Below are 857,550 nucleotides of genomic sequence, written 5' to 3' on the forward strand. Positions count from 1 at the left end.
CTCTCACATTTAGTGTGATCCTCTCTTATAACACGTATAATATTCTGCCTCAAATGAGAGAAGTTCTGATGCACATCTTTGTACCTCATCTCTCTTTACCTTCCCAATGAGGCACAGTAACAGCAAACACATATAGGGCTTACTTATTTGGTGTCTGGGAATAGTCTAAACAGTGTACATGTATTCAGTAGCTGAATCCTTATAATAACTCCATAAGGTATATGCCATGGCACAGAGAGGGCAGGAAATTTGCCTGGGGTCACAAAACCCACATGTAGCAGTGGCAGGGTTAAACAATCCAGCACTAGTGCTTGGCCAGGAACCAACAAACCAGGCTGCCTACACATAGCAGGATCTCAGGAAGTGTTTTCTGAGTCAAAGAATGAATGAATACACAACAAATTGAATTCAAGGCAACAAATTCAGTGTGAAATTAACCAAGCCAGTCATAGTTTGGGGCTTATTTGACATCCAGTTGCCTCAAATTCATGGCATTATAAAGAATGTTTTTGTATTCATCAGTCACTTTTTTCGTTCATCCAACAAATATTCTCTACAAACTATGTGCCAGGCCCAGGGCTAAAGCACATGAGTTTTTGCTCTCGACAGCCCACAACCACCCATGAGAAGAGCTTGCAGGTGCCCACCATTTGCACTGGGGGAAGGTATTGTATAGAAATGTGCTATCAGGACTTTATACATGGCTTTCTTTCTGCAGTGAACCATGACTGAAGCAGCGGTTCAATCCAGGGTGATTCTCCCCTCCCCAGTTGACACTTTTGGTGTCATAACTAGGGGTGGGGTGATACTGCATTAGGTGGGTAGAGTCTAGGGATGTTGCCAAGCATCCCGCGGTACCCAGGACAGACCCCATGACAAAGAGTTACACTGCCCCAAATGTCATTAGTGCCAAGGTTGAGAAACCCTGTACCAAAAATGTAAAGAAAACACCCTGTGCCAAAAATCAAAGATGCATCTAGTATATAAATAAATCCTGGAAACCTAATACACAGTACAGTGATTACAGACAACAAAATTGCATTATAAACATTAAACTTGTTAAGATATTAGACCTTAATTGTTCCCAACACTAGAAGAAATGAGAATTATATGACATGATAGGGGTGTTAGGTGATGTTACAACTGCAATATAAATGCATCAAAACAGTATGTTGTACACTTTGAAGTTACACAGTGTTGTGTCTCAAATATAACTCAATTTTTTAAAATCAAAGTTAAACAAAAAAGCTCACATTTAGGGGGTGCCTCTCGGACCCCTCAGGGAAAAGACCTATGTAATGTTGAGAAAAATAAAAACTACAGCACTGATAAGGAAATAAGCAAAGCATACACAGCAAAATAAAATCAAGTTCAAAATAAGCCTTGAATCGGTAGTATTGGCAAATTAATCTAATCACCGGGAATTTGGCCAATGCCGTCTGCAGTGCCTGTGTGCTGGCAAGAGGAAGATTCAGTTTCCAGCCTACCCCAGAGATACCCTTAGGTATCTCTAACATCTGTTAGTCAGGAGCATCCATTATTTTAGAAGTTGAATATGGACCCAGAGCCCAACCCTGCAGACTAGCAGACCAGTCCAGAGAGGGGAGAGATGGCAACCCTTTCCTGGCTACACAGGGCCCTCAGCACGGGATGCTCTTGGGATTTGAAGGAGCTCAAGGAGGGGTCCTTACCCCCCAAAATACTCCTACCCAACCCTCAGGGAGAGGAAGCACTCACTCTGAAACAGGACAAAAGGGAGTAACAAACAGGGATTAGCACCAGCCTGCCTGGGTTCAAACCCCAGCCCTACCCTTTTTTAGTGGTGGGATCTTAGATCAATTATTTCACCCCTCAGTACTTCAGTACTGTAATCTGTAAAATGGGGGGTGATGACCCACCATATTAGGTTCTTGGGAAAATGAAGTAAATCAATAAAGGTAAAGCACTTAGAATAATCCCTTGCTCACAAGAAGTGCTATATAAACCTTGGTTGTTGTTCTTAGAATGTGAGCCCCTTCAAGGAAGAGGCCACAGCTCATTTTTATGGCTTTTCCTGGGCTTAGCCTAGTGCCTGAGTGACTCCCAGAATATGTCTCGGTGACTTAACTCCCAAGCAATTTTGCCTTGGTTTGATGTCAATATTTTATTCAAGGAGCTCTCTCATCAATGTTGATATAAGTTTGGGTTTTTCCCAAGTCACTAGATTATCTGAGAACATTTTTTGAGTTTATTTAGAGTTAGAACCAAGGGGAAATCTCACAGAAACTTAGACATAGTACCTTAAATGCTTTTTTAAAGTGTTTCATTCAGTCTAGAGAAAAGGAACTGACAAGGGTCCACCTTGGGTGGGAGTGTGGGAGTGGGCAGTGGGAAGAGGAAAACACATATCAAAATAATTTCTCATTTCCATGGAGATTTATTTTTTGTTGCATTTGCTAATTTTTATTTCTACTTGTTTATTGAGTAAAGTTCCCTAATCTAAGTGTACAGGGTGATGAGTGGTGCATACGCATAGATGCTTACAACCATAAGATCACTATCTGGAATAAACACTCCAGCACCCCAGAGAGTCCCCTGCCCCTTCCCAAACCACAGTCCCCTTAAAGGTAACTGCTTTCCAACTTCTATCACTATCAATTAACTTTGCGAATTTTTGAACTTCATAAAGATATTTTTCTATTTTTTGTGTATGGAGTGAACTACAAGTCAAAGTTTTATATATATATATATATAATTGCATCATTACAATTTATTGAAAAGACTGTCATTTCCCCACTGGTTGCTGAGGTACCTTTGCTAAAAATCAGTTGACCTTCTACATGACAGTCTGTTTCTGGACTCTCTATTCTGTTCCTTTGGTATATTTGATTATCCTCTGTCAATACCTTACTGAATTCATTACAATAGTTTTATAGTTTCATAAGTTTTAAAATTTGGTACTGCACAAGTCCTCCAATTCTGTTCTTCAAACTGCCTTGGGATTCTAAGTCGTTTGCATTTCCATATAAATTTTAGCTTCAACTTGTACATTTCTACCAAAACCAAAACAAAAAAACCTCTGTTGGGATTTTGATTAGGATTGCATTGAATCTATATATCAGTTGGAGAGAAATGGTCTAATAACCATATTTAACCTTTGATGTATGAGCATGGTATATATATATATATATATATACATATATATATTTTTTTTTTTTCTGTTTAGGATTTTTTCTCTATGTTTATGAGCTATGTTGGCCTATAGTTTTCTTTTATCTCCTTTGTCAGCTTGTGGTCTCATTGTTACACTATCTTCATAAAGTAAGTTGGGAAGTGTTCCCTCTTCCTATGTTTTCTAAGATTACAGTTAAGATTGGTATTATTTCTTCCTAAAATATATTTAAGAATTCATCAGCAAAGCTGTTATGACTTGGAGTTTGTCAGAATACTTTAAATTACAGATTCAACTACTTTGATATACATAGGATTATTTAGACTGGCTATTTCTAATTGGGCAGTTTTGGTAAATAATGTTTTCTTTCTTTTTCTTTCTCTTTCCTCCTCCTCCTCCTCCCCCACCCTCACCCTACTCCCCTTTCCCCTCTTCCTTTGTAATTGGTTTAAACTTGCTTTTTATTCCAGCATATGGTCTATTTTGGTGACTGTTCCACCATGGACATTTAAAAAGAATATGTTTCCTACAGTTTCAGAATACTGACTTTTTGTCTTCTTATTTTATCAGGTACTGAGAGAGGTATTTTAAAATCTACATCTATAATTGTGGATTTGTATAGTTCTTTTATTTTGTTTTATATATTTTAAGTATATATTATTAGATACATACATTCCGGTTGAATTGGCCCTTGTATCATTATGAAATCCTCTTCTTTATATCTCTAGTAATATGCCTTGACTTAAAGTGTACTTTCTCTGATAGGCATAGCCATACTAGCTTTCTCCTCATCAGTGTCAGCATAGTATATCTTTACCATCCTTTTCCTTTCACCCTGTGTCTTTATATTTAATGTGTAAATTACAAACAGGAAATATTTGGGATAATTTTTAAAATCTAGTCTGGCAATCTTGTTCTCTCGATCATAGTATTTAGTCCACTAATGTTTAATGTAATTACTAACATATTTGAGTATAAGTCTACTATATTGCTTTTTGTTTCAGTTAATCACCATTTATTTTGTTGTTGTTCCTTTGTTCCTGCTTTCTAAACTCCTGTTTAATTAATCGAGTATTTTTCAGTATTCCATTTTATCTCTTCTGTTAGCTTTTAGTTAAGAAGGATTTTGTATTAAAGATTATAACATGCATCTCATTCTTGACTAAGTACAATCTACTTTAAATTAATATTTTCACCACTTCATGAATAATGCAAAACAGTTTAATCTCATTTACCTTCCTCCTGCTTTTGTGCTATTGTTTTCTAATATTTTATTTTTACAAATGTTATAAGCCCTCCATAAGACATTACTATTGTTTTTGTTTTAAGTGACTTCTACTTACATAATTTTTGTTGAAAGATTAGCTTTTGTCTTCATGTTGTTCTTTGACGATCTACTCTGTAGCACATATGGTTCTTACACATCTATATTTTCCATCTCCCTCCATCACATAAGTTTCTTGATGGCAGGGACCACATGTGACTTGTTTATTCCCAGCATCTAGAATTGCATGTAGAACCTCTATATTCAATGCATAACTTTTGAGGAAATTTATAAGTGAATGAATGAATTGTATATCATGAGCATAATGCCATATCTAACACAAAGTAGCTGCTTAACAGAGTGAATGAGTGACCTTGTTCCTTGACAAGACCCCTCCTCTTATTTCTAAGTTCGCAATGCCATTCAGACTGCTGCACAGACCTCTAGCTTAAATTAAGTTTCACCACTGCATAAACATTATCTTAACCATGTTAGTGGTTCTGATAAACTCTATTTGCATATTATATATCCAGGTAAAAGCATCTAAACACAAGACATTAGTAGAGGTAAGATTCTTTTTTGGTTATTTATTATATTAAAGATGAACCAAGCCAAAACATGTTCCTTTGGAATTAGCTTTCAGATAAATTGACTTCCTAATGTAATTTCCAAAGAATGGAGATTTATTAGACAGATATTAAAAGATATGGTCCTCCTTCTCAGGAATCATCAGCCTTAACAACCAATAAAGCCTAACCTAAAGACAGGTGAAATCTCTTCTTCTTAAAGCAAAGGAAGATTCTTTGCTTTAAAACAAATTGGTCTTGCAGTTTACTTCAGCTACTTTCTGCAGACAAGCACATTCAGTCTTCTTGACTGTTAACAAATTGTACAAATTGTACCAAATCAACATAAGTTTCACCTAAGTGATTACTTAATGACTTCTAGATATCCTCTCTATCACTTTACAACAGAGAAGGCAAGCTTTGGAGCTCAAATGCTTATCCAACCTCAGGTTCTTTAATGTAAAGATAAAACAGATAGGTTGTGTGTTAATCAGACAGAACTATCACTGTGCCATATCCAATAGAGACTGGAGAAAAGAGTGGGAAAATGGAAAGACTAAATTAAAAAATTAATCTCTGAGTCAACCTTGTGATCTTTGGATAATCCACATCCATGAATTTCTCTAAGAGCTTAGACCTGGCTGTCTTTGTATTTTAAAACATCTAGGACCAAACTTTCCTAAAATAAAGAATAGCAGTGGATACATTATTAATCTGTTTATTTAACAAATATTTGTTGTGTATTTATTATGTGCTTAGGTAGTAAATAATATAGTCAAAATCATAATGGTCAAGTAGCTCGCATTCAGACTCAGAGCCAGGAGAGAGTGAAAGTGCCATGGTCAGGAAAGGGCAGGATGCAAAGCTGTCAAGACTGGGATGCACAGGAGTTGACCAGGTGACAGGTGGCAGAGACAGTGTGTGGAGATGCAGAAGGCAAGGTGGAGATGAGGAAATTGGGAGCATTCATAATGAGGCAAGTGATTTTCTAGGTACCACGAACATGGAGATGTCAGAAGTTTCTGACTGCGAACACATTCCCCAGGGTAATGGATGCCATGTGAGGCAGAAAAGCACCCATAAAGAGAACTATTCTTGCAAAACTTTCAGAGAATTCCCACAGAGCTGTTAGGGACAATTATTTCTCATAAGTACCTATTAACATGATAATAGCTGTAACTATTTGTTGCGTGCTTGCTCTGGATGGAGCATTGCACTAAGGGCTGTGGAGGATGCCTCACCTCATCCTCTGCTAACATAATGGTGTGGGCATTTGTTAATGTAGAACATATATATCCACGGAGACTTGGAGAGGATAATTTGCTCAACTTCACAGAACTAATAAATTGTGGAGCCATGGCATTAGCCTGGGTCTGCTAGATGGCAGAAGTATTGTGTTTGGTAGAGGTCAGAATATGTGATTGAATAACTGGAATTATTCAATGAGTATTTATCCAGTACCCACCATGGCCAGGTACTACACTAAAATTATAAAACAAGGGGGCTTTAAATGCTTCTGGTCCAATCATCACATTTTAGGTTTGCAAAAACTGAGGCTCACAAAATTTGAGGGACTTTATAATAAAGTGTCATTCTATCTTTGTCAGTTATATAGGGGAGACAAAGCTAAGAAAACAGAAGAAATTGTAAGTCTATGGATTTTTATTTTAAAATGTTTAAGTGGTGACATCACCAAGATGGCAAAGTAGTAAACCTCAGCCTCCAGTGCCCCCACAAAGATCAACAGTGAGACAGCTATCCACAAGCAAAAGCAGCTCCAGGAGAGCTAAGGGTCCACTTAAGAAACCTCAGAAACACAGAGGAACAAAACACCTGAAAATAACCACACATAATTAGAAGGAAGAGTGAGGAAGAACAGCATCATTTTGCCTGCATCACCCTGCCCCCCAGGCCAGCACTGCTCAGCGCCCAGAGGGAACTCCCCAGCTGCAAAGCGTTCCCCTTGTGGGGACAGTGCGGGCAGGGACATCGAGTAACTTCTCCAGCCTTTCAAGGAACTGACTTGGGTTTCACCCCACCCTGAGACAAGCAAAGCTGAGATAGAAACAATAGGAATGAGGGAGAGAGCAGGGCTACCGTTATCAGCCACACAGTAGGAGCAACTGTCGTCCCCAGTGACCTACTTTGCAGAGGAGCCCAGCAGCTTTCACCACTGAAGAAAGCAATGGTCAGCACAGTTGCTTCAGCGCCACCCTGCAGATTTCAATGGGTTTTCACCCCCCAAGTACCTGCCTTAGCAGACACCAGCCAAGGAATTGCTCCCCACTCCCTCCACGGCTCCTACCCCCACCAGAGCCCAGGATCCCCACCAGCAGCCAGCATGCCCAGGCCTCTGCAGCTTTAGGAGTGCAAAATGCAAGCTTAGAGACCCTGTGACTGACTCTACCACCATGCGTGAGCTTGAAGCTAGCCTCTCTAGCTGTGCACCCCTGGCCTGACTCCTGACACCAGACTCCACTGCTGTATCCATACCCAAGGGGAGATCCTGCAGTCACAGGAGTGCATGCTGACAGCCACCACCTCTGCAGCTTCCAGGGCACCCAAATCCGATTCAGAAAGGAAGAAGTAAAATTGTCTCTGCTGATTACATGATCTTATGTATACAAAATCCTAACAACTCCACCAAAAAAACTGTTAAAACCAGTAAACAAATTGAGTAAAGTTTCAGGGTATAAAATCAACATATGAAAATCAGTTGCATTTTTATACACTAACACTGAAGTTTCTGAAAAAGAAAGAAAACAATTCCATTTACAATAGCACCCAAAACAATAAAATACTTAGGAATAAGTTTAACCAAAGAACTAAGCTATGAGACATTGGTGAAAGAAATTGAAGAAGACACAAATAAGTAGAAAAATATCCCATGTTCATGAACTGGAAGAATTAATATTGTTAAATTGTCCATACTATTAAAAGCAGTCTACAAATTCAGTGCAATCCCTATCAAAATTCCAGTGGTAGTTTTCACATAAATAGAAAAAATAAATCTAAAATTCATATAGAACTACAAAAGAATCTGAAAGCCAAAGCAATCCTGAGAAAGAAGAAAGCTGAGACATCACACTTGCTAATTTCAAACTATACTACAAAGCTATAGTAATAAACACAGTATGGCGCTGGCATAAAAACAGACACATAGACCAATAGAACAGAATAGAGAGCCTAGAAATAAACCCTGGCACACACAGTTCCCTTGCATATACACAACTAATAATTGACAAGGGAGCTAAGAATATACAATGGGGGAAAGAGCAGTCTCTTCAATAGATGGTGCTTGAAAAACTGGATATTCCCGTGCAAAAAAGTGAAATTGGACCTCTTTCTTACACCACTCACGAAAAGTATCTCAAAATGTTTTAAGGACTTAAACATAAGACCTCAAACTATAAAACTCCAAGAAAAAAATGGGAAAAAAATCTCCTTGACATTTATCTTGGCAATAATATTTTAGATATGACACCAAAAGTACAAGCAACAAAAGCAAAAATTATCAAGTGAGACTACATCAACCTAGAAAAGTTCCATATAGCAAAAGGAAAAATAAAATGAAAAGGCAACCTACAGAATGAGAGAAAATATTTGTAAATCATGTATCTGGTAAGGGGTTAATATCCAAAATATATAATAAACTCAAACTCAAGAGAGAAAAAATCAGACAATCCAATTAAAAAATGGGCAGAGGGGCTTCCCTGGTGGCGCAGTGGTTGAGAATCTGCCCGTTAATGCAGGGGGCACAGGTTCGAGCCCTGGTCTGGGAAGATCCCACATGCCGCGGAGCAACTAGGCCCGTGAGCCACAACTACTGAGCCTGCGCGTCTGGAGCCTGTGCTCCGCAACAAGAGAGGCCATGATAGTGAGAGGCCCGCGCACCGCGATGAAGAGTGGCCCCCACTTGCCACAACTAGAGAAAGCCCTCGCACAGAAATGAAGACCCAACACAGCCAAAAGTAAATAAATTAATTAATTTAAAAAAAATGGGCAGAGGACTTGAGTAGACATATTTCCAAAGAAGGCGTACAAATGGCCAACAGACACATGAAAAGGTGCTGAATATAATGAATCATCAGGGAAATGCAGAGCAAAACCACAATGAGATATCACCTCACACCTGCTAGAATGGCTACTGTCAAAAAGAGAAGAGATAACAAATGCTGGTGAAGATGTGAAGAAAAGGGAACCCTTGTGTACAATTTGTGGAAATGTAAATTGGTGCAACCACCATGAAAATCAGTATGACAGTTCCTCAAAAATTGAAAATAGAACTGCCATATGATCCAGCAATCCTACTTCTAGGTATAAATTGAAAGGAAGTGAAATCTCTATCTTGAAGAGATATCTGCACTCCCACGTTCATTGCAGTATTATTTACAATAGTCAAGATATGAAAACAATACAAGTGTCTGTCAAAGGATGAATGGTGGGTAAAGAAGATGTGCAGCCATGAGAAAGAAGGCATTTCTTCCATTTGTGACAATATATATGGACATAGAGGGTATTATGCTAAATGAAGTAAGTAAGACAGAAAGACAAATACTGTATGATCTCTTATATGTGAAATCTAAAATCATTGAACTCATAGAAACAGAGAACAGAATGGTGGTTTCCAGGGGCTGAGAGATTAGGGAAATGTAGAGATGTTGGTCAAAAAGTATAAACTTTTACCTTTTGTTATAAAATGAATAAGTTCCAGAGACCTAAGGGTAAAGCATGGTCACTAGATTGGGTACTTGAAAGTTGCTATGATATTAAAAAAGCTTTAATATTATCACCATAGTAACAACGACAAAATGGTAAATATGTGAGGTGATGGATGTGTTAACCAAACTTATTGTGGAAAACATTTTGCAGTATATATGTGTATCAAATCATCACATTGTACAACTTGAACTTACACAATTTTGTATTCAGTGAATAAGTTCTAGGGATCTAATGTACAACATGGTGATTATAGTTAACAATACTGTATTATATAGTTGAAAGTTGCTAAGAGAGCAGATCTTAAAGGTTCTCACCACAGGAAAAAAAAAGGTGATTATGTGAGGTGATAGAGGTGTTAACTAACACTACTGTGGTCATCATTTCATAATGTATAAGTGTATCAAATCAACATGTTATACACCTAGTGTTATATGTCAATTATATCTGAGTAAAGCTTGAAAAAAGTACTTAAAAGATCAGACATGTAAACATTCCTTCCAAGTTACTACTATTCTGTTCAGTTAGTCACTTAGAATGAATATGAATTAAAGGAAAGTTTGAATCGAAAGAAGTGAAGTAGCATTAACTTTTTCTCCCCAAAAAATGCTTTCAGGGTTTAGTTTGTGGTTTATATGCCTTGTTGTATTTGCATTTGCACAGTACACTATTGAGTACCATTCCTGGAATTATCTTTCAATGTGGAATTATCCTTCTCATAGTCTGTTTGGAGACTGATCTAATGAAATATGGCACCTGAAAAAAGCAGCACCTCCCCAACAAAGGGCACATGACTTTTAACTGGAGTCAGGAAGACGTGAAGCCTCCCCAAAACTTGGAATTTGCTGTTACAATGGCATCACGTAAGACGCATTCACTGAATTAACATCTGGGTATGGTTATCAGTTTGTTTTCATTTGGAATATTCATTTTTAAGGTTTGGCCCATGCTTCCCATTTATTTTTCAGAAGGTATATAAGATTCCAAATACTTGAAGCAACCCATGGTAGCTGCCAACATGGCTCAGTTCTTGGAAAGGACTTACAACAGAAACCTCTATGAGCTTAGTCACACCCGAATAATTTGGGCAAATTGCAGTTGGGAGGGAGATGGGGTTGATGCTAATTACTTAGCAAGGACTGGTAAGTCCTTTATATAAACCACAAAGGTAAACTTTAATCCAGTTCCAGGAATCCTCGTAGATTTTTATGTAGTGTGCGCTAACAAGCCATGATTTATGTGAGGTCTGTGGCCATGATGATTCTTGTCTTTGGCCAGTAAGAAAGCAATGTTCATGAAAATGAACAGCCATTCTCAAAGTTGCATTCCACAGAAAGTTGGTAGGCAATTAATATGGGAAAAAGTAACTTTTAAAAAGGGTCTTGCAGGCAAAGAGGTTTGGCAAATGCCAGGTGAAATCGAAGGTGAGTTTTTCTACTGGTGATATTTTAGAATGTTCAGTGGTCTATTGTGTATTGTTCCTCTCCAAACTTATTTGAAGATCACCTTTTTTTTTTTTCTTTTGCAGAGTATCTCACCTTCATCTTTTCCTTGCTGTGTGTTCTCATGTTTTCAGTCCAGTCATTAAACACTCAGACATTCATATTTCTCATTTTCATGATGGAGTAACACTTTATATCTTGGGGTTAATATGAAGGTAAAGTAAAAGTTTATATACATACATAATTGCCTTATAAATGATCAAGTATAATACAAATGGCTGTGTTGTTACGCATGGACATAACTCTGGTGGTAAAGATTAATATACACCTCTTCACAACTTTTGTTCTATTTAGACCTGTCTACAGCCCTTCACAGCTTCAAAGCATGAAAAGGTCGTCTTTCTTGAGCAACGTCACTTCTGATCACGCTACTCAGAGCTCTGTTTCTTACAATTCTATCCACAGCTTTATCACTGAATTTGTCCTTCCCGATGCTAATAGGTAAATGTACACAGCATTTTCCAAAATGTGAACTGTGGGGGAAACACAGGATTAAACAATGTTCAACAGTTGTGAAATATTTCATTTCAGCAGAATGTCTCAGAGACTTATTTATGCATAACATTGTGAGTCTCCAAGAGGGAACTCTAACTTGTAGTGTATTTTCCAAATTTATTTTACAATGGAATGCCTCTTTTCTTGGAGTATCTGTGGGTCCCAGTGGTCTGAAGGACACACGTTTGGAAATGCTACTGAATAGGCTTGGTGGAAGTGAAATGGCTTCACTGCTACAGAAAAAGCATTTCAGGGACTGTATCCCCAATAATCTCACATTTTCCTTTGATATTGATCTGGAGTTTAAGTACGATATGACATGTAAACCTGAATATGAAATTATGGGAGCTAAATGTGCCTGCTGTACCCAGGTAATTACATTATCATCAAAACATTTTGACAATGTCACAGCTAAACAACTCCATAGATGGCAAAATCTGAATAACCTAAATTTCCCAGGGTACAAAATACCTGACTATATTGAGTTTTCTGGTTAATTCAGGTTAACTTATTGTACAAATATTTATAATATGCATAAAATCTATAAGTATACATTTTAGGTTCTGTCAATTCAATAAATAAATATAGTTGAGCATGTTTTGTTGATTTGAGTTCTTTATTTATGTAGGATATTTACTTTATTCAGTGATAATTATAGAGTCCTGCAAAAGTTAGGGGTTCTGGGGGTTTAGTTTGACTCTTTCCTGATCCATGACCTATCCTAGAAGGTATTTAAAAAAATCAACAAAAGCCTGTTTTCTGGACATTTGTGTTGCATCTCAGCATTTTAGGCATGCCAATGATTATCTGAATATCTATATCCTATTGTTAATGATCTTGCAGCATTGATAGTCTTTGGATAGAGGAATTCTCTGAACCACACAGACCTCATCCTCTGACATGCCACCCCAAGCCCCGGGCACATATGATTGGACCAGGGTAGACTGCTCACACGAGCTTAGCCAATCAGATTTCTTTTCATCAGAATGTGGAAATGGAAACCAAAACTTTGAGTCAGTTGGACAATGATGAGCAGCTGCACTTAAAAGTAATATTTCTTTTGGGCCAAGGGATGCCAAAGTCAGAAGCCAATGAGAGTAAATGATTCATCTATTAGGACACAGATTCAATCATTGTAATAAGGACAAAAATAAAATGGCTTAAACAAGATAGGAGACCTTGATTTTTCTCTCCAGGTAACAGAAATTTTCTCTCTCAAGTAACAGTCTGAACAGAAATAGTCCAGACTTGATATAACAACTCCTCATTGCTGGGCACCCAGGCTCCTTTGACCTTGTAACCTATCATCCTTAGATATGCACCACTACCATATCCTTGTTCCAGACAGGAGGATGTAGGAAGGAGCATGCCTCTTTCTATAATCACAAACTTGCATACGATGCTTCCACACCAAACGAGAACCTGGCTCTGTGGCCACACCTGGCTGCAACAGAGTCCGTAAAATACCATCTTGCTGGGAGAACATGTGTTGTTAAAAGCAAAAAGGAAAAATGGATATTGCAGAACAACTACTGATCTCTATCTCAGGCTGGGAGGAAGCTGAGAAAGGAGGTGCTCAGAGAGAATCAGCAGCCAGGAATCCGCATGCAGCAAGAAGCAGAAATGACACACACAGAGACTGATGGAATCAGAGAGCCATGGAGTGGGTGTCTGTGACTTCCCAGTTCCTGGACACCTGTCTGTCCTTCCTGTGATAGAAACTAGATTCTGTGAAGTTCTTCTGTAGCCCTTTCAACAAGCCCCTTTTTTTCTACAGCTAGATTGAGTCAGTTTATGTTTCTTGCAAATGTAATAATGCAGATAATATTTATTGCATTTACTGAGCACTCGTGATGTGCCAGGCATTGTGCCAGTGGCTTTATATGAACTCTCTCATTGGAACCTCATAGCAACTCTATGAGGTAACTTCTGTTTCTCAATATTTGCTCCTGAGGAAAAGGAGGCTTGGGAAGTTCTCACAGACAGCAGGTGGCAGAGCATAACTTGAACTTAAACCCTAAAGCCTTGTTCCACGGTGATGCTCTTCATCACCACAAAGCCAGGCATGGGCATGTGCACCTACAGCAGGATGAGGTCAGTGTGGGGCTGGGCACTGGTCTGAGTCACTAAAATGGGACAGGTTCTGAAGTACCATGCCCAGCAATGTGACCCGGGAAGGAGCTCAGCTGGAGGCAGGAACTCAATGTGTGGGGCACAGAGGTAAGCGGTTGGGTAGGTCTAACCCAAGTTGTTGATTGTCCATCAGTTGCAGTGATGGTGGATTCCAGAGTAGGCTGGAAGGCTGGCAGGTGGACAGCAATGAATGACAGGGTTCCTGGAAACTGATGAAGTCAGAGCACAGAGAAGCACTGTTATAGACTATATTGTGTCCTCCCCAAATTCACATGTTGAAACCCTAATCCCATTGTGATGGTATTAGGAGGTGGAGCCTTTTGGAGGTAATTAGGTCATGACAGTTGAGCCCGCATAACGGGATTAGTGCCCTTAGAAGAAGAGACATGAGATGGCTTGCTTCTCTGCCCTCCTCCAAGTAAGGATACAAGGAGAAGAAAATCATCTACAGACCAGGAGGTGAGCCCTCACCAAGAACTAAACCTACTGGCACCTTGATCTTGGACCTCCCAGCCTTCAGAATTGTGAGACATAAGGGTCTGTTGTTTAAGCCTCCCAGTCTGTGGTAGTTTGTTATAGCAGCCTGAGCTGACAAGGGCCTCAAAGAAATGGCAGAGACTAGACACCCCTTTACTCCTTCCAGGGAAATAGAGTTTAAAGGCTCCAGTTAGCAGGTTAATTGCATCTTGACTAATTACAGTTTTTGGCTGAACCACGTTAACCTCTGACTTCTGGGAGAGCTCTGGCCTAATGGCTTGTTACCTAGAGGCATGTCTATCATGACACCTTCTGTCCTTATATGGCCCAAACAGCATGAACCGGGGCTGCTGTTGGGACTTAAAGCAAAGACAACTTCCACAAATCAACACCTATAAGTGCGGAGGGGAAGACATTGGCGAAAAGGCCTTCTTCCTACTCTTATCAGTAAGCAGTCCAAACACCCTAATTAATATTAAGAAAAAAATGTTGAATGCTCTGAATCACAGATTCTAGAGGTGGTACACCTGAAACCAATCACGGGAATGGACATAAGAACAGAATTCTGAAGTCTCCAAAGAGGGAAATTGACTTAGTTTCAAAGTGTTCAGATTGCCAGTCTTCCTCTGTGTGGTCAGGCCACTCAAGATGGCTGTTCTCTTGCTCTCTGTACACCCCCTGCTCAGCCAGTCCCTGCTTCACTCACATGACTATCCAATCCTCTTAATTATAGGGCTCAATTAGTAACTACCTATATGCTTGCCCCCTGCGGCAGCCACTGGTTTCTGTGGTAACTGATGAGCCCATCTGACGTCAATTCCCCCAGTACGTGGAAGCCTCCTCCTCCCCCAAGTAGCGAAGATGGCTGCCATGCCCTGCCCACCAGCTGCCGTGCTCGATGGAGTGTCGCTCCAGGACCTTGCTTCAGACAGGTAAGACACTTCCATGTACTAACAAGTGATGTCCCTGACGCTGTCTCCTATCTCTTTCTTTGGTCTTGAGGCTGGGCAACCACAAGGTTTGCAGGCCTGCAGTGTGCAGCCCAACATTCTCCCAATTTTTTTCTGCTAGCCTCAAAGTTTCTTGCCTTTCCAGCTGCATATGTGTCTTTAATGTAGCAGCTGCCAGCTGGATATATTTAGAAATAGGTGACTTTTATTAGAATTTTAGAATCATAGAGATCACGCTCCAGAGGTTTTCCAACAAACCTTGAACTTAATATTTGCCAGTGTGTATTCCTGCCTGTAAAAATAGTTCAAGGTCAGGTAGGAAAGATATTTTCCTCTACTCCCGTTCCTGACAGGCTAGAGAGATATGAAAGATCAAAAGAGGCACACTCCTTTTACAGCTGGAATTAAGAAAGGGACTTGTAAGTAAATCATAGAAGAAAACTGGGATGCAGAAGATAATTAGCAGAGGACCAGACCTCTGAGAGCCACCTGTGGTAACCCTCAGAGATCCCACACTAGGATACTATTGACAGACGGGAGATTAAGAAGATGTATTAATACCATTCATTAATAAGATTAATGAATTGTTCCAAAAATTTAGGTGAGTAGTTCTCAGCCCAGCTCCCCCCCACCATTAGAATCCCAATGCCCAGGCTACAAATGTAAAAGGCTACAAATGTAAAATGTAGCCCAGGCTACAACTGAGTAAAAGCCTCTGGGTGTGGAACCCAGGTGTCAGTCTTTAAAAATCTCTCCAGTTGATTCCAAAGTGCAGCCAAAATTGAGAACAGCTGATGTAGGCAGGTTGGAGAAAGAAAGATTGAAAAGAACAGGACATGTTATTTAAAGCATAATTAGGTGAGTTTCAGAGTGCAAGAGTGGGTGGAAGTATTGATCATCTAAAAGGGAACCTACCCAGGTTCAGGTGAAACCAGGTGGACCCCTGGGAAGAGCAGGTAACAAAATACCCAGCCCTGAGGAGAAGAAAGTTCTCAGTGCTCAGGGGCGTTTAAATAATGGAGGTTTTCAGCAGACTGCAAATTTATTAACTTCATCTCTCCCTCACTATTGTGCCATGTAATGCAGAAACTGGAGGAGGGTCTCACACATACTATGAAGAGTTAAAGTAATGAGGACACCATGACTCAGCAGTGTGCTTTTTTAAGCTTAAGTATAGTTGATTTACAATGCTGTTTCTGATGAACAAAAAACTGATTTAGTTATATATAAATATATATATTCTTTATTTTACTTCCTTTTCCATTGGAGTTTATTACAGAATATTGAATGTAGTTCCCTGTGCTATACAGTAGGAACTTGTAGTCTATATATTTTATATATAGTAGTTTGTATCTGCTAATTCTAAACTCCTAGTTTGTCCCTCCCCCATTTTCCCTTTGATAACCATAAGTTTTGTTTTATATGTCCATCAATCTGTTTCTGTTTGGTAAAAAATTTCATTTGTATCATATTTTAGATTCCACATATAAGTGATATCATGTGGTGTTTGTCTTTCTGTTTCTAACATACTTAGTATGACAATCTCTAGGTCCATTCATGTTGCTGCAAATGGCATTATTTCATTCTTTTTTATGGCTGAGTAGTATTCTGTTGTATATGTGTACCACCTCTTCTTTATCCATTCATCTGTCAGTGGACATTTAGGTTTCCATGTCTTGGCTATTGTGAATAGTGCTGCCATGAACATAGGGACACATATATTTTTTGAATTAGTTTTTTCCAGATATATGCCCCGGAGTGGGATTGCTGGATCATATGGTAATTCTACTTTTGGTTTTCTGAGGAACCTTCATACTGTTCTCCAAGTGGCTGCACCAACAGTGTAGGAGGGTCCCCTTTTCACCACACTCTCTCCAGCATTTGTTATTTGTAGACTTTTTAATGATGGTCATTCAGACTGGTGTGAGGTGGTACCTCATTGCAGTTTTGATTTGCATTGCAGTTTTGATTTGCATTTCTCTAATAATTAGTGATGTTGAGCATCTTTTCATGTGCTTATTGGCCATCTATATGTCTTCTTTGGAGAAATACCTATTTACGTCTCCTGCCCATTTTCTGATTGGGTTGTTTGGTTTTTTTGTTGTAGAGTTGTATAAGCTGTTTATATATTTTGGAAGTCAAGCCCTTGGCAGTCACATTGTTTGGAAATATTTTCTCCCGGGGCATAGATTGTCTTTTCATTTTGTTTATGGTTATCTTTGCTGTACAAAACCTTATAAGTTTGATTAGATCCCACATGTTTGTTTTTGCTTTTATTTCTATTGCTTGGGAGACTGACCTAAGAAAACATTGCTATGAATTCTGTCAGAGAATGTTTTGCCTATGTTCTCTTCTAGGAGTTATATGGTGTCATGTCTTATATTTAAGTCTTTAAGCCATTTTGAGTTTTTGTGTATGGTGTGAAGGAGAATTGTAACTTCCTTTAGTTACATGTACCTCTCTGAGTTTCCCCACACCAGTTGCTGAAGAGAATGTCTTTTCTCCATTGATACTCTTGCCTCCTTTGTCAAATATTAATTGATCATAGGTGTGTGGGTTTATTTATGGGCTCTCTCTTCTGTTCCATTGATCCACATGTCTGTTTTTGTGCCAATACCATGCTGTTTTGATTACTGTATCTTTGTGGTATTATCTGAAGTCTTGAAGGCTTATGCCTCCAGCTTTGTTCATTTTCCTCAGGATTGCCTTGGCAATTCTGGGTCTTTTGTGGTTCCATATCAATTTTAGGATTATTTGTTCTAGTTCTGTGAAAAATGTCATGGGTAATTTGATAGGGATTGCATTAAATCTGTAGACTGCTTTGGGAAGTATGGCCATTTAAAAAAATATTATAGATAATTCTTCCAATCCTAGAGCATGGATATCTTTACATTTCTTTAAATTATCTTTAATTTCCTTTATCAATGTTTTTATAGTTCTCAGCATATAAGTCTTTCACCTCCTTGGTCAGTTTTCTTCCTAAATATTTTATTTTTATTTGATGCAATTTTAAAAGGGGTTGTTTTTTTTTACTTTCCCTGTCTGATATTTCATTGTTAGTGTAAATAAATGTGACAGATTTCTGTATGTTAATCCTGTATCCTGCTACATCGCTAAATTCGTTTGTCAGTTCTAGTAGTTTTTGTGTGAAGTCTTTGGGGTTTTCTCTATACAGCATCACACCATCTGCATATAATGACAGTTTTACCACTTCTCTTCCAATTTGGGTACGTTTTATTTCTTTTCCATGTTGGATGCTGTGTCGAGGACTTTGAATACTATATTGAATAGAAGTGGTGAGAGTGGGCATACTTGTCTTGTTCCAGATTTTAGCAGGAAGGATTTCAGCTTTTCACTGCTGAATATTATGTTGGCTGTAGGTTTGTCATAAAGAGCTTTGATTATGTTCAAATATGTTCCCTCTATATTCACTTCATAAGAGTTTTTCTCATGAATGGATGTTGAATGTTATCACTTGCTTTTTCTGTCTCTATTGAAATGATCATGTGGTTTTTGTCTCTTCTTTGGTTGAGGTGGTATATCTTATTGACTTTGTGTATGTTGAACCAGCTTTGGGACCCTGGGAGGAATCCAACTTGATCATGATGTATAATCCTTTTTATGTATTGTGGGATTTGGGATTCGGTTTGGTTATATTTTGAAGGTTGTTAAAATTTATTTTCTTGATGTATTGATTTCAATGTTGTGTTCATTTCTGCTGTACAGCAAAGTGATAGTTATGCATATATATACATTCTTATTCGTATTCTTTTCCATTTTAGTTTATCACAGAATAGTGTATATAATTCCCTGTGCTATACAGTAGGACCTTGTTGTTTATCCATTCTATATATAATAGTATGTATCTACTAATCCCAAACTCCCAGCCCATCACTCCCTCACCCCTCCTCAACCTTAACATCCACAAGTCTGTCCAATATGTCTCTGAGTCTGTTTCTGTTTCATAGATAAGTTCATTCGTGTCATATTTTAGATTCCACCTATAAGTGATATCATGTGGTGTTTGTCTTTCCCTTTCTGATTTACTTCACTTAGTATGAAAATCTCTAGGCAAATCCACGTTGCTGCAAATGACATTTTTCCATTCCTTTTTATGGCTAAGTAGTATTCCATTGTATATGTGTACCACCTCTTCTTTATCCATTCATCTGTCGATGGACATTTAGGTTGTTTCCATGTCCTGGCTATTGTGAATAGTGCTGCTGTGACCATAGGGGTGCATGTATCTTTTTAAATTAGTTTTGCCCAGATATATGCCCAGGAGTGGGATTGCCAGATCATATGGCAACTGTATTTTTAGTTCGTTGAGGTAACTCCATACTGTTTTCCATAGTGACTGCATCAATTTACATTTTCACCAACAGTGTAAGAGGGTTCCCTTTTTCTGACACCCTCTCCAACATTTGTTATTTGTAACAATTTAAATGATGGCCATTCTGAGTGGCATGAGATGGCACCTCATTGTAGTTTTGATTTGCGTTTCTCTAATAATTAGCGATGTTGAGCATCTTTTCATGTGTTTCTTGGCCATCTGTATGTCTTTTTTGGAGAAATGTCTAGTTCTCCTGCCCATTTTTGATTGGGTTTTTGTTTTTTTGAAATTGAGCCATTTGTATATTTTGGAGATTAATCCCTTGTCCATTGCATCATCTGCAAATATTTTCTCCCATTCTGTAGGTTGTCTTCTTGTTTTGTTTATGGTTTTCTTTCCTTTGTTTATGGTTTAAGTTTAATTAGGTCCCATTTGTTTATTTTTGTTTTTATTTCCGTTACTCTAGGAGACAGATCTGAAAAGATATTGCTGCAATTTAAGTCAAAGTGTGTCCTGCCTATGTTTTCCTCTAAGAGTTTTATAGAACCCAGTTTTACATTTAGGTCTCTAGTCCATTTTGAGTTTGTTTTTGTGTATGGTGTTAGAGAATGTGCCAATTTCATTCTTTTACATGAAGCTGTCCAGTTTTCCCAGGACCACTTGTTGAAGAGACTGTCTTTTCTCCATTGTATATTCTTGCCTCCTTTGTCAGAGATTAGGTCATCATAGGTGTGTGGGTTTATCTCTGGACTTTCTATTCGGTTCCATTGATCTACATTTCTGTTTTTGTGCCAGTACCATACTGTTTTGATTACTGTACCCTTATATTACAGTCTGAAGTTAAGGAGCATAATTCCTCCCACTCTGCTTTTCTTTCTCAAGATTGCTTTGGGGCCTCCCTGGTGGCGCAGTGGTTGGGAGTCCGCCTGCCGATGCAGGGGACACGGGTTCGTGCCCCGATCCCGGAGGATCCCACATGCCGCGGAGCGGCTGGGCCCGCGAGCCATGGCCGCGGGGCCTGTGTGTCCGGAGCCTGTGCTCCGCAACGGGAGAGGCCACAGCAGTGAGAGGCCCGCGTACAGCAAAAAAAAAAAAAAAAAAAGATTGCTTTGGCTATTTGGGGTCTTTTGTGGTTCCATACACATTTCAAATTGTTTTGTTCTAGTTCTGTGAAAAATGCCATTGGTAATTTGATAGGAATTGCATTGAATCTGTAGACTGTCTTGGGTCATATAGTCATTTTGAAAATATTGATTCTTCCAATCCAAGAACATGGTATATCTTTCCATCAGTTTGTGTCATGTTTGATTTCTTTCATCAGTGTCTTATAGTTTTCAGCGTTTGAGTTTTGCTTCCTTAGGTAGGTTTATTCCTAGGTATTTTATTCTTTTTTATGCAATGGTAAATGGGATTGTTTCCTTAATTTCTCTTTCTGCTCTTTTGTTGCTACTGTACAGAAACACAACAGCTTTCTGTGTATTAATTTTGTACCCTGCAAATTTACTGAATTCATTGATGAGCTCTAGTAGTTCTCTGGTAGCATCTTTAGGATTTTCCATGTATGGTATCATGTCATCTGCAAACAGTGACAGTTTTACTTCTTCTTTTCCAGTTTGGATTCCTTTTATTTCTTTTTCTTCTCTGATTGCTGTGGCTAGGACTTCCAAAACTATGTTGAATAAAAGTGGCATGTGTGGACATCCTTATCTTGTTCCTTATCTTAGGGAAAATGCCTTCAGCTTTTCACTGTTGAGTATGGTGTAAGCTGTGTGTTTGTCATATATGGCCTTTATTATGTTGAGGTAGGTTCCCTCTATGCTCACTTCCTGGATAGTTTGGGGGTTTGTTTTGTTTTGAGGTACACGGGCCTCTCACTGTTGTGGCCTCTCCCATTGCAGAGCACAGGCTCCGGATGCGCAGGCTCAACGGCCATGGCTCACGGGCCCAGCCGCTCCGTGGCATGTGGGATCTTCCCGGACCGGGGCACGAACCCATGTCCCCTGCATCAGCAGGTGGACTCACAACAACTGCGCCACCAGGGAAGCCACCTGGATAGTTTTTATCATAAATTTATGTTGAATTTTAGCAAAAGATTTTTCTGCATCTATTGATGATCATATGGTTTTCATTCTTCAATTTGTTAATATGGTGTAGCATACTGATTGAGTTGTGAATACTGGAAAAACCTTGCATCCCTGGGATAAATCCCACTTGATCATTGTGTATGGTCCTTTTAATGTATTGTTGGATTTGGTTTGTTAGTATTTTATTGAGGATTTTTGTGTCTATATTCATCAGTGATATTGGCGTATAATTTTCTTTTGTGTATGTGTGTGTGGTATCTTTGTTTGGTTTTGTTATCAGGGCGATGGTGGCCTCATAGAATAAGTTTGGAAGTGTTCCTTGTTCTGCAATTTTTTGGAATATTTTCAGAAAGATATGTGTTTGATAAATGTTTGATAGGATTTGCCTGTGAAGCCATCTGGTCCTAGACTTTTGTTTGTTTGGGATTTTTAAATCACAGATGCATTTTTAGTACTTGTTATTGTTCTGTTCATATTTTCTATTTCTTCCTGGTTCAGTCTTGGGAGATTGTACCTTTCTAAAAATTTGTTCATTTCTTCTAGGTTGTCCATTTTATTGGCATATAATGGCTTGTAGTAGTGTCTTATTGTCCTTTGTATTTCTCTCATGTCAGTTATAACTTCTTTCTCATTTCTAACTTATCAATTTGGGGCCTCTCCCTTTTTTTTCTTGATGAGTGTGACTAAAGTTTTATCAGTTTTGTTTATCTTCTCAAAGAATCAGCTTTTAGTTTTATTGATCTTTGCTATTGTTTTCTTAGTGTCTATTTCATTTATTTCTCCTCTGATCTTTATGATTTCTTTCCTTCTACTAACTTTATGATTTGTTTGTTTGTCTTTCTCTAGTTGCTTTAAGTGAAAGATTGGGTTATTTGAGATTTTTCTTGTTTCCTGAGGTAAGCTTATATAACAATAAACCTCCTTCTTAGAACTGCTTTTGCTGTGTCCCATAGGTTCTGGGATGTTTTATTTTGTTTTGGTTTGTTTTTTGGCATTGCAGACACATTTTATTTTATTTTTTATTGAAGTATAGTTGATTTATAATGTTATGTTCATTTCTGCTGTACAGCAGAGTGATTCAGTTTTACAAATATATACACACACATTCTTTTCTATATTCCATTTGGGTTTATCAAAGATATTGAATATAGTTCCCTGTGTTATACAGTAGAACTTTGTTTATCTATTATATATATAACAGTTTGCATCTACAAACCCCAAATTCCCAGTCCATCCCACCCCCACCCCATCTCTCCCTTGACAACCACAAGTCTGTTCACTGTGAGTCTGTTTCTGTTTTATAGATAAGTTCAATTGTGTCATATTTTAGATTCCACATATAGGTGATATCATATGGTATTTGTCTTTCTCTTTTTGACTTACTTAGTATGATAATCACTAGTTGCATCCATGTTGCTGCAAATGACATTATTTCATTCTCTTTTATGGCTGAGTAGTATTCCATTGTATATATGTACCACCTATTCTTTATCCATTTATCTGTCAATGTACATTTATGTTGTTTCCATGTCTTGGCTGTTGGGAACAGTGTTGCCATAAACATAGGGGTGCATGTATCTTTTTGAATTATAGTTGTGTCTGGACATACGCACAGGAGTAGGATTGCTGGATCATATGGCAACTCTATTTTTAGTTTGTTGAGGAACCTCCATACTTTTTTCCGTAGTGGCTGCACCAACTTACATTCCCACCAACAGTGAAGGAGGGTTCTCTTTTCTCCACACCCTCTCCAGCTTTTGTTATTTGTAATAATTTAAATGATGGCCATTCTGAGTGGTGTGAGGTGGCACCTCATTGTAGTTTTTATTTGCATTTCTCTAATAATTAGTGATGTTGAGCATCTTTTCATGTGCCTATTGTCCATCTGTATATCTTCATTGGAGAAATGTCTATTTAGGTCTTATGTATTTTTCGATTGGGTTGCTTTCTTTTTTGTTGTTGAGTTGTATGAGCTGTTTGTATATTTTGGAAATTAAGCCCTTGTCAGTCACGTCATTTGCAAATATTTCCTCCAAGTCTGTCAGTTGTCTTTTTGTTTTGTTTATGGTTTCCTTTGCTGTACAACAGCTTGCAAGTTTGACTGGTCCCACTTATTTATTTTTGCTTTTACTTCTATTGCCTTGGGAGACTGACCTAAGAAAATATTGCTACGTGTTCTGTTGGAGAATGTTTTGCCTATGTTCTCTTCTAGAAGTTGTTCTCTATGTCTTTTATGGTTTCATATTTTGGGTTTATTTTTATATATGGTGTGAAGGAGTGTTATAACTTCCTTGATTTACATGCAGCTGTCTGGGTGGGGTTTCCACACACCACTTGCTGAGGACACTGTCTTTTCTCTGTTAATATTCTTGCCTGCTTTGTTTCTTTGCCTGCTTTGCTTTTCCCTTGTTACTTTTAATATTTTCTCTTTTATCTTTAATTTTTGTCAATTTGATTACTCTGTATCTTGGCATGTTCTTCCTTGGGTTTATCCTGTATGGGACTCTTCAGTGGGCCCTGGACTTGGATGACTGTTTCCTTTCTCATGATAGGGAAGTTTTCAGCTCTTATTCCTTCCAATATTTTCTCAGGCTGTTTGTCTCTTTCTGGGACCCCTATAATGTGAATGTTGGTGTAGTTGATGTTTTCCCAGAGATCCCTTAAACTGTCTTCATTTCTTTTCTTTCTTTTTTCTTTATTCTGTTCCACAGCAGTGATTTCCACCACTCTGTCTTTCAGCTCACTTATCCGTTCTTTTTCCTCACTTATTCTGCTATTGATTCCTTCTAGTGTATTTTTCATTTCAGTTATTGAATTCTTCAACTCTGTTTCGTTGTTCTTTATATTTTCTAGCTCTTTGTTAAAACTTTTTGTAACTTCTCACTCCACGCATCCATTCTTTTCCTGAGTTCTTGGATCATCTTTACGATCATTATTCTGGAATCTTTCTAGGGTAGAGTACCAATCTCCCCTTCACTTAGTTGTTCTTTTGGGGTTATATCTTGTTCCTTCATCTGGAACATATTCTTCTGCTGTCTCATTTTGTCTAAATGTCTATTTGTATGTTTAAGTATGTGAAAAGTTAGTAGTGTTTCTTGGCCTTGGAGAAGTGGCCCTCTCTATGGGATGTTCTATGTGTCCCAGGAGTGCACTCCTCTCTCCTCACCCAAGGGCCAGGGACCAGCTGGTCCCAGGGTAGTTTCTGACCTGTGTTTGTGGACTCAGTTCTGCAGGCTGCTGGACTGTAGTTTTCTTGCTTCTGGTATCTGACCCCTAGTGGGTGAGGCTGGTCTAGAGGCTTGTGCAGGCTTCCTGGTGGGAGGAGCTGGTGTCTGCCCACTGGTGGGTGGAGCTGGGTCTTGTCCCTCTGGTGGGCAGGGCCATGTCAAGGCCTCTGGTTAGAAGCAGCTGTGGGCTCAAAAAGTGTTTAGGCAGTCTTTCTGCTGATGGGTGGGTCTGTGCTCTCACCCTGTTGGTTGTTTGGCCTGAGGGATCCCAGCACTGGAACCTACAGGCTGTTGGGTGAGGCCAGGTCTTGATGCCAAAATGTTGGTCTCCAGGATAGCTCATGCCAATGAATACTCCCCAATACCTCTACCACCAGTGTTCTTGCCCCCACAGTGAGCCACAGCCACCCTCTGCCTCCCTAGGAGGTCCTCCAAGACCAGCAGGTAGGTCTGGCCCAGGGTCCTATGAAGTCACTGCTTTTTCCCTAGGTCCTATTGTGCATGAGACTTTGTGTGTGTCCTCCAAGAGTGGAGTCTCTCTTTCCCTCAGTCCTGTGGAGTTCCTTCAGTCAAGCCCCACTGGCCTTCAAAGCTGAATGCTCTGGGGGCTCCTCCTCCCAATGCCAGACCCCCAGGCTGGGGAGCATGATGTGGGCTCAGAACTCTCACTCCTGTGGGAGAACTTCTGTGATATAATTATTCTCCAGTTTGTGGGTCACGCCCCTGGGTGATATGGGATTTGATTATATTGTGAGTGTGTCCCTCCTACCATCTCATTGTGGTTTCTTCTTTATGTCTTTGGATGTAGAATATCTTTTTTGGTAAGTTCCAGTCTTTTTTATTGATGGTTGTTCCACAGTTAATTGTGATTTTGGTGTGTTTGTGAGAGGAGGTGAGCTCGAGTTCCTACTCCACCATCTTTGGCTAAACTCCTAAAAGTATATATATTTTAAATTCTCTCTTGTACTGTCAGATTTTTCAGTTTTCAGGGAACATTAACAGTCTTATTTTAAGGGAAAGCAGGTTTCTACCAGTTAAAATAATGAAAACATTTCATAAAATTGGGTATTTTTCTTGTATATTGGTTCCCTGAACACATTGTGACTGTGGCCCCAAATTTCTGGAGGCATTGTCATTTTCCTCATCATTGTAACCTAAAAATACATCTACAGCAACATCACTATCAGCAAGCATAGGCAAACTGGATCTTCATGCCTTGGGCAGCCTGCACTCTGTCCCAGCACCCAGACCAATTGTTTTTACAGTCTTAACAACAGTCTCCAGTAAACAGATCAGCCTGTGTGGGAGAACCAAATTTGAAAAGAGCTTCAGTTGAACTTTTCATTGTTTGTCAATTATCAGCGTGGAGTGACTTCAGGATTTCATGTGACAGATCATTAATACTATAATACTGTAAGGCATCCATTAATGGATGTAAGGCATCCATTAATGGATATAAGGCATCCATTAAGCAAAAATCCTTCTAAAGTGTTTTCTTCAGAAACATTAAGAAATGTTTCCAAAGCAATGGATTCGTCAACCTCAAAATAGGGCCAACTTTTAACTTATCTTATTATGTGATTTGGAGAGTCTGCCAGAATTTATTTATTCTAATCTCCTTCTCTAGAAAGAATTCTTCTTTTGCCATATTCTTTTGGGAACAAAACAGAAAAATCTATTGGAGACGCTGCCTCTTGGTTGTGAAAACTCCAGAGTTCCTGGTAGGAACACAATCGTCCATGTAGATGTGTTCCCAAGGATTTCCACCACCAACACAGTTCAAGAAATATTAATAAGGAGAAAAATGTCATTCTCTTTTGCACTCTCCACTGTCCTCTGGACCTACTAGGGGCTGGAGAGCAGTGAGTTAATCCTGCCAAAGGAACAAGAAACAAAGAAAATGGAAAGATCATAAAAAGCCACTGTTCCCTCAGTGTTATGAACTGTAGAGTCATTTGGTCCCTCCCCCCAACACCTAGCCCAGCTCTGAACTCAAAGGTGACACCCATGAAGATGAAATCTGGACCCTACTCTCCATACAATCCCAACTGTACTCTCTGACTCTTGGAATCTTGACACCACATCTCCATGTAATCAGTAGTGTTTTTAATCACAGCACCTGGAAATACAACCATTTCCAAATAGGTAGCTAGATATAGCAAATAAGAATACAGGATTAAATTTGAATATCAGATAAACAGTGAATGATGTTTAGTATAAGAATGTCTAATGCAATGTTTGGGACTTATTTATACTAAAATTTTTTCATCATTATTCAAATTTAGCTGGTGTCCTGTATTTTATCTGGCAATTCTTCTCCCAAAGCAGCCACCTTTGGACAACTGAAATGGATAGAAAGTTGTTTCTCATGATGAAATAAAGATCTGTCTTCTATGCACTGGTGGTTCTTCAGAATGTTATTCAGCCCAGTGAAAAGGGCCACAATTCCACAATTCTGAATAATAACAGAAATCTAGAGAAGACTGTTTTCACAAGGGTAAAATACTAAGTTTGCTCTTACCCCTTTCTTAGGGGATGGGGAGGAATGTCAGAGAAATGGTTAGAGGATGTTTACCAGCTGATTACTCTACATATATTCTGTCTCTAGTCTTCATGAAGTCAGGTTCCTAAGTCTGTCATCTTAAAAGTATAAAGAGTATTCCTGTAATATTCAGAGGTTTTAATAGTTATTTCTCAACTACAGTAACTGTAACCTTGAGAGTATGTTTGTTTGTTATAAGAATAAAAGTTAGTTGTCAGAAAATGATTTTTTATTACACTTAAAAGTTTAAGAGAATTTTGTCATCAAACTTGTGATAAGTAACTTGTTAACTGTGATTTCACTAACGTTTTGTAATTAAAGTAAGCAGTATACAAGCTGTGTAGTTTTCTTGCAAAAATAGGTTTCTTTGAAATAATTAACTTGCACGTATTTCTGTTAAAACACACATAAAATCTCATTCTTTCATATTATGATGTCCGTTTCTGATATGGTTGGGAACTGCATCCTGGCCCCTCACCTGCAGAGCATCAGGGTGCCCACATCTTATAATGAGGTACCGCAGTGGAGCAAGACTTCCTCCAACTCCTCTCTGCTGGGCACTGCATTTCTATTAATGTAGCTCAAGGTCATTTACACATCATCAACTGACTGCCACTGAGCTGTCAACTCAAATTTATCCATTGCATAAATAAGAGGGAAAAACTCTCTTATATCCTACATTTGGTTTTCTCATTCTCATTTATAAAACTTATTAAATTTTCACTTCTACGTGTAGGTCATCAATCTTGCGTGTCCAGATTGCTTTTGCACTCCTCTAATGCTTCATCTCCTTCTATTTGTTTTTTAAATTCTCCATGGTATAGAAACCCAAGAATGACTAAGGACTTTTAGGTTTAAAAAACTAAAAGAGATCCCGCTATGTAGATTTATATTGGAGTGTGTGTGTGTGGGGGGTTCTTATCAGCAATTGTTTGGTCACCATCACTTAGGTCAGTTACCAGACAACGTGGGTGACCAGGTGATTAATCACTCTAGTGCCTCTACCTCACAGGGAGGCATGACCAGAAGGTAAATGACAAATATCAATGGTCTTTGCATATTCTGAGTTCCGTACAAAAAATAGATAAGATTTATTTTGCATTTTCAAATATGTGTTCTAGAATGTGTACTAGAATCAGGTGATTGATTGTTCTTCCCTAGTATTTTCCCACAAACCTGTTGGTAGGTGCACATGATATCATGTTGTAGTTCTCACATTTATAGCCATATACCCAGGTTGAAAGCAGCTATCTGGCAGTGGGCAAGAAAAAGATGCTTTACTCCAGAAGCCATCCTCAATCTTAAGACACGCAAGCACCACATTTCAAAGAGATAGGAGGGAACTCTAAACCAAGATCACTGATTCTTGGCACAGAAGATGGACTCCTCCACCCACTTAGAACCATAATTCAGCCTAATCCTAAACAGTGTTTACATATTATCCTCTAAAACCAAGGATTTTCCTGCAAAGCTGAGCATAGACCAGTTCTGCAGTTTGACTTGACTTCACAGTGTTAAAGACCCACATTTCTTGTTGCTTCCCAGTTGGCATCTTAAATCCTTCTGCCTTTGTCTTTCTGATCTCTCGCCATATGTCACTCTCAGGGAAGGAATGTTTGCATAAACTGGGTGAATTATATTTTTTAAAATATGTGTTTTGTTTCACTTTTTTTGTTGGTGGTGATGGGAGAAGCAGGATGGGGGAGAATATATGTTCAGGTTTTTTAAGTTGCTAAAGCACTCAAATTAGGAACAAATAAGACAAGAAACTGATGAATAAGATGTGGGCCAGGACACAAAAAATAAGTCTGAAAAATAATAGCTCACACAACATAGTACTTGCCATGGAAAGACCACATAGACTTTGGTTCAGCCAGAACTGGGCTGGTAAACATGGATTCCTCTACTTATTAGCTAGTGACCTTGCTGGTTATTCCTAACCAGCAGTTTGGGATAACTCCTTCCTGAAAGCGTTGGATGAAAATTGAGAAAACATAGTTTTTGGCACAGAGAATCCTGCAAGAATGTCCGGTTCCTGCCAGCCTTTCAGGACGGTCAACAGTGTGTTGGGGGATGGGAGGAGTCAACCTCTCCAAAATGGCGCCAGCATCTTTTGGCTTTTCTCTAGAAGTAATGAAAACTCGAGAAACCACTCTGGCTTCTGAAAGCCAATGTATGTATATGGTATGAAAAGTGCTATCTCAGTTGTTTATGGACTGTTTAACAGTAATTCATAGGCAAGCTGGCTCATGGCTGCTGCAAAAATCTCCAACTAACATTGCTTCACTATATATAAAATTTCTTGGATGAACTTTGGTTCGAAGTACACAAAACACTGCCTGTTCACAAGGTGTTTTCTAGGAAACCCTATGAAGCAGTTCCTCTGAATATGAATGTGATCTCACCGGCACAAATCAAATGTCAAACCACACACGGACATGATACAAGGGGGGAGGGCCTAGAGGCACGTTTTATCTGCTGCCAAACTTTTTTCCCCTGCTTCACAAGAGTATGGGCCTTTAAAATGTGTGTGCTGCATATGTGGAATCCCTTGGAAGAAAATGTGAGTGAGATTAACCCCCACCAGTTAGTTAATTCCTGGGAGTTCCTAGGTCAGCAGAGGCACACTTATGTGCCAATGACCACAAGCACATGTACCCCAGCCATGAGAATTGGGTGTTCCCAGTGGAGAGAGTCGAATGTGTCCATGTAACAGCAACTTGGAGGGTCCAGCATTACAAGGGGAGGGGAGTCAGAGAAGAAGAATGAGGCAAGGCAACATTTAACCAAGATGGGCTGAGGTGGTTCTTGTTACTTCCCCCATCCACCCTCTCACCGTATTTGGAGAATGCTGTTCATTAACAGCCCTGTGCCTCTCTGTTGTCCTTTTAGGGAGTCACTGATGCCCTTTTGTACTCTAACCTGTTTTGGATGTTTGTGTAGCTCATTTCCCAGTATTATTATGAGTAACTCTTTAGTAGAGTTTTGAAGAAACATTCCTCTTCCAATCTAGATTGTGTTGAACAAGTTATTGACTTTTGATGTGTCATACTTTTTTTTCCATGGGGAAGCCATAATTTTTATTTTTAAAATTTTTACTGGAGTATAGTTGGTTTATAATGTTGTGTTAGTTTCAGGTGTACAGCAAAGTGAATCAATTATACATGTACAAATATCCATTGTTTTTTAGATTCTTTTCCCATATAGGTCATTACAGAGTACTGAGTTGAGTTCACTGTGCTATACAGTAGGTCCATGTTGGTTATCTATTTTATATATAGTGGTGTATATATGTCAACACCAATCTCCCAATTTGTCCCTCCCCCCTTCCTCGTTGGTAACTGTAAGTTTGTTTTCTACATCTGTGACTCTACTTCTGCTTTGTAGATAAGTTCATTTGTACATTTTTTTTAGATTCCACATATAAATGATATCATATGCTACTTGTCTTTCTGTGTTTAACTTATTTCACTCAGTATGACAATCTCTAGGTCCATCCATGTTGCTGCAAATGGCATTATTTCATTCATTTTTTATGGCTGAGTAATATTCCATTGTATATATATATATATATATATATATATATATATATATATACAACCTCTTCTTTATCCATTCCTCTGTTGATGGACATTTAGGTTACATCCATGTCCTGGCTATTGTGAATAGTGCTGCACTGAACATTGTGGTGCATGTATCTTTTTTGAATCATGGTTTTCTCCAGGCATATGCCTAGGAATGGGATTTCTGGATCATATGGTAGCTCTATTTTTAGTTTTTTAAGGACCCTCCATACTGTTCTCCATAGTGGCTGTACCAATTTACATTTCCACCAACAGTGTAGGAAGGTTCCCTTTTCTCCACACCCTCTCCAACATTTATTGTTTATAGATTTTTTTGTTGATGGCCATTCTGACCGGTGTGAGGTGATACCTCATTGTAGTTTTTATTTGCATTTCTATAATAGTGATGTTGAACATCTTTTCACATACTTTTTTCCCATCTGTATGTCTTCTTTGGAGAAATGTCTATTTAGATCTTCTGCCCATTTTATGTCTGGGTTTTTGTTTGTTTGTTTTTTGGGGGGGAGTAGTGAGCTATTTGTATATTTTGAAGATTAATCCCTTGTCAGTTGCTTTGTTTGCAAATATTTTCTCCCATCCGGAGGCTTGTCTTTTTGTTTTGCTTATGGTTTCCTTCACTGTGCAAAAGATTTTAAGTTTAATTAGTTCCCATTTGTTTATTTTTGTTTTTATTTTCATTACTCTAGGAGGTGGATCAAAAATGATCTTGCTGAAATTTATGTCAGAGAGTGTTCTGCCTATGTTTTCCTCTAAGAGTTTAAAAGTATCCAGCCTTACGTTTAGGTTTTTAATCCATTTTGAGTTTATTTTTGTGTATGGTGTTAGGGGGTGTTCTAATTTCATTCTTTTACATGTAGCTGTCCAGTTTTCCCAGCACCAGTTTTTGAAGAGACTGTCTTTTCGCCATCATTCTTGCCTCCTTTGTCAGAGATTAGGTCATCATATGTGTGTGGGTTTATCTCTGGACTTTCTATCCTGTTCCATTGATCTACATTTCTGTTTTTGTGCAAGTACCATACTGTTTTGATTATTGTAACTTTGTAGTGTAGTCTGAAGTCCGGGAGCCTGATCCCTCCAGCTCTGTTTTTCTTTCTCAAGAATGTTTTGGCTATTCAGGGTTTTTTGTGTTTCCATACAAATTGTAAAGTTTTTTGTTCTAATTGTGTGAAAAATGTCATTGGTATTTTGATAGGGATTGCATTAAATCTGTAGATTGCTTTGTGTAGTACAGTCATTTTCACATTATTGATTCTTTCAATCCAAGAACATGGTATATCTCTCTATCTGTTTGTGTCATCTTTGATTTCTTTTAACAGTATCTTATAGTTTTCAGAGTACAGGTCTTCTGACTCCTTAGGTAGGTTTATTCCTGGGTATTTTATTCTTTTTTTTTTTTTTTTTTTTTTTTTTGCGGTACGTGGGCCTCTCACTGTTGTGGCCTCTCCCGTTGCGGAGCACAGGCTCCAGATGCACAGGCTCAGGGGCCATGGCTCACGGGCCCAGCCGCTCCGCGGCATGTGGGATCTTCCCAGACCGGGGCATGAACCCGTGTCCCCTGCATAGGCAGGCGGACTCTCAACCACTGTGCCACCAGGGAAGTGCTATTTTATTCTTTTTTTTACGATGGTAAATGGGATGGTTTCCTTAATTTCTCTTTCTTATGTTTCATTGTTAGTGTATAGGAATGCAAGAGATTTATGTGTATTAATTTTGTATCCTGCAACTTTACCAAACTCTCTCTCTGGAGAGTTTTTTTTTTTTTTTTTTTTAATCATAAATGGATGGTGAATTTTGTCAGAAGATTTTTCTGGATCTATTGAGATGATCATATGGTTTTTATTCTTCAGTTTGTTAATGTGGTGTATCATATTGATTGATTTCCATATATTGAAGAATCCCTCCATCCATGGGAAAAATCCCACTTGATCATGGCATATGATACTTTTAATGTGTTGTTGGATTCGGTTTGCTAGTATTTTGTTGAAGTCTTTTGTGTCTATGTTCATCAGTGATATTGGCCTGTAATTTTCTTTTTCTCATTATATCTTTGTCTGGTTTTGGTATCAGAGTGATTGTGGCCTCATAGAATGAACTTGGGAATGTTCCTTTCTCTGCAATGTTTTGGAAGAGTTTCAGAAGGATAGGTGTTAACTCTTCTCTAAACGTGTGATGGAACTCAGCTGTGAAGCCATCTGGTCCTGGACTTTAGTCTGTTGGGAGTTTTTAAATCACAGTTTCAATTTTAGTAGTTGTGATTGGTCTGTTCATATTTTCTATTTCTTCCTGGTTCAGGCCCCTGCCCTTGAATGTAGGCTGGACCTTGTGATTTGCTCCTGACTAAGAGAATATGGCTAAAGTGATAGGACATAATTTCTAAGCTTAGGTTGTGGAAGACTGTGACTTTGGACTCTATTGCCTCCTTGGTTTGCCCATTTTGATGATGCAAGCTGCCATGCTGGAGGGGCCCATATGGCAAGGAAATGAGGGTGGCCTCCAGCCAACAGCTAGCAAGGAACTGAGGCCCTTAGTCCAACAACCCACGAGGAATGGAATCTTGACAACCAACCAACCAAGGAGTGAACTGGAAAATAAATCCTGCCTCAAATGAACTGAGACACCGATGACTGTGGTCCAGCTGGAACTTTGACTGCAGCCTTGTAAGAGACCTTGAAGCAGAGGACCCAGGCGAGTTTGCCTGAATTCTTGTTCACACAAACTGCGAAATAAGTTGTTTGAAATCACTGAGTTCTCAGGCAACTGTTGTCCAGCAATAAAAAGCAATACAAGTATCACCCTATTTCCAGTTTTAAAGACTGAAATAACTGGATAAATTACAATGCCTTTGGCCTTTTTAATTTTAAATATGTAATTGGAGATACCAAAATGGAAATACAGTATGACATCAGAAATTCAAAATAATGATCACCCCTCAAATTTATCAGTGATTTATTCCAAGTAGTGGGATGATAGGTGATTTTATTTACTCTTTGTACTTTTATGTATTTACTACACTTTCTGTAACTAACAAGTGTAAAATTATAATCAGAAGTTGATAATAAAATGTATCATTGAATGTATAAAATATCCTACTCCCCAAATGCCATCAATATAAATCAAAGGAATGTCCTAAATAAAAGTTCTTCACTGAATTAACTACATTTCAAAAATGGTTTGACAAAAACCAAATTATTCTGACACTGATACTTAAAAGATACATTTTCAGAGGTGTGTGAGATTAAGAGTAAGCAAAAGAATACACACAAAATAATATACACTAAAGAAAGTACTAACGGGACTTCCCTGGTGGCACAGTGGATAAGAATCCACCTGCCAGTGCAGGGGAGACAAGCTTGAGCCCTGGTCCGGGAAGATCCCACATGCCACGGAGCAAGTAAGCCCATGCGCCACAACTACTGAGCCTGTGCTCTAGAGACTGTGAGCCACAACTACTGAGTCCATGAGCCACAACTACTGAAGCCTGTGTGCCTAGAGCCAGTGCTCCACAACAAGAGAAGACACCAAAAGGAAGAGTAGCCCCCACTCACGGCAACTAGAGAAAGCTCACGTGCAGCAATGAAGACCCAGTGTATCCAAAAATAAATAAAATTAAATCTTTTTTTAAAAAAAAAAGAACTAACATGATTTGAAATATATTTGAGTGATAGAATCAAGGTAAATGCCTTGGACCACCTTATAAAGTCCTGTAGTCAAACTAACCAAAAATGAAGCAGGAAAAATGCACATCCTTCCTTTTATACTTTTATTAAAACTTTTTTAGTTAGGTCACATTATATATGCCTCCACATCTAAAATAAATTTTTGAAAACACTACACCATGACATAGTCAGTGAAGAGTTCCAACATTTATCCTCATATATTACCAGTGAACTTAAGCAAAAAGTAGAATATTCAAAAGTTTCATTTGTATTAAGTCATTCAGGATACCTATATGACGCAAGAGGAGTCAGGACTCTTTGATAGCTAACTGATGAAGCCACTTCACAGGGGAACTCATGACACATCTTTTGATGGTCAGAGAGAAAATAGTGTTAAATATTAGCTGCCTCGAAGCAGACCGTCTTACTCAGTGAACCAATTTTAAAAGGTCACTACGTTTTTGGAGGAGATAATTTGATGAGACATGAAACAATGGAATATTAATCTAGTTATGGAACCCAAAACATTTCCAACACTCCAGAGAAAAGTCTAAACCTATCTCAGGGTGAAGCTTGCAGCTCTGGAAAATGCAGATGTGGTGTGGTTCCCAAGAGTTCATGACCATGCCTTCCTTATGAAGTCACCATCTTAGGAGCTCAGAGGCCCTGGTGTAATGGTGAGGTGTAGTGGGATGATTACTGGTCTCGGCAGGAAAATATTTATCTACTGGATCATTTGTAGATGTGTGAGCCTGGAGAAATAACAGCCTCTCTAGCTTTGTTTAAATTATCCGTAAAATTCAAATAGTACTTACCTACTATTTCAGAGACTGGTTGGGAACCTCATATAAGATATATTCAGGGCTTCCCTGGTGGTGCAGTGGTTGAGAGTCCGCCTGCCGATGTAGGGGACATGGGTTCGTGCCCCGGTCCGGGAAGATCCCACATGCCGCGGAGAGGCTGGTCCCGTGAGCCATGGCCGCTGAGCCTGCGTGTCCGGAGCCTGTGCTCCGCAACGGGAGGGACAGCAACAGTGAGAGGCCCGAGTACCACAAAAAAAAAAAAAAAAGATATATATTCATATGAAGACCTTTATAAACCAAAACTGACTTTAAAAAATCAATCTGGGCGTAATCAATTACCTAAAAAAGCAAAAGGTTACCCAGGAGAAAGAATTCTAAATTAATCCATGATCAGATATGGCTTTGTAAAGTTTATGCTTCATATCTCAAGACATTGCTTCAAACCGATTCTGTTCCCCCAAATTCACTGGTCAGTTCTCAAGCAGGTATTTTGTGACTCAGTTGGTGACCAGATCCCTTGTCCACTGACTGGTTGCTTTTGAAACAAACTTTTCTACAATAGGAATTAAAAACATAACCATGTATATTTCTCTACCTACTTAATCCTTCTTTCAGAAATGTAGTTTTTATGGTAATCCATTTTTAAGTCATGCCCACAGCCAGATCTAATAGGCATATATCAATGAACCATTTTCCTGAGATTTCTGTCTTCTTGAAAAGTCAAGCACACACTTCAGCCTCATTGGAGCTTTGAAGCACAACCAACCAATCCCAGCTGAAATGCAGGCCCTTCCACACTCCCCCACCCTATGAGGTGACTATTATTGCTTTCTTCATGGAGATTCAACTACAAGCACAATAAAAATCAACAGACTTGGAACAGCTGAGACTAATTTTTAATGAAATGCTGAGGCCACCAAAATTCACATTCTTGCAGCCCTTAGAGAGTGTCCCAAAATATGTCCCTCTTGGTCATACATCTTTTCCTGTGCTCTCAGCCCTAATGCTCTAGCCTTCCACCAACCTGATCCAAACTCCTATCCACAGTATCCCAAACCCTTTTCTCTGGGTACCCTAAAACTTGATTCCATCCTCCCCGCTCTGCTTCTTCCCACTGCTTCAATCCCTTGCTCTTCCCGTTGAACCTGACTGAAAAAACTCCAGCTCCTAACTCCTTTTTTTTTTTTTTTTTTTAAGGAAGTCTTATCAATTTCCTCAAAAAAAATTTGCTGGAGTTTGACTTGAGATTATATTAGTTTGCAGATTAATTGGAGGATAATTGACATCTTAACAACATTAACTCTTCTGATCCATAAATATAGCATCTCTCCACTTTTTGTTTTACATTTTTCTCAATGTTTTGTAGTTTGTGTACAATTTTTGTACGTTTTGTCAAATGTATCCCTAAGTACTTTGGATTTTTGCTATTATAATTTGTATTGTTTTTCAGCTTCCAACAGCTACTATTAGTATGTAGAAATACAACTAATTTTTCTATATTTACTTTATATACAGGGACCTTGCTACAGTCACCTGTAGCTTTTTTGTAAATTCCATAGGATATTCTATGTGGACAAACTTGTCACCTGAGAATTAAAATAATTTCATTCCTCTTTGTCAATCTATACATCTTTTATTCTTTTACTACCCTTTTGTACTGGACTTAGCTTCCAGTAAGATGTTGAATGGGAGTGGTGAGAGAGAACATCTTTGCCTCATTTATGACCTTAGAGGGAAAGCAATCAATCTTTCACCATTAAGTATAATGTTAGCTGTTCTTTATCAGGTTGAGAAAGTTCTTTTCCACTCCTGGTTTGCTGAAACGTTTGTTCTCATGAGTGATTTTTGAAGATTGTCAAATGGTTTTTCTGCACCTGTTGAGTTTATCATACAATTTTTCTTGTTTTTTAGTTGGTTAATATAGTGAAAAAAAGTGCTTAGTTTTCTAATGTTAGTCCAACTTTACTTTCCTGGGATAAACTCTATTTGGTCATTGTATTAGTCTTCTAGGACTGGCATAACAGAATAGCACAGACTGGATGGTTTAAAGAGCAGAAATTTATTTCCTCACATTTTTGAGGCTATAGTCCAAGATCAAGATGCTAGTAGTGTTGGTTTCTGGTGAGACCTCTCTTCCTGGCTTGCAGATGGTCCTTCTTGCTGAATCTTCACACGGTCTCTCCTCTGTGCATGTGCAGAGAGAGAGAAAGAGAGAGATCTTTCTTGTCTCTAGGGCCCCATCTTTATGATATCATTTAACCTTAGTTATCTCTTTAAAGTCCTTATCTCCAACTACAGTTACATTGGGGGTTAGGGCTTCAACCTATGAATTTGGGGGGGACACAATTCAGTCCATAACCGTCATGATGTATTTTTCTTATCATATACTGCTGTATTTAATTTGCTAATTTTTAAAGGATTGTTGTGTCTACATTCATAAGCAATACTGAAAGTTTTCTTTTCTTATAATGCCTTTGACTTTGGTATCAAGGTGACGCCTCATAGAATGAATCGTGAAGTGTTTCTTCCTTTTCTATTTTCTAGAGGGAGTTTTGTAAATTTTTTTTTTTCCTTTAAATGCTAGAATTCACCAAAGAATACAACTGGTACTAGAGTTTTCTTTTGGGTAAAGTTTTTTTTTAATTGAAGTATAATTGATTTTCAATATCATGTTTCACGTGTACAGTACAGGGATTCAGTTTTATATCAATCTATACCTATATCTATATATACTTTTTAAGATTCTTCTTGCTCATAGGTTATTACAAAATATTGAGCATAGTTCTCTGTGCTATACAGTAGGTCCTAGTTGGTTATCTATTTTATATATAGTCGTGTGTATATGTTAATCCCAACCTCCTACTTTATTCCTCCCCTCCCTCTTCCCCTTTGGTAAGCAAAATTTTGTTTTCTATTCTGTGAGTCTCTTTCTCTTTTGGAAATAAGTTCATTTTTTTTTTCAGATTCCACATATAAGGGATATCATATGAGATTTGTCTTACTCTGTATGGCTTATTTCACTTAGTGTGATAATCTCTAGGTTCAGCCATGTTTCTACAAATGGCATTATTTCATTATTTTTTATGGCTGAGTAGTATTCCACTGTATATACGTACCACATCTTCCTTATCCATTCATCTGTCGATGGACACTTAGATTGCTTCCATGTCTTGGCTATTGTAAATAGTGCTGCGATGAAAAATTGGGTGCATGTATCCTTTCAAATTATGGTTTTCTCTGGAGACATGTCCTGGAGTGGGATTGCAGGATCATATGGTAGCTCTATATTTAGTTTTTAAAGGATACTCTATACTGTTATCTGTAGTAGCTCTACCAATTTACATTCCTACTAGCAGTATAGGAGGGTTCCTTTTTCTCCACACCCTCTCCAGCATTTATTATTTGTGGCCATTTTGATGATGGGCATTCTGACTGGTGTGAGGTGATATCTCATTGTAGTTTTGATTTGCATTTCTATAATAATTAGTGATGTTGAGCATTTTCTCATGTGCCTGTTGGCCATCTGTGTGTCTTCTTTGGAGAAATGTCTATATAGACATTCTGCCCATTGTTTTATTGGGGTTTTTTTTTGTTTTGTATTTTGATATTGAGCTATATGAGCTGTTTAGGTATTTTGGAAATTAATCCCTTGTTGGTTGCATCATTTATAAATATTTTCTCCCATTCCATAGGTTTTCTTTTCTTTTTATGGTTTGCTTTGCTGTGCAAATATTTTAAGTTTAATTAGGTCTCATTTGTTTATCTTTGTTTTTGTTTCCATTACTCTGGGGGATGGATCCAAAAAGACATTGCTGCGATTTGTGTCAAAGAGTGTTTGCCGGGTTTCCCTTGTGGCACAGTTGTTAAGAATCTGCCTGCCAATGCAGGGGACATGGGTTCGAGCCCTGGTCTGGGAAGAACCCACATGCTGCAGAGCAACTAATCCTGTGCACTACAACTACTGAGCCTGCGTGCTGCAACTACTGAAGCCCGTGTGCCTAGAACCCATGCTCTGCAAAGAGAGGCCACCACAATGAGAAGCCCACACACCACAACGAAGAGTAGCCCCCGCTCACCACAACTAGAGAAAGCCCTGCACAGCAACGAAGACCCAATGCAGCCAAAAATAAATAAATTAATTAATTAATAAATTTATTTATTAAAAAAAAAAGAAGGTGGAAGAGAACTCCCCACCTTCCTTATTAGAAAGAAAAAAAAAGTGTTTGCCTATGTTTTCCTCTAGGAGTTTTATAGTATCAGGTTTACATTTAAATCTCTACTCCAATTTGAGTTTACTTTTCTGTATTATGTTAGAGAATATTCTAATTTCATTCTTTTACATGTAGCTGTCCAGTTTTCCCAGCACACACTTTTTGAAGAGACTGTCTTTGCTCCATTGTATACTATTTCCTCCTTTGTTGTAGATTAATTGACTATAGGTATGTTGGTTCATTTCTGGGCTTTCTATCCTCTTCCATTAATCTATATTTCTGTTTTTGTGCCAGTACTATACTGTTTTGATTAGTGTAGCTTTGCAGTATAGTCTGAAGTCAGGGAGCCTGATTCCTCTAGCCCTGTTTTTCTTTCTCAAGATTGCTTTGGCTATATGAGGTCTTTGGGGTTTCCATATAAATCTAAAACTTTTTATTCTAGTTCTGTGAAAAATGCCATTGGTAATTTAATAGAGATGGATTGAATCTATAGATTGCCTTGTATAGTATAGTCATTTTGACAATATTGATTCTTCCAATCCAAGAACACAGTATATCTTTCCATCTGTTTGTATCACATTTGATTTCTTTCATCAGCATTTTATTGTGTGAGGAGTACAGACTTTTTGCCTCCTTAGGTAGGTACAGATTTTTTTTGCCTCCTAGGCATTTTATTCTTTTTGATGAAATGGTAAATGAGATTGTTTCCTTAATTTCTCTTTCTGATCTTTTGTTTTTATTGTATAGAATTACAAGAGATTTGTGTATTAATTTTGTATCCTGAAACTTTACCAAATTCATTAATGAGTTCTGGTAGCTTTCTGGTAGTGTCTTTAGGATTTTCTGTAAATAGTATCATGTCATCTGCAGACAGTGACAGTTTTACTTCTTCTTTTCCAATTTGGGTTCCTTTTATTTCTTCTTCTTCTCTGATTGCTGCGGCTAGGACTTCCAAAACTATGTTGAATAAAAGTGGTGTGAGTGGACAGTCTTGTCCTGTTCCTGATCTTAAAGGAAATGCTTTCACCTTTTCACCATTGAGTATAATGTGAACTGTGGGTTTGTAGTATATGGCCTTTATAATGTCAAGTATGTTCTCTCTATGCCCACTTTCTGGAGAGTTTTTATCATAAATATATGTCAAATTTTATCAAAAGCTTTTTCTGCATCTATTGAGATGATCATATGGTTTGTATCTTCAATTTGTTATTGTGGTGTAGCACATTGATTGATGTATGGATATTGAAAAATCTTTGCATCACTGGGATAAATCCCACTTGATCATGGTGTATGATCCTTTTAATGTATTGTTGGGTTTGGATTGCCAGTATTTTATTGAGGATTTTTGCGTCTAGGTTCATCAGTGTTATTGGCCTGTAATTTTCTTTTTTTGTGGTATCTTTGTCTGGTTTTGGTATCAGGGTAATGGTGGCCTTTTAGAAAGATTATGGAAGTGTTCCTTCTGTAATTTTTTGGAATAGTTTCAGAAGGATAAGTGTTAACTCTTTTCTAAATGTTTGATAGAATATATAGGGTCTTGTTTTTGTATCCATTTAGCCAGTCTTTCGTTTGCAGCATTTAATCCATTTACATTTAAGGTAATTATTGATACGTATGTTCTTATTGCCATATTAATTGTTTTGGATTTGTTTTTTAGGTCTTTTTTCTTCCTGTTCACTTTTGTTCTCTTGTGATTTGATGACTATCATTAGTGTTATGTTTGGATTCCTTTTTCTTTTTTGTGTGTATATCTGTTATAGAGTTTTGGTTTGCAGTTACCATGAGGTTTTGGTATAGCAATCTATATGTATATGACTGTTTTAATTTATTCATCTATTTTTTTAAAAATTTATTTATTTTAGTTATTTATTTTTGGCTGCGTTGGGTCTTCGTTGCTGCGCATGGGCTTTCTCTAGTTGTGGCGAGCGGGGGCTACTCTTCATTGTGGTGAGCGGGCTTCTCATTGCTGTGTCTTCTCGTTGCACAGCACGGGCTCTAGGCATGTGGGCTTCAGTAGTTGTGGTGCATGTGCTCAGTAGTTGTAGCTCATGGGCTCTAGAGCGCAGGCTCAGTAGTTGTGGTGCATGGGTTTAGTTGCTCCGCAGCATGTGGGATCTTCCCAGACCAGGGCTTGAACCCGGGTCCCCTGAATTGGCAGGCAGATTCTTAACCACTGCACCACCAGGGAAGCCCCCTAACTTGCTCATCTCTTAATTTCAAATGCATTTCAAATATCCTGCATTTGTACTCTCAAAATTACTGGTTTTGATATATTTGTGTGTGGATGATTTCCCACCTTTACTGTATGTTTGCCTTTACCAGTGAGCTTTCCCATTTTGTAATTTCCTTGTTTCTAGTTGTGGTCTTTTCTTTTCTGCCTGGAGAAGTTCCTTTAGCATTTCTTGTAAAGCTGGTTTGGTGGTGCTGAATTCTTTCAGTTCTTGTCTGTCTGTAAACCTCTTGATTTCAGTTCTTAACTTTCAATTAACCTTCTGCCCCCTCTGTTCCTACACCCAGCTGCACTCTGTAGGTCAGGGTAACTACAGACCCCTGGTCTCAGCTATTTCAAACCTTTTCGGCTCAACTCAAACACCATAACCTATGACCTTTTCCTTAACTCCAGGCAGGACACCCTGGCTTCTAATCTGCTGAAATAAGTCAGTGCAGTTAGGTAATGTAACTCCCTTAACTTCTTTTTCCATCTTTTTTTCCCTTCCAGTTTTATTGTGATATAACTGATGTACAGAACTGTGTAAGTTTAAAGGGTTATCTCTTTTCCCACCTTAACCACCCTTTCTTTTGGTCCTTCATTATCGAAAGGCCTGTCCCTCCCCATGGGACCAATTCCTCCAGCCTGACATCTGGAGAAGACATTGAAAGTGAGGCGATAAACAGGCATCCTGTAGTAGCACAAGTGAGAGGTAACAAGGGCCAGAGCTAAATTCAAATTTTCAGAGAACACCTAAGCAGGGAGATAATCACATATAACTGCTGGCACAGGTGTGTGTGTTCTCACAAAACTGGGAGCAGAGGAGAAAGAAAGAGTGTAGAACAGTGATCTCTAAGTTCGGATGTGGCACGAAAACAAGATGTCTGTTTATATTTACATTTCACCTAAGAGGAGGGGGAGGAAATCAACCTCCATGGACATACTACAGACCAACAGTAACATGTGCCCTATGGTGGCACCCACAGCATCCTCTGTGTCTGTGTCCCCAGGTGACGGGAGGACACAGTGGTTCTCGCAGCATGTGTGGTAGACTGCACTTTATCTGTGTCAAGCTGGGTGAATGAACAGATTTTATCATCTCTTTTTAACGAAACAATCTTTACAAAATGTGGCTTAAACGGATCCCTGCAAATAAACTATGGATTTAAGACATTTACAATGCAAGAAACAAAGAAGAAAAAAGCAGAGAAGACACTCCTAGAACAAGCCTCCCCCAGCCACATCATGAGTTAAACCAGGGAGGGTCTCATCAGATTTGACAAGATTTAGACCAAAAACTTGTCAAGACTATTTGAAATAAGTATATATTCCTACACCAATGTTGTTAAGTGTAAATCTGACACTAAGATTATATTGAACCTTAAGAAATTAGCTAATGATAATATATGCAAAAAAATATCTGATAAACACATTGGAAGAGTTTGCTCAGAAAATTCTTATTGCTGGAAATACGCTGTCAAAGAAGTAGGGAACCCACTGGCAGAGAAGATAGAGTCTATAAGGCTGTGGCAACTGAAATTCCTGGTCTTTGCCCTGGGGCAAAAGTCACTCTTTTAGGGTGAGGAACTTTTAAAAGAATATTTTATCTGAGGATAACTTTTGAAAACTTTTCATCTCTTTTTATTCTCATCTCCTATGCAGGCTTTAATTTCAAGTAATGGGGTACAATAAAAGTGTGGGTAAATGAATATGAAATTCCTTTGAACACATTTTGCTTTGCATGTTTTTTTTAACATCTTTATTGGAGTATAATTGCTTTACAATGGTGTGTTAGTTTCTGCTGTATAACAAAGTGAATCAGATATATATATATATATATATATATATATATATATATATATATATATATATATATATATATATATATATATATATATATATACCCGTATCTCCTCCCTCTTGCATCTCCCTCCCACCCTCCCTATCCCACCTCTCTAGGTGGACACAAAGCACGGAGCTGATCTCCCTGTGCTGTGTGGCTGCTTCCCACTAGCTATCTATTTTACATTTGGTAGTGTGTATATGTCCATGCCACTCTCTCACTTCATCCCAGCTTACCCTTCCCCCCCCGTGTCCTCAAGTCCGTTCTCTACGTCAGCATCTTTAATCCTGTCCTGCCCCTAGGTTCTTCAGAACCTTTTTTTTTTTTTTAGATTCCATATATATGTGTTAGCACACAGTATTTGTTTTTCTCTTTCTGACTTACTTCACTCTATCCTGTTCCTTTGATCTATATTTATGTTTTTGTGCCAGTACCGTACTGTCTTGATTACTGTAGCTTTGTAGTATAGTCTGAAGTCAGGGTGCCTTGCATGTGTTCTTAATTTAGCACATAGGAAGCAGAAGCCAGAAAGACTCCGTATGTTTGCTGTCGTTTATCCTAACTAGATATTCGACATCTCCATTTCACCAAAATTATATGAAGTCAACCAAAGTTGTACAGTTGGGCAGGGTAGGTCAGATATTTCACAAAGTCATACAACTCATCTATGACTCTATTCACATCCAAGTAGATTTTGGTGACCATCAAGTTAACCCCTAACAAGACTCAAGGAAACCTAGTTACTAAAGTACTAAGAGACAAGTGTCCTTGCCTTCTTCATGGGCCCCCAGAGGTATGTTCCTGGCCAGGTGGCCACCTCATGAGACACATACAATAGCTTGGGCACTTGCAAATGTACAGTTGGCGCAATCAGATCACTTGTTTGACAAAAAAGCACAAGCATTTCAAACCACGTTGTCCAAAAAGTTGTAAATGACTGTACCTCATCCCGATTTCCCTTGTTGCAAATACGTGAAGCAAGCTTAAAAAATGATCAAAAAGGAAACAAGATCCTTTCTCTGCCTCTCTTCCTTTTCATTGTTTTACAGGTCAAACCCCAGCAGCCAACAGGGCACTTCCAAGGCCCTCCACCCTTATTTGCCATAAAAGGAGCCAGATCTGAGATTTGTCCAGGCCCATCCCCTTCTGCACTCCATTTTTTCATGAGAATTAGTAGTTTTTATTTTTAAGACACAAAAAATCGACTCCATGATTCAGCTGCCTTAACGCTTAAGAACCATTCAATTAATTAAACAAGGAGGCCTTTAGACCCAAGTGGCTCTAGTGCCTCAGCGGCCTAGGAAAACAAAAACCCAAATCTAGTTCTGTAAATGCCTTGAGGTTACGAAATCAAAGCCTAAGGGCAGCCAATCACAAACAGTCAACTGGGCTCTAAGTGACAGCCATTCAATGATTTCCTGGCTCTGCCTCTGCTTTTTCTCCTGTTGGTGGACTCCTAACCACTTCTGGTTTGGCGCTGCCTGATTGGTACTGGCGTTTGCTCAAGTAAACTCTTAAAATTCTTTAGTAAAAATTTTAATTTAAGAATAGTTGATTTACAATGTTGTGTTAATTTCTGCTATACAGCAAAGTGATTCCGTTATATATATATATTCTTTTTCATATTCTTTTCCATTATGGTTTATCCCAGGATATTAAATATAGTTCTGTGCTGTACAGAACCTTGTTTATCCACCATATATATAATAGTTTGCATCAGTTAACCCCACCCTCCCCTCCCACTTGGCAACCACAGGGTCTGTTCTCTATGTCTGTGTCTGTTTCTGTTTCGTAGATGTCCTAAAAATTCTTAATATGCCTCAGTTTATCTTCTAACAGAACCAATCTTTAAGATTTTTAGCTTTGCGATTCATTCCAATGTCATTTTTTTAAAATAAAAAGTAGGAAAGAAAACAAAAAAAGAGAAAGAAAGACAAAAAGAAAAGAGAAGGAACGTGTGCAGCGAAGAGGAGGGAAACTTACAGGAGGACCTCAGAAGTCAGCCTGAGGCTCTGGGAAACAAACATTCAAGAGGAAACAAATATCAGGCATCAAAGTGTGAAAAGCTCCCCAGGAGGGCAATTGCTGGTAGCTGGGAACAGTTCCTTAGGACTCTGGAAGTATCTTTCACCACTTCCTACTACAAAAACCAAATTCCCTAGCTCTTTATCAGGGGCAGCATTCAAATGAGCCCAGATAAAATTATTCCCTTAAATTTGTCTTTGAAGTGGAAATATGATCCTATGCAAAGCACTAAAGAAGTAACAGCAATTTCAACTGCCTTCTCAGACCAGGTGTTTACAATCAAATGCATGAATTACGGCAAGTGGTCCCGTAGGTTAGAATCACCCTTCCCATCAAGGGCATGCACTTGAGACCCATGCTTTGAGAAAGGAGTCACTTAGAAGTGGCACCTAATTTCTGTCTCCGGAAACTCCAGGCCCTTCAATTCAACGCTGGCCTCCATGAAAATGACCATGCGGGGAAAACACGCGACTATCTTAACTAACTCCTGAATCCAAATGCCACCAATGACGTGTGCTGAAATGAATTTACAAAGTCACGGGGCAAATTGTGACCAGTCATACCCAAAGGAACCATCTGCCATCCTTCTAATTATATTTGATGCCATTTTTATATTTAAGAAAATTTTATCATTTGCTTTTTAAATGTACACAGGAGGGAATGTAACTACATTACCCTGTCATACATCCCCTGGTTTCAGTTCATGTTTTTTAGTGATTTATTTATTAGCTTTTGCCCCTTGAATATAAGAGCGCCTCAGGGTCACCAACAGAGTCTGGCACATGGTTGGTACATATTAAAAATATTTATAGAATGGTTAATGTTATTTTATCATTTCTTATGTATTACATCCCTGTGTTTTTTGTCCCCCAAACTTAGCCTGTCACACTGTTAGTAAAGAGAGATCATCCATATAAGCTTTATTTAGAACAGAAAAAGTTCACTTTAAATAATCAGGTATGCCATATGTTCAAGTGAATATGTTTTATTAAATGCATACTAATATCTTCCTATAGTATGTGAGTATACATAATAAATTAAAAGGTATATATTTATTAAATATAGATATAATACCAGAACATGATTACTTCAGATGAGAAAATCAAAATAAACCCATTTTTAAGTCTCGTTTGGTCACTCCAAATGGATATTTGCTCATAAAAAAATACACTGACTTTTTTCCCTGGGGAAAAAAATTAATTCCGTAGCAATGTAGTTAAGGGACATGTTTTATTTCATAGCTTTTCTGCAAGCAAACTTGCTTTGATACAAAATGAGTTCAATGGTACAGGTGCTACTGTCCACTCAAGCAAAAGAAAACCTCACATTTACATGAATGCACTTTATGATGATATTCTTACAGGATAAGAGGGCTCACGTCCAGGATGCCTCTGGCCTCAGGTGAAGCCATGGCACAGAAATGCGCAAGAGTCTGGGAATCTCAGAGCATGGGCAGGTGCAGAAAGGAACTTTCTGTGAGTTCTCCGTCAGGTACAAGGTTAAGAACTGCGGCGGGTGTGTTTGTCTTTTTGCCCCCGCTCTTGCAGTTTACACTTAGATCGTCTCGGAATAGATGGCTGTGGGTGTCTTTTGGCTTTTCAGAGTTTCCAGAGAAGCAAGAAGGTGTCCTGAGGTATCCTTCATGTTAGCTCCCAGTGGAGGGCTGGCTGTCGGGAAGTTGTGGACTTACCTGCAGGTATAGTGGTCTCAGGTGTGCTCCACACGTTCAGTGCAGAAACGTTAGTGCCTATCAAACTCTCTCCCCCCTCGCGGAGGATGTGACTAAAACCCCAGACTATCTGACCCAAATTATACAGATAAAAGAAAAAGACAAATACACAAATAAGGCCATCTGCAGAACTTTAAACTCACCTCTTGTATTATTTCACAATAGTCTCTACATCATATGTTACATCTTTCAGACTTAAATAGTAAAGGCTTTAGGAAGGACAGTGGTAGAACCAACTGCACTATCTCTTGGAGGACTTGTCCAATTTGCTGGCAGGTGATTTCCTCTGGGGTGTGGGGATTTTGGAAGGCTTGGCTGCGGACGGCCGAGAATCTGCTCGGGGCGTAGGCCTGTGTGTCTGGGGGACAGTCTCCACGTCGGAGCACACGGACTGGATTTCCGAGATGTCAAAGTCTGATGCATCGCTGCCTCGGCGGCTGCTGGCCCGGCTACCAGCTTTGCTGCCAGCTCGGCTTCCTGGTCGGCTGTGGGTCTTCTTGGGATCTGAGGAGAGAGGGCAGAGAGGGGTCACCCTTCCTACTGCATCCAGCTGCCACCGATTCTTGAAACTCAGTGCCACGTTTAATCTCAGCCAGTTTGCCCACCCAGTGGGCGCTCAAGAAATACACGTTGATTTCATGGCCTTGCTCCCACACTAAGTAGACAAAATATACAAAAAGCTCAATTTACAAACAAAAAGAAGGTTGGGGGCTACCCCACTTAAAATGGAATTCCATTTACTACACACAGACATAAGGAATAGATATATCACTTGAGATTGTGTTTTCCAAAGTTTGGCGGGTGTAACCCAGGGACGTGTGCAGTACAAACGCACACAGCACAAGCTTTGTGTGTTTTGCCTAGGATAAGTAATTCGAAGCACAAAGGAATTGAAGACAAAAGACTTGAAAGTTTAAAGAAGCTTCAGGCTTGCTGTGCTTAGGATCCCCGGGGTCAGGGCCAGTGCATCTGGGTTTTTCCAACCACCCCAAACAGAACCCAGTGCAATTTCCAAGCAGCAGAGGAGGCCAGACTTTCGGTCGGAAGGGGTAGATCCTGCCACGGTTTTTCTTCGATTCCACAGTCACTGTCTCATCTTTCTCTGGTACTTTGCAAAAGGGATGTTTGAGTTCCTTATGCCCATGGCTCACTGATCCCCTACCTTTGATGGACGACTGGGACCACTTGTCATTTTAGAAGAATACAGCAGCATTGATTTGTCTTCCCCGATTAGGAAGAAATGGGATTTTCATATCAGATCACACTGCAAAGCCATGAGAGAAGAAACGCAGCAGACTCACCAGCAAACTGTGTCCGCACTCGGGAAGCTGCGGTTGTGATCAAGCCACTGTCCTCCCCGGAGTGGAAGCCTTTCCCTGATAAATATCCCGGAAGTCGAAGCTTGCTTCCTTGTATCGGCGTTCCCTGTGTCGAATCAGGGAAAAGACATTTCAGATATTGCTCCTGTCCCGTGATTCTCCACTGACACCACTTCACAGACTGGTGGGAACTCTCCACTAGACACTCAGGAGGTGAGGAGGCATGGGGTTCTCACTTGCTTTTCTCCACTAATTTCTTATTCTCTCCCTAAATTCAGAGGGACCCCTCTAAAGGAAATGAATTCATGTTGGAGAGAAAACACAAAAGTGGAGATTCCCCGAGGAAACAAAGACAAACTCTGAGTACGTTAGTATCTTTCAGATTGTCAGTGAATTATCACAGAGTTGAGAGAGTACAGCCAAAAAGATGATGGTGGCTGCATGGTCCCAAGAGAAGACTGGCCTCTAAAAAATCGTGCTTGGACTCTCTGCTGCCTGCAAGGTTTTTAGGGAACTAGACAGAAATAAACAAACAGAAATCGAACAGGAAGAAAATAAGGAATGCCTAGACAGCCACCATTTAAACAAACATAACTGCCAACAAGAAAAAACAGCGACATTCTATAACTTGGTAAGATGTCACTTCCTCTCTTGGCTCCTTCACTGTCTACAGTCCTTACGAGATACCTAGGCAATGTTTGGTGATGATTCTCTTAAAATTCTTACAGGAGTTTGCAGAGAATGTCTAAAGTAATCAAAACTATGACATTTTATTCTAAATCTGAAATCATTCACTTTTTCTGGATCACCACAACATTTTGGAAATTCTCCCAAAGTTAAGAAAAACCAAAAACCAAAAACAAATCTGGGAAGTATAAAGACATCATATTCCTCAATGAACTCACAGTCAGGGAGCTGTTTGGAGGAACAGATCTAAACAATTACATATGCTTTTTGAAAAATTAATTTTCCTTTATTAAATAGTTTTAAATGATTAATAATAAAGCATATGTAAGACCTTTGGATCTATCAGGGTTGCAATTTATTAATATTAATGATATTCATAATTCATTTACATATGTATTCTCTACATACATTTAAGTATAGAATTTATATAGAATTCGTATACATATAATACTTGGGACTTCCCTGGTGGTCCAGTGGTTAAGAGTCTGCACTCCCATGGTAGGGGGCAGGGGTTTGATCCCTGGTGGGGGAACTAAGATCCTGCATGCTACTCAGCACGGCCAAAAAAAAAAAGATGCTTAAGCATTGAAAATACTCTCACAAGTCTAACCACAATTAATCCTCACACTTACCTACTCACTTTTTCACAATTGTGGAAGAGGAGGACCTGAAGAGGGCAGTAGTTTGCCCGAACCCTGACAGCTCTGCCCCAGTTAAATTCCTAACTCAGAATCTCAACAACCCAGGAGAGAGTGAGGACTCACAGGTGATGAAATATATCACTCAAGATGACAGTTCATTACCATGAAGGACCAAGAGCATTCTTTTCAGACGCCTTGATCTTCTGATTTTATAGTCACAAACCTACCCCATGCTGTTAAAGACCCTTCCATAGAAGGATACTGTTGCTTTGCCTCATGAGGCTATTTGAAATGAAACCTAGCTTTGTATTAGCCAAAATAATAAGACTTAAATTTGGGGGGGTTTCCACTTTTCAAAAATTTGAACTAACAGAGTAGCACAGCTCTAAATATTTAAAGCAAACATGTCACTTTAGGTTCCTTCAGCTGCTCTCAGTTTTGGCTACAACAGATCCATCAGAAGCGACAGACGCCTCAGACATAACATAGGATACTAACATCACGCACTTGAGGGAAAGGGGAGAAATGAGGGGCTGGGGGATGAGGAAGAGTTGAGGAATGGGCTTCTGCCCCAACTCTATACCACCATCCGCAATCTCCATTTCCATCATTTCAATCTGAGTCAGGAGGGCAATGACATTTTCTCTGCCTACCTCTCATTATGAGTGTGAGGGTTACATAACAGATAAGAGTTTTGAAAAGCACAATAGGCTTTTGAGAGGTACTAAATTAGTTTTATCCAGGAGTCCTTGCCTTTAATATGAAATACCTCCTTGGTTTCAGTAACAGTTCTTTAGGGATTTTTCTCCCTTCCTTATTGTGATTCTAATCAAATATGTGATTTATTTGGTGCCTACGTTTATCATTTTACAGAGAACTTTCTTTAAAAGACGTATGGTTGACTTCCAATTGAATATAAATGATCTGATATATAAGTTAATCTCGGCAAATTTTATATCACCTAAATATCTTAGCCCCATATAGCATGTCATTTAAAAAAGTGAGAGGGTCCTGAAAAAAATCATTAAGTCTAATAAAGATACATACCTTTTGAGAATGACAATAACTTTTTGCCTATCCAAGCCCCCAGCCCCTTGCACTGATAACTAAAAGGCTTGGGTCTCATCTACCCAGTGTTCTTGGGCAGAAATAAACATACCAGACAGGCAGAAGGACCTTGCCCAGAGAGAACACTCAGTCCACATTCTTTTAATTTAAGTGATTCTCTTGCAAATGATACTGCCTCTCACTCTCACCTAAAAAGGGTTACAGCATTTCTTGCCCAAATTATGTCTAGAAGCAAAAGCATAGCATCAGCTTGAAAAGAAACCTGACTTAGGTCTGGGTATAATCTCCTGTTATGTCACTCTCCCAGGGGAGAAAAGCAAAATTAAGTATGAGAAAGAGAACAAAAAAACAAAAAAGGCTGAGAGCATGCAGAAGTAACTAGATTAGGTTGACACCCTTCGAGGAGCTATAAACTGTCTTTTGTGTTCACCCCTTACTCTCACGTTCCTAGGGTTGAGACTTATTATATAGAAGTCTGTAAAAAGACGACGTATTATCAAAAGTACATTTAGGGTGAGGTGAAGCAGTGTTAGTAGGTGATCGTTTCAGTTAAAGGCGGCTGTTAGGCTGGAATCTGGGGCCTTACGATACCTCTGGAGATGACATGGGGAAGTCTGAGCACTCAGCTGGTTTACAAGGAGTTGACACCTTGCTGTTTGTCAACCAGGGTTTACCATAATTGCGTGTTAAAGGATGGAGAATCTGTATGGAACAATGGCAAATCAAACGTAAAGGACGGCAGGTAAAAAAACAAAGCCACGGAAAGAGATTCACAGCCATTCATTTCACAGTAAGAATGATCATCATTAAAAACAAACAGAAAAGGTCTGATGGCAAATCATACACACCAAAAACATGAAGGAAGCTTTAAAAAGAAAAACCAATCTGAAAGGTAACCAAAGCCCCTAAATAGATTGTCTCTATATGGGCCACAGGGCAAAAGCGCGCGCACACACACACACACACACACACACATTTTAAATTCTTCATCTTCCATATTGTGAGAAGGGACACATTTGGAAAAAGCTGGTCCTACAAATTCTAGGGACCCCCCCCCAAACATTCAAAAGCATACTCTAGACAGTGAGCGCAGAGGAAGAGGAAACGAGTCCTACCTTGGGTGTGCTGGTGGCAGGGACCTGTGGGGAGGCCGCCTGGCCAGCCTGGCTGGACACGGATGTGGACCGGTTGGGCGAGGCTCCCCGGGATGAGGGCCTCGATCTCCGGCCCCGGGGCCGGAAAGCAGCCATTCCCTGACTGGCTCCATCCGCCAAGATGAACTTCTCCCTTAGCTCCATGTTTGTCCTTCCTTTAGCTGGATGACGGAACACACAAGGCACACAAACGAAAGGAAGGGAAAAAAAAAGAGGGGCTCAGTCGAGTGCGGGGGGAGGGAAAAACTGCCACCTGGCGCCACAGACCACGTGGAGGTTTGCAAGAACACCTTTTTGCCATGCCAACTCCAACTCAGCCTCACAAAAAGTCAAATGCATTCCTTTACAATGCATTCCTTTCGGATACAGGCCAGTTGGGGAAAGAAAAAAATAAAAGTGTGTTTATTCTAACACTAGACACCAGCCAAGAGTAACCACTATTAAAGAGAGAGTCAGCATGAAAATGACAAGCTCATGCTCAAATATTGTTAATCCACCCACTACTGTTGCCTGCAGGGTTTCACTATGCCATCCCCACCCTGAGGGGGACAAGCCAGGGAGGAGGGGACTGTGTCTTTTGCATGTACTACTGAGGTCGGGAAATTGCCAGTCTTTCACCATTGGGATTAATTGGACAATTACACAGAATGAGAGATGGGCTGTTAATCATGATGACGACACAGAAACTTTCAGGTTTTGCGCTTTCAATGAGGCAGCTGGTATTTTTATTTTATGCCTTAAAAACTTGGTTTTACAGCATGCAAAATAACAAACAGCAGACCCCAGGATCCGTGAGGTCATCCGTGATGCAACACTCACACCAACACACGTGCACTCGGAGAAGGCGCTGCCAGAACCCCGTGTGCAGGGTGTTAGCCTGTGTTTGATCACTTACACAACCCCTACATTTGCAACACCCGAAGCGTGTTGAAAGTCCAGAATTTCAATTTGGAAGCACCAGCTCAGCTGGATGTGAGTTAAGCCATACGCGATGGATGAAGCGTGTTATTTTAAAACAAAACGATTAAAGCAAGAATGTCCAAGTAGGAAAGAGGAGAGGTCAGAGGGGAGAGGCAAAGAGAGGGGTCGCCAACCTATAGTAGGCTGAGTAGTAGTAATTGAAGAGTTTGATTCCGAACGTAACATTTTACTCCCATGATGATGAACTAGAAGAAATGACACAGGATACCAATCACATTCAAGAAAACTGTTAGCAGGAGAAGAAACAAAGTACAGTAGTTGATTATGCAAGGATTGCTCAGATCGGGCCTTTAGCGCACAATTTAGGAGAAAAGTGGCACTGGGAAGGCAAACACTCAAAGGTCTGACTCAGGATGAAAAATATATTTGGAAGACTTTGCCCCAGCTGAGCTAACTTTCCTAGGCTACCCCACAGAACACTCTGCGTTCTCAATTTTTGTTTCGTAAATGGAGCTGCATTACCTTCAGCTGCATTATTTCCAAAATATAGAAGGAAGGCCTGCTGACTGGCTGCTGGGAACGCACTCCCAGATACCTGAGAGCTATGGTATATTATGTGTGCATATTGTTGAGGCTCTAATCCGTAACTTCAAAATTCAGAGTCAAATTAGTGGTTCATTATTTTAAAAAAATTTTCAATACTGCTTTCCTCGCCTCCCCCTAATTTCACAAAAACTTCCGCTTTTAAACTTTTACTGTACGGTATCTTCAATCTTCGTCGCTCAATTTTCTTTCCCCTTAGTTTGCTACTTAACGACAGAGGAAATCCCTCCCCTGGTTGGTAGAATTGCTCATTTTGAAACTTGCAGATGGGAACGCCTCATAAAGGCAAATCTATTCTAGTGTTTCCTGCCTCCCAGTCTCCTAGTTATCCAGGAGACGTAAAAAAAAAAATGATGAGAGGAACACGGTTTACACGATTGCCACAAGTTCTTTGGGAACTTCAGGCTGACAGACCAATGTGAAACATTCCTTATTGTAATAAATGACCAAAATTAGCCCCACTGTGTTTTTGATGCTGGAAAATAATACAAGATCGATATACTTTCGTGGTGTTATTATCTTGACATAAGTATCTCCTTACCCCTGCAAGGATCATTTTTCACTAAGAACTCATCCAGGGCCATCCATCCACCTCCAACACGAACCATCACAGTACTTCGCAGGATTCGGACAAGCCGGAGTTGCTGGGAGTCTCCAAACTGGGAAGAGGAAGAAAGAAGACCCTCTAATTGTCAAGAGGAAATCTCAAAGGATGAGGTGCGATCTGCGTAAGCAACCAACTCTAACTTCTTGTTTAGTTCGCAGCGATTAGTAAAATCTCAGAGAAAGGGGTTTATCATGATCTGCGTTAGACGGCTGCATGCTGATTTAGCCCAAAGGAAATAGTGTGGAAAAAGATCACAAAGGTTATCACATGTAATATTGAAGCTTTCTTCTAAAAATGATTTTTCTCTCTTATGACGGAAACAACATTAGTAAGGCAGTAATGGAAAATGTTTCTAGAGATTAAACACAGCCATGAAAATAAGCACTGGCCCACTCGCTCAGGGCTTCCAGGAGGTAAGATGATTCTAAAGAAAATTTAATAAACTCTGATTATTCTTCATGAAAACTTCCTCTTACACCTGAAACTGTTTTCCACTGAAATCCGTGGGAGAAATCTTTATAAATTCACTCTGTTTTCTCTAAACAGTCCTGACCTGAGAGATAAAGTAGTAAATGATCATGACTAATAAAAATTTCAGTTAAATAAAACTTCTGCATCACTAATGATCTGGTAGGCTAATTTGTTAAAGGCTGGACTCATGTGCCATTTTTAGATTACTGTAATATTACAACAGTCACTGACACATTAGGAATGATACAGCTTTCAAATCTAAAAGGCTTTTCTTTAAAGCTCTATATATGAAAACTGCTGACACTGAGAAGCACTTGTCTTTTTCTTGCCCTTTCAGTGGATCTCCAATCATATACACTACAGATTCTGCAGATCTTGAATAAACGTCTAGACTACAGGTAGTTTCAGATCATAAGGTTTATTTATTATGAAAGCCCATGAGAAATGATTTTATACTTTTAAATCATTTCTAATAAGCTCGTGTCCAACTTATAAAAACCACCAGACTGAATTTCATGGTTGCCAACCTGGTGGATACTATGGCAAAATGAGCAGTCAAGTAGACATAAGTAGCTTCTTTTTAAGGCAGGTAACATACAATTGTGACTACTTTTCTGGACTCATGATGGATGAACAGAAAACGTGAAGTAGAAACAATTTGCTGTTTTTCATAAATTTTAACACTGAGTTTCAGGAAGAGAACACTAGGCCAAAGCCAACCATTCCAGACCCTGAAACTCAGAAAGGACCTGGAAAGCATGTAAAATGCACCAGTGGGACTCAGGCGTTTACATCAAACCTTTTCACATCACTTTTTCTAAAATGGTTTTAAAGCCTTGAGACTTCAACTTTCCTGTAGTTGAACCTGCTCTAGAAATGTAAATTAAAGTTTAAAAATCAAAATGCATATTTATTTTGTTAGAAAAAATTTGGTGCTGCTAATAAGCAAAGGGAAAGGAGGGGATTTAAAGAAAATTACCCTTAAGGAACCAGATAATTAGACAATACGCTTTTGTTCCAAGACTATGTTCAAAACAAGTTTTAAGGATATAAATATTTATTTATATCATCATATAAAGAATATAAACATATTTTATAGAGATATTTCAATTATTTCCATTATAATAAACACGAATGATTTAAAATTTTATTTTGAGAAGGCATTCTCTGACAACTACCATTGTCTTTAGAATTTCCGTAATTTTCTCAACAGCTAAACTGCGAGACCAAAAAAAAAAAAAAAAAAAGAGAGACTCTAATGTTGTTCTTTGTGCTGTGAATTAAACCTTTTGAAATATCTCATCCTTTCCATAAACAAAAGATGCTATCCCAATTACTAACTCAGAAAATAACAAGAACGGAGAAGTAACTTTTTATGGAAACTAATGGAAGTTTTCAAAACATCTATTCAAAATAACTGAAAATTTTTATTTGAAAAAATTATTTGCTTGCAATAAATGGGGAGAATAGGTAATTTGAAACTTAAGATGTAATATGGCTTAGAAACTGAGGGGCAGAATACCAGCTAATAGGATATGGTCAGGTACTATAAATAGCATGGTTCTTTCCAAAAGCACACAGTAAAAAACTCTCCTTGTTTAAATCAAAATCTGATTTCTCTTGTCTTCAGTTCTAAAATTCTGATCATGATGCAGTGCCCTGGACAATTTATCTTGACTTAAATGTGAGGTCAAAATGGCATGAAGTATGACTAAGATTTCGTGTAAGTTATAAGAGAAACATTTCCTCAAAAGGAATGACATCATTTAAAACCTCCAGAGTTAAAGTTTCTACTCAGGATGCTAAGCCCTAAATCAATGAATTAGGGCACAGGGACAACAGCTGCTTTGGAGAGATCACATCACCGTGGCTGAGTGCCATGGTGACCTCTCCCCTGCACTGTTTTCCCAGGTCACTGGCTGGATGCTGGCCCTTCGCTAGCTACCTTATACCAGAGCATACAGCTTCAATGGCCAAACACCAACGAGGCCACACAGAGATGTGTGGACAATCAACTTTGTGTTGCAATGAATACTTGTATATGATAGATGATAGTATTACTAAAGACAGGAACTGAAAATTGCATTTGTAACACTGTACCCAGCCCAGCTACAGTTGATTATCTGGTTTGCTTAAAGGTAATCTCCTCATTTGAGACACAAGGCAAAAAGGAGTCCTGGATCAAGGACACTTATAGCGTATACAGAAACACCACGCCAACCAACAATGTAGTAGCTAGGGGGACAGCATGGGAAAGATTGGCCAGGGCAAGCTTTAATGACTATGAATTAAAGTTAAAAAAAATTATTGGGAACTTGAGAATACATTCCACTGGTTTATACCTGATTTCCCAGGAAGAACTGATAAAAAATGAAAAATGGAAGAAAGACATAATTAGTTCAACAGGAAACTTTCTATATGACTAGAACACACACACACACACACACACACACACACACACACACATGCGCTCACACTTCGGGTTTCTGGATATAGTATCTAGTTTAGAGATGTGCAGGTACCCATTTTTCTCAGCTTCAAACCAAATAATCAGAAATTTTTCTTTGCAAATGTTTGTGAAAGTCTTTGGGTTTCAAATTTAAGTTAAAAATTCAAATATGTAGATGAATATTTTTCAATGTGGAAATATAAAGGCAAAATGAATAATGTTTCATTTATAAGTAATATACTGTAGGAGGGAAACTCTGCACATTTCCTATCTAGCTACTACAAATAAGAGATGTTCCAAAAAAAGAGAAAAAAGATAGAGAAAGAGTGACAAAGTCATAAGGGTCTTCAAGTAATTGTTTTAAAGAAGGTGAACTGAGTTACTGAGATTTAAATTTTTTTAAATTTCTGCATCAGTGGAAAACACTACCTCTTTTTCACATTTACAAAAATGAGTAAACATTTTAACTTCATTTCCTGGCTTGGAAAAGCTTTGTTACTGAAAATATGACAACTTACCTCTAATCACAATAAAATATAAAGTAATTCAAAGCAACCTAAATACATGAGATGTATTTTTCTGTGAATATTTTTCTCCTTGAATGGATGTATCATACTTGTCAGAGATATGTCCTAATATACAAAATGCAAGCTATCTTTATATGATTAAAAATGACGAAAGTTGGAATTTCATATACCATTATATTTGATAGAAGGTAAAAATAATAAATAACTGGCATTCCTGGGAAACAATGCAGACCAAGTTTTTAATTTTTATCCTTTGAAAGAACGACACAGCTATTCTGAAAACTTACCCTGTATTTGTTATCTCCAATCTGTTCAACTTGGAATCGTTTCGCACATTTGCACTTAGCTACCTGCCTTGTCACCTGCCAGAAGCAATGATGAAACAGTTACTTTCACATGAATATTACATCATGGCATCCTTAAAACCTGTATGCAACAACTAAACATGGAAGTAAAACAACTGCATGAATTGTACACGGTATCTGGGCAGAACACACGGTGCTTGTTCTACCCGGTGGAAAGGTAACGAGTACCTCATCTTCAATTTTGTCAGCATCAGTGATAGGTTTGTATGCGTCTTTATTTGGGTGAAGGGCAGCTACAAATTCATAGTAGTCGATGTATCCATCGCCGTCTCTGTCAAAGATGTCTGCAACCGCACTCATCTCCAGACGACTGGTCGGGAACTCTAAGATTTTCAAAACAATGGTAAGTAGTGCTATTGAGGAATAATTGACAGATAAAACTGTAAGATATTTAAAGTGTAATCGTAATAATTTGATACATGTATACACTGTGGAGGGATTCCCCCCATCTAGTTAATTAACACATCCATCACCTCACATATTTATCTTTTACTCTTCGGGGTTTTTTTGGGTGAGAGTTAGTTTTACTCCCTCAGCTAATTCCAATTATACAATATGGTGTTATCAACCACAGTCACCATGTTGTACATTAGATACTCAGACCTTATTCATTTTATTGCTGAAAATCTGTACCCTTGTACCAGCCTCTCCCTATTTCCTCCACTTCCCAGCCCCTGGCAATTATTTTTCTCCTATCTCTGTGAGTTTCACTTTGGGTTTAGATTCCACATATGAGTGATAATTAAGATATTCTCAGTATAAGTCATACTCTGGTCGCAATGAAAGTTGGTAAGAGCTGCTATTTACAATAACATTTTACAAAAAGATTTACGCCTTAAAGAAAAAGTAAGTAGCATTAACTTGTTAATTCTGCTGTAAGACATTCTCGATCGCACATTTTAATTGTAGTGTGGCCAGTTAAATGATTAGGATGATCAAGTATATTACAATCCTTAAAAAAAACAAAAACAAAAATCTGATTTACATCACACAAGCACAACCACTACATATGTGGCCTAAATTTACCTTTAACTACTATTAGGATGAATCTTATGAAATGGCTGTTTTTCTAGGCTAAAAACTGTTTAATATTAGCAAATTTCATATGGTTCAAGTACCACTTTACTTAAGGAATAATTTACATGAAATTTACTTTAAGAGTGCTTCTAGTAACATCTGCCAGAGAAATCACATACATGTGATCAAAATAATCTATCAAACAAGAAGGGGGCACATACCTTAAGAATTTTTATAGCCTTCTAATTTCCTACTAATGACAATATTAGATCAGAATGTGAACTAAAATGAAAAAGGGAGAGACTGACTTGCATTTATTGATTTCCCATTTTATGCCAGGCAACACAATCTAAGAATTAAGTATTATTAACCTGATTACACTAAATAGGGACACAGCTCCAGTGGAGAAAAGGGGTTTATCTGTGGTGACACAATTAGTAAGTGTGCCTGACTTCAAAGCCATAAATTTTAACTAAGGACAGTTTTTTTTGTGTTTTTGTTTTTGAGGGCAATGACTTCACAGCCAAGTTTAAAGGTGATGCTTTATTAGTAACACAGGTTTACTGGCTCCACAATTTTAAACTGCGCTTATTTTCTTTAAAAATTACATGTTATGGCCACCTCTCTTGGGACTTACTTGAGGAAAGAATCCCGTCAATAAATTCTTGTCGGGTTATTTTCCCATCCTGATCTTTATCGATCCTCCTGAAGAAGTCCATCACTCGAGATTTCTTGTGATTCATCCATCGCATGTACTTTTTGCGCCAGACATCGAAATCAAAGTTGGCAAATTCCCTTAGCTGAAGAGGGTAAAAGGCATTTTGCCTGAGTTACTGCTGTGCTCAAATTATATCTTACACAATATGAATAACGTTATTTCGAATGATCCTCTAGATAACCAAAATTATATAATATGAATAATGTTTTAAATGATCCACTAGATAGCCAAAATTATCTCTTATACAATATGAATGACGTTTTTAATGATCCTCTAGATAACCAAAATTACCTTATACAATATGAATAATGTTATTTATAACGATCCTCTAGATAATAAAAACTATTATCTTATACAATATGAAAAACGTTTTTAATGATCTTTTAGATAACACACAGATCATTCCCTCCAGGAAAGGTATCATCTTGCAAAGGGGACTTGAACATTTTTTCTCTAAAGTTTATTCTGTTACTGTCACTGTTTTTTCTTTACAAATAGAGGAAACAGAACTCCTCAAAAAGTCACACTGAAAATTTCTGATAATGCCGAACTCACAAAGGTGGTGTGGCCCAAGGTGACAGGAGCTCTGTGCCCCAGGGAGCAGGCCCAGCTGAACAAGACCGATTTTACCTACCTTACCCCTCACGTCTCTGCCACCAGCAGCTCCTAACTCCTCACCTTCTAAAAATTTACCAATTCTAGAATCTGACACCCTACACCTCAGATCACAGAGTATATATGATTAAATGATCTGCATTATAAATGATTATAGTTGCCAGATGATGCTGTCAGCAAACATACATCAAGCCAGATCTTTTCCGAAGGAGTCAGCTCCTGATTATGTTACAACATACCTGTTTTTGACTTTGATTCCCTAAATCCAAGGCCCATATATCAGGGTTTCCCCCCCACCATAAAAACATTCATACCTGTGGCTTTAATTTTAGAAGTAAAATAAGCACTCAGACATCAAGAGTTTTCTTATCTATTATCAGAAACGTTGAAAAAAATCTAGATCTTGGCAATGCGTTCCGGTGAATGAGGGCAGATGACAATATGGTACCCACTGTATGAGTTTTCTCACCTCCTCCAGTCTGTCCAGGGCATCATTAAGCTTCCTCCTTCTTTCCAAGGCGAGCAGCCAGACTTGCTGCCACTTGCTCACCAGTAAGTTGACCCTGGGATTCTTGGTTTCGATTTGTGTCTGTGATCCAGAGGGATAGAAGCTTGATGCTGGGAAGCGTTTTCCTGTTCAAACATAACTTGAGTTAGGATGGCAAAGTCTCTGGGGTTTTGAAATACGTTAAGGCTTGACCTTTACTGTTCCTTGTTCAGACTAAATCAACTTCATTACTAGCTATGACGTGTAGAAACACCCCAATTTAGATGATGCACGATACCAGGATCAAATGTGTTTTACTTAACAAGGGTCGTTCAGAGACAGCAGAGAAATATTCTTGACAAGAGCCCTGAAATACTGGAAAGTTCTCTCAATACACTGATGCTTCAAACATTTTCCAGTCTAAAATCCGTGCCACTTCAATGACAAAAAAGCATCCTGCGATCCTCCTCTTTGCTACTGCCAGGGCACTGCAGTGTATGTGAATCAGTTTGGGCAAACCCAGCTGAGAGGAGGGCAGGAGGCACTGGGCGGCTCGCCAGCGTCGGACCAAGATACCCAACAAATTCCCAATCAAGTACGGAAGTGTGTGATTATGGTCCTAGCCTTCTTCCAGGTTCATTTTCCACTGAGATTGTGTTTCCTGTGCATCATCTCATATCCTAATTTACTGCCTTCCTGAAGTTTCCTCCCTCTATTATTCACAAGTTTCTATAACTTCACAGAGCAATTATCTCACTGCAGTTTCCTCATCTAACTAAATCGTTCAATGTGACCTAGAAAAATAAATCACTGGCCTAAGCTTTTATAGGAAGTTAGCATCCAAGCTGAGATTTGCCCAGAATTCCTAACTCCCATGGAGCTACATAAAAATATCAATAGCTAATATTTATTGAGCATTTAACAGTATTCCAGGAAGTATGCTAAGCACTTCATACATGAGCTCATTAAGTCTTCACCATAGTCTAATGAGGTTATAATTCTCCCCTTCCACAGATGAGGAAATTGAGGCTCAGAGGGGGTTTAAGTAACATGTCCAAGGTTGCGTTTCCCAGATGCTGAGGGGTAGGAACAGCCAGGCAGTCTGTGTCCAGAGTCCCTAACAACCTTGTTACCCTGGCTCCTTGTGCAAGACACGACTATGACAGATCCAAAACCACTTTTCTTTAGTAAGGCACATTCAGAAATATATAAACTGCCTGGTATAAATTGTGCTGCTTCTAAATCTTATCTGAGCTAGCTATTATTGTATTTAATGTCACTTCGCTGGGTCAAGACAGCCTGAGAAGTCAGTAAATAGAGCCTCAAGTCAAATGAACCTGAGGAAAATCTATCAGATTGCTGGTCACTAGTGAACAGTTAGGTCATGAACTTTATCCAGGTCATGGTCATTCCTGTTCCATTCCACTTTAAGGTTATTTATATAACAGAAGCAGAATGAGTCAATTCAAAGGGGGTGATGACTTCTGTTCTTGTTGAAAGTTATTCCTGATTTCTTCTGGCTAATCTGAAAGATACACTTCGAGCAAATAAAGTTACATATAGAGACCTGGATTTATCCTTTCCTTTATTTTTAAATAAGTTGCTATAATACTTAGTCCACATATTCTTTCAAGAAAACCTTTTATGGGACTTCCCTGGTGGCACAGTGGTTAAGAATCCGCCTGCCAATGCAGGGGACACGGGTTCGAGCCCTGGTCCAGGAAGATCCCACATGCCGTGGAACAACTAAGCCCATGCACCACAACTACTAAGCCCGGGTGCCACAACTACTGAAGCCCGCACACCTAGAGCCCGTGCTCCACAACAAGAGAGGCCACCGCAATGAGAAGCCCACACACCACAACGAAGAGTAGCCCCCGCTCACCACAACTAGAGAAAGCCCGCACGCAGCAACAAAGACCCAACACAGCCAAAGATAAATAAATTAAAAAAAAAAAAAAGAAAGAAAGAAAACCTTTTATGATTGAGAGCTCGTGTAGAATCACCTATGGCTCCAAAATATCAAACCATAACTCAAAATAAAAGGAAACTAACTTCCTTGCTTAACCATCCTCATGTTAAAGAAATTAGCCACTGCTTACTTCCTGCTCGCCCCTTATCCAAGACCGGAATGTGGGAATGTAAGGAGGGGTCCGCCACTCTCCTCTTGTAGGTCTTGGTGACTTTGTCCACGTCAGGTTGTTTTCTGGTCATTTCCTCCATGAAGGTCTGAAAGAAAGAAATGATGTCAACTAGACACAAGTATATCAGAGAAAACCATCTATAGAAATGAACTAAAAACAAAAAGATAAAAGGACCATACTATGATTTCTGAAAAAAGAATAAAACATGTTTTATCTAGGGTAAAAAAATCTAACCATCATAATACAGCATTTACAGACTACAAAATGTTAATAGGTGATAAGTAACTACAGTGTTACAAAAGCAATTTGTTTTATTTGAAGACCACAGTGGGAGCAGCTGTATGAGGAACACAACCTGTCTGTGCACCAGCCAGGACCAAGCTTCCAAGCTCTCCCTGAAGAATCTTAAAGTGAGCATTTGTCTACAAAGGAATGAGTTAGCTGAGGTGTCTCTAGGGCTTTCCTGTGACACATCTCACCTACATATCTGAAATACTTAAGATGGCTTTGATATACAGTGACATAAAGCATCCACATAAATGTGGATACATTTAAAATATCCCTATCAATAAATCTGCTCTACCAAGGAGGGTCAAAGTCATTCAGGTTCAAGTTTACATTTAAAAGGTTTGACTATGTTGCCATTTATCTCATCTCCTTGGACTTATTATCATGGTTGACCAGGTGTCCCTGTATCTGGAATCTGTGGCAAAGGCAGAGACTGGTGAAAAGTGATGGGAAAAGGAGAAGGCAGAAAAAAGTGAGAAGTGAAGAAACACATTTCTGGAATGTCTGTCACACTGGAGAACACTGATCACTTTAATACCTCGGATGACAGAGACACTTCAGGGCCATCAAAGGCATCGATATCTTATACTTCTATTAAAATACGATAGCAATAGTGGGAAGCAGCCGCACAGCACAGGGACGGCGGGGAGCCCATGTGAGATGCGAGCACAGCTCCATGGATGGGGCCGAAAAGGAGGAGCATGGGAAGGTCACACAGGGCAGGAGACACCAGCAAAACGAAGTGGCTCTCCAGAGAGAAGCTCCAGGGCAGCAGTGGCGGCAGAAACCCGGCGGAGGAGTTGAGGAGTGTGTCTGAGGAAGTGCAGGTAAGGAGCACAGAGCAGTCTTCCGAGCAGTACAGTGTGAAGCAAAGACAGTGTCTGAGAAGGCAGGTTAGGATGACATCTATTTACCTGGTGTTCTGCAATGAGGGCTTTCACCTCTTCAATCTCCTGCGGGATGACCTCTTTATCCCTGTCGCTCAGTGTGGTTTCAGCCCACTGCAACCAGGTCAGCAGGGCTTCCAGCAACTCCTGCTTGGCGATGAGTCCTGCCAGGGCACTGGCTAGTCTCTGCTGGTGCTGCTTCGCCCAGGCCAGTACCTGATGGAGAAAACAACTGCTCTGAATTTCTTCCATCTCAGTGAATAATGTAACTGATGTAACGTACACCACATTTAAATGTAAATTAGGATCATCCCAGGCTAGACCCATAACTCTCTGGTCTTTCTAGATCCCATCAGTGGTATCAAGACCCAGCTTGTGGAGGACCCAGAAGCCCTTTGTGATGGTTGTCACCCTCAGAAGTAGATGTACGTCAATCACCCAGGCTTCCCTTCGCCTGCTAATTTAAGTTCAAATATGCATTCCCTGAAGAATCACATATGCTCATTCCGTGTAGCACAGAGTGGAAATAAAAATAGCTAAGATCTTAAATACAGAATGAGTTCACTTGTGTGTGCAATTCATTCCACAAGCATAGGCGGCTCTGAAAAACCTATTCAACACACGTAATCTGGAAGTGGACAGAAAGTCCTACAGTGAACCAAATAGTTTCAGGGACATAGCTGCAGAATGCTTGTAACTTTTTAAAGAAAAGTGGGTGGCAGAGACAGGTAACACACAGAAGAATGGTCTTGTGAAGAACATAAGCCCTTAGGTTCCCACAGCCATAAATGCGTCATTAATTGCCTGAGTTTCCACGCCCCCTCCCCTGACTCTCAAAGCTCCAGCTGCTCTAAAGATGGACTGAGATGCACGAACCTCCTCGAATCTGGCCCGGATGATGGTTATCCAGTGCTTGATGGTGGTGATGGAGTCTGGGTGGCAGATGGCCAGGATGGTGTCTCCCATGCTGGTGGCTTTGTTGAGGGCAGCGCGCTTTTCTTCCAGTCTCTTCATGAATTCCTACAGCATAAACAAAGACGCACGGGCTGAAACTAAAAGGCCAGCAACGTCCACTGGACTGTCAGAGCTAAACTAATAAGCAAGAACTTACATCGGTTTATTCACAGCTGGAAATCATCCACCGAGTGAGGAATTAAGGGAGGAGAAGGGACAGTAATCGGATAAAGTACCTTCTCACACTATCTCAAGATCCAAGTACGGGATACTATCTCATGCTTTACAAAATACATTAAACAAAAAAGACACTCTCCTAAATTTGAATATATTATAATTAGATTCATAGAGGCAAGAATTGGGACAGATACTAAGCCAGCGATAGAAACAATATGGATTGCAAAAAAAAAAAAAATGTTCTAGCAAATAAGACGAGAAGGTTAGTATTTAAAGTAGCATTAACCATATCAGGAATGATAGGAATGTGTATCCAAAAAGTGCCAAGGAAGACAGCAGACTGGCAGGGAACTAGAAAGGCCTGGGTGGTGGGAGAGAAGGTCCAGTGTCCAGTGGGGAAGGAGTCGGGTGAGTCTGGAGCAAGTGGGCCTGACAGCGGCCAGCCTCTGGAGAAAATGTCCCTTAAAGGGCAGTAAAAAGAGCCACTCTCAGCCCTGGAAGGATGAATACACCTCAACAGGCTTTGGAAGGCTGTCAAATCAACCTTTTTATAAATGTCTCACATACTTTACTTTCTACCATCAGAATTGTACCCATAGATTCATGGATCACAGAACTCTGAAAGCGGGGCTAAAAAAATGAGGACTTTTGCCCCCCAAAATGTGAGGCATTTGGGCACATGCTTGTGGGGCACATGCTTCCCAAACCCTGCACTGACTTTCAAACATCCACTGACCCCTCCAATCTACCTGGACCCCACACTAAGAGGGATTCCTTCCACACCTGACAAGGGTGCCATGGGATGGATGGCACTTGTGTTACCCACGCCGTATAACCAGGGGGTCAGAAAGTATAGGTGTTCACATCTAGTGACCTTTTGTTTCTAAACCTCTGAAGCAGCTGTCATACGCCTCCTACCCTGGCATTTTGCTCTAATAAAATCTTTCGTTTATATGCACAGCTACTAGATTGTTAAGGTCCACAAGATCAAAAAAGACTGTGTCTTGGGCTTCCCTGGTGGTGCAGTGGTTGAGAGTCCGCCTGCCAATGCAGGGCACACGGGTTCGTGCCCCGGTCTGGGAAGATCCCACATGCCGCGGAGCGGCTGGGCCTGTGAGCCATGGCCTGTGAGCCTGCGTGTCCGGAGCCTGTCCTCCGCAATGGGAGAGGCCACAACAGTGAGAGGCCCGCGTACCGCAAAAAAAAAAAAAAAAAAAAAAATTTTGTACCTTTGTGAGTGAATAAATGCTTTTTTTTTTTTTTTTTTTTTTTTTTTTTTTTTTTTTTTTTGCGGTATGTGGGCCTCTCACTGTTGTGGCCTCTCCCGTTGCGGAGCACAGGCTCCGGACGCACAGGCCCAGCGGCCATGGCTCACGGGCCCAGCCGCTCCGCGGCATATGGGATCCTCCCAGACCGGGGCACGAACCCGTATCCCCTGCATCGGCAGGCGGACTCTCAACCACTGCGCCACCAGGGAGGCCCTGAATAAATGCTTTTTAACCTTTATTTCCACATTTTTACTGTTAGGGAGTCCAGGTTCAATTACTCTGCTAACATGATCTACTTTTTATTTTTATTTATGTATTAATTTAATTTTTATTTCATATTGGAGTATAGTTGATTTACAATGTTGTGTTAGTTTCAGGTGTACAGCAAAGTGACTCAGTTATACATATACATATATCCATTCTTTTTCACATTAGGTTCTTTTCCCATATAGGTTATTACAGAACACTGAGTAGAGCAGAGTTCCCTGTGCTATACACTACAGTAGGTCCTTGTTGGTTACCTGTATTATATATAGTACTGTGTATATGTTACTCCCAAACTCCTAACTCACCCCTCTCCCCACCTTTCCCCCTTGGTAACCATAAGCAAATGAAGTTATTTACAAAACAGAAACAGACTCACAGACTTTGATGACCTACTTTTTAAATTCATGACCTACTTAAAAAATATTTTAATTTTCCCCAAAACAGACCCCTTTTAAGTGAAAGGAAACAAACTTTACTAGGAAGAGAAAACCAGAAGGTTAAGAATGGCTGTGCTTTTCCAGAGGAGCGCTGATCCAATCATGTACTTTTAATCACTCCCACACTGGGCGCCCAGCTCCCACGGGAAACACTGTGGACTGGGTACCAACTCCCAACAGCACCCCGGGCTCTTCCAGGCCAGTCTGAGTGTTGCCTCAGTGGTTTGTGCTCACATGGGAAAATTAGCCAATTTTAGAAGCTGGATTATACTGAGAGGGCTCTAGTCTAAGACATTAAATATTCTGTTTTTCTTCTATTGGTGAGAATGTGTGAAGGGAAGCAAAAGAAATGAAGCAGAACGAACAGTATCACTGCAAAATATTATTACAGAGAAGCACTTTATAAAATTGCATGCAATTGGGGCTTCCCTGGTGGCGCAGTGGTTGAGAGTCCGCCTGCCGATGCAGGGGACATGGGTTCGTGCCCCGGTCCGGGAAGATACCACATGCCACGGAGTGGCTGGGCCCGTGAGCCATGGCCGTTAAGCCTGCGCGTCCAGAGCCTGTGCTCCGCAGCGGGAGAGGCCACAGCAGTGAGGGGCCCGCGAACGGCAAAAAAAAAAAATTGCATGAAATTGTATGCTAATTTAAAATGTTTAAAGATAATCTGTTCTTGAAACCACTACCCCTTCTGGGATGCCTGCCTCCTGATGTTTCTGGGGGTTTCCTGGCCCTGCTGTGAGGGTGGTGATACCACAGGTAGCCTCGGTTCTGTAGGGCACATATGCACCCTGGGCTTCAGGGGACACTCTTGACACCCAAACCCTAGTATGTCAGTGGAACCCAAAGCAGCTGATGGTCAGCCTATGGTAACATAAACTAGATTTTCAAAAATTTTAACTGAATCAAAAATGTACAGTAAATGTGATGTAATTTTCCTGTTCTTACAGGCCAGCTTCAACTTGAAAAAGTGTATACACCATTTCCTTCCTCCAGATAATGTTATACAAGCCTGCATCCCTTTTATTAACAACAAGGCAATATTTCATTGCTATAGAGTAAGCAGCCAATCATTGAGAGAGCATCATAATTAACATAAGAAGTCACCACAGATGATGTCATCCATGCTACACTGGAATTATGTATTTCCAACTTGACCTTGAAACACCAGGTTATTCAGTGGTACTAAAAAGATCCTTTACCATTTATAGGAAATTTTGATATCAATACTAAATACACTGAAGTCAACAGGCACATGAAAAGATGCTCAACATCACTAATTATGAGAGAAATGCAAATCAAAACTACGAGATACCACCTCACACCGGTTAGAGTGGCCATCATTAAAAAGTCTACAAATGCTGGAGAGGGTGTAGAGAAAAGGGAACCCTCCTACACTGTTGGTGGGAATGTAAGTTGGTGCAGCCACTATGGAGAATAGTGTGGAGGTTCCTCAGAAAACTAAAAATAGAGCTACCACATGATCCAGCAATCCCACTCCTGGGCATGTATCCAGACAAAACTATAATTCAAAAAGATACATGCACCCCTATGTTCATAGCAGGACTGTTCACAATAGCCAAGACATGGAAACAACCTAAGTGTCCATTGACAGATGAATGGATAAAGAAGAGGTGGTACCTTTATACAATGGAATATTACTCAGCCATAAAAAGTATGAAATAATGCCACGTGCAGCAACACGATACAACTAGAGATTATCACACTAAGTGAAATAAGTCATAAAGAGAAAGACAAATACCACATGATATCACTTATATCATGTGATATAAGTGATCTACAAAACAGAAACAGACTCATGGACATAGAGAACAGACTTGTGGTTGCCAAGAGGGAGTGCATTGGGTGAAGGATGGAGTGGGAGGCTGGGGTTAGCAGATGTAAGCTTTTATATATAGAATGGATAAGCAACAAGGTCCTACTGTAATGCACAGAGAACTATATTCAATATCCTATGATAAACCATAATATAAAAGAATATTTAAAAAAAGAATGTTTATATGTGTACAACTGAATCACTTTGCTGTGCAGCAGAAATTAACACAACAATGTAAATCAACTATACTTAAAAAAAAAAAGAATAGAAAAAAACCCTCAAGATACGTAATTTTCAGAACACTACACCCCAGGCGGAAAAAATACTACACTGAATATTAGCATTGCTAACTCCTGACTTTTAGAGTCAAAGGTTAAAAAAATTATCTGTTAAGAACTCTCTGGACCACTCTCTTAAGGGTTTTGCTAGTCCTATGCATCGTCACAGGAAAAATTTTGACCTGAAAATTCAACGGCCAGATTTTTACTTGGTTAATTATTTAATAGTATATCTACTTACATAATCCATTTTTTATTTACAATTTATAAATGGGTTACTTCTTAAAAGAATTTAAAGCAGCTCTTGATTAAAAACAGAATTGGCAGAAGTTTAAAAATAAAATTTGAAGACCAGTTATTAAACTACTTGCTTGTCTTGCTTACAAAGGTAAAAATCATTAATTGACAATTCTAATGGCTATAATTTTATAAATGTCATACTGCTCAGTAAGGAAGTTTCATCTTTGAAATGCACATCTAAGTCCAACAAAATTGACCAGTTTTGCTCAGGAGCCAAAGAGCTCCCTAGATAAATGTGCCTCCTGGAGATAGGAAAACAGAGTGACTAGTTTTATTTTATTTTATTTTTTTAATTGAAGTATATTATAGTTTTGTCTGGATATATGCTCAGGAGTGGGACTGCTTGGATCATATGGCAGCTCTATTTTTAGTTTTCTGAGGAACCTCCATGCTGTTCTCCACAGTGGCTGCACCAACTTACATTCCCACCAACAGTTTAGGAGGGTTCCTTCAGAGTGACTAGTTTTAAAATAACCACCTTCTATAAAGAAGACATTAAAAAAAAAAGCCACACATACATGTGCACAGTTGCACGAGGACACACCTATGTAAGGAAGGAGGATACAGATAAATTCTCAAACATACCAGATCTTTCACTACTTCTCAGGAAGGAAGATATTCATGCAGTTGGTATTTGCAATCATGAGTCCATTTTCTCTACTTTGTTTGGCTTTCTCACTTATTTTTACTGAGCGTTTATGTAACTCACTTTATGCTGATCAATGAGAGTCCGAAGGGCATCCTCATCGTCTGGGAGAACGCCATGGAAACGAAGGGTCTGCTCCGCTTCCGCCAGCCACTCCAGGAGGGCATGGACCACTGAGTGAAACTCCTCTGCCTAACAGTTCACATGCGCCCCAAAAAAGATTCCCAAACATGCTTGTTAGTGGAGTCGAGTCTTCCTCTCAATGGAAAAAAAAAGTCTTAAATTTAAACTGATTCATTATATCCATTATTCCCGTTAAAAAGATAAAGATACATGGTGCTGCATTTTACAAATGTAAGAAAACATCTAATCCGTCAAAAAGGCCTATATGAAGAATAATTCACCATTTTAACAATCTGATGTGAGATGAATGGCGGCCCATTATACATTCTAGCTGAAAAAAAGACTTTTTATGGGAAGATTAGAAAGCCTCCCTCTGTTGAGTCATTTAAATTCTTTGGGGAGGCGTTGGGTGGGGAGCGGACCCAGGCAATGATGCTCTAAGAACTTCCTCCCCATGACTATCCTGGCCGAGACACAGGAGCCCTGTGGTCCTTCAGGACAGCAGTTCCTGTTAGGGGTGCAGGACCTTTGTCAGCACACCCAGCAGCTGTAACCCCAGGGCTTTACCTGGCGCAGAGCTGCTTCTAGGCGGGTCTGTTTGGATACGGAGAGTGCACACACCGTCTCCCAGCGTGTGCTCAGCTCCTGCATCTGGACCCTGACCCAGGAGGAGTCATCCTGGCTGCCCTCTATGAGCTCCCGGGCCGAGCGCTTCAGGGCCTGCACGCTGCTGGTCCTCTTCCCCAGCTCCTTCTGGAAGACCTAAGACCAAATTTAAAAAAATTAATTTTAAATTACAAAGCCCAAACAGTAAGACATACTATATGAAATATGTATGTGCACATAACATCATGTATGGCTCTCCAAGACCTAAAGTTTAATGACCCACGTTTTCCGCAGAATCTGCAGAAAATAAGACAAGACACACCGCTCCTGTGAGGGCACCATCAGGTCTAGGCTTGTATCAATTTGCTCCTCAATCTTGTAATGTTTTCCTGAGTGAATGTTGTTTTTTAAATGACATGTTGGATTTAAATAATGGTGGTCGCCCTTCTTTATTTCAATCCCATGCAAAAATGCATCAACTTCTTTTCTGTGAGGGTGTCCCAATCCCTCCGGAATCATTACTGTGTGCGCCCAGTGTGTGCTGGCCACCACACTGCTCTCCATCAGCAAACACACCTAAGAGACTGACCGGTAACTAAGCAGCCCTTGGAGACAAGAGCAGGGCTGGCACATCCTGTTTCTTTTCCTCTAACAATCCTTTGTTGTAGCTTTCACAGCATCCTGGGCACTAACCCATAACGTCAAATTTTAGAGGCTTGACTCCTTAATCTGTCACCTTGGAGGAAAAGCTTTTTATTTTTCTCTCCCGCCCAATTTTGATGAACTCTGATGTGCCAAGGGTTAAAGTGGCTTCTTTTGGTCCCGGACTAAATCCATTTCTGACCCAAGAGTCTGTCTGCAACCAGATCTTTCAAATAACCAACTTCATATATAAACTAAAATCAGCTTATTTTTCTTAGAAATCACCACAAATGAATATTACCAAGCACATTTTATCCTTTTGACTCTATCCATGAGTTTCTATTCTGATATTCGGATCATTCATAAAAGTGAGACTGTCGAAAATAATCCAGAAACAGTGTGATGAGTTCTTTGCTGATTTCACTCTGATAGTGTTAAATGAGGTGTGCCCGCAGAGAGATAAACACACACACACACACACACACGAACAAACACACAGATACAAGGTATAGCGTCTAACTCTCCCTTTTGTGACAGGACTAGTCCCACGGTTCCGAGTAGGCTTTCCAATGTACTTTGTATACTTAAACTTCTTATTGGGGCTTCCAATTGTATTACTAATGCAGAATGATTAATTCATTCTTGTTGACCTTTAGTATATAAAAAACTAGCCAAGTGCCTAGGGGGGTAAATATTTAGACAGTGAGCTTCTAAAAATGGCATTTATGTACAAAGTAACATTACATTATTCATCAGTCATTGAAGGAGTGCCAGGGGATGGAAAAGTTTGTATTAATCATGCACAAAACATTTGTTTCCGTATAGGCAAAGCAACATAATTTAAAGTTTTTAAAATGTTTGTAGGCCAGATCAATGTTCTTCACCTATTCTCTTATTTTCTGTTAATGTTCAAACATAACAAACTCTCTTCTATGGGTATAATGAGATAATGGAATGAGAAAAGGGGAAATAAATATGCAAAAGGACCAATTATTTTAAAAAGAACAGGTAAGATCAAAATAGCATAACCAGGGAGGTATAAAGAGAACATTTAAAGATGAAATAAGTTTTCTGAACTGAAAAATTATAGAGAGGAATATGACATGAATTCAAGTGTAGTGCTGTAAGAAAATTGTATATATAAAGCCAACCATCCTACATTAGTACTGGGCCTCATGCTGTTTTCAAGGTTTTTTAAGTTGTAACAGTATTTGATCATAATTTAGGACCTTACACTCAGTGTATCTCTGGGACGTCTCAAATACCACCTTTGATTTGTACAACAGATTGACATACATATCAGGAGACGGCAAGGAAACCAATTTTCTTGAAGTAATAACCGAACCCCTAATGGCATACGCTGTTGCCTCTTAAACTGCTACAGGTCAAGGGGCAAGGTTAAAACCGTTTTTGAAAAAAAGAGAAGCAGCTGATCATGACCCCCACAGATCATGTCACACATCCAGCACTTCAGCAATGACCTAGTTCCAGGGCACTGAACGAACGATTTTAAATTATATCACATAATTACTTAAATGAATAACAAAAGATACTAAAACATTCTTGAAACACGTTTTAAAGTGCCAGACAATGAAATCACTTTTCAAGTTCTAGCAAGGTTTCAGATAGGGAAATTTAAAACCAAAGTATTTCACTGATACTGAAGTAATTTTCCTGCATCACTTTTAAAGTTGGCTTTCTTGTTCTCCTCAAATGTCACATATTTCAGTATTAAGGACTATTATGTAGTATGATAGATACTCTGTAGATTTTTATAAAGTTAAATTAAGTGGTTACAGTTCCCTCTACATTCAGAATAATCAAGCCAGATAAAATAAAATGTCCCAGATAACAATACCTTGTGATTATCGATCAGATTCATCACTAGATCGATGTCTCCGTGGACAGGCTGGTCCTCAGCCAGCTGGGGCTCAACCCTGTACAGCCAGTCAATGAGGGCCTGCAGGGCGTCTGTGAATTGCCCAGAAAATAAGAGGGCTTCCTCCAATTTGTTTTGTCTAGGGGAAAAAATGGAAAAAATCAATCTGAGCAACAAAAAAGCTGCCCTCTATATCCAAACATCTAAAAAACATCCACGAAGGCTAGCAGACCTCAAGAGGAAAAGCAGTATACTGGGACTCACTGCTGTTTCTCTGCTTTCCTTAGAAAATAACAAACTTCTCTCCAATTTTCCTTTCATTGCTTAAATCCATGGCACCTGTTCCAGGAAAATTCCCTCATCATCACCTCACGGGCCCTTTAGTTTCTTCACAAAAATATGCCTTTTCAATTAAATTGTGTTTTAAAGTATCATGCAGTAAGTTTGACCTTTGGGGTGTACAGTTCTATGGATTTTAAAACTTGTATATGTTCATGTAACATCACCACAGTCAAGACCCAGAACAGTCTATCAACCCCAGATCTCCCTCAGGCTGGCTTTTCCTGGTCACAGTCTGCCTCCACGGCAGACACCTGCCACTCATGGATCTGCTCATCACTGTGACTTTCTGTCTTTTCAAGAATGTCATATAAACTGTCATGAAGTCATTTATAGGACACTGTAAAAAGTATGTAACCTTCTGAGAGAAGATTTTACTGATTCTGAAAAACTAACACTAGGGCTTCCCTGGTGGTGCAGTGGTTGAGAGTCCGCTTGCCGATGCAGGGGACGCGGGTTCGTGCCCCGGTCCAGGAAGATCCCACATGCCGTGGAGTGGCTAGGCCCGTGAGCCATGGCCGCTGAGCCTGCGCGTCTGGAGCCTGTGCTCCGCAATGGGAGAGGCCACAACAGTGAGAGGCCCGTGTACCACAAAAAAACAAAAAAACACAAAAAAACAAAAAAAACAACTAACACTAAAAAACTTATTATGAAGTTCCCTAGAATGGAATATGATATTCTATTCAATCTGGATACTGACAAAAGTAATAAGACTAAGGATCGATGAAAATTTTGGAAACATGTATAAGATATGTGAACTCTTCAAATACCATTTTAACTTTCTTAGCTACTTTAAAATTTTTTTAACTTTTTGGGTCTTCATGGTTGAAGTGTAATGAGGAGGAAGGAGACTGGGAAGGGGTGGGTGGGGTCAGGCTGGTAGGACCCTGCTCGCCACAGTGACGGGGCCTGTATCCTAATCCACACCCAGGAGTTAGTCCCTAAAGGGTATGAAGAGGGGTTGGGGGGTGACAAGATCCCACTTATACTTTAAGAAGACAGGCCTGCTGGTGATGTGGAAACGGGACTGAGGAGGACCATGGCAGACCTGGGGACCAGTCCAAAGGCAGGTGCTGTAGTTGCATGCGAGATGCGGGAGGCTTGGAGAAGGATGTCATTTTTGAATGAACCGAGCACTTAAACGTAAATAATACTGAACAGCAAAGCCTCTCGGGGGAGGCACTGTGTGCGCGGGGCGTCAAGGATGAGCAGACATTCTCCAGGCAAAGGAGGTGTGTATTCAAGGTGCCAAACCCTGCCTGCAGAGTGCCAGGACCATGACAGCCGCCAGGGGTCCAGCAAGGTGAGTGAGCGGGTGTCAGGCGCATCTCACCTCTCCACCGACTTCCCACAGATCGTGTCCCACTTGTCTCTGAGCTCACTCAGCATGTCGTCCAGCTTCAGGTTGTCGTCAGCCAGGGAGGTCTTCTCCTTCAGAGAACGCCCAGTCCTGTTGGTGGTGTCGTAGACAGAATGCTTGGCTCCAAGGGATTTTTGAAACTCCTGTATATCCAACAAGAGAGCAGCATGTATTTCTACTTGGGACTGATACACAAATAGGTAAGAGACAGTGAAAGAGGCATCCCTCTTAAATAAATGGAGACATTAGCCATCATCAAGTCACATGGTGTAGTGTGTGCTCAACAGGGAACACACCAGGGTAGAGAAGAACTTTTAAACTTTCAAATGGAAGGATTAACTTCTTGCAGAAGCCAAGCACCGACTATTATCAAGCATCTATTATTATTAAGAGCACCTACTAGTATCAAAAAAAACAATTTCAAAGCAAAACAAATCCTGAATCTCTTGTAGACATAAACTACAAACAGTATAAATAGTTATGGTAAAGTGGAATTGCTAATAAACTACTGAGAGACCCACGAGTCCGGAGAGGAAAATGTAGCTCATACTCTATGAGTAAGTATGGGTCCAGTCTGGACACAGAATGACCCAGTAATGTGTAAATTTACTACAGCTGTTTTTTATTGTCAAAAAGATTTTCTGTCACACATTTTGGATTCTCACTGTAATGTTACATGTATTTTATCTGTGAGCCAGGATAAGGGGAAAAGAACCATAGCTCTGGTTCTGTGTTTGGACCCACTCATTCTAGGCATACCTGGGGAGTCCACGTCCCTCCTCCTCACATCCACAATGCCCTACCCAAGTCTGCAAAGGTCTATAGATGACTTTCCACTGCCAAACAGCTAAACGGCTAATATGACACCTGTATTTTTCAGCTTTTACAGTGTTAGTGAACCCTTCATGTTTGTGTGTGTATATATGCATGTGGGGGAGGGATGAATTCGAATCTTTCTATATAACTCAGTTATAAGCTTTCATAGAGCAGGGGTATTATCTCTGTAGGACCCTTATTATCATCTTGCATTTTGTGGGTATTTGTAAATATTTAATAGAAAGAGTAAGACAACTGCTATTGAATACATAATCTCGGTGATGAGAAGAAAAAAGGTCAACTTCATGGGCAGTTTAAAAGCTCATAAAATATCAAGGAAACACAAACATGGAGATTCTCAATCCTGGTAGCACATTAGAATCACCCCAGGCAGTAAAATGCTATGCAAATGTAATCTCCCAAAATAACCTCGAGGTTACAATTACCTAATAAATTGTATTGCCTTAAAAATGTTACACACTTGAAGTGTTTCACTAATACCACACAATATATATCTTTTATAATAGGAGGCAACTACATCTGGGAATTTTTTGGCAATAAATCCCATCACAATATGTCACTATTTCTGTAGTCTGTCTTCTGTAATTATTATTTTTTTCATGTTTTTCGAAACAGAACGCTAGCTTTAGAATCAGGGTATTGACATAGATTTTCTTATAAAAAACAAATGTTACAGCTGAATACAGGATAGAGTCAAACTTTTTAAAGACAAAAAGTATCCAAACGATGAACAGAAAAGACTTCTTAAGATAGGCTTAACGTACCCTGTTATCTCAGAGAAATGGTGACTGGTGACAGGTCTCACTAGGAAAAAGAAGTCTAATAGGGTTCTTCACACATTCTTATTCCCAGGATTCTCTACTTTAAATATGCAGTATGCTTTCATCAGACTACGTAACACAACGTCTATGCTCAAGTTCAAATAAGGCATTCTATTTTGAGAAGGAGGGGAGGGGAAAGGGTGCTGATCACAGTCTCTGGGCTGCCAGTGCTAGATGCGGCAGCTCCCAGGCAGAGGGGCCATCAGGACAAGCCACTCGTAAGCCCTCATCCAGCCAAAGAAAGGACCTCAGCATGTTCCCCCATCATCCTAGGATCCTGACCCCTGCAGCTGGTCAGGCCCACTGACGGAAGCAACCAGCCTGGATGAACATGAGGGCTAGAATTTTCTGATGATGATAAAACTTATATAATTCAATCTTTTCCAGCATTTTAAAAGCTATCATGTTTCAAGCAGTGATTTATATGTAGATGCCTAAGATTGTAAAATGGTTTGCAGGGATGGTCTCCTTTTACCCACATCCTCACCCTGAGGGCCGATGATCACTTTACAAACAGAATAACAGAAAGACCCAAATTCAAGAGAGTTGGGGAGGATGGGGGGAGGGATGTTCTTTGAATGGCATGTGGTAGGAATATAAAAGGCAAAAAATATAAAACACAGTGTTTCCATATCTTCTTGTCTACACAAGGAAGCCAGTGACTAAGAGTCTTTGAGGGGAGGGGTGGAATTTCACGCACATACACAGTAATACCAATTTAGGAAGTGGCAACCAATTTTCCCCACTGCACTGTATGTACGAATATATATGGCAAAATCTACGTTCCTTTTAGTACATAATTATGTTCTGCATGGCATTTGGTCTATGAAAGAAATTACAAGACGAGGCAGTTGTGATAAACCGAAGTGCCAATGTTCAGCCTCTAGAAATCCTTTATGTGTTTTAGACTGTGGAAGACATCCAGTTTTAATTCAGTGTGTTTTCTTTTAACAATTAACCCTGGAATCATAATGGAATGATCACTTGACCAATGTAAAGGGCAATTGGTTTTACATTTAATATAGGTCCACGTTGGACAGCCTTTTTCTCCGGTGATGAATAAATACACAATCAGGTAGGAATTTAAAAGTGACCCTGAGATATACAACGACACAATGTGCTTTTCTTAACTGCAGACCCACCTTATGCTGTGCCAGTTGTGCTTTGATTTTGTCTGGGTCGTTGGCAATTTCCAGTTCAGAATCCAAAGACTTCTCTGACTCTTCCAGCCACTCCATAAGCTTACTCCAAGCTTCATGGAACTGTAAAAGAAATTCACATTTTTGTCCAGAAAGTTTTCAGACATACTCACTAGATTTGAAATCTAGTACATTTCTAAACAGAAATTGATATTAATGGAAATGTTAACAATTATACATTCAAAATTCTCCCTGAAGAAGAAAAAGAAAGAATATTTTCATCAGCAGGTTACAAAATGTCTGTTGACGCTCAACTTTTGTGGTCATGCCCCGTGGTCACTTTGTTATAACTCATTCAAACATGTCAGCTTTAACAAAAATAGAAGTGAGCCTAGAAGCAGTTAGGGAGCATCAGGCAGAACGTCCCACCCTTTCTTTTGTTTAATAAATAATGTAAGCGTAAACTGGCATGCTTTATATTATCCCATAGGTCTCTTACATTGCTTTTCATTTTTTTTCATTTGGCTTTCTGTCTGCTGTTCTGATTGGAATCTAAAATACAGCACAAATGAACTTATCTACAAAACAGAAACAGACTCACAGACATAGAGAACAGACTTGTGGTTGCCAAGGGGGAGGGACCGTGGGGGAGGGATGGAGTGGGAGTTTGGGATTAACAGATGCGAACTGGTATATATAGGATGGATAAACAACAAGGTCCTACCGTATATCACAGGGACCTATATTCAATATCCTGTGATAAACCGTAATGGAAAAAAACATGAAAAAGAATAGATAGATGTATAACTGAATCACTTTGCTGTACAGCAGAAATTAAACACAACATTATAAATCAACTATATGTCAATAAAATTAAAAAAATAATAATGTAAGCTTCCACTGTTGTCTCTTGACAGATCTGAATTTACTTCTAAGGTGGTGTTTAATTCTTATGCTAAGAAAGAGGTACAAAAAGGGAGAAGGGAAAGGATAAAGTTTGTAAATTCATTTTAACAAAAAGAGGGCATTACGTTCCTATTTAATGCAAAGATAGTTCAACATCTTTCTTGCTGCTATAGAAATCCTCACATCAATGCCTGAGCCTCACATACTGGTTTTATACTTAAGAGCACCCACAGTACTTGAGTTCTAACAAAATAGAATTCTCTTGCGCGTCTACAACCTTGAACTATTCTGGTGCTATATATACTTGATTTCAGCTGTGGTCTCTTTTCTGCTTATCATAAAGAAATAGTAGGTACTATTTTTGGATACCAAACTGGGAAATTAGTTATAAATTATTTCTTCCAAGGAACTAAAGGGAACAGATACATGACAAAAACCTAAGTAATCAAAATAAAATCTGTTTTATATCAAAGAACATTAATAGTGAAATAACGGAAAGACATTTGATACTAAACACAGTGAGAGCACAGAATCACAAAGCTGCAAAGGTCCACTGGAGACTGTCTTGTTAGAGACCTGCTTTCCCCACACGGCCGTCCCTCCCACAAATCTAATCAACTTAGACATGAAAACAGGGAGGCCAGAATAGGCACATAAATTGCCCAAGTCAGAGAACTACAGCCAAGATCTGAGCCAAAACCTGAGGTATTAGAACAAATAAATAAATAAACAGCTAGTGATGCCAGCTTGTCTTTTTTTTTGGCATGCAGGATCTTAGTTCCCCGACCAGGGATCGAACCTGTGCCCCCTGCAGTGGAAGCATGGAATTCTGACCCCTGGACCACCAGGGAAGTCCCTGTCAGCTTGTCTTTCTACAGACAGTACAGCCTATAACAACTGGATGATAAGTACAATGGTACAAACGCACAGGTTCTGAGGCTGGTCCTGCTCTCAAAACTATTTAGAAGCCGTACAAATAGAAGAAATGCCATCCTTTTGCACCGAGAACAGTGGAGAATCCTTATCAATTCAACAGACTGAGAAAATAAAATTGACTCGATAGAGAAAGGAGGAAGAAGGTGGCCGACTGGCTACTGGCACCCATGAGACTTGAGTAAATCAGATGTTCATAACTCAAAATGCCTCCACTATAGACTACAGGGCTGCACACACGGCGAGAAAAACGTCAGGCTTGGCATGAGGACTGTCTTAAAAAAACATCCAAGACCGATTCTGTTCTAGAGACTCATTTATTACATGGGACATACCATACCTCCCCCTCAAAAAGAGACACGTGGCCTGTAATCCAATCACAGCGCAATGTGTCATTTCGCCAGCCTTTAAATATTTTATGCTGGACAGCTTTAAATCCTGAAACACTGGACTCCCAGGTCATCCTCTGCATCGCCCAGCCGAGCCTAGCTCCCTAAATGACCGCGCCCAACACCAATGCCGGACAAATGCAATGGAATGGGGCAGAAAGAGTCATTATAAAATTCACCCTCAATATTACTACACAAAGTTTCTAGTAAAAATCAAAGATATATGCCAAGCAAGGTGGGTGCATCTTCCTCTTCCCTGGAGCACAGAAATGCATAACTGTACTTCTCTGTGTTTAGTCTAGAACAGAATATGAATAACAGATGAAGGAAGGAAGGAAGGAAAGTTCCATGTGAGATTCTCTAGATTTAAAAAAGCAGCCCCCCAAGATTCAAACAGTTAATTTAAAGGTGGGATGAAGCTGTATCCAAATATTAGAAAAGAAAGGAAGCCCTGCCAACAAGTGTACGGATTTGGAGAGGTGAAGAGAAACAACCAGCTCAGACCCAGAGTATGCCTTCAGAAAGATGTCTGGGGCTACACGTGAGAAAGTCTGGTTTTGGAACTAAACACAAGTAGCAATATAATAAAGCAGAATGCCTCACTCTAAGTATGAGAGTGGAGGTTGAAAGGACAAAGAAAACCAACCAACCCAACAACAAAACTGTGGAGCCCTTTTTTGTGCCCCAATGATAACCGTCCATCTGTGATATCAAGATATGATCAGTCTTTCCAAGGCTGGTCCCCAGGGCCTGAAGTTGCTGCCAGGTCAGAAAGTGATGTCATCATCCAAACTGAGGCCATGGCCTTTTTAGGAAATAAACACCTTGGCTTCATGCCATGATTGTTACACAAAGCACAGCCTGCCATAAAAGCACTTTAATAACATAACGTGTATTTAATAACATAACATAGACCTGATTCATTGCCAAGTTCAGAGGATCTTTATAAAGGTTTACCTGCTTGGCCCTCTTCCTTGCATCGTCCAAAGATCTTCCTCTTTCTACTAAGCGCTGGACCACTTTCTCCCAGCGGCTCTGTACACTGATAAGCAGATTCTTAATGAGAACGACATCTTGTTTCTGACTGAAATACTTCAGGTGGGTTCCAGTTTTGTCCAGCTCTATGATCTGCTCCCGGTGAGAATTTACTTCATTGGCAAAGACCTTTCCCAAAAAAAAGGAAGGTGGGTACAATCAGAAACAAAGGAAAAACGCATCTATCTTGAAAATACTTCCGGGCTCATAAGCTGGTTTCAAAGGACAAAAGAAAGTGTTCAAACTACCAAATTTATGCTTTTGCCATTAAAACAGCCTGATGTCTAAAAAGGTCTGAGAAGGGAATGCTGTCCATCCGGGATGCAGCTTACCTTGTGTTCATCAATTTGAAACAAGATGGTGTCCAAGATAAGGCTTGGCCGGGAAGCCACGTTTAGGGTCTGCTCCGCCTGGGTGAGCCAGTTGATGAAGTCCTGGAGGGAACTGTGGAATTCCATTGCCAAGGTGAGGGCCTCTTCCAGTTTAACCTGCAAAGACAGATTATTTAGTATTTCATGATATTCAAGGTTTCCCACCTCTCCCCTCCCCGCCCCAACAAGTTTAACCACTCTCTGGCAGATTTCCTTCCCATCCATACTTTATTTATGCATAGTCTATATCCCCCAAACAGTTTTTGAATACTGGCTAACCAAGCCCCTTCAAGTTTAGTAAGAAGCATCTCACTGCAGCTAAAACCATTTTAATATACACTAAAACTGTGGTTTGGGGACAATTAATCACAGAATTACTAAACAGAATCTAGAAAAAGAAAATTTGACATGCATACAATTCATTTTGGAGGTCAAAATACTATGGAATATATATACATTATGCTCTGTCAGCAAGGGCCTATAATCTAGTATTCCTAGCCTATCATTTTTATAGCATTAAATAGCAAGATTTTTAATTCCCCCTCATGGATTTTTGTTATGTAAGTGCTTATTATATGTACAATCATCTCACTTTCTTGGTCTCCCTCCCTCCCCACCCCCGCCTTACATACAGCCTGCCTTTTGCTTAATAAATGTGATTAGAATTACTTAACCACCCAGAATTCCAGTGGTTCACAGATTTAAACTATACCTAGTTAACACTTGATCTATGATATACCTTTATCTATGTCTGAATAGATTCCTTCAACTGTGTTCTCCTGCATTAAAACAGAATACTGTTTTCAGCTGAGCCCATGAAATGTCCAAACATATACAAAGAAAACTTAAACATGAATCATTAGATGTTCCACTGACAATTCTACTCGGAGATAAGGTAAGACCCATGAAATGAAACAATGAAAACATTCACTCTATGATATTCATCAAGGCACATACCTTCCTTTCATTGAGCTTGGTTTCCACCGATTCCCATTTTTCTTTCAAGTTATTTATGTCTTGGTCAATATTTGTCTCTGCAGATTTGGGGCATCTTGCAAGCATCTGCTGGCCTTTCTGCATCAGACTCTTATATGTTTCTTCTTTAACATCAAAGGCAGCACAGATTTCCTAAATGGAGATATTCCCCACCCCCGACGTTATATCATTTTTAAGAGAACAAAATCTCAGAACTCTTTTTCCATGTCATCAATCCCAAGCCCCTTATTATATACTCAACTCCGTCCAGCACACAGAATAACCCTGACACATTCAAACTTTCCACTATACTGAAAGAACACCTAAACCTATAGCCACACTCTGCCTACCAAGAAATCTTAGAAATGGTGCTATTGTTATCAATCCACCCCACAAGTGAAGCAGTAACGTTAAATGTTATCAAGAAAGGTTTCAATGTACAGTAACCAATCAGCTCTGTGAACTTGGGCGAGCAACGTAACTTCCCTGAGCCTCGATTTCCTTCTCTGTAAAATGGGTTCTCTAAGTCTCTCCTCGGAACACAAAACAACGACTGTAATATTGTTTTTTTGGTACAATTTAATTCTATGCTCAGAAGACACACAGTGGATAGAAGGTCAAGACCCAGTACAGTAAGACATTTAAGTTGATGACACAGACTTTGGAATCACAGTAGCCAAACTTGTGGTCCTACGAATATTCTTCTCAGTTATAACATTTCTAAAGCTTTCCACTAGAATGCAGTGTGTATCTTCTATAGAGAATATAAAAATACTGCTTAAACAAATTTAGAATTTAAGATAAATGAAACACCAGTTACACTCACGTCAAAAGTAAGACCAGTTCTATTCCATTGATTCAATTACAATGTGAGTCAAATCATAGCTCCCACTGAAAAATTACATACTATCTAACATTTCCAACTTTTTAATTTTTAAAATTGAGATACAATCCATAAAAATCAGCATTTTAAAGTCTAAAATTCAGTGTTTTTAGTATATTCATAAGGCTGTGCAACCATCACTACTAATTCTAGAACATTTTTATTGTCTCAAAACTTTGTAATTTCTTAAACCTTAAAAAAATCCCTCTCTCAACATATTTACAATATCACCCACTGAAAGCTTTTAATCAAAGCAAAGCTTCTAAATACAGCTAAATCTCAGGAAACAGTAATACTCCAAGTTTTCTTGTTTCCTTCATGTCTAAAAGAACCAAATCAAAAGAACATGACTAAAACACTATTACAAGTATCAGTAACTCTTTAGAATTTCTTAAATCATGGAATTCTATAATCTGGCAAATGATATCAGCAAACATCCTACCCAAACCAAATATGCTGATAAGTAATATTTTTCTAAAATAAAATATTCTAAAGATAAGCTCTTTGCTTTCCAACTTTTTACTTATATTCTTCTAAATTACCATTTAAAAATATTTGTTTATTAGAGAACCATCTCATGCATGTTTGTTCAAGAATTCATTAAACTTATACTTAATGGACTGTAATAGCTATGCAAGTACTTCTAGGAAAGTAAGGAGGTATCTGGAAGACAGCCAAATTTTATGGAAAAGACAAGTGCTCCCAAGTTATTTAGTCAATTATTTTTTCAGTGAACAAATGGGTCCCTTGTGGCACCAAGAAAACAACATATTAACAACAAGAAAACCACATACACAATGATTTTCTAAAAGAAGGAATAGAGATTCTAGAAAATTCTCTACAGGATTAATAGGATTCATTTTAACTGCTTATGGCAATTGTGAAATGAATAAGATGTTACTTCTGTTGTATTTCTTCACTCCACCTACAAGATGGTCACTTCCTCTCCAAATCATCAAATTCAAAATTATTCCCAACAAGTGCAGTTTTATTAGTAAGATCTTACAACAACACTAGGCATGACTAAAGAGTACAGACTTTCACGTACAGTGGCCCATTTCTTTTGCCAAATCCCTAAGTACTTCTACTTTTATTTCCTAAGAAGCATTCAACATTTGAAAAAGACTGTTTTCTCTTAGAACTTTTAGAGCTAAATTATGATGGGACATGAATAGGAAATGTCAATAGGTCAAATGTAGTCTAAATTTAATTTCTCAGCCCATACTCCTAGGAAAGAAAGCCAGAGTCTCAAGTTTCATTATTTTTCCTCCTTATCTTTAAGAGTTGACAGCCTACAGACTCTGGGCGGGAACAGCCCGCAGGCATGATGTGATGCTCCAGGTCAGACAATTAAACAGAAGCCTCCTCTTGTCCAAACCTGGTGGGTGTGAGGTTGAAGATACGGCCCCAACACCATTAAAAGGAGCAAATATGTAACTTCGTTTTCACAGAACAAGAACATATTCTCCAGCCTTCCATGAAACTGGGTGGGAATCTCATGCTCACAGCAGTAACTGTTAAGTCTCTTCTGATTCCTTTAGGGATTTTTCTTTCCACTCAAGGAGCCACAGTTTATAATTTACCCAATGTTATATTACTATCCATACAAGTTTATCATTTTATGGGGGAAGGTTTGCTTCTAAAAAATGCCTAGACCGCTAAAACCTCTTTTCATACACTGACACACTAAACTTTAAAATAAAGAATAGGTTCTGACTTCAAAAATTTAATCAACAGCGTTTCTAGCACTTACACACAGAGATTTCCGCTGCAAAACTGGATATCCTTTAAACCTTCTCCCACAGTTTATTTATCACCAGGGCCTACACAAAATAGTCAGTTTCTTAATCTGAGGCTAGAGCTGTAGGAAATAATATAATTACCATGTGGGCATTAAGCTGTTCCCTGGCTGTTTCCGGTAAACCTCCCAGAGGCTTGGATGCTAACAGATGGCGCTCCGTGTCGGTCAGCCACTGTTGCAAATCCTCGATTTCGCCGTGGAACCCTTTAGCCTGGAGTGAGAGAGAGGTTCAAGTTTGGGCCCCAGATATGGTCACTTTGAAGCCAAAAATGAAGCTTAAACAACCCCAGCCTGCTAAGCCTCTCCATGCATTCTGAACAAGGGCAGGGGCCTCTGGACCACTTGCTTTTCTTCAGCAGGAGAACCAGCAATAAAACTACCATGCTAAGAACTGGAGAGCTGTGTTCTTCTCAGCTCTGTCCTTTATCCCACTTTTTTTTTACTCTTCTCCTTGAAGTATAAAAACTAATAAACAGGGGTGTGAAAACCAATAAAAGAATGCCATGCCATCTTGGTGTTGAAGGCACCAGAAAGTTTCAGGATTTATTCTCTCATTCACCTGGCGTAAGGCACCATCCAGCTGCTGCTTCCTTTGTTCTGTTTTTTCCAAAACATTTTGCCAGCGTTGATTCAAAACCTCTAGTTTGTTCTGAAGGTTGCTCGCTTCTTCTCCGGCACTTGATTTGATCAGATCATTTCCTGCTTTATTCACGGCTTCCACGGTGGACTGATGGGCTAATACATCATTTTGGAGCACCTGAAAATATTCAGATTAACACTTAATATGTTCGCTAGCTTGTAACATGCTAGCATTGCTTCTAATGAAATTCTTTTATTTCCTGGTTATGAAACGTTCTGAAGCTACAACATATATGTAGAGTTTTAATACTAATGAACTTTTTAAAATGGTGAACTTCCTTTCCCTTAACTTTGCAGCTTTATTGGCTATCTCTTCAATCTAACAACATCCCCTGAAATGATTATGTTGAGAACCTTGCTAGTTCTTCCCACTAGAAGAGTTTTGCAATTGATGACATTAAGTATATAGAGATTATAGTTAAAAGGCTCTAAAAATATTCATTTGATTCAAGCTCACTTTAATTGAACTTAATTTCCATGTCTTGAATAAACAGTTTCGAAGATATATATTGCTATATATTCAAACATAAAATTAATACATTGCCATGTTTTACAATTAGCACAATTAAAAAGGAAACATAAGAGGTTATGACAAGCAACAATATGCCAATAAAATGGACAACCTGGAAGAAATGGACAAATTCTTAGAAATGCACAACTTTCTGAGACTGAATCAGGAAGAAATAGAAAATATGAACAGACCAATCACAAACACTGAAATTGAAACTGTGAGTAAAAATCTTCCAACAAACAAAAGCCCAGGACCAGATGGCTTCACAGGCGAATTCTATCAAACATTTAGAGAAGAGCTAACACCTATCCTTCTCAAACTCTTCCAAAATATAGCAGAGGGAGGAACACTCCCAAACTCATTCTACAAGGCCACCATCACCCTGATACCAAAACCAGACAAAGATGTCACAAAGAAAGAAAACTACAGGCCAATACCACTGATGAACATAGATGCAAAAATCCTCAACAAAACACTAGCAAACAGAATCCAACAGCACATTAAAAGGATCATATAACATGATCAAGCGGGGTTTTTTCCAGGAATGCAAGGATTCTTCAATATACGCAAATCAATCAACGTGATACACCATATTAACAAATTGAAGGAGAAAAACCATATGATCATCTCAATAGATGCAGAGAAAGCTTTCAACAAAATTCAACACACATTTATGATAAAAACCCTTCAGAACATACAGTAAGTTCCCTTTAGGCATTCAGGGAACTTACCTCAATATAATAAAGGCCATATGTGACAAACCCACAGCCAACATCATCCTCAATGGTGAAAAACCTGAAACCATTTCCACTAAGATCAGGAACAAGACAAGGTTGCCCACTCTCACCACTATTACTCAACATAGTTTTGGAAGTTTTAGCCACAGCAACCAGAGAAAAAAAGAAATAAAAGGAATCCAGATAGGAAAAGAAGAGGTAAGGCTGTCACTGTTTGCAGATGACATGATACTATACATAAAGAATGCTAAAGATGCTACCAGAAAATTACTAGAGCTAATCAATGAATTTGGTAAAGTAGCAGGATACAAAATGAATGCACAGAAATCTCTTGCATTCCTGTACACTAATGATGAAAAATCTGAAAGTGAAATCAAAGAAACACTCCCATTTACCATTGCAACAAAAAGAATAAAATATCTAGGAATAAACCTACCTAAGGAGCCAAAAGACCTATATGCAGAAAATTATAAGACACTGATGAAAGAAATTAAAGATGATACAAATAGATGGAGAGATATACCATGTTCTTGGATTGGAAGAATCAACATTGTGAAAATGACTATACTACCCAAAGCAATCTACAGATTCAATGCAATCCCTGTCAAACTACCACTGGCATTTCTCACAGAACTAGAACAAAAAATTTCAAAATTTGTTTGGAAACACAGAAGTCCCCGAATAGCCAAAGCAATCTTGAGAACGAAAAACGGAGCTGGAGGAATCAGGCTGCTTGACTTCAGACTATATTACAAAGCTACAGTAATCAAGGCAGTATGGTACTGGCACAAAAACAGAAATATAGATCAATGGAACAGGACAGAAAGCCCAGAAATAAACCCCCGCACATATGGTCACCTTACCTTTGATAAAGGAGGCAAGAATATACAGTGGAGAAAAGATAGCCTCCCCAATAAATGGTGCTGGGAAACCTGGACAGCTACATGTAAAAGAATGAAAGTAGAACACTCCCTAACACCATACACAAAAATAAACTCAAAATGGATTAAAGACCTAAATGTAAGGCCAGACACTATCAAACTCTTAGAGGAAAACACAGGCAGAACACTCTATGACATAAATCACAGCAAGATCCTTTTCGACCCACCTCCTAGAGAAATGGAAATTGATAACAAAAATAAACAAATGGGATCTAATGAAAGTTAAAAGCTTTTGCACAGCAAAGGAAACCATAAACAAGACGAAAAGACAACCCTCACAATGGGAGAAAATATTTGCAAATGAAGCAACTGACAAAGGATTAATCTCCAAAATATACAAGCAGCTCATGCAGCTCTATAACAAAAAAACAAACAAGCCAATCCAAAAATGGGCAGAAGACCTAAATAGACATTTCTCCAAAGAACATATACAGACTGCCAACAAACACATGAAAGAATGCTCAACATCATTAATCACGAGAGAAACACAAATCAAAACTACAATGAGATACGATCTCACACCGTTCAGAATGGCCATCATCAAAAAATCTACAAACAATTAATGCTGGAGACGGTGTGGAGAAAAGGGAACACTCTTGCACTGCTGGTGGGAATGTAAATTGGTACAGCCACTATGGAGAACAGTATGGAGGTTCCTTAAAAAACTACAAATAGAACTACCATATGACCCAGCAATCCCACTACTGGGCATATACCCTGAAAAAACCATAATTCAAAAAGAGTCATGTACCACAATGCTCACTGCAGCTCTATTTACAATAGCCAGACATGGAAGCAACCTAAGTGTCCATCGACAGATGAATGGATAAAGAAGATGTGGCACATATATACAATGGAATATTACTCAGTCATAAAAAGAAACGAAATTGAGTTATTTGTCGTGAGGTGGATGGACCTAGAGTCTGTCATACAGAGTAAGTCAGAAAGAGAAAAACAAACACCGTATGCTAACACATATACATGGAATCTAGGAAAAAAAAAGTGGTCATGAAGAACCTAGGGGCAAGATGGCAATAATGGTGCAGACCTACTAGAGAATGGACTTGAGGATATGGGGAGGGGGAAGGGTAAGCTGGGACAAAGTGAGAGAGTGGCATGGACATATATACACTACCAAACGTAAAACAGATAGCTAGGCGGAAGCAGCTGCATAGCACAGGGAGATCGGCTCCGTGCTTTGTGACCACCTAGAAGGGTGGGATAGGGAGGGTGGCAGGGAGGGAGACGCAAGAGGGAAGAGATATGGGGATATATGTATATGTATAACTGATCCACTTTGTTATAAAGCAGAAACTAACACACCATTGTAAAGCAATTATACTCCAATAAAGATGTAAAAAAAAAAAAAGGAAACAAATGATCACAGAATACCCTTTTATCATCTCTGGTTTTAAGGGTGCTAGAATTAACTGCTCAGGGGATAGGAACGAACCCCAGGAGGCCCTAACATTAAAGGGAAAGACATTTCACCATTTACTGGGGAATACGTGAGTCCAGCATTCCACAATTTAGCTGTTCTCTTACTAGAAAATACAATATGAAATGCCTATGACAGATCCCAGTAAATAATGCCTTCTTATTCTATTATCTGGTGGGAATATAAGAATAGATTAATAACATTTAAATGCACTAACATGGGGCAAGAGTGGTAAGTGCAAAGAACAACTGCAGGCTAAAAAAAACAATTTCTTATACTGAAAAGAATTACCTCAAAGAACAAATACAGCTTAGTAACAGTTTCCTTTCAAGAAGACTGCTATGCTTTTGGAAACCAGAAGAAACCTTCCTCTACTGTTGGTAAAAGTCTGTGATAACCCTTCCCCCTACACTCAGACTCGGGTTGGCAACAGGAGAGAAGAGGAGTGTCATCTGTCATCCTGGGAGGGACAACCCACATCTGGGAAACCCAGACCAGAAGGATTTCAGCCAAGGGCACGAACCGTCCATGATCACTGTTCCTCTGACTCCATCCACTTGTGTTCTGGGGCATCTGGTGAGGGAGGTTTTTCAAAAGCTATGAAATCAACTGAGTAAGGAGTGATCTTTATAAGAAGCAGGTACTTGGATATGTTAACGTAGGCATCACTTTCAAAAGTAAGAGTTAAATATTTTCACAGTCAAAACATAAAAGATAATTCTATAAAATTCGTTCTTATAAATGGTCGGAGCCCTGCTACATAAGCCACGGCCTAGGAGCCAGAGAAGAAGGCGGGACAGGGATGGGAATCTCCCCTCCCTTCCTCCAGCAACTGTGCTGGCAATTCTGAGTCCTTGAACCTTGAGCTTCAGAAATGGAAGCAGAGTGGGGAGTGAAGGATTGGGAGTTTGGGGCCAGCAGATGCCAACTAGTATATATGGAGGGTGGGTAAACAACAAGGTCCTATTGTATACCACAGGGAACTATATTCAATATCCTGTGATAAAATATAATGGAAAAGAATATATATGTATAACTGAATCACTTTGCTGTACAGCGGAAATTAACACAACATTGTAAATCAACTATACTTCAATAAATTTTTTTAAAAAAGAAAGAAATGGAAGGAGGAAAGATCCCTGACTAAAGGAAACTAAAGGTCCCTAACTCATCTCCGCCAAAATAACTGGACCAGGGTGCCGCATGTTCCCACCTCTACCATCTTCTACAAAGTTCCTGTCACTGATGTATGTGACTTTTAGGACAATGCTTGAGTTTATGAAAATGTAAATGCTATAAACTCACCCTATGAGAATAAACATTTTGGTTACATGCAGAGTCAGTCTGACTGGTCATTATTGCTCTTAGCAAAGGTATAATATAGATATTATATGAGGACAAATATTAATGATGCAAAATAAGTCCTAATTGCTCAATCAGATATGGCTGGGCAATGATTAGAAATACAGACAGAAAGAGGTAAAAAAGGAAGAAAAATTTTAATTAGGGAACAGTTACTGTGGGGAAACACATGAAGGAAGAAGAACTAAAGCAAGAATAATCAAAAATATCATGATCTTAAAGTGCTATAAACCTCTTATTTTAAAATGCTGTTAATATGTAAAATAATCAAATGCTCCTATATGATAATCAAGGAAAACTTATTTAAGATTAGGATTAAGGACCTAACTTTTTTTTTTTTTGCAGTACGCGGGCCTCTCACTGCTGTGGCCTCTCCCGTTGCGGAGCACAGGCTCCGGACGCGCAGGCTCAGCAGCCATGGCTCACGGGCCCAGCCGCTCCGCGGCATGTGGGATCTTCCCGGACCGGGGCACGAACCCGTGTCCCCTGCATCGGCAGGCGGACTCTCAACCACTGCGCCACCAGGGAAGCCCAGGACCTAACTTTAAGTAAGGTAAAACTATAATGTGAATGTTAAAAGTACTATGAAAGCCTGCTGAATGTCAGGATAAACTCTACTGGGCATAAATTCTATTCATTAAGCCTCATTGACTTAAGATGGGGAATTTTCTGTTAATAATCATCAACCACGTGCCACAAAGATGACAACAATATGAAACTATTTTGCATATATCTCAAGATAAAAATTTTCCACTTATAAGCTTTCAATCAAGTACATGACATGTAAAAACTCTTCTAAACATAATAAATAGTTTTAAAAACTACCTTGGAAAGAAAAGGACTAAGACACAAAAAGCCAGTGAAAAGTAAGAGAAAGAAACAGAAGGACAAACCCCAACATGATGAGAGATGTACAGACAGACAGAAGTATATGACAAGCCAAAAAGCAGCAAGGGAGAGACGCATGGAGGGAAGGGTGACCACAGGAAACACACACAGAAGCTGCAGGACAACTGTGACTTGTCAGGCTGCCCCCAACAGCTTTTAAAACTATGTTACCTTCATCCAAGCACAGGTATAATCAGAAATTTAAACCTCCAGTGTTGGTCATGCAGTCCTCCTAAAATTTAGCCAGAAATTCCCCATTCTTGCTATTTTTGACAATAACTGCCTTGACCGATGAGAAAAACATTTTGATTATCACCTTTTAAGAAGTGCATTTTAAGTAGTTCAACCTTATGTTGCCAATGTCAAATAGGAACGTGGGCTAAAACCATAAATGCCTAAAAAAGCAGCAGACCAGAAACATCTGGTGACACTAGAAATGCAGAGAGAAGAAGGAGAGGCTGCCGTAACAGCTACGTACATGATGCTTGGCGAGTTCAATTTCAATGGCCTTGGGGTCTCCTCCAACAGGCTTCTGTTCGCTGAGCAAGCCCTCGGTGTGCGTGAGCCACGCCAGCAACTCGTCCAGCGCGTGCTGGAACTGCCCCAGTGCTAACAGAGCGCCCTCCAGCTTGTGCTGCAGACAGAGAGGAGAGGAAGACAATTGATCCACGAGTCTGACAGGACGGATGACCCATATTTATAAAACAAGAGTGAACTGTTCAATTGCTTCATGCTGCATAAGTCTTTAAGCAAATCCAGTGAAGCCCAATCATCATATCCTCACATATTTTAAGTTTGAAATTTTGTGGTTAAAAAAACAGCATGTGAGAAGCAGGAAAAGTTCCAAGGAAATAAGAGAATTTAGGGGCTCCTGAAGTTTATGTCCAGGATCCTAATTTTACTTTTTAACAGTTATTTTACATTATTATATGAGCCTGAAATTGGTATTTACCTGTCTGTTGATGATCCTCTCATCCAGACTGTCCCATATCAATTTCAGCTCCATCAGTGGGTCCTGAACAGTGTGTTTATCACTTTCTTCTGTTACTTTCTTTAGCAGGAGCTCTGCCTGATGGTTCAGTCTCTCCATTTCTATCTGTTGTTGATACGCCTCTGACTTAAATTGCTATTTTTTTAAAAAAGGAGGCATACAAGGAAAATTTGTTATACATCAGTAACTTTATTTTTTTGGAATTTTTGAATTTTATTTTATTTATATTTTTAAACAGCAGGTTCTCTTCAGTAACTTTAAACAAACCACAATTCTACAGGTTAGGTGTTTGTTCTAATTCACACTTTTTATTGGGGTGGGGTGAAGAGGAATTAACACAGAGTTTACTGATGAAAAAACTGTAGATAAAAAATGATTAAAAGAAATCTTTTCTCACACCTGAAACTAGCACAACATTGTAAATCAACTATACTCCAGTATAAAATAAAAATTAAATTAAGAAAAAGAAATATTTTCTCTTCATTCAACGTTTTCTGATGGAACAATTTTTTATTTATAATTTTGCTATTTCACTTCTGTTCTCTATAATAAAGAACTAACAAATTTCAAGGATGAACTTCTTCCAGTGTCTAATTATACATATTCAATAAATGAGCTCTGAAATTATAGGAAAGAAGAAAACAAAATATATATTGACATATATGAAACCCAGAAAAAAAAATCTCTAAGAAACTCACATTAATATTTCCTGCTCAAAACACACACACACATCTTGAAGTCACTGAATACTCTGTGTTTTCTGTAGCTATGCTGTGTTTATTTATTTATTTATATTATTTTTCTTTGTGGCCATGCTATGCGGCTTGCGGGATCTTAGTTCCCTGACCAGGGATCAAACCCGGGCCCCGGCAGTGAAAGTGCTGAGTCCTAACCAATGGACCACCAGGGAGTTCCCTGCTATGCTGTGCTTATTAGTATTTATTTACCCTTTGCACTGACTCAGAATAACATTACTCTCACTTGGTGCTTAATGACATGTAGCTAATAATCCTGGCTTTGCCAACCAATACAGGTTAACCAGTGGTTACATGTAATAGGAAACTGTATTTTCATAAAGTATTGATTTTAATCTCTAATAGTAAATAATTAAATAATAAACAATTAATGGCTAAGCAGTCTCAATTTTTTTCAAGCAAATTAAAATAATAATTAAAAATAATAACAAAAGCATAGTGAACACTTGCTATAGTCAAGTTGTTCTCAATAAACTTATAAAGAAAATCATTTTATCCCCAATTAAGCTAAGGACACAGAAGTGAGAGCAGTTAGATAACTTTTCTGAGGCCATCTGGCTAGTAAGTGGATGAAGGGAGATGCAACTTCAGACACCTGATTTCAGGGCAAACACCTCATCCAGCGTGCTGTATGAAAACTGCTGAGCTATATGTAAAACCCAAAATAAACCCTCCTCCACACCTGTAATTGTACATAAAGGATATCATGTGTTTACTACATGAGCCGACAGAGTAAAAAAAAAAAAAAACACAATCTAATGATGGTAACAGTAAAATTCTCAAGAAGAAACAATTTTTTTCTAAATGAAATATTCTATATCACACTTAGAGATAAAAATGCTACTCTTTTAAAGCCAGATAATAATTTTACGTAAAAATCTAGTAGAGTTCATTGAAAGGGCTGGGATGTCTCTGTAGATAGAGACTTTAAAATTAGGGAGGAAATAGCTGCTCCCACTTTGATAAATGAGCATCAGCACAGAGGAATTCAGAGGAAACAGTTCAGCCATTTTCACAGCTGGAGATCAAGAACCACAAAGGAAAAAAAATTACAGAGGAAAGCAGATGGGAAACAACAAGCATTTACAAAACAAACATTTTGGGAAACACTATGATCCCATCCAATCCCATCCACCCACAGGATCCTTCTTTAGCCTGTTGGACTAATTGGATTACTCTGAACACAACGAAGAAAACAGAAATGTTGCTGTATATGTATCAGTGACAATAACACACTACAGAATAATAAAGTTCTAAAAATCCTTACAGTATAGTATACATATGAAATATGTCAAACACACACACACACACACACACACACACACACACACGCCCTCAGACCTCATCCTACACCCAGTATGAGGATATATAAAAGGCTATAAATCAAATCTTAGGAGTGCTTGACTCTTGGTACATAACATTTTGTTTTGCTAATTTGCATTTTCTGATTTTTCTATAATGAACAGGAATTGATTTAGTAAGAAAAACTACTAGTATTTTGTATCCTTTATTTAACGAGCACTTATACATAACCTATTATGTGCGGGCACTATATTAAACCAGTTCCATAATCAAAATGTAACACTTCAATTATATAAAATAAATTTGCATAAAGCATCCCATGAATCAAGAACTTAAAAATGCAACGTTTGATGAATTTCTCAGCCCCTACCCATACCTTCAGCTCCTCAATCTGCTGCTTGACAGTTTCAAGATCTGTTCCAATTGGAGACAATGAAGCCAATTTGCCACCTGCAATATCTACCCAGTCGAATATTGCCTGAAAAACACGTTAGGTCATGTTATTATAACAGTATATTTGAAATTACTTCAAGTGCGATAGCAAAGTATAATCATAAATCTATAAAGATATTAAGCAATGAGCCTGTTTTAAAAATAAGGTAAAAGTGGCAATATACTGGAACAGTTATCCCAAATATGAAATAGATGAAACCTCCAATTTTGCATCCAAATTTGCAGAAGAAATTCTATCTTGAATAGAATCTTAGAATATTGAGAACTTTCAAGAAAAGTCTATTTGAAAAAAAAAGTTTTATAAATTCACCACACAAAATAAAATTCTCTGTACTCTGTCTGCCTAAAAGGCAGATTGTATAAATATATTGAAAGAAAAAGATTCAAACCCATCTGTTCATTCAAATAATCAAGAAGTTTACTGTTTGGAATGTGAAACAATTTGTCTCAAGTAAACTCTTCTGTATTACTGAGATTAGCATTAAAATCCTGCACGTATAATGATTAAGACCATTATTCTGAACTGCAACAAAACTTCAAAATCTCCTATCTTCTTGTTCGTTTTAGGCAACACAAACAATCTAAAAAGGCTCCACTCACATTTTTTTTTTTCAGGTTCTGAATAAACAAAATTATTCTGCCATTTAATGAAGTTGCCAGGCCATACAGTACTGAGAAAAAAACCTTGGGAAATATCTGGTAGTTTAAACTGATCATGATAAACCCCAAGAACTTAAGTAGCAACTTGGGAAATAAAATGCATTTCACTTTACAATCAAACCTTGAAACCTCTGGAGTGTCTGCAGCTTTGGACACTTACCTACAGCTCTTTTAATCCATCACTGCCTTTCATCCCCACACAGGTGATGCTACTGACCTAGGACCAGCAGGACCTGTGATGGGCCTTGTTTTTCTAGCAACGGTGATGAGCCAAGCCTTCGTGTCCAGCTGTGACCCTGACCTCCTGGGGCTAACGGCTGCAGTGGTGGCAGAGCCATCTCCAGCCCCGGGAGAGGATACAACCTCTGTGACCCACCAAACGAACGTGAAAATCACCATCTGGCCTCACAGATGGACGTAGAGCCTGACTGGTTACTGGCCACTGCTATCAAACCAATAAATTATCACTCTGGTTAAATACAAAGGAGGGGGGGTTTATAATAAGGTGTCACGTGTAGTGAATTTTTTATATATTTGCAAAGTTCAAAACACTTCTCTGCTGGCATAAAGCTGGGCTTGTGATATTTATTTTTATAAATATAGAAATGAAGTGGCCTAATAAAAGGGAAAAGATGTTCTCATCTGAGCTTTAAAAATAATATTCTCTTGGTGTTATGGAAATACTTCGAGAGGCCTTTTCCATATGGTTGGATGAAGGATTCAACTGCTGCCAGTCTGTTAGGAAATGGAATAAAGTTAAGGAAGGTAGGGAGAGAAATATCCCTGAGTTGGCCTCAACTGACAGGAGAATTTTTAATATTAAAAAAATAAACTTAAAAACTAGTTAATGAACTGAATGAGAACCCTTGAGGGATGTGAAAAACAACCATTAAAAGGAATTATATACATGGGAAAGAAGAAAACACTTTTTGCATGACAGATTATGACCTAATAAAATAGAAATCTATTTTAGTTTTACCGGGAACACTGGCTTCAAGTCAAATTTCTTTACATCTGACTTGTGCTACGCTTGGTGATATTTTTAGATAGTGTCTACCCCTTTCATCTTATTCCACTCAACTCTAGAGCAGAACTCAGACTCAGCTCCATTTCACTGTCTGGTGTTGAGCCATTTATGAAAAATACTGTGACTTTCACTTTAAAAAGTTAAAATATTTCTTTTCAAAGTAAATTTCACTGAATGTGTGTATAAGAATGTGATTAGGGGTGTATATGAATCTGTACATATCTCCAGTGTCAGAAATCTCTTCAAAAAGGCAAAGCATGAATTGAAGCAGGTGAGTTAACTGCATCACACTTGCAGCTCCGGGGACATACTGATGCATGAATTTGTAAGCATCACTTATCACCTGATCCCTCCCTCCAGGAGACCCTGCAAGCCTTACCTGCAGTCCATCCTGGTACTGAACAGCAGCCTGCATTGCCTCCTCAAGTCTGTCCACCCGGTCTTTCCAAGCTTTATTTAGAGAATCCCAGGCTGAATTTAACTACAATGTAAATATTAGAACTCTTTCAGTATCATATGCTAAGTTTCCGACTACTTCTATCAAATATGCTTTAGTTAGCAAAATCCTTTAAAAAACCATTCTGATAAGAGTAGAAAATATGCAGGTTGTACCTCGTCTATACTCTTCTTAACAATGGGCTTGTCGGGTTCCCCGCAAGCGGCAATGAGTTCAGAACCCAGGTTAATAACCATATCCAGCTCTTCCTGCAACCCGTCTATCTCCTCCCTTATGGCCTAGAATAAGAAACGACAGTCTTACTTTTAAGCCAAGCCACAATGAAACTAAAAAGATGCACACAGACATTGATGGTAGTTATTTCTAGGAGGCAGGATTGTAATCAATTTTTATTTTCTTCGTTCTGTTTTCTAAGTTTTGGCACTAAATTTTTTCAACAAGGGAACACAAGAGCCATTTTAAAGAAAAAACAGTGTCCTTTGAGGAACAAATGTCAAATGCTTATTATAAAGACAGTATTTAGGAAATAATTCCATGTAACATATACCAGAATAAATCTTTCAAAAAAAAAATCAACAATACTGAAAAGCATGGAAAGCCATTTTGTTTTTGTTTTTTAAACCAACTAGTTTGGCAATACACATTTAAAATAGACATAAGTATCATAAGAGTTCAGAGACTTCACACAAATTAATGTAATTTGCTTAGTAGATTTAGGATAATCTAACTCTAGATTTTCATTTTAACCCCAGGACATGTAAAGTACCAAACAAACAAACAAAAACTATGACAGAAATGCAGTATTCTACCTTGCTTTCATTTTCTTGGTTAAATACACTTATTCATTCAAGATGCATTTATTGACCAAGGATGAACGTGCCCCAAACCAGGCATCGGAGATACAGAGAAAATTAGATATGACTATTCCACTCAAGGGGCTCTGAGTCCACTGGGAAAGACACAGGTACAGTCAACGATAAGTCATGCTCTGCGGTAAGTCCTTTGCGTGATGAGAATGTTATACGGATGGACTAACTCAGCTGAGTATACAAGAGGGTGGAGGCTGGCAATCCAACTGAACCTTGAAGCTTGAGTGGGATCTGCCAAGGAGAGTGGCAGGAAAGATATTCTAGGCTAAGGAAATAAAATGTGCAAAGGTTCAGATGCTAGAAAGAGCATGGCAGCTTCAGAGAAAGCCGTAAGAGAAGGAGCTTGGTAAAGGAGCAGTCGAAAAAAATGGCTTTGGAAACACAGGCCTGGGCTAGGCTGGGATGGAAAAGGCTGATACCATGTTCCAGGTAGTTTGGACTTTAGGCAGCAGGCAGTGGATGCCTTGAGGGCTTTTAACCAGCAGGACAGCAAGAGGAGATCTAGAGGGACAACGGGCAACAAGGTTAGAGGCTGGCAGGAAGAGAGACTCCACAGGCAGGGGTACCGCTCAGATTACTTTCTTAGACAAGAAAGAGAGATGACGAGGCCCCGAAGTAAGGCAGAAACAATGGGGATGGAGAGAAACTTTCTAAATAAACATTCTCCATGGGAAACCTGCGGGTGGACTCTGTCCCCTACTACATCTCTGTGCATTCCACTTTCAGAACCAAATATAAATTTTAATAGCGTAATTCCAAATATTTATACCAAAGGAATCCAACATTCATGCTACCACAACTTACTTTTTAAACTTTTGTTTGTTTGTTTTTTTGTTTTTGCGGTATGCGGGCCTCTCACTGTTGTGGCCTCTCCTGTTGCGGAGCACAGGCTCCGGACGCACAGGCTCAACGGCCATGGCTCACGGGCCCAGCCGCTCCGTGGCATGTGGGATCTTCCCGGACCGGGGCACGAACCCACGTCCCCTGCATCAGCAGGTGGACTCAACCACTGCGCCACCAGGGAAGCCCTATTTTTTAAACTTTAAATGAGATTCTCTGCTTACCTCTGCTGCTTCTTGCTGTTGTTTTACTACCGAGGGATCGATCCCAGGATCCTCCAAACCCCGGATGAAGTCCTGAGTATCTTTAGTGGTGACCACCAGTGACATGTGATCACACCAGAACTTCTCTGCTAATTCCATCACATCCAGTAGCTTGGCTTCCCTTTCTTCCACCAGTGTGTGTATGTTCTCCCAAATGAAAACCATTTGGTCTAGCTTATCCTGAACAGCTACAGAGCAGAACAATATCAAAAAGACACACCTTTTAAGCAATAAAGCACAACGTTCTCATTCACCCAGGAACAATCATTCAATTTTCCAAGGATCTAAACCTGGACCAAATTTGGGTTGAGCCCAGTCTACTGGGTATCACTGGGCCCAACGGCCTTTCCAGGCAAATACAGGACCTGAGGGTGTCCTGCCCTCCGGAACCAAGGTTTCCTGACAAAAGACAACGCTCAGAGGCATGTGAACTCAGGGGAGACCTGAGTTCACCAAGGCTGGCCTTAGTATATTCTTTACGCTCTCCAAATCAAGAATAGAGATGTCTGCTTAGTCTCAGGAACACAACAAAGTAGGATACATATTTTGGGCTTACTTCTAGTGTCCTCTTACCGTGAATTTCCACTGACCTCTGCACAGGCCCTTCCTTTTGACCCCAGCTCAGACATTTAAGGTGCTTGGCTAGGGTCCTGGTTGCCATTTCTGTGGCTATGGGACAGTGTACCCATGACATAAAGTAGTGTAGTCAGAGGAACAAATACCCCTAGGTTTGGTCTTATTACCATTATGCTTAACCAACTGATTTAAAGGGCCCGGAGAACATATGGCTTTTGTATCATGGCACATGTTGTAGTTACTCAACTGATTTCACAAACACAGGAAGACATTAACAAGGGACTGGTGTGCATAGCCCTTCCACCCCAAACATGTCACATCTGCAATACCTTTTCTAAAATCTGGTGTCTTGATATGCAACTGGACTGTCAAGGAACATTCACAATTGTTTTGAGTAAAGTTCAGTGGTTCCCTTATCCTGAAAGGATTACCTTTGGCAGATATGTCTTTGTCAGTGCCCTGGGACCGAGCAATCATCTCCTCTCCCCTCTGTCTGAGAGTCTCGTACAGAGGCTGCAGCTTCTCCATGTCCACCGCCACGTTCTTATTCTCATTGACCTGCTCCTTGATCTTCTCCACCTCTGCTGAGATGGAAGGCGGCTGCCGCAGACGCTCCACCACGCGCTCCAGGCTCTCCAGGATCTGGTCGATCTTGTCGTGGAACTGGGAGTGAAAGAGAAGGGCCATTTATGGGGGAAAAGACCTGTGACGCCAAGGGTGGGATTTAAAATGATAACACACCTATCTAATGTCACAGTCAAGAATGAAACCTTGGCCTTTCTGTTAACACATCCATCCAAAGAGTTATATCCAGCTGGTGTGTGAAGACACTCCTAAAATCACAACTCATATGCACCTCTCTGTGTCACACTGCTTATGGGGATGGGACTGCTTCTTGCAAATAACTGAGTAAATTCATTAAGAAACTGTATATGTTAATATATAATTGGACCACTTGACAGCAGCATTTTACTAGTGCTTCATCTTACCATAATTCAAATTAACTTTGAAAATTAGGTTCAATAATCTGGGTGTTTGTCTATCAACACTGATAGTTTTATTCACTTTTACTGATTATTTTGGCATCCTCAAAAAGTTGTATTATTAAATGTAAAATTCATGGGCAGTTTTGATGAGATGAAAGGGATTTCTTAAGTTATGAGTTTCCTGAACTAAAAAGTGTTAAAAAATTTAAAAAAAAAAACAGACACCTTCCTGATGTTGTCATGGAAGTTTATATTTAATTCCTGGCCAAACACATAGTCAGATCCATGAAAGAATTTTATATTTCCACTTGCAAAGTCACCACAGACAATGAAGCAAAGTTACGAACACTTGTTCATTTACAGATTCTACACTATCCTCAACGTTAAAGGAATCATCGGTCAGGATTACAGAAAATGGACCGCTCTCAGGCCAGTGTATCTAACGATAAAAACCAAAACGGAAAATCTGTAGGTAACTGCAAATCAACTTCTTGAAAAAGGTATTTTCAAAACGAAAAAAAAAAAAATCGATTTCCAACTGCAAATTTTTTCCTTCTTATTCAGCCTAGCATTCATAGTCTTTCTTCTTATTGCTGTCTTGGGAATGTTTCATTAATGATGAGAGTAACACTTTCTTTCATCTCTTCCGATGGCAAACACTACATTCTACTCTGCATGCACACTTATTTAGGTATCTGGACAACGATGACAGCTGTATGCTTCTTAAATCATTGAAAATTATGTTTTATTTATATATAAGCAGGCAGAGAAATGTAAGGATGGGACACTGGCAAATATCACCTCAGAGACCAAAACGTCAATACTCAGAGTTAATGCAGTGAAACAATTTTAGCTGGAATTGAATCAGCAGATCCGGGAAATGTCCTTCCACACTCTGCTGTCGGGGAGACCGTCGCACTGCTGGTGCAAAGCATTACCTGAGCAGACTGAGAAATGGCTTCATCCAGCGCCACAGCCCGCTTTTTGACATCTTCTTTAATTTGACTGTAGAGAGTGTCAGCAGCCACGTACTTCTCTTGGATAGAAGAGCCTTCCCTCGGGCTCAATTCCAGTAACTGCGGCCCAGTTTTGTTCATCTTATCTATATGCGGCTTGTGTTCGGCTATCAACTCTCGCAGTTGCTATAACAAAGCAAACAGCGTCTCAGTTTCTCAGAGGCACACCTCCACAGTACAGCTGTCAACATCCGCAGCGCATCCAGCTGGCAAGAAACTCCACACAAACACCCTCCCACCACAAGGCACTGAATGTACAACCCTCTGCCAGGAAGAGATCCCCTGACACAAAGATTAAACAACAGTCTGGTCATGTCAAAGTCCTTTTCAGGGCACATGCAAAAATGCTGGATGAGTGAAATAATGAATCCCAGTTTCATTATGCCTTTCCTACCAAGAGCAGTACAGTCTGACAAGAGTATTAGCCAAGGGTCATATTACATGAAAGGATTATGAACTCACTACATCCCAACCTACAGAGACCGAGCCATAACTCTCTGTATTCCTTTCTGCATACTCATGATACATACAAAAATTATTCAAAAGGAAGGAAGGGAGAGGGAGGGAGAGGAAGAAAGGAAGAGGAAAAAAGCACAGTAGAAGGTAGACACAATGCTGAGAGAGAACAATGACAGATAAAGCTAAGTTAGGGGATTTAAGCCCCCAAGGGGTTGTCATTACATTATATGTAAACCAATGTAAAAAATGTCCATATATATTAGATTATATATCTGTGAGTCTGTTCTATGTACATATATGATATGTATGATATATAAACATAAACAAATCTATCTGTATTTATTTTTAAATGTTAATGGCTGCAAGGATAGTCAATCCATCAAATACACAGCTGTATACTGAGCATTATCTATAAAGTGTATTTAAGGAAAAATATGTGACCTATGAATATTCTGCATAATACAGTGTCATCTAATCAAGAGATACAATGATACTGATGCTAATGAGGGGGTGTGGAATCCAGGTGGAGCCCCATTCCTTCTAGGGAAATGGATCAATCTGGAATCTCTACACTCCACGGAATCCAGGGTCTCCCGTGACTGCCTGAAGGTCTCTCTGAGGCAGACCTCCGTGCGGCACTAAGGTGCCCTCTACTGTACTCCATTATTCACGAGGTTCCCTAATCAGCAGTTTCTCGTCCTCACCAGAAGATGTGTCTCCAAACTGTTTGCTATCCAGCCCCTAAGAAAAGCCTCTCTGAGAGAAATTCTATTCAGGAAAGACGGTCTAGAGGAAAGCGATCTTTCCATCATTCATCAAGGAGAATCACCAGGACGGCCACATACCTGGATTTTTATTAAAAGTGCCACTAAAATCAGTCATATAAATTATTTTCAAAGTGGTTGAGAAAACTGGTTCATTACATCATGAACAATCCCCAATGTACTATCTCTAGTTTTGAAGTTTTTCTGAAGACGGTCTCAAAACTCTTTTGGAAAAGAGGTAAATAAACACAAATTCAACTTGTAAAAAAAAAAAAAAAAGGAGGAATGTCTACTGAATCTAACATGCTCTTCACAGCCCCTGGGTGGTCCAGGCTGTGAGTTCCTACTTGTGTTTTACATTGTTTGGTATCTTCATGCTGTTTTACAGAATGGAGGTGGTGACAGTAAGACCAGCCGCCATGCAATCTCATGGAGAAGAAACGTGTCACACGAGCTCTGGCTTCAATATTCTCGAAGGCATGTTTGAAAAACAAGCTCACACTTTGATTACCAAGAGACTCTCAGTAAAGTGAGGAATCTCTGCTGAGAGTTCTTGAGTGGCCTGGAGTCAGTAGATCTCACCTGTGTAGCATCACCATGAGACACCTGGGAGGTAGCCAGATGAGCCTTCTTAAGACCATTCCATGACAGACAAGAAAACAGCCACGGGATACCTACTTGGGGATGTGTGCACATGGAGAAAGGGCCCAGCAGGAGATGTCTTTTGCCTCATAGGTAACAAAATGATTCTTGGCAGCTATCCTAAGAGTCCACTTATACTGGAGATACTTAATGTGAACTTAAAAGAGATCTACCATTTATTTATAACATGGCTCTCGGGGCCATTTTTCATTCCTGCCTAGAATGAACTAGAAGATGTTCCCAAGAACAGTGAAGAGGATGCTGTAAAGTTGCAGAAGAAATGCTGCAAATATCCTGAACAATTTAGCTTGAACAACTTGAAGACTTGGCTACGAAGTTTTGAAGCTCCCTTTCTAAATAAAAATCATACATTTGTTTTGAGAACTGAAAGATGATGCCAAACAAGAAAATTAACTCAATTTTGAAATTTTCCATTCAATAATGATCCTTTTCGTCCTATTTGATGTTATGCTAGAAAACAGCTATTCAGATCCCACTTCAGAGTAGAAGAAATCCATGAAACATTTTATACTAAAAATCATTCAGTGGGTAGGCATCAGGATTTCTCCCAAAAATAACCTTTCTACTAAAATTAAATTTAATTTTACTTAGTTTATAAGTCTTTCTCCCACTGAATTATTTACATAGAACACCATAAAATTTCCATTTTGCATTAAAGTGTTCTCTAAAGCTCTTCTAAACAAATACTTAGAGATATTCTTCAATGTCAATACACTAAAAAAGTAAACAAATACGATTAATAAGTATGTTACATACTTCAAACAATGATGTAATATATCCTGAGTTAAACTTTACACATGCACACACACAATGATTAGTCACAATGATCTGTACATCCATCTTGTACAGATCTGGGAGAGCAACTAGGTTCACAAGATCATAAATAACAAGAATTCCAGACTTTCTTCTGACAGTCTTGAATCCTTTCACTCAAACCCTTGCAAAATTTTAAGCTACGTTAACATTTCGGAGACTACTGAAATGAGGGCCTCATAATGCCATTTTATGTGTTTAAAACATGACATATTTGTAGATGGAAATATACTCTCTCGTTTACTCATGTAAACTTATAGAAGCAGAGAACTTCAAAAGATTTCCATGTACAAAAGGGAAAGAAAAAAAGAAGTGGGGGGACAATTTGTCTTTAAACTTCAGCATTTTTTCCTTTTCACAGAATTCGATTTCACAACAATGCTATTTTGACGTATTTGTTATAGCGTACATTTTCTCCAAGCTTAATGTCCTTGTCTGCTTGATGTTGCTTCCATGTATTGCTACCTTTTGCTTACATTCTGGATGGCTCTAACCACTATATATTAGTCAAATTAGTGTACACTGAAAGCAATTCAACATGATCAGTTGAAAGTACTTTGAAAGCTTATTTCTCTAACATTTTAAAACAAGGATTTTGTTTCTGTACTCAGTTTACACTGCATACTACTGGGTAAAAGCTGTGACATCATGATGACATACACAGTGTGCCTGCCCACATGAGTCGTCCCACTGCAAAACTGGACAACAGGGCAGCAACTCGGAGGTAAGCAAACTGTGCAGACCAGAACACTAAAACTTCCTCATCACAGAAGGTGTCTGCATTAGAAACACCCTAAAAATCATGATTCCCTTTCCATGGGGTCTCCAGCACTCTCTCTGGCACCAAGCTTACACGATGTTCTTCCTGCTGTTGCCTCAGGGTTTCGTACTCCAGCGCAGGGGCAGGAAGCTGAGTGATGATCCTCTGTACGTCTGTCAGCCACGGCCAAAGTTCTTCGTATGTTTCCCAGAACTGGTTAACCAGGGACTGTGCCCGTTCTAACTGCAGATACCTCTCTGAGTTTATCTGGCAGATGGCATCATAGTTCTTCAATACCTTGTCCAGTTTTTTCTAGAAAATCAGATGACAAAATGTGTTTAACCGGGCAGGCAGGCCAAGGAACACACACATATATACTCCAGAATGCTTGTCCAGCACAATATACCTGGTGCAGAGTAAGCACTCAACAATGCATGGTAAATGAATAACTCAACAGAGGCTAGTTAGATTTTAATTGCTTCTTTGTATAAAAGTTCATTTTAAATTAAAGAAAGGCCCTCCCATGTTGTTGCATAAGGAAGTCCCTCCTTTTCAAGGCTGAATAATATTCCATTGTATGCTAATGGCGTGTTCTTACTACAATAAAAAAATTTCATATACACATGTAGAAAATAGCAAAAATGTCTTGAAAGTACAACTGGAGATCAGGCTGATAAAGGATGATATATTCCTGCAGTGGACTTCTATGCAGTTGTCAAAAATCAGGGGATTGGATGACATGGAGAACTTCTCAAAAAAAAAAAAAATTAGGTGACAAACCCACAAAATAAATAAATAAATAAAAAGCCTCAAGTTTTTATGACTAAGACACTGAGCTTCAAACATAAAAAGCAAAATTCTCCAGCCATTCTTCTAGGTCTTCTAGGTGAGAGAAAGGTCTGGCATGAGCCTGGCAACACTGACATTACTTTCTGTTAAAACATAAGGAGTCTCTTTCACAAGTGAAATTCTAAGAGGAGCTGCCGGTCAGCAAAGTTAATTAAATAGATGAGAAGCAAAATAGAACATTATGCTCTCCACTGATTTTACGGGGTGGTCACAGAGATCTCGATTATGGTACAAATTCACTTCATAAGCCAAAAGCAAAAGACAAAGCACAACAGCAATCCAATGAACCACAGAATAACATAAAAATTCTCTCATGATCATCTGTATTTTTCACACCAGGATCTTCACAAAAATAACAAAGGAAAGATTAAATTATAAACAAGTGAAGTGCCACTGTAGAGTATTTAAATAAAAGATTAAGTATTAATATACAGTGCACATTCTATTATTTGCCTATGGTATACCTTAGAAACAATGCACCCACCGTCTTTTAAATGTGATCTTACGCATATACATTTGTATATATTATTTTTGCCATGGGATATTTTCCTACCAGAAGCATTAATATGTATTAATTTCTTTAGGCTTCTCAGATGTCTGAATATGAATTGAACTAAACATTTTTATTTATGGCTGGTTTTCCATCAATCTAAAGGATCGTTAAAACTACATAAACTGAATACTTCCTTAACGATTCCGCTCCTTTTTTTCCTATACAGATTACTGTAACTTTATACAGAATGAATTTCAGTTAGAGAGAACCACATATTTTGAGTTTCGTTTCAGCTCCAGCGGCCCCAATGTTCCTGAAGCCTATAAACAACAGCTGACATACAGAATAACAATTTATACTGATAATAACAGTGATAATACAGAGAACATTAATTGGATGCTTAATGTATCCCAGTTACCCAAGGACTCAAACCTTAACAGCTTTTCTGTCTATTAAAAAAGATTATCCCCAGGGTGATTCCCTTAAGGAGTATTCCTTTCACTCTTATTCTATAAGCTTGAAAAATGCCTTATTTGAAACTAATGATTTAGCTGTTTAAACAGCAGCTGTGGATAAAGGAAAAGCGCTTTTCTCAGAGTGAAAGCCCCACACATGCTGTCTGCTCACAAGTCTCACATCAGTCACGTGGACAAGATCATACCTTCATCGGCTGCTTTTCCTCTTCACTGCACGTGCTCATGATTTTATGTCCAGATTTAACAAGCTCATCAATAATATCCTTGTGTCGCAAAATCTCCATGGTGAATGTCTGTATTTACCAAAACAAAGATTTTTTTTTTAAAGAGTGTATGACTAAAACAAAAACAATTAGGCAAAGCAGTTAAAATGACCAAGTTACATTCAATCATGCAAGTGCATTTCCTTGGAGCAAACTGACAAACCATGTAGATGCAACTGGAAATGTGTGTCTTCACCTTTTGAACCTGCAGCTGAGCGGAGGTCTGGTCTTGCTCAAGCCTGATGTCACCCAGAGATGTCAATTTTTTGTCTGTTTCACTAATCCAGGCTAACTCTGCATCAGCCGCTTGGTCAAACTAAACAAAAGATAAATAATCAGGTCAGCAAGTTCCTGTAACTGGTGCCAGAGAAATACCTATCTACGTTTCTTTCAAATACCCTTATCACACAAATGGAAAATGTGAGCTGGTCTCTTCATGGCAACCTGAAATAATCCATGATAGTGACTGATGTTATAAAGAAAGGAGAACTTTCCACAGAGAAAGTAAACACAACCTCTTAAAACGTGCTGGATCCATAACACGACATTAATGATGTGAGGACAGCTAACACTGCTGCCTTCTCTCTGGTGGTGGTAAGGATTTTCTCTTTAGCAATACTATACAAATTGTGCAGCACAGGGAACTCTACTTAATGCACTGTGGTGTCCTAAATGGGAGGGAAATCCAAAAGGGAGGGGATATATGTATATGTATGGCTGATTCATTTTGCTGTGCAGTAGAAGCTAACGTAGCATCATAAAGCAACTATACTCCAATAAAAATTAATTAACACAAAAAAAATCACAGTGTGCTCATGATCCTGTACTGCAATAACTGAAGAAAATGAGGAACTCTGCATCTTTCTGACATGGAAAGAGATCTGGAAAAAAAATACTATACAAATTGAAAAGCTATAAAAGTCAGTAGCTGGACACCATCTTTAAATCACTTCATCCTTCACTTTATCACGTTAATATGATAGGCAGGTAGCATGCTGTTATCAAAGTACAAGATCCCTAACAAAAAGAATGACATATTCCCATTTATTTACTCTGTGTGTATATGGGAAATACCTTTCTATGTATGCAGAGTATACCCCCAAATGTCTCATGTATCATTCTTTTACATCTCATTTGATAACAGCAGAAAACATTTTCAAGAGCATTCTTAAATATTTCAAGGGATTTTCTTTTCTTGAGCATAACAATAATTCATGGTAGAAATTTGTGAAGTATGGAAAAATATACAGAAGAAAATTAAAAGCTGGAGTTAATACCGTTGGTATTCTAGTGAATTTTCTTCCAGAAGTTGAGACTTAGAAAGCTCTGGGATAATACTGTATAAACAGTTTCATATCCTGCTTTTTCATTTATCATGAACATTTACCATGTCATATAAATGTGACTTTTTAAATACCATCATTGTATTCTAGCATACCTGGATATTTTCACTTAGGTTCTCTGCATTTTTTCACTATTATATAAACAAGCCTGTAACGAATATCCTTGTATATAAATCTCTGTTGGCATCTCTAATTAGCTCCTTAGGGTAGATTCCTAGAAGTTGACTTCTAAGTCAAAGAGCATGAACATTTTCAGTACCTTGCATCAGATAAACCCCATGCCTTCCAGTTACCAGAAATGAGTACAGAGGGCAAGTGACACCACAGCACCAACCTTAAATGGTAACTAACAAAGCCTCAGTGGGAAAAGTGCAGGGGGATGGACGCTGCGATTTTCAAGTCCAGTACTGGCCGAACCTCTAATGTTTCAAGAGCACCTGGAAATCCAGATTGGGGTCAGGGGATAACTAAGGGAGGGGAGACAAGGGTGGAGGTAAGGAACTAAACTGGAAAACAGTTCATACTTTTAAGACACTAGGCAACACTCCGCAGACTCACAGGAGGATGGGGTAGACCTACTTTTACCCTATCTCACAAGTACATCTCAGAGCCCTGGGCATTATACACAACGCATACAAGGAACCTCTGGGAGGAGAGAGAAGAAAGCAGAGCTGCTATGAGTCTTGGACCCGAGGAGAAGCACGGGGGTGAGTTCCCTGGGTTTTCTTTGGCTTCCCATATCCTGGACTGGATGCTGGAGAAACTGCCACCCAGGAGCACCCAGAGGTGCAGAAAAAGCCCCAGGAAAACCTGTCTCCAGTCAAAGGAGCAGGAAAGGGGCAGCCTTGCAAGACAGAAAACGTATAGACAGTAACCATTCTACTCCAACCAAACACCACAGAAAAAAGCCTTGGTCTCCCCACACTGCTGCCAAGCAAGGCTGAATGGGGAGCCCAGATTTCCACCCGCCTGAGCCTGGGCCCGACACCCCTGCCAGGGTGATGTCAGCGAAGTCGGGAGCTGGAAATTTCACTCCCACAGGCGAACACAGACCCCTGCTCCCGGGTCAGTGGAGACCACATGGGGAGCCTGGACCTCCCCCTCTCCTCAGGGTGGCATCAGGGAAAGCTTGTGGACAGTCAGGATTTTCACCATGGTGTCAGGGAGCTGGAACTCCCACTCCCACCCAGCAGTGAGCGGCGCCCGCCCCACCGCCCTTAGGTGTCCCACGAGGCTGCCTGGGGGACCTGGGATCTCCCTCCACCTGGCAGCATCCCTCCTGCCTCTGCCAGAGCGGTGTCAGGAAAGCCGGCTAAAACAGAAGGCTTAATGAAGACCCAAGACACACAACACCGAGGACCCAGAAGAACTCAAACCGAATTAACGAGGATTATCAGCAGAGGCTAATACCTAGAAGATGATGTGAGAATTATCTGGCAGATTTCAAAGCAACCATGATAAAAATGTTCCATGAGCAATTTCGAACGCAGTGGAAATGAGGGAAAAAGTAGAAGGCCTCGGCAACAAAATAGCAAGTCTCAGCAAAGACACAGAATGTATGGAGAAAAACCAAATGGAAATTTTTAGAACTTAAAAATGTAATGGGCTTCCCTGGTGGCGCAGTGGTTGAGAGGCCGCCTGCCGATGCAGGGGACACGGGTTCGTGCCCCGGTCCAGGAGGATCCCACATGCCGCGGAGCGGCTGGGCCCGTGAGCCATGGCCGCTGAGCCTGCGCGTCTGCAGCCTGTGCTCCGCAATGGGAGAGGCCACAGCAGTGAGAGGCCCGCGTACCGCAAAAAAAAAAAAAAAAAAAGTAATAACTGAAATAAAAGCTCAGTTGATGAGACCAAGGAAGAGGACAGAGGAAAGAATGAGTGAAGCAGAAAACAGAATCACAGAAATCACCCAGACTGAATAACAGAAAATAGACTGAAAAAAATGAACAGAGCCCAGGGCCTGAGGAACTATAATAAAAGAAAATTGAAGTCACTGAGTCCCAGAAGGAGAGGAGAAGTTGGCTATGGCTGGAAAGTACTCAAACATTCTTGAAATAATAAAGTTAGAGAAATGGAGACCAGATTTGTGGCCAGGAGTTGAGGAAGAGGCAGAGGTGGGAGGGGACGGGTGTGGCTATAACAGGGCAGCATGAGGGGTCCCTGTGACGGAAACGTTCCCCGTCTTGACGGCAGCCGTGTCAATTCCCTGCTCATGACGTTGTACCATAATTTTGCGAGATGCTACCACTGGGGAAACTGGGTGAATGGTACAACGGGACCTCTATATTCTGTTTTACAGCTGCATGTGAATCTACAGTTATCTTAAAACAAGTTAATTGAAAAAAAATAACTCTGCGTGGGTAACCTCTCATCTGTAAGTCCTGTCTGCATTTTCTCTTTTAGATCTATGCTACCAAGTTGCCCTGGATGTACTGATTCATATTCCCACGAGCAGAGTTTGGCTATCCCCTCATCAAAATGGGGGACATAATTTATTCTTTAATAATCTTTGTCAAGCTTCTCAGTGAACTTTTCTTAATTATAAGGGCATAACCTGCCAGTGCAGCCTGGCACAAAAGACAGCACTGATTAAGTCATTGTGATGGTTCCAATCTCACAGGTAAAAAATTACCAATTATATAAGTGAAAACTTCTTAATATTACTGAATTATTATTTGTTTACATTTTTTTCTACCTATCATGAACCCACTTGCTTTCACCTTTACTAAGTAATGAATGAGTAAATGAATACTAAAGCTATTTGCAGGTCAAGTTCTCTTAGTCAACAAGTTTAGATAGAAAAAAATTTAGATAATCATCTAAATATGGGCCAAAGCAGAAGTATAACAGGGGTTAAAATAATACTTTTACATTTACCTTTAAAAACCAATGGCATAAAGATATGAAAAGGAAGATATGGTGTAACAGACCTTTACTTAATCTCTAGAAGTGCTACCGAACAAAATCTGAATATAAACCAACATCTAACCAAAAATCATGTAAAGTCAGGCTGCTCTGAGACTCCTCTGGTGTCGGGGTAGCCGTCACACTGTCGTGTGTGAGGACTGGACACATATCCCATGGGTCCTCCTCCAAGTGTCACACATCTGAGAGGATCGCTGACAGGCAAAGTTGCTCCAGACAGAAATGCAGAGCTTTAGTCGTCAGAGTGGGCGAGCTCCCCGATAAGGGCAGTACCTCTAAAATGACTCCGCACGTTTATATATTCAAGCAGAAGTCTTTCTCTTTCCTCTGTTTCCCATAACGGCATGCACTGTTTTCTGAAGCCGCCTCGTGATTTGCACGTAGCGGTGTTAATAAATATTCTGCCCACTAATTCATTACTTTTGCTGCTACGGGGACAAGTCAGAACAATGTGGACTCCAGAAGGAATCCTGATAAGCCATTTGAAAAATTCTATCTTCATCTGGTTCAATAATTGTTACATGACTTAGTTTCAAATGGAACTACTCATTAGCAATTGCTGATCAATGTGAAAACGAAAAAAAATTTCATCAACTAATTCAGCAGCTTCAGATGTGGAAAAAGAAATCGTCACAACAAACAAGTGGAAGAGACTGATCATTCGCTTTCAAGCCGCACATGGTGGAACTCCAGGGTAAAGCTCTACTATGTGATGCACTCAGCACAAAACTGAGAAAAAATAGTCCAGCCCTTTCTACCAGAGTGCAAATGCTGCAAGATATTAAGAATAAAATTTAACAGGAATTTTTTTTCTTCTACTGGTCCCTGAAAAAAATAAAGTGATGTCCCCACCCCTCTTGTTTGTGTTCAGGCTATTTTTAGGATTTATATGACAGTCCTCATAAAGAAAGGCAGATTGCTGGTGTTAATATTAGTTTAATAATAAGTCTCCCTTTCTGGAAGAAAAAAAACAAAAAGCATCCAATGAAAACCAGTATGATGACACCATCCAAGTTGCCAAAAGAGAAAGCTGAAACTCAAACACTGTTTCTTGAACCAAGGCAAATATTTGCTCTGCTAAAAGAAAACAAGACTTCAAGCAGAAATTTCCCTCTGTCCTTTGAAAGGTTTTTTTATTACATTAGAAAATATTTAATGTCCAACAATGAAAGGAGTAGTCCCAGGGTCTACATGAAGCAATTTACAGTCAAGCAAGGCATTTTTATTTACGTCTGTGACTCTTTCAAACAACTACTTAATATGAGTATTTCTAACAGACCATGAAATGGCTTATTTCACATGTGAGTAACGTGGACAGCAAGCTCCCTATACCAAATTTTAATAAATTTGCTTACTACTCATACAAGTAGCAAAAAAATGACTTCAAATGAATTGTAGAGAGTGTTAGCATCCTTAACTGCATTCTGGGAAATATTCTAATACGCATCATCCCTGGAGTCCAACTATCAACCCCAGTTACTGTAATTCCCAGTATAGTTGAACTAGTATTTCAGAAACTTCCTACAAGTTGGTGAAAAACATTTTAATTGGCTAATCTCTAAATATTCCTGAAAAACACACTGTAAAACAGTAACTGCCAACATTCTACTGAACACACTGTTCTAAGTGCTTGAACATGCAAGAATATACAGTTGCTGTCAGGATAAAAGGACATAATGTGGGTATTACCACTAATCCCATTTACAGCCGAGGAAGCCAAGGCAGAGAGAGGTTAACTGACTCACCAGAGGTTACCCAGCTTGTAAATGTCGGGTCTGAGATTCAAACCATGGTGGTCTGACCCCAGAGCCTACACTTGCGGTTGCCCTGTTACATCCCTCGTGCTTGTACACAATTTGGGCTCAGTCACTCAAAATATTCATGGGATTTCACCAATATCGGCTCAAATACCACAACAGTCAATAAGTGGTGGGTTTTCACTTACTAGTTAAATGTTTCTCCCATGTCTGACAAACTGCTTTTGTAATTATCTAGAAAGTTTCTCTTGCGTGGAAGCAGAGGTTTAAGAAAGACAGAGTGATAAGCAAACTTTAACCTCCAGGACATCCTCTTACTCCCTTCCCCTGGCGAGGGTCTTAGCGCTTGCTTTCTTTTGATTAGCATTTCCTTCCATTTTTCTTCACATTATTCATAACCCAGCCCATATTTTCCCACCGTAAACAAATCTCACTTCCGTGGGGGAGGTTTCCTTCTAGTTCTTTAAAAGAAATTAATAGGTGTTATTTTTCTCCCAAGCTGATCCCTAATGACCCAATGAACTGTTTATTTTAATTGCACCCGTGTGCCTTTATATTGGAGGGTTATGAAGGCCCAATAAAATAAGCCAGGCAATTAGAACTGTCAGAGAGTGCCTGGGATGCCCAGACCCAGTGAAATACACACTTTAGCACCTTCTGATAATTGCACATTTATAAGAGGCAAAGCACAACAAAATGCTCTGGGGTTTAAACAATCACAGTGATCTGAATTCAGGCTGTAAGTCTGTATGTCTTTCAAGCAAAAGCTCCTTTCCCCATTTCCACATGGGTCATTTGGTTCAGTGTGCAATTAGAGAAAGAAAGCAGCAAAGCTAAGTTACTTTGTGTAGGTTTAACATGCAAAAATACCCACAGTTTCTAACTCAGATAATGGCAGGCATTGTGAGAAGGAGGCAGCTGTTTTGCTTTTTTCTAAAGCTCACAATCACTGTTTACTAAGCTGCCTTATTCCACTCAGATTTTTCTTAAAACTTATGAACGGGCCCAATTAAAAAAAAAAATCCTCTTCAGAATATTGATGCCGGCAAATCTGCAGAGTCAGACTCAGGAGCTTATTAACTGGTCACAATGAATGTACACCGTCCTCAGGCATCTGCCAATAACTGAGGCTGTTCCATTATTTCCAAAATAATAATAAACATCACTCTACTTTACATAAGGCTCTTGGCCCTATGATCTCAAAATTCAATGACACATCTTTTCAAAACTGCTATGTGATACAGAATTAACATGAAAAATCTAACCACGTCACATCAGAAGTTTTTTGAAAACTAAACGTATACCGGACGGATACGAAGCCCATGCTAACGAGAAGGTATCTGGACACCCCCTTCCCTCCTCTCTTCAGACCTCAGCCCTTTTCCACATTTGCCTGACATCTGCCATGTCAATCAGCACCCTCTGTGATGGTGGCCTGACTGTTCACTATGTCCCTACACGGCTGCTGAATTCCAAAATGCAGGTTATACCCGTAAAAAGGAAGCAGGCCTGTACATAAACAATCTTAATGTCAAAAGATGGAAACATCTTAAGAGAAAGCTGCTTGGAAAACCGGACATTCAGTTATTTTCAATCTAGTCGAATTTAGTCCAGTTATTCGGGGAGGAAGCATCAAATCTATAAGTTTAAAAACTACCAAGTCATTTGCAAGGCCCATATCCTCACTCCATCACTCGTGGTTGGGTATGTCGGGGGAGGGATCTGGAAGGAGTAGCTCTTAATAAAACAAGATGTATGTGCCTAAGGTATGCAGAAAAAGATGGACTGCTATCAGATCATGTCCACGGTTCAGGTGGAGAAGAAACAGAATGGTAGATGATTTGTTTATACAACGTAAAACAAATCACACAAAATATGCGGTTCATATCCAAGTCTAAAGATTTTTTTTTTTGTACCATTCCTTTTGTATTTCATGGACACATTATCACTGGATAAAGAGAAAACAAGTATTTTAGTATCAAACTGTACTCTGGTCCTAATTCCAAACATCTATAAGTGGGCAAGGTTATAAAACAATTTTCAGTGATATATTAGGTCCTTTCTAAACTTGTTAATTATGAGTTTAGAAACTATTCTTTTGAGTGCAAAACTAAATCTCTGCCAAACCAGAAAGACAGGTACCAGTGTGTTCTTAAATTTGCCGAGAGAGACACAGAGGGAGAGAGAGATTTCCTGATCCTTTCAGTTTACTTGCCCAAGTCTCACAGGCCTTATGGTTGGAAATATCCTCATACTTCTATTTTGCTGCAATATTGGCGCCTTCCTTCGGATTACTGAAGGAGGTTAGAAAAAAATGGATCACCTCCTGCCTTAGGATTTTTCCTCTCTACCTGATTTATAAAGAGGCCCTTTAGGGAGGTAGAATGAGATCTGGATTAAGCCCTGGTTACAACTCCACCACACACTAGCTGTGGGACCCCAGGCAGGTCACCTGCCCACACACTGCATATGCTCCTCCCAGCTCTAAACGGTACCTCTCAGCCTTACTGGAAAGGTATTCTCTTCTTTCCTTTTTTTTTAAATTGGCTTAAGTGAATTTTATTGGTTTCCTTTATTACTGGAGGTATTCCATTAGGCAGACTTGCAGGCATTTCAAAGGAATGCACATACTAGTACAGAATAAATACATATAAACAACCAGAAGATATTAATATATCAATAGCACTATTATTAGTTATGACCTACCGGTAGTGAGATACTTTTACTAAACAATCTCCCCCTCTCTCACAAGGAAGCCTTGAAGGATAGAGACCACAGTGTTTGCACGTTCTTGCTTCTACGAGTTTTTCTGTATTCTTTCACAAAGTCTTGAAACTTTCAGTAAGGAATGGTTTTATCCAGAAAAAAAGCCCCAATAATTGTTATTTTCCTACAGGGTATATGTTTTAGATTCGAGAAAACACAGACCAACCTGTGGAAAACATTTGCAAAACTCTGAATAGAACTGGGCTACAGTTAATGACCTTGGCACCTGGCAGAGCTTACAAACCGGTAGGCGCTCAGCCTGTCACCTGCCCTTGAAAGCAGCTCCTTTGCCCCTTTCCTGTTTGCCCATTTCTGTTCCCCTCTAACCTTAGAAGAGAGCCTAATTATAGGAATGAGATCACTAAGCAATTGAAACTAACTCCTGACTTATGTTCTCCTGAATGTGCACCATGCCTTGTCTAACCTGTGGATTCTTTTCCTAGATTTCAAGAAGTAAGAATGAAGAATTAAGCAGTTAAAAATGACTAGCTCTCTACCTCCAACAGCGCCCTTAGCAATCCTGCAGGAGATCATGGGGGCAAGATAACATGTGAAGAGAGAGTCAGCCAGCCTGCACCCAATGGACAAGGATGCAGAACCCAACCTCCTGCCTCGATGATTCACTGAGATTCTTTTCCCTTTAAAAACTGTCATGGCTGAGGAGAATCTTCAGAATTGGTCTCTGGACACAAGTCCACCTTCTCCCCAGACTGCTGGCTTTTCTGATTAAAGCACTTTCCTTTCTACTGACACTTGCCTCTCGAGTTATTGGCTTATGAGCAGCAAGCAGCCAAACCTCGGTTTGGTTACACCCTTATTACTGTCTTCCTTCCCTGAACTAGCCAACCACACTCAGCTTCTCAAGAAAATTCTACTCCCAAGAGGACAGAATATTTGTCGTGCTATTTAGAGAAGTCTTCAGTGCCAACTATGAAAGGTCGAAAGAAATTTTGGTGAAAAACAATCCAACTCTTTTCAAATAGTTGAATAAACTTCACAAATAAACACGCTTATTATCCTATGATAATAAGGCATACAAATTCCTCCAAACTTTGAAAACAGAGCCATGCAAATGCATTCCTCAGGCATGAAGGCCTCCCTCACAAAAATGTCTGAGGCAGGCCTTTTGCTATCGTTGTATTCCATCGGCTTTTGTGATTCCAGAGCACGGCACTGAAATGAGAAGTGAGGCGCCATGTTTTAGAATTAGATAAATTACACTTTTACAGCAACCTTAGAGAATGAATTTTGGATGCTCCACACGAGCTGCTTGATTTGTGTTTCTTGCTTTTGGCTGGGATGTGCAAAGGCTGAGTCATCCACCTTCCCAAGCCCTGTTCCACAGTACACAGCAAAACCCTACTAACTCTGTCAGAGCAAGTCTGCAACAAGAGGCTGATGACTTAATATAAATCTTCAGAGATTTCCATAAAAGTTAATCAAAACATGTATTACAAGCTTCTAGATCCAGGACCCCTCCACCCCCTTTTTGCCCATAGTCTTCTGAGAGAGCTGTGGCTAAGGGGTGGGGTCTATAAAACTCTCTGGAACCAGAAACCGTACGAGTTGCAGACAGGTCAGCAACGATCATTTTTTTCCCCTTTCAGTCATCTTCAGAAAAAAACTACATCACCAACACAACTGTTTCCTTTTTAGAAAGAATTCAGCCTTTCTTTGCCATGTACATCAAGGAACAGTTAATAGTGACTTACACGATAACTCAAAATATTTACTCACACACAGATTAGATGCAGCCAGGGCATAAAATTAACATGAGCAGCATGCACACATGTACACAAAAGGCATTTTGTCTGGACAGCAGGAGAACGGCGCTAGTCCTGCCAGTGGCTGACTTGCTGAGGCTGGGAGACCAGCAGGTAGATGGCTGCCAACAATGTAGAGATGAGCCTTGCCCAGCACTCAGATGTCCAAATACCCCAGCTAAATGCTTTTCAAACCCCTTCCGCTGTGGAAGCATAACCAATGAATGGAAACACCACCCACCATCATCTCTGATCAGGTGGAGGCCCTGGGAGCAAGTGGAGGAAACAAACTGCCCAGACACCCAAGTGTTCGCCTACCTGCTGGGACCTCAGGATGGCCGCGTCAATCTCCTCCACCTTCTGTGTGATGGTGTCGCTCACCAAGCGGTAGCGTTCGTTGTCCTTGGCCACCATTTTTTCCAGCCCTTCCCTCGCCCTCCAGGGCACCAGCTCCAGCAGAGCAGAGCTCACTTCATTAAGGGAGTCCAGCAGGGCTTTGCTGCTCTTAGCTTCCTTCTTTAGCTCCTGAAAACAGAAGGAAGAAAACACAAACCTGTGGGAAACGCCAAGTCTGAACGGGCTTCTCCTCTAACTGTCCTTGGGGCTAAAGCCCTTCACAGGCCAATGTGATGCACGGATCACCTTAATGCCGGTTACCCTAGTTCTATACCCCTTGGTTACTTAAAGCTATTTTTCAGAAAGGAAAGTGTTCCCTGAGACGTTCCAAAGAACACTTCCTTTGTCAACATGGCAAGACTTTAGCTTTGAAATGTAATATAAACGTTTAAAAATTGGGAACCCGAACCTGGCAAGTTAACCCAGCAAGTTAATCCAGCTTGCTGGTAACCTCAGAGTAATCAAGTACCAGAAAACTAAAGAGGAAAGTCCAAACCAGAATCAAGGACCCTCAAAACGAGGACACACTGGCTTTAAATCATCCCAGTTGAATCATTATAGGCTCAGCGGACCTGACCTCCCAGACTGCCTTCACCCATGTGTGATCGTACTTCAGGGATGATAAAAACTGAGGCGGACAACTCTAAGAAGGATGATCACCATGAGAGAATACCACTCGTGCAATATAATTAGAAAAGCCACCTCATGCTTGGCATCTATCTTATAAAGGTATCACTATTCTAACCAAATTATGTGTATCTCTGAAAACAGTGATCATTTTCCTTTTTTTTTCTTCTGTTTTTATCATTCTGTTTCTATAAGATTCGAGAAACAAATGACAATATGCTGTTTTCATGTCTGGGCTCCTAAAAGTTTAAAGAGCTGACTGCTGCCAATTTTTGTTGGGTCCACGCCCACCAAGGCATCCTTAAGTATATTAGTAATGACACGTGATAAATATCACTTCGCCCCTGTGTGAATAAGGCTCCCTGAGAGATAACAAGGGGATCCAAAGAGTGTATAAATCGGAGCGTACTTTTTGCCTTGCGTGTGCTTGGCTGGAGGCTTCTCCCTTCAGAACCTGCGTTTCGTATGAACGCAACTCGACCTCCACCTTGTCCAGCCAGGTGCACAGCCCCTCGTGCGTGGAGTGCAGTCGTCTTGCGAGCTGCAGTGCCTGATCCAGGGTCTTGGCGACGTCTGTGCTCAGTTTAGTGATGTCTTGGTACCTCGCTTTAATGGCTTCCAATTTATCTTGAATTATTAAAACTTCATCACCTAGAATTTCAAAGGCATGTCATATCTCATGAAAGGGGAAGACGAGTTCTTCAGCTAAAGAAGTTCTGACCCAAGAAAAGCCCTTTCCTAGGTTTGAATTTTTCTGAGGATATCTGGCGAATGTAAACAGCTCTGAAAATACAAATATAAAAACTGTAAAGGGCTATGTGGAAAGCACCACCTTTGCAACTATTTGTATGGTCTTTCCATTTTCAAGCACTGGGGTTAAAAACTGCCTAGGTTTGCATACTGAGTTTGTGGCTCACTATCTTGCACAAGATACTTCACCTCTCTCTGTGCCCCTGGTTACTTATCATTACGAATAGAACCTACTTCATAAAGTTGTGATAAAAATTCAATGAGTTTACATTTGCAAAATGTTTAGAACAGTGCCTGCCACATATATACATTTATATATGTATAATCTATGCGTGTGTGTGTGTGTGTGTGTGTGTGTGTGTGTGTTAAAAATAATAAACTTGGGGCTTCCCTGGTGGTGCAGTGGTTGAGAGTCTGCCTGCCGATGCAGGGGACACGGGTTCGTGCCCCGGTCTGGGAAGATCCCACATGCCGCGGAGAGGCTAGGCCTATGAGCCATGGCTGCTGAGCCTGCGTGTCTGGAGCCTGTGCTCCGCAACAGGAGAGACCACAACAGTGAGAGGCCCGCGTACCGCAAAAAAAAAATAAAAAAAAAATAAAAATAAACTCACCTGTACTATTCCAATAGATCCTCACCTGCCTCTATTTAATTTTCAGACACACAGAGAAATTGTGTCCTGGGCTTCAGAGTCCAAGTGCAAGGCTCTCGATACTATATCAAATTCTTCCCATTCATAATGAATGGTACCTGTCCCCCCCCACACACATGTGCTGAATTGGATATAAATACAATGAAACATCCCTACAGCCAAAGGAATTACTAAAACAAGGTAATATCTGTTTTCTTGGTGAGTTCAAGCACAGAGAAATGAAGCCTGGGCATAGTCACACTATGTGTCACTGAATGCCATCTATCTTAAAAATTTTTAAAGCTGTCTACAACCTATGTGCTCATCTAGAACAACTGCCTTCCACAAGTGGAAAACTAATGTCACTCTGCCATGGGATTCTCTGACCAATGCTTGGTGTTATGAGTAATACACAAAACTTCCATTAAAAACTCAGTGAGATCATGAGAAAAACAATGAAATCATAGTCTAAACCTCCCTCGGTCGGCCTTCAAAGCATTCTCCAGGATGAAATCTTGGAGTGGCCCCAAAATTCGAGTGTGCTTTGTGTTTTTCCCCCATCTCTAAAATATTTTGAAACCAACACAAAATGCTCACGTCATGAGGAGTTGATTTGAAAGGTATCTCACCTGTTGTTCGTTTAAGTAGTTCTAAACCATTTAGTAAGGCCTGATCTACATCCTGTTTTCTGAGTAGGATGTCCTCTTGCAGAACCTAAAACACAGGTATCATTTTTATGCGGGGGAAAGAAAAATTTAAATAAGCATTGGCATTATCAGTTAAACTTTTTTGAGGAAAGACCTTGCAAATATTCCTCACTGTTCTCATGTTTACCCATCTTTTTTCCACCACTGTGCCCATGTCTCAGTTCATCTATCATAATTCACTCCCCTCTTCAGAAAATGGGTGATGTGGAGACACTGGAGTACTGGTTAATTATGGGCCTTTGTGTACAAAGATGAAATAACAAAATGAAAAGTCAACAATCCAGCTATTGGATAAATTAAATCTCTTCTTACATGTGACTTCATTAAAAGTAACTGAATACAACACTACTTACTCTATATAAAATAGATAAACAACAAGGACCTACAGTACAGCACTGGGAACTCTGCTCAGTACTTCGTAATAACCTATATGGGAAAAGAATCTGAAAAAGTGTATATATATATACACACACATATATACATATACATATATATATGTGTGTGTGTGTGTGTGTGTATATATATATATATATATATATATATATATATATATATATATATATATATATATATATATATATATATATATACATACACTGAATCCCTATGCTGTACACCTGAAACTAACACAACATTGTAAATCAACTATACTTCAATTCAAAAAAGTCACTGTATACATAGGCAATGTCTTATTTGAGTACAGCAACTCACCTAAATCACAGTGAACATAAAATAATACAGAAATAAGGAAGACTGAGAAAATGAGGACAACTGAAATGAGAAAATAAAGTAAAATAAATCAAAATACCCGCAGCTCAGCCTGCTGTGTCCACAGCCCCTCAGGGCTGGAATCCTGGACAGAGAGCCTCCTCAGCTTGTCATGCACTTCACTCAGCCAGTTCATCAGCTCCACTTCATCTTCCCCAAAAATCTTAGCATTACACAGAGCCTGCTGGAGAAGCTCAGACCTGCCGTGGCTTTTCTCTTGAATCTCAATGTACCACACTTGAGAGGAGTCTAATTTACTCTGCACCATGTCTTTATCCTCCCTGGAGCTCAAAACCTTTAACGACTGGCCAATGCTAACCGCCCGGTGTAAATGTTTATTATGATGGTTGATGTCATCTTCTAAGGCCTAAATAAAGTTTAAAAAAGGAAACAAAAAGAATGGACAAATAAAAATGACAACATAAATTGAACAAAAAGATGACACATGAAATGGGTCTAAGGTTGCACGGATGCATCACACAACAGTACAAAACTCAAATGCATGTCATAAAACCAACAAAGGGCACAGAAAACTGGATCTCACTAACGTGTGATGGGAACCTTACTTTGTGCTGGGCAATCTGTTCCTCCAGCTTGGACGCTTGGGTTCCAATGGGTTCGCTATTCGCCAGCCTCTTTTCTGTGGTTGTCAGCCACTCGTTCAGTGGTTCTAAGGTTTCGTGAAACTGCTGTGCTACCACTGAGATACCTTCCAACTGACGATTCCTGAAAACGTGCCAAGAGGAAGGTCATTCAGGGATGAGAAACGTGGGAAACTGTCAACAGAAATCTTCACTCGTGCTCCCGTGTTCCACTCCAAACAGTTTTTGTAGAAAACATCTAACATTAAAATTAGAATCTCTCGCACGGAGAGGACACTTTAAAATATTTCTCCTATTCTCCATGCTTCCACTGCCGGGGGCTGGGGTTCGATCCCTGGTCGGGGAGCTAAGATCCCACAAGCCATGTGACATGGCCAAAAAAAAAAAAAAAAAAAAAAGGATGATCTATGAAAAACTTTAAAAATAGTTCTCCTATTAAATAAAAGTAAAGCTGAACAACACATCAACCTCAAGTGCCTGAATCTTGTGAAAGTCTTAAGTAACCTGGTTGTAATACTTACAATAATAATAGGTATAATCATAGTAATGTTATAATAACAATAGTAGCCATAATAATGATAGTAATAGGTAATACTTACTGAACATATATTCTGTGCTTTATGTAATAGTTAACCTCAATCGGAGCATCAGTTACTGAGATTGCTTTAATCAAATGGTCAAAATTAGATTTAAATTTTGAAGAATAACTATAGCATCCCCTGTGCTGGAATTACTAGTGAGTCCTCCTTTAAAAAGTACACTGTCAGGTATATTTCCCCAAGGCCAAAGTTAATATTTTATGGACTAAAATATCATGAAAGAGGAGAAATATTCCTCAGACTTTAACTTGTAACAGAGTTTGAACACTTTTAGAAAACCCATTGTTTCCTCCCTTAAAAAGGTACCACGTAAGTTAAAACCTACTTGCACCGTCCTCGGTTTTTATCTACGGCAAGTGATTGTGCTGGTCTGTATACAGAGGACTTGATTCTGTATCCAATCCTGTGAATTATTTTTGCTGGGACCAAGAGCTGCTGTCTTAACCTGTTATCATGTTTAATTCGTAGAGAATTACATGATTTGAGAAATGAGCTTTCTATGGGGACAAAGGGAATTATGGACAACTGGCACATGCTACCGAACATAATTTCTATACCTTCATATCACAAATTACATATGCATATATTTTTAAAACCTTCAGTTGAAATACATTTGATCTTTTTAAAAAAATGAATAAAATTACTACATTATTTTTGACTTCTGGATTATCACTATTTATGACTCTTTTTAAAAATTCTAATATCCAATCACCTAGAATCACTGGAAAGAACTATTTTGCAACTAGGTTTAATTGACTATGATTTAAATTGTAAGGGAATCTATTAGTCTGTGTGTGAATCATAGCATCACCACCATCCCTCCACTTAATACCGCTGTGAAGAAGGTTTAGGGAAAAAAAAGGACAGTCATGGGAGTAAAGCAGAGATCTCGACTTTCATTTATTAAAAAAAAAGTATTGAGAGTCTCTCCCATGGCAGTAATTCTGGGGCATTACACAGAAGGAATAATCTACTGACACACATTAAAAAATAACATGAAACTTCCAGCCTCCTTCAGAGCCCCTTATTCAATGGTCCTAGAAGGATAACTCCTTCTGCTCCGTAATTCAAGATTGGACAAACCATTCTCTGCACCATCTTAGTTCCAAAGAAGGTAGGAATGTATGGAGATGCTCATTCTCTTCAGTGGATCATCTATTTCCAACCCAGCCAGTGTACACTTCAATGTTGCTACAACATGACATCAGTCAATGTGGTGCCAGTGAAGAGAATGAAGAAAGGACTATATTCAATATCTTATGATAAACCATAATGGAAAAGAATATTTTAAAAAAGAATGTATACGTATGTATAACTGAGTCACTCTGCTGTACAGGAGAAATTCATACAACATTGTAAATCAACTACACTTCAATTAAAAAAATTAAAAAGAAAAAAACCCGAAGTGTAATGAAGCCCGGTGGAGCCACGCTCCAGCTTCCGGTCCTGGTAGACGTCACAGCACCCTTCATCTGCCTCACTTCCCAGATAACTCCCACTCCTCCTTTAAAACAGAGCTTAGCTGTCACTTTCCTGCCCCAGGCCAGGTTCCTCCTGTTCTCTGCTTCCACAGCACCCTGTGCCCAGGTTTCACTTTGAACCATCACATTTGTCATTAGTCTTCAATGGCTACGAAACCCTGCTAGGCTGTCCCTTGTCTGAGGGCAGGGATGATCTGACCAGCGCACCCCTGAGGAAGGCCCAGCTCTGCCTGATGCACGGTAGGCAGGCGATAACTACATTATAAACGAATGAACGAATGACCCCCAAAGGAAATACTCTTCTTAAGAGTTGGGATAGATTTGGAGACTACAGGACATCCCCATAAGGGAATAAGGACAGAGGTGCCATAGTCCTTGCCCTCCATGTTCACATACATGATAAACACAGGAAAATAACAATTTGAAGAAAAGCATTACCAAAATACAAGAAATCAGTATGAACGCCACTGGTGCTCTTTCCAAAGACTGGAAGCATTTACCTTGTTTCAGCCTTATTAAGCAAGGCCGCCCATCTGCTATCCAAGAGACTCAGTTGTTTCAAAATCTTCACTTTATCTGCAGGTTCTGCTGTGGCGGCAATTTTTTCTCCTTCCCGTTTGATCACCTCCACAGTAGATTTGCGGTCATCTAACAATCTCTGAAGAAGCTTAAGACAAAATAGTAAATTTTTAAAAAAATAAATAAAAAGAAAGGAAACAAAGCGATAATTTTATCAACATATGGAAAACATACACAAAGTACTTTTGATATGTAACAAAAATAACTTTGGGGCTTCCCTGGTGGCGCAGTGGTTGAGAGTCTGCCTGCCGATGCAGGGGACGTGGGTTCGCGCCCCGGTCTGGGGGGACCCCGCATGCCGCGGAGCGGCTGGGCCCGTGGGCCATGGCCGCTGAGCCTGCGTGTCTGGAGCCTGTGCTCCGCAATGGGAGAGGCCACAACAGTGAGAGGCCTGCGTACACTTTGTGTGGATTCACATACAAAAGGACCTGAGAAGTAGGATTTAAAAAAAAAAAAACTCATTTTGTTTAACGATTCATTACTATTGTGTCAAACATTGTGGTGGCGGCTTTTCACACTAAATAAAACGAATATTGATAAGGCCACTGCACCATTCGTTATTAACTTGTTAATATAAAGTAATGGAGTAGAATGTGCCGCTTAGGATAACTCCTCTGCACTGATAGCGCAAAATCCCAAATATTATAATGAAGCGGGAACGTCCTAAACAATCAACAGTGATCTGTCCCACTGAGATAGAAAAGGTCATTATACATCACTGCTGTTTTCAAAACCTCTTCCCATGTTAAACAATCCACCGCAGAAGGGAAGTTGAAAGTCAGACCAAGTTCACAAGCTAGTGAGGCTACAGCTAGAGGCTCTTGGTTGCTTTTAGGGGGGTAAGATAGCTCCTAAAATTCTTTACGAGGATGAAAACTAAAAAGAGCCTTTAAATATCATTTCCACAATGAACCGAGGGGGAAACATGTCAGAAATCCCCAAAGCTGGCTAAAGAAGACTAATATTTCAGGATTGAGCCGTGGAAAAAAATTCAATTTAATGCTTCATTTTGAGAAGCCTGGAAGGGAGTGTTTGACATAGGTAGCCAGAAATCAGGATTCCGTTCCTCCAATGAATCAAAACAAGTATTTCAGGAATAAGTGCAATCCCCCGGCCCTGTGTGAAGAGCAGTGAGGAAGGCACAGGTGTACAGAATGCTGAGTACCGCACTGCTTCCTTAACCTGACCCTGACTGATGCCTAAGGACCAAAGGCACAGACAGTCACCCAGAAGTAACAAGCTGGAAGGGTATTTTCTCACTGTCACTTTGGGATCAAGGCCACCACAGCAGGAAGGGAGAGGAACAGGGCCAAAGAGAAGGGGAAGAGATGCCCTCTCTTGACACAGGTCAGAGTCATCATAAAATCAAAGTACAACAGGTGGTTTAGGCAGTAAAGAGAACAATTAAGTGGATTACTTTTGGTAAACTTTAACTAACAGCTTCTAGCAATTAAGAAAGCAAAATCAATAGACAGGTTTTGTTGGCTAAGCATAGTTCATTAACTCTGGGCAAATAATAAATGTTTAAATTAAATCGTGGGGCTTCCCTGGTGGCGCAGTGGTTGAGAGTCCGCCTGCCGATGCAGGGGACACGGGTTCGTGCCCCGGTCCGGGAAGATCCCACATGCCACGGAGCGGCTGGGCCCGTGAGCCATGGCCGCTGAGCCTGCGCGTCTGCAGCCTGTGCTCCGCAACGGGGAGAGGCCACAACAGTGAGAGGCCCGCGTACCACAAAAAAAAAAAATAATAATAAGATAAATTAAATCGTGAATGGTAGCAATTATTATATTTAACACCAGATTATATATATTTACTACATTATATAAATTATACATATATATTATTTTATTACATATTATTATATATTACCATATTTTTTCAAAAATCAAACAAATGGTGGGGCCTCCCTGGTGGCGCAGTGGTTAAGAGTCCGCCTGCCGATGCAGGGGATACGGGTTCGTGCCCCGGTCTGGGAGGATCCCATATGCCGCGGAGCGGCTGGGCCCGTGAGCCATGGCCGCTGGGCCTGCGCATCCGGAGCCTGTGCTCCGCAACGGGAGAGGCCACAACAGTGAGAGGCCCGCATACCGCAAAAAAAAGAAAAAAAAAAAAAATCAAACAAATGCAATGTGTTTCCTGTTATATTTCTTTAATCCATACCTATAAATCTATTTCTAATAAGTTAATTTCCCAAGATACTAAAGTCTTCGAAGAATTTTTAGAGAGAGTAGTACTGGATGTCAAAACCCAATTAAGCCTCTTAATCCAGTCTCTTCTTTCTAAAGGTCCCGTCTTTTTAAAGAGAAGCCTTATCAGTGTGCTGTGTGCCAGGTGCCACCCCCCCATGTGTCATTTCAAGTCATGGCTGACAAATCAATATTGGACAAGTCACTAAATGCTTCCTAATGACCACAAAAATTGTACATGTGGCCCCAAGTAGTCACCATCCCTCTAAGAAGTGTCTTTCCAACTGGGTCCTGTATTTGCAGAATCAAAAGACACAGCAGCATGGTTCTCAGCGTATGTGAATCAACTCTCTGCCATGTCAGTACAGGCTGAACCATAACAAACTGCCCATACGGACTCGATAAAATAGGCAATTGCATGTGCATCAACCTAATACACAGGAGAACGATATTTCTGTTCTAAGTCACCTTTTCGGTAAGTGATGTCTTCGAACTCAACTACACTATTTTTTAAAATTGTACACACACACACCCCCACTCAGCACTTCCTGTCCCCCACCCTTGCGCTCTGTCTCTTGCTAATAACTCCTCTCCCATCCCAGTGTTATTTATCGATGGCTAATGTAACACCATTTACGTGTTTACTTTGTTTATTGTCTCTCTCTCCCCATTCCTCCCTTCCCACTAAACCTTAAACTCAATGAGGAACCTCTATGGTTTGTATTCAATGATATATCTCCAGCACTTGGAACCATGGCTGACCTGTGGCAGATGGTCCACAAATATTTGTTGAATGACTAACAAAACAATGTCTACAACATTGATTACCAGTTAACGAGGATATCCTATTAACACAAAGAGAGTCACAAGGTGAACTTTTACTCTCATTGTTAAGATTTAACATGAAACAGTACGGAAGCTCCGCTAACTTACCTTCTGCTCTTGTATCTGGGCCTTCACCACCTTGAACTCAGCCGATGGGGGCTTCTGATTGGCCACAAGCTCCTCGGTGTCCACCATCCAGCTGAGTAGGGACTCCAGGGCATCCTGGAACCTCCCGCAGTGCAGCAGGGCCTCCTGCAGCTGGGCTGCTCGCTGGGCCACCTGCACAGCACCAGGGATCCCCAGTTATCTACTGCGTTCATGAGAAATGAAATTTGCCCACCAGCCAACACTTTCCACGCTCATCTTCCCATTTGGTCACAAATTTTCTTTTCCTTCTCACTTAAAATTCATCCAAAGCATTGCTAGTGGGCAGGATACAGATGGAAAGGAGACAAACTCAAACTTAGCAAGTAAGCCAAGGAGATAAGGTTGCCATCTCAACCAGTCAGTGCAAAAGGGGAAGCTTTGAGATTCTGGAAGTATCCAATACATTTATGATTAGCAATGAATGGTTCAAATATTTTAAGGTTACTGAAAGAAACAGTGCCTTATTCATTTTTATCATTATCCCTGGTATTCATTCTTTATTTCCTACTGTTGAATATTTTTTTAAAGACTAAGATTTAAACAACAATATTATTATGGAGAGAATCAGAATTACATTCTGCTAGGCAAAATAACTATGAAGTATCCAATTAAATTCTGCTAGATCCAAGCTCTATAGAGTCCTTTCTTGACAAGCCAGGGCCTTTGTCGCCCAGTAAATGGAGTCTCTGTGTTCTGCACAGAGATATCCTATTGCCCCCTCAAAGGTCTTTTCTTTTTGGGCTGAAAAAGTAGTTGGCAAGATACTTTAAGCTCCATGGAAAGTATTCACACCTGACACTGCATCCCAGTTGTATTTGAGGAGTGCTGCGGTACGAATCAAACTCTAAAGAAGGATAAATGTCATTCTGAGATCCAGCCACTGCTTAAGATTTCAATGCAAGGAAAACTCCAAGAACAATCCCCCACCACTACCACCACTAGATGAGCACTGCCATCCCGAAATCCTTTTCTGATCATTTCTGTCACATAAAGAGCTGCCACTGTGAGTCAGCATCACCTTCTTAAGATATCAGAGCATTATTTTCCAGTGTTTTCCATCATGGGCATTTAGAAAAAGGCGGGATCTACACCTTATCAGTAAAATGGTATTTGGACTTAATGATCTATAGCGAGGTGCAAACCCTTAGTCCAGGGCAAATAGACACAGAGCTGTACTGTGTGACCTATGACAGTGTGGAGTGAGTTGCTGACATCTGAAAATTAGGTTTCACATAAAAAGTGAGAGTTCCAAGTTCTTTGCAAAATAAGTAAACGATATGGCAACAGGGAGCCCAGGTCCCTATGGGACACTGATTATGGAGCCAAGTAGCCCCTGTGCCCTTGGAGGTGCGTGTGCTCCCACCAGCCCAGGGCCAGGATCCTGGCCGCCTGCCGTCACAGCTGTGTGGCCGGGTCCCTATCCGCATGGGGGTGGTGGGTGGGGGAGGTCCTTCCTGCATCTGTGCTGCCCAGCAAGCCCTGGGGGCATCTAGGGTGGGCTATCAGTTCATGGGGATGGCAAGGAACGGGCAGGTTTAGGGAAGCTTGGCTACTAGAAATACAACTGGTGGTCACAGCAAATGCTGGAGAAGAACAATCCACAGAAATGACAACGAAGGGGGTGGCAACGTCACCTTCTTGTTGAGGGTCTTCCATCGCGCACTGGCATTGTCCAGGTCCCGCTCCAAGGCCTGGGTGCTGGTGCCCTTAGCAGCACTCTGAATGAGGCCTTGGCCCAGCCAGTTCACCTCCTGCTGTTTAACCTGCAAGGGTTCAATCTCTTCTTTTTGGAACACCTGCATTGGAAAGAATAATTATATGAATTATAGTACCTAACAGCCACCAAATATAAACATCTGTCCAATCATCAGGTATAGATTATTAGAAATAAAGATCATTTTTGTTGCCTAGTCATGTGTTACAGCTGCTTTACGAATAATAATGAGAAAGTAAACTAAATATAAATTCACAATATTATCAAAACCATTCAGGTCAGAAAGAGAACGATAAATACCATATGATATCACTTACATGTGGAATCCAAAATATGACACAAATGAACTTATCTATGAAGCAGAAACAGACTCACAGACATAGAGAACAGCTTTGCGGGACTTCCCTGGTGGCGCAGTGGTTAAGAATCCACCTGCCAAATGCAGGGGACACAGGTTTGATCCCTGGTCCGGGAAGATCCCACATGCTGTGGAGCAACTAAGCCCGTGCACCACAACTACTGAGCCTGCGCTCTAGAGCCCACAAGCCACAACTACTGAAGCCCATGCGCCTAGAGCTCATGCTCCGCAACAAGAGAAGCCACTGCAATGAGAAGCTCACGCACCACAACAAAGAGTAGCTCCCCCTTGCTGCAACTAGAGAAAGCCCGCACGCAGCAACGAAGACCCAATGCAACCCAAAATTAATCAATTAATTAATTAATTAATTAATTTTAAAAAGAGAGAACAGACTTGTGGTTGCCAAGGTGGGGGGAGGGATACACTGGGAGTTTAGAGTTAGTAGATGCAAACTATTACGTATAGGATGGATAAACAACGAGTTCCCTTACTGTAGAGCACAGGGAACTATGTTCAATATCCTGTGATAAACCATAATAGAAAAGAATAGAAAAAAGAATGTATGTATATGTATAACTGAGTCACTTTGCTGTACAGGAGAAATTAACACAACATTGTAAGTCAACTATACTTCAATTTAAAAAAAAAAGAAGGTATAGAAAATGCTAAGGAGCAAAATGGTAACAAGGCCCAAGATGAGCCTTCCTGGCAAGAATCCTTATAGGCCCTTCCAAGGATGCCTGCTGATAACTGGCAAATGACATTTGAGACTCAAATTGGAAATGGGGGTCACTGACAAGAAGATGACGTGAGCCAGAGGGGCAAATACAGGGAAAGAAACAGAAAAAAGAGGTAGATGGGCACTGCAATAGTGTGGATCCCTACACGTCTAGCCCCTCAACATCTGTCAAGATGCCGACGGGCTTGCAGGATGCACGGAGGCCTCACCCCATGGATCTGATCACACAGGGCCGGCACAGCAACCCTGGTCACCCTTGGATCACTGCCTGCACTGTCGGCAGTTTTCCAGCACTCTCCCTGCCGACTCTCCATCCCACCCAACTTAAAGGCCCCGCTGCCTGTAACTGGCAAAAGATCTAATTAATGTATTAGGGTAAAATGCAAGTTCCACGAAAGCACAAATTTCTCTTTTCCTTATAGTCGTTCTACACCCTGGACTTACCACAGTACCTAGCTTGTAATATGGACCTGTTAATGATTTGCCAAATGAATATCAGTATAGAAAATTTTATTTATACCTTGGGGTATATGATGATAACCCCTCAACAGATAATACTGGGGGGGTACATCAACTCTTTCACAGATAATACAAATGTTTTTAATATAGGGCTTGAAGGATGCTAGGAGGGCAAATAAGTTAATTTAACTAAGGAAGGAAAGCTTCAGCTAGAGATTAAGGTAAGACAAGGTTTGGGGCACTGAGTCATTATACTACAGGCCACTATATAAGTATATCAACAGTCCAAGTGAATGAACAGTTAAACAGAATATATGAAAACAATAAAAACAAATATCAAAATAGGACTTAAGAAAAAATTACAGGCACAGTATGGAAAATAATTTTGAAAGATGTAGAGGCTGCCAGACACAAACTCCGCTGACTCTGAAGCAAGCCCGGCACACAGGATACTTCTGTGTTATAGTGTGAATGAGTAAATTAAAGAACAGCAAACAAATAAATGATCATCTCTTCTAAAAGTCCCCTCTTAGCAAAAAGCCCAAACTTCTTCCACAGAAAATCCAGACAGTTTCCACGCTGGCTAATTGTTTCTATATAACAATACTCAGTATAAAAAGTCAACTACACATAAACAAAGAATTATAAGAATTCCCCAAATCATTGGGAAAAAATTACCATATGTCTTTCATGATTTTTAAAAAAGGCATTAATTTACCTAATAAGTCAATAGAAACTTACAGGAAGGTAGTGAACACAGAATTTGGTGCTATGATCCTACTTCCTTTCTATACCACTTTCCAAGTTACTATTTCTAGGAACTAATAGCTGTAGATATGTTTTATTACTTACCAAGAAGAAGAGGGCGGAGGGAAACTGCTACATTTTAAATTCCAGGAACTTGTCTGGTATATAAGGATGCAGGGAAAAGTTTTATTCTCCCTCACAGCTAATTTTCAGTGCAAAACAAAACAAAACAAAAACCTAATAAAAACGTTCCAGTAAATTGCCTTAACCCCTGGACTTGGTTTTAAAGAAATGAATTTCAGGGTTGCCTATCAGCGTAGTTCTGGGTGAGTCTGTGGTAATTTTCTCAAGTGCTAACAAAAATACACTAAGGGTTTAAAAAAAAGATAACTACTAAAGAATCTATATACTCCTAACAGTTTAATTACTTTCTACAAATAAACTGCAAAATACAGTAAAAAAAAAAAAAAAAAAAGGTACTCTGCTAAGCTTTCAAACTAGCATGCCATTTAATGCAACCTCAGGGAAAGGGCATCCCTGATTAGAGCAATTATTTCATAGACTGATAGTGTCCAAATTCCTTATCTCTCAGTAACAAAATACCTAGGAAGAGAGACCCTCCCCCCAATTGAACCCATGAGTACACAAACACAACAGAAGCTTAAAATAAAATAAAATTACCTCTGAGGCAAAGTTTACCAGAAGAGCTTAGGAAAAGGACCAAAATAGCTGAACTTCAATCTAAGTGGGAAGAAAAAAATTACAGGCTTGACAACCAACCTCTCCCTATTACAAGGCAGTATGCTTTACTTGCTTACCTCACTCACCACTTACCAAAAGTGAGGGGCTATACAAGTGAGGGGCAAAATACAGCACAATTACCTCTCTCCCCCATGCAGAGCTACTGAGAGAACATTTTCAGAACGTGTAAAAAGTCCTCAATTTGAGGAGAGCACTTCTCAGACCATAACAATACTGTGTTGGTACCTTCCTAAGCCCGTTCGAGCTTAATAAATCCAATACAACTGCCCTTAAATGGCAGGGTCTTAAACCACAATTTGTGGAAAAGCCTAAGCCTAACATAAATTCACAGTGGAGGCATTCAAATGGAAGGGAACAGCCACCGTCTCTACAACCAGGAGCAGGACTCCAAACAGCTGGGGATAATCAGGCTCCTCAAAAATGGTCCCTAGTTAATTTGTTGTTATGATCATATCAATATCTGCCATCTGGTAGGGTACTAGTCAACCCCCACCAAAGACAAGACCGGATTGACCATGATTGGAAACACCAGTGGCCACTTGACAACACTACCACAGACCTTGGGCATCACAGAGTTTCCCATCTCCAGTTAATTACCTGAACTGAGTGAAAGCCATTACAGACAGGGTCCAAGGTTCCTGCCCGGGCCCTTGTTTTGTGGACAGCGGCTTTCTTTCTTACTGCTCTGAACTTTGGGGAGCATTGCATAGGGATCGCCTCCATCTCCTGGGAAGAAAGGGGAGCCTCCATGTCCTCTTGAGATGCTACGTTGGATTCTTCCAAATTGTATTGTGTCAATAATATCAGGTTTTCTACTAAACTTGCGCTACCCCCATCTACATCATTTCCCCCCAGATCTGTGTGAGGGAGAGCCAAATCCTCAGGAGAACCTCCCATATATTCCCAACTTCGTGCTGTGCTTTGTAATTCTCCTGGTCCATATGTTTTTCCTTCTTCTCCGGGGTTAGAAATACACTTGTTTTCTCCCTCTCTTGGCAAAATGAATGGGTCAGCCTTAAGAGTGCTCTCTTTGACATCATTCTGCAGGCAGCAATTTTCACCACGGATTTCCTTTTGACCGTTGACACGTTTTGTTTCCTCTGGTGGAGAAACATCATGTAAAATCGTTTTGAAGTTGTCATCAAGGTGGGCGCTTCTGCATGAAAGCAAGGGGATTTTCTGTTCGCTGATGGAATTAACAGAAAAAAAGGGTCTATATTGCTCTGCTATGTGAATATCTTCAGCAGAAGACAAGCTTCTAATTCGGGTTGGGTCTCCAGGTAAAATGCCCTGTTTTTCTTCCCTCTCGGCTGGAGGACTGCATAACCCAGAGTCATCCTCCTCCGACGTGGGAGAATGACTACCCCCTCTGCACTTGCCAGCCTTGGTAACAGCATCTGACAGATCAGGAGGTTCAACAAAAGAGCTTTCACTTTTGTTTGCATAATCCATAAAATTGGCTGGGACGAACATTCGCCATGACCGTCTATGCTCTTTCTTTTCTGCGTGAGATTTGGCTTTGGGTAATCCTGTGCTTCTGATGATATCGCTATTTAGTTTGAGGGCATCGAAGATCATCTTTTCATCGAGTTTGTGAGTTTCACGGCCTCTCAGCTCAAATGCACTGGAAGAAGCAAGGGCACCATTGGAGCATAAAGAACTGACATCCAGTGTTCTGTGACTGTAGGGTAAAGTCCGATCTGTGAAATGCCTAGAAGACAGGCTCCCCTTGGAACCAGAGTCAATCTGCTCATTCAGCCTAACCGTGTCATAGATGGAGCGCTGCGGGACGTAACAGTCCTCGATGTTGAGATCCTCCTCTTCCTCACCCTTCCCTACACAGGGGGGATTCTGACGTAAACAGTCCGGTCTGCTCAGCGGCTTGCCCATTTTGGAGACAGTTAAAACAAATATTGCAGCTCCTGACACAGGAAGTGGGAAATAAGGCAACACATCTTTCAGCAAAGCACACTTCTGAACAGGACTATAAAGTGTCTCCAGCCCAAGGACGCACCTCACATAACACACGTCATAGATGAGGTGTTTAAGGCCAGCAGCAGGGCACCGGTCTACTTTGCAACCCTCCCTTTACCTGGTGGTTTGAGAATGATTCTCAAAAATAAAGTGCATCAAGAGCAGAGAATAGAAGTCTCCTTCCTCCTCCTACCCAGAAAGGCCCCCAGAGTTCCCTTTCACAAACTCCAAAACACAGAAAAAAGAAAACAAATAATACACTTAACAGTGGCTCAAACACTTAGAACATTCCATTGTCGGTCCATTTCCCTTTTTATTCTAATTTTGCATCTGAGATTTCCAGGTTAAAATTTCCAAAGGAGCCAGCATCTTAACCGGCTGAATGCTAATTTCAGCAGTGCTCTGGTTAACTGTAATCCACTTAAAGACGGCTGCAAAACTCCATCCCTTTTATAAATAAACCAAGGTTCAGAAACTTAAAAGACAAACTCAGGGACCATGGACTGTTCCAATGAAGGCACAGAACAAGTCTTCAGAGAAAAATAAGTTAGGTCTAATGCGGTAAGAAAGTTCAAATTTTCTTTTACTCTTTTTGGGAGTAGCTATAAATAATCTTGATTCGAAAGGCAAGTCTTTCTACCCATATTAAGCTTCTTCGAGACTATTCAGAATTATCCAAAGAGGAAAAAATAGGCTTTTGGGCGGCCAGGCCAGTACAATCCAGCGACCGTTTAAAGTAAACAGAAAGCACGGTGTACTATAAACTCCCCTTTAAAAAAAAAAAAAAAAAAAAGCCACTTTCAAAGACTCTTATCTGATCCTCCTTAAGACGACGGATCCACCTGAGGCAACTGCAGCAGAGAAGAGCTCCGGGCTTCCTCTAAGGCTCGGGCAGCTGGGACCCCGCCGGCCTTGAAAGACGCAGCTGGAGGCGGCGGGCGGGCGTCCCGAGCCCGGGCGTTGCCGGGGGCGCATCTGCCGCGCGCCCCTCGCCGCCGCGGGGCCCGGGCTCCCACTCCGCCGCTACGCGCTCCCGAGACCGGACTCCGTGGGCATATCCCCCGGACTCCGGCCCCGTCCGGCCGGGAGCCCTCGAGCCTTTGAGGGGGAGGTGCCCAGAGGCGGGCGGCTGCGAGGCAACCGCCTGGTGGTGACATCAGCGCGAACCAGACCCGGTCCTGGAGGCGCGGGGAGGGCGGCGCGGGTTCGCGTATCTGGTAACTGGGGACGTGGGGGAGGGGCGAGCAGAGGCGGAACAGACACCAGGAGCCCCGCCGGGACTGCACCCCTGGGAATAGGAAACAGGGATAAGGGCTAACAGGTCCCCATCCTTCAGCTGAAACCATACTCCCGTGCGCTGCAGCTGCGGACTCTTAGACGTTTAGTGTCTGCGAATGCAGAGCGCGCATCACTTTCAAGTCGACTCTTGTGTCATTCTTTTTAAAACCCAAGTTCAAGTAGAACTGTTCTCCAGAGTCAATTATTCCTAAGGGCCCAGAGCCCTGGGCACCGCGGACATGAATATTAGTCATTACTAATAACCATGCATTCCTCTTGAATTTGACGCAAGGGTCGGGCAAAGATGAAGGGCAGTTAAATGACTCTGGATATTTCATTAACAAAATCACATCCACTTTTTTTAATCTACTGAATAAACACTCTTTAAAAATACTGTTTGAAAATTAACTCAGCAAGCCAAATCTTAGCCTTTGGAGGGGGGGGGAAATTTCATAGATTCATTTAAATAAAGTAAAATCTATCAATTCCTTATCTTATGAAATAAGCAACCATGCCAGAGTAGCAGATAGAGGGCAGATTTTCTTTCCTCAATCTCACAAAATAATCATTTGAACATAAGTAAAACTGTGCTGGCCCCAAGTGAAGACAGTTCTATTAAAAACAACCCTAGGGCCTCCCTGGTGGCGCAGTGGTTAAGAGTCCGCCTGCCGATGCAGGGGATACGGGTTCGTGCCCCGGTCTGGGAGGATCCCATATGCCGCGGAGCGGCTGGGCCCGTGAGCCATGGCCGCTGGGCCTGCGCATCCGGAGCCTGTGCTCCGCAACGGGAGAGGCCACAACAGTGAGAGGCCCGCATACCGCAAAAAGAAAAAAGAAAAAAAAAAAAAAAAAACAACCCTATACTTTCTCTGATAATTTTACAGAAAAGATGTGGGATGGACCTTTTGCACCTTTCATGAGAAAATGTTCCAAAATGATTTTTATAAACCTAAGAACTGAATCTTAAAAAAAAAAAAAAAAAATCTATCCATAACCGGAACTCTACAGGTTACGCACCCATTCAACAATTATTAGATACAACTCAGTATATGGCCATCATGAAGTTGGAAAAAATATCTATAGCCAACTATAAGGGAATATATACATAATAAACAACCCATCAACATGATAATATCAAAGACCACTCTTCAGAGTCAAGAAGTGAAATACTGCAACAAGCACTTGATCCTGTCTAAGCACACGGGCTGTTTTGACATGTGGATCATAAGACAAAGAAAAACGTGCCCACAGTTACCACGTTTGAACAGTGGGTCGTGCACTAGGCTGGAATCAGCAGAAACTAAGGGTTTGACGGTCAGTTGCCACTACCTTCCCATATAAGCTATTTATTCGTAGCTACATGAATAATGTTTCCACAGAATGTGGACTTTCTCTAAACAGAGATCCTCCCAGAACTCTTCATAAGAAAAAATGGCCCTAATTCTGCCCAACTTAGGCTCTAACTCTGGATCATCAGCACAATTCTATTCTAGTCTTCTAACCTTCTGTAAAGCTAAGAACAGCAACCTCACATTTCAGGTGGATAGTACACTTTTAAAGCTACATAGACAATTCATTCATAAACTCAACCATTCATTAAACAGTGCCCACTATTGCCAAACAGCACGGAGAGCCCTGGCAAAGCGCTGGTGCCCAGAGATGCAGCACCCCCGCCCCTTCATGGCTTACAGTAAAGTGGAGAATATGGATGAGAAAGTGAGCAGAGTACAGCTGGGAAGCAGGAAGTGCTATGGGAAAATGTCCTCTAGTTGATTATGTTTAAGGATGTGCCATTTATTTAATAATTGAATTCCTATTTTATTAAGCTGATTTCAACTAACTCTACAAAGGACGATCCTAATAGATTCTGATTCAAATTGAAATTTGTACTCTTAATATTACATTGGTATTGATGACAACAACTTGCATATTTATCTTTGTGACTTGGAATCAGATTCCAAAGATCTATCTGGATAACATAAAAAAACTCACGTTTAGAGCAGAACCGGACTGGCTGACCTTTTCTTCCTAAATTTGGTTTATGCAGCTACTTTCAATGCTATGGTCTCTAAAGTTAGTAAAATCGAGATGTACTGAACTGTGTTAAATACTAATCATGATACCTAGGTCTCTCACATTTTCGTAAGAGAGAAACACACAATGAATAAAATGAGCAAGGTTTTTCTGAAAAGTAGTCAACAGTATTATTTCATACATACAGAAATCACAATGTTAAACTGGTCTCAAAACATAACTTTACACAGCCTACTAGATGTGATTCAGTTAAAAAATCTTCTAAAGGCAGATGATATTAGAAAAGTACACAAATACTAATTGAATTATAAGCAAAATAGTATAATTTTCTCATTCTATATTTCTAAAATTAAATTAAATCTTTTAAAAAGAAAAGTTCCTGAAAAATCTTACCACAAAGTACAATGATCCACATCATAGAAAAGATAAAAGACTAATTTTACCAACTGAAACATGGAGTTTTTAGAGCTGAAAGGCTAGAGATATTAGGAAATTCAAGTGCAGTAAGTGGACAATGTTTGTGAGTAAATGCACTATTATCCATAAAAACTGACCAAAGTATCTTCCTGGCCCAGTTGCTCCTGAAATATGGATTAGAAGCCAAACAAGAGATGTGTTTTTTTGCTGTGAGTACAAAACTAGGCCTTAGAAACAACAATTTCTATTATTCTTTCTAAAATAGATATGCCATTAGCTCAGGAAAATGGAAAGCAACCTGTGTTCTTAGTTTTCAAACTGATAAACAACTTCACACAAATGGGTCAAGGGTTTTCAAGGATAGTCATCAGATGAACATGCAGTAGCTATTTATTTCAGTGGAAAATAATTTATCTTTGAAGGAAAATAGGATATTCAGACCCCATGACAAAAGCAAACAAATTCAGAAACACTTAATAGGGTGACTGATCTTGATGGGAATTTATCTTGGATGTTAAGTAGGATCTGTAATATGCACTCCTCTTCTTCCTGGAAGTTACCACCACAGCATTTACCTACCCAAAGCTATTATTTAATGAATGATTACAGACCTAGAGAAACATTTAAAAAACATTAACCCATCAAATTTTCTTATCAAGAAACCAACGCATCATTTCGCAACAACAAAGCAAATTCCTCCCTCTCTGCTCCCATTTCTCTCTCTCACACACACACACACACACCTTTAAGCAACTTTCCATGAGAGTAAAATAAATTATGTAGATCTCCTTTTATCTAAGGAAGGCTCATGATAATGACAGGAGATGCTACAGCCTGGCGCTTCGTGTGTGCCGGTGTGTGCCGGTGGCTGTGTCTGGGCTGGGGGTGGCGGGGAGAACCACTTTAAAATGAAGATACAAATTTATCCGGTTAACAACAAAACCACCAAAAAATCTCCTGGTATAAAATCTCTGGCTGGAACTGCATTCAGAACAACCTACATGAACTCCTTGATCTTTTTTTTTTTTTTTTTTTTTTTTTTTTTAACTGGAGTATAGTTGAGTTACAATGTTGTATTAGTTTTAGGTGCACAGCAAAGAAGTGATTCAGTTATATACATGTAACTGAATATATATAGTATATATATACCATTTATGACAAGATATTGAATATAGTTCCCTGTGCTATAGTAAGTCCTGTTTTTCATTTTATATAGTATAGTAGTACGTATCTGCTAATCCCAAACTCCTAATTTATCCCTCCCTCCCTCCTTTCTTCCCCTTTGGTAACCAACCATAAGTTGGTTATCTATGTCAAAATCCTGGATCTTAAATGAAGCCATAGGAGTTAAGAGGCCACAGGACACCAAGAGCATGGCGTTAGTTAGAAGCAAACATGGAAAGAGCCCTCGTGCCATGTTCCCCACCAGGACAGCCTTTCGGAGCAGGAAGGAGGCCCCACCGGCTCTGCTGGTGTGTGTGGTGGGACCACGGAGTCTTACGAACCTTGCCATCACATCAACGCCATCATAGTGGCCTCATGCAGCCTCTGCTTTGGTGGGCCTTCTCTGTTGCCCAGCATAGGTGATATTTTTTCTTCCTAACATCTTAAAGCCACTCTGATATAGCTGACTGAAAGCCCATGCATCAAAGTACAGTTTCTATAGTGAAAACATTGTCACCTTTAAAAATACCACAGGAAGGTGTTACGAAACCTCCCTGATAACACAGGTTCATTAACAAAAATCCAGTCAAGTAAGAATATTTCCCCAAGAGAAACCTCTTCTGCGACAGCTTTACTGAATTTGCTCCTGTTTTTGACAAAAACAGAGAACAATTCGTCATTGACCTCTGTGTAACAATACGGGCCACTGAGAAATCATTGTTAAAGCATTCTTTGGACAGTTTAATTTTATCTCTAAAAATATGGTGACATTACAGTGGTTGTTGTAGGATCATTTAATAAGTATCTTAAGAGGATACTTGGAAACTGATTTTTTTCAGCCATACCACTTACAATTAGGACGCAAACCTCCCGGCTTCCCCAGCTTCACGGCGCCTGGCATTCTAGTTCACCCAACATGCACAGGAGGATGCCTGGGTTCCACACTGCCTTCCCCTGGACCAGAGAACATTTATCACAGCACAATTACATGTGTTCCGGTCTCTGTCTCTGGTTTCAACTCGGCTTAAAAATTCCCTGCTTTAAGAAATCTTTGGTTCAGAAAGACTTGTACCAGGGATGTGTTCATTTGTGGGAACATACCGAATAACAACTGGAGCAGCAACAGAGTGGCCAGAAAAGCCAGTAAGCAGGTTGGGGGGAAGACTTTTTACCACGGCCTAGATGGAGCTGGGGAGGGTCATATATTTAGCTGGGATGTGACTGTATATGTTCGCTAAAACATCAAGTTTCTGTGCTCTTCACTGAGATGAAATCAATTCAGTGTGGGGATAATTGGCTGTTGATGACATCATAGGAAGGGTGGCACGTATTCCTTGTATAGAGTTGGTATGTCTTTGAAAAATAAAATAGAAATGTGGAAACGTTAATATTACCTGATAATGTAGTTTAGATTTGAAGATAATCTTGAGCAGGAATCTTTAACAGGAGGTAGGGATGGGGGGACTTTTTCCTTTCTGCCTAGGAGTTTATGACAGGTGTACACAGAATTTAATGCAATAATACAGAAGTATAAGTAGAAAAATGGTACTCTGGGTTATCAACAGTAATAGAAAATACCTCAGTCTTTAGACATTTTAATCCAATGACTAATATTTAGAAGTAGGAAAACAATCCAAATTGTTTAAAAACCTAGCTAAAGTAACATAAAGGGTAGTACCAATCTCTTTTCAGAAACTTGGAATAGCTTTCACTGACAGTGAATTAGGACTTTTGGTTCAGAATAGCATTTGTTTTCAATCATTATGTTTGGGTTGGTATTAAACATAAATTAATTTTATCCTGTCAAGGACATTAACTGCTGTTTCCTAGGTTAAGTTTAAGGGAAAAAAAAAAAAAAGAATGGAACCCAAGAGGTCTGTCTTACCTAGTTTAAATAATCCATTATGCTTCCAGTGAATATAACGTACCCCTACTGAGTAACTGGGTAACAGTTATGAAGCTCCAGAAAGACTCTGAAGGCAGCTTATTCTATAGTATGAAAAACTGTTATAAGATTTTACCCATGACATTAGGTTAAACAAAAGCTACCAGGTAGAGTCATGTCAAACTGCATTATATTTCGAAGTCTGTAATGAAAATAGACCCAGTACTTCTCTGTTTCATTTTTAGAAACTATAAAATAGCAAAATACTAGTTTTTTACTCAATACAAATTATTCCACTTAAAGCAATTTTTAAAATCTTCCTAAAATATTATGTTAAAACTAATGTCCATGGGCTTCCCTGGTGGCACAGTGGTTGAGAGTCCACCTGCCAATGCAGGGGACATGGGTTCGTGCCCCGGTCCGGGAAGATACCACATGCCGCGAAGCGGCTGGGCCCGTGAGCCATGGCCGCTGAGCCTGCGCCTCCGGAGCCTGTGCTCCACAACAGGAGAGGCCACAACAGTGAGAGGCCCGTGTACCGCAAAAAAAAAAACCAAAGAAACAAAAAACTAATGTCCAACCAAAGCTTAATCTCCAACGAAAACTAAGTGAAGATCTGAATTGAGATAATTTACAACTTCGATCAAGAAAGACATAATCACTAAGACAAGGAAATGTTTGGTGCTGGTGGTAACTGTCATTATCCTCATCACAACATCTAGAGATCCATTTCTAAGACAACACACACACACATTCACCTCCTGTTATCATAGTGGCTGGCTTTACAGAACACGTTCCTTAAGTGAGTGTTCCTGGTGTTCTGGGTTAAAACAAACAATGGCTGATTGATAGATGAATGGACAAAAAAGATTTGGTACATATATACAAAGGAATATTACTCAGCCATAAAAGAGAAGGAAATAATGCCATTTGCAGCAACATGGATGGACCTAGAGATTGTCATATTGAGTGAAGTCAGAGAAAGACAAATATCATATGATATTGCAGAATCTAAAAAAGAAATACAAATGAACTTATTTACAAAACAGAAAGAGACTCACAGACATAGAAAACAAATTTATGGTTACCAAAGGGGAAAGGTTGGGGGGGGGGATAAATTAGGAACTTGGGATTAACACATACACACTAATATACATAAAGTAGATAAACAAAAAGGACCTCTGTATAGCACAGGGAACTATACTCAGTATTATGTAATAACCTATAAGGGAAAAGAATCTGAGAGAGAATATATATACACACACACACACACACATACATATATATATAAAACTGAATCACTGTACTGTACACCTGAAACAAACACAATATTGTAAATCAACTATACTTCAATTTTAAAAAATCAGAAAAACAAACAAACCAACAACAATGGCTGGTTACTCAGGCCACCCGAATCAGTCTACAGCAAAGATGATTGGAAAATTTCCCAGAGAAGTGTAAGATGTACAATGTGATGAATAAAGTTGACCAAAACACTGCATTATATCCACCAAAACATCCAGGCTCTGACACTTACTACCCGTGTGACCTTGGGAAAGTCACTTCCCCTCCCTGGGTCTCTGCTTCCTTACAATAAGATGGGGATAATGATAGTACCCAGTTCTCAGGACTGTCAAAAGGATTAAAGACAGTCTAGAGTCATGCTTGACACACAGTAAGCCCATAATAAATGTTAACTGCTGTAACTGTTAGTTGTTAGAACATACACTCGCAAACACACACACACACAGAAAACAGAATCAGCGATTGTGTAAGCATCTTTATTTACCATAATATTCTTATTGTTTTTTACCTATGGCACTGGCATATACCAAATGCAGATGACTGTCTGCTTGGAAACTTTCATTTCAGTCACTGGGTCTCATGACACTGAAGGTATGTCATGATATTCTTTATTACTGAATTTCATTAAAATCAGTCAACTCCTTCCAAAGTAATGAGAAAACACATAGACACAGCACGCCAAGTGGCTTATTTTAGAAGACATGACCACTTTGTTTTTCTTCACGGTCAAATAAAGCAATCTGTGTAACCATGAAAGGTAACGATGCTTATTTAGTGCTTTTCAGTTTGCAAAATAATTTCAAAGCAACGTGTGAGCGAGCCCCTCCTATCCCTTGCTTCTGCTTCCTTTCCAAAGACTTCTCCACAGCAGAGCCATGTTTTTCACTGTCCTCATGCCTGGGGACCCAAAGAGGGGGCGTGGACAAAGCAGCAGCACCGATATTATTACTTTTGCTCATTTTCCTATAAGTAGTTGAAGCAGTGAAGAGAGGTGAAGGCCTGCTCTCTTTTTCTAAACAAAGTCACAGAAAACCCAGAGAAATGATAACGTTTCACAAAAGCATGCTCAACTTTCATCAGTACAAAGACCACCTGATCACTGTCATGGAAGTGTTCAAGCTTTGTCAGGTTCCACAGAAAATTCCAGAGACTCACTCCTAAGCACCCCCCCTACACCGTCTTCCAAGCAGCAACTGCCACAGAACTTTGTTTTTCTAACAGACAGTTCTCTTATATGAAATCTTTATTTTGCATACCACAGTGTGAAAGTGTGACAGAGTAATGAAGTTAAATGAACAGTGAGGCCGCTTCCTTCACCTTCCAGAATCAAGACCCAAATACAGAACCGCAGGTTCTTAAGCCCTGAAGAAACTGGGCTTCAAAGGCACTCTAGAAACAGCAAACAACCATAAATAGTAACAAAGAAGAAAAAGAAGTTACTTTTCAAAATTCAGTCACCTAAAAATAACACCACAAAAGAGAAACAAAGGAAAGACTTTGTCAAGTACAACAGCACAGAATTCAGGAGGTCTATTTGATTTATATTCATTTCTCCTGGGAAATGATTTGTTGTTTTGCAAATTCTGTTTCTACTTGATCCTATTTGATGCTTCACGGGCTGGTGGTGGGACTCAGCATCACACCAGCCTTTACTGGAAAGTAAAACGTACCTCATGAATAGAACAGGATCCCCTGCAACCCCACAGGTTCCTGTCGGCCCTGTGCAGCAAAGGCTGGACAGCTAGGACCCTCCCTGTGCAGGTGACCCTCTCTCTGTCCCCAATGAGATGCGCGTTCTGCACCTGCTACCCTAAGCGGGTCCACATCGCTGACCCTAGACCTGGCCCACCCTCTCCTCCGACTCCATCATCGGGCATCACTGGGTGCTGCCGGGCGGTACACATTTCTCAGCCCCAAGGCGCTCAGAGTCCCATCAGAAATAACTTACTCCCAATCGTCTGGGGCCAGGATTACAACAGGGAACTCTACCCTGCCTTTTAAAATAGGAACTTGGGGAAGAAATTCAATTAAGAAAGGAGGAGAAGACTATAAAAAGGGAAAGAGCAGGAAAAGACTATAATTCACCATGAAAGAAAATGCTGGGACACAAACATGAAGAGAACACACTTTTGATGTGATGGATGGGCCTCCGTGGTCGAGTTTAAAACACGGACGTGGTCACTCCAGAGGGCAGCTGTGAGTGACATCAGAAACAGATACCAGCTTTCCAAGCACCCTTTGACTTCCTAATTCATCACAGGCCTTATCCCATGAGGGTCCAAAGCCCCAGGAAGCTTGGACTCACCCCACGTACCTGGATATCCCCTCCGCCCACGGATGCTCATTTAAGCTCCAACACTGCATGACGATCCCACTTGAAGATGCTACAAAATAGGCCATCTCCTTCTATACCGATCAGTAATATCTTTGAATAACCAAAACGCAGAGTACAAAGGAAGCACTCCCTACCTTGAACACATCAAGCTGTTGGTTAATCATCTCTGTTTCCATGCCAACAGGGCCTTGAGACTCCTCGTGCTCTTCAGCCTTCTGGAGTAGAGTAGAAAATTCCTTGAGTTTGCTGTAGAATTCTTCGAGGCGCGTGATGGTCCCTTCCACCTGCTCTTCTCTGGCTTGTGCACGGTCCCGAAGCTTGTTGCACTGTTTGCTTAAAGCCTCCAGGTCCCGTTTGATGCCAACCAGGTCAGGAGAGGCCTCCTCCGTGGCCAGCATCATCTTGCAGGTCTTATTGGCATTGGTGTTGCTTGCGATGAGCGCTTCCAGTTTCTCCAAGAAGGCTTTAATAGCCTCCCTTTGCTTCTGCAGCGTTTCCACATCTCTCCCCACTGGGGCCATGCTGTCCAACTCATCATCAAACTCCGCAAACTGAGAAAACATCTCTCGGATGGTGTTCTGGAAATGGCCGATGCCCTGAAGCTTGGTTTCCAAGAAGGAGCACTTTTCATCCACCTGCTGGCTGAGGGCGCTGTGCTCCTGGGCTAAGGCTTCTGCTTGGAGGAGAACCTCGGAGGTGCCCTTGGAGTCGGAGGCCCCCGCCACAAGGTCCCGGGCGAGGCCCTGGGCCAGATCGACCTGAGGCTTCAAGGTCTGAAGGGCTTTCTGCTGAGTCTGCAACACAGTCAGGGACTTACTGCTGTGAGCCTGGGGCCCCAGAGAGTCGTGCATATCTAGCTGTTCCTTTGCACACTGAAGCTGCCTCTGAGCTTCTTTGGAAACTTCTTGAAATTCTTTAAACTTCTGGGCCATGTTCTCCAGAGAGAATTTCTTCCTGTGCACTTGCTCGGTGGCCATGTCCAGCTTCTGGAGCAGGGATTCCTTCTCCTCTGCCACCACTTCTTTGTCCACTTCACAGACACGGAGCAGGCTGCTGGCTGCACTGTTTAGCTGTTCCACCATCCCGAAGTGCTGGTCCCTCTCCTTCTGCAGAGACTTTAACTGGGCAAGAGATTTCTCTGTCTCAGCAGGATCCAAGCTACACTTTATTTCCTTGAGGCTGTTTTGACACCTGTCTATCCATGGCTGGAGCATCTCCACATGTTCTTTATACTTGAGAGCTTTTTCCAGTGAATCTTTCACCCTGTCCTCTCTTTCTTTCACCTGCTTCTGAAATCCATCCCAGTTGGTTTTAATCGTGTTCAGTTGTAACTGTAACGCTACCTTCTCAGACCCTTGTGTTTTTAGTAACAGGTTTTCACCTTCCGCCATGGTTTTCTCATAAATGTGAGACTGGGCGGTCAAAGTTTTCCTGAAGTCTTTCTGATCTTTCATTAATGACTCCAAGACCTCGACTTTGGCTGATATCGGGGGAGACTTGTTCTGTTCTTCCTTCTTGGTATCCAGCCAAGCCTGGAAATCTCTAGACATTTGCTGAAATTGATGAGAGCTGGCACAGGCTGACTGAAGATGCTGGACATGGTTCTCTAAAAAATAAAACCACAGACATGTTTATTTTACATCAAAATGTTGAATAAATCTGCAAAAAGCCAAGAGAAAAACCACCAAATAAATACATAGAATAATCTAAACGCAAGGGCTACTAGCACTGACTATGAGAACGACAAAAGCGCTTACGTTATGGACAGGCGGTGGGGGAAGGGCAAGAGGTGAGGACTGCGGCAAGAAAAGAGACAATGGAGGCTGGATACTAGAGCCACCTCCATCCCAGGGCGGGGAAGTGACAACCGTTCCAAGCTCTAGGTGATGCTCATAAATAACCAATCTCTTATTAAATGTGACTCTTCCACGTGTGTGATTTTTTTTCCTTTGGCCCTGCGGCATGCAGGGTCTCAGTTCCCCGACTAGGGACTGAACCCGTGCCCCCTGCAGTGGAAGCGTGGAATCTTAACCACTGGACCGCCGGGGAACTCTCCACCTGTGTAATTTTTACCCATCACGGAGGCAATGTAAGGCAGCCCATGGGGACGACATGGGTCTGGATCCCAACTCAGCTTCTCAAGAGCTGGAGGGCCTAGGGTGAACGGTTAAACCTCTGGGCCTCATTGCCCCAAGTGTGAGCTGGCGACACTGATAGAAGCTGTCGTGGCAATGAGGTGACAGTGCGTGCAAGGAAAGCTCTGAGCTGCATGCCTGGCACAGAAAAGGGCTCCTAACAGTAGTCACCCTCACTGTAACCATCACAGCTAATGTCTGCTATCCATATCACGTCAAAATCAGGGAGTGAGTCTGAAACGGTTGCCATGATCATTAAACAAATCCAATCAATTACTAAAAAACATAAGCTGAGTGCCTAGGGTTACTTGGCAAATGACAAACACAGCAACCAACGGGCTCCCCTCTGGCCGGCCCTTCTCGGGCCCAGAAACTGCTGCTGCTGCTGCTGCCTTGGACCATCCCGGGCTCGGCGGCCACACAGTGATGGCCACAGCAGGCAAGAGAGGAAACCGTGCGTAATGCTTCTCTCTCACACGTTTCTCTGGAAAAGCTTCCATGATGGAACCAGACGAACTAGCTGTTATCAAGAAGATGATGTCAAGTCTTTTTTAATAACTGTACTCGTCTCCTTTTCTGGTGAAACAAGACTGTCGCATAGCATAAACACTGACACCTTTAAAAACCAATTTGGTTTTTTTTACTGTTTCTTTAAATTGAAGTATAGTTGATTTACAATGTTGTGTTATTTTCTACTGTACAGGAAAGTGATTCAGTTATACATATATACACATTCTTTTTCATATTCTTTTCCATTTTGGTTTATCACAGGAGACTGAATAGAGTTCCCTGTGCTAGGCGGTAGGTCCCTGTTGGTTATCCATTCTATATAATATCCTACGATAAACCATAATGGAAAAGAATATTAAAAAATAATGTATATGTATGTATAACTGAGTCACTTTGCTGTACAGAAGAAATTAACACAAGATTGTAAATCAACTCTACTTCAATAAAAAAAATTTGTTTTAATAGTTTGCAGCTGCTAATCCCAAACTGCCCCCTCCATCTCTCTTCTACCTCACCCGCCCCTTGGCAACCACAAGTCTGTTCTCTATGTCTGAAAGTCTGTAAAAACCAATCTGGAGTACCTGAAGTTTCCGTGGGCCTATGCGAAGTGGACTTTGCCGGCACGGGGTCCCCCTGTCATCTGTGCAGAACCCCCCGCCCCTGCAACACTGTGTGTGCATGTGAACCCAAATCTACCCTCCTTGCATGCACCTCTCACTGCGGGCAGGTTCACTTTAGGGGGCTGGTTTCCCCAACGGCTTGGAAATAGGGAGTTCACTGATCCCTATGTCCAGGAAATACATGCATTCAAAGAAGACACACAAACCTGCTTTTAGTTCAAGGTCCTTAAACGATTTTAAGATGCCTTCCAGTTGTCGACTAAGTTCAGCTTTCAAGTACTCTTCTTTAACCAGGGCTGCCAGATCCTCTCCCAGAGCCTGGGCCACTTTGATCTGCTTCGTTTCCTGCTCTATTTCCTGCTTCATTTTCTGGGCTGTTTCCAGCTGCTCGTTCATCGCATCAGGGTGTGTGCTCCCGGCCACACTGCTGCTGAGTTTATTATCCAAGTCGGCCAGCTTATCGGAAAGGCTTCTCAGCAGGCTTTGATACTGGGTGCTTTTAACAATGGCCTGGTCGATCCGGTCACATCTGTCCCTCAATTGTCCCGTGAGGCTGTCCCATTTTTGGGTTACAGCTGCCAGTTGTTCCTTCACAATCCCATGGAAGGATGGGTGCTCCCCAGGTCTGTGCAGTATGCCCTGACCAGCCACTGTTAGCTGTTCATACTGAGGTTTCCGGGTATCAAATTCTTGCAGGAGAATCTAAGGTAAAGAGGTGACAAGGGCGAATAAACACACAAATGACTGGAGAATTAATTACAGAAAACATACCTTTACGTTTCTAAACAGATAGAAATGGTAGTTAATTATCTAGTTTTTATTTTATTTTTGTTACTGCTTTCCTAGCTTTTATTTCAAAGGCAGTGCAATTATCATAAACTAATCCAAAGAGCAATGGTGCTTCAGAGATTAACATTTTGTCTAAAATAATATCCCCCAAGGGAGACAAAAGAGAATAAATATTTTTGCTAGTGTGGGGAAAAGGAACAAAAATTTATGTACAAATTTTCGCACACAAAGAGAAATACTGCTTTTAGACAAGTTTACATCGCACTAACACCAATTTGATTTTTTCCTATTTGCATTTTTCTTTTTACAGGATTTTTTAAATGCTCTATAGCATTTTACACCAAAGGAAATACACAGTGATAACAGTGTTAGGATATACGAACTCATGGTGTATTGATTTACAAAGGTTCTTTTTAAACATAAGATCGACGTTTACAGTCTTTTTTTGTAAAGATTTAGCCAATAAATCATGTCGCTCCGAGCGTGCGGGCTCACACTGGCTTTCATTATAAAACGAATGATCCCCAAATGTCCTTCTTTTAGTAGAATATTTTATCTATCTCTGGGAGACTATGGATAATTATTTCTCCTCAAATGTTTCTTTATATCTTTTGTTTCCATCTATTCAGATGAAGAACATACATGCCTAGGACAGCATGTGACTCAACTACCCAGATTGTTGTGTATTTTCAGAGTACAGATCAGCTTCCATGCCCCAAAACCACCACCTGCACAGAAAGCTCACCGAGACCACAGCGGAGCACCTGCGATTACGTCTGACTTACAATTTACGTATGTTTCTCCCCCTGTGGATTTATCTGCTCATAATTAGATGAGTCTAACTAACCCTGCGGGTTTCAAGGTTCCTCCTCTTCTTCCCTTCTTCTTTCTCTTCTTACTTTGTCTCCCCCACTCAGGGATGTTTTGCATGAGCTTTATAAGTTTCATTATCTAGTACCATAATCAAAATGAATAAAACCTCAAAGGAGTCATTTCTAAACAATATACTAGCTTCTCATAAAAATGTTATTACTTATGCAATCATATTAATACTTCAAAGAAAGTCCTCTTTAACAGGGTCCCTACAAACCACAATATGACTGAAACGATCAAGGGACCTGACCATACTCGTGGGCTCGGTGGACCCCTCAGGGATGCTCCAGAGCTTTGCTTCTCTGGGGGTTTCCTGCCAGCCTCATGACAGTACCTTGTGGGCATCTGACACATTACAAATACCCTCCGAGACAGGCAGAGCACATACCATCCAAGGTAATGTATTTCTAATGAAAACATCTGTCTTGTTAAGTCAGGTAGGACTCACCTGCACCTGCTGCCTTTGTGTGTTCAGCATATTTGGGTCAATCGACAAGGGCCCAAGGACACTGACCATCAGTTCTTTTTCCACAAGCCACTGTTTTAACTGAGCCTCCACGGTCTGGAATTGGGTTAGATTATTTGAGGATTCTTCCAGTTTTTGTCGTCTATCAACTGTTAACTGATTGAGTTCTTGCCACTTAGAATCTAGAAGAAAAAAAGATAAAGGATGAAACAGATGTTTGTTTTTTGTACATTTAATACAACTGTATCTATGAAGACTGTAGGACAGGACTCTCCTTACATAGTCAATTAAAGACTAACCTGTGTGTTAATTGCATTTAACGATACAGATTTTATGGTCCCAATGGTTTGTGTCAACTGAAGTGTAAGAAAAATAGATTTGAATCTGATTTTGGAAGATGCTGTAGATTATGGAATATTCCTGAGAACGCTCATTCCTTCTAGAAGTCCTACAGAGTCTGTTTATTCAACTAGAACTGACCCACTAGAACAATGAACATGTATCCTTTTTTTTTTTTTTTTTCTTTTTTTTTTGCTGTACGCAGGCCTCTCACTGTTGTAGCCTCTCCCATTGCAGAGCACAGGCTCTGGATGCGCAGGCTCAGTGGCCATGGCTCACGGGCCCAGCCGCGCCGCAGCATGTGGGACCTTCCCGGTCTGGGACATGAACCCGTGTCCCCTGCATTGGCAGGCGGACTCTCAACCACTGTGCCACCAGGGAAGCCCCTGTATCCTTTTCTTTAATAGCAAACCTTCAACGACCAGATGGAGGTAAGTGACTCCCAAATGTGTGTATCTACACCCAACTATGCTCTTCTACGCAAATCACACATCAGCAGCCAGCTGCTCAGAAGTTACAATAGGAAATCTCACCAACCCTTTAAAATTCAATGTTGGAGGAAAAAACTCACGATATTCCTATCAAAATGGGTAGGTTTTTCCGACTTTTAGACTTCTTTTGCAGGTTATTCTCATGCACATCACGAAATGCCATAATTCAGGATGTTCTTTCATGACTCTCCTATATCCTCAATCACAAACCCTTAAACCCAGTCCTTCCGTTCCCAACACCCAACTCCATGTTGGTTCTCATCGTGTTTTGCCAAGACCAGTATTTCTCAAGCTGGAGCTGCATCAGAGACCCCTAGAGGGTCTGGTCACACAGGTGCTGGGCCCACCCCCGGAGGCACTGATCAGCAGGTCTGAAGTGAGGTCTGAATGTGCATTTCTAACACGTCCCCAGGGGATGCTCCACTCTTGCTGCCAGGAGCACCCTTTCCAGAACTGCACACCTTGACCAAGAGCCTTCTAACCAGCTTACCTGCGATTCATGATCTTCAGCTGCAATGAATTTGGTTCTAAAATAATTTCCCTTAAACATCACTGAATATGTCACTTCTGGGCTCAAACCCCTCAATAATTTACTCGTCACCAACTAGATGGCAAAATCTGATGACCTCTGCTTGACCTCCAGGGTCTCCCACAAAAGGGCTCTCATGTGCTCATCCAAGAAGGTCTGTCCTCCGAGAGGAAGCCCTCATCTGCCCACTGATCACACGTCCTCATCGCAACAGGCTGGGCGCACAGGGGCCCCACAGCTCACATGCTCCATCCCTCCCCCTCCGTCCCTGCCCCATCCCACTTGCACGATCCCACTGGGTCTCACCCTCCGCTAGGATGCCCTGCCTGCTCCCCCAGCCCTGAGGACGGCATGCTCCTTGAAGCCCAGAATTTCAGACCATCCCTCAACACATGAGTCACTCAACACTGATGGTGTGAAGAGCTGATCTGACAGATTTTTTTCACCTAGTGTAATGCACTGAAGGGCTGCTTCTCTTAGAGCCCAGCCCCTGAAACGTTTACCTAAACAACGTCACACTATACGGCGTGTTCTAGTCAATCACAATCTGATAATGAAATAATGCAACTCAAACCATAAATGGAGAAGGAGAAATATCAAAACCTTATCAGGAAGCTTTTCTGAAATATGCATTCCTTGCTCCCTCCGCTATTCTAAGATGCCTTGCAAATATTCCTTCGGGTAATTCTGATATTCTAGGTGAGAGCCACTGAATTAGGGCCCAATTAATTATAATGCAACAGGAGTCTCTATTGTTGGATTAAATACACCTTTCAACATTAAGATCTCTTAGGATGACTCTTTTTCTTTTACTGGAGTATAGTTGATTTACAATGTTGTGTCAGTTTCAGGTGCACAGCAAAGTGAAGCAGTTATAGGTATAAGGATGACTCTTATTAAACTAAAACGTACTTAGAAACTTCTAAATTTATCACAGCGTATCTGACTCTAGAGGAAGGACAAGATTTAGCTAAATATAATGGAACAATTCAAAGTAAAATGATTCTTGTGATAGTCATAGTAAACACACTTACTATGTGCCAGATACTGTTTGTCTGAGCTGCACACACATTAACTCACTGAATTCTCCAAATACTATGAAGTAGGGAAAATGAGTATCACTGTCTTACACTCACTCCCATATCATTACAATAAGGAAAAGGGGTGATAAGATAACAGAGCTTGTGAAGGAAATTCTGCATCTCCGAGGAACAGTTTATATAGGGACAGGATGGAGATGGGAGAAGGACTCTGGGTACAGAGCAAAACCCCAGACTCCTGTGGGGAGCAGTCTTCTCAGGCTGGTTGGGAAAGGGTCCAGCAGCATGAAACAGGGGCTGGTGGGGTGCCATCAGGAACTCCATGGTGGAGAAAGGCACCCACCTTTTCCAGACAAACAAACAAAAAGGACTCTCCACACTAAAATATAACAAAGCATAAAAAATTAGAAGCACCCAAAACCTAGTAAAAAAATAAACCATAATGAAAACATGTGATTCAATACACAGCATTCTATTAACTGGTATCTACCTTCTTCATAAACACAAATTTCGTTACTGTGTTTGGTGAGAAAAACACAAGATATGCCAAGGCCTAGCACCATGTAATATGAAATAACATTTTAGAATATGCAAAGATCGATTCTGAAACAGGAAAGCAAATCCCAAAGTCAGTGAGATTGTTGGATAGATGTTTTCTGATAGAGATTATCATTTTTAAAAAATGACTGTGCTTCTGTTCACGGCCTCTGGTGTAAGTGGTAACATACCTATTTCCGTCAACATCTGCTTCCACTTGGGGGCCTCCGGAGTGTCTGGGTTCTCCTCCAGCAGCTCCGTCAGCTTGTCTTTCAACTCCTGCACTTTGTTTACATTTTGCTTCAGTTCTGCCTCAAATGACTAACAAGGAAATAAAAAAAGTAACTTCTTTAAAGTATGTCAACATCAAAAGACAAAAACACAATTTCAATAGAGCACTTTTTTCTCCAACATGACCAAAAGAGGGGAAAAAATCCACTGTTAAAGGCTGAAGTGAGTGAGGACTGGATTCAGCAGTTAATTATATTTTCTTTTCCTCTTCATAACTATTCTTTGACTAGGTGATAACAGAATCCCAAGGAGGAATGCTAGAGCTACAGAGATAATGACCCTCATCCCATCACCTAGAAAGAATTTCAAGGTATTCTCAAATCCCTTTGGAAAAAAAGGAAAATGACATCAGTAAGATTGTAATTAATCAGAAAATCAGTCTTGATAAAGGCTGCAAGATTTGAGACTACTAGCAAATAAGCACTTTTCTGGACAACACGTTACAGAGTTCAAAGATAAGTTAGTCATCTGGAGACATTTTTGCCAGCATTGCCAGAGTGCAAAACCGTTTTCCCAACCCTGACAGTTGTAGAAAGAAATACTGTGTATTAAACAAAGGGAAAGCAGGAGCTCCCCTATTTTATACTGGACAGAACAGATTCCTAATACACTTAGCCCTTAAATACATCTTTTCCAGTAAGTACTGGTTAAAATCCAAGACTTAAACTAATTTGAAGGCGGCAAAGTTGCTTGCACCCAACAGCTCACTCATCTTTATAACATCTGAGTGTAAAAATAAGTGACTATTAGCATCAGTCTCTACAGAAAGTCATGTTCAACAAAGCTGGCAACTATGTGTTGAAGGTTATAGAGCCAGAAACCAGAATGGGGCTCCTGACCCCCAGGGCTCAGTTCTGAGCACTAATCTGTTTTCTCACATCTTCGGTAAATGGACCCACATAAGATACCTTGTTCTGTTCAACTTGACTCTTCACAGCCTCAGTGTCTGTAGGTGTAGGTGCCTGATGCCATTTCGTGGCAGTTTTGTTCATCGTCTGTAACCACTGCATCATGGCACTTGATTCTTCCTGAGCCTTTTGCAATCTGGAGAGTTTGGTACTCAGTTCGGCTATTTTGTCTTTAAGTAAGAGGCCAAGATCTTCATAGCCATGGCTTATGTCAGTCATATCCTTTTTAATGGACATTAATCCTAAACGTAAGAAGAAAAATTATATTGACACATTTTCAGAGTGTTTAGAGCTCTAGAAATAAAAATTTGTTTCATGTGCTATTTCCTTCTATTTTGTCAATATTAAGTCTACTATGATAAAGTCATAGAGTTTTTAGAACTAAAATGTTACATCATCTTACAATGCTACTTAATGACAAATACTTTAGGTATACTGCATAATACAAGTGAAATGAGATAGATATTTTAAATGGAATAAAAAACCCAAATCATGAAATGATGCTTATTAATTCCTCAGGCATCAAATTTAAAAAAAATAGCTCAAATAATGTTATCCCAAGTGAGAAAATATCTCAAATTAACCCGAAAGAAGGAAACATAAACCAAATGCCAAGCTGAATTACTGGATTTCATTAAGTTCAGATGAACAAAATTGCATGGAATGTTATATAAACATGTTATTTATGGAGAACATGACTATACTCATACCATTTTAATTCAAGTTTGAAATTTCGATATAACTACTTTTCATCCCTAAAAAGATTTTCTCTCTCTCTCAAAAGAAACACCATACCAAGTAATTTAATCAATAAGCACTTAAAGTTACCATTTACCTTTATTTGCCAAAATATCCTGAGTATCTATGGCTGTTCCTTCACCATTTAATATTACTCCACCTGCAAAAATATTAAAACTGAAGTCATCATAGATTTCTATTGTATTTTATATATATTAATAGTAGGTGGCATTAAAGCAAACGCCATAAACAGTTATTCTTTTAAAATGTTATTACTATTTGAAAATGTAAAATACTGATTCAATTTCAAAATCAAATGAAGGTCTGAAAGATCAAGCTATATCCTCTCTTTTGCATAAAATTTATTCTTAAAGTCATAACATGATCAACTTAAACAGTAGAGTTTCAGTAACTTTAGATTATATACATTAATCATTAACTGTTAATTTATATGAAAATTTGGGGATAAGGTTGTTTTAAAGCTGAAGTTATTTTAGTGATACAGTCCCTGAAGCACAGAAGCTGGTCACTACGTGTGTTGCTTGAAGCATAAATGCCTGACGGACAAAAGAATGTCTGTCTCAAGTTAAGAAACTGAAAATTGTCTGCTGTAGTTACAGTGTTTTCATGGGTTTAATGGAGGTGGAATAAGGTAAAAAGACATGAAAGAAAAGTTAAAAGTAAAAGAAACCATTACTGTATCAACATAGAGGAAGAAGGTACAGTGGCTGGGGCACCTGGGCCCTGGCATATGTCTCACCTGAACTTAAACCCCAGCCCCACTAATGACTCCCTGTGAGGCTGCACAGGTGAATCCATCTGTGCAGCCTCTGCTGGGGAGAATAACACGTATCTCGCAAGACCACTGTGGGCATTAAAGACAGTTACCCTACTGCCTAGCAAATAGGAACTACTTGGTGAGCCGTAGTAATTATTTCTCTTTAATTCCATAAACACCTAGCACAGGTTCCTTTTTCATAACCAGAATATTAAAAAATCAATTAGACCTTCTCATGTTAGTATGCCTTGGCTCTCTATCCAAAACACAAAAATATTTCCCCAAACTAACCACATGAGAACAAGCCTAAACAAAAACATTTAAATATCTGAACCTTAATCTAAGTTTTGTCCCTTTAAAAAAAAAAAATCACACACACCGTGGCATTTCAGATGGAAGTGAAAATACCCTTTAGATACTTGAGATTAATTCCTACCATGCTTGGGAGTTGTCAAGAGTAGGAAAAAAATACTTTTTACTCATTACTAATATAGAATGGGCATGAAGAACTAATGTAAAACACCACAGAATTCCCTTCCTTTAAAAAAAAACAAAAAACCTTGACATTTCAGGAAATCTGATTAGGAGAGAAAGAAGAGATCATCACACACGTATACTATGAGGATTGCCTGAAATGGGATTAATAGAGCAGAATAAATGGTAGGTGGAGACGGGCCCAGCTCAACATCAGCCTCACAATGGGAACAGCTGGGGGCTGAGCAGGGCAGATAAACCACAGAGGATCGTCAGAAACCCTCAGAATAAAGATATGAGATCTGCCTTTGGTCTACTCTTGGATTATTTGAAACCTGATAGTGACAACAATATAAATATGTTTTAAACTTAAAACTCTATCCACAACTTAATTTTAGAACCATTATTTATACATGACTCTCCCCTTCTGCTGAGAAGCCTAGGAAGATTGTGATTCAGACATGCTGGCTAACACAGTATAGAACTGTTTTCTTTGGGAATAGTGTATGGAATAAAGCAGATGGGAAGAAATTAAGAGGGGCTCACTCAACAGAAAAGAACCTGTTTCCTTTCCTTATTTCCTTCTTTCCCAGGAGACCAGATTCATTTCTTTATCAAAGATTTCAAATAGAATTTCTACATCCCCATCAATTAGGTAAAAACAAACAAACTGGAATCTGATCTTTCCCCTTCCCCAATATAATGATCCTTATTCTTACAGATGAATTTGGTTACATTTTAAATTGTAGTATTTAATAAGATGAAACCTAAGAGATCTGAAATTTGACCAGAACAGACACTTTTCCGTGGCAGCGTTTAGGTTGTTTAGAGATGCCATCTTTCTTGTCACTTTCCCTTCGTGTTTGAGGCTATTTTATGCATTAATTTTTTTTTTTTTTTTTTTTTTTTTTGCGGTACGCGGGCCTCTCACTGTCGTGGCTTCTCCCGTTGCGGAGCACAGGCTCCAGACGCGCAGGCTCAGCGGCCACGGCTCACGGGCCCAGCCGCTCCGCGGCATGTGGGATCTTCCCGGACCGGGGCACGAACCCGTGTCCCCTGCATCGGCAGGCGGACTCTCAACCACTGCACCACCAGGGAAGCCCTATGCATTAATTTTTAAAAATAACATACACAAAGAAAATCAACATGGGTGGACCCAGTTCTTATGGGTTTTACCACAAATGTAAAATAAATAAAGCACTTACCTGACTTAGCTGCTGCTATGGCCTTTGCAGGGGCCATCACAGCACTTATTAGGTTACATAGTGAGATACCACTGTTGTTGACTTTCTGAATCTCTGGTGTCTTTAAGCTCCACTTCTCTTGTAATTTCTGGAGATATAAAAACACATTATTTTTCAGTCTTTGTAATCTTTTCCAAGTTACATATTATAATTCAATGTCTTAAATATATCTTAAAACAGTGATGATTGTGGGTTCTGACTTATGGGATGGAAGAAAAGGACAGCATCTCTATTTGTTCCAATGGCCCAGGTGACTGTTAATACTGTTAATAGTGAGGAGTGGGGTGGGGTCCATCCTGAATTCTGCTCCCAGCCACAGTGGAAGCCAGGCTAGTCCCAGCTGCCACGGGTTCCAAAGTAACTGTCAACGGTAAGTCTGCAAAACTGTACTAGGTAACAGCCAAGTTACAAAAAAAAAAAAAAAAGAAAAAGGAGTAGAAACAATTTTAAAAAATGGAAATTCAGAATTCCATTTAATAGTGAATTTTAATCATCAAAACTTCAATGAATTTTAAAGGACACACAACTCCACAAATTTAGAGTGGAAAACTTGCCATAACTGGTCATACATTTTATGACTGAGTCAGATGACAAGACTGACACACTAGAGATTCAAATAACTTCCGTCTTCAAATACTGGTTAGAGTGATATATCCCAACTAGAGCAAAAGGCTGAGTTGAAGAGAAGGATGTTTTACTAACATTAGGAAAAAATGGTATAAAAAATAAACGAAGTAGAGATGTGGTGGGGAAAGAAACTTGGACCAGTCAGAAACTCACAAATACGTCTCTTTAAAAAAGCAAATTAACTGAAAGTCTGTGTCCTTCTTCAAAAGGATCAGTTAAACCCGTCATGATTTCCAAATATCACCAAAATACACTGTACATACATGAGGCTCTAACTTATGCTATTAGATAAAAGGAAACCTCTCATTCCTAACACAGGCAAATGAGAAATTCTTATCAGACATGGACAATGATTCACCTTAGTTTCTTCCAAAGATTTCCCCAAATCCTCTGCACCAAAAGAAGGCTGCACAACGGGAACTCTTTCTGTGGTTTCTTTTATCCATGACTTTAATGATTTAACCAGAACTTGAAAGGCATCCATCTGTTCTTGACAAGAAGATACAGCTTCTTTTCTAGATCACAAACATCATTGACAAATTTAAGCCACAAAGGGAGATACTCCAAAGGACTAATTACTAAAGAGTAAATTACTATTCCCATTTCAAGCTTAGCATTAAGAAAACATCTTCCCCCAGGCACACTTCAATCCTCAGATACAGGAGGAAAGGTTTCATAGGTGGCAAGTGAAATCAGCTAAATTACTCCTTGTCTATTTCCTCAGTGAAGTCTGTGGATCACGACAGGAACAGTTAAGATATTTGTAACCCATGAGTAACGGCTCTCTATAATGCTACGTACACTCTAAAGCCATATAAACAGCTTTAACATGATTTCCGCTTTATATGGTGCTAAATGCCAGCAGGCTGAGAACCAGAGGGGAAACACAAGTCACTAACATGAGGGAAACACAGCGCCACCTAGTGTCACTACAGTCACTTTAGTGGATGGGTAAACTGGGTCTTTACAGAGAGAGAGGACAGGTTTGAGTTTCCAAAAACGAGGTGAGACCTAGTGATGCAGAACTTAATGTGCACCTCCCCCATGGATACTCAGAAAGCTCCACAGTGAACTATACGGATCTCTCTGTACAGTCTCTGTACACTACACAGAGGGAGGGCACACGACTGGCACAGGTACAGCTATGAGGGCAGTTAGATTTGGTAACTGGATACCATGTAGACGGCATGTGCACGTGTGCAGGTGTGTGGATTATTAGCAGAGAGTACATGGCTGGTAAACTAATCACCGATGACCACATGGTTTTATAATTGGACCCATCTGACAGAAGAAACAACCTAGAGTTTACCCAAGGAAACCAAGAATATTTCTTCTGCACCATGTGAATTAAATAGGATGGAAATGATAGTTCTGTGAGTAGTCCAGACAGCACTCAAAAGTTTTAGGTAGACAATTCCAAAGAAATGACGAAGAATAGCTGAAAGAGAAATGACTACTTTCTATCTTTTGGGTGGCTTCTGTATGAACTTTGGCAAAACCAGATGTATATTCTCAACTAGCACGAGATCAGAAATATAAAACTCAATCACAAGGCTCACACCCCTGTACATTTTTTTACCTTAATTTAGGTTCATTCTCTTGTTTCTTACCTTGTTTGTTCGTGAAATCATGTCTGATCTACAACTCTTCAAAAAGGAAACTATTTTACAAAAAAAAAAAAAAGCCATACAGAACTATCCAGAACTAGGCTGGAATGATGCATCATTTCTGAATTGAGCCCAGAAAGCAATGAACCATGGGCCATCTTTTATTTCTGCCTTTGCAAATAAAAATGTAATAGCCAAAGGCTTCAGACTACAGTGAGTTTAAACTACTTTCAGTAAAACACTACCACCACCATTTTCCTCACACAGTGCTTTCTATAAATAAATACTTTCATGTAAGAAGTAGTGAATTTCCTCCTAAATACTTTAACAAAAACTATACTTAGTTTTAACAGCAAAAAAATTATCAATATTAAAGTACTTATAAAGTAGCCCTAAGCTTATTCTCAAGTTTCCAAAAACTATTCCAGGTAGCTACATAACTAAATAAAAATCATGCATTCCAATTAGTATCAAGTAGAATAAAATCCAATTTTTTAAGTGGTGCTTACTTTTCTTTGACAGTATCCTCCATTTCCTTGAATTTCTTTGACAAATTATTTGTTTTTTCAAAAACCAGAGCTTTATCCCCTGGCAAGCCATAGCTGGAGATCTCCTTCAACAGATTATGCAAAACTTCGAGATCTTTCCTGCGTTCTAGCAGTTCAGAAGTTGATTCCTACAAAGCATTTAGATATTTCATAATATAAGATGTTGCTACGAACATAAAGAACAGACTGGTGGTTGCCAAGGGGGAGGGGCTTGGGGGAGGGATACAGTGGGAGGTTGGGGTTAGCAGGTGTAAGCTTTTTATATATGGAATGGATACAGAACAAGGTCCTACTGTAGCACAGAGAAATATATTCAATAGCCTATGAAAAACCATAATGGAAAAGAATATTTAAAAAAGAATGTATATATATATATATATATATATATGTGTGTGTGTGTGTGTGTGTGTGTGTGTGTAACTGAGTCACTTTGCTGGACAGCAGTAATTAACACAACATTGTAAATCAACTATACTTCAATAAAAAAATTAAAAAATATATAAGGTGTTGCTAGATCTTCAAAGGGCATCCCATCAAGATGTAGGTAGGTATGGGACCAGAATGGCTCCACTCAGAATTTCACAGAATGATCCTGCCTATGGTCTAAGCATAAACAAACATGCAGGCAGGCTGTTTCAAAGAGAACAGTTTTTAATTTAAATATGCACTCTTTACATTCTGCCTCTGTGGGCTCTGGAATAAGATATGTATATCACCTATGATATACAGAAAATGAGAGATGGTGTTCACTTCTGATTAATGACCAAAGGCTTCAAGGAGAAGATGAGCTTTGAAGTTTTTAAAGGAGGAAAGCATAGATCTAACCAATCCATCAGCAATGAAAATGATGCTTGTTAGTCATAACCCTGCCAATAAATGTATGTGCTTGTCTTTGCTGTTGAATATTTGATCAGCCTTGTGAATTCCATGGGAAACATACCTGCATAAACTGAGACAACTCAGTAACATCCTTCTCAGGCACGTCTGCCTCAGTAAGAGCCTGGGTTTTGGTTTCTAAGAATGTCTGGAGCTTTTCTGAGAGGTTCTCAAACAGCTCCACTTTGGTTTTGAGTTCCTCCATTTGGGCAAGTTTTTCTTTGTGTTTGCGACTTGCTTCTGAAAAGCGAAGGGCTAAGTCCTTCATCCTGGCCTGCAGCGAGGATGCGGTGGACGGGTCCGTGGTCTCTGTGAACCTCTTCACTTTCTCATTCATGGCATTTATGCTGCTCTGCCGCCCCGTGATGTCCTGGTCCAACAACTGAAATGAACCAAATACCGCGCACGTAACACAATGATATTTACAAATAACGTCAGACTTATAAAAATTACTATTCAGAACAACAGACGTTTGAGCCACCTGTGACTAAGGAAGCTAATGGGAGTGACAGACAAGCTGATTGGTCCCTAGAGGAATCCCATCCCCAGTACCCGCAAGGAGACTGGAGAACAGCTGGCTGGCTGCCCTGGCGAGGCAGGAGACAGCCGCCACTCAGCAACCCCGGGATCTCCTGCAGCCCAGGGATTATCCACGGTCCTGATTTTTCAAAGGCTAGACAACAACAAGACTGATCTGATTAACCTCCTGGGCAGCTGGCTAAAGCCGTGAGGAACAAACAGGACCCGGTGTGCAGGGATGCCCTGTACCATGAGTGATGTTCATGAAAAGTACACAGAGGGAAGTCCCTCTGTGCTCCTTCACAGAAAATCGCTTCACACACTTCTCTTTATGCAAGCGCTACTTTCCACGTTGTTATATTCAGGAGACATCTCTTCATGCCTTAAATTTCTCTTAAATCTACCCATCCTTGGAGCTTACTATATTTTTTTCAATATATTACAATTTTTTAATTGAGATATAATTGACATTTGTATAACTATCTGTTATAATAATGTTATAACAGTAAATTAGTTTCAGGTGTACAACATAATGATTCGATAATTGTAAATATTGCCAAATGTCACCACAATAAGTCTAGGTAATGTCCATCACCACACACAGTTACAATTTTTTTTCTTGTGATGAAAACTTTTAAGTTCTACTCTCTTAGTAACTTTCATACAATTATTTTTAATTTATCCAATATCCAGTGTTGTTTTAGCAAGAGAACCCAATAGTATATACAGTTCAAGTTCCTGGGAAGAATAAGTCTGTGTTTTTTCTTAAAGAGAATTATAAGGTTCTGGTCCCTGCCATCTAGAATGATCTTTATAACCCACGATTCATATGCTGAGGAAGATACACAGATAAAAGAGCAAATAATGTTACACTAACAAGAACATTCAAGTTCTTCATATATAGGTTTATGTCTGCACATGGAAAAACCCAGGATATATGAATTTTAGGGATGAAAATGTGTAGTGAAAATCAGTGAAAGGCTTTGATATGGGCAGAGCATGAAAACATCCACACTTTTTGAATAACCTGAGATGCTGGGTTTATTTTCATCTAAAAGTGGTTTGTTGGAAGTCACTTACGATGTTTTTACTGATGACATCCTGCAGAGCGGCGGAGTTCAAGGGCACGGGGCGCTGCTCTTCCAGCGAGCGCTCCACACCCGCCATCCAGTCCAGCATCTCATCCAGGCCGTCCTGCACACTCAGAGAGCGGGTCAGGGTTATCTGCAGCTTCTCGTTTCGTTCACTGACAGACTTGGACAGGTCATCATATCTCCCGACGATGTCACCTAGTCCAAAAGGATCGGGAAATTTTAACCACTAAATTCTCTTTGCGCTGTTCCTTTGCAAAACACACTAAGGAGAGCCACAAAAATTTCTATACTAGAATTGGAAGAGGAAAAAAGGTTGAAATGATAAATTCATAATGCATCATCAGAGCACCACCAAAACCTGAAAAAAAGAAAGAAAAGATCCTAGTGGAAAATAAAAAGCTAAAAATTTTTAAATAGTATATATGTGTAAATATAATTGTGTGTGTGTGTGTGTGTGTGTGTGTGTGTGTGTGTATATATATATATATATATATATTCTTCATTTGAAAAAAAGATTTTTGGATGCATAAACATTTGAATTGTCCAGAGAAATGAAAGTGATCCAAACAGCCAATCTTTGGAATAAATATTGGTTTTCAACCTGACTTTTCAAATTAGCCACACTTGATAACTACATGGAAAAAAAAAAAAGGTGACAGTCTTACAGAGCTAATCTCAAGAAACAATATACTCTTATAAAGATTTATTAAGAATTAACCTTTACGCATAAAAATTATTTCAATCTTTCTTGCTCACGCATGCTCTCTCTCTCATGTACACACACACACAGATTTAAGTTTTTCTCATCCTTCACATCCTAAACAAAGTACTCAAACGCACAGAAGTTAGCAGATGCAAATGTACTGAGAAAACAGACAACACACAATGAAAATTCACATAAAATACAGAAGGTTGAGATGATGCTTCCAAGATAACACAGATAGAATGTATTTGATAAGTTTAATAGCAGGCAAAGGGAAAAATAAACAATGTTAGCAGGCTGACCTGTCTCAGATAAGATTTACTTTCAATTCTAAAGACTTAAGATGCTTTAAAAAAAAAACCTTTCTGGCTATTTTTCATTCATATATAAAGCTCTATATTTTAACAACCTACATTCTATGCTGCAAGACCAATGAGAAGTTCAAAGAACAGTAGTTTTTAATGTATTCACCTCTCCCTCCCCCGACTCCACCTCTCTGGAAAACAATGTTTTTAATCATCAATTTATCACTTACTGTCCAAGAATCTGAAAAGAATTTTAATTATTTCTGATACACTGTAAAATGTTTCAATGGAAGAAAATATTGACATCTCTATAAAAATGAAACCTCTTACATGCTTATGTTTGGCTTATGGTACATAATCCATATAAACAAACAATATTTCTTTTTGCTTGTTCTAATATTATCTCATGAGAAAACAGTTTGACAAATTTTCACTGAACTGAGAGGTTAAGCTTGGATGACTGAAAGAGACAATCATGCTCCTTTCACAAAAACACAATGAAGCCCCTGAGAAGGGTAACAGGGAGGGGACAGAGTTTAATATGCACCAAGATGCTGAGGGCAGACAAGCAGCGGGTTCAAGTGCAGCCCTGATTTGAAAGTCACAGAGCAGATCATCTGAACTGCAGGCTGTGAATGGCAGGTGAGCTGTTTCTCAAATGGACGGCTCTGTGCTTCAACAGGGCACCATCGTATCTGTTTAGCTATGGTAAGTGATTTCCCAAGCAAAGTCAGCTATTTTAATAAAGTTAACACACACAACATTGTAAATCAACTATACTTCAATAAAAAATTTTTTTAATTAACACATTGTATTAGTTTATTTTTGGACTCCTTAGTAATAAAATATTGTCACTGAAGTACATTCTTGATTTTAGTAATTAAAAAGTACTTTAGAAAAAGGTACAAACAAAATTTACTTTAAGAATGTTACTTTTTAAATGGTTGGTTTTCTTAGAAGTCAAATAGATCTTAGAGAAACTCCTCTATATCTTAAATATACTTTCACATATTCCTAAAAAACTATGTCAGAGAGAAGCTTTAGTCTTAAAATAATGTAACATGGATTTTAAACAAATGAAAGTGAAATTGTGTACAGTTAACAATGGGAAGGTGTCAAAATGCCTCTTCAAATACCAGAACTACATATAATATCATCTTTTCTCCCCCAAGCCCCTGTCCCAAGAGCAGTGGTTGCCAAAGTGGGAGGTGAAGACAGTGTTCTGGGACACAGGATCATTCGCAGTTTTATCTTCTACTTTAACATTTTATATTTTGGGGTCTTATAATGTACATAATATGCTAAGATAGCAATAGGTTTATGTAATTAATAAATACATGTGCACCTCTGAGCATCTATATACACATGCTGAAAATTACGTGACAAGGTGCATGATCAAAAGATTCTGAATGTCTCTAGAGAACAGACTGGAGGTTGCCAAGGAGGAGAGGGCTGGAGGAGGGATGCAGTGGGAGGTTGGGGTTAGCAGATGTAAACTCTTATATATAGAATGGATAAACAACAAGGTCCTACTGTATAGCACAAGGAGCTATATTCAATAACCTGTGATAAACCATAATGGAAAAGAATATTAAAAAAAGAATGTATATATATGTACAACTGAATCACTTTGCTGTACAGCAGTAATTAACACAACACTGTATATCAACTATACTTCAATTTAAAAATATTGATAGGGACTTCTCTGGTGGCTCAGGGGTTAAGAATCCGCCTGCCAATGCAAGGGACATGGGTTCGAGCCCTGGTCCGGGAAGATCCCACATGCTGCAGAGCAGCTAAGCCCACGCGCCACAACTACTGAGCCTGTGCTCTAGAGCCCGCAAGACACAACTACTGAAGCCCGTGTGCCACAACTTCTGAAGCTCATGTGCCTAGAGCCAGTACTCCGCAACAAGAGAAGCCACCGCAATGAGAAGTCCGTGCACCGCAACGAAGAGTAGCCCCAGCTCGCCACAACTAGAGAAAGCCCGTAAGCAGCAACAAAGACAAAACGCAGCCAAAGATAAATAAAAATAAAATAAATAAATTTATTTTAAAAATATTGATAAAAAATTGCACTATATCAGTGTTTAAATCCATGATGAAATATTGTAACAGAAAATGTATAATTTTTTTTTTTTTTTACATTTTCTTGAAACAGTGCAGGACTTTATGTCATATTACTGATATTTCGCCTCGAGGGTTTTTGCCTCTTTGAATACAAAATCCCGTTGGGCAAAGTAAGATGAAATATTTTTCCTCTAGGTTAGAAGAAGCACATCATACACTGCTGGAAACAAATCATCTGAAAATAATTTTAAAAAAAAAGATTCTGAATGTCTGTAAGAAAGAAAAAGGTTTGACTTCTACAGAGTGGTTTTAGAAGAGCAAAGCTTCATCCTTCTCTTTACCTACAATTTCAACTCAGGTTTTAATGCCAGCTCTCTTGAGGTGAAAGGTATGTTAATCATTTGCTATGTTAAAGTTTTTATTTCACACTGAGAATTATTTAATAACCTGAAACCACACATTAAATATAGGAAAAGTAGCAAAGTCAAAACAAAAAGTATAATAAGACAATAAACAATGTTAGTTGATAATCCACTGTGCGTTTAAACTAAATACTGTGAGTCGATACAAAGGTAATACACAACAGCTCTTTCCTCAAGAAAGGCACCACCTAACATGAGAGGCCACAAAAGCATCGCTGTAACTGGACAGGGTTTCTAGGATCACGGAAGAACCCTGTGAGGCCATTCAAAGACCCCACGAAAAGGAGAAGCAGGAACATCTCAACCTCTTAACCCCTTGCTCCTGCTTTTGACAAGAACATCCCTCCAAGAGTCTGTTGAGTCTGTTCTGGCCTTAGGTTGAGAGTCTAGCTCGGCCAAATCCCATCAACCAACAGAATCTTGTTAGGTTCTACTTTCTGTGACTGTTGCATACATAAAGAGTTTTTTGTAAATCAACTATACTCTAATATAAAATAAAAATTAAAAAAACCCTAAATGTAAGGCTGGGTATTATAAAACACTTAGAAGAAAACATAGTCTTCTGAATGTCTGCAAGAATGAACGATTTATGTCTTTGACATAAATCGCAGCAATATCTTTTTGGATCCATCTCCTAGAGTAATAAAAATAAAAACAAAAATAAATAAATGGGACCTAATTAAACTTAAAAGGTTTTGCACAGCAAAGGAAACCATAAACAAAATGAAAAGACAACCCACAGAATGGGAGAAAATATTTGCAAATGAAGCAACCAACAAGGGATTAACCTCCAAAATATACAAACAGCACATGCAGCTCAGTATCAAAAAAACAAACAACCCAATCAAATATTGGACAGAAGATCTAAACAGACATTTCTCCAAAGAAGACATTAACCAAAAGCACATGAAAAGATGTTCAACATCACTAATTGTTAGAGAAATGGACATCAAAACTACAATGAAGTATTCACCACACACCAGTCAGAATGGCCATCATCAAAAAGTCCACAAACAATAAAAGCTGGAGAGGGTGTGAAGAACAGGGAACCCTTCTACACTGTTGGGGAATGTAAATTGGTACAACCACTATGGAAAACAGTATGGAGGTTCCTCAAAAAACTAAGAATAGAACTATCATATGATCCAGCAATCCCACCCCTGGGCATATATCCAGAGAAAACCATAATTCGAAAAGATACATGCAGCACTGTTTACAATAGCCAAGACATGGAAGCAACCTAAATGTCCATGAATGGATAAAGAAGATATGGTACATATATACAATGCAATCATACTCAGCCATAAAAAAGAATGAACTAATGCCATTTGCAGCAACATGGATGGACCTAGAAGTTATCATACTGAGTTTAGTAAGTCAGGCAGAGAAAGACAAATATCATGTGATATCACTTATATGTAGAATCTAAAAGAAAAATGATACAAATGAACTTATTTACAAAATAGAAACAGACTCACAGACTTCGAAAACAAACTTATGGTTACCAAAGGAGAAACGTAGCAGGGAGGGATAAGTTAGGAGTTTGGGATTAACAAATACACACTACTATATATAAAATAGATAAAATCAACAAGGACCTGCTGTACAGCACAGGGAACTCTATTCAATATTCTGTAATAATCTATATAGGAAAAGAATCTGAAAAAGAATGGATATATGTATATGTGTAACTGTATCACTTTGCTGTACACGTGAAACTAAACACAACCCTGTAAATCAGCTATACTCTAATATTAAATTTAAATTTTTTAAAAAGTTTTTGCTATATTTTCTAAATAAAAAATTAAAATTTAGGTATGCAAACCACACAGCCCAGTCCCCACTCCCAAGATCCTAATACACCTGCCAAGGAGGGCGTGCCTCTGCCCTGACCGAGAAGGGCCATTTCACAGTGAAAGGACAGAGTGACGCAGAATATGCCAGCGAGCGACGTCTCCGTGTCTACTATGAGACTTGCATTTAGAACGGACATGTAAGACCAGACGCGAGGAAATGCACACTCACCCAGTGTTTTCTGGATGTCGTTCTTGGCGGGAAGTAAAGATCCCCTGGTGTCTAACAACACTTCAGCTGTTTTTTTCAGTTTCTCTACAGCCACCTGCTGACTTGATATCTGTCCCTGTAGAGCCTGGAGGATTGAACGCCTCAATTATATTCAGTAGGACTAAATAACAGATTTCCAGTACGAAAAAAAAGATTCACAGTAAGATAAATTGGACAGAGCAGACGTGTCATCAGTAGAAGCTTACTCCAGAATTCTTAGAATAAGGCCAGTTATAAAGTGACATTAGCAAAACCATCAGCCAGTCGGGAACATTCAAGTTCAGTCCTGGAATAAACCCTCAGCATATGCTCATGATAACCGGCCTGATTCCTGATCCTGAAACCCTCCACCCTCAGCCTGAGTTCCCCTCAATCCCACTCCCAGACTCTACACAATACCCCCACACCACCAGAAAACAAAGACAAGTAAAAAACACACAAGCAGCAGAACCCCTTTGAGACCATTTCTGACTCCAGGGAAGGAGATAATTAAGGACTTGCACATCCTGACCCAATGCTGAGTCATATTTATTTCCATTAATGCAACAAAAGTTACTTAACATCTAACAAATTACAAAAAAGCTTGCTACGTTTTGTGAAAATACAAAAATCAAACAGACACAAAACTTACCCATGGGGATCTTTCTAGTCTAATGCAGGAAGTGGTAAGTGCCAAAGATGAATAAGAAAAAGGTTGAGGGGGGAGGACCTGGGAAGGGAGGAGGGGCCTCCTCCATGGGGTGGCCCTGGGGCAGGTCATGGGGAAGGTGTGGACTTGGGCGTCCTCCTGGGGCTGCATCATCACCCAGGTGGTACCTGAGCCTCTTCTTTCCTTCCCACCTGCAAACCAACCACAAGCCCTGACAATTTCACCTGCTTAATATTTTTTTCAAATCTGGCTCTGGTTCTGTATTTCTGAATCACTACAGGTCAATCTCTCACTTAACTGGAAAAAGCATCCTAACTGTGCCCCTGCCTCCAGTCTCTCCCCTGATACAGCCCCTGATATGTTTTATGGAAGATACATACCTGACTACACCACTCCCCTCTTAAAATCTTTCATAGCTTCCTCTTGCTTCAGAATAAAGGGGATACTGGAGCCTGCCATCAATTGTCCAAGGGAATCTATTCCTTAATTCTATCTTCAATCTCATCTTTCTCCCCATCCTGTTCCAGAAGCATCCCACGACACAGCTATCCCTCAGCGATTTGCTCTTGCTGGACCCAAGGCCCTAGCATCTCTACACACAGACCTTGGGAGGCGACCCTGAGCTTGGCTCTTACCTGTAACATTCAGCTAGGAGGCCTTCCCTGTCTCTCCTCACCCCGAGTTGGAGCACTGCTCCCAGAAGCTCCCACACATGCCCTGTGAATAACACTGCACTGATTTGTCTCTTCTATCAAACTGGAACCTCCCTGAGAACTAGAAATTGATAGTATTCAGCTTTCTATTATCACTGCCTAGCCCAGTGCTGGGCACATGGCATTAACGAAAGTTTCTGGAATCAACAACTGAATGAATAAGTAAATAAATGAAGATATCAAGTGTAAGGTTTTAAAAGGTCCCCCTCCATTTCAGCCTTCAACAACAAAAAGCAGCAAATGTCTAAAGCCAATGGCAAAATGTTCCTCAATTAATTCTCATATCCAAGAAACTGTGATAATATACAGGCAGCTGTGCATATGTCCAAAGGCCCAACAATCTATGACCAGCATGGGATCTGTGATCTGAATACCAGATCCTACAATTGTTCTAAGAGGCCAAAGAATCTGCATCAGAGTGATCAGTTTGGGAAATTCTCCCACAAGTTTAGTTTCAGTTAAGTGTAAGAAATTCCTCAAAATAGGAACTTTACCTATAACGGACTGAAGTTTAAGCCACACGTACAGCTTATTTGCATCACACAGTTATATAGGAAATGAAATAAATTTAAAAGCACCTCCCAAAATTATTTTTTAGAATGTGGGTTCCCCAAGGACAGACATAGGTTTTTTGAAGACACAAACCCTAACAGTGGGCCTAGAACATAAATGTCTCTGAATGAATAAATTTATGTAAAAGTGATCATGGTTTTATAAAACATCCAGTACCAAAGATGGCCCTACCTACCATCCTAAAATTTAGAAATGGATTACAAGAAAAGCACCTCTTCTCTTCAAAACATCCCATGCCTTTTCTCTTCATAATCATGTTCAAGAGAGTCAGTAGTTTTTAGCTCCTAACGTTATCAGGTTTTAATTTAGCTATGGTAGTGGTTTATAACACTACTTTGGGACAAAACTGCAGATTAAAGTATTCAAATGGGTGCCATATATTGTTTTTAATGGATTTCAATGAAATCAAAACATGAAAGAAGCATCTGTGACAGGGAACACTGCAAGATGATGACCTTGCTCTCCAGCCTGGACCAGAAAAGGGTGAAGTTTACAAAGCCGTGGGCACTCGTCCAGCTCATAAAAGTTTCCCGACATTCATCACCCTCCCAGAGATCAGAGCAAGCCTGGAAGGCTGATGTTGTCAATGTTACCTGGCCCCATGCCTGGCTCCAAACCCAGGCCTCTAGAAGGGTCCCAGGATCCTGCCTTTCTGTGCTTCGTATGAAGCTAAAATCTCGTTTCGTCCACTGATTATGAAGAGCATCATTCTAGCCCAGGGGTATCAGACTGCTGACAACACAGCCAACAGCCACTTTAAAAATAATGCTAGTAGGGCCTCCCTGGTGGCGCAAGTGGTTGAGAGTCCGCCTGCCGATGCAGGGGATACGGGTTCGTGCCCCGGTCTGGGAGGATCCCATGTGCCGCGGAGCGGCTGGGCCCGTGAGCCATGGCCGCTGAGCCTGCGCGTCCGGAGCCTGCGCGTCCGGAGCCTGTGCTCCGCGGCGGGGGAGGCCACGGCAGTGAGAGGCCCACATACCGCAAAAAAAAAAAAAATAATAATAATGCTAGTAGCAATGTGTTATTGGCCAAAAATGTTTCAAATGTACCCACTGGGTGCCCCAAATTACATTTATCATACAACAGAATATAAGTAGAAGTTAGTATTGTAAATGTAGAAAAGCCTGATTGTTTGGTAGTAGTCCTATGTGTTTGTATTACTGTTAAAAGAAAAATGATTGTAAGATGTTGGTAATAAAATGAAAGATATGGAGACTCCTTAATCCTCATAAAAATGTATCCTCTCTACCTGCTGAGATCATCTTTGAGGAAAACACATCCATATGCCAGGAACAACTTTAATCACGCATTTAATTCTAAAATTATGCTGTGGCTTAACTGGAATGAATTCGCCTTTGAGACGTTGCACTCTTTTGCTATTACTTTGGCTGCCTGAGGACTAGAGGAGTCTTTTTCCTCAGCACATACCAAGGTAGTATTCCAGTTCTACAATTAATCCATGTTTCCATTTCATTAAAAAGCCATAGCATTCATTTCATTTTTTTGTTTGTTTGTTTTGCTTTAGTTACATTAAAACTACTTTTACACAGGATGTAAATCAGTTTGCTAATACAGACCTAACTTAAAATGTGTTATGTCTATTTCACAGTTTCTGATGCTAAAAATACCTAACTTCCTAATTAAATGTAATACAAGCAATCTTAATAATTATGCTGCTCCTGGCATTTCCTATTAAAATAATGGCCTTTATGTCACACCATCTCCTCTGCCAACATATACTGCCCTTGGACCCGTCGTCCCATGGGGACCGAAAGCTTTATTAAGACAGATCTGTTCTTGGGCTTGTCGGAAAGAGAGAGAAAAAAACAAACCAAAAAAAAAAAAAAAAAAAAAAAAGCCTCAAGACTGAAAATGCACCCCTGAAGTGGGGAAGCTGCATCAACTCAGGGCTGACCTGGCCCAGGACATGGCCCTGGTGCCTGTGTAGCGCTGGGTAAACTCCAGCCCAGGAAAACACAGAGCTCTCCATCTTTTCAGCCCCAGCCCCTGCTCCCTCCTCTCACCCCACGCTTCCTCCCCCTTCTCTCTGCTTGGCCTTAACCTGCCACAGTTCACCCCAGGGTAAGGCAGCTTTCTTCCAGCCAGAAGACACTGGTCTCAGGCAATACCTAACATTAAGCTAAGTCAGTAGGGTATCTGTTTCCCTTGTTAACGCACAATAATGATTTCTGACTCTGTAACTAACAGATGCAACCAAATTCTGAAAGGCAGTAGTTTCCCTGGCATTACCGTGTTTGCTTTCTATCTAAGCAGAAATGAGCTATTGCTACCCACCTGCTAAAAGGAAGCACAGAAAAGATTTAAGACATGAAACTTTCAAACTCAAAATTATTGGTCATATGGAAGAAGAATAAAATTTTTCAGAACTTCTCTCCCCTCACATGAGGATTTTAAAATATGCTTGGAATGTAAGAAATGGCTAGACTCTCTCTGCCACTGTGGGTGGGGCTGAGACATTTACACAATTCCCCCCTCAAGTCTGAATGTTCAAAAGGGCAGGCGGCCTCTCTGAGAAGTGGGCAAGGTGATAACTGAAGTGTGTACTTCTGAGAATTGGGGATAACCCAACAGAAACCCACACGGAGTGTGACAGTGACACCCCCTCCATCCCCCGGTCCATTCATGAACAAATGTTCATCAAGGACCTACGAGGGCCCAGGGATACAGCAGTGAACAAAACAGACCAAGCATCTGCCCTGTGGAGCTTGGTGGTAATGCAGGAGAAGACAATGAACAAGGATGGGAGGGGAGTCTGGGGGAGAATGGGTACATGTATATGTATATGTATGGCTGAGTTGCTTTGTTGTGCACCTGAAACTATCACAACGTTGTTAATCGGCTACACTCCAATATAAAATAAGAAGTTTAAAAAAAAAAAAAAGTGTAAAGGTCACAAGTGGCCCAGGCAGGACTGGTCTTTGCCTGGGGATGAGGAGGTGGGGAATACGAACCATGACAGCAATGTCAGACCAGCTTAACCACAGTAGAAGAAAGAGAAACGAACAGACGTCAAGTTGTAACTCCCCCCAGAGGGAGACACACACCTTCCCATCCCTTCCTCCTCTGACCTTGGGGGAATGATCACTAAAGTGGGGGAGAGTGGAGGGCATTCCATGGGACTACCTTGGGGCTGGATCTCTCTTTTTCCTCTTTTTTTTACCTTCATTTCTTCTAGTTGCCTCTGCAGATTTTTAGGGTCCACGGCAACGGGTTCAGATAAGTGTCTGCTCGCTGTGGCCTCGCAAGCCTGGAGCCCAGAGAGAAGCCCACACGAAGCATCTTCATAGTGTTGGTATTTATCCACCAGATCTTTGAGGTTATTCCCAAGGACATTGCACTGAAAATCGAAAGAGAGAAGGGTGGGGATTAAAATCCACTACTTTTATATATAATCTTCAGGACCTATGGGTGAAAAACCAGATTTCAACCAAAGTGAGCAAAAACTGTAGGGTGAAGATTTTCTCCTTTATAAGAAGACGCTTCCTCTAACAAGTCAAAGACTAACCAATTCAAAAACATCTGCACGAGGGCTGGATCTTAATCCAGAATGAAGGGTTTAGGTGTCAATCATCAGAGGGGGCTCGTCTCCATGGAGTTTACACACCACGTGTACAGTATGCATCAGATGGAAAGGTTTTCAAGGTGATTCATAAATCACTTCTATATGCTGCACAAGACTGATTAACACAAGGAGGGCAAATAATCTAGACCAGAAGGAAGCCAAGGCCAACAGCCAACGATGCTTTTCAAGACATTTGTGCAGCCTGGTCAGCTTATATTCTAAACAGGGACATGTTTTCTCAGTTTTGCTTTTTTTAAAACAAAATTCTCTTATTGGTCCATGAGAATAATAAAATTGAAACAGTCTGTTAGCCATTAAGTATTAAAATAATACACAGACCAAATATATGTGTAAAACGAATTCCTCGTGAAGGGAGTTATCTGAGAGGAAGCTTCAGTTCTCAAGCTTCAGAGGCTGCAAACAGCAAACCACTGTTTAGAGTCAAAATATACCCGCCACCTGCTGGGCAAAAGAGGTATTACAGAGTTTTACAGCTAGGGCTGCCTGGAAATCACCCCAAATGAACTTAATAAATAACTTTACGTTCCTAATCTTTAAACATATTTTTCAGAAGTAAAGCAGATGAATAAGACTGAGGGAAGTAGGATGAAAATGCTTTATTTTCCCTGCTTCAGTTTTCAGATTTCTTGCTTCTAATTCCAAAACTAAAGAGGACAGAACGAAAACTACACGCACAGACTCCTCAAGCCTTAAAATGAAACTACCTTACTGCACAGAAAAGGAAACTATAAATAAAATGAAAAGACAACCTACGGAATTTGCAAACGATGCAACCGGCAAGGGCTTAATTTCCAAAATATACAAACAGCTCATACAACTCAACAACAAAAAAACAAACAACCCAATCAAAAAATGGGAAGGAGAACGATAGACATTTCTCCAAAGACACACAGATGGCCAAGAGGCACAGGAAAAGATGCTCAACATCGCTATTTATCAGAGAAATGCAAATCAAAGCTACAATGAGGTATCACCTCACACTGGTCAGAATGGCCATCATCAAAAAGTCTACAAACAATAAATGCTGGAGAGGGTGTGGAGAAAAGGGAACCCTCCTGCACTGTTGGTGGGAATGTAAACTGATACAGCCACTATGGAGAACAGTATGGAGGGTCCTTAAAAAACTAAAAATAGAGCTACCATATGATCCTGCAACCCCACTCCTGGTCATATACCCAGACAAAACTATAATTCAAAAAGATGTGCACCCCTGTGTTCATAGCAGAACTATTTACAATAGCCAGGACTTGGAAGCAACCTAAATGTCCACCGACAGATGAATGGATAAAGAAGACGTGGTACATATATACAATGGAATATTGCTTAGGCATAATAATGAACAAAGTAATATCATTTGCAGCAACACGGATGGACCTAGAGATGATCACAGTAAGTAAAGTAAGTCAGAAAGAGAAAGACAAATACCATATGATATCACTTATATGTGGAATCTAAAATATGACACAAATGAAGTTATCTAGGAAATAGAAACAGACTCACAGATATAGAGAACAGACCTGTGGTTGCCAAGGTGGAGTGGGGTGGGGAGAGAAGGATTCAGAGTCTGGGATGAGCAGATGCAAACTATTATATAAGGATGGATAAACAACAAGGTCCTACTTTATAGCACAGGGAACTATAGTCAATATCCTGAGATAAACCATAATGAAAAGAATATGAAAAGGAATATATATATATATATATATATGTATAAATGAAACACTTTGCTGTATAGCAGAAATTAACACAACATTGTAAATCGACTGTACTTCAATTTTAAAAAAATGAAATTACCTTCGTGTAGAGGGACCTGAAGCGGTCAGTGGCGTGGTCCAGCCTGCCCTGGACTTCCCTGTGGGTGGCAGAGGTGTCCAGGTGGCCCCGCTCCGCCCGGTCGCCTCCCTCTCTCCTGCTGCAAGACTTGGCTGCTTCCAACACTCTGTTTCCAGAGATCGTGATGTACCTCAAGTCTCCTTTGTGCGAAATGACATCTTCCGAGAAGCTCTTCTGCCTCTTCAGTTTGGCCGTCAGACCACCGAGGTCGTCGGCACCTGCTTCCAGGTTCTCCAGCTCTTGTTCTGACTGCTGCAGCCACTGCTCAAACTCGCCGTAGTCGGCGTCGAACTTCTCCAGCTCCTCCTGCAGGGAGTGGGTCAGCCGCATCCTCTTCTCTGACTCGGCCAGCGCGCTTTCGTAACGCGCCTTCAGCTCCTTGACGTTCCTCTGCAGCTTCTCCTTTTCTTCCGGGCAGAGGTGGTGGCCCTGCTTCTCCAGCAAGGCCTGGGCCGCCTGGGTGGCCACAAGGACAGCTTGGTGCTGGGCCGCGAGCTCCGCGTGCCGGGCCTGCAGGAGAGCAGATCAGGCATCACGTGGATGCAGGACCCACAGACCCAGGACCCACAGGCCTGCTTCCCATCAACCTGTCTAGGGTGCCCACTGTTTCCCTCTTAATGGTGAACTTCCTAAAAGCAAAAGCTGCTTTGTGAGCAGCTAATTTTAAAATCTAATTTTAAAATTTCCAATCTTCTCTGGAAAGTACTGTCTTTGAGAAGTTTGGAAAAAATGGAACAAATTTCTGTTCCAGCCTTAAAACAAGCATCTACAATGTGCTCTCATTTTACTCATCCCTTCCTTACGAGCCCCTGAAGGGACTGTCAATGTCTTTACCTAATTATTGATCAAGGAAGTACATTTCTTATGAAATGATCCTGAAAAGATATTTAATAGGAAAAAAAGAATCTATAATTTGAAACCTATAAAAACACTATGATAACCAGTAAGGAAGAACAACATACATTCGGAGAAGCCCAAAGGAAGTTAGAGGAACACGTATAGTAAAGGAGCATCTTGGAGCTACTCAGCTGACTGGGTCTCAGTTTCCTGCATGTGGAAAAGGGGACAATAACCCTACACATCACAGGTTTGCTGAAAGGAGCACAGGAAACCGCACACAGAGAACGCTGCCTGTTGAGCCCGGCACATGTCAGGGATCAAAGTCCACCCTGGAGGCAAGAGCAGAGCGTCTGGCAGGTCACAGGTGTGGGGCAGAAAGGTCACAGGTGTGCACAGCTACCTGCCCTCAGCCCTCAGCCGTGTGGGCCTCAGCGGCTAGAGTCCCTTCCTCTCCAGCCATAACCAGCTTCTTCCATCCACCCCAATATGCCATTAAAATGTGGTAAACAGCATAACGGAAAAGAATATAGAAAAGAATGCATACATATGTATAACTGAATCACTTTGCTGTACAGCAGAAACTAATACAACATTATAAATCAACTCTACTTCAATTAAAAAAAAAAAAGCATAGTAATCCTTTTGGGCCATCTTCCACATTTCTTGTAATGGCTTACGTGGAGCCATACAGCCTGATCCCATCACCTCCGAGCTCCCTCTCCGACCTGGCCCTTCCCCATCCCCACACCACACACTCGGCCTCCCACCTCTACCCCACCCCAACCCGTGGGCACGTCTGGACCTCTTTCTCCAGCTGTTCTCTTGTCCGGTTCCGGCTCTCTCCTCAGACACCTGCCTGCAACCCCTACCTCCTCTGAGTCTTTGCAGGAATCTCATCCCCTCGTGTGGACCTACTCTGACGAGCCTATTAACCCTGAAAGGTGGTCCCACCCCATCCGCCCACCCGTACCGAACTTGGCAAAAAGTTACCACCTTCCAGCATCCCACAGAATTTGGATGTTCACTGCCTGCCCTATCATCGTCACCCCCCCAGCAGGCAAGCACCAAGACAGGGAATTTATTTTGCTCACTAACTAGAAGAGAGCACTCAGGGGCTGAGAAAATCTCACTCTATGCCATCAAGTGAAAAGGGCCAAGAAGCACCGCTGTGGGACAGCTGTTCCCGTGAAGTCTGATCCCAGCTGCCAGCCGAGAACAGACTCATCAATCCTTGTCCCCTCGTCTGTGACAATACCTGACACACAGTGGGCACAGGACAAATACTTTTGTCTAAATAACTTTTCTCCTGCAGGCTTTTCTCTCTCTTCGGTATTTGAATTATATTCATACACCATCTCCATCTGGTAGGTCAGACAGATGTATATAAGACCTATAAAGTCACCTGACCCATCCCTTCCTTTTACAGATGAGGGGAGACAGGCTGCAGGAGGAGAAGCACTGGGCCCAGGACACGTAGCACAGAGAGTTAGTATGAGAGCCCTCGTGTCTCCCGAGCCTCTGGACCATCTCTCCACTTTGCCAGGAGAGCAGGAATTTGTGAAGCACTTTCAGATTCTCCTACTCTTAGCAGTGAAAAGTTCAGAAGGCAAACTTCATGCTGTGGCTAAAAACAAGTGTTTCCGGTAAGGCACCTGTATGTCTGGGTCCACCCTGGTATTTTTCACTCCTTTGGTCAAGTTCCTAACCTTTCCTAACTCCTTTGTACCTGACTCACAGGTTCCTTTAGGAATTCATTAGATTTTTCATTTTAAGACACAATTACAGTCAGGTTCTGGAATAGCCCCTTGAAATTGTGATGTAATGAATATCCCAGCTCTTCTGGTTTCCTTTCTACTTCCTGTACTAGAAGAGCTTCACAGAAAGCATTCTATTCCCAAGACACCAAAGACAAAGACTCGGAGGCAAACAGCAGAACTGCAAATGTTCCCGAGGCCCAGGCATCTGCCCATCAAAAGCCACACACTGAAATAAAATGATCAACTATGTGACTCTTTAAAAATGGCTTTCAAATGTTCCCTTGGCTCCTGTAGCAGCATTAATGTTAGCCCTAGATTTTTCACGCAGTGAATTTTCACTCCTCTTCTCAGCCACAGCCTTCACCAAAAAGATGACCTGAAGTCTGGAGAGAACTTGAGTAAACTCAGGAGGGCACAGCAAGCCCGGGCTGGAATTTAGCAGAGGGACTGAGCTCACAGCCTAGTTTAAAATCCCAACTCCATCCCTTACTAAAAGTGTAACCTCAGGCAAGACACCTCATTCTGTAAGTTACAGTTTCCCCATCTGTAAAATGAGAATAAGAATAACATTAATAATAATAATTTCATCACCATAATAATGATATTCTCATTTGACAGAGTGGTGGGGAGAACTAAATGAACAGAGTAATGAATCACGATGGGAAGAGCTTGGAAGAGTGCCTGGCCCACTGTCACTGCTCTACGAACATTAGCTATTATTGTTATTTCTATTAATTCCTTACAACTCTGCTTCATGGAGAAGAACACCACATCCAGTGATGTATTTCCCACTGTTTTTCACTTGCTTAGAATTCTCACCATAACTTACATGGACATACTGATGACCCTAAAACAAAGACTTTACTCTCAAGGGTCCCTGAGGTTTGAAAAGATAACTCGCGTGCTAAGTGCTTCCTGTCTTTACAGACCTGAAAATAGACTTTAACAAGATCATCTGTTGAAAACCACTCACCTTCATCTTCTGGTACTGCTGGTTCAGGTTCTCCTTGGTGGTCCCTACGTGCCCGTCAACCTCCACATCCAACAGGTTACCATTCACTTCATCCTCTTCTCCCACCACCGACTTGCCACCACCCTCTTGAAAATGAGTCCCGTTCTGTTCAATGACCTGTTTCTGTTCCATCCCTGCCCTTCCTGAGTCTCTGTCAACATTTGCCAACCAGTCCAAAAGGTTTTCGATTTTGGTTTTGCTCTCTTCCAGCTGCTTTACAGCTGCAACCTAGGCAGGAAAGGTCACAATAGATAACCTTGAACGTGGGCCGAGGCAAGACTTTCCAAAAGCAAATACTTAAATCGTTGAAAATCAGAGTAGGGAAATTAAACCAGACCCACAATGAAAACTGAACACACTGAAATTAAGCCTTACAGCGACAGGCAGTTACCCTGAAGTTTCCACTGTTCTTAAAAACACATTCCAAAGTTTTAACTGTAATTAATGGACCTCACACATTTCACAAGTAGAAAGCCTGACAATCCCACTTAAATTGTTTTTAAAAGTTTAACAAAGCCTACAAACTACTATGTATAAAATAAATAAGCTACTAAGATATATTGTACAACCCAGGGAAGATAGCCAATATTTTATAATAACTCGAAGTGGAGTATAACCTTTAAAAATTATGAATCACTATGTTGTGTACCTAACACATATAATATTGCATATCAACTATACCTCAATAAAAAAATTTTTTTTAAAGTTCAACAAAGCCAATTCTTCAAACTTTGTAGTATTTGGTCAATTGCATACATGAAAACCCAGAATTCTAGTCTCTGGTGCTAATCATCACTTATGACCACCTGATACCACATAATAAATCAAGGTGCTGTTACACTCATCATTTTCAACAGAGCCGTAAGAACAGGGTACCACATATTTGAGTAAGGACCTTTTCCGTTTCTTCCTTGATTGCTGTCGTCACAACTTTATCCAGGTCTTTTTTCGACTGTTCTGCCTTTAAATTAAGCTGTTCACACTTTATCTTAGCTTCATTAAGTTTCTGTTCAATCAGAGCCTTATCTTCTCGTGACAGTTTTTCACCACTCTCTTTTAAGAACTTCTCTGTGTTTTTCACTATTTCTGCCAATGCCTGTGCACTTCCTTGCATATCTTTCTGTAATTCCTTATAACACAAAAGAAAAATAAAATCTTAGTAAATTACTACCTATTTAATTCTTCCACAATTGTAATTCTAAAACAGGGTGGGGGGGGGTGCAGAGAAGAATCTAGCACATACAGGTTGAAAAAGCATATTCAATACTGTTAATTTGAGTTGGTTTATTTAAATCACAATATTTAATATAATTTGAAACCTCAAAGAACATTAAAGAAAGGTATGAGATTTGCATGTTTAACAAATGGATGTGGTTTGTAAAACACTGAAAATTAAGTATTTACAAATGTAATCTATACAGATTTGCACATAACAGATTTTTTTACATTATGTGAGTACATTTATAAAAGCTTTTAAATACATGGTAATATTATCTGTTCTGTTTTTAAACATTTAATTTTAACATATATGTACTGCTCAGGATAAAAACAAACAGTTCTCAAAGTTATGAGCTAAATTATTCCTAATGTAATTTCTATATTAAGATGATGACTTCTTCTAAATACCAGAGCTCTATAAAATAAAATGTTTGCTTCTTTGCCCTAGCTGCTAGGAAGCTCAGAGTAAGATCTCTCCTCAACAGTTACAGCTTTCCTTCTTCTGGAGTTCTCTAAGTAATTTTTCCTCCTTTACACTTTCATTCTCTATAGAGTACTATGTTTAACTCTTCATATTATTTTTCTCCATAGTTTTATTTTAAGCCTCCCCAAATTTTTCCAGGAAATATTTGAATTGAAAGAGATACTGTCCAGTTTTCCCAGTACCACTTAGTGAAGAGACTGTCTTTTCCCCATTGCATATTTTTGCCTCCTGTGTTGTAGATTAAGTGACCATAGCTGTGTGAGTTTATCTCTGGGCTATTTATCCTGTTCCATTGATCTCTGTGTCTGTTTTTGTGCCAGTATCATACTGTTTTATTACTATAGCATTGTAGGATAGTTTGAAATCCAGGAGTATGATAACTCTAGCTTTGTTCTTTCTCAAAGTTGCTCTGGCTATTTGGGGTCTTTTGTGGTTCCATATAAATTTTAGGATTATTTGTTCCAGTTCTGTGGAACATGTCATGGGTATTTTGATAGGGATCACAATGAATCTGTAGATTTCTTTGAGTGGTATGGACATTTTAACAATATTACTTCTGCTAATCCATGAATGCTATGTATAGAATACAAAAAACACAAGGATATATTGTACAGCACAGAGAATGCAGCCAATATGTTAGAATAATTTTAAATGGTGTATCATCTATTGTGTTGGCCAAAAAGTTCGTTCTGGTTTTTCCGTAAGATGTTACAGGAAAACCCGAAGGAACTTTTTGGCCAACCCAATATTAAATGTTGAATCACTGTGCTGTACATCTGAAACTAATATAATATTGTAAATCAACTATACTTTAAAATAAATAAATATTTTTTAAAAAAGAAAGAAACACTCTTTACTGAGCCACTACTATATGACATTAACTGTGCTGGTCACTTCACATAAAATATTTATTTAAGTCTGACAATAACGTGGCAGTGGAAGTTTGAGCAAAGGCAGTGAGGCCCAGAGAGATTAAGTTACAAAGCTGACAATGTGTAGAGTCTGGGATTGGAACCTGGGTGATCTCGTTACAATGAGAATGTTCTTTCTCCTGACACCAAAATAAAACTTTCTTTGGGGCCTCCCTGGTGGCGCAGTGGTTGGGAGTCCGCCTGCTGATGCGGGGGATACGGGTTCGTGCCCCGGTCTGGGAGGATCCCATATGCCGCAGAGCGGCTGGGCCCGTGAGCCATGGCCGCTGGGCCTGCGCGTCCGGAGCCTGTGCTCCGCAACGGGAGAGGCCACAACAGTGAGAGGCCCGCATACCGCAAAAAGAAAAAAAAAAAAAAAAAAAACTTTCTTTATCTGTCATTATTGTTTGTTCCTTCAGTGAAAAAAAAACAAATTCCAGAGAACAGTGAAAGGAATAGGATGGGGCTAAGAAAGAAAAAGAACCCAAAGTCGTGGCTATGTCTCCTGATTTGCAAGTGAGTTGGGCTTCAACAGATCCAGATTCTAACTCATCACACAAGGTATTTCCACTATCAAATCTCCTTTATATCACCTCCACTCGATGTCTCACCAAAAAAAAAGCCAGGAAAATTACCTGGCTTGTTGGAGCTGGACGTATGACTCTTTGTATAAAGTTTCAAGCTCTGGTCTGGGGGCGCCTTGGGTGCACCTTTGCCTCCAAAAAGCTGAAATGATGACTACTTTCCAATAACCTGAACTGCTTTCCAAATACTAGTAATCAGTCTTAACATCAACTCAACCCACTAATGCAAAGCTAGATTCTACCTCCTGCTTGGACTGGTACTTCTTTAACTCAGCCGTGCCGTCTCCAATCATGAAGGCTTCCTGGTGACCAATGAGGCGGTTTTCGGTTTGGGTGAGGAGGTCACAGATGCCCTGGAGTTTCTCTCTGTACTCCTGCTGACGCTCCTCCACCATCTGAAGGGAGCAAAAGCAAAGCCTCGTGAATGCGGTCACCAACTCACTACTGTCATAGCTCTTTACAAGAACACATTTTGCAAGTTTCCTCTACATAAGCTCTCCTAAGTATGCTGTAAACATGATAGCAGTGGGGTACACACTGAGCAAGGGACACAGAAAGTGAGAGCATGTCTCATGTACAAGGAAGGAGATCCCGTTTGGATGACACAGCTCAACAGAACACTGGCCACGCATATGTGTAAGAGATGGAGCTTCTGACCGACAGGAAGAAACAGCCCACTTTCTGAAGCTCTTGAAACCTGCGACACACACAATTAATTCTGCAAAAGGATATCAAAACAGAAGTTAGGCGTGATTTGTCTGTTAAAATATTCGATACGTGTAAACAGGTTACCATGCTGGAGACCATGCTTGTGCTTCCAGAAGTGATCAAAGGAGCCTTGCACGCAGTATCTCTCCTTAATCACTGTGGCTAATTCCATCCCCACCTCTGCTCATTATTGCTATTGGATGGACCACCTCGATATAATTCGTTAAATCACCCTAAGAGATTAATTCAGCCATTACTTGCATCTTTTGTTTTCCTTTTATATACATACTAGTTATTCATTCTATAGCCATATAGCCATAGATCATGTTGACACATGCCAGGCAAGGTCCTGAGGGTTTTAAATTCTTTCTTTCATCAGTGCCCACAATACTACCAGGCAAGCACTGCTACGATTTCCAATTTCCCAACGAGAAAACTGGTTCAGTGACTTGCCCTGGGTCCCACAGCAAGTGAGTGGTATAAATGGGATGTAAACTCAGGCAGCCTGGCTCCAGAGCCTGGCCCTACCCTGCCATGCCCGCCCACCTCCCAAAGGGAAAAGACACCCTTAACCTTCTCTATCCACATGTTCATCAATTTATCCCTGGAAATTTCTCAATGCATCCACATTTCCTCCTCCTAGAAAAAAAATCAAAACTCTCCTCTAAAAACAGTAGTTTGAGGGAGGTCATGAAAGTTAAAAGCAACTAATTATAGCCTTCTTATGGCACACAGTACTTTTACATATTGTAGGATCGCTATATTATACCCTGTTCACTCATTGCCAGTCCAGAAAATCTCTCCTGTCTTCTCTTATCCACAACCCCTGGGGTTTACATTACAGGTTTCACACTGAAGACCTAAATACCAAGAATCCCCACTCCGCAAAGAGAGGCGGACCTTCTGACGATCGAGATCTTGTTCTAGCTGTAACTGAGCCTCTAAATGTTCCACCTGGGTAGTTACTGATTCCTGCACGTCAAGGAAACCCTTCTGAGTTGTATTTAAGAGCCTCAGCAGTTGTCTGCTTTGGGCGGGAGACAGATCTTGTGCGTGTTCAGAGATGAAGAACTGCACGTCAAAGGCAGTGGTCTCCAGCTGCGTTTTGGTGTGTCCGAGGTCTTTTAACACATTCTGTGAACAAAGTAGTATGAGTTACCAACAGTGAGTTAAGCCACAATAGAACGTTTCTATTAACAATAACATTTATTACAAAATATGCTTCTTCTATCAGGGATTCAAGCTTTTATTGACATTTTTTCACAATTCACTGAGTCAAGTCATTCATTCGTCCTGAATGGTAGTGATGAAATTATTTCAATACTATGGTCATTAATACATTAAAAAATAATCCCTCTCAGAATATATTAACCTTGTCTGGCAGAGTTGCTTGACATGTAACTCCGCCAAAAGGTAAAGATCTAACTTGTGTACGTTTAGCACATTGAAGGGAAACATCATTAAAAAACTGAATGGATAAAGAAGATGTGGCACGTATATACAATGGAATATTACTCAGCCACAAAAAGAAACGAAGTTGAGTTATTTCTAATGAGGTGGATGGACCTAGAGTCTGTCATACAGAGTGAAGTAAGTCAGAAAGAGAAAAACAAATACCATATGCTAACACATATATATGGAATCTAAAAAAAAAAATGGTTCTGAAGAACCTAGGGGCAGGACAGGAATAAAGACGCAGACGTAGAGAATGAACTTGAGGACACAGGGAGGGGGAAGGGTAAGCTGGGACGAAGTGAGAGAGTGGCATGGACATATATACACTACCAAACGTAAAATAGGTAGCTAGTGAGAAGCAGCCACATAGCACAGGGAGATCAGCTCAGTGCTTTGTGACCACCTAGAGGGGTGGGATAGGGAGGATGGGAGGGAGACGCAAGAGGGAGGAGATATGGGGAGGTATGTATATGTATAGCTGATTCACTCTGTTATACAGCAGAAACTAACACACCATGGTAAAGCAATTATACTCCAATAAAGATGTTCAAAAAATATATTCCTTGCTAATATTTATAATATCCATGTAATTGTGGCAGCACATACACGAGACCGTAGGAATTTAAAACATAAATCCAATAGGCCAGAGTTTCAGTTTTCTGACTTGCAGGCCAGGAGTGTCACTGCACGCCATTCATGAGGGATGCTGTTCACAGTAAGAATTGGGGGGAAAAGGCATGACAAAAATGATTAATACCATGAAGCAGCTACAGGGCTGAGTTAAATGATTATGTCTCTATGTGACTGATACATACATAAGTACATAAATACCAACCTCAACATGCAGCGGTAGTAAGAGTTTTATAAAGGCTGCAGGGACCTCATCAGAATGACATCTGTAAGGTTGTGATTATTTTATAGCTGAGTCAGCTGTGAACAAACACCTCTTAGAGAAAAAGGAAATAATCCTTTATAGCTTCAGCAGAGTCACATTTTTTCTAAACCTTTGTTACATTAAATCCACAGGTTTTCTGATGTACTTGGTCGTACTGACTTTGATACTTGCCTTGAGAAACTCCAAGCTTTGCTTTACGTGTCCAGTATCTTGAACCATCACGACCTCCACATCCTTCACAGATGTGCTCGTCTCTGATATCCAACGTGAGAACAACTGAAGTTTGTGCAGAAATGCTTCATGGGAAACTGCTAGTTTAGACTAGAAAACAAAATTGCGTGTTCATTTCTGTCTGTCCCCAAATTTCAAATTCCTACAGATAATGATCCTGTGTTAAGAGCTTAACAGTTTATCATCTTATGACTAAATTTTCAAACCCTCAATTTTCTCCCAAACACTAGTTCTGACTCAGTGTGAGACAGTCTGGTACCTACCATCTTGGAGTCGATAGCCAGCGTGATGTGGTTCATTCTTTCCGAAGACAAGGCACGGAGGGAAGAGAAGGCCATCTGCAGACTCTGGAGGCTTACACTCAGGTCCTCGAGATGTCCCCTGGGGAAGTCACCTGGCAGAGACTTTAAAAACTCCTCTGCCAGCATCATGTCTTTTCTTAAAATCACACCAATTGGAGCCAATCCCAATTCAAATGTCTGCAAAAAATACACATCCCAGATATATCTAGTGAGAAACACAAACATAACTAATACTCAAAATATAAAAATGCTCTTTTTAATTTTCCAAATTAATATCAGCTGACTACCCTCCATAGCCGGCAGCAGACAATTCTTACCTCTAGCTGTTTAAGTTGGTTCTTCAAAGCTTCTAGATTGTTATCCAGAGAATCCTGGTTACCTAAGGGAGGCCTCATATCTTGAAGCAACGCCAAATACTCGCACATCTTTGATCTGTGCTGTAAACACTGCTGTAGCTCATTGGAAAACTAAACACAAATGTGGACATGTCAATTCAATAGGCTTTATGCAGATTTTTCAAGCAAATAAAATGTATGGGATTATTCCCAAATGCAGTGAAGTCCACTTACTTGTTCCATCAAGCCGTCTCCAGAAGCCATGTCTTTTGACCCTGAAATACATTCCAAACAGTTTGGGGATTCAGTGCATAGCTCCTCCAGCCTCCCGCCTCTTGGCAATGCTGCTGCACAGACAGGAGAGTTTTCTGGTCCATTTTCTTTCATATTTTGTAAATTAAGGGAATGGGGGTTTTCTCTCTTGCTGTTAAGATAATCAAGAATGTGTGGCTTTTCATCCATCATCTCAGAAGCTGTAGATGAGTTTTGATTCAATTCTCCACCCTGTCCTCCTTTCTCTGAATATCCATCAGCAAGCAGCTTGCAGAAAACATTTTCAAGTTGCAGAGGAAGAACTTCAGATGTCCTACCTCTTTTCTCTAGATCACACTCCATCTGAGTTAATTCTTTCATCAATTCAAATGCTCCTGTAATTTTCTGGCTATACTGATTTTGCTTAGGTATATCGAGAAGCAGCTCAGACTTGAGGTTTGCAGTACAGAGCGGATCCTCTCTGCCCTCTGCTTTTAGTTCTGGTGAGTTATGCATGGGGGAAATGCCATAGTCACTGGTTTTAGAGTCGCCAGATGCACCAAATGCTTCACTTACCAATGATGATGAGCTGACTCTTTTAATTAAGTTTTGAATTGAAATGTTACTATCTGCACAGGCTGAAGGTTCTCCAAGCTCTTGAGGATTCATATGACCTTCTTTCAATCTACCTTTTAAGATGTCCTTGACATCCTCAATCAAGACCTGAGATAACTCAGGAATCTGAACCTCGTTTTCCTGGATTCCTGGAGATGAGGCTGGTTCTTTTCGTGCCTGTTGCTCAATTACTCCTTTCTCACTGTTAATTTCTAAGGATGAGCAGTCAGTGTTTAAAGTGTTACTGGCGTTATTTCTTATTCCATCTGCACAGAGTTCTGACTGCACAAAATCCGTATGTTTCCCAAGGCCTTCTGCATCTCTAAGAGGGAAGATTGAAGGTGTGCTTTCATCTCTTTCTGGTGTGAACTCAGGAATTTCTGATCCTCCTTCTGAGACACTTTCTTTAGTAGGAAGATCCTTCTGTTGGACCATCTCCTTTGGAGGTAAGTCTTCTTGGGCAAGAGCTGCCTTCTCTTTTGCATTAACGCCTAATTGCACGTGCTCATTCCTGGGAGGGGAAGCTACTAGAATACAGCTTGGGGTATCTTCATTTGGTTTCAGTATGTCTTTTGCTTTCAGATTTTTAGCACAATGTTTTAAATAAGTAAACAGATCAAACTCTTTTTCAGGTCCATCGGTGAATGAATCTTTCTCAATCCTTGTATTCCTTTCAGACAAGGTCATGTCTGAAGTCATGTCATCAGTGATCACTTGGGAAACTGAGGAATCGAATATTTCTTCATGATTCTCAAATTGAACGGGACTTTTGCTAACTACTGTTGGCAGATTCTTTGGTTCATCTTTAAGAGCTACTGTTGCTTTTTTAAGGCTTCCTTCCTGATTATGTTCTTCACTGTGTGTGATGTGTGGGAATGGAAACGGACTATTAACTAAATCAAGACTCTCCCTTGTACTTTTACTGGGCAAAAGTCTGAGACCTTCATTATCTTCTACAGGACCTTCTATAAGCACTTCTCCTTTACCTGCACACATCTTATGAACCAGTGTTTCATCGTCTATTAGTATATTGTTTTTGTCAGCTCTCACTTTAATTAGATCTTTTCCATTGCCTTGAGGATCTTTGTCAGTTACAGAGACTCTGGATGACAAATGGCTTTCCTCCGCAGGTTTTACCATGAAACTGGGCTCAGAACAAATATCTTTATCAGAAGATGAGTCACCCTGAAGCGTCACAGTCTCATAATATGGATTTCCACCTTTCACAGAGCCCATAGATTCTGGCCCTTGAATCACCTTAACCCCTGTGTTCTTTAGATCACCCGCTAGTTCAGAAGTTGAACCAACACTAGTATTATGTAAAACACCAACAGGGCTTAAAGCGTTTTCCGATTCAGTGTCTTTCATGACAGACAGCAATTTACCCTTAAGGACCACCTCATGATTGAACAGATCTTTGTTTTTTCGAACAACCTCAGTTGCATACTCTGGAACGTTACTTCTTTCAGGAACCAAGCTACTTTTACTACTTGACTCTGGCTGCAAAGCATTAACACTTTGCTGTTTTTCCAAAGAATTTTGATCTGGGAGAATCGTTTTATTGCTACTTGGACTTGCACGGCTGTTTCCCGGTTTGGGTGCAGTGGTGACACACACGGGGACATCCACATCCTCAGCCTCATCCTGGCACATGGGCTTTCCAGCCTCACCTCCTGCTCCTTCTTCTTGGGCATCACCACCATCATCGTCATCATCGTCGTCCTGATCATTACTGTCACACTCAGAGTCCCCGTAACTTTCTTCATTTTGCACAGAATCTAAACGATCAGGATCAGATTTAAATTCTTGTCCAGCTACGTACTCTTCTCTCCCTCTCCAACAGCCAGCATCCTCAGAATTTAATGGAGTCCTGAAGCTCTCTTTTCTTCCTACAATTTCATGGTCAGTCAATGAGTCAGACTTGTCACCTTCAAGGTCATCTGCGCTGTCTCTTTCTGATACGATTTCCATCAACCATCCATTCACCTCATAGGAGGCAAGTGAATTTAAATGGATTCTTTCACCAGAATCGAATTCTGCTTTCTCAGCAACTATGAGAAAATCTTGCAGAGACTGTGCTTCTCCCCTCACACCTAAGCTATCAACCAGTCCCCCTTGGGTCCCCAAAGAATGTTCATCCTCTTTAGAAACATCATAAAAAGCCTCTCCAGGAGGAGCGGCCCAGTCATCTTCCTCTGGCAGTGTGTCATGGTCCTCGGGCTGCAGACAATCATGGTCATCACCTTCCAGAGGCAGGGAATCATGGGCATCATCTTCAAACAAGGGCGTGTCATAAAAGTCAGCATCGCTGTCTGTATCTGTTTCTGTGTCGCTCTGCTGATCACCCAGCAGTGATGTTTCATAGTCCCCAGCACTGGCGCTGACAGTTTCTTCAAATGATGGGGTATGAATGTGAGCCATGTTGATGTGATGACTACCACCCCTCAGGGGTGGGGCACAGTAGGACCCTTCCACCGTGGACTCACTTTGCTCGTCTTCGGGTTCCTGATGAGAAGCAGCAAGCATTTTTCCATCATTCTGATCTTGTACCTGAGGATTACTATAACCAACACTGAAAGATTTGTGTACAGTGTGTTCTCCCTGTAAACTGATGTTGATAGCTGCCATTCCCAGAAACTGGTCTTGAAATTTTTCTCTTATTCTTTGACCCAATAACACGGTTTGGTCATTGAATGGCAACATAGAGGCTTCACATTTATTTCCATTGTTCTCTGCGGTGTGTGCATCATGAAAACTTCCCTGACCGGTCCTCAGTTTATCATGACTTAACAAGGCACTCAGCCTGGGGGAATAGTCCAAGAGAGTTGAACCCCTGCTAATATTATCTTCATTCACCGTTTCATTCAAATCACAGATTCTACTAGCTTTTGATTTTACTATAGGACTTCTCAAATCACTTGCAAAGTTTTGAAGGTTTTTAGAATGACTACATTCATCTGCATGGTCCTTTGTTTCTATTTGGCTTTGATTTTCACCATTTTCAAGTTTGTCTTCAGAGTCTTGTCTGAGCAGGCTAACTTCAGCAAATCCAGGCTCTGTTAAATGTGATATCAAACTATGAACACACAGGCTGGATGAAGCCTTAACTTTATAATCAGTTGCTAGCATATCTGCTACGTTTTCTGACTGGCAAAATTCACTCCTGGTAACATTAGTTCCCAGTTCCTGAAACTCTTCATCTATGGCATTTTCAGAGGTTCCTTTACGTTTAAGTTCTCTGCAATGACATCTATCAAAACTACCTAGTGTAGCTGTACTTTCACTCGTTTCTTTACTTGCAGCATTATTCAGAAATACACCAGGGAGTCTTATGACATCAAGACATTCTTTTACAGGCGTGTTCTCATCAATTTCTGCACCACAGCCTTCCAGGAGCATCCCGACAGCGTCATTCAAGTCTCCATCGTACAGCAAAAGCCTCTGCCCTGTGTTTGCATCCATATAGCTATTTATCATCAAATAAGACAGGAATAATCTTTTAGTCTGTTCTGAGCTCTGAGTCACCACTGGCTCTTCTCCATCAAAAACATCTTCTTCTTGCCTGTAATCATGGACCATGGATGGTTGGAATTTACAAAAAGAGAGCCATCTTCTGGAATTTTCACAAGCTTCAAAATCTCCCAAATCTGGCATTTTATCGGGCAGCGTTATACTTTTTAAAATCGATGCTGTGTGATTATCTATGATTCCGAGTTGCGCGGCAACGTCCAAACCAATGACTTGAGATGTTTCTGGAATGTAAAGAGCAGCGATCTTCTGCCTGCCGTTCAGGATCTTAGACGCCAATTCATTGGTAATCAACTCCTGCTGCAGGGAAGAAGATGTAGGGAATATCTCCCCAGAGTGAGGCCAGATGAGGCCCACGTAGCCTCGCTGAGCCTCGAGCACCAGAAGGGCACTGCTGGATGTTATCAGATCACACTGGACTGCCTCATCGACAGTTAAACGCTTGGCGGGATTGCATTGGATGATTCCACCTGTTTCCACCTGGTAGGTGAAGATACTGTTGGCAGTGTCTCTGTCCATCACCCCCTCTGCCACGGCTTCTTCTACAGTCAGTCTCTGACCAGACTTGGAATGGATCAGACCTCCTGAAAGCAGCTGCGCACCCAGTAACCTGAACATGGTCTCACGGTCTATGAGGCCTTCGTGAGCTGCCCTTAAAATGCTTAAGTTTCTCCCACATTTTAACATTATCCTGCCTCCTTCTTGTGGCCTCACAGGCAGAAGCCGCACCCCTGTGTTTTCCTGTAAAATACTTCTTTGCATGATATCTATTAAAGACACCTTCTCAGAGGTGGAAGGGTCGATAAGATCTTTACACAGATTCTGCCGTTCCAGGATTTTAGAAAATAAGGCAGAGGAAACCAGGTGCTGCTGGAAAGCCTTCTGCAGCGTCAGCTGTTCTCCTGTGGCCGGAATAACGAGAGAGCCCGTGGAAAGCAGGATCTCAAGGACTCTGATGGCCATGGGTTCTGAGATCACACCTTCAGCCAGAGCATCCAGCACTGGAACCGTGGTGGACGACACAGCAGAAATAATCTCCTTCGTTTCACTGAGCTCTTGGAGTTGGCTAAGAACTTGCTCATCAATAAGGCCATGATTTTGGGCATCTTTGAGGTCAAAGCATGTTTTTAATTCTGGTGAAACAAGCCCAGAAATCATGAGCTGGGTCTCAAGCAATCGGATGCCCGTGTCATAATCAATGAGGCCTCTTAACACGGCCTGAAAGACAGAAAGGACTTCTCCCGTGCCCTGATCAATGGTGCCTGCGATGACTTTATCCAGCTGAAAGGAAAGCATGATGTCTCAGTCAGTGACACGAGGGTGGGCAGGGCGTCATGAAACTTACTTTGCATTTTCTTATAAAAAAGACACTTCGACATAAAAATCCTCTACTTACCGAGACGCGGCAAGGCTGTGAGTGTTAAGCAGCTCAAATGCACAAGTGATCTATGTCAGTGATCTATTCGAGAGCACAGGATGTGATAAAGCTTTGAAAACGACATGCATCTGTGAACTGAAAACTTCATATCGTGTACATTAAGAAGGTTAGTGAGGACACAGGAAATGATGAGGGTGAGGAAACAGGACACACACCTAGAAGGCAAACCATGCTCTCTGCAATCGGGTGAGATTAGTCTCCTGACACAAGAGAGAGTTTCAAACCCCATGCTATTGATGTTTACAGCATACAGACTTCTTCACAGATAGCCAAAACCCATGAGCCAGAAAAATTGTTACATACCCTCAAAATACAACAAATAGTATGTAAAGTACTCCAGGGAGTGAGGGAATTGAGTATAAAGGTAACTTTTTGAATACTGGATTTTGTGTTGAATATGTGTTGTCAAGTTTTAAAAGTTTAAGGATAGGCCAAATTTTAAGCTATTTCTGTTATATTTTAAGAAGATGCTAGAGCATCCTCGCTAAAACATATGGCCCAGTATTTCTCAAATAAATCTCATGGATATCTCTGAAAATCAGACAAATCCCCTAATACTCCAATGTCACCTTTAGAGGTGACTCACAGACTATTTTATACCATCATATTTATATAGTAAAATATCTATCATATCTATATAACATATATCTGTATAACAGTAGAGGAATGGCTTTGACAGAGAAGAGTTAGAAAAATGAATGATTCTTTCCTTTTACCATGCAAGGCAGAGATTAAGATGTCACAGAAATTGATGACAGCAAGTGTAAGACTGCATTTAATGAACAACACTGAAATCTCCTAATACTTAAATAAACCCCACCCATGTTTCTTCCACGTACACAACTCAAGGTCATTTCTTTGTCATTGACATATATTTCTACAATCATGCAGTTAAACTAAGAGTCTTAAAACAGCCTCATGTTCTAAATAAATAACATTACCTTCTCCTCTACCTTTATATCTCCTAAGGTTTCTGATTGTTGTAGTTGTTTCAGAGATTCACTAAAGAATAAATTATAACTTTCTTGGAGAGTTTTCACTTGTTTTTCCAATTCATTTCTTTCTTCGTCTGTCATTCTAAAATAACCAGAAAGTACGAAAAGACGAATATAAGTCTTCAAGTGATAAAGATGACACACTAGCCTCGATGATTTTGTAAAGAATACTTTCCTAAACTAGCATAGGGTCATAAAATATAATATAATCTCATACACAGATTACTCAGGTCTTAGAATGGTTGTATATGAAAATTAAGGATGGCCCTTATGACCCTAAAAACATCCAGGAATCCTTCTCTTGCCTGGAAAAGGACTAAAGGAAAAGAGTGTAAACTAATATATCAGCACCTCTCTAGCATACACAAATTTCTAAAATAACAACTGCCGTTATCTGACAGAGGGAAAGATCCCACTGTTAGTTCCAACACGGAAAAGGGACAAGTAAGGTACCATGACTCAAGGAGAAACTTGTTCAAGCAGAAGGATGAATAAAGAGGAAATTTATAAGGAAATTAACCCAATTTCCTTATAAATTTAACCTAAGGTATAATATAAAATAATTCTAGAGTAATTCTATAGATGACAGACAAAAAATACTTAAGAAACGCGTAGATTCCTTCCCTGCCTGAGGCATTAGCTGAAATATATGAAGTGCCTTGTTGCAAAAAGTAGGACCAAACCACTAGAAATTAAGTTGCCACAATTCCCAGCTAAGAAAATGAAGAACGTATTTACACACATTTTCCAGAAGGTAGGTCTTGGAGAGTAAGTACTACTCAGAATCAAGACTTGGCTTGGCATCTTTACAACTCACTAGCTACAGATCCTAAACTCTCTGAGCCTGTTTTCTCATCAGCAATATATGGGGATAATAAGTACATTTCAGGGTTTTGGTAAAGACCAAGAGTGACAAAAAGCGACAATTAAATAGCCAAGTTTATAGTCTTAGGTTATTATATTACTAAGTAAATTTGTGATTGAGTCCCATTTTTAAACTCTACATTGAAATTTACCATCCTCTACTTTGCTAAGAGTTTTGAAGACCACCCCCCTACTTCAAATAAAAGACCTAATGAAAACCAACATACTTGTCTCCGTGTTTAGCCAGAAAGAGCTGCATAGTTTGCAGTGCTTCAGATAATTGTTCCTTCTTGACTGATATTTCCTCACTGGAAATCTGCGAGGTAAAGAAAACACACTCAAGCTCTTCCTTCACAAAGACGAGACAACAGTCATTTAAAAAAACTCCAAGTTTCCATCAAGACCCACACGATGGGAATATTTTCAGGTGATCTGAGTCAATAACCCATCAGTTATTACTGGTTCGCAGGCCTGGATAAGAAGACTGCTTTATTGAGAATGCACGATGAAGGAAAGTCACTCCCTCTAACCCTAAGGCCATCATTTCCACGAGGAAATAATAATACCGCATGATATGGTTCTTGCATTTGTTCCGGCCCAACCACGAATAGAGAATGCCTTAATGATACCCCAGGTGGCCAGACGTTCAGCACTGGAAGAACATCGCCATCCTCAAAAAGATACATGGGGGGGCCTCCCTGGTGGCGCAAGTGGTTGAGAGTCCGCCTGCCGATGCAGGGGATACGGGTTCGTGCCCCGGTCTGGGAGGATCCCATATGCCGCGGAGCGGCTGGGCCCGTGAGCCATGGCCGCTGAGCCTGCGCGTCCGGAGCCTGTGCTCCGCAATGGGGGAGGCCACAACAGTGAGAGGCCCGCATACCACAAAAAAACAAAAAAAAAAACAACAACAACAACAAAAAAAAAGATACATGGGGCTTCCCTGGTGGCAGAGTGGTTGAGAGTCTGCCTGCCGATGCAGGGGACGTGGGTTCGTGCCCCGATCCGGGAAGATCCCACATGCCGCGGAGTGGCTGGGCCCATGAGCCATGGCCGCTGAGCCTGCACGTCCGGAGCCTGTGCTCCACAACAGTAGAGGCCACAACAGTGGGAGGCCCATGTACCGCAAAAAAAAAAAAAAAAAAAAAAAAAAAAGATACATGAACATGGAACAAAAACCTTCCCTTCCTTCCCCCAGGCTCCTGGATACAATGCTCCTTTGGAAAAAAATTCCTCTCTAGAAGTATTCCTCTCTAGGTCTGCAGGTCAAGATTAAATAATTTCTATTACTAGGACTTCACTTGCAAAAGTCGCCTGTGACAGACAGAGAAATAAAATTGACCTGTTTACTTTCTCCTAATTCCTCTCTGTATCATTTCTGAAGACATAATATCAGAAAGCAAATGCCATTCTTTTAAGTGAGCAAAATGAAATGATGGGACAATGAAAAGGTGTATTTTCCCCAGACATATTCTACTGAGAGTCAACCTAAAGTCTATTTTTCATGGCTATAGGTAATCATGAGGCCATACTGATTTTTTGAAAGACACATTTATTACTGAAATCAAATTACCTTAAATTTCCTTCAACAGAGAGACCATCGAGTGTTATTCAAGATTTATAACTGGGGCCATGATCTGCATTGCAAAGGTATCTGTCTACTTTTATGTCTGCTAGGTCTAAAACTAAAACTGGTCGGTAAAATTTTGGAGAATTTAAAACTACAGAATGAGGAAATACCAAGCGTTTATAAACCACGTTCCTGAAAAGAAACTTGTTCTCTCAAGAAATCCTTGCTAAGTTTGTGTCCCTATTTTAGCTCTTTTCCTATTTCACAGGGGGAAAATGAAGATGTTTTAAACTAAATATTCACATAAAATTGCTTTGAAGGTTTTGCGTTTACAGCACTAAATGTAATTTTCCTTTCCAACTTATTTCCCCCACACTCTACAAAATGTAGTTTGCTAGACTATGAGCTAAGCTGGCTTTATTTCAACTGAATGAGAATTCAAGTAAATACTCAGGTCTATAAACGTCTCCCGGGGGAACCTCAAATAAGGTTCATCTGCCTCATACCATAGACAAAATGAGACAAGATGTTGAAGCTTTCTGCTATTGGATTATGTCAAAAATGTCTGTTTCAAGTGATGACAAGTGTGTACTGATGCAGAGCTGGAAGGGAAAGCTAATGATAGCCTCTGTAGTTTCCACAGGTCAGGCGGGAGCAGCAGGGCAGTGCAGGAAACATAATCGAGAAAAATACTGCTTACTTAGTGGAAATTTTTTTTTTTTTTTTTTTTTTTGCGGTATGCGGGCCTCTCACTGTTGTGGCCTCCCCCGTTGCGGAGCACAGGCTCCGGACGCGCAGGCTCCGGACGCGCAGGCTCAGCGGCCATGGCTCACGGGCCCAGCCGCTCCGCGGCATATGGGATCCTCCCAGACCGGGGCACGAACCCGTATCCCCTGCATCGGCAGGCGGACTCTCAACCACTTGCGCCACCAGGGAGGCCCTGGAAATTTATTTTTTAAAATATAGCAGCAATTCCAGCATTATCAGTAGCAGCAGCAAAACTGCTTAACTCAGTGCCCTAAGAGCTTCAGGTGGGACAGCCCAAAGGACACCTCAGAGCAGTAACATCTCACGAAATGCAGCCACTCAACTTATGTCAAGTAGTGGGGTTCAGAACACAGCCTACAGAACTAAAGACTTCATTTAGGGAAGGGAAAGAATCTAGAATTTCCAGTGGACGACGGGAGAACACTTCTTTCGGAAATAGAAAAGACCCAGAAAAGCACAACTAAATGAGATCCTCAAATGTTAACATCTTGGTCTGCAGTTTGTTGCTCTTGAAACTTTTTGTTTCTATTCTAAGAACGAGCTTGCAACTCTTCATGACACAGAGTGCGTGAATGTACTCAGGGCACAAAACAGAGCGACTCTGCTCCCCTGCAACGCTCATCAAAACGATCAGGAAGCAGATCTCACTGTGAGGAAAAGCAGTCCCACATACTGGTTGACTGACAGTGAGACTAATATTGATGAAGTCCAGGTTTTGGAAGCAGAGACAGCTTCTTCTGTCACATACTGTGATTCCTTGGGCAAGTTACTTAACGTCTCTGATCCTCATTATAACTGCATATAGAAATGGGGGAAACTAAAGAATTAAAGGGTCTTTTTTAGGTGGACTGTATCAACTCAGTAAATTATCCCCACTATAATTATTGACATTATTATTAAACCAGGACCTCGGTGAGTACCTTTTGCTTAAAGAAGGAAGACTTTTCAGCCTTCTCTCCGTCTTTCAATGTCTTGCTGATATTTGACACCCATTTTTGTAATTCTTTGGCTTTTTCAACATGCTCTTTCTTTTCTTCTTCCAGTGACTTCTGACAGGTGTGAGTGGTTAAAAAAAAAAAAAAAGATATATTCCAGTAAATTACCGAGCCATTAAAGTGATCTCTCCACAGAAAACAAGGATTTAAAAATATTTTTTCATCACACACAGGTTACCGAGATATTTTATTCATTTTTTACCATATTCAACACGTCACGTAGCAGATGTACTTCCAAAATGTTTATGGTAGCAAAGCAAGCTGTGAGAAATAGTCTTGAATGATCAGCCTAAGCTCCCAGCTAGTCTATTAATATGACACATTTAAAAACTCAACTTTATTCATGAAGCACTAGAAGAAATCTGAATTGCTGCCTTTGCATTAGCATTACAATCATAATTGTAGTGACAGAAAAGTATCAGACAATGGAAAGCTGAAAGCATAAAGTCTACACAAAACAAAAAATACATAGAACAAAGAAAAACCTTCCCTCTCCTCCAACACATAACCCATTCATAATGCTGCTTTTAATTACAAAGTCATAACTAGAAATGGGAGATGGTGGTAAAATATAATATGTAAAGAAGATTACAACATACGGAAACACTAAAAATGTTCATTTTTCAAGGCAATCTGAAACACTACAGCCTCACGGATGTGAGAACAAGTTTACATTTTCCTCTGTGATTCCACGGTTCTTTTTTAAGTGCTCTTTCAGTGAGTGTAATGAATCATTTAACAAATGGGAACCCTGACACCAGGCTGGATCCAGGCAGTGATGCAGAGTTCTGAAGAAAGGATGCTGTAAACTCGCTGGAAATCCTCAAGCTTATCCCATATTCCAGGTAAAATACTTTTATTTTAGTTTGGGTAGGAGTCAAAAAACGAATCTCAAAGCTAAATGGAACCATTATAGACAGCAGTAAATCTTTTTTTATTTTCCATTTTAAAAGTATTCTCTCTCGGGCAGAATGGAGTCTAAAATCCAAGCCTCCTGACGTTTAGTCTAAAGGAGTGATGCAAATTCTTCCCGATCAGGAGACAGCAAACTTTATTCTGGAAAGGACCAGAGAGCAAATATTTTAGGCTTTGTGAGCCATATGGTTACTGTTAGAACTACTCATCTCTGTCCTTGTACCCAAAAATAGCCAAAGACAATATGTACACAACAATGTGTCTGCATTCCAATAAAACTTTACCTAAAAAAATTTAAAAATTTTAAAAATTAAAAGTATTCTCTCTTCTGAGCAGTCAGGTGTTTCCAGCCCTCAAGAAATTAACAGTGCTTCAGGCATGTCACACAATTACTAGGCCGTGGATCTCATACCATCAAGCCGTGGACAAAGCAGACGAACTAGACAGCATCACCCCTGACTCTGGTTCTATAAACAGATCCTATTGTGAAGAATAGTAGAGGCTGGAAATCCCTGTCATCAAGGGCTCAGATGCTTCTAGGAGCTTAAGTCCTGTGTGGAAATCAAAATCAGCTTTTTCTAAGGCTTCTTTATATGTCAACTTTCTTTTCGTTTGAGGACAGAGGATGTTTCTGACATAGGACTTTTGATCTTTGAGCTTTGTAGCAATGAAGACATCTATAATCCCTACTTGGAGGGCTTCTTCAATCGACAAGCGGGACTGGGCCTGGGGCTCAATCAGCCCCCCTGTCAAGTACTGAAATTCCAGACAGCGGATTCCCATGTCCTTACTTATGATATTTGCACTCACAGCTTCCACCACTGACATCACTTTGTTACTGATAGGGTGACTGATCCCCGTGACGACTAACTCACACTGCCGCAGCTGCTGCGCAAACCCCTCGTCCACCAGGCCTCTGTGCAAGGCCTCGGCCACCCGGTACCTCTTGCCGGTCAGAGGGTCAATGATGCCCCCGGTACTGACTTGGGCTTCAAGGCATCGGAGGGCAGTGATCCGATCAACCAGATTCCGACGTGTGGCCTTCAGCACAGAGATCCTCTCCCCACTGAAAGTCAGCCAGTACCCCGCCACTGGACTGTGCAAGTCCTTCTTGGGGACTAACCTGCTCAGCAAGGAATCAGCGAGTTCTGTGAGTGTGAGGAAGCCTTCCTGATACTTTTTGATGGAGGCTTTGTCAATGGTTCCCTGCTCTATGGCCTCACTGATACTGAACTGTAATCCTGTCTTAGTATCGGTCAGCATATGACAGGGATGCCCATAGGACTCAAAAAACGTGGCTTCCTTCCACTGATACTGCTGCCCCGATAGCTCAAGGTAGGTACTTTTCTCAATCAGGTTTCTCTGGAAAGCCTCGTAGGCAGTCAGTTCTGCTCCTGTCTTAGTACTGACGACAGCAATCCTGTGAGTTTTCGCTACATTGAGATTGGAAATGTTCCTCTCCCCAAATGGTAACAGAAAGCACTGCCCGTCGACGTCAAAGACACACATGCGCAGTAATTCTGAGTAATACAGCGTTCGCTTGTTATTGGGATTGGGAAAGGCTCTGGTGTTGCTGGATGGCTCATGTAGAAACTGCAGGATGGCATTGTTTAGCAGCCCCTGCTGCAGGGCAACTTCTGGAGGAACCCGAATGCCCCTCACGGGGTCGATGACACCCCCACTGGCAATCTGCACCTCCAACATATGTTTGCCCCTTTGCCTGTCAAGCATTCTATTTTCCATGGCTTGAAACACTGACAGTGTCTTAGAAGAACATGGATACCCCAGGGCCGCCTTCTCTGCCTCAAGGAGCCTGATTTTGTATTCGGGGTCAACCGCACCTTTAAGGACTGCATCCTCAACAGAATAGGTCTGCCCTGAAAGGGGGTCAATTATGAAACCCGTGGCCGCCTGAGCTTCTAAAAATGCTAAAGCCATCATCTTATCGATGATGATTTTCTTGGCAGCTGAGGAAAATGAAATCTTTTCTGTTGTGGATTCTAGGTAAAGCCCTGCGATGGAGGTGGCTTTCGTCAAAAACTTGCTCAGAGTTTTCTGGACTTCTTCAACGGTCTTAAGGCCAAGTCGCAGCTGCTCAACTGTTTTCATGTCCAGAAGCTTAACTTCGACCAACTGCCTGGCCGTCACAGTGTGCCGGAGCCCTTGGAATTGAAAATCATCATCCCTGACCGAGCATGCATGATCACCACCAAAGTTCTGAAAGGTCTCTGGTTCTGAGCCCTTCTTAAGAAAATCTCTTTTGAGTCCACCCAGTGCCCTGCACCCTTCAAGCAGCCATTCATCAGCACTGGGGACTGGGCTCTTTTCTTGCTTTAATGCCGTGACTTCTGTGTGCATAGCATACTGCTTGTTCTTAGCTATCTGTAACGGGAATTTATAAGACGTTAAAAGTCATCTAAAGAACATTGTCATGTTACCCACTCTTAATCCAAATATAATTCCTAGAATAACAAAGATGAGATAAGAGAAAAACACTTTCAAGCCCAAGAGGGTTCAGGAACAAGAAATATTATTTTGACAGTCTGAAGTTTAAACTTTAGATGACAATTAAGGTATTAAAATGCTATGTCTAAAAAAGACAGGAGATAAAATCTGTCCACAAAACGTGTTAGAAATTAAAGTTAACTGCTTGGTCTTTCTAGTTTTTTTTTTAGGGTCAAATTTTTCGGAATAGAATCCCACAGATATGACAGGATAGCCATGACCTCTGTGTTTTTCATCTCAAACATTTAAAAATTGAAGACTGTAGTTTGTAGTAATGATTCAAGTAAATCACTAGAAAATCATAGCATGATTTTCTATCGGACTGCAAAGAGCCACTCACATTCAACACGGTTAAAAAATGTAGCCTAGCAGAGAAAGGAAATAAGAGCGGAAACTTGACAGAGGGTAGCTGACAAGGTTCCAGAATCCAGGGTATACCTCTAAGGGCGCCAGAAGCGTCACCAGGTCTATTTCACACTTGTCATCTTGACACCTGACAGCGGGTCTGGAATTGTACAGACCTTGATTTCTTAGCTTCTCGATTTCTGACGGTCTTGCAACAGGGTTCATCTCATCAAAAGTTATCTGTAACTCAGTGCTTGTTTGAGAAAAGTATTCAGAGTAACACTGCTGACTTTTCTCTTTCTCAACCGGAGCCCCTGACGGCCCACCCTGGCCCTCCTTCTGCATCTGTTCAGCACCCCGATGTTGCCATCTTTCCTCCGAAGGCTGTGGTTCCTGAGTCCACCTCTGTAGAGGGGACCTGGCCGTGGGGGGAGAGGAGGAGAAGTCCCCTGGGCGCTGATACTCCTTCACTGCCATCTCAAGATGTGGCTTGAAGGCTGGGTTCTTTTTCTGGATTTCACACTGGAGCACCACTAACTGATGCTCCTGTTCTTTTATCTGCTGATCCATCTTCTGCTTCAGGTTTTCCACCTCCCGTTTCTGGGCGACCAGCTCATCTGTGAGCTTCCAACATTTCTGGTAGTGATGTGCCTCCCCATCCTGCCCTCGGTGCATCTGCTCATGATATTGCTGGAGCTGCCTCTCAAGTTCTCGGATATTTGTTTCACAGAGCCTCGCGTTCTCTTGCGCCCTGAAGTTTTCCCGCTGGAGAGACGCAAAGTCGAGCTGGATGCCCGAAATATCATGTTCTGTGATAACTTTGGAGTCCATCAATTTTTCCATCTTTTTCCGAAACTCCTCTGCAGAACGTTTGAATTTCTCAGATTCCTCCTGAAACAGAACCATCTTCCTGTGGGTCACCTGCTCCTCTAGGATCTTTAAGTGCAGTTCGTCTTGCACCTTTTTCAATCTGTCATTCAGGTCCTGCACCTGTGCCCACTGCATCTGCACTGTCTGCTCCCCAAGGCGTTTCTCCTCTTTGGATGCACTTAGCTCAGCACTCAGACTCTGCACCTCCTTCTCCGTGTTCTGGATGATGAGGTCCTGCTGGTCGCACTTCTGCTTAAATTCACTTACTAAATGTTGACTTTGGGCCAGGTCTTCTTCCAGGCATTTGATCCTCCTCTGGAAATCCTGTTCCGTTTTCGTCTGTTTGTGCAAGTGTTTGTTTGTGGCACAAAGCTGGTCTTTAAAACCATCCGCCTGGATTTTCAGTGCTTCACATCTTTGCTGGATGGCTTGTTTCTCTAAGACCACATTTGCAGATTCTGCCTGAATTCTCTCCATCATTAACTTGGTTTCGTTATTCTGCCCGGTGAGCTCATCCACTTTGTGCTTTAGTGTGTCTGCACAGTCATTACTTCTCTCCAATTCCTCTTTAAGCTTTTGGATTTTCTCGTTATTCTCCTTTTCGGCTTGAATATTTTGAAGCAACTGTGCGTGGCTTTTCTCAAATTGTTCTTTCAGGTGATCTGACTTTCTCTGGCAGGATCGTGCTCTTTCGCCAGAGAAGTCCTTGTCATCCTGCAAAGAAGTAACTTGTGAATTTAAATGCTGGATGCTCCTCTTGGTGACGGCCTGTGTCCTGGTGATCCTGTCCACCTCCCTCTGCAGCTTCCCTTTCTCCTGATGCAGAGATTCCAGTTCTAGCTCATAGTTGTGCTTTATCCTCTTAAGGTCACTGGCCTCCTGCCTGACCTCTTCTGCCTTCCCTGTGGTCTGGCTCAGCTGCCTGCCCAGCTCCCGGAGCTGCTGAGAGAACCCCTCCTCCGCCTCGTCCTTCCTTTGCAACTCCAGCTTGAGGCATCTCAATGCATTGCTGGTTTCACCCAGTTTTTCTTTGAGCAAGTGAGCCTTCTCCTCCGATGAAGTTTTCTTGAGCTGCAGGGCACTGAGTTCAGACTTCAGCTCCCTCATGTCCTTCTCTGCCTTTCTATTGGCCACTGTCAGCTCACCCACCTGCTGCTTCAGTTCCTCAGCCTGGGTGCTCGTACAAGCTGGCAGTGTGTTTTCTTTGTACGAACACTGCATCTCGGTTAGTTTTCTTCTGGCTTCCGATTCAATTTTCTGCTTTTCCTTCAGCTGTTTCTCCACCACCTGTTTCTGGAACATGAGGTCTTTCTCCATCTGCTCGACCAGCTTCAGGAGCTCCTCTTCGTGGTCCTTCTTTCTCCTTAGTTCCTCCATCAGCTTATCTTTCTGCTGCTCCACCTCGTGGAGGCTGGAGTCTTTCCTCTTCAGATGGTTCTCCAGGGCCCTCCTGGTGGTGGTGTGCTCCTCCAGCTGTTTCCGGAAGCCACGCAGGTTCCTCTCCAAGGCCTCCCTCTGGGCCTCGGCCTCGGCCGTGAGCCTCCGCACGTGCTCCAGCTCGCGCTGCGCCGCCTCCTTCTCCCCCTCGACGGCCTCCAGCTCCCGGCGGTACCTCTGGGCCTCGCCCTCTGCCCGCATCTTCTGCAGGCTGATGTCCGCTGCATCCCTCTGCTGCTTCCTCAGCTCATTCTCCGCTGCCTCCCTGACCTTTGGAAGCTCCTCCTCAACCCGGGACTTCTGCTTCTCAAGCTCAGCCAGCATCCTCTCCAGCTCTGTTATCTTCCCCGTGAGTTTGCGATTCTCCAGCATCGTCGCCTCCTGCCGCTGGAGCAGATCTGAATACACCCCGTGCTCAGAAGCCTCCTGACACCTTTTCATCTATGAGAGACGTTCAGAAGGGTCAAACCTGTTCAACTCCAATCTGTCTTCAAGAATCTGAAGCCATGCTCGTGAAAGGACTTACACAGACCAGTGAAACCAAAGGCAGAACAAACCCCACCACCAACACCACCACCATCTGCAGAGAAGAAGCTTCAGAAAGTCAGTAGTCGCAGAAGACGAAAAACCCTGCATGTCAGGTTTTTCTAAATCAAGGCATCTTTTCTTTTCTTTCTTTTTTTTTTTTTTTCTTTTTGGGTCTCTTAGGAATAATTCTGCTTTTAAAATTAGCTAGCTCAGAATTTTACATCAAGAAGGAACCTTAGGGGCTTCCCTGGTGGCACAGTGGTTGGGAGTCCGCCTGCCAATGTAGGGGGCACGGGTTCGTGTCCCGGTCCCGGTCCGGGAAGATCCCACGTGCCGTGGAGCAGCTAGGCCCGTGAGCCATGGCCGACATGCCGTGGAGCGGCTAGGCCCGTGAGCCATGGCCGACATGCCATGGAGCAGCTAGGCCCGTGAGCCATGGCCGCTGAGCCTGTGTGTCCGGAGCCTGTGCTCCGCAACGGGAGAGGCCACAACAGTGAGAGGCCCGCGTACCGCAAAAAAAAAAAAAAAGAAGGAACCTTACAGTATGACCCTCACCCCAGATGAGGACACTGAGGTCTAGGAAGGTTAAATAATTTTGAAAACTCACACAACAGGCAAGTGACAAAGTAGGAACCAAAATTCTCACAACAGTCCTCTTTCTGCTTTCACACACAACTCAGTCCTATGGGCTAAGAAGAAACATACAATGTGTAGGAATTGAATGACATTAGAGAATTTAGTTTTCATTTTCTAGCCCAATGGAAATTTGAAATGATATTTACATTCTCCTGTCTTACAGTGAAAGAAGCAAGATACAGAACTTTGGAACAGAGAGCCAATTGAGGAAATAATACTTAACATAAGGAAGGAGGAAAACTATATACAAACCTGTAATTTCTACAATCAAATGCCTCACTAATTTATATTTGCCCTACTACGATACTTACAAAAGTCAGAATTGCTAATGCAAAGGCACCTATAGGCCCTGGTGGCTTTAGAAAAGATGTGCTTCATATACTCAATGATTTTGTTGTTGTCCTTAATGACATGGCTCATATGAATCCACCTTGACAAGAACCTTCAGTTACTCCATAAACATAAAGATATTTGTTAAATATAAATGCTTGTAAAAGTGTACTTAGGGATTCAGATCCAATTAGGAAAATGTCTTTACTCTACTGACTACAGAATCAATCTCAGCTGGGAGAAATACACGACTACAGAACATGATCAGGGCTAGTTTATAATCACAATTTAATTTCTCTTTATTAATACCATAAGGTTTTTAGTGTCATATCATCAGCTCAAAATCATCATAGTTAGAAATAATTTAGACAAAAGGAGGGAAATTATTCTAAATAGCAGATTTTATTTTCATTGAAAAGCCCTGGTGCATCTCAAGAATTTAGTTTGTATTATAGACCATGCATCTTATTTTTCTTCCTCTCATTTCTTCATCCCCAATAATTTTGATGAGAATTTTAGATGTTTCCTTTGCTAACCTAAATATGATTTTTAATAAGAATTCATATGAAAACAAATCTCATCACAGTCTGCAATATTTAGTGTTCTATTTTCTTTATTTTCTTATCAGGGTCAACTCTCAGTGATACTGAAGCATTTTATCTGCTTACACATTAGGTGTTCAACATGTTTTCAGCAGACGATTTCTAAAAGGGTCTTTCTCAATTCCTCATCAAACTCTGTTTAAAACTTAGCTGTTGCTCAGAAGTTTTAAGTCCCTCCCTTTTTTTCTTGGTCATGCTCTAAGGTTTAAAAAAATGAAAATTCTCTCAGAAAAAAATGTTTGTTGTCAAAATCTCAGTGTTTTGGAGTCATTTTAGTGACTGATAATAATCTCATGTTGCCTGGATAACTCTGAATTTTTTTAGCAAATATTAGAAAAATTACTAGAAACAATTTAGTCCTATTGCTGATTTGCTTTCTTGTATATCTCAAACTTATTCAAATAAAAATAACTTCAAGCTTTATCTAAATGTTCCCCAAGGAGACATGCTGTTCTTTAACTTCAGCAATTAACATCTAATATATTTTGCGATCAACAAAGACTAGAGAAATATCTTTATCCATCTATCTATTACAGACACTCTACTAATATTTCTGTAACTAATTTGGTATTATCTTTGAAATTAACTTGAATCCCTCTTTGATTTCATGTTTATCATGGAAAATTCTGCTCTCTGACCAAGATCTCTCATGTGAGTCTTTATAGACCCAGTTTCAGAAACACTACTCTTTGGAATCTGAAAACTGAGCTATGTATCTTTTATAAGATATTCCATTATTAATATCCGTAAGTGGTGAATTTTTAACAAGGAATTTTAAAATCTATTTTAAATTATAATAATCTTTGCATGGTCTTCCATAAGCTACATTGTTTTGACTTTAAATTCAACATAATCTTTTATATTTCAAAGGATGACAAGCATAATTTTGGATATATTTCAGGCTTTTTGAAATATCTTTTGGTTCTATCAACTTCTACTATTCTACTTCATCAGATACATTGAGCAAATTGGCTCATATATGTGCAGACATACATTGTAAGAAAGGGAAGGGCTTAAATTATTTATATTACATTTAACTACAAAATACACAATTTAAAAGATCTGTATACCATTTAAAATGGAATCATATCTCTTAAAAATTAAGAATTAATTCTCTTAAGAATTAAGATGAGAAGTGTATGCCAGTTATTTGAATGTGAAAATATTCTGGTTCTCCTTTCTAAACCCAAAGGAAGTTAGTTATAAAGAGTTGCAAGTAGCCATGTTAGTGATTTAGTTGCCGAAAACTATTAACTCTGAACAGACAAAAGTAGTTTACCAAAGCAGTCATAATTTTAGAAACTAAGAAAGCAACATCTATTAGACATTTACTACCATTTTGGTTCTCTCATTACATGAATGGAGTTACACTAAGTACAGTCACCTACAGAATTTCAACAACGGTCTAATTTAAATGGCTAATGCCCCACAATTTACTTACTACAGCATTTGGTTTACTATTTTTATCTGTTCTGAGGTTAGGAACAGAAAGCATATCAAGATAATAGAGCAGAGCATACTTTCAAAATTAGATACAATAGCCTTTTATGAAAATATATCCATAAGTAACTCCTTATTCCTTCTGTTTCTGAATATATTTTAAATGCATAATCAAAGGCACTGAAGTTCTCCAAATTAGAATGGTACTTCGTCTTTTTAACATACACCATATCTTTTTGGCAAAGCTAAAAACAAAAACAAAATAAAATCCCCCACAATTCTTAAAAAGTACTACCATTTTGTATAAACACCTGCTACTCCTAACTTAATGGCTTTCATGTTTTAAATCCTTGAAGATATAAATTAATTTAAAGTGCATAAAACAAATGTGTTTATGTAATATTTCTGCAGATATCATAACAGTAGTAACTATACTTCAAAGAACAATACTTCTCAACTGTGAGAAAACTGAAAAACATTCTGCCGAATTGCCAACATTCCATAATTTAAATAGAACCACTTAATGACATTAACGCTCTCATACTAGAGCCCTAGAGTAAAAATAAAAAAAATTTTTTCCAAAAAGCTTGTTCCTTTTTTTTTGTAATGTTTTTCAGTTCGAGAGAATCTTAATAACAAACCAAAAAATCCTATGCCTCTACTGTTTTTCACTGTAATTTTATAATTAATCACTTATACATCAGCTCTCAACCACGTGAGTTTATCATGAAACCGTCTTGTGGCTCCTTTTCAGTAACCTGCCCATGGTTAATGGTTACCTCCTCCTCCTCCAGACGCTTCAATGAGTCCCCAGCAAATTTAATATATTGTGTCATGAGGGTTACCAGAGCCGTATACCGGGTCCTCAGGTCCATGAACTGCAAGTAAGGAAAAATAAAAATAAAAACAGAACCTCCAGTTGCCCTAAAACACTGAGCAATAATTAAAATATTAACTAGTCTATGGAACAGGGAAGTTCACGACTCCCCAGCAGTGATAACCAAGTAGGAACGAGATTACTGCTGTGCAAACCACAGTGATGACAATCCTCCTCTAAATTTAATCATGATACACATTTATTATTCTCTGCAATTCATTCATCTTGAATGAAGATTTTCAAAGGTTTTTTAAAACCCTTAATAAGATGCATTGTTATAGGTAGAGAGCATCTGTTTGGGATGATGGAATGTTCTGGAAATGGACTGTATTCAAGGTTGTACAACATTACGAATGTACTGAATGCCACTGAATTGTATGCTTAAAAATGGCTAAAATGGTGAATTTTCTATTATGGACATTTTACCACAATACAAACGTATAAATGTAAAATTGCTAAAGTGTTGCTTCTCTCTTTTACACCCTCCCCATCTCTGGACGGGTATCACCTCTTGAATGACGAGGTCTGCCGAGCTCTGCATTCTCCGGCGTTTCACTGGAGACTTTTGCTGTGAATCCACCATAGCCCGGTAGGTCATCGTTTGTAATTCGTAGTCCTGTATAAAGGAAATGGTAAGATTAATTAAAGCAAAGCACTAACCCTTCATTCTAGAGTGATTTGATGCAGAGAAAGGGCATCTACTTTCACTGAATAAGTCAAGAAAATATTGCAAAACTACATTTTCAAGAATCAATCCAATCCTGACATGTTTCCAAGGTGGTAATAAAAATCAGAAACGTTTAGGGTGGCCAGGAAAGTTTCTAAGTCTCTTTAGGAGTTCATGGAGACATATAGGGACAGTGTGCCAGTTATTTTCAGCCTCCCTCTCCTTTAGTTAGGAAATGGGACTGCAGATCTGGATGGGTGAAGCTGAGGTGTGGTGGGTGACTTAGAGCACAAGGTAGACGTTCTTCCATGGAATATTCCAGCAATACTTCCATGGAGTACTCCAGCAATACTTGCATGGAACACTCCAGCAAGGAGGGGAGAGGGAAAGCAAAGTGGTAAGAGGTGGATTACAGAGCTACATTTTATTCTGGTGCACATGGGGGTGTGGCCAGGCTGTGCACGTGTGTGACACAGAGAGAGAATGAAAGAACCAGGGGTCATCACGTGACTCACACTTTCATAAAGAATTAACAGATAAGTGACAAAGAGTGAAGATTCTCTGTTTCACTTTTTAACACAGATTGAATGACCTGCAAAGGCTTTAAAAGTGAACCGTAGAAGCACCTCCCTGAGTATCTGAACATGAAATCTGATGCAAGGAACTGGTCTTCTCACCTTCACCGCAGTGGAGTACTGTTCTGCGTATTTCTGACACTCATCCATTTTGCTCTGTTTCATTTCTATTTCAGACACCAGCATCTATAAGCACACACAGGTTAGGAGAAAAAGGACAAGGAACCCTATGCTATCCAACAACTTGAGATCTCAGGCACTAAGAAATATCTACATCACTTAAGACTGCAGCTCTCTACCCCACTGCACTTTTATTTTTAATTGTAGCCTTTATTTATTGATTTATTGATTTATTTGGCTGCACCACATGGCTTGTGGGATCTTAGTTTCCCAACCAGGGATTGAACCTGTGCCCTCAGCAGTGAAAGCACCAAGTCCTAACCACTGGATTGCCAGGGAATTCCCTCTACCCCACTGCACTTAATGTCATCTGCCTCATGGGTAAAGTCCAAGCTTTCAAGATTAAGCCACTATGTGACATCCCCTCATGAGGCTTCCAAAGCAGAAATTACTAAACTCCATGGGAATTATCCACAAGTAGACTTGAAACCCTTAGCCCCCACCTAATCCTGATCTAAAGAGAGCTAGAAATTACTGGCCTCTCAAGATGGAACAAAAATCTCAAAGCATTTAACTCTTGGTCACATGTGGCTGTTTAATTTTCTATGACTCACCATTTTTTTTTTAAATTTAGGATCCCATGAAACTATTGCAGCCAGCAAAGTACCAAAGAGATTTCCATACCTATGATTAAATGATCATTAGAAACTTGAACTGTCCCAACATGAAACTTTCTTAAATCAAAATAAGGGATGGATGTAGGTTTGAGTGCAAATTTTTAACATTTGTGATTTATTCCCTGCCTTCCTTGAAATAGCTGCTGACTTATCGTACTAACAAGAGAAAGGAAGGTCAAGGTCTGAGTGACCAGATGCAGACAGAACCCTAGCACAAGGAACTGTGTTTACACACCTTCTGTTGATTCAATTGTGTGGCTAGGGTTTTACTGTTTTCAGGCTGGTTTTCCTGAATCTTTCTCTGAGTAGTTTCAACTTGCTGGATCCAGTCATCTAAAGGGTGATAGGTATCTCTGTAGTACTTCAGCGACTTCCCAATGCCTTCCAAGTCCCGTAACCTAAGACGTTAACAAAGGAATAGTCACGGTTTCCAAGAGTAACCCATAGGAAGGTGGAAGGTGTAGAAAAAAAGGGAGGGACAAAATATTACTGTCCTAAGATGCACTAAGCACAACGACAGGGGTGTGTCAAGAATTCAAGGCCACAGCATCCCAGGCCCATCTCCAAGGGCACCTACACTGCCTTGGGTTGAATACAAATTCTTTTTCTCCAGGACTTGCGCAATTTATCGGTACTGATTATTCTAGGGACAAGCCCGAGAGACTAAAGCTAAAAAGCAGGAAAACTGGAAAGTTAACCATAATAATTATCAATCAGCAAGTCTTGAAGACCCAAAGTTTGCGGCAATGGCAGTTCACTTCTGAAAAAATGACATGGTAGCAATGAATGGTTCAACGTGGACTCAGAGGGTACTTTCTAGGAGCTGTGATTAAACACCCCAGTTTCTATGATTTTAAAACCACTACATTAAACCTACAGATCATATATTTTAGAGATTAGATACTAAATATTTAAACATAATTTATTTCTCACAAATGGCACTATATAATAAATGCATTTTAGTTGAATTAATAAAAACATAAAAAATGAATGAGAAGGAACACTATTCCATTTCTTTTAAGATGAGCCCCCAAAACCATCCCATTTCTTTTCACTTTTTTATTTCAATCGGTGGGCAAATGATTTTGACTTTCTTGTATCTTTGATTAAAATGAGCATTAGGACATTTCAGTTTCTTTACGCTTCCTGTCTAGTATAGATGCTACATCCGGCCCTAGGAAATGCATGACCCACCCTCCTCTTACTAACTCATGGTTATTTTGATATTATCAGTGGTAATAATTAGAGAACTACGTTGTTTTTTCCTTCAGAAAAGGCAAGTAGATTAACTATATAAATGCCAGAGTACATCAACAGTTGTAATAACACAGAATGGAAAAATAACTTACTTGGAAGTTAAATATCTTACTAAAGGCCACCTTTTAAAAAAGAAATGTAATTGGACAGAGCTCTTGCAATTAACACAATTAACTACATATGGAAATTAACTCTATGGAATGAATTACATATGGAAGTAAAAAGCCTAATACATTTAGACTTTACCCAGAATACAGAGATTAAATCTGAGCTAAAACTGAATGAAAATGGTACTAACCTGTTGTCAATCTGAGCATGAACATTCTGCCACCTCTCAACCAACTGATCTGCTTTTTCTTTGTGCCAGTCAAAGTCAAGGTCACGCTCTTTGTAGGTTTTAAACATCTCATCACTGATGGTCTTTGCTCTCTGTAGCTCATCCTCCAGTGCATGGAAGACCTCTCTCTTTTCATCCACTTCAGATCTCCATTGCTAAAATACATCAATTTATAAAGTTACAAAAACGTATCAACCGCTCATTGTGTAAACATATTATTCACCTAATTTTAATATTCATTTACAAATGACTGCTATAAAATCAGAAAATGGAAAGAATATCTTTCATATACAAAATATTACATTAGCTTGAACCTTATAAAATTGCCAATATTTGACTGTACTTTGACCTAAAAAAACCAACAGTTTTATAGAGTTCAGTCTAACAAAATTTGCATATCAGTAAAATAAAATATATTTCATAAGCAAGTCTGCTACCTCGTTAAGTCTTTTTCATTGTTTGTTTTTAAAATATCTACTGATCTCATTGTTTAAAAATGAACACATGCATTAAAAAATCACTGAGAAAACTTTTCACAATTGTTTTACAATATCTTTACTCAGGGCTTTATAAATGGAAGAAGAGAAACAGACGAGTATAACTATCAGCCTTTTTCCTTCTTAGATTAACTACTCTACTCACCTCTTTGATTTCTTAAAATAACTGCCTCTTTCCACAAGAGAATCTATTACCAAAAATTTACTTTTTAGCTTCAACTCCTCTTGCTGCCAATATGAACGGACTATAAAAACCTACCGTCAAAAAGATCCAAACTTCAAATGAAAAGAACTCACCTCAAACTAAAAATGAATGAACACACTTATTTACAGTAAGCCATGGTACTACAGAGATAGGACATGGAATGGACAGAAATGTATTCAAGTTCAGATATTTAATGCTTGAGGTCTGAAGACCTGGGCCAAGTGCTAGAGAAATACTTTAAAAGGATAATCTTAAAAAATAGCCAGCAGTGAAACGCATACCTTTAAAGTACTCATTAGATTCTCAATGTTATTCTTGTCAGCTGTAACTGCTTCCTCTTCACACAGTTTAGTTTCATAGAATTTTACAAGGGCTTCTGCAGCATGAGTGTTTTTTAACACCAAGTTGACAACTTTCAACCTGAAAAAGAGAATTAAACAACACCCCCTTTTGGTAAGCATTTATTTTCCCGCAATACAGTCCCAAAGCACCATGAGGGTGCATGATGCAGCATGTTCTTCATCCCGAGACACTGACACTTTTATTACAAGATTAATATCCCACTAAGTAAGTCAGACAGAGAAAGACAAATGCCATAGGATATCACCTATATGTGGCATCTAAAGCATGACTCAAATGAACTTACCTATGCAACAGAACCAGACTCACAAACACAGAGATCAGACTTGTGGTTGCCAAGGGGGAGGGGGTTAGGGGAGGGATGGAGTGGGAGTTTGGGGTTAGCAGATGCAAACTGTTATATAGTGAATGGATAAAGAACAAGGTCCAATGCAGAGCACAGGGAACTACATTCAATATCCTGGGATAAACCACAATGGAAAAGAATATGAAAAAGAATGTATATACGTGTATAACTGAATCACTTTGCTGTAGCAGTGACTCGGCAGTAAATAACACAACACTGTACATCAACTATACTTCAATAAAATTTTTAAAAAAGGATTAACATCCCACTAACTGTCTTCTAACAGAACCCATGCCCTGCCCCCACAGTGGTCTTCAGCAGGAGATTCCAACAGCAGAGGGGCTTCTTTCAAACCTAATTTAGACCAAGCCTGGTAGGAAAGTCCTATAGGCTACAAAAGCTGAGCTACCAAAACTATAGGCAACATGTGGGAAGATCATTAATGCTCTAGTCTCTGAAGCTCACATTCCCTTTCAGCATGAAGATGCATCATAAGTCCACAGAAATATTTAATATATTTGTTATTAAGAAAAAAATTTTGTATTCTTAAAAATGAACATTTTTGGCTAAACAGCCTATATATATAAGTGGCACTTTTATGAAGCCAGTTTAGATGATTTCTATTAAGGCATACTTCTCTATGTAGGTGGAGGACATGGAATAGACGTGGTTCATGCTCTGGACGACCACGCTGAGCTCAGATCGCAAGGTGGGAGCCGTGGAAGAGGCGGCTGCTTGACTGAAAAAGTCGTCGCATTTACTCGTGATTGTGGCCAAATCGCCTTTAAGTCGCTCCAGCTCTTTCTTTAGTTTCTACACAACAGAGAACAAACATAAGGATTAGGCTATCACTCCAGATGGTGTCTCTTTCTTCAAACACTTTAAAAATACACATTTCCCATTATGACCCTTGACTTAAACATGTACGTATTCTTTTTTCTTAATTGAAGTGTAGTTGATTTACAATGTTGTGTTAATTTCTGCTGTACAGCCAAGTGATTCAGTTAAACACATACATACATTTTGTTCATATTCTTTTCCATCATGGTTTATCACAGGATATTGAAAATAGTTCCCTGTGCTATACAGTAGGACCTTGTTGTTTGTCCATTCTATATATAACAGTTTGCATCTGCTAATCCCAAACTCCCAGTACTTCCCTCCCCCACCCCCCTTCCCTTTGGCAACCACAAGTCTGACCTCTATGTCTGTGAGTCTGGTTCTGTTTTGTAGATACGTTCATTTGTGTCATATTTTAGATTCCACATATAAGTGATAACATACGGTATTTGTCTTTTTCTGATTTACTTCACTTAGTATGATCATCTCTAGTTGCAAAACATTTACATACTCTTTACTTTTTCTTTATCAAAGAAATGAAGCCAAAGCAGTCAAGTTTCATAATCAATCATTCCCTCACTGTCCATCTCCTCGGGCCCAAACATCTAATTCAGTGCTTGTGCATAGAGCAGGTGAGAAACTGTGAGAAGCCCTCGCAGCCTCCACATAAATGGGTGAGAAAGTACATGTTCCTGTGTTTACCCAAGTGAGAGACAGAACTGAATTACAGAATCCTAGTCTGCCATCAGCGTTAAGTCCGTAGGCAGACCTCACCAAGTGACCCCTGGCAAAGGGAGCATGTGAGAGGTCGCAGAGTCGACAGTAAAGGTCATTAAGACAGTAATCTGTGCTAATCTTGTCCCCACGCGCTTCTCAGCCTCACCTCCTGCTCTGAGATTCTGAACACACTTTCGTGAAGGTCATCTCTCTCCAGGGGAGTGCGGATCTGTCTGATGAGACGGTCTTCACAGCTCTCAAGCCGAAGCCTGAGGTTTCGGACTTCAGAGATGTAGAGATTATAAGCTGATTCCTCTTGCTCCTCTGTGAAAATAAATGTAATGTTTAGAAAATACCTCATTTTCTATCTTTTGGATGTTCTCGTCCATGATTTAACATGGCAGTTTTACTACTACTAAAACACAGGTAGTCAAACTGATGTTACCAGTTATCACCACAAATCCACCCAAGGATATAAACCTTGAAATCATGGACATTACAATTTACGAAGATTTAATAAAATTTCCCCAATGCCACTTAAAGTACCAATATCTGATTTATGATATTTCCTTTTTCTAAGGAAAGTAATATATTGCTTTGTTTTGTGTTCACAAAAATGTGAATTATGTTAGTAGCAGATTAGTAATAAAAACTAAATTAAAATCCTTTAAAATGAAAGGTAAAGATTATGTTAATGTTTAAAAAATTTTTAAATAGAGTATCACTACTAAGTATTTTTGGTCTCTAAGTTATATCAAGTGTTTGGAATAAAATTTATATTTAACAAAAGTTAACAAGATAAAATCTTTTCCTTCAACCCCTGTATAAAATTCAGGTTTGGTTATAGGAAATCTCTGCCCTTTGCTCTCAGTTTTGCTGTGAATCTAAAACTGCTCTAAGAAAAAGTCTTTAAAAAAATCCAAGTTTGGTATACGGAAAAATAATTGAAACTTTTCTGAAACTAAAAGATCATCATTCTGAACATTACACTGCAAAATAGTGAAAATGTTTAAAAGTAGATACACTAAGAATTCATTGTCATATGACTTGGTTGACATCTTTTTATTAATTCATCATTTGGAAATAACTGAATCCCTTCTTGAATCTTCCTACCTCAAACATGCATTTAATGTTCCAATAATTGTTTCTACCTATTACAGGTGGAGTGACAAAATATACCTAAGATTGAGATTCCCATTGATAGCAGAAAATAGCCTGGACTAAAAACCCATGGGGAAAAAAAGGCAAGGATTCCCATGCTTTACCTCTTTCTGCCGATTTAAGAAGTTCTTGATAATACTGCTTACACACATTAACCTCCTTTTCCAGTTGTGTTATATCTGAACCTGAAAATATCTGGGATTCCTGGCTATCTTCGAGAAAATCTTCAAAACGAGACTGTAGATTACTCAGAACTTGCTGATGTTCACCAGGTAACATTGTCTTTATCTAAAGAAGACCAGTGATCCATTATAGAACTAAGAGTAAAATTTCCAAAGGACAGATCTCAAGTGGGTCTCATGGGACATGAGTTTATGTTAATAGTCATAAATAGAAAACCACTGGAAATTAATTTTTTCTTCATTTACAATCTTAGGTTTTAAAAGATGAGAAAAAACAAGACTATAAAATTTAATAAATGAAATCAAACTACACCCATGTCTATATGCCCAAACACTAGACCGTGTCTCCCAATGAAAATGTAAGCCCTGAATGAAGTTTGGGATTTCCAGATCCCCCAGTCCTTAGAAAATGCCTCGTATACAGCAGGCATAGGACAGATATTCACTGAATGAATGACTATTATCATGGATCTGCTCAACTCCATCTTACCCCAGAGAAAATACAAAACCCACCCCTCGTGACAAGGGGCCCCAAATCTTTGGACAGATTAGGTGGATGTGTAGATTTATACTCACTGAAGCCACATTGCTAGCTCGAATTCTGTCGATTTCATTGATGAGATAGTGCCAGGAGACCACACTCTTCATGTTTATGTGAGACTCATGCCAAAGGGTCAGGACGTTCTGATACTGCTGCTCGATTCTGAAATATATAAAAGAAAAGTCAGATTCAGCCTTTCCACTCCCTCTGAACACATGCTACAATTTTTCTTTGTGTTTGTGACATATACTAGGTTTCCTAGTTCTAGGTCCTCCTGATCCTATGAGCCTTGTCAAAGCACTGACTGATTGTTTCTTTAACCTTCAGAGAATTCCACAGCCAGGCCTACATCTGGAGCTAGTGCGCACAAACCTGTTTGCAAAGTCGACTGCCTCTTTATTTGGAGGAGGGACACTGAAGCACACAGACGGGACCATGGCTTCGTTCCCAGTGGGGCTGATGACCTTCCACTTAGCACGATGAGAGTTGTTCGCCAAAACACATTCATCATCTTTGAAAATGGTTATCTGGTTTTAAAAGAAGAACAGAATAACAAGATGAGGTCACTGTGGTACTCATCTTTTTCCACATCCAACCTGGGGATGTTTTTTGTATTTCTGAGGTGGAAAACTTTACCACTAATGAGCAATATGACCTCATTTTTAAAATATATGAATAATGCCAGAACCTGGTCTGTTTCTAGGAGTTAAAGTACCTCAATTTGTCTGTAGTCACAGATGGCTTTGATCGGAATAGAAGTTTTGAGTGGACAGTCAGGATTTCTTGGCTTCAGCTGAATGATTGTTTTTGCTCTCCCCATCAGGCTTGCGACTGTGCTTTTATACTGCAAAAGCTCTTCTTTCTCTTCCTAGGGAATACATCAGATGGATTTTTAAAGTAAAAAACGTGTGCACTCTCTTCTTTTAGGGCTTTGCCTAAACGAACTTGACCAGAAGAATCTTCCCTGACCACCAGGTCTAAGCTTTCAATCCCTCCCACCCCCGCTGACACCTCTCTTCCCTTGTTTTGATTGGTTGTTTCTTTCCTCCTTCGCATTTACCACTATCTAACATACTACGTATATTTTACTAATTTATCATGTTTATTGAGCCCCATCCCCAGCATATAAGCAGGATTCTTGTCTGTTTTCTTCACTGTTCTATCCCCAGCACCTAAAATAGTGTCTGGGATACCGAAATGCTAACAAGTATTTATGGAATGAATGACTAAACACAGACATACACAACACAGTGAAAGCATTTTAAAATATTGAGGCAATCACATGAAAAACACTTTTGTTGTATTTGTTACCAAAAAACACTAAAACTGAATGTTTAAATGCTTGATTGAGGCAGAAATATCAAGAGTACCAATGAAACATGAAGTTCTGCACATAGAAAATATAATAAAACACTAATCTAGTCCTCACTATACATCACTGATGAAACTTGCAGGTTTTCCTGTTCATACCATTGATTCCTGAACGAGGTCCTCCAGCTTGTGAATGCTGCTGGACCTGTCACAGCTGTACTTCCGCTGAATGGCGTCTTTCAGATTCCTCAAGTAATCCGTGGCTTCTTTGGCATCATTGAAAAACTAAGGAAAGATGAAAACTGGCAGTTAAAGTGTATGCAATGTCAGCAAAGCCCAGAGTTGTCACATTCGAGTACCAGAGCCCTGTGTGGACACCTCCTACATGGGAACAGAATAAGATCACAAGACAACTTAGCCAAAATCATTCCTTTCATCGAACACCAATTCTTGAACTTGGATGATGATGAATGAATTCTAACTGTCCATCCAAAGTTTATGTCTATAGAGATCAGACTGGTGGCTGCCAAGGGGGAGGGAAGGTGGGGGAGGGATGGATGGATTGCAAGTTTAGGATTAGAAGATGCAAACCGGTATATGTAGGATGGATAAACAACAAGGTCCTACTGTATAGCACAGGAAACTATATCCAATATCCTGTGATAAACCAAAATGGAAAAGAACATGAAAACTAATATATACATATATATATAACAAAGTTTCTCTCTATACTGTGGTTTTGGCTCGAAATTATTTTGACTGAACTTCTATTTCACTTTAGGGTCCAAACAGCTGTTAATCGGGAGTGAAATTCCAAGAATATTTTAAAACTTCTGAAGAACAGAAAGGAAGCTCTCTGTAATGAAACAGTTCCTTAATAAGAGAAGCATGGACAAAATTAAGATTTTCTGACATTTTAAGCGGTTTTTAAAGTATTTCTTCCTTACTAGAATGCTTCCATTTACCCTGAAGAACATATATCCCTATACCCTACAAAGAAAACATTTTGGTTTCTTTCCCCTGAACACTACATACATGCATCTTAACAGTACATCATGGAAATGTTTTCTGTAACTCAGCCAAAATTTCAATACCATCGATTGACATGGTGATTCTGCCTCCATACCTCGAAATAAGCACCGTTCTCCTTTATGTGCTTCTCTACGCACTGGCAGAGCTGCAGGATCCAGCTCCACTGCGTCTGCATCGCCGCTCGGTAGGCCTGACAGGTAAAACATAGCCACTGTTGTCGTCTGGACAGTAAGACACACGACTGACTTCGCAAGCATAAAAGACTCTAGTGTCTATATAGATGATGAGAATTCTTTAACAGAGTAAGACTTGAAGAATCGGGGTAGTCAAATGTCCCTCTAAACTACGAGTTCCCAGTTGTACAAAGCCAGCCCTAAAAGTTTAAATATAAATTTTTCAATCAGTCCAGTCACTTTCTTTCAAATTTTTAGCTTCTTGACATTTTTTTTCTTAAAATATATGGAAAAAGCTAGCTCTGGATGTTTTTCCATGAAAACCTCTTTAATATTAGAAATGGATGCAAGCTATCTCAGCTTTTTAGAAAACCAACCCTCCTCCTGCCAACACTCGCCTATATGGCATCTTCAGATATGTCTCCTTCATGACATTTTCCTTCATCTTTCTTTTTTCTGAATTTTTCTATTACTGGATCATAAAATAACCCTCCTGACAGAAAAATACATGGTCTGTAGTTTTCTCTGTCTTTGCTTCCAAACTAGTCTGGAAGCTCTTGGCAGGGGTGGGGGTTATTTATTTGTTTTGTTTGTTTGTTTGTTTTGGTTTTTTGGGTTTTTTTTTTTTTTTTTTTTTGCAGTACGCAGGCCTCTCACTGTTGTGGCCTCTCCCGTTGCGGAGCACAGGCTCCAGACGCGCAGGCTCAGCGGCCATGGCTCACGGGCCCAGCCGCTCCGCGGCATGTGGGATCTTCCCGGACCAGGGCACGAACCCGTGTCCTCTGCATCGGCAGGCGGACTCTCAACCACTGCACCACCAGGGAAGCCCTATTTGTTTCTTTTTACCGGGACTGTTTGGGGAGGGTGGAAAAGGGCATAAGCAATCCATTATTAGTGTAATTCTGGAATTACATTCAAGATAATACTAGGGGGACTTCCCTGGTGGCACAGTGGTTAAGAATCTGCCTGCCAATGCAGGGGACACGGGTTCGAGCCCTGGTCGGGGAAGATCCCACATGCCGCGGAGCAACTAAGCCTGTGCACCACAACTACGGAGCCTGTGCTCTAGAGCCCACGTGCCACAACTACTGAAGCCCGCGTGCCTGGAGCCCGTGCTCGGCAACAAGAGAAGCCACCGCAATGAGAAGCCCGCACACTGCAACGAAGAGTAGCCCCCACTCACTGCAACTAGAGAAAGCCGATGTGCGGCAACGAAGACCCAACACGGCCAAAAATTTAAAAAAAAAAGAAAAGATAACACTAGGAATTTTTTTTTTTTTTTTTTTTTTTGCTGTACGTGGGCCTCTCACTGCTGTGGCCTCTCCCGTTGCGGAGCACAGGCTCCGGACACACAGGCTCCGCGGCATGTGGGATCTTCCAGGATCGGGGCACGAACCCGTGTCCCCTGCATCGGCAGGCGGACTCTCAACCACTGCGCCACCAGGGAAGTCCCCATAGGAATTTTTATTTCATACGTTTTTACTTGAATTTTTATTTACCACTTGGTGTCTCTTTCCTGAGAGCAAAAATATTGTAGAAAAGACACCTACTTACTAGAAAACATGAAAGAAACACCCTTTCATATTTAAGGTTCAGTTCACTGGCTTCCAGAAGAGGGCGCCCTTGATGCTCTAATGACTGTCTTATGTAAGCCTGTCCTTCCTCCTGGAAAAAACACTCCTGCTGAGCTCTGTCCAGGCAGCTTTCTGGGTGGAATGCACAAGGCAGCACTGGAAATCTGGCAACACATCCGAATCACATTACCTGCTCCCTCCAATTAAGCTACTTGAGTAAACTGGCTATAAAAGACACATCGTGCATGGTCAGATTATTAGTTTCTTTTTCACATAAAATATAAAAGAGTTAATAATTAACTATTATCCATTGCCCACAAGACATTGGATGGGCCCATGGAATCATAAGGACGACTACGGCTTAATTCTATTGTTCCAGACTTTCAGTTAATCAGACTAACAGCTCTACCTGAAAGTAATCAGGTTCACATCCACATTTTCCATTCCCATCAAAATTCTCAACCTACAATTATATTTCCTAACAGCTTTCATCTCTCTACTCCAAAGAATATCTATCCCACTTTTAGTTGATCATCATAGAAAAGTATATCCTGACCCTTCATGATTCTAATTTCCTTTCTCTAGTGCCACCCTACCTTCTGTGTCTTTAACATTCCTATGCAGCATTTCCTGGGGATGAAAACCACGTTTTTATATGAAAGAAGGTCACCTATAATATTCCCAAGACCACCAAGTGAGGCCTAGAATTTTATTTTCTTAATTTTTGTGTCACGAAGACTTATTTCAGGGAACAAAGACTCTCAGATTCCTTTCTTCAACTGCGTGTGTCCCATTGTAAGCATAGCTTCATTCTTCTTCCTCCGGAAATACACCACATCTGTCCACGTTACATGCTTCTCGCCCTCTTACATCACCCCCTGCACATTCAGACAGTCACTAACTCTAACCAGTAGATATCAGGCCCCAAAAGTAAACACACCCCACCCCACCGCCACCCCACGGGCAGCCTGATAAACCCTAGATCAACCCTCCCCTTCTGGGTCTGAAATGTGTGTTATACCCTGAGGACACACCTCACAAAACCAGATCATGAATACAATTAGTAAATTAAACAATAATAACTAGTACTTCTTGAGAACATATTGTGTACCAAGAACTGAACTAAATAGTAAGAGTACATTCTTCTCCTTCTCACACAACTCTATGGGTTAGAAACCATTTCCCCCATTTTAGGTAAGTGAATGGGACTGAGCAAGGTTACGTCCCTGGGGCAGTGTCATATGGTTAGGAAGAAATATCAACCTCAAAGCCTGTCAAGTCAAGGTCCTTCACAGTTACTGTACTACATCTCTTTGGCCATAGAGGTTGACAAAGTACCTTTATTGGAAGTGATGAGTGGGTGACACACTTCAGAACTGAAGGCAAATCAGTATGATCTGTCAGAAACATTCTTTTTGTTTCAGGTTATAATAGAAGTTTGATAGTTTGCATTTTTCAATTTATCAACAATAGAAGAATCTGAAGGGTAATAATCAAATGTCTGTATTCCACTGTGACTATTACACTTTCTGACTTACCTCAATGGTTAATCGGGCTGGGTGATTTTCCAGAAGCAGCTGCTCTGCTATCTCCTGAACTGATTTAATATTTTCTTCCTTTTGATCAAGTTCTCTCATTAATTCCTAATTTAAAGAAACAAGCAAGAAATATGTTAGAAAATGATAAAACCTGAAATGCATTTTTAACATCCAGTTACAGAAGTCATACTCACAGCATGGTAATCTTTTTTCCGGGCTACGTTGGTATTTCTTTCACTCCAGTCATAAGCAACTTCCTCCTCTTCTTTTTCATTCAACCAAATAAGCTCAGTAGTTGCACGAGTTACAAAATTGTGGAGTGTATCAAGGTGCCGTTCCTGATTCCTGGATGTGTTCTTTACAAGGAGAATCATTTTAAGAATCGTGTCTTTGCCACACAGAGGTAAGCGGAACAGAAAGTTAAAAAAAACTTACCAAGAGTTTTGCATACTGATTTTCTAATCGGTGCAACTTTTCTGCATAAGTTAGTTTAAGAGGTGCTGTCATCTGGATCTATAACATGGAATAAAAAGACAGCAAGGTTAGGAATCTTAAGGAATTCTGACTCACAAGCAATGTATCGTTACCCTGTTACAACAGGGTCTTTATAGAAAGAGCAAAACAAGAAGCTGGGATGAAATACATACAGATTTCAAATTCACATACCTCACTGATCTTAGCTTCTTTGAGGCTAGATTCAAATTCTTCAATAGCTTGGTGAACATTTTTATGATTTTCTAAATGGCTTTCAACACTTGGCAAATCTGATCCCCATTCAGTGCGGTCCAGCTGCACCTTTAAATAGAAAGATATAAGGTTTGAAAAAGAAACTGGTAGCAATAAAGCCTGAAATTCAGGTAAAGTAAATACTTTTACCTGCATCTCATCAACCCAATTCAAAAGATCCTGGACAAATTTCATGTTGATTTCCTCTTCTGTTAAATTCTGATCCAGTAAAGACGACTTGAGAAGGGGCTTTCGGATCTGCATCAGCTTCAGAGTTTGCAGGGAATTTGTCTCCACTCCTGAGCTGAAATTTGGAACTAATCCTGATGGGAAGCCAGGTGTATATGCAGGAGTGACAGATGGGGTCAGGCGGGAAGTCAGCCCTGATGACAGACCTGAGGTCACGCTGGACGGGGTCAGGGAAGGCGTTAGACCCTGGGTCAGCCCTGAGTTCAGACTGGCGTTTAAGGTCTGTGCAAACCCTGAGTTTAAACTCTGAGTGATTCCTGATATCATGAGCTTCGTCTGCTCCGCTGTCAGCACACGGCCTTTGCTGTACACTGAGGAACATTCATTCCTTAAGGCCAGGATGTCATCGCGCAGTTTTGCAACCCTGAAAAGAAAATCAAAAGGGACAAGCTATAATATAAGAGGCATTCTTCTCAAAGAGTGAACTCTAATGTAAACTAGGGACTTTAATTAACAATCGTGTATCAATATTGGCTCATCAGCTGTAACAAATGCATCACACTAGTGCAAGACGTTACTAACAGGAGAAAGGGCTTTGAGGGGGGATATGGGAACTCTGGACTTTCCACTCAATTTTTCTATAAACCTAAACTTCCCAAATAAATAAAGTCTATTTTAAAATGTCATTGTAATCATATTGATGAAAGTTTGCATCACAATTTTTTTCACTGAATGTTGTACTATAAGTACTCTGCATATTATCACGATTTTTATAACTATAATTTATAACGAACACAATTACTACACTATAATATGATCATTCTCCTACTGTTTGACATGTCAGATTCCAAATTTTTGTTACTATAAAATATTTCTGACATGAACAAAGGCTTTTTCTCCTATATTTATTTAGATATTTTCTATATTTAGAATTACTATAGATTCCTAAAAGTGGACTTACTGGGTCAAAGCATCATTTATAATTTTTGCTTTATATATCTCATATATTTAGATATTTACATATATAATATATATAGTATTCAACCTGAAAGGTTCCATTCCTACTCCCAAACCTACTTCTCAGAGATACAGATGTTTATGCACATATATTCCTTCCAATACTTTATTAGAAACATCTTCATGATAAGATAAACAGAATACTGACATGCTGACTTAAAAGGTAATTTTCTCATACTGTCCCTTTTTCAAATATCACACATGAATATTTCAACTGTATGTTAGTTACTACAGCATTAAATATTATATGTATCATAAAATTTTTTTCTATTACTTATCTTTGCAGAACAAAACCTACTAAACATACCCAAATATGACAGAATTAACGTGACACATGTTTTCAACAAAAAAGAGCTGAAGAAATAGTTCATAAAATTGTCACACTCTACATTCTTAATGCAGGTGCCATGAAACAGTCACCCAGAAGGACAGGGCTGACTAACAAGCACTCTTACCTCTGTACCAACTGGTCTGCCTGGTAGTATTTTCCATCAATAAGAATCTGTACATCAATTACATGCTGGCGTAAAAGGTTCTCACATTCAAGGACATAACCGGCAATTTCTGCTTCATTCTGAAACTGCACCCCGGATTCTAATCTTTTAGAATCCTGTATTTTTAAAAGAACTCAATATTAATTCTACATTAATTAATTAATTAAACAAGTTTCAAGACTAGCCTCAAATATAAAACTCGAAGTATTAGAACAGAAGCTATTTGGATTTTCTCTGATTTCCCTTTTGCTTCAAAAACATGTTTTTCCTCAAGAAAGCAAAGTAATCATAATCTTTAACAAACTTTGTTTCAGTAGACCAATCTATCCAATGTTATGCAAAGTTTTAGTTCATCCGAACACACTGACCCATCTACTGCAATCCCAACTGCTCCGAAAATGAACTTACAGACTGGAGAGCATTTCGGGCAAGCATCAGTTTGTCTTCACAAATGACACTGCCCCTCTGAACTCGGCTGGCAATCTGCTGCAACATGTCCAACCTAGAAGAAGGAACGCAATAAAATAAAGCCTCTCCCTCTAAAGTCGTAGAGTTGGCCATCCCTGAAAAATGCAGCCCACCAAAAGAAAAAACACAATCCCACATCAATGACTCCATACCTGTGTCCATCAAAGGATTCATTGCCAAAGCTAATGCAGGAATTGATCAGCGTTGGACCACAATGAACTGAGAGGAAATTTTCATTTGAATCAAGACTGGTTCGTGTGCTAGTCGTGTTACTAAACACAGAATCACTGCTACGGTAACTGTAACTATGGCTGTGCATTCTTATCCTTGCAATGATGTTCCTTCCTCACCATTAAAAGTAGACTCAAAAGTAGAAGGTCTACAAAAAGTGTTACTTCTAATGGTGAAGAGTGGCAGCTGAATGGTACAGCTTTTAATGGCTCCTTAAATATGCCCCAACGTGCATATTCAACACACAGCAAATAATACACTGATAGCTATTCAGAAGAATCTCACCTAGAGCCATGGGTTTACTAGCTGAGGTCTGCCTTTTGTAGCCTGCACTAAAGCCCTACAAGTATGGACAAGGCAGGCTGACTGGGGCGTCACTGGAGAAGACTTGCCAAATATTTTCACCAAGAGTCATCCATTTGCAACTGCCTCAAAAACAACTTTGATGCCTCCCAGGAGCCCAGGTACAATTAGAAAAGGTTATTCCGGCAAATCATCAGCTAAAAGAACACAAATAGTCAATCAGACCCTGATCACAGCTTTTTAGAAAAGGCCAGGTCTGTACTGAACAACACTGGGTTAAAAACTGATACTTACAGGCACCTATAAACAAATGAGTTTGAGGAGAAGCAAAGTACTTTTCCTTTTTAACCACCATGGTGTTTGTTGATTAGGTTAAATTAACTGGAAAATTGTCCGTTTACCTTTCTTTATAGGATTCGCTCCCAGGAATGTTAGGTCTAATCGTACTAAAGTTACTTTACATTTTTAAAAGCCAAAGTGTTAAGAAGAATATCAGTGCAATGCTTGCAAATTTAATTTGTCTGTGCTTATTTTTCCTTTCTATAGGTTATTACCTGGCCTAAGATCATTGGCTCTTTCGCATCTGTCTTTTACACACTCCCATGCTGCACAGCTATTATTTTGCAATACAGAGTTAATGCCAAAAAAAAAAACTTGTTGCATCAAGAAAAATGAAGGCATTGAATCAGCCAAGCTCCTAAGTATTTTCCTATCCCTAACACTGCAAGACCAAACTGTTGCTTCTCCACCTAGAGGTAGATACTGTTCTTTTCAGAAGGCAAGAAAAGGAAATTTGAGAGTGCCATGTCAGATATAGTCAGGAAAAAGAAAAGCACAAATAGTAATAGCAGCCAGCACCTAACATTTCTGAAGCAATTGTTACATGCCAGGAAATTAACTCATCATTTTACAGACATACTCAGAACCACCGAATGCTGTAGGTACTATTACATCCTGTTTACAAACGAAGAAACTGAAGCTTAGAGAGGTTACTGAATCTAAGATTACATGGCTTGTACACTGAGCTAATAATTCATCCAGGATTGACTGGCTCCTAGACCTCGAACTCTTAACCATAGCATTCTTTCATTAACATATATTAAAATCCAGCTGCTATTCTGTCGACTAAAATCTACTGTGTACTCTTTTCTGTGGCATCCTTTTCCACTCTTTCCGATGAGAAGCTGAGCATCCCATCTGAACCACCCAGAATTATCTCCTCCATAAAAGGTCCATCCTGCGTATTTCGAGCTTATTCTGGTTCTAATGACCTAGTTATGTAGACAGAACATGCTGCTTTAACAACAGTGTCATCAGTGATTTAATAAAGGCCTGACAAGTTAGAATTGCCCCTGTATCTTCAACACATTAGCTCATATTTCTTCCATGTGGAAGTTACGAGGGGGCGCAGAGAGCATCAGGATACTGATAGCAGGTGGGGTGGTAAGTGTCGGCGACACAAGGAACTACAAAAACAGGAATTTGTCTCCACGTTACTAGAGCTCACACTGTAGAATGGGCAGCCCTTAACCAATCACAGACACATATACAAAATTACAACGGAGATGAGGGCTATGAAGGAGGAATCCATATAGACAGGAGCGTTATCACCAAGACGTCTGAACCAACCTGGGAGACTGTGGAAAGTTTCTGGAGGAAATTACATTGAAGCCGAGATCTGAGAAAGATGAGGAGTAAAGAGGGGATGAAACAGACTTCCCAGCCAAAGGATCAGACAGTGCAGAGATCTCATACATGGGGGAGGCTGGGACCTTGGCAAGTCAGAGCTCCTGAGAGGCAGACGGCGTGACCACACTGCAGAAGCGAGGTGGCGTGGGGCCAGTCGGGTCTGAGGGCGATGCCTGGTCTGGCCACCAGTCAGGCTGTAAGGCCAGCCCCGTGGACTCAGGCCACACAAGCCACACACACCACAAGTCAGGCTGGGATGTAAAGACTACCCCAGAGACCCATCCATCCAACAAATGTGTCCTGAAGACCAAGGAGGACCTTCCCCGGCAGCTGGGTGTAGCGGGAGAGAAAGGATGAAGGTCAGTGATGTTTTCAGGGCAAAAAAGCAGAGAGGGAACTTGAGTCAGCATTTACTGAGTGTTCTCTAGAAGCAGCCTCACTGCCCTTCAAATAGAGGGTTCACTGCCCCGTAAAAAGAGGGCCGTAGCCAAAAATACAAGAAACAAGATAAGTTCATGGTTAGTCTATGTTATGTATGGATGACCTTCTGGATCCAGGCCTTGGCGACTTTAAAGTCAGTTGGAGAAATTCTCGCGGGTCATCCTGACTGGCTTTAAAACCGTAACCATCGTATGAGATGAGATTTTACACACCAACCTAGGCCCTCTTCAAACACTACTTCACTGATCCCTCCTCAAACCTCTTGGAAGAGTTTCTAGACAAGAAAATGGAGAATCAGAAAGGCTAAGTGACTTATTCAAGGTCACACAGCCAAGTGAATGAAAAAGGTAAATGTTGGTCTCCAAAGCTTAAGTTCTTTCCACGACACACGCTGACCCCTCCCACTGGACACCCAGGGCAGAGGACATCCCCACTCACCTTTCCACTTCGGGACGAAGAGCCTTCTCCCTCTCAAGCATGGCAATGATGAGCTTTCCCCACTCCTTTTCTATGTCATTGGGATGATAACCTTGAAGGAGTTTGATGCGTCCAAATTCTATCCAAATCTAGAGAAAACAACAACAAAAAAGTTAATGTGAAGCAAAGACGTAAAAAATTATGTTTCTTACATCAAGGTAGATTATTAAAGATAATACTGGATACCTTACGATACCACTTATATGTGGAATCTAAAATATGACACAAATGAACTTTACGGAATAGAAACAGACTCACAGACATAGAGAATAGACGTGTGGTTGCCAAGGGGGAAGAGGGGTGAGGGAGGGATGGATTGGGAGTTTGGGGTTAGCAGACACAAACTATTATATATAGGATGGATAGACAACAAGGTCCTACTGTATAGCACAGGGAGCTATATTCATTATGCTATGATAAACCATAATGGAAAAGAATATGAAAAAGAATATACACATATGTATAACTGAATCACTTTGCTGTACAACAGAAATTAACACAACACTGTAAATCAAGTATACTTCAATAAAATTCTTTGAAAATATTACATTTGACAGTACAAAGGAAATTTCTGCTTACCTCTAATAATTTATACAGGCGTTTAATTTTTGATTTTTCTGTCTCCTTTGGTGGAATTTCTGTTTCTTTAAACTGTAAATACTGAGTATAAAGTGCCTACAAAGAAAGGGAAAATAAATGAAGGGCCAAACTTCAAAGACCTGTTTTCATTATCACATAATGCCACCACTTCAAATGCTATTTACTCTGTCTAGTGCCCTCGGTGGCATTCCTAAACAGACACTCAAGGACGCTGCTGATGCCCAGCCAGTCGGTGACCAGGCTGTATGGGATCTGAGGAGGGTGTAATCATGGCTATGAGCCCTGATGCAACATAGGCTACCCAGCCCTCTGGAGAGTGAAAACCACAGCAGTATCTACTATGGCTCCGCTGACAATCTCTCATTATCCAAACAAGAAGATACAAACTTTAAAAGATCCACTTCCGGGCTTCCCTGGTGGCGCAGTGGTTGGGAGTCCGCCTGCCGATGCAGGGGACACGGGTTCGTGCCCCGATCCCGGAAGATCCCACATGCCGCGGAGCGGCTGGGCCCGCGAGCCATGGCCGCGGAGCCTGTGTGTCCGGAGCCTGTGCTCCGCAACGGGAGAGGCCACAGCAGTGAGAGGCCCGCGTACAGCAAAAAAAAAAAAAAAGATCCACTTCCAAAATGCTGTACTTTAGCTTTTAGTTTTTGGAAAAATCATCTGATGCAATTCCCATAAAAAGGGGTGGGGAGCATTCTCCTCTATTTCATGGTCTATCCTTGAAAACAGAATTCTCATCAGATAGATGGGACTAAAATTTCATTTCAATGTCCCATTGACCAAATTAAGCAGAACTTATAAGTAAACGAAGACAGATGCTATTGGTCGCTGCTATTATTATAAAAGTTTGGACCATATAATTAAATCACTATCTAATTTATAGATATTAACTTGGGAATCTCTTAAATATGTTTATTATATTTATTAACAAGGACCTTATAAAAATTATGTTGATAAAGCATCTCCACATTTAATAAGTGTATGCTAATTATTTCATCCTAATTCGTGCTGCTTTAAAACAAGTCCCTGCAAACATTCAGGCAGACACATTTCTTTGAAGGATTCCATTTCATGTTTTGCTGGCTAATAAAATTATTTGGTATTTCCCCACAATATACTTTTTTCCTGTATCACGTCCTATCCCAGGCACCAGTCAGTAATCTGTGTAGTCGCTCGAACTTCTTTAATAATTTAAGAATCTGTATTAATCAGAAGCCAGCAAGAATTTACTCAAATGTCTGGACAAAAGGAATCCATCTGGAAATAAATGGAACTCGAAATCTGAAAATTGGTTTAAACTCAAAATGCACCATTTCAGGATGTCCATAGGTGAATAAGCACGGAATGCCCTCATGGACTACCCACTGTTCACAGCAGACATGCTGGTAGAAGGGGGAGGAAAGCTTTCCTGCCAGGAGAGGTTCCAGCCACAGAGGCAGACATCACACAAACAGCTTCAGAGAGAACTTAAACAGCATCACATCGACACACACCAAGGAACTTTGTGCCAAGGACAAGTCCCCCATGGCAACGTGAATAAAAGCTATTCCACAGATGTTCCATATAGACGCATGGACACAATTACTAACTTTAACAGGGCCCACCCCGGGTTAGGACCGTTTTTTGCAATGCTAGTCTCATCCAGAAAGCAAAGTCTGCAATTCAAGGAATTAGACTTTGTTGTTCATACTCGCATTACCCAGTTCTTGAAATAAAGTACACTACTTTGCTATGACAAATCCCAATGTACAAAATGAGACAACTTATTTTCAATACGTTTCTATATCTGTACTATCTTTTAATATTTCTATAATGTCTCTGCTCAAAGAGATGGACCCAGGTTCTTAGGTAGTAGTAAATGTTCTACTAAACCAGGAACTCATTTACTCTGGGAGTCAGGTATGTATTTTTGAATTCGTGGTGAAAGACGGTATGTACCTCTTGCCGTACCACATGAGCCTCTGAGGCCGTTTTTTAACAGGATGTGACCACAGGCACAGGCCCTGCCACGGTCACATTGCACAAGCTCCCGCCCGCCTCGTGCCCCAGCCATCTGCTGGCTCCAGGCATCTCCCAGGCACCAAAAAGAATCTGGCAACGTCACTTCCAGAAACCTTCCCAAATTAAACCTTAAAACTCTCAACAATTCAAACCAAAGGGACTATACATTTCTTTAAGATGTTGTCACTATTATCTTTTAATTATTAACGTTCACTTCCATTTTCTCTGTACAATAGGAGACGAATAAATAAATAATTTGCCTGATGATTAGTACCTTGCCAAGGGCAATTTTTCTTCAATTTCTGAAATGATAGAACCATTTCAGCATTATTTAAAAGTTTAATAATAAACTCAATCCTACTTAACTTCTATAGGGACACAGACCTTGAGTTCTACGGGATTATTAGGAAATGTTCTCTCGGACATAGTGGTCACATGGTGTCTGATCCACTGGACGAGGTAGTTGACCATATTCTGGTATTCAATCCATTTGACTTCAACATCCTACAACGAGAAGATGGCAGAGAAGGTCTATATCTGCAGATTGTAACATTCACGTCTAACACAATCTGGCCAGAGGTCATTCTGTGGATTTGCGGGGCTTTAAGCCTGATGGAGAGGACCAGCTCAATGTTTTCTTCCTTTCCACCCAGTCCTAATCCTTTCTACTTAAACAGCCTTCAAAACACACTATCAACATCTGACCACTAAGACTAGCCTAAGGAGTGCCAGCTCTATCCAGGGATCCAGGCTGCTTGAAGCACTGTGTTACAAAGGCTTCAGAGGCTGCATTGAAATGTAGCAGAAAAAAAAGAACACTGTGATCAATCTGAGGTGTTTTCCAGGCACTCAAGAAAGGCACTCAAAAGGTTTAGCCTGCATAAGCCAGGTCAGTTGCCCTCTCTGCCAACCTTTCTAAGTCCACCTTATATCTGAAACTCAAAGAGCTACGCGATACATAGGACACCAGACAGGAGTGAAAACTAGAGGAAATGTACATGTGGGATGATTCAAGTACTGTTAGGCAAACATTTTTTAAAATGAAGGAGACTGGAAAATTGTAAACTGCTATATTCAATTAAGTATTTGATGACTGCTTATGATGTTCAAAGCATTGTGCTAAGCACTGTAATAAAAATATAATACTTCAAGACATGACCTCTTTTATCAAAGAGTTTCTGTCTAGATGAGGAGGCAAGAGAGAGTCATAATATAAACAGTTACGCAAAACGAAAAGCAGCATTTAAGAAGTGCCGAAATAACAGAAACGGGTAGTACATGTGAGGCGCTAAGGTAAGAATTAGGTGAGCATAAATGTGCCTCAAAATGATCACTGAAGGTTTCCTAGGAGAGGGAATCCCTGAACAGTTGTACAATGACCAGTAATTATTGGTGGCTGGCAGAAGGAGCAGAGAAAAGATGGGGGAGGGGAGTCAAGGGAGTCAGGACTCTGAAACAGAAATGCCCCGGTCACCACAAACAGTTCATGTGGGGAATGATGTGGGTAAGCAGAACTGATAAAAGGCAGAATTGTGGACGTCAGAACATCTAGACTGGGTTGAACCTTACAAGCCACATGGAGCCACGGAAGTTTTTCTAGCTAATGTGGCAACAATGGGCAGAGTTCATGGGAAGAGAAAAACAATGGAGAAAGTAAAGCCAAAAGAAAGCTCTCATCCTTATTCTAGTGAAGGGATAAGAGTGAGGAACTGGGTACAGGCAGTGAGAAGACCAAGCAAGGAACAGCCACAATAACATTTTGGAGCAACACTCAACCCTGAGTCACTGGCAGACACTGAAGCAGAGGAGGAGCATGGGACCAAGTCACTTGGGCACCAGCCTTTGTGAGAAAGAACATGAGGAGAGAATGGAAACAAGCCTCAAGCAATAGCACACAGAGGCGAAATAAGAGACCTGAAAGGGGAGCTCCCAAACCTTCAAAGTGAGACAGAATAAAGGAGAAATCTGCAGGAGTGGAGAAGTCAGGGTGAGGGGGGTCCCCCCAAATGCACGTCATGTACAGGGTGCCCTGTCCTCCAGAAACGCACAGCACTTGTCAGCAGGACCCGCACAAAACGCACCGCTGAAATGAACTGCACAGACTTTGGGAAGCAGTGGACTAAATAAAGAGCCCAAAGCTGCTTGTCAGAGACCGTGCCCTGCTACGAAGAAGCTCTGTTAATTTGGCAAAATCAAATCGCCCTCCTCCGGGCCTCACCTTTAAATGAGAAGCCAAGGCAGAGCTACCTTATATCCTGGGATCACATAAGTTAAAAAACTTGAAAGTGATTTCAAAAGTGAGATATTCTCTGCATACCTTCTCTGCAGAGAAGGATACCAAATAGGGCAGCTGTAAAACAGCAGTAAGTTTAAAAAGAAAATCTCTAAATTAAGTGACCTATTAACTCAAATCCTTTAAAAAATATTTGATAATTAAAAACTGTAAACTCATACAACTTGACAGCAAAAAAAATAATCCAATCAAAAAGAGGGCAGAAGACGTAAATAGACATTTCTCCACAGAAGAAATACAAATGGCCAACAGGCACATGAAAATATGCTCAACCGCGCTAATTATTACAGAAATGCAAATCAAACCTACAACGAGTTACCACTTCACACTGGTCAGAATGGCCACCATTAGAAAGTCTACAAATAACAAATGCTGGAGAGGGTATGGAGAAAAGGGAACCCTCCTACACTGTTGGTGGGAATGTAAATTGTTGCAGCCACTATGGAGAACAGTACGGGGGTTCCTCAGAAAACTAAAACTATAATTACCATAAGATCCAGCAATCGAGCCTCATCTACCAGAGGGCAGACAGCAGAAGCAAGAAGAACTACAATCCTGCTGCCAGTGGAACGAAAACCGCATTCACAGAAAGACAGACAAAATGAAAAGGCAGAGGACTATGTACCAGATGAAGGAACAAGATAGAACCCCAGAAAAACAACTAAATGAAGTGGAGATAGGCAACCTTCCAGAAGAAGAATTCAGAATGATAGTGAAGATGATCCAGGACCTCGGAAAAAGAATGGAGGCATAGATCGAGAAGACACAAGAAATGTTTAACAAAGACCTAGAAGAATTAAAGAACAAACACCTAGAAGAATTAAAAAACAAACAAATAGAGATGAACAATACAATAACTGAAATGAAAAATACACTAGAAGGAAGCAATAGCAAATAACTGAGGCAGAAGAACGGATAAGTGACCCGGAAGACAGAATGGTGGAATTCACTGCCATGGAACAGAATAAAGAAAAGAGAATGAAAAGAAATGAAGACAACCTAAGGGACCTCTGGGACAGCATGAAACGCACCAACATTAGCATTATAGGGGTGCCAGAAGGAGAAGAGAGAGAGAGAAAGGACCAGAAAAAATATCTGAAGAGATTATAGCTGAAAACGTCCCTAACATGGGAAACAAAATGGCCATCCAAGTCCAGGAAGCGCAGAGAGTCCCAGGCAGGTTAAACCCAAGAAGAAACATGCCAAGATATGCAGTAATCAAACTGACAAAAATTAAAGACAAAGAAAGATTACTAAAAGCAACAAGGGGAAAATGACAACATACAAGGGAACTCCCATAAGGTTACAGCTGATTTCTCAGCAGAAACTCTACAAGCCAGAAGGGAGTGGCACGATATATGTAAAGTGATGAAAGGGAAGAACCTACAACCAAGATTACTCTACCCAGAAAGGATCTCATTCAGATTTGATGGAGAAATCAAAAGCTTTACAGACAAGCAAAAGTTAAGAGAATTCAGCACCACCAAACCAGGTCTACAACAAATGCAAAAGGAACTTCTCTAAGTGGGAAACACAAGAGAAGAAAAGGACCTACAAAAACAAACCCAAAACAATTAAGAAAATGGTAATAGGAACATAGATATCGATAATTACCTTAACTGTAAATGGATAAAATGCTTCAACCAAAAGACACAGGCTCGCTCAATGGATACCAAAACAAGACCCAAATATACGCTGTCTACAAGAGACCCACTTCAGACCTAGGGACACATACAGACTGAAAGTGAGGGGATGGAAAAAGATATTCCATGCAAATGGAAATCAAAAGACAGCTGGAGTAGTAATACTCATATCAGATAAAATAAACTTTAAAATAAAGAATGTTAAAAGAGATAAGGAAGAACACTATGTAATGATTAAGGGATCAATCCAAGAAGAAAATATAACAATTATAAATATATAAGCACCCCCAATATAGGAGCATCTCAATACATAAGGCAAATGCTAACAGCTATAAAAGGGGAAATCAACAGTAACACAATAGTGGGGGACTTTAACACATCACTTACACCAATGGACAGATCATCCAGACAGAAAATTAATAAGGAAACACAAGCTTTAAATGACACAATACACCAGACAGATTTAATTGATATTTATAAGACATTCCATCCAAAAACAGCAGATTACACCTTCTTCTCAAGTGCACACGGAACACTCTCCAAGACAGATCACATCTTGGGTCACAAATCAAGCCGTGGTAAATTTAAGAAAATTGAAATCATATCAAGCATCTTTTCCAACCACAACGCTATGAGATTAGAAATAAATTACAGGGAAAATAACATAAAAAACACAAACACATGGAGGCTAAACAATATGTTACTAAATAACCAAGAGATCACTGAAGAAATCAAAGAGGAAATCAAAAAATACCTAGAGACAAATGACAACGAAAACATGACAATCCAAAACCTATAGGGTGCAGCAAAAGCAGTTCTAAGAGGGAAGTTTATAGCAATACAATCCTACCTCAAGAAACAAGAAAAATCTCAAATAAACAATCTAACCTTACACCTAAAGGAACTAGAGAAAGAAGAACAAACAAAAGCTAAAGTTAGTAGAAGGAAAGAAATCATAAAGATCAGAGCAGAAATAAATGAAATAGAACAACAACAAAAAAAACAACAGCAAAGATCAATAAAATGAAAAGCTGGTTCTCTGAGAAGATAAAACTGATAAACCTTTAGCCAGACTCAAGACGGAGAGGACCCAAATCAATAAAATTAGAAATGAAAAAGGAGAACTTACAACTGACACCGCAGAATTACAAAGCATCATAAGAGACTACTACAAGCAACTCTGTGCCAATAAAATGGACAACCTGGAAGAAATGGACAAATTCTTAGAAAGGTATAACTTTCCAAGACTGAACCAAGAAGAAACAGAAAATATTAATAGACCAATTACAAGTAATGAAATTGAAGCTGTGATTAAAAATCTTCCAACAAACAAAAAGTCCAGGACCAGATGGCTTCACAGGTGAATTCTATCAAACATTTAGAGAAGAGGTAACACCCATCCTTCTCAAACTCTTCCAAAAAATTGCAGAGGAGGGAACACTGCCAAACTCATTCTATGAGGCCACTGTCCCCCTGACCTCAAAAGCAGACAAAGATACTACAACAAAAGAAAATTACAGACCAATATCACTGATGAATATAGATGCAAAAATCCTCAACAAAATACTAGCCAACAGATTCCAACAACACATTAAAAACATAATACACCATGATCAAGTGGGATTTATCCCGGGGATGCAAGGGTTCTTCAATATATGCAAATCAATCAATGTGATACACCATAGAAACAAATCGAAGAATAAAAACCGTATGATCATCTCAGTAGATGCAGACAAAGCTTTTGACAAAATTCAACACCTATTTATGATAAAAACTCTCCAGAAAGTGGGCACAGAGGGAATCTACCTCAACATAATAAAGGCCATATATGACAAACCTGCAGCAAACATCATTCTCAATGGTGAAAAATTGAAAGCATTTCCTCTAAGAACAGGAAACAAGACAAGGATGTCCACTCTCATCACTATTATTCAACATAGTTTTGGAAGTTCTAGCCACACAATCAGAGAAGAAAAATAAAAGGAATCCAAATTGGAAAAAAAAGAAGTAAAACTGTCACTCTTTGCAGATGACATGACACTATACATAGATAAACCTAAAGATGCCACCAGCTAATCAATGCATTTGGTGAAGTGGCAGGATACAAAATTAATGCACAGAAATCTCTTGCATTCCTACACACTAACAACGAAAGATCAGAAAGAGAAATTAAGGAAACAATCCCATTCACCACTGAAACAAAAAGAATAAAATACCTAGGAATAAACCTACCTAAGGAGGTAAAAGACCTGTACTCAGAAAACTATAAGACACTGATGAAAGAAATCAAAGATGACACAAATAGTTGGAGAGATATACCATGTTCTTGGATTGGAAGAATCAATAGTGTGAAAATGACCATACTACCCAAAGCAATCTACAGATCCAGTGCAATCCCTATCAAATTACCAATAGCATTTTTTACAGAACTAGAACAAAAAAATCTTAAAATTTGTATGGAGACACAAAAGACACTGAATAGCCAACGCAATCTTGAGGGAAAAAAACGGAGCTGGAGGAATCATACTCCCTGACTTCAGACTATACTACAAAGCTACAGTAATCAAGACAATATGGTATTGGCTCAAAAACAGAAATATAGATCAATGGAACAGGATAGAAAACCCAGAGATAAACCCACACATCTATGGTCACCTAATCTATGACAAAGGAGGCAAGGATATACAATGGAGAAAAGGCAGTCTCTTTAATAAGTGGTGCTGGGGAAACTGGACAGCTATATGTAAAAGACTGAAATTAGAACACTCCCTAATACCATACACAAAAGTAAACTTAAAGTGGATTAAAGACCTAGGTGTAAAACCAGACACTATAAAACTCTCAGAGGAAAACATAGGAAGAATGCTCTTTGACATAAATCACAGCAAGATCTTTTTTGACCCATTTCCTAGAGTAATGGAAATGAAAACAAACAAACAAAGAAACAAACAAATGGGACCTAATGAAACTTAAAAGCTTTTGCACAGCAAAGGAAACTATAAAAAAAAAAAAAAAAAAACCAAAAAAAAGAGGAATCCCATGCCTGGGCGTATATCCAGACAAAACTCTAATTCAAAAAGATACATGCACCCCAATGTTCACAGAAGCACTATTTACAATAGCCAAGACATGGAAACAACTTAAATGTCCATTGGCAGATGGATAAAGATGTGACACATATACATACAATGGAATATTACTCAGCTGTAAGAAAGAATGAAATAATGCCATTTGCAGCAATATGGATGGACCTAGAGATTTTCATACTAAGTGAAGTAAGTCAGAAAGAGAAAGACAAATACCATATGATATCACTTATATGTGCTATCTAAAATGACACAAATGAACTTATCTATGAAACAGAAACAGAATCACAGACACAGACAGCAGACTTGTGGTTGCCAAGGGAGAGGGGGTTAGAGAAGGCGTGGAGTGGGAGGTTGAAGTTAGCAGAACTATATTCAATATCCTATGATAAACCATAATGGGAAATAACATTAAACAATGTGTGTGTGTGTGTGTGTGTGTATAACTGAATCACTTTGTTGTACAGCAGAAATTAACACAACATTGTAAATCGACTATATTTCAATTTTAAAAAGTCATATTAAAAAAACTGTAAAAAGCACTATCAGAGAATTCAGTCAATTCTGAGTCAGCAGCTTCAGAATGGAAAAATCAATACTCACGTTTGCACCAATGCCTTCACCACCTTCAGGGACTTTGGGAAATGCGTCATAGAGAGATGATACATAAGTTATTACTGATTTTTCATCAGGTGAGGAGACATCAACATCTAAAAGCAGCAACATGAATTATTTCAAAATGCTGATCAATTACTTTGGATCAGACTTTCCAGCCCGTGGACATCTGGTCAAAATAATCACTCACCTTCAGGATCCAGAAGTCTTATAACACCGATTTTTTCTGCTACATAGAAAGCGTGCTCTAAATTTGCAAGGTTGCTTTGAACAGCAACAGTATTCATGTCTATCAGGTCCGGCCTAGGAAAAAATGCACCATATTAATGGTGTTTTTCACTTGCCAATTCAACATGAAATTTACATGTATACCTATTGACATAACAACTCCTGCAAATATTATTATGAAGCCTGTGTTGAAATACAGAGTTTTTCATCCAGTCTTTAACACTGCCCATGTGAACTAAAAATGCCCCCTGTCATATCAGTAAACAAAGGATGTTGCAGCCTTGAAGCCATCACATTACAGCCACCCCGTTGAGACCTAAAGGAACTCAGGAAGGAAACAGGATGCCCGCCATCAAACCATTAGACACTGCAGTCACCCCTGATGATGCACCCTGCGAAGACTCAGAATGAGAAAAGCAGGATACTGGCCCCAGACAGCTGAGGTGCATATCAAAGGAATGATTTCAGTAAGCCCAGACTCTTGCATCTTTCCATAGAAAAGCGCTAAATTCCTTAACTTGAGATGTCTGCTTCTCTTTAATTAACAGTAATCATTTGATGTTCCAACTCCCTGGTCTTTGTTGCTCCCCACTTGCTGGCTCCCCACTTGCCTCTTCAGAGCAGTCCCTCAGAGCTATCTGAGATGCTGTGTCCTGGGATTAAGTCCTCAGTTTTGTCCACCGAATAAAACATAACTCTCAACTTTTAGGTTGTACATTTTTCAGTCAACACTCGCTTCTCTCAGAAACTTTTGTGTGCCAAAAGCAAATGTAGGAAAATATAACAATTTTAATGTACAAACTTTCAGCAAAGTCTACAAATTCCTCAAGATCAGCATATATTGAGTTGGCCAAAAAGTTCCTTCACATTTTAAGTAAAAATAAAAGACACATTTTTCATTTTCAACAAGAACTTTATTGAATAACGTATTCACTGTTTTGTTCCACTACCTTCTGCCATTTTTCAGGCAACTTCATAATTCCATCTGCCCAAAACTTTTTATCTTTTTGAGCAAAGAACTGTTCCAGGTGCCTTTTACAGTCTTCCAGGGAAATGACATTTTTTCCATTAAGAGAATTTTGTAAAGACTGAAATAAATGGAAATCCAAAGATGCAATATCTGGTGAATATGGTGGATGAATCAGAACTTCCCAGCCAAGCTGTAACAGTTTTTGCCAGGTCATCAAAGAAACATGTGGTCTTGCGTTACCCTAATGGAAGATTATGCATTTTCTGTTGACTAATTCTGGACACTTTTTGTCGAGTGCTGCTTTCAGTTGGTCTAATTGGGATCAGCACTTGTTGGAATTAATCGTTTGGTTTGTCTGGAAGGAGCTCATAATAAAGGACTCCCTTCCAATCCCACCATATACACAACATCACCTTCTTTGCATGAAGACCAGCCTTTGGTGGGGTTGGTGGTGGTTCATTTCTCTTCCGTTCCATATCATTGTACAGTATCTGCCTTTCATCACCCATCACAATTTGTTTTAAAAATGGAACATTTTCATTTTGCTTAAGTACAGAATTGCACGCGGAAACACAGTCAAGAAAGTTTTTTTCACTTCACTTATGTGGAACCCAAACATCAAAGCTATTAACATAACCAAGCTGGTGCAAATAATTTTCAATGCTTGATTTGGGTATTTTGAGTATGGCAGCTATCTCCCGCGTGGTATAAGGTTGATTGTTCTCAATTAATGTCTCGATTTGATCACTATCAACTTCAACTGGTCTACCCAACCATGGAGCATTGTCCAGTGAGAAATCTCCAGCACGAAACTTCACAAACCACTTTTGACACATTCAATCAGTCACAGCACCTTCTCCATACACTACGCAAATCTCTTTTTGCGTTTCAGTTGCGTTTTTACCTTTCTTGAAATAATAAAGCATAATATGCCAAAAATGTTGCTTTTCTTCTTCCATCTTCAATATTAAAATGGCTACACAAAAATTCACCAATTTTGACAAGTTTCTTTGTTTTTAATGCACGCTGCTATGATAGCTGTCACAATACAAGCTAACAAAATTGTTTCGAATGAAGTTAAAGACAACTAAGCACTACTAGCAGCATCTTAATGGAAAAAAACAACAAACCTTTTGGCCTACTCAATATATGAATATGTGTCGCATTCAATCTATTTAAACCCCACTACCTCAAAAGCATCCATCTAATCCAACTAGCAACTTCTCAGGGTTTCTCCCCAAACACAAAGAGCTTATGCCCAGTGCACTGTCATTCTCAGGGCACCCCCCACGCAGGATGCCCTTTCCTGTCACTGACAAATTCCTCAATTCTTCTCATCGGGAGCAGAGATCAAGCCCTATCTCCTCTGTGGTGCCTTCACTCATCTTTCCAGCCCTCATTTTTTTCCCCTCTGTTCCCTGAACTCTTTATAGTCTTGGGCCTGTGCCAGTTAATTTGGCACCTGGAATAATCACATACTTCTTTGCCCTCTAAATTCACTGTTCAATGTGCAGGCACATCTTGTTTCTCCCGACTGGTCAACTCTATGACTGTAAGAACCATGTGGTTTTAATGAACCTTTGTATTTTATCCTTCTGCTGAGATAAAGAGTGGCATATACATTGTAGACACTCAATAAATATCTACCAATAAATTGGTAAGTAGGTTGGTTAGTAAATTGAATCATAAATCATATTTTAGTCTTTCGACTAAAATAAGCATTAGCTTATATCTTCACAAGCACACATTACACACATACACACCCCAGATTTCACCTCTAATTTGTGAGACTTCCATGATGCTCTAAACCACAGGGATAACTGAGGCTGGCTCTATCTACATATAAGACAAGAAAAGACTTCCTGAATACTCCTTGAATACAAAGTGACAAAACACAGTAGCTGGAAACTTAACTCAAGGCCAGAAGCCAGTCAAGAAACTTTCCTCTCAAAACCAAAGCATTAAAAGAATGCAGAAACAAATGTGAAAACAGTAAAGTCTTCAAAAAGAGTGGCACCCACCTTTAAAATCTCTAAGAACCTGTTTCTCAACATCTAAGGAAAGGCTCTCTTTCCAACCTCCAAGGGCAATCTGCTTTTCTCAAAATAACCCTTTGAGGGTCTGCAGAAAGAGTGGGAGGGCTCAGAGGTAGCATGGGAGGATGAAATACAATTATTCTGAACACTATGAGAAGACTGTTTACATGAGGAAAATATATCATTTATCTTAGGGAGGGAAACAGCAATCTGTACTCTTATTTTTATCTGATGAGAAAGCAGACCTCCAAAGAAATCTAGTCACAGTTTTATAGCCCTTTGAAGTGTTCATAACCCTGATTTTTTTTTTTTTTTTTTTTTTTTGCGGCATTGGGTCTTCATTGCTGCACGTGGGCTTTCTCTAGTTGCGGCGAGCGGGGGCTACTCTTCATTGTGGTGCGTGGGCTGCTCACTGCAGTGGTTTCTCTTGTTGTGGAGCATGGGCTCTAGGCACACGGGCTTCAGTAGTTGTGGCACATGGGCTCAGTAGTTGCGGCTCGCGGGCTCTGCAGCACAGGCTCAGTAATTGTGGTGCATGGGCTTAGTTGCTCCGCAGCATGTGGGATCTTTCAGAACTAGGGATTGAACCTGTGTCCCCTGCATTGGCAGGCAGATTCTTAACCACTGCACCACCAGGGAAGTCGAGAAGTGTTCGTAACCTTGAAATGTAACTACCTACCTACCTATTTCCCAGGAATTATTTGGAAATTCTTTAATTCTTTTCACATTGCCACCCATATGATCACTGAAAAGGGAACCCACATTGATTATACAAACTATGAATCTACTGACAACAACAGAGGTAAATGACATACCTAAAAATAACATTTTTTATTCACACAGAACTATTTTGAAGAATCTTCCAACTTCAAGATTACTAAACAAGTGTGGATGATAGTCTAGACAAAAACAAACCTCTGAAGTTCAAAAAATTGTTTTGCATCCACAAAGTTCTGACATTTTAAAGAAATAAAAAACCAACGTTTCTGAGTTTGCCAAATCTCCGGACAAGAAAGGGCACGTTACCATGCAAAGCCTGCCATTAGCAAAGAAAGTAAACACTGAGTAATCCCCGAGAATGAATAAAGTCATTGAAGAATTTAGTTCTCCACTGAGAGAACAAAACATAAAACCTCCTTCAGAATGACATAGTTGTTTCAGCACAAAAGCAGCTGTGTAATGCATCAATCTGGGGTAAGTCATCTCTTTTTTCATGATATTTAACCCTTTAATGGCACAAAAGCTGCAATGGTTTTCCTCCACTGAAAGACTGCAGTAGACAAGCCTTAATGAAGGAAAATGTTTTTTTAAAACTACTGTGAAAAAGTAGCAGCCTCCAACTTGTCATAATTCTACCCTCCCCTGGTGTCCCTTTTCAGTCTCCCATCCTGCTTTTCCTCTGCTTGTCTGGAGCTTCTAGAAGTCACATGTGCTGTGACCTACCTTTCTTTCTCCTTCATCGCCTCACTGGGATCATATAACCCTTGAAAACTTCAACTATTTTCCACCTACAGAAGATTTTTATTTTCATTCTAAAGGTTCCATTTTACTGTAACATCTCCCTTTCGGGGCACTTTTACAGGAAATTTTATTCCCATCTGAGGTTTGACTAAGCAAAGGCTGTGAGCAATGAAGTTCCTGTATTAGTTTAGATAGTTGAGTGTTAACTAGTGTAATTTCCCTGTTCACTGAAGACCACTGAAAATTGTATAATGTAATCCTCTGCCACTAAAATAATATATACTAGTCCTTTTATGGAATAAAAGCCATTGTGACTCTTACTTGTATTATTATTCTATGATACTGTAATCTTTTCTAAATGACTCGATCATCATGGATAGCAGTTTTTAAAACATATTTATATCCCACCTTTTTCCCATTAAATGAGTAAAAACAGATTACAAATTAATAAAAACAAGAGATGGTCACATACATTTTAAATTAGAAATATAAAACCAAGATAAGGCCATAAGATGAAGCTGAAAGAAAGGCCAAAAATTGCAAGCCACTTCTATGCATGCTTAGTGTCTTTGATTTATTCCCAAAAATACAGGACAAAAAGGTATCAAACGAAACAGTAACGGTCATAATGCAAAATAATTTTGGATAAAAGTAATGCTTATCTTGCATACAACACCCATATTAAAAGTGCATTCTCCCTGGACAAAATACATATATATATACACCCACAAGCATATACACATATATATGTATGGTATTTATGTATATAGAGGCATTTGGAGAGAGATATATGTTTGTGTGTGTGTGTGTGTATATAAAATATAAAGATATCATCCCCACATTGATAGCCAAACTAGTGGAACATTAAAATTCTATAAGAGATTTTTTGGTATAGACACCCCAAACAGTCTTCAAACACTTTAACATATTAGCTCACATAAGAATTAGATATGATTCTGAGAGAAAATGTGACTTAGTGTCACAAATGGCTGAAGATTAGGCTTCCATATTTTATCATGTTAAACACCAATTAGCCCAACTACAAGGAGCATGAAGCAAAGTCAAAATACCTGGAAAGAAAGTCCTTAGAAATTGCCATCGGAACATACCAGAGAGGGCACTGATAAAAGTTAGCTAAGAAAAGAATACAGTAGTGCAGACACAAGATTACCAAATCCTGAACCAAAAATGTGACAACTACTGAAAGGACATATATAAGAAATATCAATAGTCAAAGTCCAAATCAGGATTTGTTTCCAAAGTATGGAAAAAAATGATTTAAATTCATAGAGTTTGTTTCAACCTAAATATCCATTGACAGATGAATGCATGAAGAAGATGTGATACACACACACACACACACACACACACACACACACAATGGAATATTACTCAGCCATAAAAAAGAATGAAATAATGTCATTTGCAGCAACATGGATGCAACTAGAGATTATCACGCTAAGAGAAGTCAGAAATAGAAAGACAAATACCATATGATATCACTTACATGTGGAATCTAAAATAGGACACAAATGTACCTATCTACAAAACAGAAACAGACTCATAGACATAGAGAACAGACTGGTGGTTGCCAAGGGGGTGGGGGGTGGGAGAGTGTAGGAGTGGGAGTTTGCCATTAGCAGATGAAATAGAGCAGAAATCAACACAACACTGTAATCAACTACACTTCACTTAAAAAAAAGGAAAAAGAAAAGATACATGCACCCCTATGTTCATAGCAGCACTATTTACAGTAGCCAAGATATGTAAACAACCTAAATGTCCATGACAGATGAACGGATAAAGATGTGGTACATACAAAAAGAAATTTCATAGAGTTTGTTGGTTGTACTGTCTCTCAGTTGGCACTCGGCAGTCATTTATGGAGTGAGTATAGACTTAAGTCTTGGCTACCCAGGATCTGAACCCTCAACCTATGTTTGAGAAATTTCCCTTTTACAAACATGAGGGAGAGAAGCAGAGTCTATCAATACAAAACAAAAACATCAGGTTTTTCTTGTCTCTCCTTTGCTCAGGAAATGTCCACTGCACACTTCACCCCAACGAGATGACATGACCTGGTCAACTCAAATTCTCCTGCAAGACTTGGTTCCAGCACTGTCTCCTCCAGCAAATGCTCTTCTCTGTTCCCAGTGTTCTGTGCTACCTTTATTTCTGTAGTTACCACAGTTTGTTACAACTATGCATTTGTCCATCTCTCACAGTGGACTGCGGGCTTCCTGAAGGCAGAACCCATGTTTTATCCACATCTCTATCCTCAATATCCAGCCTAATGCCCAGCACATGAACACTTGAGGAATGAATGGATAATAAAGGAACAGATGAGCTTTGTGGACTGAAAAGTACCACTAATTCCAATTTCTGGAGATAGTCTCCATTTTAGGTTTGATCCTTTTCTTTTCACTAATTTCTACAGACAAAGCCACCATCTAAGGCTTCCAATCAGGATTTGAAATCCTCATCAAAATCCATAGGGAACAGGATCCGATGTCACAGCTCCTCCATCACCCAAACAAATACACATGGTTTTGAGGTTTCCCAAGGGCTTTTCTCTACTGAAAACAATCTGGAAAATAGGCGTGGGGTGAAAACAACATGCAAGGGATCAATTATAACATTTTCAGAAGCACTAATTACTTCTCCTGGGTTCTGAATCCTCCCTTCTCGTGTTCTCATGTGCATTCAGCTTCAGCTTTTGGCCATGTTCCCAGCTGGGATGCCTTATAAAATAATAACAGTCACAAAACAACAATAGGGATTCATATGTATTGATATCTACTATGTGGCAGGCAGTGCACTACAGGCTTTAAAGGCACTGTTTCACTTTATCTTCTTGACAACCCTGAGCAGCAGGGTGTGTTATTGTCCTGAATTTACAGACGGAAAAACTGAAGCTTAAGGACGTTACATAACTGGGACAAGGGCAGAATCTGACAAGTAGCAGTCAGTATTTGAACCCAGGTCTGTCTCCATGCAAAGCCCAAGCCAAAATGCTGCACTCTGCTGGCATTATACACTGAGAACTCATCAAACAGTCGTGTCCAATATGAAGCTGAAAACTCAGGATAAAGAAAATACAGATGAATTCATGCTTCTGCTGCTGGGGAAAACGATACTGATGGTAACCTCCAGAAAGAAACACCACAAAGTGTATGTGCGCACACTGGCATACTCAGAAAAATAAACTGTAAGAATTAAGATGTAGTTCCAGCTTGTTAACAAAACAGTATTCATCGAATATACGAACGCTTCCCTTACTTGGAATGGTTTGATCCAGACTGTGCAAGGCCTGGTCATCTCTATTTTAACAAGGTTCGCCCCTTCCCCCAGGTGAATCTTATCAGGGAAGTTGGGAACTAAACCATCTTAGAATTCCCCTTGTCTCTAATCTTTCCTTTCAAAATTATTAACATTTTGTACTGGAAAAAAAATCCTCAATAATATCAGATATAACAAGACAAACAGGACAATCACAAACACGCCTTATACCCTCAACCAGGAGACAGCAAACCTTTTCATTCTTTTCCAGTGTTGATTTTTACTGTTTAAATCTAGAGGCAAAGAACACACTTAGGCCTGGAGTGGCGGACGGGGGTGTTTCATGCTGGTCTAACTCTGGAAGACACTATAAAATGATGACGTCGGGAAAAGATACCATTTGGTAACAGATTTTTTAATTTTTAATTTTTATTTTTTTATTGAAGTATAGTTGATTTACAATGTTGTGTTAATTTCCGCTGTGCAGCAGTGACTCAGTGATACATATATATTCTTTTATATATATATATTTCCATTTCCATTACAGAATATAATAGGATATTGAATACAGTTCCCTGTGCTATACAGTAGGACCTTTTTGTTTATCCATCCTATATATAAAAGCTTACATCTGCTAACCCCAACCTCTCACCCCATCCCTCCCCCAACCCCCTTCGCCTTGGCAACCACCAGTCTGTTCTCTATGTCCATGATTCAAAACAGATTGTTTTAAAAATAAAATCAAAACCACTGAAATAAACCTTGTGGTTTGAGACATCTGATCATCTGACAGGACACTGAGCAATAATTTTCTTTCTTAGCTGGAAAAAAAATAGAAAGTAGAATGGTGGTTGCCAGGGTCTAGGGGGAGGGGGAGGGGGAGTTACTATGTAATGAGCACAGAGTTTCAGTTTTGCAAGATGAAAACAGTTCTGGAGATGGATGGTGGTGATGGTTGTACAATATTGTGAACGTATTTAATACCAGTGAACTGTATACTTAAAAATAGTTAAGATGGCCAAGTTTACGTTACGTACCATGGTCCCTCAGTATCCATGGTGGATCAGTTCCAGGACCCACAAGGACACCCAAGTCCATGGATGCTCAACTCCTTTACAAGCCACCTCGCATAGGCAGTTCTGCATAAGTGGATACAACCAGCCCCAGATCGTGTAGTATTTTTGATCCCTGGTTGGTTGAATCTGCAGATCCCATTACCTACGGATACTGAGGGCTGACTGTATATTTTACCACAGTTTTTTAAAGTTTCCAAAAATTATTAAAGACAGGGCCTCCCTGGTGGCGCAGTGGTTGAGAGTCCGCCTGCCGATGCAGGGGATGCGGGTTCGTGCCCCGGTCTGGGAGGATCCCATATGCCGCGGAGCGGCTGGGCCCGTGAGCCATGGCCGCTGGGCCTGCGCGTCCGGAGCCTGTGCTCCGCAACGGGAGAGGCCACAGCAGTGAGAGGCCCGCATACCGCAAAAAAGGAAAAAAAAAAAAAAAAAAATTATTAAAGACAGATTTTTACATATTTGAGGGAAAAAGGCTATACTGAGGTGGAAAAAGGCTATACTGAGGTGGAAAAAGTCAAAGGGCTGTGATTCAGGTGTCCTGTGATTTAGTCCTAACTTGCTTTGACTTTGAACACACATCCAGACACCTGTGTCACACTTCCCGTCTACAAAAAATGTGTACAGGGTGGAGGGAGGGCGTTGGGGGCTGCTGCACCATATGGTTTGAAAAACCCCACTGATTTGCCCAAAGTCTCAAGAGAAGATCCATATGAAAGTACTTGGGGAACTAAGTACACAGAGCAATGTATAGAAGTTATTAAGAAGTTATCTATGGGCATACAAACAAGGTAACACAATGTAATCAGAGAAGCAGAATGTGGCACTTTGGTATGCTAATTATAAATAATCCTTCCCAGGCGACAAACTAGGAGTTCATCCACTCACTCAATATTTAATAAGCATCTACTATGTGCCTGGCAGTAAGGCATTAAGAATACAGGACTCCAGGGCTTCCCTGGTGGCGCAGTGGTTGAGGGTCTGCCTGCTGATGCAGGGTACGCGGGTTCGTGCCCCAGTCCAGGAAGATCCCACATGTTGCAGAGCAGCTGGGCCCGTGAGCCATGGCCGCTGAGCCTGTGCGTCGGGAGCCTGTGCTCCGCAACGGGAGAGGCCACAACAGTGAGAGGCCCGCATACCACAAAAAAATATATAAGAATACAGGACTCTGATTTCATTTCTCTAATAATTAGCAATTTTGAACATGTCTTCATGTGCCTACTGGCCATCTGTGTGTCTTCTTTGGAGAAATATCTAATTAGGTCTTCTGCACATTTTTCGACGCAAACTAGTATATACAGGATGGATAAACAAGGTCCCATTGTATAGCACAGGGAACTATATTCAATATCCTGTGATAAACCAAAATAGAAAAGAATATATATAATGTATAACTGAATCACTTTGCTGTACAGCAGAAGTTAACAAAACATTATAAATCAACCATACTTCAACAAAATTTAAAAAAAATTTTAAAGAATATTGGACTCTGTGTATGGAGAGCTCAGAGCTCTGAAGGGAGCTGGGGGGAAACCAGGAGAAAACCTGGTGGAAGAGTGCCAGGCAGGAGGCAAAAGCACACACGTGCACTGTGTTAGAGGGAGCGTGCGTACAAGGGGACCAGTGCTCTGGCAACAAGCCAGCAAGCAGCAGGGGGACACAGGGAGAGACGAGGCTGGATGAATAGCAGGACCCAAGATGATGCAGAATCTCATGAACTTCTTAAGGGATTTTGAACATTTTCCCAAGAACTACGGAAAACTATTAAAATGCATTAAGGAGGATTAAGAGATTAAGCTTTCAGCTCTGAGGTCAGACAGAGAAGAAATGTAAAAGGGTGAAAGTACTCCCAGAGAATCCAGGGAGAGGTCAGGGTGACTTGCAAAGGAACGTGGCAGCAGTGGGGAGAAGTGGACAGGCTGGGAGACAGAAGGTCAAATGCATAGAGCCAGGGGTGTAGGTACGGACGAGAGTCAACACAGAGAGAAGAGAAAGGCAGACAGGCAACCTTGAAGAACTCCCGTGTCCACCAGCCTGTGAGACAGTCTGAGTGTGGAAAGGGCACTGAGCAGGAAGGGTCCAGGAAACGGAGGAAAACCAGGGCAGGGTGGGGCCAGAAGAGAAAAAGAGCATTTCGTGAAGAAAAGATACCTGCAGTCAGTAGGGTCAAATGCTGACAAATAAGATGAGGCCTGGAAAATGTGTACTGGATACCCACATTTATCCTGAAATCACTCATGACCCTAGAAGAAGTGGTTTTGGTGGATTTGGGGGCCAGAAGCCAGATTCAAGTGGGTTGAAGAATAAGTATGGGGTGAAGAAATGAAAACAGAAGGTGCGGACAATTCTTTTTGAGAAGTCTTCCCTTTAAGGAAAGAAATGGTCTATGGCAGTAGATGGAAAAAAGCATGGGGTTGAGAGAGGGTTTTTTTTTATTGTTTTATTAATGAAGAGGCTTCAGTGGGCTTAAAATCCAGTGAGAAAGATCTGTTGAGAGAGAAAAGTTTACTAGAAGGAGAAAGAAGGTTTCTGAGGCAACAGTTGGGATGGGGTCCAGAGCAGGGGAGGAGAGGACAGCCCTGGAAAGGTGGAGGGAGGACGCCCATCAAACCGGGGAAAAGATGGCGAGATGGATGTAGAGGAAGGTAGGCTTGTATCTTTGGGAGCCAAAATAAAGACTTTCTACCTTCTGGCCTCAAAATCTTCTGAAAGCAGGAGTGAGGAAGGACAGAGGGTGTGAGGGAGAGAAGGGGTGAGTTAACATGTATAGAAGAGACGGCTGGGCAGAACCATGAGGCTGGGAATCCACCCTGAAGTTGCACTTTCTCCACTGTGCTTCATTTGCTGGGTACAGGCACAGAACAAGCAGAGAGCTGGGCTCAGACAGGTCAGGCTTTGCTGGGAAACTGGTGTGTACTCAGCAGCATGGAAGGAACTGAAAGGGATGCAGGGAGGGAGGAAAGGAGGGAAGGAAGGAAGGAAGGAGGGAAGGAAGGAGGGAAGGAAGGGGGAGGGAGGGAGGGAGGGAAGGGGGAGGAAGGGAGGGAGGGAAGGGGGAGGAAGGGAGGGAGGGAAGGGGGAGGAAGGGAGGGAGGGAAGGAAGGAAGGAAGGAAGGAGGGAAGGAAGGAGGGAAGAAAGGAGGGAGGGAAGGGGGAGGGAGGGAGGGAGGGAGGGAGGAAGGAAGGAAGGAAGGGAAGGGGGAGGGAGGGAGGGAAGGAGGGAAGGAAGGAGGGAGGGAAGGGGGAGGGAGGGAGGGAAGGAAGGAAGGAGGGAAGGGGGAGGGAGGGAGGGAAGGAGGGAAGGAAGGAGGGAGGGAAGGGGGAGGGAGGGAGGGAGGGAGGGAGGAAGGAAGGAAGGAAGGGAAGGGGGAGGGAGGGAGGGAAGGAGGGAAGGAAGGAGGGAGGGAAGGGGGAGGGAGGGAGGGAAGGAAGGAAGGAGGGAAGGAAGGAAGGGGGAGGGGGGAAGGGGGAGGGAGGGAAGGAAGGAAGGAAAGAAGGAGGGAGAGAAGGGGAGGGAGGGAGGGAAGGAAGGAAGGAAGGAAGGGGGAGGGAGGGAAGGAGGGAGAAACTCACTCCATTCACCTCGACATCAGTCTTAGCCCAACCTCTGTGCTCAGCACACAGCACACCAACTCACACACAGATGTACGAAGCCACCCGTGTCACTTCCAGCCGTTCTCAGATACATCACACAACACAAACATGCATTAACGATGCCTCACTTAGTCTATGGTGGCAGGACAGTCACCATGACAAATTCCTGAAGATGACTGTTTGGACTAAATCGTGTTCAGGCTTAGCATATTCTTACTGTTCTTATCGGTGGGAAAAAGCATCTCACCTCGGCCCCTTCCCCGCAAGAGGGAAAAAAAAAAAGACCTGTAATATGGTCCTTCCCTTCCCCCAGCAAATAACTACAAATGTGCAGGAGACCCACCCACAGTTGTGTAACTGGGTGTAGACAGTCCTTTATGCTCATATTTGGGTACATATTGTTGAAGAAACAAAGCCAAGAGCTCCAAGGTAGCAACAAGCTATAAAAGTAACTCTCCCTTTTCTCAAAAGGAGATGTATGAATTTACTTCCAATATTCTTCTTTTTTTTTCCTACAAAGTGACTCTCTCCTACCAACAAGGCAGAAAGCAAAGAATGAGAAACACTATAAAGAACAGAAACATGTATATGTGTAACTGAATCACTTTGCTGTACACCTGAAACTAACACAACACTGTTAATCAACTATGCTCCAGTCCAGTATAAAAAAGAAATTTTTAAAAAAAGAAAAGAAACACTATAATTCACAGCAAGCTTTGTTAGGACCTCAAGATTAGAATCTAACGCGAGACATTAGAAGATACCTAATGAATTATAACTCTCACTTCTTCACAAAGAACAATTAACCCCATAACAGCCTCACAGACTTTACTAAACACAGAGAACAGTATTGGTTTTGACAGAGTAACTCCTTCAGTTCCTATGTTTAAGTGACCTTAAATTGTAGAGAAAGAGTAAACTGTAAGTAAGTCTAGGGGCTAGATACCACCCTCCCCCACAAAAAAAAGGGGTGTGTGTGTGGGATGAATCAACTTATTTACTCTGGGAGAAAATATTAAACTACTTCTTTCAGAGAATAACATGAGAATATGAATCTATCAATGAGCCAAAATAAACAAGGTGCTGCAACAAAACAGAGGGACCTATCAGAGAACAAGAGATGGAGAGCACACAGCCACTGGTCCTGCACTGCAGGAGAAATCTCAGGGTAGGAGGTCAGAGAATGCTGAGGGGAAGCTGATGAAGGAAGAATGCATCAGGTTCGCAGTAAGGGGAGTCTTTAATCAAAGCCCATCTTCTCCTGAGCCTCCTAGCCACAGCCCTGTTATTTAGTGGGTCAGCAGCAGCCTGGAGGGAGGGAAGGAAACTGACATTTATTACATGCTTCCTAAATCTGGCATGACAGGCACATTCTCATCTGTTATCTCAAGACACCAGCCTCCCTCCCCGCTAGTATTCTAAATACACAGAAAAAATACACAGAAGATACTAAAAACAGTCAACGGATATGAACACTAACTCACACGCCTCTCGTGGATACAGATGCATTACCAGCCATGCACCTGAGCTCCCTACGGATTTTAAAATGTGATAATGTTTACAAGTCACCCACATATGCCCTCACAGTTCAAGTGTTTTAAGTTTATTTGGTAAGGTAAATAATCAATTTGATTTTGCCTCACAAACTGAAATGTTTGTGACTTTTTTTTTTTTTTTTTTTTTTTTTTGCAGTACGCAGGCCTCTCACTGTTGTGGCCTCTCCCATTGTGGAGCACAGGCTCCGGACCCGCAGGCTCAGTGGCCATGGCTCACGGGCCCAGCCCCTCCGCAGCATGTGGGATCCTCCCGGATCGGGGCACGAACCCGTGTCCCCGGCATCGGCAGGCGGCCTCCCGACCACCGCGCCACCAGAGAAGCCCTGTGACTTTTTTAAAAATGAACAACCATCAAGGCTCTGTCTGTGTCTAGCTCAGGGCCATACAAACCTTACCTGTGTACACACACACACACACACACACACCCTCGTACCTCTGGGTTCTGCAGCCTGAGGGCAGACCAGGTTCTGAGAGAGAAAAAATTCCTAGTCAACACTAATCCAACTTCCTATGGGAACATTTCAAACCCTAAAGGGCCTCCTCCCAGTATTAAACCAGTCCAATCCAGTATAGCTTGTAAGGTGTGACTGAATCCAGGTATGAGGCTGAATCACAGCCTCCAGGTTCTATTAAAGAAGATGACTGTGACAATGGCCTCACAGCCTAACCTTCCCAATTATAGCGTCTTTAAAGATTTAATAGAATGCTATTAGGATGGTCCCATTAAATTCTAATTCCAAATGAAGACAATGAACAAAATCACTGCTACCCAACTGCACACTCAGAAAAGTGAAAAATTCCTGGCTGCCTAATTAGAAAATATTTATATGGCATGCTTCTAAAACACGTGTTCCAAAAACGTTGTCTTACTTGGGTAATAGATTTAAAACAGGCTTGTGAAAAGGATGCCAGGGGCTTGAAAAGGAGAGTTAAATAAATGAATGTGATAATTTAAGAACAAGAAGGGGACAAGCAGAAACTAGTGAGCTGAAATAATTTCTCTACAAAACACCCCCAGCATTTCAGTCCTGACATACTTATTAGTAACTTGACATGTGGCCACCTGAGGCTCGCCTGGCCCCGCTGCACAGTCTGTGCTCTTTGTTCTGGCCCGTGGGTGCCCATTCTTGTCTCTGCCTGTCGGACAGAAATGTTTTCACGCTGAGTGATGCTGGGCGCTGCTGACTTGGAACTTGGCTTCCATCAGTGCTCCAGGGTAGGGACTGATAAAGTCAGACAAGTTGGGGGCTGAGTTCATGCTGGAAATCAGAGCTTTATTTCTCAGAAAGGAAAAAGCCCATTTTCCTGTGTGTACAAGCATACTTGAGAGCACAGAAGTCTCAGGTGAACCCTCTACTGTTATCACCTGCCTCTAAAAAACGTGTGCTACTGTCAGGAATTTCACTCCTCTGTGTGTGTCTTAACTCCTGGTGACTTACCCATCGACTGGCGTCTAGAGGATACTCCTAGAATCCCCTGGCTATTGGTTCTCAGTTAATTCTACTTCATCCTCTCTCGCTTTTAAGCTCCTTACTCATCAAATGCTCTTGTGACATCCTTGTCATCTAAGTCCATCAAATCCAAGTCTGCTTTGTTATTCTTTCAAATGAAAAGTAAGGTATGGGGCAACAGTGAGGCTTATTTACCTAAGATGTCTCACCAGTTGTGGTTTTTGGTGAAAAGGTTTTAATACGCTTTAAAGAAAATTTAAACTGTATAAACAAAACAAGCAGAAACTAGTATAGATATGTGGTATTTTTATTATTTGAACCCTTTGCATGGAAAACTGAATATAACAAATGAACGTGCCTAGAAGAAATTAGGAACAGAATTTCCTAAGACAGAAGCAATATAAAAACAATGTATTTATCAGTGGCCTATTTAAATAGAACCCACAGAACCATGCCTTGTAATCTCTTCTACTAAATCATATTACTTTATCATCCTTACTATTGAAACCGAGCAGGACCCTGTGGGTGGGGCTCCTGAGCATGGAAGCTTTTCTGTCCCATGTCTCTTGTCTGTAGGGAACAGACTCCAGCCTCCATGATCTTCCCTGAGTCCCAAAGGGCAGATTCGAACAGCTGCCAATCAGGGAAGGGAGGGGGATGCAGAGACAAGAGAGGACCAGCCCTGGGGCAGGGTCCTGGTTGCGCCTCAAGGGATACACATATCAATATCTTTGAGCTCTTTACAGAACTAAAACCCCCAATAAATGGAAGATGTCAGCATTCTTCGACTCTGAGGCCAGATTAAAGGAACCAGAGAAGCTCATCAAGATTAGGAGATCACCTGAGCCCAGATTAAAGGAGTGCAGGCCCTGCACACACCCTAATCTTATCAGCAACCCCACCCTTGTACCACTGCTATAAAACTCACCAAATCCTCCTGGGATGGGACATGCAGTTTTGAGGGGCACACGCCCGCTCTGGCGCCCTCTACCTGGCAGAGCAATAAAGCTATCCTTTCCTACCCTACCCAAAACCCTGCCTCTGAGATTCAGTTTGGCACTGGTGCACAGAGGCTGAGTTTTCAGCATCACTATCCATCGCACAATCCAGGCTATCCACCCTCTGTAGGATAACATGACACGCTAAAACTACAGAATAGTCCATTTGTGATTTTCCTCTTACTGGTACTAAGTATTTTAATGTTCTCTTATTATCTACAACTTTCCTCACTACATTACAGTTGTTGGTGATGCTATTTTCAGAGATGGCTGATTCTAAGTTAAACAGTTAATGCTGTCCTCATTTATTTCTTACAAGGAACCAAGATCTTAGCTGGCAGTTATGTATGATACTACTCATTTGGTCATCTTGTAAGCAGATAGGGTAGGGGGTCCCCGGAGAAAGAGAACCAGGCACGGCTTTCCTGATATAAGAGGAGCCATTTTTGGTCTAAGCCATCTTGTGATCTAAGCCTGGCCACAGTGCTTGCCCTTGAACAGATCTCAGTAATTAATGATCTTAATGGAACAAAAGAAAGCAGAAACATTGCCTGTTATCAGGCAAGAGAAGTAACAATAGCAAAGATAATATATCAGTTGTAAAGATTCCCAGTTCTGTTTCAATGAACCTGAAATGCTCAACCACCAGATAAACTAGAACCTCAGAGATGATGATGGTGACCTTTTCTGACCCTTGTGACTTCAATCAACTAAAGCTTGGGCTCTGTCCACCACCCAAGCCCCTTCATGAATATGCATGTACTGTTAGCTTAAAACTTCCCCAATTTTGCTGTTTGTGGAGACACTACTTCTGGAAAGATCTTCAGTGTTCTCCTTACTTGCTGCAAGTAAAATAAATCCTTCCCGATCTTTGGTTTGGTTGTGTCTTTTGGCTGGATGCCCAACAAAAGGCAAACCCAGTTTTCAGGTAACAATTTCTTAAATCCATCAAGAATTTTCACATGTCTCTGCTGAATATCATTAGTCTTCAAGGATGCACTACCACAGCTTCTCTGGCCAAAAGTTCCATTTCTTGATATGTAGTCTGCCTACAGGAAATTACCTAAGTATTTACACAGAAGTATACGAGGACTTGAGAATCCAGAGCAATCACCTCCATTATTTAAAAGTGTATGTGATATGGAGCATATGAGTTACCCTTTGAGCCTCAGTTTAATAATTTAACAATTTGATAACAAATTGATAACAATGGAAATAGTGCCATCTATCAGGACTGTGATAATTTTTTTTTTTTTTTTTTTTAGTACCCGGGCCTCTCACTGCTGTGGCCTCTCCCGTTGCGGAGCACAGGCTCCGGATGTGCAGGCTCAGCAGCCATGGCTCACGGGCCCAGCTGCTCCGCAGCATGTGGGATCTTCCCGGACTGGACTGTGATAATTTTAAAAGCTACCATATATTAAAAAGAGGCAGGACAGGAATTAATACCTGGTCAACATCCTGCATCTATTTCCTGGGTACCTGCTATGTGACAGTTACTTTCTTTTCACCTCCATGGAACATTCTTAGTGTGTAACATCTATAAATCAGTCTTATGAAAATTTCTCTTCATTTTTAAGTCATATAATAGTTCTTTAGAAAAACAGAATTTTAGAAAATTAAGTTTCTATGCAACTTTTAGAATAAAAGTTAGTAAATTGTTAGTAAAGTGCTGTTTCCTGGGGTTAACAAACACGCTCTCCACTTTCAAAAGTCATAATCTATGGGGGGGGACACTAATAGAAATATGCTAGACAATCCAAATTAATGTGCTTGATTCACAACTGTTGACAGTACTCATATCAATACAGAATCTGAAGGATGCTATTACCTTCCCATTTCAGATCTTAATTCTAAATCTTAGAAGATACTAAGTGCAGTGGGCCCTCTGTATCTACGGTTTCCGCATCCTCAAATTCAACTAACCACGGATCAAAAAGATTTGAAAAAAATCTCCAGAAAGTTCCAAAAAGCAAAACTTGAATTTGCCGTGTGCTGGCAACTATGTACACAGCATTTCCATTGTATTAGGTATTAGAAGTAACCTAGAGATGATTTAAAGTATATGGAGGATGTATGAGGTTATATGCAAACACTACACCATGCTACGTAGGGGACTTGAGCATCCACAGATTTTGTTATCTGCGGGGGTCCTAAAGCCAATCCCCCCGGCAGATACCAGGGGACAACTGTACACAAAAAACTTACTAAATCAGTTATTACAAATAATACTGGTTTATTCTTAAATGATAAACACTGTTTTCCTTCTCATCTCTAGAGAAATCTCTCGCATTCTATCTACTGCAGGTGACCTTGTCACATCAGGGAACCATAACCCTCTTTCCATCCACTGCCCCAGTCACGAGGTTGTTTCCTGTGAAGCCCTCCTTCCCTCTTAAGGGCCTTCTCAACAAAGTATCCTGTATGGTTAGACTTGGCATCTGAGTAGAAACCAAACCCATGTGCCACCTCAGATGATTTTTATTACGGAAGTCAAGTAAAATTCATATAAATAATAAAATTTCTTATCTGAAAAAATCCAAAAAGCCCAATGAAGTTGGTATGTTTCCAGAGTGAATCCAAATAAATACATTACAAAATTTAAGAGAATAATTATTACGTAAAGACAACTGTTAAGTAAAACACTACTCTCTAAATGTGATTAGTACTGCCCAATAGCCAAAAATCCGCTAACAGTGATTTCATAATTGTTCATAACTTTGTCTCCTTTGTTTCTAGAGTAAATCAAGGCTCTCAACAAAGAAAACCATGTGGAGCTCAATGCCACCTACTTAATTCTTACACATACTAGGAAAAAAAAGTACTCATTTGTTTTTTAAGTAAAAAGAAAGGCCCAAGGACTTACAAAAAATACAGTTCTACAGATGAAAGATTTCTTCTAGTAAAAGAAACCACAGTAATTCTAGGCATAGGGTAACTTAACAAAACTTCAGCAACAAAGAAATCTTCGAAGTATTTAAACCTGATATTCAGTATTTTTACCATGAACTCCAACAAGGGAAAACAAAGCACACTAGGAAATCCAAGTTCAAAGTTAAAGCTAACATACTACTATATACAAAATAGACAGCACACAGAACTCTACACAATACTTCATAATAACCTATAAGGGAAAAGAATCTGAAAAAGAAGAGATACATATGCAGCTGAATCACTTTTCTGTACACCTAAAACTAACACAACATTGTTAATCAACTATACTTCCATTAAAAAAAAAAGTTAAAGCTAAGCAATGTTCTAAAATGATCACTCTGTCAAAATAAAAGTTCAAAACAAATCACTTTCACAAGATCCAAATCTTCTCCTAAAACAACGTGAGCTCTGTAACATTAAACAGGAAATTTTAGGATCTTTGACACAGCAGTGACTTATTTAAGTATAAAAACGCACAGCAGGTATATACCAATTGGTACTCATAATCCTTCCTAAGTATTGAAGAGACAGTGCCTGGAGACCAGTTGTTTTTAAAAGTCAATTATTTTAGAAGAATACCTGGCTTCTAAATGTTTTGCTTCTAAGCTAAAAAACTTCAGAGAGCAGAGCACACCCTCAAAATGCATCGTGACACATATCCTTTGGTGTAACAATCCAAATACTGTCATTCAAAGGCTAAGAAGACCTTTCCATCCCAGGTACAGAACAGGTGACTTCCGACGGCCTGTGTTCTAAGTCACATGGGACACAGTGTGATCATCACACTGTCTGTGACCATGAAACCCTCTTGGCACTGTGTCCCTCAAGGAGAGCTGGCACTTTACTCTGGGCAAGCACAGGATTTTCTTTTTAACTCAGCAATCTACACCTACCTCTACTGAAATGTTGTCCTGTAAAGGAAGCAGACTATGACAGCATTTAAAGGGGACTCGGGTGTGGACCCATGGGAGACTCAGTACAGTTCTGTAGATGTCAAAGTCTCCAAAATAAAAAAGAGAGGGGAGAAAGGGGAGAGAAAGGAAAGGAAGAAAGAGAAAGGGAGAGATGGGGTTCCAGGCAAACAGACTGGGTGAGAACCTAGCTCTGCAACCTGGTGGCAGTGTGACCCTGGCTAACCTGAAGTTGTCCATCTATAAAAGTGGGTGACAGCAGCTCCTGCTTTATGGGACTCTGGGAGATGAGTGAGATAACATAAGGAAAGCATTTAACAGAACGTCTCACATGCAGAAAGTTATCAAAATATGAACTATTCTGCCTAATATTTTTATTGCAATCAAATAAGTTTGTCAGTTTAGTGAGCTACGCTATTTAGGAAGATATTCAGTTCTTCAACGACATGATATAATCCTTGCAAAACTAAGAAAAATAACGGAGATCAATACATCATTTTCAGTAAAGAATTTCCAGGGATTTCATTCCTTATAAGGCAATAGGAGTCTGGACTCAACAGGCAAGTACCTGGGTTTGAATATCAAGCCCGACACTCATGGTTTTGTGACCTGAAGCAAGTGTTTACTCTGGTCTCAGTTTCTGTCTGTTAACTCAGGGAGGACAAGATTCCCTTAGGGATGCTGTGTGGCCTGAGTGAATGAACATATGTAAACTGCTTAGGACAGCACCTGGCACTTAGTAGGTGCTATGTCAGTGCTAAATCAGATCTTGGGGTTCACAATTCTCACCGGGAAACTGTTTACCACCCCGAAGTTGGCCACCGTTAAACCCAGCTACTCACTAGAGTAACTAGATGAGGAGGCTATGACGTGGAAACTTGTGAGGCTTAGTCTGAACCTTGACCTCACTAATCATCAGCTCTCTGCATACACAATCTTGGTCCTCCACCTACAGATTCTACGCATCAGTGCTTACTCTCCACTAAGTCACTGACAAAATCCAAAGACACACCATAGCTCTGCTTATCTGAGTGACGATCTCTGGGTAGTGGAACTGTGATTTTTTTTTCACTTGTCTGTATTTCTAATGTTCTGCCATACACATTCAGTGCTTGTCTAATAATAAAAGGTTATTTTAAAATTTGGAAATGAAAGAAACACTTCTCAGATTTGTCAAAGGGGGAAAAAACCCAACCAATTCCATACCTGTATTTATGAATGATGGCATTAAATAGTTTTCCGTCTCTCCAGCAGGTGGTGAAATTTTCACACCGAATCCCCGCGTAACCCTCTGTGGCCTGCTGTGTCCACAGTAACAATCTCTCTTTTGCAGACATGTCTTCTGACTCACCAGTAACATGGATATCAGATATCTAAATGGAACAGAAAACATTAAACCATTAGGAAGGAAGGAAACTAACACAGATTAAGAACCTACTATGTGCCAAGCACTTTACAAGTGCTGGTTCACTTAATCCTCCTAACTCTCACTTGTAAGAGGAGTATATTTTTCCCATTTTACATATAGGGAAACTGAGTTTCAAAGAGGTTAACAGATGGAAAAGTCGGATTTAACCCAAGCATCTCATTTTTTTTCATTCCAAAATGTCCCAGTGTTGAAAATTCTCCATTCCACTTTACTAATTAGATCTGTTCAAACAACTTAAGCACATGTTTTTCCAAGTTCAAATGGATCAAAGCAGAACCTAAAAATTAAACTACGTTACTACCTGCAGAGAAAAACTTGATCCAACAGGTATTCTGTGTAAAGAACAGAAAAGGAAAACAGCACCCTCTCCAATTAACCACATTACATAACAATTTGGCTTGAGGTCTCTCTAATTTTCTCATGCATCCTCATTCAGCTTACTCAATGGGAAACTTTTATCAAATAATTTTCCCTATACTTTGTTTTCATTCATTTTTTAAAGTCTCTTCCACTAAACAATAATAAAACAGGCCCCCAGTTCACACGATTTACGTCTGCAAGTCGCCCTTTGATAAGGGTCCTACTTAACCTGCTGATAATGACATTGAGGCACCAAGTGACTTCGGCAGGGGTCACACAGTGATTTCCAAACTGGGAGTAACACCAGCAAACTGTTCCCTCAGCCAGTGCAGGAGCAAAGCCAGGGGATCAAGAGGACAGGCGGCCAGCCAGGGTCAGATGGGAAGCAAAACGGAGCGGGGGCAAGTCATCCTGCACCAGAAAGAAAATCCCTGAAGTCATGACACTGGCCCCAGTCCTGGCTGCTAGTCCCATAGCTTTGAACACGTCATTTCACATCCATGAGTCAACAGCCTCATCTATGAGGAAGAAGGAGGCAGAAGCAGATAATGTTCAAGACTCTTTTCAGTCTAAACTCTGAGAGGCTAAGACACTGTAAAAACAACACAGGTCCAAACAGGCAGTCAGGCAACTGAAAGTAGAAAACCCAGACCAAAGATAGCCCTTAGTCTAGAAAGATGAATGGATAAAGAAGATGTGGCACGCGCGCGCGCGCGCACACACACACACACACACACACACACACACACACAGTGGAATATTAGCCGTTAAAAAAGGAATGAAATAATGCCATTTGCAGCAATATGGATGGACCTAGAGATTATCATACTAAGCGAATTAAGTCAGACAGAGAAAGACAAGTACCATATGATATCACTTATATGTGGAGTCTAAAATATGGCACAAATGAAGTTATCTACGAAACAGAAACAGACTCAAAGACACAGAGGACAGACTTGTGGTTACCAAGGGGAGGGGGGGGTGGGGGAGGGATGGACTGGGAGTTTGGAATTAGCAGATGCAAACTATTATACATAGAATGGAAAAACAACAAGGTCCTACTGTATAGCACAGGGAACTATATTCAATATCCTGTGATAAACCATAATAAAAATATGAAAAAGAATATATATGTATAATAACTGAGTCACTTTGCTCTACAGCAGAAGTTAACATGACATTGTCAATCAACTATACTTCAATAACATTTAAAAAAATAAAATAAAACAAAGAAAGCCTTTTACACTGGGCAATGCTAGGTGCAAACAGAAAGCCCTTTATTCCTACCACTGCCCCAGGAGCCAGAGGACTAGAGGCCAACCCAGGGACCTGGGGCAGGAACACGTGGCAGTTAAGCCCACCCTAGGCCTACCAGCTCTGCCAGCACCCCGTGGAAGGGATGTAGGCCCACACGCCTCTCTCCATCCGGTACTGGGTGAGGTAGCCGTGCCAGGGAGCTCACACCCAGACACAGCCGGAGCAAGGCTCCCTACACAGGGCCAGTATTTGAAAGTGCAGGAGTATCTCAATTTAGTCATCTTTCCTAGGAATCTGTGCTCATCTCCACAGCACAGGAAAGAACTGTGTGCGTGAACATGTTATATAGGATATATGGGAAGGATTTCTTTTTGTTTGTTTGTTTTTGTTTTCATTTTATTGAAGTATAGTTGATTTACAAGGCTGTGTTAGTTTCAGGTGTACAGCAAAGTGGTTCAGTTACATATTTATATATTCTTTTCCAGATTCTTTTCCCTTACAGATTATTATAAGATAGTGAGTACAGTTCCCTGTGCTATAAGGTAGGTCCTTGTTGGTTATCTCTTTTATATATAGTAGTGTATATCTACTAATCCCAAATTCCTAATTTACCCTTCCCCCCGCCTCTCCTCTTTGGTAATCTTTTTTTTAAAACATGGGGAAAAAAAGAGCAGAAACATCGCCCAACTTCCAACTGACATTCTGCCCTAAAATCATGCTGGGGAGCCTTTCCAGCACATCCCAGGAGTTCAAATCCCATCTCTACCACCTATATGTTCAAGTTACTTATCTGCTTTAAGATCGTTCTCTCACTTGTAAAACAAGGATGATAACAGACATTACACTGTGTTGTGCAAATTCAACAACATGGACACAGAGTAATGCCTGGCACACAGTAAGTACACTTTCAATTTGTTGGCTATTTTATTGCTGTGGTTATTCTCTTTTTTTTTGACAAAGGGAGAAGCAAATACTTGGCTTTATTATTCTCCCAATTCTCTTAGTAAAAGGAGTAAAAGATAAAAGTTTTCAAATTTGTTGCCTCAAACCAATTGAAATCTCTGAAAACAAGGTTCAGAGAAACGAATCTAGGAAACTGTAAATGAAAAGTTGAACCTCTACGTAAAATTTCACAAGAGCCTTTACAGATTGTAAAATCAGCTGCTTTTGGACTTGTGGTTGAGAAGGGGGAGGTGGGTGGGGGAAGGATGGACTGGGAGTTTGGGATTAGCAGATGCAAATTAGAATATATATGATGGATATAAGCAACAAGGTCCTACTGTATAATAAATAGCACAGGGAACTATATCTAATATCCTATGATAAACCATAATGGAAAAGAATATATATAAAAATGTATATATGTATAACTGAGTCACTTTGCTGTACAGCAGAAATGAACACAACATTGTTAATCAACTATACTTCAATAAAATTAAAAAAAAAAAAAAAATATATATATATATATATATAAAATCAGCTGCTTCTGGGAACCCTAAGAATGCAGGAGCTACGTGGGTGGTATTTATAGCTATATGAAGAAAGGGGCGATAGCTGGGCAGAGGCGGGGACTGGTTTCTGCCGGGTCAAGAACGTTCCATGCCAGTCCAGTCACAAAGGTAACTGCCTGTTACCAAGGGCTGCCAAAACGTTTCAACCACAGGGTAAGTTTAATAGTTGCAGCGCTGCCCAGCACACCCAGGGAAAGATATTAAGGAAGAAGAGTTTAGAGGTCTGAATATGGCTAAACATCAACCAGGAGAAAATAATATATTTTATTAAATAAGTTCCCGAAAGTTCCCAAATCATATTTCAGCACGTTATTCTCACACACACCGTATCAGACCATTACACATGCATACACTGACTCAGAAGCTATAGTTTTAAAGGGTATTTTCAAATATATTATGCACCAAACTTTAACATATCGAAGACCACTATTACGTTAAGTCTTTCAGCTTCTCCTGGGATTTCCAATTAACTGAGTAGTAACCCCATAGGGAAATCAAGGCATTTTTAGATATACTGTTACCACTAGCCACTACCTATCTGAGTTTATCAAACTTTTCATGATACAGTGTAAACAAAATTAAAATGCAAAATAAACCAAACACTAAACGTTGTTAAGTCTGCAGTTGCCACTCATGACTCCTAATGTAAAATCTGTGCATTCGGCAAAACAGCCTGACTCTTCCATCAAGGGCAGGCCAGGTGGGATTCCAGGAAGTAGCCAAGGCTCCTGCCTTCGAATCCTGGAGGCACACAGAGAGCAGAGATGGTTTCAATTCCTGCTGCCTGCATTCAAATCCCAACTGCAACCACTAAGAGGATTAAGACCCAGAGCTACTCAACATGGATGGACCTACAGACTATCATACTAAGTGAAGTAAGTCAGACAGGGAAAGACAAATATATGATATAGCTTATATATGGAATCTAAAAAAAAATGATACAAAGGAACTTATTTACAAAACAGAAAGAGACTCGCAGGCATAGAAAACAAACATGGTTACCAAAGGGGAAAGGGGGGGAGGGATAAATTAGGAGTTTGGGAGTAACAGATACACACGACTATATATAAAAGAGATAAACAACAAGGACCTACTGTACTGCACAGGGAACTCTATTCAATATCTTGTAATAACCTGTAATGGAAAAGAATCTAAAAATATATATATAAATATATGTATACTTGAATCACTTTGCTGTACACCTACAACCAACACCACATGGTAAATTAGCTATCCTTCAATTAAAACAAAGAAAAGATTCTCCTCATTTTTAAAACGTAAATGATGCCATAATAACATCTTCCTCCTGGAGCAGTTCTAAAGTTTAGACAAGATAATCTGCATTATCTCAGCACAGGGCCTGGCAGATAGAAAACTCTACAAATGTCAGCTTCTCCCACCACAACTTCATGAGCAGTGCTTGCTGCTTCAAGCCTCTCACCAGCGATCTGTCAGCTCACATCTAACACAAACAAGAAACTTTAGACCCAAGTTCCTTTCGAAACTGGAAGCCCTCATGCCACTCATCCGGGTCACTGTTGCTGCCCCCCAAGCGCAAGTTCTTCCTCCCACTGAGCCTCTCCGGCCACGTTTCATCTCTGCTTCATCTCCCAGACCCAGACTGCCTCCACTCCCAACTTTCCAGAAGTATCTATTCCACGGCGAACCAAGTCCGCCTCAGCGTCATTACCCTGCCCCGCTTTTTACTGAAACCCAGGCCCGCCCACTGCGCTGTGTTAACTCAAGTCCTGGACACCACCGGGCCCACGGGCAGGGCATGTGTTTCTAATGCTCCCAGTGAAAACCGGTAGTTTTCAAACCATTATCCACGGGCACAAAGACCTTGCCTTCACACAGCAGGTCACTCTTGTGCCACCATCTTCTTCCTGTCCTCAAGATGACCCACACTCCCCAGCGGTCTGACACCGGGCTGGCTGTCCCCGTCTGCATCCAGGGACCCATCCTCACAAGGCTTTGTCTTCCCTCCATGTCAGCCGGTCACACACACCTGTGGCCACAGTCTGGATCTTGTCACATTGAACCCGACCTAGTCCACTTCAGGTCTGTACCTTCTGATAGCAATGTCCATTCTTCCAGTACTTTCATTCCTTAACTCCAGCTGGACCAACCACCAGGCTCAGCAACATCTCACATTCCTCCACTGGCCTGATTCTGCCCCGTCTCTGAGCCCTCGGCTCTCTTTACCTCCTTCTCCATTCGGTTTGCACCACATGATCCATCACTTCAAGCACCATCCTCAACTCCCTCACCCCGTCCTCACCTTGCAACCACCAGCCAACCCTCAACCCTGATCCAGGCAGCGGTATGTCTTCTCCACCCCTGCCCTGAGTATACACCTGAACTAGAGGAAACCATACCACCACGTGGACCACTGCCTCCACGGATCCCAGCTCTGATCTCAGAAGGGGGCTCCAGGAAACTTGCCTTTTCTTCTCAGTGTCCTAAACAGCCGGGTTTTCTATCCCTCACAGCATCTCTGCCAACTCTTCACGAAATGCCTGAAGCTCGTACCCCACCCACCCTTCTTTCCACACCTGGCATCACTTTTTCATCTTCTTTACAGAGAAAACAGTGACACACATAAGAGCCCCCTCACTGTCTCACCCTGTCACCCTTGACCTTTGCTTCCTCCTGACCTGCTTCCCTCCTGTGAATCCTCCACCTCCTGGTGGGGGGAGGAGGGGCGGTGTCTCACTATCAGTGACCCTCCCCTCACCTGGGTCTCTTGCTCTGAGTATATAAGATGCCCAAGGCTCTTCCATCCTAAAATAAATAAAAACAAATAACCCTCATAAACCCAGTTTCCTCTGTACTTAGCACCAACTCTCTTCTCAGTAAACCAACTGGAAAAAAAACCATTCTGTGTTTTATAATCTTTTTTATCTTTACTCCTCAACCCGTCCAGACTTGGCTTCCACCCCAAACACTCCACGAAAAGTAAGGAGAGGTGACCAGATAAAAAGGGAGGGGGTTCTTGCTCATGATTCTGTTTTCTCAGGAAAGAAGGAAATTAGACGGTTGGTGGAACGTCACAGAGGAAGTGGTGGGCACAGGAGGGGATCAGGCACTGAGAGACGGCACAGGGTCACCGGTCTCTCCTCCAGTTCCCCATCCTGACCTTGCCAAGGCAGCAGTTCTGCCAAAACTGCTCATCTGCGAATTGCCCACGAACCCAGGGAGACCTTAGTACCTGATTCCAGGGGTGCATGAGCTGCCCCAAGACTGTCTTCAAGGGAGAAGAAGGTCTTATAGCCCCATTTCTTCCGTTTCCCCATGGCCAACGATGAGCTGAAGCAACTATTATCTTTACTCAGGACCATCGCCTCTAGTCTCCAGTGTCAATACCAACAATACCGAGCTCAGGAGAGCTTCCCCTTCCTCTGGAACTAAGCCTTGGTGTCAGGACTAGTAACAGCCTCCTAACCAGCTGCACTGGACCACGTCTGCCCTGCTCTCACTCCGCAGACACATTAATCCAGGTCAGTCTCGGCTGGTCTGCCCAGACCCAAGCCATTCTCCTTCTATTCCACGATCAAACCATACGAACATCAGACCATGTGGACTACACACTCCCTCTCTCCTCAGGTCCTCTGTTCAGGCTACTTCTCCCCTTGGAACATCCTACCCATACCCTGCCCAACGTGGTCAGACTAGGTGCTCACTTACCATCTGCTGAGTAAGGGGCGGGAGACAGAGAGGGAAGGGGGAGGAAAGGAGGGGAGGGGGGAGGGAAGGGAGAGGGAGGGAGGGAGGGAGGGAAGGAGGGAAAGGAGGAAAGAGGGAAGGAGGGAGGAAAGGGGGAGGAAAGGAGGGGAGGGGGAGGGAAGGGGGAGGAAGGAAGAGAGGGAGGGAGGGAAGGAGGGAAAGGAGGAAAGAGGGAAGGAGGGAGGAAAGGGGGAGGAAAGGAGGGGAGGGGGAGGGAAGGGGGAGGAAGGAAGAGAGGGAGGGAGGGAAGGAGGGAGGAGGGAGGGAGGGAGGAGGGAGGAGGGTGGGGGGGAGGCGGGGAGGAAAGATCAGAAAAACGTGTCACGTTTTCATTTGGTATGAATGGGTTTTAGCCTCTCATGTAAACCTTGTCATCTTACAAAGTAAATGGCTGCCAATTAAGCTCACTTTGCAATAATCACCAAACACCCTGACCACGGCCCAGGAGTGCCCGGGAGGTGAGCCCAGCCCCAGGAGATTACTCTCCAGAGCCCTGCCCACCAATCCCCATTTCTCTGGGTGTGTCCGCCTCTGTGTCTCCAGCAGCCCATCATCCCCTTTCGCGTCCTCCTGGCCTCACGTGTCCCCATGTCTGTGTCTCGTGGCCCCACGTCCCTGGGTGTCTCTGTGGCCTGGGTGGGTCTTTCTGAGGTGGCCGCCCCACGCTCCCCCTCCTGCTGCCCCAGTCCTGCCCCCAGTGTTATTTATGCTCCCCCAGCCTGTGACAGCCACCGCCACGCCCCTCACAGTGTCCCAAGGGAGGAGGGGCATCCCTGCCAGGAGCCCTCTGCCCATCTCCCTCCCTGCCTCGCAAGCGCCCACCCACCACCCTCACGTGGCTCACATTCAACTGCCAGAAGTTTTGCTGCCAATAAAACGTCTGAGGATCGCAAAAAAAAAAAAAAAAGGGAGAGCCCCACATTACCTAAGTGTCATCGAAATCATTTCTGTAAAACAATTTCATAAACTTGACCCAGGACATAGCCTTGAAATGCTTTTTCAATGAAAGAAAACAAGCCAACACCCCCCATCTGAGAGTTCACTCTGATTTCACTCCCAGCTGACAGCGGACTGGCCCCGCTATCTGCTGCGGGAATCGCCACAGCCTCCGGGTTCTGGTCAGCTGAGGCTGCAAGCCTGGAAGTCCTCTGAGTAAAGTCAATGCCACTAGACGACTGCGCGACAGCCACACCTGATTTTTATGGATGTTTTCATGGTTCTGGCATGCAGGGAGGGGAGGGCACACCAACAGCCAACTTCCAAAGCTGACTCACATACTCCCTAGGAGACTATTCACATTTTTATTGTATTTTATTCTATACAAGGCAAATATGCAACTTAAAAAAAATTTTAAATAACTATAATTTATTGAAAAGGTTAAAAAGTTTAATCAAATTTACTATTTAAATAATCGACATGTGACACCAGAAAGGCAATGTGTCTGAGGTTAAGAGAACTGAGAAATTTAACTTAGGGAGGCTATAAAAATAGTAAAGGATTAAGGAATCCGGGGAACTCAAACTGGAAGGTCACAAAGCCCTCTGGCAACTCCCTGGTTTCACTGGTGAACAAGCTGAGGCCAAAGGAGGTGAGGGGACTGGCCCAGGGTCTCAGCACTCGAGCAGGCAGGGGCCGAGGGGATGGACCTATGTCTCCTAAATTCCAACTCAGAATTTGCAAGAGGAGAGTGAAATCTCTCCTTCATATTTAGAAAAGAAATCTACCCGTACAACTGAGACTGATCTTTCCTCAGGAGGCCCAGTGGGTGCTCACTCTTCAAGGCTGGGGAGATGTCTGCACCCAGGTTGGGTTAGGGTTAGGGGTATCCCCTAGCTCCCCTCAACCCTAAGGTCAAGACCCTTCCCCTGGAGCTTGCCAGAGTCTACACGGGCAAAGCAGCGGCTACAGAGAACACTTCTCATTTTCAGAGGAGGACCCACCCCTGGATCTCTCACAGGAACCAAGAGTCAGGGTTCACAGAGGTCCCCTCACTAGACTAGACACATGCCCTTGACTGCCAGGCTCGCCACAGAGCAGCAGAGCTGCCCCTAGATTCACATCCTTCCTCTTCTTCCAGAGCTGCTGCCATAGGCCCTCTGGATGCATCTGGACTGAGCTGCAAATAAACATATTAGTTTTACGACTCGGTCCCCCCCCAGGGGTTATTTCTGTTCCAAGAGGTTGACAGAATTTTAAGCTAATGGTGGAATTAGGGAACGCACTGTCTGACACGTTACAGGTATTCACTAAACATCTGCTGAAGAAACGGTCAAAAGAAGAATGGACCTGGGGGGTGAGGGGCAGCTCTGCTGGTGCAGAAGGATACCTTATGTCCAAGGAAAGAAAGAAGTGCTCTTCACAACAGATGGTCGCAACATGTGTCCTCTTTTCAACTGGAGCAGAAGACAGTGGTGAGATGGAAGTTATAAAGCGCCTACAACCTCCTAAGTCTTTCTCCCACATACTACTTCATTGATCCTCAGAACAAGAAACCACCCTAGTTCACAGACATGGGAAGTATGACCTGCATTAAATGTAAGTCTTCTGGTTTCTCCAAAGAAGACATACAGATGACCAATAGGCACATGAAAAGATGCTCAACATCGCTAATTATTAGAGAAATGCAAATCAAAACTACAATGAGGCACCACACACCGGTCAGAATGACCATCATTAAAAAGTCTACAGGGACTTCCCTGGTGTCACAGTGGTTAAGAATCTGCCTGCCAATGCAGGGGACACGGGTTCAAGCCCTGGTCTGGGAAGATCCACAAGTTGCAGAGCAACTTAGCCCATGCGCCACAACTATTGAGCCTGTGCTCTAGAGCCCATGAGCCACAACTACTGAAGCCCGTGAGCCTAGAGCCACAAGAGAAGCCACCGCAATGAGAAGCCCACGCGCCGCAACTAGAGAAAGTCCATGCAGAGCAACAAAGACCCAACGCAGCCAAAAATAAATAAATAAAGTCTACAAATAACAAATGCTGGAGAGGGTGTGGAGAAATGGGAACACTTCTACACTGTTGGTGGGAATGTAAGTTGTTGCAGCCACTGTGGAAAAGAGTATGGAGGTTCCTCAGAAAACTAAAATAGAATTACCATATGATCCAGCAATCCCACTCCTGGGCATATATCCAGACAAAATTATAATTCAAAAAGATATATGCACCTCTATGTTCACAGCAGCACTGTTCACAGTAGCCAAGACATGGGAACAACCTAAATGTCCATCAACAAATGAATGAATAAAGAAGATGTGATACATATGTACAATGGAATACTACTCAGCCATGAAAAAGAACAAAATAATGCCATTTGTGGCAACATGGATGCAACTAGAGATTATCATACTAAGAGAAGTAAGTTAGAAAGAGAAAGACAAATAACATATGATATCACTTATATGTGGAATCTGAAATAGGACACAAATGAACCTATCTACAAAACAGAAACAGACTCACCGACATGGAGAACAGACTGGTGGTTGCCAAGGGGGAGGGGGTTGGGGGGAAGGATGAAGTGGGAGGTTGGGATTAGCAGATGTAAGCTTTTATGTATAGAATGCATAAACAACAAGGTCCTACTGTGTAGCACAGAGAACTGTATTCAATATCCTGTGATAAACCGTAATGGAAAAGAATATAAAAAAGAATGTATGTATAACTGAATCACTTTGCTGTACAGTAGAAATTAACACAACATTGTAAATCAACTATATTTCAATTAAAAAAATGAAACTGAAGAGCTCCTAAGTCCCCTTTCCTCTGCTACAGCCAAATCTATAGCGACACCCTACAGCATTTCAGGAAGAGTTTTATCTATCAATGAACCAGCTCATTTTACAGAAGGAAAAACTGATTTAAGGGATACACAGTGGATATGGGAATGGTAGCTGTCAAATGTTCTCCCTGCAGAACCCAAATCCCTACTGGCTAGACACGAGTATCATCCAGGGAATTTCAATTCCTTCATATATTTTTGTTAAAATAAACGACAGTTTATACTCTAATTGAGAGAGTTCAGGTATTAACAGGGATGAAAGCAGCAGGTTGGAAAAGGTGATCTCAAGGTGCTTCCACCTCTTTTAACATAATTATTTCAAGAGTGAAAGTTTATCATTGGGAGCAAGGTTGTCGCAGAGCTGTGGAGGGTGGTGACCTGTGTTCCATCCCCGACCCCACCGCTTACTGGGCCTTGGTTTCCTCTCATCAAGATGCCGACACGCACACATGGTTCAGAATGGTGCCTGCCCCACATAAGTGGAAGTGACTGCACCAGACTGAGGATTATCCCCTACATTTTTTTGCCCACATTGCTTGACACTGTATTCAGGCAAAAGCAAATTCCACATTGAATGTGTCAAAACACTCAAATATTTCCAAGCCAAGATGTTTGCTTCCAAAGATAATCTCTTCAACGATGTTTCAACTATTTTGGCAGAAACCAATGTAATCAACACATTTTTAGTGTCTGCTTCCAAGTTTCAAAAATGTGTGAAAAGGCTCCACAAAATATTCTTAACTGTAAAGACAGCACACACATTTTGAAAATGCTATCTGGTTAAAAAACTGCCTTCCTGAAAGGAAGAGTTAAATTGAGGATAAAAGTAAAAAGTTGATAAAGTTCAAGTGCTAATGCTTTACGTTGATGGCTACCTTTAGCAAATGCTCATTTATTTCTTATTCAAATTATGGGGGAAAACTAACACAGATATGACTATTTTTCTTGTACAGTAAAGGATTTTAAACTTGGCATGTCCTTCAATTAACTGAAAAGATAGAGGCATTCCATTGCTGATAGAGATCCAATTCTGTGCAACGATTTTAAAACTGAACTTTCACAAACTGGGTCATGAAATCCAAATGAAGACTAGAAATTTAAAAATCTATAAACTCATTTTCACTAAAAAAGATGAAATGGTTCAGAAAGAAATGTTAATTAGTCAACTATAAACCAAATGACCTTTGCTTTCAAGATCTATAGAGCAAAGGTACCGTGGAAAAGTGGAAATATTTAGATTTTACCCCTAGTCCTTGAATTCTAAGCAGGTTTCTATAGCCTAAGATTCATAGAAGACTCGGTTAAAGAAAAAAATATTGAATAAATATTATATTTCAGTGAGATTGAATATTAATGTATTATTATAACATTTTGAGATAGTTCTCAATTATTTTGTTTTTATAATTTAGAAAGTCAATGAATGAAAATATCTAACCCATCATTACTCAGATGCTGATAATGTAATTTGTACACTATCCACACCCCTCGCCACCCTTCCCTCCTTGGCTTCTCTCCTGTACTTCACTGCCCTGTTTACTGCAATTCACCAAAGGATGAAAAGGAACATGAAAAGAGTTCAGTGTTCAGTAGTTAACACAGCTATATGACAGAGTGGGATGTTAAAATGACAACAGTCCCCCTTATCCAGTTTTGCTTTCCGTGGTTTTAATAACCAAAGTCAAACACAGTCCAAAAATATTCAATGGAAAATTCCCAGAATAAACAATTCTTTTTTTTTTTTTTTTTTTTTTTTGCGGTATGCGGGCCTCTCACTGTTGTGGCCTCTCCCGTTGCGGAGCACAGTCTCCGGACGCGCAGGCTCAGCAGCCATGGCTCACGGGCCCAGCCGCTCCGCGGCATGTGGGATCTTCCCAGACCAGGGCACGAACCTGCGTCCCCTGCATCGGCAGGCAGACTCTCAACCACTACGCCACCAAGGAAGCCCCCCAGAATAAACAATTCTTAAGTTTTAAATGGCACGACATTCGGAGGAGCAGGATGAGATCTTGCACCATCCCGGTCTGCCCCACCCCCAACAGGAATCATCTCACTAGTCACTTCGTATATGTCTTGGTTATCAGACTGACTGTTGCGGTGTCCCACTGCTTGTGTTCAAGGAACCCTTATTTTATTTAATAACTTAATAACAAAGTGCAAAAGCAGTGATGCTGGCAACTTGGATAGTCTCCTAATGTACCTAATGTATAAACTTTATCATAGGTATGTAAGTACAGGAAAAAGCACAGTATATACACAGAGAGTTCAGTACTATCCAGTTTCAGGCCTCCACTGGGAGCCTTGGAATGTATGCCCTGCGGGTAAAGGGGGAACAACTATATTAAGCATCCTCATCCCCAAAGCCTTTCAGGTGACTAAGTTTATAGCCACTGTCCCCATCATTTATAATGAACAAACAATGGGATATAAGTGCCTAGTGTTGGTTCAGTATATAACAGGTGCCTAAGAAATGTTTGGTAGAGGAATCAAAGAAGAGACGGATGGAAGAAGGGGTGAAAACACTCAACTAAAAGGTATGCAATGAAATGCATGGATTTGTAGGAATTTAAAAGTGAAAGAGCTGTATGTGGGGAAAGGTAGGGAAATGACGTCAGTTCAAAGTTCAGCTTGGAGATAATTCTGGGTGAGATCCAAGCCCTTCCACGTCCTGGCTGAGTGACTTGAGCAAGTCACTATGTCTCCTGAGGCTCCATGTCCTCCTCTGTAAATGCAGCAAACAACAGAACCATTTCATGATGGTTAAACAGCACAGTGGGGGGTGTCTGGCATGCAGCAGGACTCCACAAATACCATGCCTAATAACAGTCGTGTCGTCATCCAGTCCCACATCCTACTTTTCTGGAAAATGAAGCCGAGGCCCGGAGAAATGAAGAAGGCGTCCAAGGCACACAGCTCTCTGGCAGCAAAGCTTGGCGAGAACTCACACCTCCTGCCTCCAGGCCCGTGATCCACACTGCTTGTCAGAAAACCCACGATGAGGAGAAAACGAAGGGTGAAGCTGGTTCTCAGAATTTAGCATATTTTCAAGAAACATGTGAGAGGGCGCCTGAAACATATGCAGTGTTCTCACGTTCCGTCATAAGATATTCTGATTCAGTTAAATCTTCATCTGGAAGATGAAGGGTAAAGCTTCATCTGGAGATGATTCAAGCACCACAGGGACCCTGGGGTCCACTTGAGAACATGAAGAGTAACGAGCGCCTAGCCACAGTCTTGACCATCAGAATCACTGGCCCACGGTGATCCATTATATTAGAATCACTAGAGTTGACATCCAGGCACCTATATTTTTCTTTTAATATTTATTTTATTTATTTATTTTCTTTATCTTTTTTTTTGTTTTTTTATTTTTTGGCTGCATCAGGTCTTAGTTGCAGCATGCAGGATCTTTCGTTGCAGTGCACAGGCTTCTCTCTAGTTGTGACATGCAGGTTTTCTCTCCAGTTGTGGTGCACGGGCTTCTCTCTAGTTGTGGTGCACAGGCTTCTCTCTAGTTGTGGCATGCGAGTTTTCTCTCTCTAGTTGTGGTGCGTGGGCTCCAGAGCAAGTGGGCTCTCTAGTTTGCTGCAGGTGAGCTCTCTAGTTGAGGCGCGCAAGCTCAGTAGTTGTGGCACACGAGCTTAGTTGCCACCAAGCATGTGGGTTCTTAGCTCCCCGACCAGGATTGAACCCTCGTTCCCTGCACTGGAAGGTCGATTCTTTACCACTGGTAAGTCCCCAGGCACCTATATTTTTAAAAGCTCCTTAGGTGACACTTACATGTGGTCTGCTAGAGAACCAATGACCTATAAATAGAGAAAACAACAATCTTGGCTGAGAGCAACATCACAAGACTGGGAAGAGGTGGGATTTGTGAAACTCAAGAAAGAAGAATGCTTTGTGGGCACAGCTCGAGGGGAAAGGCAGGACTCCCCGTCACAAGTCCGGGGAGCATGTGAGTCAGAAAAAGAAGGGACCCTGCACAAGGTGCAGACCCTGAGCTCATCACTCCCTGTCCCCAAACGTGCTCTGCCTCTGCCACCTCTGTTGGTAACACTCATCCTCCCCAGATGAACATCAGCTCTTCTAAACATCAACCCCTGCTCCAAGTTCACAGCATCTCCTTCAGAACTCTGACAGCTCATCAAAGTAGGATGCTGTGCCATCATTTAAACTCAGCTACTCCCATCTGCTGTGTTCCCTTAAGGACCTTATTTAACCTGAGTTTCCATTTCTTCCTTCCAAAGAGGAACTGTCTATTTCACCTATTTAATACAGTTGTTAAGAATGATCAAAAGACACAATGTGTCTGAAAGTGTTTTTCCACTTCCAAAGCAATATGCAAATCTAAGATACTTCCTTTGTTTACTTACACCTCTTTACCCTAGTGAAGTTATCACAGGTTATGAGATTTACATTCAGTAGATGCCCAAGAAGGGGCGGCTGAGTCTGCTCCACAGAACCCCAGGGCCTGGAGGGCCATCCAAGGTTGGCTTACGATGGCAAGGATTAAAGAGGAGGCAGGCTGGTCACCTAGACTAAGAATGACAAATATCACAGGACCTGGGAAGTTCAAGTCAGAGGCTTAAACTAAGTCTAAGCTTAAGATAAGTTCAAAGAATTGTGCATTATTCTACTTTGGAGATTAACCCAAAAGTCACTGAGCCCAACCCTGCACACAAATGAATGAGCAAAAATGGCTCAAATAGAGAAGATATGGAAAAGATTTTGAAGGGACAATGTCTTGCAAAGGAATGCTGGCTAACAGGCCATTTCTGGGATGGAATACTAGTGAAGGGGCTGACAGCTCTCATTTGCATCCAATCCTGCGATGAAAAATGGAGAATCCAATGCAAGATAAAGAGGGCCGTGCACAGTTCTAACCAAAGATAATTAGGCAGAGTCCACCTCCAAAGTACCGGGAAGAATGCATTTACGAGGAACAGCCGAGCTGTTGGTCTGACTCTGCCACCAAAGAGTCTTTATCTGGACCACGGGGAAGTTAAGATGTCAAACTCCTCAGATAAAATAAAGACTATCCCTCATCAAAAAGTCTACAAACAATAAATGCTGGAGGAGGTGTGGAGAAAAGGGAACCCTCCTACACTGTTGGTGGGAATGTAAGTTGGTGCAGCCACTATGGAGAACAGAAATGGAGGTTCCTCAAAAAACTAAGAACAGAGCTACCATATGACCCAGCATTCCCACTCCTGGGCATATATCCGGAGAAAACCGTAATTCAAAAAGATACATGCAACCCAATGTTCATAGCAGCACTATTTACAATAGCCAAGATATGGAAACAACCTAAATGTCCATCAACAGAGGAATGGATAAAGAAGATGTAGTACATATATACAATGGAATATTACTCAGCCATTAAAAGGAATGAAATAATGCCATGTGCAGCAACATGGATGGACCTAGAGATTATCATACTAACTGAAGTAAGTCAGAGAGAGAAAGACAAATATATGATACCACTTACATGTGGAATCTAAAAAAAAGATACAAATGAACTTATTTACAAAACAGAAACAGACTCACAAACTTAGAAAACAAATTTATGGTTACCAAAGGGGAAAGTGGGGGGAATGGATAAATTAGGAGTTGGGGATTAACATATACACACTACTATATATAAAATAGATAATCGACAAGGACCTACGGTATAGCACAGGGAACTCTACTCAATATTCTATAATAAACTTAAATAGGAAAAGAATCTGAAAAACAATGGATATATATAAATATATAACTGAATCACTTTGCTGTACACCTGAAACTAATACAACATTGTAAATCAACCATACTCCAATATAAAATAAAAAAATTTTTAAAAGTGAAAAAAAAAAGGATTATCTCATTCAGCATTTCCCTAGAAGATATGAGGCTTTAAGTACCTCCATATCACAATTATTTAACAAATCTGACTGACAGGTTTATGACTTATTTTCACATGTATTTTCCATTGACGTTTCAAAAATCATTAGCTACACAAAGTAGAAAGAAGGGGTAAAATCCTTGGCATGAATATAATACAAGTGGGAAAAAAGGCTTAGGCACCACTAGGAAACAGATTTTATGAGTTTCCACTAATGAAAACATGTGAGGCTTACTTGAAGCCAAATTATGCAAAAAAACAGATGGAAAACATATGTGAGCAAAGCAAGTGGTTACATTCATAAACACACAGCAGCCAAGCGGCTTTCTTTTTCACTGACCTTCATGCCAGACCTACGCAGACAAGGCCTAGACCGGATGCTTTCTTTTTAAATGTAACCACTGTAAAATGTAAATAGAATGCACGACATAACATTGGCAAGGCGTGTTCGTGGATACAAACAGGGGAGCCAGCTTCAGGAGGACCAGCGGCCAAGGCCAATGATGATTGCACACCCAGACCCTACTAAAACCTCATCTGACCACTGGGCCAAGGATCTCTGCCCAGCAATACAACGACCTTGCAATGAATGTTTCATGTTCCATATACCACTTAACATCCAGATTTTTTCCTAAAAGGCAAAGTTAGGAACAGCTTAAATGAAAAAGCCATCAGCTGCCAAGTGGTACCATGTACAGGACGTTGCTTGGGTGATGCACTTCTCAGGCAAGTAAATCAATATTCACTTACATTTTAAAGACAAGTAAAAACCCCAGAGAAGCAACTTGTCTAAAGCTAAATATCCATGTTAGGAATAAAGATCACAACTTCCTGGCAGCCTGAGTCATATTCAGATTCCTATGACCCGCTGCCCAAGTGACTTCTGATTTTAGACTTGGCCGGGGAGTAACTCAAGTAACAGACAGAATAGATTTGGGCAGTTTCATCTGTGCCTGTCACCCCCAAAGCACACACACACACACACACACACACACACACACACACACGCATACACAGATACACACACGGAACTGAAAGCAATTATGTCAGTGTCCCTGTGTATGGAAACGGACAGAGAACTAGAATTGGGGTTTTGGATCAAACCTACAGATCAGCAGGTCAGGACTGACTGATCATTGTAGCATATCCTCCCTATATCTGTCTTGTCATAACTGCTTTTTGATTTAACTTTTGTTTCCAAAGGCTATTCCATCGGAAAAGTCAAGACACATGAACTACAGAAATTCAAAAGACGTGCATTATCTTAGAGCAGTGGTTCACTAAGTCTTCCAACAGTAACAAAAATGTATAGGGTTTGGAATAAAGGTGGGATTAAAGAATGTACCACCAAAAATAAAATCATAGTAACAAAACCTAAGGCTACAAATGAAATGCACCAAGAGCTCTACAGCTTTCACATAAATGAATACGAAAAGAATGTTTACAAAGGACAAATTACAGAACCTCAGCCAGGTGTGAGCACCTGGAGTCCTTATTTACACGTTCAACTCGGGCTCTGTGTTGCACTTACCTCCTTTCCACTTGTGTCCTTGGAAGGAAAGGACACGTTATCACAGAGGGAAGGACATCTCTTTTTCTCAAACTGGAAATGACATGTTGCATGAGGGTAGGATCTCTCCATGTTTTGCTTTTCTTGAACACCGCAGTCATTTTTTGATGGGTCTTCAGAAAACCCACTTTTTTCAAGCACTCTCTCTGTACCATAGTGAATGGAATTTAAGCTGGCTGCCTTTCGGAAAGAAAAACTATCAGTTCTTCTCTGGAATGTTATTTCTCTTGGGTTGACATCATCGAAATGGTCCTTCCTCTTTGCACAGTAGGGAGTGCTGTCTTTTTCTGAAATCCTTTCCTCTAGTTCATTAACTTTGACTTCTGTTTCCTGGTGTTGAGGAGGAGAAGGGCTCCCAGGGTGACACCGACCGCTCACCGTCTCATGCTGGACACCCGCTTCCCGAGTGAGGCTGGGGCTGGCACATCCCTCCTGCACCAGCCCCTTGGACCAGGGGGCTGCCTGCTCCCTGGAGAGCAGGATGCTGCTCCTCTTCCCTTCATTTTCATGGTTTGGCTCTCCTGACTCTGTGTCACCTACAGTTTTCTTGGTCGGTTCTCTTCTAAAGTACTTTCTTCTTCCAGCAGAATATTTTTCAAGGCTCAGAGGAGTTTTGGCAGGATCTAAATATTGTTCTTCTTTCTCCGCTCGGACACATCCACAGACATTCCCCATGTGATTTGCAGGAAATCACAGTTGCTCAGTGTCACTCATTTCAAAAGCCAGGGCTTACTCAGATCTCCATGCAGTCTAATTCTTCAGACTTCATGACCATCCTTTTCAGCATGAGGCCATTTTGCTTATGAGAAAGGCACCCGCAAGAAATGCCGTGGCATCCTGCCCAGCCGGTCCCTGGGTCTCATTAGACACCCCGTGGCTTACTTCTGGCCACCAATCCTCTTAGACAAACATCACTGCTCACTGTCAAATGACACGCTGATGAGCTTTCAAGGCAAACCCTTAACTTTATTGCACGAAAAATTCTGACCCTTGCTTTACTTTCAGTTTTCTGAAATGCAGTTACACTACCAAAGTTTGAATTAACCTTTGGAACCACTGGTGATTCAGCAAACATGAGCACAAACAGAAAGCAAATCCCAGTCAAACTTAGTTTCAAAGTGCCTTTCAAATTTAGTTTCAGAGATTCTCCACCATACAATTTTTTTTTCTTAAGAAACACAAACTAATGTTGGCACTTGCCCCCCAAAAAAGGGCTCAAAAACCTCTATAAACTGTACTGACCCTTATTCAAAAACAGCAGCCATAAAAAAAGAACAGGATGATTCAATAGCTGAAGGAGAGATAATACATGCTAAATGCCTAAAACACTCTATTCAAATTATTTCTTTTTTTTTTTTTTTTTTTTTTTTTGCTGACAAAGCAAGAGACTTTATTGAGAAGGGGCATCTGGGTGGAGAGCAGGAGGGTTAGGGAACCCGGGAGGACTGCTCTGCCATGTGGCTCACAGTCTCAGGTTTTACAGTGATGGGATTAGTTTCTGGTTGTCTCTGGCCAATCATTCTGACTCAGGGTTCTTCCTGGCGCATCACTCAGCCAAGATGGATTCCAGTGAGAAGGATTCTGGGAGGACATATGGACTGGCATCTCCTGTCTCCATTTGGCATTTCCTGAATTCTTCCGGTTGGTGGTGGCTTGTTAGTTCCATGTTCCTTATCAGGACCTCCTGTTGTTAAGATAACTCATGCAAGTAGTTACTATCTGGCCTGGCCAGGGTGCAGTTTCAGTCAGTGGTTCCCCTAACAGTATCATAAAGCCTCAAAACATGGAGTCTATCCAGCTGCTTTGGTTTGTTTACTCATGTGAGCAGGCACTGGACTTCATAATGTAGATAGTCATGGTCCCTGGCATTCCTGGAGCTTATGTTCCTGTGACATCCCACAGTCGACTTTGTCCTCATAGGCGACTCCTCCCTCAGCTCCTGGCTTTTAGTGAGTTGACGTCCACCATCCCTTCAGGCCTTGCATATGGGGTTCCTTTTAGGAGGACTCAGTTCTAGCTCAGTTCTGCAGGGGCCACGACTGACTTGAAAAACAAGCACCTCTGGCCGCCCGTGGTAGATGAGTGCCTCATTCCTACTGCAGACTTCGTGTTTCTTTTTACACGAGCAGCTCCAGCCGGACTTTGACTTTTAGAAGTTGTTTACATATGAGACATACACAGTTGTTGTGGCCACCCAATTTCAAAGGACACATGTCAAGTTCTCCAAGAGGTTCTTTTTTTTTTTTTTTTTTAAGAAATTTTTATGGCAGCCATCGCAAGAAGTCTCCGTGCTCTTCACCGGCTGCTTGAGTCCCACAGCTCGGATGCCAGGTGCCAGAGCGCTGCAAAGCGCCGCACAGGCAGGCTTCTTTGCCTTCAAACATCCCTGCAGGAATGCAGGGCAAAAGACGCGACCGCAGGGCAACTGCACCGGCTGCTCAGACCCCTCTAACCACACGAGCCACGCGAAGCGGCCCAGGAGGCCCTCCACGACACAGGAGGCCCGGCGGCGGCATCACCATCTTGCTGACTCAGAGCCGCAGCCTATTCAAATTATTTCTAAAATCAATCTCTTCGAATAGTTTGTCATATTTTTCATATGACAAATTTCCAACCATTTCTCTTTTTATGATCATTAGGATTTTCATATGAGGAAATTGATAAATTTTATGATTTAAAGCATGGAACTCTTAGCCAAAAGAAACATCTGTGTGTACTTATACATGAATTAAGGCAGTTGAATTTTACTTGTAACTTTTATAATTGTACCCTAGTTAAATATTACACAGTTTTACCAGGGCCATGGTGTATACATAATAAATCAGTATGGAACCCGATGACCTAAAGTGTGCATATTTCTAACACTGAGTCATCAATATGGTAAAAAGGAAATTAGTATCACATGACTAGTCTTATGCATAAGCTGACTAGAGTCCACGAGCCACAACTACTGAAGCCCGCATGCCTAGAGCCTGTGTTCTGCAACAAGAGAAGTCACTGCAATGAGAAGCCTGCACACCACAATGAAGAGTAGCCCCCGTGCACCACAACTAGAGAAAGCCTGCGTGCAACAATGAAGACCCAATGCAGCCAAAAATAAATAAATAAAATAAATAAATTTATTTTAAAAAAAGGAAAGAAAATTGATAATTGCCTTTCTCTAGGTTGTCGTTAGACTGATCAAAGATGGAACTCATGTTTCTAAATAAAATTATTCAATTAAATAGTCAAGTTAGCAATGTGGCTGATATTTGTCAATAACAGACTTGCATGGTGAGGTTTTCCTTAATCATTTCAAGGGGAAATTAATCTCCAACAGAAAAAAAACCTGAATATCCTAGAAGACAAGCTGGTAAAAATAAAGCTTCAGGTTTGTTGGTTTGTTTCTTTTTAATTTGATTTTCAATGTCTTCATTGGCAATGGAACATTATTCAAGAGAATTTCAAAGTATAATGGCTGGTATTTGCACTAACACGATGATAGAGGCGAAACCAGTGATTTGCAATTGCTTCCAGCCTTGCCAAACAGAGCAAATGCCCATTTTCAGGCCACTGCACACTGCTCCCTCCCCCAGAAATGGCCCCACTTCAGTCTCTGCCTGGTAACTGGCATTCATCTTGCAAAGCCTATCAGTGATAATTTCCTTTATTCTCTAAAACCTTCTTAATCCTACCACAACACACCCTCCTCTACATCCCTATTCTTATTTGTATTGTGATAGACTCATCACCCCAGAATATAGTCAGTTTTACAAGCAGTCTCCCAATAGAACAATATACTTCATCATCTGTATGAGATAGGTTTTGCTGCAGTGTTACAGTGCTTGCACCTGGACACATCTCTCCGCCAGCAACAAAATACAAAGAAACTATATGCGACTAAAAATAACTGCGTGCATTTGCAGTTGGGGCAAATTCTGGACAAAAGATACAAAGAGCCAAAAAAACCCAACTGCCACTTTTGAAGAGCCCAGAGCAAAAAGCAGGGTACGGCATGTGCCCCTGAGCTCAACATCACCTAAGCCACCACTCTGGCCCAACTCCTGGACACACCCCTCCCTACCCTCACCCTGTATAAGGAACAAGCTTGTCCCCGGCCTCAGGCAACAAGAACAAGCCAGGGAACCTGTTGTTTGTTCTCACTCCCTCTGCTGCAGCAGGGGCCCCAATAAAGCCTTGCCTGAATTTCTTGTTTGGTCTCTAGTCAATTTCTATTGATTAAGGAGGCCAAGAACCCTGGTTAGTAACAATTAGTATCTCTGGATCTAGCGTATGGTAAATAATACAGGATTACTGTATTGATAATGCTTACCTTCTGTAACATATTCAATTTGCAATGCTCAAATATTTTTAAATCAATAAATAAGGCTCTGTCTTGGCATAACCAGTAAAATCGTTCTAATCTTAAATTATCATAGGACTAAGAAAAGTATTTCTTTAAATGAAAAGGAACATTTTAATTGTACCAAAAAATTTATATGTTTCATTTTAAATAAATCTTGGTTTAACTTTTAAATACTGGTGATAATTTAACAGTCATAATATCTTGTAACTCAGGTCCTAAAATACACTGGATTTCATAATATATGCCACAGGATCATATTAAGAAGCAAAACTCTTGGGAGTTTGGGATTAGCAGATGCAAACTATTATATAGAGGATGAATAAACAACAAGGTCTTACTGTATAGCACAGGGAACTATATTCAATATCCTGGGATAAACCACAATGGAAAAGAATATGAAATAGAACGTATACATGTGTATAACTAACTCACTCTGCTGTATAGCAGAAATTAACCCAACACTGTAAATCAACTATACTTCAATAAAATAGATGTTAAAGAAAAGAAACAAAACTTCTTTGGTCCTTCTATGGCTAGTCCTCTTCTGTCCTCCAAAGACACCTGAACCCCAAAGAGCTTTCTTAATATGTAATTCTTTTTTTTTTTTTTTTTTTTTTTTGCGGTATGCGGGCCTCTCACTGTTGTGGCCTCCCCCGTTGCGGAGCACAGGCTCCGGACGCGCAGGCTCAGGACGCGCAGGCTCAGCGGCCATGGCTCACGGGCCCAGCCGCTCCGCAGCATATGGGATCCTCCCAGACCGGGGCACGAACCCGTATCCCCTGCATCGGCAGGCGGACTCTCAACCACTTGCGCCACCAGGGAGGCCCGTAATTCTTTTCTGAATGATCTTTTGCTTTACAATTCTTTCAATTTAGGGTCTAACCATACTGCCTTTAATTTCCTACCATCTACTCACATTTTGGTCTGTTACTTTCTGGTTTCTGCTCCCAGGAACTTGGGAGGACCTTCTCCAAGGTCCCCAATGTCTTTTTCCTAGACAAAACTACTAACCCGTACTCAATCTTAACTTTTTCAGGCTCTCCGGTGGCATTTCACAGTGCTCACCGTTCCTTTCTACTTGCAATTATCTTCCCTTGGTTTCATCAATACTACATTTTCTTTGCTCTATCTATTGGGAGAATGTTGGTAAAACTGACTATCATCTAGGGCTGTGATGAATCTATCTCAATATAAATAAAAAGAGGGATGTAGAGGAGTGTTGTAGGATCAGGAAGGTGTTAGAGAAAAAGGGAGATGCTCACTGATATTAGAGATAGGCTTTGCCAGATGGATGCCAGCTGCCAGCCAGAGGTCTCCAACTGTTCCTTTTCTGTTTCCCCAGATGGAACGTCTTCCTCCTGCACCCCTAATCATGGGCCTTCCCCAAATTTCTGTCCTTTGCCCTCTGCTCTTCTCCACATGTGCTCTTCCCTTGGATCCTCTGAAGATCCCTTCTCTCTGACAGACTCAAGGACCACTTGTGCTCTGGAAACTCCCAGGTTTATCACCTGTACCTCTGACTCCCCAGTTCTGCTCTGCTCACACATTCCCAGCTGCTCAGCAGACAGAAGCCCAGGGTATCCCACCAGAACGTCAAACCCACGCAGAAGGTCATTACCTTTCACTTTACCCTCACCTCCATTACTGGTTCTTATCTCCCAGGCTTAACCTTTCAGAGCCATCTTTAATCCCCCTCCTGCATCCTCCACGCCCTGTCACCAAGTCCCTTCCTTTCTTTCTTCAAAACACCACCCCCTGGATTCAACTTTTCTTCCCCATCTGAGTCCTGCCCGGCCTCTATCACTCCACTTGGAGGGCGCCACCTCAGCCTCTCAGCTTATACCCCTGACTATGGCCTGTGATCATTTCTGTTTGCTTTTTTACTGGAGCCCACAGAATGGTTAGGTGACTTGTTCGATGCCTTCATGGCCACAGATAAAAGAGCCAATGATGACACTCAGCTCTCCCTCTCTCCAGAGCCTGGGTGTGCCCCAAAGGGGTTCCCACTCTGACCTTCAAAATCCAGACTCAGCCCGTATCACCAGCTGTCAGTAATGATGGGATTGGTTTGCAGGCCTCTAACCTCCCTATATGGGGCTCTTGCATTTTCAACCCTATAAGTTCTGGATCCCTGAGAAAGCTGCTGAGAAACACCATGTGAAATCTGCTTTTTTTGGCCAGTTCTAGCTAGACTTCACCTGTGCTGGTAACAAGGTCTGGGGTCTGCTCCATGACCAAATCCCTGCCTTGGGTAAGTACTCAGCACCCCAGGTCCCCTAAGGATGGGGCCCTCTAGTAATGAGGGTCCTGCTTCCACTTCCTGATACTGGATCTCCCAGCCATCAATAGCCCAGCTGAGTGGACATTCACCTGTATTAGCTGCCCTGTCGTCTGGCAGGCTGACACCTGGCTACCTGGTCTCCTGGGACCTGGGTCTCCTCCTCCGAATTCCTACCGCTGCAACTCTGTTGCCTGTCCAGGTCCTGGAACCTACAAGACTCTACTTCCTATACCTGTCCATCCCTGCCAGATTTATCCTGTTCCCAAATGAGCCCTGACTACATTATTTTCCACCATTCTCCTACAAACCCTGTATCCCAGTCAAATTTTTTAAAGATTAGAAATAAGTCTTCTTCCTCCCAAAATTTGGTCCAAAACCCCAGCTCCTTTCTGAAGTCGGCAAGTTCTCTCTTCCTGCTGCAAGGTCCACCACACAGCTGTCAATCAAGACCCGCTGTGTGCCCACTACAGACCAGGCTCTGCGCGCTGCACACACAATGCTGCGTGATCACACAAGGGATTGACAAACCCAAAGCCAGTTCCAAAACTAGGACTCACCTTAAATCAAATGAAGAAGATTTTTTTTAAATGCATCATTTTATAAAAACCAAAGATCAAGATCAGCCTTTAACTGGCACTGGTAATTAGATAATAATTCATAGTTAATACATTTGCCTTTACTCTCCTTAAACCTCGTTTGAGAAAGTGCAGCTCTACAGGAAACATGGATGGTTCTGGTTCAAGAGATGTCTTTATGAGAACGATACTGCCACCTAGTGTCTATAAAACTAGGAGAAAACAGCTGGCATAGTTGAGAAACTGTAGTATCAATGAAACCCATTCTAAACAAGGATTGAATCATAAAACTTTTATGTATCTAAATCAGGTAATGCTGGCCAATAAACAAAGAAATGTGGCTACATTCAAAAAAAAGGGAATCTCTGTCTTCGAACACGGAGATTACAAGTATTTTAAGCTTTCAACAACACGAAATGGGGTGCCAAGTTCATTAGCAGCATGTTACTGAGAGGAACAATACAAATACATTGTTTAAGAAACAAAGCCTAAACATCATATGATATCACTTATATGTGGAATCTAAAAAAAAAAATGATACAAATGAACTTATTTAAAAACAGCATCAGACTCACAGACTTAGAAAACAAACTTAAGGTTGCCAAAGGGGAAGGTGGGGGGAGGGATACATTAGGAGGTTGGGATTAACATATTCACACTACTATATATAAAACAGATAAACAACAAGGACCTACTGTACAGCACAGGGAACTCTACTCAAAATTCTGTAATAATCTATATGAGAAAAGAATCTGAAAAAGAATGGATATATGTATATGTATAACTGAATCACTTTGCTGTACACCCGAACCAAACATAACATTGTAAAGCAACCATACTCCAATATAAAATTTAAAATTAAATTTTAAAAGAAAGAAAGAAAGCCTGAAATTTATCTTCCTCCTTTGGATGTGAATGTGTAATTCACCCTTCATATGAACCACCTGAAAACTAGCAATGAGGCTAAAAGAAATGACAGTTAAGAAAATCAGGCTTACCTGAAAGTGCAAAATTATTGTCCATATTAATCCCAAAGTCAATTTGGGATTTCCATCTGTTATGTCATCATTTCTAATGTTCACTAATTTCACCTGTTTTGTATGTGAAGAAGAGATAAAACAAAATATTTTTCAAACCAGCACGAGTTATTTTTACCTACATAAAAGTGATTCGAAATTACAGATACAAAAAAAAGCCTGAATAAGTTAAATAACAGTAATCCTTAAATTACTGTTTTACTCCCATCCCCACTCGTTTTAGATTGCAAATTATAGAGGAACTACAAAGGAAAAAAATCAATATTATTTTGGTTTTGTCTTCTACAGCAAGTATTAAAAGTACACTTGTCAAAACAAAAACACAATTCAAGCGCGAAGTCCTAAATACTTAAGATTTTTAAATTAGAAATAATTCTGCCTTTTGAAAATAAGCGTTATTTTACAATTAACTAGGAAACTATTCTGAACCATCAAATAATTTTAACAACTTTCTTACACTTCGGTCATAAAGAGTGTTTAAAAAAAAAAAACTAGCATTATTGTTCTATTTGTCTACCATAGATTGCTACCAAGATAAGTAACTATATAACTCACTGGACATTTGGAAGACTGTTCAAAACTTTAAAAATAATACAATAATCAGACTTAAAGCTTATCAACTGTCCAATTATGCATTCAGGTAAATAAATGTAAGGATGATATTTAACATTTACTTCCTGGTAAAAGAATTAAATATCTATCATGAATTCAAGACAATGATACCTAACATTTTACTTCCTGGACAAATCACTGTCGAAAATATTTCGACAAGGAGACATAATTAACCATTAATCCTTCTGTAAACTTCCACTAGAATTAAGAAGAGTAAGGCAAATACCAATATCATTTAAAATATAAGCACTGAGTATTTGCTAGAATTTAGTAACTAAAGGCACTTTGATGCTCATAACAAACTAAATGAAGGTCTAATAAACAGACAGTGTTTCCTGCTCCTCGCCTCCTCTCTTCTCTTCTTCCCACTCCATTAAAAAGCGAAATTGTTGCCACCTCTGATTTCTCACTGTTTTCAGTAACTTTCAGTTATCCTGAGTTTCTCTGACTCCTCCTTTTTCTACTAATTGAAAAGACCGATTATTTGCCTTATATCTCTATAATACACAATGCTACCAAATCAAGATCACACCCAATACGTTGTTCATTCTTCTCCACCATTTCTTCTGAAACCTCAAGCCAGTCGGGGATTGTTGTCAGAACTGTTTTATTTTTAACTACTTCTAGATTATCCAGTTGTATCTACTTATAAAAAAAATAAACTATTGCTTCCTCACTACTATGTATTAAAAATACATATGCAAAGTTTTTTTAAAGTATTATGTAAACTATCTTTTATAAAAATAAGGTAATTTTAATAAAAAATGAAGTATTGTCTCCCCACTACTAAGAACTGTTCATAGACATTCTTAACATTCTGTTGCTACTAAAATGTCATTAAATTCCTAAGCAAAAGCATTCCAGTTCCAACAGAAGGAAAACTCAGTAGCTCCTATTCAGATGGAAATGTAGCCACTTACACCTACTATTAACCTCCTTTTCTTTGGAACAAATGTTTAAAAACATTTTAAAACATCTGTCTCATGAAAGCACAAGTTTAATGATTATAATTCAGAGTCAACTTTAACCTTTTCATTCCCTGACATGGTCCTATGCATATTTATTCAGTCACGTATGTTTATATGATTACAGTCTTTGAAAAACATCATACCTGGCGTCTTTTCAAATAGTCAAGTGCAATTTGTACATTCTGTAGTCTGTGAAAACGCATCCGACCTTTCTCTCTGGGCTAAGAACGGAAAAATGCAGGGTATAAAAAACACTGTATTTTCTGATATCACTGATCATGCTAAATACACGTATGCTGAATATACTATATAAATATACTGTATGCTCATCTTAATATGTCAAAACAGTATTTACTGCTTGGGTAGATCCATTAAATTTTTTAATGATATTTTTAATTTTTTGCATTATCTGAGATTGAATTTAAACTTGGGATTTTTCTGAGTATTTTTTATTTTAAACAGATCCTTTATTCCAAATATTTAAACAAAAGAAAAAGAGAAAATACCACGGAACATATACACTTTTCATATTCACTATCTTATAATTCTAGCCTACAGTTATTTAGCTACAGATGCACAGAAAGAATTAAATACCATTCCCCATTTTGCCTTCTTAATAAACTTTAAATCAAGAAGGTTTTTATAATTATATATGTATGGCATGTTAATGAAAATGAGGTAAAGTAGCACCAGTTGGTATAAAAATCACCAAGAAGGAGAAAGACAGTGGAGGTTTACTTAGCCATGATAGAGGAAGAGAGAAAAGCAATTAAGGCCATGTAATATATTTCCTCTTTATTTTATATTCGTTTTGCACAAATCGGTTGGACTCGATAATAGTTTTACACTGCTTGGGGATGGACGTGATGATTTGCTGTCTCAGCAAAACTGACAAACCGTTAACTCTTTTCCTTGATGCCATTTCCCTTAAGAAATGTCACAAGTTAGCAGAAGGAAAACATAAGGAAACAGACCTGAGAAAATGTTCAACAAAAATACAAAGAATGGAGCTGAAATTTACCACATAAAATCTTCCAAAGGGAAAACAAGAAAAAAGAAAACTGACAGCTGAGCTGCTCAAACATGAATAGGTTCCTGAAGCCAAAGGCAGCAGAATTAAAACAGACAGCAGAGCACAGAATGGGAAAATAAGTTCCATATAACACGAGAAATGATGGTGATGAATTCCCCACTGGATCCACAAAAGCACAAATTCCAATAAAATCAGGGGGCTCTAGGGACGTGATGACAAAAGAAGCACATCTGTCTTGCAAAGGTAGGCTGAGTTAGTTGAGTGTCACCGGGATTAAACAGCTCTGTGAGCTCTGTCAGGATTCTAGCATTTTAAATATTCCCCCCCTAAATAAAACGAGACATATAAGGTAGGTAAAGAAGGTCCCTCAAATACCTACTGCCAGTAGGAATGATTTAAAGCATAATCTTAAGCATTAAATAAATGTCCGTAAGTTTCTTCAAATAAAACAAAAGACAGTTATGTTGGAAATATTAATTTCAGAAGTGGAACAGATTTGTATTAAAATTAGTGGGCTGGTTGTAAGATTTCCATACTTATACAAAAGGTATATAAATTTCTTTAGCTCAAATGCCATCCTGTAATTTAAGCACATATGTTCAAATACCATGCAGTGCACAGAAATAAATTTAAAGAGAAAATATGTCCTTTGTCCAAGTTGCTGGTACACACACATCCATCTCCCTGTGGGTTTTGGTCCTTTCTATAGTTTTCTAAAAAGGAGCCCAAACCCGTGGGTTACTCTATCGTGTTAGCGCTCACCGCATGTAAAGCTAGGTTAGTGGAGTTACGGGGGCCGACACCTACCCCCTTATCCTCATCCTCCACATCCTCATGCTGTTCATATTCGCATGCTTCTGTGGCACTCACCAATCGTAAGGTCTTCAAAATATCTCGTTCCCTTGGCTAATGAATATAACAGACAGAAGATAGGACAGCAAAGACACAAGACAGACCAGAAATGAAAAGAAGAGCATGAACAGAACTTAATGAAGGAGACCAGGTAACCAAGAAGGGGGAGAAATGTTCACAAAAAAGAAGATGACACCTGTGGAGGGGGTTAGACCATCTGTCACAAAGTGATGCTTATTTCCTTGCTATTTGTGAGTCTTTTAACAGGGGGTTATACTATGCATCCAACTTCTGATAAGGAAAAAAAAAAACAAAAAAAACCCCAAAGGTAAAAAAGAACAGAAGTAGTATTTTAATGATAGAATTGATTATATAAGCAAGGTCATCAAAGTACTTCCATCTCCCAAATGCACATCAGTTAAAGTGTGAAAATGCTTCATAATCTAACCAGAACTCTTTTTCCAGGCAGAATTCACAGCAGCTCAAAAGACGAATGCTGCAAAACTCTGGACAGTCTGTGCTGAAAACATATTAGTCATATGCAAAAAGGATTACATGTTCTTCAAAATAAATTACGAAATTTAAAACTTACCAAGGTGTCTCCTGAAAGAACCTCTAAAAGAGAGATCAAATTGTGTCCGTCCCTCAAGTCTTCATAGAGGTCATTCACGTGTTTTCGAACCTACACAGAAAAAAGCAAGTTAAAATTTTCGGTCCTAGAACCCAGATCACCCTTAAGACTCAAACAAGAAAGGGGACAAGGAGAAAACATTCCTTCATGTACACGTGTTCACTCATGTAGTGTTTTTAAAAATATTAGTATTCTCTCACTACTTAAAAAATAAAATTTAAAAACTAAAAAAATAAATTTCAGATTAATAATTCATACAAGTAAAACTGTTAAATTTTTAACACAACAGAATATATAAAAATCTGGACAACTACACAGAGTTACAATTTCTAAAATACAGGCAATGCCCTGACCTGAATCATGATTCCTGATACAGCAACCAAAGCCACCTCAGCAAGAGGGGTGAGTTTTTATCCCCCCGTTGGTCTTCCTAATCTCTGGGCCACAAAATCCAGGATGCCAGAGGCACACACTCCACACTTTAAAAATCCACTGATGTAGGCTGGGGAAAAGGTACATGAGACTCTGTATACTACTTCTGAAAATTCCTGTGAGTCTATGATAATTTCAAAATAAAAGGTTTTTAAAAATTCATATATGTGAGGTCATAAGACCTCTGTCCAAAATTCTTCTGCACAGCGTAAATCTTCCTGTGGTGGAGAGTTTTCTTTCTTTCTTTCTTTCTATCTTTCTTTTTTTTTTTTTTTTTGATACCTTCTTTTTTAATATTTTACTTTACACTGAAGTAATTTGATTTACAATGTTGGGTTAGTTTCAGGTGTACAGCAAAGTGATTTAGTTATACATATACCTATTCTTTTTCAGCTTCTTTTCCCATATAGGTTATTACAGAGTATTGAGCAGAGTTCCCTGTACTATGCAGTAGGTCCTTGTTGATTATCTATTTTATATATAGTAGTGTATATATGTTAATCCCAACCTCCTAATTTATCCTTCCCATTGGAGGGTTTTCATAACCACATTTACACTAGCTGCAAGTTAACAGGCCTCGTTTAAGTTTCTGATTTTAGAGCTCAAACCACTGAAGATTTCCTCCAAACTCTGCTAGTTGGCCACACAGGGACACTTCCTGTGAATTAATGCTTGGCCCACTGTAAGGCGTCTGCCAGACAGACAAGGACAGAGCAGGCTGTGAGAATGGCTGTCCCACAGTGGGCTGGTTCATCTCCACGTTCTCACTTTTGGGTGATTCTGGGCTGCGTTACTTTGCACTGCTCTCAGGAAAGGAGTCAAGGAAGTGGTCCAGAAAGAGGCAAAGACCAGCATTCCCCTTGCATCACTTGGGCACAGCCCTACATTCTCCCTGTCTGTGTGGTACACTCTGGAGGTTTATACACATGAGTCAAACTCCTTTGCGCTTGCAAAATGTCAGGTGAATATACAGCAGAAAGTAATACAGAGATCCAAAGTATAGTCAAAACTCTCTGACTACAGAGCAACCAGCAAGAAAGGACCTAATGGAAACTAGAAGCAAGCCTTTGATGGGTAAGTCTTCTGGGTCTAAAAAAGAAACTAAATTTTATTATCTTAACTGACTATCTACATGTTTTGCAGTATGTTTTATCGTCAGAAAATATTTTTGATTAGTGAAGAAAAAACTTCCCTTAAGAGTTTCGTATCAAATTTACCACCTCCTATAACAGTATTTTGGGACTTTCTGCCTAAGTCACAGAACCTTTTAATATTCCATTAATTTAATATTCAATTATCCATCTATGCATCATTATTACAAAAAATATAGGCATTAAACTCGGGCCCAACAGCTCTAAGTAATTGCTAATTCCAATAGTACCTATAAAGTGGCAAGGAAAACTGAAACAGTCAAATTACTTTTAACCAAGTGTCCCCATTTTCACAAGCTGACATTTTTATTTTGATTTCCTAATTCCCAAGGAATATCAGCTGACTCTTTGGTGTCACAAGATACAACAGTAATAGAAAGCTCAAAAATACTTCACTTTTATAAAAAAAACAGCATATCATAACACATTTCAGGCAATCCTTATTTAGAAAATTTATACATATCCAAATAAGTTACAAAGAGATGATTCCTTCCGTTAAATATTGGGTTGGCCCAAAAGTCTGTTCGGGTTCCTCCATAAGATGCTACGGAAAAAACTTTTTGGCCAACTCAGTATTTACCTTCCATTCAATAAATACCATTAAATGACAATCCCCTGAAGTACAATTACATTTCAGAGATGAACCAATTTCCAAGGATCTTTTCAGGAACAAATCTATGACATACATGACACACATGCGTGCAGAAAAGCAACTTTATGAAATGAGTACTAATACTTAATTTTCTTTCTTTTTTTTTTTTTTGCGGTATGCGGGCCTCTCACTGTTGTGGCCTCTCCCATTGCGAAGCACAGGCTCTGGACACACAGGCTCAGCGGTCATGGCTCACGGGCCAAGCCGCTCCGCGGCATGTGGGATCATCCCGGACCGGGGCACGCACCCATGTACCCTGCATCGGCAAGCAGGCTCTCAACCACTGCACCACCAGGGAAGCCCTAATACTTAATTTCCTACTCACATACTAGAGCACTGTAAGAATTCACTTGGTCTCATTCCAAGCCATGAGCTTGAATTTATAAGCCTAAGGGCCTACTTGAAAACAAGACAGAGGGTGTCCATGGATGGATGAATGAATAAAGAAGATGTATATACACAGTGGAATATTACTCAGCCAGTAAAATGAAATCTTGCCATTTGCAACAACATGGACCTTGAGGGAATTAGACTAGGTGAAATAAGTCAGACAGAGAAGAACAAATACCATATGATTTCACTTATAAGTGGAATCTAAAAAAACAACAAATGAGCAAACTAAACAAAACAAAAATCATAGATACAGAGAACAGAATGGTGGTTGCCAGAGGGGAAGGGGTATGGGGAGTGGGTGAAACAGGCAAAGGGGATCAAAACATACCAACTTCCAGTTATAAAATAAGTAAGTCATGGGGATGTAACGTACAGCATGGTGTCTACAGTCAATAATATTGTAGCACATACTTGAAAGCTGCCAAGAGAATAAATCCTGAAAGGTAACTTTGTCTGGTGATGGATGGTAACTATAGATTTTTGTGGTGATCATATTGCAATGTATACAAATATCAAATCATGATGACGTACACCTGAACCCAATACAATGTTATCTGCCAATTATACCTCAATTAAAAAAACAAGGCAGAGGAGCTAAGCTTGTGAATTTCATGCACATCACTGCATTTAAATCTATGTACTCCTCTATGTATCTCCAGTGTAACCAGAAAGCAGACTAACTCTAAGAGCCTGAGCAGGGACATGAGAGATCACATATACATAAACAATATTATGCAGCTCCTGACCCTTGGCCAGCTGCTGAATCCCTCAAAATAGACAACTCCATAGTGTACCGCTGACATCTTCAGAAGGTACAGTAGGACACAAGAGCACGGTCAGGATGGGGTCCCGCAGGGCAGTAACCAACACACAGAGCTGAGTACACCATGCGCTCTGGACCCCTTTACCCACCGAGGCCTGCCTGAGTCACACTTCAATCCACATGCACTTCCTCTGTCTTTCTCACTTCAGGACAGTTAAAGATGGTGTGTAATTAATAGCCAAGACATGGAAACAACCTAAACGTCCATCGACAAACGAACGGATAAACAAGATGTGGTACATATATACAATAGAATATTACTCAGCCATAAAAAAAGAACAAAATAATGCCATTTGCAGCAACATGGATGCAACTAGAGATTGTCATACTGAGTGAAGTAAGTCAGAAAGACAACAACAAACACCATATGCTATCACATATATGTGGAATCTAAAAGAGGACACAAATGAACCTATCTAATGAAACAGAAACAGAATCACAGACATAGAGAACAGACTTGTGGTTGCCTATCTATGAAACAGAAACATAATCACGGACATAGAGAACAGACTAGTGGTTGCCTATCTATGAAACAGAAACAGAATCACGGACATAGAGAACAGACTAGTGGTTGCCAAGAAGGAGAGGGTTGGTGGGGGGATGGACTGGGAGTTTGGGATTAGCAGATATAAGCTTTTATATATAGAATGGATAAAGAAGAAGGTCCTACAGTATAGCACAGAGAACTATATTCAATATCCTATGATAAATCATAATGGAAAAGAATATAAAAAAAGAATTATTTATATGTAAAACCAAATCACTTTGATACACAACAGTAATTAACACATTATAATCAACTATACTTCAATAAAAGAAAAAAAAAAGATGGGTATGATTCTGAACACATATTTCACAGGAAAGCAATTTCACAACTTGCCAGATTGAACAAAACCATCTACATCAGGGAAACTTTCCACAGCAAGGTGTCCTTTTCCACCATCATATTTATGCAACAACAAAGAAAAATCAAATTAGGCAGGTTTAGAGAAGCAGATTATGCCAAGTAAAACCACATTAGGAAAAGAGAAAACATGTTATAAAGGGGGAAAAAATTAGGATTTTAGTCATGTTTCTGCCATAGGTCTCATGAACTAGTACCAACTTCCCAAACTCTCTGAGCCTCAATTTTCTCACCTGCAAAATGAAAGTTTGAAAACAGAAGGCCTCAAGTTCAAACCAGAGAACAAAAATTCTGTGATCTGAAAATAAAATTGTCATTGTTTTAAAAAAATCAATGTGTCAACTTAAAAGAGAAAATATGTAAAACGGAAAGCTGCTCTTAAGCCTTCTGGCTTAATTTCTTAAGAATTTTAGAAAAAAATACATAAATAGAATAATTTAGCTTCTATAATGCTTGAAAACATCCTGAGTCATTGGTTATCATGGAATATTGCTTGTTTTTCCTGTCTCAGAGGATCATTCTGAGGGTCCAGAGAAATACTGTATATGAAAAACACTACATAAATGTAAGATACCATTATTCTCATCTTTATCACTCTGTATAAAACAAATGCCACCAGTATTAACAAAAATAAACAAAAATATATAAACAATGAGTTATTACTAGGCACCCGACCCTGTTTAAGTGCTTTATAAGTCATGGCTCATTTTCTTCACCACAAAAGAATAGGGTAAAAGAGAATGTTAATTAAAAATTAAATATCAACATTATGGAAAAAAATTAAAAAATTAACATTATGGGGAAGGAGTGGTAATGGATGAACTGCATGGTAATAACTGGGGTCCTAGAGAAATATCTGATCATGTGATCAACTGGGGGTGAAAAAAGGAAGGGATTAAATAGTTAAGCTGACACAGAAAAGCCTTTTATTTTGTCCAAAGTCTGAGTCATAGACTTTTGGCCTGGTAACTTTCCTTCACAGATGACTGCAAACTGCCAACAGTCTCAACCTTCCGCTTTCACTTTTTAATAAAACATTCTTTCTTCCCATTTTGGGTATTCTCTCCCTGTGGGACAAAAAACTGTCTGAATAAACAGTGCTCGAGGAAGTGATGAGCAACGTGAAAGCACTTTGAGACACTCTGTGGTTAAATTATATAACTTGAATTACGTAACAGGGATGAAGCATCCTTTTCTATATTTCATACAATACTCCCAGAATTTTGCAGTGCTTTTTAAAACATGTGTACAGCATTGCACCTACAGTTCACCCCTAGAGGGCGCTCATCTTCTGCTTAAGAAGAGTTTCCTAAGGAAGGGAAATAAAAGTAGGAGGTTAGGCTGAGATTCCAAACAAGGTCCTGATGATGACATACTAAACATTTCCGTTTTATTTTTGATAGAGAACAGAGTAGATCATGCCAGGTCTGTATCATCTAAATGGCTTAACTGTTCAAAATACCACTCAAAATTTTTATTTTTTTAACTTGTAATTGTTTGATTTTACGTGGGCTAAATCAAATTCAACTTTGAAGATCAGATCATCATATAGCTGCTTATGTAATGTTCAAGGATACCTTTTTCAAAAGTCTGACTCTGCAGTGGTTGATGTCAATCTAGACAAATTCCACAAAAATTTTACTTCCCATACCTAAACTTACTGCCACAGTGGAGCTGCAGTTCAGTTCAAGTCACCAAATATTTAGTAAGCATCCATCATATGCCAGGGTATCAACTGACTTCTAAGGGTGCAAAGTTGAATAAGAGCATGCCACCTCTTGAGGCCCACAGGCTAGGATGACAGAAATTTACAGAGGGGTCTGGAGTCTGAGAAGTCCCCCCACAAAGATGGGAGTGTTCCAGGTGGAAGAAAGAACCAGAACAAAGAGCCAGCTGAGGGTGCGTGCAGCTGTAGGGTGAGTTTCAGGGAAGGAAAGCGCTCATGAACCAAGGAAACGAGGTAGGGGATGAGGGTGGAAGGGGGCCGGGGTGTGGAGGGGGCTTGACCTGCCACTTGAACAAGGACAGACCTTCCCTGAGCAAAGCAAAGACAGCCACTGAAGGCTTCCACGCAGAATGAGGACACAGTATCTGACCGATATAAACCTTCTAACTATCTTGAGCAAACCTGAAGCACAGATAAAGCCGCCAAAGGTCCAATCTGTAGACAGGATGGAGGAAAGGTACCTTGGGGGGGGAGGGGGGGAGCAAACAGAGGCCACTTGGTAAAATGCACGCCTCCCAACCCAGCAGCAAGGAGCAAAATGCCAGAAAGGACTGCCAGGCTTCTCTTAAAGCAGTCCTACATCTGAAGGACACAGTATTCTGGAAAACAACCCCTATCTTTAGAAAGCCACATAAATAATAAAAGAAGCCTCGTCCCAAGTGAGAGCGCCTCACTGCCTTAGGTGGAGAGAAAGGGGACAGTCAGCTTCGGGGAAAACTATAAGTGAAAACGTTTTTCGATGTAATTTTTTGACTTCAAACAAACACACTCAGGAAAAATAAGCAACCACGTTCTCCTGGGAGAGCTCCTTTTACAAGTCCTACTCTATGAATATGTTACCATATAAATTATTGATAAGTAAATTGATGCTTTAAAAATACACAGAAATGCTTCAAAACAATGTATTCGCTTAGGTGCCTTATCTGAACAGTTATTACAAACTTATTTCAGTACTATTTCTTTAAGAATGGTGAAAAAATAAAACCACAGCTCAGACTCTTCCTAAATTACCATAAATTCTAAATTGGTGCAGCTAAATATAAAAGGGAAATATCCTTATCTGATGTAATAAAAAGGTGATCATGCTTTTTCCTAGGCAGTATATTAGGTCAGCATTAAGGCCATACATAATTTATCTCCTTCACTGTTTTTTAACCATAAAATAAAGATATTCGTCATACATCATAGGGTATTAATGAATAAAATAATGAAGAGTTTTAAACAAATCAGTGTTGGCCCTAAGTAGTACAAATAATCTGTCTACTCCATATTGGACCTGATTAGTTCTCGGACAAAGAAGATTTCTCTTTTAAGCTTTCAGGTTGACGATCTACAATCAATTAAAAAACAAGCAAAAAACAACAAGGTCTTCTCTAGTCTTTCACTACAAGGTAGAGCTATAGGTTGTTAAATAAAATAAGAGCATCTTTCTTACTGATAAACACTTTATGATTTGGGGGCATTTTAGTCATGGTTTCACTCAGGTACTTCTTATACTCTCTTCTGTACAGTTTCACCATTGTCGTAGGAACCTTTACAAAAGGCGATTCCGATTTTTAGAAATTTTAAAGCAAGAAGCTCTTTTCTGTAACAATTTGTTTGGGGTTTGGTGGCTGGTTCTGGTTTGGTTTGGTCTGATTTGGGTCTACCTTTCCTTCCAGGTCTTCCCTTTAGTCCACAGGAAAACAGACAAAAATCTATTTTTGCATGAGTCTCCCCATTGTCCTGTGGATCTTTTATTGCCTGCAGACCTGTATAGGCCTTGGTGCTGAACACTTATAAATAATGTAATTGAAAGGGAAAAATAAACTTAGAAATCAATTACTCTGCATATTAATTATTTTGTATCTGCCCACTGTTTTTGAAGTTAATTTTCATTAAAGATGTGGTCTAGGGACCTCCCTCCTGGCGCCGTAGTTAAGAATCCACCTGCCACTGCAGGGGACACGGGTTTGAGCCCTGGTCTGGGAAGATCCCACATGCTGCAGAGCAACTAAGCCCATGCGCCACAACTACTGAACCTGTGCTCTAGAGCCCACGAGCCACACCTACTGAAGCCAGTGTGCCTAGAGCTCGTGCTCTGCAACAAGAGAAGCCACCACAATGAGAAGCCTGCGCACCGCAACGAGAATAGCCCCCACTCGCCGCAACTAGAGAAAGCCCATGAGCACCAACAAAGACCCAACACAGCCAAAAATAAATAAATAAATTTATTTTTTAAAAAGATGTGGTCTAAACAACCTCTATACTACAATGTCAAACAAAGGAGCACGGGTTCACAAAGACATCAGCGTCATCCACTCCTTGTAGGCTTTAAAAGGTAGGAGGGGGCTTTTTCAGATGAGACTAAAGGATGTTTCTGCCCAAGACTGTCCTGAGGGTCAAATACTGCGATGCTCTGGCTGGAGGATGTGGGCCTCTCCTTTTAAAAGTTTATAAAATATCTTCCTAGCTTACTACTTACATAAACCTTTCTTTAAACTATTTATCACTTCAAGAAATCACAGCAAGTCCTAATCTATCAGAACAGTTTTCAATGATAACATAAGGAAAAGGAAAGGTACCAATCACTGGCATTTTTATACTCACCTCTTTCCCATTCACCTTCTCATAATTTGGGCAAAAGGAAGAAAAAGCTGGGAAAATGGGAATCAGAATCACTTACTTCTAATTAATAGTTAATAAGCTAGTCAATGAAACTAAATTTTGAAATAAATGTAAATGTGTGACTACAGTGATGTAACAAGACAAATGATGACAACTCTGCAGTGATGCACTACATGAGCTCATATGTGCCAAGTCCTAAAAACAGAACTGGATGTAAAATGAGCCTGTTTGACACAGGTAACCCATAGCTACAGTATCAAAGTCCTGCTCCATTATCACCAACATTTTAAACAGATTCCACTGTATTGTCAAATTCTAGCCTTTACTGGAAAAGTTTTGAAACAGAATTGTGCATATTTTTCAAGAAAAATCATGTAAAATTATTTTCTTAAACTTTCATTTAAGTTACAGACATGACCAAAATTTACAACTAGTTCAAACAATGTGTATATCCTCAATAAGCCCCCACTTAATGACTCCAACATCGTAAGTTAGGTTCAGATTAATTATTAGAAACTGGAGATGCATTCAGGTAAATATATCCAGTTCCCAGATGAAAATAAAGACAGCTCCTGGAATAGAGAAACATACCAGTCATTGCCCCTTAATGCCAAGTCACTTTAGCAGACTGATTTTCTTCTTAACACCTGTCTATTATCCATTTCAAAGAAGCCTCGACCATGGTTGGCTATAAGATGGAATAACTTTGGGGGTTGGAGGAGGGGGCGGGAGGCACCGCAGGGCACCCAGGAATCCAGAGTAAGAGCTTTGAACACTGAGGAGGCAGGAGGACCCTCGGCAGCTGCTGAGTGGGGAGAGAAGAGTCCAGGAGAGGCACAGAGGGGAGTGACAAAAACTCTCCTTACCGAACACTTTTGAGCTGAATCATCTCCTTGGGGCTTGTTTCAAAAGCCCTACAGGCTGTCAATGCCAGACCTGTTCCACAGTAATTCAACAATGAAGTAGACACTTGCCCCAAATAGGAACTGTCCTCTTTCCTTTTGGCACCCTGTAAAATACCTTTTACAGGAACCCTCCTATACTGTTGTTGGGAATGTAAGTTGGTAACAGCCACTATGGAGGTTCCTTAAAAAACTAAAAATAGAGCTACCATATGATCCTGCAATCCCACTCCTGGGCATGTATCCAGAGAAAACCATCATTCAAAAAGATACATGCACCCTAATGTTCACTGAAGCACTATTCACAATAGCCAAGACATGGAAGCAACCTAAATGTCCATCGACAGATGAATAGATAAAGAAGATATGGGGTGTGTGTGTGTTTTGTGTTTTGTGTGTGTGTGTGTGTGTGTGTGTATATAAAAGGATGGAATAATGCCACCTGCAGAAACCTAGAGATTATCATACTAAGTAAGCCAGACAGAGGAGGACAAATACCATACAATATTGCTTAAATATGGAATCTAAAAAAATGATACAAAAGAACTTATTTACAAAACAGAAAGAGACTCACAGACATAGAAAACAAACTTACGGTTACCAAAGGGGAAAAGGGCGTGAGGGAGGGATAAATTAGGAGGTTAGGATTAACATGTACACACTACTATACATAAAATAGATAGCCAACAAGGTCCTACTGTATAGCACAGGGAACTTTACTCAATATTTTGTAATAACCTATAAGGGAAAAGAATCTGAAAAGGAATATACATATCTACATATATATATAGATATATATAAACTGAATCACTGTGCTGTATACCTGAAACTAACATGATATTGTAAACAACTATACTTCAATTAAAAAAATTTTTAATGAATAAAATACCTTTTACAACATAGCTGTTTATAGCAAAAAGCAGCACAATCACAGGGCACACAGAAAAGCCAAGAACCAACTGAGCCCTCAAGGACTAACTTCATCTCCTTCACGGAGGATGACAGCCACTTGTGTGCCACTTGCTGGAATGGTTATCACATGAGTCAGGCTGCAGGCTGGGGAGGAAGCAGGACCCTCGTGGAGGGAGCGGGGCAGGTACTGTGGGTAAGGTGCCAGGGCGGGGGAGCCGGTGAGTAGGGCTGCCTTCTGGTCACACCAACACGGGCACTTCCCGCGTCGCTTTCAGAACACTAGGCGAGAGACTTCCAAAGGGGTTGCTTCACGGCTTTTGAAGTCTCAAGGAATGGAAAATCTCAGGGGTCTCTCAGCAGCACATTTTATAGTTCTGAGGCCTTAACAATACGATGATGCTCTCTGATACTTCACATGCAACTAACTCACCCTTCTTTAAACATAAGCCCATGTCCTCAAGTCCTTACAAGTAAACAACTGAGAACAACTGGTTGCATCCTCCTCACTAAACCTTTGAAATAACCCGGGATTATGACCAAGACAACTGCAATGGGGAGATGAACACGGAAACTATTTTTAAAGACACCCCCAGACGATGCAATTCCTCTGCTTCTGCTCTCATCCATGCTAATGCCTAAAACCTCTTGCCTGTTAAAATGTTTCCTTAAATCCAGATGAAACTCCAAGGTCCCCAGTACCATGATTTATATTTTCCAAACTAAAACCACTGCTAAACATATCCAGGAAACAGATATGTTTGGAGGGAATCATAAATACTGGATTATTCCATTAATTACTTAATGAAAACTTTTTTGACAAATGTTATATATACTGTTGTTGAAACAAATCTCTGCCACAGAATTATATCTTCTGTGGGAAGATTCAAACTTGCAAAGATGCCATCAATTTCTTCAAAGTGATCACCTCCCAGGGATGGAGTGGGAGGCTGGGGTTAGCAGATGTAAGCTTTTATATATAGAATGGATAAGCAACAAGGTCCTATGTATAGCACAGGGAACTATATTCAATGTCCTATGATAAACCATAATGGAAAAGAATATTAAAAAAAGAAGGTAGAGATATGTAAAACTGAATCACTTTGCTGTACAGCAGAAATTAACACAACACTGTAAATCAACTATACTTCAATTTTTAAAAAGTGATCATCTCCTAAACGACATTACAATTTTGCCAAATTTCCAGATGCCAACCTGCTCGACAGAGACTCATGGACCACAAATGCTCAACAGCTACTCCGCACAGGTGTTCACGACCAGAATCAGAGGCGATGCCCATGTATATATCACATACTAAAGCCTAAAATCTAAGTTGGACACTATTTCCCCTCCAGCCCCTGTTCTGAGCATCCTCTCTTTTAAACAGACACATTTCACCAAGAGAAGGCTGGAGCCAGGTACCACCTAGCAAATCAGGGGTCACATTTCCAAAGGTGAACCCAGGACACAGCTGTGGCTACACTGCAGGACATGTAGGTCCCAATGCCTTAACGGGACAGCTGCACGTCCAGTCCCAAAAGCTAAGAGAATTTGAAAGGAATGTTGGCTGAATAGTTGAGGTCATATTCTCAAAGCCCCCACTGTCGGTTGTATTTCTCTGCTTGCTTCATGGTTATTCCTTCTACCCAAAATGCTGTTCTGTCCCATTCCTCCTCCGGCTATTGAATCTTACTTTTCCTTCAAGGTCAAGCTCTAATGTTGCCCAAACCATGCAGGCTTCCCTCTTCTGCCCTCCCACATTTCTTGGTTTATACCAAGACACCGATCATCATTTTCCTTAAAGAATAGTTTTACGTATATGATATACACAAGCATAAGCCCCTTAAAAGGACACAGCTATGTCTTAGGGCCTCACTATAAATGCCTCATGCTTTGCACATTACCTTTCACACAGTAGACTGTCAAAGAAGTTTTGTTCAATAAATAAAAGATTAGTCATCTGTACTTTGCCTGTGACCTTAGCCTTGCCCTCGGCTGTGGGCCCCTGAGTGCCTGCCCAGTGATGGGGAAAAAAGAGAAACTCAGGAAATAAAATTATGAACTCCACCACCTACTTCCCAGCAGGGGATTTGTCTTTGCCTGCAAGGCCCACCACGGCATCTGTGAGAGTTAGTACCTATCACAAAGGTGGAGCTAAATAAATGCTGCTGAAGGACGAACACGCAGAGGGAGACCGCCATTCCTGAACACCAAGTCTTCTAAGTGTTCCCCCTGACCCATCTAAATTGGTCTGATAAATGACCAATGACAGAATGGTGTTCATACAAATCAAATTTCAAGACTTAGTAAAGAATCTTTTAAAAAATGTTTTTGGTAAAAATATATACATCAGTGGAACCCAATCCAGAAATAGACTCACACATTTATGGACAACTGGTTTTTGATGAAAGAACAAAGGCAATTCAGTGTTGAATCTTTTCAACAACTGGCGCTGGGAAACTAATATCTATGTGCAAAAGGATTCATTTGGACCTTTTCCTCAAAGTGGATCAGAGACCTAAATATAAGAGCTAAAACTATACAACTGTTAGATGAAAACATACAAGTAAATCTTTGCGACATTGGCTTAGGCAAAGATCTCTTACAAATGACACCAAAAGCATAAGTGGTAAAAGAAAACTCAGTAATAAGAGGGCATATAACCCAACTAAAAAATAGGCAAAGATCTGAATAGATACTTCACCAAAGATATAAAAATGGCCAATAAGCTCATGAAAAGAGGCTCAATGTCATTACTTGTTAGAGAAACACGATAGCTAAAATCAAAAAGACAGACAAGAACAAGTATTAGCAAGGATTTAGAGAAACCAGAACCCTCACACATTGCTAGTGAAAATACAAAATGGTGCAACCACTTTGGAAAATAGATTGGCAGTTTTTTAAACTGTTAAGTAGATTTACCAAATGACCCAGCAATTCCACTCCTAGATGAATATCCAAGATAAATGAAAACATGTGTTCATACAAAGACTTGTATGTTTATGTTTATAGCAGCATTGTTCATAATAGCCAAAAAGTGGAAACAACCCAAATGTCAATCTACTGTTAAACAGAAAAACAAAACGTGATATATGCATAGAATGGAATACTGCTTGACAATAAAAAAGAATGAATACCTGCTACCACATGGACAAACATCAAAAAACAACAACAGCAAAACAACAACAAAAACCCAATGCTAAGTGGGAGAAGCCAGAGCCAAAAAAACACATATCATAATGATTCTATTTATGTGAAATATCCCGAAAAGGCAAATCTCTTGAGATATCAGTGGTTTCCTAGGGCTGAGGGGAGTGGGAAGAACAAAGCAAATGAGCACAATGTTTCTTTTCGGGGCAATGGAAGTGCTTTAAAATTAGACTGGTGGTGATGTCACAACTCTATAATTTACTAAAAATCATTCAATTTTATATACACTTTTAAAAAGTGATTTTTATGGTATGTAAAATATATCTCCTAAAAGCTGGTCTTAGAAATATTTAACTCACACTCCCTTTGAGTTATTGAGTGGCAGAAATGGTTGCACATGGGACATGTCTACACTCATCACAATTCAACAGGAATTAATAACAGTGCCCAGAATATAGGACAGGATGTCAGACTGTTCTAACCTGGAAGTAAACACAACAGAAATACATTTAAAAGCATGTATACTTTGTATTTATTGAAAAAAGTTCCAAAAATAATCAATTAATATTTAATTAAATAAAAGGACTAATCATAATACTAATAAAGCTGGAAAAGCTGGCAATGCCAACCACTACCAAACCTTTCACCTAAACCAAAAAGGAGAATCTATCTTAGAAGAGCAAAGAGTAAATGGGATAGTCAAATTTAAAGGGCTACCCAGTGATCTACTTGGGAAACGTCTAAATTTGAGGGACAAGGGACACATTTTCTCGGCTTTCCATCAGCTTACTTACTAAACTCTTATTTGAAGTGGGTGTATCTTTCATGACTACATCTTGACTCAAAGAGGATTATCACAGAAAGAAAATTTTGCCTAAGAAATAAAGCAATGTACTGAGCTGGCCTTTTCAAATACCATTTTGTTAAGTAAATTAAAGAGGGAAGCACATTCAGCAAAGGAGCTGTAAAAAAATTAATAAACAAAAACCTCAACTAAATAGAGTCAGGAGACCAGCAGGGGGAGCTCTCAAGCCCTGTGATGACAGCAGAGCCCAACAGGAAGAAGGCTTATCTTCCTTGCTGGCGAAGGCTCAGCCAATGAAAAGCCATGGACTCTGTTAATTACAGCCCTCCCACCTTCCTTTCCACTCTATAAAAGCAGCTCCCTCCCTTGCCATGTGGAGACTTGAACGTGGCTCCTCAAGGCTGCAGGCCCTGAACTGCAATTGTCTGCAGATCTTGAATAAACCATCTCTGCTGGAGAAGTATCTGGCAGTCTAATTTGTTTCAGGTCAATGCAGCTATGGTATAAAACTACATTCACAGAACCATAGCTGGCCTTACATGTAGGGAAAGAAAGCCATCTTCACAAATGGATTTGGAGGAAAGTGAATACACACAAAACCTTACCCTAAATATATACAAAACCTCACCCGGAGATAGAGCTCCACAAATATTTTCTGTGATGAGCCAGACGTTAAATATTTTTGGCTTTAAGGGTCACGTGGTACAATAATACATAAACGAATGGCTCTGGCTGGGTTCAGTATAATTATTTATGGACAATGAATTCTGAATTTCATATAATTTTCATGTGTCCCCAAATAATATTCCTCTTTTGATTTGTTTTCAATTCTTTAAAAATGTAAAAAAAATTCTTAGCTCATGGGCTGTTCCAAAGGACAGGTTGTGGCCTGGTTTGGCCCTCAGGCCATGTTTGCAGACCTCTCCCACCAGAACTACCACCAAGATATTTGAAACACAAATACCCTTAGGCATAGCAAAACATAAGTCATTATCAGGCCATTCCTGCAAAGGAGATGAATTATTCAATTGCCTTCCCTTCCCATAGCAAATTCAGAGTGGAAAAGACTAAGATTTACAAAATAACATTATCTTGCTCTTTTCTGAAAATAAAATCAATACTTGTTCTTTGTAGAAAAACTGGAAAATGGTTAAGACTAAAGGAGTTATCCTACACAAAGGAGAAAAAATCTGTAAAGGTAAGTAAACAGGTAAACAGGTCAACACATACTAAGGTAGGGAGGTGGAAGGTCACAGATAATGTAAAAGGAGTTGACCCACAGAGTAGATAACTTTGGCCCATGCTCTTATTGTACAGCTGTGATTACTGGGTAGACTTTCCTTCAACTCATTCTCTGCCTTCAACTCAAGAGTCTTAACAATTTCAAAAGTAAAAACTCAAACAGAACATGCTAGAAAAAGAAAAGTATGACATAAAAATCCTATCATATAAAAATGAAATAAAGGAGATGGAAGTATCGACTGACAGAAAAGTTTTAAGAAAGGGACAAAATAATTTCTTCACATATTTAAGAGCTGACCTACGTGTTTTATACCATTCTGAGGGGTTGTCTCAAGATAAGAGGGTGAGAGTTATAATAGACAAATTCTGGGCAATGAAAGACATAGCTCAGCTACAACTCAAGTAGACCAAAAGTGTAAGTTATCTATAAATTAGAAAACCAATGACCCATAAGAAAGGCTGTGAGAAAACATTCCTTCAATGACAACCAAATTAACTAGATCCTGTCCAAATCTGGGATTCGAATTAACACAAAATTAATTAAACTTGCTTAAAAGCAGTCATTTCCAAAACTCTCCTGCAGGATTTCTCAAAGGGATGTTAATAGATATTCTTTGATAAAAAGAATCCATGACCAAGCGAATTTGTGAAACACTGGATTTAACAGTGTTCTTTACCACAGAAGTTCAGTCTTTAATATGCTAATATGTACCATAAATCTCTTCAATCTGGGAAGGCTGCTTTCCAAACTCTCTTGGCAAAGGAAACCTTTTTATCCCCACAAGGCATCTCACAACACTGGTGTCCCTGGGAAGCTGATTTGAAAAATGCTGCTCTTTGCAAAAAAAAAAAAAAAAAATGTTTTTATTTGATCTTGTCAACTCTGGAAAATTAATTTTTAAATCCAGCAAGAAAAGTCTTAATCAGAAATTAATTTACAAGACAAAAGTTTGGAATTTAACAACCAAGAAGAAACATTAAAACTGCTCTATTATAAACTCACAGGTGTAGAGAACAAACTAGTGGTTACCAGTGGGGAGAGGGAAGGGGAGAAGGCAAGATAGGGGTAGGGGATTAAGAGGTACAAACTATTATGTAGAAAATAAATAAGCTACAAGGATATACTGTACAACACAGGGAACACAGCCAATATTTTATGATAACTATAAATGGAGTATAAACTTTAAAAATAGTGAATCACTATTTTGTACATCTGTAACTTACATAACATCATACATCAACTATACCTTGACTTTTAAAAACTGTTCTGTTATATACAATGCTCAGTAACATCAACGTGTCTGCAAATACGGCTTCTTAAGTTTTTTGGGTTTTTTTTTTTGCGGTACGCGGGCCTCTCACTGTTGTGGCCTCTCCCGTTGCGGAGCACAGGCTCTGGACGTACAGGCTCAGCGGCCATGGCTCACAGGCCCAGCTGCTCCGCGGCATGTGGGATCTTCCCAAACCGGGGCATGTGCCCTGCATCAGCAGGCGGATTCTCAACCACTGTGCCACCAGGGAAGCCCCGGCTTCTTAAGTTTTTTAAGCTTATGTATAATAAGAGTTAGATGTTTAAAACATTTGGGAACAATAACATATTGTGAGATTAATAAAAGGATAACCCTGAAACTCATTAACTTGGACAAAAGATCTATAGGAAACATTTCTACTTTTAGAAACTGTCAGGGCACCTATATTATATCTTTTTGGTATAACTGTACTTAAATCTAAGAAATGGAATTTTTACACTATTCTTTAAGAATTTATTAAGTAGTACTGTTTTTTGGAGATTTTAAAGCACTGCTCTGTGGGTTATTTTATCTAGGCTAAACTCAACCAGGGATGTGATAGCGCACAAATAATCCAGTGGGCTGCCAGCACTCACAGCATCTCACCTCCACTGCCATACCCACAGGAAGGAAAAAGGTGTTAGCACGGGCCTCGGCCAGACCATGAAAAACACACTCCCTTATTTAGAGTTCATCGTCTAACTGGCAGCCAGCACCGTAATAGAAAAGAAACACTGCCCTTGTACATACTGGCCATCTTCTCTTGCCAATATATAGTCAATAATATGACTCAAACCCATAAAAACGCAAACATAAGGACCACCACTGCCACTGTTATGGAAGAGAGGAGTACAAACCTGAAGCTCTTTGATGATCTTAAACGTCCCTAAAGAGGGCACTATTCTCTGTTTTACAGATGAGGAAACAGAAACTTAGAAAGGTTCAAAGTTAATTTTATACACACACACACACACACACACACACACACATACATACACACACACACACACGTATAACCGAATCGCTGTGCTGTATACCTGAAACTTACACAATATTGTAAATCAACTGTATTTCAATTTAATTTTTTTTTTTTTTTTTTTTTTTTTTTTGCGGTACACGGGCTTCTCACTGCTGTGGCCTCTCCCGTTGCGCGGCACAGGCTCCAGACGAGCAGGCCCAGCGGCCATGGCTCACGGGCCCAGCCGCTCCGCGGCATGTGGGATCTTCCTGGACCGGGACACAAACCCTGGTCCTCTGCATTGGCAGGCAGATTCCCAACCACTGAGCCACCAGGGAAGCCCTCAATTTAAATTTTTTAAATAAAAATAAAAAGAGGGAGAGGCTTTTATAAATCAAAAAAAAAAAAAAAAGGTTCAAGGTCACACATCTCTAGCATGTGAGCCCAAGCAGCTCAGTCCAGGGCCCGTGCTTTCAACCACCACACTGCACCACCTCCTCTGGGCTCCACAGCACAGTGAGGGAAGATGCTGCAACAAGTAGGACTAGCTTAGAAAAACTACCCACCAGGACAGACTCCAGGCATGACTAGCTTATTTCTATGCTGCCTTCCTACCCGCCCTGCCCCCAGGCGTTTTTTTTTTCCTCCAGCTTCTCTGAGATTCCACCATAGACATATTTATGGACTGCAGTGAATCTGGTGCCCATCAGTCTTTTCCATCAGGGCTTCCCCCAGACCCTCACAGAGACCAGCTACCCTGGGAGTTCAGGATGGAATGTGAAGAGTCAGGAGGACACACTCATGCGCTGGGCCCCTGGGGAAACAGCGGGGGAAGTCTAAGAAATGAACAGAGAAACGGAGCAATGTTCGAAACCTACACCTCTGTGGGAGTGGGGGGGGCACTCTAGTGTGTTATGGCTCCTTGATCTCAGAACTTAATGAAGCTCTTAACATCCGTAAACCAGGACAAGCACTAGATTGCATCAAGGGCAGCCCGGTACCGTAGTTCAACCACATGGGGAAATGTAGTTCTCTAAAAATGACTGACATATGTGAAGGACTGTGTAAACGCGTAGTATCAAAAAACGATCTGATCACGAATGCCACGGTGTCCCTAAACTTTATTTGAAAACTAGTAGTGGGGCTTCCCTGGTGGCGCTAGTGGTTGAGAGTCCGCCTGCCAATGCAGGGGACATGGGTTCGTGCCCCGGTCCGGGAAGATCCCACATGCCATGGAGCGGCTGGGCCCGTGAGCCATGGCCGCTGGGCCTGTGCGTCCAGAGCCTGTGCTCTGCAGCGGGAGAGGCCACAACAGTGAGAGGCCCGCATACCGCAAAAAAACCCCAAAAAACTAGCTGTATATTTCCGTGAGAGTTTTTTTTAAATCACAAACAAGAGTACTTGAACAATTTTGATAAGAAATTCTTTAAGCAGGTAAGAAAGCCAGAAAATAATATATTTAAAAGTTCCTGGGCTTCCCTGGTGGCGCAGTGGTTGAGAGTCCGCCTGCTAATGCAGGAGACACGGGTTCGTGCCCTGGTCCGGGAGGATCCCACATGCCGCGGAGCGGCTGGGCCCATGAGCCATGGCCACTGAGCCTGTGCGTCCGGAGCCTGTGCTCTGCTACGGGAGAGGTCACAACAGTGAAAGGCCTGCATACCGAAAAAAAAAAAAAAAACACAACAAAAGTTCCTAATAAAAGACATATGGGGGGAATTCCCTGGTGGTCCAGTGGTTAAGACTCTGCGCTTCCACTGCAGGGGACATGGAACTATCCATGGTCAGGGAACTAAGATCCCGCATGCCGTACAGCAAAGTCAAAAAATGTTTTTTAATTTAAAAAAAATTTTTTTAAAGACCTATGGGTTGCCAATAAATATCATTTCCCATACCCCTATAATGGACATGCAATTTAAAGGTTGGCATACTCCTGGATCAATTTTGTTTTCATTCCAATGGAATTGGAAAATTTTGGCAATGAATGAGTAAAATGCATTGTGAGGAAGTAATTAAAATAAAAATATATTCTTGTCCATATTATGTTGGTAGATGTTCTTACATTTATTTCAGTTATTGATTCTGTCACAAATGCATCTGAATACCATGTGTAAATATTAAGCAACAGCACTTTAGTAATACTCTGTATTTCCTGTATACCATATCATACACATCTTGTTGGAAAATCCTAAAAACAGGTAGATCTTTTGCTACTTTCATTTGTGAAACATATCCCTCTTTTAATTGAAAATAAAATAGGTAAAAAAAAAGTTGTTAAAAGTGGACATCTCACTGTTTGCAGATGACATGATACTATACATAGAGAATCCTAAGATGCTACGAGAAAACTACTAGAGCTAATCAATGAATTTGGTAAAGTAGCATGATACAAAATTAATACACAGGAATCTCTGGCATTCCTATACACTAATGATGAAAAATCTGAAAGTGAAATCAAGAAAACTTTCCCATTTAACACTGTAACAAAAAGAATATCTATCTAGGAATAATATATTCCTAGATATCTAGGAATATCTAGGATAAACCTAGATATATCTAGGAATAAACCTACCTAAGGAGACAAAAGACCTGTATGCAGAAAATTAGAAGACACTGATGAAAGAAATTAAAGATGATACAAATAGATGGAGAGATATACCATGTTCTTGGATTGGAAGAATCAACATTGTGAAAATGACTCTACTACCCAAAGCAATCTACAGATTCAATGCAATACCTATCAAACTACCACTGGCATTTTTCACAGAACTAGAACAAAAAATTTCACAATTTGTATGGAAACACAAAAACCCCGAATAGCTGATGCAGTCTTGGCAAAGAAAAACGGAGCTGGAGGAATCAGGCTCCCTGACTTCAGACTATACTACAGAGCTACAGTAATCAAGACAGTATGGTACTGGCACAAAAACAGAAAGATAGATCAATGGAACAGGATAGAAAGCCCAGAGATAAACCCACACACATATGGTCACCTTATCTTTGATAAAGGAGGCAGGAATGTACAATGGAGAAAGGACAGTCTCTTCAATAAGTGGTGCTGGGAAAACTGGACAGGGACATGTAAAAGTATGAGATTAGATCACTCCCTAACACCATACACAAAAATAAGCTCAAAATGGATTAAAGACCTAAATGTAAGGCCAGAAACTATCAAACTCTTAGAGGAAAACATAGGTAGAACACTCTATGACATAAATCACAGCAAGATCCTTTTTGACCCACCTCCTAGAGAAATGGAAATAAGAACAAAAATAAACAAATGGGACCTAGTGAAACTTAAAAGCTTTTGCACAGCAAAGGAAACCATAAACAAGACCAAGAGACAACCCTCAGAATGGGAGAAAATATTGGCAAATGAAGCAACTGACAAGGGATTAATCTCCAAAATTTATAAGCAGCTCATGCAGCTCAATAACAAAAAACCAAACAACCCAATCCAAAAATGGGCAGAAGACCTAAATAGGCATTTCTCCAAAGAAGATATACAGACTACCAACAAACACATGAAAGAATGCTCAACTTCATTAATCATTAGAGAAATGCAAATCAAAACTACAATGAGGTATCATCTCACTCTGGTCAGAATGGCCATCATCAAAAAATCTAGAAACAATAAATGCTGGCGAGGGTGTGGAGAAAAGGGAACCCTCTTGCACTGTTAGTGGGAATGTGAACTGGTACAGCCACTATGGAGAACAGTATAGAGGTTCCTTAAAAAACTACAAACAGAACTACCATAGGACCCAGCAATCCCACTACTGGGCATATACCCTGAGAAAACCATAATTCAAAAAGAGTCATGTACCAAAATGTTCATTGCAGCTCTATTTACAATAGTCAGGACATGGAAGCAACCTAAGTGTCCACTGACAAATGAATGGATAAAGAAGATGTGGCTCATATATACAATGGAATATTACTCAGCCATAGAAAGAAACGAAATTGAGATATTTGTAATGAGGTGGATAGACCTAGAGTCTGTCATAGAGAGTGAAGCAAGTCAGAAAGAGAAAGACAAATACCGTATGCTAACACATATATATGGAATTTAAGGAAAAAAAATGTCATGAAGAACCTAGGGATAAAACAGGAATAAAGACAGACCTACTAGAGAATGGACTTGAGGATATGGGGAGGGGGAGGGGTAAGCTATGACAAAGCGAGAGAGAGGCACGGACATATATACACCACCAAACGTAAAGTAGATAGCTAGTGGGAAGCAGCCGCATAGCACAGGGAGATCAGATCGGTGCTTTGTGACCGTCTGGAGGGGTAGGATGGGGGGGTGGGAGGGAGGGAGACGCAAGAGGGAAGGGATATGGGAACAGATGTATATGTATAGCTGATTCACTTTGTTATAAAGCAGAAACTAACACACCACTGTGAAGCAATTATACGCCAATAAAGTTGTAAAAAAAAAAAGTGGACATCTTATGCAAACTATTATATACAGGATGGGTAAACAACTAGGTCCTACTGTACAGCACAGGGAACCAAAAACAATCTCCTCGGATAAACCATAATGGAAAAGAATATGAAAAAGAATATATATATGTATAACTGAATCACTTTGCTGTACAGCAGAAACACAACACTGTAAGTCAACTATATTTCAATAAAATTTTAAAAAATTAAAAATTAAAAAATTAAAATTAAAAAGTGAACGTCTTACATGAATACATCATAAGTGAAAGATTAAACATTAACAGACTAATGTAATATAAATTGAACCAATGATATGAAAACTCCTTAGAACATGTCATTTGAGGGGAACTATTCAAGTGAAGTGACAAGAGCACCTGAAGACTCAGGGAAATCATCAATAAGAGAGATATTTGTTCATATATTTCTACTTTCAAGATTATAAAGTAACTGAGTTGACCTGTCAGGTAAATGTAAATAACTAATTTACAACTAAGGACACAGAGCCTTAAAAATGTCATATTACTTGAACAAATTTGCACATCTTTAAACTTAGCTTTGTTAGATTCCACAGCTGTTACCAGCTTTATACCCTTCATGATCACTTAGGGTAGTGTAGCTTTAATACACATGTGAATCCCTAACAGATAAAAGAAGAGTTAAAAACCTGCACTGAATTGAGCCTATAATCACACGTCAATCATCTCAATTAAACAAAACTCTCAAATAAGTATTAGGCATGTAAAGTACAACATGATTAACGTAATTAACAGTGCTGTATGTTATATATGAAAATTGTTAAGAGTGAATCCTAAGACTTTTCATCCTAAGAAAAAAATTTTTTCTTTTTCTTTTATTTTATATCTGTATGAGACAATGGATGTTCACTAAACTTATTGTGATCATTATTTCATGATGTATGCAAGTCAAATCATTATGCTGCACCCCTAAAACTTATACAGGGCTGTACGTCAATTGTATCTCAATAAAACTGGAAGAAGGGAAAAAAAGAAATTCTTTAAGCCGACATCAGTGTCAGAATATGTTAGCACTGTGAATCCACAGCCCAGACCATCGGCATTTAGTTTAGCACTTTTTTTTTTTTAAGGGCTTCAAATGCTTGGCATTCATTCATTCATTCATTTATTTATGGGTGTGTTCGGTCTTCATTTCTGTGCGAGGGTTTTCTCTAGTTGTGGCAAGCGGGGGCCACTCTTCATCACCGTGCGCGGGCCTCTCTCTGTCGCGTTGCGGAACACAGGCTCCAGATGCGCAGGCTCAGTAGTTGTGGCTCACAGGCCTAGTTGCTCCGCGGCATGTGGGATCTTCCCAGACCAGGGCTCGAACCCGTGTCCCCAGCATTAGCAGGCAGATTCTCAACCACTGCACCACCAGGGAAGCCCTAGTTTAGCACTTTTAGACGTACACAATAGTCTTCCCAGCTTCAACGGCTTTCCTCTGAAGCCATCCCTCTCTCCCTTTTTCACACACAGACAACTCTTCTATATCACTTTAAGATCAAATGACTGTATTATATAGGCAACTGTTTCCAACCTCCTAGGCCAGACCAATGTGACCCACTGCGGCCCCTGACACCCTGACCACATTCTGTGTCAAGTTCTCCCCCACCCACCCTGCAGAGCACAGCCCCTCTGTGCTCCCTCATCACTGGTTTCTGCCTCCTACTTCTCTTCCTTATCAGCCCCTTTTAAACCAGTTTCTGAATCTTCCCTCAGGTTTGCAGCACAGCAAACACTGACCAGGGCCTGGAAACAAGGCTTTCTGTTAGATTCTATGGGAAGGAGCATCTTAGATAACCTTCAAAGAAACCTAACCACACCTGCATGACAGGGCTCAGGATACACTACCCCAAACAGGGCACCTGGACAGACTGAATGTTTTCTTTAAGCTGAAGAAGCTGGGAAACAGCAGGTGCTGGCAGGGCTCTGTCATTCCCCCCACCCCCCTCTCCTCTGAGCAGGTCATGAGACCCTCATGTGAGAGGTGCCCTCCCTGTACCTGGAGGAAAGGAGCATCCTTATCTCTGCAGTGACAGAAATCTGAACAGACAGGCCTTCCTAAGCTTCCCCAGTTTATTACTCTCAGCTCACACCCTTCTGTCCTGTCACGTTTTCCCAGGACCCTCTACTCTGCATCAAATCTAGTGTTAAAAACACTCAGGTTTAATGGTTTCTTCGGGTCTTCATTTCCTCATGAAGGTTCCTGGATCACATTAAACTCTTATGAAATACATCTGTATGCTTTTCTCTTATTAATCTGTCTTTTGTTCTACAGCCCAACCAAGAACATAGAAGCATAGAAGGAAAAGATTTCTTCTTCCTCCCCTACCTGCAATAAGGCTACAGAGAATCTAGTATTATCACTTATTTTTTTTTTTTTTTTTTTTTTTTGCGGTACGAGGGCCTCTCACTGTTGTGGCCTCTCCCGTTGCGGAGCACAGGCTCCGGATGCACAGGCTCAGCGGCCATGGCTCACAGGCCCAGTCGCTCCACGGCATGTGGGATCCTCCCGGACCGGGGAACGAACCTGTGTCCCCTGCATCGGCAGGCGGACTCTCAACCACTGCGCCACCAGGGAAGCCCGAGAATCTAGTATTATCAGTATATTATTAGAGAATTCCCAAGTGAGGAAAATCTAGCTCTAGCCAATATCTGCTAAATTCTGAACTGAGGAAAATAACGGTGGGTAAGTATGGCAAAGCTAATTTATTTATTTACTTATTTATTTATATGCCTTTAATTTATTTTTATATTATATTTTTATTATGTGTATTCTTATTTATTTATATGTATTTAATTTATTTTTATTATATTTTTATTATATGTATTTATTTATTTATATGTATTTAACCTTAGATAAATACATTAATTTCGTCTATTAATATGAGTAAACTTCCTACTACCAACACGAATGGAGAAACTGAATTGTGCCATGGAAAGAACACACAGAGGCCTCAAAAGGATGATCAAAACGTGGTCCTGGGTTTCCCTGGTGGCGCAGTGGTTAAGAGTCTGCCTGCCGATGCAGGGGACACGGGTTCGTGCCCCGGTCCGGGAGGATCCCACATGGCGCAGAGCAGCTGGGCCCGTGAGCCATGGCCGCTGAGCCTGTGTGTCCGGAGCCTGTGCTCCGCAACAGGAGAGGCCACAACAGTGAGAGGCCCGCGTACCGCAAAAAAAAAAAAAAAAAAACGTGGTCCTGACGATACTCCTGTTTGACTTGGGGCCTCAGTTTCTGTCCCTATAGTGCAATAGGTATCTTCAGCTTTAAAAGAAGGAAGTCATCACAGATTTATTTTTCTTCCTGACTAACTTTTATCTCACTCCCAACAAAGCAATCTTTTTACTTTCCCATCACAGTAATCATAGTTCTGTATTATAAACTAGGGAGGGAAAGTTTCACCTGGTTTCAGATTCACTCATGAAGCAAAAAATTCCTCAGGGATCTAAGGGAAACAGTATATCAGGCACTGTGCTGGGGCTGAGAGGCCCTGTTTAGTGAGACAAACACAGGGCAGTCCTCATGTGGCTTCGAGTCCAGTATAAACAACAAGCCAAGTCTTCTGCTTAAATCCACCCACTACAGAACGCGTGCGCTGAGGTGAAGCCCTATATAACATGACTTAGGAGATGTCAGCACTGCTGATCAAAGTGTAATTTTTTCTTTGAAAAATGCCTTAGTCAGTGCCCTTCTCTGATTAAACTGTCACCTTCAGGAATGCTGCTTGGCTTTTTCATATACTTTTATCTATATCTCTAAATTCTTGCAAAGTGTATTGATTAGAGAAGAATGCAAATAAAAATTTATGGCTGAAGCATCATGGCAAAGACTTGAAGTAATGCTGGGAGAGATGAGAACTGAGGAAAGCAGAAATGTACCTCAGCATAGTGCTTTACCCCTACTTCTGTGTCTTCATTTCTTTTTTTTTTTTTTTGCGGTACAGGGGCCTCTCACTGTTGTGGCCTCTCCCGCTGTGGAGCACAGGCTCCGGACGCACAGGCTCAGCAGCCATGGCTCACGGGCCCAGCCGCTCCGCGGCATGTGGGATTTTCCCGGACCAGGGCACAAACCCGCATCCCCTGCATCAGCAGGTGGACTCTCAACCCCTGCGCCATCAGGGAAGCCCTGTGTCTTCATTTCTTGATCATTCTTTAGCCCTGTGACCCTACTGAGGCAAAATGGGGCAGGATGACAGAGTTTTTCTGTGGCCCCAGAAGGACCAAGGACTGACCCTCAGCTCCGCCACATTCCAGCCCCTTCACGCTGGGCAGGTAACGGTGCTCCCTGAGCTTCCCAAATGTCACTGGTTAACCAAGGATTCAACCAGACAACCCACGTTATGCATCCCATCCAGGATGTGCACAGCCTAAACATTTTAAATGGCAGTGTTGGGAGCACAAGTAATAATAATAACAATAAGGAAATCAAGAAGAAGAAAAATCGTAACTGACCACAAGATGGAACTAAAGTTATCTGATGAAATTAGTCAAATTTTGGTGTTCTTAATTTGAAAAGGTAATTCACTACTATATCAAAAAACACTAAAATCACTTGTAACTACTTAAATGACTCTCCCTGGGAAAAAAAGGTTTGTCTTCTTGTCATAAAATAAATTTAAGTTCAAAATATATTTTACTATTAACTCATCCTCCATTCTCTATAAATAAACCCCTGCTCTGTAGTCTTCAAAAATGCTCATGTCATAAAAGTCTGTAAAAGGACTGTGAAACTGGTCCCAGTTAAAGCAGAATAAAGAGACATGACAACTAAATACAACGCTGACCATGACCTGGACGCTGCCCTGGGGAAATGGTGTAAAGGACCAACCACAAAACTGGGGCATAGAAAACAGACTGTAAAGCAGCGTAGCTTTATGAAGTGGGTAAATGTGTGGTTATGAAAAAACATCCCTACTCTTGGGAAATGCTGAAGTATTGAGGGGGAAAGGGCCATGGGGTATAGAACTTACCCCCACATGGTTCAGATAAAAAAGCACACACACACACACACACACACACATGCACGCACACCGTGTCGGGGTCATGATACAGAAAACAGGATAAATGTCAACAAGAGTCAATCTGGGTAAAGAGCATACCAGGGCAGGGTTCCTTGTACTATTTTTACTTTGGCAACTTGTTAAAGCATAAAATTATTTCCAACAATTTAAAAATATAAAAATAGGGCTTCCCTGGTGGTGCAGTGGTTGAGAGTCCGCCTGACCATGCAGGGGACATGGGTTCGTGCCCCGGTCCGGGAAGATCCCACATGCCGTGGAGCGGCTGGGCCAGTGAGCCACGGCCGCTGGGCCTGCACGTCCGGAGCCTGTGCTCCGCAACGGGAGAGGCCACAACAGTGAGAGGCACGCATACCGCAAAAAAAAAAAAAACAAAAAAACAAAAACATATATATATATATATATATATATATATATATATATATATATATATATATAAATCTCTGGTCTATCTCTGTTAATTAGTACTTCACACATCTTGTCCTCTAAACCAGGGGTCCCCAACGGGTACCGGTCCGCAGCCTGTTAGGAGCCAGGCCACAAAGCAGGAGGTGAGAGGCGGGCGAGGGAGCGAAGCTCCATCTGCTGCTCCCCATCGCTCCCCATCACTCACATTACCGCCTGAACCATCCCCCCATCCCCCCGACCATGTAAAACTTGTCTTCCGCGAAACCAGTCCTTGGTGCCAAAAAGGTGGGGGACCACTGCTCTAAACAAATGATATGATTATATCATCTTGGTCTTGGAAAGCATCTTTGACACCACCTAGTCCACCCTCCAACCAATGCATGAACCATTTCTGTTCCATCTCTGATAGACTCTAACTACGTCTCCACAGGATTTTGGTGGAAATTTCATAACGGCTGGGGAGTGCCTGTCCCATGAAGCCATGGTTGACTTCACACCAGGCAGTTCTAATAGTTCATATGTAATAGGATGATCGTGGCCCCAAAGATATCAGGTCCTAATCCCTGGAAACTGAATGTGGTCTTATTTGGAAAAGAGTCTTTGCAGATGTGTTAAGGATTTTGTAAGGGGAAGATTATCCTGGATTATCCCAGTGAGCCCAAAATCCAATCCCAAGCGTCCTTTTAAAAGAGAGGCACTGGAGGGTTTCCTTGGTGGTGCAGTGGTTAAGAATTTGCCTGCCAATGCAGGGAACACGGGTTCGAGCCCTGGTCCGGGAAGATGCCACATGCCGCAGAGCAACTAAGCCCATGTGCCACAACTACTGAGCCTGAGCTCTAGAGCCCGCATGCCACAACTACTGAGCCCACACGTCTAGAGCCCGTGCTCCGCAACAAGAGAAGCCACGACAATGAGAAGCCCGTGCACCGCAACGAAGAGTAGCCCCCGCTCACCACAACTAGAGAAAGCCCGTGCAGTGACAAAGACCCAATGCAGCCAAAAATAAGATAAAATAAAATAAAATAAATAAATAAATAAAAAATTTAAGATAAAAATAAAAAAGAGAGAGGTACTGGGAACCTGACACACATAGACCAGGAGGAGGCACTGTGACCGCGGAGGCAGACTAGAATGGTGTGGCCACAAGTCAGGGAATGCTGGAGTCACCAGACCCTGAAAGAAACAAGGATGGAATTATCCTCGAGAGCTTCTGGGGGAAGCATGGCTTTGCTAACACCTTGATTTCAGCCCAGAAAAACGGATTTCAGATTTCTACCCTCCAGAACTGTGAGAGCATAGGTTTCATTGCTCTAAGTCACCGAGTGTGTGTAATTTGTTACAGCAGCCATCAGAAACTAATAATATATCCTTAGATCAAAAAGCACTTATCTGGGGCCTCCCTGGTGGCACAGTGGTTGAGAGTCCGCCTGCCGATGCAGGGGATACGGGTTCGTGCCCCGGTCTGGGAGGATCCCATATGCCGTGGAGCGGCTGGGCCCGTGAGCCATGGCCGCTGAGCCTGCGCGTCCGGAGCCTGTGCTCCGCAACGGGAGAGGCCACAACAGTGAGAGGCCCGCATACCGCAAAAAAAAAAAAAAAAAAAAAAAAAAAAAAAGCACTTAACTGAATGCCTATTACTGGGCACTGCGGATGTCTAGAGAGAGGTTTTATACTGAATTTAATACTTCAAACTTTTACACTTCAAACTTGAAAGTATTCATCAATCTTTGGATCAAATAAACCCCAAACTGCACTCTTTCTTATATGACTACCCTGTCAATATCTGAAAACACATTTCTCTGTAAGCCTCTCTTCTCAAAGCCACCTTCCCCACTTGTCTCTGTCATCCCTCATCCGAGAGATGGTTTCCAGACGCTCACCATCATGGTTGCCTCCTGTGGTCACTTTCTTTTTGACTGTCCCTTAAAACGCACTGTCATGACCTGAACAAAACACCCTGGATGTGGGCTGACCAGAGAATATTCAGCTCTGCTAAGACAGCCTGAGACCGCATGCAGGTGCATCACTGTTGTCAATCTGCAGTCAGCAGGACCCCCCAGCTCTGATTGCATGAATCGCTGCCCCACCAGGCCTTCTGTGTCCTACAGGAAAATATTTCAATCTTTAAGCAGAACTTTACATTTTCCACCGTTAAGTTCTGTCTTTTTGATGAGACTAGAGGTCCAGTTTTCTTGATCTATTTATTACACTAAGTATCCCTCCAACCTATAATCTGATCAGCAGGCATTCTCCGACTCCATCTGAGTACCTGCTACAAAACAAAGGAAAGAACTAAGACAGAGGCCCCTGTAGTCCCCTTCCTGTAGGTTCCCTCATTCAGCAAACACAGTCAGTCCCTCCATAGAATTGACAATATAGTTACTTCTAGCTCCTTAATGCCTATGTGTGAAATTCACAGTTCTGCCTAAAATGCCAGTTACATTACGTTGCTTTTGTCCTCAAAAACTTCCAATGACATCCTTGGCTAACCCATCACATCTGCTTCTTACCTGGCTTCACCATTTCTTTTTAAAAAAAAATTTTTTTACTGAAATATAGTCGACTGACAATGTTGTGTTAGTTTCAGGTGTGGCTTCACCATTTCTATCCAACCTGGTCTCCTTCCAGCAAACCCTAGTGGTCCAGTACATCAGGCGCACAGCACACAGCCCCAGCCCATCCCCTCCTCTGCACCCAGCTTAAGCCAACATCCCTACCCTGTCACAGTCCCTGACTACTCAGGGCCGCCCAAGTCTCCTGGCTCTGATCTCATAAAACCCTTACCGTCTCCTACTCATTCTGGCACTTCATCCTATGCTGCCTGGCATAACTGGTAATGGTTTTACACAAATGTATTTAATGTCTCCAACAAAACAGGAAGCTGCATGAAAACAGTACTTTCTAAACTGTATTTCAGATACAGCCCTGCTTATACCAAAGTTCAACACAGCCCTGCTGAAAGTGAACTGAGTGTTATTCTGGACCTTTTTTTATTGATGAGGAATTTTATCACAAAGAAACTGTTATTCTTTATGATGAGAAGATATTCAGAGTTTCTCAGTCCCAAGCTACTAGTCACCTACGTACTAGCAGGTGACTTCACACTCCTCTATGTTATCTCTTACAATCTTGAAGTTGTCAAGATTACCAAGTCAACTATTTTTTCACATTTACAAAAACCTGATTTGCTTCTATATTCTACACTTCGAGCCTTTAACCAGACATTTCCTCCGAAAGCTTTCAACCCTTCCTCTACTATGTACACTATCTCTTACACCACAACAGAAATAATTTAAATGTCACGTCATAAGCTCAGCTTCCCCCTTTAGCTTTGATCACTAAATTCATCCTTAAAAATTTAGTGCAGTAGAGAGAGAACAAGATCCAGAGACAGCCAGACTGGGGTGTCATCCTCCCTTCCTCCTCAGACAGGTGTACTCTCCCTTAGCCTTGTTTTCCATACACATCCTGAGAATTATTACCTATATTACCTGGGGAAATTATGGAACCTCTCTGGGCATCAGTTTTATCATCTGTAACGTGGGGATTAAGAACAGTCAGGATACAGATGAATTGATAAAGAAGATGTGGTACATATATACAAGGGAATACTACTCAGCTATAAAAAATAATGAAATAATGCCATTTGCAGCTACATGGATGGACCTAGAGATGATCATACTAAGTGACGTAAATCAAAGACAAATATCATATGATATCACTTTAAGTGGAATCTAAAATATGACACAAATAAATTTATTTATGAAACAGATTCACGGTTGCCAAGAGGAGTGGGAGGTTGGGGTTATCAGATGCAAACTATTATATACAGGATGGATAAACAACAAGGTCCTACTGTATAACACAGGGAACTATATTCAATATCCTGTGATAAACCTTAATGGAAAAGAATATGAAAAGAATGTATGGTTGTGTGTGTGTGTGTGTGTGTGTGTGTGTGTATATATATATATATATATATATATATACACACATAAAAAACTGAATCACTTTGCTGTACAGCAAAAATTAACATAACATTATAAATCAACTATACTTCAATTAAATAAATTAAAAAAAAATAGGTCCTGTCCATAAGAACTGTTGTGAGAAATACATTAAGATGTGAAAGTGACAGCCTGGCATGTGGTTTGCTCTCAAATAATATTAGCAGCTATTAGTAGTAGTGGTAATAGTATTAATATTATAAATATCAATAAATTAATTATTATTAATTTATTATTAATAATTAATAAACATAGCATACAGTAGAGGTGCAATAGCTACTACTATTTTTTAAACATTATCAGAATATTTGTTGGTTATATCAAATGCAACTGATGGTTCATTACAATATTTATCATTTTATCTATGACAGGTGCTCTCATAGTGTTGCCCCAGCTAAGCAGCATCAGCTTTTTGTTAGAAACCCAACTTCCTGGAACTTATTAGAATGGGAAATTTTCAGGTCCCACCCCAGATCCAGTGAATATGAAGCCTTGGGCTGGGGCCCAACCATCTATTTTAACAAGCCCTCCAAGTGGCTCTGATGCAGCTAAAGTTTAAGAATCACGTGTTTAAGTCTAAGGTCTTGAAAAAATTCCTTATTTGCCAATTTTAAGAACCACAACCTGCATTATACTTTCAGAAAAGGTATTTCTCATTAGCCCTTTAAAAGTCAATGCTTCAAAAATTTTCCTCTCTCATCTGTGCCCACAGATGGTAAAATTACTCAAGAAGTATGCAATGGTCGAGAACACAGAGCAAATAGAGATTTCTTCCTATTCCCTAAAAGTTATCACTGTGTTCTCAGCTTGGGGATTTACATTTCCTCCCAGCCACCAAATCACAAAACAAAGAATAGTGTGATTGATTCAGCAGGGCCATGAAGTCATTGCCTTTACAATGTGTGCAAAGGAGGTCTATGCTGTAAGTAAATCAAGCTTTCCAAAGACAAGGTGGAACAGAGATAAAAGTGTAATCATCAGTTAGGTATCTCCCAGGTGGTAACCAAGCAGGTTACTAAGAGGGTGTGGTTCAATATGGAATCCAGGGCCTCTTCCTCTCCAAATGCATTTATGTATCAATAAAGTAAAACTCAGACCAAACATCCAATTATACAATGTTAATTAATACATTTACAGTACAGCTAACCAGTGCTGAAGAATATATTTCCACCATGAACAGTTATTTAGATGGATCCAACACAAGTAAAGCACATTATATGAATTCTCCAGACTGCAATCTTGCAAAAATTTTTCATCCCTTAAATTATTCCTCTTCAATGCTGCCTCTCATTCACAGCTCAAGTTCTAATTCTGGGCCCAGGCAAACAGTGAGTTAAAAAGGAATCTTCTGATCTTTAAAGTGCTTCAGAAAAGAAAGGCCTTCCTTTCTTCTTGTTTCCTCAGAGCAAGGCAAAAGCTACATCACTGGTACTTAGATCTGGGTGTCATCTGTTATATATACTCATCAATTTCTAGACAGCAAGACAGAACTGCATGTGATCAGGAATAACAAAAATTAAATAGTGACCTAAGACCCTCTAGTTTATAAAGTGCCATGGGTATAATGGGCATAAATAAATACTGTAAATAATAGAAGGCCAACAATTTTATATTTTAGAACAACTCTCTGGGTAAAATTTAGCTAACTGAAGTCACAGGTATTTTCAATAACAACCAGCTCATGTTTTAGTACTATAATTTAAATTATGCAAAAGAATAATACATAATTGTTTCTGACAACCATAGTTTACCTAGAGATCATAACTTGCAAGGTAAACAATCCAATATATTTAGCATGGGAAGAATCTTGTAGAGGCAGCAGATGTGAATGTGTTAACTGGGCTTCATCCTTAAATATATTTTGCAGAATGATGAATCAAAAGGAAAACATTCTTGCCAGAACAATCAGTTTAAATAAGGACAGGCTTAGTCATAAACTGAAATACCAGAGCACTAAAATTTAGATACATCTGGAAAAAAGCCAAAGACGTCTGCTCACCAACAAACACGAGTTTTAATTAAGCAAACCGTTTAAACAAATGTAATTTTAGCTCTGATAAATATAAGTCTATATTAATTTTTTTCTGGAGAAAAAGCTATATTAAAAAATCCTAACCAAGTATTTTAAGGAAACAGTGTTTACACATATGGATATAATAGTAACTTAAGCAATCATCTAAAAGCTCCACGATGTTTACTTTTCTCAGTCACATAAACTTTTAAAAATTGACCTTGCTAGAAGCATCCCCTGGGCACTTGGTACACGCTAGTTTACTGCTGCATAAATCCTAACTTCCTAAATCACCGGGATTAACTAGCAATTATCTGAAAGTATAAGGAGGAGAAAAGTAAACAGTCTAACAGCCAAGGGGAACCCGCTGGCATCTGCAAAACGTCCCAGTGCACGAAGGAGCCCAAGGCTGACCTGGGCCCCCAGCCAAGTCCTGCTCTCGCTATGTGGCTTCTGATGCAGCTAGACCAGGAGGGGCTGTGGCGGGTGCCCCTCCTCTTTTTTTTTTTTTTTTAAAGAAAATGTTGGGGGTAGGAGTTTATTTATTTATTTATTTATTTTTGCTGTGTTGGGTCTTTGTTTCTGTGCGAGGGCTTTCTCTAGTTGTGGCAAGCAGGGGCCACTCTTCATTGCAGTGCACGGGCCTCTATCGCGGCCTCTCTTGTTGCAGAGCACAGGCTCCAGACACGCAGGCTCAGTAGTTGCGGCTCATGGGCCTAGTTGCTCCACGGCATGTGGGATCCTCCCAGACCAGGGCTCGAACCTGTGTCCCCCGCATTAGCAGGCAGACTCTCAACCACTGCGCCACCAGGGAAGCCCCGGGTGCCCCTTCTCTTAAATCAGGGAAGCAAACTGGACAATTCGAAAGCTATCCTCCAAGCGCGAATCCAAGTGAAGGTACAACCGAGGACCAGGAGTGTGCTGAGTCTTCACAGACACCCTTTCTGCGAGGGGAGTGTGTGGGAGAAGAGGAAAACAGGCCTTTGGGCCCCCAAGATCAACCCAAAGACCACAAGGGAGGGGTGTGTAGAGAGGGTGAGGCTCAAGTGACCCAGCAGGACTCCAAGGCAAGACGGCCAATCTATCTCCCCCATAGATTCTGACCCCCAAACCCTAGCTTTTTCGAAAACAGATGTACTAAGAGGGGAAGTACTTGAGGTAAAGAAGAGATTTGGATAAGGCAGGTAGCAGGGCACGAGAGGCACCCCACCCCTGCTTTACTATTTGGTTTGCAGCCATCCATACCAGCCCCACTCTTCCACCAGCTCTCACTGACCGAGTGCTGACAATCTGCCAAACACCATACTTTATGCTTAGATGGACGATCTCATCAAATCCTCACACTAATCCACTATTTACAGATGAGGGCAAAGAAGGTTACAGTCACACCAATGATAAAGTGTAGAGCTGTCTACCTTCCATCTTTGCCTTACATGCCACAGACTGACAACCTTGTAGGACAGCCTTCTTTTGAAGACAAAATATACTATTTATCAAATGAAAAGGAAAATCCAGTGAAGAAGGTCTGTTCTGGAACTAAGCTCTCAATTACCTCACTGCCCAAAGGAGCAGAACTACTAACAACAGATCTCCTTGGAGCCACAACTTGGGTAAAATAATTACATAATATGAAACCACAATAAACACATAAAATAATCACTCAGAAAGGGCAAAATTTTTAAGAATTATTTCAAAAGATGGGGAGCACACTCGGGCCTGCGTCAGCAGCCCAGGCAGCTAATAAGCCCAGGGCAGAGTCTCCGGAACTTGGTCCCAGCATACAACTCCCGGGCTATGGGGGGCAGCCCAGGGCACAAGGTAGGTAGGCATCCTTCCCCTCTTTTCCCCCTTTAACCTCCTCCACCCCTTCTTCTCTCTTTTCTCTTCTAACCCCTTTTCTCCCTCCCTTCCCCATTGTTTAAGGGGAAGGTCTACAGTTAAAATGACAAAACAGAGTGAGTACACACATAAACTTACTCAAACATTATCTAAACGATTTTATTCCCATTTTTTTTCTCTCTTTTCCCATCAATTATTCCTTCAATTTGCTGACTCGTTCCTCATGGTCACCCTTTCCCTTAACATTTATATAACATAATCTAATTTTATGAAAAACTCTTCAAATAACATACTTTCATTCGTTGCAAGGGAATAAGGTAAGGCAAGAAAGGTAAGAGATCTGCTTCTCTCCTGTCCTTGTTTCTCCCTGAATACGCTCAATATTTCAAGGGAAGAATATAAGATCAACACAGAGAAATATTTCTTTCTAATATAGAGATTTTTAATCTAAAATCCATTTACTTACTCTGTATTTCCTACTAATTGGGTTACAACCAAATGGCCCCCAACGGCAACAGTATCCAACATTCCTCTTATCATCACGTGGGTGAAACATGGAAAAGATGACATGAAATCTGGCCTTTCTCTGGTCAACTCACAACACAAACCTGAAGAGCCTGGTGCCCCAAAACGTTTAGCGATATCTGATGATTTTTCTTCACTTGAGGGTAATGCTCTAGCTTCCAGACATAAAAGAATAAGTGTTAAAAAAAAAAAAAACCCTATGTTCTCACATATGTGAGTTTTGGGTCAGAAATTTCAGTGCACAATTTTTCAATAAGAGTGAATTTTAAATTCTGCCCTACTTCAAGAAACAAATAAGCTAATTTGATGATAACCCTAATTAGTTAGACTGGCATCTATCTAATGGCTGTTGTGCATAAAATACTTATTTTCCTAATTCTTACTGGGTTGCAGCAGAAGTAAGCCTAAAATCTTCTAGATGTGTCATTGTATCAAAAAAAGAGGTCACATGCTCCAAGTAAATCAGGATTTGAACCCTTGCTGTCTGACTGTGCCGGCTTCGTGGGCCTAACCACTAAATTAAACCACCTTGGAGGACTGTTGGAGGATTAAGTGATTTAAAACTTGCCATGGGCGTTACACATGGTGAGAACATTCCTGCCAGGCCCCATGATGCGCCCTAGGAGTGGATAATGCAGACTTGTCCTCAAAAAGCTCAACTAGTGTTTTGAATTTTGAGCAAAGGCAGCTTCCTTACACGCATTCATCCAATTTACAAGCTGCTCGTAAGGTGAGTGGCCCAGCCCAACACTCCCAGTACCCAGTAGGTCCCCAAGGAACATCCGTCTTGTGCCAGTGCTGCGTTCCCACAGGAGTCATCCTCATGGGTTCCTACCCTCCACTGCCAACACTGTGACTTACACTCCCGAAGACACGAGGAAGCCCTCTGTGTCCCCGACGAGCCACCCCCAGATGGCCACAGCCACAAAGACTGCCAGGCCAGGAGCCACCAAAGGGACATCTCTTCATCCAAAACCTCGCTCCCCCTGGACTCAGCTCAGAGATGGGGAAGTCCTGTCAGAGCCTTCAGCTCCAAAATTCCACAGTGCAACCCTCACATCAGCCCACCTCTGCCCTAGCCTGTAGCAGAGTTCTGCTTACACGGTGTGCGTGGGACACAAAAGATGACACAAAAGACTGGGGGAGGGCAGGTAAACTGCTGGTGTGATACCTTCCTCAGAATTCACAAGACACTGCCTCACGAGAGCATCATAAAGCAGAGGGTCTCCACCTTTTATCTCCAGCCAACACATCAGAGGATTAGTAACAGAAATCCCAGTAGTAACAGAAATCCTTACAGAAGTGAGTCTCAGTTGCAGGGTGAATGACATGGCCCCCCAGAAGGACGTAACAGATTTGGGAAAAGGATTCTGTCCATGGGTGATGAGAGAGAGGGGACTAAAACTTCTCTCAGGTAATCTGATATGCTCCCTGAAATAAGAATCGCTTTTAGAGAAGGTTATTAAATGCTATTATAGTACTGGCACCATCCCCCTAGGGTACATGATGGTTTGAATAAGATCTGTAGGATAGCTTAGGAATATAACCACATTAACATAATGTTTCTATGCGAGAAGACTCTTTGCAAGTCCCAAACAACAGATTTAAAATATTACCTTCTCTCCGACTTCAGGACTGTCCATAAAAGGGGAAGAAAGTGACTTAGAGTTAACTGTGAAATCCCATGGGCTCTTTAGCTGAGATTTATGGAGTTATTGGGTCCCACCGATCCAATAATTCTACTGGAATTGGGACCCAATAACTCCATGAAATTGTATGCAAATGTTGTGCACATGTGTATTTTTTGGAAGAGCTTACATCAGATTCTCAAAGTGACCCATGGCACACAAATAAATATTAATTTAAGAACCACAACTATTAACTGCTTCACAGAGAAACATACACATAAGCACCAATCTCTGGGTCATACTAAATACAAGAGATAAACTGATTTGTCTAGACTTCTGTCTGTAATCCGTCCTTTTTATCTTTTTCTTAAAGATTTTTTTTTATGTGGACCATTTTTAAAGTCTTTTATTGAATTTGTTACAATACTGCTTCTGTTTAATGTTTTGGTTTTTTGGCCGCAAGGCATGTGGGATCTTAGCTCCCTGACCAGGAATCGAACCCGCCGCCCCCTGCAATGGAAGGCGAAGTCTTAACCACTGGACCACCAGGGTAGTCCCTTTTTTTTTTTTTTTTTTTAAATAAACCATCCTTAGTCCCACATAACTCTCTGCCATCTGCATAAATCTAATGCCAGAACTTGCTTGGAATCTTGAGAGGAAAAAACATTACTGAGAATTGCAGTTTTTTGCTGCCCTAACATGTAAATATTTACATATTTCTTAACCTGCTGAGATTTTTTAGAGTCCAATAATAAGAGGTTTTACTCATGTCACAGAAGACACTGCAGTCACTGGGCACTCATCTACCACCCCCATCATGGCCCACAGGCCATATACCAAATAATAAGAGATGCCTGAAATGCATGTGAAATGCTCTAGAACTGAAACTTCCCACTTGATACTGAAAAGCTGTGCTTCACAGCCATACAACCAAGTACTGCACAATAAATTAAAACCTGCAAAACAATTCCAAGATGCAAAAGAAATATACACTGACCTTCATGAGATGCTGATTTATCCATTTTGTGAATGTCTTCTTCTGAACTTTGTCCCGTTCATCTGGAAGGGGGAAAAAAGATATAAAAGAAGGTTGGTAAAATCTATGAATAGGAGACTTTCATTATCACTATGCAAATAAAGAAGAGTAAGGTGTTCAAAAAGTACTGTTTGGTGCACTTGAATTTTCTTGGTAAGTTTTGGCACCTTGGGACTACCTGTGAGAAAGACTGGCCTCTTCCCAGTGTGGTGTTTGCCAGCACTGCCCTCCACACGCTCTGCTGCATCATCCCCTCCGCCGCCACCACCAGGAAGTCCTCTCACCTCCACCGCCACCACCAGCCTCCACTGAGCCCCTGCATGAACTTCCCAAGGCACCTGACCACAGATTACATCCCAGCTGGTCTTCACGGCCACAAGAGGGAAGGGAGGCAGTGTCACTCCCATCTCATGCAAGAGGAGACCAGGAGGTCGAGAGGTCAAAGGACTTGTCGACAATTATTCTGAAAAAGGCTTAAAGCTGTGATAAAAGGCAGGACTGAATTCAGGTCCTCTGGCTGGAAGTGGACACTGGTTTAATCACGAACCATGCTGCTCTTCTCCTAGATTCCCTGTGTTGAACGATCTGGTAACAACAAAACGCCCCACTAGATCCTTGCCATAGAGAGTGATACTGCCCTGGTTACTAGACACGGTGCAGAGAAGGGTGAGGGGAGGTCTTATGATGCAGGTGGAAGAGCACTGGAACGTTCCGGTTCATCAAGTTATTATTTCAAAGACAATCCTAATCTCCAACATCTAGAGAGGATGCTGGAAGCCACACTCCCTCCCCGTCCTGCTCCCAGGCAGCAAACCCCACTCTCCTGAGTCCTCTTCCCTCCTCTCTACATCTGGGGCCGGCTCTTCTTTCTCCCCGTGGTCCTCTTTCTTTTCCCACCCCTGATCCACATCTCCATCCTTCCCCTAGGGGCAAACAGGCCTCGCTCTCTTCATCTCTTTCTCTGCTCATTCTTCATCCCTGAGCCCCATAAACTACTTTAAATGGAACGAAAGTTTCTTTGAAAATGCTATGATCCAGCAATCCCACTCCTGGACATGTGTCTGAAGAAAAGCATAATTCGAAAAGACACATGCACCCCAATGTTCACTGCAGCACTATTTACAATAGCCAAGACATGGAAACAACCTAAATGTCCACCAACAGAAGAATGCATAAAGAAAACATGGTACATATATATACAATGCAGTACTACTTGGCCATAAAAAAGAATGAAATGATGCCATTTGCAGCAACATGGATGGACCTAGAGATCATGATACTAAGTGAAGTAAGTCATACAGAGAAAGACAAATATCATATGATATCACTCTTATGTGGAATTCAATTTTTTTAATATACAAATGAATTTATTTACAAAACAGAAACAGACTCACAGATCTTGAAAACAAACTTATGGTTACCAAAGGGGAAACATGGGTGGGGGGGTGATAAATCAGGAGCTTGGGATTAACACACACACACTACCATATATGACAGATAACCAGCAAGGACCTACTGTATAGCAAAGGGAACTCTACTCAATATTCTGTAATAACCTATGTGGGAAAAGAATCTGAGAAAAAATGAATATATGTATATGTATAACTGAATCACTTTGCTGTATACCTGAAACTAACACAATATTGTAAATCAACTATACTCCAATAAAATTTTTAAAAAAGAAGAAGAAAAGAAAATGCTTGTCCTATTCATGAAAAGTATTTACGTGCTTTACACTAATTTAAACATAAATTAAAATACTTAAATATGTCAACTGGGAAAAATATCTGTAAAATGGGACACAGATTACTAATACTAATACAAAATAAAAATAAAAAAGAATAAGATGAGCATCAGTGTATAACTGGGCAAAAGCAGACAATGAAAATGATTAAAAATTTATGAAATGAAATTAATTTTAAAAATGAAAAAAAGTAAATGCCCACAGGTACTCAACCTCACTAACAAATAATAATATAGAATAAAAATAAGCTTTTTCACCTATCAAGTTGTCAAGATTTTATGAAAAGAAATTCATGTTGACGAGGGCACGGGGAACAGATACATTTATATATATCTGTGGATATGCATATGCATATATATATATATATATATATATATATATATATATATATATATATATATATATATATGTGGCTAGTGGAAATGTAATTTGTTTTAAATCTCCTAGACCTGCACTGTCAATACTGCAGCCCATAGTCACAGATGTGGCTATTTAACTTCAAACCAAAATTAATCAAAATAAAATAAAATTAACAATTCAGTTCCTTGGTAACACCAGTCACAATTCAAGTGTGCACTAACTAACGCTGGACAGGGTACGGATACAGAACATTCCCACTGTCACAAAAATTTCTACTGGACAGTGCTGCTCTACGACAATTTGCCAATAAATATCAAAAGCCTTAAAAATATATTTAATTATATTTTATACCCTTTATAATAATAAAGGGTATTATTATATTTAATACCCTTTCCCAGTAAGTCCACTTCTAAAATTTATCTTAAAACTATCATCATGGTTGTGCACAAAATGTATCTATGAGAATATAAATCAGTGTTATTATTTCCAAATAAAAGTTTATGAAAAAACATAAATGTTCAATGATTTTAAAAAATGGATAAATTTTAATAAAGCAATCCAAAGGTTTCTTCAGATTCGATTCTTTGCAAAGCTACCCAGTGATGGCATATTATTTAGAGCTCTCCTACCCTTTAATGCTGACATGAAAGGGCAGGGGAGGGACCCTGTAATTTCCCTTGTATTTCACAAGCATTTCTTCTCCAGAGTATCCCCTTGAAACCCTTCCCACTTCCGATCACCATCAGGGAGAATCCAAAAGGCACCTAAATAGGGCCTTGCATTTTGTACCGCCAATAACACATTCCTTTTCAGTGCCCAAACCTCTAGTTTCATTCTTGACTTCACTTTGGGTATTAAAATTGGAAAAGCTGACCAAGAAGACAGAAGTTTGCTAAATCTGAATATAAATGCTCAGAATTTATGCTGAAATTATTAAACTTGCCTGATCCCCAACATAAAATCCCCAGGCACTTTGCATATAACTACTCCGCCAAGAACAATTTTATCAATAATTGTTAACCAACATTATCATCCACAAAATATTTATGAATTCCCCTGTTGGCCCCTCTGGGGCATGATCTCGATCTCAGTCATCTCTGTCTACCCACAGTAGATGCCATGATGCTTCTATGCACTCAACAAACAAATGCCCATGATGTGAATTAATTATGCTTCCCAAAGGATAATCCTACTCAGGATAACAAGGTATAATTCCTTATATACTTAGACACGGTGGTATATATTACTGGATCTCTTAAAGTAATAATGATGTCGTAAATGTCTTTCAGCCTTGCTATTCCTAAAGAGGTCAGAATGAACCTAAATAATTAGTACGTAAGGCAAGAACAAAGAAGAAGCAATCTGCTAGTCCCAGCTTCCCTCACTCACTCATCCCAGCATCCATCAGATCCTTGGATGAGCCCAGTGCTGTGCAGTGCTGGGCCCCCCAGACTGGACAGATAGAGCACTGGCCCTTGTTCTCTGGAGCTGTCACCTAGAGAGGGCACCTGACAGGAAGGTAGTGTGACAAGCACGCCAGCTGAGCAAAGGATGTGGCACTCACCAGGCAAGCAGTACAAAGGAGAGAAAGGCCACCCCTGTCCAGGGCAGGCAAGTGGGGCTGGAAGGAGGGCAAGGAGATTAATTAGCAAGACAGAAGCCAGCCCTGGTGCAGACTTCTCCATCAAAAAGAAACCCTCCACACCCTCTCCAGCATTTATTGTTTCTAGATTTCTTGATGATGGCCGTTCTGACTGGTGTGAGATGATACCTCACTGTAGTTTTGATTTGCATTTCCCTAATAATTAGGGAATTTAAACTGGTGCAGCCACTATGGAGAACAGTATGGAGGTTCCTTAAAAAACTAAAAATAGAGCTACCATATGATCCAGCAATCCCACTCCCGGACATATATCCAGAGAATATCATAATTGAAAAAGATACATGCACCCCTATGTTCATAGCACCACTGTTTACAGTAGCCAACATGGAAGCAACCTAAATGTCTATTGACAGATGAATGGATAAAGAAGATGTGATACACATATACAATGAATATTACTCAGCCATAAAAAAGAATGAAATAATGCCATCTGCAGCCACATGGATGGACCTAGAGATTATCATATTAAGTACAGTAAGTCAGACAGAGGACAAATATATATATTTTATATATATATGTAAGCTATATATATATATATATATATATATATATATATATATATATATATATATATATAGCTTATATGTGGAACCTAAAAAAAATGATACAAATGAACTTATTTACGTAACAGACATAAACTCACACACATAGAAAACAAACTTATGGTTACCAAAGGGGAAAGGTTGGGGGGTCGAGATAAACTAGGAATTTGGGAGTAACATATACACACTACTATATATAAAATAGATAAAGAACAAGGACCTACCGTATCCCTACTCAATATTCTGTAATAACCTATGTGGGAAAGGATCTGAAAAAGAATAGATATAATACTGGATTGGCCAAAAAGTTCGTTCAGGTTTTCCGTAGGATGTTATGGAAAAACCCGAACAAACTTTTGGCCAACCCAATACATTTACAATGTTGTGTTAGTTTAAGGTGTACAGCACAGTGATTCAGTTTCTTTCAGGTATGCAGCACAGTGATTCAGCTTTACGTATAAAAAACTGTGTTGTGATTACGCAACACTGTAAATCAACTATAATTTGATAAAAATAAATTAATTTAAAAAAAGAAACCCTGATCTCATAATTTCAGGTTGAAAGAGGCTTAGTTAGAACTCAAGTGTCGTGATTCCCCCCAGAAGTGTTTCCACTACCCCAAGATCCTGCCACCTTTCCTTTCAAAAGGAAGTACTGAGCACACCCCAATCACAGACAGTGGTGGGGAGCCAGGCCCTCCTGACGGCTGTGAACTTTGGACAAGCGAGTGCAAACAAGGGAACCTGCTCAACAAAGTCTAGGGCTCCTATCACATTTCGGCAGTGCTTTTCTAACCTCCAGCAAAGAAAACAGAGTGAGGGGAAAAAAAAAGAGTACTTCCTAGGCAATATCCACATTAATACCATCCAATTAATAACCTAGGACCCTAATGTTAAATCGTCAAGTAAAAAACAAAATGTACTATTAAAAATCCTTGTTCAAGAATAGACAGCTTCCATATCAAGTTAGTTACGAAATATGAGATGAAAAGCATTCCTGTAATATCTACCAAAATTTCATTAATTTATTGAATCATCGCATAATAATATGAACTCTAACAAATTTACTCTGTCCCATTAAATTTAACATATGATGTGTATTATATTAAACTCCTCTTGGTACATAATGGTTAATAAAATATATTTATTTTTAAAAAAGAATGTATATATATGTATAACTGAATCACTCTGCTGTACAGCAGAAATTAACACATTGTAAATCAACTATACTTCAATTAAAAAATAAATTTACAAAAATAAAATATATCTCTTTGGGTTGTGAAAAGCCATATACATTGATATGTTAATTGCATAATTTATGATGGAAAAATTAGAAGAATCTAATTATCTAATATTTGAGGATTATTAAATTCTGATTTGTCCTTTTAATATATATATATATATATATATATATATATATATTTACTTATTTCTAAATTAATAAAAACCGGTCCTATATTTTAAGGAACATGAAGAATGGAACACACGTTCTTAAAAAATAATCTTTTAATGGTTAATTTTTTAGCCACGTGGTAGATCAAGAAAGCTGATTCAATCAAAGGATCAAATAATGAGAAATTCACTTAAATTATACAACCATAAAACAGCTTTTTTGATCACTGAGGTTTTGTTGTGGTTGTTGCTAGCAGCTTTTCAAAAGCCCTGCTGAAAATATAAGGTGGGAGCTAAACATCTAGCAGGTTAATACTGAGGTAACACCTCGGGATTATGATCCACAGCTAAAGTACTGGCTAAGGTCCAAAGACTAAAGTGAACTAAATAACACATGATTCACAGATTCTGATACTGTTTTCTAACAGTAACAACCTAATCTTTTCTTTTAAACTTCAATAAACCTAGATGATTCCCCTTCAAGTACACCAAGGGAGGTTCTTTAACATGTGAAGTTTCCCACAATGCTACAAGAATGAGTAAAGAGTTAATGTGGACATTAGGGGCTCAACTTTCTTCAGGAAAGCAACTTACAATCCGGGAATACTTTAAGCCTGAGGAGACTGTGATTTACGGCTTTCCATACACATTATTTCAAAAGGGAGTATTCCTGATGACACCATCTAATTTTCCAAGTCTCAATGGTTCTTTATTTCACTTCAGTGAGGGTTGTCTAACACTGAGATTTATATTTAGGGCAACGCTGCTAAGACAACAAAAAGGAAAAATCACTCCTGAGTTTTTAACTGATCCTACTGGTTTTACAGACTATCCATCTATTTTTCTGAATGAAGTTTTATAACATCCCTCTATTGGAAAATTATTTCATTTAGAGAGTACGTTTTAAATGAAAATATACATATATGATCAACTCGTAAAGTACAACATGGTTGAACATTCTATAAGGACACAGAATGCAAACAATAACAGAATTTGAAAAAAACAAAAAAGTACAAAAAGAGCACCAATTATTACAACTTACACTGTCTGGTCTTCAGTAAAATCCAATCAAAGCTAAATCCACTTCATATCACACACAAAATAACTATTAAGATTATTTCAACCCATATCCTATGCCCAACAACAGGGGGAAGTTCTGTCCAGGGAGCCTCAGGAGTTGTCACGGGAGCCTGTCCAGATTTCCAGAAGGTGCCCCACAGTCTGCTACAGCCCCGCTGTGCGAACCCACTCAGGTCCTGCAACTTCCCTCTCCAATCCTGCAGCACGAAAGTGAGATAACGGGTAGGCTACTGACCCATGCAGCACATCAGCCCCACCAGCCTCGCGTTCCAGGCGCCATCATCTTTCAGGACCTGCCCCATCCTTGCGCGGGAAATCGGTCCAGCAACTCCCTAAACTTTCCATACCAAAGCTCATGTGTCAGAGTCCTGGTAAGTTTCTGGGTAGAAAGGAAAACACTGACTAGACACTCCCACTCACAAGCTGACAACTAGTCCACTCCCCCTTTTAAACAAACATGAGCAAAGCCAGCCTCCGCCACTATTTTGCAGGGGACGCAGACAACACTTACTAAAAAGAAACTAAATCATCTCTTTCTCCTTTGACGCTTAAAGCTGTTCAGATGAAGTCCCTTAAAAAGAGAGTTTTGATTGCCTAACTTTTTTGCAACGAGGCAAACCAATCGGATGTTGGATTTCACCGCTGCACCAGCTCATCACATTCCCTCCTCTAACACCCCAGGCAGGATCCCCCTGGGATAAAAAAAAACAAAACAACAACCAGCTCAACTAGTTTCACTCATCCCTGATATGTGTGCTATGAAGGTGGTTTAGGAAGCCCAACTTTATAGGCTAGACACACCTCCTTCAGGGGAAACACCACTATCAGGTATTTCTTTCTGCACCTTCACACATTTCCACGTGAATCTCACAGCGATTCTTTGAGCTGGATGGTACATCTTCATTTTAAAGATGTAACAAACAAGGTTTGGGGAGATTAAGAACCTAGCCTGAGATTTCACAGCCTAAATAGGATCTGAAATCTGATTCTAAAACCCACTTCTCTTCTATGTCATCAAATAACAGAACTTTTCTATGTCATCAAATAACAGAGCCCCCAATTTAATAATGCAGGAAAAACAAGGAGTCTCCAGCTTATAAGGACTTCACTTTCGAGGATGAAGAAAAATGTCAGGAAAAGAATCCTTGCTCTAAAGAAGCACCAGACCAAGTGTCCCCAGCACGACTCTGTTTGCCTGAGACTTTAGACAAACAGACCTGCCCGAACAGAAACTGTACAAACAGTAACTCCACAAACAACAAACAGGAAATGATCACTACTTATTTTTGGCAACAGGGAATCAGCCAATTTGATCATGCCGAGGGAAGAGACAATGCCATGTTAACAGTGGCTTGAATGTGCTTTGAAACATTCAAGTATGATTTCTAACTCTACTCTAAATAGACTGTAAATGACAATTATATCAACTTCTGCAAAAGTTTAAAGTATCCTTCACTTTCTCTCCCTTTCCAATTGTCTGTTTCAGAGCCTTGACCTCCACTATCGAAAAGCCTAAGCCTACCTATCTCCCTGAAAGAGAGTAATAATAATAGCAAACACTCACGGAGCGCTTGCTATGTGCCAGGTACTGTTTTCACCTACACGCATGTAACACAGATGGCATGGCATCCTCACACAACCATAATAGGATCATATGCCACTCACAGAAGGACCCGAGGCACTTGAAGCTTAAACATTTGCCTGGCGTCTTCCCTGGTGGCGCAGTGGTTGAGAGTCCGCCTGCCGATGCAGGGGACACGGGTTTGTGCCCCGATCCAGGAGGATCCCGCATGCCGTGGAGCGGCTGGGCCCGTGAGCCATGGCCGCTGAGCCTGCGCATCCGGAGCCTGTGCTCCGCAACGGGAGAGGCCACAACAGTGAGAGGCCCGCGTACCGCAAAAAAAAAAAAAAAAAAAAAAAAAAAATTTGCCTGAGATCACAGAGCTACTAAGTGCAGGGGGTTGTGGGGAGAAAACGCAGTTTGCAAAAGCATGTTCAATATTATAATTTCATACTGGGAAAACAAAATACTAACTTTTAAAAAATTAGTTAACAAAAAGGAAAACCTGAGGCTTGGCCAAATCTTCAGTAGTGGGGATACACAGAAGATGTAATTCACACTCTGCACATCAGTGATTGTAGCGAGTGGAGGAAGGGTACTCAGGATGGTTTCCAAGGAGGTCAGAATTTCGGATAAGGACGAGACTTCCGCATTTATTAATAAAGGTCAGGTGTGAATTTTAGAAGACGACTGGGAAACACTTGGCAAAAGGCTCTATCTAAAAAAAGAAAGAGAGAGAAAAAGAAGAAAGGAAGGAAGGAACAGAAGGATGGAAGGGGAAAGGAGGGAGGGAAAAGCAAAGATGAAGTGGTGGAGTTTTGTGGGAAAAAAGATGGGAGGAAAAGGAAAAAGGGGATCTAGGCAATTTCCCCGCTATTGCTGGGAAATAGCTCTGTAATACAATACAGTGAAAACAACAGGGGAAAAGCTGTAAGATTTCTTTCATTACAGAAGAAGGAAAACTGGCTGGAAGAAATAGTTGGGATCAGTGAGAAGACTAGCTCCTGAAAACTGAAAGACAATGTCCAGCTGTGACCAGGGAGCTGGGTGAGAGGGGGTCAGACCTGCTGCCATCATCACTCCTCAGGCCCCCTGTGAGCCTCACCCCTCATCACCTGGGGACCCTTGGCCTCATCCCAGTAACAACAGCCCTGCCCACTTGACAGGACCTTCACCCACAGTGGTCTTGGCCAACATCACTGGGACAGGAGGTTGGAGGTGCAATGGATAAGAGATGGAGTCCTTGCTCCTGTTTTGGTTGAAAACTCTTCCCAAATATTCCCACAGAAGCATCATGTTCCCATGAGCACAGAGGTACAGTTGATGTCCATTTCCAATTCACCCATTGGTCTGTGTGCCCTGCTTCTGAGGGACCACGGACGTAGAGGAAGAAACTGAACATCTCTGAGGCATAGCCAGGCCCACCCCTACCCCATTTTGTTAAAAGCAAGATTCTTTTCAGGACAATTCCACCAAAATTATGCCATTGATCTATCCATCATTTTATAAAAGGTTGCAAAACATCATGAATGAAAGTATACCAATGTTATTTCCCAGTCATTCTTTAGCTTAGTCACGACTCCAAAGTCCCATATATCAATACTTCAAGCCTATAGCTGCTCTCCCAATAAGAAGTCCTGTTGCAGATCTGCTGTCTTTACTTCTGGCCACAGCAGACCTCAGGCTTTTGCATGATGCAAAGACACACTTTAACACTTTGATGGAGAGAGGTTCTCTTCTCTCATTCTCAAGGTTCAATTCTTCTTAGCTTAAACAGAATTCTTTCTCTTCTACAAGAAATGACAGCATCAAAAACTCTAGGGCTGGCCTTCCCTGGTGGCGCAGTGGTTGAGAGTCCGCCTGCCGATGCAGGGGACACGGGTTTGTGCCCCAGTCCGGGAAGATCCCACATGCCGTGGAGCGGCTGGGCCTGTGAGCCATGGCTGCTGAGCCTGCGCGTCCGGAGCCTGTGCTCCGCAACAGGAGAGGCCACAACAATGAGAGGCCCACGTACCACAAAAAAAAAAAAAAAAAAAAAAAAAAACTCCAGGGCTGTCCTTTTCTCATTACTGGTTTTATCAACTTAAATTCCCAATGCTGATGATTTTCTTAGCATTTGTTTTTTATAACTATTATTTGTTAAGATCTGAATCTAAATGAAATTGACATTATTTTCTATCATCATCCCTCCTTGATCAGAGCATGATCAACCTACTGCTTCTGTGCTAGATCTAAGCATGGTTAAAAACTACATTTAAAAAGGAGTTATTTGCATATCTAAATGATAATCTTCATAGAAAAGCTCTTTACATTTTCAGAAATCCTTAAACCTTCTGCCAAGGAAATGAAGGCAGCTTAAAAAGGAGATGGAACTGACAATACGTCTCAGACACACAGTACAATAAAATCTTCAGATTTATGCTCCCTGGCAGTACATGAGGAAATTATACAATATTAGAAATGAGAATAAGAAAAAAATTAAAATAAAAAATTTTTAATTCTAAATAAACCATTTAAAAGAAAGTATAGAAAATTATGTTTTATAAATAGTTGGGTAAGAAGAGTGTTTCAAAACAAGTTACAAAACCCAAAAGAAACTAGACATATAATGGCTGACAAATTTGACAAAGCAGATGCTATAAATGAAGTTTAAAAAAAACATGACCAACAAAGAAAATATATGCTACATATATAATACACACCAAGAATATCCAAAATAGATGAATAAGTCCTATTAATATTCAGCAAGAAAAAAAGGCAGCCCCTCCCCAACTACACAATTCAAAGGAATGAAAAAGATTCAGGGAAAGGCTCCCCCAGCCTTCCAATCAGGAAATGCATGTGAAGCAAATGATTTCGTACTGGCAAAAATTTTATAAGAATGACAGTAACTAATGCAGAGACAGGCAGCCCCATGTGTACAATGGCAAAAAAAAAAAATTGAGGGCAATTTGTCAGGATCCACTACAAATTAAAATGCATACAACTTTCTGTATGAGCAATTCTACCTGTAGTAAAACTAAAGAAATACTTGCATATATATGAGCAGCATACAAGAATGTTTACTGTAGCAAAATATATGAAGCCACTTAAATGTCAGTCAATAGGAAGCTAGATGAATGAATTATATATACTTCACCCACCTTCTAGAATATTAATAAGGGAAAACTTGTACGTAGTGACATAAAAAGATTCCAAGATACACAGTTAAGTGGAAAAAATGCAAAATAATAAATACACATAAAAGAGGCACATCAAATTGAGAAAGCCATTTCATCGTAAGAGTGGAAGCTAAAAGAGGAGGGGGTTGGTGTCAAAAATTTCACATTTCATTCTGCATATTTCTAGACGGACTGTTTCAATCTTTTACAAGGAAGATGTATCTGTGTATTACTATTAACAATAATTGTGAGGAAAAAAGTGTTTCAAGTTATTTTATTCATTTAGGTATTCAATACTCCGGTAGACTCTACAGAAGATACAGGGAAAAGACAGACAGCTGGAGCACCCCCAACTCAGATCCAAAGATAGAGAGAAGCACGTCAGCTGTGGGTAGGCTTGTTCTTAGGCTGCTGGGGGCAGAAGGGAGAAGAGGAGGGAGGGGACGGAGAAGGGGGGTGGAGAAGTGGGGAGGAAGAAGAGAGGGGAGGGACAGGGAGAGGGGGAGGGGCAGGGAGGGGAGGAGGAGGGAAAAGGGGAGGAGTCAGGGCCCAGGAGAAGAATAGGAGGGGCAGCTGGTGACACCTCTTCAGAGGATGGCTGCCCAGGCTGGGATACTAAAGGATGAGTCTTTAGAGAGTCTCTGAAAGAAGAATCAGTAACTGAGAAAATACTCAGAAATTACCCTGCTTGGAGGGCATCCTCGGTCGAAGTTTAACTGCCATGCAGCAAAATGCAGTCTGGTTTTGTCCTGGTTGTCAGGAATCCAGAAATAGCACAGGGGTGGAATGTGATAAGTAAGCTAAGGCATAGATGATGGAGAACAATAGACCCCATAAATCCTTGCCACAAACACCCTTTTGTGTATCTGCTGCCCCGTCCCCATCAATGATCAGATCACATGCTCCGCTGTCAGGACAGTGGCTGCGGACCAACAGGATCAGATTAACAGGATCGGATCAACAGTACCAGGTGCTAATGGGTTCTGCTCTGAAGAAGAATTTACTGGTATCTGTTCTCATGATTGGCCAAGAAGTGAACATAAAACTCCTAGTATCTGCTTTTTATCTTTCTCCCACCTGAGAATGAAGAACCTTCCAGTTACAGCTACACTGTTGGAAGGTAAGTGCTGTCTTCGAGCTGACTGCTGCTGTTCTGGACAGGACTGGGCAGGACAGAAAGTCTCTGCAGTTCTCTGTCTGTGTTACACTAGCTTCCCAAGTCCATGAAAATATAGGGTGACTCACACGCACAACACTTTCCCTCCTGTAACAGTCCGGCCAGACCCAGAGTGAGTCAGCAGCGGGGATAAGAAGGTGGAGATCACCAAAGACAAGACCCTGAAGCACTGGGGAAACCTTCAACCTAGGCTTGTTTCACACTGAGACTGCCTCCTGCCCAAGGTTTTTTTTTTTTTTTTTTCTTTCCATACTGATTTTTTATTTATTTGTTCATCTAAATGGAAAGAAAAGTCAGGGTTTTAAGGTCTGTAGAAATGGACAAACTTTTCCAGGCCTCTGAAGCACTTGAAGATACAATTAAAAAGAAAAGCTTCCTTATTCTCTTGTCTGCATAGTTATGGCAGTAACTCAACTTAAAACAGAGCAGGGCTGCTGGTTAAAACAGAATTAATGTTAGTCCAATTAAGCCCTCACTTTTTTTTGGCTGTTTTTTTTTTTTTTTAACATCTTTACCGGAGTATAATCGCTTTACAATGGTGTGTTAATTTCTGCTGTATAACAAAGTGAATCAGCTACATGTATACATATATCCCCATATCCCCTACCTCTTGTGCCTCCCTCCCTCGCTTTATTTAAATGTAGTTTATAGCTCGTGGGGACATGTGCCTTAGTTACAGGATCACCAAGCATGCCCTGGTAGGCTTTAGGAGCCACACACCAGGTGACCTAACCCATCCCAGAAAGGCTCTGCCACCACCCCATCACCACCACCGCACCCCTCCCAGGAGCACTGATGAGCAAAAGGGAGAGGCAGGCAGCTGACTAAATGTCTGGGGTGCCAGGAGAGTTCTCCCTCAGCCTTACTTCCTCTTGTGCAGAGAAGACCTTCAAACCTGAGTTAGCCAGGGCTGCATTCTCCTAACCTAGAGCTCAGCTAGAACATCACAGATGACACAGATGATGGACATAAAATAGCTCTGACTGAAGTCAGAGGAGCAAAGAGCTTCTCGCCAAGTTAGTAACCACTAGAATATCACCTTGGGTTGATCATGTCCATGCCTCTGCTTTCTGCAGAAATCTTGCTTTGTCCACAGGTTTTTTTTCCTTGAAAACCAAAGGCAAATTTTGAAGAAGTGGATCCTCAGAGATCCTTCCAAGCATTTTTAAATGCTCTATGTACCTTTAGTATCTACTATTAGAATAGTGGTCCCAAACTTTCCTCTTCCTTGACCCCTCCACCCATCTTTAATGAGAAAGCAACGTGTCTATCCTAGTCCCTAAAAAGAAGAAGAAAATATAAGAAGCTGGTCAGTGCACACTTCTATTAATGATACATTATACAACGAAAGTCAGGGCTCCAAGGGAAAAGAGGAGAAACTGAATGATCACGTGCCAATGGCGATGGATGCTCACGAGGAAGTTTTGCTAATAGCTGATTCTGTGTGGGAAAACGGGCACCCTGAGGTGGTGCTGATGAGGGACCCCACTGGTATGATCTTTGGGAATTTGGCAACAGTGATAAAGGAGCCTTTAGAATGTTCATAATATTCTTGCATTCTGACATAGATGGAAAATGACTGATATTTATACAACACTTCCTGTGCCAGGCCCTGCCCCAATCATTTGATATCTTCACCGTAGAGGTCTATTATTAATCCTCCACCTTCACAGTGGAGGAAACTAAGGCACGGGACATTATTTGGTCAAGGTCAAAAAGGAATACGGTAAGGCAAGAAAGGTAAGGGACCTGCTTCTCTCCTGTCCCTGTTTCTCCCTGAATATGTTAAATATTTCAAGTGAGAATATAAGCAAATCAATAGAGAAGAAATATTTCTTTCTAACAGATAGGATTTTTCATCTAAAATTTATATACTTATATTTCCTACTAATTGGATTAGTAGAGAATCTGGGATCAAGCCCCACAATCCATACTCTTAATCCCCAATGACACCCTGCTTCTAGAATACAGTCTATAGAAAATCCAAAATTTAGACTATGTTTTACATAAGGAAATATTCATCTCAACACTAAATATACCTGAAACTAACACAAAATTGTAAATCAACTACACTTCAATAAAAAATAAATTAAAAAAAGAATACATTCTTTCTTCTATGCCATGCTCCCTTGTTTATTATGTGTGGCTCTACAAATTTCTGGCCATATAATTTTTAGATAATTACAAATTCTTTGCCTCATTTGTAAATTGAGGGTAACAATAAAAAGCTGCTAATGACCAAAAAAACCACTAAGTATAATTCTTGCTTGATAAATACTCAAAATGTATAAAGGTATTAATTATTACCTATTAACAGAAAAACATGAAATAATCTCAACATCCAAGGACAGAAAAGTGAGCAACTCAGTTACGGCACGGCCACAAAATGATTGTGCTTTCATTAAATAAACAATGCACTGTTGCCGGGACATGGAATATACCGATTACAACATCACTATTTTCTTTCCATTTTTCTTCAAGGAATATACATTATTTTTTACAACTGGAAGGAAGAGTTGTGTAGTAGGCATTTTTTTTTTTTTTTTTTTTTTTTTTTTTGCTGTACGCGGGCCTCTCACTGCTGTGGCCTCTCCCGTTGCGGAGCACAGGCTCCGGACACGCAGGCTCAGCGGCCATGGCTCACGGGCCCAGCCGCTCCGCGGCATGTGGGATCTTCCGGGATCGGGGCACGAACCCGTGTCCCCTGCATCGGCAGGCGGACTCTCAACCACTGCGCCACCAGGGAAGCCCTGTAGTAGGCATTCTTGTGAGAGTTTTGCTTTGAGAACCCCTCAATTTGCACAATACTTTTAAAAAATATCTTAGACCTTCCCTTCCTGGCTCCTCCTGGTGTCACCTTAAACACGTGTGGCTGACACTGAAACGCCAGACTCAGGCAGACATTTAAAATGCTGGGGAATTTTTCCATTTAAAGTTACTGGGTTCCCCCAGAAAGCAGAGCACCACCACGTGGCTCATTAGCCAGAAACCAACTGAGCATTCAGTACCTCTGCCTGGCTGCTGAAATGAAATTTGTAAACTCAAATTTATTTCAATAATGAAGTTCTTTCAAGGCCCCTAAGGCCAGAGGTGTGACTCAGCGATCTGCTCCAGCCCAAACTTATTCCTTAAAAAAATGGAGAGATGGCTAGAGAAATGATGTTAGTTTAAACTTCAGGCATCACCTGACATTTAGAGACTAAAACACTCAAAGCAAACCACTAAAAATATACAAACTCAGTCTCCACTTTTTTGTATGTAAATCTCTGTAACTACTTAAATTCATAATGGCTTGAACTACATCTCCCATGAAGCTTAGATTTCCAGGCACTTAAAGATCATATTAAACCTCTTCCTGGGGCCCCCACTATTTCCAAACCTACTCTTTTTTTTAACAAGCCAGGCTTCTTCAGAAGGTAGCGTTCCATGCATTCAACAAGCATCTCTTGAGAACCCAGAGTAGAAGAACAAAATTTGCCAACCCAATGTGTCTCTTTGGCCTGTGGATTCTTTCCAGCTGAAAACAATCAAGGCCCAAACAAGACTCAGGAAGAAACTCTGACCCTCCCCATAACTGTCTGAAGAATTCAGATAGACGGACTGTTCCCAGAACAGAGGAATCTCCAGAGTTATCTGCAAAGAATATGGGTTACGTGTGGTCAGGAGAACAGGGCCTACAGGTCAGAGTCCACTCTGTGTCCTATTGCCTCTGCCTGGCCCAGCAAACATTTATCAAACCTTTGCCTTTCCATCTTCATGGGAATTGCCTTCCTCCCCTTTGAAGTCCCAAACCACTACCCCCAACATCCTCTTCTGTCTTTAGCTGAAGATGGTATTTAAGGGGAGGACTTCAGCCACACAGGCAAGTTTTCTCTTGGGTCTCTCCCATGTACACGTTATTAAAATTTTGTTTGATTTTCTCCTGTTAATCTGTTTCCTATCAACTTAATTCTTAGACCAGCCAGAACCTAGAAGAGCAGAGGAATTTCTTCTTCCCCAATACCACGAAGTGTCAGGCAAGTGCTAGGCACGGGTGCTACAAAATGGGAAGAGTCCCACACCTACCAGGGTCCAGCGGGAAAGAGACCCGGAACCAAGAATTCGCAAAACTGCCTGACAAGTGCTATGACAGAATTATGTAAAAGGACCTTAGCCTGATTTCATTTCATTTCTTAAATCGAGGTTTAACTAACAAAATAAAACAGGTAAATACTAAGTGTTCAGTTCAGAGAGTTTTGACAGTTGTTTGCATCCTATGCCTGGCACCCAAAACAAGACAGAAAACATTTCCACCCCCTTGTGCCCCTTTGCGGTCTATCCCCACACCCCTCCCATAGGCAACATGATTTTTATCACCGTAGTTTCTCGTGTTCTAAAATTTCACATAAATAGAACCTATTTGATTCTAGCTTTTTTTTTTTTTTTTTTTTTTTTTTTGGCAGTACGCGGGCCTCTCACTGTTGTGGCCTCTGCCGTTGCGGAGCATAGGCTCCGGACGCGCAGGCTCAGCGGCCATGGCTCACAGGCCCAGCCGCTCCGCAGCATGTGCGATCTTCCCAGACCGGGGCACGAACCCGTGTCCCCTGTGTCGGCAGGCGGACTCTCAACCACTGCGCCACCAGGGAAGCCCTGATTCTAGCTTTTTAAGATTCATCCGTGTTGCTGCGTGTATCCATGATTTGTTCCTTGTGATGGCTGACAGGCATTTCACCATATGGACCTGCCAGTTTGGTTATTCACTCACCTGCTGATGGAGGCTGGGCACTTTCCAACAGTATCATAGCAACTTGTGCTACTACAGTTAAGGTTGAGTTTCTTCTGTTTTGGTTCATCTCTTTGATTTATATTTGTATGTGTTTTTAATGTAGGGGGCAAGGAGGCAGAGAGTGTTACGGTTGGAACCAATAGAGTTCGCACAGAAGATAGATCGGGGAGAAGGCAAAATCCTGAGAAAATTAAAGGTGTGATGTTAGGCATGGATGAAGTACAGGATGTGTGTAAAAGAGTCCTGGATGACTGGGCAGGACAGAGGCCTATAAAGACACGCCAAGCTAAGGAGCTGGGACTCTATGAGGAAGGCATCAGGAACAGTGAACAGAACCTCAATTTTCCTTACAACCTCGGAGAGGTGGTTTCAAAGCACACCTATTTTGAAGGCAGAAAGACCTAGCCTCAAATCCCTCTCTTGCTACTAACTCTGTGGGCTGAGGCAAGTTAATAAAACTCCCTAAGGTTTATTTTCTTCATCTGTAAAATGGAGAAAATGCCACCCATTTCAAAGACCTGTAAAGAGGCTAAAAAGAAACCATGAAAGCCACACAGCTAAGAGAACACTTAGCATAAAATGGGAGCCCCTCCTAGTGCTGTGGGATGGATTTAAATGCACTCACCTCAAACAGGCCTGGAATCTAACCAACAGCACCATCAGAAGCACCCTGGAGAGCCTCTGCTAATCTCACACCACTTCAGAAACTGCAGATTTACCTCTAGTAACCAATTTTTGAAGCTATTTTTGAATTAAGTTAACCAATTTTCTCTGGAGAAGATTTTTAGGGAGATACAAAAAGAGTGAGCGCAAGCGAACAGAATGAAGTTTGGAGTAGCAATAGGACATGAATCAGGGCTACATATTCAACTCGACCCTGATCACAGGTTACTATTGCCATGAAAAACAAGTCTGATTATCCAGAAACAGTGCAACAGCAAAGCCACTTAAATGCCCACAGCTCCAAAATGCATCAAAGAACACAGTAATGCTTCTTAAAACAGAACTTTTTGTTTAAATGAACCATTTCAGAAATCCACTTCTACTGAAAATGAAATTTTCAATTACAAAAGAAATAAAACTTTCTGTATCTTTTAGCAATAGGAATGAAAAATAAATGAAAGTATTAAATCGTGATACATGCCCTCTAAGTGAAAATACTATAACTTTTATAAAGTGAAACTTTTTCAAAGAAATTAACTCAACAGAAGAAATATAAAGCTTATTTATAGATGCTGACCTTTTAAAAAGTATAAACAAAATACCCTGACGTTCATAATAAAGGCAGATTTTTGTCTGACTTCATAAAATTTTTTTTCTTTCTTCTTACTGATAGTTTTTTTTCCTGAGGTATAGTTGATGTACAGTATTAAACAAGTTACAGGGGTACAAAATAGTGATTCACAATTTTTAAAGGTTATACTCCAGTTATAGTTATTGTAAAACATTGGCAATACTCCCTGTGCTGTACAATATATCCTTGTAGCTTATTTATTTAATACATAGTTGTTTGTACCTCTTCATCCCCTACACCTCTCTGGCCCCTCCCCCCTTCCCTCTTCCACCACTAGTTCGTTCTCTATATCCATACAATTTTCAAATTCTATTTCTGCAGATGGGGTCTGTAGGACTCATTCTTTCTGGAGTCTGTGCTCTTTGCTGAGAGATCTAGACTTACTTTACTTTAGCACATCATCCACCACAGGGCCTGAAGAGTAATGTGCTCAACTGACTCTGAACATAGGCCATCTCCTCTATCCTCCCCTGAGCCTCATGAATATTTATTAGCTAAATATATGTGAAATCAGAGATGGCTTAATTACAGTAACTGAAGATACAGTCCTTGAGAAGATCCAAGAGCTATGTAAACATGGCCACCAAAATCAAAACGTCACATATTTTAGATCTGGAGTCACACAAACCAACTGTCAAAAAATACCTCGGAGGCATAAATATTTTAGTGTGATAAAAGAAATGACTTCGGAGTCCTAAGATAAATTTCTTAAACCTAAAAATACTTCTCAGTCAAAACTGCATATGGAAAAAGTATTTAAATTGAGACGTATGTTCTTTATTTTATAAGTCCTTAGTAACTTCAGCTAGTTACAACTTATTCAGAGATTGGGTACTTTTCAGAATCCAAAAGGTATCAGATAGAAAATAGGATTATAAAGTAAATATGATCAGATTGTCCTTTCTAGTTCACTAATTTCTGGTAATACCAACCAATGCCTATTTTTTTTCAGCTGCAAAGTGTGCCCCAGAACTACAGAAAATACCCCAAAAAGCATGAAATATATAAAAAGTGGAAAGGACTTAAGGAACTTATGACATAGGAATATTGTGGCGTATGACATAAGTATGTAAAATATAGCTCTTGCCAGCAAGGCATTTCATATCTACAGAGGAAATAAACAAAAAACAAGATACTTGACACAGAATGAGAAGCCTACTGACCACAAGTAGGAAGGGGAACCAGGGCGGGGTGGTCAGCATCATCCTGAGCACTTGTGAAGACTCGTGGTCACGGGAGCAGCGACCCTCTGGGTAGAAGGACCACCAGCAGAAGTCGCCCTGGGACAAGCAGACATGAGCTGGGAATGAGCATGAGTGAGGTCACACTGCATCCCACACTTCCTGGCAAAAAAATGAGGCCCTAATAGATGAGAGCGATTTATCCAACTCCACCCACCTGGCCACCGGGCCTTGAACCCCGTTTCTGGATCACCAAACCCCATATTCTTGCTAAAACTACCAGCAAAGAGACTGACTTAGAGGATGCCAAGTTTAAGAAGACTGAAATTTTAATGAATGCTGGAGAGGGTGTGGAGAAAAGGGAACCCTCCTACATTGTTAGTGGGAATGTAAACTGGTGCAGCCACTATGCAGAACAGTATGGAGGTTCCTTAAAAAACTAAAGATAGAGCTACCATATGATCCAGCAATCCCACTCCTGGGCATGTACCAGAAAAAACTATAATTCAACCCCTATGTAGCAGCACTATTTACAATAGCCAAGACATGGAAGCAACCTACATGTCCACCTACAGATGAATGGATAAAGAAGGTGTGTGCAAAGTAAGTCAGAAAGAGAAAGACAAATACCATATGATATCACTTATATGTGGAATCTAAAATAAGACAAATAGACATATCTATAAAACAGAAACAGACTCACAGACATAAAGAACAGACTTATGTTTGCCAAGGGGGAGGGTAGGTGGGAGAGGGAAAGATTGGGAGCTTGATTTGGACATTTTTTTTGGGGGGGGGCATGCCATTTGGCTTGCAGGATCTCAGTTCCCTGACCAGAGACTGAACTCGGGGCCACGGCAGTGAAAGCGCCAAGTCCTAACCACTGGACCACCAGGGAAATCGGGAGCATGATATTAACAGATGCAAACTATTATGTATAGAGTGGATAAACAACAAGGTCCTACTGTATAGCACAGGGAACTATATTCAATATCCTGTGATAAAGCATAATGGAAAGAATGTGAAAAAGAATATATGTATGTATAACTGAACCACTTTGCTATACTGCAGAAATTAACACATTGTAAATCAACTATACTGCAATAAATTTTTTTTAAAAGACCAGGGAAATTTCCACACACCTTAAAATCAAGTGTCATAACATATTTTGAAAAATATTCATATGTTCTCCTTTGCCTCTAGACATAAAGTGTTCATCACCCTAAAAAAAAAGAAATTATAGAAATGCTACCAAAAGATGGATAATCACTTCCAATTTACAAACTGGGATTATTCAGCAAAACTACATAACTCTGCTAGCCATGCTATTATCTAGAGAATTTTACAAATTGCTTTATTCCTTTCCCCTCCTTGCCTCTGTTGCATCAGGAGTTCATAGAAGTCTCCTCCAGGGTAGAAAAGATACCCTTCCAGTCTGACAGCAAAGCCACAGGGCCAGCTAAAAGGAGCACGGTGTGGGCTATGAAATGGACAGATTGTGGGAGACAGGCGAGGAAGTCAGGGGCCGGACCAACTTCCCCTGTCCAGGCCGCGGGAGGAGGGGGTGAGGAGTCATTGGAGGCAGAAGGCAGCTCCTGGCCTTCCTCCCTATTTGGGACCCTTGGTTCTACTTGGTGAAGACTGAACACAGCAGGACCTGTGAGCCCGGCTGGGGCGCTGGCCAAAGGTCACCTGGCAGGGAGAAGGGGCTCTGTCACTGGGCTACAGAGCAGTTCACGTGGGCTGAGAACACGGGAGCATCCCAGCCAGACCTCCCAGGGGTTGCAGCCCCCAAAGGATCCCAGGTGAAGTCAAGTAAATGAAGGATGTGGCCTGAGCACAAGAATGGGCCCCAAGTTCACGGTTACTGACTTGGAATCAGTGGCCAACAGAGCACCAGGCATCAGGAAGGGAAGAGGCATCACTGGGAGGGAGAGGCACTAAAAGGGCAGGATAAAGACTCTGGTGGTGCAGGCACACTGCTTCCCCAGGAAGGCGAGGTTGCAGAAGCCACCGCCCGCCCCACAGGTGCCCAGAAGAAAAGGAGGGGGGTGCTACCCGCCAGACCAAGCATTCCTAACCAGGAGACACAGGACCAGAGAAGCTGTTCACGTAAGCACACCAAACTAAGCTTAAAAACAGGTTCAACTTTGCACATTTTCTATACTAGTCAGGGGGTGAGACTCACTGAGACAACCAGAGCAGCTAGAAAATAAAAGAAAATATTTTCAGGTTTTTTCATACTCTTTTCCATTATGATTTATCACAGGATATTGAATATACTTCCATGTGCTATACAGTAGGACCTGGTTGTTTATCTATGCTAAATGTAACAGTTTGCATCTGCTAACCCCAAACTCCGAATCCATCCCTCCCCCACCCGCCTCACCCTTGGCAGCCACAACTCTGTTCTCTATGTCTGTGATTCTGTTTCTGTTTCATAGATAACTTCATTTGTGTCATATTTTAGATTCCACATGTTACTGATATCATATGGTATTTGTCTTTCTCTTTCTGACTTAATTCACTCAGTTTGATCATCTCTAGGTCCATCCATGTTGCTGCAAATGGCATTATTTTATTTTTTTATGGCTGAGTAATACTCCATTGTGTATATATGTATGTATGTATGTGTATATATATATATATATATATATATATATATATATACCACACCTTCTTTATCTATTCATCTGTAGATGGACATTTAGGTGGTTTCCATGTCTTGGCTATCGTGAATAGTGCCGCTATGAATATAGGGGCGCATGGATCTTTTTGAACTAAGAGTTTTGTCTGGATATATGCCCAGGAGTGGACTGCTGGATCATATCGTAATTCTATTTTTAGTTTTCTGAGGAACCTCTATACTGTTTTCCATAGTGACTGCACTAACTTACATTCCCACCAACAGTGTAGGAGGGTTCCCTTTTGAAAGAAAATATTATCTTTTCATTTCCAAGTTTAATTGTGAATCAAATCTTTCCACCCTGCTACACATGCAACAAAGTTGCTTTTTACAGAGAACAACAAAGAGTCATGGTATTTTCTCAGGAGAGGTCTTAAGACAAAAGTTCTGTAGCCACTGTATGTGGTCCAGGGAAGAATCAGTGTCTCACAGCTAGTTCAGTCTTGAGCCAGAAATGGCTAAAATAGTCATTCAGACTATTTCGATTCTAAGACAAAGGGGAAAAATCTTTCCAGGGAGCAAAAAAAAAAAGAGTCCACTTTTAGAAAAGCAGCACCTCAAACAAAGCAACTTTGGACCACTGAAAGACAGTGACAGACAGCCCTATTATGTACATACTAGAAACGGGATTGTTCTTTTTCAGGAAAGGCTTTGAGGGTCGAAGCTAAAACAGTGACAGTCTGTACACGGCCGTGTGTAGTCGGCCAGTAAACATCAGATGTCCCTACAAACCCAAGTGTTTAAAAGGATGGGGGAGGAACAGCTGAGAGCCTCATGTGAACACAAACACAGATCAACAAAATCTTACTCTGCATTTTCTAACCATCTTCTGTCCATGTTGCAGCGTATCACATGGATGATAGTTCTTCCCAAATTGACAGAGTGTAGCAGAGCCTGATTCCTTAGTAACAGAAACTCTGATTTTGATGGGTCGCACTGTTGCCTGAAATAGCAACCACGCTTTCCAGCCTTCCTTCGGCGGGCATGGCCAAATGATGAAGTTCTGGTCAACGGAATGAAAGCAGTAGTGTCATACGGCGACTTCTAGGAATTTTCTTTGAAAGATACCTGGTTCCCCTCTATCCCTTCTTCCCTCTTTCTTCCTTTCTACTGGCTGGGAAGCTGACCTGATGGATGAAGTTCCAGCAGCCATCCTGGACCACAAGGCAGCTCCCTAAGGCTCCTGCAGGAGCAAGGTTCAAGGAGCCTGGGTTATTGATGGTGGTGGTATTTCCAGTATTTGTGCTGAGCCAGCCCTGGATTCTACATTAAAGAGAAGTAAACTTCATTCCTGTTAAGCCGCTGTTATTTTGTCTTCATTTGTAAAATACCATCATTATTAGCTGATTCTAGTCCTAACCAAAATACAGTTTTCCAGCAAATCTGCTACTGAGAGCTCTTTGAAATGGAAAATCTCCTAGGAAAGAAACAGACACCATTTACAAAGTACAAAGTAAAGAATTTAGTACATAAGTGAAGTAAGTCAGGAAGAGAAAGACAAACATCATATGATATCACTTATAGGTGGAATCTAAAATACGACACAAATGAACTTATTTACGAAAGAGAAACAGACACACAGACATAGAGAACAGACTTGTGGTTGCCGGGGGAAGGGGAGGGGTGGATGGATTCGGAGTGTGGGGTTAGCAGATGCAAACTATCATAATATATAGAATGGATAAACAATAAGGTCCTACTGTATAGCAGTATGGTTTATCCTATGATAAACCATAATGGAAAAAATACTTTTTAAAATGTATATATATGTATAACTGAATCACTTTGCTGTATAGCAGAAATTAATACAACATTGTAAATCAACTAATACTTCGGTTTTTAAAAGAAGAATTTAGTATAATCAAGCCAACACAACTCTACATGTACCCTTCTCTCTCAAGGAAAGAAAGAGCTCCCCTAATTTTTAGCTAGGTACATGATTACCAAGAACAAGTACACCCCTCCCAGGCTTTCCTGAGTTAGATGTGGCCGTGCTGTGGCTAAGTTCTGGCCCACGAGATGTGAGCAGAAGTTATTATGCTACTTCTGGGGCATGTCCTTCAGGAGAAAGGCAGTGCCTTTTCTGTACATCCTTGGTCCAGATGACTGGGAAGCAGCTGTGGTGGCCAAACATTTCAGAACCATGCAAGGGTAACAACCTAGGAAGGCAAAGCAAGGTGACACAAGACACCTGGGTCCCTGTCCCAGTCACTGGTGCTGGTAACAAACTACTCCAACACTGAACTCTGTAGAACAACCATTTTATTATGCTCACAGACTCTGTGGGCCAGAAATTCAAACCAGGCACAAGGGGGACGTCTTGTCTCTGCTCTGGGATGTCCGGACCTCAGCTGGTCAAACTCAACAGCTAGAATGGCTTGACGGCTAGAGGCTGGGATCACGCGGAAGCATCTTTACTCATATGTCTAGTGGTTGATGCTCACTATTAGCTGGGACCTCAGTTGGGGAGCAGCCAGGCAGACCACTGACAGGTGGCCTCAGCATGTGGCCTGACAGAACGGTGGCCTCAGGGTTCCAGGGAACAAGGAAGAAGCGGCATCACCTTTCCTACTTAACTTCACAAGTCATGTAGCATCACTGACCCCACTGTCTACTGGTTACAAGTGAGCAGGTGACCCACAGATTGAAGGGGAGGAGATGAGAACCAACCCTTCAATGGGAAAAGCAGCGAAGAAACTGCACAGGTGTTTTAAAACCACCACAGTCCGTGACCCTGAGTAGCACACCAGGCTGGACACCCACCTAAGTGCAAACAAAAGTGATCATTTTTAAGCCACTGTTATTGTGGGTCTCTGAGGCAAAATTTTGGGAAATATTAACGTACCCCAATATTTAAAAATAAATCATCAAACACAAGTAACAACAATGTCTATCTCAAGAAACTAATGTTGTAACTACTAGAATCACTTTGTAGCTATAATGTATATTATGTTATCAGTGGTTGGCACATTTTCTTCATCCAAAAAATGTTCATGAACACCAGAAACCCCCAATACAGTACAATTCTTCTGTCACTTGCATGCTGCCAATTCTCCTTCCTGGTTTGGGGCACTGAGGGGTTTCTGAGCCCAGACAATAAGGATGCTGACGTAGCCGAGAAACTGCAGCCTGAAAACAAAGAGTTCCAGATGCGAATGTGCTAAATGGCTCTGAAGCCCCTCAAAGACCCCACCCCAAGCCAAGGAAATCACCCACTCCCCTGCCTCTCTTGTCAGCTTCGTAAAACTAAGCCAAGCAAATCCTTACAAATCTAATAGCTTCACAGAATCACATCACATTCTAATCACTTAGTATACACGGGATATGTCATTATTCTTTTTTTTAAATAAATTTATTTATTTTATTTATTTATTTTTGGCTGCACTGGGCCTTCATTGCTGCTCACGGGCTTTCTCTAGTTGCGGCGAGCGGGGGCTACTCTTCCTTGTGGTGTGCGGGCTTCTCATTGCAGTGGCTTCTCTTGTTGCAGAGCACGGGCTCTAGGCGCGCGGGCTTCAGTAGTTGTGGCTCGTGGGCTCAGTAGTTGCGGCTCGCAGGCTCCAGAGCGCGGGCTCAGCAGCTGTGGCACACGGGCCCAGCTGCTCCGAAGCATGTGGGATCTTCCTGGACCAGGGCTCGAACCCACATCCCCTGCATTGGCAGGCTCTCAATCACTGCGCCACCAGGGAAGCCCCATTATTCTTTTTTAAAAAATCAACAAATAATAGGATTTCTACCTCCCCAAACCCATACAAAGCAAAGCGTGTAAAAGGAACATTGGTTCCTTTATGTCCCCACAAAACAAAAAAGAAACCAACCTCTGAGAGCATACTAGCTTCACAGAAAATTGTGAAAGTCTGATCATCTCAAAATATATTCAAAACCACATACAACTCTGAAATATGTCCCTAGAGGAGAATACTTTAATATCAAAATCTATGAATGTAGAATTCAGAAAAATAAGGGCTTCAGAAACAGGTCGAGTTAAAATCAAGTTCCACAACTTCCCAGCTGTGCAACCTGAGGGAAGTGACTCAACCAACCCTCCCTGAGTCCTGGTTCACCCACATCTATAAGATGGAACCAACCACCAGAGATGCCAGGACTAAATACCATGCCTGGCACAGTGTACGTTAGACTAGTGGTCCCCAACCTTTCTGGCACCAGGGACCAGTTTCATGGAATACAATTTTTCCACGGACAGGGGATGGTGTGAGGGGGGGAATGGTTCAGGAGGTAAAGCGGGCGATGGCAAGCTGCAGGTGAAGCTTTGCTCGCTTGCCCACCACTCACCTCCTGCTGTGCGGCCCAGGGTCTGGGGACCCCTGCATTAGACCCTCTTCAATTCATGGACCTCTGACTCACTAAATGACCGGGCACACCCCCCAACCTCTCCACGGTTTCCTTCCCAGATCACAGAAAGCCCACCTCACTTCCAAAAGGTTGTATCCAACTCTGCTGGCGTTTTAACTAACGGAGAAGAGGCAATATTTACTTAAACAGAAAAGCATAGATGCTCTTTGACAGCAGGGCGCTAGAATTAGACCATCTCGTGAGCTGCTGCTGGATGGCACACACTATATTTTTCTCAAGAAAAAGCCAACATGCATCCTCTCCACTGCCTTTATCTGCCCATCACAGAGCGGCCAGCAGAACGCTGTGTCATCCACAGACTGACATGGTCCTCGAAGGGTCCACGTGGTGATTTCTGCTGGAACAGACCAGTAACAGCACAGTGGTCAAGTAGGGCCAGCACTGCTTTTCCATGAGGCTTTGGAGTTCATCTTTCTCCCAGGTGTCCACCTGTATTTAGCAATTGAACTTAAGAGTTGTGTTTGTGGAGGGGAGGGATAAATCGGGAGTTTGGGATTAACATATACACACTACTATATATAAAACAAACAACAGGGACCTACTGTATAGCACAGGGAACTCTGCTCAAAGTTCTGTAATAACCTAAAATGGAAAAGAATTTGAAAAAGAACAGATATACGTATATGTATAACTGAATCACTTTGCTGTACACCTGAAACTAACACAATATTGTAAATCAACTATAGCTCAATATAAAGTAAAAAATTTGTAAATAAAAAATAAAACAAAAATAAATTTTTTAAAGAGTTGTGTTTGTGGTTTGTAGAACATAATTTAAAGGAGGTTTATTACCTAGTTTAAAGGAGACCTCACCTGCAAGATGACTATGCATTTAGCTGCCCAGGAAAGATCTTTTTTAAAGAACTCTACAGAAGAATTTGAACGAAAATACTGAGAAAAGTACGATGAGCTGCCATGTATGGATGCACAGATCTCCATCACCAGCTCCAACCATTATCAATGCACAGACCACCCTGATCCATCAATATCCCACCCAGTCCCTCCCACCAAAAACCGTCTGAGTAGATCTCAGACAGCATGCTATTTCATCAGGAATAGTTCAGCATTTATCTCTAGCAGTAAACACTTCATTAATACCATGAAACAAAGTGTCCAAACTTCCCCATGCATCTGTAAGTTTCTTTCCCGTTTCTTCCTTTGACTCAGGGTGTTGGTGAGTCCATACACTGCAGCTGCCAGATACATGTCCTCAGTCTCTTCCAATCTATGGGGTCCCCTCCTCTCTCTCCACCTTTATCTCATTGCAGTTGAGATAAAGATAACTTATCTGTTGAAGTAACGGGAGCATTTGTCCCATGGTTTCCCAAATTTGACTTCTGGTGACTGCATCCCCATGGTGTCATTTAGAATATTCCTAATGTTTCCTGTAAATTAGAAGTTGGATGGAGACCACTGGTGAGACTCAAGCACATAAAACCTGGTTATCTCTTTTTTGTAAGTTAGCAGTCGAGACAGCATTAGATGTTGTACTCATTCTTCACTTGAAAGCTAAATTATCTCTATAAAGATATCTTACTTTCATTAAATTTTTTGCCCTGAGGTATAGGTACAGTTCATACAAGTAAATGCTTGATTCTTTCCCTTTATTTCAAGTTTTCAGAATAATAAGTTGGTTCCGTAGACTCTTCTAGGACTAGGTAACTGACAGACAAATAGGAGGAGGAAATAAGGGGGAGAGCTTTATATTCCCAAAGTTCTAGGTTTTGATAAGCCATGTTTTGAGTTAGAGAAAACACAAGAAAAGTGTAACAGGGAAGAAAATGCTCCATTCCGACCACAGTAAGTTAAACGGGTGGGTACACTGGTCTAAATTTCTCTTACATTTTAGCTTTTTGGTTCTGGTACATATTCTTTGGTTTATAGTTAGTAACTCTTTCTGGTAAACCAGATGCTAATTGCTAAGGGAAAATTTGACGAAACTAGAAAGAAGCTAAAAGATTTTTCACCTTTTAGAAAATAATGTGTTGGCTTTTCCTTCCTCCTTTAAGTGGTAAGTTAAAAAAAAATACTCTGCAGGGGCTTCCCTGGTGGCGCAGTGGTTGAGAATCTGCCTGCCAATGCAGTGGACACGGGTTCAAGCCCTGGTCTGGGAAGATCCCACATGCCGTGGAGCAACTGGGCCCGTGAGCCACAACTCCTGAGCCTGCGCGTCTGGAGCCTGTGCTCCGCAACAAGAGAGGCCGCGACAGTGAGAGGCCCTCGCTCCACGATGAAGAGTGGCCCCCACTCGCCTCAGCTAGAGAAAGACCTCACACAGAAACGAAGACCCAACACAGCCAAAAATAAATTAATTAATTAATTTTAAAAAAATACTCTGCAAAAAGAGTATGATCTTGTTTCTCAAAAGAAACTCACTGTGTGTGTGTGCGTGTAAAATAAAAAAGTGTGAATTCATGGTTTCATACATTTTATGAGAAACTAAGGGGAGAATGTAAATAAAACATTTATAGTAGTTATCACAGGAAAAGCAGGATGGGGAGAGAGGGAAACAACTCTGCTTGTTGCGACAAATTTGTGTTGCTTTCCAAACTGAAAGCTGATGACTGAGAGCAACGATTTGCAACCTACGCCATTTGCAGAGTCCAGGAATGATGGCAGATTCCTTTACTTCCAGATGCTGAGAGGCCACCTCTGCCATGATAAGCCAGCACTGAAGAGACAAAGGAGAATTTCCAGGGCCTCTGTGGGCACTGCTGACGTGCTGATGGCTGAAAAATGACAAAAGTCTACGAAACCACTTCCTAAGCCAGCGCAGGGCAGGACAGGATAAGGGATAAGCTAACACCTTTTATTCTGCACAGCAGGAGACCCTCAAAGGAATAACTAACCCTCCTTTTAGGAAGACAACAGGCCCTATAGGTCAAAAAGGTAGGCACCACAGCTTTGCAATGTTTCCATTTGCTTTCTTAAATGGTATTACAATGACTTACATTACAAAATTGTTTGGTATTTAAATAAGGGTTTTTTAAAAAACTTTATTAAGCAGTAAAGCAATTTATGGCTGTGTATCCAAATTGCTCGACCAGAAAGCTACCACCTCTGGCTTTGGGTCACTGAAGGAGTCAGAGAGGAGGAAAAGACAAGGAGGAAGCCAGAAGCTGTGCTGACAGACAGGTCACGCTGGCCCCTGCCACCCTGGGGGCTCCGAGTCCAGATGAAGGTGGGAAATCATTAAAGACCACGGACTCAAGATACTTCTCTCAGCTGTGATAGAATGAATTCAAAAGGAACCTGACTCTAACAGAAAAAAATCAAAGGAATATTCATTCAGAACCTTTAAATGAAAATGTAAACATATCCTACAGAAACAGAATTCAGATATACATTAACCCAAAATCTACCTACCAGGTAAATAAACACCAATATAGCACAAACTATAACTAACTTTTTAAGGAAAAAAGAATCAAAGAATCGTAATGATTCCAACACAACTGATAAAATCAAAGGATGGTTCTCCTACACAGAGCGAGCGTCATTCAGATGTCATCTGTCAATCACGCCCTTCCGGCATCCCTGGTGTTCCCATCATAGCAATAGTCTTTCACTGAAGGATCAACTCTCCCAGGGTGCAGGGTTTCTCTTGGGGGTGATAAAAATATTCTAAATTTGATTATAGTGATGGTTGCACAATTCTGTGAATATTCTAAAAATCATTGAATTGTACACTTCAAACGGGTGAATTGTATAGTATGCGAATTGTATCTCAGTAAATCTACTACCAAATTAAAGAAGTAGGGGGTAGTTAGTTCTCTATACACATGCTCCTTACAGAAACAAAGATGTAGACTAATTCATGCTTAAAATGAGATTCTGACTATAGAAAGATGACACTTCTAAACAAGAGTACAGAAAAAGGACTTAACTGATGAGTTTAGTACATAGAGAAAAGCCAGTTCTGTCTTAATTTCTTATATAGGAAAAGTGACAGACTCTCATTCCCTAAATTCAAGTAAAACCCATCATAATACATGAAGATGTGCAATCACTGTATATTACAAATCTACTTACAGATACTACGTTTGCAATTTTTTTAACTTTCAATTCTGAAATAATTTCAGACTTACAAGAAAGTCACAAAAGTCATACAAAAAATTCCCACATACCGCTTCATCTGCATGTCCCAAATGTTAAGATCTTTCTCCATCATAATATTAGCTAACCGCTAAAATGACATAAAATGCCTAAAATGATGTAACAGAAGAAGCAAAAAATTATTAATAAATCCCAATCCATAAATCCCAAGCTTTTCTTGGAAACGGGGAGATCAGAAGTCGACGTGGCGTTTAATGACAGTATACTCTTTTAATGGCTTCTCTCTGGCTAGTTACTAAATGGGAATTCCAGCTGTACCCGTAGATCGAATGTAGCTGTCAGATACTGCTCACAAGATGCCATGGAAGTACGCACTGTGGTCTAGGGAATTCAATCTCACTGCTGTCCTACAGGCAAGAGCCGGGGGCAAATATAATACTTGCTTATAGTCAAAATCACCCTGGTACCAAATGCCTTTAACCATGCAATATACAAGTGTATCAAATCAGCACACAGTACACCTTCAATCCACACAATGGTATATGTCAATTATATCTCAATAAAGCTGGGAAAGTCATTTGTGCAACTTCTTAAAAATACAGATGCCTAAGCTTCACCTTCAAAGATTCATACAGGCCTGGGCTAGGGTCCTGGTATCTTCACGGCAGGTTAAAACCTGTGAAAAAACAAGCTTGAACTCTCACCAATGGCACTTAAATTCCTTCTGACAACTCAGAAAAGGATTAATCAGGCTTTCACTCACTGACACTTCAAATCAAGGAATAAGATCTTATATCACAATCACTTTTTACCAAATAACTGTATACAGAAACTTGACTTATGAACTGAATACAACTTTTGCTTTCAGTACTCACTGATGACTACTTAAGGCACGTTACAGCCGAGCATCTGAAACCCCAAAAGCAATTTCTATTCATTACCCAGTCTTCTGTCTACTCGGGGCACAGATGTCAACCCTAGGCAATGGTGTGGAAATTTTAAAACAGACTTACAAAACTTGAAAGTCAGAAGTGGCTTTAGAAGCCACCTTGTATGTGGTCTGCTTACCTCCTCCGCCTCCAGCAAAGACACAGCTCCTCAAGGCTCTAGACCCCAAGCTGCCATCTGCAAACCTTAAACACGGTTACCTCTGCTCACAGCTCGTACTGCATCCCTTAATACTATCTGTGCGTGGCTGCCTCTCTTCAGCATACCTCTTCGAATACAGGAATCCTGCCTTACCTCCTTTGTACTCCCTTCTTTCAGCGTCATTCACTCAATAAATGTTTGCTGAACAAGACACAGTAAAAACAAAACGAAAGTGATTTTTTCTTGATTATTGTACTCACTCAACAAGCACTTACTTTAACACCTACTATGTCCCATTACATGGGTAAAAGAAATTGATGAGAAAAAAATACCTTTACAGAAAGTAGTTCCTCCTTGTTTATCCTTAGGAATTTGGCATCTGTGGCCATGTGTTCTAATTTTCTCCTTACATATTCTAGGCATATTCACGTAAGCATTAATTCAGGCCTCATCTCTCTGATCATTTGCCTAATTATGTCAAAGTGCCTCCTCTCTCTGCCTGGATCAAGTCAACATGTCCTAGATTTTCTCTAAGATTAATTTAATTGATAGAAAAAGAGAAAGAGGGAAGGCTAAAGGATTCACCTTGTAAACTACCATTTACTTCAAGAAACAAGGAACTCTAGTGTTATAACACCTACATTGTTTACCATTCAAGAATGTACTTACAGTAAGTACACAATTACCTAAGATTTGGAATATTTTTGTTATTATTAGGATATTCCCTTCTACCCGCCTGTTCCTTAAAGGCAAAGCCTTTCCCAGCATGCGCGCACGCGCGCGCGCACACACACACACACACACACTCTCTCTCTCTCTCTCTCTCTCTCTCTCTCTCTCTCAGTCCCAGATGCCCTGTGAAGAGACACAGGGACACAGTCCTGGTCTAACCACTCCTACCTGGACAGGAGCATCTCTGAAAGTCAAGGCCCAATTGTCCCGCGCCCCCCAGTGGCTATAGTGAAAAATGCAAGTGACCAACAAGCAAAGCAACAAGCAGATCTTCCAGGACGTTTCTTTTTTTTTGGTCAAACCACTTCAACAGCAAATAACGTTTGCTCTTCTGCTGGGCCACCTCCTTTGGTCACTACCACTCTTCTCCAACTTCGCTGCCATCACATTCTTGGCCTCCCTCGCTCCCTCAGCACCAGTGGCCTGGGATCCCCAACTGCAGGCTCGGGTCTCTGCAAACAAGCCCAGTCACCTCACAGCTCACAACACAATTTGAGAGCAAGGATCTTGTTTCATTCGTCATTATATTCCCAGCAAGCACACTGCCCAGCAGAGAGAAGATATTCAAATATTTAGTTAAAAAAAAAAAGGGAAGAAAATTAGGACAGGAAGGAGGAAGGAAGGAAGAATGTCAGGAAAGAGGCAAGCAAGGGAAGAAGCAAATACACAAAATTCAGACTCAGCAAGTCTGTGTGTGATCGCCGCCCACTGGCTAACTGGATGGGCAGTTTCAGCTTAGTCACTGGGCCCGGGGTTCACCATCTGTAGATTGACTGGGCTGTGGTCCACGATCTCAGAGACCCCCTGATCTGTACATTCCAGTATCTTACTGTCTTACAAAAATGCTCATCATGCTTGTGAAGGTCAGGGAGGAAACACCCATTTTCAGTGAGATTTTCCAAAGCCAAGCCTCTACCACCTTTGCCACTTCACATCTCCGCAGATGCCATTTCCGCCTTAATTTTGTTTTTCAAGAATAGTTTTTGTTTCACAACAGTTATGAACACCGAAATGCCAACACTTAGTACTTGCAAGTGTTATCTTCAAATTATCATCCTAGAACTATGGTAAGAAGTCACTGCAAATTTGTATGGAAACACAAAAGAACCTGAAGAGCCAAAGCAATCTTGAGAAAGAAAAACAGAGCTGGAGGAATCAGGCTCCCTGACTTCAGACTATACTACAAAGCTACAGTAATCAAGACAGTATGGTACTGTCACAAAAACAGAAATATAGATCAATGGAACAGGACAGAAAGCCCAGAGATAAACCCACACACATATGATCACCTTATCTTTGATAAAGGAGGCAAGAATATACAGTGGAGAAAAGACAGCCTCTTCAATAAGTGGTGCTGGGAAAACTGGACAGCTACATGTAAAAGAATGAAATTAGAACCCTTCCTCACACCATACACAAAAATAAACTCAAAATGGATTAAAGACCTAAATGTAAGGCCAGACACTTTAAAACTCTTAGAGGAAAACATAGGCAGAACACTCCATGACATAAATCACAGTAAGATCCTTTTTGACCCACCTCCTAGAGTAATGGAAATAAAAACAAAAATAAACAAATGGGACCTAATGAAACTTAAAAGCTTTTGCACAGCAAGGGAAACCATAAACAAGACGAAAAGACAACCCTCAGAATGGCAGAAAATATTTGCAAACGAAGCATCTGACAAAGGATTAATCTCCAAAATATACAGGCAGCTCATGCAGCTCAATATCAAAAAACAAACAACCCAATCCAAAAATGGGCAGAATGGGCCTCCCTGGTGGCGCAGTGGTTGGGAGTCCGCCTGCCGATGCAGGGGATGCGGGTTCGTGCCCCGGTCTGGGAGGATCCCATATGCCGCGGAGCGGCTGGGCCCGTGAGCCATGGCCGCTGGGCCTGCGCATCCGGAGCCTGTGCTCCGCAACGGGAGAGGCCACAACAGTGAGAGGCCCGCATACCGCAAAAAGACAAAAAAAAAAAAAAAAAAAAAAAAAAAAAAATGGGCAGAAGACCTAAATAGACATTTCTCCAAAGAAGATTTACAGATTGCCAACAAACACATGAAAGGATGCTCAACATCACTAATCATCAGAGAAATGCAAATCAAATCTACAGTGAGGTATCACCTCACACCAGTCAGAATGGCCATCATCAAAAAATCTACAAACAATAAATGCTGAAGAGGGTGTGGAGAAAAGGGAACCCTCTTGCACTGCTGGTGGGAATGTAAATTGATACAGCCGCTATGGAGAACAGTACAGAGGTTCCTTAAAAAACTAAAAATAGAACTACCATACGACCCATCAATCCCAATACTGGGCATATACCCTGAGAAAACCATAATTCAAAAGGACACATGTACCCCAATGTTCACTGCAGCACTATTTACAATAGCCAGAACATGGAAGCAACCTAAATGTTCATCTACAGATGAATGTATAAAGATGTGGCACATACATAAAATGGAATATTACTCAGCCATAAAAAGGAATGAAATTGGGTCATTTATAGAGATGTGGATGGACTTAGAATCTGTCATAGAGAGTGAAGTAAGCCAGAAGGAGAAAAACAAATATTGTGTATTAACGCATAAATGTGGAATGTAGAAAAATGGTACAGATGAACCTATTTGTAGGGCAGGAATAGAAACGCAGACGTAGAGAATGGACATGTGGACACAGCGGAGGAAGGGGAGTGTGGGACAAACTGGGAGATTAGGTTTGACATAAATACACTACCATGTGTAAAATAGATAGCTAGTTGGAACCTGCTATATAGCACAGGGAGCTTAGCTCAGTGCTCTGTGATGACCTAGATGGGTGGGATTGGGGGGGAGGTCCAAGAGGTAGGGCATATAGGTATACATATAGCTGATTCACTTCATTGTACAGTAGAAACTAACACAACATTGTAAAGCAATTTTACTCCAATAAAAAAAAAGATTGGTTGAGAGTGTAGAGGTTGAAGGAGAGGAAGGGGCAAGCTGGAATTTCAAATAAAATCATCAGAAAGATCATTATTGGGAAGGCTGCATATGAATAAGACTTGAAAGAGATGAAGGACTTAGCCATGCAGACATCTGGGGAAAGACATCCAAGGCGGAGGCAACAGCCCTGCTAAAGCCCTAAGACAAGGTGCGCCTGGTGTGTTCAAGGAAGCCACAGTGTCCAGAAGGAAGAGATGAGGTTGGAGAGGGAACAGGAGAGCTGGGAACTGGAGGACCAGCAAGTCATTTCAAGGACCTTCAATTTGACCCTCACTGAAATGGGAAACTACTGGAGGGATTTCTGGCAGAATAACAGATCGGACTTAAGTTTTAAAAAGATCACTATAGCTGCTCTATTGGAAAAAAGATTCTCAACAAATAATGTTTACCAAGTGCTTATTCTTGAGGTAAAAAAAAACTATCCCAACCCAGAACAGCCAACACAGTACTGAAGAAGAACAGTCAGAGGAGTGACACTCCCCGACTTCAAGACTTACTGTAAAGCTACAGTCATCAAGACGGTGTGGTGTCGGCGAGAGAGCAAACAGGTCAATGGAACAGAACAGGGAGCCCAGAAATAGAACAACACAAATATAGTCAACCGATCTTTGATAAAGAAGCAAAGGCAATTCAACTGAGAAAGGAGAATCTTTTCAACAAATGGTGCTGGAAGAACTAGACATTCACATGCAAAGGAAGTGAATCTAGGCTCAGACCTTCCACAAAAATTAACTCGAAATGGATCACAGACCTAATGTAAAACTGTAAAACTTTTAGATGATAACACAGAAGAAAATCTAGGTGACCTTGGATTGGGTGATGGCTTTATAAATATAATATCACAATCCATGAGAAAGAAAAGCCATAAGTTGGACTTCATTAAAATTTAAAACTTCTGCTCAGCAGAAGTTAAGAGAACAAAAAAGACAAGCCACATACTGAGAGAAAATATTTTGCAAAATACATATCTAAAAAAGGCCTATTAGGGGCTTCCCTGGTGGCGCAGTGGTTGAGAGTCCGCCTGCTGATGCAGGGGACACGGGTTCGTGCCCCGGTCCGGGAAGATCCCACATGCCGCGAAGCGGCTGGGCCCGTGAGCCATGGCCGCTGAGCCTGCGGGTCCGGACCCTGTGCTCCGCAACGGGAGAGGCCACAACAGTGAGAGGCCCGTGTACCGCAAAAAAAAAATAAAAAAAAATAAAATAATAAAAATGGCCTATTATACAAAACAAAGAACTCTTAAAACTCAACAAGAAGGGCTTTCCTGGTGGCGCAGTGGTTGGGAGTCCGCCTGCCGATGCAGGGGACGTGGGTTCGTGCCCCGGTCCGGGAAGATCCCGCATGTCGCGGAGCGGCTGGGTCCGTGAGCCACGGCCGTAGTGCCTGCGCGTCCGGAGCCTGTGCTCCGCAACGGGAGAGGCCACAACAGTGAGAGGCCCACATACCGCAAAAAAAAAAAAAAAAAAAAAAAAACTCAACAAGAAAACAAACAACCTAACTGAAAAGCAGCAAAAGATCTGAACAGACACCTCACCAAAGGAGATTCACAAATGGTAAATAAGCACTGAAAACGTGCTCCACATCATATGTCATCAGGGAACTGCAAATTAAAACAACAATGAAATATCACTACACACCTACTAGACCGGCCAAAATCTTAAAACACTAGACAACACCAAATGCTGACAAGAATGTGGAGCATCAGAAACTCTCATTCATTGTTGATAGAAATGCAAATAGTACAGCCACTTTGGAAGACAGGTCAGCAATTTCTTCCCAAGCTAAACATAGTCTTACCATACAAACCATTTATCATGCTCATAGGTATTTACTCAAATGAACTGAAAACTCATGCCCACACACAGTGTGCACATGAATGTTTACTGCAGCTTTATTCATAATTGACAAAAACTAAAAGCAACCAAGATGTCCTTCAATAGGTGAATGAACAAACATCCATTTAATGGAATATTATTCTGCAGTAAGAAAAAAATGAGTGAACAGGGTATAAATTTATTCTTTTTCATTTTAAATGCTATAAAAGAAAAAAATGAGCTATCAAGCCACAAGAAGATACAGAGTAACATTAATAGTAAATTGCTAAGTGAATGAAGACAAAAGGCTACACGATTCCAACTACAGAACATTCTGGAAAAGGCAAACCTATAAAGACAAAAAAGATCAGTGAGGGCAGAGAGGAAGAGAGGGATAAACAGGTGGAGGACAGAGGATTTTTAGGGCAGTGAAATGCATCTCTATGATACTGTAATGGTAGGTGTAAGACATTACGCATCTCTATTCACAGAGCTTTACAACACCCTAATGTAAACTGTGGATTTTGGTTAATAATAATATATCCCTATTGGTTCATCAATTATAATCAATGTACCACAACTAACACAAAATGTTAACAACAAGGAAAACTGTGGGGGTGGATGGGGTACAGGGGAACTCTCTATACCTTATGCTCAGCTCTTCTGTAAACTTAAAACTGCTGTAAAAGTCTATCAATTTAAAAAATTATTCCTGCCCTCAAAATGCTTATTCTCATATTACTTTATTATCCATATCCTGCCCAGTTCCAAAATGGAGCTCAGATAACACACACAGAAGAAGGATACTAAAAGTAAAAATAAAATATGGTGGTGCGGTGTTAAGGGTCCGCCTGCCAATACAGGAGACATGGGTTCGAGCCCTGGTCCAGGAGGATCCCACATGCTGCGAAGCAACCAAGTCCGTGCGCCACAACTACTGAGCCTGCGTTCTAGGGCCCACGAGCCACAGCTACTGAAGCCCATGCTCCACAAAAAGAGAGGCCACCTCAATGAGAAGCCTGAGCACCACAAGGAAGAGTAGCCCCTGCTCGCCGCAACTAAAGAAAGCCTGCACGCAGCAACAAAGACCCAATGCAGCCAAAAATAAATAAATAAATTTATATTAAAAAAAACTATTAAAAAAATCAAAAACCACGAGTAAGGAAAGCGATACAATTATTCCAAAAATTCAAGCTAAGTGTTACTTTCAATATTCCTTCACTGACTTCCCTCCATCAAACTTCATCACATTCTCTCATTGCTGCACGAATCTGCCCTTCACAGCACCTACTCCAGTGATAATTTTACAGGTATGTGATGATTTCATCAGTGTCTGCCCCATACTAGACTCCTTAAGAGCAGAGAAAGGAGTTTAGTGACACCATAGTAACCAAGAAGCCAAAAATGTGGTAAACAAACTGAAGTACAGGAAAGTTAAATAAATAACAAAAAGTCCCAGCTTACAAATGGCACAGCCAGGATTTCCACACCTGGACTGTTAAGACTCCAGGGCCTCCTGGTCCTGGTGTTGCACCATAAAGTATGATATAATTTTTGTACTATATTTTACCTTCCAGCTCTCAGAGGTAGTGACACAATAAACACAACTACTATATATAAAATAGATAACCAACAAGGACCTACCGTATAGCACAGGGAACTCAACATTCTGTAATAACCTATCTGGGAAAAAAATCTGAAAAAGAATGGATATATGTATTGATATATGTGTAACTGAACCACTGTGCTGCACACCTGAAACTAACAACATTGTATCAACTACACTCCAATAAAATTTAGAAAATAAAATAAACATAACTTAGTGGTTAAGCTGGAAACCAGCCTAATTTAATCAAAAAAGATCATAATTGCCCCTAACTTTAAGGCCTGTTAATAAATTAAAACCCAGAGTGTGAGATGCCCTATTTTATTCCCTACATCTTCCCAGAGCCGGGTCCACTACTGATAGGACATAACTCTGCCATGCTTTATTTACTCAGTCCTGCAAGGTAATAAGGGTTTGAAAAGATGAACTAAAACATTCCCCAGACTAGTTTTGGCTGCACCCTTAAAATGGGACTCTGGGTAAAACCTTGCTGCCTTTAAACATGGAAACAAAGAAATAACCAGCCAGGAAACTAAATTACTGAGGAGTAAGGTAGGAGCTGGAGAAAGGAGAGCTCTATTTATAAAAGTATCTCTTCTGGACAATAGACACACAACCTTAGAGCTACCACATCCCAGAATAACTTATCTTTTAAAATGATCCTGACCATACAATTACCAGGAGACATCTTAACAGCATTCCTGTTAGATAATAAAGTCTCTTTAAAAGGGAAGAGAATGATAAACATTACCTAAGAAAACTGGGTATTACTTTAGAAGCTCAGAAATTCTCTTCCACGGGGCCCCCAATTTAGACTAACACTAATCCTCACACTGGTTATGTGACTAAAATTGTCTGCAAAGAGCAGTTGTTCAACTGACATTCTGGCCGTGTCTGTAATGTAATAGTTAAAGAATGTGGTGTCATTTAAGGAGACACTAGAATTTCCTGAACTGAATGTAGAGTATTAAAACGTTTATAAAACATTACATTGTAAAAATTATTATTTCTAACCATTCTAAATATATAAGTACTCATCAAAGAAGTGCAAAACCCCTGGGTCAAAATATTCAAGTCGTGTTTTGGTTTTGAGTATTTATGGGCAAAATGCCGAGACTCCATTTTCCGATCCGAAAATTAGAAATATCTGTGCACAAACTACACATACATAACAGCAAAATTAATCACACCTAGGGGACAAAACTGCATTAAACACCGAGAGTCAGTAGTAGTTTGGGGATCGTAGGTTCCTTCAAGAATCTGAAGGAACCTGTGGGCTTTCTTCCAAATGCACATAGTACATGGTGAACGAACACAAAATTTTACCTACAAGTTTAGGGAAGGCATGACTTTTTAACGTCAGCTTAAAAACTTTAAACCTGGAGAAAAACCCCACTGCAATAATTACATCAGAGTCACTAGGCTAGTGCTCCGGACTGTAAGATCATGGGACAGTGATTTACACGTAAAGTGCTAGTATTCCAGTGAGAAAATAAAGGAACAGCAGCATGACTAATAAAATGCACTCTGAAAGAGAAATCACAACGGAAGCAGGGAAAAGTTACACCTTATCCTGTGGGGTCGGGCTATTTTAAACATCAGTATTAGGCAAGGCAAAGAATGCTGACCCATCCAAATCTCAAATTTTAAAGTAGGTATAATTTTAGACGTTTAACCAACTTCTGCTCTATAAGCACTTTATCATTTGGTAAAACCAAATGTCAAATGTATACATTAAGAGACACAAGGTAAATTTTCAATATAACATCTGTATTCTTTCACTGCAGGGAAAATAAGATTTCCAAAAGATGTAAGTTATTTATTAGCTGAATCATGAGAAGTTTCTTAAAGTGGTGTTTTTATGTGATAATGCTCCCTGTACTGGAGGGTATGAGGCTGTAGCCAAATCACATTCTCCTGCAAGTCAAGGGTCTGCTGTCTGTTACTAGATTTGCAGTCACGTGACTCTGATCAACTCATTATCTCGCAGCCTCTCAATTCTAAAAAACTATAAAAATAAGGGAATGAACAACATGATCTTTAAAACTCCTAATTATTTGTATTTTAGATTTATGAGTATATCAAAAGTAAACAATGAGAGTCGGGGTCAGTTAGCAGAACAGAACAATTAGAATCACAAATAATTTTATTCCAGGGTGACTAAAGTGGCATCACATACAGAGGACAGAGCCCTCAGAAGGCAGCAGCCAAGGGTATGTGGTCTGTCAGAGTCACTGTGGTGGCAGTGCCCCCCAATAATCCCCCCAGGGTCACTCTGGTACTCCCCACCTTCTGCAGTTCACACTGCCTGTAGTCTACTCCCATGTGTGACTACCGGCACATGGCAGAAATGACACATCACTTCAAGGTTAGGTTACAAACGACAGAGCCATCCTCCCGGGGGCCCACTCTCTCCCCCTCCTCTTGGGTCTCTGGCTCCCCGGAAAGCCCGCTGCCCTGCTGTGAGCACACGTGGCTTCCGGGAACAGCAAGCGGAGACCGAGGCCTGGACAAGCACATGGGGGCCTGGAGGTGGATTCCCTGGGGCTCCCGCTGAGCTGGAGACCCGGGGCCACAGACTCCCAGCTGAGTTGCCCACAGATGCCTGGTGAGATGATAAATATTGATTGTGTAAAGCTTCTAGGTTGTTGAGTAATCTGTTATACAGAACATTGCAGCAATGTGGATGGATCTAGAAATTATCATACTAAGTGAAGTCAGACAGAGAAAGACAAATATCATATGATATTGCTTATCTGTGGAATCTAAAAAAATGATACAAATGAACTTATTTACAAAAGAGAAACAGACTCAGGGACATAGAAAACAAACTTACGGTTACCACAGGGGAAGGTGGTGGGGAGGAATAAATTAGGAGTTTGGGATTAACATATACACAATACTATATATAAAATAGATAAACAACAAGGTCCTACAGTGTAGCACAGGGAACTACATTCAATATCTTGTAATAACCTATAACAGAAAAGGATATGAAAAAGAATGTATATATATGTATAACTGAATCACTTTGCTGTACACTGAAGCTAACACAACACTGTAAATTAACTATACCTCAATAAAAAAAATTTCTTATACAGAACAGAAAACATACAGTTATCTTTGCATTCTTTTCTCAGCCTCCTGGCCCTTATAAGTAATGGGTCACCAGTTAACTTTGTTTTCACCATGTGTCCTATATAACCATACATACATACACTTTTTTCACTTCCTCTCCCACCACCCAGACCTTGGTCCCTTGTATCTCACCATTACAAATACCACAAAAGCCTACACCCTACACACAAAAGGTTGCCGTCTACATACCTCTGAACCAAGGACCCCACGTTCAAACACACACAGGAGACACGCAGGCAGTGTCGATGACCTACCTAGGTGATGTGGGCTAAGTTCAAGGTAACAGGGATGTGGGGAGCCAGGGTGACGGTCAGGATGTTTGACCTTCTTAAGGGGCATCTTCTGCTCAGCTTCTGCCAATTGTCTCCTTGGAGGATGTGGGCCCAGTGTTACCAGATGGCTTGTTTTTTCAAGAGGAGCCTAGACTCTGAATTTTTTTTTAGATTTCCCAATTTTTAAATATTGGTTTAAATTTTTACAACAGTATACGGGATAAAACATACATACCGTCTGGATTCAGCCTGTGAGCTACCAATTTCCAACCTCTACTCTAGAAGAATCTTTCTAGAATTTCTCTCTGATCCATATTCCCCTGCTCAAAATCTTCAACGGTTACCCAAGAGCTACTTAACTGAGACCAAGCCACTCCACCCGGCTTTGACACACCTCGTCCCCATGACCCCAACTTACCCTTCCAGCCTTCCAGCCCCCTTTGGAATGTTCTATTACAGCAGACAGGCCTGTCGAACTCCCTCTGGAACAGCCTTGTGTTTCCCACTCATGCCGTTCCTGACTATTGCCCCATCCACATCCCATCCATGTTTAAAACCAACCAGATTATCATACTAAGTGAAGTAAGTCAGACAGAGAAAGACAAATATCATATGATACCACTCATATGTGGAATCTAATTTTTAAAAATGATACAAATGAACTTATTTACAAAACAGAAACAGACTCACAGACATAGAAAGCAAACCTATGGTTACCAAAGGGGAAACATGGGGGGGAGGGATAAATCAGGAGCTTAGAATGAACATGCACACACTACAACATATATATAAGATAGATAACCAACAAGGACCTACTGTATAGCACAGGGAACTCTACTCAATATTCTCTGATAACCTCTAAGAGAAAAGAACCTTAAAAAAATGAATATATGTATATGTGTAACTGAATCACTTTGCTGTACACCTGAAACTAACACAACATTTGGAGATTGGGATTGACATATACACACTACTATATATAAAATAGATAACTAATAAGAATCTACTGTACAGCACAGGGAACTCTACTCAATACTCTGTAATGACCTATATGGGAACAGAATCTAAAAAACAGTGGATATATGTATATATATAACTGATTCACTTTGCTGCACAATAGAAACTAACACAACACTGTAAATCAACTATACTCCAATAGAAATTAATTATTTAAAAACTTTAAAAAAAGAAACAAGGGGCCTCCCTGGTGGCGCAGTGGTTGAGAGTCCGCCTGCCGATGCAGGGGATACGGGTTCGTGCCCCGATCTGGGAGGATCCCGTGTGCCGCGGAGCGGCTGGGCCTGTGAGCCGTGGCCTCTGGGCCTGCGCATCCGGAGCCTGTGCTCCGCAACGGGAGAGGCCACAGCAGTGAGAGGCCCGCATACCGCAAAAAGAAAAAAAAAAAAAAAGAAACAAGTGAAATAATTTAATATATCTAAATATTATCATATTAAAATCATTAATAAGGAAAAAAATAAAACCAAACCAAATGTCACTTCCTCTGGCAAAGTCTTCCAACTCCCAGCCACCTCCTCAAGTCCTGCAGCAGAGAACTGTGAGGACATTCATGTAATCATTAACCCCGGATCAGGTCAGTGACTCTTACTACCATCTTGAACTTTCATTTGAACCTGGTATATTCACTCAGCTTTTCAAACTTGCATATTGTTCAGGAACGATTCTGTAATACTGTATATTTGATTCTCTGAATTCAGTTCATTCACAATCCATAACACCCAGAAGTGCTCACTTACTATACTCTGTGCTAGAGATTATACAAAGGTGAGACACAATCCCTGCCCTCAAGGAGCTCACAGATTCTTGGGAAAGCCAGATGCAAACAGTGTGATCAGTGCTGAGGGTAACAGGTGAAGCAACAACGGAGCTCTTTCAAGAAGGAGAGAAAGAAGAGGTTACAGCTGAAACAAAACTACAATGAGGTACCACCTCACACCAGCCAGAATGGCCATCATTAAAAACTCTACAAATAACAAATGCTGGTGAGGGTGTGGAGAAAAAGGAACCCTCCTACACTGTTGGTGGGACTGTAAGTTGGTGCAGCCACTATGGAGAACAGTATGGAGTTTCCTTAAAAAACTAAAAATAGAGCTACCATATGATCCAGCAATCCCACTCCTGGGGATGTATCCAGACAAAGCTAAATCAAAAAGATACATGTACCCTTATGTTCATAGCAGCATTATTTACAATAGCCAATACATGGAAACAACCTAAATGTCCATCGACAAAGGAATGGATAAAGAAGATGTATATATACAATGGAATATTACTGAGCCGTAAAAAAGAATGAAATAGTGCAATCTGCAGCAACATGAATGCAACTAGAGATTATCACACTAAGTGAAGTCAGTCGGAAACAGAAAGACAAATACCATATGATATCACTTATATGTGGAATCTAAAATACGACACACAAGATGGCGGAAGAGTAAGACGCGGAGATCACCTTCCTCCCCACAGATACACCAGAAATACAGCTACACGTGGAACAACTCCTACAGAACACCTACTGAACGCAGGCAGAAGACCCCAGACCTCCCAAAAGGCAAGAAACTCCCCACATACCTGGGTAGGGCAAAGCGGAGAGATTCCCGCACAGAGGAGCGGTGCCGAGCAGCACTCACCAGCCCGAGAGGCTGGTCTGCTCCCCCGCCGGGGCGGGCGGCGCTGGAGCTGAGGCTCGGGCTTCGGTCAGAGCGCAGGGAGAGGACTGGGGCTGGCGGCGAGAACTCAGCCTGAAGGGGGCTAATGTGCCACAGCTAGCCGGGAGGGAGTCCGGGAAAACTCTGGAGCTGCCGAAGAGGCAGGAGACTTTTTCTTCCCTCTTGGTTTCCTGGTGCGCGAGGAGAGGGGATTAAGAGCGCCGGGTAAAGGAGCTCCAGAGACGGGCGCGAGTCGCGGCTGAAAGCGCGGAGCCCAGGGACGGGCGTGGGACGCTGGGGCTGCTGCTGCCGCCGCCAAGAAGCCTGTGTGCGAGCGCAGGTCACTGTCCACACCGCCCTTCCGGGAGCCTGTGCAGCCTGCCACTGCCGGGGTCCCAGGATCCAGGGGCGGCTTCCCTGGGAGAACGCACGGCGCGCCTCGGGCTGGTGCAACGTCACGCCGACCTCTGCCGCTGCAGGCGCGCCCCGCACTCCGTGCCCCTCCCTCCCGCCCGGCCTGAGTGAGCCAGAGTCCCCGAAGAGGCTGCTCCTTTAACCCTGTCCTGTCTGAGCAAAGAACAGACGCCCTCCGGCGACCTACACGCAGAGGCGGGGCCAAATCCAAAGCTGAGACCCAGGAGCTGTGAGAACAAAGAAGAGAAAGGGAAACCTCTCCCAGCAGCCTCAGAAGCAGCGGATTAAAGCTCCACAATCAACTTCATGTACCCTGCATCTGTGGAATACATGAATAGACAACAAACCATCCCAAATTGAGGAGCCAGGAGTCAGTGCTGTGCCTCTGAGGTGGGAGAGCCAACTTCAGGACACTGGTCCACAAGAGACCTCCCAGCTCCACATAATATCAAACGGCGAAAATCTTCCAGAGATCTCCATCTCAACACCAGCACCCAGCTTCACTCAACGACCAGCAAGCTACAGTGCTGGACACCCTATGCCAAACAACTAGCAAGACAGGAACACAACGCCACCCATTAGCAGAGAGGCTGCCTCAAATCATAAAAAGTCCGCAAACACCCCAAAACACACCACCAGACGTGGACCTGCCCACCAGAAAGACAAGATCCAGCCTCATCCACCAGAACACAGGCACTAGTCCCCTCCACCAAGAAGCCTACACAACCCACTAAACCAACCTTAGCCACTGGGGACAGACACCAAAAACAACGGGAACTACGAACCTGCAGCCTGCAAAAAGGAGACCCCAAACACAGTAACATAAGCAAAATGAGAAGACAGAAAAACACACAGCAGGAGAAGGAGCAAGATAAAAACCCACCAGACCTAACAAATGAAGAGGTAATAGGCAGTCTATCTGAAAAAGAATTCAGAATAATGATGGTAAAGATGATCCAAAATCTTGGAAATAGAATAGACAAAATGCAAGAAACAGTTAACAAGGACCTAGAAGAACTAAAGACGAATCAAGCATCGATTAAAAACACAATAAATGAAATAAAAAATACTCTAGATGGGATCAATAGCAGAATAACTGAGGCAGAAGAACGGATAAGTGAGGTGGAAGATAAAATAGTGGAAATAACTGCTGCACAGCAAAATAAAGAAAAAAGAATGAAAAGAACAGAGGACAGTCTCAGAGACCTCTGGGACAACATTAAACGCACCAACATTCGAATTATAGGGGTTCCAGAAGAAGAAGAGAAAAAGAAAGGGACTGAGAAAATATTTGAAGAGATTATAGTTGAAAACTTCCCTAATATGGGAAAGGAAATAGTTAATCAAGTCCAGGAGGCACAGAGAGTCCCATACAGAATAAATCCAAGGAGAAATACACCAAGACACATATTAATCAAACTGTCAAAAATTAAACACAAAGAAATCATATTAAAAGCAGCAAGGCAAAAACAACAAATAACACACAAGGGAATCCCCATCAGGATAACAGCTGATCTCTCAGCAGAAACTCTACAAGCCAGAAGGGAGTGGCAGGACATAATTAAAGTGATGAAGGAGAAAAGCCTGCAACCAAGATTACTCTACCCAGCAAGGATCTCATTCAGATTTGATGGAGAAATTAAAACCTTTACAGACAAGCAAAAGCTGAGAGAGTTCAGCACCACCAAACCAGCTTTACAACAAATGCTAAAGGAACTTCTCTAGGCAAGAAACACAACAGAAGGAAAAGACCTACAATAACGAACCCAAAACAATTAAGAAAATGGGAATAGGAACATACATATCAATAATTACCTTAAATGTAAATGGACTAAATGCTCCCACCAAAAGACACAGACTGGCTGAATGGATACAAAAACAAGACCCATATATATGCTGTCTACAAGAGACCCACTTCAGACCTAGAGACACATACAGACTGAAAGTAAGGGGATGGAAAAAGATATTCCATGCAAATGGAAACCAAAAGAAAGCTGGAGTAGCAATTCTCATATCAGACAAAATAGACTTTAAAATAAAGACTACTAGAAGAGACAAAGAAGGACACTACATAATGATCAAGGGATCAATCCAAGAAGAAGATATAACAATTGTAAATATTTATGCACCAAACATAGGAGCACCTCAATACATAAGGGAAATATTAACAGCCATAAAAGGAGAAATCGACAGTAACACAATCATAGTAGGGGACTTTAACACCCCACTTTCACCAATGGACAGGTCATCCAAAATGAAAATAAATAAGGAAACACAAGCCTTAAATGATACATTAAACAAGATGGACTTAATTGATATTTATAGGACATTCCATCCAAAAACAACAGAATACACATTTTTCTCAAGTGCTCATGGAACATTCTCCAGGATAGATCATATCTTGGGTCACAAATCAAGCCTTGGTAAATTTAAGAAAATTGAAATTGTATCAAGTATCTTTTCCGATCACAATGCTATGAGACTAGATATCAATTACAGGAAAAGAGCTGTAAAACATACAAACACATGGAGGCTAAACAATACACTACTTAATAACGAAGTGATCACTGAAGAAATCAAAGAGGAAATTAAAAAATACCTAGAAACAAATGACAATGGAGACACGAGGACCCAAAACCTATGGAATGCAGCAAAAGCAGTTCTAAGAGGGAAGTTTATGGCAATACAATCCCACCTTAAGAAACAGGAAATATCTCGAATAAACAACCTAACCTTGCACCTAAAGCAATTAGAGAAAGAAGAACAAAAACATCCCAAAGTTAGCAGAAGGAAAGAAATCATAAAAATCAGATCAGAAATAAATGAAAAAGAAATGAAGGAAACGATAGCAAAGATCAATAAAACTAAAAGTTGGTTCTTTGAGAAGATAAACAAAATTGATAAACCATTAGCCAGACTCATCAAGAAAAAAAGGGAGAAGACTCAAATCAATAGAATTAGAAATGAAAAAGGAGAAGTAACAACTGACACTGCAGAAATACAAAAGATCATGAGAGATTACTATAAGCAACTCTATGCCAATAAAATGGACAACCTGGAAGAAATGGACAAATTCTTAGAAATGCACAACCTGCCAAGACTGAATCAGGAAGAAATAGAAAATATGAACAGACCAATCACAAGCACTGAAATTGAAACTGTGATAAAAAATCTTCCAACAAACAAAAGCCCAGGACCAGATGGCTTCACAGGCGAATTCTATCAAGCATTTAGAGAAGAGCTAACACCTATCCTTCTCAAACTCTTCCAAACTATAGCAGAGGGAGGAACACTCCCAAACTCATTCTACGAGGCCACCATCACCTTGATACCAAAACCAGACAAGGATGTCACAAAGAAAGAAAACTACAGGCCAATATCACTGATGAACATAGATGCAAAAATCCTCAACAAAATACTAGCAAACAGAATCCAACAGCACATTAAAAGGATCATACACCATGATCAAGTGGGGTTTATTCCAGGAATGCAAGGATTCTTCAATATACGCAAATCAATCAATGTGATACACCATATTAACAAACTGAAGGAGAAAAACCATATGATCATCTCAATAGATGCAGAGAAAGCTTTTGACAAAATTCAACACCCATTTATGATAAAAACCCTGCAGAAAGTAGGCATAGAGGGAACTTTCCTCAACATAATAAAGGCCATATATGACAAACCCACAGCCAGCATCGTCCTCAATGGTGAAAAACTGAAACCATTTCCACTAAGATCAGGAACAAGACAAGGTTGCCCACTCTCACCACTCTTATTCAACATAGTTTTGGAAGTTTTAGCCACAGCAATCAGAGAAGAAAAGGAAATAAAAGGAATCCAAATGGGAAAAGAAGAAGTAAAGCTGTCACTGTTTGCAGATGACATGATACTATACATAGAGAATCCTAAAGATGCTACCAGAAAACTACTAGAGCTAATCAATGAATTTGGTAAAGTTGCAGGATACAAAATTAATGCACAGAAATCTCTGGCATTCCTATATACTAATGATGAAAAATCTGAAAGTGAAATCAAGGAAACACTCCCATTTACCATTGCAACAAAAAGAATAAGATATCTAGGAATAAACCTACCTAAGGAGACAAAAGACCTGTATGCAGAAAATTATAAGACACTGATGAAAGAAATTAAAGATGATACAAATAGATGGAGAGATGTACCATGTTCTTGGATTGGAAGAATCAACATTGTGAAAATGACTCTACTACCCAAAGCAATCTACAGATTCAATGCAATACCTATCAAACTACCAATGGCATTTTTCACAGAACTAGAACAAAAAATTTCACAATTTGTATGGAAACACAAAAGACCCCGAATAGCCAAAGCAATCTTGAGAACGAAAAACGGAGCTGGAGGAATCAGGCTCCCTGACTTCAGACTATACTACAAAGCTACAGTAATCAAGACAGTATGGTACTGGCACAAAAACAGAAATATAGATCAATGGAACAGGATAGAAAGCCCAGAGATAAACCTACAGACATATGGTCACCTTATCTTTGATAAAGGAGGCAGGAATGTACAGTGGAGAAAGGACAGTCTCTTCAATAAGTGGTGCTGGGAAAACTGGACAGGGACATGTAAAAGTATGAGATTAGATCACTCCCTAACACCATACACAAAAATTAGCTCAAAATGGATTAAAGACCTAAATGTAAGGCCAGACACTTTCAAACTCCTAGAGGAAAACATAGGCAGAACACTCTATGACATAAATCACAGCAAGATCCTTTTTGACCCACCTCCTAGAGAAATGGAAATAAAGACAAAAATAAACACATGGGACCTAATGAAACTTCAAAGCTTTTGCACAGCAAAGGAAACCATAAACAAGACCAAAAGACAACCCTCAGAATGGGAGAAAATATTTGCAAATGAAGCAACTGACAAAGGATTAATCTCCAAAATTTATAAGCAGCTCATGCAGCTCAATAGCAAAAAAACAAACAACCCAATCCAAAAATGGGCAGAAGACCTAAATAGACATTTCTCCACAGAAGATATACAGACAGCCAACAAACACATGAAAGGATGCTCAACATCTTTACTCATTAGAGAAATGCAAATCAAAACTACAATGAGATATCATCTCACACCAGTCAGAATGGCCATCATCAAAAAATCTAGAAACAATAAATGCTGGAGAGGGTGTGGAAAAAAGGGAACACTCTTGCACTGCTGGTGGGAATGTGAATTGGTACAGCCACTATGGAGAACGGTATGGAGGTTCCTTAAAAAACTACAAATAGAACTACCATAGGACCCAGCAATCCCACTACTGGGCATATACCCTGAGAAAACCATAATTCAAAAAGAGACATGTACCAAAATGTTCATAGCAGCCCTATTTACAATAGCCCGGAGATGGAAACAACCTAAGTGTCCATCATCGGATGAATGGATAAAGAAGATGTGGCACATATATACAATGGAATATTACTCAGCCATAAAAAGAAATGAAATTGAGCTATTTGTAATGAGGTGGATGGACCTAGAGTCTGTCATACAGAGTGAAGTAAGTCAGAAAGAGAAAGACAAATACTGTATGCTGACACATATATATGGAATTTAAGAAAAAATGTCATCAAGAACATAGGGGTAAGACAGGAATAAAGACACAGACCTACTAGAGCATGGACTTGAGGATATGGGGAGGGGGAAGGGTAAGCTGTGACAAAGTGAAAGAGCGGCATGGACATATATACACTACCAAACGTAAGGTAGATAGCTAGTGGGAAGGCGTAGCACAGGGAGATCAGCTCGGTTCTTTGTGACCGCCTGGAGGGGTGGGATAGGGAGGGTGGGAGGGAGACGCAAAAGGGGGGGGATATGGGAACATATGTATATGTATAACTGATTAAATTTGTAAAATAAATAAATAAATAAATAAATAAATAAATAAATAAAATAAATAAATAAAATAAATAAAAAATAAAATAAAATAAAATACGACACAAATGAACCTATCTAAAAAACAGAAACACGGACATGGAGAACAGACTGGTGGTTGCTGGGGGGGTGGGGGTTGGACTGGGAGTTTTAGGATTAGCAGATGCAAGCTATTTTACATTGGATGGATAAAAACAACAAGGTCCTACTGCATAGCACAGGGAACTACATTTAATATCTGGTGATAAACCATAATGGAAAAGAATATAAAAAGAATGTATATATATGTATAACTGAATCACTTTGCTGTACAGCAAAAGTAACATAGCATTGTAAATCAACTATAGTTCAATAAAAAAAAAAAAAAAAGGTTACAGCTGAGCGACGCTGGGACTAGTCAAAGGTTCACCGCAATAAAGAAGCCTCCCCCAACCCTGCTCAGCAAGGAGGGAGCCTCTGGTTACAGCCTCAGGCACAGCCAGCATCCCACAGCTCACATAATTTGAAGCTTAACCTTAAATGTCTCCTTCTTACCTCTAAACGAAACTATAACCACCATAATTATGCATATAACGGGTGCCAGTAACTATTTCACCTATTTTTTAAAAATATTTATTTATTTATTTGGCTGCACCAGGTCCTAGTTGCAGCATGTGAACTCTTAGTTGCAGCATGCAGATCTAGTTCCCTGACCAGGGATCGAACCTGGACCCCCTGCATTGGGAGCTCGGAGTCTTAGCCACTGGACCACCAGGGAAGTCCCACCAGTAACTATGTCAGCTAATAACGGAAAACCAGTCTAACGTTTTATAAGATATGATTCCAAAATACTAGCAGTACTCTTAAAATCAGATGACAAAACATTTCAAAGGCCCAGTGCTGAGATATTGGTTTCTCAAACCGTCTCTGAAAAAAGGAACCAAGGCTCCTGGGAGAAATGGTTGATTCCAAGGCTGGGACAGGGAAGATACAAAAAGAGCCTAGAACATTTGGTCATGTCAGAAAAGAAAAGTAGTACTCAAAAAACAAAGCATAGGGGACATGTCAAAGACACAAAGAAACCACCCTGAAGGAGCTCCTAGGTGATTAATTTTTTTTATTTTCTGAGTGAAAAAGAGGACTCTGAACTTAAGCTTTATACTAAATCTTTATACTAAACACTAACCTGTTATTCATTTTTATTTTAAAAATCTTTTAAAAACTTTTCTTGCTCACTAAACCCCCTTTATCACATCCAGAGATTTTATCCTGAATAGTATTACAAAAACAAATTGTCTCTCCAAAGATCCCAGTCAAATCAAGACCTAGAGGAAAGTAAGTTTCAAGGATACAGACACCATGACCATTCATTTGAAATGTTACTAATAATTATGGTAGTGGAACATCTGGGCAAATACTAACAGGCACTCACAGGGACCTTTACGTCTACAGATTAATTCACTAGAAATTAAGAACGAATCTTGCTCATCTTCCTGCAGAGAGGAACATGCACCTTCACAGCTGATGGTTCTTTCCTTGGCAATGGCTCCTAATACTTTACTTGAATGAAGCGTGGTTTCTCTACACAAATCATAAATGGCATGGAATTCAACTCAGAAATGCAAGGCCTAAGGAAAGCAAGGATCTATGTCTTCAGGAGAGCCAGCAAATAGAAGAAACACTGTTTCCTGTCCAAACTCTAAACCAATTCAGAAATGAAATAAACCTGATGAGCACTAAGAGAAATAACATAGCTAGATGGATAAGAGGAGAGAAATGAGAAGGCAAACGGGAGACCGAAGTGTCACGTTTACTCCCCATAAAACCTAAACTGGAGAACACTGCTTACTGCAGACAAGGAGGTGGTTTCCAAACACCGAACCCCACTCCCAGGTTGAACAGACAGGTGCCCTGGGGGTGGGACCGCGTGTCCCTGTAGCACTGGTAGCAGGGAGGACAGAGGGGAAAGTGAGGGGAGGGGCACATGCCTGCCTTTTCATCCCAAACTCACCAGACAGGCTGGGCTACCTCTACTCCCCTGAAACGGACAGGGAGGGCTACATGACGGCATCGCCACCATGTGAAGCACACATCTTGAATGGGGAAGAAGCATCTCCCCCACCAGGGAACAGGGAAACAATCACCATTTATTTTGCTGCATCGTGTTAGGTATTACAAAGAATATTTTAAAATGCAAACAAGGACCCACTGTATAACACAGGGAAATCTACTCAATATTCTGTAATCTCCTAAGTGGGAAAAGAATTTGAAAAAGAATAGATATATGTACATGTATAAGTGAATCACTCTGCTATACACCTGAAACTAACACAGCACTGTAAATCAACTATACTTCAATACAAAATAAAAATTTTTAAATAAAAAATAAAAATGCAAACGAAAGTCTAACAATTTAAATATCCATATTCCTTGTGCCTCTTTCACGACGGCCAATTTCTTCCATGGATGTAAAATCACAGAGACTGAGTCAGTCTAAGAAGTCCTTGGATTCCAAGGAATTGGGAGTCTTTATCTCTGCCTCCTCTAAGCAATGATGGCATTAGAATTAGAATTAGAACAAATCAGAACAAAAAGAAAACCAAATTGTCCAGGGTCTCATTGTACAGAACTGAGGCAGGAATATAACAAAAGGATTACAGACCTGGAGGCCCACTGACGGAGTCTTTCTTATTTGTTATTTTGCTCTTAGCCCGGTTTCCTTATACTTGAAGGACACCCAGCAGCTATGAGCCTCTTCATCTACACCTACATGTTCATTCTGTGCCATTATCCTTCAGTCTCTAGGGAATCATCTGCTCATCCTCACCACTCACCTCAGTGCCTGTCACACATGAGTTAAAAGTAAGTGCCTCTGGGTCTTAAATCTTGTAAAAAGAAAAGAAAGCAACAAGAGCTGCTTCCAGGATGTGATCCCATCCCCCCCCCCCAAGATGTGGCTTGTGATAAGATACAATCCTTACAACTTTCAGGTTCACCCATTTCTTAGGGATCCCTCGCATCTGATAAACATGTGTTTGTTCTACTAGCAGGTAACAACCCTAAATTCTTCAGCATTTAACCCTAATCTTTGTCTGACCACGTTCCAGTGTTGGAGTTCCCGATCAGTCCAAAGACAAGAGCCAAAGACCTACTTGCTGACTTCTGTGTTTATCACCAAGCCTTGAAGATCTGGATTATTCCTTCCCTTGATATCATGCTCCTAGCATCCCAGTCCTAGTACATTTTTAACCCGAGATGTACCTAACAATAGCAAACTGTCCTACTGTCCTAAGCACGGAAACCAAAGGTCCATCAGTGATGGGGCAGAACATCCCCCATCGCCTGAATGTGAGCCACGTGCTGCCTTCTTAAAATTCCCACACTAGCTGGATCAGAAAGCAAGGGCTGAGAAAATGGGTTCAGGAGGACTTGGTGGCCATCAGAATATTCACGAGAAAACAGCCTAAGTTCTCAACTCCAAGGTCAGACAGAATCCTGATTTTTAGGAATCTTCTGCCCTTTTTTTGATCTTAGTCTACTGCAATAGGACATCAGCTCCCTGGAGAAGCAAAATCTAAATTGATCGCTAGGCACAGCGCAATTTCCCTGAAACCATGATGTGTTGCATAGTAAAAAAAAAAAAAAATCCACTAATTGGTAAGTTCTTATTTACTGAAACATTAAAAGTTTTAAATTGTAAAGTACCATAAAGTTTTAAATTGTAAAGTACCATCACAGATTCTGAACTAAGATAATAACAATAGCATTTATGGCATGATTGAGTTACCAGGCACTCTTCCAAGAAATCTACATGCAGTAACTTACATCCACTTCACAATAACTCTATGAAATGCATACAATGACTCCTCCCATTTTGTAAGTGAGGCATGAGGATGTTCAAACTCTCAGAGCACAAGATGGCACAATGGACCCGGCAACTGGGCTTGTACAGTGAACTGCCTAAGATAAATGCACCTCAGATGAATAATACTTTATTCACAAAAGTTAAATTTCAGATGAGTAAACTGATTCTCAGAGAGATACAGTAATTTAACCAAGGTCACTTAAATCAGGACTTGACTTGGAAGGTCAGTCTTCTCTAAAACAAACTAGACTAAATGCTTTGCATTCATAGACACTGCACAAAATGATACAAAATAGCCTAGGTATTTTATGGGCTTAAGTATTTCATTATTTAAGACAGGCTGCAATTCTCACCAGAGTTAGCATGGAAAAATATAAAACACTGTAACATACACCACAAAAGATAAAATTAGACTTCCATCTCTTCAGAATGAAACTCAAAGTTTACAGAGAAGCACACTAATTAATCATGGGTATTTCTTGATCATCTTATTTGTAGATTATTAATGACCAAATAAATGCCAGACATTGTTTTAAAAAAAAGAAAGAAAAAGAAGCATGTCTATGAAGAGATTCTAACATGGAATTGTTTAATAACTTTCTCTGTACAAGTGAATAATGTTAACTTGATAAATGAATATTAGGAAAGGCAACTCTCATGAAATATACACTCTCTTAAAAATCAGACCTGAACAACACTTAATTTAATTATATAGTCATAAAGAAAGATGTTATTAAGTTCTTCCTCCTCAAATATTTTGAGTAGCAAAAGCTTATGAAATACTGAATTGTATAAAATACACTATTGGTGTCCAGCTTTTGAAAAAAGGGCTAGAATAATCTGCATAATCAAGAGAATCCCTCTGTTACAGTGGCTACAGCACAGTATGTAGAGTTAAGAATCTTGAGTTCTGTCATTTATACATGAAACCTACATTTTTTTCAAGTATTAACAGAATCAAGATATTCTTCAATGTCAAGATATATCTCTACAGCCATCTATTCCAATGAAATGATGGATACACCATAATCTAACCAATTCTCCAATGAGCAATTAGAATTGCTTCCAACTTTTCATTATTATTATAAATAGTGCTGTAACCAATACCCTTATTAAACCTTTATGCATACCGACTTCTCCCTTATAATAAATTCTTAAAAGTAAAATTTCAGTCAACATGAATATGTACATTAACCTGTGGAAAGATTGTATCATTTTTAGTCTGTGTACCTTTTAGCCCTTTATCTTCTAGAAATACCGTTCAAAATATCACAATATGAAATACATACGTCTATACTAGTTTTTAAATATTTGTGTATTATAACCATACATATATAGATACATGTTAGTCCATATTTACATATACACATATCTCTATTATATATAAATACAAACAGTATCTTTAAACCCCTGTGCTTTTTTATTTTATTAAAAAATGTATAACGTAAAATTTACCATCTTAACCATTTTTAAGGGTATGGTTCATGTGTTAAATATATTCACATTGCTGTGCAGCCAACCTCCAGAACTTTTCACCTCATAAAACTTAAACTCTATCCTCATTAAACAACTCCTTCATTTCTGCCCCCACTCTATCCACCATCCCGGGTAATTCTGTTTCTGTGAATTTGACTACTCCAGGTACCACATATCAGTGGACTCACACAGTACTTGTCTTCGGGGTCTGGCATATTTCACCCAGCACAACGCCCTCAAGGTCCATCCATGTTGTCGCACGTGTCAGAATTCCCTTCCTTCTTAAGGATGAATAATATCGCATTGCCTGTATAGACCATATTCTGTTTATTCAGCTGTCGATGCACACTTGGGTTGCTTCCACCTCTTGGCTATTGTGAATGGTGCTGCCATATAAAATATTGTGCTTATTTACAAATATTCATCAACACAGTGAAACTCTATGGGAGAAGTCCTTGGCAAAAAGAACACCAATTACCCCATGAAGGACAGAGGATAATTCCACTTGACATGGTCTACCACTTCCACTTACTGGCTAGACCAGAATGTGCCACTGGTGAGCGCACTGAACACATTTTAGAAACAAATCACACACTAGGCAAGAAAAACTAACAAACATTATCTCCCTGGGTGGGGGGAGGGGAGGATGAGACTGTCTACCCCTCCCACCTCTCAGCTCCTGGAGCTCCCATGCTGAGCATGGAGTCACTCAAGAGTCAATGGTGGGAATGGGAACTCACCTCACCTGCCCTGACAAGGTGTCAGGCTCCAGCCTCTACCATGCAGCCCAGCAAGTCCACTTCCAACCATGGCTGCCCCCAACCTCTCTCACTGCTGCTCCTTGGGTGTCCAGATCACACCTCTTAGAGACGGTCCTTCTGCTACCCTTCCTGGCCATGTTTTTACTTGCTTTCACTGGGGATCCATTATTTCTCCAGAGCTGGGATTTCTGACTTATAAGAAAGTAAGGTTAAAAAAATTTTTTTGGTCTAATCCTCTATGATTTCTCACTTACAGTTACTACCTACTATGGTAGATAGTAGGTGTTAGGATGCCCATTTTACAAAAGGGAAAACTGAGGCTCAGACTGCATTAGTCAACTACCCAATGTCACAAAGTGCGAATAAGCCAAGCCAAATTTGGAACTTAAGTCTGTTAACTTGAAAGCTTATGTTCACTATTTTATGCTACATTTCACATAATTTCTTGTTAATTCTCAGTCACTAACACCTATAATAGATTTTTAAAAAATTATTCTTCTTAGAACATCAAGTTCACACACTTTGGGCACTTACTTTCTCTTCTGATTCAGAAATCGAGGGAGAAAACACACCCTTTTCCTCCTTCGGGGATGCCTCTAAGACGCCATCAGTAGCTAACTATATCTGCCCTGTGTATTGACTTTCATTTGTTCAGAAAGAGACTACAGTTTGCTAGTTGGCAAGCTGGAAACTAAACACGTTTTACTACCTTATTTTCTAAATTACTCATGAGCTTAAAATACACCATTAACCATACTTCTGGGGGAAGGAATATACAGCCATTCTAAGAAAAATAAAAGCCAGTTTGTGCCAGTTCACAAAACCTGTAAGTGTCCAGTGATTACACTGCCCGAACAGGAGAAAGCAGCCAGATGCTTTCAACAAAAGAAATCCCACCGCCCTGCCCTTGGCCAACAATACCAAAGGTACCATCCAACAGATGCTACTGATGAGTGGGTAAATAATCAACCTGATAAATTCCTCCTCACTTGGGAAGGCTGAAGGTGGGAGAAGAGAAGCAGAGGTGTCTAGAACGAAAAAGAAATACCAACCAAGGCCAAGAGAGCAGGTGGACAGAAGCAGCTGATGCCAAAAGCTGCCTTAGATCCGGGCCACCACGTATCCCTACACTAAATCCTTTATCCTTTCATCCTTTTCCAGTAGGTAGCCTGGGCGAGTCTCTGTACCTTGAAACCAAATAAGACTGTTAAGGATAAGATGTAGAAACAGAGGCACTATTCTGTGAGAGAGCAATTAGGTAAATATACAAATGCTGTTAGGAACCAAAGAAGAACCCCATGATACCAGATTCAAATAGTGACCATCATTAATAAACTTATGATTTGAAAACAGATATCTATTTCCTAGCTATTTTCCATTGAAAGGAGCTAGAAGCAGTGGTAACCAGGTAACAATAAACGCATCTAGCACCCAGATCTCAACTTCTAAAAACAAATCGCCACTGAAATAAACCAGGACTCCTTAGAGAGATAACTGATTACAGGTCTGGGACATGTAAAGCACAAGGTGAGCTGTAAACATCTTGTGCCAGAAAGCAAAGGGATGCTTCAAGGTTAATAAGAATGTGGTAAAAAGACACAGAAGCCGGCTGCAAGGGGCTCCCACTAGCCAAACCCGGGACAATTTAAGCATCAAAAAGAATAGCAATGGTAATGGATTCTAACACAGTGAGTAAAAAAATGAATCCGTGAGTCAACAGTGATGTTTAAAAAAGAAAAGAGGGGGTGGGGAGAAGAAAACTCTTCTTTACAGAAGAGTACCAGCTAATCAATGAGAAAGAAATGTTCATCATTTTTATAATAATTGAATCAAGCAAGAATCATAAGAAAAATACAGATGTGGAACATTCTTTTAGACAACTGGTGAGGAGGGGGTCTTTTCTAGAATAAAATGAGACTAAAGATATATACCAACTAAGTGCAATATGTAATCCTTGTCTGGATCTTGGGGTCCTGGGGGCCAGGGGAGGGTGGAGAGCTAAAGGTTGGGAAAAATGGGGGAAGAATGTGTGTTATATGTTAGATACTATTACAGACATTTTCTTAGGGATGAAGATGGTATGCTGATTATGTAAGAGAAAGTCCATATTCTGAGGACACACATAATTATTTAGGGACAAGGTGGCATGATGTGTAAACAATGTTTAATGGTTCAATAAAAATTAAAAATATAGAGACAGAGCACAAAGTCACCAAAATGTTAATAATCAGTGACCCTAAGTGAAGGGTATACACAGAGTTCATTTAACTCTTCTTTCAACTTTCCTACAGATTTTAAGTTTTGCCAAATAAAATAGAGGGAAAACAAACTACCCACAGAGAATTCTAACAACCAAAAGAGGTTCTGAGATAGGCAAGAACACCGAAGAGGAGAAAAATATTTACCAAAAAAAGGAAGTTTCTGGTTAGTATAAACATTAAACATTAAAAATCTGGCTTTTTCTTAGTTCAGCAAATACAGCTTAACTTCACACTGGTTTTCTCAATTTAAAAGAATATGCAGGGCCTCCCTGGTGGCGCAGTGGTTGAGAGTCCGCCTGCCGATGCAGGGGATACGGGTTCGTGCCCCGGTCTGGGAGGATCCCACATGCCGCGGAGCGGCTGGGCCCGTGAGCCATGGCCTCTGGGCCTGCGCATCCGGAGCCTGTGCTCCGCAACGGGAGAGGCCACAACAGTGAGAGGCCCACATACCGCAAAAAGAAAAAAAAAAAAAAAAAAAAAAAAGAATATGCAGTGAAGAATGTACACATTGTCCCTGATATGTAAGTAATGACAAAAACTTACACCCAAAACATATTCTTATTAAAAGTTCCTTGAGATGCTGTTATCAATTCCCTAAAGGAAGAAAAAGGTCTTAAAATGAAACATTACATTACACAGTTTCTATTTTAAATTGTACAATAAAAGAATCGATATGAGTTGTGAGACATCTGGGTGAGGTAGACCTGATATTGTGAAAAAAAATGTTTAAAATGCCACAGTCAACAAGTAATTTAAGGAGAAAATGTAAGCCCTTTTTTTTGGAAACCGACACAGCATTTTTAGGGTTTCTAAACTAAACATTTTATTTTAATACCGGCTGTCAACCTGCACTGCAGCACAAGAGTTTAAATAACTTTTCCAAATTTAACTCTTCTGTCCAACGAACGGCAGCTAGATCCACCACGAAAGAACACCAGACATAAGCTCCTGCCAGGTCTCTGCAGACACTTATACAGCAAGTAACCTGACAGGAGGTCAGAGCTGATGTGCAAAGTCGAATCATTACGACAATCTGAAGCCTTTTACCATCTCTTTATCTTTCGCTTGTCACAATCACATTATTCAGTTCTGATTAAATAGGGCAGGTTGAACTCCCAGCTCTCCTCTCCTCTCCTGAAAGCACTACCATTGACAGTAAGGGGATTGACTTTTATGATATCCCCCTACGAACAAGGAGAAAGGAAAAAGAATTGTTAAGAACAAGACTTGGGAACTATATTCAATATCCTGTGACAAACCATAATGGAAAAGAATATGAAAAAGAATATATGTATGTATAACTGAGTAACTTTGTTGTACAGAAGGAACTAACAGAACACTGTAAATCAACTATACTTCAATAAAATTCAAAAAAAAAAAAAAAAAAGAACAAGATTTGGGAGCCAGAAGGCAAAAGAACTGGTGATGTCCGACCCAACAGACAAAGAGCTGAATCCTCAGCCAACAGCAGAAGCAGCCCGGTTCATAAACCCTGCTGGGTCCCCACCAGAAATTAATGGACCAGGTAGCTCTGGAAGGAAGAGGGGCGGGCCTTGAAACAGAAGGGACAGCCTCAGAAGCAGATACCCCTCCCTCCATGATGGCCCAACTGACAAAAAGGCTGTAGGCTCATCCCCTGGAGAGAGGGTTAGAGAGACAGGGTCTCATCTGCACGAGGGACACAGATGACAAAGGAGGTCACACAAAACCTGGACATCCTCTTGGATCTAAAGATGATCATACTAAGTGAAGTAAGTCAGAGAAAGACAAATATCCTACGATATCACTTATATGTAGCATCTAAAAAAATGATCAATGAACTTATTTACAAAACAGAAACAGACTCACAGACTTAAAAAACAAACTTATGGTTATGAAAGGGGAAAGGCTGGAGGGGAGAGATAGATTAGGAGGTTGCGATTAACGTATATACACTACTATATATAAACAGGTCGTCAACAAGGACCTACTATATAGCACAGGGAACTCTACTCAATACTCTGTAACAACCTAAATGGGAAAAGAGTCTGAAAAAGAATAGACCTATGTATATGTATAAATGAATCACTTTGTTGTGCACTTGAAACTAACACAACACTGTAAATCAACCATACTCCAATATAAAATAAAAATTAAAAAAAAAAAACTGGACATCCTCCCACCACCTTCCACCCACTGGGCTCCCTCAGCTGGAGCTGAAAACCGTATTCTCTGAAGAATCTGAGCAGCCTAAGAGAAAAGACCCTAAGACACTGATAGCAGGGACTCCCCCACCCCCACCCTGATGCAGTGGCCCAGCCAGATCACCCCAGAGGAAAGGCTAAAATTGACAGAGACAGAGCTTCACGATCACCTTTTAAACATGAGCAAGCAGGCAGCCAAGGAAGAGCACTGAGGAAAGCCTCTAACAGGAAAGGAGGGCACTGAAACAAATGATGGATGTTTAAAAATGGACTTAGAGGAAAAAGAGCCAGGAAGGGAAGTGAAAACTTAACAGAAAGTTATTAACATCTTTGGAAAGGAGGGAAGGCACTGCATCCATAAAATAAGAATAGGAGGCCATCTATGCCAACAGGCACATGAAAAGATACTCAACATGGCTAATCCTCAGGGAAATGCCAATCAAACCACAATGAGGTATCACCACACCTGTCAGAATGGCTGTTATCAAAAAGACAAAAGACAAGTGTTGGTGTAGATGTGGAGAAAGGGGAACCCTTGTGCACAGTTGGTGGGAATACACATTGGTGCAGCCACTATGGAAAAGAGTATGTAGGTTCCTCAAAAAAATAAAATGTAACCCAGCAATCCCACTTCTGGGTATATATCTGAAGAAAATGAAATCACTATTTTGAAGAGCTATCTGCACCCCCATGTTTGTTGCAGCATTATTCACAGCAGCCAAGATATGGAAACAACCTAAGTGTCCACGAATAAATAAAGAAAATGTGATGTATACAATGAAATATTATTCAGCCCTAAAAAGAAGGGAGTCCTACCATATACCACAACATGGATGAACCTTGAAGGCACTATGCTAAGTAAAATAAGTCAGACAGAGAAAAAATATTACATGATCTTACTTACATGTGGAATCTAAAAAAAAACAAACTCACAGAAACAGAGAGTAGACTGATGGTTGCCAGGGAAATGGAGAGGTATTGGTCAAAAGGTACAAACTTTCAGTTATAAGATGACTAAGTTCTGGGGATCTAATGTACAGCATAGTGGCTATAGTTAATATACTGCATAATATACCTGAAAGGTGGTAAGAGAGTAAATATTATTTTTAAATTTACTTTATCGAAGTACACTTGATTTACACTGTTGTGTTAATCTCTGCTGTACAGCAAAGTGGTTCAGTCATACATATATATATACATTCTTTTCCGCATTCTTTTCCATTACGGTTTATCATAAGATATTGAACATAGTCCCCTGTGCTATACAGTAGGATTTGTTGTTTATCCATTCTATATATAAGAGTTTGCATCTACTAACCCCAAACTCCCAATCCATCCCTCCGGCTAGGACAGTAAATCTTAAGTGTTGTCACCACACACAAAAAAAGGTACCTATGTAAGGTGACAGATGTGTTAACTAATCTCATTGTGATAATCTTTTCACAATATATACATGTATCAAATCATCACCTTGTACACCTTAAACTGACACAATGGTATATATCAATTACCACACATCTCAATAAATACGTGGGTGGGTGGGTAAGAATAGGAGTCCATAAAAATAGAATATTCAGAGCATGAAAAGTAAACTCTTGGAAAATAAAAATATAATAAAGAAGAAAAACTCAATGTAAGGGTTGTAAGATCAAACTGAGGAAATCATTTAAAAACAAAAACAAAAAGGAAAAAGTTAAAGAAAACAGAAGATAGAAGCAGAGGAATAGAACAGGACAACTTGAAGGAAGAAAAGCAAAACCTTCCCAAATTTAAAGGACATAAATTTCCAGATTAATGGGACAACCAAGCACCTAGCACGATGGATGAAGAGACCCCCATCACGGTGTACTGTGAAAAGTCAGTGTATTCAAGACAAAGACCTTGAAACAGAGGTTCTCAACCCTGGCTACATATCAGAACTACCAGGGAACCTTCCAGAAATACTTATGTTTGGGCTCCACTCCAGACCAATTATTTCAAAATCTCTCATACTAGGATTTGGTCAAAGTTTGCAGACAATTTTACGAGGAGCCAGGGTTGAGAATCACTGTCCTAAAATTGCCCAGAAAAAAAAAAAAAAGAGAGAGAGACAAGGAGGAGGAAAGATTTTGAGATTTCTTAACAGCAATAGTAAGAGCCCAAAGACAACAGATCAGACTTTCAAAATTGTGAAGGAAAACTTATTTTCAACCTGGAGATTAACAATTAAGTGTAACACACAATAAAAGTTTCCAGACCCCTGAGGTCTCACAAAATGTATCCTCCCTGCCGCTTTCCTCAGGGTGCTTCTTGAGAAGGGAGTCCACCAAAGCCTGGCTGCAAAGCAAGAAAGAGGAAAGCATGGGACCCTGCAAACAGGGATCCAATCAGGGAACAGACTAACGGTCCCTGAATGATGGCTGAGCACCCCAGGATACAGGGCAACTGATCCAGAACAGAGAACAGTATCCAAACAGATAAAATTATGTATCTGAATGTACTGAGAGAAAATTCTAACTGGGAGACAACACGTGTGATAAGCACATAGAAAACTAAGCAAAAAACAAGACAATTATTAACTCCAAGCAACACAAAAAGTTGTCCACGGAAGGGAAAGTCATCAAAATTATTCCGTGCCTCAGCTGTGAACAGCATTTACTACAGCACAACACTGTGAACACGGAATACACTGATCTGGACAAATGAATGACGTGATCACACCAGAACAGAGGATGGGGTGGGATGCATCTGATGGTCAGGGGTGGGGAGGGGAACAGACACTCACCTTGCACAGAAAGAGCCCAACAGACAAAACATGAAACAGAAATTCAAGAAGTCCATCCACAAACATGTTATGTAATGACATGATTTAAATACTAAAAATGACTGGGGTGGTGGGGTGAGCGGTTAAAGAAGGGACTGATTTCTATAATAAGCAGTGTAGACTTTTAAACTATAAACATGAACAATTTTGATAAAAATTAAAACTAAATTACAGACATAGAAAGGAGGGCCTCTGGAGTGTGGAAATCCAGAGTTTGGAGCCATGTGGCTGACAGGGTCTTGGTGCCACAGCCGGGTGTCAGGCCTGAGCCTCTTAGGTGGAAGAGCCAAGTTCAGGACATTGGTCCACCAGAGATCTCCCAGCCCCACATAATATCAAACAGCAAAAGCTCTCCTAGAGACCTCCATCTCAATGCTAAGACCCAGCTCCACTCAATGACCAGCAAACTCCAGTGATAGACACCCCATGCCAGACAACTAGCAAGACAGGAACACAACCCCACCCATTAGCACAGAGACTGCCTAAAAATCTTAATAAGGTCACAGACACTCCAAAAACACACCACCGGACTTGGTCCTGCCCAGCAGAAAGACAAGATCCAGCCTCATCCACCAGAACACAGGCACCAGTCCCCTCCACCAGGAAGCCTACACAACCCACTAAACCAACCTTACCCACTAGGGGCCGACATCAACAACGGGAACTACAAACCTGCAGCCTGCGAAAAGAAGACCCCAAACGCAGTAAGTTAAGCAAAATGAGAAGACAGAGAAATACACAGCAGATGAAGGAGCAAAATAAAAACCCACCAGACACAACAAATCAAGAGGAAATAGGCAGTCTACATGAAAAAGAATTCAGTGATGATAGTAAAGATGATCCAAAATCTTGGAAACAGAATGGAGAAAATACAAGAAATGTTTAACAAGGACCTAGAAGAACTAAAGATCAAACAAACATTGATGAACAACACAATAAATGAAATAAAAAATTCTCTAGAAGGAATCAATAGCAGAATAACTGAGGCAGAAGAACGGATAAGTGACCTGAAAGATAAAATAGTGGAAATAGCTACCACAGAGCAAAATAAAGAAAAAATAATGAAAAGAATTGAGGACAGTCTCAGAGACCTCTGGGACAACACTAAAGCTACCAACATTCGAATTATAGGGGTCCCAGAAGAAGAAGAGAAAAAGAAATGGACTGAGAAAATATTTGAAGAGATTATAGTTGAAAACTTCCCTAATATGGGAAAGGAAATAGTCAATTAAGTCCAGGAAGTGCACAGAGTCACATACAGGATAAATCCAAGGAGAAACATGCCAAGACACATACAAATCAAACTATCAAAAATTAAATACAAAGAAAAAATATTAAAGGCAGCAAGGGAAAAGCAACAAATAACATACAAGGGAATCCCCATACGGTTAACAGCTGATCTTTCAGCAGAAACTCTGCAAGCCAGAAGGGTGTGGCAGGACATTTTGAAGTGATGAAAGGGAAAAACCTACAACCAAGATTACTCTACCCAGCAACGATCTCATTCAGATTCGATGGAGAAATTAAAACCTTAACAGACAAGCAAAAGCTAAGATAATACAGCACCACCAAAACAGCTTTACAACAAATGCTAAAGGAACTTCTCTAGGCAGGAAACACAAGAGAAGGAAAAGACCTACAGTAACAAACCCAAAACAATTAAGAAAAAGGTAACAGGAACATACCTATCGATAATTACCTTAAATGTAAATGGATTACATGCTCCAACCAAAAGGCAAAGACTGGCTGAATGGATACAAAAACAAGACCCATATATATGCTGTCTACAAGAGACCCACTTCAGACCTAGATAAGCATACAGACTGTAAGTGATGGGATGGAAAAACATATTCCATAGAAATGAAAATCAAAAGAAAGCTGCAGTAGCAATTCTCATATCAGACAAAATACAGTTTAAAATAAAGAATGTTACAAGAGACAAAGAAGGACACTACATAATGATCAAGGGATCAATCCAAGAGGAAGATATAACAATTCTAAATATTTATGCACCCAGCATAGGACCACCTCAAGACATAAGGCAAATGCTAACAGCCATAAAAGGGGAAATCAACAGTAACACAATCAGAGTAGGGCACTTTAACACCCCACTTTAACAAATGGACAGATCATCCAAAATGAAAATAAATAAGGAAACACAAGCTTTAAATGATACATTAAACAAGATGAACTTAATTGATATTTATAGGACATTCCAACCAAAAACAACAGAATACACTTTCTTCTCAAGTGCTCATGGAACATTCTCCAGGATAGATCATATCCTGGGTCACAACTCAAGCCTTGGTAAATTTAAGAAAATTGAAATCATACTAAGTATCTTTTCTGACCACAATGCTATGAGACTAGATACCAATTACAGGGAAAAAATCTGTAAAAAATACAAACACATGGAGGCTAAACAATACACTCCTAAATAACCAAGAGATCACTGAAGAAATCAAAGAGGAAATCAAAAAATACCTAGAAACAAATGACAATGAAAACACGATGATCTAAAACCTATGGGATGCAGCAAAAGCATTTCTAAGAGGGAAGTTTATAGCAATAAAATCCTACCTCAAGAAACAAGAAACATCTCAAATAAACAACCTAACCTTACACCTAAAGCAATTAGAGAAAGAAGTATAAAAAAAACCAAAAGTTAGCAGAAGGAAAGAAATCATAAAGATCAGATAAATGAAAAAGAAATTAAGGAAATGATAGCAAAGATCAATAAAACTAAAAGCTGGTCCTTTGAGAAGATAAACAAAATTGATAAACCATTAGCCAGGCTCATCAAGAAAAAAAGGGAGAAGACTCAAATCAATAGTATTAGAAATGAAAAAGGAGAAGTAACAACTGACACTGCAGAAATACGAAAGATCATGAGAGATTACTACAAGCAACTATATATCAATAAAACGGACAACCTGGAAGAAATGGACAAATTCTTAGAAAAGCACAACCTTCCGACACTGAACCAGGAAGAAGTAGAAAATATAAACAGACCAATCACAAGCACTGAAATTGAAACTGTGATTAAAAATCTTCCAACAAACCAAAGCCCAGGACCAGATGGCTTCACAGGCGAATTCTATCAAACATTTAGAGAAGACCTAACACCTACCCTTCTCAAGCTCTTCCAAAATATAGCAGAGGGAGGAACACTCCCCAACTCATTCTATGAGGCCACCATCACCCTGATACCAAAACCAGACAAAGATGTCACAAAGAAAGAAAACTACAGGACAATATTACTGATGAACATAGATGCAAAAATACTCAATAAAATAATAGCAAACAGAATCCAACAACACATTAAAAGGATCATACACGATGATCAAGTGGGGTTTATCACAGAAATGCAAGGATTCTTCAATAAACACAAATCAATCAATGTGATAAACCATGGTGACAAACTGAAGGAGAAGAACCATATGATCATCTCAACAGATGCAGAAAAAGCTTTCGACAAAATTCAACACCCATTTATGATAAAAACTCTCCAGAAAGTGGGCACAGAGGGAACCTACCTCAACATAATAAAGGCCATATATGAAAAAACCACAGCCAACATCGTTCTAATGGTGAAAAACTGAAACCATTTCCACTAAGATCAGGAACAAGACAACGTTGCCCACTATCACCACTATTATTCAACAAAGTTGTGGAAGTTTTAGCCACAGCAATCAGAGAAGAAAAATAAATAAAAGGAATCCAAATTGGAAAAGAAGAAGTAAAGCTGTCACTGTTTGAAGATGACATGACACTATACATAGGGAATCCTAAAGATGCTACCAGAAAACTACTAGAGCTAATCAATGAATTTGGTAGAGTAGCAGGATAGAAAATTAATGCACAGAAAACTCTTGCATTCCTATACACTAATGATGAAAAATCTGAAAGAGAAATTAAGGAAACACTCCCATTTACCATTGCAACAAAAAGAAAAAAATAACTAGGAATAAACCTGCCTAAGGAGACAAAAGACCTGTATGCAGAAAACTATAAGACACTGATGAAAGAAATAAAAGATGATACAAACAGATGGAGAGATATACCATGTTCTTGGACTGGAAGAAGCAACATTGTGAAAATGACTATACTACCCTTAGCAATCTACAGATTCAATGCAATCCCTATCAAACTACCAATGGCATTTTTCACAGAACTAGAATAAAAAATTTCACAATTTGTATGGAAACACAAAAACCCTGAATAGCTGAAGCCATCCTGGTAAAGAAAAATGGACCTGGAGGAATCATGCTCCCTGACTTCAGACTATACTACAAAGCTACAGTAATCAAGACACTATGGCACTGGCACAAAAACAGAAATATAGATCAATGGAACAGGATAGAAAGCCCAGAGATAAACCCATGCACATATGGTCACCTTATGTTTGATAAAGGAGGCAAGAATATACAATGGAGAAAAGGCAGCCTCTTCAATAAGTGGTGCTGGGAAAACTGGACAGCTACATGTAAAAGAATGAAAGTAGAACACTCCCTAACACCATACACAAAAATAAACTCAAAATGGATTAAAGACCTAAATGTAAGGCCAGACACTATCAAACTCTACAGAGGAAAACAAAGGCAGAACACTCTATGACATACATCACAGCAAGATCCTTTTTGACCCACCTCCTAGAGAAATGGAAATAAAAACAAAAATAAACAAATGGGACCTAATGAAACTTAGAAGCTTTTGCACAGCAAAGGAAACCATAAACAAGATGAAAAGACAACCCTCAGAATGGCAGAAAATATTTGCAAATGAAGTAACTGACAAAGGATTAATCTCCAAAATTTATAAGCAGCTCATGCAGCTCAATATCAAAAAAACAAACAACCCAATCCAAAAATGGGCAGAAGACCTAAATAGACATTTCTCCAAAGAAGATTTACATATTGCCAACAAACACATGAAAGGATGCTCAACACCACTAATCATTAGGGAAATGCAAATCAAAACTACAATGAGATATTACCTCACACCAGTCAGAATGGCCATCATCAAGAAATCTACAAACAATAAATGCTGGAGAGGGTGTGGAGAAAACGGAACACTCTTTCACTGTTGGTGGGAATGAAAATTGACACAGCCACTATGGAGAACAGTATGGAGGTTCCTTAAAAAACTAAAAATAGAACTACCATACGACCCAGCAATCCCACTACTGGGCATATACACTGAGAAAACCATAATTCAAAGAGTCATGTTCCACAGTGTTCACTGCAGCTCTCTTTACAATAGCCAGAACATGGAAGCAACGTAAGTGTCCACTGACAGATGAATGGATAAAGAATATGTGGCACATATATACAATGGAATATTACTCAGCTATAAAAAGAAACGAAACTGAGTTACTTGTAGTGATGTGGATGGACCCAGAGACTGTGATACAGAATGAAGTAAGTCAGAAAGAGAAAAACAAATACCGTATGCTAGCACATACATACGGAATCTAAAATAAAAAAGGTGTTCTGATGAACCTAGGGGCAGGCCAGGAATAAAGACGCAGATATACAGAATGGACTTGAGGACACAGGGAGGCGGAAGGGTAAGCTTGGATGAAGTAAGAGAGTGGCATGGACATATACTACCAAACGTAAAATAGATAGCTAGTGGGAAGTAGCCACATAGCACAGGGAGATCAGCTCAGTGCTTTGCAACCACCTAGAGGGGTGGGATAGGGAGCGTGGGAGGGAGACGCAAGAGGGAAGAGATATGGGGATATGGGGATATGTATAGCTGATTCACTTTGTTATACAGCAGAAACTAATACACCATTGTAAAGCAATTATACTCCAATAAAGATGTTAAAAAAATAAAATTTAAATTTAAAAAAACCCTAAATTACAAAAAAGCATTCTATAAGCAGGGTAATTCTTCACCTATCATAACAGGAATTAACAGAAAATGTCTACAGTTAGTATAGTTGTTTAAAATAGCGTCAAAAACATCCTATTTAGAGACCTGGAAGGAACCACCAGAAAAACCAAGACATGATTCCAAATGGCTTTTAGGGAATGAAAAAGGGAAGAAATGGAGCTGAAACTATTCATTTTCATTATAAATGCTCTGTACTGTTGGATTTTGTAATGATGGACACATAGTATAAAGAAAGTATATTAAAAATATTCAAAAAGAAGGCATGTTTTGGTAACTTACTTTATTTACTTACATTAAGTTTAGAGTTACCTCTGTTGACACAATTCTAGCTCATTTTCCTAACTGATATGTAGCACTCACTGCCCAATTACACGGCCCTCTATTTATTCATTATAATGTTGACAGGCACTCAGGTTATTTCCAAAGTTTCCCTATTAAAAGCAACAGTACAATAAAAATGTGTTGTATCTACTTGCACACATGTGATATTTTCATGTTCAGCTGCCTTCACACTTTTTGCCTCGTGTTTCCCCACCCCTAGTTTTTTAACTCCTTATACATTTTTTAAAAAACGAAACTCCAGACTTTATTTGGATTTCAGTACTTTTCCCATTAATGTCCTCTTTTTGTTCCAGGATCCCATCCAGAGTACAATGCTGCATTTAACAATGCATTTACACACCTTCCCAGTCTCAAAGGCTGTTTTTTGCTTACACTCAGGAGAAAGTTGTTTAAGCAATGCCAACTGTTAAACCAAAACAACTCATTTTAACCTCTCTGAGTCCTTTGCTGTAAAATGAGCAAATACCATTGAGAATATCTAATAAGATAATGATATGAAGAGCCCTATAAACTGTTTTCCCTACCCGAAGTATGTATTTGTTTAATATATATTATTCACAAGCTAGACAAGGATCAGAAATATCTTCTTTTGGGACTTCCCTGGTGGCGCAGTGTTAAGAATCCACTTGCCAATGCAGGGCACACAGGTTCGAGCCCTGCTCTGGGAAGATCCCACATGCCACGGAGCACCTGAGCCCATGCACCACAACTACTGAGACTGCGTGCCACAACTACTGAAGCCCGCGCGCCTAGAGCCTGTGCTCTGCAATGAGAAGCCACCACAGTGAGAAGCCCGAGCACCGCAATGAAGAGTAGCCCCTGCTCACTGCAACTAGAGAAAGCCCGCACACAGCAACAAAGACCCAAAGTAGCCCAAAATAAATAAATATATATATAAAAAAAGAAATATCTTATAAAATGTCCAGAAAAGAATTAAAACCCTCCTTTTTCCCTAGATCATGCAACTTCATCTTTATAATAACATGGAGAATTCAAAGACTCTTGACATGTTCATAAAGGACTTGTATATAATGAAATTTTTGAGAAACTCTAGGGAAAAAAGTTATAATTAGCCTGGAGAAATAACAATGTAAAACTTACCAAATGTTCTAATCTTGCTAATACATGTCACATAATAAATCTTAAGGGAGAAACTAAAGCTGATCTCTAATTTCTTAATATCCACTCCCATTTCTACTTCTTGATTATTTGTTTTTTCATCAATCTACTTATCTTTTATATTTAAGGAATAGTCAGAAAATGGGTTTGAAAACTGAGCATTATAAGTAGAATGAATTATGACATGAATTAAATGACAATGAGAACATATTTAAATTTTAGAATTCTATAAATAATTAGAATTACATTTTCTGATTCCATGGACAATGAGAAAAATTTTTCTTAACTTTATGGGTTCAATTACACTTATCTTAAAACTCTTGGGAAAAAGATTTAATTCAATCTTTAATTTTTATTTTTTTACATTTTACTGAAGTATAAGTTGATTTGCAGTGTTGTGTTAATTAAATCAGTCTTTCAAATTTGGTAACAAGAATTAACTTCTTAGCAAAGGTCACTTTAACAAAGTGTTAACATGTAAAATTTTAATAAATATTTTTGTTTGGGCTTTAATACCACTAGTTTTTTGACAAACTCAGTATATCCTAGTAACATTTAACCACTGAAAATCGTACCAAATATTGATTCTTTACTACTAGCTAGACTCTAAGGACCTCAAGACAAAGACACCTTTTAGGATAAATATGAGCTCATGGGAACATACTAATTTATCTCAAAGAGCACATGGCCCTACGTTTAGCAGCAAGACCTTTCCCTTGCTCTACACACATAACACCCATTGATATCCATGGGCAAGGGCAGGCAAGGGGCACCATGCAGCCTCTTGTAAAGGGAAAAATTTATGTCTCCTTTTCAATGGTGTTTGCCACCTGGCTTCCAGCCAATCCAATATAAACATCACCATTCATGAAGTGCTGGAAAATTCCCTGTCTTCTGTGAATTCCAGACTTTTGAAAAGGTCAAAATTCTATTTGAAAAGAAGCAAATCATTATTTTTTTTTTTTTTTTTTTTGCGGTATGCGGGCCTCTCACTGTTGTGGCCTCTCGCGTTGCGGAGCACAGGCTCCGGATGCGCAGGCCCAGCGGCCATGGCTCACGGGCCCAGCCGCTCCGCGGCATATGGGATCCTCCCAGACCGGGGCACGAACCCGTATCCCCTGCATCGGCAGGCGGACTCTCAACCACTGTGCCACCAGGGAGGCCCAGAAGCAAATCATTATATTTAAGAAGGCCCAGAACATAGAAATATCACACAGTATAAGTGCAATACTGACAAATGATCCAAAATACTCTACTGTAGCAGACGTGATAATCTATGCAATAATAGTGGCCATTTTGGGGTGTTTGCTATGTATTATATCATCCCATTTCCTTCTCACAAAAATCCTGTAAGTGGTTATGAACCATATTTTGCAGGTGAGGAAGGTAAATTTAGAGAGGTAAACTGGCAGAGCTAAGATTATAAAACTCTGGTACTCTTCTAATACTACGGCCTATCTACCATTAACTCTAGAACATGGGTAATGACATTAACTGTTTGAAACTAGCCTAATCCTTTGGAAATACTTTTTTAAATGTATGCTACAATTTTAGTTGATACCTTCCTTTATTTTCCAGGGGAACTGTTTTTTACTTTCCCCTCCTTAGTCTCTATAATAGTGACACTATTGCTTAAATACATCTTCAGTCTCTTAAGTGTTCAGGAGACTGAAAAATATAATAGGAAAGAATTTATAGGATCAAATAATCTGAGTACAAGCATCTTCTATTTGTTCAAGAGACTGCAAAATATAATAGGGAAGAATTTGTAGGATCGTCTTAAATTAAATACTCTGAGTATAAGATCTTCTATGGAAGTTCACCCATGCTATTTTCTTTTGATAAAATTCTCCAACATCTACCAAACATTTCCCTGACTGCCAGAGACAGGACCCCTTTCAATAAGAAAGCTAGGAGGAAATGTTGTTCCATCCCCTGATATGAATCTTACAAGCAGGCCAAATTGGCCAGCAAGTTGACACCCATCCTAACAGAGCAAGAGATCAAACACTGACTAATAGTGTGGAGACCCAGACCTTTAGAGTATTCCAAGATGTCACCCTCCTCTGTTAAAGATTTAGGACAATTCCCCAGGATGCAATACACAGGGATTTGTGTGGTTCATGGGGAGTCTGGCAGCACAGGTACAATTTCTTTGTAACCCACTTTCCTAAAGTGGGAATCAAGGCGCTGGAAAGGGAGACAGTTTTCCCATCACATAAACGCAAAGAACAGAGGTCAAAGGCCAAGACCCCATCTCACTGACTCTCCGAAAACGTGAACAAAGTCAGTCTTCCAAATTATTACAATTTAGTCATTTTCTTTACTGCATGAATTTCAACGTATCATTTAAACTACAGGTTTCATTCGTGAAACCAGCTATCAAGATACAGGCTACGCTCACGTATATACACTGAAAACTTAAGTAGCAAAACAGGCCAGGGGCTCTAACTACAACTAGCTTTGACCTTAAGGATTGAACAGATGGTAATCAGACAGATCATCTGTAATCCGGCAATCTGCAGGATTTAGACAATTTCTGATCTTGAACAAGTTATGGCAATGACTTTGAAATCCAGTTCTGAGAAAAGGTGTCATTAAAGAAGATATTTAAAATGTAAAAAGGAAAAAAAAATTAACATAGTTTTAAGGTAGTTACGACCCTAGTTACACAGAGACCAATGTTTTGGAACTACTGAAGTTTCACTGATATACTAGTTTAAAGAGAAGGAAGAAACATGAAATATTATACTGCTTATTCTAAAAACTTCTCCATTTCCTTTTTTTTTTTTTTTTTTTTTTTTTTTTTTTTGCGGTACGCGGGCCTCTCACTGTTGTGGCCTCTCCCATTGCGGAGCACATGCTCTGGTCGCTCAGGCTCAGCAGCCATGGCTCACGGTCCCAGCCGCTTCGCAGCATGTGGGATCTTCCCGGACCGGGGCACGAACCTGTGTCCCCTGCATCGGCAGGCGGATTCTCAACCACTGCGCCACCAGGGAAGCCCTCTCCATTTCCTTTTAAATAAATATATCTCAGTCTCTTTCGACAATTAAAGTTTGCAAAGGTAAGACATAGATTTACCTGAAATTCTATTGCCATAGTTCATTTCTCCAGGACCATATCACAAAAGAGGCAGGACCCTAATGACCACATGGAAGTAGGTCCATTACATACATGCTCACTGGGGAGATGGACGTACCTGTATTAAACCAAACTCTGATCCTCCACAGATCTTCTTAGAGCAAGTTTTTTAATCTGGTGATAATAATAATCAGTAATGCCTTACAAGTAAGAACACTTTTGCCCCATGACCCATTCATAAAAGTAGAATCAGAAAATTTTGCTACCATATTTCTGCATGTGAAAATTGAATTTTGGTTTCTACCTTAATGCTCTATATTCCCCTTTTTACTTTTTCTTTATGGAATATTTTTCCCAGCAGTATTTCACGTTGTTCACTTTCTTTCAAGCACCATGGTCCTGAATGAAACTTTTGTCATCATGTCTGGGTGGTTGTAAGACTAAGTAAGCCATATCTATCATTTCAAGCTGAAATTGCTTACCTGATTTTGAATTCACTGTGCAAAAACATAGAAATATCGACCCCTTTCAATTCTGAATTACTTTTCATCTGATTTCCTTCTGGAGTACAAAATGTGGAGGGTTTTGATTAATAAAGATCATTTCCATATTTTTTCATTTTATATTTTAATTTTAAATCTTTAAATAAATGTATATATACGTACTCATAAGTGAGCACTTATTCATTAGAATCACTCAGATTATTTTTGAAGTCTTTAAAACAAGTTCCAAACAATTGAGAGAGCTCTTAAGCTAACTTGATGCACGATTCATAAATCATGTGTATCATGCAGTTTCTAAGGAAACTGAATCATATGGGACAGGGGAAACAAACGACGAGCCAAGAGTTGTGATTTCCTTTGTGGCTCTGAGCAAATCAAATACTTTCCTCGTGACTCGGTGAGTTTATGTAGAAACAAGGTGAAACACAGGATCTTTGGAAAATCAGGTTCAATATTTGAATGTTAAATTTCCATGTTATTTTAAAAAATAAAACTGAACTTGACATGACCTAGTATTTGAAAAATAATAGCACCATGGAGACAAAAGACTATCTCTGAGCTACTACAGGAGCTCAGAAGTAAAAACAAGGACATTCACATTTTTTTTTTTTTTTTTTTTTTTCTTTTTGCGGTATGTGGGCCTCTCACTGTTGTGGCCTCTCCCGTTGCGGAGCACAGGCTCCGGATGCGCAGGCCCAGAGGCCATGGCTCACGGGCCCAGCCGCTCCGCGGCATGTGGGATCCTCCCAGACCGGGGCACGAACCCGTATCCCCTGCATCGGCAGGCGGACTCTCAACCACTGCGCCACCAGGGAGGCCCGACATTCACATTTTAAATGGAAAAAACTCTCAGCATTTCCTATGTAAGCAAAATGGTTAAACAATGAAACAACTAGTTAAACCATCAATTTGGCTAAACGATTTATACTGAACAAAGCAAATATAGGATGTCCCTCTTCAAAGAACTGGAATAAAATAGGCTGCCAACATTTACTGAGAACTGCCGCGGTCCAGCGCTGTTCTGAGAGTTTCACTCAAGGTAATCCTCAAAATAGACTGGTACCAGTTCCCATTTATCCCCATTTAGAAATAAGGAAGCAAGCACAGATGAGATACATGCTTCGCCCAGAATTACATGGTTAGGGAGCGGCATATTTTGTTCTAGAATCAATACTGAAAAGTCAGACAGAGAAAGACAAGTATATGATATCACTTATATGTGGAATCAGAAAATACGATACAAATGAACTTATTTACAAAACGGAAACAGACTCAGAGACATAGAGAACAGACTTATGGTTACCAAGGGAAGGGGGGGAGGGACAAATTAGGAGGTTGGGATTAACATATACACACAACTCTATATAAAATAGATAAAGAACAAGGACCTACTGTATGGCACAGGAAACTATATTCAGTATCTTATAATAACCTATAATGAACAAGAATCTGAAAAGGAATATACACACACACATATATACATATGTGTGTGTATAATTGAATCATTTGCTGTAGGCCTAAAACTAACCCAACATTGTAAATCAACTATAGTTCAATTAAATAAATAAATAAATAAAATCAATACTGAATAAACATAATAATATCTGACAATTCAGAAAAGAGTAGAATATCTAGTGCTGAATGTAGAACACTCTTCCTGAGTATGTACACACAGGCAGACATGACCCTTGCCCTGGGATCATCCTTGGGAGGGACAGTGCCACCAGCAAACCACCCAGGGATGGGATAAGAGGGCAGGGTCTAACTCCCAAACAGCAGGCTTCCTGGATCAGGACAACTGGAAGGAACATGAAAACTACAAGCTGACTGAGACAACATCAAATTATTTTCTACGGCAGCATTCACATCTTTAAAACATTTTAGAAGAAAAATACATAAAAATCTCATCCTGCTTTTCCCCACTTTCCCATAAATGAGGCAAAATTTACAAATACATATCCTGCATAAACGTTTAAAATATGCTATCCTAATCAACGTAAATTATTACACAATCTACAAAGCATTCAAATGGAGACTCAGATGATGGGGAGTGAGGCAGCCCCCAGACTCCACAGGCGAAACTCATCCAACAAACGCATGATAGGAGGGTTCATCGCACACTGGGGACAGAAGAACACTTAGGACAAAATCTTCCAAGCAAAAGCAGAGACCAAGACTGGAAAATCGGGAAAAGACTGGACTGAATGCGAAGGAAAGCTGAAGTCTAATCAATGGTATGAACACAGTACAAAGAAAGAGACGCCACAGGACCCACTGGAGAAGGTCAGAAAGCCCACAGAGAGCCCAAAGAGCAGGCAGGTGCAGTGGTCACCAGCCATGCAACCAGGAAGGGGGCCTGAGCAGCTGCCCCAAACCGACTGGGGGCTGAGCAAGAACAGCCTGGGCATTAAGGACGACAGGGACAGCGATGGTGACAACTAACTTTTACTGTGCACTGGACTCTGCCCTTCACGTACATTACTTCATCTAACCCTTCCACGAAACCACGAGGCACTATCCCTATTTTACAGATGAGGACACCAAGCGTCACAGGAGCTCAGTTACTTGCCCAAGGTCATCACATGTTCACTGCAGAGCCATGATCTGAACACTTCACAGTCTATGCTCTGCTACCCATTAAAATATTATACCTGTAAAGATTGCTGAGAGAAATTAAAGGAGATCTAAATAAATACTGTGTTCATGGATCAGGAGGCTCACACTGGTAACATTCAATTTTCCCCAAGTGACCTAGAGACTCAATACAATCACAATCAAAATCACAGCAAACTTCTTTATGGAAATGAACAAGCTGATCAAAAAATGTATATGGAAATAGAAAGGAATAGAAAAGCCAAAACAATTTTGTAAAAGAACAAAATCGCACAACTTGTGCTACCTAATTTCAACACTTAAACCTAGAATCATCAAAATGGTGTGGGGGTGGCATAAAATTAGGCACACGGATCACTGGAAAAGAACAGACCGGGGCTTCCCTGGTGGCACAGTGGTTGAGAGTCTGCCTGCCGATGCAGGGGACACGGGTTCGTGTCCCGGTCCAGGAAGATCCCACATGCCATGGAGCAGCTGGGCCCATGAGCCATGGCCGCTGAGCCTGCACGTCCGGAGCCTGTGCTCCGCAGCAGGAGAGGCCACAACGGTGAGAGGCCCGCGTACCGCAAAAAAAAAAAAAAGAACAGGCCAGAAAGACCCAACCATCCGTGGTCAATACATCCTCAACAAAGGTGCCAAGGTCACCCAGTTGGGTAAAGATAGTCGTTTCAACAAATGGTGCTGGAACAACTAGCCTTATGTACCCAGCACCATATACAAAAATTAATTCAAAATGAAAAGAATGTGTATATATGTATAACTGAATCACTTTGCTGTACAGCAGAAATTAACACAAGATTGTAAATCAACTATACTTCAATAAAATAAATTTTTTAAAAATTAATTCAAAATGGACCATAGTTCTAAATTGAAGAGACAAAATTATAAAACTTTTAGAAGGGCCTCCCTGGTGGCGCAGTGGTTGAGAGTCCGCCTGCCGATGCAGGGGATACGGGTTCGTGCCCCGGTCTGGGAGGATCCCATATGCCGCGGAGCGGCTGGGCCCGTGAGCCATGGCCTCTGGGCCTGCGCATCCGGAGCCTGTGCTCCGCAACGGGAGAGGCCACAACAGTGAGAGGCCCGCATACCGCAAAAAGAAAAAAAAAAAAAAACTTTTAGAAGAAAACATGGGTGACAATCTTTATGATCTTGGGTTAGGCAAAGACTTCTTAAATATGACATCAAAAGATGAACCACAAAAGAAAACACTGATTAACTGGACGTCATCAAATAAAAAATTTTGCTCTTCAAAATGATCTATGTAATTCCCACTTCCATGTACAGCACGGCTCTCCTATAGCTTTTCTGATGGGGAGAATCCAGCACGGAAGTCCAATCCACCTGACAGCTGGATTATTTTCACTGTATATTAATAAACTGACATTCTGGTTTACACATCAGTGTCCTGAAAGTTCATTCACCCAGAAAAAGTCATTCTCCCTGGGCGGGGAGCATTAATAAGACTCAGTTTCTACTCCCACAAAACTAAACCTAGACCCTGGGCTATGATGCCTTCATCCAAGTAACAGCCCAATGATTCCTAGGCCACCCACCCAAACCTAGTAAAGTCTCTCTCCCTCTATCTATTTTTTAAGTATAAGAAACAGTACTTTTGAAAATCTGTGCTTTGTTTAAGAAATCAACTGAACTTTCCCACACTGATTTTTTTTTTTTTTTCAAAAATACAAAAGTTTGCTTAGGTCTGTTGCAAGAATTAACACTTGCTACTAAATGCTCCAGCAAGTCTGGGAACAAAAAGGACAAAGAGAAATGAATGGTTTGAGATGAAAACAAAGAAAACCATAATCACGAATTAACAAAATCCAAGACAGTGGAGGAAAAAACCCTTAAAATACGCTTTCCATAATTATAAAGAAATAAAGGATAATATTTTGTGATAATTTCCTAAATTAAATAATGAAATTATATGCAATTCAGTCTAACCAACATTTTTTAATAAAGAAAACTACAGATGTGGCTACTTAGCCTGAAATATCATTCTATTTACTAACTGCTATTCAAATTATATATTAAAATGATTTCCCATAACCAGTAAGAAACAGTCTACTTTAGTCAGCTTTAACTAAGAGATTAAAAACAATGAACCACTGATATTTTTATAATTAGCAGATGAAGTACAATCTAATAATAGACACTGGACAACATTTTCTACCACCTGCTAGTAGTCTGTGGTTCTTAGTCAGTGATGAAGATCTCAATAATTTCTGAATAATGGTTGGTGGGCAAATGTGTTACATGAGGCCCAACACAGCGGCAGGTGCCGGACTGTGTGATGTGGGTCCCTTGGTGCTGCATGGTCCTCCCCATCACCCACCGCCCTACAAGGCCATCTGGGGGCCAAAGCAACAGCTGGGACGCAGAATGGTGTGATGACCACCTCTATCCACTGTTGGTCACTCCTCCCAAATCCCTCTCTTGGGAAACACTAATCCCTCTTTTGCCCCCATGACTTGCTGTTTTCTGCCCTCCCTCCAGGCTCCTGGACACCACCCCACCCCAAATTCCTTCCATCTCTCCCCTTCAAGGCAGTCTCCCCAGTCACAAGCATGCAAGGAATGGGGCGGCCCCAGGGCACAGCCCTGCACTGACTCTCCCTGAGCAAAGCTAACTTCTAGAGGGTTCTAGCATCTTCTCCAGAGTCAGGGTGCTGTCTGAAAAGGGGTATACAAACCTTTCAGGACTACATTAAACAACCCTGTTTCCAAGCCTAGCCATCTGGGTGGTAGCATAAATTAAATTTTTAAATATTGCCACCTTATAATTAATGTATTATGCAGTAAAACATTAGAAACCCAACAAACTACAGCCTCCAGTATACCATCCCTCACAGCTCCACTTGAAAGGAAAAAATGCAAATGATTTAAATACAAATTGATGGTTGGTGGATGTCAGCAAACATTTAGTTTAACCTCCCACCTTCCACATGGACAGCTGGTAAAATCACAGTGAATGTTCCACGGATAACTCATCCTCTGCCAACATAAAGCGTCAGTGATGTTTACCACCTTGAATTAAGGAACACCAGGAGAGAGATCATATTTTAAATAGTTTTTCAATCACAAGAGTCTAACTTTTAAAAATCTTTTCTCTGCTTCACTTTCACATAAGAAATTCCATGAACCACTTAAACTTTGCAAACTTTTAGGAATTTTAAACATGTTTATAGATAAATATTACTTCACTTTCTTACATGTTTGCCTCCCAGGAGCACTTAATATGTTAGGTTACAGAAAATAAAAGAATGACAACCTGTACTTTCAGTAAACAGCTAAAAGAGCATATTTTAGATATTATTGATATATTAATATTTCTGTACAATATGAGATCAGCCCCACCAGACATCGTGGCATTTCATTAGTAATACACGGAGATTATAATGTCAGTTATTCATTATATACTCCATTCTAAACATCCTAATTCTAAGGAGTTTCTTGTTCAATGATGGGTAAAAGTTTGTGTATTCTATGTTAAAAAAATCCTGTTCTCCTAACTTTTAAGAACTGAATCAGTTGTAAACCCCCTTCTGAACTATGTGATCATTGCAATGTTAAAGCAGGAAGGAACATTAGAGGTAACCTAATACAATCTACTCACCAGACACACTAACTACAATCACCAAAAAAAAAAGTTAAATGATGTGTCCAAGGTCTCACAGCAGGGAAACAACAGCAACTGGATAAATTCCAGGTATCCTGACTCCAAGTGGGTTTTTGGTTGTTTTTTTTTTTTTAACTGAAGTATAGTTGATTTACAATGTTGTGTTAATTTCTGCTGTACAGCAAAGTGATTCAGTTATACATATATATACATTCTTTTTTTTATATTCTTTACCATTATGGTTTATCATAGGATACTGAATATAGTTCCCTGTGCTATATGTTAGGACCTTGTTGTTTACCCATTCTCTATATAATAGTTTGCATCTACTAATCCCAAACTCCACTCTATCTCTCCCCCAGCCACCCCCCTTGGCAACCACAAGTCTGTTCTCCATGTCCCTGTTTCTGTTTCATAGATAAGTTCATTTTTGCCCTATTTTAGATTCCACGTATAAGTGGTATCATATGGTATATGTCTTTCTCTTTCTGACTTACTGCACTTAGTATGATAATCTCTAGTTGCATCCATGTTGCTGCAAATGGCATTATTTCAGGGTTTTTTGTTTGTTGGTTTGTTTTTGGCTGCACCACAAGCCATGCAGTATCTTAAGTCCCTGACCAGGGATTGAACCCATGCCCCCTGCAGTGGAAGAGCAGAGTCTTAACCACTGCACCACCACAGAAGTCCCCTTTACGGGTTTTTTTTTTCATTCTTCTTTATAGCTGAGTAATATTCCATTGTATATATATACCACATCTTCTTTATTCATTCCTCTGTCGATGGACATTTAGGTTGTTTCCAAGTTTTGCCTATGGTGAATAGTGCTGCTGTGAACATAGGGTGCATGTATCTTTTTGAATTATAGTTTTGTCTGAATGTATGCTCATGAGTGAGATTGCTGGATTGTATGGTAGCTCTAATTTTAGTCTTTTGAGAAACCTCCATACTGTTTGCCATAGAGGGTGCACCAATTTATATTCCCACTAACAGTGTAAGAGGGTTCCCTTTTCTCCACATCCTCTCAAGAATTTGTTGTTTGTCAACGTTTTAATGATGGCCATTCTGACTGGTGTTAAGGTGATACTTCATTATAGTTATGATCTGCATTTCTCTAATAATTAGCAATGTTGACGCCTATTGGCCATTTGTGTTTCTTCTTTGGAGAAATGTCTATTTAGGTCTTCTGCCCATTTTTCAATTGGGTTGTTTGTTTTTTTGTTGTTGAGTTGTATGAGCTGTTTGTATATTCTGGAAAATATACAAACAGTGACCAACAAGGGCTGACTCCACGTGGTTTATTTCTCCTGCTACATGGTATGTCTAAATTAAACAGAATAAGAGGCAGCCCTCGTCCTGCTGGACAACCTCCAATTTACAAGGGACCCTCCCCAGCAGGAAGCCCTGCCTCCCCTGCAGCTGCCAGGGAGAAGATGAGGTGGGGGACACATTCCCAGCCCCAAGGAGGCCAGAAGCACTGGGCCCCGGGGGGGCATCTCAGGTGGTTGACATAGGGAGGGATCAGAGAGGAGCCAGCCCTTCTCCACCTGCTCCAGAAGGACCCAGGCTGGCTGGCTGGGCTGCAAGGCAGGGCCATGCATCCAGGTGTCTGACTAAGAATGGAACTAAGGGTCTGCTTCTCCCACAGAAATGCAGGAGGCTGTAGCGCCATCAACAGGCTGCCCTGGTTTCCTAAACAGCAATAAGGAACCGTGCAGAGGTCCAGAAAGTGAATTTAACAAGAAACTTGGAAACAAACCCATCTGTTAATTAGATACTGAACGTTCTTTAAAGAAAAAAAAGGGGGGGGGGTCTACAAGCTGGTAAAACTGTCAACTTCATTCTCCCCTTTACCAGGTAAACTCAGTGACCTGTCAGAGGACGCCTTCATTGTCAGAATCTGATACATCAAGTTCAAGGTTGTGTTGTAAACAGACAAAAGCACTTACTTCTCTAATAGATAATGTGATTAGGAAGACAAGCTCCTTGGTAAGAAAACAACAAATACAGCACTTCTTAATGATTACGGTGATGGAGACAAGTCTAACAAAAGTCCTCAGCAGATATACAATGTGGGAGGCATATCTTTTAAACAGTTACTTAATTTTATTTATTTTTTTAATTGAAATATAGTTGATTCACAGTGTGTTAATTTCTGCTGTACAGCAACGTGACTCAGTTATACATATATATACATTCTTTTTTATATTCTTTTCCATTATGGTTTATCACAGGATATTAAATATAGTTCTCCGTGCTATACAGTAGGACCTTGTTATTTATCCATTCTATATATAATAGCTTGCATCTACTAATCCCAAACTCCCAATCCATCCATCCCAACCCCCCTTCCCCTCGGCAACCACAAATCTGTTCTCTACATCTGTGAGTCAGTTACTTAATTTTAAATTAAGCTTTTCTTTTTAATTGCTTACTTGAAACTAAAATTACACTTTTACAAATAAACTCCTCATATAATACTGTAAATCAACTATACTTCAATTAAATATAAAATAATAAAAAATAAGTAAAAGAAACTCAAATGTTTTTACCTGCTTTAAAAAAGATCATAACTAATTCTAATTAAGATGAGAATTTACTAATAAGTGTAAAATTTTTTTCAGAAAAAAGTCTAAAAACAGAAGAAAATGTAACCCAAAGACATAAACTATATTCCACAAAAGGAGAAAAAATCCTGATGTAAGGCTGATAAGGGGCAAAATTTTTCAAAGGGCAAATCTAAACGAAAATCTATTTGCCAAAAAAATAACTTCTAATCTTCTGAAACATTTATGCTAAATAAAGTTGACTAACTTTTTAAATGTGGGACATTATCGAAGACCTCAAATTCTTCTGTGAAACACTGAATAGAAACAGTTACAACATGGTCTGAGTATCTTCAAACCTCAGAATAACATATATTTAAACACCTCTTGATGCAACTATACTCGCTTCATTTGAGCTCTTCATTTATGAAGCAAATATTTTTAAATCCTATTTGAATATATTTAATTCTTATGCTACTTAAATATGTATTTGCCTAAACAAACTACAAACACTAAAAATATTCTAGCTCTTTTATCCCCCAACAGCCAATCTTCTCAAATAACATAAATGAAATCACTATCTTTCATTACTCATTTTTTAAAATTGTTGAGACTAAACATGCTTTCTGTATCACTAACTCAAGCTGGTTCCCAAAGAGAAAATCATTAAGAACATGAATATAATTGTGATGATATCAACACACAAACTAAATTACTTGTTATGATTTATTATTACATTTATTATGTAAATATAAGTGGATATAGGGAAAGTGTGCTTCTACATGACTTCATTTTTGAAGTATAAGATTCATGTCTGTGAAAAATGAGCAAAGAAAATGAGCTATTTCACTTTAAATTTTATTTTTACTGTTACACAGGGTATTTCTATGTGAAATACGATGCTGTGTCTCACTAAATAAACAAGAAGCAAAAAGCACTCTTTGATCAAAATCCTTCCACAAATGGACGGATTGAGAGAATGACAGAATGCTTCTATTTGGGGCTGTCACTGCATTAAAAATGAGTAGAGAACATCCTGGTGACAGAAGCGGCACCTGCCCCTGACAGTCCTTCCAAGCGGGATCTGACCTATTCAGTCCATGACGGACCAGAGAGACACTTTCCTGCCGCCTCCCCTTCAGCCCCGCTCACAACAGCACTTGTCAACAACGCTCACAACTGTGTTCTTTGAGAAAGAAACCCTAACTGACCACACAACACAATTACCCAAAGCAAACCCTGAACAACGGGAAACCAATCTGATATCAGCCAGAATCTAAGAGGACTCCAAGGCTGATTCTAGAGGTATATTTTGGTCAAGGTATCTCACGCTATCCTAAGAAGCTGAGTTGCTCAATCAAAATATTACTGAACAAAAATAGGGGCAACATATACGCTGCAGGGTTTCATCTGTTTGTTTACTGGTACCCCCACCATGTTCCAAAAATGATTTGAAGTTACTTACAAAATTACAGCAAGACGTTATAAAACAGAAGTGGGACTGGGGTAGAGAGCAGTGTAGGCGGGAGATACGGGGGCAGGAATCACACTGTGCCACTCGCTACAGCCCCGTGTGACCTCGGGGGATGAGGGGCCGGTCCCTCACCCTCCCTGCATGCCCATTTCCTCATCTGAAAAATGGGAAGGATGAAACTTAGCTGGTGGGGCCATTGTGCAAAATAACATGCGTAAAGCATCTAGAACAGTGCCTGACAAGTCGTATCTTTTACAGAAATGTCAGCCTAAGGAGGAAAGGTGGGGAGGGAACAAGACTAGGAACAGAAAACAATCCATATATAGGACCAGCACACACGGCCCTCGATAATGTGCTATGTGATAAGTCGTATTTTTATTTTATCCATACTTACCATTGAAACAAGGTATAAAAGTTCAAATTTAAAACTGTGGGCATTTGTACCCATCCTATTGCTACAGGACAAGACAGCTTTAGTATATGATGTCTTGACTGGCCAAATCAATTAAGCACTGTCTACAGCTGACAGGCATTTGCCACATCTTTCCAAAAAGGAGTGTGACCGATCCAGGCAATTCTGAGAGCACAGTGGGAGTGCTCCACTTTTAGAACTGGGTGAAAGGTCTGTGCACATGCCCTTTAAAGACGATCCCCACAAAGAGGAATGGAAGATCCCCTGAAGCCCCAAACCAGGCACCTCCACCTCTCCTAACTTGAGGGCTTGAGGCCACTGCTGAGGACAAGGGGAGTGCCAATGAGGTTGAACTGGAACAGCAAACCCTGAAAGTAAACTATAAAATATTGTAAACATCCGATTTCCCACTCTTTAGGGAACTCTACTCAATACTCTAATAACCTATACGGGAAAAGAATCTGAAAATGAATGGATATATGTATACGTATAACTGAACCACTCTGCTGTACACCTGAAACTAGCACAACATTGTAAATCAACTCTACCCTGATGTAAAATAAAAATTAAATCAAAAAACTAATAAAAAATAAATTTAAAAAATATTTTAGTCAATGACTCAAATAATGGTATCAATTATATTAAAATAAAAAGCACTGCAAAGTCATTATATAAAATGTATTTTAACCTATTAACAAATATTTGCTGGCATCTAAACAGATACAGATATTCAGAACACAATGATTCCTTCATCTGATTTAGGTGCTGGGTAGTAAAATGACCGAAGGTTAAGGCCTCCTGCCCCAGTCCTGAACAAAATGAGGACTGAGTAGTTTACTTCATTTTTCTTTCTTCCTCTGCTTTCCATGAGAATTTATGGTTCCAATAATAAATGTCTGTACAGGGCATCCCTGAGTTTTGATCACAGGGGTAACTTTAGGGGAGAGAAATTAACACCCTAAAAGGTCTCCTCCATGTCACAGGCCCACTCCTTTCTCCCTAAAACTGCCTGCTGACTTTGCTCCAGTTTTTTATCACCTTTTAATGAATTCAGTTCTCTAACAAAGTCACAGGGAATGAGGTGTTAATGAACGGATGGAAATTTATGAACCCTGGAAACAGCTTACCTGATATTTTTTAGCAGCCCATAAAGCCAAATGAATGCGGAAAGAAGCTCACTACTCCTGCAGGAGGACAGTGAGACTCACGTCTCTACAGCCCCTTAGACACACCCTGCTTCACAAGGAGAGGAGGCTGCCTCGCCTCCACGTTACACAGGGCAAGCACAGTGAGCTGGCAGAGCCCCCAAGAGCTGGGTCACGTGTGACAGCCCTCACCTGTGTCCCACAAGCATCATTACAGGCCTGCACATTGACGTGTGGCAACAGCCTCTAGTAACAACCACGCTGGTTGCTCGCTGGCCTCCTGGCAGTTTATCAACGAGTCTCACCTATAAAATAAAGGGCCAAAGGAGTCCCCCACCCATGTGAGGGCTCACACGGGTCGGTGAGCAGGAAACACTCGACAAGCCTCAAAGTTCCTCATCTGTTAGTCTATGTCTCCCTTAATTTCAAACGTCGTATTTCCAGAAATATATTCTAAGTAGAAGAACAAACGGTTTATTTTGCTTTTCAGATGAAGATGAAAGATGTTCTTAATATATACATATTTAGATATCTGAAAAGCAATTTGTGAGAATAAGACTTCTGATGCGATACTGTAGGACAGATGTTTCATTTTTTTTCAATAGCCTTAGTATTTTATCACTAAACTCCAAATACCAATATTTCCAAACTCCATATTTCCTTTGAATATTTTCCCCCATTTTAACTCAGAACAGCACAATGCAAATTGGCCAAATTTGTCAAACATTTTTAATTTTTAAAAATTTTTTTAAATTAATTAATTTATTTATTTATTTGTGGCTGCATTGGGTCTTTGTTGCAGCGAGCAGGGCCTTCTCTTGTTGCGGAGCACGGGCTCTAGGCAAGCAGGCTTCAGTAGTTGTGGCGCATGGGCTCAGCAGTTGTAGCTCACAGGCTCTAGAGCGCAGGCTCAGTAGTTGTGGTGCACGGGCTTAGTTGCTCCGCAGCATGTGGGATCTTCCTGGACCAGGGCTTGAACCCGTGTCCCCTGCATTGGCAGGCAGATTCTTAACCCCTGCGCCACTAGGGGAAGCCCCTGTCATACTATTTTTTATTAAATCATATTTATGTGTTAAAAGAAATCATGACGATTTTTCTAAAGGTTAGTGGACACCATCTCTGGTCTCCATTATGATCAACTAATATAGAAGAAGTTGTGCTATCTGGTATTTTATCAGAAAGTTCTAAAAACTTCTGTGGCAGGCAGAAAACTAAGATATCCACACCCTAATCTGCAGAACCTCTAAATACATTACCATCCATGGAAGAGAGAATTTGCAAATGTCATTAAGCTAAAGGTCATGAGACAGGGAGACCAGCCTCCAATTACCTGGGAGGACCCAGCGTCATCCCACGGGTCCTCACAGAGGGAGGGAAGATGTGACAAAGACACAGAGGTGGAAGTGGTTTGGCCATGAGCCAAGGAATGAGGGCAGCTTCTAGAAGCCAGAAAAGGCAAGGAAACAGATTCTCCCCTCCAACACTCAGAAGGGACAGCTCTGCTGACACCTAGATTTTAACAAGACCCACTTTGGACTGCTGACCGCCAAGGCTGCTTGATAATAAATGTGTGTTATACAAGCCGCTAAGTTGGTGGTAATTTGTTACAGCAGCAGTAGGAAACTAACACCAGTTCCTCTGGAGCAAATTGCCCTTTTTGTTTTTTAACAAGAACCAGTGCTATCTATCATGAAAGGAAGGGCGGGAGGGGGGAAAAGTAAGGGTAGGAAGGAAAGGTTCCTGCCTCTGGAGGACTCAGCAAAGGAAACAGGTACTGGAGTGAAGCATAGTGTTTTTACCTGTGATGGGCTGGTCTATGGCAGGAGGAGTGACTAGGTTTAACATCCCTTTTACTCTATCTGTGCTCCACCCTTCACCACCTCCCAAATGAATTACACTTAATAAGTAATCATTTTTCTTTTCAATTAGACATATTGCAGAGTCAATTAGATACGTTCATCAACATAGAACTCAGAATAAATGAATATAACCTCAGCTAAAAACAAAAGAACTTGATAATCTGACCAACCTTATTTGGGAGGTTTCTGGAATACAGAGAAGGGTCCAGACCCCAAGAGTTTCAAGTGCTCTGATATGTAAGCCCCGACAGAGAGAATATGATTACCTTTCAGTAAATTGTATACTTTCTAAAGAAACCCGCTCCATGCCATCTCTCCCAGGTGCCGAAAAAGACAGCTTTCACTTTAATCGTAATGCATGTACACACTTGGGCTGGATCTGACCTCGGGTCACCATCGTTCAATCAACGTTTGTCCCTTTTCCTTCTTCCCCTTACTGCCTTTTCCATCTTCAGAAGGAAATGCTACTGGAAGTCCCTGATTGCCCACACCAAGAGATGACAAGTCTATTAACATCACCAAAACGCTTCTTTCAAACCAACTCAAAAAGCTCTAATTCCTAATCTCCAAAATTCAGCTGTCAGCACCAAAAACATTATTCTGATATGTTTCACCATATATCGGGGTAATTCACAACATCCTTCAGAAGTCCCTGTGAGCTCAGAGGTGGCCAAAATTACATCTTCCAGAGAGAAGAAAGAGATGGAAAGCTGAGAAAAGACACACTGAAACATCAGTCTCTGAACGGTCCAGGGCGTACTGTGCATTCCTCAAAAAGGTTTGTAGATAAGCAGCTCAATGCATTAAAACTTCACTACCTGTAACCTAAAGGCTCTAGAAATTTCATAGCAATTTCTCATAATTCCACTAGGTCTCAAATTTAGGAATATCAATTCTACATACTGAAATTACATAAAACAGCATATACTGATTCTTTATTATAATGAAGAAAAAAACTGATTAGGCCTCTGCATCCTTGTTTGAACTGAGGGTTTTTTAATAATAAAATGTCTCTAACAATACAGTAAGAAACTCTTTCCTGAAAATCTTCCTTTCTTTAATTAAGGCAACATTAGAAAATAGCCTTATATAAGGAGAAGGTCAAGAAATCTTTATATATGCTTCATTAAGACACGTAAAAAATTAACAGGAATAAAATGGTCTTTATGGAGCCCTGATCTGGGTCAGGTACTCTGCAAGGCTGGGACTGACATCGCAGTGAGGAGAATGGACACTGTCCCTGCTTTCACTGCCCACAGGCCATGGCCAGTTCTCATGAATTGCCTATTGAAATCACTGGGCTGTTTTTCTACTGGAGAGAGTGCTGCTTTTCTTGCTGATTTACATAAACACTTCATATATTAAAGACAGTAACACTTTATCATAAATGAAAATTCAAATCAAATCTAAACAATTACTGAAACAAGTCATAAAATAACTCTGAAGAATGAGTAGTTTTACTTAAAATTTATCATAGCTACGACGGCCTCATGTTCAAGAATATCTTTAACCTCAAGAGGCAGTACTGCAAGAGGGTTAAGAGGACAGGCTCTAGGAACAGGTGGCCTGGTTCTGAACCCCAGCTCAGCTACCCCCAATCTGTGACCTGGGCAATTACTACACTTCTGTGTGCCTCCACTTTATCAACTGCATAATGGAGATTATCTAAGCACCTACTTCATAGGGTTAATCTGAAGTGACATAATTCATGCAAAACACTTAGACTATGCCTGGCAGACAGTATGTGCTCAATAAATGTTACCTATTTTCAGCAGTAGGCTAGCTTGAGTGAACTGCTGAATTTCCAGAATTTTGTTAGCCAATTGTTAACTACAGCCATCATTAAAAAATTAAATTACCTAAAGCTACAATTAAACAAGTTACATTAAAAACCAAGATGATAAATATTCACAACTTGTCACTTACTAATGATGTCACTACATTTTACCATTTACATCTATGGCACCTGCATGGTGGAAGCACCAGGTCATGGTGAGATACTACACCTCTCTTTCCAACTCTGCATTCAGTGATGTCAAGCTGGTACCCTGAAATCAATCTTGGTGAAAATACTTACACCATGGAAAAGCACAAATGCTATAAATCAAGACTTTATCCTGGAAGAATCAGTTGTCAAAAATTTACCAGCACACTACTGCCTGTTATTACAGATTTATTATAATAAATCATCTTTCATTTCTTTCCTTTTCACAGGAAAAAAAGAAAGGGTGGCAAATCAAAATGTTAGTTATCTCTAGTCTCCTTGTCCCTACATGGTAGTGTGTATACAAACCTGACTGCCAAGTTCAGGTTCCTTTTCAAAACTGTGTCCCCAAAGAACCACATACTCTTGTGTATAACTATGCCAGCCTTGCCTTTTCTGCACTGCCAAAGCCAGATGGAGTCAGTATTCTTTAAAAATAACAGGACTAATTTGCCATGGTTTAATATGAAGGCCTTCTTAAGGAGGTAAAAGTCAAGTGCCAAACCGTCATCAGATACAATCAATACATCTCTGAAAATTGTTTTGACCTTCTGACATTACTTCACAAGTCAAGTCAATATCAAACAGTCACTCCGACTGAAACACAAATATAAACTTTCAAAATAATGGTCAAGCACTCAACTGTCTCCCAACTGCTCAGTGTCTATCTCTGTTAGGACCTAATGCAATACAGAATAATGTGTTCAGAGGGACCAACCAAATGTTCCAATTCAAGCCAAAAGTACGGCAGAATTTACACAATACAGAACAAAGCCTGCAAGAAAACAGGCTGCTGGGCCCTAAGACTCACACTACACGTGGTTGGGCCCAGGAAGAAGAGAAGTACAGCACATGCATCTGGGTGCTTCGAAGTACAAAGACAGCATGACTAAGTGGGAAATGCTACAAATTAGAATTCCTGGGCTCCAGTTCTAACTCTAGTTCTAACTAGTTCAAGGAGCTTAATATCTCTGAGCCCAATTCTTCTCAGCCATAAAATGCAAATGCTAAATGATGCAATCTCAGCTCTATGATTCTGCTCTATTTTTCAGAGTCAATGTGCTGTCGCTAAAAAAAGAATCCTTCCCTCCTCCCCACCTGACTATGGTAACATCCTTTTATTAAACTGACTCAAGTTTAAATATCACATAAATAGAAACATTTTTGTTAATGTGAAAATACTGAAATCTATGTGTCATGTCTTCATTCTCTGGCTGTATAATCATGCTCTCATCTCAGGGTCATACTAACACGAAGGCAACACATGAACTGGGACCATGCTTTTTCCTTCCCCAACTTTCACCAGCCGAGTCCAGAGCACCCACCAAATAGAAAGAACGTAATAAACGTGTAGATGAACTGTATATGCAGGACTTTGAGGGTTTTAAGTCTACATTTCCATAATCCATCTAGTTGTAACAAAAGAAAATTTATGCACAAGTTATATGCACATAAGCCTTCTTTGAAGAGAAAAGAAGGGCTTCCTGGTGGTACAGTGGTTAAGAATCCACCTGCCAATGCAGGGGACACGGGTTTGAGCCTTGGTCCAGGAAGATTCCACATGCGATGGAGCAACTAAGCCCACGCACCATAACTGCTGAGCCCATGTGTCACAACTGCTGAGCCCGTGTGCCACAACTACTGAAGCCCTTGCACCTAGAGCCCGTACTCTGCAACAAGAGAAGCCACCGTAATGAGAAGCCATGCACTGCAATGAAGAGTAGTCCTCACTTGCCACAACTAGAGAAAGCCTGCACGCAGCAACGAAGACCCAACACAGTCAAAAACAAATAGATAAAATAAATAAATTTTTAAAAAATAAAAACAGAGAAAAGGAGGACCTTCCACCTCTGGGCGAGATGGAGGAGTAGTAACTGGATTCACTCTCCCACTTGACACAACTATATTTGTCTCTAGAAAGAGAGACAAAATTTATGGAACCACAGTTTTTGGACATTACACAATAGACAGAACCGCCAACAGTGATTTCTGAGAAAAGGGAAACAAACAAGGTGCGCCTTTATCACCACCACCACCCCCACCAGCGAACTGCGTGGAGTGAGTTTCCAGGCTACAGTGCAGGCGTTGGGGGAACTGGGGTCGGGGAGGGAGAAGGTGGTCTCCCTCAGAGGAGGAGACAGCTCACCTGAGGAGGTCAAGACCATCAGAAATTTCAGTGCAGAGAACAGGAAAGAGCTGCACAAAGGCCAAGTCTGGAGATACACAAGGGGTTGCATTTACCTGAGGTGTGTACATGTGTGTAAGGAAACTACCAGAGCCAGGTGAAGAACCACCAGAAAAGAGCAGGCAGAATGCAAAAGGGTGCTGCCTCAGTCGCAGGGAAAACGAGCCCTAGGCTAAAGCTGATCTGGTCCTGCCTAACAAAGCTTAAAAAGCAAAACTTAAAAGGGTCAGTCTATTCTGAATACTTAACTGTATCACAAACAAAACTCAAAAACACTTAAAAGAAGATTTAAAAAATTCAGCACCCAACTAAGTAAAATTAACAATGTCTGGCATCTACACAAAAAATTACCAGACATGCAATGAAGCTGGAAAATGTGACCATAATGTGGAGAAACAGTAATCAAAGGAACAGACCCAGAAAATGACACAAGAAGTAGAAGCAGTAGACCAGGATATTAAAACAGCTATTATTAATATACTCCATGTGTCCAAAAAGATAGAGAAAAGCATAAGCATATTAAGGAGAGACACAGAAGACCCAAAAGAAGAGAAAAAAACCCCAAACTGACCTTCTATAGATGAAAAATATACTGCAGAGCCTTAACAACAGATTAGAAACTGAAAAGAAAGTATTAATGAACCTTAAGACAGAGTAACTCTATTTAGCTTTATTAAGAAACTGAATTCAGAAAATCTTAAAGCCCAAACCCTCAATAGAAATTCATTCATTCAATCAGTTAAAAAATGAAATAATTATTAAGCATTTACAATATTCCAAGCGCCATGATAAGCACTAGAAATATTTAAAAGACTTAAAAAATATTTGCTATAGTTTCCCAACTTGTCAAAACTATTCAATATTCCCTTATGTGATGATCCTATAAACAAATATGCAATTCATTTTCCTCAGTCTCCCTGCTGTATATCCATATCATCTATTAGTATTAGGTATTCCCTTCTAAGCCTGGGGTTATGTTATATTCCAATCCACAGAAAAAGAAAATATTGTACTATAACAGGACTCTCCTATAATTTCTGTATTCCTGCTTGTCAGAGAAATAAAACCTTAAGAAAGAAGCTAAGAAATACAGGGCATTCTGGCCTCACCAGGTAAAGGGTGTAAGAAAGTCACCCATTGGATACTTTATTCATACTGCATGTACAGCATTGTAATTGTTCCATAATTCATCTTGCTGGTTTTCCCCAACAGACTGAGATCTCCTAAAACAAAAAGCAACACCATTTCTTTTCATCTTTGTGTATGTCATGGGCACTCAATACATTTTCAGATAATTTGTTAAATAAATGAGTAAAAAATGAAGCCATATAAGAAAACACACAGAACTGTGGCTAAGGACAGCACTCCTTAGAGACCATGGTTCCATCTGCCTGACTATTTGAGTCAGCACCTTCTCGCCCCACTGGACTTTGCCTGCAAGTGTCTGATCAAATCAGATGCTAAGAATGATAGCTGAGGTCATAATGAACCACCTCAGCCATAAGGACCACATAAACCATAAGTCTGTAAATTGTTCATGAAAGTGCCAGATGGTCTATTAAGCCAACGTCACTTAATACCCACAATGATGCTTATAAATTATACCTGTCCGATTCACATGGAGGAAGTTATTCTCAGAAACCAGCACTGTTTCATCACATACATGCTAATATTTAATAATTTTCTTCTTTTAAACGTTCTACTTTATTAGTGGTGGTATTTATATTTATTACAGAATAGCTACTTTTTTAAAATGTTAAATACCGAGATGAAAAAAAAAATCTTGCCCCCTGGAGTTAACCACTATTAACAGTTCGGTTTCTAACCTTCATCTCTCTCCCTATGTTTCAGTATAAAATTTTTTCTTTTTCCTTTTCTTTATAAAAATGCCATACACATTAGTCATCTGCCTTTTAATTTTTCTTAATAATACATTGGGGGAATTCCCTGGTGGTCCAGTGGTTAAGACTCCATGCTCCCAGTGAAGGGGGCCCAGGTTCAATCCCTGGTTAGGGAACTAGATCCCACATGCCGCGACTAAGATCCCGCATGCTGCAACTAAAGGGCTCGCATGCCGCAACGAAGATCACGTGTGCTGCAACTAAGACCCGGCACGGCCAAATAAATAATTTTTTTAATAATAATAATACATCGGTAAAATGTTACGGTTCAATAATTAGACATTTAACTCATTTTTTACTAGTTCCTTAACACTTCAAGGTACCGAAGTATCTAAATTTATTCAACTATCCCCTAGTCATTCAGGTTGTTTCTAGTATTTTGCTATCATAAACAATGCCACAATAAATATCTTTAATTCTACCTGTAGGGAAGATGCTGAAATTTGGGGTCACAGTAGGTGTGACTTCAGCAGCAACCTCCTTTCCACAGAGATGGTAATGAAGCACGTGTCAGAAGCAATGCATGGAGTACTGTTACCCCACCCCTCCCTGCCAGTCCTGGATGTTATACTAAATGCTTTTGGAAGATGATAAGAATAAAAGTGGTTACTAACTTTAAAAAAATACTCTTTCTAACTTTTTTCTAAAATCCTTTTAATTTCTCCCTGGACCTGCCCCCGGTCAAAAATTTGCCAGTGAAAATTTTACTATAGAAATTTACTTGTAAATTCCAAACAACCAACTTAGAACACATTTTCTCTTAAAAATGCTTTTTAAATAAAGATTAGATAACCCCGGTAGTACAAAGCTCTATTTTTAATTTTAAAAACGGTAAAACAACATTATTGCTGTACAACATACATTGACATTTTGGAGTCATATCTAGAAAAATTAAAATATATAACACTGGATCTATACAAAATAAAGTTTAATAAATACATACGATAGGCATGTTCCTATTGGAAACACACTTTCCAAATCACATCCTCCCAACCACGTACTTGTCTGCTGCTGTCACAGGGGTGCTGAGGAGCCTGGACCAGCCAGCAGAAGCACACCTGAGCATAGAGCGTATGGGGGAGGTAAATGTTAAGTACACAGTACCAAAGATGGGCAATGGAGTCAGGCCACCGTTCACCTAAAACCTACACCTCCAACTTCCCAGAAACACCAAGAGATAAGCTCCCTCTCCTCTTTCCATTCCCTTCCCTTCTACACACACCCCCCAACCCCCCACACACACCACATGCCCCTCTGGGGTGTGAGCAAACCCAAACTTCCCATCCCTTCCACTGCCGCTCCCACTCTGGACGCGGACTAGAACTGAGGTCATAAAGTATCACCTCCTCCTCTGTCAGTCCTCATCCACAGCAGAAGTGATTGCTCCAGATGCCCACACATCCTCAGAAGGCAGGCCATGGGGAAGGGGCAAGAGTGGGAGTGGTCGGTGGCCCAGACCTGCCTGCCTGGAGCCTGAATCCTGTAGTTAACTAGGAAACAGCCAGGTATCCACACGCTGACTCAAAGCTGCAGCCAAACTGTCACTGAACCTTTCAAAATGGAGGAATATTTTAACTGCATGTTATGAATCCAATTTATATTATGCCTAATCTCTTTCTTAAAGCTCCGGAACAGTGATGAGCCTGCTGCATGCAATTTATCTTCACTGACATCCCACTGGTCCCCGAAGTCCATAAACATCAAAGGCAACACTGAAACCTCAGCATCCCTTTCATTGCATGTCTAGAATGACACTACCACACTACTTCTGGCTCCCTGTTGCTTCACTTTTTCCACTCGTTTCTTCTACATTAATTTCCTTACTAATTCTCTCATAAGGCATGGCTTTTTCAATAAGTGGCTTAGACATAGCCAATAAAAGCACCTCTTCTATCTACCAGCGAGCAGAAAAGGAGACAGAGTGGTGTGGAGACACAGAGATCAGGAGACCTCAATGCAGATCTTGCTTTTCCCTCTGCTGACACCCCCTTCCCTGGACTTCAGCTCTCTCCAGTATAAAATAAAAGGAAGGAAAATCAGCACACTCACCGTTTCTATCTTTTCTCTGTATCAACCACAAGCAATGGTAATTCTCAAAGATGGGCCGGCAGGAGAGCAGAATCAGGGTTAGATGCGGAACTGCAGTAAGTCCCCTACATAGGAACAAGTGCCACTCCAAGAGCACATTCTTAAGTCCAATTTGTTCGTAAGTCCAACAAAGTTAGCCTAGGTACCCAACTAACACAATTGGCTATACAGTACTGTACTGTAATAGGTTTATAATACTATTCACATAAATAATACATAAAGGGGCTTCCCTGGTGGCGCAGTGGTTGAGAGTCCGCCTGCCAATGCAGGGGACACGGGTTCGTGCCCCGGTCTGGGAGGATCTCACATGCTGCGGAGCGGCTGGGCCCGTGAGCCATGGCCGCTGAGCTTGCACGTCCGGAGCCTGTGCTCCGCAACAGGAGATGCCACAACAGTGAGAGGTCCGCGTACCGCCAAAAAAAAAATAATAATAATAATAATACATAAAAAACAAACAAAAAATAAAGAAAACATTTTTAATCTTACAGTACAGTACCTTGAAAAGTACAGTAGTACCAGTTACATCACTGTTACTTTTACGCTTGCTTTTGGGCATCCTGGGCTTGAAATAAAGATACTGTACTCTATACACTACTGTACAGTAAAGTACACAAAAGCACAACCACCTGTAGAGAATGCATGCACATAACAATGTACGCCAGACACGTGAACTAGCTTACGTGATTGGACATACGAACACACGTTTGCATCTTTGAAACGTGTGTTCGTATGAAAGTTCGCAACTTGAAGGTTCATATGTGGGGGACTTACTGTACAGTTCTGTTTACTGGTGGGGGGAGCGGTTAATGAGGGAAGAGGAAAAGAAATCAAAACAGCTTAAGCAACTCCCCAGATTGAAGGCGTTCAAAACTGAAGGCCACAGTCCCCAGTCCTGAGGGGGGAGCTTCACCTCAGACTCAAAGAATGGGCAACCAGGAATTTTCTGTTCACGTTCATTCCCAAAGTGAAGAATTAAAAGTACAAGAGAAATGTTCCATTTAACTAGAGATGGAAGGAGAAGTCTTGGAGGGGATGACATTTAGGCCTTTCTCAAGTTGTATAAGGCCATCATTTAACCAAACACTAAAGAAATGCAAAGCTAGACATACAAGTACAGCACACAGCAATTAAGACAGAGAACAGTTTTAAAACCTCCCAAAAAAGGTCATTTGCACACACTCGAAGGCACCAAGTTTACATATCATTAATGCATGTGAAGAAGGTGGAAAAAGGTTTTAAATTATGAATTTCTTCCAAAGTTCTACTTCAATCAATGTTACCAATAAACCTAGTCCCCCCAAATACTGCTAAATTCAGCACCATTAACAAAGAGTATAATCTTGAAGACTAGCACAAGTAATGAAAGGTAAATGCAATCAACGATTACAGCCTATATCAAAAGTCCTGAAGGCATTTTCAAAAGGTTTTCAAAAGGAATCAATAAGAGTTCCATAAATAAATTAAAACTACGAATATGGTGATCAGCTCAAATAAAAAATGACGTGGATGCCAAAAACAGTAAATGGAAAGTATGTCAGAGAGTGATGTCAAGGAGAACCAGATAGATCATCACATCAGAATAAAGTGATACGTCCACAACTCAACAAGGAAAATAAAAGACCACTGACTTCCTTATGTCGATCACCATAAGGATCTAGCATACTTACTATCACACAAGAAACACTCAATGAATGTTTTCTAAATGAATAAATGATTAATTAATTCATTAAGGAAAGTATTATAGGATGAGGAGGCAATCATTCCTTTAATTTATAAGCCCATCCAAGATTAGCTAGTTAATATCAAGATCCAGGAATGGAAACCAGATCTCTACATTATTAGTCACTGCTTCCTTTATTGTGGAATTTCTAGAATTCAGACTGATTATAATTTTTTAATTGGATCTATAACTCAAGAATCTACTCAGTCATGAATTAGGCAGTATCTTATAAACAATTAATTGTTAAGTGGCTTATATAATCCATATGATTTCTTTCTGATCTTGAAAACTTCTATTTCTGAAGCTTGTAATTAGAGGCAATGATACCAAAGTAGTAATATTAACCAAATCCATCAGAGTACAAAATTACTTAAATGGTGTCATGACATTATTTATCACTATACATAACAGAATACATGCATCAGTCATTAAAAATATTTTGAAACAATATTTAATAGCATTAGAAAATACCATGATAGATTAAGTAGATAAGCAGGATACAGTTTTACATACATGGTCCAAATTTTTATATGTTACATATTAAGGAGAAAAGAGAAATGGAAAAGGAGAGGAAATATATCAGAACATTAATTAGTATACTGGATAATGGAACTACAGATTATTTTTTGTTCCTATTTTGTACATTTCTTTATTTTCCAAACATGCTAGCTAGTTTGTGTCATAGATTTTTCTTCTCACATTCCACACAAAACTTACATAGTTCCTCCTTTTCCACTAATACAGAAATTATACCTTTAGTCAATGGGATAGTTTTTCTGTCTAAACATAAACCTCTATAATTTTAAGAGCTGCTTCAATTAACAATGGAAGTAAAAGATAACAGAGTTTTTCCCTCAGGTACCTAAATCCCCAATAGCCAGCACGAGAATTTTTCACTGAAGTTTATAGATTAAGGATAGCCCAAAACAAAGTTACACAAAAAAGGAACCCGTATTTATCTCCTTCTTAAATATAGGTCTCTACCAATAATTCCAGGACATATTCAATAGCTGTTTACTTAAACTGAGGCTATTCACCTCTCATCACATACATCACTTATAATCTATACGTTAATAATAAACTGTGAACGCATATAAAGACGGGCCACAATTACCAAAAGTAGAGGGCTCTATGGACTGGCTGTCAGAATGCCAATCAGCCACCAGTCAATGCAATCATGGGAACCTGGTTTCCTTGGCTACAAAATAAGGGAACTGATGCTTATGTTACCTATCTTAGAGAGGAGGCGTAAGAATGAAATTATAACATGTATATAAAAATATGATCAATATGCAAGGTGTTATAATTATGATCATCGATCTAACTCACAATTTCCTACATTGTGTTAAGGTTGTCTCAATCAACAATGAAAACAGAACCATACAAAATCTATGGGATGCAGCAAAAGCAGTTCTTAGAGGGAAGTTCATAGCAATACAGGCCTTCCTCAAAAAACAACATGTCTCAATCAGTCTTTACATTTGTTGAGCCATGCCTAAAAGTTACTTCTCACGACTGAATCCTCAGATTTGATAATATATTCATGGTATTGATAATATATTTGATAATATATTCAGAGTTCTTAAAAGCAGAGGATAAAATTTACAGCTTAACACTGATTACCTACAAACAAAATCTGTCTGGTTTAAAGTACTGATTAAATCATTATGATAATACTCTTCCCACAATGCAAAGCAGGAAGTGCAAGGTCAGACTGTGCAGATGAAAAGGCAGGTGCAGAAAACCCTCCACTGACACTGCCCATCCTCATCCACAACACAGAGCCTCCTCCCACTGGTATCTGCCTCCTTTCAGATGCCAGCCCCACTCCTTAGACTTGTGGATGCTTGGCTGGGTCCTCTTTGAGGCTCTAACTTACACTGCGTGGCGCTGGCCGTGCATCCTCACCCATCTCTGCTCTTCCAGAGGCTACAGTCCTGTAGCCTGGGTTCCTCTTCTTTCCACAGGCCCCAGTTCCTCTGAACATTTTTAAAGTATATGATCAAAAACCATTTAGAATTAAACCACATATTTCAATTTGGTGAAGATCAATTTCTTGGCCCCAGTGCTTCCTCTCTGTCCAGCTTTCCTAAGGAAAGATGATTAGAACATGTGATGGAGGCTTGGGGAGGGTGTAAGTGACACAGTAATTTGTGCAACTGAGCATGTAATCAATTAATTCCTGATGAGAAATATGAGAAAGATGAGGTTGGGAACAATATTGCTTGAATGTTTTCAATGAAAGACTAATTACAAAATTATTTTCTTCTGTTTATTTTAATTCTACTGAAGCACAAATATTAATTTCTATATAGTTTTCTAAATGGGAAAGCATAGAGATTAAGTACATCTGTTTTTCCACAAGAAATATAAAGCATGCTTGCATTTTGCTTTCTGTAATTTAGAATTCTTCAATCCTTCTTCTGTTCTTCAAAGAAAAGTATAAAGACTAAGATGTCTGTAGTAACTAAGTTGTTCTAGCTTCTGAGATTGCTTGAAAGACACATTCAAGTAATACTACAAATGCCTTCATAACCATAAGCCCTCCCTTAAAAAGATTATAAAATTTATTCTATATGCAAAATCAAACTCTGAATTTCAACCACTTGGCTTTTTATCTACCAAGTATTTTCAATATTCTCTAGTTTCTGTTATGCAGATAAAGTTATCACAAAGATCACAAAATGAACAACCAAAAACAGAAAATCAAGTAACCTTGCTGTACCTCATAACTCACGGTTTTAAAACTCAAATATGATCATTTACCTGCTGCTTAATTCTAAGTGGTAACATAAAACTTTGTGTTATTAGACATTATAGATATATATATATATATATGGCATGACACCCAGGCTATAATCAAATCACCATCACAAAAATTCTCTAAAAAATTATACAAACTACTATCTATGTAGCCCTACTTCTGATTACATTTTAAAAGAAGTAATTCAATATCCTAAGAGTTCAGCTTTCCATATTTTGCAGGACCTGGACTACTAATGTCAGCCTATCCTTAAAATAGAACAGTTCAACTAATTTTAGACTCAAGTGTTATAAAGCGTCATAGCTGCCAGTGCCAGATACCTGAACTGTAGCAGCAGCACATGTAGATACACCAAAGCAAACTGTCAGATTGCTGAACTCTGAGCCACCCCATGCAAGTCCACATTACAAGGTCCACAGGATGTACGTACCCAAAACAAAACAGTACTTATAAATAACATGCCCATATGAAAGGAAATACCCAGGGCCTCATTTATTTAAATAATATCTATGATATGCAATGGTTCAAAAGTGTTAAGAGGAGGTAAGAATATAAAAAGACTACTAACATATACACACTACTATATATAAGATAGATAATTGACAAGGACCTACTGTATAGCACAGGGAACTCTACTCAATATTCTGTAGTACCTATATGGGAAAAGAATCTTAAAAAGAATGGATTTATGCATATGTATAACTCAATCACTTTGCTTTACTCCTGAAACTAATACAACATTGTAAATCAGCTATACTCTAATATAAAATAAAAATAAAACATTTTTGAAATGGAATTAAAACTCAAACTTAATTAATAAAATTGACATTTAAGTAAACTTTTAAAAAAATAAAAAGACTACTAACCATTTGCAAAACATGTAATAAAGGACTGACATCTAAAAGATACAAAGGACTCTTAAAACTCAACAGGAAGAAAACAAACAACCCAATTAAAAAGTAGGCAAAAGATCTGAACAGACAACTCACCAAAGGAGATATACAAATGCAAATACACATATGAAAAGATGCTCCACATCATATGCCATTAGGGAAATGCAAATTAAACCAATTCAATGCTACTACACACCTATCAGAATGGCTAAAATCCAAAACACTAACACCACCAAATGGTGGTGAGGATGTGGAGCAACAGGAACTCTCATTCACTGCTGGGGGAAATGAAAAGTGGTACAGCCACTGTGGAAGACAGTTTGGCAGTTTCTTACAAGATAAAAACAGTCTTACCTATGATCCAGCAGTCACACTCCCAGGTATTTACCCAAAGCAGTTGGAAACTTATGTCCACTCAAAAACCTGCACACAAATGTTTAAGCATCTTTACTCAAAACTGACAAACGCTGAAAGCAACCAAGATGTCCTTCAAAAGGTGAATGAAGAAACAAACTGTGGTAAATCTATACAATGGAATATTATTCAACAATAAAAAGAATTGAGCTATCAAGTCATGAAGAGTCATGGAGGAAACTTAAATGCATGTTATTAAGTGGAAGAAACCAGTCTGAAGAGGCTACATACTGTACAACTCCAACTACGGGAAATTCTGGAAAAGATAAAACTACATGGAGACAAAAAATGATCAGTGGTTGCCAGAGGCATGGGCATGGGGAGGATGAACAGGTAGAACACAGGATCTGTGGGCTGTTGAACTATTCTATATGATACTGCAGTGGTGGACATGTGACATGCATCTGTCAACTCCCAAAGAACTTTACATATTCAACATAGTTTTGGAAGTCCTAGCCACAGCAATCAGACAAGAAAAAGAAATAAAAGGAATCCAAATTGGGAAAAAAGAAGTAAAACTGTCACTGTCTGCAGATGACATGATACTATACATAGAAAATCCTAAAGGCACCACCAGAAAACTACTAGAGCTCATCAATGAATTCAGTAAAGCTGCAGGATGCAAAATTAATATACAGAAATCTCTTGCATGTCTATACACTAATAATGAACTATCAGAAAGAAATTAAGGCAACAATCCCACTTAGCATTGCACCAAAAAGAATAAAATACCTAGGAATAAACCTACCTAAGGAGGTAAAAGACCTGTACTCAGAAAACTATAAGACAATGGTGAAAGAAATCAAAGGTGACACAAACAGTTGGAGAGATATACAATGTTTTTGGGTTGGAAGAATTAATATTGTTAAAATGACCATACCACCCAAGGCAATCTACAGATTCGATGAAATCCCTATCAAAATATGGATGACATTTTTCACAGAACTAGAACAAATAATTTTAAAATTTGTATGGAAACACAAAAGACCCTGAATAGCCAAAACAATCTTCAGAAGGAAGAACAGAGCTGGAGGAATCAGGCTCCCTGACTTCAGACCATATACAAAGCTACAGTAATCAAAACAGTATGATACGGGCACAAAAACAGACACATAAATCAATGGAACAGGATAGAGAGCCCAGAAAGAACTGTGCAATGTTACTAATGCAAATTGGATCTTAGTTAATAATAATGTATTAATATTCGTTCATCAATTAAAACAAATGTATCACACCAATGCAAAATATCAAAAAGGGAAATTGTGGGGAAGGAAGGAAGTACTGAAGAACTCTGTACTTTCTGCTCAATTTTTCCATAAAACTAAAACTGCTCTAAAAAACAGTCTATTTTTTTAAGGCTACTGCCCTAAGAGCAGACAGAGGACTTGCGTTCTTAGGTCTTCCTTATTCACTGACTGACTATGTAATTTCTATTGCTCAAAAGACTTCATATGCCCTATTTTATCCCACCTTTATTAACCCAGTGAGGTAGAGAGTGAAGATGTGCCTCTCGCTGCAGGAAGGATAAAGTAAGCCACCAAGTAGTATCATTTCATGCCCGACATCAAGAATACAAATTGTCACACTGGCAAAGCCAGCAGAGAGAACTGTAACACTGAATATAGGGGCATGTCTTTAATTCACTGGGACAATGGTATCTTTGTATAATGTCTTTAATACCAGGATTCACTGGGAAATATTTTCACCCACTAGAGAAAAATCAGGACTTTGTCAACTCCCTTTGACGATTCTTTCCAGGAAACATCTCAGGCATGTATCAAAGCAGCCACATTCATCAGTGACATTTACAAAATTTAATTATTTTCAAAAATCTCCTCAACCTAAATACACAATGGAAAAGCTCATATTAAAATTTTCTTTTCTTTTCATGGATATCTATTCATTAGAATTTACAGTCCAGCTAAGATATAACAGTTCAAGCTCCAAAGTCTATTTAATATTTGAATTGAACTAAATCTCTACAGATTTTTAAACTATTAATTTTTATTTCATGTATCCATTTAACACACCTCAGAAAGTTTTAGTATTAATCAAAATCATAATTCTAATAAAAATATGCTTATAAACACTATTTTTGCAACATTTCCTGGTCAATGTAGCAAAACTCAAAATACGTAGTTTATATCGAATATACACTTGATGTTCAAATGGCATTGCTACCGCGGTCTTTTAGCTATATGATTTCAGGAAAATTAACTTCTCTAAGCCTCAATGTCCATATTGGCAGAACAGTGGTAGTTGTAGTCAAGATAAAGAGTTACAAGATTTATAAATAATAGATAACTCATTTGCAAGACCCTGCACTGTGCCTGTCATATAAGTAGGTAGGAATATAAGTGGTAGCTATTATTTTGACTATTTTAAGTTAAAAATTAAACACTTAACACATAAATTCAAGAATGGCTTAGACCTTATATTAAATGATCATATAACCATTGATCTTCTTATAGACCAAACAAAACTGACTCTAAAAATCTGCCAAAGTTTATGTAGAAAAAAACAACAAATAAAGAGGTTGTTCTGAAATAAAACCAAATAAAAAAAAGTTGTTGAAATATATTAAAATATTGATTTTTAATCATTAATACTTTTAAAAAGGATCTGAAACCAATCATTTTATTTGCTTTTAGAAAACAAATTCACTGCTCTAACATACTATAAATCATGCTGAGAGGACTGCCAACAAGAAGACTGGTAAGATATTTCTTCAGGAACCTACATTAAATAGAACATTCCAGTTTTCTAGGTCACTCTATGGCTGTATTTCCAATGTCAAGCAAATAGCCCTGACTCCATTTCTCTAAAAAGGGAGGTCTAGCAATGATTAATATTAAGAATTTGTTTCTAATGTTATGTCAACTACACCTCAATTTAAAAAAAGAGAAAAAAGAAAAAGAAAAAACTGCTGTTTCAAAACCATTTTTTTGGAGAAATATTTATGCATTTACTGAATTTACTGGATTCATCTATCTATAGCTTAAGCTAAATGTCTATTTAATAGCAGCTTTAAATGAATTTTTAAAACTCAAAACCATATTTTCTAATGAACACATACTACAAATGATTTTTTACAAATGAAAAAGAACACACTCCAAGTATCTTCGACTGCAACTTCAACAACGAAGTCATTGCACCCCATGCTGTCCCCACACACAGAACCAACCATCAGCCGTGCTGTCAGCTTCTGAAATAAGTTTCTCTCGATCCAGCCTTCCATTCAAACCACCCCAATTTTACGGTGGCCTCCTGCCCTGTCTCCCTGCTTCCTGAGTCTCCCTTCCCATTTAACCATCCACACCGTTACCAGAGTCATCTTCCTAAAACTGATCTCATTGGTAACATCCTGCAAAGGATCATTAGAGTTCCCCTCCCTGCCTAGAGAAGAAACCCCAAACTCGGTGCTGGCTGTGGCATCCCAGGCTCTTTTCAATCTGGTCCAACATAACCCTCCATATTCACCCATATCCATCTTCCCATAACCTCCGTCCAATCCCATCCCTAAAACCTACTAAAGCTTACTGTGCACTTTAGCCAAACTTTCCAAATGGGTTCTGCTAATGAAATGGAATACCCCTGCCAGCCCCTCCTCCTGAGAATTCCCACCCTGCTGCCTTCAGCCTCTCTCAGGGTAAAATCCCATTTGACTCAAAGGACAAAGCTTTCTCCGACACCCAACCCCAGCAGAACTATTTGCTCCCTCTTCTGAGAGAGAAGAAAGTAGGGTGGAAAACTCTAGCAAATAAAATTGCATTAAAGGGATAGACCATACAATGGAATATTACTCAGCCTTAAAAAAAGTGAAATAATGCCATCTGCAGCAACAAGGATGGACCTAGAAATTATCATACTAAGTGAAGTTAGTCAGAAAGAGTAAGACAAATACCACATTCTATGTCTTATATGTGGAATCTAAAAAAAAAAAAAGACACAAATGAACTTATTTACAAAACAGAAACACATTCACAGACATAGAAAACAAACTTATGGTTACCAAAGGGGAAACAAGGGAGTGGGAAGGGATAAATAAGAAGTATGGGATTAACACATACACACTATTATATATAAAACAGATAAACAATAAGGACCTACTATATAGCACAGGGAACTACACTCAATAGTTTGTAATAACCTATAAGGGAAAAGAACCTGAAAAAGAATGGAGAAATATATACGGAGTTTTATATATTTATAAAACTGAATCACTTTGGCGTATACCTGAAAATAACACAATATTGTACATCAACCATACTCCAATAAAAAAAGAGAAAAACCAAAAATAAATATATATATAAAAGCCTTATTTGATTGCTTATATAATGATATACTTCAGCAGATAGCTGCCTGAAATTCCTCTTTGGTAGAAGGCAGATATGTGCTCTAAATTATTAAGAGCTGAAAAATGAACACAGAAGACTTTCTTCAAAAGCCACTGTAAAAAGAGGGGCCCCATATAAAAGAAGTACATGAGTCTCTTTTAAATTAATATGAAATACTAAACACTGCAAACTACAAATATTCTCACTCAATCATCAGGCTTATAGAGGCAAATAATCTCAGTGCGGTTTTGTTTTTTTTTTAACATCTTTATTGGAGTATAATTGCTTTACAATGCTGTGTTAGTTTCTGCTTTATAACAAAGTGAATCAGTTATACTTATACATATGTTCCCATATCTCTTCCCTCTTGAGTCGCCCTCCCTCCCACCCTCCCTATCCCATCCCTCTAGGTGGTCACAAAGCACCAAGCTGATCTGCTTGTGCTATGTGACTGCTTCCCACTAGCTATCTATTTTACGTTTGGTAGTGTATATATATCCATGCCACTCTCTCACTTTGTCACAGCTTACCCTTCCCCCTCCCCATATCCTCAAGTCCATTCTCTAGTAGGTCTGGGTCTTTATTCCCATCTTACCCCTAGGTTCTTCATGACCTTTTTTTTTTTTCTTAGATTCCATATATATGTGCTAGCATATGGTATCTGTTTTTCTCTTTCTGACTTACTTCACTCTGTATGACAGACTCTAGGTCCATCCACCTCACTACAAATATCTCAATTTCGTTTCTTTTTATGGCTGAGTAATATTCCATTGTATATATGTGTCACATCTTCTTTATCCATTCATCTGTAGATGGACACTTAGGTTGCTTCCATGTCCTGGCTATTGTAAATAGAGCTGCAATGAACATTGCGGTACATGACTCTTTTTGAATTATGGTTTTCTCAGGGTATATGCCCAGTAGTGGGATTGCTGGGTCATATGGTAGTGCTATTTTTAGTATTTAAGGAACCTCCATACTGTTCTCCATAGTGGCTATATCCATTTACATTCCCACCAACAGAGCAAGAGGGTTCCCTTTTCTCCACACCCTCGCCAGCATTTATTGTTTCTAGATTTTTTGATGATGGCCATTCTGACCAGAGTGAGATGATATCTCATTGTAGTTTTGATTTGCATTTCTCTAATGATTAATGATGTTGAACATTCTTTCATGTGTTTGTTGGCAATCTGTATATCTTCTGTGGAGAAATGTCTATTTAGGTCTTCTGCCCATTTTTGGATTGGGTTGTTTGTTTTTTTGTTATTGAGCTGTATGAGCTGCTTATAAATCTTGGAGATTAATCCTTTGTCAGTTGATGAACACAGATGCAAAAATCCTCAACAAAATACTAGCAAACAGAATCCAACAGCACATTAAAAGGATCATACGCCATGATCAAGTGGGGTTATCCCAGGAATGCAAGGGTTCTTCAATATACGCAAATCAATCAACGTGATACACCATATTAACTAAATTGAAGGAGAAAAACCATACGATCAACTCAGTAGAAGTAGAGAAAGCTTTCGACAAAATTCAACACCCATTTATGATAAAAACCCTGCAGAAAGTAGGCATAGAGGGAACTTTCCTCAACATAATAAAGGCCATATATGACAAACCCACAGCCAACATCGTCCTCAATGGTGAAAAACTGAAACCATTTCCACTAAGATCAGGAAAAAGACAAGGTTGCCCACTCTCACCACTATTATTCAACATAGTTTTGGAAGTTTTAGCCACAGCAATCAGAGAAGAAAAAGAAATAAAAGGAATCCAAATTGGAAAAGAAGAAGTGAAACTGTCACTGTTTGCAGATGACATGATACTCTACACAGAGAATCCTAAAGATGCTACCAGAACTACTAGAGCTAATCAATGAATTTGGTAAAGTAGCAGGATACAAAATTAATGCACAGAAATCTTTTGCATTCCTATACACTAATGATGAAAAATCTGAAAGTGAAATTAAGAAAACACTTCCATTTACCATTGCAACAAAAAGAATAAAATATCTAGGAATAAACCTACCTAAGGAGACAAAAGACCTGTATGCAGAAAACCATAAGACACTGATGAAAGAAATTAAAGATGATACAAATAGATGGAGAGATATACCATGTTCTTGGATTGGAAGAATCAACATTGTGAAGATGACTCTACTACCCAAAGCAATCTACAGATTCAATGCAATCCCTATCAAACTACCACTGGCATTTTTCACAGAACTAGAACAAAAATTTCACAATTTGTATGGAAACACAAAAGACCCCGAATAGCCAAAGCAATCTTGAGAATAAAAAACGGAGCTGGAGGAATCAGGCTCCCTGACTTCAGACTATACTACAAAGCTACAGTAATCAAGACAGTATGGTACTGACACAAAAACAGAAATATAGATCAATGGAACAGGATAGAAAGCCCAGAGATAAACCCACACACATATGGTCACCTTATCTTTGATAAAGGAGGCAAGAATATACAGTGGAGAAAAGACAGCCTCAGTGTGTTTTATACATTTGTATACTCAGTTGTGGAGCTAAAATGGAAAGGGACACATGACAGCCTAGAAATTCCATCTCTGTGTTACCTGTGTAGCTTCTGATGTTCTTTTTTTTTTTTTTTTTTTTTTTTTTTTGTGGTACGCGGCCCTCTCACTGTTGTGGCCTCTCCCATTGCAGAGCACAGGCTCCGGACGTGCAGGCTCAGCGGCCATGGCTCACGGGCCCAGCCGCTCCACGGCATGTGGTATATTCCCGGACCAGGGCACAAACCTGTGTCCCCTGCATCGGCAGGCGGACTCTCAACCACTGCGCCACCAGGGAAGCCCACTTCTGATGTTCTTAAGATCTCAGTCTCAAGATGCTTTGGTCAAAGCCCCCAGCTCCCCACAGAGCCAGGCTGCTGGGCACACAGGACCCAGAGGCAGAAACACAAACTATTCTCTGCCTGGCTGCAGATTAACATTAAGACAAATTGCTCTCACCACCTTTCCTTACATATCATTTAGTACCTGAAACCGTCATTACACCAGAAAAACAAGCATCTCCAAATTGTTCAAATAAAAAGTTTTTAAAAGCATGAAGTTTTTTAAGTCCCTGACTAAATAAATGTTGAGATAACCATATAAGGCTAAATCAGAACAACAGCAACAACAACAAAAAAAACTGAAGGAGCATGAGAGTGATGTTTTGGGTTCAAAGTTAAATTCACTAACAGTAGCTAATAACCCATTACATTCCTGAACTGATATGTGTTCCTTATAGTGTAAGGCAATGAACAAGATCTTTGGCCGATTTAAATCCTAATTATTTGGTGGAAATTACTTTTCAAATCCATGTTGCAACATTATAAAACACTCAACTGTGTCATCTGCAAAATCCTCAGAGACGTCAAGGGAGCTCTCAAATTCTCTCCAACTAGAGCAAAATCGCATACATTGTATTATGGTTTGTTAATGCGTCCAGAGTTTAGGTTTCCAATTTCAGGACAGACATTGCAGGTTGCAAACACGATATCCATTCCCTCCTTATTCTTTACCAACAGAATTTCACTTTTGTTCAGGGCACTAAGTGGGGCCAGCTAAAATGTCTATTTTCCTAGTCTGCCTTGCAGACAGCCTTGGCCCCTATAACAGTTCTGGCCAGTGAAATACAAGCAAAAACTGCTAAGTGGGCTTCTAAAAAAGATCTTTAAAAGGAGGCTGAATAAACTTGTTTGGATCTTTTGTCCTTTGTCCTTGTACTTCCCCTTCTTTCCATATGGAATTGAGACACAAATGCTGGAAGAGCAGCAGCCATGTTGTAGTGAGAGAACAACCACGTGATGTACTACAAGTGGCCAAGAAGAAACATAGGAGTCTGGGTCCTACTGGCAAATAGAGGTGCCCTACGGCCCTCCCAGTCCTACCTGAGGCCTCTCAGTCCCTGAGAAAAAGAAAACACTATCATCTGTTTCTGCTACAAACAGTCAAACACAATCTTAACTAACAGTCATTACCAGTTAAGCCTATTTCATTTTTAAAGGAAAAGAAAAAGCTCAGACTAATACTGTCATAACTAGCTACAATGCAACACTATTATGATATAGCCCTGTTAAAGGTCACTTATTACACAACTGACTATGAAGCCCCAGGAGGAGATGAAATCTGAAATCAAGATTTTGCAGAATCCTAAAGCCAGCTGAAAACCACTGAGGCCACACTGTATGAAGGAAGCAAAGTAAAGAAACCTTTACACGCCAGCTTCAATTCAACTGGCACCAGAGTTAATTTACACAGTAAAAGACAAGATTTTGACCATTCACATATCTACATAAGGACTTAAAACTGAACTGAAAATGAAAACTACTGGCTGTGAGTAGTTCTCAGTTCATTTTGTCACCATGAGCATAAGCAGAATCACACGGCTCTAATGAGAGAAGGGACTTTAGCAACTGCTTTAGCAATTCCTCAACGTTTTCATGAGAAACAGAAAATTTTGCCTTTTTCTTAATCGAAAAGGGTTTTTTAGTGATATATAGATAGATAGATAGATAGATAGATATAGATAAGTAAGAAATCTGCCACTCAGCTTTCATAGAGAATAATAATGAAACCCTTTTTATAGCTTTCTGGGGATAACTAATTAATTTCCAAGTCAATGGAAAAATATCCATTTTCTTGGACCAACATAATTTACCTTCCTTGTCCGTTAAGTCTAAAATGTATAGAATAAAATTTATTGGGTTCACATTAGTGATCTCATTTTCACACTTAGTATCAATTTTAAAAAGTAACAATGTGTTGAGGAAAGAAAATCTCCCAATGATAGACTCAAACAGCAGAATTTCATAGATTAGAGTGACATCTAGTTAATATCGATAATATAATAATATATAATAATTATAATAACAGTACGTAGGTTAGTTTCCTTATACTGACAGGAAAGACAAGAGGGATGTTCTGCATCTTTTGTGCTAACCTACTAAAAATGTTTTCTATTTACATGGTAAATAAACTGCATAATTCACTATAGATATTAAAGAAAGCCACTGACACGGGCAATTTCTAGCATAAACAAAAATAAAGAAATACATTTTATTCGAAAATAAATGTCTTTATTCACCCTGACTGTGGTAATCTGCTGAAGTAATGAGATTTTTTTAATCAGACGCCCTGAATATCCTGGCGATGAATATATTTTATAAGCAAAGGGATTGGAATATGAATCAGGACACTGCACCCTTCTCTACAGCAAATAGCTCTTTCTGTGTTATTCTAATTCAGCAAACAGTTGCCTATTTTCACTCAGAAGTAAAGGACCAAAGTAAGACCCAAGAATAGACCACACCATAAATAATAAAGGCTCGCTCACTTGCCGCTATTCTTGTTTTGCTCCAGAAGGCTAGGTCTGAAGTCCTTCCAAAGCCATCTGAGGACTAAACTCTCAACTTCTAAACCTAACAGTCATAATTGCTAACATTACAGGTTATTGTAATTCTACGTTTCTGTCACAGACTCTGGATTTGTTACAGCTGACCCCACCGCTTACACATTCAACAGCTGGGGCATATGATCACTTGGCAACCTGATAACACTCCAGCCAAATGCAAAGTCATCCTGGAACCAAGGAACTCGGGCAGAAATGAAAATCAAAATAAGCTCTCTTACGTTCAAATAGGAATGGAAAATGTTTTGAACAATGGACGATTTCAGAAAATGCAACAACTGTACTTTGAAAGTTGAGTGAACTGACACTCCCTATTCAAAGCCTACAATTCTTTTCTGATTAGATCAGCCCCCACAGCAAGTCATCAGGATAATAAGCTCTGTAATGAAGTCATCGAATTGGATACTGATGGGAAATCATAACCGGCTTCAAAACACATCGGGAAACAATGAGTTTTCCAGGTCTCTAGCTTTCCACGTAATACTCTGGCCAATACTCTTACTCTCCTTTCCAAGACCAGATGAAACACAGAACATCTATAAAGCCGGGGACAAATTGATGACCTAAGCATTTTAAAACCACAAAGAAAACGAAGGAAACGACCTTCACTTGTTCGGTGAAATTCGGGACTATATGTTTGAAAAAGTGTACATGTAAGTGCAATACTGATCATTAGGTTATAATTAAAATGAAGTGTAGTGAAGACTGCAATGGCCTCCAGGTCTTCAATTTCCCTTTAGTTCCAAAGGCAAATAAAAACCATCTTTTAAATAACATCCACTTCCTCAAGGCAAGTCAAATCACCTCAGTTATGTCTGTTTTCCGAGTCACCTGCAATCACCCACGTGTCACAGAGGTAAAACTTGGTGGGACAAAAATTCATACAGCTATCATTTTTTTCAAAAGTAAAAAAGGTACATACTTTCAAACTTTCAGACATTTTTCTTTCTGACCTTAAAGAGCATAGGTGTACATCTTTCATGAGGTTTATTAGTATATTGCAATATTTCTCATTTTTAAGGTTCTGGAACAACTGATTAAGAACCTTATTTTTAAATGGGAGGACAGATGTAAACATGAGTGAATTGCACATGAACACACACACAGATGCTACAAATGTGCTTTAGCCTAAAATATCATTGCACTTGCTCAGTGGTAGTGTCATACACAATAGAGTCCTGGCACAAAGGAATTCTGATTGTGCTGTTTACAGAATTCTACATGGATTAAAGGAATGTCAATAATAAAACATGTTCTAGAAGGAGATGAAATATATTCATGGGTAGATTTTGCTCTGGGGGGATTTGGAATTTAATTATTCAGTTCAGGATTCTATATTTCTATTTTTTACAAACAGAAAACTAGTGATACATGCATTTTTAACCATATAATCCCCATTCAATTTACAGAAATTGAGTTTCTTAAGACCACAGCAAATATTCAAAAGATGCAAAACCACTAGAATGCAACCGATGAAATAGGCCACTATTCACCATGAACATATTAAGGCTCTGGGAGCTACCCCTGGGTGTGGAGCGCTTAGAAGCCAGTTAGGAGACCGTCTGGACACACTGAAAAATAATTTCCAGAGACAAAAATACCCTTTAAGATGAGAAGATGTTCTTTATCTAACGTCACATTTAGCTATAAAGTCAAAATAAACATGATACTAAAATATCAATACTATTTATCATAGAATATCCCCAACATAAAGGATAGGCAGAAAAATATCTCAAAATATACTCCTTTACGTTTAAATTTACCACAGGCTCACTGACGAAAGTCTTTCATGCATCACACTATCAAGTAATCTTTATCATACGTAAGAATAGATATACAGTCACAAACCATAAACTTTTTTCATATAAGACCATTTTAAGAAAAATGATTTGGTGATGCTCTCAGTGGTGAAACAGTCCATTTATTTAAGAAGCCAAGGACCTTTTTGATAGGGTTAACCAATTCGCCATACCAAGCAAGAGCAGCAATGCCTTAGTAATCCTATGGAGAATTAATCGGTCTCCACCCTCCCAGGAAGAATTATGATGATGCGTAGTGCTTAAAAGCTTTTGCAAGGGAGAGAAAACGCAACGTGCTTCTTGGAAACCAAACCCCTCCCCCGCACTGTACAGCTCGTCCTAGGGCGTCTACGGGCCGTCGCCCACCCCACCACCCTCCCTGCGCTGGGGTACGGAATTCCATCCCAAAAAGACCTGGTCCATTCCCAAGACTGGTCCAGACACCTGTTTACTTGTGCCCAAGCAGTGGTGGCTCGGGTTAAGCAAAGGCGACGGTCACCCCTCTGGTCCCTGCCAAGCCCCGCGGCCCGGGAGCGGGGAACCACATACCTTTGTACCTCTCCAGGACATCCTCGTAGGCCTGGAGGTACTCCTGCTCCTCCACGTACAGGTAAGCGGCTGGGGATAGGTACCCCGCCATGCCCAAGTTTTCCTAAGCGACGACTGGCCGATTCCCCTCTCCCGCTCGAACCCCGGACAGGATCGCAGTCAGCAAGATGCAGCCTTGTTAATGGAAACGCGGAAGGAGGGAAGGCTGGGGGAGAGCGCCGGGGTGCAGAGCTGGGGACGCAGAGCCGGGGACGCAGAGCCGGGAGAGCAGAGCCAGAGCCGGCCGGGGAGACGCCCAGGCCCCCTGGCGGGCCGCGGGTGCGGGGCCGCCCGGCCCCCAGGAGCCACCGTCCTCTCAGGTTTCAGCAGCGGCCAATCTCGGCGATCCCGGGGGCGGCGACCGGCAGCGCCACGCCGCGCTGAGAAGCCCGGGACCCGGCGGGGACAGGCGGAGGGCTGCGGGCGCCGGGACCCTCGGAGGCCGAGGCGGCCGCCACCCTGGCTCTGCGCTGGGCGCCTGCTCGGAGCCGGGAGGACGCGCGCGCTGCCTCCGCCCGGGATGCTGCGCGGCGCATCTGCGGCATTTCCTGGCCGCCGCGCCGCAGACACTCGCCCGCGCCCAGGGGAGAAGAAGGGAGGGCACAGCGGGGGAGAGAGGAGGGAGGGCGGAAAGGAGGGGGCGAGGCGGCGGTCAGCGCCCCGGCTGGCTCGGCTCCGGCCCGCGCCGCCCGGCCCCTCCCGCAGGCAGCGCCGCGGCGCCCGGGCCCCTCTCCGGCCCGCCCACCAGGTCCACCGCGCGGCCAAGCCCGCCCACCCCGGACGCTGGCTGGCCGGCCCGGCTCCCAAGGGCGAGGTTTCTATTTGGGACCCACAACAGGTGCCTGGGAAACAAAGCCGCGGATCGCGCCACCCGCGCGCGCAGCCCCCGCGGGGCTCCCGGGAGAAGAGTGGGAAATACTCTTCGATCCGGCCGGTGTCACAGAAGGACCAGGTCGCTGGGACAGCGCGAGGTGGGGAGAGCCGGGGGTCCGCGCCCCAGGCGCATCTGGGGGCGGGCGGGGGTCCTGACAGCCTGGAGACGCCTGCGCCTGCGCGCCCGCCGCCCCGCGGCCTGGGGACCAGACGGCGGTCCCTCCCTTCCGCCCCCCAGAGCCGGCCCGCGCATCTGCCGCGGCCACAGCCCCAGTCGATTCACAGCACCCATCTCACTTTGCCACCTCCCTCCTTCTCCCTACCGTTATTCACCCCACACAGCACTAGTCTCCACTGAATGTGAGTAAAATGGGTACAATTCCCTTCGCTTTAGCATCTATCATATACTAAAGTGGTGAGTTTAAGAGTCCACTGGAGAAACCGGTTGGTACCCAGACATGTAAGCAGGTGTGTTTAAGAGGACTGACAGAAGTCAGCCGGCCTTGGAAGGAATCCAGGCTCCTGACTGACTATGTGACGTGGCCAAGTTACTTATCCTGCCTTCATCAGGATAATCATATCATAAAGTTCATCATATATCATCATATCATAAAGTTGTGATATCTCAACTTTATGATAACTTTATCAGTGTTAGCTGTTGTTGTTATGATCATTAGATGAACCAGCTCATTGTTGACTCTGATTTATGACAACTTCACCTCTGCCCACATCTCCCCTTCCTATTTCTTCTTTCATAAGTACTGACTTTTTGTCCTTGATGATTCTTTTTTCTTTTTCAATGATGTGAACCTGGATCATTTTCCATGAATTGTGAGATGGGAATGAGTACTCTTGGAAAACTGTATACTCTTGATAAAACTTACTTGAGTTAGAATTGGAAAGCTTTACTTCTCATCAGTAATTGGCCTATTTTTGTTACTCCAAACAGAGCAAGACCACACCTCTCTTTTCTGTCCTGACCACTGATCTGAGTTTGATCCACTAAGCCTTTAGGATCACTAGAGTTTTCTTGCAACTTGGCATGTATTTATGTACACATTAGTTCATGAAGTAACAAACAGGGATCATATGGGACACCTTCTGGAAATGAAAAGGTTAGCAATTCGATCCCTAAGAGTCATCCCATATACAGACCACATATATACAAATGGAGATCTCTCAAAACTGTCTTGTCTCCCTCACAGTGAGTAAGGTCATTAAGGGCACAGTCTGATCCTTCATCAGAAATTGACACCCAGTAGCACCCAGTTTTGTGAATACAATCACTGCACACTGCAGTGATTTTAACTGTCTGTTGAAGGAACCAGTCAAAATGAACAAGCAGCATTTGAGGATGTTGGTAAAAACAGCCTTTACCCCATGCATTCTTGGAAAGATAATAAAGGATCAATCTGCTAATAATAATAGTGTATTCCATAGGGAAGCAGCAAAAGCAGAGCAGTTAAGAGCTTGGCCTCTAGAGTCAAGACGGCCTGAATTCAGATCCTAGCTCAACCACTTCCTATGACCTTGGGAAGAGTCTCTCCTCTCTCAGCAGATTTCTGGACTGAAAAATGGAGAAAATAATAGTACCTACTTCATAAAATTGTTGGGAAACCTAAATGAAATAACATATTAGGTGCTTATGAGAGCATCCAGCCATCAGTCAGCTGTCATTTATAGAGCATTTTCCATGTGCCAGGGAATCTGCAAAATGTTTTGCATTTACTACTTTAATCACCACAGCCATGATCTTTTGATAGAGAAAATGAAGTTGAGAAATGTTCAGTAAGTTGTCCAAGAAAACACAACTGGTTCATGATAGAGGAAGAATTAAAGTCCAAAGTCCGACTCTGCCAAGGTCCTTCCATTCTAACTTCAAAGAATTCACATGGGTCAAATAACCATACTTTAAAATAACACTGTCACTGGGCTTCCCTGGTGGCGAAGTGGTTGAGAGTCCGCCTGCCGATGCAGGGAACACGGGTTCATGCCCCGGTCCAGGAAGATCCCACATGCCGCGAGCAGCTAGGCCCGTGAGCCATGGCCACTGAGCCTGCGCGTCCGGAGTCTGTGCTCCACAACGGGAGAGGCCACAACAGTGAGAGGCCCGTGTACAGCAAAAATAAATAAATAAATAACACTGTCACTAACAAACCATGTACCTTTACAGGCACTTCAAGACTGAAAACCCCAACTTACAGTATCCTGCAAGTAAGAACAGCAGATCTGTCTTACGATGATGTTAAAGGCATTTACAGTGGGTACAAAGCCCCTTTCTTTCCATGTTACCATGTCATTCTCACTTTGACCCTGAGAGATCAGAAGGGCATATATTATAGTCTCAGATTTTAAAATGAAGACACTACAATAAATGCAAAAGCACTTTTAAAAATATAAGTATCAGACATGTGACACCATCACCAAAAAGACTTTCGGAAATGTACATCTGATTATGTCACTGCACTGCTTAAAAATCTTCAGGTGATTCCCCACCAGTTACAGCATAAATAGTCCAATCTCCTTGGAATTGCCCGAAAGCACCCTTACAGTTTCTGCTCTTCCCTACAAATCCCAGGCTTTAGCTACACAGATGACTTGCAGTTTCCATTTGAACCCATCTCCCTGCTGTGTTCCTGTAGCTCCATCCCTCGGAAGTGGCCTTCCCTTTCACTCTAGTCCATAAAGCTCGTTAAAGCTCCCCTCAAAAGGTGATCCCCTCAGGAACCTCTCAGGAACCTCCCATGCCTCCCTCTCCACCCAAGGTCATTAGATTCTCCACTGGGTTCTTTTAATACAGGTACTCACAGCCATTACAGCTAATCTCTCACCGTGTTGTCTCACAGCACATCCATGGTCATGTTAGACTAGAACTTCTTTCAATGAAGAGCTGTGTGCTTATCTTCATTTTATTCCAGAGGCTTAATAAATATGTATTAAATGTGAATGACTTAAGGGATTCCCCCTGACCATATGGTCTTTTTGACTCTAGACATTTTCATTCTATTTTATTTTTATGACCTTAAAAACAAATAAAAATATGAGACTTTCAATTCCTTTATTACTAAGTAACAAACATGATGGATGGACATCCTCACACCATTTCTGACCCTTGCTCCGTCTCCTACTAGGGATGAACTTCACCGACGGGCCGAGTTTCAGGCCAAGTGTGAAAATGCCTAATAAAATGGGAAGTTGAAATCTGAATGGTATGTTTTCCAACTATCCACTGCACCAAATGCCCTCAGATGCCCTGTTCCCTTATCCTCACGCTGGATGATCTTTGGCAAATTTAACACAAAATCTATCTGGATTTCACAGTTTAGCCACATGACAATGAAACAGATATCTGCAGACTGGCCCCTGAGCCTGTGCTAGGGCCAGTGATGAGATGATTATGATTTGTGTGGCAACAGCCTATTTACCAATATTTATTTTAAACACAGTAAGTAGTACATGTCCATACTAGGGCTGCGTATTCTGTTTGTTGTTTTATTTTGTTATATTTTTGAAGAATTGATATTATCTTAAAAGTATGTAACTCAGAGGTCTCCAGTGCCGCAACTACCAGTAACTTCATAGTAAACCTTTTACAACAAGTAAGACATGGCCCCTGCCCTCCCAGAGCCTACAGTCCACTGACCCCAGCACCCGCTTGTCCACAGCACCCAGCAGAACCCCCAGGCCCTCCATTCCTTCCCTACCGGCAGTGTACACCAACCACTACTACCACCAGCCTCTCCTGACTTCCTGTCTGTTAGTTTATATAACCTCATTCCCCACTGATATTTCTGCTGAGCCAGATCTGGTACCCTGGTTCTGGCACTGTCTCCTCCACTCCCTTGGCGGTGTCCTGACAGGGCAAGGAATCAGGCCTCGGTGGCCAAACACTTTTTGGTACTCACCCAGCTCTGCGCCTCTCCCAGGCCACCCCTGCCCACTCTCACTTGGCCCCCAAGCTGTCTCCATCCTCCCTCCACCCCATTCTCCCCCTCCACCCTCCTCTTCGAAGGCCTGGGTGAGACCAGCCAGCATCTGACAACAGAAGCCAGAAGAAGCTCAAAGCTGTTGCCCCAGAAACCTGGACTAGAGAATGGCTGGCTGGGCCCTGTTTGTTTTTCCCGTAATCAGAAAATCCCACTGGGGGACACTAGGGGGACTCTCAGACGCCATGATGGCTGGGAGCTGAGCTAGTCCCCTCCAGCACCGCCCCCCCACCCCCAAAGGAGTACAAGTAACAACTTTGCATGATGGTGGAAGGCAAACGAAACTGAGTGGGAAGGGGCCTGGGGGAGAGAGTGGGGGAGGGGGGAGAGGCCCGATCCGCTGCAGAAACCAACTTCAATAAACACCTGGCCTTTGGCCTTTGCAAGAGAGCTCCCGAAGACACACCCCAATCTACCGCATTACCATTTCTGAGAAAAAAAACTGAGGAACAACCACCCCAGAAAGCACAGCTCACATACACACAAACCACACAGGCACTGCAGGCGGGGGGGATAGATTTCCACAGCAGGCTCAGCTTTCAGCCAAGTAAAACAAGCCATCACCTCTGGGACCTAAAGGCAGTGCAAGGGAACACTGGGTAACAGAACAGAAACACTGGCTCCTCCCAGGTATTAATTAATCAGGGATGCATGATGGCTAAACCCTCAAAAGCACCGGGGCAGAAGCTGCTACAAACACATGATGCTGACAGAGATGCTACACTTAAAACACACACACACACACACACACACACACACACACACACACACAAAACCGCATCCAGGTTGCTAAAATACCCTCCGCAATTCTGGGTACCAGAACCCAGGAACCTACCCCCAAAACCCCCGTTAAATGTGGTCGCTCAGAGCTCCTATGCAAACATGGAAACGAAGCTTCCAGCAAACACACTGGGAATCACTGAGTTAATACTTTCAGATTGGCACGGTGGCAACTGCACATAAATAGGAAACTTCAATGCAGGTGCCTGTAAATATCCCCTTGGTTTCAACGGTATCGATTCTTCCAACTAGAAGACAGGGCCAAACAGCTTAGTCACCAGCAGGCAGAGCCAATCGCTCTTTTGATAAATCAAGACAGAAAATAAACATGGTCATCCTCCTCCTCCACCTTGAGCGCAGATCTCTGCCCAGAGCATCAGCTCCCAGCGAGACAGGGCCCCCGAGGATTCCGTGGGTGAATTTCCGCAACTCTCCTCGCACCTCCCTCTATCCCCTGCCCCCGCCCCGACTTGCTCTTACCTGCTATCCTAAGCACTGCCCTCTCCGCAGGGTCCAGCACCGAGCCCCCGTGGATCTTTCTTTTCGATCTCTCATGTTTAGGCAAATTCCAGGGTAAGGTATCTCCAGGAGCTGGAGATGCAGAGCCAGATTTCTGGCTGAAATCATCTTCATCGGAAAAATCCGCAGAGGAAGACATCGAGCAGCGGTAGGACGCATTCCCGGAACTCTACAGGGGATGACACAGAAAAAAGCATCAACAGCAAAACACTCACGTCGGCTCGTCCATCTCAGCAGCCCCCTCCCTGCCCCCAAACGGAGTCCGGCATCCTGCATCATCTTCAGCGCGGACGGGGGACCCACACCAGAACCGACACCCAAGCCTCACCATCTTCCCCGGGCCACGGCTCCGACACCGGCCACAAGCCCCGGGCAGCTCCAGTTCATGGAAGATTTGCACCCAAGTGTGTGGCCTGCGGTCCGGCCACCAGCTCACAAATGACTGGCCCAACAATGAAGCCAGAATCCACAGCCTTCCTGTTACAAACCTATAGTATTTGGCTCCCCCACCAGGCCAGGACCGATATTTTCCATTACTAGCCTGCTGCTTAATTCATTAACGCAACTCACTCCAAGTTGCAAAAATAAAGCACAAATGCAGGATGCTGAGTCCCAATTCCTTTCCGTTTCCAGTCGGAGTCTCCCCTCTAACCAGGTTTGAGCCCCTCGTCCTCTTTAGTTAATTTTCTTCCTGAGCTTGAAGCTGGCTCCCAGAAGAGAGCAAGGAGGGAGGAAGGGCTGATTCTGAGAAGAGCCTTTTCTGAAGACCGGGAGAACACAAAAGACTGTTTTCAGAAGCCAAAGGCAGTGCCAATAAACAAACATCTGAACTCAGCTTAGAGTTCTTGAGATCATTTAAACTCCTAGCAAAGTAACAGCTGCCAGTGACGGAAATGAGAATGATGCAGCAGCTCCCCTCCGCCCCTGGTCATTACACAGTGAAATGAGAAACGTGAGGCTTTGACCCACATGCTTGGCCTGACCTCAGTCTCCCTTCCAGGAACAGGAGCCGGTCTGCAGGGCGTATCTCGCATTAAAGGGCTCTGTCTTCCCCACAGAGAAAAGGCACCAGACGTTATCCCTTCCTCCTTGGTTAAGTTTGTGATGATTCAGGGAGCCACCAGCTTACCATGGAAACGAGGATGCTGACTATCTGTGCTGAGAACAGGGTTCTAAACAAGATAAAGCATCCAAGGGAAATCTTCACTTCCCCATTTAGAACTTTGCCGAGGCTCAGGATGCAAAACTGGTGTAACTCGAATTCCTGAAATGGAACTTGCAGCCTCAGATTCCTACAGGTGGCAGGAAGGAATCAGTGGCGTGCTCCCATCAGAGTAGAAACCCTGGGCTGCTCACAAAAACAGTGGTGACGCAGCAAAAACAGGCTCTGTGACAACATCCCAAGGTGTGTGGAATAAACTAGAAGTGTATCAGGACCTCGCCTCCATCTATTCAGGCATGACAGTCCTTATTCACTTCTAGTGGCCAACACCATCATTTTTTTTTTTGTCTTTTTTTGGAGTAAAATTGCTCTACAATGTTGTGTTAGTTTCTGCTGTACAATGAAATGAATCAACTATATGTATACCTATATCCCCTCCCTCTTGGACCTCCCTCCCACCACCCCCCCATCCCACCCATCTAGGTCATCACAGAGCACCGAGCTGAGCTCCCTGTGCTATACAGCAGGTTCCCACTAGCTATCTATTTTACACATGGTAGTGTATTTATGTCAAACCTAATCTCCCAATTCATCCCACCCTTCCCCTCCACCCCATGTCCACATGTCCATTCTCTACGTCTACGTCTCTATTCCTGCCCTACAAATAGGTTCATCTGTACCAGTTTTCTATATTCCACATATATGCGTTAATATACGATATTTGTTTTTCTCTTTCTGGCTTACTTCACTCTGTATGGCAGACTCTAGGTCCATCCACATCTCTACAAATGACCCAATTTCGTTCCTTTTTATGGCTGAGTAATATCCCATTGTATATATGTACCACATCTTCTTTATCCATTCATCTATTATTGGACATTTAGGTTGTTTCCATGTCCTGGCTATTGTAAATAGTGCTGCAATGAACACTGGGGGACACGTGTCCTTTTGAATTATGGTTTTCTCAGGGTATATGCCCAGTAGTGGGATTGCTGGGTCATATGGTAGTTCTATTTTTAGTTTTTTAAGGAACCCAATACCATCATTTTAGAAGTACACATACTATTTCCTGTAAAGTGTCTAAGATTTACCTTTAGCTTTATTCTTTCTCCCCAAAAGCAGTCTTCCATTTTACTTTACATGAAATGTCATCACCTTGGTTAATTATTAACTTATTTAGATTTTGTGTGTTTTCCTAGTGGCAATCATGTACTACGCAAATAACTAAATAAAATTGATTTTCTGTATTCGCTGGAGTCCACAGAGAGTTGTGAGGAGCATTAAGTCAGTCACAGGATGCTATCAACCTACTTTATTTTCCATGCTTTTCTGAAAATTCATCTTGAGCTCTCTGAGGCTGTGTTGCCGGCTGGATTGGTGAAAAAGGATGACATTCTTAAAGACTTTTTCAAAAGGATATTGGGTTTCCTTGGTTGTCTTCTGTCTTCCTTAAAATGGCTTCCTACCTGTCCTTATGAAAGGTCATCTTTTATCTGTGAGCTTGTATTTCTTGTTGTTTCCTACACTCTTTCAGTGAGGATAGTAATTTGATTGTTTATCTTTACAGACAGACTTGGGGAATAACTGTTAAAGGACTGCCCCCATTCAAAAATCCCTGGTTACTGATTTTTGTAGACAGAGTAAATTTTTTTAATGGTTAGCATCTCAGCTGATGGAACAACAAAATGTGATTTATGCCATGACATAAACACCACTCATCACACATAGCCAGATGGGAACAGTTACTACCCTGGACCCAAGGGTGTTGACTGGTGCAGCCTCTAATCTGAACGTGTCCTTGGTAAATGGATAAGAGAGAAAGGAAGACAAGATATCGGCAAAACCTCTTTCAACAACATGGTACAGGGAAATACGGACACACGCAGACAGAGGAAAAGCACGCTGAGTTATACACGACAAAGTCTCTCCCCTGGCTACGTGACTCGAGCGTTTTAACCATTAAAGTATTCAATTTTTCCCCACAATAATTTTCATGAAGACTTCTTAAATATAAGGTAAACTATACAAAATTAGGCCCATTTGAACCTTGGAAATCGATTTTTTTTATCATTTATATGTTTTATATTCTGAGAATTACCTTTTAATTCACTTTTGAATTTTTGGACATATGCACTCTTCGGTATAGAAATTTCTTTTTTTTAGCCTTATTTGGTTGCTTTATTTAATTTGAAGTTTCTTTTTCTTCTCAGTAGTGTTTGTTTGAAGTTGGCTCTTTAGCAGCCAATGAGGTAGAGACTAAACTGGCCACCTTTTAAGGGCTACTGAATTTAGTCTTTTAGGCTACAAGTGTGTGATTCAGTAAATGAGCTTACTTTAGTGAATGAAAGGTTGTCTGTGGTTTCTGTCTTCAAATTTTGGGAAATTATATTTGGAATCTTAATAAATTTTCGTTCACTGTTATGTCGGTGGCATTCATATCAATGAATAAAATAGACTTTATAAAACAAGCATTCCAGGTGGGATGCTGTAAATTCTGTCACTAACTTGTTCTTTCCTAGTATCAGGCAAACTGGCTGATCAGATAGCCGAATTTTTTTTGTTTCTTTTTTGTTGTTAATTCTTTTTTTATTGAAGTATAATTGATTTACAATGTTGTGTTAGTTTGAGGATTCTTTTTTAGATTCTTTTCTCTGAGAATGGATTAAAATGAAGCTGCTTTGAAGTCAATTGACCCTCTAAAACTATTCTTTATTGATTTCAAATGACTTGCCAATTCACATCTCTACCTTTGGGGGTTAGAGGAATGAGTGTGAAAGTACAGTTCTCCTTTCTTATGGAAAAAGCAAACATATTCTCTGACCCAAAGTCCAGAGCCTAACCTTTTTCTTTTTTTTTTTTTTGCGGTACGCAGGCCTCTCACTGTTGTGGCCCCTCCCGTTGCGGAGCACAGGCTCCGGACGCACAGGCTCAGCGGCCATGGCTCACAGGCCCAGCCGCTCCGCGGCATGTGGGATCTTCCCGGACCGGGGCACAAACCCGTGTCCCCTGCATCGGCAGGTGGACTCTCAACCACTGTGCCACCAGGGAAGCCCCAGAGCCTAACCTTTGATGTGGGGCTTGGAAGGTAAGACAAAGGAAGAGGGCTCTTGGGACCAGCAAAACCCTGAGTTCCTCCTGTCTCTTCCTCTACTCCTGTTGCTTAAGGTTTGATTCCTGTTAAAAATATCTATGTCCATGAAAGAAGACTGGTTAAATAAGTGACAGTATATCCATACAATGGACTACCCTGCAGCAATTAAACAAAAATGTTATTGATCTACATTTAGCAAAGTGGGAAGGGTTCATATAGAATGATTCCTTTAAAAAATATCTGTGTGTGTGTGTAGACAGACAGGCAGTAAGGTGATTTCTAGATGAATAGGTAGATACATGATAGGTAGATAGGTAACTATCTACAAATGTGTAAACAGCAGTTATTTCTGGGTGATGACTAATACTATGAATGAATTTAATTGTATTCCTTATAATTTTTTAATCCAAAACAAATAGTACACAAAAAGATTACTAAGAAGAAAAAGATACTACGTCAAGGGTCAGAGAAAATATCAAAGGTTGTAGGAGGAAATAATTATTTAAGCCAGTGTTTTTAACTATTTGAAGCTCACAGACACCTCTGAAAAGTTGACGAAATCTAGGGAAGCCTCTCTTCAGATCAAAGCCCATCAGCAAATACACACAAACTTTGCATGTGATTTTATGGAATTCACAGCCCCAGGTTAAGCCCCCAATTTACAACCATGAACTGTCAACCCCATTTGGCATGTGTGTTGAAAATGGAAAAAAAAAAGGGGGGGTGGGAAGAATGTGGAGTATTCAGAAGAGGAGAAAGGTAATTAGGATAGTAAAGACAAAAGTTGGCCCAGGTCATCATGTTTTTAACATTTGGCTTTTTTTTTTTTAATAAAGGACTGTGAAATACCTCTGGCCTGATATTGGATCTCTACAACCAAAAAAAAAAAAAAACAGAAACAAAAAAAACCACTAGGTTGTGAGAAACTAAAAACCCAAGCATTGTGTCTTATTACAACCTACTTATTAAGGCAGTTTGAACAATTGAATTAGATCACCGAAAGCTTTAAAATGACTTTCCTAATTGCCAATTCATTCACATGGTATAAAAACAACCCAAATCTCCTAAAGCCAGGATAATTACATAATGTGACATTTTTAGAAGGGGAACTAAACAATAACTCCTCTAACTGAAACCCCGGTGGGGGATCTGAGACTAGTACAATGGAGCTGCCTACCCTGGAAGCTGCCCAGCCTCAGTACCATGAACCAGAGGAAAGTGCCAGGAAGTTGCCTCTGCCCCAAGCAGCAAGAAACAAGTGCAGAGATAAGGCCTTGGGAGGCTTCCAGATAAGGCTCCCAGAATCCCAGAGGCTGGAACGTGGTATTTCACAAACCCGCATACCTGAGATTCATGCACATTTCTGTAAGCATAGTTCCAAAAATTTAACCAAAAAGTAAAAATAAAAAGCCTATGAAGGATCAATTAGACAAATCCAGATTGGGGGGCATTCTACAAGATAATTATCCTGGTCTCTTCCAAAAAGGAAAAAGGTCAATGTCACGAAACATACACCCCCCCAAAGCAGGGACTCTTCTAAATTTAAAAAGACTACAGAAGCATAACAACAAAGTTATGAACCTTGATGGGAGCCTGTATTTCTTTTTAAGCTGAAAAGACATGTTAGGGACCATGGGGAGAATCTGAACCTGGATCATGGATTGTTTATCAGCTGATATTGGGAAATTACTGTTAATTTTCTAAGGTGTGCTAATGGTATTTTGGTTATGTAGGAACACATCCTTATTTAAACTCGTGCTGTCTGCACTTGTTCTCAGTTGTTTCAATAAAAACAGAGAATTGTGTTTATATTGGCATGTGGCAATAGGTTAACAGTAAGTCTTCACTGTACTACTCTCCCAACTTTGAATATTTTCAAAACAAAGGGTTGGGGAAACACAGAGCAAGGTCTTTTTTGTTTTTGTTTTTTTTTTAAGTGTTGCTTAGTCTAGGCCTGCTCTCACAAGATCACATCACCCGGGTCTACATCCACGGTGACAGCACCCAGCTAAGTAATTTCCCGTAGCATCTCCTCATAGAAACTTGGAGGAAGCAAGGGGCTGACTTCAAGGGGACCCCAGAGCAAGGTGATCTGCCAGCTTCTGTCCGGATCACAGATTTAGATGGAAGAATATTAAAAAAGCACCTCTGTGTTATCCACTTACTACACAATCCAGTGAACACAAAGTTAGTATAATATCACATAATTTTTTACATTTTATATAAACCCAAAGAAAGCACCAAAATTCAGAGTAAGTGAAGATCTAATTTTGTTTAAAATTCCGTTGATTCGGTAAGTACAAATACTAACTTCTTATATATTGCATAAAAATATGCAATCTGGCCCAAGACTATCATTCTATACTAGTTTTTTATTTGGAAGTAAGTCCAAAAGCAAGAGCACATTATCTGATTTTAGAAATCCCAAGGAAAACCATCTCTACCACAAAGATATAGGTGTAGAAGAAAAGAGTTAAGGAAAATGTAAGAAAATGTGTTTAACCCCTTGAAGACAAAATGACCTAAGGAAAATTTCGGGGCTGCGTGCTTATTTTAGTTTTAAATTTTTTTCAAAACTAGTTGAACAATTCAGGTACTTGCTCATCAAATAAATAACTCCTAATCAGCCTCTTAACTGGAAGCCACCTTGAAATAGTAAAGGGGGGACTCTGGTTTGGCGGGGCCTAGGCTGGCTTTCACTCTCTCCTTTTAGGGGAGATTTGCAGGAGCCATACCCCAAAGAGGAAGGGGAGCCTGGTGAAGCTAGAGAAGACGGTGGAGGTAGTGGTCAAAGGGAGGGGAAGCTGGAAGGTTCTTGTGTCTGAATCAGGGAGGAGTTTTGGGGGAGAGAGTGAATGAAAACCAAGGTTTCCTTCTGGATGGAGAAGCCCAGTTCATCAGCCTCTGAAAGAAAAGCGCTGGGATTCAGGACACAAACTCTTTCTCTCTTACACTCTCTAGGGTGTAAGACTGTGCATTGGTTACAGTGTTTCTTGGTGTTAGGTTTCTGGGGCAACCGGGCTCACTGATGGGATACAGGCAGGAGGAAGTGCTCCTCATCACTCTCCGGCAGCTGTGTGGGACGCTCTACAAGGTAAGCACCAAAGACTCATTTCCCGAGGAGCCTGGCCTTGGATTCTAGGCTGTCTTGGCTCAGCTCTAAGGCATTCTGCAAGACTTCCTTCCTTTCAGTTTAACCAGCAAGTTCTAACTCCCTGCATCACTTATTGAGTGACTGCAGTCAGGGGCTGTACTGGGTATTTTCACTCACTATCTTCTTTAATACTCACCATAACCCGATAAGGAAACCTCCCCTAAAGGGAGGTTAAGTCACTTGTCCACAGCCATTCTGTCAGTCCAAGGTGGAGCCTGGGTTCCATCTGGGTCCTTTGGACCCCCAAGTGCCCTAGAATGTGGTCCCAGGCCCTCAGAGGAATACACAACATGCTCACAGCCCTCAACGATCTTACCATGGATGTGGAGAGCCCAAAAGGGTTAGACTTGCTCTGTGTTTAATTCAGTTCAAAGCATGGAAATGACCAGGAGACAGGTATCAGTTCACAGTGAGGAAAAACCATCCAAAAAGATACAACTTCTCAGAAGAGGAAAGGACAGCTGTGGGGGGCAGGGAGCTCCCTCCTACCCGAGGGACCAAGCCTTCACTGAGGAGAACATCACACTGACTCCCTGTTCTTCCAACACCAACACTCTGGTCCTGGGTGCTCTCACACTTCCACAAATCCTCTCTCCAAACAGGACAAATAAAAGAAAGACCATGTTTTAAGTATCAAAACATGAAACTGTATGAAAATTGTAAAAATATTTCAAAAGTACCACAAATTTTTTTGCAAGTCCACCTTAATGAGATCATGTTAAAATTATATAAACAGAGACATCGAGAACTAGTTTGAGGAATCTAAAATATGACACAGATGAACTTATCTATGAAGCAGAAACAGACTCACAAACATAGGGAACAGACTTGTGGTTGCCAAGGGGAAGGGGGATAGGAGAGGGATGGACTGGGAGTTTGGGATCAGCAGATGCAAACCATTATATATAGAATGGATAAACAACAAGGTCTTATTGTATAGCACAGAGAACTATTATATATTCAATATCCTGTGATAAATCATAATGGAAAAGAATATGAAGAAGAAAATAATAGTTTGCCTTTGAGCACCTGCAAGTAGTCTTTCCAAACTGAGGAAGGACATTTTAAATAATATGCCTAAAAGAAAAGCAAAACATAACTCTGAAAATCGTCCCACAACACAGAAACACATTAAGAAGACCAACAAACACTGAAAACATCTCTTTACCTAGAGAATACTTAATGTGATATTTCAAACATGTTTATTTACATCAATCCATTAAAAATATATCTTAAGCACCCATACATAAGCTTCTGCCTTGGAGGAGTTTAACAGCCAGTTGGGAGAGTAAACGTGATAAGAGAGCCAACTTATAACTGAATATTATCATTTTATCTTCACGTATTAGGCTGAAAAAATAAGTCTTCCCGTGGAATAACATAAATACATACATAAAAATATGGTTTATAGCCTAAAGTCAATTAGGAGAGGGGGGATGATTCAGGAACAGACTGGAGCATCTCTGGTCCCTTTGGAAGCCAGGATGGAGATGCAGGTGTTCCCTGCCACCTGCCTTCCTCCAACAGTATCATCCAAAACTGGCAATGCTGAGAGATGTGTTGTATTGGCCTGCCATTTTATTTTATTTTAATTTATCTTATTTTATATTTACTAGCTGTGCAGCACAGCATGCAGGATCTTAGTTCTCCAACCAGGGATTGAACCTGTGCCCCCTGCAGTGGAAGTGTGAGGTCTTAACCACTGGACCGCCAGGGAAGTCCCTTATTTTATTTTTTTAGAATTTATTTTATTGAAGTATAGTTGATTTACAAAGTTGTGTTAACTTCTGCTGTACAGCACACTGACTCAGTTATACATACATATGAATTCTTTTTCATATTATTTTCCATTTTGGCTTATCACAGGATATTGAATATAGTTCCCTGTGTTCTTGGGCCTTGTAGTTTATTCATTCCATATATAATAGTCTGAATCTGCTAATCCCAAACTCCCAATCCTTGGCAACCACAAGTCTGTTGTTCTCTATGTCTGTGAGTCTCTTTCATAAATAAGTTCATTTGTATCATATCTTGGATTCCACATATAAGTGATATCATATGGTATTTGTCTTTCTCTTTCTGACTTACTTCACTTAGTATGATAATCTCTAGTTGCATCCACATTGCTGCAAATGGCATTATCTCATTCCTTTTTATGACTAATATTCCATTGTATATATGTACCACAGCTTCTTTATCCATTCATCTGTCCACGGACATTTAGGTTGTTTCCATGTCTTTGGCCTGCCCACTTTTAAAAACTAACTGTTGGCAAACATTTAAAAGTTGGGAATTTTACATGAAAATACAGATCCTAGAGGTAGTTTCCCCTTTTTAGAAGGAATGTATGCTTTCCAGGCTGATACAGAGCTTACCAGCCTCTTTATCCATTTATGACACCTGCCCCTGCAGGCATCTGACTTTGGGCCCCTGCCATAAATTAAGGCAGGGGTGACATTGTTGCATTCAGAGATTACAAAATGACGGTGGGGGGGTGGGAATGTAGGGATAATGGTAATCAATAAAAAGGGGCTGGCAGTTTAAAAATAAAGGAGAAGAGAACTGAAGAGGAGGCTACAAAACCAAACCAAAAGAAGAAGGCTAAGAAAGATCTCAGTTAAATTAGTGTCAAACAGAAATGGGTGATGCCTGGGCTTCCCTGGTGGCGCAGTGGTTGAGAGTCTGCCTGCCGATGCAGGGGACACGGGTTCGTGCCCCGGTCTGGGAAGATCCCACATACTGTGGAGCGGCTGGGCCCGTGAGCCATGGCTGCTGAGCCTGCGCATCCAGAGCCTGTGCTCCACAACGGGAGAGGCCACAACAGTGAGAGGCCCGCGTACCGCAAAAAAAAAAAAAAAAAAAAAAAAAGAAATGGGTGATGCCATTCCTACTGACGCCCCTGTGCTGATCTCATTCTGCTCCATCTCCAATAACTCTGGAAACAGGACCCACTGTATGACTCTGGAAGTGCTGGCCCATGAGCTCCATGAATCTAGCTGGACCACCCCGCCCCCAACTACTGCTGAGCCCTTTGGTTTTGTTCCTGCCCCTCCCCATGCACAAGCCTGCTCCCCACATGTTCCTCCCACCCTGATCTAGGTCAGGGGGAGGCTTGGATGCCAAGCTCTTCAGACAGCCAGGACACGGCTCTGACTTCCACTGGTAAGAAGACGTGGGCTATGATCACGCCCGGAACCCTAAGGTATTAGCACAGGATGTTTGCAGAGACCAAACCCCAACTACCATCCACACTGTTAGCCATAAAGTTAAAGATATGTGCATGACCTGCCAAGTATTGAATGTCGGGGAAAAGCTTTACAACCTTGGAAAACTGCTTGGCCTTTCTGGGCTTTGCTTTGCTCATCCGAGAAATAGGAGATGCAACAGTACATAAGACACAGGGCTCGGGGGGGCGGTGGCAGAATAAGCAATACTTGAAAAGCGCCCAACACATAGAGACCATTCAGCAAACCTGAGCATCACGTGATGTTACCTATTCACATCCTTACCCTATCATACCTTATTCCACAATGGGTAGCATTAAGGTAACTAATGAGAAGATGGTGGGGAGTGGGGAGAAGGCTGTGTGATCCCGGGGCAGAGCACTAAGTCCAGTTAAGCCTATACGACTGTCACTCCAGGAAACTGGAAACAACAAACAGACGCGGAGACTGGAAGTGACTCGAACTAGGTCACATTAACAGCCGCTCTCAGGAGGCAGACCCATGTCGTCCCCACATCTGTCCTTCCCAACCTTGATTACTGAGCCTTCAGCCCTTTGGGATGCCCTTGTATCTTTCCAATGCATTCTTCTTTTTTTTTCTTTTTTTGTAGGCAGCGCCACACAACATTTGGAATCTTAGTTCCCCGACCAGGGATTGAACCCGGGCCCTCGGCAACGAAAGCGCGGGGTCCTAACCACTGGGCAGCCAGGGAATTTCCTTTTTCTTTCTTTTAAATTCAATTTTTTTTCTTTTAAATTCATTGTCTCCATTGTTGGAGACAACAACAAAAACTTAGACAAACACGATCTATAAAAAAAGCAATTCTATTCAATTCTTCCCTGTTGAAACATAAGCAAGGCTATGTCTTTACACTTTCATGTTCATTACGTGTCTTCATTAATGAGACTCCAGATAACAGCTTATACAAAGCCATTCTCTCACTTCAGTTACTACTGCAATGAAGTGGAAGAATTATTTTTTCATTAAAAAAAAAAGCTTTTATTATTGAACCGAAGACAGGTCCATGAAACTTTAAGTACCTGGCTTCTACCGCCTGAGGAAGACAGGGCTGGCTCCATGGCTCCATGTGCTTTCAGTGAAAATAACCCTGTGCCGTGAGCTACACCTGAGTGGGACCAGGGAGCAGGGCCTGACACAAGGAGAGCCACTGCCACAGAGCTGGCTGAATGGGAAACTGCCCAACCAGGATGCTTCACCCTGGAGGTGGCAACCCAGTCCAATCACAGTGCTATGTGCATTCCAAACGCCCTTCACTGATACTTGAGTTTTCCCAAAGATCCCAACCCCAGAACACTTCAGATCCAGGCAGAACAACCATGTAGTCCAAAGACCCTACATCTACAATAAGGGCCACCCAGGTGTCCTCTGGTCTTTGTAACAGATCTCTCTATCAGAAGGTAATCTGAAAATCTTCCTCACTTTATTCCTACGGAACTCTAGGCATCCAGGCAGGAAGCAGAAACAGCCTGCATGCATACCCGACTTTTATTTTCCACAAACCTAAACCTGTTTAGGCTAAGGTTATAGAAAAAGGCAGATAGCAGCGCTATTCACCATAGCCAAGACATGGAAACAACCTAAATACCCATCGACATAAGAACGGATAAAGAAGATGTGGTATATATACACAATGGAATATTACTCAGTCATAAAAAAGAATGAAATAATGACATTTGCAGCAACATGGATGGAACTAGGGATTATTATACTAAGTGAAGTAAGTCAAAAAGAGAAAGACAAATACCATATGATATCACTTATATGTGGAATCTGAAATATGACACAAATGAACTCACCTATGAAACAGAAACAGACTCACAGACATAGAGAGCAGACTTGTGGTTGCCAAGGGGGAGGGGGTGGGAGAGGGGTGGACTGTGAGTTTGGGGTTAGTAGATGCAAACTGTTACATATAGAACAGGTAAACAACAAGGTACTAATGTATAGCACAGAGAACTATATTCAGTATCCTGTGATAAACCATAATGAAAAAGAATATGAAAAAGAATATACATATGTATAACTGAGTCATTTTGCTGTACAGCAGAAATTAACACATTGTAAATCAACTATATTTCAATTTAAAAAAATAATGCCTAAAGCAAAAAAAAAAAAAAGCTCTCCTTAGTAATAAAGTTCTTACTTCCAAAAAAAGAAAAAAGAAAAAGGCAGAGTGCTCTGGAGCAGAAGACTTTCCCAGCCTAAAAACTGTGCCCTCAGGCTAGAGGGAGCATCTGTGGATCCTGGAGACGGCAGCTTCCTGAATCCCAGAGGACTCCCCAGAGACAGGTGGTGCCTGGTGTGTCCAGGGGACAGACTACTGGTCAACCTTCCAAAAGACTGCTGTCCTGAGAGCGACCTGGAGTGGCCTCCTGGGCCTGGAGAGCAGTTACGGGCAGTGGGGGTGGGGGGGCACCCTAACCTGGAGACACACATATTACCTCCTATCCGCTGCCACTCTGGCATCTTTCTAAGACCCCAGAACCTTAACACAACACCAAGGTGGAGGTGGAAGAAGTGAGGACCACCAGGTGCGGCAAGAGGGGAGACTGAGAGTCAGAAACTAAGCTGAGATGATAAAAAAAAAAGTGGTCTATCTTGTAGACTAAGCTTCAAACTCACTCTGTGGGCACTGCCTGTTTCCCGACTTCAGAACCCCAGTCTCAGGAGTGGACTCCACAACTGCCTGCCAAATGGACCCACTGGCTCAGCAGCCTGGCCTTGGCAGCAGGTCCCAAGGGAGGAGAGACTCAGGAGGAAGCCATGCCAAGGAGGGCTAAAAATGCCTTGAGGGTCTGTCTGTCTCTCTCTCTCTCACACACACACACACACACACACACAGCCCACCAACAAAATCACCTCCTGCTCCACCTCCTCCTTTCCAGCACCAGTTTTCATTTTAAGGCTGTCTGAATGACTCTAGAACCAAAGAAGGGAATTTATCTGCTTGCTGTTGCCACCTTATTCCAAAACGGTATTAAGGTAACTAATAAGGAGACAGTGGGAAGAGGGGAGAAGGTGCTTGAGACCCACGAGTTCTCCAGCCAGTACCCCAGAACCGGACATGGGGAGAGCATGGGGTGCTTAGGAAGATCCAGTAAAAGTGGCCACAGGTGAGGCTGGGGAAGCAGGTGGCAGATGAGGGCCTTATGTCCAGAAAATGAAGACACCTAAGCTAAACCACTGTTCTCGGGGATGGAGAGGAGAGGATGGTTTGAGAAGTATTTAGAACTGAAAGTGAGGGGATGGAAAAAGATATTCCATGCAAATGGAAATCAAAAGAAAGCTGGAGTAGCAATTCTCATATCAGACAAAACAGACTTTAAAATAAAGACTATTACAAGAGACAAAGAAGGACACTACATAATGATCAAGGGATCGATCCAAGAAGAAGATATAACAATTCTAAATATTTATGAACCCAACATAGGAGCACCTCAATACATAAGGCAAATACTAATAGCCATAAAAGGGGAAATCAACAGTAACACAATCATAGTAGGGGACTTTAACACCCCACTTTCACCAATGGACAGATCATCCAAAATGAAAATAAATAAGGAAACACAAGCTTTAAATGATACATTAAACAAGATGGAATTAATTGATATTTACAGGATGTTCCATCCAAAAACAACAGAATACACTTTCTTCTCAAGTGCTCATGGAACATTCTCCAGGATAGATCATATCTTGGGTCACAAATCAAGCCTTGGTAAATTTAAGAAAATTGAAATCATATCAAGTACCTTTTCTGACCACAATGCTATGAGACTAGATGTCAATTACAGGAAAAAATCTGTAAAAAATACAAACACAGAGAGGCTAAACAATACACTACTTAATAACCAAGAGATCACTGAAGAAATCAAAGAGGAAATCCAAAAATACCTAGAAACAAATGACAATGAAAACACGATGATCTAAAACCTATATGCAGCAAAAGCAGTTCTAAGAGGGAAGTTTATAGCAATAAAATCCTACCTCAAGAAACAAGAAACATCTCAAATAAACAACCTAACCTTACACCTAATGCAATTAGAGAAAGAAGAACAAAAAACCCCAAAAGTTAGCAGAAGGAAAGAAATAAAGATCAGATCAGAAATAAATGAAAAAGAAATGAAGGAAACAGTAGCTAAGATCAATAAAACTAAAAGCTGGTTTTTTGAGAAGATAAACAAAATTGATAAACCATTAGCCAGATTCAACAAGAAAAAAAGGGAGAAGACTCAAATCAATAGAATTAGAAATGAAAAAGGAGAAGTAACAACTGACACTGCAGAAATACAAAAGATCATGAGAGATTACTACAAGCAACTATATGCCACTACAATGGACAACCTGGAAGAAATGGACACATTCTTAGAAAAGCACAAACTTCCGACACTGAACCAGGAAGAAGTAGAAAATATAAACAGACCAATCACAAGCACTGAAATTGAGACTGTGATTAAAAATCTTCCAACAAACAAAAGCCCAGGACCAGATGGCTTCACAGGTGAATTCTATCAAACATTTAGAGAAGAGCTTACACCTATCCTTCTCAAACTCTTCCAAAATATAGCAGAGGGAGGAACACTCCCAAACTCATCCTACGAGGCCACCATCACACTGATACCAAAATCAGACAAAGATGTCACAAAGAAAGAAACCTACAGGCCAATATCACTGAGGAACATAGATGCAAAAATCCTCAACAAAATAATAGCAAACAAAATCCAACAGCACATTAAAAGGATCATACACCATGATCAAGTGGGGTTTATCCCAGGAATGCAAGGATTCTTCAGTATATGCAAATCAATCAATGTGATACACCATATTAACAAATTGAAGGAGAAAAACCATATGATCATCTCAATAGATGCAGCAAAAGCTTTCAACAAAATTCAACACCCACTTATGATAAAAACCCTCCAGAAAGTAGGTATAGAGGGAACTCACCTCAACAAAATAAAGGCCATATATGACAAAACCACAGCCAACATCGTTCTCAATGGTGAAAAACTAAAACCATTTCCACTAAGATCAGGAACAAGACAAGGTTGCCCACTCTCACCACCATTAGTCAACATAGTTTTGCAAGTTTTAGACACAGCAATCAGAGAAGAAAAAGAAATAAAAGGAATCCAAATCAGAAAATAAAAAGTAAAGCTGTCACTGTTTGCAGATGACATGATACTATACATAGAGAATCCCAAAGACACTACCAGAAAACGACTACAGCTAATCAATGAATTTGGTAAATTAGCAGGATACAAAATTAATGCACAGAAATCTCTTGTATTCCTATACACTAATGATGAAAAATCTGAAAGAGAAATTAAGGAAACACTCCCATTTACCATTGCAACAAAAAGAATAAAATACCTAGGAATAAACCTACCTAAGGAGACAAAAGACCTGTATGCAGAAAACCATAAGACACTGATGAAAGAAATGAAAGATGATACAAACAGATGGAGAGATATACCATGTCCTTGGATTGGAAGAATCAACATTGTGAAAATGACTATACTACCCAAAGCAATCTACAGAATCAGTGCAATCCTTATCAAACTACCACTGGCATTTTTCACAGAACTAGAACAAAAAATGTCACAATTTGTATGGAACACAAAAGACCCCAAATAGCCAAAGCAATCTTGAGAAAGAAAATCGAAGATGGAGGAATCAGGCTCCCTGACTTCAGACTATACTACAAAGCTACAGTAATCAAGACACTATGGCACTGGCACAAAAACAGAAATATAGATCAATGGAACAGGATAGAAAGCCCAGAGATAAACCCATGCACATATGGTCACCTTATGTTTGATAAAGGAGGCAAGACTATACAATGGAGAAAAGACAGCCTCTTCAATAAGTGGTGCTGGGAAAGCTGGACAGCTACATGTAAAAGAATGAAATCAGAACACTCCCCAACACCATACACAAAAATAAACTCAAAATGGATTAAAGACCTAAATGTAAGGTCAGACACTATCTAACTCTTAGAGGAAAACATAGGCAGAACACTCTATGACATATAACACTGCAAGACCCTTTTTGACCCACCTCCTAGAGAAATGGAAATAAAAACAAAAATAAACAAATGGGACCTAATGAAACTTAAAAGCTTTTGCATAGCAAAGGAAACCATAAACAAGTCGAAAAGACAACCCTCAGAATGGCAGAAAATATTTGCAAATGAAGCAACTGACAAAGGATTAATCTCCAAAATTTACAAGCAGCTCATGCAGCTCAATATCAAAACAACAACCCAATCCAAAAATGGGCAGAAGACCTAAATAGACATTTCTCCAAAGAACATATACAGATTGCCAACAAACACATGAAAGAATGTTCAACATCACTAATCATTAGAGAAATGTAAATCAAAACTACAATGAGGTATCACGTCACACCAGGCAGAATGGCCATCATCAAAAAATCTACAAACAATAAATGCTGGAGAGGGTGTGGACAAAAGGGAACCCTCTTGCACTGTTGGTGGGAATGTAAATTGATACAGCCACTATGGAGAACAGTACGGAACTTCCTTAAAAAACTAAAAATAGAACTACCATACGACCCAGCAATTCCACTACTGGGCATATACCCTGAGAAAACAATAATTCAAAAAGAGTCATGTACCACAATGTTCACTGCAGCTCTATTTACAATAACCAGGACATGGAAGCAACCCAAGTGTCCACTGACAGATGAATGGATAAAGATGTAGCACATATATACAATGGAATATTACTCAGCTATAAAAAGAAATGAATTTGAACTATTTGTAGTGAGGTGGATGGACCTAGAGTCTGTCATACAGAGTAAGTCACAAAGAGAAAGACAAATACCGTATGCTAACATATATATGGAATCTTAAAAAAAAGAAATGTTGGGCCTCCCTGGTGGCGCAAGTGGTTGAGAGTCCGCCTGCCGATGCAGGGGATACGGGTTCATGCCCCGGTCTGGGAGGATCCCATATGCCGCGGAGCGGCTGGGCCCGTGAGCCATGGCCGCTGAGCCTGCGCGTCCGGAGCCTGCGCGTCCGGAGCCTGTGCTCCGCAGCGGGGGAGGCCACAACAGTGAGAGGCCCGCATACCGGAAAAAAAAAAAAAAAAAGAAATGTTTATGAAGAACCTAGGGGCAGGACACGAATAAAGACGCAGATGTAGAGAATGGACTTGAGGACACAGGGGTGGGGGGAAGGGTAATCTGGGATGAAGTGAGAGAGTGGCATGGACATGTATACACTACCAAACGTAAAATTGATAGCTAGTGGGAAGCAGCCGCACAGGGAGATCAGCTCGGTGCTTTGTGACCACCTAGAGGGGTGCGATAGGAGGGTAGGAGGGAGATGCAAGAGGGAGGAGATATGGGGATATGTGTATATGTATAGCTGATTCACTTTGTTGTAAAGCAGCAACTAACACACCATTGTAAAGCAACTATACTCCAATAAAGATGTTAAAAAACAAAAAGTATTTAGAGATGGGGGGAAAAGGGAAGGAGAGAGCAGGCTGCGCTGCGGCGGATGGGGAAGAGGTTAAGGCAGTCACCTGGAAGAAGCAGGAAGGTCAGGAGTCAGGCCTCAGTGTCACCAGTGGGGAGCCAGAGGCGGGCCGAGGAGAAATGAGAGGGTCCCACAGGCCTGTCATACAAGGAGGCACGAGATGGCCACCAAGTGCATGCCGACCCAGACTGGCTTGAGCAGAAGGCTGGCTGGTCACCACCCTCCAAGAGACCTGCATTTCCCTCCCACTCAGGCCCTGGCCCCCCCCCCGGTCCTCAGGGATGCTGCAAGGCTTTGCTGAGATGGCATCGCGTGCACCAAAGCATCCTGCATTCGTCCCCTCCTCCCGCACACGAAGGGCAGCCCTCGGGCTCACTGTCCCCTTTCACACGGAGATGGTACTGGAGAAGCTAACGGATGTGCCGTTCGCACATATTTCTTGTAACATTTTATGAATCATGATATTACATGACTTAAAAACACAGAAATAACAATATTGGAGGAGGGGTGGGGGAGGGATGGAGTGGGAGTTTGGGGTTGGTAGGTGCAAACTAGTATATATAGGATGGATAAACAACAAGGTCCTACTGTATAGCACAGGGAACTATATTCAATATCCTGTGATAAACCATAATGGAAAAGAATATGAAAAAGAATGTGTGTGTGTATGTGTGTGTGTGTGTGTGTAACTTAATCACTTTGCTGTACAGCAGAAATTAACACATTGTAAATCAACTAGACTTCAATAAAATTTTAAAAATAGTAACAATACCCATAATTTTTCTGATATCTATTGTCTGTAACAAGAAACAGGCAAACTCTTTCCCCTGCACTTATAAAGCAAATTCATTCCCTCTTTCACAGAGCCGACCACACGGTTCTCTTATCAACTCCTGTGTCCCCACACCATGAGTCATACTGTACACTTGGGATTTCTGTGAATTCCAACCCCACCTTCCTCCCCTTCCCAGCTGCACTTCTGACTCTGAAATATTGCTTGAGGGTTTTTCTCCCTTCTCCTTCTCAACTGGTGCTTTCCCAGCCAGTCTGAGAGCTCCCTCCAACAATAACATAAGATCAAGAAGTTTTCTAAGTTGACATCTGTGTCCAGGAAACAATACGATGACTCCTATCAGAAACACATACACGCCATGGAAGAAATGAAGAGCTGTTCCCTGGTGGCCCCACTGCACTTCCTCCTAAACTGGTTCTGTGCCTGTATCCACAGCAAAACAAGAACCAGCTGGAAGGTTAGCAGGTAAAGAATCCCGGTAACTTGAAAAAAAAATCTATTCAGTGAAAACCACTGTTTATTAATGTGTCAATTTGGCTAGGCCATGGCATACAGTTTTTGGCAAAACACCAGTCTAGATGTTGCTGTAAAGGTATTTTTTAAAGGTGATTTCAAGCAAAGCCCCTCCATAGTGTGGGTAGGCCTCATCCAAGCAGTTGAAGGCCTTAAGAGCAAAGACTAAGGTTTCTTGAAAAAGAAGGAATTTTCCTCAAGAATGAAACACAGAAACCCTATCTGAGCTGCCAGCCTGATGTCCTGCGGAATTCAGACTCAAGGCTGCAGTATCAACTCTTATCTGAATTTCTAGGCTGCCAACCTCTCCTACAAATGTTGGATTTTCCAGCCGCACAATCAGGTGAGACAATTCTTCACAATAAATGTGTGTGTGTGTGTGTCCCGTGGGTTCTGTTTCCCTAGAGAACACTAACCTGACTCACACCTCATATAATTCACATTTCCCGGGAAGGAAGACCAGGCAGGACCCACACCAGGCTGAGGTAGGAGGTGTTTCCTCCAGCCCCATGGCTCACCACCCAAACTACCATAAGAAAGTCACTTAGTCTCTCTTACTTGCCCATATTCTAAACGCGGTGAATCAAACCCACCTCCTTTGATGTTAGACAGCATTAAAATGAGATAATGTGTGTAGAGCATCTAATACAATGCCTGCCTTGCACATGATCCTCATTACATTTTTACAGCATTTCATCCTACAGTGAAAAGATCAAATTAAAGCCAGGTAGAAAGTACTCAGAATAGCAATGATCATAGACAGTTATATTACAAAAAGTATATCATTTTGAGGACCTGAAGATTTTTTTCACCTCCCTTCACATCACCTGCATACTGAAGCCTAAAATTCCAGCAATAAAGATTCATTCTTTTTTTTTAAATTGAAATGTAGTTGATTTACAATGTTGTGTTAGGTTCAGGTATACAGCAAAGTGATTCAGTTATACATACATATTCTTTTTCAGATTCTTTTCCCTTATAGATTTTTACAAGATACTGAGTATAGTTCCCCATGCTATTGTTGGTTATCTATTTTATATATAGCAGTGTGTATCTGCTAACCCCAAACTCCTAATTTATTCCTCGCCCCCCCTTTCCCCTTTGATAACCATAAGTTTGTTTTCTCTGTCTGTAATTCTATTTCTGTTTTGTAAATAAATTCATTCATATCATTTTTTTAGATTCCACAAATAAGTGATATCATGGGATATTTGTCTTTCTCTGTCTGGCTTACTTCACTTAGTATGATAATCTCTAGGTCCATCCATGTAGCTGCAAATGGCGTTATTTCATTCTTTTTATGACTGGGTAATATTCCACTGTATATATACCACATCTTCTTTATCCATTCATCTGTCAATGGACATTTAGGCTGTTTCCATGTCTTGGCTATTGTGAATAGTGCTGCAATGAATATTGGGGTGCATGTATCTTTTCGAATTATAGTTTTCTCCAAATATATGCCCAGGAGTGGGACTGCATGCTCATATGGTAACTCTAAAGACTGTTAAAATAAAGATTCATTCTTTTAGTTTAAAGCTTTTTATTTCTAATCCAACTTCTCATAGACAGGAAACAGTAAGTGATATCAGTCATTTACCTTTTAGTGTGAATAAGGTCATCAGAGTACATCCTGAAGGATATTTTGATAAAAGGAAGAGGGAACACGGAAGTCTTAGATGTAAAGCAAGATAAACTCTGTCTGCCTCACTGTTTCCCCTGGAGCCAGTGCTGACTCACAGAGATTCAAGGAGCCGAAGGAGTCTCTGTCCTAACAGAACCGCAGCCTGGTCCTAATTCAGATCACAGCTTAAGAGAAAAACTGCCTGAGGTACATGCTTTTAATTCAGATGTGACCGTCCTCTCTTCTGCTTCCCTGGCTCAGAGTTCAGACTCTCGCTCCCACTCTGTTGAGCCATACAGACAGACGGACTCGTCTTCTCTCCTGCCTTCTGACTGTCCAAGGAGAACACAATCTCTCACGCGATCTGATAGAGTCAGAAGATCTGCTACCAAACCTGGTGCCACAGTGTCTGGAATCCTTCTATTAGGAACTCATTCTTCAGTGTTCCTCTCCTTGTGATAGGCTTGTAAACTGTACATACTTACAGGAGGGTTAATAAAACACATAAAGGCTCCCTAAGCTATTAGTACCGTAGGCAATTTCCCCCAAAAAAAGAATGGTGTGGATCACCTGAAAGCAATCAAAGCCACAGGGAAAAGGTAGAAGGGTGAAAAGAGTAAAATTGTTCACAATTTTGTAAATTCTCTGCCTTACCATTATGAAGTAGAAGGCCTACAGATCAGGGCTTCAAGTCCCAGTTCGGTCACTTAACTAGTTACGTGGTCTTGTAGGAAGTCTTAAGTCACACCTTCTGTGAACCCTGGATTCCTCGTCTACAATTGGGAATAACACATACCTCTCAGAGTTGTTACAGAAAAGGAACATACCCAAGGTACTGAGGACCACATCTAGCGCACAGGAGGACACTCCAAGTGACAGCTGTCATTTTAAAGAGCTACACCAAAACCAATGGATAGAGAGTCCTACAGTCACAGACAGCTGTGCAGCCTTAAGCAAACTTCTAAGCCACTGGGAGCTCTTCACTCCTATCTTACTTAATAACTTAATTCAACGGGATTTACTGAAAAGATCAGAAGTGATAGATGTAAAGCGCATAGTAGGCAATGAAGAAATGAGAGCCATGCTGTTCTTACCCCAAGTCTCTCAACGGTATATTCCCCACACAGAAGCTAGACTGAGTCTTTAAAAACACCAGTCAGAGTATGCCAGGCCTGTCCTCAAACCCTCCAGCGATGTCCCACTGAGCTCAGGGTGAACCCCAAAGCCTGTGCCCTGGCCCACATGCCTCATAGTCTGTCTTTAGCTTTCTACTCAAATGTCATCTTTTTTTTTTTTTTTTTTTTTTTTTTTTTTTGCGGTACGCGGGCCTCTCACTGTTGTGGCTTCTCCTGTTGCGGAGCACAGGCTCCGGACGCCCAGGCTCAGCGGCCATGGCTCACGGGCCCAGCCGCTCCGCGGTATGTGGGATCTTCCCGGACCGGGGCACAAACCCATGGCCCCTGCATCGGCAGGCGGACTCTCAACCACTGCGCCACCAGGGAAGCCCTCAAATGTCATCTTTTTAAAGAAAGTTCTTCCCAAACAATCTGATATGATAACATTACCCCCCCATCACTCCACACCCCTCAACCTCCTTCAATTTCCCCACAGCACCCGTTACCCGACATGTTGTACACATCCATGGTAATCTGTGTGCTGTCTGTCTCCCCCACTGGAAAATGTGCTCTGGGAGTACAGGGACTTTGTTTTCTTCCTGGTTTGGTCACCAGTTCTTGGCCCAGTGACAAACCCATAGCAGGCGCTCAGTCAGTATTTGTGGAATGGAAGAATAAATAATGAGTGGAATTTGCAAAAGCATCTGTCCTGCCCAGCACACAGTACATGCTCAGTAAATACTGATTTCCTTCACTAAATATCAGTCCCTTCTCCCTGATCCCCACAGTCATTGCCTGTCAGACTTGCCCTGAAGCTTGTCTTGGAAAAAGAGGTTCAAAGCATCACCTAGTGTCACAACCCACAGTAAACTTTCTAACCACACAGCAGAAGTGAAACCGTTCTCAGCAAGCTCAGGGAGGAGGATCAGAGACCCGAGGTCAGACACAGCCCTGGGGGATGCAGGGCACCGGCCCCACACCCGCCTCACCATTCACCTGCCACACAACTGTGGACCAGCCACTGACCTGCTCTGAGCTTTGGTTTCCTAATCTACAAAGAGAATCGACTTCCTAGTGTTGCTGCTGGGATTAAGTGAGCCCAGCGCCTGGCTCCCAGGAAGTGCTTGAGAAATGCCAGCTACTGTTATCATTAACTAGCACCAATAAAAATGCTGTCGACGTGAAAGGTCTGCGTGTCTTTGCAGCCTCTTTTCTTGGACGGTTTCACTTATTTGTGGTTATCTCTGGAGCTAATGATGTCCCAAAACAGTTTTTAAGAGGATCTAAAAACGGGAAATAATGATAGTCCTTTGTTCATAAAAAGCAGCATTCTCACTTCAGAAGCCACTTTTCACTTCCCCAGGATCCTGAAACGTCTACATCTCAGACTTCCTGATTCGTAGGCTCTAATAACAAGATGAATTTGCCCAGAGTCATGGTGATTACATGTATTCTAGAAATAAACTTAAGGCATCTGTGTGGTCTGTGTAATACTCTCATAAATACCAAAGATTACTGTAGACTTTTTTTTAATGTAAGATGTCGGGGTTTTCTAAATTAATTTCAAACGTGGAGTGGGGGGTTAGTTTATTTTACAAAACATAAATATACATTTTTAAAAATTTATAGATATAAAGAATTTGAAATGTTTAGCTAAACTGGGCATATAAACTGAGAAACAATCCAACACACAAGAGAGTGAGTTCAAAGAGGGGTTCTGTTTCCAGTTGTGAGTCTGAAAGTCACAGGATATATGATGTCTGGCATCTCAGGTCACTTTTCTGGGCCTCATTTCCTCAAAGGGGCAACTCGGGCTGGATGATTTTTGAGGTTCCTAAATTGTCCATGAATCCATCATCTCTAAAGTTTATTTGCTGACCTAATTCCAGTCATTTTAATGTTTTGTCCTCAAACAGAGCCTAAGTATATACTTATCCTGAACCAAATTTTAAAGCTAATGAATCAGAGTTATCAGGTACTGAGTATCACACGTAAGAAAGAAAACAAAAAATATCCTCTCCTGATCCCATAAATCATCCTCCCCTCTGAAAACAAGTGCCTTTTGGACTACAACATTTTTTTTACGAAGTTGTTCATTACCAAAAACAATTAATAAAAATTAATAAATAAAATAGCTTGACAACCACAATTGCTATTTCATGATGTACCTACATTTTTTTGGTCATAAAAATATTACATCAATATTTTCTCCACTTGAGGTTTTTATGTTCAACTCTAAAATATAACAAACACTGTGCCGTTAGGAAGTTGATTTGGCCCAACTGAAATGACAATTCTGTACTGAGATTTGAGGCTTGAAAATAAGTTAAGTCACTAAAGTCCTTCTCAGTCTCTGTAAGCATGAATTCACCTGCAGGAAATGAAGGTACTGTGTCATCTGCTTTAAGGTGAAGAGAGAAGAAGCAATTGCCTCAACATACTGCCCAGCTGGAAGGGAAATGAAGTTATACTGGAAATGAGAATTAAAAGTCAAGCCCTGGCTCCTGGATGGGGGGCAGGGCATACTTGGACATATATGGATGGCACAACCCAGCTACAGGGATGGAGGGTAGAACTTTGGGGACATGTAGCTCTGATCTAAGAGACCCATTTGGGGGAACCTCTCTAGTCACACAAAAATAAGACAAGGGTTTCTCAGATTTATTGCAGATATGACATCCTAACCAGCCTTCCCACTACACAATACCTAAAAATTGTGGATAAAATAACCATAATATTATGATTATTTTAATGCATCAGTGAGGTGGCAGGAAAGTAAGGTCAATACTCAAAACGAGAGAGATGAAGCAAAAGCACAATCACAGAGATGATTCACTAATTCCTGTGACCTAAAGCCTCTCTTTGATGGCCAAGTCCCTGGGCAGGGGCAGGAGACAATAGCAAGGAAGTCTGGCTGGAACACTCTCAAATAAAGCCAGGGAAAGCACACATTAGGTAAACAAAATAAAGCACCCTGAGATACCCAGACAGTGGTGTGTCTCAAGCCTGAGACTGGGCAGAGTAGGAAAGCACAGGCTGGTTCTCAGGTGTGTTTTGTGGCCAATTACACACCTCCGCAGGATGAAGGGCTTTGATGCTGGGAATTTATTTTTACATTTCTTGGGGTTAATAAAGCTTGGCAGAAATTAAATAAAATCCTCTATGGAAAAATGTACCTTCAATCCAAGCCTCAAAAATGACCACAAAGTTGCAGCCAAGGAAAGCTCGTGAAAAAAGTTGCAAAACAAAGGTGGGGGTGGGCAAAGTGAGTGAGGGTATCCACAGGTACAAACTTCCCGTTACAAAAGAAATAAGCCTATTTAGGTCTTCCGCCCTTTTTTTTTTTTTTTTTTTTGCGGTATGCAGGCCTCTCACTGTTGTGGCCTCTCCCGTTGCGGAGCACAGGCTCCGGACGCGCAGGCTCAGTGGCCATGGCTCATGGGCCCAGCCACTCCGCAGCATGTGGGATCTTCCCAGACCGGGACACGAACCCGTGTCCCCTGCATCGGCAGGCGGACTCTCAACCACTGCACCACCAGGGAAGCCCTGTATTTTATATTTTTAAAGAAAGAAAAGTGTATCAAAAGTAGGAGTTAAGAAAATGAGATTACCAAAAATAACCAAGCAATGAAAACTATAAATGAAATTCAAACTCAGTGAACAGAAATAAAGAACTCCTACACACCAATAAGAGAAGCACAAACACCAAACAAGGAAAAGGACAAGTGAAATGGACAGACATATTGCAGGAGAGGAAACACATATGGCTCATGAACCTACTAAAAAATGGCATCATGGGGCTTCCCTGGTGGCGCAGTGGTTGAGAGTCCGTCTGCCGATGCAGGGGACACGGGTTCGTGCCCTGGTCTGGGAAGATCCCATGTGCTGCAGAGCGGCTGGGCCCGTGAGCCACGGCCACTGAGCCTGCGCGTCCGGAGCCTGTGCTCCACAATGGGAGAGGCCACAACAGTGAGAGGCCCGCGTACCGCAAAAAACAACAACAACAACAACAACAACAAAAAAGAGGCAGGTACAAGAAAACTCAAAGTAGTGCTCAAATGAGTAAAGGCCTGGAAACCAACACCCATTCACAAGACAGTGTGAACAAACTGTGGGACTTTCACACAAAAGTAGAAATGAAGACACTGTTCTCAGAGAGACAGCAGTGAACAGTCCTGAAGCAGGATCTTAGTTCCCTGCCCAGGAAATGAACCTGGGTAGCCTGGGTGAAAACTAGGAATCCTATAGCTGCTAGGCCACCAGGAGCTGAAGGTTAGAAGCAAAGTGGCCCTGGCTCTTACACCCGTTTGAAAGCAAGAATGTTTCAAGGAGGCAAAAACTGTAGAAACAGGTACAAACTTTATTATTAGAGAGACAGCACAACATGTGGGACAGCACACAGAGAAACAGTTTACTTAAAACAGAAGCAAGACAGAGATACACACCCATAGAAGAGTGCGGGCATCCTCCTGAATGAGGAGTGCAATAAAGAGGCGGTTAAATCATTTATATGGGGCAGTTCTTCTGGTTCTTCGCTCTCCTCTGGCCAATTATCTCGCTTCTTTCCCACACCTGACCTGTCCTAGGGCCCTCTCAGCTATGTGTGCGCATCTTTTTGCCAAGATGGATCCAGCGCAGAGGCCCATGGAAAATTGACAACACATGTTATGAGATGATGCCCCCTCCCTTTTTGACCCCCAAGGAGACTTCTTGTGCATGTGCAGTTGGGGAGGTTTCCTTGACTTCAGTAGTGATAGATGTGGTCGTTTTATCTCTTTACTCCCCCTCAGAGCTCAGCTCCTGCCACTAGCTTTGTCCTTGGAGTGTCCAGGGAAAACAAAGCTCCAATTTATTCTGCTTGATGAACTCCAGCTGCTCAGCCCAGGGGCCCATCTACCTCCGACCTCAACTCCACAGTGATACACAACAGTATGGGTGAGTATCAGCAATGCAATATTCCTTGGATCCCGTCTCCTTCTCTTTCTTGTATTATTTTACCTTTTGAGAGAACACATCATCCATTAATCTTGTGAGAAAGGGTTCACTTGACAGGAATTTGGTGAATCCTTACAAGCCTGAATGAAGATGTTTATCCTCACACTTTATTGACAGCTTGGATATAACATTCTGGGTTGGAAATCATTTTCCCTCAGAATTTCAAGGGCAATGCTCTATCATCTTAAAGCTTCCGGTATTGTTCTTAAGTCCAAGGAAACTATCCTCTCATCCTTGGTGTCCTCTTCTAAATCAACTCTGCTGAGGAATAGTTTATACACAATAAGTGCACCGATTTCAAGTCATTCTTTGTATCTGATGTCCTCTTCCCTCCTCCTTCCTCCCTTACTGTGCCCTGCTTTATCCATCCTTCCTCATCCTCTGTCTTTTTCGCTAAGTTTCTAGGATCTTTTTATTACCCCTAACATCCAGTAATTATATAAATGTGCCTTGGCATAGGTCTTTGTTTCATTCATTGTTTTAGGCACTCAGTAAGTCTTTCGTTTATTTATTTATTTATTTATTATTTATTTATTTATTTTTTTTTTGCAGTATGCGGGCCTCTCACTGTAGTGGCCTCTCCCATTGCGGAGCACAGGCTCCGGACGCGCAGGCTCAGCGGCCATGGCTCACGGGCCCAGCCACTCCGTGGCCTGTGGGATCTTCCCAGACTGGGGCACGTACCCATGTCCCCTGCATCGGCAGGTGGACTCTCAACCACTGTGCCACCAGCGAAGCCCCTTTCGTTTTTTTTATATTGAAGTATAATTGATTTACAATATTGTGTTAGTTTCAGGTATACAGCATAGGGATTCAGTTTTTTTGGCAGATTATATTCCATTATAGGTTACTACAAGATATTGGGTATAATTCCCTGTGTTATACACTAAATCCTTGTTGCTTATCTATTTTACGTATAGTAGTTTGTAACTGTCCCTCCCCCTCCTCCCTCAGTCAGTAAATCTATTTAATCTAAAGATGCATATCCTACAGCTCTGGGAACTTTTGTTGTTGTTTTCTTTCTTTGATAATTTTCTCCTCACTATTTTTCTTCTCCCTTCCTTTTTTTCAGATGTGGGCTCTCCTGGGGCCATTCTATAATGTTCATATCTCTTCTCTCCTATTGTCTGTTTTTCTACTTTCTGGAAGATATCCTCAACTATCACCTGGGGAGGGGATACTATCATTTTTAATTTCCAGAAGCTCTTTGTTTTTTATTTTTTGATGGCTCCTTATTATTTTTTTTCCTTTTTTTTTTATTTTGCAAATTTAATCAGTTATACATATACATATGTTCCCATATCCCCTCCCTTTTGCGTCTCCCTCCCACCCTCCCTATCCCACCCCTCCAGGCGGTCACAAAGAACCGAGCTGATCTCCCTGTGCTATGCGGCTGCTTCCCACTAGCTATCTACCTTACGTTTGGTAGTGTATATATGTCCATGCCGCTCTTTCACTTTGTCACAGCTTACCCTTCCCCCTCCCCATATCCTCAAGTCCATGCTCTAGTAGGTCTGTGTCTTTATTCCTGTCTTACCCCTATGTTCTTCATGACATTTTTTTCCTTAAATTCCATATATATGTGTCAGCATACAGTATTTGTCTTTCTCTTTCTGACTTACTTCATTCTGTATGACAGACTCTAGGTCCATCCACCTCATTACAAATAGCTCAATTTCATTTCTTTTTATGGCTGAGTAATATTCCATTGTATATATGTGCCACATCTTCTTTACCCATTTATCCGATGATGGACACTTAGGTTGTTTCCATCTCCGGGCTATTGTAAATAGGGCTGCTATGAACATTTTGGTACATGTCTCTTTTTGAATTATGGTTTTCTCAGGGTATATGCCCAGTAGTGGAATTGCTGGGTCATATGGTAGTTCTATTTGTAGTTTTTTAAGGAACCTCCATACCGTTCTCCATAGTGGCTGTACCAATTCACATTCCCACCAGCAGTGCAAGAGTGTTCCCTTTTTTCCACACCCTCTCCAGCATTTATTGTTTCTAGATTTTTTGATGATGGCCATTCTGACTGGTGTGAGATGATATCTCATTGTAGTTTTGATTTGCATTTCTCTAATAAGTAAAGATGTTGAGCATCCTTTCATTTGTTTGTTGGCTGTCTGTATATCTTCTGTGGAGAAATGTCTATTTAGGTCTTCTGCCCATTTTTGGATTGGGTTGTTTGTTTTTTTGCTATTGAGCTGCATGAGCTGCTTATAAATTTTGGAGATTAATCCTTTGTCAGTTGCTTCATTTGCAAATATTTTCTCCCATTCTGAGGGTTGTCTTTTGGTCTTGTTTATGGTTTCCTTTGCTGTGCAAAAGCTTTGAAGTTTCATTAGGTCCCATGTGTTTATTTTTGTCTTTATTTCCATTTCTCTAGGAGGTGGGTCAAAAAGGATCTTGCTGTGATTTATGTCATACAGTGTTCTGCCTATGTTTTCCTCTAGGAGTTTGATAGTGTCTGGCCTTACATTTAGGTCTTTAATCCATTTTGAGCTTATTTTTGTGTATGGTGTTAGGGAGTGATCTAATCTCATACTTTTACATGTCCCTGTCCAGTTTTCCCAGCACCACTTATTGAAGAGACTGTCCTTTCTCCACTGTACATTCCTGCCTCCTTTATCAAAGATAAGGTGACCATATGTCCGTGGGTTTATCTCTGGGCTTTCTATCCTGTTCCATTGATCTATCTTTCTGTTTTTGTGCCAGTACCATACTGTCTTGATTACTGTAGCTTTGTAGTATAGTCTGAAGTCAGGGAGCCTGATTCCTCCAGCTCCATTTTTCGTTCTCAAGATTGCTTTCGCTATTCGGGGTCTTTTGTGTTTCCATACAAATTGTGAAATTTTTTGTTCTAGTTCTGTGAAAAATGCCATTGGTAGTTTGATAGGGATTGCATTGAATCTGTAGATTGCTTTGGGTAGTAGAGTCATTTTCACAATGTTGATTCTTCCAATCCAAGAACATGGTACATCTCTCCATCTATTTGTATCATCTTTAATTTCTTTCATCAGTGTCTTATAATTTTCTGCATACAGGTCTTTTGTCTCCTTAGGTAGGTTTATTCCTAGATATTTTATTCTTTTTGTTGCAATGGTAAATGCGAGTGTTTCCTTGATTTCACTTTCAGATTTTTCATCATTAGTATATAGGAATGCCAGAGATTTCTGTGCATTAATTTTGTATCCTGCAACTTTACCAAATTCATTGATTAGCTCTAGTAGTTTTCTGGTAGCATCTTTAGGATTCTCTATGTATAGTATCATGTCATCTGCAAACAGTGACAGCTTTACTTCTTCTTTTCCCATTTGGATTCCTTTTATTTCCTTTTCTTCTCTGATTGCTGTGGCTAAAACTTCCAAAACTAGGTTGAATAAGAGTGGTGAGAGTGGGCAACCTTGTCTTATTCCTGATCTTAGTGGAAATGGTTTCAGTTTTTCACCATTGAGGACGATGCTGGCTGTGGGTTTGTCATATATGGCCTTTATTATGTTGAGGAGAGTTCCCTCTATGCCTACTTTCTGCAGGGTTTTTATCATAAATGGGTGTTGAATTTTGTCAAAAGCTTTCTCTGCATCTATTGAGATGATCATATGGTTTTTCTCCTTCAGTTTGTTAATATGGTGTATCACGTTGATTGATTTGCGTATATTGAAGAATCCTTGCATTCCTGGAATAAACCCCACTTGATCATGGTGTATGATCCTTTTAATGTGCTGTTGGATTCTGTTTGCTAGTATTTTGTTGAGGATTTTTGCATCTATGTTCATCAGTGATATTGGCCTGTAGTTTTCTTTCTTTGTGACATCCTTGCCTGGTTTTGGTATCAAGGTGATGGTGGCCTCGTAGAATGAGTTTGGGAGTGTTCCTTCCTCTGAAATTGTTTGGAAGAGTTTGAGAAGGATGGGTGTTAGCTCTTCTCTAAATGTTTGATAGAATTCGCCTGTGAAGCCATCTGGTCCTGGGCTTTTGTTTGATGGAAGATTTTTAATCACAGTTTCAATTTCAGTGCTTGTGATTGGTCTATTCATATTTTCTATTTCTTCCTGAGTCAGTCTTGGCAGGTTGTGCATTTCTAAGAATTTGTCCATTTCTTCCAGGTTGTCCATTTTATTGGCATAGAGTTGCTTGTAGTAATCTCTCATGATCTTTTGTATTTCTGCAGTGTCAGTTGTTACTTCTCCTTTTTCATTTCTAATTCTATTGATTTGAGTCTTCTCCCTTCTTTTCTTGATGAGTCTGGCTAATGGTTTATCAATTTTGTTTATCTTCTCAAAGAACCAGCTTTTAGTTTTATTGATCTTTGCTATCGTTTCCTTCATTTCTTTTTCATTTATTTCTGATCTGATTTTTATGATTTCTTTCCTTCTGCTAACTTTGGGATGCTTTTGTTCTTCTTTCTCTAATTGCTTTAGGTGCAAGGTTAGGTTGTTTATTCGAGATGTTTCCTGTTTCTTAAGGTGGGATTGTATTGCCATAAACTTCCCTCTTAGAACTGCTTTTGCTGCATCCCATAGGTTTTGGGTCGTCGTGTCTCCATTGTCATTTGTTTCTAGGTATTTTTTAATTTCCTCTTTGATTTCTTCAGTGATCACTTCGTTATTAAGTAGTGTATTGTTTGGCCTCCATGTGTTTGTATGTTTTACAGCTCTTTTCCTGTAATTGATATCTAGTCTCATAGCATTGTGGTCGGAAAAGATACTTGATACAATTTCAATTTTCTTAAATTTACCAAGGCTTGATTTGTGACCCAAGATATGATCTATCCTGGAGAATGTTCCATGAGCACTTGAGAAAAATGTGTATTCTGTTGTTTTTGGATGGACTGTCCTATAAATATCAATTAAGTCCATCTTGTTTAATGTATCATTTAAAGCTTGTGTTTCCTTATTTATTTTCATTTTGGATGACCTGTCCATTGGTGAAAGTGGGGTGTTAAAGTCCCCTACTATGATTGTGTTACTGTCGATTTCTCCTTTTATGGCTGTTAATATTTCCCTTATGTATTGAGGTGCTCCTATGTTGGGTGCATAAATATTTACAATTGTTATATCTTCTTCTTGGATTGATCCCTTGATCATTATGTAGTGTCCTTCTTTGTCTCTTCTAGTAGTCTTTATTTTAAAGTCTATTTTGTCTGATATGAGAATTGCTACTCCAGCTTTCTTTTGGTTTCCATTTGCATGGAATATCTTTTTCCATCCCCTTACTTTCAGTCCGTATGTGTCTCTAGGTCTGAAGTGGGTCTCTTGTAGACAGCATATATATGGGTCTTGTTTTTGTATCCATTCAGCCAGTCTGTGTCTTTTGGTGGGAGCATTTAGTCCATTTACATTTAAGGTAATTATTGATATGTATGTTCCTATTCCCATTTTCTTAATTGTTTTGGGTTCGTTATTGTAGTTCTTTTCCTTCTGTTGTGTTTCTTGCCTAGAGAAGTTCCTTTAGCATTTGTTGTAAAGCTGGTTTGGTGGTGCTGAACTCTCTCAGCTTTTGCTTGTCTGTAAAGGTTTTAATTTCTCCATCAAATCTGAATGAGATCCTTGCTGGGTAGAGTAATCTTGGTTGCAGGTTTCTCTCCTTCATCACTTTAATTATGTCCTGCCACTCCCTTCTGGCTTGTAGAGTTTCTGCTGAGAGATCAGCTGTTATCCTGATGGGGATTCCCTTGTGTGTTATTTGTTGTTTTTGCCTTGCTGCTTTTAATATGATTTCTTTGTGTTTAATTTTTGACAGTTTGATTAATATGTGTCTTGGTGTATTTCTCCTTGGATTTATTCTGTATGGGACTCTCTGTGCCTCCTGGACTTGATTAACTATTTCCTTTCCCATATTAGGGAAATTTTCAACTATAATCTCTTCAAATATTTTCTCAGTCCCTTTCTTTTTCTCTTCTTCTTCTGGAACCCCTATAATTCGAATGTTGGTGCGTTTAATGTTGTCCCAGAGGTCTCTGAGACTGTCCTCTGTTCTTTTCATTCTTTTTTCTTTATTTTGCTCTGCAGCAGTTATTTCCACTATTTTATCTTCCACCTCACTTATCCGTTCTTCTGCCTCAGTTATTCTGCTATTGATCCCATCTAGAGTATTTTTTATTTCATTTATTGTGTTTTTAATCGATGCTTGATTCATCTTTAGTTCTTCTAGGTCCTTGTTAACTGTTTCTTGCATTTTGTCTATTCTATTTCCAAGATTTTGGATCATCTTTACCATCATTATTCTGAATTCTTTTTCAGGTAGACTGCCTATTACCTCTTCATTTGTTAGGTCTGGTGGGTTTTTATCTTGCTCCTTCTCCTGCTGTGTGTTTTTCTGTCTTCTCATTTTGCTTATGTTACTGTGTTTGGGGTCTCCTTTTTGCAGGCTGCAGGTTCGTAGTTCCCGTTGTTTTTGGTGTCTGTCCCCAGTGGCTAAGGTTGGTTTAGTGGGTTGTGTAGGCTTCTTGGTGGAGGGGACTAGTGCCTGTGTTCTGGTGGATGAGGCTGGATCTTGTCTTTCTGGTGGGCAGGTCCACGTCTGGTGGTGTGTTTTGGGGTGTCTGCGGACTTTTTATGATTTTAGGCCACCTCTCTGCTAATGGGTGGCGTTGTGTTCCTGTCTTGCTAGTTGTTTGGCATAGGGTGTCCAGCACTGTAGCTTGCTGGTCGTTGAGTGAAGCTGGGTGCTGGTGTTGAGATGGAGATCTCTGGAAGATTTTTGCCGTTTGATATTATGTGGAGCTGGGAGGTCTCTTGTGGACCAGTGTCCTGAAGTTGGCTCTCCCACCTCAGAGGCACAGCACTGACTCCTGGCTCCTCAATTTGGGATGATGTGTTGTCTATTCCTGTATTCCACAGATGCAGGGTACATCAAGTTGATTGTGGAGCTTTAATCCGCTGCTTCTGGGGCTGCTGGTAGAGGTTTCCCTTTCTCTTCTTTGTTCTCACAGCTCCTGGGTCTCAGCTTTGGATTTGGCCCTGCCTCTGCGTGTAGGTTGCCGGAGGGCGTCTGTTCTTTGCTCAGACAGGACAGGGTTAAAGGAGCAGCCTCTTCGGGGACTCTGGCTCACTCAGGCCGGGCGGGAGGGAGGGGCACAGAGTGCGGGGCGAGCCTGCAGCGGCAGAGGTCGGCGTGACGTTGCACCAGCCCGAGGCGCGCCGTGCGTTCTCCCAGGGAAGCCGCCCCTGGATCCCGGGACCCCGGCAGTGGCAGGCTGCACAGGCTCCCGGAAGGGCGGTGTGGACTGTGACCTGCGCTCGCACACAGGCTTCTTGGCGGCGGCAGCAGCAGCCCCAGCGTCCCACGCCCGTCTCTGGGCTCCGCGCTTTCAGCCGCGACTCGCGCCCGTCTCTGGAGCTCCTTTACGCGGCGCTCTTAATCCCCTCTCCTCGCGCACCAGGAAACCAAGAGGGAAGAAAAAGTCTCCTGCCTCTTCGGCAGCTCCAGAGTTTTCCCGGACTCCCTCCCGGCTAGCTGTGGCACATTAGCCCCCTTCAGGCTGAGTTCTCGCCGCCAGCCCCAGTCCTCTCCCTGCGCTCTGACCGAAGCCCGAGCCTCAGCTCCAGCGCCGCCCGCCCCGGCGGGGGAGCAGACAAGCCTCTCGGGCTGGTGAGTGCCGCTCGGCACCGCTCCTTTGTGCGGGAATCTCTCCGCTTTGCCCTACCCAGGTATGTGGGGAGTTTCTTGCCTTTTGGGAGGTCTGGGGTCTTCTGCCAGCGTTCAGTAGGTGTTCTGTAGGAGTTGTTCCACGTGTAGCTGTATTTCTGGTGTATCTGTGGGGAGGAAGGTGATCTCCGCGTCTTACCCTTCCGCCATCTTACCCGGAAGTCTCTCCTTATTATTTTTAATTCCATATTGTTTTTCCTTCATGGATGTGTCAGGAAAATGTGCCCAAGACTTGGAAATAAGCAAAAAGACTATTAGCTGTTCTTTCAATGGAGTGTGGAGCACTGTCCAGTGAACACTCTGGGGATTATCTAATTCTGTAGGGATGGGCACCTTTTTTAATGATTTCTTTTGTTTTTTTTTAATTGGCATATAGTTGATTTACAATGTGTTAGTTTCTGCCGTACAGCAAAGTGATTCAGTTATGTACACACACACACACACACACACACACACACACACTTTTTTTTTAAGTGGGTAAAGCATTTATTAGAAGCAGAGTACATGCGAAAAGGACACATGAGTGGGCTCAGAGAGAGAGCTGTGCTTTGGGGTGGCTTAAATTGCTTATATGGGGGCAGTTTTCCAGGTTCCCTCTGGCCAATCATCTTGCAGGTTTCCTCTGGCCAATCATCTTGCTCATTGCTCATATCTGGTCTGACTCAGGGCCCTATCCGATGTGCACGTGCATCTTTTAGCCAAGATGGATTTCAGCGCAAGAGTCTCTGGGAGGTTGGCAGGACATATTATTATGGGTTGGTGCCCCCTCCCTTCCCTGACCCCTGAGGATCTTTTCTGCACATGTACACACACATTCTTTTCATATTCTTTTCCATTATGGTTTATCACAGGATACTGAATAGAGTTCCCTGTGCTACACAGTAAGAGCTTGTTGTTTATCCATCCTATATATAATAGTTTGCATCTGCTAATCCCAAATCCCAATCTATCCCTCCCCCACCCCCTTCCCCCTTGGCAACCACAAGTCTGTTCTCTGTGTCTGTATGTTTCTGTTTCATAGATAGGTTCATTTGTGTCATATTTTAGATTCCACATATAAGTGATACCATATGGATTTGTCTTTCTCTGTCTGACTTACTTCACTTAGTATGATAATCTCTAGTTGCATCCATGTTGCTGCAAATGGCATTATTTCATTCTTATGGCTGAGTAGAATTCCACTGTATATATGTACCACATCTTCTTTATCCATTCATCTGCTGATGAACATTTAGGTTGCTTCCATGTCTTGGCTACTGTAAATAGTGCTGCTATGAACATAGGGGTGTATGTATCTTTTTGAATTATAGTTTTGTCCAGATAAATGTCCAGGAGTGGGACTGCTGGATCATATGGCAACTCTATCTTTAGTTTTTTGAGGAACCTCCATACTGTTCTCCATAGTGGCTGCACCAATTTACATTCCCACCAACAGTGTAGGAGGGTTCCTTTTTCTGGAATGGGCACCTCTGATTGAATTTCTGTTGACTAAACCAGTGGTTGTCCCACTTCGTCATGCATCAGTATCACCTGGAGGGCTTGCCAAAACACAGACCGCTGGACTCCACTCCCAGAATTTCTTAATGCATAGATAAGAACAAAGAACAAGCTCCCAGGCGATTCTGAGGCTGCTGGACTAGGAACCACATTTTGAGAAGCACTAGACCAGGCTATTACATCCCTGTAAGCATAAAGGACTGAAGTAAAGCAAAGGATTCTTGTCCAAAGCAATACAAATGAGTTTTGTCCAGTATCTATCTAATGGACTTTACTTCCACCCTATAAAAATAACCTCAATATTACACCTTATCCCCCTATAGGATATCAACCTGTTTTGCATCTATGAGCAGATTCATTTCTGCACTCTTGACTGATTATATATGTCCCTCAAATTCTCCTTTGAATTGATCTTACTATCTGACTGGCTCCCCCATTAATTAATGAGTTGAATAAAATCTTTAATGCATGCTCATTTTATATTTGCATAAAGGTCATGTTTTAATTTTTTGAAAATTATACTTTAATAGATGCAATATCTTCTCTTACCCTTTTCAGGACATTAAGAATGGTTAGGAATTTCCTTCAGCTCCCCATATCGTCACTCTTTCTTCTGAGTTCCTCTTTTTTTTCCTCTTTTAATAAAGTTGGGACCTTTGTTGTTCTTCTCTCCTCTTTTTTTTAATTTTAATTTTTTTTTTTTTTGGCTGCATTGGGTCTTTGTTGCCGTGCACAGTCTTTCTCTAGTTGCAGCAAGCGGGGGCTACTCTTTGTTGCAGTGCTCAGGTTTCTCATTGCGGTGGCTTCCCTTGTTGCAGAGCACAGGCTCTAGGCGCGTGGGTTTCAGTAGTTGTGGCACACAGGCTCAGTAGTTGTGGCTCACGGGCTCTAGAGCACGGGCTCAGTAGTTGTGGCACATGGGTTTAGTTGCTCCACGGCATATGGGATCTTCGAACCCGCATCCCCTGCATTGGCAGGCGGATTCGTAACCACAGCGCCACCAGGGAAGTCCCTTCTCTCTCCTTTATGTTGGAGGCTTTCTCCAATTTCTGGTGATACTTAGCTGTCCATTCACACTCAGGACTCAAGTTTTTGTCAACCAGGGGATTCATGACCAGGAGACTAGGCGGCAGTTGGCCTTTTCATAAGGGACCCACTCATCTCTGTGTCTTCCAGTCCCCTCTTAGGAAGGATAAGCCTGGAGGCCAGCATCTGGGGTGTGGGAGTTGGATGGGGGTAAAGTGGCAGAAGCCCTATCAGATTTACTCATGCCCACAATTCACTCCCGCCTTCCTCAGTGCCTGTTTTCGAGTCCACAGCCTCTCTGACTCAATTTATTCAGAAAATACACTTCTCGTCCCCTGCGGGAATGAGGAAGAAGGTGTCTGACTGAGTCATGAAGGTGCCTGGTGACGATGTTCCTTGTGGAGACTTTTCGACAATTCCTATCTGCAGGCCCCACCTCACTTCCACCTGCAACAAAGCCTGATGATTCCTACTCCTGACGGGTCTGGGGTGCTAGGAGGGCTGATGGTTGGATTCCCTGTGAACAAGTCCTCTTCTTGGAGAAGTCGTTCACCTTCTCCATTCTCTTTTATCTTCACCTGTTGTGGTTCAAGATTACAAGTGTCTCTCAGGCTCGTCAAACACTGACTTTGTCTCAGTGTCTTGCTGGCCTTGTTGTTTGGAGTGACTTTGCAAGAAGAATAAGATGGTTTTCACTTGGTGTCTTGAAATCAAAAGTCCCGTGTACTCTAACCCACTGAAATACAACTAAAATTTCCTCCTTGCAAAACACACAAGTCCTCTTTGTGGCTTAAATCCAGAGCACAAATTCATTCTTCACCCTTCTTAACAATAATGTTATTGTTAATTAAAAATATAAATTAAATTTTAATATTTTAATATTTTCTATCATTACCACTTTCTTCCTGGAATTCACTCTTCTCTTGGTCCCCATGATACCATTCTCCCTGGTTTTCTTCTCTGGTTGCTTCTTCTGTTTCATCCTGATGACTTTCTCTTCCACCATTGAACCCTTGTGTATACCCTCATATATTACTATGTGGAATCTCAGCATAGTATCTGGGATCTCGTCTCCTTTTCTCACTCTACAGCCCCGACTAACCTATTCACTCTCAGCTTTAACAACAAGTGACTATGTAATGTCTCTTGCCAACCTTCTCTTTTCCCGGGAATTCCGTATTCTAATACCCAAATGCTTCCTAGACATCACTGCTCAGGTCTCCGGCAGGCACTTCAAGATCAACACACACAAAATCCAACATAGCTCTCCACCAGACACCACCCTATGCCTCTCATCTTGCTTAATCCCATTTTAGTGAGAAACTCTAGAATCTATTCATTTGCTAAAGCTAGAAACCAAATATATATAGAGAGATAAAGATAAAAAAAGAAATATGTATATATGAGTTATATATATATATGATCATCATATATATTATAGATATATAATTTCTCTTTTTTTCTCACCCCTCGTATTATTTGTTACCAAGTTTTATTTATTCTACTCCTTTATAGCTCTCAAATTCATTCCTCTCTTTTCACCTACACTATTACTATCTTAATTCAGGCCCTAATCATTTCTTTTTTTTTTTTTTTTTTTTGCCGTACGCAGGCCTCTCACTGTTGTGGCCTCTCCCATTGCGGAGCACAGGCTCCGGACGCGCAGGCCCAGCGGCCGTGGCTCATGGGCCTAGCCACTCTGCGGCATGTGGGATCCTCCTGGACCGGGGCACGAACCCGTGTCCCCTGCATCGGCAGGTGGACTCTCAACCACTGCGCCACTGGGGAAGCCCCCTAATCATTTCTTACTCAGACCAAAGCACCTGTCTCCCTAACTCTAACCCTGTCCCTTCCAATCCAATCGCCACACTGGCACCAGTCTTTCTAAACTGTAATTCCCATCACAACACATCATCCCACCTTCCTCACTGCCCTTCAGGGACCCTGGAGCCAAAGGATAAAGGCCCGAACTCTGTCGCAGGACAAGCAGGGCCCTTCATGACCAGATCCACCCAGCTTCACCCTCCACACCAGCTTCACTAGGAACTGCTCCCAGCTCCCAGAAGGGACAGAGCTCTCTCCTCCTCCTGCTCCTTCAAGCACGCAGCTCCTTCTGCTTGGAAGGCTCGTCCCTCTTTCTTCAATTAGTCCCTCCCTACTCAGCTCACCAACCCCCTCTCCCAAGAGGCCTTTGCTGACCTTCTTAGAGCTAAGTGTCTAATACTCTCCTAGAACACCCCTATCCTACTACGTGGTAAAAGCTATTTGTCCACATCCACGAGACTCGAAAGTCCTGGAGTTCGAGGCATTATGTCACCCACCCTCCATGTCTCCAGGATCCAATCCACCTGGAACCCTATCCCAAGCCAGGATGTCAATGAGGAAAAGCAGTAAACAGATGCAGCACTGTTATGTGCCAAGTACTCTTTTGAGCACAATGAAAAGATGATGCTCACAGTAACATGCTGAAGTTATGGCCGCCCTTCTATTGTTGAGGAATCGAGGCCCAGTGGAGGTAAACGAAGCCACAGCACCCACAGCCCTGAGCTACGAAGTGCTAAAGCCAGAAGTGAAACTCACACAGCCATGTGGCTCCAGAACACACACTCTCAGCCTCTCCATCAGACTGCTTACACTGCTCAAAAGCTTGTCTTAGCTCAAGCAAAATTAAATTAGGCCCAGCCTGCTGATAAACCAGGTGCTGTTGTAGCATATTATATACAAATGTTCACAAACTTCGGTTCCCAGGATGAATAGATGACTTAAAAAAGAGTATCAAGAAAGGTACATTTGGATATATAAACTACAATCCAACTTGGCTATTTGCCACGATAACTGAGTCTATGATTTTCCTTTTCTCCACGCCTCCTCGCCCTGATTTCTCACTTTTCTCTTACTCCATGATGACTAAGCAATAACCATTCAGAAAAGAAGGCGATCAGAGGTTCATTATTAAACATTTATTGAAACCCCACAATTCCCTAGGGCTGAGGCTTAGAACACAAAGTCCAGTCTTTTTCTTCTGAGGGAACATCATTCCTCTCATTAGGTTTTTCTTTTTAATTTTATTGAAGTATAGCTGATTCACAATGTTGTGTTAATTTCTGCTGTGTAGCAAAGTGACTCAGTTATACATATATATATATATATATATTCGTTTTCATATTCTTTTCCGTTATGGTTTATCACAAAATATTGAATATAGTTCCCATTCTTCTTCTTATTGAAGTCAGAACAGAGACAAGACTACAATGAAGCAATGGCTTTGTAAAGACAATTTTCGCATGTTTCTAAGAAAGCAGTACCGTCCTGTTTTTCAACTTACTTGGCTCCACAATTAGGGAAAGAGAGATTTTAAAACATCAGCTAATAAGATACTTATACAATGCCTAGCAATATAAAATGCTCTCTTACTCAAATTATATATACCTAGGGAAACAAAAAGAACCAGTGAAAATAACTAAGAATTTAAAGCAAACACCAAGTAACTCCCAGAAGAATCAGACAATGCCTGACATCCAACTGACTCATCTTCCCACTCTGCCTCCACCTTCAGACCCATTTTATTTTTATATTAAAAAAGGAAGCATCCGGGGCTTCCCTGGTGGCACAGTGGTTGAGAGTCCGCCTGCCAATGCAGGGGACGTGGGTTGGTGCCCCGGTCCGGGAGGATCCCACATGCCGCAGAGCGGCTGGGCCCATGAGCCATGGCCACTGGGCCTGCGCATCCAGAGCCTGTGCTCTGCAATGGGAGAGGCCACAACAGTGAGAGGCCCGCGTACCGCAAAAAAAAAAAAAAAAAAAAAGAAGCATCCAGGTTTTTAAGATCAGGCCATGGACCACAGAATTCTAAAACTCTCCAGCCATACTCAATTTTTTACTCTTGAGAACAGATAATAACACAACTCAAAAGCAATCAACAATCATATCTAAACCATGTGATTTTTTTTATTGGTGAAATTTAATTTGTCATCGGTGGAAAAAGTCAAGTCTAGTTCACACTTTATTAAATAAATGGGAGGCTAATCTGTTTCACAGAGACCAAAAAACAAAAAGCATCTAACATAAGGATGGAAAAGGTGCCAACAATGAATGACTTTTCTGACCTCCCTTCTTTAAAATTCCCAAGAGCTCAATGGAACCCCACTTGAAAGTGTATGTTCAGGTTGAATAGATGATTTTTGTCCTTGTGAACTCGGGACAAAGGATGATGCTCAAAAATGTTTAACCTTCTTGGAACGCAGGAGGAAAGGCTGATAGTGAATTGTCACAACTGATTATAATCACGGTTCAAGGGAAAGGTTACTCTGACAGCTAAAAAAAAAAGGGAGCTCACTTTCAACAGTTATGCTGCCTATTTAAAAAGAATTATTTTTCTGCAGTAGCAAGTTGTAAAAATTAGTAGCATGAAAGCACACATCCTGTAAGAACTCCACTGCTTCTTAAAGATCCACGCTTAGCTGTCCAGTATAGCAAAAGTAAACAGAGGTGTGTTTTTTTTTTGTTTTGGGGGGGTTTTTTGCATTTGGCAAAGCAGCTAAAAATTATAATCCATTCTCAATTATCCATGCCCATTTCTAATAGGGCTAAATAAAATTCACAGAGTTAATGAGAGTTTCAAGCTGTCTTAAGCAAGCTTTGAACAGAACTGGAAATGTGATCAGCTCATGGCCTTATTTAGCAACAAAGAAGTACAAGTATGAGCAGCAAAATGAAAGCAATAATCTACCTCCGGAAAACCATCTCCTGAGCAGAGTCACATAATGGAACGTGATGTCAATACTAAAGATTAACTCAAATCGATTAGGCGACTCAATTGCTCACATTTCAGCCCTCATCAAAATTTCATAAGCTCTGTGAGAAGACATAAGTGCAATCTGCTGTAGTAAAGTAATACTGGAATGGAAGAATTCCACTTACTATGAAAAGACTGTAAGACTAGGTATCATTTGAGTTTCAGCAAGACAAAGTCATGCCATGTGATGCCATGTTGCCTTCAGGTTAGTTTTGTTTCAATAATGATTGTTCTCATATTAATAAATCTACAAAGAACCAAAATAGCAATCTCAGGGAAAAATCAGCTTTTAGATATTACAGTGGAAGAATATGACTATATAATTGCCCCATCTGTTTTAGAGTAGTTGTTTAAATTTTAAATAATAAGCACATTTTCCCACCATTCACGAACATGGTTTTATAAAATGTTCCAAGTGAAAAGCCAACAAATTAGCAAATAGTCCTTCGTTAAGAGAAAAAAGAAGTAAAAAGCATCAAAAGATAGCCATGGGAATATTGCCCCCTTCTGTCTTTCTAAAAACCTTCTCATAGTAAATATCTGAATATGAAAAAGAAAATGTACATATTCTTTGCTGTACACCAGAAACTACCACAACATTGTAAATCAACTATACTTTAAATTTTCTAAGTAAATATCTGAAATCTGGAAATGATATTTACAAAAATTTAGGCTCACTCTATGGAAAACAAAAGCCAGAGGAGGGACTTGATGAAGCAAAGTGTTGATGAGGTAAATTTTAAATGAAGATGTGCTTCTTTTTTTTAAAGGTCTTAAACCTTTCATTATAAAAAAAATTCAAGTTTATACAACAATAGAAAAATTTTTTAAACTACCATTTACACACACCCAGCTTCAACAATTACCATCTCCTGGTCAGTGTTGTTTGAATGAGACCCCAACCCACATTTCTCTCCGTCGCCCCTCACTGGATTATTTTGAAGCAAACTCCAGGGATCTTATTATTTCATTGCTAAATACTGTAGTACATATCTCTAAAAGATAATGACTTTTTAACAAAATCACAAAACCATCACCAATGTAAACACTAATATAAATTTCTTAATACCATCAAATATCCAATCAGTGCCCAATTTTCTCAAGAATTCTTTTTACATTTGGTTTGCTCATTGAAACAAGGCTTACACATTACATTTGGTTGGTAGGTCCCTTCAATCTCTTTTAATCTATAGATTACTCCTCCTGCTTTTTATTTCTTACAATTTATTCGTCAAAGAAATTGGGGTGTTTGCCCCGAAGTTCCCCAGAGTCTGCATTTTGCTAACTCTGTCTTCAGTATATCACCTAACACATAGCTCCACCCTATGTTCTGTGTAACTCTGTAATTAGTACTAGCAGTTTGATACTAAGTGCTACCAGTCCTTTCATCAGCAGGCACCTGATGTCTCTCCTGCAGTGTCAGGGTCACTGACGATCACCATCACCGTCGAAGAGGTCATTATTCACTTGGATTTGCAAAGTGGTGACATCGAATTCCGTCACTCCTTCCCTCCACAACACCATCTGATTACCATGTAGAATAAACTCTTACAGCAAAGACATGACAATGCTTGATTCTTTCTCTTTATTATTTTCCAGAAAAGTGAGTTAGTTCACTTAGCATTCTCCAAAGGTCAACAATGAGGGTTTGGTTTTTTTTGAAATGTCATACATCACGGATTTTAAATATACTGATGTGATATTCAATCCACTGTGATCATTATTCTTATTGACTAGGCAGTAGGAGCCTCTCCAAGTTTAACTCCTGGCTCCTCTGACAAGACCACAGTCATCTTTGATGCTTCCTTGTCTTCTGGTTTGACAAGATGTGCCTGGCTTTATGAAGTCTTGAAACAGGTACTATTACTTTACATGTATCTTAATGTAATATTAATAAACCAAATATTACATACTCTCCTATGGTTCCAAACTTGGTAGCCAGTGTGTATATTAAAGGAGACTAACTAAAGAGGTCAGTTTATTGACCATTAAATGTAGAATGGGATCCTGGATGGAAAAAACAAAGGCCAATACTGGAACAACTGGAAAATTTGAACACGGGTACACGTTAGACAATAGTATTGAATCAATGTTAAATTTCCTGAATATGATAACTGAAATGTAACATATAAGAGAAAGTCCTTGTTCTTAGGTGATACATATTTTAAGTATTTAGGGATGAAGAGTTATAATGTGTGCAACTTCCTCAAACTGTTCCCAAAAATGTGTGTGTGTGTGTTTATATGTACAGAGAAATCAAATGGCAAAATGCTTACTGATGATCTAGAGGAAGATTATAGTGTTCATAGTTATTACTCTTGAACTTGTAAGTTTGAAATTTCGAAAAATAAAGAGTTGTCGATAAAAGGCAAAAAAGAAAAAAGATGTGTCGGGCTCATCCTCCCTTTCTCATTCTAGACCTGGAATCAGCCATTTCTCCAAGGAGCCTGTGATGGCTGCTGAGTGCCCGGCCGCCCATCCCTCCATCCCTCTATCCAGCTGTTGTGCTCACAGCTGCCTCTTCTTCACAGCACTCCCCTGGGCTACCCCAAGCTTCCTCACACCCTCCCTCTCCAGGAGCCCAGAGACTGTGACTAACTCAGGTGGGGACAAAAGGCTGGCTTCCAGTTGAGATGAACTCTGTGCATTGGTTCCCTGGAGCCAGTGCAGGACCAGGCAGAGCCGGCCCCTGCCAAGCCAGCATCTGACTTTGCCCCCACCCGCCCTGCTTCCCCTGTTCCTCTCCTGACCCTCCCCCTCAATACATCACTTACGCCGCAGCACCCCTCTCAGGCTGTGCCTAAGGAACCTGACCCAAGACACAGCCTGGGTTTGTTTCCATAAGAAAGAGAATCCCCTAGCAGTCCAGTGGTTAGGACTCCGCGCTTCCACAGCAGGGGGCGCAGTTTCGATCCCTGGTTGGGGAACTAAGATCCCGCATGCCACGTGGTGCAGCCAAAAAAAAGAAAAAAAGAAAAAAAAAATCTTAAAAATAAATAAATAAAATCTACCAATAAAAAAAAAAGGAAATGACACAGGGAATTATAGTCATTATCCTATAATAACCTACAATGGAGTATAATCTGCAAAAATACTGAACCACTATGCAATACACCTGAAACTCACATAATACTGTAAATCAACTATACTTCAATTTAAAAAATGAATTAATTTTGAAAAAGGAATGACATTAGGATACCGTAATACTGTATGGGCATTTCTACTGCGTTGGTCACTGTTTCTAGTCCTGTTCAGTGGGCAGAGCCAGGAAATTTTTTTTTTAATGAAAAAACCTCACTGTGTGTTCAAACTAATATTTCCAATTCAATTAGGGATTTACTTAACTTTCCTGATTTCACACCTGCATCTCTTCTCTCTCCCAACTGAAAATCCTGGCTCTGAACACCATCAACATATCTACTTTATTTCTGAAGTTTTTCTGACACGAGAACACAAACCGATCACAAAATAACACAATCTTTTGACTTAAAATGCAAGTTTACATTGTTTTAGATCAATCTTGCTTATTCCGGAGTATAATATTTTAACTCATGCAAATGTATTATACAATAGCCCTTAAAACCTCAACTAAGACTTTACATTCTAAGGAGTTTCTCTTTTCTAAGAATGATGATATCAACTGTCATTTCATGCATGTGAAACAGCATGTCTTGCCATGTGACATTCAATCCACAGTCATGCCTGCACCAGGTACATAAGGACACGTCCTCCAATTAGCAAGTGAGTCCTTCCTTAGCATTTGCTACTTGTAATTACCTTGTGCTTCTCACACTCCATGAGCTTTTTATTTAAAATAAGCTAAATGTATCTTCTCTGATGTTCTTATCATTTGGGCCCTTATTCTGTGAACCTTTACCATGATTCTTCTGCCTCCTTGCCTGCAGCTGCTGTTTAAACTCAATTTCTTTTTAATTGCAGTAAAATACACAAAACATAAAATCTACCATCTTAACCTTTTTAAAGCATACAGTTCAGTACTATTAAGCACATTCACCTTGTTGAGCACCCAATCTCCGAACTCTTCCCTGCCGCCCTGAACTCTTTTATTATTTATTTATTTATTTATTGGCCATGCCATGCAGCTTGCGGGATCTTAGTTCCCCACCCAGGGACTGAACCCAGGGCCACGGCAGTGAAAGCAGGCCTAACCACTGGACCGCCAGGGAATTTCCCCCAAACTCTTTTAATCTTGCAAAACTAAAAGGTCATACTCATCAGACAACTCCCCACTCCCTCCTCCCCCGCCCCTGGCAACCACCACATTCTGCTTTTGTAACAGAGCAGGACCCTATGGGGCCTTCCTGGGACAGGGCTTCCCCCCATATCCTCCGCTTTAGCTCCTCTCTGAAGTACCTAGATAATAGTATTTCATGCAAATTTCCTGAGTGGTTTTGCAGATGTGAAACCCCACCACCACTACCAAATGGAAGAACTACTTGATGACCATGAGCACATAGTCCCAGGCCTCCTGGAGCCTAAGGACTGATAATGTGAACCCCTGTGACACCACTCTGTTGCCTCACCATCAGCCAATCAGAGAACTGTGCACAAGCTGATCACATACCCTGAGACCCCTCCTCTCCTGGCCCTTAAAAATGCTTTGCCAAAACCCTTCGGGGAGCTCAAGGCTTTTCTGGGCAAGCCACCTCATCTCCTTGTATGGCCTTGCAATAAACCTTTCTCTGCTCCAAACTCCGATGTTTCGGTTTGTTTGGCCTCACTGTGCGTCGGGCACAGGAACTTGCGCTAACAATTTCTGTCTCCACGATTTTGCTACTCGAGGAACCTCACAGAGTATTTGTCCTTTTGTGACTATCTTATTTCACTCAGCATAATATCTTCAAGATCCATCCATGCTGCAGCAGGTGTCATGATTTCCTTCCTCATTAAGGCTGAATAATATTCCATCGTATGGATACATCACATTTTGTTTACAATTAATCCATCAATGCACCTTTTGGGGTGCTTCTACCTTTTGGCTAATACAAATAATGCTACTATGAACATGGGTGTACAAACATCTCTTTCCCAGACCCTGCTTTCAATCCTTTTGGGTATATATCCAGAAGTAGAAATGCTGGACCTTACAATTTCTATTTTTAATTTTTGAGAAAGTGCCATACTGTTTTCTAGAGCAGCTGCACCATTCCACATTCCCAGGAACAGTACACAAGAGTATTTAAATCTCATCTTAACATTAATTTAGGTATCTGATCTTCATCCACCATACAGATGCTGAGCTGCACGTAGTGGGGGGTCAGTGCTGACAGGTCAAGGATATTCCCCAGCATCAGAGTTAATTAGCTACTTTACCATGTGATAATGGAGCAGAAAGTGTGGAGGCTGCGGCATGGACCTGGTAGTATTAGACCAAAGTGGACCTGCCAATATATTGGTACCCTGGGGTGGCGGTACAGATAATGCAGGCTGTGAGCACGCTCTCAAAGACATATAGCTACTCCTCAGGAATGAGTCAGGATGAAAACATGCATAATTCCTCCAGTCTACTGGAATCTGTACTCTTGTCCCTGAAATTTCTCACCCAATCCCCAAGTGCTCTTGGAGCTGAAGCTCTTCCTAACAGACGGCAGGGACAAGGGACAGCTGCTTCCATCTAGTCTGATGACCTGGGCCAGTCCTTACTCTCTGAAACACTTTTGTCAGATTGGGTTAACAATATAAGCCCCACTCAAGGTACAAATTGCTTGTGCAGATTAAATGAGATCATGAATATGAACACACTTTTCAAAATATGAAGTGTGAAAAAAATGCACAACCTAAAAGTTGAGAGTTATGTTATATTCAGCAGACAAAACTGAGGACTTAATCCAGCAACACAGCCTCTCAGCTAGCTCTGAGGGACGGCTCCAAAGAGGCAAGGGGGGAGCCAGGATATACAGGAGTTTTTGCAACAAAGACCAGGTAGTCAGAACATCAAAAGATTACTGTTAATAAAGAAAACCAGACATCTCAAGTTAAGGAATTTAGCACTTTTCTATGTATGGGAAGAGCCTATGTCTAGGCTAATTGAAATCTTCCTTTGATATGTACCTCAGCTATCTGGGGCCAGTATCCTGTGCTTTCTCATCCTGAGTCCCTTTGGTGGGGTGCACAATGAGGGGAGACTGCAGTGACTGACTGCTAGATGGCGGGCATTCTTTGTTTCCATCCTGAGTTCCCCCAGGGCTCACCGTCAGGTGGCTGTAATGTGATGGCTTGATGGCTGCAACATCTTTTGCTTACTAATATGGCAGGCGGCATTTTTCATTCACAAGTGTTACTGCAAAGCAGTAGTTTTCCTGAAACATCACTGTCGTTTCCAGAACTGACCACTTTTCTCCCAAGGCACAAACTAAATTCTGTTTAGATATGTTTGATTGTTCAGTTTCCACAGTTTGATTTTTTTGAACCACACTCATCACCTCACAATTGACAGAAAAAAAAAAAAAAAGAGGCACTATTGAGAGAAATCAGATGGATTCTTGCCACTCACCAGGAGGGGGCTGAGAGGAGCACAACAGTGATATTTGGAAAAACTGAGAATTAGGTCTAGGAGAAAAGGTCCAGAGAGATGGAACCATGAGCCCAGAAAAGAAGCAGCTCTTTGATTCTCAAGTACAATGAACTGGCTACGAATACAAGCCATCAGACAAGGGGAGACCTCATCATTGAAAGCACTGGACGAAGAGAAGTGAGACAAGCTCTAGATCTTTCACAGTACCTCTTCACAGATGGTACAATAGGAAATGGTTTTAAGTTGTAACCCACAGGATTTAGGCAAAGGTCTAGGAGTCACCCCAGGCAAACACGGCTGTTAAACATCAAACAGAATTCCAAGGGACGAGCTAACTGTGTCCTTTAAAATAAAGAAATTTATACCCATCTTCCCGGAACAATTTAACATTCTGGTTAGGTTAGAAATAAAGTAAAGACTGTTCTGGTAAAGTAATAAACTAGACCATCTCTAAAGGAGCTATCTTTTCAGCTCTTTTATCCATCCTGTCCATGGAAACTTTGAAGGCACAAGTGGCTATCTAAAAATTTTCCGGGGGAAAAAAAAAAAAAAAAAAAGACTAAAGCACGCCTGGAGCCCATGCTCCACAGCAGGAGAGGTCACTGTGGTGAGGGGCCCGCAGGCCGTGGCAAGGGGTGGCCTCCGCTCGCCACAGCTAGAGGGAGCCCATGCGCAGCAATGAAGACCCAATGCAGCCAAAAATAAAAAGATAAAAAAATAATTAACTAATTAAATTTTTAATTTTTTAAATTAAATTTTAATTTTTAATTAAATTAATTAATTAAATTTCTGTAAGTTGTATTTGCTTGGAGCTTAAAGAATTTAAGGTTTTCAAGACAGCAGGTGGTGCTGAGTATAAGAAAGACAAAAAGAATGGCAACAGGCCTTGCTTCAGTCAAATGCTGGCTTCGAAAAGAATCATCAGTTAGAAGAATGTGTTTATTTTTCTCCAAGCAGAGTACATGAACCCCTTCACCAAGTTCATTTTGGTTTCATGAGTTGTTTGAGAAACTAAACTCTATCTACATTAGCACCATTCATTTAATATAGACCACGTACCCTGCATGATCCTGTGCACCAATTATTCTTATACCTACTGATAGCAATTTTATAATAAATGAAACCTTTGGTAAGGTCCTGTAAGGGAGGTGTAGCAATGAGCACAGACTCAGTAAGCTGAATAGACATTACTCCACAAAATCCTTCCGAAGCAGTTAGCAAAAGAAATTTGACTTTATTCATTCAGTTCATTCTCTAGAACTCCAAAGGGAAAAGGAAACAAACATTTCCTTTAGGAGCTTTGTATTTGCCAATTAATTAACCCAAAGGAAGGTGTGAGCTGTAAGCAAGCCTTCCCCAGAAAGGGAAGTGTCCCGAGGTTATGCAAATAAAGCCGCATGGGGCTACACACTGGAAAAGGAAAGGGAAAGGGAAGACCACTGAACAACCTAAGCAGGAAAGGGACGGAGAAACATCCTACATTCTCAACAAGATCAAGGATGTCTGGCTAGTCTTTTCTACACAGCAGCAGGCTCCCGACTACAAAGATGACCTGAAACCTGTTAATATTAATTTAAAACAAAGAAAAACTATGCAAAGGGACTTCCATGGTGGTCCAGTGGGTAAGACTCCGCACTCCCAATGCAGGGGGCCTGGGTTTGATCCCTGGTCCGGGTACTAGATCCCACATGCGGCAACTAATGATCCCACGTGCCACAGCAAAGATCTGGCACAGCCAAATTAATTAATTAATTATTTTTTTTAAAAAAAAAACTGTGCAATGTTCCAAAGTATCTTGCTGCCTTACAATGACCTAAGCTGCAAAGAGAAAACCAGAAAATTTCCCCAAGACTCGAAAACAAAATCCAACAACAGAAGGAAAAGGAAGGTGAGGTCAAGGAAGTGGTCTAGTAGGAGAAAGGGCAAGGCTGGGGAGGAGTAATGCATTTGCATGGGAAATCCTTTCCTGCTGCTCTTTAAAGTTTCTACCTGTGATGCTGCCTTTTCTTGGTGGAAGACGAACATCCTTCAGTGAAAGTCAAGAGCCCTGGACCCACCTCTGCCTAAGGCACCTGTAATTTTTTTTCCTTTTTTCTTTCATTCTTTTTTTTTTTTTTGGTGTGTTTTTCTGTGTCACTGAAAACAACAGATGTATTCAGCTGTGTGTACTTTTTTTTTTTTTTTTCTTTTTGCGGTATGTGGGCCTCTCACTGTTGTGGCCTCTCCCGTTGCGGAGCACAGGCTCCGGACGCGCAGGCCCAGCGGCCATGGCTCACGGGCCCAGCCGCTCCGCGGCATATGGGATCCTCCCAGACCGGGGCACGAACCCACATCCCCTGCATCGGCAGGCGGACTCTTAACCACTGCGCCACCAGGGAGGCCCTGTGTGTACTTTTTTAAACTGTGTTTTCCCCTACCCCCACCCCCCTACCTCTGGCGACCACCAATCTGCTCTCTGCATCTGTCTTTCTGAAGGAAGGCATCAGAAGTTAAAGGGAACCTCCATCCTCTTCGTAACCTCTTGGCTCTGGAGGACCCCAACTGAGCCCTCAATGCCCTTCGCTATCAGTATTCACTTCCTGGGTTATCCCGATCAGTCTCCTGAATTTGATAATATCCGTGTACTGATAACCCCATGAAATCCAGACCCTAGGAAATCTAGTAGATATTTCAGACTTAACATATCCAAACTGGAAATTTGATTTCCACCCCTCAGGCCACACCAGCTTCTTCCCCAGTGTTCACCTTTCAGAAAGCAGGACCACCAATCGTCTGCGTTAAGCCTGCCTGTCCTCCAACCTGAGTCAGAAGTACCAGGCTTAAGACATGGAAACAACTTAAGTGTCCACTGACAGATAAATGGATAAAGAAGATGTGGTACATAGATGCAATGGAATATTAGCCATAAAAAAGAATGAAATAATGCCATTTGCAGCAACATGGATGGACCTAGAGATTATCATAAGTGATGTAAGTCAGAGAAAGACAAATATATGATATCACTTCTATGTGGAATCTAAAATATGACACAAATGAACCTATCTACAGAACAGAAACAGACTCACAGACACAGAGAACAGACTTGTCGTTGCCAAGCGGGAGAGTGGTGGGAGAGGGAAGGATTGGGAGTTTGGGATTAGCAAATGCAAACTATTATATAAGGATGGATAAACAACAAGGTCCTAAGGTATAGCCCAGGGAACTATATGCAATATCCTGTGATAAACCAGAGTGAAAAAGAATATGAAAAAGAATATATATATAAATGTGTGTAACTGAATCACTTTGCTGTACAGCAGAAATTAACACAACATTAAAACAACTACACTTCAATAAAATTTTTTAAAACAATGTATCAGGCTTGATAATCCAGTTACTTGGGGAAGGAGCCCCAGAGTGAAGGACAGAAGCTCATGGGCCTCGGTTTTGCCAGCACAGGGAGAGGGCTACCGCTTGGCCGGTGCCTGGGGGCGCTGGCAGTTTTTAATCAGATAGTCCTTCACCTCTATGAGCTAGTGTCAGAGACTCTAAGTCCAGGAAATGCAGGCGATGGGGTTGAAATGTGCACAAAACTGGAATCAGTGAAACGTAACAGGGACAGAGTCAGGGTGCCTGGTTATTTTCAGGTGCTCTAAAGTTTTGATTTCCCCTTGTTGTTCTACATTAACAGGCTCAAGTGAGGGCACTAGGTAGAAGGACTCTTGCTGCCTCCCAGGTCCTCTGCCCCAGGAGGAGAGGCTGAACGAAAAGCATGGCAAGAGTGAGGTTTGGGGCTTATCTATGCTTTTCAGTACCATTTAAAAATAGGTTTTGGGCCTCCCTGATGGCGCAGTGGTTGAGAATCTGCCTGCCAATGCAGGGGACATGGGTTCGAGCCCTGGTCTGGGAAGATCCCATGTGCCGCGGAGCAACAAGGCCTGTGAGCCGCAACTACTGAGCCTGCGCGTCTGGAGCCTGTGCTCCGCAACGAGAGAGGCCACAATAGTGAGAGGCCCGCGCACTGTGATGAAGAGTGGCCCCCGCTTGCCGCAACTAGAGAAAGCCCACGCACAGAAATGAAGACCCAACACAGCCAAAAATAAGTAAATGAATTAATTAATTTTAAAAAAATAAATTAAAAAAATAAATAAAAATAGATTTTGATTGATGCAAAAGTTAAAAAAACTTCTCTGCAGCTAGGAAACCTGAGACTCAAACTGATGAAAGTACTTTAGGAGGGTTCCTTAGGATAAACCTCTAGGCCTAGAAACATGATCATTTGTATCTATTCCAACTGCTCTGGTCGGAACCCTTGGGTTTATATCTTCGTTCCATCATCCACCAGCTGTGTGACCTTGACAGGTTTCCTCCTCCAGAGAGTGAGCACCTGCCCCAGAGAACTGCTGGGAAGATGAAAGGGGAGAAAACAGGGAAGCACAGAGACACCTGCTGCCTGTGGGCGAGCGTGCAGTGATGTGAGCGCTCCAGTGATGGTGGTGATGATGGTGATGTTTCAAGCTCTAGGATTCAGACCCAATTGCAATGTCAAAATACTAAAGAACCAAGGGAGATGTGGATCTAATGATCTCTTCTGCTCCAAGGTGGTAAAAATTCCTAAATGTTCCAGTGACATGTCTCAATATATAGGATAAGTCCCAAGACCTAAGAGAGAAAATCAGGATAAATGTTTGGCTTAACTCACTCTTAGAAACATCTCATTTTTCAAAAGAGGGGGAAAGAAAACATATATATTACTAATTATGTTTATGTCAGTGATCTCCGTTACTAGTTCTTATAGCCACGTTGGAGTATAAATGATGAATTCAGAAAAAGTAAATAGGTTGGAGCAGCCGGAGATGCTGAAGTATAATGCATTCCATGTGGCTCGGGGCCCACTTCCTGGCTGAAAGTGCACTGTCACAGCTTCTGAGTCATCTCCTTCACTGCTACGTCCTGTGTCAGTCTTTTGACTCGTGGACCTGTTTCTTACTCAGACTGCTGCTAGAAACGCCTGGAGTGCTTCACATAAAGTCATTCAAATAATCCTGAGCCACCACAGCTCATTTATTTTTATTTCATCTCCAGGCCACCATCAGAGTTGACACTGACTCGTGCCCCCCTCCCTCCCACTGTGTAAGCTGGAACAGGCACAGGTTCCAGGCTCATGTGCTGGCCCTACTGGCTGCACCGAACCAAACCCAGAAGAGGACCCAAGGCCGGCACTCAAGTCCACCTACAGCGTGAAAACAGGGAAATGTCATTAGAGGCTGAGCAGGAAGCACATGACATATGAAGCCAACAGCCTCCTGCTACCAACTCTGATGATTTCCAGTCTACAAAACAACGACCCTAGGAGAAGCACACAGATGGAGGAAGTGAGCTTTACCCGCCCCGAAGAAGCTCCTGGAATGTTTTTATTGCCCCTAGCAACAAGGCAGCCCCACTGCTATTTCCTGTCCTCTAACCCTGCTCCCTTCCAAATGATCCTTCCGAAGAAGAGAGGGCAAAGGCCTTCCTCAGGTTCCCTACCAGCAGTGACCACCAGATGCCGGCAGAGAGCTACAGGCAATGTCCAAGTTCAGGTCCTAATCACTGGACACCCAGACGTCTGCAGTAGCTACTGACCCGGCCCTGTCCTGCTCCCCTCTGACCCACCCTGCTCAGGTTTAATTCCTAAAATCCTGCTATGATGATGCTACTCATCTCTTCCAGTGTCTCCATGAAGCACAGAAAATGAAGCTTAAACACAGTGGTATTCTGGCCCCATCTCTTTTTCCAGCTTTATCTTGTACATTTCTTACAATCCCCCACAACCAGCCAAACAGTTCTCAGCACTTCTGCTTACTCTATTTCCCAGAGCTGACGTCTGCTGGTTCTCCAATTCCTACCCATAATTAAGCCCAACTCAATCCCGTCTCTTCTGTGAAGTAGTTACCCCCTAACCACCTTATTTCGGGGGTAAAAGAAAAAACCTCTCCATTCTCTGAATTCCTAAAGTGCCTAACCTACACGTCATGTATAAATATCATTCATTCATTTGTTCAATAAAATGCATCAGATGTCATATGCAGAAAATATGCTAGGCCAGATGATGATATGGACCCCAAGGAAGTCAAGGTCTGGGGGGGAAGGAGAGAAAGGAATTATCATGTACTGAGTATTTATGCCAAGCAGGCCACCTAATTCCACTCGTCAGTTCATTCTCACCCCTCAGTGAGGTCGCTGTTGTTATTATCACTTCACAGTAAGAAAGCTGAGTCTCGAGGAGTTGAACAGCTTGGCAAAGATGACCACGAATGTTTTTTACTTGTCAGGGTCCCTGTCTGTCCCCTCAGACTCTGCCCATCCTTGGTGACTCTGCCCTGCCCCCTTCCTGACTCACTGGGTTCTGGCCGGGCTGCACGCCTCGGCCACAGCTCCTGGGGAAGGCTGCTTCCTTGGCTCCAGCCCTCTGACCAGGACCCAGCAAGGCCCCTGCCGTCTGCCACCCCTAAAGGCGAGGGGTGGAAGGTACGTAGGTAGTTCCACCTGAAGGCTGCTGGAGCATCTCAGCCCTGCCCATGCTTCTGGAAACAGTCTTTCCATTAAACTCTTATGGTGCCAGCTGTTTCCTGCCGGATATACAGAGCAGGAGTCGAACCCATGTCCATCTCACTACTGAGCCTGCCTCTTTCACTTGAGTAACTGTGCTGCTGGAGATCTGTACAAAGGACCGAGGACCAAAGCAGAACGCACCTCACTGTGATGCGAAGGATCAGAAAAGACTTTCCTGAACTTTCCGCCTGATCTCGAGTCAGTGTTCAGAGGTGAACTGGAATTCTCCAGGCAAACAGAGAACAAGGAGAGGTGCTCCAGGGCAGAGTCACCGGGCATGGGGACTATGTCTTATTACCAAGGCAGTTAGGTACAGTGCTCAGGAGGGAATAAGGGGGGGTGGAGGGTTCCTAAACTTTGATGATGATCACATACTTCTCCATCCACATGGGGAGATTAGAAGAATGACCTAGATTCTGAGCAGGAGAACCAACGTGCTTGTTCCCTACCTTCAACAGAGCCCCGTCACAGAAGATAAACCCACCGATTCAGCATAATATATCCCTTAATGATCCTGGTCTCATCTACCAGCACCACCTCGAGCTGCTGTCCCCCGAGCCTGCCACGCCGTCACGCCTCTGTGCTCTTGTACACGTTCTCCTCGTCAGAGACGCCTCCCTCCACTTCCCACCGCATCAACTCCTCCTCTTTCAGGACGCACCTCAGGCATCTGCTTCTCTGCAAGTATTTCTGGCCGTGCGCCATGTTCCCTAGTGCCAGGTGCACGGTCCACGGCAGCACTTCCCTAACACATGCCTGCACTCCGTTTACTCGTGTGCGTGTCTGTCCGTGGACTCAGCTGCGAGGTGCTGGGGCGCAGGAAGGCAGAAGGTTGCAGAGGAAGTGCTGGGGCCCTGGAGGCCACCGCCAAGACCCAAACCCTAGACTCTGCCCCCAAACAACTGGGTCAACTTAGGCAAGTTATTTACCTCTCTGGGCCTCACTTTCATCATTCAGAAGGTGAATAATTTCAGTTACACAAGTAAGCCCTCAATAACCGTTAGTTATTAATACATACCTGTGCACCTCTTATTTCCTGCATAAAAAAGCTTACGTTTGTTGAATGAATAAATTTTCCTACAATTTCCTGTTGCTCCACGTAGATACCAAATTCTACTTAGCCTTTGTTTTATTCAATCATGAAAGGAAGGCTCTCATCTCTAAGTATGTGCTTATTTTACCATTGGCTAAACAGGACCTTATCTGTAAAGGAATTCAGTTTCTTGCCATTGTCACTGGCCTGGCAGCAAACTCCACATGCGTCTGCTACACAGTTACCCCACAGAAGGGCAGGTCTGTTTTAATAATTTACAGAGACATATTATCACATCAAATCTTGCTGGCTCCCCTCAGCTGGCATGAGTCACGACAATCATGGGCTCTCCACAGCACAGGAGGGACCCATAGGGAAACTTTTTTTAATGCTGAAGCAATGCAACATTACTACAGTCATGAAATACTCCTTGAAAGTTTTTTAAATGTCAGTGTCTAAGCCCCAAATCCTTAACTGTCACAGCCCCGGCAACAAGTCCCTGTGTAAGAGCCCCAACCAAGACAGAAGGTCAGAGCACGTGGAACAGTGTGCTCAGGAGATGAGAAGGGGTGAAGACCAGGTGGGCACCAAGCTTCCCAGGTAACTGTTCAGGTAACTTCCCTGGTAACTGTCCAGGTAAGGCAGCTCGGCTGACAGAGACCCAGGGCACTTGCTGGAAGAGGACAGCAGTGCCGCCTTGGAGCAACATAAAAGCCACCCGGAGGGGCCAGCTCCCTCAGCATCACCCGGAGGACAGCTGCAGATGAGGGGGTCGGCCCCTCCCTCCACGCCTCCCCATCCCGATGCTGCTTTGTTTGTCAGCCCCCAACCGCCAGCTCAGTTCTCACCACTGCAGGCTTCAGCTGGGTAACTCCATGGCCCCATCCCGGCTCTAGACCCCACTCTCATGTGGTCAGGATTCACCAGCTTTCAATCCCCCCGCCCACCGCTGACCAGCGCTTCCTGGGAAACCACATTCCTCGCTGGCACTCAACGTGACAACTTGCTGGGACAATAAGAGAATAACCGAATTACTTAAAGTCAATCTGATCATTTTTGAAGACTAAGAGAAGGACCACCCCATGTGACAACGTATTTAATATTCTTTGAAAAGACAATTCCCTTCTTACAGGTCTTCTGGTGGAAGCGCCTTGGACGGAGTGGTAGAATTCTGGCTGGACGCGGCTGCTTTTCTTGATCCTTCGTTTCCTCACTGAGATCTCCTGCTCGCTCTGGTGGTGAACCTCCATGGCAGGCTTGGCTTCTTCCAGCCGGGCAGCTGCAGCTGCTGCGGCCCGTCTCCTAAGGTGCCGAGGACTGGCTCGGAATCCCTGGGGCAGGAAACACAAGCGAACAGATGCAGATTGGTCCTGAGTCAGTTGGGCAGTTCTCTGGGGCTAGTTGTACAGAGACGTCCAAAGACACCAGCTCTGTGAGCTCTTTGACCACCCAAAGTGAGCTCAAAGCATAGCAAGGTTTGTGTGTCCTGCAAAGCATCTCGTGTTCCGAGACCCAGAGTTATTCTACCTTAAGAGATGTTTTAATCCAGAAATGCTAGTTTAAAAAAAAGTAGGCGGGCATACTGCTTTAGTTATGTGGATATAAGTCAAACTAAGTGTGGAGAAGGGGGGCTCCAGGTGGGCGTGAGGATAGTACAGGGAAAGGACCCAGCATTACCCCAGGGAAAAGGATGCTCTGCTTCCCTGGAAGTGGACTGTGCGGGGAGGAAGGCAGGAATGCAAGGCCTCATCATGAAACACCTTAAAGGGAGGGTCTAACACCAAATGGCGGCAGGACAGTGCAGCAAACCGTATGGGTTTGGGGGGTCAGATGGGCTTGGGTCTAAATGCTGACCTGTTCATTATAGCTACACATTTATTAAACACTGATGATCTAATTTTTCCAGCCTAAGAAATGCATAACATTCTCCTCACAGGGTTTTTAGGTTTTAAATAACGTAACAGACGTAAAAGCAAACGTAAGCAGATACTATGCTTAGACGTAAAATTCTAAGCACAGTATCTGGCAGATACCAGGTGCTCAATGAAATGTTAATTTTCCTTCTTTTTTACAGTATGGTGAGTATAATGACAACTCGCTGGGCAAGGAAACAAGTTCAGCTGTGCATCTGGGAACGTGCACACGGTTTTGGAAAATACCAAAGAATTACATAAAATAACCTCTGTCCTGGAGTAGCTGACGATTTGCTTCAGAGCAGAAGTCTGCTGCAGAGTATACGAGCAGACTGGGATGGGCGATGCGCGGTGAGGGGCAGTGGAGGGAGCGAGGTGCAGACAGACCCTACAGGAGGAATCAGTCGATGAAGCTGAGCTCAGTGGATCAGTGGAATGTGGAGAAGGGACAGAATTTATGTTCCAGGCAAGGGAACAACATAAGGCAAGAATGAAGAAGTAAAGTGATGGATGGATGGATGGATGGATGGATGGATGGATGGATGGATGGGTGGGTGGAATGTTTATGTAGCAGTAAGAAACACTGTTTGATGATGTGTACACCCACATGCAGGGGAGCTCACACAGGGACGAGGGAAGAGCCTTCAGTCTGATGATGGGGCCCTAGACACCAGGCTGAGGATGAAGGAGAAAAAGACAGAAGTTCCGGGTGAGCCGCAAAGTCAAAGGAGGGCGGAGGTCAAGAGAAATCAACAAGGGAGGAAATGCAAATGGATTTGGCAAAACTGAGGTCACAGTTTGGGCACTTTCTTCTTACCCCAAACACATGAGGCTGTTTCCACGTCTCCTCTGTGTGCAGGCCTGGGGGGAAGGCGTTCCTCAACCCCAAACAGGCCCAGAACATGCCCAGACTCCCAGGTAATCCCAGGGCTGTGCAGCAGGTGCCGTGAAAAGGATGGAGAAGGGGAAACTGGGCCAATGGCTAAGCCGGGCTGCTTTTGAAATATGCAGGTTCCTGGATGTCTTCCCCCTACGCCCTCCCTCCCCACACACACTCCGCGCACACATACACCACACTCTGATAGCTACTGAGGGGTTTAGTCACCACTAGGTGGCACTGATTTCCAGAAACATGTGCTCTGGTGGAATAAACTGAGTGTTCTGATGATACACTAGCTTCTGTCCTAGTGGGGTGAGCTAAGCATATTTCTTAAGTAAATATGCAGACTCTCCTTCTCTTATGCTCTTAGGAGTAACAAACAACCAAATTTTACTTAACTTCTATTATTACCAATAGTCCTCGAGGGCCTACAAATTCTAGAAACTCTTAGGAAAACTACATAAAACTCACTTAAAGTGACCTAAATAAATAAATAAGTAAAACATGTTGGTACAGTCATTCTGGAGAACAATAACCCAATAAATCCACACCCCTGTATCTACTCTGGAGAAACTCTGGCAAGTAGGCCCAAGAAGATATTCAAGCATTACTTACAATAAAAATTAGAAACTGTTTAAATCAGTCTTTCCTAAACTTCTGTCACCTTCATTCCACCTTCACATTTTTCTAAGATTTGACCACCATCATACACTCCTCTGTGATTTATCTTATATCCAAATATACGTGGACTATTTTAAAATAACTTCTTACAAGCACTACAGGGCAGTACACAGACAGCAAGCAACCCCTGCTCTGCAGTATCCTGTAGGGCCTGGAGCACTCTGCCTCTTTCATAGACTGAGAAGTGACTCTGACTCGGCGTTTTGGGTCGGCTAATCTGTGCTCTGGCCCAACAACCTGGTCTGTGAAATATACAGGTCAGTCTAATATCCCTCTGGCAGCCTGGTCTACTCCGTCTGTTTGTGGTTTCACAGGCAGATTTAACAACATCTGTTACACTGTTTCATCAAACACACAGATGATATTATCAAAGGATGCACTTGCATTATTTTCTTATAAGGATTATGCCTATTCCCCGACCATTTTTTTATATTTGGACTGTAACCACCAAGCCAAAGGTTTGCACAAATTTATCCACCCTACAGCTTTTGATACGACAGCTTTCATGCCTTCACCATTCCCACCTCCTGCTTTGGTTTTGCAAGATAAAGCCATCAGCACAGAGTGACAGTGAACTTTATGGGCAGTGGCTGTCCAGTAAGGCAAGGCTTATTCTGTTGAAACTGGCCTTGTTGATGGAATTCATCATCACTTTTTTTTTTACCAAAATGAACCATAAAAAGAATATAAGTATGCTTGGCTTTTAAAAGACTCAGAATATGGAACCTACATTACGTTCACATTAAAATCAAGTTCAAAGTAGGGTAGAAATTGCATCTACTTACTCAAAACTAGAAGAAGGGCATTTCAGTGGACGCTGTGGGGTACCACTCAAACTCCAGCTTCATGAGCCAGATGCTACGACTGCTGGCAGCCCCTGGCTTTTAGCTGAACCCCTATGTGGGAATTACCCTCAGCCTGAGCACGAGCTGCCTGGCCACTGTCACCCCCTCTTCCAGGGCAAACGCTGGTCAGAGTCGTTTGCTGCCTCAGTTACAAAGAACTCTGAAGAGCCCTCAGCTGTAGAACACTGTGGGATCAGTTGAGGCCTCTGCTGCATAAGCATCAGCATCGCAATTCAACTTCCTCCTCTGCGGGATCCTGCTTCCCTGTTCCCTTTAAGTTTTCTTCCTGAGGGCACCCTCCCCTCCCTGTAAATCTCCTACACATAATTTTCATCTCAAAGTCTGTTTCCCTGGGAAACTGACCTGCAACAAACATGAAGTCTGATTTCCTAAGCAGTGCCATCAATAACTGATGCGCCATATTTAACATCCATGACAGCAAAGAATCGGCAGTAAAGAGATACTGGGGACAGCAAATCCATCAGTACAAAAAATGACAGCAACAGCAAAACATTGGGCAGTCTGTACATCAAACACAGGTAGCATCAGGATAGAGAAGGAGCAGGCATCTGGGAAGTGAGGTGGGGGGTAGATGGAGGTCTAGAGCAAGGCTAAGGAGGGCAAAACAGGAGAGTCATTGCCATCTGCTCTCCTGCAGCCGGAGCTCCCGGGAGCAGACAGTCATGTGCAGTGGCAGTCTCTATAAATAGCAAAGCAACCAGCAAATCATAACCCAGCCTTTGTAATTACACACTGAGGGAGTCTCACAGATGATTCTTTAGATATGAGCACGGTCAGCTTGCAGGCAGCCTTTTCTGAGCTACCCACTCACAGACAGTAACCAGCCACTGTGTCTACTAAATAGTCAGTTTAAAATAGGAATATGCCAGAGACACCGTCCTTTTCAAGATAAAAAGCTAGAGAGTATAAAACAGGAAGCGTGTTTTGTGGAGTGTTTACAACTTCCCAGTTGCTAAGATGCCAAACAGCACTCAAACAGCAAGATGACTGAAGTGGTAAACAGTCACACAAAGCAGAGGTCATAAACATCAGTCCTAAGAAAGAAATCAGCCCAGAGGCAGCCCAAAGGAACAACAAAAAGGGCACAGGGAGGAAAGGCAGAGGAGACGTGACACCGTGTGCTCACTGAGTGTGCAGGAGAAAATGAAGACGTGAAAGGAAAGAAGGAAAATAGGAAAGGGAGGAAAAATCCAACTTGTGCTCATTTGCAACAAGTCACATCAAAGTCCTAGCAAGTGGTCACTCAGTCTTTTCAAGGGCATCCGTAAGCATCTTCAATACCTGTTACAAAATCAGTCTTTACGAGACTAAAGTCCATTTATCAGACAGTGCAGCAGAAACCACTCAAGACACAGGCGAGGGCAGCAGACTACGTATGACCAAGACAAAATAAAAGACCTAAATGTGTATGCAAATTGAATAACTAACACTCTACACAAAGAAAGAACGGTGGTTAAATTAACCTTACAAGGACAGTTGTATCCACAGCGTCCCCAACAAGTTATTCTCAATTAACAACTCCGTCTTAAGGTCCAACTTAATCCCAATATGATATTGCTTCATGAGAAATTCCTAAATTGAGGCTGATATGACTCAGGACAACTCAGGCACGAGACAGATGGTGTAGCAATCAGGCCTGCCAAGGGTCACAAGTCTATACAGGCAAAGATCCTGTGGGTGGGCACAGCCGTGGGAGGCTCCAGTCGGGTGTGCAGGAGTATTAGGGCACCGGCTGATTAGCTCAGGCAGAGCGGGGCCTGGGTGGCCCTAAGGGGTAGAAGCCCCAAGACCCCTGGGTGTCCTCTCTGTTGCCCACCTCCTTCCCACTCTGAGCTCCCGAACTTCCCCCAGGGTCTAGCAACTAAAAGGCATCAGCCCTTCGGTTGGCACCTGTTCTGACTGATCAGTGCCCACTGCTCAGGACAGGATTTCAAGTCCCAAAGGTGAGCTACAGCACTAGCACAGGGAAGTGCAGGAGGCATTTACTGAGCCCTGGGCCAGGAGTAGGGGATGGATGCTTGCCAAGCTCAGCACCAAGCCCCAGGCACATGCCTGGGAAGCAAGCCAGAGACTCGATGGGTACAAGCTTCCAGCACACACGGCGACGATCAGAAATGTCTCCGAAGTATCACCAGTCCCCAGTGGGGATGCGCAGGGCGCTCCCAGTCACACTCTGAAGGCTGAACCTTTGCCCCTAAAGAAACTAACTGAATGCGTACTTGGTCTGTGTTCCAAGTCTTTAATGTTTTTCGGGCAGCATGTTTACTCTCAAAGTCTGCTTACCCTGAAGAACGACTCATCAGCAAGAAGAAAATAATTGTTTTCACAACCTAATATCTTCTGATAACTGATACTAAGTAAAGAGAGAGAGAGAAGGAGCAGAGAGCTAAAAGGACCAAGAGCCAAACAAAAACAGCTAATCAGACACCGAGAAACGTGAGCTAGTCCAGTCTGGGGGTAGCTGCGGCATCACTTATGGTGCATTTCTGCTGTCTTTGACCCCTACAAGGACATCAGCAAAATCTCGGCATTAGAAGTCACCTTGTACTGACTGTTTTTCCTGAGATGATGTTATTGAATAGTAGCTAAAAGCTTTAAAGAGATTTGGTTACTCCCTCTTGCGGTTATTTGGGCAAGGGCTAGGGACTTTTTAACCTAGATCATATGATCCTGTTGACTTTCCCAGTAGACTGATTAAAGTGGTGTTTATTTTAATGTGGCTTTTTTTTTTTAACAGCATTTACCACAGTTTGACTCATTTAAAATGTATTTGTGGATATGAAGTCAGAAACAGGCTTCTTTTTTCTTTGTCCTTCATTGCTCCTACCTGTACATGGCACAAAGTCCATTCTCATTCAGTTTGGGGTTTGATTTTCTGTTTTAAAGATCTAGTTGTCCAAAAATTGCAGACAAGAACAAATTAGAAAGTTAAACCCTCCCAAAGGAGTATACCACACTCTTTTCAAAGTATATAAATCAATGGATGTCCCTGTTTTGTACCTCGAAACACATCTCTCCAGAGTAATACCTGGGAAGTTAGTAAATAGCATCCTGATTTTTTCCTATGCTTACACAGATATTTACAGACAAATAAACAATAGTTTTTCACAAAAATAGGATCTTGCTATACATATTGGGTTGCACTTTGCTCTTTTTATCTAACAATGATAGAGACATTTCAGATTTACATTATTTTTAACAGCTGCATAATTTTCCAGTATACTGGTATGCCATACTTTAGTTAGCTATACTCCTATTGTTTAAAATTTGGAATATTTCAGGTTTTTTCTTTTATAAACAGTGCAATAAATAAGATATATATATATCTTTAACTAAATCTTTACTTTGAAATGGAATTACCAGGCCACAGAAAAATTACATTGTAAAGATACCACCAAATGTGTCTCTAAAACTGCTGAACCAACCACATTTCTAGCAATGCTCTGAAAGCCCTGTTTCCTCCTATCCCCATCAACACTGGAGAGTATCAATCGTTTTATTTCTTGCCAGTCTGATGGGTAAAAAACAAGTCTTAATTTGTATTTTTTATTAGTAAACAAATATGGAAATCTTTTCATATTTTTATCAGCCTTTTTTTTGTTTTCTTCTTTGAATTGTCCATCCACATCCTTTACTCATTTTTCTAAAAATTGTATGTATGTGCCATATTGCTTTTGTGGAAGCTTTTCATATAATACGAATACAATTATTTGCTATATATGCAGCAAGTATGTCTGCCTAGGTTACAACCTGCCTTTTAATCTTACAGTACAGAAGTCTACAATTCTTTTACTCAAAGCTGCCCATCTTTTCCTTTATGATTTCTTTTTTTTAAATTTTTATTGAAATAATAGTTGATCTGCAATGTTGTGTTAGTTTCAGGAACTAACAGCAAAGTGATTCAGTTATACATATACATACGAATATATATTCTTTTTTTACATTCTCTTCCATTATAGGTCATTACAAGATATTGAGTATAGTTCCTTGAATAGAGTTCCCTGTGCTATACAGTAGGTCCTTGTTGGTTATCTATTTTATATATAGTAGTGTGTATATTTTAATCCAAAACTCCTAATTTATCCGTCCCCCCTCCTTTATGACTTCTAAATTTTGTTTTTTCCTAGGAAGTTTCTCCCAGCTTGCAAGATTACAAAATGTTCTCCTGTATCTTCTTCGATTCCTTACCTCCTTTAAGTGCACATTTACAATCCATCTGGAACTAATTACATGCATATTTTTAATCCATCTGAAATTAATTTTTGAGTATAGTGTGAAGTATAGACTAATTTTACTTCCAATGGGTAATATCATCCATTGAATTATCTATTCTTTCTCCAGAGTTTATTTTATTTTTAATTTTTTAAATGTTTATTTTTTATTATAGAAAATTTCAAAATATATAAAATGAAGTAGAAGTCAGGTAAGCTGGGACCTGGGGCCCTCTACCTGAACACTTGCACGTGCACCTGGACAAACGACTCCCCCGGCAACAGATATAAAGAAACTATAAGGGACTAAAAATAACTACACCCATGCCCAGTTGGGGCAAATTATGAACAATAAGAAACAAAACGGCCAAGAATCAACTTCTGAGGTGTGGAGAGCAAAAGCAGGGTACTGCGCATGATCCCTGTGTCACCAAGGCGGGGCACCAGCAAGGGGGTGGGCAGCCCACCTAAGCCACCCCTCTAGCCCCACCCATCCAACTGCCCCCACCCAAACCCTATTTAAGGGACCAGCTTGCTCCACCTCAGGGAGTGAGCAAGGGCACCTGTTACTTGTTTTCCCTCCCTCCTGCTGCTGCTCGAACTCCAATAAGGCCTTGCCTGAATTTCTCGTCTGGCTTCTTATCAATTTCTATTGATAAAGAGTCCAACGACCCAGGTTGGTAACAAAAGAGTATAAAGAACTCTAAGTTCCCACCACCCAGCCTCAGCAACTATCAAACCATCCCTTTTGATTCAAAATGCCATTTTTATCATTTATTAAACCTCTATGTATACTTGGACATACATCTGAACAATCTGCTCTGTTCCACGTTAATCAACGTGGTTATTTTTATGAAAATATAGAAACACATAAAAATTTTTGTAAAAACAACAGGAATATACTCTTTATACTACATTATAATGAGCTGAAAAATATAGTAAAATACAAGCCCATTACTGTAACAAATAAATCCAAAAGTACGGTGATATAAACAAGATAGAAATTCATCTTCCTCACGGCTAATTCTTGCGGCTGCCAGGTGCCTCCAACCCATGAGATCAGCCAAGGACCAGGATCCTACTCCATTGCTGCTGTGCCTTCCCCAAAGGCATGCCTTGTCCACATGGTTGAACTTGGTCACCCACCACCACAATTCCTTTCCAAACAGAGGAAAGGAAGGTACCACAGGAGACAAGCAACTCTCTATGAAGGACTCAACCTGCAACGTGTGTGCATAATTTCCGCTAACATTCAACTGAACAAAACTGCAGGAGAGGCTGAGAAGTGGAGGCTGTCGCTAGTTCACCATATGCCCAGTTATAACCACAGCATTTACATTACAAAAATAAGGGAAGGATGAACTTTGAGGAAAAATCACAGTTCTTACTATAAAAAAGAGTGTAAAAATTGTGTACCATAGACTTGTATTGATTATCTTTAAAGGCACTTAAAAGAGTCATCAAATTTAAAAGCAAATTATGCTGTTTCATATTATAGAAAGACAAGAATTCCAAAATTTCTAACTCTAAGTGATGACAGGAAGCCATGAGTAGCAGATATTTTCACACAAATCAGACAAATAAAGGTGATGTTTGAATAACAAATGAGAAAGTTAACTGCTGTTTTAAGTTTGTAGACTAGAATAAGTGTTTTGAAAATGGATATTTGGACACAATTCTACTAACACAGGACTTTGTTCCCCTAAAAAATGTAAGTTTATTACCTAGAAAAGCTCTAATTTTAAAGATTTTTAAATTTTTCAAGAGAGTTCTTCAATCTGCTTAAAACCACCCAAATGAAGATTTTCAGTGAGTTTTGGCATCATTTGTTAAAAACACAAAAATCTGTTCCATCAGATTCATTTATAAGAAAACAAACTGACATCAGGAAAAATGAAAATTTACTAGTAAATTTTATTTTTAAATAATTTTGCATAATCAGCAAATGAAATTGAAAAATGAATGTCATCTTTAGTAAGAGCAGTTACCAGTGCACTTTTTCCAATTGAATCTATTTTTCCAGTTATCTTTTTCAAATATAACAATGGCTAAAACCAAATATTAAAATAAATTGAGCTTAAAATAATTGACATTTGAATTGCTGAATTACACAGTATTAAGCAAAGATTTTTCAAAAATTAAGAATGTTTACATTTTTCTCCAAATGAAGTTTGTTATAATATACATAATACATTAACATAGAGGTATGTGTATATAATTTATAAAAGAATACATATATATATTGAGTGTACATACTTATATCTTACTGGGGAGTATATAGGCAAATTTGTGAGGACTACTGGTAGAAAAGGACACCTTCATTATCTTGTATATTTATCTTTAACATATAAAAGAGGAAGAAAACTCTAAATGGACCGATAATCATAGAATATACTAAAGAGGACAGACACTATAACATGAAATAAAGTTCTAGGCATAAAGAGTTTTATTCACATGGCCCCCATTCAATTCCACCCACAGAGCACTAAATTATTATACTATAGTTTGTTTCTAAAACAATTTCCTTTATGTAAAGGGATATATATGGATATAAATGTATGAGTATGTATGTATTTAAGGAAATTAATTAATATTAATTATAATGTTAATTAAAATAATAGATTATATATATCAGCAGTTCCCATCCTTTTTGGCACCAGGGACTGGTTTTGTGGAAGACAATTTTTCCATGGACGGGGTGCAGGGAAGGGCAGCGATGGTTCAGGAGGTAATGCGAGCAATGGGGAGCGGCAGATGAAGCTTCGCTCACTCGCCCACCGCTCACCACCTGCTGTGAGGCCCAGTTCCTAAAAGGCCCCGGACTGGTACCAGTCCACGGCCCAGGGGTTGGAGACCCCTGATATATATACATATACATCCCTTTTAAAATATACTCTAGGGCTTCCCTGGTGGCACAATGGTTAAGAATCCGCCTGTTAATGCAGGGGACGTGGGTTAGAGCCCTGGTCTGGGAAGATCCCACATGCTGCAGAGCAACACAACTACTGAGCCTGCGCTCTAGAGTCCATGAGCCACAACTACTGAGCCCATGTGCCACAACTACTGAAGCCCACATGCCTAGAGTCTGTGCTCTGCAACAAGAGAAGCGACCGCAATGAGAAGCCCACGTACTGCAACAAAGAGTAGCCCCCGCTCGCTGCAACTAGAGAAAGCCCTCACACAGCAACAAACACCCAACTCAGCCAAAAATAAATAAATTAAAAATAAATATAAAAATAAATAAATAAATATATATATATATATATACTCTAAATTCCTACTGCCATTAACAATTAAAATTTCTGTGTTTCCCGTATGCTATATGCCAGTGTAGCTCCCAGGCAGCACATATACTTCAAGCTGATAAGCACCAGTGTGCACTTTGCCATAAGCTCTCCCAGTTACAGAGGGTTTTGTAGCATACTGAGCATATGCTACTACAACATATAACAATTACCCTACTCTGGTCTGTCTGTATTTTGTGTTCTGGCTAAAAGTTTTGACCCACAATTACTGACCAAGAAGTGTGCCAGTGAAAATTCTAGACCTGTGTGCCAAGATAAACAAAATAGGATACATTGAATAACAAAGTAGAAGTGTCACAAAGACTCAAGACACCTTGAAAGAAACGACTTAAGAAACAGAGAACAGAGATGTGAAACTAACTACAACCTGGTGGATATCCTTGATGGAAGGACTAACCAATAGCTTGATGAACCACAGCCAGAAGAATGGCTACAAAACATTATTTACTCCACAGAATCGGAGGAGAACAGGAGAATGACTGTCGACTTACAGAGGCAGGAAGCACATCCCAACAGCACTGACTCAGTTCACACTCTCATATACTTTATGCTAAAAGGGGCACCTTCAAGTTCTATCTAACCTTAAAACAGATAATTACTTTATCATTCAAATTACTCCAAGGAATAGAAAAATATGAAATTTTTTCTTAATTTCAAGATGCTAACACTGTGTAAAAACAAAACTTGATAAATTCAAGAAAAGAAACAACACCAATCTAACACAGGGAGCTAAATAGAAAGATCCTGAATGAAATCTTACCAAAACTACAGCAGTGAGTGAAAACAATAACATTCCAAGATGAAATAGTTTATTCCAATGATTAAAGGCTGATTCAACAACAGGGAACCCATCATCATAATTTATTGCAGTCATAAGTTAAAGAAAAAATAATGATATCAATAGGCACACCAAAATTGCAAATAAATTCAAGAGCAACTGTTGATGAAAAACTGAGTGAAATGGAAATAGAAGGAAACTTCCTAAATTTTAAAAGGATTACCTATCAGGAATCAACAGCAAACATTATGATAAATGTGAAATAGTAAAGGCATTACCTTAAAGTAAACCCAAGTCAAGGGTACTCACTATCACAATTATTTTAAAAATTTTAGGAGACAATAGCTAATGAAATAGGACACAAAAAAATAAGTAGTGTGAGCATTAGTAAAAAAAAAAAAAAAAAAGTCAAAGTTATCATTTATGAATGTGTCTGAGTAGCAGAAAAATCTAAGCAATCAATTAAAAAACTGTCAGAAATCATTGAGTTGGGTAAGATAAAGGGATAAATATACAAAGAAATAAATATACAAAATTCAATAAGCATTTCACTGAAATATTAACTGGCTTATTGTTACAGTTCTGTTTTCCAATAACCAGTCTTGTAACTAGCAGGTGCTTATTTGGGAATATCTGATTTTTTCCCTAGATTAGATGGAGACAGTGGCTGCTGGTAAATGGGCTCACTGGTTGCGGGTGGTTGCGGGGGAGTCTATGATGGCGTGTTTGCCACTTTCCATGATGTAAATATTCCCATTGCGGCCATGATGTCTCTGAACGCTAAACACACAATGGGAAAGAGATGCATACAAGTGGCTCCCCCTCTGATAGAAGCCGGCTCCAGACCACCACTGGATGGAGACTAATTCTACCTTTTTTTTTATACTGATACGGATATATATTTATATATACACACACACAAAGAGTTCCAGTTTTCCTGTGTTCAAGGACGACCTAAGAACATTCTTAATATGCTTAAACAAGAAGATCTGAGAGGACAGTGTCTTGCTGACACAATTTATACTGTTTCTTCTCAGCTTTGGTCATCTTAGGTTTCTACTAATATTCTTTTTGGTGGAGGAAATGTGACAAAGGCAATAAATTTAACGTATCTAGAAAGCCAGACTTTTTTTTTATCACTGAACATGTCCAAACTAGAAAAGTGTTCTTTTCTTGTTTTCGAACACATATCTCACTTATTTTAATGTAATCATCAAAAGTATGGGTTACCTCCACAGTAGAGAAAGGTCTCGCACTTCACCTTGTCTTCTGTGCCCTAAAATGTTCCTAAATAACTTCTCATTGCAGTAAAAAAAAAAATCAAATCAAGGGAGGCTAAAATGAGAGGCTCTGCTCTTACACGATGGGAACGGGCTGATTCTCTCACCTGTATGGTTAGAACACCTCTGACAGAAGAGTGAGCATCTCAATTCTGTGGGCATTGTGGGGGTTACAGAGTTCTATATGTGGCCATATGAGTTTAAAGGAAAACCCGAAATTCAAATGCTTGCTTTAAAAAAAAATTATTCCTTCAATCTTATGAGGAAGGAGAAGGGGGACCACGACATTCCACCTCATGCCAAACTTTGATTGAATTGGTTGACATTGTATTTTTATGTACTTTTTTTTATGGGGATTAAGGATAATTCATTTGGGTACCCTTATGATTGGCTAATTTAAAAAGCTTTCTTAGCATAGTAATGTGAGGCCAACTGGTCACAAAAATATACAGTCAAAGCAGCATTAAGCAGGAAGAGTGTGACTTTCTCATCTAGACCCTGCAGAGACTGTCAAAGCCAGGAATCATGAGCCAGAGCTCACCCTGCCCTTCTCAGAGAATGAGAAAAGGAGAAAGCACCGACCTTCACAGGACGCCTGATGCTAGGGGTGAGGGAGGGAGGGGGGATGCAAAGTCTAGGACAAAGACAAGAAAACACCTGTGTGCTTAGGATGTAGAGAGACCAAAAAACAACGAGAGTTAAAGGGTAAAAGAGATCCAAAGGTCTGGGCAGCAAGGCCTGGGCTGGCCCTTGACAGAGCCTTGACCCTCTCTCTTCCCACCCCCCGCATTTTGGAGCATTCAGCTAAAGCCTTACTGGATCTTACTGGGATCCAATGTGCATCGATGTCAAGGACAGGAGGCAACAGGGGTGTCCACACTGTGTGCCCTTGGAGAGGAGGAGCGTCTCCCTGGGGAGGAGGGGAGGACACTTTGTCTGAAGAAAACACAAGATCAACCCCCTACAGGCTCCATCCTGCACCCACAGCCCTCATCCCCCACCAAGAGAAGACAGAAATGAGCTCTGGTGGGTAGAATGAAGCACTCATATTGATTTACAGGTAAGAATTAACCTTCTTCGGGACTTCCCTGGGGGTCCAGTGGTAAAGAATCTGCCTTCTAATGCAGGGGACGGGGTTCAATCCCTGATCAGGGAACTAAGATCCCACACACCACGGGGCAACTAAGCCCACGCGCCACAACTACTGGGCTCACGCACCTCAACCAGAGAGCCTGCGTGCCGCCAACTACAGAGCCCAAACTCTCAGGAACCTGCACGACACAACTACAGAGCCCACACGCCCTGGAGCCCAAGCGCCACTAGAGAAGAGAAAACCTGCAGGCCACAACTAGAGAGAAGCCTGCACGCTGCAATGAAAAATCCCACATGCCTCAACAAATATCCTGTGGGCCGCATCTAAGACCTGATGCAACCAAAAATAAATAAATAAATAAAATATTTTAAAAGAACTAAACTTCTTCTAACACAGTGGATAAAGTGAAAAAGAAAAACACTTCTGAAGCCAAGTTATAAAATCAGCAAATTCATACTGTCACCATCGAATAATTTTCCTTCATTTTGGAGTGATGCTAAACTCTTTATAAAGATTAATTTTGACCACTTAAGCAATTCAGTAATAAGCATAGACACATGTGCAAATCTCTTCCAAAACTGTCCCTACACGATTCAGCATGACTAAACATAACTTAGTACATCGATAAGAAAAACTGGCACATAAAATATCTACCTAGAGAGTAAGAATAAAAAACACACGAATACACTGGGATGTACTCTGGGCAGGTAGCATTAGTGGAGCCATAAGATAAGGATAACAGGTTCTGATGGTCTGGAATAATTTCCGTGGCTAAAGTGGGTCCAAGGAATTTGAAATTCCTCCCTTTGTCATCCAAACAGCACTTGCCAATTAAAAATTTTCCAGGACTTCTCTGGTGGTGCAATGGTTAAGAATCTCCCTACCAATGCAGGGCACACGGGTTCGAGCCCTGGTCCAGGAAGGACCCACATGCTGTGGAGCAACTAAGCCCGTGCGCCACAACTAATGAGTCTGTGCTCTAGAGCCCGTGAGCCACAACTACTGAACCCGCATGCCACAACTACTGAAGCCCGCGCACCTAGAGCCCATGCTCCGCAAAGAGAAGCCACCGCAATGAGAAGCCCGCGCACCGCAAGGAAGAATAGCCCTCGCTTGCTGCAACTAGAGAAGGCCTGCGTGCAGCAACAAAGACCCAGCACAGCCAAAAATAAATAAACAAATTTATAAAAAATAAAATAAGATAAAATTTTTCCAGCAGCTCAAGATGGGAACACATTCAAGCAAAACTTAATCCCATGTTCTATTTATATTTACACTTTGCAGGTGGAGGCATCACGGAAAGAGCTTTGATTTCCCACAAACCCCTCAATTTAATCCTCCACTCTCAGGTCAGCCCATCTCCCCAAAGATCTATACTTAGCCCCTATATTACTCCCTTTGTGTCCCTTACCTCTCCTATCATCATTTCCTGAAGCAGGAAGGAAAAACACAAATTTCCTGATACAAAAGGTGAATTATTATAAAGCCGCCAGAGGCTTTTAGATTTTGAAAACCGTCGTTCTGACTTATTCTGATGTACATCTTCTGAGTAAGCAGATTTAAAACGTGTGTTGCCAGGAAGGCATCCGCAATGTAAACATATCAAATATAAATTAAATTCCCTCTGAATGAAAACACCATGTTTGCTTTCATACAGTTGCAAGTGAACTATTTTTAAAAATCCTTTTAGTTTCTGGCACATGGTATTAAAGCCCCTCCAGGGTCCATTTGTCCATTTGCTATCCATCTTTCTTTGTGTCCACATTTACTTGGGTTTCATTTATTCAATAATTCAACTAAGATATTTGAGGCCTCCTATGTGCAGTACTCTAAGCCCTGGAAACAAAAGTGAAGAGACACAGAACGCAGCCCAGGAGTGGCCAGTCCAGAGGGGAATGCAGACGTAAAGCAAGGGATGCAATGAAGGTAACGTGAAGCGTGCGCAGGAGACACTGCACAGCAGTTGAGGAGATGGTCAGTTCATGGGGGAGGGAAGCACTGAGTGAGAAGCCAGGGTCACAGCTTCAAAAACGAGTCAAGGGCAAGGAAAGGCCTGCTGGCCAGAGAAAGGATGAAAATAATTGATGAGATAGGAGGCTAGAGTTGAGATCAGAAACTTGACAAGGTGTTATTCCATTTTTTCCTTTACTTACTCCAAGGTAGCTACGTGGTGACCCTGATCGGTTTTTTAAAGAAGGTTGGGGACCCCCTAACGTTCCTGAGCAGAAAGCTTATTAACCGAGTCCATGGGAAGATGCACTCTCCCCAACCTGGTACACTTATGCCTCACCTCAGACTTTTGGAGAACCTAAAAGAGAAGACAGAAGGGACACAGAAAATGAAGTACTAGGACCCAAGAATCTGTCATGACCACATTCATGATTCTGCTATTAAAATGCAAGCATTTCTCAACCAACAAGGACTTTATTTCCAAAATATACAAAAAGCTTATACAACTCAATAACAAAAAGACAAACAGCCCAATCAAAAACTGAGCAGAAGATCTAAATAGACATTTCTCCAAAGAAGACATACAGATGGCCAACAGGCACATGAAAAGATGCTCAACATCGCTAATTACTAGAGAAATGCAAATCAAAACTACAACGAGGTACACCTCACACCAGTCAGAATGGCCATCATCACAAAGTCTACAAATAAGGACTTCCCTGGTGGTCCAGTGGTAATGAATCTGCCTTCCAATGCAGGGGACGCAGGTTCGATGCCTGCTTGGGAACTAAGATCCCACATGCTGCAGCACAACTAAGCCCACGTGCCACAACTATTGAGCTCGTGAGTCTCAATGAGAGAGCCCGCGTGCCGCAAACTACAGAGCCCACATGCTCTGGAGCCTACACACCACAACTACAGAGCCCACGCACTCTGGAGCCCACGAGCCACAACTACAGAGACCATGCGCCCTGGAGCCCACTTGCCACAACCAGAGAAAGAAAACCCACATGCCACAATGAGAGAGAAGCCTGAGGGCCACAACTACGAGAAGCCCGAGCGCCACAACAAAGGATCCCACATGCCTCAACGAAGATCCCATGTGCTGCAACTAAGACCCGATGCAGCCAAAAAGAATAAAGAAAATAAATAATAATTTTTTTTTAAAGTCTACAAATAATAAATGCTGGAGAGAGCGTGGAGAAAAGGGATCCCTCCTACACTGTTGGTGGGAATGTAAATTGGTGCAGCCACTATGGAGAACAGTACAGTTTAAAAAACTAAATATAGAGCTACCATATGATCCAGAAATCCCACTCCTGGGCATATATCCAGACAAAAGTATAATTCAAAAAGATATATGCACTCTTATGTTCATAGCAGCACTATTTACAATAGCCAAGGCATGGATACAACCTAAATGTCCATCAACAGATGAATGGGTAAAGAAGATGTGGCATATATATACCATAGAACATTACTCAGCCATAAAAAAGAATGAAATACGGCTTCCCTGGTGGCGCAGTGGCTGGGAGTCCGCCTGCCGATGCAGGGGACACGGGTTCGTGCCCCGCTCTGGGAGGATCCCACATGCCACAGAGCAGCTGGGCCCGTGAGCCATGGCCGCTGAGCCTGCGCGTCCGGAGCCTGTGCTCCGCAGCGGGAGAGGCCACAACAGTGAGAGGCCAGCGTACCGCAAAAAAAAAGAATGAAATAATTCCATTTACAGCAATCTGGATGGCCCTAGAGATTATCATACTAAGTGAAGTCAGAAAGAGAAAGACAGGGCTTCCCTGGTGGCGCAGTGGTTGAGAGTCCGCCTGTCGACGCAGGGGACACGGGTTCGTGCCCCGGTTCGGGAAGATCCCACATACCGCGGAGCGGCTGGGCCCGTGAGCCATGGCCGCTGAGCCTGTGCGCCCCGAGCCTGTGCTCCGCAATGGGAGGCCACAGAAGTGGGAGGTCCGCATACCGCAAAAAAAAAAAAAAAAAAGAAAGAAAGAGAAAGACAAATACCATATGATATCACTTATATGTGGAATCTAAAATATGACACAAATGAACTTACCTACAAAACAGAAACAGACTCACAGACACAGAGAACAGACTTGTGGTTGCCAAGGGTGGGGTGGCGGAGAGGGAAGTACTGGGAGTTTGGGATCAGCAGATGCATTATATTCTGTATTCTGTATTATATACAGAATGGATAAACAACAAGGTCCTACTGTATAGCACAGGGAACTATATTCAATATCCTGTGATAAACCATAATGAAAAAGAATATATATTTTAAAAAGTATATATATATAATATATATATATATATATATCTGAGTCACTTTGCTCTACACCAGAAACTAACACATTGCAAATCAACTATACTTCAATAAAATAAATTTAAAAATTAAAAAATTGTAAGCATTTGGGTCATATCCCCAAAACTGTACCAGTTAGTAGCAGGAAACCTCAGCAGGGACTGGCATCAGAATAGGACAGAAAAGAGGAGCAGGTAAGAGGGGAAATTACTTAGACACATGAGTACAATGATCATGGGATTAAAAGGGCACCAGAGACACACTGCGGGTTTCACAGCTTGGTTTGGACCAGCTCTGGCACCCACAAAACCTTTTCTCAACTAGCTCAGCTAATGCAGCATCAGACATCATAGATCTCCCATTATATGATACCAAACAAGCACCAATCCCAGAGAATCTCATACAGGAATGCCACCAAACTTTAAGAAATAAAATGAGATAAAATAACAGAAACCAGGAATGGTTCATGTTAAATGTTATCTGAATGGTTCCAGAGCTTAGAAAAAACATGGGAAACCCCAAATGTTCACAAAGCAACTAACAGCATTGAAATGAAAACCTGACACAGACCACCCAAAAAGAGAAAACTTCAGACCAGTCTCATATGCAAACGTTAATGCAAAAATCTTAATGAAAATATCAGCTAGTAGAATCAGCAGCCCATGAGACAAATACAACATGACGAAGGGAGATTTATTACAGTAATTCAAGAAAAGTCCAGCATTAGAAAATCCATTATCATGTTTCATGGGTCTAAAGAAAAAACCACACGCACAATCACCTCCATTGGCACAGAAAAAGCATTGGGGAAAAAATTTCAGGAAACAATCTTAATAAAAACATTCAATAGGGCCTCCCTGGTGGCGCAGTGGTTAAGAGTCCGCCTGCCGATGCAGGGGATACGGGTTCGTGCCCCGGTCTGGGAGGATCCCATATGCCGCGGAGCGGCTGGGCCCGTGAGCCATGGCCGCTGGGCCTGCGCATCCGGAGCCTGTGCTCCGCAACGGGAGAGGCCACAACAGTGAGAGGCCCGCATACCGCAAAAAGAAAAAAAAAAAAAAAAAAAATTCAATAAAACAGGAACAGATGAGTCATCTGACTGGGTGCTTTCAGGAAAGCAGAAAGTATTTCAAAAGAGGGGATTAAATAAAGGGAATTGGTGAAACAGGTGCTAGAGGACTGGAACGGTAGAACGTTAACCTAGCGATAACAAATGCAGGAAGCCGCTAACACCCATTGAGCTGGAGGGAGGGGAAGTAATCAGGTTACAAGAATGTCGGGGCTCAGAGGAGAGGCCCCACAAAGCTGGAGCTCGGACCTGTGAGAAGAGCCCACAGCTCAGGTACTGTCAGCCCCTCAGGGGCTCAGAGGAGGGCTCACACCTCCAGGGAGGGACACAGCCTGGCTGCTGTACCTATGAGCAGAGGTGAGGCTGGTTCTCAAAGTCTAAAGAAGCTGGAGGCTGTGCTGAGAGCCTCTACTGGGCACCTCTGCCAGGAGCAGAGGAGACAGGAAGTGTTCCTCCCTCCTAATGGCAGATCCCATCAGGAAGCAGCTATCACAGGCATCTGGAGAATGTGGTCTACAGAGCCCCAGCTCCACACCAGAGTACAGGATACAAAGGCGGGGTGAAGCCAGGAGGCCAAGGGTAAACCAGCACAGAGGGATACTTCTGAAGCATGATAAAATGTATTTATCTCAACCCAAAAGCTTCACAGGGAAACCCCAGGAACATTCTCATAAAGTCAGGAACAGGAAAAGGATACCTACTCTTATTACTATTACTTAACATTTTGTGGGATGTCCTAGCCAATGCAAACATACAAGTGAAATGAATAAGAAATGTGAAAGTTGGGAAGGAGGATGTACAATAATCTCTGGTCTCAGACGATGTGTTTTATACCTGGAAAACCCAAAGGGAGTCCACGGAGAAGTACTACAAACCATGAAATGGTGAAGTACATTAGACGATTACAAGATTAAGATAATGAAACCAACAGTTTGTACAGAACTACAAATAGAAGATATAATGGAAAAGAAAGACTCACTTTTAACCACAACCAAAAAGATAAAATACTAGAAATAATCTTAACCAAAAATGTGAAAGAACTACATGAAAAACACTCCTCCACAAAAGAAGAATTGAACTAATAGAAAAGGATACCAGTTTTTAGACAGGAAAACTCAAAATGATAAAGATTCCATTCTCCTTTAGCAAAATTCCCATTCAATGTGGCCTCAAATAAAAATACTATGTTTTCCCTTAGAATTAGACAACCTGCAAGAAGGAAATCATTCAAAAGAATAGCAAAGCAAAAGTGTATTTTAATAAGAGAGGACTACAACATGTTATGAAGCCTCAATAATTAAAACAGACCCTTATGGAGGGCCATATGGTAACATTTATCAAAATGGAAATATATAACTTTTGACCCCATAGTTCTCCTTCTGAGAGTTCAACCTACAGATAATATTTGCACACATGTGAAATGACTAGGGTTTTACATTTAAGCATTGTTTATAACAACAAAAGATTAGAAAATTCCCAAGTGTCAGTAACAGGAGGATGGTTAATTGCCTTATATGCTTGCATCTAATGGAATACTATGTTGCCATAAAAAGAAATAGAATACTCCTAATGGAAAGTTCAGCTAGGTGCATTGAGTAAAACAAGATGCAAATAGCATACACAGTTACTATTCATGTAAGAGGAAAATAAAATGAATTTCTACTTCCTCATATATAGAAAAATAATGAGAAGATTCACAAGAAACTAAGAAGAGTGGTTATCTAAATTTCCTAAAAAGTGAGGGACAAGAATGGGATAAAGAATTTTCACTGATATATTTTTATATGTTCTAATTTTTGACTATTGAATATTTGAATACCTATGCAAAACTTAAAATACTATTAAAATAAACAGTAACAGCAAATGCTACCAAACTAAATCTTTAATCCCACAGGGAAGAGACACCAGCACACAGAAAGTTTTTCCTGTTACCTTTCTCCTCTCCCCCAATCCCATTATGAAAATCTTACATGTACAGTCAGAAAAAACACACACACAATAATCCCAGTTTACACTTTGACTCTGCATCCAAGACACAGAAACTTGGGGAAGTGCAGGTACAGCCAAAGAAGAGAAGAAAGGAAGCATTCACACTAACTTCAATGAATGACAAATTTCTCATCAGCTTACACATCACTGTGAGATTAAATTTAAAAAAAAAAGAAGAAGAAAAAGAGAGCTCCTCAAAGGTAGGGGCAGGTCTTATTCAACTTGATTTTATTCCAAGGTTTCTGATGGAAGGCCTCTCTCGGTCAGCTGGGTTCACTCTTCTGGTTAGACTGAGCCCTTCGAAGATAATGGTCCAGAGTAAGCTGTCCTCTAGGCTCTGGTGGTTCCCAGATGGGTAAGGAAAACAGGTAAGGAAAGTGGTGATGGTTTGCAGAGCCTCTGGCCTCTTCTTGTGGGTGCCAGTACCCAACCCAGGGCATATGCCACAGCCTGGCTTACAGGGCCCTGACCTTGGGATCTACTAAATTAGTTGTAGCAAAGGTATTGGTGAGATTCCAGCTGTTAGAAGGGTTTAAACCAAGAGTTAATAACATCCAAGAGGGGGCAGCTTAAAGGAAACCCAGGCACATCTTCCTTACCTTTTACAGGCAGCCCCTCCTCTGTACAAAATGTGTTTGTGAAAGCACAGAAGAAATGAAATGTGCGGAAGTCACATAAGAGATATTTAGGTTGGAGGCCCAGAAACTAAAACATAAGATAAAAAATCCTTAGTAATAGCTCCCCCTTTACACACAACCTTCAAGGACAGAGTTCGAGAATTCCAGACAGGTCCCTTGCTTTGGCTTTTTTTTCCTATGTAATAAAAGACTGTAGATGGCCTTCAATTCCATGAGCAGACATTTGAGGCTAAGAATTGATTCTCTTGCCTCACCTGATGATTTTGTACATCTCTGTCTGAAGTGCATTAGCTGTATGAGATTTAATATCCCAACACCAGCATCAGCAGTCATTTTTCCAATGTTCAGTCATTTACGTAAAAAAGAAGATGCAAAAAAGTATTCAAATTATTGACAAATGCTGCTGAACAAAGGCAGTAATTTTACTGAAATGGGTCACAGGCAAGGCAGCTCTCAAAATATTCCTTTGTCATGACTGAATAACATAATCCAAAATCCTGGCATTAAAAACCTGTGTAGAGAGGGCATTAATATACTGCATGAAAGGGAAGGTAATATATTCAGTCAGAAATCTGAACAGACAAGCAACCCCGTGTATTGTTAAATCGAAATTTCAGACACTTCCTGGGGACTCCCTGTCAGTCTTTTATAACGTGGAATGAATTAGGTTGACGTGATTATCCCCTAATTATGTCTAGCTGCATTCTTCAGTACGGAAATGGCATTCTGACTGGAGCTGAAGGTAGAAGTCTGGGGAGGAAAGGGTGTTGTAGGAGATCAGGGGCACTTGGGGTAGGGCAAGCCTATTAGACCCGGAGGAAAGTGCTCTGGGAAACCAAAAAACAGCCTGAGAGCAGTGGTACCCAGAGGAGAAGGAGGATGAGAAAGAGGAGGGAAAACAGCAGAACCAAACTTCAAGTACTTTGTGTTTTCTCACATATGCCCTAGTGACTCCAACTATTTTACCCACTTAATCCCATTCATCGTTTCATCAAACATTTACCGAACATCAAATATTCAACACACAGTGAGTAAGGACCCATCACACGCCAAATGCCACACAAGGCTATGGAGAAACAAGATGAAAAGTACACAGTACCTGCTTTGGGAAGACAGATGTGTCAGTCCCCACACCTGGGGTCCTCATCTGGTCCCGGAGGGAGATGTTCAGGAGGATTGTGAGATAAACGGAGGAAAGAGGCGATGTTTAAACCTCCTTTTGAAGTAGGAGTAGGAATTACCACACACACACACACAAAAGAGTAGAGTTCCAGCACTGGCAACAGTATGAAAACACAGGACAGTGAACATGGGGCAGCTGAGCCTTGTCTGAGTTTAGGGTATGCACCCGTTGGAGGTGGTTGGAAGCTGAGGCTGCAGAAAAGTTACTAATCTCGCAGGCAGACAGTGTGGGAAGTCAGATCTGACTACAGGTAACTAATTCTGCCAACAGTATAGCAAGAGGCGGACTGGAACCAGAGGCAAGGAGACCAGATAAGAGCCGGTTCCTTCCCTGTCCCCAGCTTTATGTTTGTCACCACGACATTGTGTTTCATCAGATGCCCCTCACCTCTCCAGCTACTGCCCTTATCAGGTGACTACACAATTCATCTTCCAAACAGGTACACTCTTAAGAGTGAGTGGAAGTACCAAAACAATAGGCATAAACTCAAATTCTTTCTGGCAAAGAGGATGATCAAATCTCTCCACCACTGGGGCAGGGGGGCATGTTAGCACAACACAGATTTTGATCTGGGAAAAATGGCAACTCTTGCTTTTCCATTTAGTTTCTATCTTTTAAATTACTGTTTGGTACGCTCTGCGTTTATAAATTCTAGCATGTGGGCTGTCAACGGTTCAGCTCAAGAGGGGAACAGTTTACTGATTTGCTGATATTCAACCCACCAGTGCATTCCACTGGGGCATGTAAACAACCTCCATTATCAAAATGGAAATAGCATCCATTCTGTGACCACCCTAGGTTGGCTACCCTCCGGGCTGGCCTTCCATCTGTCGGTTAACGTGTACTCAGGAAATATAAATTCATTTGAACATTACTCTTAAAAAACATGATCAGGAAACTATATTCTCTTAAATATATATATATATAACATTTCCAAAGTCAAATACTGATATCCAGTAAAAAAGTTTCCATTTCTTTGAACAATATAGAGAACAAAGAATTATCAAACAGATTTAAGATGAATTTTTTTTAGTTGTCTGGATTATTCCTGTACACTCTCCCTATCAGTTGGCAGCATCTCTCTGTTTTCCTAAGCCACACACACTACTTCAGCTTTAATTAAAAAGCCCGTTGCCATAGTTTCTCCAAGAAAAGCTCGAGGCATGCTTGAGTCCATTATTTTCTTGAGGTTTCTAGAGAAATTGTAACACAGCAGTAGCCAGCCAAAATTTCCCAATTTTACCTCCCACCCAGTACAGCAGATGACTCAGACATACAGCTAGGTATTCCGAACATTTTTAAGAGAGTCTAAACAACTAGGAATGTTACTTAAAATTCAGCCTTTGCTTTCTTCTGTTCTGCCACGTCGGTAATGTAACCAGCAGACCCAGAATGAGGGGGAATTCAGTCTAACAAATACACTGACTGCGTCTGTGGAAACACCAGCACATTTTTCTTTCTAACAATAATGGAGAAAATGCACTGTATTTGCATGTTGTTATAATCTTATTGCTCTATATCTTAGAACTCAGAAATGTAAATTCCAATATGTTGGAAAAAAAACTCTCAGAAAATAAATTAAATAATGGAAATTCATTTCTTTGAGGATTTCAAAAATTAACAAGTGGAGCTCAGAGAACCTTACTTCTTTAAGTTAAAACTTGCTTCCAGGACTTCCCTGGTGGCGCAGTGGTTAAGAATCCATGTTCCAATGCAGGGGACACAGGTTCAAGCCCTGGTCCGGGAAGATCCCACGTGCCACAGAGCAACTAAGCTCATGCACCACAACTACTGAGCCTGCGCTCTAGAGCCTGTGAGCCACAACTACTGAGCCCGTATACTGCAACTACCGAAGCCCGCGCACCTACAGCCCGTGCTCCACAACAAGAGAAGCCACCGCGATGAGAAGCCCACGCGCAGCAATGAAGACCCAACGCAGCCAAAATTTAATTAATTAATTTAATTTTAATTAATAATAAAAGAAAACTTGCTTCTATCTGAGTCCCCACCCTGCTTTCAGATGGCAATTACCACTATCTCTAAGTCCTGAAGAGCAAGCTCAAAGGTTATTCTCAGTTTTCAAGGTTAAAGGCTGTGAATTAACACTGATCCCTATGAACCTTAGGAAGGGCAAATGCCAGTTCAGCTCATTGTAATTCAGCCCCACTTTCCTGTTTCTCGGTAGCTATGAGCATGGGCTCTGCAAGTAAAAGAGCCAGGGCTGGGATTTCAGCTTTGGGAGTCACTGGGCAAGGGCTGATTAAATGAGATAGATAGAACATCTATAAAGATAGGCACACTCTCAGAAAATGGCAGCTATTATCATTCCCCATAACTAGGTCATCTCCAGCACAGGATGTAGAGCAGGATGAGATCTCACTATTTTCAGAAGAGCCTAAAATCATCCTGCTCCCCTTGACTATCATTTTAAAAACTAATATAGGGGTGGGATAGGGAGGGTGGGAGGGAGGGAGACGCAAGAGGGAAGAGATATGGGAACATATGTACATGTATAACTGATTCACTGTTATAAAGCAGAAACTAACACACCATTGTAAAGCAATTATACTCCAATAAAGATGTTAAAAAAAAACGAATATAAACTACTCAATTACTGATCTTTCCAACCTAAATGTCATACAAATCATTTGACTTCCTCATTCTGTATCACCAAACTTCCTTTTATTCTCTCTTCTATATACAGTGAAGAGATTCTAAAAAGTATTTGAGAGATAGAAGGGCCATTTTCCCAACCAGGAGCATAGGGAAATTAAATATGTCCTGTGGTATTAGATGACAGGTATTTACTATCATCTAATGTGGTGAATAAATGCGTGGTGAATGAAGGTGCCATTCTGTCATAGCTATTATGCTATGCATCCCTTTATCTTTCCATTTGAGTGGCTTAGGTATTTTAAAAATCACATATATTACTGTCACTGATTCTCACAGGTCCTGTTAAAAGATAGAGGGACTTCCCTGGTGGTCCAGTGGTTAAGACTCCACGCTTCCAATGCAGGGGGTACAGGTTTGATCCCTGGTTGGCGAACTAAAATCCCACATGCTACAAGGCATGGCCAAAAATAAATAAACAAATAAAATCGTAAAAAAAAAAAAGAACAGGCATTGCTATTTCTAGTTTACCAAAAGAGAAGGGAATCTCAGCAATAATAAGTGACTTACCCACAAGGTGAGCTAAGGAACAGGCTTGACCGCAGGTCTTCAATGCCTAAGTCAGGACCCTCCCTACCACCTCTCTATGTAGTCAGGACCCTCCCCACTACACCTCTCACGCGGCCCTATCACTGCAGCATGATGAAGGGGGGCTGAGAAACATCTCCCCAGGGAGCTTCTGTAGCCCCATATATTCCTGAACACACACTTCTTCAGTTCAAACAAACAAACAAACAAACTTGGAGCAATCGCATCAGCCTGAAGGGTACCTCCTACCTCCTGGCTGCAGGAAAAAGATCTGAGCTGGCATTTCAAGTTGTAGACTGGGGAAAACTTGGTGAGTTACTATTTCTCCAAGTATCACGGGTAATTTACAGGAGGTTTTCTACCACATCTCACACCTGAGCTCAATCCGCCCTGCCAAGGCACTGCCCAGGGCGAACCTAACTAGGCAGGATATCTGGTCAGTTCACTGCAGGAGTTCTTAACTGGGGTCTACCTCTTCCCTAGGATCCCCAGATGAGCATGAAGAGGGCCCCTGAAGGCACTTGAAAGTATGTGAGAAAGTATACGTCTATGTAGCTCTAATTTTTCTGGAGATGTGGACCAGAGCTTTCATCAGATTCTCAGAATGCCCACCAAGAGTTAAGATCCTGTAGAAGGACTTCAGAACAGGAGAAATTCATTAGACCTCGTTATTATTATTTTATTTTTAAAAATTTTAAGTTTCAATTGGTGACTACTCACTTAAAAAAAAAAAAGTTGGACAATCTCACCAAATCTTCCCCAATATATCTGTAATTCCTTCGGGCCGCCCTACAGCGGCTTTCAAAACAACAGAGTCGCAATCTAGATCTGCTGGAAATGCTCTCAGAGGCCTGCTGCCTCCTCGCTGCAACTACTACAGACCAGGTCAGGTCAGGGATTTGATTCTCCAGAGCTGGTCAGTTAGTTATTGAAACCTAACAGTCTATTGCTAAATTACTTCTTTTTTTTTTTTTAATAAATTTATTTTATTTATTTATTTTTGGCTGCATTGGGTCTTCCTCGCTGCGCGTGTGCTTTCTCTAGTTGCGGCAGGTGAGGGCTGCTCTTCGTTGCCGTGCGTGGGCTTCTCATTGCGGTGGCTTCTCTTGTTGCAGAGCACGGGCACTAGGCACACAGGCTTCAGTAGTTGTGGCACACGGGCTCAAGAGCACAGGCTCAGTAGTTGCGGTGCATGGACTTAGTTGCTCCGTGGCATGTGGGATCTTCCCGGACCAGGGCTTGAACGCGTGTCCCCTGCATTGGCAGGTGGATTCTTAACCACTGCGCCACCAGGGAAGCCCCTGCTAAATTACTTCTTAATGTGAGAGTTCTATTCTCTTTGTAAATAAAATCTGCAGGTATCTCAATCTATTTGGTTTTCAAGAATTAGTGGGAAATCCAGGAAATCCAGAAAATCTGGAGAATGACGAGACCAAACAAAAAGAAAAGAAATTTTTTTCAAATGACAATGTATTGAAGTTAGATTCCTAAAAATTCTGCATAATAATGAAATAGGGGGACTCTTCTGTACTGCATGAGTTATATGTAGCAATACACATCTCTGCCAACATCATCTTAATTAGATGGCAAAATGCTATGAGATTTTCCAAAAACTAAATAATAAAAGAAGGAAAGCAACAGGCTTAAGGTGGAGGGTGGATAGACTAATTAAAAACAGACTGGTTCTGGGACTTCCCTGGTGGTCCAGTGGGTAAGACTCCACATTCCCAATGCAGGAGGCCCAGGTTCGATCCCTGGTCGGGGAACTACAGCCCACATGCCGCAACTATGAGCCCACATGCCACAACTAAAAAAGATCCCACAGGCCTCAACAAAGATCCTGTGTGCCGTAACACCCAGCGCAGCCAAAAATAAATAAATAAATATATTTTTTTTAAACCAACTGGTTCTGGTTATAATAAATTAGAACAAGCACATGCCTCCCACTGAGCATGGCTGTACACCTGGACAGAATGCACTGAGTAGCTTCTGAGGATCCTGAAAAGCAAAGAGTAGCAAGAGGCTTGAAGTAAAAAGGCCAGAATTCAAAGTACCACCAAACCAGTGATAAGTTTGCCATGTTTGCTCTCCAGTAGCCCCCAGACTGAATGCAAGCCAGCAGCGCAGCCTGAAACCCAGAGCTGGGTACTGAGCTAAGGCAGAGACAGCTCCAGGAAAAGTCCCCTCATTCTTGCTTGAGGAGTGAAGAAGAGAATTCTTAAGACTCAGAGTGCAGAAATCCCCCATCTTTTTCTTCTCTGAGTTCTCTTAAGCCTCAGCTTTCAAGCAATCCCACGAGCAGTGACATTAGAAATCCCAAAGGAGGAGAAAATAAAACTCTTAGGAAGGAAACCTTCCTTTCTGATCCCAAGAAACTAGGACAAACTCCCATTGTATTCTTTCTCTCTCTTCCTGCCACTTGGCCCTGGACACAAGCATAGTCACAGAAGTGTGCAACAGAACAGGAGAGCAAACCCCAACTTTCTGGCTGGATGAACACAAAAGGAACCAACAAAAGTACTACCAACCCTACAGAAATTAAAAGGAGCAAAAGAGAATACTATTAGGCCAACAAATTAGACAATTTAGATAAAATGAACAAATTTCTAGAAAGACACAAATCATCAAACTGACTCAAGAAAAAATAGAAAATCTTAAGAGGTATATATAAAGAATTTGAATACTTAAATTTTAAATTAAAATCATCAATTATGTGAAGAATTGCTCCAGATGACTGGCCAGGAGACTATTCAAGATTTCCTGCAGTGGAGGAAATTTCTTTAAGAAGATGACTTGGTTTGCTAGAACTTTCCATTTTATTTCGTTTCTGTAACGAATGTATTGTCCAAAATGCCCGTTTCATTTTTAAAGATGGAACTCGAAACTCAGTATTTCAATAAAGTAAAAAATAAAATAAAATAAAAATGGGCAAAGATTTGAACATTTCACTAAGGAAGATCTCTGAACTGCTAACAAGCACACAAAAAAAATGCTCAAAATCATTAGTCATTAGGGAAATGCAAATGAAAACTAAAGCGATACCACTTTAGACCCACTAGAAGAGCTATGATCAAAAAGACAATAACAAGTATTGTCAAGGATGTGGAGAAACTGGAACCCTCATACCCTGCTGTTGAGAATGTTAAATTGAACAGCCACTTTGGAAAACAGTTTGACAATTTCCTCAAAAAATTAAACACATACTTACCATACAAGCTAGGAATTCTACTCCTAGGTATCTGCCCAAGATAAATAGAAACATATGCCCACACAAAGATTTCAAGCAAATATTCACAGCAGCATCATTTATAATAGCTAAAAATTGGGGGAAAATCCAATGTCCATCAACTGGTGAATGGATAAATGAAGTGTGGTATAGTCATAGAATAAAATACTATTTAGCAATAAAAATGAACAAACTATTGATACATGCTACAACATGGATGAACCTAGAAAACATTAACATGCATGAAAGAAGCCAGATGCAAAAGACTACCTATTATATGATTCCACTTATATACAATGTCCAGAAAAGGCAAATCCACAGATACCAAAAGCAGATTAGGGGTAGGAACAGGGATCAGTGGAAAACAGGCATGAGAAATCTTTCTGGGGTGATGGAAAATATTCTAAAACTGGAAAGTATAGCCCCCAAAATTGTTGAAATGGTTAGGCTTAAAAATTTCAGGTGGAAGTAATTTTTATACAGATGTAAGCGAAGGTATTAGAAAAGACTGCCCAGGGAAAACAATAGAAAAAGCTTACAATGAGTGCTTTAGAGATAGTAGACAGCAGCAAACTAGACATAAATCAAAAGATTAGCTACAAAATTGCAAAAGTGGCCACAACACTATTTAACTTCTCCCATCAGGACTCTATTTCCCCCACTCCCCAAAACAACGTGTGAGCAGAGGCCGTCTATGAGCTGAGAGCCTAGACCTCAAGAGGCCTAGTGCACTTCCAGTCTTGCTGCTATTGGAACCTGAATCTAACTGCATGTGAACCAACCTGGGTTGGCTTGATGGAATAGGACAGACCATGTAGAGGCAAACTGTGAGCCAGCCAGAAGCTGACCAACAATGCATGACGGAGGGCTGGCTGTGATAAGCCAAGCCTGACTCAGACCAGAACCACTGCCCGGCTGGGCACAGCGCAAGTGGCCAATCCCCAGAATTGTGAGCTAAATAGTTCACGTTTGAACTGTTGCTGTTTGCTGTTACAAAGCAGAAGCTAGCTGATACACTCAAGGACAGACATGACTGCTGGATAACATAATGAAAGAAATGGCTGGGTTTTGTGAAGTTGTCCAGTAAGGACAGGCCTCCTAGGCACAAGAATAGAAATGCAGTCAAAGAGATTGACTCAGATCTGGTAATTGTCAAAGTCATTGTGGCAGAGGTACTAACTGGATGAGCAAAGTGAGAATAACAGTGAAAGTTTCTCTGTAGAGTTGATTAAGGGTCTCTACTGAGCAGAAAGGCAAGTGAAGTTAAATCAGAAAGTGCTCACAGGCTGAAACCTAGGGAAGCAAGAAACTCACTAACAGCTCACAATGAGATGCATAGACAGGCAGATATGTGGTCAAAGAGAGATATTTCAGAACTCAAGATCTGGGGGTTAGAGCAGTTCTAATACATGATGAAATATGCACAGGTCGGATGAGTGGATAGATAATTAGAGACCTATAGGTAGATACTTGTCCATTTCACCTAAGTTGTCAAATTTCTTGGCATAAAGTTGTACAGAAAATTCTCTTTTCCTTTTAACGTCTGTGGGTTCTGTAGTTATAACCTCTCTTCCATGTGTCATACCAGTGATTTGCGGTTTTTTGCCTTGATCAGTCTAGCCTGATATTTGTAAACTTTGTTGACCTTTTCAAAAAACCAACTTTAATATATACACACTACTATATATGAAACAGATAAATAACAAGGACCTACTGTATAGCACAGGGACCTATATTCAATATCTTGTAATAACCTATACTGGGAAAGAATCTGAAAAAGAATATACATGTATATATAACTGAATCAATTTGCTGTACACCTGAAACTAACACAACATTGTAGATTAATTATACTTCAATTAAAAAATAATTTTAAAAAACCAACCTTGGCTTTGTTAATTTTCTCTACTGTATGTCTTTTCTCTATTTCATCAATGTCTACTCTTATTTTTATTATCTCCTTCCTTCTGCTTATTTTGCATTTACTTTTCCTTTTTTATCCCCTAGCTTCTTACAGTTGAAAGTTTGTTAGATTTTAGACCTTTCTTTTTAATATAAGCAGTTAAAGCTATATGTTTTCCTCTGAGTTCTGCTTTGGCTGCAACCCACAATTTTGAGATACTATGTTTTCATTATCGTTCAGTTCAAAATATTTTCTAATTTTCCTTATGGTTTCTTTTTTGATGCATGAATTTTCTGAAGCATGTTATTTAATTTCCAAATATGTGAGGTTTTCCTGGAGATATTATTGTTATTGATTCCTAGTTTGATTATGTTATGATCAGAGTATGATCATACTCTATATGATTTCAACCCTTTCAAATTTAAATTAATTTTATTGTGAATTGATTTATGGCCTAGAATATAATCTGTCTTTGGGAATGAGTCAAGTGGGTATGGCGTTCTATAAATATCAATTAGGTCAAGATAGTTGATAGGGTTATTAAGATCACTTACATTTTTACTGTTTTTCTATACGGATATTCTACCAATTACTGAGAGAAGGATGTTAAAATCATCAACTATGACTCCAAAATTGTCTATTTCTCGCTTTAATTTTGACAGTGTTTACTCCATGCATTTTAAGGCTCTGTACATACACATTTATAATTATGTTTTCCTGAACAGTCTTTTTATCATTATGGAACGTCCCTCTTTATCTCTGTTAATACTATTTGCCTATTTATTATTGAAGAGGTATAAAAATCTATTCAATAATAAATAAAAATGTCAGGAAATATTTTCAACTCACTTTAAAAAGTGCCTGAATCTGCGTATTTTTGAAGTAAACACAGGATGTTAACTAAGGCACAACTGTGAGTATGTCTGAAATAAAAAATGAAAAGAATCTGTCTCCCTTTAAGTAAAAGAAGGATACAGGAATATCTAGAAAGTTAGAATCCATGAGAATTGAGAATTAAACTGACTTTAGAAAACATCAAATATATTCATTCCTTCAGCAAACATTTACTGAGCTTTATTTTGTACCATACACTGAGCTAAGAACCAGGGATTCAGACTACCTTCAAGGTGCAATCTTGTAGGAGAGACAAATAAAAAAACTCAATTATTATCATTATTATGAGGAGGGAGCTAAGAAAGTTCCCTGGTGATGACCTATGAACTGGGTTTTTGGGGGTATTTTTTGTGGTACGCAGGCCTCTCACTGCTGTGGCCTCTCCCGTTGTGGAGCACAGGCTCCGGACGTGCAGGCTCAGTGGCCATGGCTCACGGGCCCAGCCACTCCACGGCATGTGGGATCTTCCCGGACTGGGGCACGAACCCGTGTCCCCTGCATCGGCAGGTGGACTCTCAACCACTGCGCCACCAGGGAAGCCCTGAACTGGGTTTTGAAGGAAGAACAAGAGTTAGCCTTTCGTGCCTGAATATTTCCTCTTTAGTCAGGGGTGAGTGGCCAAAGAAAGAAAAGGAAGACAAAGAAGGGCTTTCTTAGCTGGAGATAACATGGTCAAAAACAATAATCCAAAAAGTCATGGTCTGCTTGGAGAATAACCATCACCAGGACATCAGCATAGGGATCCCTCTGATGTCACATTAAGAAGGTCAAACTTTACCACCTGGAAGAAAGTGGAAAGCCACTGAAGGATTTTAAGTAGGGAAAGAATATGGCTTACCCAACCTTTTCTCCCTGCCTACCTCTACCACAGAAGCCAGGAAAAATGAAAGCTCATATCCCAAGCTTCCTTTGCAGTGAGAGATGGCTTTGTGACACAGTTCTGACCAGTGAAGTGCAAGGAGTAATGTAACTGGAAAGTCCTCCATCCGGCAAAGATTTTGATTTCCTGATGAATATCTTTCCTTGACTGGCTCTCCCTTTTCCCCTCCTTCCTTCCTTGAATTTGGGCACAATGTCTGGAATGGTGCAGCCATCCTGCAACCATGAGGGAAAGGCCAGGATTATCCCAATCACCCCAGCAGTGACACAGTGGGGCTGTTGCAGAAAAGCCTACATCATGTCTAGACTTCTTGCCATGAGAGGACAGAAATCCTTGGTTATTAATAACCCATCTTATGTTGGGATCACTTAAATCTGAATGTCTCCCTGACTAATAAAAGTTTTAAGGCTTAATCTGTATTTTAGAATGATCCTTATCAGATTAGTGTGTATGGATTGGGGGTGGGGAGTCAGGGAGATTTGTCTGGAGGCTTGTTACAGGGACTGAAGCAAGGTACCATCAGGAGGATGGTAAGAAAGGCAGACTCCAGAGGTATGTAAAAGAGGACAGGATGGATAAGGAGGGGTCTTTCATAGCTTCCAGACTACTAGTTTGGGCAACTGCAGAGGTAGGGGTAAGGGCTGTACCACTCTCCACAACAGCGGCAGATGTTCAGTTTAAGACCTGCGGTGCATCCATGTAAGGAGGGAAAAGGGCTGACTCTGTATCTCGAGGTCAAGAGTGTAGCCTGAATTTGACATAGAGATTTCAGAGTAACCATTCTGTGAGGATGAACTAAAACAGGAAATATGGTGAGATCCTACAAGTAAAGTTTGAATAGGGTGAGCAAAAACAAGGCCCAGCAAATCTACTAAGACAAAACTAGATTAGCGGTTGCCTAGGGTTGGGGTGTGGAGGTGGGAGGTGAATGGGGAGTGACTGTCAACAGGTGTGGGGTTTCTTTGGGGGGTAATGAAAATGTTTTCAATTAAATTGTGTGATGGCTGCACAACGTTGTAAACACACTAAAAATCACTGAATGGTACATTTTTAATGGGTGAACTGTATAGTATGTGAATTATATCTCAATAAAGCTGTTTGAAAAATTATGAGCAAGGGAATACGTTGGGAATGTCAACATCTAAGTAGGAAGAGGGTCTAGTGCAGGAACAGAGGGAGCCGTGGCCAGAGAAAAAAGGTGGGGGGTGGGGGAGAGTTTCAAGAAGGGATCAGTGGCCAACGAAGTCCAATGCAAGATAAGTCGATTAAACCTAAGACGGAAATATGTGATGTAACAATTTAGAACTCAATGTTGAGCTAAGGGTGAGTGGTTTCAAGTTGTAGCAGCAGAAGCCAGATTTTACTAAGTTGAGGAGTAAATGAGAGGCGAGGAATAGGAGGTGGCAGATTTCAGAGAACTTTTCTTAAGAGAAGAGCTGGTGGTATAGGGAGGTTTACATTGTTTTCAAAAGGATGCACCTATGATGTTTATGTGTTAGAAACAGGGGCCAGGAGAGAGGGAGCATCAGAAGAGAAAGGAGGGGACGACTCACAGAACAGCCCCCAAGAGACAGGAAGACAAGGAATTCATGGCATAAGCATAAAATACCCATAGGGAGGACAGATGAAGTTTTCCTTGGGCTGGGAGGGAAGATTTAAGATGCCACTTAGTTTGTAGGGGCAAGAAGTTGTTCTCTGTGAGTTAGGAGACAGAAGTCACTGGCTGAGGGCGAAGGGCTAGGCTTGAGGATTTGAGGAGGAAATAGACATTCAGATTATTATGGGAGAGGGATTTTCTTCAAGGAAGAAGTTTAAAAGCAGAGACACATTTCAAATACTTTTAAAAACTGTAATATATTACATAGCCTTGTACATAATAAATTGCCTGCAAATTTATTATGCTTTGCATTAGGAGCTGTAATGACCACAGGAGCAGGTTGTCACATACCCCTGGACATATGGTGTCTGCAGTCAAATATAACCCAGTGATGCTTGAGCACTAGACCTGAAACATGCGATGCCCTGCAAGAGCACAGCTTCGGCGTGACCAGAAAGGCCCCCAGCCAATCATGGTCCCAGGCCTCTGCAGCTGAGGACACAACTCTCCACTCTCCGTGACAGAGAAAAAAGAGTGATCAGGCTGTTTGACCGTAGTTACTAGAAAAGAAATCAAAAGTCATTCCTTCTCTTGAGAGGGCTCATAGCAGGTGCCCTCCTAAGGCACTCAAGTAAAATAATGTTCTGTCAAAGCCTTTGTCAGCTGTCAAGTGGTACACAAAAATTATTTTTTATTATAGCTGGCACCTACTTATATTTCCATCTTGATGTGATCTCAAGACCCCTTTCTTCTAATCATATTGGCGTGTTCTGAGCTCTGAAAGCAGGTGTGTTTCCTTAATCGTTGCCTATTCTTAAACGGTTCTGCTGGCCTGGGGGTTTGCTCTGAGCCCCTGTCTGTCTAGCCAGGTACTACTCAGCCTGCATGCTGCAGCAGAAATATCACCTCCTCCTGGAAGGTTTCTCTGATCACCCCAGCCAGAGCAATCATGTCATCAGAAGTATTCCAACCATTCCTTTTCTATACATAATTTGTTACTTTGTGTTTATGCTAATTATATCTTTATTTTTACCTGCCTTCAGTTCCTAGAAGGAATCACGTTTTACATGATGCCTTTTTTTAGCAGGATGCTTTTTTGCACATAGCAGAAACAGGGCCTGTTTACTCTGAAGGAGATTCAGAGATCATCTTAATGTTACCAGTAAAAACAGCAAGTCTGAATCTCAGAGACCCTAAAAGACTAGACCAAGACGGCACAGTTAGTGGCAGAGCTGGAACCCAAAGCCAGGACTTTGAACTCTTATTCCTGTAATCCTTTCATTAAACCAATACTTGTTATTAGCCTGTTTCTATGTCGTAACTGCAATCTCAACAAGAGTCATTCCTAAACCTTGAGGTTAGACAAAGATTTCAGACTTCTCCGAAAAAGCTTTTGTTTCCACTTTCATCTAGACTGGATTTAAAAGGTTTGGATGCATGAAAAAAAAAAGTGGTTTTTTTTCTTTTTTCTTCTTCTTCTTTTGCTTTTAGCATTCTGCTTCGTTGCCACGTAGCTGAAGTAAGGGTAAATTATATGGCGGTAGTGACTTTGGTGAATGGGGTGAATTTGTCTTTTTCACAAATGTACTGGCTTTACTTGCACAGCTTGGCCTCTGATGCTCCCACCAGATTTGTGATTCATAGTTGGATGTCAGTTCAGTTACTGGAGCAGAAGAAACCAGTAACTATAAAATTTCAGCACTGATATTGGGAGTGACCTGGGAGTCATCATCAAGGCAGGGACTATACCTCAGACCCATTGTTATTCCTATCCTCTAATATCATACCTCATAAAGGATGAAAAAATAAATGTTTGTTTTTAAAATAATTGCGTGAAACAAAATGAACCCTGTATCATGTGTGGAATTCAACTTTAGACCGATTTAATTAGCATAAACTAACTTAGAGCTAGAATTTAACTCTAGGCAAAGAATTTATTTATAAAGATAACCTAATTGTAAAAGAGAGCTAAATAATAAACTATCAGTTTCTCTAATCCACTGAGTAACCCTTAATGAAAGATGCAAATTCCACAACAAGCTGTGAACTATGGGTATTCCACTGACCATTTTTCCATGGTTTGGTGCAGGAAACATGATGGAAACATGATGAAGCCAAGAGGGTCAGTGTGGACCATACTTTCATCTACGATAACGTGGAAAATCACTGGAAAAACCTAAAGGATTTGCCTATTCAGCTTTGTAAGAAATGGCCACTAAAAATTCACTCCACTTAGCATCTCTCTTTCATTGAGAATTTTGGGCATATGATTCTTTGAGCTGTGAGTGACACAGTTAAACACTACACGGCAGACAAAATGTAGCTGGGGGTTCTTGTCTTACTGAGTCCTTATCTCGCTTGAGTTAACTAGAGTTAACTCTTTTGGTTCCTTTCTCTTAAACAGGAAGTGAAGATATTTACTCAGTCCTGATGGACACAAAACACCCTCCTGCCTCTGCTGATATCAAACAAGGCTGCCCTTATTCCACCGAGCTGATGAATAGGGATCATGTACCACTGTTCATGCTGGGTATTCTCCAAGGGCATTATATGTAATTGTCTTCACTCTACTGAAGGGCTCACAAGGTTCTTTCTTGTAATCTAATGGTACCTCAATTACCCATATCACTTTCTGAGATTTCCTTAAAATCAGGACTGTCACTGTCTGATCTTCACCACAGGCATCTAGGGAAACAGTTAAGCATTGTGTGAAGTCACAGCATCAAACATTATTAAGTCCCCAGGAAAAGTATCCTTCTTAGAGACCCAGAATGAACACTTGGTTTCCAGACTGTGTCCCATCTCGATGTGAAATCACTTCTCATCACTATATATATTGTTTATTACTATATATATGGTACAAGTATTTTATTTTCATATACAAAGCACATATTTCTAGCTATCTAACTGGGCCTTTTATCTGTCAGAGAATTGGAGATTGAGCCCTTGCTGAGTGGATTAATAATTTTACATTCTCATATGCTATTATTAAAATTTAGAGAACTCTTAAGCCAGTAGAGATGAGTTTACAAGTATATGAAAATAAAAAGGGGCTGTTGGTGGTTATGGTTCCCAAACATCTCATAAATCTCTGAATCATTTATTTCTAGCTTCATGAGGAAGAAACTGAGTTGAAGAAAGGTGTTTATTAACCACTTAGTGAGGGGGAAAAAGCTGCAGCCCCTCACAAGAGATACGTGGCTTTTTTTTCCTGCTGCAGAACTTCCCCAAAGCACACTGAGTCCTGATGCCATGGTTTCCCCCCTAGAGAAGTATTTCTCTCCCTACCTGGGAAGAAACATCCTGAAATTTCCTCTCCAACTGGCCTTCCCTGACGTGTGGAAAGCAGAAGCAATATCCTCCGCCAAGTAAAGCAGCCAAGAGCTAACTGAATTTCCTCATGTGTTCCAGGGCTTTCCCAAAGCTCTTTCACATTTCAATGTAAGTCCACAGATCCTAAACCCATTTTCCTCATTTGACAGCTATGGAAATACTGAGAGTGAATTATCTACTGACTGAGATTGGGATGAGGAATAGAATACTCGACAGGACTATAACGTGTAGGAAAATCAAAACATTTTCTTTGATACTTATTTTGCAGCAGCTACTGCTAAAAAGCAACAAGAAGAATAGTCATTATGTGACACAAGTTCTAATTTTCTAACACGCTAGAATCCAAACACTTCAGAGGTATTTCTCAAGGAGAAAATCCTGCTAGAAATGGCATTTTGGTAGAAACGGAGAAGGAAAAAAAATCCCCTCTGTTTTCCGTAGAGGAAAATGTCATATTTGTGGCAAACATGAAACAATGATGAAATATTACATTCTCATGGAACAGTCTCATGATTTTTACTTATAAAATGACATTCTTTGAGTAGTTTAACACAGGAACATGGTATGAAAAGGAACATGGGGGGCCTATCAACAAATGAAGCTAATACTGCATTGAACTTTCTGAGAAAAAAAAATCTAACCAAATACATTTTGTTATAATTAGTGATTTACATTTTTTAACACAAACTCCAGGGCAATGTTTTAAAGTCTAGAAAGATAAAATAAGAGTTGGGATTCAGCAAATGTTGAATTCTGAGCAATGTCCTGAGAATGTGCATTTTTCTTTTTGGCCCAATTCTGAGTTGTATTTGCCCAGTTATGAGAACTGGCACTCAGAGAATTTTTCACTCATTTGATAAATACTTATTAAGAGCCCATTATACACCAGGCAGTGGGGATATAGCCCTAAACAAGAGAGACCTGGTCCATGCGGTCAAGATGTTCCCAGCCCAGCAGACAAGGCAAATACGAAGCACACACAGGATGTCAACCTGTACCTGGAATCTTGTGAAATGAGCTATGGCATTAAACAATCACTCCCAGCTCTCCTAACCAAATGCAAGCTCAGGACAAATGCTTAACTGACAGATAACGAAACAAAACGTAGACCTATCTCATTTTTTCTGCCTATGCTTTAGCTGAAACACTTGATGACTAATCTAACAACCCATAACAGGATTCTTATTCTGGTTCTATCATTTACATGTACTGGACTGGTGATCTCCTTTTAAAATGAAAATCCTAAATTTTGGTGTTCGCACCCTGACTGTGATTTTTTTGTCACCTCTAAATGGGTTATTCTATTAAATTAATCAGGTATTCAAAAAGTGTTGGTTCATAACATGCACAGCTTATGCTGTTTCACATAACTTTGAATTAATTAATCTAATAAAGACTTTAAGATTTGTGGACAGATCTTCTATTTTTACACATTTTTAATTCAATTTTACAAAATGTAATGATACCTATCCAGTACTGAAGAGCTACTATGAACTAAGTGGGGTTTTGTTAACATGATTACTGGTAAACCCTGCCCTCCCCCTACAGCCCTATAAGGTACTATTGGCCCTATTTTATAGTTGAAGGTCTGAGAAGTTGAGAGAGTTTCCCAGCACCACACAGCTAGTTAGTGTAAAGGCAGCAATGGAACCTCTGATTATCTGACTGGTTATTTTATTCTCTTTACAGTCCTAAATTGAGTTAAGAGTTCTCACCCACTGGGGCTCCATGTAGAATTATTCATTGTGCCGCATTATAACGATGTGATAGTAATGCAGTAAAAGCTTTCAAGCAACCAGAGTCCAATCAAACATCTAGGGTGCAACAAAACATTGGATTAACTAGTGAAATGAAATGTGAAATAACTTCTCAGGTAAATGGCAAGTCAATGGAGCGTTTCTAACTATGAAGTCTTTGCTAAAATGACAAATGGCATCAAGCGTTGCTACCAGCACCCTCCTGGCTGTGTGAAACTCGTGGGAAAAGAGGGACAGTCATCTCGCATTAAGTGGGGGGTTGGCCTGGAAATCCATCAAGAAATGCTGGGTCAGGGAGAGCTTGTGTTTCTCATTTTCGTCTGTCTCCAGCGGAACTAGTCCTACAACAATTCCACTGAATTGCTGCGAGGCCAGGTCACCTGTTTATGGAGGGATGGTCCACGTTTTGTTAGTAAAGCCAGATCACTACCACCATCACTCTGCAAAAATCATCAGACATCCCCAGGAAAATATGGAGCTCTTTCTGGGTGAATAGGAATATAAACTTGAAAGTCTAAAGGGAAATGCACATGGATCAAGCTACTCTGCACCAGCTCCCTAAAAGCTCCCAGCTGAGGTTAGATACCCAAGTGAACTGCCACGGCCAGCTGACTGCACCCAGAAAGCTTCGGGAGACTTACAGATTGTCAAGGAAGCTGAGATCCATCCCAAGGCTCAGTTCCTAAGGTATGACCGCTTTTAAGGGCTGTCTCACCCCTTCCAGCACAGCGGCTCCAGGACACAAGAGATCTGCCAATGCCGTTCACTGGGCACTCATGCTGGGGAGTCACTTAAAAGGAAACACGTCCCTTTTGGCTTGGGGGTAGCATGCTCGCCATTCAACGCCCTACTGGCTTCTGAACACCCATATGATTAATATTGGTACCCAGCAAAGAGAACTTCTTCTGACCTTGAGCGTGCGCGCTAAATAAATTACCTCGGAACGAAAGTGGTGTGATCTCAAAACAGCATCTGGGGGAAAAAAAGAAAAACGAGACTTCAATTAACTCCTTGTTCTTCACCTGCCGAGTCACCGACGACTTACCCGGGGGACAAGGGTCGGGAAGGCGCGTTCCGGACGCCTCTAACGCAGTGGGGACAGCCTGCAGGGAGGGCTGTTTACTAGGCCATCGGTCTCTACGTGATTTCTCCGCGAGAAGTTTCAGGGAAAGTTCTGGGGGAGTTGGGGAGCCCCGAACTCTCCATGCCCCACGCTCCAGCGCCGGCCGGAGGGTGGGGGTGGACGAGGCTGCCGCAGCCAGGACTCCGCTCCAGCCATCCCCAGGGCTTAAGCACACTGACACCAAGCATCTGGCGCGTTCCCCCCCCACCTCCCGGCGCTCTGCCTCGCCGCGGTCACCCCAATCCGGCAGACCCGAGGAGGGGGACAGGGACGCTAAACACGGAAACGCACTGGGCTAGGGGAGCGGGCGCGGATGGGGTAGAGGCGGCAGCGCGGAAGCCAGAGAGCTGCGCTTCCCTCTCCAAATCGGCTTAAAGGTTCCTCCCAGCCCGAGTAAGCCCGTCGCGGGGTGTCTTACCTCGGCTCCTTGAACGACCCGAAAAGACCGATTTCATCGGATGCCTCCCCTTCTGGAGCCTGCGGTGCCAGCAGCAGAAGAAGATGATGGTGGCGATGGTGCCCAGCAGAAGCAACAAGAGGAAAAGGGCACATTGGATGCTGTAGGGTCTCAGCAAGACGAGGAAAGCGGCGGCAATCATGGTGCGGGGCGAAGCGGGGGCGGCTGCCGGCGGGGCTGGAGGGCGGCGGCACAGGCACCCGCGCGGGGCGCACGCTGAGCTGCGGGCACGGGCGAGCGCGGCTCAGCGCGTCATGCCCGACGCTTGCGGCCCCGCGCCCGGCCCAATGGCTGCGCACTCGCGCCCGCCGCGCTACGCGAGTGAGCCCGGGCTGCGGGGAGCGCTGGCCATGACTCAGCAGACGGCGACCTGGCGGAGACTTGGCCGCGGGTAGCCCACCCCGCCCTCCCCGGGCGCCCCCGCCCCCACCCGTGCGCAGCCCCCGGGCGTAGCCCCGCCGGAGACGCGGCGAACGGGGAGGGGCAACGCCGCCGGCAACGGGGCCACCCGGGCTCTGCGCATCGTCCCACGGCAACCGCCGGCCTCAGCATCCCCGAAGCCGGGAGCACGTGGGGCGGGGCGGGGACGCGGCGGCCCGCGGGGGGCGGGCGTGGGGCGCCGTGGCGGGGGCTCAACGGATGACATCACGGCCGGGCTGCGGCAGCGCGGGCGCGCGGACATGGCTGCTACAGCTCCGGCGGCGGCCGCGGGCTGCGCCAGGGCCTGAGCGCCCAGCGCCCTCCCGCGGGCCCGCCCGCCGGTCCGCACCGTCCGGGGGGCACGGGCCGGGCGCCCCTCCGTTCCCGGACGCCCGGGCTGCCACCTCTCCAGCCTCCCGTGCCCAGATCGCTGGAAGCCCGGCGACAGGGGGCGCCCCGGAGCCAGGGGGAGACCGCGAGGCGCCGACTGGAGCCTGCAGGCGGTGCTGCCCCCGCCTCCCACCTCCCCGCGCCCCACCCCGAGGCTGGGGCTTCGGAGGATGCAGCTGGGTGAGCTATTGCTTGCGGGGGGTTCCTGCACGCCGAAGCGTGAGCCCCGGGCAGGGCCTTTCCTGGGAATCGGGGTCCCCCGGAACGGGGGGCCCGTCCTGTCCGTCCCCCCTGAATTGGGCGCGCTCCCCGGCGGAGCGCTCGGGTCTGCAGACTTGAACTCTGCCACTCAGCCGAGAAGGGGGCACTTTACATCCTCTTGTATCCATGTTGACCCTAAAACCTTGCCTCCTTTAGTGCAATTGGAGGGAGAGGCAATTTCAGATTTAGGAACCAGCAGTTGGAGGAAGTTGGAGATTGGCTTGTAAATATTTTGAGGAGAGATTTTGTAGGGCGAGTGAGGAGGAGGCAGTGATCTATCACACTCAAAACGCACACACTCCCTTTCTCCCTCTTGCCCCCTCCCCTTTCTTCGTAATCAGCAAAAGGAATCCTGCAGTTGGAGATTTTCCCGGGGCCGCTGGCGCAGTGCGGACGCGGGAGGCGCGGCTGGGGCGCTGCAGTGGACTCTGTCCCTGCGGCCGCCGGGCCACCTGGCCCGGACCAGTTGCGACAGTGACCTCAGCCGGCCGGTGCTCTGTCGCCTTCTGCTGCTCCCGAGCCAGTGCTGGCTTTTCCCGTGCGGGGCTGGGTTTTGCTTGTTTTGTTTGCTCGCGTAGAGAAACTGCAATTATAGTGACAAGGTAACCCATTACTGCATTTGTGGAGTTGCTACTATACTACTAGGGTGGACTCTGGAATATTTCGGAGACTGAAGAAATTGTGTCCTAATAAAGTATTTTGTAAAATTCCGGAAAGCAGTTTAAAAATCGATGACAATACTTAATTTTGTTATTTGCTTGTAGGATCTCAAGATCAGTGTGGTTTTCTAACTATACAAAATACACTATTCAGCTCTGCATAAAGGCTTACCATTGATGTTCTTAAGGCCTTTAACGTATTACCACGTGTAAGCATTAAAGGACACTCAAAAAGGCATTGACTAATGCACGTCCTAAATGCCAGATTCATCACCATGGGAAACAATGGATTGAGTTTTCTTATGCACATCTTGTTTCCTACGACAAAATAAGCATTATCTCATTCAGTTTTTCTGGTTTGAAGGTGGACCTTGCTTGCAGATGCTGTATAAAGTGAGAATGGTGAATCAGAGTGCCTGCAGGATGGGCTTACAAGGTCCCTGGCTCTGGGGCTGACAGGTAGCACTGCATTTGTGCAGGTAGCTCAAAGGTTTCCTGATACCGCAGCCACTGCAGTGGGAGACCACATTCCCATCCACTGTGCAGGGATTATTGAGGAGAAGCCTGGGAGTCTGCCCTGTGGGGCACAACAGGAAAGGAAGAATTCTGTATGGCATTGCCTCACAGTGGCCTGGTGGAGTAATTTAAAACAACAACAAAACTGAATTAACCTTTTGCAAACATTGGGAGAAATAACTAATGAGGAAGGTCATCGTTACTTTATACTTCTCATTGAGGAAAATTTGTGAGTGAGCTGAAATGGCCCTAAATATCCTTGAAACATGCCTAAGACCGCAAATACAGCATAGTAACCAATTTGCCCCAAACTGTGCATTTATAACAACAGAAAGCAACTAAATAGCAGTTATGATTTTGAGTTACGACTTTAGCACAATTGTTATCACTCTTAGTCTTGCTGCAGCTATTTGTAAGTTTGAAGTGCACACAAGAACATCATTTATCTCTTTTGGCAGGCAAATACTTAACTGCCCTGCAGTAGGATTATAGATATTTCTTTTTAGATGCGTTCATTTCTGTTCTTTGCATCAGTTATCTCAACGATACTAATAATAAGCAAACCAAATCGTTGAAAGAATTTAGTATTTAGGTTCCATTGTTTTCTCTTTGTTTGTTGCTAATTTGTCACTCCCTTCTCCAAATAATGGCATGTTATTAATTGCTTCTTTCTGTGTGTTTGTGTGATGCTAATGCGTTGTGGAATTCAATAAATATTAAATCAACCAATCAATCCTTTTTGGAAGTTAATTTAGTAAAATTCATACCTTTTCTTTCTGATAGATTTTCATTAAAAAACGAATAATTAACATTATATCAAATTCACAAATTTAAAGTATGGAGGTAGGGGTGGAGGAGGAAAGTCCATGGCCAAATCTTTCACACCAAAGAATGAAAAAATGAAGATGGAAAAGTATATATAATTTTTTGACTTTTTATGATAGTGAGCTAGCACTGTCACCCAAGAGAAGACAAATGAGTTGGGGAAATTAGTTAAGAGAGTTTGGTATCTGGTATGTAGAAGATGGTCCACCCTGCAGCCCTTTTTCCCTTTAGATGCTCAACCAAATTGAGAACACACACGAGGAACCAAAAGGAAATTAAAATGTTAACCTTATTCAGGGTGAAGTCAGATTGAAGAGCATAGCTTAGGCTCAAAGCCAAAATGGGGCATCTTACTCCTTTTCCACTAACTCTGCACCCCCGTCCAGTCACAGCTAGGAATTACAGTCCTTCCCAACAGTAAAGCAGGAAAGAACCCTACTTGTACTACTTCTCACCTGAAGACCAGAGGCTAAGAAGAGCCTGACACTCTCCAATCCACGAGGCCTGCAGCACGAGTGAGCAAGAGGCAGGACCGTGTGTGAGGAGGGAACTTTCATATACCAGCCCTGCCCATTGGTGGCCCCAGGCCCTCCCCAAGGCCCCTCATCACTGAGTCATTCTGCTCCCAAAGATAAGAGTAAGGGGCTTTAATAACATGACAGAAACATCTTCTGCAGTACCTCCCTAGAGGTAGGAAGTTATGGCACAAATTCCTGATGTTTGGGTCAGGGAGAAATATAGAAAAGAAGAGAAGGATCCATCTAAGCTGTGTGGCGGCCAATTGAGGGAAAGGCAGGGATTGCAGAGGACTCAAGTTTTGGGCTCGGGTGAAGGAAGAGTTGTGAAGGCAGAGGTGACAAACTGAGTTTCAGACCCATTGAGGGGCAGAGGTGTCAGAAGGTCATCCGTGTGAAATTACCCATGAAAACATGGCTGGAGACTGAGAACCAGAGACAGATGGGAATCACCCACATCAATTATAGTTGAAGTCACAGATGTGGACGAAATGACTATGGAAGAGAAAGTGTAGAAAGAACTCGTTTCAGTTGAGGTCTATCCCGATGGGGCTTTTTCTGTAAACCTACAACGCTGGAAATGCCTCGTAGAGTAACTATGTGGTTTCCTTTACTCATAGAACTACGTGTTAGATCTGTGGGGAAGAACTACAAGACAGAGCTGCCAAGTGAACTGTGAAAAGCCAAACAGTCAAGCTTTTTTTATCTTAGGTATTGGCACATCCCAATGATCTCTACTGTTCTAGGGTGTGACAGCTTAGGAGTGAATATGATTTGAACTTAATGCTTTTTTTTTTTTTTTTTTTTTTTTGCGGTATGCGGGCCTCTCACTGTTGTGGCCTCTCCTGCTGCGGAGCACAGGCTCCAGATGCGCAGGCTCAACGGCCATGGCTCATGGGCCCAGCCGCTCTGCGGCATGTGGGATCTTCCTAGACCAGGGCACGAACCCGTGTCCCCTGCATCGGCAGGCGGACTCTCAACCACTGTGCCACCAGGGAAGCCCTGAACTTAATGCATTTTAAAAGGGTATCTAAAATTCAGAACCAGGCAGCTCCATCTCCTGACCCTAAACATGGTCCTAAAGAAAACCGCTTGAGGAAATTGGATCCCAAAGATTACAGGTGGGGAATGTTGAAGTTTGTCCATATTCCATTGGAGATCAAAGAAGCCCAACTAAAATGACTGTGGACGGACTGACATGACAACTGTGGATTGAGCAAAACTTCTTTTTGCAAGGGCTACCTTATCTTGAAGGTTCTGGCTTTGGAGGAACAAAGGTGATTGGCAGTGGAAAAAGTCAGAACATGTGAAATTCCTTAAAAATTTATTGACTGAAGTAATTTTGCCTATGTTACACATAATTTAATAAAAAGAAAAAAACCTTTACACTTTGTGCAGAAAGTAAAAAAAAAAAAAAAAAAAAAAAACTGGAATCAGAGCTTTGGAGATATCTTCCCTTTGTGGACTGGAGAAGGAGAGCACATGACATGTGGGAAGTGCTTCCAGTTCAGGGGTTCCCAGGACAGATGCACATCTGGGGTAAGGAGCCTGAGGACTGAGGACCAGTGATGAGGAGCCCTATGCACACCTTCCGGGGAACTGGCTCATCGCAGTGGGAGAGGCTGAACCCAGACGGGAGTGGATTGGAGAGGGACAAGGACATGGGAAAGAGGCAAGAGCGCCGTCTACAGTCTTTGGAGAAATTTAACTCTAGAATGCATGGGTAGAAATGCAAGTAAAGCCTGAGTAAAGGGCAGCACATGGGCTTTTGTCAGGACAGGGGTACAACTTGGGAGATGGAGCCAGCAGTGGGAGAGAAACTGAGAGTTGAAGGGAGGGGAGAAGATGACCTCTCCAATGCGTTTGTGGTTTAGATACTTGTCCTCATGCTCCCTGGGTCCCCGAGACCGGTTCTTTCTGCTCTCAGACTGCCTTTGACTCTGCAGAATTAAAACTGACCCTGACTTGTTGTGATGGCTCCCTGCCCCTGGGCCCCTCCCCACCAACCCTGGCTACTAATGCTCAGACTAGAAGAAGGATTTTTAGGGAAAGAGAACGAATGCCTTGGAATGTAGCTCTGGCTGTTTGTAAGCGTTTATTACAAACCTCGATAGAAGTTACCCAACTGGTAATCACACAGAGACATTCCATTGGAATGTTACCCCCTTGAAAAAAAGTTTGGGTAAGAATGGCTCTAGCAATAAATGATTTGAAATAAATCATACTGACTTTGGACTGGCAACCTTCTTGATCCTAAGTGAAGTTTTTTACTCTCAGAAATCAATGGCATGAAAGGAATTGGGAGGAATCTGAGGAAACATGTTGTATGCCTGGTTATTCCCAAATAGTTTTCATGGCACTCTGAGACCAGGGCCTATGCCAACCATATACATGTTCTTGTATTGAAAGTTCAAGGAACTATATCATTTGGGAGCACCTACAGCAACTAACATAATCTTGGAGGCAATTTCCAGCCACCAGAATCAGGGGAGCCATCATATAGATGCATCACTATTGTCTTTGTAAATTTTGCATTTTTGAAGGAGAAACAATTGTTATTTGCAATAATATCAAATATTTGCAGCAAATATATCCCAGGAAAGGACTTTATTTTACAATAATAAAAACTTGGAAAATAACTTAAAGGCATCATTGTAAGAGAAAATATTTCAAATGACATCATCCCAAATTGTTCTTTTAATGTTTTAGAAATTTTAGAGCCTAATTAGTGTTTGTTGTCCTATGGGTGGCAAAATCCATGATAATGCTTGGAGGGAGGGGTTGTTCTTTTTTGTGAACATTACAGACTTCTCAAAAAAGTCTGCTGAGTTTGATAGTTTAAAAACATCAGTATAATTGAATTCATCTACTCTATAATGCTTTGCAGACAGTTTTTGTAAAGTAATCATTTATTATCCACAAGCAAATAGAATTCATTTCCACAGTTTCCACAATGAGTGTGGGATTAGTCATACAGCAAAATACTGAGTCATTTGGCCAGAAAGTTTACTCAGAGTTGTATGAACTGCCAGTGGAAAATCTGAGAGCTGTTCATAAATCAAACTATAAAGCTCTCAGAGTTATAAATCACTGTGCAGCCTTGTTCATTATTATTCAGATAGTGTGAAATATTTCCACCATTTCTAAGAATGGGCAACTTACAAAGCAAGTTTGAAAGCAGAAGTCATTGCCTTCTAGATCCAAGATAAGAGTTGCCATGTTCATTACAAGCATTTTAACATTCTTAAGGGAAAAAAGTAAGGTAAGAGGTTTATAAGTTACATAGTAAATATGTTATGAGATGAATAAATTCTTGATTAACTGATGTTTATGAATTAAATTCCAGATTGTCTTAATAAAACAACAGCAATATTTAATAGCTAAATTATCTCCATTTCTTACAATAATTTTTTGTAGGACTTTTTCGTTAAATATTTTGTGGTAGTAGCTTTGTATGCTAATGCATCAGCACGCTGATGGCCTGAAAGAATGTCACTAAGAGAACAGAGATAGCAAGCGTATCAAGGAAAATGGGATGAGTAACCGAAAATTAGTAAAAGTTGTTTCAAACACACACAGTTCCAGAGAGTATTGAAATTATCCCAGTGTAATGACATCTCATGGATTTAGGAACAGAAAGAAAAATATGTCTTAAAATGTTTTTGTGGTTCCAAAATACTTTATGGAGTAAGACAGGGAAACAAATAGCAAACTCACTGAATTAGAGTACAGTAAAGTTTACATGTCAAAGAAGAAAGCCAAAAACCTAAAGCCTGTTCTTGCTGGTCTTATCTCTGCTGTAGGAGCTTTTAACCTGGAATTCACGAACAGGATTCTAGGGACCTGAAATTATATGTAAAACTGTGAGTCTCTTTAGAGGGACATGGTCCATAGTTTTCACCAGGTTCTTAAGGAGTTATGACCAAAAAGAAAAAGAGAATCCTCAAAACCATACAAATCCACACAGATACCAAGGCTTCTGCAGCATCAAATCATTCTCTCATCCATCGGCATCACATCACCTAAGTGCCTCCCCTGAGACTGGGAGAAGGGTCTGGAGCACCGTCAGCCTAGGATGAGCCCAGGAAGCACTCAGCTCTAACCTATACAAGTTCAGGGACATTTCCCCAATGCAGGCGAACACCGCCCACCCTACGGCTAAGTGGAGACAGTGTTCTCTGAGTTTCCTTGTCTTCCCGAGACTTTAAACAGATTGGGAGAGGGGCAAGAGAGTTCACTCAGTAACTTTCATTGGGATGTCAGTTTCAGCCCTGAGAAGGGAAGCCTGTATTAACTATCTAGGGCCACTCCACAACCATCTAGATGTTTGAATGCATAAGCCCATTCTGAGCGAAAAACACTGGTCCTAGAATTCAGTCTTCAGCTGAGTCTGCAAGGATCTCCATAGTCTTAAGGCTAAAAGAGAGGCAAGGACTTAGGCTCCCAGAAACTACTCCTGGATATCCTGGTGAATGTAGCGGCCACTCCTCCTACATCCTGCCTAAGCCTCGGCTGTGAGGCTTTTCAACATCCAGCCTTCCCCGGACACCTGGGAGCTGGGGCCCTGGATCCTACCAGGATAACCCTGCCTGTGGTGTGGAAGACCGCCCACCCATCCTAGTGGCTGAGCTCCATCCACCCACTGTCTCTGGCTTCCCACGCTTGCCGTGCCTGTGAACCCCGCCCCCCATATTCCCAGGACACTAGGTCCCCATGTCCTGTCACTGTGATCACATTACAAGGCTGGTTATTTCATCATGGGACTTCCTCACTCCAGGGGGCAAGTCCAGTTTCCAGGATGTCCTACTCTCTCAGCCTGGTGGGTCTATCTCCTCCAGGTTCCCTGCTGACCCCGTAGGCTGTGAAGGGTTTTGTACAATATTCATGCATTCCACCCAGAGACAGCCTTTGAACCACAATTTCCTGAGTGTCTCAGATCCCTCTGGGTCTATTCTTTGCAGTTTCATTTTGGGGCCATTTGCAGTGAAGCAGGAACCCACCTTGAGTAGACACTGCAGGGTCACAGTTAGTGTCCCCCACGTCCTGGCGGTCTGCCCCAGGTGAGCTGATGGAGTCTGGGTCTAGGTGCCTGGATTAAGGGGCACCAGCACCCCGGGAGTCGGCTGGTATGGTCCCTGCTTACTTCTCCTCACTCACAGGGCACAGGACCATGTCCTGGGTTTCCTCATCAGGGAATGTAATGTTGCTTCAACAGGGTACAAAAGAATATTAGAGCAAGAAATTGGTAGTAATAATATTGTATTGAAATAATATTAGTATCTAATATTGGTAGTAGATGAGGGGGCAAAGCAGTTAAGATGATTGATTGAGTAAATTATCTGAAATATGTGACTCAGCAGATTAATTATGTTAGACCTAAACTTTCAAGACTATTAAAGGACAAAATTAATAGACACATTGGTAAATGGTATACACTTAATTTCATTAATATACGATATTAACATGGCAGATATTTCAAAGAGAAATTAGCTTGTCCTTTCATGTTATAACTGATAAGATAAATTAATATTTGAAAGTTGCATCACTCCTGATTTTTATGCATAGGCATTGATTCCTGCATCAAAATTATTACATTTTGTGAATTTTAAAAATTGGTCTGGGGCTTCCCTGGTGGCGCAGTGGTTGAGAGTCCGCCTGCCGATGCAGGGGACATGGGTTCATGCCCCGGTCCAGGAGGATCCCACATGCCGTGGAATGGCTGGGCCCGTGAGCCATGGCCACTGGGCCTGCGCGTCCGGAGCCTGTGCTCCGCAACGGGAGAGGCCACAACAGTGAGAGGCCCGCGTACCGAAAAAAAAAAAAAAAAAAATTGGTCTGAAACTTATTAATGTTCTAGAATATGGTTCCTTAAAGCAAAAATCTTAATGATCTCATCTTGCACTCAAATTTCAAGATGGATAGAATGTTCTACATTAATCAAAAAAATGTGAAATGGAAGATGGTTTACATGACTTAACAGTCATCCTAAAATAGAACTTTTCATTGTTCTTACTCTTCTTTAGGTGTAACTCTGCACTTGTGTTTCTGATAAATGGGGAAAAGGCACATAAATATCAAGGGTGGGGACAGGTAATAACATAAGAATAGCCAAGGAGAAAAATACTCACAAAAATTGATATTCCTTAGAAAAGGTTTTGGAGGCCCTAGAACCATAGGAAAACTTATCCAGAGTCCCTCTGAGTTTTGCATATACTTTTTTGTGCAGACTTGCAGGTGGTCCCACATACACACACAGCTACAGGCTTTTTTATTTTTTAATGGAAGTATAGTTGATTTACAATGTTGTGTTAATTTCTGCTATACAGCAAAGTGACTCAGTTATACATATATATATTCTTTTTCATATTCTTTTCTTTATAGTTTATCACAGGATATTGAATATAGTTCCCTGTGCTCTACAGTAGGACCTTGTTGTTTATCCGTTTTTATATATACTAGTTTGCATCTGCTAACCCCAACCTCCAAATCCATCTCTCCCCCAACTCCCCTCCCCCTTGGCAACTGCAAGTCTGTTCTCTATGTGGCTACAGGCTTTTCGTAGACATTTGAGGGGACAGGTGACATTGTGGAGCAGGTGAAGATTATCTTCCAATGCTCCCAGCCTCTGATTTCTGCACTATTATCTCTCTGCTGTAGGCGTCTTGTTCCTGAACACATCGAGATGAAAATGAACTGGTCTCACTGTCTCATTACAGATGAGACAGAGGCTGAGCCATTTGGCATCTGGCTTTCCTGCCAGGTCAGGAGCAGCAGAGAGACTCTGGTTCAGATGATGAAGTTCATGTCTTTCTCTGTTCAAACTGCTATAACAAAATACCAGAGAATGGGTAGCTTATAAACAACAGTAATGTATTTCTCACAATTCTGGAGGCTGGCAGTCCTAAATCAGGTGCCAGCATGGTTGGGTTCTGGTGAAACCCCTCTTCCGTGCTGCAGACTGCCGATATCTCACTGTGTCCTCACCTGGCAGAAGGGGCTGAGGATCCCTCTGGAGACTGTTTAATAAGGACACTAATCCCATTCATGACAGCTCCCCCCATCATGACCTAATCACCTCCCAAAGGCCCCATCACCTGACACCATTACCTATGAGGGTTAGGATTTCAACATACGGATTTTGGGAGGACCCATTCTGACCATAGCAGCTGGGTGTAGGCAAACCAGGAGGAACAGTGCTGTACCTCAGGCCTCGTCATAATGGAAATGTCACCAGCTGTAGGCTTACAGGGAGAGGGAAGGAAGTGGTTATCGCAACCTGAAAGGAGAGGGTCACATAGACAAGGCAAGCCCACAGGAAGGGAGGCAGGAGGATACATCCTCCTAACTCCCTATTCTCCTTCCCTCTGATCTCCTGCTTGGATATGCTGTTGGCTGAACCCAGCTGGGACGAGGGCAAGGGAGCCCAAGCGTGTCAACCTCCAGGCTTAGAGAGCAGCTTAAAGATTGGGGGAAGAAGGGATCAGAGGGGCAAAGAGAGGGTCTCCAGCCCTGGTGGCTGAGCAGGATGAGAGTCCTGAGAAGCTCTGATGATCCTGTCAAGACTCCAGTCTCTGGGGAAATGGGACTATGAGGCAGAACTTGGCAAGGAGGGCCCTGTAAGAGCTTCATCAAGCAAAGAAAGCAAAAGCTAGTTACTGGAGGTGATAGAATTTGCTGAAAAGCTGACTTGATGATTAGTTTCTAACTTCTGGCTTGAGTCCTTCTTATGGGTTAGCAACTGGGATTGGTTGCCAGGGTCCACTGAGGCCCCAGTTTCCTCATCTGTTAAGTGTGAATAATCCTTGGACCTACCCTGGAGCACGACAGTGAGAATTAAATGAGGTAGTACAGATTAAATGCTTTGAATGGTATAGTAAGTACTCAGTAAATATTAACTATATATTTTTTGTTATTAAATGAAGCAGACAGGATTGGAAAGATCTAAGGATGTCAGGTAGGGCAGGATGGGGAGCTAAATGAATTCCTTTCCTAGATAATGGTTACATGCATGACAGTGCATGACATCACAGCTCATTGGTTAAATTAGCTTTAGTAAAAGTGCATCCACAAACTCTGGCCTGATGAGACTGTTTTTCTTTCCTTTCTCATCATGGGAAGTTGAAAATGATTCAGGTCTAGAGTCCCTCAAACACACTTAGTGTTTCTGAGGTTCACACACAGTCTCCAGTCAGTCTAAGTCATGCAATCATAGTTTAGCAGCATTGCCGAATCATCCTAAAGTATATTGATCATCTTTTTAGTTGGGGTATTTCTGGAACAACTTGGAAATTGAAAACACGTTAGATGGCATTTGAAAACGGCGAGAGGAAAAAGAGTGAGTTGAAATGCTCCCTAATAGATATTAGTAAAACCCTGCAATTTCTCTCCAGAAGTCAGACACTTTGATGAGGAAGCACTTGCTTTGCTCAGTAGAGCGCTGTGCTTGCTGCAGGAAAGGGCACCCAACCCTTCAGAGCCATTCTGATCTTTGGTGTTTTTTGTTTTTTTGTTTTTTTGCAGATTTTCAATTTTTTTAAAAATTGAAGTGTAGTTGATTCAGAGCCATTCCAATCCTGATTTGCCTTCTTCTAGTGTATATATAATTAAAAAATAATAATATGGACATGTTCCTCCTCCATGCCTTGCCAAAGGCTGAGCTGAAACTAGTAGCCCATTTTACAGAGAACATTAAACCAGCCACTGGATATTTAGAAATATGTTGGCACTTTTTTCCTGGCACTTTGGAACTCATTTAGAGGGGAGTCTTCAGTTCATACTCTGACTTGAGTACTGAAGAGGACCTTCTATGTCTGTACATTCCAAAACCGATATGTATAGAAAACAATCCAAAACTTCTGGCCATTTGAAAGGGTTCTTAAGTTTTATTGTAGTGCCGTACTTGCCTTTCATGATTTTTATTTAATTCATAGAAGAGAATTTTTATTTAAATACAAAGGGAGGTGAGATACCTGAATGATATTTTGATGTTCATTTAGTTTCCTTAAATGTGGTCCCTTGGGCTTCCCCAGGTGTCACAGTGGTTAAGAATCTGCCTGCCAATGCAGGAGACATGGGTTCGAGCCCTGGTCTGGGAAGATCCCACATGCCGCGGAGCAACTAAGCCAGTGCACCAAAACTACTGAAGCCTGCCCGCCTAGAGCCCGTGCTCCACAACAAGAGAAGCCCGCATACCACAACGAAGAGTAGCCCCTGCTCGCCGCAGCTAGAGAAAGCCCACGCACAGCAATGAAGACCCGACACAGCTAAAAATAAAATAAATAAATTTATTTTTAAAAAATATGATGCCTTTTGTTTCTTAGAATTTCAGAAGCGGCTTTTGTATTTTTAAACTCCTGCATTAATTGTAGTATTGACATATTAAAAGTAAACCTAAATGCATTAATAATTTATATTTTTATTAATTTCATTTGCTTTCATTAGTTACAAAGTTCTCCATTCTCTATGTCTTATTTCTCATACGTGTTTTTCATAACTTGGAGACTGGTTAGAACATTTTTCAAGCTATGGGTTATAACCCATTAGTGAGTTGCGAAATCAACTTAACATGCTGTGATCAGTCAGCACTTAATAAATGAAATAAAATACAGTAGATAGAATAGAAACTGAAAGAATGCATCACATGCAGTAAAAGTGAGTATGTTTTCTGAAATTTTGTTTTAGTTTTTTGTGTGTGGGTGTATGTGTGTATGTGTGTTTTCTGGATCAAAATGTAGAATGTATATTTTGCCGTGAGCTACAAAAGATTGGAAAAAAATTGAAAGCCATTGACATGTTATTCATCCAACCACATATCTTGGGAGAGTCTCATGGCTGTGGTTATATTTAATCTTGCCCTTTACAACTACCTGGGAATTAATCAAATGGTTTCTGTTAGCAAATAAATAAATAAATAAATAAATAAATAAATAAAATATAAAGCAGGGCAGGGACTTCCCTGGTGGCACAGCGGTTAAGAATCCGCCTGCCAATGCAGGAGACACGGGTTCGAGCCCTGGTCCAAGAAGAAACCACATGCTGTGGAGCAACTAAGCCCGTGCACCTCAACCACTGAGCCTGCACTCTACAGCCCACAAGCCACAACTACCGAGCCTGAGTGCCACAGCTACTGAAGCCAAGGCACCTAGAGCCCGTGCTCTGCAACAAGAGAAGCCACTGCAGTGAGATCATCTCAACTAGAGAAAGCCCGCACACAGCAGCGAAGACCCAACACGGCCAAAAATAAATAAATAAATTTATTTTTAAAAAAATAAAGAGTGGCAGATAACTCCATGGTAAATTTTTTTACCAACTTTAGGAACTAGTAGTGTTTAATATATAGCCATATTCATAATACCCATTCTGAATTTGCTAATTGGCAGGTAGTACAAACCTTGACCCACCTGTTTGTGGATGTAAGAACAGTGGCCTGAAATCTACTGAAAAGTAGAGCTTCTAAAAGAGGTCTGATATGTCCATTCTGGTTGGTCTTGAATGAATTGTGTGTTTGTGAAGAAACTTGAGGATTTGCTCTTTAATGAAATCATATCAGCAGGAGAAAATTTTAGTACAGTTAGGATATTACAAATCTTTATTTTTGCAAACTAATTCTTTTCCAATTTTTTTATTGTGGTAAGAACACATAACATCAAATTTACATCTTAACCATTTTAAGCGTATAGTTCAAGGGCCTAAAGTACATTCACACTGTTGTGCAACCATCACCATCATCCGTCTCCAGACCGCTTTTCATCTTGCAAAACTGAACTCTATACCCATTAATCAGTAACTTCCCAGTCCCCCTTCTCCCACCCTGGGCTTATCAGCAAAGCCTGTGAACCAGGACTCTAGCATCTGTTACCATCACTAAATAATACTTATTATTTAGTGATGGTGACCAGTTAAATCTGGCAAAATCCAGTTTTATCAAATAATAACAATTTGCTGTAGGATCTGACTGGCTATATATTGTGTCTCTCAAGTACTGCTCTAAATGTTTAGTAATAATGTGCAGTGAAGTAAGGCACTGGGGAGAAAGAAGTTAAAGCGGTTGTTCTGCATGCCAGGAAGAGAAATGAGGATGGCGGAAAAGGAAGCATGTGACACATCTGAATTCCTTTTCAATGTGATAACTGAGCCCCTAGGTCAGGGTTCAGCAGCCTGCTGCCCCTCTGCCTGCCTCCTGTTTCTGTACAGCCTGTAAGCTAAGAATGTTTTTTACAGTTTTAAATAGTTGAAAAAAAACAATATAAGAATAGCATATCATGATATGTGAAAACCGTATAAAATTCAAGTTTCAGTGTCCACAGGTAAAGTTTTATTGGAGCACATCCACACTGCTGTGTTTACAGATTGCCTGTGTGCTTTCATGGTGCAAGGGCAGAGCTGAGTAGTTGTGACAGAGACCACACGGGGTAGCCTGCTCAGTGCAGCACAAACCACAGTGATGCCATTGTAATAATTTGACATTGTTTTAGTGTCGTGCATATCGTCATACCATTGTATGACATTGCATTTTATTTTTTTACTACCAGTGTATGCCAAAGCAAGAAAAGAAAGAGAAAATTTGACTTAGTGCTTTTTTTTTTTTTTTTTTTTTTTTTTTTGCGGTACGTGGGCCTCTCACTGTTGTGGCCTCTCCTGTTGCAGAGCACAGGCTCCGGACGCGCAGGCTCAGCGGCCATGGCTCACGGGCCCAGCCGCTCCGCGGCATGTGGGATCTTCCCGGACTGGGGTACGAACCAGTGTCCCCTGCATCGGCGGGCGGACTCTCAACCACTGCGCCACCAGGGAAGCCCTGACCTAGTGCTTTTAAAGCAGAGTGGCGTGTGGATTATTTTGTTACCAAACTAGATGGAAAGCATTGTGTGTATTAACACTGACTCTATAGCTGTGCTTAAAAAAAAAACATATATATGTCACATTACCAAACTCAGCATTCATCCAACTCACAGGACAAGTCACAACAATTAGAAAATTTTTAATGAAATATCACAGCAGAGTTTCTTCAGAAAAATGAGAAATGAAAATGAGTCTGTAACCAAAATAAGTTTCTGGGTGGTTTGTTTGTTAGCCAATTAAGGAAAGCCATTTACCAATAGTGAGTTAATTAAATCGTGTTTTATTGCAGTAGCTTAAGGCATGTGCCCAGAAAAAAATAAAATTACTTAAGACTATTTGCCTTTCAGCAAAAACAGTTATTCAAAGGAATGAGGACATCAGGAGCAACATAATTAAAACACACGGCAAATGACTCTGAGTTTTTCTTGGCTCTTGACAAATCAACAGATGTTACTGATATTGCTCAGTTCTTATTTATTTGAGGAGTAATTGCTGATTAATTTAGAGTGACTCACAAATTAACCATTATAAATAGTCTGTGAAACAACTGTGGCAGAGAATATTTCCAAAGAGGTTGAGAAAACACAAATTCAGTACAACCTGAGGTGGAATCTGCTAAGACGTGATACAATTGATGGTGGTTAAAAATGTGTGTGGAGGGGCTTCCCTGGTGGCGCAGTGGTTGAGAGTCCTCCTGCCGATGCAGGGGATATGGGTTCGTGCCCCGGTCTGGGAAGATCCCACATGCCGCGGAGAGGCTGGGCCCGTGAGCCATGGCCGCTGGGCCTGTGCGTCCAGAGCCTGTGCTCCGCAATGGGGGAGGCCACAACAGTGAAAGGCCCGCGTACAGCAAAAAAAAAAACAAAAACAAAAACAAAAAAATGTGTGTGGAGCAGGAGAAATGTTTGTTGGAAAATTTTACAAAACTTGTGAAAATGTAAGGTCCTTAAAGCCTACAGTTATTCATTTTATTATTCATCAGAAGGTATTTTGCAGAAAATATTTGAACCTACTATGTATTTAAATAGTTGTATTGAAATATTATTCACATGCAATTCGCCCACTTGAAGTACATATTTCAATGTTTTTTTGTTTGTTTGTTTATTCACAGGGTTTGTGCAACAAACACCACAATCCAATTTTTAAAAAACGTTTTTGTCCCCATTGAAAGAAACCCATTAGCAGGCATTCCTCCCCCAATCCCCCAATCTCTCACTCCTAAGAAACCAATAATCTGTTTTCTGTCTCTATAAATTTGACGATTCTTGACATTTCACATAAATGGAATCATACAATGTGTGATCTTTGGGGACTGATGTCTCACACTTAGCATAAAGTTCCCAAGGCTCATTTATGTTGTGGCATGTATCAGAACTTCATTTCTTCTTATTGCTGAATCATATTTCACTGTATGGATGCACCACATTTTATTTATCTATTCATGAGTTGATAGACATTTGCTTTTTTCCACTTTTTAGCTATTATGGCTAATACTGCTATGAAGGTTTGTGTACAAGTTTTTGTATGGATGTATGCTTTCGCTTCTCTTGGGTATATACGTAGGAATGAAGTTGATGTGTCATATGATGATGTAATATTTAACTTTTAGAGCTGCCAGACTTTTCCAAAATGCCTGCACTATTTTACAATCCCACCAGCAAGATATAAGGGTTCCAATTTCTCCACGTCTTTACCAAAACTTTTTGTTTTCTTTTTTGATTATAGTCATCTTCGTGCATATGAAGAGGCCTCTCATTGTAGTTTTTATGAGCATTTATATAGTGATTAATGATACTAAGCCTCTTTTCCTGTGCTTATTTGCTATTTATATATCTTCTTTGAAGTGATGTCTGTTTAAATCCTTTGTCCATTTAAAAAACTCGGGCATTTGTCTTTTTATTATTGTGTTGTAAGAGTTCTTTATATATCTTGTATTCATGTCCCTTGTGAGATCTATTTTCATATATTTCCTTCCATTGTGTAAGTTGTTTTTACTTTCTTGATGGTATCATTTGTGAAAATAACGTTTTTGTTGTCATATCTATGAAATCATTGCCTAACCCAAGGTCACAAAATTCATACAATTTCATAATGGGTCAGCATTGGCAAGTGAGCATTTGCCATTAATTCTGATGGTAGGGAACACTTTGAACCCTAATTAAACAAGATATCTTTTTTAGTTCCAGTCTCATTTTTAGGCCTGTCTGACAAAAAGTTATACTCAATTATTAGTAGTATAGTTTCAATTTTATGAATAAAACTTTTGTGAAGATTTATTTTCTTCTTGCTTATAAGTACCTACATAATATCCTTGATTTTGCCCTTTGTCCTGCAAAGCCTAAAATATGTACTATCTGACGCTTCACAGAAAATTTGTGTTGACCTTGCTCTGAGTAAACAGATGATTGATATTTGCTACAAGTGGAGTTTTTGTCTATGGAATGCTCTTAACTGTGTATCCTTGATTTAAAATTGCCTATGGCAAACATACCCAGGATCTATGGACTTATAACTCCCTAGAGAAGGTCATGCAAGCTGTACAACTCTTAGGTATAAAATGGAGAAGTATCACGACTTAAGCACACCCACTGTGTGAGGTGACCCCCAAACCTCAGTTAGAGGCCTCACCTCTTGTTCTAGAAGGAAGAACCTATAAAGCCAGGATGTCCTAGACCTCCCCATTCTGCCTGTGCCTTTTGATTGCTTGTATCTTTGAAATTATTAATAAAGCTTGATACTAAGTAAGATCTCTGATATTTGTGAGTTAGATATTACAGTCCAGTCCCATGTGTTAGCTGAAGCACTATTCGTGTATTTGAAAACATAAAGTAAGTTTTCAAAAAGTCACAACAAGCAATCTTGGAAAGACTAAATATAATTTTATGCTTGGAGTAGAGAATAAAGAATTTCTCTTAAAATAGGTAAAAGAACCATATTTTCTAAAAGGATTACTTGGTGTAATTTGGTAAAGAGTATAGTTACCTTCTACTCAACAATCCACATATTTGTCGAACTCCCTTTAAGCTAGTCTCTTCTGTAAAGTTTTATTATTTATAATTAAATATCTTTTCATGAAAACAAACCAACATATGCAAGTAATAAGGATGCTACAGGGACTTCCCTCGTGGTCCAGTGGCTAAGACTCCATGCTCCCAATGCAGCGGGCCTGGGTTCAATCCCTGGTCAGGGAACTAGATCCCACATGCCACAGTGAAGATCCCGCAGGCAGCAAGGAAGATCCTGCGTGTTGCAACTAAGACCCGGCACAGGCAGATAAATAAATATTTAAAAAAAATGCTATGACCAAAAGTGTTGAATCATCCATACACAGCAAAAGCTAGATTTGGTCATTTCAAAACTATTAAACCTAAAAACTATCATCTGTTTTATCAGGTTTTGAAAAAATGATTCTACCTGAAAATTTTAATGAAATGCATTGTTGCCTTTGAGATTTTTTTGCATTCTTTATGGTGCTACTCTTAAGTTTACACCAAAGAAAATCTTCCATCTCAAAACTTTAGACTTTTCAGGAAAAAAACAGAACAAATTTCTAGGCCATTCTTACTGATCTCCCTTGGAATATTTTTGGTCCTGATGAGATTGGCTATTATTATTGTTAAAGATTTATTTATTATTTTCATTTATTTATTTTATTTATCTTTGGCTGCGTTGGCTCTTAGTTGCGGTACGCAGGATCTTCAATGAGGCCTGCGGGATCTCCGTTGAGGTGCGCGGGCTCTTCATTGAGGCACGTGGGCTTCTCTCTAGTTGTGGCGAGCAGGTTTTCTCTTCTCTAGTTGTGGTGCACAGGCTCCAGGGCTCGTGGGCTCTGTAGTTTGTGGCACACAGGCTCTCTAGTTGAGGTGCGTGAGCTCAGTAGTTGTGGTGCGCGGGCTTAGTTGACCCGCAGCATGTGGGATCTGAGTTCCCTGACCAGGGATCGAACCCGCATCCCCTGCATTGGAAGATTCTTTACCACTGGACCACCAGGGAAGTCCCTAGATCTGCTATTATTAATGTCTTTTTCCTAAAGTTATATAACTTCAGTCCTCAAATCATTTGCATAATTTTACAAGGTTTCTACTTTGTTTTTTAGACTCCTCATAACTGATTGACAAGAAAAAACTTGAAAAGATGGAAAAAATTTATGCCATTTGATTTTATAAATGACAACTTCCTGTATCCCACGTTCTGGAAACATGATATCCTCATGATTTTGAACCAAGTGAAAGTGTGTCCTAAATTAGCCAGTGGGAGAAGGAATGACAGAAAGTATTAAGTAAAATAATTTACTTGAGTGGCTAGTCCCTTTATGAAACATACAGTTGTAAACATATTATGGATCTACATCCAGAGTAGCACCATCTCATGGGCATTCCTTCCTCCTACAATTTCAGAAAACCTTTGGTAACTAACTGAGAAAATGCAGAAGATCTTGCAAACAGAGGAAATTACCAATACCCAAGCTCTTAGAAAAGGAAAGAGGAAAAGGACGGAGACGATGGACTCAGAGAATGCGAACAGTGACCTGGATAAAGGGCAGGTTGGTGTGCTGCTGTTGTGGTGGTACTTTCTTCCCTTGCTCTGCCATAATTCCATAATTCCTTTCACAATTTATTAGTGCATTTCCCCCTCTTGCATTAATAGATTCTTCCCTTTAATTCTTTATTCAACTGAAGGAATAAAATTTCATGTTCTCTTTTTAATGTTAAACAAGTTGAATTAGAAACGTATTCACAAGCCATTTTACCAGCTTCTATTAAAGTGTGGCCAACTATACATTGTTCAAACGTTACTTGATCTCCTGGGACATTAAAGATCAGCAAACTGTCAGAAAATATTTTTTTTCTCCCAAAACCACTGGAGAAATTGGAACACCTCTTCTAAAATTTATTGCCTTTTTTTTTTTTTTTTTTGACTCCAGTTTGCAGCCCATCCTCATCACAGGTTTGGCCAGGGCCCCTTTCTTATTTGTATTTATTCATTTATTCCTTTTTGATCTGAATTCCCCACTCCCATTCTCCTCTTACACTTTGGACAAACTATCCACCTGTTTATCCTTTATTTTTTATTTGTGTGTCTTTGTAATACATGGAGTGCTTATGTGCATGTATTTTCGTTTAATTCTTAAAATACATACTGTACATTCTCATGGTTTAGAATATATTTTACTCTCCGGGGATAGTGTCTGGAGGCACTGAGACGGTCCAGCATCTGGCATGCCACACATCCTAGGCTGCCCCACAACACAGCCTCTGACAAAACGAGGCTGTCCCGAACCCCTGGCAATAGAATTGTTTACTCTTAAACCCAGAAGGTTGGGAAAGCACCAAAATCTGCGTGTGGAATGTGCCCAGGCCGACTTTGAGAAGTTGTTGCTGTGAGACCTAAAGTTCTTATGAGGTTTCCTAAAACGAAACAACATGTCAGCCGGGCCTATGGTGGGTCCATGTCTGCTAAGCATGTCTGTGACCGGTCACATATGCTTTCCTATGGAGGGGCAGAAAATCCTTGTGGAAGTGTTGAAGGCACAAGCACAGAGTCAGAAAGCTCAATTTAAAATGAAGCTTTTTTGAGTAATAAAAAAATCAAAAGCCTAAAAATTACATATCTGTGTGTGAAAAGTCTCCCACACAGCTGCCCCACTCGCCCTGTTCCTGCCTCCTGGCCCCCTACCACATGTAACCACTTTATGGCTTTCTTGTTTATCCTCCCAGTGTTTCTTTGTTCAAATAAAGCAAATATGAATATAGATATTCTTATCCCCTCTTTTGCACAAAAAGTAACTTACTAGATAGGCTGCTTTGTACTTTGCTTTTTTACTTAATGTATTCTGACAATCTTTCCATTAGTATATAAAGAACTTTCTCTTTTGTACGTCATCACCCACTGTCCCCTAGCATGGATATGGCTTGTTTCCATATCCATGTTTTGTCTGTTTACAAATCACGCTGCACTGTACAACCTTATGGCTCCATCATTTCACACATCATTTAGTAGTACATTGGTATCATAATATATAGCTCAATCTGTTTGGTTTTTCAATCAGCACTGTTTTTAACATCTATATTGCTATTATATACGATACGTTGCGTCTAACAAAGCATAGCATCATTTTACTTGTCCTTTCCTCCAATGATGAAAACCTAGATTTCCTCCAGCATCTTGGTACTACAAACAATGACAAAATAAATGTCCGCATACATGTCCATTTAAGAAACAGCGTGAGAATGTCTCTGGAATAAACACTTAGAAGGGTGAGTAATGGCTTTGATATGACAATGAAATTGCTTTCCAGAATGTCTACATCAGTCCACATGCCCAGCAGCAGTGCATAAGGGGTTCCATGTTGTGCTTCCCTGCCAACACTTAGCATTTATGTCCTTATTTCATATATTTGGCAATTGATGGGAGAAAATGATATCTTGTTTCAATTTGCTGGTGCAGGTTTTGGGTGGTGGGAGGTTGTCCAGTGGTTCCTTGAGGGCAAAATAGTCACCTGCTCTAGCAGGCCAGTAGTACGGTTTCTTTTGCAATTTGTGTTTCTCAAAAACTTAATAGCCTTCCAAACTATTTCTTTCTGCTTGGTTTCATTGCAAGTAACTACAGCCAGAGATCTTATTTGGTCATAAATAAGCCTGAAACCTCTCCTCTATTATTACGGCTGCTCAGCCTCTTTTCTCTCCAACTTCTGGCAGTGACTTAATTGCCATATGAAACAAAAAGCTTGAAGATAATGCACTGAAGCTGAGGCTTACCATTGGGATGGATTTCAGTGTCTGGCAGAGAACACTTAAAGAGAAGCTCTTGAGAAAGCCTTGAGTTCACAGGCTTTTTTTCTTATCTCTTACAATTTAGATGTAGACGTCATTCATTTTTTTCAAACCTTGGAGATTTAACATGACTGGACTCAGTTTAAATTGCATGCTACATTCTAAATGCAGACGGAAGGAGAAAGCCTTCCATTTCCGCAAACTAGCTAGCACTGACAAGAAGTCACTCATACACACAGACATTCTTTTTCCAGTCTCAGTAAGCACATGGTGTGCCTTCCAAGGCATTGCAGGTGACAGTTTTACCAAATGTGTCATCACCAAGGTCTAACAAGAGTCAACAACCTTCCAGCATGTTATACCTTTGCTCTTTTTGACCATAACCTGAGCTCTAAGTAATTCAAACATATGTCAAGTTTTGGGTATCCGGCTTCTAGGTATCAAAATCTGCATTAGTTAAGATGCATGTTGCAAAGGCTGTAACAAAGACCCAAATATCACAGTGGCGTATAAAGATGGAAGTTTATTTCCCTTTCACGTAATAGCAAGAGCAGTCCTGGTTGCTGTAGCAGTGCCAAAATGCTGAGGATCCGTCTTATCTTGTTCATTTACCTTCCTGAACACACAGCCTCTGTCCCTGGGTCAAGGTGACTACTCCAGCTCCCACCTGCATGCCTTCCTCTCTGCCAACAAAAATAGAATTCAGGCAGGAGAAGGCCGGCCCATTCCTCCTAAGGTCATGACCCAGTAGTGGTACACATTGTTCCTACTCCTATTTGACTGGCGGAAGCTTAGTCACATAGCCACACTGAGCTGTCCGGGAGTCTGGGAAATGTAATCTAGCTGACACCTACCTGCTGAGCTAAAAACCTATTACTGTAGAAGAATGGGAGAACAAATATCTGGTGATAGCCAGCGGTCTCTGCCACTGTCCTTTTCTCTATTGAGTTTTTATAGTTTCTGTTGGGTTTCTTAGTCTGTTCTGGTGGGTTCCTGTTCTATTCTTATTGATTGGCACATATACCATATCTACTGTAGAAATTAGTTTCATGTGGTTTTAGATTTTGCAAGTATCTTATCCCAATCTATTGTCTATTAACTTTGTCTTCCAATGATGCTTATAAATGGATTTATGCTTGATTTCATTTCTCTCTTGTGGGAAATTCCTGCAAGAACTAGACCATATATTCTATTTTTTCCCAATTACTCTGCATAGAACTATGATCTCAGTAGGCATCCTTCAGTTTTTTAGATAAATATTTAATTTCCTTTTAACCAAATGCATCAGTTTTTTTATTAAAGATTTATATATCTAGCATGAGTACTTTAGCTACTTGCCAACATAGGACAATAGTAATTTTCATTACCATTATATATATTATATATGTCATACACACGTGGAATAATGAAATATGTATACATACATAGATTGGTATACTTATAAAATAAGGAGTGAGGTTGAATGTATACATTGCTGATCATACAAAAATATAATTGTATTTTCTATAACTGATCTCATCTGGCTTTCAATTCTCCATCCCTGGTAGATAAGAAAAGGGGGAGAAAAAAAAAAGCTTGAACTTGTCCATTGACAGTGAATTACAGAGTGTTCTTTTTTTTTTTAATTTAAATTTTATTTTTGGCTGCGTTGGGTCTTCGTTGCTGCGCACGGGCTTATCTCTGGTTGCTGGGAGAGGGGGCTACGCTTCGTTGCGGCGCGCGGGCTTCTCATGGCGGTGGCTTCTCTTGTTGCAGAGCACAGGCTAGGCGCATGGGCTTCAGTAGTTGTCGCTCGCGGGCTGTAGAGCGCAGGCTCGGTAGTTGTGGCGCAGGGACTTAGTTGCTCTGCGGCATGTGGGATCTTCCCACACGGGCTCGAACCCGTGTGTCCTGCATTGGCAGGAGGATTCTTAACCACTGCGCCACCAGGGAAACCCAGTTAGAGTGTTCTGGTGTTTAAAATCCCTTTGAGGTATTGGTATAGTTTCAGTCACTTCAGGGTTTAAGTCTCAATGGAGACTAGCTTCTCACTCTCCTCCACTTCCTGTTTTTTTCCTGGGAAGTGTTTCAAGTTTTGAGGAGTCTTACATATCATCCAGCCTCTGGGGAGGGACAGCTGGTCTTCTGCCCAGGCTCTAAGATTTCTGCCTGTTTCCTTAGTGTCCAGTACTGTTACTGCTGAGGCACAGCATTCCTTCCAGCTCCCAGGGAGTTCTGCTGGCACCATCTGCTGATGTTTGCTGTGCTGGGACCTGCTGCCAACTTCTGTAAGGTTCTGGCACCCTGTAGTCTCTCTGTTCACCAGTTCCCCCAGCACTTACCCAGTTCCTGAACGGGACACAGGGATCCTCCGGATTCTCCAGCTGCTTTGCATGAGCTCTGGGGAGTCTGGACACTGTCTCTGGTCCATTTGCCCAGACACCAATTTTGTCCATTTCTGATCTGTGGCCCAGAAGGTGCCGTGTTGCCCTGATGTTGCTGGACTTGGGGCCCCTTTAGGGCATTTATGATGTGCTGAGAAGCACGGAGCCAGCCCTGCTGCCCTGGGACTGCCCCTCATTCATCTGGATGTTTCTATCACCTACCCTGACCCCTGGATCCACCTCGCTTCCCCACAAAGGTCGGGGCAGGAAGAGCAGACACTGGAATCTGACCTTCTGTTCTTCCTGTTCCGAATTCCTCCTGCTCCTCAGCCAGGCCCCAGGAGGTCTCTTCGCTTCCTATTCAGCAGGAACTTTCTTGATCTCTATTTTCAAAATTTTTATTGGAGTATGGTTGATTCACAATGTTGTGTTCTGGTGTACATGTGCCTTTATCTCTTCTACTCTAAAGTTTATTTTTATAAACATCATACTCCAGGCTTCTAGATTTGGATCTTTATAAATTTCACTCTGTGCTCCAATTTTCCAGATTTGGATTAATATAAATATAAAGGCCAGCTTAGTAATTGGAGAAAATTCTTTTCTGCCTCAACAAAGCCTGGGTTTTACGACTCAAATGCATATGTTTTCGGATTATTGTCCTGCTGTCCTTAAAAAATATTTTTTAAACTAAAAGGTAGACATCAGTGCTTTGTTCTGGGTAAATCTTTCTCCTTTCTCTGATGGAATCAACCCCCAAATTAGCCTCATGGCATAGTCTCAACAGAGAGGCTGTGGATGAGGTGTCGGGAGAGAAATGGAGGACGTAGATGAGTTACAAAGATCTGAATGGTGGCCTGGTTGATTCTACTCTGTTATACTATTTTTCTACTTTGTGTTTTTCATGAAGTTAGGCCGAAAGTCAGAATCCTGATTACTGTTTTGAAAGAGATGTGTGCATGAAACTTTGATGTCCTCTTTTATTCTGAGTTCCCCTGGATAGTGGAGGACCAAGCTGAGGCTAGATCACTCGCCTCCTGGAAGAGCAGGAGCCTGTAGGTCTAATTAAGTCCCAGCAGCATCCGGAACACAGGATAAACCATGAGAGCTCCCTTGATGCTTTTGTTGTGCCTGCCTTGTATTTTAGAGAGACCCATATTCGGGAAATGCCTTTCTGCCCGGTGAGAGCTCCAGTGAGGATGAAGAGCCTCTAGCAGAATTGTCGAAGGAGGAACTGTGCACAAAAATAAGAGGCCTGAAACAAAAACTAACAAACATCCGGAAAGAAAACAGCCGCCTTCGACAGTCTTTGGTCATGCTTCAAGGTAAACTTAGAGAAAATTGACTTTTTTAGATGAAAGGAAAAATACTTGATGAGGGAAGGTATTGAAATCAGCTGTCAAGAATGAAAAAAACAGTACCTTAGAGAAAAAAAATCAAAAACCACATTTTAAGAAAATCTATGATTGCATAATTTAATATGGATGTACTCTATTGAAGCCTCTAGTTTATTGATTAAAAAATTTTAGATTATTCCTACAAAATACCAAATGTCATATTCATTTAATACTGTCCAACAAATATTTATGGAGTGTTTAATATAGGCTTAGAGAGAAAAGATCAGTAAGACAACAGGTATGTCAAGGTGTTCGTACTTATCTCATTCTCCTCTGCTAAGGAAAGCACTAGAAAATGGGGCCTGTTGTGATCTCTTATAGACTCACTGGAATTAAAGATTCCATATATTAAATTTCAGGTTTGGGGTTGGGAGCAGTGGTGTGGAAAATAATCACATTCCATTGAAGACATAAAGGGGAAAGACAGGCCCAAGAAAATTAAAAACAACCTGGAATAATGCCTTTTTGCAGAATCCTATATTGTGTTTAAGTGTTTATTTTTTTAAATTATGTTTTCCATTTGTAGTTAGGCATCATGCACTATTTTGTATAGCTGAATATTTGGCAATATATCCTATGTGGGGCAGCATTCTGTTATAAAACAGTAAATACACAGAGTATTTTAAAAATAAATCCCTCTGGCTTCTGTGTACAAAATGAGTACAAGGGGCACAGAAAGGAGAGTGGGGGAGAACCACTTTTGAAAGGTATTACAGTCATCAGAGTAACAGGATGGCAGCCTTGCCTAGGGCAATGGCTGTGGAAATAAAGAAGACAATTCCACAATATTTGGGGAGGCAGAAATGGTAGGAGACAGAACATTGTGGTGAGCTAGATTGACAGAGTAATGGCTCAGACGAGTTCCTACAAATATTGATTAAATTGAAGGCTTCCTAGTTTTAAGTAGAAATAGGCAGACATGAATGGAAATAAGATGTTTATTCCACCAACAAGCCATTCTCTCCTTATTTTTTACGCTTTAAATATGGCATCTTTATAACTGATGGTTTTTCCTGGTGAGGTTTTTGCAATTTTCGAAGAACAGATTGTTCTTATTTTTATATCATCTGTTCCAGAACGTAGAGTAAGATGAAAAGCTAGTTGATAAAGTTGGCATACATTGCTGGTTCAAGTATTGATCTTGAAGTCTCCGACTTTGGTTTGAATCCCAACCCTGCTTACTAGCTGTAAGCCTTGGCCCTGTCACTGTCCTGCCCTCAGCCCCAGCTTCACTTTCCTCATCTACACAGTGGAGCCAATCTCTCATGTCCCTCTTGCCAAGATGATTAAATTAGATAATTAGAAGAAATGCTTTACCAGGGCCTGATACGTGATAGGTGCTCAGTAATCATCGTTATTGTTTCTGTCTCTGTTTTTATTAACACCAGAACTTGACACATGGACCCCCCCAAAAGAAAATTAGATCAATTTTTTTCGTAAATTTAGATGAGAAAATTCTAAATGCAAGAGGAGCAAATCAGTTTCAATAGTATATGAAGGGGACTTCTCTGACAGTCCAGTGGTTAAGACTCCATGCTTCCAGTTAAGGGGATGAGGGTTCCATCCCTGGTTGGGAACTAAGATCCCACGTGCCGCGTGGCACGGACAAAAAATAAAATTAAAAAAATAGTATATGAAAAGAATCATCACTATGAACAGTTTCTCTCTGTCCCTCACTCTGGAGTTGCTGTTTCATTTTCTCCTCTCTCTGCCAGCTTCCCACACTTTCCATATCCTCGCTCTCAGCTGATGCCTTTGCTTCACAGAGAACTTGGAGGATGTGAAAAGACTGTCAGCTCCCTGCATCTGTGCTTGTATTAACTTCCACGTCCTCTCCTGTCACCCATGAGTGGCCTGTCCTCTTGTCCAGTCAAAGGCAGTATGTCCATCTGTGCATCCTCTTTCTGCTAATCAAGGACAGAGCTCCAGAGAGCCTCCCCTGCTCTCTCTAATGAATCAGCCCATTAGCATCAGACATACATTTATTTCTCCCATTAAAAAAAACAAACAAACCAAAAAAACCCCACCTTTCTCAGGCCATTTGCTTCTCTGCCTTTCACCCTGTTTCTCTCCTTCCCTTTGTAGGAAAACTCCTTACATGTTGACTCTATACACGGTTTTCAAGTTTCCCCCCTTTACTCCCTTTGGATCCCACTTCAATTAAGTCCTTGTCATTCCATTGTAATGTCTCTTCTCATGATTGCCAGTGACCTCCATGTATTAGTTTCCTAGGGCTGCCGTGATAAAGTATCACAAACTGGGTGGCTTAAACAGCAGAATTCTAAAATCAAGGTGTCAGCAGGGCCACGCTTCCTCTGATGGCGCTGGGGAAGGCCTCTCTCCTAGCTTCTGGTTGATCCTTGGCCTGAGGCAGCATTAAGACCAGTCTTCATGTGATGACCTCACTGTGTGCTTGTCTGTCTCTGTGTCCAGACTTCCCTCTTTTTATAAGGATGTCAGTCATTTTGGATTAAGGCCCACTCTAATGACCTCATTTTAACTTGATTACATCTATAAAGGCCCTATTTCCAAATAAGGTCACATTCTAAGGTCCTGGGGGTTAGACTTCAACATCTCTTTTTGGGGGGACACAAGTTAACCCATAACATTTCATATTGCTAACCCCGAAGGTAATTTCTCAAGGGTCATATTAAGTGCCCTCTTACATCTGACACCTTGGCTACCTCTCCTTCCTTGGCTTCTAGGGCACCACATTCCTCCTCCACTGCTGAGCTTTCCGTCTCAGTTTATATGGCTGCCTCATTTCATCATCTTACCCTCTAAATATTTGATGATGCCCCAGGCTCAGTCCTTGGGCTTCTTTCTTTTCTATCTGCTTTCACTCCATAGGGGATCATATCCAATTCTATGGTGTTAAATCCATCAATAACTATGACTTATCTCCAGTCTGGACTTCTCCCTTTAGTTCCAGACTCATGGGCTAACTGTGTATTGACAAGACTGGCAGGCATCTCAGACAAACACCCCCCACCCCGACCACATTCCCACCCTTCCCCTGCCACCTGCTCCTCTCTTTCTTCCTCGCCTCGGTTAATGCTAACTTCATTGTTCCAGTTTCTCAACTCAAAAACCACGATGCTGTCTTGTATTTCTGTATTTCTTTTACACCCTACACTCAGTCCATTGGCAAATCCTACTGGCTTCATCTTCAAAATATCTCTGGAATACAGTTCTTTGTACCACCCCCACTACAGCCACTCTGGTCCAAACCACCAGCATCTCTCACCCAGGTGATCATGGTGGCTTCCTCACTGGTGTTGCCACTTCTGCTCATGCTGCTGTGCAGTCCACTATCAACACAGCAGCAAGAACATCCTGCTAACTGTAGGCCAGCTCACGTCACTCCTCTCTGCAGACAATTCCAGTGCATGTCTACCTCACATGGGGTAAAACTGAAGTCAGTTTTATGATCTTTGAGTCCTTACGTGATCCGGCCACCTCCCCTCCACATACCTTTCTGGCCTTGTTTTCTACTCTCTCCCCATCCTTCTCTGTGATCCAGCCACACCGGACCACTTGCTTTCCCTCCAAAGACATCAGACGTGACCTGATGTCAGCATCTCTGTACTGGCTGTTCCTTTGGCCTGGGATATTCTTTCCCCAGATATCCACATAGTTTGCACCCTACATACTTCAAATCTTCACTGTAAATTCATCTTTGCCCTGACCTCCTCCCTCCATCTAAACTTTCAACCTCTCTCCCCCTGCAACGTTTTTTTATCCCTTCCCATTTCGTTTCCTCTTTGGCACTTAAAAGCCTACATACCCTATTCTGTATTTAATATTGTCTGCCCCTCTGCATGCACACACACTAGAATGTACCCTTAGAAACCAAAGTAAAGTTGGCTATTGGTTAGACTTCAAGCAACAGGAAGAGTCAGGAACTGCCAACTGCCACTGCAGTATTCATGTATGCATTTCTTCTTTCAGTCAATATTTACAAGGTCCTCTATATGTCAGGCACTGCTCTAAGTACCTAGGAAAACCCAGTGAACAAAACAAAGATCGCCACTCTCACAGAGCTCACATTCCAGTGAGGCAAGCAGTCAAAATCATGAAAAATAACAATTAAGTAAAATTAAGTAAATTATACAATATGTCAGCTAGTGATAAATGCTATGGAAAAAATAGGAGAGGTAAAGGAGGATGGGGATTTGAGGGAGAGGGGGTGTTTTACAGTTTAAAATAACATGGTCATAGTAGGTCTCCTTGTGAAGCTACAGTTGGGAACTAGGAAGATGTCAGAAAGTTGAAATTTAACGTATAATCCAAATAAGAAGGGGGTCTGAGAGAAGAGTGCAGAGTGGTTAGTTAACCTTTGCTCAGCAATAGTCCTCTTTGAACTAAGAATCAGAGCTGTTTATCTGTCTATAAAGCCTACTAACTAAGAAAAATAGCAGAATGTATATGCCATTCTAGACATTCAGAATGACAGACGTGTGTGTGCTCTACGTGCATGTGTTAAACATTTGAAACATATCTTGTGGACCACAACTGACCAGCACAATAAGATATAAAAGGAAAAAAAGTGGCATGTCTATTGTACAAAAGGGTATTAAATTACCACTATTTGTAAAGAATGAATGTATACCCAGGGAAAACAATGTCTCAGCCGAAAACTCCACTCTATTAACTAATGAGTAAGGAAGGAAAAATCAAGTAGGTTTTGCCCAGGTTCATTTAAATATAGTAGAATGCTGTCAAAGTTTCAGAAATAGCCAAAGTAAAACCAGTGAATCACTGAAGTAGTAATTAGTAAAAGTTTATTGTGTGCACATCAAAAAGATACCACCAAAAGCAAAAAGGCTTATCTAAGCCATAACAGTGTGAAATTTCAGAACACCAGGAAGGGAAAATCTAGAAACTTTCAGAGAGAAGGAGCATGTTACCCGCTAAGGAGTGGGAGTCAGATGACATTGGACTTTTCACCAGCAACACTGGAAGCTCTAAGATAATTGAGCAATGCATTTAAAATTCTAAAGGGAAATGATTTAAACCTAGACTTCTATACCCAGTGAAACCATCAACCAAGTGTGAGGGCAGAATAATAATATTTTCATACCTATGAAGTCTCAATGTACTTCCTGTGCTTTCTTTTTCAAAAGCTAACGGAGGGTGTGCTCCTTCAAAATGAGAGAGTGAATCTAGAAAGTCAATCAGAAAACAGGTAGTCCAGTACAGGATGTAGCCACAGAATAATAGTGAGGGGACACTCCAGGGTGACAGGTCCACAGTAGCCTGGAAGCAGCTGGTCTAGAGGTGGACAGGTACAGGGGTTACAGGAGAGAGATCACTGAGAAAAACATGAAATTGATAGATGACATGATGTCATCTACCAAACATACTGCAAGGAGATTTTACACCTCTGGTAGGAAGTTTTGAGATGTTTAAGCCAGAGAAACAGTTAAATAATAATAATAAGCAAGCTTTTAAAAATGAGATCATTTTAACTCTAGGAAAAAAGTCATGTTTTAAAGGAAAGGAATTGAGAATTACATCACTATAATAATGTAAGCACAGTATTTATTGAACTAGCAGTTGTGTTACAACTATCCTGGGATGATGGAGAGAAGAAGAGTGTGTATGTGTTTGCATATGTGGGTACGACGTGTGTGTGTTTCTATGTGGCTGGGGGAGGAGTTGAAAGAGGGCTGCCTTGTCATGTTACATAGTTGAAAGTCAAAAAATAATTATATGAATCTGAAAAAATAAAAGAATAGTTGTATATGCTTATTATTATTTAAGACTATGAAGGTAACTACCAGAGAAACAGGTAAGTGGATCAGAAGTTCTCCCTCTAGGAGTAGTAGGTAATCCAGGGTGGTGAGCGGTAGGGCAGAGGACTGCTATTTTTCATTATAAGCCTTATTGTATTTAAAAAATAATAAATGCCTGGTACATAATAGGTGCCCCAAATCTAATAGCTACCATTTTTTTAAAAAAAATCAGTAATTTCCTTATAGATCAGAAATTGCTGATTTTATTCCTAAAAAAATAATAAAAAAGAATCTACACATTAATTACAAATAACTATAAAATATCTACTAGTTACCCTAACAAGAAATGTGTAGGATCTATGATGAAAAATTAAAAAGTCAGCGGAGAAATAGACAAATCTAAATAGAGAGACGTCAAATTCATAGATGAGAAGATGCCAATTCATCTCAAAATAACTCACAGTTTGACTAGAATCCCAATCAAATGCCCATAATTGTTTTGTTTTGATTTTTATTTTTGTGGTAATTTGACAATAATTATATTAAAGTTAACCTGAAAGAATAAATAGGCAAAATCAATTAAGAACATTCTGAAAAAGAATCTGAGGGCATAACTGTCAACATGAAATCATATAAAGTTCTGATAATTAAAAGCAACTTACTAGGATAAGAGCCAGCAGGTCGATGGAACAGAACACACATCCCTGGATAATACCTCCCATACAGGGAAGAAATGTCCCGGAGCCACTGTGGCACAGAGGGTTTACAGGGGCCAAGCCACTTGGGTTCAAATCCTGGCTCTGCCACCTACTAGCTGTGTAACTGAGTGTGAGATGAATGGAAATGATAAAAGTACTTCCCTGGGTGACATGTAAAGTCTTCAGAGCAGAACCTGGTAAGGTGACTGCCATACAGTGTCTGCTTATCACTGTAGGATGACCAGTGCAGTCACACTGGGCCCTGCTCCTAGGAAGGCCCCACATACTGGTTAAAAATACTGTCACCATATTAAAATTCTGAAGAAGCTTTGAACAAGGAGTCCTGCATTTTCCATTTGCAATGGGCCTGACAATTTACATAGCAAGTCCTGCAAGCCATTTAGGACAAGGATGAATTATTCAACAAATGGTGCTGGGAAAACTGATATTCCAATGTGGCGGGGAGGGGCAGGTTTAAGTTAGGTTCTCATTTCACACCATGTGGCGTACTAAAAACATAACTGTGCAGTTTAAATTAAAACTCCATGTTCTGAATTTGCATGAGTACTGGTTTCGACACAGGATGAATTTTTATCTTTAAAAATTAATAGTATGTATATTCTAATACTGTTCACCAAAGAGGCCTAGAAACAAGAACCCAATAGCAAAGAGCACTCCCAGCACTTGGGTGTGGCCTTGAAATACCGTTCCCCACTAAAGGGAGCTGGGGTTCCCTGGAGAAACGGCTGATTCCAGGACTTGCACAGGAAATGGACAAGATTTGTCAGGAGCCTCAAACAGGAAATACAGATGAAAATCTTGTCCTACCAGAAAGCAAAGAGGTCAGCAAAGACCATGTGGACGTGTCAACTGGAAGAGGTTCCCACTGGCTAAAGATCATTATTATTGGAGCATCAATAATAATGATCAGGGCAACTGGTTATCATGTATATTTACATGCATGACTTCATTCAAAAGAGAAAAAACTTAATGGTCATCTGAAAGAACCAACTCATTATTTTGAAAACTGGCAAATACAGACCGAAAAATCAAGCATTTACCCTGCCATTATTATATGAAATGAACCTCAGGGTAGCCAAATAGTTGATGAGAGAAAGTTTCCCTTGGTAGAATTCTAGCTAAATGAAGAATTAGGATATCACCATTTTGCAACCCCTGATGAATCTAGGCAGTGATCATCAGTGACCGCTAATATCACAACAAAAGGTAACCATGCATTCAATGCCACCTGCTGGAAGTTAAAACACTGATCAAGCCTTTAGATCTAACTACAGGGAAGAATATGTTAAACACCCCCTTAGGGGTGCAATCAGCAAAATCCAGACTGTGGGAAACCCTGCAGGACAAAGGACCCAGTTTCTTCAACTAATAAATTGCAAGGAAAAAACAAGGAGATGAAAAGGAAACCTACAGTTTGTAAAAGAGACAGCAACTAATTGTAATGTATGGACTTTATTTGGATTCTGATTCAAACAAGCTAAAAACAAGAACAAAAACGAGACAATCAGAGAAATTTGAACACTTGCTAATTTGTTTTTTTTTAAAATGATATTCAAGAACTCTTGCTAAGTATTTCTGGCTGTGACAGTGGTGTTATGGTTATATATATATATATATATATACATATAACCATATATTATATATATATATTTAAATTTCTTACCTTTGGAGATATACATGGAAATATTTACAGACAAAATGAAATGATGCCTGTGATTTGCTTGAAGTAATTTTGGAGGTGGGGAGAAAGTGGGTGGGGATACAGGTGGAACAAGATTGGCCATGAGTTGGAAACTAGGGCATGGGGTACATGGGAGTTTACTATTTTGTGTGTGTGTTTAAATTTTTACATTAAAAGTTAGAAAAAATTATATCCAGGGAGGAAAAAAATTTGTGAAAAGATGTTTAAACTGTATGAAATATATGAGTGAATATTTAACTGATCTGAATGACTTGCTAAGCATAAAGTAAATGAATGAACTAAGGAAATGAACTAAGGAAAAGACTGCTACTTTTTTTTAACATCTTTATTGGAGTATAATTGCTTTACAATGGTGTGTTAGTTTCCACTTTATATCAAAGTGAATCAGCTATACATATACATATATCCCCGTATCTCTCCCCTCTTGCATCTCCCTCCCTCCCACCCTCCCTATCCCAACCCTCTAGGTAGTCACAAGGCACCGAGCTGATGTCCCTGTGCTATGCAGCTGCTTCCCACTAGTTATCGGTTTTACATTTGGTAGTGTATATATGTTCATGCCACTCTCTCACTTTGTCCCAGCTTACCCTTCCCCCTCCCTGTGTCCTCCAGTCCATTCTCTAGTAGGTCTGTGTCTCTTTTCCCATCCTGCCCCTAGGTTCTTCATGATCAGTTTTTTTTTTTAGATTTCATATATATGTGTTAGCATACGGTATTTGTTTTTCTCTTTCTGACTAACTTCACTCTGTATGACAGACTAGGTCCATCCATCTCACTACAAGTAACTCAATTTTGTTTCTTTTTATGGCTGAGTAATATTCCGTTGTATATATGTGCCACATCTTCTTTATCCATTCATCTGTCGATGGACACTTAGGTTGCTTCCATAAGACTGCTACTTTTAATTAAGTAAAAACTAAAAATATGTGTGTGCTTTTTAAAAAATTTTATTTATTTTATACAGCAGGTTGTTATTAGTTATCTATTTTGTACATGTGTACATTAAAACATACTAAAATTAAAATACTCTAAGAAAAATAATTGCAACTTATGACAAATTAGAGGTTAAAGTGCTTAAGATATAAGGGAATTAATAATAATAGCTAATACATTGTGTTTATAATGCACTAGGCATTCCTATAAGCACTTTACAAAAACCATCTAAGCTATCATAAAATAAAAAAAGTACTAACATTCTTTGGTCTAATAGGTATCTCACTGAATAAGTTCAAATAATCAATAAACAAATAAATATGTATTCAACTTCACAATAATCAAATAATTGCAATAATTTAAATAATTGTACTAAAATTTTAACCTATCAAAATAGTGAATATTTTTGTTAATTATGAACACCTCTTGTTGATGGTGCAGTGATGTGGCTGAATTCTTACCTTGCTAGTGGGCATTTAAGTTGGAAGACCCTTTTTGGAGAGCCATTCAGTGACATTAACTGAGTCTTGGAAACATGTATACCTCTGAGCCTATTGTTTCGCTTTCAGGAATTTATAGCATTGACACGATAAGAGATGCATATAAAGATGTGTGTGGTAGGTGGTTCATAAGAGTTTTGTCCGTAATCAAGAAAAATTGGAAGCAACCTAAATTCCAAAAAGAAAAAAAGAAGCATTTGAATAAATTAGAGGACATCAATACCTTGAGATATTAGGGAATCCTTAAAGTCGTGTGTTCAAGTGGAAAATAACCGATCAGAAGGTGAATGGATACTTTAATTGTGGAGCATCCATGTAATTAAATATCAGTCAGCAACAAAAAAGAATATATATATATATATATATATATATATATATCTGAATCACTTTGCTATACACCTGAAACATTGTAAATCAACTATACTTCAATAAAAAATAAAAATAATATTCATCCTCCTGAAAAAAGAATGACTAACTGACACAACAACATGAATGAATCTCAAAACATTATGCAGAAAAACAACAAAAAAAAAGTCAGACCAAAACACGGAGAATATACTGTTTGTATCCATTTACATGGAATTCTAGAACAGTTAAAACGTGTCTGTGACTAAAGAAGTCACATTAATGGTTGCCCCTGAGGTGAGTCCAGGGATTGATTTGGAAGGAACATGAGGCAAATTTCTGGGTGGGCAGAAATGTTCTATATCTTGAACATATTAGTGTGAGCTAATTGGGTATATCCTTTTGTCAAACTCATCCCCCTCTACCTACTTAAATTCTGCTCAGACTTCACGTAAGATCTTGACTTTGATTCTAAGCAAATTAGACCTCAAAAGATCATATTTTCCAAAATTTAATAAAATAGGTAAAATATTCAGTTTATGGCCTTAATTGGAAAAAAGAACCATGATACAATGCTATGCATATAGCATTGTCCTAATTATGTAAAAGAAAATATAGATAGAGATATACAAAGATAGAAATGGCAAGAAGGATATATTCCAATGAACATGTATAACTTTCATTATTAGAAAAAACAGTGAATATTCTCTAAACCCCACTTTAATGCAGAATTCCCTTTTTCTCTTTACATTCCAGCTTCAGTTCCTCAAATACAGAACTTGTGTTTCCTATGCTTCTGATGACCTCCTCATTCCCTCTGGCTATTTAATTCCTGCTCAGCCTTCAGGTTTCAGATCAATCTTGAGCTCCTAAGAGAAGCCCTCTGTGGCCCTTCCCTCTCTAGGCTGTTTGCCTCTTCTCTGTGACCTTAACAACTGTGATTTTTCATTTCTTTGCATGCACCTTGAGTTAGCCAAACCACAAGGTTAAGGGCACAGTCCTCTAGACTGCCAAGTCTTCTAAGACTTCTGATACTGACTGCAAGTTTAGGGGTTTTCCAAAACCACCCTCAGGTCCAGTAATTTGCCAGAGAAATTTAATTCACCAAAACCTATTTTATTCATGTTTACATTTATTACAGGGAAAGAATACAAATTAGAACCAGGCAAAGTTGGAAGAGACACATAGGGCAGAGTCTGGTTAGTTTCCAAGTGAGGAACTTCTGTCCTCAGGATACATTACCTACTAGTCTTTATATGTTACAACAAAATGCACAGAGGATTGTCCACCCAGGAAGCTCTCTGAGCTGGGGTGTCCAAAGTTTTTACTGAGGGTTCATTACATGAGCATGATTGATTCACTGATTGATTGCCCACATGGTCTTTCTGGCTTTCTGGCTATGGCCAGCTTCTACCCTAAGATTATTGGGTGTGACTGTCCCCACCCTGAGAAACTCCTTAGCATAAACATAAATCAGGTGTGTTCTAAGGGGCTCACCATGAATAACAAAGACACTCCTGCTATCGCTCGGGAAATTCAAGGGTTGATAGGTTACTTCCCAGGAACTGGGGGGTGGTGGGTGGCGGTTAGGGCAGGTGGCCAGACCTTCTTTGAGCGGGCCAAATTCTTACACACAGCATGGGTAGGTAAACAATACTCTCTACCCGCTCCCAGTTCCAAGAGTCTAGGATCACATCTGGTTTTGCTCCCAGTCTCATCCTTGGCACCTAACAGAGTGGTGGGCAAATGTTGAGAGTTGGCATGACATAGAAGTTTATAGCATGGAATTGGCAGAGTCCAAATTTGAATGTTGGCTCTTCTTTTCACTGAGTTGACCCTGATGGGTTATTTAACCTCTTGTTGCCTAACTGTCCTCATCTGTAAATTGCGGGTAATGATAATACCTATCTCAGACAGTTGCAATGAGGAGTAAACAAGTGAACATCAGTAAAGTTCCCAGAATAGTGCCTGGCACAGAGTAGAAGCTAGATAAATGTCTAATATTATTAAGTGCTCAATAAATAATTGCTGATTGAACAACTGTCTGGCACATGAGAGGTGCTTAGCAAATATTAATTGAAAAAAATATAAAATAAGGTTTTCTTCTTTAGCAGATTTTTAAATTTTTCTATTAACATAGTACTAAATGTATTGATTTGGACATGTCATCAATATGTCTGATGTTCAGGTCTCCAATCAGCAATTATTCCAAAGATTATATAGCTCAATAATATGCTTAGAAAAGTACAAAAAAGTTTCAGACTCTTTTCGCCTCTCCAGCAGGCATTACTCCCAACCATAGAGTGAGGAGTTGAATTAGACAGGGTTCAAGGTGTCTTCCAACTCCAACAAAATGTTATTTGTCCTTAGGAAACAAACTAGATATAACAAGAGAAGACCATTTAACATGGAGGCATGAAAGCTTTGAATGTGTAAGTTTCCATTTAAAAAAAGGAACAAAGAGAACATTCAGTTGATTACCAAAATCCATCTTTAATATGTGAACACATAGATTTGAACTGTGGCCATGAATTTTTAGCCTTTGACTCCCTGGGAAATCACGCACTAAGGCCATAGAAAATTTATTTCAATCTGTGAGAAACAGTTTATTTTATCTTGTCACTTAAACTGGCCTGATGGAAGGTGATAAAATCAGTAATGTCTCCTTAAACACCTTCAAATAATATCATTAGCAATTAGAAAAAGAATCAAGTCTTAAAAACATTATGTTAGGGCTTCCCTGGTGGCGCAGTGGTTGAGAGTCCGCCTGCCGATGCAGGGGACATGGGTTCGTGCCCCGGTCCGGGAAGATCCCACATGCTGCAGAGTGGCTGGGCCCGTGAGCCATGGCTGCTGAGCCTAAGCATCTGGAGCCTGTGCTCCACAACGGGAGAGGCCGCAACAGTGAGAGGCCCGCATACAGCAAAAAAAAAAAAAGTAAATATGTTCCAACCATTCTTCTTACCATGTTTATTTTCCAAAGATAGCAAGTGTTAACAGTTTGTTCTACATACTTCTATGCATATACACATCATAGAAAATATGTATCTATGCTGCTATGACAAGTATTTGTAAAGTACTACTTTTTCTTGCCATTTTAGTTTTACCACAGGCCGTCACCCAGTTTGAAGAATTGGTTGGTATGGCGGAGACCCTGCTCAAGGGTGGAGGAACCCTGTCCACGTCTGCGTCCACCCTCTGGAGAGCAACAAATAACTCCTCACCAGATTCATTTGCCTCCACATGTAGTAATTCTAATTCTAATTCCAGTTCACCAATTTCCTTGAAAGCTGAGGAAGAGCATCACGTGGATGAGAAACAGGTCAGCTGGAAGACCATCCCATCTTTCTCTGGGATACAGTTACATACAAAATTAAAATTACTGTACAACATAATCACTGCCTTATCAGATCACTTTATGTAACTTTAGGTCAATCATAATATTCTGACTACATAAAACAGTGTTTTTGCAATAAATCTAATATTTGTGAAATGAATATCCAGTTCAGAAAATTAAAGTCAAATGGTGGACAGTGATGAAGTTATTAAACTAGGAAATTCTTAAACCAGTGACAGAAGGACAACTATGCATTAAAGGTTATAAAACTGTATCATTGAGACAAGGTGAATTTTAGGCTGTACATGCTGGCAGAACACAATTCTTCTACTTTCCCGACTTCTCTTAATCAAGAAATAGAAGCTAAAAATACATGTTTTATTAGAATTGGCCTGGGAAATTATGCTTTCAAGAGCAATAATTAAATGCTCACTATCTAACATTCAGAATATTTGAATCTTAGTGTACCGGTTTCCTTTGCTGTGTAACAGATTCCCACAAACTTAGTGATTTATAATAATACAAACTTACCACCTCAGAGTTCTGTAGGTCAGAAATGCGGTAAAATCAAGGTGTTGGCAGGTACTCTCCTTTTTTGGAGGCTCTGGAGAAGAATCTGTTTCCTGTCCATGGGGGTTGTTGTAGAACTCAGTTTCTTATGGTTCTAGAGCCGAGTTCCCTGTTTTCTGTTTTCTTGTCGACTATAAACTGAAGGCCATTCCCACTTCTAGAGGCAGCCCCCTTCCCTGGTTCATAGTCCACTTCCATCATCTTCAAAGCCAGTCGGGGCAGGCAAAGCCCTCTCACTCTTCTATTCTCTCCTCCTTCCTCTGTGTCTTCTTTCTGCTTCCCTCTTCTGCAGTTAAGGGCTCATGTGAGTGCTCAATAAATGTTAGCCATTTTCATTATTATTATTAACATTTATGGTGTGCTTACTATGTACCAGATACTGTGTGTATATATTTATAAACATAGTTATATGTGTATGTAAATATACATATTCGTACCTGCAATAAAGTACACAAATTTTAAGTGTTAAAAAAAAAAAGGCTCACATGATTGGACTGGACCCACCTGGATAACTCAGCATACTCTCCCCATCTCAAGGTACTTTAATGACACGTACAAAGTTGATTTTCCCATATAAGGTAACATATTCAAAGGTTACAGGGATAACGATGTGAATATTGTCAGTGGGCCATTATTATGCTACCACACTTAGTAGGAAATGTTAAGTATGGATTAATCCTTAAAGCACCAAATCCAGATTACACGACAAGAATTTGTATACACTCTAGAACAAATACCTCATAAATGTTGGGAATTATCTCAAAGTTAACATCTAACTCTAACCCCTGAAATGTACAATATATATTAAAAGTATCATACATCACCTAAAGACTTGGTTTTGTTTTCTGGTCTGTATTCATTGAGTAATATATTTCTTCAGATATTCCTTTCCTTTCCTTTTTCAGTTATTTCAATTATTATTTTTAATTTTTTAGTTCAAGATTGAAAAATGGCAGATTGCCCGTTGCAACAAGAGCAAGCCTCAGAAGTTTATTAATGATTTAATGCAAGTGCTCTACACAAATGAATACATGGCCACACACAGCCTGACGGGGGCAAAATCCTCTACTTCAAGGGACAAGGCAGTGAAACCAGCTATGAATCAGAATGAAGTTCAAGAAATCATAGGTGATAATGTGTTTGTATTATATTGGCACATGAATCTGAAATTATTTTACCATTCAACTTTAAGTTGTTCTTTCATTATCTTTTTTTTTCTTCAAGTTTATTTTTCTATGAGAGAAAAATCTGAGGATAGCCTAAACCTCTTATGATATATGGGGAATTTTGTAGAAAAACTTTACATTAAAAAGGGTTATTAAGGGCTTCCCTGGTGGCGCAGTGGTTGAGAGTCCGCCTGCCGATGCAGGGGACATGGGTTCGTGCCCCGGTCCGGGAAGATCCCACATGCCGCGGAGCAGCTGGGCCCGTGAGCCATGGCCACTGAGCCTGTGCGTCTGGAGCCTGTGCTCCGCAATGGGAGAGGCCACAGCAGTGAGAGGCCCGTGTACCGCAAAAAAAAAAAAAAAAGGTTATTAAATAAAAATGAATTTTATATTACTGAAAAGTTTGGATTCATAAAATTCATAGCTTTAGAAAAGTAAATTTTCAAAATCCTTTCCAACAAAATTTTAGTAACAGTTTATGTCTTATTTTCTTTTTCTTATCTTGGTTAGAAATATCCCTTATCTTTTATTCAGAAAAAAACAGAGGTTAATTTAACCATCCTACTTATGGTTTTTAAGTTAATCTCCTTAAATATGATAATTTAGGTTAGCAAGTAATTTTTTTGCAAATATCCAACAAATTTAAGGACTCACTGAATCACAGCTCTCTATATTTTAATAGTGCATCATTTCTTAGTTGGAAAAGAGTCAGAATCTGCTTGTTTCAACTGATGTTGGGAATGGGTAAAAATAAATTCCCAGCATTTTGGATCAAGGGCACTTAGCATTCAGAGCAAGCAGCAAGGTTAAAGCTGAATGGTACCATAGGAAGACGTATATGTATGCTCTCAGTTTATGATATAGACTTTTGTTATCTCTTGCTTTGCTTTGAAAACTCTGCCTACGGATTCATCTATTTAAATATCTCATGGGTGTTGGGCTGCTTTTTCAAAATAGAGACAAAATTATAATGTGAATTGCTTGGTGTTTTATTTCAGTTCATACCTTAAGATGCAAAGGCCTGATAAAGTGGTTTTTTAAAATTAATTAATTTATTTTTATTCAAGTATAGTTGATGTATAGTATTACATAAGTTACAGGTGTACAATATAGTATTTCACAATGTTTAATGTTTATGTTCCATTTATACTTATAAAATATTGGCTATATTGCCAGTTGTACAATATATCCTTATAACTTATTTTATACATAGTAGTTTGTACCTCTTACCCCCACTACCCAATATCGCCCCTCCCCCATCCCTCTCCCCACTGGCAGCCACTGGTTTGTTCTCTGCATCTGTGAGTCTACATCCTTCTGACAAAGTGTTTTTCTGTGTTTTGTTGTTGTTTTTACAGGAATCACAAAACAATTATTTCCCAACACAGATGATGTTTCAATTAGGAGAATGATAGGGCAAAAGCTAAACAATTGTACCAAGAAGCCAAATTTGAGCAAAAATCTGAACTCTCAGGATATTAAGTAGATCCTTTTGGTAAGTCTTGTAAATCTTCACAATCCTTTCAATGTAGCAAGAAGACACAATACTTGTATCTATGGAATAGCATTTCCCAAACACTCTACTAGAGGAGACTAGAGGCCTGTGAGATGATAATGAGTATTCCTGGGGGTGAAGGTAGGGACGGGGATGGGGATTTAAACTTGGGAAATGCTGAGTCAGTTACACGGATTCTCCTTTCCTAGAGCCTCTCAAATATTTTGATGCCCTTTAAATATGCCCAAGTGCACCAGAAATCTCTAAGAAGGGCATATAGTGTATAGTGTTTTCCAAATGTGTTTCACTATGTAACTTTTCTTTTTCTTCACACAACACATGTTATCTTGTGGGTAAGGGTAGAAAGCAGCCAAAGGAGGGACACGTGGCAATTTAGGAAGTGCTTCTCTAGAATAAGGGAGATACAGACCTTTAGGAGGTCTCTGAGGTACATCAGTGCACTCTACCATCCCCATCCTGCTTCTCAATGTCTTTAAATCTTTAAGTCAGTTGTTATAGTTTGTATTTGTTTGATAAGGATTTTTACCAATATGTTTGTATTAAAATACTAAAAGGAAGAAATATTTGTTTTCAGCGAGTTCTAAAGGAAATACACTTTATGGTCAGGCCCTGCCCTAGGCAAGCCTGTGATGAGGAACTTTGTGTTTGCTTTAGCAACTCAAAGTCCTGGCCATTCCACCTGTCCTCACCCTTCCTCTCCATTATTTTGATGGAAAATATATGACAAATATGCATTGTTGTGCTATTAATATTTTAATTGATAAACAGACATATATGATAAACACATGAGGGCAGGTTTTCCTTCCATTTTCTTTACTTCTATCTTTGATTTCCATTTTGCCTGCTCTTCGCCTGAGACCATGTCACTTGTCTTTTTCTTCTGACCATGTTTTAAATGGGATGTGGACGCACCCCACCCCCCACCCACTGTTTTAACTACTGCCCCATCCTCCTGGAGGGTCCCTTAGTATGTTACTATTCAATTAAGGCTACCTCTGCTGATGGTCAATAATAGTCTCTCTTCCTTAAAAGAACAAAACAAAATAACCAAAAACCTACTTATAACAGCTGCAGCGAAATTCTTTCTCTTGGTTCATACATACTGGTAGACTGACCTGAAGATTTATAAAAGATAAACATATTTGTATCCTTTTTCTCCCCAAGGGATTAAAAATTTCAGTACATGGTGAATTGCACAACTTCCCAGTTAAGAGATAATTGCTTAAATGAGCCCTTAGAACTTCTCGTTTTGTTTTGTTTTTTTAATTGAAGTATAGTTGATTGACAATGTTGTGTTAATTTCTACTATACAGCAAAGTGATTTAATTATACATATATAAAAATTCTTTTTCATATTCTTTTCCATTATGGCTTATCACAGTATATTGAATATATAGAACTTCTCATTTTGATGTTAGGCTATCCAGTTGTCCTGGTGTATCACGGCCAAGTTCCCTGTTTAAATGCCATGTAACCAGACCTCCAGGTCACAGGGCTGTCTTCTGGAGCACATTGTATTTCAGAGCTCTGCAACGCATTTTAATATCCTAACCTCTGCCTTTTTTATATCCCAGGCTGATGAGGGTAGGCATGAAACTCATCTCTGATAACAGTCAGCAAAGTACTGAAGAAATTGAAGTTAAAAATATTTATATCAGTTTTGCTTGTACTGGCCAGTCGCAGTGTTATCAAATCACCTGGCGATAGCATTAATTAAAATTGGAAAAAGGGAGGTCTTCCCTGGTGGCGCAGTGGTTGAGAGTCCACCTGCCGATGCAGGGGACAAGGGTTCGTGCCCCGGTCTGGGAAGATCCCACATGCTGCAGAGCGGCTGGGCCCGTGAGCCATGGCCACTGAGCCTGCGCGTCCAGAGCCTGTGCTCTGCAACAGGAGAGGCCATAGCAGTGAGAGGCCCTCGTACCGCAAAAAAAAAAAAAAAGGGAGAAATCTTTTGTTATGAACACAATATGTTCTAGCGCCTTCTGCGCCTGAGCTTGGTTGTCAAGATAGATCCTTGGAATATAAATGCATATATTTTGAGTCAGAAGTAGAGATTTACACTAGAATGGAAATTTTTTTTCAACCAGCAGATATCTTTCATTTGAAGTATAGCTCAATCTACATTATTTCAAAAGGACTGAGAAAATACACTGGGAGAGACAGGGTCACAGAAAACCTAATTCAGCCGTGCTTGGTGAATGAGTCAGATATAGCACCACCTGGTGGAATGCTGCTATACTTTTCTCTTCTTGCTCATTTAACTAATAGGAGTCTAAAGTGAACACATTTATTCAGGCAAACCATACCCTTCCTCCCCCTGCCCTCAAAAGTATTCTTTGGAAAAACAACTGTCCTCCCATTACTATAAGCAAGGCAATAGGTACTGTGAAACCATGTAGATTTCTACAAATTCCAATACATCCAGGAAGCCCAGCAACCCCACCAGGGGCCCTGGTAGACTGTGCCCTCCACTCAGGACTGAGCTTGAAGTTGCCACTTGCTTGCATTTGAAAGGACAACCATTTCCCTGCTAAGATTCATTTCTGTGAAAGCAAGAGCTAAATCCCATCCTGCCTCCTTTGTGATCTATTTGTTCTCACTCCTGTGACTGCCCTCAACCTGCTAGCAGCTCACACTCTGCCTAGAGCTTGATGTTCCCAATCTTTCTGACCTTTCTCCATTTTTTTGTTTTCTTACAAGAGCTAAAGAAAATTTTATTTATGAGAATTACAGAATATTAGAAGATCACCTCTATAACATCCCACTAAGTGGTCTAACAGCCTTCTCCTGAAATGTCCAAAGCTGCCACAGTTTACATAATCTCTACCATAATATTACATATGCATAACTTAAAGGTGATCTAATACAGCAGTGCTCAAACAAAGTGGGAGGGATTTTGTTCCCTGCCCCTGAAAGAGGGGGTTTGAAAACACAGATATTTTGGGCTGTCACAACTGGGCGATACTACTGGCATCTAGTGGACAGGAGCCTGGAATGCTGCTATACATCCTACAATATATAGGACAGCCCCCACAACAAAATAATTACCCAGTTCAAATGTCATTTCTGCCAAAGTTGAGAAATCCTGATCTAAATGATTTCCTGGTCACCAAGATGGCAGGGTAGGAAGACCCTGAGGTCACCTCGTCCTATGGGGCACACCAAAACTACAACTGTTTACAGAGCAACCGTCTATGAGAACAACCTGAAGACTAGCAGAAAAGACCTTCTACAACTAAGGATATAATGAAGGAACCAGAACAAGAAGGGTAAGAGTGGCGGAGTTGTGGTACAGTCAAGACCCACATCCCCGGGTAGGTGACCCACAAAGAGGAGGATAATCACAATTGCAGAGGTTCTTCCCAAGGAGTGAGGGGTCCAAGACCCATTTCAAGCTTCCCAACCCTAGCGTCCTGCACCAGGAAGGTAAGCTCCCAGAACATCTAGCTCTGAAGGCAGGGCTTGCGTTCAGGAGAGCCAGAGGGCTGTAGGACTTAGAGACTCCGTTCTTGAAGGGCATGTACAGAATCGCGGATGCTCCGAGTTCGAGCTCAGAGGCAACAATCTGAAAGAAGCCTGGGTCAGACTCACTTGCTGACCTTGGACAGCCTCCAGGATAGGCAGGAGGCAACTGGAACTCCCCTGGAGATATAGACACTGGCAGCAGCCACTTTTGGGAGCTCATTCTACCATGAGGATACTGGTACTGGTAAGCACCATTTTGGAGTCCTCCCTCTAGCCTATTAGCGCTGGGGCTTACCTGCCCACCAGCCAGTCACCCCTAGTCCTGGGACGCCCTCAGGCTGAACAGGGACTTGGCCCCACCCACTAGCAGGCCAGAACCAGCACTGGGAGCCCGAAGCCCCACAGCCAGCGTGCCAGGTCCCTGCACCACACACCAGTGGGCTGGCACAAGCCCCAGGACCCACTGGGCCTTGCAGCCAGCTGACCTGGGACACCCTGGGCCTGCAGCCAGAATTGCCAGGACCCTGCCTCACCCAAGAGTGGGCCAGCACCATCCCCAGGACTCCCCAGGCCATGCAGCCAGCTGTGCCAGGATGTGGCCCCACCCACCAACAGCTGGTAGCTTCTGTAGCAGGTAGGGATTGGCAGTCAACTGGACCAGAGGCCAGTCCTGTGTATCATGGCACCCACAGTAGTCAGCCCCAACACAACAGAGGGCCCACTCAGCCCACATGGGGGCATCCCTATAGCATATAGTTCTGGTGACCAGAGTGGAGTGTGCTGCTGGGCCCCACAGAAAGACTCCTACAAAGGGCCACTTCTCCAAGATCATCAAATGTAACCAACCTACCATTAGGTTACATACCATACAAATAACAAAGAGAATTAGGCAAAATGAGGTGACAAAGGAAGAAACAAGATAAAACCCCCAAGGAAGAACTCAGTGAAGTGGAGATAAGCAATCTACCTGATAAAGAGTTCAAGGTAATCATCATAAAGATGCTCAACAAACTTGGGAGAAGAATGGATGAACACACTGAGAAGTTTAACAAAGACTTAGAAAATATAAAGAAGAACCAAACAGAGCTGAAGAATAAAATAACTTAAATGAAAAATACACTAGAAGGAATCAACAGTAGATTAGATGATACAGGGAACAGATCAGCAAACTGAAAGACAGAGAGGTGGAAATCACCCAAGCTGAAGAGAAAAAAAAAAGGAATAAAAAGACATGAGGACAGTTTAAAAGACTTCTTAGACAACAGTAAACATACTAACATTCACATTGTTGGGGTCCCAAAAGCAGAAGAGAGAGAGAAAGAGGGAGAGAACTTTTTTGAAGCAATAATAACTGAAAATTTCCCTAACCTAGGAAAGGAAACAGACTTCCATGTCCAGGTAGCATAGAAAGTCCCAAACAAGATGACCCCAAACAGGTCCACACCAGGACACATTATAACTGAAATGACAAAAGTTAAAGATGAGGAGAGAATCTTAAAAGCAGCTAGGGAAAACCAACTAGTTGTACACAAGGGAACTTCCATAACACTGTCAGCCAACTTTTCAGCAGAAACTTTGCAGGCCAAAAGGGAGTGGCATGATACAGTCAAAGTGATGAAAAGAGAAACCTGAATCAAGAATACTCCACTCAGCAAGGCTTTCATTGAGATTTGAAGGAGAGATAAAGAGTTTCCCAGACAAGCAAAATCTAAAAGAGTTTAGTGCCACTAAACTGCACTAACATTTACAAGAAATGTTAAAGGGACTTCTCTAAGTGGAAAAGTAAGACCACAACTAGAAATATAAAATTACAAAAGGAAAAAATCTCACTGGTAAGGGCAAACATACAGTAAAGGTAGTATATCCACCATTTACAAAGCTAGTAGGAAAGTTAAAGGACAAAATCATCTATATCCACAATAAGTAGTTAAGGAGTACACAAAACAAAAAGATGTAAATATGATGTCAGAAACATGACACATGCTGGGGAGGAAGTAAAAATGCAGGGTTGTTAGAATGTGTTTGAACTTTAGAGACTATCAACTTAAAATAATCACATGTATATATAAAATATATAAACCTCATGGTAACTAAAAGCAAAAATCTATAATAGATACACACACAAAAAAGAGAAAGGAATCCAAATGTAACTCTAAAGAGAGTGAGCAAATCACAAGGGAAGAGAGGCAAAAGAAGAGCAAAGAAAAGAACAGAAAAAGAAAAAAAAGGAAGAATGAAGGAAACTACCAACAAAAAGGCAGCCTAATGAATGGGAGAAGAATATTTGTAAATGACATACTCAATAAGGAGTTAATATCCAAAATATACAGAGAACTCATACAATCAAATAGTAAAAAAGCACACAACAAATTAAAAACTGGGTAGAGCATGATACTATACATAAAGAATCCTAAAGATGCTACCAGAAAACTACTAGAGCTAATCAATGAATTTGGTAAAGTAGCAGGATACAAAATTAATGCACAGAAATCTCTTCCATTCCTATAAATTAATGATGAAAAATCTGAAAGAGAAATCAAGGAAACACTCCCATTTACCACTGCAACAAAAAGAATAAAATACCAAGGAATAAACCTACCTAAGGAGACAAAAGACCTATATGCAGAAAACTATAAGACACTGATGAAAGAAATTAAAGATGATACAAACAGATGGAAAGATATACCATGTTCTTGTATTGGAAGAATCAAAACTGTGAAAATGACCATACTACCCAAAGCAACCTACAGATTCAATGCAATCCCTATCAAACTACCACTGGCATTTTTCACAGAACTAGAACAAAAAATTTCACAATTTGTATGAAAACACAAAAGACCCCGAACAGCCAAAGCAATCTTGAAAAAGAAAAACGGAGCTGAAGGAATCAGGCTCCTGGACTTCAGACTATACTGCAAAGCTACAGTAGTCAAGACAGTATGGTACTGGCACAAAAACAGAAAAATAGATCAATGGAACAGGATAGCAAGCCAAGAGATCAGCCCACGCACATATGGTCACCTTATTTTTGATAAAGGAGGCAAGAATATACAATGGAGAAAAGACAGCCTGTTCAATAAGTGGTGCTGGGAAAACTGGACAGTTACATGTTAAAAAATGAAATTAGAACACTCCCTAACACCATACACAAAAATAAACTCAAAATGGATTAAAGACCTAAATGTAAGGCCAGACACTATCAAACTCTTAGAGGAAAACATAGGCAGAACACTCTATGACATACATCACAGCAAGATCCTTTTTGACCCACCTCCTAGAGAAATGGAAATAAAAACCAAAACTAAAAAAATGGGACCTAGTGAAACTTAAAAGCTTTTGCACAGCAAAGGAAACCATAAACAAGACGAAAAGACAACCCTCAGAATGGGAGAAAATATTTGCAAATGAAGCAACTGACAAAGGATTAATCTCTAAAATTTATGAGCAGCTCATGCAGCTCAATGTCAAAAAAACAAACAACCCAATCTAAAAATGGGCAGAAGACCTAAAGAAACATTTCTCAAAAGAAGACATACAGATTGCCAACAAACAAATGAAAGAATGCTCAACATCACTAATCATTAGAGAAATGCAAATCAAAACTATGATGAGGTATCACCTCACACCAGTCAGAATGGCCATCATCAAAAAATCTACAAACAGGACTTCCGGGTAAGATGGCGGAAGAGTAAGACACGGAGATCACCTTCCTCCCCACAGATACACCAGAAATACAGCTACACGTGCAACAACTCCTACAGAACACCTACTGAACGCTGGCAGAAGACCCCAGACCTCCCAAAAGGCAAGAAACTCCCCACATACCTGGGTAGGGCAAAGTAGAGAGATTCCCGCACAGAGGAGCGGTGCCGAGCGGCACTCACCAGCCCGAGAGGCTTGTCTGCTCCCCCGCCAGGGCGGGCGGCGCTGGAGCTGAGGCTCGGGCTTCGGTCAGAGTGCAGCGAGAGGACTGGGGCAGGCGGCGAGAACTCAGCCTGAAGGGGGCTTATGTGCCACAGCTAGCCGGGAGGGAGTCCGGGAAAACTGTGGAGCTGCCGAAGAGGCAGGAGACTTTTTCTTCCCTCTTGGTTTCCTGGTGCGCGAGGAGAGGGGATTAAGAGCGCCGCGTAAAGGAGCTCCAGAGACGGGCGCGAGTCGCGGCTGAAAGCGCGGAGCACAGAGACGGGCGTGGGACGCTGGGGCTGCTGCTGCCGCCGCCAAGAAGCCTGTGTGCGAGCGCAGGTCACTGTCCACACCGCCCTTCCGGGAGCCTGTGCAGCCTGCCACTGCCGGGGTCCCGGGATCCAGGGGCGGCTTCCCTGGGAGAACGCACGGCGCGCCTCGGGCTGGTGCAACGTCACGCCGACCTCTGCCGCTGCAGGCTCGCCCCGCACTCCGTGCCCCTCCCTCCCGCCCGGCCTGAGTGAGCCAGAGTCCCCGAAGAGGCTGCTCCTTTAACCCTGTCCTGTCTGAGCGAAGAACAGACGCCCTCCGGCGACCTACACGCAGAGGCGGGGCCAAATCCAAAGCTGAGACCCAGGAGCTGTGAGAACAAAGAAGAGAAAGGGAAACCTCTCCCAGCAGCCTCAGAAGCAGCGGATTAAAGCTCCACAATCAACTTGATGTACCCTGCATCTGTGGAATACACGAATAGACAACAAATCATCCCAAATTGAGGAGCCAGGAGTCAGTGCTGTGCCTCTGAGGTGGGAGAGCGAACTTCAGGACACTGGTCCACAAGAGACCTCCCAACTCCACATAATATCAAACGGCGAAAATCTTCAAGAGATCTCCATCTCAACACCAGCACCCAGCTTCACTCAACGACCAGCAAGCTACAGTGCTGGACACCCTATGCCAAACAACTAGCAAGACAGGAACACAACACCACCCATTAGCAGAGAGGCTGCCTCAAATCATAAAAAGTCTGCAAACACCCCAAAACACACCACCAGACGTGGACCTGCCCACCAGAAAGACAAGATCCAGCCTCATCCACCAGAACACAGGCAGTAGTCCCCTCCACCAAGAAGCCTACACAACCCACTAAACCAACCTTAGCCACTGGGGACAGACACCAAAAACAACGGGAACTACGAACCTGCAGCCTGCAAAGAGGAGACCCCAAACACAGTAACATAAGAAAAATGAGAAGACAGAAAAACACACAGCAGGAGAAGGAGCAAGATAAAAACCCACCAGACCTAACAAATGAAGAGGTAATAGGCAGTCTATCTGAAAAAGAATTCAGAATAATGATGGTAAAGATGATCCAAAATCTTGGAAATAGAATAGACAAAATGCAAGAAACAGTTAACAAGGACCTAGAAGAACTAAAGACGAATCAAGCATCGATTAAAAACACAATAAATGAAATAAAAAATACTCTAGATGGGATCAATAGCAGAATAACTGAGGCAGAAGAACGGATAAGTGAGGTGGAAGATAAAATAGGGGAAATAACTGCTGCACAGCAAAATAAAGAAAAAAGAATGAAAAGAACAGAGGACAGTCTCAGAGACCTCTGGGACAACATTAGACGCACCAACATTCGAATTATAGGGGTTCCAGAAGAAGAAGAGAAAAAGAAAGGGACTGAGAAAATATTTGAAGAGATTATAGTTGAAAACTTCCCTAATATGGGAAAGGAAATAGTTAATCAAGTCCAGGAGGCACAGAGAGTCCCGTACAGAATAAATCCAAGGAGAAATACACCAAGACACATATTAATCAAACTGTCAAAAATTAAAAACAAAGAAATCATATTAAAAGCAGCAAGGCAAAAACAACAAATAACACACAAGGGAATCCCCATCAGGATAACAGCTGATCTCTCAGCAGAAACTCTACAAGCCAGAAGGGAGTGGCAGGACATACTTAAAGTGATGAAGGAGAAAAACCTGCAACCAAGATTACTCTACCCAGCAAGGATCTCATTCAGATTTGATGGAGAAATTAAAACCTTTACAGACAAGCAAAAGCTGAGAGAGTTCAGCACCACCAAACCAGCTTTAGAACAAATGCTAAAGGAACTTCTCTAGGCAAGAAACACAACAGAAGGAAAAGAACTACAATAACGAACCCAAAACAATTAAGAAAATGGGAATAGGAACATACATATCAATAATTACCTTAAATGTAAATGGACTAAATGCTCCCACCAAAAGACACAGACTGGCTGAATGGATACAAAAACAAGACCCATATATATGCTGTCTACAAGAGACCCACTTCAGACCTAGAGATACATACAGACTGAAAGTAAGGGGATGGAAAAAGATATTCCATGCAAATGGAAACCAAAAGAAAGCTGGAGTAGCAATTCTCATATCAGACAAAATAGACTTTAAAATAAAGACTACTAGAAGAGACAAAGAAGGACACTACATAATGATCAAGGGATCAATCCAAGAAGAAGATATAACAATTGTAAATATTTATGCACCAAACATAGGAGCACCTCAATACATAAGGGAAATATTAACAGCCATAAAAGGAGAAATCGACAGTAACACAATCATAGTAGGGGACTTTAACACCCCACTTTCACCAATGGACAGGTCATCCAAAATGAAAATAAATAAGGAAACACAAGCTTTAAATGATACATTAAACAAGATGGACTTAATTGATATTTATAGGACATTCCATCCAAAAACAACAGAATACACATTTTTCTCAAGTGCTCATGGAACATTCTCCAGGATAGATCATATCTTGGGTCACAAATCAAGCCTTGGTAAATTTAAGAAAATTGAAATTGTATCAAGTATCTTTTCCGACCACAATGCTATGAGACTAGATATCAATTACAGGAAAAGAGCTGTAAAACATACAAACACATGGAGGCTAAACAATACACTACTTAATAACGAAGTGATCACTGAAGAAATCAAAGAGGAAATTAAAAAATACCTAGAAACAAATGACAATGGAGACACGACGACCCAAAACCTATGGGATGCAGCAAAAGCAGTTCTAAGAGGGAAGTTTATGGCAATACAATCCCACCTTAAGAAACAGGAAATATCTCGAATAAACAACCTAACCTTGCACCTAAAGCAATTAGAGAAAGAAGAACAAAAACATCCCAAAGTTAGCAGAAGGAAAGAAATCATAAAAATCAGATCAGAAATAAATGAAAAAGAAATGAAGGAAACGATAGCAAAGATCAATAAAACTAAAAGCTGGTTCTTTGAGAAGATAAACAAAATTGATAAACCATTAGCCAGACTCATCAAGAAAAAAAGGGAGAAGACTCAAATCAGTAGAATTAGAAATGAAAAAGGAGAAGTAACAACTGACACTGCAGAAATACAAAAGATCATAAGAGATTACTATAAGCAACTCTATGCCAATAAAATGGACAACCTGGAAGAAATGGACAAATTCTTAGAAATGCACAACCTGCCAAGACTGAATCAGGAAGAAATAGAAAATATGAACAGACCAATCACAAGCACTGAAATTGAAACTGTGATTAAAAATCTTCCAACAAACAAAAGCCCAGGACCAGATGGCTTCACAGGCGAATTCTATCAAGCATTTAGAGAAGAGCTAACACCTATCCTTCTCAAACTCTTCCAAAATATAGCAGAGGGAGGAACACTCCCAAACTCATTCTACGAGGCCACCATCACCTTGATACCAAAACCAGACAAGGATGTCACAAAGAAAGAAAACTACAGGCCAATATCACTGATGAACATAGATGCAAAAATCCTCAACAAAATACTAGCAAACAGAATCCAACAGCACATTAAAAGGATCATACACCATGATCAAGTGGGGTTTATTCCAGGAATGCAAGGATTCTTCAATATACGCAAATCAATCAATGTGATACACCATATTAACAAGTTGAAGGAGAAAAACCATATGATCATCTCAATAGATGCAGAGAAAGCTTTTGACAAAATTCAACACCCATTTATGATAAAAACCCTGCAGAAAGTAGGCATAGAGGGAACTTTCCTCAACATAATAAAGGCCATATATGACAAACCCACAGCCAGCATCGTCCTCAATGGTGAAAAACTGAAACCATTTCCACTAAGATCAGGAACAAGACAAGGTTGCCCACTCTCACCACTCTTATTCAACATAGTTTTGGAAGTTTTAGCCACAGCAATCAGAGAAGAAAAGGAAATAAAAGGAATCCAAATGGGAAAAGAAGTAGTAAAGCTGTCACTGTTTGCAGATGACATGATACTATACATAGAGAATCCTAAAGATGCTACCAGAAAACTACTAGAGCTAATCAATGAATTTGGTAAAGTTGCAGGATACAAAATTAATGCACAGAAATCTCTGGCATTCCTATATACTAATGATGAAAAATCTGAAAGTGAAATCAAGGAAACACTCCCATTTACCATTGCAACAAAAAGAATAAAATATCTAGGAATAAACCTACCTAAGGAGACAAAAGACCTGTATGCAGAAAATTATAAGACACTGATGAAAGAAATTAAAGATGATACAAATAGATGGAGAGATGTACCATGTTCTTGGATTGGAAGAATCAACATTGTGAAAATGACTCTACTACCCAAAGCAATCTACAGATTCAATGCAATACCTATCAAACTACCAATGGCATTTTTCACAGAACTAGAACAAAAAATTTCACAATTTGTATGGAAACACGAAAGACCCCGAATAGCCAAAGCAATCTTGAGAACGAAAAATGGAGCTGGAGGAATCAGGCTCCCTGACTTCAGAGTATACTACAAAGCTACAGTAATCAAGACAGTATGGTACTGGCACAAAAACAGAAAGATAGATCAATGGAACAGGATAGAAAGCCCAGAGATAAACCCACGGACATATGGTCACCTTATCTTTGATAAAGGAGGCAGGAATGTACAGTGGAGAAAGGACAGTCTCTTCAATAAGTGGTGCTGGGAAAACTGGACAGGGACATGTAAAAGTATGAGATTAGATCACTCCCTAACACCATACACAAAAATTAGCTCAAAATGGATTAAAGACCTAAATGTAAGGCCAGACACTATCAAACTCCTAGAGGAAAACATAGGCAGAACACTCTATGACATAAATCACAGCAAGATCCTTTTTGACCCACCTCCTAGAGAAATGGAAATAAAGACAAAAATAAACACATGGGACCTAATGAAACTTCAAAGCTTTTGCACAGCAAAGGAAACCATAAACAAGACCAAAAGACAACCCTCAGAATGGGAGAAAATATTTGCAAATGAAGCAACTGACAAAGGATTAATCTCCAAAATTTATAAGCAGCTCATGCAGCTCAATAGCAAAAAAACAAACAACCCAATCCAAAAATGGGCAGAAGACCTAAATAGACATTTCTCCACAGAAGATATACAGACAGCCAACAAACACATGAAAGGATGCTCAACATCTTTACTCATTAGAGAAATGCAAATCAAAACTACAATGAGATATCATCTCACACCAGTCAGAATGGCCATCATCAAAAAATCTAGAAACAATAAATGCTGGAGAGGGTGTGGAAAAAAGGGAACACTCTTGCACTGCTGGTGGGAATGTGAATTGGTACAGCCACTATGGAGAACAGTATGGAGGTTCCTTAAAAAACTACAAATAGAACTACCATATGACCCAGCAATCCCACTACTGGGCATATACCCTGAGAAAACCATAATTCAAAAAGAGACATGTACCAAAATGTTCATAGCAGCCCTATTTACAATAGCCCGGAGATGGAAACAACCTAAGTGTCCATCATTGGATGAATGGATAAAGAAGATGTGGCACATATATACAATGGAATATTACTCAGCCATAAAAAGAAATGAAATTGAGCTATTTGTAATGAGGTGGATGGACCTAGAGTCTGTCATACAGAGTGAAGTAAGTCAGAAAGAGAAAGACAAATACTGTATGCTGACACATATATATGGAATTTAAGAAAAAAATGTCATCAAGAACATAAGGGTAAGACAGGAATAAAGACACAGACCTACTAGAGCATGGACTTGAGGATATGGGGAGGGGGAAGGGTAAGCTGTGACAAAGTGAAAGAGCGGCATGGACATATATACACTACCAAATGTAAGGTAGATAGCTAGTGGGAAGCAGCCGCATAGCACAGGGAGATCAGCTCGGTTCTTTGTGACCGCCTGGAGGGGTGGGATAGGGAGGGTGGGAGGGAGACGCAAAAGGGAGGGGATATGGGAACATATGTATATGTATAACTGATTAAATTTGTAAAATAAAAAAAAATAAAAAAATAAAGAAAGTAAAAAAGGCAAAAAAAAAAAAAATCTACAAACAATAAATGCTGGAGAGGGTGTGGGGAAAAGGGAACCCTCTTCCACTGTTGGTGGGAATGTAAATTGATACAGCCACTATGGAGAACAGTATGGAGGTTCCTTAAAAAACTAAAAATAGAGCTACCATATGACCCAGCAATCTAACTACTGGGCCTATACCCTGAGAAAACCATAATTCAAAAAGAGTCATGTACCACAATGTTCATTGCAGCTCTACTTACAATAGCCAGGACATGGAAGCAACCTGTGTCCACTGACAGATGAATGGATAAAGAAGATGTGGCACATATATACAATGGAATATTACTCAGCCATGAAAAGAAACGAAATTGAGTTATTTGTAGTGAGGTGGATGGACCCAGAGTCTGTCATACAGAGTAAAGTAAGTCAGAAAGAGAAAAACAAATACCATATGCTAACACATATATATGGAATCTAAAAAAAAAAAATGTTCTGATGAACCTAGGGGCAGGACAGGAATAAAGATGCAGATGTAGAGAATGGACCTGAGAACACGGGAAGGGGAAGGGGAAGCTGGGATGAAGTGAGAGAGTGGCATGGACATATACACACTACCAAATGTAAAACAGGTAGCTAGTGGGAAGCAGCTGCATAGCACAGGGAGATCAGCTCGGTGTTTTGTGACCACCTAGAGGGATGGCATAGGGAGGGTGGGAGGAAGATGCAAGAGGGAGGAGATATGGGGATATATGTATATGTATAGCTGATTCACTTTGTTATAAAGCAGAAACTAACACACCATTGTAAAGCAATTATACTCCAATAAAGATGTTAAAAAAAAATGGGTAGAGGACCTGAACATACATTTTTCCAAAGAAGACATACATATGGCCAACAGGCGCATGAAAAGATGCTCAACATCACTAATCATCAGGGAAACGCAAATCAAAACCACAATGAGCAATCACCTCACACCTACCAGAATAGCTGTTATCAAAAAGGCAACAAATAACAAATTGTGGAGAAAAGGGAACCATCGTACACTGTCAATAGGAATGTAAATTTGTGCAACCACTATGCAAAACATTAAGGAGAGTCCTCAAATAATTAAAAATAGAACTACCATACAATCCAGCAATTCAACTTCTGGATATTTTTCCAAAGAGAACAAAAACACTAATTTGAAATGATATATGCACCCCTTATGTTAATTGCAGCATTATTTACAATAGCCAATATATGGAAGCAACCCAGGTGTCCATTGATAGATGAATGGACAAAGAAGATATATATATGACAGAAGCAAGGCAGATTTGGGAAATTTCCTGATACTTAAACAATAAATAAGTGTTACCAAAGAGTGACAAACAGAATTGTTGATAATATTTTAAGATGGGTATGTGGGGATCATTAATTTTCCTTTGTGTGTTTGAGTTTTTTTTTTTTTTTTCTTTTTGCTGTATGCGGGCCTCTCACTGTTGTGGCCTCTCCCGTTGCGGAGCACAGGCTCCGGACGCGCAGGCCCAGCGGCCATGGCTCACGGGCCCAGCCGCTCCGCGGCATATGGGATCCTCCCAGACCAGGGCACGAACCCGTATCCCCTGCATCGGCAGGCGGACTCTCAACCACTGCGCCACCAGGGAGGCCCCTATGTGTGTTTGAGTTTTTTAAAAGTCTTGTTAGATAAAAATATATGTTAAATATTTTAGTTGTTAGCTATGCTGGAATTCTTCTGAATAGATCATAAAATAATTCCTAAGTCACCTCAATAATAACTGTTCTTATTAACAATTTTGTATTTTTAAGCAAAAATTTGTAGTTGACACAAAGATAAATAACTCATACTGTTATTATAACATATTATTATAACCTAAAAACTGTTAAAAATACTATAAGAACTCTAACATAAATTTGCTCTGTTTTTGTTTTTGTTTTTACTTGCTTTTTATAGGTATTATAGTTACCTGAAATAAAAGCACCTTCAGTAGTAAATCTAACATTGGATTTTGCTGGAGACTCTGCAGCCTCCCGGGCAGTGAGCACAGGGACAGGTGCAGTGACAGGCTGGGAGAAACCTGTGACATTGCTGGGCTGCCCTGATGGAGCACAAGCTTGTGAAGAAGCTGCATGTAGATTTCACCCTCAGTACCAGTGACGCATCAAACCAGAGAATTTCTAGCAGGCCCATGAGCATGCAATATGGTTTCTTGGAAATATGCACTTTCCCGCCCCAAAGTGGTCCTTTGTACAGCTAACCTAACAGGACAATCAGAGCTCTTATCCTAGCAACAAAAACTTTAACCCCTAAGATTCATCATTGTCCTAATCAATCCCTGTATGTTTATTATTACCAATGACTCTCCATTTTAGCTTTTGGATCTTTAGTATAAGCACATGTTTGGAAAAGTATACAGTGAAATAATCAATGTTCACAAACATGACGGCAGCAAAATCAGCCTAAAATCTGATAATCATATCTAATGAAGTAATAGAGTTTTGGCAATAAGATTACAGGATTATTCTGTTACATAAAATTGTATAAAATAAGAATCTGAAAAAATGAGAACAGCAAGACCTTCTTATTTGCATATTAAACTATCCCACTGTGCTCCTGAAAAAGAAGTAAACCCAAGTTTTCGTGATTGTTAAAACAATGCATCAACTTTTAAAAAAATCTTTTTTCATGTTTGTTTGTTTACATGCTTCTAAGTTTTTATTGCCCAAAGTATATTAAATATGCATGTGTAATACAAAACATCAAACTGCTACATTGCTTAGTTTTAACTGATTTGTTTTCATAGTATCAGAAGAGAAAATAATTGAAAACAAAATCATATGGGTTTAGTAATCATACACATATACAAATACCATTTTGTAAATGAATAAAAGATAAAACATTCTTTATCAACAGGCTTCTTGTTTGATATCAGGTTGTCACACGTGACAACTGTACAATGTCAAGCCATGCTTCTTCAGTGCACAAGGCCATGTTCAAACTTGGAAAGGAGGGTGAATATGATGGTTGAAAAAGTCCAGTACTGTGGACCCAGGAACATTCCATAAATGTTGCTTGATAACAATGTGGTTCTACAAAATAAATATTCTTAAGGAAGTAACTTAGGTTAACATTTGCTACTTTTACTTAAATATAAATAAATCCCATTGAAAACAAAAAAAGCATTTGCTTTTTTCTTATTAATGTATAAAATCCAGGGAGAAAATCACTTTCTAGGCTGATGGCTTCTTTACATAATACAGGGGTGCCTGTATCTTTTCAAATTAGAATTTTGTCTGGGTATATGCCCAGGAGTGGAATTGCTGGATCCTATGGTAACTGTATTTTTAGTTTTTTAAGGAACCTCCATACTGTTCTCCATAGTGGCTGCACCCATTTACATCCCCACCAACAGTGTAGGAGGGTTCCCTTTTCTCCACACCGTCTCCAGCATTTAATATTTGTAGACTTTTTAAAAAGATTTTTAAAAACCTAAAAATATAAAAATAAAAAGCTTCATATGTTGAACGATCATATATGCTTGTCAAATAAGAGCTGAGGTGAATTTTTTCTAATTCAGTATCTGCAACGTCATTGTCTGCTCTCTGGGTTTCAATTTTGTGGTCACCTGATAGACCATCCACTGGAAGTATATGTCCATGTTCATTCTGTGGGCTCTGGTCACTGTGAGGTGGAGCCTGGCCAGGGCTTATCATCTTGGGGGTCAATAACAAATATCAGTGCTCCTGTTCCCTGGTCATAGTCAAATACAGGGTCAAAAAGTCAACATGTCTCAGTAAGTCCCAAATCTGAAAATTAACAAAGCAGTTAAAACCTACAGCTAACATTATTCTTCATGATGGAAGACTGAATACTTTCCCTCTAAAGTCAGAAACAAGTCAAGAATGTTCATTCTCACCACATATAGTCAAGATTATTTTGGAGCTTCTAACTAGTTCAATAAACCAAGGAAAGAAATAAAAGGTATTCAGGAGACTTCCTTGGTGGTGCAGTGGATGACTCCACACTCCCAATGCAGGGGGCCTGGGTTTGATCCCTGGTCAGGGAACTAGATCCCACATGCTGCCACAACTAAGGAGCCCAGGAGCCGCAATTAAGGAGCTCATGAGCCACAACGAAGGAGCCTGCGAGCCACAACTAAGGAGACTGCCTGCCAGAACTAAGGCTTGGTGCAACCAAAAAAAGAGTCAGTGGAATGTGCAAAGTCTTTAAAAATAAATAAGTAAAAGGTATTCAGATTGGAAAAGAAGCAGAAAAACTGTCTTTATTCATAGACAACAAGTTTATCTATGCAGATGATCTAAGGGAATCTCCAAAAAAGTATTAGAACTAAAAAGTAAAAAAAGTGTAAAAAAAAAAAAGAACTAAAAAATGAGTTCAGCAAAGTTGCAAGATACAAGATCAATTTACAGAAATCATTGTATTTCAGCTGTCGGGTCAGCAAGGTGGCAGAATAGGAGTTTTCTACCATCATCTTCACCCATGGATGAGACTATCTTTGTGGGAGCCCAGGGGTCCAGCAGAGAGGTTCCAGCACACCATTGAACAAAAAAATCCAAGAACAGATATACTGAAGATGGTAAGAACAGTTTCACTTTACCCACATCACCACTCCCCCAAGGTGGCACAGCTTAGTACCAAGAGAAACCCCCTTGGCCCATAATTTCTCCCATGGGGGTAAGTGAGAGGTAGTGAATGAGCTGGTCCACCCAAGCCATGCTGAACGCTGCCTAAGAGGCCCACTTCTTTCTTGCCTATCCAGAATCCCGAGGTATTTGAAATGGCTAGATAGGGGAGAGGCTGGGTGCAGGGAAGAGAGATGGGAATTACAGCAACCAGGACTCAGACTCAACAAAGGGCTGAGGATCCTACTGACGGACAGACTCCACCAGGAGGCCTGCCCACCAGCCCCTTGGGACACCTCACATGCAGACCCCCACAAATGAGACACCCCCACTGGTCTGTTCATAGATTGTAAGAATGATATTGTTAAAGTGTCCTTAAATGATCTACAGATTCAATTATAATCTCTATCAAAATCCCAATGGCATTTTCATGAAATAGAATAAACAATCCTAAAATTCCTATGGAACCACAAAAGCCACTGAATAGCCAAAGAAATCTTGAGAAAGAAGAACAAAAGCTGAAGACATCACAATTCCTGATTTAAAGTTATATTACAAAGCTATAGTAATCAAAACAATATAGTACTGGCATAAAAACAGACACAAAGACCAACAGAACAGTATTGAAAGCCTAGAAATAAAACCACCCATATATCAACAACTAATCTTTGACATGGGCATCAAGAACACACAATGGGGAAAGAATAGTCTCTTCAATATATGGTGCTGGGAAAACTGGATATTCACATGCAAAAAAATAAAATTGGACCCTTATCTTACTGTATACACAAAAATTAATTCAAACTAAATTAAAGACTTAAATGTAAATCCTGAAACTGAAAAACTAATAGAAGAAAATGTAGGGGAAAAGCTCATTGACATTGGTCTTGGCAATGATATTTTTGGATATGACACCAAAAGCACAGGCAACAAAAGCAAAAATCAACAAGTGAATCACATCAAAGTAAAAAGTTTCTGCCACAGCAAAGGAAACTATCAACAAAACAAAAAGGCAACCTACAGAATGGAAGAAAATATTTGTAAACCATAAACCAAATCTCTTTAAAGAGAGATTAATATCCAAATATATAAGGAACTCATACAACTCAATAGCAAAAAACCAAATAATCTAAAAATGAGCAAAGGACCTGACCTTATTTTTCCAAAGAAGACATACAAATGGCCAACTGTTACATGAAAAGGTGATTAATGTCATTAATCATCAGGGAAATGCAAAGCAAAACCACAGTGAGATATCACCTCACCCCTGTTAAGATGGCTATTATAAAAAAGACAGGAAATAATAGGGGCTGGCAAGTATGTGGAGAAAAGGGAACCCTTGTGCACTGTTGGTGGGAATGTAAATTGGTACAGTCACTATGGAAAATAGTATGGAGATTCCTCAAAAAATTAAAAATAGAACTACCATACGATCTAGCATATATCTTCTGGGTATATATGCGAAGGAAATAAAATCTGTATCTCAAAGAGATATATGCACTCCAGTGTTCATTGCACCATTATTATGATAACCAAGACATGGAAACAACCTAAATGTCTGTTGACATATGACTGGATAAAGACAATATGGTACACATACACAGTGGAATACTCTTCCACCTTAGAAAAGAAGGAAATCCTGCCATTTACAGCAATGTGGATGAACCTGGAGGACGTTATGCTAACTGAAATAAGCCAAACACGTAAGGATAAATATTACATGATCTCATGTGTGGAATCTAAAAAAGATGAACTCATTGAAACATAGAGCAGAATGGTGGCTACCAAGGGCTGTGGGGGTGGGGGAAATGAGGAGATGTTGGTCCAAGGGTACAAACTTCCAGTTATACGATGAGTAAGTTCTGGAGACCTAACAGATAGCATGGTGACTATAGTTAACAATAATGTATTGTATACTTGAAATTTGCAAAGAGAGTAGATCTTAAGTGTTCTCACCACACACACACACGAAATGGTAACTATGTGAGGTGACAGATATCTTAATTAGTTTGACTGTGGTAATCTTTTCACAATGCGTAATAATATCGAAACATCATGTGGCACACCTAAATGTATACAATTTTTATTTGTCAATTATATTTCAATAAAGCTAGAAAAAAATCTGTTTTATTTCTGTAATAACAATGAACAATCAGAAATTGAAATTTGAGAAATCATACCAATTACAATACCATCAAAAAATATGAAATACTTAGCAATTAATCTGACAAGATATATAAGATAACAAGATACAAAATACAAGATACAGATAACATCTGACAGTGAAAACTACAAAACGTTGCTGAGATAAGTTAAACATCTACAACAATTAGATAAACAAGAAGATAAAGCTGAAAGACTAACACTATTTGATTTCAAGACTTATTGAAAAACTACAGTAATCAAGATGGTGTGGTACTGGTGTCAAGATAGATAAATTCATCAATAGAATATAACTGAAAGTTCAGAAACAGACCCACATGAATATGGACAACTGGTATTTGACAAACGTGCAAAGGCAATTCAAATGAAAACTATTCTTTTCAACAGCTCGTCCTGGAACAATGGTATATACATATGCATACCTCACACCATATACAAAAATGAATTCTAAATGGACCACAGACCTAAAATTAAAACCTAATTCTAAAAATTTCAGAAGAAAACAAAGAAGAATATTTGTAATCTTGCTTAGATACACCACCAAAAAAAAAAAAAATTGATAAATTAGACTTCATCAAATGTAAGAACTTCCCTTTGAAAGACAATTTTAAGAAAATGGAAAGAAAAGCCACAGACTGGGAGAAAATATTTGCAAATCACATATCTGTTAAGGACTTGTACCCAGAATAAATAAACAATTTTCAAAATTCGATAAGAAAATAAATAACTCATTTAAATAACAGACAGAAGGTCTTAACAGACACTACCAGTGAAGACATACCAATGGCAAAGGAACACATAAAAAGATGCTCAACATTATTACATTATTAGTCATTAGGTTAATGCAAATTAAGATCACAATGCAGGGGACTTCCCTGGCAGCGCAGTGAATAAGACTCCGTGCTCCAAATGCAGGGGGCCTGGGTTCGATCCTTGGTCAGAGAACTAGATCCTACATACATGCCACAACTAAGGAGCCCTGGAGCTGCAACTAAGGAGCCCACCTGCTGCAACTAAGACCTGCTGCAACCAAATAAATAAATACATATTTTAAAAAAATATCGCAATATCACTACATACCTATTAGAATATCTTAAATGGAAAAGATCATCCCCTCAACAATTACCGAAATGAAGGGCATGAGCACATTTGGGCTCTAGGCACATACTTGCTGCTGTTTACCAAGAGCTTAACTGAAAAACTCCCAAAGGCAACCTATCACAGTGCGTTTCTATTGAACTCTTACCAGCAGACTAGGAAAATCTTTTAAATGCAAACCTCTCCTAGACATTTACGGGATTTAGAAATGGTTAATTTACCTGTGGCTTTTGGGGAGATCATCATGGTCAGTCCCTCCTGTTCTCAGCTTTCTTTTACAAGCCCCAAATTTAGTTGGAACAAGTGCACTTTGTGAAAATGCAAAAAATATAACAGTTGTATCTAATACCACCTACGAACATAATGTCATGTGCTCATTTAGACCGGCAAAAACGGACCTCCGACGAGAAATTAAATGTCTGCTGGGCTTAAATATCACACACAAAGTCAGCTTAAACATTAACAAGGGACAGTATCTCTACCAAAGATATACGGCACAAAGTCAAAGTGACTTTGATAACTACTGCTTTCTTATTTGCTCAATGAGAAACTTTGTTCTCTAAAATCAGACTATGAGACACTTTGTTCTTTGAAAATGTATCAGCAAGAATGAAATGCCCCTCTCTTGGCTGGTCTCTTTGATATAGAGAACCAGCCTCACATCTCACACCTGGCACAGGGGTTTCTGGATACATCATTTAGTATCTATCTTAATTTGTAGTTCCCAAGTTACCAAGACCTTTGCAGTCCAGACCTAATGTTGAACTCTTTACACGCGGCCCTATAATTGCTTTTGACCCTATCAGAACAGTTTCACTGACATTTCACCTACCTAAACCCTTCCTTAAAATCTCATAACTCCATTCCTTTGTCTCCTGAGGTTATTCCGCTGTATGGCCTCGCTCACTGCAGGCCAGGGTCAGAATCATAAAGGTGATTCTGTGGGAATACAGGTTCGTCGGACAACAGGTGATCTTAGGCTGATGGGGAAAGGAGGAAAAGCTTTACATGTCCTGAGATAATACCTGTTTTCACACATTTTATCTATTCACAATTGTTTGCGTGTTTGTTTTTTTTTTTGGTACGCGGGCCTCTCACTGTTGTGGCCTCTCCCATTGCGGAGCACAGGCTCCGGACGCGCAGGCTCAGCAGCCATGGCTCACGGGCCCAGCCGCTCCGTGGCATGTGGGATCTTCCCGGACCGGGGCACGAACCCGTGTCCCCTGCATCGGCAGGCGGACTCTCCACCACTGCGCCACCAGGGAAGCCCCTGTTTGCGTGTTTTTTAAAGAAAACGGTTGGTCACTATTTCACTAGAAAGCATTTTAACACCATTGATCTATTATCTAAACCACAATTTTGTTCTAAAACAGAAAACAGAGAGAGAAGTTGGGAGAGAAAGGTCACCTAATGATTCCACTTGAGCAGCAGAAGCTTCTCGAGGAGCGCATGCGCAGTAGCTCAGTCTTCCCGCGCCCCTCCGCGCGCGGAGCGATCTCGGCGCGGCCGGAACTACAGTTCCCAGCAGCCCGCGCGGCGGGCGAGTGTGTCCGGGACTCTAGGAGTGAAGCCAGGCCGTACGGGCCTACTGGGCTGCTGCTCACGGGAAGCGGTTTGCAGCCCTTTCTGCCGCCAGTGGCGGCGGCGGCGGCGGGGAGATGGAAGACCCAGGGTCGGAGGTGAGTAGCGGGCTGGGCCCGGCCTTGTGCAGAGTCCGGGGGGTGCTGGGCCGGACCTGGGGTCCGGGGGGCTTAGGGGGCCTGGGGCCTAGAAGGCCTGGGGGGCCTAGGAGGCCTGGGGGTCTGGGGGCCTGGGCCTGGGGGGCTTGGGATCTGGGGCCTGGCGGACTAGGGGCCTGGGGGTCTGGAGGCCTAGAGTTTGGGGCCTAGCGTCTGGGGCCTGGGAACCTAGTGGGCCTGGGGGAGAGGGCCCCGCAGCAACAAGGGCCGCCCGGCTCGGGGACCAATGCTCGGCGCGGGCGCGGCGTGGGTTCCGAGGCCGACTGCCTCTTGGGGGAGCGTGCTCCCTGCTCCTGGGAGAAGGGGTGCGGAGGGGCCCCTGCGGTCCACGGGCGCGAGCTCGGGCTCGCGGAGGCTGGGGCTCCGTTAGGTCTCCGCGAGAGCTTTCCTTCTTCGTTCCCTTCGGAAAAATCTCCTTCTGTAAGTGCGGGGTTGTCTAGATAACCGTGTTTTGGCTTATTTTTATAGATAATAGAATGTGTCCCTCCAGCTGGGCCTGAGGCGTCCGAGTCAACACCCGAGGAAGATGAAGATGACATTCAGTTCGTTAGGGTAAGTAGTGGCGATATTCGGGTTTTTCCGAGTCAGAAACTATGCGTGATAAGCCGTGATTTGATTACCCCTCACCTGTTCGTTCATCATGCAGCAAACGTGTGTGAATGTCTGATAGGGACTGTACACTGTGGAGCAGGGCATAGGAGTAGGGAATTTGCCCGAAGAGGTGTCTGAGCAGCCCCACTAGGCATCACAAAGCCTGTGGCCTGCGGTGCGTGTTGTACCCTGAATCTCGCCTGTCCCCCTGCACTTAGAGCCGTTCATGTACGCAGGGTTGTGGTCTCCTAAAACTGTTTTGAAATGAGACAAGAGTAACTTCTAAATGATAGCACACAGGTTAGGGAGAAGGGGCGGCTAGTGATGAGGAATGAGGTAGAAAACCAGAAGGGCTGCAGGAACTCACCTTCTGAGCCTGTGTGTCTCCATAACGTGAAGGTGGGTGGCTTGAAGACTTCAGTAAGCTCCGAGCTCATCCTGTTACAGCACAGTCCAGCAGGCGAGGTTCACAGTGAAGGGCCCGTATCACCAGGAGCATCCTGTATCTTTCTGTTTTTATTCCCTTCGGACAGTAGTTTTCAAGCATGAGTAAGTAGAAGTGTGTGGATTCCTGGACCTCACTCCAGACCTATGGAATCAGAAATGGGAGGTGGGGCCCAGGAATCTTCATGTTGGTGCAAATGCAGGGGTGAATGAAGCTGTGAACACACTTTGTAAAACATTGGTTGCAAAAACTGAAGGGGGTGCTATGATACACTTGAGGATAATTTCCACCCCACACTGTTAAAGTTTTATAAAGGCTCTGCTTAAAGTAGTATCTTAGTTAGCTAGAGAATATTTCTACTGTGAACGACTCTTTTTGAATATTGTAGTTAGTTGAGGTTTGCTGTTAAAGGTGTATAATCTTTTTTAAAGGTTTGCCTGTTTAATGTTTGTGTGTTTCTTAGTTGCTGTAGGTTTAAGACAACCATGTAATTGACTTGTTTTTATTTTTATATTAATTTTTTTCAGGTTTTTTTGACATCTTTATTGGAGTATAATTGCTTTACAATGGTGTGTTAGTTTCTGCTTTATAACAAAGTGAATCAGCTATACATACACATGTATCCCCATATCTCCTCCCTCTTGCAAATGACTTGTTTTTAAATCAAACAAAATTCCCTCCCTAAAGGTTGTGGTAACATTGTTTTTATGTTCTAGTAGGGTTATATAGAAATTTTTTAAAAGATCAAGATCATTTCCTTGACATTCTTCCCCACAATAGTGCATGTGGTACTTTTTTCTTGACACTTGGAACTTTTATAAATTTGGGGATACCAAGAAGGATTGTATGCTCACTTTGCCTCCCAATGTGGTGAGGAGTAAGCGATGTAGCTGTGGAAATTGAAGAGCCATGATGTCTGTTTTTGTACTGAAAAACATTTGGAAAGAGGATTGCAGGGGTCATTAGGAAAAATAATTTAGGTTCTTCCTGACCGTGGTATAAAGACAATGAATAGGATATGATGACCTTGATGGTGTTTTGTGCAGCTCTAGCTAGGCGTGACACAAGTGTTTATGATTTGTGTGCCTTATTTTGAGAAACACAGTAGGATTCTACAAAATTAAGGTTGGAGAAATAAATAGGTGTAATTTTGTGTCATACTCTCAGGATTAAATGCATAATCATGTGGTAAATTCTGACTGAGTTAATATTAATAAATCAGCTTGTGTTCAGGTGAGGTTTAGAAATCTTAATTTAAATTTTATTTTAAATATAGAGAATTTTTTTGTATCTTCGCATCCAGAGTAGTGTACATCCAGCTTGATAGAACCTCTTAGAAATAGCCTTGTTTACAATTAGAGGATTGAAGATTTGACAGCTCAATAAGAAATGAATTATATGCACTGAGTGGAATTGCAATACGAGAAGAATCTAGTAAAAATATTCCTGTTGCATTTAAATGGTGCCACATAAAAATGATCATTTAATTCTACTTTAAACTACATTCAGATCAGAATTTACTTTCCTCTCACCCCATCCTATGCTGGGTTCCATCAGGATGTGTTTATTACTATGTTTTTATAGTATCATCCAAAAAAGATGAAATGCTACTGGGTACAATGCTCTGCTTGAGGGTTCTCAGATACAAAACAATTTTTGTGTTCTTTTTATATTTTTTATCAAGAAGTATGTTACTGGGCTTCCCTGGTGGCGCAGTGGTTGGGCGTCCGCCTGCCGATGCAGGGGAGACGGGTTCGTGCCCTGGTCTGGGAGGATCCCACGTGCTGCGGAGTGGCTGGGCCCGTGAGTCATGGCCGCTGAGCCTGCGTGTCTGGAGCCTGTACTCCGCGGTGGGGGAGGCCACAACAGTGAGAGGCCCGCATACCGGGGGGGGGCGGGGAAGAAGTATGTTACTACTTGACATATTCTGGTTTGGATTTCTTAGTTTTTTCATATAAATCTTATTTTCCAGCCTCAGTCTGCATTGTGGCACAGCATCCTCTTTGTATGCTGCCATATACATAAGCCCCAAACTAAACACAATATGCTGAAAAAAAAGGAATGATGAAAATTGGGGAGTACAGAAAGAGCTCTTATCTTTGATGTAGATTTTCCTGAAGTGCAGTGTACATACAGAAGAGGGCACTTGCTCATTATTATCCTTGCCCTCACTCTACTTTAGTATTAAATTACCATTTGTTTGCATTGGTTTTCTTCCTTTTTTTTTTTTTTTATTTTATTTTGTGGTACGCGGACCTCTCACTGTTGTGGCCTCTCCCGTTGCGGAGCACAGCCTCCGGACGCGTAGGCTCAGTGGCCATGGCTCACGGACCCAGCCGCTCCGTGGCATGTGGGATCTTCCTGGACCAGGGCACGAACCCACGTCCCCTGCATCGGCAGGTGGACTCTCAACCACTGCGCCACCAGGGAAGCCCTGGTTTTCTTCTTAACTGATCATCCCACGTTTCATACTCTCCTAATTTTCTTCTTTTTTTTTTAAAAATAATTAGCAGTTCAAGTTTATTTTATTTATTTATTTATTTATTTATTTATTTATTTTTCTTTTTGCGGTATGCGGGCCTCTCACTGTTGTGGCCTCTCCCATTGCGGAGCACAGGCTCTGGATGTGCAGGCCCAGCGGCCATGGCTCACGGGCCCAGCCGCTCCGCGGCATATGGGATCCTCCCAGATCGGGGCACGAACCCGTATCCCCTGCATCGGCAGGCGGACTCTCAACCACTGCGCCACCAGGGAGGCCCCAAGTTTATTTTTTTAAATATTTATTTATTTGGCTGTGCTGGGTCTTAGTTGCGGCATGCGGGATCTTCTTTGCAACATGTGGGATCTTCGTTGTGGCCTACAGGATCTTTTTTTAGTTGTGGCACACAGGATCTTTAGTTGAGGCACATGGGATCTTAGTTATGGCATGTGGGATCTAGTTCCCTGACCAGGGATTGAACCTGGGCCCCCTGCATTGGGAGCATGGAGTCTTAGGGAAGTCCTGTCTCCTAATCTTCTTGAAGCACAGCTTTAATGTGGTTCCCGTCTCAACACTACTAGTTGATTCTTTTGCCTGTAAAATAAAATCTGGGTTTTCAACTGGGGTATTTAAGGCCTGGTGTATGTTGAAGGTAGTATGTATGTAAAGAAAAGATTGAAGAGATTTGATATTTGGTTGCATAAGGATATGGAGGATGAAGCAGAGATATCAAAGAACTCCATGCTTTTGAGCTTAGATTTGTAAAAGATTATTGATAACCATCCCAGTTAAAAAATACTGTACCATGATATCTGTGTCTTTTTAACATTATCCCTGGTCTACTTCCCGTTTCTAAAGGAGTACATGGCTTTTTTCCTCTATATAGATTTAGGCTCTTTTTGGGTTTTGTCATCATTGCATATTGGTGTTCTCTGAATCTTTACCTCTGCTGGTTCTGTTTCTGATTATTTTGCACCACTGGTAAGGCCACCTCTTCACAGGAATTCTTGCTAATTCCAACCAAAAAACCCCTAGTGATTGTAAAGGCACATTTGGTTTGAATGATTGTTAATGACTTGTAAATTTGCTGACTTCCTTTTTAGGAGGGACCATCAAGACCTGTTCTTGAATACATTGATCTGGTCTGTGGTGATGATAAAGAGTGTAGTACCTATCATAGTGATGTAAGTATATTATATTTGTGTTCCTTCAGTTGTGTCATTAAGTGCAGTATGTGCTGGAGGTGGCTTGAACTGGATTGCAAGAATTGTTTGTTAAATTTGAGCTGATTGTTAAACATAGCCATTATTAAAAATTCAAGTATAACTCAGCCATAAGAAAGAATGAAATAATCCATTTGCAGCAACATGGATAGACCTAGAGATTATCATACTAAGTGAAGTAAGTCAGAAGGAGAAAGACAAGCACCATATGATACTACTTATATATGGAATCTAAAGTATGATACAAATTAACTTATTTACAAAACAGAAACAGACTCACAGACATAGAAAACGAATTTATGGTTACCGAAGGGGAAAGATAGGGGAGGGATAAATCAGGAGTTAGGAATTTGCAGATACAAACTACTGTATATAAAGTGGATAGACAACAGGGTCCTACTGTATTTTGTAATAACCTGTAATGGAAAAGAAAGTGAAAAAAGGATATATATAACTGAATCACTTTGCTGTACTCCAGAAACTAACATAACATTGTAAATCAACTATGCATCAGTTTAAAAATTTAAGTATATAAAAATTTAAAAGTAAATAGATTATCATGTTTAAGGTAATAGATGCTCAAAACTCTTCATACCCTAATATCTACACACTTGAGGTTATTTACATCTGTTGTACTGTGTGGTAGAAATATGGTATAACAATGTGCTCCTGAAGGAAGATGGAAGTGTTTACAGCGAGGTAATTGGCAAACTATTGTACAGAGCAGGTCGTGATTTATTATTTGTTCATTGTCTAAACTGAAGGAAGTGATGGATGAAATGTTAATATAGATTAAGCCTAAAAACATAGGTCTCTAACTACTAGACTCTATGCTATACAAAAAATTGAGGATATCTTGCAGTATTTGAAAACTCTTCATTGATTCAACAAAGATGTTGATGTTATCATTGATGAATGAGTGGAGTTCTGATATACATCTTTTTTTATATTCTTAATAATGTAAATGAAAGTATCAACCACGCTTCACACTAGAACCATACTTGTAAATCATATGAGCAACTTTTCTGTTGAATTGGGTGATCATCAAAAGTTCAGTCAGATTTTGTGACATTATTATTGGCTATAGAATTTAAAAAACTGATAGTGCATTTTTCAAGAAATAGCAAGTCATATTGAAGTTATAGGTATAAACTGAAAATCAAGGTAAGTATTCTAGTTTAAAAAATTTATTTCTAAAATTATATAAAGAAATCATTAACAGAAGTTTTTACATTAACTCTAAAAGTGTTATCATGACTTTTACTTACATATGTAAAATTATTTTTCAGATTTTGTTCCCTAAAATTCCAAAACGACAGGGTGATTTATTGCATTTTTTAAATGCGAAGAAAGTGAAAATAGGCACAGAAAGTAACAATAGGAACAAAAACTATTGTGGATTGTCTAAGTCTAAGGAATCAAATTTCAAATATGTTGAACAACCAATCATTGAAGAAAAGCCATCATGTTCACCAAAGGAAGAAATGGATAATCTTGTGCTTCCAGATTGTTGGAATGAAAAACAAGCATTTATGTTTACAGAACAGTACAAATGGCTTGAAATAAAAGAAGGTAAATTAGGATGTAAGGATTGCTCAACAGTTCGGCGTTTGGGGTTGAAAGCAGAAAAGCATGTCCATGTGTCCAAGGAGTGGATTGCATATTTAGTAACCCCTAACGGCAGTAATAAAACTACTAGACAAGCTTCTCTGCGAAAAAAAATTAGGGAACATGATGTTTCTAAAGCCCATGGTAAAATTCAGGATTTGTTAAAGGAATCAATTAATGACTCAGTTTCTAATTTAGTGCATAAACAAAGTAATAAAAATATTGATGCTACTGTGAAAGTTTTCAATACTGTTTATAGTTTAATAAAACATAATAGACCTTTATCTGATATTGAAGGGGCAATAGAATTACAAGAGAAAAATGGAGAGGTCAGTTGTTTAAATACACGATACAGTGCAACAAGAATAGCAGAGCATATGGCAAAAGAAATGAAGATGACAATATTTAAGAATATTATAGAAGAAAATGCCAAAATCTGTGTTGTAGTTGATGAGGCATCCACAGTTTCAAAGAAAAGGACCCTCGTGATTGATCTCCAGTGCACAGTTCAGTCGGTTCCTGCACCCATTATGTTATTTGTTGCTTTAAAAGAACTGGTGTCGGGCTTCCCTGGTGGCGCAGTGGTTGAGAGTCCGCCTGCCGATGCAGGGGACACGGGTTCGTGTCCCGGTCCGGGAAGATCCCACATGCCGCTCCGGCCTGTGAGCCATGGCTGCTGGGCCTGCGCGTCCGGAGCCTGTGCTCCGCAACGGGAGAGGCCACAACAGTGAGAAGCCTGCGTACCACAAAAAAAAATAAAATAAAAAAAAAAATAAATAAAAAAAAAAATAAATAAAAGAACTGGTGTCAACCACAGCAGAGTGTATTTTCAATACATTATTGAGTACTTTAAATGATTGTGGTTTCACTAATGAATATTTGAAAGTAAATTTAATTGCATTTTGTTCTGATGGTGCTAATACAGTGCTGGGAAGAAAGTCTGGAGTAGCTACAAAGTTGTTAGAAAATTTTCCTGAAATCATTATTTGGAACTGTTTAAACCATCGATTGCACTTGTCCCTTGATGATTCAATATCTGAAATAAAACAGGTGAATCATTTAAAAATATTTCTTGATAAAATTTATTCTAATTATCATCAATCTAATAAAAATCAAAACAAGCTTTTAGAAAATGTAGCTAAAGATCTTGAAATTGAAATTGTTAAAATTGGCCGGATACTGGGACCAAAATGGGCAGCATGTAGTTTTCAAGCTGCTACTGCTGTATGGCGTGCATATCCTGTATTATATATGCATTTTTCTCATTCTCATTCTGGTTTGGCCAAGAGATTAGCTAACATTAATTTCTTGCAAGACCTTGCTTTAATGATTGACATTCTTGAAGAATTTTCACTACTTTCAACTGCATTAGTCAAGCTCAACTAACATTCAGAAAGCACAAAAATTGATCAAACACACCATAAAAGCCTTGGAAAATTTAAAAATTGGTGCTGGAAAGCATGAATCTCAAATTGAAGGTTTGATTAAGTCAGATAAGTTTAAAGATATTCCGTTTAATAAAAATAATAAATTTAATGCCCTTCCTAGGAACATGTTACTAGAAAATATAATTCAACACATGAACTTACGTCTTTTATCTGACAGGAACCATGATGAAAGTATTTTTAATTATTTTGATTTGCTAGAACCTTCTACATGGCCTTATGAAGAAATAACTTCACTGTGGATAACTGGTGAAAAAAATTATTTCATTTGTGTGAAATTTTAAAATTCGAAATTGATTTGAATGATTTTCGGGAATTTGTAAATAATAATGTAAAGTCAAACAATGTTTCAATTCCTACAACCGTACAAAAAGCTAAAAAGATAGTTAGCACCATTGCCGTCAATAGTGCTGAAGCTGAAAGAGGTTTCAATTTAATGAACATAATTTGTACAAGGGTGAGAAATAGTTTAACAGTAGGTCATATATCAGATTTAATGACTATAAGTTTGTTGGGAAAAGAGCTGATTGGGATGCAACTCCCTTTGTAAAATCCTGGTCAAATTGCAATCACAGGTTAGCTACAGATACAAGAGTTCGGCAAAAGTCAACAAAAGCCTATGAGAATCAGTTGGCTATATGGAACGTACAGTAAAGAGTATTGTGTGGGAATTCCCTGGTTAGGTCTTGGTGCTTTCACTGCCGTGGCCTGGGTTCAATCCCTGGTCAAGGAACTAAGATCCTGCAAGCCGCATGGCGTGGACAAAGAAAAAAGTATGTATATGATTTTATCATTTGTAAATTGTATGCTGCACATCTTTTATATACATACATTTTTATTTCAAAAGCCAGTTGTTAAACTTTATTCAGCACGTTGCTGTTTAAAAGGCATTCTCCAAAGAGATAAAGTTGATTGTTTTTAGGAGCAATGGGTTTTTAGAGGTTGGTCCATGTCTGCTAGAGTGGGCCAAATACATATTTCAGGGAATCCTATACAGAACATCCAACAATTCCATTTTTGCTTTGTTTTATTTTTTTGTGAGGATATGAAAGAGTAATATAACCCAGATAACTTCTAAGCCCTGGAAGTTATATCAAATAAAAGAGAAATGGAATAAAAACTACAAGCCTTGTGACTTTTGTCTTTCTCATTTCTATATCTGCACTATCTAATATGGTAACCACTAGCAACATGTGGCTATTAAGCATTTGAAATGAGTTCAGTAGGACTAAGAAAGTAGATTTTAAAATTAATTTTAATTAAACATAAAAACTAAAGCAGTGTGAAATATTTTTGTTGAACTCAACTTATTTGTTTTTTTAAAAATGCATTTAACTTTGTTATCTTGCTTAAGGTGTGATTGTTGGAATGTGCTTGTCAGACTCCATGTGCTATGTCTGGTATTACATATAAACATCACTGATTGAGTTGGTGTTGGATTCAGTGTAAATTATTTTTTCCTATGAATCAATGTAACGTAGTGTATTTATCTGAATATTTTATGCTGACAACAGGAATTACAGTGATTACTTCTGTAAATCATAATTGGTAATTGATATACTTGTTTTACTTATTATTTTTCTAGTTTAGACATGAATATGAACGAACTTTAAATTTTAAAATGAAGGCATACTGAAAAAGCAACAAGTAGAACTGCAGAAGCTAGTCCTACAACTGGGACAGTAAACAGAAAGACTGGAAGAAGGTATGTTGCAGAATTCACAGTGAATGACGATTGCAGTTTGTTGTGGCAGAGAAAAACAAGCTATAATTTAACAAAAAATAAGACAGTAAAGTAACAATATTGAGACAGTTCCAGCAAATGCATAATGAATGAGTGAATGAAGTTACCTTTCAAAAGTCAAAAAAGAGTTGAAATTTAGTCGCCTGAAATCACAATGAAATGTCTAACAGAATTTTTTTGAACAATTTTTAAAAGGATTGAGTTTGTTAAGTTTGGCCAGATATAAAACAGCTTGGATTCTTGCATGAAAAAGAACTAGTTTTAGATAGATGGATAGTAAAGTTCATTATTTTAGTTATAGAAATTGTTAGAAATTTATGAGTTAAAGCCTAAAAATGTCTTATAAAAAAGTACAGAGTCTTCAGTAGTCACCAAATGTTGCTTGTAGAATACAGGAATTTTTAACAATATTAAAGATTAATTGATTCAAAATCTGAAAAATTACAGGTACTTTTCTTTAGTTTTAGATGAGTTATGTAATAGAAAATGTGCTGTCCGAGTAATACTTGGAGTGCATTTTGTCTCATAGGACTTAAAAATTTACAAAGAAATAATTTCAATTCATGGCCTGTATAGCTATATTTTAATCTTTAAATTATCAAGAGTTTCATCTAGATGAGAAAAAATTACTTCTTGTCACAATAAATGGCATTCCAGCTAGGTTAGGTCAAAAGTCAGATTTCATTGGAATTTTTAAATGGGCTTGGTGTTTCCCCTATTTCTTCATTCCACTGTATGATACAGTTTGAGAGTACCTGTGCTCAGTTTTCTGAAATGGTCTCTATGATAGTGTCATGGGTACAGTTGTTAGGTGTTAAGTGCTATGAGTCAACATCAGCTTACAGGATTGCTGAACAAATTAAAAGACAATGAATTTAGTGATTTGTGTACTCTGCCACTTGGTTGAATTGTGGAAAAGTTTTACAAAACTTACTGTACTGTTAACACCAGTTCAAGATGTTCTTGCAACAACAGAAATGCTAGTCAAATATTTAATTAATAATCAAAGAGAAAATTGGGCCATTTGTTTTCTGCTCAGTATTACACAGAATATGAATGATCTAAATTTGAAGCTCCAAGTAAGGGAAAAAGCCTACTTGTGCTACCTAGACAAGTACTAGAATTTATTTATTTATTAAAGAAAAAATTTTTTAATATTTATTTATTTATTTATTTATTTATCTTTGGCTACACTGGATCTACATTGCTGCGCGCGGGCTTTCTCTAGTTGCGGTGAGCGGCAACTACTCTTCGTTGCGGTGCGCGGGCTTCTCATTGCAGTGGCTTCTCTTATTGGGGAGCACGGGCTCGAGGCATGTGGGCTTTGTTGCTCTGTGGCACGAGGGATCTTCCCGGACCAGGGCTCCAACCCGTATTCCCTGCATTGGCAGACGGATTCTTAACAACTGCGCCACTAGGGAAGCCTCTAGAATTTATTTTGAAAATGAAACTTTAAAAAATAAAAGAATAACTTTACACATTTTTCTAATATGAATTGGTATGCATAAGATTTTAACTGTTTTTGACAGGTAAATTTACTACAAAAACTACAAGAAAAATTTGAAAAATGTTACTTACTGATAAGTTTAGAGTTGCTTTTCAATTTACCCAGTAACTCTGAGTTCAGTGTTAGCAATACTGAGCTGACACAAGATTTATTGAATTTACTTAACTTGGACAAATGTAGTTTTCAAACTGATGTGCTTTTGCTCTGAAGGCAAATCAATTTTTTTTAAATGGATGAGCAGGATTTTTCTGGTGTGGATTTAAAAAGTAAAGGAAAAATTTTCTTTCAGGTACTGGCAAATTTAAATGTGTTTGGAACAGTATGGGTATGTGAATCTACTTTTTTCAACTGTAAGTTTTATGAAATTTATGTATAGATCAAGTATTTGTGAGGAAAAAGGCATTCAGATAAATTGAGATGAGCTTTAAGTATAAAATACACATCAGATTTTAAAGACTTAGTATGTAAATCATCCCCATCAATAACTTTATATTGATAACATGTTGAAATAATACTTTGGAAAAACTGAGTTAAATAAAATATTAAAATTAAATCCATCTATTTATTTTAACTTTAGAATTACATATGTAATTAGAAGCACATTATAATTCTTCTGGACAGTACTCTGTATCTGACGGTACTCTCAAATCTGGGTTTCTCTAGTCCAGACCTCACTCTTGACTTCAAGATCCATAGTCAGCTGCCTTATCATTTTCACGTGTTGTCCCATAGGTATCCAAGCTGAATATGTCCAAAGCTGAACTTATGCCTCACCATATGTGTTTTGGAGAATGGCATGACTATCCACCTAGTTTCTCAAACTCGAAACTTAGAAGATATTTGAAACCTTTTCTTTATCTTGCCTTTTCTCTCTCACCTTTTAAATATCTCTGAATCTATATTTTCCTCGTTATCATCACTGCCCTTGTTTCTCTTGCTTAGAATACAATAATAACTGCATCACAACTCTCACTACCTTCATTCTTGTCCCTTCCTAATACATCCTCCACAGTAACTCAGAAATGGCCATTCTGAAATACACATTTATTCTTATAACTTTTATTGGTCAAGAAGACATTCAGACTCATAACAGAAAACCCAACTTAAATCACTTGAATGGACTTATCATTTTGAATAACAAGAAATCTGGAGATGGCTGCAGGCTTTGCTTGAGTAGCTCAGTGGTATCATTGCTGTGTTACCTGGGATGCTTTTGGCCTTTCCCTTAGGGTTATAGCATGACTGGCACAGTTTTACACATGCTGGATTTAAGGCAAGAAGGCAAGAGGTGGAACAAGCCCTGGGTATCAAAAAATCAAAAGGTTTGCCAGAAGCCTTTTCTAGTAGATTTGCATTTCACTGGCAAGAACTGTGTCAATGTGGCCATCCCTCATTGCAGTAGAGGCTTGGAATGTGAATTTTTACCTTTCCTAGCTTCTGTAATAAAGGTAAGCAAGGCGGGCAAGTGGAGTGGATGGTAGTTTAGCCAGTCTGTGAGGTTTACCATTTTTCTCCCCTGCTGAAAATCCTTCACTAGTTCCACACTTTCTTCAAGATAGTAAAGTTCAACCTTTCTGGTTTCCTTATAATAAGAGTTCATTTTTTTTGTCTTTTTCCCCTACTAGGTAGTGAGTTTCTTGAAAAGAGTCTATAACCCTGGTTATTAGCAATGCCTAGCACATAGTAGAAGCTCAGTAAATGCTTGCATAGTATTGGACATTTCCTACATACCAGTTCATTTTTATGAATCGTTTACATCTCCCAATATTCCTATTTCCCAGTGAACTTCTAAGGGAAATAAGATACTCTTCTGTTTTAAATTTCAGGTATATAGTTATGCCTTATATAACCTTTCATGTTTACTTTGAAGAGAAATTGAGGTACTCTTAAAAATGAGTTGAAAATATTTACTGTTTTTTTAATATTATAGAGATGTTCAGGGTTTGGACAGAATTTTCAACAAGATTTTTATATTTAGCATTTTTTTTTTTTTTCTTTTTGCGGTATGTGGGTCTCTCACTGTTGTGGCCTCTCCCGTTGCGGAGCACAGGCTCCGGATGCGCAGGCCCAGCGGCCATGGCTCACGGGCCCAGCCGCTCCGCGGCATATGGGATCCTCCCAGACCGGGGCACGAACCCGTATCCCCTGCATCGGCAGGCGGACTCTTAACCACTGCGCCACCAGGGAGGCCCTTTAGCATTTTTTTTTAATTGTAGTTGATAGTGTGAAAAACAAAAACATCTTATAACCAACTTACCTTATAATCAGTACTGCTACCTGGTTTTACTGCTTAAGTTTGTGTTTTAATTTACAAGCATGTTGGTGCCAAGTGATATTTCTTTACTTGTCATGAGTTAATGAGGAAGGTGAGGAACAGTCGTAATATAAAATTTATATTCATCCACATTAGAGGAAAATGGTGCACTTTGGTAATCCTCAAGTTTTGAGAAGTGGTGCAGATTTGACCAAAAAGCATGAGAAATGGTTAAATAGGCAAATATAAAATACCATTTTTTCTTGTTAATTTCTTTAAAAGAAAGCAAAAGTTGTAACATTATTTTGTCATTTGTACTAGACACATGACAATTAGAGCAGGGGTCCCCAACCCCTGGGCCATGGACTGATACTGGTCCGTAGCCTGTTAGGAACTGGGCCGCAGAGCAGGACATGAGCGGCGGGTGAGCGAGCAAAGCTTCATTTGCCACTCCCCATCGCTTGCATTACCGCCTGAACCACCCGCCCCCACACACACAACACCCCCCCGCCCCCTGCCGTGGAAAAATTGTTTTCCACAAAACCGGTTCCTGGTGCCGGAAAGGTTGGGGACTGCTGAACTAGAGCATAAAATAGTAGGGGTTAGGTATAGTGAAGTATATGGTTGCAAAGTTTCTATATATTACATGAAGTGGCACAGTATTAACTACATAGAAAGAAAAGATTGTATAACTAAAAAATATAAATAAAATGGAAGTTTAAAAAATGTTTAAATATTTTTTTAAAAGGCAGGAAAAGGTACAGAAGAACAAAACAGTGAGTACAAACAAAACTTACAATTATGTTTAAATATAGCCATAGCAATAATTACATTAAATAATAATGGTCTGGGCTTCCCTGGTGGTGCAGTGGTTAGGAATCTGCCTGCCAATGCACGGGACACGGGTTTGAGCCCTGGTCTGGGAGGATCCCACATGCCGCAGAGTAACTAAGCCTGTGTGCCACAACTGCTGAGCTTGCGTTCTAGAGCCTGTGAGCCACAGCTGCTGAGCCCACGTGCCACAGCTACTGAGGCCCGCATGCCTAGAGCCTGTGCTCCGAAACACGAGAAGCCACTGCAATGGAAAGCCCTCACACCACAACGAAGAGTAGCCCCCGGTTGCCACAACTAGAGAAGGCCCACGCATGGCAACGAAGACCCAACACAGCCAAAAATAAATAAATAAAATAAATTTATTAAAAAAGATAATAATAATGGTCTAAACACACCAGTTAATAAGGCAGAGATGAACCAAAATGAATAAATAGCAAGACCCAATAATGTCTGTCTAGAAGGAGGTAGATATAAAATCAAAAGTTGAGGGTAAATGGATGGGGAATGTACTTTGGGATTCCTCCTGCTATGTACTAGAAACCCTGAACATTGTTTATAAACATAAGAGACTGAAAAGATGGAGAGAAGGCAGACCAGCTATGAATGTTAGAACTCACAGAATGATAGAATGGTGAGTTCCTTGAGTTTTCTGTTTGCCTCATATCCCAGGCTTGGAGCTGAAGAAGCTAGCAACCTGGAAATGCCAATGGATGCAGACAAGAAAGCCCTGCAAAAAGCCTGTCTTCTCTTCAAAAGATCAGGGAGGGGCAGGTTAGCAAGACAGAAAACATATTATTTTACACAATAACCTCTCTGCTTCAGCCAAATACCACAGAGAACACTGCAGCTTCACCTAAACCACCAAAGGCCAAGTGGGGAGCCTGGGCTTCCATCTTTGCCAGCTTATAATGAAGTACCGCTGACCTGAATCCTATCCCACTGGGTTGATGTCAGAGGAGGCCTAATGGAGAGTCATGACGTTTACCTTTGCTCAGCATTAAGGAGCCCCTTCCCCCAACTTCAGGTATTAACAGAAGCTAGCTAGGGAGCTTGGACTTCCTTACTACCTGGTAGTAACCAGGCAACAAACAACATCCCTCTTTCTGCTCCTAAAGTGGTGTCAGCGGAAACCAACTGAAGCAGTAAGTTTATGATCTAGAGTCTCATAATATAATAACCAATATGTCTATGTCTGTTTCAATAAAAAGTCACATGTCATTCCTAGGACCAGGAATATCTTGAGTGAAAAAGACAATAGATACCAACACTGAGTTGCCATAGATGGTAGAATTACTTGACACAGATTGTAAAGCTTCAACAAGCAATTAAAACATGTTTTTGAAACAAATGAAAACATAGAATATCTCCGCACAAAAAAGAGGAAATCTCAGCAAAGAAGTAGAAGATATAAAGAACCAAATGGAAATTTTAGTAATGAAAAATACAATAACCAAAATAAAAAACTTAGTGGATTGACTCGAGAGGAATGGATGGGACAGAGGAAGGAATCAGTGAAGTTGAAGGTAAACAATAGAAATTACACAATCTGAACAAGAGAGGAGATAGACTGGGGAAAACAAGAATCCAGCCACAGGTACCTGTGGGACTAACAAAGAAGCTAATATTCATGTCATCAGAGAACCAGAAGGAAAGGAGGAGGGCAGGGCTAGAAAAGTATTTGAAGATATATTGTCTGAAAACTTCCCCCATTAAGCAAAGACAAATCTCAATTCAAGAAGCTGAGTGAATTTAAGAAATCCACACCAGTATATATCAGAGTCAGACTTTGGAAGACTAAAGACAGAAGTCTTGACAGCACTGAGGAAGAAAGGCACCTTACATATAGAGAAAAATAATTTGAATGACAGAAGAGGCCAGAAAGAGGCACAACATTTTTCAAATACTGACAGAACTGTCAACATAGATTATCTGGTGAAAATATCTTTCAGGAATGAAGGAGAAATCAAAACATTCTCAGATGAAGGAAAACTAAGGAAATTTGTCAATGCTAAAATGAACATTTAAGGGAAGTTCTGTAAACAAAAAGGAGGAATCTTGGAACATCAGGAAGGAAGAAAATATAGTAAGTAAAAAATAAGGGTAAGCATGAAGCAGTATTGTGTTGTTTGAAAGTGGACTTAGATTTGTTGTAAATATATGTTGCAAACACTAGAGAAACCACTAAAATTAAAAAAAATTTTTTAAGTATAATTGATATGCTAAGAAAGAAGATAAAATAGGATCATATAAAATGCTCATTTAAAACCAGAGAAGGGAGAAAAGATTGGAAAACAAAAGCAAAAACAAAAAAAGGGGACTTCCTGGTGGTCCAGTGATAAAGAATCCGCCTTCCAGTGACAGGGACGTGGTTTTGATATCTGGTTGGGGAACTAAGATCCCTCGTGCTGTGGGGCAACTAAGCCTACATGTCACAACTACTGAGCTTGCCCGCCTCAACGAGAGAGCCCATGAGCCGCAGACTACAGAGCCCACGTGCTTTGAAGCCCGCACCACAACTAGAGAGAGAAAGCCTGCACACTTCAACTAGAGAGAAGCCCGCGTGCTGCAATGAAGACCCAATGCAGCCAAAAAAATAAATGAAATAAATATTTTTTTTAAAAACCAAAAAAAACAAAAAAAGAAGAAAGAAAAAAGAACAAGGTAACACGTAGAAAAGTTACAAATGTAGTATATGTTAATCTGTCTATACCAATAGTCACTTTATTTTTTTATTTTTATTTTTGGCCACACCACACGGCTTGTGGGATCCTAGTTCCCCCACCAGGGATTGAACCTGGGCCCCCTGCAGTGGGAGTACAGGGTCCTAACCACTGGACCACCAGTGAATTCCCCCAATTGTCACTTTAAACGTGAATGGTCAAAATATACTAATTAAAAGAGATTGTCGAGTAGACTAAAAAAAGTAAGAACCAACTGTGTGTTTTCTACAAGAAATATTTAGGTATAAATCTAACAAAATATGTGTAAGGGAATATATGTGTTAGGAAATATATACGTAAGGAAAAACTGTGTACAGAAATATATGAGGACAACTAAAATTCTGAAGAAAGAAATCCAAGAAGATCTAAGTAAGTAGAGAGATATTCTGGGTTCATGGATAGCAAGACTCAATATTGTTAAGATATCAGTTCTTCCAATTTGATTTGTAGATTCAGTGTAATCCAGATGAGAATATTAGCAAGTTACTTTGTGGATATCAACAAACTGATTCTAAAGTTTATATGGCAAAGCAAAGACCCAGAATAGCCAACACCGTATTGAAGAAAAAAAGCAAAGCTGGAGGAGTGACTACCCAGCTTCATGACTCACCAAAAAATGACAGTTTGGTAGTGACAGAGTGGACAAATAGATAATGGAACAGAACACAGGACCCAGAAATGGATCCATAAAACATACAATCAGCTGACCTTTGACAGGAGCAAAAGCAATTCAGCGAAGAAAGGGTAGTCTTTTCAACAAATGGTGCTGAAACCACCAAACATCCACATGCACAAGAGTGCTGTGGTGCTTCCAGAGCATAGAGTACTACTCAGCAGTAAGGAGGAACAGACTTTTGTCATTTAAAACAACTTAATTATCCTGAGTGACAGAAGTCAATCTCAGAGGATTACGTATCATATGATTCCATTTGTATAACATTCTTGAAATGACAAAATTCTTAAGATTAAGGAGTTAAGGAGGTTAAGGAGGTGGCGAGGATGTCAGGGAAGTGAGTGTGACTATAAAAGGACGGTGGTAGGGATCTGTGGTGATGAAAATATTCTGTGTCTTGACTGTGTCACTCAGTATCCTGGTTGTGATATTGTACTATAGTTTTGCAAGATTCACCAAGGGAACACTGAGAAGAAGATATAAGATACATGGTGTCTCTGGGTATTGAAATCCTTATAACTGCATGTGAATCTAAATTATCTCAAAAATAAATTGAATTAAGAAAAAACCCCTCATCTAGACATGCTTCATGAGTTAGTCAAATACAGCACTTCCCAGTAGTATACGGCTGTATTTTTTTCTCTTCGAGGCTGGTTAACTCAACAGAACCCTAAATGTAATTACACTTCTTTACCCCTATATATTCTTTTTGGTGTGGGGGGGGCAGGCTGTTTTCCTACAGTCATTATTAGGAAAGCAATATAAACCAAGAAAATCACCAAATTTCTACAAATTTTACGTGTCCAAGAGCCTAGCAACCCATGCTCCATGCCCTGTGATAGACTATGTCCTCCACCCAGTACTGAGTTCAAGGTAGCTGCCATTGGTCTAGTTTTGAAGGGACAACTTAAAGATGATCTAGTAGGATCTCTTTTGTACACAGTGAAACTGAAGTTTCAGGAGGTTAAATGAATTGCCATAATCACAGAGTTTGTCATGAACAGATAACCAACACTTAACCATATCGTTTTTTGTATTTACTATCCAGTATTTTGAAACTGTGATTTTAAATCATGTTCTGCCTTTTAATATCTATATGACCTTGAAGAACTGATCTTTCAACAAGGCTAATATAATAACCTCATAAATGGTTCCAGGTTTTGTGGGGCTTATTGCTTATTGAATTTGGCAAGCTCTGTTTAAGAAAACCCCCACAAAACTATGAATACAGTGTTAGATGCAATTTGAAATACCATTTAGACCAAGAAAAGCATACATATTGTCTTTTCATTTAACAACTTTGTAATATACTTTTCTATAGTAATAGGAGTAATAGGAAGCTCATTTTGAGTATCTTTTAACATAGTTGATGGAAATTCGCTTTCTATTTTTGACAGTTTACAGAGGTTTCTTTCAAATTCTCAACCGTTTGTTAGTAATATGGTGTAATTTTTTTTGATGTCAAATTTGAGGAAACTTCTATTGAGTTTCTTTGAAATCTGAGCTGTAAGACTTTGGTGCATTTTAAATTTTCTATGGAGTGAGTGCTCGCAAATATTCTTTAAGTTGACCACATTCAAAGTATTTCTAGAAGACATCCCAAACTGAGATGGCCAGCAATAATGTAATTAATTACACATGGAAGAGATTACAAAACACAAAAGTATATCCCAGTCAACCCTTAATAAAATCTTAGAAGTGCTCACTGCCACTTTGTGGAGGAGCAGGAGAAGGCACAAAGGAGCAGTTGAAGTGGAAAGAGACAGCGGTCTCAATGGTTAAAATGTGTGATTTTTGCAAATTTTACAAAAACATAACCATGTGAACATATTTCTAGGGCCCCTTTGTTGGAAGGTATCCAATGCAAGTAAACTGTTAGCTTCACACTAATTCTGCCACAACCTCGTTTGTTGGGTTTGTTAGCTTTAAATGAGGTAAGGGAGGCTTGGACATTTTCCAGAAACTTAACAAGCAATCAATAAATGTGACTTGAAGAATGAAAGAATAGTTGATAACTTTTTAAAGATGATGGTTATGTATGGGTGTACTGGGGGTTCATTTTACTTTGTGTTTTAAAACTTCTGTAATACTTTTTTTTTATGTCACTTGAGATAAAATATATCTAAAATACTTTAGTTTCTATGCTGGAATTCTTCTGAATAAATTATACAGTTCCCAATTCTCCTCATGAATAATATTTATTAAGAATTTGCATTTTTGAGCAAAAAAAATGTAGTAGATATAAAAATAACATGTAACTATTAAAAGTATTATAAAACTGCCATAAATTTGCCCTGTTTTTTTAAATTTGCTTTTTATAGGTTTTACAGGTACCTGAAACAAAAGCACCTTCAGTTGTAAGTCTTAACGTTGGATCTTGTTGGAGACTCTGCAGCCTGCCTGGCAGTGAGCACAAGGACAGGTGCAGTGACAGGCTGGGAGACAGCCATGACATCGCTGTGCTGTGCTGATCGGAGCACAAGCTCGTGAAGAAGCTGCAAGTAGATTCCACCCTCAGTACAAGTGACGCATCAAACCAGAGAATTTCTAGCAGGCCCATGAGCATGCAATATCGTTTCTTGGAAATACGCATTTCCCCATCCCCAGATAAAATAGGTATACTGAAAAAATTTAAGTATATTCCTGCCTCAAACCAAATTCCAGAAAAAAATTAAAGATGGAGTAAAGAGCTAAAAGTGAAGCCATAACAGAAAAGTAAACAGTGGTGAATATTTTTATGTTCTCTAAAGGAAAAGAACTTCCTAAGCCTATAGTTAGTGCAACAAAAGTGCCAAAGAAAAATTTATTAACATCTGAGTTCCTGCCCTGTGTTCTGCGTCCTCCGTGGAGATGACAGTGTCACAGAGAGTTCTCCCCTGTGCAGGAAGGTGCGCTCAGTGTTTTCATCTGTTTTATGGCAGTGTTTTTCTGTGAATGGCTTTCTTGCGTTTGACAATTTTGCAGCTCTTTCCCACATTTTTTCTTATAAAATCACTTACCGATGCTGTGCCATAGCCTTTCATGAACACTTGTTTCTTAATGACTTGGTTTTTCCCAGCTCGGCTATTTGCATCTGGGTTTGTGGATGGTAGGAGGGGCCCTCTTTGCTTCACAGAGACCACTGACTCTGCTGCTGTGACTCTTCTAAGGAAAGTTTTGTGTAGCCCTGCTTCCTCTGTCGTCTGACCCAGGCTCAGTCGGAGAGGACTTGTCACTGGCCCTGCACCCCCAGGTCCTTCACCAGCACAGCAGACAGAGGACAGAGCCCCTGCCCTTCCAGATGAGCCCTGCACCTCAGGGGGTATGTTTTTGCTGGACCTTTCTGAGATCTGCTGCCGGGAGCCCTCCAGATGCTCTCTGTGCCTGTTCTCTCTGCCTCTGACTTCTGCTGAAGCTCAGCTCACCTCCCCCCTCAGTTGTTAGATTTACAGATTCTAGATTTTGCATTTCTGGAGGAGTTTCTGCCTTTCAGGAAGTATACTTGCCTGGTACTTTCTGAGATCTGCCACTCATGAGGCCCCTTGACATTTCCTTTGCATTTTCTGTTTAATTTTAATTGCATTTCTTTAGAGTTTTAATTTAATTTAATTTATTTATATTTATTTTTGGCTCTGTTGGGTCCTCGTTGCTGCACGCAGGTTTCCTCTAGTTGCAGCGAGCGGGGGCCTACTCTTTGTTGCGGTGCGTGGGCTTCTTAATTGCAGTGGCTTCTCTTGTTGCAGAGCACGGGCTCTAGGCACGCGGCTCAGCAGTTGTGTCTCACGGGCTCTAGAGCGCAGGCTTAGTAGTTGTGGTGCATGGGCTTAGTTGCTCCGTGGCATGTGGGATCTTCCCGGACCAGGACTTGAACCTGTGTCCCCTACATTGGCAGGCGGATTCTTAACCACTGTTGCCACCAGGCAAGTCCATGTTTCTTTAGAGTTTTGCAGATTTTTCTGTCACCTATTTGCTGAGAAAGTGGGACATTTAAAAAGAATCTTTATTTGGTTACTTATTTGTTATTTTTCCTCATTGTTTTGTTTGCTTTCTCAGAGGAGGAGTAGAGAGGTAGCAAGTTTACCAGCGTTTATACCAGAGTTACATCTACTGTTGCTATTTGGATGCCCAGCGCAACTCTTGATTCTCCTCCTTTTACTCAGAACCTGTGTCCTCATACTCCTTGGGGCTCTTGTAATCTTTGTCTCTGATATACTGGAATTGGAAGAACACGTGCCTGTTGTTTAGCTTTTAAAATTTATTGTACTGGGTACATGATGGTTCTCTCAGATCTGGGAAAATTTATTTTATTACTTTTTATACAAATTATAATGTTCTCCCACCCTTCAGTTTATCTCTTTCTGGAAGTCCAATTATCCTGGAAATCCAGTTACCATGAACTGAATCTCTTTGTCTTATATCTTCTTCTGCAATTTTTTGTGAGTCTCCCAGGCTGCTTTTTCTGTTTCTGGGACATTTCCTTGCCTATGTAAATTCCAGCCATCTATTGAATTTTTGATTTCAACTGTCAAAACTAATTTCCAAGACCTGTTTCTTGTTCCCTGATTATTTCTTTTTCATTAAAATACTATGTTTATTTCTGGATGCCCTTTATTTATCCCTCTAGAAAAAAATTCTTTTTAAATATTATTTTCTGGGCAGTATCTGTTTCACTGAACCAAGATCTCTTTTTCTCGTTACCTTAGATTTACTTTTTCTCTCCAGGGCCTTTCCATTTGATCCTTGGATGTCTTTCATATTTAAATGTTATGGGGAACTTCACTCTTGAATCACTGGGTAGAAAGCCATCTGTTTGGGCAGGTATCCTACGTATCAGTCTTGAGACTGAGTCCTTTGGTGCTGCATTGCTCTCCAGAAGATCCTGTGGTTCTTCCAGCTGTTAATACTTTGCACATGTGACAGCAAAAAGGGGCTAGAAGTGATAGTGTTCCCAAAACAGACTTTCAGTGAATTCTCTTTTCAGCTCTCACTCATGCCCACAACTGCACCTGGTGTCCTGGGCCCTGGATGTCTCCTTTTAACTTAATGCAGAGAATGTCTTGTGAGTAGAGGTGTGGAGATGTGTAGGAGGAGGGATTTATGGCTCCTGTATGCAGTCTTTCAACCTCTCTTTGTTATATGGAACCTTATCTACAATCATCCATTATACCAGGTCAGTTCTGAGCCCCTCCTGGGTTTTCTGGGGCAAACTGGTTTGCTTCCTCTGCCCTGTGAAATCAGTTACTACTCTATTTAATTTCTCACAAATTTTTTTCAAATGGCTGATGCACATAATACCAGATAATACACTGTAAGGTTGTATGGATCAAATGAAGTTACATGTGTTAAGATGCATAAGACAGCACCTGGCATGGAGTAATCATTCTATAAGTGGTAGTTATACATGTAAAATGACCTCTCAAAATCCCAGATTACTTCCCTAGATGATGAAGACAAAAGAAAAATCTCCTCTGTTGCTGTCTTTGTGGACTTATTTATTTTTTTATATTCATCTTGAAAAAAAAATTGGGAGAGAAATGAAATAAATTCATGCTTTAATTTGCCATTTTAATGTCTTAATTACTAGAGATTATAACACCTGATAATTATAACTCGAAATTCTTTGTTTTTTAAGAATATTTTGACTATTTTTATAATTTATTAGTCCAGATGAGGGTTTTTTTTGTTTTTTAATTTATTTATTTTTGTCTGCGTTCGGTCTTTGTTGCTGTGTGCGGGCTTTGTCTAGTTGCGATGAGTGGGGGCTACTCTTGTTGTGGTGTGGGCTTCTCATTGCAGTGGCTCCTCTTGTTGCAGAGCACGGGCTCTAGGCACATGGGCTTCAGTAGTTGTGGCACGCAGGCTCAGTAGTTCTGGTGCAAGGGCTTAGTTGCTCCACGGCACATGGTATCTTCCCGGACAAGGGCTCGAACCCGTGTCCCCTGCATTGGCAGGGGGATTCTTAACCACTGTGCCACCAGGGAAGCCCCCAGATTAGTTTCATGATCATTTTGATTGGAATTACACTTAAGCAGTTTTCAAATTGAGAAAGAAGTTATATCTCTGCAAAACTGATTCTTCCAATTCAGGAACAAGTTCAGCTTAAATTATAGCTTTTCTTTTTTTTAGTAAATATTTGCATTTTTTTATATAGGTCTACACGAATTTAAATCCTACGTTTTTTATATTTTTATATTTTGTAGGTTGTTGCTCTAAACATTTTTTCTGTTGTTTTGTTTTATTGAAGTATAGTTGATCTATAATGTCATGTTAGTTTCAGATATACAGCAAAGTGATTCAGTTATACATATATATAGTTTTTTAGATTTTTTCCATTATAGGTTATTACAAGATATTGAATATAGCTCCCTGTGCTATACAGTAGGACCTTGTTGTTTATTTTATATATTACTATATAATAATGTATATTATTATATATATATAATGTATGTGTATCTGTTAATCACAAACTCCTAATTTATCCCTTCACCCCTTCCCCTTTGGTAACCATAAGTTTGTTTTCTATGTTAGTGAATGTGTTTCTGTTTTGTAAGTAAGTTCATTTGTCTCTTTTTTTTTTTTTTAGATTCCACAAATGAGTGATATATATTTGTCCTTCTCTGACTTACTTCACTTAGTATGATAATCTCTAGGTCCATCCATGTTTCTGCAGATGGCATTATCTCATTCTCTTTTATGACTGAGTAATAGTCCATTGTATATATATACCACATCTTCTTTATCCATTCCTCTGCTGATGGACGTTTAGGTTGCTTCCATGTCTTGGCTGTTGTGAATAGTGCTGCTTTGAACATAGGGGTGCATGCATCTTTCCAAATTAGAATTTTCCCTGGATATATGCCCAGGAGTGGGATGCTGAATTATATGCTAACTCTACTTTTAGTTTTTTAAGGAACTTCCATGCTGTTCTCCATAGTGGCTGCACCAATTTATATTCCCACCAATAGTGTAGGAGTGTTCCCTTTTTTCCACACACCTCTCCAGCATTTATTGGAGTTTTTTTTTTTTTTTTTTATTGAAGTCTCCAGCATTTATTGTTTGTAGATTTTTTGATGATGGCCATTCTGACTGGTATGAGGTGATACCTCATTGTAGTTTTGATTTGCATTTCTCTAATAATTAGTGATGTTGAGCATCTTTTCATGTGCCTCTGCCGTCTGTATGTCTTCTTTGGTGAAATGTCTATTTAGGTGTTCTGCCCATTTTTTTTTTTTTTTTTTTTTTTTTTTTGCTGTACGCGGGCCTCTCACTGCTGTGGCCTCTCCCGTTGCAGAGCACAGGCTCCGGACACACAGGCCCCGCGGCCATGGCTCGCGGGCCCAGCCGCTCCGCGGCACGTGGGATCCTCCGGGATCGGGGCACGAACCCGCGTCCCCTGCATCGGCAGGCGGACTCCCAACCACTGCGCCACCAGGGAGGCCCTGCCCATTTTTTGATTGGGTTGTTTGCTTTTTTAATATTGAGGTAAATGAGCTGTTTATATATTTTGGAGATTAATCCTTTGTCCGTTGCTTCATTTGCAAATATTTTCTCCCATTCTCAGGGTTGTCTTTTCATCTTGTTTTTGATTTCCTTTGCTGTGCAAAAGATTTTAAGTTTAATTAGGTCCCATTTGTTTATTTTTGTTTTTATTTTCATTACTGTAGGAGGTGGGTCAAACAAGATCTTGCTGTGGTTTATGTCAAAGAGTGTTTTTCCTATGTTTTTCTCTAAGAGTTTTATAGTGTCTGGTCTTACATTTAGGTCTTTAATCCTTGTCTTGTTCCTTATCTTAGAGGAAATACTTGCAGTTTTTCACCACTGAGATGATGTTTGTTGTGGGTTTGTTGTATATGGCCTTTATTATGTTGAAGTCAGTTCCCTCTTTGCCCACTTTCTGGACAGTTTTCATCATAAATGGGTGTTGAATTTTGTCAAAAGCTTTTTCTGCATCTATTGAGATGATCATGTGGTTTTTATTCTTTAATTTGTTAATATGGTGTATCACATTGATTGATTTGCATATATTGAAGAATCCTTGCATTCCTGGAATAAATCTCACTTGATCATGGTTTATGGTCCTGGACTGGATTCTGTTTGCTAGTATTTTTTGAGGATTTTTGCATCTATGTTCATCAGTGATATTGGTCTGTAATTTTCTTTTTTTGTGATATCTTTATCTGGTTTTGGTATCATGGTGATGGTGGCCTTGTAGAATGAGTTTGGGAGTGTTTCTCCCTCTGCAATTTTTTGGAAGAGTTTGAGAAGGATCGGTGTTAACTCTTCTCTAAATGTTTGGTAGAATTCACCTGTGAAGCCATCACGTCCTGGAGTGTTGTTTGTTGGGAGTTTTTAAATCACAGATTCAATTTCAATACTTGTAATTGGTCCCAGATGAGGCTCGGGACTTCAACAGGCTCCCCAGGGCCGAAGTGGCCAGGGAAAACTCTAGCTGCACTCCCTTCCGATCCTCCGCTTTCCTGAGGGTCTCCCCTGTCCCCGTTGATCCCTAATTGTGGGTGGGCCACTCCAGGCATGGTACCCTTCCCCTCCCCCAGCTGCCCCTCATGGGTGCTGGTCCAATTCGGCCAGCCTTTACTTTTTCTCCCCGCTTTCTCCCTCCCACTCCCGCAGGACCCACGTGGCTGGAGGAGGTCTTGGTGAGCAGAGGATCAGGCCCAGGACCTCAGCAGGCTCCCCAGGGCCCAAGTGGGCAGGGTAAATGCTGGCCACATTCCCTTCTGATTCTCTGCCCTCTCCAGGGTCTCCCCTGTTCCCCCTCTGGGTGTGGGAACCCCTCCCCTCCCCCAGCTGCTCCTCAGGGCCACTGGTCCCATCCCGCCTCTACTCCTCCTCCCCCTTCCCTCCCCCCAACATCCTGCCTAGTCGCTTGGGTGTTTTCCCGTTCCCTTAGGTGTCCTCCCGTTCCCTTAGGTGTCCATGGTCCCCCACCAGTGCCTGGTAGGTGCACTAGTTGTGCAGAGACGTGAATTCCACATCCTCCTAGTCCACCATCTTGACTCCGCCCCAAGCTTATAAACTATTTTTTTAACATCTATGTATTTATTTGGCTGTGTCGGGTCTTAGTTGCGGCACGCAGGATCTTTGTTGTCACGTGCGGGATCTTTGTTGCAGTATGCAGGATTTAATTGTGGCATGTGGGATCTTTAATTATGGCATGTGAACTCTCAGTTGCAGCATATGGGATCTAGTTCCCTGAGCAGGGATCGAACCCAGGCCCCCTGCATTGAGAGCACAGAGTCTTAGCCACCAGACCACCAGGGAAGTCCCAAGTCTTTAAACTGTTTTGAACTTATTTTTGTGTATGTGTGAAGGAGTGTTCTAACTTCATTGATTTACATGCAGCTGTCCAGCTTTCCCAGTGCTGATTGATGAAGACACTGTCTTTTCTCTGTTGCATATTCTTGCCTCCTTTGTTGAAGATTAATTGACCATAGGTGTGTGGGTTGATTTCTGGGCTCTCTGTTCGATTTCATTGATCCTTATGTTTATTTTTGTGCCTGTACCATGCTGTCTTGATTGCTCTAGCTTTGTAGTATTGTCTGAAGTCTAGAAGGGTTATGCCTCCAGCTTTGTTCTCTCTCCTCAGGATTGGTTTGGCAATTCTGGGTCTTTTGTGGTTCCATATCAATTTTTGGATTATTTGTTCTAGTTCTGTGAAAAATTTGATGGGGATCACATTAAATCTGTGGGTTGCTTTGGTTAGTAGTATGGCCATTTTAACAATATTAATTCTTCCAATCCAAGCTCATGAGTTTTCTTTCCATTTCTTTGAATCATCTTCAGTTCCCTTTATCAGTGTTTCATGGTTCTCAGCATCTGTCTTTCACCTCTTTGGTCAGTTTTATTCCTAGGTGTTTTATTTCTTTTTGATGTGATTTTTAAAAGGGTTTTTTTTTTTTTTTTTACTTTTTCTTTCTGTTGTTTCATTGTTAGTATAAAGAAGTACAACAGCTTTTTGTATGTTAATCTTGTATCATAATACCTTGGTGAATTTGTTTATCAGTTCTAATAGGTTTTAGTGTGAAGTCTTTATAGTTTTCTATAGAGGGTGTCATGTCATCTGCATATATTGGCAGTTTTACCTCTTTGCTTGCAATTTGGATACCTTTTGTCTCTTTTTCTTGTCTGATTGCTGTGGCCAGGACTTCCAATTCTTTGTTGAATAAAAGTGGTGAAAGTGGGTATCCTTGTCCTGTTCCAGATATTAGCAGGAAGGTTTTCAGCTTTTCACTGTTGAGTATTATGTTGGCTCTTGGTTTGTCATAGATAGCTTTTATTATGTTGAGGTATGTTCCCTATATAGCCACTTTGGTGAGAGTTCTTATCGTGAACAGATGTTGAATTTTATCAATACTTTTTCTCATCTATTGAGATGATCGTGTGGTTTTTGTCGTTTCTTTTTTTGATTTGGCGTATCACGCTGATTGATTTGCATAATGTTGAACCATCCTTGTGATTCTGGAATGAATCCAACCTGATCATGGTATATGATCATTTTTATGTGTTGTTGGATTCGGTTTGCTAATATTTTTTTGAGGATTTTTCTAACTATATTTGTCAAAGATGCTGGCCTGTAATTTTTTGTTTTTTGGTAGTGTCTTTGTCTGGTTTGGGTACCAAGGTGATGGTGGTTACATAGAATGACTTTGGGAATGTTCCCTCTTCTTCATGAGCTCCACCCCTCCGAGCTCTGGGAATGCACAAGCTCTGGAAGGTTGCCCACACATGGAGACAGGGCTGAAGTCTGAGCTGATTGCCTGAATTCCCCTGTGAACACACTGCTATGGTGGGGCCTGCCCCTCCCTTCGCATGATGGACCTGGGCTCTGTCCTGCACACACGCCCAGTTGCAGCCTAGACCACACTCTAGGCCCTTCAGACTGTCTTTGCACAGCCAAACTGAGTCCTCTCCCTGGGTCTGTCCACTGAAGCCTGAGTTTCATCCCCCAGTTGCCACACACACCAGCAGGCATGCATCATGGGCTGGGAGGTGCAGTGAGGTGGTATTTTGTGACTGCCGTCTTTCACTTACCATAACATTTTAAGGGTTCATCCATCTTGTAGTATGTATTGGCACTTCATTCTTTTTGTGGGTGAATAATATCCCATTGCATGTGTATATACTACATTTTATTTATTCATTCATCAAGTGATGAACGTTTGGGTTGCTTTCACCTATTAACTATTATGAATAATGCTGCTATAAACATTCTTGGAAGTGTTTTTGTATGAACATGTTTTCACTTCTCCTGGGTATATATCTAAGAGGGGAATTGCTGGATCATATGTTAACTCTTATGTTTAATCATTTGAGGAATTGCTACACTACTTTCCAAAGTGGCTGCAAAATTTTACATTCCCCTAGCAGTACCATGAGGGTTACTGTTTCTCCACATCCTTGTCAACTCTTGTTATCTGACTTTTTAATCTTAGTTATCCAAGTGGGTGTGAAGTAGTATCTCATTCTGGTTTTGATTTGCACTTACCTGATGACTAATGATTTGAGCATATTTTCATGTACTTATTGATCATTGTATGTCTTTATATATCTTTGTATAGCTTTACATTCTGGATACAAGTCTTTTATCGCATATATGATTTGCAAATATTTTCTCCCATTTCTTGGGTTATCTTGTCACTTTCTTTTTTTTTTTTTTTTTTTTTTTTTTTTGCGGTAGGCGGGCCTCTCACTGCCGTGGCCTCTCCCCTTGCGGAGCACAGGCTCCGGACGCGCAGGCTCAGCGCCACGGCTCACGGGCCCAGCCGCTCCGCGGCACGCGGGATCTTCCCAGACCGGGGCACGAACCCGTGTCCCCTGCATCGGCAGGCGGACTCTTAACCACTGCGCCACCAGGGAAGCCCCCTTGTCACTTTCTTGATGGTGTCCTTTGAAGCACAAAAGTTTTTAGTTTTGGTGAAGTCCAGTTTATGAAGTGATTTTTAAAAATTTTCATTTGTTGTACTTTACAAGTTCCATCTTTTTGTATAATTTTTATCTTTTATTGATATTTTCTATTTGATGTAACATTGTCATCATACCTTTATTTACTTCTTAATCATGTTTCCTGTAGTTCTGTGAATGTGTACATAATGGCTGATTTGGCAGCTTTTTCTTACAAATCTGTTCTCACAGGCAGTTTCTGTTGACTGTTTTTTTTTTGTTGTTGTTGTTTTTTAATGATAACCACTCCCAGACTTCCCTTGTGGCTCAGTGGTTAAGAATCCGCCTGCCAATGCAGGAGATACAGGTTTGAGCCCTGGTCTGGAAAGATCCCACATGTGGCGGAGCAACTAAGCCCGTGTGCCACAACTACTGAGCCTGCACTCTAGAGCCCGTGAGCCGCAACTGCTGAGCCCGTGTGCCACAACTACTGAAGCCCGTGTGCCTAGAGCCTGTGCTCTGCAACAAGAGAAGCCCCCACAATGAGAAGCCCGCACACCACAGCGAAGAGTAGCCCCTGCTCGCCACAACTAGAGAAAGCCTGCACGAGCAACAAAGACCCAATGCAGTGAAATAAATAAATAAACAAACAAATAAAACCACTCCTACTTTTTAAAAAATTAATTAATTCATTTATTTATTTTTGGTTTTGGCCATTATTAGGGCAAGATTTCATTTAATTCCCAGTTAAGCAAGTACTTGTAAGTATAAATTCTGTATGAACATAATAAATCTTCCCAGTGTCTTTCAACTGAGGATAACCCAGGTACTTAAGTTCAAGGAAACCTGCTACTCCAGTGAGGAGTTTAACATCACCAAACAAAACTTAGGATCATCGGCCAACAATGGGAGGTCAGAGACACAGGAGAGACTCACTCAAATTCATCTGGACCCTCAGAGGAGGCGGATGGGCACAAGAGGCCTCTGCTGGTACCCAGGCTCTGGATCCTCATAGAGTTTAGGCAAAAGAGAGAAGTCTGCTCTGGGTCTCTTCAGTGGTTGCCAAAATTATTGACAGAAAAAACATAAAACACAACCTAAAAGTTTCAAGTTACATGTTTTATTTGGGGACCTTACTGAGGACCGTAGCCTGGGGAAACAACCGCTCAGACAGCTCTGAGGAACTGTTCCAAAGAGGCGAGAGGAGAGCCAGGATATGTAGGAGTTTTTGCTGAAAAAAAAAAATGTAGCAAACATCACAAGATAACTGCTAATCACACACAAAAAAAGACATCTCAATGATTTCAGTGCTTTTTTATATATGGGAAGATGTAAGAATCTTGGCTCATTGAAATTATTCCTTTAATATACATCTTACCGATCTAGGGCCAGTACCCTTTGTTTCTCCACCTTGAATTCCTCTCAGCGTGCACTGCTTGAATCCAGCAACATGTGTTTACTGGAACAACAGGTGACATCATTTGTCCACATCAGCATAGCTCTACACATTGTCATGTCACAAGTACTCTATTACTTCTTACAACTGCATGTGAATGTAAAATTGTCTCTAAAGAAAAAAATAATAATCAGAGCATAGATACATGGCATGGCCAAGCTATATCTAAAACAAATGTTATAGGTCACAAGGTAGAAAAAGTAGATGCACAGGAAGTTGTGAATCAATGACCTCTGATATTCTGAACCCCTAATATCCACAGTGATTACCAGGTAACATGCTAGGAAGGCTCTTGATGTGACTGTATCTGCACTCTGTACAAACATCAAAAAATCATTCAATGAAAGGTTAGAAATGAATTCATACATTAAAAATTATTATAGGGCTTCCCTGGTGGCACAGTGGTTAAGAATCCACCTGCCAATGCAAGGGACACGAGTTTGAGCCCTGGCCCAGGAAGATCCCACATGCCATGTGGAGCATCTAAGCCTGTGCACCACAACTACTGAGCCTGAGCTCTAGAGCCCGCAAGCCACAACTACTGAAGCCTGCGCGCCTAGAGCCCATGCTCCGCAACGAGAAGCCACAACAATGAGAAGCCTGTGCACAGCAATGAAGACCCAACACAGCCAAAAATAAATTTATAAAACATTATTTTAAAAGAGAAGGCAAGACTTACAGAAGAACGCCAGCTGAAAAAAGTTGAGAGGTGCATTATTTCATTCTTTTTTTATGGCTGAGTAATATTCCATAAAAAACAAACAATGCCGTTTGCAGCAACATGGATGGACCTAGAGATGACCTTACTTCATACTAAGTGAAGTAAGGAAAGGACAGAAGTTGGAAAGAGAAGGACAAATATATGTGGAATCTAAAAAAATGGTACAAATGAACTTACAAAACAGTCAAAGAGTCAAAACAGATACAGAAAACTAATGGTTACTGGGAGGAAAGCAGGGCGGGGGGGATAAGTTAGGAGTTTGGGATTAACATATACACACTACTATATAGAAAATAGATAATAAGGACCTATGTATGGCACAGGGAACTCTTTTCAATACTCTGTAATGACCTATATGAGAAAAGAATCTAAAAAAGAGTGGATATATGTATATGTAAAACTGATTCACTTTGCTGTATAGCAGAAACTAACAGAACATTGTAAATCAACTATACAATAAAATGTTTTTAAAAAATTAAAATCCTTTTCTTAATAAAAAAAAGTTGAGGGAACAGTAGAGTTGGAATATTATTTTGTGGACATCATAGTAAAGTTTGGGAAAGGCAAAAATCATCAGAATATGCTATATATAGGCAATACATTTCATGAGGCATAGTGTTTGGTCTAAAAGTATATCCCCCCAGATGGCCTATTATTTATAAAGGGGAAATTACATATTGGTGATATGGGATGATACCTTGACCAGGTGATTAAAATTAATACCCTCAATAAGGGTCAAATAGCCATCATGGGTCTCTGGATGTGATCACCTAAAACACTTCAACATCACTTAGATAATTTTGTCTGGTAATGCATAACATGAATCAAATCATGAGGAAACATTTGACAAACCAAAATTGGGGAACATTTTATAAAATATTTGGCCTTGGGAATTCAAAAACATCAATATCATGAAAGACAAAGTTGAAAAACTGCTCCAAATTAAAGAAGAATAAAGAGACATAACTCAATGCACTATGTGATCCTGGAGTGGACAATTGATAAAATGTGATAAAGGACTGCAGATTAGGAAAAAAAAGATCATTCCATGTTAAATTTCCAAATTTTGATAATAATACTGTCATGGCCTACATGTTTATGACCCCTCAAAATTCATCCCATTAGGATGGTATTTGGAGATGGAGTTCGGGGGAGATAATGAGGTCATGAGGATGGAGCCCTCACAATGGGATTAGTGTCCTTACAAGAAAGACACAAGAGAGCTTGCTTCTCTCTCTGCTTTCCACCCTGTGAAAGTAAAAGAAGACTGTCTGCAAACCAGGAAGAGGGCCCTAACCAAGAACTGATTGTGCTGGCACCTTGATCAGGGACTTCCCGGCCTCCAGGCTGTGAGAAATAAATTGTTTAAGCCACCCACTCTATGCTAAATTAGTAAAGCAGCCCAAGAGGACTAAAACAAGTACATATGTCAAAGAAAATCCTGATTCTTAAGAAGTACACAATGAACTATTAAGGGATAAGGAGGCATGATATATGCAACCTACTCTCCAGTGATTCAGAAAAAAAAGTATGTGTATATCTCTATGTAGATAGAAATACAGAACACGATAAAACATACTATTCTTGCAATTTTTCTGTAAGTGTGAAATCATAGAAGTTTTGCTCGTGCTTAGGATTTTTCACCCTTCAGTTTGCGGGAAGAAAGAATATTATACTTGCCTTAAATTCCTCCATAGTCACTCTTTAGTAAATAGATTTTAACAACTATTCTAACATGTAGATTATCATAAAAGAGGTTAAATAGATCTTAATACTTATGACATCTTAATACCAGCCAGCAAGATTGTTACAAATATACCTACAGTTAAACTGTGCCACAGACCAATTCCTTTATCAGATACAAACCATTTCTAATATTTTGGTTGTCCATGGTGTTTTCAAAACCCTTGTGACCCACTACAAGTTGAACCATCAGAAGTTTTGTTCAGTGGCCTTATATGGAGGGGTAGTACTGCCATGAAGCAAATACTGAAAGATGATCCTCCAAATAGTTCTAGAAAGAGGGTGGGAAGTTTTGCAAATACTCACAATATGTAGTAATGTTACCCCAAACTACTGTTCCCAGTTTACTCATAAGGGCAAATACATGATTGCTTGAAGGGGAGAATTCCTTTTCAAAAGAAGTAATTATCACAGCTTCCTCTGATGAGAAAAGTGGCTTGTACATATGACCCAACCATAGATATGAACCACCCCTTTTTTCCTGCGCTTCTTTTCCTTGTGTGCAACACTTGTACAGAATTCCAGATCTGAGAGGAACAAATAAATTGCACTACAGACCTAGTGGATAGTCTTTTGTACTCTTTCAGACCTAAATGCTCTTTGTTTTGCCCTCATAACTCCCAGAAAATGACTGACGACTGGTTCCAAAGTATATTAAGAGCCATTTTTCTTCCCTAAAGAATATTCTATTTTGGAATAAATGCCTATAAATCTATTTCTTTATCAGAACTTATTAAAGAGACCATTCCAGTTGCCAGGTCTTAGAGCATTTACTCCAAACCAAATATGGTTCTTAATAATACAAATGCGTTGGAAGTATTTGTTCCTTTTCTAAAGCATAATATTTGGTGCTGTGTATACATTAACTCCTTTCCCCAAGTTGAATGCTCCTTAAATAAATGACAGGCTCATGGTAGCTATACTTACCCTTTTTTGAGATTTATGAATATTGGACAATGATTCTTTTTTGTTTGTTTTGGCCAGGTGGCTTGTGGGATCTTAGTTCTCTGACCAGGGATTGAACCCGGGGCCCCGGCATTGAAAGTGCTGAGTCCTAACCACTGGACTGTCAGGGAATTCCCTGAACAATGATTCTTAAAGAGGGTTTGAGACTTACTGATGCATTTAATTTCCTCTTGGTATCATTCCCTTAGTCAAGAACCAGGACTTGGAATCTTAAATCCTGGATGCAGCCAATGTTCAAACAGATGATTCTATAAATAATCACTCAACAAAACCAGCTAGAAAGTCAATAGAAAACTGATGAAATCAAAGCTAAACTTGAAGCCTGTACCTATTTGTTTCAGTGAGTTGAAGGAAGAATATCAACATGTAGATTTGGAAATTATTATAATGTGTCTGACAAAGTCTAAGAGAACTGAATTTGAGGGGTTAACAAACCCATTGATGGGTTCCCTTCAAGATCTTAACTCATAAAGCAACATAATGGATCCACAGTGAAACATAAAAAAACATTTTCCCATGGTTAAAAGTTTCCATTTTGAACCCTGAACCAATCAGCAAAGAACTCTGCTTTTTCCAATTCTAACCAGTTCCCTACCACACCGACTGGCCTTAAAAGCACCCCACCCAATCTCTTCTTAATTTCCTAAGACTAAGGAACTCCCAAGCTTTGCCTATAGTTTGTTCTCCTCTGCTACACCAAGCTAAATAAAACTGGCCTTACGGGAACTACAGGCATGTCACTTAAATATTAATGGGTTTCAAAAGATTTTCTTATTAACACATAGTCCAGCTCCCCAGAGAAAATTACTATTAGTACTTAAGTCGGGTTCCTATTTCAGGCATGGTTTGCTTGGTGGTTTGATGTGGTTCTGATCATATTATATATACCTTGCATTTTTAAAAAATATGCTTTTAGAAAATTTTTTTATACCTTCCTCAGAGAATCATTGTACTGGTTCAATCTTAACACCAGTATCTATCTATCTATCTATCTATCTATCTATCTATCTATCTATCTATCTATCTACCTTGGCTGCATCAGGTCTTCATTGTGGCATGCGGGACTTCTTAGTTGTGGCATGCACACAGAATCTAATTCCCTGGCCGGGATTGAACCCTGGCCCCCTGTTTTGGGAGCGCACAAGGAATGAAGAGTTATGAGCATATGTGGGCTCTTGTTTTCCAAGTTTTACACATTAACTCCTACCTGCAAATGGTTAAAGTAAATGTTCCACTGAACTCTCACCAGCACGTTAGGAGAATCCTAAATACAAGTTTTGCCTAGACATTTAAAAATTTTAGAAATATTTACTTTACATACAGCTTTTAAGGAATACAACAGACAGGTCTCTCATTCTCAGTTTGCCTCTACAATTCTCAAACTTGCGAAGTAGAAAAGCAACTGAAAGGAAGTATGGACTATTAAGCAATAATTACTACCAATATAGGTAATCATATGTTGGGCATGTATGCAGACAGGCAAAAAAGGCATCTAAGATTTACAAGAATTTTCCAACTTAAAGTCTTTTCAAAACCTTTACTAACAATTGTGGATGTGTAAAAAAAAAAAAAATGGGGCTTTTTGGTAAGGCATTTAAGTGAAAAAAATTAGAACACATATTTGAACATGAGTGAACTATTTTACAGGGCTTTTGAGCGTGAACACTGGAAAACAGTCAACTATTCTATTTTACTAAGATACTATCTGAGAACGTCTTTAAAAAGTACGTTGTAACATCACTGGCCTAAGGCCCAGTGATAAAGTTGTCTGAGCCTCGGCTCCCTATCCTACTGGGCCCAGGATTCTCTAGCCTCACCAGCTTTCTTCAGGTCAACCTGGAGATGGGCGCTCAGGGCCTCAGTTTTCCTCCTCAGGTGTATTAATACAGGCTCTGAGTGGAGACTGAGGATGGAGAACAGGTGAGCAGTGTAAGGCTGCCTCAGATTTCTGCTGTGATCTTAGAATTCAGCTAAGCATCCACATCTCCGATCCTTCGGGGGAAAAAGGAGAACTGATAAATTAGTCTCCATCACCCGCCTGTCACTTCCACAACCACACGAAACCCATGCCTACGCCCTCCTCCCCATCCTCGTCCCCGCCCTTTACTGTAAAACAGAGCCCAGCCGGCCCACCGCCTGGCGAGCGGCAGTGACGTCAGCCTCGAGGAGCGCATGCGCCTTGCCTCGGGGTCCTCTTCCGTTCTTTTCCACTAAGTGTTAGGGTGGTCTCGGTGTCTTTGGAACTATAGTTCCCAGCGGCCGGCGCGGCGGAGGGGGGAGGCCGGGACTGTGCCAGGGAGGCCAGGCACCGCGGGCCTAGCGGGCCGCTCCTCCCCGGGAAGCGATTTTGGAGCCCTTTCCGCCCGTGGTGTCGGCGGCTCGGCGGCGTCCTCGGCTCGGCGCGCACGCGGGGGCGGGTCACGGCGGCGCGTGGCTGGCTGGCCGGCCGGCGGGGCCGGCGGGGAGGTGAAGCGGCGGCGGGGACGGCGGCAGCGCAGGTGCCGGCAGGCGGGCCGTCGGGGAGATGGGAGACCCAGGGTCGGAGGTGAGTAGCGGGCTGGGCATGGCGTGGTGCGGGGTCCGAGGGCTGCTGGGCCGGGCCTGGGGGCCTGGGGGACGAGGGCCCCTCAGCAACAATGGCCGCCCGGCCCGTATCTGGAACCACTGCTCGGCGCGGGCGCGGCGTGGGTTCCGAGGCCGACTGCCTCTTGGGGGAGCGTGCTCCCTGCTCCTCGGGGAGAAGGGATGCGGAGGGGCCCTTGCGGTCCACGGACGCGAGCTCGGGCTCGCGGAGGCTGGGGCTCCTTTAGGTCTCCTAGAGAGCTTTCGTTTTTCGGTTCCCTTTGGAAAAATCTTCTGTAAGTGCGGGGTTGTCTAGATAACCGTGTTTTGGCTTATTTTTATAGATAATAGAATGTGTCCCTCCAGCTGGGCCTGAGGCGTCCGAGTCAACACCCGAGGAAAATGAAGATGACATTCAGTTTGTTAGTGTAAGTAGCGACGATATTCGGGTTTTTCTGAATCAGAGACTATGCGTGATAAGCCGTGATTTGATTACCCCTCACCTGTTCGTTCATCATGCAGCAAACGTGTGTGAATGTCTGATAGGGACTGTACACTGTGGAGCAGGGCATAGGAGTAGGGAATTTGCCCGAAGAGGTGTCTGAGCAGCCCCACTAGGCATCACAAAGCCTGTGGCCTGCGGTGCGTGTTGTACCCTGAATCTCGCCTGTCCCCCTGCACTTAGAGCCGTTCATGTACGCAGGGTTGTGGTCTCCTAAGACTGTTTTGAAATGAGACAAGAGTAACTTCTAAAAGATAGCACACAGGTTAGGGAGAAGGGGCGGCTAGTGATGAGGAATGAGGTAGAAAACCAGAAGGGCTGCAGGAACTCACCTTCTGAGCCTGTGTGTCTCCATAACGTGAAGGTGGGTGGCTTGAAGACTTCAGTAAGCTCCGAGCTCATCCTGTTACAGCACAGTCCAGCAGGCGAGGTTCACAGTGAAGGGCCCGTATCACCAGGAGCATCCTGTATCTTTCTGTTTTTATTCCCTTCGGACAGTAGTTTTCAAGCATGAGTAAGTAGAAGTGTGTGGATTCCTGGACCTCACTCCAGACCTATGGAATCAGAAATGGGAGGTGGGGCCCAGGAATCTTCATGTTGGTGCAAATGCAGGGGTGAATGAAGCTGTGAACACACTTTGTAAAACATTGGTTGCAAAAACTGAAGGGGGTGCTATGATACACTTGAGGATAATTTCCACCCCACACTGTTAAAGTTTTATAAAGGCTCTGCTTAAAGTAGTAATCTCACTTAGCTAGAGAATCCTTCTACTGTAAATGATTCTTTTTGAATACTGTAGTTGAGGTTTGCTATTAAAGGTGTATAATCTTTCTTTAATTCCCTGTCTGATGTGTATTTGTATTTGTTGGTTCTTGGACAGTTTTGAAAAACTGGTTATTAAAGTGTCTTCTATGTACCCCAACATTAGGCTATTGTGGTGATGCTGTATTGTGTTTCAGTGGGTTTGTTTAGGAGTCTTTCACAAGATCCTTTCTTGGGTTTTTTTGCCTTTGCCCATGCATATGGTGCTGTATCCTTTTCATTTTAAACTTTAAAGGTTTGGGGGTGGTAGTAGAAGAAATTGTATCCTGCCTGTTCCTTCACTGTGAATTGAAGTATGTTTGACTCTTCAGGACAAATATTTCAGGTTCTCCCTGAATATGGGTATATTTGCGAATGGAGAATATTTACCTTGGTATTTTGTGGAAATTAAACTAAGAGGGACACACTTCTTTATGAACTATTGGGCTTACTTTGAGAATGACAGATGGAGTCTACAAAGATAAGATTAAAAAATATGTATATATAGGTACTCTGTGGAGTGAAGAATTGTGGTGTAGCTTGTCAGTACTTAATATAAGCATGTATTAGACTGAAGTTTAAGAATATTCTTTTAATTTAAATATTGTTTTAAATGTAGAGAATCTGTTAAATCTTTGCATCCAGAGTAAAAAATATCCAATCAGTGAATTTGTGTCCATCTTGATACATCTTATATTTATCTCTGTTTCCAAATACAGGTTCAAACATTTGATAGTTCCAAATGGAGAAGTGAATTATATGTATTGAATGCAATTACAGTACTAGAAGAAACCTATTAAAAACATTCCTTATGCCTTTATGGTGATAACACTTCAATGAATTAATGATACCTTAATTCTATTTTAAAATACATTGGAGACAGTATCTTCTCTCTCTAACCCAATCTTATACTTGACTCCTCAGGTAGTGCTTGTTCAATAAAAATAATAAATAGTCTGTGCTTAAGGTTTCTTCAGATACAAAAAGAACATTGTGATATTACTTCTTGGTTTACACTGGTTTGGATTTCTTAGTTCATTCTTAGTCTAACTTTCCCATCTTTAATCCGCATGGTGGCACAGTAGTTTTTGTGTGGTTTAGAAAATACAGAGTTTGAAACTAAGCAGGTTGAAGGAAAGGAAGGATATAGATGTGGAAGTGCAAAAATGAGCCCTTTCATTTAAATTTTATTGAAATACACATACAGAGAATTGCCCAGTTCATAAGTGTACCCTCTGATTTTTGCAAAGCCAGTACACATGTGTAAACAGTGCTTAACTCAAGAGACAGAATATTACTATACAAACTTTTCATTTAGGTCTTTTGCTCTAATTTTCTGTTTAATTTAGTAATATGATCCCTTATTCAGCCACCATCTTTATTCTTTGCACTCTTTGAAACTGCAGATATGTTAGTTAATTTACTCCCAGAAAACTGTTTTAACTCAGGGCTAATGACATGATCTTTCACAGTGCTACTCTAGATATAAAGGTATAAAAACTGCTGAGACAGCCTGTCATAATCTTGATAACAGCACATGAGATTTAGGCTTCAACCAAGATGATTGGTATAATGTGGAATCATTGAACATGTGGAATATTTGTATATTTTCATAAATTACTTCAGGGGGGTCATGGACAAATAATGAGGGTGTCTTTTGGCTGGGTGTCTTGGGGTTGTATTAGCTTAATAAGTAAAAATAATGTTGGAGCAAAGTCCTGAATTAAGTACCTTAGAGCTACAGAGATTACTTGGAAGTACATCCTACCCATAAGTGTCAGTATTTCAGTGTGAGAGATGAGATAGGGATGAGAACTTTGTAAATAGTTCTAGCAGAAAGTAGAAAGTTCTTTTATAAAAAGGACAAGGTGCTGTAAAAAAAAAAAATACGATTTTCAGTTTATTTTTCATAGGTAGCATTTAGTGTTTGTATGTGTTTAAAAGAGTATTTTGAGAAGAAACAAGGAAAGTCATCAAAATGGGAGAGCAGAGAGGATTATGCTTAGTTCTGGAGGGTACTTTTTTTTAAGTGGGAGGAGGAAGGATGGGCCGGATAGTATAGATTTTGAATTGTGGACTAAATTTGAACTTAGAGCAGGCATTTGGGAATCATTTGAAATGTTTGAATCGGGCGGGACTGCAGAAGTAAACTATGTCCCTAACTTCTCTATGTGGGAAAAAAACCCGTGAATTATTTAGGGTTTTAGATTAGATTTTTGCATCTGTGCTCAAATCCATCTTCTTTGTTTTAGACTAGGGTAATAAACTAGTTTTTCCGTAGACTGTATTTTAGTGTATTGACATCACTTTCCAATCAGTAGGTATTTGGTGTTTTGGCTTTGTATGAGAAATCAGTTTTCTTATAACAAGAATGAAAGCTTTTTATTTCATTAAAAATATTTTTTAAAACTTAGAATATTAATTAAACTGTGTTTCTAAACTGTTTTGCTTCTGCCTGGGCTCCTGCCCCTAAATTGTGTGGCTTTGGAGTAGAATCCTTTGATTTTGTTACTGGTACAGAGGGGATGAGAATGATGGTTCACTGGTTGATGGATGAAGCAAATTTAAATAAAATACCTTTTAATTGGAGGACCACTTGCATTTATACTTTTTAAGAATATAAGCAGCCATTATAAACATGGTAAGAAATTGCCTTTTCTTGATATTTGTATTATAATTATTACTGTTTGAGGAGAATTAATAACTTCTTTTTTGGCTAGTGTTGTGAGTTATTCAGAGTTGGGGACAGTAGCAGGTAGACTTTTTCCTCAAATTGAAGGAAGAGAAAGTATCTTATCTCCGAAACTTAGGAAATAAGCATTGATTTAAACATAGTGTGTATACTTGGAACTGCCTCAGAATTATGTGATTAGAGACCACATGGCCAATGATGTGATTAGAGAACCAGATGGACCTCACTTAGTTTTCTCCTTTGTTAAATGGCACAATAGTGAAGTAATGTGGAGATTGAATGAAATAACATACATGAAAAGTTTAGTACCTTTGCCTGTACAGGGCTCAGTGACACATGTTCCCGATTAGAGTAAAATCAACGGAGTGCCAAAGGGTTTTGATTCCAGGTTCGTTATGGTGGAAGTTTGGCCATATCCACTGTGAAAATTAGCTAAAGTATAGAGTGTTTGTTTGTAAGTAATATTTTCCTTTGGAATACTTATCTTCCATTGTTTTTCCACTCAGCCTCTTTGCCTTTTTAGGTCTCAAACACATGCTGTCTTCTCCTACCATTCTGTCACTTGTAACTCCATAATATTTGTTGAGTGAATGAATACTCTCAATGACCCCTGCTTTTTCTCTTGTATGGACTTCCTATCTGATTCTTTTTATTCTGCTCTCTTAATTAGTGTGAATCATAAGTTGTCATTGTTCAGTAGTTCAGAGGTGGCTGGGTATCAGTTTAGTGGTTGACCCCAGCAGGATATTTATGCTACTTAGTCCTTACTCCTGCCCTTTCTCCTGTTTCTGCAGCTACTTTTTCATCTTGTTTGTGACCATTTTCCTGCCCATTCTGCTTTGTGCTTTGTGCCCAGTTATCCTTTCATCTCCCTTTTTTCTCTACCTGCCAACCCTTCATGGAAGCTCTGCCCCAGCCTCTGTGTGTTTCTGGTACCTTGGGGACTTTCTTGGTGTGCTGCTTCAGTGGGTGTGTAATAAAAGTTCCTAACGTACATTTCTTGAGGAGAGCAAGCTATTATATTTTTATCTCCTCTACTACCTTCTTGGATTGAGTGTATGATTTTGATAACCTTATTACAAATGGTAGGTTTGGGTCTTAAAGCAGGTGATTCATCTCTGTTGACCACACATTGCAGAATATCTGTCCCTCTAATCCTCTTTTTTAAATGTCCATTTTTACAGCTCAGGCAGAAATCCTAATTACTTTATTACATGAGCCCTGCCTAGAAGTTTTGCTCTCTGGTTTTATCTTAGTGGCTAAATCACCACCTGTAGGGAAAACAGTTTCCTGCTTGGAGAGAAGTTGCAGCCTAGGGGAGAAATACACTGTCTTTGAGACTGGATGCCTCATCTCAGGAAGAGGATCTTTAACTAGATCTTAGCTTCTGTCTCTTGACCTGGGGTCTTTTTCTCTTAATTTTTCCACTGAATATATCACTTTGGCTTCCCAACAGCCGTCTTTCCCAATCCTGAGAAATCATTCCCTCAGCCATGTTCTCCCCCTATGTTCCTTTCTCTTGTTTTAAACATAGTAGAATTTTTCAAAGAATAATCTTTACTCTTGGCCTTTACTGCCTCATTTTCAGCTTAATTTTTTAGAGCCTGACTTGTATGCTCACTACTATCTTGAAAGTTGCTCTGTCAAAGACATTTTGAAATCTCCTTTGTTGCTAAATTCAGTGGCATTTTTGGTTTTTTTTTTTTTTTTCCGGTGCTCAGTGTTTTTGGCCACATTTAGCATTGACACCTTTTCATTGAGGTTTTCTCTGTCTTTAGGTTCTTTGAATTTGTGCATTTCTGATTCTTCTCAGACCTCTGATTACCTATTTAGCTCTTCTTACTAAATCCTAAAATTCCATCATTTCCTCAAGAGCCTCCTTGAATCCCTTCTTTCTCTTCTTTGCTTTCTTCCTTGGCAATATCATAGTTTCAGTTTAGTTCTAGAGTTACTAGTCTTGTAGGGGAGCATCTTTCCAGTCTCCATTTCCAGTTACGTTCCTATACCCAGATTACAGACTTGCATTTCCAGCTGTCTGCCAGGTGCCTCTGTGTAGTCTTCATACATCATCCCATTATGGCCAAAGGAATGCCAGCTTTCTGTCTTTGTATTCCAAATTTATGTCTATCCTTTAGTCTCCTAAGCTTGAAACCTTAGAGACCACTTTGACTCCTTGTGGTTGTTAGGGTTTTGTTTTTATAGTCAATCATTTTTTGTTTTTTGTTTTCATCTTACCTGTATATCCTTTTGTATATGCACCACAGCATCACTGTTATTTTTGCCATCAACAGTATTTTAGTTTTGCATTATTATGTGTGTAGACTGATTAATTATCCTGCTTTCCATACTTCTCTATGTGATTAATCTTCTGAAGGTAAGCTCTCATGATCTTATTCCCATCTTAGTATTTATTGATTCCCTTTTGCCTATAGAATAAAATCTAGGCTTTTAAGCTTAGCATTCAAGGCTTGGTATGCAGTGGAGTCAGTATGGATGGAAAGAAAAGATGAAGGAGAACCAGGTTTGATGTGTGACTCTGTAGGAGTCGGAAGTACAGCCTAGCTCCTAGTCAGAGATACCCATCCCATCTGAAAAGCATTGGCTTACAGTATCTGACCTTGTAGCACTATTCCTGTGTTAATAATCCTCTCCCCAAGGAATCAACACAGGCCTAATACCCTACCTTGGCTTAGTCTCTTTTAGGTCTTGTCATCATTTCTTAGTCTTGTGCTATGAATATTTCCATCTGCATTTGTTCTGATTATTTTCTACCACCCATAAGGCTTCCTCTTCAGAAGAGTTCTTGACAATCAATCCCAACATCGACAAAAAGGATTGTTTTAAATGCTAATTTAGTTTGAATAATTCTCCATGACTTGTTAATTTGTTCATTTTTTCCTAGGAAGGACCATTAAGACCTGTTCTGGAATACATTGATCTGGTCAGCAGTGATGATGAAGAGCCTAGCACCTCTCAGAGTGAGGTAAGTATATTACATTTGACTTGCATTTCTTCACTTCTGGCATTTAAGAAGCATTCTCTAAAGAGAGTCAGCAAATCAGCGATGGCTGTGTTTAGGTGCTATTGTGCTTTAGAGAATGGCCTGTTTCTGTTAGAATGGCCCTGAGAGGTAGTCCAGGGAGTCCTCTGCCCAGAAGATCTCCTGCTTCCAGCTTTGTTCCTCTACTTTCAGCGAGGATGTGAAAGGATTATGTGACACAGGAAAGTTCTAAGCCTTGGAGGCCATATCTGATAAAAGGGAAATGGAATAAAACTGCAAGATTTTTGGCTCCCTTCTCCTTTCCTGTCTCTCCTCAGGTGCCCTGTAGAACTGGATCCTTTTCTTCCAGAACCATGTGGCCACAGAAAATTTGTTGTATCTTGGAAGAAAGGTTATGTGAAGATCCTTTAGAAATGGAATATGGGGAAGGGTTGTGGATTATTCAGGCGTCATCCTTTTAACCTCCTCTTTCCCCCTCGTATTTGGGGTTTTCTCTCTGACCTGTGATTTATTGGTTGTGGGTTTGACCTTTAAACTTATGCTTCCCTTACTCTGAGAACCAAAGTAGCTGAGCACTTTGTAGCAATCTTGTCTTTCATTTGTCTTAGCCCGGATTTCTGTTAATGGGCTGTTTTCTTGATTCATTAGAGAACTGGCTGTGTGTTCAAGGCGGCCAGAAAGCTACTTGCTGTATGATATAAAGTATTGGGACTTGAACTTGCAATCAAAATACCTAGGTTTTAGTCTCAGCTTTACTTCTTAAGTCTGTGAATTTGGATAAGTAGCCTTTTAACCTTAGTTTCTTTACCACATAAGAATAATACCTACCTCACAGGGTTGTTGTGAGGATGAAATGAGGTAACAAAGCTCCTTGAAAACTACAAACCATAGAGTAGAACTGTGCAACTGGAAAATTTTGTTGTTCATGGAGAGTGAATGAGAGAGAATTTTTAAAGGGATTTAAAAGTGACTCTGCAGTGCAGGACTTCTAGAAACGTTTTTTCTTCTTAGTGGAACTTTTCCCAAGTTCTCTTTGCCGTTATTAACTTCTACTTGTTGCCTTACATATGTTGAATGGGATTTTTAAAAAAAATTATTTTCACCAGTAGTCTTGCTGCCTCTTCTTACTCTAACATGGGAACAAGCAGCAGGCTAGGATGGCACCCCTTGACCTGGGCTTGTTTTTACTCTTTCATAGACACAGTACCAGGTTAATGCCAGTAGTTGGTTTTGGGCCTTTGGGGTAGTGAAATTTGTGGATTTGACTTCTGTGGTCCCCTTGCTGACCTGAAGTGGATTGTATGTTTCATTGTTAATTATAATAATTTTAAAAATTGAGTTCTACTTACTGGACATGCATCTCTGCCCTTGAAAATTAACATATTAAAAGCATATTTTTTTTCTTCCTTGGTTTTCTTGTTCATGTGGATAACCCAGAGAATGCCTGAGTCTAAGGTGCCATCCTCTGAGAGTCATCGCCCAGAAATGTGCTCTAGCTGCAGTGTTCCTCTTCCCAGTGGAGACAGCAGCTCCTCCTCTGGGAGCTGTACCAGCAGTCCACACAGGATAGTTTCTCAACCTTCTTCTGTTGAGAACCCATTGGAGAACCAGAAAAGTGATCAAAGTAATTCAGTTATTAAGATCTCTGAGACAGAGACACTTAAGCCATCACAAAATTGCCAGATTCTGCCTTCATCTCCACTTCTGGTCCCCCAGGAATCTTTGGCCTCTTCAGAGGTCAAGGAGGATTTACCTGTAGAGTCTTCTGCTTCACAGCACGGACAGGATGCCATCCTCTATCTCCAGACACAAGTGGCTGAGATGTCCCGAGTGATACGTGATCTGCAGTCCAGGAGCTGTTTTCGATTTCATCATTCTAGGCCAAGTAAGAATTCCTCGGTTCCTTGGGACATCTCTACCTCCAAGGAAGAACATTTATCCACAGTGGAAGAAGAAGCTGACTGCAAATCCCCCTCAGCTGATGACAAAGGGCAGCCAACTGACCCTAGTCAGTCTAGTTTCACAGGGCTTTTGAAAAGAATGGAACAAAGAGGTATTATCAAGAGAGTCACGTTACAGTCCGAAGCAGAACCATGTGAAGAGAAACCTGATTGTGTGACTTCTAAGAAACGTTTGGTCCCTCCACTGCATCCTCTTCTGAGAATTGCCACCACTGAGGTTTTTAAAGACCCAGCTGATTGCCATCCTTCTTCCTTCATGGGTCACAGGGTATATCCTGTGGCCAAGGATACCTCTCCTTTCCAACCAAATCCACCGGCCGGGGGCCCCATCGTAGAAGCATTAGAGCACAGCAGGAGAGGAAGCACAACATCACCTCTGGATTCTACCTCGAAGGAGATGGAGGTCATGGGTTGTAGATTCTACCATGCTGCTTCCATTGCAGCCCGAGCTGCTAGCTACATGGCCTATATGACTCAGTATCAGCGTAAACTCTGGGAAGACATGGAGGATCTGGTCCATGACCCAGAGTTTGATCGTGGAAAAGCAAGATGTATAATATCTGATGGTATGGATGCGGGCCTTTGGCAGCTTTGTACTACTAGGGATATAATGGACTCTGTGGTCAGAGTTATGGCAATGGCAATAGACTACAGAAGGCAGGCTTGGCTTCGACTCACATCCCTCACTAAGAAAACCCAAGAGAAGATCTCACACTTGCCCTTTGATGGTACTTCCCTCTTTGGACAAGATGTGAATGCTGTAGTTGCAGAAGAAAACAGTATAAAGGAAAATGACTATAAAGACCACAGCAAATACTATAACCAACATCGATACTTCTATAGTCATGACCAGAAAGCACATTATCACAGTAGAGGATACTCCAGAGGGGATTGGTACAAACCCCGAAACCACCCCTATAGATACAGGAAAAAGGGAGAATCTCCAGAACGCCATGGGTACAAGAATTAGTAACCCATTCCCGTTCAGCAGTGCACCTGTCCAAGATGCTGACTGTGCTACTTGCTCCTCCCATCCACACAGGATCTACAGGTAGGAGGGCACCTCAGAATGTGAACGCATGGCTGGAATGATGACAGCTGACATTTGAATTCTAGACTTTTAGAATGAAGTAAATAAAGAGACTCATGCTTTCTTGGCCAAGTGAGTGGTAGAGACGTTCAGTAGGGTTGGACAAAGGTTTACCCGTTATTTCTAGTCCAAAATAAGTCTAGAGGAGGGTACTCAGGAATCTGAATCCTCTTATGATTAAGGAAAAATATAAATATTTCTTCCCCCCTCAGGAAAACCTCACTGGTAAACCGAGGACTAGGAGATTTTGGATCTGGAAATAACCTACTACTAGACCTCTAACACCAGAGGCAGATCCTTCGTTTTTAGGTCATCAGTGCTTCCTTGTTTAGGCTTTCGTTTGTCAGATCTTCATGAAACGACAAATCTGTTATAATCTCTTTATGTCAGGGTGATCAGCTCACCAGTGTCCATACTACTGTCAAGCTCTGTGAGACTTCAGAATCAGCCTTGAAGCTGTATATCAAGAACTAAAATTCAAATCAAAATTTGCAAAATCCAGTTCGCTTCCAGTGGGGTGGCTAGATGTCCCAGGTCTACTGTGGACACCAGCTGGAAGAAGACTTTCCTACCTGTGACATCTCTGTAGAAACTTTCACAGTAACTGTCTTCACCACCCAAAGCTACACAGAGAATTCTCTGCAGTTGTCACTCCTAAGTCTGTCAAGCTCTCATGTATCACAAGCTGTGAGACCTGGTCATGGTGTTCTCACAGAATAATCTGGGCCTTTCACCAAGATGACCTTGACTCCCTTCTAAACTCTTGAGCTCCGTAATTCATCACGCTCTAAATACAAAAAAGATAACGCACATTAGTGCCCTGGAAATCAAGGATGTTATACCATCCAGGCATGCAAATCTGAACTCTTGAAAGAGCAAGAATTCCAAACATGCCTGACAATCTGGTCCTCTGATTGTAATAAAGAGGGATGCCATCAGTCTAGATTTTACTGAGAAATCCTTCAGATTCAGAGTGTAACTGTGGATGTAGTAGAGAGAACATCTCATGCACTTCTCTTTCTGGATGTCCATTAATGATTTCTCAAGACTTCAGTGGCGTGTTCTTGGTTTATTGGTCCTTTAATCTAGTCAGACTCTTACCATGAGAGACGACTTGTCATCTTTTCGTTCTCAGTTCTTCACATTATGATTTCTCCATCAGACTGGAACTGGCAGCAGATACCTCAGTTACATGTCCTACAGTATCTATCTCGAGGCAGCGGCTGTGCAGTGCCCAGCCCTTAGACCCTTGTCTTCACATCATGACTTCAGTGTTGGAGAAACTGCCAAATTGGAGGGGTCTGAATACATCATCTAGAATTACTTGCTTGGCCAAATAGAAAAAAATTTTATCAATAGACTCATAATTTTGTAATTTCTTGGTTTGTCGAACATTGCATTTTTTTTTTTTTCATCTGCTTGACCGTAGTATTTTGGGTCTACTGTTAGTGGACCGTGACACTGTTTTCGGGTTTATATGGTTTCTGTTTCTTGCCATGGTTCCTGCACAGTGGTGACTGATGTTTTCCCTGGTGCCCCACTTTTTAATAGTTTATTGGAAGCCCATTCCCCCTCCTCATCATAACCATATTCAGCACCCTTTTTGTTTACTTTTCTTCCTCTCCCTGTTTGTGCTGTAGAGGTCGAAGATGCAAATATCTCTACTTGGAAGAAGTTATTTTATTTTGTCAGATAGTTTCAGGGTACTGTATTGATTCTGTTTGTCCTATTTGTAGATGAAGCTTAAGCTGCAGTCTTAATAGAGTCTCCTCTTGGCACATTTGGTCAAGTCATATCTAGAGTTAACATTTACCTTTAATTTTTCTATACTTTTCACAAAGTTTTACTTCTGTTTTAGGTCTGTGCCAGTGCTCTAAAGATTCATTCAAATTGAACCCTAGAAGAGCACTGGTAACTGTCTAAAAAGAAACAAGGGCCTAAGAAATCATACGAAGATTTTTATAGTTCACGATGTGTACTCTACCAGTTCAGCAGTCTCATGTGCCCTTGCTGTAGCACCGTAGTTTTCTTCTGTGAAAGGACTATCCATAGGGAACTTGCTGGAGAGAGAGAGACCTTGATACTTTTCTGTACGGCTGCACATAGATGTTCCCAGTTGTCTGAGGCTACTTTGCAGTTGTCCCACTTTTCCATTTCTCCCTGTCCCTTCCCTGAATTGCATACTGGGTCACCAACTTGATGATTTTTGAGATACTCTTATTTTCCAAAATTCAAAGCAAAATTACGTTGCTTGAAGACCTGGTTCTCTGAAACTGCTCTGGCATTTCCACTTAACCTGCTCTTTTTAATTTTTTTTTATTTTTAATTGTGCTTAAAAAAAGACAACATAAAATTTACCATCACAACCATTTTTAAGTGTATAGTGGAGTAGTGTTAACTGTACTCACGTTGTTGTATACCTCCTCCTTTCCTAAATGTTTGTAGAGCAGCATTGCTGCTGTCTTCATTTTGTGTTATGTTGCTCCGAAGCAACAGGTAGCATAGCTTTGCCACTCTCTGATTGATATGCCCAAGCATCTCCAGAGATCTTTCCTAAAAATAAAAAGGTATTGAGATATCATGGAATTGGTGGTCAGGCGGCTAGCTTCTGAAGGGGTTTGGCAGTTGCGTGGGGATGGGGCAGAGCACCGAAGTGTGGGAGCAGGTTTAGCTGTAGATGGGGTGCTTGACTGCAGAAGAAACTATTCTCAACCTGTTTTTTTAAGATTAGTTTAAAGTCTTTCTCTGGCATACTTGAATGATGATGGTGTTATAAAACTAAAAACGGGGATTTGGTGTAGGGAAACAGCCCTAATAGACAACCATAGTAGTGTATGGAATTCATAATTAGATAACAAGTTTTCACATCATGTCTGCCATTTGCAGAGCCTTCAACAAGATTCTCCATCAGGCCAGCCTCTGATGTTTGAACAGCTCTAGGTCTTCTTGGAGGCCTAGCAATCATCGCAAGTTGAGTGATTTGGTGTTCTTGAAAGGGATGCATCTAATGATCCTTTTTCTTTAAAATGTTATTGTTTGACTAGACGTAAAATGTATGTGGAAATGATATGATTTCTCATGGTTACTGTGTGTACACAGAAATGCTGTTTCTATTCATTGTTATATGAAGTGCCTTTTTAAATTTCACACTGTTGTTTAAAACTTAACATTTTAATGTGTTGCATATGTTGCTGGTGATATTTATGTAAATTCTGTACAGTGATTTTTTTATCTTGTAGTTTATTCATCTTCTGTACAATTGCACTATCTAAATGTACTCTCCTTCTGAATGTTACTTTGTTTTCATTACAGCACTATTGATTCATTTCAGAAGGTTGTAGAGTATGTCCCTCCCCCTTTATTTAAATAACTTCACAGTAGTTATTTTAGTTTTTAGTGATTGGCTCAGTTTTCTGGGCATTGAGGCAGCTTTGTTTTCTATATCTAGGTTCTAGGTTTCTGATTGAACCATTTGTCTCATGTCTAACCTTGTTCTTAGCCATGGTAACACAACTTCAATTTGATAAGTGGGTGTGTTTACTCGGTAATAAGTAACAAGGACATTAGGAAAATGAGTACATTTGTTGACACTTTATCTTTTTTTTAAGACTGTGTGACAGCTTATCAGTGTAATTGCATTTAAACATTGTTATGATTATTATTATTTACTGTGTGGCAGCTTCTTTATCAGTATAATTACATTTATTTACCTAGCCCTCAAAAAAACATTTTGAGGGGAGCATAAACTCAGGCTACTTGGGTACTGTTTAGTATATTACATTACTATTATACTAATAATTTACTGAATGATACCTAAGTGACCTGATTGATAATGTCCTTAAGGGCCTGCTCCATCCAGGATAACCTCTCAGGTACCGTGAACAAGGAGGTTGGAATCGACGCAATCTAGAATCCCTTCTAGCTGTAAACTTGGATACAGAGTTAAATGACATGGATGATCAGAGTTAAATGCCACATTCAGTATTCTTGAGGACATACTTAATTGGGATTCTGGTAAAGGTTAGAAATTATGGATTAGATATTTGTAGAAATAGTTTAAAGACTGCAATAACTGAAAACTTTTTTTTTTTTTTTTTTTATGTGAGGCATGTTTTGCCCAGACTTGCACTGTTTAGGTTCCATTGTCTTTTGAAATTTACCATTCTTACTTAGTGTTAGTGGCTAGTCCAGTAATTGACTGTCAGATCTGTATGCATCTCCTTCCTGTCATTTAGTTGGCTGGACCTATTCTATATAGTTCTTCATTAGTGTTTACACCAATCAGGTCTTCATTTTTCACTTAAGAAAATAAACAGGTGGAAGTCGTCAGTAAGCTGATGACGATCACTGTATTGAATGCAAATCTTTCAGTTATTTATCCAGATATAACAAGTTTTGTAAGCCATTAAAATATGTTATGGAATGTCTCTTCCTGGGTGAATGATGAGAATATTGTTTTATTAAATCTTTTTTTCTTGTATTGATTAGTGGGACGATATCTTTGTACTACTTTGTCTTTTCGTTTGCTTGACTTTATAAGAATGAAATCTTTTTTATAGTAGTGTTTGGTACCATTGAGATACTCCTCAAAATTAGGTTTGCTTCCCGTGGATATATCTGGAAGTGATCACAGGCCAACCACGTCCATTTGATGTTAGCATCTCAGTTATTTCGTTCTTTGTATTGGGTCTTTTCTTCCCCTTTATGTAAAACCTCTTTCTAAAAGGATGTCTGATCTTCCTTAATCTCTTTGATGGAGATTATATTTTTTATTCTACCAGTCTATACTAGCCAGGATTTTGATGTGGCTTTTTATGTTTAAATACAATGCCTTCAGCGTTATTGTAAGAGATTTTCTAGTTTTCTCTTAAAAATGTCCTTTTTTAAAAAAAATAGCCAGTCCAGTCTCACACTATTTGGCTATTGAACTTTCATCAGTTTTTAATGCCTTCTTGTTTACTGGTGGTAGTATTTTCTCATTTCTGTAGAGTCTTTGTGCAAACATATTATTACATGTAGTTTGTGGTCAATTGCATTTTTTCTCTTTAATAAAAATTTTAAGTTCATCATCATGGATTTATAGTACAGCCCTGACATACACTGTATCTTTAACAATCAGGTTTTTTTCTAGGTCGTAAAAACTTTACTGATTTTGTTGAGGTAACTGTCTATTTCAAGTGGTCTATTGGATTTTCTGATGCCTTGTCAATTCAGTAAGAGTTCTCAGGTTGTCTGTAGTTTCTTTTAGGACTTTGGAGATCTCTCAAGTTGTATTGCGTTTTCTAATATTCCTGAGTAGTGTATTCCTTGGTAGAAGTGAAAGCAGATCCTTTATATCTGGTAATATTCAAAGAAATTCTTTGACCTTAAATGGTTCAAGTGTTATCTTGTGGTTCTGTTAGTAGTCCCTTTGTAAGACTAACTTTCATATGCTTTTTTTTTCCCCATGAGCTATCCTGTGCTTTCTGTTTTCTTTCATTACCCATAAAAGTGGCTCTATCACAGCATTCAATTTTAAGGGCTACAGTTAGACCTCTTGTTAACTCCTGGTTTTATGTTATGGCTGTGTTTCACACTGCCTTGACTTACAGTGTAGTGATGTGCTAAAATAATTATGTTTGTGGTCCTTCTATCTATACTGCTTTTATTTAGTGAGGCAACAGTGATGTGGATGATAGGGGAAAAAGACATTTTCCAAGTCACTAAACATAGTTTAAAATTTTCAGTTCTATTTTAAAAAACATTTAATTACATTAAGCTTTCTGCTTTTAGGTGTGCAGCCCATTCCTTTCTGCCTTAGGGAGAATAATTGTAATTACTTTCATTTAGATTCTTAACACGGAGTTGAATGCGTGTTGGTCTTTGCCTAATGGTTTATAACAGCTCCTGTTTTCTTTTGCTTTTGACAGAAATATATTTTGACAGATGTTGGAAGCTCTTTGATAGTATTGGGTCTAATTGGCATCTTCCTACCTGGGAAGGATTAGAGGAGAGAACCTCCATTGATAGAGCGTATATGTACCAGGCTGTCTGTTGGTTGCAAGGGACTCTTGAGGCAGAAATGCACTCTTATTTTGCAGATAAGAAAATGGAACTTACATTAAACACGATTTGCTCAAGTGGTGAGCTTTGAATATACACTCTGTTCCTCCAAGTTTCAATTCAATGTTGTACTCAGTGGCCTTCTTTTGTCTTTCAAGCGCCACTCAAATCTTAACCTCTCTGAGAAGGTAATTTGTCAAATAACTACCCTTCTTCCCTGGATTTTGTGTTTATGGCTGTACTCTTATCCCTTATTACTTGATGTCTTTATTAACTAATTCCTGGTTATTTCACTTGTCCAATCAGAAACCCTAACCTTCATTCTCACATTGAGTTTTCACTGTGCTGGACTGAGATGATTTCTGGCTACGTTGTCGTTGGCTTCTGTTTCATGGATTCCTTATTTGTGTCCCATTCATTTTCAGCACTGATCGTTTCAGTCATGGTTCTTGATGCTTGTGTTTTTCTTTGTTGTACCTCTTTTGTTTGTTACATGCTTTTTGTTTCAGATATACACTTAAATTTTTTTTTTAACTGGTGTCTTGAGGATACTGGCTTAATGAAAGGAAGGTGAAATGCTAAGCACATGGTATTTGAATTCCAAAGAACTTGACCTGAGTATTAGCAAGTCAATTATTCTCTGAGACTAAGTTTTCCTACTCTCAAATGAGGTAATAATGCCTGGAACTTCAAAGCCTGTTACAAATTTCCTTTCTATAGTGGTTATGCTGTTTCTACCCACATTTGTAGATTTCTCATAACTGTGGGATGGTATTGGATATAAATACAGATATACCTTAAGATGTATTTAATAATATATAATAGTTCATGTCATCACGTCATGTTCCCCTTGTTTACAGTTTTTTTTAAGGCTGAACCATTAAGCTACATATAATACAAGCCTAACAATGGATAAGTCATTGAAAGATGTATTTAAAATAGTCTCTTAAGTGCAAGCTAAGAAATGCTCCTAATAATAAGAAAAAAATTAAAAGAATATAGAATGAAGAGCTAGAATGTATAGGTATGTGTATACAATTTTTGATGGATGGTATTTTGTCATTTTGTGTCTCTGATGGAAACAATCAGTACCTGCTATGTGCGAGCAGGCCCTGAGGAAGGTCTGTGGATACTGGGAGTTAATAAGAGATGGTATATTCTCTTGAGAAAGAAATACCAACACAGTGTAATTGTCCTATTTAGAGGAACGCCTGTGATGAGGTTGAAACAAAAGAGACGGCCATCTGAAGTGGTCCAGGAAAACTTTTCTTACCAGATGCTTGAGCTGTGGTTTGGAACGTGATTGGAGAAGATTTACCTGGGCTAGTGGAGAAACAGGAGCCAGACATTCAGATGAAGGAATCAGTGTGTGCACAAGTGTGGGGAACATCGTGTATCTGGTTTTTCAGAATTATAAGGAACAGCCGCTATGGGTGCAATTGTAGGAGATCAGGTTGAAGAAAGGATAAAGGTACATGAGAATGTATTGGTTCCTACCTATTCCAAGCATACTAAGATATGTAGCCGTTACTTGTAAGGTCGTAGAAGTAGTTTGTCTAGAAGTTTCTTTGTCCACTATGGACATCTAGGCAGTTCTTTTTTTTCCTTGAACTGAGCCAAAGGAAGGCTCTCCATCATTGCACCTCTAGCCCCAGGGACGGCTCCAGCAGTGACAACAAACTGGGGCCCTGTGGGAGAACAGCTTTGATGATGAACAGGATGCTGCTGCTGAAGAGGGAGGGGCATTCCATCATGGTGGGCAGGTGCACACTGCAGGACCACCTGTGGGCCATGTTCCTCACTGCAGCTCAGTGAGGCTTGTTTCCCTGTGCATTGGCTTACAGATAATTTGAGCGTGGACTTGGAGAAAATGAAGGTATTTCTTTAAAATGTTGCTTCTTTGGAGATTGGAGATGTGTTGCACAGGGCCTGTGGACCTTGTGCCAGTGGCAGCACCTAGAGCACATTTTGTCAACTTCCTTTTTGTTTTTTCTCTGCTTTGAGTTTTTTTACTTGCTCTGGTTGCCACTGTCACCTTTTCTTATCTCTCTCCACAATTCTTTCTTTTCTTACTGTGCCAGAGGTAGAGCAGTGGCACTCAGGGTTGAAACATTGTAACTCCCTTTTGTTTTGTCACAGCTTCATAGTAGGAGATACTAAAAAATTCTCCTAAGTTCCAAGGTTGTTTTTTGGGGGTTGGGGGGGGGGTCCTGTGTCTAAAGAGAATCAAAATCATTCTGCCTAGGAGGGGAGTTTTACAAATACAGATATTGGTAATTAACCCAAAAGACATTGTAGGAAGAATCTTATTGAAGAGGTTTGGTGGTACGAGCCTTCTTCACTGAATAGTACTTTACAGAATGGTGTATATCTATATGTATGTTTTAAAGTTTGTTCCTATAAGGCATATGTTCCATGTACTTTGTATTTGTAAACAATAACCAGTTTGGGGGTGGGAAGGAGATTGCTTTGTACAAAAGGGTGGTTTCCTGGTTTTAAAGCTTTGCTGCTGGAGATGGTAAATAAATATTGTACAGCTTTGCTGTGTTTATCTCTTCTGTTCTATCTGTATTTGAATATAAAATTCTTGAGAAAAATTGTTGCTTTTCAAAATGTTATTTGGGGTGTGGTTTCAGTTCTAAGGTGGGTACAAGGAGATTCTGGTAAACAGAACTTATTCTGGGAGTGTAAACCTCATAAGACCAAACTAGAGACCCAAGCTTTGTAGTGATGGGCAATGAGAAGCAGGCTTTGAAACTGGAGCTTGTATGAAGTAAAGCAGTTGTTTCAGGAATTCTGTTCAGCCTGTTGAACTGAAAATGACTTGCCCTAATTCTTGATTAATATGTTTCTGTTATGTTTGGGCAATAACGTAATCCAGTCACTGCACTTCTAGATACAAAAAGAAACTTGGAGGGAAAAAGTTAAATACAAGATTATGTTCCTTTTAGAGACAAAGTTTCCATTTGCATTTATGAAGGATAGATGTTAAACTTATATTTTTAAAAGGCAAAAAGTAGTGATTTAAGCCAAATTCGTTACATTTCCAAAAAAAAAGATTGAGATCCTCGAGACTTTTTGTCTTTATACAGTCTTGTTCATTAGTAATTAAAATTTTCTTAACAATTTTATGGCATATTCAAATGCAGAAATATTAGAAAATAAAGATTAAAAAAGGAAAAAGAAATCCTCTAGACAGAAATAACTACTGTTAACATTTTGATTTATAGCCTTCTAGATTTGGTCTCTTCTAAATTATTTTTACAAAAAATGGGATCATTTTCACTTAAAAACAAATACAAATGATATGGAAAAAAGACATTGAAATATATACGTTATAGCTTCATTGACGTGGGATTTTGTGCTGTGTCATTAATTTGCTTATTTAAAGATTTGGTATGCATTTAGTTTATGGTTCACATAGCAGGTCACAGTTTCATAGCAATGTTAGAAATTTTAATAGTTTCCAGGAAATCTTTGTTAGCTCATTAAACTTGATTAGTATATGAAAGTATTCATTAATTGCTTTGGTAAAATTTTTGCCTAAATAGTGGAATTCTCATTGGACATTATTCCTGATGATCTTTTATGAGCAAGATTGTGAGTTCATGGTCAGAACCGGTTTCACGTTCACTTGAACTGATTTCAAGTTTGAAGTGGTTATTTGTCTGTAGCAAAAAGGGAAAAATCAGGACAGTGCAACTAGTTTTCACAAGGTTAAGTTTATTCAATAATGAGACTACTGAGGGAAATTTTGAAGTGTTAGCTCAAGTTTGTGTCTTCATTCTTATGAAATGAAAAGTCACAATGCTGACCATTGATATTAGTTCCTTTTTAAAAAATACCCTTACTTGACAAAAGAAGGGAATCCTATATCAGGCTTTCCTTCCTCCCCTGTCCCCTCCCCAATTATAGAGACCCACTGAATCCCACTATTACAGATTAGATACCAGAAGAAAGCCCTCTTCCCTTCCCGCCCAAGTTATCTATTTCTGGACTTGGAATTTTTGCTGTGACTGCCAAGCTCCATTAAAAGATAAACTTTGTCCTGTAAAACAGAAGAATTCTTGCTTATTTTCTCCTAAATATGCTTAGCTTTCATGGATATGTGCACTCAGATATAACTAGTATCCTTAATCTGCTGTCATTTCTAGGACACAACCCAAATTTGCTTTGTACATAAGAATTTCATAGTGTCAAGGGGTGAGCATAGACAGGGTTGCAGGGAAAGGCCATATTAACCTGGCTTCTGAGGTTCTGGAACAGCTTTCCTTCCTGTACCCAGTGTGGCCCTCATTTTGTAACCTTCCAACTCCTGATCACCCACGGATTTTGGTATGTTGGACTATGTCATTGGAATCATACCTCTGCTTCCCATTTTTCAAAACCATCATTTTAGTTAAAAAAAATTTCATAGGGACTGAACTAGAATCTGCTTTTTAATCTTTTCTGGCTTTACAGCTTTCTCCTTAATTGTTAGGACCCCACAAACTTCCCCAAGGGGAGGGGGTGGGTATGGAAGAAAAACTGACTCAGAGAAGTGATCTAAAATATTGGCAAATAGGGACTTCCCTGGTAGTCCAGTGGTTAAGACTCCATGCTACCACTTCAGGGGGTGCGGGTTTGATCCCTGGCCAGGGAACAAGATCCTGCATGCCATGTGGCACAGCCAAAATTATATATATAGAGAGAGAGAGAGAGGGAGAGAGGGAGAGAGGGAAATAGAGACTCTCCCCTCCCCAATATATTTCTTAGGACTTACCTTTCCTATGCTTCTCCCCCCAGATAACTGAGCGGTTACACTTTCTTGCTGGTCATTTGCTATCATTGTGGACTCTTTAATATTACTCTTTAGTAGTATTTAATATAGAAGTTAATCCAGGGTAATCACAACAAGTGCTTCAAGAAGGATGACTGAAGATCTGTAGCTGCTAACATTCGAAATGAAACTGAGAGCCCATTATTCTTACCATTGGGAGCCAATTCCATTTCTAGTTTGAGAAGTTACATATCTGAAAGCCTGACCTTCCTTAGAAAAACTCCAAAGGCCTAAAAGCTTCTTTAGACTATAGGCTTTGGGGGAGATAGGCAAATCTAGCCTAAGAAGAGTCCTGGAATTTTGTGATTTCACATTAAATTACAATTCAGCATTGTGGCACTAACAGAATGGTGGAAATTCGCAAACTGAAAGATATATTGGCCCCTTTTCATCTTAGTTCTACAGGAAACATTTAAGACATTTTCATGTAGCCTGAAATCAGTTCACTTTCTGCCCATATTCTGACAGTACTGTAGCTTTGGTTCTGCAGTTGGGTCAGTAACAAGGTGGCCTGCAGTAAGTTTTCCCCCCGTGTTCTGATCAGTTAAAATTTATTTCTGAACATATTGATCCTTTGAATTAACAGTTAAACTTCTGTGCAAAATAAGGCCTTCTGTGACCTAATGGGTTAAATTGCTAACATGCATTTTAATATCAATGATCCCTCTGTTTTTCCAATGCCGATATGTTCTTCCAGAACCACAGAAGAATGTAATTCAGTGAGATCTGAGGCCAGCCCTCATTTTGGATCACTAACAATGGAAATCCCAGGGACTTGGCTTTCTGGAGAGAGTGAGTGTTCATAGATAACCTATTACTCATGCCTGGCTTTAACCAGCAACCTTGATCCCCAAACCCAAGTTTGTGATGGAAAAATATCAAATGAATATCACCCTGCTGCACATGCTTAATTCCTTTCCTCTTTAACACATTCTTGTTTAAAGTATTTCCATTTTGTCATTTTTAAATGGCAAAGATTTCAAAGTTAAAGTTCTTCCTTTCTCTAGCTACCGTTTCTTTTCATCTACTCCCAACTGATTGTCTTTCAGATCTGCTTTTCTGCTTTCAATGTAGGTAGCCAGAGTTCTTTTTTTCTTTTTTTTTTCTGGAAATGAACCCACCTTAGAGGGGAAGGAGAAGGAGACCAAACACAATTCTGAATGCCTTTTGTTTTCAGCATCAGGACCATAAGGTCTTTTGAGCCCTTCAAAGTCATGAAAGTTAATAAACAGATCAGCAGAATTAATTGGAAATAACATAAGTAATCCTGTTATTGACATAACCATATAGTTAAATAAAAGACAACAGGCTACTGATAGCTAAATATAAGAAAAATAATTTTAACAACTTAATAATACCAACAGGTTATACTTACTTGACCTTTAAAAGGTAAAGTTCTAGGGCTAGAGATTAATTTTAGAATGAAGTTGAAGAGATCCAAACAAAAGTTTAAATGTTGATTAAAGGGCTAAATAATTTATCTTCCTAGCATATGTGTATAGCTTGAAGGGAGTAAAGTTTTAGGAGCATACTTATATTTTGACTAGTGGATTACTAAAACTTTTTCCTGTAGGATATATAATTGCTGTATTTCTGGCATTAGTTTTCATTTAGCTTTGCATCCAGAGTTTATATTTACAGTGTAAATCAGAGGATCATTACTTGTGCTTTAATGTAAACTTTAAGAAGAATAAATATTATGTAAAGTTTTCCTGAATGAGTATAACTTGAGAAGTAATTCAGAATGGTTATTTTGTCGTGGTTTGGGAAAAAGTAAAATGATAGTGGAACCATCAATTCAAGGTAACTTCCTGGGTTAGGATTACCTTAATTACCTTAATTAACCTTAATTAACCCAAAACATGGCCTTCTTCCTGTCTCCAGAATATTCACATTGTTGTGACACAACAACATATTTTGTCAGTAAATCCTAATTTGCACCTCGTCTGCCTCATGTGTTAACATGACCTTGGTTTACCTGGCCTTCCAAGCATGACTTTTGCTAGCGTTTAAAACTTAAATAAAATGTCATCTCTGTCCGGAAAACTAACACACTCTAGGTCCATGTTTAAATACTGTTAACTTCTTTAAATTAAAAATTCTTTTAGAATCTACTCTACATTTCCTTCTCAAGGTAGTACCCACATTTTAAAGAGATTAATTTTTTATCTTCCCAAAGAGTAAATTTCATTTGCTTTTAAGACAAAGAGATAAACTTATCTCAGGATCAGAGCTCAGATAAATGAATTTTTATGACTATCATTTTTAATAAGCTGCATTGTCCTATGACTTGTAAAAGGACATTTTGAAGTTGCTAAGATGCCACCTACTACCTGGTGCAATGGTATAGGCTGGCCAAGTGGTCAGAAAGTTAGTTTGGGACTACTTTTACCCAAAGTGATCCTGTGAACATTCTTTACTGCAATGATGTAACCTTGTACTAAAAATACCACCTCTGCCTTGTTATATATGCTCACTTCAGTGGAACTTCTGTGTACTTGGAAAATCACACCTGCTGTTTGATTTGGTTGATGCAACTCTATCCCAATTTAGATAAAATTTGGGTTGTACATATATAATTGATTTGCCTAAAAAGGGATATATTTTAGTAACACAATCTTTCTGGTAGAAAAACATTTTAAAATTTATTTATTTATTTATTTATTTATTCATTCATTCATTCATTCATTCATTCATTCATTCTGCGCCAGGTCTTAGTTGTGACATGCGGGATCTTCGTTATGGCATGCGGACTCTTAGTTGCCGCACGCGGGATCTAGTTCCCCGACCAGGGATCGAACCCTGGCCCCCTGCATTGGAAGCGTGGAGTCTTACCCACTAGACCACCAGGGAAGTCCCTAGAAAAAGATTTTTTTTTTTAATAGAAGCCCATATGATTTAAATTTATTTATTATTTATTTATGGCTGTGTTGGGTCTTCGTTTCTGTGCGAGGGCTTTCTCTAGTTGTGGCAAGTGGGGGCCACTCTTCATCGCGGTGCGCGGGCCTCTCACTGTCGTGGCCTCTCTTGTTGCGGAGCACAGGCTCCAGACGCGCAGGCTCAGTAATTGTGGCTCACGAGCCCATTTGCTCCGCGGCATGTGGGATCTTCCCAGACCAGGGCTCGAACCCATGTCCTCTGCATTGGCAGGCAGATTCTCAACCACTGTGCCACCAGGGAAGCCCTAGAAAAACATTTTTAATAGAGTTTATGTTTTAGAAAAGTTTTAGGTTCACAGCAAAAAAAAAAAAAAAAAAAAGGAAGAGATCTCCCATATACCTCCCCACCCCTCAATAAAACTTCCCCCATTATCAACTGCCCCCAACATAGTAGTACATTGGGAATAATCAGTGAGCCTGTGGTGACACGTTATCACCCAAAGTCTGTAGTTTGTATTAGGGTTCACTCTTGGTGCTGTACATTCTATGCATTTGGACAAATGTAATAAGGTATCTACGTTTATAGTGTCATATAGAATAGATTTCCTACCCTAAAAATCCTCTGTACCCTGCCAGTTCATCCCTCCCTCTCCCCTAACCCCTGGCAACCACTGATCTTTTTTTACTGTCACCATAGTTTTGCCTTTTCTAGGATGCCATATAGTTGGAACCATACAGTAAATAGCCTTTTCAGATTGGCTACTTTCATTTAGTAATATGTATTTAGGTTTTCCTCCATGTCTTTTCATGGCTTGGTGGCTCATTTCTTTTTAGCACTAAATAATATTCCATCATCTGGATGTATACAGTTTATTTATCAATTAACCTACTAAAGGTGCTTTGTTGCTTATGAATAAAGCTGTTACAAATAAAGTTTATGAATAAAGCTGTTATAAATATCTCATAACACAGGTTACTTCACTCCTAACTACTGTTTGGTTTATTTGCATGTTGTTTTTCTTAGGAAGAACATTTCATCTGCAAAGAAAGAGGGTTTTATTTCTTCCTTGATTTGTGGTTTGGTGTGTGACATTAATTTGGGGAAATTATTGGTCGTTATTGCGTCAAATAGTTCATCTGTTCCTTTCTCTCTTTCTTCCCCTGGTATTCCCATTATGCATACATCTTTTGTAACAGTTTTTGGATATTCTGGGTTTTTTTTTTTTTTTTTTTCAGTCTTTTTTCTCTTTGTCTTCCAGTTTTGGAAGTTTCTGTTGACATAGTCTCAGGCATGCAGATTCTTTCCTTGGTGGTGTACAGTCTGCTGGTGAGTCATGAAAGGCATTGTTCATTTCTGTTGTGGTGTTTTTGATCTCTGATTTCTTTCTGGTTGTCTCTTAGGATTTCCATCTCTCTTACATTACACATCTGTTCTTACAAGTTGTCTATTTTTTCCATCAGAGCCCTCAGCATAGTGATCATGGTGGTTTTAAATTCCTGGTCTGATAATTCCAGCATCTTTGCCAGGTCTACCATTCTTTGCTCGCTCTGACTCTTCAAACTGTGTTTTTTGCCCTTTGGTGTCCTTGTAATTTTCTCTTTGAAAGTTGGACGTGCTGTCGTGGGTCAAGGGAAGTTTGGTAAACAGGCCTTTAGTGATGTGTGGTAAGGCTGGTGCTCTGTGTGACTGGTCTCAGCCTTGGAGAGCCTGTGCGCCTGGACTGGGAACCCCGGCGGTGCTTCTCAGGCCTTCCCCTCACCTGGGAGGGTAGCTGCAGTGGCCTGAAATGGCCTATTTCCCGTCTCCCAGGTCGGTCAGGCTCTCTTGAAGTAGTTTCTCTTGAGACCAGGCATCGTTAAGGACAACGCTCTGACATATTTCGAAATGCTTACTTTTCTTCTCCGCCTGCTGGAAACATGGTGGGAGTTTTCTCCAGTCGTCACTGTGAGAACCTGGTAGAGCTTCTGAAGGTAAACTCACAAAAAGAGTAAGGTCCCCCTCCTTGACTGGGTCCCCCTGGAGTTTAAGTCTTGTTAATACTTGTCCACACTGAGCTTCCAGCACTTGGTCAGTTACAGTTCAGGTTTTCCTCCCCAGCAGTGGTCCCGCTGAGGTTTCCACCTGTGGGTTCCTCCTCCACTCAGTTGTGATTCTCTGTATCTGCCCCTCTGTCTCTCCCATTTTTGCATCAGTCACTTACACTGTGACCTCACTTCTATGGTGGATCTAAGAGAGGCTGTTAATTTTACAGTTTGTTTCAAGCTTTTTACTTGTTAGGATGGAGTGGTGACTTCTAAGCTCATTCCTTAAATGTTGAGCCAGAAAACAGAAGTAAGAGCTATTCTTTTTAATCAATAATTTTTCTTATGTAAATACTGTCCAGGAATTGCTGAAAAGCCGGAACCAAGGGGGTTGGTGCTATTAGACTTTTAGGGGGTGGACCAATGGCTTGGCATTACCTTATAGGCTCAGAGCAAAGCAGTGCCAAACTTTTCAATATCCAGATGATTATAAAGTAAATAAGGATGATTAATAGGTTATGTAACTTTTCAAAAAACAAAGATGCTGGTGGGTGACTGGCTGTCCTACAAAATACCACAATTTTAAAATATAAAACAAACAAGACAGGTTCTTAGAAATTTGATAATGATAAAAGTAATTAGTTCCTTAATCAACAAGGACCCACTGTATAGCACAGGGAACTGTACTCAATATTCTGTAATAACCTGTGGGGGAAAATAATCTGAAAAAGAATGGATATATGTATCAATATAAATGAACCACTTTGTTGTACACCTGAAACTAACACAACATTGTAGATCAACTATACTCCAATATAAAATAAAAATTAAATTAAAAAGAAGTAAATAGTTCTTTTTTTGAATTTTTGAATTTTATTTTATTTATTTTTTTATACAGCAGGTTCTTATTAGTTATCCATTTTATACATATTAGTGTATAAATCTCCCAATTCATCACACACCCCCAGCCTCTTTCCCCCATTGGTATCCATACTTCTTTAGTACAGTAACTCTTTGGTAAGTGGATATATGTTATTCCAAAGCTAATTTTGTTAACTAGAAGGAATGAAACTTGTTTTGTCAATTATAGGATAACATTAAGCATAAAGACCATATTGACCATCAGAAGGATAAAGTCGCCTTGACTCTGGCTCGTCTAGCCCGCCATGTCGAAGTGGAGAAACAGCAGAAAGAAGAGAAGAATAGAGCATTCAGGGTATGTGGCTGTTTTAATTGATATTTTACCAGATTATAGAGTTGTTTATAAGAAAGTTAAAGAGGTGCTTGTATAATCAAAAAATGTATAATTGGATCCAAGATCAGCATGAAGTCTACATAGCTCACTGAGTTAGTAGTAATTCATGACGGCCTTTTACATCTGTTTTTGTTTGTTGGATTCTACTCATATATGTATACAGACAAAAAAAGAAAAAATAGAATTAAGTGGACTTTACTTTTGGGAATTAAAAATCATGGGATTCCTTAAGCTGGTGAGCAGTTAAGGGTTTCTAGTTACTTTATCACAGTTTATTAGGGCTTCTGTAGATATAAGCTGTTGAAAGGTTATTTTCTACTAAGTAGAGCCAGACCACTTTCACTTCAGCCTCTCCCTTCAGATTATTGAATTAGTGTGGTAGAAGAGCTACTACGTGGAAAATGAAGCCTAATTTAGACTCTTGCATGATATAAACCTTTTAAAACCTTGACTTGCTTTATTTATTTTTTTAAGATTTTTTTTTGATGTGGACCATTTTTAAAGTCTTTACTGAATTTGTTATAATATTCCTTCTGTTTTATGTTTTGGTTTTTGGCCATGAGGCATGTAGGATCTTAGCTCCTCAATCAGGGATCGAACCCGCACCCCCTGCATTGGAAGGCGAAGTCTTAACCACTGGACCGCCAGGGAAGTCCCTTGACTTGCTTTAGAAGGCACCAAATGAAATTACCTTAAAGAACTCCCCCAATATTGCCAAATGTCTGTTAGGAGTAGAATGTTGGCAAGTTGGGTAAAAAAAAATCCTACTGGGAGTTTAAAAATGGAAATAGAAATCATGGCATAATTTTACGTTGTATGTTTTTGATTCCTTGTTCCATTGCTTATTATAAAGGAATTTATATATTTCTGTTGCCTCTGTTTTAGTATCTCCTAATCTAATGTAGAATACATTAGTCTTCTTTAAATTTAGAAGTAGCTTTGTTTGGGGACTTTAAACTTTATAATGTAATACCAGTTAAATTAGAGCATAGTATTCTAATTGTATGTTTAAAATGCTTAATACATCAGTGATACTTTTATTTATTTTTGGTTGTGTTGGGTCTTCGTTGCTGCACGTGGGCTTTCTCTAGTTGTGGCGAGTGGTGTCTACTCTTTGTTGCGGTGCGCGAGCTTCTCATTGCAGTGGCTTCTCTTGTTGCGGAGCACAGGTTCTAGGCGCACAGGCTTCAGTAGTTGTGGCACATGGGCTCAGTAGTTGTGGCTTGCGGGCTCTAGAGTGCAGGCTCAGTAGTTGTGGAGCACGGGCTTAGTTGTTCCGCGGCATGTGGGATCCTCCTGGACTAGGGCTTGAACCCGTGTCCCCTGCATTGGCAGGTGGATTCTTAACCACTGCGCCACCAGGGAAGCCCAAATTAGTGATACTTTTTAAAAGATTCTTTCTTTCCTAGTAGAGACACTATTCAATTTTTTTTTTTTTAATTTTTACTGGAGTGTAGTTGATTTACAGTGTTGTGTTAGTTTCATTATGATCAAATCTTTTTTTTTTGGAGCAAAATTGCTTTACAATGTTGTGTTAATTTCTGCTGTACGATGAAGTGAATCAGCTATGTGTATACCTGTTTCCCCTCCCTCTCGGACCTCCCTCCCACCCACCCATTTAGGTCATCACAGAGCACCAAGAGGAGCTCCCTGTGCTATACAGTAGGTTCCCACTAGCTATGTATTTTACACACGGTAGTATATTTATGTCAAACCTAATCTCTCAATTCGTCCCACCCTCCTGTTCCCCCCACTGTGTCCACAAGTCCATTCTCACAATCTCTATTCCTGCCCTACAAATAGGTTCCTCTGTACCATTTTTAGATTCCACGTAATATGCGTTAATATACGGTATTTGTTGTTCTCTTTCTGGCTTACTTCACTCCGTATAACAGACTCTAGGTCCATCCACATCTCTAAAAATGACCCAATTTTGTTCCTTTTTATGGCTGAGTAATATTCCATTGTATATGCATACCACAACTTCTTCATCCATTCATCTATCATTGGACATTTAGGTTGTTTCCATGTTCTGACGATTGTAAATAGTGCTGCAATGCACATTGGAGTACATGTGTCTTTTTGAATTATGGTTTTCTCAGGGTGTATGCCCAGTAGAGGGATTGCTGGGTCATATGGTAATTCTATTTTTAGTTTTTTTACAGAACCTCCATGCTCTTCTCCATAGTGGCTGTATCAATTTACATTCCCACCAACAGTGCAAAAGGGTTCGCTTTTCTCCACACCCTCTCCAACATTTATTGTTTGTAGATTTTTTGATGATGGCCGTTCTGACTCATATGAGGTGATACCTCATTGTAGTTTTGATCTGCATTTCTCTAATAATTAGTGATGTTGAGCATCTATTCATGTGCCTCTTTGCCATCTGTATGTCTTCTTTGGTGAAATGTCTATTTAGGTCTTCTGCCCATTTTTTGATTGGGTTGTTTGCTTTTTTAATATTGAGCTGCATGAGCTGTTTATATATTTTGGAGATTAATCCTTTGTCCGTTGCTTCATTTGCAAATATTTTCTCCCATTCTGAGGGTTGTCTTTTCGTCTTGTTTTTGGTTTCCTTTGCTGTGCAAAAGCTTTTAAGTTTAATTCGGTCCCATTTGTTTATTTTTGTTTTTATTTTCATTACTGTAGGAGGTGGGTCAAACAAGATCTTGCTGTGGTTTATTTCAGAGTGTTTTTCCTATGTTTTTCTCATAAGAGCTTTATAGTGTCTGCTCTTACATTAGGTCTTTAATCCGTTTTGAGTTTATTTTTGTATATGGTGTTCAGTATTGTTCTAATTTCATTGTTTTACATGTAGCTGTCCAGTTTTCCCAGCCCCACTTATTGAAGAGGCTGTCTTTTCACCATTGTATTGTTCTTGCCTCCTTTGTCATAAATTAGGTGACCATATTGTGCATGGGTTTATCTCTGGGCTTCTGTCCTGTTCCATTGATCTGTATTTCTATTTTTTTTGCCAGTACCATAATGTTTTGACTACTGTAGCTTTGTAGTATAGTTTGAAGTCGGGGAGCCTGATTCCTCTAGCTCTGTTTTTCTTTCTCAAGATTGCTTTGGCTATTTGGGGTCTTTTGTGTTTCCATACAAATTGTGAAATATTTTGTTCTAATTCTGTGAAGAATGCCATTGGTAGTTTGATAGGGATTGCACTGAATCTGTAGATTGCTTTGGGTAGTATAGTCATTTTCACAATACTGATTCTTCCAATCCAAGAACATGGTATATTTCTCCATCTGTTTATGTCATCTTTGATTTCTTTAATCAGTGTTTTATAGTTTTCTGAGTATAGGTCTTTTGCCTCCGTAGGTAAGTTTATTCTTAGGTATTTTATTCTTTTTGTTGCTATGGTAAATGGGATTGTTTCCTTAATTTCTCTTTCTGATTTTTTGTTAGCGTATAGTAATGCAAGAGATTTCTGTGCATTAATTTTGTATCCTGCAACCTTACCAAATTCATTGATTAGTTCTAGTAGTTTTCTGGTGCATCTTTAGGATTTTCTATATATAGTATCATGTCATTTGTAAACAGTGACAGTTTTACTTCTTTTTTTCCAATTTGTATTCCTTTTATTTCTTTTCCTTCTCTTATTGCCATGGCTAGGACTTCCAAAACTATGTTGAATAGAGGGGCAAGAGTGGACATCCTTGTCTTGTTCCTGATCTTAGTGGAAATGCTTTCAGTTTTTGACCATTGAGAATGATGTTTGCTGTGGGCTTGTCATACATGGCCTTAATTATGTTGGGGTAGGTTCCCTCTATGCCCATTTTCTGGAGAGTTTTTATCATAAATGGGTATTGAATTTTGTCAAAAGCTTTCTCTGCATCTACTGAGATGACCATATGGTTTTTATTCCTTAATTTGTTAATATGGTGTATCACATTGATTGATGTGCATATATTGATGAATCCTTGCATTCCTGGGATAAATCCCACTTGATCATGGTGTATGATCCTTTTAATGTGCTGTTGGATTCTGTTTGTAGTATTTTGTTGGGGATTTTTGCATCTATGTTCATCAGTGATATTGGTCTGTAATTTTCTTTTTTTGTGACATCTTTGTCTGGTTTTGGTATCAGGGTGATGGTGGCCTTGTAGAACGAATTTGGGAGTGTTTGTCCCTCTGCGGTTTTTTGGAAGAGTTTGAGAAGGATCGGTGTTAGCTCTTCTTTAAATATTTGATAGAATTTGCCTGTGAAGCCATCTGGTCCTGGACCTTTGTTTGTTGGAAGATTTTTAATTACAGTTTCAATTTCATTCCTTGTGATAGGTCTGTTTATATTTTCTAATTCTTCCTCGTTCAGTCTTGGAATATTATACCTTTCCAAGAATTTGTCCATTTTTCATGGTTGTCCATTTTATTGGCATACAGTTGTTTGTACTAGTCTCTTATAATCCTTTGTATTTCTGCGGTGTCAGTTGTGTTTTCTCCTTTTTTGTTTCTAATTTTATTGATTTGTGTCCGCCCCCCCCCCTTTTTTGGATGAGTCTGGCTAAAGGTTTATCAATTTTGTTTATCTTCTCAAAGAACCAGCTTTTAGTTTGGTTATTCTTTGCTACTGTTTTCTTCATTTCTATTTCATTTATTTCTTCTCTGATCTTTATGATTTCTTTCCTTCTACTGACTTTGAGTTTTCTTCATTCTTCTTTCTCTAGTTGCTTTAGGTGTAGGGTTAGATCATTTGAGATTTTTCTTCTTTCTTGAGGTGAGCTTGAATTGCTATAAATTTCCCTCGTAGAACTGCTTTTGCTGTGTCCCATAGGTTTTGGGCCTCTGAATCTGAACTACTGGGCTAACAGAGGACCTCAGACCCCAGGGAATATTCATCAGAGTGAGGTCTCCCAGCGGTCCTCATCTCAGCATGAAGACCGAGCTCTGCCTAACAGCCTGCAAATTCCAGTGCTAGAAGCCTTAGGCCAAACAACTTCTAAGACAGGAACACAGTCCCACCCATCAAAAAAAAAAAAAGAGATGACAAAAAACGTGTCACACATTAAAGAGCAAGTAAAAACCTACAAGACCAAATAACTGAAGAGGAAATAGGCATCCTACCTGAAAAAGACCTCAGTGTAATGATAGTAAAGATTATCCAGAATCTTGGAAATAGAATGGAGGCACGGATTGAGAAAATGCAAGAAATGTTTAACAAATATCTAGAAGAACTAAAGAAAAAACAAACATAGATGAACAACACAATAACTGAAACGAAAAATACACTAGAAGGAATCAGTAACAGAATAACTGAGGCAGAAGAATGAATAAGTGAGGTGGAAGGTAGATTGGTGGAAGTAACTGCCAAGGAGCAGAAGAAAACAAAAAGAATGAAAAGAATTGAAGACAATCTCAGAGACCTCTGGGACAACACTAAACACACCAACATTCGCATTATAGTGGTCCCAGAAGAAGAAGAGAAAAAGAAAGGGTCTGAGAAAATATTCAAAGAGATTATAGTGAAAAACTTCCCTAACATGGGAAAGGAAATAGTCCTCCAAGTCCAGGAAGTGCAGAGTCCCATAGAGGGTAAACCCTAGGAGAAATACACCAAGACACATATTAATCAAACTAACAAAAATTAAAGTCAAAGAAAAAAAATTAAAGGCAGCAAGGGAAAAGCAAAGAATAACATACAAAGGAATCCCCATAAGGATATCAGCTGATTTTTCAGCAGAAACTCTGCAGGCCAGAAGGGAGTGGCAGGATATACTTAAAGTGATGAAAGAAAAAGCCCTACAACCAAGATTACGTTTACCCAGCAAGGATATCGTTCAGATCTAATAGAGAAATCAAAAGTTTTACAGACAAGCAAAAGGAAGAGAATTCAGCACCACCGAACCAGCTGTACAACAAGTGCTAAAGGAACTTCTCTAGGCAGGAAGCACAAGAGAAGAAAAAGACCCACAGAAACAAACCCAAAACAATTAAGAAAATGGTAATAGGAACCTACATATCGATAATAACCTTGAATGTAAATGGATTAAGGGCCCCAACCAAAAGACACAGACTGGCTGAATGTATACAAAAACAAGACCCATGTATATGCTGTCTACAAGAGACCCACTTCAGACCTAGGGACTATACAGACTGAAAATGAAGGAGTGGAAAAAGATATTCCATGCAAATGGAAATCAAAAGAAAGCTGGAGTAGCAATACTCGTATCAGATAAAGTAGACTTTAAGATAAAGACTGTTACAAGATATAAGGAAGGACACTACATAATGATCAGGGGATCAGTCTAAGAAGAAGATATAACAATTATCAATATTTATGCACCCAACATAGGAGCACCTCAATACATAAGGCAAATGCTAACAACCATAAAAGGGGAAATCAACAGTAACACATTCATAGTAGGGGACTTTAACACCCCACTTACACCAATGGACAGATCATCCAAACAGAAAATAAATAGGAAACACAAGCTTTAAATGAAACAGTAGACAAGATAGATTCAATTGTTATTTATAGGACATTCCACCTGAAAGTGGTGGAATACACTTTCTTCTCAAGTGCACACAGAACATTCTCCAGGATAGATCACATCTTAGGTCACAAATCAAGCCTTGGAAAATTTAAGGAAGTTGAAATTGTATCAAGCATCTTTTCTGACCACAACGCTATGAGATTGGAAATTAATTACAGAAAAATAAACTGTAAAAAACACAAATGCATAGAGGCCAAACAGTGCGCTACTAAATAACCAAGAGATAACTGAAGAAATCAAAGAAGAAATAAAAAAATACATAGAAACAAATGACAACAAAAACACTATTCAATTTTAAGGAAGATCCTTTCCCCAGACTATGTTAAGTGTGTTATTTATGGGTCATGGGCAAAGTCTCTTTGAGAAAGGAGTGGTTTGCAAGTTGTCCCCCTTTTCTGCCCATTTTTTCAGTATGCTCACTTCTTTTCCCAGATCAGATGTTACAGATGTGTTAACACCACATAGGTAATAAAGCATTTGAGATGAGTTCAGAATCTGTTAGTCACTGTGACAGGTAGGGTTTTTCTCAAGGGTAGTTTCAGCTTTTACCCATGTAAATGTTCATTCATTGTATTAAAGACTTCACCTTAGCATTTGAGAAAGTTTTTTTAAACTTTGAAATTCTTGTTTATCCAGTTGTAAAGAATAAATTTATCTAGATTTCATTCTTTTCTAAGAAAGAAACTGACTCACACAGATACTTTAGCTTGTTTTTTGCTATCCATTCATGATTTTTTTCTTGTTTGATTCTCCTTATATATAACTTGTTTTTTAAAACTAGGTGACAGAAAACAAAAAGAAAACAAAACTACCCGAAAGGAAGATAATGAAACTAAAGTAAAACTAATTCTTGCAGAATTTTAGTAGGTGTTAACTGTGACTAAAAATATAGTAGAAAATGTCTTCCAGCTCTTCTAGGCCTTTGTGAATTGTTGGTGTCTCACTGTTAGAGTGGATTGTCCCATCTTTTGTGATGGAAAGGTTTTAAAGAAAATTTGTTAAAATCTTCACTGGATAAATCACTTTCAGAGATAATGTGTTGTGCTTGACTAGTTGATCAGTTACCAGCTTTGCTTGTTGATATTCCAGGAATTAAGATGACTTGCATGAAGGGATGTACCCCTAATGTGTGTGGAAATAGCTGGGTGACAGGAAAAGGATGACTAATTTGGGGGTGATTTTAGCCAGCAAATGTTTTTTGATCATTGACTACGTATGGCTACAGAGTTCAAATTCTATTGTAAGAAATGCCAGAGAACTTTCTTTTTAAAAAGCCTGCTTATTTTTAATTACTGACAGTAGTTTAAAATAAGTAGGCTATTGGCTGGCATATAGTAATATTTAATCTCAATTATATTTATTTTCAGGTGTTTTTTAAAAGATTTTTGTAAGGAACTCTGATAGATGGTTTAATTTTGTACATAAGAAAATGTCTTTATAGTCTACCAGAGCCTTGCCATATTACTTTCTTTGGATAAACTAATTTTGTTTCCCATGGCATGTTATCCAGAGCACTGATCCTATAGGATACACTTTGAGAAAAAAAAAAAGGTAATTTGGTGACTTATCAAGTTGGGATACTGTGTATTCACTGTAAGGAAAATCACATGTGTGTTAGCACTTCAAGGTTTTGGAAGTCCTGCACAGAAGGGACCTTTTGAACTCTGTATTGAAACCAGTGGTTCTATACTTAATTTGATTAAGAGAATTTTTTAAAATGTATATAATGCATATTAACATCTTTGGAAAATTAGTATTCTATGGCCATACTTAGAACAAAGTTGTGTAGAAGATTTTTTTCAGAGTAAAATCTTGAATCTCCCTGTCCCCCTACTTACCCTTGCTGATAGAAGATCCTATTATAGTGATAAGTAGGTCATTCAATATTCTGGTCTATTTCTTGCAAATCCAGCATTTGTGGATTTGTGATTTCTTTTTAACAACCTTTTTGAGACACAGTATGTTGTACAGTAAGTCCCCTACTTATGAACGAGTTCCGTTCTGAGAGCGCGTTCATAAGTCCAATTTGTTCGTAAGTCCAACAAAGTTAGCCTACGTACCCAACTAACACAATCGGCTATATAGTACTGTACTGTAATAGGTTTATAATACTTTTCACACAAATAATATGTAAGAAACAAGCAAACACAAAATATAAAGAAAACATTTAAAATCTTACAGTACAGCACCTTGAAAAGTACAGTAGTACAGTACAACAGATGGCATACAGGGGCTGGCATCGAGTGAACAGGCAAGAAGAGTTACTGACTGGAGGAGATCCTGGGCTTGAAATACAGATACTGTACTACCATACTCTATACAATACTGTACAGTAAAGTACACAAAATCACAACCAGTTGTAGAGTATGCACACATGTGACAATGTACGCCAGACTCATGAACTAACTTACTTGACTGGACATGCAAACATACATTCGTATCTTTGAAAGCTCGCATCTTTGAAGGTTCGTGTGTAGGGGACTTACTGTACTGGTTAAGTGAATGGATTCTAGAATCAGATTGGAGAATGAGAGCTTAAATCCTGGCATTGTTATTTATCCTTGTGCAATTTATTTGACCTTCATGTGCCTCAGTTTTCCCATCATAAAATGGGAACAATAATATACCAATCTCATAGAGTTATTGTGAGAATTAGATCTAAGATGCTTTTAGAATAGTGCCTGGCACGTAGTAAGTGGTTAATAAGTGTTACTTGTTAAATACAGCATGATTAGAGTATGCAAATAGCTTTATCAGTAACATAACTAGAAAGATTTAGAGACTGTAACAGTCTAAAGCATCTAGTTTAGTGGTTGGCACTAGCCCACTGCCTGTTTTTATAAATAAAATTTTATTGGAACATAGCCATGCCCATTTGTTCACATATTATCTATGGCTGTTTTCATGCCGCAGCAGCAGAGTTGAGTAGTTGCAAAAGAGACTATATGGGCTGCAAAGCCTAAAATATTTACACTGTGGCCTTTTATGGAAAAAGTTTGCCAGCCTTTGATTTAGACGCAATAGATGCTTTATACTGGCACATTTTAAGTACTAATGTGTGTCTGCTCTTATACTATTCACTGAACAAATATTTAATAGGCTTCTGTATACTTCAGACTATATATGGAAAATTTGAAGGAAAATGTAAAAAAGGTTAAAGATGAAAATAATAATTCATATTTCCATTCCAGAGATAGCAATTGACATTTATCATATTTATTTTCTGCCTTTTCCCTCTCTGCAGATAGAGTTACATATAGCTTGAAATAATCTTTGTTTATATTTGGCCTTATTTGTTTAATACTATTTGGTGACCCACTTGATATCAAAAGTATATTTCTGCTTCAATGAAAAAGTTTTGTTAGTGTTTCTAATGACTTTCATGAAATGTACACACCGTAATTTACTTAAATGGTACCCTATTGTTGGAGATTAATTTGTTGCAAACTTTGTGCAAATGTAGATGACATTGGGATCAACATCTTAGAGCATGAACCTTTGGTTTGACTTACCTCTTTAAGATAGAGTTCTAGGTGTGGAGTTACAGGGATAAAGGATAATCAATATTTTCTGATCGCTGTTGTGACAAAATCATTTTCTTAAGGAAACCGGATTAGTAACCATAGGTTAATTGAGTTTTTTCTTAATATCTTTAGGAAAAAATAGATTTTCAACATGCTCATGGGTTACAAGAATTGGAATTTATTCGAGGACATTCTGATACAGAAGCAGCGAGACTGTGTGTGGACCAATGGTTAAAAATGCCAGGTAGGTATTCTTTAGAGATCAGAGTGGAACTAAGATTACCAAGCTTCCCTAAAGCCTTAAAGCATTGTGTCTGTTTTACTCAGTTGCTACTAAGTATATAAAGTATTGAAATTTAGTTCAGTAATACTTAACAGAAGGCCTACTTTACCAGTTGTCTTCCTACTTTGGCAAAAGTGTATTTTGAGTATGAGTAATCCTTGAGCTGATCATTTATTCATTCCTATGTCTCCTAGTTATTACCCTCTATGGGAGGGCGTGTAACAGGTTACTTGAGGTCAGGCTTCTCTAAGGAAGTGGAATTTAAGCTGAGATGGAAAGGATTAGCATTTACGTATTTGTCAGTGCAGCCTGTGTAGATACTTTGTTAAGGAAATGTCCATGTGTGAGGCTCATCTAAAGCAGTGGGTAGCTTCTTCATTGCTAACTCTTTGCAGACCTGAAATTCCTGGAAGAGTCACTGTGCAGTGTTTTCTCCTACCAGATAATTTGGTAGAATTTTTAAGAGCCACCATGGCAGCTTTTCTAGCTTGTCTTGTAGAAGACCCACTGAGCCCTTAAAGGCTTGGGATATCCACAGAAACCTTAGCTGTGGATTTAATCCAGCAGAAAGTTTAATTACAAAAAGTCTTAAAAATATCTATGTATGCAGTGCTCAACTTTGAACCTAGGTATCTTATTCTGTAGTTTTCAGAGGGCTTTTCTTTGAATAGAATCAAATTGCCACTTTTAAAATAATTCCAATAATTTGTAGATATTTTAACACTTGGCCACTCCCTGAAACTGTATTTTGTTCTTATCTCCCAATGTGTTTGTGCCTGGCAAACTCCCACCGTGCCCCATCCTCCTTTTTAAATACCCTTTCCTCTTTTATTCTTCTTAGTTGCCTATGGGGTTAGCCCTACGGATAACATTCAATACTAGAAGTTGCTAGGTTTATTTAGTCTGCATAAGTTTGGTTGTTCAGCTGTCTTTGATCCCACAGTGCTGTAGTCATTTCTCTCAAATAGTTTCTTCCCTGTTAAGTTGCATTGATAAGTTTACGTGTCTGTGTCTTTTACCAGATTTATATGCTCCGTGGGGACAGAGACTAAGGCTTATTAATCCTTTTCAGTGTCAGTGCCTAAGAAGAAGCCTCAGCATAAAGATGTCCAATAAGTATTGGTTGAATATTATACAAGAGTGGGCTGTAGGATTTGCATATGAACACAGAAAAGAAGCCTAGAACTCGGGTACCAAATGTGACTGTCATTCAACTAAAGAAAAGAATTGTTTGGCATTCCAGACCTACTTTAGGAAAAATACTTAGAAATTATGGTCCTTAGCTGCATCAGAATCACCTGGGAGTCTTAAATACCCATGTCTGGGCCTCACCGCTAGAGATAATTCTAGGGCATCTGTAGATTTGGGAAGAGTCCTACGTGATTTTGATAGGAAAATGGGCTAGAACTACAAGGCTCAATCTACAAGATCTTTTGTAAAAATCGTTCATCTCATGAATCTAACACTTTCAAGTCTTGTCTAGAATGATTGCTGGGCCAGTAATATGTCCCTTTAGGCCTAATCCCTGGCCTCCAGATTGTCACAATATTTTAGTTCATTGTAAATTGAATTCATGAGCATCTGTTTATATATTTCGGGGAACAAATGAGTCACTTAGCTGTGTCTTTAGGATTCTTTGCAAGATGTGGTATTGTATCAGTCACTTCAGGTGACATCTGGTTCAGTGGTGGCTGATAATCTTGTGCCTTGAGTTAAGGTCTTTAGTTATGCTCTTTTTATGTGATTGTTTTATCTTTGTACTTGGTCCCTGCCACTCCGTAACGCTGAAGTCTGGGGTCTTTTGCTAGCACAGCTGCCTTAGCATTGGGCTATACTTGGTGTGGTGCCGTTCCACACAGAGAATGCTGAGATCTTTGAGGAGAGGAGAGCTGGGGAGAATAGAGATGGCATTGTTCTCGTCAATTATAAAAAGTGAGATTCTACTTCTCAGTAGCATTAAGGGACTTCTTCAATCTGTTCCAAAGTATCCAACCATTATAATTCAGTTCTTTGATTAGAAATACTTTGAGTACTTTATAATTACTCAAACTGGAAATCCATCTTTTATTTTTTATAGACTTTTATAGTTAGGCCAGTTTCCACACATTTGAATACTTAGTAATTTAAAAACAACACTCTGTACTATTTAAGGAAAAGAGCTGTTTAAATCTCTCTGTATTTTGCCTTTCCATAGATAAAGCTTATTTTCTTTCTGGCTTGTTTTCTCCACTTTGATTTTTATCCAGAACCTCTGTTTGGCTAAATAAAGGTTTTAATAGGCAACACCTGGAATGTGGATGGACAGTAAATAAAAATTATTATAATTCTGACTGCATTTAAAAATTAAAGATAAAAAAGTATATTGTTGTTAATGCCTCTTTTAATATGATTAATGCTATGTTAGTCGTTGTTTATTGGTAGAACACATTTATAAGCATTTTGGCAGCATTTAATAGAGGCATTTCCCCCATAAACAGCAGAAAAGCATGGAAACCTTCAACATATATAACCATTTGGGGATCTTAACTAGATGATATTAAAGGAATAACATTTATTCTAGTTAAATGCTTAGGGACTTCGTAGAAATTGCCATAAAGATAAATACACAGCTTTTTGTTGTATGAAATATTCAAGGTATTTGAGTGAAACAATTTACAAGAAATAATAATAAAAGATAATAAACTATCTAGAGTATATATTAGAATCCTCCTGGCAGTTTTTACAATTCTTTGTTTATACAACATAACTCTAAATTTTTCATTGTGTAACATGTATTGGGAGTTTGCCTGGGAAGAAAATTTGGCTAAGTCTAGAAAGTTATGTGACTGTTAAGACCAAGATTATAAAGAAAGAAAAGGGATGAAGAATGGACCAGGATAAAGGGATAATTCAGGCATTCTCCTTGTCTCTCTGTCCTCTTCACTCCTTCCCGCCCTCCCAGTTACATTGTTTGACATAATATTCATAGAACCCAGATCCTCTATAATATAACTAAACCTTACGATGTGTTTAAGATAGTTAAAAGAGAAAATAAGAATTAGAAGAAAAAATCTTGGCCAACTTGCATAAATGAAAAGAAGGGAGGCAGGAATAGGGGTTCTGTAGAGCAACTGGTTTTCTAATATATTCCATCTTTGATGTTTCCTGGCTGTTGAACTTAAGGGAACAGTTTTTTTCCTCAGGTAATGTTACTTGGGGATGTTAACGGCTTCCCTTGTCCCAAATAGCTATTTACTTGTAGGTTGTTGTACCTTTTATAAGAAAGTTTGTAAACACCTAATTACAAGTAGGATCACCCAGTTGATGCTGCACATGTTTTTCATTGTTTTTTCATAATTCTGATTACCAGTCCAAAGGACAAGTATCTGAAATAGAAACTTAAGAATTTATATTCCAATGATGCAGGACTCAAAACAGGCACAATTAATTCTGGAACAAAAGGTTCGTTCCGAAGAGGAGGCCAAATACAAGTGTCTGGGAAGCCAATTTCATGTCCCATAATGCACTGTAACAAGCAGTTCGATAATGGGCACCTTCTCTTAGGACATTTGAAAAGGTAAGTGTGATATTCAGAATAGTGGATGCTGAAGATGAAATGAAAGCGTGATGCACCTCTGCCATTGTGATTATAGCTTTATATTCCAAACTCATTGTTCTGTGCTATTATGATATAATTTTTTCTAATTTACATTTCTTAGGCTTCCTAGAAGGCTTGAAATCAGATTATTTTAGTGATACTCAATCCTAATATGTCTCATAAAATTCTGACCAGCCTTTTTGCATTGATATGCATTTGGATCAGTTTTAGAGAAATGCAGTCCATTAGAAAATCCAGCATTTAGCAAATTTGAAGAGACACAAAGCACTTGCAGATATTTGGGCTAGCCTAAAGAAAGCTAGTTTAGCATTACAAAATAAATGCTAAAGGCAAACCAAATGTACCAAAGTTAACAATAAATGTTCTATTTATGAAATCCATCTTATTAATTTACTGAATTTTTGAATAGTAGAGCTTGAGAAAGTAAATATCAAGGGAAGGCAATATTAAAGGCATTAAATAGTCTTATCTTCAGTCTCCCCTTCTCATAGTTTAAAGATGGGAATTGAGAGTTTGGAGCTCTAAGCCCTCTCTTTTCCAGATGTCTCACCCTACTTACGCCTTACCTTACTCTTAGAGCCTTCTGGAGGGGCTTCAGCATTCTACAGATAACTATATTTTAAGTATTTTAAAAAAGTCTCTGAGGCAGTTTTAAATGACACAAATTTGTTAAATGGTTAAAACGACATTAAAAGGATTAAAAGCCATTTTTAGGAAATAGGTGTGTGCCAGAAATCTTGCCATGAGATTATTATTCCAGTGGTTCATTTACAATTATTTGTGAGTTTTATGGTAAATAAAGCAAGAAGGAACAGATGATGGCTGTACAGTTTTCAAACTGGAAGTTTACCAGTTTGGCAAGACATGCTTAAATCCATTTTATTGGATCTTGGGCACTTTTATGAAATGTAAAGCTGTTGGTCACTGTTTGAAGAGATTGCATGGCATATGGGAACCACGTGATATTTCTTGAATATAAAGAACATTAATATTTCAGTAGAAAAAGTGTAAAGTCCTGAATGTGTGTGTGTGTGTGTCTAGCTTAACAAATGAAGCAACATAGTTCTGCCCCTAGAATGTCAGATTTTCTAATGTTACCTCTCTTTTGCTGAGTAGGTTTGATCACTCTCCATGTGATCCAACAATTACACTGCATGGACCTTTCATCAGTTCTTTTGCTTGCGTAGTATGTTATAAACATTTTGTTACTCAACAACAATATAGGGATCACCTTTTTGCTAAGGTAAGAGCATATCCTAAGCTAAGAGTAGGTATTCTTTTTCTAGAGAACCGTGGAATGGGATATAGGTGTTTTCTTGCTGCTCTTAAGGTTGCATTCAACAGTGATGCACATAAAGATCAAAATTATGATTGTCTATGGGGAATAAAATTACTTGGAACATTAAATTATCGTGGGCAGGTAACCCTGATAGCTGAAAGCCAGCAGTCTTAAAGAATATCATTTTTTTTTTTTTTTTTTTTGCGGTATGCGGGCCTCTCACTGTTGTGGCCTCCCCCGTTGCGGAGCACAGGCTCCGGACGCGCAGGCTCCGGACGCGCAGGCTCAGCGGCCATGGCTCACGGGCCCAGCCGCTCCGCGGCATATGGGATCCTCCCAGACCGGGGCACGAACCCGTATCCCCTGCATCGGCAGGCGGACTCTCAACCACTTGCGCCACCAGGGAGGCCCAAGAATATCATTTTTATGGAGTTGCTCTATGAAAATAACTTACTTTGTTCAAGATGTTCTGTGAGTTAGTCACATGATAACCAGAACATTATTCTTTAAGTGTGCTGCCGTTCACTGCTGGTTGAATTGTTGGAGCCACGTAGTAAATAATGATTCCTTTATTAATGCTGGTATTAAGAAATAGATCTGGTATTTAAAAGACTGGTATTTAACACTCGCATTAAGTGTTAAATCTCAAGGGATATAAGATTGATTCATGATATTAGCAAATTCAATGTAATGAAGAACTGTGTAATAAGTGTTTCCCACACTTGATATTAGATATCTCACTAGTTAACATTACAGAATGTTAATTGTGCAATATGTTCACTGTGGAAAAATTTTTAAATACTAACAAAAAGAAAATAAGAAATCACTTTTTAAAAAATTTTTTTTGAAGTATAGTTGATTTACAATGTTGTGTTAATTTCTGCTGTACAGCAAAGTGATTTAGTTATACATATATATACATTCTTTTTTATATTCTTTTCCATTGTGGTTTATCATAGGATACTGAATATAGTTCCCTGTGCTATACAATAGGACCTTGTTGTTTATCCATCCTACATATAATAGTTTGCCTCTGCTAACCCCAAACTCCCAGTCCTTCCCTCCTGCATTTCCCTTCCCCCTTGGCAACCACAAGTTTACTGTCTGTATCTGTGATTCTGTTTCTGTTTGTAGATGTGTTCATTTGTGTTGTATTTTAGATTTCACATATAAGTGATATCATATGGTATTTTTCTTTCTTTTAAGAAATCGCTCTTGATTTCACTTATAGAGATTGTTAACATTGTTAACATTTTTATGTATATATTTCTGCTTTTTCTCCATATATAAATATTTTTACATAGGATAAAGTATGTAAATTTTTTCGTAATTAAGAAAAGCAGTGTGTTGTAAACATAAATGTTTAAATATATGTTGAATCAGTATGTACATTTAAAATCAATGAATGGCATTCTGTATGAATGTATTATAGTTCATTTAATTTCCTAGTAGATGTATTAATTGTTTACATTTTTCTGTTATTAAAAACAATAACACATTAAATATCCTTGTAGCTAAAAACCTATGAGAAGATCCATACTTGATGTATTTGCTGAGTAAATATTAGGTTTTGAAGTAGTAAAATGCTAATGTCCAGAGAGAACTAGGGTTTTTCTTTAAACCATGTTTTCAGAATTTGCTAATCTCTAGCCCTATACTTGAAAAGTCATGTGGGTATTAACTTGGATTCTGTAGAGGTTCACACAGAAAATGAAGACTTGCACTCCCAGGTGTCTCTGGTTGAGTTCTGTGGTTGACTGACCCCTGTTCTGGTGCTGGAGAGTGTTCCCAGGATAGATGTGCCTCTTGACGCTGAGTTCGTTGTATAGTTAGTCATTAGTTTTGGGGAGCCTGTGTCTTGTTCAACGCTGATGAGTCACCGTAGTACGAGGGAATCCACGTGCTCTGGAATGAATAAGCCGTGATGGTACATCATCAGGTGAAACAGGAGTTCAGAGGAAGGAGAGAGGAGTAGCAGGAGAAGCTGACAGAGCACTGCAGAGGAGAAGTGGTCCTCCAGGCTTAGATTTGGATAGATGGAAAGGACAAGTGGTATAATCACAGGACGGTTTGAACAAGAGCCTACACAGAGTAGCAAATATGGGAATAGGTAGCATGCAGAGAGCAGGTAACATAGCAGGCCTGAGACTTCTATCCTTAGACGGACTTGCTTGCAAGGTTGGCACTGGGCTGTTGTCTGGGAACTTAGATTTGGCGGGTCCCTATGAGTCTCTGATGAGTGGCCCTTTGTGCATGAACTGTTGGTGCAGACAGTGTGGTTTATGCTGAACACCTAATTTCCTTGTGGGGGTCTGGAATTTTGGTCTGTACTAGGAAGGTGTGATCCGGCCCCCTGAGCAGTGAGTCTGTAAGGTATTGTTCACGTGCATTGCTGCAATTCATTGTTAAGTGTGTCCTGTGTGTCTCCGCTGGGAGGGGACCCTTGGAATCTTACACCTGGTTTCCTCTGGACCTTGCCCAGTGTGCTTTCCCGGCTTTGTATCCTTTTGCTGTAATAAATCATAGTCATGAGTACAACTGTACACCAAGTCCTGTGAGTCCTAGCCAACCACCAAGCCTGGGGATGGTCCTGGGGACTCCCAACACAAGTACAACAGTAACTTGACTATAAAGGCACAAAATTTAAACTTGATATTGGCAAGATACTGGCACTATCACAGGACGTGACATGATGAAAATAATTCTTATATCTTCAGAGCTAGAGGGACTTGAAATTCTAGAACCAAATTCCTTCTCCTTTTTTAGGGACACCAAAGAGATTGAGTGGTATTAGAATGGCACCAGTGTTCAGGGTGGATTCAAAGATGTGGACAAAGAGACCAGTTTAGGTGACTTCAGCAGTAATTTAGCTTTGAGATGAGAAAAACGTTTACTTAGGTAATGACATTTAAAATAAAGACCTTAAAGTGGACCCAAAAGACACATTAAAGAAAGAAATGATAGGGCTGCCTAGTGCCCTGACACAGGTTTGGGGAGAGAAGGGAAAAGGGTGCAACTACATTCCATAGTTTTATAGTGTTTGCAGTGGGTCACTAGTATTCCACCTTTTTCAGAACTGGAGTTCTTTCAGGGCATGTTTTTCTATTCCATGCTGTAAGCATATTTATCTTTTTTCTTCAATAAATCTGAATAGATATTTTAACCTTAAAATTAATTAATACTCTCATTTGTGTTTTCCCAAATTTCATTAATTTGTTTCCTTTTTTTTTCTGGGAATCACTCATCCTATGCTGTTTTGCCCTCCCTTTTGCCGTCTCTCCGGGAAGTAAATTTATGATATTCAGCCTTCTGGGAAGCAATATGGTAAAACAGAGCAAAGGCTTTGGTGTCAGACAGACCTGGATTCCACTGTTACTTTTATTAGCTATGTGTTCTCACCAAGTTACAGCACATCTGTGAGCTTGGTTCTTCATCTCTAAAGTGGAATGATTATACTTACATACAAGATTGTTGAGAGAAAATATAATACAATATAAAGCACTTATGGCCTGACATATATTTTTTAATAAAAGCCCCTATTGCTTATTCTTTGGAGTGTCACAAGGACTCGGAAGGAACCAGTCATTACGTATCTTAAATGAGCCAGAAGAGGTCGCTAGAAGATTGCATACCTGTGAATTCTGTTTCATGAAGATGATGTTCTTCAATGAAATTGTGAAACTGTCCACAATTTGCATTTTTTGCCTTGCTGCCCTTCCCTTTTCTTTTTATCTCCAGTTTCTTCTGTCTAGACTCATGCCTCTCAAACTTTAAAGTGCACACAGATCACTTGGGAATCTTGTTAAAATGCAGGTTCTGACTCAGTAGATCTGATGTGGGGCCTTAGATTCAAGATTTCTAACAAGCTTCTAGGTGATGGCAGTGCTGCTGGTCTTTGAGTCATACTTTGGGTAGCAAGTGTCTAGTGTTTTTTGACATTCAGGCTATCCAGGGACTTCCCTCGTGGTCCAGCGGTTAAGACTCTGTGCTTCCACTGCAGGGGGCGTGGGTTCGATCCCTAGTCGGATCGCACATACCTCGCAGGATGGCCAAAAAAAAAAAGACTATCCAGTGGGTCTGTCACTGTGTAACTTCCTGCTTTTCTCCCTTTTGGTGCTGGTGGGGATGGTGGTGGATGTATCGTAAGGCCCAGGGTGCCTCAGTGTCACTTGTGGGTTGGTGGGCATTACAACTCTCTCTCATTCTGTTCCTAGGGCCATTCTGTCATCGAAGGTGACTCTTCCCCCTCCCCAGCCCGAGGCAACCAGTACACTACTTTCTGTCTCTGTGGTTTTTTTCCTTTTCCAGACATTTCATTAAATGGAATCTTACAATATGTGGCCTTCTGTGACAAGATTCTTTCACTTACCATGATGTATTCAAGGCTTATCTATGTTGTGACATATGTCAGTACTTCATCCTTTTTATTGCCAAGTAATATTCCATTGTATGGACATATGCCACTTTCTGTGTATCAGTTCAGTTGATGAACACTTGGGTTGTTTTCACTTTTTGACTGTTGTGAATAATGCTGATATAAACAAATGTACAAGTCTTTGTGTGGTCATACTTTTTCACTTCTCTAATGAGTTAATTGTTGGGCCATATGGTTATCATCTTTAAGTTTTTGAAGAACTGCCAAATTGTTATCCATCACAGTGTACCAGCTTACTTTCCCACCAGCAATGTTCCAGTTTCTTCACATCCTTGCCAACACTTATTATCTGTCTTTTAAAATAGCCATCCTAGTGGGTACCTATGAAGTGGTATCTTATTGTGGTTCTAGTTTTTTTATGTATACATGTTTGTGTGGTGTGTTTTGATTTAATATAACTGGAAATATAATGGTAAAAAGGAATTGAGTACTTCCCAGACATCCTATTTCCCATTCCTTCCCCTGGTTTGTAGAAGTTATTTGCAAATATGCTATACTTTTGCAATAGGTATATTCCAATAAAGTTTTATCTAGAATCACAGTTTTTGTTCTATTTAGCAAACAGTTTAAACAAGCTTATTTTGAAACCACTTATAACTCACAGTTGAACTAAAGCTTATTAGAGTTCTTCAGGTAGAGGTCATTTGTATAAATTGGTTGGTAGTAAATGCTTTTAGTGCTCTTATTTGGAACCTTGCAATTGGAATGCAGAGTGTCATACTGGGTGTTATCTTCTGCATGGCTCTCACCAAAATAAAATAGGGTGAGGAGTAGTGGAAAGAGCACAGGATTTACCACCACAGCTATAAAGCTGGGTGTGAATGGTAGCTTTGTCTCTTCTGAGGGTACAACTTGGAGGGGAGTGATAATTTTGTTGACTTAATGTAAACTTCAGTTTTCTCATTTGTAAATAATGAAAATAGTATTTCACGGGGTTATTGTAAGGATTAAGTGGAAAAGCACATTTGAACCATAAGGTGGTGCTTGACATATGCTCAGTATAAATGTAAATTTCCTATCACTTCTCCTGTTGCATTTTATAAGCAATTACACAAACTATTTTGATATCCCTAATGTTAATGATAGTAAATTTAAGAAGACACATTACAACTTTTAAGGCTATTACTCTAAAGACCATTAACAAGAAGTTACATTATATTTATACACAACACACATACAGTTATACATACACATATAAATATACACTTAAAAATATTTCCAATTTGGGGATAGAGGAGACTCTTAGCCAAGTTTGGAAACCTGGACTCTAGAAAAGACATACGTGTTTGTATCAGAATTTTAAGGTGACCATATACTAAATTAATAGACGTTTGATGAAGAATAGTTGAGAAATGGAGGATGAGACAGAGTTAGTTTTTTTTTTTTTTTTTTTTTTTTGCGGTATGCGGGCCTCTCACTGTTGTGGCCTCCCCCGTCGCGGAGCACAGGCTCCGGACGCGCAGGCTCCGGACGCGCAGGCTCAGCGGCCATGGCTCACGGGCCCAGCCGCTCCGCGGCATATGGGATCCTCCCAGACCGGGGCACGAACCCGTATCCCCTGCATCGGCAGGCGGACTCTCAACCACTTGCGCCACCAGGGAGGCCCCAGAGTTAGTTTTGATAACAGAGAATGGATACAAGTTGACCAGAGGGGAAAAAACAAAAACAATCAAAACACGAGGCTGGAATGGAATAAGCAATGCACAGAATTGTATAAATAAATGCTCACACTCACTAGTAGACAGGAAAGGCAAATTAACATAACACACATCTGTAAGACTGCAAACATGAAAATAAGATGTGTAATAGCTATTGTGCCAGGCTCACTCAGTGCTAGGGAATCGGAATTTGCAGAGCCTTTTTGAGAAGCAGTTACACAATATCTTTTAATATTCAAATAATGAACCTTTTAACCCAATGCGGCCAATCCTGATAATGAGAGAAAAGCACTATTTAATGAGGATATATAGTCAGCAATATTTACAAAACCATTGTTTACAGTGGCAAAAAAAAAAACGGCTGGAAATGAATGGTTGACTAAATCTCAGTAGATCCACACCATGGAGTAGTTTGTAGCCATTAAGAAGAATAAATCAGAGCGACACCAGTTGATTTTTAGGGATTTCCATTAGTTATTGTGGAATAAGAAAACTATGAGGCAGAAGAATCTGTAAGATGACAATATTTGATAAAACAATGACAATTCCCCTTGTGTATTTATTTTTGGAGAAACTTATGGAAGAATACATATTTGTAAACATAGGTTATATTGCAGAGTAGAGTGAACAAAGCAAAACATAAGAAAAAGTATATGTGATATGAAAACACTTATGCATTTATATAATATTGCATATAGATGTATATATAAAAAGAAAAATGTATAGAAAGCAAATGTACTTGTATGTTTATTGTCACAGAAAGATGGTAATAATTTGTTTTTAAGAAATAATTTAAAATTTCATATATGGGACCTCATTTATGACAAAAAAATTCACAGTTCACCCTCAGGGAAGAAAAGTTTTCATGTTAAAAACTGATACAAAATATTCCAAATAAATAGGAAAATTTGAAAGTTGATTTAAGAAATTGAATATTGATTTTAGTTGTCTACAATAAAGCTTTCCCTTATATTTTAGGAAGCTGCAGATGATGGACATAAAAACAACCTTCTTCCTCAGATTATTCAGTGTTTTGCGTGTCCAAATTGCTTCCTTCTTTTTAGCAGCAAGGATGAGTGTTTGAAGCATATGTCTGGAAAGAATCATTTCCATCAGCGTTTTAAACTGCGTGGTATGTTAATACTCTCTTCTGCTGAAAATTATTAAACTACTTTAACCTTTGCTGATTTACCATACTTCTCAGATAATTCTTGAGGTAACTTATCTTCACATTCGTTTTGAGAACCATGAAAGCAAAAGATTTTTATGTCATTTTTTATTTTTCAAAAAAGATTCTCATTGTTTATTTGCACCTAAGAGTAAGGTTTACTTGGAGGAATGACGAGAAACTTGGGAAGAAAACATTTATGCAGGATAATGTTTTTGTATATCCATTGGGAAGTTGGGTATTTCTCTGCATTTAAGACTCAAATTTTAACTTGAGCATGAGTTCAGCATCCATTGCACTTAATTGGAGCTAGAAAACGACTTCTCTTAGATTTTTATCTCATAAATAACCATCTTCTTTTACTTATCTCACGTGATGTTGAGAAAGGCAAAGGGGAGGAAGGCCGGGTCACTCTACTCAGATCTTTGCAAGTCATAGTTCATTTTGTCTTTCAGATGACAAGGGAATGGCACAACCAATATCATTTCCATCTTTTGCAAAGAAACTTTTGATCTCTCTGTGCAAAGATGTTCCATTTCAAGTTAAGTGTGTGGCCTGCCACCAGACACTGCGTTCCCACATGGAGCTCACTGCCCATTTCAGGTTTGTAAGGGGCTAGTCTTGGGCTGTAAGATTCCCGCCCAATAAGCTCCTCACCAGCCAGAGGACTCAACAAATACTTTTCTATTCCGTGTTTCTCTCCTTCTAAAATGAGAGTGTATATTTGCCTGGACATTACCCAAACTTAGCATAATGAAAGAAGTGAGAGGTGTGAGAAAAGTGGATATATATTGATGTTGCTGTGAACATAAAACAAGCTAACAGTTCTAAGTTCTGGGTGTGCTTTTGACGGTTGTGCCTGGAGGAGGAGAGGGTTAAGATAGAACCTTGGCTTTGAGTCAACCAGCATGGAAAGTACCACAAGTGAAAAATTACATGTCAGTGAAAGGCCGGATTTGTCAAACAATCAAGTATGCTTTTTTTGTCTTTACAATGGAAATTATCAGGCACTATACAAAAGTAAGGAGAATCGTATAATGAACCCCAGTGTACCTTTCACCAGGCTTCAATAGTTATCAACACATGACAGTCGTGTTTTATTTATACTCTCATCCCCACAAGTTTTTATTTTGAAGCAAATCTTGTCATTTTATCTGTAAATACTTCAATATATACCTCTGAATGATAAGCACTCTTTTTTTTAAAGAAAAATAACTAATACCATTATCACACTTTAAAAAACTAGTTTTTTAAATATCAAACACCTAGTCAGTTGTCAAATTTCCCTGATTACTTCATGAAGTTTTTTACATTTGGTTTGTTGGAATCATAATTCAAAGTCTGTACTTTGCATTTAGATGCTCTGTCTCTTAGGTCTTTCTTCCCCATTATTTCTTTAAAATGCATTAAAATTGTATCATACTACTAAGTGATACAATTGCATTTGTTTAAGTAGAACAGTTGTTTTCACAAACCTTCAAGTAAAATATGTTCTCAAAAAACAGAGGCAGTGGAGTATAATCACTCTGTATATACTCAGTATAATTATTGATGTTAACAGTCCTGGTTCTGACTTATATTTCATGAGTTCAAATCCTGGTTCTGCCTTTTATTTTTATTCCTAAATTTTTATGGAAAATTTCAACTGTATGAAAGTCAGCTGAATAGTATAATGAACCTCCATTTACCCGTCACCCAGTTTTAACAATAATCAACACTGCCATTCTTCTTTTATTTATATATCTTGTAGGCTCCTTACCGCCCTTAATTTTTTTTTTTTTTTTTTTTTTTTTGCGGTATGCGGGCCTCTCACTGTTGTGGCCTCTCCCATTGCGGAGCACAGGCTCTGGACGCGCAGGCTCAGCGGCCATGGCTCACAGGCCTAGCTGCTCTGCGGCATGTGGGATCTTCCCAGACCGGGGCATGAACCCGTGTCCCCTGCATCGGCAGGCGGACTCTCAACCACTGCGCCACCAGGGAAGCCCCGCCCTTAACTATTTTTTACAGTTCCTTGTTTCTGAGATACAATTTCGATTTATTGAAGTATACAGATCTTTTTTTTTTTTTTTTTTTTTTTTGCGGTATGCGGGCCTCTCACTGTTGTGGCCTCCCCCGTTGCGGAGCACAGGCTCCGGACGCGCAGGCTCCGGACGCGCAGGCTCAGCGGCCATGGCTCACGGGCCCAGCCGCTCCGCGGCATATGGGATCCTCCCAGACCGGGGCACGAACCCGTATCCCCTGCATCGGCAGGCGGACTCTCAACCACTTGCGCCACCAGGGAGGCCCCAGATCTTAACCTTTATGATTTTGACTACTGATACATCTGTTAACCCACACTTTTACCATCCTGTGTTACCTCTCCATGGAAAAGTTCCATTGTTCCCTTCCTGGTCACTTCCCACCCTCTCACCCCCAGGCAGTCTATTCTGATACTTTTTCCACCTTAACGTTGGTTTTACCTCCTCTAGGACTTTATGTAAATGGAATCATATATAGTATGCACTCTTTTGTGTTTGTCATAATATCTGTAAGATTCATCCATATTGTTTAGTGCATTGTTCCTTTTTATTTGTGAGTAGTATTCTGTTGTATGAATATAGCACAATTTGTTTATTCATTCTTATGTTGATGGACAGCTTTTAGCTAGTGTGAATAAAGCTGCTATGTACCTTTTATACAAGCCTTTTTATAGACATAGGTTTCATTTCTCTTGGATGAATATCTAGGAGTGGAATTGCAGGATCGAAGAGTAGGTGTGTATTTAATTTTATAAGACACTACTAGACATTTTCCCAAAGTGTTTGCACTGGTGCACATTCCTACCAGCCAGGTGTGAGACTTCCAATTCCTTCACATCCTTGCCAAGGTTTGCTGTTGCCAGTCTGTTTCATTTTAGTTGTTCTTTTGAGAGTCTCACTGTGGTTTTAATCTGGATTTCCCTAATGAACAATGATGTTGGACACTTTCTTTAGTATAAAAGCAACCATGGGCGTGGCATTTTCCTGACGTAAAATCAGTTCGTTCTTAAAGAATAGGTACAGGGTTGTTGAGAGTCTCACTGTAGTGCTCCTCTGTACTGTTTAATTACCGCAAGAAGTTAATTACTTGCTTGTCTCATGACGTTCCTATCAGTGCACTTGATATAGTTTTTACTTGTCTAAAATTTGTCTGAATTAAAAAAAAATTTTTTTATTCTAGTTTTACCCTTTGGTATATGGATTAGAAACAGATGAAGTGTAGGTAATGGTCAGGTAGATAGAATATTATTATATCATCTGCAACTTTATTTTTTTTTTAATTTATTTTATTTATTTTTGGCTCTGTTGGGTCTTTGTTGCTGCACGCAGGCTTTTTCTAGTTGCCGCGAGCGGGGGATGCTCTTCGTTGAGGTGCACAGGCTTCTCATTGCAGTGGCTTCTCTTGTTGCAGAGCACGGGCTCTAAGCGCGTGGGCTTCAGTAGTTGTGGCACGCGGGCCCTAGAGCGCAGGCTCAATAGTTGTGGTGCAAGGGCTTAGTTGCTCCGCGGCATGTGGGATCTTCCTGGACCAGGGCTTGAACCCGTGTCCCCTGCATTGGCAGGTGGATTCTTAACCACTGTGCCACCAGGGAAGCCCTGCAACTTTATTGAAAAACAATTTTTAGTGCTTATATATACATTGTTTACTTTATAATTCCTACAATAAAAAGCAGAGATACTATATTTAGAAAATACTTATGAGTTTATTTTTTTGTCCAATTTAGAGTTCGTTGTCGAAACGCTGGTCCTGTAGCTCTAGCTGAGAAGAGCATTGCTCAGGTGGCAGAGAAATTCCTACTGAGAGGTTATTGTCCACATTGCAACCATGTCTTTGTGGATGAAACCAGTACCTGGAATCACAAGCAGAATTCAGGACACAAAGTCCGAGTTATTAACTCAATGGAAGAATCAGTCTTACTTTATTGCCACAGCACTGAAGGGAACAAACCCCCTTCTGACTTGCACCTGTTGCAAGATAAGTCAAAATTTTCATCACTTAAAAGAAATATGTCTGTTCGAGAATCTAGCTCACAAGATTGCAGCACTGTCCCAAAAAAGAAGATTAATTTAGGAGATAAAAGCCATGGGGGTATGGTTTGTGTTCAGAAGGAAAAGTCACTTGTTAAAACCTGGTTTTGTGAATGCCAGCAACGCTTCCCAAGTGAAGATGCAGTAGAAAAGCACGTTTTCTCAGCAAACACGATGTGTTATAAGTGTGTGGTCTGTGGGAAGGTGTGTGAAGATTCAGGAGTCATCCGTTTACATATGAGCCGCATTCATGGAGGGGCACATTTAAATAACTTTTTTTTCTGGTGTCGGACATGCAAAAAGAAGTTGGCAAGGAAAGAGGCTATAATGGCCCATGTGACTGAGTTTCATAATGGACACAGGTATTTTTATGAGACAGAGGAGGTAGAAGGTGACACTTTGCCGTCCTCCTCTACAACGTTGGTGAATGATCTGACTGCTGATAATCCTTCTTCAACTATTACTATTCTTGATCATTCCCCAGCAACCAGTCCTCCAAGCGGTAAATGGCAATGCCGAATTTGTGAAGATATGTTTGACTCCCAAGAATGTGTGAAACAACACTGCATGTCTTTAGCAAGTCACCAGTTTCATAGGTATAGCTGCACCCATTGCAAAAAGACTTTTCACAAGATAGAAACACTGTATCGACATTGCCAAGATGAGCATGACAACGAAATAAAGATGAAGTATTTCTGTGGGCTTTGTGATCTGATCTTTAATGTGGAAGAAGCGTTTCTGAGTCATTATAAGGAGCACCACAGCATAGACTATGTATTTGTGTCAGAAAAAACGGAAACTTCCATTAAAACCGAGAGTGATTTTCCAGTTATAGAGACCGGTAACCTGCTGACGTGCGGCTGCCGGGAGAGCTACCTCTGCAAAGTCAACAGAAGGGAGGATCAAGCTCGCTGTCTGCAGACTCTTCTGGGCCAGGGCCGCCTGTGGTTCCGCTGCGGCGCGTGCTCGGCCACAGCGCAGGCCACGGATGACATGCTGGCACACGTGCGCCAGGCGCACGCGGAGCCGGAGGGCGCGGAGGGCGCGCGGCGGTGCCTGATCAAGTGCGGCACCTGCACCAGAGCCTTCCAGGACCTCGAGAGCGCGCAGCAGCACTTCCACAGGAAACACTGCTTCCTGCGGGAGCCCAGCGTGGCCTGCTTCGGGCCTGAGCAGACGAGCCCGTACACGTTTGCTGCCAGTTCCTCCCCTGCAGAGAGAAAGCTGAGACAGGCAGCAAGCTGTCCACAGACGTCAGACCCGGAGAGAGGAGCCGAGACTGACGTGGGCTGTCAGAGTACAGGTACGGCGCTACAACCCTGACGTCTGTACACGTTTCCTGTTTCCGTTTAGAAACACGTGCACTTGTAGCCACCCTCTTTGCTCCTAGGGAGCCAGTGTTGAAGCCGGGACTTGATGGGCTGATACGTTGGCCAGTGAGTTACCGCAGTGTGCACTTTACTGGGAGGGATCTGCATTCCCGCTGCTTCAGGCAGCCACTCTCTCAACCTAAGGGCACAAGGAATATCTGTTACGCTAAATAATAGGTACTTTAGATAACCTTTTCTTTTCTTTCCCAAAAGACATGGGAATTTTGAAAGATGAGGGAATAGATGGTCCTTCTGAAAGTCAGATTTGAAAGTTATCCTGCACGTTACTGTCATTTAGATTTAAGTTCAATAAAAAGATAAATCAGGTGAATTCTTTTTATTTCTATTTTGACCTTATTCTATAAGTATGAGAAGTTTTAAAGGTCACTTGAGAATTTGTAAATTTTTGTTACCGTCTTCGGAAGCAAAGCTTTTACTTAGAGTTAAAATAGCAATTAGAAGTCGAGTTGTTAAGTAGTAGCAAGAAACCAGGCTGACAGCTGAGGTATGGATCCCCTTGTCTGTGCTTACTCTAGGCTTCCCTTCTTCTATGATAAGATTAAGGAAGTCTAGAAGAGTGCAGTGTTTTCATTTTGTTTAGAAGTAAATTGTTTTCTTTAGAGTATAATTTTAAGTATATTCTTTTAAAGATTAACTCTTCATAAGTTATACAATGTCGAGTGGAAAAAATGAAATATGTGAGTATTTTGGTTCATAAAATATGTTTATGAACTACTGAGTTTTTATAGGCTTGCTCTGTAGCACATGTAGATCTCAGCATTGCCTTTAGTCACGGCATGTTTTATGTGAGAAATGATTAAATGACATACTATTGATCCATTCAACTCGATGTCAAACAGTGAAACCGTGGTCACACTATTTTATGTTCTGTTGTTTTCCTTTTGCTCTTGTGATTGCTTTTGGGGGATTTGTGTTGGTCTGTGTCTGATAGGAGGTCATTGTTGTATCTATTACTTAGTATTTTAAGAAGACAGATAAGAAGATGGGTGGTTTGGAAATGGGAAGATGGCAGTCTCTTTCTGAGGGAGTCTGTAGTAGGTGGAGTAGAAGCTATCCATTTTAAAAATAGTATAAACATTTAAGGCTTGCATTGCTACCACTCGAAACTGTAAGGCCCTGTCAAGGTGGAAGGTATGAAAGAAGGGAAGAGGAGGGAGAACAAGAGTTGCAGATGGTGGGAGGTGAGAGGCCCTGACTTGACTGAGGAAGAGGTGTCCTTGGTGGGAGGAGCACCGGGCCCTGTTTTGCACGAGTCACAGGAGCCTCTTGTGGGCTGTCTCGTGTCTGCTTTCGGGTGTGTGAGCACAGAGCCAGAGGGCTGCTGATGAATCAGTCTACATTAGGAAAAGAACAAACTCCTGGTGGCAAGAAAGTTCTTAGCAAGTAACCCTGAAAGTTTATTTTGATGGATGGTGCAAATTTTTAGTTATTTAGCCTTAAAACTTGGTCTTACATATCTTCCAGTACACTAATTTTTTAAAAAACTTCCTTTTATAAGTGACTTTTAAAGAAAGCCAGGATCAATGGTACACATTTGTAGAAAGGATAATCATTTCTGAAATATTCAAAATATTTCTTATCTGATATAAATATATTGTGTCATATATAGGTTTGGATTTCACGACATGGTTTAGATAGAAGTAAATAACATGCAAGATTAATATTAAGTTGACAAATTAAAAAGTTTTTAGCTAATTCTTATCAAATTCATGTCGATGTTTCTCTCTTCTTCAGATGAAGAGGTTGTTGAGCTCCCAGACTTGGATTACCTGCGAACCATGACTCACATAGTCTTTGTAGACTTTGATAACTGGTCCAACTTTTTTGGTCATCTACCAGGGAATCTTAACCAAGGAACATTTATTTGGGGCTTTCAAGGTATGGTTAATAAGGAACACATTTGAGACAACCTCCCTTTTTTTCCCCCTTAGAATATGATTTGCTTTAAAAGGGCTCCTTTTGAACCTTCCTGAATAGAAGATAGGAACATAATTGGAATTTTGTCACTTTGCATTGTAATTACTCTGCTAGAATATTTTTCTCTTTACATTTCTCTGTGGTAAATATTCGCTCTATCTGGTGACCCACAGTTTGTGGATCTTTAGATACAGATTGAAAGAGCCTTTATTCAGTACCTACAATGCACCAGATACTGTACTTGGTACTAATGCATGCTTACTGATTGTTATAATTTTCTCCCTTTAAAATATAAGGAAGTAGGCTGAGAAGTTTATTTTTTACAAAGTACAAAAATAATAAATAGTAGAGTTAGCTTTCAAACTTGGGCCTCATGACTACAGGACTAGTGTGTTTTCAACATAAATGCCTCTTCAGTTCATCCTTACTGTTCATAAATGTGCATCTTCACATAACTCTCCCTTCCAAGTACTAACCAGGCCCAACCCTGCTTAGCTTCCAAGATCAGATGAGATCGGGTGCATTCAGGGTATGGCCGTAGTCTAAATCTCTTTAAAAACCATTGACCAAACCTGGGAGAGAGACTCCTCTTTGATCAACTGAGGCTTAGTACAGTGAGCCTCTGATGTACAGGCATCCCTAGGAGATACTGCGGGTTCAGTTCTAGACCACTGCAAGTCACATGAATTTTTTGGTTTCCCAGTGCATATAAAAGTTATGTTTAGGGCTTCCCTGGTGGCGCAGTGGTTGAGAGTCCGCCTGCCGATGCAGGGGACACGGGTTCGTGCCCCGGTCTGAGAGGATCCCAAATGCCGCGGAGCGGCTGGACCCGTGAGCCATGGCCGCTGAGCCTGCGCGTCCGGAGCCTATACTCCGCAACGGGAGAGGCCACAGCAGTGAGAGGCCTGCATACCGCAAAAAAAAAAAAAAGAAAGAAAAAAAAAAGTTATGTTTATACTATACTGTGGTCTATTAAGTGAGCAACAACATTATGTCTAAAAGAAGTCTTAATTAAAATATACCTTGGGACTTGCCTGGTGGCACAGTGGTTAAGAATCCACCTGCCAATGTAGGGAACATGGGTTCGAGCCCTGGCCCAGGAAGATCCCATATGCCGCGGAGCAATTAAGCCCATGTGCCACAGCTACTGAAGCCTGCGCCTAGAGCTCATGCTCCACAACAAGAGAAGCCACTGCAATGAGAAGCCTGCGCACTGCAACAAAGAGTAGCCCCCGCTCACCGCAGCCAGAGAAAGCCCACAGGCAGCAACGAAGACCCAGCACAGCCAAAAAAAAAAAAACCTTATTGTTAAAAAATGCTAACCATCACCTGAGCCTTCAGTGAGTCGTAATCTTTCTGCTAGGTGAGGGTCTTGCATCCATGCTGATGGCTGCTGACTGATCAGGCTGGGGGTTGTTGAAGGCTGGGGTGGCTGCGGCAGTTTCTTAAAATAAGACAACAATGAAGTTTGTTGCATCGGTTGACTCTTCCTTTCATGAATGATTTCTCTGTAGCATGCAATGGTGTTTGATAGCATTTTACCCACAGTAGAACTTTCAGAATTGGAGTCAGTCTTCTCAAACCCTGCTCCTGTGTTATCAGCTAAGCTTATGTAATATTCTAAATCCTTTGTTGTCATTTCAACAATCTTCACAGCATCTTCACCAGGAGTGCGTTCCTTCTCAAGAAACTACTTTCTTTTGGCTCATGCATAAGAAGCAACTCCTCATCCATTCAAGTTTTATCCTGAGATTGCAGGAATTCAGTCACATCTTCAGGCTCCAGTTCTAATTCTAATTCTCTTGCTGTTTCCACCACATTTGCCGTTCCTTTGTCTACTGAATTCTTGAACCCCACAGAGTCATCCATGAGGGTTGGAATCAACTTCTTCCAAACTCCCGTGGATGTTGATATTTTGCCTTCTTCCCATCTTCCCAATCATGAATGTCCTTCATGGCATCTAGAATGGTGAATCCTTTCTAGAAGGTTTTCAATTTACTTTGCCCAGATCCATCAGAGGAATCACTATTGATGGCAGCTATAGCCTTACGAAATTTATTTCTTAAATAATAAGACTTGAAAGTCAAAATTGCTCCTTGATCCATGGGCTACAGAATGAATATTGCATTAGGAGACATAAAAACAAAATGAATCTCATTGTACATCTGCATCAGAGCTCTTGGGTGACCAGGTGCATTGTCAATGAGCAGTAATATTTTGAAAGGATTCTTCTGAGCAGTAGGTCTCAAATGTGGGCTTAAAATATTCAAGAAACCATATTATAAACAGGTGCGCTGTCATCCAGGCTTTGTTGTTCCAGTTATAGAACATAAGCAGGGTCAATTTAGCTTAATTCTTTTTCTTTCTTTTTTTAAAAAATAAATTTATTTATTTATTTGCTTATTTATTTTTGGCTGCATTGGGTCTTTGTTGCTGCATGCGGGCTTTCTCTAGTTGTGGTAAGCAGGGGCTACTCTTCATTGCAGTGCATGGGCTTCTCATTACAGTGGCTTCTCTTGTTGCAGAGCACGGGCTCTAGGCGCACGGGCTTCAGTAGTTGTGGCATGCGGGCTCAGTAGTTGTTGCTCGCGGGCTCTAGAGCACAGGCTCAGTAGTTGTGGGTCACGGGCTTAGTTGCTCCGCAGCATGTGGGATCTTCTGGACCAGGGATTGAACCCGTGTCCCCTGCATTGGTAGGCGGATTCTTAACCACTGCACCACCAGGGAAGTCCTAGCTTAATTCTTAAGGGCCCTAGGATTTTCAGAATGGTAAACGAGCGTTGGCTTCAAGTTAAAGTCACCAGCTGCATTAGCCCCTAACAAGAGAGTCAGCCTGTCCTTTGAAACATTGAAGCCAGGCATTGACTTCTCTCTATCTGTGAAACTGCTAGATGGCATCTTCTTCCAATAGAAGGCTGTTTTGTCTACACTGAAAATCTGTTGTTTAGTGCAGCCACCTTCATGAATTATCTTAGGAATTATCTTCTGGACAACTTGCTGCAGCTTCTACATCAGCACTTGCTGGCTCACCTTACACTTTAATGTTACGGGGACGGCTTCTTTCCTTAAACCTCATGAACCAACCTCTGCTAGCTTCAGACTTTGCTTCTGCAGCTTCCTCACTGCTCTCAGTCTTCATAGAATTGAAGGCAGTTAGGGTCTGGCTCTGGATTGGGCTTTGGCTTAAGGGAATATTGTGGTCGTTTGATTTTCTATCCAGAGACTCAGACTTTCTCCATATCAGCAATAAGGTGGTTTCACTTTCTTGTCATTCATTTGTTCACTGCAGTAGCACTTTTAATTTCCTTCAAGAACATTTCCTTTGCATTCACAGCTTGGGTAACTTTGTGGTGCAAGAGGCCTAGCTTTCAGCCTGTCTTGGCTTTTGACATGCCTTCCTCACTAAGCTTAATCATTGCTAGCTTTTGATTTTAAAAAACGTGAGACTCTTCCTTTCACTTGGACACTTAGAGGCCATTGTAGGGTTATTAATTGGCCTAATTTCAATATTGTGTCTCGGGGAAAAGGGAGGCGGGAAGGGAGGGGAGAAAGACGGAGGAAGGGCCAGTCGGTGTGGCAGTCAGAACACACACAACATATTTATCAGTTAAGTTTGCCATCTTGTATGGGCATGGTTCATGGCACCCCCAAACAATTACAATAGTAACATCAAAGATCACCATAACAAATAAAATAATGATGGAAAAGTTTGAAATATTGCGAATATTAACAAAATGTGACACAAAGTTAACAAATGCTGTTGGAAAAATGACGTTGATGAGCTCCCTCAATGCAAGGTTGCCACCAACCTTCAGTTTGTAAAAAACACAGTATCTGCAAAGCACAGTAAAGCAAAGTGCAGTGAAACAAGGTATGCATGCCATGTTTGACAGGAAGCAGCATATAAAGAAGAGGATTAGGATTTAAGATAGAAACATGCTGACCTGGATAAGGTAGTCAGTACCTCTTAGTAAGTCCAGCTTTCCTGATTGCCCATCATTTTTATTCACTGAGCAGCCTTGACATATTTGTAAAAAAACCACTAATGTGTACATTCATATAGAACAACAGCAGGCAAAGAATTTTCATGCACATTACTTTTGATTCTGCTTAACATCCCTGTGAGTTTTCAGATTAATAGGCAGATTGGGGAAGTCGGTCTACTTCCCCAAGATTTAAGCAACAACCTGGTGTTACCTGCACGAGAACTGCCTTGTTCTGCCTTCTAATCTGGTACTTTTCCTCTAGAAACATTTTTTTCTAGTATTTATTTTTCCTTATAGAGTTTTCAGTTGTATCTAGTGTTCTGTTCTTTTTCTCTTGTTTGACTCATCATTTATGCCTTTTCTAAACATAATAGGAGGAAACACCAACTGGAAGCCTCCCGTCAACTGTAAGATCTATAATTACCTGAACAGGATTGGTTGCTTCTTCCTTCATCCTCGCTGTAGTAAAAGAAAAGATGCTGCTGATTTTGCCATATGTATGCATGTGAGTCATTGTTTTATTCAAAATCAGATGTGAAGCTAGGACCCATTTGGATTTTTTCCCCTCTTGAATCATAATGACACTGTAGATTCCTTTTCAGTGTTGTGCTTTTTGTATAAAACCTTTTGCATCAGGTTCTACTTATGACTGTTGAGGGCAGGAACCCATAGCATGTGTTTACTGCTTCATCCCCAGTTCCAGCAGACTCTCAGCTACTCATAGTAGACCCTCAGCTATTTCTAGAATAAATTATCAGGAGATGACACTCCTTGACGCATGAGGCACTTTCACATTTTAACATCTCTGAAATGGGGGGGCACCATAGCAGTCACTGTTGACCCAGATGGAATTTGCATTTGCTTCTGTCTCTTGCTAGTCACCTGGAGAAACAACCCACCTGAGACCCAGTTTAAATTAAATTCTCTGCTTAAGGGTTTCTGTCATACTGATTCTCTGCAAACTTGTTGACTGCTGCTTATGTTTTAAACCACAAGATAGTTTCTTTTTCCATCTAGCCAGTTCTAAGATTGAGTTATGCAAATTACTTTGCTTACCTTTTCTCTATGGCAGATTCATTTTTTATTTACCCTTAGGTTGAGCGCGTAGCCCTGTTAGTGTTCCACCTTTATGTGGGGGCCTCCTGTTATACTCTTTTTGGCTTTTTTTTTCTTTCTTTCTTAATGACATAAAAGAGCTTATCTTATAATTGACAGCATTTTATATTTGATTAAATATGATAGATTTCATTTATGAACGAGATCTTTATATCATGCTTTGGTGGGAGCAAGGGAACAAGCTAAATACGCGTTTCTAGGTATGTGTTCATTCTGAAATAGCTGTAACTTGACTGGAAGCTCAGATGCTGATTTTTATGAACTTGTGCCATTTTTTCCAACTTAGGCTGGCCGTCTGGATGAACAGCTGCCCAAGCAGATTCCTTTCACCATCCTCTCAGGAGATCAAGGTTTTCTGGAGCTAGAGAATCAATTTAAGAAGACTCAGAGGCCAGCACATATACTCAACCCTCACCACTTAGAGGGAGATATGATGTGTGCCTTGTTAAATAGCATATCTGATACCACCAAAGGTATGCAGCTGCAGCCACAGTACAAACTGCCCAAGAGGAAGAGACTTCACTTCACTTATTGATGAGAAACCATTAAACTGCTCTGCACTAGTGCCCTGCTGCCTGCTCACTAAACTGCCATGCGCTCATGCTTCTATCATATTTTTTCTCTTATCTTTCACTTTGAGTGTATTAGAAGGAGAATGAATTCATAATATTTTAGAGCCCATTTTTAATCTAATGGATAAAATTTATATTCATATATTTAAAATATATACTTATAGTTTGAAATATGCTAGTATAGTTTTGTAAAGCTCAGAATCCAGATCTTCATTTCATTTATAAAATTCTAAATTTATCTTTAGTTTTTCAGAAAGCAAAGTGCTTATAGGAGAAACCAGAAAGCAATAAATGCTAATATGGCAATACCAAAAAATAAAAAAATAAAAATTTAAGAGGTTGACAGTGACAAAATGATGCCCTGAGAGATCTTTATTGCCTTGAAGGGCTAGGCACCCCCTGTCCTACACTCTTCTCTGCCTTTCTGAGATTGTTCAATGAAAGGGCATGCTGATGTCCAATTTCACTAACCAGTATTTAAGAAAGGATGTAATTCTAGGGATCCAGATGGGTTTTTGTTTTTTGTTTTTTTTTGTTTTTTTTTTCTTTTTGCGGTATGCGGGCCTCTCACTGTTGTGGCCTCTCCCGTTGCGGAGCACAGGCTCCGGATGCGCAGGCCCAGCGGCCATGGCTCACGGGCCCAGCCGCTCCGCGGCATATGGGATCCTCCAAGACCGGGGCACGAACCCGTATCCCCTGCATCGGCAGGCGGACTCTTAACCACTGCGCCACCAGGGAGGCCCGGGTTTTTGTTTTTGTTTTTGTAATTTCTGAAATGTGGGTAGCAGAGAATAAAAGAGTAATTTTTAAATATCCTAATAATTTGCAGCCATGTATATGGTTTGAAGGTATTGATGAATGACCTCAATGAAAAACTGACTACTTTTTGGAATTTTTATTATATGCCTTTAAATTGTCCAAGTGTGCTCTCCTCCTAGCTCTTTTCTTCTTTCTACATATATAGAGCCACATTTTGATTGAAGATCTATTCTGAAGAACTTCACTCTAACCATTCATTGCGTTGGATCAATTCACTTCTGCAAAGTTAGGAACCATTAAGCTACTGGCACAGTTGGCGCTCTTTAAAGAAAAATCAGCTCTGTTTTGCATATTTATGTCATGATTTAGTACTGAATTTGGTCTTCCTATTCTGTTTTCATTCACTTGCTTTTTCTGTCTGTGGCGGGATTTTTTCTTTTCTTCCTTTTCTTAAAATTTTTAATTAATTTTTTTTATTGGAGTATAGCTGATTTACAATGTTGTGTTAGTTTCTGCTGTACAACAAAGTAAGTCAGTTATACATATACATATATCCACTCTTTTATTTATTTATTTATTTTAAAAATATTTATTTATTTGGCTGTGTGGGGTCTTAGTTGCGACATGTGGGATCTTCATTGCAGCATACAGGCTTCTCTCTAGTTCTCTAGTTGTGGTGTGCGGGTTTTCTCTCTCTAGTTGTGGCCCACGGGCTCCAGGGCGCGTGGGCTCTGTAGTTTGTGGTACGTGGGCTCTCACGTTGAGGTGCACAAGCTTAGTAGTTGTGATGGGTGGGCTTAGTTGCCCCGCGACATGTGGGATCTTAGTTCCCTGACCAGGGATTGAACCTGCATCCCCCACATTGGAAGGCATATTCTTTACCATTGGACCACCGGGAAAGTCCCTATTCACTCTTTTTAAAATTCTATTCCCATATAGGTCATTACAGAGTATTGAATGGAGGGCCCTGTGTGTCTGTGGCTTTTTTAAACCTCTTTTTCTCCCCTTCTTTCACCATTCCTTCCCCGATCCTTAACAACATCTACTTAATATCTTGAAAAATATTTAAATTTTTACCTTTGCTACCTAGGCCAACCGCATTTTCTTCCTCCTATGCTGCTGCTCTAGGGAGCATTTCTTCTGTAATTTAGAACATGAGACTTGTAATGGATTTGCCTTTCTTTCAACTTTATTTGGAATGAGAGCTGCGTATGAGTAGGTCTGCATGGGTATATTAGGGTTGGAGGTAAAGTATAGGTTATTGTTATATACCGATGTTCTTTTCTGAATGTCTCTTACGCTCTAGCCTTTTTTTTTTTGACATATACTTTAATATACTTTAATTTCCTTTTTCACTCATCAGTGTCATAAACCACTCTCTATGTCAGAAGATAGAATTCTCTAGGTATTTTTTTTTTAATCATTCATTTGTAATCAGTGCTCATTTGAACTTACTGCTCTTTGGGGGCACATGTATACTTTATTCTGAATTTTTGTGAAATACAGAGACCGTGCAGTACATAAAGAAGGGCATGGTCTTTGATTTGAATACTGACTTTGCTGCTTCTTAGCTGTGCGATTTCAGGCAAGTTACTCAACTTTTTCTGAGTCTCACTTTTCATATCTATAAGGTTGTAAGAATTAGTGATACGTATAGTGTCTAGCATAGCATAGGAAAGATCATAGGTGCTCAGTAAATAGCAGCTATTATTAATTATTACTACTGTAAAAAGGAAATATGGCTCCTAGCCACTATATATTTTTTTAGTTTTTCTTTCCATTTTTTTCACTGTAGTAAAATATACATAAGATTTACCATCTTAACCATTTTGAAGTCTCCAGTTGAGTGGTATTAACTGCATTTACATTGTTGTGCAGCCATCACCACCATCCATCTCCAGAACTCTTTTCGTCTTGCAAAACTGAAACTCCATACCCATTAAACAACAACTCCGCACTCCCCTTTCCCCAGCTCCTGGCAGCCACCATTCTGTTTCCTGGCTATGAATTTGACTACCCTGAGTATGTCGTGTAAGTGAAATCATGCAGCCTTTGTATTTTTGTGACTGGCTTATTTCACTGAGCAAAATGTCCTCAGGTTTCACCCATGTTGTAGGCTATGTCAAAGTGTCCTTTTTAAGGCTGAATAATACTCCATTGTATGTATATACCCCCTTCTGCTTATCCATTTATCCGTTGATGGACACTTGGGTTGCGTCCATGCTTCATCTATTGTGAATCATGCTGTTGTGAACATGGGGGTACAGACATCTCTTCAAGATCCTCCTTTCAGTTCTTATGAGTATATACCCAGAAGTGGAATTGCTGGATCATATGGTAATTCTATTTCTAATTTATTCATTCATTCATTCATTCATTCATTCATTTATGGCTGTGTGGGTCTTCGTTGCTGCACAAGGGCTTTCTCTAATTGCGGTGAGTGGGGGCTACTCTTTGTTGCGGTGCGTGGGCTTCTCATTGTGGTGGCTTTTCTTGCTGCGGCACACGGGCTCTAGACGCGCAGCCTTCAGTAGTTGTGGCACGCAGGCTCAGTAGTTGTGGTGCACGGGCTTAGTTGCTCCACAGCATGTGGGATCTTCCCAGACCAGGGCTTGACCCCATGTCCCCTGCATGGGCAGGTGGAATCTTAACCACTGCCCCACCAGGGAAGTCCTATTTCTAATTTTTTGAGAAATCTCCATACTAATTTTCCACATGGACTGTACCATTTTACATTCTCACCAGTAGTGCGTAAGGGTTCCATTTTCTCTGCATCCTTGCTAACAATTGTTATTTTCTGATTTTTGTTTGTTTTTATAGTAGCCATCCTAATGGGTGTGAAGTGGTATCTCATTTTGTTTTTGATTTCCATTTCCCTGATGGTTAGTGACATTGAGCATCTTTTCATGTGCTATAGCCACTACATTTTAAAAGTAATGAAAATTATTAAAATTAAGTGGCCAAAGAAGTGTAGTCTTTAAGTCACATACTTTATTTAGGTCTGGATTTAAAGATGCTTTTATAACTCAAATTTAAAAAAATATTATGCTGAATCACAATATGTTCAGATTCAGTTTAAGACAAGTTTTTTTCTTCATGGAAGACTGAAAGGCATTAAACTGCCTGCTAATAAACTTTATAATAAGAAAAATCAAAGAACAGTGACTTACTTGGGTAACTTTATTCCTTCACTTTTCCTAATAAATGGCTTTGTGACTAGTAGAATAATAGTCTTTGTTAAGAAATGATATTTAATATGTATTGGGACTGAGAAACATCTCTCAGTGTCCACAAATACTGCAGTTCATGTAGGGTCTGTAGTGTAGTTTTGGTTACCACGAGAATGCCAGGGTAACTCCTTTCATCTAGCTTAACCCAGTGTCCTATCTTCAGATCTGACAACCAGTTATTTTAAGGCAGTGTGGTTTGGGGGTAGGCGTCGATGGACCTTTTTGGGAATCTGAAAAAAGCTTTCCAAACCTCTTTCCCCCAAATGGACATGTACAGTAAGTCCTCTACGTATGAACGTTCAAGTTGCAAACTTTCAAAGATATAAACGTGCATTCGCATGTCCAATCGCGTAAGTTAGTTCGCCTGTCTGGCGTACCTTGTCACGTGTGTGCATCCTCTACAAGTGGTTGTGTTTTTGTGTACTTTACTGTACATTACTGTATAGACTACAGTAGTACAGTATCTTTATTTCAAGCCCAGGATGTCCAGAAGCAAGCGTAAAAGCAGCGGTGATGTAGCTGGTACTACTGTACTTTTCAAGGTACTATATTGTAAGATTAAAAATGCTTTCTTGGGCTTCCCTGGTGGTGCAGTGGTTGGGAGTCCGCCTGCCCATGCAGGGGACACGGGTTCGTGCCCCGGTCCGGGAGGATCCCACGTGCCGCGGAGCAGCTAGGCCCGTGAGCCATGGCCGCTAAACCTGCGCGTCCGGAGCCTGTGCTCCGCAATGGGAGAGACCACAACAGTGAAAGGCCCGCGTACTGCAAAAAAAAGAAAACAAAAAAACCCACAAAAAAAACCTTTATTTTTTGTGTTTATGTATTATTTTTGTGAAAAGTATTATAAACCTATTACAGTACAGTATTATATAGCTGATTGTGTTAGTTGGGTACCTAGGCTAATTTTGTTGTTGTTAACGAACGCGCTCTTGGAACGGAACTTGTTTGTATGTAGGGGACTTACTGTACGTACAATATCACGTACAGCTTCGGGGATCTGTCATTTCAAGGCTCCTGGTTACCAACCAGCCACCCCACAAACTCTCTTACAAGTAACACACAGTGAGAAGTGCTCTCATGTTTTATAAGCAGTGTGATGATTTTTCACGTTTTTAAAATCTCTGCCATAGCATAGACAAATGATACAAGCTTGAACCTCTTATTTCTTTCTAGCTTTTCAGAAATTTTCCATTATTAGGACCATAAAGTGGTTTTATTACTCCTGTGTAGTAAACAGGAAGAATCTGTTGAATAGTGTTGTCAGAATCGATGATCATATGGTATCTTTCTTTTTTGCCAGTTTTTCAGTTAATTGAAAGTTTTTTTCAGGAGATACTAATTTCAGTAGAAATAGAGGTATTGGGAAGTTGCTGGCTCCATGTATGAATGTCAGTCATTTGGTCATAAGGTCTTATATCTTTGCTTGGTAGGGAGAGGACAGGTAAGTACTGCTACTGCTGCTACTTTGTTAGATCTCTGACTTGGTTGGGTTAAATCAGTTACCCTCTCTAGCAAGGTGAGCCTTTATACTAAGTTTGAGATTTGAATGTGTCATGGTTTTTGCCCTTTAAACTCACTCTCCTTCTATGCATCAGGGTTCCAGCACCAACGTTTTGATTACAGCTATGATATATGTGTAAATCCCTGTAGAGATGTGTAAAAATATTAATCTGTCCTGAATTGACACCCTTCGGCCCCTTATCCTTCATCAGTTCTATTTTATATTGTACTCATTTTCACTTTTTAAAAACTTGCCAAGATACATGGATCCTTTCTAGTGATCCTAGTCAGAGGAGTCAGGTAGACTTTTTCTTCTTTTATACTTTTCACACTTTATTCACAAATATGTGTTCATTCTAACTCAAGCCTCATGTTTCAAAGATGCAGATATCACTTGTCATTTCAATGTTGTTTTAAAGAAGTAAAAGGAACTAACCTTTATTGAGGACCTACTGTGTGCCAGCCACCATGCTAGCTGCTTTTTGTATTTGTAGTGTTTGAAGATGTTTAAACATGTTCAAAGAACTTTTGCGTGTTGTTTAATCCTCTTTTCAGCACTGTGAGTTAGGGTATATTAGATCGCCCCCTTTCATAGATGAGGGAGCAGAGGCCCAGCAAGGTTAAAATAGCTGCCTGAGGCCACACAGCCATCACCTGTGAAGGCTGAGGCTTTCACTGACACAAAGCTCTGATTTTATTATGTAGAGAATCCATTGTGAATTGTTCACTCTTACCATGTCCTTGAGGAATGAAGATGAGAAGCTCTGTTGCAGTCTAACGACATTGCAGAGTGTGTGTAGATAAAAATAACATTTAGGAAGATGCTTTTTTTTTTTTGTAGAAGGTAAAAAGATTTGATTGTGGGTTCTGGTACTTTAAAAAGTAAGCTGATTATGTGTCAAGCATAGCCAACTTATCATTGTAAGTTCCCTGGGATCTTTTGTAAGTAAACCAAGAAGCGCCATTTTCTTTTCTTCAGACTAGAAATGCAGTCTCAGTGTGAGGGCAGGCTGAGTTAAAGGGACCACGCTAGCACCATTTTTATTTACCCTGTGACGTTGCTCCTGGCTTGTAGTATGCTCTTTGTAAAATAAAATAACTATGCTACTTGTTTTTACTGTCTTGACCATACATTTTAAGGTTTTGTTTATTTGTTTGCTTTTACTTTCCAGAGTGTTGTGTTATTGCACCTACTTCAACCACATTCTTGATGACTGAATTTCTGAGTTGCCATTTTCTACTATTTCATTAGTCACCGCCATTGCTTATATAAAAAAGTTCTCTGGGCTCTTAAAGATCTGTTTATGTAATAGAACTTGCCTGTATCTTGTAGGTTAGTTCAAGAATATTGTTTGCTATATGTAAACGCAGTTTTTAAAAACACAGTTTTGTGTATTCAGTTGTTTATAGTTCTTCAGTAATTAAACATCTTCCTTCCAGTTTTATGTAAAGTTTGAACTTTCCTATAATATTTTTTCTTAGGTAATGCAAGGAGGGACTTGAGCGTAGGCTGTTATGAATTAGTGAATTTAAATTGAAAACAGACTTTACTGTGCTTTGACATGATTTTTGTTGAATCTGCACACTGTCCTTGGGCTGTCTGGTTTATGGCCCTGGAACTTTGTTATGTCTGTTTGGTTTGTGTCTTCATTTTGGAATGAATGGGATGGAGGCATTAAGTATGGTTGGTACCAATTATACAGGGTTTTTTTTTTTTTTTTTTTTTTTGCGGTACGCGGGCCTCTCACTGCCGTGGCCCCTCCCATCACGGAGCACAGGCTCCGGACGCGCAGGCCCAGCGGCCATGGCTCACGGGCCCAGCCGCTCCGCGGCATGTGGGATCCTCCCAGACAGGGGCACGAACCCGCGTCCCCTGCATCGGCAGGCCGACTCCCAACCACTGCGCCACCAGGGAAGCCCCAATTATACAGGTTTTTAAAGCCATCTTAAAAATTGAACATACTAGTTCACCCATGCTGTGAAAGTGTAGGTGATTGAAGCAGTGGCATGCCCTATATGAAATAGTAGTTGAACCTAATTCTAAGCATCTATCTACCTGCTTGCTCAGCCTGTTAATGAGACTATATAGGTTGTTGCTTTGGGCATCATCCTAAAAATCTATATGATACAGTTAATTCTGTGCAAGGTACTGAAAAATAGGGAGAAAAATTCATGATTTTCTCTGTTCTACAGATGGGGCTGATTGAGGCAAACAAAACCTTTAAAAACTTTTTACAACCTAGTGTCAAGCTAAACCTTATGAGTCAAACCTGCAGTTTTGCCTTAGGTCTTGGTTGCCATGATGAATTGTTTAGGCCAGTTACCACATGCTGCTTTTGCCTGGCCTTGACTTTGAATTGTAATAAAAGAAACCTTGGGTATTTTCTCTTTGTTCTAATGTTTTAAGACTAAAGTTTTTGGGCTTCCCTGGTGGCGCAGTGGTAGAGAGTCCGCCTGCCGATGCAGGGGACACGGGTTCGTGCCCCAGTCCGGGAAGATCCCATATGCCGTGGAGCGGCTGGGCCCGTGAGCCATGGCCGCTGAGCCTGCGTGTCCGGAGCCTGTGCTCCGCAACAGGAGAGGCCACAACAGTGAGAGGCCCGCGTACCGCAAAAAAAGAAAAAGACTAAAGTTTTTGTTCTTCAAATTGTAAATGTAATGTTTTATTTCACTAAAACACAGCTTGAAATATTTGAAGTAGTAGGTGTATATAACATATTGTAGAAAAAGCAATAGTTTTATTGCTGGAATAGCAAAAGGTGACTCGTGATAAATTTTTGCAGCAAAGGAATATAAGAGAAATATGGTGGGTTTTATTTATAAACAATGATATATTGATAAAATTTTAAACGTATATTTTAAGTTTTTATATATTTTCACAGAAGTAAATATGTCCATGTGATTTGTATTGAATACACAATCAGGGTTATTTAAACCCTGATTCAGTCACTCTGATAGAAATTGATTTAAATGTAGTTAAGGTGAAAAGCCAAATACTGTGTCCCTGATGGTACCGCGTTCATATTTTAAGTGACTTTTGTAATACCCGGTCAGTCATGTCATTATGTTAAAGCCTTAGGTCTCTCAGTAAGCATATAAGCCATCAAGTGAGTTTGTGCCATGCAGAGACACTGTTAATATAAATCTACGGTCTCTATAGAGATGAATGCATATGATTTTCAAAATACAGGAGAATTTTATCTGTCATCATTAAAAATCTTTTAAAGATGATTTCATGCAAATGAAACTTTGGAGTTTATTTGCTAGATCCAAATAAACATACTAGCTTTTTAAAATTTACAGTTTTCTAAAATATACTAGGATTTTATATTTCCTCAACATGCAAAAAGAACTTTTTCAAATAATTTTTTGAATATGGAGCCAAAATCAAATTGCCTATTTCATTCATTTTTATTTTTTTCTCAATTTAAGTAATATTATTTGGTAAGCATTAAAAACACACAAGGGCTTCCCTCGTGGCGCAGTGGTTGGGAGTCCGCCTGCCGATGCAGGGGACACGGGTTCCTGCCCCGGTCTGGGAGGATCCCACGTGCCGCAGAGCGGCTGGGCCCGTGAGCCATGGCCGCTGGGCCTGCGCGTCCGGAGCCTGTGCTCCGCAACGGGAGAGGCCGCACTAGTGAGAAGCCCGCGTACCGCAAAAAACAAACAAACAAACAAAAAAAAACCACACAAACCTCTAAGGAAAGTTGTGTAATACTAATGGATTGTAATTAGTAAGCTTGGGTATGGGAGAAGTCATTGAAAGTCATATTGTCTTAGAATATATAAATTATGGCACAATAACTTTTTCAGAAGTACATTTGCATTTATTGATTCTTCCTTACAGAATGTGACAGTGATGATAACCTGGGTATGAAGAGTACTTCAATGGGAGAAGAATTCAGATCCACAGAAGGTAACCTAATCCCTTCCTGACTGTATCTGTATGTTTTTTTAAAATTTCTCCCTCTTTCACTTCATCCCTCCTACCACTGAGTATAAAAAAAAAAAAATTTGTTCTCTCATTTAAAGGATAGTTTGCGTTTCCTCGTGTAAGATGATTTAGGGGCTAAAACAGGAATCAGCCAGTCGACTGCCTGGTTTTGTAAATAAGGTTTTGTTGGAGCTCAGCCACACTCTGTTGTGTAAGTATTGTCTGTGCTGTCGCTTTGACACTGCAAGAACAAGGGTGAGTAGTTGTGATACAAATGGTATAGATCCTCCCCCACCCCACAACCAAGCCTAAAATAAATATTTTCTGACCCTTTGCAGAAAAAGTTGCTGTCCCAGGGATAGGAGAAGATTTTGGTGTCCTAATTTTTACTTATTTTGAGTAGTATTAAATTAAGAATATTAAAGTTATGCAGTAGAACTATGAAAGCAAGCACGTACATCTGAATATTAATGGACTTTTAAAATAAATTAATTATGTTTCCCTCCTCTTAAAGGAAAAGGTATTTCCTTCCATAGGTTAAAGAGAACTTTTTATATTACTTCACATCAAATCATTTACTTGCTGTACCACTATTTGGTTGTGACATAAGTCCAGTTTTTACTATGGTTTTTCCATAACAGACTGTGCTTTTTAATAACCCTGGGGGGAAATGAAACAACAGATTTTGGAAAATACTTGAACCTTCACTAAAGTAGTTGAAACTTTTATATTGGCATCTCTGACATTCAAGGATGACAGTAGGAGTCATAGTATAGTTCCAGTGTAGTATTTGTTGGTGGAGATTTGAGAGTGGAAATGTGTAATTAAGGAGGGAAACGTGGCAAAACAAGCACACACAGAATGGCCACCTGGTTTGTTTCTGCGCGTCTCCTTGCGCTCTCCTAGAGGGCAATTAGTCTGACTTGGAGCACACTGGATCTTCGTGCTATCTGGGGTTGGAAATTTCAGTGTGGCAGTGGAACTGATTCATCCATTCAGTGAAGTAGAAGACTGATCTTTCTCTCTTATAGTCAAATTTCACTGGTTAAACAAAGTTGGCAGTAAATCTACAGCCTAATTGGAAGCAAGTTTTCTGGCCAACTTGTTTTCCCAACATGATCTTGCAAGGTCTGGCTTAATGCTTAGCAGCCACATAATGATGAGTTAAACAGGTGAAAGAACATTTTGTGAGTTTTAAACAAAAACTGCCAGCTAAGTTGTTTGTCAAGGCCATGAAAAGATGAACACCATTGAGCATCTAAGTAGTTCAGACTTTGCAACCCTCATTTACTACCCGTGACTAATCCTGTGGAAAATGCCAAACAAAATTATAACTTTTAAAATAACCACACTTGAGAAACCTCCACAGTTCTGTGGGCTCCTAGCTAACCCAGGAAATCTGAGATGTGTATAAATGAATATGTACCAGAATTTCTAGTGTTTTGTTATCTATGTAATACATTTTATGGTTGGGAGATTTTGAGAGTTTTTACATCTTTATCATGTCTTAGTTTGGAAAAAGGATTACCATTAATGGATTCAAGAAAAGAGACTTCAAACTTTTAACTAGTTGTTCTATGAAGTAAGGACATAATGCTCTAATTTCAAGAAAAATCAAAGTGGTGTTACGTGTGTGTTTTCTTTCATTTCCTGATGCTTTATGTAAAATGAGTGTGAGAAGCACATAGTGTTCCACTTGTAAGTTAGGGAGTGTGGCCTCCTCTGTACTTGCCTCTAATACCTTCCTTTCCCCCTTCTTTTCCCCCAACAAGAACTAGCTCAAATATCATCTCTTAGGTTGAACCATATAGAATTACCAATTTTGTAGACAATTTTGTTTGATCAGTGCCTCTTAGATCTTCCATTTTTAGAGAGAGCTACCCACTACCACTCCTAGAATCCCTCCAATTTAAACATTTTTTTTGGTTTGCATGTCTCATCCCCACCAGACTATGAGCTTCTCAAGGAGTAGGATCATGTTTCATTTATCTTTATTTCAACAACACCTAGCACAGTGTTTAGCACTAAATGATTGTTGAATGAATAAACTTATAACATATTAGAGCTACCAGGACCCATCTCCCTATAACTGAATAAAGGAAATTAAGACAGAGGCCATTTGGCTGGGAGAATATTGGGTGATTTTGTTGACCCTGCACCATGGGAGCAAAGTGATGTTCTAGTCTAGACCTAATAGCAAAACTCAAAAAAGTATAAATAACTTCTCAAATCTCTTCTCATTCCTTCCCTTCCCAACACAACACTTTAAAAGCCTGACAAATGGGTGGCAAAAAGCAGGATCAATTTGCTTGTGATTTTTTTGCCTTGAGGAAAGGCAGTTTCTCTTGTTGCCCCGTCTCCCCCCACCATGATTTATCTCCAGTCTTCTGTCTCATTCTTTGTTGTTCTCTGTAGACCAGTATCAGATTGTAACTACCCAAGTCAATCATAAAGGTCCTATTTTATCTCAGCTCTGCTGCTTACAAGTTATATAATATTGTGCAAGTCCCTTAACTTCACTGTGTGTCAGTTTCCTCAGGAATACTAGTATACCTACCTTACTAGAGTAGCCTGGCACATGGTAAGCAGTGTATGTATTGGTTGCTGCTGCTGTTATTGTGATTTATTTATTTATTTATTTTTGGCCACACAGCTTGCAGGATCTTAGTTCCCCGACCAGGGATTGAACGTGTGCCTTTGGCAGTGAAAGTGCAGAGTCCTAACCACCAACAAGAGAATTCCCTATGATTTTGATCATTATCATTAGTCACTGTTACCTGCATCTAAGGTGTGCTCTGGAAGTATGCACACTTAACAGAGGTATTCTGACTCAAATCCTTGGAAAAGAAAGAAGACAGCATTATGTGGATGATTGCCAATGCAAAACAATCTTTCTGTAAATGTCAGCAATTTGCCTTAGAGTTCCTTCAATTAATAGCAGTCATCAATATAATTATTAATATTATAATATAACATAAACAGTAAAACTCTATACTGTGGCCAGTTTAAAGAACAAAGAAAGGATAAGAGACTAGTGTGTTCAGTTTTTACTTCAATTAATGCTTATGAAAAATCTAATACTTTGAAAACTGCTCTTAATCCTAACAACTTATGAGAGTCAGAATATTCTCCTTATTTTACATGAAAACTTAGTCTTCCAAACATTAAGTAATTTGTCTTCAGATTCACAGTCTCAAAATGGAGTATGGTTCGATATAGGTCTTCTAACTCCTATTACTGGGTTCTTTCTTATTTTGTCATATTACCTCTTTTTCAAAGAGAGTGAAATTAAGGCAGAGAGAAAAGAGAATAAGAGAAACATAGACTTAGACATATAAAAGAAAAACAAGGACATATTTGCCATAAATGTTCTTTATTTCTTCATATAGATTTGAGTCACTGTCTAATGTCCTTTCAGTTCAACCTGAAGGATTCCCTTAGCATTTCTTGCAGAGCAGATCCGCTAGTAACAAACTCCTTTAGCTTTGTCTTGATTTCTTCTCCATTCTTTCTGGATATAGAATTCTTGCTTGACAGTTTTGTTTTTGTTTTCCCTTTCAGCAGTTTAAATATATCTCAGTGCCTTCTGGTCTCTGTGATTTCTGATGAGAAATAAGCTGTTAGTGTTATTAAAAATTTTACATGTGATGAGTTGCTTCTCTCTTGCTGTTTCTGTTGATTTTGGCTTTTGACAATTTGACTATAATTTGTCTCAGTGTGGATCTCTTTGAGTTTCTCCTGTTTGGAGTTTGTTGGGCTTCTTGGGTGTATAGATTCATATCTTTCATCAAATTTGGGACATTTAAAATTTACTGATTCTTTTTTCTGTCTGCTTAATTTTGTTAAACTCCTTTAATGAATTTTTCATTTTAGTTGTACTTTTCAGCTCCAGAATTTCTATTTGGTGGCCTTTCATAATTCCAATCTCTTTATGATATTCTCATTTTATTCATACATTGTTTTACTGGTTTCCTTTACTTCCTTGTCCATGGTTTACTGTAGCTCCTAGAACATATGTAAGACAGTTGGTTTAAAGTCTTTGTTTAGTAAATACAATGTCTTAGTGTCCTCGGGGACAATTTAACTGAATTTTTTTTTCACTTTGAATGGGCTATACTTTCCTGTTTCTTTGTATTATCTGTGTTTTTGTTGTTGTTGAAAATTGGATGTGCAAATATTATAATGTAGTACCTCTGGAAATCAGATTCTACTTCTTCCTCAGAGTTTGCTGTTTGTGATTGTCAAAGGCTGCAGTTGTCCATTTGTTTAGTTACTTTTCCAAACTATTTTTGCAATAACTGTATTTCTTGTCACATCTGGTCATTGAAGTCTCTGTTCCTTTAAGCTTTTGTTCAATTAGTGTTTTAACAGAGATTTCCTTGAATACCAGGAGCTAAACAAAACAAAACAAAACAAAAAACAAGCTCTCTCTGGTTTTGCAGATTGGCTGTGTGCTAGGGTCCTTCAGCATTTAGCCAGGCTTGCACTGAGCCTACAGATCAGCCAGTGGTGAAGGCTTGGTGTCTTCTGAGGTATTTTCTGAGCATGCATCGTGTCCTGGGTCCTAAATTCCCCAGTACTCATAGGTGCTTTTGAATGACCTGATTTCCCAAGGAAATTCTCTTCATGGCTTTTCCTCTCAGATATTAAGTGTTCTATTGTATGTCTCAACCATAATCTTTTACCCTAGGCTGTGGACTTTTTGTTTGTCTTACGGTGTTTCTGAGCAATGCAGGCTGCTTTTCTTCCCTGAGTGGGTTCTGAGCTTTGTAAAATAGAGATGAATGTCTTGTTTCAGTCCTTCAGGTAGCCCCCGACAGATTAGAACAAACACAATAATTTGTGAGTTCTGCTCTGCTCTGTCTGGAACCAGGGACGAGGGTCCCACACTAGGAGTATGGGCTGCCATCTTTGAGACTGCTGTGGAGGCACAGGGAGGTGGTGAGGAAAGGGCAAGTGAAAATACCATGAGGCTTTCCTACTGCTTTTATTTGTCTTTTTCTTTCTTTTTTTTTAAATTTTTTATTTTACTTTTTATTTTTTGCTTTATAACAAATTTAATCAGTTATACATATACATATGTTCCCATATCCCCTCCCTTTTGCGTCTCCTTCCCACCCTCCCTATCCCACCCCTCCAGGTGGTCACAGAGCACCGAGCTGATCTCCCTGTGCTGTGCAGCTGCTTCCCACTAGCTATCTACCTTACGTTTGGTAGTGTATATATGTCCATGCCGCTCTTTCACTTTGTCACAGCTTACCCTTCCCCCTCCCCATATCCTCAAGTCCATTCTCTAGTAGGTCTGTGTCTTTATTCCTGTCTTACCCCTATGTTCTTCATGACATTTTTTTTTCTTAAATTCCATATATATGTGTCAGCATACAGTATTTGTCTTTCTCTTTCGGACTTACTTCACTCTGTATGACAGACTCTAGGTCCATCCACCTCATTACAAATAGCTCAATTTCATTTCTTTTTATGGCTGAGTAATATTCCATTGTATATATGTGCCACATCTTCTTTACCCATTCATCCGATGATGGACACTTAGGTTGTTTCCATTTCCGGGCTATTGTAAATAGGGCTGCTATGAACATTTTGGTACATGTCTCTTTTTGAATTATGGTTTTCTCAGGGTATATGCCCAGTAGTGGGATTGCTGGGTCATATGGTAGTTCTATTTGTAGTTTTTTAAGGAACCTCCATACCGTTCTCCATAGTGGCTGTACCAATTCACATTCCCACCAGCAGTGCAAGACTGTTCCCTTTTTTCCACACCCTCTCCAGCATTTATTGTTTCTAGATTTTTTGATGATGGCCATTCTGACTGGTGTGAGATGATATCTCATTGTAGTTTTGATTTGCATTTCTCTAATGAGTAAAGATGTTGAGCATCCTTTCATGTGTTTGTTGGCAGTCTGTATATCTTCTGTGGAGAAATGTCTATTTAGGTCTTCTGCCCATTTTTGGATTGGGTTGTTTGTTTTTTTGTTATTGAGCTGCATGAGCTGCTTATAAATTTTGGAGATTCATCCTTTGTCAGTTGCTTCATTTGCAAATATTTTCTCCCATTCTGAGGGTTGTCTTTTGGTCTTGTTTATGGTTTCCTTTGCTGTGCAAAAGCTTTGAAGTTTCATTAGGTCCCATGTGTTTATTTTTGTCTTTATTTCCATTTCTCTAGGAGGTGGGTCAAAAAGGATCTTGCTGTGATTTATGTCATAGAGTGTTCTGCCTATGTTTTCCTCTAAGAGTTTGAGAGTGTCTGGCCTTACATTTAGGTCTTTAATCCATTTTGAGCTAATTTTTGTGTATGGTGTTAGGGAGTGGTCTAATCTCACACTTTTACATGTCCCTATCGAGTTTTCCCAGCACCACTTACTGAAGAGACTGTCCTTTCTCCACTGTACATTCCTGCCTCCTTTATCAAAGATAAGGTGACCATATGTCCGTGGGTTTATCTCTGGGCTTTCTATCCTGTTCCATTGATCTATCTTTCTGTTTTTGTGCCAGTACCATACTGTCTTGGTTACTGTAGCTTTGTAGTATAGTCTGAAGTCAGGGAGCCTGATTCCTCCAGCTCCATTTTTCGTTCTCAAGATTGCTTTGGCTATTCGGGGTCTTTTGTGTTGCCATACAAATTGTGAAATTTTTTGTTCTAGTTCTGTGAAAAATGCCAGTGGTAGTTTGATAGGGACTGCATTGAATCTGTAGATTGCTTTGGGTAGTAGAGTCATTTTCACAATGTTGATTCTTCCAATCCAAGAACATGGTACATCTCTCCATCTATTTGTATCATCTTTAATTTCTTTCATCAGTGTCTTATAATTTTCTGCATACAGGTCTTTTGTCTCCTTAGGTAGGTTTATTCCTAGATATTTTATTCTTTTTGTTGCATTGGTAAATGGGAGTGTTTCCTTGATTTCACTTTCAGATTTTTCATCATTAGTATATAGGAATGCCAGAGATTTCTGTGCATTAATTTTGTATCCTGCAACTTTACCAAATTCATTGATTAACTCTAGTAGTTTCCTGGTAGCATCTTTAGGATTCTCTATGTATAGTATCATGTCATCTGCAAACAGTGACAGCTTTACTTCTTCTTTTCTGATTTGGATTCCTTTTATTTCCTTTTCTTCTCTGATTGCTGTGGCTAAAACTTCCAAAACTATGTTGAATAAGAGTGGTGAGAGTGGGCAACCTTGTCTTGTTCCTGATCTTAGTGGAAATGGTTTCAGTTTTTCACCATTGAGGACGATGCTGGCTGTGGGTTTGTCATATATGGCCTTTATTATGTTGAGGAGAGTTCCCTCTATGCCTACTTTCTGCAGGGTTTTTATCATAAATGGGTGTTGAATTTTGTCGAAAGCTTTCTCTGCATCTATTGAGATGATCATACGGTTTTTCTCCTTCAGTTTGTTAATATGGTGTATCACGTTGACTGATTTGCGTATATTGAAGAATCCTTGCATTCCTGGAATAAACCCCACTTGATCATGGTGTATGATCCTTTTAATGTGCTGTTGGATTCTGTTTGCTAGTGTTTTGTTGAGGATTTTTGCATCTATGTTCATCAGTGATATTGGCCTGTAGTTTTCTTTCTTTGTGACATCCTTGTCTGGTTTTGGTATCAAGGTGATGGTGGCCTCGTAGAATGAGTTTGGGAGTGTTCCTTCCTCTGAAATTGTTTGGAAGAGTTTGAGAAGGATGGGTGTTAGCTCTTCTCTAAATGTTTGATAGAATTCGCCTGTGAAGCCATCTGGTCCTGGGCTTTTGTTTGTTGGAAGATTTTTTATCACAGTTTCAATTTCAGTGCTTGTGATTGGTCTGTTCATATTTTCTATTTCTTCCTGATTCAGTCTTGGCAGGTTGTGCATTTCTAAGAATTTGTCCATTTCTTCCAGGTTGTCCATTGTAGTGGCATAGAGTTGCTTATATTAATCTCTCATGATCTTTTGTATTTCTGCAGTGTCAGTTGTTACTTCTCCTTTCCATTTCTAATTCTATTGATTTGAGTCTTCTCCTTTTTTTTCTTGATGAGTCTGGCTAATGGTTTATCAATTTTGTTTATCTTCTCAAAGAACCAGCTTTTAGTTTTATTGATCTTTGCTATCATTTCCTTCATTTCTTTTTCATTTATTTCTGATCTGATTTTTATGATTTCTTTCCATCTGGTAACTTTGGGATGTTTTTGTTCTTCTTTCTCTAATTGCTTTAGGTGCAAGGTTAGGTTGTTTATTCGAGATGTTTCCTGTTTCTTAAGGTGGGATTGTATTGCTATAAACTTCCCTCTTAGAACTGCTTTTGCTGCATCCGATAGGTTTTGGGTCGTCGTGTCTCCATTGTCATTTGTTTCTAGGTATTTTTTAATTTCCTCTTTGATTTCTTCAGTGATCACTTCGTTATTAAGTAGTGTATTGTTTAGCCTCCATGTGTTTGTATTTTTTACAGATCTTTTCCTGTAATTGATATCTAGTCTCATAGCATTGTGGTCGGAAAAGATACTTGATACAATTTCAATTTTCTTAAATTTACCAAGGCTTGATTTGTGACCCAAGATATGATCTATCCTGGAGAATGTTCCATGAGCACTTGAGAAAAATGTGTATTCTGTTGTTTTTGGATGGAATGTCCTATAAATATCAATTAAGTCCATCTTGTTTAATGTATCATTTAAAGCTTGTGTTTCCTTATTTATTTTCATTTTGGATGATCTGTCCATTGGTGAAAGTGGGGTGTTAAAGTTCCCTACTATGATTGTGTTACTGTCGATTTCTCCTTTTATGGCTGTTAGTATTTGCCTTATGTATTGAGGTGCTCCTATGTTGGGTGCATAAATATTTACAATTGTTATATCTTCTTCTTGGATCGATCCCTTGATCATTATGTAGTGTCCTTCTTTGTCTCTTCTAGTAGTCTTTATTTTAAAGTCTATTTTGTCTGATATGAGAATTGCTTCTCCAGCTCTCTTTTGGTTTCCATTTGCATGGAATATCTTTTTCCATCCCCTTACTTTCAGTCTGTATGTGTCTCTAGGTCTGAAGTGGGTCTCTTGTAGACAGCATATATATGGGTCTTGTTTTTGTATCCATTCAGCCAATCTGTGTCTTTTGGTGGGAGCATTTAGTCCATTTACATTTAAGGTAATTATCAATATGTATGTTCCTATTCCCATTTTCTTAATTGTTTTGGGTTCGTTATTGTAGGTATATTCCTTCTGTTGTGTTTCTTGCCTAGAGAAGTTCCTTTAGCATTTGTTGTAAAGCTGGTTTGGTGGTGCTGAACTCTGTCAGCTTTTGCTTGTCTGTAAACGTTTTAATTTCTCCATCAAATCTGAATGAGATCCTTGCTGGGTAGAGTAATCTTGGTTGCAGGTTTTTCTCCTTCATCACTTTAATTATGTCCTGCCACTCCCTTCTGGCTTGTAGAGTTTCTGCTGAGAGATCAGCTGTTATCCTGATGGGGATTCCCTTGTGTGTTATTTGTTGTTTTTGCCTTGCTGCTTTTAATATGATTTCTTTGTGTTTAATTTTTGACAGTTTGATTAATATGTGTCTTGGCGTATTTCTCCTTGGATTTATTCTGTATGGGACTCTCTGTGCCTCCTGGACTTGATTAACTATTTCCTTTCCCATATTAGGGAAGTTTTCAACTATAATCTCTTCAAATATTTTCTCAGTCCCTTTCTTTTTCTCTTCTTCTTCTGGAACCCCTATAATTCGAATGTTGGTGCATTTAATGTTGTCCCAGAGGTCTCTGAGACTGTCCTCTGTTCTTTTCATTCTTTTTTCTTTATTTTGCTCTGCATCAGTTATTTCCACTATTTTATCTTCCACCTCACTTATCCGTTCTTCTGCCTCAGTTATTCTGCTATTGATCCCATCTAGAGTATTTTTCATTTCATTTATTGTGTTTTTAATCGATGCTTGATTCATCTTTAGTTCTTCTAGGTCCTTGTTAACTGTTTCTTGCATTTTGTCTATTCTATTTCCAAGATTTTGGATCTGGGAAATAGAATCTTGGATCACCTTTACCATCATTATTCTGAATTCTTTTTCAGGTAGACTGCCTATTACCTCATTTGTTAGGTCTGGTGGGTTTTTATCTTGCTCCTTCTCCTGCTGTGTGTTTTTCTGTCTTCTCATTTTGCTTATGTTACTGTGTTTGGGGTCTCCTTTTTGCAGGCTGCAGGTTCTTAGTTCCCGTTGTTTTTGGTGTCTGTCCCCAGTGGCTAAGGTTGGTTTAGTGGGTTGTGTAGGCTTCCTGGTGGAGGGGACTAGTGCCTGTGTTCTGGTGGATGAGGCTGGATCTTGTCTTTCTGGTGGGCAGGTCCACGTCTGGTGGTGTGTTTTGGGGTGTCTGCGGACTTTGTATGATTTTAGGCCACCTCTCTGCTAATGGGTGGCGTTGTGTTCCTGTCTTGCTAGTTGTTTGGCATAGGGTGTCCAGCACTGTAGCTTGCTGGTCGTTGAGTGAAGCTGGGTGCTGGTGTTGAGATGGAGATCTCTGGAAGATTTTCGCCGTTTGATATTATGTGGAGCTGGGAGGTCTCTTGTGGCCCAGTGTCCTGAAGTTGGCTCTCCCACCTCAGAGGCACAGCACTGACTCCTGGCTCCTCAATTTGGGATGATTTGTTGTCTATTCATGTATTCCACAGATGCAGGGTACATCAAGTTGATTGTGGAGCTTTAATCCGCTGCTTCTGAGGCTGCTGGGAGAGGTTTCCCTTTCTCTTTTTTGTTCTCACAGCTCCTGGGTCTCAGCTTTGGATTTGGCCCCGCCTCTGCGTGTAGGTCGCCGGAGGGCGTCTGTTCTTCCCTCAGACAGGACAGGGTTAAAGGAGCAGCCTCTTCGGGGACTCTGGCTCACTCAGGCCGGGCGGGAGGGAGGGGCACGGAGTGCGGGGCGCGCCTGCAGCGGCAGAGGTCGGCGTGACGTTGCACCAGCCCGAGGCGCGCTGTGCGTTCTCCCAGGGAAGCCGCCCCTGGTTCCCGGGACCCCGGCAGTGGCGGGCTGCACAGGCTCCCGGAAGGGCGGTGTGGACAGTGACCTGCGCTCGCACACAGGGTTCTTGGCGGCGGCAGCAGCGTCCCCAGCATCCCACGCCCGTCACTGGGCTCCGCGCTTTCAGTCGCGACTCATGCCCGTCTGTGGAGCCCCTTTAAGCAGCGCTCTTAATCCCCTCTCCTCGCACACCAGGAAACCAAGAGGGAAGAAAAAGTCTCTTGCCTCTTCGGCAGCTCCAGAGTTTTCCTGGACTCCCTCCTGGCTAGCTGTGGCACATTAGCCCCCTTCAGGCTGAGTTCTCGCCGCCAGCCCCAGTCCTCTCCCTGCGCTCTGACCGAAGCCCGAGCCTCAGCTTCCAGCGCCGCCCGCCCGGCGGGCGAGCAGACAAGCCTCTCGGGCTGGTGAGTGCCGCTCGGCAGCGATCCTCTGTGTGGGGATCTCTCCGCTTTGCCCTACCCAGGTATGTGGGGAGTTTCTTGCCTTTGGGGAGGTCTGGGGTCTTCTGCCAGCGTTCAGTAGGTGTTCTGTAGGAGTTGTTCCACGTGTAGCTGTATTTCTGGTGTATCCGTGGGGAGGAAGGTGATCTCTGCGTCTTACTCTTCCGCCATCTTACCCGGAAGTTCTTGTGTGTTTCTTGATTCAGTGTTTGCTTGGTTGCTGTGAATATTTTCCAGACTTCTGACAAAGTCGTTTCTGACAGTTTCTGCTTGTGTTTCAGTGTTTCTGTGGAAGGATGGGTGTTTGGAGCTGCCTACTCTGCCATTTTGTTGTATATTCACTGTAAGACCGATTTTATTTCTTCTTTAAATGTTTCAGAGAATTCACTGGTAAAACCAGTTGGGCCTGGAGTTTTCTTTCTGGGGAGTCTTTTAATAAATTTACTGTGCCTACTTCGGCAGCACATATACTAAAATTGGAACAATACAGAGAAGATTAGCATGGCCCCTGTGCAAGGGTAACATGCAAATTCATGAAGCATTCCATATTTTTAAAACTCTTAGAGGAAGACATAGGCAGAACACTCTATGACATAAATCACAGCAAGATCTTTTTTGACCCACCTCCTAGAGTAATGGAAGTAAAATCAAAAATAAACAAATGGGACCTAATGAAACTTAACAGCTTTTGCACAGCAAAGGAAACCATAAACAAGACAAAAAGACAACCCTCAGGATGGGAGAAAATATTTGCAAACGAAGCAACCAACAAAGGATTAATCTCCAAAATATACAAGCAACTCATGAAGCTCAATATCAAAAAATCAAACATCCCAATCCAAAAGTGGGCAGAAGACCTAAATAGACATGTCTCCAAAGAAGACATACAGATTGCCAACAAACACATGAAAAGATGCTCAGCACCACTAATCATTAGACAAATGCTAATTAAAACCACAATGAGGGACTTCCCTGGTGGTGCAGTGGTTAAGAATCTGCCTCCCAATGCACGGGACATGGGTTTGAGCCCTGGTCCGGGAAGATCCCACATGCTGCAGAGCAACTAAGCCTGCGCGCCACGACTACTGAGCCTGCGCTCAAGAGCCCACAGGCCACAACTACTGAAGCCCGTGCGCCTAGAGCCTGTGCTCCACAAAAGAGAAGCCACCGCAATGAGAAGCCCGTGCACCTCAACGAAGAGTAGCCCCCGCTCGCTGCAACTAGAGAAAGCCTGCATGCAGCAACAAAGACCCAATGCAGCCAAAATAAAATAAATTTATGTTTAAAAAATGCATTAAGGTATCACCTCACACCGGTCAGAATGGCCATCATCAAAAAATCTACAAACATCAAATGCTGGAGAAGGTGTGGAGAAAAGGGAACCCTCCTGCACTGTTGGTGGGAATGTGAATGGATACAGCCACTATGGAGAACAGTATGGAGTTTCCTTAAAAAACTAAAAATAGAACTACCATATGACCCAGCAATCCCACTACTGGGCATATACTCTGAGAAAACCATAATTCAAAAAATACATGTACCACAGTGTTCACTGCAGTACTATTTACAGTAGCCAGGACATGGAAGCAACCTAAGTGTCCATCGACAGATGAATGGATAAAGAAGATGTGGCACATATACACAATGGAATATTACTCAGTGCTTAAAAAGAATGAAGTTGAGTTATTTGTAATGAGGTAGATGGACCTAGAGTCTGTCATACAGAGTGAAGTAAGTCAGAAAGAGAAAAACAAATACCATATGCTAACACACATATATGGAATCTAAAAAAACAGTACCGATGAACCTAGTGGCAGGGCAGAAATAAAGACACAGACATAAAGAACGGACTTGAGGACACAGGGTGGGAAGGGAAAGCTGGGACGAAGTGAGAGAGTAGCATTTACATATATACAGTACCAAATGTAAAATGGATGGCTAGTGGGAAGCTGCTGCATAGCACAGGGAGATCAGCTCGATGCTTTGTGATGACCTAGAGAGGTGGGATAGGGAGGGTGGGAGGGAGGCTCAAGAGGGAGGGGATATGGGGATATATGTATACATATAGCTGATTCACTTTGTTGTACAGCAGAAACTAACACAACATTGTAAAGCAATTATACTCCAAATAAAGATATTAAATAAATAAATAAATAAATAAAAAATAATTACTTTAATATATTTATAGGTAGATTTTGTTTCATCTTGTGTTAGTGTTCGAGAATAGTGTTTTTTAAGAAATTTGTCCATTTTACCTAGATTGTCAAATGTACCAATGTAAAGTTGTTCATAATAATATTCCTTTATTATATATTTTTTTATTTCTATAGGATCTCTGGTGATATCTTCTCATTTTTTCCTGATATTGGTAATTTTTGTTTTCTCTCTTTCTTGATCACTAACTAGAAGTTTATCAGTTTATTTGGTCTTTTCCAGGAATGAAATTTTTTTAGTTGGTAATTTCTCTCTTTTTGGTCTGCTTTCCATTTCACTGATTTCTGCTCTTTATTATTCCTTTCTTCTACTTTGGGTTTAATTTTCTCATCTTTTATAGCTTCTTTTTTTTTTTTTTTTTTTTTGCGGTATGTGGGCCTCTCACTGTTGTGGCCTCTCCCGTTGTGGAGCACAGGCTCTGGACTTGCAGGCCCAACTGCCACAGCTCACGGGCCCAGCCGCTCCACGGCACGTGGGATCCTCCCAGACCGGGGCACGAACCCCCGTCCCCTGCATCGGCAGGCAGACTCTCAACCACTGCACCACCAGGGAAGCCCTATAGCTTCTTAATGTGACACTTAGATTGTTGACCTAAATTTTTTCTTGTTTTCTAATGTAAACATTTAAAGGTATTTATTTCCCTCTAAGCCAGGGTGAACAAGCTTTTCCTGTAAAATACCAAATAGTAAACATTTTAGGCTTTGTGGTGTCTGTTACAATTACTCAACTCTGCTATTATAGCATGAAAACAGCCCTAAACAATACATAAATGAGTGTGGATGTATCCAGTAAAACTTTATTTACAAAAATTGCTGGTGGACTGGATTTGGCCCACAGACTGTAGTTTGTCAATTCTCTACTTATTGCCGTGTTCCACATCTTTTCATATTGTATTTTTGCTATCAGTTTAAAATATTTTCTGATTTTCCTTATATTTTCTCCTTTGATCTCTTGGCTCTTTAGAAGTATATTGTTTAATTTCCAAATATTTGAATGTCTTATTATTCATTCCTAATTTAATTTTGTTGTGGTAAGAGAGTATACTCTGTGAAATTTAAATCTTTTGAAAATTATTGGGACTTTTATGGCCCAACATGTGGGCTGTCTTGATGAACATTCCATACGCACTTGAAAAGAATGTATTTTCTGTGTTTACTAAGTAAAGTATTTTATGCATGTCAATTAGGTCAAGGTGGTTGATAATATCAGATCTACTTTGATTTTTTTTTTTTATCTAGTTGATCTCTCAGTTACTACAGTAGGAACAGTGAACTTCTTCATCAATGATTGTAGATTTATTTTTTCTCTTTAGTTCCATCATTTTATATTTTTATATTTTCGAGTTCTGTTTTTAGTTGCATATAAATTTCTGATGTGTCTTCCTAATGAAATGACCTGTTTATCATTATGATATTATAAAATGTTCTTTATCTCTGGTAATACCTTTTATCATGAAATCTTTTTTTCTGATATTAATATAGCTACTCAAGCTTTCTTATGCTTAATGTTTTCACGGTATATATTTTTCCATCCTTTTACTTTCAATCTATTTATGTCTCTACTTTGAAACTACATCTCTTATAGACACCATAAAGTTCAATCTTACTTTTTGATTTACTCTAACAACCTCTATTTTTTAATAGTTGTTTAGTCCATTAACATTTAATGTAATTTCTCACATGGTTGGATTCCTCTCTGCCATTTTATTTTCTTTTTGTTCCCTCTTTTACCTCTTAGTTCCCCCTTTCTTGCCTTCTTTTGGATTATTATAATATCTATATTTTACTCCATTATATTTATTTAATGTTTACTATTTTAATATACCTATTGATGTTTTAGCTCTTTTCTTTAATTTTTATGGTTGCTCTAAAGGTTGCAATATATATTTTTTTTGCTTTTGTTATAAATTCTACAAGAAAAATGTTACTTTTTGCTTTAAACAGTGAGTTTTATTTTATTTTATTTTTTTATTTTAATTTTTTTTTCTTTTTGCGGTATGCGGGCCTCTCACTGTTGTGGCCTCTCCCGTTGCGGAGCACAGGCTCCGGATGCGCAGGCCCAGCGGCCATGGCTCACGGGCCCAGCCGCTCCGCGGCATGTGGGATCCTCCCAGACCGGGGCACGAACCCGTATCCCCTGCATCGGCAGGTGGACTCTCAACCACTGCGCCACCAGGGAGGCCCTACAGTGAGTTTTAAAGAAAGAGTTTTTAAAGAAAGTTTTAAGGAAAGAGAAGAAGAAATATATATTCTTTTATATTTACCCACATAGTCACCATTTCAAATGACCTTCATTCTTTCCAGTAGATTACAGTTTCCATCTGATGTCATTTTTCTTCAGCCTAAATAACTTCCTTTCTGTTTTATACACTGAAGTTTTGCTAGTGTTGAATATTCTGTTTTCATCTATATAAAAATGTCTTTATTTTCCCTTTAATTTTGAAGGATATTTTCTCTGGCTTTAGAATTCTGGTTGACTAGTATTTTTTCCCTTCAGCACTTTAAAGATGTTATTCCATTGTCTTATCGTGTGGCCTCCATTGTTTGTCATGACTGTAATTTGTATTATTGTTCCCTAATATGTAAAGTGTCATTTTTTTTTCCTCTGGTTGCTCTTAATATTTCCTCTTTGTCCTTGGATTTTAGCAGTTTTTGATAATGCCCCTAGATGTGGTTGTCTTTGTAGCCTACTTGGAGTTTTCTTAGCTTCTTGTATCTGTAAGTTTATAGGTTCTCCCAATTATTTCTTCATAGTTTTTGCCCCACTCTCTGTCTCTCTTCTTTTCTTTTGGAACTCCAGTTTACATATGTTAGCTTAAATTTATCCAATTTATCCAAATTTATCCAATTTATTTAAATGATAAATTTAAAATTTATCATTTTCTTCCAGTTTTTTTTCTCTCTGTTCTTCATATTTGATAATTTCTATTGTTCAGACTTCAAGTTTATTGTTCAACCTTCTAACACCTCCAGTGTTAAGCTGACCTAGTAAATCTTCCATTTCAAATATTGTATTTCGTTCCAGAATTTCCACTTATTTTTTTTTTGTAATAGTTTTCATTTCTCTGTTGAGATTTCCTATCCACTCAACCTTAAATCCTTGAAAATATTTATAACTTTTCTAAAATCCCTTTTCTGCTAATTCCAGTGGCTTGGTTATCTTGGGGGTTAGTTTCTTTTGACTGCTCTTCCTCATGAACTGTGGGTCACATTTCTTGTTTCTTTACAAGTCAAGTGATTTTTTTTTGAATAAGCTAATACATGGGAAAGCTCTTTTTTAAAAAATATTTATTTATTTAATTGGTTATGTCAGGTCTTAGTTGCACAGGCGGGCTCCTTAGTTGCAGCATGCATGTGGGATCTAATTCCCGGACCAGGGCTCGAACCTGGGCCCCCTGCATTGGGAACATGGAGTCTTAACCACTGCACCACCAGGGAAGTGCCACAAGTCCCGTGATTTTTGATGTATACTGGATGTTTGTGGATGTAAGTTATAGATTCTCTGAATTCTGTTAACTTTACTTGAGGAAAGTTAGTTGTTTTTTTCCCCTTGTAGGTAGTTAACTTTCTAGACTCAAACTCCAAACTCTGCCTCCTCCACAGCAGGCAACGCTACAATTGCTTGCTTCTTTTAGCTTTCCAACTGTTGCTTTTCACTGAGAATCTTGGCTCCTCTCCCGTATAAGCACACAGAAGGCAACCAAGGATTTGTAGGATCCTCTTCTGTTACTTTCTCACTTCTGCTGGGAGCTCTTCTTTCTCTCGTCCTACCCACCCTTCCCACGTCCCCGCCCCCCTCCTGCCGCCCACTCCACTTTCCAGCTTCTCTGTCAGACTCAGACTCTGTCTTTGACTCCTCAAGCCACAAAGAAGTTGGCTTTCTGGGTGAAGTTCTGCCATTTTGTTTCACAAGGATTGAGGTATGCCGTAAGGCAAAAAATAAACCAAAAGAAAACCATAAAGCTGCAAATGTAACCCCATGCAATTCACTTCTTTCAGTGATCAACTTTTGTCCTGTTTGTACCTGATTTTTGTTGCTCTTCAGTGCCTTAAAATACTTTATAATTGTTATCTATGGAAGAGTTAATCCAATATAAGCTACTCCACTATTATTAGAAGTGGAACCATTTAGAACTGGTTTTGTTTTTATCCAGTCTTTTAACTGGCAAGTTTAATTCATATAAGTGCATTGCAGATATTAATATTTTTGTATTTACTCTTGCTATTTCATTCTTAGCTTCCTCTTTTTGTTTTTTCAAATTATTTTATAAGCTATGTATGGGTTGGCCCCAAAATTCATGTTTCTATTCTTTTTGTGGTCACCTTGACATTTTACCACATTTTTTATATATAACTTAAAGACTAAAGTACAGGTACATGTTGTCTACCTCTATGCAATGTACGAGGACTCTGGAACACTTCAACTCTGATCCTTTCCCCCAACTTATATGCTGGTATTCTCCAGAATTTTGGTTCTCTCTGTGTGTATATGTGTACGTAATGCACACAAAAATTGTACAAACATCTCACAAAGCAGGTGACCATCTTTCAGGTTAAGAAAAACAGAATATTGCCAATGTATTGATTTCCTAGGGCTCCTCAACTAAGTACTACAAACTAGGTGGCTTAAAACAACAGAAATTGTCTGACAGTTCTAAAGTTTAGACATCTAAGGTCAAGCTGTTGGTAGGGTCGTTGTTCCACACACAGCTTCTGGTTGTTAATGGCAATTATAGGCATTCCTTGGCTTTTAGATGCATCCATCCCTCTAATCTCTGCCTCCATCATCATGGAGCCATCTTCTACCTATGAGTCTATCTTCACATAGCATTTTCTTCCAATAAGGACACCAGTCATATTGAATTAGGGCTCACCCTAGCGATCTCATCTTAACTTGTTTACACCCACAAAGACCCTATTTCCAAATTAGGTCACATTCATAGGTACCAGGGGTAAGGACATATCTGTTTTGGGCGGGCGGCAGAATTCAACCCATAACAACTAGTACCCTAGAAGCATTCCCCTCATTTAATTTTAATTAATTAAAATACAAATAGCCACATATAGTTAGTGGCCATCATACTGGACAGCACAGGCATAGTCTATATTCTTTTGGGTCTGGATGCCTTCAGTCAGCATTGTTTTACAGATTCATCTGATTGTTAGCATATAGCTTTGGTTTGTTCATTTCCAATACCTCTATAATAATTTTACACATATATCACAACTCATGTGTTATTTATAGACATTTGGTTGGCTGTTACAAGTAATTCCGACACTTCTGGGAATATATACTGAGGCGGGGACTTGCTGACATTCAGCTTTGGTAGGTTATGCCAAGTTTTTTTCCAAAGTGGTTGTTCCAATTTCTTTCCAGTACTGAATGTGAGTTCCCGTTGATCTACTGATACATCTTCACTAATCATTGAATTATTGGTCTTTTTAATTTTAGCTAATGATGGTCATTTCTTTGTGGTTTGAGTTTACATTTTTCTGATGAGTAATGTTTATTGACCATTTTCACATCTTTTGCCAGTGCCTTTCCAGATTTCTTGACAGTTTTCTTTTGGATGATCTCTTTTTTTTTTTTTTTTTAATTAATTAATTTTTTGGCTATGTTGTGTCTTCGTTGCTGTGCGCAGGCTTTCTCTAGTTGTGGCGAGCGGGGGCTACTCTTTGTTGCAGTACATGGGCTTCTCATTCCAGTGGCTTCTCTTGTTGCTGAGCACAGGCTCTAGAGCGCAAGCTCAGTAGTTGTGGTGCATGGGCTTAGTTGCTCTGCGGCATGTGGGATCTTCCCGGATCAGGGCTCGAATTCGTGTCCCCTGCATTGGCAGGTAGATTCTTAACCACTACGCCACCAGGGAAACACTGGATGATCTTTTTATTGATTTTCCTGGGTTGAAAATCTTTTAGTTCTCTCTGGGTACAAGCAAGATCCATGTATTGCAAATATTTTCTCTCACTCTGTCTTGTCTTTTTACTCACTTAATGGTGCTTTTGATGGATAAAAGTACTTTTAATACATTCCAAAGTATGATTCTTTTTCATGTTTTTTGAATCCTATTTAATAAATCTTTCCCTACACTAAGGTCATGAAGATATTCCCATGTATTATCTTCTAGAAGCTTTGTTGTTTTGCCTTTCACAATTATATAGTAAATATACAGTAAATCTGAAATGTATTTTTGTATATTCCATAAGGTAGAGGTAAATGTTAATTTTTTTTCCATATGGCCTACCAGTTGGCCATTTGTTAAGAATATCATCTTTCCCCACCTTTCTGCAGCACCACCTTTGTCATCAATCAAGTTTCCATATATGCATGAGTCTGTTTCTGAGCTGTCTATGCTGTTCCTTTGGTGTGTTCATCTGTTCTTACACTGGTACCACACTCTTTTTTTTTTTTTTTTTTTGGTACGTGGGCCTCTCACTGTTGTGGCCTCTCTCGTTGCGGAGCAATGGGCTCCGGACGCACAGGCTCAGTGGTCATGGCTCACGGGCCTAGCCGCTCCGCGGCATGTGGGATCTTCCTGGACCGGGGCACGAGCCTATGTCCCCTGCATCGGCAGGTGAACTCTCAACCACTGTGCCACCAGGGAAGCCCCCCACACTCTTAATTACTGTAACTTTGTAATAAGTTTTCATAAAATAAATCTTGTCACCTTTTTCTTCTTTGCTAAGAGCATCTTGGCTTTTCTGTGCATTTCTTCATCCCTTTGAATTCATCTTAGGGCAACTCACTGACCCAGAATCTAGCTTTAACTTAATACAGTGTAGAGTAGCTTGTAGTGTTTTAAATTGCCAACTACATAACACTAGTGCCCCAGCTCAGAGGAAGATGCAGCTATATCTTAGAAGAATTACCAGTGTCTGTGAACCAAGTAGGCTCTGGGAGACCATGGACTGGACAGGATGAGATAAATCTGGTGTGAGAAACTACTGAAGGCCAAGAAACTGACACCTAGTTCCACCCTCTTGGACCTTAGTATCATTCTTGGGAAATGGAGAAAAAGACCTGTGAACACAAGAATGTCAGTCTTGTTCACTGTTGTATTCTGTGCCTGGTATACAGTGGGCATTCAATAAATATTTGTTCAGTGAGTGTATATGTGTATATGCTTCTCAGAGGACATTATATAGCCATGAGTTTGACTCTTTGCCTTAGATACTAGAAAGCTTAAAACTAAAATTTTAATAGCCTTTGAGATTTTGCCATTTCATGGTTTTGGCTTTCTATTTCTGCTTTAAGTCTTATATGCATTACTTCAAATCTTTTTGGAAATACATACTCATTTTCCACGTTGAGTCTGGTGATTACCTGTTAGTGATTCTAGAAGTTTGTTGACTTTCTACGTCCCTCAATGGAAATTACTTACAAGTTTCTTAGCATAATTAAGCTCAGATATATTATAATTCAGTTTGAGATTATATTCAGATTCTCATATGTCAAAATAGTCATATTTTATGATGAAGAAACTGCCAAGTTACCCTCAGTTTCTCCAATTTGTATTTCCTTTCCTTCCTGAAAATATAGATGTAGTTGATGAGACTTACATAAAACACATCTTTATTAGTTTTCTGCCCTAAATATCAAAATTCTATGTTTTTTTAATGCAGATGTGGAATTAGAAGAAGCGATTAGAAGAAGTCTTGAGGAAATGTAATTAAAGATATTACCACACAGCGTAAGTGGCCTTGAAGAGACTCAGGATAATGAATTCTTGAGTTTGTTTTCTAAAGGAGATCAGAAATCTACCAGTACAAATGTACTTGAAAACTTTTTTTTGCTTTCATATGTTCTAAATCTGATATTGCTTTGTATTTTTGTGCTATTTTGCAAAAATGTATAGAGGAATAGAATACATGTTAATGCAAATACAAATCATGTATTCTAATATAGGTATCATGTTTCCCAGTTAACTTTGAATTCATATATTTAGGTTACAAGAATTAAAAATTAGAAAAGCCCTTAACTATTGTTCATATGTTTCCCAAATAGAATTGGTTCTTTAATTTTATTTGTACTGTACAGATGATTCTAGTTTATTTTTTTAGGAGTGAAAATGAATATAAATAAAGCTGTCATAGCTCACTTTTTCTGTAAATTCTACTTCTCATGTGGCACTAATATATAATACCTTTGAGATCTTTGTTTATGATTATTGGGAGAGAGTAATGGAAACTGATCATGGAAAGGGATGAAAAATTTTATCAGCAATGTTCTTTGTGGGTTTCACTCATATGTATATCCCTGCTTTAATTAGAGCTGCATATTGCTGGAATAAAAAAAATTTTTTCTTTGAAAATAGTGAAAAGAAACTTTTGCCATTCCTTTTACCTGCTTAGACTTTTATGTGACTTGTATTATCTACTGTTTAAAGGGAATGATGTAAAAAATATTTGCATAGAATTAGGCATATTTTTAATAATATTAGTCCTTTTATATATATATTTGTGTAAACATAGTATTCTTCAGAAAATAACGTTGAAAGTCTACTCAGGAGTAATCTTCCTTAACCCTTAAAAATTTTTATTTCATATGGAGGTATCTTCATTTTAGTTATTCATTAAAATGTTAGTTTCCTATAGTTGGTATTAAATATTTAATTTTTAAATGTTGAGGCCACATTGTGAATAATAAAAAATGTTACCTAATTAGACGACTAAGAAGCAGCTTGTCATACAATCTTTGTGTATATGCTTCATGTTATTTGACCCAGAAATGTCATCCCTAAAAATTTCGAGTAGTAATTACTTACCAAACTTAAAATTTTCTGTAAATATAAATTTTTCTTTAAGACAGAAAAAAAATATATCATGGCTAGAACTTTGGTCTTTCTCTGTAACTAGATAGTTTAGCGTGAAATAGTATTACTATTTTTTTTTATTATTATTATATAGTCTTTTCAATCCACATTGGAAACCAATTTGTGTTTTTATTTCTTAAGCTGCCAGTTCTGTCCTACCTGCTTGCATTTTTTTTTAAGTACACATCATAGCTTGAGAATGTACTAGTCATTTTTCCAAAGTGACCACATTGTATTTTTAATTTGTTTGTTAGAGTAGTTAAGGCTTTGGGTGGTAGTCATGGAGCCGGACCTTAAAGACATCTGCAGGAGCTTGCTCAGTAGTGAGGAGCAGAAAGAGTGTTCCAGAAAGAAGAGCGGTCCAGCAGATGTAGGGAAGGTGCCACACACAGGTGGGATGCAGCCTGTGTTCTATTAGGACGCTTGTGTGGTGTCTGTGGTCAAGAGTAACCGAGGCTTTTCATATGACAGCAAAGGGATAATTCATTATGATCCTTTAAATAAGGTAACTGGGTTGTTTAATGTTTTAATTAATAATTGTCACTGATTCTATTTCTACTTATTAAGGAATTAAAAATCACTTTTAAATTACTTCGTAATTTGAAGTTAATTTAGACACAAGGAGGAGAGGTAGTCTGGATGTTACAGAAAGTTATGGGGAATATTATCAAGAGTAAATGTTTCTAACATTGACAGTGATGCTTACCTGTTTGTTTTTATTCATTTTTTTATTTTATTGTGAGTTTTTCTTTTAAAAAGTTTTTATTGTGATTCCTTATTTTTATACCTGAATAACAACTTTTGTCGAAGCAATGATGGATAACATAATGTTTATTTTAAAAAGGATATGTAGATAATGTACTGATAGTATCTGGTTGGTGGTACCATTGTCTGTCTTAAATAAAAATATCTCAGTTAAGAAGCTTTTTTTCTTTCTTTCTGGATGCTTGGTATCCTACCAGACCAGCCCTTTCTCCTACTCCTTGTCCCCCTGACGACCTGGCCCTCCACTCTGGCCTCTCCCAAGAACAAGGCACAGGGACTGTTCTGGACACCCTTGAGCAAGTGCAGCTGGGACACTCAATCGGCTGGGCCTCAATTTAAAGAGCTTTTTTTCCCATCATTTTTTTCTTTTAGATTCCTTTGAAACAATTCATTTATTCATTCACTCACAAAGTATTTATTGAGTACTTACCGTGTGTCAGTGGCTGTTCTAAGCACTTGAGACACACCAGTGAGCGAAACAATGCCTACACTCCTCTCTGGAGCACAGCTGGGGGAGAGGTGACAAGATGGGGAAGGAAAACAGGGAAGAGGAAGATAGTATGGGGGTGGGGTGGGGCGGGAGTGCTTGCTATTTGTAATAGGGAGGTCAGAGTCCTTCTGGTGAACTTGAGCAAAGACCTGAAGGCGAGGGAGTGAGCCAAGCAATTGTGTACGGGGAGGAGCTGTAGGTGGAGGTGAAAAGTCTGGAAGTGAGCTTGAAACATCCATGGAAAAGCAAGAAGGCTAAAATAGGCGAGTGAGCGGGATGAGCTCGGAGAGCAGCAGGAGATGGAGTCCTCTGAGGCCTCTTCTGAAGACCTTGGCTTTTACCCATTTCACAAACGAGGGGCCGCTGAAGGTTTCTGAGAAGTGGTGTGATGTGCCTTATTTAGAAGGATGACTGTAGCTGCTGTGCTGAGCCTAGACATGAGAACAGAAGAAGGAAGACCAGGTGGGAGGGTATCGCGGTGATGCAGGAGAGAAGTGATGCTGGCCAAGACCTGAGTAGGGGAGTGGGGACAGGCAAGTGGGAGTGGGCCTGGGTGTTCTCTGAAGGTGGAGCCCACTGGGCCTAGGGTGTGAGAGAAAGAGCGTCCAGCACGTTTCCAAAGCTACGTGATAGACTTTCAGACCATTCACAAAATGTCTAAAGATTCCAGGTGTCACGATAGGACAAAACATTTAATGAGGTCAGATAATCTCCTACAGCAACAGTTTATTAGTATTGAGTTCAGAGGAATTGGGATCCAGCCTTAAAGGCCTCACCTCTGTTCAAGTATTTCAATGCCTTTGATCTCAGATTAAAGGTTGTGATGCAGCTTTAAACTGTTATTATCTCCATTTCAGGTGTCCTGTACATTCTCATCCTTGGAGGCAGAGAGCTATAATGAGATGGGAGCAAAGCGCAAGTATTTAAGTCGATACATCTTTGTACTCCCGGCCCCATTCCACTCACCGACCTTTATAGTGTCTGACCAAGTGGTCTACTGCGTCTTCTCATAACTGGAGATTTAAATAAGTGGGGTGTGAAACGGCCTTAAATAATTATTATTTCACTCAAATTCCAACCAATAACTTTTTTTTAAACGTGTGAGTGCTTTACCAAAATTCCTTTCTTAATCATCTTTTCTTTTGGTACTTTATTTATTTTGGCTGCCCCCGGTCTTAGTTGCGGCAGGCGGGATCTTTCTTGCAGCATGCGGACTCTTAGTTGCGGCCTGCATGGGGATCTAATTACCCCACCAGGCGTCAAACCCCGGCCCCCTGCACTGGGATCACAGTCTTACCCACTGGACCACCAGGGAAGTCCCAACTGGTAACTTTTTAATAGAAAAGAAAGTCGTTAAAAATGCCTTCATGAGAGCGCGTGTAAAAAAAAGAGGTTCAGCTTGCTCCGTACATCTATCAGCTTCAGTTGTGGCCTCCAGGCTCCTTGTTCTCATCTCGGGAAAGTGCCCAGGAGCCGCGGTTGCATGAAGGGCCGTTTCCACCACAGCACGGCCCAAGCCCGCTCCCCTTGGAGCCCCTGCGGGGCGGGGCCGGGGGCGCGGGCTCCGCCTCGGGCGGTGTTCGGGGCGGAGACGCGTCCCCGCGCCCAGCAAGGCCTCCCCGCTGCGCCGCCCTCGAGGCTGCCCGCGCCGGACAGAGCAGCGGCCGGCTCTCGTGCCCCCGCTCCCGGTTCCCAGTTCCCCGGTTCGCGGGCGGCGCGTCAGAGGAGGCGGGTGGAGCGCGGGGAAGGCAGTGATCTCGGGCCGTCCGCCGGACGCCGATGGCTCAGGCGAAGATCAGCGCCAAGGCCAACGAGGGCCGCTTCTGCCGCTCCTCGTCCATGGCCGACCGCTCCAGCCGCCTGCTGGAGAGCCTGGACCAGCTGGAGCTCAGGTGCGCGGGCCGGCCCTCCGAGCCTGCGGAGGGCGCGCGGGGACCGAGAGCAGGGAGCGCGCGGGCAGCGGGGAGCGGCTGGCAGGGGAGCTGGGCAGCCCCGGGCCCCGCGGAGGGCCGCGCTGGGTCGGTGGGTCCCCTCACAGGAGCGGCCGTGTTCTGGGTCAGCGGCCCCGCACGCTCCGGCGGCCACGCTCCTTCGCGGCTCCAGACCCGAGCACCGGGAGCGTGAGAACCGAGAAGGGAAAGTTACGGGTACGTTACTCGACATGGGGGCTGTGACACTGGCCGTCCGCAGAGCTTCTGGAACGTTCCGTGTGGGGGCCAGGTGTTTCCGGCCCAGTCTTTTCCCATAGTGTATTTTTAAGACAGGCGGCAGTTTAGTGGTCCCCATTGTGAATGATCGATTTCTTTGCAAAATATAAAAATCCATCTGATCCCAGGACGGGAGAGGAGAAGGACCCGTGTCCTCTCCCCCTGCCACTTTCAGCCCGGGTGTGTGTGTGGGGGTGGGGGGGCCCTTCTCCAGGTCGCCGCTCACACCTTCCAAATGCTGGTCACTGGCCCAAGAACACGAGTCAGTTTTCCCTTCTTAACTAATGACGGTGTTATTAAGTAATCAGTGTGCCCATTGCGATAAACACTTGCAAGGTGAGAGTGTGAGTTGTTCCACTGGGGGAAGGTGGGGGGGCGGTCCCGGCGCTGAGGTCCCGGGAATGTGACTTTAGAGAAGGGCCCGTGCACTCAGGCGCGCATTTGGGTGACAGGTTACTGCTGACCAGGAGCAGATGTCTCCCTTAATGGTTTGAGTGTTTTTCTGAGTTTGGGAAGATGCAAGAATGTGTTCCTAAGATTTTTCCTGAAAATCTCTCTGAGTGCCTGTTCTGCCGGTTTTCCCAGAGAGAGCTCGGAGTACCTCATTCCTGCTCTTCTCCTGAATTCTTTCCAGGCTGTGCTGTCAATTCCTGTAGAACCGGGCACCACGGGCACTCCTTAGTGGCTGGCTTGTATGGAATTCCTAAATAATTTCTAAGAAATTTGGGAAATACTTTTTTTCCTTTAACAGTGAATGAAAACTTGTATGTACTTCCTATAACTGTTTATGTCACTGAAGTTACTGTGTAAGTTGTGTGCAAGTGTAGTTACAGGAAAATCATATTGAGGCGCCCACAACTCCCTGAAACAACAAGGAATTTTTTTCGCATAGTTTTCACCTGGTCCTGGGTGAGCAAGGGAGTACGTAAGACAAAAATTTTAAGAAGCATTGCATATATGTCTTTATCTCCCTGGATTAATATACCAAAACAAGGGGTCTGTTTGCCAATAAAGTACATTAATAACCAAGTGAATAATTTATTATCATTTATTAATATATATGTTTAAATTGTCATTTATTATTATATACGTGTTTATTATTATTATTATCATGATCATGGGAAGTAATGACGTCTTCTCAGAAAATAAGTTCTCCACCACCATGATTTCATAGAGAGTAATAGAGGGGTCCTGCTTGGAATGAGGCATGATGAAACAAGCTGGACCAGATGGAGCAAAACTAGAGCTCCTGAGTGTGCCTGGGAAGATTATGATTTCTTTTTATGTAGCAGCGAAACAAGTGCCTCAGCATCTCCTCCGGTCTTTAGAACTTTGAGGGCATGTTCTCAACCATTTCAGGGGTCTCTCTCCCCTAGTTAGAAAGAAGGGATGTTTTCTTAAAGGAACAGGTGGGATGCTGCCCCCACCTTTCTTCACGCTGATTCACTTTCCTCAAACTTGGTGCCTCACATAGGGTAGGTACAGAAGCAGTCAAGTACTCATCTTTAAAAGGAAGCCTCTGGTTTTGAATATTATTCTAATGCTTCATTAATGTAAAGTGAATTCTGATTACCATGTGCAAGTGATTAAATAATAACTTGCTGAATTAACCCTTGAGCTAAGAAAGATTAATATGTGTGTCTAATTGTTCATTTTAGGGCCTTTTCTAGTAATTTTAGACTTTTGTGAGCTTTGTTTCTTCCTTTAAAAAAAAAGTGATGCCGGGCTTCCCTGGTGGCGCAGTGGTTAAGAATCCGCCTGCCAATGCAGGGGACACGGGTTCGAGCCCTGGTCCAGGAAGATCCCACATACCGTGGAGCAGCTAAGCCTGTGTGCCACAACTACTGAAGCCCGTGCACCTACAGCCCATGCTCTGCAACAGGAGAAGCCACTGCAATGAGAAGCCCGTGCACCGCAAAGAAGAGTAGCCCCTGCTTGCCACAACTAGAGAAAGCCTGTGCACAGCAACAAAGACCCAAGGCAGCCAAATAAATAAATAAATAAATAAATAATATTTTTTAAAAAAGAAACTATTGATAGAATCATGCCTATAAGATCAAGTTTAAAAAGAAAAGGTGACATGCATGTGTCATCTTATCTAATAGTTTAATTTCATATTGAGGATGGCAGGGTACTAAGTAGGGTGAAAATTACAGGCTGTACCTGGAAGCTGGTGTTTACTGTTCCCCCACTGTACTAGTTTTGTCAATTGTGGCAGACCTTTTTCTATATGAAACTGAAAATAGAATTATGCTCAATGCTTTATGACCTGCCTTGTAAACTGATGTCCATGGTGTTTAAAGTGCTTTCAGGTGTTTGGCAGCATCTGAGAAATCATTAAAGAAACTCCATTTGTTTCTAATATGTTAGCACGACACTAGCCTTTCTTTTTTGACGCCGGCTCACCTCCTTTTTTCCTTCCTCCTAAAAAGGTGATGCCTTTCTCTCCCGGTTTTCATGACCAATTCAAATGGTGTCTGATTTTTCCACTCGTCAGTGGCTCTAAACACTTTGCTTAGATTGTTACTAATTTAACAGTAATCATAATTCATAAATGATACCCACTAACAGTTATTTAGTTAATGAGCACTGACTCTGCAGGCCCCGTGCCTTTGTGGAAATTACCGTCACCTCTGTTCTTCAGGCAGGAAATTGAGGCTTGAGAAGTTAAATGACCCATCCAAGGTCACACAGCTGGAACCCAGGAAGACTGGCTATAGAGCTTAATACTTCATGCCTGAATTTTCTTAGAGTAAAGTATGTCATATTTCAAAAATGTAGGGATAGTATATGATTTTACTGAAAGGTGAAAATTCCACTTAGATTGGTGTCCCTGAGTCCGTGATCTCAGGGACTATTAAACACCTGTTCTGTGCAGGGTGTAGAGTGGCCCCTGAAGGCTCTCGATGGTGGTGAAGATGCTTGGGACGTGGGGTGTGGAGAACAGCCGAGGGGAACGACAGGACTGGGAGACCAGCTGTTCACATGTCCCCAAACTCGTCCTATTGTGGCTCCCTCCCCCGCCATCAGCCAGTCACCATTGCTTCCATGGCAGCCAAGGAATGAAGGATGGGGCAAGGGCGGATGTGGTCATTTAGCTGACAGTTTCACTGCACCAACGTCCCAGGAGCCACAAGACAAGATGGCACCATAGTTAATATTGTATAAGAGCCTGTAATTTAAAAGATTACTTCTTGTAGACATTGTCATGTGAACCTTCCAAAACCCTCTGAGGCAGGAGGAGGACGTATGTTCCCTCCTTTAGAAGCGAGCGAATCCAGTCCAGAGGGACTGAGTGGCCGGTCTGAGGCCATCCTGCTCATGAGTAGCTCCTGACACTAAAGCCTAGACCCTTTTTTACACCAGAGTGTCTCAGTAGTGAATGTAATTTATCATTTTGGTGATGATTAGGGAGCCCTTCAAAATCTTAACCTTGCCTAAAATATAAGTGATCTTTGTAGTATTCTTTCTTATTCCCCTCTCCTCCCCTCCCGTCCCCTCCCCTCTCCTCTCCATGTTGGGTCTTCGTTGCTGTGCGCGGGCTTTCTCTGGTTGCGGCGAGTGGGGGCTACTCTTTGTTGCTGTGCGCGGGCTTCTTATTGCGGTGGCTTCTCTAGTTGTGGAGCACAGGCTCTAGGCGCGCGGGCTCAATAGTTGTGGCTCGTGGGCTCTGGAGTGCAGGCTCAGTAGTTGTGGCGCCCGGGCTTAATTGTTCCATGGCATGTGGGATCCTCCTGGACCAGGGCTCGAACCCGTGTCTCCTGCACTGGAGACCACTGCACCACCAGGGAAGTCCCTGTAGTATTCTTTTGATACAAGAATTTTGAATAAGAAACAGGACTATGATTTTAAGAACCTGTTTTACAAGTAATTTCTTTGAAATAAGTCCATTTGCCATTTCCCCTTTTGATGAAAGCACAATTTCTTGTTATTTACAAGCCTGAGTTCATAATGGTAAGCATGTAATAACGACCAGGAAGCTAGTGTTCAAGGCACCAGTTCTGGGCATGGACTGCATGCAGTGGTCCCTCCGTGTCTGCAGGGATTGGTTCCAGGGCCCGTGGGGTACCAGAAGCCACAGATGCTCAAATCTTTTCTATAAAATGGTGTAGGAGTCGGCCATCCGTATCCATGGGTACTGCGTCTCTATTAACTCATAGCTTGTTTAGTCAATGCTGTCAGTCACTGTGTTAAACTCTTGACCTGCTTTACTTCATTCAGTCACACCCAGCATCTCATGATCCCCGTTTTGTAAATGAGGAAACTGAGGCAAAGAGAATGTTAAGTAACTACTCGAAGTCACTCAGCTGGTAAGTGGCAGCAGCGCTGGCTTGAGCGGCAGGACTGAGGCCCTTGCAGTCCCCGCACGTGGCACGGAGCACGTGCCGGGGTGGCTGGCCTGGGAGACCACCTCCCAGCACCTTGTCCCTTGGTCCCCAGGCTGCGATCTCTGGGCCCCGGGGACCAGCTGAGGATGCGTGCGCTCCACATTTGTCCTCGCGGGAACATTCTGAGCACAGGTTCCCTCTGTTAAAGCTTAGTTGTGATTTCATGCAGAGAGTTTTCCAGGAGCACAGCCCGGGCCAGCCTTGCCGTGAGGATCAGTTCTTTCCCAATTTGGACATGTAGCTCTTGCAGGATCTGCTGGTAAAAACAGAGCTGCCCGCCTCTGCCAAGGAGTGTTGTCAAGTGATGTGTTAAGAACGTGAAGGATAAAGTGAGATGGTCCAACACGCCTCTGAACAGAGTTCCAGGAGAAATCATAGAAGGGCAGGTGGGAAATATTTGAAGGTTTAATGGCTAACAGTTTTCTAGAACTAATGTAGACAAAAAGATGTGTATATGAATTGAATTTAAGGAGACCAATAGCTGATAAATATGACTTAAGCAAACTAAGTAGAGATGTAGGTTCAGCTTTTTAAAAGAAAAAACTAAGCATGTGATGTCCATACACTAGGCAGATGTAGTATTGACGGCCTCAAGGGAGGGGAAGGAGGAAGCTGCTAAGGAAACAGTTCCTGCCAGAAGGATTGGGTTTTGAAAAAGGATCACTCAGTAGACGTGGGCCAGGGATAAAGAATGTTCAGGAAGCAGGGGACAGAAGATGAAAGGGCCAAGATGCCAAAAAACCCCTGGGAATCTTTACGTCCTGAAGAATGAAATTTTACCTTTGCTATGAAATGAAAAAGGTTTACATAAAATCATATATAAGAAGTTCTGTAAAAGATGAAATCTGTTTTTCACAGGGAAAATGCCCTGGCAATTTCTAGCCTTGTGGGAAAAAAAATAAAAGTTCCATCTAATTGCCTCTATATTTGGTCTCATTTAATGACCTCTCACTGTTGTGGCCTCTCCCATTGTGGAGCACAGGCTCTGGACGTGCAGGCTCAGTGGCCGTGGCTCACGGGCCTAGCCGCTCCGCGGCATGTGGGATCTTCCCGGACTGGGGCACGAACCCGTGTCCCCTGCATCGGCAGGCGGACTCTCAACCACTGCGCCACCAGGGAAGCCCCAAAATATCTTCTTTATATGACAGATTTATTATATTTTTTCTAGAGTGTCTCCTTTCAAACGATTTTCTTGTTAACTTCATGAACTTACTAGTATAACTTATTATCATAAGTGGAGCGTTCTTCTTTAGAGTAACAATTCTCTATCATCTTACATTTGAATATAAACTCAGGAGTGCTGGAAAATTAATCTCTTCTTTCAGCATCATCTCATTTACCAATCAAATGACTCATCTGTGCCATTTACTAGAGTCACGTTTGTGTTTTTGCACAAATGTTTCATGTTAGTGACAACCTGACCCCTTTTCATGTGTCCCGGGCCCTGAGAGTCCGCTCGTGTGAAATGTGTAAGCACATAGTGAATAGGGCTGGAAGGCAGCCTGATGCTGTGTGTTTACTGTTTTATAGAATGTTGGTTTTGATTGTGTTTTCCAGCCAAATTAGTCACATAAGATTCTTACGAGCTCTTTGCTTCTACTGGCTCTTATAAACACAGAATCCAACAATGTATTTAGTATCTTGAGAATCGAGACCCTGTGACTGTACAGTGTGTCGGTGCTATTTTGGGGGATAACAGGTGGGTGTCTGTAGGGGAAAAGGCGCGTGTGTGGTTGGGGTGAGGGCCTCCTCATGTGACAGGAACACATGCTAGAACACGTGCCCAGGAAGACACGGGATTAGATCTCCTTGTGATCTGTGTTTCCAAGAGCATCTGAGTACTGGAGGTAGGTCTGTCACTATTTATTTTGCAACACTTGGCAACTTATTTAGTTGTGGTGTAATAAAAAAACAAGAAAGTGCCCTGGAAACAGCACTTTAAACACACAGGATTTTGTTCTTTCGCTCTCGTAATTTCACAGCCTTGTTCTTTAGTCACTGGTTGTGTTTGTGTGTCTGTGTAGTAAGTGCATGTGTGTATAGTTGCAGGGTTATCAGGGCTTTACACCAAAAACCTACAGAAGTGTTCTCTTTAAATTCGAGAAAAGACAAAGATGCCCTCTCTTAGTGCCACTGTTGAATATCGCACAGGAGGACTTTAGTCAGTGCTATATAAGAAAGAAAAATAGGAGCTGATAGGATTGAAAAGGAAGAGATGCGAATTTTCATTTTTTGTAGATGAAATGATCATCAATCCAGAACTAATAGAAATTAAAAAAACATTAAAAATGAATAAGTGTAAATGAAGGTTGCCAGTTATGACGTGAACCTACCAAAAACAGCATTTCTCTAATCAACAATAGCCAACTATAAAATGTAGTATATATGTAAATATATTATTCACAATAGTAACAATATCCAAAATACTCAAAACACTTAGAAGAGTCTGTAAGACTACCATCAAGAATACTTCAAAACTCTAATAAAGAACGTAGAGGAGGGTCTGGATGAAGGAGACACCCTTAGAGGAACTGACAATTTTCTAAAGTTGTCTAATTTATTCCAGTTTTTTGAGAAACCCAATAAACTTACTTTAGAGTTTATGGAGGAATAAAAGTCGAAATAGCTATGTTACTTTTAAAGATTAGAGGGCTGGGGACTTCCCTGGTGGTACAGTGGTTAAGAATCTGCCTGCCAATGCAGAGGACACGGGTTTGAGCCCTAGCCCGGGAAGATCCCATGTGCCGTAGAGCAACTAAGCCCGTGCACCACAGCTACTGAGCCCGTGTGCCACAACTACTGAAGCCCGCGCATCTGCAGCCTGTGCTCCGCAACGAGAAGCCACCGCAATGAGAAGCCTGCGCACCACAAGGAAGAGTAGCCCCCGCTCACCACAACTAGAGAAAGCCCACGCTCAGCAACGAAGACCCAATGCAGCCAAAAATAAATTTAAAAAAGATTAGAGGACTGGTCTACCAGATACTAAGGCATATCACAAACAAAGCTGGTGCTATTTTTAAGAAATGGGTGTTGGTGTAAGAACAGTCAAAATACTACTGGATGGAATAGAGATTTCAGAGGCAGACAATCTACAAATCATTGAGGGAAAGATGGATTTGGGGTGCACAGTGTTGGGGAAAATGGTTAAATCCTTACCTAACCATATACAGAGGTGGATTCTAGATGAATTAAGACATAAGTATGAGAAAAGTGAAACAATCAAGTTAATAGAAGGAGATGTAGGAAAGTATGTCCTGACCTAGGGATGGGAGGACCTGAAACAAAACTTCACAGCATGAGCCAAGGCAAAACAAAACCAAGAAAAGATGGATCTTTTTACTTTTCACTTCAGAATAAGGCTCTCTGTTCAGTGAAGGACCTCCCAGACACAGATCATATAGGGTAGGATGGGAGAAGATGGTCACAGTGTCTGTCACCAAATCACCAAGAGGGCAGTAACCCCAGTTTAAAAAATAGGAAAAGGTTGTGAACAAGGTCACAAGGATACAAAGAGATGTCCAAAATTATTAGCAATGAAAGAAATGCAGATTAAGTACTGACATATCTATCACTTGTTAGCCTGGCAACAGATGGTTAGAAAGTTGGGAGATGCTGCGTGCTGGTAGGGCTGTCGGGACACAGGGACTCCTGGTCTGGCCATTCTGGAGAACAATGCAGGGTGGAGTCAGATGACAGTCCACACACCCTGTGTCTCAGCAGTTCCACGCTGGGATGGATCCTCTCATCAGGGCCATAAGGGGAAGGGTACTCGTGGATGGGTTGTGAGCAGAAGCTGGGGGACAGGGCGTGTCTCTGCTGGGCCAGGGAGGGCAGATCAGGTGAGGGACATGGGAACCTGGTGATTCTTAATAAAGTATGCTGCTGAGTGAAGAAAAAAACAGTGAGATATAAGTAAATTGAAAACAGACAAGTCCATGAGTACAGATTTTTTTTGTAAGAACGAATACAAATCGATAAACACTGAATAGAATGAGTGCCCTGAGAGCGGGGAGGAAATTGGGAACCACAGGGCAAGTGGATTAAAAAGAAAACAATTACAGAATAAAAAATAAAAAGGAGTAAGGAGTTTTGGGGAAGTGTTCCTAATCGTCGTTACACCTGAGCTGGACTGAGCAGTGGAGAGACGAGGAAGACGCGGCTTCCCTCCAGTAACTGTCCTGTCCCCCGCACTCCGCAGGGTGGAGGCTCTTCGGGAAGCGGCCACGGCTGTGGAGCAGGAGAAGGAGGTCCTCCTGGAGATGATCCACAGCATCCAGAACAGCCAGGACATGCGGCAGATCAGCGACGGTGAGGGCCCCTCCAGGGGCCGGGGGGGCGGCAGGGGTGCCGCAGAGCCGCTCCTCCAGCCCAGCAGAGACGGGCCGGGCAGGATGTGACAGCAGAGGAAACGGGCACAAGGTCGGCAGCAGAGAAGAGACACAAGGAGATGAATAGAGGTGTAACGTACAGAGGGGAAGGGGAGGAAGGCAGAGAAAACAGGTTATGGACCCACTGAACCCCGTTCCACAGGAGGGCCGGGTGGCCTGTGATGCTCTGCACCAGTGGGCAGTGCTCCTCCTAACCGGGCTCCCCTGGGGCTGCACAGGACTGGCCTGTGGGCCTAGCAGCTGGTGTGGTTAAGTGTGCATCCCGGCCAGACCCACACTGTCACACATCCTCAGAGGGGTCAAGATCTAGTCTGTCTCTTCACTGCCCTGGCCATAGAGCAGTGAATTGGGAAGGAGGTTACAGAGCAGGACAGGTTGCTGATTTCCATATAAATAGTGAAATGATAACCCAGCACCCTCTTCATGCTGGCCAAGGCTCAGACTACTGGCCTAAATTAGTCTGGAGGGGATGAAGTCAGTGCCTCATTTTGAGGCCAGCTTTTCCTCCCGTGTCATGGCTTTTTTCAGCCAGAATCGGGGCATTGTATTCTGATACGCACACAGAATGTGAGGCCCCAAAATATGCCTCTCTGGCCTAAGGATTATTCCGAACTATTTTTGAGAAACTGCAGACACAGGAGGAGGAGCTCTGAAAACAGTAGAAGTCACTGTTTTGTAAGGGAAATTTACATTTTGTAAAGGAAATCATTTGTAAGGGTGTCTCCCTTTCTACCAGGAAGAGGAGGATGACTAAATTACAAGAAGCTTTCACCAGTGGAGAAGGCACCTACTGAATCTACATAAGAACCCTACCTTTGTCTATCGTGCCTTTTCTGGGAACCTCCAGAACTTGCCTCCCTCCCTCCTCACCTTCTCTAGCTGAGGGTATTTTGGGTGGAGGCTGGGCCATCTCAGGGAGTTACTCAGTTTCCCTGGGGATCTCCCATGTATATACATGGGGTATACATGTCAATAAGCTTCTGGGTTTTTTTCTTGTTAATCTGTCTTATTACAGGAGGGTCTCAGCCAAAAGCTCAGAAAGGTAAAGGGAAAGTTATCTCCCTCCTCTAATGCACATCCTCATGTAGCTCCAGGGCATCCAGTCTCCTGCTCTAACCAGCACAAAGCCCCAGGTACAGACGCACACCTGCCCCAGCTTCTGCAGACGTGACAACCGCAGAGTCATCTGGCGTCCAATCTGATACTCTTTATAAATTAATCTTATTGCTGTAGTTTTAACTTGTATCTTTAAGAAATTCATAGGTGCTCACAGGATAGATTCAGCCACACAAAAATGCCTTAGTGTTCTTGACATAGATGCGTGTATGTCTCATATTGATTGATATTTCAAACTTTTCATGATTAGGAGAAAGAGAAGAATTAAATCTGACTGCAAACCGTCTGATGGGACGAACCCTGACTGTGGAAGTTTCAGTAGAAACAATTAGGAACGCCCAGCAGCAGGAGTCCCTCAAGCACGCCACCAGGGTCATTGATGAGGTGGTCAGTAAGTTTCTGGATGATCTGGGAAATGCCAAGAGTCACCTGATGTCGCTGTACAGCGCGTGTTCCTCTGAGGTGCCTGCGGGGCCGGTGGATCAGAAGTTCCAGTCCATCGTGATCGGCTGTGCTCTCGAGGATCAGAAGAAAATTAAGAGAAGACTAGAGACCCTGCTTAGGAACATTGAAAACTCTGACAAGGCCATCAAGCTGCTGGAGCATTCTAAAGGGGCTGCTTCCAAAACCCTGCTACAAAACACTGAAAGCAGATTCAACTAGTGTTCCAACCTAAGAGCCCTTATAAATAATCACATAAAAATGATAACGTACTATCTTAAGTGATAACTAGTTCTGTTTGTTAGACATAACAACTCATTTGATACTGATAGTTGTTTCCGATGAGGAAAATATCTCAGTGTTGTTAGTTTGTGAATAACAATTAAAACTAGAAATATTTTGATTACCTTTCTAGAAGTTTTTAGATTGAATTCTTGTCTTGTACTAGGATCTAGCACCTCATATATATATCTATATCTATATTTTACTATTCTGTGGATGAACACTTAATATGTGGGGGAAATAAGTGCTCAGCTAGGGGTAAAAGCATTATGGTTCTCTCCTGGGCTTTGTCTGCAAAGACACACGGGCACACACTGACCAAGCATCTGCTGTGAGCCAAGCAGTGAGCTTGGAATTATGGAAGGGAACCTTCCCTGTGTCTTCTCTTTCATTCAACAGGTTTTTTAGACATCTATATCAAATTATTTTGAACTTAAACATTTATGCATCTCATAATATGAATGTACTTCTTGATAATACGTGAAAACATGACATAAAATGTAGAAACTTCACCTCTAATTTTACCACTCTGAACTGTATACGGTACATCCACTTCATCTTTTTCCAAATGCATCATTTCTTTAAATTTTTAATCATTACAGAAATACAATGTTGTAACTTGCCTTTAAAAGGAAAAATTAAATACCATTTTAAAGTCTGCTTTTAATTCTCAACTTAAGAACCTCTATTCCATGTAGTTGTACAATTTACCCATTCCCCTTACTGGACATTTAGGTTGTTTCCAGTTTGTTGCTTATTACTGCAACATATTTGTGTACATAGAGCTTTTTCCTTCTTTCGTTTGTTTTTGATTTTCTTTGTATAAATTCCCAGCAATGGGTTTTACTGGGTCAAAGGGTATATACATTTTCATGGCCTGATATGTTTCCAAAGTTTTTTTGTATAAGAGTTATATCAATTTATACTGTCTTCAATAATTAAAAAGTAGCTGTTTCACTGAGAGCTTTTCAGCATTGAGCATTTTTTTCTAATATTAAATATGAAATACCTTAATTTAGATTGCATTTTGTTCACTAACAAGGTTGACCAGTGTATTGATTATTCTTTTATCTGTGATAAATGCAGCAACTATAGAACACTTTTATTTGTTCAAAATAACTAGTGCTACTGATGATACACAAAAACTTTAGCTTCCCCAAATACTACTTCAGAATGAATATATCAGATTCAATTTTCATTAAAAGATAGGTATTCTTTCACAATTCAAGAAAAAAAACCAGTCAAGCTGCAGATTGGTTTTATATATTTATATGTCTCTTCATAAAAAGCAATTACAATCTGAGGACATTCATGATAGTTTTGATGCCAGCCCAAGTTCACCTTATTTAAATCTATTCTTTCATGGGAAACATTAACTCTCACTGATAACTAGTAAAATCCTCTTGATTTGTCAGACTAATTTGCTATCATTAGGTTCACTGTGAGATAGAAAATTTTCTTTTTGTGCCATTTTTTCTTTATCAGCTTTTTGAAAATTCAGCAGACAACCAAGTTTTTCTCATGTTCCCAAAGACCGTCACCATCTGGAAATCCTCCCCTTCCTGTTCACTCCACATCAGCCCAGACTTTCTCTGTTCATTAGATGACTGCAGTGTGGGACAGATTTTCACCTGTCAGTTCATTTTGTTTTCAGAGAAACAGATACCGTAACAGTAACGAGAGCACTTTAGCAAGTTACCAGTAACTATTTCAAAGGTTTTAAAAAGGAGGGAAAAAATTAACAATATTTTACATTAAAGTAGTTCCCTTTAAGTTGGAATGTCAGGTCCTGAGGCCACTTCCCCATCCCAGGATCCCAGAGGAGACCCGAGCCCTGGAGCCCTGGGCACAGTGGAGCCCATCAGTGAGTTCTTCCCAAGCACTGCGCTGCCAGCGTCTGAGGCACCCAGAAAGCACAGGACTGCGGCCACAATGGGGAGGGGCTCTTCTGATAGTGTTAGTTTTACTTTATTTTGAAGAAGTACATGAGTGCTGTCAACTCTGGGCAGATAAAAAGGAAACCAGTTAGCCTGGTTTTATTTAATTATATCGCCTTATGTGGCCTAATCTGTACACTATTAATTTGAGAGGCAGACTGAAAGAGGAAAAGGAATCCTGAGGACTCTGCGACACGGCAGCCACGCCACAGCCAAAAATGAGCCACGACATAGGAAAGCTATTACTGCACAAATGCACAACGTCCCGGGGTCTTAGTACTTCTTCAGCATCCATGACTCATTAGAAATTAGTAGTTATTTAAAAGAATTAAAGGCCTCAAGGTGAAAGAATATAATGTCAATTTTGAAGGTTTTTAGAATTGAGAAAGTATTTAACATATTACTTGTGGCTGATTTTTAGGCCTACTTAATTATTTAAAATGACTAATTATGGTCAGGTAAAATACAGAATTGCAAATTAAAAATACAAATGTGCAACAAAGATCTCTCTTCAGTTCTTGTTTAAAAAAAAAGGACAAAACTAAATACATAAAATTATATTACAAATATCAGGGGAACTGCAACCATCATCAGATTTTTTTAATATAGAAAAATAACAAACTTTTACCCACACACATTTAATTAATGTGAAATAGAACTACAGCATTTTATGTAACGTGATTTTTCTGCTACTAAAGACTATTTGATGCAAAATATATTTTGTGCAAAAATTAAAGGGACTGTATTTCCAGAGAGTAGAAAAGGGAATCACTAGCGGGTACCCATTGTTAGGAACAGAGTTTTTCCCCAACACCTATCCCACTGCCAGCAATGGGAGTGGTGACAACTGGTGACATAAAAATAAACATATTACTTTGAAATAGATAATGCCAGATTATTTCAATATTATGAAAAGCAAACCTTCACTCCTGACCACTTAAAGACATGCCCTACAAAATTCTATTATGTTTTCAACATTAATCTGGACAGGGGATGAGGGTGGTGCAGATGGAAGACTTTAAAAAAAAAAGAACGAGAGAGAAAAAACATACAAAAGGAATATATAAAACATTATGCATTTAGTAGAAATAATGAAAAATGACTTTGACACATTTTCCAAGAAAAGTTATTTTTACATATACTTAAATCCTGTAAAAACCAGGTATATTGCAAGGGGTTAAAAACAAGTCATTGATGAATGATAATCAGTTTTACCAGAGTTCATGCAATTAATGATCTGAGTTGGAAAGCTACTGTCCCAAGTCACAAAATGTATGCTCTGCCACAATGATTACATGTTAAAATCACTTATTAAAAGAAATTATTTTGCATTTGGTGCTGACAGAGCTCTTGAGAAAGTGCTATACAAACTGAAGTTTATAGAAATTTTTAAATGATAATCTCAAAATACCATACAAAAAATGTGTAAACAAAAAGATGCTTTAGAGTTGCAGGGCATTATAAAATCTGTAATGTGGTTTAAGACAAAAGATCACCTCTTGTGTATTTAAAAAAATTGTTAGCATAATCCTAAAAGTTCAGAATTGCGTTGTCAACAGCAAAAGGCACTAGGTACAGGGCGGCCACGCTGCACAGGGTGGGGGTCCTGCAGCCGCCAGCTCGAGCCCGCCATGCATGTGCAGGGACACGAAAAGATTCCGCACGCAACCAGTGCCACCTGGGAGGGGCTCTAGCACTAAGACACTCTTTCATCTCCTCTGTCAGAGAGGAAAACTGCTTTTAAAAGAGATTATCAACAGTATAAATTCTGGTAAAGCACTGAAAATTAGGTATGGTATTTTTGGCACAAAAGCATTTTTTAAATCTGAGCTCATTTTGCAAAATATCTGTCTAGAATTTCTCATTTGAAAATAGAAACTTGTAACATACACATAAATGTGTAAATGGTTTCATGAATGAATGAGTTAGAGTCTATGTTTCCTTAAACACTGCACACACCTTCTGTTTACTCCAGAACCAGGGATCTGCGTGCGCACGTACCTCCACATTCCACATCTACAGATATTGCACGAGTAACATTGCCAAAGTACATACTAATGCAGTCTGGCAAGATTAGGGTTCGCCTTTCAGTATTATTCTTTTCAGTATTCAGATTCAATACTACTTCCTAGAAAAGCTAGATGACCAATTTCAGAGAAAGAACGGTTGCTATCTTTCCTCGACCCATGATATTAAAATCTGTACCAGTATATTTAGGCATTTTATTTACGTTTTCCAGCATTTCAAATTCAGCAAAACCTGTTTTTGATGTTTCTTATAGCATTCCTTCAAAAACAGGAGAAGCTTCGTCTAATGTAAAAAAATTAAAATAAGTCCAGAGGGCAGTAATTTTTCCACCAGAGATCTTGCTCCATTCTGAAAAGCACTGCAGAGCAGTGCTATCTGTTTACGTCTGTCAGCTTTCAGAGAACCATTAGGTGCAAAGTCTGCGAAAAAATTGTGTAACCTACCGTAACAGCTGGATGTATCTTACTGCACAATACAATTAATTTCTTCCTCCCTGAAGCGTTTTAGGGTATGCTACAGCTGCTAAAAGGATTTCGGTTTTTCTTGGTCCTCTGTCTGTTGGGCCTGAGGTTGATGACATCTCCACCATTAAGGGTACTTGAATTCTGACCCAAGTGACCCCCAGCAGACGTGCTGAAGACACCTGGATAAGTTGAGGGAAAACACAGAGGTTAACACTAACGGACCTCAGGGTCACCTACTGCAGACTGTGCACCCAGCTTCTTAGTAAATCAGCAACATATGCAAATATTTACAGTTTTAAGCTTTTGTTTTCATTTCATTTACTTTTAATAGCCAGTACACAGGGTTCAAAGTTCAAAGGGAACCAAAGGGGTCACAGTGAAGTCTCTCACCCACCCCAGCCCCTCGCCTAAGGCACACGTGTTTAGAGTTCTCACGCATCCCTGCAGTGATGTGGTACACACATGTAGGCTGAAGTGCACATATGGTCTTCTTTCCTCCCTTTGTGTGCTTCTCTACACACTCTTTTCACTAACAATCTAGTTTTGAAATTTTAAATCTGTAAATATGATAATTTTAATAATTTTACATCATAGAACTTCCTCAACAGTACCTGCCTGTAGTTAACAACAGAATTTGTGATATGTTGATAAAGATACTGCGTATATAAGAGCCGGTAGTGATGTCAGATGTTCCTATCCAGGCTAAAACAACAGCAAAATGGTCTGCAGATACTCAAAGTGATGAGCAGACAAAAGGGATGAACTAAAGAAAAACTTTCAATTGTTAGAGTTTTAATTTTGAACAATGTTGGTTCTAAGACGTAATCTCCAGTTTATGGGCTATTTATCGTCCACAATACACAAGACTCTGGGCCAGAGATACTATGAGCGACACAAAGACTACTAAGACTAATTCCTGCCCCCAAGAAGCTTACAATCTGATGAGTGAGGTGAGACACTACAAACAGGCAGTGATGCTACAGGACACTCTATGTTAAGTGTCATAAAAGAGACAAGATCCCACAGATGGTTCAAAGGAAGGGTCAACCACACCTAATTCATAAGAAAGGACAAACTACATGGAGGGACTGGACCCCTGGCAATGCCCTGCACTCAGGTCTCTGTTCATTTAAGAGAAGTGAAGGCTGTGCTTCAGCCAGACAGATAGTCGAGAGCTTTCTCCATAGACCTTGAGGGATGCACAGTTCTCAACAGAAGGTGGGAAGGGGAGGCTATTCTTAACGGAAGAGCCAAAATGAGCAAAGGGATGAGTAAGACAGCCCTGCAGGCTCAAGAAACAGCGGGCCCTGTGGTGGAACCATAAACAGGGTACATTACAAAAGTGGGGCACAAGGCCGCACAGGAAGGATGGACCAAACTGTCTTTAAATGCTGGGATGAAGAAAGCCTGCATTGAATGTGTTCCACAACCAGAATCTATCAAAGGGCCTTAATCAGCAGACTGGAGGGAGACAGGGTGGGCCCAGGAGACCAGACCAGACAACGGCTTATCACAACTGCCCTGTTGTTTCTCAGAGCATGTGAGGTGTCTGACAGTAGGAACATATGCAATAAAAAGGGCAAAGTAAGGGCCTCCCCGGTGGCGCAGTGGTTAAGAGTCCGCCTGCCGATGCAGGGGATACGGGTTCGTGCCCCGGTCTGGGAGGATCCCATATGCCGCGGAGCGGCTGGGCCCGTGAGCCATGGCCGCTGGGCCTGCGCATCCGGAGCCTGTGCTCCGCAACGGGAGAGGCCACAACAGTGAGAGGCCCGCATACCGCAAAAAGAAAAAAAAAAAAAAAAAAAGGGCAAAGTAAGAAACGTTAAAACAGGCCAAGAAAATGCTGTGTGTGTGTGTGTGTGTGTGTGTGTGTGTGTAGTGAGGAGTGGGGTGCAGGCAGGAGGTCCTTAGGACAGAGGACCGGCGCCCATCCTCCCAGAAGCCATGGCCAAAAGTAAGACGTGGACAGGTGCTTCCTGTTCTCCAGGAAATACTAAACTCTGCTGGCATCTCATGTTAAAAATCAGGATGGGTGCTCAGCAAGGTGGCAGGAAAGGGAAGAGGTGTGGAGATGGTGCAAGTGTCAAGTCAGAGAAACAAGTGTTCAAAAAGAACAGACCTTTAGAAAATTCATCAGTTAAAAAATCTTTTAACTCAATATACCTTTTAGTGAGAGCTGATACTACTAAAGTTAATAATCACTCATCTCTCGCTTTCCAGTCACACTGTACTTTAAAAAAACCCAGTAAATATGATAATAATGAATGGAAAATAAATTTACCAGGTAAACATGGGGCTAAAACTTCCTGGGTACTTACCAATTTTGTTACTACTTGAATGCATTGATTCAGGATCCTCAGCTATTTGTTGTTTAAGCTTTTGAAGATATTTTTCAGCCAAATATTTAAAAACTGGAATGAAAACAAAACCAAAACCCTTGCCAGGTCAGTATAATTATGCATGTAAAACCTGTTCTTTCACATCACTTACTATAATATTTATACTTACAAAACAAATTGAAAATTATGGTTAGAAGTATACAATCTAGTTGAAAAAATTCAACTTCTAGAAATTATCTGAGTAATACCTAATTACAATGGTAATACTAATAAATATATACTGGCATTTTATTAGTAAAGAAATAAAATATTACTTGTAGTCATTGGCTCTTTAGTTTTAAGTACCTGAATAGTGACTAATATTCAGCAACACTAAACTGACTCAGTCTTAAAAAGACTCTTTCTTTAGCTGAAAACCACTATTCAGGGGACACTGAAGCAACAGCTGAGCTGCAATCTAATAAAATGAGCAGCAATTCCGGAATGAGAAAAATAACCACCATCTCTCTCTAATCTCACTTTCTTAAACTAGGACACTATTAAACAAGTTTAGGTCACTGTAACTACCTAGTGGGGTGTCCACCGCTGCGGGGTTCTAACGCGGCAATTTTAGAAGGTACGCTTGAAAAACACACACACATAGCCAGTTGTATTTTTAAAGATAAAAAACAAAACAAAAGCCCACCGGAGTTTTGCTGTAGAGTAACAACTATTCAAAGACGTTAGTAAATAATCAAGGACTCAAACTCAGAGCAGCATCGGCCTTTAAACTTTACTTAATGATACATGACAAAGAGAAAATTCTATTCTCATTACAAATACGATTTCTAAACAACAAAAATAAAAGGCATAAGAAGAATAGACAAACTTCCTGCTGTTAACTGTTAAGAGGCACTTTACCTTCCGTCACGTGCAGATCCTCCTTCACTGAAGTCCTGTAGAATCTCAGCTTCAACTTTTTTGCCAGTGCCTCAGCTTCCTCACTACACATCAATTTGAAGAAAATGCATGTAAAGGTACTTTCTGAGAACTTGTTTTATTACATTTACTGCATACAGCCTGAGGACGGCGGTCAGCCCTTCCAGAACAGGTGAGAGCTACACTCAGTGCTTGAGCAGGATTTTCAACTGTCACTGCTCTTGGGGGGGTAAACACCAGCCATCTCACTGTAACTGCAAGACACTTTTCTATAAAGTCACTTACTCTAGCCTTAAAATGACTAAATGTCACTTTTCTTTATATACTACTTTAATTTTCTCTCTTCGGTTATTAAAAACACCTGAATTTAATTACACTCTGAAAGTCTTATTATACTGCATTACCTATCTTACTCTTATTGGCTACAAAACTACTTTGCTGCCAAAACCCAAGTCAGTATACTGATGTGTCTAGAACAGTGGACTCCTAATTTTAGTTTCATTGTGACTCCCAATTCTCTAAAATATTTCCCAATGATTCTACCATACGCCTCCCCTCCCCCACTGTAATCAAGTTGGTCTGTGTCATCAATGACATACATAAGTGATGGCGTGTGACTTTGAGACTCCTCATAAGAGGCACTGTGGTTTCCACCTTGCCTCCTCTGGGATCATGTGCCTGGGGAAGCGGCTGCCACACACTGAGGACACTTGCAGCCCGAAGGAGAGGCCACCTGCCCATGGCCAAGCGAGGGTGCCATCCCGGAAGCAGACCCCCCCAGCCCCAGTCAAAAGCCTTCCTGTGACCACAGGCCCCGGCAACATATTGACAGCAACCTCATGAAAACCCAGAACCAAGCCACCCAGCTAAGCCACTCCTAAATTCCTGACCCACAAAAACTGTGACATAATAAATGTTTGTTGTTTTAAACTACTAAGTTTTGGGCTAATCTGTTATACAGCATCAGACAACTAATACAAGAACTTATAAAAAAATAAGGTAAACACCAAGTATTCTCAAAGCCAGCAAAACGTTAATAATGCAGTAAACAAATACTTATACAGAGAAATTATCTGGATGCCAAACTCTGTTCACAAACGTAAGCATAATGGTTCTGGGTATACAAAACAATATGAATCTGAACTGCTTACCTATTTAAACTCATCAACATACTTATGCTAGATATTAAAACATCTAGGGATGTTTTCCTTTTTAAATTTACTTATTTGTTTATTTTTGGCTGCGTTGGGTCTTTGTTGCTGCACGCAGGCTTTCTCTAGTTGCGGTGAGGGGGGGCTACGCTTTGTTGCGGTGCGCGGGCTTCTCATTGCGGTGGCTTCTCTTTGTTGTAGAGCATGGGCTCTAGACATGCAGGCTTCAGTAGCTGTGGCTCGCGAGCCCTAGAGCGCAGGCTCAGTAGTTGTGGCGCACGGGCTTAGTTGCTCCGCGGCATGTGGGATCTTCCCGGACCAGGGATCGAACCCATGTCCCCTGCACTGACGGGCAGATTCTTAACCACTGCGCCACCAGGGAAGTTCTGGGATGTTTCTCTTAACATTCTTACTCTGTCTAGATTTGACTTCACATGAGGAGTTGGATTTGAGCTGCAAGGACCTGGAATTCTAAAAGGGCTTTCAAAACGTACTCCTTTAATTTTCTTTACTACTGATTCAGTGTGAACTTTTTTAACCCAAACCAATCACACAATAGCTCACAGAAATTTTTAAGTATAAGGCAGTCTTTTTAAAAACTTTCCTAAATTTTGTAAGTGTATGCAAAAACTGAAATAGGTTTTAGCTTTACAGAATTACAGCCACCCCCTCAACAGTAGCCACCTTACTTCTTTATACAAGAGTCATCAAGGAGATCGATCTTGTTTTGTACAAGTACAGTTGGTATATCTCCAACTTCAGCCACCACCTTCTCTCTCCAACTGGAAATAGCTTCAAAAGATTCCCTGTCTGTGGTGGAAAATACAAGCACACAAGCCTGGGCTCCTGTAAATTCACAAAATAAAAACGTTATTTACATTAATGAAACAATCCTATGCAGGGTGAGGGAAACTTTTACATATTCAAAACAATTTTTATGTAAATAAATGTTGAACTCATCTTTGTAGCACTGCTTTTTTTTAAAATTTAATTTATTTTATTTTTGGATGTGTTGGGTCTTCGTTGCTGCGCGGGCTGTTCTCTAGTTGCAGTGTGCGGGGGCTACTCTTCATTGTGGTGTGCAGGCTTCTCATTGCAGTGGCTTCTCCTGTTGTGGAGCACAGGTTCTAGGCGCGCGGGCTTCAGTAGTTGTGGCTCACGGGCTCTAGAGCGCAGGCTCAGTAGTTGTGACACATGGGCTTGGTTGCTCCGTGGCATGTGGGATCTTCCCTGACCAAGACTCGAACCCGTGTCTCCTTCATTGGTAGGTGGATTCTTAACCACTGTGCCACCAGGGCAGCCCTATTTTTTTAACATATAAACTCTATTTTCTAATTCAAAGAACCAATTTTTACAAAGAATAGTGGTTCTCAAATTTGTGCAAGTGCCAAAGTACCCTCAAAATTATTCACATTCCTTGTGGAACACCACAAAATACTGATATATTTAATAACACTGTAAAAGCCAGAGAGAACAGTAAACTAGGCATGAATGACAGAGTTGCTGAGTTCTTCTCTTTAATATCTGTCACCTGCTTCTTAATTTCTTTTGGCACAGATTTAAGGAAAGTCTATGAGAGAAAAAATCATAATTTTCTCATTCTATTTACTTATTTTAAAAAATCTATATTATTTTATTTTAGTAGCAGAATACCATCAATGCTAAAGAATGTAATTTAGGAACCAGTGCCAAGAGTAAAATATTTATATATAGTAGAGAGGAAAAGAGTTTAATTTAGTTTTTCACCCTCTTTAACTGCATAATTCCCATACCATACTCGCAATATTTTAACTATCAACTATCACATTAGGTTGACAATATTTTAACTATCAACTATCACATTAGGTTGATAATATCCCATTTTAAAAATAAGCATCAACCTTCTGGAAGAGGGTTTTTACCAATGATTTGCTGTTGAATCAGGCAGCACAGTGACAAAAACAGGTGAGAAGAGAAAATCGTCCTGGAGTCAAGAGGGTTCCTCACTGCTACTTCTTCCTTCCAGATACCCCAGGTGTAAGAGTTTCCTACTAAACCTCAAGACACACATACCTGGGCTACCTAAGACACTCTAGGGCCAAAAAAGGTTTATCACCTGAGGGAATATGGTAGAAACCCAAAGAACAATTGATGAAGGAAAAAACCAGCAGTTCACTATGACTGTAAAAGCAGAGGCTTCTCTCCTCTAGAACAGGCTTTGGACCAAAGAATAAATTAATTATGCAAAACTGAGGGGTGGGGGACAGGCAGATTGACAGACACAGCCTGAGACTTGCTCAGAATTGAAGGAGAAGTAAAACTGAAGAGATCACACTAGCATATTGGACAACAAATTTATATTTACTTGAACTCTAACATTTACTTAAACTACAAATAAAACATTATTTAATCATACTTTAAGAAACTTTTTTGGGGACCTCCCTGGCGGTCCAGTGGTTAAGACTCTGCCTTCCAATGCAGAGGGTGCGGGTTCGATCCCTGGTTGGGGAGCTAAGATCCCACATACCTCGGGGCCAAAAAACCAAAAACATAGAACAGAAGCACTATTGTAACAAATTCAGTAAAGCCTTTAAAAAACGGTCCACATTGGGCTTCCCTGGTGGCGCAGTGGTTGAGAGTCCGCCTGCCGATGCAGGGGACATGGGTTCGTGCCCCGGTCCGGGAGGATCCCACATGCCGCGGAACAGCTAGGCCTGTGAGCCATGGCTGCTGAGCCTGTGCTCCGCGGTGGGACAGGCCACAGCAGTGAGAGGCCCGCGTACCACAAAACAAAACAAAACAAAAACAACTAACAAAAAAAACTAAGCAGATGGTGCCAGAGATATGGGCAGTAAGAATGATTAACTAAGAAAAGCATAATTTTGTTTGAAAAATCAAGGAGCAAAGGATAAAAGAAAAAGTCTGTCCATAAAACCCAAAATTATTTAGTGGAGGACTGGGTAGAGAGACCACACTGGGCGGGGTGGGCCACAGTGCCCTCTGAGGAGGAGGAGGAGGGACCTGGATTCAGTTAAGCCACCAGGGAGGTGAGCACGGTACCCCCTCCCCCAACAGGTGCCCTGTGTGTTCCCCGCCCCGACCCTCCAGCACAGGCTGCAGGGGCGCTCTGCTCTTCTGCCAGGGGTGGTCTAGCACACCCCCTAAGGAGACTGGATGCCTGGGGAGGATTGAGGGGGGATAAAAACCTCAGCTTCCCTGGGGTGGGGTCACCCGGAGGCGTATCTCCCCGCCTGCAGTAGTAACTGGCTCATTACTGCACCCTTTATGCACAGTTCTCCCTTCTTTCCCTGGCCTCTCACTTCTACATCCCACACCCACCCAGCTGTGTGTGTGTGCGTGTGGGGGGGAGGTGTAAAATGACCCTAAAAAAATAATAAAGTAAATTAAAATCACCCCACACTGCTCTCCCTTCTTTTTCTTCCTTGGACCCCTAGCTCTGTGTTTGTACCAGCCATTTTTGGGAAAGTTGTTTTAATTTCTCTGTTGTTAATAGTGAAAGGCAGCTAGTGTTTTCTACCCATATATTTTACAAAGACCTTTATTTTCCTACTATTCAATCTTCCTTCAATACTACCTACCCTAAAAATTGCACCATAGGAAAAGTTTCTTCATTATCATAGATAACAGTAAGTCACCCATAAATGGATCACTTCTAACAGTTAATAAACTACCTCACTTGTCCATGCATCAAAAATACAGAGCTCTGAATAAATTTTTGGTGTCAATGATAAGATCACCAATAGCAAGTATTTATTCCTCCTTAATAAGATCATTCCAAAAAAGTCACTATATTTTAATGCAATTCAGAAAATACTCTCCAAGACACATAATGTGCAGAGAGTAATTCTATCCTCAAATCACTGACAGATCCTACAAGATGGTCTGTAGGCTGGTCCTGAGTGTGGCCGACAGCAGCATCAGTGCCACCTGGGAGGCTGTAGAAATGCAGACTCTCGGAGCCACCCACAGATCTACAAATTCAGTCTGCATTTTAATGAGCTCCCCAGGGGATTGCTGTGCACAGTCAAGTTTAAGAAACACTGCTCTAGCGAACACTGGCAAAGGCTTTAAAAATACTATTATAGATACTACTCAGGATTTAAAATGCTGTCCCTTATTCTTTTTGACATTCTATACAATCTAAAGCACATAAATTATTCAATGAACCAATCTGTCACAGATTCCATGCTCACATAATTTCAAAACAAACCTCAGACTTGCATAGTCTAATTCTGTTGTTCCTTAATTCTTGCATTTATAATTATAACTTATAACTAGCTTCTTGTCCAGAGCTGTTTCATTTCCAACAATTTATATTCATTTATATTTGTGAAAAAAATTATTTTTTAAGAAAACAGGGCTTCCCTGGTGGCGCAGTGGTTGGGAGTCCGCCTGCCGATGCAGGGGACACGGGTTCGTGCCCCGGTCCGGGAGGATCCCGTGTGCACAGAGCAGCTGGGCCCGTGGGCCATGGCCGCTGAACCTGTGCGTCCGGAGCCTGTGCTCCACAACGGGAGAGGCCGCAGCAGTGAGAGGCCCATGTACAGCAAAAAAAAAAAAAAGAAAATAAGGGTTTCCTTCTACTTATGTGCATGATATCAAATAATAGGTCTCAAGTCTATAACCTAATTTACATATACTTAGAAGCATTTTTTTTCTGAGAACCAAGTCTCAGTAAAAAACTGTAATAAAAATCTACTTCATGTTGTATGTAACTTTCTGTACTAAGTACGGTTTCTACTGCCTAGGGTGGACTTTCTTAAGGGTTTAACAGGAGTCATCTGGGCTCCAAAGGCTTCCTAATATGATCTGTGCTCTGTTCTAACCTACCGATAAGGAGATCATGTTTCCACATGTCTCACTGTACAATTAAGCCAGCATTCTAAGAACATAACGATGCCTTGGAGCAATGGTCTTGCTATAATAGGTCTTTTAAATGAATTATAAAAAATTTTTTCTTTTTTAAATATAATTTTTATGCATCTTGAATAACACATTTTTAGGACATAAGTCGGTCGTAATTTTATAAGGCATAGTGTTTCTATCACTAAATCTCTATCTTAACTCATTCTGCCCACCTTACCTTTTCTTCCTATTCTTTATTTAATTATATCATCTGAATCTATATTAGTAGCAGATATTACCTGGTGCCTAGCTGCCATCCAGTGCCCTGTCCCCAAGAACACCTCTCCCCCTCTGTACAATAGCCTATGGTTTAGGCAGCTAAACTTCCCACTGCCTTGGGGGAGCCCCAAGTGCGCCAAGCCCATTAGGGCAATCACCTTCCTCTGACTACTCACTGTAATCTGGTCAAAGGTGGTCTAATCAGGTAAAAGCTCTGGACTTTTGGTCCACTGTTGTGGGAAGTAACCCTCGGTCCCCAAGAATGTGAACAAAAAGCACTGTCGATGGTAGCAAACTTGCAGACAAGAGGAAAATCAGCATGAAGAGGAACCCCAACAGGGAGGCGGCCAGCCAGGAGAATCAGCAAGGTTACAGTCCCAACAAACCACAAATGAAAGCTACTCCCAGTAACAAGTCAACAGACGCTAAATAAGTCGGTTTGAAATTGCTTTTCTGCTGTCAGCAACCAAAAACACTCTGATAGAACCTCAAAAAAAAAAAAAAAGCATATAAGTCCAATATGCCATTTCTCAAATTCATGTAACATTGCCACTGTTTGTTCCTTAATTCAAATAGGGATGTGAGGGAAAAAGCTCAAGCTTAAGACCTGTCTCAGTATCCACCCTCTTTGCCATTTTAACATAGTTGGCTAAAAAACGTTACATTTAAAAAAAAACTTTTAACAGATCTATTTATACACTTAAGATTGCTTTAAGTTAAAATGTTAAACACAGGGAAATCAATGCTGTTTAAAGCCTTTTAGTCCAAATGAACCAAAGTGAAAAGAAATTTGAACATCACCCATATAAATTAAGATGTAAATACTAACAATTATGGGCTCTCTTTTTAGTTTCTGGCAAAGAATGTTTTTTGTAAACATATGAAAGAGAAACGGTATGATTCATGGACATCTAACAAGTTAAAACAAGAAGTTTGCAACAAACTGGATGAGTCAAGTTAAAAAAATTAGAAGATAATAATGTTGAACAAAGTCTTATGGCAGTGGATATTAAAATATGTTTAGCTACCTGGTCTTTTTCTTTAAACTAGGAACCCAAATGAGCTACTTAACTGTACAGTTCCAACGTTTTCTCCTTTTTATTCATATACGAATCAAATCATTTTGACATTTGACCAGTTTTGTCTTTTTTTAAGTTAAACTTTATTTTGAGATAATTGTAGGCTCACACAGTTTTGTCCTTTTAAATTAGAGAGACATAATGATAATACTTTCTCCAAAAATAACCACACTAGTTAAAAAGTAATACTGCTACATCACATTGTCAAAAGCTTAAAAAGAAATAACCCAATCTATTTTTTTCCACACAAAAAGAACATATGTTTTAGGCTGAGAATTTAGAGAAGAAAGCTAGGTAGGTAAAAAGAGGAATTTCCCCCACAGTTTATTTAGTCTTAGATCCTATCATTGTAGCTCTTCCTTTTCACAGGTATCTCATACTTCCCTGAACTCGTATAGCCTAGAGAAGGCTTTACCCACATTAAATATCATAACAAAATGCCATCTTGTCTGCCAGGGCTTTACTTTTTCTTATGTTAGTTTCCACTCTGACTATGTAGTCATTTCCCTGGAGTCAGAGAAGACTTTTCACAACTTCTGACTTATTAGGTCTGGGAATGCCTATATGAGTCATGTAATTCTAAGGCAGAAATAAACAGTCTATAGCACAGAGTATTATTTACCACCCAACAAGATCTTTAGAAGAATAATAGCCTGGGGTTTTAAAAAATACTTTGGAATTAATTTAAATATTCTTAAAGAGAAATCCTTCTATGGGAAACAAGAAAAGCAAAGTTCTTTGTTCAGCTAAAAGAACATGTCAAAACAAACTAAAGACACCCATGATTTACCTCGATAGTACGCCTTTGTTATTGCATCAAACTCCTCTTGACCTGCGGTATCCCATAACATGAGCCTGACGTCTTCATCATTAACTCTGAAACAAGAGATGAATGTATTTCATATGCAAAGGAAATGTCTTTATTTTTCAAATCTGGAAGTATTAAAACTACATTGTTGGGCTTCCCTGGTGGTGCAGTGATTAAGAATCCACCTGCCGATGCAGGGGACACGGGTTCGAGTCCTGATCCGGGAAGATCCCACATGCCGCAGAGCAACTAAGCCCGTGTGCCACAACTACTGAAGCCCGTGCGCCTAGAATCCATGCTCCACAACAAGAGAAGCGACCACAATGAGAAGCCCGCGCATCGCAACAAAGAGTAGCCCCTGCTCACCACAACTAGAGAAAACCCACGTACAGCAACGAAGACCCAACGCAGCCAAAAATAAATAAACAAATAAATAAATTGATTTACTTACTTATTTTAAAAAAACAACTACATTGCTGGTTTCACTCTGAAAAAGTCTGAGTGCTTTTAAATGCTGATACCATTACCAACAGTGCGAGTAAAGGGTGAAAGACACTCCCCTAAAGCTGTAATTTTACACGATTTGGATTTATCTGTCATGTTTTTTCCTTCAACCACAGTCACAGATAGTGGTGACTCTAAGACTAGTATCCGAGGGGTCCACGCCTGAGGATTCAACCAACTGCGGATAGAAAATATTTGGAAAAAAAATTCTAGAAAGTTCCAAAAAGTAGAACTTGAATTTACTGTGTGCCTGGCAACTATTTACACAGCATTTACATTATATTAGATATTATAAGTAATCTGGAGATGACTGAAAGTCTGTGGGAGCACGTGTGTAGGTTAAATGCAAATACTATGCCATTTTATACAAGGGACTGAGTGCCCGTGGACGCTGGTGTCCGTGGGATCCTGGACACCCAGGGTCAGCTGTCCTGGGAAAGGGTTCCCTTAGGTCAGTGCTTGCCCTCCTCCTGCTACCCTATTCTAATGGGGGAGAATAGTAAGAAAGGAAAGAAGCAGCTTACTGCTTGGTTGCCCTTTAACCCCCAAATTAACTCTGTTCTGTCACACCTGTTGTCTTATTCGTAGGCAGTAGTTCTGTTCTACAGAGTCACTGCCAACACTGAATTAGCAAATCCTGAACCATTCCTCTGAGGGAAAATACCAGGCGGGTGAGGTGCCTGTGAGCCCCTGGTTACAATTTCATCAACTGATCAATATATAACCTTGTTTTTTGCATTGTTCTGTTTAAACACACCTTATTTAACATACACTGTTGATTCATTAACATTGAACCCATGGCCAACAGTACTATAACTGGTGCCTGAACGAAGCTTATCTAATACATGTGTTTTCTCCATAAGGCACGTCACAGGTTACCAGACGGCACTTCAGCTCTCGGCTTGGGGCCATTTTAAACAGCAAAACTACCAATAAAAAGCACAAAAATGTGGCACAAAAACAGAACATGAAAAGGCCACTCATGTACGGTACGAGAGATGAAACAAAAACGCAGTGGGTCGCCTTGTTCAACCTCAACCGGACGTGTGTGTATAAGTGACTCAAATTTTTTGCTGCTCTGTGCATGTCCACAAATGACCACCAGAGTACTGGGAGTACTAAGTCTGGGGTTACAAATAAATTTTAGCAAGCAGTGAATTTGCAAATATGAAATCCACAAATAATGAGAAGTAACTGCATACTTAAAATATAAATATGGAATCTATGAATAATAAGGGTCAACTGTATACTTAAAATATTAATTTGGTCCAGATAGCAAGTGCAAAAAATAAACATCATCAAGATTTAAAATGAATCCCCTTAAAATATCTAAGAAAGGAAGCAAATAGAGAAGTATTTTTAAAAAGAGGGTAACAGAATACAGATTATAAATTCAACAATCTTTAAAACAATGAACACAATTATCTTTGATGCTAGTGTCTGGGATAGTTAAATCAGATTTGTTTAATGTTTCTCCTACAATTTAAAATATCCTTAAAAGTTCTCAGGACTAATGACAAAAAGTGTTACTTTGATGTGTTTTAGAATCCAATTGGATTTCCTTTTCACAGGAGTATTTAATCCTCTCAAATCTTTCTCTTATTTCTTTAAAGTAAAAACAAATTATTAATTCCTAACTTCTATATGCCCAGTTTTAAAAAGAGAAGAGACATTTTACACAAACAGATCCCATAATATAAGAGATGAAAATTATTCTGTGAGACGGGTAACTTTCCTTCCAAATAAAATAGTGGACAGAAATCTCAGTAGAATCAAGCGTCAGTTTGTGTTTAAGAAGTGCCCAGGGTGCCACCAATAAATATAAAACAGATGTAAGACAGAAAAAAAGAGAAGGGAGAAGTGTAGGGAAAAAAAAGAAGAAAAAATGAGAGAGGAAGGGAAGAGATGGGGGAAGGGGAAAAAAGAAGACGAAGACACACAAAGGAGTGAATAACTGAAAACCCGCTGCCACTAGATGCCTAGCCTTGGATTGTATTGTACTCAGTTACTATTATTCTGAGCAAACTCTTGGACACAGCTCACATATCAAAACCAAGAGGATAAAATGGCCAAGTACATACTGTATCTGTCGCTCCAAAAAATCAACTCCAATGGTTTTCTTGTAGTCTTTTGTAAAAATGCCTTTGCAATACCGCTGAATCATACTTGATTTTCCAACTGCGCCATTCCCTACCACCACCATCTTGATGGCCACTTCCATATCTTCCTCCAACATTTTTGGAGTTGAAAAGGTTTCTGTGCCAAATTTAATTCCAGGTGATCCGATCTTCTCTCTCAAATCTGTGGTTTAAAATGAAGTTATTTTTTCATGACATAAAAACTATATAAAATAAAATAAGCTATAATTGTTTTATCAAGAAATAATCATAATGAACTGTAAGAATTTTTTTCTGTGATGAAGGCCCCCTCCCCACCCTGTTCAGATCATGTAAATTCCTTGAAAAGAGAGACAATAATACCATTCACTTTTGCATCCTTAACAACAGCAGAATGTATGACTTCCAGGTACCAATAAATGCCTAGATTACATAGTTCTGCCTTTCACTGAGACTAGAGTATGAGCGTTAAGAGTTGAGGCCTGACTTACTAGTTGCTATTTACTGGTTCTGTGCTCTTAGTGAAGTTATTGCTTAACCTCTTGAAGCTTCAGTTTCCTGAGGATATTTACCTCACAGGACTGTTGATCAATGATAGATACAAAGCCCTTAGCACACTGAAAGTTAGGCATTCAAAAAAATGGTAGTTTCATATACCATAATAAATCCTCCATGGATAGTTACCACCAAATGGGCAACAAATACAAAATCTAAGGAAACTGCTCTTCATCCTCACAGGTAATAAATAATCAATGTCCCTAGAACAGCACCCTAAGGAAGGGTTTTGTATAATGCTATGCAACCACGTGATAGCATCGGGCTCTTAGTTACAGTGCTTTAGTGTTTAGATTACAATGGATCCTCTACACATCATCTTATACCATGCATTTTTTTCATTAGTTTCAGACTAGTTACAGTTACTCATATGATGAAAGTAATAGAATGTATACTGTTCGCATTTTAGACTGAAAAGAACAGAAAGCCAATTTGTTCATATTTCTTCTTAAAATTATTAGTTAAGTTCCTGCCTACTTAGCTATTATATTCCAGCTACCTTAACCAAAAATCCATTTATACAACCACTACATAAAACATGTCTGAAATGTGAAGAACATTCCTTTCTTTGCCCCTAATGGAGTCGCAGTAATTGTCCCTAATGCTTCACAAATTTGCACGATTGTAAGAAGCATCTAGGAGCACTTGTTAAAGTACAGGTTCTAGGTCTCCACTTCAGACATAATTAAATGATTAAAACAACAACTTAAAGTACTGGAACAAGAGAAAGAAGATGACAGAAGCAAAAATATGGGTAAATATAGCAGACTTCTTTTAAATGTTCTATGTTACATTTGACAGTTGAAAGAAAAATTATAATACTGTTCAATATGGTTTTCAATATATGTAGAGAAAACATTTAAGACAAGTAATTATACATGGAAGAGGGGACTTCCCTGGTGGTCCAGTGGTTAAGACTCTGTGCTCCCAAGGCAGGGGGCCCAGGTTCAATCCCTGGTCACGGAACTAGATCCTGCATGCCGCGAGCCCACATGCTGCAACTGAAAAAACATCCTGGGCTTCCCTGGTGGCACAGTGGTTGAGAGTCCACCTGCCGATGCAGGGGACACGGGTTCATGCCCCGGTCTAGGAAGATCCTACATGCCGTGGAGCGGCCAGGCCCATGAGCCATGGCCGCTGAGCCTGCACGTCCGGAGCCTGTGCTCTGCTACGGGAGAGGCCACAACAGTGAGAGGCCCGTGTACCACAAAAAAAAAAAAAAAAAAAAAAAAAGAAATAATAAAAACATAAAAAAAGATCCTGCGTGCTGCAACTAAAGATCCTGCATGCCGCAACTAAAGATCTCGCATGCCGCAACTAAAAGAGCTTACGTGCTGCAACTAAAAAAAAAGATGCCGCGTGCTGCAACAAAGATCCCACATGCTGCAACAAAGATCCCACATGCTGCAACTAAGACCTTGCGCAGCCAAATTTAAAAAAAAAATTGTACATGGAAGAGGACAAAAGGGAGGTAAGGTTTCTTTACTTCACTAGAACTGGTAAAATGTTGACTCCAACAGACTCTGATAAATTACCTATGCAGCTAAACAAGTTACACAAAGAGATACTCAAAAACACTATAAAACACAATAAAACAAAATGAAATTCTAAAACCAGAAAACTGTCAAAATCCAATCAACATTTATAGAGCTGTCCACGCAACAACAGCAGAATATACTTCAAGCACCCACTGAACATATACCAAAATAGAACATATTCTAGGCCATCAAACAACCCTCAACAAAAGCCAAATAAAGGGACCACAATGAAATCAAACTAGAAATCAGTAATGGAAAGATAACAGGAAAATCTCCAAACATTTGGAAATTAAAAATACAGATTTCTCAACAACCCATGGGCCAAAGAAGAAGCTCAAGAGAAATTCAAAAAATAACTGAATTGAATTAAAATGAAAATATGTCAAAATTTATGGGACACAGCTAACATACTGCTGAGAGGGAAAATTTATGGCACGAAATGCTTACCTTAGAAAAGAAGAAAAGTCTCAATCAATAATCTAAGCCCCCACCTCAAAAAACTAGAAAAAGAATCGCAAAACAAACCCAAAGCAAGCAAAAGGATGGGAATAATAAAGAGCAGAAATCAGTGAAATTGATATAACCATTAGGAAAACTGAATTTATAACTTTAAAAACTCAAAAAGAAATCTCCAGGCTCAGGTGATTTCACTGGAGAATTCTACCAAACTTTTCAAGAATGATACATACTCTCCCCCGGAATACAGAAGAGGAGAAAACACTCCCTAACTTATTTTATAAAGCCAGCATTATCTTGATACCAGCACCACACAAAGACAGTATAAAAAAGAAAACTAAACAAATAACCCCTCATGAACACAAATGCAAAAATCCTCAACAAAATATTAGTAAATCGCATCCAGCAATATATAAAAAGAATAACCAGGACCAAATGGGCTTTATTTGGGAATGCAAGGCTGGTTCAATACTCAAACATCAATCAGTGTAATCCACTGTATTAACAGAGTAAAGAAGTAAAACCACATCAACATCCATTTGTGAAAAAAACTCTCAGCAAACTAGAAACAGAAGACGACTTCTTCAACCTGATAAAGGGCATTAAAAAAAAAAAATCTACAGCTAACATCACACTTAATTCTGAAAGACAGATTTAATTCCCCCTTAGATTGAGAACAAGGTAGGATGTCCACTGTCACTACTCCTGTTTATCATTAGGCCTAGCCAGAGCAACAGGCAACTAAAATACTTAAAAAGCTCATAGATTAGGGAAAAAACTATCTCTATTCACAGATGACATGATTGTCTATCTAGAAAACTCCAAGGATTCAAACAAACAATCCTGGAACTAATAAGTGAGTTTAGCAAGGACACAGGATACAAGAGCAACACACAACACTCAACTGTACCTCTAATATCTTAACAATGTACAATTTGAAGCCAAAATTTTTTAAAATGATATTTACAATAGTTTCCTCCCCAAATGAAATACTTTGGCATAAATCTAACAAAACATGTACAGGATCTGTATACTGAAAACTACAAAACACTAATGAAACAATGAAATAAATGGAAAGATACATCATGTTCACAGATTGAAAGATTCAACAAAGTAAAAATAGCAATTCTCCCCAAATTGATCTACAGTTTGATATAATTCCAAAGTACCAGCAGAATATTTTGTAGTTAGAGACAAGCTGATTCTAAACTTTATATGGAAAGGCAAATGAACTAGCATACCTAAAACAATTTTGAAAAAGAATAAAGTTGGAGAAGATTATGCTACCCAATTTTAAGACACTATAAAACTACATCCATCAAGAAAGTTTGATACTGGCAAAGAGAAAGATACAGAAATCAATGGAACACAACAGAGGGCCAAAATAGACCCACACAAATACAGCCAATTGATTTTTGACAAAGGTGCAAAACTATTAAATGGAGAAAAGACAGTCTTTTCAACAAATGGTGATGGAACAACTGGACATTCATATGCAAAAAAGTAAACCTTCCCCTAAATCTCATACCTTATATAAATAATTTAAAATAGATTATAGATCTAAATATAAAACTATAATATCTAGAAGATGAAAATCTTCTTGACCTGGGATTAAGCAAAGTTCTTAGACATGCTACCAAAAGATGTACAAAAGGAAATATGGATAAGTTAGATTTCATCAAAATTAAAAACATTAGCTCTGTGAAAGACACTGTTAAAACAATGAAAAGAAGCTATAGACTGCAAGAAACTTTTGCAAAACATATCTAACAACTTGTATCCAGAACATATAAAGAACCCTCAAAACTCAACATAAGAAAGAAACTACTGAATTTAAAAATAGGCAAAAGTCTTGGCCAGATACTCACCCAAGATTATACATGCCAATTAAGTACATGAAAAGATATTCAACATCTTTAGCCATTAGTTAAAGACACATTAAGACCACGAGATACCACTACATGCCTATTAGAAAGGCTAAACAGAAAAATCCGACAATACAAAGTGCTAGAGAGGAGGTGAAGCAACTGGAACTCTCACATGTTGCTGGTGAGAATGCAAAATGATAGAGCCACTCTGGAAATCAGTGTGACAGTGTATTACAAAGTTAAACATACTTTATATGATCATGTAATCCCAATCTTAGCAGTACCCTAGAGAAATGAAAACTTATGTTCACACAAAAACCTGTATAGCAATGTTTATAGTAGCTATAGTCATAATCACAAAAAACTGGAAACGATCCAAATGTCCTTCATTGGGAGCACATCCATCTAACAGAATACTACTCAGCAATAAAAGAAGAATAAATTGTTGATACATCCAACAACTCGAAGGAATCTCAAAGGCATTATGCTGAGTGAAAGAAGGTTACATGTTGCATGACTCCATTTCTATGACATTCTGGAAAAGATCAGTAATTGCCAGGGGTTGGGGTAAGGGGGAGGATATAAAAGGGTAGCATGAGTGTTTTGGAGGTGATCGAACTGTTCTAAATTCTGACTGTTATGGTGGTTACATATATCTAAAATTCACAGAATTGCACACCCCCCCAACAAAGTCAATTTTACTATATAATAATTTTTAAAATAATAAATTGTAAAGAAAAGTAAGTGGAATCAGATTTTAACACAGGCAGTCTGACTCCTGTGATTATCAGCCACTACTCTGCAGACTTTAAGAACCATACCAAAACAATTAAATTCTTAGAAAATCAGCATAATTCTGAGTACAATACTTTAAAAGCTTGACAGTAACACTTTACATGTGTTCTTTTTCCAAGTTTAATTTTAAAGATTTTTGCCAACCAACAGCCGTCCAATACATTAGAAAAGTAAAGGATGAGTTAACTCACTGATCGAAAGGGTGGCTTTTTCATCACAGCCTGTACTTCAGCACAGGTATGATTATATTTATAAAAACACTGAAAAACTTCTCAAGTTCAATGAAGTTACCTAGAAGATGTCAGGAGTTACATAAAACCTGGAGAAGTAGACAGCTTTTTTCAGACTGTACTGCCACTGGGATCCCCGAGTGAAGTGACACTGCGGTAGCCAGTGTCAAGGAGACCGCGTAGTCAGGCTCATTCATATTCGAGCGGAACCCGAGCAATATCCGGGCTGGGTGGGGCCGCAGGCAGCAAAGGGGCCCGCCGCCCAGGACGGGGTCTGGAAGCCAGGGTGGGGCTTAGGCCCTTTCCCCGCCAGCCCCAACCCACACCTAACGCCCAGTCCCCACCGCCCCGCTGCACTTCCCCGCCCGAGGGCCACCCCAGGGAGGCGGGGGCGCGGGGAGGGGAGGGGGCGCCGGGGGTTGCGCCCACCGCCTGCCGCGGGGACCCGGGCCCCGCACTCGAAGTGGGCGCGCGGCAGCCGGGCCGGGGAGGGGCGCCCGGCCTGGAGGCTCCCGCCGAGCCCCTGTCCGGCCCCCGGTGGGCACATCCCGGGCCGCGGGGACGGGCGGGTCCTCCGCAGCCAGCCCCGGTCGAGGGCGATGAGTGCGGCCAGCCGCCCCGGGCGCGAGCCGCTACTCACCGTCCCCGCGCCGCCCGCCGCCCACCGCCCGGCGCGACCGCTCCTCCTGGTCGCGGTGTAACCGCCGTCTCCGCCGCCCGGTGCGCCAGCCCCCGTCAGGGCCTCCGACCGGCTCGCGCCCTCTTTTGCTCTTTTAAGAATGACTGTGACTTTTTTCAGGAACTTTACTGGCAGAAGGACTTGGAACCAGCAGATCGCTGCGGCCCCGCCACGGAGGGTAGGGCGCGGGAGACTCGCCTACCCTCTGCGGCGGACGCCCCGCACTCGGAGCATGCGCCGGACTTTCAGTGCGCACGCGCGCGCCGCCGGCCTCGCCCCGCTGCTCCGCCCCCGAGTTGGCTGAGGCTGAGGGGCGCCGCGTTCCCTGTGAGGCAGCTGGGGCTGGTGGGGTTCCAGGAGGCGGCGGGAGAGGACGCTGCCGAGGAAGGGCCGCAAACCCTTCGCTTACCCAGTGGTCAGCTTTCAGAGTCCTCACAGGACGTGCCCGCCCTGGATGCACACCTCATACTCATGACCGGAGGACATCCAAGTGGCGGAGTGAGCAAAACTGGAGCAAAGTCGAAAATGCACTCGGTACGTACTCTGTGACTGGACCAAGTGCAAGTCTGCGATGCATAATAATTCAGAGAACCAAACAGAAACCCAAAAGTTGGCCCCCAAAGCAACCTAAACTTTGCTTCAGTTGTTTTAATACTGTAAAATAGAATAGAAAAAAAAAAAAAAAGGAAAATACCAAGTGTTGGCGAGGTTGTGGAGTAGCTGAATCCTTCTGTCCTGCTGCTGGAATATAAACTAGAATAACTTTAAAAACAATTTGGCGTGCTAGTAAAGAAGCATACCCTATGGCCTAGTAGTTCCATGTCTATGTGTTCAGCCAAGAGAAGCGTGTGCTTACGGGGGCACCAACAATTATCAGAATGTTCACAGACGCATTTGTTTTAATAATCCCAAATGGAAATATCGCAAAAGACCATCAACAATAGTATAAATTAATACATTCACAGGGTTCATATACTGGAATACTACTCAGCAATGAGAAGAGTGACCTGCAACTACAGGCGACAACATGGATGAACTGCAGAAACGTAAAGTTGAGCCTAAAAAGTGAGACACGAAAGTGTTACTGACCAGGGTTCTTGGCCTTCCCTAATCAATAGAAATTGACTAGAGGCCAGATAAGAAATTCAGGCAAGGCTTTATTGGGACCCCTGCTGTAGCATGGGGGAGAGAGAACAGGCAACACGTTCCCTTGCTTGCTGGCTTGCTGGCTGGGGGGGGGGGGGCGGGGGACGGGGAGCAAGCTTGTTCCTTGTATAAGGTGAGGGTAGGGGTGTATCCAAGGGTTGGGCCAGAGGTGTGGCTTAGGTGGTCTGCCCACCCCTTTAGGTGGTGTTCAGTGCAGGGGGCATGCGCAGGACCCTGCTTTTGCTCCAGGCTCTCCAGGAGTGGCAGTTAGCTTTTTTGGTCTCTTTGTATTTTGGGGGTCCAGAATTTGCCCCAATGTCACATGCACGCAGTTATTTTTAGTCCCATACAGTTTATTTGTATTTTGTTGCTCGAGGAGAGGTGTGTCCATGTGCAAGCACTTCAGCAAAGGGGCCCTGGTCCCAGCCTGTCTCATTCCCCCCGAGAGACTCTACACCCTTATTCTTCAGGGTAAGGGGCCAAAGGTCTCTTCTTCTGAAACTTCTTCCTGCTGGACAGGGGCCGCAGACCCTAGCCTGCCCTAGATGTCCCTAGCTGACTGTTTCAAGGACCTGTAGGGACCTGGGCCACTTTCCACTGGAATGGGCTGAATTCCTTGAGCCATCATGAGCCTTACTTCAAACCGTTGGAGCCTGAAAGACACAAACATAACCAAAAGGTTAAACAAACAAGGGCTAAAAAGGAGAAGAACAATGATAGCCATTAAAGGGCTTAATAAGGGAAGGAACCAGGGTTAACTTTGGGCTTCCTTAACTGTTGACCAGACAAGGGAGGCAATATCGTCCCTGCCAAAATTATGAAGCCACTCTTGCCTTGTTCGGCCAGAAGGTAATCAAGGGCCAGAAAATTGTCAAGAACCACATCAGCCAAGGAAAGAAGAGAGGTCCCAAGTCGTGTTAAGGGTTCAAATAGGAGCCAACCCACTACATCATTTTACTTATCTGTTGATGGTGCCTGTCTTTTGAATGGGTATCTCAGGTTGTCCACTGGCTCACAGGTGTATTGTTCTTCTGTTGTGACCTGCGGGGTTTCTGGAGGTAAAAGCTTTAGTCTGGACAAATGTACCTAACTAGATGTCCCTTGAAGTTTGACAGCAGTAGGGGTGGCTAAAATTACTTTATAGAGGCCCTTCCATTTTGGCATTAGTTGGTGTTGGGGGGGACCCCTGTTTCCAGGTTTTAAGAAGAACTGGATCCCCAGGGTTTATTTGTAAAGGAACTACTCCTTCCTCTGTAATTTTAGTGGGAGTCAGCAGTGCCTTGTGGTCCTAGTCCTGGATTGCCCTCTGAACTTGTCCTACATTAATAATATATCTCAGGGCCTGGTTCACTTCCTCATCTAGTAGAATGTCAGTAGTAAGAAGAGGCCTCCCATAGGTCATTTCAAATGGGCTAAGCCTCAGACCACTCCTGGGGGCTACATGGACCCTGAGGAGTACAATAGGAAGCAAGTTGGTCCAGGGTACATGAGTTTCTTGGCAGAGCTTTGCTAGGTTTTCTTTAAAGTATGGTTTATTTTCTCTACCTTCCCTGAAGACTGGGGGTGCCAAGAGGTGTGTAGCTTGTAGTTTATCCCTAGGGCCGTTGTGAGTCTCTGTGTGATTTTGGCTATAAAAGAGGGCCCGTTATCACTCTGGAGGGACTTTGAAAGTTCAAACCGAGGAACTACTTCCTTTAAAAGGGACTTACAGACGTCCATCGCCTTTTCAGATCAGGTGGGGAAGTCTTCAACCCATCCTGTGAAAATATCAACAAACACCAGAAGATATTTATATCCTGATCATGGGGGCATTTGGGTGAAATCTAACTGCCAGTCTTCCCCTGGATATGTCCCTTGGCGTTGGATTGGCCTGAGTAACGAAGGGGGGATTGGATGGGTCTGTGGGTTATTATGGGCTCATAAATCACAGGCAAGTGTTACTTGTTTTACTGTTCTTTTAAACCCCTTCCCTGAAAAAGCCTTTTGCACCAAGTCCCATAGTGCATCCCTCCCATAGTGGGTGGCATCATGTAAGCTCATAGTGAGTTTCCATTGTTGGGCCTCAGGGCTTAGAACCTTATCCTCCTTTTTATACCAGCCTGTGCTTCCCTTCTCATAGCTCTACTTCTCAGCATTTTCATGTTCCTGTGGGGAATACTGGGGAGGGCTAGAGAGTTCAGGGGGGCCAATCACTAGAGCCATAACTTGTTTGGGTTCCTGCAGCCAAGCTGCCTGTTTTGCAATTTGATCAGCTTTGCTGTTTCCTTAGCTCACAAAAGAGCCATCCCTCTGATGGCCCTTGCAGTGGATTATTGCTACCTGTGTTGGAAGCTGCACTGCTTCTAAAAGAGCCAGAATCAAATCTTTATGTTTTATGGGGGAATTTTTAGCAGTTAACATTCCTCTTTCTTTCCAAATGGCAGCATGAGCATGTAGCACGTGGAACCCATATTTAGAGTCAGTAAAAATATGTAATTTCTTATCCTTCCCTAATTGCAAAGCACTCATTAATGCAGTTAGTTCAGCCTTCTGGGCTGATGTCTGGGGTGGCAGAGCCTTGGCTTCTATGACTTCATCTAGACCAGCCGTCCCCAATCTTTTTGGCACCAGGGACCAGTTTCGTGGAACACAATTTTTCCATAGACTGGGGCAGGGGAGGGGGGGTGGGATTGGGATGACTCAAGTGCATTACATTTATTGTGCACTTTATTTCTATTATTATTACATTGTAATATATAATGAAATAATTATACAACTCGCCATAATGCAGAATCAGTGGGAGCCCTGAGCTCGTTTTCACTTGCCACTCACTGATAGGGTTTTGATATGAGTCTGCAAGCAGTTATTTATTATGGTCTCTGTGCAGTCAAACCTCTCTGCTAATGATGATCTGTGTTTGTAGTCGCTCCCCAGTGCTAGCATCACCGCCTCAGCTCCACCTCAGATCATCAGGCATTAGATTCTCATAAGGAGCGCGCAACCTAGATCCCTCACATGCGCAGTTCACAACAGGGTTCACGCCCCTCTGAGAATCTAATGCCGCCGTTGATCTGATAGGAGGCGAAGCTCAGGTGGTAATGTGACGATGGGGAGCGGCTGTAAATACAGATGAAGCTTTGCTCCCTCACCCGCCGCTCACCTCCTGCTGTTCAACCCTGTACCTAGCAGGCCACGGACCGGTACTTGTCTGTGGCCCGGGGGTTGGGCACCCCTGATCTAGACTAACTATGGCATACCCAGCCTTTGGGGTTCCCATTTCTACAGAACTGCTCCCATCAGTAAACCATTCGACCTCAGGGCTGTCGAGAGGCTCATCTAGAAGATCAGGCCTGCTGGAGTAAGTTTGTTCTATGGTCTCTATACACTGATGCAGTAGGTCTCCACTCTCAACCACTTGGAAGCAGAGTTGCTGGGTTCAGGGTTTGGCACACCTTTAAGGGAATGTCAGGGGTACCCATTAGGAGGGCCTGATATCTTGTTAACCTTCCACCAGTCAACAAATGATGTCCTTTGACTTCCAGCACAGATTGTACCTGATGAAGGGTTAACACATCTAAGAGTTGTCCCAGGGTGAGCTTGGAAGCCTCATTAACCAACGGGGCTGTGGCTGCTACTGCCCAAAGGCAGCTTGGCCATCACAGGGCCACTGAGTCCAGTTGTTTTGAAAAGTAAGCCACTGGTCTCTGATCTGGTCCCAGCTTTTGGGTCAGGACCCCTAGAACTATCCCTGACCTCTCGTGAATGTATAGGGTAAAGGGCTTGTCCACATCTGGAAGCCCCAGTGCTGGTGCTCTGCTCAACTCTGTCTTTAGAGTCTCAAAGGCCCACTGTGGTCCATATTCCATTAAAGGGGTTCCCTTTTTTCTCCCTCTGGAGCCTCATACAGGGGGTTGGCAATAAGGCCATAGTTTGGAATCCAGATACGTCAGAAACCAGCCATACCTAGAAAGCCTCGGATTTGTCTCTTTGTGGTTGGAGATGGTAATGCACTAGTTGCTATTTTTTGATCTATGGCCAGGGCTCGTGCCCCTGGAGTCAAAACAAATCCTAAATATTGAACCCATTTGCTGTGAGATCTGAGCCTTGGGGAGATTGGGGAGGTTGGGGAGACTTTATATCCCCCTTTTGCCAGAAAATTTAGGACCCTAATGGTATTTTGATCTGAATCTTGTTTGGTCTCACTACTTGTCAATAAATCATCAACATATTGTAGCGAAGTTCCCTTCTCAAGGCTCAGTTCCCTCAGTTCCCTTGCTAATGCATTTCCAAAAAGATGGGGGCTGTCCCAAAACCCTGGGGAAGCACTGTCCATGCATATTGGGTAGCTTCCTGGGTGTCAGTGTCCCTCCATTCAAAGGCAAAAAGGTATTGAGAGTCTAGATGTAGAAGAATACAGAAAAATGCATCTTTGAGGTCCAAAACACAGAAATACTGAGTGCTTCCTGGCACGTGGGTGAGGAGTGTAGATGGGTTTGGCACTAGTGGGTGAATAGGCATGATGGCCTCATTCACTGCTCGTAAGTCTTACACAAACCAATACTCCCCGTTAGGCTTCTGAACAGGGAGGATGGGGGTGTTGCAAGGGGATTGGCAGGGCCTAATGAGTCCGTGTTTTAGGAATTTGCTGAGCAGTGGTTGGATTCGCCTCAGCAGTGGTTGGATTCACCTTCAGGCTTTAAAGGATATTGTCTCTTCCAGGGGTATTCATCCCCAGGCCTTAACCTTCTTTTTATTGGGAGAACATATTTTGCCCTTCCTGGTACCAAGGTATCCCAAACTGCAGGATCTACCTGTTCTCTAATTTCTTGGGGGAATGTCTTGGGGAATATTTTGATGCCCAACAGGTGGGTCATCTGGGGCTACTAATAGATGCATTCTCCATTCAGATTCTTTACCTCCTTGGACTTCACCCTGTCCTAAGAATATACTAGCTCCTAACTTATTTAGCAAATCTCTTCTGAGGAGGGGAACAGGGCATTCTGGCATATACAAAAAGAAGTGAGTAATAATAATGGACCCGATTCTGCAGGCAAGGGGAGATGTAAATCGCCTTACCTTTGGATGTCTATCAACTCCTGTCACAGCACAGTCACGGTTGGAGAGGGGGATGGCTGCCCAAGTCAGAGCAGAGCAGGCGGCTCCAGTGTCTACAAGAAATTCAGTTCTCCTACCTGCCACATTGAGGGTGACCTGAGCCTCTGCTGGAGTAATGAGGATGGATCAAGTGGGATCTGGAGCTGGCAGGTGCTCAGGCCCATCAGTCGGTGTGTGGGAATCTCTCATCCGAGAGATTCTCAAGGAACTGGGGTGGGTCAGGTTTGCCCTTTGGGCATCCCACAGGAGGGCACTCAGGATATTCCCCCTTCCAGTGCCCCTCTTATGGACAAAAGGCACACTGGTTCCGGCCCAGGCAGCTTCTTGGTGGTCTGTCCAGCCTCCTTGGCCCTCCAGGGTCCATGTGAGGTGGTGGGTGAATCAGAGCAGCCAAAAAGCTGCATTTTCTTTATTAGCCTCTTATTCTTATTGGACTCCTCCATTAAGTCTCTGTTGTTATAGACCTTGAGGGCCTCCTCTACCAAGTATAATGGGGTTTGGGGCCCAGCCTCAAGCTTTTGTAATTTTCTTCGGATATCTGGAGTAGCCTGGGTGATAAAATGCATGGCTAATAGTGTCCTCCCTTCTGCAGACTCAGGGTCTGTATTGGTGTACTTCCTGAATGCCTCTGTCACCTGGCTCAAGAAGACTGCCGGGTTTTCATCTTTTTCCTGTGTAACCTCTCAGACCTTATCATAATTTACAGGCTTCACCATACACCTTTTCGTTTCTCCTGATAGACAAGTAATATAACGTCTCATCCTAGTCTGGCCTACGTGATCGTCATTTTTCTTTTCTAAAAATATCTTTATTGGAGTATAATTGCATTATAATGTTGTGTTAATTTCTGCTGTATAACAAAGTGAATTGGCTATATGTATACATATATCCCCATATCCCCTCCCTCTTGAGCCTCCCTCCCACCCTCCCTATCCCACCTCTCTAGGTCATCACAAAGCATCGAGCTGATCTCCCTGTGCTATGCAGCAGCTTCCCACTAGCCATCCATTTTACATTTGGTACTGTATATATGTCAGTGCTACTCTCTCACTTCTTCCCAGCTTCCCCTTCCACCACTGTGTCCTCAAGGCCGTTCTCTACGTCTGTGTCTTTATTCCTGCCTTGCCACTATGTTCATCAGTACCGTTCTTTTAGATTCCATATATGTGCGTTAGCATATAGTATTTGTTTTTCTCTTTCTGACTGACTTCACCCTGTATGACAGACTCTAGGTCCATCCACCTCATTACAAATAACTCAATTCCATTCCTTTTTATGACTGTGTAATATTCCATTGTATATATGTGCCATGCCGTATTTATCCATTCATCTGTCAGTGGACATTTAGGTTGTTTCCATATCCTGGCTATTGTAAATACTACCGCAATGAACATTGTGGTACATGTATCTTTTTTTTTTTTTTTTTTTTTTTGCGTTACACGGGCCTCTCACTGTTGTGGCCTCTCCCGTTGCGGAGCACAGGCTCCGGACGCGCAGGCTCAGCGGCCATGGCTCACGGGCCCAGCCGCTCCGCGGCATGTGGGATCTTCCCAGACCGGGACACGAACCCGCGTCCCCTGCATCAGCAGGCGGACTCTCAACCACTGCGCCACCAGGGAAGCCCCTACATGTATCTTTTTTAATTATGGTTTTCTCAGGGTATATATATGCCCAGTAGTGGGATTGCTGGGTCATATGGTAGTTCTATTTTTAGTGTTTTCTTTAAAATATAAATTTATTTAGTTAGTTAGTTAGTTTTGGTTGTGTTGGGTCTTTGTTGCTGCGCGTGGGCTTTCTCAAGTTGTGGTGAGCAGGGGTTACTCTTTGTTGTGGTGTGCAGGTTTCTCATTGCGGTGGCTTCTCTTGTTGTGGATCACAGGCTCTAGACGTGTGGGCTTCAGTAGTTGCAGCACGCAGGCTCAGTAACTGTGGCTCTCAGGCTCTAGAGGGCAGGCTAAGTAGTTGTGGCACATGGGCTTAGTTGCTCTGAGGCATGTGGGATCTTCCTGGACCAGGCTCGAACCCGTGTCCCCTGCATTGGCAAGCAGATTCCTAACTACTGCGCCACCAGGGAAGTCCCTATTTTTAGTTTTTTAAGGAACCTCCATACTGTTCTCCATAGTGGCTGTATCAGTTTACATTCCCACCAACAGTGCAGGAGGTTCCCTTTTTTCCACACCTTCTCCAGCATTTATTGTTTGTAGATTTTTTGATGATGTCCATCCTGACTGGTGTGAGGTGATACCACATTGTGGTTTTGATTTGCATTTCTCTAATGATTAGTGATGTTGAGCATCTTTTCATGTGTTTGTTGGCAATCTGTATGTCTTCTTTGGAGAAATGTCTATTTAGGTCTTCTGCCTATTTTTGGATTGGTTTTTTTTTTATATTAAGCTGCATGAACTGCTTGTATATTTTGGAGATTAATCCTTTGTCAGTTGCTTCATTTGAAAATATTTTCTCCCATTCTGAGGCTTGTCTTTTTGTCTTGTTTACGGTTTCCTTTGCTGTGCAAAAGCATTTAAGTTTCATTAGGTCCTATTTGTTTATTATTATTTTTTTGTTTTCATCACTCTAGGAGGTGGGTCAAAAAGGATTTTGCTGTGATTTATGTCATATAGTGTTCTGCCTATGTTTTCCTCTAAGAGTTTTATAGTGTCTGGCCTTACATTTAGGTCTTTCATCCATTTTGAGTTTATTTTTGTATATGGTGTCAGGAAGTGTTCTAATTTCATTCCTTTACATGTAGCTGTCCAGTTTTCCCAGCACCACTTATTGAAAAGGCTGTCTTTTCTCCATTGTATATTCTTGCCTTCTTTGTCAAAGATAAGGTGACCATATGTTCATCTCTGAACTTTATCTCTGGGCTTTCTATCATGTTCCATTGATCTATATTTCTGTTTTTGTGCCAGTGCCATATTGTCTTGATTACTGTAGCTTTGTAGTATAGTTTGAAGTCAGGGAGCCTGATTCCTCCAGCTCTGTTTTTCTTTCTCAAGATTGCTTTGGCTATTCAGGGTCTTTTGTGTTTCCATACAAATTGTAAAATATTTTGTTCTAGTTCTGTGAAAAATGCCATTGGTAATTTGATAGGGATTGCATTGAATCTGTCGATTGCTTTGGGAAATACAGTCATTTTCACAATGTTTATTCTTCCAATCCAAGAACATGGCATATCTCTCCATCTGTTTGTGTCATCTTTGATTTCTTTTATCAGTTTCTTATACTTTTCTGCATACAGGTCTTTGCCTCCTTAGGTAGGTTTATTCCTAGGTATTTTATTCTTTTTGTTGCAGTGGTAAATGGGAGTGTTTTCTTAATTTCTCTTTCTGATTTTTCATTGTTAGCATATAAGAATGCAAGAGATTTCTGTGCATTAATTTTCTATCCTGCTACTTTACCAAATTCATTGATTAACTCCAGTAGCTTTCTGGTGGCATCTTTAGGATTTTCTATGTATAGTGTCATGTCATCTGCAAACAGTGACAGTTTTACTTCTTCTTTTCCAATTTGTATTCCCTTAATTTCTTTTTCATTTCTGATTGCCATGACTAAAACTTCCAAATCTATGTTAAATAATAGTGGTGAGAGTGGGTACCCTTGTCTTGTTCCTATCTTAGAGGAAACGTTTTCAGTTTTTCACCATTGAGAATGATGTTGGCTGTGGGTTTTTCATATATGGCTTTTATTATGTTGAGGTAGGTTCCCTCCATGCCCACTTTCTGGAGAGTTTTTAATCATAAATTGGTGTTGAATTTTGTCAAAGTTTTTCTTCATCTATTGAGATGATCATATGGATTTTATCCTTCAATTTGTTAATATGGTGTATCACATTGATTGATTTGCATATATTAAAGAATCCTTGCATTCCTGGGATAAGCCCCACTTGATCATGATGTACGATCCATTTAATTTGTTGTTGAATTCTGTATGCTAATATTTTGTTGAGGATTTTTGCATCTATGTTCATCAGTGATTTGGGCCTGTTATTTTCTTTTTTGTGTGACATCTTTGTCTGGTTTTGGTATCAGGGTGACGGTGGCCTCATAGAATGAGTTTGGGAGTGTTCCTCCCTCTGCTATATTTTGAAAGAGTTTGAGAAGGATAGGTGTTAGCTCTTCTCTAAATGTCTGCTAGAATTCGCCTGTGAAGCCATCTGGCCCCGGGCTTTTGTTTGTTGAAAGATTTTTTTTTTCTATTTTTTTTATTAGTTTCTGCTTTATAACAAAGTGAATCAGTCATACATATACATCTGTTCCCACATCCCCTCCCTCATGCATCTCCCTCCCTCCCACCCTCCCCATCCCTCCCCTCCAGGCGGTCACAAAGCACCGAGCTGATCTCCCTGTGCTCTGCGGCTGCTTCCCACTATCTATCTACCCTACGTTTGGTAGTGTATATATGTCCATGCCTCTCTTTCGCTTTGTCACAGCTTACCCTTCCCCCTCCCCATATCCTCAAGTCCATTCTCAAGTAGGTCTGTGTCTTTATTCCCGTTTTACCCCTAGGTTCTTCATGACATTTTTTTTCTTATATTCCATATATATGTGTTAGCATACGGTATTTGTCTTTCTCTTTCTGACTTACTTCACTCTGTATGACAGACTCTAGGTCTATCCACCTCATTACAAATAGCTCAGTTTCGTTTCTTTTTATGGCTGAGTAATATTCCATTGTATATATATGCCACATCTTCTTTATCCATTCATCCGATGATGGACACTTAGGTTGTTTCCAGCTCCGGGCTATTGTAAATAGGGCTGCAATGAACATTTTGGTACATGTCTCTTTTTGAATTATGGTTTTCTCAGGGTATATGCCCAGTAGTGGGATTGCTGGATCATATGGTAGTTCTATTTTTAGTTTTTTTTTTTTTTTTTTTTTTTTTTTTTTGCGGTATGCGGGCCTCTCACTGTTGTGGCCTCCCCCGTTGCGGAGCACAGGCTCCGGACGCGCAGGCTCCGGACGCGCAGGCTCAGCGGCCATGGCTCACGGGCCCAGCCGCTCCGCGGCATATGGGATCCTCCCAGACCGGGGCACGAACCCGTATCCCCTGCATCGGCAGGCGGACTCTCAACCACTTGCGCCACCAGGGAGGCCCTATTTTTAGTTTTTTAAGGAACCTCCATACTGTTCTCCATAGTGGCTGTACCAATTCACATTCCCACCAGCAGTGCAAGAGTGTTCCCTTTTCTCCACACTCTCTCCAGCATTTATTGTTTCTAGATTTCTTGATGATGGCCATTCTGACTGGTGTGAGATGATATCTCATTGTAGTTTTGATTTGCATTTCTCTAATGATTAATGATGTTGAGCATTCTTTCATGTGTTTGTTGGCAGTCTGTATATCTTCTTTGGAGAAATGCCTATTTAAGTCTTCTGCCCATTTTTGGATTGGGTTGTTTGTTTTTTTGCTATTGAGCTGCATGAGCTGTTCATAAATTTTGGAGATTAATCCTTTGTCAGTTGCTTCATTTGCAAATACTTTCTCCCATTCTGAGGGTTGTCTTTTGGTCTTGTTTATGGTTTCCTTTGCTGTGCAAAAGCTTTGAAGTTTCATTAGGTCCCATGTGTTAATCTTTGTTTTTATTTCCATTTCTCTAGGAGGTGGGTCCAAAAGGATCTTGCTGTGATTTATGTCATAGAGTGTTCTACCTATGTTTTCCTCTAAGAGTTTGATAGTTTCTGGCCTTACATTTAAGTCTTTAATCCATTTTGAGCTTATTTTTGTGTATGGTGTTAGGGAATGATCTAATCTCAAACTTTTACATGTCCCTGTCCAGTTTTCCCAGCACCACTTATTGAAGAGGCTGTCCTTTCTCCACTGTACATTCCTGCCTCCTTTATCAAAGATAAGTTGGCCATATGTGCGTGGGTTTATCTCTGGGCTTTCTATCCTGATCCACTGATCTATCTTTCTGTTTTTATGCCAGTACCATACTGTCTTAATTACTGTAGCTTTGTAGTATAGTCTGAAGTCAGGGAGCCTGATTCCTCCAGCTCCTTTTTTCGTTCTCAAGATTGCTTTGGCTATTCGGGGTCTTTTGTTTTTCCAAACAAATTTTGAAATTTTTTGTTCTAGTTCTGTGAAAAATGCCAGTGGTAGTTTGATAGGGATTGCATTGAATCTGTAGATTGCTTTGGGTAGTAGAGTCATTTTCACAATATTGATTCTTCCAATCCAGGAGCATGGTATATCTCTCCATCTATTTGTATCATCTTTAATTTCTTTCATCAGTGTCTTATAATTTTCTGCATACAGGTCTTTTGTCTCCTTAGGTAGGTTTATTCCTAGATATTTTATTCTTTTTGTTGCAATGGTAAATGGGAGTGTTTTCTTGATTTCATTTTCAGATTTTTCATCATTAGTGTACAGGAATGCCAGAGATTTTTGTACATTAATTTTGTAACCTGCTACTTTACCAAATTCATTGATTAGCTCTAGTAGTTTTTCTGTAGCATCTTTAGGATTCTCTATGTATAGTATCATGTCATCTGCAAACAGTGACAGCTTTACTTCTTCTTTTCCGATTTGGATTCCTTTTATTTCCTTTTCTTCTCTGATTGCTGTGGCTAAAACTTCCAAAACTAGGTTGAATAAGAGTGGTGAGAGTGGGCAGCCTTGTCTTGTTCCTGATCTTAGTGGAAATGGTTTCAGTTTTTCACCATTGAGGACAATGTTGGCTGTGGGTTTGTCATATATGGCCTTTATTATGTTGAGGAAAGATCCCTCTATGCCTACTTTCTGCAGGGTTTTTATCATAAATGGGTGTTGAATTTTGTCGAAAGCTTTCTCTGCATCTATTGAGATGATCATATGGTTTTTCTCCTTCAACTTGTTAATATGGTGTATCACATTGATTGATTTGCGTATATTGAAGAATCCTTGCATTCCTGGAATAAACCCCACTTGATCATGGTGTATGATCCTTTTAATGTGCTGTTGGATTCTGTTTGCTAGTATTTTGTTGAGGATTTTTGCATCTATGTTCATCAGTGATATTGGCCTGTAGTTTTCTTTCTTTGTGACATCCTTGCCTGGTTTTGGTATCAAGGTGATGGTGGCCTCGTAGAATGAGTTTGGGAGTGTTCCTTCCTCTGAAATTGTTTGGAAGAGTTTGAGAAGGATGGGTGTTAGCTCTTCTCTAAATGTTTGATAGAATTCGCCTGTGAAGCCATCTGGTCCTGGGCTTTTGTTTGATGGAAGATTTTTAATCACAGTTTCAATTTCAGTGCTTGTGATTGGTCTATTCATATTTTCTATTTCTTCCTGAGTCAGTCTTGGCAGGTTGTGCATTTCTAAGAATTTGTCCATTTCTTCCAGGTTGTCCATTTTATTGGCATAGAGTTGCTTGTAGTAATCTCTCTTGATCTTTTGTATTTCTGCAGTGTCAGTTGTTACTTCTCCTTTTTCATTTCTAATTCTATTGATTTGAGTCTTCTCCCTTCTTTTCTTGATGAGTCTGGCTAATGGTTTGTCAATTTTGTTTATCTTCTCAAAGAACCAGCTTTTAGTTTGGTTGATCTTTGCTATCGTTTCCTTCATTTCTTTTTCATTTATTTCTGATCTGATCTTTATGATTTCTTTCCTTCTGCTAGCTTTGGGGGTTTTTTGTTCTTCTTTCTCTAATTGCTTTAGGTGCAGGGTCAGGTTGTTTACTCGAAATGTTTCCTGTTTCTTAAGGTGGGATTGTATTGCTATAAACTTCCCCCTTAGAACTGCTTTTGCTGCATCCCATAGGTTTTGGGTTGTCGTGTCTCCATTGTCATTTGTTTCTAGGTATTTTTTAATTTCCTCTTTGATTTCTTCAGTGATCACTTCGTTATTGAGTAGTGTATTGTTTAGCCTCCATGTGTTTGTATTTTTTACAGATCTGTTCCTGTAATTGATGTCTAGTCTCATAGCATTGTGGTCGGAAAAGATACTTGATACAATTTCAATTTTCTTAAATTTACCAAGGCTTGATTTGTGACCCAAGATATGATCTATCCTGGAGAATGTTCCATGAGCACTTGAGAAAAATGTGTATTCTGTTGTTTTTGGATGAAATGTCCTATAAATATCAACTAAGTCCATCTTGTTTAATGTATCATTTAAAGCTTGTGTTTCCTTATTTATTTTTATTTTGGACGATCTGTCCATTGGTGAAAGTGGGGTGTTAAAGTCCCCTACTATGATTGTGTTACTGTCGATTTCCCCTTTTATGGCTGTTAGTATTTGCCTTATGTATTGAGGTGCTCCTATGTTGGGTGCATAAATATTTACAATTGTTATATCTTCTTCTTGGATCGATCCCTTGATCATTATGTAGTGTCCTTCTTTGTCTCTTCTAATAGTCTTTATTTTAAAGTCTATTTTGTCTGATATAAGAATTGCTACTCCAGCTTTCTTTTGATTTCCATTTGCATGGAATATCTTTTTCCATCCCCTTACTTTCAATCTGTATGTGTCTTTAGGTCTGAAGTGGGTCTCTTGTAGACAGCATATATATGGGTCTTGTTTTTGTATCCATTCAGCCACTCTGTGTCTTTTGGTGGGAGCATTTAGTCCATTTACATTTAAGGTAATTATTGATATGTATGTTCCTATTCCCATTTCCTTAATTGCTTTGGGTTCGTTATTGTAGGTATATTCCTTCTGTTGTGTTTCTTGCCTAGAGAAGTTCCTTTAGCATTTGTTGTAAAGCTGGTTTGGTGGTGCTGAACTCTCTCAGCTTTTGCTTGTCTGTAAACGTTTTAATTTCTCCATCAAATCTGAATGAGATCCTTGCTGGGTAGAGTAATCTTGGTTGCAGGTTTCTCTCCTTCATCACTTTAATTATGTCCTGCCACTCCCTTCTGGCTTGTAGAGTTTCTGCTGAGAGATCAGCTGTTAACCTGATGGGGATTCCCTTGTGTGTTATTTGTTGTTTTTCCCTTGCTGCTTTTAATATGATTTCTTTGTGTTTAATTTTTGACAGTTTGATTAATATGTGTCTTGGTGTATTTCTCCTTGGATTTATTCTGTATGGGACTCTCTGTGCCTCCTGGACTTGATTAACTATTTCCTTTCCCATATTGGGGAAGTTTTCAACTATAATCTCTTCAAATATTTTCTCAGTCCCTTTCTTTTTCTCTTCTTCTTCTGGAACCCCTATAATTCGAATGTTGGTGCGTTTAATGTTGTCCCAGAGGTCTCTGAGACTGTCCTCTGTTCTTTCTTTTTTCTTTATTTTGCTCTGCATCAGTTATTTCCACTATTTTATCTTCCACCTCACTTATCCGTTCTTCTGCCTCAGTTATTCTGCTATTGATCCCATCTAGAGTATTTTTCATTTCATTTATTGTGTTTTTTTTTTTTTTTTTTTTTTTTTTTGCGGTATGCGGGCCTCTCACTTTTGTGGCCTCCCCCGTTGCGGAGCACAGGCTCCGGACGCGCAGGCTCCGGACGCGCAGGCTCAGCGGCCATGGCCCACGGGCCCAGCCGCTCCGCGGCATATGGGATCCTCCCAGACCTGGGCACGAACCCGTATCCCCTGCATCGGCAGGCGGACTCTCAACCACTTGCGCCACCAGGGAGGCCCATTTATTGTGTTTTTAATCGATGCTTGATTCATCTTTAGTTCTTCTACGTCCTTGTTAACTGTTTCTTGCATTTTGTCTATTCTATTTCCAAGATTTTGGATCATCTTTACCATCATTATTCTGAATTCTTTTTCAGGTAGACTGCCTATTACCTCTTCATTTGTTAGGTCTGGTAGGTTTTTATCTTGCTCCTTCACCTGCTGTGTGTTTTTCTGTCTTCTCATTTTGCTTATGTTACTGTGTTTGGGGTCTCCTTTTTGCAGGCTGCAGATTCGTAGTTCCCGTTGTTTTTCGTGTCTGACCCCAGTGGCTAAGGTTGTTTCAGTAGGTTGTGTAGGCTTCCTGGTGGGGGGGACTAATGCCTGTGTTCTGGTGGTTGAGGCTCGATCTTGTCTTTCTGGTGGACAGGTCCACGTCTAGTGGTGTGTTTTGGGGTGCCTATGGCCTTATTATGTTTTTAGGTAGCTTCTCTGCTAATGGGTGGGGTTGTGTTCCTGCCTTGCTAGTTGCTTGGCATAGGGTGACCAGCACTGTAGCTTGCTGGTCGTTGACTGAAGCTGGGTGCTGGTGCTGGGATGGAGATCTCTGGGAGATTTTCGCTGCTTGATATTATGTGGAGCTGGGAGGTCTCTTGTGGACCCGTGTCCTGAAGTTGGCTCTCCCACTTCAGAGGCACAGCACTGGCTCCTGGCTGCAGCATCAAGAGCCTTTCATCCACCCGGCTCCGAATAACAGGGAGAAAAAGCAGAAAGAAAGAATTAGTAGAAGAAAGAAAGAGAGAGGGAAAGAAAGGAAGAAGGGAAGAAAGGAAGGAAGGAAGGAAGAAAGAAAGAAAGGAGGGAGGGAGGGAGGAAGGATGGAAAGAAAGAAGGAAAGAAAGGAGGGAGGGAGGGAGCAATGAAAGCAAAAGGAAGAGCGAATGGAAGAAGGGAGGGAGGGAGGGAGGAAGGAAAGAAAGAAAGAAAGACAGGAGGGAGGGAGGGAGGAAGGAAAGAAAAAGAAAGTGGAAAGAAGAAGGGTGGGAGGGAGGGAGGAAAGAAAAAGAAAGAAGGAAAGGAAGAGCGGAGGGAGGGAGGGAGGAAGGGAAGGTAGGAAAAAAAGAAAGAGCAGGTAAAGTAAAATAGAATAAAGTATGAAATATAGTAGCGTTATTAAAATTAGAAAGTAATTATTGAAAAAAAAAAAAACGGACCGATAGAACCCTGGGACATATGGTGGAAGCAAAGCTATACAGAGAGAATCTTACACAGAAGATTACACAAACACATTCACAAAAAGAGAGCAGGGGGAAAAATCAAAAATCTTGCTCTCCAAGTCCACCTCCTCAATTTGGGATAATTCGTTGTAAAAAGAGGAAAAGGGCCAGAAGTCTGAAATCTTGCTCTCTAAGTCCACCTCCTTACTTTGGAATAATTCGTTGTAAAAAGAGGAAAAGGGGGGAAAGTCTTAAATCTTGTCCTCAAAGTCCACTTCCTCAATTTGGGATGATTCGCTGTCCATTCATGCACTCCACAGACGCAGGGCACATCAAATGGACCGTGGAGCTTTAATCCGCTGCCTCCGAGGCTGCACAGAGAGATTTTCCTGACTCTGCTCTCACAGCTCCCGGGTCTCAGCCTTGGACCTGGCCCCGTCTCTGTGCGTAGGTCGCCGGAGGGCGTCCGTTCTTCGCTCAGACAGGACGGGTTTAAAGGAGCCGCTGATTCGGGGGCTCTGGCTCACTCAGGCAGAGGGGAGGGAGGGGCGCGCAGTGTGGGGTGGGCCTGCGGCGGCAGAGGCCGGCGTGACGTTGCAGCAGCCCGTGGCGCTCCGTGCGCTTTCCCGGGAAAGCCGTCCCCGTGTCTCGGGACCCCGGCAGTGGCGGGGTGCACAGGTCCCCCGGAAGGCGGGGCGGACAGTGACCCGCGCTCGCACACAGGCCCCGCGGCTGTGGCGGCGGCGGGCGGCGGCAGGCGGCGGCGGTGGCGGGCCGCGGGGGCGGCGGCGGCGGCGGGCCGCGGCGGCGGCGGGCGGCGGCGGTGGCGGCGGCGGCGGCGGGCCGCGGCGGGCGGCGGGCGGCGGCGGGCCGCGGCGGCGGCGGGCGACGGCGGGCGGTGGGCGGCGGCGGCGGCGGCGGCGGCCCACGCCCGTCTCAGAGGTCCACGCCTTACCCGCGGCTCGCGCCTGTCTCCGGCGCTTCCCTAAGCAGCCCTCTTACTGCCCTCTCCTCGCACACCAGGAAACAAAAGTGAAAAAAGTCTCTTGCCTTTTCAGCAGCTCCAGACCCTTTCCCCGGACTCCCTCCGGGCTAGCCGTGGTGCACTAACCCCTTCAGGCTCTCTTCCTGCCGCCAGCCCCAGTCCTCTCCCTGCGCTCCCACTGAAAGCCGATACCCAAGCCTCAGCTCCCAGCCCCGCCCGCCACGGCGGCCGAGCAGACAAGCCTCTCGGGCTGGTGTGTGCCTGAGGGCACCGATCCTCTGTGCCGGAATCTCTCCGCTTTGCCCTCCACACCCCTGTTGCTGTGCTCTCCTCCGCTACTCCGAAGCTTTCCCCCTCCGCCACCCGCAGTCTCCGCCCGCGAAGGGGCTTGTAGTGTGTAGAAACCTTCCCTCCTTCACGGCTCCCTCCCACTGCTGCCGGTCCCGTCCCTATCCTATTGTCTCTGTTTATTCTTTTTTTCTTTTGCCCTACCCAGGTATGTGGGGAGTTTCTTGCCTTTTGGGGGGTCTGAGGTCTTCTGTCAGCGTTCAGTAGGTGTTCTGTAGGAGTTGTTCCACGTGTAGATGAATTTCTGATGTATCTGTGGGGAGGAAGGTGATCTCCGCGTCTTACTCTTCCGCCATCTTCCTCAGTGCTCTGTTGAAAGATTTTTAATCACAGTTTCAATATCAGTGCTTGTGATTGGTCTGTTCACATTTTCTATTTCTTCCAGGTTCAGTCTTGGAAGGTTGTACTTTTCTAAGAACTTGTCCACTTCATCCAGGTTGTCCATTTTATTAGTATATAATTGCTTGTAGTAATCTCTCTTTATCCTTTGTATTTCTGCGGTGTCAATTGTTACTTCTCCTTTTTAATTTCTAATTCTGTTGATTTGAATCTTCCCTTTTTTGCCTGGTGACTCTGGCTAATGGTTTATCAGTTTTGTTTATCCTCTTAAAGAACCAGCTGTTAGTTTTACTGATCTTTGCTATTGTTTCCTTTGTGTCTTTTTCATTTATTTCTGAGCTGATCTTTATGATTTCTTTCCTTCTGCTAACTTTGGGGGTTTTTTGTTCTTCTTTCTCTAATTGCTTTACGTGTAAGGTTAAGTTGTTTATTTGAGATTTTTCTTGTTTCTTGAGGTAGGATTATATTGCTATAAACTTCCCTCTTAGAACTCCTTTGGCTGCATCCCATAGGTTTTGGGTCATCAGGTTTTCATTGTCATTTGTTTCTAGGTATTCTTTGATTTCCTCTTTGATTTCTTCAGTGATCTGTTGGTTGTTTAGTAGAGTATTGTTTAGCCTCCATGTTCTATATTTTTTACAGTTTGTTTCCTGTAATTGATACTAGTCTCATGAAATTGTGGTTGGAAAAGATGGGTAATGTGATTTCAATTTTCTTTAATTTACTGAGGCTTGATTTGTGACCCGAGACGTGATCTATCCTGGAGAATGTTCTGTGTGCACTTGAGAAGAAAGTGTATTCTATTGTTTTGGGATGTAATGTCCTATAAATATCAATTGGGGCCATCTGTTCTAATGTGTCATTTAAAGCTTGTGTTTCCTTATTTATTTTCTCTTTGGTGTACGTGGGTTGTTAACGTCCCCTACTATTATTGTGTTACTGTCGATTTCTCTTTGTATGGCTGTTAGCATTTTGCCTTATGTATTGAGGTGTGCCTATGTTGGCTGCATAGATATTTACAATTGTTATATCTTCTTCTTAGATTGGTCCCTTGATCATTATGTAGTGTTCTTCCTTGTCTCTTGTAATAGTCTTTATTTTAAAGTCTATTTTGTCTGATATGAGTACTGCTACTCCAGGTTTCTTCTGACTTCTATTTGCATGGAATATCTTTTTCCATCCCCTCACTTTCAGTCTGTATGTGTCTCTAGGTTTGAAGTGGGTCTCTTGTAGACAGCATATATACGGGTCTTGTTTTTGTATCCATTCAGCCATTCTATGTCTTCTGGTTGGAGCATTTAATCCATTTACATTTAAGGTAATCATTGATATGTATGTTCCTATTACCATTCTCTTAATTGTTTTGGGTTTGTTACTGTAGGTCTTTTCCTTCTCTTGTGTTTCCTGACTAGAGAAGTTCCTTTAGCATTTGTTGTAGAGCTGGTTTGGTGGTGCTGAATTCTCCTAGCTTTTGCTTGTCTGTAAAGGTTTTAATTTCTCCATCAAATCTGAATGAGATCCTTGCTGGGTAGAGTAATCTTGGTTGCAGGTTTTCTCCTTCATCACTTTAAATATGTCCTGCCACTCCCTTCTGGCTTGCAGAGTTTCTGCTGAAAGATCAGCTGTTAACCTTATGGGGATTCCCTTGTATGTTATTTGGTTTTTTTCCCTGGCTGCTTTTAATACTTTTTCTTTGTATTTAATTTGATAGTTTGATTAATATGTGTCTTGGTGTGTTTCTCCTTGGATGTATCCTGTATGGGACTCTCTGTGCTTCCTGGACTTGATTAGCTATTTCCTTTCCCATATTAGGGAAGTTTTCAACTATAATCTTTTCAAATATTTTCTCAGTCCCTTTGTTTTTCTCTTCTTCTTCTCAACTCCTACAGTTCGAATGTTGGTGCATTTAATGTTGTCCCAGAGGTCTCTGAGACTGTCCTCAATTCTTTTCATTCTTTTTTCTTTATTCTGCTCTGCAGTAGTTATTGCCACTATTTTATCTTCCAGGTCACTTATCCATTCTTCTGCCTCAGTTATTCTGCTATTGATCCCTTCTAGAGAATTTTAAATTTCATTTACTGTGCTGTTCATCACTGTTTATTTGCTTTTTAGTTCTTCGAGGTCCTTGTTAAATGTTTCTTGTATTTTCTCTATTCTATTTCCAGGATTTTGCATCATCTTTACTATCATTATTCTGAATTCTTTTTCAGGTAGACTGTCTATTTTTCTTCATTTGTTAGGTCTGGTGGGTTTTTATCTTGCTCCTTCACCTGCTGTGTGTTTTTCTGTCTTCTCATTTAGCTTATCTTACTGTGTTTGGGGTCTCCTTTTTGCAGGCTGCAGGTTTGTAGTTCCCATTGTTTTTGGTGTCTGTCCCCAGTGGCTAAGGTTGGTTCATTGGGTTGTGTAGGCTTCCTGGTGGAGGGGACTAGTGCCTGTGTTCTGGTGGATGAGGCTGGATCTTGTCTTTCTGGTGGGCAGGTCCACATCTGGTGGTGTGTTTTGGGGTGTCTGTGGCCTTATTATGATTTTAGGCAACCTCTCCACTAATGGATGGGGTTTTGTTCCTGTCTTGCTAGTTGTTTGGTGTCCAGCACTGTACCTTGCTGGTTGTTGAGTGAAGCTGGGTCTTGGTGTTGAGATGGAGATCTCTGGGAGGTTTTCGCCATTTGATATACATGGTGCTGGGAGGTCTCTTGTGGACCAGTGTCCTGAACTTGGCTCTCCCACCTCAGAGGTACAGCCCTGATGCCTGGCTGGAGCATGAAGAGCCTTTCATCCACATGGCTCAGCATAAAAGGGAGAAAAAAAACAAAGAAAGAAAGAAAGAAAGAAAGATAGAAATAAATGAAGAAAGAAAGAAAGAAGATAAAATAAAGTAAATTAAAATAAAATAAAGTTATTAAAATAAAAAATAATTAAGGAAAAAAATTTTTAAGTAATAAACAGAAAACCAGAAGCAAATGGACAGACAGAACCCTAGGCCAAATGGTTAAAGCAAAGCTATACAGACTAAATCACACACAGAAGCATACACATACATACTCACACTAAAGGAAAAAGGGGAAAAAATTATATATATATATCTTTGCTCCCAAAGTCCGCCTCCTCAATTTGGGATGATTCGTTGTTTATTCAGTTATTCCACAGATGCAGGGTACATGTAGTTGATTGTGGAGATTTAATCCACTGCTCCTGAGGCTGGAGAGATTTCCCTTTCTCTTCTTTGTTCGCACAGCTCCCGGGGTTCAGGTTGGGATTTGGCCCGCCTCTGCGTGTAGGTCGCCTGAAGGCGTTTGTTCCCTGCTCAGACAGGAGGGGGTTAAAGGAGCAGCTTATTCGGGGGCTCTGGCTCACTCAGGCCGGGGGGAGGGAGGGGTACGGAGCGCAGGCCAAGCCTTCGGCGGCAGAGGCCAGTGTGACTTTGCACCAGCCAGAGGCGCGCCGTGCGTTCTCCCGGGGAAGTTGTCCTTGGATCACGGGACCCTGGCAGTGGCGGGCTGCACAGGCTCCGGGAGGGGAGTTGTGGAGAGTGACCTGTGCTCACACACAGGCTTCTTGGTGGCGGCAGCAGCAGCCTTAGCGTCCCATGCCCGTCTCTGGGGTCCGCGCTGACAACCGTGGCTCACGCCCGTCTCAGGAGCTCCTTTAAGCGGCGCTGTTAATCTCCTCTCCTCATGCACCAGGAAACAAAGAGGCAAGAAAATGTCTCTTGCCTCCTTCAGCAGCTCCAGACTTTTCCCCGGACTCCCTCCCGGCTAGCCGTGGTGCACTAGCCCCTTCAGGCTGTGTTCACACAGCCAAACCCAGTCCTCTCCCTGGGATCTGACCTCCGAAGCCCGAGCCTCAGCTCCCAGCCCCGCCCGTCCCAGCGGGTGAGCAGACAAGCCTCTCGGGCTGCTTAGTGCTGGTCGGCACCGATCCTCTCTGCGGGAATCTCTCCTCTTTGCCCTCCGCACCCCTGTTGCTGTGCTCTCCTCCGCCGCTCAAAGCTCCCCTGCTCCGCCACCCGCAGTCTCCGCCCGCGAAGGGGCTTCTAGTGTGTGGAAACCTTTCCTCCTTCACGGCTCCCTCCCGCTGGTGCAGGTCCCGTTCCTATCCTTTTGTCTCTGTTTATTCTTTTTTCTTTTGCCCTACCCAGGTACGTGGGGAATTTCTTGCCTTTGGGGGGGTCTGAGGTCTTCTGCCAGCGTTCAGTAGGTGTTCTATAGGAGCAGTTCCACGTGCAGATGTATTTCTGATGTATTTGTGGAGAGGAAGGTGATCTCCGTTACTCTTCCGCCATCTTGAAGCTCCTTCCTTCTATTTGTATAGCACATGAAGCTTTTGCATTACTATTTTTCACAGTAAACTTTGTGGAACTATTTAATTTTTAAAACTATGACTGTGGGGCTTCCCTGGTGGTGCAGTGGTTGAGAGTCCACCTGCCGATGCAGGGGACACGGGTTCGTGCCCCGGTCCGGGAAGATCCCACATGCCGCGGAGCAGCTGGGCCCGTGAGCCATGGCCGCTGAGCCTGCGCGTCCCGAGCCTGTGCTCTGCAACGGGAGAGGCCACAACAGTGAGAGGCCCGCGTACCGCAAAAAAAAAAAAAAACACAACAAAACAACTATGACTATATAAGCTCATAAAGATAAAATTACATTAAAATTTCTTTGTAAACTGTAAAGCAACAGATAAAGACTATCATTATTATTAATCATAATATTAACAGTAAACTTTCTTCAGTTGGTTTGAGACAATAATTATGCTGATTAAATGAAATCATATACATTAATGTCTAGAACACTACTTGGCACATAATACAAGATCAATAAATAAAGATTTCTTTCTTCTATACCTCTAAATCAAAACACCTAAAAACTTGCCTCATATCAAAATGTATTAAAAGCCTTTATTAAAGCAGCAGTAATTTCCTGCCTGTAAAATATAGTTGTGTTAACAAATACAAAATTTTAAAAAGAAAAGAGAAAAAATTGAGATGTTTTAATTTTTTTTGGTCTACCAACAAATATTCCTTGAGAGAATTATCATAATATAAATTAAGTTATTTTTTAAAGCAATAATTTAATACTGAAAAATTATAGTTCTGTAGATACAAAATGGAAATCAAATAACTTACAATTGACTTAAATTGTTTCATGTTTTCCCAAACCAATATGATGGTTACAAAATCAAAAGGAAAAACATCAAATCAAAAGGAAAAACATGCCAGTTAATCATAGCATAAGTTTTTTCCTAATATGGTATAAACAATTTTAAAGTTCTTACTGTATGACATCTTAGGGTGTGTATTTTCTCAACTCTCAGAGGAAGATTAGTAACATATCATGTGCCTATTTTTTTTTTTTTAACCAAGTTGCTACCCAGACTTTGTTTAGAGCCGTGAAAAGTCCAGGCTCCTTACATTGCAATTAAGCGATGATGTGATCTGACCTGGATTTGTATATGAAGTAATCACAAGCCATCTTATAGGTAGAGTTTTGTGTTTCAGGAATGAATTCTCATGGAAAAGAAGACCTTTCTAGAAATTCTGTTTTAAATGGTTTTGGGGAATTTCGTAGACATCCTCAAACAACATGGTATTACTTGTTCCCCAATTTGGTATCAACTATCAATACCACTTATCAAGGCTAGGCACCTGTAGTATATATACAAGAGAGTCTTAGATGGTTCCTAATGTCAGCCCACTCTCATCTGCAATCTACAATTAATCATTTCACATTTTCACACTTTCCGAATGTCAATATTACACAGCCTCTTAAAATACAGATAGTGAAAAATGCAAATAATGATGGCAGATTAGGCCTTGATTCAGTTTTTAGACTCATCATCTATTTCTTTCTAGATCATTTGAATCTAGCTAATATAATGTGGAAACACTGTTACCTCGATTGCTTAAGAAGGCTTTCCCAGCCTCCCCAATCCTCCCAGTTATATTCTTTTCTTCCACGTGTTTATTAAGGTTGAATGTTACACATATTTATGTGATTCTTTTGTTTCATTATTCTCACCCACTAGACTATAAGTTCCCTAAAGAGAAGCACCTCATCTTTTTTTCTGGTTCAGAATTATAACCCAGTGTTTGGCAATGTGCCTGGCACATGGTAGATTTTCCACCAATGTTTATTGAATGAATCAATAAGGTACATTGTAATTGGAAAAGTCACTTCACCCCAACAGAAATCACTGTTATGGAAACAAACAAACAAACAAACAGATTCTACCACTAAAATTCTCTCACGATGACTTTGGACTTTGTTGCCAAGAGGCATGTTTGCCCCCGAGCATAGTGGGGTCAACTTGTGACTGGTACACTTTGGTGGAATAATTGCATAGGGGCTGATGAATAGGACTAAGAAGGTTGCTCCAGGACCATTGCCAAGCACCCTATACCCTGAAGACAGCTTCCACACCTGGACTGTGATATATGCACCTCCAGGGCTTACTAGGCATTGGCTCAAAGACAACACATAACCCCACTTCCTTCCAGCCCATCTGAGCAGAAGGCTGGGGAGGAGGGAGAGGGGCCGTGGGTTCAGGGGTGGCACCCTGGTGAGAGGACACCCTTTCTGTGACTGGGGAGATGCTGCTCACCCTCCCTCCCAAACAAGGCATTTGGAGTGCTAACAAAATAGTTCAGAAAGATCGAGGGTGCCTGCAAAGAAGGGAGGGTACTGTTGATGTTCCCTGTGCCCAGCTGAATGAGGAAAGGGAAGTAGGGGTGAATTTGCAGGAGAAGAGATGGAAGGGCAGAGGTGCAGCCTGCATGCCTATCATCTGGTGTTGCAAGGATTCATGGGTTTACAACAGGTGAAGTGAACAATGCTGAAGGGGGCTGGGCTGGAGCCATCTTGCTGGTACCCTGCCCCCTGCCCCACCCACCACCCCAACACCAGAGGGCAGCTTGTTGGTAAGGGGGCTGTAGCAGCCAATTAATATCAGGAGAGGGTTGTGGGGGTACAGGCAGGGATGATAAACCGGAGCCAGGCCTCACACCTCACACATCTTTTGGGAATCCTGTAGCCAGAGGTCTCCTGGAGCGCTACCAATAATTCACACTGAGGACACAAGGAGTCAGCGCTAGTTTGAGAAAAAAGTAAAAATCCAGGCTCCCAATATCATATTCAGTTCAGATCTTGTAAATCCTGAGAAGTAAAGCTGTACAAACAGAAAAGCAATTGTGGAATAAGCTTCTTGTAAATACGACCTGCCCGGGACACTCCGACCTACTTTTTAGCAGCTCTGTTGAGGAATTTACTGGAAGGCAAATTGAATTCACCACGCTGACCAGCCACAGTTCCGTCCTCACCCATTCTGGTGCAGCAGCTGTACAGGTGTGCCTTGCTCTTGGCTATAGTAGTACTCATGAATAACTGCTGCTAAGTAAAATTTATTAAATCATATCGTAATTTCAGTATAACAAAGGAGTTTTTTCTTTACTAGAAACCTGTAATGAATTCATTGTTTAAAGTTTATCATAATCACACTAATTTATAACCAGAGCCTGGATTTTCTTATATTTTAGGATTAGTGTGATAACCAGCATGAGATTCCTGCTGCATTACTTTACAACTGATCACTGGACCTGTTTCTTGCAACTGTTTTAAATTTCTTAGTAATATTAGTGGAAAAGAGGTTGTTAACTTGAGGATAAATTGCCTTCTATAAGTCAGGATTCTTAGCTTCAAGCAACAGGTACTTTAAGATCTGATTAAAGAAAAATAATTCATTAAATGAACATTAAGTAATTCTTAGAATCTCTGAGAGGTTGTGGAAGCAAGGTTTGGAGTCTACAAAGCCAGAAAACAAACCCTGTAGATCATGTAAGAAATGGGCGTCCTGAAGGTATACTCTCCCTTCTGGGCAGACATTGCAACTTCCACTGCTGATTTTATCAGGACGCAGAGCTAGACGCAGTTTCCAGCACTGCTGCTGTTGCTCACATTAGTGTCCTGGCCAACTGTGGCCACTGCTGTCGCCACATCTGTCACTGGAATGGACCCGATGTGGACACTGCCTCTAGCTGTCCTTAGCTGTGGGTTCAAAGTCTGGGGGAAGTAGATCTGGTTGGCAGAGCCTAGCTCACATAGTTGTGGTCTAGCAGCAAGAGAGGCTGGGAAAGTGGAACGCAGCACTTTTAGCTTCTATAGTGGGAGTGGCTCTACCCTGTAAGGGGCGGGGGACTCCCAACCCATAGAAGGAGAACCGGCAGAATATGTATGGTGCACGTGTTGGGCTTGAGATGTGTATTGGAAATTCAGGTGGAGTTATTGAATAGGCAGTTGTGTCCAGAGTTCAGGGGAGAGATAGGGGGTGAGAAATATGAGAGTCATCATGGTGTAGATGCTATTTAAAGTCATGGGATGGGGCAAGATGACCTAAGGAGTGTGTCTGGCTAGAGAAGACAGTGGAAATGGGGTTCAGTTCTTGGGGATGAGAGAAAGAACCTGCAAAGGAGCCTATCATCCTAGACTCACATCTCAAGAGCCCTGGAAGCCACTTCAATGTTTCACGAGGAGGAAATGATCAACCATCAAATGTTGGTGAAAAGAGAACTTACAACAGGGTTACTCCCTAGACTAGGGTCTCAGAAGAACAGAGCCACTCAGTGAGCAGCAGAAGCTAGTGTGTCAGTGCCCTGCCTCATCCCTACCCCTGCAGATGCTGACAGCCCACACGGCCACATCTGCAGGGTGTTGGGAAACACTCCTATTGATTGGAGCAATTTTCCGCAACCTGGGGAATGATGCTGCTTTGTGTGACATTTCCCCCTTTATCTGGCAACACAAATTAGATTGGCCAATGACACAAAACATTCAATTAAGAGTGTGCTTTTCGGGGGCTTCCCTGGTGGCGCAGTGGTTGGGAGTCTGCCTGCTGATGCAGGGGACGCGGGTTCGTGCCCCGGTCCGGGAGGATCCCACATGCCGCGGAGTGGCTGGGCCAGTGAGCCATGGCCGCTGAGCCTGCGTGTCAGGAGCCTGTGCTCCACAACAGGAGAGGCTACAACAGTAAGAGGCCTGTGTACTGCAGAAAAAAAAAAAAAAAAAAAAGAGTGTGCTTTTCTAGCTAGGAGGGCTGTACCGAGGGGATGATCTTTGAAGAGCATGGCAGGAGTCTGAGGAAAAATGACACTATTTAAATGGATTTTTTTCTTGTTTAGTTAGAAAGGTAATGAAGTTTTTTGTTTTGTTTTATTTTATACACCACAACCACTGATAAATTTGTCTAAGGGGACACATTTATAATAAGAAGAGAATGAGTGAAGATAGAAATAACTCACCCAATTAATGTTAATAATTAAGAATTGATATAATTAACAAAGCATCAAAATCTGTATTTTTAGCTTTCTTGTCACTAACAAGATGGCCCCCTAACTGGGTAAACATTTAGCTGATCAGGAGGGTTTCTCAAAGTCTTGGTGTTGGTTAATACTTCCAACATTATATATATCAAGAGAGTAGCCAAGATGTCTCGAGCTCACCTCCTCCCCCGGGCACAACCAAATCACAACTACTTACACAAAAATAGCAACTATTGATGGGAAAGACCTGAAGACTAGCAGAAAAGATCTACAACAAAAGACATAAAGAAGGAACCACAACAAGATGGGTAGGAGTGGCAGATACACAGTATAGTCAAGACCCACAGCCCCAGGATAATCATGATTGCAGAGGTTCTCCCCAAGGAGTGAGGGGTCCCAGTCCCACATCGAGTTCCCCAGCCTGGGGTCCTTCACTGGGAAGACAAGCCCCAAGAATGTCTGGCTTTGAAGGTCAGTGGGACATGCACACAAGAGAGCCAGAGGGCTGTGCATTCAGAATCTCACACACTCCAGGATCCGGGGCAGAAGCAGTAATCTGAAAGGAGCCTGCGTCAGACCCACCTGCTGATCATGGAGAGCCTCCCAGAGAGGCAGGAGGCAACTGCAGCTCACCTGGGGACACAGACCCTGGTGGCAGCCATTTTGGGAGCCCTGGTCAGAGGTCCTGGGCCCCATGTGGATTCAGCAGGAATCCAGGCCATGACTGATGAACACTGTCTGCCAGGGCCGCCAGGAGCATGTTATTAACCTTATCAGTGGCTTAATTTACCTCGGAGTATAACGAATGGGATGAATTAGATTATTTACATAGTATCTTTCAACTCTAATGTCTTATTAGGTAAAGAAAAATTATAGTGGACATTTTCAGGAATGTTTTAAAATATAGGTTTATTATTAGATATGGCAAGGCCATTAGATCAGGAGGTGACTGCCAGTGAAGAGATAGTTTGTTATACTCACAGATCCCAAGAGGAAGGGGCACGCCCCCACCACAGAGGCCACATGGTAAAGTATCAGGGTCCATTAGGAGGCAGAGGGAGTAGGGGGAAACCATGGGTAGCTGTCTCTGGGGTGATTGGGGCAGGTGGACAGTAGCCCTGAGTGTGGATGGGCAAGTTGATTATCATCTCTAGGAACAGGCCAGCCCAGGGGGGCAGCTCCTCCAGTGTCGGCACTGATTTCAAAGCAATACATGGTTGATGCAAGGAATTTTTCGGGAAATTAATTCTCTTTTGCGTTGCATTTGGATAAATACAGTGTCTCTTACTGCTATGAATCTCCTTTTGATTTTAGGGAGAAAATGTGAGCAACAAGCAATAAACTGTTTTTTTCCAAATGGAAGTGTGCTCAGGCATCTGAAAGAGATCTCCCCTGAGACTCCCATATTGTTGTGGCTGTAATAACAGCATTTGGGGGCTGGTTGTCTACTGTTAACAACAAGTTATTGAATATTTTTAGGATATTATTTACAGTTCATTGTTGAGACTGCCAAATCTGACCAATCAGTTTACAGCTGCCTATCCGGTGATTAGACAACACTATGATCTTCCCTAAAGGGAAAGACAGATAATATCATAGATTATTGCATCTTATTGCTAGCTTTTTGTGACTTTAAAAAAAAAAGGTTCTTTTGCAAAGAAAATCGATCCTTGTTTAACATGGCATCTCCCTCCTTGTTTTTTTTTTTTTTTTTTTGCGGTACGCGGGCCTCTCACTGTTGTGGCCTCTCCCGTTGCGGAGCACAGGCTCCAGACGCACAGGCTCCAGCGCAGGCTCAGCGGCCATGGCTCACGGGCCTATCCACTCTGCAGCATGTGGGATCTTCCTGGACCAGGGCACGAACCCGTGTCCCCGGCATCGGCAGGCAGACTCTCAGCCACTGTGCCGCCAGGGAAGCCCCCATCCTTGTTTTTTGAACAACCACATGGAACAATACCTTGTTCTAGTTCTGATTTGTCTTTAAAACCTCTCAAGACTCATATTCATGGTAGAGAGCATCTGATGGACCTAGTTTGGCTCACCTTGTCCCATCACTGTGATCAGGAGATGAAGAGGAAGTTAGTTCCTCTACATACATCAAAGTTTCATGTCACATACAGATCAATACAATTAAAATGAAAATGGAAATATTAATATCAGAAAGAGAACAGTAAATGTAAGAAACTAATATGGTTACTGGGAAGGAGCTTTAAGTTAAGCACTGGGATTTCTAGGATCCAACATAAGAAAGGATGTATGGTAGATAATTAGCTTCAACTTTGTAGTAGCAAGGAAAGAATTGACACTGAATAATTGTCCCTTAGGGCATCCTATCACCTGGGCTGCTTCCTGGTACCTGAAAGTGAGGAAAGCTTAAGCAGAAGCTCCTGTGGGTCCTCATATCCACCTCAGGCCACATCCTAAAGCCTGACCTCTACATCCTTTTAAATATTTTTAAAACTTACTTTATATTCCACACACTTTTGACATGGTAACATTGAGTAAATACTTTGTTGAATTAAGTAATTAAATGTGACGACATCTGCTAAAACCTAAGCATAATTGTCGATGAATTATTCTTCCATATTTTGAATATTAATTTTTGTTCTCTTTTTAACCATACATATGAATAAGGTCACCAGGAACGAATCATGAATAAGCAGAGCAGGTGTTTAGTTATTTTATTATGTAACCTTACAGACACTGTGAAAGCTTTCCTGTTCCACCTCTTTTCAAAAGAATAAAAAATTACTCCCACAGTTCTGGGATGATGTAGAAAATTAAACTGTTAGACATCCAGTTCTTTGGTTTAATGCTACCTCCAGGCTGGCTACACAATCAGCAGGGCCGAGTGCAAAATAAGACTGTGGAGCCCCTTGTTCAAAAAGCAGGGGAAAAGTGCCACTAAAGGAACTAAAATATAATGCTTTTTCCTTTAAAAATGCTTTTATTACTAAAGATGAGCAGGGAAATAGTGATACCTGAGTAACAACATAACTTACAAACTGAAAAATAATGTTTTTGATGTCATAATTTTTTAATACAATAAATAATAACACTTGATAGAATAATATCTTGAATGATTATAAGACTTCTGGGGCCTCCCTGGTGGCGCAGTGGTTGAGAGCCCGCCTGCCGATGCAGGGGACACGGTTTCGTGCCCCGGTCCGGGAAGATCCCACATGCCGCAGAGCGGCTGGGCCCGTGAGCCATGGCCATGGAGCCTGCGCGTCCAGAGCCAGTGCTCCGCAACGGGAGAGGCCACAACAGCGTGAGGCCCACATACTGCAAAAAAAAAAAAAAAAAAAAAAAATTTACACTTTTAGGGCTTCTCTGGTGGCGCAGTGGTTGAGAGTCCGCCTGCTGATGCAGGGGACATGGGTTCGTGCCCTGGTCCGGGAAGATCCCACATGCCGCGGAGCAGCTGGGCCCATGAGCCATGGCCACTGAGCCTGCACGTCCGGAGCCTGTGCTCCGCGAAGGGAGAGGCCACAACAGTGAGAGGCCCGCGTACGGGAAAAAAAAAAAAAAAGTACACTTTTAGCAACTTCATTTTCAGCTGGTATAACTGAAAGTAATGTCAGTCACACTCGGCAAATGCAAGATCACACATGATTTTGTTATAATTAAAATTTTTGAAATCTGCTGATGCAACAGTTACTGAAGCTCTTAAGAGTATTTTATAAGCTGTGACAATGTTGGGATACATTTCTGATGAATTATTTTGAAATACAAATTTCAACACATATAGATCTTATCCTTCTCATGGAAAAATTTTTCTAGAAAGAAACATGTATTTGTATTCATACAAATACATTTTGTGTAAGCCTGAGTGGGAATTTAGTTTTCAATGAGAATTTATACAATGGCATTAAAAAAATTTTTTTATTGAAGTATAGTTGTTTTAAAATGTTGTGTTAGGGACTTCCCTGGTGGTGCAGTGGTTAAGAATCTGCCTGCCAATGTAGGGGACACGGGTTCAATCCCTGGTCCGGGAAGATCCCCCATGCTGTGGAGCAATTAAGCCCGTGCCACAACTACTGAGCCTGCACTCTAGAGCCTGTGAGCCACAACTACTGAGCCTGCATGCCACAAGTACTGAAGCCCATGCTCCTAGAGCCCATGCTCTGCAACAAGAGAAACCACTGCAATGAGAAGCCCGCACACCGCAACAAAGAGTAGCCCCTGCTCACCTCAAATAGAGAAAGCCCGTGTGCAGCAACGCAGACCCAATGCAGCCAAAAATAATAAATAAAATAAAATAAAATAAAATTTATAAAAAAATAATAAAAAAATAAAAGGTGCTAGTTTCTGCTGCACAGCAAGTGATTCAGTTATACATATATATTCTTTTTCATATTCTCTTCTATTATGGTTTAACACAGGACATTGAATATAGTTCCCTGTGCTATACAGTAGGACCTTGTTGTTTATCCATTCTACATATAATAGTTTGCATCTACTAACCCCAAACTCCCAGTCCTTCCCTGTCCCACACCCCTCCCCCTTGGCAACCACCAGTCTGTCCTCTATGTCTGAGTCTATTTCTGTTTTGTAGATAAATTCATTTGTGTCATATTTTAGATTCCATACATCACACCTCGTTTACAAAGCACGAGTTCAAAAATAAATTATTAATAATTTCAAGACAGTGTGAGTCCTTCTGAGAGGGTAGGCCAGGTCCCACAGCCATGAGGCCCAGCCGGCCGACCTCCTGTTATGCTCTATAGACTATTCTAGCTGTCCTCTCTGGAAGTGCGCCCGATAACTCATGGGGTTGACTTTGCCTGGGATGTGGTAACCAATTAACTAAGTAATCTCAAGAAGCTGCAGTAAAGCTCCGTTTTCCACCCTCTTAGTCCTGCTCTCCCTGGTTTCAGTTTTGCAGGTTTTTTCCTAGATTTTCCTTCTCTAGCTCCGAGAGATTGGCCAGTCTAGGTTCCTGGTTTAGCACAAGTGCTGGGATCTCAGAGCTCCGAGGGATCAAACAATTACTCAGCAAGAACATAAGGATCAGGTCCCGTGCCCTTGCATGTGTATGGAGGGGGTGGGGGTGGGGGAAAGAGGAGGCACCTGCAGTGCTTGATGATAAACGGTAAGACATGAATATTCCTGTTTACAGAATGAGAGGGAACAGAGCACTCAATTTTTAATCCTTAATTACAACTTTCAAATTATTGTTTTTTTTTTTTGGTTTTTTTTTTTGTGGTACTTGGGCCTCTCACTGTTGTGGCCTCTCCCGTTGCAGAGCACAGGCTCCGGACGCGCAGGCCCAGCAGCCACGGCCCACGGGCCCAGCTGCTCCGTGGCATGTGGGATCCTCCCGGACCGGGGCACGAACCCGTGTCCCCTGCATCGGCAGGCGGACTCTCAACCACTGCGCCACCAGGGAAGCCCACAACTTTCAAATTATTGAGAAAGACTAGGTGATTATTTAGAGTGTTAAGGTAACCACAGAAAACATACAAATCTAGTTCTGGTTTTGTATCAAAGGAGTCCTATTATGTCAGCGGTTGCTCACTTACTGTATCACATCTATGGCTATTTATCCTTATATGATATCACTGAACTCTAAAATTGAAAAATTGCTCATAAATTTTTATTTTCTCCTTTTCTTTTATTCTAAGATTTTTTTCCAGTAACTCATTTAAATGTTAAACTGTGTTGCAGAAACCTGCGTTGTTTGTTCGATAGGCCACTTATGCACGAAAAGGTATGACAAGTGTTAAAAAATGATCAAAGTAAACAATTTAGGTGATACAAACTTTAATACTCCATGAAGAGAACAGTCTCCATTCAAAGAACTGCACAATGGGTGGGTGGGGGTGAAGGCTGGAAGCTTTTACAGGATAAAGAATAGAGAACAAGGAAGAGATGACTAGAAAATATCTGGTTGTCTGGGGTGGGAAGGTCCAGGTTGGCTTGGCCTTTGGGGATTGGCTGACTGGATGCACTGCGTTTCTGCTCACATGGTGCATTTGCAGGGATGCGGGAAAATTATTGAAGTTTGATTTGCTGACCTGGCCTTTGGCAGGAGTGGCTCTGTCTTGGGCCTAGAAATGTATTTCAACCCAAGTTTTCTTGGTCTGTATTTCAAAGGCATCAATTCTTTTTATTCCTGTATAACTTCTTCCCTCTTCAATGACAAACAGTAGGAAATTATTTGATTTTCTTTCTCCCAGAGGCCTATAGAAAGTGGCTGTGAAACTAGAGATAATGCCATTCTACCTTCGTTAGTGCCTGGGTGGCCTCAGATGTTCATGAGATACAGCTGAAGAGATGCTTCACCAGTGAAGAAAAAGGAACCGCACATTCCTCTTCTTACCCAGCTGCTACCAACAACTTACCCCCGCCAGTCTCTGCCCACCTATGTGATACTTGTTTTGGCAAAAGGGCAGGAGCTGGGCCTCCCTGGTGGCGCAAGTGGTTGAGAGTCCGCCTGCCGATGCAGGGGATACGGGTTCGTGCCCCGGTCTGGGAGGATCCCATATGCCGCGGGGCGGCTGGGCCCGTGAGCCATGGCCGCTGAGCGTGCGCGTCCGGAGCCTGCGCGTCCGGAGCCTGTGCTCCGCAACGGGGGAGGCCACAACAGTGAGAGGCCCGCATACCGCAAAAAAAAAAAAAAAAAGGGCAGGAGCAAGAGCTGAAGGCAGGGCAGTGTTACACCAGCTCAGAAACCAGAAGCACAATTAACCCTGATGCAGTGGTGCTCATTTACTCAGCCTGTTCCATAGATCATGCCTGTGCCCAGGAGGATGGGGAGTAGAGGGGGAGAGAGGCAGCTCCTGCCCAACCACCAGGCTGGAGCAGGGAGGGGTCGCTCACCACTGCAGGGAGTGCTAGGGTCACCGAACCAAACTCGGGTCTGCTCATCTGCATGCAGTAAAGCCAATCCACTGAAACCAGGTTGTGGTGAAGAAAAGTGCAGTGTTTATTTCAGGAGCCAAGCAAGGAGTCCAGGCATCTAGTGTTCAAATGCCTGAACTCCCTGAAGGCTTTCAGGGAAAGGTTTTTAAAGATGGGGTGAGGAGGGGGGTTGTGGGGTGTGTGATCAGCTCCTGGACATTCTTCTGACTGGTTGGTGGTGAGGTAATCGGGAGTCAACAACATCAACCTTCTGGTTCCAAATGGTCTGGGGTCTATGTGCTTGTGGTCAGCACTCAGTTAACTTCTCCCACCTGGTGGGGGTTTCAGTCTCTGCAAAACAGCTGAAAGGACATGGCTCAGAATATTCTCTACAACCCTTGAGGAGGAACTAAAGGTCCTTGGGTTTGTTTAATGGCTAAACTATTATTATTTTGTCTCGTTTGACTGTTTTCCTTTCTTTCTGCATTTTCTCACTTCTCTGACTAAAGTTCCTCTTTGGAATTCAGGGAAGGCCTAGGAGGCTAACATTTTTCTGCAGATAAGAGGCAGGCAGAGGACATGGTTGGGGGGAGGGGGGTCTGTTCTGGGAAGGCTCCTGCTCGGTGGTCCTGCTCGGTGACACTAGGGAGACGCATAACAAGGTAACATTCCTGCGGATTCCCTCACCTGCTAGTTTCTGCTTCTGCCCTTATTGTCTTCATGTGCTCCTTCCTCTCCAGCTGACATCTCTGGACACGATTTCTTGATCACCTGGGGCCAGGGTATCCAACATCTCTCCCACTGTGCTGGAAAAGTTAACCCTAGGCTTTCAGGCCAGCCTTCCTTCACTGCCATCACATCCAGGGGTGACTTTGGTTGAGGGTGGAAGATTATTCATCAATTCTTTGGCCTGAATACATTGTAATGAGTTTAGGATTTGTCAAATTTCAAGGCTCTGTTTCATACCACACATAGTGTTAGGAATTTGAAAAGTGCTTAATAATTACCCATCAATGAGTAAGCTTTGAAGGAAGATAAAAAGTGTTGTGAAATAAAGAGCAAAGTTATAATTGAGGCTTATTCAGGGCAAAATTATTTCTGGTATATTTTGAGCACCAGATAAATGTCAAGGAAACCAATGAGAAATAGCAAAACCTGCTGAAATAGCATAAGTTCACATTTGTAGCTGCTGCAGATGAAACAGCAATGCTCTCTATATGATCTGTGTGAGAAAGTGTTTCATGGGGCTATAAAATTATGTCTTAAAATGTAGTTTAGATGTGGAATCTAAAACATGACACAAATGAACTTATCTACCAAACAGAAACAGACTCACAGACATAGAGAACGGACTTGCGGTTGCTAAGGGGTGAGGGAGGGATAGAGTGGGAGGTTGGGGTTAGCAGATGTTATTATATATAGAATAGATAAACAATAAGGTCCTACCTTATAGCACAGGGAACTATATTCAATACTCTGTGATGAACCATAATGGAAAAAAATGTGAAAAAGAATGTCTACACATGTATAACTGGATCATTTTGCTGTACAGCAGGAATTAACACAACATAGTAAATCAACTATACTTCAATTAAAAAGGATATATAGTTTAGGATCCTAACATTTTCAAGTAGTGATTTGAAGAATCTTGGGGTTTTCTTTTGACATAGCCTAGAAACCTCTGGCGAGTAATTTCTGTATGACTCAAAGGATATCCCCTAGCAGGGGAAGCTGCTATTTGAGCTTTTAAAAAATAAACTCTCACTTTGGATGTATTTGTAGCCCTAGCTAGTGAGTGAGAATGAGATTATTTCTGAAATCCTTAGAGAATAGTGAGATTAAGGAAAAATTAAGACACTGGGTGCAATAACACTAGTCAGCATGTCATTCAATCTGTGTTCGGGAATTTTGAATTTAACCAAAAAAGAGTTGGATCTATTACAGGTGTCAATGGCTAGAATGAGACAAAGTGTGAAATTAAGGAATGTACATAAAATCTTGGCGTATATAGATCACATCGAGTGGCATATCCAAATCATATATCGTGTATGTCACAGGGCATAACCATATGTATCTGCACCTGGTTTTGAAGTGTGACTGCAGAGCTGGTCAGGAAAGCACAGCACCCAGGCACTTGGCAAATTAACACTGGGAACAGATGGTGGGAGCAGTCTGAACTTGAGGCAAGCTCTTTGGGTTACAAAGCAATTTTCAAATTCATTTTGCTATCCATGGAGAGAGGTAAATTACACCTATTAACTTACCTAATTGTCCTTAGCTAGCAATATTAGATTCAGCCTTGTAACCCTTTAACTTTCATTTCACAGCCATTTGAGAGGGAATACAATATTTCAAAAAGTGCCTTATAGTGGGGGTAGTGATACTCCTCAATACCCTTAAGTTATTACTTCAAAACACCAATATTCATTGGCTGGCACTGTGTCAATTTTCTCAGCATGTTATTTCTGGAGAACTGATGGCCACCTCTCCCCTCCCCCACTTTTTTGAAGCCATGTTCCCTTTGAACAATGGTCAGAGGACAATTATGAAACATGTGAAGCTGAAAGGCTAGAATATGATGCCACAAATTTAAAAAAATTGTCCTCCAAAAACATTTTCTTCTTGAATGTGACATGCCTGTTTCAGTGAATGTTTCATAAGGAGAGAAATATTCTAGGAAAATCTAAACTAGCTTTTTATCCCCTCCTTTGCTTCTGCAAAGAGCATATTTTCCCCATGAATTTGCTGAGCAATTTTTCCCTATTATGAAAAATAGGCCAGCTGTGGAAGAAAGAAGTCTTTTTCTAATTGGATACTGGGAGTAAGACTCGCGCCAGTCTGCCTGGTCAGAGTGAGGTGAGCCTTCCTAAGACGGGACATAGGTTCTCTATTGAGGGATAAGGGATACCCAGGTTAAAGTGCTGGCTGAAGCCTCGGAGCCAAAAGGTTGTGCAGACAGGCGAGCTGGCACACTGACCTTGACAGCCTGGACCTGGGGAGGCTTAAAGTGGAGTCTTGGTCAGTGCCAAGGTGGAGTGTTGCTCTGTTATGGGCCTGAAGCTCCTAAAGCTCCTACATCCACCTGGACTAGATTTTGGCCTTCCTGGATTTAGGAAAACCAGTATCGAAAAGCCCATCTTTCTTGTTCCATGCAAGTCCCACTGAGGCAGGTGGTTCATCTGGTGGTTTGGGACATAAGCCCTAAGAGATGAAGGAAGGAACTGATATTTGTTGACTGACCACTCTGGTGCACTGGACACTGCGTCAGACTGTTGACCTTTCCTGACTCACTCATTTTTATTCCCTAAGTTTTTAATTATTTGATTCTACAAATATTGCTATTTTTTCAATATGTGAATACTGACTCAGACAGTCTGTATCATTTCTCCAGTATTTCAGATTAGAAATCTGAGAATTTGTTCATTCACTCAGCAAATATTTATTGGGTATTTACTAGTGTCAGGTATGATGTTGGGCATTGGGTATAAAGGAGTGAAATGAAAGAGATACAGCTACTGTCTTCATGACGTTAACCATCCAGGGGGACAGACTGACTGTAAGTAAATAAACGCCTACAGATATTTGTAATCACAAATTAAACAGTGATTTGTGGTAAATACTGTGAAAGAAAAAAATTCAGGGAACTATGAAAGACGATAAAGTGGATTGAGGAGACTCGGAAAGCCTCACATGAAAGTGACATCTGAACAGAGACCTGAGGACAGTCAGGAGAGAGTTAGCCACATGAAGAGAGAGGATAAGAAAATTCCAAGAAAATAATCAACAAGGACCCACTGTATAGCACAGGGAACTCTATTCAATATTCTGTAATAACCTATATGGGAAAAGAATTTGAAGAAGAATAGATACATGTATAACTGAATCACTTTGCTGTACACTTGAAACTAACACAACATTGTCAATGAACTATGCTCCAATATAAGATAAAAATTAAAAAAAAGAAAATTCGGAGCAGAAGGAAGGGCTGAGTCTGGAAACAGCTCATGTGATCAAGATGCTGAAAGGCCACTAACATCAGTGGGCAGGTGGAGAGGGCTGCAAGATCAGGTAGCACTTGACTCTTTCTCACCCATCACGCCCAATTAGTGTTTTTGGATGTAAATTTTATTATTATTTAGACATGGTGAGGCCAACAGTTTGGGAGACCACTGCCATTGAAAAGGTAGGTTGTTACAGTTACAAGAGGAGGGGCACATGAGGCCACCCAGGGCCACGTGGGGAAGCAACAGGGTGGTCGGAGGCAGAGGGAGCGAGGGGAGGATTGGGCCGGAGCCTTCGTCGTGGCTCATGGAGAGGAAGGAGTGAGGCAGAGGGAGCAGGCTTAGGGCTGGCTCATTTGGGTGATTTCAGTAGGCTCTGGGGCATCGGAGTCATCTCTAGTTGTCTGTACCTGGCCCTTGGGTGATTAGGGTGGGTGGGTAGCAGGTAGTTAGAGTGCGGGGTCTGGACAACTTGGTTTCCATAGGAAAGGTATGCTGACAGGCCAGCCTTCACCAGCTCTAGGGATTGGTTAGCCTTTGGAGGGCCAATCTCCCCAGGGTCAGAATGACCCTGGATGCCAAAGCATCAGAAGTACAGGCTATGCCCGGGCATGATTAATACAATTAGTTATTTTGATTTATCTCTTGTAATCTTCCTCTCAGCCACATCTTATTTTCTTCCCTATTCCCCAATTCAGGCCCTATTATGTGGATTCTAAATTTCTGTGTTGGGTTTGTAATTGATCTCTCTGTTTCCAACTTCTCTTTCCCTTTGATCCATCTTTCAGGTCATCTATAGATTAGATTTTTTTAAAAATCTTACTTTCATTAAGAAGCCCAAGCGTTCAAAGGAATTATTCAGGGGTGAGACAGTCTAACTCACTGTATTAGTCAAGATAAGTGAAACACAGCTACAAACAGCCCCCGAGTCTCGGTGGCCTAACACAATACAGGTTGTTTTCTGCTGGGTCACGTCCAATGTAGGTTGGCAGGGGCTGCTCTTCTCCAGGCAGAGTCATTCTGTGGCTCAGGTCACTTCCTCTCGGTGGGTCAGTCACCCCTAGGTCTTTGACTCCTCTGCTGGACCAATCTCAAATTTCCAGAAGAGACAATCTGAATGCCTTGCTTGGATTAGAGGCTTTCTTTGGTCCAGTCAACTGAGTCTGTGGAGGGGGGTGGTTAAGTCCTTCACACATGGGTGTAGTGGTCATTTTTGTGGATTGGGACTATTTACACAGAAGGGGGAAGGATCTGGGCAGATACCATCAAACTAGGTGTTCCTCAGGCAGCCACTTTTACTTCATATAATAGATCTTCATATAGTTGAAGAAAATCATCTAAGCTTCTGCTTTCCCACCAGCTTCATTATTTTCTCATCAGAGGAAACATTGTCTGCTTTCTAGAGCCTGCACAATCTAGGTTATTTAGACCAGCTCATCAACATCCTTCCCAAAATTCCAGTTAAATATTTCCTTCAAACTTCACCTCCTCTAAGAAGAGGTCCTTAATTAAATCCTTTCCTTACTAATTAGTCTGTGGTTCTCAATTCCTACATGACTCAATCCACCCAATCAAGCAACCCGTAACCTTGCTGGTACAGTTACTTAGCATTAATCTTTAGCTTTTAAAATTCCATATGTTGCCTTACAAACTTCACAAAAATTAGCCCTAAATGAGTCATAGAAATAAATGTAAAATGCAAAACTGTCAAACTCCTAGAAGAAAACATAGGAGAAAACCTACATGACCTTAGATAAGGTGATGCTTTTTTAGATACGACAGCAAAGGCACAATCCATGAAAGAAAAAATTGTGAAATTGGGCTTCATTAAAATAAAAAAATGTCTGCTCTGTGAAAAAGAATGTCAAGACAATTAGAAGGTAAGCCACAGACTGGGAGAAAATATTTGCAAAAGACACATCTGATAAAAGATTGTTATCCAAAATGTAAAAGGATTCAAAACTCAACAATAAGAAAACAAACCACCCAATTAAAATATGGGCCAGTGACCTAAACAGACATCTCACCAAGGAAGATATACAGATGGCAAATAGGCATATGAAAACCTCCACATTGTATGTCACCACTGAAATGCAAATCAAAGCAACAATGAGATACCACTACATACCTATTAGAAGGGCCAAAATGCTGACCACGACAACACCAAATGCTGGTGAGGATGCAAAGAAATAACTCTCATGTATTGGTGATGGGAATGCAAATTGGTCCAGCCACTTTGGAAGACAATTTGGCAGTTTCTTACAAAACTAAACCTACTCTTACCATACAGTTCAGCTATTGCTTGATATTTACACTTTATATTTGCCCAAAGGAGTTGAAAACTTTTGTCCACACAAAAACCTGCACATAGTTGTTTATAGAAGCTTTATTTATAACTGGCTAACTTGGAGGCAACCAAGATATCCTTCAGTAGGTGAATGGATAAATAAACTGTGATACATCCAGACAGTGGAAATATTGTTCAGCACTAAAAAGAAATGAGCTATCAAGCCATGAAAAAACATGGAGGAACTTTAAATGCACATTACTAAGTGAAAGAAGCAATTAGCAAATGTTGTATACTGTATGATTCCAACTATAAGGAATTTTGGAAAGGGCAAAACTATGAAGAAGATTAAAAGATCAGCAGTTGCCAGGGTACAAGTGGGGAGGGAGTAATAGGCAGAGCATAGAGAATTTTTAGGACAGTGAAAATTCTCTGTATGATATGTTAATGATGGATATATGCCATTATACTTGTGTCCAAATTTGTAGAATATACAACACCAAGAGTTAACTGTAAATGATGAACTGTGGGTAATTATGTTTTATCAATGTAGGTTCATCCTTAGTAAAAAAACATCCTTCTGGTGAGTTTTGTTGATAACGGGGGAGGCTATGCATGTGTGGGGGCAGAGAGTATATGGGAAATTTCCATACCTCTCAATTTTGTTGTAAACCCAAAACTCCTCTAAAAAAATTGTTTTAAAAAATTCCATGTCTTCCCCACTGAGGATGAAGACATGTCTTCTTCTCACTTTGGATACATCACAGCATAGTGCTGACTATATTTCTTCCTGAATCTTATTCAAAAGACTTAATAGTATCTCCCTCCTTAGGAATATTTTTACATTTATAGAAAGCAGTAAATACACGATTATCACTTGATTCTGCATTATGCATTTTTTAAAATTGGCCTGCAGGATGGTGTTGTTTATTTATAAGAAATGCAAAATCAATTTACCATTTATTGAGTTTCCCCATCTACTGGGAATTCTGCACTTTTATATGCATTATCACTTAACCTTTAACACTATCGTGATTTCCAGGATCACACAGCTAATAACTGGCTTATCTCATTCTGGAACCTGAGTCTGTCTAAGTTTCCAAGCTCTCGCCTTAAGCACGTTCCCACTGCGGTTCTGTACTTCCTCAGACCCCACACTCCTCACTATGGATGCCTAATCCTACCTTCCTGCCTTGTCCATTGGGGGTTGTATTGATTAGAAAGGAGATCTATTTTATTGAAGGAAAGAAATGTATTGGGTTAGTAGTTATTTGAAATAGATCAGTAAATTCAGGGGGCCATTGGAAGTTTCAGACAAGATAGAGGGTGAGGTTTCCCAGTGTTTACACTCCTGGGATTCAGAAGTGCAGAGAGCCAAGAGCAAAGCTGCGGTGCACCAGGACGGGGGAGGGTCCAACTATAATGAACTCTGCAGGTGCTGCCTCGTGGTCTGGGTTTCAGGACCCCTCCTCAACTTCCTAAGAAAACAACATTCAAATGACATAAACAGCAGTGAAGGAACCTGTGTAATGAGGGCTGAAGCAACCCGAAGTGTACTTAGTTCCATTTGGGGAATGATCCCGGTGGTGGTTCAGGAGGGGTTTGTATCACAGCAAAGCGGGAGGCTGTGAGTACAAGACTTGGCATATAAATCACTCCATGAACTTGAGTGCTTCTTAGGTAACAGGCTGTGAGGCTAAGCTGAGAAATCATTAGTCCGTGTGGCTGTACCTGTTCCATCTGACAAAGCAATGTCCCACCCTTCAGCACTGGGGGATCAGGAGCCTAACCCCCTGCTGGTTTTATGATTGCACCTGGGTTAATAGTTACTAATTATATATAGTTATTAGCAGTATAACTATGGTCACTATAAAGCATTGACATTATAGTTATTCGTCCAGCTTGTCCCTAGTTTCCGTCGTGGACGGCTGAGCTCATGCAAGGGCTGAGGATAGCAAGGAGTAGGGTCCACATTCAGGCTGTCTCTGGAAACCTGTTTCACTGTAACTGTCTCTTCTCTCCCCCCACACTTTCTCCACGATGCTCCCTCCTCCATTTCTTGGCTTTCATTGGAATCTGAACTTCACAGGTGACTCAAGAGATGGCTGTGATGGTCAGTGGGTGGTGCTGACTCATCCTTCAGTCCTCCCCACAGCCACTTCAAGACAAGCGGCTATCACAAGGGCTTGTCCAAACACCAATTTCTGAGCCCTACCCTCAGTTTCTGATTCTGTCAATCTGGAGTGGAGACTAGAATGTGCATTTTTAACAAGTTTCTAGGTGATGCTGATACTGAGGCTCAGGAACCACCCTTTGAGAACCACTGTAAGACATCATTACACTTTCATCCTGGTGAAAATGCTCCTCTTCCTTTGCTACATTGAGCTATGCCACGCACTCTCCAACCTGTGGCTGTGGTTCACGGACATACACACACTCTCAGAAGATCGAATGGCATCAAGCTCACTGTTGTCCCTGCTACTTTAACTTCTGAATTTGTCCTGGGTGTTTCAACAACCATGGACCTAGCATCCTAGATTTTAGAACGTATTTACCACCTCAGTTCAATAGATTTTCACCTCAACTCTTGAATCTTATTTCCATTACCCACTGGGAGAGTCATAACAGGAACCTTTTCATCACTCTGAACTTCTCTCCCATGTGACAATATAAATGTCCCTTTTCTTCTCTGTAGTTCTCAACCCCATTCCTTCCAATTCTCACATCTCACTGAAGCTGCACCTACTCTTGAGCACAAGGAAAGCTTGATCACGTCGATCCCTTTATTTAATTCATCTTTCAGTGCCTTGGCTTCTAGCCCTTCTCTATATGGCCTAGAACCCATGGCTGGTCGTTAGAATTACTCTCCATTTATTTGCAATCTTATCTTTCCACTGCTCTTTCCAGCGACCAGTGCTGGGTCATGGCCACAGCCTGTCATGTCTATTTTTTCAATGTGCTGGGAGAGGTGATAAGATATAAACATAAATAACCACCGTATGCCGTGTTGCATAAAAATGATAAGCATAATACAGAAATCCACAGACTTGTGAAGGTGGGAAAGACTGTCTAATTAGGATGATTGGAAAAAGCTTCAAGACACAAATATAAGAAAGACATTACTAGTCTCTAAAGCTCCTTAAATATAAGCATGGTGTAATTTATATTCATTTCACCGATAGTACCTAACACTTTTAAAAAGAGAATTAATGGGCTTCCCTGGTGGTGCAGTGGTTGAGAGTCTGCCTGCCAATGCAGGGGACACGGGTTCGTGCCCCGGTCCGGGAAGATCCCACATGTCGCGGAGCGGCTAGGCCCGTGAGCCATGGCCACTGAGCCTGCGCGTCCGGAGCCTGTGCTCCGCAACAGGAGAGGCCACAACAGTGAGAGGCCCGCGTACCGCAAAAAAAAAAAAAAAAAAATTAAAAAAGAATAAAAAGAGAATTAATGAATTGTGTCTCCTCTAATGTCATTCTTTATCTGTTATGCAGTGCAGTGCTCAAGTGAATAAATTTTAAAAACCGATTTATCCCTGTCTTTGTGTGTGTAGATACTCACATACATATATTTGTTCTATAAAACATTGAACAAACTGGGGAGGAAGATAAATACTGTCTTGCTTTATCCATCAGCATATTGTTTTCATTTGTGATAAGGTGAATGCCCCCTTTTGTAACTTAAGCTTTTGTAGTAAAAATTAAAATATTATTCTGAAGAAGGAAATCAACTTGCTTTTGGCAAAAAGGGGTAGAAATAATAATCACCTTATGTTTCCTGAGGACCCACTATGTGTTTGTTAGGCATATGTTACCTCATTTATCCTCCACCATCACCCTGCAAGGCTGTAATATATATTATCTTCATTTTGCAAATGGGGTTCAGATAAATGATTGTATTTCATTAATTCCAGGATGAAATTTTTAAAAAACGTTTTTGATCTTTGAAATTTGAATGAATTTTGTAACTGATGATGTTTTAGATTTGATAAAATAAGTTGCACTCATTAAGTATTACTTACAAAGTTCTCATTCATGGCTGAATTTGCTCTAAATCTTCTACTTTTTCCCCCATTAAATTGCAATATCTTGGGCTTCCCTGGTGGCACAGTGGTTGAGAGTCCGCCTGCCGATGCAGGGGACACGGGTTCGTGCCCCGGTCCGGGAAAATCCCACATGCCGTAGAGTGGCTGGGCCCGTGAGCCATGGCCGCTGAGCCTGCACATCCGGAGCCTGTGCTCCTCAATGGGAGAGGCCACAACAGTGAGAGGCCCGCGTACCGCAAAAAAAAAAAAAAAAAAAAAAAAAAAAAAAAAAAATTGCAATATCTTTTATAACAAAAGCAGACTTTGAGCTCCTTCTCCAAATTTTCTCTCTCCCTCTTACACACACACACACACACACACACACACACACATGCATGCACACACACATTCTTCCTCTCTCTTTCTTTCACATGTCCTTATATCTCAGTCCAAACTAAAAATATCCTGCTCATAAGATGCTCTGCCTTATGTCAAGTCTTATGTTTATTTTGAGTTTAGCCACGGTGAGCCTCATCTAACTCATGTGTCAGCCTCCTTTCTCCTGCTAAATTACTGTTAATCTATTTTGTTCAATTCCATTTTACCCACAACCCTTTAGAATTAGTTGCTTTGACTTTGGGGAAGAAACTAATCTTTCTTATATATTTGGTTAATTGAACACATTAATCATGACTGATACAATAAAGGTATTTTTATTTTGGGGGGCAAGTTACCTACCCTGGGCCAGTGTTCCTCAAACTGAGCATACCACCTCAAATGCTTGGTGTACCTTCTTGGGGCATATTTTACTTAGAAGGGAAGTAGGACATTGGAAAATGTAGATAAAAATCTTTGAAAGAAATATTTTTAGCTTAAAGCAAACATGTAAATATCATGGACTAGAATGAAATATCCATATGCATTTTTGATTATATCACAAGTGTACCCCTCTTACTGTCTCACTGTGGTTTCTTCTTTGTCTTTGGATGTAGAATACCTTTGTTGGTAGGTTCCAGTCTTTTTTATTGATGGTTGTTCAGCCATTAGTTGTGATTTTGGTGTGCTCATGAGAGGAGGTGAGCTCAAGTCCTCCTACCCTGCATCTTTGTCTCCTATCCTCCATGCGCTTTTTTAGGCTGGTGACAGACTATTCATGGCGACTCAGGGTTGAAACCACAGGCTTTGGAGCAGGACTTTGAATCTCAGCTCTACCACTTTCTAGCTGTGGGCCTTGGGAACTTGCTTAACCTGTTTGTGTATCAGTTTCTCAATCTTCTCATCTATAAAATGGGAGTAATAGTGTCACCTGCCTCATGAGGTTATCATGAGAATAAAGGACAAGCACATGTTAAATGTGGGGAGAGCGGCTGGCATAGTGAGCTCTTACTGATGTGAGGAATTTTCACTTTTATTTATACTCCGCATGTCCCAGGGGCCATTCTCCTCTCCTCTTTCGCTAGGGTGTTGGTGTAAATGTCTGAGAAGCCCTTCCCCAGGATTCTCTTCAGTGTGCTGCCCTTGCTTGTCTTCTGTTGGTCTTTTGTAATGTTTCAGGAATGCACTGTTTTCTTTTCTCTTTTCTTTTCTTTCTTTCTTTTTTTTTTTTTTCAGCACCATTAAAAACAACAAGTAGCTGTTTTAGGAATTTGGGAAGTGAAGGGGGAGGACTCTCAGTTTCTCTCATGTTTAAAATGAAATAACCTAATAATTAGGAACAGTGTGCCATAGTGAAGATTTCAGAGCGAGAGACGTGAACAATTTCAAAGTCTCAACTCCCTTTGGACGCCCTGCTCATAAAATATGAAGTCTGCAATTAGAACTTTCTCTTGTAAGACTTGGGGTATGTATAGTCTCATCTGGTTATGGCTCATTTGGGAATGGCTTTTCTGACGCAAATGAGGTTTTAAAAAAAAGCATAGTATCTCTTTATTTGGTCAACGTTATTTCTGCACTTTGTTTCTCCTTGTCAGCTTTAAAAGGAAGAGGAAAAAAGCAAAGCATGCTGCCAAAACCTGGCAGTAGAATTTCAGGGAACAAAATCTCTCCGGCTATAGCAGCATTTGAAGTGGCTGCACAAGGAGGGCCCCACAGACCATTCTTGATGCCTCAGAACATGACATGCTGCAAAGTGAAGAAAACCCCAGAGCCCGGAAGCCATGGGGCAAGACCAGCGTAGGACCAGAGACACCTGCCCCTGTTCTTTCTTGCCTCTTCCATCTGATATTGTCTTTGGCTCAAGGGTCCAGGAACCCACAGGGAGACACTCCAGTTTACCATTGGCTCTGCTGCACCCAACTCCAGCTCCTCCTACATGGCCAGAACCTACACATGCGGAGGGCGGAGGGCAGGACAGAGGCAGCCTAGGGGGCTGGAGGGCAGTGGGAACTGGCCCATTCTCTGCTACACTGCTTCATCCACAGTATCTTCCAGGGGCATTATTTGTGCACCTAGAAATAAAAGTGTGTATATGGACCATAACTCATAGTGATCAAGTGCTTCTGACTCGCCTTGTGGAAATTTATTATGAGGAATTGTGGAGACTGAGAAGTCCCCTAAGAAGGTGGTATCTGCTGTCTGCATGCTGGAGCCCAGGAAAGCCAGTGGTGTGATTCAGTCCAAGTCCAAAGGCCTACAAGCCAGGGGAGCTGATGGTGTAAATCCCAGTCCAAGGGCAGGAGAAGATAAGATGAGATGTCCAGCTCAAGTAGTGAGGTGGGGGGAAAAATGATGAACTCCTCCTTCCTCTGCCTTTTGTGCTATTTAAGGGCCTCAAAAGTAGATGCTGTCCACTCACACTGAGGGGAACAAGTTAGACCACTGATTCAAATGTTAATCTCACCCGGAAACACCCTCACAGACACACCAAGGGATCATGTTGAATCTGGGCACCCACAGCCAGTCACGGTTACACATAGATTTAACTGTCACAAGTACTGGACACTGGACCAGATCTGCTGAGCCAGAGCCTGTCCTAGGGACTTGCTATCAATGCATAACAAACCACATCATACAAACAAGCACTTATTTCTATGGTGACTATGGGCCACCCTGGGGGTTTGTGGGTCTACACTGGGCTTGGCCTGGTGGCTGGTCTGCTCCGGTAGTTGTGCTCTAAGTGCCTCTCACCTTCTGCCTGTGCCTAGCAGGTCAGCCTGCACATGTATAAGAAAGAGATTGGAAATACGCAAGGTCTCTTGGAACTGCACACTCACTTCTGTCTCATTCCACTGGGCAAGGCAAGTCACACAGGCAGAGCCCGATGTCAAGAAGCAAAGACACATCCTCTGCCTCTCTAGGGTGGAGTGGACACTGTGCTGTTCCTGCTGATCCCTGGTCAGAACCAAGGCTTTGATTCCCTCGGCAGCTGGGAACAGTGCTTGCTGATGATGGCCCCAGACAGCCCCACCCCGACTCCCACCCTCTTACTTCCATCCTCACCCTTGGCACCCCATCCCCACTGCCTACCAGGCATGGCCCTTGGCTGAAGCACATGGCCTGGCCCAAGGGTGCCCCCCATGGCAGCCCACACTCTGGGCTGAGCGGTCAGATGTGGGAAGATAAAGACCCGACCCTTGCCTCAATTCAGAACATATCTGAAGGGCCACCCTGGCTCCAGAGCTTCCCATGGGATTGGCCAAACCTCAGTTGCATCTAAGTTAGCTCCGCATTTCTTTCTGCCTGATCTTGCTTCCTCACTCTGTAAGGGCTGTTCCTAAGAGCACTCCTCAATAATGACCATATGTGGGACTTCCCTGGTGCCACAGTGGTTAAGAATCTGCCTGCCAATGCAGGGGACATGGGTTTGAACGCTGGTCCAGGAAGATCCCACATGCCGCGGAGCAGCTAAGCCCGTGCACAACTACTGAGCCCGCACTCTAGAACCCGCGAGCCACAACTACTGAAGCCCGCGTGCCCTAGAGCCGGGGTGCCATAACTACTGAGGCCATATGCTGCAATTACTGAAGCCCACAAGCCTAGAGCCTGTGCTCCAAGACAAGAGAAGTCACTGCAATGAGAAGCCCGCGCACCACAACAAAGAGTAGCCCCCACTTGCTGCAACTAGAGAAAGCCCACGCACAGCAACAAAGACCCAACGCAGCCCAAAAATAAATTAAAAATAATAATAATGACCACATGCACATCTAGGCTTAGGCATGGGAGGAATTCCAAAGACAGTGGCAGAGGGCGTGAGTGGAGCGTAGGAAAGAATCACACCAAGAATGTGGTTTCCTGCAAACCACACCTCAGCATTCAACAACTAAAGTGCATCCCAGCTTAGAACAAAAAGTATGTGTTCGAGAAACACTGAACCTCTGTCTGAAATGTCCTAATAAGTGTTTGGACCCTTGATTGGAGCTGGAACTCAGTTTGCAAAGGCAGGTGGTCCTGAAGAGTTGTGGGCAAATGGAAACTTTGTAAATTGAATCAAATTCCAAGTGCATGGTGGGAGTGTGGTATTCTAAAGTGAAAAAGGTACTAAACTGTTTTGTGGATAATCACTTTAATAACGTATTGATTTTTCTATGTCAGGTTTTCTAGATCAGCATTTATTTCATTTTTTAAAACCCATTCCAGTTTTTTTATAATTCCATGTATGAAGTTATAGCATGTTGTCATAAATTTGGGGGCTTTGATTCTTTGTAGATTTCCTTTGTATCAACTGAGAGGAACCTTAGTGGATTCAAGGGACTCTGCGGAAAGACATGGGTGTAGGATTGTTGGAAATGCGGGCTATGGATATAGTGAACAGAGCAGACAAACATTCCAGGAGAAGAGATTTTTGGCCAATAGTTATTTCTCTGGTAAACAAGCAGGAACAGAGAAAGTAGAGAATTTGCTCGCTTCAAGGATGGTGTTGATAAGATAGCTGCAGCAGGAGGACAAGTCAGCAAGAAGACCAAGAATTCTGATAGGATAGTTCTTACAAGGCTGTGTGCAACCCCCAGGGGTAAGAAAGTCTCGCTGGCGTGACCTCCAGTGAGAGGAAAGGACTGGCTCACAATAGTGATTTACTCATTGCTTTCATGATATGCAGGTCATGCTTACATTCATTTCCCCCCCACTTTCTGGGAAGGTTGAGGTTTCTGATGTGAGTTTCCTATGTCAGTCAGGGTCCAGCAAATAGTCTTGATACTTTAAATAGACAGAATTTAGTATAAGGGATTCGTTACACGGGAATTGACAGAGCAGAGAGGCCTGAAGTGGGACAGAGAGGCATCCCTGAGGTCATTCAGAGCAAGACGCTGCTGCCACTGCCTAGAGCTTAAGGGACAAAAGGACCTTCTTCCTGGGGTGGCCAGGAAGAAGCTGGAACCACAGCAGGTCTTGCAGCAAGAGTTGGGTCCATGGGAGAGGCAGCTACTGCTATAGACAACACCCAAGGCACCAAGAGAGGAGAAAATGCCCTGGCTTCTCCTCTCCTGCCCCAGAGTCTCCGTCAGGGCCTCCCTCTGGCTGAACTGATGCAGAAAACAGAGGGCAAAGGAGGCTGGGAGCAGTGATCCTCTGTGACATAGGACAGGGCAGAGTAGGGCAGGAAATGGCCCAGCCCAGCATGTGGCCTCTATGTCCCTTCTCTCCATGGAAATGTCTTCCTTCTCCGTCTCTGTGAGTCTCCCATCCCCGCCGCTGCCTGCCTCTCCCAGGCTCCCCGACAGCGGGTTTCCAGGGGGCATAGCTGGTACGTGGCAGGGGCAGATGGGGAGTGAGAGGAGAGATCAGATTATCCTTCCCCACTCTCCCTGCTTTGCTGCTGCGTCTCTGGCAGGGCCACGTCCTTCCAGGATTATGGATGTGGCTGGTGGCCTTTCCTCCGTGGCTCCACGTCCCGCTAGGACCCACTAGGACTGTAATGGCTTCCATCTACTGCAGGCCTCTGGCTGACTGACTATCCCCTGTCGGTTCTCTTAATCCTGCCCACAGCTGTGTCAGTAGTATCTTTATTCGTCTCTTCATTCAAACAACTTGGGTTGCATTCTGTTTCTTGCCAGGACCCTGGCTGGTGTCCTGACCTACTGCAGCCTTTCCCAGACTCCTTGCAAGTGGCATGCTTTCCCCCTGCCTAGATCAGCAACTGTGGAATAGCAGCAATAGCACAGACCTTAGTGGCAGACAGATATGTTTTTTTTTGTTTTTGTTTTAACGTTTTATTTATTTATTTATTAATACTATTTATTTAGTGGCACCTGGTCTTAGTTGCCACACGTGGGCTCCTTAGTTGAGGCATGCATGTGGGATCTAGTTCCCCGACCAGGGATCGAACCTGGGCCCCCTGCATTGGGAGCACAGAGTCTTATCCACCGCGCCACCAGGGAAGTCCCGGTTTTATTTCTGATTCAGTCACTTAGTGACTGGGTCACAGGATGGGAAGGTTATTTAACCTCCTTAGCCTCAGTTTTCTGGCCTGTAAAGTGGGGATAATGATGGGTTTCGGTTGAATTAAGTGGGAAAATCTGTCCTAAGCAGTGTGTTCCGAGCCTCATCAGCCTGCTCTCTCCAAACAAGGTCTCACATTCTCTTCATATTCTAATTTTTATGGCATGAATTCCTATCATACTTGGCTGCAGGCAGTTAACTCCCTTCAAAGTATTTCCGGCTAGCTCTAGAAGTTCCCGAAGACGCTCACTTGCCAACCTGCCTCTGTCGCAGTTGCCACGGGCCTCTGCCCTCCTCTGTCCTCCTGCCCCGGCTTCCATACGTCCACCATCTGCTTGCAAGGCCACCAGCTGTGGCTTTGCCAAGGCTGGAGTGTCTCCAGGGTCACTGTCCACCATGAGAACACAGCCCACACCCAGAATGCTGACCCCTGCTGCTCCCAGAGAGCTTGGTCCTTGGGTGCCTCCTCGTGGCCCGGTGCTTTGGGAGGAAAGCACAGTGGCTTCCCTGGCTCGAAGCTGTCTCAGCCCCAAATGCAGAGCCTCCGGAGCCTCTGACTGCTTCCTCACCGGGTTTCACATCAAAACAAAACATCTCACAAGAGGTTCTGGAACTTGTTTCCATCCTCTCTTCTACAGGGGGCTCACGGCCAGGGCTAGGATGGGAACAGATACTTTGCCATCTGCTCCATTTCCGACCCCCTCCCTCCACAGCCCTCCCCAACCCCCACCCCTCCTTCCTCTTCCATTTACCAAACTGAAGCTTCTATGTGTATCAACCATTGTGGGGTGGACCGGAGGGTCAGTTAGGGAGGTGAGGTCTACGTGTCCACGCCAGTTACATACGAATGATTCCTGGTACAATACTTGGCACATGGTGGGTCCTCAAGAAATGGTAGATGCTATGATCGTATAAATAGGAAATCCCATTTCCTACCATCCAGATGCTACAAGTTCTTCAAGGTTCAATTTAGATGTACTTCTTACAAGAATCTGTTTAGTAGAAAGTGTTCTCTCCCTCCGTATTAGTTTTCTAGGGCTGCAGTTACAAAGTATTAATAACTGGGGGGCTTAAAACAACAGAAATTTATTCTCACAGTTCTGGAGTCTAGAAGTCTGAAATCAACGTGTCTTCTCCCTGGTCTGCTCCAGGGACGGATGCATCCTTGCCTCTCCCTGGCTTCTGCTACTTCTCTCAATCCTCGGCACTCCTTGGCTTGTAGCCGCACCCCTCCAGTCTCTGCCTCTGCCGCCTCGCGGCCGTCCACTCCCTACATCTCCATCTCCCACGGCATTCTCCTCTCCTATAAGGACACCAGTCATAGTGGATTAGGGCCACACTGATGACCTCATTTTAACTTCACTGTATTTGCAAAGACCCTATTTGTAAATAAGGTCGCATTCTGAGGTACTAAGGGTTAGGATATTTTAACATATCTTTTTGGGTGACAAAATTTAGCCCGTAAGACCTTCCAATAATCTAAAATCTAATAGCAATAATCTTATTTCTCTTTTGATATCTGTCACATTCTAGCTTATTTTATAGTATTTATCTTTTATTTCTCCTTACAACACTGAACACTCTGAAGACAGAATCTATTTCTGATTCACTTCTCTGTCCCTGACAATACCTGCCTGACTATAATAGTTTTGATAGTTAATAAGTGACTGGGCTGCTCTCCTGACTCATGACCAATCCATCAGACTAGAGCCTGTTACCACATGCTTGGGACATGCTTGGGACATGCATTTCTGAGTTCCTTGTGTTTTCAACTCTTTGGTTGATTTCTTTTCTTAAAAGCACATAGGTCAGGGAGTTCTCTGGTCGACTAGTGATTAGGATACGGCACTTTCAGTGCTGTGGCCTGGGTTTAATCCCTGGTTGGGGAATTGAGATCCCGCAAGCTGCACGGTTCAGCCAAAAAAAAAAAAGAATATAAATCAGGAGGATGGCTTTGGCCAGCTGAAATAGCTGGTTACAGCCTGCCTCGGGTGGTTAAATATTTATGTTTTCTGGGAGTGAACAGTGGGCTTCACGCTACCAGGAAACAATCTTGTTTGTCCCAGTTTATGACTCTTTTTTCTTCTTTTGCATTTTCAATTTCCTAATGATGTCCTTAGTTACCGTTGCTATAGAAGTATTTTGATGTTTCCTGCAGTGCTGGGTGGGGCAGTGCCTGGTGCCTCTTTAGTGAGGGTGCCTGATGACGCCCAAGCCGGGGGCTTCATTTGCTAGTTTTCTGGCCTAGTAACTGGTTGTCATGAGGGAAGTGATGCATGTTTATTTTGGTCCCCTAATTTATCACATTGATTTTTTTCTTCTTCATTGGCTCTGGAGCGCTCATCATCTTCTTGAATAATCAACCCATCATTTCATAGAATGTAATGACGGGAACAGCCTCATGTTCTTGACATAGAATAAATCTGTAAACAGATACAATCCCTCTGATATCAGTGTTATGAGAGGCAATCTAAGTGAAAGCACTTGAAATCTTTTAGGGACGTACAGTTTAAGAGTTGAACTTGAAGAATGGTTAGAGGAGAGAAAACTGAGCTATCTGGAGACTTGGACTCTAGTCTCTTCTGTAAAATGTGAACAGTAATAGTGATACATGTCCACCTGCTTGACAGGATTGTTATAAGGGTCACATGATTAATGTCTGTGAAAGCGATTTGTAAGCTATACAGTGCTATAAATGCTCACAAATGTCATTGTGTGTCACAACAAGTAGAATCTTAACAGTCTTGGCTCTGTCTTTGAACTGGGTGACCATAGGAAGCAACTTAATCTCCCGTGAAGACCCGAGTTTGCCTCTTTCCTAAACCATCCAGGCAAACAGGCCATTTTGCAGCATTTCAAAGTCATTTTGTGTGTTAACCTTGTCTATTCTTTCCTCATTTTTTATTTTGGGGAGGGAAGGGATAATGTGACTTTAATTATTAGGTGGAAAAGGAGAAAAAATTGTGATATTTTGGATATCTTTTTTCAAGTTAGTTGTTTAATATACAGTCTCTGTGATGCATCTGCTGCTTATTTGGCATGTTGGCATAGGCCATTATAATTTTGCTCCTCTAAAAAGGTGGTTTTTTTTTTTCATGTATTTTGTTTTAGCAGAGACACTCATCAACTTACCAGAACACATTTAGGCATGCAGACTCTGACATTTCTAGGGAAAAGTTCTGAATGCATTTAGTGATATATTTTAGTTTTAAAAAAAATCTATCAATTTAGTCTAGAGATGCTCCAGAGATTGAGCATCTCTTTATAAATTCTTTATAAAGAATTTCCTGCCTGACAACTCTAGACATATTTATTATGCAGCTTCTCTTGACGCATTTTCAATTTTCTCCTTTGGAGCAAATCTTGTGTGTTGAATGCAGTTGGTTCCTAGACACTGACTCATTTTCCAAATACGAGTACACTTTTTTTTTTTCCAATTGACTTTCTCCTGCCAGTATGTCATCCAACTCTTTTTAAAGTACTGTCAGAATATGGTCAACTCATCATTAACAGGGAACAGGCTTTCTGCCTACTTTTACAAAAGTAGGATGAAGTCAGATAATTTGATTTTTAAATTATAAGAAAAAAAAAAAGAAAAAGAGCAGCCAGAAACCTAAGTAATTTCCAGGCTCGGGACTACTATTCTAAGAAGATTGAACAAATGAGACACCCAGAAGCAAAAGGAAAATCTGCCATTTGCATGGTTTTGAGTAGAATGCAGCAAACTTTCCATTTTATTTTAAATATCAAGTAGCTGTAATGTGAGTCAATATAAATAAACCAAGGAGCCAAGGCTTCATGGAAGACAACAGCAATTTCATGAGGGCAGACAAGTGTTTAAGCATCTTGACATGAAAACTTGGCCGTACACTCAGGACTATTTCTCTATATTTAGAATTTTGGTGCAAATTCCATCTCTGTGTCTAGAAAACAAACCCAGAAGTCGTACAAAGTCAAGAATAAACAACTCATTTTATTAAAATTCCAATAATGTCAGCTCTAAAAATACCCGAATTTTCTGTTCTACCTAATCAAATAATCACCTTGACAGTTTTTGCAGCCACAGTTGCTTATGGGACTGATCACAGTTACCATTTGTTTAAGATGAGGTTCAAAGTTAGCTAAATATAAAATATATAGTGAAGATTTGATTCAACCATGTGGATAATTCACCCCCAAAATGTATGTATAATTCATACATTTCCTATATGTCAGGAAATGCCCTTAAAATGTTCTTAAGTTGTGGAGGAAAGGGATAATTTGTTGCTGTTGAATTATCAGGTTACCTGCCCCCATCTTCCTCTTCACTTCAAGTGTGTATTGTAGCCTTTATTAGAATAATATTTTGTAGGGTAAAAATAGTTTATCCTGCCAAAGCTTCTCTCCATTTGCCAGTTCAGAACTTTGAAGTGGGTATAATAACACCTCTAAAATAATATAAGGTTGTTGCAGTGGTAGCGGGATGATGCAAAGCACTTAACACAGGGCCTGACATATAGTAAATGGTCAATAAATCTTAACTATTTGTACCTTTACTGTTAAAGATGGGAACTTGGAAGTCATTAAATCTTTTGCAAACTTGTTCTTTAGCTATGAAAGATAATGTCTCGATATGTCAGGAAATGCCCTTAAAATGAATATAGTACCTCCACATGCAAAGTGAAGTGTAGAATTTAAGCAATTGCCTTCATTAATTAATCAAGACACTGTTTACCTTAGTGGTTGTTACATGCTTTGGAGAAGAGCTTAATGCACAAAGGTTTACTTTGATATTATTTTTATTACCATTTTGCCAGTTATTTTGGTATTCATTATTTACTAGGATGTGATAAGAATTTGGCTGCAAATAGCTCATTTGGGAGGTAATCCCAGCTAACGTGATCAGGGAGTGGGAAGTGAGACTGGCAGGAGAGGAAGGCCATCAAGGGCACCTTGGTGAGCAGTCACTGCAGTGGGCAGGTGGGCCCAACCCCACTGGGGTCCCTCTGAGACAGTGCAATACATGAACCTGTGGGCTTTGAGCAGTCTCGTCCATCTAGCCCAGCGCTGTGCAAATCTCATCCCTTCCCGTGAGTGCTACCACATGAAGAAGTTTGGGAAGCGTTGATATAAAGAATGGCTGAGAGAGATGTAGAGCCCTAACTGGAAGAGGGGAAAATCTGTGTTAAGTGGGGGGTCAGAAGGTGTGAGGTCAGAGGTGGAGGCTTATGGTCTTTGTCTACTTGGAAAACTGTCTGGGAAAGAGGAATTAGGGTAAAAACAGTGTCAACTGGTGGAAAACACAGGGAGGCAAATACAAGTTCCTTTCAGAGCCATCTCAAAGTGAAACGGACTGCTTGGGAAGGGCAGTGTGTTAGCTCATTTGATTCTATAACAATCATGGCGATTGGGATCTTTACTTTTTCCCGCAACCCCCAACCAAACTATACTGTAGATGAGAAAAGGACATTTCAGAGGTTTTGTTGTTCACCCAAGGTCACAAAGCTAGAAACAGCAAGTGCACAGATTAGGACTTGAGTTTGTCTGTGTTGGAGCCCATTCCCTTTTCTTTATTTGAGACTAAACTTGTTCTCTCTCCCAGGAAGTGTTCAGGCAGAGACTGGTTGACTACCTGGAAATTAGGAGGGGTTGCTACCATGGTAGAGAACCAGATGACTTCCAAGCTTTCTTCCATTAACGATTCCATAAATTGGTGAAATAGCTGTCCTATGCTAAGCCCTCAAAATTCCTTCCTTTAAGAATTATTTCTTAAGAGTTTAAGTGCTTGTTTATTTTAGTGGATATTAAGGATTTTTGAATTATCTTTTTTTTTTTTTTTGCGGTACGCGGGCCTCTCACTGTTGTGGCCTCTCCCGTTGTGGAGCACAGGCTCCGGACGCGCAGGCCCAGCGGCCATGGCTCACGGGCCCAGCTGCTCCACGGCATGTGGGATCTTCCCGGACCGGGGCACGAACCCATGTCCCCTGCATCGGTAGGTGGACTCTCAACCACTGCGCCACCAGGGAAGCCCCTTGGATTATCTTTGATTTGATACTAATAACACCTGTTTTGTTAATTGTTTACAGCATCCATTATTAACATCTCTTTTTAATTAGACTGAAATAGGCTGTTTGAATCAGTTTAGGGAATCGGAGGTGATTACAAATAATCAAGCAAGAAAAGGTTGTAAATTAATAAAGGCTAGAAATGGAAACACAAGAGAAGTCCAGACAGAAAACGCAGAAGGACAGATTACATTGAACTGTGTCTCAGGAAAGATGTGAGAGTCACACAAAACAAGCCCGATGTGAACAGAGACAGCTGAGCTGTAGGAGGTGGGCGTGTGGGGGCAGAAACACCATCCTGTTAGTGGACTCTGCGCTGTTTAGGCTTGAAAAGAATGACAGCTCTTGTTTCTGGCTTTGCAGTTTAAACGAGATGGGTTTAGAAGAGCCCAACAAAGGTTATAAAAGTGTTGGAGTGGGTGGAAAGTTCTGTGAATCAAGTAAGCTGTTACTCTGTCTCCAGCGGCTGGGAGGGGGGGCATCTTCCTCCTTGGTCCAAAGATATTTTATTACTGTTCCCTCAGTGCCCGCTGGGTGGTGCTCCAATTACTGCAGAGAATTCCGTGCCATCTAGTGGGATCTAAGGATGTTACATGTTAGAACCAAAGGCAGGATGTATTCTTTTGAGCTCATGTGAGGATTTCATCTATTGAGAGGACTATCAAGGCTTTTAAAATACCATGTGACATTAAAATGTCTATGCATAAAAGGTGAAAAAAAATGCTACCTCAGAGTCAAGGTTAACATTGTGGGTAGAAAAGTGGATTTCATTCAATATTTTTTTCTACTGAGCTTTAAGAAGAATTCTAATACACCAGGTTCTGGAGCATTTAAGAGGATTTTAACTTACATTAGTATATCTTTTGGCTACCAACACTGCTAAGGAGTCATTTTTCCATGTTTATACATAGTCTTTCAATGTCATCTCCAAAGTGGGTAAGTCGTGGATCAGTAATTCTGTCAAATGCAATGATTTGGAGGAAAAAGAGAAAAAGGCAAGCAGAATGAAATTCCAGTTGCAGAACTAAGAAGACAAGCCTAGAGTTAAAAGTAGACAGTGTTACTGAGTCCAAGCTTGTACTGCTTGCTGCTTGACAGGCCAGTAAATGGAGAGATGAGCTGTTGGGGCAAGGAATAGTGACTTTATTTGGAAAGGCTGCAGACCAAGATGGTGGACTAGTGTCCCAGAGAAGCATTTTACCTGAGTTAGAATTCAGGCTTCTTTTATACTAAAAGGGGAGGAGGTGTGGCTGGTTGTTGCAAACTTCTTGGTGCCAACCAGACCCCAGAGGATATGTGATAATTCTTTGTTCTTGCAGCTGTCCATGTAGGTCTGGTCACCATGTTCCTGTAAACCTCCAACAAGACAACAGTTATTATCTGTTCTGCAAATTTTTATCTCTATATGAATGAAAAGTGTTAGACCTTTAAAGGTTAGAGCACTGAGAATAGGCTATCCTGTATATTTCAGGCTATAGGCAACATTCTTTTACAAAACCTGCAGAGCCAGCATGACTAAGCACAGGTAACAGAGCACAAGGGTTAGAGCTAAGGGAATAGATCCAATGTGGAGTCAGGTTTGTTCTTCTCTGTTATATTACTACTGGATGGTTTCAGACTACTTGAGGCACAATCTTAAAATAATTTTTTTCTCCGAAACCCAATCCTGGGCCAATCCAAATATTTGCTTTCTCCAGTCCTACACTTGAACTGCCAGGCTGCTAGAAAAGCATCTCATAGCAGGGTAGCTTGGTGCCATGACAAAGTCAAAGTTTTGTATAGAGGGTTGGAAACATGACAACTTGAATGCATTCTTCCTTACTGTCACTGCCACTCCAGCACAGCTCCCTCTGAGCCACTGAGTTCCTGGGTCTGAGGTGGCTGGAGGGTGCCAGCTCTTTCTGAGTCCTCATGAAAAAGCCAACTGGACTTTCTCCCCAGGGGCCAACTGGCACCCCCCTCTTTGCTCCCACCTAAGGGTAACAAAAATGTGCATAGCAATAGTGTTCCTAACAGCAAAATTGAAAACCACCTACACGTCAGTTAGGAACAAAGTGAATTGATCAGCTGTGATATATTTGTACAATGGAATGTTATATTATACAGCAGTGACAAAGAAGGAACTAGACTTCCATGTTTCCCATGAAAACAAGCAAGTATTACTTATGCAATAAGTTAATAACTGTGAAATAATACTATATACATATATATGTAGTAAAAAAATAAAGGATAGCAGCTACTTTTAGGAAGGGAAAAGCATTTTGGGGGAGATACATACAGGGGCTTCAATTATAACTGTAAACCTCGATTTGTGAGCTGAGTGGTGGGTGGAGACAGGACCATTAAGACACAGTTTATGATTTTTTGCATGTCTCAAATAATTAAAAGGAGAAAGGGGAGAAGAAGAAAGAGGATAGGAGGATGAGGGAAGATGAGGAGGACATTAAGAGGGGAGAAGAGGAGAGGAAAGGAAGAGGAAGAAAACCAACTCGGAAGGACCAGGAATAGGAACTAGCAGGCCAGTGAGTTCCAGGAAGTTTTTGGTTTAGTCAAGAAGTCACCATCACAGAGACTCAGCACAGAAAGAGGGACTACTGAGAGGATGAGTCTGCAGTCAGAGTGTGGGTAAGAAGGCAGTCTTTCAAATGGAGCAGATTCATTCATTCAACATGTATTTGTTAACTCTGTGTGGTCCACCCTGTTTCAGGATACAGCAGTGGACAAAACAGCCAAGAATGTACCCTGATGGGGCTGAGATGTTGCAGACAAATTCATTCTGTGTCCAACCTGTTGTGAACTTTCCAGCTAGGCACCCAGGAAAAGAAGGAGATTTATTAATTCTACAAATATGTACTGAACACTTAAGAGATGGCAAACATTGCTGGGTACTGGGGAGATGGGATGAGTCCTTGTCTTCAAGGAGCTCACAGTGCACTGGGGAGAGCCAGGTATGTACTTACACGTTGAAGTTCTGGGTGCTGGAGGAATACACGAAGTACCCTGGGAACTCAAAGATTGGGGGGTGGGTGTTGGGAGTCAGGTTCTGCTTCGAAATAGAGTTGATGATCTTGTGGAATCATGATGGGAGTTGAGTCAGTTCATTAGCGTGGATTAAAGATTCTGCCTGTGGAGTATATAGGTAAGGTTAGCTGTACGCACCAGGGCACTGGGAGAATCTGTTACCCAAAACCTGTTCCCTTACCCTCATGTCTGCTCTCCTAACACCAGAACTTCACTCCATTGCCTCAAGATATTTCTCTCTCTCTCTTCCAGTTTTATTGAGATATAATTGACATACAGGACTGTATAAGTTTAAGGTGTACAGGTAATGATTTGACTTACATACATCATGAAATGATTACAATAGGGTTAGTGAACATCCATCATCTTATATAGATATAACACTTAAGAAATAGAAAAAAAATATATTTTTTCCTTGTAATGGGAGTTCAGGGTTTACTCTCTTGACAACTTTCATATATAACATACAGCAGTGTTAATTATATTGATCATGTTGTACGGTATATCCCTAGTACTTCTCTATCTTATAATTGGAAGTTTGTAACTTTTGGCTGCCTTCATCTAATTCCCCCTTTCCCCACCCCCCACCTCTGGTAACTACAAATCTGACCTCTTTTTCTCTGAGTGTGTTTGTTTGTTTGGTTTTGAAGTATAATTGACCTGCAACACTATGTTAGTTCCTGGTACACAACAGCAAAAATAAACAAATGAGAAAATGCTTTTGTTTTGCAAATGTTTCCCATTTGTTTATTTTTGGTGTTTTTGTACATGGTGTGAGAAAGTAGTCCAGTTTGATTCTTTTGCATGTACCTGTCCAGTTTTCCCAACACCACTTATTGAAGAGGCTATCTCCCCCACCCCCACCATTGTAATATTCTTGCCTCCTTTGTTTTAGATTAATTGACCATGTAAGTGTGGGGTCTTCTGGGCTCTCTATTCTGTTCCATTGATCTATGTGTCTGTTTTTGTGCAAGTACCATACTGTTTTGATTACTGTAGCTTTTTAGAATAGCTGGATATCAGGGAGCATGATTCCTCCAGTTTTGTTCTTTTTTCTTAAGATTGTTTTGGGTATTTGGGATTTTTTGTGTTTCCATACAAATTTTAGAATTATTTGTTCTTGTTCTGTGAAAAATGTCCTTGGTATTTTGATAGGGATTACATTGAATCTGTAGATTGCCTTGGCTTGTATGGTCATTTTAACAATTTTAGTTCTCCCAATCCATGAGCATGGTATATCTTTCCATTTATTTATGTCATTTTCAATGTCTTTTTATCAGTGTCTTATAGTTTTCTGAGTACAGGCCTTTTACTTCCTTAATTAGATTTATTCCCAGGTATTTGATTCTTATGAATGGAATTGTAAATGAGATTGTTTCCTTGATTTCTCTTTCTGACAGTTCATTGTTAGTGTATAAAATTGCAACAGATGTCTGTATATTAATTTTATATTCTGCAACTTTACTGAATTCATTGATGAGCTCTAGTAGTTTTGGGGATTTTCTATGTATAGCATCATGCCATCTGCAAACAGTGACAGTTTTTCAATACATTTTTATTATTTTGAATGCAAGCTATTGTATTGAAAAATATTTTATAAAATAAAGTCTTTATATTCTAGCTTGTAACTTTAATATTTTGACAAGAACTATGCTCTAAAATGTCTCATTAACAAAATCACATAAATATATGTGACATTCTGTGAGATACACTGTAATATAAAATATGGACACAGTGTGTGTTTGCTCTTATTTTCTTAGGAGCTGTGGATGAGAGAGTGGCTTCAGCTGGGAAAGTATCCATGAAGGAGGTGGGAAAGGGTATCAGCAGTTGGGGAAGGAAAAGGGACCTAGTCGTGAACCATGATGGAAAAGAGACCCTTTCCATCAACATTGCTCTGGAACTCTGTATTTTTTCCTCTCTGAGTGACAATTGTTTTGATACATGAAGCAAATAAGAAAAAACCCTCTATGTATGCATTCAGTGATGATTTTTTGTGCTTACTACTTGCCAGGTATGTTCGGGTCCCCGTGATAGGCCCAAGGGGCAGGGCCCAAAGCACTTTAGAAACAGTAGGTAGTTACCACCTATAGTGTTTGTTCTGCTGCAGGAGTGAAGTCGTGGTCTGTGAAAACCTAAGCCCAACCCATCAAAGCCACAGTACTAGACATTTAGCTTCCAAAATGGTTTGAAATTCTGTTTCCAAGTCCTGTCTTAAGAAGGACTTGAGTTCGTAAAGGTTTTTGTATGGGGGAAACCACTCGTTAGAGCTGGAAAATCTTACTGCTTCCTTTACTGGTTTCTCTCTCTCACTCTTTTTTAAAAACTTCTGGAAGCTGCATTTTGTAGGTCTGAGAGGAAAAGTTAATCTCTGCTTCACTCCTTTGCAATTCTCAGATGGGATAGTTTGCTTTTAAGCTGCAGGGAAATAGATTAGGGAACTATTGGAGAAGTTTCTCTCAGCACTTTGAACACAGAAACATTTTGTGGATGAGTAACTGCAGTGCCCTTGGGAGAATTTCCAGGAATCTGTGACTGCTGGATTTATCTACCCCAGGCAAGATGCCGTCATCCCTTTTTTGGAGAACTATAAGACTAGATCCAGGCAAGTTCCTCTTTGCATATAGGGACTTAGAGGAAAGCAGGGTGGGGTGGGCTAGAGGGGAAATAATGAATACAGTGAATGGAATTCGTATCATTCACAAAACGTTTGAGGCCCTTCTCTTTGCCAGCACTGTGCTAAGCTCCAAAGTGGAAAGTAACACTGAGTCTTGTCCTCAGGGAGCTCATAGACAAATGGGTAAGACATTTCATGTGAAACTTGAGTTGAGTACGTGTCAGGGAAGGCCTGAGCCGAATCCTGAGGGAGGGGTCTTTGACCGGGGGAGGTGTGGGGAAAGGGCTTTCCAGCTTGCAGATATCCTGCACATACAAGGGTGGCTGGGACCTGTGAGCAACCAGAGGAAAAAGGAAGAGGAGGCTGAAGGGTGAGGCGGAGCCTCGGTACCACGTCTGCTGTGCTGAGAAATCTGACAGCCTCCTCGGTATTCCACAGAGATGCAGGGATCCTGAGTGAGGCGATGAACTTTCAGAGGGGGCTTATTTCTTTAGTCTTTGTATTTTCTGTTACAAAATTTTAAAATCTCATTGGAGAAAATGTGGAGGTTAGAAAGATGTCAAGAGAAAATATAAAACCAACTCTAATCCCACCACACAGAGACAGCCATTGCTACTATTTTGGTATATTTGCTATAGAAGTTTTTACATGTATGTTTGTGATCATTTTATATATAAAACTGTTTTTTTCTTTTTTCATTAATACTAATTCCTGGACATTTTCTTACTTTCTATTTTTTTATTAATAAAATTAAAAATGTGAAATGGGAATTCCCTGGTGGTCCAGTGGTTAGGACTCTGTGATCTCCCTGCTGAAGGCCTGGGTTGGATCTCTGGTGGGGGAACTAAGATCCCTCAAGCCATGGGGCATGGCCTAAATAAATAAATAAATAAAAATGTGAAATTATTTTAGGTTTACAGAAGCGTTCCAAAAGCCATGAAAAAGTTCCTGTATGTCCTTCACCAGCTATCCCTAATGTTAGCTTTTTACTTTCTCTCATCTCTGTCAAAATGTACTTATCTCCCTCATATTTCCCCTGAGGTTTCTAAAGCGACAGATTACTAGCCTGGAACACTGACCCATAGTCCTGTGAGTCAACGGACACTCCTGGCCTGAAACACAACTGCAGTTGGACAGGGCACTGCTGGAGTCACCAGGCATTGACCTGGAGCAGGGGATTCTGGGTGGAAGCAGTGCTGGGCGGGGAGGTGCTGCTGAGCAGATGAGATCTCAGGACCCTCAGCTTGGCCTGGCGGGAGCAGCTGCCAGCATGACTTCTAGATAAATCCTCACTCGCTAAGATATTAAGTGATCTGCTCATGCTTCTCCTGATATTTTATTATAGAAAAGTAATAAAACAGAGTTTCTGCGTGATCTTGACCAGCTTAGACCCCGAGTCTGATCCAACATTTACCTGCGTTGCTCAAAGCCAATATGAAATGATTTCCGATCTGTTCTAAAGTCCTGGGGTAAATCACTCTGTCCTCACAGATCATCCAAGGAAAGCATCAAGTACTGGCAAAAGTCATCACTCATGATGGAAATAAACCATACCCAAGCCCCAGTCCTGGACTCTGTCTGTACCTTTCACCATCCAGTGTAAGCTCTTCCTTTTAAAAACACTCTTAGTACTTATTTGTTCTCTCTTAGGATCATTTTCATGTTATGCAGTGTGTGTGTGTGTGTGCATGTGTGTGTGTGTATTTCTTATTATTGTTTCATTTTTGCATATTGCACAGTGCTCAGAACAGTACCTAGCTATTACATGCTAAATAAAAATTTTTTTCATTTAAATTTATTATCTCTATACCCTTTCCCTTGGAGAAGTGATGGAGTCTCACAGCTTCAATGAATACATTTTAATACGTACATTTTAGTACATAAATTCTGGGATCTCCAACTGCTTCCTAACTGGTTCTACTTTAATAATCTAATTTAATTGCAAGTTATAAAAGACTAAAATTGAGATAATCCCCTCTTTCAGTCTCTTCCTGTGATGGGCTGAATTGTGTCCCCCACCCCAAATTCAAATGTTGAAGTCCTAACCCCTAGTGCCTTAGAATGTGACTATATTTGGAGATGGGGTCCTTGAAGAGGTGAATGAGGTAGAATAAGGTCACCTGGGTGGGCCTTAATCTACTATGACTGGGTGTCCCTGTAAGAAGAGGAGATTAGGACACAGACAAGCACGGAGGGAAGACAGCCATCTACAAGCCAAGGAGAGAGGCCTTGGAAGAACCAACGCAGGCGACACCCTGATTTTGGACTTCTTGCCTGCAGAACTGTGTGGAAATACCTCTCTTATTTAAGCCACACACTCTATGGTATGGCAGCCCAAGCAAACGAGTACACTTCCCTCACCCGAACTCTGAACTGGCTTTCCCAGGGAACCTCCGTATTTCTGCCACCTGCCATCCTTCTCTCAGGCACACTATTTGAAGTCTCTTTTCCAGCTCTCAGCTCATTTGATCATCACTAAATGTGTGTTGTGCATTCTTTCTCCCCTTCATTGGCACTGCTGTTTTTCTAGTCCAGCTCAGTGTCAACCCTTACTTAATAGCCTTTATACATTTCTCTTCATACACAGATCTTGGTCTCGGATTTCTCTTTTATGATATGGGCCCAAATGTACTCTGAGTGCAGCTCACACTGAATGATTGACATTGGACCACATCTTCGCCCACGTCGTTGCCTCTGCTGGGGGTGCCCTTTTCTCTCTCCTCCAGGGCTTGGTCATCTGTGGCTCTGGACGTGTAAGTCCACGCCTTCTTGCTCACCTCTCATTTGACCTCTACTCCTGACTTTGGTGTATGTCCTTAACATCCCTAGTCTCAGCCTCCTAATCTGTCTTTCTGCTCTTTTTCCATACCAGCTATAGTTTAGAATATTAAATTAACATTGAATATCCCCTGTAACTGACGAGGTACTTTTCCTTATATTCTATCATATGTACAGGAAGCAGACACTAACAATTCATGTGGGGTCACGTTAGAGGTTTTGGTTTAGCCTCAGTGTTTTATTAGTTTTGAGTCTTTGGGAGAGTCCTATGACTTTTTAAAAATCTCAACTCTAAAGCAAAGATAATAGTATTTAATTTCACTTGAGCATTATGAAGAAAAATAGATTAGTAAGGCACTAAGAAAGCAATATTCAGGTTATTTGCTGTAGTGGGCTTTCTTGAAATTTCCCATATTGCCTTTTATTGCCACTGGCCCTGTCTTCAAGTGCCTGGTAACCTTTGTGCAAACTGATTTTGTGTGTCATGTATTCTTTCTGATTTCTACAGCACCTAGTTGTTTCTTAATAAATACTGAAAAAATTAAAAAAGCTAACTCCTAAAATCACAGAAGTTGAAAAACCTTCTAAGGTGGGTGATTATTCAGTCCACTCTGCATGAAGTGGTTCTGTTTCCCCAGCCTGATTATTATAGCACCACCCCACTCTCAAAACTGTGCTTATTGGACAATAAATTATATGGTCACCCTCCCCATGAATGACTCTGCTTAAACAGAATTGTGGTAGTTTATTTCACAAAGATAAAAGGGGCACAGGGCAAACTTCCTAAAAGGAAGAAAAGCCTGAAGATAAAGACAGTTGAAGCCAAAAGTACAAGTTCTACTTGGGAGACTATTTCAGCTAATGGACATTATAAACCACGTGGGTAAATGGATTTTCCTTAAATGTTTGAATGTCAGATGAGATAAACCAGCTGCACTTCACTGCAATATTGCCAAGTTTAGTTTTTGAGTTAACTCTTGGCAGATACACTTGGAGTCTGTACAGCTCAAAAGCTATTAATCAAACAGCTAAAACTTGTGTTGTTAAAAGATAAATATGTTGTCTATATCTGATATTAATAGTTTTTGTTTGTTTTTAATTACCCAAGTAATCTGTATACATTTTTGTTATTAGTTAAAATGTCAAAATATAGAGTAAAAAAAAAGTCTCCCCTCCATTACCTCTCACCCAACCAATCTCACGTTTCCACATGTAAGCCAATTTTAACCAGAAACAATACAAAATAAAGATTGAGTACAAGTAAATTATAAATATTAACTATTCTATAAATATAACAAATTAATAATTTAAAATAAATAGTTCAACTTCAAGAAGACAATTTGGCAAAAACATGCTACTAAACAACCAATGGGTCACTGAAAAAATCAAAGTGGAAATCAAAAAACACCTGGAGAAAAATGAAAATGGAGACTCAACAATCCAAAAACTAAGCGATAAAGCAAAAGCAGTTCTAAGAGCAAAGTTTGTAGTGATACAATTGTGTCTATTTCTGGAAACAAGAAATTTTTCAAATAAAAAAATCTTTATACCTTAAGGAACTAGAAAAAGAAGAACAAACAAAACCCAAGGTTAGTAGAAGGAAAGAAATAATAAAGATCAGAGTAGAAACAAATAAAATACAGACTAAAAAAATAGCAGAATAGATCAATGAACTATGAGCTGGTTCTTTAAAAAGATAAACAAGGGCTTCCCAGGTGGCGCAGTGGTTGAGAGTCCGCCTGCCGATGCGGGGGACACGGGTTCGTGCCCTGGTCCGGAAGATCCCATGTGCCATGGAGCGGCTGGGCCCGTGAGCCATGGCCGCTGAGCCTGCGCGTCCGGAGACTGTGCACCGCAACGGGAGAGGCCACAACAGTGAGAGGCCTGCGTACGGCAAAAAAAAAAAAAGATAAAATTGACAAACCTTTAGCCAGACTTAACAAGAAAAAAAGAGAGAGGGCCCAAATAAAATCAGAAATGAAGAGAAAGTTACAACTGACACCACAGAAACACAAAGGATCATAAGAGACTGCTACAAACAATAATATGCCAATAAAATGGGCAACCTAGAAGAAACGGACAAATTCCTAGAAAAGTACCATCTCCTAAGACTGAATCAGGAAGAAATAGAAAATACGACAGACTGATTACCAGTAATGAAATTGAATCAGTAATAAAAAAACACCCAGCAAACAAAAGCCCAGGACTAGATGGCTTCATGAGTGAATTATAGAAACATTTAAAGAGTTAACACATATATTTCTCAGACCATTCCAAAAATTGAAGAGGAGGGAATGCTTCCAAACTCATTCTAGGAGGACATTACCTTGAACCCTAACTGGATAAAGCCACCACAGAAAAACAAAATTACAGGCCAATATCACTGATGAACATAGATGCAAAAAATCCTCAACAAAATATTAGCAAATGAATTCAACAATACATTAAAAGGATCATACACCATGATCAAGTGAGATTTAGTCTAGGGATGCAAGGATGGTTCAACATGTGTAATTCAACCAACATGATACACCACACTGAACAATAAAAATCATATGATCGGACTTCCCTGGTGGTGCATTGGTTAAGAATCTGCCTGCCAATGCAGGAGACACAGGTTCGATCCCCGGTCCAGGAAGATCCCACATGCCGTGGAGCAGCTAAGCCCGTGCACCACAACTACTGAGCCCACGTGCCACAACTACTGAAGCCCGCGTGCCTAGAGCCCGTGCTCCACAACAAGAGAAGCCACTGCAATGAGAAGCCTGCATACCACAACGAAGAGTAGCCCCCACTTGCCGCAACTAGAGAAAACCCGCACGCAGCAACGAAGACCCAACACAGCCAAAAATAAATAAATAAATTTCTAAAAAATAAAAAATAAAAAAATCATATGATCATCTCAATACATGGAATAAAAGCTATTTACAAAATTCAACATCCACTCATGATAAAAACTCTCAAAAAAGAGGGTAGAGAGGGAACATACTTCAACATAATAGAGGCCGTATATTACAAACCTACAGCCAGTATTACACTCAATGGTGAAAAGCTGAAAGCATTTCAGCTAAGATCAAGACAAGGGTGCCCACTCTTGTCACCTTTATTCAATATTGCAGTGTGAGCCCTAAATCTCTCTTGTGCCAAAGGAAATAACTGGCATGAGGAAAGGCCAGTTATGTATTTAGTTCATGGCATACTGTGGTTAGAATTACGATCCTTAGCTTTGTTCTTAATGAACTGACTGACTTTAGGGAAATAAAAAGAAAGTGCATGGAGGGGATAAAAGAAGATACAAAATTTCCAGACACTAGCAGAAGGACTGTTTCTCTCCTGGCTTTCCACTTGGTTGGCAACTCTTATTTGCCAAAATCCTGGTGCTCATCCTCACATGAACGGGTCCACAGGCACCTTGACTCCTCATTTAAAAATCAAATGCATCACTTTCTTCCCACAAATCTGCCATCTATTATTTGATTCCTCAACATATCTAAGAGAAAACCATCCTCTCCAACACCCAGATAAGTAACCTCTAAATCTGGATGGATAGAATACAGGAGTGGGCACAACATCTTTTGTGGAAGGACATAATCCTGCCCAAATTGTACAACTTGAATTCAATCATGAGGAAACATGGGCGAGGAACAGAATCACTGGCTAGTCCTCTTCAGAAGTACCAAGGACATGAAGGACAAGAAATGGCTCAGGAGCTGTCCCGTGTAAAGAAGACTGAGGAAGCAGGACAACTGAATGCAATGTGGGATCCTGGATGGGAAAGGCAGACAGCAGCGGGAAAATATCTTTGGGGTCAGCTGATGAAGGTCGATAGGTAATTTTCGGTGCTTTTTTTGTACTTTTTAATAAGACTGAATTATTTCAAACTGAAAAGTTTAAATTGAAGTATCAGTTAAACTATATATCATTTTGCAGACTGGCACTCAGTGCTGACAGAATGACAAGACTGAAGAGCTGAGTGGAAGTGTGGAGTGGCTGTGGGTATGCTGGGTGCCTGAAGGAGGTGGCCCTGGAAGCAGGCCTGGACCAGATGCGAGAGGGGTGAAATATCACACTGAGGGGCAGAGTTTTAACAGCGACAAAACTGGGCCTTCCTGTGAAGCAGTGGACTTCTCTTCAGTCTCCTTTCCCTCCAAATTATGAGAAGCATTTTCTTCTTTTATTTTTTATTTAAAATAAATTTATTTATTTTATTTTTGGCTACGTTGGGTCTTTGTTGCTGCTTGTGGACTTTCTCTAGTCGTGGTGAGTGGGGGCTACTCTTTGTTGGGGTCCACAGGCTTCTCATTGTGGTGTCTTCTCTTGTTGTAGAGCAGGGGCTGTAGGCACACAGGCTTCAGTAGTTGTGGCACATG

The 857,550-nt window shown here is 40.7% G+C and overlaps 9 protein-coding genes and 2 non-coding genes across 15 annotated transcripts; 7 read left to right on the forward strand and 4 right to left on the reverse strand.

Annotated features, from left to right (window-relative positions):
* Positions 1 to 46,985: 46,985 nt before the first annotated feature.
* On the reverse strand, positions 46,986 to 551,819 carry LOC132497793 (dystonin-like). The gene is given in 104 exon segments (XM_060111281.1): positions 46,986 to 48,007; positions 48,805 to 48,928; positions 51,810 to 51,920; positions 52,334 to 52,533; positions 53,467 to 53,538; positions 54,438 to 54,555; positions 57,317 to 57,334; positions 58,238 to 58,312; positions 58,484 to 58,638; positions 59,970 to 60,132; positions 61,135 to 61,298; positions 63,255 to 63,381; positions 64,499 to 64,687; positions 65,348 to 65,491; positions 70,699 to 70,827; positions 71,326 to 71,520; positions 73,865 to 74,024; positions 75,558 to 75,727; positions 78,385 to 78,504; positions 81,567 to 81,773; positions 81,977 to 82,132; positions 82,973 to 83,143; positions 85,757 to 85,885; positions 86,234 to 86,431; positions 92,669 to 92,824; positions 93,143 to 93,316; positions 95,615 to 95,716; positions 97,758 to 97,859; positions 97,991 to 98,113; positions 99,769 to 99,995; positions 100,815 to 101,046; positions 102,308 to 102,511; positions 105,938 to 106,156; positions 107,848 to 107,955; positions 108,122 to 108,241; positions 118,795 to 119,001; positions 119,909 to 120,150; positions 121,508 to 121,592; positions 122,394 to 122,720; positions 122,920 to 123,079; positions 125,536 to 125,702; positions 128,734 to 128,904; positions 130,407 to 130,568; positions 146,078 to 147,549; positions 149,415 to 149,910; positions 151,319 to 151,518; positions 154,464 to 154,593; positions 155,472 to 155,713; positions 156,307 to 156,369; positions 158,667 to 158,793; positions 159,691 to 159,847; positions 161,449 to 161,615; positions 162,428 to 162,745; positions 163,963 to 164,171; positions 169,502 to 169,625; positions 174,657 to 174,833; positions 176,874 to 177,422; positions 180,483 to 180,749; positions 181,417 to 181,650; positions 183,961 to 184,113; positions 185,327 to 185,560; positions 186,948 to 187,097; positions 187,271 to 187,486; positions 187,627 to 187,776; positions 187,879 to 193,320; positions 194,419 to 194,554; positions 195,564 to 195,652; positions 198,592 to 198,720; positions 209,054 to 209,152; positions 209,660 to 209,767; positions 210,496 to 210,579; positions 211,426 to 211,588; positions 212,746 to 212,939; positions 213,768 to 213,906; positions 214,827 to 215,005; positions 215,916 to 216,073; positions 217,015 to 217,198; positions 217,669 to 217,795; positions 218,006 to 218,160; positions 218,349 to 218,501; positions 219,104 to 219,229; positions 220,071 to 220,166; positions 223,262 to 223,366; positions 223,456 to 223,617; positions 223,697 to 223,774; positions 223,928 to 224,056; positions 224,138 to 224,600; positions 225,649 to 225,803; positions 226,096 to 226,189; positions 229,258 to 229,385; positions 229,876 to 229,971; positions 232,285 to 232,404; positions 239,526 to 239,632; positions 239,728 to 239,840; positions 261,229 to 261,395; positions 287,736 to 287,828; positions 289,498 to 289,575; positions 291,832 to 291,921; positions 330,707 to 330,768; positions 452,573 to 452,780; positions 510,053 to 510,253; positions 550,801 to 550,835; positions 551,405 to 551,432; positions 551,434 to 551,819. Coding segments are annotated over 104 exon segments (23,259 nt in total). The 5' UTR covers positions 551,539 to 551,819; the 3' UTR covers positions 46,986 to 47,744.
* LOC132497794 (plectin-like) lies at positions 199,629 to 206,027 on the reverse strand. The gene is made up of 3 exons (XM_060111282.1): positions 205,874 to 206,027; positions 202,525 to 205,179; positions 199,629 to 201,963 (listed from the first exon to the last, which is right to left on the reverse strand). Exons 2-3 carry the CDS (start codon positions 205,177 to 205,179, stop codon positions 200,062 to 200,064), a joined length of 4,557 nt encoding a protein of 1,518 aa, XP_059967265.1. The 5' UTR covers positions 205,874 to 206,027; the 3' UTR covers positions 199,629 to 200,061.
* LOC132497795 (uncharacterized) lies at positions 275,844 to 280,331 on the reverse strand. The gene is made up of 2 exons (XM_060111284.1): positions 279,498 to 280,331; positions 275,844 to 275,888 (listed from the first exon to the last, which is right to left on the reverse strand). The coding sequence occupies exons 1-2, from the start codon at positions 280,209 to 280,211 to the stop codon at positions 275,859 to 275,861; spliced, it is 744 nt and encodes a 247-aa protein (XP_059967267.1). The 5' UTR covers positions 280,212 to 280,331; the 3' UTR covers positions 275,844 to 275,858.
* Positions 551,820 to 552,344: 525 nt separating the features above from the next.
* On the forward strand, positions 552,345 to 610,330 carry BEND6 (BEN domain containing 6). The gene is made up of 7 exons (XM_060110053.1): positions 552,345 to 552,433; positions 571,265 to 571,410; positions 577,148 to 577,325; positions 590,436 to 590,656; positions 592,177 to 592,369; positions 593,766 to 593,902; positions 609,584 to 610,330. Exons 2-6 carry the CDS (start codon positions 571,291 to 571,293, stop codon positions 593,891 to 593,893), a joined length of 840 nt encoding a protein of 279 aa, XP_059966036.1. The 5' UTR covers positions 552,345 to 552,433; positions 571,265 to 571,290; the 3' UTR covers positions 593,894 to 593,902; positions 609,584 to 610,330.
* LOC132498069 (small nucleolar RNA SNORA18) lies at positions 555,560 to 555,690 on the forward strand. Its single transcript, XR_009533688.1, has one exon. It is a non-coding gene; the product is annotated as a small nucleolar RNA SNORA18 (small nucleolar RNA).
* Positions 610,331 to 617,091: 6,761 nt separating the features above from the next.
* Positions 617,092 to 626,304, forward strand: KIAA1586 (KIAA1586 ortholog). Its single transcript, XM_060110870.1, is given in 8 exon segments — positions 617,092 to 617,213; positions 617,742 to 617,825; positions 621,892 to 621,972; positions 623,301 to 624,192; positions 624,440 to 624,989; positions 624,991 to 625,319; positions 625,322 to 625,585; positions 625,588 to 626,304. Coding segments are annotated over 8 exon segments (2,352 nt in total). The 5' UTR covers positions 617,092 to 617,192; the 3' UTR covers positions 625,719 to 626,304.
* Positions 626,305 to 653,741: 27,437 nt separating this feature from the next.
* ZNF451 (zinc finger protein 451) lies at positions 653,742 to 751,314 on the forward strand. 3 transcript variants are annotated; one of them, XM_060109608.1, is made up of 16 exons: positions 653,742 to 654,107; positions 654,469 to 654,552; positions 661,022 to 661,102; positions 681,024 to 681,149; positions 691,342 to 691,453; positions 694,898 to 695,048; positions 696,207 to 696,333; positions 703,441 to 703,594; positions 704,086 to 704,233; positions 707,373 to 708,979; positions 710,802 to 710,945; positions 715,345 to 715,475; positions 716,373 to 716,559; positions 725,995 to 726,063; positions 747,356 to 747,423; positions 750,658 to 751,314. In XM_060109608.1, exons 1-15 carry the CDS (start codon positions 654,087 to 654,089, stop codon positions 747,400 to 747,402), a joined length of 3,189 nt encoding a protein of 1,062 aa, XP_059965591.1. In that variant the 5' UTR covers positions 653,742 to 654,086; the 3' UTR covers positions 747,403 to 747,423; positions 750,658 to 751,314. The 3 variants fall into 3 exon arrangements, with proteins under 3 accessions (XP_059965591.1, XP_059965590.1, XP_059965592.1); XM_060109607.1 differs by lacking the exon at positions 750,658 to 751,314 and having other exon boundaries at positions 747,356 to 749,467; XM_060109609.1 differs by lacking the exons at positions 681,024 to 681,149; positions 691,342 to 691,453; positions 694,898 to 695,048; ... (8 more) ...; positions 747,356 to 747,423; positions 750,658 to 751,314 and adding an exon at positions 662,558 to 664,998.
* On the forward strand, positions 737,969 to 738,075 carry LOC132498102 (U6 spliceosomal RNA). The gene has a single exon (XR_009533714.1). It is a non-coding gene; the product is annotated as a U6 spliceosomal RNA (small nuclear RNA).
* Positions 751,315 to 751,423: 109 nt separating the features above from the next.
* BAG2 (BAG cochaperone 2) lies at positions 751,424 to 763,576 on the forward strand. Its single transcript, XM_060109614.1, has 3 exons — positions 751,424 to 751,692; positions 760,594 to 760,703; positions 762,150 to 763,576. The coding sequence occupies exons 1-3, from the start codon at positions 751,580 to 751,582 to the stop codon at positions 762,560 to 762,562; spliced, it is 636 nt and encodes a 211-aa protein (XP_059965597.1). The 5' UTR covers positions 751,424 to 751,579; the 3' UTR covers positions 762,563 to 763,576.
* Positions 763,577 to 763,875: 299 nt separating this feature from the next.
* RAB23 (RAB23, member RAS oncogene family) lies at positions 763,876 to 787,458 on the reverse strand. 3 transcript variants are annotated; one of them, XM_060109612.1, is made up of 8 exons: positions 787,174 to 787,458; positions 786,595 to 786,622; positions 781,056 to 781,275; positions 778,453 to 778,538; positions 772,149 to 772,305; positions 770,291 to 770,373; positions 769,370 to 769,462; positions 763,876 to 767,230 (listed from the first exon to the last, which is right to left on the reverse strand). In XM_060109612.1, the coding sequence occupies exons 3-8, from the start codon at positions 781,208 to 781,210 to the stop codon at positions 767,091 to 767,093; spliced, it is 714 nt and encodes a 237-aa protein (XP_059965595.1). In that variant the 5' UTR covers positions 781,211 to 781,275; positions 786,595 to 786,622; positions 787,174 to 787,458; the 3' UTR covers positions 763,876 to 767,090. The 3 variants fall into 3 exon arrangements, with proteins under 3 accessions (XP_059965595.1, XP_059965594.1, XP_059965596.1); XM_060109611.1 differs by lacking the exon at positions 786,595 to 786,622; XM_060109613.1 differs by lacking the exons at positions 786,595 to 786,622; positions 787,174 to 787,458 and adding an exon at positions 785,509 to 785,528.
* LOC132497919 (collagen alpha-1(I) chain-like) lies at positions 783,097 to 834,789 on the forward strand. Its single transcript, XM_060111461.1, has 4 exons — positions 783,097 to 783,117; positions 786,847 to 787,746; positions 788,178 to 788,277; positions 834,316 to 834,789. Exons 1-4 carry the CDS (start codon positions 783,097 to 783,099, stop codon positions 834,519 to 834,521), a joined length of 1,227 nt encoding a protein of 408 aa, XP_059967444.1. The 3' UTR covers positions 834,522 to 834,789.
* Positions 834,790 to 857,550: the final 22,761 nt, after the last annotated feature.

This window comes from Mesoplodon densirostris, chromosome 10 (assembly GCF_025265405.1).
Source record: "Mesoplodon densirostris isolate mMesDen1 chromosome 10, mMesDen1 primary haplotype, whole genome shotgun sequence".
NCBI classification, from domain to species: Eukaryota; Metazoa; Chordata; class Mammalia; order Artiodactyla; family Ziphiidae; genus Mesoplodon; species Mesoplodon densirostris.

Coding starts and splice junctions, on each gene's coding strand:
- BAG2 (XM_060109614.1), top strand. CDS start 751,580: ATGGCTCAGGCGAAGATCAGCGCCAAGGCCAACGAGGGCCGCTTCTGC. Junction 751,693..760,593: donor CTGGACCAGCTGGAGCTCAG/GTGCGCGGGCCG, acceptor CGCACTCCGCAG/GGTGGAGGCTCTTCGGGAAG. Junction 760,704..762,149: donor CATGCGGCAGATCAGCGACG/GTGAGGGCCCCT, acceptor TTTCATGATTAG/GAGAAAGAGAAGAATTAAAT.
- BEND6 (XM_060110053.1), top strand. CDS start 571,291: ATGCAGAAGATCTTGCAAACAGAGGAAATTACCAATACCCAAGCTCTT. Junction 571,411..577,147: donor GTGACCTGGATAAAGGGCAG/GTTGGTGTGCTG, acceptor CTTGTATTTTAG/AGAGACCCATATTCGGGAAA. Junction 577,326..590,435: donor GTCTTTGGTCATGCTTCAAG/GTAAACTTAGAG, acceptor TTGCCATTTTAG/TTTTACCACAGGCCGTCACC.
- ZNF451 (XM_060109608.1), top strand. CDS start 654,087: ATGGGAGACCCAGGGTCGGAG. Junction 708,980..710,801: donor CGTGGGCTGTCAGAGTACAG/GTACGGCGCTAC, acceptor TCTCTTCTTCAG/ATGAAGAGGTTGTTGAGCTC. Junction 726,064..747,355: donor AGAATTCAGATCCACAGAAG/GTAACCTAATCC, acceptor TTTTTAATGCAG/ATGTGGAATTAGAAGAAGCG.
- LOC132497919 (XM_060111461.1), top strand. CDS start 783,097: ATGGAAGAGGACAAAAGGGAG. Junction 783,118..786,846: donor TGGAAGAGGACAAAAGGGAG/GTAAGGTTTCTT, acceptor TTTCCCCGCCAG/CCCCAACCCACACCTAACGC. Junction 787,747..788,177: donor CAAAGTCGAAAATGCACTCG/GTACGTACTCTG, acceptor ATACATTCACAG/GGTTCATATACTGGAATACT.
- LOC132497794 (XM_060111282.1), bottom strand. CDS start 205,179: ATGAAAAGGTGTCAGGAGGCTTCTGAGCACGGGGTGTATTCAGATCTG. Junction 201,964..202,524: donor CGCTTCTGGCGCCCTTAGAG/GTATACCCTGGA, acceptor TTCCCGTTACAG/ATAGCTAAGAACAAGCAGTA.
- LOC132497795 (XM_060111284.1), bottom strand. CDS start 280,211: ATGGGGAATGTCTGTGGATGTGTCCGAGCGGAGAAAGAAGAACAATAT. Junction 275,889..279,497: donor AGGACACAAGTGGAAAGGAG/GTAAGTGCAACA, acceptor CTCTATTTATAG/GTCATTGGTTCTCTAGCAGA.
- RAB23 (XM_060109611.1), bottom strand. CDS start 781,210: ATGTTGGAGGAAGATATGGAAGTGGCCATCAAGATGGTGGTGGTAGGG. Junction 770,374..772,148: donor GATGACTCTTGTATAAAGAA/GTAAGGTGGCTA, acceptor ATTGATGTGTAG/TGAGGAAGCTGAGGCACTGG. Junction 769,463..770,290: donor GGATCTGCACGTGACGGAAG/GTAAAGTGCCTC, acceptor TTTTCATTCCAG/TTTTTAAATATTTGGCTGAA.